At 37.2% G+C, this 1,074,074-nt stretch overlaps 9 protein-coding genes and 3 long non-coding RNA genes across 49 annotated transcripts; 9 read left to right on the top strand and 3 right to left on the bottom strand.

Annotated features, from left to right (window-relative positions):
• Nucleotides 1–16,138: 16,138 nt before the first annotated feature.
• On the top strand, nucleotides 16,139–23,652 carry LOC118253747 (dynein axonemal heavy chain 12-like). Its single transcript, XM_035558458.2, is given in 8 exon segments — nucleotides 16,139–17,098; nucleotides 17,540–17,599; nucleotides 17,847–17,986; nucleotides 18,070–18,195; nucleotides 18,198–18,221; nucleotides 20,682–20,853; nucleotides 21,724–22,267; nucleotides 23,470–23,652. Coding segments are annotated over 8 exon segments (1,377 nt in total). The 5' UTR covers nucleotides 16,139–16,970.
• Nucleotides 23,653–25,772: 2,120 nt separating this feature from the next.
• Nucleotides 25,773–54,556, bottom strand: APPL1 (adaptor protein, phosphotyrosine interacting with PH domain and leucine zipper 1). The gene is made up of 22 exons (XM_035558285.2): nucleotides 54,384–54,556; nucleotides 49,965–50,063; nucleotides 47,989–48,048; nucleotides 46,721–46,792; nucleotides 45,813–45,900; nucleotides 44,347–44,388; nucleotides 43,575–43,633; nucleotides 42,954–43,100; nucleotides 41,505–41,587; nucleotides 41,243–41,401; nucleotides 39,729–39,917; nucleotides 39,355–39,397; nucleotides 37,814–37,870; nucleotides 36,815–36,906; nucleotides 36,076–36,258; nucleotides 33,772–33,821; nucleotides 33,196–33,370; nucleotides 33,057–33,093; nucleotides 31,472–31,618; nucleotides 31,189–31,239; nucleotides 30,750–30,839; nucleotides 25,773–30,088 (listed from the first exon to the last, which is right to left on the bottom strand). Exons 1-22 carry the CDS (start codon nucleotides 54,435–54,437, stop codon nucleotides 29,939–29,941), a joined length of 2,127 nt encoding a protein of 708 aa, XP_035414178.1. The 5' UTR covers nucleotides 54,438–54,556; the 3' UTR covers nucleotides 25,773–29,938.
• A 106-nt stretch (nucleotides 54,557–54,662) lies between these two features.
• On the top strand, nucleotides 54,663–64,089 carry HESX1 (HESX homeobox 1). Of its 2 annotated transcripts, none has more exons than XM_050712800.1 (5): nucleotides 54,663–54,744; nucleotides 61,913–62,171; nucleotides 62,281–62,486; nucleotides 62,797–62,898; nucleotides 63,835–64,089. In XM_050712800.1, the coding sequence occupies exons 2-5, from the start codon at nucleotides 61,958–61,960 to the stop codon at nucleotides 63,931–63,933; spliced, it is 621 nt and encodes a 206-aa protein (XP_050568757.1). In that variant the 5' UTR covers nucleotides 54,663–54,744; nucleotides 61,913–61,957; the 3' UTR covers nucleotides 63,934–64,089. The 2 variants fall into 2 exon arrangements, with proteins under 2 accessions (XP_050568757.1, XP_035414278.1); XM_035558385.2 differs by lacking the exon at nucleotides 54,663–54,744 and adding an exon at nucleotides 56,914–57,015.
• A 12,319-nt stretch (nucleotides 64,090–76,408) lies between these two features.
• Nucleotides 76,409–129,323, top strand: IL17RD (interleukin 17 receptor D). Of its 2 annotated transcripts, XM_035558377.2 has the most exons (17): nucleotides 84,146–84,366; nucleotides 85,643–85,764; nucleotides 90,415–90,468; nucleotides 91,130–91,204; nucleotides 91,987–92,032; nucleotides 109,192–109,249; nucleotides 112,013–112,138; nucleotides 114,481–114,599; nucleotides 115,045–115,165; nucleotides 116,140–116,184; nucleotides 116,280–116,431; nucleotides 117,241–117,306; nucleotides 117,843–117,897; nucleotides 118,871–118,981; nucleotides 120,666–120,850; nucleotides 122,098–123,034; nucleotides 125,352–129,323. In XM_035558377.2, the coding sequence occupies exons 6-17, from the start codon at nucleotides 109,213–109,215 to the stop codon at nucleotides 125,465–125,467; spliced, it is 2,070 nt and encodes a 689-aa protein (XP_035414270.1). In that variant the 5' UTR covers nucleotides 84,146–84,366; nucleotides 85,643–85,764; nucleotides 90,415–90,468; nucleotides 91,130–91,204; nucleotides 91,987–92,032; nucleotides 109,192–109,212; the 3' UTR covers nucleotides 125,468–129,323. The 2 variants fall into 2 exon arrangements, with proteins under 2 accessions (XP_035414268.1, XP_035414270.1); XM_035558375.2 differs by lacking the exons at nucleotides 84,146–84,366; nucleotides 85,643–85,764; nucleotides 90,415–90,468; nucleotides 91,130–91,204; nucleotides 91,987–92,032 and adding an exon at nucleotides 76,409–76,539.
• A 5,696-nt stretch (nucleotides 129,324–135,019) lies between these two features.
• Nucleotides 135,020–261,846, top strand: ARHGEF3 (Rho guanine nucleotide exchange factor 3). 11 transcript variants are annotated; one of them, XR_007708703.1, is made up of 14 exons: nucleotides 135,020–135,201; nucleotides 147,107–147,203; nucleotides 177,499–177,565; nucleotides 201,759–201,821; nucleotides 244,381–244,488; nucleotides 250,863–251,033; nucleotides 253,018–253,080; nucleotides 253,456–253,552; nucleotides 253,646–253,722; nucleotides 255,467–255,724; nucleotides 257,254–257,424; nucleotides 257,658–257,844; nucleotides 258,832–259,784; nucleotides 260,833–261,603. XR_007708703.1 is itself a non-coding variant. In XM_050712797.1 (13 exons), the coding sequence occupies exons 2-13, from the start codon at nucleotides 147,115–147,117 to the stop codon at nucleotides 259,176–259,178; spliced, it is 1,698 nt and encodes a 565-aa protein (XP_050568754.1). In that variant the 5' UTR covers nucleotides 135,024–135,201; nucleotides 147,107–147,114; the 3' UTR covers nucleotides 259,179–261,606. The 11 variants fall into 11 exon arrangements, 7 of the variants coding, with proteins under 7 accessions (XP_050568754.1, XP_035414272.1, XP_035414276.2 ...); XR_004780505.2 differs by lacking the exons at nucleotides 135,020–135,201; nucleotides 260,833–261,603 and adding exons at nucleotides 165,311–165,367; nucleotides 260,799–260,816 and having other exon boundaries at nucleotides 147,127–147,203; XM_050712797.1 differs by having other exon boundaries at nucleotides 135,024–135,201; nucleotides 258,832–261,606.
• Nucleotides 261,847–268,740: 6,894 nt separating this feature from the next.
• Nucleotides 268,741–299,734, top strand: TASOR (transcription activation suppressor). 6 transcript variants are annotated; one of them, XM_035558390.2, is made up of 23 exons: nucleotides 268,741–269,321; nucleotides 276,722–276,867; nucleotides 277,919–278,011; nucleotides 279,039–279,111; nucleotides 280,026–280,117; nucleotides 280,464–280,622; nucleotides 281,279–281,406; nucleotides 282,204–282,235; nucleotides 282,939–283,044; nucleotides 283,480–283,583; nucleotides 283,702–283,805; nucleotides 284,070–284,142; nucleotides 284,261–284,335; nucleotides 285,892–286,608; nucleotides 287,806–288,248; nucleotides 289,793–289,937; nucleotides 294,375–295,318; nucleotides 296,096–296,218; nucleotides 296,787–296,946; nucleotides 297,616–297,724; nucleotides 297,889–298,067; nucleotides 298,154–298,312; nucleotides 298,694–299,734. In XM_035558390.2, the coding sequence occupies exons 1-23, from the start codon at nucleotides 268,931–268,933 to the stop codon at nucleotides 298,747–298,749; spliced, it is 4,611 nt and encodes a 1,536-aa protein (XP_035414283.1). In that variant the 5' UTR covers nucleotides 268,741–268,930; the 3' UTR covers nucleotides 298,750–299,734. The 6 variants fall into 6 exon arrangements, with proteins under 6 accessions (XP_035414283.1, XP_035414279.1, XP_035414280.1 ...); XM_035558386.2 differs by having other exon boundaries at nucleotides 298,974–299,733; XM_035558387.2 differs by having other exon boundaries at nucleotides 268,793–269,321; nucleotides 294,498–295,318; nucleotides 298,974–299,536.
• Nucleotides 283,622–324,743, bottom strand: CCDC66 (coiled-coil domain containing 66). Of its 15 annotated transcripts, XR_004780507.2 has the most exons (20): nucleotides 324,635–324,743; nucleotides 323,681–323,745; nucleotides 321,747–321,769; nucleotides 320,289–320,706; nucleotides 318,599–318,734; nucleotides 318,299–318,402; nucleotides 317,172–317,347; nucleotides 316,373–316,495; nucleotides 313,464–313,717; nucleotides 313,001–313,085; nucleotides 311,956–312,117; nucleotides 310,114–310,258; nucleotides 309,520–309,642; nucleotides 307,714–308,177; nucleotides 306,338–306,375; nucleotides 305,756–306,042; nucleotides 305,192–305,319; nucleotides 301,847–301,933; nucleotides 288,694–288,840; nucleotides 283,652–283,787 (listed from the first exon to the last, which is right to left on the bottom strand). XR_004780507.2 is itself a non-coding variant. In XM_035558400.2 (19 exons), exons 1-18 carry the CDS (start codon nucleotides 324,727–324,729, stop codon nucleotides 301,850–301,852), a joined length of 2,859 nt encoding a protein of 952 aa, XP_035414293.1. In that variant the 5' UTR covers nucleotides 324,730–324,743; the 3' UTR covers nucleotides 283,622–283,787; nucleotides 301,847–301,849. The 15 variants fall into 15 exon arrangements, 14 of the variants coding, with proteins under 14 accessions (XP_035414293.1, XP_035414289.1, XP_035414288.1 ...); XM_035558400.2 differs by lacking the exon at nucleotides 288,694–288,840 and having other exon boundaries at nucleotides 283,622–283,787; nucleotides 317,172–317,296; XM_035558396.2 differs by lacking the exon at nucleotides 288,694–288,840 and having other exon boundaries at nucleotides 283,758–283,787.
• A 28,309-nt stretch (nucleotides 324,744–353,052) lies between these two features.
• On the top strand, nucleotides 353,053–872,921 carry ERC2 (ELKS/RAB6-interacting/CAST family member 2). Of its 2 annotated transcripts, XM_035558284.2 has the most exons (17): nucleotides 353,053–353,224; nucleotides 369,509–370,310; nucleotides 419,603–420,019; nucleotides 462,367–462,441; nucleotides 473,716–473,871; nucleotides 479,918–480,085; nucleotides 526,819–526,986; nucleotides 556,246–556,383; nucleotides 564,135–564,275; nucleotides 564,825–564,965; nucleotides 577,023–577,216; nucleotides 583,774–583,785; nucleotides 597,685–597,820; nucleotides 647,163–647,323; nucleotides 722,962–723,109; nucleotides 742,898–743,032; nucleotides 871,915–872,921. In XM_035558284.2, exons 2-17 carry the CDS (start codon nucleotides 369,654–369,656, stop codon nucleotides 872,059–872,061), a joined length of 2,994 nt encoding a protein of 997 aa, XP_035414177.1. In that variant the 5' UTR covers nucleotides 353,053–353,224; nucleotides 369,509–369,653; the 3' UTR covers nucleotides 872,062–872,921. The 2 variants fall into 2 exon arrangements, 1 of the variants encoding a protein (XP_035414177.1); XR_007708665.1 differs by lacking the exons at nucleotides 353,053–353,224; nucleotides 369,509–370,310; nucleotides 419,603–420,019; ... (11 more) ...; nucleotides 722,962–723,109; nucleotides 742,898–743,032 and adding exons at nucleotides 750,478–750,599; nucleotides 814,574–814,764 and having other exon boundaries at nucleotides 871,915–872,060.
• Nucleotides 847,349–854,493, top strand: LOC126913417 (uncharacterized). Its single transcript, XR_007708666.1, has 3 exons — nucleotides 847,349–847,467; nucleotides 848,233–848,262; nucleotides 854,456–854,493. It is a non-coding gene; the product is annotated as an uncharacterized LOC126913417 (long non-coding RNA).
• A 16,112-nt stretch (nucleotides 872,922–889,033) lies between the features above and the next one.
• WNT5A (Wnt family member 5A) lies at nucleotides 889,034–901,567 on the top strand. 2 transcript variants are annotated; one of them, XM_035558414.2, is made up of 5 exons: nucleotides 889,034–889,914; nucleotides 892,694–892,827; nucleotides 893,994–894,259; nucleotides 899,125–899,417; nucleotides 900,907–901,567. In XM_035558414.2, the coding sequence occupies exons 1-5, from the start codon at nucleotides 889,909–889,911 to the stop codon at nucleotides 901,363–901,365; spliced, it is 1,158 nt and encodes a 385-aa protein (XP_035414307.1). In that variant the 5' UTR covers nucleotides 889,034–889,908; the 3' UTR covers nucleotides 901,366–901,567. The 2 variants fall into 2 exon arrangements, with proteins under 2 accessions (XP_035414307.1, XP_035414308.1); XM_035558415.2 differs by lacking the exon at nucleotides 889,034–889,914 and adding an exon at nucleotides 892,016–892,286.
• Nucleotides 901,568–910,220: 8,653 nt separating this feature from the next.
• LOC118253712 (uncharacterized) lies at nucleotides 910,221–995,224 on the top strand. The gene is made up of 4 exons (XR_004780504.2): nucleotides 910,221–910,316; nucleotides 979,136–979,293; nucleotides 993,932–993,989; nucleotides 994,680–995,224. It is a non-coding gene; the product is annotated as an uncharacterized LOC118253712 (long non-coding RNA).
• Nucleotides 995,225–995,860: 636 nt separating this feature from the next.
• LOC118253711 (uncharacterized) lies at nucleotides 995,861–1,039,786 on the bottom strand. Of its 5 annotated transcripts, XR_007708697.1 has the most exons (10): nucleotides 1,039,590–1,039,786; nucleotides 1,031,217–1,031,328; nucleotides 1,016,325–1,016,451; nucleotides 1,011,974–1,014,767; nucleotides 1,011,793–1,011,846; nucleotides 1,004,530–1,004,637; nucleotides 1,002,581–1,002,649; nucleotides 999,708–999,867; nucleotides 997,595–997,672; nucleotides 995,861–996,909 (listed from the first exon to the last, which is right to left on the bottom strand). It is a non-coding gene; the product is annotated as an uncharacterized LOC118253711 (long non-coding RNA). The 5 variants fall into 5 exon arrangements; XR_004780500.2 differs by lacking the exon at nucleotides 1,039,590–1,039,786 and having other exon boundaries at nucleotides 1,031,217–1,031,510; XR_007708699.1 differs by lacking the exon at nucleotides 1,039,590–1,039,786 and having other exon boundaries at nucleotides 997,629–997,672; nucleotides 1,031,217–1,031,495.
• Between the last annotated feature and the right edge of the window lie 34,288 nt (nucleotides 1,039,787–1,074,074).

Genomic DNA, 1,074,074 nt, shown 5'->3' with positions numbered 1-1,074,074 from the left:
CACCCGGTGACCGCCCGCGCGCCCTCAGGTGCCCCGGAGAACCCACCCTGGTGACCCCTGGCGGAACCCCGGGCGCCCCAGAGGACCCCCCCCGGTGTCCCCCGGCGGTACCCCGGACGCCCCGGAGGACCCCCCGCGGTGACCCACGGAGGGCCCCCTGCGCCCCGGAGGACCCACCCCGGTGACCCCCCTGGCGGGCGCACGGGCTCCCCGGAGGACCCATCCTGGTGGCCCCGGCGGACGTCCGGGCGCCATGGAGGACCCACCCTGGTGAGCCCGGCACATGCACGGGCGCCCCATTGGACCCACCGCAGTGACCCAAAGCGGGCCTCCGTGCACCCCGGAGGACCCACCCCGGTGACCCCCGGCGGGCGCACGGGCGCCCCGGAGGACACATCCTGGTGGCCCCCGGCGGACGTCCAGGTGCCATGGAGGACCCACCCCGGTGACCCCCGGCGGACCCCCGGGCGCCCCAGAGGACCCACCCTGGTGACCCCCGGCGGTCCCCTGGGCGCCCCGGAGGACCCACCCTGGTGACCCCCGGCGGGCCCCCGGGCACCCCGGAGGACCCACCCTGGTGACCCCCGGCGGTCCCCTGGGCGCCCCGGAGGACCCACCCTGGTGACCCCCGGCGGGCCCCCGGGCACCCCGGAGGACCCACCCCGGTGACCCCCGGCGGTCCCCTGGGCGCCCCGGAGGACCCACCCTGGTGACCCCCGGCGGGCCCCCGGGCACCCCGGAGGACCCACCCCGGTGACCCCCTGTCCTGGTTTCAGGTAGGACAGAGTTAATTTCCCTCCTAGTAGCTGGCAGGTTGCTATGTTTTGGATTAGAATGAGAAGAGCGCTGATAACATGCTGATGTTTTAATTGTTGTAGAGCAGTGCTTACACCAAGCCAGGGACTTTTCAGCTTCTCGCTCTGCCCTGCTAGCGAGCAGGCTGGGGGTGCAGCAGGAGCTGGGAGGGGACAGACCCAGGACAGCTGACCCAAACTGGCCAAAGGGGTATTCCATACCATCTGACGTCATGCTGAACAATATATAGGGGTGGCTAGCCGGGGTGGAGGGGGGGCCGGCTGCTCGGGGATAGGCTGGGCATCGGTCAACGGGTGGTGAGCAATTGCATTGTGCATCACTTATTTCGTACACATTATTACTATTAATACTATTATTATTATTATTATTATTATTATTATTATTATTATTATTATTATTATTATTATTGTTATTATTTTCCCTGTCTTAATAAACTGTCTTTATCTCAACTCACAGACTTCACTTTCCCGTTTCTCTCCCCCATCCCGGAGAGGGAGGGGGGAGGGTGAGCGAACGGCTGTGTGGTGTTTGGCTGCCAGCCGGGCTAAACCACAACACCCCCGGCGGGCCCCCGGTTGCCCCGGAGGACCCACCCTGGTGACCCCTGGCGGATCCCCGAGCGCCCCGGAGGACCCACCCCGGTGACCCCCGGCGGACCCCGGTCGCCCCAGAGGACCCACGCCGGTGACCCCCAGGGGAAAAATGCCCCTTCAACTCCATCCCCAACCCTGAGGAAAACCCCTTCCCCTCCAGCCCCAAACCTGTGGAAAAGCCCCTTCCCCCAAGGCCCCAAATATAAAGGAAAGCCCCATCCCCTCCAGCTACAACCCTTGGGAAAAAGCCCTTTCCCTTCCGGCCCCAACACTGAGGAACAGCCCCTTCACCTCCAGCCCCAAAACTGACGAATAACCCCTTCCCCTCCGGCCCCAACCCTGAGGAAAGCACCAACCCTGAGGAAAAGCCCCTTCCCCTCTGGCCACAACCCTGAGGAAAAGCCCCTTCCCCTCCGGCCCCAACCCTGACGAAAAGCCCTTCCCCTCTGGCCCAAACCCTCAGGAAATGCCCCTTCCCCGCTAGCCCCAACCCTGAGGAAAACCCCAACCCTGAAGAAAAGCCCCTTCCCCGCCGGCCCCAAACCTGAGGAAAAGCCCCAACCCCAAGGAAAAATCCTATTCCGCTCCGGACCCAAGCTCAAGGAAAACCCCCATCCCCTCCAGCCCGAACACTGTGGAAAAGCCCCTTCCCCTCGGGCCCCAAACCTGAGGAAAAACCCCTTCCACTCCAGCCCCAACACTGAGGAGAAACCCCAAACCTGAGAAAATGCCCCTTCCTTCTGGCCCTAACCTTGAGGAAAAGCCGCAACCCTGAGGAAAAGCCCCTTCCCCTCCGTCCCTAACCCTGTAGAAAAGCCCCAAACCTGAGGAATAGACCATTCTCCTCATGCCCCAACCCTGTGAAAGAGCCCCATACGAGAGGAAAAGCCCCTTCCCCTCTGGGCCGCAACCCGGAGGAAAAGCCCCTTCCCCTCCGGCCCCAACCCTGTGGAAAAGCCCCTTCCATTCCAGCCGCAACCCTGAGGAAAAGCCCCTGCCCTCCAGCCCAAACCCTGAGAAAAAGCCCATTCCCCTCCAGCCCAAACATGGAGGAAAACCCCAACCCTGGGGAAAAGACCCTCCGCCTCCGGCCCCAACCCTGAGGAAAAGTCCCTTCCCCTCCAGCCCCAACCCTGACGAAAAGCCCCTTCCCCTCCAGCCCCAACCCTGACGAAAATCCCCTTCCACTCCGGCGCCAACCCTGAGGAAAAGCCCCTTCCCCTCTGGCACCAACCCTGAGGAAAAGCCCCTTCCCCTCCGGCCCCAAATATAAAGGAAAGCCCCATCCCCTCCAGCTACAACCCTTGGGAAAAAAACCCTTCCCCTCCGGCCCCAAACCTGAGGAAAACCGCAACCCTGAGGAAAAGCCCCTTCCCCTCCGGCCACAACCCTGAGGAATAGCCCCAGCTCTGAGGAAAAGACCCCTCCCCTTCCGCCCAAACCCTGAGGAAAACCCCTTCCTTCCCCTCTGGCCTCAACCCTTAAGAAAAGCCCCTTACCCACGGACCCCAACCCTGAGGAAAAGCCCCAGTCCTGAGGCAAAATCCTATTCCCCTCCAGCCCCAACCCGGAGGAAAAGCCCCTTCCCTGCTGGCCCCAACCCTGAGGAAAAGCCCCAACGCTGAGGAAAAATCCTATTCCCCGCCAGCCCCAAACCTGAGGAAACCTCCCTTACACTACGTCCCCAACCCTGAGGAAAAGCCCCTTCCCCTCCGGCCCCAACCCTGAGGAAATGTCCCTTCCACTCCGGCCCGAAATCTGAGGAAACGCCCCTTCCCTCCGGCCCAAACCCATTTGAAAGGCCCCTTCCACTCTGGCCACAACCCTGAGGAGAAACCCCAAACGTGAGGAAAAGCCCCTTCCCTCCAGCCTAAACCCTGAGGAAAAGCCGCAACCCTGAGGAAAATCCCCTTCCCCTCCAGCCCCAATCCTGAGGAAAAGCCCCTTTCCCTCGGGCCCCAACCATGAGGAAAAGCCCTTTCCCCTCAGGACCCAACCCTGAGGAGAAGGCCCAAACCTTAGGAAAAGCCCCTCCCCTCGGTCCCCAACACTGAGGAAAAGCCCCGTCCCCTCCAGCCCCAACCCTGAGAAAAAGCCCCTTCCCCTCCGGCCACAATCCTGAGGAAAAATCCCTTCCCCTCCGGAGGAATTCGGTCTTGTTGAAATGTAAATTTTGTGGAAAAGGTGTTATTGTTTGTCTAGAAGACGGAAGGCTGAGTGCTTCAGGTGTTTTTCCGAAGTCCTGCGGATTTATAATTGGAACGGGGCTCATTAATAATCTGAAATAGTAAAGTTTGTATGTGGAAAGAAGAGTTTAATCCCAGAGAACTGGGACATTTGGGAAGAAGATTAGGAAAAGATAGCAAAAACCTGCAATAAAAAGGTTTGCGTGGAAATTGAAACAAGGGACAGTAACTAATATAAATAAATAAAAGGGAATGGGAAATCAAGGAAATGGGTAATATCCAAAACAAAGACGTTTTAAAGAAAGCCTCCTTGGGTGCATATTGGCACACTGGAAGGATATTGTTAGAAATGGGGGCACAGAAAGCAAGAGGACTTCCACTAAGTATTGCAATCAATGGTGGCCACTATATAAACTAAATTGCCACTTTATGGATCAATCGACTATAACAGTGTCTTGCAATTAATGTTGTTTTGAGGAGAGAAGGAAAATAGGATGAAATGTTGTATACTGATACGTTGTTTCAGCATCTTGGAGGGAAAAGGTATGGAATTAAGTTGGCCCCTGACTGAGCCTTTGGTGTTGGCATTAGAAAAGTACAGGCTGGAGAAAGATAAAGGAAGTGTTAAAAGGGTTGTTGAAGGTGTTAAAGTTTGTGTGGCATGTAGTATTTAACAGAGCTGTTTGAAGCTGAATGAGCAGGGAAAGAGGATGTAGGAATGCTAATAGTTCCGCCTCAACCCGAGGCTGAGATCTCTAAATCACGGGTGTCAGCCCTCTGGGGCAGAGGGACCATGATGGGTCCGAGAGAGTTGTCATGGAAACAGAAAAGCAGCTAACTCTTAAAGCAACCTGAGTTCATGTGTGAGCTCAGATTACCAATGGGACCGCTCAGGGAACTGTCAACGATTGCATTCCCCTGACTGACGCCCCCCACTGAGACCCTACCCACCCTGGAAATTATGTAAATACCAAAATCTGGTTAAATCGGGAATTGAGAATCTGTCCCAACAAGGTCCAAAAGAAACCCCTACGGAATTTTTGAATTTTTGGACCAACTTTGCAATGCAATGAAGAGAAAAAAAACTAAAACAAACAGACAAAAATTTGGACCTGGCTTCAGAAAACAAACAGAGGCAATTGGCTAGCCTCTTTCTAGGGCAATCAGCCCCTGATATCAGAAAGAAATTGTCTTAGGCTGCAGGACAAACTTAAAACAGTCAGGAATGACGGGGACCTGGGGCATCTACCATAGCAGGTCCACTATTTGAAATAAAGCTAGGAAACGAAGACAGAGGCTTGAATTTTTGTTGGTTACGGGAGCTTCTTTCTCTGTGTTAATTAGTCTGTAAATGTAATAGGAGCAACTGGCCAACAGGAAAAGGCGTTTTTTTTGCAATGCTTGAAATTTAAATTGCGAAAAATGATTGGAATTAAAAACTGAGAAATACAGTCAAGTTTGGTTCATGGTACTAGATTTAAAGGATGCCTTTTTCTGCCTGCCTGTGGCAACTGAAAGTCAGAAACTCTTTGCCTTTGAATGGGAAAAATCCTAATAGAGGATGGAAAACTCAGCTTACTTGGACAGTGTTACCACAGGGGTTCAAGAATAGCCCACCATATTCAGGAAACAACTAGCCTGTGATCTTGAAGCTTGAAAGTCCCCTTCGGGAAAAGGGGACACTGTTGCAATACGAAGAAGAAAAGCAATGTGTATAATGGACTATTAGTTTACTATTTTTTTTTTCGGCACTAATACTGTGAAGCCAGCCTCTTTCCTTAGTAACAGAGTTTCCAGATTACCCATTCATGATTGCATCAAGACCATGGACACCGTATACTCCAGCTGACCAGACCTAAAGGATACACCCCTAGAAGATGCGGAGGATTGGTATATAGATGGCAGCAGTTTCGTCCGCCAGGGACTTCGCCTCACAGGAAATGCGGTAACAAACATCAGCCCAAAAGGTGGATATCATTGCCTTGATAAGAGCTTTTGAGCTGGCAAACATTTGGACAGATTTGAAATACGCCTTTGGTGTGGTGCATGCACACAGGGCAATTTTGAACGAGAGAGAGGACTTCTATCTTCCTCAATTAAACATGCAGAAGAGATACTGAAGTTACTCCAAGCAGTATACCTGCCTACTAAAGTTGACATTAAAGGACATCAACTAGGGGATACTGATATTGAAAAGGGAAATAGATTGGCTGATGCAGGAGCCAAAGGCGTGGCAGAACGGGCATCTGAGAGTCAAATTTTGGCACTAGTATCAAGAACAGAAAATCAGGCATTAACAAAAGCTTTAGAAAATGAAGTAGAATATTCTAAGATGTACACAGAAAATGTTACCTGCAGGTTTAATGTAAATAAATGATGGGAGAATTGTGATACCATATTAAATTGAATGGTAATTGTAGAACATCATAAAGCATGCTGGGGAGCTGAAGCAGTATAAGAGTTTTTAAATAGAAAATGGATAGGGCCTAATTTGTATACCATTGTTAGACAGGTATAAAAGTAATCAAGCTCCAAACAGTGGCAAATTTTTTTTTTTTTTTTTTGAACTCCCAAGAAAAGGGGGGTACCGGTAGTTATTGGTATTAACTGACACCTTTTCAGGATGGCCAGAAGCATTTCCAACCAGAACAGCCAAGGCTCGGGAGGTAACTAAGATATTACTACAAGAAATAATACCACGTTTTGGAGTTCCAGCAACTATATACTCTGACAGGGGACCACACTTTATCTCAAGAGTGGTACAACAAATTAGCCACCATTTGGGTATAGACTGGCAACTTCATACTCCAATATTGCCCTCCATCGAGTGGCCAAGTAGAAAAAATGAACCACTTAATCAAACAGCAAATTGTAAAATTGGGACAGGAAGCAGATTTGGCCTGGCCTCAGTCTCTTCCTTTAGCCCTTTTGCGTATACGAACTAGACCAAGGGCAAAGGAAGGGTTAAGCCCCTTTGAAATCTTATATGGATGACCCTATGGAATACAAAGAGGGATATCCATGCAAGCTGGGGATGAAATTATGACCTCCTATATGGTGGCCTTAGGTAAACAGTTCGATGAAATTGGAAAGCATGTGAGTGGGACTCGGGGTAGAGGATTAGATGGACCAGTGCACAATATACAACCTGGAGATTATGTGTATGTAAAGTCTCTTCCAGAGAAGACCTTGAAACCACAGTGGAAAGGACTGTTCCAGGTCACAGCGATCAGAATCAAGGAGCAGAATGCCTGGATCTGTCACAACAGTGTGAAAAGGGCACCCAAGACCCCATGAAAGGTTACTCAGGTGCAACCTGGAAGGTTACATTTCTCACGGTCTTAATGGTATCATTGGTCAAGGAAACTGAACAGTGGGTGCACAATACCTATGTGAAACTCACCCAGGCAGTGAGTGATAGTTTCAACCTTTCTGACTGTTGGGTGTGCACAGTGCTGCCTAGAGGCAACCTAGAATTCCCTGTATGAGGCATACCCAGTATGAATTGGACATTGACCTTTGAGCACCCAAGAAATGGAACATGTCCATTTGGCAAGGATGATTGTGAACATCTTGGGGAGAGATTTGAACTACTCCCACACGAAAATGTTAACATATACACCAGATGCTTAAACAATAAAACCCCATGCGTAGGTACAGGTCCATTTCATTATTTAGCCCAGGAACCTGACAATTGTAGTATGGCAGAGTATGTAGGAACTTTTAATCTTACTAAAATTAGAGATTATGGTGTAGGTGTCAACGAACTCAGGATCTCACGGCCTCAATTTTCTCATGCAAATCTGCAAGCTACAAAAAGGATTCTATTGGCTATGTGGAGATGATCATGCTAGAAAAAGCTTACCCTTAAATTGGAAGGGTCATTGTATTGGGGGATATCTTAGCCCTCGAGGGGGTATATTCAAATAACCCTTTCGTGATGAGACCCACAGGATTCCACAGTTTTGTAAGGTGGTTGAGTCCATCCCTGGGAATAAGTGAATTAGAAAAAGATGTCGTAAATATCTCAGCCACATTAGAAATTATTGAAAACGCCACAGCTGATGCTCTTTTGGCATTACAGGAAGAAATTTCCTTCCTACACGAAGTAGTGCTTCAGAATAGGATGGGATAGGATATACTTTTAGCCAAGGAGGAAGGATTGTGTACAGTCATAAACCAAATTTGCTGTGTATATGTTAACACAAACAGATTGAGACTGACCTGGAGAAGATTTGGGAAAAGAATAACATGCAGTAGCTCAGGATGATACATCCTGGGGATTTATAGACTTGGTAGAAAAATTAACTTCCTGGTTGCCAAACCTAACCTGGCTGAAACAGTTGTTTATCACAATAATCATGGTCGTGGTTTTGTTCATGGTTCTTTGTGTAGTGATCCAATGTACCTTATGGTGTTTTAAGAGTACAGGAAACTCCTACAAGGAGTGGAAAAAACCAACTCAGATGGAAACTGGAGTCTAACAGATATTTTGAAAGAGTTATAGATAGAGAAACACTATATTGAACCTAGAAATAGTAAAAGAATTTACTAACTTTTTAGAAAAGGGGGGACTGAGAGAGAGAGTTAGGAGAATCTTATCAAGTAGAGATAGAGCACTGACGGCATTAAACTAGGATGCTACTTAGTGTCTTTGCTAACTATGGTGCATTGTGCAAATTAACTAAAGCAAGAAGCCTTGGGCCCCTTACCAAGGTCAGTCTCCTAATAAGAGAGTGAGCCTATCTTAAGAAACTGGTAGAAACTGGTCCTGCAGATGGACAAGAGCCAAGGAGCAACTGAGTCTGTGCAAAGACAAGAGGTCAACTAGCGGTGACGAGGAAGAGTCATCAATCTTCAACCCCACGACCCCCGACGACCACCACCAGAATACACTGCGCAAGCGCAGATGGGAGGAGTTTATGGAAATGACTCCTTGGAACTAATTTTAATACGAAGTGGGGACAGGTTATGAATATGTATAGGCGTATTGTGAAACTTCATTCATATGTAACTCTTTACTGCATATAACCAAGGCAAGTTGCTGCATCAGGCGCGCACAACTTTGGTGGGACTACCCCCAGTGCTGCCCAGCGCTGAATAAACATACCTACTTCACAATCTTACTGATTGTGGAGTCCATTTTCTGCAAGTCAAACACATGGCAGCTTAGAGACATCTAAAAGCCACCCAGAGACGCTATGCATTCAGACAGTCCCAGAGACCCTGTAAAGAGTCCCACAGCTCACTAGGGGTGTCAAGGTAGCCCTCCAGTGCCTATGGAAGAGCCTGGAGATGCCTTCCCCCCTTCCTTCCCACCCCACCCCCCCATACATGCGAGGATGGTATGAAGGAAAACCCTCAGAGATCCAGGAATAGCCCCAGAAGCACTAAGCCATATCTTGTACCTCCATGTGTGGAGGGGTCTTGATGTGCTTCTGTTGATGCTTTTGCACGATGCCGACAGGTGTGCAACTTAGAGCAGCACTGCCCTTTCCTCCCCGCACCCCTGCAGTGAGAACCGTTGTGTGGCTGGCCTGTGCAGCACAGGCTATGGCTGGAACCCCACTCCAAAAGGCTTCTACAGGGCTTGGTACAAGTTGGTTGTGGTCCCAGCAGAGGGAAAGGGGCACCGGAGAGAGCTGTAAAGCACCTAGCACATGGGTCAAGCTTGGAGCCTGACTGCAGGGATAAAGAGGCACACATCTCGCGCTCCCCTGAGAAAGGGTTTAATGGGGACAGTGGGAACTGCTGTTTTTCAAACAAAAGAAAAAATGGGGTAACACCCACAGGGGAGACAAAGACATACACATATGCATACTATGTACAGAGTGGCACAGGCAGCACCAGGCATCCTGAGCCCACCCCCCCACACACATAACACACACACACACACATGCCCTATCCTTATGATGAATTGCCTGCCCTTTCTCCCATCCTTGAGCAAGACAGGAGAAGGGGGGGACGAGGGGAGGGAGGGGAACTTGCCAAGCAAGAGGGGGTGGAGGGGGAGTCACAAAAAGATTGGGATATAAGGGGGCAATGGGAACATAGCGGGGGGCTGCCTGCAGGGATGGGGAGCATGGAACTCTTTGGTTTCAACATTATGACTGCACAGGATCACCTTGTCCAGAGGGCCAGCAGATGCAGAGAAAGGTGGAACTGAAATAGAAGGACACTGTGTTGGTGCAAGAAATGGAAAGATTTAACAAGTAAGAGAGTTTTATTTTATTAAATATAACCCAAACCACTCCATTAACAGAGGATGTTCTTCTGCCACTCATATACCGTAAACACTGGAAATTCAGAGTGTAGGATGGATTTGGGGAAAAATGATCTGGTGGCAAAATGAACTGAAAAAGTGCATGATAGAAGAAGAGAGTCTAAGAATCTAAGTAGGCATTTTAAAAGAATGTAAACAATATTTTTTATGTTTTTTATTTTTTTAAACTACTTTTTCAATGTATTTCATTATATTTTACTTTCTTCCTTCACATTTATGGCCTGCAGGGCAAAGGAGTAAGAAACTGTAATATGCACACAGTTAATAGTTTATTGGTAGCTGGAAGTATGTCTGCTTATTTTTACATCATCTCATATGTTTTTGTTTTTAAATTCTTACTTCTTTTCCCCTTTCCTGATGCCTTTCTTGCTATAATTCTCTTTAAGATTTTTTTTTTTCTTGGGATTACATATCTCTATCCATTTTTATTTTTCTCTTTGGTTCCTTAGTCTTTCTCTTGTTTTGTTTTCCTAGTTTTCTTTCTTATCTTTATCTGCTCCTCCATTCTTTCCTCCTTATTTTTTTTCTGTTCTACTTTTTATTTCTCTCTTCACCTCTTCTACTTCAGTTTCTCCCAAAATTTTAATATTACTCTGTGGCCTCAATTCTCCTTTGTTTCAGACCTTACCCACCTCTTATTTTGTAATCTAAAACTTTTCCTTCATCTGGTATACAGTGTACATACATTTGGAGTTCCAAACTTATAATCTTACCATACAGTATAGATTATATTAGAGATTAAAAAAAGAATGTATTAAAGTCTTTGTAGTCTTAAATAACTCTGTAACTTTAAAGATGTGTCTTTGAAGAAGCAGTTACAGTTATATACCAGTTATGCAAGTTCCATAGATCATTCCATAGTCCTTCTTTTTTTTCAGTGAGCATGAAGTATCTGACAAATCATAAAGAACTTACAATAATTCTGTCTTATTTTTTAATTCTAGTTTTAATCCGAACTATTTGTATTGTGCTAATTAACCTGAAAAAAAGCCATTAAAGGATTGGCTGTTATGGATGCGGACTTGGAGGCTCTGTGTGGCAGTCTCCTTACTGGAAAAGTTCCTGAGAATTGGGCTAAGCATTCATATCCTAGTCTCAAACCATTAGGGAGCTATGTTCTAGATTTTCTGGAAAGGCTGAAATTTTTACAGGTAATGTACAAGAGGCAGTACTAATTATTTAATCTACTTTTTTCATATAACTTGCCCTTTATGTTAAAGGAATATTGGGAAAGAAGTGATAGAGTTTGCTAGCTTTTCTAAATCCATTTATGTAGAAAGTGATCAAAGAACATAGGATTTGTCTCTTTCTGATTATTGAATGTATCGTTTTCCTCTTTCCAGGATTGGTATGAATTAGGGAAGCCCACAGTTTTTTGGCTGTCAGCATTCTATTTTACTCAAGCATTTTTAACTGGAGCTATGCAAAACTATGCTAGGAAACGCAGAATCCCTATTGACCTTCTGGGATATGAATTTCAGGTACGGACAAATTATAAGTGTTTATTTTATTAATCTGGGTCCTGATGTTACAGTGAGATGCAGTAAGTAAATCCTGACTGAAATATTCATATATAATATTTGCAATTGTCATGCTGCAATTGAAGACATACATTTAATTCTGTGATGAGGTAGGCACATTTCTGTAAAAGAAATTTTGAAAGTAGTTCTCTCATTGGACCTGGGCCTCCACTCAGAGAAAAAAATAGCCTCCACAGCGTGTATTTGTCTGTGTGGTTAAAGCCTTATTTTATAACCTACAATAAGGGCAACTAACAAACCACAGAAAGCTTCTGTCTTTATGGTTTTGTATAAAAGTAGTACCCAAAAGAAAGTACTACTGATTTTGGATCGATTTTCTGAAAATTGGCAGTAGGTGTAATATATGAAAAAGCAAACACCTATGAAAGTTTATTAACACAGATCACTTACTTCTTGTAGGTTATTCCTTGGGATACTGCTGATACTGTACCAGCAGATGGTGTTTATATACACAGATTATTTTTATATGGAGCTCACTGGGACAGGACAAAGTCAGTAACAAATTATTTTAGTACAGTTTTAGAAAGCTTTCTTAAGTGCTCAAACAAGATTTAAGTATTTTAAGTGTTACTTCTCACACTATTACAATAACACGCTTGAAAATATGTTCATTCTTCTCATGGTCTCAAGATAAGAAAATAAAACAGTGACTCTTTTAAATATTATTGTGCTGGAAATGTTGGGATGTGCTAATCTGCATTAAAATACAACTCCTTCAAAAAATCATCTGGTAGCATGAGCTGCAGAAGGATTTCAAGCAGATACTCCATTTTTTTTTTTTAAATAACCAATAATTAGTATCTAGCCTGAGTCATCTTAAGACTGTAAGACTGTTGTGACTGTAGCACTTTCTTTGCTTTTCTTACAAATTCCTCAAATAAACGTTATATTGCTAGATAGAAGTATTTTATATATAAAAATACTTTTTCATGAATGGAAAATGGAAAACAGTCGTCAAAAAAGAGCACTGAGATATTATTTTTTCTCTCACCCTTGGCTTGGTATTAAACCAAACCACAAATAACGACTTTATTGCTTTCTCTCACCAGGGGAATGTTAGCTGAGCAGTATCCCAAACTGCTCTTTGATATAATGCCAACCATTTGGATAAAGCCAAGTGAGTATAATTACCTTGAAGTACGTGCTATTTGACAAGATATTCAAACAATGAATTCCTTTGTTACAGAAGACCAATGCTCGTACCCTCACCAAAGCACCCAAATGTGCACCTGACCTTTAACTTTTACATAAAAGATTGAATGAGTCAAATTGACAACCAGTCTCATCTCATCTGAGCAATAGGCCTGTCCCCCTCTCCACAGGTGTTTGTAATTATTAATTTGACAAATGGATTATTTAGATTAACCTGATCTGTTTCTCAACCAAAAGATAATTTTGGTAGGAAAAGCACATGGTGTTTGAATTCCTGGCTAGCTCAAGTCGAGGAGAACTTTGAATTGATCTACAGAGACTTACTGTTTTACCTCGCATGATTTAGCAAAGTTTGCTCAGATTATCTTTATCTGCTCCTAGTTTTCTGTGATACCAGTAAAAATGTTTTCTATGACTCTTTTCTTTGATTAGGAACAGTAAATAGCTGATTTTCATTTATTCGCTTATGCAAGACTTTATATTGCAGTTGTTGCAACTTAGATGTAATTAGCTAATATGCAGTCACACAAAGTTTCCACTTTTTCTGTCTGTGCCTTCTTTTGGCATTGGGTGAATCAGTTCTCAGACTTGCATGATTTTAAACATTGTGCACGTTGCACGTGAGCAGTCTAGTTATAAGAGGATTGTTGAATCTCTAGTGATTTGAATTGCAGTTAGGCTCTGTGGCTGCTGGACCATAATTCTTAGGGAGATTCTAAAAGCTTGTGTCTAAATGTTAATCCTAACATGAAAGCAGAATGCAAAATGCAAATTTATGCAACTATTCAGATTTGAATGTGTTTTTGAATTATTACAAAGTTTGTAGAATCACAGAAATGCATAAATTCCCGAAAACAAATTGTAATTAAACTAGTTTTCTGGCTTTTTAAAATAAATAAATAAATAAACTCAACAGATATTGTGTTCCTCACAAAGCAATATTGCTATTTTTATTTAGCTTTAAGGATGTTACTGTAAGTACTTAACATTTAGATTAGTACTTAATGTGGAGGTTATAATCATATAAATATATCTGCTATACGTAAAATCTTGGTTTCTTTTGTTTTTTTAAAGCTGCAAAATCGGATATAAAGAAGTCTAATGCATATGTTTGCCCTCTCTACAAGACAAGTGAGCATAAAGGAGTCTTATCTACTACTGGACACTCCACTAACTTTGTCATTGCTCTGACGCTTAACACTGATAAACCAGTCCAACACCGGATCAAGCGAGGTGTTGCATTGCTCTGCTAGCTGGATGACTAACTTTGACCAGTTCAGATACAAATGTCAAAAGATACCTTTCTTTTTGTTTGCTTACAGAAGTGGAGCATGCTGTGTAACAGAAACTTAGAGACTTTTTTTTTAAATCTTAAAAGAGGGCACATGTTTTTCTGATCCTCAGTATTTTGCCTTAAATAAGTATGTGTTATTATTAGCACCTTTACAGTCTTTAAAAGGTACGGTTAGGCTTTTAGCCTTTGGAAACATTATTAATGTGTAAACATAAATTTTATGCATTACTAAAATATCACTAAATATATCTTAACCAAAAACAAAATGTCTGCACTTTCTGTGAGAAACATTACAATTAATGAACTTGAAGCATTAAGAGTGCTGAATTGTGTGAGTGGAACCCAACAGATAGTAAGTTGGGGGATTTCAGTCTTGTGTTATATATAGCCCATGTTCTGTTCTGCAACAATGAAGACTGCAGTATGAGAAATTTTTAATCTGTAATAGGCACTACCAAGTCTCTTCCTTGCTCAGCAAATTCGTCTTTTCAGGATTTAATTTGGATATTTTTTTTTTTTACTTTTCCAGTTTCCATTAAGCAGAAATGATCAAAACCTCCCTTATGACTGCCTGCCATAAAATGTTATTTCTGCTTCTTTGTTGCTCCAGAGAGGCAGTCCAGTTTCAATTCCTTCAATGATTCTATACTTCTCTTTTCTTAAAAATAATAATAGTAATAATAATTACTCAAGCATTCTACCTTAGCTCTCATCTACTAAAGAACTGTTTCCACCTTGCATGCAGACACAGCTATCATCATTTCTTTGTAAGGATCCCTCCACAAAATACAGTGAGTGAATTAAGCACAGAAAGTCTCGCTCCAGCCTACCTTCACCGTTACAACTAGACAACTTTGTTTTTCATTTCATTGCTTACTGTGTGTTACACATAGAAGAGGTTTTGGATGTTTTTTTCTGAAAAACTCCTTTTCCCTGTACAGACTCCATATTATCTTTTCTTTGCTTTCCTATTTCTATTAATATTTATATGTAAATTGTGATAGGCAATCGGAGGTGGATAGTAATATTAATAGGGTCATCTCTTTATTTTATTTGATAGTTTACACTTACTTTTATTGTTTGTACTGTTTTCTTTATGTGTCGCCTTATCCATTTTTAAACAAGCTCCTGCCAGTATCTGTAGTTCACTCGTGTGAAGTACTAATAATTTTTTTCTCTCCATAAGGTAACACTTACTACCTGCAGTTCTCAGCTTCTCATTCCAAAAACTTAAACAAGAGTATTTTGTAAATAAGCAGAACTTCAAATTCCTTCTTTTGTTGACACCATTTGTCAGATCAGATTATGAAATGTAACTAACCTGTATGAAAGAAACATGGAGAAAGTCCCAGAGTATATTATGATAGGTTATTTATAGTGAGCTATTAAGGGACACAAACTCTACTGAGATCAGTTTCTATCCTGCAAATATTGCCTTCAACTTAATAATCACTTCTTCAAAGTGTGAAGTCTTCCACAAGGTGAGGAAAAACTGCATTTTCTCAATTCCTAGGAAAATTAGTACATTTTTAAAGAGTGTTTATGTACACATTGTACTACTGTAGGTATAATCGAATGCTAATAGATACTTGTATGTATGTTTTCTTACTAAATTTCTCTTTCTTGATACATATGCAATTACAGAGCAAGGCCTTGCAATCACACATTAGGTGGATCACATAATAAATGAAACGATGCAGGTTTGCTATGAATTACTGCTGCTCAACTTTAAGACATTTCTAGAATTATTCCAAGTGTTGTATTGACATTTCTTCATTTTGCTGCACTTATTCCTTTTCTCATTTATTTATTTGTCTTCAGTTTTATTTGTTCATTTTATTTTATTTTGCCCTGTATTTTTAGTGGAAGTTTTGATGAGGTAAAATGGATGAAAAGTTTGAGTCTAACAGAACATCTTTGATTTTAATCTATAGTACGTAGCCAAATGTACAAAGGAATAGTGCTACAGATTATGCATATAAAAAGTGTACATCTACACACATAATATTTAATGATCGATTTGAGTGTAAAGATTTTCTAATTTTTATTTTTTTTTTGAACATTTAGACTTAAATAGTATAAATGGGATTTCTGTGCTACGTTGTTTGTATTATAATCTTAAAAGATTCCTAAAAACATTCTTAATTGAATCCTCTCAATTTGGTAAACATTTTCTTTTTCTTTTCTTTTAACGTGGTGATGTTCTTAAGCTTTTTATTATTATTATTAACACCATTGTGATTACACCAGTGTTTTTTGATTTCTGCATATATTTGAATTTATATTGTTGCAATATTTTTATATATATCCCTTACAACTGTCAGGCAAGTACAGGTATGCATTAACAAAGAATGCACACTTGTAGGTTTCTCTCTGCCAAATGGCTGCAGATGATATACGTAAGGTGGTAACTTTGGTCTTTTTTCAGCCATGGAGTATGATGTTGTTTCAGTTGAAAGACTGAAGTACATGATGTTAGCACAAATTTGCAATATTTTTTCTGACTACAAGATACGGCTGTAATGATATATTTGTTGAAACACGTTGAATAAAAGGTATTACTAACAAATCTTATGTCTTTCAGCTACTTTTCACTACCAGGCCCTCTGTGAACAAAGCGAAAAAACATCCCAAATTTTATTGCAGATCTGCTTTTCCACTAAGGAAGCATCAGAGCATGATTGTGGTATTTGAGTGTCTGAAAGATTTAAGGGGGAAGGACTATTTAACTATCTGAAAATTATATTTTACTTATTTTTATTCTTTCTAGTAGTAATGCCAGACGAAGTACCTATTCTGTATGTTCAGTCTGTGGAATAGGGATAAAAGCTGGCACATGCTATTGGACTAGAAGACCTTTATTCTGTTGTAGAGTAGAACAGCTCTCTTTGCAGTGTTCCAGACTAAATACCTGGGAGAAGACGGTAGCTTGAGAAGGAGAAGTTCTGATTCATTTATTTTAGGCCATGCTTTGTTTCTCTTGATAGTTAAAAAACAATTGCTGTTTCTATTACTCCAGACATAACCTTGAAGACTTAACATCTGTGTCCAATTAAAAAGCAGTGTTTTCCTACAAAAAGGTGATCCAAGTTGTGCTGATTGGCCATGTATAATGCTACATATATATCTGACGATAATTCTGATGATGAAATCCCTACCCAGCAAGCTATTCAGGAAAGCTTACAAGATATGCATAAAAATGAAACAAGTGCCAATGCAACAGAGGGTGAAAGGTAATGAGTTATTACTTACGTTTTGGGTGATTTATTGGCATTATTATATGTCTGGCCTTGTGTCATGGATACTAGAAACCACTTGTAGCTTGCTTGTTCTGAGCTCTCCCTGGAAATGTACACGTGTTTCCTCAAAAATATGGAATGTGTGAAGCTGTCAGGTGACATTTTATCTAATATCCAGATGAGTACAAAGCTTCACTGAGGAAGATTAGGATGTGATACAAAAAATAGGTTGGTGTGGTCTTTGGGTGGAAACCCAGTATTTCTAGTGGCACAGGCAGACCAACAAAATGCATTTTAATGTGTTAAAGTCTGACAAAACCTACGTAACTCAAAGAAATCTAACATGTGGTCTAGTCTTGAGTATGTAAGTTAAGGTATAATTATATCCTGAACTTCTCATTAATTTAGCACTTTATTTTTATTGTGTTTATGCAGTTTCCAGTTTGTTGCCAGTAAAGAACATGGAATGATAATTGCAGCAATTCGGACAGTTAAGTACAAATACACTGCACTAAGCCTATACCCTAGGAATCACTTTGGTACTGCATTGTTGAGCAATGCCTACATTTTGCGTGTTTGATCAGCTGATTTAAGTGCAGTTTTTCATGTAAACAACCCCTAGATTAAAAATTGCTTTCTCAAAAATTTTTTTTTTATTCTTGATACACTGGGATAAATAGCACTGAATATATTAGTGCCTTTTTTTTAATGATGAGTAATCAAATATGTGTCTGTCTCAAAGTATCACAGGCCAAGAAGAGGTTTTGAAGAAGCTGGTGAGGCACAGTTCTGCTTTTGAGGAACCAGATCAGCAAGGCTGGCTTCCCGTGCATGAAGCTGCATCACAGCTAAATATGAACATCCTTGAAATAACGTTCAAAGGTATAGAGTCAATAAAAAGTATTACAAAGCCAGCTCTGTTGAATGATTCAGCTTCGGATGTGTTCTGCTTTTCTGTATTTCAGCCTCCCGTGCCATTACGTGGGAACAGACCACACTAAAAGGGGAAACACCTCTCTTGGTGGCAGTAAGAAATTGCTTTGCAGACAATGTCTGCTTTCTCCGGTTCAATGGCTGCAATCCCAATGTGAAGAGGGAGATTCTCCTTTAGTTGTAGGTGAATATCTTGTTTGGGGGTGAATTGAAAATACAGTTACATGTTTTAGGTTGCAATTTGACTTGTGCAGTACCTAAAATATTTTGCTGTAAGGAGCAAAAAATGTTAATCTCAGTATTTAATGTGTTTGTTTTTCTTAGAAGATATCAAGGCTTTAAATGAGCTTACAGAGCTTACATTCCAAGTTAGTAACTGTCACTACAAGGTTCTTAACATTATTAATTAAAGTATTGTCCTTATTGATCTATTGAAGTGTGGGAAGCACAGAGCTAGGAGAAGCTAGAAGTCTTTCCCCAATGTCTGATCCGCTGATCAGTGGACCTGTTTTAAAATGCAATAGATTCATTTAGTAACATATAGGTTCCCTGTTGTTCCAGTGAGTACAAATTGTAAGCTACACGTTACTGCTGAAATGTTTTAAGTCCAAATGGAACAAAGTGAATCCTCTTTCACTTACAGAAGTGAAAGGAAATGAAAGGACTTATAATGTTATTGATTATACAGTCTGTGATGATAACAGAAACAAATATACAATATATATTTTGAGAGATTACTTTTCTACAGCCAACTATAGTCACCAGTGAGTGCTTTGCAAAACTGATACATTGCAGGAGAGTTTTGTTTGCATTTTTGGGTGATTACTAAATTACATCTTACATTATTTGAAACTTTTAAATCCCAAATCACATGGATTGAGGTATGCCAGAGGAATTCATAGTGTCTAAATTTCATGTTATAAGACACCTATATATATTACCTCTAAAATAGATATCCTAGTTACACGCATTTTATTGGTCTTTGCAAAGCTCTGTGATTGGATTATAACCAGTTATTGTAAGACATGCCTTTAGAGTTAACAGCAAAAGTAACTTCCATTACTAAAGCAAATAAAATGCTATCTGTTCCCCGAGGATTGTTGTGATTTAGTTAAGGTCTAATAAAGACTACACTTCTGTAATATTCAAGCCATACATTAATGTTTTAGTGAGTAGTTGTAATTTTTTTTTAATATGCAATATTGTTTTCTCAGGTAGACAGCTAACATGAGGGAAGGCCTGACAGACTTTTGTGGTGGGAAGTTTTATGTGATGCTCATCAGCACTGGACTAGATTGTATGACCTGTTTTGAGTGTTGGTTGATAGTTGGCTGAATATGAGCCAGCAATGTGCTCAGGTGGCCAAGAAGGCCAACAGCATCCTGGCATGCATAAGAAACAGTGTGGCCAGCAGGGCTAGGGAAGTGATTGTCCCCTGTACTCAGCTCTGGTGAGGCCACACCTCAAGTACTGTGTTCAGTTTTGGGCCCCTCGCTACACGAAGGACAAATGAGGAGCTTGAGCGAGTCCAGAGAAAGGCAATGAAGCTGGTGAGGGGTTTGGAGAACAAGTCTTACGAGGAGTGGCTGAGGGAGCTGGGATTGTTCAGCCTGGAAAAGAGAAGGCTCAGGGTATGCAAGACGATGGGGCCGGATGGGATCCACCCGAGGGTACTGAGAGAACTGGCGGAAGAACTGGCCAAGCCACTTTCTATCATTTATCAGCAGTCCTGGCTATCAGGGGAGGTTCCAGTTGACTGGCTGCTAGCGAATGTGACGCCCATCTACAAGAAGGGTCGGAGGGTAGACCTGGGAAACTATAGGCCTGTTAGTTTGACCTCAGTGCCAGGGAAGCTCATGGACAACGAAGCTGGTGAGGGGTCTGGAGAACAAGTCTTACGAGGAGCGGCTGAGGGAGCTGGGATTGTTCAGCCTGGAGAAGAGGAGGCTCAGGGGTGACCTTATCGCACTCTACAGGTACCTTAAAGAGGCTGTAGTGAGGTGGGGGTTGGTCTATTCTCCCACGTGCCTGGTGACAGGACAAGGGGGAATGGGCTAAAGTTGCGCCAGTGGAGGTTTAGGTTGGATATTAGGAAAAACTTCTTTACGGAAAGGGTTGTGAAGCATTCAAATGGGCTGCCCAGGGAAGCGGTTCAGGCACGTTTAGATGTTGATATGGTTTAGTGGAGGACTTGTTAGTGTTAGGTCAGAGGTTGGACTAGGTGATCTTGGAGGTCTCTTCCAACCTGGATGATTCTGTGTGATTCTGTGTGTGTGATACTGGATTCTCTCACATTTCCTGTTATATCTGTTAGGCCTTTGTAAAGGAGAGCTGAAATTCAATGTGTGTAAGCCAAAAACCAATTATTTTTATGATTAAGAACTAAACCTCTTGCTTGCCTAATGCTCTCCTATCAAGTCTTATTGTGTAATAGAGTTCAAAGTAATTTGGACCTTCTTGTTTCCAGATTACATAATCACTTTTAAAATCAAGGATCCAACATAAAAGCTTATGACATAATGGTTGTATGTGGTGAAGAATAGCATTCACAATATCTTGTCACTGGAGGAAGAGGGTTGGAGATACTAATTATTGCTGAAAATTTACAGTGAATACTGTGAAAATCCTTGATGCTTCTTTTCAGGTGCTGATGTTCTTTCACAGGCAATGGACTGTTCTTCTGTATTATTTGAAGCAGCAGGAGGAGGAAATCCAGATTCCCTGAGTCTTTTACTAGAATATGGGGTTGATGCCTATGTACCAAAGCACTCACGTCATTTGCCAATCCAAAGAGCTGCATACAGAGGACACTTTCTGTAAGTTAATATACTTAAAAAACAACTAAAAATGACATCAAAAATATCAGTTTTACTAATTCTGCCATATTTGAAGCAGGCAGTGAATCTATAGTTTTGTAGAAAAAAATTCTAGCCAAGTAAATAGGATTTTTCTGTGTATGAATGTTAGAGACCTATCAGGATAAAAGCTTCACCATTTTAGGATGAACATACTCTCTTTGGATAAATCTCATCTCCATCCTATTGTAGGAACATAAACCTACTAAATACTTTAATAGGTTTAGGAGATATGGATTATCCCTATTTTAAAGACATGAAAGTCAGTGGAAGATACTGATGTTAAAATCACAACCAATAAGTTAGAAACAACTCTTCAATATTGGGAATGTTCCATGGTGCTTAAGAATCTAAGGATTTTTAATACCTATATTAATATATAAACTATATTTAAATATAATGTATTAAGCATTATGTTGTACTATGTTAATTATATGTAGGTATTAATATTAGAATATATTGTATTAATTCGCTGATTCCCATAGGTTAAACAACAACACGTTGCTCTCAATGTTCATGGAAAGCTTTTATTTGAGAAGGAACAATTATTCCTGTAGCAAGGACTGGGGCTGTCCATGAATAATAGTATACAATTTTATGAGAAGCTGGTGTAAAGTCATATTATCCATTGCTGGCTAACTATTTAATTCTTAGCAATTAAAGTTAATGCAGTGGTATAGCATGCCATGGTACTGATTTCATAATTAAGACATTGAATACCGTCAGGATAAATTTTGAAGCCCAGCAACACAGAGATATTCAAAGATTGAGGTAGGTGGACCAGTGTGCTTCAGATTCCAAGATTCTCCTTTTTTTTTTTTTTTTCTCCAGTGCCTTAAAGAATTTAGTTCCAGTTACTAACTTTGATGCCATTAAAGAAAGTGGAATAAGTCCGATTCAATCAGCAGCAGCAGGAGCATATCCTCAGTGCCTTGAGTTTCTTCTCAAATCTGGGTTTGATGCCAATTTTATGTTAGATCAAAGAATTCGCAAAGGCTACGATGACTGCCGGAAATCAGCGTTATACTTTGCTGTTTCAAATGTGGATATCTGTTCAACACAGCTGCTGCTGAATGCTGGAGCCTTGCCAAACCAAGATCCCATCAGCTGTCTGCAAATCGCCTTGAGAATAGGCAACTATGAGTTAATGAATCTACTGCTCCAACATGGGGCTAATGTCAATTACTTCTGCAGAGTGAATACAACACATTTTCCATCAGCTCTACAGTATGCTCTGAAAGACGAAGTCATGTTGAGAATGCTGATGAACTACGGCTATGATGTGCACCTCTGCTTTGATTGCCCTCGAGGAAATGCTTCCCATTTGCAGTACGTGCCTGATGGATGGACTTCTACTGCTATCAAAGATACAATGGTAAGTGTACCAGGTGGCTTCATATGTTGGTGTTTTACTGCCAGTATCCTTCATACAACTAAGTGAAGATGTACTGATGAATGTGAGCTGTCTGAAAAGGAAATGTTTGAACTGTAAGACAGTCTACACATAAAGGTACAAATAGACAAAGTTTTAAAGTTAGATAGATGTTGCCATGAGGCCTTATGACAGCAAACTATCATGAACAATATTTTAGAACTGTGAAAATACCACTAATGATGTGCTAATGATAAGTACCGAATTTGCTCTCCAGGGCAGTCTTGTCCATGCTGTGAAAGCAGGGACTTGAAGGCTGGCTCACTGGGTTGTCTTGTATCACATCACTAATAGTGGAAGCCTGCTGTAGGAATCCCCTTAATCTGGCATGATATAAACACTGAGCAAAAATTAACAAACCTGGATTGACCTAAACAGGTTCCTAGAGACACCCATCAGAGTTTTACTGTATTGCAGTTTGTAAAGTCCATTTGGACATAATAAACCTTTCTTTAACTTAATGATCATAAAATCATAGAGTATCCTGAATTGGAAGGCACCCACAAGGATCATCGAATCCAATTCCTAGGTCCCTAAAAGCACTACCCAAAAAATCAGACCATGTGTCTGAGAGCATTGTCAACTTCTTGAACTCCTGCATGCCCTGGGGAGCCTGTTCCAGTGCCTGACCACCCTTTTCCTGCTACCCAGCCTAAACCAGCCCTGTTACACCTCAAACTCTTTCCTCAGGTCCTATTGCTGGTCTCCAGTGAGAAGAGATCAGCACTTGCCTCTCCGCTCCCAAGATGAGAGGGTGCAGCATGCACCAGGCTGGCAGGTTCCCTCTTCAGCATGCTGAGACATAGGTCTCCTCCAGCACCAGCACTGTCCATAAGTTTTAAATTCCCTGCTGAGGGTTTGGAATTCCTCTTAGGGAAGGGTAGCGCTTCTGTTTAAGCACTTAGTTACCGAATATGCAGCTGTTTAAGTTCATTTTTGGATCTAGTACAGAATAAGTCTCTCACATTTTCAGATTGTACTAGTGAGGCTTAATACAAGCTGTGCCAACCTCTAAAGCTCCTCTAACAGACTGAACGCTTGCTCTTCCTAGCGTTCTGCTGAAGTTAAATAATTGTTCTTGTCCTGCAGAGGGGGAAGTCATTTACAGGAGTATCAAATGTTATTAAACGTTTTGTTTCCATCAGTTCTGTGAAGTGATAACCTTGTCATGGCTGAAGCATCTTTCTGTGAAAGTGGTGGGAGTAATGTTAGATTATGTCAATCACATTAACATCTGCTGGAAGCTAGAAGCAGTTCTCAAAGAACAGGAACTCTGGGCAGACATCAATTCAATTTTAAGTAAGTATCCGATATTTAGATGTAAATGACACACAAGTTGTTCTGGGATGGGGACCTTTGTTGTTGGCGTTATTTTTATTTATTCTTGACCCTCGTTAGGCCAAAAGTTATGTTTGACAATAAGGTATCCCTGCAACAAAACTCAGTCTGTGAAGCATTTAAATTAAGTCTCTTTCAGAAGTCTGACAGACTGCACAGTTTATGTGGAGTACTGGGGAACTTCAATTACAAGGTAGACAACACAATCCTCTTCAAGGGGAGAAAAGCTCTTCCCCCATCTCAAGGTGATGGAATAACTAATTACTGTCTTTAACTGAGTGATTGGAATTCCAGTCTAGATTAACTCCATGTCCTTTTCATTTGTACACAGATTAAAAAGTAGTAAATCAAAATTCTACTTCTAGTAGCTTCTTCAGGTTGGCAGAGAACATTGACCAACTATTTGGGCTTAAAGTACACTTGCTCGACTTAGACTACTTATACTCTTATACTGCTTTAAATGCTCAGTGTGAAAATTTAAAGAACTGTTAAAATCACAGGTAGGGCTGTAAACCTTGCGTTATTGCTAGGTTAAAGGTTGTCATAACATGTAACGCTACCTCCAACTACAAGGTTAAACTCAGCGTTTGGTTGAAGGCCATGAAGTTAACTAAAACCAGGAAGGGACATAATTGTTTTTAAATTTTGTACCTTCCCTTCTCTTGCCAGGAAGTAGAAGTTTTATTTATGAAGACCTACTACAAAGTTCTAGAAAGCAGCGTAAGTAGATTTATTTTTTTTTTTTCACCCAGTTAGATGATCCCACTTCCTAAGCATTAAGCTGGGATTAACAGCTACAGATGCCTGCTTATTATAGCAGCTAGTGTGAAACACCAGTGTTTCAACAAGGCAACAGTACTTCTGAAACAGGTTAGTTCTACATCTCAGTCTCAGGTATTGATATGTCTGATCCACTGTGTATTGGATTGCTCTCTCTAGAAGTCGCTTCCTTTCACAGTGCTGTCCCAAGACATCCTTGAATTTTTTTGGAGTTGCTCTTGAAACAGTTGCAGCTTAAGCTTACGAAGCATCTACCTGAGAGCAATCACCACTGTTGTCTTAAGAAAGTCTTACATGATACACACAGACCCACAGCACACTTATTCTTTCTAAAAATAGTACTGATACCAGTCTGTGTAATTAAAAAAAAAAAAAAATCAACGCATGTGGTATTAATAGTATTTATTTATTCCTTCATTATCAGGTAAGCATAGATTTTTCTCATTATACATGCACCTGTATTCACTTAAAGTTACATAATTGAAAAGTCTGCTTTTCTCCAGAAAAACCTACAAATCTTATAAAATACAAATTTAACCATAATGTAGTTATGACCCCTTGCTTTTTACACTGTGTCTGTCATGTAATTAAGAAAACTAATGAAGCCAGTGAAAATATGTAAGTACCCATGTTAATAGTTGTGCTGGTATAGCTTCTGTACACATGAATTCTGATCATTACCATATTGACAGCTCTGTACAAAGTGCTACACATCATCAGGTAACTAGAGCAACATGTGCACTAAAACAGCCAGCTAAGAGAGTAAGGATTTTCTTCTAATGTTCAGTCTTTGATTGTTGCAGAAGTTACCAGCATTCCCAAGTACAGCAACTTCCTCTGAGTGTATCTGGCTAATATGATTAAACTTAAGGGAATTGAGATATGGTTTGACAACAGAGGAATTCAACTGCACGTTAAAACTTCATTCAATGGGAGGGAATGCATCCCATCACCAATAATGGTGCTTCCTCAAAATCAGTATTATGAAATAAGCAGGCAGCTTTCACATCAGTACAAATTCCCCCCTGGAAGTTACTATACTTAAGCTTTTATTTAACCTACAAGATACTGACTGAAGCTCTGGCATTATATATAATTTACTATTCATGCTTCCAAGATTAAGACACAACAATCAAAGCTGAATTACGTATACTAGTGGAGGTTTTAATACAGCTATTCAGGGAAAAAAATGTGTAAGTCTCAAACATTGCAAAAATCACTTACACTTCACTAGAACAGGACCGGTCCAGAACATCATCGTAAGAATTTGACCACTCCACTGTATTATAAAAATGACCTGAAAGATTGTACAAAATCCTTGGCTTGCAATATAGACTTCATTAGGGATACAAGTGCATTCACAATGACACAACAACTTACTCATGTCATAATAACTTAGATACCACTGTGGCAGGACAAAAAAAACAACTTAGTGCCTGGGTGAAAAAAAAAATGCCTTGGAGACTGATTGACTTGCAAGAAATTTTCTAAAATAGAGCAAAGGAAAGAATATAAAATATCAGCTCTTGCTCTTAGACTAGATGTTATCTCAACTAAACTCAGTAATCAGAGGCAGATTTTCATTTGTGAATTCTGAAATAATAAGAGACTATATAACAAAACTTTCTCCAGTGGCTTCTCCTACATTCTGTGCAACTGTAATTCATCAGAATTCACCTTAAAGATATGCACAGTCAGTTTTGTTTCTTTATATCAATGTACATCAATTACATCTTTATAAATGGTTTAGCAGTATTAGGTTTTTAGCTGTGGGTTCACATCCATATAAAGATGAAATTTGACTGGATTCTAGAAGGAAAATATTTCTGAACTCTTAAACATTACTTGACTGTTAAGATATTAAGTTGTCTTGGTATAGTTTAAAACCTAAAAAGATTAAGAAATAACAGACTATCAAATCCACGTTAGTTTATACAACACACTTGTTACCAGTTCTGTGTGGCTAAGTTGCATATGACTGTTAACTTGTCCTCTGGTTTAGACTTCAAGAAATATATTCCTGGCCATAGAAGGAGCGCTAGGTATTATCTGTAATGCAATAAAATGCATTTCCATAGTTTGCCCATGCTTCTTATATGTTTTGATATTCACGACGTTATATACATAAAGAACATATGTAGCTTGAAACAACTGACGGCAAGACCTGCATGGTCTACATAGTGTAATATATTTTATATCCCTTACCCAAGGGAAAAAAAAAAGTCAGTAACTGTTAAGACTGGAATTAGCAACATAATTTAGTCCTAAAAAACACTGCTGACCTATGCAACGTCCTTTTAAAATTACATACTTGAAAAAATAGTTTCTGAAATAATACCAGGTTCACATGAAGCAAACTACAGCTTCAGCTGAAAGTGCCTGGAAGATCAGTCCCTAATTAAAAGTAACAGGAAATATTAATCAGGAGAAATAAATTATGGGAACAGAAACCAATAGGTAATGTACTTACAATAATAGGCGGTGAAATTCTACCCCAGTAGCTTCCAGGAGAACTTGAGGTATTTACATTAAAAATTGTACTCTCAAAGTAAATATTAAGTATTTCATATTTTTAATTAACAAAAATATTTTTCAATAAATTAGTTCTGTTCCACTTTAATGTTCTGATTTTTCTTGACTTGCCATTTGCTCCTGCAGCTTGTGTCACTCTCCTGGATGCATTTCTATCTTTTTACTCATTTTATACCAGCAAAAGTCTCCTGAACAAGCAAAAAACCCTGATTTCATTCATGTTATCTCATTGTTTTTGTTAAGCACTGCTCTCTTCATTAATTTCTCTTCTTTTCAGTAGTTACGAGAGAAGAATCATCCACTGCAAGTGAAATGCAATTCACTCCTACACTGTTTTAGAAAACTAGATTTAGTCGCAATAGATGGGAAAGCCTGAGCTAAAACTGAAGTAATTCCAATCATAAATAGTTAAATCTGACAAATTCCTTAACAGTTATTTCATGTCCCATCTTTTTCTCCTGATTTCCTCCTCATAGTTACATACTTAAGTCTAAAACATTAATGGTACGGGTCAAGAAAAAATATATCAATTCTCTGTCAGCAGTGATTTCTGGTGAGATTACTAACCTATTATCTGTCTTCCCCGTGGAGCGGTGGCTATTGCAGCTAATCTTACTCTGACAGCCCAGTGACTAGATTCTAGAAACTGGATACCACTAATCACATTCTTCCTGAGCTGTTTCACACTTACTTCGTCTTCAGCATGTACTTAAGGAAGACACAATAACCTTGAGCTGTGCTGGCATGATATTTGATTGATAGAAAGCAGAAATAGTGCAAAAAACAAAGACCATAAGAGAAAGAAACATAAACTAGATCAATTTCCAGAGGTAAACTGGCTGCCATCCAACTATGTGTAAGCCTGTATTTAGGCACAAAAAGGAGACAAAAGAAAAGATGCATCTGCTGCCTTTCTGTACTTTTTTTTCGAAAGAATAAAAACAGTCTCTTACAGATGAGATGAGAATACAAGACTACAAACAAAATAAAAATGCCATTTAAGGTTTGTTTTTTTTTTTTAAATAAAAAAAAGCCTCAGATTTGTATGGTCCATGTGACAGTGTGCTGGCCTAATCTGGCCACAGCCTGATGCTATTGGGCCTGACTGGGCAACACCAAAAGCAGGTACTTCTGCAACTGGCTACAGTGGGGATGAAACATGCTGGAACTGGAGCTGCTAACCACCTCAGGAAGAGAGCCTCAAGTCTCTTCATTGCTCAGTCTCCCAGACCACCTCCTCTTTTAAGGCAGGAATATTGTGACTACTTCCATGGCTGCTCAGTCCCTTCTATATGCTATAGGGCCTGTGGTATCACGCAAGCTGCTCTAGTTCCTGTTGCTGTAGCAGCCCCAGTGAAGCAGACTTATTCTTGCAGCAGGCACTGCTCCTTTCTCTCTCCTGCGACAGGAGCCAGATGCAGTTAAGTTTCTGCATAGAACTTTTCATCTCCAGCAGAAAGAGCAGGAGGAGATTGCCACTGTTAGCCACAACTCCTGTGTGCGAGGAGAGTTAAGGATAGCGTCCCCTCTATGCACCTACAGATGCCTAGCAGAGAGGTCCTGAGCTTCCTCCCTTACTTACTTTATCAGTGCCAACCGACTCTAGCTCTGAAGGACTGGGCCATCACCAGCTGATGGGAAATATTCTGAAAATTGCTTCCATTCCTGAACACCAGAAACACCCTGCAATAAACTGTAAAACAGTCATAACTTATAATACAACTTGGAATATAAGTATTTTATTTTCTTTCTACATTTCCTATTACTTTCAGGCCCCTATTAGAGAGGCAACTGTTTCATTGGCGTTTAGTACTTACAGTAATTAGTGCAAAAATAAATATTTCTTCTTACTTCAAACAAGTCTTCTCTTCTGGATCAAAAGATCAATGCACATTTAGTATTATACAAAATAAATATTACACAGGGTATGGACCATGGAGTTCAGGCTTAGAGGTGTAAACAGACATTAGTTTGAAAAACTCATTATGGGATTTGACTCTAGGATGTAGACTAGCATATTCTTTTACTTCTGTTTGCAAAATACAGCTCCATAAAAAGACTTTAAAAGCCTTAACTCATTTTCAGTAAACATAGTGTACTGGTAGCAAGGCATTTATAGATTGAGATTTTTCAAATGATAAAATTCAACATGTTCCATGCAACAAGCATGTTTTTTATAAAAAAGTGAACTCAAAGGCTTACAGCTTTTTATCACATATAGTGGGGAAAACCAAGAACATGGCACTTGTGTTACAAGAATATATACATTATTCTTACTGTTTGATAAAAAATGTTTTATACATTCCTCACGCAGCGAAATGCAACTGCATCTTTTCAGCTCTTATATAGGTCTGACAAAGTATTTTTTCTCTCCTGTTCAAAGAAGCCTTCCAGCATTATATTCACCAAAAAGAAAAAAAATCAAGACGTGCAATATGAAACAAAATATATGATCTTTCTGTCTAGAACTATTGCACATCTCACTGATGTTAATAGGGATTTTTCTTTCTACGAACAGTTATGTGCAACAAGTTATGTAAAGCTTAGCACTGCCTTATTTAGGCATCCACTTTTGTTTCCAGCAAGGTGTTCTGCATACTTGCGTAAAGAACAAATTTCACCATACTGTTTAAGATTAGTGAAAGTTTTTAGTCTTGGTTCAAAAGCAGTCAATTACACAGGCAGGTAAAAGGGAAAAAATGTAAGAGTTTTTCCATACTGCAGAGAATTTTTTGAGAAAACAATTTTGTAATAAACATGGTAGCATCACCATGCTTTATCTGGCATACAAAAGAGAAATTATACTGACATGAAAGTGGAAATCACTTAATTGAGAAAGAAAAATCAAGGCATATAAGGGTCTACACATCATGAAGTCTTTTATACAATACAACAGACCCACTTACATATCACTTCTTGTAGAACTTATATCCATGATTCCAACTTTAATTAGAGTAGGCAACCTTAGGTTTCAGATTCTCTCTTCTTCTTTCCATCTTCTCCTAAATCGCTGTCTTCTGACTGGCTACTACTAAGGACTACAAACTGTCCTTCTCCACCACTTGGGTTTGATCTGCTGGAAGCAGCTATCAATCGGCTTTGCTCCTCTAAGTCCTAATTTAAGAAGAATGGGGAGCAAAAGGGAAAAAAATCAGCAAAATAATTCTCATTTTAAAGTTGTCTGAAGTGGAAACAGGATACCATTATTCTGATTTGTAAACTGTCTTAATATTATCAATGGACAACTTTTTGTAGAGAAGGAGTTAAAAGAACGAGTAGGAAACCAAGCTATTTTGGCTTCAGTAGCTGGAATTATTACAACAGCTAATGCATTTAACACATCTGTACCAGCAACCCATTAAAAAAAGCAGGTCAGAATAAGGAGCTTGGCCTACAGCCTGCAGCCCCTTCCTCACTATGTAGCAAATGAACCGTCTCCGTACATGGCAGATCGTTACTTGCCACATATGGGGCAGTTCATGCATGTGACAACAGCGTTTTTATTTTGGGCCTGTGACAGTTGTTCCTTCAAGCACTGTTCCTGAGTGCACCTATAAAGGTGTTCTGTGGTTTCTCTCCTCAGAAGAGCTCTTTTTAAAAACGACTGCGAAATTATACAAAATCTGCACAGGAACTACTTTCAAAAATTAACTTTATTCCACAATGTTCTGTGAATTTGTACTAAAGGCTGTGAGACTGTAGCTGGAAGTAAAAAACTACAAAATAAAGATAGCACGTAGGAAAAAAAACCACAAAGCATTAAGAAATAACATACCTTTTCAATTTGTTTTTGTTTACTTAATTCTTTTTGTTGTTTCTCTTTGACTCTCTCTATTTCTTTTGCCTTTTCTGATGCTTTTCGATCCTGAAGGGTAAAAATGTAAACAAAAGTAATGAACAACAGTCTGACATGTTTGATACAGTACTGATTTATATGGGTTTGTTCAAAAGCGTTAAACAATTAGTCTTCTCTTAATGGACAGGTATGTTTGGTAAAGGTATTAAGAAGTCATCTTGGTTATTGTTCTAAAGTAAACATGGCTCAAAGTCTTTTTATCTCGGGTTTAAGTTCTATAAAACAAATCCCTTAGAGTACTCCCCAGCAACATTCACTGCATCTGTAAGCGTCTTGCAGAATATATTCTGTTACACATACTAAATATACCATCTCTATTCCATTCATGAGGGTACCTTCCCCTAAAAAAGATTCTTACCAGTTCTGCATGAAAAGCTATCTGTTTTGCCAGTCCAACGGAGTCACAAATCTAAATACAAATCAGATTTGAAATAATCTGTAAAAATCTAATGAAAATGCCTTTGAAAATACACCACATTGTCATATCAGATATGACAGTATATTAAAACATTTTGTGGTACTATCAGGTTAACTCTTTTTCAGTACATAAACAAAATACTTAGCCAGCTTGAATGGATTGGATCTAACATTGGAATCCATGTCAGGTTCCAAACCAATACAAATATAACTATCACCAATACCTTTTCCCCTTCGTTATTTGATTCAAATATATAGCAGACGGAAGTTTGGCGGTTGTCAACTCTCCCTCCTGAAGTTTTAAGCACAAATCCAAAGAGGCGCTTATTCTCCTGGTGCGTAGCATACAAGACTACGTTGGGCAAAGGAAACTGCCAGAAAGGATCAAATATGGAGATATTAAAACCAGTTTTCAGATATTTTCTATACGAAGTTTCACTGTACTGCACATTACTTCATTATCAAAAATATGCAACCACACCAGCGAAAGTTACAATCTGACTGGGCATGCAACTGCCAAACACAAAAAAAGGAATTTAGAAGGGAAAGATTAAATGATTCAAAAGAGAGAGGAGGGAATCATATTTGCCATGAGATTCAGTCATCTTTCTAAATGCGAACAAGCATTTTATTTATTTTTATAAAACAGACACATATACAAATTGCATTTTTGACTAAGCTTTCGGTATTTGGTGCACTTCTCTAAAACTTTAACTGCAAATAGTTCAGCTCACCTGAACTATATAAGCAAGAAAACACAAGCAAAAAAAAAAAAAACAAATCCATATAGCCTTACTATTTTGTTACAATAAAAATACTTAGCATTCTCAATTCCTAAAAGAAGTCGGACTAGACATTTCAAATATATTTTTTTAAAACTTGGCAAAGGATAAGTTTTTAAATTCTGACGGTCCCTATTACAAGTATTATAAACTGACAGGATGAGAGCTCTTCGTAACCTTGACTGCACACATTTAGAATACTAGACATTCGACCCGTTGCTTTATCTCACCTTTAATAGCTCCCAGCTTTGGGGCAGTTTTGAACTTAGTGTCACAAAGGTAAAGAAAAAAAAGGGAAAAAAAACCCACAGCTTGAAATATTAGAAAGGTTTCATATGCTTAGGATTTCTTTTTATGGAAATGATGATTTAGAGTCCCTGACAAGTTGAGCATCTTTAAAAGAAGGCCCAAAGAAGTTAAATGACAGACCTGAAACTGTGCAGAAACAAAGGGGAGAGGGGAGGAAGAGTTTCAAAATACAAAAAGTAAAGATCGCTAATACTGAAGAATTAAGTTTGCCACATTTCATATGCTATGAAGAATTCTACCTGTTTTTTCATGTATATTTATTGCAAAAAAATGAATAAACAATTAAAAAAATATGGAACACTAAACATAATTATGGATTAAAAACAACACACAAAACCAAACACCTACCAAAACCTATTGGACTTCTACATTTATTTAACTCCAACTTTAATGATACTTCTCTACCACATATATAAATATTTCTAAACAGACACATTATTAAAATAAAATAGTTATTTTCCTAAGATTTTACCCTATCAAATCACAGGAAAAAATGTTTCAAAAACCTATTTCTCCTTTTAAGATCACTCCCCTTGAACCTGATTTTCTAGTGTTTTTCTGTTTATGTTTAGATGTTTGCATCTGTCTCCCAGTTTTCACGGAAATTTCTGTGGAAATTTCATGCTGTCAGTGATTTTTGCTAACATTTCATAATATCATTTTAAAAGTAAGAGAAATATGTTGCTGGGTATTTATCCCAAAATGTAAAGTTACTTACTCGTAGTCTTGTAACTTGTGTCTGTGGATCGATTAACCTAAAAAATTGTTTTTAAGAACAAATCAGAAAGTAAATTTTACCAAAGTGAATGAAGATTACTCTATAAATAAACATCAGTAGAAGTCAGAAGCAAACTTACTTTAAACAGTCACAAGTGACTAATAAATGTGATTCTGTCATCCGGAAAATGTTATGGATAGCCCGAGCTGCTAGTATTTGACGCATTGTTTCATAAACAACGTCTGGACTTTCATCAGACTTCACCGCCATAGAGCCAAGAAATCTTACAATAAACAACTGATGAAGAATTGAATCTAAGAGAAACAAAAGTACTGAGTAAGTGATATCCACTTTGGGTCTTCCATTCAAAAGTACTTCTACCAAGACCAAAGATGGACTGCAGTCAGGAAAACTCCAGGCTTCCAATAACTTGAGAAGAGTTTGCTTGTACTTATGTGTTACAGGTACAATTACTAAACAGCAAGTCACACATCTTTTCATTTGGTTTCATGAATACAGAAGATGCAATACAATGATTAAAAAAAACAAAACAGGACTTTCAGACAGTCTGATTTAACTCGTCTAATAATACATTGCGAATGTAATATAATTAAGCACTTTAAAACTGGTGTTAAATAAGAAGGTACAGATGAAAATACAAAATTAATTTGTAAATTCTATTATTCACTTTGTATTTAAGTTTTGTTTTTTTTACCTTCTGTTTCAGATTTTGAGCCTCCAGATTCACCAAAAGGATTTGTGCGTCTATTAAAAAATGAAAACATTAAACCAGGAGTCAGATTACAAGAACTACTAATGAATAATGTTGTAGTCTCACGCTGCATCAAATAAGATCAAGATGTAATGATTTCACAATTTATGATCTGGAGGAATAATGAATTATAAATCATAAGAGCAAGCAATTTAATTGTAAGAAAGACATAAATTGCTATATTTGAGGGCTCAAATTATGGGCAGAGTACCAGGTATTACTGTCTTATTGCTACCACAGAGAGTTTGACTCACAGGGTATTTCTTATACTCGAATTAAGCCCAAGTCAAAGCTTTGTTAATATTTGAAAAGGTACAGTTTTAGGCAATGAAATATAGAATTCAGGAATTACAGCCAAAAGCTAGTACTTTCATTATTCCGTAGGAGCACCACATCTCTTATCACTGTCTCAAGTTGTTGAATTATTTACTGAAAAAACTCACTGGTTTTATTTCAAATGCAGCTTTCTGAAAACATCACTGGGGTTTTACTCCTAGAGGGTCAAGAGAAATGTGGCTGTTTCTGGCTCTCAAAGACAGAAATGCTATCAGTAACAACAAAAAGTGAAAATACTCTAGGCTTCCAAGTCTACATTTTCAATAACAGTAAAGCAATGCTGAAAAGAATACAGGGAATGGGAAATTAGTTAAAACTTCTAAACCCTTTCTCCTTGGCTAACTGGCAACTGAAAAACTCTTGTCAAGGGTTTGTAAACTTAGAATTATGTTTTAATAGGGGAGTAATGAAGCTATCACCTCTCAATGGTTAACATTCTAAAAGCAAATTTCAGAATGAAGAGAAAAATTATGTGAATCTCTCCTATTCAGCTACGTGTCGGAAACCTTAACTAAGAGTTGTCCAGTTTAATAAAATTGTTCTAGATTGAACTCTGAAGTTTTTGCTACAATGATTGCATTGCTACAATGCTTAAATAACATGGACTCAATCAAGAATCCTCCCATTGAATGTTGACCTGTGTAAATATACTACAGACAAATTCTTTCTATTAGCATCTTTTATCACTTAGATTCTTCTGGACATTTAAGACTAGATGGGAACAGTAAATGCAAAATCTCACAGGATCTCACAAAAAAATAAAAAAGATTAAATATATGTCATCAGTATCAGAAAGTAAGGAAAGCCTTTAAAAAATTAAAAAATTAATAGCTCTAAAGTTGCAGTGTTTGGTACAGATGGCAACACACTATTCTTTACTGATCGTATATGGTTAATTTAAAATACTGAGCACAACTCTGAATCATTTTTGCTATGAAAAATATGATTTTTTTTAGAATAACTGATGACTTGAATTTAGCTCAAGTATTAAGCTTTCCAATTCCTGAAATACAGTTCGAGATTGATTTTAATCAGTATGTTCCTACAGGTCTAGTTAGCCAACTGATTATCCCCTGCAATACCAAACAACAACAAAAATGTCAAAAAAATGTTAAATGTGTATCACTTTAACTCTTATGTATCTGTGGTACAACTGAAAGTTATTTTTCTAGAGGGCAGGAGAATACAACGCACATTACTGTGACTAGAGTCACATCAATTAGTTTTCAGCCATTTTTATTTTTCTACAAGAGCAGCTGAATCTGCAAAAGTTTTATCAATATCTGAATTCTGTACGTACAGTTCCAGAAATGCAGTGCAGATTTACAGGGTTTTATTATTATTTTTGAATGGGAAGATTTAAAAAATAATAATAATAACAGGAAAAAGGGGTTTTATGTTTTGGGATGAGCTCTTAGACAATTTTAACTTGTCTGTATGTCAGATTACTCTAGAAGCCTAGATCATTTTCACTCACCTTTCAGGTTAAGAAGAGTGTCATCGTATGCCATCATCACCTGGAAGCAGGGCTACCAAATTTCTCTTGAGTTTCCAAAAGGAAATAACCCAAGCTGCTGGGTAAGCAAGCAATAGGAAAGGAAAATACTTTGTGAAACCAAATGATTAAAATAAATCAATAAATAAATCATTAGCTGTTACAGTAAGAAGAGCTGCTGCAAAATAGAAAATAACATTCTGAATCTAATGTATGTAAATAAGCCACATTTTACAACTGAATTTAACCAAAAAATACTTGTTTTGCTTTGCTGGTCACTGTAAATTTTTTGACAAGAAAGAGTAGGGACAGAGGCAATGTGTGTGTTGGAGCTGCTGCCTAAACATATAATACCTATATTTTTTAATTAATATTTATTTGGGGACTTTTTTTTTCCTTCTCTCTACATTTCCTACCTGCCTGCCTGCCCTGAAGATTTTGCTTGACCAGGCAGATCTTCACTAACTGGAGATATTATGTCAAATTGTATAGGAGTGTCAGGGGCAACAAATGAATCCAAGGGAAGTGCAGATAAAGTTGCTGATTCAGATCCCAGTGACCCTGTGCTGCTAGTACGAGCTGCAGTAGGACGAGATTGTCTGAAACAAAACAAAAAATGAACATGAAGATGTGTTAATTTCAGGTTGGTTGATAATAAATTCAACTATATGGAGGACGAATACAAAATTCCAAAAACGAAACCTAAGAAACTGAACAAGATTAGGATATAGTAAATACAACGGAGTCTACCTTCCAAACAAATCTGAGTAATTTATAATTACTACTTTCATTAATAATGCTATCAGATGGTCTTAACATCAATGTATAATCGCATATGAAATATACTACAATCTGAGATCTGCTTCCAAGAGTTGTACAAATTAAGAAAAATCTCATTAATACATAGAACAAACAAGCCAGATGTGATATAACTGACAAAACTGTCTATGCTCAGCTGGAAGTCTGAATCATTTGTAACATTATTGGATGATAAACGATGATAAAAAGATGAATTCAGGACACGTTCCTCTAGCCTATCAAAGCATTAGTTCTAAACATTTTTGCCCCCCCCCCCCTTTTTTTTTTTTTTTAACTAGAGCTTCATCCAGAATTCTTTCTATATAAGTGTTCTTCAAATGACCCCCAGCAACTTACACAATTGGACGCATGCTCTCATGCCTCTGCTGAAAGGAAGGGGACGGAGTAACAGCTTCTAAAGCTGACTGATTTACACGTGCAGCAATTTCCTGCAATAGATAGGAAAAACTAACTGAAAACATTGCCCTCAAAGTACATTTTCAGATTTTAGTTTTACATGCAATTGACAGAAATTATAAACTGTCCCCTTTCAGTAACATAGTTGTAGTATTTTCTTTAACTTGTAACATTTCCTGCTATTGCACTTGCTTTATAATACTGCATATGTTAGTAAAAGCCAGCAGTAAAATTGCAATGGTAAGTCTGACAAAATAAGCAAACGTAGCCATGCAGAAAAATAAAAATCTCACTTGAGACACGTTGCCTTCAACTACTAACTAACAAAACATGGAGATTCAAAAGTCTGCACTTGAAATTAGGGAACATTTATAGGTTTCTGAAAAACCAAGACATGAATGACTATCAAGTAAGCACTACATAGCAATGTTATTTCAGCAAATAATGGACCTTGTGCAGTTGAAGAATTCCACTTTAATCTTTCATTAAATCACTAATTCTGAAGTATCAGTATTTAATATTGATGGCTTCACTTCATGGGGTAAAGCCAGTGGAAGAAATCACTGGGTAAAGAGGATTTTAGAGAGGGAAAATATCTGCATCTGACCAGATATTGGTCATGTTAATTTGCAACAAAGTATCATATACACAATACAGCTAAAAGGTCTTGCAGCTGTCAAAATGTTATACCAAACATAAAAGCCATACCATTTTAATGCTTTCTACACAAGCATTTAGATGAATGAAACAATGGAATGTAAGCTTTCATTAATTCATGAAGCACTATCAACCCATACAATGACAAGCTTCAGATTAGACATGTAGGAAGTACTCAGCTTAATCCCATGCTACCCGATTAGGTCCAGTTGATCCCTTTTTAATTTTCTGTACATCTGTATCTGAAGAGATTACTGATACTATCAATTTTAGCAAAGTTACCTCAGGGTTTTCGCTTAGATATATCTGTTTAGATATGTTGTTTATTGTGCATATCCACTGAAAAAGAGAGGGAAAAGAAAAAAAAAAAAAGAGAGAAAACATTAAATTTTTCATAACTTTTTCAAGGAACTTGATTAAATACCTGAGTTGACTAGTTTCAGCACTTTTTCTACTTCCTTTGTAATTTCAGGAAGCCAAACCAGTATTTTCTGCACATACAGTTTGCTACTGAATTCACTGCTATCTGCATACTGCACCTTACAATATCAGATTTTACTTAAAGAATTGTTTCAGTCATACTGAAGATCAAAACAAAAACAAGCTTAAATCATGATTCTATGGAATGCAATAAAAAAAAATATTGTATTGTTCCTGCTCCGGCAGGGGGATTGGACTAGGTGATCTTTCAAGGTCCCTTCTAATCCCTAACTTTCGGTGTAATTCTGCATCTATGTGTGTATTCTCTGAACTCCATTATTTACTGACTGCACATTACACTGTTTCCTCCAAACATTATAAAAATTCCATCTGCCTTCTGTGGGATTTGCCCATCTCTTGCACCTCTAAGCTAAAACCTCTTTTCTCACTGTACTATGAAAAACCCTTTGCTCCAGCTCCTTGCTTTTCAATTTTTGGATTATAACTCCAAATTTTCAGCTAACTGAATTATATATATGCATGCTAGCAGCGCTGTTCCACTGAACCAGAGCGGCTTGTTTTTAGGTGTGTCACCTGAGCTATCTAAAAGCACAGCAGCTACAGCTCAGGAAATCACAATTCTGAGCTACTGAGGCTGACTACAAGCTCCCTTCTTCTGGTGGGCCTTCTGAGGGTATATGTTTCAGAGTTAGGCTATACAACTTCAAGAGAACAAACGGACCAGGGCCAACCTGACATAGCCCAGTTAAAAACCTTAGAAATAGCATCAAAGGCTTACATCAATGTACCATTAACGATCTCAGAGGAATGTGAATCAAGGCTGAAAGTACCGTATTTTCTGTATTTCCTTATTCTGTATTCACAAGCAGTCTTGAAAGCAGCTCAAAAGCAAATCATGCCCCATTTCTTGATTCAACTATCGTTCATTAAGTATGTTTCCCTAATCATGCATTGGGAGCCACAAAACATTTTTCCCTCACTTTTCAGCTGCCTGTATCATTACCTGTGCCCTAACCTAAGATCTCCTTTATTTTTCATTCCTGACAAGCAGGTACAATGAAAGAAGCTTAGAAAAGCACAAAAGGGGAGACGCACCATTTGCCAAGCTTCCATTACTAATATCTGTTTTGCTGTGGGCTTTTTTCATTATTATTCCACAATACTGAAAACAAATTGGCAACAATCAGAACAGGATTTTTTTTTCTTCTAGTATTTAAACACAGTAGTATTTTGTCAGACTTCCTGAAACTTATTATGGATAGCAAGTTCACTGTTTATTACCTAAAACATACAAAACGTGCACTCCAATTATTCTTACTAATGTATTTCCTTCTGTGCCACAGAAAATCACAGGACTCCATGCAAACCTCCAGTAAGCTTACCTCTTCATAATCTTTTTTACTCTCTGCCTGTAAGATTGAAGACCTGAAAGAGAATAAAAAGAAAGTTTTGTCTACTTAAAATGCCTCAGTTCCATTTAGACAGGAAACCCCATTTTCATGTTCATACATTACACAACGAATTAATAAAGTCTGAAGATTCTGCGTACATGCTGAGCACAGTCAACATTTAATGGGTAAAAAGCCTTATGTTTTCAATTCAAGTGAAAATGAAAAAAAATCTGTGCCCATGTAATAAGCATTCACATAATGTAGTCAAACCTTTTTATGTATTTTCTACCACATTCACACAGCTATAGCAATTGTGAGTACACTATTACTTAGCAGATAGATAACAGTAACGTAAGAATACTTACTTTTTACCATCAAAAGATGTTATCTGAAAACAGTAACGTCTGTCTTCGCAGTCCACAGCCATTACTGAGCAATTGTCTATATCCATGACAAGTCCTCCAGCTACATCACCTCTTGCTTGGCTCATCAAATTTCCACCTTGAGTGAAGTAAAACTGTCTCTCCCAAATGGAAGATACCAGCCCTGTCTTACTAAAACACAAAAAGAAATCCTTACTTAGTAGGTTAGGAGTTCAGCTGAGCTGTATAAATTAGAAAATAAAATAAAATGAAAATTTCATGAGCAAGCCATCTGGGCACTTAAGAGAAAAGATTCCTCATGTTTTAGGTTAACTTTACAGCTAAATTATTCTCTTTCCATCAGTTGCTTTTTTTATTCTGTATCCACTGCTGGGCAAAGTATACATAAATATTTGCTTTCTTAGATTATATGAAACTTAGCTCAGAATAAAAAGTCAGATTCTTTAGTTTTCATTATCAGGTTTTACAGTGTTGCTTAATGAAATATTCATATTCAACTGATATGCATTATCAACATAATTTCTAAAACCTCTGAACTCTACGCTGCCTTACATTGTTAAAAAGACTAAGTCTTGGAGAACTTTGTGTTAAGCACTAGAAAAGACATGTAATGTAAGATACAAAATACTTGGAAAATTGAGGTATCATTCAGTAAGATTCCCAAAATTTTGCTTAGAGAATGCTTTTTTTTCTTTTTTCTTTTTTTTTTTTCTTTTTTATTTTCTTCTAGAAGCAAGCAAAGGAACCTGAAACAAAAAGTGGTTTAGCCTTCCTTTTTGGTCAGATACTCCTTTCTTCAATATTAATTGCTGCAATTGTTCTGCTGCAGAAATCCATGCCCCATTCAGTGAGTATTTTACTCTATCTGTTGTTGCAAAATTAACCTGACTTTTGAAAAAATCTTCTTGTTTGAAGTTTACTATATAAATTATGGAAACAATCTTAGTGTTACAACCTATTTTTAACAACTCTAAAATTCAGCTGCTTAACTTCAATAACTAAAGTTATTGAACAGCACCTTCCAGTGGACAACATGAAATTTCACCTCATGAAGTTGTGAAGGATGCTCAAAGTATATTTAGGCTAACAGAGTGTTTTGCCCTGTGTATCTCAAGCTTGTATTTTATTAGTAACTTGAATCCTAAAGCTTTACTGGATACTTACACAACAATACTGACAGCTGCAATCTTGTTGGCTTCCAATTACAATCCAGTAAAATTACATTCTCATGAATTTTAACTTTTCTTTTTGATGTGAAAGTTCAGGCAAAATAAGACTAAAATCGTGTGCTTTGCCCCTGAATGACACTGTCAGTGTAACATAGAAATTAATACTAAACAAGTAAAGGATTCCAAAGAAAGGATAGCTCCAATGTGACTTACTAAACTGAGTACCCAAAGATAAACATAACTAATTTCAAAACAATATAATCATACATTTCTAGGTCTCCTTTCCCAAAATTAAGTATTTTCTAAGTTTTAAGAAACTAGTCTTACTTTCTTGCGTTGAGATAGCCAGCTTTCTGTGTTAGATTTCTGTGAACGGGAAATTTCGTAGTATCAGGATCAGGCAAATACAGTGGATCACTAGCTACTTCCAAGTCCTCTATAGTTTGTTGCATGTTTTCTATTTCATACTCCATTTCCCTGCGAACACTAAAGTAAGTAATATGTTACTAACAAAGATAATATGTTAACAAGTGGAAACAGAACAATAATTGTATTGATAACAGTTCAAAATTTAACAAAAACAACTTACTTCTGTACGCTTGTGCCAATATTTGTCAAAAATTCTTCTAACTGCTCAGTAAGATTTTCTGAACCCATTTTAAAAAAACTTATCTTAAAAAAAAAAAGGAAAGGAGAATTTAGTCATGAATAAAACTAAATAAACAGTTAACAAATGAAACCATATAAGCTTAAATCTTCTCAGAGAAATCTGGTTTTGTCCTGCGTTCCCACCTAAGTCTCAACAAAAGGAACAGAATACATGTTTTTGTCTGCAAGTGAAGGTTGATGTTGGCACTGCAGAGGAATCTGATTTTGTTGAGAGGATGCACACAAAGCCACCTGGATGAAATACAGAAATATGTCAATGTAGAAACTTGCCAGGGTGCCACCCTCTAACTGTGGACCCTTCCTAGGGGAACTGGCAACATGCATCTTTCAACAATTTATTCCATATTGATCCATATTGGAACTGCCACATCTATATTGGATTTATCCATATGAAATCTTGGAACAGGGAACCATTGGAGGTGGCCTTGCCACTCCCATTCTCAGATTAAACAAAACCAGCACCCGAGCAACAGGTTGCACTATCGACTTTATTACATAAAACATTTAGAACTTAGTTCTTATGTGCAAGCTCCAAAATTTGCAAGAGAGACAAGAGTTCTTCTTGGACTTGGAAAGCTATCAGACACTTTGTAAGAGTTAATTCCTACAATCTGGCAGTGACAGATGCTGGAAAGTTTGCTTTTTTTCCTCCTCTTTTACAAAAGGTACTGCCAACATACTTCTGAAAATACAGCTGAAGTCTCTCCAAAGAACTTACTCCATAGCTAATTTTCTATTTCACTCATCCTGAAATAAACCCATCATGAGTTCACTTGTATTAAATAAATCCAAGCCAGAATGACTTTAAGCATTCCAGTTCTTTCACACCCTTGATTAGAAACGGTAGTGATGTGGTTTTGGTGATTATCTTGTTTCAGAATAGCTGCCACAGGAAAGAGAGCTTAACTGGCTCCATGCTACTTTCTGAGAAGAAAATGGAGAAGAAACGGTCTTCCACGGAGACCTACATGCATCAAAGTTTTAATCAGCTATTCCTGTTAGTGATCCTGAGAGAGAAAAAAAAATAGTACCAGCAACTAAGATTTAGGCACTACATTAAATTTAGCCACCTAGGTTTTGGATTAGAACTACGTCTTTATATTTGCCACCAAGACTTCCCCCAAAAGATTCTCCAACAGGAGTGAGAGCACGTCATGATGAGATTCAAAAAACCTCATATATTGAGCAGAAAAAGAATAGGGCTAATAATGATATTCACGGCAACAGACATGACAAGATAGAGGGATGAGGATGGAGTTTGCTTCCCTGGATTGCAAAAGAGGTCTTGCAGTGAATTTCAGTAGATCAACCCCTATTAAGTACTTTTACATCTTCTTTAAGACTTACAGCTTACAGAATCTGAAATTACCTGAGCTTGCATGTATCCTAGCAAGGGTTCTAGCATAGCAATTTTCTTTTTGTACTGAAGAGTATTTAACGCACAGAAATAATGCATCATAGTTTGATGCTGTTTTTTCCTTGAAGTATATACATCTTCTGTAACTTCAGCCTTGATCTAAAGAGATACAGATGGGAGAGGGGGAAAAAAAAAAGGTTTAAGCTTCGGCATTCATCACATGCCTTGTCAATAGCTTTATAACCAGCACACAAAAAACACCACAGTACCGTTCTACCCTCTATCATCAGCATTTGCATCTTTTGCGCTACAACTCCATTGCTCTAATTTACAGATGCATGAAAAACAAACACAGTATTCTTTTCTCCCCAGAAAGAGTAGTTCTTTCTTTACAAAATAACAAATATAGTATCACAACTTTCATCTTCTAGCTTTTTCAGTGTTACAAGACAGGCGTGCATTCAGGAAAGCTGTTCTTGTGTTCTTAAACAAACTGTCTGGAGTGATAGAATGTCAACTGTCAAACTTCAAGTGCAATCTGCTGTACATTATCTTCCATCATAAGTACATATATTAGACAAATTATTTCTCATCTCTAAAAAATACTTATATGAAGCATTTTGTTTTACGAACCTTTTCATTTTCCCTTCTTTTTGACAACCGACTGTATCGGGTAATGGCAGCATCATGGTCTAAGCAATGGAGAGAGAATTTACGGTCATTTTGATAAACTAATCACTTATGAAATAGAGCATAAAAGCTTTTATATCACTTTGTCTTGTAATACAAGTCAAATGTAAAGTTCTGCCGTATTAAAACCTTTAAGAATTGCTCTTGCCTCTTCATATTTACTACGTGGCCACACATACTTTTGTTAAAGAAAAATTCTAACCAGATGCAAATATGCCCAAACTGTTACAAATTTCCCTAAGCATCCAATATTCTTCAAAGACAGAACCTGACACAGAACAGTCAACTCTCCATGAAAATCTTTATCTAAACATTTTTGCTTCTAAAAATTCTGAAGCTACCCAGATTAAAAGAAGGATATAGTAGAGCAAAAGTAAAAACAAGGAAGAAAACTATTAAATTCATTTTAGGGAGGTAAGATATGTTAAAATCAATCTATTTTAAATCCTGACTTTAAAAAGTGAGCTAACACCTTACTCTTTAAATTGATTTTTGTTGCATAATCCTGAACTATTTAATAACAATATATACATTTAAAGTATTGTAAGAAATAATGTCTATTTGCCTTAACACTTTGGTATATAGAGCAGAGATTTACAAGTGATCCAAGGACACTGGGTGCCTATACAAATATCTTCGCTAATTTTCTGAGTAAGTTATCTACGATAACGCTGTCTTATTTTAATACCTGTAACACTGAGTATTTTACACTTACCATTGCTTGCAATTTGAAAAACTTCTTTTAGAGTTAATATCTCTACAAAACAAAATATCACAGTTCAATTAAGTTATTATAAACATACCATTTATATACATAAAGATTTCTCAGGCAATTTTACATTACTGAGTAGTTGTAGCTGATAGCCTGTACCACACTGAGCTATCAGCACAGGCATTATGCGGCCAGGGAAGTCTGCTCCTACTTAGGGCCCTAGTATTGTTTATGCGGGCATCTGACTTGCCAAAAATGACACTATATTCTAACAAGGTAAGGAGAAACTTCTTTTCCAAATACTTTGACAAAGATCATTAGTCCAAATGTATCACCTGCAGTTCTGGTCAGACCTCTGGTATTTGCTGGATAAGTGGAAGCACAAAAGAAAGGGAAGGAAAAGGAAAGGCCCAAACAAGGCCCAAACATACTGTGATTCCTCCCACACGTGTGATTCCTCCTACCTAAAATAAGCGATGCCCCAGATGTTTTTTGTGTCGCTTAGTCAGGAAACAGAAATCAGTACTATACTTAGCACTACTTGCTCTGATTGTGATCATGTTTTTGTGTCACATCACAACATAAGCAAGGAAAGAGCTATATTCAACTTCATGGTAAAGCAAAGACAAAGGAAAAAAAACATGGAAAAGCTTTACAGAAAGTGTCTATGAAGCACATAAAGAAGTATTGTATCATTAAACACTATGTTAGCTGGTATTTTTAAAAAAATGCCAGTGGGAAAATTTCATTTGCAATTATTGCCTCAGGGATGCTTCTTCAGAAGATACTAACAGACCTTCCCAAGCTCTGAGCAGTAATATTAGCCTTAAGAAGTTCATCATTAGGGTTTTAAGTTATTTTGTTTTTAACTTCAGCTTATATCTGAAACCTCTTTGCCACACAAGTCTATTCAATTTAGCACCTTCAGTAAAATCTATCATACTCAGGTCTATTATTTTAGATCAACCAGATTAAGATACATCTGTTACAAAAATAAGCAGTTGAAAGCATCTTATGCTTGCACATAAGATGACACCTTTGTAACCAGCAGGGCTGAAGAACTACCTTACTCAACCTTAATAATAAAATACGTATCATAACTTTGGCACTTTGCTTTTGGAATTCAGTCCAGACATTATATTGATGCCACGGTATTGCTATATACGCAAATATTTCCTGAACATATCTGAAAATTATTCTTTCCTAATGTTTACAGAAACTGCAAAATTTTTATCTTGAATAGATAAAAGCTTCTATAACATTAGTATTTTTGTGGTAACGGCAGTACTGTTTAACTACTGTAATACTGTGATGAGTAGAAACAATTTACAAGAAAAAAGAAAGGGAGATGCGTTCTGAGGATATGCAACTTATTTTTCAGCTCTATTAAGTGAAATAAGCTACAAAGATGGAATGCTGTAATTTCGTTATTGCTGCCATTGATAAAAGCGTTGTTTGTTTGACAATACCTTTTAGATCTCTTTCTTTAAACTGAGTAATAGGAAACATCATTGCATCTGCAAGTTGAGTTGAAAGTACTGCATGGCAAGAGCTGAGCTGTAAAAGACAAAAGAAAGAAGGAAATTTTAGGAAAATAGTGCTAAGACTAAAGAAAAATAAGAAAACAAGATAGGTTTCACTCAGGGATGACAAGTACAACTTGAATGTAATTTTGCAAATACATTTTCCCAGCACTTGTTTTCTAGGTTCCTGATCTCATCACCAGCTTTTTATAGAAGACCTTCAGCATTTAGTATTTGTCCCTACCTGCCCCCACTATATTCCAAATTACTGGATCATGTCAGAATACCTTCTGAAGACTAGTCAATTTATTTCTACAGTTCTCCTCCAACTACATCACAGCCTGTCTTTCTCACGTTACAGAGGAAGAACAAATGTTTCCTTTCTTCCAAAGTGCAGTGTTTAAACTGGGGAGAGGGATCATGAGAAAAATCCCAATTCAGACCTTAATGATGCTAAGTTGTCTTTCAAAAGAGTCAGTCACTTAGTCTCTGTCCCTAATACAGACAGCAAGTGGCTCCTCTGTCAGTCAGGCATCTGAAATGAGGGAATGCAAATACCCTCTTGAAATGCAGTTTCTAATGGTCATTTTGTAATGTCTTTTGGCTGCATCTACAGTAAGTTAAACTACATTCGTTCTCAACAATGCATCCTCATGTTTAAATTTACATAACCTGAAGATACAGAATCAATTCAGCAAACTATGCTGCAGTATAAAAATTAAGCGTTATCTTATTGACAAGTGAAGGGCTTTTCTGTACCTCCTATCTTAAAGAAGACTAGAGTGATTAAGCAAGTCAAAGCGCATACATAAAAAAACATTAGCATAGTAAATTAAATAAACACAAGTACTTGCCTCATCAATCACTTTTGAAAATTGCTGTAAAGTGGAAGTCATAACTTCATCATCTCCCCCTAGAGGAAAATGCTACAAAAAAAAAAAACATGCTGGTTGCAGTGTTTTCTGCCATTCACATAACCGTAATAATTATGTCTATTGTACTAGGTATTTCATTATTTTAAAATATTATACGGTTGAAATACATCGCAGGACTATTTTGTGAAGCTTTTTTTTTTTTTTTTTTAACTGTCTTGTGATAAGGGAATACTTCAGAAGTTAATTAAAAAATAGTTCTCTTTTTTTTGAATCTATTTTCCAAATTAACATTCAGGGAATGATGCAAACCTGATGTCTACGACTTATGTCATAGGGGTGATTTATTGTCAGTAGGAGTGTTCCCCAGGCTCAGTTCTAGGGCCAGTCCTGTCCAACATTGTTATCAATGCTTTTTATCAGCACCAAGGTGCTGGTAAAAGGACTGGAAGGCCTGTCCTGCAAGGAGAGTCTGAGGACACTTGGGTTGCATACTCTGGAGACAACAAGGCTCCGAGGTGGCCTCTTGGCTCTCTGCAGTTTCCTGAGGAGGGGAAGCAGAGAGGGAGGTGCTGGTCTCTGCTTCTTGGGAACCAATGGCAGGGGAACAGCACAAAGCTGCGTCACAGGGAAGGTTCAGACTGGATATTAGGAAAAATATTTTAGCATGAGGGTGGTCAGACACTGGATCAGGGTTCCTAAAGAGGTGGATGCCTAAAGAGATTCCTAAAGAGGTGGATGCCCCAAGCCTGTCAGTGTTCAAGAGGCGTTTGGATAATGCCCTCATTAACACACTTTAACATTTGGTCAGCCCTGAAATGATAAGGCAGTTGAACTTGATGATCTTTATAGATCCCTTCTAACTGAACTATTCTATTCTAATACAACACTACTCTGAGCAACCCCCAAAACATTGATCCAAAAGTAAAATCTTCTATAACTTACTAATATTCATCATGGTAAGAGGAACTTACTTAATTCTGGAAAATAGTAACAATAAGAGTAGTTCGTCTCCAACAGACTATTTATGCACACCATTTTTCTACACAGAATGGAAGGCATCTGTATTTTTGTTAGAAGAACTAGTATGAACATGGTGGATCAAATCTTTGCCAAAAGAATCAACCTAACTGTAACATTTCATTTCATCTGGATCAAACCTAAATACATTCTGTATTGTGCTCTGGGAGATAGAAAACTACAAAAACATAGTCCCGACCATGCAAAGACAACAGTGATTTACACTACACCTGTTTCTCATATTCCTTCAGAAGCTTTGAAGTCAGATGAGTTGCTGCACTTAATTCATTCTAATTCAGAAAGGAAAAAAAAAGAAAGCTTGTTACTTATTGATTTAAATTAATATATATATTTTTAAATCACATATTTGAAAAGGATACTACTACAGACACGGAACTTGAAAGAAGGAATCCTGATTGAAGATTTTCAGAAAACCTAAGAATCCTGCCCTTCCATTTCTTTAACATTACTAAGAGTTACAAGTAATCAGTATTAACAAATACCATATTCCCAGCTTGCACTATGCACAGTGACATCTGTATTTTTGGTGCTATGCAGTACGTATTTGCTTTTGTTTCAAATTAGCTGTCCTAGTTACTGTAAATTAAGAATTTGTTATCTGTGAAGGAAAGAAAAGATTAGAATGGACCTCGGTACTACCTGGCTACAAATGGCTTTGACTCGTACACATGCAGAGGACCTAATTAGCAGGTTCATGGTATGGAAGAGCTTCATCTTTCACAATGCAGATAAACAGGACAAAGTACAGAAATTAAAAGCAAATTGAAAGGCAGTAAAATAAAATTACATAGCAGGAAACCTACAATAAATACACTAGTCATGAAAGTAAAAACAACAGGAAAATAAAAATAGGAAAAGCAAGACTAACAAATTAGTAAAAAAGTTAAACAGTCCAAGTATACACCAATTAAAAATACAACCATAAACGTAATTGTTCAGAAAAACAAACAAAATAAATTCTGCCTTTGGTGTAAATAGGTGATAAGTAAAAAAGTATGAATATGTTGTGGGTAAAAAAGAATGTCCCGCTTGGCACACACTATTATGCACTGTAAGACCACAATGGAGAGCATTTTAGAAACGCCTGGGAAATACAGTAAAATAAGTAGAAGATGAGAAAATGGGAAAAAACTGGGAGTGGCTGACACGCCAGAAGGTTGTGCTGCCATTCAGCGAGACCTGGACAGGCTGGAGAGATGGGCAGGAAGAAACCAAATGAGGTTTAATAAGAGCAAGTGTAGGGTCCTGCACCTGGGAAGGAACAACCAGACGTACAGGCTGGGGGACGACCTGCTGGAGAGGAGCTCTGAGGAGAAGGACCTGGGGGTCCTGGTGGACAACAAGTTGGCCATGAGCCAGCAGTGTGCCCTGGTGGCCAAGAGGGCCAATGGGATCCTGGCATGCATTAAAAGGAGTGTGGCCAGCAGGTCAAGGGAGGTGATCCTCCCCCTCTACTCTGCCCTGGTCAGGCTTCACCTGGAGTACTGTGTCCAGTTCTGGGCTCCCCAGTACAAAAAAGACAGGGATCTCCTGGAAAGAGTCCAGCGGAGGGCCTGGAGCATCTTCCCTATGAGGAAAGACTGAGAGACCTGGGTCTGTTCAGCCTGGAGAAAAGAAGAATGAGAGGGGATCTCATCAATGTTTATAAATACCTGAGGTTTGGGAGACAGAGGGATTTGGCCAACCTCTTTTCAGTGGTTTGTGGGGACAGGACAAGGAGTAATGGCCACAAGATGGAGCACAGGAAGTTCTGCACCAACATGCGAAGAACTTCTTCATGGTGAGGGTGACAGAGCACTGGAACAGGCTGCCCAGGGAGGTTGTGGAGTCTCCTTCTCTGGAGATATTCAAGGCCCATCTGGACGCCTATCTGGGCAACCTGCTCTAAGGAACCTGTTTTGGCACGGGGGTTGGACTCGATCTCTTGAGGTCCCTTCCAACCCCTACAATTCTGTGATTCTGTGAAAATCTTTTTACTTGTCATAAGAAGTTCTATTGCAAAAGAAATTTCAGGTGACAGTCAGAATTTAGTTCTCACTATCCCCTAGCTTAGGGAAAAACAATCATTTAATTTCATTTCCACATAGTTTTAAAAAATATATATATCACTTATTTTAAAAAAAGCAAGAGACATGAAATGTCATTCAAAAACTGTATGTGCATTCAGGAATTTCCGTAACACTACCTGTGCATCATATACTCTGTGCATCGCTTGAAATAACTGATTGATGTAATTGGAAATTGCAGCAGCATCTTCTTCAAATACTCCCAGCAGAGAACGGGTCTGCAGAAACATTAACATGGCAAATTAGCAAAGAAGTATTTAAATGTAACAGAATTCCAAAGTTAAGTAGCTTTGTTTCAGGTTTCATTACTGAAAAAATTATAAAGCCCCAAACATTGTTTACAAGAATGCTACATGTTACATATCAGTTTTTAAAAAAAGGTATCTTAAAAAGATATCCAAACTCCATCTCATCAGTACCATCAGCCTCTCTCCAGGTTAAAACAATTACATTTTCAGAAAGGACCAACAGGAATGGATAAGTATAAAAACATTGGAACTGTGGGCAACTACTGGACCCACTATGGTACACTCCTAAGGAAAATGGTAAAGCTGACTGAACAGCATGCCAGGTACACACATTTCTTCTGCAAGGAGGAGAGCCATGGCTTTCTGGTGCTATCCATCCTGCACAAAGTCAGCTGCTGGCTGTGCTTGGACATACAATTCACCTCTGCAATAAGAGTCAATTCCATGGGCAAAAGGCTGAGAAACTGAAAACAACGAAAGCAAACCAACCAAACAAGAAAACAGCTCATAGGATCTACATCTTCTTGAGATTTATGTTTCCTCCCCCTCACCACTCCACATTGAAAATATCTGCCCATTTTGTCCAGTTCCCCCAGCTTGTCAGTCAGCCTGTGCCTTAGCTGGGGGCACCCACAAGGCTGATGACTGCACATCCTGTTGATCCCTTCCCCAGTGGCACAGGCAGCACAATCTCTTTATCACTGTCCACCTATTAGACTTCAAAACACTGACCACCAACCTTTAAGTCTAACTGGTCAGCAGGTTTTTGCAGGCAGCTGCAGCCTGTACCTGCCCATTTTGGCCAGAAGGAGTTACTAGAGACCATATGAAACCCTCGGTTAGGTCAAGGCATGCACTGCCCTCCCAGGTGATGAAATGACTGACTAGATGAGAAGGCAATCAGGCTGCTCAGGAATAATTCATGCTTAAGTTTAAATTAGATGCTTACTCAGTGCTTTTGCATCCTTTTTGCACTTGGAAGCACTATTACTCCTCACCAGGAGAGCATCGAATAGCTTGCTCTGCCAAGACAAAACGCCAAAAGTGGAAGAGCAGAGAACGCACCTATAGCTCTGTAGAAGCTGTATTTGCTTTTCCTAAGAAAAAGCTACATAATACTACGCTAAAATATTGGTTGGGATGCTTGTATATAGAAACAGGAATATCACTTGCAGAAAACACAAAATAAACCCTTTAACTCTGGTAATGTCTTAGCAAGAAGACTCTGCTTCATTTTTAGGTTCATACTAAAATTAATGTCCTGACAGAAAATGAAGAAAATTGTGAGTATATAACTGATTTTTTTCCTCACAAATTATAATTTTTAAACACTTGAAATTGTAAATTCTCTTTCTTAGTCTTCCTTAGACTCATTAACTTCCTTTAAAGAGGAAGGGATGGAACATACGGGACCTGGGGAAAGAATGAAAGACTGGCGCAGGACATCAGGAAAACCTCTGATGAGATTAGCGAAAAGCACTGGATCACACTGCACATGAAACAGGGTGTTTTTATTATTAGAAGTTCTTTCTAACTTAAATACTTGTCTTGAAATGACTTAGAATGCACTCCATCTTCCCTTGAAGCAAGGAGGTCTCTTTCAACTACTTTTCTTAATTTCTGCTTTTAATGATAACCGAGCTATGCACACTAAACATGTATAAAGTATGTTATTTGAGCATGAAAGTCCAGATGAGTGATTGTCTCACAAATATGATCATACCATATAATGCCCACAGGATACCTAAGGGGAAAAAAAAAGCAAACAGCATCGCCAACACAGTAAATCGCTTTAATGATGCTTTTGGTTTATAAAACAACTAGAAAAAAAAGTGTCAGGGGTGGGTGGAGGAGGAAGAGGTGGAGAACTCAAATGTTGCAGGTGTGGCAACATGTTGTGTCATCCTAATGACACAAACGTGACTCTTCCATTAAAGGGAACAGACATGAAAGAACGCAAAAGGAAAAAATTACATAGTACCATAACCACTGAATTACATACTCATGACCTTTAAACCTGAACATAAACAAATCTGACCTTGCAATTTGAAAGGGTTATCAGGTTGAGTGTCTGGATTATGTTTACTCTTTAATACAGAACACTGCAGAACATTGTAAAAATATCACTTGTTGATGTACAGACTTCAAACTGACAATGTTACCACATTGATGGAAAGAAAATAATCTGAAACTGAAAACACTGACAGATACTGCTTAAAAAAAACAAGGAGGAATTGTTTGCTCATGTTTCTAGTAAAAAAAAAAATGGAATTCGGCATGTTCTTTAAGATGCTTTCATCCCATATATATGAGCAGATATACTAGAAACTACCCCTAATAAACAGCACTAAGAAACCACCTAGTCAGAAGTCAGTGAATTGTTAAACAATTTATGTCATTATACATATTGTATTTTAAGTGATAGGAGATACAGCCTGTACTGTGAAGTCTCTTGGCCTTTTTATTGCGCAATGGCTTGGAAATGCAAGTAAGAGAGCAGAAATTCTCTCTAAATAAATATATACATACACTGAGTATGTGTATAATATATGCACTAAGTTCATGTTAAAATTGTGCTGCATTGCTTGTCAGAAGACAATGTAAAATGTCATTTGGCTTATGACTAGAACCGGTGTGGCTAGTTTTTTGTCCTGCAACAACAAGAAATCAATGGTTTTTTGCCATTTTAGAAGTCTTTCTTGCCCTTAGATGCAGAATAAGTTTGATTTGAAGCTTATATAACTGAAGCCAGCATTTCAAACCAGTCTAAAGGTGCAAAATCCTAGTCCACAGATCAGCACTGAAAAACTATCTAGATTGATTGATTTAATATTACAACAAAGCAGTATGAACACATAAATCAGAAAGCCATGGTAACTCTTAAAGAGAGCAAGGTTTCGTCTTTCTTCAAGCAACGTTTGTTGTCATTTTCATTGCACTGATTACAAGATAAAAGAAACAAACTGATGTAATAGAAAACTATGAGCCACAGTTACATTCTTCTAAGGGGTGATTACCAGAATTCACCTGAAATATCAGGTTGACTGGAAGACAGAAAATTTTGTAGCTCAAATAGGAGAAGATACAGGCAAATCTAATAGCTTAGGTATATTAGTAAGTAAAGATTGTCTAATTAGGCTTTGCTAATCTGTATTCCTTACAAACAGCTTCAAATGAAAGATTGTAGAATTGACGATTATGTTCTAATATGCAGCTTTAGCCTGAGCTTCCGAAATGACATTTCAGTCTTCAGTACTTGAAAAAAAACTCGACATCTCATTTGTCAGGCATCCTAAGTTTATTTTACATTAGACATTTCCTACAAATATGAATAGTTCTGATTTCCATATACTGAGAACAGGCCTTCAACGGACAACTATGTTAAATTACCATCATTATAATGCTTTCATATTTTTTTCCTGTTTGCAAGCGTACATCAGGTTTAGTCTCTGGGCCAGAGACCATACTACAGAACAGATCTCATCCAACATCTGCTATTAGAGCTATATGGGGCACTGTTCTTTGGAAGGCGATGATATACTTCCTACATGGCCTTCTGGCACCTTTTCTAGGGTGTTCCTCCACTTGACGTAGATTTGCTAAAATAGTTGTAATTTCAGGGATTAACATTCCATATTAAGCAAGTGAAAGTTTCTCCTTCTGTGGTTGAGGGACCAAAATTACCAATGCATACGCAACAATGCATACGCAACACAAACAATGCGGTAAAACAAGGATCTAATTCAAAAGAATAAAATTAAAATATATATATATATTGTAAACTTTATTTATCCATGCCTATGAAAAGTGACGGTACCAAGTACTGCTGTTGTTGCTACCAGTAAGGGAAACCAGTGCAACTGAAGAAAGCATTTCCTGCTTCACGGGAGCACGAAAGAGCTGGCGATATACCGCGCGGCACCGCTGCCAAGGGCAGGCAGCAGGCGCAGAGGTGCAGGTAACAGAGCGACCACAGGCACCCCAGCACCACGCGCTCCCCAGCCAATCACAGCATTAACAAACACCACGATAACCTCACCCAATAACCCAATGTTATGCGCATCTATTAAAACTTTCCCATTTTTTGTGCCAAACTAAGATATTAAAAACCCTTTTGAGAAGCCAAGACGGCGTTTGCGAAGGCAAACCCACTCAGACCTCCCTCGGACAGCCCTCCTCAGGGCCAGGGGACTCTGAGGGGAGCCCTGAGGAGGGCGCTGGAGGGGACAGCGGCGCTAGGCCCGGAGTCCGCAGGTGGGCCTTCAGCCGTCCGCGTCCCGCCGCTCCTACCTGGGGGCTGTCCTCCAGCGTCTCCTCGATGGGCAGCTTGTCGATGCCGGGCATGGCGGCGGCTGACGGGGACTAACAGGGGCTGAGCGGCGCCGCTGCGGTCCTGCTTCCCTCAGACGGCCCGGCGGACTGCGCCCCTCCCCCCGCCGTCACCGCACCGCCCCGCGCCGCGCCGGATGTCCCGCCCACCCGTCCGGCCTACCTATTGGCTCTGCCGCCAATCCCGCCCCCCTCGCTATTGGTCAGCGACTCCGTCTGTCTGCCAGTAGGGATACCTGAGGGGAGATGCCCGGAAGGAGGTGGACTGAAGCTGTTTCCGCCTCGCGACGAGGCGGTCACGGCCGGCGGTTGTCGAGTGAAGGTGCTGAGAAAAATCTAGGCGGTTTCCTTCTTTTTTATTCTTTTTTTTTTAAGTGATCTCTGTGTTAAGGCACGTGTCTCCCAGGCCCAGTGGTCTTTACTCTCCCCGCTGTAGTCCCCTCAGAGAAAAGGGGTGCGTTGGGGGGAGGGCGCCTTGTGTCCCTGTCAGGGCGGCGGCGGCTGCTGTGCCCTCTGGGTGCCACCCGCGTCCCCTCTGAGGGGGCTCGTCTCATCCTTGCCACGTCTCTCTCCTCCACCTATCAGGATTTTCCCAAGAAATAATTCATCTCCCTACCAACCTCGTATTTTTTGTGACTGTGTCTTAAAAACCCCCAAAGCCCCCAAATGTGCTGCTGATCTCAATTTTAACCTTTCCGAAGTGGGATTGTAATTCGCCTTAGTGGCCCCCTGCTTTCTTAGCCTGCATGGGCCTGCTGCTGCAGGTTGGTGCCCAATTCTAGGTGCTTCCAACAACTGGTGGCACCTGCTAGAACTAGGGTGTTTAGACTCAGATTACTGTGTTTTAAATTATTCCTGAGGGTTAATTTATATTTTAAGGGTAAATCTCTTAAGGGGCATAGGCTAAATACAGCTTGATAATTGAGAATATCTACCTAATTTGTCACTTATTTGAAAACATGAAAATATGTTGTGTCCAACAAGGCTGCACACTTATTCTCACTCTTTAAATGGTAATAAAAGTAAAAGCAAAATGTACAGCTTAATTGAAATTGCAAGCAGATTAAACTCTGAAATTAGTTGATATTTCACTTCTGTGTCTTATAAAGCAGCTGGTAACTTTATAGATACATTTCTTATTATGAAGGAAATAAAAAAGGCTAGTTTTCCCTTGCTGGTTTTGCCTTTTTGTGGCCAGGTGAGCCTGGTATAAAACCAGGTTAGAAATTATGCCAAATCATCCCGTGGAGCCAATGTTAATAAATTATTGTGCAGACTTGCAATGAAGACCTTGCTTTATGTTGTATCAGGTCACATTTTACATTCAAAAGCAGATAAAGCAAAGGGGTTTATGGTGTTAAAAGATATCAAGCAATCAAAGTTGGTGAGATTTTTGTTTGGTTGGTTTGTTCCCCCCACCCAGAAGGGACTGGTGAGGAACTTGCCAAGGTACAGCTCTGTTCAGGCAGTTCTTTCACCAGCTCAGCTGGTGACTCAGGTGGCTGAGGCAAGCCACACTGCTTGTCTTCTTTATTTCTCTGTTATGTGAGGGTAATCATACAGGGTTATCTCAAGGTATTTTGAAAACTAAGTCTTGTATCTTCTTGTTTGGTCTTCTGCATTGAAATATTATTTGCTGAGCTGTAACTGGACCAGCAATTATTATCTGAGGGAACACCAGCATTGGCTCATGACGTGCATATATGTGCACAGCTTTCTGGTTTTGAGATTTGTTGATTTCTGACTACTTTTTACAGAGATCTTCTGTAAGAAATGCTCTCTGTTTTCTAATATACTAGATGCATTCCCTTAGCAGAATCCAGGAAAGTAGTAAGTAACTTTAAATTGTTTATTGTTTATAGTTACCTTTGTATTTTTACAGCTGTAAGTGGCAGAGGAAAGGCACGTTTATTTAGCTCCTATGAAATGAGAAGAACACCTCTTAGAAAACTAAATGTTTTGTAGAACTAAACAGTAACAAACATCTTTAATATGCAGAAATGTGCTTTGATGTCTCAGCTGGTATGTAGCATAAAAATGCTAGTTTCTGTTGATCTTAATGATTCAGTTTAATGATTCAATTCATTGTGGTAGCAAGAGGGAACCTTTTTTTAAATAATTCTATAGCATATCAGGGCTTCTTTTAACTACTAGTTTGGTTTTTTTAATAGATCTCTTGCGTTGAAACATTCTGTATGTTAGTAACATCTTACTAGTCTTATACCTTGTGTACATTTTTACAAATGTTGGAAGGAATTTGAAAGTTTTATTTAGAATACAAATTTGGCTGCAGCAGATGAGGTTGGATAGTAATGAATTGAAGAAACCCTCTGAACCCACTACTATGCATGTTTTAATATTATGCTTTTCTCAGCATTGTAGACTTTTTGTTAGTGTGATTTTTTTTTTCATTTTTTTTTCTTCTTTGTACTAAATGCTTACTAGGAGGCCCTAAAAGTGTGGGGACTAATACTTGGAATTATGTAAACAGGGAGAAGAGCAGCCAACAGCTCTTCAGAGGATTTCAGATATGTACCAGAACAGGGAGAATGTTTTGGATCTGCTGGAGAGTGAAAGTAGCTGTCTGGATAAGGTAGGATTTATTTGCGTGTTACACACTGCTTAACACACAATTTCTAGAGACTTTTGCTACCCTTGGATTTACCTTGAATTTATCAGTGTTCATTTAATATCTCTAGATCAAAATAGCCTTCACTTTAGCAAATAATAGCTAACTGCCTTTAGTTGTGTTTTGAGGGAGAAAAAAAAATAAAAAATTAACAGTTTTATGGTATTCTTGCCTAAAAAAATAAACAAATAAAACAAACCTTCAGAATTTTGAAGTTGGCTTTGAATATATTCTCTGAAATTTATGTACAAAACACATTTGTAAGGAAGCTCTATGTAGCAAGATGTCTAAGGTGCTGAAATACTGGTGCAGTTGGGTAAAGGAGCTGTGGGAAAGGTGATATGAAAGGCAATTTTCTGTGTGTGATAAGTAGTCAAGAAAGATTATATGTGCTGCTCACACCTTTTCAAAAAGCTGATAGGCTGTTGTGAAAGGTGACCTGCCAGTGGAGTAGCAATGGGTGAGTGACAACAGGAACAGGTAGCAACAGTAAGCCATGCAACTTCAGGGCAATGTCACCAAGAACTCCTCGTATGGTTGTTTCAGCTGGTATAAACAGAGTCCTCTGAGGCTTCACATCTTCACTCAACAGATGAACTTTGCTATCTCTGGGCAAACAACAGGGGGTACAAAATCTGGAAGGGATGATATGAGTTTGCTCCTTCAAGTATGTGATGCTGTAAGAGAATGGTTTTTGCATGTTCAAGGATTTCTCCTGTTATTCATTACCCAGGATTTTCGATGTAATGTTTGTTGCATTGCTCTCGTTGCTCCTGCAAAGGTATTTAGCTAAAACTCCATAGGTAAGTTCACATGGGTTGCAAAAGAAGTATTGCTCATTTCTAATAGGCTAGGAAATGAGATAAAGTTTCTGAGTGAAGGCTGAAGCTCTATTTATACTTTCAGTGTGAATTCCTAGAAATCAGATCAGGTTCTTTACTATCAAATTCTACTTTACTTGAATCTAAAATATTGCAAGCTTTCCCCTAGGAAAATATTTTACCCATATTTCTTATGGAATGGTTCGTTGGCTGTTTATTTTTATATTAATGACAAATAGCTTTCTTCTACAACTGAACAAGATTCTCTTCAAAGAAATGTAGCAACAATTGAATGTTAGACCTTCAGCCAGACTTTCAGTAGATTTATCTCTGTATATGTAATTTTAGTGTAATACAGACTTGTTATCTATAGAATAATTTCTTTTTTCACATGAAATCTTTATAAACAGTGATATGGAGTGGCATTAGTATTACAAAGGTCTCTTAGATGCATGGTGTTTCAATTTTAGTGAATACCTCAGAAGTTAGAAAGCACTGTATGAGCAAGCTGTGAACTTCTGAATTGGTACTTCCAGTTCCTGTATGCAGTTGCAGCCGTGCACTCAGTTTAAAAATAGTGCCGATATGTTTCAGTTACCATGCTGCAGTCTCCAGGTCTGATTCAATTCAACATTGAGCAAATCAATGTGATTATTTTAATAATAAGTTTCCTATTTGCATAACATTATTGAGGAAACTAGCAGCTGGGCGAGCACAAACACCAGATGGCAGTATTTGATTAGTTTCTGACTTCTGAGCAAATGCATTAACTGTTTTTTGGCTTATTTCATGAACATTCTTTTTGAGAGCTACTAGGATCTCTTTTCCTTGGAAAGTCCTTAAATAAATAAATAAGTCATTAAAGAATGAGAGCGTTCAACTGCGAGCAAACTAGCTCTAAAAGTTTTCTTAGCCCTTGACAGTCTCAGAGAAACCAAAATGTTATACCTAGTCAGTTAACTTAATGGTTAATTTTGTGGAGATATGTGCCTCATAAATATTTCTCTTACTACCACCTATGCCTGTCTTTATTGATAGTTCTTGGTAGTTTCCTGAAGAGATCACTTATGAAGGTAGTTACCAGTTTGGGAATTGATGGATGTGGTAATCTGAGTATTAACTGTGTGGCTCAGGTTAATTTCATTCCTATTCATTCAGGTGAAATAAATATTTTCTGAAATGTTTTTGTATCAGTGCTTGTATTGTGTTTTGTTGTTGTTGTTTTTTTGCACTTAATAAATAGCGGTCTGTATTTGGAAACCAGCTGTTTATATTCATTAGGAGGTTTCTTGTATTATTAAAGTCCACATTAGTTTCTGAATTCTAGAGACTGTCTATCGGTGATCGTACTTGAAACCTCTCCAGGACAGGTAAATTGGTAAGCAGCTCCACGTTCAGTATGAAGGAGATGTATTTTTTTCTTTTTGACTTTTTCTTTTTTTTTACTTCTAAAGCTGATATTCCATGTAGAACCTGTAGAGGCAGAAGTTTCATCTACCAATCACTGGTGTGCAAGAGGCTTTGCTTTATCTCTTCAGTAACCTCTGGGCCTGGTGGGCAGTTTGAATACTCAAGTGTCTGCAGTCAAGCAAAGGAGACCTGTTGCTTAGCTAAGATCATAGGTTGCCTTGTTGGGACAAGCTGTACTGAAATATAAAGGGCTGTAAGGCCCTCACTTCCCACTGACCTCTAGTTCACCAAATATTCCATCATGAACTGATGGAACTTTCTGGTCAGAAGAGACTTTTCCAGAGGCTACCAAATATGTTAGAGGCTCTTGCGGAAAACAATTAAAGGTTCATAACACGAATGAAAGTGCCACGGCGCTCTTGACTTTTCCAGTTAGGAAAAGGTATGTCATCTGCTCTGCAGCTTTCTGAAAATTGATGCTGGATTTCCTTAAGAAAGGAACGTTCAAGTGTTAAGGAGAATCTGAGGGAAAATTTTGTCAGGTACGCATTTCTTTAGACACAACACTGCCTTACCCATCTGATTAACACAAGCTACACATTCGTTTTGCCCCAAGTCTGCATATGAGTTCAAAATCATCGTTAGCCTAGTACAGGAGATCCACTTAAAGCACTGTCAATATGTTCTTGGAATTCTCAATTTTGACATTCTGTCATAGATCTTTAATTGGACTTCTAAGCCAGCTTTCTTAGCAGTTAAACCTGGACAAACCATCAGAGTTTGCTCTTTGCTCAGTAAGTTGATGGGAGTGTTGGTCACATGTAAAGGGAGCCTTACTGGTGTGCCGCATGCAGTCCCATGGGACTTGTTACTCTTCCTCTACATTGATATAATCACAAGGCATGTCAGTGGCCAATGAACAGCTGTTTCTTATACTGATTTTTGTGGCTTTTCTTCTGCATCTAGACTTTGTGGTTGCTGAGGCTGTTAAATGATGGTTGGGGCTTAGCTAGCAGGTGGTCACTGCATTTATTCTGATGCCACTTCAAAATACATTGACATGTTGATAAGGTGTCTTGGTAAGATCACTTCTTGAATTGCCACTTTTTCAGTTTGGTTTGACAACAGTTTCATTGCACAGCACTTAGTCAACATTCTTCAGCTCAACGTTGTTCTGATATAAAGTTCTGTATGATTGCATAGCTCTCACTAGAATCTTCCTCAACACTGCGCTGTCATTTCCATATGGTGCTATTTCCCTGGCTGTTTTCCAGCTTCTGTCATTCCTAAAGGTTGAGCTTGGACGGTTTACAAATGTACAGAAAATCAAAGTGGAGATGCTGTTTATTTCCATAATGTTAATTGTTGGTCATAAGAATGTGACTGATCACACAGAATAAACTACTATGAGAAAATGGTGAAACAAGGAAAAAAGGGACAGATTTTTCCTCTGAAAGTGCACAGTCCTACGTCATGTTTTCCGAAGTTTTATTTAAGATGGGTAATATTTGTGCTCTGAAATTAAAATAATGCTTGCATTTTTGCATTTATCAAATAGCTTTATCTAAAACAAGAAAAGGTAGAATTTGTAAAGAGGTTACCCTGAATGAAAAGGTGGTTGTGACCATGTACAATTGCTTTGGGGCTTACAGATGAGTATAAATATAACGATGTTATATCTGATTCTTTATAATTAGTGAAATCATAATTCTCTTTTTAAACTTTGAACTTCAAAACAAAAGCTTTACTTCCTTTCTCTCTATTACTCATGAGTTTTGGTCTTTTTAAATGCATGCTCTGTAAAATAAATTTCTATTGGTTATAAACCCACTTACAGGAAAGGAGGAATACCTAGCACTAAAAGGGTATTTTGAGACCAGTAAATTTGAGTGTGCAGTTTGTATTACTTCAAGTTTTGTTCGCATGTTGTAAAGAGCGATCAGGAAATTTCACATATGGTATTTTTCAAAAAAGCTGCAACAAAGTTATTTTAATAAGAAAAATGAATGCATGAATTATTTAAAATAGTTGGTGCAACTATTCTTCTAACTAATCCAGGCACTTGGAAGGCAATTACACTGAGCTTTGACAACATTGCCAACCCACTGCACAGTACCTTATGCCAAAAGCTATTGTTGTTTTATTGACCATGTTCACCATTACATATGCATATGAAAAAACAGAGGCATTTTCATTGGGATTACCCTAATAGCATTAAGAGATTATTTTTAAATTTCCTTGGAAGGAAATTCACTTAAATGAGATTACTTATTACTTGACTGGTTTCCTATCGTGCTGCTATGTTTAGGTAAGTGGAGTCCATTAGAGTATAAAGTTTTTTTAAAAAACTGATTTTATACATTAATGATTTCAAATAAAGGAGAAGTACTATATTTGTGCATAGCTTCTTTTTGAGAAAGTTAAGTCGATGTTCTGGTTAGGAGAGATAACACTTTTTGTCCCTCTTGGTGGCCCCCCTAGTGTCACCATTAGTTGCTAATTACTTGCAAACAAATAAACAATTAACTCCTCGTGCCTCTTGGTGGGAGAGTTTTCATTGACATGCTAAAACTTTCTAATAAAAGATTTTAATTAATGACGTTGCAAATCCAACCCCCTTGTCAACATAGCTATAAGGAGGACTGTGGGAGAAATGCAAGTACAGTATACGTGCTATGCTAGCTGAAGGTGAAATCATGGCAAGTACATCGCTGTGTGCTGCTAATACGTCAGTGTCTCAGAATCTTCGGAAAGCATCTAGTTTTGTAGAAAATAAAACCACACAGTGCTCCTTTTCCATTGAAAGTATTTTGGGATTGGAGCAGAAAAAAGATGGCATTCCAGCAGTGAAACCTCACAGACCATGGATGGATGGATGCACCAACTTGGGTAAGCCAGCAGTCTGTTTTGTAACTTCTCAAGCTTTTACTCTTTTAAAAATGTATATATTGTCATGTTTCTAACAGTAAATTGAAGTTCGTTTGCTTGCTTTTTCTAGTTTTAGGTGATGACAGTAATTCCCATCTGCAAATCCCTGTTGTTTCCTATGAAAATTCATTATTTCATGGTAACAGTGATCCAATGCAAGAGGAAAAAGTTTTGAAATGTGAAAAATATTTTTCAGTCACTGAAAGGCTATCTTTCAAACGAGAATTGAGCTGGTACAGGGGTAGAAGACCAAGAACCGCTTTCAATAGAAACCAGGTAGGCATTTTCTTACTATTTAATAAAGGACTAACAATGCAGCTTAGTAAATTGTTGGTAGAAGCCTATAACAGCTGACTAATTTGGTATTGTGTATCTCTCCATATAGAAATGTAATTAAGAACTAGTGTAAATTCACGATAATGTTACTAGCTTCATCTGGTCGATGTTTGTTCATGAAAGCAGAATTGTCCAAGCACTGCTTGGAAGCCTTAATTTAAACAAATTAAGCTGTTTCTATTTATTTATTTAGTTTAACTCCTATAACAATAGCAATGATTACTCAAAAAGTGTATTTTAATCTCCTCAGATTGAAGTCTTGGAAAATGTTTTTAAAATGAACTCCTACCCTGGCATTGATATTAGAGAAGAACTAGCTCGCAAATTAGACTTAGATGAAGACAGGATCCAGGTAATTAAATTGTTTCTTGAAAATTTCCATATTTCCATCCATGTGTACTCCCTGGTGATATAAATAGGTAGATGATGGTAGTAACAATAATTTCAATGTCAATTTAAAACAGTGTGCATTTATACATAATAGTATGCATTGAGTAATTTGAGAAATGACAGCCATTGAATTCATCCTGAAATCCCAACCCTTTTTCCATAGCATCAATGAGACATTTATCACTAATATTTCTGTGATTTCTGCTTTGTTAATCTCTAGTTGTTTGTGGAACTTGATCACTTGCTCCCAGGTTTTAAAATCATGTTTACATTATGCATGTCAACATATTTAAAAACCAAATTTGAAACAACTATTGAAGTAATTTCTTGGAATGAATTAGTATATTAGCATTTTGAGAGTGTCAGGAGAGCACAACTGTGTTAAACCAGCATTTGAGCCTATGTCATGTATCTGGCCAAAAGCAAAATCTACTCAGGGTTTTAATTATTCATTTCCAGCTAATCAAATGTGATAAGAATACCATAAAAATTAGAATTCTGGCCTCGCCTTGATATTTATTAAGTTTTTGATGGAGTTCTTATCGGGCTTGATGGGGAGCTTGGTGCTGCTATTAATTAAGCAGTTGAAGAAGTTACACCTTCAGATTTGTATGTGAATTGCAGCTGCTCAGGAACTTCCATTCAATGTCACTGAAGTTGATACTAGTTTTTGTATTAGCGAAGCTGGTTCTCATTTTCCAGCAAAGCTGAGGGCATTATCTTTTTTAGTCTTAATTAGTGCTGGTCACTGTCTTCAGATTTTAACTTTTTATTAAACTTCCAAACTGCTGACATTTCACAAAATACTGTAGAGTTGTGTGAATATTTTTAAATTTCAAAGCTTGCTCTTAATACAGTGCTGTATTTCTGAAAAACATGACTTTTATTTCAATTTTAGATCTGGTTCCAGAACCGTCGTGCAAAGCTGAAGAGATCACACCGAGAATCACAGTTTCTAATGGTGAAAAATACTTTCACCTCCAGCCTGCTAGAGTAGAAAGGATGGTTTGCCACTATACTACTACAATAGAACATGAAGAATTACTAGTTATTGTCATAATTTGTCCTAAGTAATGATACATTGATTATATGATTTTATCACTAGATTTGAAGTGTTATAATGATTTTCAGTCAAATAAACTGTAAATACTTGAAGTATTATTATAACCTACTTTTTGTGGAGAAAGTCAAATTTTCTATATATTTTAATAAATATTTTCAGAAAAGTGTATATACATTTTTTACAGTTAAAAAACACAAACTCTGGGTTGCACAAGACTTTCAGCTTGTGTAAATTACTGCAGGCTTAACTGATAAAGACCTAAAGCTACATAATTTTGAAGTGTAAAATACTCAATATGCAAAAAAGTGTTTGATATATGAAATTGTGCATTGCATTAGAATTTAAATAGCTATAAAAAGAATATATTTTCTAAAAAAAAAAAAAAAAAACGTTCTCCATGAAGATGGAAGGACTAGCATTCAACTGACTGTTTTCAGTTTGAACCATTGTTTCATTGAAAGAAGCTTAAAATTGTAATCTTTTTTATATATTTCACTTCATTTATATTTGCTTGTTTAATGCTTCAACTCAGCTATCTCCTTTGTTTTCAGTGTGAGTGTTGCAGTTGCGGAGTTGCCATCATTATCTTGTAGTGACAGAATGCAGCATTTCACAGGATCAAATCAGTTGGGACCAGACCAGCTGTCCAGATCATTGCCATTAATTTTAGGTTGTTGAATATTTTTTTATCAGACACTCTATGAAAATTAATTATCCTCATACTTGATTTTCAGCCAGAAGTCAGTATGCATAAGGACGGCCTTAAACTCTGAATGAACTCTGTTTTTCTAATGAACTCTGTTTTTCTACAATGTTCTACTCTGTTTCTTGTCTACAATGTTCTACTCTGTTTCTACAATGTTCTACAATGTTTCTACTCTGTTTTTTCTACAATTTTCTACAAAAATGAACTCTGTTTTTCTACATCGTGGCCAGAGGTAAGTATGGGTTTATGCTGTTGCTTGTACAGCAGAGGTTAAAGCACCACGTGCTTGAAGTGCTAGTGTCCTTCAGTGAGACTGGTCCACATTACTTACTAGAGACACACTGTACATGGGTCCAGCTGTATATGCAAAAACTCATTTTGTTTTGATGGCTGATGGTCAGTAGAAGCACTGACTTTAATTAAAATTTCAACCTGCAACAACTGGTAAATCTTGAAGAACTTAGGCATAAGATTTCATTAATTGGGTTTTCCTACTTGGCTGACATGAAAAATAAGTTTTATTTTGAACCAAAACTATATTTGCAATAGTGAAAAAAAATGAGCTGAATCATTTTATCTGCTGCAAAGAAAAGGGTTTTAATATGCAAGATTGAAAAACAAAAAGAGCAAAACACTGAAAAGTAGGGACCAGAAATGATGTGAAGAATGCTTAATACTTTGAAATCCTCTTTGTATCTCATTCTAAGTTTAGATCTTTAACTCTTCTGCCTTGAAGGAATGCCTAGCCACTGAGCTATAATACGTTCTGCTGTTGGTTTCCAAATTTCATGAGGAAACAGTTTTTTCCAGGAAGTACTTTGATATTCACTGGAGGAAGAACTTGAGCCTGTCTTTAATCTACATGCATTCACCACCAGGCTGATACAGCCTCTGACACTTGGTTTCTCTGGAGTCACTTATGAGGAAATGAAAGTCAGTTTGTCGTTGTTAATACAGGTTAAATGTAAATAATGGGGGAAAAAGAAAAGGGAGGGAGGAGGTGCAGAAGAAATTATATAAATCCTTCTAGTGTTGTAGTTGTCCGAATGCAGTTAGGCTAGTAGTACTTTCAGGTTTAATAAGAATAAAATGACAACAGAATTACTTTTTTTTTTTTTTTTTTTTCTTCTGGCGCGTTACTTTCAATGCACTATAATCTGTAGAGGTAGGTGTTAAAATTTTAGACCTGTCTTTACTACTTCTAGACCATTCTTGATTCCTTCTGATGTGTGCTCTGCTTTTCTTTTAGCTTAAATTCTTAGAAATCTGTATTTTACATTTCAGTTGTAATAATGGATGCCTTAATGTAGCTTTGCTGAATGTTTGCAAGTTATTGCAAAGTGCAGTTAGTTTAGGATTTTACCAGATACATCATACCTCTCATGTCATGAATGAAAAAGCAAATTGTTGTTCCCTGTAGAAAATGCTGTGCTACAGAATAAGAGGTAAGCTTAAGAAAAGGACTGATGGTAAAAACTTAATCTTATGTAGTTTCATAGAAAAAGCTAAAGAGAAGGATGATCCAACATCGGTCCTTAGTCGATATTTTGGATGATAGGTTGAGATGTAAGACTTTCAATAAAACCCAATTCTATATTTCCTAAAAAATATTATTTAAAAGCTGCGTTATTTTAGAGCTAGATTACAGGTATTTGCCATTTTGTGTCTATAACTTCATGGGTTTATTGCCTTCATTTTTATAGAAGCCCTAAAATCTTGAATTGCTTGACTTTGCCTCTGGAAAGCCTATTTTAGTGTGGAAGTACCAAGCTTTTACCCAACACTGACATGTTAATTATTGATGCTTTGTTAGATTTAGGAAGTGACAATTACAATAAATATTACTAAGTGAATTTCTGTTCTCTTAAATATTTTTGAATGCAGGATACAATCACAAATAAAGCAATTTAAATGGAGCCAAATCCATTAGGAATAGTTTTAGAGAAAGGGAAGCTCAATTCAGATACAGACCTGATTTGAGGTAAAGACAATACTGTGAATGCATGAGTTCCTATTTTGTTTTTCTTTGCACCTCAAAACATATTACCCATAGCTTAACCTTAGTGCTGGTAATTTGAAACTATTGTTGACTTTACTGCTGGAAACAAGGTTTCCAAAAGCAACAGATTAGACTAATCTGTCCAGATTGATGCCTAAGAACCTTACTCTATTATCTGGCAAATACCTAAATACACCTCATGTCTTTTATAATGGAACTTGTCTCAAGTGTCGGAAGTCTGACAAAACAATTTGAGAGAAGGAGTAGAATAATAGCACCAGCTCTGGTGTCCAGCTTTCAATTAGCAAATGTTACTAGAAGGATGGCTTGTGTAAGGAAGGTACTGAGAGTTGTATGTAGTCCTGTGAGGGGCAAAAAGTTGAATAACGTGATTGCATTATTTACTTCATCTTGGCTTATATCATTCATCCCAAAGTTAATAGTTAAAGGTTAAATAGTTAAAAAGTTAACCTTTAACTTCACATTTATGCCTATTTTGACCAGTTTGGGTTTAAATTGTGGCAATGACTTTCTCAAATACAATTGAATTTCTTTTCCATCTTAAAATATTAGTCTGTACTTCATAGGACTTTCTAAGCTTGTAAATCCTGATAATATGCAGCTTTCTGGGCTGCCTTAGTAGTCCATGTAATACTGCTACTTGGACTGACTGTGCCTAGGCAACTAAGAATAACGGGTGAGACTGTCAGAAGAAACGATTGTGCATGCTGAAATCTCATCCCATCCCAGTTCTGCATACTTTGTCTTGCAGTGTTTCTGTTTACCTACCTTTCAGAACTGTGATCAGAAAAGCATCAGTCATCTTGGTTCCTATTCTGACTTTCATATTTGTGAAGCCACAGCCTCCTTTTCTCCCATCTGTGTTGCCTTGCGTGGGCTCCAGTGCTCATTTGACCCTGTAATGAGTTGATAAATTTACAAGGACAGTGAAAAACTTCCAGCCAAAAAGCTGGCTAGTTTGAAACAGTCTTAAATTACCAGTGTTAGCTGTAAAAGCCCACGTTTAGAATACCACTCATTGTCATTTATAACTTCGTATTTGCAGTTACTGTGTTTATCAAGTCTGTGTTTACAAATAGCAAGCTAGCACACCAGCAAACTGTTTGTTACAACTTTCCTAATGGACATATGTACATCTGCATTTTTTTTGTTGTCCAAAGTTTTGTACTGAAATTACTTTTAAAGCAACAACACCCAGGATTTTTTATAGTTGTGTATCAGATTAATGCTGTGTTCTAATTGAAAAGAAATGTGCCTTCAAAAAATCACCCAAGCATTTGTATGGCTGGATTTTGCAAAAGACTTGTTTACCTAACATGAAATTAAGGTAATTTCAGATAGTTGAGATTAACTGTCAGGGTTAATTAGTGATTTAAAAGAAAAAAAAAAAGCTTTTAGACATTGGTTGTAAAATAACATTTGTTTTGATTCCTTGGATTGACTTAGCTTCTCTATCAGTTGCTAGGTTGATGCTTTTTGTCTCTTCATTTTATAGGATTTACTACTACGTAATGAGCTCATTATGTGAAGGGGAGCTGGGGCTGTTGGGCACTTCGTGCGGTCCAAATGGGCAAGCAGCATTTGTGAGGGAGAGGAACCTGGGAGAATCTCAAAGTATGAAATGCTGTGTATCATGGCATAGTATTAGTATCATAGTTTGTCAAATTGACATGCAAAACATGAAACGTATTTGTTGAGTTTAGAAGAACCATTAAACTGAATTTCTTCTAAAAATGTTTTTGCAGGAGGTTTTTTATTGGTAATGAAGGAAGAACGTCACCAAAAATTCTTAGGGATATATATAGTTTTTGGCATAGTTCTGGTGTAATTGCCAATAACTCTTTATTTGTGTTATGGTGCAGGTATTAGAATTACTGAACAAATGTGCTTTAAAATAAATTAAAAGCAAATGAGAATAAACAAAAACAACAACAAAATAATAGATTTTTCAAGGGTATATTTTGATTTATGTTGTAAATCGCTTACTGTAAAGTCTAGTGCCTTTAGCAAAGTGTGTATCTGTCTGTTGATTCACACAGTGCAAACAATGATTTTATGCCAATTTTCAAGCGTGGTCATCTGGTTTAGGACATTGGATCCAGATGTGTGGCCTGCAAATGCAATACAACACATGGATTCGGAGGGAAATTACATATTGTTTCTCCTTGGATTTACACATGAATGTCTTGTTCTCCCTAGCACCTAAGCCAGGTTTTCCTCTGCCACTGTGATGGCTGGAGCACCCAATGAGTACAGTCTATTACTCTTTCCCATAATCTTGTTTAGTTTGGAGCAATAAGGACAAAAGTTTGCTGGTAATGTAAGATGTGATAATGAAAGAGACTATCTACATTATCATTCTAGCTATTAGGCACTTGAAAATTCTGGGGCTTTTCTATTTTTAGGTTGCATATGTGGATATGTGTTTTAAACTTTTTAGCTTATTTGACCTTTTGAAAAAATCTACTGTAAACTTGCATCAATTTATTGTACCTTGTTTTTCTGTGACACTTTCTGGCTCTCTTAAAATAGAATTTTTATTTTACCAGTCCACGTTATTTTACTACTTCTATAGTGATTACTGTTTGTCCACAGTAACTAGAATCTGGAACAGTATTGTGCCCGTGTATAGCCAACTTATGTGTTATTTATGAATTAAAAATTAATATATACCTTTTAATTATGTATTTCACACACTTTTAGTATTTAAAGTTGTACCAATCTCAGTAATATTCCAAAATATTTTGGGATTCAGTTTGTATGAATGATGACATAGTAAGGAAATTAAGAAGATTGCAAAACAAACATTTTTCATTTGAGATTGCTGGCTATACTAGTTGCATTTTTTTTCCAGATTAAATCAAACTTTAAATTGATTAGTATTAAAAACAGAGGTAACACTGTATTTCAATTGCAGCTGAAAATGCTGGGCTGCTTTTGCCCTCTAGTGGCTGGATTTTGGAATTACAGTCCTACGTCTGGATGTATTTTGAGTAAAGTCTGCAGACATGAGGTAGGCTATAGGTAGAATGCCAGCAGGTGACTACTTATTTTAATTGTTGTACAAATTTTGTAACTAAATCTATATTGAGTGTGCATACGGCTGACTTCGAATCTGATTATCGAAAGTTCTGGATGGGCAGTATTAAATTGAACCCGGTGGAAATTGGTAGGTTCTTATTATTCTTAGTCTGAGCGTTATTATTTAGCTACTAACTTAAGAATTGAGTTTTGGGCAGCCAACTTTTTAAAATCTTACCTCTAAATTAAGGCTGCTTTCATGGCTATGTGTTTACAGGACTGCCCAATGCCATCCATTTATAGTCCATTCTAGAAGGCATTTGACAAAGTGTCCAGAAATTACTAAAAAAAAAACCAAAAAAAAACAACAAACAACAACAACAAAACACCCTTACAGTGTGAACCTTAGAATTCCTTTTCCTACAGTATCTACTAATGTAATTCTTCTTTGATAACAAATACAAAGCTGAGAATGCAAACATTTGCCATGCAGAAGCACTGACTACAACCAGTCTTTTCATTTATCACTGTTTTATTGCATTAGAATGATAAGAAATGACATTGTGCTGTTTAAATACTGCATGCTTCTTACCACTTTGTCTTGCATTTCAAAATGTGCAGTCAGGGTAAAATATTTAGAAATGGGACAGTAGCCACATGTATTCCTTGCTTGATTTGGACATTTGTAAGTTACTGGACAAACACAAGGAATACAGTGAAATGCACTTGTCTGACTTCAAAGGTGGAACTGTATCTCATGCTATGCTGCAGGATGTGGCTATCTGACAATATAATTGCAAATTGCTCTAATTCATTTTGACAGAGAAAGGAAGTCATAGGGAAGCAGTCTAATGGGGCATCAACATCGCTCTTAAAATGCAGTTGCCTAGCTAGATATTTTAATGAGTTTCAGGTAGGTTACATAGAAAATCTTGTAGTCATTCTTGCTTAAATGAGAGCTGAGCTGATCTTTCCTGTTTCTTCTGTGAACATATGGTGCTGAACAGTAAGATCCATCACAACTTACAGTTTAGTTGGAATGGTGTTGTCAGATATTTTTATTATTACCATCTAACTAGAAGCAAATAATAATTGTTGTAACTTGCTATTAACATGCTTTAACTTTCTGGGCAAGCATTAACAAATGTTGTTCATTGTGTTTGACCAGTCTCTTATTATCTGAATATTTTTATTACTCTTTCTAGAATTTAGCAACTGACTCAATCTTGATATCTGACTGCTTCAAATTGTTGTTTTACAACAGCATGCCGGACTGTAAGTATCAAGGACCTTGAGTTGTTTGAAAAGTAGGGCTGTCAGCAATAATTGTTATTCCTAACAGGGCCCTTCCTCTTTTTAAGTACAGTTTTGTAAAATTACTGTATAGATTCTCTTGTAAATCTTCCATAAAGCATTCTATTTTTTTCTCTGAAATACTGTTATGTATCTGTCATATAAACAGACTACAGTTTCCATATGCTTCCAGCCTTCATATTTTCTTTTGTTTGTATATTTCCCTTAGCGCAAGCAGAATGAGGTGCTGTTGACAAAGTGCTTTCCAATCGTCTTCCATAATGGTTACACAATAGACTTCAGAATTCTTCTGGACATGTTCCTATTGTCTGTAATGGTATCTGTTACTAGTATCTCTGTTTTAATTACAAGAATCTTCAAAACATTTTCTTTAGCTTTAATTACACTTAGCTTTTGGCCTCAAATAGTGAATGATGTCATCCTGAAGTGCTCGAACAAATTGCTCTCTCTGGGTTAAATGGGAAAGGGTTTAAGGCAGGCTATGCTCAGTCAGGGGTCCCTTAGTGTGCTAGGATTAATTTCACAGACATTGCCACAGGATGCTATAGATAGATGAATTTCAGGGTAGACTGTTAAATCAGCTCCCCCTGCCCAGGCCCCGTATTTCCCTGCAGAAAGAAAATGACAAGATGTCTGGATGCAAGGCATTGTGCTGTACTAAGAAGAGGTTGAAATTAAAAGTAAAACTGAGAAACCCTTGTAAAAATATTACTTTATTAACATTTCCAGAGTGTATTCAAATGCCCCCAGGAGAGCCTTGATTTGCTTTTTTAATAGTTGATTGAGATGAAATGCCTATATTGCAGCAAAATATCATTTTTTAAGTGAAGCATTAATAATGATTCAAATGTTGCTAAAGAATAAAACACATGACTTTAGGAATACAGTTGGATTGAAATGTTTCAAGTTCAACAGAATTTTTTGTTTAAAAATCACTCTTCCATGCAATTTTTAATTTTCTTTGCATCACAAATCTACTTTTCTCTAAACGTGCAGTTTCATGTTACACCTAATCCGGTGTAACAGAAGACTGCTGCTGAAAGATGCAGTCCTGCTCTGCTCCCTGTTTTCTCAGCAAAGATCAGGTGGCCACAGAGTCAGTTCAGCTTGCTTTTAGAACAGGGAGGAGTGAGTTTGGTGGCACGTCAGTAAGCTGAATTATCGCGGAGAACTGAGCTCTGTCCTTTATTATATTCATATGAATAAACAGATGCAAAACTAAACAGAAATACAGAGTTCACATTAGCCCGCAGACACTTTCTTCCAGCAGAGCATCCAGCAGAGTAAGTTGGCCTGTATACTCTACATGGAACTGTGAGGTCTGGGGAACGGTAGTATTTTATGAAGATTTGCATTCATGAATCACTGATAAATAGTTGTTTCAAGAGTGATCAGAAGGCATTTCTATATAGTAACTGGTGTATTTCAGTCAGTTCCTTTTTAGTCCAATTTATTCTTACATCTGATGTTAACTTGAGCCTTTGGGAATGTAGGACTGGAAAAACTTCCGTGGTCATTAAGTGCAATTTCCTGTAGAAGATGTTGTTACCCAGAAAGGTCACAAGACCATTCACTCGTTACTCTCTGAACTCTGTGAGCCTCGGAACACGCCCAAATACCTGAAGGTAGATTTGAGGTTTTTAAGAAGAAAGCTCAGGAATGAGTGTGTGATGTAAAAAGTGAGCAGGAGAGAAATGTGTCTGCCTGCACCCTATGAGGGATTCTCTAAAGTCTAGGTTATTTAGCATTAAGGACTGGATGCTAAATTTCAGGACTTGTTGCAAAACATCTGGATAGAGAAGTGGTGGCTGCCAGTGTCAAAGCAAGTATAGCAGAATTCATGCATCTAATTCCACTTTCAAGTCCCATATGGACACAGCAGCGGCTAATCTAAAAGTGCCAATAAATGCTCGGACCCAGCAGGAGGCCGTTGGCTGCCAGGATGGCATGCTGTGCTCTTCTTGCCATTCCCAAGACACAAGCAGGCAGTTGGATGGAATTGTTCTGGAGGCTGGATCTGGCCTCTGTGGCCCCTGCTATTTTAAGCACCCACTGATAATGTCTGGATGACCTTAGGAAGTAAGGTCTATAGTGTGTCTATAGAAAAAAGGCAAATTAAAAACAAAAAACATTACCCCCAGGGGTCTCTTCCTGTCTTAGGAGGGGGGGGGCAGCGTCTTTCCTGACTCCAAATCTAATTATTGGTTTAGCCTTGAGCATGTGTGCAAGATGTTAAAGTGGGCATGTTTACGGCTGTGCTTGTTTCCCCAGCCATAAAATGGGAATAGTAACACAGATCTTCCTTTCAGAATTCATTTTTTTCAATTAATATTGGCACATCTCTCAAGGCCCAGTGATTTAAAAGTTGCCTTGAAAAAGACAATACATTTCAGAAGAAAAAAAAATTAAATTTCAATTTTATGGCCTAGGGTCACTGTCCTTTAGTTGATAATCTTTCACTTGAGTTTAGCCAGATCTTTTGAAACTGTCATGTTATAATGTTGAAGATGCTATCAGAGTACAGTTTTCAGGATTCCTGACAATGGTTCATGCCCTTGCTGAGAGTGTCTGCATCAATTTCACGCTTTCTTTTGACATTTGCTCTTAAGGTTTGTTACTGGAAGATCTTTCTTCCTCCTTTTCGTGCCAGATGTTCTTTCTATAGGTGAACCACCCCCATGTTAGTAGGACATTTTTGTGTAAGTGGTTATTCTCAAAAGGTCTGTTTTTCTGCTTTCTGGTAGCTGTCAAATGAAGTTCCAAAAGACCCTTGTGTTACAGGTTTTCTGTTTCAGGATCTTATTTGTGCTTTTATGGACAGTGAAATGATACTTTGTGATTCCAGGCTTCTGAGAAGTTTCTGAGATGCTGCTGATCTTTTAGCGTGCTGTCTGCTCGGTTCATGTTCGTTCATCCTCGTTTTCCAACGGCAAGCTGCGTTTATCTAACAGAGGTGTGATACTGCAATAGTCATGGCTGTCTGACACCGGTGGATGTGTCTACAAGCATGATGCATGCTTCCTGGCCTAAAACTGAGCAATTTTCCTAACTCCTTTTGCAGTCAAGTTCAGTCTCCGCAGGGAGAGAGATTTCAGTGCTAGAAATACAAAACATGGATGGAGCAGACCTCTTCCCAATCTAAGAAGGACTTTTTTGTTGAGTGATAGAAATGTTTGGTAGGGAGTTCGTAACTATACAGTAGAACTTTTTACTTGAATTTTCATGTTTTTGTAGGAACTGCTGAGTTCTCACTGTCCATTCCATCTGGGAACAGCTGCTGAGAAAAGAGGAAAAAAAAAAAGTTCTTAGCTTTAAGCAAGAAGGTAGAGTGGCAACCAAAACCAGCTGTAGAATGCATGATATTGATACCCATGACTTACAGATATTCTCTGACTCATATGCACCCTATACTATTTCGAAACAAGAGACTGTTGTAAAAAGGACAAAAGAGCCTACAGAAAAGCAATCCCCACAGCCACTTTTGCCCTTACATTAGCTTGCAGCATTTTAGAGAGTCTAAGTAAAAGTTTTTAACTGCCGTCATTTGATTCCCACATCTCTGCTTCCACAAAAGATTTCGGTGGAAATTATTCTAAATGCACACAAAGCAATAAGATACTTCTGTGTGCAGTCACTTCATTCACGTTAGTAAGTTGACCGTCGTGGCGGTATTGGGATAAATGTTTTTCAGATGCGTCTTTTTGTTACTAGTTTAAGCTGAGATATTGGGAAGGGGGCACTGAGGCTGATTTTGTCAGATGATGTTTTTGCTTTGTGCTGATAAATTCGAGGCCTTAGTAAATACGACTGATATTTTTTTTTCTGCTCAGTCTACTGCCAGAGTAATCAGTGGCAGCTGCAAGTTCTTGGGTTATTCTGCTACCTAGGAAATGCCATTACTCATCCTGTATCTTTGTTTGCACTGAAACATTGTGGGCTATTGCATCGATAGCACAGCTGATGTTAATGTTCCTTCTATGGTTTCCAGCTTCTCCAGCAGTCTAGAACTCTGTTAACAGAAAAGGCCAGACAAACTTCCCCGTAGCTTAAAAGGTGACTTGTTTGCAGGTCAGCAGAGATGTATGCGTTCAACAGAGTCATTGTTTGTCATAGGTGGTTATGGGCAGTGGAGACGTTATGGTTCTGTAAATAAATTGTGCTCGTCTTCCTTTCTTTAGCCATGCTATTGTGTTGCTGTACGTATATCCTTTGTAATGCATTAAAGCACAGAAGGACGAAAGTTATTTACAGTTGTTATATGGACTCACTTGATTGGGGGGAAAAAAGTTTATAGAATTTTCAGGCCTGTTTGGTCAAGCAAGACTACCCGAATAGAAGTATAGTATAGAAAATAATTACTGAGTAATTCAGATCAAAATAAGTATTGTTTCCTTCCAGAGCCTCCAAGGGACTATGGCCTGATCTCTAATCTGTGCTAAAGCACGTTTAATGGCAGGAATCTTTTCTGCTCCTGACATAACGAAGGGCTGTGGCCATCCAGAGCCCACAGGCTTGTTTTCAAAGGTGAGGTTTTGTCCAATATTAATCATAGCAACAGGATGTACTAGAATGTAAAGTTTTCAAAAATAATTGGAGTTGAGATGGGTAAAGTAATGATGTATGACAAGACCATGCGCTACCTGATCAGGAACTGAAGCTGGGACTTAGCTGAGCAGGTGGTTGTACCTAGTGAGCCCCCGCGGTCCCTGCAAGCTGAACGCACTGCGAGTCCGTGCTTTGGTGGAGCCTTGGGCTTCTGTGTCTTACATGACATGAGTAGTTTGGGCAAGGAATTGAATTGATGTAATTCATTCGTGTGTCAGAGCAGCCTGCAATTGAAACTTACATGGTTTATTTTCTTGTAAAGGAAAGTGTTTGGGTCGAAGTGTGCAATGACAAAATTAACAATGGGGATTCAAATTGGAAAAGCTGGAATACATCCACTTTTTATTGTGTATTCCACAACTGAAGTTTTATCACCGTTGATACCCCTAGTGTGTCTGCTTTATATTTCACGCATTACTCCTTCCCTGTTAGAGGTCCCCAACAGTTTTTCCTGTCTGTGGCCCTAACCCAGCCAAGTCCATCCCGCTGTGCCTTCACGAAGAACATCCTGTCAGTGATTTTTTTCTTTCAGGGAAAGAAAAAAGAAACAGGGGAAAAAAAAAAAAAAAAAGCAGCTGCGAGCTGCCTCCGGCTCCCTCACGACGGGGCGGGGCGGGAGCAGCCCCCTTGGCCGCGGGCAGGGCCGGGCCGGCCCCGGCGAGGAGGAGCCCCCCGGGCAGAGCCGGGCAGGGCCGGGCCCACATCGCGCGCGCCCGCGGCCGCCCCCTGCGGTGCCCGCGCGGTGGCGGCAGGCAGCATGGCCCCCGGGCCGCGGCTCGGCGCCCTCCTCACGGCGCTCATCGCCGGCCTGGCGGGGGCTGCCCCGGGGCCCGGCGGCAGGAAGGGCTCGGCGGGAACCGCTTGCGGAGGGCGGGTGAGTGGGGCCGGGGGCACGGGAGGGGAGAGCAGGGGGTCCCCGGGCTCTGTGGGGCCGGGAGCGGGCGTGTGGGGAGCGATGAGGGGAAGGGGGTGAAGGGTGGGCTGCGGGCTTCGCCTTTTGTTCCCGGTGCTGCCGTGCCCTGCTGTCAGGCTCTGGGCTGCGTTTCCTTTCTCTTTGCCGTGTTCGAGTGAGGTGTGCTGTTCGGTTCTGTGCGGGTACAAACGCGGTCGGAGCGCGGCGATGCGGGGACGCCAGCGGCTTTGGCGCTTTGCCGTTTTGTTGGGGTGTCAGCCGTGGTTTCCCTGGCTTCGGGTCACATCCTGCGCGATCCGGACCGCGACGCGGTCCGGGGGTCCGCAGGGGGCAGCGGAGGGAGGAGAGAGGGTTGGAAGAACATGTAAAAAGCGGGGAACAACAGACTTCTGATAAAGCTTCAGGCTTAAACCGTTGTGCCGGGTGGACCTGTTGAAGGCTAGACTCCTCTACCGGCTCTTTTTAACTGAAGATCCCGAATAAAACATTTGGGCTCGGGGCGCTCCTTGTGCGATCCCCAGGGGGAGGCAGGATGCGCTGCTGGGGTGCTGGGGCGCAGGGCCCACTCTGTACCTTTCTGTCCCGCTTCGCATTGAGCTGTTGTGTGAGCTCTTGCTACCCGTTAAGTCACAGCACTCCTGTACTTCACTTTGACACTTGTAGAAATGCGCTGGGTTTATTTTTGCTTACATAATTACTGTCGTTGTGTGTGTCTGAATGCACCAGAATCCTCTCAATATAAATCTTTTAGATTAGTAGAAACTTTTTTTTTTTTTTAATTACGGTGAAGAAGCTTTGTCTTGCTTGCTCACAACAAATGTAACACTTTAACTTCTAAAATGTTTGTAATGGCTTCTGTTTCTGTTGTGTTTTTTGCTATATTTTTCTGTTACATATATCGGAACTAGGAAGCTCAGACTTGCCCAGACAACTGGTCAGATATCTTGTCTGATCGGTTACATAGTTTCACAGTCTCGATTTTTGTAATACCAATTTTGTTTATGATTGCCTACCAGGGCAGCATTTATTAGAGTAATGACTGCAGGATGGTACCCATTGTGTCGGTTAGGTGGTATTTATCTTGGTATTTATCTGCATGTAAGTTGTGAGTAGACTTGACATGCTAGTAAGTGACTGATGGCCCCTCTAACACATTGTCTTCTCTGGAGCAGGGCTGCCTTTGAAGTAGTACCCTGTAGGAAATAAAGAGACTATTTGCTCTATTAAAATTCCTTGGTATTTCCTCTGTTTAACCACAGGCCACTTCCCCTCTGCCACTCTAAACACTGCGGGGACACTGACTGATTGAAAAGACACAAGCCCAGAAGTAATTGTATCCTATTGAAACAGAGATTCTTATTGCAGGTTATTTGTAAGTAGTGTCTAATTAATGTGTGTTAAGGACATGAATAAATCTTAACATTTTATATGGAGAAAGACACACCGTGAAAATGTTTGGCAGGTATTAAATGAAGCAATTGTATTGAGGTAATTCTCAGTGGCATACATTATCTAGGAAAAAAATCGGTTAACTTTTAGTAGTTCTTGAACAAAAAATAAAATTGGATAGCTGACTGTATCTGCACTTAGATACACGCGTTGGATGGTTTCCCACGTTTCCTGTACTAAAGCTGTGGCTATGCAATGTGCTTCTCACCCCTGCTCAATCTGTTTTATTGTTTGAGTATTGTTTTTTTGAAAATCTGCATTTAGTTCCATCACAGTGCATTTAGACAAGTAATTCTCATTTTCTTCTCACTCTGCAAAATATAGTTTTAATTTTCCTCAATATGGTGTGGCAGTAAAAGCTTGACTTGATGAGATCTCGCAATCTTATAATAATAGCTTATAATCATAGCTTGGGCTATGATTATAAGATTGCGAGGAGGAAGTATTTTGATATTTTGATTCATAGCTCCTGAAATTATTCTTAATGGTTAATGTTCTCAAAACTAAAAGCATTTAATATTTTTATAACGTACATTGCAAAACACATACCTGCATTTATTGCTTTCCTCTAGCAATACTTTGGTATGGGTCTTGCAAGCTCAACATGTGTCTGCAGCAGTAATTCAGTTAATATTAGAATGAGTAACTTCAAGAACGCTACTAACAATTAGAAGGGATTTCAATGGATCCAGGATTTTAGAATGTGGATTGACTTCGCTAAGTGTAGGATTTCTTTCATTGATGTTTAACAGCAACTTTAATGTATTCCTACACTTAACATTATTTCAGATTAAGGTGGAACATTTGCTTAAAGCAGAATAGTATTGCAAAGTAGCTTTCCATATGGATGGTCTTACCACATCATATGCATACCTTTATCCAGGAAAAAATAAACCAGGGGAGGGCCTCTTTTAATCTAGAAAAAGTATGTCCACATGGGGAGCTATTCTGGAGAAGTATGCTCTGAATCTTTTTTTCATTCTATAAACAAGATGTGAGGGAAGTCAGAATTGGTCTCTGATGTTGATTTGAATATATTTCACATTCATTTATTCGGTGTTAAACACATGAGCAACTTTACTCTCAAGTTGTTTTGTAGATTCTAATGGGAGTACACACATGAGTAACTTTTTTTCATATGTTTAATTCCTCTGAAGATCCTGGCACTGAACCGTGTTCAGTATAAAGCTTAAAATTAATGAGGCTGTATGATGAGAAAATAAACACAGCATTTTAGCAAACCTCTTTTTCCACCCACCTCTGGTTAGCAGAGAGTTGTAACTTTCTTTGCTCTGCTAAGTAAAGTTTATCAGACACACTGGGGGCTCTGTTTCCCTGCATTCTCCCCTCAAACTCTTCCTATGTCATCATCTATGTTCCTTATGTAAGGAGCTTTCTATATCCTCCTGTTTCATAGCAAGGACTCTGAAGATGCCCGTTTTCTATCATTCCACTACCAAGAGCTCTATCTGCCCCTCTGCTTCTTTAGGCTTATGCCCAGCACACAATCGTTCTTCTCTACAGCTAGCGTTTTTCTAAGCACAGACCTAAGTCATGCCCAAACAATTTCCCCAGCTAAATATATGCATTGGGAACTTTATTTGGGAGGAAGAATGCCTTGTAAAATAATGAGAAATAACTTGAGAGTTTAATTTCCTCCCTTTATTTCTTATTATTTTCCAGCAGTTAAAGAATCAGATTTTTCTCTTTCAGGGTATTTAAAAATTTCAAAGGGTGTTGGACAGAGGACAGACCTGAGATGGAGTGTAGTGGAGAAGGTGTTAAAGGTTGCCATCAGGGGGTTCTTTAACTTACAGACAATTCCTGAGTTGGTGGAAAGCGCTGCAGACCAGATGCCATTCTGTATTCTTGTAGTGGGTTTACATGGCAAGGTTTTGGTTTTGGTAGGAGGGGAACAGCCTTGCAGATGCCAAGGTCAGTGAAGAAGGAGGGGGAGAGGTGCTCCAGGCGCCAGAGCAGAAGTCCCCTGCGGCCTGTGGTGAGGACCATGGTGAAGCAGGCTGTCCCCCTGCAGCCCATGGAGTACCACGGTGGAGCAGGGTTCCACGCTGCAGCCTGTGGAGGAGACCACGGTGGAGCAGGTGGACCTGCACCGACGGAGGCTGTGGCCTGTGGAAGACCCTTGCCGGAGCAGATTCTGGGCTGGACCTGCAGCCCGTGGAGAGGAGACCACGCAGGAGCAGGTGACCTGGCAGAAGCTGCTGCCCGTGGGGTTCCAGGTTGGAGCAGTTTGCTCCTGAGGGATGGACCCCGTGGTACGGACCCATATCTGGAGCAGTTCTTGAAGAGCTGCTGCCTGTGGGCAGCCCACGCCAGACCAGTTCACCAAGGACTGCATCCTGGGGCTCACCGGGTTGCCTAAGGAGGGGTGAACCGGCCCAGGTCGGAAACGGAGCAGGTCAAAACTCCCGTGCCGGTCAGTAGCGGGATCGCGCCTGTGAATAGCAACTGCAGCGTAGCCTGGGCAGCACAGAGAGACGCGGGCTCCTGACTCAGCATAGGGAGATAGTAAGATTTATTGCGTATTACTAACAAGCTAGAGAAGCAAGAAACAAATGAAAGAAACCAAAAGCACCTTCCCCCCCTATCCACCCTCTTCCACCTCCTCCCCCGAGCAGCGCAGGGGAACGGGGGAATGGGGGTTATGGTCAGTCTATAGCACTTCTTCTCCGCCGCTCCTTCTCGGTCACTCTCATCCACTGTGCCGTGGGGTCCCTCCCACGGGATGCAGTCCTTGGTGAACTGATCTGGCGTGGGCTGCCCACAGGCAGCAGCTCTTCAAGAACTGCTCCAGATATGGGTCCGTACCACAGGGTCCATACCTCAGGAGCAAACTGCTCCAACCTGGGTCCCCCACAGGCAGCAGCCAGGTCACCTGCTCCTACGTGGTCTCCTCTCCACGGGCTACAGGTCCGGCCTGGAACCTGCTCCGGCAGGGGTCTTCCACAGGCCGCAGTCTCCGTTGGTGCAGGTCCACCTGCTCCACTGTGGTCTCCTCCACGGGCTGCAGGGGGACAGCCTGCTTCACCATGGTCCTCACCACAGGCCTCAGGGGACTTCTGCTCCGGTGCCTGGAGCACCTCTTCCCCTCCTTCTTCTTCACTTGGCACCTCCTATTGATGCCGGTCTTAGCGTGGACGCCTGCTATGCCAAGCGGGCATCCGTGCTAAGGCTGGCATCAATATGAAAAGGACTGTGGTGGTTTTACTCAGGTGGGCGGCCGAGCTCCGCCACAACCACTCTCTCATTCCCCCTCCTCAAAGAGGAATGGGGAAAAAATACGATGAAAAGGGCTCAAGGGTTGAGATAAGGACAAGGAGATCGCGCCGTAATTATCGTGACGCGCAAAACGGACTCAGCATAAGGAGATAGTTAGATTTATTGCCTATTACTAACAAGCTAGAGAAGCGAGAAACAGATGAAAGAAACCAAAAGCGCCTTCCCCACCCCATCCACGCTCTTCCACCTCCTAAAAGTGTTCTAAAATCATTTTTCTGATTTTTTTTTTCCCCTCTCCGCTGGCATATAGAACGGTGCAATGGCATTTTAGAATTCATTAGATATGTCACTTCAAGCTTAGTGCATTTCTCTCATTAGATATAACTCAACATGTTGAGTGCAAAGCTTTGCAAGCATGGTCGGTCATGCAGGTAAGCATCTGTATTACTTTTGTTTAGCTTAAAACTTGGCTTCAAACTTTTTTTTCAAATGTCATTAATCAGGTAATGTTAGAAGATTTTTACAGTTAGCCATTTTTATTCTAGTGTCAGAAAGTGTTAATGTCTTGCCTATTTAAGTTAATTTAGAAATGCACGAAGTAGCCCAAGTACATTATTATTAAAATAAGCAGATAAATGTTTATTGGGGAACTTAAGAGGCTAAAGAGTTTAAATTCTGTGTTTCCAGATTGAGCAAACACACAGCCTAGAGAACAAAATTATGGAAACTTAAGCATGCTTATGTCATTGACATTAACCCTCGGCATTAACAACAAAAACATATGTTTCCTTGTGTGTTGCTGTTGGGAAATGAGAATATGATGCCAATTAATAAGCTGTTGACCCAACAAGATTTCTGTAGTTGAAGTCTCTTAGGACTGTTACAGATTTGATTCGTTTCCTCTTGAGACCATGTCCTTTAGTTTAGATGTCAGACTCCACTCCTTGCCTTACTCCCTCGCCCCCCAATCTGCTTTGAGTAAGTAGAAGCACAGTAACTACCATAGCAGATTTGTTAATTTAAAATCTTGAGGCAGTTATTTAAGAACAAGTTCTTTAATAGATTAATACTTCCGAGTTCACTGCTGAAAAGATGTTAAGCAGTTGTGATTAGACAATACTAGCTTTTCTTTGGTTAATTATTTGTTAACGTTAATGTAAGATGGATGTTAATTAAAACTGCAACATTTAAAGGCTGTTTAATAAGGACCGGCTGTCTTTTCCAACAGATCTGTCTAAAGATGATGAAACAGAGCTTTGATGTGAACTTGCCTGCTTAATTCTGCTCTAAGGCTAAATTTTACCCATAAATTTAGTATGTTGTTTGGAAGCCAGCAAGATAACAGGAGTGTAAAGCATTACTAGACCATTAAGCTTGAATACCATTTTTAATTTATAATAATTATATATTCTAGTTTTTTAAAACCTATTGATATGTTATATTGCTACTAACATAATGAGTGTATTTGTACTTTTTTCTGAAACTTTATGCTGCTGTTTCTATACCATGTGTTGCTTTTATGTATGAAAGTGAACGTTATCCATAAATGCTTTGCACATAAAATTATATCAAATTCATGGAGGTTATATCCTTCTCCCTGTATTAATCATGAAATATTTTATGGAAGAAGTACAAGCTATAGTATATCTGATGGAAGGAACTATGGCTAGGTCAGTACATATTCTGTGCTTTATTTTAAGTTAGGATATTTTGAGACCCTTTTTAAGGATCAGAACTTGAGTGCAAACTTAAAAAAAAAAAAAAATTATTCTCTTACATGTGAGGCATTGTACAACTTTTGTCTTGTCTAGCTATTTGTCTTTTCCAGCTCTCCTCAGGAGGCGTCAACTCATGTTGACACCCAAAGCTTCTACAAGTTTTTCCCCAAGAGACATCAATCAAATATATGCTTAAATAAGGAGAGTACTGGCTTATGCCAGTAACGGCTAGACTCATTTCTGTAGTTTTACTGCAATATCTGTTTAACAAAAACAATATATATTATGGATTTGATTAACCAAAGTCCGCCAGCCAAGTTATAAGTGTGTATTTTTACATGCTTGAACCTATATTGCTTAATAAATTGTACATTCAAGAACTAAGACAATTCCTGGATCTATTAAAAAAAAAAAAGTATTGGTGATCTCGGTGGGTTGGTGAGGATATTCCATAGTTACTGCCCTTTATCAAATTCTTGTACTGGTTTATACAAAACAGGTGCAATTTTTGGAAGTGAGTCATAAACTCCTCCATCTAGAAGGAGGATCATTAAATGTGAGGTGTTTATGACAAGACAAGTGACAGCAGCTGGCAGTCCAGCAGTAACTGTCACATGCTTGTGCAGAGCTTGACTAAGTCTTCATCCCTGCCCAAGTGCAGTCTTCAGACTTCCAAACAGGTCAGAGTTGGAGGTGGCAGAGCTGGAAAGAGCACCAGAAGAGACTGTCAGGGTAGAAACAGAACAAGATGAGACACAGCTGGTAATTCTGGAATAAGTTCTAAAACATAGACAGATCAGATCAAGTAGATACTCTAAGAATACACTTCAGAGATTTTTCTAAAACCAGGAAAAAATAAAACAACCATGCCCTCCCCCCTGCCCTTTTTGAAGGTGAACATCAAGGTGGATGGATTCCCTCTGTTGTCTCAGAAAAGTAGTTGTCTGCTCCTGCCAGAGACATCCAGCACATAAACTTTTCTGTTCCTTCTTCAACCTGAGTTACCAGCAGCAACACTAGATGTGCTCCTTAATATTTAATAACCAGGTTTAAAAAAGTTAAGTATGAAATCCTTTTCACAGCATGCTGTGAATAATTAAGACTGGAATTGTGGCTACAAAAATCTTCTGAAAGGCTTGTGCGGAGGTGAAATAAGGACTACAACAAGGTTAAGCATGAGCCTGCAGTTGTGCATGATGCAGAACAGGGCAGGGATTCTTTTCTTCTAGATGCTTTTTGTTCATTCGTTTCACTGGCAGGAAACTTTGTGTGTAGCCACCAGGACATCTTGGGAGAGGGCCACGAATTTCTAGGCGCACAGGATGAAAAATGAGTGCTTACCTGCTGCATGAAAAACACGTTGATGCTGTCTGCAAGACAAGTGAGCAAAGCTTTCAATAAAGTGTCAAAATGCGTCAGTAGTGTGTAAGTAGATACTGACTATATGGAATATATGTCATAGCGATCTGTTAAATACGTGTTATGATCCTTTTTTGTGTTTCTGAAATGTAAAGCTGTAGGTACGTGAGCATCCTTTATTTTTCTTGTTCTTGTGGCTCTGGTCTTGGGCTGTTATGGAGCAAGACATTAAATCTAGTTTTAGCGCACATCACTCGTTCTGCTTCTTTTAACGTGTTCAGAAAAACGTGAGGGGTAGCTTTGTGCGAGGAGATTTCATGCTAGATCAAATATCATTATCTCCTTCTGCAGGCCTGAAAGCTTAAACTCAGAAATGTGTGCTCCGGTTACTCCAACAGAACTAGAGTTGTGCGTGTCCATGACTGATCTGAATCCAAGTTGAACCACTTGGTGCTCAGACAGTGTAGAGGTGGCCAGGAAATGATGACCTCTGAGGTGATAGATGCACCTTCTGGCTGGCAGCATGACCTCTGCAAGCCAGCAGTCTGAGTCCACACCTGGCCCCTGCCTTTTCCTTAACAAATCTTGTACAGGGCACAGAGTGTTGCAGAGGCCATTGTAACATCTTCAGAGGAAGTGCTGTTGAAATGTGTTCTGTTTTTTGTAACCTTTGTTTGTATTCTGATGGCCTAACATTGAAAGAACAAGCTTCTGTCTGTGATTGACAGAAACTGTAAGGGACAAATGAGGAGCATGCAGTGTTCAAAGGGCTCCAACTAAATCTGTGTATGAAGTCATAAATTGCTACGAACTGTGAGAATTACATTATAACAACTGGACAACATCAAACTAAGTCTTGAGTTTGCTATGTGGAGGAGATAAGCATGCAGTTCTACTTGGGACTGCATGTTCTCTTTTAAGGTTTCTAAATAATTAATTTCTGTCTATCTATGTGTGATTCTTTTTCCCCACAAAATAGTGTGATACCCGTTTTTACACTCACTCTAATATGGCAATGCCAGATTTTCCTCGTGGTTGGTGGGCAAACTTGGATTTTAATTTCTGACCTTCCCTGTGTTCTTCACTCTTATATCAGTGGGAGGAACTAGATATTTCTGATCTTACTTCTGACTACATTCAAATCCAACCATGCAATCAGTGACTTCTCTGACTTTTTTTGTATACGGCTGTGGGAAAATTCCTGGTTGGCTGGCTATGAATTAATGGAAATCCTTAGAATGCTTCACTAATGATAGCTCCTGTGGCTTTAAAAATGCTATTCCCTTTTTTAATTTGAGGGAGGTCACAGAGGTTTACAGAAACTAAGAAAAGAAAACTTAACATCTGGTTGTGCTCTGCTGATGACTGCTTTTGTGTGAAGAAAAGTTATGGCGTCTCCCCAGCATCAAACGCATTCAAGGTGATCCTTTCTAAGAACTCTTTGCAAGAATAGTTTTCACTCAAACTGTGTTTTCTAATTAATTTTGCTTTGTATTTTCAAATGGAGGATTTTAGACTTAACCAAGACATGGGAACTGCAAACTCGTTTTCACTGAAAACTGCACCCTGCCTTTATAAAATAAACTTCTTTTGAGTTTTATACTTATAATGTAGACAATACTTACGTATATTTCTAATATTTTTCTTTAAATGTGTAGAACTCTAAGATAAAAACAACCCAGGGGGTAAAACTTTGGGATACATTAAATTAGGAGTTTCTGTTTTTTGTAGATGATATCCATAGTGAAGTTTGGTTTCATCAGTTTGCACTTAAAGTTCCAAGGAGTAATCTGACTCGTAGAAGTCCTTTTTCTCTAATTTTAATTTTACAGGTTAAAAAATGACTTTTTAGTTTGGCAGATTAGATTTATGCGCAAATTTAGTTGAGCTAGTAGGAATTCATAATCAGAGAACATTTAGGTCCAAACAGTAAATCTTCTAAATGGTTAAACCTAGAAGCTATCAGCTGCTCAGTTAAACATGTGTATTCCAGGTGTGACTGGCCTGCATTCAGAAAGCATAAAAAATACAGCTTTAGAGAGTTTTAATAGTCACATGTCTATTATATCCTATTATATTTTTATTTTCTACAATGATTTAAACAAACTATATGCAGGCCTGAACTTATTTGTCATTTACCTGTGAAAACAGCACTCTGTTCAGCTTTTCTTTTAAAGATGGAAGTCCGGTGGCTTTGTGTGTGTTTATTTCTGTTCTGTTTGTTTTGCTTTTGTTAAAACTGGGGGCTAAACTTTGACTTCATTTTGGTGGGTGTTTTTCTTTTGTACCTTGAGTGGCTTTGTGCTCTGTAAACAGTTGTAGATGGCTTTGGTGCAGAGGCTGGGCGCTCAGTGCACTCCCAAAACAAGCCTCTTACCGGGATGCTTCTGTGTACACGGGGCTCTTCCTAAAGCAGGACGTGAGTTAGGGTGCTGTTCATTTCCACCGGGTCTTCCCATGTGGAGAGTTTTCAGGTGCATCTCCTTGGCATGGGGTGCGCTGTAGCAGCGGCACCATGCCAAGGCACCTGAGATGGGTAGCAGGGGCAGGAGGGCAGCGCTGGTGGCATCGTGCTGCTGACGGGGTGATTTCTGCTGCTCGGGGTTTCTTGATGCTGCCTTCCATCCCTGCGTTGTGCAGCTGTGTCCTGGAACACCCCGTACCGTACACCCTGTACCGTGTGCTCTCACAGAGTGGTGACTGCACTGGAAATTTACGTCTTAGTTTATCCAATAGGCCTGGAGGGGGAGATTTTCTTTTAAAAGCCAGAGGAGCTTTGGGTGCAGATACCCAGACAACGAAGGCCAGCTCCTTCCCCTGCTCCTCAGGTGCCGTCCTGTGTCTTGTCTCAAAGCCCTTGTAAGGCCTGTGTGCACTGCTTCATGTTCCTCAGATTTCTACGGGGATTGATGTTATCTGTGTCTGGGCTTGTCTCTAATTAGAAACAGTAGAAACAAAACAAGGATGGAAGTTGGAACCAGTAAATTGTGCGGTTTGCCCTGAGCATAAAGACTGCTCTGTCTGGATAAGCCTTAAATATGGTGGGGGCAGGAGGCCTGGCTGAATCACAGAGCTTTTTAGTAAAGTTTTCAATCTTGAGCTGGACTTCCCCTCGAAGTCTTAAAGATATGGGGTATAAACAGGTGATTTCAGGTTGACCCTGTAAGCGTGTGCAGATCCTTAGAAGCTTGGAGTGGGATTTTGAAAAAGAATGGAGTGTCCTAACTCCTATTAACTTTCAATAGGATTTGTTCTCTTTTGTGGCTCGGGGTATAGTTACACGTTATATTGACTCACAGTAAAGCTGGTCAGAAATTTTCGCTCCCGTCTGCTTCCTCCTGCTTTGGTGTTTGCCCTTCCCTCCCCACCTGGGCTCAGGCACCTGTTTGTGAGCTGCATTGTAAATCACGCGGTTCAGACCACTTGGGTTGAAAGTATCCCTGCTTCTTTGTCCTTTTCTTTTCTTGTCACTATTTGAGTCACTTCAGTCCCCTGGGTGAAGTGAGATCCCCAGGCAGCTGTGCAGAGCGTACGCTCAGAGGTGCTGAACTACGGCAGGGACTGCGCAGAGGAGCCAGGACCTCCCTGAGCTAATCTGGTGTTGAGGTTGGTGCTCCTCGCAACTGTTCGGATACTTCTAAAATTCCCACCCCTCAGGTCTGTGAATTTAGATACCTTTTTTAAAAAGTAGCCCATTGAAAGAGTTTGAGCTTAGAAGTTTCATATATACTCAATATATGAAGTCTAAATTTAGAGAAGATTTTGAAAGTATTTTTCATGTGAATTTTTTTTTTTTAATGGTGAATTTCTCACAAGCAAGAAGATGTTAGTGTTTCAGAAGTCACTTCAGGCTCTGTTGAAGTGCAGCCAGCTCTGTGGTGGAATACAGCAGTTCCTCGAGTGCCCAGTACAACCCTTCCTGAGAGGAAATGAAGAGTAGCATATTCATTTGTAACCTGACTTCGCTATACACTCTATACACTATGGGTTATGAATTGGGCAGATTAATACTAAAATTACGGAAGGAACCATACATCTTGCTCTGAAGACAGCAGCTGCTATTGGTACAGAACCTGTGAACAGATTTGTGGAGTTACAGAATACAGTTGAGGATCATTCCCCATTCAAATGAGCTTTGATTTTTTTAACAGCATCAAAATTTTATTAGGCCAGATCATGTATGAACAACCCCAAAAGACAGGCCAAATGCATAGCCAGCTGCTTTAATTATAAAGCAGTATCTAACATCTTTCTTTGTCTGTTAACAACAGAAAGATTTTGCTAAGATACTTTTCAAAGAATATCAGTAACATCTGTTCCAAAATAGTTACAGCTTTGCTTTATTGTTTACATTGTTTTCAGCAAATTATATTGGTGGAGTTTAGTCATTATCTTTACCATAACTTTTATTTTATTTTATTTTATTTTATTTTACTTTACTTTACTTTATTTTGCTTTATTTTATTTTATTTTCCTGGCAGGAGTAATAAGTTAACCACAAAAAAGTTAAAATAAGAACCAAAAAAAAAACCACTAAAACAAACACCTAACTCAGCCTGACCCATAACAGGTGAAAAGTTGTTATTCCGTAATTCTTCAGAACTTCAATGGAAACAAAACCTTTATCTTTTATTCATAAGTTAAGAATAATGCAGGTTGGGATAGCTTAGGTTTCTCCATATAGTTGTATTTGTAAAAGTAGTTCACTAATCATGCCATTCACTTTTGGGGTTCTTTTTCAGTAAGGACCACTAGCCATGAAATGTCATGCAGAGGTTTGGAAATGGGACATTCAGCTCACTAAAGAATGAGCTGCATGGACAGAACTTTCTTTTTTATTACATTCTGGCAGTAAGTGCAGGAACCGAAGCCAGAAAAAAAAAGCTTGAACAAAGCCTGGTATCATCTAACAACAGTGATGGATATGGTTGGCTATTGTTCTCTGTAGCCACATTACATTTGGTATATATGTTTTAGTTATTGTTTGGTATTTTCCATTCAAACTGCAGAAGTTAATGACATGCAAACTCCATTAGTTTATTTGCAGGCTTGTATGTGGAAAGTTGATTAGTAGTTAAAGATGTGATTCGTTCCCTGGCCAAAGTGGTTAGGTTTTGTTGCAACAGAGAAAATGATTGTTTTCTTGTTTATATTTTACAATCACATCCAAGTAGTTTTCCTGTTGTAAGTTATCATTTATATCGGAAGGGAAACTTACTGCTCTTTGGATCCGCTTCTTTATTTACTACAGTAATCTAATCTTATTTTAATAGTGTTGAAGGTTGAAACTGAACTGGTTTTGTATTCTGTATTGTTTTATCTTTCCATTCAATGATTTAGGATTAGGTATTTATATATTCAATGTAATTTTGATTAGAGGAAGCCAAGTAGATGTTTTAGAGTAGTACAGGTTCGATTTAACTTTTTAATCTGTATATTTAAATGTTTAAGCTCTTAAATCAGGCTTTGCAGTTCTGGCAACTTCTAGAAGGAAGCTTTTTTTTTTTTTTCAGTATAGAGACTTTTATTTGTTAGAAGTGATTGCTTCCTGCAGAAAAAAGATCAGTTTGTGTGTGTGTGTCTCTTGAAAAAAAAATAATAGTTGAAAATATTGTAAAGCTTTTTCAAGTATTTTTAAAATCAAGAGACTTTTTTTCATAATTTGATCAAAGTCACATAACCTGTGGCTCTGTTTTTGTTGCACATGCTGATGGTCTGTGGATAACATTACATTTTTTCAGCATGAAACCGAACACTTCAACTCCCTAAAGCAGTCTCAAATTTATGGTTAATAAAAGAATTTATTGTACTGGATGTCATCTGGTATATCACTCTGGGAACAGAAACTGGCAGTGAGTGGACAGGAAATATTTCCATTTCAAATCGCTTCAATCTCATGGTCTAGGGCAAAAGTCTCTGATTTCAGAAAAAAATCACTGTGAATATCAATGTAATAGAAGTATTTTAGTTAAGAAGAGTGTCATCTTTTTCAAATAATTCTTTCTGTTAATAGTGTTTTGTGTGAACATACTACTTGCACTATTAACATCTCCTATTTTTGGTATTTCAGTATCAAGCCTGTAATCTTTTCAAGGCAGAAGGAATAGTAGTAATGTATTTTCAGGTAAATATCTGCATATGCCAAATAAATAGCAGTTTGACAATTAACTGTACTGTAGCCAAACTGCTTTAGAGTCTCTGATCCTTCTTTTATTTTTTGTTTAGTTTTTGTTGTGTTATTTTAAAAACTGTCAGCTCCTATGTTTAGATTAGAACATAATCGTTGATTGCATTTTTCCAGCTTAATGGATTTCTTCAGATTGTCTCCTTATTAAATATAAAGTGCAAGATCCAGGGACTATAACTTTTTTAATGGAAACTTCATGTAGTCAGATTGAAGTATCTGAATATTTTTCATGCGTTAAGTAGTATTTTAAATACTTTAAAATGTAGAGATGTTCAAAGAGTTACACATTTTAAATGGGCATATTTGGGAGACATAAAAACTTGGACATCTTCAGCAGATAATAACATCCTGATACAGATTTTTGTTTTCATACTGTTGGGCATTAGTATACTGTGGTTATAAAAGCTTGGAACTAATTGATCAGATTAATTGTGTATTTCATTCTCTGAAAAATAGAGGCAGAAGTGTTCTGTATTTTACAGATACTTTATTAGGCTGATTGCAATTCATTTAGAAAGACTTTTGAGATGCAAAGCAACAGGAGGACATTTGTCTTTAAGGGTGTCTGTTTAACTTTTTTTTTTTTGGTGAAAATCAGCTCATCTGGCATTATTTTAAGGAAAACTTTGTGAGAAGAGCATATGATGAGAAAACGCTACCATGCAGTGGCCATGTGAGTATTAAATGCAACAGATAATTTGTGAGTTTTTTCTTTTTCAACTAATTATAGTTTATGCTTTGTCTAAGTTAAAGGTGGAAGAACAAAGGAATTACTGGTGGTGTTCAAAAAGAAATGAAAAAAAGACTAGATTGCTTTCCTTTTTGGAGTGTATATACCTTGGTGTGACACAGGTGTATTTGTGGATAGACAAATTGGTTCTGAAGCTTTTTATTAATTATTTTACATATCAGCTGTGAATTAAGTTGTCTTCTATGCCATGGATGATCTGGGCTGGAGTAATGAAAATCTTCTGATCAGACAGATTAAATAGGGTTCAGATGATACAAGCTGTATTTTCTTAATTGTTTTCTCTCCATTCTTGGTAAAATTATTACTCAAAGCCAGTGGTTTACTTAAAAATAAAGAGGAGTTAATATTCCCTGTCACTAAAATCAGAGGAGATGATAATTTTACCTGACTTGACACCTTGTTTCTGCTGGATTGTGGGCATTACCTTGTAAAAAGCTCAACATATCACTGCTGTAAATGTGACCTTTGTTCCTCATTAAATGTTTTACATATTAATTTTGTAAGATTTTTAGTTCTAAGCCTCAGTGGATTATACTGTAGGTTTCAAATAGTTCTTGTCAAACTTACATCAGCACTTATTACCAGTTACCCTGATTATACTATTATAATAACTTTACCTTGCACCTTATTACTAATCAAAACAACTCAAGCAAATAATCCACGAATTCTAATGTGGGAAACTATGCATCTGTTTTCTTTCATAGTTAAGCCTGAGCTTCTGTACATCGGTTGGCAGTTTACTCGTATCAAGTAAGTTACTGAAGGCATACTTTTTTGTTTTGTGTTCCTGCAAAGCTAAAAAGCAAACCTTAATAAGGTCAAGACTTGTTATTTAACTCAGGCAGTTTGGAAATGTTTTATTATCTGGGGTGTAACAACAACAAAAGAATCTGTATATAAAAAGAAAGCAGTTCCCTTTTCAAGAGAGAAAAGGATTAAACTATAGATTTTCCATAAAATTTACTAGTTAGTATGAATATCACCAAAGGACATCAACTGAAGTCTGAGTCTCCTGTATACAGAGCATAAATACAGAGTATAGATGCATATATACAGATATAAATGAATGGCCTTGTTCAGAATACTTTGCTATCTGAAACTATTTCATAGGAAACTGGAAGAAAGGAAATTGTTATCCCATTTTACAGATGAGAGGCTAAGGCAAAAAAGATATTACATGACTTCCTCCGTGTTGTAGATACAGGGTATAGATAAAGCAGGAAATTAATCCATGTTTCCCGAGTCTCTGTGCAGAGAGAAGTCACAAAACTGTTCTGTTCAGAATATGGTGCAAAAGGTGCTTGAGTGTTTTTATTTTTAATTTTTTTGTTGTCCCCCCCACCCCAGTCGGTATGTCACATATAAGGCATTTCATGGAGAATTAGGTGAGAGGGAAAATGAGATTAAAAATGCCTTTTTTTTTTTCCTACCCCAGTCTTAAGGCTTTACAACCATAACCATCCTCCTCAGGTGTTAGTGCAACACCACAGGAGTGTGCTGATCTGTGGCTGGACGTTATAAATATGCTGTGATGGTATCAGTTACAGCATCTTATGCACAGTGGCACCTAGCTTGGCTTGACCTTTTGGGTGATACCATAATACAAATACTATGTAGGAAAATATGAGTGACTGCTTTCTTGTCTGAAGGTTTTTTTTGACTTGAGCAACTTCTCTGTTTGTTATAGTGTTCTAAAATTTTTTATTTTATTTATTTTTTATTCCTGGCAGTTATAGTGAAGTAGGTGAAGTTACAATTCAGGATATCTTCTCTTCAGGTTCCTTTCACTTGTGAGGGCTTTGTGTGGAATGAGCTTGGGTTTTATTGGTGCTGCTTATATGGAATCCAGAGGTGTTTTTCCTCAGGCTAAATGCACTTTGTGCAATTCCTGCATCTTGTCAGTGGATGAGAGAGTAGACCCATGTGCCAATACATCAAGCATTTGATGGTAGGGTTGCTGTAATTCCTTCCAAGGTGTAATGTCATATTATTTAATGACTTATGTAAATTTATCATTTAAAAGAGCTGCTTTGACAAAACAAAACAGGATACTATCAAGATGTGATTTTATTTTCCATATATTTTTTTTTAAACCAACTGATCCAGTTTTAACCAATAATACAAGAACAGAAAGTGCCCTAAGTTTCTAGTAACTGCATAGGAGCAATCATTCACGAATAAGATTTAGAATGAAAATATTGCAAGACCTGAAAGGGTAGTCAAGCAACTGACACCAGTGAAACAATTTAAAGTCCTGTTATACAGGTTGTGTGAGATAGTGAGTTTTAGCAGATAACGTTTCATGTCAAGTAGTGTATTAATTAGTATGAGAATAACGGTTATGAACCAGTCGTTTACTGTATGTGTAACCTTTGCTTACTTTCAAAAGCACTTACCATAAAGTACATAGGGAAAATGCATCTCAAACTGTTACTTGTTCAAGGGTGTTAGAAAGTATGATATCCATAGGGTGTAACTTTTATTAGTGGAAACTGACTGTAGTCAGACTGGAGTTTCAATACTATTTCAAATGTTAAATCTCTATTTAAATAATTGTATTTAGATTCCTTTTTTAGTAGTTAAAAACCTTATAGGACTTGATAGCACATAAAGCCTGAAGAGTTTGCCAGTACAGATATACTTAAAACATATGCATTTTCTTGATTTTTTTCCAACAGTAGAATTCAGCAATACTTAATGCTTTTCAGCTCCAAATACTGAAGAGAAGTGAACATCTAGGAATATTTGAAGGTATTCTCTTCTTTGTTTCATAGTGAAATGTCTCAACAATCTTGATAGCAGAAGCTGCTCCATGTAAAGGGATGGTTGTGTAGCAAGATTAGGGATAAAATATCTGGATCTGCAGAGGGTGAGAAGCAAGATCCTAGGAGAGGAAGGCCAGCCTTGATGATCAGGTGAATTTGGAGGTACACTTTGTCCAAGACTGGCGGTTCATCTTGAGAATCTGGCTCCTTAGATGCATTTTGTGTGTTGTTGTTTTGTTCAAATTCCTGGTGTTGATCATCATTTGACAGAGCTTTTCGTACTTATATGGCTGCAAAAGGGAAAGCTCCACTTTGTTTGCAGAGAGGGGCCAGTATTGTTGAGTACTGTTTCTGTCCAAGTATCCTTCAGGTGGACCAGAAGCATTTGTGCAGCTTTGTGTATATTTCTGACACATTCCAAAAGCAGTTTTTTTTGGCTGCAGATATGATGGCTGTACTCCATATAGGCTAACCAGGAGTGTGTAAATTGCCTGGCAGCTGCAGCTTTCAGTCTGCAGCCACCAAATGTGTCTGCCTGTGTCTCTCGAGTTCAACCATGTGGATCATCTCTACCTAGCAAGCACTGGACCTTCTAATCCTCACTGCTGATTGTGTTACTGCTTAAGCTGGGAGTAGTTGTCATCTTCTCTGTGGACCAGGACTAGACTGAGGCTCTAAGAAGGAACTTCTTTGCTAAAACCACACAGTTCATTAATGAGAATCTCCATTTGTATGCTTGGCCCAGACTGGTCAGAGTAGCAATTTATAGCTGTGAAGGAACTGAAGCTCATACCTTTAACACCATTAGAAGGAAGGGCAACGTGTTTGAGACTTGTTTCTCACTCTGCAGGAAGCCAGTTTATACAGCCTGTCCATTTACTTTGTGAAAGGAAGAAAGGGAGGAATACTTGATTACCTTCTAGGGTAGGGGAGGACTTGCAGGGAAAGATAATTTTATTAGACTCATTGATGTACAAGAACTTTTACTTCCAAGCAAAAGTATTTTGTAGTAATCTTTGCTGACATAATGATAATTCCCTTTTTGGTGTGTGTTTGTTTTTCCATCCAGATTTAAAAAAGGAAAGAAAAACAACGTTTCTGATATAGCCATTACACCCATTCTGATCTGAAACTGCAGTGATCTGCCCCTCACTTTTGATGAGGGGATTGTGTAACAGAGCAGTATACAGAATAAAAGTAGCACTCCTTGGTATATTATTTTTTTTTAATGTCCCTCATTCTACTGAACTCAATGCCAAAGGTACCTTTGCATTGCTACTGAGTAGATTCCTTCCTAATTTTTTGTAGTCTGAGTCTTGTAAAGTTAGGTAGCTTGCAAGGATGGTAACTTTGAGAATGGATACTTGTATCATTTAAAATGAAATTGTTTTTCATTCCATCTTCTGCAAAACTGACTTTTGCATGAAGTATTAAAAGTACTACTGGGGGAATGCTATTTAAAGCTGGAACACTGGGGGAACTTTAAAGCTGGAACATGGAGGATTTTGGCAAGCAAATAACTGTTTGTTCCTGGAATTGAACCATAGTGCTTGCTAACCCTGAGCTTGAAAATCTTACGGATGAGTACGGTTGTGTGTTTCTAAATCCCCAAGAAAAGGTTTTTATGTTCAAAATAATTGCATTACTTCAAAGGAGGGATTAAGATGGAACAATCCCAAATCTTGTCTACTTTAAAAGTTTTACAAGTTCTGTGGTACTCTGATCAGCAGAGTGTAGTTACTGCTAAATTGCCTTGCTCCACATCCTCCAGAATCAGAACTTTTGTTTGTTTATACATTAGTCCTACAAAAACAACACGCACTAGGTTTCTTTACAGCCTTGAGCTCCTGTGAATATGTAGTACTTTCTATAGTTGTGCCTGTATGCTTCATTCGTGTAAGTAAGAATTAAAGTTAGGTTTCTGAGAATATGCAAATATCGAACTGCAAAGCTCTTAAATTTTTTCAGTGAGTTAGAATCATAGAATATCCCGAGTTGGAAGGGACCCATAAGGATCACCAAGTCCAACTCCTGGCACCGCACAGGTCTACCCAAAATTATAGACCATGTGACTCAGTGCACAGTCCAATCTCAAACTCTGACAGGCTTGGTGCAGTGACTACTTCCCTGGGGAGCCTGTTGCAGTGTGCGACCACCCTCTCGGTGAAGAACCTCTTCCTGATGTCCAGCCTAAACTTCCCCTGCCTCAGCTTGACACCATTCCCACGGGTCCTATCACTGGTGATTACAGAGAATAGGTCACCTGCTTTTCCACTCCCCCTCACGAGGAAGCTGTAGACTGTGATGAGGTCTCCCCTCAGCCTCCTCTTCTCCAGGCTGAACAGGCCCAGTGACCTCAGCCGCTCCTCATACGTCTTCCCCTCTAGGCCCTTCACCATCTTCGTTGCCCTCCTCTGGACACTCTCCAACAGTTTAATGTCCTTTCTGTACTGTGGTGCCCAGAACTGCACACAGTACTCGAGGTGAGGCCGCACCAGCGCAGAGTAGAGCGGGACAATCACTTCCCTCGACCGACTAGCAATGCTGTGCCTGATGCACCCCAGGATACGGTTGGCCCTCCTGGCTGCCAGGGCACACTGCTGGCTCATACTCAACTTGCTGTCAACCACAACCCCCAGATCCCTCTCTGCGGGGCTGCTCTCCAGCGTCTCGTCGCCCAGTCTGTACGTATAGCCGGGGTTGCCCCGTCCCAGGTGCAGGACCCGGCACTTGCTTTTGTTAAACTTCATGTGGTTGGTGATCGCCCAGCTCTCCAATCTGTCCAGATCTCTCTGCAAGGCCTTTCCACCCTCATCCGAGTCCACAACTCCTCCAAGTTTGGTGTCGTCGGCAAATTTGCTCAAAACACCTTCTAGTCCTACATCCAAAACACCTTCTAGTCCTACATCCATATCATTTATAAAAACATTGAAGAGGACTGGCCCTAAAATGGAGCCTTGAGGGACCCCACTAGTGACCACCCGCCAGCCTCATGTGGCCCCATTTACCACAACCCTTTGAGCCCTGCCCGTCAGCCAATTGCTCACCCATCGTATGATGGTTTTGTTTAGCTGTATGCTGGACATTTTGTCCAGTAGGATCCTATGGGAAACCGTGTCAAAAGCTTTGCTGAAGTCCAAAAAAATCACATCAGCTGGTTTCCCTTGATTGACTAGATGGGTGATCTTATCATAAAAGGAAATCAAATTTGTTAGGCAGGACCTACCCCTCATGAACCCATGTTGGCTGGGACCAATGACTGCATTGTCCCCCAGGTGCGCTTCAATAGCTTCAAGGATCATCCTCTCCATAATTTTACCAGGCACTGACGTGAGACTGACAGGCCTGTAATTGCTAGGGTCTTCTTGCCCTTCTTGAAAATTGGCACAACATTTGCCAGCTTCCAGTCCAATGGGACCTCTCCAGATTCCCAAGATTGTTGAAAAATAATTGAGAGAGGTCCCGCGATGATGTCTGCCAGCTCTTTAAGCACCCTGGGATGAATCCCATCCGGACCCATGGACTTGTATGGATCCAGGTGGAGCAGCAAATCCCGCACACGTTCAGGGTCGGTTTTTCTCAAAGAATACAGGAAAAGGATTCGGACAGCGGGAGAGGAAATCGTGTGAACACACGCAAAACAAAATTGACATGCTATGTCAAATTTTTTGCATTCCAGCCTTTATGTAATGTTCTGCTTTTAAGATTTCCTTGTGAGCAGCTGCTGTTATCATTTTCAAAAGTTACAAATCAAATAGATAAACTTGCCTTGTACTACAAATGAAGTATTTTCTATCTGCTAGCTCAAAGTTTGTTTGCAATGAATATCTCCAGCAATGCAGTAAATAACAGAATTGCTTTTTTAGGTAGAACAGCTACAGACAAAGCAGTTAATCCACACTCAATGACAGTTTCACTCAGAATTGTTTTAAGTGTGTTTTTTTGTGCGTATGTGTACGTGTGTGCACATGCATGCACTTTGTAATGAAATTGAGAAGTAGAGAGCAAAAAAAAAAAAAAAACGGAAATAATCGTAATTGTGAATATAAATGCAAAATAAATGAGAAAGTGGAGATTTTTAAAACACTTGTAGCAAATGATTTGATGCTATGTAACATATCTCCAAATAATGTGTTGGCACCAATATGTCCTTTCAAACCTGAAATATTTTTACTGGGTTGTTTCTATTTTTAAAAAAATACTTTTAAATACTTCAGTCATGATCTTTGACAGGCATAAGCAACTTTCAAGAATTCCGGGGGCGGTGGTGGTGGTGGTGCTAGATGCCATAGGTTATTCCAATGTCAAGATAAGACAGAGAATGCCTGTAATTATCCAAGAAAATACATGGAAAAGTATGGTTTAATGAGGGAAATTCCAAATTTCCCTCATTGAGTCTAAGGTATTAAGTTCTTTTAATAAAGAAGTATGGGAAATAGCATGCAGATTGTTGTTCTTTGGACCATTTGTTTTGAGATGTATTATCTTCCATTTTTATCAACATATGAAATTCAGGAACACCATCAAAAACTTATACCCACTTAATAACTAAGAGTTTTCCCTCATATCATTTATTCCATCTTGATACTCATTTTTGAAATATACTAGGAGCAGAATTGTTCCAGTATTCTGGATCTTATGCTTTTATAGGCATCAGTATTTCAATGATGACAATACTTGAGTTTGATCCGTGTATGTGTATATCAAGATCATAAAGCTGTTTTCTGAACAAACCTGGTAAGCCCGTATATATTGAATGCTGGACTGTGTATAATGCTAATAACTCATCAGCTATTAGTAAATCTGAAAATTAAATTTATTTGAAAAAACAAGTCAGTACTTATATACAGCAAATGCCTTTGTGTCACTTTTCTAGTGAGTAGAACTTAAATATGATAGAGGTACTTTCTGATTGTACACCATTAACATTCTACCTTTAAGCTTAGCCAAGAAGGAGTTCCTAGAAAATTTGTTGTCTCAGCTCTAAAGACAACAGACATATAATACTTAACCATTGCATGGCAGACTTACTGTCTACTATTAGCAAAATTTTGTCTATTATAGTAGTTGTCCATTACATCTTTATCTGTGCAGAGTACTTGGACTAGCATGCTAACAAATTTGGTTTACGAATTTGGTGTGCCAATTGAGACAGATCATATTGTGTTAGATGATGCATGTAAAAGTAGTGAGAGAGCCCTGATGAGAGAATGGAAAAGATGAAACGTGGCCTTCCATTTAAAGATGGGGAATTACGTGTCCAGTATTATACAAAAATAAACAAAAACTATTTGGCTGTTATCATTGTAAGTTACACAAAAACGGCAAAATGGTAACTTTTTTGGTCTTTTTCCACTTCATTTACTTTATGCAGTTAAATATAAGAAGTTAATTTTGCTGTGACCATATAACTGTGTACAGCCAGTTTCTTTACTGTTTGAGTTGAACAGAAAAACAGCAGAGAGAAAATAATTTATTTTTAAACAGGATATTGTGGTTGTAAAATCACTAAAACAAGAAAGTTCCTACTTCTCAATGTCTGTCCTGCATTATCCTTTCATTTATTTTTCCAAATGTCTGTTTGATCAGATTAATTAAACTAACTGTGTTAAAGGTCTGCAGGAAAACAAACGAAAACCAAACAGCTTTTATGCTGTTGTTTGGAGAGCGTTTATGTTAACACAAAAGCGACATCAGACTGCAAATGATGGCCAGATTTCAGTGCTGCTAACCTCACATGCTGATGGTACAATCCCTGTATTTTCCAGTATTGAGGAATTATCATAGTGAAGGAAATATGATTGTCTGATACTGAACATTGGAATGAAAGAAAGATGGAGATGGAAAAGGAGACAGAAAAGAGTGGAGAATGGTCTTAAAAATCCCTTCCCCCACCATCCTCCAGATGTTAATACAGTGGGCCTTTGAAGTCCTTAAAAATTCCATTTGCTTTTAGAAACCTGTAAATTTATTTGATTGGGTGTGAAACTAGACATTTTCTTTTTGGAAGTGGTTTTCCCTCTGGTTATCCATGTCATTGCCATTATGATCCCAGGTTTTGTGCTCTAGCTGCTGAAGATGGCAGAAAAACTGGAACTGGAGATGGTGGTATCTTCTTAATTGAGAGAGAGCCTGCCAAACTTGTGCTTTTGTGAACCGTCTTGGCTTCTGCATGGGTTCTAAGTGAAGCTTAAGAGATGCTCAGTCCTAGTTACCTTTACAGATTGTACAATTACTCGCATGAAACCTGGGATCAAAGAGCTTGTGTTAGGAATTCCTAATTTAAAAGGTAGGAATCTGGCAGCAAAACATCATTAATGAATCATTCATGATTTTGGAAATAAATTCCTATAGTTATACTCTGAGTGTCATTGCATATGTTCAGCTTCAAAGGAAAATACTTTTTTTTTGTATCTTGTTTGCTTAGAAATATCCTAATCGCCTCTTGAAACCTTTTTTTCATGGTATTCTAACTCTTTGAATGTTTTTGGGAAAGCAAAACTGTCCCTCTCAGCTTATGGTTCTGCAAGTTTTCAAATAAGTGGACAGTCAATGAAATAATATGTTTTATTGTTTCCTAGATATGCTAGTTTAAAGTAGTTATGCAATAGCTAAAATCCTGTGCTTACAGAATTGTTCCTTTAGCTTGTTCATTTTATAGGATGCTATGTAGTAAGTAGTAAGTGTGCATAGCAGGCTTCATTAATTTCACCTCTTCCATTACTTCAGAAGTGAGTTATTCTATTTGTTGTTCATAGCACAAGTCAGTGTTTCTCAAACTGAATTGTCTGGGGTCCCTCTGAAAACATCTGTACCTCTGCACCCCATTACTACCAAGGCCCAGCTACCAGTTGTGCACCTGGCTTGGCATTGCTTGTTCTCCCCTTCCCTTTCCCCATTGCCTCGTCTCCTCTCCTGTCCCTCCTGCCAGGGATCACATCCCACAAGTAAGGGAGCACTGGTTTAACTACACATTTTTGGCATCTGAGTATCCTCAGCGCATTTCTATCATGTTCATGGGGAACGTGCGTGGCTTGAAAATATTCTGATAATTTTTCAGGGGCTTTTAAAGTTTTTAAGAAGGCTTTTAATTTAACATTATTCACACAAGAAAGTTGGAAAAAATCAAGTGCGACAGGGCAGACTATAGAAAACTTCTTAAGCAATCTAGTAAATTGCCTGAGAGAAATAAGAGCTGGTGCCCTTTTTCTGCCACACTTTGCTGCGTTGAATTCCTGGGCTTGACCGAGAGATTTAAGATTTTCACGGTAGGCAGCAAATGGTATGGATTAAACTTGCTTCTATTGTCATTAAGTTGTGGCTTTAAGAACTGTCTGTTCCTTAAAGCAAACCAGTTGACATACGTTCAGTGAACAGCTACGTGGAGCCATCTTGCATACTGAAGAGTCAAGCTGTAAATACTTCTCATATTATTTCTTACTTTATTATGGTTTCCTACCTCTCTGTTGGATTGACTGATAAAGTTCAAGCTAACTTTCCACATTGCCTTTTTTAAAAATAGAGACCGAAATAGCCAGGAATGAGGCAATAATACATTTTTACTATATTATGTTGTTCAGTTGGTTGGTTCCTTGCCTTTTTTTTTTTTTTTGGTAGGATACACTTTAATCAGTGATCTTCAGTCAGCATGTTCCACTTGAAAATCTTACATGACCCCCATGAGACTAGCTGTCACACAAGTATACAAGCGTGTTTTTAGAGTCTACCTCATCCTCTGATAGGATTTAAGTCAGCAGCTGCATAATTCAATATCCTTTCATGGCAGGAGGAACTTGAGAAAACTGTACCTAGTAGAAATGCCAGAACAGTATGTTCAGACAAAATGTGGAAGACTTATGTGGAAGGTCAACCATAAAAACATAGGTAATGTCATGATTTCGTGAAAAATGACATACTGAGTGATTGTGAAAGGTCAGGACAATTCTCTTCGTCTTATCCAAATGGAGTTTGAGTTTCTTAAATATGGTTTAGGGAAATAAGTATTATATGTTCCTTTTAAAAGAATGTTGCATTTCCCAGATTCTTACGTGAAGCTTTTTTCTGGTTATACCTCGATGCCCATGGTCACTGGGCCATCTGTATGGTTTCATTTTGAGTTTTTTTTACTGCTTTAAAGGAGTTTGGCTGTCACGTTCGTTAGTACTTCTTTTAAAAAAAGGCTAGAGTGAATGCTTCATAATGCTTGCTTCAAGTCACAGGGCTTGAGCCGGGGTAAAAAAGCTGTATTCTGGGAGATGGAGAAGGAATATGCCAAATGTGAACATGTCCAACGGTTCTAAAACGAAAGGAGGCGAGTTGTGTCCGCACCAGGCCTGCTGCTCCCTGCCGGGCCACGCCACACTGAGGGGGCTTCGCCTGGAATGGGGCTTCTCCATGTTCAGAGGCTGGGCCTAATCGATCTACCAGACAACCTAATGCTCTGTCTGAAAGGGACAGTCGTGTTAATGTCCTGACACCTGGAGACTTACTGTTGAATTTTTGCAAGTAACGTGCAAGGAAAAGCAGGGTCTTTGAACACAAAAGGCTGCTCTTGAGGAGGCTGTGCTGGGGAAGGGCTGGCCAGAGGCTCCACATACAGGGAGGGTGGGGCAGTGGATGGGGATGGTGGGGTTGCAAATGTTATTGGCAATTTTTGAGGTTTAGTACTGAGTTCTGATATGAGGCTTTATACTGGTTTTTCTGCTAACCTGTTGTTCCTGTGCATGCTTATCTTGGGCCTTTGGCATTGTTTGTAACTAAGTAACTAGTATGTCCTGAACACCAGAGGGTTTTCTTGTTGATCTGAGGAAAACACTGCTTGGCTGTAATTTTTCTTTTTGATTTTCTTACGAGAGGGATTGAAAGTAAAGGGATGTAAAAGGGTTAGGGACAGAAATAGTCTTGGGGATGATAAAATTAAAGGTTTGCAGTCTCTGCTTCTGTCAACTCAGAGTAATGTTTGCAAATCCCCAGATGCAGAAGTCAGGTGTTCTCAGGGTTGCTGGATCTGGGAATCTACCTCTTGTGATGCTTGAGGACAAGTTCTAACAATTTGAGGCACTGCAGAAAAAGAAACAAAAACATTGATGGAAAAGACTGCTGGCTAAATCTAGACCTGACTGCGGGAGGTAATTATGCCACTGACTTCAGTGGAATTGTATGTGCTCACACCAAGCATGAATGTGTCTCAAAATATGGAAATGGGGAAATCTCCTCAAAGAAGCTGCTTTGTAAATATCAGTTAACAGAAGCCACTTAGTTTTTGCAATTACTTCACACTCAAAGCATGTTTTCATACTTTTTTTTAAAGGCAGAGATTGCTTTGAAGTATTAGAAGGTTCTTTTGAAAAAAAAAAAAAATTCCATAGCAACATAACCACCCCATTTTAGAATTTTCATTGTAAGAGTGGCTTTCCAAATAGGATATAGCATTTGGATGTTCTTTTTCTCAACCATTCTGCTTATATTTAAAATTAGCATCATCAAGTATGCATCTTTCTGTGTGGTCTTAAAAGTGTCTCTTTAATTTTGTTTTGATCTTGACATATTTCCTTTCACCTTTAGAATAACTAACACATTTATTATTTAAATATCCAGCTCCTGCTTGGTTCCACATAAATTCATCTGTGCCTCTGCACCTCTTGTAGGACATCTAGATAGATGGATTTCTAGTCTGTTCCAACACTTGTTGCCCCTCATCTGTGCATGCTTCTAGTTTTTCTCCTTTTACTGGTTTCTTTTTGGACTTTTCTGCTGCTCCAGGAATTTATCATGCACTTATTTTTGCTCTTGCTACTATTTATTTTCCTTACAACAGTCTCTAGAAGATGGTCACTACTTGTTTTTTTTTGACGCCATTGCTCAGAATAGACCAGTCAGCGACTATTTTTTTTTTCTGAAGCTTGAACATTACTAATTTAGCTCATGTATGCAACTTAGGAAAGAAAATATTAACTATAATTTACTATCTCTCATTAATGTATTCTTTACATCACTATTTTCAAAGTATGATCTGTGGGACAGAAGTGTACAGTATATACCATACGGTTCTGCAGCACCATTAAATTAAATAATACTTATGCATTTTGAGTGTCTGAACTATACTCACTGCTGGGATGGGTGGGTTTGATTTTTGAAGTTCCTTCACATTTGTGAATGAGTCTTTCATTTTCCCAATACGTAGTTTATAATGAAGTAAAAACTGCTCTGCTTTTTGTATCTCAGGCCAAATGCAGGATGCAAATGCCACAAAGACACATTCAGCTCCTCTGCAGCTGAACTTACTTGCAGTGGCTCCAAAGATGAAGCAGTCAAACTGTAAATAAATAACAGAACAGACTAAAATCTGGTAATTTCTTATGCAAACAATGTAATGATTTATGGGAAAGAACGTAAAAGAAACTGACTTGTTAGCAGAAGTTGAAAGAGAATATTTTGAAGAATCCAGGTCACAATTTCAAGTCTAAAATAGGCTCTGAGAAGCCTATTGATCCATGAATTCACTTTTATTAAAACTTCTTCACGGTAACTGAGATTTTTATTTTTAAATGTTATTCCCATAATTTGTGTATGTAATGCAGGAAGATATATATCTAAAGGCAAATATGAGAAACATTTAGAGTTGGAATAAGCAGTTACATCAAGAATATAGTACTAACAGTACAAAGCCATCTATCCGGTGTTTAGAATTCATTCTGCAGTCGGTGGAGTATACACAAATTGTATAGCATACATGAGTGTGGATTATGTATTCTGTTATATTCTTTTGGAAGCAGTCCAGGATGGAGGCGTATGAATAATACAGATAATTAATCCTTTCATTGATGGTTGTAGAAATATTTTAACTTGGTTGAAAACATCAAGGAAGCTTTAAAATGAAAATAGCAGATGTCAAATATAAAGCCCCTAGTTTACTGAGCACTGAGTATGATAAACATTGATTATTCATCTTGATGTTAGAGTTCAAAAACAATTGTCCCTTCAGTTTGCCTTAGGGGAGCATGAAATTAGGACCATGTGTGCATTGATTAACAACATATGAAAGATGAATCATGATTACTGTTTTGGTCTGGTGCACAAGGCTATGCTTGAGGGGTAGTGATTTCCTACCTCCTTTACCAGATCTCTGTAATTAGTGCTAGCACATATCTCTGTTTCCTAGTATTGATCTTAAAGTGGCTGCCTGACAGTGCCTATTCACACGCACAAATTGCCTTTCTTGAATGAAAGAGTGTTTGCTCAAAAAAGTTGAATGTTGAAGTGAACTTCAGTATTGTTTGTAAAAATGGTTATTCATAGGACAACTCTGAAATCATCAATTTCATCTCTGGCAGGAAGTGTCAAATAAAAAAAGATATTACTTTCAGCTTGACAAAGAATATGAAACAGTATGTGTTTTAAATTGAAGAGGAAAAAGTTCGACAACAAAAATAAAGCAGATTTAAAAGAAAATTCTTTCCATTGTATTTAATTTACTTACAGCCTCTGAAGGCAGACATTAGTTAAATTTAACTTTCCTCAGAGGCAAAATTAGTTCCTGTGGTCAAAATTTTCTTTAAGCTTTTTTTTTTTTTTCTGGAAATAGAATCCTAACTTTGTTCCTCTCTGGCCTCATAATGGGGAGAAACAGTTGTTCTAAGTGCATTTCATTAATAAGTAGTTACTGTATATGTAGGGCAGATATTAGAACACTATAAACAAACAAAGTAGAGGTTACCTTTCAATAATAATAGTCTTTGTCTCTTATGAATAATCTACTTTTTCGTGTTGAAAGATGGATGCTTAAAATGAAATGCCCACACATGCCTTGATCATCCAAATGAGTTAGTCATTCGTTCTTCCGGAGATGAGGTATATTAGTAGTATTCAGAACTCTGCTAATTTAAGATATCTTAGGATCTTAACTATCCAAGTTGTTGATGTGGATTGAGGAACAGATCCAGCCTTGATCTCTGTGACTTGAGGTACGTGCATTGTGGTGGAAATTCATTCTGACTTGCTTGCCCAACAGAGATGTGGGATTTGGATCTTAGCTTATCATGTTTTCTGCAGAGTTCTGTGTTTTGAGCTCACGTACTGTGAGACTTAATGTTATTACAGATAACAGCCCCCCACCTCCACTTTTTAACAAACAAGATTATTTGTAATTTAATCTGTGTATTTCAACTTTGATTATCTGTTTAAAGATCAGTGGTCTACAGTTTTTCTTAAAGATGTTTTGGCTATTTTCTTTCCTATGTGTTTTTTAGTCCCGGTATAAAGAAGTATGTGGACCAAAGGGATTTTATAGACAAAGCCCCAGGCAATGGAGACTTGCTTTCTAGCAATGATCAGAATAAATTAAAAGCTGCATGTAAATTCAACAAATGGTAGTGGTTAATTAACTAAGAATGTAGTACCCTAGGGCCATAACATTAGTATTTATAGTTGTCAAGTAAGATGCTCTAAACAAATTGTCTTAGCTATAAGCCATTTAAAGAGCACAACTACTTTATGGCTTAAATAGTAGGGAATGCTTCTTGGAAGAATATGTTGTTCAGCTCACAGCAGGAAGTATTTGGAGGATTAGTAGCAAAGTTTAACATGGTAAGTTGTCTGATTAGCATACATGTTATAATTTACAGCTCATATGGCAATTATCTATTTCAACATTTTAAGGTACACCTAACTCTTCCAAATTTCTACAGCCTTTTTGGACCTTTTAGACAGTTTTTGAATTTAGGGTGTGAAAGACCAAATTAATTAAAATACTTGTGCTGATTTTCAGCGATGTTTGATAGAATTTGCCTGTCATCCTCAGAACTTCAGCTCTGTAACACAAAAGGAAGACAGGTATTAAGACAGGTATTAATTTAATGGCTTATCTGCCTTTGCTCATTTATAAATATAAAAAGTTAATAGGTTTCTGTTTTTTTTTTTGCATGTTTTATCAAACACATAATGTGTCTTTTTTTTGCCCTAGTTAAAGTTAAATGAGATTTTTTTTTTTTTAATAGCGTAAAAGAAACAGAAAATGTTTCAGAAGAGAATAGAAATTAGTAGAAAAGTTAAGACTGGAAACAATTGTCACCTTCCTGTTTCAGGAAACCTTTTCAGATAGCAGCTTGCTTAATGGCAAACTAATTGAAAGCTAAACAAATGAAAAGCCACCTAAGAAGAAAGTGAGATTACAAAATTCACTTCCAAGAATAATGTCAAGATCTGCTTTGCTTTTATCCCTTATGTGCTATATTTTGCATCTTTTTCTAAGGTTACTGTACTCATTTTTTTTGTTCTTCTTTCTAAACCTATCAAGTGAGAGGCAGTGCATGTTTACACATGATCCTGACAACATCTGATTACAGTTGGAGTCCTTTTATAGTATTTACTTCTGCTCTTTACATTGTAGTGGTAAAACCAGATATAATTCCTTTTAAAGGGTATCTTTTTGTTGTTGTTTTTTTTTTTTTTTTTTTTTTTTTTATAAATGGTAAATAAGATATTTGTTGCCTTTCAGGGAATGATAAGACTCAGTGTTACAGTTTTGAACTTTGTGTCTAGTAACGGTTAGAGTAACCCTACGTTTTGTGTTTCCAAAGCCATTTCAGTGATTTTTGAAAGGTAAGTCATTGCTACCTCTAAGTCCAATGTTCTTCTGTGTAGGTGTAAGAGACACATCAGACTCATCTGCCTGCAAATGCATTCAGATTCCCCCGGGAGAGCAATGGGATAGTTCTCCAATTGGTCCTCAGCTGAGGCGTTGTCTGTTTTGATAATATTTGATAATAGAAAAGGCTGTCTGATATGGCAGAATGGATTTCTGCAATATGCATTCCTACTGAGAAAGTTACAAAATAAAATTATTGGAATTATTCCAGTTGGAAATTCACGGTATCATTTGTTCCCCTTCAACTCTTTGTTGATTTTAGCCAATAATCAATGGAAAGATTGGAATTTAAATTTCATGTCTGTGTGTTTGTCTAATTAAGCTTTTCTCAGCAAAAATTTCTTTAAAATGTTTACAATACATGTTAAAATGATAGAAGTCTCTTGATGGGGGCCTCTGACATAAATAAACCAGAAGTGTCCCAGCGCATAAACCACATCGGACTCAATCAAAGTACATTGAAATGTAAATTCCACAAGAATGATACAGCACAGCAACAGTAATTACTTGTAAATGTATCTGTATATAATAAGTTAGTGAAGGGCAGGCATGGGCACGTATCTGGACACAAGGCATTGATGCTCTGCAGTAACTGTTTCTCCCATATACAGTCCAGGCACGCTGATGAACCGGGCTGTAGGTATTTTTTTGTCCTGCCTTATTGTACCTCTGCTTATGTTGATCTTCAAGTTCCATGTGAGCGTTGAATAATACTAAACTTACAAAAAAAGGATGACTTGATTATGGGTGAATTCTGAGCGTGCTGAAAATTTGGTTTCTTAGTTTGCCCAGTGAACAATGAGGTAATAGAGTCCTTCAGACACCTGTTCCAAGGAAGTTAATAAGATGAGGAATGTCTGGGAGGTGATGAATGCTCTTTAATCACTTTATTTACTGTTTTGCTCCTACCTTTTTTTTTTTTTCTTGGAAATGATCTTCACCAAGAAAACAAAGTGCTATAGCCACAGTGCTTAACAGTACATTTTTTCTTCTTTCTGCTTGAACTTCTGATATTCTTTTTCATGACTGTAGATTTGGCATCAGCTTTGCAACAGATTGTCATTTCTCTTCTCTTCCGCACTGTATATGCCCTAGAGAACCCAATTTGATGTATCCTTAAATCTTGATTAAAGGTGGTTTTGTTTTGTACAGGCATCATTAACCTAGATGATGGAAGTTGAGAATATCAGATACCTTTATTTAAAAAATAAACTTCTGTGGTTCACATCTGTTGGGCAGGTCAGACTACTTTCTTTTCTCTTTGTTTTTACATCTTGTGTATTACATTTGGCAAATTGGTGGCAGGTGAGCACATGCAGGTATATGCAATCTGTTCTGTCATTGCTTGTATTCAGATTGTCTGACTGATGGTGTACCCAAACAGAAGGAAGAAAACCTCCTCATGAGTTCTGTCATCCTCCAAAAAACTATTTACAAAAAAAAAAAATGTTCAAAATAGGTCATTTTATTTAAATTATTTTCCTGATATTTCTCTACAGGGCCTGTCACCAGCCACCAAGATGAATGCGCTACTCAATATCACCTTTAAATATGACAGTAAGTTGAAAATCTGCAATATAATCACAAAAATCAAGGACTCTGACACTGTTGTCAATGTATACCAGCATCTTTCTTAAAAATGGCTCTAAGAATATTGTAAGCTCTTTAGTTTTGAAATAACTTTGAAATCTAGATCTGTTGCAGATGGGTCAGATGGGTCTTGTCTTTTCTGCATTTCACTGGTTAGAATAATACGGTCTAATCATTTGCAGTAGTTTCACTTTCAGATCACTTACTCAGTATTGGTAGGAGAATTATGAAGGATGTTTTTACTCTGTGGAAGAATGCAGTCATTGAAAGGTTTACTACACACCAATTCATCGGAAAGCATTATTTCAAGCTTTATGCATTTTGATATGTAATTTTTCTGGAAAAAAATCAAGTAGAAAGCCACGTTTCATGTAGAAAATATATGTAATTTTTATCCGTATACAGGAAAAGTATTTTCAAAATATATGTCTATAAGGATTAATATGGAATTTTAGCATTGAAGATAAGTAATGTCTCTTCAGCTGGGTGAAATACAAGGAGCTTTAGATTAGCTACAGTCCAAAAAGAGCCCAGGTTAGTGGAAAACTATCCATATCTCAGTGAAGTCAGGTGGTTTTAGTACTTTAGCAGAGGTGTGATGTACATGGTTTATATTGCAGCTAAACCGATAAAGTAATCATAATAATCGTAATAAGCAGATTGCAGCAATAATACCTTGAAACTATTCAAGGATCTGCTAAATGGCTGTATTTTACTGTTCTCTCTTTTTTTTTTTTTAAAGGTTTGTGTCACCTGTGTTTTCCATTCAGGGAGGCATGAATATTGAGTGCATTGGAAATTTACCTATTTGGGGGCATTTAGTGGCCATCATCAGTATACATTCAATGTGCATTCAAGAGAAGGTCTTAATTTACAGCAATGTTTGTATTAATGCCAACACAAGTCACTTTTTTTTTTTTGCCTACACAAAGAATTAATTCCAATCATCTTTATGCTTCTCTATTTTTATGCTTATTTCTGAGTTTGGAATCTTTCCTCATGAATTCATTTATTATCTAATCTGCTGTTAATGCTTAAAGAAAATGAGCAAAATTTAAGCATGTCAGATTGTACAAGAGAGAACTTCAAAAAAGTTACAATTTGTTATCTGTATAGAGGAAAACAGGAAAAAATATCAGTGAGAGCAGAGATCCCCGTGTTTAGTTAACACGATAGAGCCTGTTTAAGTCCCAGTATCTGTCATGTTTTTTCCATTAATTCTGGCACCAGGAGCTATGATTAACCAATGACAAGTGTTAATTCAAAGTTCTGCTGGCACTGCACACTTCCTGGCCAAAGGAGTAGTTTGAGTTACACAGTGCTAGGGAAAGAGGTCCCTGATATCAAGGCTAAAGAGTTCATGTAATGTGGAAATACAATCTTATACTGAATAAGCTAGCACACAAGAGAATTGGGCTTGCTGGCTGTGATTTAAATGCTTTTATTTTGCCATAAACTCTAATGAGATTCTGGTTTATGTTCTTAAATTAGTTGGGTAGATTATTTATTCAGGTGAAAAACAAATGTTTGTAGGTTTCAGTAGTTCACGTGTAGTCAAGTAAAAAGTGATTTCCTGAAAAGGGTGCATTTTTCCCCAGCTGTTTTCTTCCTAATTCTGTTGATCTTTAAAAAATGTAAATCAATGACTCACAGTGAAACCTCAGATATTTGTGCTATATTGCATTTTGGCAAATTGTCATTTGACCATAACATTTTAGCAACCAGAATCCAAAATCTCGGGCTTTCTATTAATTAGTTCCAGACCTAGCAAAAAACTGTTACTTCAAAGTTTCCATCGAAAGAGATACTCTGTTCTCCTCAGAGGAAGTTCATGCTGTCATTCCCTTCACTCGTAGCAAGAGAATTCTACAAACAGCAAAGTAAATACCAATTGCCCAGCTTTTGAAAAAAGCGATGCTGTACAAACCATTCTATTTTTAATTGTGGGGTAGTTACATAAAAGGCCTCTTACCATTGTTGTTTATAGCACGAAGCCATTTTCTAAAACTGCTTTTTAGTTAGCATTTTTTCCTTCCTTTCTTTAAGATCACACCTTATAATAGCACTTAATTTTCATGTTTTAGTTTTACAAACTCTGTATAGACAAATACATAGCATATAGATTATGTCTGTTTTTTAGAATTTATCATTGGCCAGTAATATATAATCTACTGATTAACTTGTTGGTTTTACTCGTTCAAAAGCGGGATGTTTTTTAATGTGTACATGTTCATGTATGTTATGCTCCAGAACTATTGAATTCCCTAGCCACTACTTCTCTTTGTGCCACAGAATATGAGCCTAAATATTGTAATGCTTTAAAAATAATAAAATTTGGTATTACTTATCTTGTTTAAATCACATACGGATTTACTTTCTGTGATACAGGCTATGCTGGTATTATAAACTGGTAATCTTTGGAGTCCTGCAGATTAGGCTTTTGCAACTGGTGAGTGGTTGTGCTCAATGATTTGGAAAGTTTTTCATTGTCCTAAGACAAAAGGTTCGCCTAAATTTACTATACAGTTTTTTTTTTTTTAATGAAATAGTGTACATGTACTTTCACTTTGCTTAGTCTTGAAGAAAAGTTAGGAAATTAATTTAATTCTTTATTCACAAGGAGAGATGTGTGTCCTGCTGAAACTGAATAATCTTCAGAATTCTTTGGTATGGCACAAGATAATCAGCTAGTATGTTTTCCTTAAAGCATTTTTTCCTCTGTGTTTTTAGACTGCACTCCTTATCTGAATTCAGTGGGAAAACATGTAATCGGAGATGTGCAGAATATAACAATCAGTCAGTACGCATGTTACGAACAGGTTGCAGTGACAATACTTTGGACAGCAAATGCCATTGGTAAGTAGTAGAGGAAAATGGAGTAAACACAGCTGATGATGCACGTCCTCCATTTGGAATCGTCTCTCTTCTTGAGGTTATTTTTCCAGCTGTGACAGCCATTAAAACCAAGTATCAAAATAGACTGAATTGTAGAACCAGATTTTTGAATTGATGTGTCACAAAATGTTAAAACCAAGATTTTTGAAATTAATGAAGCATGTTCAATCATATAGGTCCCACTAAAAATGCTATTATAACTGATGGATCTTTAAGTGGGAACAAAAAAGTTTTTTCATTGATAAAATAAATATTTTTTAAAAAGTTTTTGTCTTGATATCATACTTTTTAATTTCTATTTTTATGTACATTATAAATTCACACGTAGATTATATATGTGTTAATATTAGTAGTTCGTGCTCAAAGTTTTTTTACTGGTAGGTATGTATGATCAAAAAAGTTTGGAGACCACTGCAGTAGTGTGTGCTCTCTCTGTACTGCATCTCACCATTTGTTTTTCTTGCATACTCATTAAGGTGCTGAACAAAGTAATTAATATAAACTCATTTTCTTCAGTGACCATCGTTTAGCAAATGAAAAACCTGGAGTTTCCTTCTTGAATGTTTTTAGTACTTCATTAAAGAATTTCATCTGCAAAGGTGCTTTTCGGTATCAAGTACATCATTACAATTAGAGTTAAGCGCAATACATTTTTCAGAATTAAAACATTTGTTTGTTGCCTATTCTTTTGCTCATACAGCAGATAAGATTGAATACTTCATGGTTTGTAATTCCTCAAAAAGCTTTTCAGTTATTGTTTTTTCTTGTGATTTAATAAGAGTTGAAAGTTTGCATTTATGTGGTAAGATTACACCCTACGTGATGAGATATGGCTGCTAATGAAGATTTGTATTCTTGAACTTGACATGCATTTTTAGAATAGACCTACATTTATTAAATCAAATATTTTAGCTAAGAAAAAAATGTTGGATTTTCTCTGTGACTTCCTGGTATTAATTCATGCCTTCAGAATTTGATAACACATTAAATTTGTAACAGAAAATAATGATTAATTACTGGGGTTTAAGACAGTATGTGGAAACTACACTGCAAAGCTGTGCAGTTGAAACCATTTGGTAATCTTCATCTGCAGACTGGATGAATCAAGTCTCTATGGCAAACAAAGCTCGTTGTTCTTTCTTGTAATGATCAGAGGTTAATCCTCTGGAAAGTGTGAGGACAGAACTGCTGTTGAAACATCTCGGGTGACATGGAGATTGGACACTTTCTCTTTCGTGGTCTTCGTGTAAGCACAAATAGTGCTTTTGTTCTATGGGATATTAAGAACATATTGGGCAATGCATGGTCTTTCTTGTATACGTGATTATAAAAATAAATAAATAAATAAATAAAAATCTAATGGAACAGAGGGGGCTTGAAAATCATACTTTTTTTTTTAGTTTGCCAAACATAGTATGTAATCAAATTTGTTTTGATTCTTGTCACATATAGCTTTACAAAAGCTGTGTCTGTGCCTTTGATAAATATGTATTCTGCCATACGTAATGCTGTTGAACAGATGTAATTACATGGAGTAATGCTAGTTAGTCTTGAAGAACTGTGCAGTGACGTTGATACCTGAGCCACAAAACTATCACAGCATAATACTGATATTCTCCTGTGACATTTGCATCACCATGACTCTATTTAGTCATGCAATGAAGTAACTCCGTGATGAGAACGTTGTGAAGAAATGCAAAGACAATGCTGAGAGTCGATTATGTTAGAGTAGCTTGAAAAAAAGGGTGTAATTTTGGCATCACTTACAAATAACTGGATGTATGCACTTACTGGCATAAATTCCATTCCATTTAAGTCAATATTCCTGTTATCCTGTAGTATACTAGAAATAAAGAAGTTGTAACAACTACTATCACTTTAACCTAGTAGTTTATAAATGATAAGAATGTGTTATAAAGGAGTATTATTATAATTTGTTAGCAAACGTATTTTATTGCAAATAATGGAAATGTGATGCTACTATAAAGTACTGCTGATGAAGGTACTGATTATTTAGATTGTAGGGATAATTTGGAAGCCCTGTCTGCAATGTGGGCCCCTCTGCTCTAGGCATTACACAAGTATGCAATAATTACAGCCTTCGCCAAAGGCTAAATTCTAAATAGGCAAGATAGAAAATGTTGGAAGAACTGACACACAATGGCAAGTATTAAAACACGAACGTATTTCATATGAATGTTAGGATTTATTTTTAAAGACAAATGAACTATCTTCGTACTGTATAAAATATCACAGAACACCTTTTGAAATATTAGCCTATTTGAATGTCCTGCTGTTTGCAGGGATTGAATACCTGAAAGGATTTCGAGTCATCCTCGAGGAGTTAAAATCTGAAGGAAGACAATGTCAGCAGATGGTTTTAAAAGATCCAAAGCAGCTCAGCCCAAGTTTTAAAGGAACAGTAAGTGCTTTGTTTCAAGAAATATTTTATTGTTACTTGATTGTGTGAAGTCTTGAAAGTATTTATTTGCTGTGTATAAATGTGTATATATTTACCTAGATACACGTTTAATGTGCTGTTTACTAGGATGCAGATTGCTTCCGAACATTATTTTTCTTTAATGAATAGTTGTCGATCTAGAGACAGATGTAGTCCCCTTCTGTAGAATTTTTCCTGAGGCTGGAAATTGTCATGAAATCTTTTTGGGTGACTGTGGAGTACAGGTGCATATTTGAAACAGTCCATATCCCGATTCTGTATTATGCTTCCTCATGATGGTGTGTAGCAGAGGGATGAATAAAGGGTTCTTAATGTATTAGTTTCTGCTCATGTTTGCAGAACTGTGGGCCTGTTTGAGAGAAAATGCTTTTAGTTATAATAGTTGCAATCTTGTGTTTTTGTGTAGGGAATGGAATCTCATCCCTTCCTAAATCTGAAGTTTGAAACAGATTACTTTGTAAAGATTGTTCCTTTTCCTTCCATTAAAAATGAAAGTAATTATCACCCATTTTTCTTCCGAACTCGACGTAAGTATTGTGTACAGTATAGTATTACGTAACATCTCTTTCTTTACTCCCCTCCCCTCCTTTTTTTTTTCTTTTCTTGTCAGAAAAAGCTTTTCTGATGTAAAAGAATAGCTTTTCATGTAGCAGATGATGATGTTAGGGGAGACTGGGTTAAGATAGGTATTGACATAGTCTTTGAAGGAAGGACTGGGTGTTATATGGCAAGAACTTGCATGCCTCTGATAAATCTATGGCATATAATACGTTCGCCAACAACCAGAAGAAGCAGCTTGTATTAACTCCTTTCCTTCCCCTCACTGGACATTGTGAACAAGCTCAGATTGTTTTTGCTTTTGAGATCAATTTCAAGAATGGGTATATAGACATAAATACAGATGAGTACATATCAAACTAGATAGTAACAACTCGGGTAGAATTTCTCAATATTATTTAGCAATTAGCAATTCTCATTGGAGCTAAAGAGAAGGAACTTAAATAAACTCAGTGCTTAAATAGTCTGATGGCAGTCTAACTCTAAGCACCCTTTTGGGTGTAACGTTTGTATGTATCTTGTGTTTTTTTTTCTGTATAAAACTTTCTTAAAATATTTTCAAGCCTGTCTGTTGATGTGTACCAAAGTAGCATTTGTGTGCTCAGCAAACTTATTTATTTTAAGTAAATGTAATTAAGGCCAGTTTCAACTTCTTCCTCTCCTGCTGAGCTGCGCCTGGTGCTATCCCCTTTGTCTCACTAAGGACTACTGTTTTCAAATTACTGAACCTATGTTTCTCATATAAAGATGAGAAGGAACTTCAATCATAACATAGAAGCTGGGTTTGCAAAATATATTTACTCCAGGCATATTATAGACTGGGAAAGGAATGAAGAGTACTGCCCTCCAAATGCTGAAGTAACTCCCTTCTTTTGCCCCTTTTTTTTTTCCTTTAAATAGCATTTGGATACTGTATCATTAATATTTTTTTGTGTTTTTGTAGCATGTGAGTTGTTGCTACAGCCAGAAAACCTTGTCTGCAAACCTTGTAAGTTAAATGTAATTTTTTCTTTATATTTATCTTATAAAAAGTCACTGTCATTGAAGAGTCAGTTGCCAATTCATGAATATCTCCTCTGACAGACTGGAAGCCAAGAAATCTGAGTGTTACCCAGCAGGGTTTTAACATGCAAGTGTCTTTTGATCATGCTCCCCACAACTTTGGGTTTAGATCCTACTTTCTTCACTACAAACTTAAGCATGAAGGACCATTTAAGCAGAAGACCTGCAAACAGGTACGTCACTGCATTTTTCAACTCTTAAAAGCACAGAACCCATTAACATAGATGTTCTAAGGTTTTACAGAAACTTTAAAAACTTACTATAATACAGAATACTATTGTTTTTAAAATTTTAAATTATTTGGTACTATTTCTGTAAATAATAATTGCATTGTGATAGAACTCATCAGTCACAACCAGTCTTGAGTGCTCCATTGGTGCTGGATACTATAAGCAAAGGCGAAGAGACCGTTCTCTCTTTTAAAGACCCTATAACTGATTAGTACTTCAAACTGCAGTTTATTATTTTTGTTAAAAAATATTGTTATCATGTAATATTATCTCTACACTAAATTTTACCACTTAAAAGATTATCCATTTGAGATGGTATCACAAGATAGCTCTCGTTTCAGTATGCGTGGAAGTAGGCTGTGATTTTTTTACAGCTGTGTGTATGTCCTCTTATGGGAGCTGCAATTTGCTATATTGTTTCCCTTAACTTTGGTTAGCATTTAATAGCAAATTTGATCTCAATGGTCAACCTTTGATCCTAAGTCTCTGAAAGCTAGGGAGCTTCAGGGCATAACATAGCTTGTGTTAGACCAAGGTTTTGAGTGTTTTTTTTGGATAATCAATCATAATTGATTTCTGCAGAGAGAGGATTGTAGTCCTTGCATATTTGAATAGGGAAACTCAGTTTTTATGGTTTAGGATGTCGTACTTCAGGAGAGCACCATACATTCCTAAATCAATGTGACTGTATTTTGTATTAGGTTTTAAAAGTATGTGAATGGCTAGCAAAGTGTTTTCTTTCTTTGATGTAGGAGCAAAACACAGATACTACAAGTTGTATTATTCAGAACGTAACTCCAGGGGACTATATAATTGAGGTAACATTTAGAAACTCATTTGTACTACAGCTGAATGAATATATTAATGGGGGGAAAAATGAAACTAAAGTATTTCAAGTCAAACTGTTTGGTAAAATTAGATTCAGGCATCTCTGCTGAGGTACCTTGGGCAAGTAAAGGCAGACTGTTCTTGACCTTTCTATAGCTTTGCTTCTCTAAGCACTTAGTACTTTCATCTGTGCCTTCAAGTAAAATTGTGGGCCTGCGTAATTCTTGCACTTTGATTCTTAATTAGAATTCTGTAGTTTGGTCAATTTCCACTATACTTGAAAGCTGTGTATTTCTTTTGGTGATGACAGTAGGTGAAGTCTAAAAGTTAATATCACAACAGTAAACTATGTATGATCAAAGACGAGTGATTTCACTAGTTACTACTTTAAGGTGCTCTTTAATTTTAACTTTTGAACAGTAAGTTTCACATCTGGTTGTGAAAGTTGGTATAGTTGTTTATATATTGCAGAAAATAAATAAAATGAAATTTCCACAAAATAAAATTCAACTTTTACTTTTCAAAGCTGGTTGATGACACTAACACAACAAGGAAAACAATGCACTATGCACTAAAACCAGGTATGTTTTTTTTTTTTTTTTAAAGCAGTATACAGTATATATATTATTAACTTAGATTCAGTTTTAATTATTTTGAAAATAAATGTTGATTTGACATGTCTGTTTGCTGTAATCAAGACTATTGAGGCAAATGTACCGTGATCTTTTGACCTAATGAAAAGAGAGTACACGTGCACACTTGCACATAAAAATGTGCATCTCTGTACATTTATATTTAGTACAGTTTAGATCAATATATAGTTGGAAATCTTTGTGGGAAAGTCACATTTGTTGTGCATATGGATATGAAAAGTCATAGTCTGTATCTTAATCGCAAACAAATGATGCATGCAGTAGTGTGGAAATAATGTAATGAACTATGAGAGCAGCCTAAGAACACTACCTGACTGTGCACTTCAGCCATGAAATGAAATTTAGCAGTGTGAAAAACCTGTCAGGTGAATGCTTGGCATCTCTATGTATTAGACCAGTCATTGAGAAATTAAACAGGGATTTCAAAATATAACTGCAGACCAAAAACATAGATGAAGGCAACAGACAAAATGGTCTGATTGCTAATGCACATTGCTAAAGGTAATCTCTGCAGGCATTCAGTTTTTCCCTAAGTGGCTAGTTCAGCACTCTGGAATGAAAATTTGACAGGCCAAATGACTGGTATGTATAGTATTAAAAACTAAACTCAGGTAAAGTTCCCCTCATGGGGGGGTGAGGTGGGGAGTGACGACACACAGTCTGAGTTGGCATACAGCACTTGTTACTTCTTGTTGCTTACATTAGTTGCTCTAATGCTGTGGTGATGAGGGCAATCAGCATAAAAACTATTTAAAACGGAGCAGAACATGATGTTTGATTTCTCTGTATATTTGAGAATGATCTGATAATAGTGTGTGCTGCAGCAATTTTTTTCTCAGTGTACAGATTTGATTAAATAATTATAATAAACCCATGCCTAATTCTGCTTTATTTTTCAAAGTACATTCTCCGTGGGCTGGACCAATAAGAGCTATTGCCATTACAGTCCCTTTAGTTGTCATTTCAGCATTTGCAACACTTTTCACAGTGATGTGCCGCAAGAAGCAGCAAGGTAAGAGTTTGTTCAATACAGAGTTCCATTTAAGATGTACTTTTGCAACAAAAAAGGTCCTAGCTAGTAGGTTTATTCCAGAAATACCTTCTTCTGAAGAGCTTGCTTTCTTTATAACTTCTTCATCTTTCCTTCCCACACCCTTTTTGTGTGTTGAAACTTGTAGCAAATTCTTAATCCAGTGCTTGATGGTGATTTTTTTGTTGTTATTAAAAGTGTTGTTAACTTTTTAAAAGTTAATAATTTTTACTTTTAAAAAAATATTAATCAGGAGCTCACTGTAGAAAGAAGAGAACAGAAGAGTAGCTGGAAATATTTTTGATTTAAGGTTTCTTTTTATTCATGAAAATACTGCATGTCAGTGTAGAATATCAACATATCTGTAAATTGTCTTATTTTAAACATTCCTTTATTTCATTCAGAAATGTCTAGTTAATATTTATTTTAAACCGGAAGGAAAGTAAAGCCATGTGATACAAATATAATTCTCAGCACTGTCTGAAATACTACTCGTATCTATTAATGCAGATTTGCTCGCTTTCCTGGAAGTTGCCTTTACACTTCATCCTAAGTGTTCTCCCTAAATTTACTCTTCCTAAGACTCGCAGTTTCACACTTTCTGCAGAAGTTGCAGAAACTTCTGTAATTTAGTTTCCATCCCTTTTCACTGACTTCTCTCTCCTCTGCGTCCAGGACCTGGCAAGCTGTGCTTGTTACATTGAGATGTTAAAAATCAATTGACATTTTTTGTGGAATCTAGGGAATCATGCGGTTTCATGAATATGGAAAAAGAGGTTACATTCCCCAAGCCTCGCGTATCTGTGTTATCCATCTGAATTTTGGAAATGAGGTATACTGCAAGTGCTATATGCTGTCTGGGTTAAATCCTTTTACCTTCTGGTCTTCTGTGGCTGTTCTTTGCTTGCAGCTAGCACAGTTCCAACAAAAAGACAAATCACTGGGGATTTGTCTACAGAGAGAGGTGTTCCGGATTAGTTATTCCTGATGAAAAATAAAATTGTTGTAAAATAAATCCATAGATGGAAGTTTAATTTTGAGTAAAAAATGCGTATTCCAAAATACAGTTTAACCAACTGTAGAACTAGATTGAATTAGCTTGGTGTGAAGCACTCATGTTCTGGTGTAAAAGCATCCATACAGGAAAGAAAACACTAATAACTATCTGGATTTAAGTTAATACTATCTTAATTCAAATTAATGTCCATACATAACATACATACCAGAGAGATACTGTATGATGTTCTGAAAGTATCTATATTCTTGGAGTTTAATGTTCTTACCTGGTGTTTTATTAAAAATTTCTGTTTTATTAAAAAAGTAAATAAAAGACTGTTATGCAGGAAGCTCTTGATGATGGTACATCTTTAAAGCCTATGGTGTTTGAACAGTGTGGTGAAACATCATTCTATTTATAAACTAAAACTGTCTTGAGTTTTTTGAGTTGTACAGTAATAATTTCACATTTCACTTCCCAAGTATGTTCCACGTATGTAGCAGGTCCAAAGCTGGTAAATAGAGGGTATGCAATTTTTCAGGCTGGAAATGAATTATCATTTGAAAAAAAGTCTTTATTACGTGCTTTAGTGAAGAGCCTAATAAAGTTTAAAGCAAACAAACAAACACACTTTTATTGTGTGAACTCTCTTCCTCTCTTCCAATTTAGAAAATATATATTCCCATCTAGATGAGGAGAGCTCAGAGTCTTCAGCATATGCTGCAGGTCTCCCTGTGGAAAGACTTCGTCCCCGGCCAAAAGTGTTCATCTGCTATTCCAGTAAAGATTGCCAGAAACACATTAATGTCATCCAGTGCTTTGCTTATTTTCTTCAGGACTTTTGTGGCTGCGAGGTAAGCTCCACATTTCTTCTGTAAACAGAATTGCTTTAATTAAAACAGTACCCACAAAACTCATAGTGATATGTGCTTGAAGTGGGCTATTTCAATGCCTCCTTTCAACAGATGTAATTTTCATTATTTTTCTACATATTGCCTATGTAAGTTTTCTTATCATAGTCTGCATAGAAGACAGAATTGTGGAAAATGTGTACTGCATTGATTTCAGGACTTTTATTCAGCCATATTTAGTGAGTTTTATGTTAACTGCTTTTTCTGTGTAGAAGGTCATGCATCTTTATAATTGGCACCCACACAAGTATTAAAGATATAGTTCAGTATTTCTAAAAATATCTTTCACATCAGAACTCTGAAGTGGTAATACCAAATATGCACACTTGGATATACCAAAAATCCTGTTCATACAGCAAATCTATGTATTCATTGATATTCTATATTGATTTTTGTGGATTTTTTTACTTCCTTTCTGTTCCGTCGTTGTTGTAAAATCAGCATCTTTTCTTATTTTTGATTTAAAGCCAGACATCAAAATTGCTACTTTAAAATACTAGGCTCAGAATCTGAGACTGTTTTCTAAAATATGATCAATATGCAGCCAGTTATTCACTTTATAATTGTAAGAAAAGTCAAGATAATTACTAGTTTATTTTCGTTGAATTTTAATCCTGCCACTGAATCTAAATGTGTGAATTGGAACTTTTTTTTAGCTATACAGCAAATCTGACCTCTGGTGGCCAAACATATTAAAATAATCGATGCCCCACATGTTTGGGGATGTTCACAATTTATTCACAGGCTTAAAATGTTTCAGACTTTAAGTAATAAATAACCAGCAAAACGGGTTCATGTAGTAACTAGCATTGTAAAACAATCTGGAAGGTTTTCCTTTTTACCTTAGCGGTTCACTGACTTGCGTAGCCCAGTGAAATATTCAGCCTACAGGCAGAGTTTAGGCTGAACATAAGCCCTTGCTTATTTTGGTGAATAATTACTGACATGGTTAATACCGGTGATTCCAGTTTGTCCACTACCAATGCTGTGTTAATTATTACTTAAATCTCTTTTAAAACCTCTTGAGTTTACATCAAGGGCAAGACATAGTTAAACTCATGATTAATTTTCAATTGTTGTGTAAATACAACCTGACTTGCTGAGCATTTATAAAACATTTAGATGTTATTAGTAAATGTATCTAATAACCTAATAATAAAAATCACCCAGAATGTTCTTTTCTCTTCCAGGTGGCTCTAGATTTGTGGGAAGATCTAAAAATTTGTAAAGAAGGTCAGAAACAGTGGCTTATAAAAAAAATAAATGAGTCTCAGTTTATCATCATCGTGTGTTCCAAGGGAATGAAATACTTTGTTGAAAAAAAGAACTGGAAACACAGAGGGGTAACCAAAGACACGGGACAAGGAGAACTCTTTCTGTTTGCTGTGTTGACTGTTGCAGAGAAGCTTCGTCAGGCAAAGCAGAATTCAAATGACCTCTGCAAGTTCATTGCAGTCTATTTTGATTACTCCTGTGAAGGAGACATCCCTGGTATTCTGGATCTGAGTACAAAATACAAACTCATGGACAATCTCCCTCAGCTTTATTCACATTTACATTCCAGAGACATTAGCGTTCAGGATGCAGAGGTGTTTCCTGTTAATGTTAGTAAAAGGAATTATTTCAGGAGCAAATCTGGTAGGTCCCTTTATGTTGCCATTTGCAATATGCATCAGTTCATTGATCAGGAGCCGGATTGGTTTGAGAAACAATTTATTCCCTTCCTTCCATCTCCTTTACATTACTCGGAGCCTGTCATGGAAAAATTTGACTCAGGCTTGGTTTTAAATGACTTAGTGAATAAACAGGTGACAGATGATGATTTTTACCTGAAAACAGATGTAAATATTATTTCAGCTGGAAATTCAGACTCTCGTATAATTCAGCACTTAAACCTTGGAGAAGATATAGAAACTCAGGACATTCAGGGTGGTGGCAGCTCTGTTCTTCAGCCATTGTTACATTCTGTTAAAACTTCAAATCTGAAAAATATGCCTCGAGATTCTGGAATCTATGATTCGTCTGTTCCTTCATCTGAACTATCTTTACCCTTAATGGAAGGACTACTGACAGACCAAACTGAAACATCTTCTATTACAGGAAGTGTTTCTTCTTCATCAGGATTAGGTAAGATACAGCAGTGTTTTAAAAAATATATTTGAACATCTCAAAATACTAAAGATACTATGTAAGGAGCCAGATAGAGAGCTGCAGAGGAAGGTAAGGATTATGTGCAGGTGGTCAAAAAAGATAGGTTTTTAATAACATTAGAAGAATTAATCTTTTCCTTTACTTGCTGTGGGGAGGGGATCCTTAGCTTAGTAAGATTTCATTAAAGTTATATTAATAAGCCACTTTCATTGATTCACTTAATAACTGGAGAGATTGCATCTTCCTTCCAGAGAGACTCCTTGACAGCTGGCATGCTCAGCTGGCAGCTGTGTGGCTTAATCAAGAGGGTAATATGGTGAAACATTCTTACAGAAAGGCCGTAAATCTAAAACTGACATACTATTTTACTCCAGCACATGCTAGAACCTTTAGGGATACACTCTATACTGAGTGGTTAATTCAAGTTTCAGAATCGCATTGGGTTTCTCATCTGTTACGGAGCTGAGACGGATGAGCAAAAAGGTTTCAGTGGAGGAATTTAAATGCTTGGAAGACACTCTCCAAAATAGATATGGAGATTTACATGCATACAGTTAGATGGTATAAATATTGCCTTGGACCATATTAAAAGTTGATCTGACCTTACTAGTGTGAATACATTGAATTGACATCACAGCTACATCAGTATGGAATGTTTCAGCAATTGTATATATTAGGATAAAAATGTTGTTTGAGATTTTCTTGGAGCAGCTACAACAGGTGAACAGCATTTTGATGCTGATATGCTGTTTTGCTTTCTTGAATGAGTCTTGACAATGAGCTAACTTGGTAGACTTTTCTTTTACCTAAATGCATTCTTTTGATTATTCAGATAATTCATAAGCTATCTTTGATGCCAGAATTATGTTAAGGAGGGAATATATAGATACTGGTTGATAGATACCGCGTTTGTATATATAGTCTTAATAGTCTGTAGAACAAAATAACTAGAACTTGAAAACTTTCCATGGAAAAAATACAGATTTATTGATTTAATTGCATAACCCATAAATAGCCAGTTATTGTTTCAAAATTCATATTATATTCTTTAATTTCCTGCTGTCTTCTAACTCAGCCTTTTCACATATTTGTGGAAAAGCTTACAGACAATATCTATAAAGGTTCTAGTATGTGCTGGACAAAAGTTGGGTGCTAGTTTTAGATTTATGCCTCTGTAAGAATGCGTTACCAGTATTCCCCCTCATGGCTCAATCACAGAGCTGTCAGCTGAGTACCTCAGCTGCCAAGTGGTCTCTGAAAGAAAGTAGTAGTCTTTCCAGTAATTGAATCTCAAGTCACATACCTAGTTGTTAACATGTTTCAGCTATAGAGGTTAAGCATTATAGCACTGCCTGGTGAAGGTGCATCTTAACACTGATGTTGTAACATCCAAAGAAACCAAAATAACTTCTGCCATTTTCTCATTCTTTATCCCTGTCCAAAAACACTATTGTGACTAGCACTCAAAATTCCCCTCACCCAAACCATGGTCCTAACTGGGTGCAAAGAAGATAGTATCTAGAACTGAATATCATCTGCCTACTAAATAGATTGCAACCCATTACATCTTTTTACGGTCCAATACATACAAAATGTTTATAGCTTTAATATTTATATGCCTAGTAATGAGAGAAGTAAATACTACTGTGTAGCTTGTATTCATGTTCTAGTAGTTGGACATGTCCAAATTATTACTCTGAATTCACAGTACCATTTGTGTTCTGGCTATGGATTTTTATCTGTAACTTGGTCACAACTGAAGTGAATAGCTCTGTCATTCAACAGCAAGTATATGTATCTCAGGGTACTTCCCCCCCTTTCTTCTTTAAAAGACAGTTTTATTTACTCTTTTGAATTAAAACAATAGATCACATAACTTCTAACGTTTTCAGTGCAGTTCGTGTACAGACAATAGGCTTCAGACAAGCACAGAACTGCAAAGAGGAAATTCTCAAAGAGATCATCGCATTAGGTACGATCCACTGACGTTTAAACCAAAGTAATATTGCGGAAGTCCCAACAGCCAGACCTTTAATAGGTCCATTCACTAATAAGGTCTTCTCCAAGAAGCCCTGCCTGAGGAGAAAGTTTGTATTAATTCTTTAGATAAGGAGTTACTGAGCACGATAGTTCAGCCTCATAATTGAGGCATTATGATCCGGTAGGGTTCATAAGTTTTCTTTGCATTGTTTCTAAAATGTTGAATGAATACAAAGTCAGTGTTTGAAGTAATAAACCTCACTCTTTTTCTTTTTTTTTCCTTTTTTTTTTCTTTTTTTTTAATCTTTTATAGGGGAAGAAGAACCTCCTGTAATCACTTCTGCGAAGTTCTTAGTGCCTGGAATATGTAAAGCAGAACTTCATTGCCATATCCATACTGATGAACTGCAGGCAATTGCCCCTTTGTAATACACCACAACATTGCTATGCATTGCCACTTTATCAACAGCCTCTGTTTGTGCTTTAACCACCACACTGTTCCAGCACTAAATCTACTTGAAGGAACAAATACTCCCTGAAGATGACCATCTATTTGTAAGGGATTTTTACGGCCAGTAAACTTGAACCTGTTGGGCTTAATATTAAGTTTTTCATGATTTGAAAAATGCAGCAGGAAAAAAACACTTCAGAATTATTCCTATTACTAATTGACATTTCATGATATTACACTGTTTACAGATGTCATTATCAAGTGGCCTTTGTGTTTTTTTTTTTGCTAAACATAATCTTACAGCTGGACATAAAATGGTTTGGAACATTAAGTCTTAGTAAATCTTGTGGTCCAGCATCCCCCCTCTATCTTTAAGTGCTGACATTTGATGGCAGGAGTGTTGTAGTGAATGAGAGCAGGATTTTTTTTGGAAGGAAGATGAAAAAACAAAGGTGAGATCAAGAAATTCTTCATCAGGAGAAATCCTTTTCTCTTAAAAATAGTTGAACTCCTATCCCTTCTCTCTTTCCCAAATGTTAACGTGTCTCAGTACTTATTTTCAGATGAACATGTCTCTCTGTTCTGTATGATTCTCCTATGTTTTCTCCATGATCTGGATATGGTGACGCACAAATAGTACCGTTTTGAGTCTGAAGTATTGTTTTTGTAACAGATACAAATATAAATTCTGCATATGCTGAGTGATACCATGGAAACTATGTTTCCTGTTTTCTTCCTGGAAGGGGTAATATAAAGAATACTTTAAAGAGATGAAGGAAGAAAGATCAAATTTTGTATTTAAGACCTCATTCTGTCTCTGTCCAACCATGTGATAAGTATGCTCTATGGGGAATGTCATATTATCCTTCAAGGACATGCTGCTACAAAATCACCAGGGGTAAAAAAAAAAAAAAAAAAAAGTTAAAGACAAGCAGTTAGCAGACATGAATAATTGGCTTTGTGTTGAGCCAACCACTAAACAGAAGCCTATGAGTTATTTTGAAGTTTACAGTACTTATCGTTATTTAGTAATTAAGATAGTATAATATTACTAGTATTATATTTTGTTATAATACTATATTATAACAAAAGGCAAAAAATAGAACTGGTCCTGTGTATCTAAAGACATGGAGCGTGCAACTCCTTTCTTCTGCAGTGACCATGTTATCCAAAGTATCCGTGCTATTTCCAAAGAGAAACTTTTCATCTTCTCATTAGTAAAACACATCTTTGTAACTAACTGCAAGGCTTCTAGGCACCACAATGGTAACAGCAAATAGTAAAGGACACCTCCTCAGTGTGCCTGTGCTAATTTTGCTCATGGAAATCAGAGTCTGTCTTGTTTCATTTGTCTTCATGTTCTACTAACGGGGTTATTTTAGGAATACATCAAGGGAGAACTTAAACACCTCAGGTATTCTCTCCATTTTGATATACGAGAATTAGACCTCATGAACTGTTACATTCTTTTACTTCTTGTAGTAGCATGAGATAGAACTACTAAAGAAGTGATTTTGGCTGAGTAGCTTTGAAGCTCTAGTTTTGTTTGTTTTGCCATCAGTTTATATTTAATTGTTTGAAGATCCAACCAGAAGACTCTTGAAATTGCTATCACAGATGTAGTAAGAAAGGTGCTATAATGGATAAAATGTAACAGTTATTTGAACCTAACATTGAATTATACCATGATGACTTAACATCACAGTGTGTCAGATTTGTAGGGTCTTGTCCATTAATCCTACCATACCTTTTTTTCTGAATTTGAAAGAGCACTAACTGGAAAACTTCAAACTCACATTTAAGTAAGTTAGGTGGTTTTAAATACATAATCAATCATCTGCACCTTCAGTTATGTTTTTGTATGCTGTGCCTTGGGCTGTACTGAAAGCAAAATATTTAATGTGTTCCCATTCTTTGAAGTTAAAAAATACCTAGGTTGACCTAGGCAGAATAATGTAGAGGTAAATGCTCCTTCACTAGATCCATTTGTGAAAGATCTTGATTCAGTGCAATTTTTGTGGTTTTACCAGATAAAAGTGTTTGGATTGATGAAATAAATGTAGAGAGGTTACAGATGATGTGTGCTGAAAAGATGCTGTGCATAGAAGTGCCAAAGCTGCAATACATAAGGAGGAGCCAGTTTCTTAGCAATTGAATAGTGAGGGTAATGCTGCTGTCCCCTGTGGAAAGTCTTAGCTTAACGTACTGTTATTTTATGCTAGGCTAAAGATTGGGAAGATTCTGTGGTTCTTTTAAATTTAGTGTTAATGGAATTATTTTTTCATTTCAGTTTTGAAAATGGACAAAAGCAACTGCACAAAGGATCAGTTGTTACTAATGTTTTTCCTTATGTTTCTTCAAAATTTGCTGTACAATCCTGCAAATCTTAATTGTTTTGTAATTATAAAGGGTCTGTGCAGAGGCCAATCAAATTGTTGTAGGTGGGAAAAAAAGAATTCCTTTTTAGAGTAAGGTAGAAACAGCGTATTATATGACCTTGGAAGAAAGAGAATTACTTAACTGAAAATTTATGGTAGAACACGCCCATAGCTTAAAAAAAAAAAATATATATATATATATATATATATACGCACACAGAATTGAAAAAAGCAATACTTGATCAGATTTAGCAATAATTTTTTACAAAGTCACAGTATTTTATAAAGTTAGAAAAATATTATGTATGTTGACATACTAGAAGGACATAGTATTGAATTTGCAAGAATTCTGTATTTTCCCTCCAATGCGAATAACAGCAAAAACCCTTGTAAACATTTTTTTAAAACAAATATGTTAATATACATATTAGAGGTTAGCTTACTACTATTTTCAAGCATTAGTAAACAATATTAATGGTGAAAGAATCCCCTTAATTACTACTAGACCTGAATGTGTGAACATTGGATGTTTTAAAATGTCTTTTTTGGGAGGGCGGAAAAAACATTGGCAAGCTAAAGGTTCAAGATATAACTATGTTCAATACTTTGATAAATAGTTATTGTCATAATTTGTCCCTGTACATAAACACAACAACTGTTGAAAATAGAATGTAGTTGATATTTGGAGAAATAGAATTTTATGATACTATAATTTAGGAGGTAAATATCAGAATAAAACATTTTTTATTCATTGTCTTTCATTTGGCTTTTCTTAGTAATATAAGAAGACAGCTTGACTTAGCAGTTGTTTTATCCAATTATGCAATTATGCACACTATGCAAATAAACAGACTCTAACCACTATTCATACTCCACGTCTAGAAGTGAAACAGATATTTTGATGGGTGTTTAATATAGTCTGTAAGAACTGTAAGACTTTACAACTGTAAGAGTGTTTAATATAGTCAATCAACTGTAAGAAGCAGTAATTGTCTAAAAGTTCTCTATTGGATAGACTGGGCCTGATTTTTTTTTAATAAAACTGCCTGAATATGAATTTATATAATTATTTTCACTATGTACTCAAAGGTCTTCTAGCAGTACATGGTTCTGCATGTCAAGTGAAACATATCCACATCAACTACAAAGCTATAATGAACTGAATTGGGTTAATTTTGTCAAAGAAGATAATTACCTAAGATTTATGTGCTTTTTTTTTCTCTTCGCATCTGAATGGATTTCGAAGAACTGTTCCAGTCAATGAATCATGCAAACTGTATTTTCAGGGATAAGCCCTGAAACCACTCATATTCCGTATGTTGATCAGGTAAATGAAGGTTTTTATAATGGACTCTCGGTCTGGCGCAATCAAACTTAAAGACTAGAAAAATCTGTAATGAGTCCGTAAAACTGTTATTAAAGAATTGAACTGCTTACTTTCCGTTCAGGTTGCATACACATTAGCTGTGTTGAACTGGTTTTTATTTTTGGATTTACAGGATGGTGTTTAAAAATATTTTAGCTTTCAACTTCACTGGGTCTCCAAATTGTTAATTCTGCTTAAGCAAAATGGAAAGAAGGCACTGCTCTAGTTTTTATGTCTTCAGTTTAAAACATGAGAACCCTCAGAATGCTTTCTGATATATGGGAGCTGTTGGCCAAAATTCTTCCACTTCGAGGATATGGAAAGACATTCATTGATATGGGAATGTGCATATGGATAATACATCTTAAGAAACATTTAGAAGTAACCTCTCTTTTTTCTTTTATTTTACATTTTAAAACATTTAAATACGGTGGTGACTTGATAGTGAAGTCTCCCACCAAAATAAAAACTAAATCTTTGTTATGTGAGTTATGGTGATAAAATGTGCATTGCACACAACATGTGCATTCAAATTATAAATGGTCAGACCTGAATTATTTCTAAAAGGTCAGAAGTTAAAAGCTGTGCTATCAATCAGCTCAAGGACTTTTTCCCTCAGTCTTCTATAAATTATTTTACTTGCTAGCATTGTCTGTTGCTGTTTCCCAGACCCATAAAAAACAGAACAATGGTCAGTGTATATCATTTATAACAGGATATAATTTCACTCTTTATTCTGTTAGAACAGATTTAATAAAGTCTGATCTACCTATAATGTTAACTTTTATGGGCAGTTACACTGTTGACAATGATTTCATATTTATAGCAGTCCGTGGAAATAGCAGGAATTATCTTACTGTTCACAAAAAGCAAGGAAGAGGAAATGTTCTTTCCTTAGTATCAAATGGTAGCTAAATGACCAGAAAATGAAATGCTTGGCCATACCTACCTCAGTGCTAAAAGCTCAGTTCTGTGAGATTTGGGTATTTTATTCCAGTGCAGACACTTTGGGACAGCTGGGAGTTTGAAAACATTAATGTGAAAATGAAAATATATATAAAGTTTATATCTAATTATAAACAACTGCAAGAAGAAATTAACATCTGGAGAATGTTCTTCATCAATTAATATAAAGACTTCATTTTAATGGTATGGGTATGTAACATTCAAGACTGATTTACCACAGAAATCCCACTACCCTTTTTTCCAGGCTCTGCTGGTAGGTTGACAGGCCTTGACAATAGATGGAGGATTGAAGTAGCGAGAGTGAGCACATGGAATGTCGTCCTGTTGGGCTGCTGCCTTACCTGGAATTCTAACTATTTAGTCACTACACTAAAAAGGTCTGTTTGAAAAGAGACAGTCTTGTTGATTATACAAGTCAGGTAAATTTATTGCCTAATATTGTATAATTCGTGGTTTTTCTCCGCAGGGGAAGTAATGCACCTGTGGCATCACTTACTTGTAAGCAGTATAACACGTGCACTCTCCCTGTACAAGTTGTGTACTAACTCTTTGACTGTAAACCAACATCGAATTGTTCATGCAGCTTGCTCTTAACTCCTGTAATAGCCACCTGTATTTATGATGAGATTTTATTCAACCAAAAGTATTTGACTATTAATAATCATAATATAATTTCCTGGAGAACATAACTTCTCTTACTAATACAACGCAATTATACAGAGGGCCTTGGAGACTGATAGTGTTATTGCCATCTTGGAATAAAGCAACCTTTGAGACTTTGCTCTGCCCTTTGCTGGAATAAGGGCTATAACAAACAACTGCAGGTGGGTTGTTCTGTATTACCTTTGTCAGTCCCCTAAAAATACAGATAGAAAATAAAAATACAAGTCACTCCTTTCATGGCAGTGAACATTTATATCTAATCCAGTTACAGAGGACTAAATTTGTCAAAAGACTGGATACCTGGCACAGCAAAAAGGTAAATTAAACACCTAGTGAAAAGACTTGTTCATTTGCTACATTGACACAAAAGAAAATTCTGCTTCAAGGAGAAAGACCCCAACAAGATTTTACATCTGTGCAGCTACAGAGGGTCCACCACATTTTCACTGCAGCTAGCTCCTGGGTGCTGAAAGTAATGTACAGTGCAAATTGCTGAACAATATTCATGATACAAAAATCTTTTTCAGTAGCATTTTCTAAGCCTTTTATGAATGCTGTGGTTGCACCCCTTTTTAATAGTGCTTTATTTCTCGGATGATTCAACCAGTTTCAGTGTGTCTGATTATGAAATCAGATACTAAGAATGTGAGTGGGACACATCAGAGGAGGTGTTTGGTGTGTCACAAGATAGATTTATTTTTTCCCTCACAAGTGCACAACTAGGGATGCAAATGCCATAAGCAAGTGTTGTTATCTTCATTTTACATGAGAAATAGATAGTAACTAGACAGAAAATAGATCTGCTTCAGAACAGGTGAGGCTGGTGTCAGCTGAAGACAGAATAAAGGGATCAATGTCTTAGTGTTGAGCCATAATGCTGCTTCTTTCAACAGCCTCCAGCCAGTCAGTGTATTTGGCTAGATATATTATTGCAGCTTTTGCCATTTTGCAATAATCCACATGATAAAACAGTCAACAGGGCACTGTTTGATGCCCTAGCCAAGTTCTGTGCCTGCCGTGCAGCAAGTCATCTGCTGATGGAGCATGGTGGGAACCAGAGGGCTGCACAGGAGAGGTGCAGCAGGAACTGCAAGAGGAGGAGGAGATTCCCTACCTCTGCCCCACATCTGTGGGTTTTATTTCCTCTACAATATCCCACAGAGGCTTCTGAGGGGTGAGTTAGGGGCAGCCTTTTGACCTAAAACGGATTCTGCAGGGGCCTGTTTCAGTCCCACAGCACTCCTTGGTACTCCTGTTCTTCCAGAAGTATATTGTTTGATGCAAGCCTGGTTTGCAGAAATAACTCTATCATTTTGATGAAAATCAGGAGTGATTTCATTGCTGTCAGTTACATCATCCCAATTTCAAAATAATTAGAAGTGAGAATTAGCGGTAGGCCTCCTTGTCTTTAGTAATGCCTGATACAAGGAACATTCCCATAAAAGTTGTTAGTCATCAACAGAAAGGAAACCACCTACTCTCTGTTGCAGCTTTGGCAAACGTGCCAAGGTGTGATTTAGGTGTTAGGAAGGAAACCACCATCTCTTTGCAGGATAATAGTTGGACAATGCACAGCTACTGAGGGTGGAGTGAGAATAATAGTTACAGTGAATCAGGAAAGCAGAGCAGGATTCTCATTTCTACATCCAACTGTCTTTGCTTAGCCTGCCTTTATACCTGAGAAATACATTTATCTGAAAATTCCTTAAGTTGGCTTGTTAAAAAAAAAAAGATTATTTTCAAGTATAACTGATAAATATTGCTGTATTTTAGAATAAGGTTTTGGACTGAAATGATAATTCACTTCAGTGATAAGTGACATTTAACACATTCTGGATTTTGCATACTGAAGAAAATTTCACATTCATTAAGATTTAAAAAGGCTAAACCAACAACTGTGAGTTACATTATAGAGTTCATCATCTTAAAAAAAAAAAGAGGAATTACAAATTAGTAACTACTGAAAAGTGCTAAATCTCCCTATACAGCGTTTTTTAGCTGATCTGACTGAGTAGGTTCCACTATGTTACGCAATTATAGAATTTACATTAGCCAATCCTTCACTCATTGTGTACCTAAGTGGAAATTTTGAGGACAGACAGACTAGAAGCTAAAGGTCTATAAACAGAGCGTCTCTTCCCATTTCCTGAGGATGAATACCAAATAAAGCTATAAAACTATCTCCTTCCTTTACAGGCATGGTAAGTCCTAAATAAAAAAAATGGACAGGCACACACTGCCCATTACAGTGCTGCTTTTATAACGGGCACTACCAAAGTAGGGATGGGATGTTTGCTTTCTAGTTTTCTTGTCATCTGCCATGATGAAGGCTCAGTGTTTCAGGAACCCATCGCAGACCACCTGACCTAAGCAGCCTCAGAGATTGCTCCATTCCCATGATCGTGTTGATACTGCTGGGAGGCCAGATGTCGCCAATAACGTAGTGTTGATTAAAACATAATTCCCCAGGTAATTAACGATGCCATGGGCACAGAGAAGTGCCAGGTCCCCATATACCTGACTAGTTTATGTGAATTGCTGCTTTAGGAGTGAGAAAAAAAGAAGGAATTGCAAAGAATAATTGTTTTTAAATGGTTGATGGTAGCATAGAAGAGAAAATAGGCATAGCATTAGCTCTGACACTCAGACAGTGGTCTTACAAAGCTGAGTCAACATGAGCTATGCGCAGTTTATCTCATAATGGCTGTAATTTTTTTGTCTGTTAAACGTATAGGAAAAATTAAGTTCAGTCATTTATTTAGAAGATGCACTAAATTTCTCTAACAAGTAACAAAACAGACTGTGTTAAGAAGTATCAAAATATTTGTCAGTGACATTCTGTTAAAGAATCTTGATGGTTGTTTTCCACTTGAATTGTCTGTAGTTTCAAAAGGGTATTTCATAGCACCTTAAGAACCAACTTCTTTAAATATGACTTTAATTTCCACCTTTGATTCCAAAGTGTTTTTATACTGTTTAAAGTGGAGTTCAGACATTACTTTAGTATCCCAAACTGAAGAAATCTAATGGAACTTAAGACATTTACTTAAAAATAAACTAGGTCTGATGTCCATATGTTTATGTCCACATAACTAGCCTTACACCATGTTTCTAGCCTCAGCCATTCAAAACAACTGAAAGATTAACTCTCACTGTAGAAGGTTAGGTTCAAAATGGAAAACAACCATAGTTCGACCCAGTTAATTATTCTAAAACATTTCAGGTGCCTCTGGGCTACAAAATGTGATGAGCTATTTTTTTTAATCATTTTTTTCCATTGGCTGCTTTACGTTGGCAATACTGGTGCTGATAAAGACCTAGCATCTACATTTCATTTTAATTTGCATGTATTAATCATAGAATTACAGAATCATTAAGGTTGGAAAGGACCTCCAAGATCATCTGGTCCAACCATCCCCCTACCACCACTGTCCCCCAGTAAACCATGTCCCTAAGCACCAGGTCCAGCCTTTCCTTGAAAAGACCCAGGTGATGCCACCACCTCCCTGGGCAACCCACCCCAATGCCTGACTGCTCTTTCTGAGAATAAATGTCTCCTCATTTCCAAACTAAACCTCCCCTGGCGTAACTAAGTGATGTAATTGTCATTATTTATTATTTAATGTTATACTGAAGTAGTGCCTATAGAGTCTTGTCATTCAAAGCAACTTTACCAAGCAGAGTACAAACACAGAGCAGAAAGGTAGCCCCTGATGTGAAGAGGTCATTACCTGATTGTTTCTATCTTTAGATGCATTCTTATTCTATTTTGGGATCGGTAGGGACTTCTGGTGTATTTTATTTGATACTCTTTCTTTCCTCCGAATCAGACCCCCCCCGTTTACATCTGCAAATTAGGTGTCTCCTCCTCTCCCAGGCTGCCGGGACCTAATCCCCGTCACTTGCCGGCCGTTCTCGGCGCGGAGCTGCTCCAGCTCGCCTTTTTTGGTCGCTCTGCCCCCGGAGCGTTCGGAGCCCCGAGGGGGCGGTGGACGCCACGCTCCCAAACCCGGCCCAACAGCGCCCCTCGCTCCCTCTAGCCTACCCCAGCCCGGCAGACGGCGGAGGGTCGAGGGGGGCGAAGCCCCAGGCCGAGGCGGTTGCTGAGGCGGCACCGCGGCGAGGTGGCGGGGAGGAGCGGAAGGGAGGGGCGCACAAACGAGAAGCGGCTGGGCCGGGGGGAAGGCGGGGAGCGGAGCCGAGCCGAGCTCGGGGGGCTCTGGCGTCTCCTCCCTGACAGCCGCCGGCGCCCTCTGTCGCCCCCCGCTGGCGTCTTGCAGCCGGGGCTGCCACCGGGTCAAGCAGCTCTGGGAGCCGAGGAGGAGCCCAAGGGTGCCCGGTGAGGTGCGGTGCTGTGGGGTGCCGTCCCCGTGTGTCAGCGCTCTGCTTGGCGGGTGGGGAGGCGGCTGCTGCCTGTCAGGGCTCTGGGGCTGGTCGCAGAGGTTGCGTTGTGCCCGCGGGGGGACCGGGACGCTTCGCCGCCTCCTCCATCTCCTCATGCCCTCCTCGCTGCTGCTCTTGATGGTACCCCGAGGAGAAGGAGACAGGGCGATCCCTCACCGGTGGGCTGGGGCGGGCGGTACCTGAGGGACCCGCGGCCGCCCGGAGCCCCGTGAGGGGCCCTGAGGGGGCGGCAGCGGGGCGAGGGGCGCCAGCAGCCGTTGGAGGCGGCGGGCGCTCGGGCCGCTTCCTCCCGGGGCTCAGCAGCCGTTTTAGCCGTACTTAGTTTTTCAAAGGCTTTTGTTACTCGTTTAGGGCCGGTTACACGAGTGTCAGTCCAAAAGGAAAGCTCCCAGGAGGAAGGGGCAGAGTCCCAGGTGCCTCTCGCCTGCTTTGAGAAGCGCAGCTGCTGTTAAAAGCGAGTCATTCCCTCAGCTCTCGGCCCCGGTCCCTAGCAGGGGGCTCCGCTCCGCGTCGGTTTCCAGCCTACCCCTCAGCCCAGCTCAGCGGGAGGAGGTGGTCGGGATCCGTGGGCGGCAGAACGGGGGAAAAACCGGCACCGAGCGCCTTTACCTGCGGCCACGGCAGTATTTGGGGTACGTGGCGAGGGGGGGCAGCATCCTCTGAGAGGGCACGGGTACCTAGCTGAGGGGGGACAGAGGAGGGCTTGGAGGGCTGTGTTGTTGATAACTCCCTGGGGTAGTTCCTGGCCGCCTCCCGTGTCACAGTGCTCACATTTTGCCTGTCCTGCTGACCAGAGCGTGTGGTTCCCCAAGGAACCTGTTACATTCTCAGGAGAAATCTAGCTTTGCTAACTGATTCCTTTATTTTTCTTCACGGCTCTTAGATCCTGCGCGTGTGTGTAAACGCTGATGCATATCTTGTCAGTGTTTGCATACATACACTGATCTGATTTAAATATAAATCTTGTCCTTTAGCACCTCGTGTGTCACACTTCTTTCTAATGAAAGGGTGGAGAAAACTCCTCCATCTCCAACCGCTTGTTACGGGATTAATTCAGTTAAATACCCATTTCTGCAGTGCGTACAGAAGTCTGACGAGTGCAACGAGTTGCGGGATGGACACTGTATTTGTACAGAACTTGAATTCAATGCAGGAGAAGCCATGGGGTTTGGAAACAAACAGAGCTAAGGCATTTGCTGCAGAATAGAGGGTTTTGGAGGTGAGGGAGTGTGTGAAGCAGCTGCCCCAGGGTATGTGAAGTGAGGGAGTGCACAGGATTATCTTTGGCTCGTTGGGCTGTGGATTTAGCTTTTCTATCTAAAATGTTTATACATACAACTTCTTAGCTGTTCAGTAAATACTTATTACCCATTTTTACTATACAAAATACTGTTTTGAACAGCAATCCCTATTAATTTCCTGTCATAATCATGCCAATCAGTTAGCAGTGTGACAGGGCCTCGTGACCCATGGAGACACTGTAACATTCAGTATCATTCCCTGCACATTTCTCGGACCTCCGCTCTGCTTTGAATAGTGCAGTTCTTCTTCCCGGGACTGCTTTTGTGCAGACAGTTGTTCTGGAGAGATTCCAAGCTGTGGGAGCCTTCTGTGTGCATGATCTGAAGGTGTATTGTGTGGAGTTGTTTCCAGCAAGTGCCCAGCTATACCATGTGTCCTTAAATAAAAATCTGTTTTGTTTTCCTGTTTGGGAATTGAAGCGAGCGATACCTGCTCCTGTTCAGGAGTTTGTCTGTAATTCTTAATATTGATACGGGAGATGTATTTTCTCATTTAACATTTTATCTGTTAAATCTGTTGCTGGAGATGTTAAAGACAGTTAACCTAATCCCTTAAATTCTGCGTATGCTGGAGTATTATTCGTACATCTTCAGTATTTTAAGCATTGCAAGGTTACCTAGGTTTTGTAGATAGGTTGTGTACTTTTAGAAGGTATTCAAGTACTTAATAACTTGCAAAAGCCTGGGCAGAGCAGCACTACATTGAAATAAAAGGTGGAAACATGAAAATACTTGAGCTTGCTGTACAAAGAAAAGTCTTAAATGCAAACACCAAATTTTCATACTTATTCACTAGGAAAATGTTATCTCTATATATCTAATATTTTCTATGTCCTGTAAGTCCCTTTGATTCTTTACTAAATTGTGCCTTTCGGCTTGTAAGGGTGTGTTATCCAAGTTGTATGATATTTGAAATAAACAAGTGGCTGTGGTCTTGCACAAATCTCTAAAAGCATGTAGAACTATTGTAGTGTAGTAGGTAAGTAACTGGAAAATAAAGGACTCACTAAATATACTGCAGTAACCTATGGTAGACAAACACCATGCTTTTTTATGGATTATGATAGCTGCTGTTCTGAAATAAATAGCTATATAGCATGGAGCTATGGTAGCTTCAACACCCAAACTTAACACAGAGGGTGTAAAAACAAGCAAAAAATGTTTTCCCATCTACCATCAACCAGGGTTGAACATGAAGCGATTTGCTGACAATTATGGAAATGTCAGCAGAGGTCGGCTTGCAGGTGCTCAACCCTGTATGGAACCCAGCCACGAAAACAAGCAGTTAACATGCTAGTGGATCAGGCAGTTAATATCTAAACACAGGTACATGCATGTTTATTTATCACGTGCTTGATGAGTAGCCTAAGGATTCCAAAGCTGAGTAAGCATGCTACCAGAGGTCTGTGAGCTGCTTCAAGGTGCTTTGTGTCCCATACAGGCCACTGCTGGGAGGGGTACTTAAAGGCACGGCCAGTAGTGACATCCAGCTGCCCCTTCACAAAAATCTGTTTAAATTGGACAAGAAGCAGAAGCTTTATGTTTTTTCAAGTAAAAGAGAGGTTTGGTTTTTTTTTGATTTTCATGTCAAACTATTACATATACAAACAGAAATAGTAACTTTATGTGAATGGACAGGTGCCCTATACTGTTACTGATTTTGCTTTCTACCTAGGATTAACAATCCTCACAGTGTTGCAGTTCTACTTGTCACACTGCAGGTGTAATCAGTGTGTGGTACAACTTGTATTCAAAAAGGTTTACTGGCTTTTATACCACTGAAGCTTGCATAAACTTGGAAAGTTGGCAGGCATTATCTTGTGTGGTTTCTGTAGAGCAAGAACAGCTGCTGTGCTGGTATCATCTCTCAAACATCTTAGTTGTTGAACTAATGAAAGCTGTACTTCTATTTATTTTAAACACTTCTGCATTTTTCCGAGATAAATTTTTAGGATTATAACTAGGAGAAGAGTATGCCCATTGCACTATCTGCACTGTATCAGGAATCCTATTTATTTAATTTTAAATATTACAGTGTGTCCAGGTAGTGTTCTCCCAGAAGGTTCTGTCTTGACTGTCACCTTTGTTTTGGAGAAGATGGCAAAGCCCAACAATTTGGACAGTGCGTCTTTTGGGGGTGACTGACAGCTTTTTCTAGTACATGGCCTTAACTGATGGATCCAGATACTCTATAGCTGGGAGAGGTAAGAGGCGTATGTGAATTGCAGTCCAGCACCAAAAGCTGCCACGTTTGTGTGATACAGCCTCTGATAGCTGTATCCTAAACCTGGTATCGCCTTGTAGATGGCAAGGTTCTTGTCTGAGTATGAGCCTTGAAATACTTCACCTACCAAAATAGTTACTGTCACAATTAGCTTATTGTTGATGCTCCACAGATAAATAATGAATATCCTAGAACAAATTATTTCAAGCAAGTTGATTGCTATTTGGAGAGAGAATCTTGCAAGCTCTCCCATGTAGGTTTGGATTCCAGGTGTGCTTAGCAATTGCAGATGAAAATCTTCTAAAGACTGAGGAGGTAATTTTAGAGCAATACAGCTTCTGTTGGCCATTCAAGTCTGTTAAGTAGTCTAGAAAAATAAATGCAGAAACAACTTGACAAACTTAAATGACATGAAACTGCAGTAATTTTGAATTAAATAACCATGATTATTAAGATAATAGGCTGAACAGATGGTAATTTTAATGTCAATGAGAAAATCTGATGCCCGTTCCAGGCAGATAGATTTTTGAACCTGCTACAGTTCCCTGGCAATGATAGTTTTGATAAAGGGGGAAATGGGTTGTGCTTGTATCAGCTGTTGTAGAATTTTTCTTAGTTTTCATTTATTTTCAATTATTTTTTTTTTTTTTTAATTAAGGGAAACTGAAATATACTGAAAGGAAGAGAAGAATGTGAAAAAGTGTAGCAGGAGTTGCATTACTTTTATACTAGACTACTGCATACTGATTTTTTCCTTTTTTTTTTTGAACTTGTAATTAGCATGGAAAATACTTTACTTAAATGCAAATTTCAGATAACTTTTTTTTTTTTAATTTAAGAAATTGTCCCTTAAATTTGTTTAGCTTTGCACAGAGCTTGCTTTCAAATTCAGAAGTTTGAGGTGGATAGAGTTAAATTAATCTCAGAAATTGCTAACTGTATGAGTCACTCAATTGGGAACATAAATACTCCTAATCTTTGGAAAGAACTTTTCGACATTGTTTTGCTTCATAGTGTCAACTGCAAAACACAAAGCAGTATGTTTAGCGTAAAAGTAGTTGGATTTGTATTTGAAATCAGAGTGTATGAACAAAATCAGTGTAACTTTTTGCCCCTTTTTTCTTTGCAAACTGGCTAAAGGCTAGCGATAAATCTGCAATAGAAGCTGGATTATGATTACTGTGTTGTTTTGTTTGTTTGCTTTGTTGAAAAGAAATAAAAGCTTGGAGAGGGGAAAAGTGTAAAGTGTAAAATGGTTAGCACTGGAGAATTATTCTTGCACGCTGATGGGATGGATAGGTTGTTTTGTTTACTGTCTGGTGCTGAAGCCAGGTACTTTTGAAATATTAGGAACATCTGGATCTTTTGGTCCAGAGAAAAACAGATTTATCTCAGAATGACATAAGTAATCAGTGTCACATATCAGTGACACATAATTCCTTGATATGTTTGTTGACTAGAATACAGCACTTAGTGTTCTGTGTATTCTTCTAAACAGTACTTTTAACTTTGTGTGCGCCTTCAGCATTTTAAACGCTCTGTGTAAAATGTTCTGCTCAAGTATTTGCTAGCATTTCCTAATGTTAGCTTTTTCCTAATCATATAAGAGAGGTTTGGCTGTGTGTTACTAAGACACTAAGCACTGGAACACTAAATAATTCCTTTTCTTTATTGATACAGCAATCAGCTCCCATCCCTAGAAGTGACAACAGAGCCCCAAACATTCCCTCTTTCCCCCTGTGCTGCTAAAATTTCTCAACTGAAACCACTAAAAGACTCAAAGCTCCTGATAGCTTTGTAGATCAGACAGTGCAGGTGAGTCCTTGCTCTTCTGTTCTTTATCCCACTGAAAGACACTGTTACAAAATCTGCTGATATGCAGAATAAATTAAACCAGTAGTCTGAATTATGGTAAATTTCTCCATGTGCTTTCCTTGAAGGTGATCGGAGATGATTTGTACCATAATTGGTTGTTTTTCTTTTCTTTTGGCTTGTTTTGGGGAAAAGAGCTAAACGTTGGTAAAATAAAAGGCTAGAGAATAGTGTCTCACAGAAGGTTATGTTTCTCCAGCATAGAGCACTATTCCATGTCAATGCTCTGGCTTCAGCCTGATATGAATTTGTATTTGCGTGACTGTTGTCTTTTACCTTTCATCTACTTTGTGCTGAGAATAAATATAACATTTATGCTATTTCCAAAGTAAACATTACCTTCTGTGTAAGACTGGATAGACCATCTCCGTGCCTATAGCAGGTGGGTATATAAGGGCGAAGGAGCCAAGCTTGATACTTGCTGTGAGTCAAAGAATAATGATATTATGTTAAAACTTCTTTTCTATGATTTTGGAGAATTCTGATGGAATCACCAATTATAGAGTGAAGAGTTACATGCCATGCATGTAGTTCTCTGAACTACTTCCACCACATATTTTAATCTTCCACATATACATATGCTTGTTTAAAGCACTTATATAAAGTACTTAGATAAAAACTTATCTGCTCTTCTGAAGAGAACAGTATTTAATGAGATGTCTCAAGGAGAGTAATAAAAACCTTTTCAAAAATATGTGTTTAAAAAGGACCTCCAAAACCTCATTCTTCAGTGCATCATGTGCATTTTTGAATGACTTAAAGGTGATAAGTACTGACATACAACACGTTCATTGAGGTCAAAATTTACTTGAAATAACCATAGTGTGTGTTAAAGAAACTTTATGGTATGCCAGGCTCGGCCTGAAGTGGTTATGCAATGTGAAGGTTCTCAGTACTGCCTGCTACTTGGAGTTGTAATCAGGAGAAATATTCTTTAAGTGCTTCTTGAGTTCTCACTGATTTTATTGAAGTACGCGTTAGTGGTAGAAAGATGTTTGGCAATTGCAATATCTGAGAACATCAGAAAAACAATTTGGATAAAAGGTTATTTTGGTTCTTGTTGTTAAGCAGTTAAACAATGAAGTTCATTTTAAAGTTTAATTTTGCCCTTCAACAAGCTATTTGCCTAAGGCAGCCTCCTGGATAGCAGCTGAGTGCTATCAAGATGTGATAATATGTGCCTGGAAATGTGACTTCGCAGAAAACAATGCAAGAGTAAATGTGCTTGTTACTGGAAATTAGACTTCTGCGCAGCTTGTAAGGAATTGGAACATCAGCTCTTTAAAATTAAAGATGCTATGATACATGCTTGCTAACTAATAATCTCTTGTTCAGGCTTTGTGAGTATATGGACTCCTGCTTGAGAGAATGACTGTGTATAACACTCCTGATGTTTCTTTGTGGTACACACACATTACTGTAGTGTTTTTACTGCCGCCTTTTTCATTAAAAGGAATAATTACTGTTTCTGCACTGAGAAGTCTTAGGTATCAGTAAAACTTTCTTCAGAGTTTTTCTCAACCAAGCATTACAAGATACAACGTCAACAATGCAAAGTATTTTGGTGAAGGTGAGGAGCTGTGGGAACATGTTTTATCAGAATACTTTGGTTAGTTTTACTTTAACTGTTGTGAATAGCAGTTGAATGATACTTTAATTTTTAACTACCACTTCTGTAGTATCTTACTTGTCCAGAGATACAAGCAGGGAATGAAGGGAAAGACAAAAAAGACTTTTGGTTGTGGTCACAGATATACTTTGTAACAAAAGTAAAAAAAAGAAAATGGTCTTTGTGTACGGGAATGGGATTAGAAAGATTGGCTAATATTTTCCTCATTTTGCTACACAGAAATTACAGGTTGCTTTGAGCCCGTGGGGTGAGGGGGCTTCAACTCCTTTTTTGAATCTTCTCATCTTTTCTGCTCAAATGGTCCTGAAATGGTGATCTGTGCAGGTGTCTGGAAGCTTGAGTGTTGTGCTATACTAGATCCTTTTTTGGCCATATAAGGAAAATGCAAAACTTCCAGAATAAAATCTAAATATAAATATAAAAATATTTTTAAATATAATACTTTTCAGTTCTTGAGCCAATGGCTCACCACTACTAGGCTTTTCTCTAAAATTATGTGTCATAAGAATCTACTGTGAGGCAGATGGACTGCAAATGCATCAGACCTTCAAAGCTGGTGTTTTAAATGAAAATGCTTTTTTTTTGTGGGCATAGCTCCTAAGAGAAGTTGTGGGTACATGCTTCCTTCTGGTAGCCTGGCATAGTCACAGAAGAGTAGCTATGCTAAATTTCTGGTGTCTCTTCAAAAGCAGCATGGATGTTTCTTCAAGGCTGTTGCCTCAAAAAGATAGTGACAGTAGTGTTAAACATAGCCGCTATAAATAAAGTCTGTGACATTGTTTTCCTATGTTTTTGTCCTGGAGCTGCCTTTTGCCCACTTCCTCCTGTGAAAGCAGAGCATTATCTCTAGAGCAACACCTAATTCGAGTGCGTGCATCTTATCTAGAACAGTCAAGGCTCAGTATGCAAACAGAGGGTAAGGAACAGAATATGTTTTAAGCAGGCTCTTAAGCTGATATTTACTGACTTGCCTTGGCATCTGCCTTGAAGCTCTTAAGAGGAAAGATGATAGATTTATTTTCCTCCTTCAAGTTTCATCATGTATAGTGCCTATGTCATAAAGTTCAAGTCCAAACAAGAGTTGGATGGTGATATAGAACGAAGCACCTGTGAATAGTCTATATTTTATTTTTTCCTGAACTTCGTTCCTTTGTTTCTTGAGTTGTGTTTAATTTTTTAAGATGTTGCTATTACTGGATGTTCGGTTTTGGACATAGTTTTAATATTCTGGCTGAAAAATATACCAGCATATTCCAAACAAAATTGTATTTTGCCAGTTTTATCTTTAATTTTGCTTGGTTCACTTTAGATATTCTTAGTGCTTGAAAAAATGTATCCCCCTCTCCATCCTAAAATAGAAAAGATAGTTTTTATTTTAGAAATAATTATTTATTCTGAAGGAAGAGTTGAAGAACTGTTTGTGGCACAACAGTGAGTTGGGATAGAATCTGCAGGCTGAGAATTTTTCATAGAAATGACTTCCAAGTAAGAGAAGTAGTGGTGATATTTGATATCCATGGCCTTGGAAATTGTAGATAGATACCAATTTTCCATTTGTCATTTAGAACCTAAGAATCTTCTGGTATTTTGACAAGGCCATAAAACTTGTCAGTGATATGGGTATCAGCTGTTTAATTACCTGTCTCTCCTGGTAAAGAGCAAACTAGGACCTGCGTAGACCTGTCTTTGGGAAGAGGCTGACTGGAGTATCCCTGATGGTTTTCCAGAAGCTTGTCTGACTCACTGCTGGCCAGCCTCAGGAGTGGGAGTGATGGATGTCATACGCTGGTGGCAGCATGAGCAAGTGCCTGATCCCAAGGCTGTGAGACACCTTTCCATTTCTGAAGGGTAGGATTGGAAAGCTGAACAGACAGAAGTCATTCAAGATGCTGGGAGTTTGTGCTAAAACAGGCAGGGATTATGTGGTGGGTGTTGCAGGATCATTGTTTGTTCTTTGGTGAGGGTGGGAAGTTGAAGGGATGCTTTGTGGTACCTGCTCCCATCTTGCAGAAGCGTGCTGCTGCAGCGCAGGGCTGAGAGAGGGCCAGGCATACTGGAGGTTCCCATCCTCACTTCTGTTAGTGCCAGCTGAGGAAGGATGTTTGACTGCTGCTGTATGGGCTGGCTGCAACGCCCACCTCCTCCGTGTGTTTAAGTGGCACGTTTGGGTAGCACTTTGTTGTGTGACTTGGCCAACCTATCCTACTACTGGAAACTGAGCGGTGGAGGCTGTAAGAGCAGGAGCTGTGTATGATTCGTGGTATCCAGTTTGTCAGAAAGCCCACTGTTTTATCCAGCGTATAGGTATCTCTCTGGAGGTTGTGGATGAGACCTTGCTATTCAAATGAATAGATGCTGGCCTCTTGCTGCCCTCCTCTTATGTTACAGAAAACACCAGAAGCAGATTTTTGTAAGATCCTAAGGCTGTGGACGTGAAGGAGTACGATGTTAGTGACAATTTCAGAGACTAGACTGGGAATGTGAGGGAGCTGAGCAGTTTGACAAGATGTATTCCGCTCTGTATTACTTCAGCTCATTTTCTTTGTGGAACGTAAGAGAACAGAAACTGTGTTTATGGCATGTCATTTATTTTCTGTTAGGTAAGCGTCAGCCCTTATTATCAATTGTTCAGAGGAAAACTTTGTAACATGGTAACTGGTATCATTTTTTCTGTCCTCTGCTGTTGCTCTAGTTTCAGCATGGGAATCTCAGTGCAGTTCTGTCTGGAGTGTTTCTTCGGGTGGGGAGGGGAGTGATGAATACTTTTTTAGTCATAGATTAAACAATCTGTACTCTAATAGTACAGTATTAGTTCATAAGCAAACAGTAGATTTATTTATTGTTTTTCTTCTGGAATGGCAACCTTGTGGTTTTGTAACTTCATTCTTTTGGGTTGCAACTTTGTGAATTAATAGGCTGCTTTTAACTTTCCTTTGAACCTTCAATCCTAGTAGTTCGAGTGACTGTAAGAGGAGGTAAAAACCCTTGCTTGTGCAACTGCTGTGATCACTGAAACATCTGGGCTTTCCCAAGGTAGAGCAGAAATTGGCTGTATTTTGCCTTCTTGGGAAATTGCTCCCTGAAATAGGGGACTTTGCAGAAGATGTCTGGACTCCTTCATTGTTCCTTCAAAATATCTGTAAGAACATCTCCCCTCCTCCTGCATTACTGCACACTGAAGAGGCAAGCGATAATTTAATATTCAACACCTGCTGCTGAGCCACTTCTAGAATTATTACATTTCTGATTTTTTTTTTTTTTTTTTTGAGTTTATCTCAGTGATCCAGCTGCAGAATAAGGAGTGAATTTGAGGTCAGGCACTGATCCAAGACGAGGTCAGTGGCTACCAGGCTCTGTTCTTGCCCTCACAGAGGCGAGGCTTTCATTGTCTTCCCTTTCAGAATAGTTTTCCGATCTCAGGAAACAAATTTGCTCAGAAACTGCCTGTGCAGAATTTATATCCCTTTCTAGTACAAGGGATGTAAAAGATGCAAACCGGAGCTGTTGTCTTGTCAGCCATTTGTTGTTCCTCAGAGTGGCAGTGCTGCCTGCTCTGCTGACTGCGAACGGGAGGTAAAAAGAGGACACTGAGTCCTGTCAGGGCTGAATTTACATTGCTGTTTTTTGGGACCTCTTTCTGAGAAACATGCTTGCTAGGGCTACTTATACAGCCCTGCTTGGCCATGATTTTGGATCCAAGGTTGGCATTCTCTTCACAGGAGTTGTTTCGTGAAGCTGGGCCTCACCTGCCCACCAGTGACAGCCTGCAGGCCTTGCAGTTGGCTCCAATTGCTGCCCGCGGCTCTCAGGGCTGACCGTGACCCTGGTTCTGCAAAGCTTTAAACAGCTCCTCAATGTTTCTTTATACCTTCCTGCAAAAAGTGAGGGGTTATTATCTTAGCAAGCATAGCCTCTTTTCTGGTTATGTTCTAGTAGATTAGTAAATAGGTGGGCCTGTTCTCTGGTAATGCATTGAGTTTTTGGGTTGATCGTAATAGAAACCAGGCGTGAAGTCAGATTAGGAATCTCAAGATCAGGAAGATTGCTTTTGATCTGGTTGTTGTTTGTTTTCTTTGTTTTAAAAGCAAAATTAAAAAAAAAAAAAGTGTAAGACATTTCATGTTAGCAGTGTTTCAATGTGAAATTAACTTGCCTTATCTAGAGATCTGGTTTGTTCTTATCATGCGAGTCATTTGCTGGAAGCATGTTTGGCCATACAGACCTTTTAGAAGCACTATATCTTGGGGATTGCTATTGTCGGGATTGCTATTGCCAGGATTGCACTGTCTGTGCTGTTTGTGAGAATGACTTCAGCCCTGAGTGAATTGTGTTTTTCTGCAAATCTGTGAAGTATGATCTTAAATTACTAGAATATAAATTGTAAGTTATTAAAATATGCTGAAAAGATCTTTAAATATCAGAAATCCAAATTTTCTCTCTAGCATTGTGTGGATCCTTCCACAGCAACATCAGCCCTGACTGCTGCTCTGAATTAACATAACTGACACTATGCATAGCCCTGGATAGGGGCTTGCTGACATCAACTCTTCTGGCACCTATTCAGAAAAGTAAACAAAAGACAATCAGTGTTGAGTTTGGCGCAGCTAGCAAGTCCACAAAACTGCCAAATCCTTCTCAGTGTATTTATCCAATTAATCCCATTGATTTAGGAGATTTACTTAAGTGAGTAAAATGTACTGTATTTGGTCTTAAAAGTGCTTGCCCTAAAATGTGGGTTTTCTAGTGAATTAGTAAACAAGTTTTTCACTTATATTATGGTCTTCATGTTTTTGTTGTTGTTGTTCCTTTGTAGAAAAAAAGATGAATTCTGAAAGCTCAGCACTTACCATGAATAGTCCTGCCGTAATAAACCAATGTGCCAGAGGAGGAATGGAAGAAGGAAAAGTTTGGTAAGGAAGCTTTACTTCTAATTTTCTGTGAGGTTAGTAGACAGCTATCTTGAGAGACTTAGTTTTTTTTTTATTTTTTTAAAGAAGTACAAGAGTTGTTTATGTTGGCAATATTTACATTAATTTTGCATTATTTAAATAGAATGAAAATGAGAAAGGAAGTTTTTATTGCGTTTTTTGAGTTTTTAGCAGATGACCATGGGGCTGTAGTGTCATGGGGGATGGGAAATGGAAAAACTCCTGTTCACTTCAACAGTACACCAGTTGTACTCATGGAATCTTTCACATATGGCAAATGTCTTAATCTCTCAATGCTGTTGCTATGCTTGTGCTGTGTTATTACTAGTAGCCTTCAAAGTGCTGTACAGTTGAGAAGTCAGGCTTGTGGTTTCCTGAAGTTTGTGCCCTAGGAGACATTAAAAAGTCAATAGTTTATACTTGTTATAAAAAAGACTTTATACTGCAGGAAAAAGAAATGCAGTTCAGTGGAAGTGAAGTTCAGTCGTAGCTGAGGCAAATTCTTATACTTCAGGACAATTCATTTGCAAGAACTGTCTCTGACCATGCGGTTTTTAGCACCTTGTTTGGTGTTTGCATGAAAGGAACTGGGTGTTGGGAAGGCAGTGAGGCATTTCAGCAGTGTTAGTGGGGACCCTTTATTGAGACCCTGCTGATTTCGCTTGCTGTTGTTCGCTAGGGTTTAGCTAGGATTTTGTTGCGTTGTTTTCTACATGGTAAATAAGCATACAAATTTATGCTGCAGGAAAAAAAAAAAGAGACCTACATGGACAAAAAGCTAAACTACACTGTTTTTCTAGTCTGGGAAATGATCATTAAAAGCTCTTTATGCTAATGAAGCAAATAAATACTAGCAAATGAATGTTATATTTCCTGCTGGATGCTTGTCAGAAAATCATGTAGAATTTTATCATTGTGTATGTTTTGTGTTTTTTTTTTTTTTTTTTTTAATGTGATATTCAAAGAAGTGTCATGATACCTGGCCAGTAATTTTATTTTTTTTAAAACTTCTCCCACTATTCTACTACCATTTCTGGAACATCCTCAAAGCTAGAAACAGTCTTCAGATGAAGGAGAGGGATGTGGAAGACTTAGGGACTTCTTTCCCCAGCCTACAATGAGGGGTGGAGACTTGACACATACTGTTCCTATGTCTCATATCATTTTCTGTCCTACTTGTGGTATTGAGCAATAAAATTTTATTTTTGTCATGGCATTTCTTTGTAATGCTTAGTAACAATAATTAGTAATGCTGACTAAAATAGCTGGAGAGTACAATTTATGTTATCGAGTATTTGAGTATCTCGAATGAATGAATGGTATGGTGTGTTACATGTTTAATTGACCTTAAAGAAAGTGGTGGAAAATAGGAGAATTTAGTTGCCTATTATGTCATGTGAGTGGTATAAAAACCCAGGTTATCACTTAGTGTGAATTGCAGGGCCTGTGCTGAACTACAAGGAGATAAAAATATTTAAGCTAACTCTGGCTTGTATCTTAAAAAATAAAGAAAGAAAGAAAGAAAAATCATTTGAGCCTATATGTCAGCCAACGATATCACTTTTATTTTTGCTAGCTTCTTATTGTGTAGATAAAGATCCTATTTATTAAAAAGGGCATCATGTTTGCAGTCTGTGAATTTTGTTTGGTTAAGCTTTTGATTTGGGAAGCTGAATAGCAGTCTGTGCGTGTCTGGTATAACTGAATGCAGGATGTCACTGACTTCTTGACTGTCTGTGACTCAGCAGCTAGATGGTGGGTGCAATAAATGGTGAAAATTTCATGTATGTATATGCAGAATATATTTGAAATTTTCTAAAATCTTTTTTTTTTTTTCTTGGTATTGACAGGATTTTTGAGAACTAGGGCTGAGTAAAGACTGTTTTCCCCAGCCTAATGAAGTTTAATGTTGCATCATTGCTGCATTGTGCATTTGTTATTTTTTCATTGTCTAGTTCTTCAAACAGTCTAAATTATTTAATTGAGTCAAAAATCTTCAGAGTAAAAGCCCTGAGAAAGATCTCTTCTAGCATTTAAACCTGATTTACGATGCATGTAATAGGCTTTGATTTTGCATAAGGTGTTATACTCAGGATGCCTAGAAACAAAGGAAAGAACAAATAATTGGCTGATAATGATTTTTTTTACTTGTGGCCAGTGACACAGATTATATGCAACAAATTTGTGGTGGAAATATCCAAACTACTTGGTATTTTGTGAAGTTTCTTAAGTGCTGTAACTACATGTACATGTGTTGTGTGGATTTTATTGTGTAGTTTGCTCACTGAAAGCATAAAGTTGATAAAATGTCATTCTGCCCTTTTATCGAGGCTAGTGTAACAATAGAAGATAAAGTATAACTGGTCACACAGTATGAGCTAGCTAGAATTTTGAAATTCTTGGAAAGGAGTGCAAGAAGGAACAACTCAACTTCAGTCTCACAAAACTGATTATGGGTGTTGGGAATTCTTCAGTTTAACTACTTTGCTGACTGGAAACAGAATATCGGAAATCTTATCTGCTTTCTTTCTTTAGAAATGATATCAGGTTATAGTCTTTTCCGGTATGTGGTGAAAAAGTTTCTGAAAAAACAAAGATAAGAAACTTAGTTACTATGGGATATTTGAATTCAAGAAGTATCTGCTTCTATATTTGCATGTTCTAACTATAAATATTTACATATAAATAAGAATAAAAAAGGAAGCATCAGACTGAATGACAGAAGCATAAGGGGAATATTTACATCTTGATTTCCTATTCAAGTAATTGCTAATGAGGAGATAAGGGAAAATGGCTTCTTGATAGTATGCCAGAAGTAGCAAGCTCTGTGAGCAAAATCTGTACAGGTACTACTTGCTCCTTTAATTTGCTTAAATATATTTGAATATTTTGCTTTCAGTATCTATCTGCCCGTGCCCAATGATGCCTTCCAATAACAGTAGCATTCCAAATTTGAAAATACTTTTTGCTTCAGCATCTGTGTATGTATGTCAAGCTGTGTAACTTCTGTTAAGCAATTGAATACTCACCTCAGTAAAATACTGTCTAGGCATCCTCATATTGGTTTTCAGTGGATTTCTATCGATTTAGCTGAATTGTTATTACGAGGTAAGTAGCTCATTTTTGGAAGCATGGGAAGGCAGAGGAGAAAGGAAGTTCTGCTTTTCTTCCCAATGAAGAAGAGTAGCTTTGACCCTCAGAGATGCTGGCCTTGCCCAGCCTGCTGCTGTTAGAGGTGTGAAGCAAATGGGAGCACTTTCCACTTTCTGGTCACTCCCATGTTCTTGCTTTTACTGAAGTTTTGGCTCAAAATTCTTTCCAGTCATCCTCCTCCTTTCTCTATAATACCCAACAAATGATCACTTGTAAATAGGAATATAAATTGAGTCTAGCCTCTTTCTTCCAACAATCAATCCCATAGGGTTATCATCTTTTTTTTCCAGCCTTTGGGTGGCTGAGTCCTGCCTTCTGGTCTTTCCTACTGGCAATGGGAGTTCTTTTCCATATTCCAGAAAATACGGTTTTCCTTAGCATGGCTGCTGACTTGTTACTTTTTGTCACTTCAGCACCTCATTGTAATCCTTGATGCTTTTCTCCTGTGTCAGCTGTAGGATTACAAAAGGTAGAATTTTCGACTACCATTTCTCTTCAGCTTTAGATAAACACAAGAAAAGAAATTTACTTAGAACTTACCTAGCAGGTTCTTGCTTTTAACTGTAACTTATAATAGATGTGTTGCAGAATCTCTTGCATTTACAGCTGCCTAGAAGCAGTTTGTTGGCATAAAGCTGAACCACAAAACTAGCTTGTGAAAATGCCACCTATACCTGACTCCTGAACAGTGTTTAGTTAAGGCTGATACTGGGTGGAGGGGGTAGTCTGTAGAACAGCCTGGACTTTTTTTTTTTTTTTTCCAACAGATGGTATGGATTAGTATCCTCAATGGTTCAGTTGCTTGCTTTTGTTTGAAGGAAGATGAAAGTCATTTTTCTATTTCTTCATAATTTTGGATTAGGCTGTTATTGAGTAGAAATAGTGCATTTTGATTGCAAAAGGACTGCAAGGCTCCACTTTTATCAGTGTAAGTTGGGTACTTTTCTGCCGTTATCAGTGCCAAGTACAAAAGAGTTGGCAGAACAAGGGGTGGAAATACTCTTTATCTGCTTCCTTTCAAAGTCACCTAGGTTAACTAAAACAGCTTTTAACAGTAGTTTGAACTATCAAGGCTGATGTTATATTGTGGCAGATGAAAACTTCATGAGAGTAAGTGGTAATGACACCTTAAACCGTCCTGGTTATTTTTGTGAGGATCTTTCTCCCCCCTTATATTGCATAGCCATTTACAAAATCGGCTGCTCTGTTTCATCGGTGTTTTGTATCTGCTTAGTTTGGTACCTCTGCAAGATAAAGGTCCTTGAATTCTCAAACTTGCAATGCTTCATTTGGTTCTATGGCTTTCTTCCCCCCCCCAGCACATGTAACCAAGGTTATAGCAGCAAAACATGCTGTTAGTAGGAATAATGTGACTGCTGTAATTGTCTGATAACTAGAGGGCACCACAGCAGAGTTCATGCATAAGCCAAATTCAGCTGTTCTTGATAAGCAGAAATACTGAGAAATTCAGCTGATACTGTTGATGTTATGACCATTCATTATCTGAGCCAGTATGGAGCAATACTTGAGCAACTGAAAGCCTGAGAGCCTTGAAATTTTAGATGCTACTGATTTGGCAGATTCTCAGTTTCTTAATGTTGAAAATTGCAAGAAAGGAACTAAAGATAAGGGAGCAAGTGGGAACTGTGTCAATTAATCTACACTTAGTATGAAACTAGCTAGATGGCATGTTGTTTTCAAAACAAATGTGCAGGGGAATTGGAAATCTTCCAGTTTTTGTTATTGTATGTGGATTTATGTGCTTCCTCTAGGCTGGAAGGAATCTTGCTGATCACTTTGTCTTTTTGCACAAAATTAAGTCAGGAACTATTTCAGCTGTTTAAAACTAATAATTGAAATTTGGGGTTCTGGATCTCTCCCATCATTGAGTTTGGGATGCCTTGTTTTTCCTTTCCTAAACCCTCTGCCATGTTGCTTATTGAGTATGCAGCACCCTCCTATTTCTATGACAGTCACCATCATTTTTAGAGCAAGTCTCTTTAAAAACTGCCTCTGACATGTGGCTTTGCTGACAAAAAGGGCTTGGCTGTCCCTTTCCCTAGGCAAGGGTTGTGGTAAGTTGTGGAAAATAATTAGAAGCAAAGTTGTTACTTTTACTGTTGTGATTTTTATTTTGATTTTTTTTATTCAGGACCATAGAAAAGCAAATAGAAAATTGTAAAACAGGAAATAATTCAATGAAACATCAGAAATATTTATTTCTCTTTTAAAGGAGGAAAACATCAGGGAATGAGGCTTTGCAATATCTGGCTTTTGTGGTGAAGCCGATTTAAGCCTCTTATTTGCTTGTTCCTCTTCCTGCCATTGTTAGCCATCACTGCTGTTGTGCCAATAGAGTAGTGAGCTGCTCTGTGAATTAAATGAAAACAATTTTGGTTAAAATAGATCTCCTTTTGGGAAAGTCAATTTTTATTTCAGTAAATTTGTGTAGCACAGCCCTACAATTAGCTGTTTGGCACAACTCAGAGGGTAAAACTGCAGTAAGTATGGGGTAGGGCACATAGTGATCAAGGAATTGGGGACTTGTGGGGTTCGCTCACTTTACTAGGACTTCCTTGCCAAAGCTGATGGGTTTTATTCTAAAATAGATGGTCAACAGAGTTACAAAATATGTATGGAAAGAGTAATCTCAATTAAATTGACTAAATTTCATACTTATATTCTGTAGATAATTATTCATTATTAAAAAACATTAGCTCAGTGAATAAAAATATCCTTCTGATCTTTATTTCTGGTGCTGTTTCATAACTGGATACAGTATCTGGAATGCTTGTTTTCTAGGATTCGTAGGAGCTTCATAGGTGAACGTTACTGTTTTAAAAGAGTGAAAAATATTTCTGGCTTCAAAAATATACATGCGGTTTCTAGCTGTGTGGTCAAAGAAAGAAGGTAGGCTCATGTAGTGATTCAGATTGGGCTCATTATCTGAGTTTGATTTCAGTGAAGCAATATGAATCCATTCATAAGAATTTATAAAGCCAGCTCAAGAATGATGTAGGCCTACTTTAAAGACATTTTTCTTCTTATAACTGAATCGCTGTTGTCAATTCTTAATATTGTATACAATGTGTCACGGAAAAGCTAAACTTCATATAGCGAAAACACCCGGTTTGTTTAGTAGTGTGAACAGCATGCTGTTCTGTTGACTGTACTGGCACTAATTCTCTGTAAAATTAACTCATGAGTGAATTTTTAAGCCAAGCTTTTAGGAACAAAAAAACCTTTTCACTGAGAAGAAGACCAGAGTGCTGAAGGCTGAGAATTTCATCACCCTACTTCAAACAGTACGTTTTCTTTAGGAGGGTGGCCATTTTTATAAAGGAATATAATAAAGGAAATACTGGGTGGCAAAAAGACAAGTACAAGTTAGTATTTAAAACAGAAAAGTGTGCAGGGTGAGAGGAGGGGAAAGTAAGGTAGATATTTACGTAACATTTCAATTGCAATGTAGTCCACTCTGTCCATAGTGGTTTGTCGTTCTGTGCTTGATCTCTGAGCTCAGTTGTGAAGCACTTTCTTTCTCACTTCTGTAACACTAGGTTCTTAACAGCTGTTGCTGAGCTAAGCCTGTTTTTAGTCATTGATTTATTTAGGACCCACCAGGTTTACAATTACACAGCTAGCTTTTAATGTGATTTTATCTAATAAGGAAAAATGGTTCTACAGTGTAGTTCTGCCCAGTGGCTAGGTATCAGATCACTCCAGGAACACGTGGGTTATGTTAATGTCTGTTGATTATTGTTTTATCTGAGCTTTAAAATTTGGAAGCTCTTTGATATAGCAAAAGAGTTATTCTGAGGTAGTGTGGAAACCAAAATTGAAGCATAATACTTAAAAATTCATCTGCTGTTTTAAAGTAAAATAGAAATAAGAGTCAATTGAGATTTAAAAAGATGCTGGAACTGACATGTTTATAACTTGCAATGTAACAGTAAGATAGGAAGACACTGGTGAGCAGCTGAAAATCTGAATTTTCATGATGAGGTAGCGTGTAAATACCTCATGGTAGATGCTTACCTTAATGCATATGGTTTCAATCACATCGCACTTTTTCCCTAAAGAGGATCAGAATAGTGTAGCTAAATTATTGCATACTGTAGCTCAGAGAAAGACAAGTACTCAAGCTGACTTGTAGCTTGTGTGGGAAGTAAGGTTTCATGACATAAATCATAATAATTCTGTTGCAGCTTTTGCCAGCTGCTAACTAATGGAGGAAGAGTTATGTGTCTGGAATTAGAGTGAGGAACAGAAACGAGTTTTACAACTTTCACTGTTTCTTCTGTATCTTTGTTCCGTCAGTAAAAATGAGTCATCCTGAAGAACTGAATTAAAATGGCTCTAGTCAAGTGCAGTTGAGCTGCAGATGGTTGTGATTACAAGAGGCACATACATGTTTGGAGAATACAAGGTTACAGTGTTTGCAAAAAGGAAGTTCCATAAATTGCAGGTTAGTACTTTAGGTAGTCAAAATTAATTTTATTTTGAGAGGCCCTGAATTAGCTGATTTCTAGTAACATCTCAGTGTGAAGACAGGAAATACTCTTCTTGGAAAGTTTAAGAATATTCAGGATAATTAGCATAACAAAACAATTATGCCAGGCTATTTTAATAAAGCAGATACATATTTCTAAGATAGATTTGGGTGATCTTAGTAATAGATACATATTTTAAATTACTGCTTTCTAAACTATTTTTTCGAGTTTATTTAATGTACTTCTCTTCCCATAAAAGGATTAGTACAACAATTGAAAATTGTTATGAAGGAATCTCTCAAACTGGGACTTGCAGCCTGAAAGCTAGTCCCTTAAAGGAAGTGGGTGAAGATCCAGGAGAGCAACAGAAAACATGAAGAGGATGACTCATATCAGCTTCCGTAGCACACCCAGAAATGGTGAGAGATGAGAAATGTTGAAACGGTTAAAGTAAGAGCAGTTGCCAACTGCTGACTTAAGTCTCATGCAAACATGAAATGGGCTTTGTAACAGAAGAAAATATTTCCCAGAGGCAAATACAAGTTTAAGCATACGTTTAGTCATCATGTCTTAAAAAAACATGTTCTGGATTTTATTTCCTCATCCTGGATGGGATCAAAAAATCTTGATTGCTGCCTTAAGAAAGGAAGACAAGTTCAGCGTGCACGCTGGCCTGAATCTGAATCTCACAAGATGGCAGGCTTGATCTGAAATTGAGGGGAGAGGCTGTTTCCTCTACCAGGCAGAGGAACAAGTAGCGCGCTCTGTTGGGAACTCACTGGTGTCCCTGTGGTTTGTGATTCTCCACTCTCCCTCCAGCCCCTCCCCCAGCAGCTTTATTCTGGGACTGGATAAAGAGAGAAAAGTAGAGGTGAGGTGAGGTGAGGCAGTTATAGATTGCTCGTTTCAAATGCAGTCTTGCTGGGATATGGCTAAGGCTGTTGTTTGTAGGTAATTAGTGGTTTTTTTCTTTTTTTTTCCAAGAGCTTTATTTCTTCTTTTCTTTTTTTTTTCTTGGTGAAAGATGATCACTCTCCAGACTCTTGGAGAAAACTGTCATCTGTATTTTCTACATGTGGTTATATTGTCTCTAGGTCACACTTCAAATCATGCCTGTTTGTATTATATCACGTGAAACACTTGCTATGTGCTCAGTTATTATTTTATTATATTCTACCTGCATTTTCATGGATATGTCTCTATTTTTATTATAGCTGTTAGTTTAGGGAGTTAGAACAAATTGGTTCCAATTCAATGTCAAGAAATTTTTACCCAATTAAAGGTAACACCATCTTTAGGTTGCCCTCAGTGGTATTTTGTTTATGAATGCATATTAGTGACTAGTGACATTGCTTTTATATTCTGACATACGAGTAAATGGAATGTTCACAAAAAGCACATCAAGAGAGTGAGATATATTTAGTTTTTAAAGCTGAAGAGTGTTGAAAAACTGTGGGTTTGGTTACTTGGATTTAGGAAAGGAGTAAAAAAATCTATCAGTCTATCTATTACTAGAAGTTTCTGCATGAATTACTGAAGGGGCGTATTGGTAAAATCTAGAAAAAGTATTTAATAAAAAAAGTGTGTCACTGAACTTTTTTGTTTGTCACCCTCTGAGTTGGTACAATAATCATTGAAAATGTGAAGGCAAATCTGTATGGCTTAAAGAACCAGACTTCCTCATTTTTTGACATGTTAAGATTTCCCCATTACCAGCTGTGGGTGAGAGAAATGCATGCTGACAGGCTGAGGCATAACACAGGCGTGGTTAGGCTTGGATCACCAATGTCTATAATTAATAAACATCACCATGGAAGGGAAGCCTCAGCATCTCTGACCAATGTTTTGGTCATCTGCAAGTTGAAGTTGTGATTATAGCAGATCAGAAATTTTGTAGTCTTGCAAATTTAGAATAAATCAGTTTGTGTAGCTTATAACAGATGAAATTTGTCATCAGTTTTGATTTTTTTTTTTTCATGCTATTGAAGGTTGTCTCATTCACACTGCATTTTGCTACATTTTCTTTTCTTTCTCTAATGCTATGTGGAAAAAAAACCCACAGAATTGCAGAAATAATAATACTTACTCTTTGCAAAATGTGAAGCATGTTAAGGAAGGTAAAGAAGACTTCCTCCTCTCTCCTTCATAACATTCCAATAATGTTAAAAATAGCTTGTGGCAATAGCAAATTAACAGTGATGAAAATTGTGATATTTTTAGGTTGACTTAATGCCCTTAATTTCCATTTATCTCCCGAAGATGTTTAACTAAGGCCAAATTAAATATCTGATGATGTGATACTTGAATCCTAAGCAGTTTTTTTGGATTCTGTTTTAACAAAATTGTGAATTTAAAGAGTTGGTTTTGCAAGTGAAGGACAAAAAGCTTCTTAATAATCTGATCCATATACCTGAAACTACCTTCCATAAAGTTTCTAGACTTAGATCTCAGAATCTCTGTATTCTGATACAAGAATTTCACCTCCTTGTCATTTATTTCCCATCTGATAGCAGGCCATTGTAATCCTGACCCAGCTGATAGCAGCAGAGAGGATGTTTAATTATCTTTTGCATATATGCTTCATTTTGTTAATCAAGTGACATTTGGTGGGTCTTGCTGGAGAACAGAAATCGGTGAATGAGAAGCAAGTTTTATTTGTAAACAAATGTTTTCTGCATGGAATCAGGTATTGGAACAAACAGGTACGTTTCTGGACTACATGAGACTGGAGTGATTCTACGTGTTAACTGAATATTTTCAGTTTGCATTTAATGGTGCAACATTTTCATTTTGTTTCAAGGAGATATTTGAATTAAGGAGAGTATTTTGCTCATCAAAGCTTCTTTTGTGAATCATGTTATAAATGTAAGGCCACGGTTATTAGGGATAGTGGCTCAAGCAAAACGCTGAGTTACTACTTCCCGTTTTCACTAAATCTTACATCAGCAGTTAGGCATATCAATGTAAACTTCAGTTTAAGTAAAAAGAAACACACAGCATTTCCTGTACTGCAGTAATACAAAACTGTGAAATCTTATGGAAGGGGAAGGAGATATGTGTTTAAAAAAATTTATCTTTAAGCAAGTTGATTTTATCCACTTAGACTTGTTCCCTTATAATTGTAATTCCCTCGTGGTTTCGTGCCCACATAGTGGCAAGCACTGAGATGGCAGGGGTGTTACACAGCAGCCTTCTAGCTTGCACTTCTGTTGGTCGATCACAAGGTCTTCAGTAATGAGTCATTTGTGCTGTAACCTTTATGAGAGTGAAAGTATTTTAGGTCTGACAGCAACAGTATGTTCATCCATTTGATCACCTTGCAAATGGTAGTGCTTACCGATACAGTCCACTATTGTAATTGTTGTTCAAGTCCTGCATTATCTTCTGCTGCTTTTTCTGTCTTTTACATTAACCTGTTCTGCCCCACTGTGCTCACATTTCCATTCATACCAGGATTAGTATTTTGGTACAGGTACCTGTAATACGAAGTTAATCCTGGTAAGAAAGAAACCATTCCAAGGTATTCAGAAAGCATAGCTCAGAATCTTTAATAATTAACTACCCTGATCTTTAAAGCTGCCTCTGAAACCACCGTAGTGGACAAATGTAATTTCTATTTCACCAGAGAAAAATCACTATTTTTTTCCCAAAAGTGATTATGTACTTTAATTCTCTTTCTGTAGAGGGAGCTGGTGATAAAGTTTGCAAGGAAAACACAAATGACGTTTCTATGGGAACATTTGAACATCGCAGTATTTGGAAACAAACGATCAGAAACAAAAGGCTGATTGTAACTTAATCTTTCCTTTTTGTGGGGTGAGAGAAAGGCTGGAGAATATGCATTGGTTAAATTTGCTACGCTTTCCTGTGGGGTCCTGAACATTTCTAGAGATAAGAGTTTTAAGAGAGGATAATTTGAATACATTGCTTTCAAGCTGGATATCTTTGGTCACCTTGCAAAACTCTTATATTCAAAAGATAGCTTTTCTGTCATGTACTGTCATTACATTGCCTAAAAACTATACAAGGAAATCCCCAACTAAATCTGTAGATTTGTTTCTTCTAATGTGGAAAAGAAAACCTGGACTAATAGTAAGTATTGAAAACTACGTATAAATGTTTCAGAATATCCACTAATATTTGTTAGATGTAAATGTGCAGATACATATATATTTATATGTACGGATATCATCAGCACTCTGCAGTATGAAAGCCTGTATGTAACAATTTAGAGATGCACAGGAAGCAGTGAAATCCACCTGCTTTCTAGATAGATTTTTATTTTATATTTCTGACACTAAATACTTAAATAACTGACTTCAAGTTTACCTTTTAATGCGCAGACTTCTTAAAAAAAAAAACAAAAAAAAAAAACACCAATATTCTGGTAAATTCATTGGGAAATAGAAAGTGGCTGACTTTCCTAAGAACACATGCTTTTTCCACCCCTGAATTTGAACATAAATAGCATTGTAAGAAGCATAAATTAAAATTCAGAGAAGTTAACATGATCTGTAGGCAGGTATGTAGGTACTCCTACATACATATACATGTACATACATGTACATACATACAGGTTTCCTGCTGTATCAGTCTACTGTGTTGTAGTCACTGTGGTGATGGTCAGAAGCTAACTATTTTACTCACTGTCCACTTAGTTATGTCTTCGTTTAAAAAAATGGTTAGTAAAACTGTATTTAAAACAGGGGATTCAATTACTGCTATACTTATGAGTGTGGAGGAAGTTTTGTTTGAATAAGGCTCATGTTTAGCCTGGAAAATTACATCATAAAGCAGGTGCTATCAATTTATTTCTTGCTGTCTTCTCTCCCACCCCCAAACACTAAGATTAAGATGGTTTTATTTTGAAAGCTATATAATGTTTTTATATTTCATGCACCAAAATATAAGTTGTATGTGATCAGATCATTTAAAATAAATCACGGTACAATTTTTTAAAAATGGGAATCTTTTAAATATACTGTTATAATAATTTTATTGCTGCGATTTCATTAGATACATTCACATCTGAAACCTTGCATTGTTTTATTTATTACCACAGCAGAACACAAAAGATTTATTGAATCAGAACTAGTCCCATTTAGGCATATTTCCATCACGGTCACATCTGTTATTTGTGTAACTTAAAACAGTAAGTGAAAGCACAGTAAGCCAACTACAAATCAATAAGTAATTTGTATCAAAATGCAGACGGAAGATTATGACATGCATTTACTGCACCCTGGATTACAGAACTGTCTGTCACATCAAATTTATTAACGTGTTTTTTTTCTGCCCCCAGATATCCTCCTTTTCCCAGATTGATCACTGAATTAGGGAATCCATTCATCTTTCTCCCCTGTGCTGTGTTGGTGTGGGGCATTCCGTGGTGAAAAGTAAAATGGTGGGAAAGCTCTATCAATTTCCATACAAGTGGAAGAAAAAATAGCAGAAGTTTAAAGGCTAAACTAGTTTATCCTTAAACATTGAATTCTATTTGCTAAGCTTCTTCTTCTTCTTGTTATTATTATTATTATTATTCTTGAAATAACAGAATGATGATAAAACCTCCAACTCTTTTCTTTCAAACTGTCAGAATATGATCTGGTGAAACTTCTACAATGATGTTGCCAATTGACTGTGATGCCTGCTTTGCAACATCTTCCCGATCAATTCTTGTGGGAGATAAAGCAATCTAAAACTTTTTGGACATCATATGGTAAATCCAGGGTGTAAATACTATTTATTTATTTATTTATTTTGTGTGGACTTCATATTCGATGATTTAAAAATTATTTTCCCACTTTCATGTTTCTTTTTTAATCTGCAACTCATCTGGCACAAGCCAATGCTTTCCTAGTTGGGTACTCTGTAATGGAAAACTTAATTGATTTTTCAGCAATTCATTTCAAGATAGGTTTGAAATGAATCATTAACTTTTTCTTGTGCTGATTTATATTTCATTATATTTGGAAGATCTTTTATATATACATGTGTATTCATCATTTACACTTTGATTATATACAAGACAATAACAACAAAACCCACCAACTTTAATCAGTATGATTAAACCCAGGGGGAGAGGAATTTAGAGGGAAGGTTCTCATCTATTATGATAGATAGGCTGCTTAATACCTGTCCATTCAGGATCTTTTTGCTTTCAGTTTACTGAAGTAGGAGACTTTCCAGGAACTTTGAATTTTTCTGTATCTTGCTATGAGGATTTTGTATGTAAATGGAAGGGGAGTTGCAAAGAATAATCAGTGAAAAGATCATAGAGCATAGTGACAGAAAGGTGACTGCATTACAGCTCTTATATTTTGCTCAGCAAGGGGATGCATTTACCAGTGGTATATGAATAGATATTTATTCTTTTCTTTTTCTGTGGTAACCATGAGTGAATTTAAGAAATTTATAATGTTTTAGTTCAGGCTTAGCCAAACTTCTTTGATTTACTAATGTTTGTCCTTTGGTTTGAATGACTTAATAGTCTTACAGTACTTGGTTTTATGGTAGGTTTTTTTTTTTTTTTTTAGTATCTGTGTCAAGATATTCTTCTTTTCCTCCTCGAAGGTTATGTATGTAGGCTATGCATGTGAGGCTGGACTTTTTTGACCAGCAGTGTCCTTCTGGTGTGTGTTTGCAGTTTGCAGAGTTCTCTCCTGTCATCCTGAGGATGCAGAGTAGAGCATCACTACCATATCTCATTTCCGTTTTACAGCTCCTAAGTAGCTTATTTTCAACACTAAAACTGTCAACTCTCTATGCTGCACTTTACAGGACTGTATACAGTAGGTTTGTTGCCATAAACAAAATAGATATTTCTTAGATTCCTCTGTTAACGTGGCAGCTTCATGCCACTAGAGCAGCTGTCCCTGCCTCCCTGAAGGCCACTGTTCTTGAATGTTAATGCTGTTCATTTTTTCTTATAAACAGTACTGGCAGGACATAGGACATGGTCAGTCCTTCTGCTACCATTTTCCTGTTTCAAGCCTTTCACCAATGGAGTCTACCTAAAGAAACAGCTAATTGTCACAGAGGGTGGGTAGGAAGATTGACAAAGGACTCTAGAACTGACAAATGCTTGTTTTGGACTCCAAAACCCTGGTGTCCATATGTAAAGAAATTGGATTTGTGTTGTCAAGTTCCATCAAAGCTCTTGAGTATTGCTTTGCTGACCATTTCAACTTGAGCTGTTTTAGTGACCCAAATAATACTTTTTACCCAGCAAGCCAGGTTTTTTAATGTACCTCTATTTATTTGAAAGTCAAGTATCTAGAATTTCAGATTCTTTACATAGTGACTCATGCTCTTTGAGATTGTCACAGCACCCATTTTTAACTATATATTGTCAGTTAGACCTTGTAAACTTGGGTGCAAAGACCAACACTCAATTCACTTGCTAGAAATTTAAAACATTTCTCTCTTGAGATCAGTCATGTGACTTTATGGACTTTGGGAAAAATCATTGTACTTTTTTTTAATTAGCCCTTCTCAGTAGGACATAAGGGGGATTAGGAGTTGGAAGACATGAAACCAGTTACTTTGCTTTTCAAAGTACTTAGAAAAGTCAGATGTGCAAAAAGGTGTATGTGTGTGGTTTAAAGAACATGGTTTCCTCAGGAAATGGTATGTGACTTTGCTATCTGTCTCTTGATAGTAACATTTCTACCTATTGTCCAGTTTCATTTTTAAAAAGAAAATTAAAAAAAAAAGAAAATCAGAGACAGTAAGGATAAACTCAACTCAAGTTTTAACATAATGGTATATGGGTGGAGGTGAGATGCACGAATTAGCACAGCTCTGGTGAGGAAGGCTGCCAGAGCATAGCTAGTTCATGTTCTTTTGGCAGGAGGCTAACAGTGCATGTGTTGCTCTGAAGTAACCACAGCCTTTTCATGGCAAGAGCGTCACCGAGGCAATGAGGGACATAAGAGAGTACAGGGTGCAAGACAAAGCACAGGGCCTGCTTTCACAGAAAGCCAATCTTCATCTGCTCTGCCCCTTGCAGAGTCTCTTGAGCGTGTGTATGTGGCTATGAGGTGGTGTCAGTGTGCAACAAGATGATGCCTCCACTGTCATTATGCATGCTCAGAGCTATATGTATTCTTTATGTTCTGATTCAGGCCATGGAATTGCATGCCATGCATAGGATGAGGCTACTGCTTCACTTTCAGTACCACCTTACCCTCTTAAGAATGAGAAAACAGCTTCTTAGCCTTAATCTTTATCCTTAGCAGAGAGCACAAACTAGAGCATCAGACTTGTGATGCTGAGCTCCATATGGTTTTCATTGCTATGCCCCTTTTGCCAAGAGATTGGCTCGTCAGATGCCTGTATGCCTGTTCTTTCTCAGTTAGAAATTGTCAAAATTGGAAAATGTGCTTATAGGGCCATCAGACAAATAACATCGTTGCGGAATTTTGCAGCACTGTTAAATTGTTTAATGCAGAAGACCACTATTTGGAGGCAGGAAGAGTACTGGATGAAGTGAACTTTTTGTATCATTTTTTTGTTCATTTGGACACTTGGTGTACAGAAAGCAAAATGTTGTTTTATTAATCAAGAGGTAAAACACAAGTGATCAGAAAAAATACAGCAGTTTGGCACCAAAAATATATTTTACAATAAAATAACTCAGAATGATCAATATATTCAAGAAAAGTAGGATTGTTTACCTTCCATTCCAGTCATTCTCATGACTACCAATAGTAGTTCTGGTATCCATGACCATAAAGGAAACTGTAAATAATGATTTTCCATAGTCATTGATCAAATTAACGTTTGATTTCTTTCTTGTGGCTTATGACTCTTGCTTCAGCTTCTGTAGGAAGTCGCAATATTGTCCTCATGCTCTGGTGCTTTCTATATTAAGACTGAGAGACTGTTCCCTTGGCTTTTGTAATTAGAAAACTTTTCAATTTTTATAAATACTGCGATGTCTACTTCCTGAACTCTATTAATATATCTCTTTGAAACCAGAATACATTAGCTATCAGTAAGAGACAAAAGATAAATGTGCCCTAACATAAGAACATAGCATAAATTTCTTCAGAGAAAACCTAATGATGGTGAATGTGTTGAAACAAAAAGTCCTGATAAAAATATGGGATGAGATGATGTGCAGTTGCTAACATTCAGCAGTGTTACGAAAAAAAAAAGTCTAAAGCGAGTAGTTTCTGCATGTCAGAGTGAATCTTCAACTATATTATAAAGTTGTTACAAATCATTAAGTATTTTCATGGCAAAAAATGGATCCTGTACTAGTGTATATGGATGAGAATATGCTAATACGTGCAAGGGCAAATAGCTGAAAAATGTTTTCTTTCCAAGCAAATAATAATCTCTGGTATACTTTCATAACAGAAAAATCTTTATTGTGTTACCAGAGCAAACTATATCATTCCTTAAGGTTTCCTAAATTATTGTGGAAAAACTTAAAAATCTCATGTACAAACTTGTTTATTTCATTGGGCCTTCCAAGAATCTTTGCAGTTGGTAATGTCAGTTCTGGTAGCTTTTTTTTTTTTTAATGTGCTTGGGTAAGAATGTTTTGGTGTGTATGGCACAAACACATAACACAAATGTTTTGGTTTTTTTGTTCATTATTTTTTGGAAGAACAGGTAGTTCAGAATCACAGCAGTGTGATTTTTAGTGATGTTGATAATGATATATTAAAATCATTCATTATTTGGTCTGTTTATTTTTTTTCCTACAGCATAAATGTTCTTAAAATAATGCAGCAGTCAGTCATTACTGGCAGTAATTTTTGCTTTAAAATGTTTAAAAGTAATGTTTCTTACAAGATTTTTCTGCTTTCAGCCTTCATACATCACTACTTTTTGACCCTTAAGTGCTTTCATTGCATTTATTTTGGGGGACATCTTAAAGCAGGTAACCTGCAGCCATAGGCCTGAAGCTTTGTTTGACTTGGTCTTCTGTCGATAGCAATGTACAGTCATACATTTGGAACAGATGCTGAGAATGCATGTTATGAGGCAAAGAAAAAATAGTTAATTTTTGGTCTTGCTGCCCTGACATTGTACTTCAGGCAGATGCAAAGCAATTAAATCCGTCTATTAGTTATGAGATTTGTTATCAATTACCTTAAATAGGATAAAATAAGAAGGTTATAGGCCTTATTGCTTCCAGACACTGAGAGACAGCCTTTCCTTGAAAAAAAAATTATCAAAACTTTCTGTATGATCTTATAAAGTGATGTTGGGCTGAAATTGCTGTCATGTTGTTGGTGTTTTAACATGCTAGAGGCTAGAAAACAACTTTGTTTTGCTGGTAGTGGTTACTGAACATTTTCTGTCCTGAATTAACATTTTGAATGGAGCTTCCATGGCATGATAGTTTCAACAGGTTTTACTCCACTGCATTCAGGGGTTTCTATAGTAATCTCTATGGCAACACTGATGCAAAAAATGTTCCCACAGGAACCCAGCTGTGAGTAATAACGAACAACTGAAAGCATTTTGCTTTTGCATCTCAAGGTAAATATTCCTCGTGGAAATAGTGAGACTGCTTTTTTGCTTAATCAATAGGAAGTCATTCTACTAGATAAAAGTTGAGATGATATTTATGGTTTCAGAGTGCCAATGTCATTTGAGCATATTGCCCGAGTATCACTCCTGAGAAGAATGATGAGTGTTAGAAACATCAGGTGTAAAATCTGGCACTGGCTTCAAATGCCTCAAGTTGTAAAGAAACTTCCAATACCAAATACAAAGTACAAAATCTTCCAGTCAGAAATTATAACTTCCCAGCTATTAACAGTGTTACTTGTTACGTAAATGGGTTTACATAATTTGTGAAGATCAAACTCGTGGTAGTTTTCTGACTTCACTGTGCAATGAAGATCAAGATCAAAAGGGTCATAGCAGGGGACAGTATTTGTTGACTTCAGCGTCTATTTATAAGTTGCCTTAAAAACATTACTTGTTTTTTTGCAGAAATGAATTTGTCGGTGTTTGTACTAACTAAATGGAATATCCTGATGTCAGAGGATGCAATATTTATTGAAACTGTTTGTTATTAACAAACAGTTAAGGCTCTCCCTGTGCATGTAAACTGGCCTTTGTGCATATAGTTGCCTTGTTTGTATTTGTTTCGCTTCCAATCTGAACAAAAGGGGAACCAATCCGGTGTTTATGATATGAATAAGCTTTTTAACTTGACAGCATTTTAGGGCTTCATATGGAATTTTTTTTACTCTCATGTTGTAAGACAAAACACTCATGGAGTGTTAGTGTATGGATACAAGAAAAAGTCTTGCTGAGTTATAACAAATAATGGAAAGATGTAAAAAAATCAGTTGAAGCAGAAGAAGAATTATGAAGATCATTTAGTGAAATATGAGGAGAAAAACGTTTTGTAAGCCCAGGGTGCTGATAGCTGCTGTTACAGGTATTTAGGCAACTTAATTGGAATTACTGTGGAAACAGACGTGAAGATGAAATGGAGATGAAGTTGTTGTTTCTTTTATTGGGGTTCCTGCACTGTGCATTCTGCTGATAATGCCAGTGAAAATCTTACAAGTGAAAATGTCATGGTGAATCTAAAAGTTGCATGGTTTGATCTTGATCAATTGTATATCTACATTACATATTGCTTTCCACTTTCATTCAAGGCCCCCCTGTAGTTCATTTTGGAGCACATGACATAACTCAGTTCAAAAAAAAAAAAAAAATATATATATATATATATATACACCAGTGGTTTACTAAAGAAAACTGGTTGTGTTGGGTACATAATTACTAAAAAGGCTTGCTCATCTACAAATATTTCAGCTGCGAGTATCCTAAATATTGTGTTGAGCATAGATTCATTTGTTGTACTTGGTTTGTTGTGCTCTTAGTGAACTGAAAGTATCCTCTTCCAGGTTTCTTATTAACCAAAGAGAAAAATAGCATATTTCAGTGGGTGCTAATCTTTAAAACAGCACCAAAGCCAACAGTTTGGGGGGGGGGGGGAAGTGAAGCTTTTCCCTCAGAGTTGGTATAGATATTAAAACCTATTCCCATGGAAGGTTTCCTTATCAGTAAGTTAATTAATTCCTTTTTTTTTCTTCCACTTCTTAATACTCTGCTCTTTTTTTAATTGGCAGCTTTAACTGTGGGAGAAGTTCTGTTGCCTGTGTTTCGGTTATGTCACTGGAAAACAGATGCTTGTGTCCTGAGCAGAGCCCCAGAGTGCTGCAGGTTTAACATTTAGTGAGATTTGTACATATACTCTATTGAACTCTATATGACAAAGTAGCTAAATGGGATTTGACCTGACAATCTGCAATCCTTTAGTCACTGCAGAGGACTGAACTGGCATAAACATGAAAGTGTATGGTATAATTTCACTTTTCAAGTGATTGGTTACTACACAGTGAAGTTATGTCACGGCCATGGTTGCATGCCCTTGGAAAAGTTAGTTTATTAGCTCCAGTGGTGACAGGCTTGTTCAAATCTCAAGATAAGATGGCCTGGTCTGTCTTTGCCTGCATAAAAAGTACAGGAGTAGTTCTTGTCAACCCTTTTATAACACTTCTTCATGCAAGAATAATCTTTCTCAATGAAGCAGCATTCTGAAAGTTACAACCCAGGAGGTTCATAAAGCACCTAGATGATAACTTCTTGGTGCAGGTGCTAAGGGAGCCAACTAGGAAAGGTGCCCTCCTAGATCTGTTGCTGGAGAACAGAGAGGGTCTTGTGGGGGACATGGCAATTGGCAGCCATCTCGGTCATAGTGACCATGAAGTGATTGAGTTTAGAATTTATGGTGACAGAAGGAAAACTGCCACCAAAACTTCAGCCCTGGATATGGGGAAAGCAGACTTCAGGCTGCTCAGGGAACTAGTCAGCAAGGTCCCCTGGGAAACTGCTTTTGAAGGCATTGGCGTCCATCAGTGCTGGTCAGTCTTAAAGCACTGCCTCCTGAAAGCACAAGATCAGGCGATTCCAAAATATCGGAAGTCAAGCAGGAGGGGCAGAAGGCCAGCCTGGCTGACCAGGGATCTTCTACTGGAGCTTAGGTGATAAAAGAAAGTGTACGGCTACTGGAAGGAGGGTCAGGTGACATGGAAGGAATACAGGGATGCTGTTCGTGTTTGTAGGGAGAAAATTCGTGTGGCCAAAGCCCAACTAGAGTTGAAGCTGGCCATGTCTGTGGGAGACAATAAAAAAGGTTTTTATAGATATGTGAACAGAAAAAGGAGAACCAAAGAAAACGTAGGTCTGCTACTTGACCGGGAAGGTCTCCTCACAGATGATGACATAGGCAAAAGAGAGATGTTTAATGCCTTCTTCGCCTCTGTCTTCAATGCTGATGATGGGCTTCAGGACCCAGGGTACCCTGAGCTGGAGGACCATGACGGTGGGAATGACGAACTCCCAACCGACCCTGAACGTGTGCGGGATTTGCTGCTCCACCTGGATCCATACAAGTCCATGGGTCCGGATGGGATTCATCCCAGGGTGCTTAAAGAGCTAGCAGACATCATCGCGGGACCTCTCTCAATTATTTTTCAACAATCTTGGGAATCTGGAGAGGTCCCATTGGACTGGAAGCTGGCAAATGTTGTGCCAATTTTCAAGAAGGGCAAGAAGACCCTAGCAATTACAGGCCTGTCAGTCTCACGTCAGTGCCTGGTAAAATTATGGAGAGGATGATCCTTGAAGCTATTGAAGCGCACCTGGGGGACAATGCAGTCATTGGTCCCAGCCAACATGGGTTCATGAGGGGTAGGTCCTGCCTAACAAATTTGATTTCCTTTTATGATAAGATCACCCATCTAGTCAATCAAGGGAAACCAGCTGATGTGATTTTTTTGGACTTCAGCAAAGCTTTTGACACGGTTTCCCATAGGATCCTACTGGACAAAATGTCCAGCATACAGCTAAACAAAACCATCATACGATGGGTGAGCAATTGGCTGACGGGCAGGGCTCAAAGGGTTGTGGTAAATGGGGCCACATGAGGCTGGCGGGTGGTCACTAGTGGGGTCCCTCAAGGCTCCATTTTAGGGCCAGTCCTCTTCAATGTTTTTATAAATGATATGGATGTAGGACTAGAAGGTGTTTTGGATGTAGGACTAGAAGGTGTTTTGAGCAAATTTGCCGACGACACCAAACTTGGAGGAGTTGTGGACTCGGATGAGGGTGGAAAGGCCTTGCAGAGAGATCTGGACAGATTGGAGAGCTGGGCGATCACCAACCACATGAAGTTTAACAAAAGCAAGTGCCGGGTCCTGCACCTGGGACGGGGCAACCCCGGCTATACGTACAGACTGGGCGACGAGACGCTGGAGAGCAGCCCCGCAGAGAGGGATCTGGGGGTTGTGGTTGACAGCAAGTTGAGTATGAGCCAGCAGTGTGCCCTGGCAGCCAGGAGGGCCAACCGTATCCTGGGGTGCATCAGGCACAGCATTGCTAGTCGGTCGAGGGAAGTGATTGTCCCGCTCTACTCTGCGCTGGTGCGGCCTCACCTCGAGTACTGTGTGCAGTTCTGGGCACCACAGTACAGAAAGGACATTAAACTGTTGGAGAGTGTCCAGAGGAGGGCAACGAAGATGGTGAAGGGCCTAGAGGGGAAGACGTATGAGGAGCGGCTGAGGTCACTGGGCCTGTTCAGCCTGGAGAAGAGGAGGCTGAGGGGAGACCTCATCACAGTCTACAGCTTCCTCGTGAGGGGGAGTGGAAAAGCAGGTGACCTATTCTCTGTAATCACCAGTGATAGGACCCGTGGGAATGGTGTCAAGCTGAGGCAGGGGAAGTTTAGGCTGGACATCAGGAAGAGGTTCTTCACCGAGAGGGTGGTCGCACACTGCAACAGGCTCCCCAGGGAAGTAGTCACTGCACCAAGCCTGTCAGAGTTTGAGATTGGACTGTGCACTGAGTCACATGGTCTATAATTTTGGGTAGACCTGTGCGGTGCCAGGAGTTGGACTTGGTGATCCTTATGGGTCGCTTCCAACTCGGGATATTCTATGATTCTATGAACCCTTGATAATGGATTGCATTTAATAAAAGGAGGCTTCCTTCCTTGACTGATTGGCTTAATGCCACATCCTTGAGAAGCAGGTGTGAAGAATATCATGCAGCAATCTTTAAAAGGTATGCAGCAATCTTTAAAAGGTATGCAGGAGTGCTTTTCACTGTTCAGTACAAAGGAAGCTCTAAGTTGACTATAGGCTTAACAACATAACTTCATCTGACGTTTTTGATAGAAATCAAATTTTTGGGGGTCATTTTTACTTGAAATATAAACTACAATGCAGAAAAAAGATAAAAGTGCAAATGAGGGCATAAGGAAACAGTAGTATGGGAGTTTTAAAATCTTGTACTGGATTGACTTGTGCCCAAACGTTTGTTTTAAATAGCATTGCCCTCTCTATTCAGTCCTTCTGATCCTTCAAGCTGTCTGTTAGTGAACCACAGCTTCACAGGAATTCATGTTTACCTTCAGAAAGAGAGCTAGACGATATGAATCCAAACAAAAAAGGCTTTCCACTCATTTTTGTTATCAAGAACATGATGTGATGGCACTTGAATGATTATTTTGAGGATGTTAGTAGCTTCTATATAGCTTGACAGGGAAAATGCTGTTTGGTTGGATATCACAAAGCTCAAAATCCCTTGTCTGCTTTCTCTCGCTGACTACTTTTGCTTCTAACTTATCAACAAGTGTCCAATCTTGCTAAATTAAGTGGATTTCCCAACATTAGGTTCTCGATGAGAACTTTCTGTTTTGAAAACAAAATGGAATAAGCTTTTTCTGTTTCCTTGAACATGAACGTTGTTGTGAGTTTTTGCCTGGAGGCTTGATTCTTCTGGCATTCTCACAATGGGGACTGTTCAGACGCTGCCACTGGAGGTTTTTCTTCCCATGGACCAGAGGATCTTATCTGTACAGCTGGGTGGAGATGAACAAACATTTCTTTCTAATGAGTTGTTCTCTTTGTAAAGAATTCAGTGTATATCTATGTTACAGTGGGGTGGTGTAATGAGTGAAAATTAACAAACATGTTATTGATGGTCTTCTTCCTGGTATGATTGAAATTATGTAGGAATAATTTGAGCATCCACATGCAAAGCCAGTCAGTGAATAATCTTTCTTATGTTTTACAATATTAATGAAATGGTGATATTTTCTTATAATACAGGGTGCCCTTCTCATTGTCCCTGGCACTAATTCAGCTATACCTTGTCAAACGGCAAAAACAAACAAACAAAAAAAACACCACTAACACTGTGTCCTTCTGTTGGCTGGTAGCCAGGGCTATTTCAGTGAATATGTATATGTGAATACGGTTCATATATGTCAAGGGGATGCATTTATAGTGGTATATCTCAAATGCAATTCATTACATTAACCTGCAGTAGTTAAAAATGAAGAAATAACTTATGTTTACAGCTTAGCTCCAAGCCTGTGTTTCCCTAGCAGTTGAAATAGTACATCACTAGGACTCTGTTTTTGTTTTTTTTTTAATCAAAATTTAGAACTTTACTTGATCTTCAGAGTTTTTTTTTCTGCTTCATAAAATTAGTATTAATCTTTAAAGAAAATAAATCAAATGCAGAAATGGAAAGATATGTTATGTAGCTCCTTTGGGTTTTAGTAGCGATGGGATATTTTGCAGTGCTGTGAATTGGTTCACTGTATAAACAAACACGTCCCACACCTACTCTTTTCCCATGCTTTCTTTGGAACAACTCACTGGTATTTGTACCTGCTTCAGTGGTGCAGGCTTTCGTCTGCATACACCCAGGGCTGCATACACACAAGGGCTGTTTTTCTCTTATAGTGTTTATGACGCTCAATTCATGATGATAGGACAGTAGAAGATAGTCAGTATTCAGGAGTTTAGCACACCAACTAAAAATCCTTCATCTGCTTTTTTCCTTGGTGGATATCTTACATTTCTCTGCAGGTAGTAACTGTCTAATCTTGTTTACCTAAGTGGATATTTTTTTCCAGTTATCTGGCTGTGGACTCTATGTAGAGTAGCTCTTAAAGAGCTCACATCTACAGAATCAAACTTTGGTAAATTAAGCATAAACACAATCATTTTGAGATACTTTGCCTTTCAGAAGTGTAGCAAGTAAAATCTTCATAAGAACTCAAAACTTCTCAGTCAAATTCTACTCAAAGTCAACTTCTCCCCCTTGGAAAATAGAGGAAGTTTTACACATTCTTCTTTTGGTGCTGAAGTACGCAGGCTTTGTATAGAAAAGGAATGACATTCGATGTTTCAGGTGAAGGAGTCAGTGTTTTTATTAAACCACATTTTTTCTCTGCTTTTAAAATCAATGCCGAAGGTACTCAAACTTATTGTTATCTGTAACTTGAAACATCCAACAGAATCAGTATTGTTCAAAACCATCGTTCAAAGCTAAAAGAGCTCTTGTAAATCTTTGGCTTCACCAGGTAAACTGCTTTGGAATATTTTGCAATTCATTAGCAGAAATATACCATAGTATGTTAAAATAAATATGTTTTTATTAACAGTGTATTATTGTACACTTTCGGGAGGTTGAGCTGATACTACAAAGAATAGTTCTGAGCAGTAAGCACTATTTGTTATTTAACTATATCTTGCTAAAATATTCACAGCTGTAGTAACAACCTTTTATTTTTGCAGTTTGAAAAGAATTTTTCTTTGCCTCTAAGTGGTTTGAGCTCTACATTTTTTAATTTGAGTATTCATGTAGATTTCTGAAATGCACTTTTTTTTTTTTTTCAAATAGATGCAGCAGTTGAGTATTTTAAGCACGTAGCTTGGATATTCATATCTTAAAAAAAAATGATAGTGCTGTGTGTGCAGAAAGACTGCTGAAGGACCAGCTGAAGATGCAAGTTACATGAGCTTAATATAAAGTAATGTAAATCCTTCATTTATCTCATTGTGCCTCAACATAGATAAGTCTTTTCCTCTTGGAAATGTTATAAAAACTTTACAACAGTCGATGGATGTTTTGGTCTTTAGATTCCTTTATATTCTACTTATTGTCAGTGACCTACAGCGCAGCACAGGTTGCACAAAAAATGCACTGATTTATTCTGGGAGACATGTTGATTTAGAGTCTATCTAAAAATTTCAGTAAGGGTATCTTTGTCCAACAGATATTTTTATTATGTCTATTTGTTGTGTGTTTGTGAACCTAAACAGAAAATCCCACGTGTTTTAAGGACAAAGGTCTTATTTTATGACTTCTAGTTTTTGTTGTTATTTTTGTTTGTTTAACCTTTGTCAACAAAATTTTGGGGGACATAGCTGGGTTCTGTCCAGAGTTTCACGCAGCAAGAATAGTTGTGGGTCATGTTCAATTTTTGTTGAAACTCTACAGTTTTGCTAATCTGCCCTGTAAATGTTACTGCTACTGGTGATAGGCAAGAAGCAAAGAATTCAAGCTTTGCTCGAAGTTCCAAGGCAGTATTGGAACACACTAGGTATATAGTTACTGAGCTCAGTAAATATAAAACATAGTGGACATTTTTTGCAAAACCTTTCTAAGAAAGATCAGTGTTTTGTTTCCAGACAAGCAGTTATGATGATGCTGGTTTATTATGAATTGTTTTTTTTTTTTTTTTTTTTTTTTTTTCTCCTGAATGAAAGCAGCAGATGGGACAATATAAACATACTGAACATACTTTAAGCCAAATAACATTTCCTTCTGTCCTGGTGGAAATGCATCTTTATTTTCAATTTAGTGTTCCAGTCTTTCATTCTTAAAACTCCAGTACTAGGGAGAAAAGGTTTTGGTAACTTTTAGTTAAATGAAAAGGCATATCCATCTGTAAGAAAGATTGTGTATTATAAATGGCAGCCTTGAGATTACTGTTATAAGTAATTCCAGGAAGCAACTTTTCTCTTTCTGTCACCTGGCATGTAATTCCTTTTGTCCCAGCCATTATCTAGTCTCTGAGCATATATTGTATGTATATTCATGAGTGTATATTCAAGAGTGTCAGTCACATTCCATGTAGTTATAAGAACCATCCCTGTCTTGTTCTTGACATCTGAAAAATCCTTACTAGAGTGTCTGAGAGTTGTTTGTTTTAGACATCTGAGTCTCTCAGGATCAGATGTGTTCATCACTGGTTATGCCCATTAATTTGTCTCCTCTTTCCATCTTTGCGTGAATATTTTTAATTTGTTGTCTCTGCTACCTACTTATGCCAGTGATGATTTTAATTATTGGTCTGGTCAGTAAACTATTTTATTTCTAAAGCAAGGGGCTTTAATACACCTATTGATGCAGTATCCCTATTATCAAAGCATAAGATTTAATGGCTATTCTGTTAGCTTTATGTTTTTGTATTTAAAATATCAAACAGTATTTCAATAACGTTTTTATAATGCAGTCAGACTGTTTCTTAATTAGCTTTCATTCTGTTGCAATTCAGGGAAGATTTACCCAGTAAACAGAATATTCTTTGTAGCAGTGCCCTGTAGAAAAAAAATAAGACAGTAATTTTAAATGTCTTTGCCAAAACCTGCAGTACTCTAATTATTTTCCAGTATGATTCTCACCAATATTTATAGACTGTTGGGAAGACAGCGAATAAAATAGCTTGAAGATAGTGAAGGACCAAACTGAGAACTGGAAATGAGGTCGTGTTTTTGCTAGAACTATGTTTTGTTGAGGTGTAGTTGAGAATCAGAGTTTGCATTTTACCTTGCTCTGTTTAGGGGCTGCATTCAGCTGAAAAATGCTGGTTTGTAGTGCTGGCCATGGCACATGAATACACTTAGTCTAGATGGTTTCTAGGTATGGGAATAGTAAGATTTCTAGAACAGTCTTTCAGTAAGATAAGAGGACAGTGCTTTTGTAGTTTTAAGGTCTTGATAAGCTTGAGGTGGGCTATATGAAATGGTTGTTTGTGATGGGAAATTGGAGTTGATGTATTTACTGTTGTTTCCACATCTTAGAATTTGAATGCCTCTGGTGAAGTTTTCCTGGTCCATTGTATGGGCCCAAGAGAGCAATTGTTTCAAACTGCCATCCTGCATTTTGAAAGGCTCTCTTCTGTCAATCTTAGTAACGATACAAAGCTTGATTAAAGGTTCTCCCCAAACTGATTTTGTTGCTTTCTGTTTCACTGAAAGTGACTTCTTTTTATGATTTATGGGCATCTCTTTTCTGAATGAGTTTTGGATAGAATAGAAAATAGGGAAGTAGCAGGTTAGATATATATCATGTGAAAGTTTTTGAAGAAATGATTTAACGTAGCCTTTATGGTGGTAAATGAGTATAATTCTTAAGCCTAATTTCTGTTCACTAGATGAGAGCTGCACACATTAGGTGAAAAAAGAATTTGCAGAGAATTTGGTTACATCCTATAGGTATCAGCCCAGTAAGTATTGGAAAGGCGTACAGTGACTTTGATAAGTTTTACTAGCTCGTTAATTAAGCACTCCTTTTGTTAAAACTGTCTTGGTTTTCCTGCATTTAGGGCTCTTTAATAGTGATACTATTAAAAAGAAAGGAATTAGCATACCATTCTGAATAATAAAGAGGTTTGTTCTCACCAAAATAAAGTAAGGTCCCTAACTGATAAGACAAGCAAGGAGGACAACCATTATGAAAACAGGCAAATTGTAGATGTAATATTAAGCACCTTCTCTGTGAAGACTTAGTGACTGTTGCCGTGAGGTCTAGGATGCTTTCATTGAATGGGAAGGTTACAGATGGATGATAAATTGTTAGTCATCAGACTTCTTTTAAGGGATGGCCTTCAGTTTAGAGTATGTAGTAATAAATTGGCTAATTTCTTACTTAGCATAGTCCCTGGCTCTTGTTAAAAGATTGTGGAGAGAAGTAATTTGTTATGAAACTTTCATTTACCTTGTTTTTTCCCTGTTTTGTAAGCTATCGTCAATCCTCTCATACTTATTCAAGTTGAAATATCTTTGTTTCCCCTATATTCAGCTTAATTAAAATACAACTAGTGTTGGTGGTCTTAATAAACTGGGAAAATACATGCATGAATAGTGTTAAAATATCAAAGAAAATGCAGAAATATAAATTCAAGCGTGGCGTTTCTTGAAAAATTACTAAGGAGCGCAACTCTATAGAAAGCACACAAAGCATCTTGGAGAACATGACTCTGGTTCTTGTTGGAGATCATTTGTGCATGCCACTGAACAAAAAGAATGTAAAACACTGTTAGGATAATGGAAATCTGTGTAAATTGTTGATCACGTTTTTTTTCTTTTCATAATGCAGTTACAGTTCCACTGAGGATCTTGTGTTAGACATTCAATTTCTTAATCTCTGAGCTTGGAAAACTGCTGTATGACAACTTCTTAGTGGATAGTCTATAAAATCTGTGCTGTATGCTCTTTGTGGTTTTTAATGACTTCATCACTGTGCTTGAAATATTGATATCCTTTATGGTTGGCTGGCTGCTAGAATGAAAAACTGAATATATTAACACCAAGGTTTGAGTTGTAACAACAACTAGTTGTCATGATATTTTATTATTTGTGTTATGTTAACATGTAAAAATGGCTATTGTGATCTTAGCTCTATGACATCTTTCAATGTACATAATATGAAAATGTCCATGTGCAACATATTTTACACCAAAATAGGAAAGACAGAAGACTAAGACAGATAGTTATTGCTATCTAGACTACACAAGCGAAACTGGGACACAGTGTGCTGAAGTCCCTCAGGAATTCTGCACAGCAGGAGCTACTCCCAGATCTTTCATGCTAGACTAGTGCTTTAACTGCAAAAACATCTGTTCTGTTATTGTTGGATGAAGAGGAGGCTTGACAGGCAGCTATTTAATTTGCTGGTTTTTAACCAAGTTTTTATGTTCCTGTAATCTCTGTAATTGCATGGCTTGAGTTGCAGTGTGCACAACACTTAGGTCCCGCCACAAAACTATTTGTTGGTTTGGTCAACTTCAGCAGGTCAGTCAAGCTTTGATCTGACTTCATGTGTCAAATCTCAGCAATGTTTGCCTACCTTTGCAAAGCAATCTTAAGATCTTACTTCAAGATCTTAATGAATGAAAAGCACTCATTAAGAGTGAAGCGGATAACATTATGGTTACCTTTCAGAAATAATTGTACAGTGATAATTACTGGGTAAGAAGAAGGTTTTGGACCGAGTATAAACTGTAGTCAGCTTCTCCAGGTGTTAGCATAAAGGTATGGTTAGCTTGCTTTACGTTGGTGCCTTGCGTAGTGTCACCATTAGGGCTGAGAGCTCCTTGGTGAGCTGCCCAGCCCAGCTGTCACACTGCACCACTGCGCAGCGCATGGCACAACTGCAGCTTCGCAGACCCACGCTGTTCAGGTCAGGGTCATCTCTTCTGGCTGAAAATCAGTAGGAGTAATGAGAAGTTACTGCCAGACATCAAGCCAGTCCATCTCTGAAGGCTTGTGAGGCTGCCATGTCCCTTAGCACTTAGTCTAAATTGAAATGTTTTTCTAAACTGAAGAGAGAAACCTGTCAGAATTATAGCCAAGGAAATCTAAGGTGTCTTAGTACTTGAAATCTGTTTTTCTTTTCTCTCTTCTGTTGTCACTGTGTTGTTGATGTAGAAAATAATGATGGCTGAAAATGTAATGATAAATGATTTTGTAGTGGTAAATGATTTTCCTTGTTTCATCTTGCAGGCCGAAACAACAGCAACAGAACAACTTTTCCTTGTTTCCTTCTACTAAGGGCTGGAATTTCAGAGGGGTAAGTTTGGTGTTGTTTTAATATTCCCTCCTGCTTTATCCTGTTGCAGTATGACTTCGTAGTTAAAACATGATCTGTGAGTGCTAAAATCACAGCAAAACAAATATGGAATGGAAACTTTAATTTTGTAACTTCCTAAAAGGCCTTGTGTGTATAAAAACAAATAAAAACACACAACTTTTGTTCAGGTGATTGGCTGACTTACTATTGGCTAGGGAGACAATTTAGCGTAATCAGTTTAACATACAGTGTGATTTTAAAAAATGGAGTGAAATTGGTGTGTTTTCATATCTAAAAGTAAATTAGCAAGACTGAGGTGATGTACGCTTTTTTTTTTTTTGCTGTAATATAGATATTTATAGAGTTATTGAAAACTTGTATATCTGAATTTTGCAGAAGTACAGATGAAGAGTGAGTTTGTATTAAGGAGAGTGTATAAATGTGTTGTCTCAGAGCTTCTTCAGCAAAGGATTTAAGTAGAAAAGATGTTACTTAAATGCTTTGTTGAAAGGTTAAACAACATCAATAAGTTGAATGATCAGCGGTGGTCATAGTACCATAAACATTAAAACTAAAAATATTTTTCACAATATCCAATACTGACTTTTGTACTCTATTTTGTATTTTGAATACAGCCTCCACTATTGCTTACTGTGAACTTCTTATTTTCCCCACTTATTTCTTTCATTGCACCACAAAGCTATAGGGATGAAATCCTTGGTGTTACTGAGAAAATAGTTTCCTCACCAATGCTTCATCAAGAAATCAGGAAAAACAAACAAACAAAAAAAACCCAACAACTTCTGAGCTGTTGATTAATTCTAAATTTTGGAGTCAGTTTAAAAATAAAATTGATATTAGTATTTTGTCAAGTTTTCAGCTGTGCTGGAAAATTATATGAGGAAGCTCATATAGAAAGAATATTGTAGGTATGAGCTAAAGCTGGTGAGACAGTGATGCAGTGGCTCGCTGGGACTATAAAGGCCTGGAGCTGGTAAGTGTGGTGGCGTGATGTCAGTGATCCAAGCTGTGTGGCAGAGGTGGACTGGGCTAATACACTAAGAATAGAGAACTGGCAAGGTGTTTTTTTTTTTTTTTTTTTTAAACGCATGCACACACACAAAAAACATCTTCAGAATTAAGAGGGGAAATCAAGAACCTAAAAGGAGATAGCAGTGTGTTCTATTTATAGCCTGAATAAGAGAAAAAGGGCACTAAAATAGATAAAAGGATCTTCAGACTGCTTCCTTCATGTACAGAAATGAAGATATGTGGGAGTTGTCTGCCCCCGTATTTCTAAGGAAACTTATGGGACACTAACAAAGAGGTCCATTTCTATAGTTGTAATATTTCATGAAATGAATGGTGATTGACAGTTGAAGTGAATTGTTTGGAATAAACTACTATGTTGGGGAAGAACCTGTGCCAGTTGTTCACTGGATCTGTTCAGATGCTGAAGCCAAGCCAAGTGAGCACTGGACAAGAAAGCTAAGTCCCTGCTGACATGTGCAATTTGTCAGCATCGACTTTGTTTTGGTGGATGGAAAAAACACGTTATGGAAAGTCCAATGAGCAGACTTCAGGTCACAAAGGCTTTGATACAGATGGTTAATGATAAAAGATTAACTTTGATGTCTTTTCTCAAACAGGCATAAAATCTTACTGGGTAAAAGAACTAAGTTAATGTTGACAGTGGAATAACCGAAATGGTTGAGGTGATGTACTCATAGCTATGCTTTTTTAAAATTTCTCTGTTATTTCTATACTAGAGACTATAATACAGGATCATTTAAAGTCACAAACAATAAAACAGGAGAAAGTTGTTAAGCATAAAATTACAATGTTGTATACCTGTCCTCACTTTGCACTCAGATCACTGGTTTAAATTGTCTGTATCTTATGCTGATCAAGTGGGCTTGTTAAAGTGTCAGTGAGCAAACACCAATGTAAACCTCAAATAAAGATAAGGAAGGCCCAGATGCTAAACACTTCACGAGGGGAAACTCCTCCATACTTCTAGCTTCCTCTCCTTTCTTAAATTCATTTTATCAGAAGAAACTTTTTTCCATTCTGAGGTGTTCATTTTGAGCCTCATGGTTAGAGATCATATTTAATTTCCTCTATGGGGATTTCCATGTCAAGATGATATCATTTATGTGTTTTTCTATCAAAGCTGTCAGTTTTAGATAATAGTAGCAATTACTTCCAGAACTTTGGGTAGTGTTCTAGGTATCAGTGGAGAGTTGGTTTGGGGGAAAAAAAATAATCCTGGCAAAATCCTGTTCTAGATGAAATTTAGGCTTCAAGTTACAGAGAGATGCAATCTCTGCTACATGCTGCTTCTGCATGCATCATGATTTAGACTTTGAAGAGATTGTACAGTCAGATGTCCAGCAAACAGCGTTTCAGTGAGAAGGTATTTACAGAATTGTAGTTTTGGAGAGGAACAGAACCTGTGGAGGGAGATAAGAATATCACAAACCGGGGGCAGGTTTAATTGGAACACCAGAACACAGGAGGTGGTAGATGTGTTATCTGGAGAAGAAGAGGAATGAAGTAAAGGAAGATACTGGGTATAGGATTATAGCCATATATTTATCCCATATATATATTTCCCTCTATTACCTATACTGTGTTTATAAGGGGGAAAGAGGAGGAAGGTGCAGCTTAGGAAGAGGGATAATCAGGATGAAGAAAGCACTGTTAAGATGTAGTGATAGCGTGAGAGAGTGGAGAGGGACGAAGTAGGGAAATGGAGGAAAGCTAGAGGGTGTGAAAGCAAAGAAGCAGAAGTGTAGAAGGGAGGTAGAAATCTCCTATAAAACTATGTGCTCATCAGTTCCACATTTTGCAAATGTTGATTCAGAGAAGATAAAGATGCTATGTGTAGGGGGAAAAATTTGTGACAAAGCCTTGGTAATGGAGAAGAGTGGTGAATATCTGATGAGAAGGGGCAACTCAGGAGCAGGTCAATATTGAAATAAAAGAACAGCATAGATCGTAGCACAGAGATTGGTATTGACCCTATTTTTCTCTCTCTTGCGGTTGTGATTAACTCACCTTCTCATCTCCATGCCGCCCTTCCACCAAAACCTTTATCAGGTAGAAGGCTTTCCCTAGCACCACTGTTTGTTGCTTTTCTATATGATACAGCAGTTTAATATGCTGTTCCTAATGTATATATGGCAATAATGTGTTAAGTTGCCACGTAGTGTGGGAAACAATTCTATTTATTATGGGGAAAAAAAAAATCCTGTCAAATGGGGATTACATTTATACAGTCATGCACCTACAGGTAGAAGATGCCAGGATTAAAGCTTCTTTGGTTGCTTGCTAGTTATGATACAGCTTTGAGTTACATGCCTGTGTGCTGTTTTATCCATAGTAAGTATAGTCAGACTTATTTACAAGAAAGTTCTGAACTGAAGCAGCGTAAGAATCTCTCCTGAGAAATTTCAGATTTCAGCTTGTCTCCCCTCCTGTTTCCTCAAAATCACCACTTTGTTTCCACCAGCAGATAATTTTCTGCTGCAGAGTGCCTTAATTATATGAATGGCAGGCTCAGGCTACTAAAGGCCTTTAAATGATATTTTTTCTATAATGGCGTATTTAGATATGTTTACAAGAGCAATGGTACATAGCAGTCCCGCAGATATGATGACGCTTCAGGTGGCAATGAAGAAACTGCCAGACCATCTAAAGAAAAGCAGTTACCTGGTTAATGAAAAGTGCTGGGATTGCAGGCATAACTGAAGAGGATGCCGGTTTTGTCTGTGCTTATTGTTGATATTTCTCTATACTGTTCCACAAAGAGCTAGCATCACTTCATGCATATTTTAAACAAACATCTGAACCATTATGATTGTTTCTCTTCTTTTCTTTCCCCTCCAGTAACTTTAGTGCTAAAAATAAATCAATAGCGAAATCTAAACCAACATTTTCTATTTGAAATATTTTGAGACGTTTGGTGTGCAGTTGTCTAAAGATTCGAGATAATTTATTGCAACTGTGCTTCTTCCTATTTCCTCCTTTTTGTTTCCTTTTTAGTTTTGCAAAAGCTTTTAACTAACCAAGCTGCAGATGTGGTCACCAGTGAGGAAGGCTGATCTAATTTATGAGAAGCCTGACATAAAAATGTGCTAAACTTGCTGAAGGTCAGTTTTAGATGTGTAAGTGGTTTCCTTGCAAATTTTACTTCAAGTGTTTAAAAAAAAAAAAAAAAAAGTGTCTTTTGTGCCAAATGGGAAGAGTTCCACACTCTTCAGACAGTATTTACAAAGCAGCGTGTTTCTTTTCTGCAGGCTGGCAGACTTCAATTATGCCCGTTAGGGTGCATGAATCAAAACAAGATAAAGGTTGCTAAGAGGGAAAGTTTTTTGCTAGCTTTAACTTGGTAACTAATAACATAATTACGTACTACCGCAGAGAGCACCTCTATTAGCTCTGGGTTCTGACTGATTCTACTTGATGTCTGTACCCACTGATACTCGTTTGCTTAAGCAATGATATTACCCATAACAGCGACTTCTAAGAAGTGGTATCAGGCAGATCTTTATTTGTACTTGTTGAAGTAAAATTATGAAATCATATCGATAGTTTAAAAGTGTTGAAATATGATTCTCTTGTAGGTAAGTATGAACATAAGACCAATATGATTTTTTAAACACAAGTTTATCATATATAGGAAAAAGCACAATGTGGCTTTCTTTTTCTTTTTAATGTACTTGTGTTTTGTAGACACAACTTCAGTAGTTTCCTCCATGGAGAAGAGAAAATATTTTGCACGGACAGTATAATTTTGGGTGTAATAACCATGCTCGTTATCAGAAACAGTTCCTTCAGGCGTAATAGGAGGACTCCTCCACCTGGGGGAGTGCTGTTGGCATCCCAGCTCTCCCGTGCCTGTTCTCTTGCTGTACGCTCACGCATTTCCCTCTGTGGGCAGTCCTTTGATTTCTTTCTAACCTCTTCCAGCTTGTTTAGGAGATAAGTAGATTCTTGCTCCCTGATCCATCTCATCCGCCTTTGAAAAGAAAAAGTACAAATTCCATATTTCTTTTTCTCCTTCCTAGAAATGATGTGTACTTGTGCTCCACTTGCTCTTTTTACACCTCTTCCTCTTTCTTCTTCCAGTGGGTTGCAAGCTCCTGTGAAGGAGTTCACAGTTGAATTGCCCCAGCACTTCCTCCTCTTTTAGTCTTGGTGCAGGCTTTCTTTTTGTCTTGCTTTCTTGGGGGTGCTGTTGTGCCTCTGTCTAGCATTGGCCTTTCTTGGGCCAGAATGTGTCTGATGTCTGGTATTGGCAGTGGTTAGAAGCAAATCTGTAAGTGTTTCTGGGTTAATGTACTTGAGGATGGATGCTGCAAATATAGTGCTTGTCTACAGGTTTAGTAGAAGCTGAGTTTTTCTGTAGTCTTGAAGTTTGTTCTTTGTAGCATTGCAGGATTGGGGAAACTTCAGACTGTTGATAGCAGCAATGTAGAGTGCAATAGGAGCATTAAAAATAATTATTAAAATTCATTATTTTTTAATTTTTAAAAAATAATTATTTCAGTGATATACTATTTGCAGCTCAGAAGACTAGAGCTCATAAATTGGTGCAAGCAGGCAGCCTGGATGCTGATTTTTGTTTGTCAGAGCTGTTCTTGATGTCTCCCTGCTTAATCTATGGGCAGAGTTTGAAATATTTTAGCTTATTATTGGTTTTGTTTTGAACAATCCATTGGAACTGTTGTCGATTAGTCACAAGACTATTTTTTCTTGGAACAGCAAGGTTTATGTTGGCAAAAAAATAGAGATGCTATCAGAAATTCATTGTGTGGTATTTGCGTAACTGGATAACAGTCTACTTCATCTGCAGTTCCAAAACACACGTTGGAATTATTCTGTTTTTAATGTATACACTGAACTTAAAACTTTTAATGAATTTAAGAATGTATTATTCCAAACTGATGCATGGTTTAATTACCACGATAATCAAGTTTTATCCACAACATATGAGGGGCATAGTTGTGTCATGTCAGAATGTTCAAATCATGAAACATGATTTGTAAATATGTGTGTTCTTAGGCCCATGATAAATGGCTCTATCCTTTTGAAGTATCAGGGGGTAGCGTACATTGCAAGGTTCTTCTCATACAACAGTGCCGCAAAGATCTTGGATGTGCTGGAGAGACATCTGTGGGTTGTTTGGAAAGGAGTAGTTAACCCCTACTTCTCACCACTGACATACAGTACTCTCAGGTATGGACCCGTTACTTACATACAATGCATCTGAGGAGGAAGAGAAAACATATCGTGACTATGCTCTTTGCATAGTGGTTTTATTTAAGGAAGAAAAAAACAGCGTTACTATATGGTTAGATGAGATGAATGATGCAGCCTGGCCTTTGCTAGGTTTCTACTGGTTTGGGACTCAGGTAGAGAAACCTGTGCACATTGGATGAGCCGTTACTGCTCATGCTATCCAGAGTATTCTGTAATGCTTAGGACTTTGCAGTGTTTTCATTAATTCAAATCAGTAGCCATTTTATTAATGTTTTGGCAGTCTTTACAACTAAAGTCATCCTTGAGTTAAGCACCTAATTTAGTTTATAGCGCTACTTTCAGGTTAATTTCATGCTAGTAATATAGAATATACTTTAGGTGATATATTTCTTGGGGCAATAATTTTGGAGGCATGCTCGTAGAGCACTTTACTAAATGCATTCTTGAAATGAAGAGACTCTCATAGGCTTTTACATCAGCAAGACTTTTCCATTGTTATTTGTATTGTAAAAGGTAGGCATTCCATTTGTTACATCTCAGATATTCAATTAGTATTTTCTAGTAGCGAAAATAGTGTGGTATCTCCCATTTCTAAGGATTTCTTATGATTTGATGTTACCTTTTCACAGAATAGGTATTTTATTGGAACATGTCGTATGCAGGCATTCTGTTGACCCTGTGGAGCTTTATTTTATGAATCTTCGTCAGTGCTTTGTAACACGTTTATTTTTGTTCTGGGTGTGGTTTGTTATTTATAGTAGAAATATTCTGTGTGCTATAAACCTGTCACACCAGCTATTTTATGCATACAAACAATTCTGAGCTAGAAGCAACATGTGATAAAGCAGATAGGTCCAATTGTCATTCTCTTAGGCCAAGTTTGGTGTTCTGTTATAGAGCAGATTTCCTGTCTTTAATCATAGGTTGGGTGTTACCTTGTACTCCTGCTGTCATTTACTGTTCTTTTCTTTGTTCAACATCAGATGAACTTGACCCGTGTTCAATTTGACTCACACTAAACTCTGCCTGTTTCTTTGTATTTGTTTCTCCCCCACCCCCAAGCAGTGGCTGCTCATGGAGAAAACATGATGTGAAATTAGTATTTCCTATGACTTTGTTTCAGAAACTTGTGTTGTAATGGTTAACAGCGTGGTACCATTGTCCTGCTGAACTTGATGCCATTTGGTCTGAGAAAACAAGCTTACAGTAATAATTTTGGAATATTTATCAACATTTTATTGATGTTACCCTATTTCTGAACAGAAATCTTAGTGTAAAACAAATATTGGACAAGAATGGTGGTACTCGTGGACTCTAAGTGCTTTTTTGTTTGTTTTTCATGATGCTTTCAGTAAAATGTGGTGTTATTGCAACCTGTTACAGAGTTGTTATTAACATCACAACTTCCTTTTTTTTTTTTAAGCAAACCATTGTGAAGGTCTTTTGTCTAATTTCTCAGTGCTTGTAATTGTAAAAGTTGTCACCAATCAGTTCAAGTTTGCTGTACAAACTCCCAAATTGGCAGTGCTTAGGTTAGTACTATTTAAAATTGTGAAGTAAGTTCTAATTTAAAAGTAAATAAATAGGTTATGCATTTGGAAAAGGTTGCAAGAGCATCATTTGCAAAAACAGCTGTGAAATCCTCTGTGCTGCAGTAGAAGTTCTGCTCAAGCATCTGGCTCTCACCGACAGTCCCACAGGTTCTGGTTGAGGTTGTCAAGTTGTACCTGTGGCAGAAAGCTAAACCAAGTCTTCTAAGGAGCAGGTGAGAAGGAAAGTCAAAGGGAGGACTGGAAGGGAATATAAAGAACACAGGAGCTGAAGGGGGAAGGAATTTGAGTTCCTCCTGTTGCTTTGAATTGGAAACAGCACTTTGAGTGGCTTTTGTTGACAGTCTCTATGAGAGAGGGAGGGAACTGCAGGCTTTTTGGATGCTGGCTGCATGCGATCCCACATACGCTAACTTGCTTAGGCTTCTGGAAGGCAAAAAGGGAACATTACTTGCATTCATACCACACAGTACTTCAGCAGTGCACGTTCACTTTAGTCATACCTTTCAAAATCTTAGTTGCAGCGGCAGGATACTGCTGTGAAAAATTATTGAAGTGTTGTTTTTTTTTTTTTTTTTTCCCCTTATATGATAACGAGCTATAGAGAAGATAGCAACAGTGAAACTGCTATATATTGGTTTTGCTTGCTTTTTTGCTATTATCGTTTTGTTAAGGTCTGGGCAGCAGAAGATGCTTGGAAGTGGATAACCTGAATAAACACTGAGCACCTGCTTGTTACAGACATTTGCCAGACTTGAAATTTATGCCACCCCTGTAGTATGGGTATTTTATAAGTGCGAATATTAAGGCAGGAAAATTTCTCTGAAGTGTTGTCAGATATCTTTTGAGTTTAAATCATTAATATTCAGGGCTCATTGTCTCCATGCAAGCCAAAGTTACAGTGATACTCAACTTTTTACCTATGTTTCTGGCTTTTTGATTCTTTGTTAGAGGTGCTGTTTTGTTGCTCCATCAGAATCAGCAGCAGTGCTAGAGCTACACAGATACCAAATTAATAGTTTTCATGTATTTATGTATTTTGAGCTTGTTAATTATGATTTCTTCATCTCAATCTTCTGAGGCAGTTGCTGTCTGGGATCTCTAGAGATAGTGTCTTAGATTTCCTTCCTTGTTACTTGTGTGGGTGTTTGCATTGTACGTAAATCCAAGCTGCGCTTCTTTCAAGTGGGTGCTGTTGATGTTGCTGGCAACAAAAAGTGCAGACACCTTGGGGGCTGACTGAAGTACAGTTGCAAGAAAATGTGGAGGTTAGAGAGCAATTTTTGCCATGCTATCAGTCAGGATCGATTGAGACAGGTAAGAGTGGCAGTCTGTTTTCAATGCTGTTTACGAGGTTGAGGGGAAGTCTGGTTGGCCAGTCTCGTGCCTGATGCTGGGCAGAAAACTCATGCTTGCCAACGTGCTTCTAAAATGCTTTGGCTCCTGAGACAGAAGGCTATCGGTGACCTAAGAAGTAGTGTGAGTGTCAGTGTAAAGAAGCAAAGCAAGTTGAAGTGTTTGTATGTTGTGGTCTCCAGGAAATGGAATATGAAAATCTCAGTGTTACCAGGAAACTTGACTGAAAAATGCCTGCCAGCTTAACCTCATCCTTGTTGCAGTTTAAGACCCATAAAATTGCATCCATATTTTAATTAGTTTTCCTAATTACTTTGTTAGTAACTATTCTTTCCATCTTGAGGACGAGCTTTAATAGTCATAAACAGAACAAAATGGAGAAAAGATTAATTTGAATGCTCCCCATCACTTTAACAGGAAAATCTTACCTCTTCCTTAATTGTGTCACTCATGATCACAATTTATGAGAATTAAATGATCTGTTCGTAAGAAATCTAGATATTTTCAGCATCTTTCCTTTTTGTTGTTCTGGGCCTTTCAGATCTTGGTTCTGTGCCTTTTTGTTTTTGTGCAGCCACCTTGCAGTGAAAACCAAACAGCGTTACTTTCTTCCTCTGAGAACAGGCTTCTCTTATGAGTTTACTGCTACAGGTAACAATTCGGATCCTTAAGCTGTGGTTTGCCTGAGCCTGTGTAAGAGGAATCCACAATTTCTTAACTCTACAGGCATCTGAAAAGTTTCACATTTTCCTTTTGAATCAGCTTTTATACATAAAAACAAGAACATACTTCTTGTAAAATGTTACCTAATGGTGTCTCTTTTCCATCTCCATTCTAATAATTCTTTTATTAAATAAAATCAATGGACTGGTTCCAGCTTGTCCCTCCATGTAAGGACCAGGGTCCAGAACTTCTCTGGAAAATGTGTCCTGCAGACTCTCTTGGAAATTGATCTAGGACAACACAAATCTTTCTTTGTAAAATAGGTTAGGAGATGCTAATAAACCTTGCATCCTTATATATGTCTAGTGATGAAAGCAATGTTTAAAAAAAAAAAAAATTTTTTTTTGATTTAGGGCTGCCTCCATAGAGATTGAGGTGTCAAGCCTGTCAGGCTTCTTCAGAGTGCTGGTGTATGCTGTTTTATAGGAGTGGGCTACAATATCACGTAGGCTCCAATATCTGGCACCTGATACTGTAAGTATGTTATGCCTTTTCTTAAAAGATTTGTCAGAATTGCCCTAGTTTCTGAATCATATTTGGAAATATGTATGAAATAGCACTGACCACACTGAACTTTCACTGAGATCACTGTGATTATGAGCAGAATTAGAAATTTGGGCAAGCATAAGGGAAAAATATGAGCTGCCCATGGAATTTAGATTTCTGCAACAGCTGAGGCTAAATTTTCAGGAATGCAGTTCTGAACTTCAACATCTAATATTTAATCCTAATTTCTGGATCTGGCACAGAGCTTTCTACAGTTACTTATTTGTATTTATTTTTAAGAGCAAGTATTCAAGCCTGGGCAAGGAATTACCAATTCCTAATGGCAAAGCATTAAAATTTCCTGTGATAGGGTGAAAGATTGTTTAAGAAAGAACTTAGATGTCATGACAGTCTAAAGACAAGTTAAGAAAGAAAAAGGAAAAGGAATCTTGAGAAAAAATCCTGGCCTGTATATTGTTTAAATATAGAATTTATGTGGATTTCCTTTGAAAATACACTGTTCTTTGCTGAAAGGCACTGAAGAGAAGATGGCTAGATATGGTTCTAGCACTTTGTTAGGCAGGGAAGACAGACCAACAACATTTACCATTCACCAAAAAGGAAATGTTTAAGTAATTTTTGAAAGTTTTGGCAGAAAATATCTGCTTCCTGAGGATTTTTTTTTTTTTTTAGTATTTTCTGTCTGCTGGGAAGTGTGATGGCTCTTGTTTTTAAAGGAATTAGTTGCTAACTGGTATCAGTTTCACCTTTTATTTTCTGCCTGCAAGCTCAGCAGAAACTTTGTGCTGTTTCATACCGACAAAAGACTGCACCAACTCATTAAGTATGTGCTTTCTTAATTTAGAATTATTGTTTGCTTACTACTCAAATTCAGATGTATCTTGACATTCTTGCCTACTAGAAGCATTCAGGATTCTGCAGAACAATCTAGTATTTGTCAAGTCACAAAAGATTTAACAGATCAAGAGAGAGATGTAAGAATGTAGGGTCTAGACTGTCTTTGTCTTGCATTTATTATGCTGACAACTTGATTTTTAGTATGTTAAAATGAATGATTTGACTAATACTTTCAACTGTTTCTCTTTTATTATGGATGCTTGCTTGAATTTCTCTCTTCATACAATTAAGTCCTGGAAACAAAAAAGAATCTTCGGAATAGGAGTAGGAACATATTTAGTCTTCTGATATTTTATTAATAAGTCTTCTAAAACCAAGGATGTACTATCTTAGAAATGTATAGAAAATATGTCAAAAAGTAAGCGTACAGGAAATAATCTACAATGTATATGCAACGTGTAGGAGGGATCAGAAGTGTCAGGATTTTTCTTTTCCCTGTATTTGCACTTGTTCTTTACGCTACAGTCAACATAGGCCTTAAAATAGAACCAAACCTCATATTTCTCCCCAAAGTCCCTTTTAGTTAGTTCCTTTTACTTAAACCATATCTTAGTGATATGGTTTAGTAGCGGGCTTGTTAGTGTTAGGTCATAGGTTGGACTAGGTGATCTTGGAGGTCTCTTCCAACCTAAATGATTCTGTGATACTACTTTGAGGACAAGTTTTTCTGACCCAAAAGAGTTAATGCTGTTTGTGATGCAGGAAAGATGATGAAAAGATGGATAAGCTCCATCATTTTTTATATAAAGCACTGTGTTTCAATCACTCGTGATATTTACAGATTCCATTAGTTTTTGTAACTATTCTGCGTTGATTTCTAGTTTACTTTGGGTAAGGGAAGTTTACGTCTATGCATGTTTAGATTTTGAAGAGGGCTGCTCAAATGGACGTTGAAATTGCATGAAGCATATACAATTATAAATTTTCAGGTAATATATGGAAAATTGCATAATTTGATACCTTGGAGATGAGCACCTTGTGGAAGCTAGCTTTTCTTACCCGGAAGTAATACAAGTTAATTTGATGGCCAAGTGAGGCAATTAACTGGGTGTATAATCACGGAAAACAAATATGTGCTAGTGACCTAGCTGGCAGTTTGAGAGAAGACTCTTGTTATCAGCAGGTCAGTCTGACTCACTTGTTCTCTTCCCAGTCATAATGTCTTTGTCATGCAAATATAAGACCTCTTAAGGAAGCATTCTATTTTGTGGTTTGGATTATGAAACTGGAACCTAATCCTGTAACTTTCCTGATTGCACGGTCTTGATCATATTAATGGCCAAACATGTATGTGGCCATGGAGTTCTTTCAGGATGAGCTTCTCAGTTTTGAAATTACAGATGGCCTGGCGATTCTTATGCTGGTGGGGTAGCACCAGTCATATCCAATATTTTTAAGGCAGCAGTAAATTCAAAGTGAATGCTTTTTTGATGCTTAAGGTATATAGCTTTCTGCTTAAGGTATATAGCTTTCCCAACTCGAGTGAAATGAAGAATCACTGGGTTCGTTCCATGGAAGGCAGTTGCTACAGGTTTGCTTACCAAGAGTGGTGAAGAATCAGCAAAAATGGAGTTTCCTTCATCTGTTATACAGAACTCTCACAGATAAAATCAAGCTTTGCACTTCCTTGACATGTCCTCAAATGTAAAACGTGGGCCCTCTGCCAAGCATATCTTTGCGCCTTGGTTCTGGGCCATTTCTAAAACATGCTGTGCTTGCCCTCATGCCTCTTACTATAAGAACTGCTTAGCAGATCCCTTAATTTCTGGAATACTGATCTTTTCTGTGAACTGAATGTTTACAAGTTTCACCCAGTATATACCAGGTGTTTTGTCTTCTGACTGAGGCATCTGCGTTTGGAGATAGCTGTCCACTTTCAAGGTTAAAGCCTGTTGCTATGATTTGAGACTGAGAAGTGCACACGTAGGCGGCAGGCAGTGTTTCAGTTACTGACTCTCAAAGCTCCCCAAATACCTACTTATTACTTGAAAAACACTTTAAAGATGTCTTTACCTTCACCATACCACTGCCATTCTCTTTACACTTGTTAGCAATTTTTAAAACACTTCTGTATGCCTAAAGTATTATTTGAAGCAGTGTGTGAGAAAATCCAAAGCTGAGATAGAGAGGACAATGTGTATCACTCGGCTTCTGACACTTCTAGCACACTGCATGACAGGAAGCGAGAGCAAACTGTGTGACCGCATGGGGAGGAGTTCCTGCTGAAAACTGAAGGAGAAACATAGGGACTTCTTTGTAGCAGAGTTTTCACTGTCACGCTGAAGATTAAGAAACCTCCTCAAATCTGAGTACAATACAAAGTGCCTCATGGTGTGGTGCTGTTTTTTTGTGCATCGTCAGGTGAGTATGCATTCAGGGTTATGTTACTTTTCATTGTTTTCTTGTGTGGCATTGTAGTAAGTTGAAATTGCACAGATCATCCTTCCAAGCATGGCAGGATTTGAAATTCTGTCTTAATGAAACCAAAATGGTGCTTAGCAGGAGTGTTTCCTTCTGTAAGGAAATAAACTTCTTCAAAATGTAGATAACATATTCCGATATTTGATATTGGGATGGATGATGGTTTATTTTTTTTCTGTGTATTGGTAGTTTATTGTTGCAGGATGATAGTTCTTGGTTTTGTTTTCTTTATTGTTTGATTGTTTTACCATGAGTGTGTAAACATCTCTGCCTCTATCTCCTAGCATAAAAATGATAATTCAGTCTGATACTGGGGTTTATATTAGAACATTTTGGCAGTGGATAGACTTTGTGCATATAAGTGAAAGCTATAACAGATCCCATATACAGCATATTTACAGAGCATAATTACTCTGCTGCTGCTGTACAATGTGTGTATGAAGTAGCACCTGGAAAACTGGCTGCAGTTTGAGGTATTGCACCTTCAAAAGTAGCAAGATTGATAATAAATGTAGGAAATGTCACCTATGAAGAAAGTTTAAAAGATTTAGTACTTGTCACATGTAGAAAAATAAGACTCAATTTGTGGTAAAAGTGTGCACACATCTCTTGAGTGTGTGGGAATAATTGTAAAGGTGGCATTTGTTCTCTATTTGCCAAGCTAGCACAGGAACAAGAGGACTTACAAAATCAGTCTATTTTGTGACAAGGGAGACTTAGGTTAAATATTTTTGGGGAGAATGCTTCCTAACTGCAAAGTTAACTTAGCAGTGGAACTGACTACACAATTATATTGTACAATCTGTCATTTTAAACTTTTCAGTATAATTTAGAAATTTTGTTCATGTGGGCATGTTTTACATGTTGCAATGGCTAGCGTTTAATTCTGGACTGTTCTTAATGACTTGTGGGATTTTGTTTTGGGGCTATTGATTGTGAATGAGAGTAGCACGTCAGTGTCACACATGGACAAATCTGATCTCTAACTTTGCAGCTCTAATCCCAGATCATAGCATCCTGTCAGTGGCTGGAGAACTAGAGAGCTTCCTCTTATTCAAGAAGCAAAGTTATTTCAAAATATTTGTGTATGTGTTGAATAAAACCGTACTTTGAAATTCTTAGAAATGTGATAAAGGTGAGGAATTGCAGTGTGAGGCAAGTAAGTCAGGGCTGTGTTCAAGGCCTGTATACTCTTGGGTTTGCTGTGGAGGATATGGCTTAAGTACACTGAAGCTTAAGAGTGAATTGTTAATTGGATATATTTTGTTTTACGCCGCCTTTAACAGTAGTGAGAGAGAGTCTATGACAAATTTATGGCACAGAATATTTTTAAGATGTTATGTGGAATGCTTTATGCAGTTCTGACTTAAAACATGCTTAAGAAAGCTAAATCAAAAGTGCAACAGCCCTGGAAGTTTATCAAGACAGTCAGAGAAATGAAGAACTAACTTGTGAAATTTGCTTTAATAAATGTTATGCATTCGAATTCTCTGTTTTTATTAAATAGCTTAAGAATGAGACTGCTGATTACTAACTGCTGTGCTGTGTACTTGTTGAAGTGTTTTTGGATGTACATAATTATATTTGCTGTGGGTGTGTATTTTACACATTGTTTACTTGAAAATTTATAGCAGAAGAAATCTACTAAATACTACAGTTTTACAGTTTTCATGGAACACCAGGGAGATGCATGCCTGCCAGTGACATAAAATCATGTGGATTCTCTACTGTATATTAATATTGCTGAGCTCACATTAAAATTTTTGGTTAAAACTGGGCTAAAAAAAAAATTTCAAGAATAATTCCAGAATGAAGAGTCATAGGGATACCCACCAGTATTATATAAGCCTTGTTTCCTGAGAAATGGAGGTCAAGTGTGTTGTTTATTTTCCCCACATATATTTAATCCTAAAATAGACACAGCAACATGTAATTTTAGTGAAAGCATAATTAATTTTAATCTATGCTGAAAAATCCATTTTAGGTGCAGCCATTTTATCTATTGTGTGTGAAGCTGAAGAGCACCACTTCAGGCGCTAGATCAAAAGCCATCTACAGGAACCCATCTGTGGTTTTAAAGGTAGAGCAGCGTAACGATGCTAAATGAAGGGACTGAAGGAAAGCAGACTAACAGCAGAGTACTAGAACAATAAGGGATGACTGCAGTTTTTGCTAATGAAGCCAACTGAAAGCCACGTAGAGACCTAGTTTACGGAAATTATTTCTTTTTACTGTATGTGGTTCTGGTGCTGTGCACAGCATCAGCAAGTCAAGCTCTTTCACAATGAGATTTGTGTTCTTAAAAAAAAAAAAATCATAATTTGAATGAATCTGCCTTTCAAGTGAGCAAGTTTCATTGTGGTTTTCGTTCCAAGAACAAAAGCCATCCACTGATGTAGCAGGTTGGGAAGCAGAAGTGGTGGCTGACAGCTGTAATTAAACGGGCAGCTGAAGCAAGTGCAGTTTGTTGCTGTCCAGATAGAGGAAGAGTACAACGCCTTCCTTAAATGCACGTCTTTAAGAGCACAATGCCTTTAAGGGTAGAGTTGGAGCATTAAAATAGCCTCAATTTAATTTATTCTTGCTTTTACAACTGGGGCCTGTAATAAGCTCTCTCAATATAAACGTATACGGCTGGGAACTGCAACCTCACCAGGTCAGCTGGCCACGAGCAAAGGAATCCGAGGATTAATTGCACGTGACTGATTGTGTTACCTGGGGGCACTGGGAACTGGGCGTGACAGGTTGTAGCTGAAAAGTGGTTGTGGGAAGAAGAGAGGAATCTGAATAGTGCACGGACTCTTCTAAACTGCATCTTAGTTGTTGTTTATATGCTAGGCCAACTTAGAATTCCTAGACATTGATTTTAAGTGTTAACTAAACCATAATTAATGTAGCACTCCTGAAGTTTTTGTCTTGAAGTCCTCACTGAGAAAGGATCCTGTACTAATAATTGCTGCTCAATCACGTAGCAAGGAACTTTTAAGAAGAAGGAAGTAAAAGTGTATCTAACTTATTTATCTGAATTTGTCTCTGCTTTTGTAGCAAACTGAAAAAGGTTCAGCATATGCAGCTCTCTGCTAGATTCCAGTGCCTGATACTCTCCCCTGTCTTCTGAAAAGGGGAAGGAAGAAGGTTAAATAAAGACAGAATAAATACCAGTCCTCAAACAAAGCTCTGCTGATCCTTGTCCTTACAGTATCCTGTACATGCACACCCATTTCCTGTTGTTACTGTTGAATGCATTGCACATAATTTTCATTTCATTGTTCACTTCAGTGTTCATTTCATATTACAGTGACCAGAAAATCTCAAGTCCATCATGATAGCACTGTAGAAGTAAAACTTAATTCTGTGCTTAAAGAAAGGTGGAAGGAGCTGCCATTTTGTCTGGCAGCAATGTGAAAGGCTCCTCAGAAGTGCTTGGCTACCTGCGGCTCTGTGGCAGCCTTAGTGCCATGTAGGAGTTTGCTGCTGTGCTGCAACAGACCTAGGCTGGTGGTTTTTGGTTTTGTTTTGCCTGGGACATTGACAGCAAGCACTTCTGTTGCTAATACTGACATATAAACAGCCTGACAGCTGAGCACGTGCAGGGTGGGACACAGGACCTGCAAATCTGTGTAGCAGGCTCAGGGCCAACTGGGCAATCTCTCCCTCAATAGGAATAAAGCTTTTGATTAGGTTTGTGTGGCAGTTTTGAGAAAAAGAGACAGGTAATGTCTCTGATGCTCAGAACAGTAGAGGGCAGCGGACATATACACAGAAACAAGTTTGATAATTAACCTTTACCGGATTTTTGGTTCTCTTTATAGTTGAAGCAAATTCTTTTGCCAAGGTATCATAAAGAACCGATATTGAAACATAGGGTAAATAGTTCTTTTCTTTTTTAAAACCTTGTATTAGAATTCAGTATTCTGAAGTTGTGGTCCCCAAATGCATGTTATGATGCATCATTCAGATGAAGAGGCACTATGCTCTGGGAAGACGTGCTCTGAGATCCTGTGGTCTTCCCGTGCCTTCAAGCTGTCAGAACTGTCAGTGGCACAGGCAGGAAAGTCAGAGCTCACCAGGGTGGGGCACTGGTACTGACATAAAGGGGAGTTGCAGGTTAGAGTGAAGTAAAAAGGAGATGCGTTTCTCTCTAAGCTTAAACTAGGTGTGAATTTTTAATCAGTTATCTCTGAACCAAGCTTAGCAGGAAATTCAGAGGTGCCTGGCTGCTTGTTGCAAGCAGAGATGCTTGTGATTAATATGACATGGCCTCCCTCTACAGAGGCTTCTTTTAAGAACTTTATGTCGAAGTGGTGTGTCTTTTTATTTTTTTTTAAGCATCATTTATTTCTTCTTAAAATTGAATGTCAGTGCAACAACAATGTGATAACGTGGAAAACAAGTAATCCTAGGTAGGGTTTATTCTTGTTTCAGTGTTGTGAGCATTCTGGCTTTAAGCTGGGTAATGCAACAACACTGCTGCCTCTTCTAGCTCACTTCTGAGGTCTGCCCTGTGATATCCCACCACCTGCAGCAGGAAATGTTAAATTAGTGATTATTCAACTAACCCTAAGACAGAAAGTTATTAATCTTTTGCCTAGTAATATTATATCCAATTTATGTTGGATCCAAGGCATATGTTGTTAACTGAGTGATAACTGCTGGGGAGAAAAACATTGAAGCCTTTAGTCAGAATCTTCTCTTGCGTTACAACAACTGAATCGTTTATTTTCTAATTTGAAATATTTGTTATTATTACTATTTTTATGCCTGTGTCATCTGTGAAACTTCTAGAAACAAATTAGTCCGGAGAGCTCAGATTTTGTCTGCTTTCCTCCCAGTCCAGTTTGTCATCTAGAAATACTTCAGATTTGTCACCTAGGAATCCTTTTGAAGAAACTTTGAATTATTGTTGGTAGGAAAACTGTTTATGTAACTTACACTCAATACTCTTTACTTGCATAGTTTTCGGTATGTCACAAGTGCCACCAAGAAAAATGTTAACGGGATGTTCAAAGGATCTGCAGTAGAACATGTTGTGGCATGTTTACCTTCCTTTTCCAGAAAAGAAAGGCATGTGTATACATGTATAAACTATAAAATATACATGTGCATACAAAAACGTGCATATGTACACAGCCCTACCTACTTATATTTATTTAAATCATATGTTAGAACTGTGAGGTGTGGTTTGGTTTTGTTTTTACAATATTGCTTTTTTCCTAGTGGCACTGTTGAAGTGTGCCCAAATTTGTATTCTGGAAAGACCAAGTTTTTCAGATATTTTTCTATAGAAACAATTTTAAATACAGAATGATTAATCAGTTATTTTTTCTTTATTTTTGACTTTTTGTTGTGAGAGGGAAGGGAAAGTCTGTTTTGGTGAAATGAATGAATCCTTCATTTAAATAGATTTCTGCATGGAAAAAAAGGTTTTAAAAAGTAAGTTGTGTGCTTTGTTTTGAAATGCACAGGCCTATGACTTAGAAAGTTTAAAGACCTGGCTATTTTAATACATTGTCTTATTTTTTTATTTTTTATTTTATTTTGTTTTGAAGCACATCTGTGTGAAGACACTTCTGCGAAATTAGAATAGACGTGATTTAGGAAAAGTCAGCAATTCTTCTGACAAGTGTTCCCTTCCATGTCACAGGATGGGCTTTATAAATCAAATTATATTTTACCACCTGGGAGATGAAATGCAAAAATGCACAAAAGTAAATCTCCAGTATGGATAACTAAAACCCTGTGATGGAGAGAGGATGTTAATCCAGCCTTCCCATAACAATGTGTTTATTACTCTAATTCTAATTATTGCTTTAATATATAATTGGATATCTTACTTTCTCGTCTCCTCTGAGATAATTATTGAGAACAACTCTTTCTTGAGATGTTAAGGAAGTAATAAGGAATATAAGAAATGTAATATAATAATATAATAAATAATATAAATATAAATAATATAAATAAAATAATATAAGATGTAACAGGAAGTGTTCTGTCTCTGTAGCTGTGGCTGTATCCACAGCCTTTTAGCCACCAGTACCAAACACAGATAAAGATTCAAACTTGGTGTATGCCCAGTCATCACAGTCCGGTAATTCAGATTTTTGTGTATTTCTAAAGACAAATGTGCTTTCAAGTGTGATGGAAAATATCCTTCTGTCTGGAGGTGCATATTTCAAATGTGTGTAATGTGTAAATGTGTGGTCAGTCAGAAAACACAGACCTGTCTGCGTTCAGAATAGATGTGTTATGGGTATACTTTATTTCACCTTTTCTTAAGGTCTACAAATATTGTGTAGGAAAGGAGAGTTACTGAAGCATTGCAAATGGTCCTTCTTTCCCAGCAAGGCAAGCAGCTTCATACAATTTTCAAATCAGTTTGTGTCAAGTAAATACAAATTCTAATAAATAATTACTCTGCAGTGAGATAGCAGATGATATTTGTCTATTTCTCCTGGAGTAATATGGAGTAATCACACTATTTTACATTTAATGTATTTAGTACAGTGCTGCAGCATGGCATTACTCACATAGTTTATATACACCAGAAATGATGTGTGATCCTTTCTAGTTTAAGGATTACATAATACCTTTAAAATGGATTATTTTTAATAACATTACTCTGATTTTAGAATACATAGGGGTTCTGGTTGGAACGTTCAGTTTAGAATTTGAGGAATATTCATGTCAGTAGCTTTAGTTTGCTTCCCAAGTACAAAGATAGGGTGCACTAATGGTTGTGTGTCGTACTTTATCCCTTTTCATAATATTCATAATGTTTTGGGATTTCTTACTGGATTTTAATTAAAACAAACACTGATACAATCACTAATTGGGCATGATTCTGTTAAAACAGCATACATACACAGTATGTTATAATGTGGTTATGTATTGTGCATGTAATGAACATAGCTTGTAATTCAGGCATACTCAGATTTCCATAAGGGCCTCATCTTTTCTATCCCATAACAAATCTGTGGTTAAATCTGTAAAATTTCTGTAAGATCTCTGTATGAGTAAGCTCATGACATCATTAGTTTCTGTCCTCATAATACAGCACACTCAGCATGGACTTTCCTCCTTCCAACTGCACATGCTTCTTCAGGCCATATAGTCCTAAAAAGCTATTAATTTGTGTTAAAACTGGTGATTGACATGGCCATAGATAATTGTAAGCAATATTAACAAGAACTAGTGAATACTTCATGTGCAAGGTAAGGAAACGGAACTAAGAAATCAGTCCCTCTCTGTCATGCTGTGCCTGGGCCAGTACAGGTGATGCGTTGAGTAAAGTTTCACACATTGTGGTTTTTGGCCTAAAGTAGTATTGCTTGATATAAGCTGGTATGACAAATCTGCCATAATCTCATATGATGTAATTATGATTTGTTAGCCTAAATGACAAATAAACACATCAATGTGTGCAATAAGTATTGGAGCCCATAGAGAGCCTGGCTTACTTAAATTCTGTCAGAAAGTTCAACATTTTCATTAATGTGCCACTTAGCTGATTTTGGTATTTGGGCTATAAGTCCACTTCAGTGTCAAAGATCCTTGGCTTTGCAGGTAAGCTTGTTCCACTTCAGATGTGTGCGACATGTACAATGCTTATTCACATAACCCTTGTGGGCCTAGCCTAAAGCTTTGACGCTGTACTTATAGGATCTTTTGTGAAAGGAACATACACCAAATTGTTGAGATAAAATGATGTGCCAGGTGACTTAATACATAAGATGGAGAGTAACATTTAGAGGCAACTTTAAGGAGCATGAGAAATGCAGAGGTCAGCTGTGTGGAGCTATGGCAAATGAGCCTGGAGTTGGAACTCCTTTGGGTAAAAGATGTTCACAATGAGCAGGGATTAATGTAATGAGCACCTTATGCTCCCTGCACAATATCGGCTGCAATCTTTGCTTCTAATCCACTTATTATGGGCAAAGAAATTTATCTGGTAGCTCAGTTATTGGAATAAACTTTGCTATGGTGTTTTTTCTTTTTTTTTCTCCCACTGATATAATGATAATAATCCTTGAAACACTTAGAAAATGAAAACATCCATCTTGCCTGCAGTGGTTGATGTTTAACAATTTCTGTACCAAATGACATGGCTAACAAAGTCACTGGGACAGACTTCAAGATGACATAAGTAGTATTTTTTGTTTATTTGTTATTGGTTTGTTTGATTGTTTTGTTACTTTTCAGGAAGTAGAATAGCTAAAATAAAGTGGAGAGAGTGATCCTTTGATTAGCACAATAAGGCTGGGTGAGCTTCACCTACTTTGTGTGGGCCTGAAGATGTTTGTGCCTCTTGTAGTCTCAGTCAGCTTTCATTACAGCTCTGCCTGGGCTGGAAGTGCCACCGTGTTCATTGCTGACCTGTAGTCCTGTGACTGTCAGCACGTGTCTGTTAATGCCTTATTTAACAAAGTAGTTCCCCGCTTGTGAGAGCGCCCATTCTTCACACTATGTTATCAATAAAATTGCATCTTTTCCGTTACAGGAGGCATTTATACTTCCACAATGCATAGAATTTATTTTAAAAAGAGGTGATATCACTTATTTTCCTTCAAATTTTACCTGTCTATACAGTTCTGGGAACACATACTTAAGCATTTGAATGTCTTTAAAGTTTCTTACTACTTTTGTTTTTGTGTTTTAAGAAAAAAAAAAGTTGATAGCTTTTTGATTTAAAAAAAAAGGTGATATTCTCTTATTTTTGAATGGTGGATCTGCCTTCTTTTGTTTTTATTATTATGTTGACTCCTTTGGAATTAACTCTTCTAATATTTTTGCAGAGTGAAGCTTAGGTTTACAGCATTTTTATACCTCTGTAACTTCCACAAATACAAACCCAAGCTGTGGATGAAGTTGCATCACGTCCATCTACGCACACCAATCCAAAATCTATACTATAACAGTAAGAGGGATTTGACTGTTCCTAGTCTTAGGACAAAGAATTACTTTTTATAGAACGCTTCCCATTGTGTAGTGTGGTTGGAGAACTCACAAATCAGTTTGTTTCTAAATTAAGTAATAATAATGGTGTTAAAATACCAGTGGTTGTTGACTTTAAAATTATCATTGTCAGGAAAAAAGTGAGACAAGTCAAATTTCATGAAAGAAATAGCAAAATTGTAATAAAACATTGTGCAAGTCAAAGATCTGCTTAAAATTATTGGGTAAATATAAAAAGTTTCAACACCTCTAGCTTCATTTTAAAACAGCATGAAATAAAAACTTCTGGATTTTATAATAAATATTCTTTACGTTTGTTCATCAAAGAAATGGTTATCAGAAGCCTTATGCTTGACTTAGTAGATGCAGTGGTTATTTTACTGGCTAGAGTAAAACCTCCATGCTTCAGAAGAGCCTGCGGCATGAGTAATAGGGAGGAGGAGGTGGGGGGATGGACTACAGCTTTCTTTTTTTTTTTTCCTTCCCCCATTACTAATTACAACTTTCTCTCAGGAGCAATTATTTAGTGTAATATTACTGAAGTTACTGTAGCCCAAAGTGACACAGGTATAGTCTGTGTTCATGCAGCGCTTCTGTATTTCACATATATATTTCTCTCTCTATATATATATAAACCCTTTCTTGACTGTTTTAAGATGTATTTAGTACTTCTGCGAGATTCAGAAAATATAAAAAGATAGGAGATCTGGACAACATGTGTGTTTGTTTTTTATTTTATTTTGTTTTGTTTTGCTTTTAATGCTCATCTTTTGACTTCTGTAGACTGGAAACTAAATCCCAGCTGTTATCTGTGAATGCTTATCTCTACTTGACAGTGGAAGACAAAACAGCTGGATAAATAGGGATCATATATTCTGTGACTTCTCCTATTTCTTAAATATTCCTGGTCTGGTAGAAAATGCAGAGCTCTGTTAAATGAAATTTCATGCTTCTTATTTGAAAGGCACAAAGATTAATCTTGTGATCAACCTGTGAAATGACATCAGGGAGGGTTCTTCCTTTTCCAACACAAAAACTGAACTAAATTCCTGCAGTATATTTCACCTGCAGTATATTTAAGAATCATAGAATCATATAGGTTGGAAAGGACCTCTAAGGTCAACAAGTCCTACCGTTAACCAAGTACTGCTGGGTCTACCACTAAGCCATGTCCCTCCCTCCAGGGATGGTGGCTCAACCACTTCCCTGTGCAACTTACAATATGCAATAATTCCTCATGTTTTTAGTTAAAAATAAAGGTATGTTAATTTAAGTGAAACTAACTCACTGTGAGCAGAAAAAGAACCAACGTTTTAACTAACTTATATGCAGGTAGGTGGGTTTTGAACACAAAAATAGAGCTTGTATTCACATGCATGATAATTATAATGACTAATGATGATGAGAGAAAGATATTAACTATGTATATCTATGTGTATGACTTCATTATGTATACCTGTTTTGGAATCAGGCTGATGGTAGTTGGTGGTATTCTTTAAGCTTTTCATTTTCTTTTGTAGAAGAAACGAAAACAGAGTACTCAGGATGAAGATACAATCAGTATTTGCAGCCTGGATACATGTGTGAGTAACTTCTTTATTTTCCCTTTTTTGCCTTTTCTTCCCCTTCTTGTAAAATAAAATCTGGTTATTATATGTGCTATGAAATAAGCCCATTTGTCTTTTTAGCTGGATTGTTTGCATGTGTAGCATTAGTAATTTGTTTTGCTTATTATTAAAAATTTTAATTTTATTCATATCACTGCTTTGCATTTTTCTGTACTAGTATTTATAAAGAGAAAAATGGAAGTTAGAATGACAGTAAAGCAGTGAATCTCTTGTTAGTAAATAATTAGCAGGACAAAAAGGCATTGTGAATACGGGACTTAAAAACAGACCTTTTATCCTATTGCTTGGCTATATGAGAGGGTTTATTTCAGTTATGTCACTGATGTTGTGAAGCTGTGTAATGTGATATTAATGCAATTATGAGATCTACACGCATCATTTTAAAGTGATGTGCTGAAAATACACCTATGATTTTCTATCACACTTCAGATGTGATGAAAACATCCAAAGACCCATTTTATAAATTGTGCAGTTTTAACATACTTTTTAAAAACATACTTTAATGTGTATATTGTTTCCACCTTCTGAGTATTGATTTTATTTTACAAACAACAACAAAACAAGTTATTGCAGTGACAACTATCTGCTTACTTTAAAAATAAGCTTTAGGGACCAAAATCTTTCTGTTGAGTTTGGTGGATGTCAAATGAAACCGTGTGTGTGTGTGTGGTGGTTATGCAGTACACTGCAGTGCATGCTGTTTTCCATGTAAAGCTGTGACTTAAGGGTACACTTGGTCTGGCAACTCTCTTATGTCTTTGAAAAGATGGGCCAAGTAGCTTATATGTATATCCTCAGTGAAAGCATTTATTTTCCCAGGCAGTGGCTAAGGGCACCAAAATTGAATGCATGTGTTCCTTATTAAGAATTTAGATTCTAACTGGGGTAATTGTATATTAATAAAGTTTTCAGGTAATAAATCTCTCAGGCTCTGTAATAAAATCGATATATATATGTATTTAACAAATAAGCATATTAGACTTTCCTGTACAGCATGCTTCCTGGCTTACATAATTAGGTGAATGACTCCCACTCACTTCTCGCAGCTCACCTCAGCGAGCTGCTGAGGCAGTGAAGTGCTGCCAGCCATGTGGCACACTTACTGCTGCCTTGCCTCAGCGCCTCGCCTCCAGGACGTGCCTCGTGCTTTGTTCTTGTTCTTGAGGGTTTTCTTCACTGCTTGCCTTTGGTGCTTGACAACGGAAAGATGTGGCAATTTTTTGACTCTGTCTGAAGTTTCCAGTTTGTGTAAATGCATCTGTTCAACACCTTTTTCCTGTCCCCCACCTCTCCTGGACAAAGAGAGGGTGTTAACTGTTTAAAGACTGGAGTTGCTCCATGCCTTGGAAAGCAACATACATGTTGAGATGGCTAGGTCTCCTGCCAATTTACCTCATCATCTGGCTGCAATCTTTTTATAAAAATAGATATAAAATGTTTATATGACTGACCATGGCCAGACACACCTGTCTTTTCAAGAGGAATCGGTCATGACAGAATTTCCTTTCACAGGAAATGCTGGTTGGAGCTTTGCTGACTCAGGACCAGGACTGGTAACCTAAGCACGTTAAATAATCTTTGTATTTGCTTAGTGGTCTGGACTTGTATTTATGTCTTGGGAGTTTATCAACTGGCTTATTAAACTGGCTGGTTGGTCTTGGCTCATTTTATTGCCAGCTTAAAGACATGGATTTGTAAATCCCCTCGATGTCAAACAGTTAGTGATAACTTGTGACAGATGTGGCCAGCAGACTGTGAGGGCTGTCAAATGTATGAATGTAGCACAGTCTGAAGTCTGTTTTTAAAGGAAAAGGTTATCCAATGTGGTTTTGTTCATGTTGACCTCCACAGACAGGCTTACTTTGTATTCAGCCTACACAGTTGACTCAACCTGTAGTGTTGCATGCTGTGCTCTTAAAGTAGTGATATGTTCTAGAGTGATTTGCATATTTGTATTGATTTACAGATACATAGTTAATATCTCTTATGCAAATTTTAAATTTTATAGATAATCTATGATAGCTTGGAGTGACAGATAAAGTGAAACAGTTTTCAAGGTCATACACAGCTAAGTATTTTTTCATCTTTAAAACAGCCAACTACAGCTCCTCAATTCTCTGTATTTCTCCTTGTGCTGGTAGGATGTCTCTCCTTAGTTAAATTTAGAGATTCAATTTCCAGATTTTTCTGTCTGTGCTTTCAATCCTTGTTGCTGCTGTCATTTTTATTCTTTTCTAAGACCCAGCCTTTGAAACATAGGTCTTCAGTCTGTGCAATCCTCTTCTGAGCCAGGTCTGTTGCTGAAGGAGCGTAAATCCTTACATTCCTCAGTCAGGATCAGGCAGCCAGTTCTTCTGCGTCTTACATGGAAGCAGCATGACTATTTACTTCCTGTAGCTGAGTGCTCTTTGGGAAAACAAATTTTGGACTGCTGCATGTAGTTGGTACATTATACTAAGTGAAGCACTGATGAACGTTGTTGTCTGGAGGTTTTTATGTAGAACACTCAGCAAGATGGCTAAAAGCAATATATTTTTAATTGCTGTTGCAAAGTGGATAACTGTGAAGAAGATGAAATTTTGCAATGATGATAGATGATACCATGAGTCTCAACTCCATAAAACCACAAGTAACTCAGGAGGTATCTAGAGCAATAAGCTGGTAAAAACCTAATGCAACACTTGCACTTTTCCAAATAAAATTGTACCTACTTAAGCAAAATGCCATTCAGGAGAAGAAAAAGGGCAATGTTGTGCAGTATTCTGCTATTAATTGTATGCAGAATTTGTTGTAAGCTCAAGGAAGTTGCTTCTGTTTTCTTGTCATATCAAGAAGGAACACACAACAGATGCATGATGAACTAGATAAGTAAAACATTTTCATATAAAGCCTCAGAAGAGTTAGTTATTTTGGTTATATAACAGTTATCATTTGGTTATATAACAGTTATCATTTCTGAAAATAAAATTCTTTCAAATGTTAACTTAGTATATATGGAACTGGAGAAATATTAATGCTCATCTGTCAATTTGCAAGTTAATAAAATATGCTCCAATATAAACTATGAACAAAAACCCAGATTTAAGCACAATTTACATACATTAGATCAGAGTTCATTAATTTTGATTGCTTTTAGTGCTGAGTGAAGATTTGTTATGTATTTGAGTCAATATAACTAAAACATTCTTTGACCTAATTAAACTTAATTATAAACTCAATAATATTTGATTGCTAAGGTATGGTAAGGTAGCTTTGAAAAGCTTAAAGGGGATTACATTTGCATCAGCTTATCAAAGTTGAGATAATTAAAATATATATTGTATCAGGGTCTTTTTATTTCTATTAAACTCTGCTGTGTTGTATGTTCACAGTATAAAAGGCATTCAGCTTGTCCAGTAAGATGTATACAATGTGCTTGAATTATGCATGACTTTTAATATTGCTCTATTGCATAGGTGGTCAGTGTTCCATCTGTGTTCAGACTTTATAATAAAGTGACTGGTCTTAATCCATTATTAATCCATCATATGATTGGTATGGGCTAGACTCTGTCTGCTGTTGGTATTATTTGGAGTACTTGTAATGTCATTTATCTTAGGGCCATGTTTCCTTATCCTCTTGCTATTTCTCATTAACCGCGGCCTTCGAGTGCTCTGTTGGAAAAATGTATAAAATGCCAGTTATGCTGCATTCTTTTTTTTTTCCCCCGTTCTGGAATGATCTCAGACTTCTTGCGTAGTGTTGCAATACGGTTACTCTTTATTTATGTGAACAACTTCTCAGAGTTTGGGTAATTGTTCCAGTAAATCTTCCAGATAATTCTAGTGAAGATAACCAATGTGTGACGAAGTTAGACATCTTCAATGCAAATCTGTCTATGCAATGTGCCACATACTGCATGAACATGGAGCAAACTGTCTTTATGGGAACTGTGTAAAAAATGACCTCTTGTACAAAATCACCCAGATTCTAAAAATCAAAGCTGATCTATAGTTATCTTAAATGAAGTACTACCTTTCTTTAAGGTTTAACTCAAATCATAATATCTTACTGTGACTAAAATCTATTTGTCTATTTCTATTTAAATTTATGTACAAGATGTACACTGAATACAAACAGCCTTACCTACAGTGCAGAGGCCCCACTGGGGTAATTGTCCCTGCTGACCCTGGGGAAATTGTTCTCTCATATGCATTTATTTTTTCCACCACAAAAAAATAGACATTAGCTTTGGCTAATTAACATATTTGGCAAATTCAGTACGACTCTGCCCTACTTCAGTCATAAATGGTTGGGACTTTAGTGGTAGGATCCATCCTGCCCAAATTTTGGCAGCTCCATCTGCGAGTTATTTTGATCTTACATGCTTTTGAGATGTGGATCCTCTTTTGAAGGGAAAACATGATGAGAGGTCAGCTGAATGTTGCACTGATACTTTGTGAAACATGTTTTTTGGCAAAGGGAAGATATTGCAGAAGGAAAGTACAGGTATAGGCTTCAAGGAGGTTGCTGAGAGATGTGTACCTTATTCTTTTTGTTGTTGTTGTTGTTCCAGCAGTTGTGCAAGAATGCATAAATTTGTGCTTCTGACCTCATGGTACAGGTAAAGGACTTCTGGTATCCTTTCCTAATATTTCCTTTTTAGTTCTTTCTCTCCTCTTCTTGCAAAATCTTTGAAAGTTAGAAGCTGCATTAAGAGATGTATGTCTGAAGTGGAACAAAAGGGAACATATCCACTTGCTATTTATGATCATGACTGAAAAGACAAAGACTAAACAAGTTGTTGTACTGCTGAGACATGTAACAGTAGAGGAAAAATAGGAGCACAAATTCCAGGGTGAAGGATGATTGATAGGTGCATAAAGATGCAATAAACAAACAAACAAACAAAAAGAAATAGAAATGCCTGAGTGAAGGGGAAAAAAAAAAGATAAATTCAATTTATTGTGCATGCCTTTTCCTCTGCTTTGAGATTCTTTATTGTTGTGCAGTTCTTGTCATTCAAATTGGACGTTCAGTGTATTCTTTAAGGGGAAAATAAAGCAAGATTTTGCGTGGAAATTGTTGGTTCCTAGAAAACAATTCTTCTTTTAATATATATATATTTTTTTCTGATGAGACGTGCAGAGTACCAGAGTTCATAAGCTGAAAATATGCATAACCATGGAGCAAAAGACAGGCACTGTTAAATCTCTCAAAGTAATCCATGGATGCTCTTCAGAAAAGCCACCGCTTTTGCCATCTATTTTAATAGCTGATCAAATCTTAAATTGTTATCAAGTCTTGGGAGCTGTGGAAGACTTGTGGTGTGAAACTGGAGAGAGCTTATACCAGTTCTTAGATTTAGTGTTTTTTGGTGAGATCAGCCATGGTCATGCATTTTCTCCTTCTCTTGACTGTAAAGAGAGAAAAATGAACTAAGGCTTTTCCCCCAAACCAGAAACATGTCATCCAAAAGATGCATTCAGTTTGTGTGCTTTGCTCCAAACCACAGAAAATTTCCTGACTGAAAAACATAGGAGACTAAAAGGAACTTAATCTTCAAAAAGTACAAAAAATGATTATTTTTAGAAATCACCACCCTATTTATATCTCTGATTCAGTCGGCTTAAAAATAATCAGTGTGGATTTTAACAGTAGTGTAGATGAGGTTCAGTTCAGGCTGGCTGCCTGGTTATTAACTGAGGGCCCTAACCAAGCCTCACAGTTTGTGCTCAGCTCAGGCAGCTTGTGGCAGGTCCTTATGAGCCCTTTTGGCCATATCTACCTAAACTGCAGCCCAGCACTTCTTGAGCTACAGCGGCTACTCTGAATGTGATACACAGACAGTGAGTTTATGATTAGTTTTCTTTAATATCTTTAGTATCCTAGGTCATCTTCAGTACAGTGACTATACAGGCAGAAGGTGGTTAGTAGGGTTGTACAATTTGCCAGTATCATTCATATTTCATTGCAATGTAGTAAGTTGATAAATTGTTATTTTCTTGAATGATACTGTTTTCTTTTATGATGTTCCTCTGTAATGGAAACCGGCAATTGAAGTTTGAATTCAATTTAAGTTACTTTCAGGTTACAGAACCAGACTTGACATTTGCTTGTTTTTCAACATGGCAAAATCAGGAGCATTTGTGAACAGAAATTAGCCAGATGTTATTGACAGCTATGAAGTTGGGTATCTGTTATGAAATGAATTGCGTGTGTGTTGATTGACTTGATGCAGATTTGCAGAGATGTAGTTACATTTTCATAATGAAATTTAATCAAGAAAACAGAGTTGTTGTAGTTTGGTGGCTTGTTTATCTGGTGGTCAAAATAAAAATTTATGTTGGTTCCATAGTCATAAATATAATATAGTCCAATATATATTTTTTAAATTAAATTTTATGCATCATCAATGGTAACTGTATTTTATTCTGCATATATAATATGGACCACATAGACAGAATTTGTAAGAAAAAGAAAGGCTCTGTATAAACGGTGCGTTGTGTATACCCTTTAACCAGCGCTGAGCATTTCCAAGTTGTGTTATACTTCTGACTGTAACAGCCTACCTGTACTTACCACATTGAAGAGGGAAAGGATGGCTCATTCTTCCTCAAACAGCTGCTGGAAGTGTTTGAAATTGTGATATAACCCGGTGCTTATTGAAGTCTTCAATAGAGGTCAGATGAGGATTTCAATAAATCAGTGTGGCTGTATATCTTAGTCCACAGCTTTCTGTAATGCCAACTACATTTTGGCTGTGATTTTAAGTTACCAACTACAATATGAAATTACATTTGTACATAAATCTACAACGATGCCCCTATAAAATCCTAGGGCTAGGGTAGACCTCATGAGGCCATTTGCCCCATCCTTCCTTCTCAATTGATGAATTAAACGACAGTGAAGCTCTTCATGGCAGGTATTCCTCTTGGTTTGTTAGAAGCTTCTACAGCTTCTGCAGGCAGCCTAATGTAGCGCTTCACTATCTTTGTTAATATGACTCTCCTCGTGACTAACCCAAATGTTTCTTTTTCTAACTTAAGCTCTTTTGCTCTCTTCATCTAGTGTTGGTACAAAGTAAGGACTTCTCTGTATTTTAAGACTGAAAATCCCAACTCCCCACTCCAGTTCCTCATCCATAGGCTCAGCAGCCTCACTTCCTTCCTTGTGACCTGTCACTGATCTTTTCTGCATTCAGTGTCTTTTTCAACTTCATTACTCAGATCTGCACAGTCTGTTACAATTATGTTCTTTACTAGAATAGTGATCATTTTATGTCACTTAAGCTATAGTCTTGTATGTGTCAGGTATGATAGTCACACTTCCCCCACAAAATAATGATTTTAGTGTTTGTTCAGCTTATCTGTTATGATTCCAAGTCCATCACTGCAGAACTAGTATGTAAATGATTGCTAATAACAGCCTTTATGTGCTTACATGATAAAATCTGTATTGCCAGCATTACTTTAACATTGATAAATGTAAACAAAGATCCTGGTTAAAAAAGTTTGAAATACAAAGCACTCACTGAAATTTTTATTCCAGGATTCATGTTTTTCATCAATGACCTTTTTAGCCCTTTGTCAACACTAATGTCAAATATACTTAAGGATCTCAGACCTCAGGAAAAAAATTCTAATTCCAGAGTATTGGTAAAATTCCCACTAATGTGTGTGTGTGTGTGTGTATGTGTGCACGAAACAGAGGATGGTGCAGAATATAGTTTGTTGGCTTGAGCAGAGGCATCTTATGAGGTCTATCTTTTCCATAAAGTGTTTGTTTTCCAAAGCTGCTTTGAGATCAAGATACAAAAATTTCTTGAGCAGCGTTCTGTATTGCCATCACTTATTATTACAATTGAAAGGGATATATAAGTGCAAGCTATTAACTGAAGTTCATTTCAATACAGAATCACATAGAGAGATATAAGCAAGTGAATCTTAAAGTTTATTGTTGAGAAGTGTAACATGCTTTTTCATAAAATTTCATTATTTTTCTCTGGGGATATCTTTGAACATGGTGGTAATCTTAGAATATTATCTATGCATAGCAGCAATTTCTAAATTCATTTGGTAGCCCTTAGGATCTCTTATCTCTTGGAAATTTTTTTTGATTACTTCTCCCATTCCAATATTAGCTATGTAATCTGGACAGCTGAAGGATATCTGCTTGCAGCCGCCGACTCACTTTGTTATGCAGCTCAACCCTGTTTCCTTAGCTACAGGGTGGAAAGCAGCAAGGAGGGGGAAAGCTCCCAGCAAATAGAAGCCCAACAAGTGTTTGGAAATGCTCCAAGAGTATTTAACAAAAAATAATGTTACTGTTTAGAACTGTGTGAATGTGTTTCTCAATAAAATATTAGTGTGTCAGCTCCACTGATGAATGAAAATGAAGAAAAAAGGAGAATGAAAGTACACACAGTGCGTATACATACCTGCATACATACTTATATATACATACACACAGCAATACCCTGATTGTTGAGCTACAGCCACTGACATACGGGAAGGTGAGTAAGATAATTTAGCCAGTTTTAGACCTAACCTGCAGTGAACCTATCATGTACATGACATGTCATGACCCTACAAGTCTGCCTTAAAATGGGAAAAGAAACAAACAAAGATTTTAAGATTAGACTGAATTTTCAAGCTTATTCTGAGCACCGGTCTGCCATAAAATCATACTGCCTGTACAGGGACAGAACATCTCCAGTGGTAATTTCTAAGATCTTTACAGTTACTTGAACTTGTTCATTTAGATAGCTATGAAAATAATCAGTAGAAAATACAGTAACTTTAACATGAACCTGCAAGGTTCATGCAAGTGGTCTTCATTCGGTTCTAAATTTGATTTGCAAGGTCAAATCCAGATCTACTGCTACATTGGAAGACTGTTTCATTTACTTTCTCTACACTCTCCTATCGGAACTGCTAAGCCTGTCATTAGTTGGCTTAGAAGGTCTATGCTTTTAGTTACTCTGTTAATTGTGAAGGCAATGGTTGTGTAAGAGCCTAGGTGGTATTTCTGACAGCTGCTCACAGGCAAACCAATACTGCAAGGATTTGACTTTGTCTTAAGAAATGCTAAGACACCTGCTATTTTTGTACATTAAAAATATTATTTAAATTGCGTACATTTGCTTTCCACTGATGTTAGAGATTGCCCTGTGAGTTTTGTGTGCCTCTTATAGCTTAATCCCTTAATGGAGGACAGATTCACCTGATTTGTCTCAGTAACCTCGCTTTTTTAGTGACCACTTGATAGAACTGGGAACTGAATTGCAGTCTCTTTAAAGATCACTTTCCTGGTCTGCAAGCAGGTTAACTGTCAAAGGTATTCCTTTGCACTCTATAGAACTCTATGCCATTTTTTTAAAAAAAGATGCTTAGGTACTGATGGATGCATGTATCTGTATATAATTTGCAAAGGTGCTGAAGCATTTAATTTCCAAATGTGACTGTTGGTAACTTAATATATTTAAATAACTGGTTCTGTATGCTCAGTGGTTCTACTTAATTTTAACTTGACTTCTGTCGAGTAATTGACTTCTGATTTGGTTTTCTAAAAATGTAATTCAGTAAATAACATTCAATATCTAATATTCAGAAGGCAATATTCCACTAGTTTTTTTCTTAAGTATGTTGTTAAAAACAAAGATTTTTCTGTATTTCCTCATAAAACTGTTATAATTTTATAATTTTCCTTTCCACATTGCCTTACCATATTTATAAAAAAAAAAAAAAAAAAGTGTCATTGTCATGTATTTAGAACAAACTTAATTTTAATATATGTAGGGCTTGAACTATATTACAGCATAAGTGGCTTAATTACCTCCCTGATTAAGAAACAGAATAAAACACTAGGTTGTTTTGAATATTTAGCTTATTCTGTACCAGCTGCATATTACTGAAAAGTTGAGGCAATTTATAATGTCTTACTGTTGTTATTTGGGTAAGTAACTGATTCAAGAATTTGTATTAAATAAAAACAGAATTGTTGGTATTGCTGTAACTGTAAGCTATGTAGATACCCTGATAAATAGAAAGAGTATATGTAACATTATTAGAATTACAGTTGATCTGTTTAAAATTCTATTTAACTGCACAATTTTGCTTTTGCTGTGTGATAAGCTAGTTCTTCAAGGAAATGGGAAAACTGCAAGTTCTTTGTGGCCTTTTTTGAGTACGTTCCCTTTCAGCAGATCTCATTTACTTATCTCTGGTAGCTTTGAATTGTGAGACGTGCAAATGGAAAGGTCTGATAATTGGAGCTTAAATATATAACCTCGGTAAAAAGCGCCGGTGTTCTTTGCATAGTTGTGACTGTTCTGTAAACATTAGTGAAGAGCTTTGAAGGTAAATGAAATGAAGTGCAGTAATTAACAAAACAAATACAGGCCCTTTAGCTGTAAATTTCTTCTTCCCATGAATTTAACAGAATTTGTTAGAAACCTTTAATTTCATTCAAAGTACGGGGGCCCTGACTGTGTGAGAATATTAACAAGTTGCAAGTTTTAATAACCATACACTCTTACTTATTACTTACAGCTCTCTGTGTCAAATCTGTCAGTGTATATCTGACAGTGTGTGTACATAGATATCTATATATCGGATTTTTTGGTCTGAAGTGTCGGTTGTTGGTGTGAAAGGTGGTCAGTGATGTGTTTGGGATGGGCTGTAAGCAGGGTGCGGCTTAGCAGGGGGCAAAGTGTGACTGGATTTTTTTCTGAAAGCTGAAGCATTCTGTGACAGTATGCACTGGTATTGGTTATAAATAATAGTGAGTTATTAATGGGTTAGTTAAGTTCTGAAAGTATTTGTAAGTAATGCAGAGTAGCTGGATGAAGTTTCTCATCTTATATGAAAGTTCCCATGGTTGATGCCTAATTAAGGCAATTGCGTTAATTCTGGGGCATAAATCTGAGAGCTTTCTGAGCATTGTTGTATGCAGGTTGGTATTTATTGTATGCATTGTGTTATTTCAGTGAGTTATTGTTCTCATTCTGTTGTTTCTTACTTGCATTTGAAACCTGTTAATTATGTTCCCCCTGTGACTTGTTTGTGGTACCGTGTCTTAGAATAACACGAGGGCTTCCTGTGTGCTGTGTGAAATTTGCTCTGAATTCAGGCAGCTTGTGTGTTTTCATGTTTGAAGACGTTTTTTCTGTCAGGGTAGAACCTCTTACCAGGAATAGCATCATTTTATGCTCATTTTTTCTGTCCATGTGAACTTGCTGACTACGTCTGTGTGAAATTGGCCAACGAACTGACTTGGAGGATGGGTTTGTGTCTATCCGGAGTTATAAGGCATTTCTTGTAAGAACATGGTTTGTCACTTACCCATTCTGTGGCTTCGTTTCACTGATTATAGAATGCTGATGGGTTTATTTTAACCTAGCAATGCTAAGAAATTAGAGATTTCTCAAGGAATTTAGTGCCCTAATTCCTGGTAAAAGTTAGCTTGGGGATTCTGAGCTTTCTCACTTGTCAGTTTGGGCAACTTCAGTTGCAGCTCCTGGAGATGGTGGCAGCCCTGCAGCCTTGAGCTGTCCTGAGGAGCTTTTGCCAGGGTGGCATGAGCCACAAACTGAGCTTGTGCTGGCTCCTCAGCTGCCACTGCTCACAGCAGAAACCCTCCTGGTGAATCCCTGAGTGCCAGTCCCTGCCTTCTCTTATGTCACCCTGTAGTCATTGCAAATGGGTAAAATAAGCACAACTGGGAAGGAAATGGGAAGAGACAAAAATAATTCTAGCTGATCAGAACCCCACTGTAGGATAATCCTAAGAAAATGCTCAGTACATGAGCATTTTTCAGAGACATGAGTTTGGATATTTTCATAGTATTGAAAATAATTTAATTTTCTATTTTTTTCTTGATTAAAAATAAGACAAGCCTTATATGTTCATGCAATCTTTGTTATCTAGCAGTTATAACATGATTAGCACTCTTAAATATCATGTAAAAGGGAGTATCTCATAGATTTTCTTTGCTCCAATTACTTCTGAAAAAGTGGCATCAAGCTATGGCATTCACATTGTCAGTGTTCACAAAATCAGGAGCATTTAATTTGTCAAGATCTTTGTCTTATAAAGTGTCTTTTTGTAAGCTGTTGATCGTTTTTGCAGAGGAGTTTTGTAACATGATCTCATCGTATTAACCTGGTTAATTCTTATGCAACTTCTCCAGCTTTGTTCAGCACAGATTAATTTGCAGTGATGGATCTAACTTTCCTATTATTGCTTATTGTCATGAAACAATTAGGCTCAGGAAAAATGCCTTTCTTCTGCCTTTCTTGCTATTAAGTTTAGAGGCAAAAATGTTAGCAGTTGGACTTTATAATCTATTTGTTCTATTTTGCCTTTCTATTTGAGTTCACAGATAGCCTAGTATATATGTAGATACTGTACATGTGGTAAAGCTGTCAAATACTAAGTAATTTCACATTAAATCAATATATATTTTTCTTACTGTAAGTATAAAAAAGATTATTTAAATGATATCCAATATTGTAACTGTTTATTAATGCAGGTTCTTTCAGGTAGAGCATTTAAGTTACGTGATTTATTTTTGTTTAATGGAAAAATAAGACCAATAAAGTAGGATGCTACCTGCATCTTGGGTCAAAAATGGAGTTAGATGCATAACTGGCAGGTCTTGTCTAAATTCTCAGGAATTTATGATGATACATCTTGGGAAAAATGTTATTTATTTCTTTATTATAGCTTCCAAAGTAATCCCTTTAGTAGCAAATAGCATAGCTATACTCTGGTTCTTACTGTCATTATCTGTCTTTAACAGTCTTTATTTACATTAGTAGAAAACATAACTAGTGTCAACATTTTAATAATTTTTCTACCATTAGTTAAGCAATGATACATCTCTTGCTAGATGTATTTGCTCACATTTATCATTTCTTGTGTTCTTTAAAATAACTTCCTCTCTGTGGTGCTCGCTCTTTTAAGTAGGCTAAAAAGCTACAGATGAGAGATGCGGATGAGGGCATCTTAAAAAAAAAAAAAAAAAAAAAAAAAAAAGTTCTCAACATTAAGCAGACCACAAAGGTTTAAATATACAAATGCTGGATGGATTTACTGGTAAACCTCATCTTCCAGTTTCCTCTTAGTGACCTTAGTTTAAGAAGCAAAGAATTGATGCATTCAGCAGTGTTTGGATTTTTCTTTTAATCTGGTGCTTGAGGTTATGCCAAAATGCAAAGCTATGTGTAAGTGAGAAAGGAAGGATTGGTAGATCCTGTACCTTTGTACAGCAGTAGTTCGTCTGGTATCTGCAGGTAGTCGCACAGGTAATGAAGCAAAGCTATATTTTATTATTGCTTGCATAACTTCCCAGTTCTTAAAAGTAACTTGAAAGAAGAGAGTTAAAATTTCCCATTGGGTAAAGAAATAGGAAACAGAAGTGGGAAGAAATCATCATTAATAGCAACACAATCCTTTAACAGGAGAAAGATCAGTCAGAAAAGCCAAAATTTTATAGCTCTTCCATGTGGCATTTTCTATGTGGAACAACTAGGTCTTTTCTTGGGGACTGTCAAGGTAATGAAGGAACCATTTATTGTTCTCAGTTTACTGTCATTGCCTAATAGAGAAAGGAGATTGAGCCAGCAAAGCTTGCACCAATGATTTTGGAGTGGCATCACCTGAAAATACTTGTATGACTTCTTCCCTGTTGATGAGGGAATTGAGTGCCCCCTCAGTAAGTTTGCAGCTGACACCAGGTTGGGCAGTTCTGTTATCTGCTGAGGGCAGGAGGGCTCTGCAGGGAGGTCTGGACTGGCTGGTCTGATGGGTCGCATCCAGTAGCGTGACATTCAACAGGGCTGAATGCCGGGTGCTGCACTTGAGTCGTTGCAACCACTTGCAGCATTATAGGCTTGGGGAAGAGTGTCTAGAAAGTTGCCCAGCAGAAAAGGACCTGGGGGTGCTGGTTGACACCTGGCTGAATTTGAGCCAGCAGTGTGTCTGGCTGGCCAAGAAGGCCAATGGCACCCTGGTCTGTATCAGAACTGGTGTGGCCAGCTGGGCTGGGGAAGTGCTCATCCCCCTGTGGTTGGCACTGGTGAGGCCACATCTTGAGTTCTGTGTTTGGTTTTGGGCTCCTTGCTACAAGCAGGACATGGGGATTCTGGAACGTGCTCAGAGAAGAGCAAGAAAGTTGGTGAAGGGACTAGAAAACAGGACACATGAGGAGCAGCTGAGGGAACGGGATTTGATCAGTATGGAGAAAAGGAGGCTGAGGGGAGACCTCATTGCTCTCTGCAATTGTGAGAAAGGAGGTTGTGGCAGGGAGGGTGTTGGTCTCCTTTCTCAGATGACAAGTGACAGGACGTGAGGCAACAGCCTCAAGTTGCACCAGGGGAGGCTTAGATTGGATAGCGGGAAGAATTTTTTCATGGATATGGTTGTTAGGTATTTGACCAGGCTGCCTAGGGAGGTGGTGGAGTCCTCATCCCTGGAGGTATTCAAGAGATATGTGGGCACAGACTTGGCTCTATTAGGCTGGTCTTAAGGGTCTTTTCCAACCTAAATGGTTTTATGATTCTATAACATGGCAAAACTGAATCAACGACAACTCTGTGAAACTCCAAATCGGTGCAAGTTCCACTATAAGCAGCAATCACTGGCACACGAGTTCTGATAGCTGTTTCTGTGATATAGCTATAAATTTACAGAAGTAATTTGCACTAATCTTTTTTAAATGTATATCATTTGTGAAGGAATTCTCCACTGCTTTGCAGTAGATATTCAGAAGTGTATACTTAAGAGTTCCCAGATAGAGAGGCATAAAGATGCAGGCCATGCTGGGAGAACAGGAGCCATTTGGATGCTGTTTGTGATGGACATGTCATTAAGCTGCTGATAAGGTAAATCTTCCACTGTTTGATTTTTTAGGAACAAAAAAACACTCAAGCATCTGGAACAAAAAACTCAAAACCAGGAATGCCCAAATTCTAATATTTATTCCAGATATTACTTTTATCCTGAACTCATCGTTTTTTACTTGGTTTGAAATTATCCTTGCCCGAAGTAGGAGACATGCTTTACTGCTTTATAGGAATAATATAAGAAGTTTGTAGAGAACGTGGAAGAGGAAAATGGTTTTTGGAAATAGTGTTTGTTCACTTTGTCTAGAAAAGAAGCTTAATTCAAGAGAAACAATCTAAAAGATACAGCAGAAGTTCTCTGATATCTATTGAATTAAGATGAGGAAAAAAAGGAAGGAAAGAAAAAGGGATGCCTTGCATTGAGACTCTTTCCAGGATACTAGAAATATTCTTATAAGATCTGCTGTTATTTAAAACAAAAATAAATGGAAGAAAATGCTGCAAAACCATTTTTTTTTTGTCTGTACTCCAAGATTGTTCTTTAAAATACAGCAGTCAAATATCTTGCCTCACCCACAGAAAGGTGGCTCATGCTGAATGCTAATTGTTGATCAGGCAGAAGGGTTACAGCAATGACATTCCTGTCAGGGGTCGATGTGTATACAGGGCTGGCTGGATTCCTGCCCTGGCTGTCCGGCTGGATCAGGAGTGAGATGCTGATGCTGTGTTCTGACAGCTTCCAGCTGAGACTGCTTGTAGCAGCCCCGTGAATCTGGCTTTAGATAGGTTATTTAAAATAATTCTAAGACCAAAATGACTAAAAATGTCAAAGACTGATAAATGTCTTTATGAGGCTGGGTAACTATTCTTACTGTACCTGTTTGTTCAAGTAATAGCTTAGCAGCTGATTGAGAGACCCAAATGGTACAAATAACTACTGCAGGCATTGCTTACGTTTGTTAGGTTTGCACTTGGCTTTACTGTTTTACCTTGCTACTTTTTGTAGCAGTAAAGGAGTATTGAAAAAGCAGCAGTTTTTTTTTTTTCTATACTGCTTGCCATGTTTAATTTCATGCTGCATTCAAGTTTGTGCCAGTTCCACTTCATTAATTAATTCCAGGCTGCCAATTACAGGTGGCAGCTGAAATATGAACCTATTCTGTGTTGACGCGTCCCCTGCCCCCAGTCAGGTGTGATATGCCAAAGCCATACATGACTAAGTTGAACAGGAAGAAGTAACACTTTTAGATTTAATTAAGACAAGCTGTCTTTAAAGTTTTTTCCCCCACCCCCCTCATCCTCTAGTTATTTCCTGATATATTTTTGGGGCCAACTTTAGCAAGTTTAGGAAGGAACAGGTTTAAAAAACAGATGCGTGCTTACTGAAATGCACCATTAAAAATTTCCACCTAGTTTCACAAACAAGGCATAATCCTCATCCTGTAAGAACTGAATACAGTAGAAAAAAAACTGTAGTCATAAATATTCAGAATTGCTTCACATATGGACACAAACACTTAACAAAATGCTTGTAGCAGAATCTCAACTGCAACTATATTATTTCCGAGGAGCTTCTTTTGCATTTGCTTTTTTTTTTTTACACTAGAGTCACTGGTGAATACTGTAGGTGGTTTTTCTTTCTTTTGTTTTTTTTTTTTTTCCTTCCCCTCAATACCAAATGAACTGTTCAATTACTTTGGCTAGTAGCGATCTCTAAATACCAGAAATGGGTCAGGAAAGGTTCATTAGAGCTTAAGACTTTCTGCTTTCTCTTTTTGCTAGGAATATTTATTTCCCTCTGTAGTAATTTATTCATTGGGTTTCTTTTATTACCATTATTTCTGGAAAATTGGCAATATCACACTCAAAACTTCTTTCTAATAGTCTGGGTATAAATGTAAAAATTGACCTAAGTGTGATGTATTGATTGCATTGCACCTTCCCGAGGGCTCTTGGATACGGCAGTTCTGATTGAAATGTGAGATGAGAGACTAATTGAGAGCATTGTAGCTCAAATGTTGCAGCTGCTGAGAGAGAGTGTGATTAGAAGAGAGAGGCAATGATTAGAAACCAAACAAAACAAAATAAAACAAAACCACAAACAAAACAAAAAAACAACAGCCCACCATCTAGTCATTAAGACTACTTGGAACTACTGTAAAACCTGTTGAATCTTAGGGAAATACTGGAATCATAATTGCCTTCAATATATATATAGCAGATTTCTAATATACAGCAAAGGAAACCAGTAGAGTAGGTAGCAGTTGTGAAACAAGTGTACTGTTATAAGGCATGAGACTAGAAGCACATCTACTGCCTGGTTACTGTATCTTTCCCATATGTGCAAGTAATATCAGACAGGTGATTTAGTTTCATAGAGATTAGGGAGACTGCTCATGTTCAGAAAGGTCTTTGTAGCTTCTTATTTCAGCTGTTTGGCTTCTTCCTGTGATGTGGTCAATATATCCTGCAGCGACACATTTTAATGCACATCTGCTGTTAGATAGCACGAACTAAAAGAAATGTAACTTCCTGACCCAACGAAATTGATAGATTCTTACTGTGGTAAAGCTCCAATCATTTGGGGAGGATAGATATGCTTTATTTTAATACAAAGACCAGATTTAGAGGAAGCAATTACAAACAGAAGCAGGTAGTCTAAATGTTTGTGCAAAAACAACCCCATCAAATTCCAGAGAACCATATCTAATAACATACCTGCTCTTCTATTCCAGATATGAAGTGCATTCCGATCTTTATTGTAGAGCTATACTTTTATGAAGCTGTTCTTTCAGCCTTTCAGTGTTGATGCATCAATGCAATGGCTGGACATTTCATATGACTTAAGCATTTAGGTGTTTTTGTTGAGGATTTTCATTGTAAGTGCCTTAGGTCACCTTGAGTACTCAGTCTGTGCTCTCCTCTCCTTGCTCGAAGGAAGAATGGAGCAGAGAATTCAAGGAGGGTTCATAGAGCACCCTGAGAACACCTGTACCAGACACTGTGCTTGAAATAGGACAGCAGGATTAGTAGTTCTTCTCCTACTTCATTGCAATAAGTTGGCATTGCAGCACTCTGTTTGCTCTTGCTATTTCTCCTAATTGTTTGGCATTTCATTTATACATTTCATTATTAAACTATCATACCTGGGATAAGGAAAATATGAGGGCAATGAAATTATATCATGTTTCTAATCAAAAATTATCATTGGAAATAAAAATAAAGGCCTGGTATCCCTCAGCCTGGAAAAAAAAAATATATATATATATATATATATATTCTGTTTGGTTTTACCCCTCCAGTACCTTTTACTTCCCTATAATTCTTTCAGCTTTTATATGCAACACAATATTTTTGCTTCATTTTTCATTACCATTTCTGGATGATTACAAGTTGTATTTTTTCCCCTCTTCTTGTGCAATGTTTATTATTATTATTATTACTTCTAACAGGAATTTAGCTTAAGTCAATAAGATGACCTCTGTTGATATTCTGATATTCTAATTTAGAGATATTCATATTCTGGTATCAATATCTCTACCTCAGTTTAAGTTGCTTCTACTCAAATTACCTTAAATTGTATCAATGCAGTGTTTTTCTGATATGGGTGAACTATCTCCTGCTTGGAGCTCTGGGAATATATTTCCTTGGATTTCAGTGTGGGCAGGGTTTCTTTTCATGGTTTGCCCCTCTCCTGTCCCTCTCTTTAGGTCTTAAAATACATAACAAAATCAAAATATTTTTTTCTCTTGTCTGGACATAAATACATATATATATTTTTATTGTCCTTTAAGGTAACAAGACCCAAAAAAGAGTTGTTGTTTAAGTGCTTGCAAGCTATTACAACTACAGCAAATTATGTTACTGAAAAATGCTGCATGGTCTTGTTCTATTCTGTAGTAGTCTGGAACTCGTACATGATGGCATAGTAACTTCCTCCTACAATATCTTATTTCAAGATCACATGCAGCTCTACTTAGACTGCTGCTTTCGTATAAGACCGAAGACTGAGGTTTTGTAAAAAGAATGTCTCTGGGAACTCTGCTGTGCTCAGTGCTCTGTATTGTTTGCTAGTGTGATATTCTTAAGGCATAGCCTTCAAAACAAAATTTTCTACCCATCTATTACTTGTTATCTATTACTACACATAAAATTCAGATGCAAGAATTCATCTAATGCCACAATACCATCTCTTCTAAAATTATTTTGCTGTGTTCTTTAATGGAAATGGCATCGTACTCAACACAAAGGAAGTGGGTCTTTTTATCTGCCCTATGTCTAATCTTACACTTTATTTCTACACGTCATTGGTTTCTGGACTTTGCTTTTTACAAAGCTAAAATTCTCCTTCAGGATTCTCCTATGTTGCATTCTGATTATTGCAACAATATTTTTCCTGGCTTTAACAAAAACAGTTTTGCATTCCACATATACAGGCAAATGTTACTGCAAAAGTCATTTTCCTAGGTGGTCACTTTGATCATCCTATGCTTCTCTTTGCATTGCTCTAGTGACTTCTGTTTTGCATCAAACAGAAACTAAAAAGGCTTTTGAAAGGTCAGGTAAATGATTTATCCCAATCCCACAAATCGTTCTGTCACTGAAGTGGGTCACTCTTGCTCCTCTCTTGGCTAGGATGCCAGCTCACATCCTTAGCTTGCTATCACTATCAGTGGTGGTTGGAATTACTTTCAATATCGCTTTCCATTTTTAATTATTGACTCTTACTGCTATATCAGGGGCTGAGTTAATTACAGTGGTCAGGGGCCTGTCCAAAACTCACAGCTATTGGCAAGTGGCGCACCTCACGGCGGCTCATGGCTGCAGGTTGGGTAGTGGAGGTCACTTAAAAGTAGAATGCACTTGATCTTTTGCCAGATGGCACTTTGGGAATAACAAGTTGACCAGAGGGGAGATAGCCTTCAGAAATTATAAACAGAGTTCTGGAGCTAAGGATGAAGTATTCAGTGTAACTATTTGTCTTATTTCTGTGTTTCAACTGAGAGTATTTATAGTAACTTTTGATCAGTGCAGATGACTTCATCATATTTTCCCTTGGGAAGATAGCACTTTGCCACCTTAAGAAAAGCCTTGTTGTAACCCAAAGTAAAACATGCCTGAAAATGGCTTCTTCACTCCCTGATTCTTCATTAAGGGCTATGAACAAAGAAGTTCTGTAGTGGCCTGAGTTGTTGGTGTCTGAGATGTTATGCCCTATTTCAAGTATCTTTTAAATACGAGTCACATTGTTGCTAACACCGCATCATGGCCAAGGCCATGCAGCTTTGCAGCAGTTGGTGCTGACAGTAGGCTGCTTCCATCCTTTGCTGATGCATTATCAGGTTTGCAAGGACGCTTCTTTTTGAAGTTATGCCATAGTTTTGCTCCCCCCTCATACAGAGAGGATGAGGGTGAGAGATGTTTTGTGCGTGTGTTCATCTTTTATTGTTTTATTTTTTGTATATTGAGTCATAGCAGATGAAAATGGAACATTTTAGAAATGATCAATGGACACCAGTAGTAGAACACACATTTTGGGTAGTCACTGTGATAATTGGAATGGTAAGGCATTGTGTGAAACTCTTCAGGACCAAGTGTGGAGGTTTTCTCTACTGAATTGTCATGGAGTATTACACTGTGGCAGATGGCAGGTTCAAGATTGCTCTATTGTAGTTATCAGGCTGTTTGTAAAGCACTTGATAGTCTCCCTGTTTTGCTTGACCAACATAATTCTTTCCCTTGGATGTCTTATAATCTGTATCAAAGAATTATAAGTTGCTTAACTTTCAGTCTAAAAATGTTGCTAGCATCTCCTTGGCTATGATCTAGAAAAGGGTACGTCATGCTCAGGAGAACATGAAGTCAGCCTTACGGCTGGTCTTTGAAAGTTGTATTCAAGAAACACAGATGTTCTCTTAATTTCATGGTACACAAATTGGCAAAAATAACTGAGTAGAAGATGAGTAACCATGCACAGTTGTTATGGAAAATTAGTAGGTGGGTCTGTTTAAAAAATATGAAAAAAGAAAAAAGCTTCTGATCCAAAACTTTGGTCCAAAAATAGAAACACTGACAATAGTGGTTGGGTATGACTTCATGAAACAACGTAAGCTGAGCTAATAGTTCACTGCTATTAGGAGGAGAAAAATTAGCTTTTTCCCTGTCCTGTCCCCACTGGCATCTGTGCACTTTCCCTCTGTTCGCCTTTAGTGGCGTTCTGGTGCTTTTCTCATGGCACAGGAACCCATGCTTGCTAAATCAACAGCAAAGAAACCTGGCAAACAAAAGTCAGTGTTTCTTGTTGCTGCAAGTCACTAGTTGTTAATTAATCTCATTCATGCTGTAAAATCATGTCCGTTGTCAGCACTTTCAGAGTTTGCATCTTGAGTACTGCCATTCCCAAAACAAAAACGTATTCCAAAGTCATGGAAATCAAAATCTTTATGAAGATGGCTAACTCAGATAACTTCTGAGGAATGGGGAGAATCATACTAATATGTCAGTGTGGCAAAGCGTGTGTCAAACTGAATGGTACAATTGGGTTTAATGTTTGTGCTCCTAGACAAGTAAATGGATAGGAGAGGAGGACTTAAAAGGGTCTTATGTTTTGCTGCCTTTATTTCTGACCTGGAGGTCATGAATACGTGAAAGCTCTTCTGATTTTTTTTTCCAATTGTTATATAATTTGGTCTAATATACTGTATTAACCCCAGACTTTGCTTTACATCTTGCAGTTGGAGGGACATAGTAAGTGGCATTTGGCCAGTATTACATGTGAAATCAATTAGAGCGGGGAAAATTGCTGTTATTCTTAATAGCTAATACTTTCTTCATTTTCTTCTTGTCCATATCTAAAGTACACAAACACACATACAGAGAAACATTAGAAAATGCTTTCTTCCCTGAAGATAAATACTGAGTTATTTATATAATATAAATGTTGTTGTAATAAAATTTAATGAAGAAAGCAAAAAAGACCACTACTCTGATGTCTTGATAAATACTTTGTATTAGGGACAATGGTGTCCTTTGAAGAAATTTTTTACTTAATTCTCCAGTCAGCAGGGTGCTCTGGAGAGAAATTTCAGCTCCCCCAGTGCCTGTAATTTAAACAAAATATTAAAATTACGTTTAATCCCATTTAAACACCATAAAAGTGGTTCCCAGTAATTTCTTCCTTGTATAATGCCTCTTTTGTTGTAAAATTTCAGGAAAGGACACTTCCACTCAGGGCCACTTCTACAGAACTTGACTGGCTCTTTAAAAATTCCCACTGACAGCCAGTGTGATCTTTTCCATCTCCTCCCTTGCTCTCCCAAGGGCAGTGTAGGAAGACGAGCTCAACCAAGTGCCTCCTTACAAGTGTAACTCACAAAGGGTCATTTTATCCAGCCTCGCCACACCCTCTGCGTTCCCTCCGGAGGGCCCGCGTGGTTAGGAATTAGTTTGTGCTTTGGGTGTGGTAGCGGGGTGGAGAGGCATGAGTGAGTCCTTCCTCGTTGTCTCGGTGGGCCATCGTCAGCCTTGAGCTGCAGGAGGCAGGCACCCTAACAGTCTGGGATATGAAACCGAGGCAGCTTTAAAAATGACTTACCATCTTCCTAGGGAAAAATTCTGTTTCCATGAAGTTTTGTTTCAGTGCAAATGCAATTGTTAGAAGGCATCCTTTAACTGCGCAATGCTTTCTGTAGTAAGCAAATTACATGAAGTTAGTGGGGGGAAAGAACAAACCAAAAAAAACCAAAAACAAAGAAAAAACAAAAACAAAAACTCTCAAAATTGGCAGATCTTCATGTTCATCTCCCAGTGCCGAATTGATCTGTATTAATAAGAAAAAGCTCCAACAATGTATGCATGTTTTACTTCGAAAGCCTGTGGATGGCTGACCAAACGTGTGTTTATACAACAATGCATCCATGATGTTCAGTATGAGAATCATGTCTCTCTATTCATCAGTTCCACATGAATGTACTTAAACATAAAGGTGGTACTTTTTCAAAGTAGCAATCACCCACCATGGAGGACAATGAAGACTCCTATTTTTCATTTCATTTGACAAAACTCAGGGGGAATAGTTCAGGACCTCTTGGCTGCAAATCCCAAAGCAGAAGCCACAATAACAGTGAGGAAACATAAGTATTTAACTTCTTCCTCCTCTTGTTATTCCATAAGCTGCACAAATAAGGGTCATATGAAAGATAATCTTCAAACGGAGAGTCTAGACAGAATAGAAATTTGGGCTTCAATTTTGTAATGTCAGATGTTCCCCTGAGACATGTTTCTTTGTTCTGCGTTGATCTTTGCAGGATTAAGTCTCTACCTGGAAAAATTACATCTGTGTTTTTTGAGAGGACATTTTTAATGGTAATCATTTATCCTGTAATCATATTTTTATTGGAATTTCTTAGAACCAATGTGTTTAATCAAGTGGTCTCTTTCTAGTATTTATTACCTAGTAAATTGTTGCTCTCACTGCTGTGTGTACAATCTGTATTTGCAATGAGGAAGTTGCAGTTTCAGGAATAGCTGTGCAACTGCCTGATAAGTACCCTTTATCTTGCAGTTTATATGCTTTCTAACTACTACATCACAGTTGTTCGAGCTCCTAAGCAGAGTTAAACCCATGATGTTCGGTGAAAATGACTACTTAAAAAAAATTGCCTTTTTTTTTTCCTGGGTGTTTTTTTTTTCCTGTGCGTGGTTGTTTGTTGTTTTGTTTCTGAAAGATTCCTAATGATCACTCTGAAGTTATATTAGAGTACATTGAAGAGAGGCTTCAGAAACGTTCAGTAAGTGCAGAACTGTGTGTGCAGCATTAGCCTGGCTTACTTTCACTGGTCGTTTTATGGAATAGTAACTTTTATCTGAATATTGTTAGTGAAATTTTACCTCTTGTAAGCAGCGGCTTTTTCTTTTTTGTTTTGTTTTGGTTTTTGGTGAAAACACATACTAATGGTGGGTGCACATATGAGAGATAGCCATACTCAAAGAATATTCCATGGAGTGCAAGCTACTGAGATTTCTTTTCTTGAAATGTGCATACAGTATTTCACTTAATTCAGGCTTTTACGGTGGGTAAAACTTTCAGAAACAATACAAGCCAAGTAGTCTGCACACTTAGCCAAAATTGTGTTGAGATGATAGCCCTCTGCAACAGACTTTATATTAAATCTCTTACTCCCACCATAAGCCTGGAGTAACATAGCAAGAAAGCTGAGCTGCTATGTTTAGGATGACTCAGAGACTACTGGGTACTTCATATTCATACAGAAATTAATCTGTTTTGAAAACAAAACAATGAACTGTTTATTGTTCTTTATTAAAAACAAAACAAAACACAAACAACACTAAGAGTTGAGAATATAGTGTATCTGAAGATGATAGTGATAATAGTTTTTCTTTTTCAAAGCATTATACCTTTGATTAAATTTTTGTCTTGTTACTTAGACCTGCTGGGAACTTGTCACAGAGCTGCGTTCTTGGTGAAATGTATGTCTAGGTGCATAATGTATATTTCAAAATCATCCAAAATGGGTGAAAAAAGCTCCCACAAATATGAACCACGGGAGAAATACAGTTAGTAGTGTTTCTCTTCTAGCATTGATAGTTGTAATTAAAAAAAAAAAAAAAAGAAATAGAATTAATTGTTGCAACTAAGGCTAGGCTATTTTTTAGGCTTGACAGTCAAATGCAGACCAAAAAAAAAGAGCAGATGGTTGTGTTAAGTTGGGTGAGGGAAGAAAAGCAGAGACAGATAGACAGGCATTGAGTCTTTTACTTATTGGAATATGAACATTTTATCAAAAATTGATTGCATTTATCTAATCTTTTTTTAACAGCTCGTCAAAACAGATTTTGACTTTTAATAGGGAAAGCAGTCATATTAGCATATCAGGAGGAAGACGGTAATTGAGATCTGGGTGTAGACATCTCAAAATATTTCTGTTTAATTACAGATTCTGCATTTCTGCCCAAAGGCAGTTGGAATGTGTTGGCAAAGATCATGTTGAAAGAAACTTAAACAAGACAACAAAAACACCAACCCTGAACTTTAAACAATCTATTTGTGTGTTTTCTTCTGTGTTCAGCTTTCATTAATGATTTTCTGTTCCACTGAACTCCTTAAAGCCCATGACTTCCATGGTTAAAGATGCTTTGCTCCATTTGGATTTTCCTTATATAAATGTTTAGATTAGATTAAATATTTTAGTTACATTTGCTGCTGCTTAGCAGCATGGCTTCTTAACCATTGGCTTAACCATTGGCTTCTTAACCAATGGCTTCTTAACCATTATCTAGAAGGAACTGGTATTTTTTTTTTTCTCTTTTGCCATTGTATTTTGGATCATTTGTGTTCTAAAACTTAAATGTTTCAAAGGACTTTGTCATACAGACAGATGCTTTTGCAATAGTTGCTTCAATATTTGGTTTTGAATGTATGGGCAAGCTGGTTAAAAGCATTGGTGTGAACCAGACGATCACAAAACAACCTCACCAGTGAACTTTAGTCCTGAACCAGGTCAACAGTGGTGGGTACCTTACTTGAGCAGGGATTACCAGAATTACCAAACAGCTTGGTTCCTAAGTAATAAATATTATATATATGTATATTATATATATATATATATATCGGAAAACAAACAATCTCACAAGCCTGTTCTGGACATTCTGTGAGAGAATTTTTTGAAATTGCACTATTGTTTAATTCCAATCAGATAATATGATACTTATAAAGTTAGGTGCATCAATGTACCAATGAATCCAAATTTCAGTTCTAAAACAGTATTTATGCTCTTCTAGCAGAGTAGACAAACATGCAAAGTCTCTAATGAATCCTATTTTAGATGTTTACAGAAGCTATAGTCTTTTAGGTGTAAGTTACTCTGAAATTTATCAGTACTGCTTATTTCTAGCAGTTAAAGAATCATATTCCTCTTAAAATAGTCTTTTCTCTTGTTTCTCGAGAATGCTTAGTTAAGCTGAAGTGCACATGCCTGATTAATTGGAAAAAAGGCAGAATTTTTCTCTGCACTTCCTTTTATATACTTATAAACTCAAGTTCATTGAGTCTCCAAACCAGTACACTCTTGTCCTGTGTGAAGTACTCTTTATGCTGTGAAGCATGTTACAGGACTAACATGGTTCGAGGGCATGCCCTGAAGGCGCTTTTCCTCATCTAAGTGAAGCTGATTTTTAAAATGGTTTTAGCATACGCATACATAAACAAACATACACAGCTGGTATTTGAAATCAAGGCTTCTTGGGCTTCAATGATTAGACAGCAGCTGCAGTGTTCTCAGGATGTTCTGACCATTTTAACCTGTGTGTATGTATTGGTGTTTTGATGTGCTTGAAATGTAAGGAGAAACTGTCCACCAGTAGCAGATTGTGTACAAAAGAGGTATGTCCTCTGAACATCATACCAAAGAGTTGCAAAAAAGAACGTACATTCATATGAATGAAATAGCTGTGTGTAGCTTCAGAAACGTTCAACTGAGACAAGTAATCCTCTGGAAAAAAAAAAGATTTATTTTCATATCTTATGAAAAATGGAGAGTAAGGGGTCCACAGCAATGATCGGTCTAGCCTAATAGCAAATCTCTAGTGGAGGTCAACAGTGGATTGCTGGGGAGGAGTACAAAACGGAAAGAGCCTGTCATGGTGTTTCCCGAAATATTGTTCCAGTAGCCCGAAACTTGTGTCTGAGAAACTTTCTTAGCAGCAGTGTCTTGTAGCAAATATTTCCATTGTGTATAACTTGAAAATTGTACGTAACATGAAGAATTAGTTCCACTTTTCTCTCTAAATCTGCCACCATGCAGTTTAATGTGATGGTCCTCTTTTTCTGTAGTTGAATGCAGTGGAAAACCATTCTCTATTTTTCTGTCTCTCATGGTTTTGTACATCTCTATCACATCTGTCCTGATTTCTCTTCCTGTCTGAAATGTCCTGTCTGCTTGCTGTTCTCTATGTGAAAGCTGTTCAATGTCTCATGTCAACACTTGTGCTTCCATTGAACCTTGGCCAGTCCTCCTGTGGCCCTTTGGAGATGGGGAGAGCAGCACAGCCCGTATCACTCCAAAGGTTCAAATTTTACTTCTTCTAAAAAACAAAACAAAACAACAAAAAAAATGTACTGGTACTTTTTCTTCTAGCTTTTTCTCCAGGAACTGGGGGCTTGGGAGACTGGTGTGTGTTGTGGATTGGTTTTGGTTTTTGTTTGTTTTTATGAGCAGATGACTACAAAATAGGCAGCAGGAGACCATCTCAGCTACTGTGACTGCTGTTGAACGGGCCTGGGAGAACAAGTGTATGAGACATTGTATGTTTGGGGTGTTGGTGAAGTCAAAGGAACTACCCAAATGAGGACTAAGTCTCCCATTTGAATAAGCTTATTCTAAAGGCATCACTATCTGATTAATAACCTTTAGCAAAACAAATGCTTGTGAATCAACATCCATCCAACCTGCCTTTAAAAATTTTAAAAATAGCATTAGTTCTGTCAGGCTCTGTAAAGTTATTCTTGGTTGTGCTGCTTCCCTTTGCCTGAAACTATCCTTCCCTGCTGCCCCTATCCAGCTTCCTACTCAGTTTCCTTTTCCTTGTCTCCTATATTCTCTTTCTGTCTGATCAGTCCCCTACTGCAGACAAGGCCCCTGCTACTCCCTCTCTCTTTTCAGGAAAGTTTAGCTACCTTTGTCCGAAGGTAGACACCAGCCCCTCTGCCTGGCTGTCCTGGCCCAGCAGTGCACCCTGTGCTATGCCCATCGGAGGTGTTTTTCCACTCTCTCAGCTCGTTACAATGAGGGGTGCGGGCAGGGGAGCTCTTGGACTAAACAATAGCAACAGCAGTGTAACTTTAAAAAACGCAAGAAACAAACTCCTGCTTGCCAGACAGGAAGAAGTAACAATATGGGTGAACAAAATACCCAGAGAGTGAGCAATGCTGAATGTTGTGGCAGCATAGCATGATGCAGCACTCCCTCTCTGGTGGGCTGGAGCACTTGTATACAGGATGCAGATGCCACTGACATCCATAGGAATGGAAATGGTGTTTGGGCCTTGGCTGCTGTGCTCTTTGGGACTGCTGGTGATGGATGGCCATGAAACCCGGCATTTGCCAGGTGCTTAGGCAGCCCGACAGCCCAACCAAAAGGCAATAACTGAACGGTGTTGACCCTCTGAGAAGCAAGCATAAAGGCGGGGTGAAATTCTCCTCTTGTGGTACGCGTTGAGAAGGGCTGCGTGGGAACCAAACTTCCACACCGGGCCCCCCAGACGAGTCCCCTCGCGGCCAGCCCCCGCTCCCCGCCTTTCCCCTGAGGCGGCGGCGTCGACACCGCCCCGCGGGGCGGGGCTGCTGCGGGGCCGCGCTGTGAGGCCGCCTCCAGCCTCCTCCGGCTGCCTTCAGCCTACTGCCGACGCCTCCAGCCGTTCCTTGCCCGCAGCCGCGCACTCCCCGGCGGCCCCTCGGAGCGCGGGGCGGACGCAGGCCTTGCGCTTGGAGCCCCCGGCGGGACGCTGCTGCTGCTGCTGCCGGGCGCCCGGGAGGCTCGGCTCGGCTCCGTCCTCACGGCTCGCTCTCGGAGCGGATCAGCTGTGACACCCGAAACTGACGCTCTCGCCGCCGCGATGGTGGCCAAGGATTACCCTTTTTACCTTACGGTCAAGAGGGCGAATTGTGCCTTGGACGTGCAGGCAGCGAGCGGACCAGCTAAAGAGACGGAGGTAGCTCAGTTACGGGTGGCGGGTCACAACTTTGTTCCTTTGCAGCTCTGTGGTGCTCGGGGAGAAGTGATGCGCTTGGAAAAGGGGCTTCTGGGCATAGATCCCTGGTCTGTTTGGGCATCCCGTAGTGCTTTCCTTGGTGATGAACTTCTTTTTGGAATAAAGGAACGAGGAATCTTGTCATCTGGCGTTTTAAGGAATTAATCTTTGAAGTGGTTAATGAAATGTCTGTTTTAGATATGTAGTTTAATGTTATTTATATTTATTTTATTCTAGTGCTAAGCATTCCTTACTAATCGTTAAACTGATGCAGGAGCCAGTTAAGTGCTTTGCTGACAGTGGAGGCAGTCTGGAAGACGGTGCCTTGAAGCTCCATGTCACTCTCTTGTCCTCATCAGTGCTAAAACAAGAAATTAATGTGATAGCGCAGTTAACTGAAAGCTGCCAGGTCAGCAGATTGACTACTGTCTTTCTTAAAATGGATGAAATCTTTTAATGTGACATTAAGGAATAAGATTTTTAACCAAAACTCAACTTACTCGTTTGCAAAACTCTCGTAAATGGTGGAAACTTTCAAGGAGTGGGGTTTGTTAAAGACTTGAATATTTGATACTTTAGGTTAGTGTTTAGTCTGCTCTGTGTAGTTCTGTGGAAAGCAAAGTGACCTCAAGGAGGCTGTTCAGCTGTGCTGGAGAAAAGATTAAGCTTCTTTCTGAAAGTTTTTATCATTTCAAGTGTATAGATTCTTTATTAGTCTTCTTTACTGAGTAACTTGAAGACAAATTACTAAATTGTATGCATTTAATCCAACTACATAAAAGTTTAATTACTTCTAGCAGTTGAAGGTAACATGAGCCAAGTGTCCCTGTTTAAACTTAAGGACTAAGAAGAAGATTCTGCCCTCTTGCTTTTTGGTGTACTTGTGCATAAAGGGTTTTAATTACTGCAGTTAACAAACCTGAAATTTTGTCAACTGTGTTTTTGAAAGCTAACATCCTGAATATGTGTGTGTGCTTATACATAAAGCGCGTGTTGTTAATCACTGAATAGTTCATTTAAGGGTACTGGTTTTACTGGTAATAACATCTAAGAAATATGCATTTAGTCTTTTAGTGCATGAAGATTTTAATTTTTTGTGTGTGTGTGAATTAATAGAATTGGCAAATCTGAAGAGTTCAAGCATTATTCTGCTACACTTAGGAAGGGCAGTTTAATTATATTCAAATTTCAAAGAAAAAGTCTCAGTGAAATTGTAGAGCATGAGGAAGTCTCTAATAACGGATGTGATCAATCAGAATTACAGTGCAAACACTGACTTGGATTTATAATCTTTAATTTTGTATCTTATATAATTAAGAAAATTCACCTTGTGCTTTCAGGCTGATTTCTGAGAGTAGGATGGACCGCTATTTCTTCCAAAAAATAAACATTTAAGCATTCTTCTGTTTGTTTCCATCTGCCACTCAAAAATTTTGGCAAAGGAAGCAGAAAAAAACACACTTTGGGAAAGGCATTGTTAGGGTAGACATATGCAGCCTGATTCTTAAAAATCTATCAATATGGGGAAAAATCCCCATTTCTTCTCCAGATCAAATGTTAAGCTGTTTCTCCACCCTTTAGTAATTAAAACAAAGCTATTGAGCTCCTTCTACCACGATTTTGTGTTACTACACCAGAAAGCTAGTTTGCTGTGTGTGGGTTCTGAACTTTTGGCTTGGTGAACCTTTTGAAAACTATTTTAATTATTGATATGGGAAGTTGCTTGATTTACTTACCTAATGTTCATAGATTTTGTCATATGTGGAACAGAACAGATTTTCTGGTGTGTGGCTGTTGTTTTTTGGTTTTAAGCCAAAATTTGTGATTATTAAATATTTCCTCTGAAATTCAGCAAAAATCTTGAGTATATACTTAATTTAACCCCACTGATTTCAACTGAGACTAGCAAAAAATGTGTATCCTTATCAGTACTGTTGAAATTTCTCCATGTTTCAGGTGGAAGTCTTTGGGTAGCCAGCTGAAGCTTACTGACAATAGATTATTTTTTCCTTATTCTCTGACTTCAAGTGCAGAGCAGCAGTAGAAAACCACTGCTGTTTCTGAGGAACAAGTCAGTGGCACAAAAGAGAACAGAGGTTTCCTGCTTACGGTTCGTTCTGTAAGCCACACTTGAACTTCTTCAGCATAAATCTGGTAGAAGTAGCACAGTCACGAAACAATGACTAATAAAATGTCCAAAATGTATGTGAATAGTTCAGACCTGGAACATGAGAAAAGGTACCTATGGTCAAAGTACAACTGTCACAGTTCTTTCTAAATACAATTTAAGGGTAGCAAAACACTGCAGTGTCTGAAGAATGAATTAATATAGGACATAGTGCAAGGCCTTTGCCTACATCATTGCATGCCCCACGTAAAATATTGTAGTACAGTTCTAAGTGTAAATGGTACAGAGGTGTTGGGCTCTTTCTGGCTTTTTTGTAAGACAGAAATAGAGATAATCAGCAAAACTGCTTGCTTCAAGGTATTAAACAAACGCCCAAACACCCACATTCTTTCCTGTAATGTACTAAGTGCTATGCTTCACTTGCTATAGCAAGCTTATCAGCCCCTCTAAAGGAAACTGAAAAAAATGTGTGACTAGAATATATGGAGCTATTTTTAGTCTGACAAGTTTGACAAAAACTGAAGTGTATTTAATAGCATGAGGTATTTAGCAGTACCTATAAGATTGCATGACACACTTAGCCTCCACATCTCCCTCTGAAATAGAAATGTTAGAAGATGAGACTTGCGCACAGCGTGGCACACAAACAACTATTGCTTCCAGGTTAGTGGGATGAAGAACAGAAGGGCTACAGGTAAGCTGCTGTTGTTCATTGTTAATAGAAGGCCCAAGACAGGTCTCTCCCTCTCTCTCCCTCTCTCTCCCTCTCTCTCCCTCTCTCTCCCTCTCTCTCCCTCTCTCTCCCTCTCTCTCCTTTTTTTTTCCTTTTTTTTCCTTTTTTTTCCTCTATTTTTTTTAATAGCTGCTGTAAGAGACTCTTTACCATGCTGAATATTGCAACTATTTTCTTCTGGTACTGGATAATAGAGTACTAATGATTTGGATTATTAAATATACCAACTGTAGTTCAACAAGATGAAATTAGTACCAAGTATATGGTAAAAATGTATAGTTATAATAACTGTAAAAATACATAGTTATAATTACTGAAGGTTCTAATAGCTATTTCTCTTGCACACGTTAATATGACAAAGTTTCTTTATGCAGGCACAACCCAAAGAGGCCTGTGATGTAGGTATGTTGTGAACATAGGAAGCATGAGTAGAGCCTGCTTTGCAATCTTCCCTTGATGCTCTGGGAAGCTTATTTTATCATGTTCCATGAAAGAGGTTTAAGTGACTATAGCTGATTATTCCATTTCTGTTTGGGTCTGCCTAAAGAAGTGGGAGCAGAGATGACCCACTAAGGCTAAAAGATTCACAGACAGGAAAATCTAGCATTAAGTGCTTAAATTCCCACTTAGTCCTTGCTCAGGGATGTAAGATCTTCTGGAAGGCTGACTTTTGGTTCTTCAATGAAAATGCAAATCAGTAGAAATATATTCCTGTGCTCTACACTGTCAAATGCAATGATTACTACTTTATCAATAGTTTTATCGTCCATATAAAAATAATTAGTAATAGTTAAAAATCATTAGCTATAGTTTTTAACAGCTGACTCTGTGACCCAAGGATTTAACTGCACAGAAACAAACTTGGTATGCTGATGTTGACCAAAAGGATTAATTATTACAGGTAATTTTGATTAAGAGCATCATAAGATCCGAGGCATTTTTTACCAAGGTTAACTTCCTGTAATTAAATTATACTTTTTGTTTTAATAAGCAAGTGCAAATACAAATCAATTTATCTGTCTTTGGTTAAAAAACAATAGGAAAAACAAAGTAAAAAAAAAAAAAAAAAGACCAAAGTGTTAATTTGAAGAGAAGTCTGTTGTGACCATCAGTGTTTGGCATGTTGCATTTCCTTTTTTATCCTTTTTGATCTTAAAAGTTATGTGGTATTTGCCTCGGTAAACAACAAAACCTTTTACTTAGCAAAGGTAAACAAAATGAACAAAGCAAAGTGCCTGGTCCTGGGATCGCTGTAGAAGTTAGTGTATCTCATGAATTAATCCTCTTTTATGTATTTAGGTATTTTAAATCTGTAGTAGTATTCTGTTTTACTGTTTTTTACTGTTTCCATTTAACCTTTCTTGATCACAAGAAATCCAGCTATAGAAGTTGGGAGAAGTCTTTGAGATACTCAACTTTTCCTTCTCAAAATTCTTAAGCTCACCTTTTTTTATATGTAAAAATGTTTACGCGGTTAACATACTTCTTTAAGTTCTGGAAAAAAATAGTTGTTGTGAAACACTATGTTTGTTTGGAATTGTGTAGTTTATGAATGGAAAGATCAGTCTGGTTAAGATGAAATTTAACGTCCCCAATAGGGCCATGAAAGTTTTTGAGCATCTTTAGCAACATCAAAGTCAATGGGGCGTGTGGTTAAGGACAGAAAAAGTGCAGCTCGAGGGAAGCAGAGGAAGTTCAAGAGCTGTTCAAGATGTACTTTCAGTATTTTGACAAGGAGCTCCCTCAAAAATGCCCTCCTTAACGCATAATAAATCTCATATCCCTTGAGGCTTGTCTGTATTTAGCAGATGGACTTCCATGATTGGAATTCATTTTCTCATTTAAACACAAATGTTTTTCATAACCACAAACAAGGGGAGGAGACAGCTGTGCTTAGCTATCCAAGTGCTGCTAAATATCCTTGCTAGAAAATACTCTTCATTCTTCAAGCTCCAGGTGTAAGAATTGCACAGTTTTGTGTCAATAGAAAGGAGCAGATGGAGATTCAGGAGTAAAATGAGGTAGGTGTTTCTCAGATGTTTAACAACTGAGTATTTTGCACTATTTTTAGCCATTCCAAAAGTGTTTTCTTCCTCACGCTTTTTAAATTTTCCACTCCATGCCCTCTTCCCCCTCAAAAAACACACAAACAAAACAAAACAAACCCAAGAAACTAAACAAACAAATTGACTTGAAGTCCCGGGAACAAAGACATAAATTCCTCAGGGCAAGGATGTTTTCCTGCCTCTCTGTGCAGGATCTAACATAATGCCTAGGCTTAGGCTGTAAAAACTACCACAATGGCACAGGATTCCTGTGTGTCTCCAGGACGTTCTGGTTCATCCAGTGTCTGCTTACGTCTCCTACACTGCAGAAATGGTAGCCTTAGGAATTAGGGCCCTTTGCAACCCATCTTTTGGTATTTCCTAGTATCCTCAATATACTGCTGTCCAGGAGAAGCTCTAGGCTGCCTTGGGCTCAGGACCATGTTTAACTCAGGCAGGGGAGTGCAGGAAGGGTAAACCCACTCTGCTGAGTGGCATTTTGCAGCAAGCACCTTGCTGGTGTGCTGCCATGCAGGAACCTACCGTGCCATGTCTGCTCGTTCATTGGCAGCCCAGCTTCAGATCCAGTTTCTTCCAGCAGGGAAATGGTCTAGGGTAGTCTGCACAAGCAGCTTTAAATGAGAGGAAATTCAGAATTTAATCAACTCTATGCTAGTTGTCTGGGTTTTTCGGCATTTCTGTTACTTGTGTTAATTCACCTCAGTGTGAGGTTTTTCTGTCAATTTGCTGTCATTTCCTAACTGCTGGTAGACATCGATTTCTGGATATTTCAGACAAATGAATTATCAGTCAAGAGAGCTGGACACAACTTGTCCCTGTGCTGCTGGTGCTGCAGTGCTTCTGTCTGGCATATGGCAGAGGCAGTGAGGTGGTGCCGGCTGGGGGCAGCCTGTTCGCGGGACTGCGCCGATGTCTGATGAAGCACGTGGTGCCATACCCTGATGCACATTTCAGCTCGCTTTCTTCAACTGAGAGTGCTTTACCACTTCTCTGCATGGCTTTTCCTTCTACCCCAAGTATCATTTCATGACCTCTTCTTTATAACACTGATTAAAACAAAACGTCTCTGGATTTTGCTTTATTTGATGGCTGCTTTTGTGGAGACCAGCCGAGGAGGAATAACAAACCTTTTCCTGCTCCCATCAGAGAGTGCAGGTGGTGGAGCCTTGTGGATTTGGAAGAAACATTAGAAGTTTTACCACTGATATACAAGATTTATTGGCAGATCAAGTTGCAGATATGTATCATTTACTTAACTTGCTTAATAACCTTTTGTGATGCCGGTGTTGTACTAGTGTGATGCCTTTCCCAGGTTTTAGGATGGTTTTTTGTGGGTGATTATAGCTCAGCGTTGCACAAAGGTAGCTGTACTTAGAGCTACTGGAGAGTTGCCTGCTTCGTTATTCTTGACCACACTAATTTTTGGAGAGCTGTACGTGAACATACATTCACAGCTCTAGAAGCCTGGATGTTTGAGGATTTCCTGACCGGAGTATTTCTAACATACTATTAAATATGAAAGAAAGGCAAATTTTCTGTGGTTTCGTGCATTAAAAAAGATGGTCTCTGTTAGCTTCAATAACCACTGAGAATGTTATTCTAGTTTTAGATTTGCCTCTCTCTGAACGGACAAAAAGCCCGAATTGCATGGCATGCTTTATTTTTTAGGCTGTTTGCTGTAGTAAGAGGCTGTTGTAATGTGGGTTGCTTTTTCTTTTTTAACCTTTTTGCTTGCATCTTTTTTTTTTTTTTAATCCTGCTGAAGTTTAAATATTGATAACATCCTGTGGAACAGAGCTTGAAAGTGTGTGCGTGGAGGTGTGTTTTTTAAATTAAACTCCAAGTTTTGGGAGCATTTATTAGAACTGTTTAATCTTAGGCCAATTTAACTAGTAGCAGACTAATAAAAATAATAATGTTGGGCTTCCTGCCATGACGAATGTTGACTTACCCTTATAAAGTTGGCTAAAAACTAATAACCTTTAAGGTATAGAAGTATAGGAGTTTAGCCAGTAATATGAAGTCTGAAACAGAGTGCTTCTGTTTCAGGTTGCTGGCACTGCTTGTGAGTTATGTCTGAAACAAAAGTTACTGGGCTGTTTCACTTTACAGAGTTGTCCAATTATGACACCATTAACTCCTTTGAGACTAATTTCTAATAAAATGTTTGCAGTAATGAGTGCTCCGAAACACAGAATTAATGCCTTGGATACCTGTCTGTCTAGGTTCACGAATAGAAAGTGTATTAAAAGGCGAAAACATCCCCAGCATATCTTTGGGATAATGTCAAGAAAGGTAGCAAACCCAAGTCAAGGACTCCTGCTGTAAGGAGTTACCTGAGAATTTGTTGGTTCTGGCAGTCCTTGAACTCCAGTAACATCGGCACTTATAAGCTGTTTTGAATGAGCGTTGCCAATATCAGCTGTTTTTTTGGGGGGGTGAAGGGAAGGCTAGTTTGCCTTTGAAGGTAAAAGGAGCAAGTCCTTATGTTCTGAAACGCTGAGTTTCCGTGCAAGGTTTCACTTAGCCCTTGTTTTCTGGGTTGACTTACAAATCTCTGTAGATCCCCTTTGTTGAGTGTATTTGTTTTTAATTACAATCAGAAAAATCAACACAAAGTGATGGCAGCACTGCTGCCCGTGGGCTGAGGACGGAGTATAATGACCCCTGAGGGAAATGTTTTCCCTTGTTTGTCCAATTCAGCAGCAGCTCTCTGACATGCAGACTGTTGTTGAAGTCGCTGATGAGGGATGGGAGAGTCAGGTGGAAAAACAATCATACTAGCAGTGAACATGCATTTGCTTTTACCGTTCGCTGGGAGGAAATCAGGGGCTAGCTGCTCGGGAGCACGGAGTGAAGGAATTTTGGAATGAGGTACTGCAGCAGGTGAAGACCTATTGTATGGCACCTAGACTACAGCTGCGTGCTCTGCATTATGTGTTATCCAGGTCATTGGTTCGGCTGTCCTGCGGACAATGTAAAGGGAATCTGGGCTACTTCTTTTTGTTGCCTTTCCTTCTGTTTGTTAGAAAATGAAAATCAATCTTGTGCTGGAGTCATTTAACCATCAAAGTGTAATAATTAAGCTGTGGGTGGCCTTGTTGAATGACAATGTATAGAAAACTAATCGATATTATTAAATATATTTAACTCACTCTGACAGGAAGGCACTTACTGTGAACTTTGGGAAAATTCCATTCTTTACATGTGCTGCTGAAAGAGTCACTTACTTTGTGGACGAAGAGCATGAGAAATGCTAGTTTCTTCCCCTGAATTCCCCCTCTAAAAGCTTTTCCTATCTTTGCAGTGGGTTAGGATACAACACAGCCAGTTGTTATGTGCTGGTTTCACTGATTAAGAAACAATAACATCAGCTTTATAAACATGAACAACTATAAATAGCTGTCAGTACATTGCAACTGATGTAAGTACCTAATTGTTCAAAGGATCTTGTGTTTTAACATGCTACTGTGGATATTGAATGTTTAACCTGCCCCTCTAACAGGTGGTGTATGCAAAGCCTGGGACTTTGCAGTGATAAGCTGTGTGTTAGAGCCAGAAGTAATGATACAAAAGTTCTTTCTTTGCTAAGATGATGTTGTTTTGAAATTACCACGTTACAGTTTTAGAAAGAAGCACTTCATTCAGCTACACGTGGAAAAAAGACTTAAATTGTACTGAGGAGGGAGTTGGCAGAAGTTACTCAGAAAAATACGGCTTCCCGGTAGCACTGTAGCTGCAAGTCCTTGCTGTACACATCTCCCAGCTGTCCAGCAGCAGAATACTAAGCTTTGGAGAGCTGTACCTTAAAAGATACAGCTTCTCTTTCTTATTCAGCAGTCTAAACTATTAGGTTAGAGCTTAATATGTAGAAAATACCACAAGTACAAGTGTACATAAGGGTTCAACAGAGTGACCTACAGAATAAATGACAATGAAGAAGCAATCTACAGTAGTGTCCTTCATGCCACATTAGGAGAATGGTGAGGCATGGCATCTTTTGAAACTTCTTATCTGATATTTTCCTGCCTTAAATATTTGGTAATTGATTATGCTGTTTTGACTACTCTAATCTTTCTTCCTGGGAATTCCAAAGAAAAGTATAGGATAAAAATGTACTCTTTCAGAAGTACAGGGTAGTTGTTTGAAATGTCCACTTCATGGTTTCCAGAACCATCCAGATCTTGTACACAGATTTGCTTCTTTCTGTTTGTTCAGTTTCAAGAGTTCGTTTCAAGGGTGCATATATATGTGGTATTTCCAGTTCTAATTCTTTGCTTTCTGAATTCCAGTATTCACATTACCAAAGTCATCTTGAGTTCAAATATACAGCTCCCTCCAAAAGCCAGCTGCTCTTTGTTCTAGCTTAGTCAGGTATTAATTTGACTTCACTTGGACTGTGCAGCCTTTGAAGTTTCTGCACTCATGTTTCCTTCAGCTTTATTTAGCCTTATATCAAATTTAAAGTACTGTCAGATTAACATTACTTGTTCACATATACCAGCTCCACATTTTGAAAACCTTGCCAAACTGTAGTCTGGATCTTTTGTTTTCCAACTTCCCATATTGTTTGAGCAAGCCTTCGTGACTCTGGCAATGCAGTCTAACATTTAGTTCAGAACTCTGAAGTGATTTTTTTTTTTTTTAATATCAATAATGACTTCAAAAGGTCAAACAAAGAATTCTAACTGCTGAATTTTTTGTCCTGACTTGGCCCAGTTCCCAGTCTGGACAGGTAATAGTTGTTGCAAACGGATCCAGCTGCTAAATCCCATCTGCTTCTAAATTCCCTGGACTGGGAGGGCAAGCAGGAGGGAAGGACAAGTGATGACTGGGTAGCTCCGAGTCTTTTGAGCACACTCAGAGATACTGACCTGGAACCTAATGTTCATTCTTCTTGGATAGTATGTCCTTTCTGCAGCCTCTCCATGCTGGTTAGACACAGGAATCGCACGATTCTGAGTTCCTGTGTGCTTAGATTCGTGTCCCCAAATATTTTATGATTGTAGGACCACTCCCCAGTTAACTAGAACACCAGAGGTTTTCATAGACAATATAGTAGTAAAATAACGACCACATGTACAAAGAATTCCTAACCACAAGCAGTTAATTCTTTTTTTTTTTTTAATTATTATTATTATTTAAAAAAGGAAAGAGAAAAATAGGAACAACTGAAGTGGTTTGGGAAGCAGCATCTGGAATGCAACCCATTGGTCTTATTGGACTGATGTGCAAGTGCAGACTCTGGTCAGTATCTCTGGGTAAAGCAGAACAGTTCATACACTATGTTTCCCATTTCATCTGTTGGTTGTGAAGAACAGAGACCTTGATTAGGAAAACAACTGTGTGTTCAAAACTCACTTTTTCATACACTAGGCTGCGGAATTTTTCCCTGCCCAGATTATTGGCATCAGTAGTTCATCATCTCTGTGTCACTGGTTTGGAGAGGCCACGCAGATAGCCTGAGAGTAATTAAAGGGAGGGAGAGGTAGAGATGAAATGAACGTAGACCATGCAACAGGAAAAGTGTGACCCTGGCAAGGGTAGAGTTTGAGTGTTACTATCCTACAGTTTTAGAATTGCTCCAGTAGTGTTATTTTTTCATTGCACAATGAAAATTGTTATTTTTTCATTGCACCTTTCCTATACGAGCTTTATTATTCCACAGCGGAAGGGGTGACTCAGTGTTGATTGTTGTTGTGGTTAGATATTTCTGAGGGAGGGGACACTTGGAAGGTTTGGTGAGTTTTTACTTCCAGCCGGGTGTCGTAGCCTACCAGACCATTTATAATGTGGGGTGAAAGTCACACATTAGTAGAAAGCTTTCTGCATAATGAAGAACTTCTGCTTAACAAGATATACTTTCAGACCTGATTGGCAGTGTGAAGTCTTAGACTTCTGAAATTATTGAGTCATGATTTTAAATAATCATATTAGAACCCTGTAATAATGCTGATCTCTCATAATTGAAACATCCAATTCCTAATTGGTATTACATATTTTAGCTCTTTTGAATTCTGATCAAATTTTTCTGTGTGAGATCAGCACATGATACCCAACACGAGGAAGACAAAAGGGGATGCTGACAGAAGAGGTAGGACCTTTGCAGACAGACCTTCACACAACCGTTTAGCAGACTTTCCTTTTGGCTGCTGGGAGAGGTGCTGACCTCTGGCGGCGTACAGCAAGGGGCTGTAGAAGAGCTTACTGTTTTTCAACAGTGGCTGAAACTCTGTTTGGAGTTTCTTCTCTTTAACATCAACTTCTGTACCCAGTATGGTTTAGCAGCACAAACTTTAGTGAAGAAAATTATACTGCCCAAGTAACTTTCACCTTGAAATGGATGGGGGAGTTTTAAAGGAGGGGCTGTATCATGTTCCCCTGGAACTGTAGGCATTGCTGGCTAGGAGACAGTGCAGGTTTCAGACAGTCTTTGGACTGTCTGACGTGAAGAAGGAGGAATCAGAGATTCTTTTTCCCCGCTTCCTCTCGCTCTCCAGGAGAAAGAAGGTGATTTTCCCTCCTTTTTACTCAAAGTAAGGTTATGTGATGCTTTGCATCAGTTTTCGCAGCTGCCTGACGTTTATGTGCCCCACATGGCAGAGCAAATTAGGTCCCAGCCTGAGCTCATAGCCAGCAGGCGAAATGTAGTGATTAATAAACTTTAGCTGCTGTTGTGCACACAGATGTGGAAATATTCACATACGAGTAGACTGGCTTGTCTTCTTGTACTTAAACACTGCTCAGGAAGATTCATTCAAAGTTTTTGCATCACTCCAATGGTGCTGCAGAAATGCAATGAAGAACGGTTTTACTTATTTTGTCAGCTCATTTGCTGGCAGTAGATTCCAAAGAAAATTATTCAAGGGTTTCTGGGCTTAGTTTGGTTAAATTTAAGACTGAAAGACTGTGCAATCACAATGTGTGTGTAAAAGGTCTGTTAGACTATGGGAAGCATTTAACTTCCAAGCAGGATATGGATATCTGTGATGTAGTAAAGATCAAACTTTTTTTTTTCCCCATCAGTTTTGTCTTTGGACCAAAGAAGATACACTTAGCAGCAAAGCTATAGCATTACAGAAGGCATATAGAAGAAAAGGAGGAGAAATCTTTTCTCTTAATCCTAACCCCCCTCTGTCTTCTTTAATGTCCATATATGCTTGATTTCGAGATTTTGCTTTAGGGATGTGATATTTATGCCTAGGCAAGTCCGTGACTCAGTGTAAGCACTGTTGAGCAACAACTGAAACAGTGTGTTACCAAAATTATTCTCATCCGAAATCAAAACACAGCACCATGCCAGCCACTAGAAAGAAAATTAACTCTGTCCCAGCTGAAAGCAGGGCAGCGTCCTTTCACTGCAGTGCAGCACAAGTGATATCAGGCAGGCTCTGCCATGGGATATTATTTGTGCTGCAGGATTGGCATTCTGAGTAATCACAGGAAACAACTGCTGATGGCTGAGCCACCAGTTAGAGGAGAATTACAGTGGAATCTCAAAGACTTTTTATTTTTATTTTTTCAGGAGCAGGGAGGTGTGTAGATCAGCATGCCAGTGGTGCTGCAGTGACGTAAAAACAACTCCAACAGAAACCTGTGTCAAAGACGTGACTGCTGAAAAGGAAGGAATAGGAATAGCAGTGCAGCGGTGAAGATAAAGAAGTAGATCGATTTAGGTTGCTAAAGTGCTTTAATACTGGGTTTCATGAGTGGAGGAATACGTTATTTTTGCTAGAGGGTTTAACATTTTGTCCCTCATTTCAGCATTTACAGATTTCTGGGTTTGCCTGCTGAGAAGTAAATTAAATATGTAGCTGCTTCTCACCTTTCCTCTGTTGCTGTGCTAATGGAAGAGACTTTTTCTTGCCAGTAATACAGATGATGATCATTGCTGCATTTTTTTCTCCTTCTAACGGGAAAGATGATAAATCTGCATTATTTCCAGAAGGATTTGGCTCTCTGAACAAAAGGCTAATAGGCATGCTTCATTTTCCTAAAGATATGTCTAGGAAATTGGAGGCATAGGAAACCTACACAAACTCCATGGCTGAAAAAGAAAGATGAACTGCTTTAGGATATCCTTGAAATATGATGTTGGATGGATTTTTTTAATGTCACTTGGAAGGTTTGCCTCTTTTTCTGTCAAAAGTTGCCTTTTGCATGTGCTGTTCAAGATCCATTAAATGTCAGATGGAGGTTAGAAAGCCAAGGGTAACTGTTTTGTTTTTATGCTTTTACAACACTTTTTTCTTGTATTATCATTTCTGTTTACTTTTTTTAAAATCTGCAGGACAGTTGTCATATTACATTGATGTGGTTATATATTACTTAAACGGGGCATAAGAGCTGTTAAAAGTGTATATGAAAAGAAAAATATTTAGTTGAATGCTTTATGGTAGATTTTTGTTTATTTTTTCTATTTTATGCAAAAAAAAGTATGTAAACATTATTTGCCTGTATGTGGAGGTATTTCTATATGAACGTGCACTCACCGGACACTTTAAGTTAGAAATTGGTCTGAATTATATTTTCTAGAGTGAAATACTTTTCACTGAATAAAATCACATGCTGACAGTGCCAGAAGGCAAAGAAACAAACTGAATTGGTTTTATTTTGAAGTATTCCTTTCAATGACAACACTGTCATAAGATGCATTAGCTGCAGAGCACTGCTGAAGATGTCTGTCTTCTTTTAAGAATAAGTTAATGTAATAACATATTTTTGTCTCTTCACCCTTCTCCCTCCCCTGCCACCAGCCATGCCAACTTCTCCATGATGATATATTTCAACTGTTTCCAGGATCTCTATGGACCAGCCAAGAGTAATCTGTCATTGTCAGCTTTTAAAACTGCTTTTGTTTATATACTACTCTTAATTATATACCAGGTTTACAAACGTCTATTTTATAAATGCTTCCTTACGAGAACCAGTGAAACTGCCAGCAGTATTTAACTGATTATGCTCACATTTCCCCCATTTTTCCCCCCTTACAGGAGCCCAGTAACAAGCGGGTCAAGCCTCTTTCCAGAGTTACATCGCTAGCAAGTCTCATCCCTCCTGTAAGGGCCACTCCATTGAAGCGGTTCAGCCAGACACTTCAGGTAATAACAGTAGATGCATTGCTGCATTAAACTGCGTTTCTAAAAGAGGAAAACACAGACACACACAATTTCTTTTAGGGTTAGTACAGGAATGGGAAGTCCATGTACTTGTGTGCATTTGAGTGCACACACCATTGGAATGTGACAAACAGGTTTAAGCAATTTATGACTATAAAGTCACTCAATCTAAAAACTCAGAACTCTTACTTCAAAAACAATGTATCTGTCCAGATAATGGATGTTTTTTAATTGCTAGGAAAACTATTACCCCTGTAGCATATAGAAGTTTCTATATTAAAGTATTACAGTTGCTTTCTAAATTTAATGAAGAACAGAGTTTTCCATGATGCTTCCTGTTAATTTTGATGGGTTTCTTTGAAAACATTATTTTTGGTATAGCTAGTCATACAGGACTGCTAAATTTCCTTCTGTGTAGTGAATTTTGAACTTCCCTAGACAAAAGAGGTAGCGAACAATTGGGGAAAAAAAAGTCATTTTCCAAAGCTGCTGATAAAAATTATTCAAGGGCAAGCATATTTTAAATGCAATTTAGAAACTAAATCATTTTGTAGTTGCAGTTTCCATACAATAGATTAAGTGCATGATATCTAACATAGTTAGAGACAAATGTTACTTGAATTTATGAAGTATTTGTGCCTTCAGACCTGGAGACTTCAAACGTTTGGGTGCTCAACTCCTAATGATTATCATGAGTGAGAAACAGTTGGGAACTGAAATACTGCTATGGGTCTGGCCTAGAAAACTTTGGAAAATAGCACTGTTTCCTCTTTAAAATAGTTTATGTAAGAAAGCATGTGTGCAATCTAAAGAAAATTACTTAAAAATGCTAATTTCTTCAAAGAGGGGAAATATAAAAATATCTTGAATGTATTAAAACTGTTACCTAATAAAAAGTAGCTTAGAGCATTATTGAAATTATCTGTTAAATAAAAAGACATGGGGAAAGGAACCAAACAGTGTTTCTGTAGCAGTAGTATCTCAAAACCAGATATTACAGCACTTCTTTAACATTGGTTTTCCTGTGTTCTATTCCTGCTATTCTGAAAGCACAGACATCTGCATACCATAGCTGCATTTATGGGGTTGGAGGAGAGGCAAAATGGCTGAACTCACTTCAGTCTGGGCTGGATCTAGAAGGTATATTGTAGTGTGACTAGAGCAGAGATTCCCTGTATTCCCTGGGGTGTATAAATCTCCTCTGCAGTCTGCCTGTAGGGAAAAATTGGCCGGACTCTGAAAGGACTACATTAGTTCCAGTTGTGAGGCGTGTGGAAAGTGAATTAATTTTGGGCTAAACTGCTTCTGAGCACGGCACTCCCCTTTTCGCAGCCTTCCGCAGCTGTTGTCCTCGTTTAAGTACCTGTGCTGTCATTCTGTAGTGAATGGCTGTGAGATGGGGCTTCCCAATACAATATTGTATTTAATAAGGGCTGATTTAGGCTATTGAAACAACCTGTTCTTTCATGCGCATACTCTAGATCCTAGTGAGAGCTACATAAATGTGGTTCGGGGCAAATTTTTACAAAAGTACTGAGAATGGTGAGTTTGTTACAAGTCCTACTGTTGTGAACATTTCTGCCTTCGTCTGTTCCTGGTGGTTATTAGAATATATTTTAATTAACCGTCTGCCTCTAAGCAGGTTAAGCAGTGATGTTGATACCTTCTCCTCTAAGTAACTGTGTTTGAAAGAGCTGCAGTGTGAAATCGACCTGTATTATGTTCTCCAACTCTTTGGTCTGAGTCTATTTCCAGGTGATGAATGCTGGTGAAGTCTCTCAAAACTGCCTTCATGGCTGGCTGTAAATTGACTTTTTGTCTGATTTCTGTCAACAGCAGTAGAACAGGGGAAAAAAATGGCTGACCTTCTGTACTCAGGTGCCTCAGTGGAAATTAGTTGGAAACGTTGTGGGGAGCATGTAGAGCCCCTGTGTTAATGTTTTGCTTTTATTTTTAACTTTACTGTGTATTGATGGAGCTGTCACTGTGTCTTGTGGAATAGCACAGAACAGATTTTTTTTTAATTTTATAATACTTGTAAAGGAAAAAGTATTAATTTTTCTCATTGGATGAATTTTCATGTATCTTTATTGTTAAGTTTTTTTCAGACCAAAAAAAACACCAAACATATTTCTTCTTGCATTGCTGTTCTGTGTCTGTAAAATGAGGAAAACTGCTATCACCACCACAAAATCCAAAACCAAACTAATTGTTTCTCTGGGGAGAAAAAAGCAAACAAACAAATACAAAGCCAATAAAACATCCATACAAAAAGACCACACCAACAGCATCAGTGAAAAGAATTAGAAAATTCTGAATTTCCTTTATGAAATTTCAAACAAACTTTCTTACATAATTCTTTCTGAATGAAAGTTATGTGCATAATTTTCCTTACTGAACTGGATTTTCTGTGTGCAGGTTGAAGAGAAACACCTCTGTACCTGAGATATGTGTAGTGTCTTTTAAGATATTCTTAGCAACTTTTGCTGTTTTGCATATTAATTATAGAGGTATTTGATTTTTGTGTGCCTTATGTTTTCAGCTTTATTACCATTTTGCACATTGTTGTCAATACTTTCCACAAGAATATCAAGTAACAAACCACATAAAGTCTTTACAGACCATTTTTTTTTTACTATTTGTAGTTACTATGTTTCTCTCACATAGAGCACTGTAGATTAACAGATAATTGTTAGCTTCATCCCTGACAGTGTCTATCTGTGTATCTGCAGGTTACCAGATGCTAAGCAGGTATTCTTACTTGCTTATCCACCTGGAAAAAACACTTTTTTTCATAGTAGTATTTTTATTCTGCATCGAGCAAGACTAATGATTATGATGATCTGCTTGTTTCTGTTTGGTCTTATTCACAGCCGTGCTGTTAGGCTTAAAAGCTGAAAATAGCCAGTGGAAGTTATTGCAGTCAGATAAATACAGTAAATAAAACCAGGAGTAGTGGCCTGATTCTTCCCCATCTTCTCTAATTTTTGGAATTATATGAAAATTTTAATGATCCTAGACTCTAATGGGCATCATTTTTAACCACTATGCTGGGCATGTTGGTTTTTGTCTGTTTGTTTGACATTTCTACAATTCCTTTGTAGGATTCTATCATGTGACTTTTTTTTAATCCCTCAAGGCAACTGCAAACAAAAGATTACCACCACAGTACCTTTAAATTTGTTTTTAAAAATTGCTAGCTGAACTTAAATTTAGGTCTGAAGACCACTAAATTGGTATGCATCTGTTTATTTGGAAAAAAAATATGGGTGAAGTATTAGAAACGAGATGGTTACAATGATGTCGTACATTTGTCTTAACATACCAGTATTTTATTGTATAATTTATTTGGTGGATTTTTTAAATGAGGCTTATACAACAGCTTTACATCTTCTTTCTATTGTCAGTTACAGCCTTGGAGATTCAGATCTGTTTGACTTTTGAGTGACAAAGCATTAATTTTACCATTAAATAGTATTTCCCTGGTGATGCATTAGTTTCTCTTCACAGCTTTACGAGTCAATTTCTAGAACATCTTATGAAAAGCAGTGGAAGATGTTAAAATAAGCTTCTTGAAGTGTGTGATTCCCTTCCTAACTAGATTTCCATGTACCAAGTTAAGTCAGTAAGTCAGGCAACAAGACAAAGAGACCACAGCCTCTTGATGTGAAATTTTTCCTTGTTGTTAAAAACATCTCCAAACATTTCTGTCCTTTTCCACTAATAAATATTCTTAATCCAATATATCTTACTAATATAAAGCAAGGTACATTTTGTGTGATAATTGAAAGGCTCAAATATGAGAGAAATCAATCAAATATAGGATATTTACTGTGCCCAGGTAACAGAGATGATAGGTAAGCAAGCAGAACTTCGGGGAGTTTGGTTTTCTGCCAAGTCTCAGCCCTTTTTTTTCACCTGTGCAAAGGAACACAATATAGTGCTGTGCAGAATGGTATCGAGCATTCTCATGCAGTGTAGAGAAATATTACTTTCAGTGGATATGAGAACTTACTTTTCTCAACACGCTCTATGGAGTTTATTTGCTATTATGGGGTGCATACCATTTTATAACATGATGTATGACATTTTGTTAAAAGGTTTCAAGATCAAGGCATTTATTTTAAAGATCAGTCCATCTGGTGCCTTCTCACTATAATTATTTTCTTCATTCAGCATGAAACATTCTGTTAAAAATCACTAGCACAAAAAAGCAGCTATATATTGGAGGGTATATATGGGAATGCGTGGAGAAGGGCACTCCACCTTGGTCATGCAATGACAACTGTTCTGCTTGGCTGCATTTTCACGGTTGGTGATTTGTGGATGGACGTCTGGCTCTTTCTCCTTAATCTTTCCATTTGCATGTGAAAATAACGGGTTCCATGATTCTTCATTATAACAAGTATAAATTAAGCATGCAATTTTCACGTGTGTTTCTTTATCTTCTTAAATCTTGAAGGGAGACTAGCACCTGGTTTGCAAAGTTCTGGAAGGTTGGTGTATATATATGTGTGTGTGTGTGCGCTTCTTTTTTAGCGGTTTTGTCAATTCCAAGCTCAAAATCACTTCTGTTATGTTTTTTTTTTTTTTTTTAAGGCATAATTTTTATTTATATCATGTCTTCAGATAATTTAAAAACACTGTATTTTTAGGCATTGCTAGCATTTCACTGGCTGTTATCTTCAGAGGAGAATTTCAAATATTGTGCTTTGTATATACTGCTTTCAACCTGGAAATGAAGAGAATTTATTTTGTTTTAAATATTCTTGCCCATGGCAATTGAAAGATGATTGTGTTACATAAGGCAGGTTTTAAATAACATCAAAAATGTAGAGTATTTCAACAATTTGGAATACTTCAGATATTTCAGAGCTAAGACCTCAAAAAAAGTCTCTAATTTTAACAAAACAAGAAAGGAATCTTTTAAAAATAACACAGTGAGAGCATAAAGTATTCAGCCATAGCCTGAACTCTTTCTAAGAGTCTGCAGGCAAATTAAACACTCAGATGTCTCACTTAAAATTAGACTTTGTTTTTAATGAAGATTACAGCCAACCACATAACAGATAAAGAGATGCTAGTACACGTCATCTCAATAGAGGCTCCAAAAATATTAATAAATATGCTACCATAGTTTCAGTACTAGCATTTCATAGTTTGCTCTCTGCGCTGATGGAATTTAAAGAAAATGTGTCAAATACAAAGAAATAAAGAGGAGGAAGTGGTATGAAAGGAACCTGGCTTGCCATTCATCACAAACATTAAAATCTGAATATTAACATACTTTTTCCTTAAAGATAATGTGATTGTTCTTCTCTTTCCAGTCAGATACCCATTTCACACCTTTCCATGTGAATTAGTTTCTTGGTCTTATGATTCATCTGAGGAGGCAGGAAGTTACCGGTTTAAAGGTTTTCTTCATGTATGAAAATCAGTTTGGTCAGGTAGAGCATCAAAGCACTAAAATTTGTATCCTGCTTATATACATATCTGGAATGGTGATACCAATTGAATCTTTCATGATTCTGACAGCCTACAAAAAAATTAAAATATTACCATCAAGTAGCAAGATACTAAGGTATGTACTAACAGCAGCATCACTTTATGAACCTTCTTTCTGCCCAACTGAGAAATCATTTATTTTTTAAATCGTTAATTAGTGTTTGATGTAATATTTCTTTTAATCTGATATCCTTGAGGTAAGACCTATTGCATAAGACCTATTGCATCTCAGTCCAACCATCTTTGAGCAATCCCATCCCCCCAAAAACAAACAAACCCAACAATACTGTGATAAAAACAGGTTGGACTTCCAGTTGAAACACGAGATGATAGGCTTATCCAGCAATTTATGCTGTCGTAGCTTTTGGGAGCTTCTGTGTAAAAGTTTTCTTTCTTTCACAACAAGCAAGAAAATATTCACACTAATTTTTGTCTCTAAAAATTGCATTCTAAATTTTCTAAGAATTAGGGATATAATGAGATGGATCTGTGTTATGCATGAATAATTCATGTCTGACTGTTTAAATTGAAACTTCGTTTGATCAGTCATGTTGATATGTTGTACCATTCTGCCATGATCCCTATAGTTCATTCTTGTTGCATGGTATATGAATGTATTGTGTAGTTTTAACCATGTTGAGAACAGGATATGGACAGAGTTCACTGCAGGAATGGAAATATTGGCATTACAGAAAGGTGTATTAAAATAATCACATTCCCAGTACTAAACATTGCTGTTAAGTCACAGAATTATTTAGAAATGGTTGAACTTTGTATATAACTCCTTCCGAAAAAAACACACAGTGTGAATCTGATGTAACAACAGAAAATATTTTTCTTTGTATTTCCAGCGTTCTATAAGTTTCCGTAGTGACAGTCGCCCAGATCTGTTCAGTCCACGGCCATGGTCTCGAAGTATGCCGCCTGCTAACACAAAGCGGAGAGACAGCAAACTGTGGAGTGAGACCTTTGATGTTTGTGTCAATCACATGCTTACATCTAAAGAAATCAAGCGTCAAGAGGTATATTTCTTAACATAAGTCTTATGGTCAAAAGTCTTTGTTAAAGCATGGAGTGAGAAATAATGGTAGACATAAAGATAGCACTTGAAGCTTTCTTGAAATTAAAGAGAAGACCACCATCTCCACTAGAAGCAGAATTCCATCCCTATGAATTATAATTCAGCCTTAATTAGACTGATACATTCTTTCTTAAAACCAGCCCATCATATTTCCGTAATAAGTATAAAGTTACTGAGATATATGATACTCTGGCTGCTTACGTGTACGTGCTCTTTATGACAGTTTCTGCAGGGATGGTTGATATTTTGTTGTTCATTTTGTTGTTCTGATAATGATTGTGAGCATGCTATTTCAAGTACAGGTATTTATCATGTGATACCTACGCTCAGAATAGCATAATAATTTTCCCTGTAGGAAAATACTGTTTTTGAGGTAATCTTCAGTGCTAGAAAGATAAAATACTAATCAACAATGTATCTTGCAAGCAAAAAAATGAGTGTTAGTCTAAATGTATTGCACAAGACAAAATCTAAATAGTCTATGTTATAGCCAATGACAAAGCTCCCACTGAAATCAGCAGAAGGAAAAGTACATTGTAATGACTAGGTTGAACTGTTTTGTCTTGACAGAAACCCTTACGGCCAAGTGAGGTAGCCAAGAAGTGGAAATTCTGAATCATAAGCTTATTGGTACATTATAGATCCATTTGCACAGAAATACTTCAGGGTCTTGTTGCTATGTTAGATATATTATCAATGATGAAGGGCTACTGCCTTTAAACTACTGGAAGCTTATGTATCAAGGGTTTATTATTAAGTTCTACGCAAATTTATAGTGCATATAGTGCAATTTATCAGAAAAGTTTGTAACATCCTCTCCCAAAATATTTCAGGGACTGAAAGTCATAAACCAAATAATAGTAACATCAGGCATTTCTTTCACAGATTTTAATGCTGTATAAATATTCATCAGAAATAACTTTGAAAATTGACTACTTCAAAGGCAGCTTATTGAAAACTCAGCTGTAGAAACTGTTTGCATAGCCTAACATTCATTACTGTCTTGGGGCAGAAGCCAGGACCTTCCACAGAACCCAGATAAATGAGCTGTATTCAAGGGAGTTTCTGTGCGAGGGTTCTGCTTTGTGTTCTGCATGCCTCAGCACAGTATCTGAACCACTTCCAGGCATGCGCTGTCAGTTACCTCACACTATGGCAAGCCTTCCATGCATGCATATTATCAAGCTAGGAGAATCTGCAGTAGCTGAAGATGTTCGTCCATGATTTATGAGGTTTTAAAGCCTTAACTGTAATGTTAATTCTATCTGACAAAAATGCTGTTAACTTTTCATGTACCCCGGTTTAGAATGAAATCGTGTAATAAGTAAATACAATGCTGTTCTGGTAAACTAGTGAGTTAGTGTGGTTATTTTTAATCTGCCAGCTTTAAAGTCTTAACTGTGCTTCGAGAGAAGTATGTAACAGCAGACAGTTAAGTATAGCTCAGCATTCATAACAAAATAATGAACCGCTATCAAAATAAAAGTGCTCACAACCAAAGAAATGTTTTAAAGATCTATCTTTTGACCTACTAGACTACCCAGAACTCTTACTACTCATGTGTTATACAAAACACAACAAAGTCCTATGCCACCAGTTGCATGAATGGTATTTTTTAAACTAAAGACATAGTTGAGTCATAATATCATGCTGAAGATAGCCCCCCCATCTAGAAGCACATCTGAAAAAAAATTACTTCTGTGGCTATTTCAGATAAGCTTTTTATGAGCAATCTGATACAGCTATTTTTAAAGATTCTGCATGTGATTATGTAGCTATGGAATTAAGGCTTATTTTCTTTCTGCAACTAGATTTATTAGATATTCTGCTACATGGTATCAAGACAGCTGTTCAGAATACAATATCAATTTTTAAAGTTGAGTAAAGATTAAATAAAGATTATTTATATTTGTTTCTTTTTATAGGCTATCTTTGAACTCTCCCAGGGAGAGGAAGACTTGATAGAAGATCTGAAGTTAGCAAAAAAGGTTTGCTTTAAAAGAAAAGGGGGGGAGGGGGGGGAGGGTTGGGGAGGCAAGGTTAGGGGTATGAGGCAAAATAGCAGTATTCAGTTGTTTGTCTCTTTTAAAATAATCCCTGCTTTTTACAATGCTGAAATGGTAAGAGGAGAAAAAAACACTCAAAACATACTTCTGTTTCCCTGTTCTTTCTGAAAAACTTAAATGTGGTACTTTAATTATTCAAAAAATGTTAAATGGCTAGCTTAAGATATGCTTCTGAAACTTTAAAATATTCTCAGCAGTAGGTCTGTTTTTACTTATGGGGAGCTTTAAGTGCTATCACTAATTTTACAGCTGCCAGTCATATATTAATTACAGAGCTCTCCTTTTTTTTATCTTCAGGCTTATCATGACCCAATGCTTAAACTTTCCATAATGACAGAACAAGAGCTGAACCAAATTTTTGGAACACTGGACTCCCTAATTCCTCTACATGAAGGTAAAACTCAATCTTTGCTGTGTTATTACAAGTAGTTTTATAGTTATTTGGTTCATGAAGTGATGTTTCTCTTCTATTTTTAATCATTATCAGATCTTCTTAGGCGGCTTCAAGAAGTCAGGAAATCTGATGGATCAACAGAACACGTTGGCCATATCCTTGTGGGTTGGGTAAGACAGATTTTAAATCAATCTTGGGACTTAGTTTGGACCTGCAACATAGTATTAACTATTATTTATTTAAAATTTACAGTAGTATTTACAATTTCCATATCTAAAATAACATTTCAAGAATATATTCTCAAAGTATTTTTGAAAGGTAAAGGCAACTGTTTAGAGACATAATGAAACATTTTCTCTTTTGGGGGATTTTCTTTGAAAGATTTAGGCTAGGATGTGATTTTAAAAGCTCTTGTTATTTAGGATATGAATGCTACTTAACATTCTTCAAATAAAAATCAAGAGTCAGGCTCTATTTATCTGATGTAGATCACTTAAGAGTCTGCCCTGATTTGTACCCTTATTTTCAAAGGAAATGAAGTTTGAACAGTCACATTGTGTAAAGGCCCGATACAGTCATTTTTGAGTATCTTTCTGTTCCAGTCAAGGTGATAGATAGTCATTAGTGCTGTCAAAGATATTAATTTCCTAGAAGTTTGTTAAAATAAGGCAGACAGAAGAAAAAGTTGGTAGGTTTGTCCTTCACTACATAACAGAGACACTGAAAAACAGGTTTTGTTAGTTTTGCTGATACAATTGCTCATTATATGAATAGAGAGCTCTTATTTAAGATATTATTACTTAAATTTAGCAGGAAAAGAGGCTGAAAATTTTTGCGGGATTAGGTAATAATAGATGTTTAGCAGCTCTATGTGAAACACTGGTGTATTGTAAACATGAGCAACATGATCACTACAATAGTTAATGGTAAACTGTTAAGTATCAAATACGATCTCTAGTTTTCTTTGCATAAGTTAATTTTATTTTTGTTATGTTTGAACACCAGTGAACTTCTCCCGGTCCAAATATCTGAGATTATTTTCCTTTGTAGAAGATTTTACATATAATTGCATGTAAATACACCAGTATATGTAAATAGCTATATTGTTTTAACCAACATTAAGCTAGCTTTTTTTTTTCTCACGTTTAAGGCACAGTTCTGTCATCTTAGTTTGGTCAAGATTTTTGAGGGCAATATAGAGAAGTATGACAATAAAGATTACAAGGTCATCTCAATCAGATACCAGATATTCAATTAGCTATTCCTTTAACAAATAAAGCTTGTGTAGGTTAGTAGGAATAAAAGCTATGTTGCTCATTGCCCTATACAATTGCTGTTTTTCTTAGGAGTTGTACAAATCACTGCTTTGTTTACAAGCCCATGTTAATTATATTTTAATCACAAAATGTCCTGCAGGGAGATGGAAGAAACATATTTGTCTTAGAGAGTAAATCCAATTGCATAGAGATGCTTCCATACTATGTTCCAGTCAAACAGGAAGATCTATATCAGATCACCTTATTGTTTATCTAAAACAGACCAGGTTTGCGGGTGCTCATTTCTAAGCTTTTGTTACAATTAGTAGTTAAAATCAGACTTCTGTGTTCTAGTACTGTCTGTAATACGTAGCTCTCAATCATTCAGTCACACATATAGTTAATGTTTTGGAATAATGTAGGGGATCTCTAGGAACTGAAGGATTAGCTAGACTTTCTGAATAATTTAGAGAATGAACAAGGCCATCAGAGGATCACTGGAAACCTTATATGTGTTGGAAGCATTATCATCAATAAACTGTGGATAAACCTCCAGATACTGACTCTCAGTATCAGTTTTGACATTCTGAATCAGTTGGAATTTCCATATAGCAAATGGCTTCTTTTCAGTTGTTGAATAATTTATTCCTTCCCTCAGCTCCCATGCCTAAACTCCTATGATAGCTACTGCAGCAATCAAGTAGCAGCCAAAGCCTTACTGGATCACAAGAAACAAGATCACAGAGTGCAAGATTTCCTGCAACGCTGCTTAGAGTCTCCTTTTAGTCGCAAACTGGACCTTTGGAATTTCCTTGACATCCCAAGAAGCCGTTTGGTTAAATACCCATTACTGCTCAGAGAGATTTTGAGACACACACCAAATGATCATCCAGATCAACAGCACCTTGAAGAAGCTGTGAGTTGCTGGATTTTTTTTAATTATTATTTTTTAGATGTACAGCACTTTATGCATATTAATTATGGTATACTCTGTAAACTATGGAAATGTTAAGACATGAACAACTGCAACTAGTATATGAAACCTCTAGTTCCCCTCCCCAGTTAAATCCTGTTTCAGTAGGAAAGTAATACGAAAAAAAACAAGAGGGTAGTGGTGGTATTGTGTGGCATTTGTGTCCACAGCTCTCGTCTGATTCTTGTCCATTTTATATTTATTTCTTTCAATGTTGCTTTCCATTCTAATCTAAGTTGGGTAATGTAGAGATTTCTTATAGGTTTTAAGTGATGTAGATGAGTTAACTCCCTGGTTTGAGTGCTTACATAACCTTTGAATCCAGATTAGCTATCATCTGCTGAAATTGGTTTCATTTTTATTTTAAAATTCTGAATAGGGTTATATTGCCTGAAGTAAAACCAGAGTATTAAATCCAAAGCTTTAAAACTTCTTATTAATGGAAATGGACCTGATTCAGATACTTTGAATGGTTTCTGAATTTTCTGTTCTTTCGCATATATAGATATAATCCTGTAATACGTAAACAAGTGCACACATGCAAACATCCATCTGGGAGTAAATGAATTTACTGTAGCTGATTTGCTTGAAATGCACTTCTAAATTAATGAATAAATGAATATCATCAGTAGCCTTTTGAGTGGTGTTTGAAGACAAGTAAATTCCATGAATATTTTGAGGACAAAATTTATGATTTGCCTAGACTTGCATATTTTGTAGATTTTCATATTTCTGCTGAGAAATGATAGCCTTGGTGTTTTTTGTTTTTTTTTTTTTTTTGGAAAATGTATATTTTGAAACACATGTACCTGACCACTGTTGGTTGGCTATTACTTCCCCAAATTTCTTGCCTGCAGTGTAAATTCAAAGCTTGGATACTCACGTTTCCATGTAATTTATACAGTGTATTTTTCCCCGTGAGTATTCTTTTAAGCACCCCCCCCCCCCCCCCCCCCCAAAACAAAACAAAACAAAAAAACAACCAACCAAACAAAAACAAACAAAAAAAACACTTGTAAGTAGCTCAGAGTTCTTCTGCTTATTAATAAGGTTTGTTTTTCTACATAATGTCTGGTAAGAAAGCATTTGAAATATTTTTAAGATCTTGTGGTATTTGTAATGGGTAATTGTTTAATAAAATATAATTGGGATATTTCTTGTGATATCTCAATAGTGTTATATAGCTTTGTGGTACTCCGTTTCAGTAGAATGCTATTTATCTTTGAAATGATATATTTCATAAATCATATGTTAAGAAACAGAAATTACTATTTACACACTGTAGTCTGCTTAATTCTGTTGCTAATATTAATTCTCTTACAGACTGGTGTGCATAAAATTCAGGAAAAACTTATTCAGGAAAAATTCAGGAAAAATTATTTTGTTGCAGCTACAATTCAAGTTATGAAGAAATACCTCTGAATGTCAGACTGTACAATTAAAGTTCACATGTCTTCATTGTTTTTCTGTAGATAAACATAATTCAGGGTATAGTGGCTGAAATTAACATAAAGACTGGTGAATCTGAATGCCAATACTACAAAGAAAGACTTATTTATCTTGAAGAAGGCCAAAGGGATTCATTGATTGATAATTCACGTGTTCTATGTTGTCATGGTGAACTGAAGAACAACAGGGGAGTGGTAAGGAAAACTATTTTGTTATAAATAGCTTTTCAAGATACCTTCATGTTGCATAATGGCAAAAAGTTGTGTAAAGAAATATCACTCTTTACTTTAACTTTTCTTTTTACTTAGCTTTAGAAAGCACAAGGTTATAACATACTAGAGATTAAATAAATCTGGTTTAGTGATATTCTAAAAAAAATATATATATATAATGCTTTATTATTTATATATATATTTTTTTTTAACAGAAACTGCACGTCTTCCTCTTCCAAGAAGTCTTGGTGATTACTCGAACTATCACCCATAATGAACAGCTCTGCTACCAACTGTATCGACAGCCAATTCCAGTAAGGGATCTTCTGCTAGAGGAATTGCAAGATGGAGAGGTGCGATTGGGTGGATCCATACGTGGTGCATTTAGCAACAATGAGAGAAGTATGAAAACATCTTTATTTTTATTTGCTCATATGGGATCGTTATAACTTTAAGATACCTACTAATGAGAAATGTTTATTGCCATGTTTTCTCTAAAATCCACATCATCTACATCCAAAATCTTGATTCTTATTTTAAACTGGTTTATGATATTGTAACTTCTTTTAGATTGTTTCTCAAAGTCCACTATATTGATAATGGGATTTCTCCCCACAACTGCTTCTGTACTGAATTGGAAAGGGAAGAAGTATGTAGAATGTAGTGCCAAAACCACAAAGTTATAAGCAAGTCTGTTTTGAAATGTTAAGATAAGCTTTAGTCTTTATGACTTCTCTTTTATTACAGAGACACTTACTGCTACTCTGTAACGAAATCTTTCAATTGGCAGATAATCCATGTAGTGCTCGTTGTAAAGACTGCAGCTATTCTCATTAATGCCAGGAGGTTAAAGTTAATGGCCTCCTAAGTAAGCATATTATGGAGATACTTGTTTCATTGCAAGAGTCCTTTGAATTTCACCAATCTTGTGAAAACTTCAGACTTTTTTTGGTGTGTATTCACTTTATTTGTGAACTGAATTGGAAGAGAGAAGGTAGTCTCCAGCTGACACAGGGCACAGTATTCAGTGAAGGCTCTGGATATCTGCTTTGCAGAGAAGTAGGAGGAGAGACTTTGAAGTGTGGGAGGAACTTCATCTTGCTGATTCACTTAAAGGTTTACAGATAGTTTAATGCATGGCAGAACCAAAATTGTTTAATCCAGCAATAAGAAATTATTAGAAGTGCTTGTGTTGTTCTGTGTTCTTGCCCCACAGAAGATGGAGATACCCAGGCTCTTCTCTCTGGTCTGACATAGTATTGCCAAGAAATCCAAACTTTGACCATAAGTCAAACATTTTGCTGATTTGTTATTTTAATATACTATAATCTATTACAAAATCCATTCAACCAAAGCATTCAGCATTTTGCTATATATTGTTTCTTTCAGTCAAAAACTTCTTTAGAGTCAGCTTCAAACATGGATCTCAAAGCCAGTCTCACTCACTGCAAGCCAATGACTCCTTCAACAAACAGCAGTGGCTTAATTGTATCCGGCAGGCCAAAGAAAAAGTCACGTGTGCAGGAAAAGCTGGAGTGCTGAACTCAGAAGCACATTTTATTTTGTCACCAAATGGAAGCAGGGTATCCCAGGGAGAAACCACACTTGAGCAAATGGACCAATCAGACAGTGAGTCAGACTGTAGTATGGACACCAGTGAGATCAGCATCGACTGTGACCGTATGGAACAGACAAACTCTTGTGAAAATGAAAAACAAATAGAAACCAATGTTTGACAAAAACTTACAGTTCATGGAACAAAACCTGTGTCTTACCTGTACAGTATTTGCATTCCATACATGGAACCATTTGGAGAAGCACTTTTCAAATATTTTTTGTGACAATGTCAATGCAGCCCTTCTTGTATAGTACTTGTCTAAGTGTAGTACTGTAACTGCCGATTTATGTAAGCTGGAATCTTCTGCAACTCGCACCCTGTGGTTATATTCCATAAACATGATGAATGAAAGAGGTACTTGACCAGTTATTCTCAATGTCCTGCTGTAAACAGAGTCTCTCAACTACTGTTTGTATGTGCATTATGTAAAGAATCTTTCATAATTTTTAAGTACTGTATTTGTCCTTTAAGGGGGCAGCTGAAGATACGTACTTAATAATGGACTTTCAGGATGGTATTGAGATCATAAGTTTTCACAAAGGCATAGAAGAAGGAAAAAATAGCTTCTTGGACAAAAAAGAAAACAGTCTTGCAATAGCCATTCTGAGCTCTTGTGGTTTTAAATCAATAAGAACTAAAAAGAGTGAGCCATGTGACTCTTTAGGGACTAATTTTTCAAAGTGAAGCACTCTACTAAGATTCATCAACTAAACATAAAAATCTGGTAAGTCGAAGTGGTCAGCGTAGTGCTATGGTTTACTTATCAAAGCACATCGTGCTAAAAAAAAAAAAAAGTCAGCTGAAAAGCAAACAAACAAAAAATCCCACCACAACACAACCTCCACAGCCAGCACTGAATTAAATGAAATGCTGAGAATACTGGGTATTTGTAAATAAGCTGGTAGTTTTCTTTCAGTGCCATACATATATATGTATCTATTATCCCAAATAGGATAAGAGTGAAAAAAGCTTCTGCTTGTGAATAGGCCCTCTTCAGCATTTTGCACTCCACTGCCCTCCACTGTTGGTTTTAAATACCACTTAAACTGATGTTAAAAACATTTAAGTTTCTGTAAATGTCTGTTACATGTTTTTTTTTAAAGTAAGTAACAATTTTATATAAATGATGCTCTACAAATACCCTATGGGATTATGTAGAGAAAGTTTAAACAAAAAGGGAATTACTTTTCCTTTAGGATATATTCTATCCCCTATATTTTTGTCAAATTTTATTTTTGTTGCATTTAATTTCATGCTGTAATTGGAAATGTCACTGTTTTCTGGTGGCTGATTTAGTCTACTCATCATGATGAGAAGCAGATGAGTCACTTAAAAATGCAGTCTAAAACACTCAGTTGAACATCCTCTAACTCTTCAGAAATCCATGGGTAATATTTTATTTCTTTGTATAAGAAATAATGCCCATGATGAATGATAGCTGATACATTAATAAATTTAAATGATCTTTGCTATTACACAAAGTACCTGTGCAAAATATTCATACCAACAAAAGTAGAACTAAGTTATTGCCAAAAATGTTTATTCTGCAAGTTTACAGAAAATAGTAAATATCAAGTATCTTACATATATATACTGATGTACAGCACAGAAGTCAGTGTGGCAAGATTATAAGCAATATAAAACAAGGTATTTTTATTTTTTAAAAAGTCACTTTTAACCTGTAGAAAATATTTCTGTATTTATAGTTTTTCAAAAAAGTCATTTTTTTCTGTTTCAGGCTTTGTAATTTATTTCAACTGCTTCATTTTTAGAGCTGAATGAGTATGCCAGTGAAGGGAAGAGAAAGGAAAGATTTACGGAAGAAAAGGAGTAGGAAAGATGATAAAACCATTTTCATAAAACCTGTTCAGCAAAATGTTTAAAAAGAGAGAAAAAGCATGGAAAGTGTTCAAATACAGGAAGAAAGAAAGAATTGAATGTGTGTATTGACTTTTTTTTTTTTGTGGTTGTTAAAATAATAGCCTTAAGCTTTTCTGGAAGCATTTCAAATAAATTACTTTAAAGCATTTTGATTTTTATTTGGTTTGGTTGTTTTTGCAAGGAGACAACAAAAAGATTTCAACAGTAAGCACAGTGGATATTAACATATGTGACCAAGACTTGCATTTGTTTCTGGTGGAAGTGTTATATATTTGGATCTTATTTGCTAGACACAAAATTGTAATAACTAAGTAAGTCACTGCACTCAATAATCCAGTACATCCCCCAAAGTTTTGTATTATTTAATCAAATTAGTAAGTAGGTGGAGCAAAAAGTTAATAGCCCACCATAAGTTTTTCTCTCTTGATTCCTTTTGGATCAAATGTTTACTAAATGCATATTCTTTCAAAACATCGAGATGATGCATTTCGGGGCATGTAAAAACCTAACAACCAGCCAGTGAATCTCAAAATACTAACTTGCATTTGTGTACTGACTATCGTTTAGCAACCCACTGAGCATCATGTTCAACACACTGTATTGCAGATGGTTCAGTTTTGCTTTACAGATACTGATTTGATCTAATAAAGTTTAATGAAAGTTTTTCCAAATCACTGTGAAGAATAAGCTTTTCAGTTTAAGAGTACCAGTGTCATTCTAGATTTAGTTAGATTTGTTTTTGTTTTTTTTTCGGTTCTAGTACTTCTAAAAGGCTACTACTTTTGAAAGAATGACAGGACTGTGGCATGGGATGGACAGACAAAAATATTAAAAAGGATGCGTAAAATATAAAATGCTCAATGTAAAGTGTGTGTGTGTGTATTAGTAAAGGCATCAAGATTGTCAGTACTCACAATCATTAGTAACCCTGCTTATCAGCACTGTGGGGTCTGAGAAGTTGCAGTGGTAAGCCAGCATCCGTGCTGCAGCCATTCAGTAAGCACCGGCCTCTGCTTGATTCTTGTGAAGAGAACTGGTGATAATTTCTCAAGACACCCACCGCTGCACATGCAATGCTTCTGCTAACGAGGTAGTTCAAAGCTGTGTCAATTGAGATGAGATCTCTTAAGGTCACTTGCTTCTCAGATGGAAGAATATTGCCAAGGTGAGAAGGTGAAAAAGAACAAGTGGAGTGTGTTAAAAAGGCAAGAGTCAGTGAAGAACCAGAGGGGTCTAGGGCTTCTGAGATCACCGTGAGGGGATAGCAAAATAAGGAGATGAACGTGGATGCTGGATGAGTTGCAGCTCCTCTACATCTGAGGTATTAGTACTCTGGATCTTACAGTCTGGGAGAATAACGAGTGATGAGTCATCTTGCTCTCAAGAGCAAGGGAAAAGCATAGATTGCCCTAACTGAGAAAGAAAGGTGAGCAAAGAGAATATCTTTGTAGTTCTTTGAAATGTAAGGACCTTCTGAGACTGCAGAAGAAAATGTAACTCTGGTGTTTGATTCCCTAGATATGGTCTGCAGCACTGAAAAGAGCAATGCAAGGATGAAGATGACCTATGTCCTGGAACACAAAGTTCTGCAGTGAGACAACAGGAGCAGTTAGTTTCAAGTCTGTGAAACTCAGTACCAGGGAACCAATTGCCAGAGTCTGGGTAAAAGATGGGCCCAAAGCTGAGCTCCAAGGTAGAGAAGGTGTTTCTCAGAGGCAACTCCTATTCAGTATGACCCACCTGAACCAGGGATGCTGCCTGAAGGAATGCTCTGAAATAGTTGGAACCAGGTCTCTTGAGGCTTCACAGAAATTTCTACTGTTTGAAAGATCGATATCAGAGCTCTTTGATGTTAATTTAATAGATTGATCTTATTTGAAAGTTGGTATTTTACTGTGATGCTGTCTGGCACTTAGTAGGCAGTCTTGATTCCCAGGATCTGTAACAGAGACAGGAAGAGAGTTCTGTGTATATGAAAACTTGCTCCATTTAAGTATGGGGTTCCAGTTCTTCCATATTTAATACTACTAATGAATACTCATTTTAAAATACTGTGATCAGTTCTACAGGTTGATGCTGCCACCTACTGGAAATATTTTTTTTAGAGCTGATTTGATTATTTATAACATTAAAATAATTAAAATTTAAAACACATTAAATGCATAAAAGGAAAGCCAGTAGATCTTTTCAGGCTATCACCTCAGGATCACAAACTTGTTAGAAAAAAGTATTAGCTGGGTTTCCTCTACCAATTCCTGACTTTAAGGAGACAAGCATGGACTACCCCCCCAGTTTGTCTCATCCTTTACTATCATAGGCATGTATTTTTCCCACAACTGGAAAATGACGCTGGCTCTTTCCAAATATGTAGATTAGGTTTTATCTCTGAATTTTATGAAGGTGCTTCTGTCTGCGTGGTCTATGAAGGAAATTTAATGATGCCATTCTCCTACCTTTGATCACCTGGCAACTAAAATTAGTCAGCAGGAATACTGTTGCTCAAAATTAGCACATAACCTTTTGAAGAAGTTAGATGTGTTTTGTATCATCAGTCATTTCTGAAAAGTAAAATAATTTCTATTTATTTAAAATTATTTAAGTTAAATTAGGCATATTTTGCATTTCTGAATATGCTTTCATAAAAGAATACAGAGGTAATTTCTGGAGCAAGCACCATGAGCATCCCTTATAAAAAATCTTGTATTTTATGGCTGTTAATCTGATTTTAGTCTGTGTTACTAATGTACAACTGATTTCAGAATCAAAGGGATGTGCAGCTGCTTTGTACTTGGGTGGGAAACCAGTCGGTATGAGCCAGGGAGTCATGGCTGAATGCTTGGCAAATACCAGAAACCACAGAAAACAGAAAATAGACTCTTAAGGTGACAGATTTTATAACTTCAGTGGGGTGTTTTCTGTGTGATTTTCTTTTTGGTTTGTTTTTAAGTTTAAATGTCAGAGTGTTCATGATCTCTTCCTATGGTAATTTATCACTCCAACTTTGTGAAATGGGATGCTTACTGCCTATTTTATATCAGACTTTAAGACTCATAGTGGTACAGTGATCTAGAATTGTTACATCATTTGTTAAGCAGTACTTATAGTTTTGTGATAAAGTCTCAGTTAAATCCCCAGGGTTATGTTAATACATAAAATAATTTGTACATCTGTAAAGAAGTAAGAAGTATCTTTTTTAAAGCAAGTGGTAAATATGGGAACTTTGCATGTTGTTCAGTAAATGAGGAAAATTTCTTCGTACGTTTGGCTTTGCTATGATACACCCCTTATAATGTTCATATTTTCTACTTATTGAACATGTATTGAACATTGAAAACGTATGCTTTAGTTCATTTTCTGGTATTTGTTGTGAGAGAAAGCAATAGTAAGCATACTTTCAGTTACAAGGTAATTTTAGTTGACAGTAGTTTCCTACCCTGTTGCCTTTTTTTGTAGTTAATTCTTGTCAAAGTTATTGAATTGGATCTATAGTTGATCCATACAAAGTAGATACATTCCCGAATTACTGGAATACAGCAAAATATGTGATTTAGACTCAATGTTTGTTCTAAAGTCTTTGAAATCTTACTGTCTGTATGTCCCACTATCTATGGGTAAGTGTTTATCTGATGTAAACAGTATATCAATTGAGCTATGGTAATTCAAAAAAGCAGGGAAATAAATGTCATATATGTATATACCTGCTAAAACTATGGTTTCCTAAGAAAAAAAAAATACTACTTCTACACATATTAACATAATGGCTACTGGAATACCTTCTTTTCTTTTGAAAATTCTTTTACCTTCCCCAAAGCATAGATGTGTGTTTCAGGATTTCTTTTGGAAATAGAATAAACAGTATAGTTGGAAGGACTATTAAATAAATGTGAATCCATCCCTGAAAAAAAAAGTCTTACCTAACTTTAAAACACCAATTAAAGAAGTCCTGCAGTGTCCCCAAAGAATTTCTTGTTGTATATAACTTCTGTTGGTGGACAGCTTTTCCTAAATCTCCTTTGATAGTCTCACTAACACTAGATAACACTAGATTTGTATTTTATTTATTTATTTGTTTATTCTTTTCTTTTTCTTTCTTGTATATGGAATTTTTAGTTGAACTAGGTAAAGTACAGGAAAATTACTCTGATACTACAATTGATTTATAATATGCTCTTCACCTCCATTAAATCCGTACAGAGACAGGACATCAAATTCTCAGGGGGACCTTCTTAATTTATCTACGGGTTTAAACCCGCAAATGCAGTGTGCATTACCTCTGGATAATTGAACAGCATGTTTCTGCAATTAGATTAATGTTAGGTGCTATGTTTGTGTAATTTATGTAAATTATAACTATAGACTCTAATTACCCTGTTTAAACTTGGCTGGCTCCCCAAAGACTTCTAAGAAGAAACTAATAATTATTAGCTTATCTTCTTGTAACACCCTGAAGGATACTATTAGCACTACACCATTTGTGAGTTGTGAAGTTACTTTTATTTTCTAACTAACAGGTGATCTAAATAGAGATCAATAAAATAAAAGGGCTAGGTCAAAATATAGAAAAACTTTGCATTTAAGTTTGACAGCTTCTTTTGAATAGATACAGCCACCGTTAGTAGGATTTAAGATAATTGGTATGAAGAATGAATATATACAACTACAGAACCAGTATACTTTTAACAAAGAAAATAAATTTTGGACTTCTAATATTTTTGCTAATTGTTTGTAAAACTAACATTAGGTATTGCATCCTGTGCACTGCAAGAATGGTTTATTTTCAGTAGATGGTTTTCAATTCAGTGCATTCCTCAGAGCTGCCAAAGAAAGGTCTTTGCTATCCTTAGTAAAAGAACTAAAATTCTATCATATTTCAAATATAAAATATCTGTGTAGCTTTACTCTGAGTTATGCAGCTACTGAACTTGTGCTTGCTGATAATTTACACAGCAAAGAGTTCATTCTCACACGCTTGGTAACTAACGGCAATAAATCTAAACTCAAAGCTAAGAAAGTGCACAGAATATTCAAAAAACTCTGTAAGAGTGTTTTCCTTAGACTAGATTTTTTGCAATTTCTGTATTTGAAATTAAAGTTATGTGATTTTAAATCCATGAATTACTTCACCAATTTAGGGAAGCACTGGACTGAGTGTGCACAGTAGATGCTACAATGAATAGAGAAGGTGTAACATTGAGCTCTCTCCAGTCATAGCAAGAAGGTAACTGACATGCTGAGCTCTGAAGTGCTAGGCACTATGGGTTTTTAAAATTAGACAATTAATCATTTCAATGCTCTGGCATGATTTTAGCAGAAATGTGTACCGAATATAAACTCAGGGTTTCAGATCATGTCTTCCAAATTGCAAGTCTCACTCTTTACACACAAATTAAGACATATCACCATTGAAAGATGGTATATGAGTAAAACAAATAAAAACTCATCTGGTTGGAATTACATAGACAATTTTATTATATGAGATTAACAGAACTACTGCAACTTGGTTCAAAACCCACATTTAACATCACTATTACTGTGAAAAAAAAATTGAATTTGTATGCCTGCTTTAGAGAGTCCATTCTTCAAGTTCTTCCATTATCATGGATGACCTAGGTAATACCATTGTACCCAGATCTAATTAACTCATAAAACAGATTGCCCTATATTTATTAAAGCTCCAAACCAAACCTTCATAGTAGGTGTAACATCATGTATCAGCTAGTTTGTGAGATAACAGGATTCAGCTGTTCTGAATAGAACAGGATTGTCTAACAGATATTTTCATAACTAAGACCCCCAAATAAATTGCATATTTCAAATGGAGTAAATATACTAATGTTTTATTTAGATGTCTATTTTAGAATTTTATGCTCTTATCTTACCATGTTTAATTCTGCTTCCCATCAATAATTATATCAAATTGTTCAGCTGTTTTGGGTTTCACATATTAATATCTTCCTTTTATGAAGTTACAAGCATTGCAACAGGAGTGAGAGTGGTGAGTAAATACTGGCCTTCAAACAGGTGTAGGACAAATGACATGAGCTAGCGAAGTCTTACAATACTGCAAAGGAATCCAGCAAAGCTCATCTCTAGCAGTGGAAAAGCTAACTGTATATGTGATGGTGTTACATTATTTATTGCTTTGAAATACCAGTTACCAGCATTATATTTAAAGTCTTGAGTTTCCTTATTTAAGTTGGCACCTTTCCATGTTTTGCTACAGCACACTCAGGTCTGTAGCTATAGTATTGTTTTCTTTGTAGGTAAACAAAACTTTCCTTGTAACAGTTTCACTTTATTATTCAGCTGTCACTGAATGAAAAAAATGTTGTGCATAACTAGCCCAGCACACTACCTCTTTAGTTTCCTGCCTAGCAGGAAACTTAAAAAGTTTCTGACCTAGCTTTGATAGTACCAAGTACTACCAAAACCTGGTTTCACTGCATTTGAAAAAAAAATGGAACTCTTTGGTACATGAATAATTGATTATGTTGCCTTTGATTAATCTGTAGTTCTTTATGCTACTGATGAGACATTATAGTTGGTTTACTTTTGAGAAAAGATTGCATAGTTCATTACTTGCACATGCAGTTTTTTTCTTGTTGAAGTTTGTTTGCAATTTGCAATTTTACAAGCTGCGGAACACAAATAGATATTCTCACTTAAGCATCCTTACTGTAGAATCTCTTCTGTCATGATCTTAGAAGGCTGTGTACATGTATTTAATTAAACACAAAAGAGGATTAAGGCCAGTGAAGTGTCATGGTTGAACACACAAAACTCTACACAACAATGCATTTCCTTTGCAGTTAACTCTGCCCCCAAAAAGCATTAATAGATTGTATTATTTGCACTTTTAACTGATTCAGTAAGAATTTTATCACTGATACTGTTTGTCCTTGTTGTACAAAGCTGTCATTGCTGTTTTAATTGGTATTACTTTAGGCAGAAGCCCTATTAGCCCAAAAGCATAAAAAAATGTGTTTGTAGTTACTCTTTGTAATTAAGACAGGAAGAGGTGAATTGCAAGGAGGACCTGGAAGCCATTTTGTCTATTAAGAATAGTTTTGAGGGAGTGAGTCAGTGCAGGCCCTCTTAAATGCCATGCTGCTTTTTGTTCTTGGAGTTGAGGTTCTTTCGCCAAGTGCTTGGCTGCTGTCTGGGATGCGACACGAGTGTTCATCCCTGTGAGGCCAGATGGGTACCTGTGGAGACACCCTCCTGCAAGAGGTGGATGGTGAGGAGTTACTAGTGTGGGGTCCAGCATCAGGCCAACACCACTTCCAGTAATATACTGGTGTGCTTCCAGTACAAACTGGCCTAGCCCAGTGTGCCCATAGCTGCCTCCCATGGATCACGGGTGCATTTGACCACCTGGCCATGTCTCCAAGGGCTCTGCCTCCGGCTTTGTGTCCTCCTTAGGGGCTCTGTCCCCGGTTCAGTCTCCCAGGGCTCCTTCCCTTCAGCCCCAGGGGCGCTGCGGCCGGCCCCACACCCTCACATTCACCCACCCGCAGCCTGCGGTAACAGCCGCCGCTCCCCGTGCCGGCACGGATGAAGCGGGCCGGGGCCCCCTTGTAGACACCTCCAGGGGCTCGGGCCTGGGGGGGCCGCCCCCGCTGTGCTCAAGGGTCTGCTGCTGGAGCCCCCGAGGCATCAGCGGCCCCGCCGGGCACCTTCTGCCTCCCATTCTCGTGAGAGCACGCCCGCGGCGGCGCCCCTGCCGCAGGCGGCCCGGCGCCTGCCCTCTCTTTATAACGCTCGCCGCCAGCGGATTGGCGGAGCCAGGGCGGGCTCCGGCCCCGCCCGCTCCGTGCCGTCGCGACCGCCATGTTAGAGAGCGGGGAGGGGGCGGTGGGGCTGCCATAAAGCGAGCGGGTGGGGGGGAGCGCTGGCGGCGGGCGGCGCATGGCGCTGGGCAGGGGCAGGCTGGCGGGGGAGGAAGAGAGGGCGCGGGTTGTCGCGCTGGCTCGTCGGCGATAGGAGCGAATGGCGGATGCCGCGATCCCCGGCGGTGGCGAGATGGAGCTGGAGCTGGAGCAGCAGCAGCGGCCGGAGAAGAGCGGCGCGGGCCTCCTCGGGGCGGAGAGTAACAGAGCGGGAGCCGCCGAGGACGCCACACAAAATGGCGGACGCTCTGAGGGCAGTGGCGCTGGGGAGGCGCTGCTGGTGGCTGCTGTCGCTGCAGAGGACAAGGGCCCCCCAAACCTCAGCATCACTAGCGGCAGCCAGCGCAGGAGCAGCGTCTCGGCGGCACCCGAGCAGCAGCAGCCGCCGCCCAGCGATGCGTTGGGGGGGCCGCCCCCTCTCCCTAAGCCCCCAGAAGACGTGCCTGTTAGGAGGAACTTTCAGATCCCCAGGAAGAGCAGAGAAAAGAAAGGTTGTGCCTTCCCTTTCCCTCCCTTCTCCCCCTCACTCCTCTCTTCATCATATTCATTAGGCAGGATCTTTATGCGCCTCACACAGCTGCATGCAAAATCCTGCGGGTGTGTAGAGGCTGTGGCATGGCTTGGACTAGCGAGGCTGCTGGGGATACGATTTCTGGTATCAGAGAGGCTTCTACATTCTTCCTTCTCCCTACCCCTCCCTCCTTTCTTTTCCATTTTTATTTTGTCACGAGGAGGAACAAACCAAACCAACTTGGCTTGAATTTCAGACTGATGCTTAAAAAAGGCAGAAAAGCTGGATGCGATCAGGGTGGGCTTTGAGCGTTGAGCCTGGCTCTGCTTCTGGTGATGCACACAGAGAAGATGGTTCTCTGGGACATGAACATGCAGAGAAGATGGTTCGCTTTCTCTTCCCCCTGCCCTCCTTATGGCAGGAGAGGGGTGTAACCCTCTGTAGGGTAGACTAGCAAACACTGAGCAGTTTCACTTCAGTGATGAGGTGTAGAAGATGGTTCTTGTCTAGTGAGAGTTCCTCTCTTTGCAAGCAGGAAACAAGCATCCCATGTTCATGTGCCTCCTGTTGGAAGTTCCTCTTCCCAGCGTCCTCGGTTTGTTTTTTGTATTTTGAGTAACTCTTCATCTAAAAGTCTGTGGTGTTTCGTGCTTTTCATGAGATTCCATTGGCCCCTGCTTATCTTTGGTTTCGTTCAGTGGCACTGAAGATGTGTCTTCCTGAAACCTATCTCAGTTCTTGACCTGTTGCAGCTTGGGGTCAGTAACTTAGTACGTAAGTATTAAAAAATACCTGTTCGCATAGGCTTCTAGTTCTTTAGTGAAGTCTATCTTCTTGAAATACTTTCTTCTGTAAGGAAGAGATGAAGGTAGGTTTGTTTCGTTATCCAGTCTTTTCCTGTCCCTCCTTCTGTTTTTGGCAATAACTTCCCCTTTCTCCTTTTCTTTCCATCTTTACCATCCCCATCTCTTGAGGGGGTATACCAGGCTGGCAGAGGTTCATTGCAAAAAGAATTGGGTTGATTTGGAGGAGGAAAAAAAAAAAAAAGCTGCTTAATCTTCATCTGATGGGGAAATGTCTGGAAAAAACATGGTGCCTCTTACACTTTGTTATCTCAAAACTAAGTGTGATTCCATTTGAATACTTTTAATTAAAACTCAGAAGTGTTTATTACTTAACCACAGACATCTGAAGTTCTTGTCTAGCACTTGGTTCCAATGTGAGTGAAAGTCCATGAAATACCTTGTTACGTCACATAGTTCATCATTTGCCTCTGTAGAGTTATCTCTGAAGTTTTAAAGTATGTAGTTCAAGCATCAGACTCCTTGTTAGGGTAGAAGAGGAAACCATTCTTATTCTAATTCTAAGTACACTTGCAGATACCAAGGTTCTTTGACCCGTTTTTAGGGGTTTACTTTTTAGTAGACTGCAGTCCTCTTTCTTTCCAGCATACTGAAGATTCTTGGATGTTTATTCTTAAGTCATATTGGTGACTTAGAGTTCCGAAATACTCAAAACAGACTTTACATTCTGTCTACAGTGCTTGTGGGTTTGTAATTGTTTATGGTTGCTTGACTGTTTGGTCTTGCACCATGTCATACCATAATACGAAGCGCTGTGAGAGAGCGTTTCCTAGGCAAGACTATCAGAAGTGGGCAAGCATAAAAATTGCCAACGTGATTTTTGAGGAGAACTGAAGTGTTGTTGATACTGGCGTTTGAGAAATGATACAATTAAATCATCTCTGGAACTAAATGAGAAGATTAACAGTGCATGGATCATCTGACCTTATATTGGCATACACTTAAAAGGTACATGGTTCCAGTGTTCAAGTACATCTTGTTAAACAAGAAGTACAGACGTAACATCTGTCCCTCTCAAAAGAGCTGCTTTGGCTAGATTCCTTCCAGCATGAAGCGATATGTGGAAGCCACTTCTGTCCTTGTTTTTGGAATTGCCCTTGTTTTGCTTTCCAAAATTCAATGTTTATTCCTGGACCTACCGTACTGTTAGGTACCTGCTGTCTTGGTTATGAAGACTAACCTGTCATGTGAAAACTATAAATTCTATTCAGGATAAAGTAACGTCCTTTTTTTTTTTTTCTTTCTTTTTTTTTTTTTGTTTTCCTAAATGTACTTCTGGAACAACTTTTCATTGTGAAGCTATGAAGTTCACACAATCACATCTGTGAAAAATGTAAAGGAAAAGCTATAGAAAGCTTAGGATGCAGTTCCTTATTCAGCTCTTCTGGAATTTATCTACAAACCTATTCGGAGGCTAATGAGGGACCAAAAGTTGATGGAAAGAACCTTGCCATTGTGGAGGAATGCATCTGGAGGTTGCATACTTCTTAGAACTAGCTTTGGTTAGCTGTCACAGAATCTTCTTTTTTCCTAGTGGAAGAATTCTGGAAGCCAAACCTTATGGAAGGTTGGCTTTGAGGTGGTGGAGGTTTTTTTATTTGTTTTGGTTTTTTGCATGTGTGCATGCATTTTTTGTCTAGTTAAAAGCAAGCTGTCTTGAAGTTGTTTTCTGTTCTTCGTGGTATATACAGTTTAGTAACAGGTTGTTACGCTCTCCTGAGTTGCTTGGCTCTTTTTCATGTTAGTACTGTAGCCTATTGCCATGGCTTCTTCTGATTTTATTGTCAGATTTCAGATGTCCAAATCTGCCTGAGACTTCAAAGATCCTTTTTGAGTAAGACGAGGAAGACTTATTCTCAAGATAAATCATTGGAAGCATGCTTTTGCTTACTGAACTAACTTCAGCATAGGAGTGCTTTTACCAGAAGGCAGTTCCAAAAGTGCTTAAGTAGCTGCCATTGACTGAAGGGATTGCTTGCTGGTAAACATTGGGCTCTTACTTCCATGGCTGATAAAATTAACAAATGAATGCAGTTTCTCAGTCATAGTGGGGAGAGAAAGATGTCTTTGAAATTCTTAACAAGTACTTGCTTGGAAGACTTGGTAACTTAAAAGCATTTGATGTTTCATTTTTTGTCTTTTGTCTTGTAATCTTCCCTATCTTTAGTTGGATTGTATATCTGCTATTTGCTACCTTATGTTTCTGCATAAGGATTTTTTTTTAAGCCATCCTTGTGGTAACTACTTTTGAGAGCAAAAGACATTTTGGGCTGAGAAAGATCACGCAACTCCGTCCTTATGCTTCATTCACAGCACTGATTCTTGATCTAAGTCTTAAAAAAAAAAAAAAAAAAAAAAGACATGAAAAATGCTCTTTTTTTTATAGCAGGAGCAGTTGTTTATGAAGAGGTTAACGTTCTGCCAACTTATCTGATAATTAAATGAGTAATTTGCATTTCTTCAATTAAAGGGTAGTTCAGGATTCCTTAAAGAGAATGCATCTCTCATCCTTTTCTTTGTATTCTGACTTAAAATCTGCTAGCTCCAAATTCCGTTTACTCAAGTTGAATCAGCAAACAATTGGGAATGTGAAACTTACAGAAGCTAGGGAGCTCCATGCATCCAAACACACAGCCTCGTGTTGGTCCCAAGACTAGGGACTGTATTAGTTAAATCATATTTTCTACCTAAAAAATGCATACCTATTTGCCAATACATGAGGTAGAAACTAAGTAGCAGTACTATTTATTCTTACTTTCGCAGAGCAAATTGGCAAAACCTCCAGTAACTGTGTTGTAAGGACTAGCATGCAATATCCTTACATAAATTTCTGCCTGATTTACATGGGTCAATAAAGGTGCAGTAAATCCATGCTAGGTTTGTACAGTGAAAAATAAATAACACATACACTCCTTTCAAGTGATGTAGGACTGGAGATAACGATGACCATCTTATCCTTTTGTTATAAGCACAAGATTTGGTGACTGCTATAGATGGACTGATTTAGGACTTAGTTTTTATTTCTTGTTTCTGAACTCTTCTGTGTGGTATAGACCCTCACATAGTGACTGTAACCCTTTAGGTAATAGCTAGCTGCCCTTTAGCATCAATGCACAGACAACAGATCAAGAAGCACTGCCTTGCTTCTTACCTCAGTAGGTCATGTTTCAGGTTTTTTCTGTCCTTGTGTTTTGGCATGTGCATCATTTTTTAAAGAGGGCACAGAGTACATTGTCTTCGCTTGGTTAGTGTCTTACCAAGTCCAAATCCCTCAGTGCCGCCAGTTCTGGAAGGATGGACGAAGCAGTTTTGAGTCTTCCATGAAGCATATGATTAGTGCGTTCAAAGACTTGTACTTGGATGAGGAAAAGCAACTTCATACCATTCAGTGTACCTTTTGTTTGACTGCTGTATATGGTAGTTTATCTGAAATTCAAACCTAAGTCACCTATTTTTTTGTTTTGTGGTTACAGTACTGTCCAGTGGTCAGTATACTAGATTTTCCATGCTCTGTCCATCATTTGGCACCTCAGAAGACAATAGAAACAAAATTAATAGGCTGCTCGTGAGGAAGAAATGGATGGTTGGTGCAAAGTTCTCAAACTTAGTGTAGATTGGCTGCTTCTACTGTGTATGAAAAGATAGCAAGCAGACAGTAGGTTTTGGTAATAAAATCTGGTGTTTATAAATACTCTGAAACAAAAAGTAGCAGGTTAGTTCTGCAAGGATTTTACATTCAACCGATTTCATTCATGTTCCTTTTCTCTTGGTCAGTGGATGACATCTGATCATGAAGCTAGTCGGTCAAACTAATTAATGTGTGAAGTGACGCAAGGTTACTTACCTGTGTGGTGATTGCTGTTCTTGTTCGCTTTGTGTTACCGTGGGCAGTGAGCATCAGAGGAACAAATGCCTTTACTGTGCAAGTTTTGGGTTTATTAAGCATTTTTCTACTAAAAGGTGGATCTAAGTTCTCATTCTTGGACTGATTAGATCAGTTAGGTATCAGTCTTGTTTTAATGTTCTGTACCTAAATATATTGAAAAGTTAAAATCTCAGGAGTGACCTGTGCCCAAGTATTTTAAAATATTTCCATTTTCATCTGTCTTTTCTGCAAAGGTAACAAAAGCACTTCCAGTTTCATTCGTACCTCTGGTGACTTTATGATAGATAATGCTTATTTAGGATGTACATTTGGAGAAGCACAGGAGCATACAGATATTACTGAATAAGTAACAACAGCAATAAAACCTACTTTCAGTCCTCTGCTAAGACACTGAAGAATTGCTATATTAAAAAAAAGCTCCAAAGTACTGTACTCCATAATGGAAGGGATAATGTAGAGCCCTCCCCTAAATGTGTTGAGCGCTGCTGCTGCAGCAGTTTATGTAGGGCCTTCCTAGCTGAAGAGCAGGGCACTGGCCGTTCTCCAGTGAGTCTCTCGGCTCGCTCTCTAGAGCTTTACACAAAGCGGGGAATATTTAAACACATGGGAACAGCAGCAGTATTGGAATGAATGGCGGGATCTTCACCAATGTCATCATGTGCCTCTGCCTAGATTTGAGCCCGGGCAGTAGGCGCGACATCACGTAGTCACGGGTCACCAGCGGGTCCTGGGGAGTCTGCTATTGCCTGGGCTCAATGGTAAGAGATGGCCTGGGTTTGACAGAGCTTGCATTTCTAGGGAATAGGGCTGTGTGTGGGGAGGACACGCACAGTAATTGTCCAGGAAACATGAAATGTGGGCAAGCAGTTGCCGTTGGAAGTCTGTCTTACTGGTATTTTAAGCAGAAGAGGACTTAGCAGTACGTGAAGCCCATTCCCTACCGTACTGCGGTTTGATAACTCAGAGCTGAGAGGGGCTTGGGGGCATGAGTTGGGTCAGGCAGTGCTCTTCAGTGTATTTCATTAATAGTTTTTTTAATAGTTATGTATCTAGCTAATAGTTTCTTTCTTCAATACAAGTGCGTTCAATCTTACAATATTACACTAAGTTTAGAATCTCTTCCGCTTCTGATTATCTGTACTCCCAAATTGCTGTCAGCCTTTTTGAGAATGGAGTTGGATTATCTGTACTCCCAAATTGCTGTCAACCTTTTTGAGAATGGAGTTGTTATCGCAAAAGAGCTGTTAAATAAGAACCATTTCTTAATCGCTTCCAGAATTCTTTTAAAATCACTTGTGCAGTGTTGCTACTGTTGGAATGATTGCTTTATTTTAGTTAGTGGACGGGACACTACATCATAAAGTGTGCATAAATACAGCTTTTGCTAGATAACTCAAGTAACTTCAGTTTCTGTTGAGAAAATTTGTTTTATGCTCAGGTTAATGCAGTAAATATTTCCTGTTAAAATAAGGCATAGATTACCATCTAAATGTACTCTCATTTCAATTAATGAAATTGGAGATAAGCTATAAAGATGCAATTCAACTCTATTTGCTGCTAGAATAACGGTAGAGCATCCTGTGTTATGAGGCAAGTGCTACTGTAGTTCATTCCCAAGTATTGTAACTCCTAGACATTTCAGCTGGTGGTGGTTTGAGGGTTGTTTTGGAGGAAGATAAGTGTTCCTACCCCTACAAAAAGAGCAGAAGCAGTCTCGGATGTGGTAGGAATGCATCCTGCCTGAAATTTGTAGTACTGCAGCATGCTGCAGTTCTCAGCCTTGTGAAAGGTATTACACAGAGAAACCAGTTGCTGTTCTGAACTGGTTCAGTTCCCCCAGGACTATTATTTTCCTAGACGTAGTCTCACAATTGTCACTCACATTCTTTGCTGGTACACACTCTGGTTCCTCTTCTGATCAGTTTGTCACTTGCGGTACTCAGAAGCTTGGGGACATGAAAACTTTTCTATGCGAACTTAGGCGAATTTCCCCAGAAGGTAAATTTGTACAGCAGTTGAAGAGCTTTCATTTTGAATTCGTGTAAGGGATAAGATCATAGAGCATGAACATGTGCAGTGTGGTTTTTCAGCAATAAGAGCTTATTGGACTTTTTAATTTATACAATACAATATTGAATTTATTAATATTTAGCATAATTACCATATGCAACAAAGAAAAAAACCTTAATGGTTCTAAAGAGATGCTGAGCTATGAAATTGTTTTTAATGTTTTTATTAGAACAATTTGTTCCTGGTTTTTAATTAAAAGAGCTAATTAATTAAAATTTTATAAGTTTAATGACAGTGTTTTACAGTACTTATCAGATGTTTTCAAATGGTAAATTGAGACATCCTGAGGTGCTTCCCTTATAAGCTTCTGAGAACTAGCTGTTCAAAAGGGAATATTAAAGCATAAAGTAATGTGACTTTTTTTTTTGAAAGATGCTGTAATTATAGGAAACTGTCTTGCCTAAATTCCACCGTAGAAAAATAATTTAGAATAAAAAACGTCTAAAATGGATTATGAACATGTCTTTATGTATAAACCGTAAATGAGCTGGAAAACTCAGGGTTGTTTTTTTTTTTCAGACCAATGTTGGTGCTTATTATTTTATTTCTTCTCTTTTATAGCACTCTTTCAGCCAGTAGCTGTGGGCTCTCGAGAGTTTGAGGATGTTGTGAAGATTCTGCATTCATCTTACTTGGAACCCGGTTCAGTGTCGAATTTTAATTACAAGAGAGCCAGCTTAGTGCACAGTGAACTGTTGGAAAAGGAAGTGAGTATGTTTGTGGCTTCTCTTTATGGATAAGGTACAGATCAAATCAAATGAACTTTAGTGTTTTTTTCAGAGTTTAGAGGCAACGACCCAGAGAGTATTTTCTACTTGTGTGCTTGATGATTAATTGCAAAACCACATTTCTGAGAATGTAAGCAACTATTTTTCAGGCAAGTTTGCTACTACATAGGTATGAAATAATACCTGAGATGCTCGAAGACTAACGGAAAAATTGTATTGGGCACCCTTTTGCTTTGTGTATTTTTTGTTTTCAAAAATGTTTTTGGTGTATTTTATGCTCTTTATATATTTTTAATAACCTGTAAAGAGGTTATAGGGTCTCCTTTGAATGGCCTCATGCTTACTGTGAAATTTAAGATTATAATACCTTTCTGATACTAAGTTTACATAATCTCTGTAATTGTCATTGTCCAAGAAGTAAACTTGTAGCACTTGTGCTGTACCTTATCTCCTGTCTCTTAAATCCAGTCTTAGCTTTCTTTCACAACTGTGAAATAAGTTTCAAGTCCCGGTGCCAAAAAACTTCAAGTACAGAGTGACAGTGTATGTAACTGGTAAACTCTGAAGCATACTTTTTTCTGCTACTATATGATTTGTGGTTTATGGTTGCAGCTTGGGTATATTGCAGCAACTGCTGTCACCTCAGCAGTGAGGTGCAACTGCTAAAGTACATGCACTGTGTAAGAGAGAAGTGAACGTAAGGACAATTTTATGGAATTTCAAACATGATATGGAAAGCATTGAGCTGGATGCTCCTTCTTGACAGGAATGCTACTAATAACACTAAAACATTACTGCACTTACTGGTGCACATTACTGGTTTAAAGAGTGTTTTCCTTTAGGCCAGTGATATTTTCCGTGTGTATGATTTTTTTTTAATTGAATTGTAGCATAATGTAATGTCATTCAAATTAGCTTTTGATTGTTTTTCTGCAATTGCAACTGCTAACGTAGAAGGGGTCTTAAAGTATTGACGCTTGAATGTGACTGCAGTAATCTGTCTATACATGTTAAGAACTTATTGTAACAGTTCACAGAAAAACGCAGAGAGCTGAAGTTTGATGGTCGCCTAGATAAAGAGCTTTCTGAAACCTATGCGTTTCTAATGGTTGATCGATCTCAGGTAAGAAAACAAAACTGCGTATAAAATGTTTTTTCTGTTTTAATTCACAAGTGTTTTCTTAAACTGAATGCTTTTGTTGACATGCTTTACATTTTTATTGACATCTTTAAATAATTTCTGCAAAATTCAGCCATGGAAGGCTTAGAAGGAGTGGAAAGTGATGATACTATGTCACAGTTAAAATCCTTTATTCTCTGTGATTTAGGATGTACCATTTACATGTCTCTGTAAAACTATATTTTCCGTTTTAGGCTCTGACATAGATAGAAAGGTAGATTTCTCTGGACTGTGTGTGGGTTTCTGTTGTGTTGGTTTTTTTTTTTGGTGGTGGTGGTGGCTTTTTGTTCTTTTTTTTTTAAATGAACGTTGCATGTTTTCATTACAGTTTTTTTTTTTTGAGTAAGGAAGAGGTTACCTTAAAGAGAATTGCTTAGAAGTTACTTGTATGATGAAAACAAGCATAGTTCTCTTCCTGCTTTTCTAAAAGCTGGCTGAACAAAGATGCTCACGCTGTTTTTCTGTGTATGCATGTCAGATTTATTTTCTGTTTAGTAGGCAAGAAATACAACTTAGTGTATAGATAAGACTGTAAGATACATGTCACGCGTATAGATATGTGGATGCATTCTTAGTGTATTTGTGTGCTCCAAATGTGCATTTGTCCTATATAACCTTCAGTAATAGTAGAAAATGCACCTCATCTTTTGGGTTTCCAATGATATTTTTTAAATGAAAGTGATAGAAAATGAAGTTCTTTGCTTTATCTACAATTAGAGAGCCAGGATTTCTTAAGTATTCAATCATATGGCAGGTCTACTTCTGTACTGTGTTATAAAAATGTATTAAAAGCAAGTAATGTTCATGAAGTGTGTGTAAAATTTAGGATACAGAGAAGCTGTAGCATTTGTTTGGGGGTTGTGTTATTTTTTATTGTTGTTTTTTAGCCCAATCAGAATTATGTTTATTGCTGTGTTCGTATTCTGGCTTTCCTGATAGACTTGTTTAAAAAAATGCCTGTTTTCCACAGATCCAAAGCATATGTGAAAAGGGGCTGCAGGTGGGCCACTCCAAAATAACAATTCTTGGCAGCCCTTCCATGGGTAACTATCTTTTGATTGTATGTGCTGATATCAGTCAGTGTGACTTAGCAGAGAATGTGATGCAATTGTGTAAACTCTCAGTGCCTTTCCTAGCACTTACCTGCAGGAACATCACGTCTAGGTATTTTTAGCAAAGTAAACTGACATCAAGGCTTCATTTCGTAACTCTGTTTTTGACTAGATTATTTTAAATTCCCTTTTCAGAGGAATTTGAGACCTAATTCTCATTTTGTCTCAAGTCCAACCGATACAATATGTATTTGAGTTCAGTTGCAGTTATTTAATCACAGGTAGTCATTTCCAACAAGTAAGTGTTTGTCTGAGGCCTTAAAATCTATGAAATTATGTTTGAAGTCTTGAAAAGCAAGAAATTACTTTGTCTTTCTCTTCTGCATTTGAGTGTCGCTTCACAATTCAAAACCAGTGTACTCTTGTCAACAGTGTAGGATGAAAGATTGCTGATGATGCTAGTGCTTTCCTGACTTACTTGACAGTCATATCTTCCATTGCTTATATGCGTGTTTTGCAATAGGACGCGGTACAGAAGGACTCCAGGAGTTTGGAAAAAAAGCAAAAACTGAAAGCAGTATCTGTATAGCATTTGGGCAGAGCTTGTGCTCTTGGTCACAACGCTTTTAGTAATGTGGTTGTACTCCTTTCAAACTGAGTTAATGTCCATGTTCTACTGCGATGTTTAATGCTGTGCTTGGTGCGAGTAGACATTTATTCTGCTGTCTAGAATGTGGAAGTTGTGAACATGCCATTACACTTTTCACTGATGCAGTTATGAAAATTTTGATAAATCTTTATTGATTGGAAGACATTGAGCTTTAGTCCTATGCAATGCTTCTTCTACTAACATTTTAACATTCAGCATAACATAGTGTTTTTTCTGTTTTTAATATTCTTCTCAGGTGTGTATATCTCCAGGTATGCTGATTTATTGCAACCTAATCCTCTAGAAGCTGGAGCAACCGGAGATGTGATTGTTTTTAAAATAATAAAGGTAAATTCTTCTTGCTTTCTCTTGAAGGCTTATATTGATTAGTGATACAATAAAAGTGGTTTTAACCCTACTTCTTGAACTTCCATTCATACAATTGTCTTCTTACAGAGAATCTAGAAACCTACTGGTTTTAAAATCCAGTGTTGACATTGAGATTAAATACAGAAAAGAAATTTTTATAAAAGGCAAGAAATATGTTTTCTTCAGAAATACTTTTTTTTTTTCATATTTTCGTAAACATTTTTCCAAAACTTGTTTTCTTTTACTACTTACTTCCTCTTGTACTTGATGCAGTTTGTCAGTTTTCAGGGAAAAGCTTGTTTACAATTCTTCTGCTTTATTACAGGGAAAAATGAAAAGCATATATGACCACATAGGTATGAAAACAATGGAATCGACAGTGAAGAGTGCATTAGATCCAACACCCAAGCATGAGTGTCATGTTTCAAAGAATGCAAATAAAGTAACCTCCTTGTTGGCTTACCGAGCATACGAACTTACTCAGGTAGTAGAAGGTTGAGTGCGTGTTAACTTAAATAAAAACCTTATTAAGCAAAACAAAAAGAAAAAACAACAAACAATCAACCAATTGATAATTGTGGAGGCAAATTGCCTGAAGATGTAACTAATACTGAACGTGTCCTGTAATGCTGCAGCTGTCTGGTGTACGTTAAGCAGTAGCTCACAGAAGACTGTATTAGGAATTTCAGAACAACATGTCAGCCTCTCCTGTTTCCCTTACGTACATGTACACCCTAAAGTAGTGCATGTCCTGTCAGTGTTAGGTAAAGCAGGGAGAAGAATGTGGAAAAAATTACGGTAATTGGTCATTATAACATACATATGAGAATGGCATTTAAAACCTTACTTTGGGTATCAGCTCTTGCAGAATTAGGTTGTTGGTGGTAAGAGGACCATAAATATGATTTATTATAGTAATTTATAACTTGATAGATGTACCAGTTAATATTTGGCATAATAGGTTTCAAACTATTAAACTCTTTTTCCATTAGTTTGCATAAGTAGTTAATCATGAGGTATATTTTGTAAGCTATTGCTGTGAAACAGTGCACCTTTCTGGGGACAAAGGTCAGGGGCTGTTAGTGTATTTGCAAAATACAGTTTACCAGTTTTTAATTTAATGCTATGTTCTTTTTCTAGTACTATTTCTATGAATATGGCTTTGATGAGATAAGACGAAGACCAAGGCATGTTTGTCCCTATGCTGTCGTTTCATTTACTTACAAAGATGAAATGGTGCAAACACCAAAATTCCTGCCCCCATCAAGGTAAGCTAGGAAGTGAGTTTTGGCAAGACTGCATTCAACGTGAATTCAAAGCTCTTAGTAATAGCTTCGCATCGGTTTAGATGAACAGCGCTGAAATGGATGGATGTGTCACAGGGATGTGGTATAATAAATGTTTCTAATGTAAAGCAAGAGGTGACAGAATTGGTTTTCCAGGCTGCCCCTGTAGGAAGCAGTTCTTTTGCTTTTCTCATCTACCTCACCTTCTACGCTAGGTGGAATCCAGACAAAGCTTCGTAGAATAAATTTAGAGTCATGCAAATGTTCACAGCAGTACCTTGTTTGGTATTCCAAATAAATGTTCTGTATGCTTAGTCACCGGACTGTTTGCTGGTGTTTTCTTATGGCTTGTAGAGCGGCTATCTATGTTGATGACAGATACAATATGATACCTGTGCTGATAGGAAGGCATCCAAATGTGGGGGCTGTACTAGTGCTAACAACAGTTACTGGATGTCAAAATCAGACAAGTTGCTGTAATGCTAGCTTGAGGCTAGAGAGTGTAATCAGTGTATCCTTAGTATAAGGATACATTATCCTTATGTATATATGTATATTATGTATCCTTAGTATAAGGATACATAAGTATTAAGTATCCTTAATACTTATAAGTAGGATAATATATAATATATAGTATAGTATACTTATTAGTATACTATTAGTATATAGTATAGTATACTTATTAGTATATAATATATACTTAAGTATCCTTAATATAAGATTTCAGTAGCCACGAGCTTCTGTCTCAAGCAAGTAATCATCTCCTTTCTTTTTGTTAGATCAAACAGCTTCAACACAGAGAGAAGTACAGGTAAGAATGAATTGAAATTTAGTACTTCTATGATTGTAGGCTTGGAAGGTATTGGACATTTTTCCCCATGTAGTTTGATTTGTCTTTAACTAGAATGATTGCTTGGTTATGTTGACTGTTTACCTAACTTTTATTCTGTACCATACTGATTGCAGTGATTTCTTCCTGATATTGGATTATCTAACAGACACCTTCAGGTGTATCTTCTTCCCTTACCAGAACAAACCAGAACTGAACAAAATCAAGTTGTCTTTTCCCTCCATTTCTATTTATAGCATAGTAGGAACATACCTTCTGCTCGCAAATCTGCTGTTCAATGCCACTTCAAATAATATGATCCTCTCCCACTTTTCTTTTGAACATCATTCAAGCAAAATACTCTTATGTATAAAAGCAGCTAGCAGTTAAGTTATGAGGATGTCGTTGCGCAGATGTTGGCAACGAGGACATGCTTATATAGGCGTGTACAGGTAACATACCAACTCCTTTACTCTGCTCAGAGCAGCTCAAAACAAGATAGGATTGCAAATACTCTTTTTGTTACCTTAAATAATAGGTGAAAAGGTATTATTGTCTGGTGTGTTATTAGTAGGAAATTTCCTCAAAATAGCTTTTGGAGGTTCAGCAATCTCTTTACTACCATTTCCTTTCAGTCCCTCCTAACAAGTGGTTTCATTCTATTTCTGTCTCCATCTTAATTTAGATAAATTTAACTATACATTATGGAGGGGACAGCTCTGGAATAAAGGCAAACTCCTGTGCCATGTTTCCTTGAAGTCAGCAGCACGTCCTTTCCTTCCATGCAAGCTGTGAGTATTATTGTTTAAAGAATAAGTTGAAAATACTGCTGTGTCAAAACTCTTTCTATTAGACTAGTGAATTAAAACATATTCAGCTGAAAGTCTAAAATGTACATTGACCAGACGCTTTAAATACCAAACTAGACTCTTAAATCGTGAGTGTCCAGAGCTGCTTTTAGTTCATGCTCACAACTTGTCAGCCTTCGGTGTTGGTGGTGTTTTTTTTCCTGTTCTGTTTTTTATTCTTTGTTTTTTTTAAGTGATACACGCTCCTTTGAAGCAATAAACATCATTGTCTCACAGGATAGCTCAAGGAACTGATGTTTTATGAGAATGTATTTGATAATTATTTTTTGGTCAATGAGGATCAGACTATGAAGGTCAAAGAAGAGAGGCCTTTTATGTTTTTTCTTTACCTCTCCCTCCTGCACCCTTTGTCTCTAGTCCTGAGAAGCTTGATGTTGAAAAAGTTGTGAGCATTGACCAACTGAAGAAGAAAATTTCACCAGCGTTGTTGTATAAAGAAACTTACCTAGGAGCAAAAGAAGGTAAATGGTGCTAGCTTATTTTATTTATTTATTTATTTAAGAACGTTTAGAAGTTTACTGAGTTACAATTTTATTTTTTTTCTTCTAAACTTCTCTTTCTTGCCTCGTACCACGTCAGTGTTGAAGAATGGAATGTACTGTAGTCTTTATGAAGTTGTGGAGAAGTCCCGTTCTGGTAGTCACTTGGAGGGATTACTTCAAAAGCTAGAGAAAGAGAAACTTGTGAGTGTTACAGATTTGACTATTCTCTTTTCAAAATGATTTTAGTAACTAGAAATTGAGACGTGCAAAAAGATGCGTGATCTCACTGGAATTATGAAGCTAGCATATTCCAAAATAGTGTATCATAGCACTTCCCTCAGTTCCCTACCTTGACTGGAAATTTAGCTTACAGGAAGTAAGAGTATTCATACCGACAAAATGTCTGTTTGAAGCAGTGTGCTTTTTTTTCTTTTCTTTCTTTTTTTTTCTCCTCCTTCAAAACAGGTTCTCGTTAAACCACTTCTGGACAGAGGATTTCTTTTTCTTCTTTCTCCTTGGCAAATGACATCCCCTTATGGTATGCATACTCTGTGTTTGGTACTGTGGTGGTATTTTTGTTGTTTGGTTTATAGGGGTTGTCTTTTGAAGCATAGGGGGTCTTCTCCTTCCCAACCATCTTTATTTTCTTGTTGTAGACCACCAAACTGGACGGTCCCGCATGTTAAATGCATTATTTCTGTTTCCCGAACCTAGAGGTATAATGAGCTCAAGTAAGTTTGTTCACTTCTGTGTGTGTTATGCGGTCAGTTAAATGATGTTTATATTCTACTGAAGACAACAGTAGAACAGTGTTACAACCTGACACTGTAAACCAGGAATAATAGAGTTTATTATAGCAATGGTGATGGTGTTCAAAAAGTGTTCGTTTCTTCATGGAACTAAGGCATTTCTTCATTGCACTAAGTATTTTAGGCTCACTTGTTCCTATTTTTAATACTAAAATGACTTCAAATTTCTTGGTTGTGCATAGTAGTAGAACTGAGCATCAGTGTTCCCAGAGATCTGTGTGTTAAGAATGTTACTGCACTTTTAGAGTGGGGGGCTTTCTTTAACCATCACAATGTGAAGGACAAAACACCTGAAAGTTTGTTGTTGTTTTGATTTAGGATATGCACAGAAACCTGACCATATAATAAAGATGACTGAAAGGACTCGGCTTTAGTGTTGGGATGAGACTTACAAGTTAATCTTTGACAGCTGAAATTTGCAATCAGTAGAATGCAGTTCTATTTTGGCCTGCTGTGAGTTAGTTAGAAGTGATGTTGTCAAAGTGTAGCTCTCTTCAGGAAGTTCTTGTCTGAAGTCTTGGCTGCTTCCAAGATACTTACCTCTATGTTTCTTATTTTAATTTTTCTAATTTAAGTGATGGTTGATAAAATCCAATCACTTGTAGTTTGGGTAAGAGGAGATAAGACACAGGAAGACATTTCAAGTGTATGTATGCCAATTCCTTAAAAATATTACAGCTTTTGCTGCCGTGACATTTCAAAGACTTGTGAGCTGTAGTTTCTGTCAAACACAAGGTTAATCACTGTTTAAGGCCTCAGGAATTGTTTAAAAGGGTTGAATTGAGGAAAGTTTGGGGGGGAAGGCAGGGGACAGAAGTAATTGAATAAAAAGGAGATAACTTGGATCTTCCTTTAACTGTTATTTCAAGGATGCAGTAAGAGGTTCTAATAGCATCCCAAGACCGGGAAATCCTGTTCTTATCAAATGTTCCTATTGCATCTTGTCGAGTTGTATTGGTTTGCAAAGGAACAAAAAAGCTGTATAGCTTTCTGCTGGGCTACTAAGCCCAGAACTCAATAAGAATCTCCTTTTAGAGTTCCATGTCTCAAGGATCCCAGTGAGCTTAGAATCAGTACAACGAATGGGGCAGGATTCCATGGGAAGGAGTAATGCTTCCCCCATTTCTTGCAGAGAGCTGTTTTTCAGTAAACCTAAAGTCTTTTAAGTGACGTTCTAGGAGGGCCAGTAAGGTGATTTGAATTGGAAATTATGTGTACGTAGGATATAGGTTACCACAAAATGATGAAAGTGAACAGTTCATCATGACTATGAATAGGTTGACTTTTAAGTAGGCTTTAAAGCTGGTTACTTCACACTCACACAAAGAAAAAATCCCTGGCAATTGGGTTATTTCTCCAGTCATTCCAAACTGTGTTTCACCAAATATGTATAATACAGAATATTGCTAACTAGTCATCATTTATTTATAGCTTTATGATTTGATTTTAATTGTGAATTCCCTTTTCTCCTATGGCAGCACAAAAAAGTGTTCCATTTGGAACACAGAAAAATTCAACTACCATGGTGTTGCACGAAAATCAGGAGATCATTCCAGAATTCACAAAGTTTATTCAGTCTCTACATTTTGCTTTAATCCAGTCTCGTAAAGACGCTACTGCAGATTTCAATACTGTTGTGGAAAAGTATATAAATGAGTATTTGACAAGATGCTATAGTGGCTCTGGAAAATATAGAGAATTTGTATTATATCGGTATGAATCACGGTTGGATGACAAAAAATTTCTTTATTCTGCTCCAAAAAATAAATCTCATATTGACAGCTCCTTGCAAAACTATATTTTTGGTTGTGAGGCATATCAACTACCTGTTTCTAGAGCTAAGGAATTGATGGAGGGAAATCGGAAACTTCAACAGTTCAGTCCCATCTCAGATTATGAAGCTACAGAAGAAGACTCTGATTTTGCCAATGCAAAAAGTGGGAAAAGAATCCGTGCAAAATATGAAGCAACTGCTGCCAAGCGAAAATTCCCTCATCACGGAGATTATGATCCTGATAGACTGAAAGAACTTATTAACTTAATCCAATGTAGGAAAAAAAATGTAGGTGGAGATTCTGATTCCGAAGACCTTAGAAATAAGAGTGGCCTGAAAAGGAAGCTGGAAAAACAGTCTGAAAATCTGCGGAAACACTTAAAAATGAGTGAAGCCTCAGAGAATAGTTGTCAGTACGAAGGTAAGAACCTTTTTATTTAGAGTTCCTCGTTAAGTATTGTAATTCAGACCATACTTTAATTTTAACCTTAATAGATTGAATGTTTTTTTGTGTATTTTAATGTTTGGTGGCTCATTTAAAGATTGGCCTGAGATCTGTTAATAGAGATGTAGTTTCTGTAGGTTGTCTCTTTCTAGAAGACAAGTTAAGAGGGAAGGCTGACTTCCAGAGAGTTTGCTTAGCTGTACAACTGTCCAGAGACTTTCTAGTATAGGGTACTAAGCAGATTGTGATACTGTAATGTCTTTGACTTCAGGTTTTGCTCTAATTCCTTATGGCTGCAATACCCTATATTAATAATTAGTAAATGTACATCGAAGATGAGAATTAAACATCTAAGTATGAGCAAAGTAAAGTCAGAGCAGCCAGTAATATGTGTAATGTGACAAAGGAAACAGCTTTACAGTTTTAAGATTGAATTAATTTTGTACATGAAATTATCTGTATCCAAACCTTAGGTAATTACCTTGGATCGTATCTTAATATCTGCCAAAGAAACGCTTTGACTTCTGTTTCACTGACAGGGTAATGGTATAGGTCTCATTCAGAACGGGAAAACCGGGGAGAACGGGGAGCAGGGTAGAACAAAGAAGTGTGGGGGGGATGTACATCATGCTTCAGTCATTCCAATGCATCAAATCAGTTTAGAAGATGAAAAGCCTGAGTTTAGAAACCAGTTTCCCTTTGGAGGGGTGCAGCTGGCATGTGTGGATGGAAGAGAGAGAGGGTAGGCTCCATGATCAATCGTGGGATTCTGACTTGGAAGTTTATGGAACTTAAGTCTTTTTATGTTGATTATTAATGTAAAATATGTGACTGCGTTTCCACCTGGCTGTAATCAAAACAGTATCTGTTTGAAACTAAATTTTGACTTAACCCTGTCAGAGGTTCCCAAACAGCAACATCTATCAGGGATTTGAATTTCCATGTTTATATATAGCTTTAGAAACTGTTCTGTTAACTTTAGAAACTTTAATCAACATCTTCCTGTTTAAAAATTTTTACTAAGAAAATAAATGTATGTGTAATGTATGAATTGATGCTAAAGAGTGACACTGTGGGTATGTGGAAGGTGTTTGGTGTGTGTATATGTCTGGTTTTGCTTTTGTTTTAAAACTTAGTAATGGATTACTTTTCCCCTTCTCCCCCTGCACGAAGGGGGCAGAACCTCGGACTCGCCACAGTCAGTTTTCTCAATTATTACTGGTCTTGGTGGACATGATACTGACTTGAGGCAGCAAGATGTTTCCGACCCTGCTGTTACTGACACGCACGGCCTCATTAAACTGCTTTTAGAAACACTAGCTAGTTCAGGACACATGGATTCATCGTTGGCACGGTCTGTAAATCAAGCTTTAGGATTAAACGCTGATGAAATTGAAGAGGATATGAGACAAAAATATGAATATGAATCCATTCCAGCACAGGACAGAGATGATCATGAGCTTCCTAATGCTGTTCAGGCTGAAAATGTTAACTTTAAGGACCCACAGAGCCCTGTGATGCTGGAAACAGACGCAGCTTGCTTACCCTACCCTATCGATGTTGACCTACGGCTTTCAGCTAATGAAGTAGGCCTTGAACACACACTTCGTTTAAAAGTAAGTGAGACTGGCTGATAGGCTGATGCTAGTAACAAAAGTACTATTTTTGTAAACATTATGAGAATTAGTAAAAAGACCTTGTAATTTTTAAATAGGTAAGTACTGACTTTTCTGTGAAGACGACTTTCTGTTTTGTAGGAGAGTATATAGAAAATTCTATCTTTAAGATGTTTGTTTCTTATTCTTTGTCTATTCTTTCTGTAATAAAATTGTAATTAAGAATATCTGGAAGATGGAAAGCAACCATGGGCAGTCAGTCTTCCTCACTCTAGCTTTCCAGTAAGTGTAATATGCTGCTTTTCCACAAATAGGCATCAAAACTTCTGTCATTCTTTTGCTGACTGCCGTATACCCAAGTGTTTTTTCATGTTTTCTGAAACAGAAGCCTTGCAATTGTTTTCTGTATCTTGTAGAAAACAGATTATTCTATTCTGTCTCTCACCTTGATTATAGTGGTGGTTTTTAGCAAGCTGAAGTTGCATGGAACAGGTGTAGTGTTACTGTAACAGAGCTTGCATACTGCCTTCCACCTTCCTCCTCCTCTGAGGGGTGAGTCTTGATCTGGCTGGGGTATTGATATTTTCTGAACCTGTAACAAAGTAAGGAGACATTTGAGAGTTCTTCACAGTTAACTGCCTAACTATTACTCTTCCTGAAGAGAAGTAATGATGCAGGAGTAGTTACTGTTGCATACGGACTCCCTGCAGCAATGGTAGCAGGGCAGGCTGTTAGTGGCTGTGTACTGTCTGGTTGTGGGGCACCCCAGGATGGTTCAGTTTTCTTTGCTATCCTCTGCTTTTACTATTTTCCTGTATTTTCCTTAATCTTACAGACCTGATAGGTGGTTTGGATATGACAACTTGTCATGATTATGAAGTCCAATCTCAGGCACAAGGAAGCTTTTTCTGACCAGGCTCCTCCCAGATCTAAGCTCTTTCAAAGCTTATCCTTTGAATTCTTTTGCCCTTCTCCCCCCAGAAGCAAACCAAAAATAAATAGATTGGCATCAAGACTTTTTTCAGCTTACTGCTTTCTTGTCATAGCCAAGAAACTCAAAGTTGAACTGCAGCAACTGTATCTGTGCTCTCTTGCTTTTAACCATTTGGAATGCCAGGTGAATTTGGTTTACTCAAGGATTTAATACTAGTTGCAGGTGGTTCCTCAGCAATGCTAACATGTCATGGCTTTAGTTGGCTATCAAGGCTACAGTCTAAAAATGGCTAAGGAGCAGGAGCAGACTTTTTCTTTTTCCTCCACTTCTCTCCCCTAGCCTCCTTGCCCTTCTCCCCCCACCTTCTGTGCTCTAAGGCATGTGCTTAGGACTGCCTTATTTAGTGACAGACCATCAGCAAAGATGCCTGTTGCAGAAGTAATCAGGTGAATGAAATGCAGAAGTACCTGATGTAAACTTTTCTAACTTTGACTTGACCAATTGGAAAATTTCCCATCTTGGTGAACTTGGGGGCATTCTTACTGTAAGCTGTTCAGTATGTAGTTTAACGAAACAGATCCAAATTGAGAATTTTTATCATTTTTTTCAGGAAGCAAGCACTGGAAGTATAAGTAGCTTTGAAGACTACAGTCCCTGTCCTAGTACACCTATAGAACACATTTATCGCAGGCAACATTCCAACTCAAATAACATAGGAGAAGTTGGAATGCACTGGAGACTGATTCCAATTACAGGTAAGCTGGGTTTAACGTATTTTGCTGCGCATAGTGAATGAAAGCATATTCCAAAGGTTTGTATCTTTCATAGATTCCATTCTTGGGTCACGTGTTGGTACACAAGCATGTGTATATCCATGCAATTATTTCTCATTTTTGAACAATACACACATCTGTTGGATGAAAACATGGGCGGAGAAGTACTGCTTCGGGTACAGAGTGATATAGGTTAGAAAAGCAAGTGCTTGAGTATTTATCTGGTGAAGTACATAACTGCTATGAATTCAGCATTTAAATTCACTAGGCTCTGCTGGTTCGGTGGATAATTGCAGCTTCTAATTTAGAAAAGTCATGAGAAATGTGTTAACCTCATAGAAAGCTGTCTACTTTTTATTGCATCAAGCTCTTCTACTAATAGTGCTTTGAAGTCTTTATATCTAAACATTTAAAACTTAGAAGCTTCTTCTGTAAGCTTATTTTGTTCTACTTCTTGATAAGTCAAAAGTGTCAAGTCTTGGGAGCACTTAAAAGCATGGATTTGAAGGATGTGGAAGTGAACTGCGGAGTAGTCATGAGGAGGTTTAAATTCAAGGCTAGGAATTGAGGCATCTTATGAGTAAACCCACGTGGACTGTGTTAACTGCATTCTCAGAGTAAATACATACCAATTTCTGATCGTCTTCTAACAATGTGGGAATCTCTCTCCTTGACACTTCTAATGTTCATCCAGTTGTGTAGTACTGCAGCTCTTCTGTTTGCTTGGCCAAGGGAGGAAGGCAGGGGAAAGGGGTTTCCTTCTGCATTATTGATAAGCCTTTCAAAGAATTGATAGGGTGATCTTAAATTATGTTTTCCATGCTTTCTTTAAGAGCCAAACATCAAAAATCTATTCTGGTATTTTGCCAAGTAACATCTCTCACTGTGTATACAGGCAGATGTGGTTATGGTTGCTGAAATAACTAGCAAGTGGATGCAGGGTAAGGGAGTTCACACGAAGGGTTTTTCAGCTGACCTGTTGTGCAGTCACCTGTGAGACTACAAATTTTGCTAGAAGAAATTTTCTTTGAGAGGGAAAAGTGCTGTTCTCCAGAGATGAAAGAGGTTGTCTTGAGCATCACTGGATTTCTTGAGTTTATTCAAATTAGCTCTTGCTGCAATAAGTGTTGACTAGCTCTGTAATGTGAGCTTGTAAAACGTGCAATATATGTAGAAAGAAAACCCTATGCATTGTAACTGTTGCTCTCCTTCAGGAGGGACGGGAAGTGTTCAAGAGGATCATTTGGAAAGAATGTGTGTTGGAAGGGTTCCATGTGTCATTATGGCCTGAGCACCTTTTATTCTTACCTGGTATTGAGTTTTCATCTGAAAACGAGAACAATAATACGTTGTTCAACAAGTGGACTCATTCTATTGAAGTACATCAGGAAGGCTGTAGGAGAGTCAAAAGAGCCTCAAATGTTTTGGGCTACAGGCACTCCTCATTGGACATATTTTTCTATTTAGCATCTTCTGGAGGGTTTTCAATTTTCATTCTAGGGAATTAAGATCAATTCAGTAGCATAACTTAAAGGAAGCTTTGAGCCTTTCTGAAACTGATGGCTTTCTAAATTCAGTGTCTTGTCCACATCTCTTTTTTTGTTTGGTTGTTTTTGTAGCAACGTAGCTGTAGAAAGGAATTCAGAGAACATCAATCTTTCTTTTTCTTCTTTGCACAATTGCAGAAAGGCAAATTAGTGATCTCTTGGTTTTCTCCTCAAACAGAAATGTCTTACTCCTGATAACAGAGGTCATTGTTCAGCTGAACATATTCAAGAGCTCTTCATAGTTTGTGACTATGGAGTTTGTGAGGAGTGGGGGGTTTGTCTTGCATCTGCCCTGACCAATATCAGTGTCAGAGGAGAGTTTTCATAACTTCCCAACTCACTGGACTACTACTGTATAACGTTATTGTTATTTCTTCGTGATTACATAATCTAAACTCCTGATAATTGTAAGCAAACTTGCAAAATCCATCCCAACTTGATTTTGATTTGAATTTGGGACTGTTCTTTGGCTTTAGACATTGAGCTAAAAATGGTATTTGTTCTTGCTTGTTCCTTCTCTTGTAAGAGAAGATTAATGCATCAATAAACATTCTTAAAAGTGATGGCTTTTGACGACATTCATCTTAAATACAAAGCAGAATGTTCTATGCTTTCTTTGGTGGTGGTGTTTGAATTCGATTTCAAAACTAAACCCAAGAACCCTTTTGCTGGAGTCACTGTAGAAAGACCTCTCTTAAGCAGTGAAGAATTCGGTTCTTAATCTGCAATAATAACAATTTAGGCAGATCTTAAACAGCTCTTCTTTCTAAGATTGTTTTCTGGCAGTCATTGTGTTTTATTTTTTTTTAAAGTTTCTTTGACCTAAGCAGTTACGAGGTATTACTAAGGAAGAATATGTTTGAAATCACAAATCATTCTTGAATAGCTGTTGAATTCTGTATTCATGGTTTACTACTTGCTGATTCTTTTTTTTATTTTTTTGCAAAGACTTGTGACCCAAAGGTGTAGATCTATGAAGGATGCCACCTTCAGGGAGTTCTATTTCAGTAGGGGGAACCCTAGTTTAAATTTTTTTTAAAAACTTTTTTTTTACATGCTAGAAAACATTTTGGATTGGTATCTGTATTCAGCTATTCAGCAATACGTATTTCTGTTTAAACTTCTTTACACTTCTTTACTACAGGCCTTAATTGCTTGTCCTCTCTTTCCCCTCCACACTTCTTTTTTAAAGCAGTGTTTGTTTCTTTCTGGAAAACTTTAAATAATAACCTTTGAAGAATAACCTAATCAGTCTAGTATATGTTCTTATTATGTATTATGAAGTCTTTTTCCTAATGTAATTGTTACAGAAACTTTCTCTTAAATCAGCATGAATGGATTGGGTATTGCTTCTTTCATTGCTAAAATTGTTATGTAACAGGCTGTATTAAAATGTAAGAAGTTATCTGAAAATAGCCCTAAATTTCAAGCTATAGTATATTTTTACATTTCCTGCTAAGAGTTCCTTGTACTACAATATTTCTTGATTACAATAATGTAGTTTATAAGTGTTAAGCAGCTCAAGAAAAATGAGATATATAGCCTCAAGTACCTCACATCTCAGCTTGAAATGAATTTATTCTGTTAACATCATGATTTGGTATTGAGTTCTTCCAGGTCTTCCAAAACAAAATTAATATGTTTAAGTATGCAAAAGGCAGAGATCAATGCTGAAGGCACAGGGTAACAGAAAAACAGGTTCAAATAAAATTGAACAAATCAGAATCACCTGATTTATATCTGCTTGTAGTGCTTTTAAAGAAAGCAAGAAATTTGGTTTGACTAGATGGATGTGCTTTGAAGGATAAAGAACAAACATCTAGTTTTATTAAGCAAATAAAATGGAACCACATTGCTGGTTTCTCTAAACCAGTCTAAGTGGTGTAAAGTACCTACGAGGTGATTACAACATGAAAAAGGGATCCTTTTATTAGCAGATTTTTTCCTTTTAGTCCTTTTAGAAATGGATGTTATCAAATAAGGGATGGCACATAACTTAAACTGATCACAAAAACAACTGCATTTCAGAAGAACACAGTTGTTTAAAATTAGTCTGTGCTATTTTGGTTACTGCTTCTGTTGCAGAGATCTTCTGGTTTTCTGCTTACAAGTCTATTAGCTGTAACAATAACACATTTTAAAAAAAAAAGCACCTTTGAAGTGTTGAAATGCTTATGGAACGGATACATACTGAAACACTTGTATGTATTTAGATATCTGAAATATCTGTGTTAAATTTTGGTTTAAAGCTAACAAAACCAGTTTTGAATGTGGATGGTGAATAAAGTGACGGTTGCAGAAATGATCTCTGACGTTTGGGTTTGGGAGGCTTTCAGCACTCCTTACAGCATAACTGATTCTGTGGATCAATAATTATCATAAAACTTACGTTCTACCCTTTTAAGCAAAAATAAATAAAAAAAAAAATCAATTGGGAGATCAGATGTACAGCTTGCAATTTGCAGTTTAACTCCACAAGGTAGTATGTGGCTAAAATATGCATTTTGAAAGTCTGGAGATTATAACCCAGTAGCAAAATAAAACATCTGAATAATTTGTCACCCTGCTCAATTTTCTAATTTGGATGTGTTTTGTAATTAAGGCAGCTACCGTTGTGTTTAATTAGATGTTATCTCTGGGAAAATTACTTGGGTTCTGGCTTTCCAAGCGAACTTTGATGTTGTACAGTCTTAGGAACAATTACATTTTCTGTGCTTCTGCACATCAAAGTCACACTACATTCTGGATTTAAGGTGATTGGGGGGCGGCACAACAGTAATACTTTCTTGAAACTGCATTTTGAAGGTTTTACTGTATCAGTTCTGTATCACTTTAAAACATAAGATGATGATGATTAACTCTTCCTATATAGGTCTGAAATCACCAGAAGAACCACTGGTGTTTTTACCACCAAAGGATGCCTTCCCTAATGACCCCCGGGTAATAAATAGGCAGAGAAGTTCTGATTATCAGTTTCCATACTCTCCATTTTCAGACACACAAAAGGGGACAGCAGAAGATGGACTTTGTACAAGACAAGTGGAGAAACTTGAAGATCAGTGTGGGCTAGCAGATCAACCTTTTACAACTAAGCATTCCATAAGTGCAATAATAGAGACTACACTAGTAGAAGAATATAATCTTTTTGCAAAAAAGATTCAGGAAATTTTGCAGCAAAAGAATATCGCTTATGTTAGTGGTATGTCCACACCAGTCTTCTCAGCCCGAGAGAGGATAATGAGACTTTCTGAATACATTTGTTTACAGGCATCAGAGATTTCTGTGCAAGAATATATAGAGACACTGAGTGAAAAACTGCATAGTGTTATTTTGTCCTCTTCAAGCGCTAGGCATACTCCACCAATTTATTCTAGTCCTGAATCAGCAGAAATAGTTTGTAACGCTGCACTGAATCCTTCACCCAAGGTGTTACCTGCTTGCAGGGACTCTGACCCAGCATTACTATCAGAGCCATTGTGTAATAATGTAATGGAAAATGTTGAGTCTAAGGAGCAGCATTCAGCAAGCTTGCCCTTAGTGAAGGAGGAAATGGATCATGTGAATGCTAAAACAGAAGATATACTGACATCTGATCAGACATCTTCCAGTGGTGATCTGATGGGGCAGCCAGAAAAGACACAGAAATCCGTAGAGAGCTTAAATATTTCAAGCCAACCAGCTCTTTCTGATTTTATAAGCCAATTAAAACCTGAAGTATTTAACAGTTTGGTCAAAATTATTAAAGATGTACAGAAAAACACCGTGAAATTTTATATTCACGAAGAGGAAGAAAGCATTCTCTGCAAAGAAATCAAGGTAAATATATTTCATTTCAACCTCTCTTTCATGGTACAATAGATTGGTGTGCCTTTCAAACCAGAATGTATAAAAACGGGACTTGCAAACATAAGGTAGGCTAAAACTTCCTTCAAAAAAGTTTGAATTGTGACAGTGAAAACAGGTTGTCCAGTCACATTTCTTGTTTGAGGTTGTCTTACATTTAGCTTTTACATAAGTCTCTTAGTTGGAAAGCAAAGCTGGCTGTAGTTTGGGTCCTTCTGAAGGTACTGCCAGAGGGGTTAGGCTTATGGAAGGTTTTCGGGGAAAAAGATAACAAGGGCAAACGTGTGATGGCATTTTAGCAAGTACACATGAAAAGTTTGTGTGGTGGTGTGTTCTTTGTTGTTTGAGGTTCTATTTTTTTTTCCCTCTGTTTAATAGTACAGGTAACTTTAGAGACTGCTGTCCTTCTGTATTTACATGTGTAAGATGAAATTTGAAAGTGAAATAATAAAGCTTCTGTTTTCTTGAGAAGTTGTGCAGTTAATAGACTGTCACTTGTCCATTTATGTGCTATTCTGTAAGAATGACTGACTTGCTAAAATAGCCTATTTCCATGTTGCTACATCCTTCTGGTTAATGTATTGGAAAGACAAAAAAAAAAAAAAAAGGCAGTTCTACCCTCTGAGATTCGTTTGAATGGAGATTCATTTGAATGGAAAACTTACTTAAATGTGGTCGTGTTTTGGGGATTGTTTTGGCCTAACTACCTTTTTGCTTTTTCTTTACCATCTTTTCTTTCTGTGGTGTTAGGAATATCTTACAAAGTTAGGTAATACAGAGTGCCATCCAGAACAGTTCCTTAAAAGAAGAGCTGATTTAGATAAACTGTTGATAATTATTCAAAATGAAGACATCGCCAACCTCATCCATAAGGTACTTCACATAAGTAAATGCATACAGAAAGCTACTGTTAAAGCATAGTGAGAAGAGCTCATTTCTATTAAGGCTACTCTCATAACATTTAAATGACGACCTGGGTTTAGGTGCCTCCTGAAGAAATAAAAATGGCTGTGGTAATACCTAGGGTTCTTGCATCATACACCTCTAATAACTTCTACCTGCACGTACTTGCTAATGTATACTTAGTAGTTGTAAAGCTCTACTGAGGCCTGAGTAAGTTCTGCTTTTAGTTCTGTGATGCTCTAACAGCAAGCAAAGGCAGCTGTCAGATTACCTTAGGTGTTCCTGACAGCTATGGCTTATGAGCCTGTAGTGGACAGAAAATAAAATCATTCTAAGTACTCAGCTTCCACTGTTTCACTCCTGTAATGGTTTTGAGAGAGCACCTCCCAAAGCAAGAGGAAAAAAGTAATTTTACATTGTGTTTTCAAGTTTGATTTTCGGTATTAATAGGTAGGTGAGAGAAGTTCTGTAGCTCCTTTTTTAACTGTGATCTTTTAAGTTTTATTTTCCCTCATATATATCTCTGATTTTTAAACAGATACCTGGCTTAGTAACTTTGAAGAGGCTTTCTTGTGTCAGCTTTGCGGGTGTCGATAGTTTGGATGATGTGAAAAATCACACTTACAATGAACTCTTTGTGTCTGGTGGTTTTGTTGTGTCAGATGAATCTGTCCTTAATCCAGAGAGCATCACAATAGGTAAGTGTGATGCTTTCTGAAGCTTTAAAACAGTCAAAAAAGCCTAATGTTTTAGGGTAAAAGATAAGTGCCACATTCAAGAGCAGTGACCAATCAAGTCTCCTAATTTACAGAGATGATATTGTGAGTTTTTTTTTTTTTTTGGAGAACTTCAGCTAATTCAGTCTCCTACCTCACTGGCCTGTCTGGAGAACGTGAACATGGATATCTTGTCTTTAAATTTGTCTTGTATTGTGTAGTTATGCGTACAGAAACTTTTATTCCTTACTTCTCAATCCACAAAAAATGTAGTAAAAAATAATTGAAAAACTACGTTCTTTCAATTTTGCTCTATTTGAAATTGAATAGTTATCTAAGTTACCAGTTCTCAGAGATATTTTAGCAAGGCAGATCATGCTGACTGAATACCACTGTTAGGTATCTGTTTGTTTTATCTATTCCATTGTTTACCTTTACTTTAAAAAAACAAAACAACACAAAACCCCCTCGGTTTTGGAGTATCGTTGTTGGTTAATCTGCTAGGAACTAAACCTAAAGTACTAGCTAGGGTAAAGTTACTTAAGTACTTTGAAGACTGGAAAAAAAAACACACTTCTATGTATATATTGAAGCAGTGTTTTTAGTTTGCATACCACAAAATTTAACTTCTGTTCAATATCTCCGAAACAGATAAACTAAAACAATTCTTAAAATTTTTGGAGGATCTCAATACACCAGATGGGAAATGGCAGTGGAAAGTCCACTGCAAAATACAAAAAAAACTTAAAGAGCTGGGGAGGTAAGCAGTCATCATTTATATACCAGTTGTTAACATGATTCAGCTTTAAATTATGTTCTCAAAAACCCAATTAAGTACAACTTAGTGTTATGTTCATTTTTTGATTTAATATTTAGACTGACCTTAAATGTCTTTCTAATAGTGTTTTTTTTTTCCCATCACAGACTGAATACTAATGCCTTGAGTCTGCTGACCCTGCTGAATACCTACCAAAAGAAGCACTTGGTTGAAATTCTGTCCTACCACCATTGTGATTCTCAAACTCGAAATGCACCAGAATTAGACTGTCTTATCAGGCTTCAGGCGCAAAACATACAACAGAGGCATGTTGTCTTCTTAACAGGTAAAACCAAAATATAAGATTACCTCTCTTCCCCTTTTGATAACAGGTGCTGTATCTTAATACAAAATCCCCTTTTATGTATTTAGAAAAGAATCTCAAAACGCTTTCAAATTATGCTGAAAATGGAATAGTGGTTGCTACTGTTGATGACTTTATGCAAAATTTTAAAAGTCTTGTTGGGTATCACAACTCTGTTACTGAAGAAAACAGCCTGCCTCCCTCTGATGCTCAGAAGAGACAATCAGGTAATATATTACACACATTTATAGCTTTTTTTTTCAGCTAATTAGACGTGTGGGGTGGAGGTTCTTGAAATAGTGTGTCTTTACTCTTCATGTAAATGAATGCTACAGATGGCAAGGAAAACCCAACTCTCAAGCTACTTTATTTTAAGTGATGGGGAAAAAGCAGCTGGGATGGAGCACCAAGAAGATGTTAAATACAGAATTATAGGCTGACGTGGTATCCAAGAAAGCAGATGTATGCTAAAAAGGTATAACCGTCTGTTTCCAGGAAAAGTATAAACGTAACAATAGCTTTTAGAAATTGTAAACAAAGGATTAAGATGTCAGTAATTGTACTCCTTTAATTGTCTGATCAAATACTGACCTACTGTATAACTTTAGATGCTGTTTTGACATTAACCCCTTTGGAGCTGGGAGTTGGGATTTCCCAACACTAAACATGAACACAATGCGCAGAAGCTTTTAGCATCGGAGTAACTGGACATTCACACAGAGGGTTAAGTGTGTATGTTGAGTAAGTGAACAAGAGTGGCAGAAGACCAAGACTTAAGTGATAATGGACTTACAGACCTGAAGCATAACACTCTGTGAGTAGTGTATAGCTTTTCTAACAAAAGTTTGTATTTCAATAGAATAGGACTTTCTTTTTTTTTTAATGTAGTTCTTGTAGAAAACGATGAAAAGGATGAGGAGGACATGTCTCTGGATTCAGGGGATGAAGCATCACAAATAGAAATCTGGAATGATGCCTCTAAGTATGATACATGTCGCTTGGAAGCTTTGCAGACAGAGGCCAAGGGCTCACATGGAATAGATACAAAAGAAAGCTGTGTATCAACTACAGAGTTATCTCCTGAAGCACAAATTGGTTTGATGGAAAAGACTTCTAAAATTGACTTGGAAGAGATACAGCCAATTACTCCAGTTTCTACAACATGTTCTGCTGAAGGAGAAAAACAGAACTCAGTTGAACAAGCTCCTTTTAATAACTTCCAAGTTTACAGCAGACAATTAAACATGTCCCATCAATTCAGTCAGTTTAATGTACTCACTCATCAGACTTTTCTGGGAACAACATACCCGATTTCTGCAAATCAAAACCAAGAAGGGGGCAATTATTTTCTATCTGCTTACAGTCAGAGCATGGATACAGAAAAGTCATCATCGCCTGGTGGCTGGGATATAAATTGTGATTCTTCCAGGCCATATTCAAAACAGAAATAAACTTGTAAGTCTTTTTTATAAGTTGCTGTGGACTTTTCTGTTTCTAGAATGGTGGATTAACAATTTCTATTTTATTCTGGAACAAAATGTTTCTTGTCCTTTATCTTAAATGTTTTCTTGTCTTATTTAAAACCATGATGGCCTGTACCTGTTGGAAGCATCTGAAAATTGAAATAAATATATATATTTTTAACATTTATTGTACTTGAATTATCTTGTTTGTTGGCACTTTTAAGTTTCTACATTTGTATTTGACTTGTACATAGGCTTCAGTTTGAAGTCTGTTTTAATGTAAAACTGAATGTTTGCCTAAACTATGTGAAACGGCAAGTTTTTTTTAACTGTAAGAGTATCCAAATCACTTTTCTTTACATAAATATCAAAACTTATGTATTTATTTGACACAATTTTGTACAAATGTTTTTACATAGCTATAAGGCAGCGTAGTTATTTTAATGACTGGATTTTGGCAAAATACCTCAGTTAGATTAATGGTGCAGTTCCATTACAAAATAAAATAAACTCTTAATGCACAAGGGACTTGCTAACACATTGCATTGTCTGTGGTTTTTATACTGTTTTCGAAGTACAGAAAAAAGTACCCAAATTTTATTTCATAACTAGCAATTATCTTTGTCTAATTTTGATGCTGCATGATTAGAACAACATCAGAATGATCTTACAACTTTTATTTCCCATTGTAGTTCTAGAGTAACGAGAAGAACAAAGCTAGTCTTAATGATGGTGGCAGCTCAGCTTTGCACTAGAAAATCCTCACTCCTCTCACACTTCAGCGTAGTGATCGCTGTGCTTTTCTACTTTTTAAAACTAGTATTGTCATAAACATGGAGTTCTGTCTGTTTCTTAATGCTGTCCTTTTTAGTTTTCCATGTGCTAAGTTAACCTTGCATTTTCTATAGCAATTCTGTAATTGACTCATGTCATGCAGCATTTTCTGACTCAAAGGCTTCTGGAGAACAGTAGCCGATAGTAAAATAGCTGTGGTGTCTCAGAATTACCTGTTTAGTTACATTGATGTCTTTACATACGCTAATACCCTGACTCTTACGTTTACTGTTCTTGTTTTCAAGTTGTCCAAAGTCTTTTTTTCTTCCTGTTTGTAATTTGGTATTAGTGCTTTTATATAGGATGTGTGGTTTGGTACTGGATTATTAGTGTTTGAAACTACATGACTGTAAACTCACAAAGTTAGATGGGACAATTACAATTTGTTAAAAATGGTAGATTAATCAAAAGAAGTACACTTTTCCCTGAAGTTGAATATCTTCCCTTCTATTAATTGTTTGATTCACTTATTTAAATTAGGAACAAACCATGACCAAAGTAGTTTAGCAGTTATCTTACCAGGCAAGTAATCTATCAAAAAACCTCCCTTGTACCAATAAACTGTTAATGAATTTTGTGGAAAAACTGTTCTACCAAGTATAACGTCAACTGTAGATTCTCACCTACTACATAACTCGGCATACAAAGGGAGAGGAAAGAGCGCACATTTATTCCCTCAGCTACTGCTGTAAGGTACCTTCATAGTCAGGTTATTTCTAAAAACAGTTGCTCCTAGAAGGACTCTTGGGTTGGAGGTCCAGTGGTTTTTATTGCATATCAACTAAAATTAATTCAGGTTAGGCATCTTCTGTAGAGATCTAGAAGAAAAACAGTTTTACTCCGAACTATCCTTTCTCTTGAAGGCTAAAATATTTATTTTAAATGCATTTGCTCTTATTCTGGCTGGAAGCATTGAAGGCTGACCTGTTCAGACTTTACTTATAAGCTGACTTCCTTAAACTGAATTCTGTTATTTTGGACCCAGCCATTACAATATTAACTAACTGCTGCTATCCTGTTTTAATGGGAGCTATGTGTGCATGTTACAGTCAGTATTGCTGTGGTGTTAAAATCTGAGATTAAGTTAATAGACCATTAATTTGTCTAAGCCTAAAACCTGTCTAAGTACAAGCAGTTTTATGTAGTTAAAAATACCTACCCACTCCCAAAGCCATTCAGAATGATTCTTTAATCTTTTTATTTATCAAAAAAAATGCATAAACTCAGTTCCATACACATCCATTTTTGTACAGTGTCTTGGTGGTTTATATTAAATGGACATGTCTTCATGTAGTATGAGGACCATTCTAAATACCATCATTAGTTTAATGTATCTTCAATCTGAAAAGCAACGTAATCCTGTAATCCTATCAAAATTTGCATAATAAAATGGTTCACAATTAATTACATTAGCAATGTGCTCTGCCTTTACATTTTTTAAGAACTCAGTACAGTTACATGTACCTTTCAAAAGGGTGAAATAAAATTCTCTTCCTGAATTACGGTGGGAATTAGTCCAGACTCCAACTCCTTTTGCTTCTGTAGGAGGCCCTGAAATAAATGGAATATAAACGTGAATGCTCTGCCTGCCTTAGGCAGCCTGAACTAATAAATGTGCCAGTGAGGTGCAATGCTTTTTAAATACACAACTTAAAGCGGTACAACATAACGCATTCGTGAGGGAGGGAACTCAGGCTTTCCTGATTCATGCAAAAGACGTGCTGAAGTGTGACTGAAGTGGTATCCTAGCTATCCTAATGTATCCAGGGATGCCTACGCAGCAGAGCCATGGCATTTTCATTGTATTAACTTATTGTCTTATGCGCCATCACTACATTTGTAGTATTCTAGCATGTTCTTTTATGAAGCCAAACCCCAAAACTTGATGGGTACCAGTTTGTAGTATTAGCGTTAGTTATTCTCTAAGACAAAGGAGAGTGTTACCTTTTGACCTAGAACAGTGACAGAAGAATGAGGATGTTCGTATTTATGCTCAAATGTAAAAGGTTCCTGCTCCGGTACTAGAAAATGGAGAAAACCTGTAACAAAAACCCTTAGGATTGTATCCTTGGCTATGTGCTTAAGTAATGACATGACAGCTGTGTCAGGTACATTCATAAATTTGAAATAGTCTTTTTACTTTTTAGTCAGTTAGCCATTACAGGCTACAACCTGCTAGCAAGTATTTTTATTGTGTTTTTATTGCCCTAGTAAAATAAGCTGCTCTGGTATGTACTGACTGTAACTGTTTTGTTGTTGTTGTGTCTTTTGAAAAAGAGAACACAGTGTTGACTCTTCTTTTTTCACAAATACTTAGTCCACTTTGCTGGATGAAGAAACCCAGGCTTATTCCACTGCCTACTTTGATTTAAGCAAGGAAACTAAAGTCTGCTGATAATTCTTATTACTGCCGTCACCTGAAATACAGAAGAAGACTTCACAGAGCAACTAAGACAAAGGGAGACTTGCTGAGTTGTAACAAATGCAATTACAGACTCACCCTCTCCTGGGCAGAGGAGGGTCCTCATGGCCCTTCATTTTTCACTGGGGTATCCAGGGTCCAGTGAGTTCAGCTACACTGTTACTGAAACATCCTGATCATATTTTTCTATATACTCTATATGGGTTTTAAAGGCTAAAGACTGGCCAAATATGTTGTAAATATAGATATATACATGCATATATATATATGTATTCTAAAACTATTAATTGGATATATATATATACATAAAATTGTGTATGTTATCATTTAAAAAAAACAAGACTAGATTATCTCCTGAAATAGAAAAACTAAACTCTGCTCTTTGTCTTACTTATATTTCATACAAAATATTGCACTATTCAGTCTTTCTCAATGAAATAACTAACGCAAAGCAGATAGATAGAGCACCTCCGTTCAACAGGTAATGTCCTAAATGCATTCTGTGGCTGCTAGGGTATTTTAAAAAGAACTTAAAAAACTTTAACTCTTTTCGAGAACCAACCTTCACTGAAAGACTACCCTTAATGTTACTTTTTAGATACTGTTAGGGCCTGAATACTCACTGTGCAGCAAAAATGTTCCCAAGCCTGTGTCTCCTACGTTTGCCAACACTGATATTACCACTTTAAACCTTGTTAAATATTCATGGTTTTTGTTCACCTCAGCAAGCACAAAGTTCAAATTGTGCTTTGAAGACAACGGCTTCATTCTTAACTGAAATACCATTGGCAAATGAAGCCTGAATACAAAACACGTGGAAGTTGTGGCTATTTAACAAAAATATTAATGGGCATTGGGAAAGACCTGTTCTAGTCATGAAGAAAGTCATCTATCTAGGCAAATCTACCTGGAAGTCATGAGAAACTGACAACCTTTCAGTGTTCTTGTGTCACATCTTTTCTTTTCTAAAATTACAGGTTAAGTATGTCATGGCTGACCTCTCATTTGTGCAAGGGATTTACTTGCTACTGAAGCACTAGGTACGCATGTGTGTTTCTCTAAAGCAGACCAGGAGCTAACTAATGGTACTCTATTGTACTTAAGTCTGTCAGAGTGTCCTTCTTTCATTTGGATTGTTTACACAATTTTCTCCTTTAATCTAAAGGAAAATGAATAGCACTGCTATTTACATACTTCATTATATGTTTTTTTCTTATACATTTATTTACTTTTTAGCTATATATAATTATTCTAAAAGTACTTTATCTAATAATAAAGTCACTAATATCACTATGGAGTCATTCAAAAAAAGGATGATACCAATACACACATATCTTTAATAGTCCTCAAAGAAGAATTGCAAACCGAAAGGAAAATTTTTCTTTTTTGTCTTGCAGTCCTCTATCAGGCCATTTAGAAGCATGAAAGAAAACTGTTCCTGTGATTGTCCAGGCCTGAGGTTTGAACCTACTGTGGACCACAGTTCATTGCTAGCAGGTGGAGTATCAAATTCACTCATGTTTTAATAACTTAAAGCTCGACAGTATCTTTTTTTGGTATTCTGACTCCAAACAGAAAAATACGTAACTTCACAGTTACCAGCTATAACCTTTGTGCTTTAATTTACTGCAATGTGTGCATCCTTAAAGACAGTCTTGCCTTGTTCAAAATCCCTTGGGCAATCCTGAAGACCTAATCGTTACCAGTGACTTACTACAAATTGAACAATGTATACAAACGTGGACAGACTTTTGCCTCTGGTAGCTCTTGCGTGTGTTATCCCACCAAATTACATTTTCTTTTCACTCACAACACCTGGCTGATTGACAAATCCTTAATTTTAGACATTAGCAAAAGAATAGCTATCTTGGAAAGATTTTATAAGGATTTTCACACATCATATTTACAGATTGGAATATTTTTCCAGGCCTGATACTTGATTACCACCCCTCTAACTTGCTATGCCATCTACATACCTCTGGCATGACTGGCTTACCAGTCACATAACAAAGGTTCGGGTGTTTTGTTAAAATACCGTTCTTTTTTCCCCTTGATATTGAAACATTCTTACTATAGGTAATCCTATATCAATACCTGGACAGTAATAAAGTCATTCCTCTTGTTTTCAAGTTTTCTCAGGTATTCCACCTTATCATAGTAAATCTAAGGACTACGTAGTTCGTAGTCCTTAAGAAGAGTCCAAGGATGGAAGTAATGCATTTACTAAAGCAAAATTAATGAGGAAAGGTAGAGGTTGAGGCCCAAAACTTATATGATGGAAAAAAAATGAATTAAAGACTAACACTTATGACTATGTAATAGTTTGCAATGTTCATTTTGACTTCAGTATGTAGACATACATGTTTATCCAATGACTATTTGCTTACCTGGCGTAATTCTGACAGTCCCTTGAGAATTGCTTGTTGTCTCTCTCTGATTTTAACTCCATCAGGATTTAGAAGAGGATCTCTAGTGTGATCAGAGCTAAAAATCTGTCGTGGTGTTGGGTAAGAGCCTAAAAATAAATACATATCAAATCAGTTAACAATACTCCTATAAATTTTGTTCTAATTTTGTAGTAGATTTTCACAGCTTGTGAAAATCAGGTTTTGGTTGCTATTAGATTGTGATCACTTTAAGTCAAATACAACTTAGGTTCCTAAGACCAAAATCTGTATGTAATAATGCCAGAGAAGTGCAATTGTCGTTCAGTAAAGATAAACAAACAAACAAACAGAAAAGGACAGATAAAAGAATTAAAAATGTTGTTGCTTTTTTTTAATAGAAAGTATAAATTTGGTTGCATAGGCTTTCTGTACAGTGCTCTGACAAACATGGGTTACAGCAGAATTCAGTAAAAACAGATACCAAATTGAACAAAATGTAGCACTTTGAACTAAGTCACTGCAACATCTCTTCTATATGAATCAGATCATAATACATTTCAGTACCATTAAACCGTCGATATTGTGGGTCATGTGTTGAAGGTCTAGTCACTGGTGCTTCTGGATCAAGATAATACACTTCATTTGTTCGAACATACGGAATAAACTGTGAAGACGGAGGTCTTCCAGCTTCTGTAACTAGGGGAGGGGAGCTCCTCTGCTGTGCATCTGTCTTGATATTTTTCTCTCTTCTACTATTGTTGTTGTGCACCAGGAAATTAGAGGTGTGTGTCTGTTTTTGTTGTACTTGGTGTAACCTGTTCTTAACTGCTGGAACAGGTGGTGAGTCAGACCTGTATGAAACAATTTCAGTTAACATACAAAAAACACAAAAGTAACATGATTAAGTTTCTTAAACAGTAGAGACAAAAATGCTCAGAGGCCTGCACTTCTGCTCCGTTACTCTGCCTTTATACCAGCTATTTATTATTTACGACTAGCTTGTTTTGTCTTCTCTTGTGTCTTTTTAATAGTAGAAAACTAGATGCATGTAAATTATTTAAACCAGTTAAAAATCAGGAAAGAAAAGCATGCATATTTTACTATTTATATATTTATACTTTGCATTAATGCAGAATATTGACATACCTTTCTTCGTTCAAATTATTCTTATGTAATTGTTCTTCCTAGGAGAAAACCAAGAAAGTCAAAAGTAAAATAAAAACCTCCATATTTTTATATTAAACACTTTCATTTCTCAAAACAAGTTTGTTCTGAAATTCCAAAAGGACTACATGATCTGAGTTCAGGAGAAGGGTATCATCAAAGACTTTTATTAAGGAGAATTGTAGTATCTATGAACTCTAATTAATCTGACTCTAATTAAACTAATTCTAGAAGGACTTACTCCAATTTTCTATGATAGCTTTAAGAGAAATAAAATATACTACATATACATTTTCTTGGAAAGCTTATAAACCTGAAAAGTTTAGCCCAAGGCAATGATTATTAAAGGAAAGGTCTTATTGTTATATACAGTCATTAGAAGTTTTCTAATTAAATTAAAATGTATTAACATATCCCATGCTTCTTATGGTATCATACACAGCTTAATTAACTTAAAAATCTGCTTAAAATACATTACCCCTTTTTTCAGGAAAAGAATTTTTGAAAATTTAGCTTTCAATAACATACATGTAAAACTTATTTACCATTAATCATAAGATTTACTATTAATCTGATAAAAAACCAACAAACTTGGTTTAACAGATGAATAAATCTTCAAAGGCACCTATGTGAACAGCTATCTAGCTATGTAATTTCATAAACCTTTTTTTTTTTTTTTAATACCCACAGCTTCTAAAATATGTGTATGTAGCCATAATAAGCAAATGATTAAACAGAATTAAGGTGGCCACCTTTTCAACACCAGCATTTTTTCTACTGGCAGGTGAGAGAAATGTAGGTGTTTATGTATAGACATACATACATACAGAGAGAGAGAGAGCAGGCAGGAATATATTTAATAGTATTTTCTTTATATGAGAATTATTTTTTCCCAGCCACATGCTACACATGCTTACTGCAAATGGGGAAGAAAAAAACCCAACTCCACTAAGTATACATTTTTATGATATTAGAGTACGTCTTCAGTAGCACAGATTCTTTGCAGAAATAAGAACTGGACAGGTACTCCTAATCTATTAACCGGCACCACTACACGATGGACAGAAATGCACAAGTCAGTGATACCATTTTGTCCCCCACACTACTTTCAATCCAGCTCCCTTTTTACATAATGAAACAATGATGATAAACTACATCAAATACATGCTTTGGCAGACTGAAATAACAATAAATGACAAAAATCAAGATGTTCTGATCATAACAAACAAAACACTGCTGTAGTACTGTTCTTTACGCAAAGGGCAGGTGAAAATTCTCAGAGCTTGAGTTACATAGAAGAAGTGAGTGAAGTAAGTCTTAAAAATACTCATCATTCGTGCTAGAGAAAATGTAGTTACCTTTCTGATCCTATGTCCCTTATTCTTCATGTTCATTTCTTCATGAGGTGAAGGAGACCTGTTTTTTGGGCAGAGATTCCCAGGGGTATTTCTTTCTACCAACTGAAGCAGCTCCATTTGCCGTCTTACTTTGTTTTCTTCCCTTTGTTTTTGTAGCTGTTTAGGGTATCTTTCTGATGCTGGAATATATCTTTTCCCAGGCTTGTTTATGTTCCAGTCAGGTCTTTTAGTATGTTTTTCTGAAGGTTTAACTTGTCTTTCTTTTCTTGCATATTGTTCATATAGCTCACTGTAGATGCCACCATTCTCTTGTCCTGAAATTTTATTTTCATCTGTATACTGCATTTCTTTCTGATATTTTTTGCTGTTGGAGGTTTCCTTATATTCTATGGAAATATCAGGTGATCCACAACACATAGTTCTTCCCTCAGTTGAATCAATACATGCTGAAGTATTACAGTCATCTGAAAAAAAATGTATTTTAATTTCAAGTGTAAGCTATTCAAATAACTTGTTTGAATGTTGTCTGCACATCAATCTACCATTACTGATGTTATTCAAAAAACAGTTGCTACAGTTTTATGATGATTTTTATCCTTTTTGATGTGGAAAAAATATAGGACCAATACAAGCAATTTCAATAAAGAGAAAAAAAAAAAAGATTAGACAACAAAATCAAGTCACTACAAAATTAAAATGTAAGTAAAATGAAACTACATTATCTTAAAATGCCAAATTCAGTTTTATTCCTGGTACCCACTGGTAAAGAGCAAAATACAGCTCCTGTTTAGTATTTTAGAATGTTGATGGTTTGGTCATAATCACAGTGCTGTCAGAAACATACTTTCCTAATCTTTGTCTTTCAATGGAAATATTTTGGTCAATTTTTAAAGTACTAAAAATCCAGCCTCTTTCTTTACTAATTGGCATATACAAAGATATTAACTATTTTGTAAATGCTCTGAATTTCTAGTAAAATTTCTACCAGCATTATCAAAACCAAAATTATTAATTTTTGCTTATGCAAATACAAATAAATTAAAGCTTTATCTTCTCAAGTGTTAAGAAGCTAATAATTTTCTAAATATAAGGTATAAAGCAACTATATGTTTCCACTCAATCTGCTCATTGAGGCCTCACCTACAACATGAATAAATGTAGACTAAGTTCATAGAATCATAGACTTAGAATCATAGTTATTTTTTGGTTTGTTTGTTTGTTTTAATAGTGTGATACATAATCAAGATAAAGACTGGCAGGTATTCCATCTACATAGACCCACAATTTTGTCTGGATATTTAGCAGGAATTATAAAAAGTTTTTCTAAATGGTTGAATATAACCTTTCATTTTCCAATTAGTCTAGTTTTCTAATTCCAGGATTATTGACAGTATTTCTGTTAGCATCTTCAAGGATTCATTAAGGACCCAGCTCAGCTTGATACCAAAGCATGTTATATAAGCCTGTGATTATTCACACTGAAGAGTACTAAAATATATGCCTAAATGCCTTAATAAATTTAGTCCTGCAGGGCTTGTGACCATGACTCTAAGCCAACACCATACTTCAGACTGGCTGATTTGACTTTGTAATTGGCAGGTAACTATATAGGCATATCGTTTATTTAGAAGAATACAGTGATATATGGTAATATTATAATATGCCTGTGTCTGTCCAAGTATTTCTTGCTAGCTTTATTTCATTCCGAATGACAGTGATTTGGCCCTGTTGCTCAGTTACACCAATATGCTGTTCCACTGCCTGTATTTCGGTACACCAGGGTAATTAAGTGGAAGGGCTGCGTACCTGTCTGTACAGCGGTGTCTTTCCGAGGAGAAGTCTGCCGATCAATATTACTGCTAATGTCATCAGAAAAGTTATGACTTTGATATGAAATGTCAGTACTACAATTTTCAAATTCAGTGTCACCTAAAAAGAATCAAGGCATTTTTTTTTTAATGTAGCAACATATATTCCATTTAAACTATGCTATCAAGTTATCAGACTATTGTGGCTTAGAACTCAAAGCAAAAGGTTGAGAACTATGATTCAGATCCGAATACTCTGGCTGTTTCACTGAAAATCAAGTTGACTATTTATAGGTCTGAATATTCCATATGCCTTCCTGGTGACAGCCTTATATTTCTTCCTTTATGCAATGTAGCATTTGAAGTTATATAATAATAGTAATATACTAAAATACAGTACTCACAATATTAGTTAACAACGACACTTGTTTGGAAGGCTCGTTAAATAAACTGAAATGAAATTTGATTCCTGAGGCAAAGGAGCAATTTCTGACCTTATTACAAATGCAGACTGGCAAAGAAAGAACACTAGCACCTCGCATGCAAACACCACAGGAACAAGCAAACTGAATATGAAAAGATTGGTACTTGCCACCAAGAGTCTTCTTAAGTTTTGAAATGTCATGTCCCTTCTGAGCCAAATCTCGAATACGCTGTTCTTGTTTTAATCTCTGTGCTAATTCTTGAGCTTTCTGCATTGTCTGATAGATCTCATTTGTTTTAAGAGTCAAAAGTTCCTTTAGGAAAAAAAAAAGTAAATATGTGATCATTTGAGAATAAAATAGGATTATTTAATCTCCATATAATCCCCAATGTTTACAGAAATCATGTCAACATACATTCTTGTTTTGAGTAAAGCATTTAAAACAAAACCAAAAAAAAACCAACAAAAACTAGTTGAGTAGATGCAATACCTAACATTTAACTTTTTAATGGTAAAATCAGAAGCTCTGCATTCTGCTGTGCTGAAAAGCCAGCATCTAGATCCTCAAACTTATTTGGATATTTAACTCCTTTCTGATAAATGCATCCTGTCATAAATGTCATCTGATTTCAGCTATCTATCATCAATGTGGTTTAATGAAATAAAAGAAGCCCAAATAAACATAAGAATCCTTCCTCCTAGTTCCACAGAAAGGAGGGATTAGAAACCTCCCTAACAAAGGCAGAACATCCCTAAATCTGAGGTTTATATTTCTAGACCCAGTGGGTTCAAGATGACTGGGCCAAGGAACAACTCCTATCCAAACTGATACTACCATCTCATACCCCCCCTTTCCACTGCATTTGCCAGCGAAAGCAAAACTGATAGCATGACATGTTTGGAAGGAGCTGAGCTATTACATAGAAATATGACTTTTCCTAATTTTTAGCAGTTTGTTCTAGCATCTACAGGCAGATCCTATACCCTTCCCTCCAGAAAATGCAGAGCAATCAGGCATCCATATTTCTGCAGGTTCTCGAGGAGGCTATGCTTTTGAAAACAGTCTGTTTTATGACATTGCAGAATTCTACTAACACTTATAGCTGCTACTGTGCCAAAAGAAAAGAGTATGGCTTTAACCTTCTACAGATTCTTCTGTAAGAGGTTAAGAATATATAAAACTGTGAAATTTGTGTACACCAAAGGTCAAAATGTTACTTTCAGTTTAATTTTTAAATGAAACAAGCTTGAAAGCTCAGCAATAGTTACTGAGGTGAAAGTTCTAGAACATCAACAACTTTTTAAACGACTTTTCCAAATTATATTCTGGAAACTCGTTAATCCAGAGTAAAAGCACATCCAGTTAGATAAAGTTCATGATACTGAAGCATCTTAAAAGCACCAACTTATCAACAACAATAATTGGATCACAGACTTTGAGGTATTTTTTTTATTTAAAATTTACGTTTAAAATGTATTTTTCTACATTATTTGAAACTACAAGTGCATTTTTGCCAGTTATTATTCATTCATCTTTCTGAAAAGGCCCTTGTCCAAAAAACCAAACTTGCCTTAAACCTATATTGTACTATATTAATTGAGGAAACAAATTTTGGTTTCAAATGTAGAAATTTCAGGTAGTTTTCATTTTCCAAATGAGGAGGCAGCACCATTTTGAAGGTGAGGAACTGTTTTCTTCAAAAAATAGTATTATTACAGACTCTGAATTTGGTAGGCAGAAGTCCATTTACCATTTTGAAACTCTGAAGGAGTTTTGTTCATGCTTTAGAGCAGTTATGGTCATGTTAATGGAGATGTGGCAAAATCCCTTGCACAGTTTCAAAATATATCCTGTCATCTTTTACTGTACTTAAAAATAGTATATCAAAGCAATATACTATAATAATCAAAACATAGTCTTCCCTCTATTCATAGCATCTAAGTTTAGTAAATCAGTAAATCAGTAAAAAATTTCCATTTATCCGCACGAAACAAAATACAGAAAACCACCTCTTTTTGTTTTTGTTTAAGCGTATCTTCTTCAAACTGTTTCTGCATCAGTTCTTTTTCTCGTGCTAGGCGCTGTTCTTCCTCTTGTTCTTCCCATTTTCTCTTCTCTTCCTCCAGTTGTTTCTTCTTCCGCTTTTCTTCTACCTGAGCCATTATTGCTTTCTGGTAATATCATAAAAAAGTAGAATTAAAAGGTATAAAATTGAAGGTATTACAATCTATTTACTCATATACTTCCATGTATGTGTATAATATTTGGATTTGGAAGCATTAAAAAAGAGACAATTTATTCAAGACAATTTATTAGTTTATGTGACAGTACTAGGGAAAATAGCTGTCTAACAGTTCATTACTAACGAAAAAGTATTTCAAACACTTTTTTTGTTCTAATTTCTCAAAAGATATGTAGTTGCCTTCCCATTTTTTTTAGAACTACCAGCCCAGCAAAGCGGTTTGAAGACAAAATGCTCAAAGATAAACAAAAGTCTCTTTTTATATTTTCAAAAATGGTTTTGTACATTGCTTGTGAAGAAATAGTGGTCTGATTTTTATCTAATATACTTTGATCTAGCAAGAATAACAGTTTGAGCAGACAGAATCATTACATTTACACTAAGATTTATTTACATTGTGCTATAGACATCTTCATGAAGATATATGTTCAGTTAAGAGTGCAGCAAAAGTAATGGGAATGGCGGCAGTAAAGTAGATAAAATTTTAAAATTCATGGGAGGGGTATATGCAAATATCAGTCCTCCTGATGACAGTGGAGACTAAAAAAAAAGTACGCAAAACCTATTAGAGCTCTAAAGTCTATGTTGTGTCTTTTTGAGGTGAGAATTCTGTCACAGAAATGCAATCAACTCCATACAGATATTAAAAAACTGTAGACTCTGAGAGGAATAATGTTAAACAATTGTAAACGTGATTTGAAGCATAACAGTCAACTGCCTCACTATTATTATATATCATGCTTTATTCATATGACAAAACTACCTTTCATCCACTCATTAAAATGTCATTAAACTTTAAAACAGAAATCTACCTGATGTTCTAACTGTTTCTGCCGCCGTCTGTCTCGCTCTTCAATCTGTGCAGGATCCAGGAGAGCTGTCATTGAACGAAGGAAACTACAAACAAGGAAATGTGTATATGTTTTTAATCATAAAAAGGAAATCCTAAAGCCTTTCTTAATTAGAAGTCTCAGTTAGATTTCAAGTAATATTTTCATAATGAGGCTATCACATTGCATTAATTAATTAATACAATTCATTGTAATGAGTAAGGAAGAAAGTAAGCTTGCAGTAAATTTTATTAATGAACAACAGACGCACTTGTGTCTTGCAAAGCTGAAACAACATGTAATTCTGAAAAAAAGCAAAAGCTAGATGAGATAGATCTAATGATCAGCTTTAAAGGATCTTATTCAAGTTTTTTTTTTTAATTTCTGAGGAGGTGACAGAAATTAATTAGCTGGGAAGACGATTACCCTTTCAAAGCTCACTCACCTGACTTTCTGACTGTGATCCAAAGCACTGCTTTTAGCACCTTTTTCTGCATTTTCCACCTTTGAGGGCATGAGGTTGCCTAAAGCTGCAGGTGAAAAAGGGTGAACAAAAGCAGTCAGCTCCTTAGGGTCAGGTGACAGGCAAAGACTTTCATGCTGCTTTTTGTACATTCCATTTAAAGGGTGTTGTGCATTAGTATTAGGGTGGTTCTTTAAAGTATCAAAATGCATTGCCCATCTGTCATGCTCTTCAGCCTAAATAAATATGAAGCAACAAAAAACGGAAATGCGCTCAATTACACTGTTTCTATAAAGCACGGTTAACAAAAGAGTTAGACAATACATATTTTGTACAACAGGAACATCTGAAAATCTTTGTTATGGAAGTACAATACACAGAGCAGTTAATTTCCTAGAACTATTTCTGTTGCGTACAAGTCAGATCAGAAATTACACTGCTGAGCAATACACTTGGTCAGCACCAACATATTTCTATTATATTGACAGCAAAGACAAACAAATGAACAAACCAGAAAGTTCAAAACAAACAAACAAACAAAACAACATTAAAAGGAAAAAAAAAAAAAGTAAGCTAACATGAAATCAGGCTTTTTGGTACGGCTTTTTCAATTTATATTACTATTCCATCCTGTATTTTTTCAAATAGTACTGCAAAACTGCTTGATGTCAGTACTCTGTGCACTCTGCCATACTTTTCTCCTTTTGTGCATATATTCTCTCCCTGATAACATGAACAAGTGGCATGTTTTACGCTGGCCCACATTTACTACCTCTGCTTTAATGCTGAACACTAGCAGAATTACTGTGCATTGGGCAGAGATGTTACTCTATAACTTCCTATTTTCAGCTTGACAGACCCATTGTAAAATAAGCCTTCTTTTCCACCCACACCATCTGTCATTTTCAATTAAACACAAGAATCCTAGCAAAGTACCTGAAACTTCTTTAGAGGTGACATATTGGCTTTTCAAGTCTCCGTTCTGTACTACCTGAGCTTATTTTTTTGGCACCATGTTGGGAACTGAATATTTTAATATTTCATTAATAGAAGATTTTTACCTAAGGGACCTTTGTTTTTGCTGTAGGTAGTGAGATTGTTTTTTTCTTCTCAATAAAGGAAGATTTGTTTCTCTGGAAGGACTGGAGAACGGCTCCCTCAAATTTTGCATTCTGCAGAAAAGAAACTAACATAATCCACTTAAAGCTTTCTGGGAGTCACTTCCTTGAACAAAAAGCCACCTTCTTTAAGAAAAGTTTTATATCTATTAAAAAAGACACAAGAAACTCTTAGTCCAAATAATAATAAGAATCCAAATAATTCTTTCTCCTGTTTCCTAAGTTTTGCCTTTCCTTTGTACACATTGATGTGGAACCACACAAGAGCAGTTAAAAAAATCTATTTTATTCTTATGTAAGTCTGTAGTGAAATATGTAGAAAGGTTGAGAGTGTAACACAAGACCTGAAAAATAAGATGTTGAAGAAAACAAGATTAAGTGCATGTAGCTTTCTTTCAAAAGGGGCTGGAAGTGAGATTACTGTAAGGTGGGTAACTACATCAATCTCCCCAGGGCACAGCTATCAAATTAAAAAAATGAGGCAGCTAATGCTGGGACCTTTCACAGCTGTGTTGCTTTCACAATATAAAGCTCAGTTTGCAAAGGAAATTTAATTTCTTCAACAGCTCAGGAAATGAAAAAAATTTGTGTCACATGTAAGTATGTGACCAACCTTAGCAAGAAGGTGTTTTTTTTTGGAGGTGGGTAGGAAAGCTCTCTTCTAGCATTATGAACTACGGAATTGGAATGATGAGTTTCTGTCCAGGGATTGTGTAATTGCTGTATTAAATGCTTTAGTTGAAAGTAAAAGCTGCAGCCATTTAACACAGAAGTTCGTAGGTTATGAATGCTCATATCAGGCAAGTTTTGGTAATTGGGATTCTTGTTCACTAATAATACTGAGAATAGTGAATATACCTGATACATAGCAAAAGGATTGTTTGATCCCGGGTTAAAGCTACACACAGCAATTTGGAAATCTGGATTCTAGCTATAGTACAATGTTTCTTCATTTCAAAAGACAAGAGACTTTAGAAAAGCATATCAATATTGGTCTGCATAAGAACAGAGAATGTTTCACTGAACCTAAAATCAGTAGTAAGATAGAAATAATAACATAGTAAAGGAAATAAGTCTTCTTCCATATAAAGAACTTGCAGGGGTGTAAGACATCTTGCCCAAACCAGCCAATAGTATTAAATCTCCACATATCTGACCTGCAAAGCAATTATATTGGCCACAGTTTCCTTTGAGATCCAGTGTAAGAGACCTATGTTCAACAGCCTGAAAAAACTGAAGAATAAAAAAGGTAGGGCTACTTTCTTCAATCCTTTTTGGAGTAGAAATGTTTAAAAAGCTTCATTAATGTGTACATGTGTGCATATGTATGTCTTAAAGTAGTATTTCCAGAAACAAGATCTGAACACCACTGTGACACATTGTGATTGTCTTTAACTTTCCTTCTTTTTTTCTCATCTTCTTTGGTAGTCTACAGGAAGTTTCTTTTTGCACAGTGTCTGGCTATTGTCTCTACAAAACCTTCCAGCCCCTGGTGCTTTCAAACTATAATGGGGGGGAGGGGGAAAGAGTTGGAGGTAATACCACCGTTCTCATCAAACTAGACACACTGTTTTCTGCCACCAAAATACTGGAATGCCTACTGGCTAAGTGGGCAGCTCTCTTGAGTTTATGATTGAAAAACTGGATGTGCTGCATTCAGTTACATCTTTGTCACTAGTTCATTAGGTCTAAGATTTTCTCTCTTATTTCTTAGAACAAAAGTTGAAATAAAAGCTTTTCTTATTCCAAAAAGTACCTCTAAACCACAGATACCTTTGATAAATTCAGTTTTTCTTCTATTTTTTGTAGCTTAGCTTCTTCCTTCTGTTTGTCCAGCTCTTCAAGCCACTTCTTCCGTTGCTCATGCTTTGAAGGTTGTTCCTGTGGCACAGCTTCCTGAAATAAGATAAAAGCCAATCTATTACTTGTAGCAACTACTAATATGTATTGACTACATAAGTGTGTTTGTACATGTTATGTACAAGCTCTTATGGGGACACGGTGATAACACTTTCTAGGAATGCTGAGTATGCCACAAAAAAGACATTTGTTTTTACTGTAATAACTGACAACAGATACAAACCTATCCTGTTTGAAAGCAATCACTGTAGAGGCAGTCCCCCTAAGAATGTGTTTATCTGACACAGCATTCTTAGAGTGACAGTTGACTTTCTGAAAGGCAGGTTAGAGTAAAAGTCAAAAGGCTATGCTTATTATTCTGTAAGCAGAGCTAAGGAACAATGCAAATAATTACATAACCATTGAGATTATTCCTCAAAACAGAGCTGGAAAAGATTCATACCTTTTAGTTAGTAATCAACGTGGAAAGACAGAAACAGGTTGTTCATGATATAAATATACTAATTTGTAAAACTAGAAATTGGAGCAACAGGTAAGTTTGATATAGGGAGTTCGCAGCACTTCAGAGAGCTTAAACTAATCACTGAAATTTGATTCTGCTTCCAGTTAATGCTGGATCTGTACAAAGAAGAAAATCTTGTATGAATTAAAAATTGAACAGTTCCAGTGCAGTGGAAACTGTGCTCTTCAGTGTTTTTACTGATAGCTTTACCTTATCTGGGTTAGCTGTTTCCATTTTCTCTGTAGGTGTTTTTTCATTGCCAGATTTTGCCCAGACACAACCCACCTCTCCTTTCAAAGTCTCTTTCAGCTTCTTCTTCAGTGCTACCTGTTCATCTTCAGGAGGAAGGGTGGGGAGGGAAGTGCACAAAACTTTGGTGAGAATTCCTAATACAGGAAGGTAGATGCATTTATTAAAATAAATAATTAAAAAGGCACACCGACTCTACAAGCTCTACAGTTTTGATTGTAAAAAGGGCTACAAGATGAAGTAACTACTGTGTGAGCTATCAGTTTAAATGTGATTTTGCTCTTAAAGAGGATGGCTGCTGAGTCTCTGCCCAGAGATGTGGAGGTAACAGGAATCTCTGAGAAGACTACAAAACACTGAAGGCTTAAGAATAACTGAGAAGGAGAGGGAAAACTAAGAGAAATAATAAAAAAAATAAATTATCTCAATTTTTATTAATACTAATGATATAAGATTACTCTATAGCTGCACTGGATTAATAATATTAAATGCAAGCTACTGACAGTGCAGAATCAAACTGAAACTAGATAGTCTACATCCAAGTTGAAAACAAAACAAAACACTCCTGTATATCAATCATGTAAAGCCTGTGACAAATTAAGCTTTTTTACTGTGTTAAACACTCCCAATTTTCTGCAGGTTCCCCTTGGTTAGGGATAAGGCAAGGGGGCAAACTATTTCAAGGTCAAATTGCAACTTGTATTCAGTCACAATGGTAGATAAGGCAACACTTTTCCCTTAAAAGAAACAAACTCATTTGTTAATGATAATGGCTAGCACAGAGTGAAAGAATGTGACCAGATCAGTAGCCAGTAACTCCTACAATATGAAGTATAAACAAATGTACTTGTTTGCCTGCTTCTGAACAAAATATTCTTGCAATATGTTACAGATTTTTCTTTATACAGATTTTTTTTGAAACTCATAAATGTCAATCTTTCCTAGAGACAAACGAAAGTATATAACTTCCAAATTTGCAGCAATTGCATTGACACAAGTAAATCTATAAAAGCATAAGGAATGCAAGGTTTCTTGGCATCTTGAGTATAATAAACTGATAAAATATAAATAGTCTGTATTATAATTACCTAATTCTTTCTTCCACTGTGTCTTTTTAAATTCTAATAAGGCTTTCTCCCCTTCTCTTTCACCCAAGGTAGTAAATATGTTAGCTGGTTTCCATGACTCCTTTCTAGAGAAGAGGAGGATAGAAGAAAAATAATACCAAAAAAGCTTATCTGTTAACTTTTAAATTAGTATTTAAAATTACCTTTAGATATATTCTTACTGTGATTAAGAATGTTAATTCTTACTGTAATAAGAAGATTAACAATATTAATCATTAATGGAGACACTTTTTTTGTAGACAATAACACAGATTTACATACATAACTTTCTGTCCTTGTTGCGGATATGACTCTTGTTTCCTGCTCGAGTTAGAATTAGCTTCATCTGGAACAGATGAAACTTCATTGTAGCATTTCTCCAAAAAGCTTGTGTTTTCCTCTGATGACTCATTAGCGGCTGTAGTAGGATACAAACACATGTATATGTAAATATATATATATATATATATATATATATATATATCTCCACACACAAGTAAGTAAAGCATGTGTGCCCACTAAATACTTCTCAACATTTACTGCTTTAAAAACAAGAAACCTGCAAATTCGACATTCTTTAGTAGAACTGTTTTTAGCTCTGCTTGTATGTCTAAGGCATGTAAGTTAAAACTTCACAGGGTATTTTTAGAATGCTAGACTTATAATAAATGCTTATACTTGACAAACAGCTCAGACTTTTGTACTTAGTAAAAGTAATTTCTTTTTTGTAATTACTTAATTTCAATGTGTCTTGTTTGTGGTGACCAAGAGCTGACTTCTTTCATAGGTCTAAAAACAGGAGTAAAGATGTAATACAAGAACATGCACAATAGTTCTCACACGTGGCAGTATAAGGACTGCAAAACAAATAATACTCAACAGTAATATTACAGCTAGGCAAAAAGATGCATGTATATCTTGGGGTCTGTCCTGGTTTCAGGTAGGACAGAGTTAATTTTCCTCCTAGTAGCTGGCAGGGTGCTATGTTTTGGATTAGGATGAGAAGAGCGCTGATAACATGCTGATGTTTTAATTGTTGTAGAGCAATGCTTACACCAAGCCAAGGACTTTTCAGCTTCTCGCTCCGTCCTGCTAGCGAGCAGGCTGGGGGTGCAGCAGGAGCTGGGAGGGGACAGACCCAGGACAGCTGACCCAAACTGGCCAAAGGGGTATTCCATACCATCTGGCGTCATGCTGAACAATATATAGGGGTGGCTAGCCGGGGTGGGGGGGCCGGCTGCTCGGGGATAGGCTGGGCATCGGTCAGCGGTTGGTGAGCAATTGCATTGTGCATCACTTTGTACACATTATTACTATTATTATTATTATTATTATTATTATTGTTATTATTTTCTCTGTCTTAATAAACTGTCCTTATCTCAACTCACAGGCTTCACTTTCCCGTTTCTCTCCCCCATCCCGGAGAGGGAGGGGGGAGGGTGAGCGAACGGCTGTGTGGTGTTTGGCTGCCAGCCGGGCTAAACCACAACAGGGTCAGAGGAAAATGTCACTGCTTCTTTTGAGATGCACAGCAATACCTGAACTCTTCATACAACCATAAAGTCCTAACTCTTTGTGTTTGTTTTTTTTTTTTTTTTCAAACTTATAATGGTAATAGTACAGTGCTGTTCTACTAGGTATCTTTTTCCTCAATGTAAAATACTTAATTTCAGCACAAAACGTTGGCAGTTGCTTGCTTTCTTACTCTGCAAAGTATTAGAATACTATTAAGCAATTCCTAATTTTTACTGTTAGCATTAACTTGTTTGGTTCCTAAACAGTAACAGGCAATTTCATATCTATAGTAGTAAACAGTATTTTGTCAGAGACCATTGGAGTAACATCTCTGCAGCATGAAAATAACCTTAAATTATGAATTCAAAATTAAACTTTCACATTTAGCTCCATTTCCATGAAACAAACTTCAACTATCTGTATGGAAACTGTACTTTTGCAGCACGATGCACCTTACCCATTTCCTCTTGCTTTTCATTATGAGTCTCAAAGATGCTTCTAGTTCCTTCTTTTACAGTCATCAAAATCTGTTGAAGCTGTTCTTGTGTTAAACACCCCAAATTTCCTAGGTCTTCAGCTGATATATGTGGATATTGAGGTCTCTGTTTACTTTTTTTAACATCAAGATTCTCTGAATCAGGCTTCCTGTTTGTGTTCTCTCTTTGAAAAATCCAAGAGTGATCTTTAGCTGTGGCTTCATTTGAGGAAGGTTTAGTTACATGCATTTTTTCACCTTTTGTCATTGATAAGCTTGATTCACTCCTTGGTTTTGCTAAGTTTTCCTGCTTGATACAGGCATTCTGTGTTGACCTCGGAATATGTCCAGTACGCCTTATTCTCAACGCCTGTTTAGGGACTCTGGCTTTATTGCCCATCTGTTTAAAAAAAAAAAAAGTTAGACCAGATATTAAATAAGCTAAGGAAATAAATTCTCATAAGTAACAAACAAAAAGATTTAAGCAACAGGTAAAAGTGTCATTTTTTTCCTCTCTGTTCCATCAGTAGAAACTACGTATAAACTAGTGAAATATCTCTGAGTGCTAGGAATACCTTAAATGAGGATACAGCATCTAAATTTGAATATTTAAAGATGACATGAAAAATTACTTGATATACCATAACATTTAAAAGAATCCACAAATATTCCTTCATTCTTATTTGGTATTTCTGAAGCATGGCTTCAAACAGGTATATGTCTTCATGAAACAGCCACTACTATTTCAGTCTTGACTCTTCCATTCTGTAATAACATTACCCTTTCCAGGCTTCCTGATATACACTTGTGTTTATCTCACAGGTACAGGCTTGCTCTGGTTCCCCTGCTCACTGCATTCCAGTTCACTAAGACAGGGACAACCTATACAACTACACTGGGACTAAACACATTTCAGATCATATTTAGAATCCCTTTAGGGTTTCTGAAAGTCCCAATCTGGATGACTTCCTGTTTGGCAAACTAAAGCATTTTGCAAAGGTAAAAGTAGTCATATAACTTAAAATTCAACCTTGTGTTGATGACGTTGTTGTTGCTGAACTCTTTAAATTCAGATTGGATACAGGAAAAGGTTCTATACTGAGAGGGTGGTCAGGCACTGAACAGGCTCCCCAGGGCAGTGGTCACAGCACCGAGCTGCTGGAGTTCAAGAACTGTCTGGATAACACCCCCAGCCATAGGGTCTAATTTTTAGGTGGTTCAGTGTGGAGCCAGGAGTTGGACTCAATGATCCCTGTGGGTCCATTTCAACTCGGGATATTGTATGATTCTTTTTTACAGCTATTACGAACCTGTGAAATGCATTTTCATAAACATAACTGATTACAAACACTGAGACACTTCAAATGTGTTTTCAAACATCTGTTAACAAATTGAAGAGTATAATGTATGAAGTAATTGAAAAGTAATTTCTTCACTTACCTTCACTGAAAGCCTTGATTTATCTTTTGGGAAACAAACACAAACATATGAGAGCAGTATTTAATAGCAACTTCCTCCTGAAAAACAGATCTTAAGAAATTCAGGAACTATTATAGTCATCTGATGTTTTGTAAGGTGGGGCAAGTACTTTCCCTGTAACATCTGCCTCTATTATTTTACTTTAAAAAAAAAAAATCAGAATGTACACTTCAAAAGTATGTTGGAAAACAAAACAAACGTCTAGATATATTTCAGTATCTGTTTTCAGTTGTCTATAGAACTACTGTACCAGTCCAATCTTCCCCTGCTACTCGTTCTGTTTCTCAGAGAGCCCAGAGGTAATGGCTTATTTTTGATTGTTTATTGTGCTTTTTTGGTTTGCTTTCTGTGTCCCATTCTTCCAGGATGGTCCATGCATCCAACCCCATCTGCTACATGATGTTATGTCTCCATCACTTACAGCCTAAAGAAACAACACTTTCATAATCACACCACCCTTCACTGTTCCCCCTACTGCTGCCCTGAAGTATACATACTCTTCAGTATTTTAAGCCAAATTCTGCACAGAGCTGGTGGTTGCAAAAATATTATGTTTAACATAATACTTAATAATAAAGAATATTATAATATTGATTAATAGAGAGAATGTGATACTCAACACAAGAAATCTTGCACACATGGGTAAGGGAAAAGGGGGAGAAAACAGTTGGGATGATACTTCAGTGGAACAAATCTGTGAAGATAAGGCTGCTTCAGCTGCACTGTGCAATCATGGCTCTGACAGTGGTTGTCATACATTTTGCACCGGTAGCTCCTGTATTTTTTTTGCATTGGAGAATACTAACAGTTCAGACTGTCTGCAAAACACCCTATTAATAGTCTTCCATTTAGATGAATATTTTAAAACTTGGGAGTATGCTAAATCTCTCCTGGAGAGCTATGCATTAAATTGTGAACCATCTTGCAGTTTCCATAGTAAGAGTGTTTTGGGACTGCGTTTCCTCACTAGGTTCATTCACCCAGTTTGAATACTGAAACAATTTAATTTAAGGAAGTGCTGTGTAAAGGTAACTTGTTAATTCCTGGAGAAGACTGCTTCTTTGAGGCTAGCTCAGAGTCCAAGGCAAGGCTTTATCTCAGAGACCTCTGAATAGGGTCAGTGAATGTTCCATAAATGATGCGAGCTATGTTTGAGGTAAGTGAAAGCTGTAGCGCTGCTGTTCCAGAGGTGTTGCAAGGTTTTGTCTCCAGTAGATGTATTCTTTGTTGACTCTCATAATGTCTCATTCGACAGCAAAAAGTGGAATATAATTTGGAGGGCAATAAATGGAGAATTCCTGTACCCTGACTGCCAACAGTTAGAAAATGTGGTTTTATGCTTGTATATATTTGATAAATGTTTATGTTTGATAAATCAAAAACCTAGATTTTAATAAAGTTTAATTATTAACATATGAGATAGTTTTTTCCTAGTGTGGTAGCAATGAGATCTGGCCTAAATAAACAACTCATTGAAAATGATAAACCTCAATTGCCAGATACTAAAACTACTTTAAATTAGAAGCGTGGTATGATAGAATTCTAAATTAAGCAGGGAGTTACTAAGCTGTTTTTTCATTGTTAATAAGGTGCTACTAAGTTGCACGCATTCTCTGGTTATGACAGTCTATATATAACAGTACTTAACATTTTGTGAAGGCAGACAAGCTGTAAACTGTCAAGACAATTTGCCAGTTGTTCACCTGTGGACAGACTACTCAGATGTTCAGTATCAACCTAGACCAGTGGCAAGTTGGTTAAGAGGGCCAAGTAATAGCATTGTACAAATATTCTTCCTAATCTGAATATTTCAATAAAGCTGTGGTTCATATTGCTTGGAGGTTAAACCTTAAGAAGCTTTAAAAATTACTTCAGATAAATGACTGAAAAAATACCAGAAGAAGCTAAAATTAGCCTAGGCTTTCCATCCAACACTTCAGTTTCAAGCTTCAGTCCATCTCTGCAAAAGGAGAGAGAGAGAGAGAGAGAGAGAGAACTCTGAACTATTAAGTAATATGGTAATGGTTAAGATCTTTACATTAATAACAAAGACAACTGTACTCCATTATAACATGGTATTTACTGTAGGTCAAGGTGGACTTTCATTCTCCAACTTTATGTTTGTGAGAAGTTCTTCAATACAAAGAAAACAGGTCACAAAAAGGATACATTTTTATTAACGATACTGGAAAGTTTGGATTAGCCCGTTACAAGGTATGTCTTTAGAGTGAAGGTGCCACTGTATATATGCTGTATTCTACAAAAAATACTAAACAATCTCCGTGAATTCCTGCACTGTTCGTTACAAAGCGTTGTATTCTAAAGTCTTGAATTATGCTTCCATGCAAAATAGTACAATTTAAGTAGAACAAATGCTACTATAAAGGTTTATGAAAACAAAGAAAAAACAAACAACAAAAAAAAACACGCACAACAAACAAACAAAAACAAACAGTGGGAAGGCCTCGCTACGAGCACAAAGTGCCCAACGCCTTTTCTTCTTCCACGTAATTAAGAAAATCTGTCCGATTCATTCTCGGGGTGCTCAAAATAAGGCTTACGCTCAAGCTGCCTTTCATTGAAAACCCCAAACGCTCGTATCTTTCTAATGAGCATCGTTCTAATTAACACGGCGAAGGTGCCCGAGGCTGCCAGCGGGGTGCGGCAGCCCCGCAGAGCTCCCGGCCGGCCGAGGGCCCTGAGGGACGGGGCCAGGCCCGGGGCCTCTCCCAGGGCCCTGAGGGACGGGACGGGGTGAGGCGAGGCTCGGGGCCTCCGAGGGCCCGCCAGCAGCGTCCCGGGCGGGGGCGGTCCCCACAGGCAGCCGTGGGGAGGGTCCCGCTCCTTACCCCAGGTTCATGGCGCGGCCGGGCCGGGGATGCTGAGGGGTGCCTGGGGCCGCCTCGGGCGCCCGCGCTCTGTGTAAGGCCGTTGCCAGCCCCATGCAAGGAGGCGGGAGGCGATAGGTTTCCCGCGGAGCCAATGGGCTCCTCGCACACTGCGGGGGCCGGCGGAGCCGGGGCTTGTGGGGAATGGAGTCCTGCTGGCGGGGGGGGGCTTGGCGCGCTCTGGGGCTGCCGGGGCGTCCCCCCTGGGGCGCTGTAGTGTCGCCCTGTGGAAGCTGAGGCTGCCCTTTGCAGGGACGGGCGGCTGCTTGAGTGTTTTTTTCCAAATATTACTTCCTAGCTCTTCACAGGGCATTTATTGAGTGGTAATGTTAGTGAGTGAGTCTCCGGGACTTTGATTTAGGGCCTGGAGGAAAGGCAGAGATAAGACAGGCTGACATTTTTCTCAGTAACGCACCTCCTGTGAAGTCCCGAGAAGCTAGGGGCATACAGAATGCTGTGATGATGAAAGTGCTGCCCGTCTGGGCTTTCTTACAGCAGTCTCTCTTGTGGGAATAAAAATGTTGTTTTTGCAGTTACATTGTTTAGAGGGAAGGAATGTGGTATTGAGATATGCTTGCAGTGACAAGAAAGCTTAGCAGGCGACCTTGTAAAATGCAGACAAACAGACTCCTTAGAGCAATTAGGTGAAAATCACGGTGTCAAGTCAGATAAGTGAAGAAACATTACCACTTCAAACAGTAAAAAAGTAAAAAGAAATTTGAAATTTAACAGGCCGGCAACTGAAGGCCATGCATTGTCTGTGAAGCATCAGATAGATTGTGAACCTAGATTACCCACTCAGTGGGGAAACAGGGGAGGGTCCTGGTCATCGAAAAAGTATATAAACTGTGTTATGGAACTAGTAGGTGCGCTCCTGCTTGTGGGACGCCTGCCATTGCAATTGCGAATAAATTACTACTTCACTGAGATCCTCGCCTGAGCCTAAGTTATTGGCTACAGAGTGTTTCTCACACTCTGAATCTCCCTGAGATGCTATCAAGAATAACTTTTAAACACTAATTTGTTTAGCTGATAATTTTTTAGGATCATCAAGTCCAGGATAGAAAACTGGATAGAAATGAGACAAAACAGGCGATGGTCGCGCCAGATGATCTTGAAGGTCTTCTCCAACCTTTACAATTCTATGAAAACCAAACCAAAGAATTCATGCTTCTGATTAAATCCCACTGAACAATGCTCTCCCACAGCATTGCAATAGGATTTGTACATCAAGAAGGACATTGCCCGCTTAATTTGGATTGAAAATATTTCAGACAGGCACCATGTTTGTTTGTGTGCTGTTTAAAGAATAGCAATTTTAGTAGTGCTCCACATAGCACCTTTTATTTTATTTCTAATCATGACCCATAAATACTGCTTTAAGCTGTACTCTTCTAATTAATTCTCTTAATATTTTCATTCTCTTATTTAAAGAACTACGAGTGGTTTGTTTGCTGTTTTTTTGTTTGTTTGTTTGTTTGTTTCTTCCAGACAATTGAGTTAGTTTTCATGTCTTTAACATTTCAGTGTACATCTTTTAATCTTCCTGTTTTGGGGATCTCTTTTGGTATTAACAGTCCCTTCTAATTAATTTAACAGTGTTTATATACCTTATGTTCTGTTTAGCTTTCTCAAAACGCTCAATATAACGTGTTAAATAAAACTTAATCTTACTCCTCTTCTTGCACCATCCTACTCCTCCCAAAACCTGATTCACTGAAATATAGCATTACTGTAGAGATGAAATCCTAGCTTTCTGTAGACAGCCACCTCTTTGCTAAAGGAGAAAAAGAAGACTGAAGTATTGTTTTCTTCCTAGTCAGCTTTGAGATCCACAATCATGCTTAAAACATTGCATCTGTAATAAGTATTTTTTCACTTTCATGACTTGTATCTCCCTGATTTCATCCCAGCTGTGTATCACCATGTGGTGAGAAATGCAAGAGAATGTTGTTTTCTGATGAGCAGGGCTGATAGCTGTGCAATCTTTGCTGGTAGTTACCCTGTTTCTCATCTCATTTTTTTCCTCAACCATTCATAGCCAAGTGAAAGAAAGGGAAACTACTTTCTAAGTAGACACAGACACAGACACAGACACAGATTTCTAGGTTGGAAGAGACCTCAAGATCATCGAGTCCAACCTCCGACCTAACACTAAGTACTCCACTAAACCATATCACTAAGCTGTACATCTAAACGTCTTTTAAAGACCTCCAGGGATGGCGACTCCACCACCTCCCTGGGCAGCCCGTTCCAATGCTTAATAACCCTTTCGGTAAAGAAGTACTTCCTAACATCCAACCTAAAACTCCCCTGTCGCAACTTTCGCCCATTCCCCCTCGTCCTGTCACCAGGCACGTGGGAGAACAGACCAACCCCCACCTCACTACAGCTTCCTTTAAGGTAACTGTAGAGAGCGATAAGGTCGCCCCTGAGCCTCCTTTTTTCCAGGCTGAACAAGCCCAGCTCCCTCAGCCGCTCCTCGTAAGACTTGTTCTCCAGACCCCTCACCAGCTTGGTCGCCCTTCTCTGGACTCGCTCGAGCACGTCCATGTCCTTCCTGTAGCGAGGGGCCCAAAACTGAACACAGTACTCGAGGTGTGGCCTCACCAGAGCCGAGTACAGGGGGACAATCACCTCCCTAGACCTGCTGGCCACACTGCTTCTTATACAGGCCAGGATGCTGTTGGCCTTCTTGGCCACCTGAGCACACTGCTGGCTCATATTCAGCCGACTATCAACCAATACTCTCAGGTCCTTCTCGGCCAGGCAGCTTTCCAGCCACTCATCTCCCAGCCTGTAGTTCTGCTTGGGGTTGTTGCGCCCCAGGTGCAGGACCCGGCACTTGGCCTTGTTGAACTTCATACAGTTGACCTCAGCCCATCGCTCCAGCCTATCCAGATCCTCCTGCAGAGCCTTCCTGCCCTCGAGCAGATCGACACACGCACTTAGCTTGGTGTCATCTGCAAACTTACTGAGGGTGCACTGGACGCCCTCATCCAGATCATCGATAAAGATATTAAAGAGGACCGGCCCCAGTACCGAGCCCTGGGGGACACCACTTGTGACCAGCCTCCAACCAGATTTGACTCCATTCACCACAACTCTCTGGGCCCGGCTATCCAGCCAGTTTCTAACCCAGCGAAGCGTACGCCAGTCCAAGCCCCGAGCAGCCAGTTTCTTGAGGAGAATGTTGTGGGGAACGGTGTCAAAAGCCTTACTGAGGTCAAGGTAAACCACATCCACAGCCCTTCCCTCATCCACCAAGCGCGTCACTTTGTCATAGAAGGAGATCAGGTTCGTCAAGCAGGACCTGCCTTTCATAAACCCATGCTGACTGGGCCTGATCGCCTGCTCGCCCTGCAAGTGCCGCGTGATGACCCTCAAGATAATCTGCTCCATGAGCTTTCCTGGCACTGAGGTCAAACTGACAGGCCTATAGTTCCCCGGGTCTGCCCTCCGGCCCTTCTTATAGATGGGCGTCACATTGGCTAGCCGCCAGTCAACTGGGACCTCCCCCGATAGCCAGGACTGCCGATAAATGATGGAAAGCGGCTCGGCCAGCTCCTCCGCCAGTTCTTTCAGTACCCTCGGGTGCATCCCATCCGGCCCCATCGACTTGCGCACATCCAAGCTCCTTAGCAGGTCGCCAACCATTTCCTCATGAATAGCAAAGGCCACATCCTGCTCCCCATCCCCTTCCGCCAGCTCAGGGCACTGGGTATCCAGAGAACAACCGGTATTGCCGCTAAAGACTGAGGCAAAGGCGGCATTAAGCACCTCAGCCTTTTCCTCATCCTTAGTAACTAGGTTTCCCCTCGCATCCAGTAAAGGATGGAGATTCTCCTTAGTCCTCCGTTTCGCATTGATATATTTGTAAAAGGATTTTTTGTTGTCTTTAACGGCAGTAGCCAGGTTGAGCTCCAGATGAGCTTTGGCCTTTCTAATTTTCTCCCTGCACAGCCTCGCTACATCCTTGTAGTCCTCCTCAGCGGCCCGCCCTTTTTTCCAAAGATTATAAACCCTCTTTTTTCTGCTAAGCACAAGCCGCAACTCTCTGTTGAGCCAGGCCGGTCTTCTTCCACGCCGGCTCGTCTTTGGGCACGTGGGGACAGACCGCTCCTGTGCCGTTAAGATTTCCTTCTTGAGGAGCGCCCAGCCTTCCTGGACTCCTCTGCCCTTCAGAACCGCCTCCCAAGGGACCCGGCCAACCAGCGTCCTGAGCAGCTCAAAGTCAGCCCTCCGGAAGTCCAATACAGCAGTTTTACTGCATGAAGTAAATCTTCATGATTTTAAAATTTATTTTTTCATCTCCTTACGTGCTTTACACCCGATTTTCCACATTAATGGATTTCTATTCTACATGTAGCATTTTAAATAATACAGCCAAACAGAATTGCCTCCTGATTTCTGTTTGAGACAGCAGGTGGCGTTACAGTTTCAAGCATCTCAGCAAAAGTTTATCTTTGTCATACAGAAAATCACCTTACAAGGACTCAAAACCACTTTTTTTTTGTTCCTGAAATAACAATGAGTTTCACAGTCCTTTAAGATTTTTTAAACATTTTATAAATAAAACAGTGTTTTGGTAGACAAGTGTGAAAACAGATTATTTCAAAAAGCTTGCAGTCCAAAGCTCTAAACATAGTTGATCTATGCTGCTATTTGAAGCTGTACCTAAAATTAGTTTCTAAATTATGTATCTACCAATCTACTTTATAACCAGCTCTTAAACCCACACTATTGGCAGTAGCATTATGGGGGAAGGGAGTGCTTTCAAAGTAACAGAATAAACTTCTCTAAGTTCTGTATTTAATACTGTTTGTAAGTGAATATACATGAACTATGACAAAGAAGTCGTACAGTATAGTAGATTATAGGAAGAGTATAATACAATTGTATTATTATGGTACTACTTTCTTACTATTCAGTTTTGATTGCTGCAGAAAACTGTAAACATCACCTTTTTGTTTAGGTCATGTCAGTTTTGCAGTAAACATACAGAATCAAGAGTTAATCAAATACTGAACTTCAGCAAAACTGTGGTTTGGTAAAACTACATGTATTTATTTAAACAAAAAAGTCAGAATGAGGGGAGTTGAAACAAAGTCACCTCTAGCCTTGTCTGAATTCATCCTTCCTTCCCAATTACACTGATGGTATGCCAAATTATTCCTCATTTTCAGAACTCTTACCTCCATGCATGGGAACATCTGCATTACTTGTATTCATTGAGATTATTGTTACCATTTCTGACACATGGAGAAATCAAAACTTTTGCTATGCTATATCTGAAGGTCTGGCTAAAAGTTACTAAACTTCAAATTTTACACCATTTTCTTGTCCAAATATTATATTCATATATATATTTGCACAAAAATTATGTCTAAGGGCAGCAGAGACTTGAGGCTGAAAAAAGTAAGGGTTGGTTAATCTAAGTGAAGAAATTTAGTCATCCATTTACTTGCTTAAAAACAAAAGTACCATATATTTGATCCTGTTTTAGGGAAATGAATTTACCAAATGGCCTCTTGACTCACCCAAATCATACCCTCAAGAGACATATTTACATTCTGCCCTTGGATACACATTTAATTCTGAAATGAATGTGCACCATGAGACAAAAATGGGGTTCCCATTTTTTTCCTCATTATAGAGAACTTGAACACATATACTGTTCTGTAAGACTCAAATGGGGGAAAAAAAAAAGTAAAACAGAGTATGACTAACTTCTGTAATTTTATTTACTATTTCTTATCTGAAAAATTTCAGGTGAATATTAGAATCCAGCATAATGGGCACAACAGGAGTTGATATGAAATATCTGAAGAAATTTAAAGAGTATGTTTCCTATTACTGCTTGTCCCCAAACATTATTTAAAGTGTGTATGTTTTTAGGAAGGAGAATAGAGGAGATAATACAAGTTTCTATAATGCAAGGACTGTTGGAATGCGTGTGGGAAAAGAGTTACCAGACTCTATTTCATTGCCTGATAAATTAATTATCAGCATTCCCAAGTCCTTGATTTACCATTCAGGAGGTTTTGACGATAATGCTTTCGGGTTACATGCATCTCTCTGAAGGCTCATGCAACACTACACAACATACTTCAATCACTCATTAATTAAACTTTCTAATAGCCCATCTAAGCAAGGTAAGAGGTTGAGATTTCAGTAGGAGGTAGGTGTTGTCAGAGTCCCATCAGGTGTCTGTCTTGATCTCCAGGCACATAAATACCATTAATATCTGGTCTTAAAGGACTTAAGAGAACAAGTCCCATTGATTTTTTTTCAATCACATACTCATGTAAACCCCACTCAGAATTGTTGCTCTTGTTTTCTAGGTGGATAAATGGATTGGCACAATGATTAAATTCAGCGTTGTTAGTGGTAGCTTTTAGAAGCTAGAAATAAATGGTTTTGGCCTGGGATTAGGGCTAGTGAATGCAATTACAATACAAGCACTGCTGAGAGGGTTCCCCAAGAATACATTTCCTTGGAGCTTGCATACAGAACGTAGCCAGATTTGTATTTGGTATTGTTGCTGCATGGGAGAACACTTTCAAAATAGTTGAATTTAAGTACGAGTATTTAAGTATATGTGTGGCTTGAATCCATTAGTCTGTGTTTCTTTTAACTCCAGGGGGAAGGGATTCTCAAACTTTTTCAGAATAAGAGCTGTAATATTCATAGAAAGTGTATTCTTTTACCCTACAGTGACCAACAGAGATCACCCTCCTTCTTCCTAATACTTGTATGTAGTTTCTCTGGGATATCCATCCAGCCATTGCTGATTCAGTAAAGTAAATTAGGAAAGCCTTTAAGGTGTATTTAATTATTCTTAATGAAATTTAGCAGCTTAAACTACAGAAAAGCTGTGTGCACATGTGAGCAACAAATCCTCATCAAGTGCTCTGCGGATTAGCGTTGAGACTAAGATCGCTGCTGAAGAACAGCAGCCCTTTAGGTATGAAGATGTTTTACATGCTACTGGACAGGTTCAAATTCATATTTAGTCTTCAGAAGTTAAATAGAAAATACGAACAGTTTTGGCCTTGCTTCCAGTACACTGTTGGGAATATAAATGCAAATTTTTAGTCTTGTTTCCTAAATTGCTTCTTGCAAAAGAAAAAAAAAAAGATAAAGAGTAACTATCAACTTTCTGCAATCAAATGCCAGCATGAGATGGTGTTAGTCTTTAGCTAGCATACTTGACAATTAATGAAGTGAATGTAAGAACTGTGTGCCAAATAAACTGGCTGCTGAAATCAAACAAAATCTTTCAAGAAAATCAGTTACTTCCTGGTGCTGCGATTAGTAGCAGGACTCCATGTTCTGATTTTAAAGTAGTATTCTAAACAGGAGCTAACGTGGTGTCCATAAATTAGAGTAGATATTTGATGTAATCAGCTACTACACACTAAGAAGTTTTTGAAACCTTGTTTCAATGTTTATGTGACTAAAAGGGGCCTATGTGTAGTGTTAACACTTATCACAGAATTGGTACAAAGTGTAGAAATGGAAAATACTGCGTGGTAAGGCAAAAGATTATCAAACAAAGAATGGATTATGATCACAGTTAAGTACTTGAGGGGCTGCTGATTTTACCAAGTTTACTTTCTACATTCTTACTAGCAAAGAAGCAAAACTTCAGCATTCCCTATGTAATACACAGTGATTGTCAAACCATTAAAAAAAGTTGACAGTCATATTTCTCAGATATATATTCCCCATCAGCTGTTAGGGAAGAATAAAGCTTGCATCAAAACCGCGGTGTTTTCTAGTAATGACATTAGAATGTTAATTATATAACACTAATATTTAGCATCAAGTTTGGATTTTTTCTTATAAATGAAATCACTAATGATCATCATATTAAGTGAGGATGTGCCAGTGTTCCTTCTGAAAGATGTAGCATCTTTTTTTCCTAAAAGTATGTTTTGATATAGTTTATAGTAAAACACTGTAAAAGCAAAGATTACCACTTAACATTTCATGCTTGTAGGGAAATCATTTCCTGCAAAATGCTTACAAATGAGCCTCTTACTTCTCAAGTCTTGACTGAAATGCATTATGCAAAAATCTGACAACTGCTCAGTACAATTTGCAAGCTGCAGAAAATTCAAAATAGTCTTACATGGCTAGGCAGAAATTCACTTACAGCAGGGAGGTTAGGTAGATTTTTTTGTATTGTATCAGCCCATGTTGTGTTTCATTAAGATGTGGTGAGCATCACGGGATTATCCTTTGACAGCTAAGACTTTTTGCTCCAGGTCTAACATATTTGCAGTTAATGAGCCTGATTTTTTTTTAACTCTCTCTTTGTTGCCTTTCATAAAAATCCAGTAGGCTGTCAAATATTTTATTACTTTTTGTGAAGGAGCCTTCTCTTGGACAGATATAATCTTGATATTGATGCATTCATCAACTTCATGCATAGTAACTCACCCAGGTAAACTGAGTAGGTTCTACTACATAGCAGAAGAACTTAATGTAATAAAATTAATCTCATAGCAGATATAAAGTTAATATCTGATGTGACGACAGCAGAAAATGTTCTCACAAGAAATTGATCAACAGGTATTTGAACAGACAGAAATGAAAGCTAAATTAAAACAGCCAAGACCTTAACAAGAAAAAGCACCAAAAAAAAATAAATTGAAACAGTAATGATGTTTATTTGTACTTGCTATTAAACATGAATGATTTTCATAAACTAAGGAAAAGTTGTAGTAAATCAAATACTAATAAAATAAAGCTATATTGTGTTACAAAAATTCAAAATGTCATCTTAAACTCACAGTGAAGTGGCCGAAAGAAACAGTGGAGAAAAAGGGGAGAAAGTAAAATGCTGCACAATAAACGCTATACCAAAAATAGATCAAGCCACTGTCTAAGTTTTTCAATGCAAGCATTTGATCGGGTGCTGTTCAGATACCTTTCTCCCCTCCTTTATTTTTCTTCTATATCCATACAATTTTTAAAGTGCAATTTCTCTTAAGACAAAAATGTCCGCAAATTGTTTTTTTAAAAAAAAAAAGATAAAACCATCTATATTGATTATAAATGTTCAACAGAGCTTGGACGAATCATCATGCAGGGGATATACTAGGAGAAAGCACTGAAGCAATCAGACTTAAACCAGCTGCATAAATACAAAAGAAAATGATAGCTTTAGCAAATGAATGCTAGTGATTATATTTCCATCACTCTGTGTTATATTGTTTGTCTTATCAGGACAAGATTGAACTTATTCAGAATCTTAACTATTCTGATTTCTAGGTACTATTCAGGGACTTCTTGGAAGAATCTTCTTGGAAGAATCCCTGAGGGAAAGAAAAAGCATATGTTCATGTTGTAATGGATCATATCTGAAAAGTGAAAGGTACATTCTGAGCTCCTGGGGCTTCTGTCCAATATTTAAAACCAGATCTTCAGGGATTTTAGAATAAACTTAAAACTGAGTTGCAAAGCTTCCTCACTTGGGAAGGAAAGGAAAAGGAAGGGAGGTGTAAGATGCTTCTTTCTTTAAAGGAAATAAATAGAGCTCTGTAGTATCAGAAAAATACTAGACATAATAATAAATACAACAAATCCCAAATAGCAGAAATTAGTTAGAAATCAGCTATGAGTTGATTTTTACTGTAAAATGAAATAGTGGAAGCATAAACAGGAGAGGAGATGACTATCATTTACCTTGCTTTAAGATAAATATACTCGTTTATGTAGGTGGATATCCTATATTTCAATTTATTATAAAGTGTTAGTAAAGGAGACCTTGTCTTCCTTTGTGACATGTCTATTTCAGTATGACAGCATGATAAATTTTTTTTTTCAAAGCTGTTAATGTTTTGTACAGTTTTTCCAATTGTTTCTGATTGGACAGGGTGAACTGTAGAAATGTTACATATGTTAAAATAGTCGGTGAGAACATAGTAAATGCAAGTATTACAATTTAATGTAGCATGGCTTAGAAAAAATAATTAGATCTTAGAAGTTTAGTAAGATGAACAACCTAGATCATATCATTTCTGTGTGAAAAGGGAAGAGAAGCACATTTCCTGGCCAGAGGCAGATACGAACAAGCAGAATAAGCAACATCTCTGCATCCATTTTCAAGATGCTTTTGTATTTCTGCTAATCTGATTAGGAAAAATCTGAGTAGAAGATCAGCAGACTGAATATAAACGTATTTGTTCTGAGGGATAAAAGAGTAGGATTTTCTAATGAATTCCCTCATCTGCCCTTTTCTGTACACAATGCCATTTCCCTAGGCATTTCCATAGTCTCTTGTCCTTCCCTTCATCAGTATCTGCTTTCTTCCCAAAACTTCAGCACATTCTCTTTTCCTTCACCCTTGAGCTGTAACAGTGTTTGGATTCAGGTTTATGTTTGGGGGAAGGTTATAAATTGCTGCAAACTTCACTTTCTGTACTACCTAGAGCAAAGAGAACATGAAGTAAAAACTTAAATGGTTAGTACCATTTTCTGTTTGGTCCCACGGATTTTCATTCGGTTGATCACTCATTTCTTTATAACCATTGCTTAAAAAAAAAAAAAAAAAAAAAAAAGTCTTTTTCCTTGACATTTTTTGTTGTCCCTGTAACATTTTTGGTCGTCCCTGTAACTGTATGAAGAATTCTGTTGGACAACTAGAATTTTATATGCGTTTTCCAAAGATATTGTTAATATTACGGGTAATATATAATGGTGAATCTCACTCCCTCAATTCATACAATATCATAAATGCTCCCAAATAGAAAGTTTTATTATAATTTTGGCTTCCCACATTCAGAAGCCCACAGCTGTAATTAAGGTTGACAATAGGTGAAACTTCATAGATTTCACTGGATTTCTAAACCCCACCTTAACAGTTTCCTCTTCCAGAAATTCCTAGAATTTCTTTCATATTGTGTGCAGTACCTTGTAAATCTTTGACTGACTAAATGGTGTGTAGAAAAGTTAAACAAAGCAGTAATAGCAGATGCAGTTTTGACTAAAATAAATAATTGCAGAAAATGATTTGGCTTAAAAACTTTCAATTAAACCATTTTTTCCCCCTAGAAATTTAACAATAAAGAGTCTTTTTGAATTGAAAATGTTTGCTTTTATCTTTGTCTTGTTTTTCACCTTTCCAGACCTGGGGTATAGCTGAAACATAAATTTCAGCATTATGGCCGAAGCTTTAACAAACAAGAGAATGATGGGCTATGCTGACGCAATGCATTCTCCCATCTTTGTTCTGAGTCTCTCTTTTTGTCGAGTTTTCTGAGCAAAGCTCTTTAATCATTACTTGCTTGTTTGGGTTGAACTTCATTATATTTCAAAATAATTTTAACAGATCTCAACAAATGCTACTTGCTGCATACTACCATCTTCATATGTGCTTTAGAATTTTTGAAGATGCAAATTCATTTGGAAGTAATCCTTACCATCTTTGAAGGGAGTATTTATTATATTTAGCAGTAATTGTTTTGCAGAAAATTAGGAAACCAGCCTGAATCTCTTGAATGATTTATGATTCAACCCCACTTCATGAGTAAGCTTTGCCAACTGTTTTGTTTCTACCATGAAAGCTTTATGTATATATGGGTGTGTGTATACATATTCACACATATTATATATATATATATATGGGATTGTGCTTCTAGGTGTACATACGCAAAAAAATATGTAAGTATATGTGGTATTTCTTTCCACTTGGTTCTGAAAGCTTTGTTCTGTTGAATTAGATAAGCTTGAATAGAAGCACACTGGGACACTGGCAATTCAGGATATTCCCTTTTTGAACAGCCAAAGGAGCTTTATTAATAAAAGGAGATAAAAATGTTGTGTCAGAGCTTTCAGAAATGTTCTATGCTTCAGAAGACAATACACTTATCTGACTACTACAAGATGAGACTGAACTTGTGATGACAACCATGACAACAAATCATCATGTTGCTTGCTGTGGCTCAAGTCAGTCTAGTCTTCCTTCTGCAATGATTTTTCTATAGTACTGCAGTGCAAATATACATCTGATAGTGTTATTGTATTATACTCTGGAACAAATGAAATCTGCCAGCGATTATTCTGCCACTATCTACAAGAAATTGCTCCATACTTGTGTAAATTTTTACAGGTTACCAAAAACTATCAGTTTTTGAAAGGGAGTTCTACAATATTTGAATAAGTATGCTTTTACAATACAAATAATAGCAACTGTGATAATTAAGGAGCATACATTATTAGATCACAGTAGTAAGAATGAGCCAAGTTCTGTCACTCTTCTTCATGCTAGATAGAAAATAACTTGTTTTTAACAGAATTGCCAGAGCAATGGAAGTTTCTAAGTAGTGTTAGTGAAGCTGCAAAGGAAAAGGCTGCAACACCAACATGGTAATGACCGTGCTGGTTTCTAATAGCAATTAAAAATATGTTTGCTGAATGCTTGTGTGATTCTTCTCAGTGAGTGTATGTGTATGTGCCTTTTGACTTGATTTAGGGATTTAAAATACAGAGGTAGATAGGTGGTGTGCTACTACTGTACTGCCAGAGATGCCAACAGAGAATGTCCAAAGATAGTCTGTAAAACAGCCATATGGCCAGGAGCTGAAACACATTAATTGCTGTTCCAGAATAATAGGGGTGTAACCTTTTCCCTCTCTACTTGGCTTTGCAGAATAGGGCAGTATTATTAAACCACTTGACTGAATTTTTCTTCAAATGTTAGATTTTGTTCTAACAAGCTTCTCACTTTCACAGCATGTACGTTGCTCTTTTTCCAGTAACACAGAAAAATGCAGTTTCATCTCATCTTATGGCTACATGGCTTTATGCAACATGACTTTTGGAAAATTGTAAGAGTTTGTTGTTGTTGTTGTTATTTTGTTTCTTTCATTCTATCAAGGTTAACAAATCTATTTCTTCAGTGTCAGAGGAAGCAAAATACTGAAAATAGTGATATCAGAAAGGCTACATGGGTGTTTGTGTGTATAATATACAATATTTCATAAATGACTTACCTAACTGGTAACTTGGAAAGGGATTCCTTACCCAGGCTCTACTATGCATGCATTACCCTTGATAGCTACTATATGGACAGAGTTAACACCTATTATCTGTATATACATTTTCACTTCCATTTCTTCTTTCCTAAAATAGAGAATTATTTACTTTATTCCTCACTGCTGTTTTCTTCTTTCATGCTAAAGAAATTAATAACTTAGAGCAGTTAAGATCTTATTAAATGATATTTGTATACTTGTGAAGTTTGAGTAAAGCAAATAATGTCACCGTGGAATTAAACTAAATTTTTAAGGCCACTTGAAAGGTTGTAGTGATCATAAAATGCGTACATATTTTAATCTTGGTTTGGTGAATGAAAAGAAGATGATGTCCATGACACTCAGAACTGATTGTCCTGGGTGATAAATAAAATCAAAAGGAGAAGAATAGGGGCAACTGGAAGGTTTGCTGCCTCAAGGGCAGAAGTTGCCAAGCAATAATTCAGCAACTTGTTTATGAGAGTTCCAAGCTCCAGAAATACTGTGTTTGGTGCTACAGAAATTCATCTATTTTTAATTCATAACAAGTATGATATGGATTGTGACAATGAAAGCTTTCTACTCCCTCCTTCCATCTGTGTTCTACATCCATCTGTCATATTTATCCCTGTTTAGATTGAAAATGTTCTGGATTTGTGGCAGTGTTTGTGTTTACAACACAATCAACCAATAGGCTGAATGTGACAGAAGCTGTGAGACCTACGGATATAATCACTTGCCAACAGGAGCTCAGCTACAGGACATTTCTGTTATTGGAGTTCCTAAATTCTGACATATGCTTATCATGTTACAGGTAAGGAAAAAACACAGTTGCTTTCTACTGTCCTTAGGGCATACCACTTCTGAATAATAACAGATCAGCCAAAGGATGGCTGGAAACAACTGGTGTCTGAGTGAACGAAATGGTAATACTGCCTAAAATACAAGACTCAGGCTAATCAATAAATAGATTTTTTTTCTTCTCAGATGATGAAATCAAATGCCTAAGTGTTACTTTATGCACAAGATGTATAGTTTTTGCTGAGTGTTTAATTTGTTACAAATAAAATGTACAGAAGGAAGAAAAAAGGGGAAATGATTTAAAAACACCTAGTTCAACTTTTTTTATTCAGTACCATCTTGAATATTATCACAGAGGTCAGGTAAGAACAATGGTTTTACTTCTCTGAGATTTTTCTTCCAACATATTTAAGGATTTTTTTACTAAAATTACATAATTGTTTTTTAGATTTAAAAATGTTATTCCACAGTATACTGTTAATTTATCCAATTAACCATATGATAACACTTTCTAGATTAGAATTGTTCCTTTTTCCCAGAGAAAGCTGCATTTAATATGAACAGTAATTTGGATATATTCTTACACAAATTATGACTTCTGAACAGGTTAGTAGTGAAAATAAATTAGGAAATTTAAAAACAGCTCAGAAGTATTTTTTTTTGTATTTGTGGAAAGACTATGATTATGTTGGTAGAGCAGCAGAGAGTAACAAGCTTATTACATGAATCTGCACTCTGAAATGGCACTTAAAAAAAGAAAGTTGTGTTTTCTAGTATTTCAGCTAAAATGAGTGCACCCAGATACTATAGGACATCAGAAGCTTTCTCAAACAACTAAGCCCACATTTTTCACCATGCTGAAGGAAAGAAGTTCCTTGGCTATGATAAAAGATTCAAAAGAAGTCTTACCCCTTTATTCACTGCTATTCGATTCTGTATGGTGGTACAAGTGTTTTATGCAGTCACATGTTGAGCTGGACCAAGAACTGATCTGACAAAATTCTTCATGAAGAGAAAAATGGGGGGGAAATAGGGGCTAATTTTCATTGGATCATTTTCTTGATTTTCACCATGTAACCATACAAGTAGCTCTGCTGTCATAATGGAGAGAATTGTGGTGGAGCACCATATGTGAATTGGTAGGACACTGAGTAGATTGATAACAAGGAATGCTAAACCTGGCATCGCTCCTAAAGTAATACATATCAGATTATGCCCTTATTTCTGTCATTGTGACAGAACTATTATTTTTCTAAAGTGTGATAAGATGGACTCTGCCAATGTCCCATAAAGCAGGATTTAAAATAAAGACCAGGCAGAACAAATACCAGCTAATTATACTACTGGGAGAGCAAGATGAGACAGCTGCAAAATTTGATCTGCAGCATCACCCCACATTATATGAAAAAGCAGCTCCTCAAAAGGAATAGCTACTTTCCTGCTGATCCTATCATCTGATAACAGAAGAATAGTGTCTGAACATTAAGAAAAAAAAAAGGGGGGGGGGGGGGAAATGAGAGTATAACTTAGAAAAAAGGTAAATACTTATCTATTTATTTAGAAATGAATGAAATTATTCCTGTTGAAACTTATCACTTTTTAAAAAGAGTTCCACTTAATAAAAAAAGAGATCCACTTAAAAAAATATGCATTTTTTGCTTAGTAAATTATGTGTCAATGTACTTCTCAATTCATAGAAATGTCACACTAATTTCAGAGCATAATCTTCATATATTTATTTCAAAATTTGTATTAATTTTATCATGGCAAAATAAGCAATCTCCGGCCATGCTATTCATCCAATCTGAATGGCATAGAATTTAATTCCTAATAGGCTGTATGTGACGCACATGTATTTCCTCCCTAACAATCTGCATTCTGCACATTGATTCCACCAAAAGTAACACCTTTCAAAAATTTAATGGCTGAGATTCACTTAATTTATATATTTTATAATAAAAATGTACAACAGTATAAAAAATGGAAATAATGTTTTGGACAATTTAGAATTTTAGGACAGCTTATCTTCAAATTTAGAGCATAAAAAGGATGTGTCCTATGGGAAAAAAAGGAAAGTAGAGAAATTTGGAATTTTAAAGCAACTGAATCATCAGTTTGTTTCTGTAATAACAAATAGCACTGATAGTGCTAGAATAGATAGAACCAGTTAATCTTGTTTTGGAGTACAGGAAATGTGCAGCCATGGTGATACTGCCCTGCCTTGAGTTCTACTGTAAGAAGTAAACAGCAATCTCAGGGATAATACCGTACCCTAAATTCCATTAAAAGCTGAATGCCAGAGGTGATAGGTATAGGCATCGTCTTTGTACTTAAAGAGCTGACCATTGCTGGAATTGGACTAACGAGGAGTAGTACTTCATCAGTAACTCAGCAGCTTTCACTTGTTCTTCCAGCATCTATTTCATAACCAATACCATAATTCCATTGCAATATATGTTTTTTCCTTCTACAAATAAAAATTCTAATTATTGCAGTACTTTATCCTGGTCTTTTCCTTACCTCTCTCATAGAATCATATGAATCATAGAATGGTTTGCGTTGGAAGGGATCTTAAAGATCATCTATCATCTCTCATTTCTTCCTTACTTTATTTTGTTCTACTGACATGCATGCATCTTAGTCATTTCTATGTCTCTGAAAGTGTCCTAGTTTTCAAGCTGATCTCCAGAAAAGCATCTGTTAGATGCGAGCCAAATAATGTGGGTGGATTTGGTGACCAGAGCTTAAATTTCAAATAGCAACATGCAGGTCTTCACTATTTTCTGTTCTATAAAAGAACTATTTGATTTTGGAACACCTCAGTTTGAGCTTCAGTAGCATAAGTAATTTGTCTTTTAATAACTTAGTGTAGGAGAACTGCAGTACTCCAACCGTCTGCTTTATGCTGAACTTTTTGAAGCAGCCAATTTTGTCTTCCAGAATGTGGCTGTTGTGCATGCTGGGTGCTGATTGCAAGTATTATCTTAAGAGAATCACTTCTCAATATTTAAGAAAATTACTCTTCTTTTAAAGGCATTCTTTTATGCTTCTATACTCCTGCTGGCTTAATTGCACCAGGAGGTAACTGACAAATAGCATCATTCAGTTCCATGGCTGCTGTTGCTGCTGCATTGTATTTATCAAATGAATTGTGAGGAGGAAGAAGACTATAAAAAATCAACAACCTGCAGCTTCTTGAGAGAAAACAACAACAACAACAACAAAAACAGCACCTCAAAAAATGTCTACTCTAGAGTAAAGAACGTAGCTTGACAACAAAAGGAAAATCTGTACTCTAGTGCAACCAGAGTGGTTTATCTGTATAAAAAGATGGGAGCAGTGTTTGAGAAGGACCTGAAAGAGATTCATAGCCTTTGGATACCCTGAAGTCCTGCTTTACAAAGAACTCGTAAAAAATAGAATACAGGTAGGAGCCCTGAAAGTTAGACTAAAACAAGAATATCTGCCAATGAACATTTTTGCTTACTTTTTGTATTAGTAGGCTTATGGAAAGAAAGTTCAATAATGAGTGTGCTAAACAGTCAAAATTAGAGGTCTTGAAGATCTAGTGTTTTTATGTGTAAACAACCTGAACTCACCTTACATTCCTGAGTACCTGCTGCCATGCCAAACTAAATCCTTTTTAAGCCTGATCCTCTTTCTCCTCTTCTATTCCTTATACTACAGTGCGGATCACTGCTCTGTAACAAAACCACAGAAGTAAAGAGCCATTTAACTCAACAGTTTGACATCTTTTCAATAATTGCTTTGTTTTCTGTGGAAAACAAAGTTGGGAAGAAGAAACAAACCTTTTCTTTCAATATGTTGCATCCTCTTGTAGCTTACCACTATCTGGAATTACTATTTAGCATGAATTCTTATCCAGGGATTAAGATCAAGTTTATAAATGCTATAGTTTTTCATATAAAACTAGTTTTGCCTACATTCAGATCTAGTGTAACACTGAATTTGAAGTGTTCTAATCTGAGTGTAATTTAGGTAACAGTAACACTAAAGGCCATATGTGTGACCTTCTGAAAGAGAATTTGGAAATGGAGTTGGAAAGCCTTATGTCTGATATACATCATCATCTACTTTAGTCAAGTGCTTATGCAAAGTATTTGGATTAATTAAATCATAGGATTCAATTACAGTATTTCATCATTCCAGTGGTACTGAAAAAAATGTGTATAAAAAATTGAAAATCTTTATGAAACTCCAAGGATCATAGAAGGTTTAATTTTCTTTGTCTATATAGCCAAATTCTGGTATTAAATTTCACTAAGTGCACAGTGTGTTACCTGAACGCAGCTTACAGAATCCTATCAAAAGGATCAGGTTTTCTACAACTAGAGCCATAAATTCAGAACAGTCAGTATGCTGCTAACCTCAAAAACCTTGTTCTTATTTGAGCGTCTAAATGGAAGAAGAACTCCTATAAATGTAGTACATGGTATTCAAAGCAGATTTGCTCTCCTTTGAAAGAATATCTCTTGAAATGTCACTCCCAGTGCAGAGAAGAGAAATGGAAAGGATCAAAATCAAAAAAACAAAGTAGCTCTTGCTAGCAAGTATTAATACAAACAAGACTCTTTACCATGCATACAAATGACCACTTTTTTGCTACACAAAAAAGAGCTATGAAGGAATCATTTTAACCTCTGAATCCACAAGTGCTGTCTGAAGAAACAGTTAAGCTCCTGACATGGCAGACATGATACAGTATCACCAGGTAAGAATTTTCTTTTTTCCAGTGGGTCTGGAAAATACCGTTTCAATTCAGATGAATGAAAAGTGAACTGATTAAATACACTGTTATCTTTTGGTATCATTGAAAGATTGAAATATTTTACCAGCTTTTCTGACCATTTTTCATAATCTGACAGAACTAGAGACATTTCAAAAACACTGATACACTCAAGCAAGCTACACAGTTCTAAAACTACCACCTCTTTTGTATTTTTATATGACTGCGCTATATCTTTGTGCATGCTCGTTTTAAAGGAGAAGAGAAATGACACAACTTTGGCTTCCAAGAAATTTTAGTCAAAGCCATTTTTAATGCTTTTCAAGAAAAAAAAAAAAGAGAGAAGAAAAAAAAGAGAGAGAGAGAAAAGACAGAAAGTGACCCCCTAAATATCTGTTAGCTATAAAATGACCAATGGGGGGATGGCCATAATAAGTATTCTATTATGCTGTGTTAATATCACATATCAAAATTTCCTCAAACAAGCCTCACTAGACCAGAGGTTCATTCATTAATAAATTCCACTGAATTTAGTACAGCTATGATAGATCATTTTCTGTTTGGCTTACTAACTTCAAAAGCCTTTTCTGTCTATTCATATCTACTTATTGCTAGTGTTTGAGTCTTTTTGGAAAAAGTAGTCATGATAAATTATATAAATTTAGGAAAAGATCACTAAAGAAGTCTCTAGAATGAAGCGCTTAATTTGTTTTATAGTTCTTTGTTTGCAAAAACATAGTGACACTGTTTTTACTTTTAGATACCAAGTATTTCTGTTGCAAATATCATAACTATTATAAATTAAATATTTGTCAACATCCAGAATACTTTGTTTTCTGTGCATTCCCATCTTTTTCCCTCTTTACATACATCAAAGTAAGTTTGCTCAGATTCCTTTATTTTGAAATTAACCCTTCTGTCTGTCAAGTACAGGCTGTAGAGCTATTTAGGTTCCTAAAACTGCAACTCCACTTAAATACCAAAAACATGAATCCCATTAGCAGCATGAAAGAAAACAGGCAAATATTTCCAGTGAGATAAGGTTTGTGCAGAGAGGCAATCCCTTTTCTTATGCCAATTGCTGTAGCTCTAAAATATTTCTGCTCATTTTCAGACATACTACTCTCCACAGCTGCCTGGTCAAGGTGTCAAAAAAAGGAAATGCAGGGAAGAAAAACATATTTTGGAAAATCCAAGGTACATTTAAATAAGGAGCAGGGAAATGTTATTAAAAAGACCGCTGTTTTTGCTACTGCCTCCTGTTTTATCCCAGTATTTCTCTGTTTCCTCCATTTATTTTAAAGATGGTCATATACTGTTGTCATACAAGACTAGTAGCACAGTCTATGCAGGGATCAAGAAGCCATGCTCCGTATTGTAGCCTAATTTTTCATGGCTTATAAAAATCTTTTTAATTGAGCGATATTTCAGCGATTGAGCGATTAATGCATATATCCTTTCCTTTATCATAGCTGCTGCTGTAACATATGGTTTGCCTGTCTGCTTTTTGCTATATATATTTGCTTTCCAATTGCCCTGAAGATTCCTGAATAAATTCAGTACTGCATGGCAAACTACTCCCTTGACCCACCATGAAAAACCTTTTGATTTATAGTTTATAGTTTTATATCCTGAAGGAACAAGAAATTGTTTTAATACAATGGAATTAAGCTTTGTTTTTGAGGTTTTCTGTTTACGTCTCTCTGTGGCTAATAAATTTACAGAAATTTTGCACAGATATTTTTTCCTCTAGCTAGTATTTTCACTAGAGAGTTTGTACCTGTACTTCTATTTGTTTCTATCAACCTGTTTTTTCTAGTTCTGAATCTACTCCTCGACATTGCTTTGTGGTTTCACCATTGATAATGGTTTTCTCTTCTGCCTTTTTTTTTTTTTTTTTTTTTACATCTGTAAGAATACTGTGCTATTCAATGCTAACAGATTGACAGGAACATATATGTTTCTTTCTTCTCAAAATTGGGAGAATGACAGCATAACAGGTGTTTATAGGCTTCATTTTTTGCTCCCCATGTTTTGAGGTTTCTGCCACTTTTCAGCAGCTTTGTATAAGTTTTCTTCCTAAGATTAAGTCTAAATATAACGAAGAAAAATAATATGGAAATTAAAGTTACTATTGTGTATTTCATACATAATGAGAATTGGTAATTGGTTAGAAGAATTAAAATTAGTGATTTCCACTAAGCTTTGAAGTTTGATTTTTTTCCTTTCCTTTCCTTTTTTTTTTTTTTCTTGAGCTTTTTAATTGATTCTCCCCAGCAAAGTCAATTAAACAATGAAAACGTCCACAAAGTCGGCAATGGAGATTAGGTATAGTCACATGCAGAGATTATTTTCCCCTCTGAACAATGGTTTATTGAGTGACAACACCACTGACAAAAACGATTCCTTGAATTTGCAAGAACTGTTTTCCTTCATTGCACAGTCACACCTCAGATATATTCATGCTCACAAAATGCATATGCTTAGATTTACAATCCACTAGAAATAGATGTGCCAGACTGACTAAGAGGAATTCCTGTACAGAAGCTGCCATTTTGTACCTGTTTGTAAGGGAATGTTATCTAATGTCAGGTTGACAATTAGATAATATTTCTCCCTCTATATTTTAATTTGTGAGTGCTTGCTGTCTTTTTTTTTTTTCTTTTCAAACACAAATTGTGATTTTAATCCTTATTAGCACTATGCTAATATGTGCACTGTAACTACATAAAAGGAGTTGCACCGAACACTTAACCAAAGCAATACCATGGAACAGCTGGGCATTGGTTTACTTGAGTTTGTATGTAACCTAAGAAAGGCAGTGATTCTCTCCAGGCTGTGTTGTTATGTGATCTTTATATTGGTATGTATGACAACAAACAGCTTTTAAAAACATCTCTATAATATTCTGTAATAATATGTAAACAAAGCATATCATGTTTTATCACTTCAATATATAGCTTAGTAAAGAAATACAAAAGTAATAATAAATTCAATTTAATGTAGACCTTCATTATTGTTATATATACCAATTCTTCTATTACAAAATATGGTCATATTTCCATTGCAGAAGTCACAAATTTGCTCTCAGTCAGAAAGACCAACAAACTAAATAAGTGGAATGGCATGTAAAAGTGAGATTGGAGCAATTAAGGAACCAGAAACTCCTAGGGGAGGAATGCAAAACCACAGAAAACTGAGTAAATCCCTGTATCTAAATGCTTCCCTTAAACTAAGGAAATGCTTCATCTGAAATCATCAATATTAGTGTTTTTTTAAAGCATGCTTCAGGTTCTAAGGAGGATTTATTCATTAGATGCTTCTGAAGAAAGAGGAAAAGAATGCTTTTAGAATAAACTAGATTTCACTTACAGTTACACTAATAAATTAAACGGGCTCAGGAAGTACTTCTTGGCACTGGATCTTCCTTGTCTGTACTGTTAAACTGTAAAAACAGCACCTATCATGTTTTTGACATGCCCTTTCTCTCAGTTCTCAGGCATGTTTTGGAAGTTGGCACAGGTTAGAGTGTGTTCCCAATAGGCAATCTACATGGGAGCGCCCTATTTTTGGGAGCTAAGAGAGTCTATCAACATGAATCCAAACCATTCTAAGACATTTACTCTGCCAGAGAGCGTCTCTAGATAAATTTAATTAAATGTTCTAGCACACATGTAGCTTACAGGGCTGGTTGTAAATTGTTTAAATGAGAAATAATAAATAAGAAAAAGACCATTATCTTTTTAGTTCTAGAATTTGTAGAATAACTGTACATAATCACCTGAAGTTAGATCCTCAAATAGTGGCCATATTTTAACCGAATGTGGGAGAAGTCCTGATACTTCATGAAGTCAGGGTAATAGATGATTGTCATAGAAATAGAGATAGATATTTAATTATAGCAACACAAATGATACTTTTGATCCTGTATTTAACTTCCTTTAATTTTTGAAAGACCAGAATATAAATGCAGTAGTCAGAATGGCATGGACTCTTAGCTTTTCTATGTTACAGCACTGACAAGAATCTCAATGGCAAAAGTGAAATCCAAAAGGTTACAGGATCCCTTTGTAAGTTATCACTAAAACAGTAAGAAAATTGGACAGTGAAGTTTAGACTTCTTCAATGAAAACTAGAGTTTATCACAACTGTCCAGTTACTGAAATGGAGGACTGATAGAAATCTAACAATCTTGTGTTCTCTAGATGGTATCTTACAGAGTATAACTCTGTGTACTAAAAATAAAGATAAAAATAAATTTTAAAACATTGGGATGGCATAACATATTTCCTAACATGAAACATGAAAGCAGGAAAAGAAAATGATACTTCAGCTAGAGTCAAGTATCTTTTTTTTTTTTTTTTTTTTCCCTGCAGTGACTCAGGCTTCAGTACCCAGCTCTTTAAAACTGGAGAGGATGATCTTGCCACTAAAAGGATCTCTTATTGAACAACAGTCCTGGTATATCTGCTGAGAAAAGATGGTGTGCTGGGGGTAAACAGTCCTACAGTTCTGATTTTGTTTGTACCTCCCAACTTCACTGTAGTGGTCAAGATCATATGTAGGGAAGGAGATCTTCAATTGACTTCAAGTGTGATGAAGGGTGCTGATGCTTGTAAGTAAAATATCTAGGCTTACTTTTCAGGAATAAAGCAGACTTAAAACCTTAAGCCTTGCTGAAAAATCAGTTGGACTTTAGATCTAAATAATCTAAACTGATAAAAAAAAAAAAGGATCTTTGAGTTTACTAATCAGTTCTCATTTAGCAACAGCTCTAGTATAGTCCCTGAGTACACCACATGTACAATAACGTTGTAGTATTGTGTTTCCAGAAAACAGATCCACACAAGTAAATAAAGGGCCATTGATAAAATTTTTTCATCTTAAAATATTAAATCTAATTCAGGTGTTTGAAACTAGATTTACTAGATACCAGTGAAGATACCACTTGAGTTTGAATTTTTCTAAGAAGCATTTTTAGGTCTCTGAAACATAAAGTACAGTTGGTGTAAAAGCCTATTAATATCCCTATTTTGAGATGCAGCAGCTGAAGGACTTGTGAGAACTGGGTATTTTTACAATAAAAGAATTCTACTATTTTTGCTCTTTTGCAACAATGAAATTAACAGCACATGCTGGAGTGGATATATTTCTATCCTGAATAGATTAGCAGTGTAGTACATAATAAATTGCTTATATTATGCAATTGCCAAAAAGAATATACTTTCCTCGTTTGGTTTTCATAATAATACATTACAATGAATTCCACAATAGCTTGTTATGCTTGCTTTCACGTATATCCAAGTAATTCTTCCATTCTCTCTAAAGCATGTGTCACTGTTAGACAGAAATAAATTATACTAATGATTTAGAAAACCAAGACAGCAGACTTTGATTGGTGATCTGTCATGAGGAAAGTAAAGAAAGAAAATAACAATTGGTGGAAACCATGAGTCAATTTGGCAGATATCTGTAGGTGGATATCTGAACTGATAAAGAACAGAGCAGTCCTACACACTATTGGCTAACAAGTGCTACACCTCCATGGACTAGGCTAAGATGACCTCACCCTGAAATCAAGAGAAAAGCTTTTTTAGTTTTTTTTTCTTTTTGTGTGTGTGTGCAGGTAGTGGGGAGGGACACAATGGCTGGTCAGGTGCTTGCCCCAAGTCTGATCACCACATCAGGGTAAATGCAGCATCTGTTCTGTAACCTTCGGTGTAAATAGAAGTGCAGATTTTATGTTTCTTTTCTTCTAGAGATATCAGTATACTCCAAGTGAAAGTAGTTTTCTTGCACAGTTCTATTAATTTTCTTCTCTCATGATCTTACCAGTTGGGAAATTATGAGAGTAATTCTACATTATGAGAGTAATTCTACAAAGGTAAAAATAAAAAAGTGGGGAATCAGCTATTAATATGAATAAAGAGGACCAACATCCCTCGTGACTTATTTTATTTTCATCAAAATAAGTATATCACTTAGATCCTTTTCAATGAATATTATTTAAAGAGCATATTTTGGTAATATGTTGCAATAATACTGTGACAATAGTACTACGTGTTTATAACTTGAATAGTTTCTCGTGAATGCAATAAACAGTTAAATCTTATCAACAGATTATTTTCTCATTTATTTGCTCTGTAATGTGATATAGGGTAAGTAGAATTACTGTTTCCTCTTCTAGTCTAATGTAGTCTAATACAACCTTATGTATTTCTATTTTTTACCATCAAAACACAAGGGTTGACCCTTTGACATCTAGTATTTCTGCTTCAAAAGCTTGCATGCTTCTAATCATTTTAATGTCTTTGTGTTGGTTCTACTCCTGCTGCACTTTTTTTTTTGTGAGAATGTAATTCAGTTACTCATACATTAATATAAGGTCAGAATTGTTTTTCCAATTCTTTTCTAACTTTTAATTTTCAGTTAAAGAACTAGAATGTTATATTATGCTCTTAACTTGGCTTCTGTAATATTAAATGAAGGCTGAAAGCAACTCTACCACTAGGGAAGCACAGATGAATACATCAGGGCCAGGCTCAATGGAATAAAGCTGAAATGCATTTTCCTCAATTTTTAAAGCACATGCCTGTTGTTACTTGCTGACAACTACGCAGCAGTAGTGACTGAGCTCCATTTCTGTTTGCATTTCTGTTTTTAGAAAATGAAGCGCTAAACAGCATACATTTTCACCAAACTATTAAAGGGAGATGTAGCTGCTGCTGAAGCATTATAAACGCAGGTAAGAAGAGAAGAGAGCTGGGAAGGATGAAGAGAGGCCCTGGAATGGAAGTCAACCTGTAACATTTATATGTTTTCTAATATTATTTTGAATGACTTATATTTGAAGTAACTAAACAGAAAAATTAGAGTATGTTTTACACTTTCCTGTTTCCCAAATCAGTATAGGCTCAGCATAGGCCAAGGAAAATAGCAAACTTCAAAATCCATATTTCATATGTGCTTTATTTAAGGCCTAACTTACTCTTCTTTAATTAAAAAAAAATAAAAATTGTCATTAATTTCAGTGGGCTTTCCATAGATCCTGACGTAAATAGCACAATATGCTGTTTTTAAGGCAGAAAACTTTTCAGAAAACAAACAAAAATAGGGTAGCCAAAAATGTATCTGAAGGTAGAAACTGTTGAAAAGTGTAAACCTTAGGTATAGCATCACATGACATTTATATATAAATATATAAAGTTTAGATATTAAACTTTACAAGAATGCTTCTCTGTAACAGGTGGCTAAAAAGTATGTCTATTAGTCAGTACATGAGAACCTGTAATAATAATAATAATAATAAAGTGCTCTTTAATTCACAAGATTTAGCTTCTTTTTATGCTCAATGGCACCCACCTGCCTGTGTTGACACCAAAGACAACACAGATGTTCCTGTGATTAAATTGAAATGAGAACTTTCATCAGCTGTAAAGAAGTCTGTTTTAAGCGTATACTATTGTTATTACTCTGCCATTTGGGTTGGGATTCTAGTATCGTCTGGAGTGTAAGGTTTTAATATCATGGAAGGGTTCGGATTAAATGACTGTTAAGTTGTTTGCATGGATGTTCAGACTACTAATATAACAAATAGAACAGCTGTAAAATTCTGTTGTCCCCTCTTTTACTTGAACTGCACATTTTTCCATCAACTCCCTTCTAATATAATTTAGCAAAATACATATATATATATATATATATGCAATATATACATTTATATATATATATATATATTTTGCTAAGCTCTTCACCAAGTGGTCTTGTCCGTACTGGGTATATTCTGTTCTTTGGCATTAGTAATACTACCAGTCTCCCTACAGATGGTCTACTGCTCCAAGACAGTCTATAATTAATTCCACTACTAACTTTATTGAATGATAGCAAGCCTAATTCATTGCAATATTGTTGCGACCTTATGGTAGCTCTGTGGTATCTTCCCACAATGATTAGTCCTTGGAAAGGGGAATCTTAAGCTACTGGTCTTTTGTTAGAATTATCCTGGCTCTTGCAGGCTATCACAAGGCCCATAGCCTTTGCTAGTGATGAGTCACAAAAAGATAAAGCAGAACCTGATGTTCTTGTCTTTTCATATACACAGTGATGGGGTGATATATTGTTTAAATAACTGTCAGCAGCTGACACTACTTCTAACAAAAGTCCTGTCATCATTACAGGACCGAGACAGAATTGGTATTAGCAATACAGAGACAGCTCTGTAAGATATTCTTATCACACACCAAATCCAAATTAAGCAATGGATTTTGAAAACAGATACTTGTGCTGTGAAGCGTTCAGTGCGGTGGCCCATATTTTATAGCGTTTATCCGTTTTCTTACAGCTGCAGACTTGCTAGCTCTTCAAGAGCACAAAAGAGTACCTCCTGTTTGCTTTTTAGACCAAGTGAAATTATTTGTATACAGAACCATGTCCCTTCTTGTCAAGTATCTCCAGAACTGTTTCTCTCTGTCCATCGTTTCTGTCCATGTTTTTGTAACTATTTTAGCAGAAATTTCTTCAAGTAAATAGGTGGCTTTGAAAAGCAACTGAAGTTTGTATTTTAGTTTGCCCCAGTACTCTGAGCTCACAAAAAATACGTGCTTCATATTGTAATAAAATAAAATTAAATTTAAAAGCTACTATATTTTTACCGTGATTTGGATTCTAGCATTGTTTTGAACAGTTGCATCTTTGAATAAATATTCATGATGGTGAAGTATTTAAGCTAGTTTTGGATAATGCAAATACAGCAATGAAGTGATTCTTAGTTTGAAATACGATCAGTTGAAATCAACTGCATTTGTCACAGTTTTTAACTGAAATTCCACATAAGCTGTTCTTCTCACTAATGTTCTCTTTAATGCGCCTATAGGTCCATATGTAGGCAAGAGAGTAAGATACAGATTACAGTAAGATAACCATGGATTTGCAGTGCTCCTTAAAAAGTGTCACAGCAGTGAGGTTAAGAAAAGGCAGATAAAATATAATTGTGAAATTCTGTGTAGAGTAAGATATGAAGCTATATTGGAACTAAGGACTGAGGCTGATCGATTATAATGGTATCAAGACCAGTTAAACCCATAGAAAATACAATATGGAGAAGGAGAAATAGAAGAGGGAAAAAAAATTCTTACACCAAGAAGACAGTGATGATTTTACAAAGGTTTCCCTCACTCTTCTTAATACAAAACTAAAAATGTCAGGAGTAATTTTAATGCAGTTTGCAGTTTTCTGATGAAAAAACTTTCAAGCTTCATATAGCAGCTAATCTGTGCGTTTTTTTTTTTTAATGGATTTTTTAACAGAAATTATAATGGATGTCTTAATTACTTTCAGACATAAGCCAAAATACGGATTCAGGTTTTTCATATCTGTCTACGTATAATGGATTTTAGATACCATGTTCTGAGGCACCTGGCTTTGAGTATTTCCAGCCTTCGGTGAAGAAGAAAGCATTTTTTCCTCTGCAGCTTTACGCAGACACCGGTGTATTTTTAGGCTGTTTCACAATGAATAACACACTTTCAGACATCTACAGGGTGCGGACTGGAACCCAAGGGTGTGCAGTGAATGGGCAGGGACAAATCCCCGGAGAAAGCCACGGGCTTGCAGTACGTGAGCTGCCGCTGGCACAGCCCCGGCTGCTGGCGGAGCTTGCTGCTGCCCCCGGTGGCAGGCTGCTCGGCGCTGCTGAAGCCCCAGCTCCTCGGGAATGCTGGGAATGTTGAGTCAGGGACTAGCAAACCAGGCAGCCAGGCTCGCAGCTGACAGGGAGACTCGCCGAGGGACAGAAAGACTAGGGACAGGAGCGCACAAGCCTCCCCCGACTGCAGCAGGTTCCCTCTCTTCCTTGCCTCGTAGGCGTTCGGCTTCTCCGGCTCTACTGCTGCCTCCTTCCTCCCAGCAAACGAGATGTCAGCTCAACGTGATGTTGTAAAATCCATGTGAGGACGAAAGACAGATGCAATGATTTGAAAGGTGAGAGGCTTAAACGAGAATATGGCTATCATGCACTGCTGTGAATCTGTTGTGATTAAGGAATTTGCTGTATATTGCTTTCTACAACTGTCTGATGGTTGAAACTGGAAATGAAATCGCAGAAGAGGCATTTTATATTGCCTTAGAAATACACCATAATAAATGGGACCAAGTCCACATCTCCTGGTAAGAGTGCCTCTCCCTACAGAATCGTCAGCCAGAAACCTTTCTTGTAATTTCTCCTTAAAGCAGCCATAGGAGTCCCATTTTCTGTGCCCAATGTTTAAAAATATTATTATCGTTGTTAAACTCTTCTAGAATATAATTGATGAGCTTCAGAAATTCTTTGCTTTATATCTAGAAACTGGATAATGCTTGGTGTTTTAAAAATTGTTAGGAAAAAAGATATTTCTGTTCCCTTTTAGTGTCTCGCGAAGGGAAACCAGAAATTAGCAGGATAGTATTTTTTAGTTATATAATTAATGAATACTTACTGCGTTTGCTCATTTAGGATGCTGTGTGATTTTTATTTTTAAAGATCATTTTAGGTAGGACAAGAGCGATGCAAATGACAAAATCCATGCATACATTCATCAAGGACGCATCTATATCTTGCTGAGAGCGCTATTTAGTAATACGGTGGAGAAATAATATATATTTTTATTAGTGTGTGATTGATTTCTAGGCAGCTACCTGCTAAGCCCTGTGATAATGGATGGGAATGTACTCCCTTAGCGGCGAACTGATCATTTTCCCCTTGATGGACACTGCAGCCGGCCACTTGCATTGGCAGACATAAGCTCGCTGCAAATAAGCACGGCCAATAAGTGCAGCGAAGAGGAGGGAAAAGCCCACTTGTCAGGGTTAGTTTGCTGGCTGGCTTTTTAAATCAGGGGTTTCACTTAACTGTTTGTTTGTTTGTTTGGGTGGTTTTTTTCTCCCCCTCATATCCGCCGTGTGTATACGCAGGGAGGCCGCCTCACACCCCGGCCCCTTCAGGCCCTTCTCCCGCTCCCTCCTTCCAAAGGCGGGGAAGGTTCCCACCCTCCGTTCCGTTGCCTCTCCGCTGCCACTTGCCTTCCCTGTGGCGACATCGAGGACGGCAAATATCCCTTCCGCCTCGGCCCAGCCCCACCGGCCTCCTGCCGCCCTGCCCTGACGGCAGCGGCCGTGCTGCTCCCGCCTCGGGGGCTGGGCGCTGCCTCCATCCCCTGCCGAGGGGGAGCCCTCCCGCAGCCCGAGGGGCACAGGAACGCCGCTGGGCTCCCCTCCTGTCAGGCAGGCAGGCAGGGGAGAGAGCGAGGGAGGGAAGGAGCCCGGCCACCTTCCTAGCTGTGACAGCGCCGCGCCGCGCCCCGCCCGCCTCCAACGCACCCCTGTAGCGATCTCGCTGCCGGGGGAGAGGCTCCCTCTGTCTACCTTGGTGCGGAACGACCCTCACTGCCTTGCCAGCCGCCTGCGAGAAAGAGGAAGAGGAGGAGGAGGAGAAGGGCGGGCTCGGCTAGCCCTAGCACCCCAAGTGGGGCTGCAGGCAGCGCCCCTTCCAGAGGGCGGAGGCCGGGCGGTTGCCGCGCGCCCGCTCCCCTCACGGCGCCCGCTCCCCTCAGCGCCGCACCGCTGCGGTCGTTTCGCGGGGCCAGGCAGCTCCCCTAGCGAGCTGGGGTTTCCTTCGCCTGCCCAGGGGAAGAGCGAAGGCTTTTGTAGCTCCCATTCCCTCACGGTCTCATCCGCTTGAGCGATGCTTGTCCTGATTTCTTAGTTCTCTGTGTCTGAAGGAGAAAAGAGGCTTTTTTAGGATCTGTTTTTGCACGCGGGGAGCGTGTAATGGTAAGTGCCTACGGTTCTCTTAAGGAATATGCGTATGTGGTGAAAGGTTTGTTATTCTTGGTGTGAGGAACTTGTAAACCTTGGCTTCCTGTGAAGTGACTGTGCTAAGATGTGTGTAGTCTTTCCAAATCTCTTCAGTGCTTTAGAGAAATCTTTCTATTACCGTTATTTTAGTTTGGAAGCCCTATATAAAACACTATTCAGTGGTGTCAAGGTGAGGTAGCTATTTCTCTTCTAGAGGAAACTGAGGAAAACATAGGAGTGACTTTCAGTCCTGTAAGCAAAGGGAACATCATTTCTTCTTCAGAAGGATTAGTGGGAGAAGCTGTGTGCTCCATCTCCAGCAAGAGCCCTCAGAGTGGGGAAGATACTCCAGTTAAGAACTGACGTTTATTTTTCGTACTAAACTCATTTAGTACTAAGTCTTTAGATAAACATCATGAGCTGAAACTTCAACTGCAAGGGGAATGAGGTAACATTATGCTAGTGAGGGAAAGTGAGGGTGCAGGCTGTGCTGCTGTTGTCCTCTCCCAAATGCTTTTTGTTTTCCTGAGGGAGTGGGTGGTAAAAGTACTGACTGCAAAAACAGTTAGAATAAATAACTTTGAAGGGTAGTGCTGAGGACAGAAAGGTTATTTGTGTGTTGGGGAAAGTGTGACAGGTGTGGAGGAGACTTGGCTGCAGTTACCTTTGAGTAGGTCCTGTTTTAACTGTGCTCAGGTGGTTGGGTAAGTGGGCTGGTAGGCTGCCTTCCTGACTGTGGACAATGATACTTTTATTTTCTTTCCTTACTCTAGCATTGAAATCAAGTGCTTTGGTTTTCTAATTGTCTTTGTTTTTCTTTTTTCGTATAGTATAAAGATGGGTTTATGAATGGAAAGTGTCTTCTGTCTTGAAATAAGATGCATTTTTTTTTTGGTCCCAATAGGTAGATGATTCAGCTACTGTAATGTTTTCCCTTCCTTCCAAGAATGAAGGACAAAGTTGGCATGCTGAGGCATCTTTTTGTCTTTTCCATTCCTACTGAGGAAAACTGAGTTCCTTGCCTTAGAAATTGCCCTTCCCTTTGGTCTTCCCGAGCATAGATCTTCTTTTACCTTCTGCTGGGTAGTGTTTGAACTCACTGTTAAGTTAACATACTGTCTCAGCTCCATTTGGAGGAGACCCGTCTCGCCACTTCTCTGATCTATGGGCTCTTCTTCAGCTCTACTAACAGACAAATGCTGGGTCAAATCCTGATGAACAATAGCATGAGGTATATTTACTCGTGCCCATAGTCCCCCCATCTTTTGCATTTTCTGAGGGCTATAGAAAGGTGGGAAGGGAACAGCCAATAATCTTAGTAGCAAACTGAGTTCGAGTGAACTCATTCAGCCATTTTAGAATGTGGAATATACCTGATTTTTAGAGAATGAGCTATTTGGCATGTGTGCTTTTGTAAGAGATTGCTCAGAGTGATTTTCTTGCTTTAGGAAGATGGTCCTTATAGACCTTTGAGGGATGACTAACACTAAGGAGTGGGTTGTTTCACCCTCAAAGAGGGTGAGGCAACCAGCCAGTGTATGACTTCCAAAGACAACATATGCTCTCCCACCTGTATCTCTTATGGTGTTTACTATATTTTTATCCAGTATGATGCATTTGTTATCTTTTCAGTTAAATTTAGTTTGAAAGATGCCAGGGGTATAATATGGAGATGCTTATTCAGATTCACATTGGAAATACTACTATGGTACTGAAATACATTTTGTAATGTGACCGCTTATTTGCGACTTATTTTCTTCAGGTTTGTGATTGCTTTAAAATATTTTTGCAATATAAGTTGTGTATTTTGAGTAGTCTTAGCAATGATGAAGCTTTCTCAACTTATTTTGCAACAGCTATACTAGCTTATTTCCTATGAAGTCCAGGAAAAAGGGCAAGAATTACTTTAAAACAAAATGAGGTTATATCTTCCTTTTTTAAGGATCATAGTTGATCAAGGGAAAGCTGAGAAATGGAAAAATAAGCTGTAAACATAAGGAATTCTCTAAATGAACTGGATTGTGCTTTTTCTTCTGTGTGAAACTGAGAAAAAATGCAAATGCAGACCAGCAGAAGCATCAATTAAATCTTTTTTCAGAATATATGATTTTTAATTTTTTTTTTGTGTGTAATTATTTTTATATTAAAAAAAATCATTTTGAAATAGAGATTTAGGATGGTTTGTCACTTCTCATGTGCAAGATGTGATATATCTTCCCCTCCGCCAAAAAAAAAAAAAAGTCAGTTTTCTTATTTTCTTGGTGTATGGTTGTGGATTATTTGTGTGGGCCAAGAAAGCTTATGAGCATAGATACCCAGTGCTCATTTTTAAAGGAAAATGTAAATGTCTTTCATGAATTAATGCTGGTAGCATAGTATTTAAGTTTTGGTGTTGCTTTCTTAGCTGTTAATCTCAGGGAATTGTTGTGATTTGTTTAGTGATAGCAGTTTTAAAATGTTCTGATTTGGAATGTCTTAAATAGCCACCTTTTGTTTGGGAGTAGCTGTAACCATCAGGAAGACCAACCTCCTCCCCTTCCAGTCTGTTGGGTGCTGAGCTCTGGCCAAGAAGAGAACCATAGCAAAGGTGTCTTAGCACTTCTCTGGATAATGTTCCATTGCTGCCATACCATTTTTGTCCACAGGAACCTGGAATTCCTTCGTGATATTATAAGTGTAGGCTTTGAGGTGGACAGTTTACATGTTCAGAAAGCTGAATACCACTATGATCTCTTTAATTTACAATAGGAATAATGAGAGATCTGTGGTGTCAGGATTTCTTTTTTTGAGAATTGCAGTTGCAATACATCTAAGAATTTGAGGCACACTTCAGAATGTCAAGTTGTGTTTGGATGTGAGGGAAACTTTGATAATTTGGATGTTCAGCAAGGCTTACGTTTTTCTGAGAAGTTTTAGGATCAGATTTTTAAAAAGGGACATCAGCTTTCTAGATTATCATGAAATTAGCTTAGAAACTCATTTTTACAGACTGGTCTTCAGTGGAAATAAAGCTTCAGACAAGTTAACGTGTGGCTTCTTTAAAGAGCAAAGGATTTCAAATAAAATCCCACTTTAAATAAACATTTTTTTAAGCTTCTCCCTGCATGTCATGTGTTAGCATGCATTATCCTATCCTTGTAAAGTCCCAGTGCAGAAGTAGCATCTAGCAGCTAAATTCTACATAAATGGGAAATAAATGACTTTGGTAGGGAAAAATATGAGAAACATCTAGAATTAAATCACTTAAAAAAATCACAAATTGTTTGAGAAATGCTGGGAGTGGAAACTTGAGAGAAAGATAAAGGATGCAGGTACACATGAAAATGATATGCTGTAGTTACTGGGATAACCATGGACTTGAGGGAGGAAGTCACTGGAGAAAGCAACGTATACAAACTTGGACTAATGACTGCCTAGCTGGGTGTAACGTGCAATGTATTTCTAAGAATGTGAAAGAAGTATAAGAACAACAGTTTCTGCTGTTCCTAAATTTAGTCCAACAGATCACACATTGCACAGATGATTGGTAAAATGTGGGACAACCTCCTACCAAGTAAATAGTTCAGGCCGCTTGGAGTGAAAGCTGCCTTATTGGCCATACTATTCTACCAACTTTGAGAGGGTAAGAGAACACTCTGGTGATTTCATTCCAATTTCTAATGGAGGTTTATTGTGTCTGGACTCACAGCTACACTGTTTGGCATCTGTTTGGCTTGTGTCATCACAAAAATAGCAAATTAAATGAACTTGGAGACTATAGTACTCTAATTTCTAGAAACAGATTCCTGCTTGTCAAATAGGGGTTGAATGCTGTCAGAGGTTGTGCTGCTGCTGCTTCAGTTTTCAGTATCATTAACTAAGCACTTCTTATGGTCAGTAAAACTAATTTACAGGTAAGCTGCTAAGAAGAATATTTCATTACATCTGTATGTGCACTGGCTGAATCCTTCATTTGTTTATAAAATGTTATAGTTTGTATTATTTCTGTAGCAATGTGAACTTTTCCTTAAACGTTTTTTTTTTTTTTGTAATGCATTCTTTTCCTCAAAATATATTGCCGTTGAAATAGAGTTCTTCTGTTCTTTGAACAACTCAGATTAGCGGGCAAATGAGAACAATTTGCTTTACCATGTCCTTTTGTTGACCAGTGCCAAGTAATAGTGCAAGAAACTGTTACTGTCAGACGCTTCTCTGGAAGGAAGGCTCTGCTTTGTGAAGCGTGCTGATTTTTGGTGGCTAAGTATTTGCAGTGACAGTGTACCTTGGCTTTCATTTATATATCTTTTTCACAGGCCTCATTTAAAATCTTCTTAGACAATTTGTTTTTCCTTAAGAAAAACAGTTACGATAGCATCTGTTATGAATGTCAAATGTTCACATCAAAAGCCTGGAATGACTTCTAACTTGCACTTGTCAATTGGCATGGTTATGCTCAACTGAGATGGGTTCAGTGCCAGTGCAAATGTGGAAGATAGGGTCATGCTCTGAAGTTGCTGATAACCAGAAGTGGTTGGTGAACTCCTTTTGGCATTTTCTGGGAAAAAATAAAGAAAGCTGCAGAAGTGGAATGCCTTCTAACAGTTCCAGGGTGCTGATTTTATGCTGAATGAGGGGTAACCTACTAAATCACCTCTATCACCTGCAGAGCCTGCACTCCTTGGAGGACTTTGATCTGATGTGGCTGAGGCACAGCCAGTTTTTTTTTTTTTTTGGCATGTTTCTCAAATGTGTGAACCCTTATATTTTAGCGAGGAGAACAGAGGCAACAAGTTCAGCATGTTTTTGAATTCTGTTAACTTCAAAGCAAGCTGAATGTGCAAATGTATGCTTTTTAATTTATAATTGAATTACGTATATATGTTGCTACTTTTGAATCCAAGAAATGTAAAATGCTGAGTGCATAATTAGCATTGTGTGCTAAAGCTTATGTATCTCCCAATATTTAGGAATTGAGTTTTATCTAATCCAATTTTGTTGAAAATGTAGGAAGTTATGCAGGTAGGCTTGTTAGCTGATCCTATGGCTGTTTGGTTGTTTTTCTTCTCAAAAAGGAAATTTTGTAGCAAAAAAATAAAAATGTAGCTTTATCCTGTAAACATGTAAGCCTGTGTTTAATAACATTCAGGTGGGTAGCCTTAGTGAATTCAATAGAAAAGAATCCATTGTGTAGAAGTACCTCTTATTTCTAAGACATGAGTTTGAAATACATCTTAAAATGAAAATTACTACATTACCGTAAATGACAGAATATGAATAAACATATCTGATATGAAAGTAGACAAACCTGCAAGTCTAATTATAAATTCAGTCAATTTCTCTGTAAATTATTTTTAGTTCTTAGGTTTTATTCCTAAAACAAATTAATTGCTGCCTTTAATGTGTTTAATATATGCATATGTTAAAAGATAAATGGCCTTATGTTTCAAAGAGTATTGGTATGAGTGTTGACATATAGATATTGGCTGTTGCATGACCATGCTTAACAAGTTTTTGGGGTATTCTACCATTGTGGCCTTAGTTACTTTGCTTTTTTTTAAATGTGTATTTTGACATTATTAATATTCCTGATCCATCCCAAGTGACTCTTCCTGTTGCTTTTGTAAGGAATTTGTAAGGAAATATTTAATATCATGACATTGTTCTAGTGGTTCATTCTGTGTCTTTTGTTGTTAATTGCTTATAACCTCATCTGCTCTCATGTATAGCAAAGAGAAAGATAGATAATAGGCGATGCTTTATGTCTTAGCATTTACAAAAGTTTTTGGCTTGAAGCAATATCTTTAACATAAACACATTTATTAAAAATGTTAAGACTTTTTTTTAAAAAAGTGTAACTTTAATGAAACTGTTATTTGTACCACGTTTGAAGATCAAACACGGACTTTTCATCACCTTAATTCTACAAGCTCTTGGAACAAGGTCTAGAGCATGACAGCAGCTCTCCACACTGGTTCTTCCTTCCAAAACCTTTGTAATGATCCTTAGCCTATCTTCCTTTCTTGCATGATGACATCAGCTAATGTTGCACACATCTGCAGTAATGCTTGTCTTCATAAGTAGGTGTTGTTTATGCTCCCGGTGGGCTCCAGTAGTCCAGAGTATGTGAATGAGAAAATTGAATGCACAATACTATACAAAAAAATTAAAGACTTCTGTCAGAATCACAACTTGGTGTCATTAGCATGCCTACAATTTGAAGAGTTGACTTTTAAATTATACCCTTACCTCCATCACATTTGATAGAACCCTTGACAAAGCAAAGAATATCCCAAACATTTCAAATTTCCTTGCTCACAAACAAAGCAGAAATGCGTAAATTAGCAATATGAAGTTGCAATGTGAATTGACCTACTTGCTGCATTTTGGATGCTCCAAGGCAAATGAGACTTCAGCTGAGAAAAAGCTTGGCTGTTCAAGTCATAATATAAATACATTATTTCTGACTTAAAACTTTTTTCCCTTACCCTACTATTTTCTTTACTTTTTTTTAAACATAATTATAAAAATGGAAATTTGAGCTGAAATAAGTCTCAAATTGATTCTTTACCTATGTTAATAATGAAAAACGTTGTATTGCTTAAAAAAAAAAACCAACTTTATCTGCATTTCTTGTGTCCTTGAAGTTACAGGTGCTCTGCTAAAGAAGGTTTAAAAATTAGTCTTTTTGTCCTTAATAAGTATAACTGCTAATGTATTGGTTAAAAGGAAGGGAAAAAAAAGGTGGATTTCTTGCCATTCTCTATTTAGAAATAATAGAACAAGACTGGTCTTCTAGTTTTTGTTACAAAACTTTCATGCTGTCTCAGATTGTTCTTATTTTTAAGCTCTAACTTCTCAATTGTAATAGATAATTAAATCTATAACAAAGATAATATTTCTGTAAACTGTTAAATAGTCACTCAAGCTGGGTAGACTTTGGCAAAAATAAAGCAAAATTGTGCTGGTCAGTAGGCCTGATTTTTAAGGTACTCTGAAAAATGATATCTGCTTTTATGTGTTTTTTTTTCTTCCCCGGAAGAGACCATTTTAGTTATTTTTTTTAAGACACCTAACTTTTATGTTAATTAGTAGACACTAAACTAAAAATACTGTTTGTCTGGATAACCAGATGCCTTAGAATAATCCCACATAAAAGACCTGAGTTCGTAAATGCAGTCTTGCGTTGATAAATGAGATTTGTTAGGGAGAAAGAAGTAAGAGTAGAGGTGAGGTAGAAGTAATAGGCAAGTGACAAACACTTGCAGGAGCCTTTGGAAGGCACAGTGAATATAAGCTAGGATACAGAATCTAGCACAGAAGACATCTGCACACTAAAATGTTAAGAACTCTTTCTCTGAAAGACAAATGCTTGCCTAACCTTTAGAAGTATCTGTATATCCCGAGAATGTCATTATGGTGCAGGAAAGCTGAGAAGACTCAAACTGTAAAGATGCTTCCAGTGGTCTGGAACATACGTTTTTCTTTTAATAATTGTGATTTTTTTTTTTCCAACAAAAATAGGAGCTTAACAGTAGAAGCTGAAGAGAGAGCAGACAGGTAACAAATCATTGACACTGAAGTCAGGACTGTGCTTTGATAAACTCAATCAAGCATTTTTGCCTTTTATATTCAAAACTTTTAACAACGCTTTGTTAATTTCAGTGCTTAATATGTTAAACAAAGGATGAGGCCAAACGTTCTTGCTTCTTTTGATTGACCATTGAATTAGAATAAACTTGGATAGTGATATATAGTCTTAGCTGGGAGATAACTTGCTGTGCAGACTCTAGGAACTGGTGGATATGTATAGCCCTTTAGCTTTTATAAAGATACAGCGTGTTCTCTGGCAAACCAGTGAAAATTAGCCCTGATCATTCTGACATTGCTTGGCTGAAGAAGCCTTTTTTATTTTTAATACTGTGACCTATCTTCAGGTCTTTAGTATTTGACACAATTAAAAAAAGTCTTAAAATACTATCTTCCCTTAAGCATTTTAGAAACTCTAGGGAGGCGTTTTTGGCACATGCAGGGTCGCAGGAAAGATTTCTTTGAGTGGAAGTGTTAGAGAGAAAATGTTAGGAATTAGTGTTCCAGCGAGGAGGCGGCCTAATTTAAAGTTACAAAGTGATGCAGGTGTGAGTTGAAGTTTAAATATTACTTATATTTAAAGCCCATTTCTAATTAATATTTATCTTTCAATTTGATTGAAAACAGTTGCAATGTCTCTAACATTGTAATAGAGAGAAGCTGGTGCATTGCAAAGTGTTGTACCTATAATGAACACCAGCCTTGCTTTAAAATTGTGAAACTCCTATGAAAGGGAATTGAAAAGGTATTGTTGACTCTTCACTTAACTATACTCAAGAGTAATATAATTGACAATCCTGCTAATTCAGTCAGAACTGCTTGTTCCTCAAGATTTTTAATACTGCATTTTGAGCAAATATTTCAATTGCTGCAGTTTCCATTTTCTGATTGCATGATGAGTGTTAATTGCTGTTGCTGCACCTGACAACATTAGATTGCATGACAGTTTTTCCATGTATTTGTGTATTTGGCAGCCATTTCTTTCTTCCTGTACAATTTCTTTAGTGTGAAATAGAAACAAAAGCCAGGTAGGTGTGATGAGCTATTGCTGTGATGTGATAAATGCCGAGTCTTTCATTTAGCATCAGTGGGAGTTGAGGGACATCACCAACTTGCAAGATCAAAACAGACTTTGTAACTAACTTTGTACACAACTACATAGGCACTAGTTGTGTAACTACCTAGAAAAAAAAAGGTAGTGAAATTAATGCTTATTGACAATTAAATATAAAACAACTGCAGGAGACTATAGTAAAATTTGCATTTACTTTAGAAATTTGGACTTGGGGCACTCAAAGGAACCTAAATGAATATGATACTGCTTTTAACGTCATGTATCTTTTGTTTTTCAAAGTTCTCAGAATAGTAGACTAATAGGAAGAATTGGTTGGGATTTTTTCTCGTGGTTAAAAAATGGGGGGAAAAACAAGCCATTTGATTTGCCTGGTAATGGTAAAATAGCAAAAAAGAAAAAAAAAAACATTGCCCTTTTTAATAAAAACACTGTAGGGCTTGTAGTAATTCCCGTATGAACCAACATTTTGTTCATTATCTTTTTGTTACTTTATTAAAAGAAAACATGCTGTGCTGCTCAGATTGAATAAAGGAAGCATACTGTATAGGAGCTTTTGGTTCTCCATACATAGTTTGCATCATGTTGATGTTTGTTTTTTTTTAAGCAGCACAGATGACAAAAAAAAAAACGTAAAGAAAGTATTCTTTTTTAAAACAAATACCAAGGTAAATGAAAAAGATGTGCCAGAAATATATCTGGCTCTCAATCACTACTTTAAATACACCTGCATATCCTGGCTTTTGTGTACAATGCTGTTTTTCTGTTAAGAGTATGTACATAATTATTTCTTATAAATATATATATGCATACACACACACATACTCTTTGCCAGGACTTTTTATTTATGGAGCAGAATTTTTTCTGAGAATCTTCTTCCTTAGGTGGTGTCTCAGAGTGTAAGGTAAGGAAGATGAGTTCTAGTGGAGAATATATCTTCTGCATCATCTCTTAGTTTTTCTGTTTTGTTGCTTTCACTTTATATTTTGGGAGCTTTATAGTACTGAACAGTTTTAGACAGTTTGGAAGCCACGGAGTATATTAAATATCTGATAACTTCTGCACTTAGCTGTCTCTGTATATTATCTGGGGAGGATAGCTGTAAGGGAAGGGCTCTCTTAAAGCTTTCATCAGTATTACAAATGTTTGAGCTCTTGGCTGAAAGTGAGCGTTGGGGAGTGGTCCTACAGAGCTATTAAGTATTTGGCTAATATCCAAACTTACTGCTGACCAGGTGCCTCTGGCCAGAGGGGAGACAGAAACTCTAAATTGGGCCTGAGCTTTCTAAGCATAATTGTCAGGATATTTTAGTCTACATGATCTGCCTTTTGGTGATCTGTTCTGCTCCTGCTTTGCCTGCCCTTGAGGATGGCGTAAACAGTCCTCGTGGGAGATAACAACATTGATGCAAAGTCAGAAGGTGTCTCCATGTTCAAATACTGCTTATTGGCTCATGATAAGGAAACAGGAACACTGACCTTATGAGATGAATAGCATGCCCCTGTCTAAGCAAGAAAACACACACGAAAAGCCAACAACCCAAACCAAACCTGGTAACAGCAAAAAAAAAAAAAAACAAACAAAAACACACCCCTCTTTATCCTTTGTTTAAAAACGCTTGGGTGCTGTTAATACTAGGAAGAATGATTTCTGTACAGTTGAGATGATTTACATTTAGCAATCAGTGTGTTTCTTGAGTGCAGTGTGAATATTTGCTCATGTTATGTTTTCTATCATGGGAATATCTCACGAGGAAAGGTTTGCCATGTTTCATCTCCAGTCCCGCATCTAGTTATTGAAAACTTTCCATGCTTCTTGGTGTTTTCCAGCATAGTGTGCTCTGATAATGTTTTTCAATAAAATTGTTAAATCTGTGGAATAGCTAGACTGCATGCTGTCTGGCACCTGCCTGTTTGTGAAGCCTTTCATGAGAAACTGGTGAGAACTGTGTGTGCTGTGGCTACGTGCAGCAAAGCTCAAAAGCCTTAGCCTGGAATATCTAATCTGAGAATGCTGTGCTATTTAGGCCTAATATTTTACAGGAGAGACATGCAATGTAACAACATATTGTGACTTTTCTGAACTGAATGAAGAAGAAATTTCATTTCATGAAAAAAATCTGTTCAGATACCATGAGCTTTCGTCCTGCAAGATCTGGTTTCCATTTTTCAGCTGAACCATCATTAATCACAGAGTTTAGGAAATAAGTAAAATAGCTCCCAATCCATTCTGAGGCTCAATTACAATGCCTCTATGCATTTCTTTTGATATATTATGATATCAGAGATTGACAGATGCAATGCAGAAAACTGTCACTTTGAACTTGGTGGCACTGATTTGTTTAAACAGCTTTTTGATGAAATTGCTTCTTGACTGGGGAAGGGCTGGTGGAAAAAATCAGTGAAAAATTGTTGGGTTCTGTGAAGACAGTATTTTGAGTAAACTGTAATTATACAAAATTTAAAAGTAATGCATTGGAGAAGCAAATGAAGTGAGAACTTATTTTAGTATTGTATTGGAATTCTGTGTTTTAAGTATATAAAAAAAAAGATAGTTAAAGGCAAATAAAACACAGTGTCTGAGTCATAAGCGATGTGGATAATGTTGAACCCGTGTTGTTTTTGTCTGTAGAATGCAGGTGATGAGATGAGAGAGAAATGTGAAAAATAAGCTGAATTTAGAACAGCCACCACAAAGTATTCTAGCCTGAAATAGACTTTCTTATTTGCAGGGATTTTCAAGGCTGATGAGAGCATAAGGGGTGGGATAGTGGGAGAGGTTTTTTCCATGAGAACATATGCTTAATTTTCTGAATACTTTTATGTAGTTATATTCACAGTTGTGTTCTGAAATATTAAAGCCACAATAATAATGGTTATCTTAAGTCATACAGGTATACATTAAAAAGCAATTTCTGAAGTAAGAAAATGTTGAGACAGGCAATTGGGTGTCTGCTTTTTCTAGTACTATTATATTTTAAAACCCAAAAGAACCTTTTCATTCATGGGAAAACACATTCAGTAGGTCTGGTGTCTATCCCAGAGCAGACTGAATGAATTTGAGTGACTTTTCCTTTCCAGAGAAATTTTGAGGGAGATGCAGTCTTCGTGAGTTGTATGGGAGCTCCTTTGTGCTCTGGTATGTGTACTGCAAGACCTGTACCTTCTGGGCTCCTACCAAGAGGAAGGGTTGTCTCTGTAGTTGTGGGTACAGTGTATACATAGGTCAATACAGCTCTCCTGTCCTTCCCATTGTGAGGCTGAAATTCCAGTTTCTACTTGATTCCATTTATCTTTTTTTTCCACCCCTCGTATTATGGCATGGAAAGGTTTTGCTTTAGTTTAACATCCTCGAAATACTGGAGGAAAAAAGGATTGCTCTACAGCATTTCTTTATTTTTATTTATTTATTTATTTTGCCCATAAGTTAAAATGCTGATATAAAAGCAATACAGTTTTCAGGATAGAATCATTTGTGTCTTTCCTGTCCACCCTGGGCTCAAACAGACCAGTTCTTTTCCAGCCAGTCCTGAAGGAAGAGGAGGGTAAAGTGGATCTTTTGTCTTACTCACTCTTTTCTTCCAGTGAGTAGATAATGATCTCTGCAGCAATTGTTGAGGCCCTGAGGCTGATATTGCCTATTCTTATCTCAAGTTCCTGATGCACTCAGACACACCATAAATCTTCCTAAAGCCAGGCTCACTGTATAAGCAATAAGGAGTACAGAATGGTGTAGATGCCTTTCTTCTGTCTTCCACAAAGCAATGGTAGATGGCTTCTCCTGTATCTGAGACTCTTCACAGCCACAAAGGAATGCTCAAGGTTTATCCTTAACTTCAGGTGTATGTACTTCCAGGCGAAGGCCCACTTTTACATGCTTTCCTTTTTCAAAGTTGTTTCCGAGACAGACGGTCTGTACAATCAGATTGTAATAGGCAATGAATTGCAAATGAAATAGATAAATACCTACAGATTGTTCCTAAACCAGGACTTTCAACTTTCTGTCTGTGAGCTATCCTTAGTGGCCAGTGAAAGTTAGTAATGTTTGCATTGGAATAAATTTTAATGGAGCAGCCTGGGTGCAGTACAAAGAGTTCAGAGTTCCTAAATTATTAATATTGAATGAATACCACTCTCATATTTTTCCCAGCACCCACAGTGGTGGTGTTGACAACATTTCAGTGTAGTGCAGTGCCTTCCACTGATGAATTTCATGGCTTTTGATGCACCTTGGGAAAGAGGTGAAAATTCACAGGAATGGCCACTGATGTATTATAGTAGTTTAAACAAATTGAACAAGATGAAACACTTCAGCTGGTTCAGACACATAATTATAGGTAAAATAAAAATGTTTAAGATTGTGCTGGCTATTAAATGTGATGAAAACGTAGTGCATACAAAGCAATTCTTAGAATTCATGTAAGCCATGTGGTGTATGTTTGTGTGTGATAACAGGGGGGTCAGTGGAGAACTCAGTGTCTTTCTTGTTTGCTGACACTGTTAGTATCTGCAATGTTTCATGCTGAAATTGTTGGTGAGTATTTAGTACACTAGAGATTACTAAAAATAAAAATAAAATTAAAGCTTCCTTCTGCCTGTCTCAACACTTTATGGTGTGGATGTTTTTTCAGATATTTAGGAAATAATCTATAGATAATGAGGATGCTGTGAGGGAATGGTTAAAGATTACAAGATTTAATGGAATCCGTCTTTTGCTCTTCTTCCAATTACCTTTGAATTAAGTGGTACTAGATCTGATTAATGAGCACCAATTTAATTAATACCATTGATTTTTTGAGACAGATTAGTTTTAAAAAAATCAGTAGACCTACCATATCCTGAAGTCTTATTTGTATATTGATATTTATGCTATATAAAGCTAAAAAACTTATTCAAAACTTAGTAAATATGTAATAGTAGTACGGTATTTTATAACAGTAAGAACATCTGATCCACATTGGTCAGTTTGGTTAAATAAGTTGTGAAGATAGTTCTATCTCAGTAATATGCATGGGGGGAGGCGGGGATGGAACTCCTTTTATGAATGAAAACCTAGATTATTGTCGTGTAACCTTTACTTGAGAAGCTGATTAACAACAAATGTTAGCAAATCAGTACTTCATTTAACAAATAATGTGTTGTAATATTGCATTGTATTGTTCAGGAGGAAATAGTCACTCAAATCAGCTTGTATTTTTTAAATTTTTATTCCTAAAATGGTTCTATTGGGTAAAAGCTGAGCTATTAGAATGTTGCTTTCTTCCTCCTTTTTCTTATCCAAAGTCTCTTTATTAATCCAAACGCAAAATAAAACTCCTGCCTATTTCCTTGTATTCTCTTCATCTAATGTTAGTAGAGAAAATACAGAGTCACTGAATTCCTATTTTTATACTGTCTTTTGAAAATGTAATGCCGTGTTTTGGGTGGTTCTTAATGCCAGCAACAACTATTGTTTCTCTCCTTCATGTAATTCCTATGGTCAGTCACTTAAGTCCATTAACTTACCAACTCATATGCATTTTTGGGTCCATGGTGTTTATTGCAACATAAAGCTTGTTAAACTAAGTCAAAATGTCAAGGTATTTTAACAAGAAAGAAATCAGCATTTTTTTTTCTCTGAATGGAACTAGTTTTAAAATGCATTTTATACAGTCATCCTAAATACACAATGTATTAAAAATTTTAAAAGTAATTAGACTAGGAGAAATGATATGTGCTCATTACTTTCTTCATTGTAAACTTATTTGCCAAATGGGGGGAGCTTACTTATTTTGTAATATCTTTTTTCCCTTCTAGGTATCTGATTTTGGAGGAATAGTTTTTTTTGCCTATTGGAAGAATGCAGTGAAACTGCCAATATTTCTAGCTGGAATTATAAGTTTAATATTCACCTTTAGTTTTACTAATTTCTTACTAAATAGTACCTCAAAGTAGAATAAAGATGTATGGAAGTGCAAGAACAATCAGCAACTTAGAAGGAAGTCCCTCCAGGTCTCCTCGTTTGCCAAGATCTCCTCGCCTAGGCCACAGGCGAACAAGTAGTGGAGGAGGAGGAGGAACGGGTAAGACGTTATCAATGGAGAACATCCAGTCCCTTAATGCAGCCTATGCAACATCTGGACCAATGTATCTGAGTGACCATGAAGGTGTAGCTTCTACTACTTTCCCAAAGGGCACGATGACTCTTGGAAGGGCTACAAATCGAGCTGTGTATGGTGGTCGAGTCACAGCTATGGGGAGCAGTCCTAATATTGCTTCAGCTGGACTGTCCCACACAGACGTCCTTTCTTACACTGATCAGCATGGAGGACTGACCACATCTTCACACCATCATCACCATCAGGTTCCTTCTATGCTGAGGCAGGTTAGAGATAGTACCATGTTAGACCTGCAGGCTCAGCTTAAGGATCTACAGAGGGAGAATGATCTTCTCAGAAAAGAACTAGACATTAAAGACAGCAAGCTGGGATCCTCCATGAACAGCATCAAAACTTTCTGGAGTCCTGAATTAAAGAAAGAAAGAATATTGAGAAAGGAAGAAGCAGCCAGAATGTCAGTTCTTAAAGAGCAAATGAGAGTTTCCCATGAAGAAAATCAGGTAAGTAGTTCTGTAAGTTTCTTCCTGTTGATTCACGGCTAAGTACTAGATATTTTGCTTATAATATTGCATCCTACACTGGAACATATTTGACAATATTTTATGTTCTATCTGCATTGGATTGTTAAACAGTAGAAAAGGACACTAATAAGAACCTGAATGCAGGTCATAATTTTGTCCATGCAGCATTCTTTCATGTTATAGCTGAAGACAATGATTGTTTATCACCAGCTTATTTTATTATTTTTGAGACTTCCTGTAGTGTATTTTTTAGCAACAGTCTAAATATACTTGGCAACCTTTTCTGAAGGGGTGCATGAAGCATTTATACAAAAGTATAAACAAACATCCAGAAGCATATTTTGCATGAACTGTATAGGGATTTAGCTGTCTAGCTTTTTTAAGTTAAAAGATGAAGTGATATTAAATTACAAAATGGAATCTTCTATAATTCTGCATGTTGCAGAACGATGTTCCAGTGGTGTTACCAGCAATGCTTCAGAGACCTGTCTTAGAAAAAGACGATCTTGTAAATATGTACTTCAAGTACTTGTATTTGCAACACAGCAATCTCTTCCCAAAGCTATAAAAAGACTAAAACTATAATGTCACACTTCATGAGACTATTTTATTTCACAAAGTTATATAAAACAGTGGCATTGAGTAGATCAAAAAATTATCATGTTGCTGTTTCCATGCACTTCTTGGCTGCTGGTCTTATTTAAAACTGCTCATTTTCAGACCATCTGTTAACTTCCCCCAGACAAAAACACAATCCTGTGTTTCTCTCACTTCCAGATTCCCAATCTAAACTTCTTTACTGGCTGGCAAACAGCAATAACTGAAATTTTTAATTTACTTCTGAGTTTCTGATCATTGTTACTTTTCACCAAACTTTCTGATTCTTAGATATTTAGATACATGGCATGCCCATGGAACTAATGAGCTTGGTCTTGACTGACACCAGTCATACTGACTGGTTCTTGATCAGGAATTCAGTACTGTGACTCCTTACTATGTAAGGAAATAACATAAAACTTTTGAGGTGAGCCCAAAAGTCTTTCTAGCCCACTGTGACGTTGCTAGCGACGTCTGAAAGTTCATAGGCTAGAGCAAGTGTGTGATGAGAACTCCACCAAGTACTCTTTGATCCAGGTACAGTTTGTGTGCCTAACTCTGAGGACTTTTTGAATTAAGCCAGTCTGCTTTTGGACCTACATAAAATTCTAGGGTCCACAGCCTCGTATGAGAGCAGATCCTATAGCCTCACATGAAAAACCACTGTCTTGCGTTGGATGTGGCACTGGATTTTGGCTACTTTTTACTGACTGCATTTTCCTAGCCCCAGAAGAAACATTGAGTAGCTGATCTCTCTCTGGTGCTCCTCTCCTTGCCACCTGTGGTTTTATAGCAGCCCATCATCACACTGCTCCCACAATTCACTTTCACAGAGGAGAATGTTATTCCTTTCATATGTAATTTCTTTGATTTTTCTCTGGATCTTTTTCAGGCTTACTATACATTTTTTTGAGGTGTGGAGACCAAAAGTGCTCATGTTTTTCGTAATACAGGAGAAAAATAGTTTATGCGCTGATGTTAGTGTTTGTCCTGTTATTCTGTATGTCTCTTCCAACATTTCCCAACACTGTTTTTTCTGGTTTTGGATGGTGTTACTGTTTGGTTTTTTTTTTTTGCTAGTGAGTACTCAGCTAATGGATTTCAATTAAATTAATATTTTAATGAACTTATAGCTGCAGGATCTCATCAGTGGCTATACTCAGTTCAGATTCCATTTTGTTATGCATGAAGGTAATTTTATTTCATTTGTCTATAATTTCACATGCATCTCCCTAAATAGAATCTTTCAGTCCTGTGAAATAAAAGGAACATTGGGGAAAATATCAGAAAATGAGCAACATTTCATATGGATTTGTCAAAAATCACATCAAACAAGTCTGGTTTTCTTGTATGACAGGAGAACAGGCTTTATGCATAACCAAAAAGCACTAGTAACATTGATGTTATGGAAACTTTTTACACCATCTCTGTTCGTCAGTGAGATGAAATTGTTATTGTAAGGATGCCTATCTTGTTGGAAGACTGAGTCAGTGTAATTATCAATGATTCATGGTAAAATTTGAAAGACAATATCTAGTAGGATCAGGCAGGGATCTGTCATGTTTCAGGTTTTTATCAGTGACGTGAATAATGAATATGTTACTCTACCAGATAATGTCAATCAAGGAAGGGCTAAAAACATCCTGGAAAATAGGTTTATAACTGAAAACATTTTTTTTTCCAATAGAAGATTAGTTAGAATCAGAGCCTTCTTTTAAAAGTGATAAGAGCTGCCAAAAAATCTATGCAAAGATTTATGGACGCTGACTAGGACGTTTCTGATTTTCTTTTGAAGATAATTTTACATTTGAAGATATGTGCTTTGTGCACCTGGTCTTTGATATTACAACCCAAAGACAAGTTAACTGTCTTGTCTTGCTGTTCTTCTCTATCATTCATTATGTTCTCTCCGAGCACAATTAGTACTCTCTATGAGCACGGTTGGTGTTATTCCCTATATGGTTCAATTAGATACAGAAGAGCAGGAAGTGCTCTAAATGTTCTAAACAATTAAAAGTGGTTCTTCGTCTTGGAATCAACCATTTGAAGTGTCTCAATTGGACATTGCACTTTTTTCAGGTAGGTTATTATTCGTAGAAATCTTACTTGAATATATTATACAGAAGAGTTAATGTCGAACGTTTCTCTGGAGAGCAGACTGCTAGGAGGTGGAAAGAACTGGAAGGACACAAATCTTCTGCAATGTTAGTTCCTACAATTGCTACCTGTCCCTCAGAAATTTTTTTCTTCTAGAAAACCACAATTTTAATTTGCTTAATATGTTCTTTGAAAACATATTATAAATTTTGATCTGCCTTTGAAGTTTAATTCCTGCCCTGATACTGCAGGAGTTCTTTGGATTAATACGAAGAGCGAGGATAAAAAGGATAGTGAACAGTTCCTCTGAGAGGCTCGTAGGTTTGAGTACAAAATTGATTCTTGCAATAATTTCAGGCATCTGTATCAGTATGAATAACTCTCAGATGCTGCAGTTAGGACAATAGAGCTGATAAAATATAATAACTTAACCAGCAGATAAGAGTATGCAAGTTCATAAAATCAGAACTGCAAGTTTAACCACTCAATGTTATTTTACGTGCTTACATTATTAACACATTTCATTTTAACTTTGATTTGTGGCAAGTATTTAAGCAGAAAACTAAAAGAATTAGAATTATAGAATGGTTTGGGTTAGAAGGGACCTTAAAGACCACCTAGTTCCAAACCCCTGCAATGGGCAGGGACACCTTCCACTAGACCATGGAATCATCACAGAATCATAGAACGGCTTAGGTTGGAAGGGACCTTAAAGACTCTCTATTTCCAACCCCTGCTATAGGCAGGGATGCCACCCACTAGATCAGGCTGCCCAGGGCCTCATCCAGCCTGATCTTGAACACCTCCAGGGATGGGGCAGCCACAGCTTCTCTGGGCAGCCTGTGCCAGTGCCTCACCACCCGCTGAGTGAAAGAATTTCCTCCTACTATCTAATCTAAATCCACCCTCTTAGTTTAAAGCATTACTTCTCATTATTACATGCCTTGACAAAGAGTCCCTCTCCTGCTTTTCTATAAGGCCCCCTTTAGATACTGGAAGGCTGCAATGAGGTCTACCTGGACCCTTCTCTTCTCCAGGCTGAACAATCTGAACTCCCTCACCCTGTCCTCATAGGAGAGGAGCTCCAGCCCTCTGATCATCCTCGTGTTCCTCCTCTGGACTTACCCTAACAGGTCCATGTCCATCTTACGCTGGGGACTCCAGAACTGAACGCAGGGCTCCAGATGATGTCTCATGAGAGTAGAGCAGAGGGGGAGAATCGTCTCCTTCAGCCCGCTAGCTACACTTTTGATGCAGTCCAGGATACAGCTGGCTTTATAGGCTGCAGGTGCACATTTCCAGCTCTTGTTGAACTGCTTGTCCACCAACACACCCAAGTCCCTCTCCTCAGAGCTGTTCTCAAAAGAAAATATACTAAGAAATATTCTGAAATGTTTCCCTTCTATGTATTAGTTGTATTAGTAAACTGTATTCCTAATTAAACCTTGATCAGACTGGTGCATACAGTCTAATGAAAATTATATACCATTCACTTACTTTGTTTTCTGATGCAATACATGTTATACAAACTGTGCTCTTTTACTTATTTAGCTGCCTTGTAAAAGAGAAGGCAGGAAGCAAGGAATACAGTTTAATTTGTTGTTAATTTGCTAACTTATCTGGGAACTAGTCAGTAGATTTAAACACATTTATAAATCTATAGGTTTTAATGTTATCTGTATTATGATTTAGTCTGTATTTTTTTTAATTGTGTGTATATATATATATTAAAAACAGTAAAACAAAAACCAACCACTCACCCCTTCTTAACTTCCTAATTGTTTCCATGGCTGGGATCAACCCTACCTAGTTTCAAACTGGAGAATCCATTGCTTAGACCTTGCTGGCATCCTCTAAAAGCAAGTCAAAGGAAGCTGAAGATCTGTTATCTCCTCCCACGCTAAACTTCTGAGACTACGTTCTTCAGCATTTTTTGAGGAAATTTTGTTTATTCCCATTGGAATCCTTGAATCCTGATCCCAGTGAAATGCTCAAGAATGTGATGGTAATTGAATCATAATTTTGAGTTACCAGGTATTTTCTTTAATGTGCATCGAAGTGTACACTTTATTACTAGTTTAAAAGGTGGGGTTGTTCCTAGATTGTTCCCCATTGTTCCTAGATAGCCAAGGTAGTTAAAGATAAAAATTCCTTTCAGGTAGTCTCGTTGTTTCTATATGAATGTGTGCAGCACCACAAAGTTTGAATCTTTTTGTGATTATTCATGATGTATGGGGCTATATCCAGAAAGAAAGCTAGTAACCTCAGAAATAGAAATTCTCAGTTCATATTTTACTCTGCTTCCTGAGGAGTCGTATGTTAAACTATTTTAATACAAATCAGAAAGAAAACATTACTTGATCCTTCTTACTAAATATGTCTTTCTTCAAGACAAAGTTACCGCTTTAAACATTTTCAGCTCAAATCTGTGTTATGGTATTTATGACCAATGGAAGTACACTTCAAGGTATCTTTAAAGCCAGTAGTTTCAGCATGTTCATTCATCTTATTTTCTGTTTTTCGCTATACTGTTGTTTCCTGCTTTCTTCAGCTTGTTTTTTTCAATACTCTCTGTTAAAGACTGCATGCATGTTTGTTTAGTTTTTTAAACTTTATTTTTACGTTATTTTTGATGTTATCTTCACTGTTTCCCTCATTTAAATTAATTTACACTGATGGCAATTTAGGTAAGTGCAAAATATTTCCATTTTTTTTTAAACAAGACAAAGTGTTTAAGTATTTAAGCTTGTGTAATGGATTAAACAATTATAGAGCAAAAGTTTATTATCTGAAGATGAAAGCAGAGTGAAACAGAAGTACATCGGTATTTCTTTTTATGAATTTGAAAATCAAAACACGTTTCTGTCAATTGGAGAGGACCTAAAATAGCAGGGCTGCTCTGATGAGGAATGAGAATACACAGGCAGAGCATTGCAGAGTGAGTCAGCTGCACCAGAAGTGTGTGTCTTGGCTTTTGTGCTACTGCTGCTGACAATGATGAAAGGGCTATTAGCTTGGTGTTGGCAGGTGGGAGGGGATAAGGGGGTTATCATAGTACTGTAGATGTCTAAGGAACTTTTGAGGAAGCAGCAACCTAAAAGAGGCTAAGGACTAATTGGGAATGTTTGTTTTTTTTAAACCATATTAAAATGTCTTTATTTTTTATTTTTATTTATTTTTTAATACCCGAAAAAGCTTAGGAAGAACTGAGCTATAAAAAGAATAAGGGAAATTTGTCTCTGGGTGTGTAAGTGCTTGCTTTGGTCTTGACTGAAGCCTTTTGGTATTATTCTGGCTTAGGAAATAGTGCACGTGTATACGTTATATAGTAGAAACCAGTACTTTCAGTTTTATGAAAATTAGCACACTGTAATGGTTGTTTGAAGGGGACAGTAATAAGTTATATCCCTTCTGTGTGTCTTTGAGATATAAAGAGATCTGAGGAAAGCAAGTGTTATCTTGTTCTGTTCCCCCCATTGTATAAGGAGTATGAATTTTATTTCTACCTGCGTTAGTCAGTTAGGTCATTTTTTTGTTGCCTTTTTTTTTTTAATGCAAAATGTAACTCATTCACCATTATGCCAGCGCCAAGGTGCTAGCATGGAAAAAGCTTTTTCCAATTGTATCCTGAAGTTTTAGAATGAGTGTCAAATGATGAGTGTTGGTGAGTGTTCCTTATGAAGAAGTATAAACAAGGCTAGTCATGTTTTAAGGAGAGAGAAATTGACTGTGGAGCTGAAACAGCATTTCTGTAAAAAATGTTTGGAACTGTATAATGCTATGTGACTCAAAATTGTTCACTCATCAGTTTTGATCACACTCACATCCTATGTTCATTTCTTGTATGTTGTTATATTTGGTGCTACATGCCTGAGATACTACCAACTGTTGCTGCTTCTGTGTATTGTGTGTGTGTTGTTTTTTTTGTGTGTGTGTCCTGTAATAGTGATGATCATCTGCTGCTGAATTTAGTAATTGCATCCTGCTAAATTTCCCTTGCAGCTTCAGGTGGAAACTGCATTCTGTGTCCCCCATCCTGACATGTTCCAGAGTCTGGCTCTGTTGCTCAGCAGTGGTTGTTTGGTGTGTTGCTGTGTGGGTAAAACTCTTTGTACAGAAGCCAGGATTCTGATGGGGTCTCAGAGGATGACCACTTTAAGAAATATAGATCTAGCAGGAAGTAGGTTGGGATAAAACTGCAGTTATCCCTGCACTAGGCTTGTAACATCGCTTGAAGGTATTCCTTCAGTAGATACTAATAAAGCATACATCAAGCATGGCAGCTGCTGCTTTTTGCCTCCTCCTGCCTTAAATTAGGATGAGTCCTGAGCAAGTATTCAAGTACAGTATTTTAAGCTGTCAGAATCCCTTAAAGGAGATGGGGAGAGAGGTAACTATCGTGTCGATAAACCAGTTCGAGTTTTATTAGAGTGAGAAGTGTTGGATACATCACATAACTAGTAAACTACCTGATAAGACAGGAATTCATTTTTAAAGTAAGGTTTATAAAAGATAAAGTCTCCTGAAATAGCTAACTAAACGTTTAATCTCATGAATGATACAATGGCTTACAGAGATAATAGATAATACATCAAATGTTATCCTTGGTAAATTTCTTTTCTATTGACTCTGATGGAGCCTGTGGTTTTGTGCTTTTAAAATTTTATTTCTTTTAGCTTTTGTAAACTGGTTTCCTTCCAGACTTTAAAACTTTAAATCAAAAAAAATGCTCTGGATGACTCTCCTCTGAATTTTCTGCCATTTGAAGTGGGGGAGAGAAAAGGGAGGGGGAAGGAGTGAAAAAGTGAGTCACTCTTTTTTCGTTATGCATTTTTAGTCTTTACTATTTCAGATACTGTTCCTCACTTTGAATTTTCAGATTTCATTTTCAATTTTCTGGGAATTGTCCCCAACAGCTGCTAGGCAGTTGGCGATGCCACGTTCAATTAGTCTGCAATAGGGAACTCCATCCTCTAGGTTATCTTGGAAAAACATGAGCCTTTTGCTTGTGCTGCAGAGCATTATTTTTGTATATGCATATAATTTAAAGATAAACCTGCATGCCGCTTCCTAACCCTTCTGTTTCGTTATGCTTCTGAGTTCAGAAGATGCACTTCAGACTGGTGGCTCTGTTTGGGTTGGTGGGAGGGCAGTATGGGGAATAAAAGCATTGCAGTGACTTAATCTGTTGGTTGCTGATTTAAAAAAATCCAAATGTCTGCATGTTCTGGAGTTGTGTTAACAGTATACAGGTTCAAATTCTGATTTTTACCTGTTGTTTGCTCTGTTTAAGGTGTCTAATGCAGTACCTGACTATAATACTATGTATTTCCCTGGTGCCAGAGAGTCAGTCGTAAAAAGCTGTCAGTTTCAAGATAGAACCTGCTACTTGAATTTATTGCTGGAATATATCTCAGTTGAGTTAGCAAGGAAACCAACGTTCAGGAGCTCTTTGTGTATTTTGTGGGAGATAACTTTTGTGTCTAGTGGGAGCAAATAACTCTTTTGAGTTCAGTAATTTGGGAATATTTGGCCTGTAGGGGGGAGAAATTGTACTTACATTTTGAATTTCCCTAGGCATCTGTCACAATGTAGTTATTGTTCTTACTCTTGGCATTTGAAGATGATATACAAAGCTAACAAAACACATGAAAAGAAGGCTGTCGATTTCATGTGAAGGTCTCTTTGAACCCTAAAGGGAAAGGAATAAATGTTGTTTTTGCCAAAAGGAAAATCCTGAGGCAAATCAATGTGAGTCTCAAACACTGAAACATTTAAAGAGCACTGAGGTCTTGTAAGGTAATCTCTGTTCCAGTTCCATCTATAATTGAATGTGTGAGAGTTCTCCAGCACATCACTTTTCTGTCCAAGAAAAGCAAAGGTCAGCAGAAACTAGAGAGAAAACAGCACACGTTGAGTTGTAGCTTTAGAGGAGCTACAGTAAACCACGAAATAACGTCTGATTTTTGCACAGACCCAAATTTTCCATTAAACTGACTACAGGTAGAGAATACAATTCTCATTACAAAATGTCTTTATCAAAGAAAAATGGCATTGAAAGAGGCAATGGGTTGTGCTTTGAAAATTAAATACTAAGTATAAATATTTTCTATGTATTTTGTTTTAAATCATGTAAACTGATGCTGCAAATCTTTTTCAATTTCTAGGTAAAAAGACTGAAAGAATAGTCCTGTTAGTGAGGTTATTTTTGAGACTGTCTTTCCTCTGTGTGATATTAACTTCAGATAGCTAATAATTACCATTAAAGCAAAACAAATAACTTACTGAAAAAAATGCCCTAAATTCATGCTATTGTATTTCTACTCAATACAGTTCATAGAATCACAGAATGGGTTGGGTTGGAAGGGACCTTAAAGACCACCTAATTCCAACCCCCCGCTGTGGGCAGGGACACTTTCCACTAGAGTTGGAGATCTCATCTCCACCTTCCACAGTTGCAGGTGGAGATGAAATAGTGCTATACCAAAACATGAATCAAAAGTTTTAATACAAACTTGAACGTAATTTGGAGTCCATAGGTGTGTGACAAAAGCCTACTGGTTTATTAAGTAAGAGTATCTATAACTGTGTGTATGGAATTATACATATGCTGCTATTCAGAATGTTTTCTGCTCACGGAGAATACTATATTCCTTCACTGTATGGGAACAATAATTAATGTTATTTAATATGTTTGTATTTAATATATACCTTGCATATTCTGAGTTTACTTGAAATGTGGATATACATTTCATACACTTGAAGTGTGGACAGCTGCATAACTGTTAAACTGTGTGAATAATGTAGTACGTTTAGTTTATTAGACTTCTGTCTTCAGATTCCCTAGTGGAGTTAAGGAGGGGAGGAGGGGATTACAGGGAAAAAAGCACAAAAGTTGCTTAAGAAAGCATTCTTTATCCTGTTCAGGCAGTTCATTCCCTGAAGAGGCAAAGCTGTCAGAATGAGAATTTGAACAGTTAGATGAGAATACTCATGATAGGCTTTTCCACCTGACTACACTGCATTTTTGATTGACTTCAGAACTGCAAAATGAGCAAATAGTGCCAGTTTGGTCAAGTCCAAGAAAAAATATTTCTATATAATATTTTAGAGAAGAGTTTTTCTTGAGTGTATAAGTATAACCATAAAACAGTAATGGAAGCCACCAGTACTAAAAATTCTAGGTTAAATAGGCTGTTATCCTTTTCAGAACTCAGGCCATGTGTAATGCAGTGCTTCACTGTGAAGAGAACTGCTGCTATCTATGGCTAAGCATGCAATAGAATATCAGAAGGAAGGTTCTGCAAGTTTATAGTAAAATAAAATTATCTTTAAGAACATATTTTTCCATACATGTTTCAACTAGTAAGTCCTCTTCATTTCATAATGGCTTCGCAACAAAGTGGTAAGAGTTGATCCAGCTGAACACTGTATTTGAAAAATTACAGTTCCAAAAACTTTGTTTCCCAGATGTGTTCAGTTAAATTTGTTTCCAAATGTCTGAGGTAGAATCTACTCGTTATTGTCTATTCCTTGAACTATGCGTTTGTGATAAATCTGGGAATAAAATTTGCATGTGTATACAATTTAATCCCATATTTATTAACTTCGGAATTCTATGGCAAATTGTGATACGTGGTGGGGTGTTTTTAATATTTCAGATGTTGTACCATATCTCAATTTAAAAAAAAAAAAAGTAGTAGTTAGATAAAGCATCTTTGCCTTGCACCAAGTTGGTTCTGACTTGTATTATCATTCGGTGTGGGTGCGTTTCCTTCCCTCTCCTCTCCCTCCCCCTGCTGCCACATACACACACTCATTCTCTTCGTTTTTGTATGTACCCACCAGTGTTGGAGAACGGCATCCTTGCCCAGCTGGCATTATTTCAGGTTCACTTTCTCAGTCCACTTGGGACTGAGAAAATTTAAAATTTGTGATCTGATGAAACTTATCACTGTACATAGTGCCTGTCTGTAGAAAGTCCAGTCATGCTTTATGGATTTCATGGAATCATAGAATCATTAAGGTTGGAAAAGACCTCTGAGATAACGTAGTCCAACCATCACCCTCTTACCAATGTCCCCCACTAAACCATGTCCCTAAGCACCAGGTCCAACCTTTCCTTGAACACCCCCAGGGGTGGTGACACCACCACCTCCCTGCGCAACCCATTCCAATGCCTGACTACTCCTTCTGAGAAGAAATGTTTCCTAATTTCCAACCTAAACCTTCCTGGCTCAACTTGAGGCTATTCCCTCTTGTCCTATCACTAGGAATTTCATTGCATTCCTTTAGCTTTTGGTCATCCGTTAGGAATGCATAATTCAGCATATGGAGTTTTGTTTAAAGAATGCTTCATTTTATCTCAAATTCTCCTTCCTGTATTTGCCCCTTTTTTTAATAATCAAACCCAAAAGCTTACTTGCTTTGATACATGTGTGGTTTAATATCATCTGATCTTTGCTGTCATTATTTTTCTGCAGGTCTTTGGATTTTAGTGAGAGGCTCACAGACATTTACAAAGCCACTTGATCTTTGAACAAACCAGCAGTCTTGCACTTTGTTCTCCTGCTGCTTTTCCCAGTATTTGGTCGGAGTTCGTATGTCAGCCTAATTTGCTACATTAATGTGCTGGGTTAATTTTCCGCTGTATCACTTCATTGACTGGTCACGTGTAGTGGTGCTGGTGTAAAGCAGGTAGAGTGTTGAGTGGCCAAGAGTCGGAGATAATGGTGGGGTCTCAAATTCTGGCAGCAGCTCCAGTTCTACATTTAAACCTCCATGCAACTGAGTGCCTTTTGCACTTAAGCAGTTTGTTGAAAGGAAAAAGGAATATTATACAGCAGTCTTTTTTTTTTTCCCCAGACATACCTCAATGTGTACAGAGAATAGTACTTGAATTTATTTTTTTCTTGCATATTTGCCTTATGAGAAAATACTGAAATCAGTTTTAAATATGTACTGACGTTGTTGCCTGACTGCGGTGTACAAACCTTGTAGCTGAATTACATTTTCTTTGGCAGGTCAATGACACTTTTTAGCTCTTGTGTTGCTTTTTGTTTGCCGTGGACACTTAATTTCCAAATCTCTATAAATGTTTTTATTCTATCTTGATATAATCTGAAGGTTTTTTTTTAGTGACTTGAGGAAGATCATTCTTTCTCTACTGCAGTGGTAAAATTGTGGGTTTTTTTTCTTTAATCCTGGCTTAATAGTGTTTACAACAAATTTAATTCCTTCAGATTTGAAGGTTTCCCATACATTTTTTTTCTAGAACTAAGCAATCATTTCATTTTAATAAAGAATTATCTTAACAGATGAGGAATTCTAAAATGTGCAGGAACAAACTTTTTTATATGCGAAAGTCTAGTAAATATATTTTGTCACGAAGTATGTATCTTCTTCATCTTATTTATTCGTTGATTCATTTTTACCAGATGGTAGAAAATTCTGGAAAGCACATAGCAGGGTTTGCTGCTGTTTTTCAGCTCAGCTAGCAGAAGGCTGGAAGGATCGCGTGTGATCAAGAAGAGTGAATCAGTCTGTATAAACTCCTTATTTATACAATTTACACATCTCACACTCTCAGTATTATCCTGCCCTTTTCTGTTGCGCTGTTCAGCTGTGACTGTGCATTTTCTTTGCTTTTTAAGTTTGTCTTGAAGGTCTGTGTTACCTTGAGGTAGTAATTCTGCACGCTTAAGCATGGCTACTCGTTTTTTGTCAGTTTTACAAACTCAAGCATTTAATTACAAAAAAAAAAAAAGTAAAAAAAAAAATAGTAGTTTCCTCTTCAGCGATGCTTTGAATACTGTGGCTGTTATGAGCAATGTTTCCTTCTGTTTAACTGGAGTTTCTTTCAGTAGGAGGAAATAAGGTGACCTCTATTGCAGTAAAGGTATTTAAGAAAGAAATAATTCTCTAGTCCTTAAGCATACTCTCAAACTCACTTCTACTTTTGCGACAGAATTAATAACCAGTTTCCAATTCGTAAAAAACTAAAATACAAAAATGTGAGTTGCTTTTACCTTCCTACCAGAGGTTTTGTTTGTCAAATCACATGAACTGTACTAGGTACGAGTCATGCCAGTTTACTCTTGGGCTTAAGTGGCTTTGTCCCATACCTGACCAAACCCACACCTGTGGGTTGTAAATGGCTATGCTGAATTCATGGCTGCCAAATTTTGTGGAGTAAGGTTGTTTGCAGGGAGGCTGTGAAAAAGCTATACTTAAATCATCAATAATGTAGTGAGGAAACCAAGCAAAGATCTTTCTGTGGTGCAGGGGGTGGGGAGGGAATTCTGCAAGGAAAACCTGACCTGGAAGAATTTTGGGGGGAAAAAACTAGGGAAACTACATATCAGAACTGGAACTATGGTTACTGATGCATACGGTGCTTAAATGTTAGACAGTACTCTTTGTCCTCTTTTTCTTTGTGTCAGAATCCAACTGTTCTTGGGATAAGGTGATGTTATACTGCTCAGTAGACCAGAAGTTTCTGCTCAGTTTTATTTTTCTTGGTATTTTATTTCCTACTGTTGCAGATTTCTGCTTTTGAGCAGCTTAGTCTAAAGATATAATGACTGAAACAAAGTGTTATGACAGAATAGTTATATGCTGTTTTGAAAACATGTTTCTGCTGAACCATGGTAGATGCTCTTTCTTAATATAGGTTTTAAATACACTTTATAGCTTACGCTCTCACAAGATACCACTATTACATTATGACTCTCTGGGAGATATCAGTGTCTTCTCTTAGGTCAGGAAAAATGATTTTCTGTTGAAGAATTAGTAGTATAAGAAAGATGAACATAAATGGCTATTAGGAGAAAAAAACACTTTGAAAGAAAGCTGCAGCAGAAGATTGGGTTGAAGGAAAGCGCTGCAATTTATGGAAAATGTGCATACATCTTGTTATATCTCTCAAACAACCTGCCATTGTGGTTTTGGTGTGAAACAGTGCTCATGCTTTTTAAAATACAAGATATAGCTTTGTCTAAAAGCAGTTTAAATCAAGAAGCTGACCACCTGTAAATAACTGGGGAAGTTTCTGACACCCTTTTAGGCTGCATTTTTATTAGTTCGTTGTTTTATATGTGCCACATTTCTCCAAGTGATTTCAAGTGGTGTGGGTTACAAAAGCAAGAGGGAATCAAAGGATGTGTGTGACTTGTTTTTTACTGAAGTTATCGTACTCAGCTATTACTTAAATGCTATATCTCACTCCTATGAGAGCTTTTTCAAAGAATTTGTAGGACTATGCTTATTGGTAGATGTAAAGAAAGTAATTTGCCCTTGTGTTGTGGTTTAGCCCGGCTGGCAGCCAAACACCACACAGCCGTTCGCTCACCCTCCCCCCTCCCTCTCCGGGATGGGGGAGAGAAACGGGAAAGTGAAGCCTGTGAGTTGAGATAAAGACAGTTTATTAAGACAGGAATAATAATAATAATAATAATAATAATAGTATTAATAGTAATAATGTGTACGAAATAAGTGATGCACAATGCAATTGCTCACCACCCGTTGACCGATGCCCAGCCTATCCCCGAGCAGCCCCCCCCACACCCCGGCTAGCCACCCCTATATATTGTTCAGCATGATGTCAGATGGTATGGAATACCCCTTTGGCCAGTTTGGGTCAGCTGTCCTGGGTCTGTCCCCTCCCAGCTCCTGCTGCACCCCCAGCCTGCTCGCTAGCAGGACAGAGCGAGAAGCTGAAAAGTCCTTGGCTTGGTGTAAGCACTGCTCTACAACAATTAAAACATCAGCATATTATCAGCGCTCTTCTCATCCTAATCCAAAACATAGCACCCTGCCAGCTACTAGGAGGAAAATTAACTCTGTCCTACCTGAAACCAGGACACCTTGTTAAAGTGACTTCATTGTGACACAATAATGCTCTTACTCCAAAATTCTTACTTGAACAAAATGGTCAATTTATTTATTGGATTGGTTGATGACATCTTAGAAGTGTACTAGATCCTCATGCCCAATTATCTGTACCTTGTTAATGATTTCTGATGGGATCATATTATATGGAAGGATTGCTTTAGTGGTACTGTTTTCAAAGGAATATTCTCTGCTCCACCCTCATGGCTTTATTACAAAGCATATGGACGTTTTCAGTAGAGCTTAAGCATCTCAGTCTACTTGTGTTTAAGTTGTAAGATGTGTTTAGTTAGCCTGTCGGGAGCTACATGTTGTCTAATAGCTCATGCAGTTGTCTCTGTTAAACTTCTTTCTAAACTTGTTTGTATATTCTTTCCCCAACTTAATGGTATTACAGATGTTACTGTCATAAGAAATTTTGAACTGCTGAATGATTAATGAACTTCACTTTTGTATGCTGAGTGGAAATTTTGAAACACGATATATCTGGGAATACACAAGTTGCTGAAAAAATATGGGAAGATGTCCTTTTTCTATTTAAGGTGTTTATGTTCTTTAAACCTCTCTATTCTGATTTTTTTTCTTCCTTTTTTCTTTTTATTCTTAATTTTTCTAATTCAATTCTTTTAATATTAGATTTTCTAGTATATTTTAAGACTGATGATAAATTTCAACATTTCTGTATAAAACACAGTAAGATGTGTAGCTTAATGAAACTATAAGAATATCTTCAGAACTTATTTTTGTGTGTGGATCAACGGACTGACTGCTATAGTTCCTCACTTATTTTAATTGGTATTGTGTCACCTGTAGTCTAGAAGACTTGGCTTGCTTTTGCAAGTTTTATGTGGCAGTTTGAGGAATCATTTTGTGTGTGTGCAACTGGTGGGTTGTGGTGCCTTTTTTTTTTTTTTTTTAAGAGTTCTAGCTCTGGTGGGAATTTCAAATTTTGAAAAGACTGAAACCTCAATATTTAGTATTGTACTTCCAGGCCTTCTGTGCTGTCCTTTGCACTTGTTTTGAGATGAGATGTATCTGAGGCAACAAGAAGTTCCTGCCAGTTATAGAAGGTTAGAAGTTGTGATTGTTAACTTTCATTTGTTGATACTGAGCATCCTTGGAGGTGGCTCTCACTAGGCATTGCATTCCTATTTAGTTATTAGCTCATCCGATGAGTCCGATTCCAGTGTTTACTGAAAATTAAGATCAGAAATTATAAAAAGAGTTGTGTTAAGGCAAACCCAATGCTCAAGTCAAGATGGTATTTGCAGAAGGGAGTTGATTCTATAGTTTAGAGATGAGACTGTAACTTCCAGTTAAGTCCTGGAAGTCAAGCTAAGATAAGCTAAGTTTTTTCTGAATTTCAAGAAATTATATGAAAAAAGAAAACCAACAACTTATAATTCCATGAACTCATACAGAACAAATAAAAGAAGCAAAAAAGTGGGAATTCATGAGAATCCAGCTGTGTCATTGTCAGATTACATAGGAAGGCTCACAAATTCTAGTATCCCTCATATTAGCGTGCTAGAGTGAGTAACTACACACTTCTGTGGTTCACAATCCCATTTACCAATTCATCAGATAAGAATCTTGGGGTTAATAGAGCAGTTGGTGATAAATGCTGTAAGTAACAAAGCCGCATGCTTGCAGCTAGGAGTTAGTTGTTGGTCTTCTGGGCCAAAGCCTTGTTGAACTGTTAGTGCAGCATGGAAGGAAATGAATTACAAGTTAACAAGATACTTAAACACATGACTTGAGCAGGAGTAGGTGTATTTTAGAATTTGACTGTGCCTAACTATACTCTTGAGCTTTGTATTTCAGATAATAGTTCTTGTATATGAAGCAATTCTCCTGATCTGCTTAAATTGAGAGCACATCATTTTTAACATTGTTCAATTTTCTGAGACTTTTCTGGTGGTTTCTTTTGCTTCAGTGGTCTGCTCCTCAAATAGAATAGTTTCTAGGCAATGAGTTAAGCAATTCTGGACAGTCTTACAGGCTCCTGAAGTGCTATTCAATTTTAGTTTGTTTTTCTTTTAGTTTCCTGCATCATTCAGTTTGAAGACCTCAGTAATGTTTCCTAATGAAAGTGTGGTGTCTCAATTTTTTTGCACTGAAATGTTAAAAATAATTCAGCTATTGTTATGCTGAGTATATTAAGGAACAAATGAATTAGGTAATTTCTGAATTTCTGGAATTAAGGCACCACAGTTCTCAGAAATAGAAAACCCTGTACAGCAGCTAAAGAAATTCATGCTCTATTACATATGGGCAGATGGAAGTGATCACTGAATAAACATACTCTTTTTGGTTTTAGCTTCTTGGATCTATGTTAAATCTTGAAGTTCAGAAATTCTATTGTCAATAGTTTCATAGCTTCTAAGCATACGAATTCTACGTTGTTTTTAAGTCTGGATCTCTGCCATCAGATCACTTACATGTGGTTTCATCAATCACAGAAGTATTTTTATTCTTTGGAGACCTAGACTTTGATTTTTCTTATAGTGTGAAATACCACATCAGCTTACCATCAGCTTAGAGGATGATTCCCACTATTTTAGTTGTATGGCTTCTTGCTGTGCCATAAGGGATTTCATGATTAAATATCAGCAAAATTGAACCCAAATCTGACCTTCAAAACTACTATACATTTTACTAAATAAATATTCACATTAGTCTTTTACTAATATTATCCTGTATTTAAAAGTTCAAAATTTAACTCTTGATTATACAAGAGTATCAACCAAGAGGATATATCAGTTGAAAACAAATACTTTTCTTGGTGTACCTGGTTCCTTACTATTTCTATTTGTTTCATATATACATACATACATATATATATATATATATATGATGACTTGGAATCATGCTGTAGGATACTTCAATGCCTTCAAAATGAAACTCTGAGAAGATGCATTTCTAGGCTTCCTTGTTCAGAGTGGAGTTCCAAACTCTCTGTGCACTTGATGGTGAACCTGATACATTTTTTTAATGATCTCTATTGGCAATTCTGAACCAGTAATAAAATTGAGGGATGCCATCTGGCAGGGGGAAAAAATGTAAACTGAGACAAACAGCCCAGCAGCTTCTCTTGCAGAGAGCAGCATGCGCAAAGGCAAAAAGTTTCCTTTGAGGAATTGCAATCAGAATTCATAATCAGAATTACAGTAATCTCTTTCCTCTTGAGGAAGGAGGGGATCATTTTTAAATAGGTAAGAAAGTCTGGCTATTACCTAAATATGTATACTTCAGAGACAACATGCACTACTTGGCATTGTAGCTATAGTCTAAATATTAATTTCAACCTGGATGTCATTTGATCTGCTTTGTTTTAGTCTTCTGGCTAGACTATGGATACATTGGTTGATTCTGTATTTGATAAGCTGTCTGCCACTTTCCCAAGTTATTATTTAAATCTAATTAACCAGATTGACTTAGAACAGATGTGGATTTGCCCTGAGATGTGGGTTGTCCCTTTTCATTTTGTGCAGGGAACACAGAACAGAAGAGCAGCTTAATTTTGCTGCAACCTCAAAAGCTTATTTAAATTTTAGTTCACATTTTAGTGAACTAAAAACAACTTAACATTAAACGAGTAGGTTTCTTTTTCAGAACTTTGGCCCAATCATTTTCTCATAACTGAGGGTGAAAAACAAAGATGCGAAAGGGAAATTTTGGTAAAAAGGTACAGTACAATCTCCTGCAAACCTTTAATGCAATAGAACAATATTAATGTCTACCAACAGAAGCACTAAAAAATTCGCATTTGAGTCCAAAATGCGTGCTGATAAAGTAATTAACAATTGAAAAATGCAATGTTAATCACCAATTTGATTTTTTTAAATGACTTTCATCATTATCAGACTTGCATTTTCATAGAATAATGAAAGAAGCTATGGAAAAATGTGTTTAGGATTCCTAAATATTCCTGTTATATCCTACTATACTGTATAATCTCAGATAGCTATAGGTCAGATTTGCCTTAGTTGTAGGGGGCATTTTTAACCTTATGATTATAAACTGTGACAAAGAATGTCTTGCACTATTACAAGTTTAAAGCATGTTAGTTAAGCAATAAAGTCACTCCTGTATTAAAATGTGGTTTTCTGTGCAAGGAAGCAACATTTACAGGAGCTATCTAATTTTGTTTCTTGCACCAAACCAGACACTGAAACATAACAGTTTAAAAATGGTGGAAAGAACAGGACAGGAGTTGAAGTCTTCAATAGGAAAGGAATGTTTTATTTCAGCTTTTAAATCTTAATCAGATAAAGACTATTATTTGACCAAATTTCTAGTTATGTCTGAGCTTGTTTTCCCCTTGATAATAAATTCCATTGATATCAGTAAATACACAAAAGGTCTACAGTAGCTGCTGGTTGAGTATATTGGATGTTTTTTCACATTCCTTGCAGCGTATCTGTCCTTTATGGTGAGCTGCTGCATTCTGTAAGCTGAAACGCAGCTACGTTAATAAAGTATGAGTGATGTATCATGATTTGCAATGAAATGGATCAAAATAATACGATATATTTTCTGACACTTATCAAAATATCACAGAAATATGGAGGCACTTTTCAGATATCTCTTAGCTGAAACCCTCTTTTACACTGTCTGCTTTGACTCTTAGGTATCTCTGCTCTTTGCTTCCGTTAGATGGTTTGCAGCCTTTGGCAATTCCAGTCTCCTCCTTTGTGAGACTAAAAATATCCTGTCTCACAAAAGTAGTTTGAAGACTGACTGATGCTTTGTTTACTGTGAGTCTGTTTTGTTGCTTTTTTAAGCCATCTTAGTTTGTTTTTTCTTCTAGTCTTGTGTAACATACCTTTTCCGTTCTCTGAACTGTTTTGAGTTGTAAGATCTCGTTTTGTTGAAATTTCTGAGACTTTCAATTTCTGTGTTAAAATTCTAAGCAATAATTTGTACTTAGGTGGCTGCTGTATCAAACAACTGCAAAAAGTGAGGAAAGTCCTAAGGTGTGCTCTTTTTTATTTTTTTTAAGAAAATACAGATCTTTGGTCTCTGGAGCTGAGCAAGTGTACAACGCAGTATCCACAGTATGAAATGTGCAGACCTAAAATCATATTCTTTAGGAGAGACCTGTGGCCAGTCTGGGACAGCAAAGAGACTGAATATGTAGTCATGCCAAGACATCTTCTAAAGGAGCCTGTAAAATGAACAGTTTCTCTGCAATTAAACTTGTTAGGAATAGCAGTATCTGTAGAAGTTTTGTAGGTCTCTAAACAGCGTATAATCTGATATCTTTCATCCTAGAAAGCGTGTCCTGAGGCTAGGAAATAATGTAGTCCAAAGTCGTCCTGCTTTTTCTTTGAAGGTTTACATTCAGAAGTAACTGAAAGTTTCTGCAATGTGTTAAATCTGCCTTTTTTTTTTAAGTTAAAATAAAAGTTAAGCACTTCTTGTAATGATAAATCAGATTTCTATTTTTATCCATCTGAAGCAATTATCTTATTAAGGTATTAGTTTTTTAAAAAATAAACTCTAACTACGCTTTTATTTTTTATTTTTTTCAACAAACAGTAATTTAGGGGATTTTATTCTGTTTTTCTCCTTTTTGAATATTGGATGATTTTTCTAAGAAAACCCAGAGTTAATTTACTAAAGCAAAATCTGTTGGCTTTAAAATTAAACACTTTGGTATTTTCCATATGGTTAATTTAAAAGAGCAACTAAGGATTTGGAATTAGTTCCTTGTTAGTACAACTTTCTACCTGTGTGTACAGTTATACAGAGTTTTGTACACAGTGAGAGTACGCTAATGTAACAAATTTAAAACCTGAGGAAGAAAATTGTCCATGTTTTCCTATGGTACATTCATCAATAACATAACTGAGAAACATAAGACTATTTCTGAAGCCTAATTAAACTGTTATTTAGGAGAAAAAGACCAAAAACTCGTAAGGAAAGTGAACTTTATTCCCCAGCATTTGAAACAGGAATTTCTTGGCCTACCGACTGATGGAGGTTGGAATTGTAAAAATTAAAACAACAAAAAGCCCCCATATTTTAAAAAGCTACTGCTAATGCTTTGTCAGTGGGCAAAGGGATAATAAGGCATTTAAAGGGAGGAAAAATGTAGCTGGCATAGAGAATCAGCCAGAATTACCTTTTCAGGATTTGGTACGAGCTCAGAGGTTTTCCTTAGCTTGTAGATATTTTAAGTGTTGTATGTGTAAGGCATTTCTTTCTTGTTCTATCAGATTTTACTGAATCTATCTCTTGGCAAATCTGTTAAGTAGTCCAATTCTTGAAGAGATTAACTCAAATCATGTTGTTAATGACTTTTTAAATGTTGTGGATTAGATGGGGCCCACTGAGGCTTATTTAGATAAAATGCTGGTTGCAAGTAAGCAAAGCTCTGTGTCCTGGCTTCAGTACTAGTGCAGGGAAAGCTGGTGAGGGCACACCCAGATGAAAATAAATGTGATCCTAAATGCCTATCTGGTAATTTCAGAGACATGCCAAATTACCTGGATTAATACCAGCCTCAGGTGTACTGGAGACACGAGGAAACTGTGCTCACCTGAGGGGAATATTAATTAGAACTAGCACACCTACTGTTCTGTCTTGAGTACTTAATTGTGTTAGCCCAGATGAGAACAGTGATTCATAAAATAAAATTTAATGACTGTATTGGAAGAATGGTTGTGAATATGTACACAAATTAATCCCTGGAGTAATTTCCCCAACATGAAACAGGGAGAACTTCTGCAGATTTAGCTTTATATCTTACTTACTAATTAAACTTTTTCCTTTACAGCACATTGTGCAGTTTGTTTTATTTAATTTTAACTACATGGCTGACTTCTTGTAGCAAACCAAAGCAATATATTTCATTCGGACATTTCATTGGGTGGAGATAGAGGTGCGTATTCAATGGGTCAAATCCTGTGGTCCCAGCTGGTTTCTATTGGGTGAGGTCACGTCTACCACTACGGAATTTTATCACCCAAACTTTTGTCACCTTCCAGCTGCCAGCTTCGCCGTGCTGCTGGAGCAAACGCGCACTTGGCTGCTTCTGTTGCTGTGGCTGCTCACAGAGAGCTGCCGCGTTGGCGAAGGTGCCGTGCAGGGTGGGTGAGAGGGCAGAGCTTCCAGCTGCGGACGCTGCTGTATTGCTGGCGTATGCCCAGGCTGGCCTTCTGCCAGAAGCTGAATGTCAGCTGAGGGCTTATGTTGTTTGTGAAGGTGATTTTGGTGAGAAGAAAAAAGTCTGGGTTTTGTCTGCTTCATTTTGAGATGTTCTGGCTATTATGGAAAGGTGGCAAAAAGGAGGCAATATCTGAACATAATTGGCAGTATATAATCCATTTGTAATCCAAAAATATTAAGTGATTATTTTGAGCAGTTACCTTATTTTGAAAGAATGTACAACATGATGAAAGAAATATTTATTTTTAAAACTTAAGTAATCAATGAAATTGTTTCATTAGAAATACTGTGCTATGCTAGATGTGCACCCATAACTGATTTTACTGTACCCTGAGACTACTTATATCATTCTTAGTACGCACTGAAGTTATGTGATGTAAAACCACATCTGTTGTTATTGCATGAGTGTACCTTCAGAAATGAGGGCTATGGTTTAAAAATATTTATGAAGCTATTATTGTTATGAAAATGGGAGTGAGTTGAAAATAGGAGTGAGTTGAAAAATTGTGATTTTTTTTTTTTGGTAATTTCTAAGCATTTTTTAACTGCTGCTTCTACCTTGGTGAAGGTAAAAACTAATCTAAGAGCAGGCAGTGAGGGAACTGCTGAGTACGTCTGCAATATGAACCCAGTCACGATATGAAGTAAGATGGGAATGGAGGGGTGTATGGAAGATGAAAGCCCTGGCTTCTCATTTCTTGAACTGGGGTGAATTCTAATTGTACCATGACACTGTTTGATATATCTTATTTTGAGATAGAGAAGGATGTTCATTTTAAAATTAGTTTGTGCAAGCTTGTGCTTACTGCTTTGAAGGGGAATTGTGGAAAATGCCAAAGGAAACTGGGAGCAGATCTGTCTGACTTGAATTAGTGAATTTGTGCTGTGAAATTCTACTTAGGTCTTGCAAAATTCCATCCTAAAATAAAACAAATTTTGAAGAAGTAATTAATAGCTGCAGTGCATACTCTATGGCATTTAACCTTTCACAGTCATGAAAGTGTGCCAGTGTAGTAACCTGCTGGAAGAAGGCTGCTGATTGATTACATGTTATGTATCAGTCATGCCCTGTCCATTTGCTCTTAAAATAATACTAAGAAAGTCTGACCTAACTCTTCTGTTATCAATATAAATGAAGTCCTTCTGGAAAGTTATCTGTATGAGACCTGAATAATTATTGGAGCTTTTGTTTATGGATATCTCTTTAAAATCTTCTTCTACTGACATCCTTCCTAGCAATATTTTGAATCAACCTATGGAAACAATTTTATAGAACTCTGTATTTTCTATTTAAAGATAAAAATACATATGGTTTCTTTATATATAAAGAACTTTCCATACAGCAAGCAAGTATAGTGATATTTTTGTTTTTGTTTATGGGAAGTTGCTTTAAAATTTTAGTTCAGTGTAGTGCCGATGGCATATGTGGAAAGCTTTTTCATTGTCAACAGTTCAATTCATAAAATAGTCTACTTAAAGCCATATGGTTTAGTTCTATCAAAACGTGAGGTATGATATGTCACATCACAGCAGTGCTTTATAAATTGAATTAATGAATCAATCTGAAAAAACTTCTTCTGTGAATACTGTATTCTCTCAATAAGTACCTAAAAATCCTTTCCTGATAAGAATATGTATATATATTTTTCTGTGTATGTTTTCTTTTTATTTAAATGTAGTTATTTTGGTGGTTGTGCAGAGAGAAAAGAGAAGAAATAGTGAGACTCCCTCAGAAGTTAGATTGAGTTGTTTATTAATTTATTGTCTGCAGCATGCTGCAAAATATGTTTAATAATATATATACCTAGAGGAAGCTATTCAGACTCTGTAATGGTGAAGTGGCCAGAGAGTTAAGTGCTTCTCTGTCTTCTAACTTCATAGATTATGGTTGAATTCATAGATTTGTCTTTGTGATAAAATTGAAAATAAAAAATTTTCAGCTTCTGGTGCCAGTTTTCAATGTGCCAAAGCTAACTACTTTCAGTCCTTCTTTTTCCAGCAAAATTTCCGTCTGTTTCACAAAGAAATGAAAAGGGTTGAAGTCTTGCAATTAAAATTGGCATTTCAACAATAGTACAGTATTATTTTTATTTAATATTTATTTAACAAAGTGACGGTCAGATTTGCCAATCAGTGCCCCATTGTGTAAAGTGATATAAAACCAATAGCAGAAGACAGCTGCTGCCTATGAAGTATTCAGATTTTCTTGGACAGATTGGGGAAAAAAAATACTTTTGGCACATTCAGGGGTTTTGGTTACATTTATTGCTGCATTTTTGATGTGATGACATCAACTTCTAAAGTCAGACCTACAAAAGGCTATTACTGGTTGGTTCCTCTTTCTGCTTTCTTTTGCCCAAGCTGTTCTTAATGCTGTGTGTTTGCAGGTGTAGAATTTGGGTTTCTCTTTTACATTTGTGCTCACTTTGATAACTGCATTATCTTTTTATTTTGATCATTTATTCATGTACTCGCTACACTTTCAGGTCCCATCTTTCTTCCTCAGTTGTATCGTTGTGCCATTTTCTAGGTCAGACTTTTCCACACCTGCAATGTTATTTCCCTCTAGGCTTGTTATTTCTTGGGGACCTCTTGTTATATGCTTTTCTATATCTCATTTCAGTGTTGCTTGTACACCCCATAGTTAGTATCTCTTCCTATCTACTCCTTATTCCCACCTCGTGTACTTTTTGCCAGGTATTGACATTTCTCTGGCTTCAGTTAATTACCATTCTTTCATTCCCCAGTGCTTTCGTCCAGCTCACTTGTAATGCTTGTTGCCTCACAGAACTTTCAGCATGTTTTTAGAGCCTGAGGTTGCCTACAGAGATGGAGAATGTCTTTGTGCAAATCTGAACACAGCATTAGTTTGCTTAAAGGAGATGTAACTGTTGGGTCTGTTGGTTTCAGAAATATCGCCATCACTTTCCCTGTGAATTACAGAGTAGAAACATATGTAAAAGCAAGCTTCTGGAAGTGAAGAATTGTAAAATATTTGATAAGAGGACTCCTGGTGTATCTTTCTGCCTTTAGACTTGCTCAGTTAATATTTCTCTCTATATCTGTATGTGGAAGGAGAAAGGAGTGTCGTGTTCTTGAACATGGTGGAAGTAGACTGTCTCATATGCAGCTTAAAATAATTATGAGCCAACAGAACTGTATTAATGTTGTGAGTAGTAGCATGGCAGTAGAAAGGGAAAATACGAAACAGATGTACCATATGTTACTGTGTTTGTTTTTCATAATAAAACCATGGGGCACTCAAAAATGTATTATTCATTGAAATACATTTTACTTCTTTTTGCAAGGGTTGGGGAAAGCTGCAATTTTATATTTCAGATTCATTCAGAAGACTCTCTTTGTGCCTTACTGTAGTGTCTACTGCATTGTACTGACTCATGGTAACTTTTTGCATACTTTTCTGCGTACTTTTTGGTGGTTAGGGAGGGCCTCCCCCCCCCCCCCCAAAGGGCTGTAATAAATATTCTTCAAATAAGAAGGACCGTGTGTTTACGTGCAGAATTTGTAGTCAAATATACATGTATTCCAGATTACACAAATGTGGCTGGTGAAATAATAGACTATAGGAGGCCTATTGGGCTACTGTGTACTGGAAATTTGCTGGACTTCCCTGTTATTTCTGGCATACTCCAATTATTTTGTCTTAGCATAGGGTAGATAATGGGTATGAACGTTACCCTTTAAAGAGTTTCATTTGTCAAAATTATGTGAATTAGCATGCGTTTATTTTGAAAGTATCTTATCTAATACCTGATTTTTTTGAAAACTGTTCTAGTATTTTATGCAAACCACACTAGTGAAGAATAATGTTTTTTTTTTTTTTTCCTTTGAAGGGAAAGGTTACGTTTTGTTGAACATTGGCACCTGCAATATCACTTTGGTTTTGGTTTAAGAGTGGTTGTACAAGTTTTTCTCAGTCCAAATAGTATGACAGTTTAATTGGTTCACAAGTGTTTATGTGAAGCTCAGCTGTATATTTATTAATCTGCACAGTTTTACTTTGTGTGGAGCTTTGGGAATTGTAAGTCTTATGCATGGAAAGGAAATAATGAATTGTGTGCAAGGGCCTGATTTCCCCCTTGTGTTTATTTATTTACTTATTTATTTTTGGTATCATCATTCTGTAGGCTTCAGTGACGTTAATCCAAATTTGCACCTTAATGACTGGGAGAAGACTTAGGGTCCAGTATTGTAATTTTTTAACCTATAAATGTCACAATTTCAGTTAGCTTTGATGGGATGTTGTAAACGTATCTTGTTTGATTATTCAGTTATCTACTGGAACAAATTTGGGATTAACAAGGCAAACAACCCAAAACTCTTAAATATAGGCAGATATAACTTCTGTTTAACATTAGTTATTATTTTAAAAAGGGTTGACGAGCAAATTGAAAAATAGGTAGCTCATTCTTATGTCTTGAGTTTTAACTGTAGTTAATACTCTAAATCTTGCATTAAGTATGATTGTTTGATCAGTACAGCACAATTCTACTTCTATGACCTTAAATTTATCAGAATAATTTAGACTTTTTTTCAAGCACTGACACAAGTTCTTAAAAAAAAAAAAAAAAAAAGAAAAATCAGGTTCAGACAAAACAATATAGACTACTTATAAATAAACCAGTATTTTGTGTTTTGCTGTGAGTCAAAACTTAAAATTTTAAGTTAAAACTAATGTGGAGCTTCCTGTAAGTAGGAAACACAGCTATATAATCTTTTGTTTTCTCTTTTTTTTTTTTTTTTTTGCGGGGGGGAGTGGTGGTGGTGGTAGTGGTGGAGGGCAGGGGGGAAAGGGGGCTCCCAGCATCTGGATTTCTGCAGGCAAGGAACGATGATTATTTTTAAGACAGCTGCAGTGAGGTGAGGGCTGGTCATCCTCCCTATCTCTTGACTCCACAGAAAACTTTACGTTTCTGTGGGTTTAAGATTCCAGAATGTAAAAATACCGAGATATTGGCAATAGGATTAAGTGCTGTATATTCATAGAATTTTAATCTTATTCTAGATTGAGACTGAAGCTATTCTGCTATGCTGTTGGGGTACCTGGGCTAGACAGTCTTCGGCAGCTAGGTTTGATTACGGTCCACATCACTTTTTTTTAGGCTGGCTCTTTGAAGGTGGTGTTTAGTATAGCTCCTTTTTAGCTAACTTGCTAGTTGCTATAGAAATGTTGCATTAAAATGAAGGCTTGGCTCTTTGAGGGCGTCTGAAAATGAAAATAACAATCTTCTATGGACTTAAGGACGTTTTTTGTCTGAAAGTGCAGGAAAACTCCATTGCTTTCTCTATGGCACTATTGCTCCTGGAAAGTTCCACAGTCTTGAATAATTTCTATAGAGTTTAATATTCTGTGTCTTAGAAATTTAATATGTATTGAAATAGCAGATGAAAAACATGTTAGGTAGTGTCACCATAATATCATTTTTGTTCTGTCATCTTAATTTTATGCTCTGTCACTTACAGTAATTTGTTAAACACCCACATGACTCCCTTTATGTTTGAATAAAATCTCTTGTTCAACGTGTGCTTCACAATTTCATACACGCTAGAGATTGTTTCTGTAATTTTAATTGCAATACTATTAGAAGAGCTTCACTTATTTAATGCTCATACGTGGAATTGCAGCTAAACGTCCCAATGTGCAATGATCTTCAAGTTCATTTAGTGTTTAGCTTGATAGCCAAGAGAGATTCACTCTGAAATAAAATAAAAAAAATTATCTGAAACAATTTTCAAAGTACATGTAAATATGAGGTAATAGGATTGATACCACTATAACTCTAAGAATTTACTATATGGATATGTTAAATTCAGTGGCTAGATTTGATGATGTGAGTTTATTTCAGCAAATGTAATCAAGCTTTCACTGCTTGCTTGAGATCATATGAACTTTGCAACTATTATTTTTTGGATGCTTGATTTTTGTGGATGAATTCAGATTGACAGGACCATGCATTTAATCAGAATGATCCACTAAGGAATTATGTTATTCCTATTAATGTAATTTTGATGCCATTTCCATAGTTACTTTAGTACTGTGGAAGTAACTGAAACAACTTCAGGGAATTCAGTTAATGGCTCTTCTCAGCCTTTCTTCTAGTTGTATGGAATCTTTAGTTTTTATGACCTTATTATAAAAAAAAGTAATTTTTGGCAATTCACTCAATCTATGACACATTCTATCTTTGTGTTATTGTCACTACTACTTATTTCTGTATACCATTTTTATTTTCCAGTTAAAAGAAATGAGTTTCAACTTTGAGTTGAACAAATGAGTAAAATTCAACTTTGATTTTTTTGAACATAGGAAGCTTGAGCGAGAGTCTTACTGTAGGTACTCCGTAATACCTTCAGGTCATAGATTGTCACAGAAAGTCAGCAAAAAGGAGTCCATTTTTTTTGTTAAGGACATTACTAAAAATGTAGTCAAAGCCTCTATATTGAATGGAAATAAAATGTCAGCCTTAGATACACATTTTGATGGGTAAAAATGAGGCCATTATAGGAACCCCCTTAGGAGCTGCAAGAGGCTGCTCATTTGTTATCCTAGGAGAGTTGAATTTCGATGTGCTGAAAAGATTTTCATTGTTTGTACTTGTGTGCGTATATATACACACATTGTCTATCTGCTGTGCTGATTGGCACAATAAAAATAAGTGAAACCAAAACTTTGTTTGTTTTCTATAATGCCTTTTTTTTTTGTGTGTGCGTGTGTTTCATCTTTAGCATGATTCCTTTTCCTATATTGCTTCTGGTCCACTTTTGTATAAGATCTGTTGAGATTTCTTCTCTAAACCTCACATTTTGTTGGGTCCATGTGCTTTTTTGAAGTCTGTATTGTGAGATGTAATGACTTATAATTTTACTAGTTATCCTCTTAAAAGTTTATGTGAAGATAATGCCATGAAAACTCTACAGGTGTCATGGAAGGAGCGGTATGATGTACATCTCGTACCTACAAGGCTACACGATTCCAAGTTTGTAAACTGGATGTCATGATGCTCAGAGAGCTTTCATTAGAGTTACTTATTAAGATCCTTTAGTCAGATGTTTCTGGAGAACAAATTCAATTATAATTGTACAGAGGATATTTTTCAGATGCCAGAAACTTGCCTTAAGGCTTCAGTTGACTTATGTAAAACTGTTAGAAGTTTTCTCTAGGGGGAGGTATCAAATAACACATTACACTTAGCAATTATATCTAATGTTTATACTCTTTATGGAAGAATACATAGCTGTAGTAAAGGTAAAATGTAACTTAAATTCAAGCGCATCCAAGAAGCGTTGTTAGCACTGTATGCATCCATACATATATATATATATTTTCAGGTTCTTGTATAGACTATGACAGATACTGAAGGTGATTAGTTCTCTCTGCTATGTGGAGATAAGGTACTCAGGTACTCATCTACATTTACATTTCAACTGCAGAAGAAGTGTTCATATGAGATTGGGATAGGAAAGAGTTGGGTACTGTTCAAAGCTTGTCAGGCCATGATAATTTACTGGAGAGTTTCATCAGTGTTGACTTCGGGTGTTGGCTGTGTAAGAAAATACTTCTGTAGTTAGAAACAGGCTTGAGGAAGTATGTCTAAAAGGCATTCTACTTCAATATTTTTGTTTCAGATTTGCTGTTAATCCCACCAGTAATCTTTCTGTTAGAATCTTTTTTGTATTGCTGTTACACAGGAAGTAATCTTTTAGGTTTCTGGTTCAAGCCTGTGGGCAGTAATGAAGTCCTGATCACCTCTTGGCACCCTTCTCCGGCACAAGCTTCTCTGAGCTATACTTGATTAAATCTAGAAGATGGGTACGTTGTGACATGTAAACAATTGTAATATGCCACATTTTAATCAACAGACTTGCAGCGTGGGCTGCAAGAAGAGGATCACCTGCGTTGTGACATCGCTGAGACATCTCCATTAAAATTGGGGTTTGCTTGTGGAAGTAGTTGGGCAAAGGAGTTTAAGCTAGGTCTAGTTCTTAGGTGTCATGTATGAAAATGGACTGCTGTTGTACTGAGTAAATTGTAGGTGGCAGAAGGGTTGACAAAAATATCTACATATTGTAAAAAGTTGTCTTTACCAACAAGTTATTCGCTGTTTCTGTAGCAGCCTGAGCATTGCAAATTATTATAACGTGGTCAAAAGAAACTGTCTCATTTCTCATGCTGGAGACATGGAGAAGGATTACCTGTTATGGTGAGCCAACACGTAAATTCTTGGCATCATCTTCAGGGGTCACTGTTATACTAAATTTTGAAACCAATGGTTGAGAGAGATTTAGAAACATTTATTTTTCATGTTACAGTATGAAAAATGTTCCATGGCAAAAATTCTACTAAATATGGGAAACTGTGAGTAACTCAATAAGCTAACAACTCTTGTTCCATCAGGTTGAGTGTAGGGGTAACTATACTCTCCTACACTAGAGGGGAGTCATTAGAGCCCAAACCCGTTAGAAACAAATTAGCTTAGGCTTATTTGTCTCATATTATTGAATCACTCTTGTGTTTGGGTATACTAAGGAGTCAGTGAGTACCTGCATAATGATGGCATAGAATAGGATAGTTCAGTTGGACTTGATGACCTTTTTAGGTCCCTTTCAACTACCTGACCTCTTCAGGGCTACCCAAAAGTTAAAGCATATTAATGAGGACGTTATCCAAACACTTCTTGAACACTGACTGGCCTGGGCCATCAGCCACTCATGTAGGAAGCCTATTCCAGTGTCTGACCACCCTCCCGGTGAAGGAAATTTTTTCTAATGTCCAGTCCGAACCTTCCCTGATGCAGCTTTGTTCTGTTCCACTGCGAACTGCCGTCGGTTCCCAGGGAGGAGAGACTGGCACCTCTCCCTCTGCTTCCCCTCCTCAGGAAGCTGCGGAGAGCAAAGAGGCTGCCTCGGAGCCTTGTTTTCTCCAGACTACACAACCCAAGTGGCCTTCCAGCCCTTTTACCAGCTTTCTTGCCCTCCTCTGGACACTGTCAAGCACCTTAACACCCTTTTTATGTTGTGGATTCCAGAACTGCACACAGTATTCAAGGTCAGGTCACAGCAATGCTAAATCTAGTGGGAGAATCACCTTTTTTGACCTACTAGCTATGATGTGTTTAATGCACAACAGTAGTTGATATAGTTGGCGTGGATTTTTTTAAAGCTTTTCCAATGTCACTTATCAGAGGCTCTCAACTAATCTGACATGAAACAAGAGTTTCTGTCACGTACATTAATCACTTGTAGATTAACTCTTACGGAATAACTGGCTGCAAGGAATCAGGGAGCTCACTTAGAGTAAGGTAAAGGTATCTCCTCTGTTAAACATACTCATTAATTACCTGAAAAAGGGGGTATGTAGGACGGTGTCAGCTTCTGCTGGTGTTCTTAATGAGGATAATGACAGTGAGTATAGACAGAAGAGTTGCAGAGGATATTGAATGAATGTGTGATAAAACTGCAAATCAAGTTCAACACTGAAGTGATGCATCTGAAGGAGAGAGAACTAATCCTAAATGTACATAGATAATGATGGTCTCTGGATTATTTGCACATTAAAAAGAGGTCTTGGGATTACCACAGAATTTCTAAAAAAAAAAAAAAAAAAAAAAAGTTCTCATGCTCAGAACAGTCAAAGAAATTTCACTGACGAATAGAGATAATTGGGAAAGGAATGACAAGCAAGCTATGGAACATTATAGTGACACTGCTTGGTAGCTTAGCTTATGTCCTGAATTCTATGCAAGTTCAGATGTCCTTCATCTCAAAAAGGATATGGTAGAATTAGAGAAGGTACAACTGAGAAAGGAAGGAAAGTTGAACAAAAATATCAAAAGGCTTCTATAAGAGTAAAACTAAATAGGTTTACTAAAGGTGGAAAAGAGATCACAGAAGTGGGATATAGTAGAAGTCTGAAAGAGTCTGAGCAGTATTTAAAAAAAATAACGTTAGGAATAACTGGTACTGCTCCTAAAATGATAATCAAGAAATACCAAATGAAGGAAGCATGTTCAGTGTTAGTAAAAATGTTTTTAAACAAAAGGCTTGGAATGAAGCTGGTAGTTCACTGCTGCAGGACTTTGCCACATGCAAAAAGTCGTTAGATTTATAAAAAATCTTTCAAGGACGGTTGAGCACATAGATCCCTGACACAGATCTAGAACTCCTTGAGCTGAAGATGACTGGAAACTGTACCCTGCTCAGCCTATGCATCTTAAAGACTTTCCTGGGCATCCAGTGCTGGTCAGTTTTTGAATCCAGTACAAAAACATCCTGTAGTGTCTGACTGATGAGCCCTACTGTTTTTTTGCCCTCATTCAAATGGGGTTTCAAAGGTCCTTTTCTTTCATTGGATACATAAGTAGTTTTATCACCAGATGATACAGTCAGAACCCTTTCTATAAAAGCACGTAAAAAGAAGACATTAAATTGTATTTGAGCTATATTTAAACTGCAGTTACCCCTCCCTGTGTGTAAGTTGAAAAGATGAATCACCTGTGTGGACTGTGTTCCATACCTCTCGGTGATCTTAAAGAACAGTGATCATAGTCATAAAAAACATAAGGTCATCAATGAATGGTGACATCTTCTGGGTATGTCCATTAGTTTGTGCTCCAGACATTCTTTCATTCTGGTTCTCTCAACCAGGGATTTCTGTCCCCAAATTAAGAGGGAAAAGTGCCAGAAGGACATCTCTATCTGGAATCATGCTCACAATGAAGCTAAATTTACTGTCAGCAAACTCACAGAAGATACTCTTGTTCATAAGCAGATTGTATTAACTCACTTCATCAAAGCTGTTCAAACAGCAAAAGGATAATACGTATATATTCTGATCTCTAAGCAAGAGTTGTATTTATCAAATATGTTTAATAGCAACATCGGCAAGTAGATCAGTTACAGAATATTTCAGGGGAAAATACATCGGATTCAATAAAGTTAGGTTTTTATTAGGGAAAATAAAAATGCTGAGGTATACCGTCTGGTCAGGATGACTTTGAACTTTATGGAGAAAACATTGTTTAAGTGGGTACAAGTTATCTGACAAAACACTTACAATCCAAGGCAACAGATATAAAGCACCAGAAGTGGCTCAAATTTATTTTATGACTTTGAATCAAGAAACAATATCCTGTTCAGAGGAACTGTTAAATTTAAAAACAAAGACTAAAAATGCCTTCTCTTTCTGCTACTTTATAAATAAGCACACTTTGTTTCTTTTTTTATGTCATGTAAACATAGGAGCAAAAACCCAAATAGGAGCAATCAGGAGCAAAAACATCAGTGTTCTGAACAGTCTAATTGGCTTAAGCTATTGCAAATGTTCACATTACTTCTACTGAAAAAAAATGTGAACACTGCCTGTTTAAAGTATGTTATATTTGGGTGATATAGCTAGCAACAGTGCATTGATTTATTTTTTGAATAGTTTTGTCAGATGCTGGCATTGAATCAGGTTTGGGGTTCAGGAAAAATACATCTGTGCATCAATAATAACATAGCCTTCTGATATTTAATCTCATACAATCAGATTCTAACCTAATGAAAACTACACATGCTTTCTTCAGTAGGTATGTAGCTATCAAACTTTGGTCACTGGGGTCACTTCCAGCACCGTTTTGTTCTGAGCAACCTTTTAAAAATGGATTTGATGTAGAAGAACACACAAATGAAGCCGCAAAAGAATTAGGAGTAGAGCTGTTTGATTATGGTGGTTTATTCTTAAATTCTAGGTTAGACTTAACGAATTTAGCTGAACAGAGCTCCAAGTTTTAACACCAGATTCCAGAGATGTCTTGGGTATTATTGTGTCAGACTACTGTAGTGAAAAATTGTCAGCTTGTTTCCCTGAGCTTATAATGACTGTTGCTTTTTCTTTACAGGCTATTGCTTTTTCATATTAAAAGGAAAAGAGATGATAAAATATTCTACAGAAAAATATTAACGTAATATCCGTTTGATTACCAAGTATCAAATTAATCATTTTTTTCTTTGTTTTCTGAAGTGTCTGGAGCAATTTTCTCCTTTATTCTATTTAGCGATAATTAAGAATAAATCAAGCAGCTGGCCAAAGACTGTTCACTTGGCAGGTAAACAGTTGCTGTTACTCTCCAAGGAGGTCAGGATATTTTGCATTTCAGCATTCCTGGAATTCATCTTCTATGGTCTAGCTCAATTAAACCACCTGTGGCACTGAAGGGGAAGGGGTGTGGAGGTGAAGGTCTTAAAGCAAGAAAAGTATCAACTAATTAGAATTTAGGACTACACAAATGTAAGGTTTTCTGCTATGTCTTCCCCACTTTCACCCTCGTTTCTTGTGAAAAATAGAATACGGATTAATCAGAGGAATAATTGCTTGGAAAAATTCTTCATTGATCATTTTATTATTGTATTTGGCAGTTTTTACTTTTTATAGAGGAAAAAGGTCTAAAGAGAGCTGTAAGCTCATAGACAACAAAGCATGAACTTGATGTGGGTGTGAAAGCTGCAAAAATATTTGTTTTCTTTAAGAGGGTTGTTTTTCTTTCTCTTTGCTATTGAAGAGAACCAGCAGAGCCCTACAGTGGTGACAGCACCTCATGTTACTCTTTCCAAGGGAATTTTTTTGACCAGTGGGCTATGTGGCTATCCTTTTATTTTGTCTTGGAAATGACTTCCAGTTCTTCCCCATGCAAATACAAGAAATCTGAATAGATTGCATTGTAGCATATAGGCAGCTTCTAGGACTTCAGTAGCCTGGGAGATGGAAAAGAGTGCAGCTAACATAAATGCATGTTCACGTTTTATGAGGACTAACAACTTTCATATATACATGTGCATACTTACAGAGAGAAGGTGTGTTTTTTGGAATGGTCACCCTTTACTTTTATATGTAATCAATAATAATTCTTTTAAAAAGTGCTTAAGACGTTGCCTGGAATTTGCTTTTTCAGTGAGTATTTGTTTTAATGAACAGTTTTTAGAACAAATAGGAAAATGGAGTGGTCATTCACATCATCATACCTAGATGTGATTCATATTGGGTATTGGTAACGCTTAGGATTGTTATGGGCTCTTCTAGAGTGTTTATCAAAGGAAAAAGAAAAGCTAAAATGTATAACGTGTTACTAAGGGTTGTGGCAGGAGAAATGAGAGCACTGTTTGGAGGTACACTTTTCTATAGAGACTTTTTTCGTAGAGTTTGAGTAAAAGTGGCTGAGACTTTGCGTTCTCGGAGCAGACAAAAATCAATTTCCAAAACTGAACTTGAGTCACTAATGCAGTCAGGAGCGTTAGAGAGTCTGTGTGACAGATGAATCGTGGAAGCTGCTCAAGTTATTTCCGTAAGAAGATAGTTTGGAGAGAAGAAAAAAATTCATGGGGCACCTTTAATAGGGCCTGAGTACTAAGAAGGTGCAATTTTTTGTTGGAGGTGGTAGCAAGTGGTTCGTTATTCCACTGAATTTTGAAATATGAGTACCGTTATAAAAATTGTGTGAAATAAGCCTTTGAGCTGCAGTTCTTTGGTTCACCAATGGAGATGTGAATGAGGCCAGTGCCATGTAAGTAAAACTAGGGTTTTAAAACTGTAATTTTTTTTTTAATTTGAGTAGGATAAATTAATGATAATGCAGAGGGACTGAAGCAGGAAAAGAAGTCAAAGAATTGTAGAATTATATCCTGTTTTGTTGGAGATAATGATTTAAGGGTTGACAAAAGGACAGTGTTTCATTGACTTCCTCTGTTCCCTTTTGTGATCATTTAACATCTCTAGCAGCTACAGGAATTGATCAGATGGAGCAAAAAAATAATAAAGCCTGCAGTGCAGTTTTCACTGCCAACATTCTGGCAAGTGTTCCTGTTAGAGATAAAAGGTAGTGTAACGCCTTTTGCACTCCATTTTATTTTGACTTCTGTGACTTCTGTTCTCTTTCCTCAATTCTTTGATCATGCTTTTTCATGCCGAGTCCTTTTCTTCTCTTTGAACACACTGGCTGTTCTGATTTTTGCACCTCACCCTTATTAGTTGACGGTTCCATACCACTAAGTGGCATCATCCCTGAAGAACAGGTCCTAATTCATTTTTTCCTGTGTAGAAACACCTTCTAACAAATGTGCATAATACAGCTTACTCTTGTTTCCAGCAACTTTATCTTTTCTCCATAGATCCAATTAGAAATAAGTAAATCAGCCTGTGATCATCAGTCTGTTTGATGGTTTCAGCAGCAGCTTGATCCACAGGTGGAAAATTTAGATCAGTCTACTCCAAAGCACAAAAGAACAATGTCACTTTTTTAACATTGTTTTTTCTGTGCATCTCTAATAAAACGTGTCAGCTAATTGGATTGTTTAGTTATCTAACTCTTCTGTTGTTTCGGTTTTAAAATTAGGAATATGTACAAGCTTGCATTCTTGGGCTAATAAAATTCTGACTGTAAAGAGAATTTAAAAGAACGCTTTTTTGATTTTTCAGTTGAAAAAAACCTGCAGTTTCCTTCAGAAGGATTGTTCCCTTGCACCATGTTAAATAATTTAAGATGCAGACTTATTTTTGATTTGTAGTGACTGATGCAAGTTCTCACTCATGATAGATTGTGTCCTCTAAAACTTCCTTTGGATGGGCTTTTTGGCCATCTTAGTAGCATAACCGTTTAATCTAGAGATTTCTGGCACAGTTTTGCACCTCAAGGAGCATCCCCATAGCTGTACAACTGCTGGAAGGTGGCATAGATGCATTTACTTCTTTACAGATAGAGAAGGAAATGATAGGAGCTGTAGCATGTGGTGTAATGGATAGTAGTTACCTTGTGATTAACCCTTTGTTGCTGTTAGCGATCCCATCTGCACAGTATCAGAGTATATCAGAGCCAGACTGCGTCCGATTCTTAGTGTGGTTAGGTGGTGCTACATTTGAGAACTACAATACATCATTTTCTAGAATCCAACTCAGTTCAGATATTAAGGACATTGAGATAGGTGTCTGTGAGTCCAGTAACCTGCTGCAGGGTTGTTATTGCTTCTGGCAGTTGATTGCAAAGAACAGTTAATATTTCTAACATTTCAATCAGTGCATATGATTCTGTTCCAGAACAGTGAAGCATATTACTTCTGCCACCAGGAACATGCTGTGAGATTCACTTTGTAGAGCGGTGATTCTCTCGGTTATTATAGAAGGAATTTCAAATGGAGGGCTTGGAATCAGCTTTTATGGATTTGAATTGAGAATGCTAAGGAATGCTGGCAGCTGAGCTAAAAGAAGACGTCATATTATAAAGACTAGTTTGCGATATGGGGAAAAGGGCTAATGTGCTCATCTTTCATTGTCAGTGCCCTTCTTTTTATCACTGTATAGGTTATGGGGCTGTTAAGGGGAAGAAGAGTGCTTGTAATTTCAGTTGACTTCCAGCTCCTTTGCGCTCAAGGATCAGCAGATACCTGTGCAGGAGCAGTATTAAGCTTCGTCTCAGCCATTATATAGGAATGTATATCCCTTAACCCTTATATGGAAACTTACCTTTGATTATTTTCATTTATATTTTCAATAGTGTCTTTATTTTGCCAGTTTATTATGCAAGTCATTTGTGCTGAAAAAAAGTGTTTTTTTTCCGAGAGTTCCCCATAAATTCTAACTTGGAGTCTGAATGATGTCTGATGTAGGAATAATTTACTATTGCTAAACAATATAAAAATGCGATTGAAAGTGGTGCTGAAAACACTTTAATTAAAACCTAGGTAGTCTGGCTTTTGAGAGATGTTAAATAACTGCAGCAATGTGTGCATTATGAGTTTGCTAGTCGATTTTCAGTCTTTTATGAAAGTTGGGATTAAAAGTTATCGGTGTTGTAAAATGGAACTCACAAAACATTCACTGTAATCCTTCAAAAGAGGAAAAACATTTTCTCTTTTCCTCAAGTACTGTTTTGCAAGGGCACACCTGTCTCACTAAATAAGGATTGCCAGTGCACACCTGGAACACATGCAGTATAAACATTAAAACTTGAATATCTTTGCAACACCACAAAGCAAACTTAGTGAAGGATCGTGAAACTCTATTTAAATCAAATATTCTTCTAATGAAAATTGGTAGTTTGAGTGCATTCGGTCATAAAGTTTAGTTCACTTTTAAACAGTTATTCTGTTTTATCTCAGAAATGAAGTTAAAAGCATGTGTAGTGCAGTAGAGAAGCCTCTGTCTCTGCTTTCAGCCTAATGGTCTCAGTGGAGTTTCTCCCTCTAGAGGTTATGCTCTGAAACAGGCGTGTTTTTACGTCCCCATGCTGCGATATTGTTACGTGTCTATGGTGGTGCACTGCAAAGCAATGACAATGCATCCCATCACTTAGGGTTTTTCCAAAGTGAATTTAGTGATATTTCTTTCAATACTGAATAATATGTGCCTTCATCCTTCAGACTGTGCAAGACTTTCTACGTACACTGGGATGCATTATGCAGTATATTCTGCCTGTCAGAGATGACATTTATTGTACATTTAAATTGCCTCCAATATGGCTATATATATATATATATATTATTATTATTTCATGATGGTGGAAAATTGTTTGTTCTGCTTACGTTGGTTTTGGTTTTATTTTTTATTTATTTTTTTAATAGTCATCTTGTCAGTGTGAACTTGGAAGTAGCCCCTCTGCCCCCAGAAACAGATAATCTTGCCCAAGGTTTTGCTACCATGTGAGTCCTACTCCGGTTATAACACTACTTGGAAAATGCTAGAGCCAAAGGAAAGCTGAAACTGGAAAATCTGTATTGAGGAAAATAAAACAGGTATGAGTGACATTTTGTGGCAAACGTATAGAGAAAACATGGACAAGGGAAGAAAGGGGAGGAATCAGATGTAAATGAGCAGAATAGAGAGCTGTAAAGGAATTTCACATGGTTAATATGCTCCATCTCGTCTGTGCTGCCCATGAGTAAGATAAAACAACCCAGATAAAGATGGATCTGAGCATGAATTAAAAAAGTAGAAAGATACAAGATTACATCATTTCTTAAAAAGAAAATAGTTGAAAGAGCCCATAGTTTTTTATTAAATTATTGATGGAAACTGAGCAGGCTGCGTAGAGAGTTCCGGATGACATGTATTGATTCTATATAGTCACCTCCTATTATACAGTATAGAACAAATCCTCTCTAAACATACAGTAGAAAAACTGGGGATTAGGGGAGGATATGTTCATGGGGATACTCATTCCGATCACAAATCTGTACTTAAACTGCAGTGGGTTTGCAGTACATAGCCAACAGATGTGTAAACATGTGATTGAGGGGAAAAAATCTGGCAGTTACAGTAAATAAATCTTTTGCTGAATAAGCTTTTGGCACTTTAAGGTGGCTCTAAATGCCTTACCCATCCCACGGATTTTGTGATGTTCTTATCTGTGGTGTGGGACCAATAGTAGTGCTCTGCACTACAAGTACAGCTTGTGTTGCTTTTTTGTGAAAATGAGGCGCAGCCCTGATTCTGAAATCACTTACATTTTCTTGCCTTAATCACGTTTTGTTTTGCTTTCTGTCCAGCTGAAAAGTCATTGCAGAACTTTAACAATTCCTTTCTTTTGTTGTAGATATATAAATAGAATAGTCTCGCAGCATGCGTACTTGGATACGAGAGCTGTTTGAGAAACAAGGAAGAAGTATGATACAGGAGACGGTTGGCAGAAAAGTTAGTGCTATCAATTGAAAATTCAGCTCTGTGGAATGCAGTTGGCCCCAAATGTCCCTTAGTACCTGTTTGTTTAATTGCAGTTGGCACTGAGTGGCTCCCTGGAGGCTTCCAGGGACTTCACGTGTTTGAACCACTACCAGATAGAAGTAGGATACATAAGGATACAATAATATTCCAGCATTCTAGTAATTAAGACTTGAGGTAAAAAGAATCCACCAACATACAATGAGAGAAAAGATAATTAAAAAAATCATAGCTGTAAATAATCTTTTGGTAGTTTAAAACTGGGTATTACTGCCTTCAGATGGCCCCCTGTAGTGGTTTAATATGAGATCTGTAGTCATCAGTAAATTTTCTTCTTGTGGACTAGTTTCAAAAATCATAGCATTAATTTGGTATTTTTTTCCTGCAGATACACGCAACAAGTCTTATAGCCATGTTTAAATACTGTAAATCAGTAGTGCTTAGGACTTAAATTCCTGCATATTTAATTGGTGTTTAATTAGGTAGTCATTTGTGCAGTACTTTGTATTGAATGATGATTAGGAAAAGACGAATGTAATTGTTTTTTGATGTATGTGGCTGTGTTTTATTTGCCATTCTTACTTCAGACCGAATGCTGTCCCATATTAAACATACAAGGATAAACCACGCATCTGACTGTTGGTGTTTGCAGTGCTAACAGTCTGCTCACACTCAGCATGGACTGCCCAGCGGTAGAATAACCGGGGGAGTGAGAAAATTTATAGCTGACAAATACTGTGGTTCTGGATCAGAACGTGGAACAAAGAGCCAGGGATTAGTTAGTAAGTGCTAACTGTAGGTCAGCAATTGGTGGGTCTTAAAAAATTTCCATGGGGATGAAAAAAACCAACCACATTCTTTTGCTGTAGCTTTATGAATCATGGTTTTGAGGGGAAAGTAGTAGTTATATTTTATTAGTGAAGGTGCCTCAGCCTATGCATTAAATGCTTTAAAACTAAAGGAAAGTTCCAGAATAGTGATGCTCTGATGTGAGTTTGAACAGTACTGCGGGAATCCCCTTGCATGCATGCATACGTACCCTCCCCCAATCTTCTACTCTTGAATTATGGGGGGAAAATTGCTTTCTCCTTCAAGAAAAGAAGACTTGGTTAGGCTGTTAATTTTATTTTGCCATACTTACAGCTTTGTATTCTTATATAACGGCAAATTATTGGTGTTGTTATTTCTGTTAGGAACAATCACCATCGTTTTCCTTCGTGTTTTTGTGCTCGTCAGTAGCGCTCTGCCATAATCCGTAAGTGTGCTCTTTGTGCCATCTTGTGGCCAAATCTCGCAAGTGCAGGTCTCTAATTAGGAATGTACTGGCTTCGTTTAGGCCATAAATGAGAGGACCATGCTAATAAATCTGACAAGACTATAGATTTAACAAAGCTAATTGCAAAATCAGTCTTCTGACTTCTGAAAGCCTACTTTTGTGAACTGCATAGACCTGTTGAACCTAAAGTGTTGTCTCCTTAATGATTTCACATTCCTGCTGATCTGCGCTTCTTCAGTAACTCAGGACGAAATGTCTTTCCAGATGATTGTCTTGCTTTGTGATGCATCATTTTTCTCTGGTGGATCGACTGAAAACTGTTTTGATTGGAGCTACTCAAAATCTGTATATTGATTTTTTATTTTTTTCCCCTTAACTGTAGCAGAACACACAGTTCTAAATCTCATTTTCAAATTGTTTCAATGGGATTTGATTAAGTATTATGGTTAATCTACTCTCAGTACTATTCCTGATAGAGAAAATAGCAGTGAGGGATTGAAATTGGAACCTGATTTTTTGCTTTTGTTAAAAACAAATATTTTTATTTCTGGCTTACCAGAAGCTGAGCTTGAAATTGAAATTGTCATGTGAATAACTTATATTCATATGATTTTTCTAATGTGTGCATTAACAATATGGAGTTAGAAAGTTTCCAAATCAAAAGGTAGAGAAGATAGGAAGGTTGTACATGATGTTAAGGTGCCCCATTTCCTACAGCTTTCTGTTATGATGCGTTTGTCTTTTATGTCAATGAAAGTCTAGAAACTTTAAGCATAAATTTCACACACACATTAAAAATGTGTTTGCATTTGAGTGCTGAGACCTTGACTAGTCTTTATACTCTTGCATTCTGTGTTTTTGTTCTGACTTTCAACCTGGTGTAAGTTACTGGAATCTGTTTTTGAGGAATTGACAAGCTATAGCAGGCTGTTGCATTTCCCTGTATTTTTTTGGTCAGTTATTGTATGCAGAAAATTGAATTACAGTATGTATTGCATTAATAACCTGAAAAACAAACATGCTGTATATTACAGAACTTATTCTTCAGATGTAATGTAACTCACATCACATCACTCAATGTTTTGTCCATTACTACATACTGACAATGGCAACCATCTCTATTTCAGTCTGTTATGATCATATTGTTGGAAACACCCATTAATTAGACATGTAAATATTTTTTTCTATGCCTTTTTCTCTTAGATAACTTTAGTAGAACCTGTGCTGCAGCCACAGAGATTCCTGCCCTCAGGGCATAGGTTTTTTTCTTTGTTTGTTTTAGAAGTGAAATATTTACTGCTATGGAGACAGATTGCAAAATAAGGAGAGGGAGCCCAGTTCACTTGATTTTAACTAGGAAAAAGATTCTTTTTATTTTTTCATAGGCATTCTGCCAGAAGCCCCTAAACTTAATAGCAAAAGATCAGGCAGATAAAAGCAGGAACTGAAGATCAAGTAACACAGGTTTATTAGTTTTTTGCAATGTGAGCTTGTTTATTATCAAAACTTTTCTGTTGTAAGTGATTTCTTGACTCAGTGCCTGAAAAAGGTCCTTTAATGTAGCTGTTCTTGAGAAATAAGGAAGTAGTGGGCCTTTTTAGCATCCAAGATGTTTTCTGTGCTCTTTTTTTGAGCGAGTTAGCGAGCTTGACAATGAGTTCCACTGGAAAACTAGAGAGAGGAAGTTATTTACTTGCCAAATGATTTTTGGCTTATATTTTTTTAAAGCTGCAAGTCAAAAGACAATGAATTCTCGACTTACTATGCCCCATTAAATGAAGTTTGTGCAATCTGTTCGTATTGAACCTGTATTAGTGAATATAATGTAATGGCTGTATCAGAAAGAAGACAAATACATTACCCAGATTTTCAGATAGGTGCATTTCAGTTTTACAGGACCACAGGAAAAAAGAATAGACTCAACTCCCTGTAAAAGTCCAATTCTAATTTCACTCCTGCCTTTCAAGTGAATATTCTCAATGCATGTTTTTGGTTTTAATTTCTGGCACCACTGTGATTATTGCTAAACCTAATTTCTTCTCAAGCAGCCATAACAGCAAATTATACTATTAACTGTTCTTTTATTTTCTAAATTATCTTCCATTATTTCTTCTGTAACACACTGCTCCACTTTCAGTCTTCAGCGTGTGAGGCTCTATCATTGAAATGTGACAAACTACCTAAAGCTTTTTATGAACTGCATCTAAACCAATTTGTATGTTAACTTTAGTCATACTACTGAAACAAGGATGAGTATTAGGCTTGCAAATATACCTAAACATTGTTGAAGGCAACCATGCAAATCCTCAGTTTCTTCTGTGAGAGAAAAACAAGAAGGGAATTGGAGATATTTTCCTCATCAATATAAATAAAGAAATTGATTCTCCTATGCATTTGCACATCCATCGAATGTTTGGATGCTGGAATGTTAAATATCACTGAAGGTTCAATTAACAAGAATTTTGCTTAAATGACACACCACTGACAAAAACAGACCAAAGGAGAAGAAAGATGCAACGTTTGAAGAATCACAGATTCAGATCACATACAAAAAAGCACTTTTAGCATTAAAATTTCTGGAGGTGAGGCAAACATGAGACAACTTCTGCACAATGCAGTTTGCTGGTATCATGTATTTCAAAAGGGCAAATTTTTGTTTACTAGCTTTCCTTAATTTTTCTTTCTTCATGCTTTTAAATTAGGTTTCTTGTAAAATTTGATAAAGCTTGCCCTTAATACTGTACCTTGTGGGCTACATAAGGATCCTTGTCGTGTACGTTAGACATCAGCATTTCTTCATACAGATGTTATATTTAATCTGTCCTGAACTATCAGGCTTCATGACTATTCAGTCAGCTTCTCTGGTCATCTCCTGCAAATACTTCTGTGAAATATTAAACAGGAATGAAAGAATTATCAAAGAAGTTGAGATTATTATACAAAACTCATCTCCACGTATAACTAAGGGGTAACTGTAGGCTAAAATGTTTTAGTATTGCAAATTTCAGAATAGGTTTGCACTTAAGGCACAATCTGTAAGTATTTCTTTCTCCTTTCCTTTGCTTGCTATGGGCTGTGATGTCATTTTTCTTTTATTTCCTTTGCTTTGCTGTTTGACTTAAGTAGGCCTGTCATTACAGTTATACTTTGCCATTCTGCAAAATGTTAATTCTGCAAATGAAAAATATTTCATCATTATAGATATCAACTGTACTACAATCCATCTGTAAAGTATCAAAAAATCACTTGTTAATTCGGAGAAAAACTAACCACATGTCCAAAATTTCTTGCCCTAAAATCTTTTTCTCTTTTCTTCCACTACATTTCTCCATCATAGCCAATGCTGTCTGTGGTGAGTGATTTTTATTTCAGGTCTTTCAAGTTCCCCTTGCCTCTAAAATCCAACTTACTTCCCCCCCCCCCCCCCCCAAAGAAAGCTAGCTGAATACCATTTATTAAATAATTTATTCAGTGTAGGATTTCTAATATTTATCAAATACTGCTATCAGGTTTCCAACCACCTTAAACCAACGTCCAAACGGTCTTATCTTTGTGCAGATATAGCACGTTTTACACTTATCAATGGAAATTCAGTTATGTTGTACTTTGTTTAAAGTAGTCAATATTTCAAAAGCAAAAGTTCAGTACAACTTTTGCTCAATCCTTTTATCCAAGAAAATTTGAATTAATGTGTATGTTTTCTCCTATTGATAAAATTCACTTCAATGGCCAAATCCTGTGGCCTGTAATCATAAGAACCAGAAGGCCGAGAGAAAGGGTCTTTTAGAAATGTAAGAAGCCAAGCAAAGCCTTGAGAATAATCTGCAAAGATACATGTTCTCAAAAATCCTTGTGTTAATTTATATAGTTACTACAAAGAGCTTTTTAAAAGCATGTATGTTATTAGTATCAGAGCTAAATGCAAAGTCTGGTATTTGGATGATCATTATTGGTACTACTGCAACTTTTAAACAGTCCCGTTACATTGTCATGACAAGAGTGTATCCTCCTCTTTTCCACCTTCTTCCCTTTGGGAAAATAATGAGGGGTGGTGAGAGAAGAGGGGCGATTAAGGTGAAGAAAAGCACCCAAGTCCAGTAAGGTACCTATAGTTCTTTTTAGATGGAGCACCAAAATAGCAACTCATCCTGGATGGCTACAGAAATAGCTGTTCCACCTGCACTGGATGTTGTTGACATTGCCCCCTTTAGCCCTAGTGCCAGAGCCATTTGGAGGAGAAGCTGGCAAAGAACACCCTCAGATGTTTCCAAACATCAGTGATTCCTGTCTGAGGAATAAACTTGTTAGATTATCGCAATGTTACAGGAATCTACTAGCAAATTGTGAATGGTACACTTGAAATCCAGCCCTTGATGAAAACCTGTGACTGCTTCCTTGCTGCCCCCAAACCCTTCAGGCTGGCTTTCCCACTCAGGACAGCCCCAGCTACGATTCCTTTTTTACTTGACCTTACACAGGGTTTGTTGTTCCCTTCCAAGTTAGGAGCAGGCATTTTTTGTTAAATGACAGTAGACTTCACTCTTCAACATGTACTTTGCTTTGGGTGACAGGGTGGTGGTGTAAATAGGAGAAACCATGCACTTCTATAGGTGGACTAATAATTTTACCTCAATATCCTTATGGTATCCTTCTCCTTCAATGTTCACCACATACCTAAGGCTTTGGGGTGCTCTGGAAATGCTGCTGTGCTCTGACCCAAGGCGGGCTGTGGCAGGGCAGTTCTCTGCAGGCAATTTGTTGGTGAATAGCCAGGTGGCAGAGACCAGAGGAACTTCCATGGGTAGAGCATGAGCCAGAAGCCGGGTGGGGCCATTAATTCCTCTTCCCTTTATAGTTCTGTTTCAATTTCTGGGGGGTCAATTTGAAAACCTGCACTGTGCCTAGTTCACAAAGTTGTGGGAACCTCCTGGGCAGTGCCATGGATTGCCTCTTGGAGCTGGGCTATAGGGAGAGGCTGCCGAAGTTCTGAGAGAACTGTTTATATATTCCCTGGAAATTGGCATGGAAATCGTTCTGTAAGTTCTGGTCAGCTGGTCTGTTTTTAATAGAAAATATGAAAAAAAAAAAAAAAGAAAAAAGAAAAGATAAAGATTTTGTGTGTCTTTTTAAATCCCACTAAGTTCTGTCTGTGTAATCACAGCAGCGTGACAGAGATTCGCAGCACTCCCACATTCCTCCCCTGCTACAATTAATATGCAGCTTCTTGCCACCCTCATAACATGTGTTCTTGCCTTTTCTGAGCTAGCTTCTGCTATGGGAAGCCGTGCCAGCACAAGTCTAAATTTGGTCCATCATGTTCAAAGAGTTCTAAGTCTTGAAGGGGTACAGAAATGGATTATGTCAAGGTAGCAGCAGCAGCCTGCCACAGTTGAGGCTGTTAGTTTCATGTATTTGCATCCATAATTAGTGTTGTGCTCAGCAGCAAACGTGTTTGTGGGTAGAATGTGAGAGCCCCATACATAGGTGGCTGTGGGACAGAGGGAGGCTGTGACTGGCTTGTCTTGCCAGAATTGCTGTTTGAGTTGGGCGTTCTCATCATTTGTGGGTTGATCTAGCACTTTGGCCTTTTAGAGTTTGCATTCAGAAGGGCTGTCTGTTAGCAATGTGTATGTTAAGTTTGCTTTTGTTTCTTTTTAAAAACATTTTAAATATTTTACAAATGAGTTTCCCTTTGCTTAGCTAAATTCTTCTAGATATTGTATAGACACTGCTTGACTTCAGGAAAATATTTATAAATAGTGTTTAGCATCAAGTAATAAGTATTGTCTAACTTATTTGAAAGACCTATTTTAAATCATTCGGATTGGAGGAAAAAATATCTTTTATTGTGAATATTTCTAGACTATACTAGTAGTTACTGAATATTTCTGTTGCTTAGTAGCAAAATAATTTTGGAGTGCAGAGGATTTATTTCACGATGCTTATGCAAAGTCTGGGATCTTTCCTCAGGTTTTTATATGCATGTTACTTCAGGCAGTTTTTCTTTTGGAAAAAAAGGAAAGATATGAGCTTCAATCTTCAGATAAATGCCTCGGGGCTGAAAGTCTAGCTGATATGGTGACCAACTGAAAACTAAGTAAAAGGGAAGTTTCTTTTAAAATGTTGAATTGTATTTTGTTTGATCAAAAGGAAACATTTAACTTAAAAAAAAAATCTAGCTCAGTTTAATTTTAAATTACTTAAAAAATATGAAAAAGTTTAAAAGCTGAAATATTCAATTTGAAAAAGCCAACAAAAATATTTATTTTTCTCTCATTTGGAGCGTGTCAAAGGGGCTGTTTGTCAAGCTTGAAGCCAATTTATGGGTAGCTTAAATGACTATGAATTTATTTTTTTCTAGAATTATTAATCTAAAAATTTTATTCCATTCCAACTATCAGTTTTACAAAGCTACAAAGGAATTGGATCAGAATGTCTGTATTCTCTAAAGTGAAATTTCCTTTAGTTTGGAGTCACTGCATAACCACTGTGTTGACTGGTGGAGGTCATCTACAAAAAATATGATTTAATACGGGGATAAAGGACTTGAAAAAAATGTTTTTGGTTTTGTTTACTTTGCAGCATCTGCCTCTCTGTCATTGCCTTGTTGTTGGCTTTGTTAATTCACTCATTCATAATAATCATTGAACATTATTTCCATACTTTTTGGATTCATTTGCATTTATACACTGAATTTCTGTGCTAAAATTGTCATAACGGGGTCATAAGTTGTACATTAGTAGGTTTAAAAATTGCTACATCAAGAGGAGTTTTGAAAGTAAGCTTATTGGGAGATTTTATATAAATAATTAAAAAGATACTGAGACTTGAAGAAATTGAAAGAATTAAGTATCATTACCATTTAGTAAAAGCAGGGCAGTAAGTGAGTAGCTTACATCTGAATGCTCCTGAGTGTGTGTTTAATGAGATGCAAATATTAAGAGATTTGAGCTCTCAACACTTATAAAAATATTGTCATTTAATGAAAGAACAGATTCAAAGTAGAGAATTCCACTACAGGTAATGCTTCTTCTCCATTTGAAATAACTGATAAAAAACATGATTTCAAAACCTTATTTTATTTTAAGTTTTTCATTTTTCTTTCAGCTTAAATTCAGGTTTTTGTTACATACTGGCAGCTCTAGATAAAATTGTGCTAAATGTAAAGGTAGCATCAAATGAACTAAAGAAGCCTCCCATACTGAGTTAATGTGTTAATGAATTATTAATTGTTTTATTGGAGTGTGGAGCTGAAGAATATTCATTAATGCCAAGAAGTCTGGTGCCATGCGTTAAGTCATCTAAATCATACTGACAGAATTCCTACATGTGAGGGTCTTCAGGCAGAGCACACTCGGCTATTGGGGAACTCGTATTTCTGTATATTCAATATGCTGGGTAGGCAGTGAATAGAGAAAAAAATAAGAAAAACATTTTCAGACATGCAACGTGATATTCTAATAATTTAGGATAATTATCTATACCCCAATCTTAATATGGGAAAAATCATTTTCAATTTTGATTGAAACATTGATTAAGGATTGCAAGATTTATCACTCTGTACTCAGATGTAAAACAAATATTTTAGGACAAGTTATTGTGTTTTGAAAAAGCTTAGTGTAAAAGAATAGTAAGTTGAAATAGGAATATTATTCGTTGTGGGATTAATTATTTTTGACACTTTTCTTTGTCACAAATATTTAAATGAAGTCTACCTTTAGCTTAGGTTTGTATATTGTGAGGTTGTTGGTGCTGTTTTGTATAACTCAATAAAATTATCTTTTCTGTTGAAGGTACTTTTTGTTGAATTCAGTTCTTTCTGTTGAATCTCCTTTGCTTGCATCTGACCTTTATGTTGATTTTGCTTCATTTTTTCATTTACCATGCTGTTCAGTTTTTGGATGCCAGGAGAACAAAGGTTTGTCTACTATTTGCAGTCAATTTTTTTCAAAATTCAGTATTTATTGTGTATTTTTGTTTGCTTGTTAGAGATGCAGTAATCCTGTTTACTAAACATGTTCATAGCTTTAGTTGCCAAAAAGAAAAAAACAAAACCAACCAAATGCCCTCCCTCCCCTCGCTCCCTGCCAAGCTCCCTTCAATTACAGCGAGTGCTTTGATTGACTTCATAACTCAACTGCTGAGCACCCTGCAGGGCAGAACCACCTTTAGTCTATGAAGTAATTTAGAAAACATGGAATACTGAGTCTTCCAGCTTTATAGGTACATCTTGACTGTACTAATGGATGTGTCACTGCCTAGTGTTTGGGTTTGTTGGTTTGCCTTCTTTGCTCTTCATTTTATCTGTAGCTGACACTGTGTGTGTGTTGTCATTTATTTTTTCTAGAAGCACTTGAAAAAATATAACTATAAACATTGTCACATGCATTTGCTATTTTTATAAGGTCATTTATTATAGTTTCATCCTCGGTTCTAATGAATTTTTGTAACAGCATACGACAAAAGTTTAATCAAAGACTAATCCTGCATTCGGATCATAAATTGATTTCTTTTTTTTTTCCTTTATTGCAGCATCTGCAAATGACAATCCAGGCACTTCAAGATGAGCTTAGAACCCAGAGAGACCTTAATCATCTTCTGCAGCAAGAAAGTGGAAACCGAGGGGCTGAGCATTTTACCATTGAGCTCACAGAGGAGAATTTTCGAAGACTTCAAGCAGAACATGACAGACAAGCTAAAGAGCTTTTCCTATTAAGAAAAACTCTAGAAGAAATGGAGCTTAGGATTGAAACACAAAAGCAAACACTAAATGCTAGAGATGAATCAATAAAAAAGCTTCTGGAAATGTTGCAAAGTAAAGGTTTGCCATCTAAAGGAATGGAAGATGACAATGAGAGAACTCGAAGGATTGCAGAAGCTGAATCTCAGGTTAATCATTTAGAAGTGATATTAGACCAAAAGGAGAAGGAAAACATACATCTGAGAGAGGTAAGGAAAACTCATTATTTGTTCATTTAAAAGATACTGCCAAAGTGCTTGCTGCAGTTTTAGAAATATATTTTCAAGTGTCTGAGTATCTTCTGCTTTCAGTGTTTCTTTAAAAAAAAAAAGAAAGATACATTTGTTTTAAATCAAAAATAAACACACAGCAGGACCAAGAGATTGTGGAAGAAAAGTGTCACTTCAGGCTTATTGTCTTTGTTGCTCTTTGCATACATTCTGGATTATTGCATTTTGACAAATAAATATTTGACAAATCAAGATGATTAGAACTACTGAAGAGAGAATGAACACCTCTTACTGTTATAAACTAAATAGTCAAAGGTGCATGCTACTTTTTTGTTTTATACCCATTGTATTTGAAATCAGTGTTTTAAAATGTTTTGCCTTCCATAGCCAGAAGCCTTTATTTATTTCTAATGTATTTTCATGTGTGGTATACAATTTTTGGGGATTTATGTTGCATAACGTTGCCATGTTAAAAAACTGGGGTGATGGCTGTGCTGTGCTTCGATAGATTTGGGCCCAAGCCCTCCTGCACCAGCTGCCCACATTACTTGCTGATGAATTCTGGGACTGGATTTGTGACAATTGAATTAGTACAACTGAAGGAAATCTGGCCTGCTGTCAAGCCCATGTGCCCTTCTACATCCCAACAGCTTACATGACCAATGTCAGGGAAACGAGGCCGTGAGTCTTTTTCAGGGAGAGATCCTGAGGCTTCCTGCTGAGAAGGGCAATAGTTTCAGGGAGACTGAGTGCAAGCTACCCACAGTAAAGGGGAATCAGGACCTACAGCTCTGTTTCCTTAGAAGTTCAGAACAGCGTAGTCTGATGTGAACTTCTAGTCTGGTAAAAAACACTAATTTGCCTGATATATCAAAACATGAATACGATTAGTACAAGAACATAGAAAACTCTTATTGACTCTTGTATAATGCTAAAGATTAAGAACAGCTATTTACATCTACAGAATGTTGACAAAATATTTTCTTTGCTATGGATGAATTGTTATATATTTAACTTACAGCTACTATGGTAGCGAAAAGGAATTCTTCAAACACAGTAAAAGGTTTGTTTTCTTTTTTCTTTTTTTTTTTTTCTTTCCCATTTTTATTTTGTTTGACCTGGAAAATGAGGACTCAATGGTATCTGGAGCCCATCTAAAACTTGGAGACGCTGGAAAATTTGCAAGGCTCAATCACATATTTCAATAAAGTTTTCTGGTGAAGGTGTGGATCCTTGTGAATCTTTCCTCATGCAGAACTTTCACTGATAACTAAGGTCACCAGTTAATGAGGTCTGAAAGTCAGGGCCCTGAAAGGACTTGCACGAGGAATTAATGATACTGAATCTATGATAAGAGTGTATGTGGGAGGAGTTCTTTAACTAGCAGAGAAGTTTTTGGAATTTGCATAGCAGTCAAGTTCTGGAATAACCTTCCAAGAGTAGTAAAAGAAATAGAACTAAGTAGGGCTTGAAAAGTAGATAAAATATTTCAGAGTTCCCTCTGGGTTACAGTCAGGGCCTGGGAAAAAAAAATCTCTGAATTTATATGAGAATAAAGAGGTTATCTTTCCTGGGGAGCACTGCAAGTATACAGAGGGGTTCGCTGCAGTTTCTGCTTATGACATGCTGATATGCCTTGGTCAAAGCTTAAAAATTTACTAGGTTTGCTGAGCAGAATCTGTGTCAGATTGGCAGGAACTATCTGCTGACTCGAGGATTTTAGCAAAGAACTTCCTTGCTGCTGTAAGAATCCAAGGCTTTGGGTGAAATCCTCTTTCTCTCCAGCTCTGTTCCTATAGCATATATTTATGGCTTTTGATTGATTGATTGATTGATTTTTCCCAGCAGATCTGAAGTTTGCTGTAGGGAGCTTGGAAGCATGGCGTGTAGGGCATATGAACCCCTTTGAAACTAAATGTTTATCTTTTTTTTTTTTTTAAGGTAGCTGATATTTATTGTTATTTTCTGGAAGAAAACGATATATGGTGTCTGCTTTGATAAGGAAATCATGTGTCCTGTAGGTAACAAACTGTTTTTTTTGGAAATACACATGTGCAAAAGGATGTTCTTGGGTCTGGCAGTCTCCATGTTAGTAGGTTAAAATTTGGAAGTCTGTCTTCAGGCCATGATGTCATACCATTGCATCCTTATGTTCAGAATTAAGTATCGTGAAGATCACTAAATATACATTCCTGTCATAAAACACAAGATGTCTGCCTTCTAGTTCTTAAATTGGTTATCGCATGTCTTTTCTAGAATTTAAAATAAACATTTTTTTCTCTATAATTTTGGGAGAACTGTAGGTAATATGGTGATTTTATCATGTGGAAATCTAGCACAGATGTTTGGTATTACTTTTTTTTAAACATAGTGGCCACACATTATTTACCCTAAGTACCATTAAGTATTTTTTTATTATTGCTATTAAAACCTTGCCTTAGGCAAAGTCCCACTGAATCTCCAGTAAAGTGAAATGTTAAAATTCCAGCAAGTATTTTATTATATATACATACACATATATTACACATGCCCTCTCTATGTAACATACAGTTTCACTTAAATGGAATCTGAGATCATACAGGATTTTATATGCACATTTTAACTCTTATCTTGCATGTATTCTTAAAATAAGGTTGTTGTACATGGCTTAGTGCTACAGTGTTTTTTTCCTTCTCTACATTTGGTAGAAAGAAGAACACAGCTTTATTATAATTTAAAGTGCACTTTTAAACTTTCAAGCGTTTTTAAAATTGCTCTATCTTTGAACTCAGCTTGGTCAAATAATGAAGGTCACTGATAGGATTTGAACTGCCATCATGAATTAGTTATTGCATGTTTTTAAAGTTATTAATGGAGTAAAGTTCTTTCTTCCACTGTGAATAGAACAGATGCCTTGCAGACTCTTGGTGTTTACTGTAAATGTCTTACACTGGAGCCAGTAGTAATTTACTAAGGAAATACTTTATTGACACCAAACATTTCTTCCCTGAAGTTAGTTACATAGACTAACAACCATTCGGGACTGAATGTCTTTATTAGGTTCATTAGTATCTCTTTCTTTTTATTTCTCCTGGCTCAGCTCAAAATATTAATCTAATCAGTAGCTATAAAGACAATTACTTTCTATCAAAGTATTGATAGTAATATGTGTTTTTAAGGTTACCTCTTGAGCATACAGAAGGACTTTGCAATATTGGCAGTCACTCCAGACATGAAAAAGTAGACACAAACTGATTGTGCTCTAGAGAATAGTTACTACTTCTAATATAGCCCATTCAGGTTTTGTTTGCCCCATGATATTCTTGCCAGGGTGCTTGGTTGCCATAGTGTTTATAAGTCCACGTGGAGGATTAGAAAGCTTTTCACTTAGGAATCAGTTTCTTTAAGGACAGGCTTGCTCCCCATGACTTCACCACCACTAGTTTGGAATCCTGAATTTGAGAAAAATGTCCATTTGAAACTGACATTGATGTTTGAGAAGCAGCTAAAGAAATAGTTCTGGAATGAGATAAAAAGATCACAAACAAACTCTTGTTTTATACCTTCCAGTATGTGGAGAGGGCAAATGTTGATCCTGACATCATTCCTGCAAAGGGCATCCTTTGGAAGCTAATCTGAGGACTGTCTTGAGTTGCATCAAAGCTAGTATTGTCCCCAGCAGTGGAAATGTTATCCTTGCACGGCTGTTGACCCAGTTCATATGTTTGGACTTTAGGGCTGCACACAAACATCTTAGAGCCTAGCTAAAAATGAAACTGAGAAAAATGATTACCTGTGTTTTACATCATAGGTTTTGTTTCCTTTAATCTTTCCTTTGTGATCTTTCTAAGTCTTTGTTCTGTAAACATACTACTGCATGACAATAGGTTACTTACACGACTCACACTTCTGATCTGTTGATGTGTTTTCTTAGAAAGAATCAGCTGAATTTGAGGGGAGGAGTAAATTGAATTCATTTGAATTCCTTTGAATTCAATTCCCTTGAATTCCTTTGTATACTTCTCTGTTTTAGGCTCTCTGAAGTGCAAGATGTACCCAGAGAGAGTGGTTAAGTTATGGAATACATTGAGGAACCTTATTGGAGTGAGGATGTAAAAGCTACAGATCCCATAGAATTTATGCTTGTAGCACTGTTTATTATGCTTAAAAGTGCATTTGGTCATATTACGTGCTATCTTTAACATTTATTTTAGAATTATTTTCATTTAGTAATAGTTTCCATCAGATAATAATACATAGCTAAAACTTATCTTAGAACATTCATTAGAATAGGAAAAGAAAATAAAACTTGTTAGAGTGTAGAAATTTGTGACTCCGACTGGAAAGAGAACTAGATTGAGAGTGATTTATGCATCTCCGTAGTTGCTCTGCACAGTCTGACACCTTAACAGTGCCATCTGATAGACAGTCTTTCATCACTTGATCTATTCAGGGAGAAGTCATATTTCTACCTTCTTAGAGACTTGAAAAAAAAAAAAAGTGATGCTATGTTATTAATGTAAAATATAATGAAAATAAAGGGGGGGGGGGAGGAAGAACCATCCCTGAGGATTTAAAAAGTACAAAACCCAAACAAAGCACCAAACTATTTAAGATGTAGTGTTAGTGTATACATTGTTCATCATAAATAACAATTACCTTATGCATCTCATTTGAATCAGTCAACACAAAACTAAGGAAATCACAGAAGAGTGTGAATGTATCTTCCAGAACTTCAACTCTTGAAATATAACAGATATATTTATATGTCCAGTGGTCTGTGTTGCCGATAATTTTGGCACGTCTGCTTTTTTATAAATTCTCTTAATTTCTTTCCTAGTCTGTTCTCTTTTACCTCTCTCCTACCGATTAGGGAAGTGAAGCAGAAGTTAAGCCAGCAAACTGGCTGGGTCTCCCCAGGAAATGAATGCTGAAGCCGGGGAATCAATCTGCATGAGCTCCTCCTCCATTCCCTGGCCACTGTGTGTTCTGCAGAGTGGCTATTCATTTCAGTCCGCTTTGCGAATGGAACAGTATTGGAAGTGAAATTGGAGTGTCTGTTGAAAGATTTGAATGAAAATAGGAAAATGTATGTTGGCACGCTAACGTGTTAAGCAGTTTATGTTTAAAACATGAAGTGCTGGAAACTGCTGCAAACAGCTTTGGCCAAATCACCTTGAGAAAGAGACAGCAGGAAGTGAAGAGGCTTAGAAAAAGGGTAGGATGGACATTTGTGTGCAGAGTACGCCTTGTGTAAGAGGGTTTTCAGTTCTTCATTTAAGATCAGCTGAGTGCTTGGGATGGAAGAGTTGCCTTTAGATATGAGACTTCTAGCCCAAGCAATCTTCCCTGAAAGCACAGACCCTGGTTCAAGCCAGCCAGATCTGGAGAGCTAGTCAGATAACCAGTCCTGTCTACCTCGTGCAAGGTAATTAGTGTTTTGTGTATTTTAAAAATTCAGGGGGATCAATTCAATTTCAGGTGTGGGCAAGACTGTACCTCAACATTGGGTAACTTTTTATCGCATCACAAGCTGTCTCTTGAGGAGGAAGATCTTAATGCTCTTAAAGGCCATTGCTTTCTATTTTCCTTCTGTTTTTAACTGTCTTGTAAGATCATGTTGGTAACCAACTGAAAGAAGTGTAGGCTTGATTACGTAGTATTAATGTGTTGATCTAGACTGTTCTTTTATATATAAAAATGATATTTTAGGATCAGGTCAAAGAATTAAGACTTTAGTCAAGTCGGTTTGTAGTTGTGGTGAAATATAGTTCATACTTCTCAAACCAATGAACTTAATGAAGCCTCATCCCTGTATTCTTCTAGTTATACTGGACACGTACAAAGAATGTGTCCCACTCATGCTGCCTCCTACCTGCATTTCATAGTGAGGTACAACTGACAGAACTTCTTGTTTTGTGCTTTTAAGTTCCTTTGGGGCACTAGTTGGATGATTTTAAAGGCAGGATATGAAGTATCATTAGTTAATGATCTGACCTTGTATGGCAGATGCTGTCTTCCTACTTAAAAACCTTACAAAGAATTTAAGAATGTACTATTAAGCAAACGTTAAATTAACAGTCATGTTGAGTGCACTTACTGTGGTCTTAAAATTACAGACCTTCACCCAGAAGACAATAAGGATTTGGATGTGGACCTCAAACCCGAACACACTTTTTTTTCCAGATGCATTGTCCTGTAACACCCCAGAAGGAAAATGTTCTGGAAAATTATTCTGTACTGTCCTTTTCGTATGAAGGCCTCTATTGAATCTTTTTATGATAGCAGTGCTTTCCAACTGTATAAGCATTTTCATAAGAATACTAGAAGAGACTAAGAATCTGAATAATTGCAGTTATTGTTGAAGTTGCTGTAAACTGACATCTCTTATTGCCTCCAGCACCATCTCCCAAGAAAGCTCTAGAACTCTAGAAGAAGGGTTTGTTTAACCCTCCCCCCCAACGAAGTTCTATTTTTTTTAACCTATGTAACTCCAAACCCCATTTTGTTGTTTTAATAGCTAGTCTTGTAAATCCTAAAATAAAACTGCTATTTTCAGCACATCACACATTTTAACTAAGTTGAAAAGCTGATGGTGAGAGAAATCCATTAGTAAGGTTTGTTGTAGGAGTCATGCAGCCTTTTATCCAGACCAAAAACCCAGGCACTGAAGTTGCATAAGTTTGACTTCCAAGAAACAGCAACAGGCTAACCTGTTGGCAATGAGTGTGTGTGCATGTATGTGGATGTGAAAACAAGAGAAGAAAATGCTATGTCATCTTTACACCAAAACAACAAAAAGAACCCTGAAATCTGCCTCCTAAAAGGAAAAACTGCTTTTCATTTGCTAAAATTTTTCCTTGTACACATCTTAAACTGTGTAGCAAATAAGTTTTGTCTTTGTATTTGCATGGCTTAGGTGAGTAATAGTAGTGGGAGTGTATAGTAGACACTAGAATATGCCTAATAAACTCTCCCTGGAGCTTCACCTGAAATTAAGATTGATAAAGGCAACATGGAGTGTTAGACCAAACCATTTAATGAAACAAGGTTTCTGATTTAGTAAACAGATGTAAAGTTGTTGAAACAATCTGACTCCTTTCTTCAGAAAGAACACATTGCCTTTGATCTACTGGAACTAGAGTTTCTGGTCACTAACTTAGCTAGTCATCTCCTAACTTTAGAGATGTATTTGTTGCCTTGTGAGATGATTGTGATGAATGGTTGATATTTTTTATGTTGACAGTTTGAGCCTGATAGTCTGACGTGATTATAGAGGTTTCGGTATATTTATTGTCAAATATAAAATTTGACAATGAGTATAAATACATAACCTATCTCAGCATTTAAGATTTTAAGATTTCATTAAAACATTGAAAAAGTAACCCGTGTGTACTCTGAAGGGCATATACGCCAAAATGTGGGTATGTTTGAAAATACTCAGAACCAAATCCTGTCTGTGTTTTTCTTCCATGAGTCATCCAAATGAGTTTAATGGCATTAGCCGAGTGAGTTCATAGAATCATAGTTGCAGTGAATGGAATTAGATTTGAAAGAAAGAATGAATCTGGACTTCTGACAAGTGCTTGGTTACACCGATCAGAAGGAAGTAGTTCACTGTAGCTTTTCCGTAGATGGGGCTGACTCCTTCACCCATTTGGCTTACCTCCACTTAGCAGCACATAAGTCATCACACGTAAATCAGTTGCTCTTCAGATTGTTTTTCTCCTCCCTGAAACATAAAGTCTAAAATACCAATAAAACCAGACTTTTTTTTAGAGCCATTGTATTATGAATATATTTAGAATAGTTGCTGGTTCTGTGTTTTAGTGGCTATTGTTTCAAGATTAAGGGCATTATTAATATAGGCAGTTTATCTTAACTCAGGGGACTACTTACTATTAAGCATATTTATAGGGTTTGGGCCCTTGCCTGTTCCTTCCACTTCCATGCAAGAGTCGAGCAATATTCCTGTTGGTCTTTTAAAAACACTTCATGGTTCTTATTGAAGGCAATGAAGTGATAAATAAAAAAGAGGCGTGATCCAGCAAAGTGTAAATTAGACATACTTCCCTAATTACTGTTAAGAGGAGTGTATATTCAATACCCTATTATAGATAGTAATAAGTTACTAATTTTTTGGGAGGTGTAGAAAGACAAAATTTTAGTGTTTCATATTCTACAGACTCAGGAGAGGTAAGGGACATATTTGTTGTGTTTTTAATTGCTCTGCTTTTTACACATATACTTGAATTTATTTTCTTTAAAGATATGGTTTGTATTCTGACCTAGGCACTTTCGATATTAGAAGATTTTGCACACAGTCCAAGTTCCACTGCTATAATTCAGAAGAAGAAAATCTAGTAATTGACATATAGAAAAATGCTTACTCAGTTTGCTGCTACTATACTTGGTAATTGCAAACAGGTTCTTCTTAGTGGTATGTCACTGAGTTCTGGCTAGTCATCCTCTGTTAGGAAAATTCTTATGCTGCCATTGCTCTGCTGTGCTGGCAAGCTGATTCCTAATTCACTTCAAGAAAGTATTTCTTGTGAAAGTGTTTCAAGTGGGATTAGTCCTTGCTAAAGTGAAAGGATATCTTACTAAAGGGAATGTACTTCACACACTTTTCTCCTTAAAAATCTGCATTTGCACAAAGCATTATTTTCATCTGTTAATAGATAATTAACAAAAAACATTTCTTTGGTCACAATGCTTTAATCAGCCATGGTTCTTGATGCCTTATATTTCCCTGAATACAAATTTATTTACAAAAACAAGTCGATCTTTGTTTTTAGATTTATAACAATGATTTTAAGCTAAATGATGTTTTTCTTTTTTTTTTTGGCTCATTATTTAACACAAAAATGTATTTGAAAAATCTTCTAAAGATAATGCATTAAGAGAGTGAGAGCTTGCGTAATTTCTCATTTCATGCTATCTTTTCAGCAAGTTCCTGCAAATGGTGAGTTAATTACATTTCTACTTGCTCTTTCATTATTCAGCTGAATTTTTACAAGGTTTAATAACATGGATGCAGTGGTCTTTGGTTGCTGAACAAGAAATAGCCTATCACTTACTAAATACCTGAAATTATTAGAAAAAAATGTTATTAACTTGTGCTCTTATTTGCCTCATAAGCTTTTGTGACTATTGGTAATATACAGATGATATTTTAAGACTGAAGTTAAATTGAGTTCAGATTTCTCCCAGAGAAATTGTTTAATTACAGATGTATAAAACCCATAAGAATTAGTGTTGATTCTTCAGGATTATTTTTGACCAGAAACAATTGTTTGGTAATGAAGCAGTGCATTGACGTGGTAGCAGAGTAAGTCCAATTATGGTTCATATGGTTTGGTTGTGGCTGTCTTTAAAACATGGTTCTTGATCCTTCTTCACCAGACATTGGCAGCAGATGCCACTTACTGGAGAGCTGTAGTGCAAAACTTTTTTTTCTAAAGCATGAATCAGTTTTCTAAGTTCGTAGAACTGACTAATATAGAAGAGGTTTTAGTCACTTTAGTCATTGCACTGAATGAATAAATAGCCAATGATATGTTATACAAGCAGTACATACTAAAATCTATTAGAAATTATGATAAATCCTATGATTACATTATTCTTTTGTAGCATTATTTACATTAAAATAAAGGTTGCATAAAAAGTGTTATGTTTTCCTAGAAAAACCGTGCTATGGAATTGGGAGGTCTGGGTAAACTTGGTGTATTCTTTTTTCATATATCCTCTTCTCAAGAAGTGGATATTAAAAAAACAAAAACAAAAACACTTATGCAATAGTCCAAGAGTAAAGAATTTTTTTATTTGCTTGAGTTTCCACAGTTTCTTTCCTTTTAAGTTAGCAGATGGTTTATGATCTGCAGTCATGTAACTTGTGAAGTATAGAGTACTGTAGGGTCTGTTTTCTCCATTAGCTTCTGATTCTGCTATCATACCTTTTTCAAGATGCTCGTGTCAACTCTCCATCGGAATAGTATAGTTTCTTTAAAAAAAAAAAAAAGATGAAATCCCCTGAATAGTGTTAATATTAGTGTTCAGAGTTACAATGGGAAAACAATAGCCCTGATCCCATTGAAACCCGAGCGCAATGATATGCACGCTTATGAGTAGTGTCTGTCAGCATCATATAAATTTCAAAGCATAGGGAGCTGTATTAGTCAACCATCTCAACTCTCCTCTCTTTATCACAAACCATTCTCCATGCATGGAGATTACTGACAATAACTGGAAAAAGTTAGCTCTGTACTTCATTATGCAAAGATAAATGCAATGTGTTTCCTTAATACCCAGCACCCTTCCCAGACATCACTTGTCCAGTTGCATACACCTTGCTTTGTTTCCTCTGGAACAGTTGGACTTCTGCAGACCTGCGTTTTCATGCATATGCACTGTGAGGTTTATGACAACACAGGCTTTGCAGTATGTGAAAATACATTCAGCATTGGAAGTCACTGACATCCAAATTACACTTCTCATTTACAAACTGTCCTATGAGTTGCTTCAAATCATCATAGAATCATAGAATATCCTGAGTCGGAAGGGACCCATAAGGATCATCGAGTCCAACTCTGGCACCGCACAGGTCTACCCAAAATTTTAGACCATGTGACTAAGTGCACAGTCCAATCTCTTCTTAAATTCAGACAGGCTTGGTGCAGTGACTAGTTCCCTGGGGAGCCTGTTCCAGTGTGCGACCACCCTCTCGGTGAAGAACCTCTTCCTGATGTCCAGCCTAAACCTCCCCTGCCTAAGCTTAACACTGTTCCCACGGGTCCTGTCACTGGTGATTACGGAGAATAGGTCACCTGCCTCTCCACTCCCCCTCGCGAGGAAGTTGTAGACTGTGATGAGGCCTCCCCTCAGCCTCCTCTTCTCCAGGCTGAACAGGCCCAGTGACCTCAGCCGCTCCTCATACATCTTCCCCTCTAGGCCCTTCACCATCTTCGTTGCCCTCCTCTGGACACTCTCCAACAGTTTGATGTCCTTTTTGTACTGTGGTGCCCAGAACTGCACACAGTACTCGAGGTGAGGCCGCACCAGCGCAGAGTAGAGCGGGAGGTATGGTAATCTGCCTTCAAATGAGATACAGTAATCTGCAGCCAGAATTGCCTGTTATGGATAAGAAGCTTTGTCATTCTACAGTTTCAAATGTTGAATCTCTTCTAAAATCTCTGAGTCCTTTTTTTTTAAAAAAAAAAAAAAATTAAAAAAAGTTTTTAAAAACTTAAAAAAAAAAACTTTTTAAAAAACTTAAAAAAAAAAAACCTTTTTTTTTTTTTTAAAAAAAAGGATTAACCAAGTATCAGCAAGTACCTAACTCGATCTGTTCACATCATTCACGGCAAGTACGTAGACTTATTGTAGTCACTAGATGGCACTCTTGAATGCAGATTGGATTTTATTCTGGCTTGCATCCCTTTCGCAGATGATCGTGCCCTATTTATCGTAGCTCATTTTACAGTGATAGAATGAATTAAGAAGAGCAATACCTTCATTTCATTTTAATGGAAAGATGCTCACAGGAATTGTATTCAGTCTGTAAACAGAATGCACTTTAGAATAGCTGCATCTAAGATTCTGTGCAAGTAGAGTAAAAAGTGAAGTGAAGCTCTGTACACAGCAAGTCAGCAATTATGTCTGAATAGTGGAATTTGGCCCCAATCTTTTAACCAAGGTGTGCAAGTTACTTTAATTTACAAACGTAGGAGAGCAAACTAATGTCGTCTTCCTCTTTTGAATGAACTAGAGTTTCACCATGGTACGTGCTCTCACGTACCCTGACCGCCGAAACGCCTTGTCACTGATCCCATGTGATTGGAACCTGGAAGGTGGACAGTGGAGAATATCTCAAGTCACGCTGTTGTGCCCTGCTGCATTTCAAGATAGGCTTGTAATAACTAGCTTTCTCAGAAGCTTCTCTGCCTGTGTAATGGCTTGGTAACCTGCAACCCTTCGGAAGAGGCCACGGCAACACGTACATAGGGCATGGTTTGTGATGTAGTTGGGGGTCTTCTGGCAAGAAACCACATCTATAGATGTAGCCTTCATGAATATGTGGAATGTTTCCTGTAATTACTTCATTATATAAATGGAAATACCTGGCATTAGATGAGAAGGCTATCTAAATGTCACCAAACTAAATAAGCTGTGGCAAGATTTGCAGCCAGGAAAGTAAATAAGAACAACTAAGAATTAAAACAAAAAATGTGCTTATTGGATAATTAAGTTGACAAACTGTGTGCCTATACACCCACGTTTCTTATGTAGCAGTATACATAGTATCACTTTTATAGTACTGTTGCTATAGGTAAAGTCTTCCCAGTTTTTCTGTTACAGAAATGTGAAGAAAGCTTCCTTTGACCAAGATATTTCATAGCTTGTGTGTAAGATGTAATAGCATCACATGCAATTTTATTTTTTATTTTTTTATTTTCACTTGCACTTTCCAGGTAGTACTTTGAGGCCATTTAAAGGCCTTCATTATGTACAGTGGGAGAGGGTGAGCAAGAAGGGCACTTGTCAAAATTATGTAGAGAAATAATGTACTCTGGCAAAGCTTCATATATTTTGTAAAATCATATTAAGTTCTCCTGCAGATATATTGTTTGCTGATATGACCCCTGGTGCTATGGACATAAGAGATACTGCCTTTTCAAAGAAAATCAGGAAAGTGTGTAATGTTCTGGAGCAGTAAGAATAGCTGTTTGCATCCTGCCTCAGACAAATCGGTGGTGAACAAGGTAACAAAGCAGCAGTTTCGAGCAGTACTTGCAAAGATGACTGGGGGTTTCATTTGGAAAGAGAAGTTGACTATTAAAGGTCTGGAAATTATCTTTTAATCACCTTTCATTGTAAAATAAGTTTTAATCTGTATGGGCTGGTCAAGTGTACAGGCAAACTATGATTGTTCCAAATGTTAGCAATGTTTTAGCAAGATCAAGTTCAAACAGTGCTGAATTAAGCCAGTGTTTATCACAGCTTAAGGCACCTTTGTGACACAGGATTTCCTCATGAATTCAGCATTCCTTGTTTTGAAATGATGGTGCAGAGCCTGCCATTCAAAAGAGTATTTTCAGTGAGAAAAGACATCACTGTTTTGCATCATAAGGCTCCTGGGCTATATGTTATTCCTGATCAATTTATTTCCTAAATACTCATATTTCAACTTTTCCCTGCTTACATTTTTACAAGTGATTGTGGAAGTGCTGGATAGAAGAGAACACCCAATATGCTGCCTCCTCAGTTGTTGCTTTTGCTGTCATTTATTGGACATCCATTTTGGTGAAGAATTACAGTATCCTTGGGAATTACCACACTGACAATTTCCTAAGATGGTAGTTCTCATTCTTCACTTTTTGCCCTTGCATAGATGTCTGTGAAGGTTTTTGTAGCCCAAAGAGTAACAAAATGGTGAAGAAACTTGTGTTTGGAGATGTTTCCTTGTGTTGTCGTGCAGTTGCCCAGACACACCACAAACCAGTTTTTCGTGTTGTAGAGCCCTCTCGGGAGAGCTTTTTCAGAAAGGAAGTGGAATCTGTATTCTGTTTAAACGTGTACCATCATAGCACAGGAAAAAGGATTTTTATTGCAGTCGCATTGTTTTTCCCAACAAAAAAATCGATCTGTTTCAGTGTATTGATTGACTGAACACCTGCACATGTTTGAGTCAGAACAATCAGTTTGTTCTCAATTATTCTTCGCTTGCTTGGACAGGGTCATTTTCAGCTCTCAACTTGAAAAGGGCATATTTTCACATAGGAGTACATCTGGCAGACAAAAGGTTTTCCACTGATAACAAATCTCAGAAACCATTGTCAATATAATGTTACCCTTCAGCTTCTCAACAGTATTGTGAGCATTTACAGTGGTCTTGGCAGTGCTTATGTCCCACCTGCATCACTGAGGCACAGGATGATTGGCCAGAAAAAAAGGAAATCTTACTAAGAGATTGGGAACAGATAAACATACTCCCTCTTGTGTGTCTTTCTTATCTCAAAATTTTAACACCAACTCAGATGATAAGAGTTTATGAAAACAATGGAGGACTTCAGGATGGTAAGATGGAGCTTCTGGAGGGATTCCAGACTGGGGCTACTTTGCTCATTTGTTTCCATGGGGCCCTTCAGCATGAGGGATTTCTTGCCTCTGTCACATGTAGATGGAAGCCTGGTATCACATGCGAACTTGGTCTTTAACTTATTAGCTATTTCTTCAGAATGGTTTGCATTTCAGCAGTCTAAAAATAATGGATTCAATCTCCAGAACACCTGGGTATTTTTTTTTTTTCTGATGGAAAAAATACGGAATTAGATACTTTCATAAAGCTTTTTTTCTCCTCTGGAAACAAATTATAAATATTTTATTATTAAACTGGGTATTCCAAATGTCTGAATTTATGGTGGTTGAGCTTCACAAGAAACTTTGCTTCAATTTAACATTGTGGAGCTTTAACTAATGCAAAATGTATTTGAGTGTTTCCTACAGTCTCCTCCCATTAGAATCACTGGGCAGGATGACAGCCTTAAACTACATAAATAAGGGAAAGTGCAGGCTAAGTAATTATGAATGGTAGCAAGCAGGGTTTGGGACTGGTATGTACATTATCATGTGATTATATTAGGGAAATGCTTACCAGTTATTTAAGATATTCTAACAGCCTTAGCAGAAATTCTCCAGGGATGCTAAACGGAAGGACTAACTTGATATATTTGGTTTGCCAGTTGTGGTGGTTGTCCTTCTGTGGATTCAGTGCAAACAGGAATATCGAAGAGTTCTCCAATCTCTGACTGGTCAGAGATCTCTAAAGGATGGTTTCTCGAGTCAGTGGTCAGGTTAACTAATACATGTGTTCTTCTCTGGTCCTTCAGCAGACTGCTGCACCAAGAGGCAGCAGCAAGTCCCAGTTAGATTTATGAAAGACTTTTTTTCCCCTCCCCACAAGAACAATCCCCACCACTACGCACACTCCTTCTGTGGATCTGAATTTAATACTACAGCTCTAACATGTTGGGGTCCTTTGTCTCCCATCCCTTTCCCCTTTCACTTTGGAAGTGGAATTCCTTCAGCAATAACAGTATCTGTCAGCAGCAGGGTGAAGCAATGGAGACCTTTTACGTCAGACTCTTTTGTCCCACTCTGGTACTCTGTTGTCTTTCATTGTGAGGTGATCTTAATGAAGCCATAATTTGAAAGTTTTGCCCAAGGTTGTTTCAGAATTCCACATTTAATCAGGTTGTATCCTAACCTGTACTCCTCCTGACACATCCATGTCATGAAGAAATGATATCGGAAGATATCTGAGGCACTTAGATATCGGAAGAGCCTTGTTATTTGAAGGTTGAAGCCCTCCTTCCCTAAACTGTTAATACTGTGGAGCACAAAGTATTTGACTCTCTCTAAATGTATAAGGATTTGCTATCAGTTATCTGATTTTGAGCACATTAAGAACTTTTATTTCCAAAAGTGCTTCCCACATGCTGCTTGGGACTTGCAGGGAAACAGTCACAGGGACAAGCAAACAGGGAAAGGAAAGCTTACCAGCTTTCTCTGCCTTTCTTTTGGATGCTTTGAGGCTATGTGAATTCTAGTTCTTGTCCTCTCCCTTTTATCACTTCCACAGTCAACTGTACTCTGAGCAAAGAAAATGCAGCAATAGGTCATGCCTTGTTCTTTCATCTTCTATGCTGTGAACATATGTAGCTAGGATGCACGTGCAGAATAACTGGCAGCTGCTACAGCTCTGTTGCAGATACGTAAAGCATGTGGCTAACCTTGTGTGCCTGGCTGGCTGTCACACCTGTCCAGCTACACAGCTCATGCTTGGGCTATTTCCCAACCTCCAGTCTGCAAGGGGAATGATAGCCAAATATTTACACAAATAAGAACAGTACCAGCAAAATCAGTGTAATGTACAGAGCAGACTTGTGTCTGTCTTTTCTAAGTGAGTTTCCTGGTGACAGGGCACTAATAATTCCTTGTTCTTTCCTTACTTTCCTCTAGACCTGGAAAGTCTTAAGTTTCAGAAATGTTCTCAGATATTGTGGAGGTTGACAATTCCCACTCCCCAGCAAAGAAAATTGATTTGTTTCTATATCAGTGTTCATCTAATGAAAATATAGATCTTCTTTTCCTGCAGTCACTTAGTATTTCTGTACATTCATGTTTGTCTCCATTGTATTTTTAATTAATCGCCATCCGATGAAATGCAAAATTTATTACATATTATCTCTGTGTATTTGCTGTGCATGGTACTTTGCGTAATGTTTGTTTTTCTGGACAATTAACAGTTGTAAAGGTTTCTGTTATCCTTAAGCTAAGACTGAGCAATAACTAGTAGGGTAAAGATTCGGACAAATATTGTAATATAAACGAGAAAAAAATTCACTAATAATTTTAAATAGAGAGGTTACTTCACAAGTCTCTTGTAATGTTCTGTTAAACCTCTTCTAATAAGTAAGAAGACTTTTTGTGCAGCCCTTAAAGTTTTTGGCTTATTTTGTAGACTTCATCCTTAGTGGAAGTATCTTGATGGAAACTCTAATGTTGTTCTGAAGTGCAATAGGATGTCTGGTTATACACTTGCTCCAGTCCATCATATGCATTAACTATAAATTTTTAACTTGCCTGATATATGGAGCATAGACAGACTGGTCTGGATATTTTCTTTTTATGTTCGTTTGCATTTAGTTTCGGAACTGCCAATAAGAATGTGTATATTGTGTTAGTATATTGTGTCTTTTATCAGATGTCTAGTTGTGGGGGGTCTTAAAATAACACGATATAAGGCAACATTAGCTTTCCCTCCAATTTCTCCTCCGTGGATCAGTAACAGTACATGAGTGGATTTCACATGATATGCAATTATTATTAGTAGATGTAACTACTTTAATTTTATGACAGCTAGTGATTTGATTTGCAATTGGTGTAATTGCTCTGAGATTCTTTGCAGTTTAAGTATATTTAGAATACAAGGAAAAAACATTGGTAGAATTTTAGCGCAGCGGTGTACAGAAAGAAAATATGTGCCAGTTATCCAGTTAAAAAATGAAAAAATCAGTTTATTTTACCTGGGACATCTACTATGGAAGTAAATGCCATAATGCCTAAAATATTGATGTTCTTTTTATGTCTGAGGATTTTTTTTGCAGAAATAAGGAGTACCTTATTATCCAGAATTTATATTAAGTGTTAAGTATGCAGTCCATCACAGAAGCTTTGCAACTGAGTTGCTATTAACAAATGTTCTTAGAAACTTAAACAATATAATATAGTACTTTTTAATAACATGGTATTTGTGGTATGAATGGATCTGTAAAATGTGTTGGGTGATAATTTCCATTAGTGATGTTCTCTTTTTATGATAGATTTTAACTATGTGAAATAGATAAAAAACAGAATGTTCTTTCTCAGATATTTTAGACAAACATTGCATTTTTTTCTGCAGTGTTTTTCTGTTAAACTGTGATTATCTCCATCTTTAAATGTTCTGAGAAAATGATAATACCCAAGCTTCTGTCTTGTGTTCTTCACGTTTGTCTGCAAGTGCAAAAGTAATTTTTCTTTGTTAACAGTAAAATTTGTATGAATGGCAGAAAGAAGAAAGCTTTTTTTTTGATTTGTGCTGAAGTTTTTCCTCTATAGAGAGCCTATTTTATATTTAGAAATAAACTTAAAGACAGACTGTCCATATTTTGTACTAATTTTGCTTTTTGCTTGCCTTCAGAGCTTTAGGTGTCTGAATCATTCCTCCCACCCTTCAATATTTGAAGCACTGTACATCTTGATTCTTGGCACAAAATAAAAATAAATTTAGAAACTGACACTTGTGGAGTATAAACAATACATGTATATAGCTTGTTGAAACTGCATATTCTTTTATAGAATGCCTTGCAGCCATGGAGATATACTTAAGATATTTTTTTTTCCAATGCTTTCTTGAGCGAGAAATCTACTAAAACCTTGCTAGCAAATGGAACTACCTGTAAAAGTTAAAAATAAAACAAACAACAACAAAAACCCACAAAGTTTTAACCTGTATTAAATCAATGATATTAAAATAATGGTTTGTGTACTCTGGCACCTGAGCAACGTCATCTGTAATGGGATTGTTTCGTTGTGATAAAACTGGAAATTAATTTTAATAGTGTAAAATATTAAGTTAAAGATATTTTGTATTTCTCTTTACTAGCAAGTTCCTGAATGACACAAGACTTTAGTTTTTTTTAACACGTAGAGGCAGTCTCTCACCTAGCCTGGAAAACAGCAAGATTTAAATGAACAAAAACAAAACAAAAACCTGTAAAGAACAGAACTCTGGGAACTGGCTAGGAGTCCTTTGCAAAGAAACTGAGTTATTGATTGACCTTGGAGGATGGAATGAAAACAATGAGGTGTCATTAATTTTTTATAATTGCCATCACTATAGGTGATAACTGGAAGCAATATGTCTTGTCTTGAAAACATCCTTCCAAGGCTGTTTTAGATGTCACTATACTAACACAAGGAAGCAGAAAATTAGCATGCCTGTATTTTACTCTGTTAATCTTGTCTGATTTACTGCACTGAGAAACTAATTCTAACAGACTTTTTAAATTTTTTGAGTAAGTAGTTCTGTGACTGCTCAGTGCTGGAAAGTCTGTCCAGGATGTTTTAAGTGTTTTTATAAAATAACACTGAAGTAAATAATGATTTAAAACTCTACTTTTTTTTTTTTTTGGTAACACTACAGACTATGATTTATTTCTTGGTGGACCATCTGTTTCATGTACTACTGCTTAATTATGAGAAAAAAGAAAAATAGAAGCAGAAAAGGCAAAACATATCTGAAGGCAACAGAAAAATCTTCTACTGTAGCATACTACTTAGCAAATAGTGAGGCATAACAGGAATAGATGTGGAGAGCTAGGCAGTTGGTACTGAGGATGTTTGGGATTTGTGCTGGTTTGCATCCACTCTGATTCTCTGTGCTAAATTCCTGAACATAGGTGCAGCACATAAGAGCTAAAGATGGGGACAAACAAGATACTCTTTGACAGCTAGTGGAACCTTTTTTTTTTTTTTTTTTTTCCTTTTTTCTTCTCAAGGAGAGGTGGAAAAAGTGTAAGAGAGAGAGGGGAAGAGAGAAGTTGCTTTTGTGCTTTTTGTCAAACATTTTTTAATTTGACAAGGTATTTGCTGTATGTGAAACTTGTGCTAAGATATTTTTTAATTTTTGTATATAATAATTATCTTTTGGTCATATTTGTAATTTAATCAGAGAAATTTTCAGAAAATGTTTGTTAGGTTCAAATAAATTTAGTTTCCTTCTAGACAACTTAATAGACAAAGATCTTTTATTAAATGTTTGTTACTTCTTTTCTTCTCTACTCCCCTTCTGCTCAAAGTAGGTAGCTTTTAAAAAAGTATGCTACTAAAGTAGCGTAAGAAGAGTAGAGCTAACCACTCAGAAATTTAGAAGTAAAAACTTTGGTTTTCAGTAGAACCTCTAATGTCTTAATTTTTACAGAATAGATGTTATGTTTCCACAAGATGCACCTCTTTAATAAAACAAAACAAAACAGTTCAGCTGTTCCATACTTGGGTCAGGTAATCAACCAGTGTTCTTTTTGGCAGAATGTCTGTGACATTTGCTGTAGAAACTGGAAGAAAGTGTACTGAATGAAGCAGGACAAGAAAGAAATAGTGGTATGGTAGATTAAAGGGGCTACATGTGACTTGAGAGCTGGCTCTGTCACAGCTTTTTTCCTCGTTGCTGGGACAGTTGTTTCGGGCAGAACTCTTGCAAATGTCTGCCTGTGCGCTTCTGATTTTTCGGGCTTATCTTCCTTTTGAGTTTAGGAATTCTGTAAATACTACATGTTTAGAATTGCAGGTAAGGTTATTGGAATCCTTAGATAATCTATTGAAAATAATAAAAAAAAGTAAGTCATCCAGTCACTGGGGCATTGCTCACTTTGCCTGTTGATCTGCATGCTGAAGAGCTCACAAATGAGAAAGCTGTGAAGTCAGGTCTGTGGAATCAAAACATCTTTCGTTAGGAATCTGGGAAGGATTATTCTGAAACAGCCACATGAAGAGTGGAGAATACATATGTAACTTTCCACAATAAAATTCAAAATTTAATAACAATTTACACTGATTATGTTACAAATGTAACAAATTTTAAGGGTCTGTTCATTAACATAATAGCTGTTTTCTCTCTCAAAAATGAAATAAAAATATAAAGATCAAGATTATAAAGTTATGATCCATAATGTATTTAAGATGTATCGTGCTAAAGATAATGTGATGGGTTTATAGAACTCTATCTGTAGACCATTAGGCTGTAGTATTGCTCTTTCCTAATTCCTATTACTACAATAGATTGTTTAGTTCATGCACACCATGTTCAGTCAATAAACAAACATCCAGAGCATGTGGCAAGTTCATTTTCCAGAGGTTTTGGAAAAATCTAATTAGATGAGATAATGTAGTGTTACAGTAATGCAAAAGCTAAAGTATAAAATACATTCACTTGTAATCTGAGCACTACCCAGACTGCTTTCTGTTAAGTGTTTTGTGTTCGAAATTACTTGCATTAAAAGCAGCAGTGCTTTCTGATGAAGGAAAGCCCTTTGAATGATGCTGTTCTTATTACAATTTTACTTCATCTTGAAAAAATGTAATTTCATAACTTAAAATGTTCAAGAGTCTTTGTTTTCATGTAATATTACCAATGTAGTGGTAGAAGAGAGATGTACTTGTTCCAGATTTTGCTTGGTTTCTTTGAATAGGCTCTGCTGGTATTTCAGGACATTTGGAACTGAGTAGGATATGATCTTTAATTTCTTTAGGGTTAATCTTGCAGGACACTGAGTAAAATTTGAGAAATTAATTTTAGGAAATAAAGCCAGCAGAAAATATGTACAGGGCCTGGACTTTTCACATTAAAGTACATCATTTATGCTTAGAAATATGTAGAGAGGCAAACTTGCTACCTGTAAGAGCAATATAGATTAACTAAATATGTCCAACACGTTATTTCGTAAATTTGTCTTTCTTTACAAATATTCTTAGACTCTGCAAACCTCTCTCTGTTATCAGATACTTTGTACAGAAGGATATGTCCTTGCATTAAAAAGACAAGGAAGGAAAAAAGACAGATTTAAGCCTGCAGAAAATAAATCCATAATCTATTTACTCAGTAGATGTGAACACCATTACCAGTCCCTTCTTATATGCTACTTTTACAACTAGTCTCATGTCTTTATTTCATATTTCCATATAATTTATGTAGCTTTATTTTATGTAATTCAAATTCTTTTATGTAATTATGGCAACATTATATAATTTATAATTGAACATGTAGTCTTTAGAAGGCAATGCAGTTAATAAAAATTGTTCTTCCTGGCACTTTTGAGGATCTTTCTTCCACTTGAAAAAATGCTTGCAGTTTTTAACTCAAAATCCTCCATTTTGTGGTATTGTGTCTGCATGTACTGCAGCTGTGCGCAGTACATGTATGTGGGATGATCTCTCAATTCTCTTCTGCCACTCTTGAGCACAACAGGGTCACTTTATTTCTTGGCTGATTCTCCTATAAAGCTGCCTCTCATTTAACTTTGTGAGTTCAGCTGGCTAATATCAAGCAGGTAAACAGTTGCACCATACAGCAGTATGGTTAAATAAAGTTACAGGTGCCTTTTCCCTACATCTTATGTTATTCTTGCAGTTTGTGAGAAATTAATTTGTCAGTAGGTGGCAGGAATAACAGATGCTTCATTCCTATTCATCTTTTGATCATGTTGTTGCCTTCAACATTATCTTTCTGTCAGTGAGAACAGAGTTAGGTTGGAACAGAGGTGCAAACCTGTACAACACAGAACTCTCAAAAGTAAGAAAATCGATTTTTACTCCCCAAGGCTCTACTTAAACGGCAACTGCTTGCTGCTCAACAGCTCAGGGTTTTTGAGAGTTACTGGAGTGAAAACTTGCTAGCTTTCCAACAGCCTGATGGAAGTTCTGCATTTGTGGGAATGTCATATTTACCAAAGAAATATTTCAAGATTGGATTAGCAATAATCTGGTTTTGTGTGCACTAGTGTTTTCATGATGATGTAGTAAACTTAGTCCCTGAGGAAATTAGCAAGAGTTTATGGAGGAAGACACTTTTTATGTTTAAAGTGACTGCCCTTCATCCAAACCTGAGTCATTGTCCACTTTGTAACTTTGGTGCTTCTCTGGAAATCAGGTACATGCAAGCTTCTGAAAAATGAACAGTGTTTGCATGTTTTTTTCTAAGGGACAGGTGAAGAGAGCTAACGGCAGTGATGATGATACAAGAGCTCAAAGACCAACTTTCAACAGTAGAGAGGGAGTGTGCTATTCATCACTGTAGGGTGCTTTCAGGAAAAGGGAAACATGATTTTTGATCTTAGATGTCATAATCATGTGTGTTTTTTATTGTGTCCGTCATTTAGTTGCTAAAGTATGAAAGGAGTGGGTAGGATATGCTCTGAACATCTTCAGTAAACTGAAGTCCAAGAGGAAGATGGAGAATGGTCTTTAGTTCAGAAAAGTGTTAATTTTGAGCAGGACACTTCATATCAGTGCTGGCAGTACAGAGGCATTTCTAAATGCGTGTAGAAGGGAAATGATAAAGGTCTGTAACGCCTACAAGGATCAACACCTTCCATTATTTCAAGAAACATTTAATGTAAATGTTTTGTTTTTAAGTACCTATATTTTTAAATTACAACTAAACCTCAGGAAGTCTTACTTTGTAAGTATCAGCATCCTGCTCTATTTAACTTTTTCTTTATTTCAATAGAAATGATCTGCCAGACTGAAGTAAATTGAGACTAAGTTGCCATTATACCATGGTAATCTTTTTTTGTGCATGCACATGAAAGCTTTATCACAGATAACTGTCTGGAACTGAACATTATGATGTAGACTTTCAAAGCAGTATAGGAAAGGTAGTGTTGAGTAGTGCTCCTCAATTGCAATAGGACTTCTCTGCTTAACTTCCGTGGGATTCTTTAATTATTTCATCCCACCTTCCATCCATGAGAATAGTCAGATCCTTTCGTTCAGATGTGAATTTCTGTGGTTTTGAAGGTTCAAAGGGTTTTGAATAGCAAGAGAAGCCTGGGAGTTGTTTGTATTCACTGTGCTATCTGGAAAACAATTTGCTTACTCTTTGCATTTATTGCTGCCATGTATGAGGTGCTCCATCTCTGTTGCTCTACCTTCAGTCCTTTTATTGGGGCAGTGTCTTTTACTGCTCAAACTTGAAAATTTTGGTCTGTAGTCAAGCACCTTGATCCATGTTTACAGTCCTTAAAGACATAATCTAATATTACAAGTACAAAGCCTGTTTTCCCCTCAGCTAATATCTGTAGAGAAACTTTTAGATGAGTAAAGGTAAATAAGGATTAGCAACCAAATATGGTTATAAACATCTATATTTGGAAGGTGGTAATTGAACCACCAGTGCTGATGCTTGCATAAACAGTGAGCTTAGAATATTGTGTGCAACTATTGGAAAAAATAGGTAGTTAAATACCAGGAAAAGCTCTACACTGAGAGTAAGGCTGAAGAGTGTTTATGAATAATTTAATATACAAATAAGCCAGATACGTTGTAATTACTTTTTATAAAAAAAAAAAACAATCCAACAAACAAACCACCACCAACAACAAAAAAGCAAACAAAAATGAAAAATATCCTAGGTAATCTTATTCTAACTTGTAAAATATTGTTTATTCTAAATAGATCAAAACAAACTAATTGTTAACTATCCAGTAAGTGATGGTAACTGAAAGAATTTCCAAGACTGATTTTGAGAGCTGTTCTATTACAAAAGAAGGTTTATAGCAACGATATACTGAAATGCTGAAAAAACAAGAGATACAGATTCTGAGTTTTGGGACTCATTCCTGAAGGTAGGAAGGCGAACCAACATGTTAAGAGTAACTTTGAACTTTTTTCTGCTTTAGTTTCTTAGCAAAAAATGTCTTTAACTTGTCACTTCTCCTTTTGTGAAAGTCATTGATTAATAAAACAAGCACATAAGCTGGTACTTACTCTGTATATAGGTATTATTCTGCATGCATACAGCATCTGCAGATGCAAAGAACATCAGGGTGTAGCAGAAGAACTAAAGGGGTCCTTCGGGGTGGCCCACTTCTTCCAGTGAACACAAGGTACTCCTCATGACTGCAGCCACAGAAGTCCTACAAGCTTTTCTGTGGTAAGTTTGCCATGGCGAAAGAATTATTTGTCAGTTACTCTCATATTTATGTTTTTCATCACAGAATTAACATCTTGTGCATGTATTTTGGACTCATTTTACTTTTCTAATTCTTCAGTTAAATTTATTTTATCATCATTATCATTACAATGTCTCTGCTTTTTTTTTTTTTTTTTTAAGTTGTTGAATAATCATACAAGCTACAAATGAATTCAGGGTTCTTTTTTTCCTTTTTCTGTATTACAGATACTATGATCTGGCAGGAAATGTCTTCATAAGAGAAGAGTCAGAAAAAGAAATAGATGATCCAGCTTGAAAGACTAAATTGAAGAAGGTAATGATGCAGGTCTTTGACTCGTATTTCTTCCCATTTGATATGATAACTAGCTGTCTTAGAATGCTGCATGGTAAATATTAATGAAACAAAGGACAGAATCATTTTACCTAAATTGCTTTGTTTAAAAAAAAGAGAATAAAAGAACCATTATACCATTCTTTTTTAGATCACCCCTATGATGAGATCATCCAGTGTACTGCCGGTTTCCTTCTAGAAAAATGTGGAAGATATGAAGATCAGAAGAAGCTTGCTCAAAAAAGATTACAGAGCACTCAGTTTTGCTTTAGAAACACTATTTCATGTTGTAAACTGTTTTAAACAAAATACTATCATCCAAAAGTGCAATAAGATGAAGAGCTTACAATAAATGTATATAAACCTGCCATTATTTTTAAATGTTTTTATTACAAATGCAAAGAAATTAATGTGTTGTTTTTCATAAAATGATCCTCTTCCAAAACCTTGCTTACAGAGATATGGTATGGAGGACTCGGACAATTAAAGAGACAAGTGCACATATGAAGCCTAATTTTTAAATTCATTGTTGGCATGTTTGCTATTAAGTAGGAATATTATATCTTTTATATATATAATATTATATCTTTTTTCTTTTTGTTGCCTCTAAGTAATGTGAAGTTTATCTAAGATACCTTGTGGTAGCCTTTTCTATTCTGGTATGCTTAACAGGCTTGCATATGATTTCATTTGCAGTGACTTTGCATTAGAATGATGTCATTGATTAGTATTACACTTGGCTTACCCTGATGTAAATAAGGAAAGAGTCAAACCACTGGTTCGCGCAGACCTACTGACCACTGAAGTTCAGCCTTGAAATTCAGTCTTCTGAATAATGGCACACAATATCTGAATAGAAAATGAATAATGTATGTGAAGGGAGCTTTTAGCATGCTGGGATGTGGACTATGGACCTGTTGCTGAAGAGATTTCTGTTAGACAGGAGTCGATGCCAAGAATTTTAGACATTTGCGGGATAAGTCTATCAATTGGCAGGATATGTAAAGAAGTGATTTTGGAAATGGAGGTTATGTGGTAAGACATAGGGGCCTAGGAAACCTGCTAGATTCTACTAGACAAGTCCATAGAGAGCTGTAAATAACTAGATAGTATTTGACCAAGAAGGAATGGAACAAGTAAACTATGAAATAAATTGTTTTTGTAATATGTCAACAGAGTTATGCTGTTGGCAAGTTTCCACCAGGTAACTTTTTATACTGTCTAGGTTTCAGTTCTTACTCCACACAGTTTCTCTTTTCTTTGTACTGTTAGCTTACATCTCATAGTTTTTAACCCAAAACTATTTATAGCTCTTTGCTTTGAATAATCTTTATATACAAGCTTTGTTATCTGATGTCACCGGAGCTCAGGTAATAGTTGTCTATTGCTGTATTTAAATTCAGGAAAATCTAACAATTAATAGAGTTGCTAGGTAAGTTACTAGATTTTTTTGTTGTTGTTATTTAGTGACAGTATCATACAGTCTATATTCACTGAGAGCTCCTACAAGCACAGTAGTAGCAAGTAAAAATATGTAACATGATATTTATACCTAGTTTGAGGATTTCGTATGTTCAATCAGTAGTATGCACTTAAACCAGTGAAAGAAAGTAAGTTCAGGCTCTCTAGTGATTTATAGGAGGCATAGATCAAATTCCTCAAAGGCAGGATTGGGAAGGCATGTAGTAAACTACCATCTCTGAAAGGATTGTTGGGACTGACCTTGTCTAAGCCCATAAAAAGTTAAGGAATAGATATGAAATAAATGAGAAATGCAACATCTCGATCAATGGTAAGACAAAGAAGGGTTGTGTAAAATGAACATGAGAGAACTGACTAAATCAGATTACTGTTAGACTCTGTAATAAGTGTGGATTGTACAGTGTGAAAGTAGTATGGAAAAAAAAGTCACTGTGAGCTATGGAATCCCTACAGAGAATGTCAAGGATTAACAGAAGCTTACCTCCTAATGGAAGAGTATTGTATGAAAAACTGACAACGGAAAGATTGATAAATCATAAATATATGCAAGCATGGGGTGATGCTCACAGCTTTGGAGCTTAGAAGGTTTCTGATAACATGATAATCAATGAATTAATAAGGTCAATGATTATGTGCTAATAACAGGGCCTAAGATCAATTGGTGCAATAAAACTATTTTAACTTCTGGAATATAGTGGACTATATAGTGGAGACTTGGCAATGTGATATAGATAAGTGATTAAAAAAAGTGATATAAAGCCAATGTTGGATGAAATTTTACTCCTTATGTTTTAGTTTTCAATTACTTAGTATCTTTTACTTGGCTGTTTCAAAGACCTTTACAGATGCATTATTAATATGTCAGTGAGATGTATTATATTTTGAAACTAATTTGTAAACAAAAGGCAGAAAAAGACCTCTTCCCCGCCATTATCATACAGAGATATTACAGCCTGTGTTTCAGCACACAGGCTGAGGTTTGCTTGGCATTCTGTTCTGGGCTTTAATCCATAGAATATTATAAAAAGAATTCATGTGGTATATACTTATCTACACGTTTTTATTATGCTAATTTTATCAATAAAATAGTATCTCAAATGTTAAATTATTTATTAGGTGACCATTAAATAGAGAGGTGACTTAAATAGAGATCAAGATTTCTTCAAATTTTTTTTTCTGTGTGTGTGTGGTGGGGGTGTTGTTGTGGTTAGGTATTCTCAGCAGCAGATGGTATTTTCCAAAGATAATGGCTCTTTTAAAGTTGAACTTACACAAATACATATCTCCGTGGTAACACTGTAGATTCTTCTGCCAACCTGTGCTCTTGTAAATTTGCTTGTCAAACTGAAGGTAGTTTCACAGTTGCATAAAAAGTCTGTCATGCAATTAGAATGTGGAAATAAGTTGAACAATTTTACTGGCTATTTTGCTTGTAAAAGGATGTACTGTATATCCTTTGTCATTTATTTTGCAGGTATCTTATGTACTTGGCTCATTCGTGGGTTGGGGGAAAAACGTGTTAAGAAGGGAAGTTCAAGGTAGAGGCTGTACTGCAGAGCATATATTTAGCGTAAGACAAATGTATTGGAGAAACAGTTTATTGGTTAAGACAATTTGAACAGATAATTCTTCCCCTATGTTATGAATTATTTTCTATTCAGTAAATCTCTGCTTATTAATGAGATTATTAATGATAATCGGACATGTCTTTATTTTTAGTCATGAAATGGGTTTACATTTGGTCATATCATTAGTGATGGGCTGCAAGATTCTCAGGAAAATGGTAGCATTGTGCAGGCTGGCATAGCTGTTCATCCAGTGGGCAAAAGGGAAGAAGCTGTGGGTTAAATAAATTGTTCTGGTTTCCTACGTTATTTTATTTCTAAATATGTACATAGATATCAGATAATATATAGTGCATAATATTTTCTCAGTATATTAAAACATTTTTATTTGTTGAAACCTATACCCGTTTTCAGCCCTTCCTCAAATCTGGCCCCAAAGTTTACCAAAATGCATGCTTACTCTGAGGTAATCTTTGTGCCTAAAAATAAGTTAAAAATGGAAAATTTTAAGTAACTGGTTTGTAATTGCTACAGCTTCTGTGTGTTACACAGTGGCATTTTTTTTAATATATAATTTAATTGCATGAGAAAATGAATAAAATAAACTTTCTTTTGCTTTCATTAAAAAAATGTGGAGGAGAAGTGCATTGTTTTAAGGAGACAATATCAAATATTTTTATCCTGGTCATGATTTTAATGCAGGTAAGGTTCTGTAGCGTATTTTATGCAGTGAGCAAACATTTTTTTTCTTTCTTATGTTTCAGTTAGTTTTTTTCTTTTTTTTTTTTCTTTCAGATTAAAAAGGTAAGAATGAAAGAAAACTTGAACAAATGAATTCAAATTACCATGTAATGGTTTGTTTTCCAGGCAGTGGAGAAAGAATTGGAGCAGGTGCTAGGTGGATTTTTTTTTTTTTTTTTTACTATTTTTTAAATTTTACTAAGGTGAGCTGGTGTATAAACTTCAGTTTAACAGACTCTTGACGTACTTCATAAAATGATAAGTGTTCATCTGGATTATAACTATTTGTACAGGTTGTCGACTATGTGACTGGAATGGTTCTTTTCTGTAGGTATGGTAGCTCGTGCAGTATGGTTAGCATGCAAGTCCTAAGTGATGTTATGTGATAAATTGTTTTTGTAGGTAACACTAGAGGTGTTTCTGTCACTACAGTATTCTCATACAAAATCAGCTCTATTTTATATAATTCTGACTGAAATATATTTCTGTAATGATTCATTGAGATTCTTCCGTAGAACATAAGTTCAAGTGAAATACATGTTCTATATTCTCAAATGTTGCTTCTTTCCCGCTGAGAGATACTGACTTAGTTGGTGCACCTCAATAAGTTGTGACTGACAGGTAGGTCTGCATTGACTTGGGTTAGATTTGGTTTCTGACAGATCCAAAAATGGGATTTTTTTAAAAGGTAAATGCAAAATATACTTATAAATTTTTTGGCAAACATGAATATAGAGTTTAGTATTCAGTTAAAAAGTATGATTCTTTAAATTTGAGTTGTATTCTCATAATTTCTTTTCAAAAAAGATCAAAGGCAATGGAAAATCAATGCAATTTCAAATATTTTTTTGCAAACATTTCATTTAATGCTTTGAAATTAAAATTTTTCGATTGCTTTAAACTAAGGATTTTTGATGATAGTTTAAGAAAGTAGAAATGTTTGTGTTGCATATAAGATTTTTCTTAAAAAACAACAAAACCAAACTTGTATGAAAAAATATTCATCTCTTATCCAGAATTCAGTTAATGCTCTCATGTTCCTCTCTGAATTATATTTCCATAGTCTGTCAGGTGTAAACAATTTTTGTTAATCAGTGGCCCTTTTTACTACTATGTCACTCATATGTATGCATAAGTATGCACAGTCATCTATCTTAAAGTATTATGTTGTGCATTCAAATTGTATGTAGTGGAGAAAGCTAATCAAATAATGTTCATGTTTATATGTTATATTGCAAAAAAGACTTCAATGGATACAGAATTCAATGCTTAGACAATCCTTTTTTTTTTGTGTTTTTATTTGATCCAGCAATCCAATGCTTTTACCTGCACATGTAATAACTGCTTGAGAATGTACAGATGAAATTTGCCTGAATATGTAAGGGAGATAATTTTGGTAATTTCTGAAAGCTTTTACATTCCATTATTTGACAATGTGATAACTGTTGTCTTTATAATTATTTTTTTAAATACATATCTGTTTTTTTTCTAATGATTATATAATACAACAACAGGATCCCATCTTCCCATCTTGGAGATGTTAAAATCTAAATAAAAGACAGTTATAGATGTACATAAAAATACAGAACAGTAAGCATTTGACTCTAGAGTGCTTCATTTTGCAAAGTTACCATAATGTATAGATATCATTTTGAATATTTATGTTCACCTTATGAATATTTATGTTCACCTTATGATTAACTATTCCACTTGTAATATAAAGTAAATTCCAGCTATCGGGTACTTCTTGCTTGTAAACAACACAGTTTCAAATAATGTTAGGACTGGCTTTGAAGGTACCTAGATGGAAACTCAGGAGTCACAATTTCATCCTAGTACCCATGGTGTGTTTTTTGTTTGTTTTGTTTTTAAATAACTGACATAAGTATTTGAAGAACAGAGTAAGTCCAGAAGTTTAGAAATGAGGGAGTATCCTTAGTGGGGAGGATATTTTGAGAGTAATACTTAATTCCACTTTCATATCAAAAACTATGATGGTGAGATATCTTACCTGTGATCGTGATTCAAGTTGCACAATTCCATTTCTGAAGAAGGTTCAAAATATTACCACAAAACTGTTTGCATGAAAATGCTATACCAAAGAGCCAAGGAGCTTACACATTTGAAGTCTTATTAACTCTGATGTTTGTTAGCTTTGCTGATTAAGGCCTGATGTTTAAACACTAAATAGCTTAAACCAGCAGTAATTTTAAATGTATGTATGTAAAACACACCCATATTTAGAAAAGCACTTCCTGCAGAATTAGGGAACTGAAAATGAAAACCATAAATTATTATAGCTAGCAATTCCACTGAGCCAATATGAAGGGAAAATAGACAGTATGGGATACGCTATAAAAGGAAGCCTAGAATAATGATAAAAAAGCAGTATATCCATTAATAATAATTACAGATATTGGTATATGCAGTTATGAAACTATGCTTTTCAAAATTAAGGAAAGTCTCATGCTAGTCAATTTAAAGTATTACTGCAATGTGAGGATGTGTATGCCAACACTTCTCCTTGGTTATTACAGGTTATTTGCAGTGATATTCCAAAAAGACTGTTTTATCAATACAAAGTTTATAAAAGGGATTGGTGCCAGGAAAAAAAAAAAAAAGTGAACAGCGTATTTGAAGTTCAGTGTCTATAAACAACAGCTAGCAAGAAGTCAATATACCACTCATATATTTTTCAGTAAACTTAGGAGAACTGTCCAGCAAGTGCATGAAATATGTAGTACTTCAACTTGGAGTAGTAGGGTTTGGCTTTATTTTTGGCAGTATTATTTTGCTTCCCTTTAAGAAGTAACAGTTAATTTTTTTTTTCACCTGCATTTGGGCTGAAGAGGAGCACAGATGCAGAACAGAAATTCAGAAATCATTAGATGTGTGCGTAGGGTGGAAGACAGAGAATGCATTAATATGGGTATTGACTTTATCTTCTTGCTTTTCTAGACCAGGACAGTTGTAACTCGTACATTTCAGCTTGTTTAGGGAAATTAGCAGGATGTTAGTTATTGGAATGAGAAGCTCAATGGGAAAACTGTTTTCATCTGCTTATATGAAATAGAAAAGAAGAAGAAATATCCCATAGAAATATCACGAGCACTATATGTTGGCACTGATTGTAACATCCTATCACACAAGAGTGTACCCACTTTAAAATATTTTTTGTATTTATGAAGAGCAGAGCTGGCAAGCAACATTTTGCAACTCTGTTCTGTGTTCTAGATCTTAGAACTGTATTTGGTAATCTTTGCTGCAATGTCACCCTTTAAGATTTGGCTGCATCCTGTTGATGGCGGGGGCTAGGGAGGTCTACTCTCAGTATCCCTAAGGTGAAATTCTATTATTACAGGAAAAAAAAAATCCTGAAAATCTTATATATAGTTTATATAACTGTTCCTGTTATAAATCTGTTTCACTTGTTTCTTTAGTGTAAATTAGGTGAATTCTATTAGTACAATAAGTTATAGATAAATGTCTATTTTAATGTTTTTTTGTTGTTCTTTTTAAATGGCATAGTTTTTCATGCAGTTTTAGACTTTGTACACACTGTGAATAGTAGAAATAATCTTTTAGCCAGAATGTGTTCAGTGTGTATGTCGCATAAATAGAAACATTGACTGGAAGTTTTATTTTTTGGTTGTCATCTACTTCCTCTGACAACAAATATATAGGCTTCCTTTACTTATGTGCATTCATGGGTTTTGTTCTGGATTTTTAAACAAAAATAAGATAAGGAAAAGAGAGAACAACTTTATCAACAGGCTTCTTTCTCGGAAGATATTTGTGAGGCAATAACATTTCTTATTTTGGGAAATAATTTTATTAAGAGGAAAAAAGAGCATTAATTTTGGGCACAAAAAGACATGGTCCTCTAGATTTTTTTTTCCTTCTACAAAGAAAATAAATGCTCAAGAAATATGGTGAAAGTACAGTTTCAGTAGCTCCTTTCAGGAAACATTCGACATGCTTTCAATTAGAAACTAAATTGTCCCACATGCATTTCAAGCTCCATACACAAATCACCTTTTTGCTTGAAACATTTTCTATGTGGTCTCTTGCCAGAGGACACTCTTCAAGTATGACAACATATGTGGTTGCTTAAGGTGCTTTTGACATACAAGTCAAAAGCCGAATTTCTTAATGCTCAGATTATTTTCCCTTAGAGTCTGTCTTCAGGCATGTTGGTAAAACATATCGTAAGTTCTTGTTTTATGCATGAGCTCAAGAATATATTGAAGTATGATCTTTTTTTTTCTCTTTTTGTTTTTTTTTGAATAGATAGTGATTCATTATGGTGGTTTTATCCTGGTGTAAAAACTTTGTTCCTCCCTCCCCTATGTCTTCACACAGCCAAGTTTTCTAACGTAGGCAAGGAGTGGTTTCAGAACAGTTGTCCAAGAGTAATACTGAGGCCAGTGAGGTTATTGTTAGACTCATCTGTGGTGCTGGAGTATTGATGTGTTTTTCAGAGCTTGTTGGTACCTAATTCATGAAACTTACTGCTAAATTCCTTGGTATTCGTCTCAACTCATATTTGTCTGTTTACCAGAAAATGCTCAATGGAGAGAAAATTAGGCCTGCATCTTGAGTAGTCGGCTTAACTGAGAATTTAAATTCTAATACACTTATTATATGAAAAAATTTTCTCTAGTACAGAACTCATAGAGCTATCAATTCTTTGTTTCCCATAATTTTTCATTTCATAGCTTGTCTTCACATTTTAATTTCTTCAAACTCTAAACATAGTTTGAGAAATTGGGTCAAATCCCAACTGGTTCTCACAGAGCTCATGTACCTATAGTAGCGGCTCTTTAAAAGAAGACCAATGGCAATGTGCCCTTTGGGATCCTTCCTGAGCTTGTTTTATTTTACTGCACACTGCAGCCAGACGTGGATATTTTTTTTTTTATTGTTGTCAGTTTCCAGTTTCCAGACAGATAGCTTGATCAGGATTTCTTAAATATGCTTTCATCTAAATTACTATGATGCCATTTTGGCTAGGGGTAGATGGGAAGGGGTAGAAAACAGGAAAGAGAAGATGAGCTTATGCGTTACAAATAAATCGATTCCTATATGTTACATTTTTGTAGTATTTTCATTAAGTGTAATTTGATTGGTCTTTCTAATGGTATTTTTGGCTAAAGACAGTACTGTTTAGATACGTTTGGTGAGTGGTGTGCTTTTTCTTAAATGAAATAATTGATTAGAATTATTAGTATATTCCTGATTTAAATTTTCAAGTCCAGACAAGCTAGCCATGTAGAAATAATACCAAGGCTTCCTTTGCCAGGAGCATGGAAACAGTCTGCTTTGTTGAGGTACTTGAGAGACCTAGCAGCTCTTATACCATCACCTGCTGTAAGTTACTGATTCGTATATTCTAATTAAGAATATAAGAAGCTAGATTTACTAATAGAATGGTTTTCCACACCTGTACTTATGTTGCCTTAGGAACAGTTGCTGCCATCTTTAATCATCCACTTCTCCCAAAGGTTATTTAACTATGATGTCTTTGTATTATATCTTTATTTTTTGTATGTCTTAAATTTTGACTTTTTTCTTTTTAAAAAATCTTTTATGATTCCATTTTCATCCTATTCTTTAATTAGTAAAAGATTACCACTTGAAATGGAAGCGCTCACTGAGAGTTTCATGAGTTGGATGCCATCCCTAAACTGCCTGTTTATCTGCAACAGTCCTTTTCATTCTACCACTTTGTGTAACGCTATTTGAGGAAGTTTTGTGTAAATAGAAGGTAAAATCTTGAACTGCATTAACAGTGTTTATGTAATCTTTGAACTGAAAGACTTCAGTAAATCTCATCTAATCAGAACAAGACAGTTATCGATGATCTTAGGAACTTTAATAAAATACATCAGAAACAGAATAAAATGATCAGTTTTAGCACTCTGGCTTTCCTCCAGCCAAGTGATGAAGAGTCTTACAATAAAGCTGGGATGAAAGGGCAGTTTTGTTTTGACTTAAATTGTATTAGGTTCATATAGCTGACGCTGTGTAGTGCAGGTGTTGAATACCAGTCAGTAATGAGAAAATCTTGCAAGGTCATCTTATCAATTTCTGAACAAAGGAACAGGATTTTTTTCACCACTTTTAAGGAGGTATATAAAATGCCTCCTCTCGGTATTTTCTGATGCTTAAATTAGTATTAAAATGGTGTGCTGAAGTTACTCATGAGGCCAAAAAAATGAAAAATAAATGCTACTCTAATGTCCCAGAAACATGGAAGGGGAAAGCAACAGCCAGTTTTCATTTAAGGCTCATTTTGGTCTAAAAGAACACTAGAGAATTTTGAAGAAAAAGATCTGATTACCTGTCAGTTTTGTGAGGGTGTGTTAACCACCTTGACAGCTAAGCATCATTATGAAATCCCAGGGCTAATTATGTGGTGTGGGTATCTGATTGTGCAGAATTATAATTGATTTGTATGTAAGAAGGAGTTATTCAAATGTAATAGCAATTGCAGTGAAACAGATGTCAGGGGATGTACCAAAAGTGTAATTTCCTAAATGAGCACATCTCTGAGAAATTAGTGTTATAGACCTTGATGGTTTCAGAGATGATGGCACACGTACTTTAACATGGATGTAAGTGTCAAGAGTTCCATTTGATGGAGTGCAGGTTAAATAAACTATCCCTGACGCTGTGCTTTTTTGTTTGTTGAAAAACAAAAAAACAGCCAACCCTTCCCTACCTCTCCCCTCCCCAAAGTTTCTTTAGGCTCCCTGGACTTTTTATTAAAAGAAATTAAAAAGACAAAGCAGCACCATTCAAAAATGATGTAATGGATAAAAATCTGGTTTCCTTAGGCTATTAATGACTTCATGAAATTTTCAGAATATCTCTTGCTTAGCTGTTCAGGCAAATCTGAAACCCTTCAGATGACCTCAGACAGTAAAACAATCGGTATAAGTTATCATACTCATAAAGTGGTAATATCCTTGAAGCAGTACCCCAAAAGTATATCCCTGAATCAGTACCCCAAAAGAAAAAACACGTACATAGACCAACATAAATTCAAGAACTGAGCCCTTTGGGAGTCTCCAAACATTTGAATCTGATTGGAAGAAAACCCACACAAAATAATAAAGTGGGAATAATATTCTGATCTTCTCCAGAATCTTAGTCTGCTTCATTTTACAATCAGGGATAGGGAAGAAAAGCTTTTAAATCAGCCAGCATCAGATTGATTCATAAAGCAAACAGGGAAAGTATTATGAGGCAAGTCTTCATGCTATGATAGACATCTAGGAATACTCATCGTTGGCAGTCTATTCATCTTTGGCTAAGGGGGTGGAAACTCTGGTTTGTCTCCCTGGGTAATGTATGGAATCCTGTTTATATTCCAGCTCAGTTTATGTGGCCTTGGGGAGCAAAGTCTGGTCTTAAAATTAGCTGTAATTTTTGCTGATCAGATAATGGTATGACTGGCCAGCTATTTTTCCATGACTTTTGTAGGAGGATGTTATGACAAATCTACGACATACTCTTATTTTTCTAAAACATTTGTGTGGTGAATTTACCTGTTTCATCTGAGACAACCAGCTGGTGGTGATTGAAAGACTTCCTCTGGATAGGTGATTTGCAAAGATTTCTTTCTTTTTATAATGCGGAGAATCAGAAAAATAGAAATATAAAAAACAAGGAGAAAGGAGCATTCAGATGTTTTCTTAAATGCTGTCCTGGTTTCAGGTAGGACAGAGTTAATTTTCCTCCTAGTAGCTGGTAGGGTGCTATGTTTTGGATTAGGATGAGAAGAGCGCTGATAACATGCTGATGTTTTAATTGTTGTAGAGCAGTGCTTACACCAAGCCAAGGACTTTTCAGCTTCTCGCTCTGTCCTGCTAGCGAGCAGGCTGGGGGTGCAGCAGGAGCTGGGAGGGGACAGACCCAGGACAGCTGACCCAAACTGGACAAAGGGGTATTCCATACCATCTGGCGTCATGCTGAACAATATATAGGGGTGGCTAGCCGGGGTGGGGGGCCGGCTGCTCGGGGATAGGCTGGGCATCGGTCAACAGGTGGTGAGCAATTGCATTGTGCATCACTTATTTTGTACACATTATTACTATTAATACTATTATTATTATTATTATTGTTATTATTTTTCCTGTCTTAATAAACTGTCTTTATCTCAACTCACAGGCTTCACTTTCCCGTTTCTCTCCCCCATCCCGGAGAGGGAGGGGGGAGGGTGAGCGAACGGCTGTGTGGTGTTTGGCTGCCAGCCGGGCTAAACCACAACAGTCCATTTGGCGCCCAACGTGGGGCTCGAAGGGTTGAGATATCGACAGATTTGACCAGAGTGTGTTAAACTAAAATTGGTATAAGTATTCAACCTGCTTAATAGTTGCTAGTCACAATGTTGATTGCCTTAATCTCAAGTCTGCTGTACCTGTTTCCCAAATTGAGTTTTATAGCAAGTTACTTTCTGTATGTGCTCCCTGTCGTGCTGTTTATCCTCTCCGGGCCCTGGTTTAAGATTGTTATGGTACTGTGTGGATTCGATGGCCTGGCACGTCTGACGCACAGAAGTATAAGGCTCTAGTAGACACCGGTGCACAATGTACTCTAATGCCATCAAGCTGTAAAGGGCCAGAGCCCATCTGTATTTATGGCGTGACAGGGGGATCCCAGCAGTTAACTGTATTGGAAGCTGAAGTGAGTCTAACTGGAAATGAGTGGCAAAAGCACCGTATTGTGACTGGCCTGGATGCTCCGTGCATCCTTGGCATAGACTATCTTAGAAGAGGATATTTCAAAGACTCAAAAGGGTTCCGCTGGGCTTTTGGCATAGCTGCCTTAGAGACAGAGGACATTAAACAGTTGTCTACCTTGCCTGGTCTCTCAGAGGACCCTTCTGTTGTGGGGCTGCTGAGGGTTGAAGAACAGCAAGTGCCAATCGCTACCACAACTGTGCACTGGCGGCAATATCGCACCAACCGAGACTCCCTGATTCCCATCCACGAGCTAATTCGTCAACTGGAGAGCCAAGGAGTGATCAGCAAGACCCATTCACCTTTTAATAGTCCCATATGGCCAGTGCGAAAGTCTAATGGTGAGTGGAGACTAACAGTGGACTATCGTGGCCTGAACGAAGTCACGCCACCACTGAGTGCTGCAGTGCCGGACATGCTAGAACTCCAGTACGAGCTGGAATCAAAGGCAGCCAAGTGGTATGCCACAATTGATATTGCTAATGCATTTTTCTCCATCCCTCTAGCAGCAGAGTGCAGGCCACAGTTTGCTTTCACTTGGAGGGGAGTCCAATATACTTGGAATCGGCTGCCCCAGGGGTGGAAACATAGCCCTACCATTTGCCATGGACTGATCCAGTCTGCGCTGGAGCAGGGGGAGGCTCCTGAACACCTGCAGTACATTGATGACATCATTGTGTGGGGTGACACTGCAAAGGAAGTTTTCGAGAAAGGGAAGAAAATAGTCCAAATCCTTCTGAAGGCCGGTTTTGCCATAAAACAAAATAAAGTTAAAGGACCTGCACAAGAGATCCAGTTTTTAGGAATAAAATGGCAAGATGGACGTCGTCAAATCCCAATGGATGTGATCAACAAAATAACAGCTATGTCTCCACCAACTAGCAAAAAGGAAACACAAACTTTCCTAGGTGTTGTGGGGTTTTGGAGAATGCATATTCCAAATTACAGTCTGATTGTAAACCCGCTCTACCAAGTAACTCGTAAGAAGAATGCTTTTGAATGGGGCCCTGAGCAACGACAAGCCTTTGAACAAATTAAGCAGGAAATAGTTCATGCAGTAGCCCTTGGGCCAGTCCGAACAGGACCAGATGTAAAGAATGTGCTCTACACCGCAGCCGGGGAGAATGGTCCCACCTGGAGCCTCTGGCAGAAAGAACCTGGGGAAACTCGAGGTTGACCCCTGGGGTTTTGGAGTCGGGGATACAGAGGATCTGAGGCCTGCTATACTCCAACCGAAAAGGAGATATTGGCAGCATATGAGGGAGTTCGATCTGCTTCGGAAGTGGTCGGTACTGAAGCGCAGCTCCTCCTGGCACCCCGACTGCCGGTACTGGGTTGGATGTTCAAAGGAAGGGTCCCCTCTACACATCATGCAACTGATGCTACATGGAGCAAGTGGGTTGCACTGATTACTCAGCGGGCTCGAATAGGAAACCTCAGTCGCCCAGGAATCCTGGAAGTGATTATGGACTGGCCAGAAGGCAAGTACTTTGGGATATCATCAGAGGAGGAGGTGGTCTGTGCTGAAGAAGCCCCACTGTACAACAAGCTACCAGAAAATGAGAAGAAATACGCCCTGTTCACTGATGGGTCCTGTCGTATGGTGGGAAGGCATCGGAGGTGGAAAGCTGCTGTATGGAGTCCTACACGACGAGTTGCAGAAGCTGCTGAGGGAGAAGGTGAATCGAGTCAGTTTGCAGAAGTGAAAGCCGTTCAGCTGGCCTTAGATATTGCTGAACGAGAAAAGTGGCCAGTTCTCTATCTCTATACTGATTCATGGATGGTAGCAAATGCCCTGTGGGGGTGGCTACAGCAATGGAAGCAGAACAACTGGGAACGCCGGGGCAAACCCATCTGGGCTGCTGCATTGTGGCAAGATATTGCTGCCCGGGTAGAGAACCTGGTTGTAAAGGTACGCCATGTAGATGCTCATGTGCCCAAGAATCGGGCTACTGAAGAACATCAAAACAACCAGCAGGTGGATCAGGCTGCTAAGATTGAAGTGGCTCAGGTGGACCTGAACTGGCAACATAAAGGTGAATTATTTATAGCCCGATGGGCCCATGACACCTCAGGCCATCAAGGTAGAGATGCAACATACAGATGGGCTCGTGACCGAGGGGTGGACCTGACCATGGACACTATAGCACAGGTTATTCATGATTGTGAAACATGTGCTGCAATTAAACAAGCCAAATGGTCAAAGCCTCTCTGGTATGGAGGACGATGGCTGAAATACAAATATGGAGAGGCCTGGCAGATTGATTACATCACACTCCCCCAAACCTGCAACGGCAAGCGCCACGTACTTACAATGGTGGAAGCAACCACCGGATGGCTGGAAACATATCCTGTGCCCCATGCCACCGCCCGGAACACTATCCTGGGCCTTGAAAAGCAAGTCCTATGGCGACATGGCACCCCAGAAAGAATTGAGTCAGACAATGGGACTCATTTCCGAAACAACCTTATAGACACTTGGGCCAAAGAACATGGTATTGAGTGGGTGTATCACATCCCTTATCATGCACCAGCCTCCGGGAAAGTTGAACGATACAATGGACTGTTAAAGACTACACTGAAAGCGATGGGTGCTGGGACATTCAAAAATTGGGAAACACATTTGGCAAAGGCCACCTGGTTAGTCAATACTAGAGGATCTGCCAACCGAGCTGGACCTGCCCAATCAAACCTGTTACGCACTGTAGAAGGGGATAAAGTTCCTGTAGTGCACGTAAGAAACATGCTGGGTAAGACAGTCTGGGCTACTCCTGCCTCAGGAAAAGGCAAGCCCATTTGTGGGATTGCTTTTGCCCAGGGACCTGGATGCACTTGGTGGGTAATGCAAAAGAATGGGGAGGTTCGGTGTGTACCTCAAGGGGACCTAATACTGGGTGAGAATAGCCCATGAGTTGAATTGTAGTATGTTAATTACTATATAACACTGTATGTCATCACTACCATGGTTGCTATATATCATAGATTAAAATGGTGACTAATTAGAAGGTATTGGAAAGAGTGTAACCTGAGCATGACATAAATGGTATGGAATAAGGGGTGGATATCTGTCCTGGTTTCAGGTAGGACAGAGTTAATTTTCCTCCTAGTAGCTGGCAGGGTGCTATGTTTTGGATTAGAATGAGAAGAGCGCTGATAATATGCTGATGTTTTAATTGTTGTAGAGCAGTGCTTACACCAAGCCAAGGACTTTTCAGCTTCTCGCTCTGTCCTGCTAGCGAGCAGGCTGGGGGTGCAGCAGGAGCTGGGAGGGGACAGACCCAGGACAGCTGACCCAAACTGGCCAAAGGGGTATTCCATACCATCTGGCGTCATGCTGAACAATATATAGGGGTGGCTAGCCGGGGTGGGGGGCCGGCTGCTCGGGGATAGGCTGGGCATCGGTCAACGGGTGGTGAGCAATTGCATTGTGCATCACTTATTTTGTACACATTATTACTATTAATACTATTATTATTATTATTATTGTTATTATTTTTCCTGTCTTAATAAACTGTCTTTATCTCAACTCACAGGCTTCACTTTCCCGTTTCTCTCCCCCATCCCGGAGAGGGAGGGGGGAGGGTGAGCGAACGGCTGTGTGGTGTTTGGCTGTCAGCCGGGCTAAACCACAACAAATGCCCAGTGCAAAATTAGAAATTCACTGTTCTCATATGTTAGAGATGGTTTAAATATACCTATATATTTAATGTTTAATGCAATATATTTAATATTTAATGTAATAACAGCTAAAGCATACAGACCTACTTAATTTTAGGTATGCATTCAGACACTGGCACCTAATTTGACTCTTGCAGATCATGCTGTGTTTTAGCACGATTTTGGCCAATAGGCTATTTCAGGTCAGAATCTAATTTAGCAGTTTATATTTATCTAACCATTATGTTTTTGTACATCTCTTCTATGGAAAGCACATAGAATGAGCAAAATAGAATAGGCAAGACAGCATCCAACTCATTATTTCTCTTCTTCATAATGACTTACATTGCTGGGATTCTTAGGAGGTTTGGTTATTGGCTAAGGTGTCATTGTTAGGTACTGTACAAACAGTGTACAAACTGAATATTTGCACTATATAATGGTAAAGATAATAAGGATCATGGTGTTATGTTTTTTGATGACACTTTTTCCTGAATTTCAAGATGATCTGGGAGAAGCACGATTTGGAAGACACAATAGCTCAGGTTCTGGAGTCAGTTAACCTGTCTTGCAGTGAACGCATCCAGCTTCTCAGCCTACCAGGCAAAAACGGATTGGTCATGGTTATAAAGTTAGCTCAAGTGTGAATGTAGAGCACTGATGTGCAGGAAAAACAGGGTGAGAAAGATATCTGCCTTGGTAGTCCTGCACTTTAGAGGGGACCTGTGCATGGCTAAATCTCTCCTGTTTTGGTTTCTTAAAAATTGCTTGGACCATTTGTAGGAGACGTATAAGCATCATCAAATTCTGAAGTGATGTTTCATTACAGCTCTACATTGCTCTATGTAAATGTGCATTTTTTTTGTGGTACCTCAGACCAAGATAAAACTGTGTTTTGTAAGAGCCTGAGTGATGCCATCTTTGTTCTCTCTTTTTACAAAGACCAGTAGGCACTAATTCTGTTAATTGTATGTCTTATCTAATGATTAAAATCTTTTTCTGCTATGTGTGCAGTAAAATGAGTGAAAAATAGGAAAATGTGAAAACTGAAATGTAATTGCTAATGTAGAGGGTGTTGCATCAGCCCACTATGTAATCACTATCCTTAAAATGTCAAATTTAAATATAATAGTTTTAAATTGCTTATTTCAGATATCAATGGAAAAACTAAGATTAAACAACAGTAGAAGACTTTAAATGACTCTTAACAGTATTTGAATTAGTAGCACAACTGAATGGACTAAATTTTGATATCTGGGCAGAAACAGCAGTGTTGTATTTGGATTAAGAAATTACTTGCTGGCTTTGTCACAGTTGACATTAATTATTGATAGAGGTTTCAGTAATAGTGCGTGTGCCAGCAGACTTGACTGTAATATAAGAAAGGGACTGCAGTGATGTTAGAGGGATTATAGAGAGGGAAGCACCTGTAGCATTTGGAGTTGCATGTTCTAATAATCAGACTTCTGTTTTGCTGCAATACATTCATGAGTGATTAAAATAATGGAAAGATGAGTCGTCAGGCTAATTTCTATCGTGTCCCTCCACAGGAGTTACATAGAAGAACCCAACTTCAGCCTGAGCCAGCAAAGACGAAGGCTCTTCAAACAGTTATTGAAATGAAGGTATGGTCTTTGCATGTTTTCCTATACATTAATTTTTTTAGCTTGAACTCTGGCTGGGATGGAGGTAATTTTCTTCATAGCAGCCTGTAAGGTGCTGGTTTGGATTTGTGACCAAAACAGCATTGATAGCTCAGCTATTTTAGCTGTTGCTGAGTGATGCTTACACAGAATCTGTTTCTCACTCCACCCTCCCAGCGAGCAGGCTGCGGGTGGACAAGAGGCAAGGTGGGAATGCAGCTGGGACAGCTGGCCTCAGTTGAGCAGAGTGATATTCCATACCATATAATGGCATGCTATTCAGTGAAACTGAAGTGGGGGGAGCATTCACAGTTATGGCATTTGTCTTCCCAGATAGCAGTTGCGTGACGAAACCCTGTTTTCCTGGAAATGGCTAAATGTCTACCTGCTGATGGGAAGTAACAAATGAATTCTGTGTGTTGTTTTGCTTGCACACACAGTTTTTCTTTATCTGTTAAACTGGCCTCATCTCAAAGAACAAGTTTTCTCACTTTTGCCCTTCTGATTCTCTTCCCCACCCCACTGAGGGAGAGTGAGCAAGCTGCTGTGTGCTGGTGAGCTGCCAGACACGGTTAACCCACAACTGCTCAGTTTATAACTTTTACTATTAAATGTTTGCTTTTACATTTCAATTTACTTTGCTGTGAAGCTAAGAATAATAAGTATTTCTTTCTCCAACCTTTAAACCAAAATTATTCTGCATCCATTACTGTCCAGAGCTAGCGATGAAATGAGATGAAATCTGAAGGCCTGTAATTTCATGTATATAAAGCATGTACTCAGTAAAGTTATAAAGCTGCCTTTGTCTCAGAAGGCAGAAATGTATCTCTTTTAAAGACACTTGATAAATATTTGCCTTTCTCTTCCCTTGTTTCTATAAAAAGCCGAGTTCATTACAAATTAATCAAACCTCTTTTAAATGAACAAACTGGCACACTAGATTTCATACCTTAGACATATACACATCAGTTGTGTATTTCAGACAAATTTGGAGTAGTGCTATTCAGAAAACATTTACGTAGCAATTTCTGCTATTGTTTTTCCTTATTTTCAAGTCTGGCCCATTTATTCTGTAGTATAAAGGACTGGATCTCAAGTGTTTTAATAAAGAAATAATGCAGAAATTATACAGAAAAGCATAAGAGCATTTTTATAAGTAAAAATATTTAATGTGTGCGTGGTTTTGGAATATGAAATTGATATAACAAGAAGCATCATCATGAAAATCTGTAGAATTATAGTAAGAAATCTGTGTAAATGAAGGCAGATCTAAGCCATAAGAGTACTCACAGAACACTATAAGGTGACATCACAAATGGCAGCTGTTCTTATCTATACTGATAATTTACTGATTGTTCAGCACTGAGCTGAATATTACTCATGTTCCTGCATTAAAGAAGTACTACTTCTCTTTTTGAAAACTATTTGTGGTTTGCCAAGAGTGACCGTGCTAACTACTGTAAAACCAGAGTAGAAGCATTGGTTGGCAGGGAAGTGCTTTTATCAGCTATCAACTGGACTTTGTAGAGCCTATTTTCTATTTGTCAGTAAAATTCACTTGTAGCTTTTATTTTACTTTTGTAAGCAGACAACCTTGTCTTCACTCTACAAATGTGTGAGTTCTCTAGAGCTTAGTGAAACACTATGTTGTTTAAAATGAGTGTTAAAAATCTCCACCATCCTTATTTTGTTTACTTGGTAAGACTTGATTAAAAAACAAGCACAGCATTGCTGAGTAATTAGAACTAAACATTACTTTTTAAAAGACTCAAATACCACAAACCAACTCCCCCTACGCCCCAGGAAAACTAAACCCCCAAACCTGAGACCAAACGAACAAAAAGTTTCAGGAGGGCCAACAATACTTCTGTTGGTGGTTATTTGGTCACTGTTTTACATCCAACTTAAGGAAAATATTCTTTGTACCAGCAGTGATATGACAAAATGTGATGAAACACCTATCTTAGTCCTAAATACAGTTTATTCTTTTTGATATATAATATTACTAAAATGTTGTGGCTTTTCTTCCCACAATAATAAAAGAAAAAAAAAGCTCATTTAAAAAGTGAAAACTGATATTTTCACATAATGCTATGAATCTGGAATCTGTCTTTAAGAAAAATACCATACTCAGGATAATCTGTGAGTTGGCAAAGCTGCCTGAAATACATTAATGGTGGTCTTTCATTTCAGTCTTAAAAGGAAGTGCAAATTAAAGGCCTCATTTTGCCAGTGACTTCTGTTATGAACAAATGAGTTCAGTATGTCTGGAGGTTGCAGTTAACACACAGTGACAACAGCAGCAGTAAATTCCTAAATGCAGTATCTGCCTATTAATGGATAATAATTAGTTTGGATTATATGAACAGCAGAGAAGATACTTCAATTTCAATATTGCATAATCTTATGTGCATTTTCCTTGGAATTTCACTATTTATTCCAGTTCAGAAGTCTGTATGAAATTTAAACGTGTATTTTGGCAAAGTAGCTCACTAGCTGAGAAACTTATTTTTTTTTCCTGCCTATTAATATTCAGTATAACAAATTAAAAATTTTTGTGATACTGAAATAGTGTGCTTAGAATAGTTTATGGTCTTCCATGTGGGTTATCAACAAAATGTAACAAGCAAACAAAAAGGTTATGTTTACAAAATAATTCCCAATTCCTCTTTGTGTACCAGAATTCTTTGAAGAGAGCAAGGGAGTGTGGGATGGGCTGGGGAGACATACAGAGAATATAAAAATGTAACTGTATAGTTAGAGCTACTCTTACAGTGTCTGTTCAGGACGACAGTCTTTGTTTGTATCCCAGGAAAGCTGGGAATAGTGTCATCTTCTGTTTTTAAAAAATCTGATCTTTGTAATAACGAGGGCTTTCATTTGTCACGGGTGAGGCTGTAGTCATGTTGCTGGAGCATTCCGAGGCGGAGCTGCCCCTCAGCTCCAAGGCACACAGGTCTGTCTTTTGCTCTGACCACTGCTTTGAGGTTGCCCTTTTTAAAGTAGGCCTAATATTCAAAAGATGATGTTGAAATCTACATGATTAAACATCAGTTTTCATTAGAAATCCCAGCTTTGGAAAGTTTGCAGGTAAATTTAAATTGTCTTAATCCAGACAGCATTTGTTTTGGAAAAAAAGCGAAACATTTGTTTTAAATGATTGAGCATTGAAGCAATAATTTCCCTGCAATGTTGAGGATAGAAGGAGGGGGAGGATTGCCCTCTAATATGGCAAGCTGATGCCATATTCCACCCCCCCCGCCCCCCCCCCCCCCTTACCGAGGCTCCAAGCAGGTAGACGTTTCTCTTTATCACACCCAGTGCATTTCACTTCCCCTTCACACTAACTTTTGTCACAGTCCTATCCCTGGCTCCCCAGGCTCTGCCAGGAGGCAGTTTGCCCTACTCCCAAACTACTTCTGTTCTTTCCCATGGTCTTCTTCTGGCCGTTGCCACTGCTGAATGCTTCCTGTCCCTTTCCCCATCTGTCCTACCTCTTGTCCAAGGAAGCATGCCTGTTTCTCTTGCCTTCCATCTCTCTTGGGTAGGAGGGTTCTGAAGAGCCATTAGAGACTTGGCTAAAAATAAAAGTTTTTAACCCTTCAAGTATGCTGGAAAGGAAGGTCCCACAGCCATTCTGTTTGAATGATTTGAGTCAGCTACACATTAAATATGAAATGGAAGCCTGGGTGCTTTAATTGATGCATAGCATGTCTTGAATGAGTTCAAAAAGACGCTCTGAATGGTTTTCCTCTCATTGCAGTGTTATAAAGACATATAGAGTCAGTGGATTCTTCTCATACTTTCCACAATGAGTAATTCCAGTGATCTGTAAGGCAGAGAGCAAGGGTAAAAGAATAGGCAAATTAAAGGTAGGGGCAGAATGTTTCCTGACTCTAGTGCTGTGAGTCTGATGGGTTGGAAAACACCGTCCCTTCCTCTTTTGCAGCATCTCAGTAGCTGACGGTTGTATTTCCCATTGTAGGAATTTTTCAGAATATTTTTCATATAAATAACTCATATTTGTGGAGGTTGTTGTAGGGTTAGTCAGTTCCTTTATTTGTCAAGTTCACAGCATGAACTTCCCTTAAAGAAGAAATTATTCAACAGTTGCCTAAAGCTCTGTTCTGTCATGGAGAGTCTCTAGCAGGCACTCTCTCCTGAATCTTCCATGTTTACAGAATGACAGTAGAATTATGTTACAGGAAATTTTACTGATAATTAGGCATGTAAGCAAGACCTGGTTTAGTTGTTTATAAAGCTCAGAGAATAATATTTGTTGATTGAAGTGTTTAACAGAATTTTAAAGCAAGATGAGTCCCTGTTAGATAATCAGTGATAGTTGTTGTATTTTATACAAATTTTCTATAAAATGACAAGGTGAAATGCCACCCTACCTCTATCTCTAAGACCTTAATTAGGAGTGTAAAGGAGAACTTAGTTACGTTTGGCACAGGCACAACAGCTACTGGAAGGCCGTATTTTCTTTTTATGTCTATGGATTAAAAAAAAAGATGTTGATAAATTGGGAAGTGTTCAGACAAAAGTCATCAGAATGTTTTAAAAAGTTTATCAAACATGCATTATAATGGATGACTTTAGGAGTTTAGTTTTTTTGTGTAGAGCAAAGAGATAAAGTTAGAGCTCCATAGACAGAGCAAAGAGATTATAGTCTGTAGATAACCTACATGAGATACCTTCATAAAAAGAGGCCTCTCCAGTCCTGAAAATAAATAAATCACAAAATACAGCATGTGGAAGCTAGAGGTAACAAATGCATACTAATATAAGGTGTAAATAAATATCTAACAGCATTCATGTGATTTTATGATTTGTGTTGAATGGAAAGCCGGAATAGCGTTTTTTTTTGCACCTGATCAAGTAACTTTTTCTTTTTTTTTTTCTCATTCCTAAATATTTGTCTGCTTAAGCACAAAATAAAACCAATGTATTGAAATGCATTCCTTTAATTGACATTGCACCCGTGCATACTTCCTTGAGTTTTGTTTGCAGGCAGATGCCAGGTCACTGATATCTTTGCTCATGACTTACATCCAAATTGTTTACTGCTAGGTCAAAATTTGCTCATCTTGTTCACAGTTCCAGACTTAAACCAGTGATATTGAGAGAGAAAATCAGAATGAGTTGCCTACTGATAACATAAAGCTCATCCTAACTGTACAGCATTGACTATCCTGAAATTTAGATAGTTTAGCAACAAGAATTAAGAAGTCTTCAGCTGGTAAGCTGTAAATGAAAATATTTGTGGTTTACCTTACTTGCAGAAAGAGCCATCTTTATGTATTGATCCAGCTTTGATATTTCAGGTATGGGTTTGGTTCTGCAAAAGTGTGTATGTGTTTGCAGTGCAGTATACTCCTATTTTTAAGATTGCATGAGCTTTCACTTTCCCTTGTCTTCAGAAATAAACCTCAATATTCACTGCATTAAATTGGAAAAATTTATGGTAAGACTAGTTGTGTATAGTATTTGTGTATTTGTACACTGACATGCAAGTTTTATTAAATGTGAAATTTCAAATATTTGTTGCTGATCGCTTGTAGAATGCTCTACAAGCAAAATTTTTCATAGGCATAGTTTATTAAATGTACCAAATGTATTTGAAATCATGTAAGAGTAGCAATTCATTACTCATCATTTCAGAGAACGAAAGACTGATATAGTATATATTTTTTGCCTATTTTTTTTCCCGAAGCATTCAGGAAATATACCAAAGCACTTTTTCACTTTTTTTTTTTTTTTTTTTTTGGTAAGGGCTGGAAATACAGGATTTTATTATTGGATTCTTGAAACTTTGCTGTCAAAACTCATTTGTAGGGTTGCTCTCCTTTGTATTGTGAAATGTTATTTTCTTCATTAGCATCAGGACAATTACTAGTTGAGTTTCATGTTCCAAAGAGGAGAATTTGTGCTAGGTCAAGGAGAGATACAGCCCTGCCCTCTCACACAATGTCTGCAACATTGTTCTAGTAACACAGATGAGGTATAGGTATTGGTTACTGCTGGAAGTAGAGGATAGATAGGGTGAGTACCCTGATCTATATAATAAATCCTGCTATATAATCTTGTGTCTTTTACCAGAGATGTAGAGGGCCTGACAGGAAAAATCTGCAGAAATGCTGCATTGTTGTAGAACGCAGAAGACGTTTATTAGTACCACTTAATACTAAGCTTGTTCCTTCATAGTGCTGCAAAGGAATCTTCTTAGTGATTCAACACAGACCCACTTAGTGAATGCTGCTAATGAAGATAAGTCTTAGTGGTTTGAAGGAAATAAAGCATCTGTTCCTATTTCAGTTTCTGAAGGATTGCCAGACCCCATGCCACAACAAGAGCTGGTTGAAAAGCTTCCAACTGAAGTTTTCTGTGGGAAAATGCTGATTCAGCAGAATCAGAAGAGTTTATGGGAATGTGCCTACTCTGTCAAAACTTTCAGTGAAAGCAAAGCTATGAAACTTTCTACCTATCCTGTAAGCCAACCCAGCTCCCTCCATGGCAGTACCCAATGGAGCTACAGGCTGTCTGTATTAAGTTTGAGCTACCAGCTTCCTTGCTTTCTAGCAGTTGTCCAGACAGGAAACTTTCAGGTTTGCTGGGCAAGCCAGCTGCCTGTCTGGTGTATTTGCAGAATTACCAGTCCTGTATTGTTCATACGTAGGAAGTGGTACCTTTGACACCTTGAACAGCCAGTGAAGGTGAAGTCTGGCTTATCTCTGCTGACTTATCACTGATGTTTTTGATTCTGAAACAGAGTTTAGTTTTCTTTTTTTTTCTCCCAATTTCCAGCTTATGTTCCAATAAGAAGTTAATACAGAACTGACAGTGCCATTTTTTTTTCTGGAGATAGGAAAACTAGTGTACACAGCTCTAATCACAGTACACAGAGATCTGATTGAAAATAAACATGTCCTTTGAGAACTCAAACTTGTGATAAATTTTGGAAGCATTTTATTTACTTTTACTTTGTTTTATATTTTTCATAAAGCTTAAATGTTATTCTCTGATGCATATACCTTCAAAAGAGTGAAACAGGCTAATGTGCTATGAATTATTTCTGCCATATTATATTTGCAAATGTGTAAAATGTAAATATGGTATATAAGAAAAAAATAAAAATCAAGCAATAGAAAATAGACTCTTAAAGACTTATCTGGAGAGATTTGATGAAGACTACTCCCAGATGAGATGTCATAACAGGTCATGTAAGTATTAATTTACTTAAGGGCAAAGTCATTCTAAAGGGCAATGAAGCTTCGATTTTGCTTTTATCTTCAGTAGCATAAATAGAAAACTTCTAAAAAGATGTCTGATGGCAGAACCCGATTTGATTGTAGTGTCTGTGAGAGCTTCAATAATTGCTGTATTTATTGTTCTGCCTCAGCCTGATAGCTTTTAATTTTTTCTTTTTCAGTAATTTTCTTTTCATGCAGTTTATCCAAATGATAAGGTGTAAAAAGAGTTCTTCCATTTTATTTTTGTTCCAGCCTAAACTTTTATTTTACTTCTTTTTTATATTTTTTATAAAATGTTCTGTGAATAGAACAGTTATCCTGTGAAGAAAGAAAAAAGTCTGTTTTCTCTCATGTGAAAGCTGTTTACTTTCAACAGAGAGATTACTTTTTTTTTTTTTTGTGATTACTCATATGGCCTTTGCTCTATGGTATAAGTAACACTGATTGCTTGGACAAATATTAATAAATGTTTTAGGAAACGTTTGTGTTCTAATGCTACTGGAAACGTCATGTTATTAATGCTAAATTAACCTACTAATTAAAGTTGCATTTTACCTGCATGTTAAAACAAGACCTTGAAAAATTATCATTCAGACAAACAAACAACACCATTATTACATTAGATACATGCATGTATCTTTAAAAATGGTTGGAAATCTTCCAGAATTTTATGTGTGTTTTATTTATTTATTTTTATTTATTGCTTGCATCCCTGGTCAGCTCCTTGGTGTTTTTAAATAATTTTTGGTAAGAATACTTTCTCTTTGAACATGTCCTTCAAGAAATAAAAATATGAACTGCTGATTAAGATCATCGTCAACATTTTCAGTATCAGTTATTTTCCAGAAAACAAACAGCTAGTGAGGTTAAAGATAAGGAGCAGTAGGTTTTATATTCTAACAATTATTTTTGCTTCCTTTGTGTTCTGACACTTTTTTCTTTTTTTGACTGTAGGTCCTTTACCAAAAAGGGATGCAGTTGATTTGGAATCTTATAAAAACAGATGAAGGGGTTTGATCTTCCCCTTCAAAGTGCATTATTTTATCTCTATAAACCTGAAGTATTTTTGCTGTCATGGAAGATAGCTCTCCTCAACTTCTGTTTGAAATTCCTCTGATTCAAAAAGTTTTACATCCTTTCAGATCACTGAGCTCTTGTCTGGCTTAAAAGCACACTTAAACTCTTCAGACAGGATGCATGGTGTATATGCATAGTTTTACAACTCAGAAACATATCTGCTAGTGAAAAGTAGTATATCAAAGTGTGATGCAAGTGACTGAATTCAGCAGCAAGCTAGATGTATATTTTCCTGTTTCTTCAATGTTAGCAATATGCAAAATTTGACAAGTATTATCCCCCACACCCATCATCTTATGACTGATTTTTTTTTTTAAGTGTTATTTTGTGCTCTGGACTTCTGAATTATCTGGGAGGGAGCTGGCTAAGCGTATTTATCAGGATTCTGATGTGTGCAAAAATTTCTTGATCGCTTTATATGGTTGTAAGCAAATGCTTACCCTGTTGCTTATTTTAGAGCCATTCTCTGTGTATGACTGGACTGTTACACCCACACCTCTATCAGTAGAAACTTGTTTACTGTGGCTCTGATTGTGTGATGGAACAAAACTGTTTAATGAATGTTTGATCTTTCACTGAAGAAACATGCTTTCACCCTGATGCTAATTTTCATCCATTTTAAATGAGGTTTGTGTTTTCCTGCTTGCTATAGCCATAGTATAGTGATTTTCTGATATTTTCTATGGTGTAGGATTTCTTCTTTTTTTTTTAACATATGCATAAATGGAATTAGATTTTTTAAAGACTTTTTTTAAAAAAAGTTTGGTTATTAATTCTTTCTGTCACCTTGAAATTCATATCTATTTGAGAATTGTCTTATGACTGTATAAAGCCCAGGTGAAGAGAGATGCTCAGGGTTTTATCATGTCATATCTTGAAAACCTCCAGGGATGGACTACACTTCTCTGGGCAAACTGTTCCAATGGTTGTTCTCAAAATGTAATACTTGTACTGGACAGCTGTTTTTAGGCCTGTCTTGAAGCCTTTTCTTCTCCAGGCTGAACAAGCCCAGTTTCCTCAGCCTCTTCTTTGAGGGCAAGTACTCCAGCCCCCTTGGCCCCCTGCTGAGCTTACTCAAGTTTATCAATGTCTTGTACTGCAGGGCATAAAACCGGATGCAGTACTGTAAGCACAGTCTAATGAATGTGTCTTTCCTTGATCTACTTAGTGTCTGTGCTCATGTTAATGCAGCCCAGGATACTGCTTGCTGCCTTTGCTGCCAGCATACATTGCTGGCTCCTGTTAAGCTTGCTGTGTCCACCGGGATCCTCCAATCCTTTCCAGCAGAACTGCTCCCAGGGCAGTCAGTCTCTGGCAAGTACAGCTGCAAGGGGTTCTTCCTTCCCAGGCACAGGACTTTTGCATTTGTTTTTGTTGGATTTTCTAAGGTTCCTGGTTGCCCACCCATCCAACCTTTATAGGTCCCTTTGGGTGGCAGCCCTGCCATTGAGCATACTCACCGGTCTCCCAGCTTGGTGTCATCCACAGGGCTTGTGAGCAAGTGCTTTGTCACCTCTTTCAGGTCACTGTTAAAGATACTTAATGGGACAGGTCCCAATTTGACCCCATGGTGTTCTTGTTACTGGCTTCAAGGTAGAATACAACCTATTGAACATTACCCTCTAAGCCCGATCATACAACCATTTTTTTTTTAACCTTGCTATTTGATCACCCATCCAGACCATAACATCTTAACTTGAATATAAGAATGTTCTGTGAAACTGTCCAATGCCTTGCTAAAGCTGATGTAAATGGCATTCACTATTCATTCTTCATCCACAAACTTAAACGTGTTGTCTAAAACAGCAATTTGGTTGGTCAGGCATGATTTACCTTTGGTAAATCCATAGTGACTGTCCCAATTACCTTCTCCTTGATGAAGAATCTTGTCCAAGAAGACTTCTCAGGATATGAGCCTGTGCAACATTTTTCTTCCTCCTGTCAGGAATTTCCCCCAGTTTTCATGATTTTTCAAAGATGATAGACAGCATCTTTGTGAGGACATCAGCCAGTTGTCTTAAAACCATTGGATGCTATCTGTCAAGTCTTACGGATTTGTATGGGTCGAGTTCTTGCAAGTAAACCCTGACACAGTCCTCATTGATTACTTCTGCTTGGTATAATCATGTTTTTTAAATTTTTTTTTCTAATTCTCACTGAAGAGATATATTCAATTTCAAAATGACTGGCAACAACAAGAAAAAAAAAACACTGGATATTGTCAGTGCTGTGCTAACACATGTGGCAGCTATTGTCCGCGATACAAAAGTTTTGAGTGGTTGTGTATTTGTGGGTTTGTTTATTTTTTGGGACTTGTAATAAAAAGTGCTAAATCTCCTCTTAAAGATGTGGCTGGAGGAAAAGCATGTGAGGAAACAACCTTTCTTTCCCCTGACAGCAGGCAGAAACATAAACTCTGATCAAACTTGGAAATTGCCTTAGGCAGAGTCACATAATGAAGTGGCCTGTCTTCTTCAAGTGATGATGGACTGGCCTCTCTAGGCTGAACTTACCCTTTGTTATTAAGAGCTTGGAATAATAGCCAGACCTAAGTGGTTAGGAGAGCAATCAAAGTATGTTATCATGTACGCATGGGAAATAGAGCATCTTTCCTTCTCCCTTTATTCCTAACCATGTAGGAACATAGAGAGGATTTTGACCAGAAAATGTTCTCTATATATAATGCAATAGAACATAGCATTGCATTTTTTTTTTTTCTGCTGGTTAAAGAGATCTAAAATCTGTGTTTCTTTAAACCAATATCAATAGAATTACTCTTGGTTTATGATGGTGTATGTGCAATCTGTATTTTTACTATCTATTTTTGCTGTCTTATTATTTGATGTTTCTGCAGGTACAGAAACATTTTTATGCCTTAATATACAAGTTTCACATAATTTTCAATACTCTTTTTTATATAATTTAGGATACAAAAATAGCTTCACTTGAGCGCAATATAAGAGATCTTGAAGATGAAATACAGATGTTAAAGACAAATGGAGTTCTGAATACAGAAGACCGAGAAGAAGAAATAAAACAAATAGAAGTTTATAAGAGTCACTCAAAGTTCATGAAAAATAAGGTAAGGTCTATTAATATCTTAACGGTGTTTAAATAATGTGAACAAAAGTTTTAACTAGACCCTTTTCAACAGAAGCAGCTCTCTGCATATCTTTCATTGGTAAACCTCTGCTATGTGGTACTCACTAGCTATAAAGGAGTGAAGCATTTTGGTTAAATAAGAATTCATTTATATTTTAACTTCAGAGAGGTAAGAAAGTGCATATTCTAACACTTCTGTGGAGACAACTGCAATCCTTAGTCTTTATACCATGTTCCCTTTTCTCTTTTGTTTGGTGTTCTAATGTTGAATGAATTATCTCATCATTTTGACTTGCAACATTTCGGCACAGTTTTAGTTGTGCCTTTTTTTTTCCTTATTTTCATAGTAGTTTTACAGTAAGGGCTGCTGATGCCAAATTTTAAGTTTTTAGCATTTTAATGACTTGCAATTTAATGACTTTGTTCCTACAGTGTCCTCTTCATTTCAAATCATTATACATAGATAACTGAGTTGACCACAAGCAGATAATAAATGTGTAGTAGTGGAACACATTTTCTTGGTATCAGGCTTGCTAAGCAGAACTCCTTGTTCATTATTTTAAAATTCATCCCAAGTAAATCTTGATGCCTAAATTGTTGTTCTGGCTGGACTTTTTTTACCTCCTTTAATTTCAACCTGCTTGATGGCTCTCTAGGTAAAGATGAGTTCTCTCCAAATAGTCTTTTCTTGTGAGTTCTAATACTACTTTTCTAATATTTTTTTGAAATTACCTTAAATTTCTAGTAAATATATACATTACATTTTTGTAATGGTTTATCCCCAGCTACTCACCTTGCACATTTTGTTCATGAAATGATAAAATAATAAATTTAGGTACTTGTTTAAAATATAAAATAAAAAATATAGAGACGGAAGCTGATGCTACCATTCTCATTTAAAATTCAGGTTTTGGAAATAACAAATTTTTTAACTTGTAAGATAAACTAAGATGGGGAGAAAAAAGCAGCAACAGCATGAAGTGGAAAACCAGCTATCTCATTTTTTGCAGTGATATTAAAATGTGACCATAATGGAAGAATAAAATCTGGGCAAAAACCTTTAGTAGTCAAGATTATTAATGAATCTCACACTTAAGACTTTCCATCCTAGTTATTTGTTTTGGTTCTTTTGTTTTGTATAATATTCAGGCTTTTTTTTTTTTTTGTATGTGAAATTCTAGGGACTTGAAATGGATTGATCCATTTTTTACTGAAATGTATACTTGCCACTCTGAAAAAATGGAGAAGGAGCTGGTGTTACCTCTCTAGTGGCCACATAAGCAAAAGAGGAGGAGATAAGTGGCTTGAAGTGCAGTTCTCTGCCTACCACTTTCTCTCAACATTAATGATACTCAGCAATATTGCAGTTAAAGTACAAAGTTTGCAGTATTGGGTAGATAAATAGCATTGCCAACCTTTTGGAGTTGGGCAAGCTAGCATTCTGGGAAGGTGTGCAGCTTCTCTATGGTCAGAGAATGAAACAGACAGCACTTTCTAGAGAATTTGACTTCTTTGATTTTCATAGGTTTTTATTGTGTGTGTAGTAGACCCTTCTTATCTTCTTGACAAGATACTTGCTCTTAAGTGGTATTGTTGTCAAGAAAACTGTTTTGCCCATTTAAACATGGTTAAATTTTAAGCAATCCAGTTATAGTAATTTACAACAAAACTAATAGCCTAAAGCAAATCTATTGCTTAAAAATATTGCGTAAAGCCTAATATTTTGTTAACTGTATTCTAAGGTCTGAGAGGAAGAGGTTCGTTGTATTTCTGTGATACAGAAAGCAGATGAATGAGAAGACTATTAAACATGCCATTGTTTTATTTTTGATAAATGTCACGTTCTGATGAAATGTTGTCTGTTTTCTTTCACCAGTCCTTTCTTTCTGCTTAAAATTAAGATTTATAGCAGAAGATATTATTTTTATCATTCATCTCAGAACATTTCAAGGTGGAAAAATATTTATGTAGCTGTCAGCAAACTGGCCTTACTGTACTTGATCTGTTGAACCAGAGATTGTTGATAAATTCTGATACTTAAGTCCTGATGGATGGCAAAGAATAGAACAAAACTCTTCTCACTGTTAACAAGCTTAGGTGCTATAAAGCTCTTAATACTTCATGTTTATTCTTGAAATATGTGTTCTTGATTTAAGTAAAAGGGAAGGCATTAAATGGAGGCCAACTTAGAACATTATTTATTGCACATGCATGCAGAGAATGTTGGAAAGAGTTCCTTTTAATTTTTAATAATATTCACTGCTTACAATCATATAGGCTTTAATTTTGACTTGCTGTGAAATGGAAAATTATAGAAATGAGAAAACTTTATGGTATCTCTCCTTGGTCTCTATTTGAAAGGACAAAATTGTTATTGCTCTCATGATACGGAAGTTGTCAAAACAAGTCTTAAATTTTTCATGACTAAGAGATATGAAACTTCAAATATCCTTAATAAGAACTTGAAGAAAGCATGTGGAATGATATGCATTTAAAAAAATTAACTTCTGCTTTGCAATGCTTCCTTCCCCTATTTGGGTTTTGTTCTTTGGTTAGCAGCCAGATACTTGAAAGAGTACTGCTGCGTTTTACAGGTGAGAGTTTTCACTCTAGAATTCAAGTAGTTCTTTTGAGTATTAGAGCCCTCATATTATCTACAAGAATGAGTATGAAAACGTAGTGATCGTTCAGTATCACTTTAGCAAATTAGAGTTAAGTTGAATTTTAAGAATTGATTAAGCTGAAGTGAACTATAACAATGCTCTCTGTAATTAACATCCATGAGTAACAGCTCTTTACACTATTTGAAGGAAGCATGCAAATTCTAGGTGATCCTGTAAAAGAAATATACAAGAAAAAAACAGCATTTCTTGTGGATAGGTCTGGATATGTTATAAAACCTTTCAAAAAAAAAAAAAAAACCTTCACAGCATAGACTGTAGAACCTACAGATAGACTTTTAGTCTACTCTGTGCAGCAAATTCACTTGCATTGCTGTTCTTTCTTCACTTGAAAAACCAGTTATCACTTGTCCTATAAGACTAAATTATTATGATAGATAAATCAGCATAGTTTCATTTAATGGAATTATTGACTTAAAGGTTTAGCCCATTAATTTTAACTTATGCAATATTCAGGGAAAAAGTTCAGATTTTATTTTTTATTTTTTATTTTTTATTTTTGCATGTGTTTTCTTTCTCCCTGTAATGTCAGGTAAGATTTTTGGTATGTAAAAATAATAATGTAGGGAAAATCGTAATGGTTTTCTCGAAATGCTAGTATACGAGGAACTGAAATTGAAGGAAGTGATAATCATTGAGAAGAAAGACAAAGGAACTGGGGTTTCAGCTAAGGTGATGAAACAAGATCATTTTGGGCAATGTTGAAAAAGTGGTGACAGGCAAATTACACGCATGAAATGGGAAGGTCATAATCAGGGGACAGACAGTTCTATGAATGCTATAGCACTTACACTTTTATGTTATTTTCATTGTAGTCTTAATAAAGTACAAAAATGTTCTTGCCTTTTTTTTTTTTTTGTACTGAGGTCACAAGGTTGTGACTCTTGGTCTTCTGCACCACTTAAGATATAGCAAAGTGAAAACGTATGCACATCTGCTTGAGACAAAATTATTTCAGGCCCTGTTGCATTTTTTTACACGCTAATAGCTTATGCGGAACTTCTACAAAGCAAATATACCCAGGAGTAAAAATTTCGTTTTAAAAGTAATGTCGTTTCTTGTTATGCCTTTGTTATTTTTGATATTTTATTTTTTTAAATTGAAGTTTCATTACATTTTCATCCTTATACTTTATTTTAATAAAACACCAGCCAAAAGCATAATTATTGAACAGATTTTCTTTTTTGAGAGCTATAACACATTTTTAAACTTCTGGCAATTTGTAGGTGCTGTAGTCAGAACTAAGGAACAGATTCTGTTTCTGAAACACAAAGAAAATACCTGCAATGAAAATCAACCTTTTTTTTGGGGGGGGGGGGGGGGTGGAGTGGAGTGGAGGAGGGGACGGGATGTTGGTTCTTCCTCAAAGTGTGGGTTGTGTCATGGAAAAAAGTGGGAAGAGTTTTTAGGAGAGATTAAGTGTCTGCGATGTTCACATGGGTCTCATATAAAGCATGTGATGTAATTCAGATTGGCTGCAGATCTACTTTTTGTCTTTATATATCGTAGACAGATTTTCCCATTGTTCATTTCATATACATTTCTGTCTCAGTTTCCATACTTGCTTACATGTTCTGGCAAGGGATGGAATAAGGTGGTTTGCTTTCAAGAGAAATTCTTCTCTAGCAGTTTCTTAACGGCACTTTTTACATTTTCTTTACATCTGTTTTTTTTTTTTGTATGCTCCTTTTCTTATTTTGATATTTTCAGATTGTGAAGGTGATTGCTTATAGTGCTAGTATAGATTCTTGATTTTATACGGTAGCTCAGGGGTGGCTGGCCAAATATGTTAACCAGGTAGGCAGACATACTGAGACTTACAGAGAGAAATAAGGAATAAATGTGTTGTTTTGCACATCGTTGAAAGAAATAATTTATTGAATTTTTAAGGAAACGCAACGTAGAAAAATGCAACGTAGAACAAACTAGAAATAGTTTGATTAGCAGAAGATATTTCTGGTGACTCTGCCATAGAGTATGGAATCTGTGAAATATTTTAGTATGTGGATATTTAGGATGTGGTTGAGTAGGATCAACCTGTGGATATACATAATTACGTATGAATATATATATCCATTCTTTTTTTCCTGGAGACTTTTGATTAACCTTCTGTCTAGCCCTTCTAGACTTGCATCTCAATGTCTGTTGGGATGGAACTGAAGTAAGAGAATGGAAAAAGCTGTTCTAGGATTTCTTTGGTCATTTCAGAACTGAAACTTGAATTTTAAAGAAAGTTGTCTAGGCCTTACAGTCATCAAGAAAACTTTCCAAGTAAATGTGGTTTCTCTGAATTATGCAGATGCACTGTGGAGTTTTAGTTCAAATAATCCTCATGAGATGACACATCTGAACTCTTCTGGTGACCAGTGTTATTTCACAGAACTTTAAAAAGAATAGTTACGTGTCATGTAATTCACAATCCTTTAGCATTGCTCTGTATATTGTCCAGTGCTTTGCTTGGATTTGATTTTCTGAATCCACCACACTTTCACATTCTGTGGCCACCCTTTCAACTCAGCATTGTAGAAAGGGAAGAATAATCACAATTCCATGTCATTTACTGATGAACCTCCTGCAGAATTCAGAAGCTCCTTCTTAGTGAATGGATTTCTGCTATTTCCCCTAGGGATACGCTTTTAAAAATATCATAGACCTTTCACTCTGTGGAACTTTTTTTCTAACATCTTCCCCAGACCTCTCTTAAGCTAATCTCTTTCGCTTGACTTTCCTAGTGCCTGAGAATTCCATGTGAACTGCCAGAGAGTAAAAAAAGGAGGTGGGGATAGTGGGACAGCAAAAAATTTGTGAGAAAAGTAAGGCTAAAGTTCTATTTCCCTGCTTTCCGCTCCTTACTAAGATGCCTGCTTTTCCTCATAGGGCTCCTAAAATCCTTGATTCACTTGGACCAATGATAACTTAAGTCACAAGAATCACACAGTTGGAAGGAATAGGCTATTGGATTGACTTTACACTTTTATGAAAACTTTTTCTCCTATGCATATTTTCTGTCCTGCCGGACTTGCCTCACACAGGATAAATTCCTTTGAACTTAAGTGAGGTCTATGGTGAATTTATAGGCCAAATCATCATGTTTAAGCTTTAAGAGTTTCCTTTTTTAACTTTGACAAGAGCAGGACAATCATTCTTAAAACAGGTTCCTTGAAAATACATGAAACTCACTGGAAGTTTTGACTGTTAAAAGTTCACATCTTAATTCTCTTCCAGAATTTACAGGAGGTGTCTGAGTTGTATTATATTCTGGTCATTCTCACCTTTCAGGTTTCAGGTGCAACTATGAATTGAAAATGAAATTAATGATCTAAACTTTTATTTGTCCCATTACAGATTGACCAACTGAAACAAGAACTCTCAAAAAAAGAATCGGAACTTCTTGCCTTACAAACTAAGCTTGAAACCCTTAGCAATCAGAATTCAGATTGCAAGCAACACATTGAAGTGCTTAAAGAGTCACTTACTGCCAAAGAACAGAGAGCTGCCATACTTCAGACAGAGGTATGGTATCTTCTAATCATAAAATGCAATATAAATGTTTAGTTAATTATGTGTGTCAAGCTGATGATGTGTTTGTTGCAAGCCTATGTAGAGGACAATTTGTTTAAGAATAGTGAAATAATTTTAAACCCTTTAAATGTCAGTCTATTTGATATATATATTTTTGGTAGCACACCAGATCTCATTCTACAATTTATTTTAAAAGTACCTATGAGTGCATTTTAAGAGCGTAGTTTTGTCTAATTCTCTTTATCTTCAATGTGAGGGTGGAGGAAGGTGGGCTGAGCCCTAATGACTTGATTGTTGTGATTTCATTCCCTTTTTTTTTTTTTAGTTTACTGAGTTTTGCTTGCTCTGCGTGATACTTTTCTACAGTGTATTTCTACTATTTTTCACTACTATTCTATTCTACTATAATCTACTATTATTCACTATTTTCTACAGTGTATTTCTACTGTGAAGAGTGAAGCTACTGATGTATTTTGAAGGGGTCTGTACAAGGGTGCCTGATACTAATCCGTGGTCCTTTCTAATGCAATTTAATTTCTAATTTATTTAAAAACTGTGAATTTAGTCTTTAAACCAGGCCAGTGCGTTAGTTTGCTATCTATCCACAAAATCAGATCATAAAATGTCTGTAATGGAATGTAATGTCTGTAAAATGTGTAATGGAATATGAGATTGAGATGGTTGTTACACTTAATGGAATGTGTAAATCCACAAATCCAGGGTTAAAAAGGTTGTCAATTTCCTGCAGTGTTTTTTTTTTTTTTTTTTAAGGAAAAAAAACAACCAACCAACCAAGTAAAACCTTCATAGACTTGGAGCACACCATACTATTCAGATTGCTTTTTGTTATAGCTTTTTCACTTTATTTTTAGTGTGTGTATCCTTTTCAAGAAACGCAAATATCTGTGAAATAAAGTACAAATATTTTCTATTCAGAGAATTGTATTATTTCAGGTAAATGGGAGTCTTACAGGATGTTTCAGATTTCTGGCTAACAAAGCTTTAGGAGAAAAAAGGAGTTAGCTTAAGCTCATCACTCTCATGGAAGCAGGAAATAAATACTTCCGAGATTCTCATTATCCATGTGTACTGTGTCTTACTGTCTGTACATTTGGAAGATACAGGTGAAATCGTGGGATTTCCAACTTCTGTTTAAAAGGCCAGACAGCATACATCTATATATGCGCATATATGTGTATAAAACATTAAAGTAAGCGTAATGAGAACAATGGTAAAAATGCTAGCAACACTGGCAGATTTCAGTCTAGCTTTTGAGTACTAGGGATTGCATATTTTAAATCTTCAGCTGTGCAAATCTGTTTTGCAGGGTTTGTAGTACCTGTCATGCTGCTGACGATAGTGATGAATTCCAGTGGCTCTCCACTAGTTTGATTTCCTAATTCTTTATCAGACAAGTATTACTATCCAAGACAGTACAATCTCAGTGCTGGCAGATGGACAGTGGTAAAAAGAGCTCAATTTACAATGCTTTCAGTGATGGGTTGCTGGGATTGTGTAGTTCTAGTGGAGAACCAGTTGGCTTCTGACATGTATCCATGCTCTATTTCCTGTTTCCTGCATAAGGAGGCAGTTTAGCTTCAACATTTTACATAAAGCGATTGAACTTAAAATGATCCATAATTGCCTGTTGGTGTGCAGGAGATAATTAGTTGTATTGGGCTTGCTTATTGTTAATCTTTTGGGGAAACTAAGTGAAAAAGTAATGTTAGAATGATTAGAAAAATAGCTTGATATGAGGAATACTATATAATGGCAGAGAGTGAACTCCATTAGTTTTGTCTAATATGTTACTTATGATATAAATGATTATGATGTTTTATACAAATAGTATGAGATTGTTCCAGGTTTTAAGGAAAAAAAATCTGTCAAGATATAGGATATGAAAGATAGTAGTATCGTTTCCAGTCAGTGTAAGGTATAAAGTCCTGGTTATGATTATTTTCTTTAACTAACATTTATTTCTGTATAATCCAAATAATTCTGATGACAAGCCTTGTTTTACTTCGGAATTAAATACCACTATAAACTGTGTGGTCACTGGAGATAGGATAGGATTAAAAACAAAGCAAGCCAAAAATCTCATAAATGTCCTCACAGTATATCTCGGTTCTAGACAGTTAAGGCTGTCTCAGTATTGACTTGTAAATCAATTGAGCCTGAACTTCTGTGACTGAATCATCAGAATTTTTTTGTATTTCATATGTTTTCTTGTTAGAATTTAGTAATTACAGTACCTCATAGATTGATGAAACTGAAACACTGCAAACTATTTTATATACCCCGTAGAGGTCTAGGTGTTTTCTGTCTTCTGCTTTGTGAGTAGGTTTTACTAATAATTTTATCAGCCAACAGCTTTTTGAGGTTCTTTTCTCTTTTTAAGACTTGTAAAAGAAAATTGGGGAAAGTTGCTTGATAATGTCCACCTCTTACGGGAAGTAATTTTAGTTAAAATTTGCTGAAATTGTGTTCATGTAAAAGGGGATTTTGGCAGAGGTGTCAAACACATTAACGTAACTTTTTTTTTTTTTCCCCCGAGAGATGACATGAAAATGAAGACCTTTCAATAATGGGTTAATAGCACACTTCATTTTGGGATATGATGCATTTCAAGATGTATTAGAAGCAACATATAACGTGAATTGGAACTTGTTTTATATGTGTACAGATGTAGCCCTTATTTGAAATGATTTACCAAATGATTTAAATCTAATTGCAGATTTAAAATGGGAAATAACTTCACTTGCCTCAAAACTTCTTCTCTTTATTTTTGGAAAGATAGTATTACAGTGTGTGCTCTCATGTGCAGCCTTTACCTATGAGGCAGAGACTTTAAATGACCTATATTAAACTTTAAGTTATGTCAGCAATTTACCTGATTTGACACGCTTCAATGATGTTTATACTTTGGGCAATAGTAATTGCATCTCATTTTTTATCCATTTAAGTTGCACTGAATGTTTTATTACTTTTATGTACTTTGATGGATATGTATTGAGTCTCAAATCTCTTGAAAAAGTTCTTTATTTTAAATTATACTGGTAGAAATAAGGCACACTCATACCCATGGGTTTCTCAAGGCATGACTTCCCAAGAAAGAATAGCACCTTTGTTTATTATTTTAAGGCCTCAGAGTTGGTGTAGGCATGTCGCAGGCTGCAGAGCTTTTCAGCTAAAAGTTTAAACAGGAGGCTAAAAATGAGGAGGAGTTTCTGGAATTAAGTAATGCTGGGACTTGCAAAAGATATGTGATTAGCCTGAATTTCACCTCTTTTGAATAGATTGAATTAGGTAGTGTTGTAAGAATGGACTTTGAATAAAGAGTGCACAGTAGTATAATCCTTCATTTAATTCATCTAACTAGCCATTTAATATGAACTGCTTATTTAACCTAGTTAGGAATCTAATTTGAACTAGTTATTCAAACAGTTGTGAATAAATCTCCCTAAAAGTGTCAGTCTCTCTCCTTTGACTGTAGGAAGAGCCTGGAGAAATACAGTAATTTTTACTTGCACCTTCGGCGAAAACAAAAAAAAGTGCAAACCCTTTCCCATATGAAATGCTCGCAGTAAAAATGGCAGAAAGGGCTGAGGTGAATATATGAAAAATATAAATGGATTTGAACACGTGTCTGTGGGATATTACAAGAGGCAGTTGAAAAATGGCAAGGCAGAATTTATGCAAGGCTAGGCACAGACACACAAAACATTCCCACTTAAGATGGCTGCACAGGGGAAGAATGTGGTGAAACCTTTAGACTGGGAATTCTCAGCTTGAGTTTAACCTCTCTGATTAAGTCAAAAGTCTCCAACAATATGCAACAATAAAGATTTTTATAAGGTTTGACGGTAGAGAAGGTGGCGGTTAATTGTGGAAACAGTAGTAAGGGAAGTGGATGATTCAGTAACTTCAGAAGTCTTCAAATCAGAACTGCTTGCCTTCCTAGTAGACTTCCTTTAAATAAATACAAGTTATTCAGTGTATTTTTTATTGCTTAATGATTTATGCAATAGAAATTGCATAAGGATGAAAGGTTCCGGTATCGATTACATAGAAGGCGAGGGGGAAGGTGTCTTTATTTATTTATTTATTTATTCTTTAAAATCTATGAACTAGAGAAAGGGCCAACTGTTGGTATCTACCTACTCTGAATTTGAAGTAGTAGTATGAAAGAATCAACAGCTCCTTAAAACTGCTTGTCTTATTTCTTGGAACAGTCTTACAGTAGCCTTCAGCCAGCTGTAAGAAATAGGCTCAGATAACCAAACAGAGGATTTGTTATAAATTGCTGTATAACTATGTAAGAATGTTATTTTCTTTCTCTGACAATCATTAAAAACAAATGAGAAATCTGTGTTCAAGTAATTCCATAGATTAGAAAATAAAGATTCTTTAAGGTTGATGTGTATATTCTAACGATGTATTAATTGCATATTTTGAAGATGCTCAGGGTTTTGGCACATTCCTTACCATCCCTCTGTGTCCTTAGGGAGTTTTTCTGGTTAAAAGTGATTGCCAGAATGTCTCTTCCCCACAAACTATTACTTTAAAACTTCCAGACTGGTTATGTGGTTTACTGGGGAGAGATTCTGTTAAACTGTGGGCATCGTATAGACACGTGCTGGAGCCCTGAGCAGCACAAAAGCTGGACAGCAGCCTGAATTTGTAGATGGCTGCATCTGCTCCTGTAGCCAAAGTCCCTGCTTATCACCATATGGATGAAAAGAGAAAGAACACATCCTTAACATAAACTTAAGAAGGCACCTCACTAAAAATTATTTCATAGGGCCATAGCCCATTCACTGGATGCCCAAACTTTGAGGCACAGTGTTAGCTAAGAGACGGTTGAAAACAGGCTCTTTGAGCTGCTTGCACTTTTTCTTATTTGGGGTGGAAATTCCTACTTTCTTCCCTTATTTCTTTTGCCTACTTACTTGCCTTCCATATCTTTAGACTGGTTGGTGGGCCAACATCTTGCAATAAAAATTAAATATTTTTTTTCCATTGTGCATTTCAGTTAGCAAATTCATGCCTTCAGACTGCATTTTCCTGTTACTGAGATGTTTTGTGAAACATATGAAAATGAATAATTTTATCATGAGAGACAGAAATGATTTAGAATTACAACTCTGAGAGCATCCTGCGCAAACTAAATGTGATGCAGCAAGACAGGAAATTTCAGAATGGTGTAGATCTAGTAAAACTTTTCCAAACTCCCTTTATACCTACTGTTAGTTTTACGGTGAGTCTTTTTGGTAACTGTTTCACAACAATCAACTTCATATAACTCAACAGTGGATTTTCTTCAGTACTTATAAATGTCCTATCTTTCAAAAGGAGCTTCTACATTTCCACATATCATTTAGCTGTATGTGAGTAGATGAGGAATAAAAATACTATTCTACCATCTGAGCACTCTCTGAGACCTGGTTTTGAAGCTGAGTAAACTAGTACCTAGAACGTTTTATGGTGGTAACCCGGCACTGACTCCGGGCATAGCAGGTTTAGCTCTCTGCAATGTAGAATTAGGAAAAGATTGTGTCTGCTTAGAGCAACTGAATCTTGTGTCTCTAGCTGTCAGGTCTTACTTATCTAAAGGAAGGACAATGGGTTCCAGCAGCAGATGAGGCTGCAGTGCAGGGAGGTGTGGAGGCGAGTGGCAGCCCTCCAGCAGGTGGAAACCATTACGGCAGGAATTCCGTACTGTACAAGCTATTGTTTGTAGTTCCCAGATGAGTAAAGTTAATAATGTTTTGGCCTGTATTAAGCCACACTCCTTTCTTTCTGCATGCCTAAGTCTTCTATTTGGAAAATAGGTTTTGTTAATTATCACTGTAGAATTTTATGCTGTCCTAAACCAAGCTCATGATCTGCCTTGAAGGGCTTCTTTTCAGAGGTAAAAGTAACCATCAAGGGTCAGTTCTAATGCTGAGCTAAAGTATTGGTAGATGAAGTGTCGGCTCCCTGCCTAAACAGGATTAATTTGTAATCACCTTGTAGTAATTAAATCAGTAAATCCTGTATTAAAATAAACCTTCATTCGGTTCCTATTTACTTCATAAAAAGCGTTTATTATTTAGCTTAATAATGGTACTGTAAGGCTACCTTCTGATTTTGGATACGGTAACTGTATATGATGCAATAATATGTGACTGGAGGTCATATTGCCCGATCCTCCTGCTCAGGCAGGGCTACCTGTGGTCCCTAGGACTGTGTCCAGGTGGCTTTTGAGTATCTCCAAGGATGGAGACTCTACAATCTCTCTGGGCAACCTGTTTCAGTACTCAGTCACCCTAAAAAAAAAGTATTTCCTTGTATTCAGAAGAACCCCTTGTGGTTCAGTGTGTGCTCACTGCTTCTTGTCTTGGCACTGGGCACCGCAGAGAAGAGCATGGCTTCATCCTCTTTACACCTTCCCTTCAGGTATTTGTACACATTGATAAGATCTCTCCTGAGCCTTCACTTCTGTAGGCTAAACAGTCCCAGAGCTCTCATATGAGATGCTTCAATCCCTTAATTAATCCCTTAATCCTTTTGTGGCCCCTCGCTGGACTCTATCCAATATGTCCCAGAACTGGCCACAATACTTCAGGGGTGAACCATTACTGGCTCATGGTCAAGTGTCAGCCCAGCAGGACGCTGAGCCCCTTTTCTGCAAAGCTACTTTCGGTGGAGGTGGAACCAGCACATACTGGTGCATGGGGTTTTTGCTCCCAAGGTGCAGGACTTAGCACTTTTGTTTGCCGAACTGTGTGAGGTTCTTATCGGCCCTTTTCTCCAGCCTGTCTAGGTGCCTGTGAAAGGCAGCATAGGCGTATCACTTAGAAATCTGTTGGTATGTATTGTTGTTATGTGCAGTTCAAGTGTCCCTGGAAGTTCATTAGTTCTATTTTTGTTGTTGTTGAATTGTATCAGTGTTTGTTATTCAGTAAAATACATTTGTTTTATTGTTTCAAGTCTGGAATTTTCATGATGTCAGCAAAATTGACTTGGAAAATTACTTCAAGTATAGTTTAAACTTGAGCTCATAATGAGTTTGTTTCAACGGTGAGAAGTTGCAAGCAGAGATATAGTGATCCTTAGGCTCTGCAGAATGTCAACTACTATTGAAAAGCATGACTAGTATATCTATTTACTAAGTTGATCTACATATATTTACTATAACAGATCATCAGAAATAAGGGGACATCTTGATTTTTTTGAGTATAGCTAATGATATTTGGGCAATGGCAAGTGGAACGGATTTCAGATACAATGGTGTTTTGTCACATGTTGAGAGAAAATTTAAAACCAACAGTAAATAAGCTGAATCTAGATCAAAACATGATGTACTTTTTGTTCGGTGTTTCTGTTATCTTAGTGATGTCAGTGTTTTCTTATAGTTTTATTTGAGTTAAAAAGCTATCATTTGAAGTTTTTATTGACAGCTGAAATAAAAAGATACAATCCTGTAAAGCAATAACTATCATGGTGGCCAGAGTTGGGAGGTCTGAAAGTGGTTTATTGCCATTAGGAGAAAAGTTTGGAGTCAGTCCTTAGAAGGTTCACCACCTCTGCTACGTGCATTTCATTTCGTTCCGTTTTAAGTGTATATATGGTAATAGTGCCAAACTATGCAAACTTTTCCTACCCTAATGTATATAGCCTTTGTTTTGATTCTGTCTTTATTCATGATGTGAAAACCCAGAGGTCAGATAAAAATGAGCCAAGGTCGGGCTACTTCAGCTACAGAACACTGAAAATGTCACTGTATTCCACACAGAATCGAGAAAAGGAAGAATATTAGACTTGCTGAGATTTTCTTCACCATTGTGGAAAAGCTATATATGTTAACTTTTAAAATGAAGCCTTTTGCTGCTACTGAAGTGGGAAAGAGATTCAACAGCAAAAATCCTTTTTGATTTAAAGAGATGAGTCTATCATTTGTATACTTCAAGAAGTGGAAGATAGTACAGTGTTATACTATATTTTCCTTTTATCAGCAATTGATACTTAACTACTGCTCTTATCAGGAAAAAAGCCTGATGTAAGTTGATGCAAATACATTCAGCATTGTAGCTCAGTGGAGAAAAACATTAATTTCATATCCAATTGTGACACAAACGTAGCACTTTAGTATATCATTGCTTTAGATAACATGTGCGTAAGCTGGCAGGTGTGCTGTGTGAAGGTTAATGAACTGACACCTGTAAATGTCTACAAAGAAATTTTGTAAACTAAGCATAGTCTTATCAATGGACAAAGATAGGTGAAGTCTGAGCATACAGTATTTATACAGAAAACAAAAATTAAAAGGAAAGGTGATTATGGTAGATATTTATTGCAATCTGTTTTTTTCTTTTAAACAAATCTTTATAGAGAAGGGCTGTGAAATGATTGACTTCTTGGCAGTTCTTTGCATAAAGAGCAAATAAATGCAGACAGCACAGAATACTTGGAGCAAAGCTGCAATCCCTTAGTTTTACTTTGTTACAATGCTGATATTTGATATCACTTGAAATGTAAATCTGTTTTTAATTTTGCAATAATAGTGGTATAACTAAGGTTATTTCACACTCATGCTTGTATTTTTCCAACAGTTTTACTTTGAAATTGTATTTTTCTATTGTTTCATGATTTTTCTTGTTTCAAATCAGGCTGGGCCAGATAATTCAGCATGGTCTCTTTGCTGTACTGCCAGTATATTGTTCTGGTAAATTTGTCTTTCGTGCAAAGGAAAGATCAACTGCTGTAAAAAGCACTATTCTGGAGGCTTACGTGCCATTTACTCTCTCTGTCACTGAAGCTGTTCACAGCTTTCTTGACTCGACAGAGTGTTGTGTATTTCAAATAAAGTTTTATCTCGAGTGGAATTTGCCAGTCGTTTCACTTTTTATGCAGTTTTCACATTTCTGTGGGCCCCTGTGACAGTTTAGAATGTGAGAGAGGAGCATCGTGGCAAGGCAATAAATTGAAAGAGTTGAACTAAAAGAGCACTTAGGTTAGCAATCTGCTATATTTAAATAGAGGTTTGAATAGAACTTTGAAACAAAGTTCTTGTCTTAGCAATGTGATTAGGAGTAAAATCAGAAGGTTCCACTTCAAAGGTGCAGGAGATGCAAAAGCATGTAGAAGTAAATAAAGTATAATGCAGAAGCTTTCTGAACAACTGCTTCATTTACTCATCAACCTCGTAAGTTTGCTGTTACCTTCCCCAATGAGAATAAAATAACAGAATGACCTGAAAAAAAAGAGTTCATATGGCTGAGAGAGAGGAGGGCTGCTCTCAAAGCAGCTCAGAATTGTGAAATGACATTTCTGGACTAGATCAGGTGGAAAAGTCCTGTAAGTAATGGTGCTTCTCTCGCGGAGGGGATAAAGTGCTTCCTGCAGCCTGTTCTTGAAGCCTGTTGCATGCTGGATAATTGTTGCTCCCAATTCAAGAGTGGCTTGAACTCCAACTGTCAATGGAGATGGCAGTTAAACATTTCACGTTTGCCTGACTTTGTCTAGCCTGCTCTTGGAAACATCTAGCACCAGCTTTCTATAGCCAGGGACAGCTCAGAAGAACAGGATGAGGAAGATCAGAAGTCAAAGAGGGCTGACCATGAATTTTGCTTCTTCATTAGTGCTTTCAGCTGTCTATCGGCAATAAGCTCTTAAGGTCCAATAGCAAGCTGGCAATGAAAACTTCGAGTGGCTGCAGGAATCTAAGTCACTATCCCTTATCAGGAGCCTCAAGGTTTGCCCCTGCACAATCCCTAACCACAAAGTTGGGGTGTGACACCTGGTTCCCATGCACCATCCAAACAGTACTAAAGGTGGTGAACAAGATAAAAACTCATCTTAAAGTTATTGATTATAATCTTGAGTGAAGTAATATGTTTAGCCATCAGTTAGCAAAGATCAAATATGATGTGATTTTTCATCAAGAATTTTCCCCAAATTTATCCAGGTTCAGATCCAAACCTTTTAGGTTCAGACTTGATTTTCCATAGTCACCACAAATAGCAACATGAATGTACGAAATTACTTCAGGTTCATCAGAACCTGATTTAAACCATTTAAGATGTTGGTAACTTTTTGCTAGTTTTTCTCTTCTAATTCTCTAATATTCCTTGGTGTTAGCATGTTATTTTTGCTATCTCAAAAGTATACATTGCTTGCTGTTTTAAGAAGAAAAAGGTGGCAATTCTTTTTGCATGTCTATGTTTATGAGTCTGGACACTTGATCAATTTCTTTCTTAGGAAGTTCTTTAGCTTTTAAAATTTCAGCTGTGCATAGTATCTGTGACGTGTATTTATATATACACATGTATATACACAAGGTTTAAAAACCTTGAAGACCATTTTGTTAGCTACTTTGAAAGTTTTTGTGCCTTTCATATATTCTTTGTAATAATGATCTATTTCATGGCCGAGATGCATGGAAATTCTGTCATTAAATTTGAAAGTACAGAATATTCTATGATTCTATGAATATGATGATCTAAAAGCTTTCGAGTAATACTTAATGGGATTTAGATTAGCGCCAATAACTCAGTGAGCCAGAATTACAAATAATTTCCAAAATGATTACTATCAGTGACACATTTGGAAAACATTGAGACATGAGGATGTATGATCTTGATGGGGGGCAGGGTAGATCTTGTTACAGCACTGGTTACCATTGAGAATTTTAATTTTAAATTTCTTCTGAATATTCTTTAACTCTTAAAACACTCTGATGGTGTTTTACAAACTAATTTCTAATTAATTGGAATATTTTTTTCCAATTTGAAGCAACTGTCATGAAAATTGTTTACTCAAGACTTTTTTGGGATGCTAGGAGTATACAGGTTTTTAGTAACTTAATGGAAATTATTACAGTTATTTCTGAAGCTGTTTTAAATATGCTTTCAGTAAGCCATATATGTATATAAAGAAATACTGTTAACTATTTTAAATACAAATATGCAAGTGGGAATTTAATTAAGAAGAATGTATAGCTATTTTTGATTCTTGTAATGGTTTTTGTTGTCTACTGTATAGATGCTTCTACTTTTGCTATAGTCCTATTCACATGTGTTTGTAGATTTCCCAGAATGGACTAGGAAGGGAGTCAGAATAGTTCTTGTTTTCCTTGTATTTGTGCTGCATGGATGAAGGGGACAGATATGGAGAAGCACTTACTTTCAACAGTCCTGTGCCTGGTACTACAGACTTTCTGTGTACCTTCAGTCAACCTCATTCTTACAAGGTTTCTGGAGCGTATGAAACCTGTGGTTGCTGTTGTTTCCCCTGTGGAAGCATAGCTGGAAAGAAAGCATCTTTCCTATCTAGGCATGCAGAATAAATTCTGTAATATGGGGTTGTTTTACTTCTGTTATGTAGCAGACTGAATTATTAGAGTTTTCAGTAACTTTATGTAATACAAAAATCTTAAAAGAAACTAATAGTAATGTACTTTTTGAATAGATGAGCACTTTTTTTTTTTTGAAAATTTAGTGCAAAATTTTGTGATTTACGCAGATTACTTAGATTAAGCTCTGGTAGAAACGATAATAGTGAATTGTATCACGAAATTACCATTTTGTAACGGTTGCATGTGGGAAACACAACTTTCTCAACTGTATCCCTCCCCAGATCATCTCTAACTATTGTATACTGAAAACATACTGAAATAATAAGAATATGGCAATTCATATAGCACCAGTGATTTTTATTTTTATTTTTTCTGTACCAAAGTAGTTAGTTTTATAGCTTGAACTGAATCAACATAATCAACTAGAGATTATGACAGGGAAAACAAAAGTCACTCTAAGGATAGTTAGGGTCAGGGTAAGTGCATGATAGGTAATGCAGTCCCCAAGATGTGTATTTTCTGCATTGTGATCTATACACTAGAATTCATTTATCCAGAGGAAGATTAAATGTTGGTTAATCTTTTTGTCAGATTCAGTCAGTTCTTGATAACAGCCCTAAATGTTCTGTCATTAATTTGGGAACACCATTATTATTATTATTAATTTGAAATTGAAGTGTTGCCTCAGGAAAAGTTGACTATAAGGGTAGAGAGTTCCTTTTGTGAGGCCTGTAGAAAATAGTGCCCAGAGACTACAGAGATGAAAAGAAAGTGGTAAAGATGAAAGGACAAAGATAACTGCTTGTATACTTTATGTGTAAAGTTTTTATGCATGTTGTTTGGGACAAACAGTTTCATGAATGTTAGATCTATTTTAATGTCAAAACACTTTTCATTTTCATCCATTTTCTTTAATTAAAATGATACACAACTGTTTTCTCTTTTCTCAGTTCTTAGATTTACAGAACATTACCTTGTTGCCATTTAAAACAATATTCAATTAAACAGTTTTAATAGGTTTTTATGACTAAGTAAATTTTACTGTGATAAGATAAATTAAGCTTCAGTTAGCCTTGATTCTAGTGGATGGAAATGATTAGAAAAATACTAGTACTGTTATCTACTATTCTAAAACTTTTGCTCTAACTTGGAGATATTTTGAGAGGAACTTTGATAGGATTGCTTCAGAAATGATCCTTCGTATTCTTTAACTATTTTTTATATTGTGATTAAGTGTGCTGAAGTAGTTTGCACATATTTGCAGGGAGGTGTTTGTTAAGTTTAAGAAACAGTTGTGAAAAAAGACTAAAGTCACTTGAAGGAAGACATGAATTACTAAGTCTGGTGACTGAAGGGAGACAGGCGTCCATGAACTTGTCTTTGCCTTTGCATTAATGGCAAAGACAAGTGGCTGTCACGGTTTATAAAAGTGAAAAAGGGAAAGGGCAATGGATGGCTGGTGTTTTGCATCTCCTGTCTTGGGGAGAAATTAAAGAAGATACCATATCATCCATGAGGTTGATCCTTGTGTAGGGCACATAAAGCTATGTAAAAGTTTGCTATTGAAAGGTAGGAACACGGTAGACTTTTCCTTCTTACACAGTACTAGTGTAAGTTGTTTTACATGGATGTTAAGAACGCAAAGCAGGGAAACCTCTAAATAAGATCAACTAAGGCAAACAGAAGTTACACACTTAATGTCCCACCCAAGTGATAACGTAAAATGATTACATAATACTTCACATTTCTCTAGTACTTTCTACTCTTAAAATCATCAAGAAATGCAGACTGAGAATGAGAACTTTTTAAAGATTTGTCATTGTTATATGTAAAAGATATTTGCAAAATATTTTCTGAAAAACAAACAACAAAAAAAACAGCAGTTGTATTTTCTCCTGAATAATTTGATTCAATTCCTATTTGGAGTATTTTCAACTAGCTGGTGTGGTAAACTTAATGGAATGCCATTTTTTTGGCTTCCATTTTTATTCTCTGTTAAAGTGAAACGTTTTTTTCATTTTATAAACTGGAAGACAGAAATCAAGACATAAATGCATTGTTTCATTTATACAAGCCAAGGATAATACATGTGTGGCAAAAGCTGTCTTTCTGAAGTAGATTTGGTACTTTACAGCTCTACTACAGCAAGTCACGGTAGTTAGGTTGTGTAGCCTTAAGGCTTCAGTAACTAAAAATCCTTGTGGACTGGCTGGCACAGACATGTGGGAGCAATCATCGTAGTTTCCAGTTGTTGCACGGAGGAGTTGGTGTTGTGCACGGTGAGCCATGAAAATAGCAGTCTCGCATTTGAAAAGAAGCTGGACTAAACAACTACTATGCATGATAGCACCTAGTTAAATAAGAATATTAGCATCCTTAGAGCAATTTTTTTATAGATCTGTAGTTAATAAGAAGGCTGGGAATTTAATCAAGATGCAAGATGTTCTTAAAGGCAGAATGCTAATTAGCATTTGTTGGACTTGACTACATAAAAAGCGATTGTAACAAAGTTGTGAAATCATCTGTCTCCTTTGAAAAATGTTTGGTTTAGCTCTTTGGTCAACGGTCAAGTGGTTAACGATATTTGTGAACTCTTGAGTCAGCTGACTGTTGCACTTGATATTGTTGCATCAGTGGGAGATGTCACTTCCAATTTGTTTGATTCTTTGATTCTTTTCCAGTGATAATTTTAATGTTGTGGCATTGTAATTTAAATTTTAGCTCTTCCCACAAATCCTTTGCATTTGCAGTTCCCCTACAGAATCATCTACCTTTTCACTGCTATAGCAAGAGTTGCATTATTTCTATGCAATAATTACTAATGTAGTAATACTTTTTTTAAAAGATACACCATTTTGTGCCATTAAGTAACTTGAATCTGCACAATTGCTTTTAGTTATCTGTTCTGTGAAATATGAAGAAGAAAGTCTTTGAATTGCTCCCTCTGCACTTGTGTTGAATGTGCATACTTTTTCACATAGATCAATTTACTTGCATAATTTATATCTTTTCCTCAATGTTCCTTTCCATATTTTTCAGAAGGAAATGTTGGGGTATAAAGTCATGAGCATGTCAAGGTTTGCTGATGCTATTACAAATACCATATATTGTAGGTTTCTTGTTTTTATATAACCATACTTTTGCCACCTGTATGCATTCCACCAGCTGTTATTTTTTTAAAGAGTCTACATGCATCCTGATGAATTTACACTGTATATTCTTTACCTCAGACCTGTCTCTCTGTTTTGAAATATTCTTAATAGTAACTGCGAATATTTTTAGTGATAGCTTTGAGTTTTTACAGAAGGTGCAAACAATACCATGATAGAAGAAAATGATTTAGGAAAGTGGGAAAAAAAGTTTTTTAAAAATGCAAATAAATATTTCTGATGCATTTGATGAAGGAATAAGACGGTAAATGGTAGGAGACTTTCCCCAGTATAAATAATCTAAAACTTGAAGAAAATTGAGAATCAAAGTTCTACAGAATCAAAGGTAAATGAGTGAAAAAAGAGCATGGATCACAGAAGATACTACTGCTGAAGAGCTCTGGGACAAGACCATCAGGGCTGGTGGGGAGAGCTTCTTAAATGTCCTTTAAGGCTGTGAGTTGTGCTATGGTTAGTGTTTAAAAACGTACTTAAGTATTGTAGCATTAACCTATAACATGATAAAATCAGGGAGTTAGAAGGCAAGTATTTGAGAAGTTTTGAAAATGTTGGTACTAGTTTAAAGTTGGATTGGAAAGGAGATCAGAAGATTGAGTAAAATGGATGAGAATGTTTTGGTTTCTGTTTCTGCAGGAATTCTGTGGCTGTTTAGCTTAACATAAGGGGTGAAACTAGATTTGCAGAGGCAAACCTTAATTCTGACATCTTGTAATACGTGTTCTTGATATTGTTTTTGAAGCTCAGTAATGATTTTCCTTTAAAATAGGCTGTTTTTATAGTTATTCATATATGGACTGTGAATGATTGTTGCCTTTGCTAGCTTCCCTTCTACTTCTTTTAGTTGGAAGTATGTTTGATGCAAGCAAGGTGCATGTCAGATACTGTTACCAAAACTGGCTAGAAATAGGCTCAAACTATTCTGCAAATACTGCATTTATGAGGACTATTTTCTTTCTCATGTCCTTCTGCTTTTGTCTTTCAAGTTCTTCCTCAGGTCAGACAAGCATAACAGCTGTTCCTTATCTTTAAATATTACTTTCTTCCGGCTGCCCTACATTGTGAGATCAGGCACAAGATTGGTATTGGGTGGGAAGGAATGAGGAGCTTGTAAATAAAAACAGTTCTGGATCATGTTTGCTGCATGCTTATTTTCCCCTTTAAACTGTTTAAACTGTCGAAGTGCCAAGAAAATACTTAAAAGTAATTAAACTAGTGGAAAGTATTTTATACTGTGTCATTTACTCATTGTTCTGAATACCATCAGAGCAACACTGGATTCTGGAATTGATTATACTATTCATAAATATTATAGCTGTTTTCCAATAATACTTAATAGAAATGAAAAATAGTATCTATTATATCTCTCCCCATTTCTACGTATTCATAATCCCTTGCATAAATTGTATTTTGTTATTTCCCAAGCATGCGTGATGCCTGTGGTTGAATTTAAAACATTTGTAATAAGACAGGAGAAGGTTACTTCTTTTATAAACATTGTTAGTATTTTTCAGTAATAAATTTGGAGGAACACTGCAGTAGAAATATTCATTGCTGAGGGCACTAATATTGCCTTTAAACTTAGGATAAATAATAAAGAAGTAAGGAGAAAAATTCTGGTAGAAATTGCTACCAGTAGTAATAGAAATTACTAAGACTGTTTTTCTTTGTATTTCCACAAAGTGTTCCTGATGCCTGCTTGCTATATCCAGTCTAACACAAGTGATTCTCTGGTTCCCACAGGGCTTGCATGGGAGATAGATTAATAGTATAAGGATTTGTATGGAGGTTCGTCTTTCATCTTTAAATTTAGATACATAGCAAAATCATGTGAAAATAGAGTCCTTACAGGACAAGGAATGAAACTGTAGAGGAAAAAGTGCTTGGATATATTTGATCTCCAGACTACGCTTTGTGTTTCCTTTACACATTTCAGGACATAACATAGTGCACAGTCTTTTACTGGACCATGCATTACACTGAATTTCAAACAGAACATTTATTTTGCATATTGCTATACTTCAGCATTCTTTTCTATCTTCAAATGATTAAAACTAAACTTTTCTCCTTTATAACAGAAGCAGTAAAGTTCTTGAGATTAGAGGGTAAGAAAATAAGATTCTATCCTAAATTCTCTTCAATGCCTAATCAGGTCTGTATTATTTGAATTGGAATAAAATTATCTTTTTCATTACAATTTATTTCATTTTTTGAGGCAACTGTAAATTTTACTCTGGCTGGAAAAAAAAATCAGTTTTCTTCATTAACATATACAGATATTTACCAAGATATTGTACTGAGGAGCTATTTCATTTTTTCTGCAGCCATAGCTGATACAAGATAAAATTGTGTTTCTCTTTATTTGCATCTGAACATTTTTTTAAGCCGGCTTTATTTATCCTGAAAATAAGGTCCTGGCTGACCTTTCAATATAAGGATTGGTTTGCTTCCTTGTTTATTTTGAAATGTTGCCAGAAATTAAAAACAAAAAATTTTGAGAAGTTGTCTTTCTTTTATCCCATTTTAGGATTTTATGCATGATTTCATAAAGTTGTGGTAAATACAATAGTACATATTTAATATAGCTTGTAGGTTTATGTTTGCAACAGACTGGAAACAATTGAGAGTAGTTTTCCTAAGTATAACCATAAACATAATGAAGTTTATCCTGCCAAGTGTCAGGCCACAAATACAGACAGACACGTGTGGTCAACCTGCCCTCTGTTTCTAGGAACAGTGCCATTGGACCAAATAAACTAAGTTTAAATCAGGCAGGAAATCTTTGCCAGACTTGACCTAGACTCATATACATTGGTGACTCATGGTTGTTGCCCAGTCCTGCAGCTGTGTTGATCTATGACCCACACAAAAGTTCAGGCCTGTCTTCATTGAAGTGCCAATGCCTCTGTCATCTTTTTCTCTTCCAGCATGATTCTGTGTACTAGTGGCTTGGCAGTAGGCTAGCTGACTATGCTGTTGTCTTCTGTCATAAATTTTGAAGAGGTCTGTTGTGTACCTAGAGAGAGGATAAGCATAATTTATGCATTTTCTTCCAGGACAACAAATGCTTTCAGGAACTGTTAAAATATAAGAATGCTTTGGTAAAATATGACCTTTTTTTTTTTTTTTTTTAAATAAATGATTATTTTTGCATATTTGAAATCAGCTCTCCTGCTCTTCTAATTATCAAGCTAAATAAGAAGGAATGATACAGAGGATGGGAGCAGGGACAAATGACCTGTGAGGTATATAGAGACATTGTCTGAGCTGGTATTGGGGTAAAAAAGCCAGAGCACATCTGGACTTGAATTATAGCAAGGGACATTGAAGGACAAGAAAAAATGTTTTTCCAGGTGCATCAGCAACAACAAAAGAGTAGGGAAGATTTGTGCCCCTGATGGATAGGAATGGATCCAGTACTATTTAACACCTTCATTAACGACCTTGGTGATGGGGCAGAATGCAAACTCAGCAAGCTTGAAGATGATACAAAATGAAGGGAAGCGGCTGCTAGACCCATGTGGGTGTGCAGCCATTCAGAGGGACCCCTGAGCTGAGCTAATGGGAATCTCATGAAGTTCAGCACAAGGAAGTAGAAATTCTTGCACTTGGGAAGAAGTAACCCCATGCATCAGCACACAGTCAGGGAGAACAATCTGGAAAGCAACTTGACAAAGAAAAGGACCTTGGGGGTTCAATGGACTCAAAGTTAACATGAGCCAGCAATGGGCGCTTGTAGTAAAGAAAGCCAACAGCATCCTGGGTTGCATTAGATAAAACATAGCCAGCAGGCCATGGGAGTTGATCCTTCCTCTCTACTCGGCACCAGTGAGACAACATCTGGAGAATTCTGTCCGTTTCTGGCCTCCTGAATATGAGAAAGATACGGGCATACTGGAGCAAGTCCAACACGTGAAGATGTGTTCCATCTTCCATCCATGAAGATGATTAAGAGTTTGAAGCATCTGTCATATAAGGAGAGGCTTATGGAGCTGGATAACCTCAAGAAGAGAAGACCCAAGCGGGATCTGATAAATTCCTGGTGGGATGGTGTCAAGAAGATGGAGCCAGACTCAGTGTTATTCACTGAAAGGAAAGAGCAAATGGACACAAATTTAAATACAGGAAATTCTATTTAAAAATTAAAAAAAAAACCACAAACCCAAAAAAAACACCAACAACTTCTTTTTTATGCTGAGGGTTGCCTGGAAGGGCTGTGGAGTCTCCATTCTTGGACTTATTCAGAGCAACTAGTTGGGAGCAACCTGCTCTAGGTGGCTCTGGTTTGGCTAGGAGCATTGGACTAGATGATCTCCAGAGGTCTTTGACAGTGACAGAGGTCACTATTCTGTGATTCTGTAAACTATGTTTAAAAACGTGAGTTAGATAAACTATAATGTTGAAAGGAAGGCTTGGGCAAAATATTCAACAGAACTAAATCTTCAGTTGGAAGAAGGTTGATCTGTTTTAGAATTTTATCAATGTGTTATTACTGTAATGAATATGTTAATTAATGAGAGAAAAATGCGTATAGTCAACTAACAAAGCACATGAATAGTAATGACTAAATACAATTTTGAATATTGCATGATAGCATGAGAAAGGACAAGATTATCCTAGTTTTCCCTGTGTACAGGTCTGATTCTTGAATTGCACTGACTTTCAGATTGCATGGCCTCTTCTTAAAATGTCTGATGCTTTAAACATGTTTTAAGTACACTCTCAATATGTGGGCTCATTAACAGGTATCTTTTTTTTTTTTTTAATTGTTTTCTAGAATTTCTAGGGACATCAGCTGGAAATACAGTGATAGTAAAACCAACATGAAAAATTACTGAACATATCATGCTAATTCTGGAGGGGGGGGCAGGGAGGAGTTGTATTTTAGATATGTCTATAACTGAAGTCTGCCTTTTATTTTGTTTAGGCTTTTGCAATATTCTAGACTGATTGTCTCCAAGAAAAGCTGTCTATTAGTTGTGTTGCTGATAACTTTTATTTGAAACCTGACATTCTCCATTGTTCACGTTGGGTTGCATAATTCTTAATCATTTTTGTTAAAGTATCTCTCTTTTGTAGCTACTGGCAAGCTCTTTATTTAAATTTTTTCAAATTTGTAAAGTTCTAATGCTTCTTAGGCAAGTGGGGACCTTGAAAGGCCTTCTGTGTTCAATTTCATTATGGAAAGGATAGTTAAAGATCAGTTATACAATAAATTCTCACCACTTACCTCATGAACAAAATCACAGGACAGCTGGGATTTTGGGCACTTTTCCCACACGCAGCCTGTGCAGCCTAGTTGCTGCGTGTCTGTGTCTGTGACTTTGGGGAGGACTTCAGGAAGGGTCTGTTGGCAGCTGCTTCTGCTTCCAGTGGGAACTTCCTCCTGTGTGGTGTGGTGCAGAGTGGTGCTGAGTGTAGTGTGAGCATGCCTGTGGTTTTAGTGTAGGACATATGTGAGACTGAAACCCTGAGGCTTAAGTTCAGGTGATTCATAGAATCATGTACCTTGGGAGGGGGCTCTACGGGTTTTTCAGCCCAGGCTTTTGCTCAAACCAAGTCTGGTTTGCTCAGAGCTATGTCCATATAAGATCTGAACATCATGGATGGAGATTCCATACCCTCTCTAGGCACCAAGCTTGTGGTTAAAATAGTTTTTTCCTGTCAGGGTGGAATTTCCATGTTCTGGTTGTCTCATTCCTTCCCAGTGCACCCTTGAGAAGAGCCTGGCTCTATGTTCTTACCCTTCTGATAAGTAATTGAAGACGGCAGTAAGATTTCCCCTTGTCCTTTTCTTCAGGGTGCACAGACCTGGGGCTTGACCTGGTACTTTCTGTGCCCCAGTCCCATGAGCCATCCAGGTGAGGCCTCAGCTCATGCTGGTATTTCAATGTCTTGTTTTATAATGGGCAGTCCAAACTGGATGCAGAGCTCCAGATGTGATATCACAAGTCACAGAGGCAGGCTCCACAACCCCAACATAGGTTCTCCTCCTGTTAGATAGATGGTTTTTGTATTGCACTGGTTTTGCCATTGTGAGAGATTGTGTTCTCTTGCAAGAGAAGCGTTTCTAGAACATGAGTTCTGAGTTACAATGTGTTATTAATTCTGATTATTATTATTTGCTCATAATTCCAAGGGATTATTATTATCCTTTTATAATTCCAAGATAAACCATTTGATGAAAAACTTATATTATTATTTGATGAGTTATTTAATAGTTCAGCATACTTGAAAACCACATAGTAATCTGTAATAATAAGGAAATCCTTCCTATTGGACAAAAAGCTTTGTCTCGACTGTAGACCAAAAATGACAGGAAAATGGTTTCAGGGATTTAAATCTTACCTTCCTCCACTGAGACAGATACAGTTTTTATCATTTGAAGACCAGACTGTTTTTCAAACCTTGCCCTGGTCAGTTGCAGGATTATTGGTAGATGGATTTTTTTGATATTTTTTGCATTTTCCCTATTTGCTTCTGTAGGAACACTGAACAAATGGTTTTGACAAGCAACTAATGAAAGAGAACTTGAAAAGAAGCCATGACAGTAATTTAAGTCAACCTGGTGCTGCCTGGCTTCATCTCTTCATGAAGGGCTTGGTTATATGGTTCCCTGCTTCCATCTCCAGTTACTGTACTGAGCCCCATAACCATCTCATAAGGAACAGAAATAAAGGCATAGCATACTTTTAAGTTCAGAGGCTCTATTTCTTTCATTATTTTTGAGTTGGCTGAGAAGTGTCAACAGTCACATGTCCATGGGGGTTGGCCACATGGCAAAGAATCACAATCGAATTCAGATCCATTATGTTGGATTTCCCCCATCTAAGGGGAAAGGGTTCTTGTATGGCTATAATAGTTTTAAGGGTCTAAAATGTAGTGGCAACAGTTAATGCAAAATTTTAAAATAAAAACCATCATCATTTAAAATGTCAAACGTAGCAGCTGAGAGGGAACTCAAGATGGCAGCTGTGATGTGCCATATTGATAAATCAAAATAATAAATTCAAAACATATGTTATGATCCCAGTAATATAATCCAGATTATGCGCTAGAGGGTAACAGTTGTGCCTTTTGAGTGCTAGAAGTTTATTTTGCCTTTGACCTGATGCCTCAATGTACACTAAAGGTAGAGTGTTGCTATATTGGGATAAATCCTATTTGTGTTAGATTGGTACTATCAACCAAAGTTTTTGTTCAAATGAGACACATAAGTTTGATTTATAATGTAAAACTCCATAAGATTTACATTTCACTTTCTTTGTTGTGTAAGATACAGACTGAACTTAAGGTACAAACATTTAGAGGGAGAAAAAAAGCTTCTTGCTGTGGTAGAGCCTTAAATGAGTGAGAACATTTTTATACAAGTGATGAGAACCTCCTGGACATGATTGACTTAAATTAGCTTGATTGCTTTTTATGAATTGCAGCTGCACTACTTAGCATAAAAATGCAAAACATCCAAAAATCATTTGCCTTGCAGCGTAGTAGAAAGATGGTTTTACTTAGTCTTTAAGATGTTTCAAATGTTTATTCTACACAGATTCTCTGAAAATGGATCCAGAACATATCTAGTTACAGAGAATTAGTACAGATATTGTAAACTTTGAGAAAATTAATTATGGAAAATATGCTTCTTTATGAATTACATATTTAGGATTTGGGTATTTTTGCTTTTAACTTTGTTAGTAAGTTAAACAGTTCAAAGATATTTGTTATGGTGGTATAATCAGGCATCTGCTATTAAAAGCTGAAAGAGACTAGAATTTTTCATGTGATGTACAATTGTCTTGCTGAGCAGTGACATGGTTGAAAGAGAAATCCTGAAGTTATGTAAATTTTTTTTTTTTAAATAAATGGAGAAAATTTTAGGCTAATGTTGTGGATTGCAACCCAGTTTTGAAATCTTGACCGTGGAGAGGTTGCTACCATTATTTAAGGGCTGAGTTCTGTATATTGAGCTTTGAGATCTGATGTCCATTTACTACCTGAATTCCCATTTTGTAGGACTGTACTGCTATAGGATTGTACTCAGAATCCTGTCCTTGTTTCAAAGCCTTTTAATTTGTAGTGGCTTAATGATTTATATAACATGTGACCTTGAGGCTAATTAAGTGCTTCTTTGTATTCCCTGGCTGCTTAATGTTATCTTTTTCACAGGAAAAATATTCATGTATGTAACACTTACATCCTTTACTGTCACTAATTGTAACCAGCAATTGTGCTGAAGAAGAGCCTTTTTATTTATGCCAAGTAATAGATTATATTGAAGAATGAGATTACCAGAACTCCATCCATTTGGACACTTTTAAGTGTTTTGATCACGGATGCATACATTAAGATCAAAATCTTTTACTTTTTAGGTTAATTTGTACTTATGTGTTCCTAGGATAACGATGCCCATTTATCTTTGAACAGACTCTTGGAATTAAGATGTTCAAAATGGAAATATAGACATCTGAGGGTATAACTAATGGTAAGTTTCAGGGCAAATGTCTGCAAATGGAAATAACTTGTATATTTATTTGTGTGTGTATCTATATATAAAACATATGTTAAAAAAACACAAAGTATGGGAACTACTTTATTACTATGAAAAAACAACTTGTTCTCCTCAGGTTTATTTTTTTCTAATATTGAAAAATCACATCTATATACAACATCCAGCAAATAAAGTTTTAGTTTTCTTTACTCTGTTAGATCTTGCAATTCAGTACAGTGATGAATGAGGGGAGAGGGTTATATTTCTTCTTGCATAAATAATAGAAGGGTTTAGGAAGTTTCAGTTACAGGGGCACTTAATTGCATCTGTGAAAGCCAACTTGCAGGCTGCAGAATTGTTACTGAGTGTATAATGCATACAGGAAGGAAGAACAAAGGCTGAATTTCCCATGCTAGATTTAATTTTCAGCAATGATAAGCCAAAAAAAAAAAAAGTTAATCGTAAAGAGGTAGCAATTGAAGAGGCTGATACACCTGTGCATCCATAGATGTGCTTTTGTAATGCAGCCTTAAGGTAGATTGACATTTAAGAAAACTGTAAGAGGTTGGTTTTATTTTATAACTACTAGCTCTTTACTTCCTTACTAAAGGAGTTATTGGAAATTAATTCCTCTGAAACATTTTAAACTCCAAAGTGCTTATGCATTTTGCCATTTACTTGAAATGTGTGAAATGTGTGTCACTACATGAGATTATTTAGGGAAAGCCACTAGGTTTATGACAGCTGTAGAGAGAAATATTAGCAGTTCTTTAACATACCCTCTTTAACTTTGAGGGTTGGAGAAGTGGTGATTTTTTTGTTTGATTATTTTTTGCTTCTGTTTGGGATAGTATTGTGATACTCCCATGTATGTACCAGTAAATATAATTACATTAGTGTAGTACAGGATCCTGTGTATTTAATCTATGTCTGACTTTACATTAAGATTCCTTCTGTGTGCTGGCATTTTCCTGTTTCTTGAAACGTGTCTTTAGTTTCTCAATCTTTTGAGGAGATTGGAAAAAGGAGCAGAATTTCACCCATGTGCAGAATAATCTGTCTGGAAAAAAGATTACTTTCAAAATGCTTTCCAGGAAAAGAAAAACAGATGAGGAATAATACTTGTTTTATTTATTTATTTATTTTCAGAAATTTCTTAAAAGGCAGATTTATAAGGCTCCATGTTAATGTCAACTGTCAGAGATTGGGAAATGAATTTTCATACTCAGGTTTCATTTCCCTGACTAGTAAATCTGTTTTCGCAAAGCTTCTACTTCTGTGTTAAATTATGTATGCTCTGATTTTTTTCAGCAGTAATATTTGTTTACACATGCATATGTGAATATACATATATATATAATTAATAAATCTATAGACTAAAAATAATATTAAGACTGATTAAGCAATAAATATTTTAAAAATACATCTTTCTTGCAGTGAGGTATATAACTTTCTATGGCATATTAGCAAAATCTTTTGCATAGTCACTTATATCTTCACATTTAGGGATGACCTCAGTTCAAAGGGTTAAAATCCTAGAAGACTTAATTTTAGAAGTATTTCAAAGACATACTTTCAAGTACAAAATGTTTTAATAAAAGTCTTTTGAACATATTCTATTCAAAAAGCAGGAATTCTGGTGATACTCTGTGTGGAACAAAACAGTAACTCAAAGTTTGCAGCTTCATTGTTAGCATAAAATTTAAAATCGAATTATACCACTTATATTCCCAGATTGGATAGCAAGCTTAAAAAAATAAAATAGTAAAAATACATTTGTAACTGAAGTAAAAACGTATTCTGAATATCTTTGTTTGAATTTGGAATAAAAAATTAATTCTCTCATAAAAACCTTTTCATTTAGTTTTTTTTCTTTATTTTTCTTTATCTTATTTTTCCTGAGCCCTATTGTGTACCCTTTTTGGTTATGAAATCTGTCAAATTAGACTAAAACAGTATCTTTCTTTGATAGGAGTGCTCATCCTGTAGACAAAGAAAATATGCTATGCTTTATCTAGCTGTATGTTAGTAAGGCTTTTGATGCCATATCATTATGGAAATTACTGGAGTGAGTGAAAATTGAGGCTCATCCAAGAACCGGATGAAATATTGGCAAATAATAATTGGCTAACAGTTTAGATAGTATGGAAAGAAAAGCCCAGGTTGGTAGAAATTACAGTGGAAGCCTCTCAAGACCTGATATTGCAATGCGGCTCACTTAATATTTTTATTACATGGGTTGCCAAGCTTTGGAAGCATACTCATGAGTTGAGTTATCAGAGATACAGAGGCTGGAGCCACTAGTGATCTGAGGAGATTTGGATCATCTTGAATTCTGGAGTGATACAAAAAGAGATGAGATGTAGTACAGACTTCAGGGTTATGTCCCTAAGAATTATAAACTAAAGCTTCTGTAATGTAAATGTTGAGGTGAAGGTAGTAACAGCATATCAGGAGGCTGCTGTTAGTCACACACAAAATGTGGCTGTGGAAAATCTGATCCTGGAATGTATCAGAAGAGAGACTTCTGGTAGAGATGGGGAAAGTCTTAATGTACTTTGTGAAATCTCACATGGAATGCAGTTTATGGCTCTGGTCACACAGATAGAAGAAATATCAGTTCAGAGTAGGTGAGGTGGAGGAGTTAGGAAGGTTGGAGGATTGATCAGGAAAATGGAAAAACTAAATATTAAAAAGGTTTGTCTCAACTGAATCATTTAATAGTGGTTTGATTTGCAGGGGTCATTTAAGCCAACCTGTTTTGTTTATCAGTGCTGTTAACTGGTGACATCCCTCTTTCTTTCAGTTATGTTATATTTGTTAAGGGACAGTAATTTTCAGCTGAGGGATGAATGAGGCAACGTAGGTGTGTCAGTCTGAGTTTAGAATCCTGCAGCTTATGTATGTTACTTCATCTATTTTGTTTGCTTATTTATTTATTACTTACATGTCATAGTCCAGAGTTCCAACAATTTTCCAGAGTTTTGTATGGAAAAATCTGTAGAACGATTCTTTCTTCTTCCCTCCTTGAAAAATGCAATCTATCTGAGTTTACATGACCAAGAATGGTCATAATTTCTGTTCAAACTTTTACCAAATTCACCTTTTATAGTAAACCAAGTCAAGAGAAGGTTTAATTTTGAAAGACTCTGATAAAAGAATGATTTGAAACATCTTTTTAAAATTTCTTGGCTAAGCTTTTACTTCAAACTTTAAAATATGGGAAACTTTTCACAGCCTACCAGAGTAGGGATTTCACTTTCTAGGCATAATAATCAGATTTTTATGTACTGCTTACAATAAGGCTAGTAGAAATTGTTCTGAAGTATATCTGCGCATAAGATGGTGCACATCATGTTTCATTTTTCCTTCTAACCTATTGTAGTAAAGTGTAATAGCAATTCTTTAATGTCTCTATCAGAAGCCTTGAAAATACTCTACAAGCTTCAAGTGGGAGAACTGCCATTATGGGACTCTGGATCTTGGGAATTTTTGGAAGAGGTTCTGCTTCTGAAGGAACTGTGTGGTACTTCCAGAAATGGCTGAAAAGGTCTTCCTGCGCTGTCCTGATTCAATATTCCATTGCCCCATCTACTTAATCTTTTTTTGCCTTTTTGGCATAATACACATTTTTGGGTACCTCCTCCTCAGGCTTTCTGTAAGGCACTTTTCAGAGTTTTTAATAAAGCGTTGAAACCTCACTGTACCTTTGTGAGGCAGGTATAGTGGTTATCTTTATATCATGGAAAGGAAAACCATCTTGCTTAGCTGAGGTGTTATCAAAGCTAGGTTTATTTTCTGACTTCAAGTTAGAAAAGTTGTAGATAATGAGGACACTAATTACTTCTACAGATACTAATGGAAAATAGAAATGGAAAATGGAAACCCTCACATAATTGTATGCTTTGTTTCACCCAGGTATTTTTCCTTAGAGCGAATAGTACACTGAATCAAGTTTATCAAAATCTAGGATACCTCTGCAGGAATTAGGGGGGTCATGTTTTACAAATCTGGAATTTGTTGATGTGTAACGGTCTGGTCGTATTAGATATATATTAGCCACATTTTTGTTTCTGATTATGATCTTTGTAAGACCCTGGGTTCCTTCAAGGGACTGAGAAAGGGAGAAGGAAAAATTTCTTTCAAGTTATTCCAGTGTAGGTTATTGTGGTTTAATGATTTTTCCATACAGGTTTTAATGCAGCACAGGATCAAGCATGGACGTGTAGTTCATGAAGTTTCTCTTTTTGAACTGTTAGAAAGTTTACATGATAACCAGTATTGTCTTGGACATTTTGGAGAAGGAAGGAATATGATGGCATACTGGAATTTATGGTTAACAGTTCCGAGAGTTCTTGAGTTTCTTGTACTCTGAAGAATCAGAGTTGGCTTTTATTCTCATTGAAAACTGGTGTATGAGGATTATCTTCCTCTGTTTATTTAGTCACTGTGTCTTGGCTGTCATTGTTGGCTCTTGTAGGTTGTAGGGCTTTGTCTGACATTAATTTGAGAGTTATTTCACTTCTGGTTCTTTTTCTGAAAATACCTCTTAAACATTTGACAGTGTAAAAGCACTTTTATGATAGCTCGTGTTCATATCTAACTTCACATTGTTTAGTGTCAACACTGTTAAGAAAGCAGCACATACCAGTTTACCTTTATCTTTCTCCTTCAGATGCTATTCTGTCCTGAGAAACGGTGTGTCTCCCAGCTGGAATATGATTGTGGTAAACTAGTAAAGCCATAACTTCCAGCTGAGAAATAAATGAAAAATCAGATCTTGAAATGTCACTGACAGAAGATCTAGCTGACTGGATTCAGTTTAAATACTTGGCAAACTAGCCTCTGCTAGTATGCTAGAAAACCTGCAGCTGAAACTTATTCATGTCTGACTTCATCCCTGCATAAGTTTTTGTTTTTAATTTACCACGTAACCTGTATTATAAGCACTGTACTTATACAAAGGATAAAATTATTGCTTTTATGTCCCTAGTTTAAATCTTACACGTTTCCTAGTATTGTTGAATGTCATTAATTATCTGAAAATTTTCAAACACTTAGAATATGAGTTGAAGATCCGCTTCATGTGATAACTGAAGTTTTGAAGACTATGATACCTTCTCCAGCTCCACCTAAAATGCCTCAAGAATATTACTGCAAAGATGACATATAAAAGGAGTTATCAATTTGGGACAATAGCTACTAAACTAATTAATTTGGTAACAACAGACTATAGTCCTTTCTTGAGATAGAGAGTTAGACAGCCTTTCTTGGTCTAAGTAGTCTCTCTATGTCCAGATTTCATATTTCAGTCTAGCACAGACTCTGGAAAGTAGTTTGGGAGTCTGTTTCCTGCACCTGAAGTAAACATGCTTGCAATTTGTATGACAGGAAAAATGGCTGCACTTTTGTTTCAGTTGGACTCCAATCTGCTTTTTGGTTCTTGTTATTAATAACATAGCTTAGCAGTATTTCCAAGCCTTATGATCTTCAGCTGATGGACCACCTTCTGCCTGTAAGATATCTTTGAATAATAATTTCCAGAATTAAATTAATGTGACGCAGCATTTCACAGAACAGTTTCTTAAGGGGCTCAGAATACCACTGAATAATTATTAGTTTCCATAAATCTGAAAGCTACTCAGCCTTCACATTTTAAATCTTACATCTTTTGTTGAGTCCAAAAATCAGAACATTTTAAATGTAATCTGAAATATTTTTATATAATTTTTCTTCTGTAGGGATTTTTAGATCTGGTTTCTTTTTCTCTATGATTGTAAAGACCAGATTTTTTTTTTTTAAGAGTTTCACCACTTATTATATCAGAATTGAGATTTTAAGAAAAATAAGGAGTTATCACATGACTCACAGTATGATTTTAATCTTCTTTTTAAGCCACTTGCAAACTAGCCTAGTGAAGGTATTTGTCCAGGGTAAGGGCTTCATCTGTACTAGTAAAGACGAAAAGATAATACCATTTCTAGTACTCTGGAAGGTCCCACAGATTAGATAACAAGTATGATGCTGCTGCTATTAGTAGGTAATTTAACTTCTTTCTGGGTAAGGCACTGATGGGAGAGGTTGAGAGAACTGCTTGTGCCTGATCTCTTAAAAGACTAGACTAGCTGACAAGTTCCTCTGTCAGACATTTGTTGATAAAACCATCCAAAGTCACTGCTGACTTTTCTGTTTTTTCAAGTTGAATTTATGCTAAAATCAAGTAATTGTCATCCACAGGTCAGCTAAGTATTGCTTCGAGTTCTGTTTTGGTCAGAATCCTTCATTTTGGATAATAGTTTGTTATTATAGTCATAGCGTTTTCCTCTTGTATCAGGTCACAGAAGAATGTCAGTTCTTTGGTATTCTTTATTCTCAGCATAGAGCTGTTTTCCACAAGTGAGCTATTAAGTGAGCTTCTGTTCTTCTATCTTATCTTTAATGTAGAGTAGTTAACACTACCATTCATGTGAGAAGCAGTAACTTGTGCAGATATCACACTGAGGTGATGCTGACAAACAGTTTTTAATTAATTCTTTCAAGAGGCCTAACCAATTCACCAGTCCTAGCTAAAAATATATAATTAGCTTTTTTTCCTCTTTCACCTAGTATCAGAAATTTTTTAATTGCTGTCCTTTGAGTCTGATTTTTTTTATTTTATTTTTTTGCTTTACAATCTTGGACTTAAATTTTCTTCTAAAGTTCAAGCTTTACCTACTCCCAAAAAAGAATCTCAATTTTTGCTCCTCCTTCAGTCAAAGCAGACTTTGTGAACTGAACGTATTAAGCACTTTTCCATTTCTCTTAAGTAATGTGTTAATCTTCAAAATGCTAACAGGAATCATCATCAGTAATTGAGTTTGGAATGTTTGTTTAGGTCATTTATATCACTGGAACCTTGTTATGGAAACATAGTTCTTTTGGGGTTTCATCACTTAGAATTAATCAGTGATAGTATCAGCAGCTGATGCTATTAAATTCTAGCAAAAATGGTTATTTTCATCTAGTTAGGTCCGGCCGACTGGACCCTACCCACAGGGAAGTCTGTTGCCTCCCTGGGGCTCGGGTGAGAGATTCGCTAGGAAAGTCAAGCGCCTGGTACGGCCCACCGACTACTACCCGCTACTGGTCTTTCAGGCTGGTAATGACGAGGTAGCAACGATAAGTCCGAGAGCGATCAAAAGGGACTTTAGGGCTTTGGGGCGACTACTTAAAGGATCAGGGGCACAGATTGTGTTTGCCTCTGTCCTTCCAACAGGAGGGATCGAAGCTGACAAGCAGACTCGTCACATTAACACGTGGCTTCGGGACTGGTGCAACCGGCAGAATTCTGGGTTTTTCGATCACGGGAATGTCTATGCGACCCCAGGTCTGCTGGCACCAGATGGGATGCGCCTCTCTTAGGGAGGGGTGAGGATTTTTGCTCAGGAGTTGGCTGGGCTGATAGGTAGGGCTTTAAACTAGAGTCGAAGGGGGAAGGGGATAGAACCAGGCACGCCGGTGATGAGCTAAGGGATGGTGTGCTAGAATCAGAGGGACTGTGTCCTAGTGAGGCCCTTCAGTTGGATGCACAAGGTGCTGCGTGTAGGGAGGTGCATTTGAAGTGCTTCTACACAAACAAACGCAGTATGAGGAATAAAATGGATGAGCTGGAAGTCTTGGCCCAGTACCCACAGCTACGACATCATCGGCATAAGCGAAAGCTGGTGGGATGAGTCCTGTGGCTGGTGTGTTGCAATAGATGGTTACAGGCTCTTCAGGAGGGACAGGCAGGGTAGGTGAGGTGGCAATGTATGTGAAGAATGGGCTGGACTGTGTGGAACTTCAAGTTGGCGATGGCAAAGTTGAGAGCCTCTGGGTAAGGATTAAGGGACAAACAAATAAAGGGGATGTCGTTGTGGGAGTCTATGAGAGACCACCTGGCCAGGACGACAACACTGATGAATTATTCTTTGCAGAACTAAGAGATGCCTCGAGATCGACTCTCCTCGTCCTAATGGGGGATTTTAACTTGCCAGACGTCAACTGGGATCACCACACGGCTGACACGAGCAAGTCCAGGAGGTTCATAAAGCACCTAGATGATAACTTCTTGGTGCAGGTGCTAAGTGAGCCAACTAGGAAAGGCGCCCTCCTAGATCTGTTGCTGGAGAACAGAGAGGGTCTTGTGGGAGACGTGGCAATTGGCAGCCGTCTCGGTCATAGTGACCATGAAGTGGTTGAGTTTAGAATTTATGGTGACAGAAGGAAAACTGCCACCAAAACTTCAGCCCTGGATGTGGGGAAAGCAGACTTCAGGCTGCTCAGGGAATTAGTCAGCAAGGTCCCCTGGGAAACTGCTTTTGAAGGCATTGGTGTCCATCAGTGCTGGTCCATCTTTAAGCACTGCCTCCTAAAAGCTCAAGATCAGGCGATTCCAAAATATCGGAAGTCAGGCAAGCGGGGCAGAAGGCCGGCCTGGCTGACCAGGGATCTTCTACTGGAGCTAAGTTGAAAAAAGAAAGTGTACGGCTGCTGGAAGGAGGGTCAGGCGACGATGAAGGAATATAGCGATGCTGTTCGTGTTTGTAGGGAGAAAATTCGTGTGGCCAAAGCCCAACTAGAGTTGAAGCTGGCCATGTCTGTGGGAGACAATAAAAAAGGGTTTTTTAGATATGTGAACAGAAAAAGGAGAACCAAAGAAAACGTAGGTCCGCTACTAGATGGGGAGGGTCTCCTCACAGACAATGACATAGGCAAAGCAGAGGTGTTTAATGCCTTCTTCGCCTCTGTCTTCAATGCTGATGATGGGCTTCGGGACCCAGGGTACCCTGAGCTGGAGGACCATGACGGTGGGAATGACAAACTCCCAACCGACCCTGAACGTGTGCGGGATTTGCTGCTCCACCTGGATCCATACAAGTCCTTGGGTCCGGATGGGATTCATCCCAGGGTGCTTAAAGAGCTGGCAGACGTCATCGCGGGACCTCTCTCAATTATTTTTCAATGATCTTGGGAATCTGGTGAGGTCCCATTGGACTGGAAGCTGGCAAATGTTGTGCCAATTTTCAAGAAGGGTAAGAAAGAAGACCCTAGCAATTACAGGCCTGTCAGTCTCACGTCAGTGCCTGGTAAAATTATGGAGAGGATGATCCTTGAAGTTATTGAAGCGCACCTGGGGGACAATGCAGTCATTGGTCCCAGCCAACATGGGTTCATGAGGGGTAGGTCCTGCCTAACAAATTTGATTTCCTTTTATGATAAGATCACCCATCTAGTCAATCAAGGGAAACCAGCTGATGTGATTTTTTTGGACTTCAGCAAAGCTTTTGACACGGTTTCCCATAGGATCCTACTGGACAAAATGTCCAGCATACAGCTAAACAAAACCATCATACGATGGGTGAACAATTGGCTGACGGGCAGGGCTCAAAGGGTTGTGGTAAATGGGGCCACATGAGGCTGGCGGTGGTCACTAGTGGGGTCCCTCAAGGCTCCATTTTAGGGCCAGTCCTCTTCAATGTTTTTATAAATGATATGGATGTAGGACTAGAAGGTGTTTTGAGCAAATTTGCCGATGACACCAAACTTGGAGGAGTTGTGGACTCGGATGAGGGTGGAAAGGCCTTGCAGAGAGATCTGGACAGATTGGAGAGCTGGGCGATCACCAACCACATGAAGTTTAACAAAAGCAAGTGCCGGGTCCTGCACCTGGGACGGGGCAACCCCGGCTATACGTACAGACTGGGCGACGAGACGCTGGAGAGCAGCCCCGCAGAGAGGGATCTGGGGGTTGTGGTTGACAGCAAGTTGAATATGAGCCAGCAGTGTGCCCTAGCAGCCAGGAGGTCCAACCGTATCCTGGGGTGCATCAGGCACGGCATTGCTAGTCGGTCGAGGGAAGTGATTGTCCCGCTCTACTCTGCGCTGGTGCGGCCTCACCTCGAGTACTGTGTGCAGTTCTGGGCACCACAGTACAGAAAGGACATTAAACTGTTGGAGAGTGTCCAGAGGAGGGCAACGAAGATGGTGAAGGGCCTAGAGGGGAAGACGTATGAGGAGCAGCTGAGGTCACTGGGCCTGTTCAGCCTGGAGAAGAGGAGGCTGAGGGGAGACCTCATCACAGTCTACAGCTTCCTCGTGAGAGGGAGTGGAGAGGCAGGTGACCTATTCTCTGTAATCACCAGTGACAGGACCTGTGGGAACGGTGTGAAGCTGAGGCAGGGGAAGTTTAGGCTGGACATCAGGAAGAGGTTCTTCACCGAGAGGGTGGTCGCACACTGGAACAGGCTCCCCAGTGAAGTAGTCACTGCACCAAGCCTGTCTGAATTTAAGAAGAGATTGGACTGTGCACTTAGACTGCACTTAGACTGCACTTGGACTGTGCATGTGTCACATGGTCTAAAATTTTGGGCAGACCTGTGTGGTGCCAGGAGTTGGACTTGATGATCCTTATGGGTCCCTTCCAACTCGGATATTCTATGATTCTATGAAAAATAAACCTCATTTAAAAAAAAAAAAAAAAAAAAAAAAGCTGTCCTTACAGGATCCTATTCTCCTTATAGCAGGATTAATACCAATTTTTATCTTTGATTGATTTGAGACCTGTATTTATTAAGTTGTCACTTAAATCAACCTACCACTTGCAGGAAGCATAAGAATTTGCTGTAGACAGAATGGATGTTGCCTTTGCTCAAACCAGGCTTCCCATTAAAACAAGATATTGTCTCTGAGAATGGTATGCAAACTTTGCTATTATTATGCCCTGAATAGCTTGGAATGTTCTTGCTAGGAGACCTCTGTCATTTTTTAAATCTTATTAATGTCTAGTAGATTCTTTTACCAAGAATGTACCTTACTGCATGCCAAAGTAGTCTTTTTAGGCTCCATTTAGGGAACTTTCAATCATTTTTTAATTGCTTTTGATATCACTCATTACTTCTATCAAACATTTTTGAATATATGGTTCAGCTCTGAGTAAGGAATTCAAGATTTATCCTGAGATAATCTGTATCTGCATAACTTCCAGTTTTATTTCTAGAAAGAAGTAATTTAATTATCTAGTCTTTGAATTTTCTCTCATTTTTTGTTTTAGAAGACCTGACTTTGAATTCCAGGAAACTTGTATCCTTGGCCTAGTAGAACAAGGAATTTGTAACTTGCCTGCTAGCACATGTATATTTTTATATTTAATATTTAGGTAAGAATTGAGCCAGCTAGGGTTTCTACTATTTTCATTCTTTTTCTTTAAACCTTGTTGTAGAAGGATCTGAATACTACCAGCTCTAGGAGAAATCTGTAAATATCAAGAATATGCCAGATATTGGCAAATTGAATCTTCTATAAGTTTTTTTTTTTTTTTTTTTTAAACCATGAGAAGTACTTCTTTTATGGACAAGTCACAAAAATAGACAAAATGGATCTATTAATTTCTGTGACAACTTTTCTCTTCAGAACATTACTACTGGAATGCCAAATATTCCACATAATCTTTTTGTCCATCTAATGTAGTAAAACAATGTACTCTGTTCTCGTGTGAAGCAATTATCTTGTATTTCTCACAACTGTTCTTCTGTTGGTGAGAACAAAACAAAAACTCTGCTCTGCTCCTCAGAAACTGAAGTTTTAAGGATAGATTTGATGCTAATGCTGATGTTCTATCATATGCTTGTGGATGAGTTATCCAGATTTAAATAATCTCAATAGCTCAGGGGACCTTGATAATCTCTTAGCTAAATCTCACACATCCCAGTATCTAAAATTCCAAATTAATAGAAGTCTGGTACATCTCAGAGATGTATCAAATCTACTGTGTATGAACTAGACAATTGATGTGAGCTTTGTTGTGCATCAACTTGTGTAAGATGCACTACACATGAGTTTATGCAGCAAATCCAACATGTCATCTGGATTGCTGTGCACGCACAGATCATGTATGCAATAGATTTTTATTAGATCTTTATCAGACACTTTCTCTTGCATCTGATTTATGTTGCAAGGGCCCTAGGTATGAGAGATTCACTCTTATCTCCTAGGGGGCAGTTCTCCATGCACTGCTGCAGATCCCCCTTGTAAGGAAAGTGTAGAACTTCCAACTGGTCTGGCAGAGTTGCAGGTGGCATGCTGCTCCCTGCTGTGTGCATCACTGGATGTGGGCACATCAGCAGAATTACCTAGAAAGCTTAAACACAAATTAGCTGTGTAATGCTGAGATGGTGCCTCTTCATTTGAAACACCTGAGGTCACTTATTAAAAACCAACAAAACATCCTCCCCCAAATCAGAAAGTCCTAAGTGTTATTTCTCTTTGAAATAGCAGCACTCACAGACAGGGGCCACCATTTCAGAGAACTCTGAAAGACTCTAGAAGCCACTGAAGAAGACTGAAATGAGCAGCAGTAGGTTTTATTTATTTTATTTTATTTTTTTGGGGGGTGGTGGTGGTGGTGGTGGTGGTGGTGGGTTGAAGTAAGGCAGTTGTCCTGGCTTATTTGCCCTGAAAGCCAGAGCTATGGAGAAAATTTTGGGTTCTAGAAGGGCCCAGAGAGATAAAGGTTTGGGTTGAAAACAAGTGAAGGAGCTAAGCAGAACTGTGACACTTCACTTGCTGGTTCTCAAGATAAATATCAAACCAAGTGAAGTTTATTGCTGCCAAAGGAGATTGTGCAGCCTGGCTTATTGGGAGAGAAAGAACTTCTCAGGTTTTATATTTGGGAAGATTTAGAAGTGATTTTTTAATCAAATAGGTTAAAAGTGGTTAGAAACTTATTCACTCTTGAGAGAAATGGAGCAGTTTCCAGAGAAAAGGCAATGCGTTGGTCTCTGAAATAATGTGGGCAGGAAAGATAACAATAGCCAACACAGGATACTTCTTGAAGAAAACACTGTTAAATTTAAAGTAAACAATGTATGTTTAGCTTATTATTTTAACCTTCTTCTCTGTTCCCTGTGTTCTTATGAATAAATGAAAAATACTGCCCAATCTGTTTTATATCACTGTGTTTATGAGCTGGCCATAAATTCTGGAAGATAAGCCTTGCAGCTAAGCTGATTCCAGCTGGACCTACTGATGAAGGAGTATGTGATAAACAAGTGGGTGACATCAACAGGTGTTCAAGTCCCAGAACAGGGTGAATCTCCCTGCTCCGAGATGTGAGATGGGAGAGGGAGTGGGGTCAAGGGTACAGCTCATCCGTGCCAACAGAGACTCTCTAGTTTGGTTGGAGGGGTTTACCTACAGGCGGCTCCTTTGTTTGAATGTCCTGAGCAGGTTACAAACTTAAATGTGCTTTACAAAAATCACTCCCATTGCTACGTCAACTATTTGTAATAATTGACTCCTGCTATTAAGAAAAAATTAAACTGAGAAAAACAGTTCGTATAAAAATTCTGTTTTCATCATGTATGGAGCTAATGGCTATTTACTGATGGTTTTTATATTATCGTGGAATTCAACACATTTTTTTCATGAAGCAGTTAAGTGCATTGGCATGACTTAAAAAAAAGTGGCCTTTTAATTCACTTTCTATTAATCTGTTAAAGTATAATAAAATTTGAATGTTAATGGGTACAGAAATTTCAAAAGTTAAAAGCTACTAGGATTGATAGTTTTGTAAATTGGTTTTAAGTATTTTGAATTTATAACTATCATTATGTTGCTAAATAACATTGACTCTGGAATGACTGACTTCCTTTTGCAGTAATTCAAAAATATTATGACAGCTATAGCTTTATAGTGAGCATAAAAATCAATGAGGTAAGGTTAGTGTTGGAAGTTTTATTAACAAAAACTTTGAGTATTAGCACATGAGTTACAATTCCCATGCGTTTTCCAAAATTTGCTGGAACTGAACTGAATATTAAATTCTGAACTTTGGACTAGCCACTTTAAACTACCTAATTTTAGTGGTAGGAGTAGGTAAACATTTACTTGAATAAAACAGCTGGTAGGCAGTTAGCTGTGTTGATATCAGAAATCAATCAGAAATCTTTGTGGCTATGATGGTTCACAAGGATGAATTTTGAACTGCCTGTGGGAACCATTTTGTTTCTCAGCTGCAATCTGTTTCAGCTAAGATCTTTTCTAGTGTGGTTTGTTGAATCAGTAATACTGCTTTTCTCTTTTAAAAGAGTGCATAATCTGGACTTGTGGGAAAAGAAAGAATGAAAGAAAAATCAGGGTTGATTAGTAGACGCTGGCTAAGCTGTTAGGGAGAGAGGCTGGGATCTTTGTGGAACATATAGATGCCATCTTTTGAGGTGTAAATAGAGTAAGTGCATTGGATGCATTGTGCCATCATGTGGTTCTCCCTTTCTTTCATGTAGAGATTGAAAGAGCTTGTGATGGTGATTCTATGGGGATAGTACTATGAGATAGCATGAATTTGTTCTGATGTGAACAGGCATCATCTTGTGTTGCTCACACCCTCTTATGTTGCTCACTCTCTATTTGGATCAGCTGGAAGGTACTCAGCTGCTTTACATCCCTGTCCTTTTGCCAGTTCTTAATGTCATGTGTAAATATGGATGAATAAATACAGGCATGAAGATCTTTAATAGTTTGGTTCTTTGATTAACTGAAATGCTTCCAAAGGATGGAAGAAGGAGAAAAAAAAAAAAAAAAGGCTGCATAATACACTAAGGTAACAATTAGTAGTGCAGGAAAGTGTCAGCAACCTTGTGGAGACTGTAGTGGTCATCAGGAAGGGAGAGAATAATAGTACAAAAGGTCAGAAAACTGGTTCCTGGATGCAGTGGCACATACTGACTGCAGTGTGTGCTGGAACAGAAGTGGGATTAGGAGGGAGAAAGACAATGGGTGCTAGTTTGCCTTCTGTTACCCAAGGGATGGTACTACGGTATGCTTAATGCTTGACTAGTAACGTCAGAATTACTTTTAAAAAATTTAAAAAAATACTTTGCTCTAAATGTATTAATTTATGCTGGTACAATAAATAATTCTTAACAGTGAAACACAGTAGTGCTTCTTCACATTTTACTTCCACGTGGAGCTCCATAACACCAAAACCACTTTCATAAATGATATGTATACTATGGCATATAAGTTAAACAGTTAACAGTAAGGGACTTCAAGAAATAAACGTCACTACTGGAGCTGGTCATCAGTGGCAGGTGATCACGTGAAGTTATAAAGTTTGACTTTGAATTTGGCAATTTTTGCCACTTACAGGAACTTTTCTTTAGGATAGCCCAATTTTGGAGTTTTGTGAAGTGTTGTATGTTTCCAGAGCAAGTGACAGAGTTTATTGTATTAAATAGTTGAAATAGGTAGTTGCTGAGGAAAAACAACATAGACAAAATTGAAAAGCAATTTACTTGGACAGAGGTCTTTGAAATGGTTTATGTGCTAGCTATCAGATCTGGTTTGGCTTTATTTTCCTGGAAAATGATGGTATTCTTCAGATTGCCAAGTTTTACTAGTAAATGTACTGCCAGAGCTTGGGAAAAATAAGTCAAGGACTCTTAAAATTACATAGTGTTGAGTGAAAAGCCAAAGAGAGAGTTTTTGTGTACCAAAAATCCTTATCCTTTCAAATATAAAATATATATATATGATGTTTCAGATTGTTTATAATGCCATATATGTAAAAGGAGGAGTAACAAAGCAGCAGACATTTCTCATAGTATACTGGCATGCTCTATTTAGAATATTCATTGCCTCATTATTTTTGGGAGATGTGATTTCACTGTACCATTTTCAGGGAAAAGATAACTTCTGATATTGGCAAATCCATCCTGGCTGTAAACAAAGTAGTAATTTTTGCTTCTTGTCTTCCACAAGATGAGGAGAGCTGACTTAACAGCTTTTTGATTTTACACCATCTGGAGGCTTGTATTTGGCTTATGAAATGATGTCACATGCTTAGCACCAAAGAGATACTGTGTAGTAAAAGGTTGCATGCAGTTCGAGCTGAGGTAGTTTTATTTCACATTATGAGAAATGTGAAAGTCTTGGTTCGTGTTTACTGGAGGCAGAAAGGAGAATGTAGGGAAGCAGAAAATGACTGACATAACCGATGTTCTTGTAAACCTCCACGTTGCATTCCTGTGAATAGAAAATAAATCTGTACACCTAAGACCACACACAGTATGAGTTGCCTACTCACTCTCCCAAGCTGGCACTGGCTCAAACTTCTGGCTTTCTGAAAACTTGCGTAGAGCACTGATTTCAGAATGGCTCCTCACTGTGTGCGCTAGTTTGGGAGAAGTAAACCTATTCTATCAAAATAACCTGGGCTTCATTGTGTAGGTGGCCTTTTTGGGTTGGTGTTCTGCTGTATCAGTTTCAAGATATCTGACCACTGGTTGATGGTGAGTAAGAAAGTATAGTTGTACTTGGCAGATATATTTTTTTTTCTTCCCAACACTGGTGTCAGGCCACAATCTAATATTAGCTCTACAACAAGTAGCTTCTGGGAAGACAGATTGGAGATAGTGCTGTACCCTGTACTTTCAAGGAGAAAAGGATGACACAGATAGAAAACCATGCTGTGAGCAGAATATTCTCCTTTTCTGATGTTAGAATCATAGAATCATTTGGGTTGAAAAAGACCTCTAAGATTATGAAGTCCAGCCATAAGAGGTTTTAATTTGAGCTCTCGTGTGGACTTGGCTTTTGGTAGTTTTAGGCTGGGAGAGAGATGAAATATTTTTTCAACTCTCAACAAAAAATATTCAACAAATATTTTTTGAAAGAGGGGAAAAGAGGGAGCATCAAATAGGATACAGTCTTAAAAACAACAGCAAAAAAGTAGGAAAACGTATGGTTTACAAAAGATTAGTCTGAATCTCTGATCCAGACTGAAACGTGAAATGCTGTGTCAACAACCCAGGTCAGTAGCCTCTCATCATATCTGAGAAACATTTCTGTTTCACCAGGTGGGGGAAATTCCTTTAGGAAGGAATTTTATCCTAATTCTTTGGAACTCAAACTCCAGCTGGAACAGAAGATTGAGCATTTTCTGATCTGTGGTTCATTTGGAAAGGGCTGGGAAATAAGACAATCTTCCAAGTATGACATTGCATTTTTCTGTGGCTTGGAGATGACATCATGGTGAACAGTGCTTGTGCAGCAGCCAGAAGCTCTCAGCTGCCAGAGAGAGGAGTGGGAGCAGGAAATGCTGGGACTGGAGTGGAGGATCTTCCACCTTGGGCTGTGATTGCTCACTCCATACTCTTTCCTTCACAGCACTTGCACTGTTCCTGTCTGAAGTTGGGTTTCTGGGATAGAGAGTCTTTGTTTCAGCTCTTTTAGAATGTTTTCCTTGGTGCAACCAAAGGTGTGTGAATGCAGTTTTAAGTTTTATTTGAAGCTACCAAGGCTAGGAATGAATTATTAAATGAAAGCTGTCATTGCTTTATAGTAACAACAATCTCTTGTGAAAATTGGGGTTCTAGGCAGGATTTTACCTCTTACATCTGCGTGTATGCAAATCTTAAGTCTGAGCAACTCCTTATGGAAGAGTTCAATTCACCTTAAAGACAGGAGTATTTATTCATTTTAATTCATTCAGATTTTTTTTTTAAATAATGTTATTGACCTGGAAGAATTGATCAGAGGTGTAAACTACTGACATAAATGTGTGTGAACTAATCTATTTATGGTGTTAATGTGAAAACAGTCCATTTCTGCACTTAGCTTTGGTCCAGACAACATTGAAGCACTAGGTGCCTGATCCTCTGTGGCACAACCCATGTGCTAACCTAAAGGTTTTTGTGTGGCTGGCCAGAAGGCTGACCAGGGAAAGAAAAGATGGAGATTACGGAGTCCCGTATACATTTCTGTTTGGTAGTAAGGAAAACCACCAAGCACCTTCTCTCCTCCCTCAGGGTTGAATTCGCTTCTGTTTAGGGAATAGAAATAAATTCAGTCATGTTACGAGCTGGGTAGTGGTGAAAGGAAATGCAGGAAGGTCCAGTCATGTGCTGTTTAATTACCAGCTGTGTAAGGCAGAATCGGGCCTGAGGAACTGGAGTGGATGGGGCTCTGCTCCCCTTTCCCATAAGCAGGTTTTCAACGTGGGCTTCAGAGCCATCTGCTTTTTTATCCTCTCACCCCTCCTTGTGGGGCTCCCATGTTTTGATAGCTAAAATCCTGATTTCTGAGTTTAATTTAGTGAGCAGTTGTGACAGGACGTGTTGTGAATAAATGTGTGAAGAGCAGCAAGAACTGTCTGCTGAGCCCTCAGAGTTGGGGAATGGATGCACACAGAGGAAAAGGCTTTTGACTTGGAAAGTGCCATTCAGCCATGCAGAACAGAACTATATCTTGCATGGGTGCAAGCTACTGTGTTATCCCACTCCCCAGGGAAACAGTGTCAGTGCTTTGTTTACCAGTGGTTCTAATCACCTTCAACAACCTTTAATTTAAAGTATAAAACTGATGCTTAGTGGCAGTTGGCAAATGAAACCTGCAGTGTTTCCTCCTCTTCTGGAGCTCCTGCTGCAATGCTATGCTGAGCTTCTGAGCTGCAGCTTAAAGGTGCAAGTGAGATTTTTGTGATTTGACTTACAGGATTGCTTAAAGACATGCAGCAAATAAGTGATTAAATATTTAAAAAAAAAAAAAAAAAAGTGGGTTTCAGATGAGGTCTTTCACTGTTAGCTGCTACAACCATTTTTCATAGTCAAAGAATTATGTTTGAATCTAATACTGCACACTGCTTACTAACTGCAAGACCCTATTATAAAAATAAACTAAATCCAGTAGAGTATAAATCTTTTTTTTTTTTCCAGTGTATAGAAAAGCAGTGAGCCATTTTAAGAGCAGGAAGAACATGCATTTCGAGATCCAATAGATCATCTAAATTAGTCCCAAACCAAGTTTTAAAGTGGCATTGCAAAGACTTCTGCTCAAAATAAATTTAGCATTACAAAACTCAGAATATAAATAAAAATAAATCAGATATCTGTTGATTATTTTGTACTTAAATATATTCTGTTCATAGAATCATATAATCATTAAGGTTGGAAAAGACCTCCAAGATCATCTTGTCCAACCATCATCCTACTACCAATGTCTCCCACTAAACCATGTCCCTTAGCACCAGGTCCAAACTTTCCTTAAACACCCCCAGGGACGGTGACACCACTACCTCTGTGGGCAACCCATTCCAATGCCTGACTACTCCTTCTGAGAAGAAATTTCTCCTAATTTCCAACCTGAACCTCTCCTGGCTCCCCTGAGGCATCTTGATTAACTAGAAAAAATAGCGCTTACTGCATGTTACTTGAAAGGTTCTAACTGTACAACCTAAAGATGAAAACTAACATTTATATCCCTTTGGTTACTTCCATCTAGCTTTTTACTATGAATAAACTTTGTGAATTTTTAGGTAATGTAAATTTTAAGCCCTAATTATTTTCTGACATCTGTATGTTTGAAATTTGGATTAGTGAATCTAAAATTTCGCACTTGCCTGACTTCCTGCAGCTGTGGCTAGATGGTGAATTATTTTAGACTGCCACATCATATGTTTTCAGTCCAAATTTGTCTTCTCAACAGTGTAGCTAGCAGCCAAAACAAGCCTGTATGGATCCACTTAATGTGAACACCTCCTGGTTTCAGTGCTGTAGATGAAAACAGTATCAGACAAATGGCCTCTGTTCAAGGAGATCTGTCTTTGTAATGACAAATGATTGCACTGTTTTTATCTTAGTTTTTGTAGAGTTTTATCTCTACTTTTTCATAAAATGATGGTGCTGTGCGAAAGGCTTGTAAACCTTGCTAATGTTCACCATTCCCATGCTGCCCCTCTGTGCTTTCTGTGCTGCATTGTGGCTTTCTTGCTCCGGGTGGAGCCAAAGTGCAAATAGGGAAGTAGGTCTCTAACAGTATTTTTAGTATCTCCTCTCCTGGACTGGAAGTTTCAATGTGTTAACCAGCCTTCTGGAAAACTGAAATACTTCACTAAGAATAAAATCTCTGTAACCTAGGCTTGAATTTGGGAGTTAGAGGCTGCACATGGAATGCAAAATGGAATCCAGAGTGCTTAATGCTAGGAGTGGATTGGTTTTGTTGTTCTGTTTAAAGATATCAGATTGCATGTGCAATTATTTGCTAAATTATCCTAACTTTCTTGGGTATACCGTATCTTCTTGTATTAATTATTTTATTTACAAAACAGTTTTCAATAATAAGGATCACATAAAACAACAACAACAACAAAAAAACCTTTCTTGGTCTTTAAAAACTTCTTACATAATGATTTTTTTTTTCCTCCAAAGTTTCCCCACCCAGTGTTCTATGGTGTGTTGTCTGAACCAGTATGTGCAAGCAGGTATGATCTAGCTGAAGTGCTCATTGAAGGGACCAATGCATGTAAGGTGCAACTCTTACAGTACCAATAGTTAAACCTAAACATACTCTTTAGGTGTAATGAATTGAGATGTCTACTTTTTCATTACAAAAATGCCTTTTATATCAAAAGGATTGATAGTAGAATTTAGGTGGTAGGTAATTCTTTGGCATTAGTGAGTTTAGCTTAAAATATGCTTCGATATCTTTGTTTAGCCTAAAATATGCTAGCGGCAGGGGAGGGGGAACACGATGACTTGAGAGATATTCCAATTCAGTTTAATTTCGGTTCTCTTTTGTTTACAATTCTACGCTATTGTCTCCTTCTATGACAATGTGACGCGCTTGGTGGATGAGGGAAGGGCTGTGGATGTGGTTTACCTTGACCTCAGTAAGGCTTTTGACACCGTTCCCCACAACATTCTCCTCAAGAAACTGGCTGCTCGGGGCTTGGACTGGCGTACGCTTCGCTGGGTTAGAAACTGGCTGGATAGCCGGGCCCAGAGAGTTGTGGTGAATGGAGTCAAATCTGGTTGGAGGCCGGTCACAAGTGGTGTCCCCCAGGGCTCGGTACTGGGGCCGGTCCTCTTTAATATCTTTATCGATGATCTGGATGAGGGCGTCCAGTGCACCCTCAGTAAGTTTGCAGATGACACCAAGCTAAGTGCGTGTGTCGATCTGCTCGAGGGCAGGAAGGCTCTGCAGGAGGATCTGGATAGGCTGGAGCGATGGGCTGAGGTCAACTGTATGAAGTTCAACAAGGCCAAGTGCCGGGTCCTGCACCTGGGGCGCAACAACCCCAAGCAGAGCTACAGGCTGGGAGATGAATGGCTGGAAAGCTGCCTGGCCGAGAAGGACCTGGGAGTATTGGTTGATAGTCGGCTGAATATGAGCCAGCAGTGTGCTCAGGTGGCCAAGAAGGCCAACAGCATCCTGGCCTGTATAAGAAGCAGTGTGGCCAGCAGGTCTAGGGAGGTGATTGTCCCCCTGTACTCGGCTCTGGTGAGGCCACACCTCGAGTACTGTGTTCAGTTTTGGGCCCCTCGCTACAGGAAGGACATGGACGTGCTCGAGCGAGTCCAGAGAAGGGCGACCAAGCTGGTGAGGGGTCTGGAGAACAAGTCTTACGAGGAGCGGCTGAGGGAGCTGGGCTTGTTCAGCCTGGAGAAGAGGAGGCTCAGGGGCGACCTTATCGCTCTCTACAGTTACCTTAAAGGAAGCTGTAGTGAGGTGGGGGTTGGTCTGTTCTCCCACGTGCCTGGTGACAGGACAAGGGGGAATGGGCGAAAGTTGCGACAGGGGAGTTTTAGGTTGGATGTTAGGAAGTACTTCTTTACCGAAAGGGTTATTAAGCATTGGAACGGGCTGCCCAGGGAGGTGGTGGAGTCGCCATCCCTGGAGGTCTTTAAAAGACGTTTAGATGTAGAGCTTAGTGATATGGTTTAGTGGAGTACTTAGTGTTAGGTCGGAGGTTGGACTCGATGATCTTGAGGTCTCTTCCAACCTAGAAATCTGTGTCTGTGTCTGTTATTTGTCAGTGTAATTTAGCTTGCCTTTGCACATACTTTCTAAAGAATTCTTTGAGTAATAATATTAGGTGGTCTCTCCATTTCAGTGAAATGTAAAACTTCCCATTTTACGAATTATCAAGGTCAGCATAGATTACATGCATCATATTTTGGATCCCATATATTCTACTGTCAGCTCAAGTCTGGATCTTTAGATTCTTGAATTAAGACAGTATTGATCCCTATTCATTTTATTCTTCTCTACTATATAAAAAGCTGCACCATTTAAACTTACAAAATTTCATTTTCTAGCTCTGCTTTTCTGCTGCAGTTTCACCTTGTGGTTTTGCTTTCACTGCACCATCGCATCTTTGTAAGCATTCAAGTATGTGCTTTACTGGCATGGAATTCCATTATGATATTTTAATTTAAGGAAACTGTGACAAAATCTCTGACTTTGAAACTTTCTTGAAACTTGAGAGCTAATATTTGGACTAATGTGTTAGATGTTCTCAAAGATTGTATCAGTGAGCATCTTGACAGTGACCACTTCCTCTCCTCTTCACAGTGTGCAAAATAGCACATTTTTCCATTTGGGATTATAACTTACTCTATGATAACTACTCTAGGCATTGGTTATGTAGAAAGGCATTACTAAAAAGGCACAAGGGATTTGCATCTGTGAAGTAAGATTGTTAAATTTACTTGAGGAAAATTAAACTTTCATGTCTTCGTTTTGGCCCCTATTTGTCATTTCCATTCTTGTGCTCCTGGATCCTTATCCCTGCTGCTTTGGCCCTGTCCTTTTCCAGTTCCTTGAACAGGTATCCTGTTGATTTTCCTCCATTCCTTGCTTTTTTTCTTTGATAATCATGCTACTGTCCCTGAACGTGGCTGCTGCTTTTTTTTTTTTTTCCCCTCTCCTCTTGTTTGTTGTGGAGGAGAGTCAACTATTTTTATTCCTCATTTCTAAATGCTTTTATGAGTATCAAGGCTTTTTAATTGCTGTTAGCAGAAGAGCTGCTTATAGAAACAACTATATACAAATAGTAGTCAGCATCAAGTGATCTATGGATTTTTTCTAGATACCAGCAACTATTTGCCTGACCTCAATTTGAGAACTGTTGGAATTGCATTAAGAGAATTATAAAGTTGCATCCTTGAGCGTTTATACAGCAGGAAATGAGAAAACAAAGGATATTACATGTACTTTCTGGGCCATTAGAATGCTTGTTTAACTTATGAGTTTTCTTTTTCTTTTGGAACTTTGTAGAGTTTCTAAAGGCAGATAAAAAGCAGTCATGTAATGCAGAACAGTTAGGTGAGGTTCTCTATTAAGACACTTCTGTGTATGAAAATCTTTGACATATTCATTGTTTTATGTAATAGAAAATTGTGCTTACTATAGAAAAGTACAATAAGACCCATTTATTAAGAGACTTATGAGAGATACACTGGAGAAAAGTGAAGAGCCTTATCATTTACCCATTTGCTGTCTCTTCGTTAAATAGTTCTGTTTCTGATATATGTCCAAATCTGTGTTCTGACTGTAGTATTGAGCCACGTCATGGCTTTAACAGTTAAATTGAAAAGAAGATGCAGAGCGCTATTTTCAATGAATTATATATTTAATAGGTCAAGATTTTTTTTTTTTTTGTGTGTCATATATGCATATGTCAAGACTGGACTCTCTTAGTGTCATGTTTAAAACTTTGACTCTTCTACTTTATTCTGTTTATGCTTTGGTGCTAAAACTGCTTTATTTTTTAATTACATTTTAACAACTAAAAGTATCCCTTTGGTCTGAGATACAGGTGGAAAATCTACATTAAAAAAAAAGTTTCCTAGGTGACACAAAAAGTAAGTAAAATAAATAAAATATGTTGTTCATCCTTACGAACACCTAAATGCGTTTCATTTACTTACTGTAGGTTGATGCCTTGCGGTTACGATTGGAAGAAAAAGAAACGTTTCTCAATAAGAAAACAAAACAACTTCAAGACCTCACAGAAGAGAAAGGAACCCTAGCTGGGGAGATTCGAGATATGAAAGACATGTTGGAAGTAAAAGAAAGGAAAATTAATGTCCTTCAAAAAAAGGTAAGATCATTGATGAAAGGATATGTTGTAAAATTTCTGAAACACATATAAAGGAAATGCACTTCTTAGAGCATATTACCTTTAAAATATTAAAAAAGCGTGGAGTACGTCTGTAATAGTTAAGTAGTTCTATAATATAGATGTGTTATCTTCCATGGGATTGTTTCTACAGTGTTATATTTTAATTGTATTACAAAAATATTATGTTCCGCAGTTTGCACAGAATTCTTGGAGTTAAATGAAAGTCCTAACAATTCTGACAAAACCTACTCCTCACTGTGAGGGATTCTGTTATCCTTACTAACATTGAATACTATTCTTTCCAGATAATTCAAATAAAATGTGTGGGACTACTAAAAGATTAGTGTAGTGCATTTTTATTTAAAGACATTTTGGTGGAGAGGGAGGGAAGGAAGTGGAAAAGGAAACTAAGTAAATTTTCTGCTTTTCCTATGCACGATAAGCTATAGACATTAAGAATGGAGGCTCTCTCCAGACAGCCTTATTAGTCTTATTTCTAGTTTTCCACAGACTGAGCTAATTGCATTTACTCTATTTGGGATGTTGGATTTAATCATTACAGTTTCTACTTGGTGGTGGAGTTGTGGGGGCTGAACTTTCCTGTGAACGTAGGTCTGCATGGGTTCTGCATACAGTCATAGAGTACTTACCATATCCTTTTTCTTAGGCTCACAAAAATGTGTATGCTAGAAAGTAGGTACTGAGTGTATTGTGTGCATCACGTTATTATGTATAGATGCACTTGAGAGCATGAATGGAGAAATAGTTCCTGGGATCAAATGTATTTTACTACTACTTCCTCCTGCCATTTTCAGTCAATTAAACAATGCCTACTCCATATTGTCTATTACTATGTAGGTAGTTCATGCCTGAGAGTAACCCAAACTTTTCTTTATTAGCAATGATGATGATAGATACATGTATTATTCTACAATGTTATGGTGGTTTTCCTCCATGACTCACATAGGGTTCACATTCTTTATCTGTATTTCTGTCTGCGTTTGGCTAAATAGATGAGTTTAATAGAGCCAAGTCCTTATTTTTCAGAAACAGAGAAGGCCTTAGGTACCCATCCAATTTAATCTTGTTCCGGAATCTCCTTCTGAATGTTTGCATTTTTAGCAATGTTGATGATATGAAAAATAGTAAATATTAAGCCTTTTTTTTGTTGTGCTGAATGCTGTTTAATTTTGGACATCACTTCAGAATTTTGCAGAAAATAATGCATCTTTTCTTATGGTTTGTGTTTTTTAACCAAACCAACAATTTCCAATTGGTCTTGTATTTAGATCAGGAGGAGGGATTTGGATTCAGTGATCAAAATTGTGTGATGAATAATAATCTATCACAGAGCTGTAGTCATTGTCTGTCATGGCTATGGACTCAGTAATATGCAACAGGGTGCTTTTTTCTGTTTTTAACACACCATGGCTATTTTATTAGGGCTTACAGATGGTCTTGCTGCTTTTGCATCTGACTTCTTATTGAAAATAATCACTCTCAAGTTATGCTATCTCTGCTCACTAAACCCTGGATTAAACACATTATAGCCTAGTGAGCTCTGGTCTACCATGTGATAAATCCTGCTAATAACTAAGTGCAAAATGAGAGCACTAAATTATTCTTTAAGATTAGGATTGGCATCTGAATATTTTGGAGGTTTTTATCCTGGTAAATATGCTTCATCAGGGAGCTGTGGAAGTTCAATTTTATTTTATTTGCTATTGGCTAAATAGTGCATTTGCTTATAGAAGAATGAATTATTGATTACAAAAAAAGAAGTTAATTTGCATACTTTGACGTTATTCATCATGTTGTACTTACGTGTAAATTTGTTTCTTTGAAATATTTTTAATAACATTATCACAATATATAGGTGTTAGCATACCCCAAAATAATATTATCAGGTCATCATTACACCATTTTATTTCAATATGAAAATGATACCATATTGGAAAAAATATTTTTAAATGACCTTTAGGTCACATTTTCAGCTTTGGGCCATTATTTTGCTTGTGCGTTATTTCCAATATGTTAGGGGATAAATTCACTTGCAAGTGATTTAAGTAGAGAAAAAATTGATCTATACATTGCCCTGTTCTAGTCACTCTTGCTTAAATAAAAAATGTAGAGTATGGAACTGTAAAACATGTTTTCACTGTTTACTTTTCATGTGTCTAGTGTACAAACACAAAATAGTAAATTCTGTATGTCACCAGTACAAATCAGGTTTTGAAATAAAGCTGAAAAAAGTAAAAATCTATTCACTTAGGTATTCAATCCCATTTTGGCAGTGCTCTTTAAGATCATGATTTCTCGTGATTATCCTTTTTGAGCATCCCACCATTCTTGGCAGTAGGTACAAGTTCATCCCAGGACCATAATGCTTGCATATAGAAGGGAAGATGTTCTATGAGTCTCTCTACTGTCTTCAAGCTTTCCTAGATATGTCAAGGCATTAGTGCCTTGATATTAAAGAATGCTAGATGTGTTCACCCTTGCTAGGTGAACTAATGCAACCCAGGGCATTCATATCTCATAGAGCCTTTATGTTCTATCAAAGGCTAAAGGAGCACAGCTCCTTTTTGACCATAGACAGATTGTTCATTCAGTCGTGTTATTTCAAAAATATGTTGGCGTGAGTATAGTAGTAAGTCCCAGTACTATAGTATTCTTTTGTAATATTTTTGAGTGGTCATTTTGCACAGATATTCAAATAGTCTAGTAGTGGATGTTGCGTTTTAAGAATAAGGTTCTCTGATGTACCTCTTTTCTTCCCAGTCTTGACAGGTTACCTTTCCAATAACAACTACATATGAGAGTGTATTTTGTTGGAAAAAAATATATACTATATATTGATTGCAGTCACTTTATCCTTTACATGAATCTCATTCAGAATCCTTTATGTCTTGCTGGATTACATGTGTCTCTTCTATTTCTCCAATTTTTGCTCGTCTTCTGACTTTTTGGCCACGTCTTCCATTACTGCTTTCACTTGAAATGATGGCAGCCAGACATTTGTGTGTGGAACATTTAGAAATTAATCTGTTCTCATAAAGCACATATATACGCAGATTGCAGTGGGTGGAAAGCGATGTGGACCATCCTAGACTATACACTAGACTATAGGAGCTGAAATAGTTGGGCCCTCTAGTGGATTGTAACTTCTTTACATACCTTCCAATAGGTCATTGTACCAGTTGATACATTACTCTTATGAAAGCCCTTTTGAAAGTGAAAAGAATTGCTTCTAGTTTTTAGGTTCCTCCTGGGCAACAGATTCTTCAGTCTGTAATATTAGAATATGTCTCCATTTGTTTTTTTCTATGCCGGGCCAAATTTTACCAGTGTATTTTTACTTTTGATTTAAGAACATGTGAATAACCAGTTATTTCGCTGCCTTCATTTGTTGATGCAGGATAGATGGCTACATCTCTCTTCACTCAGCCTGAAGTGTTTCACTCAGCCTAAAATAATATTTATTTCAATGGTTGTATTCAAGTCATTGAGGAAGGAATAATTTGTATATAGTGCTTAAAATTATTTCTGTCAGTAATAACCTGAAACTGAGTAGGAAGAAATATGTAACTTAAAAAGATGCATTGTTTAATTCTGTATTTTTTCTCTTGTATACATTACTGTTATCTGCCATGGTGAAAAATACAAAGGAGACCAAACCCAAACTAGGAAAGCTTACCTCAAAGATGGTATTGTTTCTTCTTCTTTTTGGATAGCTGTTTTACTTACAGGATAGGATGCCTTCTGAGGAAGGCTCCCTAAGAGGTGAAGGAAACAAAAACATTGGCAAGAAACCAGCCCTTGTGAGTCCTACAGGATGGCATGGGAACATACGTAAGGCAACTTGTTGCAGGAAAAAGTAATGGGCGAGCTAATGATGCGTTGTCCTTCCATGCAGTGATTTTGGTGTAATTTGTAACCAAATTAAAAAAAACACCGCTCTATTTAGTATAATTTGTAGGCTTAAAGGAGGCCCAACCCTGGAACAGCAAGCATTTAGAGGATTTGGATCAAGGTAGATTGGCATAGAGTAATAATAAACTTATGTCAATGTCAGAGGTGCAATATTACTTAATATTTCTTTCTTTTAGAATCTTTGGCACCACTGTTTCATTTTAGTGCCAGTAAAGTTGGGTATGCTGTTTTAATAGCCTTGTTTAACCTGGCAAAGCTAGTCTTACACCTCATATCTGTCAGTTTAGCATGCAGAGGGGCAGACCTCAGAATTCTTTATGTATTTCTTACCAGAAAGTACAAGTTCTATGAATATGGCTGAGGTGTAGATTGAGAGGCAAAAGTGCTGAACTGGATGCCGATTCTATCATAACCGTTTTTGCTCCCAAATTTTCTCTGTCATACAGTGGCTATAACTGGTGTGTTTTGTCCTCTAGGAATTTGGAGATATTTAAATACGTGTGTGCACACGTTTATTCGTGTTGAAAACAGTAGCTGTTGAGACAAGAACAGAATGGAGGATGTAGAGCTGGATCATATTAGGACAACAGTTTGTGGAAATTCTTTTGTGGGGGTTATTATAAAAGAATACCATGTAAAGGGGTCCAATATAGTATTCTAATTTGAATTGCAACACAACTTTTGGTGTAAAGTGTTATAGTTTCCATCTTAATAGTTTAAGCTTTGTGATTGATGAAGTGCTACATGACTGAGGGCCCTAACCTACCAGCTAATTAGCATTTGTAGGAAATGTCATAAAGTCTTAGCTCTAATGTAATAATTGGAATTTGTACTTGGAGTGGCTGGACTGCGCACACTGTGATATTGTCCAGTTTGTGTTAAATTAAAATGTGTTGTACAATTTATTGTATGCCTTACTGTTAACTGTCTTCCAAAAATAGTGAATTTACATATTGTCAGTTTGGGAGTGTACTAATATAAACAAATTATTTTTAATCTTGTATTTAGAAATTTGCATCAGTATTATCACTGGACACAGGAATTCTGGCTGAGAACACCACTGAAATTGAAACTTCTAAAATCAGAATGGTCCAGGAGACAGAGCAATTTCCTTCATTTGCTCTTAGCATGTAGAAAGTACCTTGCTGACAGAAACAGCGTCTGACTTTTTCGTAGTTCAATCAGTTCGTGTTCATCCAGGGTGTTGTTATTGATCCCAATGCATTCTCATAAAAATGGATACCCAGTGATTCTGTAACAGAGTGCAGCTTTGATCCCCTTAAACTTTGGAGGTAGTATACACTGAAGCTGGGTGAATAAATACAAAAAAAACCACTCAGATCAAACCAGTGCATCTTTTTGGATGCTCGTGGCCTGTATACTGAGTAACTGAGAACATCATTAAGATCAGAGACAGTGATCATTTTCACTTTCCTTAAACTTTCATTTCTTTTTAATACATTACACTTCTAAGGTCACTACAAAAATGTGACCTAATATAAGTTTGCTTAGTGAAGCTGAACCTGAATATTCATCCAGCCTAAAATCATGACTAAAATGAGTTTAGATAAGTTTTTGGACCTTGAAATCCATGATCATAAGGTTTTCCAGTCTGTGGTTGAATCTATTGCCTTTTGAAATGAATTTACTATTCACTAGTAAAGCCAGAAGCCTGGCATTTTTAATTTTCCCCTGATGACCTGCTTTTGTTCAAATCTTCTCTTCAAAAAGAAGGGTACAATCCAGTTATTCTCCGACTACTGAGCTCTTTGAAAGTAATCACATTTGTACGGGAAAATCATTGATTTCCTCAAATGAAGTTTCATGAGATTATGAAATCTACAAGCTGTTTTATCTAATGCCAGTTCTGTAAATGTGGTAAATTTTGAATATCAGAATCATTGTATATATTGTAAATCACGGACCGTGAATTAAGTGAAGAAATACTGACTGAATCTCCTCATAGAGATGTGCACATACTAGCCGTGTCTAAGCATGTCTCCTCTTTATTAATGACAGCTGTAAAATTCATGAAATGGCTGAAAATATTTGGTACCAGATGTCTGGAAGAATTCAGAAGAGTCACTAGATTTCAATAGTGGTAGCAGAAACTACAAAAATGTTTTTACAGTTTACAGAAATTATTCCCAATATGAGGAGGAAGCATCTATTCTTCGGGATGGCCTCCATTTACTTGTCAAAAAATATTAGAAGAAGCAAGGTGTATGCAGTTTCCAATAAACAGAGCCAAACTGCAGTTGGTCAAACTAATACAGCTCATCTAACAATAATATAAATCTCTGAAGAGGTAACAAAGGAGCTGGTTTGTTTGCATGTTTGAAAATCCTAACTGTATTTTAAAATCACCAAAGTTAAACATAATGGTTTGGCTACCTTTGTATGCTATCTGTGGAAAACTGAACTTTTTTTTATTTTGTTTCACTTCCACTAAAAAAGTACTAATTATTAGTTGAAAAAAGTAGGCCACAAAGAGAGAAAATCCTTTTCTCTACAAAAGCAAAACTGCAAGAATTTTCCTGTATGAGCAAAACTCAAGCTGTTTCTGAATGTGCCACTGACAAAGTGACCTTTCTTAAAACAATTTTAACATGAGTTCTCAAGTTGAAGGATTGGGATTGAGTGTTAAGATATTTATGTTTGCAAGAATCTGGCTTGTGGGATTCACAGAAATAATGTTAGAAGTGATATTAAGTTTAATGTTCTATTCCTTCATCCAATAGGTTCCAGTATACCAATGTAATTCCTGTTAGATGCATATTATCTATTTTACAGAGTTTCTTAGCTTTCTAATCTGCATATTTAATAAACACTGTTTCATCATCCACCCTTCTGATGAAATGAATACTAAATCAGTAACGGATTCCTGAAGAACTGGGCTCAATGCATTTTTCATTTACACAAGGAAGACAGGGTCTCACTCAAAGCTTCTCTCTGACAATAATTTTCATTAGGTTTTCCACTCATTAATTAGTTTTATTTTACAATTGTTTCATCTTGACAACATTTTCTCAGTTGACTTACGAGAATGTCATATGAAAGCCTATCAAAGGTCCCATAAGATCAAGGCATCGCATACACATCTTGTATGTCTGCAAGGCCTGATACTATATTAGTGACAGAAATTAGATTAATTTGGCATCATCTTGATAAATGTGCACACAGCAATGTTCATCCTTCTAGTGTTTTTTTCCTGTGGTGCTGTATCTTTTCCTTCATAAAAGTAATTTTATGTTATTTCTAGTATTTTTCTAAAAAGTGAAATTAGGCTAGTTAGTTCGTATTTCTCAGAAGGTTCCTGAGAAATTTGGAATGTTTGAACTCTGAGTTAAATGTATCACTTTTAAAAATTTTAAGAAAAATAAAATAAATTCCTCCTCCTTTTCTTAACAATCTTTAATTCATAGAATGTTCTTTGCACATCCTTGATTTACATCTTCAAATATCAATCATCTTTTCCAATGAATGAACATTAAAATTCCCTTTTCATTTTTTTTCTGTGCTTTGTATTCAACAAAATGTCACCGACAGATTACAGAACACTTGCTGCAGTATTTATATCCTGCCACATTCCTTTCAATGATAGATGTCTGATTGGATGAAATTTTCTTATAGTTGTCTGGTTATTATCAAGCAGGGAGAAGGAATCTTATTCAAGTCCAGTATATAAAACAATCTCAGCTCTAAATTAACGTAGAACCACTCTTGTTATGAAAACAACATAGCCATCTCACAGGAGTTCAGCAGCATCCCAGCTCACTGGAATGATTTTATTCTTACCAAGGTGAATGATTCCTTTAGGCAAATCAAGAATCCATAAAAGTCTTAAGTGCTTTGAAGTGATGCTTTCCTGTATACTTACATAGTGCAATTTTTAGCACAGTGGCATAATACCATAGCTACATACATTGCTAATTAATGCATTGGATCTCTAAGCATAGTTATATAAACAAAAAGGCATCTTGTGTAAGAGATCTAAAATATGATGAAATACAGTATGTAAATGAAAGATCAAGAAGTCACGTTTTGGCAAGAAGTAAATGTACATGTGAAGATCACATGCATTTAGAATTTTGAAGATGAACCCTTGATAAATGACAGAAGGAAGGTATTCCTTCTGTTCTGATCAAGCTATGCTGTCTGATTTTGAGAGGGTTCTTCACACATTCATATGAATGGCATTGAATGGTTCAAGACTTGGATTATATGTAACATACGGAAATGCTCTCAAAAGCAGTATGGCATTTGCAAAGTAGAACTGAGATTAATGAGATACTTACATAAGGGTTTCATACAGCTAGTGTGACACCCGTGCTATTAGTGAGGAAGGAAGCTGCCATTGGGCTCTGAAATGTCAATACTAATTAACAAAGCTATCTTTAAATAAGATTGTAAGTTTGTTCATGGTGAGAAAGCAGCCAGCTCGCATGCTAGGAATTTTAAACTGAGTGAAGAGTAATATTTGCTTTTCAGTTGAGTTGTAGGAAGTTTCTTTTGAAGTGTGAAAGAGCTAATTTCCATCTAGTGTGACTGGGCAAGAAGAAAGCAGAGGTTGTCATATTTGGAAGTTGCAGAAGAACTCAAAGGAATTATTTAGGAAAAGGTTGCCAATTTATATATGTTAAAATGAATAAGAAAGAATCAGAGTTGCTTAAGAGAAGAAATATTTTTGTCTGTGAAATAGCTTGCCAAGAAATATAATAGAAGTCTACAGATTGGAATTAAAAGTGACAAGAGAGTGTAAATATATGTATACTTAAACCTGAGAAAAATTTACAGTAGACAGAGATCCCACTGTTTTCTAACGTTTGGGTGCTATGCTGTCTGCTGAGGGTGAATCCTACTTCCAGTGAAGTCAGGGTTTTGTTGTTGGCCTCAGGTTTTTAATCTATGCCTCTCCAAAAGGCCACCAGTTCCCAGCTTCCCCTTCAAACCATGAAATAACCATTTTTCACAACTGCCTGTTAGATTAAATTTACAACAGAAAAGACAAAGATCCTTAAAGCTAATAAGGTCACTATTAAGACTGAGATGAATTAGCTACTTAAATACTATTGACTTTTCTCTTAGAACAGTGACAGGACAATTATATTCTGAGAGAAAAGGATGTATTTAACAGTCATTTGTAGACTAAGTTTTTTTTTCCCTAACAATTTTCTGATAATTTCTTAAAATGAACTAGTATTTTTTTTTTTTCTGGAGAAACTTTATCTTGCGATTTTCACCTAAAATATCTTCAGGCATTTATTGGATGACTGTTTTAACAAAATGGAAATTGAAAAATTTATTACATTACATTATATTACATCTTTAAGAAAAAATTAAATGAGGCATTTTAAATGCTGGTTTATTTTATTTTTTTGGGGTGCAAATTGGTATGGGGCAAATCCTGTGGTGAATTTAATATGGTAAGGACCTGTGTCTAATTAATAAGAAAACATTTAAGACTTCACCTGATTGTCCTGATCCTGAGCAGTTATTGCATCTAATACTCTATGGTGATTTAAAATGAATGTTATATGAAACACTAAAAATAATTCCAGTTCTTGAACAAGATGAAGTCTTTTGAGACTGTTTTATTTATTTATTATTTAAATTCCCTTAGCAAAGCAATTGACGCTTGCTCCTAATGGATGATGTCTTCATTGTTTTTACTGTATTCTGTATCTCCGTGTGAGTTTAAAAAAAAAAAAAAAAAAAGGTGCTGAGATCCTAGGGATATACACTGTCTCATGAACTGCTGTAGGAGCTAAATGGAAATACATGTTTCTTAAAATGCAAGAAGTAAAATAAGCGCTATGTATAAGACTTAAGCATTGATTAGTTTTATATCTTCCTTTGGTCTCAAGTGTGTCTCGATTTCTAAAAGTAGTATGTTCTGTAGGGGCCTGGAAAAAAAACAACAACAAAAAACAAACCTTAATTATGTTCTCCTCTTCCTTTTTAAAAACCCTTGTTTTTTGAACATGCAAAGATCAATGTACCAACAACCAAAGTGTCTCTTCTCTTGTGTGGTGTATTTCCAGTGCAGTCAGGACTTTTTCTGGATTCTCAGCAGCTGACTGAGGAGTGCTAACCCCTAGGAAGCATGCTCCTTTCTGGGCCCCCTGGTCTGCAGCAGTCTATTCAGTTCTTCAGAAAGAAAACAAAGTAGTTTCAGTGCTTAGAAAATTTGGGTCAGTTCCTTCCTTTCCTTGTAACCTGGTTCCCTTGCTATTCTGTTGTGGTAAGAGAGTGAACTGTGCAATAAGCCACCAAACACCCTTGGGATAAGGTAGACCAGTTGTCTTTCCACCCTGAGTGTGTATTCACATGATTCACGGCTTTTGGAGCTGCATCGTTGAGTGGCAGCCTGTTTTCTAGCTATCTTGATGTGATAGATTCAGCTGGGTTTTATACCTGCAAGCTGTTTACCTTGAGAATCTTGGACAATTTTCATAGAATCACAGAATGGCTTGGTTTGGAGGGGACCTTAAAGATCATCTAGTTCCACCCCCCTGCCATAGGCAGGGACATCACCCACTAGATCAGGTTGCCCAGGGCCTCATACCTGGGCCTTGAACACCTCCAGGGATGGGGCATTCACAACCTCTCCGGGCAACCTGTTCCAGTGCCTCACCCCCCTGAGTGAAGAATTTCCTCCTAATCTCTAACCTAAATCTATCCTCTTTTAGTTTAAGACCATTCCTCCTTGTTCTGTGATTATCTGGTTGAGCAAAGAGTCGCTCTCCATCTTTTGTGTAAGTCCCCTTTAAGTGACATAAAATGAGATGCTTCAAAAAGTAGCCCCATGGAACAAAGTTTTGCACAAACCCCGAAGGCTTGGATGCCATATTTACATGCTCTTTCAAACTCCAAGCTGCAGGTGAGTGATTTGTAGTAGGGAGGAAGGAGATTGGATGGCTTCTCACCTTCTCTGACACAGAAGACGTTGTAGGAACAGGCTGCAGCGGCCATTTCTCTGTGTGTGTTGTAACTGGATATAGGAAGTACTACCACAGTCCAAATTTTAGACCTGCTGGATTAGATTACCGTTTTAGACCTATTCTGTGGTGGAATAAATACATGCATGTTAAATCCATAGCTCTAGCTTCAGAATATATAAGGTGACAAGCTGGGAATATGTAGCCAAGTAATACTTCAAAGCAACTGTTTTTTTACTCCATACATCACAGTTTGTTACACAGCATAACTTGATTATAGCAATATTGGTAGAGATGTTTAACTCATATCATTTTCTTTTGGGATGCATAAATTTTCACCTTCAACATAATCATTTGTGAAGCTGGGAACTGCATCCGATCAGGCTGTTATATTTGGAAATGTTGTACGTAACTTCTTGCTGCTACATCCATAGAGGGAGCAACTGGTGAAACTACTAGTTTGGGCAGATTTTTTGTTATTGTTAGAATTATTTCAAAGCTGCGATTTCTAACTTCTCAGGTAAGAGGATGATGTTTACAAAACTGAGAAAAAAAATATTACATTAGTATTTACATTAGTACCAATATGCCATTGATACTGGGATTTGTCATATAAAAACTAAATACCGGACAGTTCAACTTTTACTAGTATTGCCTGTGTGCAACATACAAGTTTTGAATCTAAATAAATGGTCAGTACAACCCTGTATCATGGTTATAGTACACTGTTGCAAGCATGTTGTGACCACATTTTTAATAATGTTACTTATTCATCTTTAGCATATTTTAAGCTAACAATTTCTAGAAAATTGCAAGTCAGTTATTTATATGCAATACTTCCTAGGAAAATAAGGTCATCAGCTTGTTAATTATTTACACTAAAAGCTACAAGAACACAGTTTTAAATCTGGAGTGATTTGAAAGTGATGCATTTTATGTATGATTTAGAGCCTTGGATGGAGATTGTTTTTGTCAGTCTGATGCATGAAATATTCTTAACGGTATCCTTGTTTAATAACTTATTAATGCGATAAACCATCCTGCCCATTTGAAAAAAAGAAAGTAAATTCTGCTGCTCTTGCTTACCTCCTCGCAATTATAGTTGATCTGCAGCTTAACCTTATATACGTATATATATATATCTTATTACCTTTATATGTGTATATATATATATATATATATATATATATACACATTTGTTATATCTGGAAATAGAGAGAGTCATTTCCTAATATAAAAAAAGTGGTTGGTTTTTCCAATTTTGTAGTATATAAAATTTCTGTTCTTTTGTTGGAATACAACCAAACACCTTAATTTCTGCATTGTTAGAGCTCCTTAATGTCGGCAGTCATGCTTTCCTGGTGGTATCCCATTGCTGTCCGTCTGGCTGAGCAATCTGTGACTAGAGACTCTAATACCTTACTAAATTGGATACTTTATCACTTTTGGAAAAGCATCACCCCTCACCTTTGAGTGGAGCTCTTATTGGCTTTATGAAAGCATGAAGTTCAAAGACTTATGAGTACACATGCAGATAAGTTTAATGGTAACAATAAATGAGAATTGTTATCTTCATACTTCTGCCTTCATATTATTGTTACCAGATGTAGCCAGGGCTAGTAGTGCCAATTTGGTCAGATTGCTTTGATAATTTTCTTGTTGCCAAGTAGTATGTATTTCTTGGTGGTAGAATCAGCAATGGTATGTTTGAATATGAGTAGAATAAATTCAACTTCAGAATGGAATCTGAATCTAATTCACTTCCTTCTAGCACACCTGACTTTAATTTTTAATGCCCAACCAGGCACAGTGCTAAGATCAAAGTGAAATAAAGAGAATAGAGTAAAGCAGTTCTTGGAAAGTAAAAAGAAAAATGGCATAAAATTGTTTAGTCTTTTGTATGTGGAAGAAATATTGGTCTATTTGCCATTTACTTAGGTATAAATCTGCAGTAAATCTACTAAAGGTAATTATGCCAGTGTAAACTTTTATGTATCTGGGAGAAAAAAAAATCAGACCCATTATATTTACTGTACAAGAGATGCCTTGATTTGACAGCAGAAATCTCCCTTCATGACCCCAGACAGGCTGAGAGTCCCTATTGCTCTGTTTAATCCCATGCTAAAGTGATTGTACACCAAAGGAACTTCTGTGTGGTGCTCTGTAGTGCCTGTTGCTGATCCTGAGTGAGGGTGAGAAGCTGTTGAAGGACCATACAATTTTTTCAAACTATTTATCTTAAAGCAGCTGTTTGCTGATAGATGGGACTGAGAGTATGTAAAAGTTGATTTCAAATTCAAGTGAAATACCTGCTGTGACCTATCCCAAAATCTTAATCTATGGTTAAGTCTGGATTTTTCTTATGGCTGTCAAGGGAGCTATAAATAGCTTGATTCAAATGTTTATTTAAAAAATAATCCATGACTTTTGAGAGCTTGGAACTTTTTGCATGTCATGAGGTGGATGTGACAGTAAACAGTTGTACAAATGTGAAGAACTTCAAAGTATAAAATCTAGACTACACAGGCAGGTAATACAAAACAGGAGTTTGTTAATTTAGTTGCAAAAGGGATCATCAAAGTGAATAAGCCCTGGGAGCTACTCTGGTAAATAGTGTTAGATTTATAAAACGTGATTTCTGTCATGATATTTCATGTGTGCAGTGAATTTCACTGTTAGCACTTTTTGTTAGTAATTTTTGTATATGGTTGTTTTAGGTAAAATAATACAATTCAGCCTATGTCTTGAAACGTATGGATTGTAGTACTTTCCAAAGACTACCTGATTAACTTTTTATATTAATGTTAACATTAAAATTATCTGAATAGAGAAGTAGAAAATAAACTTTCTATATGCTTAGTTCTGGAATACACTCTTCCTTCAGCCATTCATAAAGTCTGGACCATTACTGGTATATGTCATTTTCTGAATGGTAGACACTGAAAATGGAAGTGTTGTCAGACTTGTAGTGAGCAATATGGATTGCTCAAGTGTTTTGAAAGATTTTTATAGTGAAAGTTAAATACATGTTCTTGAGGAGAAAGCCTGGCAAAAATGAACTCCTGTAATAACTCTAGTGCTTGCAAAACTACAATGATGTCAGTGTCATACATTTTGATATTTTTACATTACATTACATTAACATTACATTTTGTAATCTACAGTACTTCAAACTGTTCTTAACTGAAAACTCCTAACACACCACTTTTCTGAAGGTTTTATTTAGTGTCTTGCAAACCTGCACGCTGAGGAGAGTGCACGCTTCAAGTAGTAACAGTAGTGAACATGGAACTACAAGGGCTTAGAGCAGTGGCAGAGGCAACTGCATCTGGCAGTTGCTGAAACATCCCACCTTCCTATGTAATTCTTTAAGATAAAATTTTAAACTTCTGGCATATTAAGTGAAGAAATATTCTGCGGAGATAAAATATTACAAAATACTCTATCAGTTTCAGTGTAGTATGAGGTCAGTGTCACAGACCTTGCAATAGCAGTTGACCTACAAATTCAGGATATTAAAATTAATTCTCCTATAATTGCCAAAGGGGCAATGAGAGTCCTCCCTGGATCTTTTCATCAAGACTTTTACATTAAAATAATAACAAAAAAAATAAAGAAGAAAGTCGAATAAATAATTAGGGGTACAGAAATTAATAAATCCCAAGCATTGATGGCCTAATGAAAAACTGAGTTGGGAAAAATCATTTTTGTGACATAGGTTTATTATATAATCATTTCACTACTTAAAAAAAAAAAACAAAAAACACAACAAACTGTTGATAATATTTGAATCAGGCTGTCTTAAACATATAAACCAACCTTTATTATTATTATTATTATTTTTAGAAGGAGATATATGGAAAAGGAAGTTCAGTGAAAGATGATAAAAAAAAAGGGGGGGGGGGGAATGGTAACTTTCATACCAGAAGAAGCTATCTTAAACACAGAACTACTTCAGATTATTTCTACTTCCTATTCAGACATTTAATTATATTAAAGCATAGCTGTGTTACCATTGCTGCTATAGAAAATCTAAACTGTTCAGCAGATGTTGATTAAAGACATCTAAGTTGCTGTGTTTAACATTTCAGCTTAAGTTTAGTGGTGCTTTGATAGTTTATACATAGAAAGTCTGTTTGGCCTGCAGTAACTAATGGTGAAACTCAATATGTGCATTGTCTTTTGTGCCGATATAAGTGCAAATATTAAATTACATCTCATAGTAACAAGAATCTTAGTTCCCTGATGAACAACATTTTGAGCACTTCAGCTCTTGATATAAAGCTACATACCATATGCTAATTTAAAATGATTAAGAAAAGACATCTTTAAAAGAAGGGGGAAGGGAGCAATGTTACCATTCTGCAAAACTTTTCTTTCACATAAAGTCATTACGTTGTCCCTTATATATGAACATGGATGCCCTCTGTAACCAATTGAGCTATAAGGTAGCTTTCCAATGGAAAGAGTTTTATTATTTCTGATTAACTCCTGCCTCACTGCTTAAGCCTTTTTTTTTTTTTAAACCTCTGGCACTTAAAGAAACTCATATAAAATAGTTCCATGTGAAATTGGATTCTCTGTTGCAAGCTTTTGAATGCAATTTCTGAGGGCAGGAATGCTCTTCTAGTACATATCAACACAGCTATGTTTAAGACGTATAGCTACTGTTTATAGCAGCTAGGGGGCAGACCTTCAGTTATTTTCACTTTCAATGTAAATTTTTTTTTTTAATTAGTATTTACCATTTTTACTTCTTCCCTTTCCCCCCTTCAATTCGTCTGCCCTCTTATTCCTCTTATTCCAAAGTCTGAAGTTTAAGATTTTTCCTCTGTCATTGTTGCTGTGCTATATTATTGTGATGTGCTAGATCCTTTATTTAGAATATTTTTACAGGAAAACTGGGAAATAGAATGTTAGAAAACCCTGAAATAACTTCTAAGGATATAGGGAGAGGTATGTAATTAAAATGGCAGAGGTTTTAAAGCACTGTACTTGTTGTACCTTTTTGTTTTCCTTCAGGTGTGAAATGCCTATGATTCATAAATTCTTTCCAATCAATTCTAAATTTAGAATTAAGAGCAGTACACTTATCTGAAACTCTTTGAATTAAAGGAAGAATACAGAGATTTCTGTATGTTCTGGAACATATATCTTCTCTCAAGCAAATTATTTGTGTGTACGCTTAGTAATACCAAATATGTTTAATGTCATCATATAGTTTTATGTAAAAACAAAATGTTATGATACAATTATTATAAGGAGATATATAATCACTATTAAAATGTAATTTATGGCCAGAGGCCTTTAACAAAATTAGTATGCTGCAGTAAATGTTAGACGTTTGCTATACTTCCAATTGTACGTGGTCTGAATTACACTGGCCTGTAGAACAGTGTGCTGTTTATATGTGCATTTTTTGTGCTTTGCTTAAACTTTCATATCTTCCATAGCTTTCTGTTGGAATCAGAACTATAAGAATTACTTAGATGAGAGTTGTATTGAGTTCAAAGCTTACAAGGCATGTTAAATATATATTTTTTAAAACTTAACAGGAAAGGAAATAAATGTATTTTCTTTCACTCAGCCTAGCGATTTAAATGGTAACCCTAAACATCGATAGAAATGTATAGAGATGTTAGCAAAACCCATACAGAAATTCTGAAAGTATTGTGATACGTATGTACAGAAATAAAAAGTATATGAAAAATAGAATTGAAAAACTGGAAGATTTCTTGATTATGGTATAGTTTAAATTTGGTGGCAATTCTTTAGTTGGATTGTTCACCTAGCAGGAATGATAGCAGAACAGTGACTGTCAAGGTTAGAGGTATTTTATTACAAACTATATTTCTGGAGTGAAAATGAAAAGAACGAACATAAGAGAAAAAGATCAAAAGTGAAAAGTCTTGCAGGTAATCAGATAGTTTCCAAATACTGCTTGAAGATTGGAGTTGATTGAAGAAGTATGAAAAATGATAAATGGGCAACTGCAGTGAAGATTAGGAGGATTTGCTTGGAGTGACAAGACAGATTTTTATCTCAGAGATATTCCTCTTCAGTATTTTACTTAGAAAATATTCTTCAATATTAGAAAAAAATATGTGTAATTGCAAACGGTGAAAGGAAATGGTGACTATCCTGAAAACAAAATTTGAAGTGTGTTAATTCCAGGAGACTGAATGAATGATAAATACCATGTTAGAAGAGTATTTGCAATGGGATGTGGTAGAAAAAATTGCCAACGCAGTCTGTAGAAAAACTGGGTAGCAGAACATAGGATAACACACTCTCTTTAGATGGCTGTTTGGTTGTCATATCTGAAAAACTATGTTAGATTTCTGACATCTCATTGTAAGAATAATGATGTAAATGTGAAGGGGTAAGATAAAAAGAATAGTTAAGATACTTGACAATGAAAGGTATCTGGCTAAAACTAATCATGCTTAGGTTTTTATTCTAATATTCTGAGGTTATAAATATTATAAAAGAGGAGCAATTATATTTGAACAGTGTAAAACTTGTAAGTAGCATGAAATCAGATTGCCAAAGAGATCTGTTAAGTGAGTAGATAGTCTTCAAATGGCAAGGGAAATCCAGTTACCATGTTTTTTTTGATGTTATGTAATATAGTCCATAGTTCACAAAAGGATCTTAGGGTATTATAGTCCATTTCACTGGCCGCAAACAGGATCGAACAGAGATTCTTACAGTGAAGGAAAGCAATGCGTTTTCTCCGGTGATTAAAGCTTATGCATGGTACTCTAAAAAGGCTTCTTGCCTCCCTACCTCATAACTTACTCAACCTTTTCACTTTGAAATGAAGTACAGTTTGTCAGGTTTCTAGCTGTTATTTAAGAGAACTCTAGATAATGTCTCTTTTCTTTACTGGAAAAAAAAAAAAAAGCTTTATATGGATGTCTGTGTTTTCCTATTTTACTAATTTTCCTAAGTATGTAAAATTGTAACTCAGTATACATTATGGTAAATCATTCCTGCTGTTGGTTTTTTTGAACTGTTTACTCTTCTGCTGATGAAGACTTTTTTTTTCTGTTTTAGTACTTTTTTTCCATTGATGAACGCTTTGCATTAATTTATCAATACTACACTGTTCTTCAATAACTGCATTGACTTTAATAACAAGTTGTAAAGTGAAATACTTTTATTTAAAATGAGGTAGAAAGCCTCTTAGTTTCATTGTTGTTATACTTTGGAAAGCAAAACCTAAATCTGCTTTCAGAACAGATTGGTCTTCTATTTTAAAGCTCATGTTATTGTTTTATTTTATATATATTTCAATTCATATATTTGTGTGTTTTAAAATAATGCACACAGCATATGCATCTGTGATGTATTCACTCTGGAATATTTCCATGCTACCATCTGACTGGCTCTTGCTCTCTTTCTGCAGCTTCCTCTTGAGGTGGCTATTCTTACTCTTTCCTTTGTAGCTTCCCTTTTCAGTATTCCCTGTTGCCCAACAGGGAAGTTGTCTATACAACTTATCTGCTGCCTCTCTCTTCCATTAACTTTATGAGAACTGTAATTTTTTAATCTGGGCAGAGGCCCCCAAGTCTTCCCAACTGATACAGATGATACAGGAATGGCAAGACTAACAGTGATATGCCTTTTGATTTGTATTATCTTAAAGGATTTGTACTAAAACTATGAGTGTGCCAAAGCAGCTTTTTTCTACATTCAATTTTACGGTAAAGCATATTCAAGCCAGCTTCTATAGTTTGTATTTTGCATAATGTAAGTTTTCCATGCAAAATCTTGAAAAATTCTTGCATAAGCAAACATTTCCTATTTTATATGCAGCTACACCAAATAATGTAAAAATGACAAAACAAATTGTTAGACATCTTCAAATACCTGAAATATATGATTGATCAGAAAGGTCTTATTTTTCTAGGTTGGAGAAATAATACCCGTAATATTTTCAGGCACTCTGAATGTGCAATTGGGTAGACTTCAAAAGATAAATAATAGACTATGCTTAAAGTAAATAAATAAAAAATCTACAGTTGGCCATTAGCCTGTAGCATGTAAAATGTTGCGAGATACAGGAATTCATACCCAACCCAATCTGAAAATCTGGCCACGAATGGTTGTTATAAGAAGCATTAGCTTGTTAAGAATGAGTGTCCACCTCTTTGTGTATCGTAACTGAAATTATGTGTTAGTCCATTTTGTATTATCATCTTTACTATCTGGAAAATACCTATTACATTTTGAATTATATCACAATAAATACATGTAATGAGAGCAAAAACTTTTCAATGGATGTCTGACAAGACTGTGAGTCCTGCTTGGAAGAGTCCAAGAGTCAAGCTGTTTTGTTCTGAGAATTTATGGGTCCCTGAAGAGAAGGAGACAGAGGCTGAGTATTTCCAGATACACAAGTGGATATTATCAGCCCAGGCTTCTTTTGGCCAGCTTCCTGGTGAAGGTTAATTTTAGCATTATGTTCCAGCTCTTTCTCAGCTGGAGTCTGGCAACAGAAGCCAAGCTTTGAGTCCAGGAGCTCCTTTTTGTGTGACAACCTTCTCCCCTCTTGGCACAGTTTGCCCACTGACCAGCTTTTATAGCCCCGTAAAAGTATCAGCTGACTTGAGGGCAGATCTCTTCACTAAGCAGCCCTAGGGGAGCTTTCTTTTCTGTACATGAAATATCACCTACTTTGTTCTTAAGGCTTGTTTTCTCAGAATCCTTCCTGTGCCAGTACTTTTGAATCCTGTATTATGGGAGAGGTCTAGAATCACGCAGTAGGTAAAGACGATGAAGTATTTTCTGCAGCGATTGTGCAATAATAATACTAAAAACATTTGTATTGGAGGAAGAACATATTTTCATTCTTTGACGCCCCAATTACAGTTGCACTGAGTATGTTCTACCACTTCTGCTTCTGTTCCTTGATGCAGTTGGATGCTGTCAGTTTCTATATTCATATCTACATTAGATAGGCTGATGTTTCTGATTACAGAATAAAGACTTTTTTTTTGTGTTCACATGTAATAATCCTTTATTAGAGATACTGTCCAGGCAGCATGGCCACATAAACCGAGTAAATGATATACATTTTCTCTTAGTGATCAACAGTTCATAGATTCTTTTCCTTCTTTATTCCTTCTTTTCTCTCCCAAATTAAAGGACATATATATATACATATATATATACATATATATATCTTATGTATATATATATCATATATATATATCTTTTTGAATTTGGTAAACTTCCAATCCTATGGATTTTTTTTTTTAAAAAATGTATATTGTAATGATGCTTTATGCCTCTGTACTATTTTAATTATTTTACTAGTATTCGGTTGATATTACATCTGGTCAACAGATTGAAGAACTTAATCATAAAGAGCATATAATGACATGGGAAATACGTACCCATTAGGCAAATACATCTCTTGATTCTACTACTGGATTACTTGCTTTCTTCAGGCTACTTCAGGAAAGTGTAATTACAGCGTTACATCAGTTCAGAAGCTTGATAGCAATCTAACTTTCACATCTTCATTGATCATATTCCTTTTCTTTGCATCTTTACAACCATACTGTGATTAGTGATTGTTATGAGTGGACTATTAGATAGATGGACAGATGAAGTGAACATATAGGATTAAACTGCTTAGTAGCAAGAATGTTTTCTAGACCTCAAAATATCCCTGTGTTTCTTGATCAGTTGCTCCTTAGCACAGAGATTTCGTGTAAGCAAACCTCACAAAACACTTGTAAATAAATGAGTTCTTCTGTTTTGCCCTTCCAGAATAATGATTAAGTATTGGGGACTTAAGGGACACGTCAGTTATTTTTTTCATTGGTGGATGGTAAAAGCTGTTAGAAATCATTGTCCAGACTTTATTGATGTTTTTTATTTTTATTTTTCCTCTTAAAAGACAATTATTTATATTTAAGAGTAGAAAAAATTGTATATGAAAATTTTAGCCATGTGAGATTGTCATAAGGGAAGAGGGTTAAGGGTGCTGTCTGGGGTGGATGGAAAAAAGTCAATTCCAATTGCTACCAAAATGGGAAGGAACGGCCCTGGGTTGCTCACATGAGAAGTCCTGGAAGAATTCTCTGGAAGTTAAACTATGGGATAAAAGGTCTCTAAGGACCTATAGAGTACTAATAATCTAATAACAAGAAAGAAATTCTGCTTTTACCTACTTGGAAAATTCTGGCTAATGTGTGAATAATTTTTGAGTACCTTCCTAAGTATATAATTTTACTACAAATAATTTTACTAAGAAATCCCCTTTCCAAAAGGTACTTTAATTTGGTTTGTTCTGCTTGTTGAGAACTAACAACAGCTTCATATATGTTCATTATTATTTGTTCAATACACTCTGTATTGTCTGTCACGATAAGAAGCCAGGGCAGAAGCCATGTAATAGGCATAATTAAGCTGCCCATGAAATTCTGGGTAATCTACATTTACAGATAAAAATTGTAGATTATCGATCCACAGACCTGAACCAGATATTACTCACCATTTTTTCAGCCTCTGCTGGAAAAAGAAAAAACCTCAAATTGCTAGAAGAAGAAAAAGAAATGTATTATTATGAGAATAAATTAAACAGAAGCGAATAGATAAAGGAACAAGCTCAGGAAAGATCTGATCTGGGATTGCTGAAATGTTAGTTTTAAATACAGAGGAACATGGGTCTAATACTGACCTTGTACTTGAGTATGCTGTATAGCATTTGTATTTGTAAAAGAAGGTATTTAAATCATTGCTTTCAATTTTTGTTTCATATTCAACATCATAAGGAATTAGCCATGCATACTGCATTGCATATTTTTTAATCAGTGCATGCAGATGATAATCTTATCTGATGTCCTGTTGACACTACTGTAATTGTACACAGCTTCATCGTTGTTGCTTGTGAACAAACAAAAACTGATTTGCCTTCTTTTCGGTGTTATTTCATGCCCGGTGCAAATAAGTAGTATGTGCCTTGATTGTATCAATTTGTTTTTCCATTAACTTTTTATGTGGGTTAATTTGCAGTTTGCATCTGAATCCTTTCTTCAGTACGTTAGTGTCAGTTTTTGCAGATTAACAAGAAATTGGAGAGAAAAATGTGAATGAATACTTTCATAAAATCTTGGATAGTGCTGGAATGGAAGTGGTCATGAGTGCCAAGCGAGCATTCTTCATTTTAGCTCAGAGTTTCAGCTTATTCACAATGCTTGTTTTTAAAGAGTTTATTCTAGCCACTGAGCGAGGCAGACATCAAATTCTCATGCAGTCTTTCACAACTGTCTTTACATGGAGCCTTGCCTAACAAAATCAGTAGTACTTAGTATGTCATCCCAAGATTTGACATTATTCTCTATGACATGGTAACCTTGGCTGACTTAATACATCAGCGTTTATTGCAAGAGACGGCATAAACCCATGGGGTATAGTTTCTCCATGAGTTCTTGGTTGGCATTGTCAATTTTGTATAAGTTTAGTATTTTGGAAGTATAGAGAAAGGTGTGTTTAGCTAGAGAAAGCTAAGTTATTGGCTTGCCTTATTTTATTGGAGCTTTTTATACAAAACTGTTTTAAAAAGGTACTATATGCATTAATACAATAAATGGTACAATAACATCTAACAACATTTAGAGAAAAACAAAGGTGAATTGATTTCACAAAGAAAAATGTCATGTCACAAATAATTTGGTTTCATTTTTGGAATGATGTAGTATTTTATATTGCAGTGTTTCTAGGAAGACACGGATTAAAATTTGAAGCCTTATTTTTGCTTAAATACTGTTCCTGGCCCTTTAAAGCACTTTATGCTTTGTTAAAGTCAAGGTGGCGTGAAAATTGGCAACTGCAGACAAAGCAAAAGGGATGGTGACATTAGGTAAAATGGGCACTATGTGGTTCTTAATAACATCAATGTGGTTTAAACAAGTATTTGATGTTATAAAAATAATGAATAACCATAATACATTTTCAAACCACAATGTTAATCTGATCAGCTGTGTAATCCTAATGGAAAAAAACTTGATAAGCTTGAAGATGCAGAAAATATGTTGTGTAGAAATACCAGCAGTTTGGAGGGAAAAAAAGCAAGTTTACTTCAGGAAGAAATATTCTGTTAATTTTTTTTTCTGGTTTCTTATAATGGTTTTGCATCTTTTCAGTTTCTGCTTGTGAAGCAGAGCAAAATTCTGAAGGACTATTTATTTACTTTCCTGCCTGGATTGTGCGAGTGGGGAAGGTAGCACCAGGGTGATTACCAGATCATGCCACTTCTCTATTGCTCTTGTCATCAGGTTACTGTGAGAGCTGATGGCTGAAGCAGTGTGTGATTCATTAGCTTCTTCGGGATGGTCGCTGTGCTTTGCTACTTTGAGCTGTAGTCCTGAAGGTAGTGTTAAGGAAGTGAAAGAACTATTCAGACTGATTAATCATTCATGAAAACCTTACAAACCCATTGATTTGGAGACCTTCTCCTTGGGTTCCACCCTAACCAAGGCTGGAAATGTGCTACTTCTCCAAACTTATCACCTAAAGTGATTATCTGAAAGCTTGACTGGGTTCTTTTTTTTTTTTTTTTTTTTTTTTTCTCTTCTTTCTACATTTCTGTGTCAGATGAGGTAATGTATGCTAAAAGGTAACATAAAAGTTATGGACAGCTTTACAAGAAATACCATTGCTGTGTCTGATTTAGTAATTCACTATCATATTGAGAATGTAGGACTGAACCGGTCTTTGGGCTAAGATCTCTGATGTTTAAGGAAATATCTTGTGGGACAAAATAATGAAGAAATATAAAGCTAAAAGATACTATTGATCCATGTGATATTTCGTAATCTGAAGTTATCATGATGGGACTGTTACTCCAATTTGGAGAATATCAGTTTGGAAGACAGTAAAAGGAAGCTTTATTCTATTGAGAAATAATCAAGAATTTTGATAGTTATTGAAGCTGCTTATGAAATCCAAGAGTATTTTAGCATGTAATGATAAGCTTAGCAAGCCTTTTTCCAATTACCTTGGTAAAACCAAAGATTAGTGCAAAATTTGTACTTCAGCAAATAAGTTGCAAGCAGCAAAACTTTTTTTTTAATGCTTTAAGGATTTTAATATTATATTATAACTTCTCAATAGCACATTCATTTTAATGTTTGGAACCTACATGTCTATGTATTTTGACTTTTGAAATAAAATTCTCCAAATACTTATCTGTCTACTGTCTGTTTACCTATTTAAAAGGAAAACCCAAGTGGAAGGTAGCAATATGGAAGCACTTGTGGGGCATCTCTTTCTGACAGTTCTGCATTGTCAAACTGTTGAAGCAAAGATGTCTCCTCAATAAGCTCATTTTGTTAATTGAAATCATACTGAAAATGAATAAATATGTTTGGGTCATATCATGAATGTCAGTGGAAAACTATGGAACCAAAGGTCCCCCCCACACCCCTGCCCAAGGTGAAAATTCAAATAGTTGCTTTTGAACTTGTTAATGTAGTTTTTGAAATACTATGACTGACATGATAGTTAATAACTACACATCATTGGGTAAAAATTTCTGACAGCAAATATATAGTACTTTCCAAGAACTATTCACATGTCTATTGTGCTTTCAGTAGTAGTATTTTTATAGGTATGGTAGGGAAAACTAATTTTTTTTTTCATTCTAACTGGTCATTCAGGCTGAAGAAGCGTGTTTCATTAGAAATAATGCATGGAGAAATGCACACAAAAATAAGTGGAGGTATTAGGATGTCTGTAGATGCATTTCTTGTACTGAGTTGCTACCAAAGCCAGTTTTACATTCTGGAATACACTGAGATGTGTCTGACAAGAAGTATTTGCATTATGAGACAGAACATTTACCATGAGTCATACCAATAAAAAAAATAATGCATGTAAGTAGACATTTAGAGTATTTGCATTTGACTTATTCCTAATCATTTTTTAGTTTAGATTAATAGCTATGGGTTTGTTTTGTCTTCTGTTATGTATGTCCAGGAGGGAGCAGCTACCATCTGAAAATAAATACTATTATACTAAATAATACTATAATACTATGTATACTAAAATAATACTGCTCATGTTGGATGAATGCTTTTGTTTATTAAAACATTTTTTTTCTTGTAATTTCATTAACTGTTTATCATACAATGTTAATGATTTGGAAATTACTCAATAGAATTTATTTTCCTAAAATAATAAGTGTTTTTTTTTTTTTTTTTTTTTTTGTAAATAATGAAAATGACATATGCAAAAGCTTAGTTTCCTTCCCTGTGTTTGAATTTTAAATGAAACTAATTTTATTGATCTACTTCACTGGAACAGATGTGATGTTTGTTGTAATATGAAACAAATTTCACAGAGTTCTGTCCAGAGAAACTTAGAATTTAGCAAAATGAATTTTAGAATTAAAAATGCCAGTGTTAAAATGCCAGTGTTGCAAAGTATTTGTTGTCTAAGTTATTGAAAACTCAGAAATTTTCAAGAGAGGAAAAAAATATAGAAAGCTAAGTTTAAGTATATGGCTTTACAATTTTGCTAGCTGGGCCCAGGAAGTCTCTGATATACTCTGTTTTAAAGTCCTACATTCTAATGCATATCTCTAAAGGCAAGTTGTTATAGCATGGGACACTTTCTCAGATTATTTAATTTTCTTGCATATTCCAGTGTACAGTACCTTAATCTGGATAATGAAAGTAATTTTCTTTCAAGAACTTGGTTTACTGTAGAGTTCTGAAGCCTGTCTGCGCATGAGATTTAATTTAATCCCTCGAGCATTTAAGAAGCATTCCTGAGACTGTTATCCAAAAGTGGCAAGATTAGCACTTGCTGTTTATTGACAGAGTGTCCCATAGGAAAGACATCTGTCAGGATGTTGTTTTTCCAAATAGAAATAATGTCTGTTTTTACGCTCTGGGAATATATGCACTTTGTGAAGTACAGAAAGAATGGAGTGCAGTGCCTTTTCATGTAACTCATGGTACAGGGACACACCAGTTTACACAGGTAAAAATTACATGTTGACAAAACTACATAGGAACTCATTTCCTATCAGATAAGAATATAAATGGTTGAGGATTAAGAAAGTCATAACAGTCCTTGTCATAAAATGAATGCTCAAAAACTATAAATCAGCAATAAAATCATATTCTTATGCCTGTGCTCAATGTATATTAGGTGACAGTGTTTACCAGAGGGTTTATTTTGTTCTTTCTTGGTTTAAGAAAAAAAAGGGTGGGGGGAAGAACTCAATCATATTTTGTGTTCCAAGATTTTAGCATCTGAGACTGCTCAATCTCTGGCTCTTCTAATCTTTTTGAGAGAACTTTGTGATTAACTAGTCATAAAATTTGGTCTGCGTTAGCAGATCTTTACTAATCTTGTGCCATCCCAACAAACAAAAACTCTGTGGTACTGATTCTCTTTTCACAGTGTGGTCCTGTTCCCATCAATGCATTTTCTTTGGATTTATATAGCACAAATAGAAGAATAATCAGATCCTTTCCTCTTGTTTTATCTCTAGACTATGCATCAAATGACTTCTTTTAAAGCAGTTGTGATTCAATGGGGATGTTTTTAATTTGCTGCCTGTTCTCCTTACCTCTGAGGAAAGAATTTTGTAAATGCTGAATAATTTTAGAACATGTTTTCTTGGTTAAGAGGTGGATCATATTTTAAATTAGTTTTAAGAGGAAGGAAATCGTGTAAATGCTGTGGAATTCAGATAAGCACTGTGCATAGGAAATAAGTACTTTAATTTAGGGTGCCTAGAATTGGTAGGTCAAGCTGATGATAATAAAGGACCAGATCTTAACTTTGTTTCAAAAAACATGTAATCAATATTCACTCTCCTGTGTTATTTCCTCTTTGCTTGAGATTTTATTTTGGTTAAGTTGAAGTGTGCAATTGTGTAGATATTCCACTGGGTGTCATGAGGCAGTTGTTAGAATCATTAATACTTGTATGAAAGTAAAGAAAGAAACACAGTGTGCAGTCTGCTGAATGCCAGCTAATGTAATTTTAGATGTGACTAATATACATGCCATAAAATAAAAAGTTCTTAACTCATTAACACATGTATCTTATTTCTGTATCTGCATAAAACATACACAGGAAGAAAAATATTACTAGAGATCATTTACAAGAACTATTCTATGCCAGGTCTTCTCCAAAACCTTTCTATATATATACCTTAGTTTTTTATAGCTTACGGAACAAGTGGAATTTTTTGCCCATAGTAGTAATCTGATGTACCAAGCCATGTATGTAAATATTAATAATAAAAACACAATATTTAAATTTATCACACCGATATAAAGACTTTCTAATTGGAAAGTGCTCCTTCAAATATACTCTCAAATTTTATTTTAATTTTATTTTCCTTTGATTTCTCCTTAAATTTACATTTATTTAAACTTTATACAATGCACAAAGCTGTACTCTGGATTTTATAATTTGTTAATTATAGATCTATATGATAAAACTTAAGTTCAGCCTTTTTTTTCCTGCATATGTATAACATTGGAACAGAGGTGGAGAATTTTACCAAAGTAAAGCCCAAATTAAAGTGGTTTTGATTACAGTGATAGATTTTTTTTTTATTATTTTTTTTTTTGCACATGGGGACCAAATTTTTTTTATGGTCGTAATTGTTAAATTCTATGGAGCTGCTCATGCATAGAATTCATCTTCAGATTTGTAACAGAATGTTTAAATCTGGTTTAAAAATAATTATGAAAGATCCTGCCTAAGTTAAAGTTTGAATTGCTTTAAATGGAAATGATGCTGGCCATGAGAAAAATTACATTTTTTGATGAAAGGAACAGCAAACTTCATGAGGCTTCATAGTATTTTATGTAATGTCTATTTTTTTTCTGTAAGAATAAATTGAGTATATCTGACTTTTTTCAGTTTTATCTTTTTTTTTTCCTCCATAATAACTGTACATTAAGAAATTATGTTTTTTTTCTAATCTTTGGCATCTGCAGGACATAGGAAGTTTGCATTTGCTGAACAGTTTTTTTCTTATTCTTTAAGACTGGGTGATTAGGATTGCTGTAAGAATATTGTACACTGCTTATAAGAATGAAGACAGTCATTTATTTTCAGTTATGCTATTCCCTAGAATTTAAAGTCTCTGTATTTAAACACTTTAACAGATTTAGGGACCCAGGAGTTGGACTTGATGATCCTTGTGGGTCCCTTCTAACTCCGATATTCTCTGATTCTGTGAAACAGTCAATATGTGGTCAACTTTATGCACATGTTATAAGTGCATAGGTACCATCAGGGACAGGAAGCCTGCAGTGATTGCTTGGCTTATTATGGAAAAATAAGGATTTTATTAAAATGTCTAAAATATATTGGGTACCATTTTTGGTGCCTTCCTTAGTTGAACCTCCCTGTGCCTCTGGAAGCCCAGAGGTTCAGTCTTGGTATCTGATGAGTGTGAAGATGTTCAGCATCTACACTACTCCCCAACTTCTAATAACACTTCCCCATCTAAACTGCTCTGTACCTCAAGTAAGAGTGAAAGGGCGGGAGTTTTTTTTTTGTTTTTATGTAGCTCTCGGTAACTATCAACTGGTACTATTGCGATCTCTGTCCAGATGAGTTTCTTTTACAGCAGGGCATCATGGAGGAAGAGGTTGTTAGAAAAGTAGGTTATCTTTCCTCTTTCTCAGTTTGTGGCTCACTGAACTTGCTTTGCCTCTCTCTTTCTTTGTCCTTATTGTAACTAGAATTATCTAAAGGGGCCATTCCACGCATACTTTGAATTACTGAGATAATGCAGTACCTTTAACTAAAGTGATTAATATCAAGAAAATATTTAAATAGTATAATAGCTGACTGCACTGAGATTTTATTTCATTTAATAGAAAATACCATTAAAGAAAATAAGGGCAAATGACGATAGGACAAGGGGGAATGGTTTTAAACTAAAAGGGAAGATGTAGATTAGATGTTAGAAGGAAATTCTCACTCACAGAGTGGTGAGGCACTGGCATAGGCTGTCCAGAGAAGCTGTGGATGCCCCATCCCTGGAGGTGTTCAAGGCCAGGTTAGATGAGGTCCTGGGCAGCCTGATCTAATGGGAGGTGTCCCTGGCGGGGGCGGGGGGGTTGGAACTAGGTGGTCTTCAAGGTCTCTTCCAACTCATATGATTCTATGATTTTGTGGCAAAGGAAAACAAGAGAAGACAGAAGTTAAAAACCGTTCACATTACATCGTGTAGAAACCTCGTAGTATATTGTGGCATGTGTATTTTATGTATAATGTGTATACATTCAGTTGATCCTATCACCCAAGACGCTGTTTAAATGGTAAGACAAGGTTGATGAATATTATGATCTGGTTTTATTTTCAGATTGAAAATCTACAGGAGCAACTTAGGGACAAAGACAAACAACTAACTAATCTAAAAGACAGAGTGAAGTCATTGCAGACGGATTCTAGTAACACAGACACAGCGCTAGCAACCTTAGAAGAAGCACTATCAGAAAAGGTAATGTTTTCTTGTGCAACAGCATTATGTGCTGCTCCTGGGGGTGAAGCATGTCGAGAAAATGTCTTTTTAAGTTGGTCCGGCATCTGCAACACAACCTATGGGCCTTGCCAGGAAAGCAGGTGGCTCTGTTCTGGCACAATGGGCAAAGAGGGTTTCCTGACTGATGAACTGAAAAAGGATTCTGAGGTAGCAACGGATGTCCTTTTAAATGAGGATGAAGTAATCAGCCCAGGACATGGGAAGATTTTTCCCTTACTAAAAGGTTGGTAGTGGTTGTTCCCCGCATGAACAGAAAGACATGGACACCTGACTGAAAGAAGGGAGAGTTTGGGGTATTTTAATGGCTTTGTGATCTTGATTATCTTGTTCTTTTGCCTGTTAAACAGAGCCAAACTGAAGAGCCATCACTGACAGCACCAACTGTTCAGCTTGTTCTCAGCTCTATCAGCTTACTACACTTAAATTATAGGAGAAACCAAGCAGACAAACTGGAGAATGACATTTCTTTTCCCCCTTTAAAAACAACATGCTTTTAATTTGAAAATTCCAAAGCTGGAGGGATAAATCTGGCCTATTTAAGCTAGTGGCAACATTCCCACCAATTTCAGCAAGTTCAGGATTTTTCTACCAGTTAACTTTGAATAGGAGGTAATCCAAATGAATTTGTGCCAAAAAAAAATTAGTATAAATATTCACTTTTTGTGCCCAACAGATTTCAGTATATATCACCCCAATGTACACAGGTGAACACAACTAATTAAAATATTATGTGCCATTCTGCAGTGCCTAATCTGCTGAAGGCATTTATGGCTCTATGTGCATTTAAAATGCCACTGTGGTGTTGGCACTATTACATAAAATGCTAATGTTTGTTTGGTCAACAGTGGGGAGAGGAGGAGGGGGGAAGCTTGGCATTATTTCTGTTACTTTATATGGATAACTTTTTCAGTAAGCTTACAGAATTTATGCAGGAAAGTAAGTACATGCATATTGGTAATGTCTTCCACTGCTAATTTGGACACTTCACCAATCTCACAGCATATCATTAAAAAATGAAATAAGTTACTTATTAATCTGTTTTTCTACAAGTAAACTATAATCTTTGAATTAGTCTAAGTTGTCACTTTCCCAGTACTCCCAGGGAGGCAGCGAAGAGTTTAAAACAGTCCTTTAACCATTGTGCTATTGTTGTTAGTACAGAAAGTAGAGTGAAACTTGACAGTTCTCCTGTGCAATTAAGCATGGAGTACATCATCAAAAGCCAAAGCTGTCTTGTACCCCATATTCTGCTTCAGCTGGAGGAGACAATGCAGTTGAATAGATCATGTATAGTCTACTTCTCACTACCAGAAGTAGAAAAAGTTAAGAATTACTGTGTTAAAACTGAATGCAAACTAGTGAGCGGTGGCAATGAACTGTTCTCATGCTTTTTTATACTAGTACCATTCTAAAATCTGTTGAAATAAATGTAAAAGTTTAAAACTAAAATATTCTATTAATCTCAGACATACAAACTAAAATTTCACTAAACCCAAGATGCATTATTCCTCAATATAGCAATGAGGACTTGTCCCAAAGATTGTTAAAAAATTGTGCTGTTGAGTTTCTTTCCGTATGTTAAAACTCAAAAATGTGACACTTTAGATCCTGATGTTATGGAAATTCTGTGACAAGCTTTATTTCAGATTGCTGTAGTAAAGATGCAACATCTGTTAAATGATGCTAGTTTTAATGTTTTGGAAAAGCTAGATGAACTTTGAATTCTAGATCCAAATCCTTCTCTGATTTTTTTTTTTTTTTTTTTTGCAACTCAAGTCTCCCTCATTTGGAATTACATGGATATATATGAGCTGACACTTTTTCAGAGAATCAGTGTGATTAGTGGTTTTTCCAAGTGGAATTGATTAGAACTCGCGTGGAGTCCCTAAGGCTGAATTCTGTACGGAGTAGTCACTTGCTTAAATAATATCAGCTGAGAATGGCATCATTCCTGCAGTATTTGCAGGCTGCTCCATGGTGCATGTTCAGTGAATAATATGGATTGTTTTCCTCTGCCGCAGAAACTTCTGTCTTTTTGCAGCTGATGAGGACGATGGTATCTGTTTTAAGACAATGCTTTTGAGTAATGGCATGAAGCTGAATTGTGCTGTGGTGTCTGATGACTGTTTCAATCACTTATGAAGTGTTATCATTGTAAGCTTGTAAGTTTCATGAAGGCCATGCTTTCAAGGGTAGGTTTTTCAGTCTTGAAAGTACTCTCTGCGACATCTTTTCGTTAGGTACTTATACATTGAAAGAAGCCAATAGGTGTCTTCAAGAAGTTCCAAATGAACTATTATGCCTAGCTTTCTTGTGTCTTCTGGCAGCTATATACCTTGGCAGTTTCTCTTTACACAAGTGTTTCATTCCTAATTGTGTCCAGTTTTCCAATTTATCCTCATAAATCTTAAAAATGTATAAATTTTATATAAATTTAAAATTTATAAATCTAAAAATATAAAAAATAAATTTATCCTCATAAATCATATATCCTCATATCCTATCATTGACAGATTTTTCTTATCCTGATTTCTGTCTGCAGTACAGTTCTTCAGACTGTCAGACTTCATCAGGTTATTAACTTTTTCCACTGGCACTACTGGTAGAAGTGTGGAATAGGTTTTGGCCCAAATGGGACAAAAACATTTAGTGGTAGTTTCTTAGTAATAAATGAATTTGACAAATGTAAGTACTTTTATCAATTTAAATTTGTAATGCTGTCAAGCGAGGATGCGAGGATGCATTCAAGAATACCCGATTTCCATGGCAGTACAATGGTTGACAAATTTATATACCCCTTATTATTTATAGTTTAAATACCATATGAGCTAATGCTCCTCCCACTCAGCTACATCATCTCTGATGTTAAGCACGGTTTTTGGCTTTACCTTAATTCTTTATCAATTCAATAGTTGTTAGAATTTTATTTAAAAAATAAAAATCCAAGAGCATCATGGGAAGCTCTTTTAAAATAGTGATGCAAATTATTTATACCAGTTCAGTTAACCACAATTCATGAAAATTAAATTTAGTTGCTTTTCTTAGTTACTATGGGAAGAGATAAATATTACAACAGAACCATATAATGAGATTAAGTTACGAAGCTCTTTTTAAAAGTTCCAAAACTGAAATCTTTGAGCATTTATATTTTTCTTGTGTTGCTTTTAAAAATACTCAGACTGAGATTTAGGCTCTGAATTAGAAAACAGGGCTCCTAATTCTTCATGAGAAGTAGATTTTTCCAAGTTTTTTCTCAGATTTTCTTTTTCTTTCAAATTTAGTGATTAGGTGGCTTGATAACACTAAATGAGTAATAATTATAGACATATGAAAACCAACAAAATTTACAGTAACGGACCCATTTTAATCTTTTTATTTTTCAGGCAATATTTGCCTGATGATATCATGCCAAATGATATCATTTGTTTCCTTGTCAGGAATCAGAAATGAACCAACAGAATTTTAGTCACTGTTGAGCACATTTTAGACCTAAACTGAAAAATGTGCTCATTCAATTCCTTACCTGTAAGCATGGACACTCTACTGGGTGCTGAAAATTCTTAACAGTGATGGAGGTTACATTGCAATAAACCAAAAATAAGTTTACTTCTATTAAAAAAAGTTTGAACATCAGAATATGCAAAACTGCTATCAGCTCCCTTGATGCTTTAACAAGAAACTTTTCAAAGAATATCTCAGCTCTTGCACTGGTCCAAAGCAGCTCAAGAGGTTGCTTTCATGAAGCTGATATTTATAAAGTTGGTCCTACTGTAGCAGCATACAGCAGATAAGCAATTGAGTATGCCTGATAATAGAGCTATATGCTGCGGCAATTCAGTTCCTGCTTCTGTGATAAAGTGCAAATAGATTAGACCTGTGAAGTCCTAGATTAGTGCATAGGAAAGCTCGCCAATGCAAATAAGACTGAAACAAGAACACAATTTCTTTGGGATTTCTGTAAGCTAGCTGTTAATCAAGTAAAACATGGTATATTAGGGCCTTTTAACACATGTTTTTGACATTTAGCCCTATGCAGGTGACAGGCAAATTAGTCTTCTTTTGTGATTGACTGAGGGAAAAATTTATACTGTTTTATTAATAAAATGAAATAATAGTATGTTTAATTTGTTATAGCAGAAAATATCACTTAGGTAAGTAAATCTTTAGGATGGAACCTGTGTTGAACTAAGTATAAAAGTAACTACGTATATTCTGAACAGCTATTAAACTATTCCACTTACTGGAGACTGGAATTTTAACATTAATATTTAAAGTATTAAGAAGTTATATCATTTCTTCTTAGGAATAACTCTGACTTATTTAATATCCCATATCTTTTTTTTTTTCATATCATATAGTGCAAAGGCCAGCTAAAAGTAAAATTACATTTGCTGGTTTGTCATTTGTGTAATACTCAACAATGTTGCTGTTCAACTGCCTTCATTCTACATGAACACATTTCTACATGAAGTCCTGCCAGGTATGAGTCAGAGGGCTGTATGAAACCTGGCATCATTCACCGTCATAGTTTTAGGTATCTCTGTGCAAGCAAGTTGGAAATTTTTAATTACACAGAACCAGATGGTTTTGGCTATATCATTTAATTCTTTTTTTTTTTTTAATTTTTTGTACCATGTGAAGTGGAATGTAGTATGCCATCAATTTATATTTCTTTCTGAATGAAATGAATAGGGCTATGAGTGTCATATGTGGTAGTCTTTACTTTTTTATGTGAAGATTCTTACAGTCACACTAATTCTGTAATAGGCGTATTCAATAGCTAAAGCGCATGAAAGGAGTCCCTGTTGCCAGTGGAATACTAGATATGGAATGAAAGTAATTTGTGAACTTCCAGCTTTTTGATAAGTGTTTCCTCAGGAATTCAGTAGCAAATAATAACTATACCATATTCTTAATACAAGGTAAGTCAGTATAGTGGTGATTGTATTTCAATATATAAGAGATTCCAAATACATGTATTTGCAAACTCAAACATAACTGTTTAGTAAAGACCTTCATCTGATTGTTTAAAAACTCCTAATAATATTTAACATTATAAAATGCTGTGTGATGTGTTTTTTTTATTCCAACTATTGGTAAAACAACGTGTTACAGCTGGAAGCCAATATTATATAACTGGAAGGAAAAAAAATCATCTTTCACAGGAACAAATGTTTGAATTGGCTCTATACGGAAGATATTTGAAATAGAACACATTTTGCATTTTAGTCTAGCTTCACATACAGTAATAGATTAGTCATTTAGCAAGCATCTATATACTCTATTAATACTCCACATCTGCTTTTGATATTTGATCTTAACAGCTCACATTACATAATCTGTTGCATAGTAATTTGTTTACTATGTAGACATAACACAAAAGAAAGTTTATTTTTAAATATTTAAAATAAAAGTAAAGAACTATAAAAATTAAAATTGAACTTAAAAGTCTAGTATGTTTAATTGAAAATACAGAGGGGTCTGCAGTTATCTTTCTAGTAAACAACAGCAAACATTAGAGACATTCCAAATAAGTTTAGATCTCTATGAGAAGCTGAATGTATTTATTTCCTGAATTGGCATTTAAATATTGTCCCCTTAAAGTTAAATTGTCTTCTGTGTAACCAAATTTTAAATCAGTAATTTAAAGTAATAAAATACTTGTTCAATTCATAGATCCACAGAAACTGATTATTAGTTTTAAACTTCACAAATACGATACCACATACCAATACATACCACAAATATGGTGTTTAAATGATAGGAAAATGAATAAACAGATGCTTGGTGAAAGGTAGATCTATAGAAGTGGAAAATATAAGGGGACATTTACAGAAAACTTCCCAGTCTTCTGAAAATGCAGTGTTTCCCATTTTCTAGTAACTAAGTACTATTCAGTACAAAAGGAGGAACAGAAAACAGGCAGAGGCACTGGACTGCTGTCAGCAGGGTTGCTGATGTGGTCAGTGTTGCATAGGGATGAATTGTGAAGATAGGGAGAGGGAGAGTGAGCAGAAGGGAAACAAACCATGCTTGAGGTGCAGAATCTTGAAAACATTTCTGCCTTTTCCACAGAACCATGGAGACTGGAAAAGACCTCTGCATATTATCTAGTCCAAACCTGCTCAAAGAGCAGGGTCAACTATAGCAGTTTGTTCAGGATCTTGTCCAGTGTAATTCTGAATACCTCTGAAGTTGGTGACTGCTGGCATGAAAACCACAGCCTTGAGTTTAGGCTTTTTTTTTTTTTTTTTTTAATGCATATAAACATTGACAGTTGGCTTTTTGCAAGATGTGCCTTGAGCTTTGGAAAGTGCAGAAGACCCTCTAGAGTTCAGAGGAATGTTGTACCTAACATATGGAGAAAATGAATAAATAACCAGGATAGTCCAAACAATATATGCTTTTTAAAAGTGCTGTTACTACTTAAGCTAACTTTCATAAATAATTTTGTTTTCTTTCATTAAATCGACTAAGCTAATTGGAAATCAAAATGAGATATGCAGCTGCTGAAATATTGCTTGCATGGTAATGATTGCTGAGGTATAATAACCACAGCTGAGAGTACATTGATACGGGTAAAGGAAAACCTTATGTGCATATGTGTACTGTACTGGCAGTAGAATGAAGTGCATATATATGCAGTATGTATATATGTGTGTGTGTGTGTGTATATATATATATATATATATACAGTATAAGGAGTCATGGACAGAGGGAATTAGCATAAGATATTTTTCTCTTTTTCTAATAATATTAGGCTTCCATCAGACTTTTATAGTTCTGTGAAATAGTATTTTAAGCATTGATCCTATTCTTATGCTCCTCCTTGGAGGTTTCCAGCATAAGTACAAAATGACTTGAATAGGATCCATGAGAATGCTAATGGCTCTGTCTGAGCCTTGCCACTGGTAATGTAGAACTTCAGTCAGGATGTGGTTTTGTCCCATGTACATTTAACTTTCCTAAACGATGTTGCTTTTCTTGCCTCCCTGATAACCACTTCCAAAATTACTCTAGTAGTTCCAGTGATAACTCTGCTTAAATTGACCTATTACCAATTCAAATTTACTTCCAGTGGTTATTTGATTTTACCCTAAATATTATTCTGTCTAGTATTTGCATCCTTTGAGTATTGGTAGAATGTGATTTTGAAGAATGTAGTCAAGGCTTAACAAAACCATACTACTGGATGTGATTTTTGCATTTACCTTTTGACTTAAACACCCAGCCCCTGAATGATGATTTCCAGCAATCCTTATAATAGTCAAAGGAAGTCATCAAAATATTGAAAAACATGGTTGAGTTTAAATATGTGTGGGGTCACTATTAATTAGATGGGGAAGAGTCTTCCTTTGGATAATATAAGTTGTATCAGAGTATCTTTTCTGTGTCTTTCTGTGTCAGGAAATACATTACTGGGATGAATAACTTTCCATATCTATCACAAGACTAAACATATTCATAGCAATATAGATATTAAATGAAGCTTCTGTTCTATGGTACACTCATCAAGTATTCAATACCTTGATCTGATGCTACCAAAAGCAGGGGAACTCTTCTGTTGACTTTAATATCATTAACTTACCAGTCATCCTCTGCTTCTGAAGGTTGATTTTCTAAGTGCTACTTAATGTAAAGAAATTTTATTCTTGCTTTTCTTAGAATGATTCCCAACTTTTGCATTTTGCAATCCTTTCCCTTGTTAGGAAAGAATAATAGAGCGCTTGAAGGAGCAAAGGGAGCGAGATGACAGAGAAAGACTTGAAGAAATCGAATCTTATAAAAAAGAAAACAAAGACCTGAAGGAGAAAGTTAATGCTTTACAAGCTGAGCTGACAGAAAAAGAGGTCAGTCTTCACAGTAAAATCTATGTTCTATGTCGTGATGATGAAAGAAAGTGCATTAGGATTACTCTTGAACCATTTAAAGTACTGAAACTCTTCCACTTCACTGGTCAGCTTTTGAACTGCTATTTTCTTAAGCATTCTTCACAGTCCTCACTTTTGTACATAAAATATTGCCTCACTTTTTGCATAGTTGTGTATCATCTTCTCTACTTTTTCCTCTACATAAGCCTCCACAAGGCTCAAATATTTCATTGTTGCTCCTGTTTTCACTTGTCAGTCAGATTAATAGACTTCAAAGTAATTGTACCTCTGGAAAATAATGTCAGCTTGTCTGTATTATGAATGTTTCAATGTTTCACTGCATGCAAGCTCCTGTGATTCCTTTTGGTTGTATTCTCAAAATGCTGTCTTTGGCTAAATATGCTTATCTTTGTGTCAACTCGTTTTGGGGAAGGGGAGGGGGAACAGGATCCAAGTGATTACTAAGTTGGCAATAAGTTAGTGTCCTGGTGACTAGGAATTAACTTTTTGCTCTTGGTCATTTTTCAGTCTAGTTTAATCGATCTCAAAGAACATGCATCTTCATTGGCATCAGCAGGGCTGAAAAGAGACTCCAAACTTAAGTCTTTAGAAATAGCCATAGAACAAAAGAAAGAAGAGTGTAGTAAGTTGGAAGCACAGTTGAAAAAGGTAAGTTCCATCTTAAAAAACAAACAAAACCCAGCAATAGTCTGGGAAAAAAAAAAAAAAGGACCACACCCAAAGCTCTCATGTTCAAAAGATGAACTTGTTTACTCTTCTAGAGTAAATCTAGAATCTTCCAATGGTGTTTGCTGATGCTTGCATCAAATACTTCTAACTTTTTCTTAAGAGGCTTGTACCAAAGCCATTAGAAGCCTCCAAAATTATCTTGAATACCTGTATAAGGGAATTCTGAGAAGCTGGTTCAAATAAATGAACTGGGAACAGGACATTAGAGGGAAAGTAGAAAGGTAGGGAGAAATTATCAAACCAGCAATTTTTATGTGAATGAATTTATACCTCTATTAGAAGTAGATTGAAATGCTCGTAGTATGAGGAAAAAAAATGGAAGCAGCACCTTTTAATGAAAAAAAAGTCTGCTTCTAAAGTGGAATTTCTAGTTGGGTTTTATTTCTGCCTTTTTTTTTTTTTTTTTTTGCTTTGTAGATGAATGTATGTTTGTGATAATTAAGCAAACAAATGGAAAGCTTACCTCAGCTAGCAATTCAATAATTTACAAAGTAGTGGAAGCAAACGTTTAAAGGAAAACATGCAAATTCTATATTTTATAACATGGTTTTATTTAAATCAATGCATTAATATATTTTTTGCTTAAATGATTTGCAAGTTTGTTGATGCCTTTTCTACCATACATTATTTCTTTGAGTTGTTTCTGTGTCATCTGGTAATGTCTGCTCTCATTGTTCAAATGCCAATGTCATGACATGTTTGATGGGTTCAGACATTGTTTGCCTTCTGCAGTTTGTGAGTAAGTGTAGGGCAAACGTTTCATTTTCTAGAAAAGTGTTCATCTGTTCTATGACTGTTACCACTGTTAGGATAATATTCTGACTCTTTTTTTTTTTTACCCAGGTTGAGTAGTACCCTGCTCTGTGTTTAAGCAGTGTTTCAATACCCTTAACCTGTGAAGAAGCTATTGCAAAGTGTAAAGGAGGATACCAGAATGTAAATCTTAGAATTCTATTTTTTAATTCAGAAAGAATATGTGCAGTTAGCTGCCAGTATTATATGTTTAATTGTGGAGATGAAAGAAAGGAATGTTTTCAAATTAACATATACAAAAGCTTTTAATTAAAACACAGCTCCTTTATAAGTTGCGTAGCTTGTAAGTGCTATTGATGCCAGAATTAAAATATCCAAATGAGCTGTTTCACTGGAAGTCCTTTTTTTTTTGTTTTCTTTTGTTAGAAAATATTTCAGTTTACATTGCACTTCACTATAAAATGTTCTTCTTTACAATCTGAAATATCTCATTTGTCTGCAATTAAAAAAAAACAAATTAGTGAAACAAACAAAAAGCATAAAGCACAGATCACTTAAAAATCAAAATAATCATAAGGACTTGAAATCCTAAGTCAATCTTCTATGGCTGTACATATAAACACATCATGTGGTCATGGAAAAATAAGCACTTATAAAAGTCAGAGAGTGTCTGGGACGTCTTTCATATAGAAAAGGAGTATGTTCCTTGTGTATAAATACAAAGAATTATTAAATGAAAGCTGAAAACATAATAGTTTTATTATATCATAAATACGGCATAAAGCCCCAATGGAAATTCACCCAACATTTGTAGGAGACCAGGTATTTCCACAATAAAATGTAGTTACAACCTTCTTTGTGGGCATGTTTAGTTGAACAGAAACAGTGACTGTTAATGATAGTAGACTCCAAACAGTAATTTTCAATTCACGTTTTCTCTAATAAAATACTTTATGTTCAAACCTGTAAATATCCTGTGTTAAAAGTAATTGGTCCCCAGAAATCTACCTTCACCATGTTTTCACTCCTTAGAAAACTAACTGAAACAGAAAACTGGGTTATTCTTGTATATGTCTGCATTAGAGTAGGAGGGAACATCAACGTAATTCAGAGTAAATTAACCTGCATGGCTCATAAGTGTGCTTATGAGTGCTTATGCATATGTTCACATATATGAACATTACCCACTACAGAAGCTGGGAGGAATGGGAACAACTTATATCTTTTTTTGAATTGACTCCAAAGGCTGTCTCTTTTTTTTTTGAGAAATTTGAGAGCAGCTTATATATGACTCCTCTCTATAAAATAACATAGACAAGACATTTTTCATTATGGTATTTTAAAATGATTGTAGCTAAATTTTGATTTATGTTGTACCAAGTTATGCTAATAAATGTGAATATAATCTGTGCACAATTGCTAGGATTTGCTGTCTTCCATGAGTACTAATGGTAACAAGTGCTGTGCCTGAAAGAAAATGTGTGCAAGGGGCAAGTATAAACAACTATTTTTTTTTAAAGTTTATGTTCCCTAGTTTACACACTTTCCTTTTTTTTTTTTGTTGGAGAGAATAAGATTCATTTTTTGATAATTAAGAGGATTTTGATCAAGTCTGATTAGATAGAAATATTTTTTAGTATTACTCAGCTGAATTGTTTGCATTTCATTAAAAGGAAACATGCTGATTTTAAAACCACTATTAATTTTAAAGAGTGGACAAATTTAAAGTAATAAGTAAGATGTTCATAAAGAGTAATTATTCATATTACTATACTATATTTTGGTACACAAAATCATGTGTAAAACCATAGACATGCTTATTAAACTTTTTGTGACAAAGATGAAGCATTGAAATTTATGAAGTTAGAAAAAAAAAAGTAAAATAAAAACTAGAAGAATGTTTGATGACTTCTTGTTGACTTATCTTGTATTGTTATTAGTGAAAGAACAGCAGGAATTACCTTAATAGGTAGCTAAGTATTTTTTGTGTGTGTATATAAAATCTTATTATCCACTTCAGAATTTCCTCCTTTTGTTTGTCATTATTTTAAATTTACTTGCTTACTGACATATTTGCAGTCATTAAAGGACTTTTTGCCAAGCTGTACTGTTCAAAAGTCATTCTGCATAGAAAATTCAGTCTTGTGTTAAACAAAAGAAAAGTAATAAATTTAATGATAGAATTTAATTAATCTTTTATTATTACCATCTTTGAAACTTTGGTGATAAATTGCAGCCTCAGCCAAAAGCACTTCTCATGATTCGTTGCTTAAGAGCAGCACTTAATGTATCATCAAAAGTGGACACCTTTCTTTATTTCATGGGTTATTTAACTTGAGAAAGGGAAAGTAACACCAACCTTAAATTTCTTACTCCAGCTATTCTTTTTTAGGAGCCAAAGTCAACATTTATGTTTCCCTTGTGCCTCTCACTTTCACCAAGGAATGTTTAGAATCTTAAATTTATACTTTTTTTTTTTTTAATGACAAGTTCTTCTGTGCAAATGCACTGGTTTTGTTGAGCTAATGCTGTTTTCATGGATCTTTCCTTCTTTTCCTGTCTCTGCTTCACTCCCTTCCAACTTTGCAATGTAGCAAGCTGAACAGTTGTTCAATCAGATGTACAATCCAGTAAGTTCTTTTTAAAAATGCCCTCTGTAACATACAAAAGCATGAGGATCCATTATCTCTTGTTGTTCTCTTCCTTTGTGGAGCTTTGCAGAATACTTTTGATGCTCACTATGCTATATCCATTATATCCAGATAAATAAACTTTGTGGACTTCAAGGCCATTTTAAGAATATGAAATATATTAAACTACATATAATATTTCTTTAAAAACACAAGGATCCTAGCCTTTAGGTCCTCAACTTCTCCATTAGAGAAGCATGCCGTTTTTTTTTTTTGCTTTGCTTTTTGATTCCTACTTGTGGAGTACTTTATTTGATCCTTCAAACAACTTCTAATTTACTCATTTTATAAGTGACTGAATTGAGTAGGTGAACAATAGTATCTAGGATGTGACTGGTAATATTTTCAAAAGGCCATATGGCTAAAATAATTCTTACCAACTTTACTCACGTAAAAGTGACATTCAGTTCACGTTCAGCTTATATACATTAACAATATCAAAAGATGGTATTTAATCCAAGAAAATACTGAAATATATAATGATGAATGCAAGCAGCAGTTTTTGAAAAAGCCAAATATTATTACTTTCACTTGTTTAGTATTATTATTCTTGCTAATGTCTGCTTTAATCGCACGATATCTACCCTTTTGACTTAAGTGCGTACCCTTTTCTGTTTGAAGAGCAGTAATAAACATTCTCTTTGTAGAGAACACTTTTTTGCTAAGACTGTTGTATTTAACATGTGCTGTGAGCATCACAGGACAGAAATAATGATGCAACTGGATTGTAATGGTAATTTACAAACTAAAGTTTACACAGTAATCATACCTGGAATTATCATGTAATTGGGACAGTATATATAGGAGGAGTATATATTCCTATATATAGGAGTATATACCTATATATATATATATAGGAATATATAGGTTTTATTAAACAGTATGATAATGTGCATTAGGGTAAGTATTGCCTTCACCAAAGTCAATCAGAATTTTGCCATTAATAATGGTGAACAAGGATTCCAGCTTTGGAGTCTCCTATAGCTAAGTCTAGCCATGTAGTAGATATGTCATGATTTGTGCATAGAAAAAGAGAGTCCCAAGAAATATGCCATATTTACTTTTGAAATTATTGGTTAACTGTATTTTTAATCCAGTCATGAATCATTTTTAAGTAGCATAAGATCTGATATTATCGCTTTTGCTGTCTTTTTGAAAAGTCAGGCCTTTTCCCTTTGAACTATAAAAACTTTTTTTTTCTGTATCACAGATCACCTTCGTGGTAGTTACATTCCTATTCATATCATTTGCACTCCTACTGTGCATGTCTCTTCAGACTGGAGTCTATTTTGTGTTAGTTTTCTCTTGATTTTCTTAAATGCTTTCCAGTCATCATTTCAGTATTAGTTACTTTGCTATATGGAATTTGTTTGTTCTTTTCTAGTCTATTTGTCTGTGGTATTCCAAAGTCAGCCAGTTTACTTTTTTTTTTTTTTTTCCCCTGCCTTTCATGCTTAATTTTCTGAAATACAAACGTGGCTGTTCTGAAATAATGGATGCAAGATCCTTTTCCTTTGGTACCAGGCAGCAATTATAGTGTATCCTCAAGACTGGTTTTCTTCAATAAACTTTTCTTGAAAAATAATTTTTTTTATTGAAAGAAAAAAATTCTTTTTTTTTTTTTTTTAATGTGTAATAGTGTCAACTTTTAACAGTGTAAGAATGATCTCCTCCTTCCCCCAAACCACCTTGAAATTGAGGGTGTGACTTCACTGAAGTTGATGACAACATTTTCTTTGAATTTCACAAGTCCAAGTTTTCACCTTTTTTTTTTTTTTGATATGGCATTAATACTAGATCCTGAAACAACTTGTTTGTACATTATGCTTCTTAATTTAACAGAACGCTTTTTTTTTTTTTTTTTCATTTAAGAGTCATAAAAATGGATTGCAGTCTACTGAAGTTTTAATGCTCTTTTGTTTAAATGTGTCAGAGAAATAACAGTCAATCTCTGAGTGGACCTTTTAGCCCATACAGTAATAACATAACTTCTTTTTTTTTTGGTGGAATTTGTTGTTTCTACTGTGTCAGAAAAGTATTGGCTCCAAGACTTTCTTTCAATGCTGAATCCAATGTTTTTAACATTCAGCAATGGATGGAAATGTTTTGTTCTTATATGCATTATACCATTAGAGTACTGAAGTGGAGAATATGTGGAAGAGGTGCAAATCCTGCATACTCTATAGTGAATGATTTCACAATGTATTTGCCTGTGTGAATAAGATGTGAACAAAATTGGGTGCATTTTTATTCATGTTTGCTTTGAAAGTTGAACGTTTTAAATACCCAGTGAATTCTTGTGCAAAGTTGACTACAAGTTACATGATTGTTTTTGTCCTGTAATGAAAATGTAATGATATACCTTTTTCTCAATAGTAAAGACTTATTTTCCATATGCTTCGTGAAAGCAATGTCAAATTAAAATTTAAGGCACTTGTAGAATCTACTTTAAATTGTTTACAGCAGCCCCTGAAGTTAAATAAATAAATAAATAACTTGAATTTTAAGCAGACTACAAAAATAGTGACAATTTTTTATTAGTTTATTACTGAAAGTAATAAGATTTGAAGGATCTTACAAAGTAATTTCTTGCATGTAAATTCAGTCGTTTCATTTAAATTTATTTAACACTCAGTTGATTTCTGTGTATGTGTCTGAAGCTTTAAAAATGAAATACTGTATCTGTCCATCCATTTCTGTTATGCAGAATAATGCATGCATGGTTGTACCATAAAATTTTAACTCACTAAGTAATTCATGTTATATGTTTGTGCCATACTATTATTGTTTTCCTGTAGAAAATTTGCTGTTTACATGAGGACATATTACTTTAATTCTACAATATTTGTAGTACTTAGGCAAATATCAGAACAGATATATACGTACTGTAAGAATCAGTGAAATTCTTAGTGGTATGCTATTTTTATTGAATTGGAAGAGTGATATACAGTATAGTCACAAGATGACAGACGAAAGACCATAAGACCAGTGTGAAAATTGAAATTCTGGATTGTGTTTCCGCACACGTAAGCATTAAAAATACAGATTAATAGATCAACTACCTGGCTGCAGAAAGTGCTCATGATACAAGTTACTCTTCCCCATAAAAATAGAAAATGTATTCTCCCCCGGAAAACAGAGAACCTGGGAAGAAAAAGGAGGATGGAAATAGAAATAGTATAGGTGTAAGAGAGGAGAACTGCAAGTGATGGGGACTTTCTGATGCATGTGATTAACCATACAGCTTCTGATTAGGAGTGATCCAAGCCTGTCTCCCACATTTAGCTTGCCTGGTTGGGAGCAGGGTCAATGTCAGTTGAGCTGCAACAGTCGGCTATGTTGGGCCTACTGTTTGACCTCAGAAATCCAGTTCCATCTGGAAACAAACCATCCCTGATCTTCATATAAAAATTAAAAAAAAAAAAAAAGTGCCTCGTACAAATCCAAACACATCTTGCAAATAAAATATATTAAGTATCTTATAAGTAATTCTATACCTTTATCCTGGCACTGTCACATGGATTTTATTTTGTTGTCTGGTCAATTATAGTACCAGCAGCTTTGTCAGCAACATGAGTGTTTCTTTCAAGGGAAAGCTCCTTTAAAAAAAATGTTTCATGTTCTTGCTATCCATATTTTACTAACTTTGTTTTCCTCCTCCTTTAAGGCAATACCCCTGTAGAAGTCTGATTCCTGCCTCCTTTATGCAAACAAACAACTCGTTTGTGTAAATAGTCCAAAAATACTCTATAGGAAGTGCAACCAACTTAATTGGTCATTTTTAATGCTAAAATCATTTCTCTCTCTCTTTCTGAATAATCTTATTCTTCCCTCTGTAACGAATGTTACAGTGTTACGTGAATGTTACCTGAACGTGCTCAAAGACGAGCCGGAGCGGAACTAGACTGGCCTGGCTGAACAGAGAGTTGTGGCTCGAGCTTAGGAGAAAAAAGAGGGTTTATAATCTTTGGAAAAGAGGGCGGGCTACTCAAGAGGACTATAAGGATGTTGCTAGGCTGTGCAGGGATAAAATTAGAAAGGCCAAAGCTCATCTGGAGTTCAATCTGGCTACTGCCGTTAAAGATAACAAAAAAAGTTTTTACAAATACATCAGCACCAAAAGGAGGACTAAGGAGAATCTCCATCCTTTACTGGATGCGGGGGGAAACTTAGTTACAAAAGATGAGGAAAAGGCTGAGGTGCTTAATGCCTTCTTTGCCTCAGTCTTTAGCGGCAAGACCAGTTGTTCTCTGGATACCCAGTGCCCTGAGCTGGTGGAAGGGGATGGGGAGCAGGATGTGGCCCTCACTATCCACGAGGAAATGGTTGGCGACCTGCTACAGCACTTGGATGTACGCAAGTCGATGGGGCCAGATGGGATCCACCCGAGGGTACTGAGAGAACTGGCGGAGGAGCTGGCCAAGCCGCTTTCCATCATTTATCGGCAGTCCTGGCTATCAGGGGAGGTCCCAGTCGACTGGCGGCTAGCAAACGTGATGCCCATCTACAAGAAGGGCCGGAGGGTAGACCCGGGAAACTATAGGCCTGTTAGTTTGACCTCAGTGCCAGGGAAGCTCATGGAGCAGATTATCTTGAGTGTCATCACATGACACTTACAGGGCAACCAGGCAATCAGGCCCAGTCAGCATGGGTTTATGAAAGGCAGGTCCTGCTTGACGAACCTGATCTCCTTCTATGACCAAGTGACGCGCCTGGTGGATGAGACAAAGGCTGTGGATGTGGTCTACCTTCACTTCAGTAAGGCTTTTGACACCGTTTCCCACAACATTCTCCTCAAGAAACTGGCTGCTCGTGGCTTGGACTGGCGTACGCTTCGTTGGGTTAAAAACTGGCTGGATAGCCGGGCCCAAAGAGTTGTGGTGAATGGAGTCAAATCCAGTTGGAGGCCGGTCACTAGTGGAGTCCCCCAGGGCTCGGTACTGGGGCCAGTTCTCTTTAATATCTTTATCGATGACCTGGACGAGGGGATCGAGTGCACCGTCAGTAAGTTTGCAGATGACACCAAGTTAGGTGCGTGCGTCGATCTGCTCGAGGGTAGGAAGGCTCTGCAGGAGGATCTGGATAGGCTGGAGCGATGGGCTGAGGTCAACTGTGTGAAGTTCAACAAGGCCAAGTGCCGGGTCCTGCACCTGGGGTGTAACAACCCAAGCAGCGCTACAGGCTGGGAGATGAGTGGTTGGAAAGCTGCCTGGCAGAGAAGGACCTGGGAGTACTGGTTGATAGTCGGCTGAATATGAGCCAGCAGTGTGCTCAGGTGGCCAAGAAGGCCAACAACATCCTGACTTGTATAAGAAGCAGTGTGGCCAGCAGGTCTAGGGAAGTGATTGTCCCCCTGTACTCGGCTCTGGTGAGGCCGCACCTCGAGTCCTGTGTTCAGTTTTGGGCCCCTCGCTACAAGAAGGACATCGAGGTGCTCGAGAGAGTCCAGAGAAGGGCGACCAAGCTGGTGAGGGGTCTGGAGAACAAGTCTTACGAGGAGCGGCTGAGGGAGCTGGGGTTGTTTAGCCTGGAGAAGAGGAGGCTCAGGGGAGACCTCATCGCTCTCTACAGTTACCTTAAAGGAGGCTGTAGTGAGGTGGGGGTTGGTCTATTCTCCCACGTGCCTGGTGGCAGGACGAGGGGGAATGGGCTAAAGTTGCATCAGGGGAGGTTGAGGTTGGATATTAGGAAGAACTTTTTTACTGAAAGGGTTGTTAGGCATTGGAATGGGCTGCCCAGGGAAGTGGTTGAGTCGCCATCCCTGGAGGTCTTTAAAAGACGTTTAGATGTAGTCCTTAGTGATATGGTTTAGTGGAGGTCTTGTTAGTGTTAGGTCAGAGGTTGGACTAGATGATCTTGGAGGTCTCTTCCAACCTAGACGATTCTGTGATTCTGTGAATGCTTATACTGGTTTATATATGACATTATGGATAATTGTGCTGCGTGTCAACCCCCTGTTGAGGTTGGATACTAAATCATTTGGAGTAAATCATATCTTATAGGTTCTACTTCATTTTGGGAACTATAGGGAAATGGCCAAGTTTGTGGTAGGGAAGTTTCCAAAAACACATCCCACAAATATGGAATGCTATAAACACCAGAGAAAGAAGAAGAATTGAAAATACTTTTGCAATTTAACATCAATTTCTTTAGCATGTTGTTATGCAAGGATTATAAGGCTAAACTGGAAAATATAATTTATATCTATTGTTTCAGGTTATGTTTTAGTTATGAGCTGTTCAGTAGATGATTTGTTGAGTGCATTTTGGAGCTGCAAAGGCAGGCTAGAGGCAGAAAGGTGGGTGTTCTGCCTGTTTATGAAATGATGGAACCAAAGTTGGCAAATAAGCATCTTATGCATTGAAAGGAACAGAAAAGGAAAGTGACAGGGAAGAATATGAAATGGTGATAGCTTTAGAGTGGAACTGAAATTCTGTTCTTACCCTTAAGAGATGTGGAGGAATCTGAAGAGCAATATGGAACAAAATGCTTTTTGCATAGGTTTGCTAGTATTTTAAAGACAGGAGTGCTTTTTTTTTTTTTTTTTTTTGAGTAAATTTACCTTTACCAACATTTGGAATTATTTTCCTCCTTCACTTGTTTATTCTTTGTGAAAGAACACTTAGGTCCCATTTTGGAGAGGTAAAATATTGTCTAATTTCTTAATAGAACTGGTGGAAAATGGAAGTAGTGTGCAGATTGGAAATGGTACCCAGTGTCTCAAATAATTGGCAGTCTGCATATTGCTTTTAATTAAAAAAATTACATAGCTAGCTGAAAGTAAATTTCTTGACACAGCTAAAACTCAGCATAAAATAAATCAAACTTTAATATTAAAGCAGGGAGATATAGGAGGATGAAAATGAATCTCTTGCGAACATCTCTGCGGGTATTACCTTGAAATGAGCTCTGTTAGGAAATTCCTGTATAAGGGCTGGAGCATCCCAAATAGAACATTTGAAGAGCAACATTGGAACATTTGAAGAGCAAGGCTAGTAAGTTTTGTAGGCTTCTCCTGTTATGGTGATTCCTGTTATGGCTTCTCTTGTATTGGTAACTAAATATTCCTTCTGATTAAAAATTTCAAAATGGGATAAATAAAACATGAAATCTTCTGTCTTTTTCTTACTATCCTCATGCTTAAATGCTATGTTACAAATAAAATTCCTAAGTTTCTTTCCAGTAATTTCATTTTTTTAATTGTTGTATTTATACTAAACCCAGACTTGTTCTTTATTTATACAGAAAATTTTAACCATTGCAAAGAATATGAACCTTCTAATAGCTGTATTTTATATTAATTCTTTCCAAAACATGCATGTTTCATTTTGACCGGCATTTCTTCCATTGCTTGCTTGCATTGTCTATTCCCTGAAATTAAGAAGATAATCCCAATTTTTTTCTGCATAATAAGATAGTTGGAGGACTTTCAGTTCTAAATATCCTGAATTTCTGTAAAATTTTTGTATATTAAAAAAATGTTATCTGAATTTTCTATGTTTAGTGTGCACTGCATTAAACTACTTGTTTTTTCCTTGCCTGCTCTTTCAAGATGCCAATTAGGAATAATGGGAAGCAAGGGGTAGGCTAAGCATTGCAGTGCATTGTTGTTTCCATCTGTCTGTGATTATTCCAGCCAACAGTTTGAAGCACTTGATGCCTGATCATGCTCCCATTGATGTTAATTGGGTTTTTGCCATTAGATTTGATGGGAGTAAGATTGGGCTCTGCGCTGTTGTTGTGTTCATTGCATTTGTTCTTGTCTGTGAAACTGCCACCCATCCATGCATGTGTTTGCCAGGTTTGTGCCGTTGTCACCAATGAGCTTGTTCTTCTGACATTTCAGGCTAAGTATTCATGATAAGGGAATAAATAAATAAGTAAAATAAAAAAAAAAGGATTATTTGGTAAAATGTCTGCTGAAAGAAACTTTTTAGTTCATTGGTTTGTCTTTTGAAAACAGCACTGCATATAAACCATTTCTTACTTTTATATTCTTAGTATCAGGCTGTATTTGAAACATCTGGTGATACAGATTACAATATGTATATACTTATATATATCTGTATATATATGTGTATGCTCATGGAAAAAGCGTACATGTATGGAGAAAGATTGTCTATATATTTGAAAGACTTAAAAAGTGTGAAGTGAATTAAATGAATTACAAGGTTATTTTTTAAAATTAAAACAACAAAACAACAGCCTTAAACTGTGGTCATGTTAATTAGAAACAAAACAAAACAAAAAAACAACCAACCAAACACCACTCTTTGTTTAATAAATGCCCTCCCACTTCAGGATGAAGCTTTGATAAGATAGCATTTGAAAGTAATTTTAGACTGCAAGGGTACTTGAATTCCTTTTTATAAAATTTCTGTAGAAAAATATTATCTGACAGAAATACCTATAATCCTTTTTAATGAAAATTTTAACTCCAAGACTGAAGAAGTGAAGCTCTTAAAGCTATATAAATTACTGATATTATTATTATTATTATTATTATTATTATTTTTTAATATTGATTCTGAAGGCTCATGAGGCTGAAGAGGAGGCACGGATGAACCCAGAATTTGCAGACAGAATGAAACAGCTTGACAAAGAGGCATCATACTATAGAGAAGAATGTGGCAAAGCTCAGGCTGAGGTTGAGAGACTTCTAGAAATACTCAAGGAAGTAGAGAATGAGAAGAATGACAAAGATAAGAAAATTGCTGAGTTAGAAAGGTAATTTTTGTATTATTTGTTTTCCTTTGAGTGGTATTTTTATTTACTTGATCTTCACTAAAGAGAAGAGAAGTTAAGGGTAGAATATATGTTTTTAACAGTACATTTGTGATGTTTTGTAAAATTGTATCAGAAATGAAAAAGATTGATACTTAAGAATCACATCTCCTGTCTGATGACTTTGGAACAATTTAAGGTTTCCAATTTTTTGTAGTCTCCATAAAAGAAACGTACATAGGAAAAGCCATATACAATTTACAATGACAGCCCTCCTGTTAGGGCAACAGCCTCGTCTTTCTAGTAACGGGTAAATCAAAGCTGTCCCCACATGTTTCTTCAGTGCAAACAGGATCGCTAGTTCTAAGAGGTCCTGAAAAGCATTGGTAAGTATTTCTGGTCTTGTGTTGTCAGTATTTCTTAGTGGTTCTGAGAAATGATTGCCTTTTTCAGATGAGTATTTTCTCATGTTGACCTTTTTTTTTTTCCTTAATTGTGGGAAAGTTGTATGGTCTTTCCTTAATGGAGATAGAATGGTTTTGGGCTCAATTTGTCTCATGCCCTTTTTTGTAATTAAATAATCTGGGAAGCTTCTTCTATAGATAATGTTGCCATTTGTTTGATAAGAAATTTCTGTGTTTCTGAATTCTTTGTTCTCTTTCTGTACTCCTAAGCACTCTTAGGTAAATGAAAGAAGGAATTTTACTTTTTCAAATATTTTTGCATACTGTCTTCTAGTAATCAAGTTGGAAGAAAAGGGGTTTCATGGTACCCAAATTAAGGTTTAAGAGATCTTCTGATTATTGTTATAGTTCCCGTCGAGACATAGCACTGCTCTGTCCTGTTAGGGAGAATTACCACGAAACAGGAAGATCTGTCAGAAATATTGGAAAGGAAATCACCTTGGAAAGGAAGCTTTGTAGAATGTCTCCTATTGATGATGACTTATCAACCTCCACAGTTCTGTTGCCAAAACCTACCTTTCTCTGAAGACGTTTGGCACAGGTTTGATTTAATAATAATAAGGAATGGTATGTAGTTATCAATCAATGTGCCACGAGAATAGAGACCTCAAATTTAAAGTGATAAATAAAGATTTGTACTTGACATGTAATCAGTTGTTTACATGAAGACAAACTTAGCAATTACTTCTCTCATCACATCAGGAGGTGTTTAGAATACTCTGGTATTTGCTTGGATTTTAATGTGTAAAGTAGATACTGGAGGAAGGTATTAAAGAAGAGTGGTCACTTGGACACCATGAACGTGAGTTCTGCCTAAACTTTTCAACATCCTAAAGCAGCATATTGGAAAAAGATAACACAGTGAATCTGTGTGGGCATGAAAGTGCTGCTTATTCCATCCACCGCTGTGTGTACTGAAGGGGCAATTACAGACCTAGGCTTGTAATATAGTGACTCCAGGTGTGAGCAAGCTGATGCAGCCTGATACTGTATTCTGTACAGGAATGGTAGCTGATACCTTCATAGGGCTCTAAAACCTACTGAATTATTGTGTGACTCTAGATGCACTAGTAGGCATGCTAAACTTTAGTTCAAGAGAATAATCTTAAGAGATTTTTTGTAGGCTGAGAGGTTATGCTGTACTTGGAATTTGATGTAGAAGCAAAGCTTTGCTACAAACCTTTAAGAGCTTCTGTAATGCTTACAAAAATTTATCTGTGGTATGACCAGACAAGGAAGGTTTATCGTTATTTTCTACACTTATCCTGTTCTAAGATTTCTTTGTGAATTCTTTCAACTGTAATTTAGTTTCTCACATGATTTAACGTAATATACAGCTTCCAAGATTAATTCAGAATTCTTATATATATGGTATATGCTATTGTAAAATAGGAAAAATAGGAAAGAAAAAAAAAAAGGATGACCATAGAAATTACCTGTTATTGATTGCATCAACAGGAGTTAAATCATTATTGCATTTACTTGGTAATAAAGTCTTAAAGCTACTTTCCACCATGCATGAGCACAGACACAAAGTGGTTGTTTGGTACAGCAAGTCTAGCAAACTGTCAGCAATATAATGTTGTAATAGGGAAATATTTTTAGACAGTGAGTATCTAACTCTTCCTATTAATCAGGCTCACCTTGGGTTTCTCTAAAATGTAAGTTATTTTCCCTCCCTCTTCCTCATTTTTGAAAAATATTGGCCAAAGATCTAAATCTTTGTATAACTGTGCCACCTGTTGGTGTCCCTAGACAGGGAACTTTGATGTTGAAATTCCCCTTTCTAGGGGGTTAGGTGGAGTGTAAATTACTGTAACATTTTATGAAGTGCTACTACTTTTTCTGATTTTAATGACTACTTGATTGGCTCATTATTGAAGGGAAGAGGTGGAGCCAAAGCTCAGTTTACCCGCTTTATGGGGGTAAGGCATTGTGAAAATGACTGCAACTTTAACAGAAGCATATTTGAAAATGTTCTTTCCTTCTTGTCCTGCTGTTTTTAAATTCATATAATGTGCTCTGTATTGCTATTTTCTCTCCTTACTTTTTCCCATTCTATTTTTTTGCTGCTCAGAAACAGCGTATCTTCAACATTTCTTGTAACAGATGCAAGGCTTGTCTGGTGTTTTGTAGGAAAATGAATGTTCTTTTGTTACATATTTGTTGGTTAATAGCTTGATGGAATCCATGTTCACTGCTCTGCCATCATTTTTACATTTCAAGATAATTGCAACAACATAAATTCTCAACATCTATAAACAAATTCCTAAGAGAGCTATAATCAAGAGTACTTCAAACTATGATATCTTCATGATATTTCATATATTCACATATAAATTCATCAGCAGCATGGGGTGTCCTTGTATAAAATCAGTTCATCTGAAAAGAAAATACGTATTTGTGATAATGTTATCATCTACAAAATCAATTAAAAATGAAAACAAGATCATGAATTACTTTCATACAGAAAAGCTGAATATATAATTGAGTTTCAAATACTCAAAGGCAGAAATATTTGTTTCTAGATATGGGGAATTAAATTTAGAGTTGCATACTATTTGGCAGATGAACATTAATAATACTGAAGAAGATTTCATCTGAATGATCATTCGCTTGGTTTTAATATGATTTTCTTGCATCAGAAACTATCACACTACTGAGTTGCATCACTTAAGATTCATGATTCATGCTGTTCCTCATATATACAAACATGTAGGTCTGATTCTTAAGTTATTACATATGTACAAAAGTATTTTGTATTTTATAACTCCTTACTACTACTACGTAGGAGAACCACTTTGTCCTCTTCTACTAATGCTGTTTGATAACTTCTATTATATCTTCCATGATTTATCTGTTTATAATGAGACCAAGTTAAAATAAAATGCAATATATTGTGGCATGCTGCACTTTCAGTAAACTTTCTTTGGTTTTATTGATTAAGGAAATGTGGTATCTTTTTTTTTTTTTGACAATGTAAATACAACTGGGCAAGATAGCAATCAACTTAAATTGTAATGTGAAGGGCCTAGCCAAATGGAGATATTGCAGCTGAGAAAACTGTCAGGATGGAGCGAGTATGTTGTTTAATGCTTTTATTAGCAGTGTTAGAATGAAAAGTATTATTATTTGTGAAGTATGCTGGGGAGTTTAAATAATGAAATTAATTTAAGGGGTATATAATAGTTTAAAATGCATGACTATGAAGTTAGGACCAGTAAAATTGCCAGCTGTACACTAAGGATAATCCTTGATACAGCTGAGGAAAAGAGAGAGTAGATAGATTTGCTTATGGCAGTGTTGTTATGAGCCATCTAAATAATGAGGAGTGAATCCTGATATGTCAGAATAAATGTTTACCGTAATGATAGGAAAGTAGTAATGTCATCAAGCAGTTGCAAGACCCCACATGGAACACTGCTGTATACTTCTCATCAGTCATATTCAAGGAAGTTGAATAGAAACTGGAAACAGGTGCAGAGAGGGTTGGTAGGATTATTAGGCAAATGGAGTACTGGTGTCAGAGGATTCTAAACTTAAGCACTGGTTTATTTCCCTAGCAAAACAGGCTCAGTAGAGATGCGTGTTCTCTGTGAATATGTGAATGGGTAAGCCCTGCAGTGGAAGGAGGGTGATTTAAGTAAGAGTGTTAGCACCTAATTCAATGGATATGAACTATCCATTAATAAATTTAGTCTGAAAAGGGAAAGAAAGGATAGAAAGCTTTCTAATTTTCAGAGGAAGGCAGGCTCTGAAACAGCTTGCTAAATGAAAAAAAGGGAATGAGAAACCTAACTACTTTTAAGGTGTGGCTTGACAGCTTCATGAATCTGATTATGACATATGGCTGCCTGCACCTGCATGGACGAGTTCAGGCCTCAGAACCAGGTTATTCCTCATAGTCTTTTGCTCTTACAAGAACAGTATGCTGTTAGCAACGCATGTGCATGGCATTTGTGTTAACTTTACCTTACTTAGCATTGTAGAAATATCTATGCAAACACATTCCTTATATTAAAAGTGATTTCCTAGGGGTTGAGGACAATAACGAAGTGCTCTCAGAATGCAAGAAACACAGGTACCCCATTGCCTGCATTGTGCCCTTTGGATTGAATCAGGACTGGGAGAAAACAGAACACTGTATGTGGATGAAAAAATACTGGAGAGGCTGCCTTTGCTCATGGATCCTGATGCTGTAAACAACATTCCAGGCTGTCCTCTGGACTCTATTTTAAAGAGCATTACATGGAATGATAAGTTCCATGCAGGAAAGTAGTCTATTTAGAGGAAAAGAACCAGATTAGTAATTACTTTCTCATGCAGAGTCATATTTAAGTATCCCTTGTTGTCAATTGCTTTGAGCACCCTTACTAGACAGGCCAGACTGCCTATCTAACAGCAAGACTCAGCTCAGGATGCAGTGGTCTTTTAATTTTAGTTATCCTCAGAAAGAGCTTGGGCAAAGGCTGAAAGTAAGAGTTAGGGAAGGACTAACATGTTACCTGCTTCCTCAGAGAGAATTGGCTTTGAACGAACTGTCTGGTAACAGATAATCAGACTGTTGCTGGTTTAAGAGTGAAATGCTGGAGCTTGATGATGGAGGTTGAGAAAATATATAGAGTAGAATGCAAAAGCTTGCTCTGGTTTTCTCCAGCATCACATTAGCTGGTCAGTCATTTGCTTGATTGAGTGTAGCTTCTTAGCAAAGCCTATACGAATATGTATATTAATGAAAGTTAATTTAAAAATACTGTTTTATCTATGAGACAAAAGCAGTTTGGTTTTAAAATGCAGTGTAATTTTGTAGACAGTGTCAGGGATGCGTCATCTAGCACAGACTAGATGGCTGAATAGTAAGCAGAGAGAAAGGAGAGAAGAAAGGGACCCCATTAGTACGTGGCCTGAATTATGTTTTTTGCAGTAGTTCTCTTTCAAACAGGTGATGAAAAAGCCCTTGATCTAGTTCTTGCTCATAGGCGTTGCCATAGATTGTACATTTTGCACTGTAAATGGGAACATCCTGATTATTTGAAGCAGAACATCTTTGTTTAGGGGCTTTCAGGTTTTTATTGAATAGATTTCATGTTCAAGATCACATTTTTCAGTATGTCTGTATAGTTATTTACCATGTGTGCTCTTAAGTTTTGGGTAATAGCACTGTAAATGTGCATTTAAGGCTTTGGGATATTCACACTACAATTAATTTATTCTGAATTCCCTTGGGTTTGAATTCTGATGAAAATAGTAAGTTCACTCAGCACTGAAAATTCATTGCAGAAACTTGAAAATAGCATATGTAAAAAAAGTGTTCAAAGAAAGTATTTTCAGGCTTAAAGAAAAAAAAAGTACTTTTCACGTATGAGTGAAAAATTGTGCACCAGTGACATCTCCAAGGATTAGCCTAGCTTGGTATAAGGCAGTTTTTTTTTCATACTTAATTGAAAGAATGGTCGATGTTTTTGAAGAATATATGATCAAGCACCAGGATATTTTCAGTAATGAAGAATTAGCCGTATTCTTCAGACCAGAAAAAAAATAAAAAAAGTCCGTCAGCTTTAAAAAAGACTCTTTCCTGGGGGTGGTGGAGAGGGGTGAACGTCTAAATAACGTCTTTAACAAGCTGCCAAATTGTTTCACTGTTTTGGCTTTCATGAGAAGACTTGGTGAATATAAGTGTTCAAACCCCTGGTGGCCTCAAAAAGACTTCATGGTATGGAGACGTTTGTGTGGCAGCAAACACTACCAGTAAACAGCTAATCTGTTTGTTCCATGTTGGTATGTATATACATTTAAATGGTTATAAATATGGATGGTGTTCAACAGTCCACAATGACAAGGTGCCATTTACTTTAAAATATCCGTTGTGTTCAGTGTACAGCAAGGTTATGCTCTGTGCAGAAATTTTATTTTTCTTTTTGTTTTCCTTTTCCTTTTCTTTCTTTTTTTTTTTGGTTTCTGAATAAAATTTACTGATATAACATCTGTGTGTTATATTGTTAAAGAACTAATGTGTTCCTCCCTTTATTCTCTTTTGCTGTCTCTCTCCCTATCTGTTTTTCTCCAAACTGCTGCTTTCATCCCTACTCCAACCAGCTTGACTTCCAGGTCAGTATTTTCTGCTCTCCTATTTAATTGGTTCTTCCATGACCAAGGTTTTCATTGGTGCTGAATTTATTTGGTCGTTTTGATTCCATATCAATAACTTCTGTTTGCCGTTCCCCGCCCCCCCCCCTTTTTTTTTCCCTCATGCTTGATTCTGTTGTGAAGCTTTTGGTCATTCCATTTCTAGATCAGAAACTTCATGGTAAATGAATGCTTTTCTCAAAAGTTTGTAAGAAAAAAATATGTATTAACAACGTATTAAACTTATATGTTGTTTTTGTGTAAAGATTTTTTTCTTCGTTCAGAAGAAAAAAGATGATTTTTTCTCTCCTTTCTCCTCCCCTCCCCTCCCCTCCCCTCTCCTCCCCTCCCCTCTTATTTTTGTTTAGGAGTTCAATGCCAGGAATAAATTTTTGGTAGGCAGTCCAACTCACAGAATAATGAATTGAACAATAACAAGAATATACAGAGAGATGTGTGCTTACAATTAGAGACTTATACTTTACTGTCACCACTTTTACTATTATTGCAAACATAATAGGACAGGTTGGAGTGGTTCAGCTGCTTGTTCAGAAAATTTTAGCAATTTGTGTTGGCCATATTGTGAACCAGAATAAACTTGAAGGGAGGTGTATGTGAGTATATACTTTGTATGCTTGGTTTATATGTAGCATGATCTAATCAGATACACATTTTTGTTTCTCTGAGGTTTTAGATTAGTTTTGCAAGTGTGCTTCTGCACTGTTTTTGAGTAATGTTTAAATTATTTGGTAATGTTCTCATAGCCTGAACAGGTCCTCTGCTCCTGGGGAGTCTTTCTGTTGGCTTCTATGTGAATGAAATCTTCAGCTTTACTGATTTTTTTTTTTTTTTTCCCCAAGTTATACAGAGTTCTGCTGCAATACAGAGAACCCCTAAGATGTTGCTTACTAAATTGAACAGTGTTGCAAGAGCTATCAGGAGACCTGAGATCTAGTCTATTAGAAAATGAACTGAACTTTCTCTCGCTATTAAAATGCAGGTGTATTTGGTTTTCAAATAGAGAGATGAGAAATGTTTCAGGGACTTTTGTGGCACGTGCTTCATTTCTACCAAGCAGAGTTGCTGGTTCTGTCAAGGCAACCATACACTCTTGTGGTGCCTTTGGAAGCAAAATAGTTGTCACACTGAAGCACTGTCATAATAATCTGAGTATTAAGAAATATTAAACCAGGTCTCAAACATTTGAGATAATGAGATTGTATCAGTGAATCAGAGAGGCTGAACATATTTTTTTATTCTCTTAGCTGAGATCTGAAGAATGAAAAGAAGATTTATTTTTTCTTTCTTGTTTTACTTAGTATAAATTGAGAAATTATTTACCACAATACACGTTAATGGTCTAAGATTTTCTTAATATCAAAATGTGACATGGCTAAGGTGCAGCTAAGTTTTGTTTCCTGTACTGAAGTTGCTTTGCTTTAGGCAGAAACAGACCTGGTTTTCAATCATTATCAAGGTAGAATTTGTTTACTTTTTCACAGACCAGTTGGATTAGAGTGTAAAGGAGGGTGTATGCTGCAATGGCTGCCTAGGCAGATTTCAGGTATCCTAGGTTTTGCATTTGCAGAAATGATTCCAGGTGGTATCATGTTGGCATGCAGCACATATGGCTGGAATCATGGCAAATCTCCAATATACCTTTATAATGTGCTCAGCTCTGAAGTTTTCAGACTTTTTATGGGAATGCCTACTTTCTGAGTGGCATTATTCTCAGTTCATATAGAAGCAGAGCTCACCAGTTTGGGAGAGATTTCGTATCTTGATCTTAAAACCAAGTACAGTTCATGTTTTACAATTCAACCATGTCAGAGGAGTTTCTGATGTGAATGCCTTCAGACCATACGGCAAAAAATGGCTCACTACTAAAACATTGATGAGACAAGGCTTTTTTTCCTGATGTGCTTTAATAATATACATTGCAATCACAACTTAGTTTCCAGCTGGAAGTTCTGTTTCTGAAATTTGAGTCTTATCAATTGCAATAATGAATCGGATGAACACTTTCTTTTTATTGTTTGTCTACTACAAGCATGTTTTAATGTGCTTGAATACAACTTTATTACACCTGAATTATAAAAAATATTGAAACCATTTATTTCCAGCATCTTTATTTCTGCTGGAAAGTAATTAAATGCATTTACTCTGGATCTAGCTATGGTGGAGTTACTGTCTGAATGTGATCGCTCTGACATTTCTATCAGAGTTTCATTTCTATAATTCCTATCATATTCAACGTTTATTGAAAATCTCCCTAGCCAGAGAGAGCTTAAAGAAAGATACTATGCTATGCAGTTGTCATTATGGTTGATTTCACTGGAATTCAATGATTGGTATGCAGAAACATTTGTTCAGCAGTTGGAGGTGCAATTTCTGTTATGTTTTATTGACCTAAAAAATCAGCTGACCTTTCTGAAGCAAACTGTCCTCATAACCCTGCCAACTTTCATCCCTGGAGTCCTAGAAAAGTTGTAGCGTATGATTAGAGTTTATTGTAGTATTTCAGTGAAGTGTTAAGTTTTTGCAGCTTGAAACATCATTAAGATCAAAACTTAATTTAAGAAACAGATCTGTTTCTTTAATTAATTTCTTCTAATCAATATGTTCTTAGCTGTCATTCATGATTAGAATGATTAGAAAAATGCTGTAGTGCTTTTATAACACAATGAGCTATTGATACCATTGGCAAACAAGAAAAATACATTGACATAAAAATAATATATATATATTTGATATATATCAATCTACTTATATGATAAGAAGAGCTCTGAGCACAATAATCAGTAACATTTTTTTTTGTTTAATTTATGATAGGTTATATGCTTCCCAAACTTTTCTGCCTGTAGATAAAACAGGAGATAGTGTAGTTCTGGAAATTTTCCCACCAGCTTCTGTTGTTGGCCTTCCTAACTGTTTCTGTGGAAGGCTAAAGCTCCATGCAATGTGCAAAGCAAGGTTTAACGGAGCTTTAAATTTAACTTACAAGCCTTCCATAGTTTTGTCAAATGTCATTTTGATGGTTCCAAGGGCAGAGTGATATGTTGTTCAAAGATAATTTCCCTGGAGAAATTGAGATAGTGTACTAATGAAAACTGAGAGAATCTGGAATATACATTACTCTTCTGAGAGATTGGTTGTTCTGAGTGAGAAACATTTGCTGTGTATATAGAACCAACATTTTAACATTGTGGGCATTTTAACATTTAAACCTTTAGAAAGACATGAAGATGTGATAAGAGATGTTTATCTGATTACGTGTTCTTTTGAATTTGTATGTATTTGCATTTAATTTTATTTAAGAAATAAACAAGAAAGTTTATTTCTTTGGACTTCTTCCCTTTAAAAGAACAATGTAAAATAACCATATATTATGAAATAAGAGGAATTACTAGAGAAAAAGAATAAAAAGATACAAATGGGTCATGGTGACAGGCCAATGCAGTGTTCATTTTTATCCCTCTCCCTTCTTAACCTGCTTGGTTCTTTACTAATGCCCTTCCAGTTTCCTTAAAGGACTCCAGAGGTTAACATCATTTCTGAGATAAATTGTAATGAATTATTTAAACAAGGAAGGATATTTTGTAATTTTTTCAGTAATGTGCTTTTTTCGGCTCGATTTGGTGTAAATACTCTTTGGAAATATATAGATATGCAGCATAAACCGCACATGAGGAGAAATTTACATCTCTGAAGGAAAAATAGCCACTTTGGATTGGGTTGGACATGACAAAACAATTCTGTGTTGGGGAATAAAGAACATAAGGAATTGTTACTCTTTCTGTTTCAGGATTATGAATTTCAAGACAGAGCAGTCTTTCTTACGATTCTCTAGATCTTCTGCTTACACTAAGTTTTTTTGCCAGGGTGAAGATCCACAGAACATAGTTCTTTACCTTTTGAATAAAGCAGCCATAGACCACTTTCATGGGGAGCTCAGAGACTGCCTGGGTACAATGCTGTCAGGATTCCCTGTGTCGTGTGGAGGGATGTGATGTATGTGAAGAATCATTGTGAGATAGTACAGCTTACCCTTGAAAAGCTGTGATTGAAAAGAGACAGGGGAGCTAAATTTAGGAATTGGGCTGTTGATGGAGCCTCCTTTTCTACTCACGTTGTTTGCTTCCATAATGCAGAAGCAATGTGAATGGACAACATGGTTGTGACTAGATTGAAATGCACTGATTTGAATTACAATATGGGAAAGCTAGTATGTCAAAACAAGAAATCGTACAGTGTATACCTGACTTATTTGGAGTTCTGAAGAGGTTACTGCAAAAGTACAGAAAGTTTGAATGATATAGGTTGGATTGATCCTGAGACCTGACAGGTTAAGCCAGGAGTTTCAGTAGAAAGATTTGATTCAGAAGGAAATTGCAGTGAGACGTGGAGTGCAGCAGAGGAGGCTCAATCCTGATTGTTGTCAGGCTGGACATGTTGTGGACTTTATTTATTTATTTAAGAAAAAAAAAAAAGCTTACCTGGAGAACAGCAGGAAAAAACCTGATGAAACAGTAGGAGGACTACAACTCCTTGATCAAATATCAGGCAGCAACTGTTTTTGGTTAGAGGTTACAGTTATCACTAATTAGTAAAATAGCCGAGCAAGCAATTGCCATTTAAATCAGGTCAAATATCCTTATTAGTGTCCTGTCATCAGTATTTTATTTTATTTTATTTTGTAAAAAACATAAGGAACTGCAGAACAATCCTTGATATACAAGAGATGTGTGACAGATGAGTCTTCTGGTACAGATTTCACATGTGTTCATATAAAGTGTCATCCAATAAGAATGTTCTGAGACAGTAGTACAATACACTGTATTGAAGTTTCAGTGGTTGCAGTGCATATATGTGTTGAAACAAAGTGATATGAACCATAGTTTGGAAACAGGATTTTAGTAGGTCTTTTTCAGTCATGCATTATCCTCATGCGAGCATTTCTAGCATCTCTCCAGGGCTTTGGAGGGAACTGTGTCAGACTAAACACTTCTTAAACAGAGATTTTGGAAAAGTTCCCAGATTGTGTGTTAGGTAAACCCTTCCTCCCACGTTTTTGTCTTTGAGGTGAGAAATGTTTCAGCGACTTCTGTGACACTTGCTTTATTTCTAGCAGGCAGACTTGTTGATTCTGTCAAGGCAGCCATACCTTCTTGTGGTGCTTTTAGAGGCAAAATAGTTGTCACATTGAAGCCCTGTCATAATAATCTGAGTATTAAGAAATCTTAAACCAGGCCTCAAACGTTTGAAACCATGAGATCTAAACGAAAGGAAAAGATTATTTTTTTTTATTATTATTATTTTTTTTTTACCTTGATGGTAGATTCTGGGTGTTGCAGCATTCTTACATTCAACTGGAGAATTAAGGAATATGGGAATCAAATTATTTGGAGATTTTTAAAGTATCGTTTTGATGATTTTTTTGTTCAATGCTTGTACTAGTCATTTTGATTCTAGTCCTTTACATGAATGCAGAGAGGACATGGAGGTTGCTTCTCACTTCTTGTAGTCATAGATCAAGTAGGAACTGTGACATGGAGTTTGCCATAGTCTCCATTTTAGGTGAATGATAGAAAGAAGACCAAACGTTCTCCTTCAGTAAGAGAAGACAAAATTAACTTGTGATAAAGGTGCACAGAAGAACAATGGTCTTTGTTACTGAAAAAATAAGTCAGTTTGGCCAAAATTAACCAGAGAGTATCCTCTTTCTCCAGATTTTTTTTCTCCAGCCACCAAAATTTTGCTGTCATATGCTTACCATGTAAGGGAAGGTCTCAAGCTGAGACCTGAAAGAAACTGAGCTACTACTGTCAATGCAGAATGGGTTTATATATATATTTATATATATTTCACAATTACAGGATCAGATAACAGTGATGCAAAAATGAAATCGTGACACGGGGTCAGCTATAGCGTAGTAAGTTATGTTGTTATACAGTTTTGGTGTTTAAACAATTATAAAGGCAATTAGTTCAGGCAGTTGAAGTCCTGCCCCCGCCCCTTTTGGGTGGAAAGTAGAGAGGAGGAAATACAGTTTATTTTGCAGAAAAGAAGGAGAAAAGCAGGGATAAGATCTCCTAGGCCATCTTCTTTGGAATAGTGTAGGTGAGAAAGGTGAAGATGAAGCAAATTTTTCTACAAGACTTTTATTTCTATGTTTCTGTAGAACCTTTATTTCTATAGGTAATGGGTTACTCAGACATGCAAAGAAAGGAATCCTTTAGTATTTGGGGATGAAGTATTTATCCAAGTTCTCTTATTTTACTTGCTAGAATTTGCTATCTTATTCATTTTATGGACAGAATTTGAAACTAAAACACTAAATTTTTTTACTTCTTAGCAAGAGAATATTGAAAATGAAATTTCTGTTAGCAACAGCAAGAAATGGGAGGAAAGGTGCAAACTCAATGGTATTAACATAGCTTTGCTGAACTTTCATCATCTGTCTCCCACTTGCTTACAGCTACAGGGATGTTGAATTTAAATGGAATGTGGCCTTTATGATAACAGGTAATAATACTGCTACTTTGCTGCGTGAGAATTTATAGCCTGCAAAAAATTTGCCAAGAGACAGATCCTGTATTGACCTCTATGTTTGTACTCTTTTTTTCAAAATTTCTACTTTTTTTTCCTCTCCAATATGTCTAGAGAAAAATGGAGAAATTATTTTAGAATGCAGTCCATGGAAAGTCTCTTTGCAATAAAAATATTTATATATTTTTTCCTAGGACATTCAAAACATCTTACTCCCATAATGCTTCACTAGTGGTCTTTATTCATCTGTGAGCTTTTTAGGTTGGTCTATCAAACACTCACATTAAAAGTAGAAATATTCCAAAATCCATAAGATGCAGAAGAAATGTCGTTTAAAAAAAGTTATACTAGCTTTGATATAGAAAAGGGAGCTGATTTACACTAATGTTATACTGTAGTTACAGATGAATCAGTATGAGCCATGTACTCCTTGAGGCAGGCAATTGTGTGGCTACTCATATTCTCAGAACTCAGGTGCATTGCACAGTGTTATGGAATGAAGATGCTGAAAGTATTACAAATTCTGGCACCATTTTAAACAAAATAATAGATTTTTGTAGCAGTTTTGTCATCATACTGTTGGAATAACCAAAGACACAAACCCCAAATGAAATAATTACTCTGGAGGGGGTAATGTATTAGAAGTGGTAAATTGATTGCTTATAGCTTTGTGGCTTTCTTAGACTCCATTCTACATATGTTGCTTGTTTTGTGGGTGGAGTGTAATCATTGTGTACAATGGTGAGCTCGCTTTGCAGTTTTGCAGTTGGAGTAGGTTCCTCTACACAAAGAAAAAGGCAACAATTCTTATGAAATATTGTTATTTTATATGTTAATAAATTTTAATATATATTCTGTCTTTGGCTATGATCATCACTGTCTGCCATTTTATATCAGGGCATAAAGGTAGATGAATGATTTGGCCTGGAACGTACAAGCAATCTAGCTTCTGAGCACCATCTACATCGTAAGAAAAGAATGTCGGGCCCAGTACCATTTTTTTTAAACCATCAAAGGAGAAAGAATAAAAGTTATTTTGAAGCTCAGTTCTATAGGATGTTTTGGTTGTGTTAAAATAATTAACTTCTGCAAGGCTGGAATCATTGCTTTTTTAAATACTTAAAAGTATTCTTTAATTTTTGATCGTCATGACAATTTTTAACAAAAAATAGAAAAGGAAGGTTGAGCATAAGGGGAAAAAAAAAAGATGTTTTGGATACTAATAATCCTTTAGCTTGTTGAATCTGGATTTAAAAGAACAACCTGAAAGTTTTTATAAATGCAAATGTCATCGCAGGAAAGTATTATTATTATTTTTTTATTAGCAGATATCTAATATGATCTTAAGTCATCTGATCTTAAGACGACTAGATTCTTACTTAATAAATTTACCAATCAAGTTTATCTTTAAGAAAAATGCTGGTTACTTGAGGCATGTTTTATTTTCTTTGTCATATCAAAACTTCAGCCTGTCATGCATATAAGTTTTCTAATTATGCTGGAACCTATTTTCCCCAGAGAAATCCATCTATGGGGTGTAAGTGAATAAGCAGTGTCCTTGCATATTTGTGCCAGGAATGTGTCTGTCAGTACCTCCCTTGATGTTTCTTGTGATCTTTATGGTTTGCTAGAGTCTAACCCATCCTTGTTTTTTCAGGCTTATAGATTGGTAGTAGCAAATGCATTTGCATTCCATGAGAATATCAGAAACAATACTTAACACTGCTCATATCTTAGTGGAAGTTCTGTCTTATGTATTTCAGTTGAGCTGGATCTGAATTTTAAAGAAGTTTTAAAACAAACTCCCATGCTGCTGATTTGGTCTTAATAAATCAAATGGGAATCTGTGTGTACTCTCAATTTTTAAGACAGTGAGAACGAAACTGTTGGAAATATTTCTGTAGAGCCTTACTGAAGTAATGCCATTCAGAATAGACATTCACATGGACAGAATTTACAGGATCAGGTCTTCCGCATCACTAGCTACTGAGATCCAGAGTGCCTAGTAAAGTGTTAAGATGCAGTTTATAGTTAACATACATGAATCCTATGTGAAGGTGCAGAATATTTATAAAGGAGAAAGATGATCTTTTAAAAAGAAAAATGTTTTCAAGCATTGGCTGTAAGATTCTTTCTATGCGTACCTAGAACAACAGGTGAAATGTTTGACTGTAATTTATGTAGCATCTTAAATTTTAACATGGATTTTTGAGACTTTCATATTTTGTGGAAATCGTCTTTTGACTAAATTGCTATATTTCATATTTTTTTCCTGAAACTTTTTTGTTATTTCTTTGAGTTCATTATACTCTGTATTTTTTTTTCATTTTTATTCCATAAAAATCATAAAGAAGAAAACACTGTTAATCTCATTTTCTGTGTGTATTATCCCGATAATAGAGGACTGCATACTTTCTTGTAAAATTAATGGTGAGGTGTACAGGTTTCTGGCATACTGGAGAAATTTTTGGTTGTCTTTCAGACAGCTGGTCCCATTGTAATGCTGTTTAATATTATGACAGTTATTACAGAGACATGTTCCTTTAGAAAATGTTATAGGTTTTGCTCTTAGGAGTATTTCACATCTGCATTTTTTGGATGCTTTGGAAAAAAAAATCTTTATGAAATACAGTGAAAGCTACACTAAGCATGTAACACTTGGTTTTGGCTGACATTACGTACTTTTTGGCCAAGGTACTCAGGTGGCTAATTTAAGATGGTAATTTAATGAAATAGCGTGACTTTCTATAATCATGATGAAAGCATTGGAGTGTAGACAACCGTTATGCACTACTGTAAAATGAAATCTAAAAGATACTTGAATACATGTGGAAACTAAATGTTAGTATTTGTTTTTAAAACCTGTACTAAAGTAATTATGTGCTCTGTAGTCTGACCTGTGAGATCATTTTGTATCTTATTCTACAACAGACAGAAAAAACGTGTTTAAATGTTGTCATTACAATTAGTGATATTCACACTAGCAAGAACTAAGTGCTATGCTGTTTTGATTCTTCAGAACTCTCCTGAAGGAAAAAAAAAAAAAAGGAACAAAAAGGTATATATATATATATTCAACATGGAAAATACTGCAAAAAAAATACCGCAATCTAGTGAACTTAAACTATTTCCTGAAAATTTTTATAATGGCTAGAGATATATATATATTAGTTTATTCTAATTAAGTTTGAAGCAGAAAGAGTGAAATCTCCCCTTTTCTACTAGAATTTTGTTGTCAAGGCTGACAGATATTGTGTATCATGTAGGACCTGGAATCTGAAGGACTACTTTGATCAGTTCTAACATGAAAGTGGCAGTAGCATAACTTCCAGTTCCAGCAAACTAGATTCAGTGGCCATTTATTTGTGTGTATTTTTACTTGCACTGATGCATGTCAATGTATCTAGATTCTATTAAAAGCCAACAAAAATGTCTTTTGATAGAGTTAGAATGGGCAGTTGGTCCTAGTAATTTTATTTATGTGTTTCTATAACGACTAGTTCCCAAATATTATATTAAAAAAGAAACTGTGTTTAAACTCATGACTACCCTAAAGTCATTTCTCTAAATCCCATAGAGGAGAATATCTGGGTTGGGATGCCCCATCTCTGGGAAGTGTTCAAGGCCAGGCTGGATGGAGCTTGGAGCAACCTGCTCTTGTGGAAGGTGTCCCTGCCCATGGCAGGGGTATTGGAACTAGATGAGCTTTAAGGTTCCTTCTAACTCAAACCAGTCTATGATTGTATGACCTGAGTACATTTTCTTGCCATTGAGTTTAGCTCATCCACCAAGAAGGACTATCCTGGAAATAATTGTTGTGTGACAACAATGAAGTGCTGTCAAACAACAAAGAAAGCAGGATGTAAGAGTTGAATGAGTACCTACTGAAGCAGTTACTATGTTTGAGAAAGACCCAAACATTGAATTCATATTAAAAAAAAAAAATAAAATCCTAATGAGGTAAGAAAGATGGAAGGGGAATTTCCTGTGCCCAATGCTCTGTGCTCTTCTTGGTCTCCCACTTCCACAGGCCAGTCCCACAGGCCCCCGTGGCATCTAAAGGCAAAGCATAGTTAAAATCCAGAGGGAATGTTTTGTATTTATTCCCTGTGTTGAACTCCTCCTGTACATTTAATGCAGGCCTAAGAGAGAATTGCTCAGCTAGGCTTTTTAACTGCAGCATTTTCTTTAGTTTCCATGGGCATCTAGTCAGTTGTGGAAAAAAGAGAGATTATGACACAGCTTTCTTTTATTTCCTTCTCCGCAGGATTTTGCATATCACAGGCACCAGATGTTTTTCTTTGCAGCTTCACCATGTTCTACGTTTTGGTGTGGCGTTAAACACAAGCCAAAATGGGAAGTTTTGAGGGGGAAGGGTGATGAAAGAAACAGCATAGGCATACAATTCAAGTTCTTATGGGGATTAAATATAAATTATAATTTATTCAGCATTACTTTGGAAATCAGTCTATATTCTAACAGCATAAAGTCGTATCACACAGCAAAAATTTCCACCAAATGCCACATATATATATAAAGTTCTGAAAAAGACATTTTTTCTTATATTCACTTTATTTTTATGCAGGTTAGGTCTGTTCCTGCAATTATGCTACATGGACCCATGAAAGAGAATTCATTTTTACTTGGACTTGCACAGTGCATCCAAAATGCTTATTTGAATAGTTACAAACCAAAAGGGAATCACACTAAAATTCTTAAGGAATTGTAGTGAATAACACACAATTTGGTATCTAAACCCATTATATTCCTTAAATCATAAAAACAAGTTGAAATTGAACCATGCAATTTCTGGTAGTTGTTTTTTTTAATCTGTCAGTGTAACTCAAACAGAAATATCCCTGCTCTTTTTAGCACTGTCATGTTGCTTTCTTATCATTTGTTTGCTGTGTTGGGAGTGTTGTGTTTTTCAGGAAATTAACCTTTCTTAAAATGCTGTGAAAACATACTGGTGATTTATACTATCCTTCTGGGCCTACGGGGATAGGTCTTAGATTTCTTCTGGCCATTGTGTAGTGTATATTTTGTTCTCAAGTGAACTTGATTTGGGGATTTAAACATGATGCCAGAGGTCTAGAAAGAGACTGTTGTAAGCCGTACTGGTGGTCTCTTCTAGCTGGGAAAAGGTATTGTTTCCTTAGGAGTCTTGTCATTTTGCTAAAGATATGTCTAAATGGGAGAGTCTTAGGTGTAGAGTTTGCAGCATAGAAAAATAATTGTGCTAATTTTCTTTTTGTGTCTTAAGAGACTGATGCAAACACTGTAACACAGCTATAGTATAAATCTGTTTTAAAATAGAGGAATTCATACTTGTCTCTTTTAAAAATGATCTGTGAGCTTGCTGTAGATTCTTTTAATTCTATTTTTTTCATTAATCAGTGTCATCCAGTCTGTGTTGATCTGTTTTCTGTACGTATTTTACATTTTCCAACAGATGAATAGTTACAGGAGGGTGAACTAAATTTGTAGTCCATTTTTTGATGAATTTAAGATCAAATAAAAATAATTTTGTAGTTTATTTAATATCTGCATCATACTCAAAAAATAACAAAGTGATTTTTTCCCCTTGATTAGAGCTGAAACTTTCAAAGAAGGAAAGAGTTGGGAAATTGAAGAGTGTATTTATAGCTTTATATTCTGAATGCCTTCTTATATTCTGTTCCTTATTTTGTGATTTTTGTTGTCTTTAATTGTGTGTTTTTAATTCATGGTCTGTTAAACCATTGCCTTCCATTCTGGAGGTCTCAGTGAAAAGCTACATTTCTATACCACTACATTCTCTATTTGAAGTTTTCTGATAGGCAATCAAATTTTATATAATATCTTTAGGCACATATAAATGTTTCTATGACTTTTGTTACATTGTGTAGTTTAAGATGCCACAAGTAAAAAAGTAATAAAAACTATAGTTTTGTATGTAAACGGGGAGAACTGATAGTATTCTGCGCTCCGGTATGTGACTGTGTTAAGGCCACATTCCAGATTTTCTGGAATTTTCCTAGGAGAAAAAAATGGATTTTCAGATTCTTTGTTCACATTGCAACCTGTATTGAGTTTACTTAAAGGTTACATAATTTAACAAACACTTCGTGAAGCTGATTTTGGTCTCTGTATCCCACAAAGCATTATGATATGATTCCCATGTCAGTCTTGATTGAAATCTATTAAACCATTTAAAATAGCAAAGTTTTTTTTTTTAATTTGAATTATTTGTACCCACTTATTTTCCTAAGCAACTTGAAGTTATATTTTTTTTTTTTTAGTAATAGAAGTAGATTGTCTTTTCTGTTACATACTGCACCTACAAATTTTTAAATGAAATGTCTTCAAAGAATTGTTAATACCCTTGCAATATTTACTAATTAGAGAGTGTGATTTTTTTCAGTATAAATAAGTAATGAAAGAACCAGTGGTAGAAGTTAGTATAAAATGACCTAGTTTCTTTAGTGTAGTGAAATCATTGGAAGAAATGTATTCTATAACTTTGTCTTTCCCTGAAAGCTCTAATGTGGAGGCAACAGAGATGTTTTTCCCGATCATTCTGGGCATTGAATAATATCCTCTTCATTTGCCAAAACAGGATTAGTGAGTAGATCTCATTAGGAATTTGCACATGACTTTATTTTTATATAGATAAAAGGGAGCAAATTCCTCAAAGTCAAAGAAAGTCGAGAAAATAATATCTAAGAATCCAAGCAGGTAAAAAGCATTACTGCAAGGATTTTTTTTTTTTTTTTTTCAGTTCCTGCCAGGGAAAATTAGCTTTCCTCCTTTCTTAAAAAGATGTTTGCTACATATCAGAAAAGCTTCTAGTAACTTATTAAGTTCCATGGTAACCGATAATTAAATTTTAAATAAATATTTTTTACTCAAGGACAGTCTTAACAACAGAAAATATATAATGGTGGGAAAGATTATTCCATTTTCGTTAGAATTTACTTACAAATTTACTTGCTGCTGATCTTTTGTCACATTATTAAAAAAAGTTGAAAAGAAAAAGAATTGTTGGATAATCTCCTGTTACAGCAGTTTTTCTGCATAGTGATCAGGACATTTATAAGTATTTGTGAGCAGATAATTAAAAATCTTATAGGATAGAATAATTGCTTTACCCTTGCATAATCTGATGGCATAAAAGCTGTTTTACTATGCTAGTTGGAAAAAAGGTAAAGTTTAATTGTTTAAATCTGATACTAGGCATAGTTGTATAAATTGGTGAATCAACGTCCTATGTCATAGTCATAGGCAGATTTATAGAGAAAAAGATGTCATTGCAGTCATTAATGTTAATGCGTATGTGCATATGATTCTTAGACATATGAAAGACCAAAACAAGAAGGTTACTAATCTGAAGCACAATCAACAAATGGAGAAAAAAAAGAATGCACAGCTGCTGGAAGAAGTTCGTAGACGAGAGGACAATATGACAGACAACTCTCAACATTTACAAGTGAGTTTTTAATCTTTTAATCATTACTATTTTTTAATTGTGTTTTAGAATCATCAAAGGAAGCATGATTCTGTTTCTTCATGGATGCGTAACAATTATCTTTCTGCAAAGAGATGGGTTTCTCCTCTCCTACCAGAGGATGCTCTAATGACTTCAGTTGCACCTATGAAACATTTAGTTTTTAGGGTGAGGCAAAAAACAGAATAGAATTTGAAACCTTCTTTTCACAAGGTCTTTTTTTTTTCTTAGTTTATAAGCAGGAAAGTAAGTAATTCTAGCTTGTTTTGAGGACAGTCAGAAAATAGAAGGATATATTCTTTCTGTCTTTTGTTTCTGTGCTATTCAGTTTTATATCCATACAGCATAATGAGCTTATATAGTGTGGTTATGAGTATTCAGCTAGTTTGTGTATCAAACACTACACTTTTTTTTTTTTTTTAATGGGTTGAACATTTACATACCCAGGTGATTAGGTCTGTGAAATACAGCTTATTATTTTCAAGAGCATTAAAATGTATAACAGAAATTCTGCCATGTTTTGCAGTGTGGAATTGGAAGGCAAAAATGTTTGAGACGCATGAGCTCCTTCCTGTTCTGTGTTTCTAGATGTAGCTATTCATGTTAAATTCCAATGTCTGCATTTCTCTATCAGAAGAGATATCATCATCTAGTTGCATACTCTGATCATTTAACAAGTGTGATTTGATCTTATTAGTTCTCTATATATGCATATGTAGTTGGGTAAAAGGGTGAGTATAGATTGTCAGACAGGGTAATGATGAATTTAGAATCTTCACCAAAGATTAGTTTTATTTTATGTACTTAAATGAATGATAGAATCGTAGATAGAATAGAACCTAGAACTAGGATAGAATCCTGAGTTGGAAAGGACCCATAAGGATCACTCAGTCTCTGTGAAACATAGAGAAGCACTGGAGAGAGCTATCAGTGTCTCGTCTGACAGATCTCTTATCATTATTACATTACTACAACAGGAACTTTTTCCTAAATGTTTTATATATATATATATATATATATATATATAGTTTTCCCATATCTCTTCTTTTTCCAAGGTAGGCTTTGAACCTTGTTCTAGGAGAATTTCTACAGTAAATTATTAGAGTTCAGGTGTTGAGATTTGAAAGATAACTAGCTGATCTGGTTAGATGATACATTGCTTGCTAGGGAATTCTAGGGAATTTGTGTTAAAGACCACAACACAAGTTTGATGCTTGAATTAAAAACTGTTCTCTGAGAGTTGACCGTGAAAACTATGAAGAGAAGTATTGAGTTCTGTCAACAATACTGATGTCTCTGTACCCTGTGTTTATAGGTAAGTCTAATTTACAGTGCCATATGTCATTTTTGGTTTGATCTGGTTAATATAATGGGTTTCTGGAAAATTTCTGATAGATGGAGTTTGACCCTCACTTGCTTCATACAGTACTATATTTCTTATGCATTCCTGTATGCAAAATGGAGAAATTAACACTACACCTCTCTTCAGGCTTGTGTTGGTGAAGCTGTGTCAGAATCAAGTTCAGCAAATATATGTTATTTATGCATCTGTGTAATGTTTTGCGTAGTTTATAATCGTAGGCTTACATACTGATTGTATCACCATGCATTCTACTGCATATGATATAGTAGTAACACCTTGTGAAGTATTTGGTTCGATAATGTGATATATCAAAAAAATAAATTTCAGTGTTGAGCAGCTACTTGTAGTTAATGCGAATCAGTAAAAAGGATATCTTATAGCTTTATTATTTATTCATATTTTGAAAATCGGTCAGAGCAGTGTGATCACTAGAGGATAGAAGTCATTCCTAGAGTCTTAGATGTAACTGCTAAAGTTGGAACTTTCAAGTCATGTAGTGGGAACAGGTCTACCAAATGGAAGCAGCATAGCTGAACAGCCTAAATTTAGAAAGAAAAAGCTTGTCTGGCATATAGGTCCTCTGTGCCATTCACTAGCTATAAAGCATTTGCCTACTAAGAACAATTCATGAAAACCAGTTAACTAAGAATTCTCATTTCTCTGTTACTATGCCTTAAAATGTTAATATTTTAATGTTGTGTACTTTAACAAACTGCTTTCAGTAACGTAAGTATGTATGTGTTGTGGCCCATCCTACACTTGCTAAGCTTATGGAAAAGTGAAAAGGAGAAGATCCCAGCTGTTTCTGCCTATTGCATTCCCTGCAATATTGCATTCTCTATTGCATTCCCTGCTTTGCATTCCCTTCCCTCCAGTAGCTCTGAGAAGGAACATGGGGAAGTGAGTGTTGGTTGTTTGCACTGCTGGCATGCTGGAACAGCCAATCCTGCCTTTCCTGGCATAAGTAAAACTGCTGCTCTCAACACTTTGCTGCTGTAACTGGTTATTATATTTCCCATGTCTAAAACATTCCCATATTTCCTTGGCTTATTACTTCTCCTGTCTTCCTTAATGGTGACCATTGTGTTCCTGGCAGGGGAACATGTTTGTATGTTCTCTGTCAGCTTCTTTAGTGAATTAGGCTGGCTGTCACTGCATGGCTCATGGTGGAGGCAAATTCACCTGAATGAGAATGGCTTGTTTGCCTTTACAAATTAAGCCATAAAATACCTAGAACTGCAAAAAGTGCAGCTGCAAATAGAAATTTGACTCTACAGCACTATGAGGTTTGAGTAAATCCACAAGGAAATGAGGTGAATGGGGAGGGTTGGAGAAAACCAGCCAAACTTGATGAACTCCTGGCAGCTTTTTTTTTTTTTTCTTCCACAGCAAATTAAGATACAGGGTTGATTTGGTCTAGCAAGTGTAGGAGACATACCATTTCACTGCTTCAAGGGACCCTTTCCAAAACGGGCTTGACAACGTGTTCTTGTTTGCTTCTTTCATAAGGTTATGGAAGATGAAGTAGTGGTAGTATCGGGCTTTTCTGCCGTTCTTCTTGTGAGATAAAGAAATTGTTATTTACTGTAGCAGTTCCTTAGGGCTTTAGGAAATGAATCACAAAATTAATTGTTCCAGTAAAATCTCATCATACTTACTTCTAAATCTAAGGGAAGCATGTCCCTGCATCACATATCGGGACTTTGAGGTTTCCTTCATTGCAAAATTTGGGGAGTTTTAATTTCTTCATAAATGCCATAGTGAATCTTGCAAATAAATAAAATATTTTGACATTGAGTAGTGTAAGTAACATGACTCTGATGTGAATTTATTCTGCTCATAGAAGAGTATTTTGATTTAAAGTTTCTCGCTGTATAGTTTATTTGTTAATCTCTTAAAATAATAATAAAAATAATCTCTTAAAATACTTAAGTATAATATATCTTAAAGTGCAAGTTTCTCCCTTTAAAAAATTTGACCAAAAGCACTGGTGGATGCATTTTTGATTTTAATTGGCCTGTATAGCTTGTCATTTCAGGTTGATTTTGATTTGAGGCTTTTATACCTGGTCACAATAAAGCTATTTAGTGTATTTGGCATAAGATAAACATTTACTCCTGTAACATTTAGATACTAACACCTGGTTACAGGGATGGAACACATCTGCTTTCTGCAGGTCTGAGTGTGAAGATTTGTTTGTGAATGTTCTAGGTTAGAACTTTTTAGGCCTGTGTTCAAAAGGATGCATATAATGCAGTACGTGATAATGCAGTATGTGATAGGTAAATGTGTTTTCTTTCTTACCAAGGATACAGTACTTTCCTCAGGCGGCAGACTATAAACTGAAATTATTCTAGTGATGTGAACATACACAGAATTCAAATCAGGATATAAGAGTTGACTAAATAAATAACTTGACAGAGCAGAATACTTGATCGCAATTGATATTAAACTTCAGTTTATAAATAATACATAGAGTTAATAATTAAAGTAAGTTGTAACATGACCTAAGAATTTAAATGAAGCAAGATTTGTGGGGAGACACATGAAATGAGATATATACTTTGAAAAACAAACTGGTTTCTAGGAGTACTATCCATCTGCTAATCAAAAATAAAATTAATTGGTATTCTAATTAATTGGTATTGGTATTTTAATACTGAATTATTGCTTAGTAAACCATTAGGTTCTGACCACGTTTTCTCATTACTGCTTCATTAGAAAAAAAAACAAAACACCTTCTACCAGTTTTTATAAGTATGTATAACACACAGTCCTCATGTCTGTAGTGTACTTGTTACATCTGTGAATGATGTATTGAGCTGCTAATGTATATACGAAAATTCTCTGGCCTGATGGAATAATTGTATTCCCTGCTGGTTAACTGTGATAAGCTCAGCTGAGTGCTGACGAGCAATTAAACTAGACAAATTACATTTACTCAGCCAAGTCTTAATCCCTTTTGCAGAAGTACTGGAAGAGATGTAATAGGAAATCTACTATAATTGTTTGTGTGCCATTCAGGGAGACATTTGGGCCAAACTGAATACTTCAGTTGAAGTGCTATCCATTTTGCACAGCTTAAGCAGGGGCTGAAGCTTTACCCATTCAGCTGTCCGTTTGCTTTCTGGTAGGTTTCAGGAAGTTAAGAAGTCTCTATTTTCTTTGAAGCTTCATTTAGTATATAGCAGTTCCTGAGGCTTGTAGCATTGTGCATATTTGTAACACTTTACACTCTCTTTTCAGATAAAAGCCTTTCAAAGCTTGTTCATATCCTAGCATCAACCCTTGTAGGACAAGTTTGTCTCTGTTGGCCACATCTCAGAGCACTCCAGAGCTGCTGCTGTGATGGAGAGTGCCCTGGCATGTCTGGGGAGGGAAAACACTTTGCTCTCCCTCAGCTATCAGCTATAATTGTGAGTGATGTTTAAGGTGTGGTTTTGAGGGGGTTATTTGGATCACTTGAAAATTGAAAACATCAGGAAGCCAGACTTGAGATTAATTCTTGCGAATGAAGAATAGTTGTGAGGTTTTCTGCTTTTTCCTTCTACAAATCAAGGGCAGACCTGTGCATATCTTGCCAGACGTGATGGTCATATATTACGTAAAGCACCACTGCAGGAGAGCTGGTTCTTGAACACTTTATCATGAAGCTTTTTGAGAATGGTGTATCTAACATGCCTTAATTTTCTCTTTTTTGTGTGTCTTAAAATGAAATTTATTTTTTATAGAGAAATGCAGAGCTAAGAAACATAGGGGTAATGTCATAATGCTGTGTACAACTCCTCAAACAGACCTCCTCGCAGGACCCTGAAATGTTATAGATGTAAGACATAGTTGCTTCCTGAGATATCTTTTTCCTGATTCTTGTATGGAAAAAGTTCATTCCAGTAACACTGTTAGATCAATAGAATTGCGAAAGAAAACGTTTGGATAACATTGATAACTTGAGAAGGTTTGGGTTTGATTATGATTTTCAAACTTGCTGTAATAGCAAATAAACAAAACAACAAAAACCTCAAGGCAAACTAAATGGATACTTGTCTGATTATACTTTTCATAAATGTATTGATCTAATAAGTGAATTGAATGTCATGGAATTATATCTATACTAAGTACAGAAACACTCCTATATGGAAACTTTATGCAAACTCTCCCATGCATACATGTCACAAGGGAGGTGCAGGAATAAGTCTGAAAAGAAAGCTAAAAAGTTTAATACTCTACTCTCTCTATATATAATAGATATAATACTCTGCTCTGTTCTACAGAGCTTCTAGTTGTTCTTACCTTTTCTCTGGTTTATCTGTTAGAAATCTTTGATTCTCCTAATGTTTTTAAACACTTGGATTATTTGTCAAAATCTTTCAGATAACTTGGATTTTCTCTGGACAGCATTCTACGTGCTGGAAAGAGCTTTTTCACTAAAAAAAAATAAATATTTTTGAGTAAGAATGTGTAGTTCTCATTGATTTCAAACATATACAGGCAGCTTTATCAATGCTCTGATCCCGAAGTACTGTGAAACAGGGTGTGTACATGTACATTTTCCAGGTGCAAACATCTAGCTCTTATAAACTGAGTCCAGCACTTGTGCCTTGGTTTGCTGCTGGACATCCTGAGGCAAAAGGCATCCTGAGGCAATTGTAGCTCTTCAGTAGGGCAGAAATTTAATCTTAGATGATATATCAAGCACAATTAGGAGAAAGTTTTACCAAAAAAAGAAAGACTGGGTAGGTGGTATTATTGCTGTCTGATTCTTGCCATGTCAATATCTATGGTATTTTATAAAAAATAACTCCCAAGAGATTTCACATGTATTCAGTGTGAATCCTTAAGCTTGGATTTGTCTATTTTTCACTCTATTCTTCAGCATACAATTTTAATCTCCATAATAGTTCTAGAAATGCAAAATATACCTAAGACCTTGCACACTGCCATATGCTATGTCTGTGTCTCTTAAAATAAAAGCATGGCCTAAACAAGTGGTATACCTGACATTCATTTGTTATGATTTTTCTCTTAATGCAGTGTATTTCCTACTGCATTGTCTCAAAGACTTCTGAACTCTAATATTAATAAAAAGAGGAAGCTAGGAAATGAGATGAAGCCTTGCAAATAAAAATGAACAGAGCAGTGTAATCAGTTTAGAGACAGAGGAAACAGTTGTGACTGTTATGCAGACAGGCATTAGTGTACATAGCTGACATAAGGCAGGAGAGAATTCATTGCATAAACACACAGCTTTGTATCTATTAGTGCTGGAATACATACGTAGTGAGAAGGCCCAACCTTTTAAGAGGTTAAAGTGATGAGCTATTGAATTAGAAGTGAATTCTAGTCTAAGCATGTATCCGAAGTTGGGCTTATCCCTCTCTGTAAGGTTTTAGAAATTCTGTGTGTTTAGAGGGCTCTGTATGTTTCTGTCTCAAGAAGGCTGCTAGTTATGGTGGGGGAAGGTGGAGATAAGACTGGGATTTTGCCTTTTACACCACTCTTCTCTATCTCTCCAGTGTGCATGTGGGTGTACTAGCTCTGAGTACAGTTGTTCCCTACTTCTCATTCAGCTGTGAGCCAGGCATAATGGGAAATAGGTGATTGCTCTTGATTTTCTTTTCTCTGTGTTCTGAACAATGTATCCCTTAGAACACACAGATGAGATATGATATAGGCTTGTAGACTTATGTTCAGAGGCGAGGGAAATAATTTGATGTGGCCTGTGAATGTTGTAAAGGTCTTGCCTCTTGCTAAAACGCCTGCCATCAGATAATTTTTTTTATTATTAATTTTTTTTTGGACTGGATACATTTGTTCAAGCTGTTGCAAATACTTTTTGAACAAGTGAGTCAGTTCTAAGTGCAAGTATGCACAACCCTTGGTATTTTTGTCTAACTCTCCATATGTAGTCTGTTACATTAGTGAACTGACATATGAAGAAATATAGAGGTCAATGTTTTATGTTAATTTTCTGTAGCACATCAACAGAATTCTTTTCTATTTATTGCTTGAAAACCAAAATATGTTCTTGTTTGTCTTTGTTTTCAAATTTTATGTTCCTTGAGGACTGGAAAGTTTCTTCTTTTTTGAGTGATTAAATTGAAGCTTGGTCAATTTGTAAGAAAATCAGTGTCATATACATATCAAATAGCTTTATCCTTATGAAGCAAGAGTTATGTACTAGCAATTGGAGAGAATCTAGTACAGTAGATGACAATTATGTGTATTAGTGATATATTCATGGGTACTTCCTTTGGTATTTCTCTGCTTCTCTAGTTATAGCTCGATTTTGCTAAGACAGAGTGTAGCTAATAAGTAAAACTTCAAAAATGTTCAGCCTTCAGAAAAATGTATAACATAAATTTCACACAGATCAGGGAATTTATTTTTTTTTCCTGGTGAATATCTGGGAAAAGTCAGGACTTGCAATGCCTTTTAAAGCAGTCATTTCCATGTAGCACAACATAAATTTTTAATAGATGTTCTGAAAAAGTAGGATGTAACAAAACTATTTTTTTCTGTAATGCATTGATAACTAATCTGTAAAAAATCTTTGAGGTAGGGGCTAATAGTAAAAACAAATAAGCCTGTGATGATATAGTGCAATATATTAAAAACAAAACAAAACAAAAACACAAAACCAAACGATCACTTGATTAGAAGTGCATACTTACAAAAATAAGACTAATCAATTCAAACAGACATAAGACTATTGAAGACACAGCTAGTGTACTTACATTTAGATTTCTAACAATATAAATATAAGTTCAGATTTTAAATGTGGATGGACATACAGGAATTCTCTTTCCTTGGCCTGTGGAAGTTCCATAAGTTGTGGATAAATTCCATATGTGTTGCTGAAATGTATGTTGAACTTCAGCCAGTAGTTTAAGATTATGTTGGGAAAAAAAAATCTAAAAGGTTTCAGATGAAGAAAAGTATTTGAGAGTCTACAGAGGGCAGGAAGGTTGATTGGTAGGTCTGAGGATCAATACCAGAAGTGTTTTTTCTTTGGGGATTTACTTTGACATTTGTTTTCGTTGTGCAGTGTAATCCCCAGAAGCCAAAACTGCTCTTTTTATAAAATGTCCCTATAGACAATCTGTGAAAATATCATATGAAGATCAATTTTTACAAGACTCACAGTCTCTCAAATCTTTTTTCTTTGTCATAATTGGTAGGCTGGCAGAAGTGACTGTGTTCTCCGCTACATTCTTTTAACCACCTATAATATAAAAAAGGTTCGGTAGGTAAAACATTATCAGCACTGTTGTATGTACTTACCAAGTCCTTCCTTTTGTCTAGAGTATTGTATTATAAGTACATGTATTATAAGTACATGTATTGTATTATAAGTACATCGTCCTGGTCGGGGTCTGTTATCGTCCTGGTCGGGGTCTGTTATAGACCGCCGAACCAGGATGAGGAGACGGATGAGGAGTTTTATAGGCAACTGACAGAAGTTGCAAAATCGTCGGCGCTTGTCCTCGTGGGGGACTTCAACTTCCCGGATATATCCTGGAAACACAACACGGCACGGAGAAAGCAGTCTAGGAGGTTTCTGGAGAGCGTGGGAGATAGCTTCCTGACGCAGCTGGTCAGTGAACCCACCAGGGGTGGTGCCCCGCTAGACCTTCTCTTCACAAACAGAGAAGGACTGGTGGGAGATGTGGTGGTCGGAAACTGTCTTGGACAGAGTGACCACGAAATGGTAAAGTTCTCTATTCTTGGCGAGGCCAGGAAGGGGACCAGTAAAACTGCTGTATTGGACTTCCGGAGGGCTGACTTTGAGCTGCTCAGGACACTGGTTGGCCGAGTCCCTTGGGAGGCGGTTCTGAAGGGCAGAGGAGTCCAGGAAGGCTGGGCGCTCCTCAAGAAGGAAATCTTAATGGCACAGGAGCGGTCAGTCCCTACGTGCCCAAAGACGAGCCGGCGTGGAAGAAGACCAGCCTGGCTCAACAGAGAGTTGCGGCTTGTGCTTAGCAGAAAAAAGAGGGTTTATAATCTTTGGAAAAAAGGGCGGGCCGCTGAGGAGGACTACAAGGATGTAGCGAGGCTGTGCAGGGAGAAAATTAGAAAGGCCAAAGCTCATCTGGAGCTCAACCTGGCTACTGCCGTTAAAGACAACAAAAAATCCTTTTACAAATATATCAATGCGAAACGGAGGACTAAGGAGAATCTCCATCCTTTACTGGATGCGAGGGGAAACCTAGTTACTAAGGATGAAGAAAAGGCTGAGGTGCTTAATGCCGCCTTTGCCTCAGTCTTTAGCGGCAATACCGGTTGTTCTCTGGATACCCAGTGCCCTGAGCTGGCGGAAGGGGATGGGGAGCAGGATGTGGCCTTTGCTATTCATGAGGAAATGGTTGGCGACCTGCTAAGGAGCTTGGATGTGCGCAAGTCGATGGGGCCGGATGGGATGCACCCGAGGGTACTGAAAGAACTGGCGGAGGAGCTGGCCGAGCCGCTTTCCATCATTTATCGGCAGTCCTGGCTATCGGGGGAGGTCCCAGTTGACTGGCGGCTAGCCAATGTGACGCCCATCTATAAGAAGGGCCGGAGGGCAGACCCGGGTAACTATAGGCCTGTCAGTTTGACCTCAGTGCCAGGAAAGCTCATGGAGCAGATTATCTTGAGGGTCATCACGCGGCACTTGCAGGGCGAGCAGGCGATCAGGCCCAGTCAGCATGGGTTTATGAAAGGCAGGTCCTGCTTGACGAACCTGATCTCCTTCTATGACAAAGTGACGCGCTTGGTGGATGAGGGAAGGGCTGTGGATGTGGTTTACCTTGACCTCAGTAAGGCTTTTGACACCGTTCCCCACAACATTCTCCTCAAGAAACTGGCTGCTCGTGGCTTGGACTGGCGTACGCTTCGCTGGGTTAGAAACTGGCTGGATAGCCGGGCCCAGAGAGTTGTGGTGAATGGAGTCAAATCTGGTTGGAGGCTGGTCACAAGTGGTGTCCCCCAGGGCTCGGTACTGGGGCCGGTCCTCTTTAATATCTTTATCGATGATCTGGATGAGGGCGTCCAGTGCACCCTCAGTAAGTTTGCAGATGACACCAAGCTAAGTGCGTGTGTCGATCTGCTCGAGGGCAGGAAGGCTCTGCAGGAGGATCTGGATAGGCTGGAGCGATGGGCTGAGGTCAGCTATATGAAGTTCAACAAGGCCAAGTGCCGGGTCCTGCACCTGGGGCGCAACAACCCCAAGCAGAGCTACAGGCTGGGAGATGAGTGGTTGGAAAGCTGCCTGGCCGAGAAGGACCTGGGAGTATTGGTTGATAGTCGGCTGAATATGAGCCAGCAGTGTGCTCAGGTGGCCAAGAAGGCCAACAGCATCCTGGCCTGTATAAGAAGCAGTGTGGCCAGCAGGTCTAGGGAGGTGATTGTCCCCCTGTACTCGGCTCTGGTGAGGCCGCACCTCGAGTCCTGTGTTCAGTTTTGGGCCCCTCGCTACAGGAAGGACATGGACGTGCTCGAGCGAGTCCAGAGAAGGGCGACCAAGCTGGTGAGGGGTCTGGAGAACAAGTCTTACGAGGAGCGGCTGAGGGAGCTGGGCTTGTTCAGCCTGGAGAAGAGGAGGCTCAGGGGCGACCTTATCGCTCTCTACAGTTACCTTAAAGGAAGCTGTAGTGAGGTGGGGGTTGGTCTGTTCTCCCACGTGCCTGGTGACAGGACGAGGGGGAATGGGCGAAAGTTGCGACAGGGGAGTTTTAGGTTGGATGTTAGGAAGTACTTCTTTACCGAAAGGGTTATTAAGCATTGGAACGGGCTGCCCAGGGAGGTGGTGGAGTCGCCATCCCTGGAGGTCTTTAAAAGACGTTTAGATGTAGAGCTTAGTGATATGGTTTAGTGGAGTACTTAGTGTTAGGTCGGAGGTTGGACTCGATGATCTTGAGGTCTCTTCCAACCTAGAAATCTGTGTCTGTGTCTGTGTGTCTACATGTGCAAATAACATTAACTTCGTTTTTAGAACTACCCGTTTATTACTTATGAATTTTAACCAAGTACACAGTATATGTACACTATGTATATTTATTAATGCAACATTTCCAACATTATGGAGAATTCTAGAGCATCCCATATCAGGAGGTCTGAATACTGACTTTCTGATCTTAGTTTTTACAGTTAAGTCAGAAACACATTTTTCAGTGTTGTCTAAGTAACATTAATTCAATGAATTCAGTACCCAAGAACAGAACCTGGACATCTTGATTTGCAAACAAACTTATATCTGTATGATCTAGTATATTTAGAAACCTGTAAACTGCAATTATTGACAAGCTTTTCATGTTTAGATTAAACAACACTTATTGCTACTATGTGCTTTAATAAATCATTTGTTATTTGGAGAGGGCATATGTGAAGAGGCACTGGAAGAAAAAGATCCTATTGGACAAAACAAACTTGCAACAATAGGAAACAGGAAAAATTTAATGTAATTCCGCCGCCCCCCCCCCCCCCCCAAGTTTGTGTAATAACTCACACATGTGGGACTCCTGTAGTCCCCAGGGGGCAATCACATTCAACATGCATCAAAAGAAACATTTCAGTTAAATCAACTCTCCCTTCCCAGCAATAATTACCACAGGTTTACACTGAGATATAGTTGCAAAAGGTTAGTCAGTAGGGCATCTGCAAATCAAGTCATATGTCAACTCTACATCAATAACCTCATTATAATAGATGTTAGTATTTCAGCACATGACTGTCCAATATAGCAATTCATGTGTAGTTCATTTTTAACTTCAACATTAACTTATAGCTTGTCTAATATTTTACTAACTTACGTATTTAAACACCCTATATTACATAAATTATAATCAATGACAAAAACAATGATTTAGAATGAAATTCTTCTAAGTGAAATTGCAATAAAATGACTGACCCTATTTATATAGCTGTCTTCAATATAAGATGAATATAGGAGAGTTTAACCCTGTGATATAAAAGCAGCACAATGAAAATATGTATGAGTGTAGATTTTCCAATTTAGGCATTGCTTAAAATGTTACATAAAACTTTCATTCTTCCCAAATGAAAGAATAATATCTCTAGATAGTTTGTTATATTTGTAGCTTATCAATAGGCTAGAACACTTTTTAATCAAAAATTTGATAGCCTGGATGAAAAAAAGTAAAATGGTTTTCAAAACCTTCCTTGTGGTCTGCATCAAACTGAGCTCTCAGCTAGTTTCATAATTTGTTCTTCCATCTACTTGTTAGTAAACTGTACTAGCTATTGCTGCTGTTTGTCACTCTCTATAGATCATTTTGAATAGCATGCAAGTCTGTTACTAATACATCTGGTCAGTGACGGAGTTCTATTTGAGGTGAGCCTAAGTAGAATTGTTCTGGTTGGTTGCTAATATGCCAGATTTATACCACTAATTTCTCATGAAAAGTGTTCTATAATAGCCTTCTACAATATTACTTACAGACTACCTAGTGTTACATACTGGAACGTGAAGGGAGGTGAAGGTGCTTCTTTACATAATTTTGTCTAGAACTTTGGTGCCTTAGAAAGATTTCTTTAAATTGCTTATTGCAAAAGCACGTTTATTTTGAGGAGCTTTCATGGGCTAGACTTCAATAGAAGATTTTGGGGACCAAATCTCACTGTTATACTTTCCCAGTCCCTTTTTTTGAATTGTTTAGTTTTAGTTGAGTAGAATTTAGCTGGCAAAATTAATGCTGGTGAAATAGATAAGTCAGGGGAAAAATGAATTGATTTTCAAATCTCATAATCTTGGAGTTGAAGGAAAAAATACTTCACCTTTAAGTTAAAAAAAACAAATAAAAACATAAAGTGATCAGATTTCTGAAGTTTCTAGTCACTTAGAGCAAAGCCATATTCAGATATTTACTTCTTAACCATGGAAGTATGAGAGTAAATTGTTATTATTTTGGGTTCTTAGCTTTCCATTGTAATACATGCAAGTTAAAACAGTATGCAGACTGCCAGAGAGTATTCAACTGTGTCTTAAAGTTAAAAAAAACAAACAACAACAAAACAAAAACAAACAAAAAAAACCAAACTTCAGTTCTTCAGTTAGGAAATGACACCTTTTCTATAACATGTTGTATTAATAGGTTTCAAAGTATTTTACAAAATAGAAATATTCAATTATATTTTTTTAAAGAAAATGAGGCATAAGAAATAAAAAGAATTTTGGAAGGTGTCCCTGATTGCCAATGGTGGCACCATTAAGGAACAGAGACTTAGTCTTACTCTGTCCAGTGCTCCATTTATTGGACTGAACTGTTAATTGATAAGATTTTGAAGTGGTGTGTTACTCATGATACTAATGATTGAGGTACCTAGTGCAGATGAATGTAATAGAGTTTTTGGTACAGTAAGAGCATTGTAGTATCTCTGATCATGGAATCAGTCTTTAGCATGTAAAAGATAAGGAAGACTGCATACCATGTTAACTAATTTGAAGCAAGGCAATTTTACTAGTCTCTTACTTCTCTGTGGATAGTCTATAATGGCTAGATATGAAGAAAAACAAAAGAGTACTGCCATTTGCAGTTTAGTGTTCTTTTACAATGGATTTGGGTGTATATATATTTTGACAGGGATTATCAAGATAATCAGATAATTGAACAACAAACAAGACTGGAGTGCAGTACATTAAATTTTATAGAAGGCTGATGTTTATCTGTTCTTTCAAGTTACAGTTAGGGTAACAAGCATTTCTTTGATCCTCTACTTCTGTTTGTATTTTTTTTGATTTCTATTTCTCTCTCTTTTGTGGTGGTACAGCAGGGAATGGAGTCTGTTCAGCTTTCTGTATCTGAAAAAGACTCCTTCCTTAGAAATACCTTGGAGTAAGCCTGACAGGCTATGGGTACTTTAGGAGTCCCAATGTTTTCACTAAATAAATGTATTACACAAATAGAGTTTTATTTATTTATTTATTTTTATTTTTTCTGTAACACGTCATAATTGTTGATAGGGAAAAATGAACTAAATGGAAAACACTGATGTGATCTAGAGGAACTACAAAAATGTTAACTTTGAATCTTAAAAACCAGAATTATGCACAGAAAACAGAAATTTGTGTTTCAAAGAGTATGGAGAATTTGTCGTGTGGGGATAAGCAATCCACCTGGATTCTTTATCAAAGAGATCAGCCTTCTAAAAACACATTTTGAGTAGTTCTTTGTATTTCTGTGGATATTTTAGTGACATTAATTAGAAATACATCTCCAAATGCATTTATTCTTTAGTGGCATGGAGCTTTTCTTAAGCAATATTATTTGGTATCAGTCATCTTTCTTTTCTCAGCTGTATATTGGCATATTGAAAGAAGCATTTTACACCTACTTGTTAGCTGTCACATAGCTTTGTCATATTGAGAACTACCATAATTTATCTATCTGGAAACTATGGCAAAGATAAAAGCCAGGTGTATGTGATCTCCTCCTCCCCTCCTCCCCCTGAACTTTTTTTTAAACTTCAAAGGGACATTATAACAATGTGAACAGTGTGCCACATGAGTGCTGCAGTCCCTTCATTTCGAATAAAGAATTTTGAGTTTTCCTGCATATGTGGTAAATTCCTGGCTCTAGTAAAGTTAATGAGAAATTTTGCCACTGCCTTGTCAGACAAAGATTTCTTACATGAAGAGAAAAATAATTAAACAACCCAACCCTGTGCAGACAAAAAATAAACTTAGAAGGTCAATGATAAAGCAGATCTCAAGTACAAATGGAAACGGTCCATTGTCATTCATCATTTACATCTGATCTGTTGATGGGAATTGTAATTTGTGAGAAAGTCCTTCCACAGTCAACTGCAGGGTTTGTCAAGACTGGCTTTTTTGTTTGGGTGTTCTTTTGTGAGATCACTTGGCTGTCAAGTGCTAACAAGTATTGTTATGTCTCTTCATAAAGATATTAGAAAAGACTGCTAAATACCTGCTATCTGCTTCTCATGTTTTCAGCACTGGGACTGATCCTCTGTGCATAATGGCTTTTTTCACCTTTTTCTTATGAAACTGGCAAAAGCTAAAATAATTAATGTTATGAACTAGTATCTTAAACTTTCAGTTTTTTTTCCTTTTCTCTAAATGTGAAATAAGCATACCACATCAATACTAGAGAATTAGTGTATGAAATCTCACCTAATAGATTCCTACCTAGAAAGCTTTACTGTGGATATTTGTAGACTACAGATCTGAGTTGATAGCGTAGAAACATGAGCAGTCTAGTCTATATGGTGTAAAAAAAAAAAAAAAAGTACAAATCACAGAAGCAATGGCAACCTTATTTCATCTAGTTATGAAGTCTGTTCAATCATATCTGCAATATGAATATGAATAAGGATTAACAACTCACTGTATTGTGAAAGCAGATAAGGCCCTCACCAGAGGAAAGAGACTGATATTCTCCTGTCTTAAACAACTGAGGGAGCAGTAAAAAGATAAAAATAAAATCCTTGTACCATCCGTCAGTCTTGTATATTCCCTAAGGCCCATGGATAATGTAGCAGTGTGGATTGTGTAGTATTATAGTATTAACAAAAAATGTCCATTAAGAATTCAGAGATGACGTGTTACAGAATACTCAGGTGACCTGTTATTTTGGTGAACCAGCAAAACCTTAGAAATTTCCATGCCAGCAATTTTCTCACTTTTGAAAATTATTGCTCAGATTCAGTTGTTTGGATAAAGGTATCCTAAATTAATTGTGGAAAAAATGTGAATTATTAACTAAACTCAATACTTGAGTATTGTTGTTTCAAGGTGCTGTATTCCAGTTGTCAACTGCAAGGTACATTCTCTTCCTACCTAATTCAAATGTGTATAAAGTACTATTAAATTAAAGTGCTTACTGAACTACCTAGTATACAGTCAGGTGAAGCTAGCTTAAATCCTGAAAATTTTTCAGAAGCAGTAATAGAGAAAGTGTCATATAATTGTTCTTCTGGATTACCCTGCTAATGTTGTTTTCCCCATTCACTTAGCTGTGGTACTTTGAAAAGCCCAGACATTATAATATACCTCTGGAGACATTTGAAGAATATTAATGCAACTTCCTAATGCAGAATTATTGTGAAATAGTACTCTTGTGGTCATAATAGTGGAAGTGGGCACTGTACACAAACAGTTGGGTACTAATACTGCTGTTGGTGGTAACGAGATGAGCTGCAGCTGAAGTTAGAGGGACTTCAGGTGGCAGGGCCAGGGTAGAAGTGGGCACAGGCAGTCTTTGGGCATTGCTGGTGCTGTGGGCCTGGGACTGAGCTGAGGTGGAGCTCTGGGGCCTGTAGTGGGTGGCAGAAGACTCCAGGTAATGCTAGCCAGAGCTGTTAAGGCCTGTTGGTGCCTCCAGGAACCCCCCTGGACCAGCTGTATTCTCCCAGCACATGGAGGTCCAGGCTTGGAGGGGAATGGCCCTGAAGTGACTTATTCACGTGGGATGTCAGTGGGCTGTTACAGGGACAGGGAGAGTGGCATGTGGACATGGAGCATCCTGGCAAGGGGTGGGGCGGGGAGGGGGTTGCTGTTTGAAGCTGACAGTGAGGTGTTTGAGGTCGTTCCTCCCCTGCCCCCCCCCCCCCCCAAAAAAAAAAAAAAAAAGAAAAAAAAGAAAAATGAGGCCATGAGGAGGTCAGAGCCCAGGCCCTCAGGAGGAGGAGTGTGGGTGGGGTATATGACACAGAGCTGCAGCAGGCAGGGGCTCGCCACCCAGCTGCAGAATGGGCAGCCTGTTCCCTCAGGGACCAGAACCACAGGGCCCCCTGGGCACCCTCATGGGCAGGCCCAGTCCCACAGGGTGTCAACATGGCGGGCAGAGCAGGGTGCTGGCAACAGGCTCCCTCCACAGTCTTGGGCATGGCTAGTTATAAGACAGATAAAGAGGCCATCAGGGAGCCCAGTCAAGAGGAGGAGACAGGGCCAGAGGCAGAACTGGGGGCGATGGGCTGCCGTGTACCCACAAGCTCCACCCAGGCTATGAGATACCCACAGCCGAGGGCCAACCTCCATCCAGGGAACAGAGATGGAGATAGGTAAGCCTACAGCATAGTTGTGACATAGATACGGTGCATTATGCAAATTGTTTGCTTGACATTACTGTTGGTTTGACCAAGTTATTTCACACAGAGATCTTTGGAAGGGAGAACAAAAATAGGAATCCTTCATTCGCTAAGAAGTGCTGAAAAACAAAGACTTTCTGGAGCCTCTTTTCTCTGCCTCCACTCCACTGTAGCCTGTACCACATCTTAAGCTGAGGTACATCTCAACTGGAAGCATAACTCAAATAGAAAGCATAAGCTTCAAGATCACAGAAGGGAACATGAGTTTTATATAAAAACAACGCTTTATTTTTAAAATAGTTGAATCATTTAATTAAAGCATTTTAAATAATTGTATTGCAATATGCTATATTTATTGTTTCTCTCTTTTACAATGAAGAGCTATCAGATTAATATTTCTACTTGAAATTTCTGAGTAATGAATAAATAGTTTAAATGGATAGTCTTTAAATACATATATATATATAATTAAATTCCAGTATATAGAAATGCTTCTCAGCTGGTAACCTGAGCCTCTCTAGAAAGGTGTCAATTTTTAAAGAAGTGATCCTTCCTGTAGTGATATATTTACTTCTCGAGTTGTAATGCTGTAATTACATGGTTTGATGCACATGTATTACATTTTCCTTCAAAGCTTATGCTACATGTGCAATGAGCATTTTTTTTCTAACCCAGATATGGATAAAGCAAGCATGAACCTCTCTCTTCTAGCAAGGTTCTGGGAAGTCTGGTGGTCTGGTGTCTCTGATAGGCTATGTGATTTTTCTGTTTTTGTGGTTTTTTTTTGTTGTTTGTTTCTTGTTGTTGCCGTGGTTGTTGTTTTCAAATTTATTGTTCTTAAGACTATTTCTTGAGTAAAAAACAGCTGGCCAGATATTTCATATAGTGATTGAAAGTCAGTAAAACAGGCAGAATGTAACTATAGCATTTGTGCTTTAAAGGAATGCATAATCGATAATAAATTGAGTTAGTAACAAAAGACGTTATCTTAAGTGTTTTTCAGAATATTAGGATGATGTGATATAACTTAATATTTTCATGAAAATTTTAGATGTTTAGCATTAAATATATGTTGAGGAATAAAAAAAGAACTTTTCCACTACCTTTTTAATGTAATAACTGAACAAAATCTCTATCAAACTAGGAAACTAGGTCTATAATTTGAATGTATGAGCTTGTACATACTACTAAGAATCCTGAATGTCATGAATTTATTCTGTATAAACTATTCAGACTACTTTCATTTGTGTAGAAGTTACCAATTATGAGAAAATGTTTTCTCTTCTTTTTTTTGTCCATCCTGGAAAGTGTACCTTTTGGGAGAATTGACAGTTGAAATATCAACAAATGGAAATTTGCTCAAGAGAACATGAAGTTTCTGCATCTTTTAGCCTCAGTGACATTCAGTATATCTATATTGCTGTTAATTTTTTTCTGCAATCTGAAAATTTATTGCAATATTGAAAGCATATAAATCTAAAATTTAACGCAATATTTTATTTTTATTCTCATTTGCTGTATATGTCAAGTGCTTTTTCATGCTTCTGTGTCATTGAGAGAGACATGGCAATATTTAGCTCTTAACAAAAATAATATGGAGGTTGTATTTCACAGAATCACAGAATCGTCTAGGTTGGAAGAGACCTCCAAGATCACCTAGTCCAACCTCTGACCTAACACTAACGAGTCCTCCACTAAACCATATCACTAAGCTCTAAATCTAAACGTCTTTTAAAGACCTCCAGGGATGGTGACTCAACCACTTCCCTGGGCAGCCCATTCCAATGCCTAACAACCCTTTCAGTAAAGAAGTTCTTCCTAATATCCAACCTAAACCTCCCCTGGCGCAACTTTAGCCCATTCCCCCTTGTCCTGTCAGCAGGCACGTGGGAGAATAGACCAACCCCTACCTCGCTGCAGCCTCCTTTAAGGTACCTGTAGAGAGCGATAAGGTAGCCCACCCCGAGCCTCCTCTTCTCCAGGCTAAATAATCCCAGCTCCCTCAGCCGCTCCTCGTAGGACTTGTTCTCCAGACCCCTCACCAGCTTCGTCGCCCTTCTCTGGACTCTCTCGAGCACCTCGATGTCCTTCTTGTAGCGAGGGGCCCAAAACTGAACACAGGACTCGAGGTGCGGCCTCACCAGAGCCGAGTACAGGGGGACAATCACTTCCCTAGACCTGCTGGCCACACTGCTTCTTATACAAGCCAGGATGCTGTTGGCCTTCTTGGCCACCTGAGCACACTGCTGGCTCATATTCAGCCGACTATCAACCAGTACTCCCAGGTCCTTCTTGGCCAGGCAGCTTTCTAACCACTCATCTCCCAATTTATTTCTCTGCACTTCCTCAGCCACATAATTTTTCATCAACTTAATTAACATTGGCACAAAACCTTTTATTTATTGTTCATATATTTAAAATAATCAAAATATGTATGTTGGGAGCATCATGTCTTCATGTTTGTGTGTTGATTTCCTAGTATTGACTACGTAAGGAATTTTGTCTTGGTGCATCCATAGGTATTAACAGTCAACACGTTCTCATTCTTCATAAACCACTGAAACATCCTTGACAGATGTCCCATTCAGAGAACCTTTCAAGTTCTCTCTCTTCTAGGTGTGAATGAAGTTTCATGATTCACAATGTAAAGCTGGAAAGAAAGCAAAATACAGATTATGTTGTCAAACGTGGTACAGCTGTGGTAACTACTGCTGATTTCAGTGTTGATACTAAACACTCTGTGCTGGTTTAATATTTTCAAATAAAAAAGCTGAATATTAGCCTGTGCCAAATAAATAAAGTGGACCTGAAACCTGGTGTAAAAATTGGGAACTAAGAATGGCAATGTAGCAGCTGGCATTTTACCTAGATTCGCTACGCATTCTGCAGCTACCAGAACAAAGAAATATATTGAATTTGTATTTAAATAAAACAAAAGAACAACAACAACTGCATGAAGGAAGTTGGTTAAAAAGAAATGAAAAGGAACAGTCAAAGGAGTAAAAGCTTTAGAGGCATTATGGAGGCTACTATAAGAAAATTATCATATTGCAGGCACAGAGGAAATGGATACCAACTATCAAAAATTGCTTTAGAAAGACCAAATGGACACCAGTGTAATAAACAGTAGGATAAAGGAAACTGTCAAAAGAAACAAAAAATCAACCTTCTCCCAAAACAAAACAAAACCCCAAACTCATCCTTAAAGAAACTGAAATTTATCCAGTTGAGGAAAATAGAATCATAAAACCTGGAAGTGAAATGTAAAAAGCACAAACAGGCAGACCATGAAATGCATGAAGCACAATAAGAAGTCATGAAACGCATTCATACTAGTAATTTTCCAATGTGTCAGAAGCCAAAAGCCTGCCAGAAAACCTGTAGAGCCAAAGATAATCAAGACATATAAAGTGTGCTTTCAGAAAATAAAGTAATGAGGTCAAAAACTGAAAGAAATTTCTTTCTCATGTATTTACAGTAAAGTTGTTTGGGGAGTTTCTTTTTCTGGAACCCTTTTTTATGGGCAAAGTATTCATCTCTTTTATGGTGAAGCGACAGTAGAGGAGATGATAGTATTGTTAATTTTGATAATTGTGTCATCATAGGATCATTGGATCAGAGAATAATTCAAGTTGAAAAGGACCTCAGTAGGTCATCAAGTTCAACCTCTTGTTCAAGCAGGGTGAGCCTGTGGTCAGACCAAGTTGCTGTCAGGACCAAATAGTTTTCGTTCTAAAGTTCTTAAGAAATTTGAGGTGAAATATGTGAATTCAAAACTCTGGTGTATAACTTCCTTAATGTTTCCTTTTTACCAGAGGACTGGAAACTGGCTAATATGACCTCTGTTTTCAAAACGTGTTCCTGATAAGTTTTGGAAAACTACCAATACCTATGATACCTGTATTAGACAAATCAAGAGAAATTGTTTTGAAAAAGTAGAGTTAGGGGGCACATAGATAAATATAGTATCATGGTGAGGAGGCCAAGTGGCTTTTACAAATTTGTTGTTCTTCATGAATTCACAAGTCATGACATCTTTCAGAAGTCCCATAAGAATCTGTGTTGTGACTGTTCGTTGTGGTTATAAAATGCCTGGAGGAGACAGAATAGTTTCATGACACACACTGATGACACTAAGTTATTCAGGGCAGCAAAAATGAGGCCTGGCTGTAAAGAAAGATAATTTGATACTGAGAATTTGATACTGAGTTGTTTCCATGTGATAAAAACAACCTGAAATTGTTGTGATAAGAAATTTTAAATATGAGGGGTTGGAAATCGTAGAATTATTTACTCAGCGATGGGCTTTGAACTGAGTTGTAGTTGAAGAAAAGAGCTTGTTGCTGTAATGCACGGTTTTGTAAAAATGTTGGAATGATAATGAGAATAAAAAAGGAAATAGAATCTTGGGAAATACTAAGTAAGTAATAGAAATGTGACAGATCATCATAATGACACTGTATAAATTCACCATCTGTTACATCTTGAATACTGTGTAAAAGGCATGATCAATACTGGAATACCTTTTATATGAGCAATATTAAAATAGACTACGACTCTTTGCAGTGTAAAAAGATGGGAGAATGAGAGATCAGTAAAATCATGAGTGCCATGAAGAAGGTGAAAAAAAAGTGAGTAAGAGTGATCACTGTCTTTTTCAAAGCGAGAAGTAGGGCATCAGCTGTAAGCAGCAGGAGGAGAGCTCGGGCCAAAACTGAGTATATCTTCATTCACTGCTGTGTGGTTTGTGAAGATGCTACATAATAAAGTGGATGCCAAGTTTTTAAATGGTAAGAAGGTTGCCAGAAAACTCATGGAATTACAAAATACAAATACCCACTTAAGGCTGATGAAACCACTAATCTACAAATTGGTGGAGTTGGGAGTATGTTTAAAAGGAGTATCACTGGATACTTGCCTAGTCTCCCTAAATATCTGCTATTGGCCACTGTTAGAATACTAGACTAGGTAATCCAAATTTTTCCCTCATAAATATGCATAAAATGCATTTCTGTTCATGTGCCTTGAAGGAAACAAGCAAACAAACAAACACAAAACAAACATGTAAGCAACTGCTTGGAGAAAAATGGTCTTGACTGAAGCTGAATCTGAGTAGGGCAGAAATAATGTCATAGAGTTTTCAGCTGTTGTAGTGCCCTTCCATGTATGCTGACAGTTGCTCTATTCAAGCTGTAATTTAGGAGTGCTCTTACGTTCTTTGCTATTTCTAAGCTCTCAAGGTTGCATTTTTGAATTCCATCTGGACACAAAATACTTAGTATCATTTATTCTTCTGCTCGTTAGCGATCAAGTCAACCAAGTGAGTGTGAGTCTGAAGCTGTCAGTTAGTAGGTGATTACAACTGTTTCAGAATACTGCAGCATTGGTAATTTTTAAACTTTTAGACTTTTTAAACATTTGCTGTCTGTTCTCTCTAATGGTTTCTTATTTTGCACTTAGGCCACGGTTGCACTTCTGTCTTTGATGATCTCAGTGTTTTAGGCCCAGGGCTTTGATAAAACTTTCTGGTTGAATATGCCACTCAGTAGCAAAAAAAATTATTCTTTTGAAAGTGAAACCTGGGATAAGAGTAAAACTTCAGCAAATTTTTCTGTAGATGAGTCTGAGACTGGGAAATGAAATTCACATGAAAAGTGAGAACCAGGGTGAAATTCAACATCATCTTCTCCAAGATCAAGGAGCATTTCTTTGATTGTGCCTCCCTGCAAATGTGTAAGAAACTGTATAGTAGAAAAAAAAAAGAAAAACAGTAAGAGTTCAAAAAACAAAAACAAACAAACAACAACAACAAAAAAAAAACAAAAGCAGGGATGAGAGAACATGTCACAGAATATGAAAGCTAGTAAGGCATGAAGCTATGTAATTACGTTACTAAATGCAGGACTGATGGCAAAAAGCTTAATACATGGATGAGTGTAGTGAAAAAGCTTATGCTGAACAGTAAAGAACATTTTGGCAAGCTCAGGCTGATTTATGATGGTAGGAGGAACTCTGTGGGTTTGCATGGTTTTGACCCTAAACCTGCAAAAATATATTGGATTTGGCAAGGTTTCACTAGGCTTCCTTTAAGCCCAGAAGTCAAAGCAACATTTGGGATATGAACCAAAGCCAAAGAAAAGGTTTGGATGAACCGGGCATACTATAACAGCCAAGTTTCACACAACTCTAATTATCATAATGGTTTTCCCTTTTCTTTGTTTCTTTGCAGTTTTCGCCAGAAATGCTTTTCTATTTCTGGCTGTTAATGGATGGGAGTCTATATACTCAGTAAAAGTTGTTGTACTGTATGTGTGTAAGGAGATGAGAAATGAGAGTTCAAAGGTCATCTCTCATTTTTGTATTACAGCAAAAAGGTTATAGATACCACCTGAAATAATGAGGTATCTTTGTGCCCATTTCTGAAATATTTTATTTTGTGTCTTTGTTGGAAATTATAATGTTAGTTAGAAATTTGGCAAAATGACATAAGGCATCCAAAGCACTAAACAGTTTAAGAAAAATATATAGTTCAGCTTCTTTCTACCACTTATTAACAAGTATCTCTTAGATTCTGGTAATGTAAATACTGTTTTCCATGGAGACAGCTATGGCTGTACAGTAAATGGTGCATTTTCTGCACCTCATTTGGATCTCATGAAACTGAGGGATACAATATGTTCAAGCTGCTGGTCCGAGAAAGCGTCTCAAATCCATAGGCTTTATATGCATGTCAGATACTATACATGTGGTAAATGATAAACATACCATATGGGATTTGGGAAGTTAAGACTATCAAGTTCCTCTTCCATTATTTTTTTTCTTACATTGTATGGTCAAATCAAAAACATACTATTCTTCACATTATTAAGGGGCCATGTTTGTGGCCTCATTTATAGGGTTACAAAAATGGTTATACTTTAAGCTTCTCTTTGGCCTAAAAATTTTCCTGGTTATACTCATGCTGTCATTAAAAAAAAAAAAAAAAAAAAAGAGAGAGAGAAAGAAAAAAAGTGAGGTAGGGGAGGCATAGTTTTTAAATTGTAATAGAGTTTTGAAAACTTCACATCTAACCTTAGCCAAATATTATAGCTCAAAAGAGCTGAGTTTTAGGTTCAGTTTGAAAACCTAGTGTTCCAGAATTTTATAGTGTGTATCAGAAAGATGTTATCTGGACAGAATATTTGAAGTCCTGACAATATCACATTTATATATGCAGTGTCATGATAGTTTTAATTTAACATTGGCTTTTTAGACTGGATTAACATATCCTTAGATAATCTGTCAAGTGTTTATTTGAAAATTATGTTTAGTATCTTCTTCTCCACTTACTATCACATAATGACAAAGTTCTTATATTCTTACCCTGAAATTGAAATTTGTTGTGCCACTGCAGAAGTAGGAATTTGTATTAGGTTCATAATTCATCTTTGAGATCTATTATGGAGCAATCATTTGCCTTTTGTTCATTAAAAAGAAAGTGGAAAAGCAGTGCTCACAGTAGACTATGGAGATAGGAACGTATGGTGACTAGGGGAGGAACTAGAAAACAAAGCTTCATGAAAAGCTTGAAGTTGGGAATTGAGGGGAGGAGGAGGAAAAAGATTTTGTTACTTTGTGAATACTGCATAAGCAACCTCATTTCTCTTTTTCTACTTGTTTTGAAAGCAAGAACTCTATCCCAAGTGCATTGGAATGCAGTGCTTTAGCTCTTATTTTGTCCCCTTCCCATGGTAAGTCAATAGCTGAAACAGATTAGGGAGAGAGACCGTTTCATGCTACATGCATCTCTTCTGTGGCTGAACTTTCTCTGTAGGTTAGTGTAGACTGTTTTTACTTGGCTTTCATGTATGCAGTCAATTGTTGATATATACTTGGACTGTGTGCAAGGTACCCCTGCCCCACCACCCCTTAAGTTTCTGCTGTAACTTACATTAAAAAAAAAAAGCTGAAGGTATGTTTCCTTTGCGCTGTCTCTGTTCAATTTTGTAAGTGAAGACTGGATAAGTTTTTCAGCAAGAGATCTCTGTGGAGTTCATAAGCAGTAGGGATTCAGTTGGGTAATGGGATAAAGCTTGTTACATGTGGAATGTGTTGTTACTTCTTCTCATGAAAATGCTACAGGTTTTTCTTCAAAAAACTGAGATTGCACCCGTGTTTTATGTGCTTCTCAACATCCTCTTCTCCAGGGACAGGCAACCAAGAGAAGGTTCTACATTTGAAGTCTGTATGTAGATTCACAAATGTATGAAAGGCTTCTGTACTCTTAAACTATCACTTCTAGCAGTTTTGTTCAGTAAAAAGGAAGTTAGCGAGGTTTTTCACTGAAAACTGTATAGTAAAGTAGGGTCAAGCACTTAGAACTGTAGTCTTGAGGAAACTGGGATAAAATTTCTGAAGAGCTATCGAATGCTAGAAATGCATGGGTTGTATATGAAAAGTTAAGCTATCAACATACAGCCTTTTAAATCTGATTATTTTTTAGCTTACAGAAATACTGTAAATGATGAAAATAACATCTTCGTGAAAGCATGACTTAAAGCACCAATAGAAATCTGTAGCTTTTAGTTGGTGGGCTTAATTCTGTCAAGTGTACTTGGCTGAGAAAGTTAGCAGCTAATAGAGGAATCAGGAATGACATCAAGAATCAGGGTTTCCATAACTCATATGAACTTATCTCATCATTTGAGATAGGAATGAAGGAAGTTGGATGGAAGCTGTTATATATTCCTTTTGCTCATTGTACTTAGTAGTTAAAGCTACAATGCTAGGTTAGAAATGTGAGAAGGATACACATTTGGCTGTAGGGTGGGTGAGAACACATACCAGAGCTGGTCAGATTCATTTAATGTTACAGCCTGTGGTCCAAAAATTTTATCGATGGGAGCCACAAGGCTTATACCTTGGAAAATCAAATGTAGGGAGGTAGAAGAAAGGCTCTTGGGATTGTTTACCAAGTAGGAAATGACTGTATCTCTAGGGGGTTTGTGGGTGAGTCTGAGTTAGCCATGGAGCTGACATGTAAATCAATCTCATGATTTTAGCTGGTTATTTTCCTTCCTTAGCCAGGGATTCAGATTACACAGCTGTATCCCTACTGTAAAGCATTGTTATCAGTTGTGTAATGAAACCCTATCACAGGAACTTTATTTGACCTATCCACTAGGCATGTGGCTAAAGAGTCACAGTCTGGCAACCCATTTCATATACAGCCAAAATGTGGCTTAGAATAAAAAAAGATAAGCAGGTATAAGTCTTAACAAGTATCTGTTCAAAGTCAGGTAAAAAAAGAAACTAAATGAATCAAGGAAACTCACAGCTAAAGAACTAAGCATCTGTTGCCCTTAGCAAGCATCAATTTAGACTTGAAGTTTAATTGAAATAAGTCTGATCCAAAGCAATTAAAATGAAAGGACATCTCACTGCTTTCTTTGGTCCTTGAGGTATGCTGAGCAGAAATAAATATATATTTCTTTTAATATCTAGAAAACATGGGGTTTACAGGAAAGTTTATCTGGTCACAGAAATAGGAGTTAACAGAAATCTATGATCTTGAATATTTCATGTTACTTGAGGAAGGACTGATAGGCTTAATATAACTGTTAGTTGGAGCTGTTGAGAATTTTGTCACAAGCTTTAAGAAGGGTGGAATTAATGTTTTAGTGAAATTTAGGGGAGCAATTGACTGAAAAGGTGAAAAGCTTCTTTCTGATGAACCATAACATTTCTGGTTGAAGGCAGTGAAATTTTTGGGCAAAAGCTGAAAATGTAAAAAAACGGGCTGGAGTACGTCGTGAACGATGCTCTTTGGCTGTAAAAGTAGAACGGATGCACATGGTACTGCAGTGTCTCAGAACTTTGAGAGTCATTCAGTACATGAGTAATACTTCAAGGAGCATGTGCTATGCAGAGATACAGGGTCAGTTGCTCAATTATTTAGGTAATAGCATAGCAGTAAAATATGCCTGAGACCCTGATTCACATCGTTTTACTTAACACTAGCTAGTTCTGTACTTTCTAAAATACTATAGAAATACATAAAAGTATGCTTTATAACATCTGGAACTGTTAAAAAATAATAAAAAAATAAAAATATTATGCTTGGATCTTAGTAAGTCTGTGAAAGACCATTTTGTATAGAGAGGTGTTTTTTTTTTTTTTTAATTCCAAAGGCAGGCCTTAAACTTTTGTACCTGGGTAATAATTCGTATTATTTTCTTTCTCTCTTTTTTTTTTTTCTTCTTTTTTCCCCATCATGCTACAACAGCATATCCTGAACATGAAAACACCTTTGTGATATGTCAGTTTTGCTCATAAAAGCCCAGAATAACCTCTAGGCGTTGAGGCCCGTTATCCAGACAGCTAGTATCTTTGCAAGGAAAGAAACAAAAAACCAAAATGGCAGCTCAAGTGACTATGTTTCATCAGCCATCTCAACTGAGGTGCAGTGACTTCAGAGACAAATGGTTTCTTGAGATTTTCATATGATCTTTTCTATGATCATTACACTTCAGTAAGTCACTGTGAATGTAATGCTATGGTATATATACATTTTAAATTACAGTGTTGTCAAGAAAAAATGTGTATGCATTGTGCAGCATATTGTGATTTACAGTACAGCACTTCTATATACGTTACTGTATACCAGAGGACCAAAAATATCTGTCAGTTCTTATCTATCTACTCACAGCTGTATTTAAGCAACTAATACACATTCCTATAAACAACTTGATTTATAGACAAAGTTGGCCACTGAGAAGTGAAGTCTTCCTGAAGGGTAGGAAACGTCATTCTTCTTCAGTTTAGTGGGGAGATCATAAACTTCTGGCTCCTGTTGTGCCTTTTGGTGTTCAGTAATAACCATTTTGCTCTCCATAATACTTGCAAGTCCTTTTTAATTTATAATATATTTTGTTCTTTCCTAAATATTTATTTTATTTTCATGAAACAGCCTAGTGCTTTTAGTACTTTTTTTCTAGTTACTATCATTAACTCTTTGATAGACTTTTTTAAATAGAAGCATAGAGGAATTCAACTTGCACTTATTTTTCAATTTTGGACTCTTCAGCTGATTAAGAACTAGTTGTCTGGCCAAGAATGATTTCTTCGCTCTGTGCAAAAGAACTATTGAGAATTTTCTTCTGAACATGAATCTTTCTGTATTTCTGTAAATGCATTTCACCCTGAGATTTTCTTTTATTTGGTTCTATGTAAGGCAAAGTTATACATTACATTACAAATGTTCTGAGGTTGAATTAGTGGTACCTGTGACATACCTGTGCAGTTTTTAGATACTTGCCCAGAATGAATATTCGGCTGTGAGTCACACACAGCAATAGCTTTAATTAATGGGTTTGCAGTTTTTGTGATTGATCTCTGTGGCTTTGGAATTAGTTTTAGAATTCCACATCGCAGCTACCCTCTGTGAGTATTATTATAAAAATTATGCCTTCCCAATGAATTGAGAAGGAGTTGTTGGTAATAGCATTTTCGAAGAAGGAATTGTTCAGCTTTGACATCAGTCCTTACCTTCTTCCATGTACCTGAAATGTGTTAATATTTGTGACAAAGAACTCAAAGAACAGATCATATAAAGACATCCATCTACTCCATTTTTATTGTCCTAGTCAACAGAAAAAAACTGAGGTGGAAAAAATAAAAGAATAATGGCATGACAAAATAAAAATAAATAAAGCTTTTTTTTTTTTTTTTTCCCCTTAATATTCTATGTCAGGTTTTAACAGTTGATGGTTTTAGGGACTTCTTTTTTGCTGTTGTTCAAAACATTTTGGCACTTATTTTGGAGCTGAGAATTATCCCAGAACTGTGCAACTTAACATGTCATTTTAAAAGTTTTTCTTTTTCTGTGTTTTTTAAGCTTGTTGCCTAACCACATCCATAGGTGCCCATAGGTTTTCAGCTGTGAGAAATATTGAACCGTAGTTCCCAGTTCACCTTCTCTACAGTATTTATGTTCTCCCACTACTTTTTCAATAGTGTATTTTAGAAGACGAAAAGTCATGCTGAACGTCTGCCCTTTCTAACTGCAGATAGTTTTTAAGAAGCTTGGGCTGAGGTCAACTGTATGAAGTTCAACAAGGCCAAGTGCCGCCGGGTCCTGCACCTGGGGTGCAACAACCCCAAGCAGAGCTACAGGCTGGGAGATGAGTGGCTGGAAAGCTGCCTGGCCAAGAAGGACCTGGGAGTATTGGTCGGCTGAATATGAGCCAGCAGTGTGCTCAGGTGGCCAAGAAGGCCAACAGCATCCTGGCCTGTATAAGAAGCAGTGTGGCCAGCAGGTCTAGGGAAGTGATTGTCCCCCTGTACTCGGCTCTGGTGAGGCCGCACCTCGAGTCCTGTGTTCAGTTTTGGGCCCCTCGCTACAGGAAGGACATGGACGTGCTCGAGCGAGTCCAGAGAAGGGCGACCAAGCTGATGAGGGGTCTGGAGAACAAGTCTTACGAGGAGCGGCTGAGGGAGCTGGGCTTGTTCAGCCTGGAGAAGAGGAGGCTCAGGGGCGACCTTATCGCTCTCTACAGTTACCTTAAAGGAGGCTGTAGTGAGGTGGGGGTTGGTCTGTTCTCCCACGTGCCTGCTGACAGGACGAGGGGGAATGGGCGAAAGTTGCGACAGGGGAGTTTTAGGTTGGATGTTAGGAAGTACTTCTTTACCGAAAGGGTTATTAAACATTGGAACGGGCTGCCCAGGGAGGTGGTGGAGTCGCCATCCCTGGAGGTCTTTAAAAGACGTTTAGATGTAGAGCTTAGTGATATGGTTTAGTGGAGTAGTTAGTGTTAGGTCGGAGGTTGGACTCGATGATCTTGAGGTCTCTTCCAACCTAGAAATCTGTGTCTGTGTCTGTGTCTTGTCTTTCTTACATGGGAGAGTAGGCTGTTTTCAAATAATTTCTGGCAAGTCTGGAATGTTTTGTCTAACAGTTCTTTCATGCGTTTTATGCTAGAAAATAAGATAAACAAGTTTTGTATGTATTACAAAAATACCACAGAGAAATTGGGCTGGAAGGAATGTGAAGGTATCTTCTAGTGCATCCGTAGTACTAAGTGAGGATCTGTTATATCACTGTTATTCTGAGAGAAGTTTTTCTAGCCTGTTCTTAGAGACCTTTGTAATAACCTTGTTCATGACTCAGTTGTACATAGTTATTAAAAGGTCTTTAATATCACTCACACTTCCTGTAAATTCAGGTATTTCTTGTCTTATCCACACTGGACACAATGAACTGTTTTTTTTTTCCTCCTGCTTTGTGATAGCCTGTATCTGAAAAGGAGTATCGTGTTCCTCAGTTTTCTCTTCTTGACGTTGATAGACACTAACTCTTTCAATCTTACCACAGAGGTTATGTTTTCTGTTTTTCTTATTGTCCTTGTTGCTTTTCTTTGTAGCCTTTCCAGTTTGTTCACGTCTGTGTGGATAAAATTGGATCCAGTTTTCCTGCTGAGATCTTGCCAGCGCCAAAGAAAATAGGATTACTCCTATATATACATCTTTCTATAGTGTATCTTTTGCAACAACATGACACTGTTGACTTGTCACATTAATGTCATGATCCTCTTCTTAAGTAGAAAAAGACAACTTCTTAACCACTTGTTTCTCTTCCTGGATTTGTGGAGTTGATGAATTCTGTATGACCATCCTTTTGTCCCTATTTATGTATTATATTTTTTTTCCAGTCCTGTTCTAGAGTTTGGCAAGATATCTTAAAATTACATTTCTGCTTTACATACTAATGCCATCTACAAATTTATAGTTTTAATATTTGGGGTTATTAATAAAATAATTGAATATCACATGGCCCTGGAAATCCTGTTGTTAAAACATCTTTCTAGTTTTAGAGGGAACTGTTGGTGGCATAGTTTAGTTTCCCAACTAGTCTGTCATCTGTGTTTTGTTATTTCATTTGAATCGTATTTTTCTTTAGCTTGCTTATGTGAATATCTTGAGATTTGTTACCAAATATGGCTGCTACTCTTGTCCTTCAACAAAGCCAATTACTCTGTCATATGGAAAAAAAAAAAAAGATTAGTTTGACATAACTTTTGAACTCATTGATTCATCTAGGTGTTTACAAATAGTCTGAAGCAGATTACTTGTTCCAGTAGGTCTCAGAATCAAAGCTGATTTACCTCTAATTCTCCAGTCTTTTTGTCTGTTAAGAACAAAATTACATTTGTCATTACATAGTTTTTTGGTGTCACAGCTGTTCTCCAAGATTTCTCAAAAGCACCTCTGTTTTCAACGGTGCTGAGATTTCATCAGCTGTTTTTATTTTTAAAACCAAATTTACTACCTAGCTAATCCTTTTTCCCTTAGTGCTACTTGTACTAGCTATGTGGTCACTGCTACCCAAATGTAAAGAGTGATGCAGAAGATCATCAGCCTTTTGGACATCTTGGCATAATCATTCAGTAAATTCACAGGTGTGTCACAGAGAGTAAACCTAATTAACTAAGCTAAGAGTTTAGTCTCACTGTTTCTGTATAGCTTTAGTCATTTTGTTTGTATGTGAGCCTATTATTTATTCAATAAAGATATTCTTTCAAAAAAGAGTTGCAATGAAAGGGATGATGCTATCTCATCTGATACAGAATGTGTGAATATTAAGACTCAATAGTCTTAATAGTAGAGAAAGCATTTCAAAGTTGTGATAGTTAAAGATCCCAGTGGGGTTTGGTATCTACCAGCATCCAGTAACTTTAGCACAGACAGGTGGTAAAGGATGAGGGAAATACAGTTGTAGCCTCAGGCAGATACTCAGCTCTTGCAGCTGTTTCATGCATTCTGGCAACATGACTCAGTTAAAATCAAATAACATTCTTTATGCCAATATTTCTTACCTGCATATGAAACCAGTTGTCTTTCACTTTGCAAAAACATGATAATTCAAAGAGCATTAAAAAATGTACTGTTTCTCACACAGAATTTATATCTTGCAGCTGCACACTAATCCAAGTGAAATGGGGTAGAGTTTCACTTTATCAGCCAATCATAACTTTAAACTGTTTTTACAATTCATCGTACGGTTTTTAAAGCCAGATTTAAGTCTGTATATGAAAAATAGTCTACTTGATGTATGAAACCATAGATTAGTCAATATGTATTTAAAGAAGTACTTCAGTAACAACAGAAAAATGACCAGAGAATTTATGGACTAAACTTTGAATGATACACTTGGAATGCAAGTGCCAGGCCATCAGTATAGTCAGGACTATGTATGAAAAGAGTAGCTGAAAAGTATAGTTAATTTGCTCAAATAATCTCTGATCCTGGTAATACTTTACATCTATCACATTTAGATTATTAGTCTGTCCCATATTCTAGCTTCTTGTTAGCCTTATTTCTGAAAGCAATTATGAACCAGGAGGAAGACAGCAGACCTGTTGTGTCAGGGTAAGGCTGAACCTGTTCATTTTGTCCTTAGTTGGGATCATGGAAGAAAATAAATACCTACTTGTGACTAGATGTGCAATGTAAAGGTGCTAGGAGATTAATTTTGCCCTCTCAAGACAACCTTCTGACAATTCAATTGTATTTCTATTGGGAAAGCTATGTGTTGGTCCCTATGTCCTATTTAATCTCCCTTTAGGGGAGATTAAAGATATTTATTTTTATTTAATCTCCCTTTTAGATTATTCAAACTCCCTTTAGGGGAGATTAAAGAACTCCGCATATTAGGAGAAAAATCATACTGCACATACTCATCACTTACCTTTCTGTCATACACCAGTGCTCAGATGGTAGTTAATACTCAGACTATGGTACAGATATGTATAGCCAGAGAAAGGTTTCGTACTTCATCTTCCCTATCTGAAAGTGTCGGGAGGTAAGATTTAGGTAAATTTGGCCTTTTTACCTAAATCACCTCTGCAGCTCTAGCAGGTTCAAACTGAGAAATTTTGTTGGGTCAAGACTGTATTTTAATACAAAGAAAAGAATTAAAAACAAACGAACAAAAAAACTTCTGTTGACAATATTTTAATCTTTCATGCCCATATTATTTTTTAAAAAAATATTTTTGGTTCTTCTTTAGATTTTTTATTTACATTATTATTCTATAAATGCTTAGTTAGCTAAACTTGTTCTAAGATGTGAAATGGGCTTTACATATTTTAGGGGGTTTTGGTACTTCAGGAATTAATTGTACGGTTGTATGATAAAAGTTGCTGAAGCGACTGAACTCATGACTGTCATAATCTCCATTTACACAACTCCTTTAAATATACTCAAACCCTTGTGTACTATTTTGCTGACAAACTCTGAGTATAACTTAGAAAGGACAACTTTTAGGAATAAAAGACTGATCAAGTTTTACGCCTACTTGGTCCTTTAAAATTCTGTTTAATATGCCAGAAACTTTTTTTAATTGATGCCAGTTGTGATATTTGTCTATTTTTTGCTGTCATCAAGCTGTTAAACATATTACTATTCAGCATTTTTGTATGACTAACTCCTTTCCTATTTCAACTTTTTTTTTTTTTAAAGTAACTTCCTGCTATAACAATATTTTCTGGAAAAAAGTCAAGAACACTTAAATACCTTAAACAGGTTTTACATGTTAACAATTCTGCTATAATTATTTTTCAGGTTACCTCTGGCTCCATGGATTTAAGCTATCAGAGTTTACTGTTTTGTGAAAAATATGTTTTACTTTGTTTGGACATGCTTGTCATAAGTTTCTCAGTATATCATTATCCTATAAAACCTCCCACTGGCAGTGTCTGGAAGAAAAAAATATAGTGTAAACTATAGAGAACCTAATGGCAGCTTCCTGCCAACTTTCATTCTTGAATCAACAATGTTTGTTTTTGTTTTTGCTTTTGTGAAAATATGTCACAATCTGGTCTTTCATATAAGTTTGCTAGTTATATTTATCAGTCTAGTAGAGCATATATCCACATCTTCTACTTTTTCCTACTTTTTCTTCTTTTTCATTCCATGATATCTGTGTTTCTGGTCACACCACCAGTGAGTGTTTGCACACATAAATTATACACCTAAGACCACTCATCACCAGAAAATTTACTGCTTCTAATATCTTTCTCATGAACAGTTGTGTTTATTTCTGAGTTGACTTCGCTGTTAAAGACAACAATGCTCTTACCTTTGGTTCAGTTCTTTGTTTTTTCAAGACTCTTATTTAAGATATTACAGTGAATTTGGGACCATGTGGGCTTCTAACTTATAAGCCATTACTGGGAATATTAGCATGGTTTTAGTTTATAAATGCAACTCTGAGTTAAAATAATAGTGGATTGCTATCAGTACTAATGATACTGTTTCTACCCTGCAAATGGCAGTAAGTGGGAGCAGAATATATTCTCTTGACAGAGGATATAATGACATTTTCTTTTTTTTTTCTTTTCTTTGAAAAACTATTTGGAGAAAGGGGGGAGCAGTGTCAGGGAGGGAGGTTGCTGTCCTTTAAGATAAGGAGTTTGAATCTTCTTTCCAGGAAACTTAAGTTACTCAGTTTGGGAAATCTTTTATCTTCTGGGCCTCTTTTTGGCAGCTTAACTGCTAACTCTACTTAAGTAAAGGAGAGACAGATACTACCGATACTATCTTGGAAAAGCAGATATTCTTTTTTCTTTTATATGTAATTTCTTTTATATTTTAATGTTCTTTGCCAGTAATTCGGGGTTTTTGAATATGACATACTTTTGCTTATGTAGTATTACAAGAGAGAAGTAAATTAATAGTTTTTATTATTTCTATTACCATATGTTACTTTGGATTTATAATAATGAGGGTTACTCTTGTAATGGCTATTTTCCCTCTTCTTGAGGTGGAATGTTGTATAACATTACATGAAGTACCGTGAGAGGCACTATATTCATAATGCCTACAGTAGGATACCAGTTATTCAGCCTGTATGACACTAAATTTGTCTGGATGATTCAAAGTTTGTATCGCGAGGAGTCACTGTCACAGGAAGACATGTTAACAGTTCATTAGATGCAGCAGGGAAGTTTGGATAACCAGGATCATACTGTGAATGTTTAGTTTTTTTGTTGACCAAATCCATTATATGTAGAAAGGCTATATTTCTTTTCTGTTCATTTATAGAAAGCCTCTTTAATATTACACTATCACATGAATTTATGGAACAGATGATGTATTATAAGCCATTACTTTTGATCTTAAGTCATGAACAGTAGATTTTAGATAAGTGGCACCAGCACAAAAAAGACCCCAGACTGAAAAAAGACAATTTACAACAGAGAATTGTTGAGATATAGTTTTAAATAACAATTTTCTTTACTCATTTTGAACAGAGCTTTTGCAAGGGAAAAAAAAAACAAACCTTGTTTTACCTGTCTAGCTCTCTCCCTACATAAGAAAATATTCAAAGCACATCTGATATATCAATGCTTACATTACATTTGTTGTCTAATTGTTCTGTCTTTTGTCTTTGTTAGGTCAAGAAAAATGACAGATAAAAATATTTCATGTACCAATGACTTAATTTCATTTTTTTCTACTAATCTCGAAACACTAGTCTTCTCAGTATTCCTCATACCAATCAAGAAAAATCCAACTTTCAATTATAGATGCCTGCAGTTATCTAAGCTGTGTTGATGAAATAGATGAGAACTGTGGAAATCTCCTACAGTCTCAGTGGAGATTTTGCTTTGTAGAGGTGTTTCCTGTGGAATTTATCTTAGTGAGGAGTTTAGAAGTCCTTTACGTGCATATGTGCACTGAAATGATTCTGACGGTCTTATGTATGCACCAAGAAACTGGAGAAATTAGATATTTGGGAATGGAAATTGGTGGTCTTCCTGGCAATATTGGATCTAAAAGTGCTAAATCCTTTAATAAATAAATCTTGACTCAGACTGGAATGTCTTGGCTTGATCTTAAAGGTGATATTATGAGGGACTTCTAGCTGTTGACTAGCCTCAAAGATAATTATCTGCACATTCCAATCTCGTTCTGCCATCAGCAGTGCTTGAGGACTAAATGAAGCAAATGCTTTTACACTAGAAGTATATTATATTTAGACTATCCTCTTTCCCAAACATTTCAAGTAATATTTGCATATGAAGAATAAAATAACTAAATAACTATATAGCTTGCTTTTTAAAGTCCTGTATACGTAACACAGGAGTCATAATTCTAACAGTCCTAGGCAGTTTTCTAACTATGGCTTTGCATGTTGTAAGCACAACAGTTGTATTCTTGGTGTTTCTACTTTCATTATGCTGTGGAAGACAGTAAGTTTTACTTTCCTTAATATTTTGGAGGTGAGATCTCTTAAAACATGTCAATACGTCATTGAGGTTTTTGCTTATAAAACAGATCAGATGCTCGAGAAGTTTCATTTACTGTGAGATGTACTGGAGCTAATGGACTGAATAGTCCATCTGGAACAGTAAGTATAATTTAATCATTAAAGAATCATGTTTCAGTATCAGGAGCCTTGGAATAGGTTGAAATGCTCTTCTGCTTTAAAAAAACTGCTTACTTAATTCATAGTGAGTGCATAATGGCTCAGTTACTACATGATACTTTTGAGATTTTTTTTTTTAGATTTGCAAGTTTTACCTGCACAGGTAAAATACAAATTTGATTCTTTAAAGAACTTAACTAGTGTACAGCAGCAATTACTGTGGTAAAGTTTGTTTGTGGGACAAAGGCTTGTACAAAGTTGCAAAAAATGAATGCATTGGTTTATAATGTTCTATGTAAATATGCATGTTCATAAATGCACTCTAATATAGTTTTAATGTATCATGGCTCATGGAATTGTGTTCCTTGGATAAAGGCTCTAGATCTTGAAAAATACAACGATGTATTTGAGACAATATCAAATGTACAATGTGATATGGACAGTCATCTCTGTCCTCTGAAACCAAATCTGTCTTGGGATGAGAGTCTTAATAAAAGACGTGTCCTAATGGAACAACCTCACATTGACGAGGATTACTACACAGAATATGAACTGTGGCAAGGGGTCGTAGTTTACATGAAAGGTTAAGCAGATCCAAAATGCAGTTCCCATTGATCTAGTTTACATACATCAAGGTCAGTTTAAGCTTCCCTACTGTAGGTTTTGTAAGTCCTGTGACTTAGCTTGTCTTTTTAATGACGATATATTTTGCCTGGAAACAGAGTGAATAATACCAGCTTGCTTATGTGCACGTTTTCTGTTTATAGTCTCCTGCTTTTTGCCTCATGTGGTGTAAAGGGCTTGAGAGAATAAGAAGGAAAACAAACATTCAGTTGAGGAACAAAAGTCAGCTCATGTTAATCACAGACCTTGTCACTACTTTTCTTTTTTCATCTGATAAAAAAAATATCTTATTGTTCTCATCAAAATCTGCCTAATATATTTTGCCTAAAAAAAAAAAAAAGTATTTATAGCTGTATAAAACTTAGGATTTTATATAAACTTCCATTGCTGTGTTATCTAAATAATGTTCATACAAAAGTAATTAACAGTAGTAAAATCTTTATGAAATTACATAGGACTATTATTATCATTGCCCAGGTCAGGTCAAGAGTGCAGTTTCTCTTACTTTTCATATTTGAAACCGACTATTACTTTATCCATAGCGAAACTTTCGTTGTACCTGTAAATAAAATTCTTGTATCTAGTGAGACTGCCTTTCACAAGGGTTCCTGTTAATATAATGCGATTTAAGAAGCATGAAAGTTCTGTATAGACAGCTGTTATTCTTCAATATTTCTTCAGTATCTATTCTAATAGAAGTCAAAAACTTGTAATCATTAAATGAGAAAAGCTGCCTTAGTCCAGTTGTTGTGCCTACAAAGAGGCTGAGCAATAACTAGGAGATAATAGTTGGGAAATAAATCACCTTCTGCAGGGAAGATTTGTTAGACTATTTCAGCTGCCACATCTTTGGGCTGAGAAGATAAAAAGGGAAAGACCATAAGTACCATTTAGTTGAGTGACTACTGAGCAGAATTTGGAACTCCAAGAGTAATAAGGAGAAAATTTCTAGTATGACCTGGGCCAGCAGGTTGGGAAGATGAATTGGAAGAGTTAGTTCAGCAAATTCTGTGAGCTTGCTAGAGGCAGCTCAGTGATACTTACTCCCTCAAAAGCCAGAAGGGTCTAGAATGGACTTTTTACTATTATTTCCTAGTACGTGGTGGATTATTAAATTGGCAAGATGAATAAGGGTGGAACTATGATAATCTTCCTGTTCTCCCCTTTTATTCAGTCTAGCAAAACAGAATCTACCGGTCAGCAGAAATGCATTGCCAAATGTGTGTTTTGCTGGTGTATCATTAACGGCATGAGGGAAAACAAATGGAAAGGCTTAGTGCTAGAACTTTGACTTACAGCATTTGCATCTTTATACCTGGGCCAATGTCTCACAAACTGATATGGAAGGATTTAAATCTTTGCTTTCTCTGTAGGTGATACAATACTTTGTGCCAGCTTTTTCTTCATCTGGGTATGTTCATGAAACCTTGTTTTGGTTCAGTGATAGTCTGTGAAAGCTTTCCAGTAAGCCAGAAACAAGCAAGTTCTGTGATTCAACATCTTTGTCGTTTCCAATAATTTTATTTATTGTTAGCTACTGCCGTCTTTAATAAACAGATGGAGATGAACTCTTTTAAGGAGCTAGCATGAAGTAAAACCATTGTTATAAAGGCCCTTTGCTTTTCCTTCCTTTCTTCAGATAATGATTGATGAGAAGTTTGCAGTTTCTAAAGGACAGTATTCCTTGGGCTACCTTCCTGCCCTTGCCAGTGTTCTCTCCCCGACCTGATTTTCTTCTCCCTTCTGTGTAATCACAGAGAGCCATTTCTACATAGTTTAATTTCTGCATGCTGTGTGTGTGTGTAATTCTGCACGTTCTGTCTCTCTGCAGTGTTGTAATTCTGCAGTGTTGCATGCTGTGTGTGCATGTGTAAGGATCTGCTCAGTTGCTGCATGGCTTCTTCCGGAGCTGGAGTGCCTGTAGCATCACAAAGGTGCCCGTGGGGTCTGTTACTTCCTTCATGGCTTCTGCTGGCAGCCCTGCTCTGGGAAGCAACAGGCTGTGCGACCACTTTCACATCTGGCTCCCTTTTTGCACAAGTAATGTTTCCTGAGGCTGTTGATGAATTCAGTTCAGCATCCTGCTCCTCTGGCACTGCTCCTTCCTCCCATGGAGAACTCTCTAGGGTGTTGATAGAGGGAAGGCCACAGTGACCCAAAGCTGATTTATCCGGTAAGCTTGTTACTGTGTATTAGGTGCGAGGGTAGGGTCATGAACAAGGAGCTCCCATTTGGGTAAGACTTCTATTTAGCGCTCTGAAAATCTGACATGCTCATTGTGAACTGCCATCATGGAGGGGAATTCCTTTTGACAAATTCTGGGTTGATATTTTTGCTCTGTCATGTGATCATTCCTAGCTTATCATGTGTTAATAATGGAGTCCAGTTACCAGACATTTTCTTGTCTGCCGCAGGCTTCCTCACATTGTCCTGTGGTCTATCCTATCCTGGACAGAATCATAAGCACTTCAGTTTTGATCCTATTGACTAGTCTCTTCCTGAGCTGACCCTCCAGAGCAGTTTTGATTTTATGTTTGTTTGTTTTCTACTTTTTTTTTCTATTTTTTTCTTCTAGAAAGATTACTTTCTATGGAACCTTTTTCCCTGCCAACAGAGAAAAGTACCTGAAATGAGATACAACAGATATATATTTAGGTCTTAGGTGCAATGTATTTGACATATAGAGACAGAACCCATACTGGTAAATTTGTGTTGATAATGTGCATATCGTGACTAAAATAATTAAATTAGTGAATCGTTTGTAATCCTGTTCCATGAATTCTTCTGTACTTCTCCCATGGCTGTAGATAAATTTGAATGAGGATGTAACTAAACTACCAATTACTATACCTTTATTATAAGTATTAATTTTTTTCTTGATAGGAGTGATTTGCAAATAGGTGTGCCAGAGAGAGAACTTGGCTCTTTAATGTATAGCTATCCCATGACTTTGCTTAAAGTTATTTATGTAGGGAATATTGCATTATATACAATAGCAATCACTTTATTTTAGGTTTAAAGCATGTAGCATATCCAAGTCACTGTGACCTTTGTAGGTGTGCCAAGCCTATAAAATATTGCATAAATAAGTTTATAGTAAAAATACCATAGAATTAAGTAAACAGGAAAAGATTATCTGCATTAAAAGAAGAGTGCAGATACAGCTTGCTCGGGCATTTAGTGCTCACATGAACTCTATGTTAAATGTCACTGTACTAAAGATGGTATCAAATTTCCTTGGTACAGAAGCTATACCCTGTTACCAAGTGCACAATCTTTTTATTTCTCTTGCTGCATATTAATGTTACTCATCTTGTACTAGAAGTGGATAGGAAACCTTATTTTCTGAGATTTCTCATGTGAAATTATCCAAGCGTTTTCATACTATAACATTTTCACTTTAACTCTTGCATGCTTTCTTACAATATGTAACCATGCTGTAGTGTGTGGAGAAACTCTCTTACGTACATAAACTGTGTGTTTGCAGTAAGACTTTACACATGCCATGTGAATCCCTGCTGCCTTTGGAAATGCTCTAAGGGAGAAGCATTTCTAACTAATAATATATTGGGATTATGGATTAAAAGCATGGGGGAAGTAGCTTTGTGCAGTGTAACCTAACAAGTGTGCTAAGAATCAACTTTTGGCAAGAAAACTTCCAATTTGCCCTCTCCCCCTGAAGTTGACCTGGTGGATGAAATAGTAGATGTGTGTATGATTCTAGGCATGCCTTCTCCAAAGATCAACATTTGTACACACTTCAGTCACCTTTTATACGCAGTGCTATTGACATTAACCAGAGAGGCCAGTCTGACAGCGCTGTACTTTAACACCAGCTAAAGAGTTGCTCTGCTCTACTTGCATGCTTTATCTAAAAAGACTCAACGCTGAAATCACACAGCATAATTGTTTTCAGTCTGTAAGAGTTCTCTCCACATACAATATCCTGTTGGACAACTGAGTGTCCATATTGAACATACGTTCAATAGCTAATTCAATTACCTATATATATATATAATACTTCTGGAAACACTATGTTGAGCTCTGTAATTTTTCAATATATAACATCTGAATCTGTTCATTTGCACAACTATAAAGCACCATTAATGCGACTTTTGTAATTAGGGTCACATGGTATCAAACAAGTGTAAGTTTGAGCAGAACTGAAGCCACCAGCCATTTGAAACAGATTTGCTGAAATGAAGTTTGGTGAGAGAGAAGAAACTAACTAGATATGGCCATGAAATATGAATATGAGCCAGCAGTGTGCCCTGGCAGCCAGGAGGGCCAACCATATCCTGGGGTGCATCCGGCACGGCATTGCTAGTTGGTTGAGGGAAGCGATTGCCCCACTCTACTCTGCGCTGGTGCAGCCTCACCTCGAGTACTGTGTGCAGTTCTGGGCACTACAGTACAAAAAGGATGTGAAACTATTGGAGAGTGTCCAGAAGAGGGCTACAAAGATGGTGAAGGGCCTAGAGGGGAAGATGTATGAGGAGCGGCTGAGGTCAATAGGCCTGTTCAGCCTGGAAGAGAGGAGGCTGAGGGGAGGCCTCATTGTGGCCTACAGCTTCCTCACAAGGGGGAGTGGAGGGGCAGGCACCGATCTGTTCTCTTTAGTGACCAGCGATAGGACCCAAGGGAATGGTGTCAAGCTGTGACAGGGGAGGTTCAGGCTGGATATCAGGAAGAGGCTCTTCACTGAGAGGGTTGTCATGCACTGGAACAGGCTCCCCAGGGACGTAGTCACTGCACCAAGCCTGTTGGAGTTTAAGAAGCATTTGGCCTGTGCTCTTAGTCATAGGATCTGAATTTTTGGGTAGACCTGTGTGGTACCAGGAGTTGTATTCGATGATCCTTATGGGTCCCTTCCAATTCGGGATATTTTATGATACTATTTTTCAAATCAAAAGAAAAAAAAATAAAAAGATGCTCCTGTTTTTGTACGAAGTGGAGTTGCACAATTGCTCAGGTGCCTGGTCTTGTTTCCATTACAGCGCATGTCTGGATGACTTCTAGAGTTGAATGAGGCAGATGGTGAGTTAGGCCTTGTCAGCGTGAAGTTTACCTTGGACAAAGAACATTTTTTGACTGATTCATGCAGCACTTTGGATACTGTATCTTTACTGACATGGTGTGGGGTTTACTTCTAATTATATAGCGTAGCAAAATCAGAATGTTATAGTAACTACTCCAGCATATAATTGTATTTTGCTGCTAATGGAGAAGCTCTCATTTGGGGTAAATTGTTCCAGCTGCATCTGCAAGGGGTATCCTGCAACTTTGCCCATCCTTTTTCAATTCTGCAGGAGGTCACATTCACATTTTGCTGCTGTGGTTGCACTTGAAGAAACATAACACTAGAGAACAAAGATTAAATCAAATGAAAATGATGGTATAAATAACATTAATTTAAACGATATATATGCAATTATATGTATATACAAATCTCTTTGCTTTTGGTTATTTTTTTTTATATATTTGGCTCTTATAATTGATTATTATTATATTTAGCTGATTATTACAAATATTTTCAAAAGATTTTAAGTATGTTTTTTAATTATAGGTGAAATCATTATCTTAATCGGAAGACCATATAATGAATCCAAGAAATATGTTGTTATCCTACATGGTCCTTGTGAACAACTGAGGTTTAGAATAAAAAATGATGGAAATTCTTACTGGCAGTATCAAGAAAGTTAATCATTTCAGTACATTTCCTAGAACTGTCTTGCAGAATCTCACATTAACATAGTAAAGACTGCTACGCTATTAATCTTTTTAATTAGGATACGTATTTCTTTTAATCTAGGGGAATCCACTTAATTCTAGAATATTTTATGCAGGGGTGGAAATATATCTCTATCATAATTCTGCACTGATACCAGTGAACATGACTGGTAGCCACCATGGGACTGCCAGTAAAGAAAAACTATGGGAACTAAGGTACCTTCTTCCCCTGACTGTGGTCCCTACCAAGTCTAGGTGAGAAATTTGTCCTGTATCTATACTGTCTCTTCCTTATCTTAGAAAACTAAGCCTCATATATTGTTAACATAAGACTTAGCAAAAGGATTAAAGTATTTTAAATGCTACTTTATGTAGTAATCTCAGTAAGGTTCTGATTTCAAATATGGCAGCATGGCATCCCACTTGATAATTTTGCTATTCTGTTCCTATGGAGATGGCAAAGAATTTAATGAGGGTTGCTTTTTCAGCACATCTGGTAATTTGTCATACTCCCACTGCATTGGGCTCTACTTATGATAAAAACAAAACAAAAAAACAGGAAATGAAAATGAACTATTATCCAAAATTTTATAAAACTTGTACTTACTTCCTGTCAAATCCTTCATCAAAATGTTTATTTTAAAGTGTATACACATTCATGAGTATGATTTCTTTCTTCTTTTCTGTCAATATCCAAAATTGTGAGACTCCAATATGTGACTTATTTCTTGATTTGAAAGAAAAAGTTCAGGAACATCAGTCTCCCTAACTATATTGTTTTTGTTAGACCTGTTTTCTGGGTTTAAAAACTGTGATAGAAGAAGTCTGAGGTGAGGAATTTCACTATGGATAGCAAATGGGAAGAGAAGAAAGCAGAAGGGAGCATGATAGAGAACTTATTTCCATGTCTTGCAAAACTCGGTGTGACACTTAACGATGTCTGTTCCCTTTTGTGAAAAGCACCTTTGTAATGAAACTAGTTAGACTGTTGTACACTGGAGAAATTCCCATTAGGAATGCAAAGAAACAAGGTATTTTCAAACCACGTAGCAGGATAAGACCAGTAAGTCCACATGACTTGTGTTGGATCTGTGTGTCTGTAATTGAGTTGGCCATGAGATAGAGAGGTTCTGAGCAGGATGGCTGGCACGCATCCTTCATTATGTGAAGCACTGGCAAGCCATTCGTGCAAAAAGTTGAAGTCCGCTGCCTGAGTCAGAAGAGCTGGTATGTGGCTACTTGTGCGTACAAATCCAGGTTTTTATCTGTTTTCCCACATCACTGTGCCTGTGTTACCTATGTCCTTTTAGTCCAGTGACAGAATAATTTCGTATGAAAGCCACATAGAGAAACTTTAAGGAATCTAATCTAATCTCTCCTTTTTTTTTTTTTTTTTTTTTCAATCTGATGCTTAATCATGAAGAGGAAAAAATTATTAATCTTCACAGAACTAGAGATAACTGAAGTTTATATAGTGGGTAACTTAGAGGAAAAAAAAAAAAGCATAAAGCATTTTCTTAGCAAATGGAAAAAGGACCTTTGAAAACAACTTTTTTTTTTTTCCCATGAATTTTTATTATAAAAATGGAACTCACATAAATTCATACTGGATGAATTCGTTACACTTTTTTTTTTTTTTCTAATTATCCATAATAGTTAATGTTGTTGCATTAAAGAAAAGTGATGAAGCTAGAACTAAATAGTAGGAGATACGAATGTGAATTTTACTCTGTAAAATTAATAAATAATCAATGTGTGCTAACATGAGGTTAGGTTTCAAATTAAAGTAGGCATCCAGATTTGTATAGCTACTGATATGTGAACAAGTCAGTAAGGGAAATCCCAAACTCTTGTATTTATAACTAATATCATTGTTAAAATGAAGTGCCCACCTTTTGAAGGTCCTAATGCTAACAATACTAACCTTGATTGCTGCTGAGCTGACAGCTTTTTGTCATTCTGCAGAAATACACTACACTTGAACTGAGAAAACATGCAGTTGTCCCTCCCCCTCCTTATTCCCACAAACTGGAACAGTATTATGTTAGCATGAGTTGTGCTGAGCTGAATCCAATCTGGAATTAAGAATGCTCCAGGGCATTTTTAATAAACTGTCATTCATTTGAACTCTAATTTTCTTTAATTTACAGAATCTGGTAATGCAGATGTATACTTCAGCCACGTTAATTTCTTTTTTTTTTCTTATCTTGGTGTGAAAGTGATGTGTGTACTGATGGGACTTGAAGATGTGAAACTGCAGAAGAAGTAGCAAGTGTTCATTTAAAATAGACTCAAAATTAAGAAGGAATTGTAATAGTTTGGTTTGGTGGTTTTCTGCCATTCTGAAATGTAAACAAATTCTGGTACTGATTTTATTAAAACCCTTGAAGTGCTGATGTCAGGCTTTCTGAAAGTAAAATGGCTTTTATTTGAAAGTGAAAAGGATAAAAAGAAGCCATTGTCTTGCACAAATAATAATAAAAATAATAATAATAAAATCCCTACAATTATATTCAGGGCATAGAGCATTCAATAGCGAAGAACTTTGTATTCATCGAGGCTCTCACAGTAAACTCTTTTAAAACATGAATTCTTATTCGTTCTTAAGCTGATATCTAAAATGACAAGGTTTGTGCCCAGAAGCACTTAAACTACCAGATACGGTGGGGAAAAATGAGCAGGCTCTCAGGCCGGCTGGCTGAGGAGCAGACCGACGGGAAGTCGGAGGTGTTCCTGCCAGCTGCCCGAAAGGTGTCGCTGCAAGGCAGAGATGGATGCTGCGGGAGGGCACCACCAGCAGGGCCCGCCCGGGGACGGCAACACCTGAAGGACTTGGAGATGCTGCGTGCATCCGGAACACGGTGCTGATCCTCAGCAATTAAGCTGAGACGCTTTCTGTACTTCCGTATAAATAAACGTTATAAGGAGGCCTGTGTGTTAATTTAGGTAGAACAGATGCCTTAATTTTGAAGGAAAAGGCCTGGATGAGGCAATACAGGTACCAAATATAATAATCTATACAGTTTATCTCGATCCTTCAGACAACGTTGAGAAAAGTATGTTAATATGTGAAACTAATGCATCAACAGGGGACTCGGTTCAATATCTGGACAGTGGAGAAACCAAAACAAGCAGAAAAAACAACTCTGGAGGCAGGATGGTACCAGCATTTTAGAGAGGAAAGGATGCATGGGTGCACAGAATTTTGTAGATGCAGTACAACTAAATTCACTAGAAAGAAGCATTTTGCCGTAGGTCAGAAAATTTTACCGTTGTAGTACTGGATTCATCTCTGTTCCTCCAAGTCGCATGAGGAGATAGTAAAATAATGTTCACCCTTAATATTTTCTGCTATCATTTTAATTCTAGTACCAAAGAAGAAAATATGTGCTTGCATTAAGAATTTGGTTTGTTTTACACTGCCTTTTTTTTTCCAACTAGACTTTTATATCTAGATAAAACTACCATCAATGTTTATTTATCCATTGTGATATGTGCTACAGCTATATAATTATGTGAAGATGATTGTGTGTACTACATCGGCACTCACATATTGTGATTTCATAATAAAATACCTGATTAAAGAAAAAATTGAAAAATCATTTTCTTCTACAAATGTCTGCCATTTCAATTCTGCTCTAGATTTTGGTGAGACAGCTAACTAAATAAACACATCTCAGAACTTGGGTCATATCTAAAAACTGGAGGAAGAACTAGCTGGCAAATACTGTGTTGAAAGTGTAAATGGAAGTATAACTTTCAAGTCTTCATGTATTAATGATTTGTGGTTTGAAAAAGTTTTCGTATTTAAATTTTTAAAGTTTTTTTTTTCTTTCAAATTTTGATCTCTTTTCTCTGGTAATGTATAAGTATGTTATTAGTATACATTAACAAACCCACAGTTTTGTTTTTCTGAAGTCTTTAATTTCCATAAATATTTTAAAATACAGCTGGTGTGATATATCAGAAATTAGGTGAGCATTCAGTCAGTCAACAGGTTAAATAATAAACTCAGCCGAATCTGTAGGAAAAGGAGGGCAGTTGTACTAAAGATATGGAACTGGTACTGTTCTGCCATTTTACACTCGCATCTCCAAGTGTAGAGTGACTTGGTGTTTAAAGGCACTCTCTTGAAGCAAGAGGCTGTATGAGTGACTGACTTTGCAGTCTTGAATCCTCACTACTGTTTCTGTTAATGTATGCTACCCAAAATTAACTATCAGCCTGGAGCAGCAGATAAGCAGTTATAAGTTCAGCAGAAACTGTGTGTTTTAAAAACCACAAGGATAAGACTATTAGTAGTTGAGACTTCTTGGAGACAGCACAGATTTGTGTTCTTGTACTAAAATAGGAAATGAAGTATCAGTTGTTATATATTAGAAATTGAGTGTATTTTTAAGAAATTTCTATCTCCCGTTTTTTATTATTGCTATTACTATTATTATTTTCCCATGTTTTTCCCCTTTTTCCCAAGTGTGAATTGAGCTTTAATACAAGTTGTTAGGCACTGAAGGGTATCAGATGTGTCCTAGAAATTCCATTGATCTTTTTACAGTGTTTGTAAAGATGCAGATGCAGCTTGTGTAGAAGGGATAAGCAATTTGTGTATCATATTCAAACAGGGTGCGTGTCCTGCTCATTATAATCTCTCATTTCATGAAGATGATACTATTAATTTTGCTTTGTTGAACTTGTTATATGGGAGGCAAGCAAAGCCATGAGTGTTCAGCTTGAAACAAAAATAAGTGGTTTATAGACACTGATTGCATGTTAGTAGATCTTAGATAACAACAAAAAACAACAATTAAGCATTGGCTTGGGGGAAAACATCTTACTTTCCCTGTAGACACATTGATTATATGACCACAGCTGAGTTTTGTTAGACTTTTCAGTACACCAGCAGAAATGAACACTTTACAAGGACTTGTATAACATGAACAACTGGATATGTTCCAGTTTTCTTCCTCTCTCCTATTTTTTTTTATTTAGATGTTCTTCCTGAAGTGTTGGCTAATTTATAAAATGTTAATATTTGGGCAAAGGAGGTTAAAAAAAAAAGAAAATACAGTATTCATTATTTAAATCACAGTACCTTATACAAGTAAATGAAATCTGTTGTTTATTTGCAGCTCTTCAAGTAAACTATCATTTGAACATTTGTTAAGAGTAGTGGGAAAGTGTACTAAAGTGTCCTGTTTACCAGAAACTATTTGTCCCCCATTGGTTCTGTGATTCATCCCACAAGTGATTTTTCTGCTTCTAGACAGGTGACATATGTAGTCATCTCTGCTCTCCAGTTTGTTCTTCAAATAATTTAATAAAGCATAGCAAACACTTTTTTACTTCTAAATATTTTTTTCTGAAAACAGGAAGTTTTTCTGAATTCCTGCAAGTAATTTACCCTAAATCCAGTTGATGTTTACCAATGCTAAAGAAACAGTGGGATCACGCGACTTTCCTGTATTCCATACTTCAGAGATTCTCATAGTTGTCATGAGAAAAGTAACTTGGTTGTTATTAGAGCAATAACAGACATTTAAAGTTCAGAACCAGGGAATAGTTTGGGTTAGAAGGGACCACTGGAGGTGACACAGTCTAAATGTCTTCTCAAAGCAGGGATAACTTCAAAGTGTGATCAGATTCTCTAGGTTTCATTCAGTCAAGATTTGGAGAGTCTACAGCTTCCATAGGCAACCTGTTCCAGTGCAGAAGGGTGTGCATTTTCTGATGAAAAATATGTGGATGACCATGCTACGATTTTATATTAAAGTACATATCTATTATCTGCATGTAAAATTTCTGAAATTAGTATTGTGATGGGTTACCAACACCCTGAATTATAAAAATATAAATGGTGCAGAAAATATTTGTAAATTGTTTCTCTATGTGGCAGTGTTCCAGGTTAAATAAATTTCTGGCAATCTGTATTTGTTCTGGTTTGTATAAATGTTACTTATTACTAGATGGAAATGTTATTATTATTATTATTATTATTTAACTTTGGTTGTTAGTTTCTAAAATAGGAATGGATTTCAACAGCCTTTTAATTAAAATAATTCCTTTTGTGTGTGGATTTTTTTTCTTCTGTATTTACATAGATTTAAGATTTACTCATTAAGCTTAATATAGAGCTTAAAAAGTTCTCCTTCTTTTAGGTAGAAGAACTGATGAATGCATTGGAAAAGACTAGACAAGAATTAGATTCTACCAAAGCCCGTCTTGCCTCAACACAGCAGTCTTTGGCTGAGAAGGAAGCACATCTGGCTAACCTAAGAATAGAGAGGAGAAAACAGCTTGAAGAAATTCTAGAAATGAAGTAAGTACATTGATTTCTCTATTTCTAGATAATTTTTTTCTCAAGAGTTTTTTTATCAGCTTTCTTTTTTTTTTTGTCTATATATAAGGTCTTTCAATAGTTGTAGGACCTAAATTCCTTTTAAAATATAAAAAGCAAGAGTGTTCATTTTAAAAGTCATTTCATTACTTAACAATTGATATGAGATTTTTTTTGAAAGCTGTCATTTGTTACATGTAAGTAAAATATCAATGTAGTGTAACTTCTATGAAAAAGAGAGGATTTAAGGCCCTGTCCTTCAGTGACAATTGTGTGTTGGAGTTCCTGTTAGTGTCAAATGCAGAGAGAGAGGTTTATAAACTTTGTGAATGGTGCAAAGTTTATTGAATTTAGTGGGTTAAAAACAACAACATATACAAATACAGATCTGTGTTCACATTATTACCATATATGTGTACAGAACTGGCAAATGAAGATAGACCTGTAATTAAATCTAACTTTCTACACATGATAAAGGAAAATATCCGTAATTACAGCATATTAAGACTCTAAAATGTCTTTAAAAATGGCATTTGCCAAAAAGGGCTGATGCTATTATGACTTGTCTAGGTTGGTAAGTGTATAATTAATGTTCAACAAATAAAATCCTCAGTTATAATTTCAAAACTATTTTATTGAGAGATAAAAAGAAAAATAAAACCATTTAAGACGTATTTAGCTTTAGCTAAGTTGTTGTAGTTATCCTTACATTTTAAAGGAAGGTACATAATCAGAAAAATAGTGCTGTAAACAATACTAAGTGGCAAATGGCCACATATGCTTACTACAGTTTTATAAAAGTAGATTTTAATAATGGCTGCTGTGTAACATAGGTGAAGAAACACTGTGATGTAACCATGAATGTTCCCAGTAAAATTAGAAAAAACTTCTGCTTTTGACTTTGAGGTGTATATCTATACAGAAAATTGGAAACGCATATGAATTGCAGTATTATGTGATGTATTGAATTTATATGCTTTTTTAAAATATGTAAATATTGATTCACCTACAATAACCTAGATGTTCAGAACAACCATTTTTCATGTAGTCATTTATTTTCTGTGTAGTGCCTTGGTCTGTTTCTTTGAGAACAAAACAATATATATAAAGTCACACGGCAAAATATTACTGAACAGAGAGCACAAATACACAAATTCACATAATCATTTTTACTTCCTGTATATTTTAGGATAATTTATTAATTGGCAGCATTGACCATAACTTTTATTTATCATTTTAGTATTTAATACTGAGTGATTACGGTTCTTGGCTGCTAGCTTCCAGTTAAATAGGCATGCAGTGTGTGTTTAAGAACATTCATGATGATTTCCTATGCTTATATTATGTTCAAGTTCCAAACATAACTCTGCATTCTAGGCCCATCTGGCTGACATTGCCAAGATCCATTTTAATTTACTGGCTGCAATTGGTTGTCAGTTTTAGGTAATTTCTTCAGTTATCATTCCATGTCCCTATATAAATTCAGTTATTTTAGGAAGTTTAGAATAAAAGTGGATAGCAGCTTGATCTTATTCATTGTCTGGTTTTGTCTTTTTGAACTGGGAACTACATAAGTACTCTAAAGGAAAGTTAGTTGGATGGAAGGAGATAAACATCAAGTTCCTCATATCTTGATGCGAATATGTGAAAACATGAGTTTTCTCTAAACTCTAAAGAATTTCTAAGTGTTAAAGTTTGCAGAAAGATTTGCATGTGTATTGTACTTTCTAAATATAAGATTCCCCCCCAAATGTCTATAAAAATATTACTATTTTAGTTCTGGAGGAAACATTTTTCTTATGGTTGTATTTTTTTTTTTTGCACAGCGTATGCATAACTCATACTGACATTAATGGAAGTTATGCATTCATGTTAACAGCAAAATGCACCATGTGTTCAAATCCATCATGTTACCTAATTGTCTTAATGCTTTATGCTCGTTCTACCTCCAAGCAAAATAAAATCAATGAGCTTATATCTTAATAACTGATTGTTTTTAAAAAAAATCTGTTGTGTAATATGTCAAAAGCCATTTTGATGCTTAAAAAAAAAGGTTTAACATCAACAGAAATGTTTTAGTTGGCCTGAAATTAAAAATTGGTTGTTAGAAATATATATATGTAAACTACTCTTTCCAAGATGTTTTTGTTTTCTGAGTGTCTACAAGAAGGAACAGAGCCTACTGAGAACTTCCTTTTCTAGGAAAGCCTATTCATTTTGTAATACAAAGAGCTGGACGGTAGAAACTTGTAATCTGTTATGAGGTGGGTTTTTTCTTTTTTCAGATGTTTCAGAAGTCCCATATTTGTTGAACATGCTTTCATGACCACAGAGCATCCAAAATGCTTTCATATAGAGTGTCCTTTCCTGTATGGTGGATCCTTACAAAACTCTGAAACCCGCCCGCAACAAAATTAGATAGCTGTATGGATGGATGAGTAGTTTTATATAAAAATACTTACTTATAGAATGTGGATCTTACTATATGGAATAGGTAATCTTTTTAGAAATAGTGAAAATTGTTTTCCCTTTGAAAGATAATAAAGTTTGACCTGGAGAGCCAATAGTCATAGAAGGAAGTTTAATGCCATGTGAAAGAGAAGACATAAAAGTTATCATCACCTTTTTTGTTAAGTTCAACTTTTAAATTATATGCATTTCATCTTCTAGCTGCAAACACTGAAATTAAAATAAAAATCCCCAACTTTGTTACAAAAACTTGGGGTTTTCTTGGTTAAAAATCCCTTAAATTCACTTTCTACACTTTAATTAGCAATGTTTAAATTGAAGATTTAGAAAAAGAAGACATCTTTGTGGTTTTGCATTCATTCTATGACCCTTCAGTAACTTAGTTACATGTGACAAAAAAGGCACACTTAGCAGTAATCTCCAAAGCTTAATCTCCATATATTTGCAAAAAACTGAACTTCATGTTTTGTTTTGAAGACCAGTGAATTCTTAATTTTTGAGCTCCGACTGTAATTACTGAGCATTTCTTTTAACAGTCAACTTAGTACACTGAAGTTTTCAGAGCAACCTGAATGAAATTCTTGCCAAGAGTCTCAAAGGTGGGGTAATTTCCTTGCCTTTGATGAAGTTCATGCTGTCACCTGTGAGTATTGCTAAATCAGTTTTGCTGGAAGCAACTTTGCCCTGAAATTCACTACGAATTTTCAGAAGAAAAAAACATATATTCCCTATTGTGGAATAAATCCGATTACTTCAAATGCAGCATTAAAGATCTCCTAATAAAATAACCAGCTACTAGTCCTTTAATTCAATAACAAAAATAGAATGTTGCTGTGCTGTCAAAAAAAAAAGTTTATTTTTTAAATTAGATTTTGCAGTAAATTTTCTTATAGTGTCAGTATAAAATTAAACATTCCTTTGTTTAAGAACGTTCACCATTTTTTTCACTGAAAATAATAAATTAATATTGCTGATCTCTGTTTTTTCATATGTTTACTTTATTCATTTAACAGCACCTGTGTATAGTCAAGGACGAAATATTTGTGGGAAGAAGAGGATAACATGTTTTTTCCACCATGCATTCAGTCCTACCAGCTGCCACTTTTTGCAGAAGTGCTGAATCCAAACTGCACTTTTACCTCCTGGGCTGGTTGGTTGTTCAGCTGACCTGCCAAAAAAGGACTGGGCAGTGCCATTTGCCACTAGGTGCCAGTCTTGGGTGCAAGACTGTACTCTGGGTCGCTTTGGTTTAAGGAACTGGGTAGGAGCAGCTGCACAGACCAAGTAGGAAACTTGCTGCAGGGAAGTGAATCAGAGCAAGATTGTCTGTAGTGTTGTCTGACTGGTCCCTTCCTCCCTTTTAGTGCAGGAAATTGTACCATGGATGCATAAAAATAGCTTCAAGTGGGCTTTCTGCAGACATCACAGGGATGAAGAGGGACATTGAATGAATTCTGGAAGTCAGGGATCACAGCCTAAGGGGAAGACTGTAATATGCAAAACTAGATAGTCATAGTTCGTAAGGAAGTAAAAATATTTTATGGAATATTAGTGGAAGAAGTATATGGAAGTTTACCGTTCATCTGGTTTTCCCCAGGCATCCTCCCACCTTTCCATCTATAAATTTTACCCAAAGTAGAAGGTGGCGATTTCAAATCTGTGTAGTAGCACAGCAGGAGCTGCAGCTCTTGCGTGTTCATAGAACGTAGACATGCTTCCAGCACCTGGATGAATCAGCTCATGTCCCTGCCTTACCTTCTCCTATTACTGTTTCCATCCATTACCATCTCAGACTGGTACTTGGGTAGGGAAAGGAACTCGGGGAGTTTTTGCATAATTATGTCCTACTTCAATCCGAGAGGTTCAGTAACCTATAGGACAGTGATTTCTTCCTCATCACTGTGGGTACAGCTATGGTCAAAACCTCTTCTGAAGTTGCTGTGTGAGCGGTAAATCCAGCACACCCGGAACATTTGGAGTCATTGTGCAGGCAATTCACCTGTTCAGTGCATACATAGGCCAGAAGCCTGAGACTCATCAACTGGAAAATCCCTGGTGAAAATGTAGGGTCTCTTCTTGCATACAGTCATTACGTTATCTTTGTTTTTTGGGATCTTCCACAGCAGCAAAGATGAGGAAAATAATGTAGCAGGGGAGGAAAAATTGGCAAGGTGATTTGAGTTTGGAACTATGCTTTGAAATTGCTTGGAACTCCCTCTTTAAAAGCACTTAAAATGATAGCTTCTCTACAGACACTTTCTGCTTTCTGTGTTACTAGTTATGCAGTCTTTTTTGTGTTTTCTTTTTTTCTTTTCAGTAAGAAAAGCAAGGAGGCAGATAACCTTCTCTTGCCTACAGTAGAAACTGAGGTGTTTTTACTAAAAAAAAAAGTGGGCAAAATTGCTTTGCTTATGCTTTTTTTTTTTTTTTAATGCTGTTGTATTGAAGAATTACCCTAAAACAAGTCACCACCTACCTTGCAGATAGTTCTAGGCTAAATTAATAATAGTGGATACATGACACTAAAAAATACTCTTTGAATTGAATTTTAAGCAAATATACCAGAGTCAGATATCTTAGACTATTACAGTCTATATTCGGAGAAAGTTATGATAATTTCTCTCACATTAATTATTTAAAATAACATATTTTTACTTAATAGGTTAGATAACAGACTAGTGTATAAATAGCTGTGGAGAAAAAATATTTTCCAGAAAGTAGGTTACTTTTTTTTGTTGTTGTTAGAATTATTATTTTGGCTTGTTTCAGCTTTAGAATTGTATACTATAAATGTGTTCAGTGAATTGATAGCAAGTTGATTGTCTCAAAAATTGTTACATTTTGAATGTAGAACACTAGACTGTTTTTTAGTAACCTGTGGACTGCTTTCATTTAATTGTAGGATTCATGCTGAGAGTGTAGAGAATCATATCCCAAGTTAAATACAAACAAAACAGCAGGATGTTGATACAACTGTGACTTCCACAGGAAGTAGAATGGTAATGTGGTCTCCTAACTTGGGTGGAAAGTCTCTTGTGACTGCTTTTGCCCCATAGACCTGTAACACAGCATGCCTTGACTAACATTTTTGACACCAACTTGCAAACACCATAAAGATTAGAGAAACCCAAATGAAGGCTTTGTTTTCTGGAACAGAAGCATTCTTGACTAAAATGAAGAGATGTTTTTCTTTTGTAAACAATGAAGGGGTAAAAAGCAATAAAATGTTTCTCTCTGTGAGAACAGAATGATTGAACTGTTTACTTGGCAAAATACTTCTATTTTTAAATACATGAGTGTCACCAAATTTCTATTCACTTGAGAGTCATAGGCTCAGACTAAACTATAAAATAATTTGATTTTATTTTATCTGGTATGTGATACTTGAAATTTTATCAGCATGAGAAGCAAGTGTCATTTCTTCATTTTTTTCTTAGGTCATATTTTATTTTCAGAGTAGATTTGCACCTGCTGTTGAAGGTAGTAAGATCAATTTAGGCTTTCTTCAAAACATGGTTATGAAAGGCTATATTTTGCCTGCTTTTTTGTGTGTGTATCCAAGCTGGAGCCTTTCCCATGTTTCCTGTCCCCTTCAGACAGTAGGAGAGCACAGTAACACTTTAAATGCGTTTCCCACCCAGGAAAGCGATGTTCTCCTTTCTGTTGCGGAATGGCAGTAGTGCTTTTTATGTCATGAAAGCATTGCCTGAATATGAACCAGAAAGAGTGGTTCAAACATATTCAGGATAACACATAGATGGTTATGAAAATGTGCTTAATTTTCTGATCTAAAAAATGTCTGAGTTTTGACCTGTTGTTTTCCTCACAATTATTTTGGATTAATTATGCATTTCAATGAGTAATGTTCTCAAGAAACTATAGGAATTTAAGCTTCAGTCTCTGTAGCTGTAAAAATGATCATATAGGTTCCTATGATCTATGGTTTAGAAGCATCTGCTAAGCAGAAAGGGACTTTGATGGTAGTTGTACCCGTGTATTCTAGTAGTGGACTTTTACTTCTGACTGTTGCCATTAATTCTCTACTCCCTCTGGTACCTTGCCTCAGTAGAAGAATAGCAGTATGGAGCTGGGCAAACATTTTCAGTTGGAAGTTCGAAAATACTTTCTAGGGGTTTTCTTCTACAGCTTTCCCAGAACTTGAATGGTAAAGAGATCAAGGGGATCCTGCAGCTGCTTTATGAGCAGGGACTTAAAGACTCTTCACTCTGGGGAGGGGAGGGCAGGGGTAGGATATGTTTGAAGTTGGTGGAATCACAAAGGCGAGCAGAGGCTGAATGTGGAACTGTTGTTTGCCAGATCCCCCAGAATGAGGAATATCAGGCACTTGTTGAAGTTAATCAGTGATTGATTCAAAAGAGAGAGAAGTCCTGCTTTACAGGGTCATTGGTTGGAAACCTTCAGGAGCTTGCTTCCCCAGAAGGCAGATAGCATCAGGTGGTTCAAAAAGGGGTTAGACAAATTCATGGACAAGAGGTATACTTCCTTATACTCTTTGGCTGTTGTTCTTGAACTGTGTTCCTAAAATTTATTTTCTCTCTGAAGTATAAGCTCTTTTCTTGCACATTGCTCCTTTATACCGTAACACAATGACCATGCATGTATGCATAGTTAATGGTCAGGTGTTTTAAAATCATTTTTTGAGAACCCATTATATTAAATCAACTATTACTCTCTGGAAATAATAAAGACCACAGTTTGAATAACCTTTAGCTTCTGTTGACCTACAGGGAATAAGTGTATTTACAAGATGATACAATTGACAAAATGATTGTTTTAAAGTGGAGGTTGTAAGAGTGTGGTATGACACACTCTCTGGGGTCTGGACTTCTTAGAAGTCAGACAGGATTCACAGCCATTCAGGTTTGCAGGCGTCACAAGCTGCTAGCAGGACTTTCAGGAGCAGAGTCTTATTCACAGTATTCTAAATTCACGTGAGGTAATGTTCAGAAAGGTGCAATGGTGAGAAGGATAGCATATAAGAGTAAGAAGGGAATAGAAATTAGTATTAAGTGCAACATGGATAACAGTAAAAGGAAAGAGGGCTGTACAAAACTAAAGAATGAAAATTTTGGTCTAGACTTGGAAAATTCAGGCCAGTGAGTAAACTTACAATTTTTAGCTGAAGTTAACTTAATGGTGAGTTTATGTATGTTAACTTTTTACATGAACAAAAATTTTGTGTGCTATTTACTAAGAATTACGCTTTTTTCAGGTTTCCATTGCACAACTTTCTTTTTTTTAATGTAACATAATGTAAGCAAGAAAATCATTTTACCAGAAGAACAGTGCTGTAGAAAAAAACAAAAAAAAACAACCCACACTATTACTTAATTACTGATCTTGGCAAACGTGTATATGGTTTGTTTTAAAGCTATCTTAAAGTGCTTTTAGTACATTAAAAGTTACTAATGATAAAAATGATGAAATAGGATGGTATTTGTTTTAAAGTTCAGCCAGCATGGGAAAGTGAAGGCCTCCACCTCTGACAATATACTCAAAAGAACAGGTGGCTCAAAAGACAGCAAGGAGGAGTAGGAGGCTGAAAGTAAAAAAAAAAAAAAAAAAAAAAAAGTTATGTTCCATGGATTTTTTTTAAGCTAACTGAATTATACCCTTGTCTACTGAAACCCTCTTAGTGTTATTCCCACTGGCCTCCGACTCCATGACACCTAGGGCAGTGCTGATCAACTGCAGGCTCCCATATTCCTAACCTCAGCCAACTGAACATGATTCTAGCAGATGTTTCTGCATTTTAGACCTCAAAATATGATGGGTCTGTTTTTTTCCTTTTTCCAATGGCAAATCTTGCATGCTTCAGACCCATCTCATGACATTCAGTAAAGTGGTGGGAATTAGAAGCTGAGGGTCTCCCTGATGGGGCAATGCTGAGTTACTGTAAACTCAGATTTATGAAAATGGAGAACCGAAGAAATTTAAAGGTTTGTGTCATTTAAACTAAATTACTGGACTATTGTTTAATACTGCATAAAAATATAATATGTGCTTAGAAATGTTTGTGATAGTGTTTTCTGGTAAAAGAAAAAGGTTTTAGAAAGTCAGGAGAGAACAGAAGTAAAAACAATCAAGCAAAACAGCTTTCTTAATGGCAGAAGGGAAAAAAAATTGGTTAACCTTCCCTGCCTTCCCATTACTCCTTATGTTCTATGAAGTAAATTCACTGCTGTCTCCTTCTTGTGCTTCCTCATTCCTTCAACCTCCCCACGCCCCCAGCAAAACAAGTACTTCTTTGTGTATTGTGGAAAAATAAATTGTGTTTCCTATTGCTTTGTTTTTTCAGAATTAGGTTCTCTGGTGTCTAATAAGGTGCAAGATGTGCTTGAAGTTTTCCTTCTCATGTCTGAGGCATTCATAAGTATATCATGCTTAGTAAGGTGTGGGCTTATGTGGCAGTCTTTCTTCTTGTTGAGGCATAAGTCAGATCTACGCCTTTATCTAACTGGTATAGTGAAACTTGTAAGAACTCATTGTCATGGAGGTCTTTACCTCCATCTTGAAATCAATCAAAGCGTTTTTTTGGGGAGTGAAACACACTCATACCAGATTTAAAATCAAAGTGAGAATGCCACATTATTGTTCTGATGGTGTTTATGCCCTCCCACTGAAGCGTGTATAGCTTTCCAATATTGAATATAAGCCTGACGAGACTGTTCAGTACTCCTTATTAATAGAGTGCCAGGCCTTATATAGAGTGCCAGGCCATTAAGCATTATCATAACAAACAAGATAGCAAAAAGAACATGTATCATGTTATTTACTGTCAACACTATCTGAACAGTGTGAGTATAGAAATATCATAGTAAAAGGAGGGCTCTTTTTCAAATATAATTGGTGAAATATGGCATGTAGCATAGCACACAAATATGTGCGAAAACACTGAATTTCTAATGAGTGACACCTTTCCTTTCAGTGCTGGGCTGCTGTTTGCAGAGGCTGCCAGATCATGACTTAAGTGATGGCAGTGGAAATTAGGATGAACTCATCTCAATTTTCTCTGATTATGAACAAACTTGGCTATGTCCACACTGTTGTGTAGTGTGCCAGCGTATGTTAGCAAAGAGAAGCCCTATTTAAGAAGGTACATATATAAGATGGTACATATATAAGTCTGTGCTATGTCTTATAGTCAAACTGATGTGTTCAGGATAAACATCACCTTAAAAGGACACCTTGGCTTGCTTCCTTAGTGCAAAGTGGCTTCAACGGACTAGATAAACTTTTCAAGGTGAAACAAAAGCTTGGTGACGGCACAAATCTATGCAAATAATGTTAGTGGTAAGATTTACAATTGTTGCTAAATAGTACTGTTGCATTTGTGGAGGAACTTGCATGATTCTAATAGAAGCAGTACACTTACGATGTTGTATTTTAGTATGTAAAGGTATATTGGGGAATGGAAGTGAAAGAGTATATGATTCTGAATTTCTCAAAAAAAAATCCAGCTTTAGTTTTGTAAATATGTATAAAGTAATGGGAAACTGTGATTCACTGGCTTATGTTAGAAATGTAAAAATACCTTTTTTGTAGTTAAACACTTCCCAGTTTCTAACCACTGCTACCTCAAACATGTAGTTTATCTTTTTTTGCGTTTGACTCTGACCAAAATTAGGCTACGCAGTCCTTTGAGGATCATCGTATTGCTAGTATCATTTTAGTTACCAGTGGTTCTTCTTTTTGACTTCCCAGAAAACTCATCTTGCATTCTTTCAAAGACTAACTTACATGGTTCTCATCTTCTAGGTGGGAGGGAAGATGTACATTGATCGGAGACAGTCACTGCATTTACTATTGTGTTCTTTTGTTTTTTAACTTCTCTGAGCTATCTTTCAAGTTAGTAAACAGACATAGGTACTGAGGAGAAAATGTCAAAGGTAGAGTTCATAGGACAGCTGAAATAATTTGTCACCTCTGTGTGGAACACAGAATCAAAGCTAGCATAGATACTTTCAACTGCTTTTCAACCTTACTGACTGGAAGAGTTTTGGAGAAAATGCAGCCAGGTTTGAGCCTGGGACCTTATTGCATCAGTTAGCAGCAGTAGGGAGGGGACTTCAGGGTAGCTGCGTTCAGCTGTCTGCATCTTCTGGCAAACTGGGTCTCAAACACTGATTAGGAAAGGAGTTATACAGGTAATAGGAAGAAGGATCTGAACTTTAAAAACCTGTCGCTCTAAAAGGTCCAAACCATCTCATCGCTACTCAGGGGAACTACACTGTTTGATAACTTCTGGGTATTTTTGTTAACTGTACAACCTCATCCAGGTCTCTCATGACGATCTTGAGAAACTGATCTCTTTTTCATTTTCTTTGTGGTCTGTAAACAAAAAGTAAGTGGTTCAAGTCTGGGGGCGTAGAGCAGGAGCTGGTGCTGGGACTACTGTGAGATTCAGTAGCATCAAAGAAGAGATTATTATGTAACACTTAAAGAATAGAAACCCAAGAAGTGTGGTAGATCATCATCTGACATCTGGCAACTTAATACCCTCTTAACAGAGTGGAATATATTCTGACATTCATGAGTTTAAAGAAAAGACCTTCTACCTATTTAAAAATACTTGCAGATCTAGTGTGTATGAAAGAAACTTGACTGCTTTCCAGTTTTGTTTTGGGTGCTTATTCCCACTGCTTATCAATTATTTTGTCAAGAACTGAAACAAAGCTGGTGAAACAACACCAGTCTTTTGTGCTTTTGTGGCTACATATAGGCACCACCCTGCTACCACCAGTGCTCCTCCCATCAGATCCCCTCTCTAAAAGAAAAAAAAAAAGTCAAAGGATTCAATCAGGATGAAAACTGCCCACAGTATTTTCACAGTTGTATTAAGAAATATAATTTATATATATATATTTTTTTTTATTTGAGAGATCTCCCTTCAACACTTCAATGTAGTGATGTTTTGTTTAGTCTAATGTAGGTTTTTGTTAGTATCTAGCCTAAAAATGAATCTAATTAACAGATGAATTTAGGAAATCCCTACTGTAATTTAGCAACTAAATGAATGGGGGCTATCAGTATATGACAGGCAACTTCCACTTAAGGCTAATGTAACTATTACCTCATTAGAAGTGCAACTTTAAACTCTTCAAATAAAAGCTTTATTGAATTTAAAATATGTATTTGAGAAAGGACTAGCTGAACTTACTTGAAATCCGCTTTGTGAAATTATGCTGCCTTTATTGATACTGACTAGCTTTACAAATGTTTATCTTAATTATGTTTTATTGTGATTAAAAAAAGATTGCAGATACTCTGCCATTTCTGTAAAGTGAGCTGTTGGAGGGTTTTTTGTTAAAGCTGGGGGTAGGGTACAAAGAATAGTCCAGCTCCAGAGAGGAGGCCCCTCACAGGCCATATGAATCCACTTACATGTAAATTGCTTGTCTCTATGAATTAAGGTGAAGGTTATGAAAGAACTGCATTTCTGTGTTTATTGTAGGATTTTTGACAGTCTCTTTCCTCTTTCAAGTAAATTTGGCCTAAGTCCACAGTCAGTACAGTTTTAAGTAAACTCCTCTTTTGTTACATTAACAAGGTTATAACATCACTGAGGCAGATTTCCAGCTGCATGGATTGAGGCCTAAGCATGCAGACTGAGGGGATAATTAAAACCTTAGGGTGGGTGAGTTAAACTACCAAGTAAAATTGGATAAAAGGCTAATTGTCCATAGCAACATAATACATGTTTCTAAATACCTGTGAAATAAAGATAAATATTTGTGGTCTTTTAATTCCATTTTGAATGCTCAAATTCAGATTATATATTAGGGCATAACAAAAATCAACAATAAGAAAACAGAAACACAAGGAATTCTTAAAATTCCCATATATTGTATTTTAGTTATTAATGGAAAAAAAATTTTTTTTGAAGCCTTCAGTGATTTTCCAGCTTTCCTTACAAAACAGGAAGCATTTTTGTGTAGGAAGTACAAACCTCACTGTGTGATACAGTATGTCGGAATGGACCGGTCGGTGCTTTGTCAAAATTTTTCACATCTCTTTTTCTTTCCTCCTTTTTTTCATTATTAAGAGTGGAGTTGCATACCTTTGGTGACCTTCAAGAAGATGACATAGAGTCAGGCAAGATGATACATTACCGCAAAGTCAAAAAAACCAAAATGGGTTGTAATGGCAGCTTGTACTGGACTAAATGAATTGTGAAGGCCCATTTGTTATTCATTAGGAGAAGCAGAGCAGATTACTGTTCAGTCTTCATAGGGAGCCTTTAAACTTAAGGTCATTTTACACTAGTACCCTTGTGGCATGGACAGCATTTAATACATTTTTAACAGCTTTTACATTTCCATGGTTTGCAGCAGTGCTGGTTGAATCATTTCTGTAATGAAGGTGTTTTAAAGTAGTTTAGAGTTACTTTGGGGGAAAAACAGGAAAAAAAAAAAGAAATAATTGGGTTGATGAAGTGACTTTATATACTAAAGACCTAAGCATGCAGAACATACTGCTGTAAAGTAATGCAGGCTGATTCCCACTGCTAGAGAAGTACATCCCTGGGGAGCTGTGCTTTTTTTTTTTTTTTTTCCTCACTATTTTTAAACTTAGCTAGAACTATAGCTGTTTTTCACAGTGCTCATTCCTTTTGGGAAGGCAGGTCTGAGGATAGAAATTTCAGAATATTTAGTTTGAGATATTTCTGAGTTGCTCAGGAGTCTGATGGAGAACATTCAACATTTTGACATGTTTTGGGGAAGTGTGCATGCTAACTGTCTACTATAACCGTTGATGTGGGCATCTAAGGAACCCAACGTAAAATGAACGTGGAGTAGAGGGTAGAGTTTTGCTGATCAGAATAAATGTTGATCATTTACCTCTCAAATGGTTCAGTGGTGCTGTGGAAAGCCAAAGCAGAAAGGTAGGTACCAATATAAAACAATCTGAGAACAATTTGTTCAAATGTGTTGAACAAATCTAAAATTCTATTAGTTTAAAGTATGATTTATAACTCTAAAGAAAGGTATAATAACCCCAGTTAAAGGAGGTAATCATTTCACAAGCTCACGTTTTATTGCAGACTACAGTCTTTGCTACCTTTTAGATTGTTATGGGTTTAGCTGTCAAAATCCATATTACAGTGACTTAATTTTTGTTCAGAAAATATTAAAACACAAATGATACACTGTGTTTCAGATTTGTTTTAAAATAAACGTAATTAATAAAATGCTAATTTAAATGGTACTTCTCCCAGCAGCCACCCCACCCCTAATTTCCTTTTTCTTACGTAGCAGATTAACAGCACTCGTTCTATACTTGATTGCAGATGGTATTCACTAAATTTTTTTAAATGATTTTACTGTTAGGATAATTATTGACAAAATGCTTGTGGACTCATAACCAGCATATGAAGAAGGAAAAAAATGCCTGGTTCTTGACAGCAGAAGTATTTTTATCTGAGTTTTTGAAATTTATTTATTTATTTATTAAGGCTAAAAGGCTGTAAATCTTTAGAAAACACCAAGCTGTAAATAACATTATAAATGCAAAAATTATTGTTTTTATTTAATTTCATAAAGCAAGTAGTGAAGTCTAAAATCTTGTTGCTGTTTGGACTATGTTAATTCAATGAAGTTAAATTCTTTCAATATAAGTTTTAATTTTCAGTTACACCAGTATTACTGACTTTTCCCCCAATAGAAGTGTGTTATCTTTTACCTTTGCACTAACTTCCTTCATATGGTCATTTCTGGTTTGTGAACTAAAGCTGTTTTAATGAAAACTATTTTACTCTCTCTAAGATTTAAAAATAGAAGCTAAAATGTAGGCTGTTGATATATGTCCATAATATATTTCAAAAGTGGTTTTGTTTGGTCAGAAAATGAATCTCATTGCTCTTGTAATTTTAGATTTCTGAATATGTAGTTTAGGGATTTTTATCAGCCCAAGTCAAAGCAGTAACTTAAGAAAGGCATAGAGCCACTGCATTCATTTGTAAAAGTCACTATTGAGACCGTAACAAATTTTGTGAAGACCATGCGTACTTACCACAGGGATTGTGAACAGGGGTATAGTACAATTTTTTGTTTTTGTTTTTCCCAAAACCTTAAATACATATAATTAATGATTGCCATATTTCATTGCCTGAAACTGGTGTTTTTCTTTTAAATTATCTTAGATTTTTTTTTTTTTATGTTTGTAACTCATTTCTCATAAATATAAATTAAACAACATTCTAGTAAGAGGAGATTTTAATACTGGGGCACCCTTAGATATAAAATCAGATTAAGTAATTAAGACACTTTGTTGGCCCTTTAATACAGAGCAATCTCTGAAATTAAGGATACCCTCCCCAGTTTTAAAGTTACTTTACTGCAGAATTGAGATAAACACCTCTTGGGTTGGCATAGCTTAGGCATCTTGTTAGCATTTTCAGACAGATTTTGTAGCAACTGTGATCAGTAAAACACAGGATAGCCAGAACAATTCCTATGTGCCTCCAGAATGTTCGTTGCCTTGTGTGAAGGTAGGAGGGTCCCTGTGACAGTATGCTAGTTGAGGCTTTCTTGGAATAATTTCAGGTGTTTATTCTGCCATTGGAAAGGGATACATTTAGTCACATGTTTTGATTCAGGAAAGACCTCCAGAATTTGAAGAGGTTAAAAAAAAAAGTCTGTTTAACATAGGAATGAAAAAATCAGTATTACAAAAATCCTTTGAACAGTAGTCTTGTTTGAAGTACTTAGACACTGCATAGCCCATTTACGCAATTTTTACCTCTCTGGAGCCACATAGCAGAAAGCTTGGTTCAGCATCTTCAAATATGTGAATATTCTCCTTTTAATGCATTCTCTGCAGTCTCTGTAAGTCTATGTAAGGCAGAAGACTAAGATGCCCTTCAAAGGGAAGGATCCATGTTTGTTTTGTGGGCCTTTTTGTCAAGTAGTAAGTGGAACATTATGAAGGACTAATTTCTTCCACAAGAAATCACTGATTTTGTCATACAAAAAGATATATGTTCAATGGTCAAATTTATGACTTAGGAATTAATTTGTGGTTTAATTTACCCTTTGTGGTTTCCAGAGACATCCACTTTGAATTTATGTTCCTACTTCTGTTCATTTTTTCCCAAGTTACCCTGTTACTAGTGTTTTTTGTTTGTTTGTTAATTTGTAGCTACCTTCTGAGTTACTTTAGTAATTTCTCTTCCTTTTCAGTCCTTTTCATTTCCTATAGCAAAGAAATCTAACATTTTTCTTTTCATTCTCTTCTTCCAAGAGCAAACCACATCTCATATCATCCATAAAATTGTTCTGTTTTCAGAAAAAAATGGGCTTTGTAATTTTAGCATAAATATGTACTGATATGTCAAAGAATTAGAACTTCAAGACTGATGTGTATTTATTTTTATAATTTTACATATGTCCAGTTGTAATTCAGGTGGTAAAATAGGTAATTGAGACTGGTCTTTATAATTTTGTATTTCATAGTCATTTTACAGAGAATAAGTTGAAAATATTATTGAAAGAATAGATAAATGGTAATCCATGGAGAAAATGTTGCAGTGGATATGTTCTTAGGTTATTATGGCATCACAAAGGAAGCAGAACTTTTCTTTAAAGAGGGTGTAAGGAAAATAGCCTGATTTGGAGAATCCTATATTGTTGCAAATCTGGCAAAGCTATGAGAGGAAGGTCTTCAGTAATATTCCTTCAGATGGTTAACCCTCAGACCAATAAGAACATTGACAGGGTAGATGAACAGTGATGTAACACCAGAGAAAAGATGCATGTTTAGACTAGACATCTTGCCTAAGAAAAAATTGATTTCTGTACCCAGTGATTCTTCTGGACATTGGCAATTCTAGTCTGAGCATCAGTGAGTGATACATAGCATGTTCTTAGGTGGGAAAGACAGCAATGTTTGTCCACATAAGTAGTTTTAAACTGAAATTCCTCTAAAAGCAAATGCAAACAGAATTTACTTGTTGTGATCTAATCCCAACTCTACAATACTTGTTAGTAAACCAGGTGAATCACAAAGCAGTCACATCGGGGTCTCATAAAGGGCAAGCATGTATAATATACAGTGTATTAGCAGTCTTTTGTTTGTATAGGCAAGAGTTTACAGCAGCTCAAGCACTGAGGTGAACATCAGCATATTCCAGACTCCTATTTGCCAGATCTGTGGACTGCTTGAGAAAATTCCTCTGATTCCCTAAATGAGTGATTTAGGAATTTACTGTCCCATTAAAGAAATAGATCATATGCCTTATTCTTTTGTAATGAAGGTATGGAAGAGGGGCAAGTTTTGGCAAAGCAAAGGGCATTGTTGCCTAGTTAAGAATACAGTATCTGTTGTCTGTATGTTAGTCTTTCTTCCACTGGAAGATCAGAGAAATTGCCTATGAAATTTTAAGACAATGGAGGATTTAAACTGTATTCCATTCAGAGATTTTTTTATTATTATTTTTTTTTTCCAATATGACTGGCTCCCTTAGGGTCACAGCTAGGAAACTCTGGGATTGCCACATGCTTATGTGTTCTTAAGGAAAATAGTAGAGCGTACCGATTGTGGTTAGTAACCATCATGTCACTAACATGTGATGAGTAAACATGTGGTCAGTAACTATGAAGTTAAATTTTTTAGTATCAGAAATCTTTTTGTCCCCACTAGTAGAAATGAAAGATCTGACCTTCAAGATCTTGTAAGAGAACCAAACAAGCTGACAGATTTCAGTGGAAAAAAAAGCTTCTGGTTAAATGAAATGAGCTGCAAGGAGCAATAGTCATGTCACAGTTGGGCAGAGACAGATGTGCAGATGAATAACCAAAATTAATAGCAGGCACCCTTAAAGGGCTGGTTAATCTGCCAGTAGAGAGTCTGTCTCTTCTCTACCCACTAGTACATCAGCTCATAAAAAATACAAATGAGCCCAATAGCAGCAAGAGCCTTAAGATCTGCTTCCTCATTAGTGAAACTTCAGAGAAGCATTTCCTATGGCTCCATATCTTTTTCTGCCTTTTAAGAAGTTGTTAACAGGAATGTGTGGACTGAGTTCTTTGGAGGTGGGGGGTGGAGTGAAGGGAAGTAGGGGGAAGAATAGTAGAATGAATACCTAAAAGGAAGAGTCTTCTTTGGATTACTTTGGCAAAGACAATATTTAAATATTTTAATAGGATGTTATATACATTGTTTGATAAGTGTTTTTCTGTGGTAGAGAAGAACTACCTTGCATGGCTTATGATTTGTTCACACTGTAGCCCATCAGGAGCAGCAGTGATAGTAGATTGTATGTGGTATTCTGTTCCTTCTTAGTTATTAGGGATTTAGTAGGAAATTCTCCTGTTTTGTGCAATCTGGGGAAAAGTGATCCAAAGATGGGCGATCCTGACAGTGCAGGAAAAGTTAATGTGCTGTATATTGTATGAGTAATGTTGAAGGATAAACAAAGTTACAAGTTTGGGGTGGATAAAATGCCATTTTTCAGAGCAGAGAATAGCAAGACAATGTAGAATTAGCAGGGGAAAAAAAAAAGTTCAGCCTTAGAAAGATTCTGTTTCATGTAGTTAAGGAAAATTCAAAAAAAAATCAAAAAAAAAAAGTGAGATGGACAGCAGGAGAGAAGAGGTCACTGGTCAAGAGCTACACTAGGGGTTGTTCAATTGTAAGGATAACTTGAACTGGTAATGTTCATCGGTGTGGGGGTTCTGTCCTCTAAAGAGTTCAGCAATCTAGCACTGCAAGAACAGAGGATGTAAACAACTTCCTTCCCTCTGTCTTCCTTCTGAAATTGCCCAGTGAAGGCAGGAGCTTGCTTCAAGCACTCTCTCACAATTTATCTTCTCTTTGACCTTCTGTTTGTGTATGCTGCCTAATATATAGCAATTACCTCAAAGCCATTAGTAGCCAGCTTTTGGAAATGTATGGCGAGTTGTGTGACTTTTTTTTTTCTTTTTAATTGGAATAAAAATTATTCCATGCACCATGATGAAAAAAGCAGAATTTTAAAAGCAGGTTGCACATTTGTTTAGTGTTCAGAAATTTATGTTTGACTGTTTCCCTAATGCTGCATAATTATGATCTTACTCCTGTACAATGTAATATTCATTACTTCTGTGTCATCAGACTGTTACACTATTATTCAAATTGATGTGGGTGCTTCTTTCTCTCCTCCTTCCTCATGAGTAGTAGTCAAATAAGGTAACATATTCCCGTACATCTCTTAAATGACCTACTCTGTGCTTATCAGCAGCTCTTATGAAGACATTAATGTTTCTTTTCCAAGGTGATATACTCTGCCCTTTCACAAGTTCTTTGGCTAAGTATGTATCCACACTCGTGTAAAGAAAGGGCCTCTATGCATGAAAGATCCAGATAACAATAGCAATAGAGAGCAACAATGAACTTTTGAAGTTATTACAGTGAGGTGCTGACTTGTAAACCTGTACGATTCACCTCAGAACTTTGTTCATCAAGTTTTTCAAGGTCTTTGTCAATTTGTTTGTCGCTCTGTGTAGATACATACATGCACACACATAGAGTTTGTATTCATGACATGAAACGTCCTTTAACCCTCTTTCTACTGCCTCATAGGCTCAGGAATTACTGCTTTTAAAAACAGTTATTAACCTGATGGAGTCAGGAAAATCACATACTTCTAAAATCAAAGGTTTTCTGTGTCAGGAATATTGTTCATTAGTAGTATTATTCATCAATCTAAATTTATACTCAGCCTATATTTAAGTGCTTCCTATAGGTCTGTAATTACCAGTTGACATACCTATTCCACACAGATAGTGTGTCAAGGGATTCTGAGCCTTTCCTCCCTTTAGGGAGCCTCAGAGACTAAGAAATGTATTAGAAATGTAGAGCAAAAAGTACTTGTATAATTTCACAAACATTAACATCATGCATAAAATTACTTAAGTTGTTCCTATTTAACGGATAAAAGTATTTGTGTTTCCTTACCTGCCTTCTCACAACAAATTAGTTAGCTGCCAGTTTCATAAAGAGTTTATTTATGCTTGACACAGTGGGGATGGCCTGCACTTTCTCATTCATCTGCCGTATTTGCATAACCTTCCAGAGCTAATGGCTGCCATTCTGACAAATTAAGCTAGTTTCCTATGTCTTTAATGGATTAAGTCCTCTTGGACAAGTTATACTTTATTTTAATCTGTGAATAGTGTTTGCTGAGAGATGTAAATAATACATTCATTTTATTCCATTGACATTTGACTTGCATGCTAAAAAACATATATATGAAGAATATTAGACAAATATAGAACAAACCTAGTTTTGTAATTATATAAAGACAATGCACAGGTCATTAATGTTTAATAGCTTAATGCATTTATTTTTTCTTCTTTAGCTGCTGCAAAATGTTTGAAAACAGTTTGTCTGTGAGAATAGTTATGCTATTTATGTTTTTGATTGCCTTATAGTATAATTTTATTCAGTTCCTAGTTTCTCTCATGATTTTTTTTCTATAATTTACACATAGCGTATTCCAAATGTAGAGGCATTATTTATGATATATGATAAATGTGTTACCTGACAGGTTCAATAATATATCTGAGTCATAAACAGGTGTTAACAGAGGCAAAATATCTGATTTGAAAATACATGTTAACATTATAAATGCCTGAAAAATGTCATGATTTGAAACTAAGGTTATATTTAAAAATAATGATCTGTGGGAACTGAACCATTATATCTGAGGCAAAATCACCTACCTATTTACAAAGTAGTATTATGATAATTCTTAGATGAATAATAATGATGTATTCTTCAAGCATTCTGGTGTGGTAGGGAGGTACTGCTTCTGCGTTTTTTGTCTTTAACAGATAAATAAGATATAAAGCTACTTTTCTGATGTGAAACTTTTTACTGAAGTTCTTTTTTTCAGTGTGAGAATTAGATGGTACCTTCATTTTGCTCTACTTCAGGCTGTAGACTTACAGATTCCTTAAATAAATATTGCTTTGAAGTTTAAGTTGCATTCAGTCCTAGCACCAAAGGAGAGCACCTGGTGTGCCAAAAACATGGCTAAGCACTCCAATGAGGAGTATGCTAGGATCAATGGAAATGTATATGTATTCTTATATAGGCAGTAACCACTGTCAGAGTTCACATAACAGAGGAACCTGTAGCTCTACCAGGCAGGCTACTGGGATGCAGAGTACACAGTTTGTGCATTTCCCCAGAAAGAGTCCGGTATGCACCTTGAGTTTGGGAGTGCAAATATGCATCTCTGATCATCTCATTGGCAGTCATTTAGATAAATGAGACTTTTAACTCTGTGAGGTAATACATAACGTATGTGATGCTTGGGTTAGAACTGCTTTGTAAATGAAATGTTGTATCCAGCCACATAGTATAGCTAAGTGGGAAGGAACTGAATTGTTCCTGGCTACCAGACCTGATTCAATTCAGTAGACCACACATATGCTGCACTATGATTTTTTTGGTTATATGTCAGATCTCTGGCAGCGTTCCTAAATTCTGTATATTTTGTGTGCATAGGCTTATAAGCTAACTCTTCTTTGTAAGCAAATCTGAAAATTCTGTTTCTTCCAAATAAGTCCTAGGCACGAGATCTCTCCATGGACTGCAGAGTAAAACAATGCTATTTGTAAGATATGACATAACAACAAAATATTAAACAGGAGCTTAATTCTCCCCATCCTACTTTGGACCATGACAGTGGGCCTCCTACTGGGAAATACAATGATCTGTTATTAAAATGACAGCCCCACCTAGAGAGACAACAGCTCAATTCAAAGAGAGCCAAAAGCGCCTCCACTACCGCCCCGGCAATTGAGATCAGCTGGTGCACTAGCACAATCCCTTGATTTAAACATCTGGTGGCAGGACTTTCTCGGTGGAGGTCTATTGACTGGAATTCTCTTACACAGACACATACATGATTTAACAAAGCCAAAGTTTCTTTGTCCTCCGGGTACAGTGTAAGGCTGTTTCCTTTCCCAGGCAGAAGCGTTTGCTGATGGTTCCCCTGGCATCCAGAACTGCATTAAGAAAACTGTTCTTGAGGGATATAGGCAGTGATGCCAGAGGATGAGTGGCTCCACAGTATTAATTAGTGCTCTTCACCAGCTTTCCACAACTGGTAGAGCCATTGAGGCTGTGCAGTGTTAGAAACCTACCCATTTTCTTCTGTGGGAATTCATCATTTTTGCGTATTATCTTACAGTTGTACTGAGAGGTGCACACAGCTGGGGATTAGGAAATCAGAATATATATGCTCTCCTATTCTCCGTCCTAGATCCCGTGTTCAACTGCTCTGTTTCCCACGGTGCTGCTTTAATTAATCTCCTGAAAATGCAAAAGCTTAATTTTTTAATTTTTATTTTGCAGGTGTAATTCTGCAATGCTTTTTCCCAGCTTTATCACAGCTATAAAATACGTCTGTGTTGATGAAAACATTTTAGAAACACTTGCTGTAGATAAAATAACTAACCTACTAGAAGCAATAAGGTTTCAGTGGCAAAGAGAAGGGAGTGCATTCATTTATCTTGCAGCTGTGGCCCCATTACTTTTCATCCTTTTCACCTGTTTCTTTTGAGTTCAGTTCTGTGCTTTCGAACAAAAGAATCCAGAGCAGAACAGGATAAAATTAAAGATGTTTGTGCATAGACTATGTAGAAGGAGGACATTTATTTCCTACTTTATGTGAGAGATTGCTTTGGGTAATTAATATTCATTTCTGGAATAAGGAAGTTCAGGCTTAAATAAATTGATAGAATTTTGTTTTATTAACTTCCACTAATAGTCCTTATTGAATATATGCAAATGAAACAAAAATAAATTCAAATAGGAAAAGGCCAAAACATTCTTGAAGTCATATTAGCAAACTTAACTCATATTCATGCTTATATAAAATAAACACCAACCTTCACCACCTTCCCTCAGGCATAGTTAAGGAGTATTGGAATGTTGTTCCAAAATGGCACGTGTCTTTGCAGTTCTAATATCATCATTATCCAATAGATGCTATACCACAACTGGGAAAACAAAAATGTATTCCAGAGCCTTTTCTGCTCTCTACATGTGCAGTAAAAAGTTTCCGTGCACCACATGTCTCTTTACTGTATCTATATGGTATCTGCCAAAATAAATATTTTATTCCATTTATTTTTAGTTAGTATTGCACAGGTCCTCCTAAGATTAAACAGTCAAAGGTCAAATAAGTTGAGATGAACTATAGTTTTAAAATAGTTGTGCTGCTCTTAATTATACGTATAGAGGTTTTTAGATATATACACATATACATACTTACATATATAGATACACATACATACTTGATTAAAAGCTGAGATGTTTGCTCAGCAGAGAGAAGCAAAACCATCATTATCTGATTGTACATGGAATCCAGTGGCTGCTAATCAAACCCGGGGCTACATCTGGTTAAACATACTTGGCATAGACTTGTTACAATTAGAGGTTTTGCCATGTCAAGGGAATCTTTCACTCAAAGCAGCGACCCATATTGTACTGAACAAACACATGAGTTTTTAATTGAGAACAATAGCTTAACAAACCACTTCCCAGGACCACTGAAAGAAAAGTATGTGCCTGTGGCAATTCTGGCACTGCATTGTGTTTATTTGAGTCCATTTATTCTAAGCCAGGGTTCAATATACCAAGCAAATAAAAAAAAAATAAAAGTCAACATGGAAAACAAAGTTAAAGTGAGAAAAATATAGTGCGCTGAAATATAATGCCAATAACAGGTCCTTGTGTATATGCTTGTGCCCTTTCTGCTCTTTTATAACTTTCAAACATGAAGATCTACACTTACTTGGTTTCACAGTGTATGAATTTTACCATGTACCATAACTATGATGCATGTATTTACATTATAAAGGGAACACTGAATATAGCTTTTGTTATATCGAATTTATTCTACATCTGTATTTCCCAGTAATACTGGAAATAAATTACTTTGTATTCAGAAATAGCTGTAAATGGTAACACGAGTGTAATAAAAATTAAAGAACAAAATGCTTAGTTTGGGAAGTTAGGTGTTACATACACTAGCCAGGGCCCCAAATTTGTAACGAGTGGATATGATCTTCTAACTTCAGTAATATCTAAAGTCGGAGTATATATCTAATCGTATAAGTTTAGACCAAGGTAAATGACTGGAAAAGAACAGCAAAAACTTGGCATGGTATTTATGATGCTGGGATAAAATTTAAGATGTTTGAGTTCTATTCCCTGTATTCTACAAATTTCTGAAGATTTCAAACTCATGGTTTATTAATGAGTTTAGTCTGAAATTTCCTGAAGAAAAATACATGCAGTTCTAGGAACAGTTGGGAACTCAAAAAAGGAAGCACATAGATTGGTAGAGATTTATAAAGGTTCTAATCCTATTTTTTTTACGATTGTCATCTTGGTACTAGGTCTTATACTCAATCAATTCTGGTCTAGACTGTGTCAACATGTTGGTTTAGTTTCTGACTCATGACTGGAATAAACTCCTTATCAGCTGGGGCCACAAAGATACAAGGTGGAAGCAGACAGGAGAGCGAAAGGAAAGGCTAGCTTGAACTTGAAAAGGTATATGCTGTAGTGACTGTGGGCATAGTTTGGTGTAAGTGTCTAAGTGTTCAGCTTGGGAAATGGTTAGCAGCGTGTTCAACATGTATCACAAAAATGCCATAGACAGTGCTATAAACACCGTGTGGAAAGTCTGCACGTATGCCCAGTGAATCTATACATATTAAGGAGTAGAACCTTCCTTAAATTTTACCTTTAAAAAAGGTAAATTATGTATTACAGGAATGGAGTGCTAAGTTGCTAAAGGGGGAGATTTGTCTATATGTCTATACATAGTGGCGTACCTGTAGTGCTGTAAATTGCTGAATTTTAGAAGTATCATGCTTAGTAAGTCCTGCCAGTAAATGGAGTGATATATAGTGTCAAAACTTGTGTTTATGAGCAGAAATTTGAAGCCATTTTACCTAGTAGCAGTATGGCCTAATATGTTGCAATTCTTTATCAGACTTGGGTTTCTGTTTCAGGAGACAGTAGATGACGTTTTAGAGTACTTAGTAGATCAAGAATTTTCTCACTTTTTTTTTTTTTCTCTCTCAGAAGCATATTTATTTTGGCGAGCTATTCTGTATCATGTATTATCTCACCATACTATTTCTATGATATTTCTGTCCTCTGCATTTCTACCGCAATTCTGTCCTCCCACAGGTAGCTTAAAATGGGAGGATGTGTAATATGTTATAATCAGCTGATGTAATGGCAATGCAGTTGTTCAGCATATTTGCACCAGTGGGGTCCAGCACTGCACAGCTCATAGTGCATTTAGAGCTATGGTATCAGTTTTATTAAAACAGGGCTAAAAGATCTCTCAACTCAAGGAAATTTATGCTACTTTCTTGTATCACAATAAACGTGTTTATGGTTTTGTATCACAAATGTGGTTTCACTAATTATTTTTAGGAGGATTCTGTAACTTGTGCTATATGATAAATTTGCTGCTGATGATGATGTTTACATTAGAATCTACTGCAGTGTTGTTTAAACTCTGTGTTGGGTGATTGGCAGTAAAAGGTACTTGTTACCAGAGAGTGGTTTTGGTTTGCCCTGTGGGCGATACCTCAGTAAAGAGTAACCTAATAAGTGAATTGCTTGTCTGGATGATTGAAACTTCCAATATTCTTTTTTTTTTTTTCTTTTTTTCTTTTTTCTCCTATATATCTCTAATAAGACTGAAGCAAGAATTCATTCAAGTAATATAAAGCTTGTTTTATCCTGCTGCTCACATGCTATCACAGTAAGTCACTGCAGCTTAGAATGTTCTTATTGATTTCCTGAAGACTTATTTCAGTCCTGGGAATCTCCCCCTGGCTACAACGTAGGTTTTTTATTACTATTTCTTTATGCATTTGTCCCAGAATGAATTCCAACTTGTTGAAAGCACAGGCTTGTAATAACAGAGTAATAGAACTGAAATACTATGATGATAAAACTGATAAAATGGAGGGGTAGAATCACAGAATATCCTGAGTTGGAAGGAACCCACAAGGATCATTGAGTCCAACTCCTGGCTCCACACTGGGCCACCTAAAAATTAGATCCTCTCTCTGAGAGCATTGTCCAAACACTTCTTGAACACCGTCAGGCTTGGGGCCATGACCACTGCCCTGGGGAGCCTGTCCCAGTGCCCGACCACCCTCTGGGTGCAGAACCTTTTCCTAACACCCAGCCTGACCCTCCCCTGTCACATCCATGCCATTCCCTCAGGCCCTGTTGCTGTCCCCAGAGAGCAGAGTTCAGCACCTGCCCCTCTGCTCCCCTCGTGAGGAAGCTGCAGGCCACCATGAGGCCTCCCCTCATGAGAGAGGTGCAGGCCGCCATGAGGCCTCCCCTCAGCCTGCTCTGCTCTGAGCTGAGCAAGGGATCTCAGCCGCTTCTTGTATGTCTTCCCCTTCAGACAACCTTCTTTGGACACTCACTAATAGTTTTATGTCTTTACACTGACTATATGTATATATATACATATATATAAATGGCTTATTCTAACTGTGGTGGGGGGTTCTTTTGTTTTGAATTGGGCTGTATTTTTACATTAGTCTGAAAACTCACTAGTCAATGTCTTGCATTAAACTTCTATTCTGTGATCTTAGTGGATGGAGGGAAAATGTTGGTATGTTTTCCATGACTCATTTAGATTCCATGCATGTCTTAGTCCCTCCATTTGGACTCCCTGCTCAGGCTGCAGCTGAGTCTGGTTATGAAGTTACCTCCTCTAGTTCAACACTGCATGTTTCTGCTTTACCAACGGAGACTGCACCCCTTTAATCTGTTGGTGTTTGTATTTGCTTCCTACCCTGGTTCTGTCAGAATAATCAAAGTTATGTTAAATTCTTTAATAATGCTTAAAGATTTTTCTAAACCAAATCATTTTGATACAGATTTGCAATTACATATTTGGTTTTACTGTGAAACTGGGGGGGATAGGGGGATTTCCTCACATGATCCCATGAGGGGAGGTATGCAGTTAAAATTTAGAATTAGGCAGCTCCATTTTGCAGGATCTTCAGGTTAAACATTGGAATAGGCTGCCTAGGGAAGTGATGGAGTCCCTACCCTTGGAGGTATTTAAGAGATGTGTGGACATGGCACTAAGGTGCATGATTTAGTGATGGGACTTGTTAGGTTAGGTTGATGATTGGACTTGATGATCTTGAAGGTCTTTTCCAACCTAAATGATTTTATGATTCTAAGTAAGGACAGTGGTGAAGATGGCAGGGAATAGGGATTCATCTGTAATACGTAGGTCAAAGGGGAGGAATTGGTTGTTCATTTTTAAGTCATTATGCATTTACAGAAATGCTGTGAGCCAAAATGAGTGTTAAAGTCTGTGTACTGAAAGCTCAATTTGCAATCTGCATAAGGTAGTTATAAATGTTAAAGTCAGAGAAATCAGGAGCTGTAGAGTTACTGTACTGAATCTTGCAGAGTTTATAAACCAGGATGAAGAACATGTAGAGGATGAGGTCCAATCTCAAACAGGTAGTAATAGAAAGCAGTAATTCCTTGGACACTGTTAAAGTTCAGAAAAGTAGCAGTTGAAGCGCTGCTATGGTTGCTTAATCTTGTGGAATTTCCTAATCTATGACGGGGTTACAAACCTACAAGGAGTAGAAACTCCTCATCATAAAGAAGTTTAACTATTTTTTGACTGGTCACATTACATGTTTACTTCTGATTTGTAGCATTTTATTTATTTATTTATTTTATTTTTTAATTCTGTTATGGCGTCACTTGTTATATTGTGCACAAGCCAAATAACTTGTTTTTGACCTTGTGTTTCAAGAGACAACTGATGCAACAGAAAGTAAATTCTTTTTAAAGGAGTTTCTTCATTGCTCTTCGCTATGGAAACCAAGTTCCTTTGATTACTTGTGGTTATATATAGCTCATGGTAACTGTTGTTTCTTTATCTAAGAGAAATGGAAGGAAAACCTGGATATTCTTAATAGCTAATATATGGGTAATAGGACAGGCTAAATACATAGATAAACATTTGCAATCTGCTAGTTTAGAATATCAGCTGTCTTTCAGCTTGGATGGACAGTAGTACACAAAAAGTCACCCATATAATGATTGGAAATAAAAGACAGGTTTAAGCTGGGAAAATGATTTATTTGCTTTAATCATCACTACACATTCTAGAAGTTCTAGAGTGGCTTGTGTAATCTTCTAGAACAAAACCAACACTACACCATTATGAACATCCTTATGGTCTGCTCTAGTATAATATTTGAAATCCTCTCAGCAGAAGATATCCCTGGCAGGTAAACTTCTATGAACAGACATGTTATGCATTCCAGCATTCCGTGATTCTCAAACCAATCTCTTTGGCTAACTAAATTGTTTTGACTACTGCTTTAAATCAGGATCTCTTCCTGCAGTGTGGACCCTTAATATTTTCTTTCACTGATTTTTGCTAGTGTGTGTGGATATGAACTCATTAACCCACGTGGGTAGTTTTTCAAAAGTAATGTAGGAGCTTGTGCTGTAATTGATGTTTTCCCATGACTTATTTGATTGAAACTGGCATATTACTGCTCCACCAGCCACTAGTCTTCATCCTGCTCTATTAATAAATTTTTCAAGTATATCATATTGTGTGATATGGAGGTGAAGAGAAACAGGATAGTACCATGGCTACAGTGTAGGGAGAGTTAGTTCTGTTTTTATTTCTGGCAATTTTTGAGAAAATTTTGTAATCATTGCTTATCGCACTTTTCAACTTTCAAAAAAATTTAAAAATTGTAAGTGCTCTCCTATATGTGACCAGTCTAAATTACTATTTGTTTTTGCAGTCTTTGTGTGATGATATCATATTTCTAAAATATGTATGTGTAAGTACAAGAAACATACACAAGAATAACTGTTTTTATTTCCATAGTCTTAGTGAACTAAACAGGTATCAGAAGTTTCATGACTATTATTTAGTAGAAGATGAGCTATCTCTTTGTGAAATGCCAAGAAGTAAAGGTAAAATGAGAATGAATTAGAAACTATGACTTTTGGGGAAGGTAACACCCCATTATCTAAAAACCTATCCATTCAAAAAATCCGGATAGAACAGCAGTGTTGATGGGGTTTGTGAACCAAAAATTGAAACATATGATTTCTGTTTTCATGTTGCTAACTTACAAAATGTTTTGGACCACCTGAAAAACAGACAAATTATGAAAAGTTAGGGGTTGAATGTGTTTTCTCTTGAAATCATCAACGTTTACTCTTGTGAATTTTGAAATCATAAAGAAACTTGAAGTGAAAGTGTACTGGGAAAGCCTCCAAATGTTTTCAGTGGGGCTTGAAAACCTCAAGTTATATATTAGATATAGCAAATATCTAGTGCAGTAAGTATATTCAGCTTATTGAAATGTATTATTTATAAATAGGAAGTTTCTCCTTATGAAAATTTAATTTTGATCCTGTATTTAAGTACTTTATTAAGATGCTAAAGTTCATGATTCTCAGACTTGCAGTACCTTTTGCAGCTATGAACTTAAACTGAGAAAAGCATGTGAAACTTTTGTCCTGTTGAAGAAGGATTTTTCTTTCCCTGTAGTAAACTTGTGCAATTCAATAAAAATTAAGCTGGTAATCTATTCCTTATATTTTTGAAATTTATATTGTCCTCTAGTGTATGTTGTCCTTTTGCCTTAGAAATCTCTAGCAATAAGCATTTTCTAGAGTATATCTTAATGTATTTTTCTGATATTAGATATTCATTCTTTATCCTAAACACCTAAATATGAGAAACTTATTTAACTGAAATTAATGAAATAATATGTCTTTCCAGCACATTATGTCTTTTAAGAATGTGGTTTCAATGTCTGTGGTATTTGAGGAATTTGGGAATGTGAATTCATAAAGTGAAAAATAAATGATGGTGTAGTTGCTATAACTCACCAGGAGAGAGTAAAGATGAAGACACCATCCCACTTCCCTAAGTTAGCAACACTGAAGGTGCCAGCATAAGGGAGAAACAGCTTTCGTGAAACCATAGTTCCATCCCCTACAAATAGGGTTATAAAAGTTATGTGCCAGAGAACATTCCCTGGTGGGATTCTGTAGAAGCATTGTATCTCAGGACATTGGGGAGTGTGCTGATGAAGGCAATCTGCTTAGGGTTTAAAAAGCAATAAAAACTCTCTCCCTGGATTGTGAATCTTGCTTCCGTTTTACTCCAGGGGCATTATGTATACTGTCTTCCACACAGCTGGATGAGGCATTAAACCCTCCTTTGGTACAAAATCTTTAACAATACATCAACTCTGCCTCATCTGTCACTCAAACCTGCATACCAGAATATATTTTGTTATCAGAGTTAATAAACTCCAGAGAGAGGGAGCTAATTTCCTAGTGATTGATACTCAATTTTTTCACATTAACTGGTTCATAGTGTTGATGACAAGAGAATAAATACCCTTTCCAGATCCACAGGGTATAACTTCTTACTGTTATCCACAGTCCTACCTGTTTCTTTTGGCATCATCATAGAAGACCTGCTTTCCACCGCCCCCCCCCCCCAAATATCCCTTCCTTGGTCTACCTATCCACCTACATTCTTCTAACTTACTATCATGCAATAAATATGAGAACACTTCCCTGTAGTTTTTCACTGGCAACTTTGTCAAGGCAAGTTAGTGCAAACTGAAGTTAGCCAGGGTACTTTGCACTGGTTCTTCACACCTCAGCGAATATCCCTTTTTGTAGCTGAGGTTAAATTATGTACTCAGTATATTCAATTGGAAGGATAATTTCTTCTTCCAGTTTATTACTGCTTCATAGGCCACTAAATACTGCATTTTTCTCATGTTGCTTTTAAAGTGACAGTGTGAAAGTCAGACTTTGAAGTCTGAAGTTTTGTCTTTGATTAAAGAAAATAGGATATCACTAGCAGTTTTTGGCAGCATTATCATGTGAATTATAATTAATTCAAATTCTAAGGAAGAGTAGTTTCAAAGTGTCAATTAAAAGAAATACCATCTGTGAAATGTTCAGAATGGAGATTGTTTTTACTTTTATTCAGGGAGTATGGTATCTCCTAGCAAAATTACAGTGCCTGTCAGTTAGATAACATATGGTGACATGTAAGGAATATATTCATTGTAGTCATGTTACTTCAGTATACACAGATGAGCTCTTCCTTGGTCTGTTGAGAGAGGGTCATTCATCACATCTTCTAATGGAAGTCATATGTTGTGGAAATGTACTTTAGCTAGTCCTATCTAGGAGAAATAAATATACTTTGAGAGGTACAGTTCTCATTTGGAGATAACAGGATATAAAGGAGCTTTCAGTCGTTCTGGAAAGAGTTGTGGGCTTTGCTCTAGTTCAGAGAATGTATTTTGTAGAGTCCTTTCAGCTGAATTAATTACAATTCATCTGATCTTGGCAAAGAAGGAACTGGAAAAGGGACTGCTGTCCTAGTGATATGTATCCATTGGAATCACTGATATCCATTTTTATGCATTCATTTAGCTATGCATCATAAAAAAGGCATTAGACTTTAATAAAATAAATTATTAAACAACATATAAAGCAGAAATTGTGGAGAGGAAGAGAATATATATATGATGCATATAATGCACAACATTAAAGCACAATATTTTAAAAAAAGATTTCAACTCTTTTATGACTGATTCCAAAGTATTCCTTGTGTTTTTTAAAAAAAATGCTCTTTTAGTTAGATATTATCATATAATCGTTCCTAGAATGTTTAATATAATTTTTAATAACAGCTAGGATATAAATGACTATTTGCATGAATTAGCTAATTATTTCATCTTGGTAAAAAAATCTTAAGTGTATATAAGCATATACTTTAAAGTAATTTTTGTATTCTCTTGTCTTTTTGTGAGCTGTATTAGTTTTAAAATGAGATGGTTTTAAGTTGAGAAAATATATATTTATACTTCATTTAGCAATATGTTGCATACAGTATATTTAGATGACCTAGAATGTGAGACTTAATGGAACATGGCTGGAGGTTATGGTTAAACTCAGTTTTATTATAGCCATTTTATACACTGTTAGGACGATTTAATTAGCTAATAAGCAAAGGAAGTTATTTCAACCCTCATCTGTTAAGAGGTTGAAAGAATCAGATGGTCCATATGGCTGCATTTAAGCTTCCTGTTGTGTATTTTTTTTTTCACAGTTCAGATATCTTCTTTGTATTAATCTGGGGGATCAAATAAGCCAGACATGCCTTAACTGGCACCAACAACAAAGACAAACGCCTTGTAGCTGTGAGACCTCATGAAAGCCAGACTTCGGTCTCTTTGACCTTTTTAATACCATTTACACATCTACGAAGTCTATTAGTGACATTTTTCTTAAGGTGGAGTTACTCACCTTTGAATTTAGTATAAGCTGAGAGCCAAAGCGTAGATATTCCATGTGACAAAGGAAAATGAATGGTAATAGCATACAGGTTTTATTGAATGCACGATGCTTACATAATATTTAAGTAAATAAACTATTTTAGCATATGAATCATTCCTATTTCTTTTGAAATTTTGTTTCACTTAAGATAATCTCTAAAAATAACTTCTTATAATGGATAAATAGCTCTATAAAGCAATCTTACATTCTAGAACTTATTACGTGTAATTTTCATATTCAAGAAGAGATTGAGGTCTATCCTGTAACAATACAAATAGTGGGTCTGCCGCACAATCTAAATTCCACCACTTTGAGTAATCTAAATAATCACTATTCAACTTAGTAATAAGCTACCAAGAGAAAATGCAACCGATATGCTGTAGATCAGCTATGTGAGGAGGAAGTTGTGTACATTGACATCTGTTCCCTGGAAGAACAAATAGTCTTTCAGTTAGTTTATAGCTTGGCACACTACTAAAATTTAGTTGTCTAACTTTTTGGATAAATATTTATGAATGGTGCCCTGCACAGTTTCATTGCGAATTAAGAAATATTGGCAGTTGAACTGATGTAAATCTGCAGAGGACCAGAGACAAACATTTCTTTTGATCTTTGTCTTTACTAAAGCCCTGTAAAAATGACCAGAACCTGATATCATAGTTTCATCTCATAGAGGCTGATCTCCTGATCATCCTGTAGGATGCTGAGCACAATGCTTTTGCTGAAAGGCACAGTTAAAAATTCTGAGCAAGACAGAAGCAGGTCTTTACTTCCCCTACTTTACAGGTAGTTCTGAAAGTTAGTTTGTTCTCTGGAAATTTGCTTGATGAACCATGAAATTTCAGCATACCACTGCAGACAGCATGTTTTTTTCAATGCCCCTTTAGAATATTCTAGAATATTTCAGAAAAGTAAATAAGGAAACACATTTTGCCTTTCATATGCATGCTTACATAAAACAGAGGCAGTTGGTTTTGCTGTAGTGCAATCTACAACTTTTCTTTGAAATCTGAAAAGTAGTAGAAGAGACTTGTGTTTATCTGTGTTTGGTATTTAAGAAATCAACATTTCTTTTCTGTTCTGTCATTCTGACTGAGAAACTTTTGTGTTTGCAGCGTACCTTCTGGTTATATTACGACCACAGAAGATTGGCAGAAAAAGCCAAGCTGCATGTATTCCACTCAAGTGGAAATAAAGTAATGCTCCTGAGTTCTCTCTGTTATAATTTTGTATATGAAAGGCATATCTTATTACATCTATTGAACATTGTGCAGATGAATTTTGTTATCCGATCCTTGCCTATTGTCCCATTTATTAAGATATACTTTTGTGAACGAAGCCATGGGAATCTTTGCTTCCAATGTTGAAGTACATTGACTGACATGGCTTAGTGATCTCAAGGGTAAGCCTTAATCGTAGCATTGTAATAATACAGGATGGAGGTCAAATGGAGTGATGACCTGCAATTTTTCAGCAGCAGAAGACCAATACAGGCTTGCTGCAAGGGAAAATGAGTTTTTAAAGTGCAAGCAAATTCAGTTACGGGCAGGAATCAAAATGATTTTAATGTTTTTGATGCTTTTACTGGTATGTGACCACATTTTCCTAATCAAATAAGCTTCCACATCCATAGCTGTATAATTATTTTTCAGTTTGTCTAGTGATGAGAGAAGGAGGTTTCTTTCATCTCAAAACAAGCAAGATTTTTTTTTTTCCAGTCATTTTTTTTTTCCACTCATTTCACTCATTGTAACAGAAAGAACGGTAACTCATAGGTTCTCACACTATCAGAAAAGAAGGGGTACAGACTTCATTTCAACTGATCAGTTGTGGTTGAATCCACATCCTTCACCTGTCAGAAAAGTGATGTAACCTGTTGGCTGGCAGTCAGCCTCTCCTTCTAAAACCAATACAGTAATGTTCTTCTGGGAAGAAAAAGAAATATCACTCAATGTTTATGGGAGGCCTGTGAGTGGTTTCAATCCTTGTGCCAGTGGTTTAAAAGAAATGAATTAAAACACTTAACCCTAATCTTTCAGTTACTTTAATTGTTTTAATCTCCCAGAAATCTTTTTTTTTTTTTTTTTTAATCTGGATCAAATGTCATTTTTTGTCTAAGCTCCTAATGGAGTAAGGTAATGGGAAAATAGAGGAATATTGAGTTCTATTTACAATACATGTGATCAGCACACAGATGGCATTTGAATGTTTCTATTATCAGTTTGTAGTGTTTTTTATTTTTTATCGCTGTGCTGCACTACACCTCTGTATTGAGTTCTGTTTTTAATTAAAAAAAAAATGGAAAGAAAGAAAAGGGTTTAGTCCCATTGCTGGAAACATCCCTGCGTGAGGAGTCTGTATGTGTGTGCAAACCTGCAGCCCCAAATCTGTGAGAACAGATTTGAGTTCCTGGGTTCTTTTTCTAAACTTTTGACTGAGATAAAAAACCTTACTGCATTCAGTGTAATGATCACCCTCATAGTTCAACACAAAGCCTCAGCTGCAATCTTAAGAACATCAACAGATATTCAGGGTTGACATATGTATGGTTTAGGTCTGTGGTATGTTGTGTGTTTGTGGGGGAAAGCATGAGGTTGTAATTAAGGTTTTACATTGTACTGTGTGGAAAGATTAATGTGTTTGTAATGTGTTTCTTCATCACTTGGAGACAGGGGAAGTTCTTAATAATGATGACAAGCCTGTCATTGAAAATATGCTATTTGGGCACTGGCATGAAATTAAGTATTGTCCCATAATTTGTCATATCCTGGGTTTGCCCTGTGAGTGGTACATTTATTTCTTTTTTCTTTTAACATGGAACTTTTATTAAGAAACTTGACTCTAAAGAAAAGGAAGACTAGTACTTCTATTCTTTCAATTTAAATTCTTTTAACTGAAGTATATAATAGGATAATAATTTTAGGATTGCAGGAATAAATGATGACCTAAAAGATATTTGATCAGAAATTGTCCCCTATTTCCGAAATTTCAGATGTTAAAAACTGCAAACGATGTTCAAGGATTTTTTTTTAAATCATAAATCCTATAATTTAGGTTATAAAAGGTGATTTGCAACATGTGTACATCATCCTAATCAAATGCTGTGCTAATGGGCAGTGCTCTGGAAAGCAGACTGGAAGAAATAGGGAAATATGCAAGGCATATAATGACTCAAGTTAGAATACCTCTGCTGTTCAAATTAAATGTCTGGAACAAACTGGTGCAGTACTGTGGCATGATAATTATCGAGGAAGCAATAATGGTGTGTATAATAATGTCTACTAAAGAGAAATTTTGTAGATATTGTAAATAGAGATATTTAGAATTTACTTGGGAAGTAGAGTTAATGTCGAGAAAAAGTTAAGGAATTAAGAATCTTAGAAAATGAGGAAAGTGAAATGTTAGGATGAGGAAATGCTTGGTGAGTTGTGTGGAAAATAGAAATAACTTACATAGCTGAAACAGTGAGGAGATAGTGAAGGAAAAAAAGTTAGTACTGAGATGCTGGAAGAGAATTGGTGGGTACTGGCAGTAGCATTGTTCCTACATACTGCTTATTTTTATGAAAAATATCTTCAAACTATTTTGTTCACAGCAGTGATTCTTTATTTGTAAATAACAAACATTTTTTTTTCCATTGTTCAGTTTTCTTTCTGGGTTATAATAAATACTCTGGACTGATGCTGTGGCATGTTAGCAGTTGGGTGAATATGTATTGCAGTTGTTTCACTACAAACTTAACATACTGCCAGTCTCTTTTTGCCATTAATAAAGAACCTTAAGTGAGGTTATTGCTCCTCATGTCAATCTATCTGATGCTTTTAAAAAAAAGTAAAAATTAAATTTCTTTTTAAATCAATATACAGCCTTTCCATGAGGACTGCCACATGATGGTTTGTTATAACCAGTGCCTAACTATTCATCTTGTAGAGAAAACTTTTGCGGTGCAGGTTCCTGAACTAACTGAACCGTGGGTATTGGCTGGACAAAAGAAAGCTGTTGAGCTGTTCAGGAGTGCTCGATCCTAGCTCATTCAGGAGATGGGTGTAAAGTAGAAATTGCAGTCTTATGCTTCCATGCCTGCTGCCCTATATCTTCTTGTTTGATTTCCGCATACTACTGTTGCTGCATGGGCTCCTAGCATCTTGGTAGTCTCCTTATGTTCTGCATGACAGATTTGCATTGTATGCTCTGGAGATGAATGTGTCTGCTTTTATAAGCATGTTTCTTTTCAGCTGGCAGCAAAGGGAATGCCTTGTGCTCTGCATTCAAATTGAGTTACTCTTCCTTCTCAGCATTGCAAAGTGACAGGTATGAGAGCACAGAATGGTTAGATTTGGTGTGCAGATTTGACCATTATGAATCAGAAGATAGATATTATTCGTAATAATCTCTGTATTTCAATATATTGTGAATTGTCATGAAGATTATTAATTTTTTAAATGTTGATAATGATAAATATTCCTATAAATCTACTGTGTTTTTAATTTCACATTGTTTTCAACTATTTTACAAATTATTTTAAATTCATTCTGTGCTATTGGGAAGCAGAATTTATATTGCAGTGGCCAGAAGGATGGATGCCTGAGTAAGCCAGTGGTAAGGAAAAAGTCTTCCCTAACAATCAGTTTACATAGAGCAGTATGTGTATGAATGTGGCAGAGAGAGCATTGAGTAAAAAATAATTTAGCAATACATTTCTATGTTTAATTATAGTCTGATTCAGACCAAATTTTTTATTCCCAGGCATGCCTATCATGGGAGAGATGTCAGTGTACTGGCTTAAAAAAATGTATAAGAAAGAAAAAGAAGTTTCTCATGTGTTTTGCTGAATTAGTAACTGAACAAAGCTTTAATATACCAGACCTCTCTCAGAGTAAGAAATATTGCAATGAGTTATAAACTTAGTTCAGCTCTGAATTATGCATTGTGTATGTAGGGTATACTAGACCTATAGTATGTTTATCTGTTGACTTCCACTAAGATTTAGGGTCTATTTTGACTTAATAACTTGCTTTATTTTGTTTGACATATATTTTTATGTCTTCCATGTGCATGGATATATAAGATACACAATCGTGGGTGAGGGTCTAGAGAGAAAGTGCAGCACTATAAGTACTAATAGTGGTTGTAACATAACATTAAAAAAAAAGAGCCAAACCCACATCCCTGTTTTTTTTCTAGTGTCTTGTCACTCCTTAACTGGTTTAGAAAACTTAATAAGTGGTAAGTACAAACTTATAAATTGAAGAAGGTACCACATTACTTTTATTATATGTTACTTGGCAAATCAAAAACATAAATAAAAATTATCACAATATTCTGCTGGCATGCAGGCCTCATGTTGCAAAAATCATTATCAAAAACGTACTGCCGGTTAGCATCCACACCTCTGTTAGTTTTTCAGATATTAAAAATGAGATTAGCGAACAAATCTGTGCCGCATATGAAGTGCTCTCAAGTCTAGTTATGAGTTTAAATTGCACTTATATATTTCTAAAACCTTCAATCTCAATGATTCACAAAGCAAAAGGTTTTCAGCAGTTTGATCTTTACTTCTAAACAGAAAGATTAAAGCTAAACTGATCTACTTTGTCTATAAATTCTTTTTGACTTCTACATTCTGTGCATCTTTTAGCTTTTCCGCATTTAGTTTTTAGTTTTAGATTTATAAAGAAAATCAAGGGCAAACTGATGTTTTTAGATCCCTCCTGTTTCAGTGCTCTTCTGAAATTAATTGTTGCTTTCTTGGAGATGTATATAAGACGATTAAAATAAAAATTAAAAAAGCCTGAACTTTTAGCGGAGGAAGTTGTAATCTTTATATTTATTAAAGTTTTAAGTAAGGTGATAACGATTCTTGTAATCTTGTCAGAGATGGCAGGGAATAAACAAATGAAGAAAAACAACAACAACAACAACAAAAACCACAAAACAAGCCCAAACCAAGGAACCATCCAAAGGCAATTTTCAATTCAAAAGAGTTCATAGAGTTAAGTTGTATTCTTGTGTTGTCCTGCCATGGTCCCACCTTTCTGATACGGTGTGCTGCTCCAGAAGTGCTAGCAAAAGCACCAGTGAACCACTGTGTGGGGAAGCTGATTTTAAGGAGTCGGTGTGGGTATGTTTTGTCTGCACAGTTTCTTGGAAAATCTGGCTACTTCCCTGTTTGTACCACAAATGAGCAGCCTTGAAAGTAGGGCTCTCCTTGTAAATATAGAACTGTGGCAGATCTGACTGGAGATGTGTTTTCTGCATGTGGTTCCTTCCAAGTGACTGTCAAAAGACAGATCTTGGAAACAGTCCAATGCATTTTGGGACAATTGATAGAAAGTCAGGTGAATGCTACAGGGTATCATAAAATACTTTATTCTGTAGAATAAATTCCATTCTGTACAGAATAAGAATTCTCCTTTGGGGTTTTAAATGGTTTTCTCTGTAGTTGGGGTTGTGTTGTTGTTTTGTTTTTATTTTTCTTCTCCTTTTAAGATGGATGGTATGCTAACGAATATTTCAGACCACTCTTTTCCTGTGAAACGTTGTATAGATACTGGTGCAGAATTTTTTCTGCGTTGAAGATGGAAATGAGATATTTTTACAAATGGTATCTCGATTTTAATGGAAGATTATTAGAAAGGTTAGCAGGACTGTGATGTTTTTTGTGTGTATTCATGATATGCTGTGATATGCCATGCCAGAAATACTCTTATTAACTGACGATGATCTTCCTGTTCCTGTAGGGGAATGCATCTTTGAATTCCAGGAACAGTTCAACTGTAGCAATACATCACTATCTGAAACAATTAACCTTGTCATGTCTTGTTAGCTGGGATGCAGTGTTGTGCTGATGTGGCCACAGTCCTCCTACTTTGGAGTTACTTAATTTGTGTTAGGTCATAGCTGTATACAAGCCCTTTGAGCCAGCAGACATAATGTGAAACAAGATAGACTTCACTGCCATTCTTGCCCTTGTCTAATTTTTCAACTGCGTTACACATTGGTCTTGGTTTACATAGTCAATTTCACCTTTGTATTGGTATGTTTATCTATATTGTCTGACATTGGAGTTTTGGAAAAGCTAAGAAAAAAGCATATCTGGAGAACAAGTTGTTAAAACACTATTTGCGGAGACTGCAATGGAAATATTCTTTATCTTCCTATGCAGTGGTGTTCCAAGCAATGTAATATAATTGTTCCTCACTTAGGAGCTAGGCAATATATCCTTTTTAAAATCATTATATTGTTAATGACTGAAAAGAAAATTTTACAAACCACAGTGAAAATAACACCCCCCTTGAGAAATTGTTTGACAAAATTATGACCTCCTAGTACAAATTCAGAATTGCAGTTTAAAAATTTGAAAATACCTTTTTTTCTTTTCTTTCCTTTTTTTTTTTTTTTTTTTAAATCACTGGAAGAAACAAACTATGATCAAAATGAATGAGAATTGTTGAAACAGAAACCATTCCTGCCCTGATATTAGAACCATGGCTTTTATGATTTCAGGATTTTGTCCAATAACATGTCACAGTTTGTATTTCGTATACAAAATGGATTTTGATCCCCTGTTTCTTCAATGATGAATATAAAATTATAGTAAATATTTCACCATAAAAATTGATGAGAATTTCTATGAATGCACTTCGCTTTCTTTTCTATGAAACTGTGTTTAAATAAAATAGAATTACTTGCATGTATTTAAATAACATTCTAAATAGCTAAAGAAGAATGTAGATTTTAATTCAGTCTATCACTTTTATTGCATTTCTCACTTTGCCAAAAATTTCAATTTACTTTCAGCTGCATTAGCTGGAGTAGGAATCTTGTCCATTTCACTGCAGTGATTTTGCTCAAGGGATGGTTGCAGTGACTTCTGTTTCGGATCCAGTACACCGAAAAGAATAATGTGAAACTACTTTTACTTTTGAATGGCTTTCATTACTATTCCAGCCTTGTTAGTTTCTATATCCCCCTTTTAAATATTTTTAATCCTAATATAGGGATGATAATGTATTAATAAATAATAATAATAATAAAAAAAAGATTTTGTGTTTTGTGAGCAGGAAAGAAGAAACAAAGAAAATGCAACTTTTTTATGCAGCTCTCTGGAAAACAGAAGTGTCTTCATTTTATTGTTAGAGTTTGTGGAGAACATGTGGTTAATGTATTGGATTTTTTGATTCAACTAGAATCTTCTCAGACTGGTCTGAGTAATGTGTGAAGGGGTTTCTTCCCCTTCCCTTTAAGAAACATGGATGCATCACTTCAAAAGCAACATTGCTTCTCACAGGCCAGTATTCTGTACTGTATGAGAGCTTGCACAATGATGTCTGGGAATATTGAGAATATCTTCATATCTGTTCTCCAGCTGGAACCCTAGGAAGTATTGGCATTATTACCAATGACTAAAAAGTTGATGAACTTGGGATTTCAGTTAATTGATAGTTCATATCTACATGATATTTTCACTTCTGAATTGCAGTTTCACAGGTGAATTTTTGTAGGATCATCATCCATGATGATCTTTTCTAAAAATAAGAAAAGTGTATTTTTTCCCAATTTCTATATATTTGCCGATACAGTTACACAAAAATGTTATGATCATATATTGAATAGCTATAAATAAGGACATTTAAAATATGATGTGGGAAGTGTCCTTAGTGAGGAAGACAGTCCCATGCATAAACAGTAAGTTAGCTTTTCAAAGGAAATAGTTGTCAAACACTGCACAACAAAATGGACTATTGCCAACATCCAATGGATTTGTCTAGTCTGAAATGTGTAGCACTGATACTTGTTTGTATTTGTTTAATTCTCCCTTTGCGTTGCATTATTCTACAAAAGGAATGTCAGGGTTGTTTGCTAGACAACGGGAGGTAGCACTTTCTGTTGGAAACAGCTATGCATGGATGGAGGAAAAAGCTTGGATAGGTATCTCAGGGGAGGCCAAGGAGACACAGCAAGAAGCAGTAGTGTAGCCGTTTAAGCAGAGACTGCTGAAAGGAGCAGGGATGGAGCAGGTCTCAGCAGAAAGGAAAGACCCTTCCAAGGGAGCATGGGGCTGGATTCTGTGCCTACTCTCCCTGTATGGAAAGGAAAGGGAGAATTTGTGTCTAAAAACTTTAAATTTCTGTCTTGTGTATTTGGTTGCACTGAGCTTTTTTTCAGCTTAAAAAATCAATTAGCATAACTTCACCAACTAATAAAACCTAGTTTTATTGAACAAAAAAATGATTTTGGTCATTTTAAGAAGTCCATACTTCAGGAGAAAATCCAGGCGAATTCACTTCAGAGATCTAGCACACCTGTGTTTCCTCAACTTCTTTCTTGAAATATGTGATGGCAACTAGTGAGCATTTTTTAAGACAGAAAACACTGAATGAAGAAATGTTTCTGTGTATCTAGTGTTCATACTGGGTGGTCATTGACAGCAGTAAGATAGGTAAAGTTCCTTCCATTGCCTTAAGAAGATGTAAACATCTGGATATGCATAATACTCTATTTTGCCTTTAACGCAAAATTTGTTCTCAGTAGAATAGTGCAGCCATTTATGAAGTCTTAAGATGACAATAGGTGGTGTAGTATGAATTAATTACCCTGTCATAGTTTCAGAAAAATAGATTAAGTCCGTGGCTCTTCATCTTCTGTTGGCATACATGCATTAACACAATGCTTTGCTTGCTTCAAAACATAACCATCTCTAGGAGTTCAGCTGTCTGAGTTTATTGAATCCAGTACCCCTTAGGAAGGAATTTGCTAGATACATACTGTTCTTCATGACTGGGTTCCTGAATCCCAAATCCTTATTTTAATTGAAATAGGAAAGATGAAATTCATTCTTTTTTCTGTGTGTAACTACAGAACATGCCAGGAAAATTAAATATAATAAACTTATTTGGACAAATATGGCAACGTTCTTGTTAATTTAGCTGGTCTTTGAATTACTCTGTCATCATGATAATGGTGTCATTAGATTTTGAAGCTCAAAAGTGCAAGATATGCTATCATTTAAATATGCTATCTATATTTGTTGTTGTTATAGCAACTTTTTTTTTTTCCCCAGTTTGTTTTTATGTTATTGCAAATTTTCTTAGGGCTTGATTTTACACTTCACTCAAGAAATATTTGTTCTATATTCAGTGGAACCAAACTGTGGTCCACTCCTGCTGATGTTTAAGGATTGCTTAATTTTTAGAATTCAAATGCTTCCACTGACTTTTGTCAAGTACATATGTAACCACTTGCAGACTCAGAGCTTATGGATGCTCACAAATGAGAAATGTAAACATAATTATGTGTTTCCCTGTGTAATACAGCAAATGATGCTTAATATGATTCTTAGGAGAAGGCCAAAGTTCAGTGATATTTCATGATACTAACAGAGGAAGCTTTGAATTCTCTGTCAAAGATGACATAAATGTTGAAAGTGCAGAGTATAGACTTAAAATATTTTTATTTTAAAAAAATTTTTAAGAAGAAAGGTCTTTTGCTAGGTGAGCAGAGACATTATTTGTTGATGATATGCACAGTAAGGGATAATAAATCCACATAGAAAAGCAGCTACAAAATAATTTTACTATTACAGTTAGTGTCCTGGGCTGGATTAATCCCTGCCTTTTTTTTCCTGGTAGATCAGTAGAATGGCACTGGGGATTAATTTATCCCTTAAAAAAAACATCCAGTCCCCAACTGTACCTCCCCAAACCCATCACCTTCTCTCATATCAGAATACAGCTGAATGTTCTGTATCTGCGTATATACATATATATATGATGATTTTACGTGCCTTTTCATAAAAGTTTCTGTAACATACCATTGCTCATTCTGTGTATGCCAGATGTTATAAAAAATAAAATGGTTAAGCTAGAACTCTAAACAGTGAAGAACTTTCAAGTTGGATGTTTTTGCATCCCTTGAAATTGGAAGGCCTTAAATTGTAATCAGTCCTACAACACAGGAGTTTGTGAAAGCCAGATTTCGTAACTTCTTTAAGCAAAATTAATTTTCAGTAGTTGCTTAAAGTGTTGTGTTAAGATCTAGTATTTCTGGTCTCATTGTATTAGGAGCAAATGCTGACTTCTAAGGGGAAGATGTTGCCTGTCAGGTAAAACCTTCAGGTCTAGGAATAATAGTACAACACACAAGCATGAAAAAATTGCTGACCAAAGTCTTAAGTTTACTCAGTCTACTTGTAGAAATTTTTACTCAGGATATTTCAGACTTAGGAGGAATGAAGGTGTATTTCTTCAGGGGAAAAAAAAAAAGGGAAATTTTAAATTGCATAATGTCTCTAATTTATGCACATATATCTCCCAATTGATATTACATCCAAGTATCATGACAACATTGATGTAGTTACTCTTGCAACATACCTAATGTGATTCCTATTTTTTAGATTAGAAGTGATACAGAAAGAGACAAGCCAGATTTAAATAACTGTGTACATATCTCCACAATCAGGCAACAGCTCAGTATAATTCTCTAAAATTCTAATTCTCTAAAAGGCTATCAACAAGGACTTCAGGGGACTGGGACGGTTAGTGGATGGAGCGGGAGTACAGGTGGTGTTTTCGTCCATCCCTACAGTAGCAGGGAGGGGTACAGAGAGGACATGGAAAGCCCACCTGATTAACACGTGGCTCAGAGGCTGGTGCCAACACAGAAATTTTGTTTTTTTTTGACCATGGGGCACTTTACTCAGCACCCGGCCTGATGGCTGCAGACGGGTCCCTATCTCTAAGGGGAAAATGGATCCTAGCCCACGAGCTGGCAGGGCTCATTGAGAGGGCTTTAAACTAGGTAAGAAGGGGAACAGGGCTGATATAAGGCCTGTTGGAGCTGTGCCAGGGGGAACAATGGCAAGGCCGGGGGAGAAGGCAATTGCCCAGCTGAAGTGCATCTACACTAACGCACGCAGCATGGGTAACAAACAAGAGGAACTGGAAGCCATCGTGCAGCAGGCAGGCTATGACTTGGTTGCCATCACAGAAACGTGATGGGACCACTGTCATGACTGGAGTGCTGCAATGTCTGGCTGTAGGCTCTTCAGAAGGGACAGGCAGCACAGACGGGGTGTTGGTGTGGCTCTCTATATTAGAGAGTGTTTTGATGCTGTGGAGCTTGAGGCTGGGACTGATAAGGTTGAGTCTCTGTGGGTTAGGATCAGTGGGAAGGCCAACAAGGCAAGCATCCTGGTGGGGGTCTGTTATAGACCGCCGAACCGGGATGAGGAGACAGATGAGGAGTTCTACAGGCAGCTGGCAGAAGTTGCGAAATTGTCAGCGCTTGTTCTCGTGGGGGACTTCAACTTCCCAGACATATCTTGGAAGCAAAACACAGCCCAGAGAAAGCAGTCTAGGAGGTTTCTGGAGAGCGTGGAAGATAGCTTCCTGACGCAGCTGGTTAGCGAGCCTACCAGGGGAGGTGACCCGCTAGACCTTCTGTTCACAAACAGTGATGGACTGGTGGGAGATGTGGTGGTCGGGAGCTGTCTTGGGCAGAGTGACCACGAAATGGTAGAATTCTCTATTCTTGGTGAAGCCAGGAAGGGGACCAGTAAAACCGCTGTCTTGGACTTCCGGAGGGCTGACTTTGAGCTGTTCAGGACACTGGTTGGTAGAGTCCCTTGGGAGGTGGTTCTGAAGGGCAGAGGAGTCCAGGAAGGCCGGGCACTCTTCAAGAGGGAAATCTTAATGGCTCAGGAGCGGTCTGTTCCCACGTGCCCAAAGACGAGCCGGTGCGGAAGAAGACCGGCCTGGCTGAACAGAGAGTTGTGGTTTGAGCTTAGGAGAAAAAAGAGGGTTTATAATCTTTGGAAAAGAGGGCGGGCCACTCAGGAGGACTATAAGGCTGTTGCGAGGCTGTGCAGGGACAAAATTAGAAGGGCCAAAGCTCATCGGGAGCTAAATCTGGCTACTGCTGTTAAAGATAACAAAAAATGTTTTTACAAATACATCAGCACCAAAAGGAGGACTAAGGAGAATCTCCATCCTTTACTGGATGCGGGGGGAAACTTAGTTACAACGGATGAGGAAAAAGCTGAGGTGCTTAATGCCTCCTTTGCCTCAGTCTTTAGCGGCAAAACCAGTTGTTCTCTGGATACCCAGTACCCTGAGCTGGTGGAAGGGGATGGGGAGCAGGATGTGGCCCTCACTATCCACGAGGAAATGGTTGGCGACCTGCTACAGCACTTGGATGTACGCAAGTCGATGGGGCCAGATGGGATCCACCCGAGGGTACTGAGAGAACTGGCGGAGGAGCTGGCCAAGCCGCTTTCCATCATTTATCGGCAGTCCTGGCTGTCAGGGGAGGTCCCAGTCGACTGGCGGCTAGCAAACATGATGCCCATCTACAAGAAGGGCCGGAGGGTAGACCCGGGAAACTATAGGCCTGTTAGTTTGACCTCAGTGCCAGGAAAGCTCATGGAGCAGATTATCTTGAGTGTCATCACATGACACTTACAGGGCAACCAGGCAATCAGGCCCAGTCAGCATGGGTTTATGAAAGGCAGGTCCTGCTTGCCGAACCTGATCTCCTTCTATGACAAAGTGACGTGCTTGGTGGATGAGGGAAAGGCTGTGGGTTTGGTCTACCTTGACTTCAGTAAGGCTTTTGACACCGTTTCCCACAACATTCTCCTCAAGAAACTGGCTGCTCGTGGCTTGGACTGGCGTACGCTTCGTTGGGTTAAAAACTGGCTGGATAGCCGGGCCCAAAGAGTTGTGGTGAATGGAGTCAAATCCAGTTGGAGGCCGGTCACTAGTGGAGTCCCCCAGGGCTCGGTACTGGGGCCAGTTCTCTTTAATATCTTTATCGATGACCTGGACGAGGGGATCAAGTGCACCGTCAGTAAGTTTGCAGATGACACCAAGTTAGGTGCGTGCGTCGATCTGCTCGAGGGTAGGAAGGCTCTGCAGGAGGATCTGGATAGGCTGGACCGATGGGCTGAGGTCAACTGTGTGAAGTTCAACAAGGCCAAGTGCTGGGTCCTGCACCTGGGGTGTAACAACCCAAGCAGCGCTACAGGCTGGGAGATGAGTGGTTGGAAAGCTGCCTGGCAGAGAAGGACCTGGGAGTACTGGTTGATAGTCGGCTGAATATGAGCCAGCAGTGTGCTCAGTGGCCAAGAAGGCCAACAACATCCTGACTTGTATAAGAAGCAGTGTGGCCAGCAGGTCTAGGGAAGTGATTGTCCCCCTGTACTCGGCTCTGGTGAGGCCGCACCTCGAGTCCTGTGTTCAGTTTTGGGCCCCTCGCTACAAGAAGGACATCGAGGTGCTCGAGAGAGTCCAGAGAAGGGTGACGAAGCTGGTGAGGGTTCTGGAGAACAAGTCTTACGAGGAGCGGCTGAGGGAGCTGGGATTATTTAGCCTGGAGAAGAGGAGGCTCAGGGGTGGGCGACCTTATCGCTCTCTACAGCTACCTTAAAGGAGGCTGTAGCGAGGTAGGAGTTGGTCTATTCTCCCACGTGCCTGGTGGCAGGACAAGGGCGAATGGGCTAAAGTTGCGCCAGGGGAGGTTTAGTTTGGATATTAGGAAGAACTTCTTTACTGAAAGGGTTGTTAGGCATTGGAATGGGCTACCCAGGGAAGTGGTTGAGTCACCATCCCTGGAGGTCTTTAAGAGACATTTAGATGTTGAGCTTAGTGATACGGTTTAGTGGAGGACTTGTTAGTGTTAGGTCAGAGGTTGGACTAGGTGATCTTGGAGGTCTCTTCCAACCTAGACGATTCTGTGATTCTGTGAAAATGACTGGGTTGGTGATGGGAAACTTTCATCTGATGATCTAGAAATATTATTACCACTAGCTTTCATAATTCTTATCCTCACCTGTCAGGAGCAAGTTCCTATGTGAGATGTATCACTAGGTATGAAAGAGAGATACATGAACGTAGGTAACCTTTTGTTCTTTCCTCTGAAGCAGAAGTCTCTTCATCACCCAAACTCTCAGGAATGTTTGGCAGTAGAGCTGAAGACAAGGTTGCTTTTGAAAGCATCCTGGTTTCTATAGTTCATGAACAGCTGAGATGCTGTTCTGTAAGTTTTCCAAAGTCATTTGTATCATCTAGGACAGAGGTCATTGGTCTTATGCTTGGTGTTCTGTCTGTACTAGATGATACTGGACATGTTGCTACTAGAATCATTAGTACTGGATATGAGAATGTAAAACTGGATAAAGTTATAAGAAGGCTGAGAGCAGGTAAGGAGGTGAAAGAAGTATGACAATTTTCAGTCCTTTTGTCCACAGACACGTGCCAGCTCTCTTTCACTGTGTATGTTACATTACTTGTTCAGCTTTCTCTGAAAGCCCTGCCCTGTTTCCAGTTAATAAAGATTCATTACCTCAGCTCTAGTATTCCATGTCTGCGCTGTAAGAGGTAGTGAATTATCTTTCTGTTTTCATCATCTAACTTTAAATGTGCTTAATGCATTGCCTGTTGACAATAATTGTTTCCCTGACACCCTAGATTTCTTTTGCATATGTGGGCAAGAATATAAGAACATAGAAGAACTTATACAATTTCAAATTCTCCAAGTAGTGTTAACTTGTGCAACAATATCACAGTTAAGGGATGTAATACATCCTCTGTGGAAGTATATTTATGATTACCACACACACACATATATATTTAATCTTCAGTGGCATCAATACAAGATTTTCTTCTAGTACAGTAAGAGATTAATAATGAAACTGCATTAGGCATTCCTTCACATGGGATCATTTTAACATACATATACAAGGTAGCTAAATATTAATGGAGAGTATTCTGTCTCATAACGTTTAGTTTAGGAGTTTAGTGGAATTCTTAGTACTTAGCAGGCCATATAATCACAACTGTGTTCTAAAAGCTGGGAGCTGCAGATGAACACTGGAGGTTACTTCTACAAATTGAATTTATTTCTTAATTTGATGCCATAATTCTCTAGTAGTAAGCATAGTAGTGAATAATTAATAAATAAATAGTAATGAGATAAAATTTTTGGAAAGTTAAGCTTTTCATTAGAGGAGAATAGAAAATGAACAAATATCATAATTGTAAATCTTTTGAAGAAACAAAAAACAGTTAATTAGTCGGGAGATAATCATGGTAGAAAATTTTTGGTTAGTTCACATACATTTCTTATTCTCTGGCTGTGTTTTGCAAAGTTCAGCAGTCAAGCATGACTTAAAGAAACAGTAAAGTTCCCTTAGGGACACTTTGGGGATTAGAGACATACTGTAGTAGAAAATGTAAACATGATAGAGCAAAGAGCAAGGTCAAGCAGAGCACTGTCTGTTAGCAGAAGATCTTAAAATTGATTCACTGCTTCTCTATAAATTCTTTTAGCAGAGAAGTAATGATCTCTGACATATAGACTGGATAATCATTCTCGCTGGAAAGTTTTGCATAAACTACAGTTGCTTGAGGAGAATAGCAAGATGACACTTTCAAATAAGCAACTGTGTTATTCCAGTTCAGAATTAATGGTCAGTGTAAAGGCTTGCTAGACTTGAAAACTATATCAAGGTGAAATGAATTACTGTAACGTAAAGAAGGTTCTAAATTTGCTTGCATTATAGAATTATGTTGTGCTTTTAAGAAAGACTTAAAGTGAAATCCAGGTGAAAAGTAGTGCAGTATAATTGATCTAAGGTAGCAATAAATCCCAGACTCCTTGAACTCAACTTTTGATCCCAACATCAAAAGCTACTATTTATTTTTAATATAAAATTGGTTTGCTTTAGGTACATTGGTTTTTAGAGCACAGCCAAGCATCATCAATGTCAAATTTGTGTTTTTGCCACCTCTTTGAAACCACCTCATTATTACCATGACTTTATTTTGGAACAATACTTCAGTTAGTGTCTCACCAGAGTTTTTAAACTGATTGTGGGCCTATCTGCTGTAGACAGCACTGACAGACAGTTCTGATGGATACACGGTTATGTCATTCTGAATTAATATCCAACATGGAAAAGAGAGAAGTGCCATGTGTGCCTGCTGATGTGAGATTTGCCACTGGAAGTATGAAGGATTACAAGTGATCTAATTTTCTAAAGTATCCTTTAATTAACATGCTACATCACTCCATTTTCCAGGTCTGTTCTCATTAAAAGTTGGGTAAATTTGTTGAAGACACCCTATCATACAGGCTGTGTGTCCATGGTAAAAGCAATATGCAGGAAGACCCTGTTTGAAAATGCCCTAGAGATATTATTGTATTATTCTACTCTTGAATTCTATTTATCCTGATGTCCTGTGTGTTGCTAAGGCTGCGCTAACTGTTCTTCCACTCTTTTCTGTCATTTCTTTTGTCATTTCTTTTTTTTTCTAGATATATTTTTTTTTTTTAGGTTTCTAATTATCTTTTTTTTTTTTTTTCTGGTGTGTATATTGCTTACAGCACCAAGTGGAGTCTAACAGAAATCTGTCCTTTTCAATGATCTGCCAACATCTAAAGATGTTGAAAGCTTTGAAATACTTAAAGCTTTGAAACATTTCAAATTTCCTCCTAATAATGTCAATTATTTCCTCCTAATAATGTCAATTATTTTCCCTCTTCTATTTCCCTATAATTCTATTTCCCTATAATAATATTCTATTTCCCTAAAATTTTTAATTAGTGCACAGAATAGCATGGCTGTTATTACAGCGCTTTTATTTTACTGATAAAGCACTATGAAGTCATTATAATTTTTAGCTTTCAGATGGATATGTTCATTCAAATATTCCATGACTCCGGGAAATAGTATGCAAGTTATTCTTGATGGTGTGCAAACATTTTTTTTCATATCTGGTATCTTCAGCATGCTTTTTGTATAGATGTTAGACATTAATCTTCCAATATTGAAGTAGTTGTTTATCACCATTCACTTTTTTTTTTTTTTTAAACTAGCTTTTAATGAATACATCAGAAGTAAATAAAAGTAAGAGCTTTCAGAAGGTGGCACTAAAAATGGAACTATTTGTATAAGCAAGATTTTGGAACTAGAATCCATCTCTTTAACATCAGTTCTTCCCTTTAGTAATCTATCCTTTACAGTGAACTTTGGTAGGACCTGCACATATTGGATGGCTTGCAGTAGATTACAAAATTTCTTACATTCGGTGTTAGGACATTGGGGCTAATGAGTAAAGCTGTAGTCTGGGAAACATAAATGTTGGCTGTTGTTGTTCTTGATTTGCATTTTTGTCATTTTTATTTAAAAGATTTTAGTAAACTCAGTTTCATCCTTTATTTCTAATTTTTCTTTTCTTTGTAAAAAACAAACAAACAAAAAACAACTTTGAGATAAGCTGAGGAAGAGCTGGCTGATAATTTAGAGAAAATTTTCAGGACTGTTTAGCTTCCTTGTTCTCTGATCACTTGTACATAAAAGAAAATATTTTTTTTGTTGTTCTGAATTTCCCACTTATTTAAAAAAAATGTCCATTACTACCATAAATGCAGTAGTACACTTGTCTGATACCAAACAGTTTCTGAATCAATAAGGTCACAAAATAACTGAAGAAATAACAGCAGTTCTGTGATGCCTAATTTCTATTGGAATGACCCATTTTAAAATACTCATTTGAAGTGGAACTGACATTGATCTAGCTTTTGTAATAGTGATGTCTTTTGTTGTTTTTCTTTATTACAGCCTGTTTTCTATTATTAAAATAGGTTTTGCAATATGTACTTTATTACCACATTACACATGCTTAACGTGTATCACAGACTCCATAGATTTGGAAGAAGGTTGTGTGTATAAAGTAAACCTGAAGATTTAGCGACTTTGGAGCTCAACAGCTATGTTTAGCTCATTCAACTAAATGTAGCTATTTTGCTAGGTAAACCCAGCACTGCCATCTTATGTGGATGAGATCAGTAAGATGGAACTTTTATTTTGGATGATTTTTCATTACTGATTAATCAGCTGAACACATGCTATGCAACAATTGTACTATACAGTAATATGTGCTTTGAAAAATTAAGTTGTATTCATGTTGTCTTTATGGAAAGAATTTGAAGAACAGCAGTATATCTAGATGAAGAAAATGCCTGATTTTTATTTTTTTTTTTCATTTATCATAACCTTACTTTCTCCCTGTTTTCTATACACTCTTTGTCTGAGTCATGCACCCAGTACCATTGGCTGTAAGCAAAAGAATTGAATTCAGTTTTACTACTCCCTTAAGTAACAAGACTAGGTATCTCCACAACTTACTTCTACTCTGTGCTTCAGTCTCCTGCCATTATAAGTCATTCTATATGTTTATTGTACATGCCAAATTATTCAAACTGTTATTTCTAGAGTGTTTTATTGAAGATTTATTTTTTAAACTTGCAAATACAAATTCAATGAGCCTATCTCTGTGTGGACCAGGGTTGACACCCTGTGGCAGACTAGATTAAATCACAGATGAGTATTTAATATGGATATCTGATAGGATATCTCCCAGACTATCTATTGTTTGAATACAGTAGTCTCATAGCTGAACCACATATTAACTGTATCGCATGTTTCTGCTCTCATTTCCTTCAGGGTATATGTAAAAATAGTGTAATAATATATTGAATAACAACTCAGTTTTATGGCTACTTTTCCTTATCCTCATTCAATACCTTTTAACTACTTATATGCTAAAGTAAGAGCTGGTTGCCAAGTGTACAAAAGCATTATGTGATATGTGGTGAAAGTGTCTTTTAAAAAGTCATAAAATCAATGTTCTATTCATTAACCATTCCAAACATTCAGTTACAAAATCTTTAAATCCTTTTTATTGCTGTTGTGGAGAAGGTATTTCTCTGGAAATTGTTGCTATATAATTTATTTTATGTATTAATGTCTGTCTTTACATTAAGTGCAATGCTTCAACCTTAAAACAGCGGTAAATTCAGAGTTAGCGGTAAATTCATTGAAAGCAGAGACTTTAATCAACTGAGAATAAGGTGTACTTTGATACTTTAGTCTCTTAGAAGCACTGATAAAAATATGGAGTTTTAATAACATGCATTTGCCTTTCTCTATAGATTTAGGATATCATGTGAAAACATAAAGCCGTGTTAGTATTTTATTTTCATTACTTAGCTGTGTAGTGATGCCTTAAAAAAGAAGCATGTACCACTCCAACTACTTTTTTTTTTTTTAACCATTCTTTAAGGAAACTCCGTAAGTGAAGCCAGGGGGTAGAGAAAACCTCAGAATCACTTCACCATTCATGAAGTCAAAGACTGAAATTTTGCCAGTACAGTTAGTGTGTTCATCAAACAGTCACAAATAGGAAATCATACCCTTTTCAGGCACTCAAGTAAAAAGACAGTTCTTACAGCATAACCTCATGGACTGTTTCACATCAAGAACTTTTTTTTTCTTTTTCTTTTTTTTCCCCGCAAATAAGAGAACAGTTAGAGCTTTTTCTCTTTCCCTTACCCATGTTCCTCTTTCCTCCCTCCCTCCTCCACACACTCACACTTCCATAGGGAAGACCCTTGTGCCCTGTGTCTATGCTGCCCAGCACAAAGAAAGAGTAAGAGGGAATCTTTCAAGTAGGCAGGTGCCAAGCCATTTAAGACTGTAGATCAAAAGTAACACTTTCAGTTTCACCCTGTAGTTGGCAGGCAGCCAGTGCAGGTCATGGAGTATTGGTGTTAAGTTCTCTGTCTAAAATATATGACTTACTAAATGGATTGCTGCCCTTTGCATTAGCTCACATTTCCCCTTGAATCAGCCCTAGAGTTGCTTCGTGTTGAGCACATTACAGTAATTAACCCAAAAGGATGCTTTAGACTAAACTCTTACCTAAGTTTACACCCTCTACAGTGCCAGTCATCCTAGTGTATATGGTATGCAAATCAGAATGGAGTTATGCTATTGGTTGTTCACACATGGCTCCATTTTGAGATGCCTTTTCTTTATAACTGTACTAACTAGAAACCTTCCCCTCTTCCTTTAATAAATTGTATCTCAGCTGTTTGTGGCCATTTTACTCTGTGATGCTATGTGACGTATGTTATCCATTAAGAATAATTACTAGATGTAGTAAAACTTACATGATTTCATTTTTTTTTTTAATGACTTAAAGAAATACTAAAAAAATAACAATGTATTATGTATTTTCTTGGCTTAACAGGAGGGGATTTGTTGTAGCATATTTTTGGGAAATAGCTAGCTGAGCCTTTTGTTCTCATTATCTCTGCAAGGGTAATTCACAGCCCTTGAGGTAAATTTAATTTAATATGGTCCATTTAATATTTCACCTCTCACTTTAGTCCATAAAACTGGGTAGAAAGCAGCTCCCATGTAGTGCTCCACAGCTCCCCACCAACCCCCAGTCTATCTTCCCACTTTAAATAACACCATAGTCCAAAAGGCTCTGTCACTTCAGATTTATGCAACCTATACCGCTTTCACTGTACTGAAGATTTTTCTTATGGTTTTGAGGGAGAACAGGTCTGCTTTGCTATCTTCCCACCCTATCTCCCTTTAACCTCTCAAATCTCTTTGCCTAGCTTCAAGTTTCATTACAAATGCTTTGACCAGCTCTACTTGTTACTACTTTTAGACTTTTGCATTCCAGTTATAATATTCACTTGGGAATAAAAGCTTGATGTGCTATAAATTTACTTTTCTTTTACAAGAAACAGAATGTAGTTCTTTGGAAGTTAATCCATTGTCCCCATTTGTCTGATAACCTTTGGGCAGTTTTCTTTTTTTTTTTTTTTCTTTAAGAAAGTGAGTGAAACATATTTCAATGTATGTTCTTGTAGCAAAGTATTTTAGTATCAGAAACCGAAGTGTAGGGATTTACCGTATTTTAATGTATTCCTACAGGCAAGAAACTGAGACATAGCTCTTAGAAATTTTTAGACAAAGGACAACTCATTTAACCAAAACACAATGTGAGTTCTCTTTTTAACTATTTTTTTCTCTTACAATAGGAAAATATATTTCATTTCTCTTTGAGTGTGTTACTCTTCATAATCCTCCATAAAACTTGAAAGTGTCAGTCATTTAGATAATTGAAAACATATAATAAACTATAGACTTACATAGTTGTTAAATTAACTACTGAATGCATTTAAAGACAAAAGAATTTATAGCAAAAATGTGTTTTCCCAAGTCATTTTTGCTTCTAATTATGCTATAAGAAAAAAAAAGATTTTACAGTTAGTGAGGTTAAAATATTCTTTACTGTTTAGTCTTTCATCTTGAGTTTTGAGAAGATGAACTACCATGTTTATCATTCTTATTTTGACCTTAACCTTTTTTTAATGAAAGAGACTTAAAATGTCCCAGCTGGCATGTCTCCCACTGTTGTGAGGAAAGAAGAAGAAAGAAAACTGTGAGTAGTTCTTCCTGTGCAGTAGCTGTGGCAGGATGAATAAAACCTAATAATGTATTAGACAGAGTCAGAAATACCATTAATCGGAGATGGAGTTTCAGAGATGACTTGCCCCAGTTTGTTACCAAAACTATGACGAAACTGTGTAGAGAAAAAAATGTGAGAAAACATATTAAGTGTACGAAAACATTAAAGATTGCTACTTCATTTTAAACTTTGTTTTGCATCAGTAAGTACAAGCACACAATCATAATAACAACTTCTAATGTAAGGTAGTTTGGCTCAGTGTAAGGTTTATGTAGCAGACCATTAAGTTTGAACTAGGACAGTCCCTCTGATTTTAGTGGAATTGTACAAAATGTGTACCAGCTGGAGATCTCATTTAAGGAACCTTATGTAAACCTTGGTACCTCACGTATGAAAGCACTCTTAAATTACAGGTGAAAAACTGGCGCTGAGAATATGTTCTCATACCAGGGTATTGCTTCACATAAGTCAGTAGGTTCTACTTTGGGATAAAAGTGTTGCAGTACAGAGATTTCTATTTTTTTTTTTTAATCAGTTAATGTGATTGTATTTTTACAAGTCTACCTTGCATCAGTTGTAAAGTAGATGAGGTATATTTATCTTACTGTCCATATCAGATGTCTATATTGTATATTGTCTGAAAGAGTGCCTCTGAATGGAGAACACCTTTCTCCATGTTGCTTCTAGACAGATCTGAGATCCAGTGTAAGTCTACCCAGATAAAAGTAATATTTGATCAGGGTGAAAGATGAGGAATAATTCAGTGCTGTGGGTCTTATTTTTTTGAAGAGTATTTTGTTCTGTTAGTTGGAACTTTAATTATGTGCTTTTCCTTTTTGGAAGTTGCTGCAATTACAGAAGGTGGGTGTAAACAACACTTTTTGCTTTGGAACAGAGGAAGAGTCAAGCAGATACACACTGCAGACTATGAATAATGTTTAGAAGAATTAAGTTTCTGGAACTCTTTGTAGGGGTTCTTCCCCTAAAAGATGTCAATGTTTACTTTTTTGTAGCTACACACACTACACATGTATAAAATCTGCATACATTGCTGATTGCTATGTGCTGAAATAGAATATTATCTGGATAAAAAGTTCTGTGCCCATTGTAGTACTTGGAAGAGTCTTCTCTTGACTCCAGAAATAGAATTATCCCTGCTTTAGGGTGAAGGGGACTCCTAGATAGCACAGTAGAATGTTTTTGAAAGCCATACTTTAACAAAATACATGACATTGTGCATTAATGTATCATGTTGATGTAACGTGGAGTTTACTCAATATATTCAGAACCTGTAGGCAGTTCCTTTGGATTTCATGCAGTGTCAGTTTTTCAACTGTTCAGCTCTAAACTCTCAGCTCTTGTGACTTTTCATTCAATGCCTAAATATAGAAAAAGAGCATAATGTTTTCTTTTAATAGAACTGAAGTCCTTTAATTTATATGGCATTCTTAAAGTTATGTTCAGTCATGTAGATGACATGGAAGGACCTATGACTTCTGTCAGTCTCGTAGCGCTAGCCTGCTAAGCCTATTTTAACCTTCTTTAGGACTGCAGCAGAAGACCAAATATTTCTGGGTAGGATGTTTTTACCTTAACTATTTTATTCGAGACTTGTTACCCTAACTACTTTATTACTCTTATTAAAAATAGGAAAAGTTGATGGAGCAGGATTGCCAAACTTCTTCTTTATGAATGATCTGAAGCAATTACAAATTCACTTGAAATATTCCAGAAGCTGTTCTATTTTTATTAAAAAGTTGAGTAGTATTCTTTCTGAATCCAGTGTCTTTCAAATAAGTAAAAGTAAACAGATGATTTATAATGATTTAAAAACTATTTACTTGAAAGCTGTCAATGTCCTAGTAACTTGAAAAAAACATTTCTCAAACCCTATTAAAGTAATATGGCATATTTAAGCATAAGATATTCATTATATATTCTAATTTATTTTTCTCTTCGTGATACTATTACACATAAGGGATAGTAATGGTAAAATGATGTTTAAAAGTTTGATGATGGTGGCATTACGTAACAGTCACTTTTCAACACAGTTATAGTGTTTCAGTTACAGATTTTACATGCTAAAAAAATCAGTCTAGCAAGCTGCAAACTTTTAAAGACTTTAAATCTGCCAAATTATAGCCACTTGTTTTTGCCTGACATATTTTCAGCTTAGACCCACATAGGGGCTGCCAAACTTGTTTCTTTTCATTACCTGTTCTATGTCTGGCTCGAAGTTTAGATTTTCGAAAATGGAAAAAAGCTGTTTGTGAAATCACAAGGCTCTTGAGCTCTTAGTTTCCTCTTAGTATCAACGTTTATTTATTTAGGTTTGGGCTGGGTTTCAAGAGATTGAAATTGGAAACAGAGAAGGTGACTCTGAATACCATTTATCTGTATGTAAGCGAACATTCAATGTACATTTAATTTAAAAAATTGCTGTTTCCTACAAGAGGGAGATATTTTTCACATTGTTAAAACATTTTTAGAGGTCACTAGGTGGTCATGTCACCAGCAGGGAGTTTTTGTTTGGCAGGCTGCATTAGCAGTTAGTAACAAATGCCTCCCGTGACTCTGTGTTCAAAAGGAGTTGCTTTGCAAGTAACAAATACTTACAACCTGAGAACTGAAGTATAAAAAGTAGTGACAGGGGAAAATGTTTGGAAATGTAAAACAGCATCTTTAGTGGCCAAATTGGAGTGTTTTGGGAGTTGAAGATTACGTATCTACTTTATACTTGAGCTTAGAGTTTACAGAAGCAATAATATTTTCACTACTGCAGTTGTGAGTCTCATCATTTCTAGTTAGTGGAGAAGTGTAAATTTGCAGCTTATGTGAGTCCTTGGTTTGGGAAGTAATTCACATTTTAAGTATAATTTTTATCAGGTTCATGCCAATAAATGTTTTGACTTTATTTTTCAAAGATTTTAAATATTTTAAGATGTAAGATGCAATAAAACTGAATAACACCAAACACATTTGGCCAAATCTACTCTGTGAGAGAAAGGAACCCATGTTTGATTCTTTGTGATCTCTTAACATGTTTTTTTTTTTAATCGATTGAGATACAGTGTCTAAACATTTGCTAGTGAAAGTACAATGGGAGTATTAATATTTGCAAGGTAAAAGTACTGTGAGTTGGGCTGAAAAATGTCAATTTGTTATATATGTAATAAAATTATTGCATAAACAGATGTATTTATTAGCTGTAATGGTGATTTCTTCCTTTAACCATGGAGCTCATTTTTTCCTGATGAATGTAATACAGAATTTCTAGTTATACCAGTATGTAATTAATCCTATATCATCCAACTATGCTTAAGAAAATGGTTGTGAGAGGCTCTAGAAGAAGATGCGCTTAATGATGCTAATGTGAAACAGCTCCTTAACGTTCTTAGGACTTCACTGATTCACACCTAACCTCCAACCCTGATATCCATCCCATTCCATTTCCAAAATCTCCACAATCCCTTAATTTTATGCAGTCAGATGCCTTTGTTAGAATAGGCACTATAAATTTTTCACTTGAAATGACCTTGTCCAGAATGAGGCCTTCTTTGTAGACGAGTCTGTTTTTGGGGACACAGCCTGTCCTGTTTCATATGAGGTATACTTTCTGTGTAAGTCTGTATAAGTCTTTCTGTATAAGTCTGGTAAGTCTGTAAGGAATGGACAAAGCCAGAACCAGGATGAACTGAACACATAAAGTCTTTCCCTTTGGCATCTCAAAACATTTCATTTCTTCAGAGAACTTCTCAAAGGGAGACTCTTGTCAATGAACATTGCTGAAGGTATGAGAACCAAGAATAGCTCATAACTCCAGCAGGATGAGATTTGTGTGTAATCCCATCAACTTGCCTTTAAACTTAACTTTCATAGGAGAAAAACTCTAGAATATAAGATAGAAGAGAGCTGCTGTGCCCTCTGATCCTATGACCTAGTATAAACCAGGCCTCCAATCTGGATGAGTTGAAGAATAATGTGCACCAGCTGTGTAGTCTAGATGCAGCACAGGGAACCAAGAGTCTTTGACAAAAAAAGGCGTTTGGAGAGGCACATTAGTCCAATTAATACCACATGGTGACCTTACGAGGACTCCTTGGGGTCCCTTTTCAGAATTAGACCTGGACCGTATCTAGCAGCTGGATTTTGTTTACGCTAGAGGGTTGCTGTGGTTTGGTTAGCTATACCGTTGCCTGTCTATATTGAATAGGAAAAGATCAGGCCTGGAATTCTCAATCTCTCTCTTTTATTATACTCCAAAGACACATTCTGTTAATTTTTCTGTGATTCCTGGCAGGAGCAGTATGAAACTTAATCCTTACCTCAAACTCTGGTGTACTAGATTTAGCTCATTACTATGGTTAGGTCTAGAGAAGATGCAGAAGAATGTTATCTCAGGTCTATGGGCCAGTGGTATACCAAGCAAGGGACTTCCATTTTTCATGCATGAGCTTTAGCTCGTTTCCCTAAATCCTGCCAGAAAGCTCTTTTATTTCATGCATTATTATGGGCATTCTGCTTGATTAGAGGATGTTGACTTTGTCTGACTTCTGAGAGCTACAATTATGTTTATCTTCATTATCATACAGTTACGCAATGCCTGGAAGTTGTGACCTTGTGTTGGATTATGGCACAATCTATGACTGATGAGAATTACTTAAAATATTTTTGTTATTAAGGTTTCCTAAAAGTGGTCTTAGCTGACTGGAATAAGCAGTATTTACTGGATCAAAGAGTTCCACAGCCCTTTGTAGAACTCTCACCATTTTAGTTTCTGTGCAAAGGGAACTGTGGGGTATTTTGGAAGTTTTTTGATGACTTCATTTCTCTTTATTCAATGGGTTAAAGAAGTTACAGCTCTTCTCAGAACACGTAGGCTCATATTATCACGTGGACATTATGAAATAATTTGTAATTTTGTGTTTTTGTATTTCTGTGTTTAATAACAGTTTGAGTAGTTCACCATCAAGATCACTAAAAATTGATCTATGAGGTGGTAAATGTTGGTTAACGCTATTTGTTCTTTAGGTAGCTGACATACATTTGCTTCTTTCCATCCTGTAGCAGCTGAGGTTTCACTGCTGGAATAAATTATTTTAAGATGATTACTGTTAGATCCATCTATAGAAAATGAAGGCCATGGCTTTTTAAACAGAAAAGGTTATCAACACCTTTAACATATCACCAGTACAGTGCAGCAGTCCTTTTTAGTAAACCTTTCTTTGCTGAATTGGAAAAAGGCATAATTGCTGAGACTCTGTTCTGTCACTTGAAAAACTAAGGCCTCTCCCAACAAAAGCGCAATAATGAATACAAGCATATGCCTTGGTTCTGTGAGGAATTTAAGCTGTTTCCCGAAAGGAGGCTGGGGCACAGTTGGGGCTTTGTCCATCTCAGCTTAGGGAATTGTGCACTTCTAGGTACAGTATGGGACTCTGGGAACTGTTCTCAGCTGATACTGACGGTGCTTTGATTTATTCAGTTGATTGTACTTTGACTACCTGATGTTTAGTTACCAGATAGTGACATACACTTAGTGACAAGGCATTACACAGAGTAAACTGCACAGATACACTCTGCCAGGTAGGTTTTACGTTTGTCCAGTCTGTCCATCTGTGTCCATCAGCTGTCTGGAACGGGAGATGCTGGAGAGCATGGGCCAGAGATATCTATCCAGGCTAGCCAGCTACCTGGCTTAGTGGCAATGCTGGCACAACTACAGGATGCTGAAGAGCTGTTGGTGCTGGGGTTACATGGAAGTGGCAGCACTAATCACTAAGAAAGACAGGCAGCAACAGCCCAGGGTTGTGAATGGGAGAAATGTCGATGTGGATTACTCAGTGAGGCATTACTTCTTAAGAGATTTTTAGCTGCAGAAAGGTTGATAACTAGTGCTGCAGATGATAGGATGGAAAGGCTTCAAATATTACTGTTCATTTAGTATTCCAGGTCTAACAAAAAATCACAGGCTAACAGCACAGGATGTAGTTATAACCAATAATAGTTATTCTACCTGTTGAAAAAAATAGTATATATCAATTAGCAGTTCCTCCTTTTATTATGAAGTACATGAGTCTTATACACTGTATTAATTGCAGGGTAGAACACATGATTTTCCTGTTAAAATGTAAGTGGCTGAGACAGTGACTTAGAAAACATAAATTATTTATTTTGGAGATTCTGTCAACATATGTGAATTTAAGTTCCCATACACTACAGTTTACTTTTCACTTACATAGTCAGCACTGATATGTTAAATTCCTTGTTCTTCAGCTCTCTTGCTTCAAGCTAGTCTGCTTCCTGTAAATGTGAACTGAATATGTCAGCCTTTATAAACATCATATGCACTCTGTTCCTCCCAAACAATTGTAGCTGTTAGTAATTGTTCATTACAAAGTAACTTCCACTAATGTTCAGAAGCATGGAAGTAATTTGGGGAGAAATATACTTTGTTCTTTTGTACTTAAATAATATGAATCTCTGCCTTAAGGATAAGCTTAAGTCAACCTTAACTATGGAATTGTGAGCAGAACTCAGTTTTAAACATAAACAGACCAGCCAAAACAATTATGTTTTTTCCAGGTTTTTACTACTTGAATGTAGTTTTTAATGCTTACAGTATTGTACTTATTAGATTTTTACATAGTGTTTTCTACTTTTTTAAAATAAATCCATTCTTTTTAAACCTAAACATTGGTTACTATTGTTGAATTAAGTTTTTTGGTAATTAATAATAGCCTATATATCTTTCTCTTTTTGGAAGAATGGAATCAGACAGGAATAAACTATTTTAGCACCTGATACTGACCTGAAATTTTGGTTGTGTTTAATCTTCTATTCTAGAAAAGATAATATTGCATTCTCTGATTCTTTCAGCAAACTTTGTCAAGTTTTTGCATTATTTTCTTACTTGTGGGAGTAGTGTTCTAATCAGCTAATGTGGATTCTTATATGCTTTGAAATAATTCCTGGAATACTTCAAATCTTTTTTGTTCATTAGATTGTGCATTTTCTTTTGTCTTTGTCAGTGGTTTCAACATCATAGCTGCCTACAGAGTTAATTTATACTGATTAACTAGTACTCTGGCACAACGGGAAAAAATAATCCTACAGCTACTTCTGTATATAATCATCTAAACTTTGATTTGGTTAGTTCTGGCTTCTCTGAGCTGCTAAGATGCTATTATTTCTTACCACCTGTACAGAATCTCTGCATGTTGTAGAAATTAACAGCTGTCATTTCACTTCTCATAGCAATAGCCCTTGCTTCTACTAACACTCCTCCTTTTAGTGGTGGTTCATCCTAAAATGAATTGTATTATTTCTATGAGTCACGAGGCCACCCGGATAGCAATTTGAGAGAGAATTTTCCATAGTAACTACTTAGGATCTTTCTATCACGATTCTTTCCAGATGTGCTGTTGATTCAGGTAATACCCAAATTCTACTTAGAGACATCTTATATTTCTGTTGTCTTGGATTATAGAGCTGATCCAAGGTTATGGTAAGTCTAGAATTTTGTATGTAGTTAATAAATAAATAAATAGATACAATCAACCACAGATATGCAGAGGCCTTAGAAAGTGTCCTCTGTTTGGTTCTAAGCAACTTTTTTTTGTTCAAATTAGCTGGTTATTATTTGTCAAAAAGCAGCATTGATTTTTTTATTTTTATTTTTTATAGTTACAGTCTGTGCCGTAGGCTTTGGAACATGGTAGAAATTCAGCAACCTTTATTAATTTAAATGTTCTGTTAAACATGCCTCTTCTAGGACCATCCCTAGGGAAATCTGATTGTATGAATTTACTGTCTGAATATTTTCCATTTTTCAGTGTTGAAATATAATCAGCAAACCTGCGTTACCTTATTTATTTATTTATTTATTGCTTGAGTTTAAATTTGGGGGAATAAAGTTTGTCATAGGTGCTGAATGCCAGCTCTGAAAAAGAAAACTGAAAATTGAAATTAATTGCATTCTGCATGATGTTCCTCTGTTTTGCTTTTACGTTTCCATTATATCATTCTTTTAAACTACTGCATTTATACCTCTGTTAAGATTCAAGAGTACTATAATATAATACCGTCAAAAAGTGTCATCCATCCTGGTCTAAGAGTTTCTAATACTAATACTAATCTGTTTTGATTTTCTTTTATTTAATAATTTATCATCTGATTTTGTGTTGCTCTTGTAACGTCTAGTACACGTTTAAATTTCTTGGCTAGCAAATTCTGATCCTTCTGTAGTTTTTGTTGACTTCTTAGAGACTTCTCAAATTTTAGTAAGACCATAAACCCTTCTTTACCTAGCATTCTGCAAGAGATCTGCATGTTTTTCTAAGATACAGGCGTTGAAAGGTTGAAAAATAACAACTAGATAGTATTTTGAAGTTGTTCATCTGAAAGTATTACTGTTTTGTTGATGGCTTTTCCGATTACTTTTTTCTCTTTAAAGCCTAAATTAGACTCTAGACTCGCCACATATATATATATATATTTTTTCCTAACAGAAAAGTCATCTGTATCCTGCCAGTTAATGAGATGCAGAGAGTAGTGGGACACTCAGGCTTGGCAAATCTTGCAGCTACTGTGAGGTGGGAGGCAAAAATTTCTAACTTTTGTAGTTTTCAGGAATTTAAAAGCAGAAAGAGTACAGAGAAAAACACTGCATTCTTCACTAGGGAGAAAAGATGTGAAAATATATACAAGACCACTATACACAATCCTGTTACTCCACTATCACTTTGAAGATTGCATATGACAACATATATGTGTCTAACTCATGAGTAAACTCAGCTGTGTGCCATCTGGATGGATCTCAGATCCCATGGTTGATGGAGACATGACTGAATGACTACAGGCATAAGTGTCTGACAGTCTAATGTCTTGTGACAAAGCCACAGCTTGGTCATAGTTTTGACTTAGATCAATGATTCTGTTTTGCCCTTTACAGCTCCTCAAAATGAGCAAAAGGCACTGAAGAGGGGGGAAAAAAAGAACCTTGCTTTTTTTTAAATATTAATGAAAAACAACTAGGAATGCCTCATCGGAAATTTATTTATATACAACTCTCTATAATATCAGAAATCAGACCTATATAATTCTCTCCCTACAAATGTGCCCCTTTTCCAGATAACTCAGTGACTGAATGTCAGCAAGCTCTATCCAGTTCCCACCAGTACCTCAAAAATATTTTTTTGTCTCCTGTTAACCTGTCCCCTGCCACATGTGCTTGTAATCTGGGTGTCCGTGTGAGCTCCTGACTCCCAGCATTCTGCTGCGACTTCTTTCTATGCCTCAACTTGCTGGCTTAGTAGCTTCTTCAGGAAAGGTCTAGTATCCCCTCTCTCCAGGAAGATTCACCTCAATCAGTTATTTTTAAGACATCCCTGAGAATACCCAAATAGGACAGATACTTTCCGACATACGCCTAGCTGATATCTACATAAGGGAGAGATCTAAGTAAGGAAAGTGCTGATAGTTAAATACCAATGTTGGCAAGGAAAGAGAAGCAGTTTGGTTGACCTGCCCAATTAATAGTTAATGCCATGTAGAGTATTTCAATTCTATCACTGATTGTAATAATATTAAAAAGTATCATGAAACATACTCTTGGTAATTGAACGTAGTCATATGGATTAAATCACTTAGTCATACACTTAGGAAGTAAAACTTGAACTAACTCAATCTTAGCTCAAAAGCAGATGCTTTTTTGCCCTCAGTAAAAGTCCTTCAGTTTAGAGGTTTTCCCAAAGACTGTCAGAAATATTATTCAGATTAATACAGAACTTTATCCATTAGTCCTGTTAGTCTAGTATGATATATAAGAAGTTGAATGTTTATCAAGCCTAAGCAAGCCAAAATTTGTTATGGAACTATCCTAAAATACTCAACTACAGTTATTTCTATTGCACTGATTTATTGTTGTTTGGCAATAGACTTTCTCTTTGATACTGTTCAGTGATGGACCTCATGCCTCTTCCATCTGCTTTGAGAAAGTCAGTATGAACTGTCTTCACTGGAAATCAGTATGAATCATCTTAGACCTCTATGGCTGTACATATGTGCCCTTAGTCTGAAACAAATTTTGAAATAGTTAACCCACCAAAGAAGATCAATGAACAAACTTCTTTATGTAAAGTTGAATCATATGATGGTATTCATGCTCCTGGCAGTGCTTGTGAATAGCTCCATTAGCAGGGAAGTCATATAATCAAATAACATCTTGTGGTATCCTATCTCTTTCATTCCCAATCTTTTAAGATACTAATTAAAGAAATGTTTGTGAGCTGTCATCTAATTCCCTCTATTCTTCCTTCTACAGTATGTTTGGCCTATGTATATTCTATGATTTCATTGTCTTTACTGATACTTTTCTATTTTATAGTTACTGATGTAACTGTTGCACTGTTGTCATATGCTATGGTTTGGGCTTGCAGTATTTTGTTAAAAATTGAGGTGTTTTTTTTTTTTCACTGAAGTAGAATCCTAGAGGCAGTGTTTGAATAAATGTTCTCTTACAAAAGGTTTTTAGAGACTTTTAGACTACCAAAATGTTCGTGTTTACACCAATAATTAGCGGTATTAATACTTGATTTTGTGTAGCTTGACCATAAATACATATCCAATGGTTTCCAATATAATTAAATCCTCAGAAATGATACATACACAACAGTTATGTTTAAGATTATTCAGTGCCTTAACATTGCCTTATCAAGTCAAAAAATAAAAAATGTTGAGTTGTAATAATCTGTAGAATTTCTTTTATCTATCAAAGTAAGCTATGTAACAGCAATAAGTAATGCGTGTCTCACCTTACTAATGGTAATGATAATTCTGACTTCACAGGCTAGATTAAAATAACTAAAATATTAAATCTGTCAGCCTGGTGGGGGAAGGGTGGGTTTCAAAATTCTCAGGAGTTTCTTAGTTAAAGGCTTAACATACAGAATTGTACTCTGAGATATAAAAGACATTTAGATGTAGAGCTTAGTAGTGGAGGACTTGTTAGTGTTAGGTCAGAGGCCGGACTAGGTGATCTTGGAGGTCTCTTCCAACCTAGATGATTCTGTGATTCTGCAATATTTGTAGCTATCTTGTAGATTATATGACAATATATCATATATCAAATATGAATTATGCACTGCCATGAGAGTGCATTTTGTTAATCCTATGTATTTCATTCTTGAAATTGCCTTCTAATATACTATAAAGCTCAAGGCATAAATTATGCCTGTTAATATTGATTTCTATATGTTGTTTCAAAATAGAGCTAATTATTCCTCATGTGGTTTAATGTAAATTTTAATGTGCTCTACATTTGATTTTATGAGTTTTGTTATATATTTTATTCAAAGGGCAGCTGCTTGTAACATTATGGAAATTAGAGGGAGGAGATTAAGTCAATTTTTTCAAAAGCAGACCAATTTTTTCCTTAAGTTTCTAACCTAACATAATGAAATAGAAGATTTCGGTGTCTTTTAATTTGCATTACCTGTTTGACAAAAGGGTCATTTTGTTGATCAGTACTTACTGTGATTTAAAAGAAAGCCCTGCTCATTCATTAGCATAACTGTCATTTAATTTGTGATGAATGACTATTCAGAATATTTTGTCAATTTAGAATTAACAGAATACAGTTAATAAAAGGTAATTTTTAATTTTGTTTCTCCATCTCAATTTTATATGCCTTTGTGACTCAAATATTTTGAATTCCCTGGAATTTCATGAAAACAGTTGCAGCTTTTAATAACATTTTCCAAGCTTAAACATTTCTTTGGTAGTTGTAAGATGTTACTGAGATTTGTATTCTAGAGATCAAACCATTAATCCTGCAAAGTACTTTTATCTTTGTCTTCTATAAACACAAAAACTAGTGTTGAAGGATAAGGTGGCTGACAATGACAGATTACCTATACTTTTGTTTTCCTGTTTAACTTAGGTGGATTCCGTGTTCTGATGTAACCCAACCCCATACATCCAGATGCCATTGTTCTTGTTCCCATCAGTACCCACCTCTGCGCTATACTGCATTATGGCCATTTTAACCAAATGTTGTTTGCATTCCTATAGAGAATCATATAAAGCCAAATGAACAATAGGGAGTCAATTCTATGCAAAACCCAGAAATAATTATCATCATCTAACTTCTTCAGATGTATTTTGCAGCACTGTGAATTCTTTTTTTTTCCCCTCTCTACATTTCTCATGCAGTCTGAATCTTGTTATATCTCCTCACACATGGGCAATGCTGTCAATTTGAATGAAATGATAATAGACTGGTTACTGAATCACATTTATTGATGTAATTACATCAGTGAAGCTATGATGTAATTGGTTTCACCAATGTGTTTCTTTTCTGAATGGGTCTGTTTTACTTACCTGTCATTTCTAAAACATAAATCATCAAGACATCAGAAGTGCAATGTTATGGGGCTTCAAAAACTTCAGAGAATTCAAAGGGCAATTGAGTGCCTACATCTTACTGGACAAAGGATGGGTGTGAAGTTCCTTCTTTGTCTTTAAAACCTCTCTGAACATACACCTTTATATTGAATTATTTTTGTTTGATTAACAAGCAAACAAAAAAAAACCACCAACTATATGCACATTTGCAATTGCTGTTAAGAGAAGAAAGAAGAATATTTCAAAATTGCGAATCTGAGACAATGCATTTACTGTTACTGGGGGATGTAGGTCTGGTGATGGGAATATTGAAACATGGAAGAAACAAAGAAACACCAAACAGGCTTTGAGGAGGGAAACTTTAAAAAAGGTGTGGGGGGGAAGGCAGGGAATGGATATGAAAGTTGCCTTTTCAGGAAACTCCTTTGTGATTATTCAGGATCGGGTCCTTTCTTTTCCTTCTTTCCATTTGCTCTAAGATTTCACATTAAGGAGAACTGCTTCTTCCTGGTTCTCCTTGATTCTAGCCTAATGAAGATATACATCTAACGCAGGTGTAATATAGAGACTATATTGCAGGTCTAACACAGGTGTAATAGAGGCTTTATATTATCTGAAGACTGTCTCTCACGCCTGCCTTCAGAAGGTGGCTTCATCAGCTGGAAAATTCAAGGTTTGATATATTGAGGTTCCTTCAATAGAGGGAAAAGTGTTTGGTGGATGGGTAAGACCAGGGCTCTGGTGTTTCTGTCCCATAGTTAATGGAGCAGTCCTCTCTGCTTCTTGCTGTGTTTTGGCTGTGAAACATCTGGTTCTCTCTGCTTTACATAAGGGCACTAAGCCAAACTGAAGTGCTGTTTCATGCTGTTTTTTCCTTCTGAAAGTATTTCAAAAGGGATTGCTCTTTGAAAAGAGTGCAAAATAATTGTTCATTCAAAGGAATTAACCTATAAATTGTTTCTTTTGCAAAGCATATATGGCCATGAAATTGGAGAGACAAATTTTATGTCAGTTTCAGAAATACAATTTCAGGATAATTGCCTAAGATCAGTAGTGACTGAAGTTAAATGTGTCACACAAGTAGCTTAGACTTACAACTGTGGTATTGAATATGCAGGTTTTAAATTTCATACTTGTGATCAGTATGTTTTGTTTCTAAAGAAAAAGCTTTAAAATACTAAAAATGTTCTGAAATTTATTTTCTAAGATGCATGCACATCCATAATGGATTAACAGCATGTTTTAACAAACCATCTATTTGCTTTAGGAGTGACAGAGAGAAGCTGTTTCAAACAGGATCTCTCATCACTGTCTATCTCTAGTCACCTCCTACTGAACCTAAGGTTGAATACTGGGGGTCATGAGGGAAAGAAAACAATAATTAAAGGGAAAAAGTTGATTGAGCTGTATTTTTTTTCTCTTTCAGTACGATTAGCATGTGAGAAGCTGGCTGAGTGCTCTACTGTATATCATTAGTTCAAACGTTTCTGACTTGATTTAACTTTAATGGTGACTTTTTAAATTGCATTTCTGTATTTTGTGGAGAACGGTTTAAGTAGTGAAGGCAGTAAAGTTCTTGTTAGAAGATCTTGTTCCTATAGATCTTAATCTAGGAATTGTTAGATTACAATTGGACTGTTCCTAAGAACTCACCCCACCTCCCCAAAAGTTGTCATGAGTTCTTTTATTAAATCTCAGAAAATTATTCTTAGACTAACAGAGGTGGGGAGTAAAGCAGGAGTGTTTACAGAGTTCACCTCTAAATTGACTGTGATAAGTGGCAATGCAATGTATTATGATTAGAGGTTTCTGGGAGACTCTTTAAGAAGGTTAACTGCAAGGCAGCTCTCAAAAGAAAGCATTTATCTTAGTGGTCATCCTTCAGTGTTTTATACTACTGAGAATTTTTTTGTGGGTGGTTAGAACCATTTTTTGTGTTTTATTAGCTGTGTCTTGAATACCTCCTACAAGCTGAATGACAGTTTAGGGTTATTAAATCTGTTCTTAGTACATTCTTTTATCCATAGTTAATCTTGACTAAATATATGCTAGTGAACAACCCTTTTTTTCTCAGTTGTTGCCCATATTTGTTAAAGAAATTATTCCATTTGACATTTGTTTAGGCTGCAGTTTGATAAAATACTGTATACAATATACTTTTTCAGTTTGGCATTCAACAGAGTCTTTCATGGATTTATTTCTTCTCGCATTATCTTATCTTCTCTTATAGTATGCTAAAGCTTCCTATTCATATTAAGTAATTTTTTTCACTCCAAGACAGATGCTTTCACAAATGCATACTCTGTATTGCTAGAGATCTATAAGATTGCATTTTTCGTATGTTTGGATACATTTATAGTTGAGTTGCTGTGTTATCATCTGCTTTCTCCAGTTCTAGGTACGGTAATTCAGATTAGGCTTTCACACTACTTGCAGTGACTGCTAAAGTACTTATACGTGTTTGTATTTTTATTTGTCTAAAAGGTAGGTCTTTTATCAGATTAATAGTTGGTTGATCCTCCAAGGAAAGGTATTCTGTATTTCATTATTACTAAGGAATGACCTGTGCAATACAAAGTCTTTTTTTCCTGTAATTGGTAATTTTCACAGAAACTTGATCATTCTGAAGTTTCGTATTGTTCTTTCTTAGTACAGATGTAGAAATGTAAATGTAAAAGGTCTTTCTTTCCAGTCATAGGAAGGCTAGCAGATATGTGGTATAAGTAGGTAAAGCATGGATGTTAACTCCAAGGACTGCCATCTTAAAATGAGACACAGAATAAATCAGCTTAAACCATTGAATCATTAAATAATTAGGTTGTTGGAAAGATCATGTTTTGGGGCAAGATCAACTATATCTGAGTCATTTCTAACAGACTTTTAACCAGCTTGATCAGAAAGACTAACACTGGTAGAAACCATTTTTCCCCAGCAATTTCTTCCAGTACTTAATTTCTATTAATACTTAACTTGCCATTACAATTAAATGTTGGCATATTACCTGTTGTTCTGTGTGCAGTGGACATGGAAAAATTGTTCTTTTTCACTCTAGTAGAGCATTTCTTGTTCTCATTATTATATTGCCCCTCGTAGACCATTTACTGTAGTTAATTCAATGTTTTCTTGTCAGTTGTTTCTTTGACCACTTTTTTTGCTGTCCCCTGAACAGTCTATGCATTTTTCTTGGAGAAATCATCTCCAGACTGGATTTGGTATTTCAGCTGAGATTCTTCTGAAGTCACACAGGTCAAAAGAATCACTTCTGTCTTGCAATCTCTCTCTGTTCATCATACTTCCCAGTATGATGTTTGCCTCTTTCACAACACATCATTAATAAGGAGTTTCTCCTTAGTTTTCCAGACTGCTTCTTCCATTTGTCAAGACCTTTTTATTCCTGTCTTCATGGCACTTGAAGATCCTCCCAGTCTCAAATCTCGCTGAAATGTAGTAAGCATATTTTCTAGTCCATCACCCATGTACTTAATAAAAAAAAATCACACAGTGGAATTGCAAATTGTTTTACATGGAATCCTGCTTGCTTGAACAAATGAATTCTTGACTTTTAGAATGGGACTGTATCTTTCTGCTTTACTTTTGTGTTTTAGTATGAAATTACATGAATTATATTAAGATATTTGTGCAAGTTCCTTGGAACTTCTCACTGGAATCTTTAGTACCTTAAACCCTGATCTCACAGCAGCAACTATTACCATCAAGAGACTTTTATATTCACTTTTTATTGAGGAGACTAGCTAGAGTTTGCTGTAGAGAAGAACGCAGTAAGGCTTTGCTTAGGGAGAATTTTCATTTTTAGAGTTTTGCTTTTCCAGGGAAGAGTTCTCCCTTTCCTTCTTGTATTGAACACCCAAATTATAGTGGAGCATATTTAGATGGGGAATCCAGAGAATGTAAGTCAAAGGAAAACGTACAGATTAATTACCAATGCAGAGCAAATGCTGTTTGATTTAACATGGATTTTATTAATCTGAGAATTTACCTAATTTTACCATGTTCAGTTAGAGTGATTTTTCTTGGTGTTAAAAGTACTATCCTGGTATTTGTATAACAAATTAGTTTGCCAGAAGAGAGATGAAAAACTGCTAATAGCAAAAAGGATTACTCTTTATAAATATTACTGTTTAAAAATGTCATTTAATTCAGTGCTTTAATAAATTATTTTAGAATGTATTTTATTACCATAATTTATTAAACAATAAGGAGACATTTTGGCTGCAAATAGTGATAACATCTCTATAGAACTGTATTTGGATAGTCATTTTTTTTCCCTGACACAGTAGATAATTAGGAATTATAAATTATGCTTACACTCTTAAGCATGCTAGCTGGAGAGCATATGAGACTGTATGTTGTTTTTGGTGCCAGTTCAACTCCTGATTTTAAAAAATTTTGGCACAGAAATGCATGATGATTTTCAGTTTCTAGCAGTAAAGTGGAAGTGTATTACTCACCTGAGAGATTTAGATGAAGACCTTGTCACCTGTTTACACTTTTGAATGAAGTTTGCTTCATGCTTATTACTGAGGAAGTCATTATTACCAGCTGTTTTGCTGGCATCTTAGCCTTGTTCCTAGAGGTCAGATAATCCTCTTTCAAATGTTTCCTGCAAAAATAGTAATATTGATTTTTTTAGTGGGATCACTGGGTAGCTAAGGTAAATTTCTTCTGTTCATCAGATTTCGTTCTTCTATAGTAAATCTCAAGGATGATGACAGGTAACACAGTAGCTTTCACACCCATGGGTAGACCTGTGTGTGATAGTAGTAAAAGAGGGATGATAATGTCAGGTCAGTCCTTACAGACTGCTTCATAAGTGCTTGGATCTCCATTTTTTCCATGCTAATGAGACATTATATTTTTTCAACCTATATCTTCCATAGGGGAACTCTACCAGGAACTCTGGTAGTAAGCTAGGCGATACAGAATTAAATGCTACTTCAGTTTGTTTATATGCCCTATTTATATGTTTATATTCTATGTTTATATGCCCTGTCACAACCTGTGCCTCTATTTTGTACTCTGTATATTAATAATACAAACTGCTGCATTTCTGTCTTCCCTCCATATTGAAGAATTTAATTACTAAAGATTTAAGCAACCAACACGCATCTATTGGTAAAATATACAGTTCAGTCCCACTCTGCTGAACTGTTAACCCAGATGCCTGGTTAAATGCCACTGGATTATATATTTGAGGTTATTACTGTTAAAATTATCCATGATAATAGACACAGATAATGTGCCAACATACTCCAGGAGTATGTCTGTGCAGACAGGTGCAAGCTTGCTTTGCCCACGCTCTGAGCAGGCTGTATGTGAGCCAGTCCCAGTCTGGAACCCATCAGCGTGTTGCATGGCACTATGCCCAAGTTAAAACGCTTTGTCTCTTAAATAAATGAGGCTTTACAGCTTCTGAACTGAAGCTGACTCACATTTAGGAGGCTTCAAGCGTATGGGCAGTGTGAGTTGGCATTCACCTGCCTGTGTACATGTATTCATCATTCCACATCGCAGTGGAAGAACTTAAGTACAAATCCCCATTCTTGTGTTCTTGTGCAATCTTCTCCAAACATTTGTGGTTTTATGGCCTCTGAGCTCCACATGCATTTACTGTAAAGATAAGAATTAAAATATAATGATAATAATACTACAAAGTTATGGAGGGCTTATTCAAATGTCCGTATGTGCTGAGGGTTGGATTCAAATCTTAGACCACCTCAGTGGAGCATTTACAGAGTTATTTATTTATTTATCAGGGCAGCTACTTCACATGGTTATGAATCATTATTTCCTGCAAGTGTTTGGTATGAATTGTTGTTTTGTAGAATTAAGTGTTTGGTTACATAGAAGTAAACTGCAATATTTTGCAAAGGGAAAAGTAGTTGCATGCTCTTTGGGAATTATCCCATCAACCACAAGGCAATTGAGAAGAAAGATTTTGTTATGTTTCAAAAAAATACTGTCTTAGAAAAATATTGTCGTTATTTCTGCTTGGCTTTCATAACCCCTCAATGCCATTGGTTGAGAAGAAGCACACCAGGGTCTCCAAAAGCTTATGTCTTTGGGAGCTGCAGAATCCAGAGTACAGATTCTTCAGAGTAGACTGTCTTACTCTTCTCTTCCATGGAAGGTTTTAACTCATCTGCTCCTTTAAAGCAGGGCTAGCATTGACAGAAGAGTTGCATAGTGTTGCACACTTGCACTGTTTTGATTACAAGAACATATGGCTATTTTGGCCAGCGATACAAAAAAGATGGATCTGAGTGCATCACATTATCAGATATTGAAATGATAGCAAATGCATCAGTAGTTCTGACTCTTCTTTCTCACTAGTCAGGTTTTTGTTTTCAAAGCCAGTTTCTGAAATAGTCTAAACTTTGGAGAAGTAAAAATTCAGTACACCTTCATTTAGTTTTCAAGCTGATTTAGAAATTTTATTCTGTTTGTGGCGTTTTACAGCAGGACTAAAATTGGTGTTACACAATTAAATAAATATCATTAGAAGCCTCATAGATGGCAAGTATTTACCAGGAAATTTGCTTATTAGATAAGCAGGCATTTCTACATAATTTAGGATTGATCTGTGGATAACTTACAAACCTTGGATTTTCTGTGATGTAACTTTTTTTTTACTTATTTTCATCGTTAAGTGTGTTGGGTTTGTAATGGTTCTATCAATATTTATCTTCAGATATTAAAAAGGTATATCTTGAGACTGATAATTATGAAATAAACCAATTTTTATTTTGCAGTTTACTTTATCAGAGGTACCTACTTTACAGCAATAATTACCATGAATTAAAGATTAGGACTTAGTCCCACTAGTGTTAATTGCAGAAACGACAAATCTTAGTTTTACGCATCCAGAAAACCAGAAGAATGCTGTGAAAAAACTTTTTTTTAAAAAAAAAGACGTTCCGAACAGCAATAAAATCGTTGTTTGATGCAAGATTAAAATACATAAATAAATAAACTGTTTGTTGATGCAAACTGTTAGAGCACTGTCAAAACATCTGAATAATCTTTATTTGTGATTTTAATATGTACTAAATATGTGCTGTCTCTTTGGCTTTAAAGTCACAGAAAACCTATTGCCAACCCCCTTCTGTCAGAGAGCTTATGTTATAATTACTACCACCACCACCACCCCCAAAAAAAGCATCTTCTGAGGCTGGGCACATTTCTAAAACAGAAGAGTAGAGACGTTTTTATATAAAATACTGCAGAGAAAAAAGTTAATTTGTTGTATTTTTCTTTCTGTTTGAGCCAGATGCTAAGAAGAGGGCATTTTTAGATTTTATACAGTGCATAAATTCTCTGCTTCTTGTACGAGGAGAGGAATAGTTGAGAACAGTAGCGAATCAGTTTTCTTTTATTTCAGTGCATTAAAAATTAAGATTTTAATGAAAATATTATGGAATTGACATCTTATTTGAGCACAAAACATGAAAAATATTACAGTGTGGTACAAATAACCATGCAGCATGTTTTATTTGTTATTTTGAGGCTTTTTGGAAACAATATACCTACATTTAATTTCAGATTAGCATTATAGACTTATGACTCCATCTTTTTTTTTCTTTAATACCTTATTCTTTATTTAGACTAATAAATAGCTATTATTTAAATCAAAACTGTTGGAGACTCATGGCATCCACTTTTAAACATCATTTAACTGTGATTAGAATGAAGAAGACAGAATAATAAATGAGAGTATTTAAGTGTATGAATAAAATGCAACTGTTTATCTAAAATTGATCCGTGTCTCATAACTTTGAGAGTAAAATAGATGGGTTGTTTTCCTTTGACTCCATCAGAAATATTGTCTTTTAAATATTTACATTAATACATTAGGAACTTTGAAATAAAAGTGAAATAGCTTTCTTGACATTGTTGCTGGCAAGCAGAAGGAGTGCGAGAATTCCAAAGTTTTAGCTCACCTTGGCTATATGAAGTTCATGAGCCATATTCATACATTTATTAGCAGTTGGAGCCTAAGGTTAATTTATGGCTCATTTATCCGTGTTTATTTTTTAATGATTGATCTTATGTAGTTCTTGAAAAAGGCATAGGCCATAACATATTATGTAGTAAAACCTATTAAGTATTATGTGCTTTTTCTTGGCTGATAAGTCATAGTCTGTCATTGAATACATTGCAGAAAGTGAGTATATTTCATTTATTTGAGAAAATAAGGGACAGATTATGTCATTACCAACATGAGCATTTTAGAGTATAAGAAATAGTAAGATACTCCAAGATCTGTGCTTCCAAGCAGCATGTTGTAAAAATTACTTCTGTCATATGTCCTCACAAACTATTTACGATGTGACCCTGCTAGCTTCTATGTAATTCTATATGTTTCTGAGTGCTGTAAGTTTCTGTTTGCTCTATGGTGACTGAGGTCAAAATTCCAAAGGAAAAGATTCTTTGTGAACTGTTAGATCAAGGAACTGTTTTTCTAGATGTTATATTTACTTCTAGAATTATAGTTTCATGGTGACACAATGAATAACCATAAATTCATAGGAAAACATTTATGTAAATGTGAGGAAGATATCCAGGGATTTCTGTACTGAGGCCTCTAGGGTACTGAATATACAAGACAAAATAAAAATAAGCTTTATTTATATCACTTTCCTTTTTATGATTCAGTCTTTATGATTGGAATAATTCATAAGATTTATGTGGGATATTCTATAATTCAGGAACGTAAATTAAAAAAAAAATAATACCAAAAATTTTTAAGAACAAGTTAATTCACAGAAATATTAATTATCATGTTATAGTAAGGATAAACACTAAGATAAATGTTTTAAGAAATATTTGCTATTTAAAGAGTGTTCAGAAATTACTTGATTGTTTTTCCATTGGTTAAAAGAAACATCTCACTTAGCATTTTTGTTCTATTTTATTAAGAATATAAAAATTTTTATTTTATTTTATCAGACAGGAAGCCCTGCTTGCTGCAATTAGTGAAAAAGATGCAAACATTGCCTTGCTTGAACTGTCCGCTTCAAAGAAAAAGAAGACTCAAGAGGAAGTAATGGCTCTTAAAAGAGAGAAGGACAGATTAGTGCATCAGTTAAAACAGCAGGTGGGTAGACATTTATTTGCATACTTTTATGGCAACTGAAAATTGGCATTATTTTCATTTGTTCTATTTTATTCTAATCTTGTATTGAAAGTCTTCAAGCCAGGTCTGACATGTGACAGCAGTTGTGAAAGGTAGGAGGTGTTCCATGTAAATGTTTCAGTATTGCTTCTCTTTGGTTGCTAAGTATTTAGCTGCATGTTTGGCTCATCTTATACGCAGCCCAGTACACTTCCTGTTTTCCCTTCTCATATAGCTTCCAACTGTCATCATTATGTGTGACAGAGGAGAGCAGATGCTCTTCACAGTAAAGCGCGATCTGTCCCCTGTTGACTCTTTCTAACCTTTTTTCTGCTCAGTTATTTGCTTATCTCTTGTAAAATAGTTGTGTTTTCAGAAGGCTTCTGGCTTTCTGAGAGATTATCTGGAAATCATGGTTATCCTTAAAATAAATTCCAGAAGAAGTAAAAATCCCCCGTCTTTAATGCTGTAAGTCATTTGAGGTTTTAATAAAAAATCATGAAGTTACACACTCTAGACACGAGCAAATTTAATTTGTGTTCTGTTTTATTAATGAAGAAAATAACCGTACTAGACGCAGTAAACATGTAAAACACAGGACGTGCATCTCTTATCTGTCTAATTAAATGTTTAAAACTGCACCATGTGCAGTGGCTACTTCCCCTGTTTTTTAAAAACTAATACTCATTGCCAGTAGAGGTACTGTAGGTACAGTAGGACAAGCAACAGGACAAAGGATGTTCAGATGAGATGCCCTAGGTACTAAAGACCTGTTTTGTGTGTTGTGAATGTTGTTAAACACCTTTTCTCTTTCAGAATATGTGAAAAGGGTGAGAAATATGTTTTAAGAACTTTTCTAAAGGTTTTGTATTGGTTGTTTTCCTTTGTGTGACATTAGAGAATGTATTGCTTGAGGAGGAGGAGAGAATACCATCAGCAAAATCATTCTGGTTTCCTTAGCCTCTCAAGTTAACCACACTGCTGTCAGGCAGCATGCCACTTCACAAATGAGCATGCCACATTAATAATGTATAGTCATAATAACGTATAGTTGACTGCATAGTCAATGTTATGATCCTTTCTGAATCATATATTACATCCTGTAGAACTTCATGGACTCAGTAACAGAAAGTCAGGGAAAACCCTTCCTGCTACGCTAACTTCTCAATATCTCTGACATCATACCTATAATCATTGTAGCTTTTTCCCACAGGTCTATAAAAATAGGAAACAGCCCTTGAGCATGAATTTATCATCCCCTTATGATACCGACTTCATTACAGACATTTCAGCCAAGTACCTATGTTTCAGCCATGATGCATTTATGTCACAGATCAGTCAGCTGTCCAGGAGATATTTCATCAGTTTAGCAGAAGATGTTGGATTTCAAATAACTTCATTACTGATGAGTAAGCAAATATTCCATTTTGCCATTTTCCATGATACCTGTCAGATATTTTTTTAAATGTTCATGAGATATGTGGGAAGACTCTGTGTCGCTATTTTACTTTTAAAAAAAAAAACTTTACGGTATTGCTGAGAAGTGTTCATAACATTCATGACTTTCTTTGACCAAAGTATAGGAATTGCAGAAGAGGATTGCTAGAGAGGCATTGTGTTGGATAACTTCAGTTAGAATTGTAACCAAATACTTCAAATACCTCCATTATTTATAGTGATAAAGATCTTCAGTAAAGCTGTTTAACTAGATTAAATTGATGCCAAAATAATCTCTTTTTATCTCAGACACCACACATGCAAAAAAAAAAAAAATCAGGAGAAGAAGAGAGACATCAGAAACAGGAACAGGAATGTGGTTTAACTAGGTCACCGCTTTATTACACTTAAGAATTATCTGATAATAGAGGTTGTAGAGATCATTCATACTTCTTTAATCCCTTTGGGGAGAACCACTGTCAAGCCCCACAGATTTCACATGTGCATCCAAGAACAAGGCTTCCTCCTTGCTATAACTGTGCTGTGGGGAAAAGTGGCAGATTTCATGCTGTGTGATATATCCACCCTATTTCTCAGTGAAGTTTCTTTGAGAGATGGCATTTCCTAGTCTATTTCTGATTCTCTTTTGTTAAAGAACTAGAACTCTAGTGAATGATCAACTGCCAGATTAAACTTTTTTTTTTTTAATGGCTTTATTTGTCCCCTCACCTATTTCCAAAGCTGTTGTACTACTGAAAGAAAAATGGAAAAAAACACAGAAAACCCTACCCTTTTCCAGCCCGTTGTGGTCATGGGAGATATTTATAATTATTAGGAGATGACTCACTAGATAACCCTAAACATAAGGCCCTCAAATCTACACCTGTTCTAAACTCTAGGGGGAACTTTTGCTTAGAGAGGCCAAGTAAAATGGTGGGTAGTGAAAAAAAAATCTATATTCCCTTCCTGTATATCCATAATACCAAATGCATTTGTGATGAATCTACCTATCCAGTCAAGCAGGAAGCTATCTATTCATATGTACAGGAGGCTGAGAATTTATCAAGGCAGCAGGGCAAAGGATAAAAAATGCAGACCTCAAAGAATCCAAGGAATTTCTCTTAAGTTTCTCCTTTTCATGTTGCTCCTCACAAAAGTTCTCTGTCTTTCAATTAGTGAAGGTAAACCTAGGCTGCATATGAAGCATTGTGGCTAAAAGTCTTGTTAGCAAAGCTGCAGTAAGAGTAGGATTTTCCTCTTCCACAAAGGCATCAGCTGATAAGAGTTGCAGACAGACTACTTCTTTCCTCCTTCAAATTTCTTTAGTATCTGCAGTTCATACATTTATTCTGATATTTACTACAGAAAATCCCATTTTTGATTTGCACATCAAATAATGAATCTCCTGAACATAAAAAAAAATACTGATATATCTGTTACATGTTGCTCCAAAATTGCTACTCTTCCAGGTGCATCAGTTTTAACATACTTCATTAAATGTAAGAATATTTTCTACCTTGTTTCAGGAGAAAGATGTTTTTCTCTATCTGTTTTGCTGTCTTAATTTTACAATCCTGTGCAACTTCTTTCTAATGTTTTCAAAATTTTGCTGAGATGAGTTCTCTTCAGAACCAGACTTCCACTTCACTGCTGTATTAGAGTTAAAACAGAACAGCAGTTGTTACAGTGGCAAGCAGCAGCTAATACAGATTGTCTTAAATCATGTAGACAAGCTATTGGGAAATCACTTTTAATTATTTTAGAGTGCTAACTTAAGTTAGAAATTTGCTTGTAACATAATGTCACCCTGAGTGGAAATATACACACACAGTTGTGGATGTCAATAAAACTCCTATTGAAGAAATGTGCTAGAGTTTCTTTAGAAAATCTTGTAACATTTTCCTTTCTATACTACAAAATTAATTTCGTCATGCTGCAATTGACATTCTAATTGCATCTTCTGTCATCTTTATGTCCTGCATCTCTCCCAAGAATATCTTGTTTTTCAAGGAATTGCAATTTTAGCAAAGAAGCGATAATTTGAAATTAAGTTTCAGTGAGGATCATCTTTACCTTTTGAAATAGAAAATATTACTTCAATCAAGTTTTACTTCATGATCTTTATAGACTGGTGAATCACTTTGGCCTAAATAGGTGGAAACATCAACCTTCCTGCTGCATCATCATGTATCTGACAGTTTGGTTAATTTTATTCTTTTCTTTGCAATTTGGGGAGTTTTCTTCTGTCTTAGAAACTCTTTTGACTCTGTTTCTGCTGCTGTCTCTTTCAGTGGCATCCCAGACTTTGTCACATACTTGATAAACTCCAAATCCTTAAGTCTAGACATTTCAAATGATACTGTAGTGTGAATCATTACAAGGGATAATATCTAGAAATGCTCCGAGTCTTAGGAGTTTGTTGTTGAAGGGATGACCTCAGTGTGTCTTTAGAAACTCCATGGTAGTATCACTGTAGCCTGGAAACTCCTCTGCTGTTGATGTGCAGAAGTACAGAAGACCTTTTTCTGAAAGAGCTCCGAAGACTGTTTCATGAGAGAGGGGGAAGGAGAGGTGTGTTTGAGACTTTTATCAGAATCCAAGATTTCTTATTGTGTATGTGAAATGCCCAGGAATGTCTTCTTTGAGGAGTGAAAAAAGAATATTATGTTGATGAAAGTAAGTTTCCTGGAGTCAGATTTTTTTTTCAGACAAAAAATGTGAATAATTCTCAATGCTTCTGTGTGCAGGAGAGAGCCAAGCACCTCTCTTTCACTTAACACTGATGAGGAAGTTGGAATTATTATACTGTGTATCATTTATAGGTGCTCACCTAGAAGGAGCATCAAAGTGTTTGCAAATTTGTCTACTGCTACTCAGAAAGCTGTACAAGAGCTGTGGTGAATCCCACCACGTTAGGACATTGTAGGCATCAAAACTTACATATTTAACGAGATAGGGCACAGTATGCAGTAGATGTCTTGAAGATTCAATTCTATTAAACACAGTGGAGTAACCCAAAGTATTGAGGTTCCTCACAGAATTTTATTGTTATTGGATTAAAGCCAGAAAAACAGATTCTGTTGCTGCCCTATAATACGTCACAGCCTTTCTCTGAGACTGAATCACCTAAATGCAAATTTATTTGTATTTACCACAGCCTTGTACAGTGATGAACTTCTCTAATCACTCTGTTGTATTAGCATCACCCTCCTGGTGTATTTTGTGTTTCATCTGGAAGCTTCTTGTTTCTATAGGGTGGCTTCAGGAAAATATTAAAATTATGCCACAGGCAATGCGTATGAAAACTTCTGTGTGAAGAATAAAAGTACCAAGTGTTATTCAATATCTATGAACAACAGGCTATTGTCTGAACAGGCACCATTCTGTCAAGGACACAAAAATACAGTGTACTGCCTCTTTAGGCATGAATATTCATCGTAGTCTATCCATGACATAAAGTTGATGTTGGTTCATGTCCTTAATTTGTAATGTTTTCTTACAGACAGTGAAATCAGTTATTACTCAGTTTGGAGGCAAATTATTTCCTGAAAAAAAAAAAGAAAAAAGAAAAAAAGAAAAAAAAAAGACAATATCTGCATCCTTATCTTTTTAATCAATCAATTATTTTGTAGTCATAAAACATTCTGGGGAACATTTATATCCATTTCTAATTCTTTAATAGTTTGATTCTATAAGTGTGTTTTTCTCTGTGTTCAACGTCATTTATTTATTTATTTTCCACATTGATAAGTGTACTGATTTTGATCACTCGACAGTGCCTGAAGACTGACAGTGGACATCCTAATATCAATCCAAACTAAAATAGAATAAAACCAGAAATAGAATGTGTTCAAAAAAGGAAGTTTTAAAAAATATATATCAATTGCAAATTTCAAATATTTTCCTCTTTTTAAATAGTTTTTGACTTAAAAAATGCTCTTAGTACCAGATATGCAGTTGAATGCCTTTCTTCACTAGCAATGGCAGTTGATGTTAGAATATTATTTTTTCTATTCTAATTTTTCTGGCCTTCGACGTGTTCAAGCAGATTGTAAACTACAAGAAAATGATTTTGATGTGATAGGTAATCTTCACAATTAAAAATTAAAAGAAGCATCTTAAAAAAATGAGACATACTGCCTTTATAAGGGAATGAGAACATAACAGATGGATTTACTTCAAATTTAAGACTACAGATGTATAGATATGAAAGACCAAAATATTATTTATGTGGATAAATTGAGCATTCTTGTCGTGGATTATGGCTGTGTGAGTTTAAGAAAGACTCGTTACTTCTAAGGTGGAAGAAATTCATTGGTTTTATCTCAAATACTGGCTTACTTTTACAAGTTTCTTCACAATATAATTTGATAACCTAAAAAACTTATTGTAGCACAGTGTATCCACCTGTAAAACTACTAGTTTTAAAACTACTGACCTCTGTGATGCAAAACATTCACATAAAAGGTGAAGCAAAGTAATACACTCACAGGAAAACGGAACCACTGGAATTGATTCATACACCAAATACTGTATTTAGAGAGCCATAGAAATTTTTAGTAGGTTTAAAAGATCTTTCAGAAATACAGTTTTAAACAAGATAACCACAAGGGCTTGGCTGAGTTATTACACAGTATCTATAATCACCCTGTCCAAGATTCCTTTGGAGAATTTTGAGACAGCTATTTTTAGAGAAATTTGGGTAGTGATGCAATCCTTCATGAAATAATTAGCTTAAAGTACATTTTTAGAACATCTCAAGAGATTTTGGTAGGAGCATAATATGCTGCTATGTTACTGATTCATTCTGAACTTGGATGCTGCAAGGAAATTTCCCAGTTGCCTCTTTTCAGTTTTGGGATATAGAGCCAAAAATTTAAGTGGAGTTTGCCAAAATGCAAGGTCTTCTAACTCCTTGAGAGCATTTTATTTTTCTTCTCAAAACATGAAATTAGAATCCATTCCAGCATTTTCAAGACTGCAGGTGTACAGAATATTCTGGCCAGAGGCAAAGCTGGTGTTTGGCAGTGTTCTCTAGTCTATTAGTTCACTACTCTATATTTCATCACATGAACGTATTGCTAATGAAACAAAAACGGTGAGAAACAATCAAGGAATTTTAAAAATCCGTGTAACCACAGTTTCTCAACAAATTAACCACTAGCAATATTTCCTCATGCATGCAATACATCGAAGTATTTCTTACTAATTAACATGCAAATATTTCAAAGAAAGCTTTCAACAGCAAAAGAGAAAAATGGAATTGAAAGCAGCATGTTGCATTACATATACTGTTCTGGTTAAGTACATTAGAAATAGTGCTAATGTGATATTGTGGTGGTGACATCAAGCACTCAAGAATAACCAAATTCTCCAAGTTACATTACCCTGTTAGAGCAATTTAGAGTGATGTGTTGCATTGTGTATTTTATAGTATTAAAATTGTTTTTATAGTACATTGTAAGAAAAAAGAATAGGATTAGATGTTGCAATTGTGATTATTCTGGCTGCTCAAAATATTTAAGCCCTCTAATGTTTAACAACTTTGGGAACAAACAAGTCTTGCAATGGTTTCTTACAGTGTCTGTAGACGTCACCATCTGTAGACCTCCTGATCTGTGGCACTGTTCAGGTTTTGAGTCAGTTCCAATCACTATTGCTTCTGTTTCTGATGTCAGACTGTTTTTTTTTTGTTGTTGTTTGTTTGTTTTTTAATTTCTGAATGTCACAGGTGGAAATGCTTTAGGAGTGCAGAATACTACTTTTATTACCACTACTACTTTTTTTGCTGCTGCTACTATTATTATTATTTTGGGGGGTTCTGTTGGATGAAAGGCTCGACAGGAGTCAGCAGTGCACGCTTGCAGCCCAGAAGACCCCAACTGCATCCTGGGTCAGAAGAGGTGTGACCAGCAGGTCAAGGGAGGTGATTGTCCCCCTATACTCTGCCCTTGTGAGACCCCACCTGGAATACTGCATCCAGGTCTGGGGTCTCCCTTACAAGAAAGATACGGACCTGTTGGAGCAAGTCCAGAGGCAGGCCACAAAGATGATCAGAGAGCTGGAGCACCTCTCCTATGAAGAAGGGCTGAGAGAACTGGGGCTGTTCAGCCTGGAGAAGAGAAGGCTCTGGGGAGACCTCATTGGGGCCTTTCAGTGCTTAAAGGGGTCTTATAAAAAGGGTGGAGAAGGACTCTTTACTCAGGTAGATAATGATAGGACAAGGGGGAATGGTCTTAAACTAACAGAGGATAGATTTAGATCAGACATTAGGATGAAATTCTTCACTGTAAGGTTGGTGAGGCACTGGAACAGGTTGCCAAAAAAAACTTGTGGATGCCCCATCCTTGGAGGTGTTCCAGACCAGGTTAGATGAGGCTCTTGGCAACCTGATCTAGTGGGTGGCATCCCTGCCTATGGCAGAGGGTTGGAGTTAGATGATCTTTAAGACCCCTTCCAACCCAAGCCATTCTATGATTCTATAATTGTTATTAAATACACAGCTCTTCAGAGGCAGATTTGTTGTACTGTTGAGTCTAATGTTACTTCACAGAAACATAGGATTTGTGTTTGAAGCCATTCATGTGGGTACTACAGACATATTTGACCACTGAGCCTTTGTTTCCCTCTTCTGTTTACTGTCATAATATTGGTCTTTGCCAAGCTTTGTCTGCACCTCACTGTGAACAGCAGAGTAGTCTGAGATCTTTAGTTGTAGTAGTTTTATGCTATGCAAGTTGTTTCATTTTGACAGGTAAGAGCAAATATTCAAATATTTTTTATATCGAATTTTCATATTAGGAAAATCAGATTTTTTTTTTCCCGATTCTCAATATGGCAAAATGTCTATTAATCTCTGACTTTTAATAATGTACAATTATATCAATGTGTTGAATTTTTTATTTATTTTTTATTGCATACAATGGAAGAAATGTAGTAATTTCAACTAGTTTTTGTATATGATACAAATGTACAAATGAGAAAGCTGGACTTGGTAATGAAATTGCAAAAATTACAACTGAAATGAACTATTCAGACCTTGAAGACAATTAGTGCTACTAACCATACAGTTGCAGTTTCAAAGGTCCTGCTTTGTTACTGAAATTTCTGATTGACGTCTGGTGTTAAATAATCACTATAGGGAAGTATCACAGAATCCAGAATGGTTGAGGTTGGAAAGGATCTCTGGAGATCATGTAGTCCAACCCCCCTGCCAAGCATGTTGCACAGGATTGCGTCCAGGCGGTTTTTGAATGTCTCCAAAGGAGACTCCAAAATCTCTCTGGGCAAGTATGTTTTCAATGGGTTATTTCCTGTTCTAAAACAACAACACCAAAACCAACCAAACAAAAAATCCCTCCAGCCAGAGAACCCTACCTTCTTATGTTGTTCTTCTGCATTTACTGGGACCTGGCGTGGGATGTCCTCAGGCAGCTGCTATTTCAGAGCCTTAATTATGCTTTTTAACCCACTTCTTTGTGTCTGTGTTCTTACATACTTTTATGTAATTACCAGGTTTAGTAGTAGGTCTCTGACAAATACTTTTAGCATGACTCTAGCCTACACGTTACTTAGTATGCTGTATTATTACAAGATATTTCCTGTGCTTCAAGCCATACTTTTAATTCACAAAACTTAAAAAGGCTTGAAAAACACAAACTCTAAATGCAGGGACCACTACAGAGAAGTCAGGAGAACCATGTTCAAATCAACATAACTTCAATTACAAGTGTGAAGAAAGCAGAAATTTGGTCTTAGTACATCATATAAGCATCTGCTTACGCCTGTTCTGTGTGCCAAGCATCTAATATCCCCGCTGCTGTTTGTGAGAAGGCTACTATCCTTCAGCTCATGAAGAGGGAGACTTATGTGCTCTGACTTCTTATCTTTCAGGATAAGATAAATCCTGTAATCTTGCAAAGCAGTAGGTCTAATTGTTGTTAATATCAGTTAAATAGTACTCTAATCAAAAAAAATGAAATATATGTAGAACTTTTATGCTCACATTCAACAACAAATTATCAGATCAAAGTCTTTGCCAAGATCTATATTGGAAACTGCTTTACACTTATTATTTCTCTCAGCTTTAAATAGATAGGTTGTTTTCATCGTGTTTGCTTCCAGGCAGATAAAGATAAGGGATTCTTTGCTTTTTGTCTTTTTCATGACCATTTATTTCTTCTATGCCACTCAGGCTTCATTTAGTCTAACGCTTTCTCCAGTGTTCTTTCTGTATCACATTGGTTTACTTCTGTTTTATGACATCCCTTAAGATACCTTCAGAAAAATAATTAAAGTAGATAATCTGCCAAACTTATTTGGTGTCACTTTTTGGAAAAAAACAATTGTTTTTGACTGTTTCTAGTCTTCCTGTATTTTTTGCTTCATTACAAACGAAATATTTAACAACATTTTTATCTCTGGTAATATTGCCTCACAGGAGTCAGAGCATCTAATTTGACCAACATTGTATTTCACCTAGGAGGAAGTGGTTGGATTTCCTGAAAACTTGGAAACTTTTTGGTACTGCTTCTGAAACTATTCTTTATACTGTGACTGGAGACAAACAGGGCCTAAAGGCAGACAGGGAGTGAGAAAAAGTGTTTTGTTTACATGCATGTCACAAGTGATAAGAATTGTAAGATTTTCATGTTAAACATCACATGAATTAGATTTACTATATGACTAGATATAGATGGGAAAAGGAAGAAAAAAAAGATCTTTTCTAGCATAAAAACATCACTGTTCTTTACTTCATATGCAATGGTTGTAGCATTAATGAGGTTAAAAAAAAAAAAAAAGGGAAAGGAGAAGAGTTAAGTAAGTAGCCAAACTTTTCTACAGTACACTGTCATGCATACTTTTAACCTGCATGCATTCTATCCCTCCCTTTCCACACACTATATCACGAAAAAAAACACCACACATGCTTATTAGCCCGTTTGGAATTTTAATAGGGGAAAAAATTAATTGTGTTCTAAAACTGAGGGGGGAAACAAAGCAGCAAAACCCTTGTCCAAATAGAGCTAAGAGTAGGAATATGAGGATAGATTATATTACAGGGATGTTATAAAAAGAAAATGCATAATTAAAACACTCAGTAAAACATAGCTCTAATCCACAGTGATGCATTCTAATACTCATATGGTTATGATTATGATAGTTTTTTTAACATCTGGAGTTCTTAGTTACCATACTGTTATGTTCTCATTATCTTTTAGTTACTGGTGTGTGCTTGCAAACATATTCATAATTTAGTATATAAAAACTCACTGCATAAGCAAAGAAAACCACCACCACCGAAACAAAACCAACCTTGAATATTGTCATATATTTGTAATTATTAAGACAGTGTAATTTATTTTGCATGTGATTAACATTATGGTGCTAGAGTTATACTGTTAGAAGTAGTCTGAATAATTAGCATGAAGTATTCCAGAGCTTGAATACTTAACACAAATTGAAGTCCATCTTTTTATGTAGCTGTAGAATTGGCAAGAAGTCCTTCAGAGCAATGGCCAATTAACAGATCTTTTAACTTGTGGAAAAAGGTCACAAGTCCGTCTGTCAAAACCATAGTTGGATGATATATTTTAATGGTTTGTCTCATTGAATTGTGTTAATTCAAGAAATGTGCTACCATTAAAAAGAATTGAGCACGGTCTCAAGGTTTGGCTCTTTTAAAATAATGATATTGGGTTTATTTTATTTTATTTTTATTTTATTTTATTTTATTGCGTCAGCTATGTAACTAGTGAACCAGCTTGCACATATCAAGGAGGTTAAGCAAAAGAAGTTTGGACTGAAACTTTGCAATGGAATCTCTCTTAAATCTTCTTTCTAGTTATCAAATTAGGCTTACGATTTGATTTAGTATCAAATCACTTATGCAGAATGCATGTATCCCTACTATGTCCAAGATGCTCAGAGAGGGTGGATTGAAATGACAGTGATGTTGAGCATGTTTTTTAAAGGCTCCAAAGTTGGAATTTGAATTTTTTTTTTGATCTCAGAAAAATATGTGAAGTAATGAGACAACAGAGATGATACAAATGGAAAGTTGCTGAAGAGTAAAATAATAATCAAAAGAAAAGTCATTAGGCTTTAGAAATACAGGCTTACATGGCATATACTTCTAATTTTCAATGTGGTCTATGATGGTTTCATTGTTCTTTGATGCAACTTATGACTTCATGGTTCTTAGAAGTCATCATGATGGTTACTTCGAAACACAGCAATCACTTCTGAAAAGCCCTTTGTAGCTACTTTTCAAGACTGTCTTCTTCTGTTACATAAACATATCAATCCACTTTTAGAATATTTTTTATTATTTAATGAAATATATATACTGTTTTTGTAAAGTCTTCATTTCATGCAAACTGAGAGTGCTTAAACAAACTGAGTGACAAATGTGATGTGGTGAACTTTAAAGGTATTTGAGGCCAAGTACAGCATTTGTTGTCCAATATTTAAGTATAGGTAAGATATCAAATAACAAAACAGCTACAAATTGTATTCTATGGCTGTTAACAATCTCGGTGCTGTGCAGCAGTAGGAATAATTAGAAATCCATCACTTGTCTTCAAATAACAGATTTCAAAGAATGTGCAAAAATACTGTTCTGACATGAAAATTAATTTTATTTGGAGAGAATAAATACAGAACTGGATCATTTAGCAAACATTTTGTTAACCCTCAGCTAACAGAATTCAGGCCCGAAGCACTGGATTCAAACTGAAAAAAACAATTGCAGTTGCACATGCTTTCGTGCAATCCAAATGAATTCCACTAGGTTTATGTAACTACTGGATAAACTTGATGAACTATATAGTCTTATGTACACAGCTTTTTAGATTCTTACCTTCTGGATTTCAAGGTGTTTTTTGTTTGTTTGTTTTTAAGATTATATTAGTATTTTCTGAAATGCTGTGTTAGGAAAAAAAAAAAAGCTCAAATTAAATAATTTATTTGTAAAAAATCAGGAAAAATAGAACTAAACATCTGCCACATGAAGATGTCAAAGTATTTTGTGGAAGTATTATTTTCAAATAGTGAGATTGCAGGACATATAGGTTCTGTGATGTTGAAGATGCTAAACAAGAGGCCATTGCAGATTCTAAGCTAGAAGGTGAGTCTCTAGATTTTAAATTTCATGCTTTTATTACACTCCAGGACCTCTCCAGTATAGCTTGCAGGTCTTATATGTACCTTCTTCCCATATTGTACAGGTAAAAATCCTAACGTATTGAAAGGGAATATTCTAGAAATGTTTCAAATTCCTTTTAGTGAAGAGGGATTGAGAAGAAAATCCAAAGGAAAGTAATAGCTGTTGAATGGCATTACACCTATATCCCAGAGCAACAAATCTTCTATTTTTCCTCATTTGAACCTCATTCATGAGTTTCATTGTTAACTTGATCCAGATGACAGATCAAAGCATAGCTGCCTATTGCCACCTTGCTAAAATATTTTTTAAAAGACAGTTTTAATATTATAGTTTTACAGTTACAGATTGTTGTTAAGCTATTGAGTCTGTTACTAGTCAATCAAAGACTTTCATTTCACTTCTGTAGATCCTTACTTAAACTCTACAGAATTTTAGAAGGACAAGAAATATCTGTCAGTTTTCTTACAGATCTTGATCATAAATTCCTTGGTAAGTGAGTTAAAAATTCAGTTACACATACCATTCATGACCTTGACAGCTTAGCAAATAGTGATACTGAATGATCAAAGACAACTGTTTCAAGCCCTAAGGGTTAATATACCTGTTCACCTAGCTTTAAGCAACTTTTAATTCCTCTATCTTTCCTTTATTTCAAAATGGATGTAGCATTTATTGAATGCAGTCAATAAATTTAAAGCAAAAAAAAAGTGGAAATTTTTCAGGATAAAACTAATAAGGCTATAGAGAGTCTGTAAGAGATGCAGTTAATGAATTGTTGCATTTTACAAGTTTACTTTTTTTTTTCTTTCCTAAGATAAAGCCAAATTAAAACTTGTTCCATCTCAGGTGTGGGCCTGGTGTTCACCAGACATTTTCGAAAACAAACAAAACATAAACAACTGGGTATGATAATTTTGCTGCCAGAGATACAGCTTTTCAGCATATGATGAATGATCAAAACAGGAGATTAAAATTTGTAGCTTATCTAATTGAGGTAAGAACCCAAAACCAAGTTGAAACATACACTGAAAAGTGACAGGCAAAAGTAACAGAGCTTCATGTTCCTCATCTTTTAATTATTTTTGTATCAAATGTGTTCCATAAAGGAGATGTTAGAGTTACTGTTAGAGTTTGCAAATTCATCCTGGTATGCTAAATTGAAACTAAATTGTTTCAGATTCATGCTAAGAATAGAATTTAGGATTCTTCTGCCAGTGTCTGAGTTAGAATACAATGCACTTCCACTGGCAGAGTTAAAAAGGAATGAAATAGGAGAGAGGTTTGGAAACCTCAGCCTTGAGAAAATACCTGAGACCACTGAGACCCCATCTCCTTTGCAAGTCAAATGGATCACTTATACCTTTCTGGGCTCCTCTGAGTGACACACCCACTTCTAATTTCAGAAAATCTGGCCTATGCTGCAGCTCATCATTCTTACAGCCACTAGTGAAACTGGTTTCATTTTGCCAGAATAAGTAAAAATCAAGAAATTCCCTAAGCATTTGTGGGTCTAAAGGCTTTGCTGTCTTTCCTGGATAAAGGAATTGGTCATATGTACATAAATTCATATATGTGTGTGTATATTTATATACATCGGCACACATAAAAACATATATCTAAAACTAAAGCAATAATACACTGGACAATAGGACTAATTGAGTGCATATCTCTGTATTGTGGTCACAGAAGATGATTGCTGAAGTCACTGAGAAGGAAATGTAATTTTTCAAAATAAAAGCCCATGACTTCCAACAGGTCATTGCTATCTATGCTGCTGAACTTGAAATTTATTCTCTCCCTTTGTTTAAAGTAGTCCATGTCTTCAAGGTAGATTGCAAAAAAAATCAATCTGCTATATTTTGGAGAAAAGATGACAATGAGTATGAAAGAAGATGTGGTGTGTAATGAAGTTCTGACTCAACATTTATTTAGGATTTCATCATGTCTTTGAAAGATAGTAGCATCTTGGTTCATGTTTGTCTCTAGAAATATTACTGGTAAAGAATGACCTCCACTGTAGGAAATCAGTAGATGTGATCTTATGCTGACTTGGTTAGATCCGATATACACAAGGCAATCATATTAGAAAAAGAAGAATACTATAGAAAAAAAGATCAATGGTTATCATAAATGGAAACAAACAATGGTGCTATGTATAGGTCACCAAAATTTTGCAAATGCATATTCTCCAGAATTCTATTTGACACAGCAGTTGATAGAGAGAAGTTTCAGCAAGCTGTATAGTATTGTTACCTGTAGTCTGATGTGAGTCAATGGATTTGTAATTGAAATTGTAAGAATGATTTCTTCACAGAATATTCCATAATTTTAATTAGTGGTGCATATGGAGATTTCACAATATTTTAGGTTTAAAGGCCTAATTTATAAGCCTCATGCAGGCTAGGGTAGCTCTCCAGATACATCTTCATCAAACCCGTAACTTCTGTTTCAGCTGTAATATACCAGTGAGAACACAACAGGAAGAAATAAAAGAATATTTAATTTGTTCAACTTGAAAAAAGTATATATATTTTCCTCAAGAGTGACGTAACTTTGTTTTGGATGACCTCCTGTTAAGTGTACACAGGACAGACTTGGTCTCATCATTGGGAAAAAGAATGTGCCATGGCTGCTTTTTTTCTTTTTCTTCCTTTTTTTTTTTTTTTTTTTTTTTTCCTTCTAGGTCTTTCCTATTATATATGGGACTGACAGCATTTCTTAATCAGGAGCTGGATGGAGATTTTGGGGTGGAAGCACACAGGAATCGTACTTTACACAGAAACAGGCTAACGCAGCTGCTCTTCTAGCTGCTTGTGCTTGATGCTTTTAAATGTTGCACTGAAGAGTCCATTAGGGGCTTGACGAAGTTACACTAGACTGTGAATTAGGAGGTTCTTAACTAAACAGAAGAGATTCAGTAATTATCCATTGCAAATATCCATGTTAGTATCTGAGTATACTCTGATGATGTAGTATAACAGCCTGATTGGGAAGCAGATATATTTTTGACCACTGCAAAGGCAGAAATGTTTAACTATTTGAGAATGTCTGCTATGTAGTAGTGGATGCAGCAGACAACTTAAAAGCTAATTCCTCCCTAAGCCACTGATGCTATTCATCCCGTAGTGAACACTGTTACCTAATAAACTGAAAACAAAAATTGATTCTGAGCAAGCTCATGAAAAAACTGTGGAAAAAACATGAGTATCTTAACATATACATCAGGAAGATGCCTACTCTTTACACCGCCTTTGAATTGAGGGTGGTTTTCACCTAAAAAGTATTAAATTCTGAGCAAGGGGCTATCCAGACCGCCAGGAAGGGGTTGCTGTCAGCCCTCTAATTTGATTTCAAACTTCAATTAAAAAAAAAAAAAGAAAAAAATAGTTTTCAAGCTCTGTAATAACTACTTGTTGGGATTAGATTTTGAGAGAAAAATGTGAGTAAAATTTTGAACTATATAAAAGAACTATTTTCGATTTGGGGTTATTCTTGCAAAGTAGTAGATGATGCAGATTAGAGACAGCACAGTTTAAATGTATGCGCCAGCATCATTCAAATTTTCATGAATTGCATGTTCCAGGACTGGGTTTCCAGATCATCCTAAAAAGCCTTATTTAGGAATCTGCAGTGCTTTTGAAAGTAATATAAGAAAATGTCTCATATATTTCCGAACGGGAAATTTTCAGGCATGCTGAAGATGGTGCAGGAGATTATGGCATTGCCAAGTCAGTAGGTGGTACTTTTCCCCCAAGTCAGTACTGGAATGATATTCAAATGTGTTGATATGGGACCCTGAGCAGGGGCAGTTACTGTTTGTCTGATAAGCCAATGTCCTAAAACATGGTCAATAAAATCCTTTTCTATGTGTTGGTGTGTGTGCTTGTATGTGTGTGGGGGTGTGTAAAGCCCTGGTGTCTTGAATGAGTTCCAGTGTGGTTAATTAATTTCTTCCTCAAATAATAATATACACGGCATTTCAATGCCTACTAAGAATTAAAAGAGTTAGCAAGGGAAGTGTATGGAAGTAACATTTCAGAATTTTGTTTAGAAGGAGCTGAAAAGGATTGTATTTTTCCTCTGTTTAATTTTCTGGATGGCTTTAGTTTTGTTCCTCCTCCAGAAATCATTCTGCTTATCCTTAAAAGTCTTGCTTTTAAAAGTTTGAATCATATCATGTTTTGTACTGCTAAAGTGAAAGCTAAGCATATCTGGAAAACAGAGTTCACTGTTGAAGTGAACATCTCTCTTTGACAGCAGCTAAATTGAAGAGAGCAGAAACTCAAAATCCTATTAGTTGTCATTGTGAAGCACTAACTAATAAAAAGAAAAAGCTATTAAAAATATTTAGTATAATTTTAAGGAATGAACGGCAATAAAATGTTATGTAAATGTTTGGATGGTTTGATGATCATATCAGTTGAAAGCAAATCCTAATTTCCTATTTCTTATACATTTTGCTTCCAGAACAGGACGACTAAGGGAACCCTACTGCAGCATTAACAGTTTCTTTGTGCAGATTTTACTGCAATCTGGCATCCAAAAGGAGGAAACATTAGAAGTGGTTTATTTATATTTCAGCACCAAATTAGAAAGATGACATCATTCATTTACAGTTCTTATCCCATGACACTTCTAATCCCCAACACCTCATTACAGGGGACACTTTCAGGATTGCATATATCATCTTGTTTAACTTTTGCATTCTTTTATGGAATACAGTTGAAAGGTAGGAAATTTAAGGCTGTTCATTGATAAGAAAATAAACTAATAAAATCTTAGGAGCTTCCCCAAAGAGGCAGGATATTACAGTGTTTACAGTAAGTGGGTTATTATTTGTCTATTAGTTCTCCATCTTTTCCACTCTTGTTCAAAAAGCCATCCTCTTTGAATGTAAAGACAAACAGGCTAACTATAATGAGTCACATTGATTTTTTTAATTTTTTATTTTGCATTTTTTTTATTTTTTGTAAAATCAGTAGAAATTCATAACTGAAATTCATACAGGTCTATGCTTCTATCTTATCCATGATGGAGAAAATGGAATGATCACAACTGTGCAGAAAGTAGTGTTAAAAAACATGAAAAGACACCACACAGTGCCAGCGCAATTCCTGTTCGAAAGAATCTACTACTTGACCTGTGGAGGAAATCCATTCTGTAACCCACTGAGAAGATGCTCTTCTATTGCTATAGCGATGCCCATAAAGAGTCTAACAGTGGCTAAAGCATGCACACATCCAGTCTGTGACTGTTCCTCTATCTTGTTATTATAAATGTCTTATGATTTTTCTTTCTAATCTTAACTTGAACTGAGTGCAAGTGCCCTCCTATAAAATAGTTTGTCCCCCTAATGGTGGTAATGTGAGGTGCTTGAGAAGCATTATGGTAGTTCAAAATAAAATTAATTAATTATTAATTAATTAATAATTAGCAATAATTAATAACCTTAGGATTTTGTGTTAACCCTGTGGCTCATAGTTTTCCTCACATTAGATTCTGTTATTGTGAAATATTTTGTAATAATATTTAGTTTTCGCTCTCTTTTTTTTTTTCATTCAGAACTCTTTTCTACTTCAGCAAATTCATTAAAATCAGGGAATTTAATGGCAATCTTTTAGTTTTTACATTTTCTATTTATTAATTTATTAAATCAGTGAAATTTTCCAGAGATATGGTATGCGATTGTTCTCATAGGATAATCCATTTAGGAAGTAAATTTACCACATACTATCCCATGGACATTTCCAGTTGGAATGCAGTTAGACCTGCTAGCGTAGAAATAAAACCGAATAAATGAGTCGTGTTTAAATTCATCTGTTTAATTTGGTCCTTTGGAACTGATTAGTTTAGGCAAAATCCTGGGGTAATGTGTTTTGACAGCATCCTCATTGGAGTTAATATGCATCCTGCCACCTTGGAGCGTGGGTAGAACTGTGACTTCTTGCAATTGACTTCAGACTCTTATCTTTAATGTCCTCCAAAGTGTCTCTGTGCAAAGTAGGCATGTTTGAGCATGACCTACTGAAGTGGTGTCCTCATAGAGAACTGACACAAAGTAGATAATGCTCCTTCAAGTGCAACCTTTCCCCTGCAGAAGAAATGTGTCAGGGTTCAGATTAGTTTTTTGAAGATGACATTAAGCGTCTTTAGACTGCGATCTTCCTTTCAGCCATCTACTTAATACTAATTGTATATGCCTCGAATTGATTCTTCAAATTTTGGAAGAGGTCTTTGAGAGCTGATGGCATTTTCTTCTTGGTTTTGTCAGTGTAAGTAAGTAAAACTTGATTAGAAGTTAACAAGTTTGCCTGAGACAGCCTTCAGTGCTACTAACAGAAAAAAAAAGTGCTGTCTCCACTGGTATTGGGCAAGCAGGTAGTAAGATAGTCTTGGTTCTATGACTAAGGTTTGGGATATTCCAGTCTGCATATTTCATGGTATGGAATAGTTGTAATACTGATAAAGGGAAATGATATGTCTTGTTACCTCATGGTGACATCAATTTCATTATCTGTATGAGGCAGTAGCTTAAGCATAGATCTTGTTTTAAAGATTTATATCTAAGACTTACTTTCATTCGGTCCCATAATCACTTATTTGTCTAAGTGTCTGTGTCTGTATCAACTAGACTTAAGATTATTTTAACTTGCTGTTTAGCAGGGTGATCCTGGCATACAACTAAAAAAATAGCTAATATTTAGCTTTTTGCATAACTATTCATTATTGTTGTTGACTTGCCTCAGTAGATAACTGTAAATATTTGAAGAACACATAATATTCCTGTTGGTGAATTTTTGCAAGTTAATTAGTGAGACATAGTAATAGATTGAAGAAAAAAAAAGACAAATGTTCTAAAATACCAAATTTAGAGAAGTTGAATGTTTGTTGACGCCCTTCAAACACAACATCCTTGATCATATCCTTTCCCGACTTCTTTGTGCAATTCTATATATGTGAAAACTGAGACAGATGTGTTCACATGCTTTGTTATCTTTTTCTGTTTCTGTTTCCTTTTCTTCATGAGCCAGCAGGCCTGGCTTCTATTGTTAGATCCTTGCAGCTACCGAAAAAAGAGTGAAGGAAGAGCTAAGATCTTGCCAAAACAGTATTGAATTAATATATTCCAGCATGTAATAAATTGTCTCGCTTTACATCCTAAATAGACACAAAACAGAATGAAACTGATGGCAGATAACTATGATGACAACCATCACCACTACCACCACCATCACCACCACCACCATCACCGATCTCCTGGGAGGCCACAACACTCCAACCACAGACCTTCTCCAGATCAGGTCAGTCACCTTTTCTCAACTTCAGTTTTACACTTTTACTATTTTGATACTTCAAGGTGAAACAAAGATTCCAAAGAAATAATGAGCAATATAAGTGATATGTTCTTTGAACAGAAATTAATAGCTCTGGTATTTACTTCCATGCCTGAAAGAATCTAAACATTTTGACTTTTTGTCTGGTGCCTTATATTTCTCTTCTCTATCTTTTTTAAAAGTTTCACAGGTATTTTCAGCATTTTGTAATTCAACTTTTAGAGTAGAAAAGCAGTGGAAATTCTCATAACTAGAGTGATTTCAGAAGTATCCACTTTGGGGATTATTTATTTATTTATTTAAAGTAAATGTATAAATCATTAGTATCTTAAAACTTATGCAGCTTTTCCCTCTGCCAACTTGTAAACCCCTAGTTCTAAACTGTTTGTGAATGTATTTTTCTGTTGAAGCTATCAAATATCTGGTATAGTTTAAAATCAAGTGATACATTTTTAACTAGGCATGATAAACAAAATTTCAAGATGTTTTATTTCAAAAATGCTTAATGATTCAGTATTCTTCTTATAATATTATCCTTTTTAGAATCCTGTGTTACAGGGCTGTCCTAATAAAATGGTCTTCTAAGGTCTGTAGATTGAGAATGGTGACATTGTTCAATTTGGGAATGGTACAGTGGGAACTGGGAACCTTTTCCCCCAGCAGAAAAACAGTCCCTAAGCCCAACACTGTTTTGATTTTGTAAATTTCAATATTTGTTTACAAATAAATACAAATTTTAAATCTAAAACATTTTCTTAAAATACAAAACTCATTTGTTTTTATTGGTAGCAGTTTAGAACGTTAATGAAATTTAAGTGAAAAGTAAAATGCAGAACTATTAAAACAAGTTGATTGTCACAGTTTTAAAGTAATAACAGTTATACAATATATGTTTGGAATTAAGAGGTCATGATATTCTGTGGTTTATTAGCATTGCAACTGTCCTTTTTAATAATGCAGCATTGTTTTTCACATAATGTTGCTGTTCCTTCAGTAGGAAGAAATTTGCTAAGTGTCCAGTGTGCAACCTCAATTTTATTTTTTGATGGGTTTGAAACAGATGTTTCTGAACAGAAAATGCTAGACCTCTTAATTTTGGAAGACCAGATCCACCAAAAACAATGTATCTGTTTTAATTTTATACTTATAATATTGATAATAATGGTATTATTGCTATTATTAAAAATTATGTATTTCTATATTTATTATTATAATAGTATAGTTAATAGTTACATTAAGTTTTCATAACATTATAGTATTAAAAACAATTGAATTATTTATCCATCATGTAATTCTATAAATTACACATTATATTTGTGTATATACACACCAAAATAGTATTTTAAATTCTAGTGGCAACTTAATCTGTCCCTTCAAATCCCCTTCTGCCAGCAGCCATGTTTTTATTGTCCTTTATTAAGTATATTATAGAATAATGTGTGTGTACATGAACGTGTGTATGTATGTAAAAAAATGCCACACCACAGGGAATACAAATGAAAGAAACTAGCCCTAGGAGATGAAATTTCAAGAAACAAACTTCTATTTTGAAATTAAAATATACATGTAAGCCATGCTGCCAATATGTCATATGTTTCCAGCTGCTACTGCGTGACACTATTCCATTTCAAATTTTAAATTGCTTTGTATGGTGAGCTTGTCAGTTATGGATAGATGCCCTCCTGAAGATGACATTCAAATTTTAAGATAGACTTCTTTTCATGACTTGACTCTCTTTAGCATACTACAATGGGTGAGAGTTGAAAACTGTACAAGTCGGGGGAGGAACTCAGTCAGGGTAGGACAAGGAAGAAAGGTATTCATATATGGGTATATCTAGAGTTGGAAAAAACAATCTTTAGAAGCAAATAACTCTTTTCCAGGTAGGGAACCCTGGGGAAAAATAAAACTTTTTTTTTTTTCCTATGAAAAATCCTTGTGTGCTGTTAAATTCATTCATAATTTCATAATGCCTGGGCTGAAATAAAAGGAAAAAAAAACAGTGGTGAAGTTATAACTGAGATGTGTTATATACTACTTAGTCAGGAATAGGAGACAAATAGGCAAATTAAGCTTTTTTAGGATGACCACTAGAGCTCTACTAGCAGTAGGAACTGGTAAGTACAAGAAAGATCAATTTATTGAATACCAACTGAAAAACAAACAAAAAACAACAACAACAGAAAAATCAAAACCGAAATAACACAAAACCTAGACAATATAACATTGAAGTTCTTGGAACACGTTAAGAACTTTCAGAAAGAAAACTTTCAAAGGATATTAAGGACAACAACTACTATCTAGTTGTAGTTCTGTTTGTGATTAACAGAGATAAGTTGGCTGACTATATATAAGAGAAGGCAAAATATTCTAAAAATGACAATGAAATAAAAAATGTTTTGGCATTTTGCAAGAAACAGAATGAACAGAACAGAATGAAGGCAAGATGTGTGGAAAAAAAAAAAAAAAAGAAAACAACTACCTCTGTGTTACAAGCTAACATTTAGTGAAAGAGACTCTTTTCAATGCACAATAACAGGTTATTCAGAGACAAGAACAGATAAGAAACATAAAAAGAAAAATCTGTATCAAAACTTCTTCAAGAATGTATAAAAAAATTAAAAATTATGAATGATGGAAATGGGTGCATGATTAAAGATAAAGTAGACAAGTATAAAGAAGGTATAAAAGGTAGATAGGGATGCAATCAGAAATACTAATATGCAAATAACTAATAATAATAACTAGCAAAAGAATGAAAAGCAGCAAGAAAAGACCCTATAAATATAGCAAAAAGGGCAACCTTTCTTGAAAAAAAAAAAGGACACAAGTTGTTTATGCTTATGTGTTCTGGACTTTTTAAATTTAAGTCTTAGTTTAAAAAACAACAACAACAACAAAACTTTAAAAATCTTTAATAACCTTTAATAGTAATTTTGCTATTTAGTGCAGTTACACAACAAGGCACATTTTCAGGGAAAAATGAGGGATTAAACAATCCATAAATAAAATAGTTGCATTCCCATTGGGAGAAGCCAATATATTTTGTTGTAGAGAGTATAAAATATTAGCTGAAGTAGTCTCTGAACTACCTATGATTGTATTCAACAACTCTTATGTTGGACAAAAGGGACCCTAGGAGGATAAAGGCAAACACAGTACTTTACAAGTAAAACATGGAGATTGATTAATCACTTTATTTTACATACTGTAAAAATTATGGAATAAATTGTTAATCAGTGAGTCAATAGAAACCCAGTAGTCTCTTTACTGTTAATTTTCAGTAGCTTGGTGTCTGTATCAGACTGCATGATGTTATCTACCTATCTATATATATGTATCTATCCTAATGTTTATCAAATCATGTTATGCTTGCTTTGCTGTTATTTTTCCTAAACGTTACCTGATCATTTCCTAATCATGTAAATCAACCTGATAGTTGATTACTATAATAAAACAGATAAGCTAGCCTTAAGTTGCATTCTTGAAGGTATGAAATGATGTATCTCTATGCACTCATTTTATTCTTGCACTCTTTCGTAGATGACAGTTTTGGACCACAGTCTAAAACAGGATGCAGGTCTAGATGGCCCTTACATAGCATGGCCATTCTAAATTTAGTCTGTATTTGTCAAGGACGAAGTATGTCAGGCAAATCTAATTTCCTTTCATATGGTTAACTGGCTTTGTGGCTAAAGAAGAAAATAGTAGCTGTGACATACTTTAAATTTGTAAGGCTTTGACACTGTACTATCATATATTTGTAATAACTAGGAGAGTGAAATGCATTACAATAATAAAAGTTATAACAATAAATAATATAATTTTAATTGAATTATGCATGAAATCAGCATGAGATGACTGCGCAACTGATATAAATAGCATGCTACGTAAAAAATTTCAGTTACTCATTGTCAGACAGGAGGGACATTTGCAGCAGGATGCTAAGAAGTCTGTCCTTTATCCACCTTTGTGGAGTATTTTTTTAGAAATTATTTCAGTGATTAAATAGGAAGAACACATTTATTGTTGGTAATGAATGAAGCTGAAAGAAACTGCAGGCATAGTAGGAGCAGATAACCTGCTCAATAAACTGCTCCAGTCTCAATAAACAGCTCAAGTCTTAACAAACTGGAGAGAAAGTCTGAAATGAGTAAACTGAAGTTTAGTAAAAAGAAGTCCATTTGGAAGAGAAACTTCACATGTACTGAGGCAATAGAATGGCAAAAGAAATATAATCTGGATTGCAAGCAGTATATGGCAACAATGGAATACCATTGCAGTGAAGTTAGATCTAATTCTGTAATGGGATGTAATGCTGGAAAAGAAGCAGGAAGTAATTATTCTGTTCTTTTGAGCACTGGTGAGACCTCATCTGAAAATGTGTATACAGTTGTGAACACCATGCTTTAAGAAAGATAGACAAATTGGAAAGGGACAAAAGGAGAGCAATAAGAATGATAGGAGTTTTAGAAAACATGACCTATGAGGAAGGCTTAAAGAACTGGGTTTGTTTAGTCTAGAAAGTACTAAGGGCGAGTCATAAGTCTTCTAATACGTAAAATGTTGTTGTAAAGAAGACGATGATCAATTGTGTTCCAGTGCCCACTGTAGAAAGACTAGGAGTGGTAAATTTAATTTATACCAAGAATAACTAGGTTAGCCATTTAAAAAAACAAAACAAAACAAAAACAAACAAAACAAAACAAAAAACACATCTTTTTAACTGTGTGTGTAACAAATCTTTAAGTCAAAAGAAACATGAACATTCTTTAATGTGGATGTAATAGAAACTCATTTCTTGGAAATTTTAAAGAACAGGTTAGACAAATATCTGTTGCACATGATAACAGCTTTACTTAATCTCGTGTTGGTGCTCTGAGCTTGGATGAGATGTTCTCCTGAAGTACTGCCATTCTTAAATTTCCACACTGTGAACAGTGGATTAACCTAGCAAATGTTTAATTGTAAGGCAAACAAATAGGAGTTTCATAGCAAAATCTTGGCTGAATAGTCTTTCTGAGAACAGCAAAGTCAATGATGAGTATGAGTGAACTCAAGTAATTGCTTTAGCTTATTTTTTTCAATAATAATAATAATTATTATTATTATTATTATTATTTACTGTGTTGTATTGTTTAACATTCCATACAGCACTTTTTTTTTTTTTAATGGCAATTTGATTGCCATGTGCCATGCAAACCTGTATTTTCCATTCAATAGTGTATTAAACGTAAATTCTAGATATGTGGTTTTTGGTGACTATGATCCAACCCACTGCTGATGGTGTGAAACCACAGAACAAATTGGGAAAATAATAAACTTGCAAATGATCACAGGACATTATTTATTTTGTAAGGAAAAAAGGATGTGGTGTTTATTGTAAGATAAATGCCATTTAATTTTGTACATGTTAGGGAAGGTTTTTGAAAGTTTTCTCAGAAATCCCAGAGAAGGAAGAGGCAGTTGAACATGCAAGGTTAATGTTGAAACATTTCCCATTTATGTGTATAATATTGGATTTTCTAACTTATGTTGCTACATTTATGTAAAGAAATACTTGTATGCTACAAGATATGGTGGTAAAAGTATGTGCATGTGTATTTTAATACATATTTTTAAGGAAGAATAAGATGTTTCACACTTACTGATGTAAAGCACTGTGACTCTATACCCCCTTTAAAGAGGTTGGTGTATCACCAGTCTCTTGGAAGAAAAATATACATATATACTACTGGAAACAGGAATACTTTTTGTGTGTGTTATTTGGTTCAGCTATTGATATTTTGTTTTTATGATCATGTTTTCATTATAATAGTTATTCAATATCATATCCGTCTATGTGCATTGTGCAGCATCATAGTTCTAGAATTAGAAATAGGGTCTCCAATTTCTCTTGAAGGAATTGGTTGTGCACTGTTCTCAGATATAATAGATGTAACAAGCTTTTTCTCTTTTTATGTGATTAGATCTGTCTGCTGCTAGGGAACAAAACCAGGTTTTCAACCACTTCTTGCCTCTATCCCCTCTTTTTTCACACTGCTGTTTAGAGAGAAATATAAGTTGGAAATCTATTTTGCCCCTGGACCTTAAGTCTGGGGAAGATACGAAAACTTCATAAGCAGTAGGATGATTCTAACTCTCCTCTGCCCATACATATAGTCACGTTACAGGGAGTCACAATGTGTTCCCTAGTTATGTTGGTACATCTGATTTTTATTTGATACAAACAAATTTCCATGAAGTGAGTGCTGCTATATCAGTAACACTGCAATTTTAACCATTTTACTAGTCTTTAAAAAACTTGTAAAAAAAGATAATTTTGCAGTTTTGCACTACAAATTTAAATTTATTCTCTTCAGTTTGGGTTTGAGAGTTGGCAAACTTTCTTAAATTTCACCTGAAAATATTTTGGCAGTCAGTGGGTATCCTGGAGTGCGTGTGTAGTGTTCTTAGCAAGAACATGAGCTTAATTTAATAAACATTCTGTACTAGCTTCAGTTTCCAAGGGGTTGTAATATGTAGCCTGTTGTAGAGTGCATTACAGTAATCTAATCTGTATTTTTGCATCCAATATCTCTCTGGAACAGACAAAAAACATATCTAGATAAATTTGAACTTCTAGAAACCATCCTGCCCGATAGCCTAGACATCATCACGAAGCTTACTGTCCAACTTCCCAGCTCTCTTTACTTCTCACTTCTGAACGCTTACCCTTTTTCCTCAGTAACTTTTTCCCTGGGCCCCTTTTGCCAATGTCATCCTTCAGTTTTCTTCCTTGTATTGAAAATATTGTGGAGGAAGTGCCTGTCTGTATCACAAAAGTGAACATGCTCTTGAAGCGAAGTGATGTTACTGAAGAAAGTTGATAGAAATAGACACAATATTATTTCCTACCAAAGGTGCCTTTCTGTACTGCACTCCTTTTGTCTTTCTTGTCTTTTACTTTCAGAATTGTAACAAATAGAGAATGCTGTCTCAGAAACCACAAGCCTGGTCAAATTGAGACATCTCATTCCCTTTTGGTTTTGTAATCTCAGATTCCTTTCTGCCCCTCCAAATTTGTATACTATTCTGACTTTTAGGCTGATAGACCACAGTCACTCATATTCACTTACTATTAATTTCCCTTGGCATTTTACATTTCTTGTTATCTCTGAAGCATTCCTTAACTTATTGTCATGTATGACAGATCTCCAGCTCTAGAATGGTCTCCACATAAAAAAACAGCATTCTTTTGCTATCACCCAGGTCTTTATTGTTAAGATTCATAACATCTTTTCTATGTGGTTAAAAGGTCCTGAGTTCAAGTTGCTATTTGTGGACTACGTGGTACAAAATGTACTTGATTATTTAAATTAAAAACAGGATCTCGCTATAAAAAAGGGAATTAGAAGAAGTTATGTAGGTAAGCTGGGACATTTATGTTTCTAGGCTATACTTCAGTTAGTTTGACAGCATTCTTAATATGAAGTTATATATTTGAGAGGCCATATGAAGAATTTGATTGTGTCCACACAGTGGAAGACTAAAGGTAAGACATCCAAAGAATTTTCATACTTTAGGACTTCATTGTCAATCCTGATGACTATATGAACTATCAAATCTTCTTACTGCTTAAAGAACTGGAGATTTTGAGAGACATAAAATGCAAGGTGTTTCTCATTTCATGAGTTTCCTGAATTCCAAAGCTGTTGTTGAGTCAAAGTCGTATGCTTCACTTCATGATCACCAAGGCTACAAATTTATTTTAATTTTGTTTTATGATGACAGATGATATTGTCATAAAAAGGATTTAGATTTTGAGAAAGTATCAATATCATAAGCTGTGCTATAAAACTGTAAGATCTGTCTGCTTTCCAGAAAGTTGGCCCTGTTCTTAAAAGCTGTAATTGAGGATGGAATGTCACGTGGTGGTGTATGCATGTAGCCTGTCCTTTTACATCTTTTTAATCCAGTCTGGCTGCACAGAGATTGTGTTCCTATCAAAAACATTTTTGATGGCACTTTTACAAGGCAGTGGTGGTTAGAAGTAGATAATTACAAACTCACAATCATAATTTCCATTATTCTGTTTTTCTGAAATCTCAGCAAAGAGGCCAAAAATATAGTTCGTTTCTGAACTATCCTTTTATCAAAAGGAAAAGTCCTCCTCACTAAGACATTGATGCGGCAGTGTGTATCCATGAAGTTTCCGTTAATAACATTCTCCAGTAAGGAAGTCAACTTGTTTTTAAAGAACTGTCTATCTGATATCTGTCTTAGTATTAGATCCACATAGTTTTAAAAATCTTTTCTCGTTAATTTGAGAAAAGAAATTGAATGCAGTGATGCATGAAACTTAACAGTCTAACTGTTATAAAATGGTAGTGTACTACTTCGTTTTGCAAGTTTTAGAAGACCATGTGCTGTTAGACAGTGTTTATTGATTTGTGAAGTGGTGACTGATTTTGGAAACAGCTCATCAGCTGGAACTGCTAAATATTCTTGAAGTTGCTGAAAGAAGAAATGTGAAAAACGCAGTACAGTTCAGATGAGTTTTTGTTTGAGGTGGATGACTTTGAAATCAGAGCCATAGGACAGTCGAATAATGATTGTTATTTTAGTGTCTGGATCCTGACTGGCAAATCTCTGTATTGATCCATATATAATTTTAGGGGAAAAGAGTACATGCTACTTTGTTTATTTTGGCAGCCCTGGCTATTAGCACAATGCCTTATATTCTGTGGCAATACTGGAATGTTGCCAACCTTAAACTCCTGAATAGGCCCCAGGAATACTGAAACTGGGATTTGTCTTTAAAACAAAAACAAAACAAAACAAAATGCCCACAACTTTAGAAGGTGATCAAACATAACAACAACAAAAGGTTATTTAGGTTATTTTAGCTTATTCAAATGACCATGATTATTTGAAAACTGTGAAATTCTTCACATTTCCTTAGACCATGAATAGAAAGTCCAGTCTCAGCAGAAGTTCAGTGTGTATGGAAAACTGAAATATCATATTAGGAACGTTTCTGCAACATCAAAACTTTGTCTTTCAGTTGTTCGGGAAAGAAACAAAACTAAGGGGAAAACCCTAAAGTACCAGTGTTTTAGTGTATAAAAGAAGTGATATGATATAGCTGTTTAATGCAGTAAATCAGAATTATTGGCTCCTTCCCTGACCCAGATTTTGTTTAATATTCTGTGTTTCTTTATCCTGTATGTTTACACATTGTATTTGGGCAGGTGTGGGCTTGCTCTTGTCTGTTCACTAAATGTACATGAGCTTGTTCTGCTGGTGCCTCAAGCTGCAAGGAAGCACGCAATTGCATTAGCACAGTGCTGAGCCTGCACTAAGCTCATTGGAGTCACATGGATTTATTTAATTTAGGAATCTGGGCAGGGCAAGGTTTGCTTGTCGGTACATTCAGTATAAACAATCCCAGGCATATCCACTCTAAATAACTAGCATCGTGCTGAATTAATTACTGCTTACAGATCTAAGAAGCGCTGTGCAAATTAGTCACGTAAATACTTTCACATTTTTAAGTATTTCCTCTAATTTTTCATCTTTGCTATGCATATTCTCCCTCTGGAACAAAGAACTTGTGATTCACATCACAGAGTGCTGAGACATGTTGAAGTGAATGTAATAAAATCCTATTTATATCCTGGTCACACTTAAAAAGTCAGTTCTATTAAATTGTATGCAGTTATCATAGCTATATTGTTTATTATAAACACGTTCCTAAATGGCAAATGCGTTTCTTCTAATGAGGATGTTGTTTTTGTTTAGAATTTCCCAGAACCAATAAGTCTTATCATATGCTCATTTCGATAGATACAAGTTTTTTGCCTCTGATGTCTAGCAAGCTATTTCTATCTACTTTAACCTAAAAAGAAAACCAAAGTGTTTTTCCATAGAAACTTGCAGCCCAGATTATAAGGATAATGAGAGTGGTTTCAGACATAAATTTCTTTGTAGATTGCATCATACCTGTGATGGAGAAAAAGAAAGAGCCTTGAAATTTGAGTCTGCTCCAAGTCGGAATTTGTCTTTCAGGGCTTCTCTAGTTCTTAGTTTTGGTATATTACCATTTACAGTTACAAACGTTGTGTTCAAACTTTCTTATGTTATTTGTATAAAAGCCAATAGAAATGTGTAATATTTATGAATACTTTTGTTATTTCTACCTCTTAATTGTAATTATATTGTATCCAGATGATTTTTCAAACCTTTTAATCATATTAAATTAATAATTTGACTAAGAGGCCAGCTAAACTGGAGTAGTATTAAAAGTAACAAGTAGAATGTAGGTTTTGCCGTCTATGATACCTCCAGGAGATGGATTTTGTACATTGAAAAGTTATACCTCTCCTTTGCTTACAGAAATGAATTTATTTTATGTTTTGAGGTTTAATGAATGTGATATAATGTATACATACTGCTCAGTGTGTATATTTATATATATATCTATATTTATATGTTAACTTTGCAGTCTTTTCCACATATGGAAGAATTTTTTGAGATCATGTTTAGCTATAGAAACCTCTCCCCCTCACTTCCCCTGAATGTGTGTGTTAGAATATACAACACTTATATAGAGGTTTACATTTATCTTATATTTCTTACTAGAAAAATTAGCTGCCACCATCATAGTCTAAAATAGGTCTTTAGACCAGATGAGAGAGCCAAAAATGCGTTTCTGGGAGACAGTAACTCGATAACAAAAGTTGCATATCTGGCACTGGTTACTTAAGTGAGATAACATGTCACAGGCTCTCACTACAAAGGGGACCATAAATTTTTGCATTGCAAATCTGATTTCATGGACCACTCCATGTAAGAAGCATTGGGTTTCTGCTTCATCTAGTGATAAAGCTTTAAAATGTATGAGTATCTGGTGAAACATCTTATTCATGTTAATGCTAGTCTGGGTGTTGTAAAGAAACCACCTTCTGCCTACCTGCATCACCAGTATCTATGTTTGACTGTAACCTAACTATATACAATTGGAACAAATGGTGAGATGGACTTTATGGTCATTCTCATAACTAGATGACGCACCAGTGACCAGGATGATGCTGTTGTGACCACTTCTGTTATGGTTAGGTTTGAAAATAGACCTGTGACATAAATCCATATTACTGAAGCAATTTTTAATATTTATTCAACTGTTTGAATATACAAATGAAACAAAATACAGAGCTTCGAAAATACTGCCCATTCATTTGAATGAATCCACTGTTAGTCTTTCTCCTTTCCACTTACAGGCTCACTGCTTCAAATCATTCATGCATAAAACTTTTCTGTAGTCAGTTGTTCCATACATGGAGAGTTTGTGAGATTAGTCCTCAGCTGTGTTTGCTCCTGTATGTTTCCAAGAAATTGAGTAGCAGATAAAAGTCTCTCTAAGCTCTAAAAGATTCTGATTTTTGGGTAAGTTCTTGAATTGAAAGAAATATTATTACTTAGCAGGTAGATTTCTGTGTCACAAATGGAAATTAATATTTGGAAATGTAATTGTTTGCTGTAAGTAGGACAGTTTCACAGTCCAGAGCCAGCAGTTACATGTTTAATGACCCATTAATAGCCACAGATAAGAAGAAGAGTAGGGTAAATCTATCATCAGAAAGTTAGTTCAAGAGATGAGCAGGTTATCACTGGATTTATTTAACTCAAGTTAAGACATTAATTCTTAGCATGCCGGCACATGAAAGGGAAATGTGATGAGCCTTGTCAGGAAAGGTCTTCTGTTTGTGGGAAGAGAGCCAGCAAAGCTTAACTCATAAAGTTTTAAATGTTGCCTGTGTTGCAAAAGTTTTTGTATAAAAGGAGATTAGGATTTTTGATTTTTTTTTAATTTATTTAAAAAATTGATTTTATAAATATATTTGAATGCCATAAATGTGAGGGGGTGTGCAGTACTTCAGTTTCATTGACGTATTTTCTATCTGCTTCTTGAGTCAAATTCACTGTCTTCTCCACATCAGATAACCAAATTTTATGCACCAGTGGGCCTCATAGTAATACAGAATTTTGCAGTCTTGGAGTACGTATACATTAGAGTTCTAGTTATGATCAAGATTACATATTTTGAGGAAAACTCTTGATTATTCCTACTTACTGCACTGTGGTTTGTAACCAGAAGCAGTTTTGGAGTGGACACACTGAATTCCTTTTTGAAGAAGTTCATCTGAAAGATGCATTTCAGGAGGTCACCCACCATAGTTCAATGCTAATGGGAATTCAGTCTTGGAGCAAAATTAATCCAGAATACCCCCCAAGATACATATATTGTAGAGATACCACTTTTCAGTACCAGTTGTATTTCTCTGTAGATCTGTTGTTATTGCAACACAACACTAAATATAACTTGTTGCAACCGTTCTGCATTCACTGGTAATAAAGGGTATGCTACGTGCAGAGTAGTTATGAATAGGCATAAAATTTCTGGCATCTGATATATTACAATTTGTTATCTACATGATCTAATCTACGTGATCTAATTATCATGTAGATGATAATTACAGTTATCCTTTGTTTCTAACCTGCTAGGTAATGTAGCCCATTTTATCTGAAGGCCAGTGTGGCAAATTTACTACTGAAACTGATGAACCATAAAGAACTGGAAGCTGAGAAATATACCTGCAAAACTTGTGTTGAGCTACACTTCTGTATTAAAACAAAAGACATCTTTACACAAGCTTTCAACACCTTTGTATAGTGCTTTCAAAGCACTGTTCTCTAAGTTCCTCATCTCGCTATTTTGAGGGCAGTTGAATTTTTGATGTTATGTTTTGTAGCAATTGGATAAGAACAGTAAATCCTATTTAGTGACAGGAGATGTTTCTTTTTAAGATGCTGAGCAAATACGATAAGTAGCACACAGAAAAGACTAGCAAAAGGATGGCACAAAATCGCAAAAGGATGGCACAAAATCACAAAAGGATGGCACAAAATCAATGAATTAATAATCTATAAATAGTCCATTTGCAGTGGTTTTCATAGTATTTGAGAGTCTAAATTAAGTCTAAATTAAAGACTTGCATGTCATTTCTAAAAATACAAGGCAATCAATATCATAAATAGTTTGAATTCATAATAATTTTGCAATAATTATCAATTCAAATGGTATTTCTTGACTTTTCTTCCCTTTTTGAATGTCTTTAATTCAGATTTTGCTTTGCAGTTTCTGACATTGAGCTGCTATTCTTGACCTTATAAACCAATGAAAGATCCAAGTTTAAAAAGCAGTTAATGTACACAAACATTAATCAAAAAATGCTTGATTGTAGTTTATTGTTTGAAATAGCCATAGATTAATGATTCTGTAGGATACACACTGATATGAAAGACTGAGCATTCTGCTGGAAACCTCTGATCCAATATTAATAAATGATAAGGCATAACTGCAGCTTTTATTTTGCTTCACAGTGTGTCAAGACTGCAAAAATAGGTAAGGAATATAATTTGTTTCAGAACATCAGTGAAGAATTTTTTATTCTCCTACATTATCTGTTTCTGCTGAGGTACCAAACCTTAGCTTCTTGATATAATAGATTGTTTATTAAAGCAGTGAATACTACAATCTTACTTCTTATGTGCCTTTTATCCAGAGCCTTTAGGTACTTGTGTATGTCCGTACAGAAAAATCTGTAAAATCTGTAGCACTAAAATGGTTTATACCATTAAATATCCACTCCTGAAAATGTAACAGACAGAAGAATGACAAGGATAGTTGAGTCTTATAACTTCCATCCAATGCACTGGAAGGAAGTAGTGCAGGCTTGAGAACAACCTCTCTGCATAATGGCAGTAGTAAGTGATCAAGGAGTTTGTTTAATATTCCATGAAGATCTTATATTTGTGCATTTTAGCTTCTGTTATATTAAAAAAGTGACAGCATATACCATGAAATTATGGTGCTCTGCTTTGCTCTTTTTTTTTTTCTTTAATGAAAATGAAAGCTGACATTCTCTGATAGCTGTAGGAGTTTTATTTTTTACCTCAACTATAATCAAGCATTGAGTATTTTTAGGTCAGTGCATTACATGGCACCAATATGTGACATAATTAACTAGACAATATGACGTATTAGGTAATAAAGCACACGATTATGAAAGGGTAGACTTTATTGATGGGGATGATAGGTTGGTGACATCTGCTTAGGTTAGTGGAAGTCTTAAAATCTGTCATCTATAAATAATTAGGATGTGAAATTGAAAATGAGGTAAGAGCAAGTTTTCAGGGGTAGGTATAAATCAAGTCAGAATGTTACGCAGATAAAAGTTTTTAAAACCTGACACTATGTTGAGGTTGGTCTTGGGTTGCATTTAGTATTAAGAATTTTAAATCAAGTGAGTGTTTGTTTTTTCTGTTCGGTTGTCCGTCAAAACAGATCACAGTGTTTAATTTTTTTAAATGATTTTATGAATCATTAAAATTGTAAAATTTGTAATAAGCTGTTTGTGTACAGAATAAGATCAGGGTGCAGAAATTCTCACTAAAACAGATGTGTGAAAAAAAAGGACGGAAGAGTATTTTTGTTAATTGTATATATTAAAGATGAAGTGGGTCATGATCATAATCTGGACCTGACCACTCAATAATTTAATCATTAAATCTGTAATTTGGGGGGAATTATTTTGAATACTGCTAATCATATCTTTTATAAATTATCTCAGTCTTGATATAAAAGCTTCATGATCCAGAACTGATGTGCTATTGAAAAATATGTACCACATTTCCAGTCTGTCCTATAGGTCTCTTTTTTTTTTTTTTTTTTTTTTTTCTGCTAGAGAAAAGAACTTTCTGCTTTTCTGTATCAGATCAGGGGTTCTGAAAGAAATAAATTTGGGATGAGAATAGGTATCTGCAGGTCCCCTTCCTTCTCCAGCGACACTCATTCTATATAGAGCTAATTTTACTGACACAGTATCTTGGGGAAAATAATCAAATGCTTTACAGAAATCTCAACATATTATTTCAAAGCACGTACCTTATCAAAAATACTCTTCGCGTAATTAAAGAAGGTAGAAAGTTATTTTGACAGGACCAGTACTCAATAAAACAACATTGATGAACATTAACTGCATTCTAGTTTTTAATTTATTCCTTATTGTATGTGAGGATCAATGTCAAACTATATAGTCTGTAATTTCATGTAATACTCTAAAAGTATTTGACAAGGCTTGAATTGTCAACTCTTCTAAAACTCTGGCAAAAAGAGAGATCACACAGATAACTGAAGTGAAAATGAATATTTGGCTATTTGAAGAATTGTAATACAGTAAACAGCAAAAGGGATGAACATAGAAGGGCTCATTTGGAAACATACTGAGTTGCCCATTTTTGTTGATTCCTGCTATTTTTAAAGGTATCACCAAAGATTAACCTAATGCATTTTGTTAGTGAAATAGGATCAAACTGCTCAGTGGAAAAGAAATCCTTCAGTCTTTGTTCAACCTTTACTCTGGCAAAACCCCTGTGAACTTCAAAGTCAATTCAATTAACATTAGTAGGTTCAAATAACAGTAAGTCCTGCAGAATTCAGGAGGAAGGACTCATATTTTCAGTGAGGCGAATCCAGCTCATTGGAAGTTTATCACAATCTGTCCCTTTTTTTCAAAAGTAAGTTAGAATATTCAGGGCTTGCTGTGTCTTTGCTTTGTGTTGTAGCGTGCAGACCATATAACTAAGATGTGTTCAAAGTTAACTGTAAAAAATTTACCCACATTTCTTCCATGTTAAATGATAGCTAAGTTTATAGTGGACTGTCACATTTCTTTACTTAATTCAGCAATATGCAAGACATCTATCTTAACATCTGGTTTTTAATAACAGTTGACATCTGGGAGCTCTTTTTTATTCCAAGAATGGACTAGGAACAGTAGTGATACTGGCAGTGTATATTTTCAAGCTGAAATTCCTGTCTGTTTCAATCATAATTAATTACTACTCATTTTATTTAGTTTTTAGATTTAATTAAGTGCCAGCAATATGTTACACCAGCTAGCTCTCAAAGTTTTGAAACTACAGAATGTAACTTTTTGTTTCTAAAATATTAACGAGTGATTTCTGAGGATATCTAAAATGATAAGTTTTATTTGATTTTGAGCTGCTGAGTTAAATGAAAAACACGCTGTGCACCTCTGTTCTAGAAGCTTGATATCGCATCAGAATTTGGCACACTAGAATTACATAGTTATATGCATTGACATCTGTGTGTACATAGATAAAGCATCATTATAAAAAACGTAATCTTCAGTAAACATACCCAACGAAGGACATTTCATTCTCTTGATTTAGTTCATGTTTTTCATTTTGTTCTTTTTAACTTCAGGTTTACAATGAATTTAAAAAATGCCCTTATCCCTTGAGCATATCTACAGTAATATAATCCCTTTTAAAAAACAATTTCATAAAATTGTTATGATTTTTGTATTGCCATTAATGTTATTTAACATAAAAATTGCAAACAAATAAGTGATTTTAATGATTCAAAAATGGAATAAAGGACAGAATCTGACAATGTGTAGTGTTTAAGGTTCACTTAAAAGATAGATTTAATTGATAGCATATTAGAAAAGTTTACTTCACTAACAACAGATTTTTCTGATTCTTCAGCAGTATCTTTGTCATTTAACCTAACAAAATGTAAGACAATTTGATTATAGTAATTACTTCTTTGTTTACTTATAAGGTTTAATCTATTTCTGCTGCCAGTGTTGGTTTGAATTGCATGCAATTAAAAAAAATAATCTTTTAATATTTAATCTTATAATCTACTTCCTACACACTGTTTTAACTGGGTGGGAAAAATATTTACGTCATCGTTGGTTTTCGGTTGCTATAGATGCAGATTTTTGTGTATGTAACACAAACTTGTTCATTTGCTTTCGCTGGCTTACATTAAAAAAAAATCATGTTGTTAACAGGCAAGAACGGTGTATTTTATATTCACCAAAGTAACTAACCTTTTCTTTTTTCATTCCAATGCTAACATCTTCTCTGTGCATCTCCTAATGTCTGGCACACAGGATGATGAGGAGGGTATATGGGCATAGCCGTTCCTATAAACCAAAGTTCCAGTTTTATTTTGAGGGGTGAGAAACTCTCTTTTCTATCTTTTGAATTGCAGTCTAATTTGTATTATTTTAAACTGCATGGAGCTGTATGTTTCTTAACAGGTGTGTTTGTGAACCATGTGAAAATGTTTTTTTACCTATGCAATGAACAATGAGAAACTGTGTGTGACTGTTCAATGGTCTAAAGCTTGATTTTTTTCATACCCTACTGTGGCTAAAGATGTAGGTAGGTCTGAAAGTTTAAAAGAAGTGTATTTGTTTCTGTTTGTAACTGTCTAAACAATTCCTTGTGATCAGTAGGTAAGATTTGCTTTAAACTAGCATTAATCTTGTCTATCATCTCAAAAATCCTGTAGAAAGAAAACTGTAATATCTTTGCAGAATTAATATGAAAGGTTGATACTTAAGAGGATTTGACACAGATTATGGATACAGTTTTACTGGAATGTAGTTTATAGTATGCATGGAAAAAATATTAAGCTAAAATATTTTTTGAAATTTGAAGATAGGAGATAATGCTTAATAAGGAAAGTATAACCTTTCTGTGGATGGCTAGCATCCATGGATTAATTTGGCTGTGATATTTAAGAGTACTAAAGTGCAACTTATTTTGTTTAAGTCTCTTTCAATTATGAGTAAATACTCTATTGTGCATTTGTGTCAGTTACTGATCAGTGTTTATCCACTTTTTTTGGTGCTTGCTTTTGATGCTGTAGGTAATCTCAGATAGCTCATGATTACTCTGGTCTCTTAACATTGTTAACGACAGTGTAAAAGCATCAGGCCTGGTGCTTCACTCACAGAAAATGTTGCTCATGTCACTATCTTTTACTGGCACAATTCTATTTGCTATAGTGGGACCGTTCAGAGGAGAAAAATCTATTCACATAAGTGAATATTAATAGCACTGATGTGTTATTAAAGCTGTCATACTTTACTCTTTATATCGCTTTGGCCTCTGACACCCCAAGCTGAAGACTGCGTAATGTGTTTTGTTTCCAGTGATGTTATAAGCCATGTTTCAGGCCAGCCATTCTATATGACAGGAATAAAATCTCCAAAATCATTTTTTGTTCTTATTGCTAAAATTTTTCTTTTAAAGAAAACTTTTATATTCTTGCCGTTTAGAGTAGTTGCAAGATGATGCAAAATTATTGATATCCATGACAAATAATTTGCATTTTGTTTAAAAAAATTAAGCTGTTGAAGATTTCTGTCACAGGGAAGTTTAAGATCCCACAACTGTGAAATAAAATTATGATAATCGTGATACCATTAATGTTTAAAAGAAAGCAAGCTTGGTTTATCGGAGTATTGTTATAAACCTTTATATGTGTATATATATATATATATACATATGTACTTTCTGATTTGGCTTTAAATGTCATACTCATATAGGCTGTATGTATAGATAACCTCTGAGTCTGGACACTCGTGTTGTGTGTGGAAACAGTACAGAAGGATGTGACTCGTTCTATCTTTTTTTAGTTACTTTCTTCTTTTCTGAAAATAAGCAGCCTTAAAAAGAATCCGGAAATATTCTTTTTCACATAAAAATGTAAAAAAGGTTTGTGGGTTTTCTTAGTGTTGTGTTTTAAGTAATTAGCAAGTTCTGCTAACTGCAGCTGCATGATATTTTAATGGCAGTTTATGGTGTTATTTAAAAGTAATGTAATTTTCAGTTGTTTGTCAGCATCATTCTTCTGTTTGGGTGTGGAGAGCAAATTTTTGTTTATTTGCCAGGCCTATATATATTTCTAATTTAAAAACAGATGTTCCTTTCTGACTCGTTTGTTCAAATGCCAGCATAATTTATCTGGTATCATTATATACCAGACCCTCAACAAATACCTTGTTTGCACGTTTCTTTTCAAGTGGGGGAGCACTGCAGAGGTCGTGTAATCAGTAGCTGGTAGAAGGCAGAGCCTGTCCTCTGGACTGCGCTCATGGGTAGACCTGTCCTTGGAGGTAGAACAGCCATCACTCAGTGTGGGAATGGCTATCACAAGGCGAAAATTCACAGCATAGGCCTCCTTCCCCATTTGGAAAAAAATAATTTATAAGCCTTTCTGAAAATAGATATACTGAATTTCCTCATGTTCTCTGTTAAAATCTGTTGAGTGCACCTTTGTTAGAATTCAGCAAAGCTGAAACAAATGGATAAACGTTTCTATTTTGCACAAACCTTATAGCTAACAGCTTGATTTGGCTTTGTGAGCATAGGAGTTTGCATCTAGCTCAGCAGTGGGGGTTACTCAGGTATAACTGAGTTTCTTGGCTCTTGTATTCAGCCAGAGGAAAACTGGATTTAGCTCTCAGGAGTATTCTTTAGGAATCCAAGTTATGACACAAACTGCTTTCCAGGTCTTTATTCCTGCTTTCTGATGCTTGAGCAGAGCAGGAGTTAAAAATGACTTGATTGTACAATAGCTCTATGATACTTTCTGCCACAGAAAGTATCTGCCACAGACTAGAGCTTTGATCTGGTAAAGGAATTATAGCTCTGGATAATTAGATTATTTTATTTTTCCACTTGCAACTGACATTGACAGTCAAAAGGCTGGTAAAGTTGAATCTTGCAGATTCAATGGTCTTTGTAAAATACACATTTTTTATCATTTGTTTGCTTTCTACAAAGTCTGTTGTCACAACTTGCTATGCAATATTCTTTTTAGGATACATTTTACAGTGCTATCGTTATAGACTGAAAGGAATAGTGCCTGACATTTAGTTTTGGAACATGAGGGATATATTTTATGTGGGAGAGGAAAACATAATTTTAGCAATGATTTAATTTTAAAAATATTTGAGTCAAAAGAATGTGGATTTCTAGAAATAACTCCTTCACCTTCTTTATAGTTCATATTTTTGCTATAATTTTAGTCACACATTTCAAATTATATATACTATGGATGCAGCAGTTCCATTATGACACACAGTGTGTCAAGATGTTTGTTTATGAACAAAAGTATATTCATGTTCTATTGGAGTCTCAAAACCACATTTATTTTGTTTAAAAAAAGTGTACAAAGTGTAAAATGATTTTTAAACTATCAAGAGGCAAAAAAATCTTAATTTTAGCTACAGAAGTGTAAAATAAACATTATGGTTTTGAAATGGTTTCCCTCTGAGATTCTTCATCTACTGAGTGAAAAGTCAGAGTATTTTTCTTATTAGAAGCTACAATATATGAAAGTTGACAGCAAAATGAATGTTTCAGTTGGTTATGATCATGACCTTGCATTGTAAAAATTTAAAAAGATAGTACTATCCTGGAATTCTTGTAGTAGTAATGAGTACAGTCATTTCTCATTTGACAGTAGTTTGATGAAAATCTCAAAAATCATCATAATAATTAATTGATCACTCACTCTGAATTCATACTGGTATATCTGATAACAAAATTTTGATCATCCAAGAATATTTTATTAGCTGAAAAAAAAAAGCGCACTAGAACATGACAGTGGAAATATATACAAATATTTGTGATGTGATATATTAAAAAAAAAGAGAGAGAAGTACAGACATGAACTTAATGTGTTTTGGAAGTGATTCTAAATCACATCTTTACCTAGTATAAATCTTTTTATTTATATTCAAATGAACTACGCTGATGGCTGTATCAGACACTGTCATATTTTGATACTTAAGTGAGTACTCAGCTCACTTCTTGGGCCAAAAGAGCCCTGGAACAAAGCCAGTACCCTCCCCGTTCTCTGCCTCTAAGTGGTGCCAGGTAATTAATTCTATGCATTTTATATTGTGAAAATATATTCACAAGGCTTAAGATGTTATAATAGCAATAGAGAGAGATTTACTTGCAATGAGTATTCTACAACTCAGCTGTGAATTTCTCCGTCTCTTTTTTTGAATATGAGAAGTTGTGCTTTCATATGTGCTTTTATTTTTAGTTAGCTCTGAAGTAGCCCAGCAGTTGGACCTGATGATCTTTGAGGGTCCCTTTCAACTGAACTGTTCTGTAGTCTACGCTAGTCCTGTCTAGTCTAGTTTCCTTTTTTGTGGGGGGAAAAAAAAAATTGTATCCTTCCTTGTTAGAGACTTCCTTTGGGCAAGCTTTGCTCTGCTTGTTAAAAGAGTGCATAGAGCCTCTGCAGCCTTTGGATATTATTCTCCATCTGCTCTCGCAGTAACCTCTAAAAACTTTTAATATTTAACAAATTCATTTTCAACACAACATTGTGAAATAAAGTTTTGTTATTTAAGGTGGGCAAGCAAGAGAATGATTTGCTATTGAATTGTCAGGAATTTTTATGGGATTCTCAGGAAATGAACTCTAACCATTTCAGACCAGGCTTAGCAAGTCCATTCTCCTTTCAGATGGTTTTCCTGTGCCCTAGCTCTTGAAGGCCAGTTTTACTCCTGCTGCAGATGATCCTCCTTTGGCCAACACACTGTGTTTTCATCTCTGAGCATCTTTGCTCAGTGAGGGAAATAACATTGTATTGGCTCAGTGTACTGATTGACTTTTCTTACTTGACTCTTGACTTTTCTTTGGGCAAATCTCGTAAGCCAGAGATCTGGTAGCACACGTAGCTGCACTGGTTGGGGCTTGTTAGAAACAGGATCCCTTCCCTCACCCTTACAAAGGAAACAAAGGAAAATCAGAAGGCAATGATAACTTTTAAAAAATAAGCTTATATAGTAGTCTGTCATGGGCAACTGAATCCATGTGACTTTCAGAAAATGAGGTTCATGGCACAGCTGAGGTGAGCAGGTAGAAGGAAAGTACTTGTTTTTTTTCATTCTTCTTCCTACCACTGAAGTGCAGCAGACATGGCAAAACAATTAGGACTTTGCCACAAATTGTCCGTGTGTGTCTGTAATACAAATCCACATGAAAACTGTTTTTACACTATTTTGTTTGTACTGTACTGTAGACTTTATTGTCAGATATGAAGTGAATTAGATGCTTTAAAAAATGTTTAGGAGTGTTCAGACAAGTTGATTGTCTGTTATATCCTTAAAACAGGGATACCTTCACACCTGAAGCAAAAAGGGTTGGAAGCTTGCATCTGATGGCAAATGAAGGCTAATGTTAATTTGGATTTATGAGCTGAAAAAAATAGTCTGTAATTTTAGAACTTTGCCAAGTAGTCATGACGGAGTCACTCTTAGGCAGCAGTGGCATTCAGTAAAAAAGTAAAAACCTTTAAAGCAGAAACTCTGTACAGAATGGGTGGACGAGTAAAGCTTCTTAATTATTTCTCAGGCAAACATTTACTGTTCATTTCTAGCTATTGAATGCGTTTTGTATGTGTTTACAGGGAAAATAAGGAGAAAGCTGTTCTAAAACAAATGTGGTGCCTAGCTTTGTCTTTCTTGAGATGTGGTGAAACAGCTTTCTCTCACAATGTCCTTGCTAATAGCAGTATGAAGCATAACAGCATTTGGTCATGTTGACATGTTTAAAGACATTAACTTTCAGCTATTGTTCTGCTTTATATTTTCATCTTTTTCAGTAAAGGTTTTTTTTTTCTTTTTAACGTTTGGATATTCTGTTTAGCCTGTTTTGGAAAATAGCTTTGGAATGAGTCTCAGTAGCATGCAAAGCAATGGAAAAATAGGGAACATGACTGTTTGCAGTGTTCATTTCAGTTCTCTCATTGAAAATACTAGCTGTATGCTTAATTACCTGAATGGGTGTTGCTACATTGACTGGAGCCCAAGGGCATTTTGGATTTGTGATTTTTTAAACATGATTCTTGTGTTACTGCAGCTTGGTTTTTACTAAACAAAAGGAAGAACCTCCTAGGAATGTTTGTTTTGCAAACTATGGACAGATTTGTGACTAGTCGTCTTCTTTCTCGTTAAAATATTTTTATTCATAATGTAAGATGTTTAAAGTTTTCGCTTTAATTCGGAAATTGTATATTCATTTAAAAGTCACTATTCTTTTTTTTTTCTTAATACTACTGCAAGTACTTTCAGGTACTAATTACCCACAGTTGAAGACAGAGGGTTTTCAGTAAAAGTACATAGCAATTTATTTAGCTGTACCTGTTTCGTTAGTTTTTATTGATTATATAGTGGAAATATGTGAGGTGCTTGACCAATGTGAAACTTCTGTGCTTCCTACTCAATGGAAGATCAGTGAAGATGATCGATACTGTTCTTTTGAAAAACAACAACAAAAACTTTGTTACAACTCTGCTTTGGCCAAATACATTACAAAGTTAAGGTCAGCACCTGAGACACTGGGTCCACTAAATTCAATGAGAGTCTTGTTATTTATTTCAGTACTGTTAAGTTTTCATTCAGACTGTTAGAGCAGTTTCTTGTGATTTATTCATGGTCTTAGTAGAAAAACATCTGTGCATATATATATATGCATTCTCAAAGAGATTTGCACAAACTAGCTGTCTTTTACTTTGCTCTGACAGGTATTTATCTTATCTTATCCTTGGTATTTATGAGACACCAAATCACCCCCATGCCTAGCTATAGAACTTTATTATATAAATTCAATAGTTTTTTTGTCTGTCACTTGTGTGTTAGCTGTGTGATTCAGGCTATTCTGTCTGAACTTTGGCCTCAGCTTCTTCACTGCAGGTGCAGAAGGTGTGCAAACAGTCTGAAAATGTAGCTGATGGACCCAACGTCAAAGCTTTTGATGTAGTCGGCCTAAAGGCAACAACCACAGGACCTGCAATCATCAGTCTTGCTCTTTTATGCTCTTCTATAATAAAAACAAATAACATACTTGAGCAATTTTTAACACTGCAGAAAGTGAGAGAAGGCAGTATGTATTTTTACAGCTAAACTTTATTTCAGAAATAGTTGCTGTAAACAGGAGTTGATAACCACTGACTTCATCCTGAAACATAATCAAATAATCTAGACATAGTTTGATATCTAAAGATAAGCCAACATGTAACAAAATAATGAAAATTAACTTTGCAGAGAAATTATGAATTGCATTTCACTGGATTGCACTTCTACAAATACTCATGTGAACATGTGAAATTCCTGTTACTTGTCTTGAAGTTTGTGAGCTTTGAACAGCTTTTTGTAAATATTAGAATAAGTGAATGTGGGACTGTCTGCACAGCATTCCTGTTGGAAGATGTTTCTGTTTGGAAGCAGAAATGTCAATTAAAGACCTCATGAAAAATCATATGACTTAAACTTTTATCAGTAAACTTTTATAATTGAATACTAAAGTAGAAGGAAAACAAACGAACAAACAACAAAAGCAAGAACTTGTCACATTTTAATAATCATCATATTTATATAAGTTACACTGGAAAGTTTATGAAAAATACAAGAGGAAATGTGTCAATATAGTACAAAAATAATGTATAACAAGTTAGTATTTATTTTTAATAAAAAAATCATATAGCTAGTTAGTTAGTTACAATACTTATAGTACTGACCTACTTAACATCAATGAAATACCAGTTGTCATTGTACACGTCTCTTGATTTTCTCAAGTTAAAGCTTTGATAGGTGATGACAGCTATCATAGTTATCCAGTCTTACCAGCCACAGGGCCTGGAGCCAGTTTTGAGACACTTCCCTGTCTCTTATGCTTCACATTATTCTGGCTGTGGTTTCTAATGCAGATTTTCAGATCACACACATGCAATAAAAGAAACATCCCTACAACTTCATCTGGGTGTGGTGGCTAGAGCTCAGACTGAGCTGACTCAGGTACAGAAGCAATGAAACAGGCAATAAAAAACACCCAAAACATTTGGCTGTTTCAGGAGGTGCATGCTGCCTCCATAGCCGTCCCGTTTTTCTGCCAAATAAAAAGTATTGAGCTGTATTGGATTGTTCAGAGGCTTGAATTTAAACAAATCAGTGGCTGGAGCCCCTAAATTGTTCTTTAACAGTGTAATACAGAAGTCTAGGGAAAGTATTTATTTGTGTAATTTAAGTAAGTTCAGTATCAAGCGTCTTGAGAACATCACTTAGATAACGCTGAGCTATTTGTATACTTGAGCTGTAGTAGCAAATGTTTATGTAATGGATTAGAAATAATTAAGGAATGCCTGCCTGTTAATAATCCTTATTCTGCTACATTGTCCCACACTAATTATGTATCCATATGCATTTGTCGTTGTTTAAACTCAGATCTTTTTGACTAAAATGAGCAAGCTACTCACTTGAACAGCTTTACTGGAAGATTTGAAGGAGTAGCAAACTTGGAAGGGAAAGGGCTAGGCATCTCAAATCTCTTTCATCAGCATACCCAGATATAGCTGAGGATATCTGTCCACAGCCTCAGGCCACGGGCAGAATTTGGGCAGAGCACTCCACAAACAGCTATGCCAGCTGATGATGTTATTACCACCCACTTTTGTGTGTTTGTTACATTTTTTTTCTGCTATAGATTGTTACCCTCCCAGATCCATCAACAGAAGAAATCACTCCCATCAATCCCATATCAACTTCAAGCAAACTGAGCCAGGTTAGCTTAAGTAGTGATGAATGGGTGTGAGCAAGCCTGTTTATCACTACGTGGTGTGGACTAGAGGGTACTTTGACGTGGTTCTTTCGGTTGGAAAGTGTGTGGTAACATCCAGTTGATGGTTAGTGAAGAACAGCTAGTGGCAGTAACATCTTCAAGTGGAAAAGCTCAATCTAGAAGAAAATGGTGTCCATAAGGTAAAATAAAAAACTCTTACTGAAATTACTTTATCTTTAAAGGCTCCTGCACCAATTTATATAATCAGGTTATTAAAACAATTTAAATGAAACCAGTGCAGTCTTCTCACTAAACTAATCAGAATCAGAACCTCTTTGTTAGTATAGCAGGTGTTTTTACCAGATGCAAGCATGAAGGTCAGTAATATATGATATTTTCCATTTTATATAAGAACTATAAGTTCTGGAAAACCAGTTCTATGAGTTCTCCAGTTCTTCAAAAAAAAAAAAAAAAAGTTTGGATAGATCCTGCAATAAGATAAGGATGGACTGATATATTAAAAACATGATTGGTTTTGCCACACATCATTCTAGGACCTTGAAATGTGTTAGGCGATAAATTTCAAACACAGAAATCTCTTTAGAACAAAACTTAAATTCTATCTATAAGTGTTTATGAATTACTACTGATCCCTAATGCAACTGTTGCCTAAATCTTTATTTGTTGGAGCCATCAAAGAAGCACACATTCTTGGTGTTGTGTTTTACATCTGTTGACCTGTCTCCTGCACGTGAGCTTTTCATGAGTGTTCATTTTAGTTCTAAGAATGTGGATAGGGTCAAATGTAAACACTGAGGCAAAGTTTTTAATGATTTAGGAATTATATAACCTAGAATGATTTTAATTATGGCAAAGGCTTTAGGTCTGACTTACGTTGGTTCTGTACCCCGTAGGAATTTATACCTAAGTAATAACAGATCCCAGTGTTCTGACTGAATTGTATTCAAGCCTTTTAGGTGGAAAGTGTTCTGAGATCACTTTTGTGTATGTGTGTAAGTGATTATTCTCTCCTAACTGGATTGATTGTGGAGCAAACTAAATGTAAAGGTACAAAGCTTTACTTCTTTTGTAAGGCTTTTTTTATAATAGCTCCTTATCCAGTGTTGCACTTCGCTTCAATATCATGCTACTAAAAGATGTTTTTTCCTGACTCTAAATTTTCTTTTCTGCCTAACTTTATGCTGACTTAATTTTTATGATTTAAATCCATGGTTAGATTTAATGAAAATCCACACTATTTAACTTACCCTTACTCTTACCTTTCTGAGGCTTACAAAATTGTTGAGAAATTCGCATAGATCCTGCAGCACTCCTTTGTGAAATATTTACCTGTGGTAGGTCAGCCTTTTAAAAAACATAAAAAAAACTGCTTCAAATCTCTTTGCTGTTTTCTTCCAGATTCCTTTATTGAAGCACATTCAGCTTTTTTTCCATCTTTTACACGATGTTTTTTATTAATCTTCTAGATCTTTTTCCTGAATTGTAAATTTGCTTAATTTCTAAAGTCAGTGGCAGAAACTTTAATAAGAAATCATCCTATCATCAACTGCTGTGCAATAGAAATGGGCTGTTTTACAGTTTGAATGTTACAAATCAATTTACTTTGAGACTTGTAATGTATTTCTTGTGCATAATTAACAGATGGAAAAATATTTAGAACTCGAGTTGACATTCGTTTTAAGAAAAATGATAAAAGCTCAAAAAACCCTGCTAGCAGGAATAGTTTTAGAATTGAACCTGTCAACCAAAAACAAGCCAGCAACTGATTGTAAGAGAGAGGAGGGCTCATTCTCAGAGGGCTGATTCTGTTTTGTTTTTTTTGGTTACATGCCTTTTAACTTTTTCTTAAGTTCTCTATTTTTTTAATTAGAAGATGTAAAGACTACTACAGCCCTTGCAGTGTCTCAGAGCACCTTGTCTTCAGGTTTTATAGAAGCAAATGTAAACTAATAAAATTGTATGTGAATCTTCTGCAGATACAGTCTTCCTGTATATACAGAGATACAGAGGAAAGCTTGGAAAAGATTTATCTAGAAATTGTCCTTCAGTATAAGACTTAGGAAAAAAATCTCTTTTCTTTCCTTCTTGAAAGCAGAATTTATTTAAGACAAGCTGAGTGAGAACCCTGCCTTAGAGGAAAAAAATACAGAGAAAAAACACGAGCTCTCTAGGCATAGTTAACTGCTGTTAGCACCAAGACAAAATGAATAGTCAGCTTTACTTTTACCAGTGTACTGTTTTCTCTTGAGGATTGATAGGTTTAAATGTACCGATTCTCTTCTTGACTCTGTCTGTCAAACTTTGATCTGATCTTGAAGTGTTCAAAAGCTGCATGTGTTGCATGATTTCAGCAAACTTGATCTTACAGGTTTAGCTTAAATATTGTTTCCATTTTGAAGTCTGTCATATGGGTGTACCACAAAGAGTGTTTGGTTTTAGCCCTAGTGCCTTGGGTGGTGGTATGCAGCAAGTAACAGAATACTGGGAATAAAGAAAAATCCTGAAATGAATCCCTCCAGCTATGGACCAGTTGAGAGCTAGAGAGACAGGATGTAAAGTAAAACCAGTATGTCTCCCTTTGATCAAAGGATAGATTCCCCACCACCACCCAGCAGGTGATTAACACGTAAGTACATTCTCTCCTAAATGGGCAGATTGGACAAAACTAAGTATCTGCTCAGCACGCTCAAAGCAAACTTTATTTAATAAACTAGTGTTAGAATTATTTCAAATGCTGTGTGTTCAGATTTATGAAGTTACATGATCTGATGCAGTTCGCTACTAAATTGTCCTAGAATATGAAATTCTCAAAAGTATTGCTAAGCACCTGATGGAAAAGGATTTTTATTTTCAGAAAACAAGCTGGTTCCACAATTAAATTGGTACATATTTTTCAGTTGTGTATGCTTTCTGTATTTGGAGAAATTCATTAATATTCATCTGTACTATAAATTCTGTGGATGGTAGAACAATGGTGTAGGGTAAGGTCATGCATGGTTTTCTACATAAAAGGAGTTCAGAAACAGACTCAAACAGCTGGAAGATCTGTAAGCCATAGACTGTTTCTACTTCAGAAGTAATGAGGTGGGCATTTTTTCTAATAATGCATTTAGAAATCTTAGTTTTCTTATGGCTTCATCTTGTATTATTGTATTTATTGTGCGAAATACATTTTTGCTGAAGAGAAAGCATGTCAAACCACCACTGTCCCAAAGAACTTAGTGTGTGGTACTAACATCAGTAAACTCTGCCCACTGACTTCTTTAAGGACAAAATTTCACAAAAGAACTTTAAAAATGGAGAGGATGGCAGCTATACGGTTCTCATTTTCATGAATATCAATTGCTTTGCAATACGAATCAGAATATAATGACCTAAATCTAAAGCATCTCTTATTATTAAGCTATTAGTACGATCTTATCAGTGAGTGTCTTTTAAATGAGTAGCCTCACTTAGGACTTCCAATAGTACATAATCTTAAGAAAACATTTACTCAAAATTAATTTTAACAAAAACATTTCTGTGTGAAAGATAATCGAGCTATTTCTGTCTCATCAATCAGGATCAGCCACATATTGTCATTCAGAACAGTCTATTTCAGAAAATAGAGATCTGTAAGTAAAGCAATTGCTGAGAAAGCTATTTTATTTTGTGAGGATTATTTTGTGTATGTATACATATGACACATGCAGTTTCCTAGGAGCTTCATAAAAATAAATAAAGTATTTGTTGCCCATGAACTGCACATTGTTTTTAATATCATGGTTGAAGTTTTGAAACATGCAAAAATACATTGATTCTAAAGCAACATGAAATATATATTTAAAAAAAAAATTATAACCAAAAGAGATGTCAGTGAACATTGCAGAAATCAAATGCTCATTTGGCATCGAGAAAATAAAAACTTGGTATCTTTAAAAACTGTAGTGGATATTGTCCTTGGAGTTGTCTTTTATGATACTGCACTGTGGTTGCTATAAATCATGTACTTTGTTGCTGGTGTTAGAATGCAATTTTAGCAAGCTTCAGTTTAGGAAAAATATTGTTTATCAACCAGTTACTTTTCCTTAGATCAAAAACCAGTAGTGGGAATGTAAAACCTCCAAACCTGCAGGTGAGGTGTTTGGCAATTTAATGTAATTTAATGAGATGAAATAACACTGTTTTAAAATGATTTTTACTTACTCATTTTCTACATTTTTTTTTTCCTACAAGGAGTGGGTAGAGTGTGCAGAGCTTGCAAGAACCTAATGTTCTCTTGGCAAATGTTTCAAAGATTAATGATCAGGTAGTTCCAACACTAGTGTTTTTAAATGATAACAGATGAATAAAGGCTTTGTATCAAGGAGAAAACAGGTGCCGAGATGCAGTACAATTTATTGTCTGAATTTTGAGGCTCTTTTTTAATAGTAGAAAAGCCACTTTCTTCTTCGCTATTTATTTATTCATTTATTTATGATGATATTAGCTAAAGACTCCATCTTCTGTGACATACTGCTCAAAGTCCTGTCATGATACAGGTTAACAAAGCCCATCAACTATCTTGATGTGAGATCCTACTGCCAATCACTTGGTACCTCAGCAGATAGGCACTATCCGCAGTGTCCTCAGGGTAAATTCTTGTTTGCATTTCCTTTACAAAAAGCCTGCAGTTGTTATTACACCTGCTGGTGTTCTGTGTCACTGACCTCTCACCTAATCTACAATCAGGTGCTCTTTTTTAACAGGCAATCTGGCATTCTGCCGACTAAATTAGGTTCATTTGTCATGTACTCCTATCTACCAGTAAGCAAACTGGGGAAAAAGAGGTCAAAGTAGGAATTTTTCAAATGTAAATGTTTCCTGGAAGCTGCTGTTGAAACTTAGGCATATCGTTCAAAATGCAAGTTACTGCTTGCTGTCTTTCTTAGAAAACAAATTGTCTTTTACAAATACTTTTCTGAATGTCTTTGCAACAGTTTTGAATGAAGTTGTTGCATGCGTATTTTTGTTGCAAAATATTGTTGCAAGCAATAAATAAATCACTGGGTGATATTAAAAGCATATTTTTCCCAGATGGTGCTTTGAAATACTGGAGGAAAATGGAAAAAATTAGTTTTAAACCACTTACAGGAAAGGAAGTAGGGTCATGCAAAAGGCTGGTTTCATTTCCAAGTATATTGTTGCAATTGGTGCTTTTTTATATGGGATGTGTACAAGTACATAATATTACATATATAATATTACAATCTGATATTAAGTGTACATTTTGTCCCCTTGTATGTGTGGGTGGCTAATTTAATAACATGGGCCAACGTATGGTGAGTAACATGCGTAACAAAGTGAGCAGTAGATTCTGGTAGCTGGTGATGTTACCTCTCCTAAAACTTAATGTAATTAAGTTATTAAAGACATTAAAACTTAATGTCATGTCCAGTGTTAGTAATAAGGAAGGAAAAAGTTTTGTGTTGGTGATATGTCAGTTAGAAGGAGGAGATTGGTTGTGAAACTTGGAATTGGCTTTCTGAGCCTGAAAGTTGACAAAAAGAGTTCTTCAAACTTGTAATTTTTTATGAGATTGAGAGAGAGAGAGATTCATTGACCATGTGAATGTGTTTTCAGGCGGCTGAAATCAGGAAGGAGCTGAAGAAGCAACCTCCTAAGTTTTAGCACCAGGATGGACTGTAGTTTGTTTTAGCAGGGTTGAACTTCTGAAATGAGGGAATGAACAGGTAAATGACTAAACACGTTATTTGGGTTATGTCCAATGTAAGTGGTAGATAAATTGTTTGCTAAGAGTTAGCTTTAGAGCTAGAATTAGGACATGGGGAGAACAACAGACTGAGAGATGTAAAAATAGTCATTATTTTCTTTACTCTCTTCAAATTATTCTTTAATTACTTTTTTTCTGTATTTTCTTGTATTTTTTCAGGTTCCTTTTGTTTCCATTTTCTCATTTCCACTTTTTCAAGTCTCTGTTCCTTAATCTTTGGATAAAATCACCTGCAAACACAGTTCCTTTACTGTGTCTTTGCTGATAGATCCTAATATCCTGCCCTATATCCAAGTAATTTTCCCCAAGTTAAAATCATGGCTGGTATCTAGTTTTTAAAAATCTAGTTTTTAAAAATCCCATCTAGTATCTAGTTTTTAAAATCCCATCTGGTATCTAGTTTTTAGCTTGAGTAAATATGTCTAAAATAGGTGATCTTCTTTTTGCTTCTCCTTACTTGCTTTCCTGATCATTATAGAGAACACAAGAATGTGACCTTTCTAATATTAATTTGTTTCAATTTCCCCAAAAGCAGAGCCATGTTCTGTGGTTTATTTCTGCAGGCTTATTTCTTATTTTGCAGGTTTATTTCTGCATTTTTTTCTTTAAAAAAGAAAAAAAGTTTTCAAGCTTAATAATACTGTCTTCTGTTTTCCAGTTGGCAAAGGATAGAACGGAATTTTAAGAGCCAGTGTCCTTCTTTACTAGTCTGTCCAGACTAAAAGATGGTCAAGGACTGGTAACTGGAAGAACCTTAATTCCGCTCCAAATGTATCTTATTTGTAAAAATCCCTTTTATTGTTTTCCTTCCAAACAGATGCATCATAATTCCTGTTTGTCTACATTGCTGTAGAATATGCAGAAATTTTAAAGAGAATATTTTAATATAGAGTGCACAATAGAAATCTTATTTCTATTAAATCAGGAATGATTACAGTCTTACGTTGTGTAGCAGAGTAAGAATTCTGGACCCCTATTGCCAATTTCCAAGGCAACTGCTGAAATTAGTCTTAAACACTTGTTCTCACTTCAGTAATTTCTGGCAGAGACAATGTCATATTGTATAGTACAGCTTGTATAATATCCAAAACAGGACAAAAATTTGGAAACAGTGGGAGAATTTGGCATTTATTAATCTATAGAGCGTGCACATAGTTTAAATAACTTTATGATGTGAACATCTATGTGCTTTAGAGTCAATAATCAACAGTTTTGCAGATTTAGGAGAAAGAATTCCATTTTAAAACAAAATCAGCATGTCATAAAAAATATTGACATAAATCTGGAATGCAGTACGATATAGTGCACCAAGACTTAATTTGCCAAATCCTTTTATGCACTCTTTTCTGAAGGCAAAACCCAGTATGTACGTGCAGACTACAAAAGTGAATCAAATGTCAGTCAAGCATCAATAAAGGTTTGCACATGTATTTTTGCACATGGATTTTAAAATGTTGTTTTCTCTAAATTACTGACTCACTGCACTTGAATTTATCTTTTTGTTCTTTTTACAAAATGTCATTGACAACAAATCAATGAATCACATCTTTAGAGATGCCATGAAATAATGAACCTTTTGATGGCTGCATTTTGTGTCATTTAAAACTAGTAAATTTCCCTTTTCTTTAGATTTTCTTAGAACTGTATATTTGCATTACTGTGGTGTAAGAGATGTATCATGGTAAAGAATATGACCAAAATGCCAGTACACCATCAAAGAACTCCCAAAGCTGAAAAAAATGTGAGAGGGATTGATTCACCAGATTTAAGCTTCCTTTATGTCAGGACAGAAATCAGTCCTACCAAATTCCAGATCCAGGTCTGTAGTGTTTTCCCAAACATTTGCCACTTAGTAAAAAGAAGGCCTGTTACACAGAAGCCTTAAAAGTTTAAACTCAGCTATTTTGGTTTTGTGGTTAGGACAGTGCTGTTTATTGAGTTTCCAGGTAGGAATCTGGCTAGGTTATCCAGCACTCAATAAATTACTGTACAGAGATTGAGCTAAAAAAAAAAAAATACAAAAATAAAAATCAGGATGCTTACAGTGTCATCATTAGAAATTAGTCAACTAATCAGTCTGCTTATTTACAACATTATAAAGAATATGAAGTGGCTCCTAGTATAATTTCCCTTTTCTATAATAGTATGTTAATTTGCCATACATATTTACAACAACTTCAAACAAAACTCATGAATTGGCTTGCTCTACATTTTTTTGTTTAATTTTTATGTTTTCAAGAACACTGCAAGCCTAAAAAAGCAAATATGTCATACCATTTAGATTAAGGATTTCCTAATATTTTTAGCTTCTGAATGCTTGAAAATTTGACATGCATTGAAACATAAATGTATCAGTGTTTGAGGTTGAAAGAATAAATGACATAGCTCATTGTTTAGCAAATAAGACTTTTTTTAATTTAGTATTTCATCATTCTGACATGTTCGAGGAAGTTTGAATCTAAATTCCTTTGGTCAATTGGCTTGACTTTCTTGCCAGGGTCAGGGGATTGAGCAGTTGAGCCAAAGTTTTTTATTCATCCCTGTTTACTCAGAGAGTGACTGGAAGCTTTCAGAGTCAATCATTCCAATCACTCATACCTGAACTGAACCCACATGAATGTAAATCCATTTGGCATTTACCCAACCCAAGTAATTTGCATATTTAGCTATATGGTTTGTGTTTTTTTGTTGTAGGTGTAGTCAACTAGTGTATATTATTTTGTGAGATTAGATTGAGCAGTAGCATTCAAAAATCTCTGAGTCTGTGAAAAAAGGAATACGTTATAAAGAACATACTCAGGAATAGTGCCTTGGTTTGCTTGCCATCTACAGTATGAGTAGAACACGTGTGCTGGAGTATGTGTTAGTGAATGTCTCTTTAACTAGCTGTGTGGTATGAGGGCCAGCTTGATGAGGTAGAGCATGCCAGTTTTCCTTCCCAAAGGATCTAGTTGTTCATATTGGCAGGAAGTTTTACTTACCAAAGTGGTTAGCAACTGGCAAAATGAGTACATCCAGGTCTGAGGTATTCCTTACACACATTTCTTCATGGGAATTTCTTATGTTAACAAAGGTTATGCATGCAGTATGCTTAATATTCTGTTTTATTTATCAAGGCGAAGAAACAACTGTGTGAGTAAGGTCAATATACAGTAAAAGTTATTTTAGGTTGAAGGTCAGTATGTTGGTCCTTGTGGTTTGTTGTTTAAATCTTTAGAGATTTTGCATATTAGCAGCTATTTCCTGCAAGCAATAGCATTGATGTGAAATCCTAGAAGGATTTTCACTTTTCATTTTCCCTGTCTTCCTTTTAGAGCAGAATGATACTCATCCTCCTAGAACTAGTTCATTTCTTAGTTGTAATATTTATATTATGTTTGAAGACTTTTGTATTGCATGTATTAAAACTTATTATAATGTTTTAAAGAGTACACAGATCTCATTCATATGAAAACTGAATAGAAGTAGAACAGTTGAAGTTTTATGTTTACCAAACTTGTACTCACTTCTCATCAGTACCAAATATAAAGCTACAGAAAGTCCTTGCTTAAGTTAGGAAGTCCAGGGAGTTCCTCTCATGGAGGTGATATATAAATGTGCTGTCCTCCAGTTGAGCTGGTTCCTTTTCACTACTGCATTCAATTTAGAGCATTATTTTTATTGAAATGTCATTTTTAGAGCAGTATCTGAAATCTTCTTCCTAAAGGAACATGCTTGTCCAGATAATACACTGAACAATAAGTTTTACTTCATTTTTATTTTAAGAAATGTAGTGCAAATACAAACTAACAACAAACAACCCTGTGCCAAATAACAGTTTAAAGGTAGCAGAAGTAGTTAATTAAAAAACAAATAAATCACTTGTTGTTAATATTGTTGTCAACATTAAGTTGACACCCCACCCACTTTTTCTTAAAGGAGGTTTCTGATTGAACAATGTTGTATTTAGTAATTTGTGATCATTACAACAGCCTGGATGTTGAAAGACTGTCTCTATTGGTTCTCTGGAAGAGGTCAAGGTGAATCACCTGTGGAACAAGGCCTTGTTTTGCCTCACAGCTGTCCTTCTAGTAAAGGAGCAGAAGACTTTGAAAGAATGTTACTGCTAAATCCATCCTTTCACTTCAGTTGCAAGCTTTCCTGTATGTGAAGTTTAAATGCAGATGAGTTATTTCCACAACAAGGCTCCTGTGTTAGCAGTTTTTAGGGCTGGCTAAGCATCCTGCTATCAGTATTTTCTCAGTAGGATGACAGTAGCTGTTCTTTGATTGAAACATGCAGAAAGATGTGTTGAAGTCAGATAAGCACTACTTCTAAAGCAGCTTTACCTCCCAGTTCGCTCGTCTTTGTAATATGGCTAGTAGAAGGAACAGTGAAATTGAGCTTTGTAATTCATTTGAATTATAATCTTACAAGATATGTGTAAATCTACCTAAATAAATGTTTCGCTTTTTGTGTGTGTGTGTTTGTGTGTATCTCTACTTCTTGAGTCAAAATGCACTCATGACTTTTTAAACTAAAAAGCTCAAGAAAGGAGCTTTTCAGACATCATCAAAGGTCCTTCATTGTAGTTCTGAATGATTATTTCTTGTCATTCCTTATGATTATGGTTTGCCTTTTTGATGACTTATCATTAACATATATATATATATATATATATATTATTTTTTTTACTTCTCTGAAGTGATTTGTGGCTGGACAGCAGTAGTTTCTTTCAGCATTATTTCCAAAGCTGCTCTTGTAAGACCACGTTCAGCAGCAGATTAGTCCTCAAATACCTTGGTTCAGTTTTCGCAGTTGCTGCCAAGTAGGCCTCCTTTCACAGACCATTTTGTACTTTGTGGTACTTATAATTAACAATCACTTATAGTAACTCAGCTTCTGTATTCTGCACAGTGAAAAGTAATCCTTACTGATACAAATTACTAATGAAGATAAGCAACATGAAAATTTGCATTAAGCTTTACTTTTAAAATGGTGTGAGTTATGATGGGCAAATAATTGTTTGTGAAATGATTCCAAGTGCTTTGGCAGGTACTGAAGATTTTCAAAGTATAAATAGGGCTAAAGAAATGCTCAGATCTAGTTTCTTCTGATCTTATTTGATTTTTGATTATGTACAATGAAGACTGGCATTCTTTTAAAAAGACAGCTCCAGCTCTTACATCTGCTTAAATCCATAGGATGCAACTTAAATTACATTAGGAATAAATGGGTCTGGTAAGATATATCACCAAATAATAGAGATGAAAAACTCTAATCTCTCAGCTTTTAAGTAACTTAAAAATATGTGTCATTGCTAAATTTTATTGCTAGGGAATTGAACCAGTAAATTTTTCAACTAATCTCTAGACTGGATTTGACTGTGATTGAGATTGTGTTTCAGTTCTAGTTCAATGAACATCAAAACATTTTCAAAATAATGAAACCTAGTGTTCAGTTGCAGTTGAAGCTCAGAGATTCAAACTGTTTTTCAATTGGCTCCAGCTAGTCTTCTCTATCTGTTTCTAATTGTTATATTGCATGTAAGATGATAAATATATTTGGTATTTTACATTCACACTACACTCAAACACTTTCTGTCTTTTGTAGGGAGCTGGATTATGCATCTTCATGAACTACCTGATGTCTGTGTTGTTAGAAAAAGTAACTGTTGCCTGTTGGTGTACATATACATAGTTTTGACCATTACCCCAAGTACATTATTAGATCTCAGAATCATTAACTCATGTATATTCTGTAGTCTGGGGTAAATTAATCTCAAAACTCAAACTTTGAACAAGATATATTTCTTCTTAATATGGTAAGTGTTGATGTTTGTTTGTACTAAGCTACTTTTTTAAGCTATGGGGTTTTTGTTTTGATGTGTTAAGGCACTTTCTTTTGAGTACCCCAGTATGACACTTAACTGGAACGTGCCTATTTTAGCTACTTGCAAACCGCTATGTGACAAGCTGCAGATGACCAAATTACAAATTTGAAGAAAGTAAACAAGTCTAGCTTCTTTGGTCCGTTCCATTCTGAGATTCAGAGACCCTATTATCTTTAGAGAACTTTATAGCATAAAGAGGCTTTGGGAAGAATGAAAAGGGGGGAGGAAGGGGTGAACTTGAGCTCCTTTAGTGGGAAAATCTTGAGAAGGGTTTGGTGAAACACTGTAAGATCATTCTAGGAAAGAAGAGTTTACAGTAAATTCAGAGAATATAAAGGAATTTTGCTTTATATAAAATCCTCCAAAATTTAGTTAAACTTGAATTTGTTTCTGAAAGAGGGTTCAGTGTAAGTTCCAACCAATTAGCTGAATGAAAAGAAATTTGAACAGCCCTGTTTGCAAAGGGAATTTTCAGACTTTTTTTTTTTTCCTTCTTCATTGTTTTTAAACAGACACTAAAGTATTTTGGTGCAGCTACACTCCTTGTATTCATTATCACTCTTTCTCTTTTCTTACTAGTAAATACTAGTAATTACTTCTCATATTAGTAAATGTAAACCAAGACATTTTTAGCCTCCCTGCTTTTCATTCAGGTTTTCAAACAGTGATAGTGACTAAAACAGTTCTATCAGTCTCTCAAGGGGGTCAATTTATGCTTTAGCAACTTGCCATAAGTATAAAAATACATTTTTTTAAATTTATTTACTGGGGGTGTGTGGTCTGAGATGGGGCAAGAACTCCTTTTTGTTTTCTTTAACAAAAAGCAGCTATTCTAGCTTGAATCTTCATGGCATTCTTTTAAACAATAAATAGTTTTTCTTTGAAATTGTAATTTAATTAAATAAGAATAAAGACATTGAATAGGGATTGCTATGTTGAGTACCATAAATCCATTATATGATAGAAAAAAAACTGTAATGGTGTTTAATTACATTTAATTTGTATTCCAGTAGTTAGAAAACAAAACAAAACAAACTGTTTTGTCATATTTTAGTCTAGAAAATAATTCACATAATTATTGAATGCTAACATTCAGAGCCTGTTTGAAGAATTAACTGTTTTTTTTTGAAATTTCCAAATTTCAGCCAATATTAGACCCCAATTTGGATGTTGTGTATTGAGTTTTGACAGTACTACCCAGTTTAGCACTGTGCCCCTGCTTTTTTCATAAGTGTGACAGAAGTCTTGAAAGGGTCTACTTTCACGTACTGTTTCTAGGTGTATTTGTAGCTGAGTAGCATTTTCTGGTAGGACTTCAGTTCAATCCATCTGAATTTCTGAAACCAGTTTGCAAAATTTCCACCTGATTTCTGAATCCAGCCCATCAACTGCATATTTTGATTTAAATCTGCTAATCATTTTGCCTTACTGTGAATTGTAAGACTGACCCTTCAACTGTTCTCTGGTTTTTATTTTCCATGCTGTAAATAATATATATATGTGTGTGTGTGTGTATATATATAGAGAGAGAGATTCTCAGTGGCATTGATATCACATTCATTTGCTTTTCTCCTAATTGCTTTTTTCATGGTTAAAAATATTTGTGACTTAAACTATGAAAATAAAGGTTGACAGAATTGAAATGGCATATGTTCAAGTTGGTAGGGTCATCTTTGAGCATAATTTTTGAGCAACATGGTACTTCATTTGGAACACAAATCGGGGATTTTTGGTGATTTAACAAAGTGCACAGTATGGAGGAGTGACTGATAAAAGACTTAGAGGCAGATGTGAGTCAGAACACAAGAAACCTTATGTATCATGGGTAAGCTAATACAGGCATCCCTTGAGGAAGGTGATATACTGTTGATTTTAAAGGTTAGAAATAGCATGCTGATGTATGTTAAGAACAGATATAGCTGCACAGACAGTGCAGACTGTGCACTGGTCCCTCTTCGTATGGCACAGGTAACATGACTTTAAGTACTGCCTGGACCCCAATTTCCCAGGTAACCTCTGCCATGGATAACTGCACTGTTCTGATAGGATCAGTCCTACTAAAATAGAAGCTGACAGTTCAGTAAGATCCTTGGAGCAAGGAAATATGTTTACTCTATGCTTTTTTGTACTGTCTAAACTAATGACCACAGATTCACCCTAGTGTTGTGAAGATTACCAGCTCTTACTTTCAGCATGTTATTAATTTCCAGCTTCTTACTAGGACAGGATTTTGTGTAATTTTTGTTGTTAATTCTCACAAATTGGGACTCAGTAATAAAGATAAGTCTTGACTATTCGTAGGTTTTCTCCTAAGTCACTTATTTTCTTGTTCTAATCTTTGTTTAATATAAAACATCAACAAAGTTATTACACTGATTTAGACCATTTTAGACCATTATCTTGTCAGGCCTCCCTCTCTCTCTTAAAAAAGGAGTGACAGAACTATTCAGAGTTTAATGCAGGTTTTCATACCTTATGGAGATGAAATGGTGTAACACTCTAGAGGTATATATTTTCCTGAGGCATTCAACAGGTACTGTTGCTTCTCGTGGTGATAGTCAAACATTCAGGTATAATTTAATACTGCTGAAAGATACCATGTTACAGTACCTAGATAAACCTTTGGGCCAGTGCTTAAGGGCCCAGGGCAGTCCGCTCCGTGACAGACTGTAACATTTCCACATTACTTCCAGGTTACACCTGTCCATTCTAGAGGACACAAAGCCTGCATTGCACTGGCTAGAATAGTCATAGATAAGGAGAAAGGTTTAATATTTCCTAGCCAGTCAAACGTTGCTGTTTCTATAGGGTAAGTGATGGTTAAACAACACCGAGGTTGCATACTTCTCTGAACAGTGCAAGAAAAACTTGAGCTGAGAGAGACATATCCTGGTTACTTCTATCCTCTTCTTACTTCTGAGGAACTCAAGCCAGCACTTTTTTATTCTAACATACTGCTTTACTCAGTGTAAAATTATTAGTACAGCACTACTTCTGACCAAAGCAAGAACAAAAAAGTTAGTCTTTTTGCTGCCATATTAGTGGTATCACCATTTTCTGCTTCGTTTCAAATTGTCATGCCATTTTTCTGGAAGGTAGGGTTCTTTAGTTTCATATCTAACTTAGGTCATCATTTTCTTGATATTCTGCCTGTCCTAAAACTCTCCATTGTATTAGTCTGAGTCAGTATGCTTTAATTTTTTCCTAAACTATTCAGTAACATTCCTAGTTTTATTTAACTTTGTCTGATTTTACTCAAAATGAGGTGTGCCTTGAAGTGTCTTTATTCAAATCTACATCATTTAAAGGGTAGATAGATACTCCTCTGGATGACAGATGTTATAAAGATAAACTACCGTCACATGCCCTAATATTGTTTCTGAAGATGATTTATCAAGTGGTTAACAAGGCTTTTGGAATTAGCTTGTATTTATTTCCTAGTCTAGAAAGCTTTTTTTTTAAGCCACTGGCTTGTCTCTCTTTCATTCTAAAATAGTAATCTCTACTGGTTCCTATAGGGAGATAAGACAGAGGTCTCTGCTTCTCGGGAGGTAGTTTGTGAAGTATGAATGCTTTATCTTTAAAGAATAGTTATGGGGGGCAGGGGGAAGTCAGTGGAAAAGATTTTCTGAAGTAAAATTTTAAAAATCTATTGCATAAGACATCATAAAATAATATTGTTGGCTACTTTGTGCTGTAGATGTGTTTTTTCTTGGAAACATTAGCTTTTAGTGACTAAAGATGTGATTGGTCCTTTGGTCAGCCATGTTTCATGTGGAACACAACTAGTGTGTACTTAAAATAATTTATTCAATTGATATGAGTTTCTCTTAAAACTCACCATTGTACTTTTGTCTGGAGTCAGTATGCTTTAATTTATATATATATATATATTAATTTCAACTTAATTTTAATATAACTTTTAATTTCAAAAAAATGCTAAATTTCTAATTTAAAGTTCTTGGAAATAGAATGTTTTCTATATTCCTCTCAATAATTGGGCATATGGTCCAAGAACTCATGAAGATCACTTGTATTTCCAAATCTGTCTTTGAATATTTAAAAGAAGAATTAACACAATTTAAATATTTTTAATGCATTTTGTTGCTGGAGTTCCCATGCAAACATGAAAATGTGAAAGAAAAAATACTGTAAGCTTAAAAGAAATTTCTGAAATTGAATAAATCACTCTTCCTTCTAATGACAGATTATGAAGATGGTTTGATCTTACAGTGTGAGTGATTGCTCCACTGACAGGTTCTCATGTGAACAGATTAGACATCCATCTGAGACATTCTTATCATATTAATTCATTCCTGTGGAAGAGTGCCAGCTTTTACTTATGTTAGAGATGATTTCAAGTGGCTTGTTGAGATTACATCTTGTATGGGAATTTTAGCTGGAATAATGTAACATGGAAGTGACAATTTTTAATAGGTATGGTTCAGGTGGTACTATAGAAAATGAGTCACTCAGCTTAATGGAAAAAGCTAACATATACACATGTGTAGCAAGCAGCTCTAAGAGTGCATGTGTACATAAAACGTAACACCAAAAATATTACTGCTGGTTTATGTTCCTAGAGTATAGGCAGTTGTATATAAACCATCTTTGTGTCTGGGGCACTTCACAATCAAGTGGCAGTTCAGATCATTTGTAAAAACATGTTTTTTGATGTACAAAAGGGAATACATACTTTCTGAGCCAATCCTGACTCCGTATAGCTATGATGCTTGGTCCCATTGTGACAGACCTCAAGCTTAAATATAATTTTTAAATAAAGCTTAGAAATTCATATTTCACTTACATTTTCCATTATATTTTACCTTGACTGAATTTTTACTTAAGGTGAAATTCCTGCTCAAAGCAAGAATGTCAAAATTAAATCAAACTGCTCAGGCCCTTTTTTGGAATGAGACATATATATGTATGTATATTTTTTTCACCAAGACCTCAGCGAATATAGTCAGTGATATACATGGAAACATTATACAAACAGGTGGCACAGAAATATGAATAAAGTATGTATTTCTCTATCTGCATTTAATGCAAGAAAGGATGAAGCAGGGGTGTTGTGGAGATGATTAATAAAGCAGTTACTGGCATCATAAGTTCTATGTAAATGATCCTTCCCAGCAGGAGGACTTCTATCAAGGGGACTTCAGGGAACTTCTAACAAGGAGCCTTTAATTCATCAGTCATTCAGGAACAGACAATTTAAGATTCAAACTTACCTGCATATCTGGAGATCATTGTATGTCCTTCTTCCAAAAGAGATCAAACTACTGTGAAAGGAACATACCTTCTCGGTGACTCCACCAGTGCCAATACATTTTAGTATGTGAATTTATTAGAGAAGTTGGGGAACCTTATGAAAGGACCTCTTCTCTGTATTTGGAAATCCTGTCTTCTCTGCCTTGATTTTTCCCTTTACATTCCAAGTAACATTGTACTGGCCAACTATACAGTACTTTTAACTGTCTGTTAAGAACTCATATGGGAGCAACTAATTTAATGTTAGCCAGCTATAACACTATTTGATTATAGTAATTTTCCAATAATGATTAACTTGGATGAGTTTGAATTGGTTTCCTAAAGGAGAATGGCTTTAAATTCCTTTGGCTTATCCATTTCCTAGCTTCATTAAAAATAAATTAAATATACTTGCAAAATTGTTTTATTGTGAAGATATTTAATAGTGGAGTAAGGCATTCTAATTAATCTTATTTTATTATTTTTATAGCCATATGATATGAACAACTAAAAAATATATCTCATAAGACAGTGATGATGCATGAAAAAGCAGAGATAGAGCAGTGTATGTGGAAAGTACAAAATATCCAAGGTGATTTTTCTTTAAATCATTGCCCCAAGTCTGATCTATGACTGTTGGTGCTACAAGTGAAGGATGGTCCCAACCTTTCCTTGACTTCTGGCTGTGTGATCTCTTGGACATTATTAGTACTCATGTTCAGTTTACAGATCTGGTTGGACACTAACTCTTGCCAAAAAAAAAAATAAAATAAAAAAATAGTTGAATCAGTGAGCTTATCTAGCTCACCACTAAGCCAAATGAATAGTAATGCCAGAAAAGGCCAATGAGAAGAACTGTATGGCTGAGTTTGTGAGGTGAGAGGGGGGCGTAGTAAGGGAGGTTGTCTTCATTTACAGGACAGCAGATAAACTGAAGACATTGTAAAATGATATCCATTGGCATCATTTGCTATATTTGTGGTTGCTGCACGTTTCTGCTGTTTTGGAAAGATCTTGTAAAAACAAAACAAAAAATAATCCAAAGAGTCTGGAATACTAATCTGTTCATGTGTTCAACCAATATGTGATTTTTTTTTCCCCTTTAAGCAGTCCACTAATGTGAGGTTTTTGCATTATACCTACATAACCCGTTCTTTAAAGGTCAAATAGAAATTTGCCTTGTAATATCTTTACTGATTCAGTGTAAGGAAAATGGAGTTTTCCCACCATTGCAGGCCATAAATCATACAGACTATTCTTTTTTTGGATAGATTTCAGATGTCGTGTCTTATATGTAGCACTTGAAAAGTAATTTCTAACCAGAGGTTGAACTTCTGTAACAAAGTGCCTATTCATTAGACATGATATTTCCTGGGTATCAGGAGGGTATCAGCAATAGCCTTTTATCAAAGAAAAGATAAGATTCCTCCTTTCCCTATGACTGAGCCAACCCCATGGAGGAGCAAAAAGGGGAGTTATGTAAGAGAGTTTTTATCCTGTTGCAGGTAACTAAGTTGCTTGCTTTCCATTTGGCATTAATAAAATATTTTTTTCAGTTGCAGATTACTCACTAGCAACAAATGTGTTTGCCTAGAAATACATTAAATATTTTAATATTTAAATAAACATTTAGATTTAAATATGCATTGTTTTAAATTAGTTGATCTACATCTTTCAGACCTTAACAATCATAAATATATATGGGCTTTTCAGTAAAAACAGACCAAGAGAATGAATGAAGTCAAAGTTGATGGAAAAATAATTAGTTTTATATAATAGGCAATACCAGCTGTAGAAAAAAAGGATTGAAAATTTAAACAAAAAAGATATTAAAAAGTGGCAGCCTTTGGCCTGCTGTAATTTACATACCAAAAGGTGACCTGCACTTTAAAACTTGGTTTCTCCAGTGCTTAATAAAAGCAATAGAAGTCACAACAAACTCTGGCTTGCCATACAATCCCCTAAAATGGAACAGAAAAGGAGGACTCCTGAGATAATGCAAATTGAGAAGCACTTCATTTTTCAACTAAATTTTATAGGTCTCATGTATAATGAAAAAAAAGTCTTTTAGAATAAAATTCATTTTGCATAGATTTTTTTTTAATATGATTATTTTCTCCTAATATGAAAAATTTTAAACAGATTTCAAAACTTTAAAAATAGTCTTGAAAATTATGGTTAAGTTACTTTGTTGAGATATGTCAAAGAGTGAGCACCACACTCAACTCATGGTACTTGTTGACAAGTCTGTAGACATGCGTTTTGCATCAGATTATTCCATGTGTCCTTACAAGAGAAGGAGCAAATCAATTTTCTTAAGTGGTTTGGTTGAGGCACTGTTTGCTTATTAATGAATCTTTACTCAATGCTTAAATTAAAAAAATAAGTATGCATATTGTATGTAAGAACAATATTTTTTTAACTGGAAGTTAAAAAAAGAGTGGAATGCAACAGAGAAAAAAAATGTAAAAAAGGAAATCATTATAGGAAACACCACCAGAAAGTATTGAGCATCCGTAATATACGGGTGCTGGGAGCATGAGAAGGCAGATTCTACATACAGGTGTCAGTTGTCAGCAAGAAAAGCATGCGTTGGAACTGGCTATGAACTTAAGTGCGCGCACAACCGTATCAAATATACTTACAGCACAATTTCCTATATCTACTGTCACACCACATATGTTTTAATTCTTTCTTTGCTATTTTGCTGTCCCCTTCAAGTGGTTTAAGGATGCTGTAATATTTCAAGATTAAGTCAATGATTCTATGATTCAATCTGTATCTACTTTACAAGCACCTATTTGTGGATGGGTTGTAGTTAAGTCTTGAGAGGTTGTAGTTAAGTCCTGTCTGGGTTGACTTAAACCTCCTTGTTATCCTGAAGAAGTCCATTATGCCAGCTTGTACTTCTAGACACATCTACATTCACCTCCACTGAGTGTGTAAATAGCACTCTTCATTGCCTCTGAATGTAGTAACAGTGCAAGGGTGTCTTAAGTAGCCTAAGTGGATCTAGTCATAATATTGAGGGATAGAAGAGGTTGAACTCTCAGGAACATGTGTGTTAAAATGTGGATGAAGTGAGAGTGTTCACTTACATTTTCTTCCGCATATTTGGTTTCAAGGTGTTGGCAGCACAAATTCTACTACACTGTGGTGATTCGTTTAAAAAAAAAAAAAGTCGATTCCTCTTCCTGTTTTTCTCCTATATTTTCCAGTGTGCCTTCTAAAATCAGATATGCTACACTATTTCACCTATCATAAATTCTCTTCTCCATGTCTTGCTCATGAGTTACAATGTGTTCATTTTTAAAAATCCCATTAAAAATCCCATACATGAGTTGGTGTCTGAATGTGTGCCTTCTGCAGTACCACATTCCATGTCAGTCCTCCCTTGAGAGGTGCCTACAAGTGTAACATTATTTCAGTCCCAAATGTTTTCAGTTGTAATCCCTATAGAACATGGTAAAAGCTACTGGTAAAAAACCTTTCCGTCCAGTTTTGGTCAGTAACTGCCAGAACATCAAACAAATCTCTGAGTACCGGACTGTCATGTTTCTGTAGAGCTCTCTTCATTTAGGCTTAGGGAACCTTAATAACTCATGCATCTGTAATGTGATGACACTGACGTAACTGGGCTCACCTAACTAAGGACCAAACTAAAACATCTTTGTGCTGGAAGGCAACCCTTGGTGTCAAGATTACTGCCTCCCTTGCCAGAGCTTCTTTCTACCAGGACGTGTTCAGGTTGGTTGTGGGTCTCTGTGCTGTACAGGTGTGTTTCTCTTTCATATCTGTGGCAGTACTCTTCCTGGTTCCTCCAGGACCAGGAATTGCTGCTTTTGGAATCTGAAAATTCTCTTAATTAAATAGTTTTTTTTTGGAAAGGTACAAATTACTTGGAAATGGCAGTAAATGAAAAAACTTATGTATTACTTCATGTTATTATATTATTGTTAGTTCCTGTACATCATTTCATATGGCCTATATATTATTTTGTTATTAATATTGCTTGCCTTTATTTAATTTAGTTAAAGTGGTGAGCAGGTTAGAAGAAAATAAAATAAATGGAAAGGAGGGTCTCTGCCAGGATAGGTCAAATTTTAGGTCTTCTAATTGTGATCCTTGTCACTATAGAAAACAACCAAAGAAACAAAACTGCCAACCACTCTATAATTCTGTGAAGACATTGCAGTCTATTAGGTTAACGGTGTAAATGTTTATTTAAAGAATATTAAAAAAAAAAGTCATTGGCCCAGCATGATAAAAAATCAAGGCTAGATTAATTTAAATACTGTATTCAGCCCTGAAGCACAGGTCATAAGAAGTTTATGTGAAGAATGCAAAGCCTTTGTCTCAGGCACTTGTACTGTAGAGCTTACTAGCTGCAGGATCAAGCCTGTACAGAGTTTTGCCTAGATTTTGTCATATACACGAGTTGGGAGTGCTTCAAAAGCATTAACATTTGCACTTCTGTTGGGATTAAGTGTTGCGTGTGCCAAATTCTCTTCCTGTTTTCAGCATTTTTCCTAACTTCATTTGGCAGTTGTAAGATATATAGAATACATTGTGTAGCTGTCTCTACTCAGAGGAGATGAAATTAGGAGAAAGGAGTAGTTGGTTCTAATACTCTAATGTTTGCATTGTAGCTGATCTGATTAAGTTCAGTGTAAAACTACTGGTACTTGCTCTTCAGAAGAGGGTAAGTTTGACACAGTGTCTGTTGGGAAAGCATCCAGCTAAAGGTCAGGAAGGGAACAAAATAAAATATTCTCTTTTCCCTGGAGGTCTGCTGAAGTGGACTCAATTTTAGAGTATTTTAGGGCATCTTAGAGCACTTAGACCGGTGTCTTTCCTGAGCATAGAAAACCCAGCTACACTTGTATTTGCTCTTAAAAATGAAAATTTGTATATCTCCATCCAAGTTGCGCATGCGCTCTGTGTTGCACATGCTCTACTGGAAAGTGCAGTATCCTGTCATGTTGTAGGTAATTTCACCAATTGGAGTACTAACCGTGGTTAGTTACGCTGTTATGTATATGTATATATACACTGTTATGTATATGTATATATATGCAGTGATGTTGAATGGAGAAGTAGAAGGATGTGTGCCTTGTAGTAGTTGGGAAATACAGACATGGTGCCATTTCAGTTCCTTCTAAAGGGAATGTAAACTGTTTTTCTGTAACAAGTAATAATTGGCTATGAAGACCTTACATGTTATAGATTATTTTTTCCCATAGTCCCTTTTGGTCGAGCATTTGGAAAACTGAGTGCTACAAATATGTATTCTTTCAAATCCTCTCTTAAAACATAAATTGAAGATGACTATCTACCCCTTTTACGCTCTACCCCCAAGGAGTGATTTATTTATGGGAAAACAAACATGTCAGTGTTCCACTGTGTACTGGATCACCACTTCATGTTTTATGTGCCTCAATTGTTGTGCTTTCAGATTGTAAGTCCCAAGGGGCAGGGACCATGTCTTCTTTTGTTTGTACAGCACTGAGCCTACTGTCAGCACCCTATAAATAAGAAGTAATTGTAGTACTACGTACCCATGTATTTTGAAAGCTTGGGTCTGCTCCTGTTGAAATGCAAGGAAAAAATTTCCCTTTTACTTCAGAGACACAGGATACGCACTGTATTAGCTGGCTGAATTTGATTTACATTGCAGTTTCTCCATGTGTGTGTGTGTGTGTATGTGTCTGTGTGCGGAAAAGACTAAAAGCTGTAATACATCCTTTACAATCAGGGTGCTTTATAATATGAAGCTGTATTTTGATTGTTAAATGAATACATTGGAGGTGTTTTGAATTAACAATGCTGTTTCAAAAGATGATAACCAGTTTTCCAAAGCTAACAACTTAGCTTATTAATGTGATAGTAAAATAAGAAATGAAACTGCTACCAACTGTGGAAAGTTGTAATTAGAATGGAAAATTCCATCATTCTACTCAATAGACACAAAGGTTTTTCTGAGTGCAACGAGTGCAGAGAATACCAGAACAAGAATAGGAAACCTGTTTTGAGCTACTATGCAATCTGAAAGGCACACCGTTTTTTTTTTAAATATATGTGAAACATACTTTAATGCTGAGACCTAGTGTGTTAAGGTTCTGCCTGAAGTGAAGTTTTACGGCCAATTTATAAGGTCTTGCAAACAGGAGTTTACAGTGGAAACAGTGACTCTTACCTTAATTGTGGCAATGTCAATAGCATTGCTGTAATGAGGATCTGGCTACATTCCATCTGTTGACCACACCAATGTTTTTTTGTGCATCATAAAAGAAGTGTTTCCCCTCCATATTTGATTTTCCACATGTCAATCCCTCCTACGCACTCCAGCCCTTTCAGTTTATTGGAATCCCAACACGTGAGCTGTGTAAGTGATGGAGATGTGTGTTTGCTCACATGGTGGAGACATCCTAGCCCATGCAGACCTTGTGGCACGCTTTTTCAGATGCAGTGACTTGCCTTTGCCACTTCCCCACTGCCAGCTAAGTCACACGGGGTACATACAGTTGATTAACCAGTCAGTTGCATGTGGCACATGAGTTTATAGAACTGGAGAGAGGAAGCAGCACCATGCTGTAAATGTATGAGGTCTTGCAGCAGGAGAGCATGAGATGAGGCCAAAAGAATGAATTTCGTGTTTAGCACATGAGACTTGGCAGATCTGCTTACTGGCATGTGTCAGGGGAAAGCTTGTACTTGCATTTGTGTAAGGAAGAAGTCATGCATTTAAAAAATATTACCAAAAACAAACTGCATAATTTTAAATGAATGCTGAGCAATTTTAAGTCTAAGTCACCTTATTGTTTTTTTAATCAAGGCAAGAATTGAATAAATGCACCTACCAAGGTAGGAATAAAGTTGGAATAAAACATCTCTTAAATGAAATACAAATAAAATATCTTTTTATATGAAGCAAATGCTGCCCAGATGTGCATGCAGAGTTTCACAGAAGTACATATAGCTGCCCTTGTTGTTCAAAGGTATGTCTATTACTAGAACATTTAATGGGTGATCTAATCTTTTCCAATTTCAAAGGCTTTTCTACCTCCATCAAGGTGAGATGCTGTGAACATTGAAGCCATTCAACACGATGATCCTACCACTTTTAAACTCACACTTTGTCAATGTTTGGGACCTTATGCCTCTTATGCCAGGAAAAGAGAAAATTTACAGTGAAGTGTCTTTGATACAGACCTAAATAACTGTGTTATAATATACACAGCTAGTTGTGGTTTTTGTTTGTTTGTTTGTTTCTGTTTATTTGTTTCCTGAGCAAAGAAGAAATAAAGGAAAAATGTGGTATTTTCTTGATGTCCTACTTGGGTTTTGGTAGCATTCAGCCCCATAGCTATCCAGGTCACAATAGCAGAGTTTCTCTAGCTGTGCTCTACTTTCTCCTTCATGTCAGTTCTGTGATGTTTTTGCTGCTCCTTTGTCACGTGTGGGAACCCCTCTACTCAAAGCACCGCCCACTGAAACATCCTTTCTTCTTTTCTAGCGTGTACATGTTCACATAATAGCACATGCTTGTATTTTGGAGATTGTTCTGATGCTCTCATAGGTCTAATAAGTCTTCTGAACTAGCAATTTTGGTAATATGTTGCCTAAGCCCCTTCTATTAACTTGTGTAGTAGGTTTTCATAGGAAGTTGAACTTTAGGAAACTTAATGCTGATGTGCCTGAGGATATGTGATTCAGTTGTGTTACGCACATGAAGGCTATATGCATGCCAGTTTTGGCCCTGAGTATCTGACAAAGTTAGTATCAAATGTATTATGAATATTTTTTATGAATGCTTTTAACCTAATGAGATTTCTAAATATTAGTCCTTAGATCTTTGGGAATTCATTGTGCATCAAAGTGCTGCTGTAGTTTTGTTCTCAAGGAACATTCCTTATTTTTATCTTGTTATGTACCAGCTTGCTTTCTGTAGAGTATCTGCTGTTAATGCAGGAGAAAAAATACGGTCCCAGATTTTATGATGAAGCTGGTCAGTAAACTTTGTCTTTTAGGTGCTCAGAAATGTATGTGGTAAATTGGAATATTTTAGGCCTGTCTCATTTTGGATTTGACATCTTTAATACGAGATTGGCTCTCTGACATTTAGGCGCAATATTCCAGGACATAGTGTCATTCCCTCCTTGGCTGCATCAGGAAGTCCAACCTTTACTGCTAGTATAATCCACTTGTTCCTCCAATAACTTCACACTTTCTCTCATGCTCCCTTCAGGTGTGGAGAAACTCAGTATCCAAATCTATAAATTCACCACTGTGTCACCTTTTAAATCACTAATAATGGTCTTCAAAAGCTTTTAAAACTGCTGTCTGACAAAAGAGGTGCAAATGATGAGCTAAGCTTATAAATACTAATTCAAATCAGGACTGTATTTGCCTTTTGACTTTATTTGTTGTGTTGTTGGTTTTGTTATTGTTTGTTTGTTTTAATATTTATTGTTAATATTTATTTTATCTTAACAGGTGAAAATTACGTTTAAAAAAAAAAGGTATTTATGCAGTGAATAGCATGATGGAACTTAAGCCCTCAAATGGATAATTGTAACAGTGCAATTATAATGGAACTCAATAACTATGAATGTTATAAGCAATGTGATTTTAATTTTTCACTTTAAGTAAAAAAACAGATTACATCACATGTCAGGAAATGTTTGTATCCTTACGGAACTTTATCGAAAGCAATTCTGTAAAAACAGCATTTCTTGGGCATTCTTGCATAGGTCTGTTTGGGGGACCAGGGAGGGTTTGCCCTGCTATTTGATATGATTGTGACATGCTTTGGAGAGCTAGGAAAGCTGGATGGTCACTCTTAACAGCCATTGCATCTTCTCGCTCTGAACTGGGTGTTTTTCCGCTTTTTCTTCCAGTTACCATTAATTTTGACTGCTCGGGGGAAATAAAGTCTTAATCTGAACACCTCTTCCAGAAGCCATTACTATCTGATATACTTCACTTCCTGTCTGTAGGTGAAGAAATGGCATGATTTCTGAAAGTGTGAATTGCTAGGATTGATAGGTAGCTTTGCTGTTAAGATTTTCTGTCTCTGAAAGATAATTTCTTTGTTTTTCTTGTTCACATTAAGATCTGTTGTTTGCATGTTGTAAGCACACTAAATGTTTGGTCACGGCAGAAGATAAAGCAATCTTTATTTAACAAAACCTTAAGAAGAGCTAAGCTAAGCCAAAGCTTAGCTTTTGTACAAATTTTTGAAATATCAGAGGAATACTATAATCATAAGTGTCATTATTAGACAGACCGTGGTAAAAAATCCCTCTCAGCAGGGGTAGCTGCTCAGTTAAAAATGTGGACCTAAGAAAACACTATTGAAACAAAAGGCCAAACTTGGTTAGTTGGGATCCACTAGTCAACTAACCTTCTTCGGCTTTGTTGCATGCACTGCAACTGCAAACGGTAATCATAGCAGAGCAATGTAAACATGCAGTTTACATTACTGGGCTTGGTATTGAGTCCTGGAAACTTTTCCTCTCCTCTAGTACCATCTCATGAAGTATTTGATGTGGGAAAAGCTTCAGGAATTTAAGAGTGGAAAAGAGTTTTTTATGTTTTAATTTGTTACTGTGAATGTCTCATAACTGATGATAATGGCTCTGACAGTTTAGGGAGCTAATCAGGCATGGCAGAGTGCAAGTGATTGAGAAGGTCAGTGCATGAGTGTTCCACAGATCTCACCTGATCATTTGCTTTGTGATTGCTGTTGCTTTGCCTTTCACCTTCTACTTAAAAAGAAAAAAAGTTAAAAAAAATTTATTCCAAGCAGATGATCAAAAACAAAATGTGAAAAAGATATAAAGACATCCATCTAATGTGCATCATATGGATTTATAAGACGTTTCATGTGTTTAGGGAGAATTAAAAAGCATAAATATTGTTGTGTATAGTCTAGTAGCTCTCAATTTCATTGTTTTGAGCATGCAGCATGGTACTCTGTAACAAACTGGCTTCTTATCATTACAAACCTCAGTGAAATGTTTTTGTTTGCTTCTTAAAGGTCTTAAGCATAGAAGTTCAAAGTTGGCTTATTTATTTATTTATTTTCCTTGATGTAGATGATAAATATTCAAAGAATCACAGACTTGAAAGATGGTTATTTTGTTCATAGATAAAGGTGTTTGGAGCCTTTGAGGACAGGGTTGATATATCTGTTGGAATAACAATAAACAAGTTTTGTTTTATTAAAGCCAAAATATTTTTCAAATGTTGGTAATTAAATTGAGTCTATAAAGAAGCTAGGATATTAATATCAAAGGTGAATATTTCCATACTAGGAGATGCCAGCTTGCAAGATTCATAATTAGGAATGTGATTAAAACTATTGTAGCTATACCTTTAACCTACAGCTTTAATCTTGTACTGTCATAATGCCAATGACTTCTATTTTACTGTGCAGTAAAATACAGTCTTCAGTACACTATAAGTATTGCTGTAGTTGAGTATTAATTTATTAATAGATGATCCGTTTTCAGCAGGCAAATATTTTAAACATTTAATATTTTCTAGTATTTCATCACATCATTCAAACATTCATACTCCTCCCTCCTTCCCTCCTTCCCCCCTGCCCCTTTCTTTCTCTCTTAAGTTGTTTCTTCTTGTGTTTATCCTGGTCATCTGAAATACAGCAGCTGGAAATTAGGGAGTAAGTCAGGATTTTCTTTTACTTGAAATAATTCTTGAAGGTTCCCTTTTGTCTAATTTTGTCCACTCGTGATTTAAAACAAAAGACAAAACAGATCATTATTTTTGTATTTCTTCTGTCTCTTTTGTCTCCTTCTGTCTCTTATTTTTGTCTCTTCTTAAGCTTATAGGTCAAAAAGCAGAGAACAGAAACATGTTGGTAGTTCTGAGCTATGTAATCTAGAAGATTCTATTTTTTATCATTTGCTTTGTCAGTTTTTATGACTTCAAGATTCTAATATTTTTTGGCCCATACCTGCATATGGATACATTTTTTAAAACATGTTTTTGCTTCCATCTTTAATTTTTTGGTATGTCATATGATGTCACATACCAACATATATGATGGTATGTGATGAGCTGAAAAATTAGGCAAGAACATTCAGAGCAAAATAGTTACAGTATGCTGGGAGGTAAAGTTCAGGAGAAAGTAGATATGGAAAATAAATATCTGGATCTTGGAATGAGTCATGGCATCCATTTAGGATGACTGGAAACTAGTGATGAAACTAATTATAGCATATATTTTGCAGAAAATAAATAAATCACAAGACAGGTGAGAAATTTGTAACAAGGAAGACAAACATCAAAAAATTGTGGTGGATTCTCTGTTATTCTGAATCCTTAGCTTAAGATGCTGTGTGTGTTCCAGATAAACCAAAAATTCTGGATCTGTTGAAGGTATCATTTGAGGATTCATTATGGACAATGTCATAGAGGGACTTTGGCTTTTTCAGTTGTTTTCTCCTGGCTTTATCCATGATGGAAGCTATACAAAGCAAAGGATCTGGAAATGTGTTAAGAATTTCACATAAAGTAAGGAAGATTTAACTTTCTCACCACTTGTACATTGGTCTCCAAAATCAAGGCTTTCCTCTGGAAGCTCATGCACAAATACTCAGTATTTATTTTTGATACCCCTTTTCATACCGCTTTTTTTTTTTTCTAAATGATTTAATTCAGAATAAGCATGCAATCTGTAAAGATTTGGAAACACTGCATTTAAATAATTGCTTCGGTCCCTTGAAGATATAAACCTAAGAAAACAGACCATGTGTGTGATATAGGAGAAAAAGCAAAGGGGTCAGACAAAGAATAATTGATTAGTTGCAGCTCAATAATGGGAGATATATAAAGCAATGTCTCAGATACCATCTTCACAAAAGGAAAGGAAGGAGAAGCCCAACACCCATGTTTTGATCTGATCTCAGATACCTGGCATATAAGAGAAGCTGTATGCACTGGCATTGCAGTGGGGAAAGTGAATTGCAGCCTTCTTTTCTCCAAGTAGGCCTCTTTACCAATTTTGTGGCATAATTTCTATCTCAGAGTTAAAAAATAGTTGAATACATTTGTAGTCACTAGGTGATTACTTTGCCTAATGAAAGAGCTTTCACGCTGTAATACTTCATTTGGTCTTTACTAGTGCTAAAGAGGCAATTATCACTCTTACTATTTTCCAGCTTGACAGTCAAGGGGGTCTAAAATGCTTTTTCTGTCTGATAATGTGCTTAACTAGCTTTCAATGGAGTTGCATATCATGGTTCACTGCCCCTTCGGTTTTTTCAGGACCTAAAGTGACTGGCTTAGTGACTAGCAGTAATGTATCAGTGCAGATCATCAGCCTTTTAGTCTGATCTTGTTTGATTTTATGGGTCTCCTAAAAACTTTGTTTCCACATACCTAGCAGCTTAACAGACAGGCATATGATTTCAAGCTGCTAAACTTCAAGGACTTTTAGAAGGGGCAGGAATGCATGGTAGAGGAAAAAAGGGTGGAATTAATGCTGAGAAAGAATTTGACTCTGGTTTATACTCTGTTGCCTTTCATTTTTAGACATCTCCACTGAACAGTACATTTCTGTGTCTTTGTAGTACAAAAAATGGATTGACTAAATTGTAATATATAAAATGTTTTCAGATGTATACAGTTCTCGTGTTCGTTGAAGAGGAAAAGAGAAAGTTCTTTACAATTCTAAACATAACTTAATATCTACAGTTATGGAATTCTTGAAGTTATTATTATTTACAAGTAACTTTTGTAGAAATAAAGATGCACCTTTGAAGTATTTAAATAATACAGAATTTTAGTAGGACAAGGTATCCTGGATTTTGTTGGGGTTTCAGACTCTATTCCGACCTTAAAATGTAAATGAATAGATTAAAATGAATAATTACCTTTGAAATAGGAAAAAAACAAAAAACAAAACAATTTTTGTCATTTCACTTTATGCATTGAGGTTAAAAAAAAAAAAGCACAAATATCTTATGCCTATATAAAAAATGGAATTCTGATGTAAAAAATAATGGACTAAAGGGAAAATGTATGCTAGCAAGGTGGTCCTCCATTCACCATCATCGTTGCGAACCAACAATTTTATGTGAGGCGTTAATTTAATAAGGTAGCATTTTCACAGCATTCCCATAGAAGGTAAATACAGTATCTTAACAAAACAATGGTCATTTGCAAGATCCTAGGGAAGATGAAGTGTTTGCATTCTTATGAATGGTTCTTGCCCTAAAAAATTCAGGCAATGAACTTGCTGAGTTCAACATACATTGCAGACAACCATTTTGTCAGCAAATAAATATGATTTTAAAATACTTATATTTTACTTTTGTCCAAAACTGACAAAGACTTTTATATTTCAAATGGCTGTGACTGCTGTTATTTATTCTACTTACTTGTTTTTTTCTCCTGTTATAGTAAGCATTCACATTCAATAAACTAACTAATAGCAGGTGACCTTTATTTTAATTTTAGACAGGATTCACCTGAATCAAATTATTGGTGGAATGCGTGCAGAAGAAAACAAGATACTCTAGCAGAGATCTATCTGGTATTAACTAGGAATCTCAGGGTCTCACTTCTATATGCCTAAGAGCTTTATATATTTATGGAGTGTAGGTAGGATTGTTTCCTTTTGTTTATTTATTTATTTTACAGTTAGACATGGTATTACTGGTATAAGCAGGCATTTCCTATCTGCAGAATAGGAATTACTGCTAATACAGTTAATAGAAGAAAAAAACTAAAGGGAAATGCTTTAAGGGCTCTCATGGTACACCGTAGAATTAAATGCATGGCAGCCCATAGACTCAAAATCTTACAGTTTGTGTGTGATGTCACTTGTCAATTATTTGCCTGTGGTAGCAATACTGATAGTGATATCACACCTATGAAAACTGGAATTCATCCAGCTATGTTTGAAGGTGTGATCTCCAATCCATCAATGTCAGTTGAAATTCAACCATTACCATCACTTCAAATTATAAAAGCAAGCTTTACCTTCACTGTTGAAGCATGAGTGTTCGAGAAGCCCATTCTTTCTAGTTTATGTTCTATGTTCCTCTGATAGGCCTTTAATTGCAACTTTAATCATAGTTAGTATCTGGTGTTAATTAATGTTAATAACCTACACTCTTCTAATAAATTTAAAGTTCACAAAATAACTTGTAAGTAGGAAATATTTAATTTCTATTTTGAGAAGCTGAACTATAGAGATGTTACAACCTGTTCACAAATTATTTTGTATTTATTTATATTGACCTGTTTTGTGACAAATTACAATCCTAGCTTCATTTTGAGTTATTTACATATCCTATTTACTAGTTTCTGGATAGGCTTATTTGTATAATGTATTACGATTTGCATTGTGATTTGAGAACTGAAGCAGTTGGTAGGCTAAGGAAAGATTTTATAAGCTGTGAATAAAGTCTACAGAACAGCCAGACTGAATGTATAGTCAGTGAATGCACAGATACAGTAATATTTTACAAACATTTAAATGTAAAATATGTTTATCAGTTTTATTTAATTATTAAAATAACTTTAAATATATTTAATCAGATCTAAATAGCAGCATTCCCTCTGGCAGTAATATAGCTTTAAAAATTTTTAAACTTTTTTTTCCTTCTATTAAATATAACATGTATACAAGAATATTTTATTCCCATCATGCTAGAGATTTTTGGTGGTCCTTAGAAGAACCCCCCTGAATTATACCAATATATGAATATTTATATCAACATATCAAATATATAGCAATAGTAATAGATCAATATGTCAGTATATCAATATCATTATATCAATGTCAAAAATTATAAGCATACTATTTTTGACAGAAATAACTTTTTCAGTAATAAATTAACTTCCTCTGATGTTTGTTTTTCTTTTTTAATACTTTTTTTTTCAGCTGTCTTGAATAATTATCAACAAAGAACTTCTGCATCTTTTTATTTTATAATTCCAGCACTTCAAAATTCTCTTTCTGGCTCTGGTAACAAAGTGAAACAAATTAAATAGGTCATTACAATGAAACAGTAATATAGATTTATCTATCTGCATTATATATTCCCTGTTTACAGACCTGCATAGTATCCTTTCTCATTTTAAAGATTGTCTGACCTTTCATTTAGTTGATAATTCTATGAAATGATTTAGGACGCTTGCCAAGCAAGGTATCTGTCTCAAGACTTTGCACAAATGCTTCCATGTGCTTGCAGAAAAGGCAGAGGATAGAGGTTAAAAAAATAAACAGTATGAAGTGGAAACGTCTTTGAAAAGGTTTACTGTTTCCTTTGCTTGAAGAGGTGTTCTGCATTTTAGCAGTTGGATAGCACTTTTTGTGGATGTACTTTTTGTTGTCCGAATAAATGTTTGTTCAAATTTGTTTAATTTATTGGCTTTTAGAAGAATCCCACTTTGTGTTAGACCATTACGTTTTAGCAACTAGGATTTCCTCTGCATGATCAGGTCTGGGACTAAGGACTTAAATTTTCAATTTGGGACTGCTTCTCTTGTGCTAGGTCCAGAGCTACAGCTGAGAGGTTGTCTCTCCCGTTTCTTCTGTGTCATCTGCCATCGCAGAGGGGATTTTCCCAAAAAGTTGATTTGAGGGCAGTGATGGAATCCAGAGGCTCATGAAGATCCTTGAGACCGGAGGAAAAGTGTTTGAGAATAAATCTCAATAGGAAAAAAAAAAAAGGTAAAGCAGCTGCAGGAGTAAGGTAGAGCTGAGGTAGCTGTGCAGACAGGTGAGAAATAATGGTTGGTGGTTCAGGAGACAAGGAAGAAGACTGGGACTGCTAACTTGTGAAGGAGTGGGTTTGGAGGGCACAGTGCAGGTCGGAGTAAAGGGATGAGAATGATTGAATACAGAAGCTGGAGGGGAAATTGGAGCTGGCTGAGGAAAATCCCTAGAGGTAGTAACTGAGGAGAGTCCAGAATTCTGAAAGTGTGGAAACTTTTATTTTTTTGCTTGTTCAAACTTGTAAGCTGGTAATATTGCTATACCATAAAAGTTTTATGCGTGTGTGCTATTCACATATTAAGGAGATTGTACACAAATAGACAAATTTTTGGAAAGCCATTGTGTAAATTTAAAAAAAAATAATAATTGTCGATGCGTGTGTATGCTTTAATCATATTAAGCAGTTAGCATTAAACTAGGTGACAGAAAGAAGGATCAGCTTCTCTATATCTTTTTAATCAATGAAGTATTTGGTTGTTTCTTGCTCCCAGGAGATTTGCAAAGTGACAAAACCTGTAATGTGATTTCAGTATTTTATCTTCAGTATGTATACCTGCATACATATCAATCATCTTGTCATTTTTTAATAATTATTTTGTAACAAGTTCCACTATTCTGATAAAACAGAATTTCCTTGAGTGGGCTACGTAGCCCAACAGCTACTACAGGGCCTAAATATGTCAACATTGGCAGGTAGTTCTGTGATTATTACTTTTTTTTTTGGTCATCTACAAGATAAAAGCTTGAACTCAAAAAAGGTAAAGTAAAGTAAGCTTATAGAGACAACTGCATGCTTTTAAGAGAAAAATGTAACAAAGAATATATCAAAAATGAGGATGATGTGATTAATTAAATATGATATATGATGCACATCATACTCCATATGATAGTTTTCTGTTTAGGATTTCTGTGTAGGATCTCATAAAGGTCCACGTAGCTCTATGAGAATGTAAGTTATATAGAATATTTTAATGTTGGAATAGAGTGTTGTTAGAATATTTGACTTGTTTTGTACAGTTTTTTGAGCCAATACAACTATTTAATTGACCTAATTCAGGAATTTAGACATAAATATATAGCATTTATTTTCCAAGAAGGCAAATTCTGTTCATCAGCAGTGTGTACAAAATAATAGCTGTCAGACTCCCGTGGTGGGTTTTTTATTTGACAGGGTCTAGTTAGTAAAGTAGAATTTAGAGTAAAGTTGAAATTGCATGAAATTCAAGCATTTCATTTTGTGAGCATGGTACTCAAGTGAAGTCAGAAATCTATAGTAACTGGGAAATATAGCTTGGGTTTCTGGAAAGGTGGTTCTGAAAACTGATGCTGATGTATTTACACTTGATTTGGGAAATTTTCTGTCAACTTTTTGTGTTTTTTATTTTTTTTCATGTCATTAGTGCAGCATTACATACTAAAAAGTATATATTTATAATACATTGCAACCTACTTTGTAACAAATCTTGGAAGTATGTGTAGTTCTGTTCTCTACATAGAACCTTCATTTTAGGAAGATTATTAATGAAAGTCCCATTCCCAAGATTGTCGTACCAACAGAGAAAATCTTAAATTGTTTTCCTCTTCAAATTACTGTTGACACAGGCTATGGAGCACCTACTATTAAGATGAGGTTGTACTCTTAATCTGAATGATGATGTAAATCTTTCTAAATTTTCAGTTGTTAAAGGCTGCAGTTATTCTCGCCATTATATTTCTTTGCAAAGTTCTACACACAGATACAATGCTTCATAAGTGATAACTGACAGTTCACTGTGTCTACTACAACCTAGAAATATTCTTAAGGGCATTCAACGAGTGTGATAAAATCATTAATGCTGAGTTTGGATTTTCTAGGAAGAAGAACATAAAGGTATGTTTAGGTATTTAAACATAAAGGTATGTTTAAATAAATTACACTTTTAGTGAAAGAATGATGAATAATCTAATACCACCTAAAAAAGCTTCAAAGTCAGTCTGTCAGGTTCTTTCTGGCAATGAAGTTCTTGCATTATCTTTTTAATGTTGAAATCAGTTCAAGTCAGTGAAATTTTTTTAATGAACTTTGGGGCACATCTTCAAAGAAACCTGCTGTTGAACCTGCGGAAAGGCCAATGCCTTTGAACTGTGGAAAAGAAGTTTATCCTAGATTAGCTTGATCTTTTAGTTTACTCTGCCTTCAAATCTAGTAACAAAGCTTTAAGGATAACCCTAAACTGCTGCAGTGACAACCTTAAATTGATGCGTTGCTATGGATAAATTCATTACTTCCCTCTAGGATTGGCATTCTACATTTGGAAGGATGGCAAAGATGTTTATTTTGTATTGCGAAAGTGAATATTTTGGGTCTCATGGAGCACTATGTTTTCCTTAGTTTTGTTACTACCTTATAAATTGAAAATTTAACTTGATTTTTGTTTTCATTCTCTCTCAAATATTTCAATGTATTTCCATCCAGTTCAGTCTTTCATCACCCGAATGTGGAACAATGTGTCTTCAAATGTGAAAGAAATAATAAAATGTGGAACAAATTATGAAGTGATGGAGAAGAGAAACACATAACTGAATGGAAACAAACACATTAATGCATAGGCTCTGATGCACATAAGTCTGTTTTGAAGGACACTTCATTTTTAGTTTGATCTTCTGCTTTCAAATTTTACTGTAATATGATATAACATTTGCTTTGGTGAGTACTTGAGGAACTTTTGGTGTAAACAGTATTCTTTTCCATAGAAATTCCTTTGGATTTCAGATTTTGTACTCTTTCCAGGTTACAATAAGAAAAACATGGAAGAGATTTTTAATAGAAAAACAACACTCAGTGGTTTGCAGCTGGCAATCACAATGCCTATACTACTTCTTTTATTTTGTAAAGCGTAACAGGTCAATTCAGTATCAGAGCTGAATGTGTTCTTTCTCTGGTCAAAATGAAAATACAGGACTACCAAAAAAATGAAGAGACCACTATTTTTTTCCTTTCAGTCATTCCATTAAATGTATTTTTAATAGCCATTTCCTTTTGTGGAATCAAGTAGAACAAGAATGGTTATCACTCACCTAGCCAAGGAAAATATGCCTCACGTCTAGAAATATTGACTTCTGTAACTGTCATTATTTGATGCCCACTTTGACTATACATTAATATTCAATAACACTATGTTAAAAGCGCAGTAAAACAGAGAAAATCTCTAGATCTTCTAGTAAAACTATCAAGTTTATACGTGATATAAACTATCTTCACAATCAGATAAAAAATGTATTTATAAAACTGGATTTTTGAAGAAGGAAGGGTAGAAGAAAAGAATATAAAATGTGGCTGAAAGAATTGAGAGTAATTGAAAATTGAAATTGTATGGTCATCCAGCATTTAACAATTAAATGATGCTGTATTTTTCAGTATTGCATTTTATTTTTGAGATGCAATCCTTGCCCTGTCAATGTTTATGGGAATTTGACCACTGAATTAAATAGCACTGTTTTATCCTTCATCTATGAGAAGTATTTTCTGCTCCTTCTTCTTTTTCAAATTTTTCATGCTATATACTGTATAGTTGAAATCAAGTACCACACAAAAAGTTAGCTGATCTAATAGGCTGATTCCAGCAGAGCAGACGTTTTGAATCTGGACTTTCTTAGTTACTGAGGGTATAGGATTTTGAATGCTTTTATCCTTTTATTGGTGAATGCACTAAAGTACATGCAGACAGAGAATGTTAAAGCAGCAGTCAGATAAACTTGTTAAAGCAGTGGGAGTTTTTCCTTTCTTTCTACGTGACTTTATCATCACAGTGGAGTTAAAAGGCAATTAGCCCTTCAGCTCTTTTCTGGCCAGTTTATTGGCAATTTACACACAACTGTTGAATAGACAGTGCCATATTAAAAATTCCAATGAAGCTGGCTTGGGGATAACAGACTCTAAATTTTAGGTTAATGTAGGTTTCCTTTAGAGGAACTATTGCCAAAAAGCTCAAGTACAATTATCTAAATACAGTACCTATGCTGCATGCACTCATAGTTGATGGAAAATTGTAGTAGTCTTGCTACATGCTGTGTTACATTTCCAGGGAAATATTTTTATAAAGAGTGTTTGATGAAAAAGTTTATTCCGTTGGTAATAACAGGCTACCCACTGTGTTACTTAAGGCAATGAATGTGGTGAGTAGAACTAGACATTTTCATCATAACAACAATTATACTTGATTTGCATTTCTGTAATTTTCATCTGAGGTCATTAAAACACTTTACAAATGTGGATTGCTTATTTCTTTCAGTACGTGAGAAAGTGGGACAGAGATTATTATGTCAAAGTTTTGACCTAAATTAGTCCAAACTTTGAATTCCATTTTTCCTAAAGAATTGTAAAGGTAATTTTTTTTTCTCATTTCAGATTCAATAGTAAATCAAACACCTATTTTGCAGTACTTACAGCCCAAATTATTGAGATTCTAATTGTTGACTGATTCTAATTTAACCATTTTTCATCACCAAGAAGAATGAAGTAAAGACACAAAACACATAAGCTCACTACTGGAAAATATATTGGAGTTTTAATGGTATTTCAGTTTTAATCTGCTCTTGCCAAAGGAAAAAAAAAAATTTAATAGACTTGAGTATGGGTATTATTCGGCCTTAATGATGCATACATTGCTTCTACAAAGAAACACATTTAATTAAGTTTTGTAGCTGATTTTAATTTACTGATGATAGAACAGAAAATGAGAAATCCATTGAGGTCTGTGTGATTGAAAACCAGATGGTATAAACAAAGAGTAGAACTGATATTTTTAACCTGCCCATATGCATTGCTTAAACTCCTCCAAGTTGTGTCACCTAACTGTGAAATCAATAAAAAGGCTCCTTATAATTACAGCTGAGCTTTGGACCAGATCCATTTCAAAACAGGGAGAAAAGCTGGTAGGTTTAAAAAATCAAAAGCCCTGTTTTCATTATTTGTAGATTACTTAGCCACTCCAGAGAGGGCATTCAGATTTTGTTCAGAGAATAATTGGTGAACTTATGCTCCAATGTGATTTAATAAACAAAATAAAAGGCTTCCATTAACTCAGGTATACAAGCTAGCAGCTTTTTCATTCAATGTACTACACTATAATTGGAAGTGATCATCAGTAACCACAGTTTTATTTTAAATGGTATTTAAAATAGTACTTCACCTGTGACTGATAAGAGCTCAGACTTTGCTTCTGATCCTGATGGGTCGTCATTAAACTTGTCTATAACTTTTGTCTGGGAGTCCACCAAATTTATGTTGAAAGTCAACAGAATGGCTTCATTAAATGGGCATTACAATGTGAATCAAAACTCCGGAAGTTGGGAAGTTACAGGTTTAAAGTAGCTGGTATCATTTTCATCTTGTTGCACTTTTGGGCACATTTTACAGTGTTCTTCACTTACACAGCCAATTACTACATTTTCTGTAACACCTCATGGCTGTTCAGAGCTTACTATCTTTTATATAAATATATTAATGAGTTGCATAGTGAATTTGACAATTGACTGTGGAGAGACAAGTGCTAATGTTATTGGTCAACTTAGCCCTATCCATTAACTTGCTGCGGTTTTCTTATGTGCTAACAAATTGTGTAGACCAAGATACAGATATTGTGCATACCTCTGGTGTTTTTTGTGTTTTTGTTTTTTTTTTTCTTCCATTTCAGTTGTGACCTGTCTCAACTGTATAGAACATTTGCAGTACCTTAAAACAATGAAAATACTGCTGCTATTGTAGTAAGTCATCAGGGACAAAAACAGTGCTGAAGTACTGAGAGTGGTTCTGAGTTTTAGGTAGTAGTACTAGTACTCTGCGCTAGGCAAAAGTCACTTTTTAACATCTAAAAAATGAGGAAAATTGAATGTATGATCTTATTTTATAGAGATGTGTCAAAGATAACTTGTGGAAGTCTATACAACTATTTTAAAAATGGAAAGGAATATAAAAAACTAAGAACTTTACACAAGTAAGCCAAATGCTTTAGAGCAAATGACCAAGACATCTGAGACAAGCAAAGGCTTTTGAAACTGTGCCCAATGTCTGTGCACCATCTTTTCCTACACAGATAATAATGTTCTTTTATATCACAGAGATGCAGAAAGCAGTTTGTTAGTGTTCTAGAGATATCTAGATGTGGTGATGAGCAGCACAGAGAAGCCCAGGAAGCAATTAGTAAATGTAGTTTCAGGTAGATGGTTAGAAAGGCAGCATTTTAAAAACATTGGCATTATTGAAAGGCAGCTTCACTCTGTAAGAAACCTTTAGCCTGTGAACAGAATGACACTGAGATCCTAGAGTAAAATATAATGTGTGATCATTAGTTAGAAATAACCATAAATTTATAGACACCAGGGGGCAGAATTAAGGTTGCAAGGACAGCTATAAACCTGGCATTTTCAACCATCTAAAGGGCTATTTATGTTGCAAACTCAGACTTTTAAATGTAAATGGTATAGAATTTGTTACAAATAATGATCTGAGTTTGTGGAAACAAAAGCTTTTAAATACACTTGGAACAGAATTGCAATTGCTCATGTATTCAAAATGTGAATTTAACTAAAAGCTAATTTTAATTTGTTTCAGCTGATGTCCAGGACACTGTTGTTTGTGGATAAATTATTCCAGCTTTCTAAGGGAAAAACATCAAACAAATCCTATCTTAAAAGTTAGACCTCTTTTTGTTATTTTCTGGAGTGCAGAAAATACTGCAGATAACTGCAGCTTTTATTTCCAACCTGACCTTCCATGTTCTGAAACTAATTTGCCATACTGCTTCTCAAAGTCTGCTCAAGGACTTCCTTTAGCAGAATAATGTGGTTCTTATTAAGTACATCCTATAAGACCCAGGAGGATTGCATGCAAAGGAAATAAGATGGAGACACAAATGAATTTCCATCCTCCAGTCAGATACATGATATTGATGACCAGGATGTATATGAAGGATATTTTGTAAAGAAGACAAAGAAAAAGAATTAAAGCAAATGTTTGACAAATTGCCTGTCTTCATATGCAAAGATGACAAGTGGTCTATACAACTAACTAGAAGAGATGTAGGCATCAAGCCAAATAGTTATATAGTCAACAAGTCTCTTTGAATCACATGCTCATATGTAACCTCTATTTTAAATAAGGCCTCACTTTAAATGACATCATCATGAATGACTAAAAGCCATGAGGTTTTACATGAAAAACGATAGTTCCTCTTTACTCCAAATGTTGTTTTTCACTGGTATTAATTTTATATTTTTACCAGAATACCAAAATATTCTGTTAAAGTGGAACTTCTTTAGTAGATAATTTGTCAATTTTTAACAAAATGCACCAAATATAATTGTGAAAATAGCAACTTTCATTCAAAATCTGCTTCTTCCTCTAGTTAAAGTCTTTCAAAGTAACAAAACATTTTCACATTAGGATAACTTGATAGAAAAATGCATTGAAGTAACTCAAATGTAGTACAACCCCTGTAACTTCTTATGTTTTGATTCTAGTGTGTCTTGCCCAATGTAGCTAAATATAGATTTCAAAGGTTTTACTGTGCACTTGGCTGATGAGAAAGACCTACACTGTACATGTGACACAGTACAAGTGTAAACAAGTGAATGGAGTCAGGAACTATCACTTTTTTGTTTTATTCTTCAAAAACATGCACAATTTGGATGATCAAGATTCTAGTATGATTTTCCTCTTAATCTGTTATAAACCATGAAATCTGATATTTTCACCATGACTAATCCATGAAATTTGTCAACTTTGTCCATGATTTACACAAGCTCTATTTATAAAGAGAACTTGTTTGAGTCCTAAGGCATGGCATATTATTTCCCAGCATGCTTTTAGTGTCTTTTTACTAATAAGTGTAAACAAAATGTGCACATTGATTACATTATTTCAAGATCAGGAAGTAAAACATGAGGAACATGAAAGAGTATATTTCCCATAGCAATGTATATGAGTCTTAAGACATTAAGAAGAAACTAACCTATCATATCAGAGTTGGTAAGGATGGTTGTGATCATAAAGTTTACCTAAAATAATTGGATAACTTGTCTGTAGATCAAAAGCATATGTGATACTTGTATGTCTTTATGTTGTAGGCTTTAGAATTAATTGCTGTCAGCATAAAACAGACCAGACAAAAATAGATTCGCATCAATTCTTTGTAATTGGGATGGGGGTGGGGAGGGGGAATGGCTTGAATGACAGTGAGGATAATTCTATTTTGTAATTGAGGGAGAGGAAATGGCTATACAACAGTCACACACTGAAGTGCAATTTACTATATATGGGAAAGAATAAGGATACTTTATGTAAATGTAATAATATGCAAGTAATACCTTCAAAAGGAAAGGAAAAAATTCTCTTGTGTACAGAGTTAGTCTCCTCCAGCTGTCGTCTCTCAGTTTGTGGGGGGAAGACTTTTGGGGAAAGGCCAAAACACAGATATTCACAAAGCATCCAATTTTTAGTTCAGCATAATGTCTTAATCATCTTTTACAGAGCTGCTCTGCTCTGTACCAAACATGCTATAAATGTGCAATACATCCGTACATGTAAATAAGTCACACTCCCTGTGGTGATGAAAACAAGATGATTACATATTTCAATAACTATACAATACTGCAGGTAATAGAAAAACAGCATTGTCCTGTTGTTTTTCAGTTGAACAGGGGACTAGAGCTACAATTTCTGAATGCTGTGGCTATCTCTACATCATTTCAAATTCCTCATTATACAGTTTTATGGAAGATCTCCAGAAATCATACATATTAACAGCACAGATGGCCAACTTGTGACATGATCCATAGACTGAAGCTAGCAAGAACTTTACCTGGTCTGTAATCTGGTCTCTTTCCAGAATAAATGATCATAAATCTATTCACATGTCCATTGAATTATCGAAATACAGACATCATCCGTCATGTTCCTTCACTCAGTCATGTGATGGGAAATGCCTGTTTTGTGATCACATAGGTGAACTTCTGGTCATGTGCTGAGGAAGGGCTCAGGAAATAATCTTCAGGTGTCTCCTGCAGGTGTCACGATGTTCTTATTTGGTTGCTCAGGTCATGGAATGGGAAGTCTATGCTTTTGCGCTTCTTGTTGGCCTGCCTCCTTAATCATAATAGCTTATGTTCTCAAAGGTGTCACAAACTCTTAAACTAATTTCTGAATGAAAAGAGCCAACTGGATAAATAATGAGATTTAACCAAATGTCTGTGAGTTTCCAGAAAAAATAAAACCATCCCGTATGAAAAAGTGAATTCAAAACAGCTACTTATCATGATACATATTGCAATTAATCTGAGTATCAAATAGAAATAGCAGTTGGGGAGGTTAAAAGAAGTGGGGGGGGGGAAGGAGAGATCTGGGAAGTAGTGTGAGTGGAAAATAGATGCTTAGAAGAAACATGATTTCATAAAATTCCATTAAATGTAGAAACTAAAATTATCTATTAATCCTTTATTTTTATTAAGTGTACCTTATCTTGATATCTCAGTGTCTCTTTACAAATGCAACTGGGCCCTTCAGAACCTTAAACTTTCTCTAATAGTACTGCCATATTACAGAACTTATGAATAAGCAGTAGGGTTACACTACTGGGGTTACACTTAGTAGGGTTACGACATATAATTAACAGATCAATCAGTAGCAATTACTGAACAGTAACAGTACTGTTCGATAGTACAGTTCAGTAACAGTACTGATATAGATATCTCAGATATTCGGGGTAATATTTTTATGTATATTTAGCCTAATATGTACAGAATTGTTCAGGACAGAATTGAAAAAAGTAAAAGCTGTTAAAAAAAATGTGTAAAAAAAAAAGTGTAAAGATGTGTAAAAGATGTAAAAGTCCAAAAGTTTTTGGCTTTATTCACTTGCTGAATCCTTAAGCAAATACTCTTGTGTTTTCTACATTTAGACTCTTAAAAATTATTGCCTTTATGTTATAAAGGATTCTGTTTTACATGACTAACATGGCACGTTCATATGAGACAAAATGCTCTTCAGTGTAAATTGGGGCTACAGGATTTACCTAAATGATTGTTGAGTTCGAAAGTTCTATAGCAAGGCCTTTATTTAATGCGTACATTTATCAGCTAAAATCTCAATCGCTTGTATTATGTCACTCATGGCTGGAAAGAATAGCATCCTGCTGTTTGTGAAGCTGATCTGCTGCTGTTTAGCCACTTGTAGGATTCCGTCCCAATTCCTCTCATCCACTCTGTTTCAGTAGCACCTTATTTGGACTCTCACACATTATTCTGTTGCTCTGTTTGGGATGCTCTGTGAGCTGAATTAGAATTTTAATATTCCATTCAAAACATAAGGAATCTTTTTGTTAAATGAGAGTATAAGGAATACTCTTCTCCGCTCCCTAGGATAAAATTTCTACACATGCACTGTATTGTTTTCTTTCAAACTATTGTCCAGAAGTTGGGGCACTATTGCAATATATTGGTTTACTTTATATAAATCAGATCCAATTTGAGGTTTAATGTTGCAATAAGGCCTGCTACCATCTTAAATTGTTTCTTTCCTGTTCCTCATTCAGAGTTCAGCATTTCTTGTTTCCATTATGTCAAAGGTTTACTGATATCTTTTTGAGCTGCTTGTGTAAGTCAGGCCTAATTAAAGCAGAGAACCTGAAGGACTCCAAAAATGGTGTTAGAAATGACACCAGAACACAAAGTGCACTGTAGATATTTTTCCGTTACTTTCAAGAAGTCAGCTAAGATTTGTATAGCCTTTGATATTTTGCCAGTAGCTATTTTTTGATATCCACATAAAGAGAGATATAGAGAAAAAAATTTAAAACTTGAATGGTATATCTATATATACATTGTCTGTCACTTTACTTCACAGCAAAGCCTATTAACTTCAGTGGAATTACTTGTGTCTAAGATAGCAATTGAATAAACAGAGTAGCAGAATGTGATCCTTTTTAAGGTAGAACACATAGGCATATACTTGCTTTAAGAATTGTTCTTTAGTGAATGGGATTTGATTTACTGAAAAAAGTGGTTGAAAAAAAATGGTTGAATTATTTACCCTATGAAAATAAAGAAGTTCCTTGTCTGAAATGTAATATTGCATTAGTCTCCTGTAAAATAAAAAAAATAAAAATGGTGCAGTATATGTAGCTTACCTGAGTGTATGAAGAGAATGAAGGCATTATCCAGGTGAAATACATTTCAATAATTTCATATAGTGTTTTTCACTTGTACCAAATTTCCAGCACTGGAAAATTTGGAACAGTTTTTAGAACATGTACCATGTTTGTTTTAGCTGTGGCTTTCTGCAGTCCAGATTTCCCTTAGTGTGCTGGATTATCATCATCAGGAGCTACTGGTATCAGGACCTGATGAGAAACACCATCTCTTGAAATGCCATCTCTTGAATGGGGTTAGGAAAGCAAGCAGAAATTGGAAAATACGAGGGTTGCAGCAGTTTGATAAACTACAAACAAGTTTTACAGCTAGCAGTGGGACAGAGAAGATGATAAAGAAAAAGGGGGAAAGAAAAAGAGTTCTAAAAGTGAAGATGAAATGGGAGAGAAGTAAAGAAATGTAGGAGGAAGCAAAGGAAACCATATTGAAGAAAACGAGTGGGACAAAGGAAAAAGTAATCCATGGACTCTTAGCTTGCTTGTTTTTGGCATTTAATGTGTGTATGATTTGTTCACAAAAGTGTTAACATTTGTAATGATCAAAAGATATAAGAAGGATAAGAGTTTTTAGCAGGGGGGGTTATTTTATGTAATACAAAATGAAAAGATTTGTAAGTGGTCCATCTAGGCAATATTAGCTTGAAGACTTTCGTGGTTCTGCTGCTTCTTTTCTGTTTGTACTTTAAAATTAATTGAAAGCCTCATTGTTTTGTTTAAACTGTGAAAACTTCCAAGGTCAATGAGTGAGGTAATTGACCTGCCTGTTGTAGGACAAAAATATGTATGTTAAATTGCATAATTAGTTTTAATTACATAATTATGGTGTTTAATGTGTGGGGGTCAAAGTTTACTATTACATTTAGAAGTCATGGCAAGAAACACCAAAATAAGCAACACAGTTTAATTCTGCATTTCTTTAGGATTTTAGAAAAGGGGCCCACTGTGATCTATCCTTGACCTTGGGTATATGATAATTATAGCAAATAATATATTGCTGTTATACTTTTTTGAATCATAGAGACACCTTTGTAAATGACTAAGTGACTACCAAAGACTTCATTTAAGTTTAAAGTACACGAAAGTTAATCAACAGTGGGAACTCAACTGACAGCAATTTAATCTGATTGGGTAAGGTAATTACACGATTACCAGGAGTGTTTATGTATTCACAAGGATATTTTTATTGGGGGAAAAAAAAAAAAAAGCTAATTTCTTTCTTATTGAGAAGAGAAAAAAACAAATTTATTGTCTTGAAATAGCTTCTTTTCAAATTTTAGGAACAAAATGAACTCGTAATTATTTGCAAATTTGCACTGGTTTTTCTAAACCTATTTCTAAACTAGAAATAATACCATCAGTTAACCTGTTTTGTTTAAGAAGCTTATTGCTGGCACATTAATTATATGAAAGCCTGAAGATGTCATGATGCTTGTAATTTGTGATCTGTTTTACTATGTGTGGACGCTTGCTTAAATACAGGTTGATTTCACCAAAGTTAAACTTAAGTGTCCATTTTACTAGTAGATATTTTTGGGCATGATGGCATTATTTGCTTTTCTGTGATAGCGAGAAAAAAAAAAAAAAGCTATGTACAAGACAGTGTTCATAAGTGCTAGAAGAAAATTTTCACTCCAGGTACTCTGAATGGTCATCTAGAAAATTCTCTTTCAATCTAATGACAATACAGGGAGTGTTAGAAGATTGAATCTTTGTTAACAAACATTAACATCTGTGAATACCAACCTGAAGTGCACTATAGATTAGAGTCCCACTTGACTAATAAACTATGACTTGCTCCAAAGCCTGTTTAAGTAGTGGGCCAGGCTTGGCCTTTGCACTTTGTGTGGTTGTGTTAGACACAAAAAAAAAAGAAACTAAAACTTACAAGAATAACTTAATATCTCATGGGAAACTGTTAAACACATTCTGCTAGTGGAAATGGGTTGTAATTTTCTTAAGGTTGACTTCTAAGGAATTAAAAAGTTAATGAACTAAATGTTAAATAAGAAATATATTATTTTTTGTTAATGAGCTACATCATTGTAGGATGAAGTTATGATACATTTTGTGTTATGAAAATAATTTGTTTTCCCTTTTACTATTTTTCCCTAATTAAGTTCTTTAGAAAATATTACAATTTTGAATTGTTTTTCTAAACCAGATGATCCAGTCACTGTTGGAGGCACATAGCCACGGCAAAATCTCATGCTGTACATTGATCACCTGTCCAACCTTTGCCTAGAGTGTGATCCCCAGTTCCTTCAAGAGATCCATCTTTACCTGTCTATAAAGAAGAAGAGGAGGAGGGAGACATCTGGGATATTCAAGTATCAAAGTTTAACACCAGAGCAGGTTGAATCTCCATTTATATTCTCTATATATGTTGCTAGTGTTGACTTTGGCTGAAGTTTTTTTTTAGTAATTATATAGTATACTCTGAAGTGTTACCAGCATTAAAACATTTTTGTTTAAACTCCTCACTTACAGAAATTATACATGAATTTTTCTTAGTTCTGTGGTGTGAAGCTGAATCCAAAGTCATTCTACTCTTAGCAAGTTAGCTAATACTGAGCATGTGTGGCAGTCTGTACCTGTCTCTTGAACATATGCTTACCACAAAGACCAAAATGGCTTGGTCAAAACTGTTCAGTGTACTGTAGTTGTACCATTCTGCATTTAGCACGAACAATTATATTCGGGTCCTCAGCGCGTGTGCTAATTTCCATTAACTTGCTTCAGACGAGTTAAACTTGCTCTTTCTTCCTCTTCCATTTCCAAGAGGACTTTGATATCCACAAAACAGACAGGGTTTCACTTACTGTCCTAAGGACTGCCCCTTTAGGAGTCTAGCTCAGCCCACACACAATCCTGGACTATGTCCAACTTGTTCTTTGAGCAAAATGTGAACCTCTGACCTTCTGGGCCTCCGGCAAGAGTGCTGCCTACTGAGCCACCAATACCCAGGCCATCAATAAGTTTTAAATGCCAGTTGCAGACTTCACAGAGATAATGACTTCAGTGTGTAAATGTTTTGTTGTGGAGGCTGCAGTCTCACATATGGCGTGACAGAGTAAATATGCTAAAACCATAGAGAGCTGTTGCATAACTTGCCTTGATATAACAGTTTTTGTAATATGTTTCAAGGCATGGAATATTATTTAAAGGGACACTGTTATGTAGGCTTAGGCCCAAAATGAGGCTATTATAAAAAGAATGTTTAGCAAAAACAAAAATATGTCCATGAAATTGTTGGAGTGGGAATTTCAGGGTAAACTTGCTTGGATTTAAGCAGTCTCCTGCATGACATTGCACTGTTGTGCTAGGGAATGAGAACCAGAAAATGAAAATACTATTAAGTGAGAATCAGAATCTGAAACTGAGAAGAATTAAGATATTAGAGGTCTACTACTATTGCTATAACTTCTTAAAAATCAAATACTACCACATCCTGAGAAAGATGAGATGAAAAAAATAAGTTCCAACCTAGTAATTCAAAGCAGCATTATTGACACAGGTAAATAAATGGACTTGAATTTTTATATTATTTTCAACCTGCTTTCAATTAAGTTATTCTATTATATATATATAAGTGTGAAGTAAAATTAATATGAAGTAAGCTTTAGGTTTTTGGCACGTTTCAGTTTTATTGATGTTCTTCATTTTCAATTTAGCATTAAAAGCACACAAAAGACATGTTGATGTCTTTCATTCAAAAAGAAATTCAAACTGATAAATGTTACTGTTACCCAAAATGTTATTTATAAGCTTGGATCAAGAAGGAAAACTTAGCTGGATTCAAGGCAGGACTTGTATTATGGAAAGGCTGTTAGATAAATTGCATGAGCCTTCTATGGAGCAAAGGCCAGGAACCCAGGACTTTTTTTCCATCTGAGTGCCCAAATCACTAGGCTACAGACTCTTGCTCCCTCTTGTGTTCTCTCTCTGGCCTAATGAATCTTGAATTTTTTTCTGTACAATAATACAGCTTCTACAGGAGAGCTTTAATATATCCTTACCCTCATCCCAGGATTTAACGTGGCCTGTAGCCTAATGATTAGAACATTCTGCTAAAAGACATTGCTTTCAGTCTTGGACTGAAGAAGGAATTAACCTAGGCATTTTCCTTTTGGGTTGAGTAGTCATGCTGCTAGGCTACCAATGGCTGCTGCTCATGTACCACTTTAGAACGGAATAGCACCTGAAGAATTCTGGAGGAAACCTGCCTGGCTGGTGACCGTTAGGCTGGCTCTGAGAACACTGTTGGATCAAACTCCTCAACCCAGATAGGGGGATGGGTTTTGTTTCTAGATCCCAGTCAGGGTTAGGCGTAAGCTGTGCAGTGAGGTGTTTGCTCCTGTTCAGGTAGGTAATGCTCTGGCCATGCACAGAGATGCAGATCCTCTTTCTGGTCTAACCATAGAAAACTGTAGTGTTTTTGGAGAACAGATGTCTCCAGGCTGAGAAAGGGGCCTTCAGATTTACCATTAGGGCTGGAGGTGCCTGAATTCTGCTGTTGTCCCATTTTGAGTTCCCTTATCTTTAGGACTGTTGTTATTTTAATTTAATAGCTCCTTTGAATCTAGAACTGAGGAATTTTATGAATCTGTTTTTCAAACATAAGTTAACTTTACAGAAGCTTTTATAATTAAATGATAGGAAGAATTTGTGGTTAAAAAAGGCTTTGACATTTATGAACAGTAGGCAGAGTCTGTTTTGAAGCTCTAAAAAAACTAAATATCTTAAAATGTGGTAATGTTTTTGATGGAGTTCTTCAGAGCAGCATGTATTAATCTGAACTCAGGAGTATTCAACTAAATTAACACCATTGCATTTATAAAACAAATGTTTGTCAAAATTTCTGACTTAATTCATAGGTTATAATTTTATCTTTTTCAAGATGTATATTTTTAAAATGGCTTGCAGTGCAGATCCTTATTAATGCAAGTGCATTTATCTTCCTCTGTGGAATTATTCTGGTGAGTAAGTCAATGCCTAAAATCAACTAGGATGAGTCTGGTTTTCTTTTTAATAGAAATGCTAATTGCAAAAATGACATCTGTGAATTATTTTTAGTCTAAAGAGCTACAGACAGTATAAAATTAGAACCGTGGATTTGCTTGGCAGTTCTTTTATTATTGTTTCTACCTTTTAAAACATTGGAGGAATAATGTGATTCATTGCCCATTACTTTTCTGGCAGTAGATGCATCACCTAGTTTGGTATCCAAGTGCATTACATTGTGAACTATTGTGAACTATTGCTGCTTTGTAATATGGTACATTGGTGGTGAGAATGGAAACTTGTATTCATGGAAGGCTGTTGTTTTTAAAGACTACTCATCTTCTGCCTCCACTAGCGTCTGTTTTCATTGCAGTGGAGCCTTTCTTATAGTAGGATAGCACTCAGCACAAGTAAGAAGGATATAATCTGTATCCTGAAGAAGGTGTTCACTGACTAAGACAGGACATTCATTGTCTCATAATCTGTGTTTAGAAGAGCTACCATTTACAGCATAACACAATTTCAAACTATCTCCCTTTTCACAGTGAATGGAAGTTAAAATGATAAAGATTATAAATTAACATCATATTAATAATTTTATAGTGCATGGGGACCTACTGATGTAGTCTGCTTCTTTAGTGCAGTGTTGACTGATCTAGAGGAGATGCCAGTATGTAAAAGGTGGAATTCACATATCACTGTTATGAATGTGGGATGAATAGCTAAAAAAAACCACTAACAGCCCATGTAATGACAGAACAAGGGGAGAGAGGACTGAGTGAAAACAGGAAAATTAAGCAGAAGCGCAGAGAAAACTGTTAGAAGGGATTTTTGTTTTTTTAGTCTGTGAATTGATAGAGTGGTAAACTTTGAGGGTGAGTAGAGGTCTTCACGGATGAATAAAGTTTCTATATGTAAGGATAAACTGTATCACATAATACCAGTTGATTTGAATTGGTGCATTTTGGGAAGCCCTGCATAAAGAAGTTATGCTAATTAAAATTTTTGATAAACAAGCATTTTGATAGAGCTAAAAGGTAATAGTTGAGTGTAAATTAAACTCTAGAAATGAAAGAGGGACTTGCAGTTAAAGTCACATGAAGATTAGCAGTTTGGGAATGGCATATTTTCAAGATTACAGGTAGGATGGGTAAAAGGAAATCACAGTAAAGATGACTCATTTTAGTTAGAGTTCAAATTAAAGGTCTTATCTTCTGAGGTATGAAAATTATCAACTGCATCATTGCTTAGCACAAGAAAATTAATATGAATGCTGTTAATGTTTTCACTTGATCAATTTTAAATGAAAAGGCTTTTCATTTCTTTGCATATTTTGTTCCTCTCATTTTATGTGAGAGGTTCATTGGTGAGTAGCAATGATTCTCCAGCCTTAAATCGCTTGATGTCTTGAACAGAAAGAGGTTTCATGGCCTGGTCTCACTGTCCCTTCTTTAGTCTTGTGACAAAGAAAAAAGGGAGTGTTCACAAATGTCTGATACTTATTTGCATTTGCTCTTGCCAGTAGTGAAGCTGATTGGAAATTTTTCTGTTTAACAGAGTTTTTGATAGAAATTGTTGCTTTATCAGTCCTGAAAATCTCTCTCATATCAAGGGTAGTTAAAGAAACTTCCCTTAAGAAGCTTTAATTCCAAATAGCCAATAACTAATTTATTTAAAATGAAACTGCTCAACAAGAAACCTTGAGAGAAATCTGCATTACAATACCCAGAGCCTAATAGTTAGGGCATTATCCTTTAAGACATGTGACTTTGGTTCAATTTCCTTTTCTGAGTCCAGCTGAATAGAGACTTAAACCCAGTTGAATATCTAATGCATCCAAGGCAACTGTCATTACCACTCGACTATTGTCTGTGATAGGTTGGGTATCTCTGCTTTTGTAGAAATTGTGAAAGGATTTGCCCTAATACTAACAAGACCTTTCTGAAATCTCTTATAGGCTAGCAAAGAACATTTGTGAACAGCTTTAATCATAAGCCTCAGGCTCTGAAGAAATGCCTGTAATAATCATTATTTTATATATTCATACCAGGCAACATTTATTAATCTGGACTCTAAACTAAATCTCAATCTAAGACTCCATATAGATCTGTTTTTCCATGCCTCTGGTTATTCCTGTTGGCTGTCTCAGGTTTTTCTCTGTTTTTCCACATTTTAACAGTTCAACCAAACCTGCCTAGTAGTAGTGCAACAATGAACTTAATGGCATTTTTCTGTATGGTTTTGTATCTCTCTATTTTTGCACCTTATACTTTATTATAAGAAGGTGAACTCTGTAGTTATCACTGCTGAAGGTGCTTCTAACCCAAAACCTGTCATAAGTAAATTGATTGTAGTTGGCATGTTCTTTTGCAATATGCAGTCGATGATGAATTCCATGAAACTACAGGAATCAGGATTGCTTTGTGCCCTGTCAGTGTGTAGGTATTCTTCTGAGATTACCAAAAGGGATTGGTTACCTTGGTAATGTGTCCACCAATATTTATTGTGTCTATTTCTTTACACAGGCTAACATTCATCACATGAGAATGTTGGTCACAATCATCCTGAGCTGAATTTAAATTGATGACCTAAAGGTTAAAGTCTCTGTTTCGCATTACCACTCCCTTGGGCTGTCCAGTCCCCCAACAACTGGGTTTAACACCATTTTTAGTTTATCAGTATCTTTGGAGGAAGAGTAGTTTTTAAAGTGTTGATCTGACTAGTACTATCAATATTCTGTTTAAAAAACAGGACGTCAGTATGACTTTTGCAGCTTGTCAATACTTGATGAAGATCTGAACAAGTATTCAGATGCTAGACTAATGACTTAACTTATCTGTTAGATAGATTTAATCCAGTCATATGGGAACATAATGCGGTGTAGCAGCCCAGTGAAACATGAAGCTATGAGAACAGCTGAATAAATTTAAACACATTTTTAAACATAAAAACCTTTATCATAAAAATCTGATAATATAGAAGAAAAACTAATAACACTTTCTTTTGGTTTTGTTATTCTCTACAGTAGTTGAGAAGACTTAACTTTTCTTGTGGTTGCTGACTTTAAAGAAGTAGCAACAATTTCTAGCGCTACTTTTTGCCCCATATGAAGTCTATTCTTTCTCACTCATTAAGGAATGAATCTGGTTTCTGTTTTATTCAATATTGTATATACATCTCACCCATAAATATTTAAACTAAGTAAATATAGAATCTTAAACATGGAATATGCTTTCATTCTGAACTGGTGGCTGTGGGGGAAGGTAAAAATATTTTATTCAAAGACCAATGGTCCCTTTGGAAGAGAGAAAAAAAAGTGTTTTGCCAAAAAATTGGATATCCTTGTGCTTGCTGTAGGGCAGCAAACTTTTTACTGGATTATACCTGTATTGGTGTATTTATATGTGTAAAGTTCAGACTATAAGGAAAGGGTTTGCAGATACTCACTTCAGAAACACATGGCTAGTATTCAGCCTCCATGTCTGGGGCTAATTTAATTCTTCTTCTCCATTCAAAATGCCTCATTCCTGCCTACAAATGCAGAACAGATTCCCTTGTAATTTTCTTTCTTGGAAGTACAGTCATTTTATTCCTAACTGGGAATAGCATGAAATGGAAATACATTTATGACTGTGCTTAAAAACAGACATCAAACAAAACAAAAGCAGGGATAATCTGAAAGATAGTTCTGTAACAAATTGATGCAGAAAAAATGAGGCATAATCCAAAGTATGCAAATGAATTTTTTTCAGGAAGATTTCCTTTAGCAAACCGATTTTTGGAAGCAGCATAATGTGGCATACCTAGAGTACTTCATTAATTTTATCTTTATTGCCAGTCAAAACTATAATGCAAATTCATGTTTTTAATTTGATTCATGCATGTTAAGTTCACTGCATGTGTAAATATGCAGCAGATCTAGATCCGATTCTTTTCAAAAAGGGTCGATCAAGAGAGGTGTAAAAAAAAATGTATTATTGTATTAAACTGAATACAATTAATACTGGGCATTTGTGCTTTATAATGTTATGAATGTGTGACTGTCATCTGTATATTACTCACCCTTGTTCCATATATATTGTACAGTCTGAGGTGCTGAGGGGTACTTAATGTTGCATCTCAAGGCACAGTTCTGCTGAGGCTTTTTTGAAAAAAGACAAGCTCTGTTATGTTTTGGAGTCTGTGGTTCAAACTATAGCTTGTGTAGGTAGCCAATGGGTTAGACCAGCTCCTGTAAAGTCTGTATCCATTTGCAGCTAATATCTTGTTGAAATATAAAGTAAGCTTTAATTATAAAAGAGAAGGACAGATACAACTATAACACTTTACTATTTACAAAGCAAGATCATACTAAACCTCAAAATAGAAAGGGAAAGTAGATAAAGAACATTTTATTATGCATTACAGAGACATAATTAACTGACCAACATGAATCTCCTTTGTTGAATTTGATGAGGTGGAATAATTAATTTTAAAGGGGAGACAAAAATCCACCTTTTATTTTAATTGATTTTTTATGTGTAGATCAAGTGCCTAAACTGGATTGGTGGTAAAGACTGCTTTATCTAAGTTTAGTAATGTTTCTCATTTTTCTTTTGGTTTTATAGATCAAATAGAAAAAGATGTGAGAGAACATAAAACAGTTTAATCTGTCCTTGTCAGAACGGCAGGGTAGAACAGTATTATCAACGAGATTCAATGGTTATTGTTGACTTGTTTTGTGCTGTTTCCATTTTGTTCATAGAAAGCAATGGCAATGGCTTTATTGATTTATAAAAGGAAGATTGGAATATTTTAGTTATGTCCTATGTAATTAGACCTAGTAAAGAGTTTTTTGGTGTAGAGTTTTTTAAACAACTTGGTCTGGAGCTACCCTTTTAAGCTCGGCTGGTTGAAGTGATACAGTAATGAATCCTACTGAATCCTAATGAATTTGAACATTATTTCTTAAGAGTCTGGCTCTGTTTTCCAAAATCAACATTGACAGATACGGGAAGAGCAACACCCTTCTTTGGTCTTAGATCAATACTGTAATGAAAATGCAAATACTTTTGTGTGTTTCCACAGCTCCCATAGAAGCAGCAGTCACACTATGTTATTTTTTTTCTTCACTTTATCTCTACCAGCCCACAAATTCAGTCTCTTTTGACACAGAGCCTTCAACATGGAAAATCAAGACAGAAGGAAAGTGTCCTGTCATGTCTCCCTGTGCTTTCATATCCTGTCTCTTCTAACTTTCCTTTTGAAATTTTCTATGTCAGCTATGCAGTTACTTTGTCTACTTCCTTCTACTAAATTTGTTCAGTGAATCTAGACCCCTGAGCTGCAAGTACCATTTTGGTACAAACATAGGCTCTTTTTCTCTTTGTGGGCATCTTAACTTTGCTGTGCAGAATGAGGTACAGTCCCTTTGTCTGTGGTTGTAATATACTTCATTAGTTTCCAGAAGACAATAACTTGCTTTATTCCCATTTTAGAAGGATTAATTATATTCAGAAAAAAAGCACTCAAATAGCAAACAGAAAAGGAAACCAGATGTTGCAGAGTTACTTAACCAGTGTTATTTGCGGACAAATATCTAAGTTACGTGATTTATTTTTTGTGAAACCTGTGGAAGCTGGCTACCGAGTGAATAAAATATCCAAAGTATATATAAAAATGCATTTTACCTGGTAGTACCATTCTTTTACTTAACTATTACAGGTAAGTACTTTATCAGTTCTTGGCCAACAAATCTGCAAAAGTATTTGATTAGGATATTAACAGTCTCTAAGGCATGTTGTGTACAGTCATGGATCATAAATAGGTTTTTATTGCATAAGGCACAGTTGCATGTTTCCAACAGTTTCAGTTTTGTGTGCTAATGAAATAGTATAGTGATAAACCTGTGCAAATTTGTTTTTCATGTAGATGCAGAATCTAAAATAATGAATGTTTAGAACAGGCAGATGAATTCATTATCTGGACACAAGTATTTAAACGTATTTCAATGAGAGCAAGCTTCTCTTCTAGAAATGCTGTTCTGTAAAACAGGCACATGGAATTTTTCTTATAGAAATTGTTTGCATAGGCTGTTAAGGAAATATTTGAGAGCATATAGAAACCTGTTTCTATATGTTTTAACTAAATTTCATGCCATTTAGTACCTGTAGGATTTGTAAGATATGTTCTTACATACTTTGGAAGTACAGAAGCTTCCTGTTCCAGTCCTTAAAGGACAAACAATAACTGTATTGACCCATTCATCATTTCTATGTTCTTGTCATCTTAGAAATCCTGAACTGTGGTATCTCCCTAAATTTGTCTTCCAGCTGTTTTCCTGAGCACTTAGAGTTCATCTTCTGCCAACCACTCCTGTCAAAGATAATATGCGTCAGGTCATTAATAGAAATTTTCTAAGTGACAAATGTTGCAATATTGCAGTTAGTAATATCTCAGCACTTGTATGGCTCTGCCTAGTGTTCAGCTTTGGCTAGCTAATTCAAGGAAACGTCTTCTCTCTATTTTGCCATATTTGCTCTTTTAATGTTTTTCATCCTGCATATCAGTCTCTCCTTTCTTGTGGCTTCTAGTGTCTCTTCATTCTCTTCTGTGGTCTTTCTGTTGTGTTCTCCTTTCCCTCTACACCCTTTTCCAGCTGCAATATTCCTTCCAGGTTTTCAGATATCAGCTTCATTTGATTAATTTTTAAGCCTCTCTCTTTTCCCTTCTTTTTCTTTCCTCATTAGTAACATGGTTCTTCAAACTCTTCTCTTCAAAACTTAACCCCTGGCTTTCCTAGGTTATGTAGTCTATCACCAGCCTTTTTATTTTATTTTTTCCCACTGTTTTTTTTTTCCTACTTTTCCAAGAGGCACAGTAATTTTATAACAGTTGCGTTACAGCAGTTTTCATAGTTCTGTTCTGACCTCCCATTTTCCTGTCATTTGGTCCATGCAAGTGCTCAACCTGATGGACTCTGAGCTCAGCAGAGTCAGGGAAAGTATGTAGTTTCTGTCACCAGAGACGGTAATAATCTGTTCCTCTTTTTTTAAAATACCATTTCCTGTTTATGGGAACCCATTATTGCTGACAGTTTATTGCAAAGAGGCATCATTCTTAAATGTACATTTGTCTTAAGAAATTTGTGCACTTTCTTTTACTATATGCAAGAATTTTTGCTTTATATACCTATTTCCCTTGTCTAAAAGTAACTTGCAGAAATGGTGATAAATGTTAAATGGTTCTTGTAAAATTGTTAGTTAATTTCAAAACTGAGTAAAAGCATTGATGTTTTCATTAGATCTCAGCACTGAGGAATGCCCAGCTTTCATCATAACAGAGTTGTTTAGTTCTGTGTAAGCCTAAATACTTTGTCGTTGAGAGATATCTTACTGTCACCTGCTCCTAATAGCGGAAAGCTATTTTTTCAGCCCAAGGTTTTTGTTTTGTTTTAGAAAGGAATCTTTTCCTTTTCTTACTCTTTAGCAGACATCTTTGATGTGGGACAGAATCCATTTGATGTAAAATAAGTCAAAGCCTGAGATACTGTTAAACATCCCTTTAGTTGAAATAATCCAATTCTAGATAAGTAACTCAAATCTTCTCATTCCTGCACTTGTTCTATATTTCTCTGTTAAACAGATACCTAGATTTCCAGGCAAACAGTTCTACTGGCTGCATCATGAGCTTCTAATAGCTAGCACTTTGTTGATGAATAAAAATGTAGTGGTAGGTAAAGTTATTTAAAACATTCTCTCGATATAAATATCTAAGAATATTTAATCTTGAATTACAGATACATCAATCACAGACAGTAAATTAATGCTGTTTAGCGTAAAGTAGAATTAAAAAACCTAAATGTTTCTCCTCTCTGCTAAACAATTAGCAGAATCAATTTAACTCAGAATGTCAGAAAACCTTTAAAGCTGTATTGGGTAAATACAGTCTGGATTTATTTGGGTGTAAATAAGAATGGCTGTCACATTCACCAAGCTACAGTTGGCTTATACCTAAATAGCTTTTTTTTTTTTTTTTTTCCTTAAATAATGCCCTGTTTATCTTTAAAGGGCACACAGATGTAGGGCCAAATCAGATTTTGCTTGAAAGGAAGGAAGGAATGCATAAATAAATGCATTAGTACCTAGTTCAAGCATATTGTTTTAAACTCTGTGGGGCTTTTTGAAATAGTGTTTGAGAATATTGCCAAGTTCTTCCAGTAGATATGATTCTTCAGGGTGAAAAAGGAGCAGGAGGCATATTTACAGGACTAAGAAAAACTTTGAAAAGAACCAGATATATAAAGCAGGAAACAAATCTCAAGGTGTTTTACATTTATTTCCTGTGTCCTTTTACAACCAAGAAACCGCAGCCCCTACAGAAATCTCATGGAAGCCTTGGGTATATGGCATCTCTGAAAGTCCTACAGTATGCATCTCAAAACAGAAGAAGAATGGCTACAGGTATTTTTTAATATCTGTGAATATTCTGTCTGGGAACCTATGGAAGACCAAGAGTTGGCATCTTACCCAAGTCATTCTCATCAGCTGGCAGCAAGGTACTGCACTGCACCGTATGTGCTTCAACCCCATTGATATAAAAAGCTTCCAGGCCCTATCTCTAAAACTGGCCTCTCAAATACATTTCTGTTATGTCATGCACTACATTATACCTAGTTTTGAATCTCCTTGGTACTTCCTGTATTTATGCATTCTGTCTCCAAGTCTCCTCTCATGTGGCAGCCTAGCTGGGACTGCCGCATGGCAATATGAGTATTATAAATCACAGCCTCATACTGTGCACAGAGGAATTTCTTAAATATTTGCCCATTACTCATAACATAGGTGTGAAGATTACAGATAAATGGAAAAAAAATCTTCTGCACACTTCCTTTCTTTGCTTTCATTATCATGTTTCAGAATCATTCATCTGACTTTTTCAAGTGGTACAGTCCTCTTTCATTCTTCTTATTCTGATGGTGCAATGCCCTCTTAGGTAGGGAGCATTTGTGTTTTTTAGAAAGTCTATAGCATTTTTCTGCTTCTCTTCTTCCCCTGAAGTTTTTTTCGTTTCCAACACTGTAGGTTCTTCAGGGCTTGGCGTCTTTTTTTTTTTTTTCTTTTAAACAAGAACTAATTCTACTGATAACACATACTGTCCTACTAGAACAGAGCTGGTTCCATGTTTCAGCTGGCCTTTTGATGCAGCATCAGGCACCTAAACATTAGGTGTCTCTTACTGATGCTAGAAAAATGCCAATTAAAGAGAGAGTGATAGATGTGACCTAATTAACAGAACTCTTGACATAGAACTAGAATGTATTAGATTTATCTTTCTGCCTTCCCTCAGGTTCAGATTGAAGAGACAGATATAAGCTGTAAATTGTCACAAACTGCAAAGTGATCTACAGAGCATGTCTCCAGACTAAAAATATCTGTGCTGGATTTGACACAACATAACATGATAATCTGTAATTCTCGGCAGAGATGTAGGACATTCTCACTTGCCTAGTTATCTGAACTAAGCTGCTGTGAAACCATATATTCATGTCTTTTAACAGGAAGTATAATCAAAAATCCCACTGAGAGGATACCTGTTTACACCAAAACCTGGATAAGTTACTTGCTGCAGTGCCACAGAGATGAATAGGAGAAAAAAAAAAAAAAAAAGGTTCCATGGTTTATTCCATGTTCAAAATACTGATCAGAATGCTAATAAATGAATAGAGATTGATTTTTTGTATATATGCAAATATACACCGTATGTATGAAAATTATATGGAGGAGAATAATTAACAATAGTAAAATATGCATGACATCTCTTTCTGTTCATAGCATGATTTTTGCTTACAAAAATAGCAGATCTCAAATGTTTATAAGCTAAGTTGATTTTTGTTATGTATTTTTATATAAAGGGAAAGTGTTTACTCAGCGTACTTGTGGACCAGGATATCATATCTTTTTATACTACAGAAATATTTATTTATTTATTTATTTATTATCCTGATAATGTAGACGAATGTTTTTAAAGTAAGGTCTGTATGATTGTATGTGTACTAAACAAGGATGATTAGTATTTCTATGTTTGCATTTCTATGTATATACATATATGTATGTTATTTATTTTATGTATACTAAGCAGGCGTGAGCACTATGCAAAGAGCTGTCTAAACTTGTTTCTATGATCCAGTCCTGTTTACAGCCCCTTGGCAGTATTTTAATGCAAATAAAAATAAAATAAAAAAAAAAAAACTCCACTAGAATTAGTTATTTAGCATCATTTTTCACCCTGATGTAGTGATCTAGTAATTTATTTCCCTAATGGACAGCTCTGGACAGGAAATAAGTGTAATGACCATTACCAGGGTAACAACTGTTGGTTTATTGATTTTTGGACTAGGTTTCTAGAAGCCTAGTCCAAAACTGTCCTCTCCCTGTATTGATTTTTGTGGGATATTCAGATTTCTTAGTATGCTCAGTATTTCTTTTTCTCCTAGTGAGGGTTGATTGTATTTTTCTTTTGTATTTATCTATAGCATTCCCTTGCTCTGTTTTTGCTTTTTCTTATTTATGCAAATCAGAACTTCAACACTTCCCCTTATTATTGCTATTCCTGTAAAGAACATTTCTACATAGACACTCATATAGGAGTTTTTCTACACACTAAAATCTTGCATCTACTAGATCCTGGAATTGAATATCATTTCATTACAAACAAACAAATGAAAGAATGGAATTTTAAATGGATTTCTAGACTATATGTTTCATCAGTTAGACTCTCAGCAATGAAATATTTGACATATAATTGCTACTGAACATTTATAATTGTTTTTGATACAGAATGCCCATGCTTGAAATTCATTTATTTGTGTCTATTGTCAAATTTCTATTTAGCCCATGAGTATGTTAAGATTTGGGAGTAATTCAGAATATACTCATTCTTCTTCCTTTCAGCAGAAAAATGATTATGAATTGAAGTTGGCTGAGGCTGCCAAATTACTTAGTTAATAATTAAATCAATTTACAACATGACTTAGAAATATCTTTAAAAAGTAGTATTTGAATCATCTAAAGACAGCTTAGAATCTTTTCTAAATGAGGAATGAATTACTGAAGCACTGAAACAATTCCAGTCATGAAGCCATCCTTCCCTGCGTTTGTGTCGTTCACAAGAAAAGTGTTTGTTACCTGTTTTCAATTTATGTTCTGTATTTCTGTTCTATACCCTCACTTTGGAAACAGAAGATCTGGAAATACCTAATGTCAAGTCTTAATTTTCTTGAAGCTGGCAAAATATTTTTTAGCTCATCATTAATCAGTTAGTAATGATTTGTATTACCTAAAAAATATGAAACTAGCTGTTAAGAGAATATCTAAATTATAGAATACAGGAAATTAACTGGTGCATGGGTTGCATTCTTTCTTTCTGGATAAAAGTGTGTAGCATAAATATCAAAGCTCAGTCATGTACAACTTCCAATAAGCATTTTGTCAAATGCACTAATAGGTCTGCTATGCTATGTAAATCCAAGCTGCTGAACAGTTAGTAAACAGCAGTTAGCTAAATGGCATTCTTTTGAAAGCTTTTAAGTTAGCACTACCAGAGGATACATAGTTAATAACAAAAACAGCTGCGTAGACATTCTTGGATGCCATAATTAAACTGATAAATCTGCAGTGACATTTATCTGTCATGAACAGATCTGCTATTAGTGGATTTTTTTCTTTAGTGATCATTTCTATATTTATAGCATCTTGTTGAAGAATGAAACTCTATGCTTAAAAGCCATGTGAATTTTTTATAAGCATAGAAAAGAACTATATTTTTGTTTAGAGCTTTCTTGGAAAGATATTTTCAGACAGAAAAATTGCTAATTTTCTCTAACTTTTTGATAAACTAAATATCTTTACCATAAGAACTGCAACTACTGTTACTTTTATCATTGCCAATCCATGCACACAAACAGAAATTTCTTTCAGGAAAAAAAAAAAAAACTGCTGTATATATGACCTACTAAATCATTATTGGCAAAAACACGGAATTCTTAGTATTATGGCTTGTGTAGGAGTGTGGTATCTTTCTTTTAGTTCTACAGTTCACCTTTCATTTGAATGGATATAAAAATCTCTGAAGAAAGAACCTGGTTGAGTATTAAATATTCTTTATATTCCAGATCATTTTCAGATGCCAGCTAGATTTTCCAGTCCCTCTGCAATTGAGAACAAATAGACAGAAGTACAGAAGCCATTGCCTTCATATTGTTTTCCCTTCCTCTTGGTAATATCTGTTACTTTGTCTGATTTTAGGTTTGGAACTTTTTTGGGGTGGTTGGGGGAGTGGAGAGAGTTGTGTGCAGTATGTGCAGGTTTCAGTTCCTACTGAATTCCTACCAAAAGCACTTTTCTTTAAAAGTATTGAACTGCTGCCTGCAGATCAGAGAGTCCATTTCATATCTTGTGTCCTGGAAGCTGTCCAGTTTCCTGAGAGCTTCACTAATTCAAGAAATCTGTTCTGATTTTGAGACCAGTAGGGAACTGCAGTAGCAAATGAGAACTTGGGCCAGTACATGGGGAAATTTAAGATATGCAAAGAACAAATACAAATTAATTTGAGATTAGCTTAGTTACTGCTAACCAAAACCTAATGGAAATATTCCTTGGTTAGGATTGGCCACAGTGATGGTGAATTTTCTGCAAATAGGATGGCTGCTTTTGCTAAAGAGTGCTCGTATCTGGTTATCCAGTGCTCGTATCTGGCTATTTTTGATAGGAGTTTCTACTGTTGCAAAGATAATTTGAAATTAATTTTGATGTAGTAACAACTGTAGTATAGCTTCTAAAGAAATGTGGACAAAAGTTCATTGGATTGTACTGATCTTTTCACTTCCTAATTGATGTATAAATCAGATGGATGAACTGCCATTTTTAACATTTCCCTCTTCTTTAATGATAAATCAGTGTTGCTTTTGGAGAGTTTTTTGTTTGTTTGTTTGTTCGTTTTTTATTTTAGCACTGCATTTTGAGAGAGAGGCTCTTAGTCCATGTATTGTTCATGTTTCCTATTCTGATGCATATTTGACAAATCTTCTTCATTGGTGGTCATTACAAATGATTTTCACTTTCTCCTTGTTATGATATGTAACAAATTAAGGAAGTAAATGCCTTGGGCTAGTTATGTGATGGAAATCTGTAATAACTCATCATGCATGCATGAATGCTGTGATCGTGGTTCAGAAAGCCTGTGGAAATTTTGGCCCGAAGTATTTTGGAAAATGTTTCCAAAGTCTGCTGAGCTCTTTTCTTCTTCCAGATTAGTGGTTTCTCTCCGAGTGCAGGTTAACTTTCACATTTTTTCCAGCTCTGCATAAAACTCCTGATTTACTTCAAAATTCACTTTGTGTGAAAGCAGAGCTTTCATTAATTTCTTTAAAAGGATAATATGCGACTATGATATGGTATTGCAAGTACAATTGTTTCATTCTTACGTCTCAAGACATTCACCCGTACAAGAGATGGCATTGTGCCAGTTTCAGGAACATTGATGTGACTTCCAAATGGCAGCCTCCAGGGGAGCAGGAATGCAGCACTGCTTATGCTGGTCCAGAGTGGCTGGAGCCCAGGCAGTACTGCTCTGAGGTGTCACTCAGCAGTGGCCGCTGCTCTATGGCACCAGCAATGCCCTGTGCACTGGTTCAGCTACATGAGACAGGTCTGCCTCTCTTTTTGAGGACTATCAGCATCGCTGCAAGTGTAGACTTTTTTTCAAATTGTTGTGTTCAGGAAAAACAAGACGGTTGCTGTAGCTGGCCTTAGCACGTGAAGCAGAAGAATGAAGATGCAAGTTGCGTTTCCCCAGTGGGAACCCCTTGGCAGGAGGCAGGTCTGTGTGACATGCTCTCCTTACTGCAATCACACCACCCCCGGGTCAAGTGGCCCATGTGAATGTCAAGAAAATAACATCAGTGAAATGACGGAAAGCAAATCATCTGGTTTGCCTGTACTTCTAAGAGATTGCATTGTAAGCAGCGTGACATCTTGCTGTGGGTGTTAAAGTATTTGTGGCATACTGTAAGTGAAGAGATGTATGTGGATAACACCGCGCCTAAGATCTTGTACCTAAGTACTGCCCCGAACTGCGTCTGGCATCTGTGTGTGTGTGGCTTTCAAACTCTTGTAGAGAAGTGGCTGGACACTCAGCTAAGAGAGAGCTCTGCTTCCTTTTTTTTTCAGGATTCAGTATATGTTACTTGTTTCAGCTTTAGTGTCTTACAGTTTGTAAAAATTATCATTATACAAGGATAATTAGGAACATTTTTGTTGAAAAATCCAAATTTGTTTCCAAAAGAATGTTTTGAAAGGTGCAGTGCTGTGTGCAAATTCAGGTCAGATTTGGTGAACAGATGTGCACTTTCTTTTAAGAAATGTTTTTGAAAAGTTTTAAACATTTGTTTATTCTATATAGAAATCAAATTCGGATGAATTCATTGACAAGCACAGCAGGTTTTCTATCACAATGTTGAACCTTGTGTGCACTATAGAGCATATAATTCTGCATTTTTTTCTTTTATAATATGCCTAGTTTTACTGCATGTTTGTATTAATTTACATACATTTCATATACATATGGTCTGTCATTTAATTCTCCACTGCGTCATTACACAAGAATGCCAAAGCTGATTCTAATTGTTCAGCAAACTGAAGGAATTTAGGGAGGTTGCCCAGAAATTCAACGTTACTTAAATAAAATACACATGTATTTTAAACCTTTTAACAGACACGTTCTGTGCCATATCCCCTTTACTAATATTAAAATAAGACTTATCAGCACAAGCTGCATAAGGTTGTGCTGCTGGAGCCAAATCCTGGGATCAGCATCCAGGCCACGAGCCTGCAATCAGTTACACTTATGTTGAACCTCATGCACATTTGTCATTCTTTTGAAATCAGCAGGATTATTCACCTCCGAAAGACAAGTGTGTGTGGAACTGATTCTGTGAGCAGACCCTTCATTATTATTGGTTTCATTATGAATCTGAGAACAGGAAGAGGAAAATCTGCACTAGGACCGCAAAATTTAGGTCTTAGGGATCATAGTATACAAAACTTAGGTACTCTGTCTGGTAGTCACTGAAAGAGAAAAGGATCACTCAAGCAACATGCATGGTAAGTGGTGGAAGGCATGTTCTGGGGGATAAAAGAGATTATGGAGAACAAGAGAGCTGAAAGTTATTTCATTGGTTCCCTAGCTGAGCTGACCCTTTTGAGGTCCTGTGAAAAATCACAAGCACAACATGAAATGGTAGGAATGGTGGAAGAACAGTAGAATAAGTGTAGAAGGAAAGATTAGAAGTATTTTTTTATTTTTTTTAAGGTTCTTAACATCTGGATCTAGTAAATATTTTGATGTTACATTTTCCCAGGCTGGTTAGTTGAACCTGAAGAAGGATATTTTTTGGCTCATCCTAAATGGTAATGTTAATATCATCTAGGAAACATTTGTTTTCCCCAGACATTGCTTTTTACATTGTTCCTGGTTGTGCTGGATGCAGTTTGCAGTGTCATGTCTGCTGTATTTGCAGATTTTTATTTATTTTTTGCTATTAGTGCCAGTATTTAGCAACAGCATTTTAAATGTATGCAGAAGTATGATGTTAATGATCTTATTTCCTTCTGTTCTCGATGAGATTTTGTTTGCAAATTTGGGATTGATTCTCTTAATAATATTCATGCCCTTCCTTCACTCCCCAAATAGAAAACCAATAATAGCTATGAAGACATTAAGACAGACTAAGTGAAATCTTCAGCTACATTATATGAACATAACTGCTGCAGGTAATTAACGCCTTTCATTTTGAGAAATGATTTGAAGCACTTGAGGGAATTTGGAATGATATTTTACATTTTATTCCAACTAGTAATGTAGAAAGGAAATGAAATAAGACTGATTTTATTTTCCATTTTTTGCTGTCTCTCTTCTCTCCCTGTTCTTTCTCTTGTTGAAAAACTATTGTCATTTATGTCATTAAAACATAGAATTATTGCCCCCAGACTTTCAGTGAACCACAGCTGTTGACCTTTTTTGTCAAAAAGCTTTGAATACAAAGCTACATTGGGAACATTTGTAGCCTGTGGACCATGACAGTACTGTAGACTTCTCTCCTGTCCTGACCGAAGAGAGTGCCAGAGGGTGTGCTCACATAGTGACTGCATTATTTTCTGGCAATTGTAGTAAATATTTCCTTGCCTTTGGTTTTTCTGCCTCATCTCAAGTGTACAGTCATCCTTCAAACCTATTATACCACCTTCTGAATACTGTGGCTTTGTCCCTTAGGCTACATAGTCTATTGTTTAAAATGTTTACCAGAGCTGTACAGATATTAAATTAAGCATTGCAGCTTAACGTGGAATGTGTGGATACTTGAAGCTGGATTTAAAAAGTCGTCTTGATTTCCTTGCTGTGTAATAGTATATTACATTGAATGGGAAGGAAAGTTAAATTTTAACCTTTTCTAATACAGGAAGTGCTAATTTTCAGTGGAGGCGTATGAATATTAAATTAAATACTGAATGCTAAGCATGTGAAAAACTCAAGATGTCTTTGCTTAAAATATGCCATAAACTCTTATTTTTCTGGGTGATTAAATTAATCACTTTTCAGTAGTGTACACCAGCTGCTGCATCTGTAAGTAAACCAAGTACTTTCCCACAGTACATGCTGTATATTTCATTCTTGTAGCATTTTATTTTGACAGGTAATCTTTATTCTTCTGCATATGAAATCAAAATTCAGAAGATGAGTAAAAATTAAAGATTAATTACAGTGTGTTTTACAATTTCTGTGAATTTAGATAGGGCCATATTTTTACTGAGAAATGCAAAGGCAAATACAAAGCTCCATTTCTAAAATGTACTCTACTCATAGCTACTCATAGCATGAAGGCTCATGTTTGGACCTAATTTCTTTCTTCTCTGTACAGCTGACGTTTCCCCGGTCTTTCTCTTGTGAATGTATGAGAAAAACAGGAAGAGTAGTGGTGGAAGGGAATTCTGCCTTTTTTTTTTTCTTAGGATAATTTTTCTCTGTGAAACTTGATCTGTCTTCACTATACTTATTAGATTTTGTGAAAAGAGAAGAAGCAATGTGATGTGAATGCAAAAATCACACCTTTTCAATACAATTCATTAGATTACTCTGCAATTTATATATATATATATATAAACATACCTAAACCCTTTCATAACTGAACTTTCTAAGCATTACCATAATTGTAAGCATACACTTACTCTAAATAGTCTTTTCCCTTAGAGAATAAGCAGGTACTTTTTTTTTTTTTTTTTTTTGTATCCTCAGTCAATTCCACTTAGAGGTGCAAGGAACAGAAATTGTACTTGCAATTCAACTGCTATTTTGAAATTATACTTGCATAAGAGAAGCTGCTTTCAGAAAAAAAAAAAAAAAAGATTTTTATATGCTTCCCTCCCTTTTCTATAATAGGACAATATGCTTTGAACACAAAGTTCTTCGGTATCCTGAAAATCGAACTTAGGATTAATATTTGAAATATTTTGCATCACAAAAGCCTCAACCTATGAGCAAAATGTGACTTGCAGAGCTCCAGCTTCTGGTTACTCTGGATCCCAGGAATCGATATTAGGGACATGGGTGCTGCAGTGATTAAACAGGAGTGTTGTTTGACTCCTCTGCTTTAGGTAGAACCAAAGAACTATAGTAATGTCCAAAAGACTGTATTGAGAGAAGGATGAAGAGCAGGAACAGGCATTGATGATATGACTTAAGATCATTTCACAAAAATTAAGGATAAGCTTTCACCCCAATAAACTTTTCTTCTCAATTAGTGGCAATATTACTGGAAGACCTTTGTGTTGAAACGTCTAGACTTATTTAAAACTAGAATATCTATTTTCAAACTATGTTGTTGTATTTAATACAAGAGCTGTTAGTAGTATATGCGACATATTTTTTTTCATGTCCATATGCTTTGTAGTCTGCAGTGAATTAACCACATTATAAAAGGCATTCTGCGTTGTCATTTTTTTACTGCTGTCATTACTAGTAGGCCTGTATCTCACCATAAAAGGCTGCATGCTAGTTGCTGAATGCTCCACATGCAGCCTGGAATGCTCCATAACTGCAAGCAGCAAGCTAAGACACCTTGCTGCACAAATGCTGCCTACACTCATATTTTTTGGACTAGCACATGTGATCATTCAAGTGGCTTAAAAAAAATAGCATCCATACAAATCGTGTAAGTAAAAAAGGTAAATGGCTGAGGATGCACTTCAAAGCGTGGGAATGAGTGATGGGTCTTCAGTGCTGGAACAGTGTGATGGAAAAAGAGGGTAGGAGAATTACGGTAATGGCTCCTTATACTAACTCTGAACAAAGCACTTAAGCTGAGTCAGATTTATGGTGGTGTTTGAGTAGAACAGCTACATTGTTTGCACTCAAATCCATCTTGTTTTCCTAACTTAATATATTGTTATACAAAAGAGAGGTACACATTTTTTCCTTTCTATTGGTGGTTGTCATAGGACATCTATTTTATTTTTGTATTATTCCAGGGAGAACAGCACAACAGAAATTATATCCTGGAATAAAATGCTAATTATATACATAAACTTATATCTAAATTCTTCATAATAGCCTAGGAAACAAAGATGAGGTGTTTTCTGTTGTCATTGTGGTGATCTTGTCCCTTTTTGTTTTAGCAAATCTCCTAAAATATAAAGCAATTATAATACATAAAAAATTAAAGTGTAATACTGTTACTGGAGGCCAAAGCAGTGAAAGTATGAACTTAGAAAAAGGTTAAAATAGTGAATTGAGGAAACACAAAAAGGAGAGAACTGTGGTTCAGAGAAGCTCGGATCTAGCAAGGGAAGACTATTAGGCTAAATCCAGCAAGGTGCTGGTGCAGTAGTTCTGATCTGCTAGTAACATGCCTTTCATATTGCTGTTTTCTAAATATATTGGTTAGTTAACGTTCATGTCTAGAAAAAAAAAAAAAAAAAGAAAAAAATAGAAATCTTAGAATAATAAGAAGGTCCTGTCTGTTCACCTTAGTGTTTTTAAAATGAAGTTTAAAGTGGTGACTTATTCTTACTATAAACATTTTTTTTTCTCCAAAAAATAACCAAATCAACCTGCTCCTTTAAGGCTGTTATTTCATTCAAAGTCTTGATAATCTGGAAAGGATAAACGTCTTCCTGAGCTAAATCGTAAGGTAGCTAAGATGCAGGGATCATTACATCAGCACCTCTTGTCAGAGGCTGCTTTCTCCATGCCCAGGCTGTCCCTTGCTTGGCATCCTTACAAACAAAAAGATTTTTTTTCCAGCTCTTCTGGAAAAGATTTAAAAAAAAAAAAAAGGCTTTGAATAAATATCCAATTCTGAACTGCCCACAACTACCACTTGCATCCTCAGATTGCTTTCTGTGACCCAAAAGTGGTTTGCAAGACCTTTTAGCTAGCTCTACTGGGTATGGAAACATTTTGGGGACAAAATCAGGAGTCTGTGAATACCAGTCAGACAATAGGCTGAATTCCTGAGTCTTGCAAAGCCTCAAAAAATGGTACAAGGAGTATATGAAAAGGTGTAAGACAAAGAGGAATCCAAAGCCTGCCATTTATATGAATGCATACAATAGGAGATATTAAGCATTGCTCTTGATACTTAAGAGCATTGAGACAGATCATTACTTTGATGTGCATTTCATCTTCCAGATCAGATCTTTTCAAGGTAATCTTTATCACCAGGTTAAGTAGATTTTCTGAGAAAAGGGATGACTTTATCTAGAGAAAATAAAATGGTTTATTGCTATTATTTAAATTTGTGCAGAAGAAAAAGGTGAAATTTTCAAGGGCATATGTGGTAAATCAAATATATAATCCCACTGACAAATATCCCAGCTCATATATGCCTCTACATTGTGCCCTTGCTGCTCAGAAAATGTTCTCCTTTTTGTCCTAACATTTAGGTTTATCAGGGAATTACTGTGTTGTATTAGTTTTTTACTGTGCTAATACCAGAAGCACAACAAAGCAAAGGAGTTTTTGGAATGAAACTAAAAGAGAATGTATATGTATAATTCAAGATACCAGTTAATCCTTAAGGGGAAAATGTGCAATAACAAAAATAAGAAAATAAGCCTCTTAGTAAGAAATAAGAAAGAACTAGGAACTTATTGACATTTTTTTCTCCCCATGCAATAGTCTTGAACAAACAAACAAAACAACCACAAAACAACAACAAAACAATTAATTGACCTGTCACAAAGTGGACCAATAGGCTGAGACATTTTTAAATTCTTAACATAATTGAAATCAGTATCTATATAAGTTGCCAAAATAAAATACAAGCATGACAGATTAATAATATCAGCAAAAGAACATTTTTGAACACATTAGATGCAAAAACATTGGAAACTATTCATCTGACTTAATTGTAATCTTTTGCCAAAAACATTAATGCAATACCTTTGAAGAGTAATTGGTATAAAGAATATCCTCAAAGAGGAGCATTTCCACATGCCTAGGCTTTATTTTGCCCTCATTAAACTTTATTCTGAGTTGAGTATTTCCTGTCTAAAGCATAAGGATTATTCTTCTGCAAACATATTAACTTTTGAGCTTTATCACGTTATGCTTCCCAATGCCTTTTCCAGATGCTGATTAGTTAATTATAATCAAAGAGGACTTTTTGGTCCTTTGTTTAATCAGACAGGTTTGGAAGCTCATTCTGGTCACCCTGTTCATCAGGAGATGGCTTTCAGGCTGCATAAGAACCAGCATGTACAATGTAGTTAAAGTTTAATACAACCATGAATTAAGGACTGAAGAATGGTAAGAATGGAAGGAGGCCTTGTGCAGGACTGTCATCTACCTTATTTTTAGTCCCAAGTATAAAACTTTCACTGAAGGAACAACAGGAGAAAACTATATTAGTTTATCATCGTATTCAATTCTGAATGATCCCATCTTAAATTCTTTGTTTGCAACTTTGAATTGATAAGTTTTTTTGAGGTATGACTTACCTATATGTGCACCATGATGAATCCTTGGTCTTTAGCTAGTCTAATTGGATAAAATCAATGTTGATTTTATTAATTTGTATCATAATCAAATGAACTGATGTCATTGTCTATGAACTGAATTTATTTCCTCATGAGCTCAAGATCAACCAGATGCTTAGAAGTCAAGATGTTGTCACAAAATGGAAGATATATTCAAATAGAGTAGACTTACTATCTCTCTCTCCCTCTCCCCCAACATCCCCTTTTCCCCACCCCAGTTATCTCATGAACTTTGCTTCTCACCGTAAATTTGTCTGATACTGACATTTTCAAGATAGTAAGTCTAGACTTTTGGAAACTCTGGAGACTAATGAAAAAGTCATTGAGGTGGTTCTTAAGTGTGTTGGGCAGCATTCCCAGGGCACCTTTGACAATCAGTGTTACTTTAGTATTTTCCCTCCACATTTAGAGGTCTTCTTTATTAACTTCTGCCTGCGGCTAATCTTATGGACAAGCAAATGTTTATGATAGAGATATTTTGGGTTTATGATCCAGTAGGATGTTTCATTAACTTCTTGTGGCTTCTCCAGTCCAAATAAGCGTTAAGCGTCTTTGCTTTTACCATTTTTTTGTGAGCTGATCATTCCTATTCCTGGGGAGATAATGCTGGCCACGCAAAGATCAGTGGAGGAGTGCAGGATGTTGGGTATTTGATTTTGCCTAGTATTAAGGATTCACTAGTGGCAGATACCATATGCTCTCTGTATGTGTGATATGATTTTTGCCCTCACAAGAGGGCAGTTAATCCAGGTGCTAGGCATCTTTTGCAAACTAATTAATGAATGTACTTTTGAAGAGGTGAAGAAATACTGCGTATGACAGGATTATTCTCAATTTGGCAAAGTCATGTTTCCATTACTGAACTTGAATTGATTGTTTAAATAAGAATTATTATAATACTGAATATTTACATCCCAATTCTAATTTCCAATGATCACTGAAATCGGGTAATGTAAAGATGTCTTATTTTCAAAACCTATCAGCTCAAGTGATTTTAACAAAATTTTCAACACTGTAGTACACTTGCTTTGCTTCTGCTATTATGTATTGACTCTATTTTGCCTATATTATACATAGTAGGCTTTAGTGGATTTATAAAGATATTTTAAAGGCATATTTGAGTGTCATTCTGTAATCAAGTCACTGGTGCAAAGAGATTTGGTTCACAGAGGTTCAGAAGTGCCTGACCGCACACCAACCTGCTGGCAGAAAATGCTGTATCAGCATAGCACCTCTTGACACTTGCTGAGCTGAGAGCTGGGTGCTGCTGTACGCACTGAGAAACCCCTCTGGCATCAATTACTCTCACTCAGACATCACATAAATGTAGTTTTCTGTTTGGTGGATTCTGAAGATCACAGCTGCTCTGTCCTGCCCCAAAGTTTGTGTTGTTACTGCTGCTTGTGCCCATGTGCAATGCTGCTGTAAAGCCAGAAGGTATATTTCATTCTGTCTGTCTCTTCACAGTTTCTCTGTCCCATCTTTGTTAAGAAATAGCTCTTCCACTACAAGAACAAATTTCCACTTTCTGCCCATAATCCCAACACATACAACCAACTGCAATCTCAATCTTTTTATTGGCCAGATTAAACCATTGGGTTATTCCATGAAAAAATATGATTATAACCATGGCCATACATAAGTACCATCAAAAAGCATCAAATCGCTTACATTTAATGTTTGTAGAAAAGATTTTAATCCTTTTGCAAATTATTTGCTTGATAGACACTTGGATTAAATAGCTATAGTCCCACTAAAATCAGCATAGCCATGCTCACTTACATTTTCTCTACTGTCAGACTTGTATTCTCGTTTAGCCCAGTCAGCACTAAGAAACTTGTATAATAGCTTTGATGCATCTATCTTTGTCAGTTTTCAGCTAGTCTTTTCTGATACATCAGTTCCTGTTGGCTATGGTGTACCCATGTGTTTCTTTGACCTTTCTTGGGAGGTTGATAAATGTGTTTTTAAGCATCCGTAAGTGAATTGTAATATATGCTAAAATTATATTTTTGCAGTATTTCTGCCAAAACGAACTACAGTGGATGGCTTGTGTCCACACTGCATTGGAATGTGCATGCTCATAAAATTTTACACTGGACATTTGACATCTTGCCAACATTCATTTGCTATCACATCACCATCATTTCCTACTTTAAACGTATTAGTACCAAGTGCATATATAAGCATAGTTGTATGCTCCTTAGAATATTATATATTCAGAGGGGAGGGAAAGATGAAGCCAGAAAGAATATATGAAGGTTGGCTTAAAGAGCTATATTAATGCTTGAACTTATTTCATCCTGCATTACACGACTGTATGAGACATAAAAAAATATATATATATATATATATATAAAAGAAAATTTCTGGTATTGAAGCTATGTGGGAAAAGTTACCAACTTTTGTTTTATTAAGTTGAGGAAAGTTTTCACCCATTAGAAGTCAGAGTTATTATGTCTTCATTAATATGTACATAAGCTGTAGTCCAGGAAATTACAGGTCAGAGGGCCCTGTGTTGTCTGAAAAATACAATGAAAGGAACTGTTTTCATGAAAATTCTTATTTAAGCAGTATTCCTTCTTTTAAATGGAATTATAATTAGCTAATGTAAAGGAATATTGTAAAGGCAAATTATATATCCCCTACTTCTGTTATGGATCTCTTCTTAGTTTCTGCATCAGAATAGAGTACCAAAATTTGTATTTTGCTTAAATTTCACATTTTTAATTCACTCATTTGTGAGGATTAATTATGAGACTGTTTACTCTTGTTTTTGTTATTAATGTATTAGATAACCTGGTCTTTTTTTCATAATGCTGTTACATTTGGGATCACAGCACAGGTTAGGGTCTAGCAATACAACATCATTTGAATTACTATTTATGTGTTATATATATATGTATGTATATTTAAGTGTCAAGTGACTTTCCAAAATCTTTATATATACATATAAAACGTATAAACCTATACTCTGAGCCCTATTAAGTGATGCTGTGTTCAAAAGAAAGTATTTCTATTACCTGATCTTCTAGGTTTGTAATGTGGGAAATCTGCATACACCCACATGTTCATACCAATAAAACTGTTTATAAAAACAAGGCTCTGCCCCTTCAGCTGATAGGAGGATCTGGTGGTCGTCTCTAGAGATGTAGATTTTTGTCAACAAGATGACCTTTGAAGAAGATGGATTGGTAAGCTGTGATATGCGGGAAAGGGAAAAATGGAATCAGAGAGGAAAGCATATGAAGTTAAGAGAAGGGAAAGATTTCTCTTAGTTTGAAATAAAAAGAAATTACAGAGGGAGAGAAATGCAAGAGGGAATATCAGAGGGAGGAATGGATGATCTCAGAAGCTTCAGATTGTTCTTAAATTGTCCACATTTTTGGACTTTACCTGAACCATCTAGGTTTTTATATTGATTTTCTATATTACATCTGTATGAACTTATGCTATAAGAAACAGAAGTACTTGAAAGAAAATGAACAAACAAGTCTGGTCTTTATTAGTAATAGAAAACAAAGGACTAAAGCAAAATTAATCCCCTTTGTAACCATATAAAGTTAAGAGGTACAGTGTTATGAGACAAACAGCAGAAAAATTACATCTGAAGTCTGTAATAAGATTTACAGCATTATATTTTAAGGAGCTTAAACCCATATTTATGAATGCTTTGTATTTTATTTGAATCTTGTGAAAAGTTGTCATTTTCCAGGATTTCTCTACTTTAGGACTAATACTTATAGAAAATTACAACTTGTTGCTGTGCAGACTGTTCAAGATTTCATTTTGACCTGGCTGCTGCTGGGGTTGGCTACTTAATTACATTTAGTTTGTGACATTTAGTCACTCTCTGCTTAAAAGATAAATGTCATGTGTCATTTCATGAGAGAGTATGCATTTCACCTTGAATGTTCTGCTATTGATCTACCGCTAAAAATAGAAAAGCTTCTTATAATGATCTTAGCTAATTTGAATCTTTTGTAAGATTGAACTGATTGGATGCACAATCAAAGGGATTGTAAGAAAAAGAATGGAATATTTGGTGCTGTTGTTTCTTCTGAAACTTGTGAGATTGAAGAGAGAATGATACATTCCTTATAGCATCATTTTTGGGCAGAAGCTTCTTGCTACATCTTGCTGTGAAAATGTATTGATCTCACTCCTCTCTGTGGGTTCTCACTCAGCCATCAGGACATAGCAAATTTGTGCTGGCATCACATCTGCAGCCCAATCCCTCTATCTAACACAATAGCATCTGGAGTAACACATAGGACATTGACAAACTATCAAGTGCCATATATTACCATAGAGTTCCAAGTGTTCTCATTTTCCCTCTTTGTGATTTTCTTTAAAACAACTACCACCACCACCAACAAAACACACAAACACACAAAAACAATAGCATTCTGTCAAAAATAATGACTAAAATTCTGAGGTTGGTAGGATGTGGCATACACTAGTATGTGGGAGGGTACAAGTCTTCTAAAACTCATATGGCCTAAAGCAAACTCTAGATCTTGATTAAGAGTTATGTAAGTGAAATTGGTATCTTCTTTCTTCAGTTTATTTTTGTGAATAAAATCACTGTGGGCTGTTCTAACAGTGAGACATATTCATGTTAGGAATACCATCTGTATTATGTGTTTTTTAGTATATGGGTGGGTAACAGTAAATATTATGTAACTGTTAAGATTTGGATAAAAAACAGTGTCTTGCTATCCCCTTGATAGCCTCTCATCCCCTGAGGTACTGAACGCTCATTTTCCATAGTAATCATTCAGCCCTTTGTTTTCATCAAATGATTGCATCAGATAATACATTTTAGCTTACGTAGCCTAGAACTGGTAATCCCAAGAGATTAATAAGATTATAAATGTAACTAAAATTAATGAAGTTTAATCAAGAAAAAGGATTAACATGGCAATATTTTCTTCTTGTTGTCAGTCAATCAAATGAATATGCAATGCAGAACCTAACCCAGCATGATGTAGAAACACTTCAGAATTTCAAAACTTCCCGAGGCGAAAAAGTTTTACATTGAAATTGTGAATGTGTAAAATAGAATGAAGAATCTATATCCACTGCATTAATTCCATGCCCATTGCATTTTAAAACAAACTACAGTTAAAAATATAAAATAATATCAGATATAATGCATGAATAATCCAAACATGTGGCATGAATAAATTGATTTGAACCAATCATTTAACATGTAATTCATCTGCAAAGAATTCCTGATGCTGGAATTCCTGGACTGTCATTTTCAAAAAAAGCAGTGTTGATTAGCAGAGATCCAAGACCATTTTTTTTCCTGACTTTTCACTTGATATTGTTTTGTTTCGTCAGAATAAATTTCCATACCTATCTTTGAAGTAAAGCATCGACTCTCTGTCTTCCAGAGATCTTCTTTAACCTTGTTCTAAACAAAGTTCATTGTACTCTGTTTAATCTTGCTAGGAATGCAGCTTTCAAGGTCAATTGTTGTCCATTTGGAGCTGTGGACAATAGAAAATAAAAATGTGTTAGTTTATCCATTACATTTTCCTACTGGTGATAACTTCTCCCTAAGCAGTGTTTGCTGCCGTCATGCTCCTGAATCTCTTAATTTTGGATAATAACTAGCTTTCAGATTGTCACAACAACAGATTGTCAGTGTATGCAAGACTAGAATTAAAAATATAAAATAAGAAAGTTTTTCTTCAAGTTAGGCCTTAATTTTTAACTGGACTGTGTTCTAAGTGACTAATTTATGTTAAATTAAGAACCTGCATTTGGGGAAGAACTGCATTGCAGGGAGTGAGGCTATGTAGTCTAACAGTTCTGGCAGTGAGTGGGCCATTATTCTGCTGTAAGAGGTAGAACGTCCTGCTTCACCTCTCTGTCTTTTCTGTTTTTTTCCGGTCTTTATTTGTCTTATCTGCCTAGAATGTTTTCCAGTATGCTTGTACAGCCATTTCAATACTACTTATAATACAAATTTATGATAACAATAGAGTTAGTTACAGATCTGTCCTCCCTTTGGAATAAATATTCCTCTCCCTCTCAGTCCCACTGAACAGTGAAAATCTGAAAAGGCTCACGTAAGCATGGCAATGTATTGTGCTGCTGACTTTAAGATAAATAATAAGCAAACAAACATGTCTTTGTCTGACAAGTTTTGTCTTGGGCACACCCACTTATCCCTCATCAACCAGGATAAATTGCTTCAGAGGGAGGACTTCCATGTTCACAGAAGGAATGCAGAAATTCTTTCTATTTTGTACATGCTTGGCGCCTTTCCTTTGTTATCAGTTTCATGTCCTCTTTGTGTTTTAAAGCTCTGCTTGGGAAAGGAGGTTATAAATATTAAAGCTCTGCACAGTTTCTTAAGAATGATTTGGGATTTTTTGTTTTGTCTTAAATATTCTTTGCTTCTGCTATTTTTACCTCAAAGCTATCCTTCCTCATCCAGGCAATGTATTTTTAGCTTGTCCTGATAGTTGAAAAGATTTTCATTAATTGGACAGAGATTACTTCTGGCTTTTTTCTTTTCCAATTCTGTTGTAATATTGCCAGCACTGAGAAACACACACTTAGAGCAGATCTTGCAAATATTATATGAAAGATATAGAATTTATATTTTGGAAGTATTTTAATGAATCCCCTTCCATAAACAGCAAGAGTTTTTTAAGCACTGTAATGTGTGTCTTACGTTGGACTTTGTGAAGAAAAATCCAAAGTCTTTGTTCATAATTTCATAGGACTTTGTAACTAAAATTTTAATGTGATCAGGCTGTGGTTGATACAGTTTCTGTATCATGGCAGACAACACGAATATGTTTCTGGCATGGCTCGAATTAGATGAGAAATTCTATTTTCCCTCTCATAAACATTTACAGTACTTATTGACACATACTTGAAAGGCCAGGATTTTGACTTTTAACTAGGGGTATATGTATACCTCTAGCTGTAGGGCCCATTTTAGCTCAGATTCCCTTTCCCACTGTTCTAGAAAAATAAAAATTATGTAAAGAACTTTTCCACACAAGATTTTCCATATTTCCCTACATTTTATTTGCATGGGTTTTAAGTAGTCTAAATAGACCCTTTTCTTTGATGTGTGAGGGTAATGGACGGATCCCTCTGTCAATTCCCACAATCACCCAAGCTCTGTCAGGGAGCAGTGGGAAAGGATATGGAGTTAGCAATAAAAGAAAGAGTCCAAGTGCAATGCAAAAAGGAAAAGAATATTTTCTGTAATTAGAAGGTCTGTAAATTACTGTAGCCCTTGGGTCAGTGTCCCTACAGTTAAACAATATTTTTGCACCATTTAAGTAGTTACTTATTAAAACCATGTAGATGCTTGAACAAGCAAGCTGTCATTTTACCCTGATATGTGTACCTTCTCCAGAGGAGGGAAGGCAAATGTGCATTGATAAGAATACAAATACTTTTTAAAGGGTAGATTCCCACATACAGAGCCCTTCTCCATTAAAGGCACATTGTCAGGTGAACTTTGCAGACTTTAGAACCAAATATTTGTGTCTCAGAGCTGCTGACTCCTACAGAAAAAAAAGCCCACAAGAAATATGGAAATTTTCCATGTAGGTTACTTCTCTTATTTATTTATTTGTGGTTTTGCTTGTAATGCAGCAGGAGTGGTTTTCCCTTGTGAAATGAGTAGTGAGCTCTGCAGAGCTCATAGGGGATCCTCTGGAGCCACAAAGCTGTCTTCAGGCTGATCAGGGCTTCTGCCCTTCAGTCTTCCCTCTTTCAGTTTCTCAAGCACAGAGAAGAGGGAAGGATTTGGATTTGCTCAGCAATGGTAATTTGCTCATGGTTTAATTAATCCTCAACTGCGTTCACTTTTTGGCAGACTTGCAGTGGAGTTCAGCAAGGATGGTGGCTATCACTCATGCCTGTACCTGCCTTCTTCCTCTTCCAGAACTGGGGAGATTTCTGTGCAGGTTCAGAAATGGCAGTGACATCCATCAGCCCTCTTTGAATGTGAATGTACCTCGACACAGTGGGACCCTCATGTACAAATTATGCAGTCTGCCTTTGTTTAACACACTGGGTTAAACTCTGTTTTTCTTCTAATGCAGTCTCCTCTCTTCAATTGCCCAGGGTGTTTTATCTCTTCTAGCTTGGCATTTCTCCATGTCTTTATTTAAATTCAGCTTTTAATTTTTCCTTCTGTTTTTCCCTTCCAATTATCAATTGCAACTGTTATGATCAGCTGCTTCTTTGTTCTTCTCTCTGATCCTTTCACCACCCCACTGAGATGAGGTCCCTCATTCTTCAGCCCCATGTGACATGAGTGGGTGAGCAGTGAGCAGATGATAGAATTAATTTGCAGGTGTCTCCCTCCTTTTGCTTTTGACATCCTGTCATTTGCCATATTCTTATGTCTGGGGGGAGGTGTTATTTCTTGAAGTTGTGCAATCCTTTTCTAGGTTAGCATTGAGCAATCTTAATTATTTCAGAGACAGCTTTTATATAAGGAGGTACTTTGTGAGGGTAAAGACTTTCAAATTCTTTTCCTTTACGAATACCTTTAACAACAGTTGAATACAGTAAAATGGAAAAGGTATGGAAGTAGTGGCATCATTTTAAAGCATGTCTGCAGCTACCCTAAGCCATGAGAATGTAGTACTTTGCAATAGAACAGAAATGCTTAGCTTGAAAAAACTAAAATTAATAGTAAGATTCATTGCTGCTTGTTTCTTTTTCATCTTAGGAAATTACATATATTGAAGGTTTGGTCTCCTCCACAGACGATTGCCTCCTGGTGAGCACGTCTGTTTGCAGAAGTGCGGTGTGGTTGACTTGTATGTGAACTTCTTATTTGCCCTCTCGTTTGTTTACAGAAACTGGGATGAATTACTACAAAGAGTGGAGTATTCCTCCTGTACATCCTTTGCATGTCTCATTGTGCCTGGTGGGCATCTCTCATCCATACCATTAATTACATTTCCAGAGTGGGAAGGGTAAAGGAAAGGTAATCTGTGTCATAATGGAGTCAGGTATGAGTGAAGAATGCCAATATGTATTAAGTGTATGCTTGAACCTAATATTTATTTATTTACTGTTTGATTTCCCTTCCAACATTCTAGCGTGCTGTTTGTTATTCAACTTATTTTTCTTATTCTGTTGGGTGACTCCCTCAAAACATTGCTTGTTCTTAACTATTGATATTCTGCTCTGTTTTGGGAGAAGAATATAAGTAAAAATGCCCAGCGCTTTATCTTTGTGTGCTACAGATACTATTTCCGTAGAATACTTCAGTTATGCCTCGCCTTAAGGGAAATAATCTTTCTCTTTAAGGACCTTCTTTTCATTAATTTAAACGTTTCTGAGGATTAGAAGTGAGATTAGCTGAACACACAACACATTTGGGGAAAGGGAGGATGAATAAGAAATTTCAGTGACATGAGCACCCATATTCCTTTTTATGAATTTCACATTGTATGTTGTATGATTACAAAGAGTAAGAGTTGCTAACAAGTCATCAGAAGGAGACTCCATTTTCTTTTCCTCTACCTGCCTTCAATACACCTAAAATAAATGTGTGAACAGCTGTGATGAAAGAGCAAGAAGAAAGAAATGCTGGAAGCAAATTTTTAAATTTTCAGTGCTCACTCTGAATGATTGTTGATTTTATGATCAATATTATGTTTCATAACTAGCAGTGAAATAAGGATCCAAACTGAATTATTCAAAAACTGGAAATATTTGTCTTGATTTTTTTTCTTTTTTTTTTTAGTGAGCTTGGTCTTTGCTGAAACCACAAATTGTGAGTAGCATCTAGAATTTAATATGCCTGCATGCTACATTTCAGGATTAAGTATACTGATTATCATTTATTCCTGATAAATGACATAAATGTTCAGATTTCTTTCACTAGTTGTATGTTCTTGACTTTGTTGGGAATTACTGATATTAAGATATTTCAAAATTAGGCCAAAAGACAATGCTGTGCAATGTTGTTTGTGAACTGATTTGCAGACAGATGTGCAAGATTCAGTTCTGATTTTCTGTTTTGAAATCACCAGAAAGCTCCATCTTCTCCCAGCATCTTTGTGGGAAGAAAGGTTTATTTTCTACATTTTTTTTCCAAGTATTCCAGATTGTTTATATTGTATTTTAATATGTGTGAAGATTTTAAAAACAAGCTGGCATCCTTTCTGGGAAACTGAAAATTTTTTAACACATTTCTGTTGTTACTTGGTTTGCTTTTTAAACTAACACTCTGATAAATTGCCCTTTTTTATATTAAAACAAAGGTGGGCCAAACCAAGCTGAACAAACTCAAGTTATCTTTCAAATGGGACAAAGCGTTTGACCAACTGAGGAAGGTGATGGAGTGAATGCTTAAGCCAACCTGTCTAATAAGGGAGTCTGTAACAGTTCTCCCTGTCACAGAAGGCTCTTTTACATGCTCTATTTATAATGTCCTGTTGCCATTTTATTGTGCCTTTAACAGCTATGCAAGGATGATTAAAAACAGTCCCTGAATTTCCCCGTGTCACTTTTCACTCATCATCACGGCTCTGAATGGTGATAGTTTAAACCTCCCCATGCCCATTAGCTAATGTTTGTTGAGAACATAATATTGGCCTCTTTCTTTTTATTACAAATGTCATGAATCTGTATTATTAATTTTCATTGTCAGGCTTATGGGAAGGATCCAAATCTGGAAATTTAAATAACAATTCATCTTCCTTGTTTTCTGGTCTTCAAATTCCTCTGCACAAAACTCTACTTGACACAGCATTATTCTAGCATTAGGTTCACTGCTTTTGCCTAGCAACACAAATAGGTTTTACACTTTCCAGGCTTCTCCTGTTAACTTCTAAAGCTGATTGTTGTCACCGGTATATCTTTGCTATTTATTTGTTACTTGGTGTCACAGGTCTGGACAGGCTCCCCTGGCTGGATGCTCACCATACTCTGGCTTTAGGTCCCACCACACTGGAGCTGTGCTCTCTCAATCTTCCTGACTTTGAGCAGAACCCAGGGCTGCCTTTGGCTCTCTGCTCCTACGTGCTTTCTCAAGACAAGCTCTCCTAATTTCTCAGACTTGCTCTCTGTTGCTTAGCCTCTATTTATGCCAGTCATTGGGAAGATCCCCATGCCCTCCTGAAGCCCAAAGCTTTGCAATGTACTTCTTCAGCCTGAAATAGAAGTTCTCACTCTGAACTTTGACATTGCAAGAAATATACTGAATCCAAAAGAAAGGTTTTTGTGTCCTTCTTGCACCATATTCTTCCTGGGTTAGAAGCACAGCCTTCACAGAGGAGCACGGTCCCTCTTCAGAAACTTGCAGCCTGTTGCTTGCTGCCAGTCAACTCCCCTCCACCTTTGCCATTACGCAGTAAGGAAAGTTCATTCTTTGGTCTGAAGCCTGTGCCTTTGCTCATCTCTCTCCTACTTTTTGTCTCATCTGCCTTCTTGACCAACCCTATTTTCACAGTTTTTAAAAAGTGTTTAATACTGGGCTATCCAGATTGCCCCAGGAGGGTGGTTCTCCCTTCGGAGGCAATCCTTAGTAAACTTGCCGCCCAGCTCAGCACATTCTTGAAGTGTTAGCAACATCTCTGCTTGTTCTGTAGTATTTCTCAAACAGAAGGTGTCAGAGGACAGTGTCCTCATCACATTTACTTTGTGTGTGAAATGGAGGAGAAAGAGTGAGGACACAGTTTACATACATAGTCGCTGTAACAGGAGCTGCTAGCTAATGCATAGCTGCTCAGTGGGATCAGGCTTTTGTGCACAACACGGGTTCACCACGGGCCATCCTAGGCTCTGCAAGCAGGCATCCTTCTTCCTAGCAGCATCCATCCCATGTGCCCATGGTGTCCCATGAGTCACCAGCTGGCCACAACTGCTGCTTCCTGCAGCACTGCAGGCGGCCCTGCTGTGTGCCCTGGTGCGTGTTGTGCTCGGGCGAGGGAGCAGCTCTCAAGCGGTCTGGCTGCACGGGGCCACCAACACCTCAGAAGGAGCTGGAGGTCTCTGGGATGGGCTGAGCTCCAGCTTTTTACTGGACATATAGGACAGCTGCTCCTGATGGCACTCAAGATGACTCAGAGGAGAAAAAAGTGGCAGCAGGTAAGACTGTGCCGGAGTCAGTGCTGGTTGCTCAGCAAGACTTGTGCACTTACAGCCACACCTCAGATTTGTCATTTAAGAGCTACCGCTAACACATTCTGGAGCAGACTGATGCCGGCTGTTGTGGGAGTCCCTGAGCTGCATTGGAGCTTTTTTTGCTGCTCACACGCTGCCCCAGAGGTTGTCATCTGTCCCACCCACCCACATGCAGACAATACTCAGAGAGGACAAAGTGGAAAGAAAATGTGTGCAGAGCCTGTGCTCAGCCATCGGCAAGGAGCTGATGGTTATGTTGGTCCTCAGCCTGTATATTTCCTCTAGGGGTTTAATTAAGTTTAGGAGCAGAAATGAAGTGTTCCTATAGAATGTCCCCGGGGGGGGAGGTTGCATGAGATATAAGTGATTCCTAGTGTTGATTTTTTACGTGTTGTGCAGATTACACAAATGTGAGGTTGTTAACTATTTGTTCTTTCTGGGGCCAAAAAGAAGGCATTGATGGCTTTTTAGTGCATGTGCCTCAGCTGCACACACATTCATCAATCAGTTGCAGTCTGTATTGGGAAATATGCTGTTAATGTATAGGGTGAAATGAAACATTTAAAGATACTCCTGATTTTATATATATATATATATGTCAAAAACAGGAGAAAGCATGACCTCCTTTTGTCAGTCATTCTTTTTGTTATTATGGGAATGACAGCCTTAATTCCTGGAAGTGCTAGAGTGTATTTGATTGGCTGAATGTTGCCCTTCATAGCAGTCTGTTTGTCATCTCGACTTTTTTTGTGAAAATGGAATTCAGATTTCTAGCCAAAAACATAATAATTTTTACTTTGCGTTGCAGTTATATAACAGATCATGGTGAGCTGAAATGCTCGGTGTTTCAAAATGATTCGATGGCTCATAAAATTGAATAATATTTTTTCCTCACATCATGCTTTGATTCTATCTGGGGATGAGTAAAACTGTTGAATTAAAGAAAACTCCATCTGAAATATTAGACAAATATTTGAATTGTGAAAATCTGTTGGGATTTTTTTACATATATTTTTAAAATTCATTAGTCTGTGGCTTGCCTTGTATTAGAAAGTACCAGAAATCTCACAGGAGAACAATGTGCAATTCCTGAAATGTTTGAGAAAGAGTTATAGTTTGGTGACCATTGAAACAGCACACAAAAGTTCCCTAAGATTTCAACCGTTTTATGTTTGAATTGGAAGCAACATAAAATATCTCTTGAAAACCGCTGTTTCCTTACATATTTGGAATCAGTGGGAAATAGGTTCCTTTGGAAATACTTTAGAGGGCTTATCGGGAAATTAGGAGTCTTGTTCATTCAGCATCTGTCCCTAATACTCGTATGATGGACAAACTCAAAAGGTGTGGGTCCATTTTTGGAGGCTGCACACTAGGGGCCTATTTGGTTTCAGCTGGTACCATCCATCATTTTCTTGGACATTGTAGCCTGTGCCCTCAGCTGCTTCTGCAACTACACTGGAAGCAGGATAAAGTCATTGACTCTGTTAATTAGGTCTTGGTAATGCACATTTGCTCCAAACTCTCTCTGGCTTTAGTTCAGTCTGACTCTTTTTAAGAAACAAGGCTAGTCATGCTGCTTGGAGCAAATGAGGTTTTCTTGGGTGAGGAGGGAAAAAGAACAGCCTCTGGGGACTTAAGCATGTGTCGAGGTATTTGTGAGATCTGGAGAGACACAAAGTTATGGAGCAGTGTGGGTCTCGGTTCCTAAAGGACTGTCTGAAGCAAGGGGCAGGCAATGCTCTAACCTGTTGCTCAGAGGATGTGATAACAGAGGTGACCTCTAACCAGCTTTTGGGTTCAAGTTAAGGATTTTCATTCCAGGCAATCTCTATTTATTCAGGCCTAACAGAAAAACTGCATTATTGTATCTTAGTACTCAGCTGTGGATATTTTTTTAGGCTAATATACACATTACTAAGGGAGAAAGCAGGAAACTAAGAACACTTCTGTCTTACAAGCATACAAAAGTGTATTATGTATACAAAGAATATACAATTTTGAAAGGGCTCTTAGGCCTGCTTATGATGTTTACATAAAGAGTTAGTATTGCCATTCTCAGGGTATTGATAATATTTTGCCTGAAAAAGAGATGCCATCCCTTGGATTTTCTTCTTGTTTGTAAAGTTGCAGTTTTGCTTTGTATGTCTAGTAGCACAAAGCTTGTTTCTCTACAAGTTGCTCTATTTTCAAAGATAATAGGTAGATGTTAAAGTTTCAGCTTTTCTTCCCAGTATTACATGTGTGACTCTATTTGCATTCTCTCAGCTTATGTTTTCTCAGATGCAGAAAATTATGTAATTAGTTGTGGGGTCTCATACCATCATGTCAGAGATGTTTCCCATTTAAATTAAAGGCCTGTCGTTCTACCCAATCAGTAATTGTCTAGATCTTTTAAGATCTCCTTCAGCTTGATTTAATTGTTAAACATTAATTTAGTGGGAAAAAGGCTTCAAAGGGGGAAAAAAGAACTGCTGGAGGGGCAAAATATTAATAGGTGCTTAAAAGCAAAACTGTAATTCTTCCCTTTCTAAGCTTGCAGCCCTTCAGGCCTAGTAGAAAAGAAACAATTGACTGTATTACAGGATTATATAGATTTCATTGACTTAAAATGAACTGAAAGCAGCTGTAGGGAGATTTACCTCAAGTCTTTATTATTAGCCATACAAGGCAGAAAGAAAAACAATGTTTAGTTTGAATCAGAAAATACAATTTTCAATGGTGGTTTAGAAAAGGTTAGATAAAGAGAGCATTACTTTTCAATAGGGAAAAGGTGAATAGAAAAATTCTGTTTTGCCAGAATTATATCCCATATAAAAGATTTCATCCAACAGAAAAAGGGTTATATTATGCTTGTGGGATCTTCGTTTTCTTTCATTTCTGATGGATGATCTTTGAGTTTATTATAGGTGATATCTCTTTTACTTACTAATGACAGTAATACTTCACTCCATTGAATACTATCATGCAAATGGAGATAAAGATCAAAAAAGTGTGCTTTATACAAAGGAAATCCTTCTAAAGTCTGCATATCATTAAAAAATATGCATGGGTTTGTATGTATGGGTTTGCCTCAAAGATTTCTGCTCTTAGCTGTTAAAAATTCTGATTAGGAGAGAATTGAGGATTTTTTTTTATAAAAAAAGTTTGGGATACGAAGTCATCTCTTTCAAAGATCCAGAATATTTCCTTATAGTGAAATTTGAAAAATATTTGGCATCATTTTATCTATCATAGATTTTTTTTTTAAACTATACATACCATTAAAATGCAGTGAACAGTAGTTGGTTTCTAAAATATATTTAATTATGTTTTAAAATCAGTTTTTCTTCAAAGAAGGAGAGTCTACAGAGAGAAATATGGTTGTTACTGTCTGCAGCAATGTAGCTTTGAAGAATATATTGTTGCTCACATTCTGATACTCTGTGTATGGGGAGGTGGAGTTTAAGAGTTCTTTTACACTTCATATTCACTTCATAATTTTATGCAATTTATATTTTCTCTTATTTTTTCCAGTGCGGCAATGACTTTTTGAGGTATTATAAATGGTGACTTTTAGAACCTGTGGCAATGTCATCTTAATTATCTATTTTGAATTTTTTATGTTTATGGAAGAGATGTTCTCAACTCTCTGACATTCATGATGTCAAGCTACTATTGAACTACAATTTTTTTCCTCAATTCTTTTCTTAAATCATTAATTAAAGGATTATCTTTCTACAGCTGTGTAGCAGCTATTGCAAACTTCAAATTGGTGGCCCAATGTTTTGATCTTAAATTGGAGAAAGACTGAATACTTTGTGAAAGTAAAACTTTTTTTTTTCAAAATTTTCACTCAGGACTACTGTTCATTCTGTTACAGAGCAAGGCACGGTTCCTATATCAACCTGAATTCAGGTAATACTATATATGTTTTTCAGCCTAAAGAAATTGAATTACTACTGGCATAGTAGTACAGAAGAATACTTAACATTTATACCCCACTTTAATCCATAGGTTGTAAGGGACTTCTCCAGGTTAACATCTTCTCTTTTGGTTTTTAGAGTTGAAGAAATCTAAATGCAGAGAGACAAAGCAACTTGCCCAAGCTTTCAAAGGGACAGAATCAGAGCTGAACACTGAATGCCTGTTCTGTAGTTCACACCACCTAGATAACAGGCTGGGAAGGTGACCATTGCTCTGGCATTCAGAGAGTAGTTTCGTCCTAGACTCTCACACCCAGTTTAATTTCCCAACAAGAAAACCCAGTCTTCTTTACCCCCATGATTTCCAGGAGCTTTCTTCTCTCATGAGATAGCAGCAAAACCTTTTTGTTTTTCATATTGCCTTCTAATAAGTCCAGGTACCTACTGCTCTGTGTAGGAAGAGGATGTTTTCATTCAGGTTGATGTGTTTCATGCTCGAAAGTATTCACTTCTAATTGAAACTTCCAAAAGATAAGAGTTCAACAAAGGAATTTGATATGTTTGCTGTAGACATGTTGTCAGACTTGCTGAACACCATCCCAAAACACTAGGAGAGGTGGGAAGTGGAGGGTGGATAAAAGTGACCTGAAACACACCTGAATAGTTTGCACAACTCCATATGTAATTATTTGGTATGTGCGTGCATTTACAGTGCTGTAATTGTGTGTCTGAAGTACTTTTAGTTATGCATTACTAGCCTGTTAATCTGTTGGAGAGAAAAGAAATATTGAACAAAATGAACTACTTCTAAGAAGAAATTTTATTTCATCTACATATTCACAAAAAGATAACTAACTTGTATTTTTGTGAACTTACGTTAGCATTTTTGACAATGTGGATGCTACCTTTAAGACAGGATTAATCTCCCTTCTTGGAAATGACTTCCAATTATTTGTGTATAGGATGTGCACAATATTCTGCTTCCATGCACAATGTTTTCTGTTCAGAGTAGTGAGGGACATATGTTCATTCCACATGTTGGTAGTGATCAACAGGAGTTATGAATTATTGAAAATCATCACACCTTCCAGGCATTTCAGAGCAGTAACATAACAAGAAGGGACATATTTCCCTAAATGAATCTATTTTCATTCAGTGGGTTATTCACTTAACCAGCATTAAATGTAATCCTCTTTGAATCTCAGTGGCCACCTCCTACTCTTTCTCTGTCAGTCTTCATCTCCTGCAAAAGCATGAATTCAGCCTTCAAAAGAATAGTAGTTTGGCTAACTCTCTGTGGAGCTTTCTTTAAGAAATACAAGAGGGATTCTATAGAACTAGTGCAAAATAGCTCAAGGTCAGTAGCTCCTAATACTTTACATCCTAATTAAAGTATTCACATTTTGTTTAGTCTCTACCAACTTTTTTTTTCTTCTCATTTCTCTTTTTATATCCTTTCTCCCTCTCTTTTTTAAATCTCCTTTTCTCTTTCGCTTATTTTCTTCTAAAGATGGAAAGGTATTTGTCTCAGTAATGTAACATCATCACCTCTTTTAATGCAGATTTTGTTTTCAGGCAAGCCAAATCACACTGCTGGCCCTTGAGATTTGCTGCACACCAGCTTTGCAGAATATAATGGAGCGGGACAGTATTCTTTTTGATGTGGTTAATCTCTGTTATACTTGTGCCTCTCCTGAAAACTGCACTGTGTCAGAGAGTCTTTTGTAGCCAATGGTGACAGGAAGATCAACACAGAGAGGTTGCTCCATTAACCTCTGAAGTAATGAAGTTGCATTTCAGGCAGTCAACACTCACGCTGCCAATTTATTATCATTTAAGAGGAAGTGAAACTACTTCAAGCCACTCTAGTGTCCACATTTTGATAAATACACAGATTGCTAATGTTCTAATGCTAACAATCAGCCTCGAGGGGACCTCTAATGGTGAAGGATGCTGTAGCTGTGTGTCTCCTTGTTCTTGTAAAATGAAAAGTCTTCAGCACCAAGAAAACAAGCTAAGCCTTTTTTTCTTTTTTTTTTTCCATACTAAATACACAGATGTAGTTTTGCTGTTAATGCCAGCTTTATCTGTCCATGTGGAAATGCTAAAAGTAGATAAATCTTTTGAGAACCAGTTTGTGTAAACTTTCAAGGGAATCAAATTCAGATCTCCAGATTTGCTTCTGTATCATTCTGGTTTCCCAGACGATACACATTTGTAAAGGGGATTATTTCCTGTCTTTGAAAGTGACATAACCAAAATCTTGGGAACATATTTAAACCCTGAATTTGTTAAAATATTGCAGGATTGTCTGACCTTGTAAGTTTTTCATGACCAATAGTCAAATCCGTGAGAATGGCTTTCTGAGGAAGCAATAACACTAGCCTCCACCACCTCAGCAGTAAAACAGGCTTGTAAAAGAAAACACTGCAAAACGGGCATGACCATACCCCCATTCTTCCTGAGTTCTGCTCCTAGGCATGGTCTTTGGCACGTATTTTTTTCCTGCTAAAGGTAGCGTAATTTACATGTCTGGCTTTCCATAAGTAGTGAAAACACTTTTTATGTGTAAAAGTCCAGGTGGTTACATAGCCATATCATACATTCCTGTTCTCCCAGGGTGACATAAATAGTTATTTATCCACGCTATTTCAGAGACATAGAACCAAGGTGATCAGCTAAGTGCAGCATGTTCCTTGCTGGTGCCTGGCAGGATTTCTGGCATATTCATATTTTTGCTGAGGGCCAGGTTTTGCCTACAGATGGGTCTCTGAGTGTTCGCTTCCTGGGACTATTTTGACACAGCTCCACTAAGTAATTTGAAAGACTCTGTCTTCCGTGGGCTTTGGATGGCTCCTTTTAATGTCTTTCATCTGTGAGGAAAAAGCACTCAGTAAAGGAAGGGGAATGTTACCTGCATTTTATAAAAGGATATTGTTTATAAATTGAATATTCCCCTGTGGACTCATGCCCATTGTGCAAGATGACTGTTTTCTAGCCTCTCCTGTCAATAGTCTGAGCTACGTTTCCCTCCCTCTCGAGCTGTGCCTCTTCCTGCTGTGACGCAGGTTTGCTAGCCTGCTCCCCTGCACATGACCTCTGCGGGGGCAAGGTGACTGCATCTCCTTGCCTGGGCTTTTCTTTCACGAGAAATGGTGGCTGGGCTATGTAGTCTCTGGCTGATGGTGCAGAGCTCTGCCAAGCGCAGGAGTGAGCTGTGGTCAGTTCCTCACCCTGGCACCCTACCTGGTGGGCAACGTCCCAAGGTCTCTGTCCACACTGCAGGATTTGGAGCGGTGCTGCGCTGCTCTGCTGTCTGGCAGGGCTTGTCACAGACCTGGTGCTGGAGTGAGGACCACGAATATCTCCTGTGTGTGCTGCAAAGCTGTGTTGAGAAATGCAGCTCGCAGAGCTTAATGTATGTCCTCCCCCTCCTCTCTTCCCTACCCCCATGACACATTACTCTCTGTGCTGAGACAACAGGTATCTCAACACTCTCCCTTTTGTATTTAGGCAGGCGGGTTTGGAAAGGGCCCCCTACCAGGCCAGAGCATGGGGTTGCTGCAGGGTACCTGACATGACGCGCACGGTTTCGCTTTTTCAGCTGTGCTCAGCCAGGAGTGGATCAGAGCCCTGCTCCCAGTTGAGCACAGCTGAAGGGCCTGGCAGGACAATCAGGAGCACGGCCAGCCTGATCACGCTCAGCACTGCCTCAGAAATACGTTTGGCAAACTGGGGGGGTTGGGGCAGGGGGGCTGTGCTACTTGCACAGCCTGTGGCCACCGCAGAGCACTCAGATCTACCTACGTGTTCAGGCTGCCGTGCTCAGTTTCTGCAAGGACATGTCACAGAGAGGACCAGAAAAGCTGTCAAGAAATCTGCAGCAATGCTAAAACCAGAGAAACGTGGGCAGTCTTCTGTGGCCAGAACTGTTTCAACACTCTCTCCCTCTCTTAGCCCTCTAACCCCTTGCTTACTCGACATTAATAGCATTCATAAAGCAAACCAAACGCACAGTGCCCAGTGTGTGTGTATATGGAGAAAGACAGCTGAGATACGTGGTGTGTGGTGCTGCAGAAAAATTTTGTTGGCATCACGGTCAAATTTTCAGGTTGTGGAGATGTTTTCATTTAGCACAAATTTAGTTTATACTTTTTATATGTTTTCAAAAAAAGTGAGATAAGATTAGGCAACACTGAATTGTAATTTGTAAATCCATGGCGTGGTATTGGTTTGTGTCTGTAGTCTTTTTACGTGATTTAAATATACAGTTCACTAATCTTAGGCTTCTTCCCTTCTATGTTTAACCAAAGTGAACTGTTAAAGAATGTGACGTATTATTTTATTGGCATTGATTCACAACTGAGTCAGTGAACTTTATTGCACTTACAACTAAAATTGGATTCTAACTTTCAAAAATTTATGACAATTGCTCCTTCTTGTGGCTTGAATGTTGACGTATAATTAATTTAGGATTTCTTCTTGAGATTTCCTGTCTAGGTTTGTACCTGTCACAAAAATATCCTTGGAAGTTTATCTAACAGCTGGAACACCGTGAGAGTCAATTGAAATTTGGCAAAGAGATTTACTGGGGCCAATGGAAGTGCTCCGAGCAGGATGGCATAAATATGCAAAAAGAGACCTTTTTTCTTTCAGCTCTTTTACAGGATCCCAGTACAGGCTGATAATGGCATAATACTGAAAAATGCTGACATTTTGTTAGGTAACAATAACAGCAGAAAAAAGGGTTCCACAAGCGTGAATTAGCACTCTGTTGAATTATGCACAGAATAGAAATATGTCTGTTGCCTTCCCTCAACCCCAGATGCCCTACAGGTTTCAGCTCGTTCTTTTAAGAAACAAGATATATTTCATGGGAATTTCCCACAAAATGGTTTTGAAATCTTTTTTTGTCCCTCTGCAGGATTGAAGGAATTCTGAAAAATCAAAATCTAGGTTGTAATGACTTAGTGACAGTATTGAGGGATTAGGCAGTAAAACAGCAGATGACATTTCCTTTAGATAAATGTAAAATGAAGCATGTGGGAAAAAAGCAATTGTAACACTACATACCTAATGTCAGGATGTAAATTAGCCATTACTGTTCAGGAAGGAGATGTTGGAATTGTTGTACATAGCTCTCCAAAACTTAGCTTTTTTTGCAGCAGTAGTCAAAATGGCAAACAATATTATAAATATATAGAAAAGAAATAGTTATCTAAACACAAAGCCATTTTTAACCCCTGTACCAGTTCAAGGTTTGCCCACATCTTTGTTATTCTATATGTTCTGGTAAGCCAGTCGTAAAGAATACAAAGGAAAAGGTAGAAAGGAAAAGGGTAGAAAAAAGGATGATGAGAATGATAGATGTAAAATTATTTCTACATGAAAGAGGGGGGTTGGAACTAGATATCTTTGAGGTCCCTTCCAACCCAAGCCATTCTATGAAGAGAGACTGTTACAATATAATTCTTCAGCTGGGAAAAAAAAAAAAAAGACAAAATATGAGAGGTCTCTAAAATCTTGAATAGCCTGGAAGGTGTGAATATGAAATGATTGGTAAATTTTCTTACAATACGGGCACTTATTGAAATGAGCTGGCAATACTTACTCCAATACCATGTAACTGTTGCCCAGGCTTCCCATGCCAATTGCAGAGACTACAAGTATAAATGAAATTAGAAGAGTGCTAACTAGTTTGTGGATGACGTTGGTCTATTGATGGCTGTTACATGCAGTGTTCCAGATTTAGTGGGGAGCCCTGAGCTCCCAGGGACCCATACATTGCAGGAGTCTGGAGGAGGTTCTCCCTGGAGGGGGAGGAAAGGTCATTTCTCCTTAAGTGTATGGACAGGGGCAGGTGTGAGCTGCTCCCGATCCACACTTTGAACTTTTGAAGAGAGATGAATTAGAAAATACTGTTGGAACAAGCTGCATTTTCTGTAAGCCTGCAAAGCAATTTGTGCTCATTATCATGTCAGTGACTAGTGTTGGAAGATACGTAACTTGGGGAATTAAAAATAAAATTTCATTTAATGAAGTGGAAGTAAAACCCCCAAAATATTGTTGGAAAAAACTCCTGCAAAGGGCATTGGTGATCCTGCTCCCCCTCTCTCCCTTTTTATATCCCATGTCTGTGATTCAGTGGCATGAGAAAATTACTGATTTTTTTTGTGTTGTTTTGTTTTGTTTTGTTTTCACATGACTTTTAATTGTTGAGTTCTGCTACAGAAGCTGTTCTTGGTTCAATCAATTGTTTTTGTCAATAAAGCAATTGATAAACTACAGTTAAGCTATATATTACAAGAAGTGGCTTGTTCGAAAGCCCAAGTAGCTTTGACAAAAAATAAAAATAAAAAAATAAAAAATAAAAAAAACTACCTTTCTTTGACCTAATCCTCACATTTTATATTCTATCCCTCGTAATACACTAAGCTAAATTGAAGTATGAAAACAAATCATAGTCTAGTTATGCTTTTTGCAGGTTTTCTGACATCTTTGTGTCCAGCTCTAATGGTCTTTATACAGGCCACTGTGCCTCTTATCCAAAGTGTATAAATATGAATGTGGAGGTGATGGCCTGTACCAGTGGCCGTAGCAATGGTGATCTGTGTTATGTCTTTAAATTCAAGTAGAAAATGAGGAAAGACACGCAAGTGTGGAAAAAAAAATCCAGATTAGAACGAAATAGGCTGTATAGTTTTATTTTTATTTAGAATACTTAATGAGAAATTAGGATGTGTTCTTAAATTTGGTTTTTCTTTCTTGAATTGAAGGGTCCAGTAGGAACAAAGTTTCTTGAAACTAGTCCTGAAACTATCTTGTCTTTTTTGTAATATATTTGTTTCAATGAAAAAAATTGTTCTAAAGTACTAGTTCTGTTGCCGCTACCTCTAAAATTAATGGAGTAGTGAACAAAGTTTGGACTGCCAGTAGTATTCTTTTTTTTCCAAGCCATTTTTATGGGCTAAGTTCCATTCTAGTCTTTACTTTTTTCTCAGTGGGTTTGACACATTTGTGCATGCACACAAGAGTATCTGCTGGTTTTGTTTTGCTTTTTCTAATTAGCAAATTTTTGACCTCAAAAATGCTTTTGTGAATTACTCTTCTTATGTTTTATCTTGTTCCAACTGGCAGAACTGCAATATGCAGGTAAAGTAGATGGTGATGATAACACACAATTACTAGCTATAGTCTAATACCACCACTCAGCATGAGTTGGTCAGATTGGCAACAGAGACGTAAAGCTTAAGCAAACACAGAAATGGAGATAGCAAAATAAATAAATAGAGAAGGTCTGTGCACAGTTGGAAGGAGGGATTGAGAAGGGGAAAAAATGGGCATGGAGAAAATGTTCTCTAGAAAAAAAACATGAATTGGTGTAAATTGTGATTAATGATAGATTATTTGTGCTCATAAATTTACTGGTCTTGTATTGCTAAAGTAGTGTTGTTAGTTGGTTGTTAGTTTAACTACAATACATCAAATTTACAAAAAAAAATGCATCAAGTAGGAATTATTGTTCTTGTCATTTTATATGATTTTGTAATGAAGTTCATATTTTTGTTTGTATATGTTTACCTGTCATTTGACACTTGCATGATTATCTCCTTCGGAAATCTTGCAGACTAAGCCTCTGATCTTGCTAACTTTTACATGCTTGCTGTTAAGTTCATAAATGGTTAAAAAGATGGTGTTCAGAGATTTGGGGGAGCAAGATTTTCTTTATTGCTATTTTATAATTTCCCTTTATGTGTTTATTAATGGTATGCAGATGACTGTGGGTCTTCAATCTGAATGGCATATTATATGCATGCCCTTAGTAAAAGAATACCCTGAAAGGTCCTATTCAAGACAGACACTTAAGCATGCTCTTAGTGTTATGTGCACGCTTAAGTCTCACTTAAGTAACAGTTGAAATGTATGTTTATATGCTTAGCAGAACTGGTCCCTAAGTCTGCCCTATCATGCACTGAGAAATGCGTGGGCAGACCCATAACTGTGGAGAAGCTCGTAATATTGGGGCCTAAAGTATAAAAATTATTGCATAATTAGACCACACAAGCTAGATTTCAAAATGCTGCGTGTTGTCTGGATGGGTATTTAAAAAATAAGTAGCTGTCAAGCATGTATGGTCATGTTCACACTGCCACACACAGTCATTGTAATGCTGTAGCAGTTCTAGGAGTTTTAAGTGGATCCAGCACTGGTCTCACTTCAAATAGACCAAACCAACCAGTGCGCTCCTTGGCTGGATCTCTTTCTTCTTGACATTAAAAGATGCAACTGTAAATATCACACTTCAATTTAATAAGTAGGTTCCTATCATGAACCATATAAAATACAAAATAGGATTCTTTGGAGAAGATGAAAGTATATCTCATTAACTGCAAAGCAGGTTTTTGATATATAACAATAGCCAGAGCTATCCTTTGGCATATTGATTTCTCTATTTTTATTAGTAAAACAACAGGTATACCTCACAATGTGCTCCACAGAGAAATTGGTATTTAACTGTACTGATAGGATAACTTTAAAGAGAACAGAGCTATTAACTAGCAGAGCAAACTAATGAAACAGCATGTTCATGGTTTACCTAAATTATGAAGTACGGACATATAACTGTTGGTACAAATATTCCGATCCACATAGCAATACTCTGAAACTCATTAGTTTATTCTCAGCTTTAGAAGATAAGCAATCTAATGCAATTGGAAAAGCAGATGCAAACCATTAGATTCATCTTTATTAATTTTCTTATTATTATTTGCTTAAGAGAAAGATAATCCCAAGCAAACTTCTGCCAATTTTCTGGAGTCATTTGCCCTGAGGACATCATGCTATGCCCAGTGCTTCCAACAAGACTTGTCCTTTCTAGCCAAGAATCCAGTCTTTTCCTAAGGGAAGAAAAAAGCCCACACACGAAGTACCTCAGACCTGCACTCAACCTTTACCACCTCTCTTCCTCCCGAATCCGTCCAGCCCTTGGGTACTCCAGGAGAGGAGTACAGCCCTTGTACTCCTGCTTGTTGGCTGGAATGTTTTTGGATTAAACTTCCTCACCACAACCACCAAATTTATTACTGTTTACTCTGGTACAACAACATCTTGTAACCAATATGCTTCTAATAACAGAGCATGGTGACAGCCACAGTAACTAGGGTTATCTGAGAGCAACAGTCAGCCAGTTTTAACTATTAAATATTGACTGACTCCTGTAGGATGCACGAGGTGAAAACCAAGTCATGCTCCCTACCACCAGGCAAATATGTGTGAGATTTTAAGAATGTCCTTCTAGTCCCAAACTATCAGCAAATCGAAAAAGATGACAGTCTTTTAAGAAATTAAGTCCTACAAATTCTAGAAATTTCCCTCACCCAGAGAAAAGCCACAGCTATGACCTTGCTTGGCTCGGGCAAAAACTTCAGAGAACAGAAAAGGAACATTCCTTCATCCCTGGTGGTCAAAAAAAGAATGTGCTTTGCCTTTAACATCACTTTTGTCCCTCCAAAAGAAGTGGCCAGTTATTTCTGTGAATCAGCAAGTCTGAACTTACTGAGCCCTTGGCTGCACTGCCAGCAGCAGTGAGCTGGGCACCCTGCAGGGCTGACCACAACTGAGCAGGAATCCTCTTGCCTCACCTAGGAAGAGACAGGGGAGCCCTCCCCAGGGAAATGTATCTGAATGGAAAGAAGTAGCCAAACCCTTTTCTCCTTCAGCCTCATGACCTCTCTTTGTCATTCGCTGCATGTTTAACCTGTTACATGCACCCAAGCTTTAGCTCGTTTGGGAATGAGGGCAGAGACATCTTTCAGATGCACAAATGTTCAACTAACTGATCTGTTGCTCCATATCTACAGACTGGTAATTCTGGGAAGTAATGAATCTATGGGAATTTACTGAACGTGGGGCTGCAATGCAGTTTTGAAAGGCAAGCAGAACCTGCAGGTCTTGGGGATCATGAGCATCCTAATCAAAGTGTAATGCAAACTTACACCAGTTCCTTAAAGAGATAGAAAGGGGCATTCTTCTTATTTGTAACTCATAGTAGGTTTTATGTCTTAAATCTACCCTTGTTGAATCCATTGTATCCCTGTTCATTAAGTTCGTTCGTCTCTAGTGTTCATTTCACAGTCTGATTTGTTTGTTGTTGTTTTTTTAAACTCTGATTTAAATATATGTTTTATCTTAAAGAAAGGAAAAATAATCAGAATTGGGAAACGATGGTTTAATTAAGTGGTTGCTCATAAGTGAAACTTATCCCAGCTGAATATTTTGTGGGTTCATTTTTGTTGTTGTTTTCATTTTGTAATGAATTTCTAGCAACAGAGATTTATCTATCTGGTGAAAATTTCCTCTTTTAAGAGAAAATGGCATCTCAAGATTTCCTCTTTTTTTTTCATATTAAACAAAACATGCAGCAATCTGCAATTAAATTTCAGTTAACAAAATGTAAAAATACACCCAACCTTCATCTGCCAAAAATAGTTTGAAAAGTAATTTTACATCTCTGACAATGACGACTGTGTTTATGACATATTTCTGGTGCCATATTCCACTCTCCTATCACTGCCAGCTTGCGTCCAGTATTTAGAAATAAAACAGAAACACATTGAACTCGCTGAACTAGATGTTGCCACACTGCAAATCTAATGGGCTTAGTGACCACAACCTACAGGGGCCAGAATGTGTCAACAGCAAAAGGGCCAACCTCAATCACTGTCTGTGCTTTTACAAAGTTGTTACATGTTTAATTCTTTGCAGCTTAGTCCTCCTGCTGTTTTGGCTGCTCAAAACCAAGGCTCATATATTGCAGCAGCCTTCTCTACCTCATATAATGCCACAAAGGTCCCAGCAGGAGACCTTTCAGTGGAGCAGACAAGCCACAGGCTAGGGCAAACAGGGCATCACAACTTCCTAATAAGATGACTTATTAGATTGGGGGCTTGACACAGCTTTTATTTAACCACTTCTTTTCCCAGCCACCAGAAACATGAACTGTCTCTCTGCCTGAAGCACAGCAAGTGGTATGTGGATTTACAGCAAGTGCTACCACATGCATTCAATCCAGTCTATCAGTAAAGGATGATTTCTGATGCCATCTTTGTCACTGTACTGATAGATTAATTTTGCTGTTAATATCAGAGTTCCAGCTGCATGAGTCTTTGATTATATTAAGCTCGTGCTTTTCCACGGGGTTGGTCACTGCCTATTCTGGACTTCAAGTGGGCTTGTGTAGGGCTGGCAGTGAACGGGTTAAATGACTGAAAGCACAGGATCAGTTTCCTGCCTGCACTTGCAATGGCCTAAGGCAGTGCCTGCTGTTCAGGAGTTAGAGAGAGTGCCTTGCCTTGTCCCAGGTGGCAGACAGGCAAACCATGTTATTAAGAAGCAGAGATCGCAAAACCTTGATCTTCAAAAAAGGCCCCTAATTAGTCCCTAGCATGAGAATAAATGGCATTCCACATCAGCAAGGATGAAAAAGGCTCCTTCAAATTTCATTAAGTAATCTCTGCTATTGACAGTTTTTAGGATCACATTGGGAACTCTTGTTGTTTGAACTGCTTTGCCCAAGAACTCTTCTTTATTTGTCACTTCTGTTTGACTTAAATTAAAGGAAAAAAGTCTTAATGGTCTCACGTGCTGCATCTTAAGGAAGTCATAAATGTCCTAACAAAGAGCTCCATGCCCTACGCTGCTGCCTCTGTGAGCGGCTCTTGGGTCCACTGGAGTCGACAGAAATTTTTCCATCATCTTCAATACACTCCAGCTCAGACCATCAAAGAGTACTGGGATGATGCCATCCTTCACATTTCACATTATCCTTTTTTTAAATTCTGTGTGAAAGTGGCAGATTGAAGAATATGTGCTAAGTTTTTTCATATTTCTGAAAAGCTGTGATTTGGACTAGATGTGTTGTATGAAAAGGAAAAGCTTATTATTTAAAAAAAAAAAATCTCTTTCAATTCATTTTCCACTTGTCTAATTTTGATTTATAAACACTCCCAGTAGAGATAGCATCCTCATCCAAATAGTCTTAAGGTTCACAAACTTAATCTAATTTTATTATGTAAATGTACCGTAGTTTTCAAGGACACTCACTCTCTAGAGGACTTGGATCCATTTGATTTTATTCATCCCAATGGTATCTGCTTTTATCCCTAACTCAGATTAACAGTTCTGGCATTACAGCAATATGGAAAGTTCATCACATTCATGCAGTGATTCTACCACCAGCTGCATATCCTTCTGAAGTTTACTGTATAATGAATTTAAAACATAAATAGCAACAAATGGGATAAATAATTTCTTAGCCAGTATTGGAATGAAGTTCATTTTGTCTTTATAAATAACTTTTTATACTGATGTTTCTTGTGACCCTTTCGATATTTAATTAAGTCACACAGTTTCTGTATTTTTTTATTATTATTAAATATATTTTATTCTCATATTTACCATTTTCAAGCTTTATTATAAGTAACTATAAATCACTGACAAAGTAAGACGAGAAATGGTTCTACTTTTACAATTTAACTCAGATGATATTTTCAAGCCTCTAAAAAATACTCCTCTGGATTGCTTATTCAGAATCAAGAATGATTATAATTGGAGATTTTTCATATTACTACAGAAGATAGGCTTTTTTGTTAGGGTTTTATAAACTAGATTTGAGCTGTTTATTGTGTGATGTGCCCCATTGGTTTGGAGCAGTGCAGAACACCTTTTGCCCAGGTATAACTGATTGGTGCCAGACAGCTGCAGAGCTCCCAGGTAACATTTCCTCAAGTGGAGTTTTTAAAAATGACTAAAATTTGTTCTCCTCCAAGCAGGGTGTTTACTTTCTGTGTTCAGTGTTCTCCAGATAATGTGCAGTGCTGCACTTACCATTTGAATCAGGAAACTTCCTTTAGCATTATTTTAACCTGTGTGCTTTATTGATTTGAGATGTAAGAAATTGTATGCCAAAACTTTGGTTATTTTAACTAGTTCTAAACAAGAAAGACTAGCATCAGTTTTGACAACAAACAAAACCAGGTTTTGTTCTATTGGTTATGTTTAAAAGATTCCAATTTCAAACCAAACACAACTTGTGGTTATTCTGTCAGATATTTATATAGCCACTAGGGCGCCATAGTTATGCACCGCATACATCATTGTATTTTTAAAATGTACTTAATGAACATTTTTTCTTTTCTGGTAACTACTTCATTGCCTTAAATGAATGCATTCCAATAGAATTTGTAACAAATGAGCACTTTGTGTTTGCATTAATGCCAAACACGTTTAACAAATTTTTAACAAGGAACACTGGCAAAAAGCCAAACTCCTAGAGGGACACTGAAGGAATGCTATAAATTTAAACTAGATTTTACCTTTTCACTCAGCTCAACAAGTGTCTTAGGTGTCTTTGGCATCTTGGCATTGAAAGTTTTCCACGCAGGTTGGATACAACTTTATGTCTTAATTATTTCTTTTGTTGGCCTTCCCTGCTGAAGATTTTCAGATTGATATGACAGACTTTAGCAGGATACTATATTCATTAGAAAGTGAGAGGTTGTTTTTTGTTCTTTCCACAAGAATTGGGCCAGGTGGAAGTAGCAAAACGTGTATTTTTTGTTGGGACAGAGAAGTTCATATGCCATTGTCGTATCTTATGTTAAGGGACGTGTAACAGGGGAGAGCACTCCCGCAGATCTGTGCTACCCAATATTGTTTCTTGTGCTGAGTGGCAAATACCTGGACTGTGATTACATTTGCAACTGCACTTCAGAGGCAGGGGAAAAGCAGCCCGCAGTGCTCCCACTGGTCCAAGCTCTGGGCTCACACAGAAGCCATGAGCAGATTTTTTGGCTGAATCAAACATCTGGGGGGATTCTGCAGTTGTTAAGTTATGCCCACATGGTACATGTCATTACATACCTTGGGAATCACCTAGTCTGCAATATGTGTTCGTATTAAAAGTGTTACAAGTAGCTGAACAAGCCACATGCTTGCTTTTTACTTGTAACTTAATATATTAATTTAATTTTTACTATGTTATTTCAGATTTAATCAAATGCAGGAACTGAAAAATAATAATACTTAGCACTCATCCAAGACTATTAAGGCACATTACAAACATTAAGCCTTGCAAATTCCTGAGAGGACCCTGATGTTATCCCTGCTATAGCGAAGAGCAAGTTAAGCACAGAAAAATGATGTGGCTTTTCCCTTACTCACAAAAAAAGCTAGTGGCAGGGTCAGAATTCAGCATAGTGCTGTGCCAGGGCTTTGTCTTAGTTAATCATGTCATTCTTTTCATGGGTTTGGATGAGCAAAACTAAAAATTGAGAATGCATTTTTTTTTCTTTTTTTCTTTTTAATTAATGTCATTCATTTTTCCTTTTTTAATTAATGTCATTTAGATTTTGTTGTTGCAAGAGGCACAGCTGAGTTCCAGGAGGTCACTTGAGAAAGACTGTGTTATAGCCTTGTTTGTGCATTACTATTTTTTATTTTAGTTACTTGTTTCTAGAAAATGAAATTATTTCACATCATTTGTTAGTAGTCTGATGGCAGTAATGATGAATTAGTGCAGAGAAGGAAACTGAAGAATTAATCCTGACAGCTTTTTAAAAGATGTCACATTATAGTGCATGTCTTGTTATAGCTTAAGGAGCAGAAATAGCCCTAACAGGATTCTATTAATGATATCCTTCTCTACTAACATTTGGTCAGATACCAGTTCCCTACAATAAACTGGCCATTCCCTCTCTTTCTGACTTGCTAATTACCATATCAGTCGTTGGCCTTTTATGTAGGTACCATGTGTAACAGGTTAGGAGAGGGCAATTTAAGCCTATGTGAATGGGTATCTGTTTTTGTATCTGGGTGCTTGTTGCAAACATTTGGAAAGCATATGGAGCATAATGGACATTAACCCAGATGTCAAAAATAGCCTGCATTTTACTACTGTTATTAAACAGTTTCCCCTTTAACCCCTTTGTGTTTACCCACCCTCTCCCAGCTCATTCCTGCAAATCACTGCTGAGAGGAAAGGATTGGAGGTAAAAAGTAGTAATCTGGCAGGTGTCTTTATCCGAAGGAAAAAGAACCCGAACAAATATTTGTGTGCTACTACACTTTTATATCTTCACATCCTTCTGATATTTTTGTTGACTGGTATCTAATGGACTGTCAGAGGTGCCAAACTCGTAAGACATTAATTTCGGTTGCAACACTGCTGAATCTCAGGCCCAATATACGTTACCGACTTTTATTTACGTCTCAGAGGTTGTGACCTATAACAAATACAGCATTGAAGAAACAAATATAAATTTAATTTACTCAACCTCAGTTGGTATTTGACAGCAATATCCTTTTATATATTTAGTTGACTTACTTGAGAAATACTTTGCATTTCCTACCTGTGGTGAGCCAGTTTTTGTTACAGTCCCAATACGTGTACGGTTTCCTGATGAATGGGTGGGTTGATTAAGCGGGTGGGGTTTATTTGGGAGTTTCATTCTGTACTAAAACCTCAATGAAAATATGGGGAGCAAGCTGAAAAGAGGTTGTGTTTTGTGATTGGCTGCTGCTGCTCAGATTGGACTCTATTCTTAGTTCTTTTTGAGTGCATAAATGAGTGTTAATTGCAAAGGAACTTCAGCTTGTAAAATATCAAGTATATTGAAGATTTGCTGTGATCATATTTTAGTGAACCTGTTAAAAAATATAGACATTTTTGTGCTAAGGTTTCTGGAATGTACTCTCCTCGTTAATTTATATGGGTGCTTCCTATGCATATATATCTCTTTGAATGATGATCAAGAAATACTCGGCACACAAAAGAATGGGAGCTATGCACGGTTCACAAAACGTAACGCATGCTCTGACTTACCGTTTTCATAAAAAGTTCGCAAAGATTTTATGTGCCAGAACTAGTAACATGATCTACTTTAGGAACTCCCTGGCTTTCCAGCTCTGCAGAAGTCATTTTTTCTTCATTCAAGGGCCAAATCCAAAGCCTGTTAAAATCAATGGGAACCTTTCCACATTTCAGTGGGCTTTGGATTAGTCCCGAAGTGTTTTAACCAGAAAAATTGTACCAACCTCCCATTGGAGAAGTAAAATTATTCATCTAAGTTTGTATTATATAAACCATTATATGTAGTTACCACACAGACATGAACTTGAAAATAGGGATTTAAAATCATTTGCGAGTGTGTGTTCTATGCAAAGTATTGCACTTTACTCATTGCATAATTACTCTGATAAATGTTAGCTTCTAGAATTTAAAGAGGCATTTTAGTCAAATAGTTATACACAACAACATTTTTTCAGCTGTATCCAAAAATGTAAAAATTCTGCAGCAGTTACTTTTTTATTAGATGGATGTTTTGGAAACCTCTCCAGTTAAATAAATGCAAGCTTAATAATGAAGGATCCCATACCTAACGCATTTTCACTTCTCCGGGAACAAAGTAAGTAGATAAATGAACAACTGCCCTGCAAAGGAATCATTTCATTCCTCCCACTCATCTGATATGCAGATACCATGAATAAGACTAATTCACTGCACTCTGTTCAAGAGTACTGTGCCATCTGTTTGCAACAGAACTATTGGAACAATACAAATCATTCAGGCCTCACACTGAAGTCACTTGCAATCAGACAGAGCCTCTTACAAAGCCCATGGACAGCAGGAAGACACTTTCCACTGACTGACTCAGGCTTACACTGGTTACCTTTAGCAGTCCCCTAGATTTCAGAAGTACCAGCCAAGCCATGGAGAACAACCACCACTCACAAGTGACTGCAGGGCTGAAATGCTCACTGTGGAATATTTCAATTTTTATAAATCTGAGGTACTTGTATCCACAAAACCTTCCTCCATTGTCTTGAAAATTAAAGTGGACTTTAGTTTAAAATACTTAAAATACAACAATGAAATGTTGCTTTCAGTACCTCCATTTTTGGAGAGTCGCTAGGGGCACTGCACATTCCACCTGCCATGGAACAGAGCAGAAATAAAAGGACAATTCCTTTGGTTTCCAAATAAAACATTTATTTTTTTTTTAATAGCATTTCCAATTCAAAGCTACTGTGCCTGTAGAGAACAGAAAACTCCCCATTTGCAAAATCACAAACACAACACAATTTAACATCTTTGGAATTTAAAATCTTTCCCATTTAGGGGAAATCTTGTGACACAAATCACCTGTAAAACTAATTGCCACCCTTTAAGCATATCAAATGGGTTCAAATTGAATTTAAATCCTTAACTAATCCTTAGTCCCTAGAAAAGCAATATATCCGCTGATGTCTATGAGAAGCTTGATTAGATGAGAGCTAAGATGTTGCATATGCTTGAAACATTTTATTAACTAGAATATTTTGTTCTCTTGTTACAGTTGTCAGAGGAACTAGTGAAAGAGGAAGGAAAAACGTATCACTGGAATGTAACGATGATAATCTATTGCATTGGATCTCCAAACATGACCATGATATCCTGGAGAAGATCACAGATGCAGAAAATGAATGCTAAGGTTGATATCTAATGAAATGATGCATTAATTGGCATCTTCTCCATTATTTCTTGTAGTCTACTAGCAAATTAGATACTTTGGAAAAAAATGAAGGAGACTCAAGCAGAAATTACAAGAGCTTTATTTCTATCTTTAATGGGTCTTGCAAGTTATTGTTTTCACAAACAAACCTTCTGTTTAGAATATTATTGTTTAGTGAAGTTCAGTTAAACAGGTTATTTGACTAATTATTGGTAAATTGATATTGATTTTAATAAGTAATTCAGATTCGTTTAGGTATGGTATCTGCATTTGCTGATTTTACCTAGTCTATTCTAAAACTTCTATTGCACTAGATTATCAAAGAGGTATTAGTAAAATGCTATATAAGGGTGTTGGCATTAATCTTACCCCCAGTTAGATGTGGGCTTTTTCAAAAAATAAAACCCGAGACTTTACCCTCCTCTGTTTTCTTATATCTACTGATAAAATAATTATAATCAAAAAATAAAACCCAAACCAAAAACCACCAACAGCATCAAAAAAAAAAAAAAACAACAACAACACATTGATAGTATAACTGGTATTAAGCTCTGGGCCAGGTTGGAAATGAAATCAATTTTTGGTACTAATAACTGATGGCAAAGATTAGCTTTATGAAAATATGGTGTGTGTCTCTGACAATGCATAGGACATCTAATTTGATCATAAATATATGATTATAAACAAGATGTATCTATTCCTGGATGGTAAAAGCTTGAGACATATATAAATACATATGTATTTGTATGTATGGACATATACACAAGGATGTATCAACCCTTTACCATCCAAATGCATACAGATCTTCAACAATAAAAGCTGGGACTCTAAAAAATAAAAAATAAAAATAAAAATAAAGATTGCTGTGAATACAGTATATGCACTAGGTCTCCTGTAAATGAGGAACTGTTTGTTATCGTTTTCTGTATTGAAAAACAGACTCCAACATGGATCCCAATAACTCTTAGATGTTACAGAAGAAAATACCAATGATCAAATAGCACTTAGAGGCTGTTTGTATCAACAAAATATATCTAGTATAATAATTCTGAAGCACATGCAACGAAAAAATAAAAATATGAAGTCATTACATTCAATGAGAAATTATTAACTGCTAGTTAAGTCTCTACCACTTCTCAAGGAGAGGATCCTTATGACTCCATGAACATTTCTGGTCAGTCTGGCAAATGTGCAAATGCTTGGTTGTTTTATTGAGGCATCTTTTTGTCCATGGAAGAAATGCTTCCATGCTGATGGGAGTGGGAACAGAATATCTGCATTTTTAAAGGACAAACAATAAATTTAAGCATGGGTGGCCTTAATCCTTAGTATTTTTTTCTTTGCTGCTGTAAAAAAAAGAAAAATCTAAATGGATACTCCTAAAGTCTTGCACTGAATTTAGAAAAAATATTTTTGAACCTGTGGTGCAATTAACCCTAAACATCCTACATGAGCCATACATATAGCCCTTTTAATTGATTGTCTAGAGATGATATTTTATTTATTTGTACCATATTCTTGGTGCAATCAAAGAGCAATTTATTTGAGCAGGAGTCCTGCTGGATGCTACTGTTTTCCATAGATAGAAAATGTATAAAATTAGTATAGCATAGATAATCCAAATTTCATTCATGTTTAAAAAGTTTGTCCTTTAACTATCAATGGCATTTTAGATCTTTGTTTTTGAAACAGCAAAGCTTTTGGGAGTATATTTAGCACATATGACAAATGTTGCACTTGGAAACTCAGACAACAAAACTTTCTCGTGACAAATTTGTTGTCACAGTAGGGGACAATCGTCTGTGTCTCTTACAATCAGGTCTTAACCTTAACTCTGCAACTGAATACTTGAAGTAGGAAATAAACTAGGGGGAAATAGGGTCACAGATACAAAGCTGTATAGTTAGATATTTATATGTATGTGCCAATTTTGTCACAGATATTATTTTAGGGGCATTTTTGCTCCAATCATGTTGGTAAGAGTATTGATCTAAACTTTTATCAGGGCCTACAATTTAGCCCCTAAAGAGGAAAACTCTGTAATGTTGCTTCTTTCTTTTATTTTCTTTACTTCTCTCTCTCTCTCTCTCTCTTTTTTTTTGTTTTTTAATTTGATGTGATTATGATGTTTGGAGAAAATCTTTTCATATACTAAAATATGATCTCGGGGTTTACAATAAACACTGTGATGTTGGGAAATTATTTTATTTGAGCAATGTTTGGTAGTTTTTTGCCCCCCTCTAAGTGTAAAGAAGTAAGCCAACTTTTGGTTAACATTTAAGATAATTATTATTTTAATGTGAGATCAGTCTTGTACTGTGCATTCTTTCTTTCATTTAAATGTACAGTATGAATTTTGTATTTAATGAATTTTGTGTATCCAGTATGCACGTACCTGCACATTGACTTTCATTTGAAAGTGAGTTTCAATTTATTTTTTAAACAGTGTTTATGAAAAGACCTCAGATGTGTTGACACAATCTATATCTGCATTGTTTTTTTTGTGTGTGTGTAGGGTGATATTTGAATGTGATGTTCTGCAGCAATGGGTCAGTATTCCCTATTTACGTTAGATCCTCATTTGATAGTGCTTCTTGTAATACTTTTTTCAAGTGAGTGGCATGTTCTGGATTGTGATATTGATATGTGGTTAAGGACATTGATATGAAACTAAGGAATTCCTAGAAATTACCAGTGGGCATGTATTAGACAGTCATTGTAATTTAATGTCTAATAGAAGTGTAAAGTACCAAGGTATTTAGAGTTCATAACATTGTTATCATGTGTATGGGAAGTATTTAGTGTTGATCAGCTTGTTTATATTCATCAAATAAACTTGTTTCTTTCTGAAATCAGTGTTGTGTCATTAAAACTAAGTTTAATGACTGTAAGAAAATGTGTGGAAGATGTTTTCCACATGGTAAATCTATCACACTCCTTATTTCTCTAATTGCTACCATTCAAAGTAATTTATCTTCCTGTTGTTACTATCACATAAACTGTTTAAGAAAGCATAAAAAGGAAAATGTCTCCTAGACCCTGCTCCCAGAAATGCTTACAAGCAACTTTACTAAAGTGAGTAACCATTTTCTGGATTGAGCTCTTAATGAGCAATATGTGCTTTTGAGTGGTTTTCTAAAGCATAATATTCTTGTGTGACCCTCTGTAATTGCATAGAAAATTACATTTTGTTTATGTACTTTACTGACCAAAAGCCATAAGGTGTGAAATTCTCTGCACAGTCAGCTCCTTTTTCAGCTGCCTGGTAAGTGGTTCCCCGTTTCCATTATGTTCACTTTTTTTAGAAAAGGAACTTTTGTTGAGCAGGAATTTCTTACCTCATAGAACTCCCTGGGCCAGCTCAGGGCACACACAGCAGGAGAATAAAAGGTAAGTAAGTATGCATTTTACTTAGGTTATTTAAAAGCACACAGTCTCTTAGTTTTAAGCTCTGATTCTTTGCCTATAAATTAATTTGCTTGGTAAGAGAGTACTATGTAATAACATAGGATATTAAGTTTCACTTTTAACTACAGCTAAATATATTTTTTTCATGTATTTTACTTATGCATTCTTATTTTATAGTTAATACTATAGAAATCACTTCTATCTTCTTTCTAGACCTGCAGCTATTTTTCAGGATTGTCTTGTTCTGTTTTCAGACAGTGCCCCTACCGGGACTTTTTGTCCCACTCCACTGGAAACACACCGGTTTTGTTCTCCCTCACACTTCATCACTTCCTGTGGTAATGGCAGCTCTTCCTCCCTGCGCCATGAAGGACACAGTAAGTGCCCGTGCATCGTGTGGAGGCTGTACAGGAGGAAGGCGGTAGATCTCTGTGGTAGATCTCTGTGGAAGGCTCTCGATACCCTTTTTCTGTAAAATTGTTGTCAGCAAGGAGTGTCCTCCTTCCTCTGCAGAAAGGGGCTCCAAGGGCCCCAGGAGGAGGGCAGGGCCAGCGTGTTTGTGGTGGCCCTGAGGGGAGGGGAGCTCCCCGGAGGTCAGCTCTGGCTGCAGGAACTGTGGCCCTCGGTGGCACACCTCAGGTTGAAGTCTAAGTTCATGCAGCCAAGAGCTCCTCCAGCCCTATTGGAGTGAGCCTGAGTAAGAGTCAACCTCTTCTGATCTTGAGGTTTCCTCCTAAGAGAGCCTGTTTGTTCAGTCCAGACTTAAGCCAAAGAAACTTGAGGTTTGAGCAAGGAAACACATAAGCAATGGGGGACATTCAGGGGATGAAGCCATGTGTGGGTTTGCATTTGAAGCCAAGATGTCTGTTCAGACACACTCTGAGAGCCCCAAGCAGCTCCATGCCAGCATCATCCAGGTAAAGCCAATCGTAGAACACCTTCTGCATCTCCCAGTCGTTCACACTGTGCTCCAGGTCCAGGATTTGATCCAACTAAATAACGGCACTAATTATGCACACTGCATCCTGCCCTGTGCTGAAACTTGTCAGAAGGAACAGAGGGGTCACCTGCTGATATTGCATCTCTAAAACATGAAACTTTTAATAACTAGATTATTAAATCATTCTAAATAAAGCTAAGTCAGCTCTAAGTAACCAATAGATTTCCCAGTATGACATTGGTGGGAGCCCTGCACGTTGCCAGGGCAGGATTTGACCCATATATGTAAAGGACAGCTGATCTGGGGGCTGCTGTACACATTTTCCTCCTGGAAGATTAGAATAACATTATTTCATCTCCTTACCTTTTCAAACAAGATGCCTCTTTTGAAAAAGCATCTTTTCATACAGGAGGCAACCTCTGCCTTCACAAGGAGTAAGTAGCCTGTGATACACTCTGCAGATTTTGTATAGCCTGGAGGCACTGATGTAGCAGTAGCCCGGCCAAGAATCCCACCTTTGATGGACACAATTACAGAATTAAGGACTTATTTTGTTTGGTTTTACATTTCTTCCACTCCTTGCTCTTCAAAATGACTCTGCCTTCAGAATAAGACTATTCTAAAACCAGATGACCACTGACGCAGAGGAAGAGCAGGCAAAACGCCAGTGCATCCTAATGACAACACATGTATCCCTTTGAAATGTGCACTTGATTGTGCGTTACAGATAGCAATACCATATATTCCCGTGTCGCTACAAGTCTCAGGACAAATCCAAGAACTTTGAACTCATCCAGTTTCAAGTGGAGGCAGGTGTCCAACTTTAGAAGGCCATGCTTTGGGTAGTCACCCGAGTGAGGCCAGGAGACAGCAGATGTTCTGGCAGCTGCTGGCTGCCTTGCGCTTGGGGGGCCGGGGCCGGAGGAGAGAAGCCAGCTCCCTCCAGATGGAGCAGACAGCAGAGAGGTGAGTGGGAGGCTACATGAGGAAGTTAGATAGCTCCAGATAGCAAAGGACTGATGATGTGTGGCTCCACATCACCTAACCAACTTTGGAAAGGCTGCGCATGAGAAATAACCACCAATCTACAGTTAACCTGAGTTCAGTGAGAAGTCTTCTTGTCGTGGGAAAATCTATAGAAAGGAAATATCTGTGCAGAAGGCATGATAATGTAGCGTGGTAACTACTTTTTATTTGAATGTATTTTGGACAAATGCATTCCTCATAAATGAGTTATCCAGGGCTTGCCAAATACGCAGCAAAACAGTTATTATAGCAAATTACACTATCATCTAAACACCTCTGTTTTGGCTCTTAGTTGACTTCTTTTGCAATATGGCTTTTTTTTTTTTTTGATCCTTGTTGTCTAATATTGCCATATTTGCTGCTTTGGTTACCATAGAAATAAATAATATTGTAATAATATTGTGAACAACAACATGCATACAAGAGAATATCTTCTGAATTTCACAAGGAGAACACCCTTGCTAATGAAGACCTATATGGCTGAGTAGTTCTTAACATAGTTCTCAAGTCTATTGATTTGTGTCCTCATATGCATTTTATTATGGGCTTTATATTTCATTTTAAACTTCTAAAAATAAAGAAAGACAGCTGAAGTACATTTTTTTTAATGGGCAGATTTTGGTTAGAGGTTAACACAGGCCGAAAGAGAACACAGATCTGCCCTGAAGCTCTTAGAGTTGTTTTGTTTTAATAAAAAGATCCTTATTGCAATCCACTAAGGGTCACAGAAGCACAGTCATTACGGACCAGCCATATTCCTCATGCATAGCTCTCCTGGCCTCTGAACCTCCTCTACTCTGAGATCAATCAAACGTGTGAAGGCAGGATTGTTGTCAGTCATGATAAGGGTGTGCATTAAGGGACTAACCCAAAGGTTACTGAAGTGAACTGAAAGACTATTGACTTACAGTGGGTTTCTGATTGTACCCTGCTTTCTTCTTTCTGGAGAATATGTGTATGTTTACAGGAGTGTGGGGCCAAACCATTTCCTCTAGCTATCAAAATTTGAGCTAAATGTAATTCAGATGAACCGACTGCCTGACTTTTTGAATGCCTTGTGATAAGAAAGTACATCTTAGGTTTCATTGCTGAAGTCATTTACAATCTGTTTTGTTTATAGTTGTCCTGACTGTGTTTCTAGGTCAGCACTCTTACCTACCCTTAACATAGGCTGTCATTATAGTGGCTCTACTTTTCATTCACTTACCTCGTGGTATATGTTACAATGGAGTACCTATCATTCAGTCTATAGGTTAGTTTGCTATTGCTGTAGATAGATTTGCTATTGCCTCAGGGAGTAAAATGAATTATATCTGAATCCGTTTTCTAAAACAAAGTAACTTCTGACCAATCCTTTTAGCTGGGGGTTGCTAAAGGAAAAAGAAGAAGGGAAAAAAGAAAAAAAAACAAAGCCAAACTCCCAGGGCTGTCCAGGTAGCCAGTTTCTAGAGGATTTGTTCCAGTTCCGATGCCAATCACCTTGTCAGAGTTATTCTCACTGAAGTTAAAAAACCAATCTCCATATCTGAAAGTTGAAGGTTGTAAATCTCCCTTGTGAATGTTGCCTATGACAGGTAAGGAAAGACTTGCATAATTACCACTTGTACTTCCTCAGTGAACATGAGCTCAAGTCTGAAGCAAGGAGTTTGGTTAATAAAGCATCAAGGGCTGAAAACTACAGGAAAAGACCTGTCCATCTCGTGTGATAAGGAATTTGTTCTTGGTTACAAAAACTTGAATATTTTGGTGGAAACCTCTTCTTCAGACCTGAGTATTGTGCAGGTATTCTTATTTTTTCTTCCAGATTACCAGCAGTTATTGCAATTTACATCTAAATTAATTGAAATATCTCACACTATTTCTTGTGTGAAGCATATTGCACTCAATGTAGTTAACTGCACTATAATACAGAGATCTGTTTACTAATGTGACTAGTGTTTTTGAAACAGGTTAAGAATATAAAATCAGAGAGCAGCAACAGCTTGTTTCCCTGAATGATGCTGCTGAAGTCAGGAAGAATTACTCACAGAGTATTGTCCTCCTCAAGTGAATAAGCGATATCAGTGCCTGGCATTTGGCTATAGCTAGCCAGATAGCTTATAGAAGAAAAATGCAATTATTCATGTGGGCAAATTTTTACAGGACATAGGTCCTGAAATCAATTATAAATCCTTTTTACAGTAATGTGAATGCTCACAATCATACTGATACCTTTTCATAACAATCTTTGTCCACATCTGTTCTCTACATACATCCTCACAAGGAATTATTTGGTTAAAATGTTTATGCTTTGCTGCTACTCTGTCTGTTCTCTGTTTCAGTCACAGGGGCACACAGGACTGATTTTTCTACTTTTCTGCAGTGCTTTGCACATTTTTAGCTTTAAATTACCTCATGCAAAGTGCCATATGCAGTCTTTGAAAACATCTTTTTGAAGGAATCCTGTGATTCTTCAGCTGCTTTGCCACCTTCTCCAGAGTGTGCAGAGGACTTTGCATGACATGACAGGAGGCACCTAAGGTAAGACTGTTTGAAATGAGACACAGTTTTCAGACATGGATTATTCATGGGTCCTATGCTGTGCAGTGTTGTGTGAAGATGCTCTCCTTTTATTTGCTGCGGGTTTTGAATATAAGTAGCATCTTGCAGGATAGGGGCTGAATATATAGAAAACCTCGTGAAGTTTTCCTAATACAAATTAAGTTGCCATCAGAAGTGCTCCAGTATATCAGGCAAACCAGGAAATTTGAAAATAGGTTGTTTAGAAGTGCCAGTTCTTTAGAGTTCGCTTTTCTAATCTGTTTGACTCAATGATTATTTTTCCCTCTCACTTTTAAAATTCCAAACACAAATTGTGACACATTTGACCTTGCATGATTGTAAAACTCAGGGTGATTAGTGAGAAATTGGGCTGAAGAGGCAGTTTCTGAAACTGATCTGTTGGACCTTGACACCATAGCTAGTTCTGAGAAGAATTTTGATTACTCAGCAACAGAGACAGTGAACTGCAGTCTGGAAATAAAACAAATCAGATACTTGAATTGAGTAATTCATATGAAACGAACAGTGCCTTGATGGGTGCTAGCCTAGTACTTTCATGAAGGTCAGGCTCTGGGGGAATGGGACAAATTTAAAAAATCAGATGTTTTTATTTTGCTAAATTTCTTCTTATTTGCATATCCAAAACATGTGAAAGTTGCTTCCTAAAACCATGCTATAAACAAAATGGCAGTTGAAAAGATGATGGTTTTGATGTTACGCACATCCTACTTGCACCACAGGAATTAAGACAAAAAGGACGCTTCCTTCCAGTGCTGCATCTAAAGACAATTTTGTAATTATGCTATATAGACAACATTAACAATTCTTATTAAATACAGGATATCAACTTAAAATGAATACCACATTTTTAGGAAGGGCTTTTTAACAAATATTTTAAAAATCTGATTTCACTTTGAATTAGCTTTCAAAATCCAGTCCAGATATATGTAAAGAATATAAAATGTAAATATATTTTCTAAAGTAGTACAGTATGTGAAATTTATAAATTGTTACATGCTTTGCTAATGCAGCTGAGAGAAGCTTAGTCTCAGATCAGATAGAATCTTTCAGATAAATCATTTATGACTAGATGACTTCTTATCCAAAAGTCAAATATGTGATCATTTACAGAGGTCACTGGCTATATTCTGCTCTGTGTTCCATAATCAGCTGAAATAAACCCCAGGAGGCCCTCCTGATTGTATACTCACAGGGTCACAGTATAATAAAATGCTGCTCAAGTTGTATTTCAGACAAGGAATGCTCTCCCCAAAACTATTCTAGTCTCAGGGACAAGACTGTCAATATTCATTCCAGTACAAATGGCAAGCATGAAGTCCGATATTTTGAAGAGATCACCCTGTCTACTTAGTGGCACAAAGCCCTGCTCTGTCACACATTTAAGTGTTTTTTAAAATGTGTTTCTATACACCTTTTTCATACCTAGAGAATCATGTTGGGACTAAAGCACTTTTTTGATAAAGAGGAGAGGTACAACAAAATGCTGAAAAACTTGGGAATATTTTCCTAAGGAACACAAATTGGTGTTGCAGAATAGGGAAGAAATGCTACCAGCTTCTATGGAAATAAATAGAAAATATCCTTATGATGTCCTCATGATATCCAACTCATGATAATGCAGCTCTCACACTAGTGCTGTCACATAAATAAATAAATAAATAAATAAATAGAGTTGATGGAAATGCACAGAAATGCACTTTTGCTTGAAAAACAGGTAGAGTGTTAGCCTCTGGCATTTCATTTCTATCTTTCCATAGAAATACATGTAGCTGATCAAGAAAACACAACAAATATTCTGCGTAAAGCCTTGCAGAAAAGAATGAGATTCTGTTTTCCTGTGGAGTTCACTACAAGCTGTAGGTCGGTACCTCCACCTCTGCTCTGGTTAAACTATTCTGTGACTCATATTCTAGAAGGAAGTGATTTATGAAAATATTAGCAAATCAGCTGCTTAAATAAAGGAAAGTTGCTAAATTGGCAACCCATAATAAAGACAATTAGATAAACTAAAGTGTGATGACTATTACTGAGCAATTAAGTGGCTCCTTCTGTTGTTGTTCCTTTGCTTGGCTGCTTTGTTAAAAGTGATATCATGAAGTCACCACTATGCTTTGAATTATAGGTTAATACTGACTGCTTGGATGGAAGAAATGCTGTGACCAGGACAGATGCCAATGAGGTAGGACTGGGCAATTACTACAGCTATTCAAAGAAACACACTGGGTACTAATGAGTACATGTCATGCTCTCCCAGAAGCAAAAATACTGCTACTTGACAAAAAGGCTTCCAGTGTTCTGTAACATTATAAAGAATAGAAGAACATCGCCGTGAGTTTGAGCTGCAGTAGCACGATAAGCTGCTTGGGTTGTCTTTCTCTGCCTTTGAAAGAAGAAAGAGAACAAGAGGCACACATACACACTGTATGGACTTTTATACCAAACCCCAGCAGCCCTCATCCACTTCATTGGCAGGTCCAGCCTGCAACCACAACATGCTTTCAACCATAATGGCCCTTGCTTCTTTCACGACTATACCTTGAACACTTTTTTTTTTTTGGTCCTGAAAAAAGTGACAGTCTTCAGGCTCTTAAACAGCAGAAGAGAATGAGAGGCAGCCCATGGAAAATGAATTTCCAGTGTTTTAAGCCTGGGTTAGTGATTTTAACAGGGGAAGCACTTGCCATTAAGTGCCAAGTGTACACACACAGCCACTATATCTATTCCATGAATAGATGACTGACACACTGCTCAGCCTGGTCCCATGGCTGTACTATCAGTTTAGCCTTGTGTTATCCACTGTGGTCAAACATTCACACCATCAGTGCTGTTTTCAAAAGTTTTCACAATTTTCATTTAGATCGAGGAAAATAATGTAGGGCTGAAATGGGACCTTAATCATTCCATGAAAATATAGAGGCAATAGTACCACCAAGGCAGCAAGTCATGATCTAGACCTTAAGTGTCTTAATAAAATGAGCTGCCACACAATGCTATATTACAAATAAACTGGTAAGAAACAAGGTCAGTTCACAGACTGTTATGGAGCTTGAAAGATAGGGTTACATTTATCGGATACGTTGCTCAGGGTGCATAGATTGATAGCTGTGCTAAGAATTGTATTGCCTTTGAGCAGTCACAGACAAATAGACATTGGCTTAGCTGTTATGACATATCTTTAGTTCTAAGGAAATGATGAATTATCTAAAGCAGTCTTTAAGATAAGTGTCATATAAGCACTAACCTCTTAAACACACCTTACTGATGATACGTATGTGTGCACATATTTAAAAAAAAGCTTAGAGATATTTCAGGTCAGAGCACCAGACAGCATCCACCTACATTCTTCCTTGAGCTATGTAGACTTTGGGGATCTAATATTGCTGCAATTATAAACTCGGGCCTGCTCTGCTAATCCTTCACGGGGTAAGTATTTCAGGAGCGGCCGCAGCCCCAGGCAGCCACACGGCTGTGACCATGTCAGAAGTGGCTGTCACACTGGTTCGTGCTAATGGGTTCTCTGTGGTGTCCTTTCCTCTCTTCCCCTCCCTGCATGTAAATTCATGGTCTGCTTGCTCATGGTTTGCTGATTTGCCACCAGTAAAATCTCCTGGGAGCCCTAGCTACCTGTGGGTTGTAAGCCTGGCCCAGAAATCGCAGCAGCACCAGGAAAACCCGCTAGGCCGAACATGGGATTCAAAACTTCGCTAAGGTAGGAGTACAATCCTGCGTGGCCCAAGAGGCATGGTGGATGTGGCCCCAGACCACAGCTCAGGCCTTCCAGGGTGCGTTAGCCATGTAACTGGAGCATGCGGCCGGCTGGTGCAGCGCAGGGACACCCCAGGGTGCTCCCTCAGCCCTACAGCCAGTGCTGGGCTGCTTCAGCCACCTCACTGCTGCTGCAGCTGGGAACCTGAAGCCCCAAGGCAGAGACCCGAGTGCAAGAGCAGCTCTGTGCCAGGCGGGTGATGCAGGTACATTGTGGAAAAGGGCCTTGTCCTGTCTTTTCCCTGTTGTCTCCTGTGTGGACCCTCTGTGGCTATCGCCTTGCTTGGATTTGTCGGCTACTCTGCAGCTCTCTAAGGAACAGCCAGGAGACTGTGCTGGTCTGTGGTCAGCACAACAAAGCTCCTTGCCTGGTCATCTCTGGAAAATGAACCCTGTGTGTGCCTTTGTGTGTGTACTGGGGAGAGGAAGGTTCAGGCCACTCAGAAGAAACCTGTAAGAGCCCTCCAGAGTTTGTGGGAGGTGCCTTCGGCCTCATTGAAAGAAGGCACTGGTAGCATTAGGAGAGGGAAAGTACTGTGTTGTTAAGGAGTGGTGGTGGGATTGTTTATTTTTCCTCCCATAAACGTTTTTTTTAAGGTCCTAATGGAAACAAAGCAAAGTATTATTCCTGTAAAAGCACTATTCTTTAAGTAAACCAGACTCGCTACTTGAAACATTCCAATGACATATGGTGGCAGGAGGGGCATGGCCGAGATGCGGACAGGAGGGGTGTCACAGAGATAAAGAGCCACGGCTTGTGAGCCAAAGCACAAGGTGCAAGGAGAAGGATGCCTGTCAGAAGAGAGGCAGGATGGAGAAGGCCACAAATGCTCCTGGGGCACAAGTTAGCTCTTTGATGATTACCTTCAACAACAAATTCTAGAGAAAAACGCCAGAAGCTTCTGTTTTGTGGTCTATATTAATACAGAAAACCAAGGCCTAGGCAGCTTTCCCATGTCCTGTCAGCTGTAGAGGTGTCATGGCCACCTTGAACACCTCCTTTGGACACCTGCATTGGTGTCAGCACCTGCACCGTTAGTTTGGTGTGCCCAAGCCAGGGCTGGGTTATGCAGCTGCCCACAGCACCAGTTCCCCATGAACAGCAACAGTCGACACTGAGGGGCAACAAAGTGTAGATTGTTAGGGTGTTTTTTGGTCATCTGCCACAAGGCCTGACCGCACCTCAGTGGCTCCCTGTGCCCCCCTAGATGCAGCATCCACCTGACATCCCACTTCAACAGCTTTTGGAGTCAGTTCTCATCTTCATGAAGATTCTCTTGTACCTTTATTTTCCTCCATGACCAAACTCACCCACGCATTGTACCTGCACAGCAGTTTCAGCACTGGCAGCAAGGTTCAGCAGCCCTCAGGAGAGGAGGGAATGAAAAGAACTCACCCATTTTGCACATTAAAAAACAAAAATGAGTCCGCAACTGTCTTTCTCCAGGTGATAATGCAAACAAATGCTGAGTGTCTTGAGGGTGTATTTGTTATGTAGTTCATTAGTAGTAATAACAAATTGGTATAGTTATCATTAATTCACGTATAAAATGGTGTATGTCTTTCCACAGACTTTGCAGGTTTGTAGATCAGTGTAAATACTGTGTGACTTTGAGACTCTGTGTGACTTTGTTACCCTCTACGTTTTCCTTTGTTGCCTGCTGCCTCTTATTTGCATCTCACTGTATGTAACATAGGTCTCCATCTGGTAAAGACAAATGCTGGGCTAGACTCTGTTTCTTCCTCTTTAGTGGTTACTGCTGTTCCTAAATGTCCTGGCTTCTTTCAACATCGTGAATTTGGGGCAGTGGCAGGGGATGGGGGAAGACATCCAAACTGTTTCTTTTGTCTTCTAGTCTTTTAACTTGTCAAAGTTTCTTCAGCAGTCATGCGAACTAGAAATATAAAACAATTATTTAAAAAGAGAGGAAGTTTCTCATGCTATTCTTGATTCTAGTGGCCGAGGATATAGGAACATAACAATTATTGCAAGATTTGGCATAAAATCATCTTTGGCATTTCTTTTGTAGTTTAGCCCTCTTTTGGATGACAGGGTGGTCTGTAGAGAAAAGCAATAGCATATTTTAGGAAAGAAAATAGCCTTAGGAAAATGCATATATGATTTCAAGACAGTTACATCTAAGTCCCTTGAAGCTTAAAATAAAAAAGTCAACCCTCGGGCAGATGTGCTGGTGGGCAGAGTGCAGGTTACGTGTTCAAAGCAACGTGACATGTTTGCTTTGCCAAATGGTCATTACAGTGCTATGCATGGCTCTCACCCCCAAAAACATATACAGGGATGGACTATACATAGTAACACCAAAGCAGCTGCAGATGGGTTATGCCTTCACAAGGTTTCAGTGTGACACGTGTAATAATTCCTATTGTTATGGATTCAAATGCTATGATGAACTAAAAAGACAGACAGCAATTTACCTTCTTCCCTAGAAAGCTCTGCTTCCCAAATGGGTTCTTTGTGATGGAAAAATGTGCCTATCAGCCTCTGACTGGATACTTGCCATTGGCCAAGGTGTAAAGATGTAAATCACACAGCAGCACTGCACGTTAAAATGAACACATGCATACAGTATTCCAATGTGACTAGTCCTTTGTTAAAATGCATTACTCTGCAGAAAAGAATGGCAGAAACACATCTGAAATGCCAGAAATAATCTTTTTCTGTCTTATAGAGAATTGCTGAGCTAGCAGCGCTAGAGCAGACCTTCATCCCTAAAAGCCCACAGTGTTATTCTTCCAGGGTTCTGCTGTTCGGACCTTCAGTGGTATCATTGCACTTCCTACTGCATTACTTAATGTTTCTTTTTTTTTTTCTTTTCTTTTTTCTTTTCTTCTTTCCTCGTGAAAACTCTTGGGTGTTAGCAGTAAAGCACACCAGAACACTGTCCAGTTAACCTAAAAGCTCCAGCACCAGCGAACCTGCAAAACAAAGGCTGTGGCAGCATGAACGCCTGTAACACTGTCAATACTTCTCCCTCTGCCCCCTCTAGCTTCACCCAGCTGTTTTAAATAGCAAGGAGAAATTAAAATTCTTAAAGCCTTGCAGGATGTTTGGATTTCTGCCCTTTATTTCCACTTCCATGCGCCATGGCTTAAAAATTCGCCCGTGATTTATAAGTTCCCTCTTTGCTTTTCTTTTTGAGAGCAACGACTTGGGGAACCCTGCGAGGGTGCAGAGCCAGTGTGGGCTTTGCCTTTTTTACTTTTTTTAAAATTTTTTTGCAGCCCTGCCCGACGGCACTGCGCCGGGGCACGGTGGGAAACTGCTCTGGAGGGCAGATGCAAGAGGCAAACAGCTCGGGGCTCTTTATTAGTTTATTTCAGGCGATCTTGCTTGTTTTACGGTGTGGCTCCTCCCCTTTTTACAATTTTCTGCTATTCTTTACTAATTCTAGTGATTTCAGAAATGACCTTTAACCCGCGCGGTTTGCAGACTCCTAAAGGAGATAATTGAAATGCCACAGTAAACCAGAGGCAATAAAATATTATTTACTAGGCACAAAACTAAGGTTGGTCTTCCTAAAAGGAGCATGCAACCCCTTTACCCCCCCCCCCCTCCCCCCCGGCATACACCTCCCGGCCTGGGGAGCTGATGCTACACCTCATTTATAAATTCCTCGGCAGCCGCATGGAGCAGCGGACCGCAGCCCGGGCCGCGAAGCCGCCTAACGGGGAGGCTGCTCCGGGAGCAGGGAGCGAAGGCAGCCGCCGGCAGCGCTCCGACGGCGGCCCCGGGCCCGGTGGCGGCGGGCAGGTGCCTGGGGAGCTCCGCGCCCCCCGCCCCGCTCCGTCCCTGCGCGCCCGCGGCCCGAGCATCCCCCGGGGGGACCCGACCCCATCCCGGGGGAGCCCCCCGACACCCTCCCGGGGATCCCCTCCGGCAAGGCGCTTCCCGGTTCCCGGGGGGCGCCATCGGGGCTCGGCGCCCCGGGCAAGGCGGCGGGGATGAGGGGGTTGGCCAGTAGGGCTCGGGGGCTCGGCAAGGGGGAGTGTCCCCGGCTGGTGGCCGCGGGGAGGGCGCGCAGCGGCGTCCGGAGCGGCAGCGGGGCTGTGCTTACCTGGCAGTGCAGCGCCGGGGGGGACCGGCCGAGATGTGCCTTCCCCGCTGGGCTCCAGAAGGGATTTTATTTTGCGCCGGGATGGCTTTGAAGGAGGGAACGCCTTTATTGATAGCGGAGCTGCTCTCGCAGCCCGTTTGGGTTTCCCAGCGCCGCTTTGATAACGCGCCCCCCCACCACCTCTTCCCCCGCAGCCCCCCGCGCGGAGCTGGATGCGGGGTGCGGGGAGATGGGGGAGATGAGAGAGGTGCTATAAAAAAAACCCTGGCTGGGGACTGCAGAGCGGTGAACGCACTCTGAAGTACAAAGGGGACGCGAAGCCCTTCCTCGGCCGGAGGGCTCATTGGGGCTTACGTGATTTAACTCAAACAGCTTTGTCAACAACCTGCCAAATTTACGGCGGAAAAAAAAAAAAAAAAAGACGCTGAAGAAGGAGGAACCCAAGCCGTCGAGCCCGCTCCGTCCCCCAGCGTTTGGGGAACGTCACCCGCTTCTCGGAGCAGGCGATAAACAAGGCTTGTCAAGCGAGCCGCTCGCCAGGAATGCCGGTGCAGCCCCCTCCGGCTCGACCATGTGCGCTGCACATTGCGCGCACATGTGCGCGGGGGGAGCCTCCGCGGGGGCCACCCGGCACATCTCCGTCCTGGGGGGGTGTGTGTGCGCGCGCGTGCGTCCCCCCCCCCCAGGATAAGCAGCGGGGCGGCCGCGGGGGGCACCGCTGCCGCGGGGAGGTCGGCCGGGGAGGCTGGATGCTGCGGGGAAGGAGACCGCGCAGCAGTACCCGGCGGGGCCGGGGGCATCCCCCCCCGGGCCTCGAAGCGGCCGCAGCAGCCCTGTCGATCCCCGCCCGCCCCGGGGCTGCAGCGGCGTCCCGCTCGCTGCCATACAGCTTTAAAATCCAGCACTGGCTGCAATAGGTCGGCTCCGAGCGCATGCGCTCCGCTGGAAGTTTTTCGGCTGCCGTTGGCTCTCCAACTTTTTTTTTTTATTTTTCATTCTTCCTTTTTTTTTTTTTTTAGCAGTTTTAAGCAGGGGGGTAAAGAGGAGAGAGGGAGAGACCCGGGGGGAGCCGGGCCGGCTGCAGCGGGCGGGGGGCAGAGCCGAGGAGGACGGGCCGCCCTCGCCGCCCCGCGTCGCTCGCTGCCCGGCGCTGGGGGCTTCTGCCCACGATGGATTGGGGGAGCCGCAGCTCCTGAAGCCCCGGACTTCTCCCCTCCCCCGGCCCCTACTCGCCTTGCAGGATCAGTTGCCCCCCTAAGACAGATACACGCGTGCATAAGGGTCCCCCTCCCCCTTCCTTGGTTGTGCAGAAACCTTTTTTTTTTTTTTTTAAAGTTGGGCTCTTTTTTTTGACTTTTTTTTTTTCCCCCTTTCCTTCTGTGCGTAAAATGGAGGGAGCCAGCCCGAGGATGGCTCTGCAGCCGCGGACGCCCGGCTCCGCAGCTCCCAGCCTTTAAGCGAAGCGAAGGGGGGCGGCCGGGGGGGGGAGCCCTGCGCCCGCTCGGCTCCGCTCGTCCCCCCCTCACCCGGTCCGCGCGGGGCCGCGCAGGGTGCGCGCCGCCGGGGGCCGGGTGGGAGCGCGGGGAGCCCCGCGGCGGCACCACCTGGGCTGGTGGGACGGATCGTCGCCCGCGGCGCTTTCGCTGCCGCTTGTGAAGATTTTTTTATTTGCTTCCGCGCAATCACGCCCACGGGCGCTGTGTGCGTGTGTTGGGTTGGCTTTTTTTTTTGTTTGTTTGGCTTTTTTTTTTCCTCCTTCTTCTGGTGGTGGAAAGCCCTAATTACTGCGATTGCTGATGGACCTTGGAAAGAAGGCTGCACTGGTGCCCCGCTCCGCAGTCGGACACGCTCAGCCTGCGCCGGACAGCGCGGCCGCTCCGCCGCCCCCCGCCAGCTCCGCGGCCCCCGCGCTCCCCCGGCAGCCGCCGCCGCCGCCGTCCGCTGCCTGGGAGGGAGGATACCGCCCGGCTCCTGCGAGCCAGGATTTTACTTTCGCCTCGCCCTTTCCCCCCCTGCTCTGCTTGGATTACTTGGCTGCTCTCGCTCGGTGATCCCGCGGCGATGGAGGTGAGTCCGTGCGGGGCCGGGAGCCCCCGCACCCACGGGGGGCGCGCAGGGCGGGCGGCACCTCCGCGGGGTGCGGGACCCCGGCCGCGGGGCGCCCCTCGCCCAACCCCCCCGAGCCGCCGCCGGGAGCTCCCACCTCTGCGCCCTCACTCGCTGCTCCCCGCCTGGAAAAAAGCTCCTTGATTTTTCCTTTTTTTTTTTTTTTTTTTTCATTCTGTTTTTCAATTTTCCCCCTGAAGAGAAGCTGCCCGCCGCAAGGACACTTGCTGGGCAGGCTCTGCCCGCCGCGTCCCGGTGCATCTCTCTGGCAGCGGCTCCCAAGGCGAGTTAAAGACATCTTTCCAAACTTCCCAAACTTTCCTGAGGAGGATCGCTATGGAGGACCTCAACGTCGGCGCTAATGGTGGCCTGTACCTTTAAGGAGAGCTGGCTGGGGGCCAGCGGAGGACCCGGAGTCACCCCCCCTCCTTCCCCCCCTTTTAATTTTATTCTAAGTTTCTGGAGATTATCACTCTGCATCTGCAGAGGGTCCCGCCTGGGTCAGAGCGGAGGAGCGAGGCTCCTCGGGTCCCCTCGGCGCTGCGAGGACTCCATGTTGGAAAGCCTGTTGGCTTTTTGTTGTTTGTTTGTTTTTAATTGTCAGTTGGATGCTAAATCGGTTGCACTCGGAGGGTCACGGAGAGTTCAGCAGGGCCGGGGAACGAGGCTCTCCCCCGGGCCGGGGGTGCGCGGCCGGCCCCGGGGAGCCGCGGCCGGGAGCCGGGCTGGGAGACGGGGTGCGCCCGGCTCCCCGACCGCCCGGAGGGGCTGCCAAAGCCGCGGCCGGGAGCAGGGGGCGACCGGGGGGGGCTTCCCTGCGGAGCCGGCCCGCGGTTTACAGCCCCCCGGAGCCGGGGCTCTGGGTGCCGCCTTCCCGCAGGTAGTGCTCCCAGAAAACCAGATGCCTTCGCAGGCTTTCCAGACACCCCGTGTAAAACAGGATCACAGGCGAGCCCGCGGCTGCAGGATCTGTAAAAGCCTCCCTTTTCATCTCAGCAAAGAGCAATGGCTCCGCATGGGGTGCATTAAATACCCAAAACCAATCTCGGCGGCCCTACAAAGTTGAAAACGGTGCCTCACACTCCTGATAGCCAATACAGCCGGCGAATTCCGCCCTACCTTTTTCTTTCTTTTTTTTTTTTTTTCCTCTTTTTGTTTTTGATGGCAGCTTGTCAGCCGGAGGGGCCGGACCCCCGGGCGCAGGTGCCTCCTCCCGCTTGGCCTCGCCGCCTCGGGAGGGCGAGGAGGGCGACAACGGCCCGCTGCGGGCCGGGAGGTGCCGTCGGAGGGGCAGCAACCGCCCGGCCCCAACGCCTCCCGGGGCGAGGCCGCCCCCTGTTGGGAGCGGGGCGCCAGGGCTCCCCGGGGGCCGCCGGGCCGGGGCTGGGGGCTCAGGGCTGCGGCAGGGCCCAAGGGGACACTCGGGTCCCTTAGAAGGGGAGGGCCGAGGCAGCGAGGCTTTGGCCCCAACGTCCCGGCCCCGCCGTCCCCCGCAGGCACCGAGCTGGGGGTCTCCGAACCGTGGCACTTCTGTGGTGTTAGCTTCAAAGCTCCTGGTTCAAAAACAGCAAAGCAAACCGAGAAAAACCCCAAAACACCACCACACCTTGGCGTTTGGGTGCCGCAGCGAGCTCCAGCCACACCTTGCCCAGCCCCGGCTCTCGCACCTCTCCCGGCACCGCCGGGGTCCTGCTGCCGGACCCCGGGCCCCGCCGCGGGCAGCAAGGAGCCGGGACCACCCCCCCCCGAGCTGTGCAGCCCCCCCAGGGGGCGGCCAGGGCCGGGGAGGCTTCGCCCGGGGCTACGCGGGCTGCCGGCTGCCCTTCCCCACGCGTGTCCAGGCAGGTTCCGTGGCAGCCCCAGTCTTCTCCCGACCCTTCGCAAACAGAAAGAAATTAGAATTAAGAACACCTTTGCTTCGGCGTTAAGGGCTTTTTGAGAATGAATAGGGAGCCCCCAAGTGTCGAAATGTCTTTTTTTTTTTTTTTTTTTTTTCCTCCCTTCCAAGGGGAGGGGAAATAAAAAAACTTGAATGGCACTGTTTAGCGAGTTAAAGAGTCCCGTGTGAGGACGCAGGCGGAGATCGCGGGACCTGTCGGGGGAAGCGTTTGGCTCCCCAGCCGGCCTCCTACTCGCTGTGGGGCCGCCGCTTGGGGCTCCTTGCCATCCCCCCCCCCCCCCCCCCCCCGGGCCAGCGACCCCAACCCCGACCCCAACCGGTCTGGGCGCTGCCGTCGGGGCTGTCACCGCAGCGCCAGCGCAGAGCGGGGGCTGCGGGGACCGGCTCCCCTCCGTCCCGCTCGGATGCTGACTCCGGAGCGGGAAGCAATGGGGTAATGCCCGGCACTGGGGCAGCGGGGGGAGCAGGGACGGGACCCCCGGGACCCCTCCGTGGCCGCCCCGTCCCGTCCCGTCCCGGGCAGGGTGCGGGGGGCGGCGGGGCAGGGGCCAGGCGGCACGGGTCGCCGTGCGGCCGCCCCGGGAAGGCGGTGTCCAGGTTTGGGGGAGCGTGGGTGGGTTCTGGAAGGGTTTGGGGGAGCGTGGGTGGGTTCTGGCCGGGGGTGGGTTGTGCCCGCTGGCGCGGCAGCCGCGACCTGGCACCGAAGCCCCGGCGGGGAGAAGGGCAGGCGAGTCAGCGTCAAGTTAAAAGGGGCCCGGATACTTCCGTTGTTTAAACTTGAATGCTCGAAAATGGTCTGAGAAGCAATAAACAATCTGATCCTTTTTCTCCCCCCTCTAGAAATCCACTGCAGTATTAATCCAAGGAGGTGCTTTGGGGACAGTTGGCAGTACAATGGCTTCTCAGTACCTCATAGTGGCTCTGGCCATCTTCTCCTCTTTTACCCAGGTTGTAATAGAAGCCAGCTCTTGGTGGTAAGCATCTCGTATCGACTTGATTTTAAAAGGGGGAGTCAAGTTTTGCTTGATTAAATGTCTATTTACTTCGTATGTGCTTTGTTTCTGGGGGAGCAGCGCATGAAGGAGACGGCAGGGGAGTCGTGTTTTAGCTGTAATACGTTGTGTAGTAAAATGAACGTGTTTCTGGAGCAAACAGAATTGTGTAGGATCTCGTGTTGTAAAACTCAGTTTTTTAGAACGGTTTAAAGTAGATTCTCTTTGGGTTTGACCATCTTTAAATTTCTAGAATTGCATTCTTTTAAAGGAGTCATTTCAACTCCTGTAGACTAGATTTTTTTATGTATAAAAGAAAATATGGAATTACCACTGAAAAACTCTATTAGATTAAAATTTAGGTTTGAAGTTTTCCAATAAGCTTAATGCTTAAATGCTTATAAATATATTTTGTTACCAAAAAAGTACATTTTTGTTTTTGTTTTGGCAAATTATCTGTTTCTCTACAGTGTACGATGTGGGGAGTTCTTGAAATGGGTGTTTCTCCGCTGTTTCAATTGATCCTGTTGAGATTAATAGCCACTTTCTAATTGAAATATTGTGTGAAAAGTACTTTAAGAATTAAGAAAACAAAGTTGATTTTGTTTACGATGATTATACTTGCCTCTGTTTTTCTGTGTCATTTGGAAGAAGCTGGAAGTAGTCTATAGCAAGTTTCCAACTTCTGGCATGTTAAAGGTTTCCCTGTTTGTTTATGATAGAACAGATTGAAAATCCAGACCTAAATCTAAAATATGTGTTAATATAGAGTGGGTTTGGGGGGCTTTTTTTGTTTTTGCTTTAATGTATTTTCTGGCCTTGCTGCTGTTTGTGGCTTCTGTTATTTTTACTACGTCCATTTGAGCTAGTGAAAGATTGCCTAGTGCAAGTCTTCCAAGTCTGTGTCTTACTTCAGTCCCTAATGTATGGTGATAACCACATGGATAGGATATAATAACTTCTGTGCTGTCTTTAAAATAAGTTTCATATTTATGTGTTCTTTGTTGTGTTTTTTTTTTTTGTTGTTAATTTTTTCCTCATCTTGATAGCAAAAACAGGAGGCTCAATGCTTATAAACAATACAGTTCTGTTTGGGATTTATAGACTTTTTGTCTTCTCTTTATTAATCGAAATTTTTCTTTATGCAGGTCTTTAGGGATGAACCCTATGAACCCCATGAACCCTGTTCAGATGTCAGAGGTATACATAATAGGAGCCCAGCCACTATGTAGCCAGCTAGCAGGGCTTTCCCAAGGACAGAAGAAACTCTGCCAGTTGTATCAGGACCATATGCAGTTCATTGGAGAGGGTGCAAAGACCGGCATTAAGGAATGCCAGTATCAGTTCAGACATAGAAGATGGAATTGCAGCACTGTGGACAACAACTCTGTTTTTGGCAGAGTCATGCAGATAGGTAGGAAGCAACATCTTTACGATTAAACTCTAGTCTAAGGATATGTATGACACATAATGTTCTGCACTTGAAGCTCTTGCCAGGTTCTTACTGCACACTGTATACAATCAAGTGTTTTTAAAAGTTGGCAAAGGAGTTAAATTATTTTTAGCTGGAGGTGATTTACCACCACTGTCCAGCCATGTCTGTTGGAAAACAAAGTAGGAATATACATCTGCATATGGGAATACACTAGAAAGGAAAATGTGTCCCTGGCATCTCCTTTTAGAAAACCTGAGACAAAATAAAGGCAATCTAAGAGAATTAAAAACAGCAGCGTCTTGTAAAATTAAAGATGTCCCTATCTAGTTCCAAAGTTAGTGGCTGCATAATAAATTGCTCTTGGTCTGGAGGTTAACTGAAAATTGCTGGTCTGTCTGTTAGTGTTTATAGGCAATTCCTTCTTGCTTATTTCCAGGTATGGTAACTTTTTTCTCTTTCTGAGGAAGCTAGGTTTGTGTTAAAAATAGCACGGCAGGGTAATCTCTTTGAAATCAGTTCTATCAGGGCAGAACGTGTGATTGTCCTTGCAACTTGCATTTGATGTAATCACGTAGCTGGTAGGAGAGACAGATTCCTGTTTAACTTCTTATTGCAATTTGGTGGGCACCCAACCCTTTCCCTATCAGATCGTCTTTGAAATGTGCTTCTCCAGTGTTCACGTGCTGCCTGCTTTTCCTGTCATTTAAGGAACTCGTTGTATTTTAAAGTCCTTGGCAAAATTTTAACTAGTGCTACTGAACTGGATCCATGGTGAAACCTTCCTCTGACTTCCCCAGGTCGGATTGCTGATACTGTGCAAGCAACTGGAAAAGCTCTGTTTCTCTGTGTGACAGTTTTGAACTTCTATGTTAGTGATCAGTGACTAACAAACTCAGCATTGCTTTTTACCTGGAGATCTAAAGAAAAGTTTTTATTTCAGCTTTTTTTCAGGCCTGCTTTAAAAAGGAGGGTTTTAAAATCAAATCCAAGCTAGGTTTATCAGTAAATGCATGAACTCCAGTAAAAGTTGAAGGAATACCATCAATTCATATTTGTTCTCAGTGTTTGTAAAAAGGAGTTTGTTTTTATTTGTCTGACAATCTCCAAATAAAATCTATTGCATAAAAGTATCTAATTGAAACAGCTGGTTTCAGACAAACAATCTTCCTTAGACTTTTTCCAAGCACAGTATTAACACCCCCCTGTAGAGTTTACTTTTTGCCCTACCTGAGCAGAAGTCTACTAGCATATGAAACATGAAAGAAAACTCTTTCTGTAGACCTTCCTGTTCTAATAGTCTAACAAATGCCAGCAAAATAATCTGTTTGAAATTTGGGCCTTCACCTTCCATCCCTTATTTATTATTCAAGCAAGTGAAAATTAGCTCAAGGGGACTACTGGTGTGAAGAAATGTACAGGATCAGGCCCGTGAGTTGAGGTGTCTGTCTCCCAGAAAAGAAGTTTCTGCCCTCCCAAAGTATGACAGATCTATTTAAAGTTGGTTTCTTTCAAGTTAAATAACTTTGCCGCACCCTTCTCCTGAATATGACTGCGTTAGCTGATGTCTACACAGCAATTTATCATGTAATTAAGCCACTTACTCTAATTGCAGATGGAAGCAAGGTTAATGGCCGTATTCAAGAGTTAAAGATCCTAAAGAGTGTATTCGTTGAGAACAAGAAAGGTGTTGTCGGTACCAGTTGTATTATTTCATGCTGACCTTTCGGTAATGACCAGCTGCTCGTCCTCTGAGTGGAAGGAAAAATGGGTACTTTTAGAGCCTCATCCAATTTAACTTCAGCCTGCCTTATGCTGACTTGTCGAAGGCCGTCAGCATTTCCTTACTCTCACCAATGTGAGAAGATTGTAGCCGGGGACTGAATGCACGTAGTTTGGGAGGATTTTGTCATCCGAGCGAATGCTCTTTCTGGTTGTGCACAGAAGAGCGCCTAAGCAAAGCACTGACTGACAACGCAGTAATTACTGCAGCACATAAATGGACAGTCTTTCTTCCAGGATTTATCTGGCAAAGTTAGCTAAAGCTGTACAAATAAACCCAGCACTGGGTTTGGAAACTTGCTCTGTGGCTTATTGAACTGCAGAGTGTCAGGGCTTTTGTTCTTTGCTGATGGTTCCCAGGTCAGGCTGTGGTCCTCGCTGCCTTCCCCGCCTTGCGCCATCTCCTGGCTCTGTGGCAAGCCCGGGGCTGGCAGCACTTGGGCTTTCAAACAGCAAAGTGCTAACATGAAGTAAAATAACTGGATCCTCCCCCAGCAGCTCGCTGGAGTTGGGGTCCAGGCTATTCATGCCTGCTGCCTGATGCTGAATGCTTTTAAAATACAGGACAAAGAACATTTTGTATCTTATGGTCAGGTATATATATAAAAAAAAGTTCTGTTATTGCAGAACTATTCATATCAAGTGATATATCAAGGTTCAGCTCCTTGCTATGTGGGTGGCTTCCTACAGAGTATGGATGTTGAACAGTTCCATTTCTATGTTTTGTATATGGGAGAGAAGGGACTCAAATGTGTTTGGAATGTGTGTTTCCTTGCCATGGCTACAATGGAGGGAAATGCTGGCGTGTGGGAAAAGACAGATTGGACAGTGAAGGAAAGCACAGTTGTGCCTAAAGACTTAAAAATAAATAAATAATAGAAAATTTAGAGTGACTTGTCCATGTGGAACCGTCACCCTTCATGCATTGCTGGGGTTGATGACTTCAGGCAGTGATGACTTGCAGCCTGTGGGGGCTTGAAGTCTGCTTCAGCACTTGATGTTATTTTATAATTTGCTTAAATGCTCACGGAGGGAGCTTGGGGGCAACTCGCTTTTCTGTACCCCAGCATTTTCTTCTCTGTCCCACTAAAAACAAGTTCTTTAAAATACACTCTGAGATAATAATTCATATTAATAATAATAAAAAAGTTAGCTTTATGGGATTAAATCCTGCAATAAACAGTATCGTTAACCATGTGAAAGCACAAGCTAACTAAACATGAAAAAGAATAAAATGGAACGGAAGAGGCGAGTCCTGTGGTCCGAAGCAGACCATGTTTCTTTCCTCTAAATCTAGTGGAAATTTTGCTTAAGGAATTAATCCAGAAATGTGTGTTACAGAACAAACGGGAATGTTAAAATCTGTATGAGGTTCCCCCCGCTATAGTTTGCGTTAAACGCAAGGCATAAGTCAGCACATAAAGCCAAGTCTTTTTTTAACCAAAAAAGGCTGCTCCTGTAACCCTTTATACCCATAATTCATGTAAGTACTTTCCCAAGCAGGTGTCAGGGAGAATGGAGCATTGTAAGTAGGGGGCAAAGTGCTTCTCATCTTCCTTAAATGTGATCTTTCCCAACATGAGACTTTTGATTTTTCCCATTTAGAAACAGCATCTATTACTAGAATTAATCCAGTGGATGACAGCTGTTATATTAACAAAGCTGCTCTGAGTGTAGTGTCATCTTGATGTTAAATATGGACCAGACTGTGAATTATTTATGTTCCAGAAGTGCTCAAAAGATCCTATTAGATTTGGCCTATTATGGTAGGCCTTGTACAAACAGCTTCTGCCTCAAAATATTGCTGCCTAAATACATAGGATATGTCCAAAATGCAGCCTCTTAGAGCCCTAATTTTACGAAGGCCCATGCTGTTCCCTGAGAAACTTGTAAAATTAAGATTGGAAACTAGCTTGATCTATTGATTAGAATAAAGATTAGGAATAGAATTTAACTCATATAAATTGAAAATAACAAGATTATAGTTAGTCTATTCTTAGTCATTCTGGGAATCTTTCTTGGAAAAGACCCAGTGGGATGCTGTATCTTAAGATGAAAAGCAAACTGCAAGTGGGATCTCTGGTACAAGTTTTGTAGGGTGTTGTTTTTTGTTGTTGTTTGTTTGTTATTTTGGCTTGTTTTTGAAAGCCCTTCTACTTTCATTCAAAACTTGTGGCATTCTTGGAAAAGAGGGAAATTCAGGCTCTATGTAAACGTGTTTTTAGATACCATCAAGAGGGTGCTACTTAGCCAAGTCTTGCATTGTTGGGATTGTAACTTTTTCTTCCCCAAATTTGAAACTTGAGGTTTTAAAGGCATTTAAGGGCACCAGATACAGAATAAGACTTTCAAGGCCTGCTTGTGCCATGGGTTTTTTCTTTCCTGTAATTGGTAGAAACAATTGTCCATAGATTCACCTACCTGCCACATTGACAGGAGCTGGAGTGCTGGGCACTGAGCAGCTCGGGTTGTTTGTTAGGTTTGTTAGCCTCCTAGAGAAGTGGCTTGTGTGCAGAGTGAGAAGTGGCGTGTAATTCTGCTGTGCATTTCTTTTGATACCAGGAGGCTTTGTAAAATGCTATAACTTTAAGTAAATCGGAGCAAGGGGGAGAAGTGCATAAATCATCTTTGAGAAGTAGTAATTTAAGAACCAGGCCTTTTAAAAGTTGCATTTACCATCTCCCTTTTCTGAAGGGCAGGGAGCCTACTTCCCTCCTCTCCTCTCCCCTCCCCGCCCCAGCAGGCAGGGCTGCCATGGCCTGGCTGGTGGCCTGCTCAGGGCCGCTGCCCTGCCACATCCCTCCTCCCAGCTCCATGCCTTCCCCAGTGCCAACAAGAGGCAACTGCTCCTCACAAACACCTCATGTGCTCCTGTGGGATTGAGGATGGGGTTCATTTGCTGGGGTTGTTTTTAGAGTAGAGATTTTTGGAGGAGCACTGTTCAAGGTTACTCTGCCCTTCAGTAGGAGAATGAGTTTTGGAGGCTCCTGGAGGGTTCAGTCCCCTGGGTGGGCTGGGGTGGTGGATGAAGGTCCTCCCGTAACACCGCTCATCTTTCCGTGCAGGCAGCCGGGAGACGGCGTTCACCTATGCGGTGAGCGCGGCTGGAGTGGTCAACGCCATGAGCCGCGCCTGCAGGGAGGGCGAGCTTTCCTCCTGCGGCTGCAGCCGGGCTGCGCGGCCCAAGGACCTGCCCCGGGACTGGCTGTGGGGTGGCTGCGGGGACAACATTGAGTATGGATACCGCTTCGCCAAGGAGTTCGTTGACGCCCGGGAGCGGGAGAGAGTTTACCAGAGAGGTTCCTACGAGAGTGCCCGGATCATGATGAACCTGCACAACAACGAGGCCGGGAGGAGAGTAAGTCCCTCTTCCCCCCCGCGTCCCTCCCTTTGGGGAAAGCCTGGGAGGTCGTCTGCCACCAAGCTTGTCTCCGTTTCAATAGGCAAGACAAGAAAATAGAAAATGCAGGTATAGGTGGGTGAAGAGCGTATGAATTTATGTTGCTCTTGGTTGCCTTTCCCATGGAAGGACTGGGACCGGAGTGGGTTGCATTTTCCTCCACGCTGGTTCAGTAGAAGTGCCTAACACGCTGCACACTTTCTGTACAATTTTATTAGTTTGTGTTTCCAGCTGGCGCCGTGTGTGCTAGAGAGAAGAGGGATGCACTGAGCCTCACCGTTTGGAATAGTGCTGTAGGATTGTTCCCACTTTTTTTTCCTGCTTTGAGGATGCAAAAAGCTCCTCCATATTATTAGAAAACATCATCTTCTATGGTTAAACATGTCTTTATGGTTTCTTTAATCTCAAGAATGCCGTAAATGAACGGGTGTAAACTTTTTTTTAATAGTCTGAATATGAAGAGCCAAAATCATTATTTTCCTAGAGCTTGACGTGCCAGAAATAGTCGGCTGGAGACTTTACACTTGTGTTTTAAGGTGAAGAAGGATGAAAGATAATTGAAAATTAATAGTATTTAAATGTGAGAGGAGGGTGTCTGAAAGCAGTGGACAGGCCAATTTACCATTAGTGAGAAGAAAAATGACACTTTCACGGTTGCTTATGGAGACTAGCAGCTTTTTCCTTCCTCAGCCTCATCTTTGCAGTGCCATTTGGCAGCGCTGAGACTTTCTGTAACTGCTGGGTGGAAGTTGTCTACGGTATCATCTAATGTGTCAGACCCCAGGATTTTTGGGGCACCGTCAACACTGACTCTCATTTCTATTTGTACAGGGCAAATGAGTGATATTTCCCTGCCAAAGCTTTGTAAAGAGGATATTGCTGTGTAGCTCTGTCTTCCACCCATAGGTGTTTGGGGCTTTCTTCTTGGATGAAGTCTCTATTGCAGAGCAGTATTTGGGATAGGAGGAGAATGCTGAGCCAAGAGTAGACAATCAGCTGCAGCTGAGCCAGGAACAAGAGGAATCTTAACTCTTTCCCTAATTGAAGCCTCAAGCTGAGATCGATAGAGAGAGTAACTCGGATAGAAAATAAAGGGATGTTTTACATTTCTCAATGAAACAGCAAAATCCTTTGCTGGCGTGAGAGCAAATTCCTAAAATTTGAATGCAGCATGACTGATGCTGCTGTCTGGTCTGTGTGTGTGCTGCTATGGCTGTATGTGTGGTGGGGAGAGGCTGGCAAAAACTCTCCCTTCTCCCTTGCCCCCTTGTCTGGGTTAACAAGGGTGCATGGGGTGAGCTTGTACTCTGCCCTCCCACTGTATTGCAGGAGGGAGGAGGATGCTAGGAGAAGGGGGAAGGGGACAGAGAAATGAGGTGCGTAAATGCTGTCACAGTTACGCTAATCTTTCACCATCTTTTCTCCTTTCTCGCCCTGCCTTCTCCAGACTGTGTACAACCTGGCTGATGTGGCCTGTAAATGCCACGGTGTCTCTGGCTCCTGTAGCCTGAAGACCTGTTGGCTGCAGCTTGCCGATTTCCGCAAGGTAGGCGATGCCCTGAAGGAGAAATACGATAGTGCTGCTGCCATGAAACTCAACAGCCGGGGCAAGCTAGTGCAGGTGAACAGCCGCTTCAACGCACCCACTATCCACGACCTTGTCTACATCGATCCCAGCCCCGACTACTGTGTGCGCAATGAGAGCACTGGCTCCCTGGGTACCCAGGGCCGCCTTTGCAATAAAACCTCGGAGGGCATGGATGGCTGTGAACTCATGTGCTGCGGCCGGGGGTATGACCAGTTCAAGACGGTACAGCGAGAGCGCTGCCACTGCAAGTTCCACTGGTGCTGCTATGTTAAATGCAAGTTGTGCACAGAGATTGTGGACCAGTTTGTGTGCAAATAGGAGATGGACGAGGTGGGAGGAACTGTGGCCACCTGCCCGCAAGGGGTGCAGACCCCTCTCCCTTTCCACAGGACTATCTCCGCTTTATTTATAGAGTCCAACGAGTTGTTGTCTTCTTTTAAGGAAAAGAAAAAAAAAAGAAAAAAAAAGGGCAGGGGAAAGGAAAAATTAAAAAAAAAAAAAGAAAAAAAAAAAAGAAAAATGCAAAGGTTGCAAAGAGAAGTGCCTGGAACCCTCTCTGTGTCCATCCCAGAACTGTGTGCGGCTTATATTTTTGGCAATAATGGGGGAGAACCTGAGGATATTTATTTACAAAGTAAAACAAAAAAATTGACTTTTCTTTAAAATTATGGAGTAGTTTGAGGGGAAAATCCAACATATCCGAATTTAGTCCCATGGGACATAATACATGTGCAGTAGGCAGAGCAACCATGTAATGTGCTTGGGATGTTAGAACAATCCTTATGGATGTGAGGAACATACAGACCTGTCTGTGACTTCTAATTTCAGACACTAGTAGTTATCAAAATAGGGTATATAGAGCTGTTCAGTACAATTAGGGCTCTGTAAATAAGGGGTGGTATATTCATCATGAAGTGCAGTGTCAGTTGCATATCTGAATGTGCCCGCTTAAGTATGCGATGTCATTGGAGGGTAAAGAGCAAAGGATCATAAAGGCTTCAACTGCGCTATTCCTGACTCACTGAATTTGGCTCCAGAACCTACCGAGACCAAAAAAGCAAAAAGACACAAAAAGTCTGCCTTGATGAATAGCATAAATATTCCGCAAGGGAGAATTTGACCTTATTGGCTAATTGTGGCATTCAAGTATCTCATCTCACAGAGCAGCATATCGAGAGCCAACGAGGTGCTGGTTGTGTGGGGCACTGCAGCCTGGTGGGAGGGTGGCTGCGTACGTGCAGGCAGCGAAGTTGCAAGCTTGCAAAGTTGCAGTCTCCCAGCCTGGAAAGCCCTTTGAAAACAGAATTCCCCAAATTTGAAAATGCCTTAAAAATGGTGTAATAGCTGGCTATCTTTCGAAACACAGCTTGACAAATAACTTCTCTAATTTTATGAGAGAAAATAAATCATTAGATATCCACTCTTGGAATGATTAAATTTTTTTTTTTTTTTGCAGATTTTGGGAACGCTTTCACTTAAAGAGACAATAGTTTCATACTGTAATAACATTAACCGGCTATTATAGTTCAATGAAATGTTGCAGCAATACCAAATTTATCATTCTATGTCTTTAATACACATGCTTTAGGTAATATATAGCAGATATACACTACAACTGTTCAGACTATACGTGAGCAGTTACATATGTATGGGAAAACTGTGGTCTGCTGGTGTCTGATATTTCAAAGCTTTTTGTACATATATATTTTAATGATTTAAGAAATAATAAAACTTCTAAATTACAGGGGCAGTTCATCCCCCATTTTCTTTTCCAGATCTCTTCAGGTTTGTCGATGAATCTAACTTTTTTAATTATTATTATTTTTGAGAGCCTTTATAATTTGAGTTTTAAGGATTATCATGAAGAAATAAGCCTTTTTCCAGCTTCAGGACTTTCTTGGTCAGTTGTTAGAGGCAGCACCCTGCACTTGCATTGATACTGGTCTGGAGATACTTCTATTCCACTTACACTGTAGGGGCATCATTAGTTGCTGAAAGGAGACAACTTAAAACTCCAAAATGTGCTGCATTTGGCCCTTGGTTTTTAGTTTTTGAAATGGGAATTATTTGTTGAACAATATGTATTTACACAGGATTTCCTTATTGGTTCAGAGGCCTCCTTCCAGCTCAGTGCCATCCAACAAGTTCAAGAAATTGGTTTTGCAGATACCAAGTGAGGAAAATCTTTCACTTTAGCCTAGTTGTACTAAAGCCTTAACTTTTCACAAGCCTATAAGCTGTATCATTAAGTTCATCTTGATCATTTATCAGCTTCTTAAACGGCGCTTTATTGCTCTTAATTTACTGTACAAGGACATATTTACCCCTCATCTTCAGATGTTTGCAAAGAATATCTTTAAAGTAAGATAAATAAAGCACTAATTCATTGAATATGTCACTTTTGGTTTTTATTATACAAAAACCATGATCATTTTTTTCATTTGCTGAATCACCTCTCTCTTGTTCCTTTTTAGTGACTTTTGTCTGAGCAGAACTGAATCTCATGATTCTAGCTATTAAAACACTATTTAATGTAAAATATTTTACTTGTCATTCAGATATGTAAATCTTCTATGTCCTTTCCTCTGTTCTGTACATTTAATGTACATATCTCTGTCTTGCGTGATTTGTATATTTCACTTTTTTTTTTTTTTTTAAAGAAAGGATTATGCCATAATGGAAGATAGACTATAAAATAAAACTTTGGTTGTATATTGGGAAGTGGTTTTAATTATCTTTCAGAGGAGGATTTGTTAAAACAATGAACAGAGATGATTTTTAAATTTACTACATGGTAAAACAGGGAAGTGATTGTTTGCCAAACAAAGTACATCTCAAAAATTTATTTCTATATTAAGAAGGAATACAGAGGTAACTACTTTTTAAGTAGAGGGAAAAAAACAACAACAACAAAAAATCCCAGCCCAAATCCCTGTGAAAGTGAGCTAGAAAGCATTTTAGGGATGGGTTAGATGGGTTAAGGGCTTTGTTGGCAGTGGGTAGGGACTGGGGTTAATGCTGCTTGTGTGGAAATGGCTTCCAGGGCTTGCTGTAGCAACTCTGGGGCAGTGTGACCTGATGCTGCAGACAACTTCCTCACATAATCCCGGTGGTGGCAGCAGGATCCTCCTGTGGTTTCCAAGGCGAATAAGATTTCAGGACTGGGTTTTGTCCAGTTTGCGCTGTGTGCGTGGTTTCTGGGGGTGAGGTTCCCCCAGCCTGATGCACAGAGGCTGACACAAGGGAAGCTCACCCATTTGTCCTCAGACTTCTTGCTCAGAAATGGAGTGTGTGGGCAGAAAGCAGCGAGTCCCTAAAAAATGCAAAGTATTGGTAGCAAGGAAGTAAAACAGAAAACGAAAATTAACATAAAAACCAAGCCTTCTGTTTTGAGACTGATTTTTCTTTGAACTGATTTCCTAAATAAATCTCTATTTATTTTTTTATTTTTTTTGTGCTGTAGAGAGCATCATGAATTAGTGGCCTTTTCTACCACTCTTTTGCTGCTTTTCTTCCTTTTCGCTTTCTCTTTCTCTTTTTCCTTTTCCTTTTTTTTTTTTTTTTTTTTTCCTCAAGGATAACCTTCTAACGTATCAAAACTCCTTCTGGCTGCCAAGAATGTATTATCCCACAAACCAGTAGACCAACATCGTGTGTTTAAAATAGCGATTCTGGGCAAATGCAACGTTCTGTGGTCCTATTACTGACATCTGGTTCAGTTTTCCTTCACTTGTATATTGACCAGTATTCTTTATTGCAAAAACACAGCCCCTATTTAGGAAAGTCAGCATTTTTTTGGACTGGATTGTATTCAAACTCTTCCCAATAACAGAAAAGTTACCAAAAATTTCTTTATTGGCAGCAGTAAATAACTGTATTCAAAATAGTCATTATGGGCTCAGATACAAGAGAATTGTTTTTAATTTGCAGCAAAGTTTATCTGTTTAATTTTGTTAAAAATGCTGTTACCCCCGGATTTGAATCTTGTATTTTTAGTGATCTTCTCAAACCTTTGTGTCCGGTTATGGATTTGCCAATACGAATACTCACCCTGTCTTTGCAAAATGTTGAAGCCACAGGTGTTAGCAGGAAGAAAACCAGGGACAGGGAGTGAACATGAAGAAGTGAATGGCAGCCTCGAGTCAGGCACCACATGCAGAAAAGAGCATCAAACCCCTTCCTTTTCTTAAGGACATGTTTCATGTTTACATGTTTCATGACCTGACAAAGACAATACAGAACTTGTAGAAATTGGTACTGAAGCTGGCAGAAAGACTGCTTTCCTTTTGGGTAAGGGTTCTTGAGAGATAATTTCTAAACCATTAAGATGTTCTTTGTAAAAGAGTGCTTTTGCTGAATCAGGAAGGACACTTTTTTTTTTTTTTCCTTCTGAACTATATTCTAGAGGAAACTGTAAGAAAAAAGGGGAAAAATAAAAGTCTCTTAAATATATGTATATATTAATATATATATTATGTATGTACTTGTTGACTGTGTCAGTCCTAAAATTGCTTATCTATAATTTAAGTCAGTTTGGAAGGCAGTCCAGATCTGCTCTTTCACTCTTCAAACTGTGTTTAAGATCCTCAACAGCCAGAAGAGAAGAGAAGAGAGGAAAGAGAAAAGAAAAGAAAAGAAAAGAAAAGAAAAGAAAAGAAAAGAAAAGAAAAGAAAAGAAAAGAGAAAAGAGAAGAAAAGAAAAGAAAAGAAGAAAAGAAAAGAAAAGAAAAGAAAAGAAAAGAAAAGAAAAGAAAAGAAAAGAAAAAAGAAAAGAAGAAAAGAAAAGAAGAAAAGAAAAGAAGAAAAGAAAAGAAAAGAAAAGAAAAGAAAAGAAAAGAAAAGAAAAGAAAAGAAAAGAAAAGAAAAGAAAAGAAAAAGATAAGGAAAACATTCTCCCCTACTAAAGGCTCATATGTATCTGTTGATGTTGCAGTGGGAGAAACTAACCATGGAGCAGTGCAGTGAGGGGTTTGTACGTGGAATTTTGTTTTTTTAAAAGGTGTGATTATAAAAATCAATCTCTTATTTGCTGCTATTCTATGAGGTTGCGTGTGTGCATTTGTATATATTCTGCTGGTATTTTCCAATTGTGTTGGCCAAATTCTGCTTTTAGTTATGGTTAGGCATCTCTCCTGACCTTGGTGGTGTCATATGAGCCTGACATTTTTCGACCAGACGTGAAGGCCCCCCCTGCTCAAACAGAATGCGTATGAAATATATCAGCCTTTCTTCTGCTGGCTGGTTATTTAAACATGGGTAACTGAATTATTGTGAAACAAATTCTGGGACTGCAGCTGCAAAAGCAGTAATACAGTATATTTGTAGTGATGTTTCTACGCCATACCTCCTAATTTCCCGGTTGATTTCCAGTGCAGACAGAAAGCCTAGAATGCATGTGGTATGTTCGTCATTATACAATTTATAAGCGCAAAATAATAATTTGTTGTCAATTAGTGTTTCTATTATAGAGACACAATCAGGTAGTTTGGGCTCTCATGGTGTTTTTTTTAAGGACCTTGTATCTGTGACTATATTGAACATCGCTAGCTAGGAGCATTGCTGAGCGGTGTGATGTAAAGTTGCTTTTGGTAATGGCTCTGAAACACAGGATGTGCAGTGTGAATGTTGGTACACTGTATGCTTTTATAGCCAATGTTGGTTTACATTGTGTTGTCTTTCCCAGCAGTCCTGCTTTCTCAAATGGTAATTGAACAGCAGCAGTCAAAATACTCAGCTGACGGAGGACCCCTGAACACTCCATAGGCAGCTATTCAAACACTTTCTGAACTGGTTTGACCCATTGCTGATTTATTCCAGATCCATTGCAAGGAATTCAAAAAATGCAAACCAAAGCGTAGAGTTTATAGTGTGTCTCACAGTTCTTTTTTGGTTTTGTTTTTATAAGGCAGCCAATTCCACAATTTTTTTTTGTTTTGTTTTAAATAATTACTTTTTGAAAGTCCTTCTCTGGGCAGCACAGCCTGAGTGAAGGAACACAAGATGATGACCTCTGTGCAGTTCCTCAGGTGACCCCTGGTCCCAGTGCCAGTTGGCATTGCAAGGGCACCTTGCAGAATGCAGCACCCTCACCGGTGCCCTCTGCTCCCCTGGCCGATAGCAGTGCAGCAGCTGCAGCTCGCCAGGCTTTACAGTGTTGGCTGCTGCCTGCTGCCTTTTCTATAAGGGAAACAAGCCCAGCTCCTGGGAGGTTTTCCTGTTGTTCTTCATAAACGAACTGCAATCTTTACACAACTTTTCTTAAGTAAGGGCTAGGATTTGTTGGCTGTTGATTTCAGAAGAGCTAATGCTTGGTAGGTGCTTTTTTTTTCCTGTTTTTTTTTTTTTTTCTTTTTTTTTTTTTTTTTAAAGACTTCTCAAGTACCTCTTTGCTTTGTAAATCAGCAACCTTAGAGTAGTAAAGAGTAATCTCTAAGCAAACTGGAACTGGCCATTGCTTGGAGCAGGGAGATTCAGAGCATTAATGCTGTAAAATACTCTTCAGCTATGTTTTTGTGTTTTTCTTTGGTGATTGGCTTCACGGCATGAAGAGAGTTGTTACTCAGCAAGACGTGAACTGGTGAGCATCAGAAGAAAAAACAGGGAAAAGACCAAGTTATGGTGGGCAAATGCGTTGTTAGCAGACGTTGTTGGAGTTACTTGATAGTCATAGAAAACTGCAGGTTTGCCTATTTCTAGACAGAAGTATTCCCTTGATGATATGCTTATCTCATGTAGTACATTTGTGGGTAAAAAGCCTGTATGTGAATCAAGTCTGAAGACTTAATGAACTGAAAGTAAAACCATAGCCAAAGAAACATCTCCAAAAACACTATAAAGTAAATGAATAATGCAAGATGTGTCAAATCAATACTTTAAACGTTAGTGTTGTTACAGCTCTTAAGCAGGCAAATGGTTACTTCTGTCAAAGATAATATGTCCGTTTTTAGGCCACGGTGCCGTTTGATTTATACATGTACAATGAGACAAATGCTAATGATAGTAGTCTGGGAACAATTCCCAGGTAGTTACATGCATTATGTGGAATGCTGGATAGTTACAAATACCTGCAATCCTCAGTATGCATGATGATGTGCTTGTACCTGGAAATACATGATACTTTTTTTTTTTTTTAATCTTTTCAGAAGTATTGTGTGTCATGATTTGCGTTGCATTATACATAATTACTTATTTTTTTGTCTATGCCCTTCTGGTATATGTGGGAATCTGAATGACTGACAAAACTTAGGGGGAGACTGCAACACTTTGGTGTAAAAGGCAGTGAGAAATACTGTACACAGCCTAGGCAATATGAGGTGAAATCTTTTTCACCCTGATTTTGTCTCCTGTAACAAGGAAGTACATATAGATCCTGCATGACAGATGCTTTGGAAAAGGATGACAGGAGGACTGCTTCAATGGAGGGCATAATTCATTCATACTAAGCACAAGGCCTGATCTACTAGTGTTGCCTTTGTAATGCCATTTGCATGCAATATATATTTCTATATGAACATGTCAAATTCCAAGATCTTAACTCAAATGTAAGGTCTCTATTACAGCAGATTAAAAGCAGAATAACTCTAAAGAGACCAGATGTAATAAGAACTGAATATGTGCCTTGTTCTTATATTTTAGTGGATTTTGTTGTTACCTTGTTAAGATTCAAACGTCTTCAGGATTTGGCTGGCTGAAATGACAGATTAGTCATTGTGGAGGATTCTGTGGATAACACATCACATTCTTTTTGAGGGGATGATATATGCCTTTTCTGGAGGGCATTTTTATCATAGAATCTGCTTTAATTTGTAACTTAGTTTCTGATGCTCTCTGTGGTTAGAGAATATGTGGAAACATCTATGCCTTGTGTAGACTCTGTCATCTCTCATATCTGATCGTCCTCCTTGGTGGTGTATATTTGGAATACTTTAAGTTACTATGGCTTTTCTAGTTTAACGCTTGACTTTTGGAAGTAGAGATCTTGAAAGATCCCTGGCTTGTGGACCTTACTGTACAAGATCTATTGCCAAGTTCAGAAGAACTACTTAGTATAACTAAGAGTGGCAAAATGTAAATGTTTATGTGAGGTGCCAGCTTGACTTTATCTTTAAAAAGCCTAGATGAGCAAGGTTAGGAAAAGACACATGTTTTCTTCATCTTTCTCTCATGAAGAGACATCATCCTCCATTCTTAGATGATCTTCTGGAAGGAATAAAAGATCAGTGTCAAATGGTAGCCAGCTCTTTCTCTCTGTCATGACCCTACTGTACTTTTATTATAGATTGAGATCCTAAGGCTATGCTGATCTGCTCCATGATTATAAAACACTCCAGGACACCTGTGTAAATAGCAAACAGAGAGGCTTTTTGCAGATACTCCATCATAGATAAGTGGCTCAAAGAAGTAATGTAGGATGCCAGCTGTAAACCTCTGTTACACATACTATGTATTTTTGGAAATATTGTTTATTATGAGAAGTACAGAAGCTGTTTCTCGAGACATAATTTTTGTAAGGCTTGCATATCTAAATATTAAATTTGCAAATGTTAAATAGAGAAGCATTAGAGAAACCACTAAATCAATAGCTTCACATTCCTCATTTCTGATTCTAAAGCTGAGTTTCTTAAATGTTGCTCTGCTAACACTCAATTCTGTGTGCTCTTTAAGCCTCAGAGGAACTATGCAATCCCTCAGTCCTGGCCCTCTCTGGGTGTAGATCTCAACCAGAGATCTTTAATGGTAACAGATGTTTGTTGGAATCCTCCTCAGGGCGCTGATGTTCTGGGTCAGGAGCTTGTGGTGTTAATCAAAGCACGCTGTCCATCAGTGCCAGCTCAGGATCTGTCCCTCTTATGGGACTGAGGTTTTTGGGGTGGTAATGCTGGTGCAAGATTCCAAAGGGATAAAATCAGCAGGAACTCTCCTATCTCAACTCCATCCCACAGTAGGGGTGTCCTAGTACAATTAGCTTGGCTTCCATTAGTAACAATAGACTGGAATACTGGAATCTGTATTCCTCCCTCTTCTCTCTCTCTCTCTCTCTCTCTCTCTCCCTCCCTCTCTCTCTCTCTCTCTCTCTCTTTCTGTCCCTCTCTCTCTCTGCACTCTCTGCATGTGTCTGTCTTTCAAAAAGGTTCTTGGTGGGTATACTTCTGGGCTTCCAAAGTTCACAGTTCTCAGATTCCTGAAAAATGTATCCCCAAAATCTACAGAAAAGTGTGCTGATTAGGTCCCCCCTTTGTACTTCCCTAGGATGTTATGGAACTACAATGGTGAGTTGTTTTTTTCATTGTTTACCAGTACTTATGGGGGAAGGTTGTTTTTATGTTATTGCTTTTTAAGTGCTTAATAGGGCACCCATTAAAAATGAATCATGTCTTTGCTTCTGAAAATGGGGTGAGGAAAATAAAGACGAGTGTACAAAAATGTGGATGTGGCAATACTGGCATGATACAGTTCCTGTTTATATGTTTTTGTAGATAATTCCGCAGCCACACATCTGTAGTTAATAGTCTGTGTGTAGCTTGCTGGGCAGCTGACTGACCCAGGACTTCCCATGAAGTCAAGGTTTCCTTATCCAGCCATCTCTTGCAATGCAGTGAGGAATAAATGAGTCACGTGGGGCACTCCAGTCAAGCACCTCAATTAACAAGAAAGTGAAGAGTCAGTTCAACACTGTGGATGAAACTTCTGCTATAAAGCAGCTGTGTACAAAGAAGTGATTTAGATTCCAGATACTTTGAATTTCTATGCACGTTTCTTAAACTTAAAGGATCCGTACGTAAGCTAGTTATGATCTCATTGTTACCCAAACTGAAGCTTCTTCAATGGTTTTGATGAGCCTTTTTTATTTTGTAGGGGGAAAAATAAGCACTTGTATCAAATGAGTTAGGGCAAAAGCACGCTATGCAATGTAGTTCACAGGACTTGACATTCCAAGACCATCAAAATATTAGAATAAGTAACAATGTGCCACAATTAATTAATCCAAGAAGTTTTTTTTAGTGATTAATTTTTTCCCCAGTACTCAGACTGATTTGTCATTTTGGTGTTTATTAATTTAACATTTGATCTGAAAAAAATTCCCTGAGCTTCAAAGTTCAGACTGTTCTTTAAGAGCAATCCAAAAATATGTTTCTTCAGGCCCCAGGCATTTCTGAAGTAGCTAAAGTTAAACAAAAAACATTTCTCTCAAACTCTGCAAATGTTCTGAAAGCTTTAAAGTGGCTCCTCACAGGGAGCCAGAGCAGAGAGGGAACCCCTGGGTTATTTTTGTTGCCATGCAATGGCACATGGTTTCCTAGAGGAAAGCTCCAGAATTATCACTTTTCCATGCATTTGTATATGTTTTGCCTTCCTCTTTTCACCTCTGTTGCTGAGCCCCTCTCCACCCCTGTGCCTGGATCCCTGCTGAGGAAGTCTGGAGAAGGTAGGGGTTAGGTCATCCTTCCAACAAGGATAAACTGAATTCATGTCTGAATGAGAAGATGACTCACTCATGTCAGATGTGATTTTTTCCTAAGGCCTGTGTTAGAAGGGATGAAGAAAGACTTGCTTGTCTTGAAGAGCTGCACCATCACGCAGGGGGCTGAGCGACATGTTTCCTTGCTGTGTCTTACTTCTGCAAACTGTGTTTTGTTCTGCAGTAAAACACCACTGGTAAACCAGCCTGTATTTTGGTGGTTCCTTCTGCTGTTAAAATGGCATCCCTGAGGTTACAAGTGCCCGTTGAGAACGCTTTGCTGGAGTAATTTTGGTGTGGTCTTAATTCATTTTCTCAAGCAAAGACTGGTATTCACATAAGATGACAGCATGGCTAATCTGCCGTAAGTGCAGGCTCTGAACGTATAGAGGCATTTCTAAGGGAATTGCTTCATTGCTCTGAGGAAGCCCAACCCAAGCTAGTAATTCTGCTTCCCGTTTGGTTAATATTTCTGTGTGCTTGAAGGATTTCCACTTGCCATTTGCTTCTGGCAGTTTCTGCCCAGTGCGTCCTGCCCCATGAGAAAGCCTTTCAGCTTGCAGTGCTGGTTTGAGTGGACTTAGAGCACTTGTCAGGACTTGGCCGTCACTTTATATGTCTCGCAGCAGGGAGTTGCATTAACTTCTCCCAAACAATTGTATTGTATGTTAAAATATCTGCTGTTGCACTTACATCATGTGATAGCTAGTTGTGCCACATCACACACGAGAGTTTGACATGTGTTGCAAAATAAAAGTTGCCAGTCATGGACACTTTTTTGGGGTGTTTTCATCTCCAGCAGTGCTGTCATGATCTCTACCAGTAAATAGCTTCCTGCTGGGAGCATAGCACAAATACCGCCAACACCCTGCTTCCAGATGTCTTATGTGGCATCGAACCAGTGATGGAGGATGCTATTGCAGTCTTTCATGACAATTGGCAGCAAGGAGGGCACCTTGATACCCCCAAATATCAACACGCTACTAAAATTTTTGGATGAGGGGTCAGTGGTGTTAAGAGATGGGGTTTGTTCTCTATCACTTGTCACCTGCTTTGTGCCAGATGTGGCCTTGCTGAACCCCCTCGTGGCTGGGACCCCTGGCACGGCCTAGGCCCCTCCACCTCCACCCAGACGTTGTCCTGTGGGAGGGCGGAGGTAATGCTGTGTGGAGAGGGGCATTACGCTGATGGCACTGCTATGTTTTATACCACAAGCATTTACCTGCCACTGCTGTCATGGTGTTGAAACCACACCTGCTGCTGTGTGGACCCCCAGAGCTCTGACAGACTTTACTGCTGCATACTTAACTGTCTCCAGACATGCCCTCTGGTATGCAAACCTCATTTCCACCTGTCAATGAAACAGGAGAGTACTGAAACTTACGTTTATTTTCATGTGAATGGTGAAACTCAGGCCATGTAGAAAGTGAAGGCCCACATATTAGTTGTGAAGTTTTCCCTTAAAAAGAGGTGTTGTGCCCAGGAAAAGTAATTTTGGTCCTAGGAAAGTAGTGAACAGAGTGGCATATCCTAAGTATTATTTATTAGCATGCTCTGGACTTACTCACTCTTTTGGAGATCACCTCCATAATGGTGAACAAGCTGAGCTTCTGGGGCCACAGTCCTCCCTGCAGGTAAAGCGAGTTCTGCTCCCACTGAAATGCAAGCAAGAAAACGAGGTTGTAGCACGGATGGTGGGTTTGGGCCTTTGGTCTCTGTGTTCATATATTACTGTAGAATTACTGCTTTGGTGGTAAGAGCCCTGTCATACACTCACAAGAGAAGTAAATGAGCTTTATTTGGATTTTTGGTGGAAGGAACAGCAGTGCTGTTTTACTAGTGGCATTTGAATTAGCTTTTCAGAGCTTATTTGACTGCCTGCTGCTTTTGAGATAAGCAATAGAGCCAATCTGTTTCTGTATATTGGGTATTTTACAGTAGTAAGAAATATGTAATTAGAAGGAAAAATATTTAAAATAGCTCTGTGTCTTAGTGTCAGCTCAGGTTGGCATTTGTGTATGCAGCCTCCCTTTTCTGTTTCTTAGTCATTAATTATTATTAGTGGAGATATGTCAGAATTTACAGTTAGATTCAGCTCCTACTGTGTTTCTCATTTCTTGATAAGTTTTATGTTCTGGGGCTCTATGGGAAAAAAAAATAAAAATCAGTTTGCTCTGGGTTTTGGTTTCATGGCATAACACAAGTGACGTGGCAGTTGATATTTGAATTTCCAGTCTCTTTTTCTCTGGGAGGTTGAAATAATAAGTCGGCTGATGCACTCACTAGTGGTAATGCTTTATCTGCTATAGTCACTGGTGTTTTTTAAAAACAAACAACAACAAAAAAACAACCTGGACAAGCTTTTCACATGTGAAAATTTCTGATGCTGCATGAGATAATGTTGCTATGAACCAGCCATCTATTTCTAGCATGCATCTCCTTTGGGCTCAGCAATTGAAACTGCAGAAAAGCAGATGAAATGGGCCAGAAGGCTACAGGTTACAAGTAGCATGATCAGGAAATCACACTGTGCAGTGTTTCTTGCCTTTTCGTACTGTTGATGCTAAAAGAGCAGAACCTCTCGTCTCCCCCCCCTACTGGGGAGATAATTTTGTTAGGTGAATACTTTTGAAAAAGCTCAAGGAAAGGCACCTCTCAAACATTCCTTTCTTGGTTAAGAAAAGGCTGTAATCCTGGTGCCAGCTTTGAACACCAAATTGCAGCTGGGGTGGTTCAAATAGGAAGCCAAGAACTTGTTTTCACATCATTTGCATGTTGTTCATCCCACTTGATAGTTCTGGTACAAAAGATGGAGAGATGAGTAAATCCTCAAGACTGTTAAGACATGGCTTCATAGCTAGTGCAGAATCTTGCCAGTTGTCTGGAAAGAAAATGTCGCAGTGGGTAGGCTGTAAATGCAAATGTATTTTTACCTATTCCTCTTACTCTGATTTTTATTTATTTATTTATTTATTTTTAGAATTGCAATTTCAAAACAAATTATTCAGAACTCAAGCTGACTTCATGGTTATGTCATCTTTTCTTCCTCTCTGCATGACATTTCATCCATGGTTTTTCTGTTCTTTTACTAAGTGGTACAATTCTGATTTTTCTTCTCATCACAAGTCTAATGTGATAAGTTTGTAGCTTTGGAGATACTTTCCTGGCAGTTTCAGTCTATATTTCTGAAAGGAAATCATTTTCTCCCCAGAATTATGATTGCTGGGTTACGTGAGTGCAGTCTAACCACTGCTCAACTGCTGTTTGTCTGCCGTCTTTCTGGTCTTCTGAAAAGGCCAGACTGCCCCAATGTGAAACATAAAATTAGATGAATGCTGCAGGAAGGGAATAACAGCATCATTTTCTGTGATCTGTTGTGATTTTATTTTACCACTTCTTATCTGAAAAGCATCTTCAATCCCACTTGGACTCAAGAATTAACTTTGTTTAGAGACATTTATTCCCATATATGGAAAACAAATGGAACTAACTCCATTTTTGTGTGTGGGTTTTTTTGTTTTGTTTTTAGTGGAAGATCAGTGTGTTAAGCTACAGATGTTTGCAAATGAGCAAACTAACAGAATATGCGGAACTCATCTTAGATCTACAGAAATCTGTCCCAAAACATGGCCTGTACCACTTGGTTAAATCTTATGTAGTTCACAGCAAAGGTAATACTGACCTTTCAAGGGTATAAGCCATTTATTTGTTCTGGTGTTCATCTATAAATTGCTGTGGGACCTACTCTCCTCCTTGCTCATGAAAATTGATAAACTTAACTCAGTAATTGAGGCAAATCTGGTGTTTGGAGGTAAATGATTTAATGAAAAATGTTGTTACAGTTGAAATTTATAAAAGCAAGCAAGATCATTTCTTTTAATAATGTACAGCCATGCAGACAGCCAGCAAAAACCATCTCTTATCACAGGATTATGTCCTCAGTTTTGCTGTCAGCACCCTGGGCCCACCGCTAAGACTTTGGGCACCGCTGTTGTCAGCGTGTGGTTGGGGATGAAAAAGGTGTTGCATCTCCTGTGTGGATGTAGGGGTTTGCACTGGGGGGAAATGGGCATCTGGAGGGGTGCAAATCATAGACTGAAAATGGGAGAAGTCTCACCTAATGGTGTCAAACACATTGCAGTTCTGTCATTGCCACCCTAACTTTTTCGTCTCGATACTGGTTGATGAAGATCTTCGTGGTACTCGGGTGAGTAATGCCTGAGGAATGGGAGGGAAGAGGGGCTCAGCTCTGCTGCTGCTGAAGCCTGGAGGAGCTCTGTCACCGCTTTCTGTGGGCTCCTTGCTGCAGAAAGCTACAGCTGTCATCTTTGATGCTCTATTGAACTTGCTAACGTAATTGCGAAGATCGTCTTGAAGTAATTTGATTTTTGTCTTCCATAAGTCACGCAAGTGTTGCTGATTTGTGTACTTGCTGTGTTTATTTTTGTTGCAAGTTCAGTTCTAGTCCATTTAATCAGTAGGCCAGAGGGTTGCGTTCCCTCTCCCTGCTCCAAGCCACCAGTAATCCCCCTCTGCACCATGCAGCCAGTCGCAGCAGTGGGGAGCAAGGCGCTGGAGGTGGGAGGTCAGAGCCCTGTGCTCTGGTGCTGAAGTCCCTGTAGCCCCTTGGGGACTGGTGGCAGAGGCTGCAGCAGAGCGCAGGTCCCTGTGGCATAGCCCCTGCTGTCACCTGGGAGATGTGAAAGCTCATTAATGCAAACAAATCTTGTTAATTCTCATGAAATTCATGCAGTTGTAGTGCTGCTAACAGCAAAGTATTAATTAACCGAGTGGTGCTGGGATTAGGTGCTTAGTTCATTGCCATGATACATGTTCATAACCCATAGCACGTCAGAACACATGCTCCAGAAAGACTGCAAATGCAAACCAAAGCATGAGACTTGTAGATTTTCTTAAGGAAAGACAGTCTCCACCACGACTGCTCTGGCGCTGTCTAGTCCTTGTCCCCAGTCATTTTGAAGTCCCTCCCAGGGACACGGCCTGCATTTCCCCAAGTAGACAGCAGATTGGTGGGCTGAAGGAATGTAGTACATAAAATCAGGACTATACCTCTGGCTCTTCCAGCCACTGTGTTTCTTACAGGCTGCCAGTCTCAGCTTTCTGTGATGGGTGGTGTAAAGTGGGGTACAAGGATAACAGACACATGGATGGCTGAGTCAACATACTAGTAAAGGTGTATGTTAGTAAGCAACTCACTACTGACTGTTTCTGGCTTAAATACAAGCAATTACAAGCTCTAGTCTTAGGAACATTTTATTTAACATGGTATGTTCATCTTTACCAAATTAAAATGGCTTTTGTAAAGCACAGTTTCTGACATAGAAATGGTTACCCTAAATACTCTCACAACCCTTTCTTTTTTCTGTAGCAATAAACATTTTCATGACAACAGGATTCAGTATGTTAACCCATGTTTTACAAGCATTCCTGGTTACCTGAAGTCCATAAGAGAGCATTGGGTCCCAGAGCCTACCCAGAACAACCCAGAGAATGAGTTCAGTACCCATAATAATAAAGTTATAGTGCTCCACACTAGCTGATTAAGGGAAATTAGGAAATTCAAGTGCTCATAGAGGATAAGGAGTTCCAGTGCCACCCTCCCCAGGAGTGTTGGTTGTTGCCAGCTGCTGCAGCATGGTGTACTTGTTTGTGTCCGGGAGCTGGGTGAGGATGGGGCTGTGTAGCACAGCACCAAGAGGCTCTCCTGAGCCCTGAAAGCAAGGCAGGCTGTGCTGGGGCCAGCTAGGAATTTGCATCTGATTTCAGGTTTAAATTTGTCCAAATTTAGTCTATATATCTGCAAGGCTGGAAAATCACCACCAAGAGATTATTTTTTTCCATGTGTTAGTACCTAACGCCATCAATCAAGACACCTCAGCTGCTTCCTAACTCCCATGCCAACTGGTGAGCAACTGGCTTAGCTTGTAAAGTAGATGGTGAGATCAAATATGCAGAGCCCATCATATCGTCCTAAATGATGTCTATGGGCAAGTGCCAAAGTTTGCAGTATAAATGCAAAGGCTTTGAAGAGTGCTGCTGAAATGTTTGCTCACAGACAATGAATTGAAACCAAGCTATAGTAAAATATGGGCCTCACAATTTAAGTTCTTTCTTAAGCTGCTGTCCGTAAATTTCTGAGTACAGTTTCTGAGTACAGTCGATACCACCTTATTTTGTGATAGCGAATACTCATTCTGCATTCAAGTATTACTTCAGTGGCATTCTAAGTGACTTGAATTTGTTCTAAAATCTATAGCTTTAAGTAATAAAAATTGGAGATAATGCATTGTCTGAACTGGGGAGTGTTCACTGAACAGCTTGTTGGTACATTTTGGATTTATTCCCAATGGCACACTCGTATCTTTCAATATGAAGAACTACTGCTATTTTTAAAAATAAATAATAATAAAAAACAACAGCTGTATGATCTGGGATAGACTTTAGCAGGATGCTGTTGCAAACTGTGTAATTACCATGAGCTTGACCCTGCAGTTGGCACATGAGCTTGAGTTAGCAGTGTTACATGTGAGGAGAGAAATCTGGTCTTTCTCAAAAGATAGTTACCCATGAATGATGTGGATGTTGTTAAATATTTCTGTGCTGCTACAGATCAGGTTTAAAAGAAAACCTTTACAAACTGTTTTTTTATCACTGAATTTGAACAAGATGCAATCTCTGCACCAAGTAGCATTAATAGTGCACTGCCCGCTCGTTTATGCTTTTAAAAAGCACAAAGGCTCGTACCAATGCGGATAAGAATTATTTTATGCACAATGCCTTTTCAATCTGACTTCTGTTATACGAAGGTATTTGAACTCACAGGGTACTAAGAGAAAACACATGGTCAGCTGAAACATGAGAGAGCCTTTTAAGCAGTGTGTCTTTCAAGTCTGCAGTCATTCCCCATTGGTCTGGGGAGCCAGCAGTGCGCGGGCGCGAGCTCTGCTGTTGTTTGGAGAGGCACCGAAGCCCGGGTGGGTTACAGGCAGGTAGAGCCCTTGTGAGCCAGCAATGGATTAGGCTTAAGGTAGGGGGGAAGTTCCAAAAGTGCCAGCTTTTTGAAGGGAGGGACTTGCTTTTTACAGGTTTCAAGGGCATTTTCGTAAAAGTAGTGTCCTGACTGAACTTCAGCTTTGTTTAGATAGAATGGGAAGAGCTGACAGCTCTGTGCATCTCCCATCTACTTTTTCCTTCCACTGGTAGGAATAGCCAGTGAAGGGAGCGTGCTTTCCCCCCCCCCCCCCCCCCCCCCCCCCATCTATAAGTCTGTGGAAGCTTCAGTTTAGGGTGGAGGTGCTTTTCTTTGACTTCATAGGAGACTGATGATGTGCCAAGCTTTTTTTGTTAAAAAAAAAAAAATCCTACTGTCTTAGATCTGATGAGAAAAAATGATTTTCTTAAATGACATGGGGATGTTTGTGGGATTTGATCCCTGGGTAATAGTGTGTGGTTTTAGGGCTCTGCACGTCTCATTAGTTTTACATAACCTCTTGCTCTTTCCTGATACCGCATCCCCCAAACTTTTCATCCTTCTCCCACTAATGTTCCTGTGCCTTGGGCTGTCACCACTCACCCCTTCCATTTGCTAGAATATCTTCCCATTTTTGTAGTAAATAGGCACACAATTTTTCTTTCTCCAGGTACTTTCTTTGTAACAAATCCTTCCTTTAGGACTTTTTTTTTGGTAAATTACTTGAATCCGTACAAATTTGATGCTAGACTTTCAAGAATCTGATGGTTATCTGTTATGTACTATGCTGTCAGCACATTTAAAGACCTAAAAATATTTTATTGATGTAGGGCTATAATGTATTATAACACAATTCAGTAATGGTGTCTACACAACGAAGAGCAGAGCATGTTATAACATACTGGGGACACAATGTCTCAGTACATTTTGTGGTGTGGTCAATCTATACTTTCCTTGGGGAAGGAAACAAATGAAAACTATGTACTGCACAGAGCTGAGAATTTTACTGGTACTGGATAAATTGCAAAACAATATAACCGCTTCTCCAGTATTAATGATCAGAGCCATCCCTAATTATGCTAGTGCCTTGGGCAAGGCATTTTTATAGTGTCGCTACTCCAGCATAAAGGACCATGCTGTACATGTCCTAAGGCAGCCACAGCTATTGCCATCAAGAGCCTGCTTCTTACAGGGCATCGTGATATCAGTATGTATCCTTAGGGGTTGCTGAAGTTGCTTGCGGCTAATGAGGTCTCTGTTGAGGGCAGAAAGATGTATTAAACCTAATTTTGAAGTGATCACAACTGAGCATGAGAAATCTTTTTGTTTCCACTTCAGTTAGCAAAATGCAATCAATTCCATATTTTCTGTGAAACAATACTCTAGATGACATCACAAAAACAGCCTAATGCCTGCCGTCCTGAGCAGATTTTCTTGGAGACAGATTTTCCATGTAGCCATTTTGTACAGCCTCAGGACACAACCAAAAATCTCAGCTCTTTTGAAGGCAGAGAATAAATAACTTTAAATTTCTCCCATTGAATTTCAACATGTTTCTTTTATTGCAAAACTTGGATTTTCATGCCCTTATTTGAATTGTACATTAAAATCTGTAACTTGCCAGCATCCCACCCACATATAGTACTACGTCTCATGGAAGTCATCACTTACTTGGAAATGTGTGCACCATATGCATACTCTCAACTCCAAAAGTAGCACCCAAGGGTTTTTTAAACTCAACCCATAATCTACAGACACCGTAAGAAAAATATAAAAGATAAAAGAGAATATTTTAAGATGCTATAAAATGTTTTAGAAATCATTTTAAACCTCTCCCTGTTACAAGGAATCTGAGGAGCATTTACTTTTCTCCTCAAGCAAGAGAAAAGATAGGAGACTGTCCAAAACTTCTGCAAGCATTTTTATTGCATTGCAGGAATAGGAAATGGGAGGGTCAAGGGGGTTGGGTTGGGGGAAGTGTTTTTTTTCCCAACTAGAGACATTCATAAGGATTCCAAGCTTTTAGATAATATATATATTGACGTATTTCTGGTTGGACAATATGAAAATAACAGCATGGAAGCTCCTAATCACATATCAATATTATAGCTATGCCCTTTACAAGAATGTTGCATACAATGCTGTTGATACCATTGCAGCAGCTGCAGTTATTCTTGCTCAACAGAGAAGGGGTTCCCAGTTGTGCACAGCATATCTGCACATCAGTCACCCTCTCTGGGACCCATAGTTTCCTGCTGTTCTTTGAAAGAGAGGAAGGAGAACTGTCCTGGAGAAATGACTTTTCCTTTCTGACACTGTATGTTTGATAGGAGTTTGTCATTCTTTTGAAAATGATTTAAAAGAGGACTAAGGTAAAAGGAACATTTATAAAAAGGACTTCAGAAACAAGAAGAGGCAACATGGGGATCAAATATTTGCATTGTGGGTAGTTCTGGTTGGGTAATATTTTACATCCTGTTGGCTCAGATCTATGCGCCTAGGCAAGTAGCATTAAACAATGTTCACTTTATTTTGATAGCTGGGTGTGCATCTTTTGTTTGAAGAAAGAGATCAAAAATTAATGCCATCACCATATCAACAAGTTCCACCCCTTTATTTTCCACTGCTACTTGGAGGAAGAAAAAAAGCATGCCAGGAGATGGAAGGAGCTAAATTCAACCAATTTTAATAAGTAATGGCCTCAGCCAGTGCCAACCAAGCTGGTGACATGGGCTCAGCTTGCTGTTCACAGCTCGTGCTCTGGAGAAACTCTTGGTCTTTACCAAAACTTCTTTATCTCCTCAGTTTAGCTCTCAGTTATTCTGTATTTGTTTACATGTTTTTTTCTGATGCAGGCAATAGCTCATTATTTAATCAGGAAACCTTTGTTTGTTCGTTTATTGAAGGGCACACTCACATGTCTTTCATCAGCTTGAAACCGGGTGGGGGAAGACTTTTTTTTTTCAAGCTTCACAGATGGTTTTGGTGATTCTCTCGCTGCCCTGTTGGTGACAGTCACCTGCACACTCAGCAATTTTGTAAGTTTTCAAGTGAGAATTTCCCAGGAATTATTAATTAAATCCCCCCAAATGACCACACCTTGTCTCAAACTTGTTCATACAAAAAGCACATCTCAAAAACAGCTATCACAGTTAAATTTTACCATATATTAAAACATAGCCAAATCCACTTAAAAGTTTCGAACAGATGCAAGTGCTGATGCTCAGATCCTAGACTAAGGGCTTGGAAGTGTTTGTTCTCACAAGAAGATTGCTCTGTAGCTGCTTGTTGCAGCTCTTTTGCATCCCTTCCTGCAGTGCTGGTGCCTGCTCCTGGGAGACAGCACAGGTCAGAAGGCACCTCTGGAGGGGTTTGGGGCTCCTGCTCCTCTGCCCACATCAGCAGCCGGCCCTGGCTGTGCCCAAGGGATGCTTGGGCCATCGGGGAGGGACACACCCCTTCCCCTTTGCTATTTATCCTGCTGCAAAGGTCAGCATGGCTTGAGCGATGCTTTGGTGTCTCTGTAGAGCCCAAGGACCCTGAAGCATTAGGTAAAGCTCCTCCAGCAGCTGCTTAAACCAGCTCCTGTGCAACTTGATGGAAGAGAAACATCACTAAATATGACCCTAATATCTCTCAGGAGCTGATAAACTATCCGGATGTTAAGATAGATAAATAAAATTAAATCCACAAAGCATTTCCCTTATTAAATAGATGGATGCTTCTTATAAATCCTGTGTTGGACTGCTGAATTTTGAGTTCCTATTATAAGAGTTGCTGCTTGCTCCCCATATTTCTTTTATCTGTGTTCTGTAATATCATAAGAATTTTCTGAGTAGCCTCCATTTTCTTCCTGAAGATGAAGCTGCCTTGTGTCTGTACAGGCAGATGCAAAGAGTGGTTGTGATTTCCCAACTTGAGTTAAAATTAGGTCAAACTCTAAGGCCTTCATAGGCAGAACAGGGAGCGGTGCGCAGCAGCTGCAGCTACAACAGGGCAAGAGCCCCCAGCTCTTGGAGCCAGGGAGACCTAGTCCCGGGGAGCACTGAACCTCGGCCAGATCCTGCAGGAGGGACTGAGTGATTTGGCCAAGTTAGTCTACTTCACGTTAGTTTGGCTAGCATGTTAATTTTCTCAGTTTGAGAATAGCGATTACATCATGACGAAAATTGGGCGTAGTTTTTATCTGTACCTTGCTTATGTTTATTAGTGAATTTGGTGTGTGAGGTTAAATAGTATTTTCACTTGATTTATTATTATTATTTATAGTGTACAACTCTTTCTGACTGTGTGCGTATATGTATATAAACACGCACATGTCATGTTATATAAAAGATGGCAGTGTGTGGTAGTAAATACATTTCTTGGCATGAACTTGGAATGTCAGCAGTACTCATGAGTAGCAAATTTAATTCTTGCCAAGCTAACATAAGAAGATATGCAAATATTTAATGTTATATATAGTTGTTTTATGGGCGGCAATCTGCACACATCTTCTTGTTATACTGCTTTTGTTGGGAGAGAGATAACATTTTCTCCTAATTAAAAATCTGAATTGAAATTCTGGGTGCCCAGGGGAGGCTGCTAGCCAATGACTGTTCTTTTCTCTGAAGAAATCCTTCCTGTAGAGATGGGAATTAGCACAGCTGAGAACAAAGAAAATTAGGGACAGAGTTTCTTTGCTGCTTCCTCGGGTCATATCAAAGTCCAAACCTGTAAATACTTATGTATGTATTTAACTTTGGTATTTTGAGTACTCCTAATGATTCAAATGAGATTCCTCATGGCAGAGTAGTTAATCATGGGAAAAAATGTTTGCAGGTTTGGGTCCCAGGGCTGTTTTCCCCTTCAGCTGTAGCATTTCAGCTTTCTTACATTCTCTTATAGACCTCACATGTGAGAGTAGTATGTAATGGTCAGGTTATACCTTATCTTAAAAAGCAATAGCAAAACATTTTCTTATGTAGCAGAAGTGGTTATTTTTCTTCTGGGTGTCTATTGTTAATAATATTTATATATATATACTTCTTTTAATTCAGCTGCTTTAAAATTTTGATTAAATATATGGAGAATGGTAGAAATCCTAAATTAAAATTGCAAGACTCGGACACACTTTGGAGAAGAATGAAATACAACATGCTATCATGATGAAGTGGCTGCCTTAATTCTTTATTTTTAAACTCTCATTTAACTCTCCTGCTCTGGCATATATTCTTTAAGAAAAAATGTTAATGCTGATTTAATATGCATGTAGTAATCAGAATCTTGCAAGCCATTTGTGATGTTTGGGTTGATAGGACCCAGCTGTTCGATGGCATTTATAGGTATGCCTAATGCAAATATTTAATCCTGGTTCATCTAAAGATGCTTTAAAAAAAGAAAGAAAGAAAACATGAAACAGTGGATAAAGTAGTAACATTTTCTTCCTTAGATGCATGTACTTAAAAAAAAAAAAAAAAAGGTATATTTGAATAAATCCCTTAGTGCTCTAAGGGCAATGCAGTGCTTATATTCTCCTGTGTGGCTCCATGTGGTGTTGTGGTAGGTAGCACAGTGCTACAGCAAAGGGGCTGCCATTTCAAATTAGCTTCTAAGTGCTTTTTAATATCTCTTGGAGATGAAGGGGAAATGGGATTTTGTGATTTTCATCTTGATTAACAGGACTGTATTTGTGTAGAATTTATGAAAAGCTTCAGTTTAATACTAAGTTTGTTTCATCAGCTATTTATTTGGAGAATTGTTGAGAAATGTTGCACATGCCTTTTGGGTTATTTTAAATGGACAGATTTGCTTTAAAAGAGGTTTTAATCTTTATCACATCTGTGGTGGATTTACTACACTTCCTGTGAAACGTTTTCTAAGGTAATGAATATAACATTAACAAAGTCTACTTTTTATGTGTCAGTCAACATTACTTGATTTTTTTCCTCCTCTTACTCCATTAGCATTTTTCCCTTTTTCCTGAAATATTTATACTTGAATGTATTTTAAAAAGTAAACTCGATGAGAAATATTTTAAAAAGAATCATCAAAGGTACTTGGATAGTAATGTAAACTGTAATATTGTTAAATTGTGATTGAAGCATACATTTGAGTTTCTAGAGTTTTTAAAATCAAAGAAAGGAAAAAGGGGTATATGCATTATTACCTAGAATTTAGAATAATCTTCTGCTTTCTATTCTGCTTCTGTTTGTATTTTTTTTTCCAAGAATTTATTAGTTATTTCTGTATCTCTGTTTTATAAATGCAAATAGGAATAATACTGTATATGCAAATAATATTACACAGCATGTGCTTTCTTAGATGTTCTTATGATCCCTCTGGATAACTGTAAAGGGACAGTGTAGGATCTATATTCTTTTTTAACAGCTCTTCATACTAGAGTGAAATATTTTTTTTCTTCTGGACTTGTTCAGGATGTGATCTTGTGGTGGCCTGAGTCTTCTGCCATTACTTTCCCATCTGGAAATTCAATATACCTGCCCATAGGCTGCTGCTTCCCCCACTGAGCGGCTCTGAAAGGTGCTGGGAGAGGAAAGGTGCTGCTTTCCTCTCTGTGCAGAATGGCATGCTGTGGTTGAAATAATCTGTTCTTGAAACTTGGACCTTTCCTTTTCGGTAATAGATTGTTCCTAAATGAACCTCACTGAGTGCCAGCAGGTAGTTAATAGTAGCAAAGGCAGTCTTTCTGAATATATTATCAGAGCCATAAAACTTAGGAAGTGGAATATAATGAAGTTTTCATACCTTATCCACAAGGTGAAAATGACAGAAATAGAAACGAGTGAATCTGAATACCTCCTGGGCTACTTTTGGCTAGATGTTACAGCCTGTGCCATACGCACATGGAGTACTCCTTCTCTTGGACTTTCAGGCCCTTGACCTGTAAGCCCGAGTGCACAATTTAGCTGTCCCTGTCAACCCGGTGCCTGCCCCATTCCAGTGTTTAATGAGTACTGTGGATCAGATTCAAGGAACTGCTTACATCTGAATGTTTGCAGACAAACATTTCCCTCCTGCTGTTTGCACACACACCCCCGACCCCTGTGCCACACGCAGCCATCACCTGCTAAGGCTGAAAAACATCTTCATGAGAGAATGACTCCCTGCCTCCAGTAAGACATGCTGGATCTGCCTGGGCTCAGGGTTAATCTCCCTTTTCCGCTGCCAGAGCAGCAGCCCAGGATCTCCCACAGGCAGGCAGTACCCTAAGCTGGGCACCTGACAAACACCCTCCAACCTGCACTATCAAACCCAGATTTTTGGCAGGTTGAACTGCAGTGGCAGGAAAGCTGACTGTGTGTATTACAGAGTTTTGCACGGAGTCTGGCTCAGTTCTGTGCTTGTTAAAGCTTCCTCCAAGGGCCTTTTGGGACGAATTCTTCTTGGGACTTGGGCTAATGCGGGAGTGAAGACAAGATGCCTCAAACAGGACAGTGACAAAGAAACAGTGAAAAATGAGGAGACAAGGATCTTAAGGAAAAATCATAATAAACATCACATACAGGCTACACACTTATGCCAGCTCAGCTTTCGGGGTGTTTTTCTAGCCTCTTTTAATATATAGCACAGGCTTCCCTTCAGCTCAGAAAAAAAAAAAAATAAAAATATATTAATCATCCTTAAACAAAAAAACATGTGTTTGAATGACAGGGGGAAAGCATGCAACATCAAAGCCGATGTTTCTGAGTTTTGGATATCCCTTCCCTCCCCTTCCCCCCCGAGCAATTCCTAAACTTTACAGAACGTCCCTGCGGTCCCCAAGCCTGGCACTGGTGCGAGCTGCTGTGCCCAGGGCTCAGCCTGTAGGGCCAGGTGTGCAAGGTGATGCCCCAACTTCCCACCCTCTGTACTGAGCTCTAAGTAATCCAGATTTAGCAATGACCGGGACTTCTCTCTTAGCAGATGAAGTGGAGTAGCTGTGCCCTAGTAATGAAGAAGCAGCGTGACCTTTAGCTTTGCTTTCGTGCAGGAGCTGTTTGCTGTTGCTGCAGCAGCATTCAGCAGCAGAAGGGATGAGCATGTGCACGGGAATGGGAACAAACCTCGAGTGCAACTTGTACCCAAACAAGCTGAACTTGAGCTGTAAGAGTGGAGCAGCTGCTGTATGCATCCAAACTGTTCTTGTTCAGCAGAAACCAAATGGTCTTTGTTTATGCAACATTATAACGAGACAGGATTAGCAGCCCAATGCTTTTAGCATTGCGGAAAGGTGAGCGGTCCCTATTCCAACAAGCTGATGAGCTAAGGCTTTGCACGGTGGTGTGTGGTAAGTTTAACACCCTGATTTGGAAAGACTTAACATGCATTTCAGCTGGCCTCTATTCAGAAACCATGTGGACCTATTAAACAGCTGCTTCACTGGTGTTCTGGAGCAGGAGATGCTCAAGATTCTTTCTGAACTAGATCTTAATCATACTGTTGGGGGTAGAGAGGGGAAGAAGCAACAAACTAGAAGAAAAAAAAAAACAGGGTAGAAATTTGTGCATACTTACTCCCACATGCAAATAGACAGAGCTCCCCTTGAGTCAGAATAATTCCCTCAGACTTGAAATTACTGCGCTCAATAGGTATTGCACTTGGGGGGAAAACAGGCTGATGTAAGGGGAACACGCTATTGTGCTGAGTATAAAAGAAAACAGATTTTTTAGAATTTCTGCCTACTTTAGGTTATTAGCATCTGGTTGATATAATGTTTGTCTGAGAGAAAAACATTTTGAGAAGAGGACTGGTCCAGCTGAGCTAGTTTAGGGTGAACAGTTGATGCGAGTGGAACAGGACAGTTGTGTGTGAAACACAAGTGGGTGCTGTGTTTAGCAGGAAGGGGAGCCAGCTGGATAAAGCACCAGGGCAAGTAAGGGAGGCTTTGGGGATCCCTGGTCACTTTGTGGGCACTTCCCCCTCAGGCATGAAGCACGGCAGCCCCTGGGGCATCTGTCCCAAGGGTGAGCAGCTGCACCACGGCAGCAATTTACGTACAACACTTAGGGAAGCCAAGGTCAAAAACCTGTGTTTCACTATGGGAACAGAAGTGGTGAGCATCTGGGGGAGCTAATTTGCCAGCTTGAGCCACCTTTGAGAGCCCAGTCTCTGGAGCTGCCCATTGGCATGGAAGGGCCCCTGTGCTGGGAGCCAGACCCCTGCAGAACACATTGCTTTTGGTGGTGCTCCTCTGGCAGAGGTCAAAGCCATCAGCACCTGGTCCTCCCCCAGTACTACAGATCCTCTGTGCAGAGCAAATGCCCCCTTCCCTGCTTCAGTTTTCTCAGATGTGCAGAACTATTCTTAGAATTTCCATTTCTGGCCTCATTATCTACTTTGTCTATCTTGTATTGTAGCACTTTATTTTCCTTGAGCAACATATTAAACATGCCAACATATCCAGCACAGCTAATTTGCAGACCAGCGAACTTGTTTTCAGCACCTTCTAATCTCTTAGAAAAAGACTCCACTTTATTTTCAATAGCAGAGACGGTCTGTGAGGAGTCTCGTCTTTCATGTCCCAGAGCCTGCTCTGCAGCACTGCTTGTTTCACATCCAACACGCCGAGCTCCCACACAGGGCTTGCAAGAGTGGACACAATTCTCTGTGCAGGCAGCTGGACTGCTTGGGTGGGTTGGAAGTTTGTTTTTAAATGGGATGAAAACAGAAGTCCTGTGTACCCCTTTCTCAAGTGTCACCCCAGCAATCATGAGGCGTTTCCATGAGAGGCACAGCAAAGTGGCCAGCGAACAGCAGCTGCACGTCTGACCGTCTCCTTCCCCTGCTTGAGGGGAAGAAGTGAAGCATGGGCCTGGGTTTTTGAAAGCATGCCATGTAAAAAAACAACAAACAATTAGACGCTTTAATAGGGGCTGAGTCTTTCAGGGGCTGTTAAAACCTATGCTCCAGGTGCAGCCTTGGATGTCCCTATGCCACCTGATGACTGGAAGCCAGGAGGGCAGATGCTGGAGTGAGTACCACTGCGTGCATCTATAAATGTATCTCCTGATGACTCTTACTGTCCTTCTCTCCCTGTCTGCTAAGGGCTGCTGTCAGAGACAGGATGTCAGAGCTGGGTGAATCACTGATCCAGTCCAGTATAGACACTAATAATAAAAGCTTGGGTCTTGACTTAAGGAGGTAAGCATGTTTCTGTCAAAAAAATCAGAGAGGCTGCTCACGCTATCTGAAATATACATCTCTGCTTACCATCCCCCTGGCTTGGTGTTGTAGAAGACCTCAGAGACTGGGGAGCACCAGGAACTCAAAACCTGAGCTTCAGGGCATAGTGTGCACAACTGCAGGGTCTAAAAATTCCCGTAACACATCTAGTATTATCTGCCACTCCTCTCACCTTGTTCAGCCCCTGAAGAAGACAAAGATAAATGCTCTTTTCTCTCTATGTTAATTGGAGTGATGAAGGAGATAGCTAGCAAAGCTGGCTGATAAGATTTGGACAGAGGTGCTAACAATTCCCAAGAAGATGTGGAACATAAAATGTAAAGGTTTTCCCAGTAGAGCAATTTCTAGCCACATTGCTAATTCTGCAAGAAGAATGCAAGAGAAGCACTTGCTATTTACTCTCTAGAATAAACTTCAAACTCTCTAGAATAAACTTCAAATGCAGTGCAGACCTCCTTTACTGATGGGGTGTGGGCAGGAACATTCCTGTGATGTCAAATTTGTCCATTGTTGCTATAGGACATTTTGCTTTCTAAGGTAGGGGGAGTTGTCATTTGTTGTACAGTTTCCCTGTTTCCAGCGTTCTGCATAGCACGTTGCTAATGAGCTCATTTTCCCTGAAGATAAGTATTGATAAATGCTGGGCAGGCAGAAGGGCTGCCCTTTGTAGTGAAGCTTCTTCCTAATAAAAGCTATAATGGTGAAGCCTCTTTGAAGCAGATGTACTGTAGAATCAAATGGGATCAATATGTTCTACTTAGGTTGAAGACAATTAGACTTACACTGAGAGAAGCAGAGATGAATTCCAAAAGAGATGTTCCAGGTCTCATATAATGGGGGGTTATGAGAGCACCAAGCCATATAAGATATTTTAAAGCCTATTCAGCAAACTTGCTGGCAAGCTTGCTGCATAATCAGGTATCAAATGGCCAATGGTGTGGAGACTGTCCTGATAGCTTCCTTGTTTACTGTGATATTGAATACAGGAGTATCCACAGGAGCTTTGGAGAGCGCTACATTAACAGTCCTCTGTGTGTGAATCACCTTTCCCATGGTGTTTCCGTCAAAATCAGAGCCTGCCACTAGTGGCTCATTTTCCGTGAGTGATGAGGCTTTGAAAGGAAGATATAAAAAGAGTTAATGGAAGCAGGGGAATGTTTCTGAGTCAGTTGGCCATGTAAATTTTGAGTGGGGCTTCCCAAACATAACTTCAATATTTGAGTTAAGTGAATTAACAAGGAGCTATTGAAGAAATGAGTGCTGGATATTTGGCTGCTACATTATGGGTTTGATCATAAGCATGTTGGAAGGACTATACCAGTTCCCCTTATGTCCTAAAAGAATCCTAAATGACTGAAGGGTTGTGCTTTTCTTTTTAACAACTTTTTTTTTTTTTGCATTGATTTTACTCACCCTCTCAGCACTCCTCTCCTGTGACATGATCTAATTCTATCTGCAACGGTAAATGAAAGCATCTTGGGAATGCAGTACGGGCACAGGCACAAACCTTAAAAGCAAGGAGTGATCAAAGACAGCATTGGCTAACAACAGAACAATTTCTAATTAGTTTTCAGCTATCTTTATAGAGAGCAAACTGAATGATAAAAAGCAATTATTCATACATAGGCCACGTAATTTAGACAAATAACTAGTAAAACATAGTAATCAGACTGCATTGCACTCTCTTTTTTAATTAGAATTCATTTTTGGAACCAGAAGGGAGGATTCTGCTGGTTAAAAGAGGGGGGAAGATATAAACTATAGGGATTAGAGAGGAAAAAGCATAATAATTCATCTGGTTATCTAGATAAATCCTAGCCAAATGTGGCATTCTTCCCTTGAAGCATTATTGTGAAGAGCTAGCACTGCCTCAGTGAAGCTTGAATACCTTTTCCTCTTTAAAAGGAGGCACACAAAATATTTTAGACGGGTTTGCCCTGTGTAGCATTACATAAAGCAAGTGTTGCAGAGTTAATTTTCTTTTGGCATCTATTGCAAGGGCCACTAGAACTCCAAGTTCAGGGCAGAACTTAAACGTCCTTTTCCCCAGGATGTTAGCTGTTTTTGTCTGGGTAGTACTTCATTTTTTTTTTTCCTCTCTGGGGTTTTAAATGTCTCTAGGTCATTCCTGATGTTTGTAGCACTTACTAATTAATGTGCTGTGCATATTTAGTTAGGGTGCTGTGTTCTCCCTCTTAGAGATTATTAATAAAGATATTAAAATTGGTTCTAGTGTTCATCCAGCAGTCACTTGCTGTGTGCCCCTTGAAACCCAGAGATTTGTTTGTAACTACATTTATTCTTCCATCCCTGCAGTCAGTTTTCATTTCTCATATCCTTTCTCATCTAAACTACTCTTTCATGTGAGATATCTGATTCAGCACCTTTCTGAAAACATCAGACAACACACTACATCCATTGTGTTTTTTCTCTCTCCTAAAATTCTGCTCTATCATTCAGGCTGCTTCTAATGGAATCTCTGAATTACTTTCAAGAGTCCATTATTAAGAATTTAGCCTTTTATATATAAATGGATTTAAAAAAAGTATAATCTGACATAAGTTGTTTTTGTTAGCTGGTATAAAGCAGCATAACTGTTTTTGCCCACTTACGGATTTGGTTGCTACAGGTTCTTTTGTATCGTTGTGGTGAAGCTCTTCATCTTCTACTTCTGCCCGTTTCACTGTTTTCTAAAGGTAGATTTATTGCACAAGACCCATACATATTTGTCATTTCCCTCTCTTTCAATGATTAGCACTACCTTCCACCCTTCCATCCCCTCTTGATGCCAGTTTCTGCTCTGTTTAATCTTTGCAAAATAGTTATCACTCAGAAGTAAACTGAAACCAAAATATTTTTTCTGGTGTAGTAAATATTAATACATTGGGCATGGAAAAAGATACTACCACATTAAAAAAAAAATAATGTAGTGATGTCAAAGTCATCTAAAAAATCACTCAATTTTAATGAGGTCAGTTGATTTTGTTTCTGAAAATGATCAAATCTGTGTTAGCATTCAAATATACATGCAGAATGACTCCTGAGATCACAGTCTGCAAGTAAAATTAATTTTATTTTTTTCCTCATCGGTGCAATCTAACCTTTTAAAGTCTCCTCATGAATGCAATATGATGAAAAATCACAGGAAAGCAGAGTGCTGTTTGAGGATGCACGTCTGGTTCAGAGGAACAGTGAAAATACTTGTAGTGTAGGCTGGGTTTTCTCTATGTTAAGGGAACCAGGGACTTTACATAAACTCCAACTAGCACAGAATGTGGCTGCCAGGTTTCTTATGAAAAGGAGACGACAGGAGCACATTTGATTTATTTTGAAAATGTATTGGCTGCCAGTCAAATACCATACTGGTTTTGAAATTGCTCTCCTTGTTTGTAAGGTGTTACATAGTCCTGGCCTATCTCTTTGACAGTCTTTGTCCTCACATTCCTGGTCAATCTTGGTGAGTTACTCAGATCCAAGAGTCCTCTAAAGACCAAGGACTTTCATTTCTTACTGACAGTTTCTTATACAGAAGATATTAAGGTTGTCCCTGATTTTTACTGCAGCCCCAACTCAGAATTCCACTGACCCGCTGCGACTTGAAGTCGGGCATGCAGTTAATCACCTCATGGAATCAATCGCATCATCTTCAGTAGTTTTGTAATTCACAGAGTGAGAGAAGACTCGGGCTTTTGCTGTTCGAAAGTTAAAATCTAATGTGGTAAATTCTTTTTCCAGTTTCGCTTTTCTGATGCATTGATTATGCATTCAAAAAAAAAAAAAAGGCAGCTGAGGGTTAGTTTTCTGTGCCAGTCATTGTGCAATATTTTTGTGACAGCCGGTAGAAACACATTTTTTATTTGTAGAAGGCTTCATCTGATTCTTTTTTCTTTTAATTTCCATGCAAGACATCTTTATCATTCATGACAGTTTTCATTTTTTGAAAAAGTAATGTTGGATATGGTTTTGAATTTGTTTCCCTGCCACCACCTTTCTCCTTCTCGTTTCTTGTTTTGTTCCTTTGCTCTCCTTTTTTTTTTTTTTTCTTTCTTTGCTTGTACTTTCTATAAAGTTTTTCAGTCATGTGGTGGTACATGTCAGAAAAGCCTCTTTCTGCCTTTCCACTCACACATGCATTCCAAACTTCTGATAAATTAGAATGGTAATGTTGCAATATTCCACAGTTTGTGTTTTCTAAAGCTGAAGATACACGGTAAGCTCTTTGGATTGTGCAGCTCTTAGCATGGTAGAGTGACATAAAAAATAAAATTTAAAATTAAAAAGAGAGAAAGGAGGTGATGTTTCGTTTTCCAGGACTTGTATCTATTTACCAGATTTTTCTTTTCTTTTTCTTGAAGAAAATTTTCTCTTAAAAGGCAAGCTCACCTTGCTGTCTCCACTAAAAGGCAGTGGGTAGGACTGGAAACTGTTGATTTATTTTTACAACCGGTTTATATTTATTTTTTCCAAGTCACTAAGGCACTTGATTTATTCTTTTTTCCCACAAGAATATCATCTTTCCTAGTGTTGTTTAATGTTTTACAGTTTAATTAAGTTCATTCTGTAATTTTAAAACCACGATGAGGCATTTTTTAAAACTAAAATAAGATGATAGCTCAGGATCAAATAAGCCGCCGCCACTGCCACCCACTACTGCGACCTAAAAGGGACTTGCAACCTGTCCACCTGCAGTGCTCCAGCTGCTGAGTGCTGCCTCTGTTAACTGTTCATTTCCATGTTTTTGAGCTTGTGTGATGGTTTTTGGAGGAGATGGATTTTCAACACTACCAACTTAAAAAACAAAACAAACAAAAAAAGACAACCTGAATACTGACCAGCCCTTTCATAGGCAGGTGTTATGAAGAAAGAGAACCAGTTATTTAAAGCTGTGCTAGCAATTAAGTGCCTGGGAAAGTTAAAATAAGTGCCCTTTCCATATTCTTGCCTTTTGTATGTAAAATATAGCTCTACAAATGTAATAATAATGAATCCCTGCTTTCCTTTTTGCCTGACCACCAGAAATGCTTTCTCTCCCTTGGGAGACAGACCAAGATACTGAGCCAAGGGTGTGTTGTATTTCTCTCAGTACTTCTGCTGCCCTGATTTCTTAAACCAGGATGGTGTATACTCATATTTTTTTTTTTTTTTATAAAGTACAAAATAGATATAAACATAGCTGTGCACAGTTATGGTTTTGCGAAACTGGGTTTCTTTCCAGTAGCTTCTGTTCAGTTCACTCTCTTTTTTATTTTTTATTTTTTTTTCTGGAAAGATTGTCCTTGCTCTATTCTTCTTTCAACACTACATACTAAGGCTGCTGTCCAATTCTATCTTTTGTTTAAAATGTGTGCATGAGTTTCATGCTTATATATTAAAGAGGAGATTAATGGTGCTGACTTCTTTACACAGCCATGTCAATACCTCTTATTTCATATTGGCAATATCTCTCCCACGCTATGCTTATTCCTTCACTGAGCAGTGGTAATTTTGCTGATTTACTCAGCTCTGTGATGTGCACAAATGAAGGGAAAGATGAGGCGATGCAGTGTACTTCTACTTGTGGTCAAACTGGAAATATTCAAAGTACTGCGGGGCAAAATCAGAGTGGTTTGGGGGTCAAGCAAACAAACGGAACCTTGATTGTAGTTTTTGTTTTTCCGGATCAAAATTAGGAGTGGTTTGCCTTTGGGTCTTGTTTCATTTGAACTTGCAACAAACAGGGTGGAGCAGAGAGAATTATATGAAATATGCCTGGCTTTGACCAGGTTCTAGATGAAAAGCAAGTGAACAAACAAATGTTCTGCATCAGCAAGTTTTCACATTATCTTACTTAAGGTTTGTCAAGTGCTTACACTTCTTTCCTCACTTTTTTCTCTTTGAACCTGTATTGTCTGCAAGCCACCTCAACAGTTTGATGCCTGGCTGTATCCCAATGGTAGCAGCAACCTCTCCCATGATGGGATGCCAGGGTGAGAAAGCAAGCAATAAAGAAATTCCAAGAATGCAGGGAAAGTATTACTATATTTGTTAATGTATGACTGTTTTGTTTTTGAGAAAGTAACCAGTACTTACAAACAGGAAAAAAAGCTTTATGAAACTCAACCGAGATGCTAGTGCTTCTGCTCCCTTTTTTGGTTGCTTAATACGTAGTAATGATCCTCTTCTGCACAAGCTCCCTTTGATATTCAGATTCTACTGCAATAAACTGCTCTTTTCTCAGACAGAAAAGATGTTGTACTGGATGGGAATGAATAAACACAAATATGCACAACAAAGGCAGTCCTGAGCTTGATGCAACTTTATTAACAAGAAGTACAAAGAACAACTTGTAAGAATGTATTATAACTTGGTATAACTATAGAAGCGCCATTAGAGGGAGCTCTGTTACTTAGTCCAATAATTTACATCTGAACATCTGACAGACTTAAAACTAAGTTGCAGATTTCTGATTTGAAATTGCAAAACCCACAGGATTAAAAAATAAAATAGCTTTAGTAGTAAACACAGATATCAAGAGAGCTCTCTGAATGTGGATATCTTTCTTGCTGAATGAATATGTTGGATTCAGCCTATTTATTTTAGGCTGATCCATGTAACGGTGTTTGTAAAAACTCTAAAACTGTGTCTCAGTCCTCTGCATCTTCCCTTTTCTGCGCTCCCTCCATCTCCCACTAACTATTAAGATGGTATCTTTAAAGTTATGATTTATTTATCCTTTTCAACATGTGCTGTTTTTCTCCTTTTTTATTACTTTCTATGATCAGTTTGTTATAGCTCAGCTTTAAGTTGTGCACAATATGCATGTGTGTGTATATTAACAGTGAGCATAGGAAAACATGAAGCCTGGGATTTGAAGATTTTTTTTTCTATAATGTTATGTCTACAGAATGTAGAATTAAAGGAAAGAAAATTGTCTCAGAATTAGCTAGAATTAGCAAATACTGATGATATAAATACTATAACAGAAATTCGAGAATATCACTTCTATTTATATCCACTTTGCAGTGTATCAGATGTAATTTTGGTATTAATATGACTTTTAAAAATACTTTTTTCCTTGTGTGAATTCTATAAATGCCTTGAATGGGTTATTAATATGCTAAATACTTATGTAGTCCCCAAAAAATGATTCCATTGTCTTACATGAAATACAGTTGAGTAGAGTTCCCAACCTTTGTTCTACAGAGAACTTAGTTTTTTCTAGAAGGGGATTTATTTTTTTCTGGTCATATTTGACTGTCAGTTTTCCTCCTCTCTGTTCCAAAGACATTTAAACTAAACTTCGCAGAAGGGGCAAATTCTAGAATAGATTCTGTTTTCATTTGATTTATAAAAATAACCCAGCAGAGAAAAGGGATCAAACTTGTGTCCCTACTGAAGGGCAGGTTGTAGTGAATGTTGATCTCTTACTACAGATAACAGTGCATCCATGCAGCAGCTCAGTATGAGGCACAAACTCTTAGGCAAGCAGGCTTTACTGGCTCAGCTGTTAACAGACCAACTGTTATCTCTCAGGGAGTTTGCTTGTGAAGATACTCCGAGATGGGATTTTTATCAACATTTTACATTCTTGATCCTAGAAATACAATAAATTTGGGCTGTCTAAAAGTAACCAGGCACAAGAAATACCAAGTAAGTAAACACAGGAAAGGAAAACTGCCTTGGCTTCGTATGTCCAAGTCCAAAGAGAAAGCTAACTTGTTTCTGTGCAGAGCCAAATGCAGTGGTCTAGGAGCCTGAGCAGAGAAAAGGCAGTGCCTAGCACATCGTAATGCAGTGCAACATTCATGCAGTGGCCAGTGATTGCTACGTGCTGAGTGCTGGAGTAAAGGAGAGTGCTCATTGCCTTCCTCAGCAACTCTGCACCTTGGTGTCCTGCATCCCAAACCAGGACATTGATTGGCTTTGACCACAAGGGAACCAAGTTTTAAATCAGAGTAGCCCCCAGCCAGTTGCCACAATTGTAATATTCCTTGAATTCCTAAGTAAATACAGGCTGAATGAAGAACATCAGCCACATTCGAGCAAACAGCCATTAGCACTGGTTTTCTTTTCCTCCTCTTGTGTGGCCTCTCTCCTTACACTTGTGGTAGCTTGTCAGCACTTTCTTTAAAGGTAACACAAAGCCTCTTGAATCTCCCAAACAATGAAAAATGAATTACCATAATGTATAATAAATAAGAATTGCCTCTTAAATCAGTCAGTGGCTATGTTAAAGGGGTCCCAGAGCCTTTTGCATTTCCAGAGCTTATGTGTGAGTTAGGTCAGCCTATCCCCAGGAAAGGTGGCTGGGGCATAGAGGAAGGGGAATTTATTCATTTTCCTTAATTGTGAGGAGATGGAGCAGGAGCATGCAGAAGGACAAGTCACAAGGAACTGACTCAATAGCTCAGAAATAACAGAAAGAGATGTGAAAAAATAATTATAATAAACAGTGATGTTTCAAATTAACTAGTCTAGACAACCTGGTGGCAACACACTAACACCTTGGCTTGCAGGGAGGGGTGTGTAGCCCAGGAGCGTGTGTTTCCGCTGAACTGAACCCCTTCTCTACAGTGCCCTTTCTCTGGTTCCCTCCCAGAAATTTGTGGGGCTATCTGAAGTCATATCCCATGCAGTGGTGCTAAGATAGCCAACGTCTGGTTCTTATGAGAAACTGAAATATTTCGTCCAGAAATCTGAAGGAGATGTGAAATCTGAGTGCTGGCAGATGTGGGCAATATGGGGAAAAATGCTGGATGAGAATAAGAAATTAGTTAATAACATAACATTATTATTTAGTTTGCCTGAATTTCCTCACCCTCCCTGGCAAACCACTTTTGTGAAAGCAGCCGGAAGAGAGGCTGGGTAACTTGAGACTTCAGTCACTGACTGTGTTCTGCAAATAGAGCAGAATATTAGTGGAGTGTTTTCTTGCATTCATCGCGGAGGAGCACTGATTTCAGGCAATGTTATCGATCCACTCAGCCCTTCATTTCACTTTATTGGGAAATTAATTAATTCTGACAGGCTTTGGCACGAACTCATTAGCCTGTAGCTTAATGCTTAATAAACTGTCATCTCACCTTTAACAGTAAGGACAAATTTCCAGCCAGCCTGAGAATGCAGGAAAAGCCAGAGACCTCATTTTTCTCAGAAATCAGTTTAATAAAAGATGGGATGATATGGGAGGAAACTAAAATAAATAGTAATCAGAGCACCTACCTGCAAATAGGAAGAAAAAAAATCTTAAAAAAAATAGGGAGGGGGATTGGAAATTAAAAGCGTATCAGAAATTATTTCACCATGGCAAAAAGCACAAGCTACTGTTGGATGACCTTGGGGCATCACCTCCAAAATTTTGTAAAGTGAGGTTATTTCTGGTTATTTCAATGGTATCATTTCCTATGCTGTAAACTTTAATGTTTAAAATGTTTGTTGCATGTTAGTCATCAAGATTTTGTGAATGCAAGGGGAATTCCATTAAAAACAAACAAACAAACAAAAAACCTGCACAGAAAAAGCCATTTGTTCAACACTCTGCTTTGCTAAATGACTGACTGGCATCTTTACCCCTTTTATCTGCTTTTAGATGATGAGGTAAGCCAATTACCTTGAACAATAAAAATGATTTTCTCAGGCTACGATAAATGCTTTGGATACATCAAGATCTTTTAAAATATTTTTGTTGTGTTTTCAGATATGATCATGTTATTACATATGTTCTCCTAGCAAGTTCTTGATATTAACTTGGAGAGCCATCTTAAAAAAAAAAAAAAAAAAAGAAGTGTGAACTTTTGTTTGCCATGCTAGACTGATAATCCTGCTTCTGTGGCTGTGATATCTACCATGCCAGACATTCTGGCTTTTCTGTGTCTACTTTTAGGCTGTAAAATGCGTAAGTCTTCAAAGGACTGTGGCAATTGCTTTGACACTAGAGAGAAATGCAGGAAAGATGGCTGCAGTTGGAGCACAAACAGGTCCTGCACAAGCACGTGGGAAACACTGTAAAATGGTATTGCCACAGCAGGTGATTTTTTTCCTATTGTAATAACATGCTCTTATTCCAACTCATTGTCAAGCTGTTGTCTCATCCTCTCACTTGTGAGTAAAATCCTTTTCCTTAATGTTTTATGATAGAAGACAACTCGATGAACGCAGTTGATACTGATACTTGATGAACACAGGATACTAGTGACTATTCCAGCTAAGTAAATGACATGGAAGTTCTCTTCCTTCTCCAGTGCAGTAAAGTCAGGTCTTCTCTTTCTGTATGTGGTGGTGGATATGTGCTTGTGCATCTGTCTCATGGCACTCAAGGGTATAAACTTTATGTAACCACGAGCATTTAAGTGTGTAACTTGGACTACAAAGTCTTCTTCACTTTGCACCTTCCCCTGGGAGAGGTAGCATCTACCAGTGGCATAAGCCTCTACGTGCAGTGCAGTGAGACTAGTGAGAGTTAATGTCTGAAGCGACATTTATCTGCGGCATAGCATGGATGAAGCATGCTAGAAAAGATTTGGCAGATTGCTATTCTGGCAAACTTTCCTAGTGTAGCCACAGCTTATACTGGCAAGCTAGTGTTTTGTCTGTATGTAGTTTATACCAGTTCCCTGAATGAAATGTGCTATACTGGCAGACTCCCTCCCCCTCCCACCCACATACAGCAGCATCTACTTTGGCATTCAGTATAAAGCAGAAGTTTTGACTATGGATCTTTCACTGTAAGAAAGATTGTGCTCCTCGATATAAAGGACACAGAAATTAGATCATGTGAGAGTTGGGTAGAAAATGGTCTTTGCGCTGCAAATGTATGTGAAAATTGTAAGCTCATGTGTTTGGTAAGGTGATGTACCAATACCACCTGTCATATTAGTACTCCAAGAACTGTACCCACACTGGTTTGGTGCTGCATTTTCCAGGTGGAGAGCCCAGAGGCATTTCTTCTGTGTTGCATAACATTGGTGGGTGAGAAACTACCATTGATCATGTTGCCCTTACAAATAACCCTTTTCCCTTACAAAAAGTCCCTCTGTTCCTGAGGGGATGTGGAGTTTGAAATGCTGATGGCACAGAAGTCCCTGTCTCTGTTATCTGTTTTTATGGTTCTCTTTGAAGGGGAGAATTTCCCTGACTGTGGTTGAGATAACAGAGAGATGCTAAGTGGTGGGATTTTTCACAGCACTTGACCATATGCAATAAAAGGTCAATTTGGACACACATCCCAGTGAACTTGGAGACATCAGAGTTTTGCTGGTTTAATGTGGAGAAATCAAAGTGTTTCAATAGCTCCCAAATAGTGCTATTGCCTCCTAATTGCCTTTCTCTTCAATTGTCCTCACCTCTTAAAAGCACTGTGCCTTATTGCTTACTTCTCTTTTAAGTTTAGAACGTAGTGAGTAGGTAGGCTGGAATTGATTCTTGCCTGTCTCTAACAGGAGAATGAGGGTTTCGAGGTGACAGCTGTAGGGGCTGGGTCCAAAAGCCCAGTTTCTCTATGTGATGGGCCAAAGAACCTCTGGAAGACAGATGTTTAGGGTGTTGGGCATTCACACGGGCTCCAGTCCAGACTGGAGAATGGCTCATGAGAGAAACTCTTGAGAGTTACTGAGCAAATCAGACTGGGGCTGGGAAATCAGCAGAGTTTAATATAGTTAGAGACTGGAGGAATGGTCCCAGGGAGCACTCAACACCCTTGCCTTGGTGGTCATATTATTCCCTATGTGCCAGCCAAGAGACTGCTGCAGCCTGGTTACAGGTTAGATGCACTCCAGTCTGGACCAGCATGGCTGTTCTTACGTTCTGTTTATGGAGTTAAATCAGCACAGACTTCAAATTCGTAGAGCCAGAAGATATCCATCTGGTAATGTTCCTGCAATAGTTTATTCTTTGCAGAAACAGTCAGAAATTAAAGTTTCTGTCCAGGTACCTCCTTGATAAAGAATACTTGTCACAGTTAAAATTTTCAGGTTTTGAGTAATATATTGTTAGGAGCTGGAGATAGCAGCACACAATTTTTTTTTTATTTTTTTTTTGGGGGGGGGGGGGTGTTGGGCTTGGCACATATAAAGCCTGCTGACTGAAGTTCAGTAAAAGGAATTTTGGCATTGCTGCTGTTTAGGAGACTGGCTAATGCAAGGGTTTGGAATATAAAAGCCAAATCAGAAGAAATATTTTCATAAGGTAGTCTCTAGGCTTTCTCATACAGGTTATTCACCTTATGGGAAAAATATCATGATCGGACCATTTTTTTGTTGTGTTTATGCATATTTCTCCAGCAGCAAGGGATCTTCCTTGCTTGCTTCCTCGCTCTGTGCTGTCTGTGCCAGCTGAAGTCACGACAAATTTGCCTTCTGCGTAGACACAGAAGGCAGGGCTGCTTGGGGTGGGGGGACGGAGCCAGGATTCTCTTGAAATATGCACCAGCCCGTGTGCATGCAAGCTCTTTTGTTCCAGTGCATGTCTTGATGTCAGATTTGTCTGATTCACTCTCCAGTTTTTGTTGCTTCATTGTTTTATTTATATTTATTCTGACCTTTGCCTTTTTCCTATGTCTCGTCTTCTTCTCCTTCCCTCCCTTCCTTCTTTTGTCTGGCTTTTCAGTGTGTGGGATGGGACCTGGGCTGTGCCAGTGGGTCCACATGGAGCTGTGCAGGAGGTGGCCTATGCTGGCAAGGGCAGCAGTATTTTAGCTCTTGGTTTGCTGCTTCCTGGCCCTGGCGAGTGGAAAGTGGCACAGATGTTCCCTGATGCAGGCTCTTGAACACCTTGTGGACAGTGCAGCCTCTGGCGGATGCCAGTCATGGCCTATCCACAGTGGGTCTGTGGTGGGGCAGGATCTTTGAAAGCCCTTTTAGATGGAAATCAGGATGTTTGGGGAGCTTTTCACAAATGGCCACGGTGTTACCACAAGTTTGTGCTTGGTGGTAGCAGAAAGGCAGTGAGACCCGGGAGCTAAGCATGAGGGCTGCAGTGCAGGCCCATCTCCAGCTGGGCAGCCATGTTGAGGCCTGATGGTGGAGGATTGGTGCAGCCACAGGGAAGCAAACTGAGTTTTCATTTTGTTGGTACAAATGGCATGCTTCTCTCATTCCTGTGCCCCCGAAAATGCGATTTGCCTTAGTTCAGAGGCTTCCTTGCTCATAGCAAGTAAATAAATGCCAACTAAAACAAAGAAAGCATGAAGGAACAGTGAGGCCTGCCGCATGGCAGCATCAGCAGATGCTCGAGGCTGGATGGGGGAGTTGAGAGTTAAGGGCTGAATCCTGTGCCCTAGCCACTGGGCCACTGCTGGGCCTTTCTTCACCATGGCCACCTTTGTTTGTGGGTGTGTTGCTGCCTCCTGGAGGGAAGCAAAGGCCCCACAGCCGACCTGTGTATGTAGGCAGCGGTGGGTGAGCAGCTGGAAGGAAAGGTTGTGGCACTGTATCTGTAACACAGAGACAGGGCAGTGGCTGGCCAAAGTTATGAATAGATAAATGCTATGTACACAGTGGCAGGTCAGTTAGATCCTTGGCTTGCAAATTATATATGAATTTGCCTAATTGAAACACATGAAAACTGAGTAATTGTTTGATTTTTCTAACTATAATTTCTTAAAGAATCTTAAAGGATTTTTTTTCCTCATAATTTGTAAGTCAGTGGAAAACTCTTTTCACCTCTAATGAGTCCAATGGAGGGCCACAAAGATGATATGGGGCCTGGAGCACCTTCACTATGAGGAAAGGCTGAGAGACCTGGGTCTGTTCAGCCTTGAGAAAAGAAGACCGAGAGGGGGTCTTATTAATGTTTACAAATACCTTAAGTGTGGGAGACAGGGATTTGGCCAACCTCTTTTTAGTGGTTTGTGGGGACAGGACAAGGGGCAATGGCCAAAAAATGGATCTCAGGAAGTTCCGCACCAATATGCTAAAGAACTTCTTCATGGTAAGGGTAACAGAGCACTGGAACAGGTTGCCCAGGGAGGTTGTGGAGTCTCCTTCTCTGGAGATATTCAAGGCCCATCTGGATGCCTACCTGGGCAACGTGCTCTAGGGAACCTGCTTTGGCATGGGGGTTGGACCCGATGATCTCCTGAGATCCCTTCCAACCCCTACAATTCTGTGATTCTGTGAAATGTTACAAAAAGAAGTATCCTTTACCTGAGAGATGGGAATTTGTTGGCAGAAACTTCTTACTTTTTTTCCGCCTATATAATGTATTGCTGTTAAGCTATAGATGATTAAAAGTGCGTATTTTATTTTAAGCACACAGAGCAGTTACATGCTTACGATTTGAATAAACTGAAGGAGATTCCACTATAAGTGGAAGGAGCCTCAAAACAACTTTAAAGGGGCTTTACGTGTGAAGGAGAAGACACAGTTTGTGTTAGGCACCCCAGCTACACTCTTCTTAGGAGAAAAAAAATACATAGTACATTACTCACCTCTGTTTGAATAATTTACTACATATGCTTTCCCATCAAGATGGTGGTAGGTTAAATACTTATTTTAGCTGTATACTCTTGTTCTCTCTGGTGTTTCATGCCAAACTTATGTGGTAAAAAGAAGTCAAATATATTTAAGATGTATATTTTAATTAAAAATATTAGCAGAAACATATTAGTGTTCCTTTTTTTATTAATAGCAGATTGTTGGCCAACTAGGCAGCTACGTTATTTATTTGGAAGACATATGTTATGCTGTGGAGTAATACTACAAGTAGGACATGGTGTGTGATAAGTGGTTGTGTTGGCAAACTGCTTTACTTCAGTTCTGCTGGATTAAGGGAGCACTGGGTAAATCTTTCTCTGGTGCAACCTGGCATTGCTCTGTGGACACTGACAGAATTGGGGTAGTTTACTGTAGGTGGGTGCCTGGCCATAAAATCAAAGCTATCCTTTAGACCATGTTTGGTATTAGCAGAAAGAAATCACTTCTGATGAACTAATTTAGGGCCGTTATCTGTGAAGTGGTCAGAAGAAAATAAGGTAATGACACATTATGCATGCCAGCTTTTTTTTTGAGGGTTGAATTAAGAGCTTAATTCCATAAAAGTTATCTTTCTTTTAACTTTTTAATAGCTTAAGTGACTAAAGCAGGCAAGAAAAGTAATGAATTTGATCACAATAGTATCAGAGAGAATTATAATAAAAGATGTGTTACCAATACAACCTAGGCTATTTTTATCATTTTCTTCCTTTATTCCTCATCTTTATCAGTGTGTTTTATGTAAACCTGACACATTTATATATGTGAAACAGATGCAAAAATGAAGCAGTTTTGTCTTCAGTTGTGACCATGTTTTTTCAATCATGGACATGATTTATGGAAATGTTCTTTGCTGTTTTTTTTTTTTTTCTAAATCCAAACCACATTAATTATAAATCTAACATTGAATTTCTTTTGATACTTTGGGGAATGTGGGGAAGTAAATTTTTTATGCAAATAAATAAATTTCTTTAAAAAATCAGTCTTCATTAAATGTCGAGTTCAAACCAGCACAAGACTTCTCAGTGAAACTATTAGAGAATTCAATTAGATGTTGAGAAAATTAACTTTTTTTTTTTTTTTTTTTAAGAATTAGAATGTCTCAGATTTCTATTTACTATGGTATATTTGACACTCCTGGGGCCAACCAAACTGTGCGAAGCTATTGATGTTGGCTTGTTGGCTGATCAGCCTGTTCAGGGTTGAGCTCAATTTACTGTGGAACAAATTTTGAACATTTCTGCATTCAGAAATGTAGTGGAGAGGTGGTGTAGCAACTGCCTGTGACTGAGTGATATTGCTAGTAGACAGCAGGAATATTTTGTAAGGTCAGCAGCTGGAGAGAATATTTTTACCCCCAGACAAGGCCAAACTATATAATATCCACAGCACTGCCAACTATGACGACTTTATCACATCTCTTACAAGGTTTAGGCGTTTTCTTCACACCTTAGTCCTAGAAGCATGTACAAATCTCAGTTTCCATTTTTTAAACAGTGGGTTTCTAGTCCTTGTGATTATGAATAGAAGCTTGGAAATGTCAACTCTACAGGCTAAACATCCAGAAAGCAAACAAAACAGTCATACTTTTCTTAAATCCTATTTTAAAGCTAGCCTAATAACTTTGTTGGTCTGATTCATAATCTGAGTTGGTCTGAGTGTGTCAGTCTGGCTATACTGAATACCAGGAAGTTAGTTCAGCTTTACGGAATTAATCCCTCCTGACAGAAGGTCTCTGTGGTCTGTGGACCTCTGGTGGTTTGTGGTGAACTGGTACTTCTCTCCTCTCCCTATTTCCACCTGCTATTTCTCATTAGCGGACAGCCAAAAATACTCGACGTGCTTTCACTGTATTCTTATTGCTTATAAGCAATTACAGTGCATGAAACATTATTCAGCAACATTTGTGGGAGTGGGGATTCACATGTTCACCCTACCATGTGGAATATGTTGTCTGTGGAATATTCTCTCAACTTGTGTTTCATACAATTTTAAAGTATACATCTCAAGATAATTTCCAATTTCAATATTGAGATATTAACATTGTTCATTAAATTGGCAAAGGAAGTAACTTTTGCCAGCCTTTAAAGAGTAGGCAGTGGCACAGTTGTTTTCAGCCTGAGCTGGGAGAATGTCTTGTGCTTGAATTAGCTGTTTAGGAGAGTTATTTCCCTACCTTGCTGGGCTGTATCAGAGATTAGATCTCTGTTCCTGTTACAGCTTCTGTGTAGCTGAGAGCTCTTGATAGCCACAGAAGTGGTGGGGAGGACAAGGGAGGTTGGTTTCTGTGGGAGGGAGGAAGCCATGAGTCCTGGTGTCTGTGTAAAGGAGAAACAGAATCATGGAGTCTACAACTGGTCCCCCAATAAACCAATTTTGAAAGCCACAGCTTCCCCCATCCCCCTCCTCACTGTCTTCCTTTGATAGGAACAGGAGGTAGGAGCTTCCCAGGAGTGTAAAGATGTCTGGTCTGGAAAACATGAAAGAAAATAGCTTGTGTGTTTATTTTGCACACCATAGGTTTTAGGACCAGAAAGCCTTTTAGCCTCTTTTTTTTTTTCTCCTTCTCTAATTAGAAGATAATAATCTTGTTAAAAAGTATATGTTTTGAAGCTTCAAAGGGGGAAAAACAGAACAAAGCCTTCTTCTGGCCTATAAATACAGTTCGAAAAGCTTCATCACTCCATTGAAGTTTACTGTGGTAACTTGATTTTGGCCTCAGTCTAGAAGACTTGGGTACTTTGGGAATTATAGGAATCTTGAATCTCACTGGTAAACTGTGAAAGGGGAGGTATGAAAGTACGGTGCAATGTTGACAGGGTGGTATGCAGCTTTCCTGTGCATCGGCAGTGTCAAAGTTTGGCGTTTATGACTGCTGTTTCTTTGTCCATCAGTAAACACAATCTTTCCATGCCCTTAAATTGAATCAAATTGCTCTATAGCAACTTGTGAGTAACCAGGGTAAGATTTACACTGAATTAATCACATATCTGGTCCAAAATACTTAAGATATAAACAAAAAAGGATAGAATAAGACCAGCCAGGCATGTAAACATTTCCAAAGTGGTTGTTTTCCAGATAGTTTTTGAACCACAACTGGGGAAAAAAAATAAAAAAAATGTTGCACAAAACTAGCTTTGAAAGAAACAGATTGTCATCAGTTTACACCAGCTGAGGGTATAATCCCACATATTTTGTGACTGTTTAAAACATATCCAAATGTCTTTGGAAAATATTTTTCCATTGGGAAAAAAAATGGTAAAAGCGTATCTATGAAAAAGCTGAACAAACTTCAATAAAAGTTGTAATGAAAATTAACCTCCAATTTTTAAACCAAAGAAAGGGTCTTTAAATCTACATCCCATATCCTTGTCTGGCTTTCAGTATATGTGTGACAGTGAAAATTTGTATGCCAGTTTTCGTTTTCCTCACTGAAAATGTAGTAAAAATGAAAGGGACAACCACTAATAAATCAGGTCAAAACCAGAGCTGTTGAAGAGACTGATCTGGGAGAGACTAAAGTTCCAGATGTTTCAGGTGTGGTCAAAATCTTTACAATATACAGTGGGCATAGACCAAAAGGTGGGGAGGTGGCAGTTCCCTCAGCAAAAAAAGTAAAGTTGATGGCAAAATACGGCAGAGTAGGTCAACTGTGGAATATTCTGAATCTACATTTGGGGTGGGTGAAACTACAGAATTGTGAAAATGATTTCTCTCTGTAAAATCCAGTATACAGATTTTCTTAGGGACATTTGAACTGTTTTGTTGCACAGCACCATTTTCTGTTGCTGTGTAAGTGAAGCCAGAGTGAAATCACAATGCCTTTTGTGCTTTACATATGGTCACCTGATACTTATTTAAATAATAATTTCCAGATCAGGGGTTAGGAATGTCATTTTTTGTGCTCCTACAGTGAGTAGGGGCAAGAAAGTGCATTTAATATGTTAAACTTTGAGGTTCTTGCTCAACGCACATGTTAAATACTGGTAGTGTGCAAACTACTCATACTTGTAGAGATATTTGTGAGTGTGGTTAGAATCCATGGTTCCTATAAAGTCTATGCCTGACACAAGGATTTAATGTCTTTCCAATTAAAGTCAATAATCTGAACTCTGGGTGAAGGGAATGTATTGAATGGCATTGAATTATTTTTCATGTTAGTGACTTGGAAGTATTTGGAAGATAAACTAGAATGTCAGAACGTGTCATTTTCTAGTTGTATTTTACTTACTTTTGCATAAGACATTTTCTGTTTTGTTATGTGTTCCTCCCATCGTCCTACAGGCCAGTTAGTGACTAATTCTTGTGAAGCACAATTTGTAATCAATGTAAAGGATCCACAACAGCACCTTTTGGGTTAATTGCATATTGGAAGGGTCTACGTAGCTGCAAATAATGGTTTATTAGTTGTTACTGAAGCTTTGAAAGTTCAAATGAGATAGGTCTTGAGCTGAACTTATTGGAAAGGTATCACAAAGTCTCTGCCCTAGGTAGTCTCACCCCTCAGGTTTTTTGATCATCTTGCAATGGTAAGCTCTTGCTTTACCATCTTGCAATGGTGAGCTCTGAAAAATTCCCAAATGGCTGATTTTTCATGGTTTTTCTAGCCTAGTAAGATATTTTGCTGATGTAGAATATAAGTGCTCCTATGACCTCTGTAACCTGATGGTCCAGGTGCTAGATACCAAAGCTGTCCTTGCTTGGCCTTGATTGAGAGCCAGGACCTACTAGGCAGTTTTCTGTATATCTGGCAAGCATCCTTAGCTACCAGACTATTTGTTATTTCTGGATGTGCCCCTGATTTTCATTTTGTAGCTGTCCTGCTTTGTATTAACTAACTCTTCATTAGGTGGGGAGGGAAGCAACAAGAGGTGGATATTCTAGCCCCTGTTTTTGTCACTCCCTTGGTACATTAACTAGAGAAACTCCTAAACACTCGCTTACAAAGTTCCAGATAGTGAAGCTGTAAAGAACCAGTGGCCAAGACCAGGAATTTGTCTTCTGTTAACTTCAAAACAGTCTCCTGCAGCCTGTACAGGACTGAACAGCTTTGTGTAATTTAGCCCTCAGCTGTTTCCTCTTGGTAAGGTGATGGTGTTGCTCACTTCCTGCTGGAGGTCGTTCCTATTATGTAAATGTAAATGTTGGGGAGCAAGTCCTTAAATGCCACTATCAGAAGTTAGACCAGAGTGGTCGTTGACTGCCTTGTGGCTATGGGAGGGGTGGTGGCGACTGACTTTTTTGGCCAGTCCCGGAGCCTGAACTGGGACTTGACTCTGAGTAATTAGGCAATTATCTGGAGCTGTTTTCACCAGTTTTGTACTTCAAAAGGTGGCTCTTAGAAGTTTCATTAATTCTTGTTTTATAAGATCATGCCTCATTAGTGCATGCCTAATTAGTTCCTGTTCCATAAGCTGGTGCTTTGAACATTTAAAAGCTAATGCTTTTTTTTTTGGGGGGTGGTGGCGGTGGGGAGCGGGGGGTTGGTTCGATGTTTTTTTTTGTTGCTGTTGTTGTTTTGGCTTGACAGATAGCAAGTCCATTTAATTGATGTACATTTTATCAGTTCCCATGGTATAACAGTCAGTGATACCTGCAATTTTATTACAAATCCATGCATTTAAAAAATATTCCTTCTGGTTAGTTCTCTGTGAATGTCCTTTGGGCAAAACAAAACCCTTCAGTGTGGTAAATATCAAGTATTTGAGTAAACGTAATGTGCTTGAGGGAGTTGATGCAGTTTTCGGTGATGGTATTAAATATATCTATGCCAAGTTGTACTCAGTTCCATAGGACTAGTCAGTTGTCTCTGGAGATAAGGATTGAAAATTTAGGAGTGGCTGCCTGTCGGGTGGGACACCAAGTGCTGAACATGCCAGTTGGAGCCCTTTGCTATGTCTGCTGAGCCAGGAGGGCTTTCTGGGGATAGGATGTTGTGTACAAGCCTTGTCCACAGTCTGGATAGAGCAGAAGGCAGCGATCACAAATCACTCCCCTTGTATTTATTTTCACAAAAGAAACAGTCTAGCATGCTTATAAGAGTACTGATTTAAAAAAAAAAAAAAAAAAAGCTGAGTTATGTTTCAAATGACTGGTGTAGAACAGTTATATAGAGAATGTTTATTTCTTATTTTTATTTTTTATTTTAGACTAGCCAAGGGTTGTCTAAGTTTATGAGAGACCTCAACAGCAGGTGGGAGCAGACAGCAGGTGACGATTCATATCTCCCTGCAGAGGCCAAGAGCTGTCAACAGAGCTTTCCGAACATTAGCTCTAAATGAGTATTCTATGCAAACAGTACTTTTCCTTCCACCAAGGCTTAAGTCATATATCTGGCATACTACCTGCAGATGACAATGACTTGTTTATTCTATTAGATCATGTGCTACTCTCCCAAATTCAAATAAATTATTCATTTCCAAAGAATGTCAACAGCTAATGAGTGCTTGAACAGTTCACAAAAACTCAGTGCTCTCTGTAAGGATGAATCTGTTATTACTACAAACTGGTACATTTATTTGTCTATTACAAATACAGATAAGGGCTATTTCTCCATCTTTCACTTTTGTAAAGCTTTTCCTTTTAGCTGGCTATAGTAAAGTATACACAAATTAACATGCCCAATGATGTTCCTAGTGGCATACTGCAATTTTTTTTTTTTTTTTAACTGTATTATTCCAAGGAAGAGAACTCACTACAATCCAAACTTGGTCCCTATTTTGTATAGAAAGATTTCTTCAAGCTTCTAGCTGAAAATCTAAAGGATCATTAGTTTGTTCACTGCTAGAATTTGAGTAATAGATAAATTAGAATAAATAAATTGCACAGAAACACTCAAGAAAATTTGTAGGTACCGTTTAGTTGGTTTTTTTTTCCTCTTAGTCTCTTATACACTAATTGGGTCTATGAGTGTTATTTCACCAGATTGCCTGTAATTATATTTGTTTAGATAACAAATTATCTTTTTGAAGAAAATATTTGCTTTTATGTTCTGAAATATGGCTCATTTGAACTAAAAGCTATGTGCCTTGTTTTTGTTTTTGTTGCTCTCAGAAACAGGGTAAGTTTATCGTGTCTGAAAAAAAATATTAAAATTACCTAATAAGGAGATGAGAACAGAGATAGTATTTGTAAAGTTATGAAGCAGTTGTTGGAACGAAGAAACCACACCACTTTTCAGCAGCTCTTCTAGAAAAGCTACACAGAAGTTGAGGATCTTCTTTCTCAAAGCCAGAGTAGTTATGTGTTTCTATTTATTTCCAGGAAATTCCCCAAAGTCCAAAGACAAGCATCTATGCATCATTGTTCTTACTTGGGGGAAAGCCTAAGTCAAAGTAGAAGTTGTGAAATTTGCCAGCAGGTTGCTATAAAACTACCATTATGCTAGAACAGACCAGCAAGACTTACGCTTCTTGTGTGTATTTCATACTATGTGATAAAGCCAAGCAGTATCAAGCTGTACACACCTGTTTCAGTAACACATTTTCACAAAGAATTCAAGTGCCAAATGAAGTATGAAATAGGAGCTTTTCAGGAGCAGTTTTGTCCTTTTCTATCTAAAGATGTTATGTCTGTGTCAAAGTAATGAAGGGATTTACGTTGCCTGACTCCAAAACCACAGCAGTCAAGAAAGAGCCTAGTGATAATTTTTCACAGAGATGTGATATATCATTGATTTTACATCACCATTACCAAGCCACAGATGACTGAAGAATAAAGTTATCTACACACTTCTTAACATTGTCCCTTTGCCAAGTTGTAGCTAAGGTCTGGGTCTGTATATTTCAACTTCACAGCAAATGCAGTCCTCAGCAGTGCCCCAGTATGGTAGGGCATGTTTGCTTACATTCACTAGTCTGTGTATGACCATGTCTTTTTACCACTACATTAACAAAAACACCAGTGCCACGTTTCAGGAAGGAGCTTTAATTCAAGGCAAAAATGCAACCTGCTGCTGCTTAAAACACAAACTCTTACTAATCACTAATAACATTTATCTAAGGGTGGAAAGTGTTTGTAGGCTAAGTAAACTTCTTTAATGTGTATCATTTAGACAGAAATTGCTAAATGACACTTTTGTTACTTCAGGTGTGCCTTTAATGGCCTTACAGAGCTATTCTTTTGATCAAATAATTTGATTAAAATTGCCAGAGCAACAAAAGAGCTCTCCCATATTACATAGATTTTTTTTTTTAAAGTCAATCATTGCTATTCTTTTACATGTTCTGCCATGTAGAAAATGTTCATATGACAACTTCAGAAAACAACAACAAAAGCACAAAAAGGGAAAGGAATTCAAAAACATAGGTGTTTTCTAACAAAGCAATTTACTGTCAGCTTATGTTCTTGAACCATTCAACTGCCTGCATTAAATACCACTGAATTGTATTTTCCTCTCTTGGTACACTCCTCTCTTGGTACAGAGTCATTTGTCCAGTAGACATACAAAAGAAAGTGTGCCTTGTCTCCTTAACCATGATCTCTCACAGGTGAGATACACCAAAGGCTAACCAATAAGGGAGTTTTGTTAACAAAACTGAGACACGTCCCCAAACTGAGAAAAGTCACAAATGTCAGTGTAGTCAAAGACTGAGTTTTATAACTCTATATCTTCCATTTGATTAAGGCTGGATGTTTAAGGCATCTTTCTCTGAAGAATAACTTAAAGAGCCTCTAAGATAGCTACAAATAAACTGGACAGCCTGATTCTTTTGCTAAGACAAACTGAAAACTACTACAGTAGTTTCAGCAAAGACTATGTATTCTGCCATTAACTGATTTAGAAGAACAAATAAATATTCTGGTTGCAAGCACTTAGGTATTTTCTTTAGTCTTGCTAAAAGAACCATGGGTCAATGAAGGGCACCCCAAGCAGTACATTTGGAAGACTCTGGTTTGTCAATTTTATTAAAGAACTGTTCTTGTTATAGAAGTGGATTTATCATAAACTAAAGAAGATGTGTAGCTGAAACACAAAATGCAGTCCTTCCCTGTGCCTACTGCATAGTTGTGTCTCAGCCTTCACAGTCTTTAAAGAGAAATGCTTTCCAGCAGCGGATGCAGATGGTGGTGGGAGCTACACAAAGTCCCATTTTGGGAGAATTGCACTGGCTAATGCAGAAGATGCTAAGAGCAACTCTTTGTAGGAGAGAGCAAACTTCTACAGCATAGCTGAAGGCTTGCTTACCCAGCTAGGTCAGCATTGTGGGAAGACTGGAGTCCAATGCATGACATTTTCTGTAGCTGTGGTGAATATATTGCTGAATTAAGTTTTGTCTTGAGCACAAGTCTTGTGGAAGAAGTTGGATAAATCAGTGAGTCAATGCATAAGTTAGTTCAGTCACTGTTTCTTGCACTCCAGCAGATGTACATACAACTTGTATGAATTTAATCCTGCACCAGGAATAATGAAGAAATAGATTAGGGATCACTCATCCCTTTTGGAACAGGAAAGTCTACCCAAGGTGGCCCGCAGTCTGCTGCAGAGTTCTGCACTGGGAGAAGTTAGTTGTGCCTATTACAGTGTTGCCTCTTCACAAGCAACAGAGGGAAACCTGGACATAGTGTTACTGATGCGAAGGAGGTCAAACCAAAGGTAGCCTTGTATATCCTTTTGTCTGCTGCAAAATTTACGTTGGTGAAATTTCCGTCTCACAGACAAAGCTTATGTTTCTAGCTGCACTTATGTGAGTAATGAAAATATTACAGGATTCCTGATTTAGCTGAGCTCTGTCTTCCCCCTACAGCTTGAACACTATATTACTGACATCAGTAACAAATTTTGAGAGCTTAGTGTTGAAGAAAGGGTAAGATGTAAATATTAAGCTAGTGCTTGAGACACTGTGGTAGCTGAGAATTCATTTAGGAAGAAGAGTGGGCCCAAGAAGAAAAATGTATCTTAACTGAGGTGTTAAGAGGCTTAAGGATTAAATAAACACAAGATCAGAAGAACTAGGCCAAAGACTAAGGCCAAAATAAACAAATCTGTTTAGTCAGGTGTAACAAGTGGAGATCAGAATAAGGGAGAGGCATTAGAAGACAGCAATGATGAAGGTGAGTCACAGAGAATATTCAAGATACAGAGGTCACAGACAAGAGCTTCTAAACCACAAACTAGAATTGTTAAATCAGAAACAGATGATGTACGGAAAAACAGGCCATGATAGCCAGATGGTAAAATATTGTGAAGAACTGTCGGAGGATAAAAAAAAAAAAACAACCTGTTAAACAGTATTGCTTCGACAGATGACAGAAAGCCATGACATGAAAAGCTGAAAGAAAGTTTGCAGTCGAAAACTGAAGATTGAAAAAGCTCTAGGTACTACGTGAAGTACTAATTGATTTTCTTAGGTAAAGAATCAGTGCTAGGGATGGTTTGTTCCAGGCAGGATCATGGAAGACTTTATATTAATACTCACTCTAGTACCAATCAAAAATAATGGGAAGGCTTGTATAAATGACATAATTTTTTCTATTATCTCATGGGATCAAAATCAACACTGGCAGCTTTTAGAAAAGGTTTTCAGAGAGGTCACTGCTCCCCAAAATTTTATTTTTTATTTTTTTTTCAAATGAATAACTTGATACAGCCTGATTGGAGTGGTGCCAGAGACAATTTCATACCAATTTGTTATTTGCCCATCTCTTCACAACTAGTGGATTGTCCACTATCAGCTACAAAACACAACGTTACATTTTCTTCCATCATAATGAAAATAGAATTACATTTCATATGAACCCAAAGTCTGCATCTGTCAAAAAGGAAATTCTACTCTTGTTGCTTATGTTGTTTACCACAGTCTTTCAAACTCTGTACCAGACATACATGTTTCAGCAAACTTTGTTTTTTCATAGTTGTTGTTTCCTTCCTCATTACAACTAGAATGGTGACTAATTGGTGTGTAAAGCTCCCTACAGGGACTTGGGCACGTAAAACTAGAATGCAGATCCTGAAAAATTCCCCCATGGCTTCTACTTCAGTTTGGTTGAGTATGTTTCTAGTTGTAAATATCTCTGAGCACCTAAATATTTGCTTCTGAATGTGGCCAGACCCACACTAGGCAAACCGCTGTTCAAAATGACCTCAAAGGACATGTGGGGGCATGGCATCATCGTCTGGTCAAAAGATAGCCTCACACAGAGCAGGGCAAAAAAGTGCTGATGAAGCCTCTGGGAAGGGCATAAGGAGAGGTCCTTCTACTATTTTCTGAATTTATCTTCTTTTTACAGTGTCAGAGAATACAAGTCCATATTGCCCACATTGCAGATGAGCACTGTGCTGGAGGTGTCATGGCTTTTTGATGTTCCCTCCTTACTCAAAGATGCAAGACTGTGACAGCTGGCTGATGAGGCAATGAATCACATTGCCATGGGAAGAAGGTGGGGCTGCAGGGAGATCTCCAAGAGGCGGTGGTCCCGGCACCAAGGAACGGGAATCACTACAGATGTCCTAAGATAATTATCTGACTTGTGAGTCAGAACCCAAAGATACCAGGATTAACAAACTTAAAAGCTAAGGACTTAGCCAGAAAAGGATTGTATATAATCCACTGTATATATAAACTGCTTTTACATTGTCCAGCTATTAAGCCAAAGTGCTTGGAGAGGACTTCTTGGTGAAGTAGCTTAGCCTCCAAATCCAGGCATTCCTTAGCCCTTTTACTCTGCTAATCTAAAAGCCAAACTGGTGGAAGTTTTTGATGGTTCTGAGAGATGAGTTAGAAATCACAGTGTCTGATTTCTTGCTCGTGAAACTTCACTGGCCACTTTGAACACAATTTTAACTCCAGTAGAACAGAATTTTGGTGAAACGCTGACTAAAGACCATGTTCCTCTCCACCACAGTTGTACAGCAGAGGGGCACAAGTGAGGGAAGTATGTCCCGTAAGCAATGGAGCTGATACGAAGTATATATACAGCAATATGTAATTAAAAAATAAGCAGTCAGTGTGTAATCCCAGGCCAAACTATCATGTCCACTGATAGCAGTTAGTGCAGGATCATGGTCTTACAGAAGAAATATGCAACCTTTAATAGCACATTTTCAGGTAGGGTATTTTTTTTTTCTTCTTTCTTAACCCACCTGCTAAGAAATACCTATGAGTTCAATTTCTTGTTAATAATGCAGCAGGTGAGATTATTTGGGTAATTTTAAAATACATTTTTTAAAGAATAATTTGTACATTATTTTCTTCTTCCCTAACAGGGGATAGAAAAAAATGTTTACTTATCAAAGTGAGAAATGAAATGGTAGTGGAGTGTGTACTTGATTGTAGGCTATTTTTCCTTAGATAATTATTATTTGTATTCAAATTCTTTTCTAAACTAAAGGATTATTTATTTTTTCAACTGCCAACAATCACTTCTTTCTTAATCAGAGCCATTTTGCAGGTACCTGTGTCACTGCATTTTCCATGGAGATGTGTCTGGGTGGGTCATGAGAATTTTCAAATGATACCTCTGACAACTTGTTCTTTCTTCTGTAATCTTCACTGCTGCCCTTTGGTAAGGAATAGCACCACAACTAATGAGCCTGTACCATTTTATTATCTCCTTCAAGATTATGTCTATAAGAAGACATTGCACGTTATGAAAAGCCTGGGAATAAGGATTTTCCTTGTGCTACATCATATGCTAATGAATTTTTCTAACTTTTGGCACAAAACTAGAAGAAAATCCCCAAGTCAGCATATCTGATTTGTAGCAACCCCAAGGTGTAACTAATATTAGCACAAAATTATGGTTCAAGCAGGGTGGGGAGAAAATAAATTCATAGCTGAATCTATTTAGAGGGAAAAAAATAATCACATTTAATACACCACCCACAAGGAAGCCAGAAGCCATGTTTGCTATTGTTAAATACAAGCAAACAACAACAACAAAACCCAACCCAATAAACACTCCCCCTTTTTAGCACTGTAGATCAGAGCCAAGGGATAACATCACGTTGTTATGCTCTGAGTGAGTGAAATCATGTTAGCAAGCTCTTTTATCTGAGTGTTTGTGACACCTAACAGATATTCCCCCGGGCACTGGCAGGTCACAGATTTGCTAAGACTGAGATTAGTGGTTTTTCTGTAAAGCGGTGATTCTTAATGATCTGTACAGAAATTATTCTTGTTAATCTTTCTGCTGGGCATGCATACGCCATCATACCTGACAGGCCATTCAGAAACTGGTCTTGGGATTGCAGATGTAACTCGTAATGTCTCTGCAAATGAGGAGAAGAGCATAGAGGACAGAGGGGCAGGAAGCAGGCCAGGCTGTCACAGCAAGCCAAATGGGTGAAATAACAGTAGGGGAATAAGAACAGCTGGATAAGGAGGAAGAGAAAGGAAAGAAGAAGAGAATTAGTGAAGAAAATTTTGCTCCTGTGATAGAATCTGTATTGATTTCCTTGAATTTCTGTGCTTTGGGAGGGTAATTGTGCTTTTCAGATAAAGATATGATTCTATGGTGCCTCCTGATGGTCCCAGGCCATTTCTCACAAAATGCAAAAAAAAACCAACAAAAAAAAAAAAAGAAAAAAAGTGATCTTCCAGTGATGCTTATTGACAGAGAAAAGGATTGGTGATGGTATTTCTGTCAAGAAATATGCATGGAGTCTTTAGCAGCGCTTTTGACAGCTGTGCTACAAATGGCAGCTGTGGGCCAGCTCTGGCATATGCAGCCTGAGAGGAGCAGGGAGGGGAAGGAAAAGCTTGAGGGGCTGCTGTCAGGTAAACGCTTGGTGTAGGCATTTATGGAAACAGCTATATTTAAATTGTCCTGCACTACGCTTTGATGCACACTGGCATCAAGTCCATGTCCCCTCTAAGATGTAAGCTCCCAAGCAGAACTTTCAAAATATGTCTCTTCGAACTTAACAGGGCTGTTTCTGTGCTTTGGCCTACGCTGGCAGGGCTGGAGGCCTGATGGTATGACAAAGAACAAAAGGACCCCTGAAGGGCTGGGTAGGCCAGACTCCAGCTCTCATCAAAGGGCACCACATTGCTTCACAGAAATGGAGCTAATTCCATAAGTTTTCCGACACAGCTCACGCCTTCTGCCCTCCTTTAACCCCCCAGCCCCCTTCCTCCCCCCCCCCCAAAAAAAAAAAAAAAAAAAGGCGGGGGGGAAGAAAGCAATATCAAAACATGTCTCTTACTGTGTTTAGGAAGTGCCAAGCAGCTTGCAGAGGCTGCTGCTGCAGAGAAACTAGCAAATGACAGTGATGTGAAGTTAATGAGGATCAGGACACTTGGCGGTGGAGGTTTCTGGGCTGCAGGAAAGAGGGGGGCTCTCAGGAGGTCCCGATAAGCATTAGCAGTTTTGGATGCTCAGCCAAAACTTTTGTGGTTTGCCTGTTAGTACTGAATCTCTTTTTTGTTCAGCCATTACTTTATACTGTGCGGTCTGGCCAGCAGTTGTACAACAGCATTTAAAATATACAACATGCTGTGAGACAGAATGCAGCTACCTTGTCAAAGATGCCAGCATTAAATTACAAAGAGGCTAGTATACTGCATATATAGGATGTGGCCGTTCTGCCTGTAAAAGTCCGGATAGCCAACTTCTGTTATCGTTGGGTTTAGGACGCAACAGCTGCCTTGAACACAGCACTCCAGCTTGGCTTAATATATGAGTAGCCATTAATGAATTTCTTGTCAAAAACATATATAATTAGGTACAAAATTATTGCAGGACTTTTCACTCTTCAACCCCTGTATATTGGAGGCATAAGAAGCTTGTTTGCTAGTCTCAATGGTTTAATGTTGTAAAATACAATGCAACTGGTGTAATTCCCAACTATGCTAAGTGTAGCCTATAAATGTAAATATCTTTTTGCAACAAATCAGATCAGATTATTAGAACAAGGTTCTTAATGCAGCTTTTGTTTTCACAAATGTTTTTCCCACCTACTGTAAAGCACTTAACTAGTTAGCAATTGTGGGTAATTTATTTTGGCTATGTCAGTTATATTAACCAGAAATATAAGGTCTGTTTCTTATTGAGTACCCATCAAAATACACATTCATAGGGTCTCATGTATGAGATAGCCTCATCCTGTAGGAGATGGCCCAAAATGTAGAATCAGTTCAGGGTCTCAGCTGTTTCTTCTATTTCATAACCTAAGGTGTGTTATATTTTTTTAATATTGAAAAGTCTTGTCTTGTGCATTTTCCTTCCACATTCTTTTAAAATAAATCTAAATTATTAAATTGTTCAAAGCAAACCTTTTCCAGTTTGCTCTGAAAAAGAAGGTAGCCCCACTACCAGCGCCTGGCATGGAGCTAGGGCAACGACCAGAGGGTGGATGGAGGATGAGGGAAGTACAAGAGAAGAGAGGTAGATGGCCCTGTTTAGGTCCATAAGCAGCCTGGCCTGAGAGAAGAGGTAGGAGATTGTTCTTTGGAATAAGTAAATGTAGTGGTATGTCTCCACAGTGCTCATCACATGGGTATGCCAGGGTTGGCTGTAGGGTAAATACAACAGAGACAGTGATTATGTTTTTAGAAGTGAAATAGTGGAGAAGCTGTACCTTTAGGTGTGGGGTTTGACTTTCTGGCATTTTTTTGAATTTGGTGAAATTGATTTCTTTCTGAACATTATTGGCTTTGAGAGAAAATATATAGAGCAGAGCATTTGAACAACAACATTGCTGTGACACATCATAATCCTTCGTGCTCTGCAACGGGTCCTTCTTTTCTTAGTACTTAACTCTGTATTAGTGAAAATAAATTCCATATTCTTAAAGGATGTGGAACTAAAAATACAGCTACGCCAGAAGCTCTGTAAGAATTGCAGAGGAAAGCTTAAAAAGATCTCGTAAGAGAAAACAAAGACACTAGATTAGCTTTGAACCTGGGAGTTTCCCACACCACAAATCAAGTGCATTGTCAGAAAAAGCACAGGTGTATGCCACATGTACAGGTTAAAATGTGGTCCAGAGTGGTGTGATGACAGTTCTGTGTTCATAATGTATATATCCCAAAGAGTACTTACTCATCTGTTATAAATTCAGGTAGGATAGAGATAGGAGAATTTCTCTCTGAGATACAATATTGTAAACACAGCTTTGCTCTATAGGTTGCAATGAAATTATTCACATGTGAATTTGTCCCAGAGGTGTTTTTTTCCTTGCAATAATAGGTTTGTGGACACCAATATTTAAATACTTATGTATCTATCTCCCCTGCTTTGAGACATGGAGAAAGATTATCTTGAGACTTCGCTATGGTCTGATAAAAGCATTGAGGCATTCTCTGCAGGAGCAGATCTAAGTACTGCAGTAAGGATAAAAAGGGCTGCAAAAACCCTTGGAGGTTTCACAGCTTTCTAAATGACACAGTGCAGCATAAATGGAGGAGATAGGTTAAAATAAACCAGAAATTTGAAGAACAAAACCAACATAAAGCTGTTTACATGACATTGCCAAGAAAATCAAAAATAAAAAAATGGTTTCACATCAGAAACATAGAGGAAGTTCCTTTTCCCACCTGATACAACAATGAGCTGTTTCAGCTTATTTTTGCATGTAGCACAGAAGTTGAAGTAGCACATGCTTTTGGTAATTATGAAATATTAGTGATTTTTTTTCAGTTAAATTTGTTTATGAAAAGCAACTTGGGCTCTGTAGTGCAGATTTAGCAAGGTCCACCTAGAGCTTGGCACATGATCCAGCTTTAATGACTGAAGTCTGTTGGAGATGCAGGGTAGAGGGGATCGAACGCTTTCAAAGAAAGCTCTGATGCTTGTGTTTGTGAGACACATCTACCACCTTAGATTCTGAAAAGAAAGGGAGAACATTTAAAGAAAGAGAGGAGATGTTATGCCAACTCTGTAGATGAATCACTTTGTTGTTTTTATTCATAGCATGCACCTAGAAGCCCTGAGTCAGCTTAAGGCCAGTGTGCTAGGCACTATATTCCACACATAAGAAATAAGATGATTGCTGTCATCAGGCTAGTACTGGCCAAAGAAAGGTTTGCCAAATTATTCTGCCATAAGAGTATATTTGCTGACCAGGCTGGAGTTGAAAGAGAATTTGATCAAGAACTGATCACAGGTTTTGCATCAGCTCTGGTTAGTCCAAGAAAAAAAATAATACTTAAAAGAAAAAGATAGTGATGATTGTGCCTAAAGCATCCTTGGGAATTACAAATATGTGAAAGGTCTGGCAATGAACTGTGTGAATTTTCCTAAAAAGCTCATCAATATTTACATAATTCAGGCATCCCATGAAGTAAGAAGCTGGCAATCAGACTAGCATCGCTTCTACATAATACTACTGCAACAGGAAAAGGAAAATATTTTCTGCATCCTGAATCAGTTATTTAAGCCCTCTCTACCTCCTTGGGAGTATGACAGAATCGATCAGCCAAGCTGAACAACACTGGCATTGCAAACATTTATTCATACCATCTGGTACAGAGTCAAATCCAAGTAACAAAGGCTTTTATTTTCCCACAAAGGCTGAAGGTTACATAAATGTTACCCACATACTTGTGGCATCCCAATGCGTTATTCTCACGTGATGTAGAGAGATTGACAATTCCCAGACCAGAACAAGACAGCCAGCAACGAAGATTCCTGCAGCACAATTGCTTACTAATACCTCTAAATGTACATTTTAGACCCTTTGAAGAGCATTAAGTTCCCCTTGTTCCTTATTGCACAGATAATATACATGGTCCAACATGACAGACAACATCACCATAGAATCATAGAATATCTCAAGTTGGAAGGAACCCATAAGGATCATCAAGTCCAACTCCTGGCACCGCACAGGTCTACCCAAAAGTTTAGATCATGCCAAAAGTTTAGACCAGCGGTTAAATGTGAGGGTAGTAGTGTATTTTTTTTAAACTTATCAGGGATGACCACTTAGTTGAACTCTATTATGGCTTTATTTCACTCAGCTGCTCATAAATTAGCTAAACAACCTGAACTCATGAAAGTAAATACATATATGATGTTTCACCAGCATATAGTCAATCTCACTTGCTGTTTTTTTTTTTTTGTTTTTCTTCTGTATATTCAGATGCCCACATGAAACTTGTTATCCCCCATCATGACTATATATATATCCTCTGAATGAGTTTGAAGACTTAAATATTTTGTCAGGGATAGTGCAAAAAGAAAAATTTAAGAAATACAGCCCTTCAGAAAGTTTAATGGTGTGGAGTACCCTGTTTAAAAAAAAAATATGTATTTTTTCAGAGCTTCCATTTTGGAATATGGTGTACCTTATTTACAGCCTTACAATGAAGACATATGAAACAGCTTCCAGCATTTGGGGCACAAAGATAAACAGATACGAGAAGTAGCATGTTTGGTCTCTCCTGTTTATGAGATGCTCAATGGGTCAGTGCCTCCAGTGACTCCTGCTCCGTGCAAGGGCCCATATCCCGGAGACACAAAAATGCCAAGAAAATTTTACTTTTGAACATTCAGTAAAATAGGCCTAGTCAGAATTGTTCTTTTCCTGAAGGGAACATTAGTGGAAAATAAGAGTAAAAATGAAAGCAGTAAGGGAAGGAAATTTATTTTTTGGGGGGTAAAGGGGGTTGGGGTACGACACAGCTTAATTTTTTCAATATTATATTGAAGTGTTTAATGTAAAAATAAGATTTGTTTTTCTAATATCCAGTTCATACTTCTTTTTTCATGATATTGTACTCAAACTGTGTTTTTCAGTTGCTTCCTGAGACATACAAGGAATCTCTCTGAGTGAAAAGGGTCAAGTAAAATGTTATTAGGGAACTTTGATGGGAACAGGATTTTACCCTTGAGGCCAGTCAGCTCACCCAGCTGTGGGGAACTGTATCCCCTAGCTCTAGAGACAAATCAGGGATGTAACATATCACGCTGATTTTTTTTTTTGACAAATTAGAACAAAATAAATCCTAAATGCAATTCTTTATGAAGGGAAGATCATTTGGTGGTAGTAACAGAGAAAATGGAAAATCACAATGACATAGTGATGTTTAAATCTCTTCCCTTTAAAGCTGAGCTGCGGCCACAAATGGGAGCTTTCTATGCAGACTGTTTATGCTGCTGGCTATGGAAATTTCCATCTTTAAAGATCAGGCCAAGGTCAAATCTTGCTATGTTCAAATGAAGCAAGATCTGTGTTTTTTTTTTTTTTTTTTTTTAAACAAACAAACAAACAAACAAAAAACTATGCACATCTCAATTTTGTGACTGTATTGACTGTTACATCTTTGGAAATGCCTTAGGAAGTCCCAAAGCCTGATACTGTCAGAACATGTAAGCGTGTCTTGAAATCACTGTATACCTGCTTCTTTTATACATTTCTTTTCCTTAGCCAGTTAAAGGCAAAACATGATGCTATGCAAAGGTTTCATCTACAGGAAGCATGTTTAATAGATTGGATTTCATGCAGCCCCACAGCTTTCCAGGACAGGTGAATCCTGGGTGGCACCAGGCACTTTGTTCCTGGTAAGAGCAAATGAAACCAGCTTTCCTCTTATAACAGGGTTATCTCAATATAAAACCTCCTCCTGTCTCTTAAACATTTTATTATTTAGTTAAAAAAAAAATAGACCTAATTTATCCTTGTCTAATGGGTTCCCAGTCACCTAAGAAAAGAAGCTGTCAAATAGAAAGCCAAATCCTGTGACACCTACACAGCAGAAGAAAGCAATGGGAATGTTCCCTGGGAGATCAAATAAGGACTCGAATGTTTGATTTCTATAACAAGAATAGTGCATAATTTCCAGATGTTTATGGCTTTGAAAAAACACTGGTCTAGAGATAAAGATCTCAGAAGAGATTGTGCTGATTGCCAAGTGTGGTGCATATGAGATGTGTGATATTTCAACTTCTGATCTACATAATAAAGTACAAGACTGCCATGTAACTCAGAAGTGTCTTAATGGCAAAGTTTCAGACTGCTACAATGCAAAACAAATTAAAGTAAAATAGAATAGAATAGAATACAATACAATACAATAAAATAAAGCCCTTTCTACTGCAGTTATGAGACAGCTTGGTCAAAAAATTACCGTTCATGACCATGTTCTCCACTGACCCTTCAGAGCAGTGCCATGATCCTACAACACGTTTCATGAAATACTGAAGTAGTGTGTTTGGTTTATAAACATATACTGAATGAGTTGGAAAACAAAATAAAACAACAAAACACACTCTGATCATTCAACAATTTTCTTACTTAAGATGCTCTAAGTAAATAAATTAATATTCAGGTATAAGGGAAGACAGGATTGGAGACACTGATTATTGCCTTCAGTGTTTAGGTTGGCAAAAAAAACAGTCAAGGGTTTTGCAGGATTGGGTTAGGAAAGGTAAAGAAAAAAAATGTTTCAAAACAAAATCAACCTCGTTTAAGTAAATGGAAATTATTTTGACAGAACACTGGTAGTCAGGAATTTTATAATTTTTTTCTTTAGACTATTATGGCTGATTTTTTTTTTCTCATTTGCTATGTAGATGAAAGGTAGGACTGTCATATTTCCTTGGTACCTGAGCTCTAAAGCAGAAGTGTCTCCCTCTCTGGGTGGAGAGTTCAGAAACAACATTGCAAAATTGACTAGAGGATGTGATTTTTCACAGTATATGACATTTATGTTTGGTGCTTGATAACATCAGCTAACTACAAAGAAATCTTTTATCATTTCTCTGTTGAGTTGACACTAGCTCATGCAGTTAGGCAAGGAAAGAGCAGTTCTTGTAGTCTGAAATTAGAAAGAAAAGCCCTTATTTGCTATTAGAGAAGAAACACTTAAGTTTAAACTAAACTACTTCATAGACTTGTGTTTAAGTAACATGAAATACAGCACATGCCTAAGTGTATTTATTAGTAATCAGGCCCTTGAAATAGAGTTAAGTGTATTGATTAATAGGCCTTTGAGATAGGCCCTCAAAGTATACTTTAAGGGATATAGTCTTCTGATGCTGTTAAGTGTATTATTGCACATATTACAGGGAGACCAGCCTTGCTGACGTACATAGAGGCATGTGTCTGGAGAGCTGCTGTCCTAGTTCACCAGATGTGCCAGGGACAGGAACTAAGAAGCTTGTATAAGACGGGACAAGGCTTGTTGTGTTTTTAATCTGGTTTTAACACTTTAATTGACCAGACTATGCAGCTAATATTTCAAAATATTTTGCTAATTTTCTACTTGTAAATCTACAGTTTAAAACAGGCATGTCCTTATTCAAAGCTTCCATAAGAAAGTCTCTTGTGCTAAACATTTATGTCTCACTGCTCGCTTTAAAATTTACTCATCTTTAATAAAGTCACCACAAACTGCACAATTTATTTGTGCGCAACAGGAGTCTATCTCTTTTTTCCTTTCCAGAAATTATACAAAAACAGGTGGCTAGACTTTCTGAGAAAAATCCAATGTTTACTTGTTTTAAGGTATATTTAGGAATTTTAAATGCTCTTAGAAAAAAAACTTGCTATTAAGTCAAGTTTCAGTAGTATTTTTTTCCTTTTCACCTATAGTTTAAAGTGTTCTCTAAATCTACGTCTTATTTTATTTTCAGTCTGTGCTGTTTATATGTCATTTTCAGATTAGGAAAAAATCTTCAAATAGCAGTAGAGAAATACAGCATGCATTAATGTTTTTCAAGTAGTTTGCTCAATGGTTGCAGTTCATAAGGAATGCCTAAATGTATGGTTGTGTAGCTTATTTTAATTTCATAATTATTGCAAATAATTGATATTGTAAATACAGTGCAACTTCTGAAAGGACTTCAGGACAGAAGAAGAAGGCTGTTTTTAGAAGTGTGAAGAAAAAAAAGTCTAATACATTCCCAAAGTATTTTGTTTTGTTTTCACTGAAAGGTTCTAGGTTATAACATCTGGATTAGACAAAGGCTGTTTAATGTTGACTTAAGGATATTAGTTTGGCCAACACCACAATAAATTATTTTGAATTCATATTCCTAGATGATGTCATAGTTTTACAAAGAAGCCTTTTGCCCAGTTAAGTTCACCAATGAGATTTTGTTACTGGTTGTGTTGCCATTTTTTGGCAAATGAGAGTTTTATGAGCATTTTTAGCTGAGTCTCCCTGTAAATTTGAAATAGCTTTGCCCACCCGTTTTATGGCCTTGCATATAACCATGAAAAGAAATAGAATGTTGATGGAAGATCACCTTTACCATGACATCTATGGGTGCAGGTGGACCTGACAGTGGTGCTTGGGATGGGCACTTTGGTCCCATGGCTGTTCCTGGGCAGTCTGGGATGAAGCAATGCTGAACAGTTCCTGCAAGTGGTGGGAGCTCCCAGTACTGTTTTTTTTTTTTTTTTTGGGGGGGGGGGGGGGGGGGCGGGATTTGGCACCTTGCAGCTAGTCACATCAGGCACTGCAGGCTCATATCACTTATGGGGACTCCAGGCTTTGCCTTCCTCCCGGCTCTGAACACTGCTTCCTCTATCAGAAAGAGACTCTTTTGGTTCATAGATTTAGACACACATGTTGTCATCCTCTGAATGAAATTATCTTAATACATGACGCAACTGGAATGCTATAAATAGTTTGCACTATATTCCTGTTATTTTACTAGTGTCTGTACTCTCCATTATTCCATTCGTTAAGTGTGTATAGGAGTGCATCATGCTGCACTGCTACCAGGGGCTTTTCCTTTAAAATATTGCTGCGGTAAATCATAAACTACTGAGTACCCAGGAATTTTTTGATTCCTTTTCCCCTCATGAAGAAACACGCGATCTGGATCTAAGTCTGGAAATTGCATGACAGGTTTGCATAACCAAAGATGCTGCGGATGGGGAGGGAGAAGGGGAAGGCGAAAGGCAGATGAACATTTATTTCATCTTCCTTTTCTGGTAAGATGCCATGAATGCACACTGCATTTCTATGTAGCAAATTTGCAAGAGTGTTGTGTAACTCTTGTTCAAAATAGTAATTGAAATGTATAGTGTTTATTACATTCCCATATGTTTGTAATCGAGTTACAACTTTAGTGGATGGGAAGCAAAAAGCTATAATTTGCTGCTTAGCATCATAGCTGTTGCACATTCATTTAAATAGCTTTATTTATCTTCTTCCCCATAAAGAACCTTCCATACTGTAAATTTATTGAATGGTTAATGGCCCAAAAGTATGGGGTTCATTACAAAATGAAGTATTTATTGCAGTGTTAATTAAATAAAAGCATTGTAATCTTTCCAAATTGAACAATTATGCTCATTTGAACATTTTAAACAGAAAATCTTTTATATACTGAGTTGCATAATGAAAAGCACGTGTAATGGAAATTTTAATCAAAACAAATACTGAAATAATTTGAACACTTTTTACAATATAAATTGTCTACCTCAGTTTTTATTAGAAATATTATAACAGCCAGATTAGTTTCAGAACTCATGACCTTTGAGTGCGGTATATTATTTCTGAGCTGATAGGCCACCCTCGCATACCAGTTGGCTAACCCCTTAAACATCAAAGTTACTGCTTGGCTACCAGCCTCAAACCATGACAGACTGGCTGCAAGCCCACAGCTTGACAGCCTGGCGCTAGGCCTGTAGCCTTAGCTGACAGCCCTTTCTGCAAGGGGCTGATGAATGATTTCTGGCAACTCGTACTGCGTTCTGAGTGACTGGGAGAACAACATTCAATCAGAAAAAATGCGCACAAAGCCTCCACAGGTCTTTAGGAGATGGCGCTTTGCTGAATACCCAGATCAACCTTGTGTTCGCACCCAATTATTTATTTATTTATTAAATTTCACCGAGCAACCCTGAAATATTCGCAACTGCAATTATGCTTCAAATAGCTAAGCCACCTAACATCTAAACTGAACTCAAAATTCAAGCAAACTCAGACTAGTCTTTGCTTTTCTCTCTTTCCTGTTTTGAACTCTTGCAGACATAGTTGGCCTTGGTTTTTCACTTGTGGACAAAAGCTGAATAATACGTATTCATTTGTGAGTCTGAATAAAATTCCTAAAAGATGAAATTGCATGCCATGTTGATACAGTTGATTTTTTTTTTTCTTTTCAGAGGAAGACGTGTAACCCAGGCTCTTCTACTGGAGTTTTTGTGTTTGTAGTCTGGCGTTTCTTAAATTCTCTGCCCATTTAACAATTTTATGCTTAAACCGAGGGAAAAAAAATTTAAAAAGGAAAGGAACCATTTATATCCTTCTCTTTTCTTGATGTATTTGCACTGTAAGGGGAGTGGTCCATTATTTGACATCAAGATTTTGCTGGGATTATCAAGAGATTTAAGGATAAATCTCCAGAAAAAAGTCCATGTAATTAAAAGGTATCAGCAGTAAGCTGACAGTATATTGATGAAAATGCTTTGGAAGCAAATTCCTACTCACTTTATCCTTAAAGTGAACAATTATTTGTAGGAATATGCAATAGTAATTCCTTAGAGTGGCTGAACCTGGAGGTTTCTGTAATAAAATGGGCCTAATTGAATACAAATGAAAAAATGTGATGCTATTAGGCAATGTAAGGAGCTATGTAAGATGTATTTTACATCTGCACTGCAACAAACACTGTGGCCATGAACTACGTGTATTGCAAAGGATTTTAATGGAGCTGAAGGAATATCTAAAACATAAAATATGCAGATGTGGTGAAAGCACCTGCGATGATGACTTCTTTTGTCTAGTGTGCACTGACATGGGTACAGTCTCTACAGGATAAAACATATTATTCCTTTACTCGTATGGGGAACATGAAAGTCTAAGTACATTAGCAATTTTTTACTGTTACATAATATGCCTTTGTAGCTGTTCAAACCACAGTTTGTAAGTTAACATGAGCAGACATTCATACGATACTAGTAAACATGAGTGCATTGCCAACACATTATGACACTGATGTTTCTAGCTTGCTGCAAATGGGACATGACAAACCTGAGAAAAGAACCAACTATCACATTCTTTTATAATTCAAAAGCCATTTTCATCCTTTCTCCCAGAGCATTTGAATGAATTAAAAAGGGAAAGTCTTGCAGTGAAAATTTGTTCTTATTTTTCTTATATTAGTGTGTAATAGATAACCTGTTGCTCAAAGCAGTCAGTGCAAGCAGAAGGGAGCATAGCTGTAGACTTCCTGAAATTGTTCCATCAAGGTCTAGTAAACTAGATGATGAAAAAAAAAGCTATAAATGTGAAACAAATATGCAAAACAATATATAAGCCAATCAGAAAGCCTGCTACTTTTTATGCATAGGGATGATTAAAGCGATGATCGAGGATAGTGTTGAAAATATTACTATGTTCATTCACTAATATTAAATAGACTTTTCCACCTAAGACATTGTGGAAAAGATTCTTATTCTTTCCCGGGTTGCAGAGGGAACATTTCCATCCCCAAGAGATTTCACTTTATTTAAAAAAATCCAGGTGAGAGAAACTAAAATGGTTTTACTGAAGTTTAACATAATGTGCTGAATACATTTCTCAAGGTATCTAAATTTCACTTAAGTAGCAAAAATGGAGAGTGATTTTTTTTTTTTTTTAAAGTGGAAAAAACATTTATTGTCTTATTGTAACCATCTGTGAGAAACACCAAGACAAATGAACTCGAGTGAGAGGGCACAGTAGAAAAAACACCCACCAGAAAGCCTGTCTGCCGGTTCACCAGTTCAGCCTGGGGCACAGGGAGGAGGTGGTACTGAAGGGCAGGAGGATGGGGGAAGAGCACAGCCATGAAGAATTACATCTCTTGCTGCTGAGGACGTGAGGCATGAAGATGAAGATAATACTTCTGGAAGGAGAAACTCTTTCTTCTACAGTCAGAGCTGCCACTCTCCATGCTCTGAGGTCCCACATGGCTGACTGGGACCGGCATGGTGTGGGTCTTGCTGAGATGTGCCTAGTTAACCTGTCCAAGGTCTTGGGCAGGAAAATAATGGGGGTTAATTAATCCATCCAAATTGAAAATATCTGGATCAATACACCACCAGTGAGCTTTCATGTGTTCTTCATACAAAACAACAACAACAAAAGTTGCTTTTTTCCTATAAGGATGAAAATATTAACCAAGCATAATACTTGTTATACTTGTTATTATTATACTTGGTTAATATTTAGTATTAATATAGTATTATACTTGGTTAATATTTACTAATAAGAATAGACACTACAAGACCATGCAGGAGCTGCACTTCCACTGCCTGCCCATGAACTGCAGCAGAGCTCCCAGGGTGAAATCTGCCCAGGGTTTGCTGCCTGCTGCCCTTGCCCATGCCCTGCTCAGGGGGGGTTTGTGCCCGGGACCTACCAGCTCCCTCCTCTCCCTTGACAATGAGCACTGGCTTGCTGGAACGTTTCCTCGCACCCTTTTGTGGCTATTCACAGGTGCAGTGGTGTTATATTGAGAATGAAGAGGTATCCCAGGTATTCTATCCCCTGCTATCTACTGGTTCTATAGGAAGGTGATGGGACCAAGAGGTGAAACAAGCCAGGACCTTCTCTGCAGAACTTATTTAAATTGTGCCTAAGCCTGATGAGATACTATGGGGACTTTCAGAAATTAGCTATGGAAATCTCTCCACCAAAGGCCAAAGTCCAACAAGATACAGGAAAGAGGAATAAGGGTTACAATGTGCATCTCAAACCTATTAGCAGGTGCTGAAGGAAACTGAAATTCGCCTTCTTTCAGGGGTTATTTTGGAATTATGAAAAAGTAACATAAAGAACATCTGTATCTCCTGCAATTGCCTCAAATTAATCATTTTAATCTTACCTGTACATGATGTCTCATTTTACTTTGGATCAGGCTGTAAATATCCCCATTGTTCCTGCTAGCCAAAATATGTTTTGAGAGCACAGACTCATGGGGAAGTGCTCTTCCCATGCTGCTGCCATCACGGCAATGAGTCCAGGCCCCAGGGCTGCCCCACAGCTTGTCGATACCATTTAGGAGCTTGTCATAGCATTGTTGCTTAACTTTTACCCCCTCTCCCCCCCACCCCCCTAAAAAAAGAGAAAGCCCTTTTCTGAGCATTTCTATTCTAAATATGAAATTAAAAACAAAAATGGAAAGTGGTAGCCACAATAATTTCCAGATTTTACCACTTAGTTGAATTAAATCATTTCAGGTCAGTAATTCCATCTTGGTCAGGATTAAGACCAAGTTAAGTGCAGATTGAAAGACCAGGTCAGGTCTTTGAGCTTCCTATTTTAAACAACATGAAATGAAGTGAAAGGAGGATGACAGTCTTAGCAGAAGTCAAGTGCAGGGACCAGAGTAATAGTTTGGCATACGGGTGGCAGAGTAAATCTCCTGCTTGTCATACCTGTCTAATATGATTGTTTTCATCTGTCACTTTTGTGTGACTCATTAAAGACATTTAGGACTTAATTCTCATTGATTTTAGTGACACAGGAACTCCCGAAAATCCCACAAGACATCCGTCTGCATTTTTAGGTAACCAAATACATTCAAAACCACCTATTAACTCTCTGTTAAATGGTAAATGAGAATATCTTAATCACAGAGAGATTTGAAGTTAAAAAGATGAGAACATGCTCAGATTTTTGGTTATTGCCGTAACAGGGGTCAGTTTTAAATACCTAAAGTGGACCTGTGGGACAAGGTCCTGATGCTGGACTGTTAATCATTGGTATGGTCAAAATGGGCCAAATCCTACAGCCATTACTCAGGCAAAACTCCTGTGAAAAACCAGCATAAGGTTTGCCAGGGTAAAGATTTGGACATACAGTGGGTGATTGCTTGGTCTTTTATCATCTGTTAGATCAGCAAACTCTCCTCAGCGTGCAGCTCACACACAGGATATAATTTAGACCACCTACGAAACAGCTTGTCTGATTCCTAACTGCAAGCCATTAAAAAACAGAATGTAAATAAGATATTTGAGCCAACAGTGCCATTGACACGCAATGGATTTCTGCCTTGAAATCGGAGGCATGTCTCGCCTGAACTGCAGTTCACAACCACCTATTGTCTGTGAATTGTCTTCTTGAGACACTGGAGTTATAAAGACCCTGAGCTGATTCAAAGACTGCAATTAGATTGGAATATAGCCAGGCTTTGGTTTAAGTGCAGAAGCACAGAAAGAACAATGTTTCTTCTCACCTGGATGCTGCTATAGAGTAGGAACAACTCTGCTGATTTCAGTTCTTCAGCACTGCAGAAGAGCATGAAGCAGGGTCCAAAGCACCCTGCAAGAAAGGTTATTTTTAATTAGTGCTAGACGCGGGCTTGAGGAGCCCAATGAAGTTTAAGACCCTATTCTCCCAGGACCTGTACGCACATACACTGGGCCTTCAGAGTTAAGTATCCAGCATGACAAAAGCGTAAGAAAATCCACTTTAGGAGCTGGAGGGAACCAAGAGATCTGAAGCAACCTGTGTTCAAGGGGAGGTAGTAATGCGCTGGGAGCCTGGGCAGCAATGCATGCCCCGTAGCTACTGTACCACACTGCCAGCACCCCCGGCTGTTCTCCTTGCACAGCTGCTGTGTACACTACTCTTATGGTGCTCTTGGTAATTCTGAGCACTCCAGAGTCATAGCCATTTACAGCGTATGGAATTTCAGTGGTGTTTATATTTTCATGTGAAAACCATTGATATGATGACTTAGTCATTTATGTAACATTAGGGGATAGATGAAGATGGGGATCCTGGCCTCTTTCCATCCTGAAAAATGTCTTATGTTTGTAATGTTATACTACGTTTGCTTGGATGTATTTTTGCTGCATTGATGAATTTATGATTAATGAGGTTTTATCATAAAAATTCTGTACACAACTATAAATTACATGCAATTATATGTGCAGAAACAAAGCAAAAAATATTTGGGTTGGAGTGCACAACTTTGATTTGGCTACATTTACTGGTTATATGCAACTGAATGTGGTAGTTTTTCTTACAAAAACAAAGTAATTAAATAACAGTAATGATACTTCTGCATGTAGACTGAGTGACATAATGTGGCTTATTAATGCAAACAACAAAGAACAGTGGGATTAAATGTATCCCTGGTGTAGCACAGTTGCTAAAAATCAACATTACCACTGGGACTAATTTGGTCTAATATGGATTGTTTCCCAGAGGGCATTGCTATGTGAAAGCCTCTTATCTTTGAGAAAAAGGGAACAATGACCTCACTTTACATTTGCTTTCATTTGCCTATTTCCACTGGTTTCAGTTTGATTGTGCAGGTGAAAATGATCCCAACATGTAAATAGGTTAAGAAATAAAGCATCCTGTTGGGGAGACAGAATGCTTTGAATCTGCCACTTTTCAAAGTGCTTGCAAACGACAGAGCTATAACATCTCAGGCTGTGTTAAATCGGTGATACTTAGGCAGGAAACCCTGTGTTGTCTGAGGGATTACTTCCTAGATGTTTTGCTTGTACTGGAATTTCCCAGATGTAGTTTTAAAAACAACCCTCCTTTCAACCTTCGGCAACAACATACAGGTCCAGAAAGCCCAGCATTGCCCTCCTGTTAAGGAGGTTGTGGACTAAGGTATTCCTGAGCCTGAGCATGGCCAGCAATCAACTCTGTAGGGAAGGGGCAACTGACCGGTCAAAAATTTTGTGTTGGAGCATTACATGATGTGTGTCATTATATTAATTGCAAAATGCTCACCCGATGCATTGCTGTTAATGGTAATTGATGTTAAACTTGTTGCTTGCAAAAATATTGCTTTAAGGCTTATGCCTGAAGTCATTGTGCCTGTGAAAATCATTTAATTCAGATATGGACAAAACAGCAATCACAGTGGCTCAGAATTCATGAAAGTGGCCTATGTTGATAAATCTTTACATGTTTGGTATAGGAAGATACTTTTAGAGAGAAAGCCAATTTTCAGGTTCAAATTTCTAAAGAGCAATTATGAGCAACAGTAAATAAAAATAAATTTTAAATTATGAAGCACAGGTTGATGGTTTCCACTTAAATTTAAAAATAAATTTATGCGTGGGAGGGTTAATATAGACCCATAATACTGTGCTGTCCTGAAGGCTAGAAAAGGAATAATATATTAATGTTATACTGAGATATAATACCCTATTTTTTTTTGTGCAGAATAACATGTTTTTCTTGGAAAGAAGAATTTTGTGTGAGCTCTTAGCCATATTACAGTTTCTTCTGGCACTGAGACTTGTGAAGCTAACATTTATCTGGTCAGACTGTTAGCACCTTACAACCCAATCGAAGACTTTCTCTCGTCCCTCTACTAAATAAACTTAACAAAGAGTCCATGAATCATTGTTTTCTCTTTACAGACGTCCTTTAACCTTCATGACTGTTCCTAACTATGTATTTATTTACTTAAAACACAGAACTCCTGTGAAACACTAGCCTGCCTATCTCTACAGTCATTTCCTACTCGGAGCGTGTGGTGGGGAGGTTGTCAATGTGCTTCAGTTCCAATTTGCCTCAGTGCAATTTTTTTTGTGTGTGATGTAAAAGCTGGGAATATGTTGACCTTCATTGTACCTCTGTTTTAAAGGAACCAGAGTGTATACACAGCCAGCTTTTGGTACATGGACTGTAATAATGTTAATTTTAAGCCAAATGGAATTGAGTGCCCACTGAACAGCTTGATCTGTGATGTATCAGCTATGGATGCTGATAGTATATTGGATGGTATATTACAGAGGCTAAAGCTACAGCTGGCTTGGCTGACTATTGAGCATTATTACAGTTTGCTTCAGTGTAGTATTTAGTTTGACAATGTCTTTTGTAGGGTCTGGACATAGCAGGACTTTTAATGGAAAATCCCACCCCACAAATCCAGGTAAGAGGGCATTGGTCAGACTCCATCATCCATGTATAACAGGCTAGTCTTTAGATCGTCACATTTTTAGATTAAGTAGGTGTTAAAAAAACAAGTGTTTGAAACACAAAGCAGACATAAAACTAAGTTTTCGCATACAACTTTGTGTCCTCATTTCTTTAAATCCCTCTTCTTTGGCTTGAGTCCCCTCTCTCCCTGACATAAGGCGCTGCACAGGGTTTTCGTGACCTGTGCTGTGGTCCAGACATCACTGTCCCCTGGTTTGTGATGAGAAGGGGTGTGCTTGGGACAGGGGCAATTCTCCTGGCCAGGGAAGAAAACAAATATCAGTGTTGCTGTGCCTGCTTGTGTCATGCTGGTACGCTGCGGTCCCCCCCATAAACATCTGCTCTGATGCACTGTGTGGCACCCCAATGCTATTCAGCGCCGCAGTTAGACATGAGACAGTCTTACAGACAGATAATTATTTCACTGCTGAAGGATTGCTTCTCAGGCACTGTACCTTCCTTTCACAAAATCTATGCATGTTTTATCTAAACTACTAGAAATTGTGTATTAACTACCCTCCCCTGCCCCCTGTTTTTACACATAAATTTGCTATCATTCCTTCTCATACTTGAATGTTCTCCCACCTGTCCTCAATTTAATCCATGAATGTAAGCACATAAATCTTCGTGACATTTTGGCAGAAAGTACCTATTTTCAGATGACTCCTTTAGGAAACTCTGAATCCAGGTGTTTGTTTTTTGCATAAAGTGTTGCAAAAGGGGAATTTTAATGTGACCATACAACCAAAAACTGGTTACATTTGAAAATCTGTAAAAGGGTGGGCTAGTCTGTGTGCAAACATCATGTATCTTTTCCACACCCTGAGCTATTTTCTGAGAGTTAATTATAATTACCGCACCATCTGTAAGGGGAAGGAACATGGGATTTTAGTGCTACAAGCACGGGATTGCACAGACTTCGTTATGTGTAACGAACATGCACTGGATATTTAAAAGTCCTTTATCACATTTGACAAAAGGTCTAAAAAGTGGAATGCTGATCTCAAAATGTATTTTTGGGATGGGGTGAAAGAAAAAAAAAGAAAGAAAGAAAGAAAAGAGATGAAACAGTTGGCTATTTTTCTTTGGCCAGATGGTTTCTAAACAAAGATCAGAATCTATTTGAAAGTTGGGGCATAAGGTCTGCACTGAATAGTTTTGACATAAGGACTGCATGATCTGAAATTTGAAAAACCTTTTACCCTCAGTTACTCTGGGGCCTTCAGGAACTGCTAGCTGCACTTGAGGTTGTACGCTGCATTAAAACAGAGGTGCTCACGCTGTGCTCTCCACCAGACATTAGATAGGGAATGGGTTCTCGTAGTAAGTGCATACTAGCCTCAAACCCTTGGAAAAAATCTAGCTCTTTTGAAGTTGTTTAAATTTGTCATCAAACTGGAAACACGTCCCAAAACATTGACGATTTTTAAAAATTCCTCTGTAATTTAGCAGATGTGTATGTATACATTATTAAAAATAGATAAATACAAAAATGTCCTTTGCTTCTAAGGTGATGTGGAGAGTGTTGTGTATTGCAATCCACAGTCTTTTGCTTTTCTCCCAAAGGGGAGATTAGCTGTTGGGGGCACTTAGACTATTAATGGGAGAAATAACTGACAGGGAGATATTCAGATATGGGAGGAAATGAAAAGGATACCCAAAAAAATAAATAAATCATTCAGGGACGTGTTTCTTTTTTTTCCATTTTTTTAATGAAATCTCAGCAACACCTTTCCTCTTCCTAAAAAGATCCTCTCCAAACCAAATCTACATCTCGCACACACACCATTTCCCTTAGGAGAGGCAGGAGGAGGTCTCTCAGAGAGGATGGAGATATGGGCAGGACGAGGACTTAGGCAGACTGTCAGAGTGCCCATTGTTCCCCACCACACACAGACGATTTTTCCCCCCTTTAAGTCCCATAATCACTTATATATTGCCAAACAACAAAACACCCCTTTCTCCTTTTTGCTTCTAATGGACTAATCACGTGGAAAGGCTCTGAATCCCCACTTTTCTATAGGGCCACAATCTCTTTTCTCATGAGAAGGTTAATTCAGTGGTCCCCTGGTGGTATGGGGGCTGCACAATGGCCAGCACAGGAGGGGAGTGGCAGCTGTCCCCATCCCACTGCGCCCCGGCCCTGCCACGCTCAGTGCTGCTCCCGTGCGCCCTTGTCCCTTCTGGAGCTGCCCATGGCTCCGGTAGCCAAGATAAGACGCTGGTGTAAGGAAGATTGATGCATTGATTGTGCTGCGGGAGACCGTATTTCTCAGCTGCTGTTCCTGCCTCCTCGCTGGGTTTTAACGCCAGTACTGATCCCTAAGAGTTTGTCAGTACAAAGGGAGAGTGGCAGTGGATGGGGTGTCCACCGTGCCCAATCCCTTATTTATGGGTTGCTTCCGCACAGCACCCTCCGAGGTGGGCACATCCAGCGCCATGCACGCATGCATGCCCCTCAGCATACCTTTGCAGAGAGAGAAAACAGAAATTTGGATGGGCTGGTGGGGTTGGCTGTTGTTCCCACTGCTTTTTTGGCACCACCAGAACAATCCCTTTAAAGTCTCAGCTTCCCATGAACTTGCCCATTCTGATCTGAATTTCGGGTGCAGGGATTCCTGCTGGCCACCCTAATCTCCCGCCTGGGCAAAGGACTCTTTTCATGCTGATGACACAAAGGACTCTGTGGCGAGTTTTACACAGCATGCACAAATGAACCAGTCTTCTGTTCACAAGCAGGAGGAGAGATTTCTTTCTTTCCTATTCAGTTCATAGTTGGTTTTGTTCCTTTTACTAACTCAAGCTATCCCAGGGTAGAGAGCAAGTTTCTTGCCAAAAATGGAAACATATTCTACTTCTGGGGGGAAAACAGCTTTACTATTCAGAAATAGCACTTTACATTTGCTCTAGCAATCCTGAACTGTTTATAGAGAAACATTACACTGCTGATAAAAACAATTTATAAGGTGAAATTATGTCCCAAGGTCAACGGGACTTGTCCACGAACATCTGAGGGCAGAGATTGTTTCCTGAAGGCTCATATTGCGCAGTTCTTTTCTGCTAAGTAAACCAATATCAGCTACAGTGGATATTCCCAGATGGAAGAACTGGTAGTTGTTGCTATCTAAGGTCATGATAAACTGGACAAGAGGCATGAAAATTGATCTCCAAAAAGAAGAAGAAAAATTTGGCTCCACCACCACCACCAGAGGATTTCAAGACCTTCTGCACAAGCCTCCAGTCCTTGGGCACTGGTGCAATGAACTTCCCTGCAACTCAAAACCCCCACTGTTCTGTCAAGGAGCTGTCACCTTGCTGGATACACCCACTAGCTGCTACCGGAGGTCCAGGAAGTATTATAGCATGAATTTTATATTTCTGTATGATAATAGCAGATGTCCTACATCTACCCGGCTGCAGATCTGGCACAGACACTCTTGCACTTTTTTAACTTTGATGACATGACACTGAAGGTGGAAGTGGTGGCTGTAGGGTTTCAGTGTAAAGGTGAGTCTGACAGAAATCACACGGGTGTCGGTGGCTAGTTCTGCTTTTCGTTTTTCTGACTGTGCACAGCTGTCAGAAACTTCAGGAGTTTGGGCCTAATTTGAGTATTTTCTGGGAGATGTCCCACTTGGGCCTTCTTTCCTTTCATTAGAAAGACTTCTTTCATAATTAGTGCTAAAATGCTAATTTTAGGAAGGAGAAAAATCCCAAGATTTTTCATGAAATTATTTCATCAACCAAAACAAATCAATTATTAGATTTGTCCTCAAGAGAGGATATGTTTTGGACAAACATATTTGTATTTTCCCTAGTGCTTAGCAGTTCCAGGTTATATTTGCCCTGAAAAAGTTGAAGATTTTTCATTTTTAGGATCTCAGAACTGCAAAATACTCACTCACTGCTTCAGCATGATACTTCACAACTGCAATACAGTTTAAATCTTTTTAAGTAAGTAGGTACTTTATTAACTTAAATGGCAGTATTAGCAAGGTTTAATGTGTAAAGAAAGTAATTATAGGAGTATAGTCATTATTACTCATACCGAGAAAAAATTAGCATGGTAATTAAATTCTTGTCTACTTTGTGTTGCAGCTGTATTATTGCTAATCTAATCTAGTAATCTTGGAAGGTTATAATTATGTGACTTTTAAAATGCATCTGCAAGCTCGTATGGTGTGGCAAGCACAACTGCACAACTGATATTTATTTTATTATAATTAGTGCCTTTGCAGTCATTTTGGAGTGCAAAACAAAAAGAATCACCACTGAGGTGATTCTCCTCAGTGATCATCACCTTGATAGTCGTTCTCCTTGGTGGAGTTTGGGTAGGGTTTGGTTTTCAATATACATGGAGAAGCTTAATTTCTGCTGCTGTGGCAGAATTACTACACGCCTTTGGGCACCATCTTTAATCTGTTCCCACTGCTTTCTTTTCTAGTTAGTCCCACTTCAGTTCCTAAGTGGTGACATATTGGAGAGTAAATTCAGCTGAACAAAGTTCCCCCACTTCTGAGCTAGACAATACATGGTCTAGGCACTTCTCATATTCACCACACCAGTGAATTTATTTTGTTTTAGATTTATTTAATATCCCACTGTTTGCTATATCCCTTGGAGATACTTGCATCTTCATTTCATTGAGTAGATGCCAATGTAAGGGAGTTAGAAACTCTTAAAAGGGTCCTAGGGTTAGTCATCAGTTGTGCTTCATATGTCTTTTCCTCATAATAACAGAGTTCAGTGGGGAAGTGGAAACATAATTAAGTCTTCTCCTTTGTGGCAGTTAACAAATTTTAATGAATCTACCTTTAGCAATCATGATTTGCTCACATATCCTTAATTGGTATTATCAGAAAAGATGATACAGAAAATGTATTCCTGGAAAGGCATCTCAGTTTCTTGTTGTGCAGACAGATAACATAATTTCAACGCCCACGTTAGGACTTACATGTTACTGTTTACAATCTAGTCTTAAGGCATCACTTACTGTCAAATGGAGTAGGGGGGAATGTCTGCATTTGTGTTTCCAGATCTCCTCTCTGTGACTGAGAAATATTCCAAGTACATTTAGATACCCTCCAACAGTGTTCATGGTTGATTGGTTGAAACCATTTCTCCTGGAGCCAGCATTGGGTGCAGGCTGGAGCAGATTTTCCAGGTCATTCTTCAGTTGGGTGTTTGGCCAAGGTATGGGCATGGGTATTTGTGGAGGTTTCTAATGGCTGCTCCCTCCATTGCTCAGAACTGACACAGATCCTGAGTGAATGAGAAAGCCGTGCCAGCCTGACCAAAATGACCAGCACAGATACAAAACAGAGTCGATGAAAATCACCAAGAAGCAAAATTCCACTGTTGGATACATTGGTGCAAACTGGAAATGACTCAGCTGAAACCACCCAGGTAATTTCAGATTTCTGTGTACCAGAGGGGTGAAATTTGATCTTGTAGGTCTTGATAATTTTCAAGCCATTTTAGAAAAATCTCATTTATTTCTTGCTACTTCTGCAACAGTCAGGCTTCACTGTAGGAGGTGAAAAAGCTCTGATAAGCTGCAGTTTGGGAATTAAAACTCCAACAGCATGATATTCAGTGTTTTGCCTATTCATGTTGTGTAAATAAATATCCTTTTTTTTTTTTTTTTTTTTTTTTTTAAATTTTGCCATGTCTATGAATGAACCAAAAGCATTTGTGCTTCTAAAATGACCCCCAGAGAGTTGCTTTACATTTACAGAGATTTTCAGATTGGCAGAGAGCCACTGGACAATTTATTGAAAGTCACTGAAAGCTAGAAATGATGTGAGAGCTAGACATGGAAGCACAATTTCACAGATATTACAAGGCTGATTCAGATTTTGCTTACAAAGGAGAATGAGGATAACACTAAAACGCACTTCATTAGAAAACAAATATCTTGGTCCAAAACGATCCCTATATCCTCTTGTTTCAGAAATACCTATACCTAATATAAATCTTCTAGATGAAAATAATCTCCAAAAGAAAAACCGACCAAACAAACAACAGTTCTGCTAGCTGTTGAGTTAAGCTATCATGAGTGGGATAGTCAGGGTGTGACGGGGTTTGTTTCTGCAGTGGTTAGGGCTCTTACATTAAACTACAATTAACAAGTTGTTTTTCGTTGTTCACAAATTTTTTTTTTAAGTTAGTCTATTTGTTCAAAATCACTTGCCAGTTTCTTCAATATACCATGTTGCTTTTTGAATAGTATTAATTGCAAGGGTTCACTATTCAAATATCTGAAGTCTCAGGAAGGTTAGTTTCTGAAGCAACATGGTATTGTTTCTGGTCACCAGTCAGGTGAGTTATGTAATCCAATGAATTGCAAATTGCGAAACACATCAATGGAGAATTAGCTGTAGCCGTGAAAGTCTGCCTCCTCATCCCTGTACGCCTCGACATCTGCATTTACAAGTGGTGATAATAGCACACAGCACACTGGGAGGATATATGCTTTTCTGCTGAGATATGGCTGGGACTATTACATGAGAGGGTGTCTTTGGTGAGCCATCAGGTAGAGCTGGGCTGAAGTGCAGCACTTGTTGATGACATTTGGTTAAGCTGCAGCTTTAAATTCAGCCCCATTTTTCTTCTTTGCAGCTGCCTTTTGTCCCTCCTCCCAAATCCTGAATTTCTTTTAGAGCACCAAAGTCATTCAGCACTTTTGTGCATTCTTAACATTAAAAAAAAAAAAGTGCATGTTAGCCCCTCTCTGCAGTTTCTATATAGCCTGAAGCATATGATTCCTTCCTTCTGTTATATCATCTGCACCACTTGGCATGGTATAGTCTGCAAACTTGCTGAGGGTACACTCAATCCCACTGTCTATGTCATTGATAAAGATCAATTGATAAAGATCAGCACCAGGCCCAAGATGGAAACCACTAGTCACCAGCCTCCACCTGGACCTAGAGGTGTTGTCCACAGCTCTCTGGCTGCAGCCATCCAGCCAATTCCTTATCCACCAAATAGGCCACCCTTCAGATCTGTATCTCACCAATGTTGAGATAAGGATGTCATATGGGACTGTGTCAAAGGCCTTACAGAAGTCCAAGTAGATGACATTGGTTTGTCCAGATTAGTCTGGATGAGCTGAATATTAGTGATTTACCTGTAGTTCTTGCAGAAAAAAAGGTGCTCATGTCACTAAAGGAAATGCACCAAACATAAATATATGTGGGCATGCTGAAATGCAGAGAACCATGTAAGGGACAATCAGTACAAAAAAATGCACTTCAAAAACAATTCCACTACATCTGATGAAACAGGGTCAGTATGACTGGTGGAGGATTTGGAAGTCTAAGCAGGGGGAAAATGCTTTTAAAGGGCAAACCATTCAGTATCTCTGGCTTTTATATATTATTTTCAAAGGGAGTGTTACAGATCTCAGAGGCGTGTTCACAACGCCTGCCCAAAGGCTGCGCAGACAGGCATGCCAGATGCATGGCAGTGTTCCTGGCAAGCATTTGTTTGTAATCCACTGGTTTGGCTATATGATGGAAATTGCTATTTCTATACTGCACTAAGCACACTGGATTTGCTTTGTGTCATTAGCATTTTGCGCAGGGAAGAATGTATACTAAGCTGACTTTTGGCAGGGTGCGGGGAAGAACAGCTGTACAGCCAATAATTAATTCCATAATTGCTTTAACCTAGACCAAAGCTGAGACAAACCTTAAACGGAAACACAGTGCTGCCAGTGCTGTGATCAGCTGTCTGTGGAGCCAGGAAATGCTAATGAAATAGGTCCTGCAACATCAAGAAAGAGCTCAGCAGACCTGAACCCCATCATTAGAAGCACAATGGGGGGCTTTTAAAAGTAATATATTTCCACAACGCTAATATGCTCCATTTTCCTGCAAAAGTTAGCAAATGCTCCAAAATGAGTGAAGGAGCCCTGAAAGTGCACACTGACAGCTGTGTCTTCCCCCACCCCTGGGAGAAACTATTGCCCATCCTTTGCATCTGGAAGCCTAGAGGAGAATACAAATGTCTTTCCATAGTTTCTACTTAGAAGCTTCCTTCACAGTGACTGCTTGGATGTTGCCAGTCTCTCGACTGAGATTGAACTTCCCCTAGACACAGACACCAAGAAACAGATGTACTTTTTTTCAGTATTTCATCTTTTTTTAGACATTTCTGCCAAATGCCGGGCCGACGTCAGCGGGTGGTTTGTGCATGGTTTCTGATCCAGCTGCACAAGTGCTTCTCATTGCTGTAAACCGCATATCCCAGCAATGACACCCATAGTCTCTTGCAATGGCCTGAAGCTGGAGGTCTCTCATTTAAGCCAGCAATGTCCATGGTTCTAACCTTCCCCTGCCTGGATTCAGACCTTCAGGATGCTTTTGAGTAGGATGCTGGCAGACCAACCACGAGGGGCAGATCTTGCTGACCAGCTGCATAAGCATCCCCACACACCACCTGCACACAGTGGGATATTTTCAAAGGCATGGGTGGGATTTATAAATTCTTTGTTAACAGCAGAGTGCAAAGCAAACATGGCAAGAGCTCCAGTCAATGAGCTGAATAGTGCAGCTGATGAGCTGAAGTTCTTGAGCTCAACTATCCTGCCCAAATGGCACTATTGGCTTAGCTATGCCTGGTCTCCTACACGACTATATAAATAACCGCATAAATAAGTGCCTTTGGGTGTCTACCTTGGATTTTAACTTTTCTGCCTCATAGAAAATGATATTTGTATATTAGAGTGGTGAAACATCATCAAAATATCTTTACATGGTATGCAGAAAGGAAACCATGGAGCAGAACAGAGCAAAATGTCAGTAACCACAATACCAACTGCACGGCCTTTCATTGCAGTGCTGCTTGCCAGTAACGATGCCTTGCACATATAATTGCTAGTTGCTAGTTTCTAAATGCATTACTGGCTTTCAGGCAGAATTACTACAGAAATGATCCACAACAACTTTTTTTTTTTTTTTTAATTTGTAGAAGTTCTGCAAGATTTGCCTTTTCTCTTTGCTGCAAAAGCAGAGGGAACGGCTGGTCTTACACTGAAGAAAATGTAGACCATGTAGAAAATTCATGGTCTGAATCTGAGCGCTGATATTTGTAATGACACCTTCCTCAGACTCCCTAAAGTGCTGTTTCTGGAAAAGTGCTTGAAGGGAAATGCACATACACAGTTGTATGTATGTGCATGTGTGTAATTCTCTACAAGTACTTGTATGTCCCACACCATTGCTCTCTTGTGGCCAAGTGCACAAGGCTGGTGTTTAAGTGGCTGCTGGCTACTGAAGAATTTGTTGGGGCAAAAGTGGACCTGTGCTTGTACGAAGAGATAATGAAAAATTTCTGCCTGCAGTGAAGAGATGGCTTATTTTCTGCAGCTGTCTGCCCTGTAAGTCTGTCTGTACTTGCCAAGAACAAGAAAGCTTAGTAGACATCCATTACCTTTTAGTTTAAAGTCTATTTAGAGTCCTTCAAATATGTAAGCTTATGAAGACCAGAGTTTGGTTTTGGCCTCTTTTGACCAGGTAAATGTATATTTATGCATATAAAGGAATATAAAATACTGTAATTGAAGGGGCAGTTCCTTCTCTGGCTGTATCAGTGTATATGTGGAATAAGTCTCAGTTTCATTGATGCTCTGCCCCTCATCAATAGTATACATGAGCATAGATTCCATCTTTACATGCTATAATCCATGAAGTACTACTAATTCATTATCTGGTGGGTTAACGAACAACAGACATTTAGTCCTTGTTCACTGCTACTCCATACTTATACTATGTGTCCTGCTGGTAAAACACTTTATTCTAAACTGGAGTTCTGGAATTTATTATTTTTTCTTCTTGTTTTTGATGACCACAACTATTTTTCATAAGCAGCAGTGTTTCTTTAGTTTGTGCCAGCTATGGAGAATGGATAATGGGGGAAAAATAAATCACAAATATGACAATGGTAATAGCTGGCATGAGTCGCCTTTTCCAATGCACTGCGTTTAGCTCTTCATTTTCTTGCAAAGTGCAGACGTAATGCTTCATTGGCACAGGTCACAGGAAAATATACTCTCTAGTAAAAGATGAGAGGCACCACAAAACAGAAGTGGTAGTAGTGCAAGGACTACTACTGCTGTTAGATTACAATGATAGCAACTATCGGTGCTATCGCCCGCACTAAATCAAAGACTGAAGTTGCTATGCCCTGGGAATTATACACAGAATGTTTTGGTCCCTAATATCTATTCTTTTCATATCCTTTCTATTTAAAGATTTCTTTTACAAGCAAATATATATATATTTTTTACTTTGTATGGCCTAACCATATGAGGGCAAATATCACCCCATCACCTTCACCACATATAGCATATGTACCTGTGCAAAACAAGAGTCGGCTGAGCCCAGCGCTTCAGAGGCCCCAGGGACAGACAGCAGGAGGTGGTGCTGGGGGGACAGGACATGCTTTCACCTCCTGCAGCAAGGGCTGTGCTGAGATGGCCTGATACAGCTCCCCTGTGCTACCATGCGGCTACCACTGAAGAGGTTGGCCATCGTCAACCACCTTCTCCAGAATGTGTCTTTGTACCCAATGAAGGATTTTAATAGAATTAAGAACATGGTAACTCATTGCATGCAACCTTAAAATTCAACTTTGGAAATTTGTTACTACACCTAACATTGTTTTCACACCTCATTTTTTTTCACACCTCTGTAAGCTACAGTCTAACTAAAATTTTTGTAGTACTGAGTTTTACCTATTCCAGATTGCTTCACATTTCATTTTTTTTTCTACATGTATGATTTGGGTGGCATAAATGTTTGTATTTATTTCCCTTGCTTCTCCTACTAACTCCTTTTAGAGAAGCACATTTAAAATAAATTAGTAAAAATGAGTTCTCAACAATGAAAGAGGGAAAACAGGGCACACACATACTGAGAGTCATGTCTGCTTGCATCAGAATTAAAAAAAAAATCTAGTTATGGGTTTGCACCAATTCAAAAACTAAGAGATTGCAGCTACAGTTTTGACTCACCTCAGTGATACTAGCACAGAAGGCAGAGTCCAAACCACATCCTTGTACCTTCCATAAAACACTGGGTTTTGCCAGTTCAAAGGGAAAGAATAGCACTAGGGCTCAATCCATCAGTCTTTTCTCCAGGGAGATTCTTGTCACAACTGGGAGAAGATTAAGCTGACCAAGCCAACTGCATACTTATGATTTTTATTGATTTTTTTTTTTTTTAAACTAAGGAAAGCAGGAGGCAGATGGCAGATGTCTATAAAACAAGTCTAGGCTTAATCTAGTTGGCCACTGGATGTCACTGATGGCCTCAGAAATACAATGTTAGTATGTAAATGCAAACACAAGCAGCTATTAAAAACAAACAAAAAACAACACAACTCTGTACATCATCTATACATTGGAAGGAGAAATTGACAGCATCTTGTTAGCTCTGAAAGATTTTACTGCTGGAGTTTTTAAATTCTCAGTGCAAATATGTGCAAATCTTTCTCACAGTGGTAAAAGAAACAGTTGTTTTTTCACATATATATAAACTAGAATACCCACCGTTTCCATAAGCTGATGCAAAACCTCGTTACGCTCACAGATAACCAAACTGGTGAGAGAGGACTTGTAGTTGAAGTGAAACTCCCCCAGGTCAAGGGCAAGCATTGTGAAAACTTCAGAATGCATAAAAGGCTTGTTTTTATTTAGATCCATTCTCCTTTCTCAGATAGTCCCTCTTTAACTGTGACAGGTCTTGCCAAACTGTCAAAAAGCAAGATGGTTTGTGTGACCCTGAGCTTGGGATATCTCTTGGCTTGGGAGTTTGGGTAACTCAGAAAAAATCCTCTGGTGTTCTGGGTGCTCACCCATGCTGAAAGGAACTCCTGCATTTGGGGAAGTTTTCCAGTTGTCACTACCTTCAGCTAAAGTACCCTAAACTGACAGGGAACCAAATCAATTTAGTTTTGATAAGTAAAAATACGTTAGTGTTTAAAGCCTTTGTCCTCTGTTGAAGGAGAAGAAACTACCCTCTAAATCAAGCTCAGACCTGTGCTGTCTAGTGCAGTTTCAGCATTGCTAAGCATCTGCTGGCCAGTTAGTAACTAAAACACATTTCTAAAAAGAGCAAATATGAGTGTTATTTCCCCACATTTTCTTGGGATATAACTTGAGTGAGGTTGCATGAGACTGAAAGCTGAGTTACTGCTGTTGGCGTGCCTCAGCAAAAAGAAGTGACAACTGCTAATGGTGACTATGTGAATACTGTCTTCATTTAGCATTTCAACACATCCAGTGTTGACCAGTTATTTCCAGAGTACAAAGCAGCCATAGACTGAGCTGGGTCCATAGCAATACTAGGAAGACAAGGCTCTTGAATGCATACTGAGCAGCTAGAAGGCTACTCAAACCGAAAATTCAGGGGTTAATTTTCATACTAAGCTCACATTTAGAAAAACATGAAACAGATGTTCATATCAAAATCTGGTATTTTTTCTCTAAGAGCCAAACATGAAAAAGAAGTGAAGTTAAAGCATGCATGCTAATAGCTCCTTTCAAATAGTTTAGTCTTTTTCAAATGCATAGATGTTCAGAAAATCTCAGTCTAAGCAATTCTGGGTAACTTTAAAAAAATCTGTGCTGGCTTAAGCTAACAGAGTTGCTGCTTTATCTCAACAGGAAAGAACTTTTCTCTTGGGGTCTTCTGTCTCACCATCGAATTCTTGTGCTAAATTAACTTACTAATCGGCATGTACATATGTCTGTATATATAAAGATAACATGTGGCAAACAGGCAACCTGCATAGGGAGATATTGAGCATGCCGAGGCTGCTCATGGAAAGAAAGATGCAGAGTAGTTAGAACAGTTCCTTGCCAGGTCCCTTTCTGATCAAAGCTGTAGTGATAGTCAGACATGACACCATAAATGAGAAATGTAGTACAACTAATACAATGTACTGCTCTCAGCATTTTTTCAGCAATTTGCAATAGTAGGACTTTGGTCATCTGACACCTTGGGCAGCCCCTGGGTCACTTTATGCCCTGCAGCTGCTGCATTCGCTGTAGCTCACTGGCCTGGGCATGCCGCTCCGGGGGCTGCGGGTGTGAATCCCACTCTGCATGTCTAGCTGACTTCCAGACAGATGCGTGAGAAGATTGGAGCGGCTGCTATTTTTGTAAATCCAGAGGACACTTAAAAGTAGAAAAATGCATAATTATTTTAGATAAAGTCAGCTTCACTGACACTAGTAGCTTTGCAAGTGGTGCTGAAGATACTGTTTGTGTAAGCACGTTTTTGACAGCTGCTCAGAACTGCCCTTATTTAATCTAACAGTACCTCACCACTCCTGCTTGCTGCAGTTATTAACCCAGAACATTTCTTCCGACTGTGTTGACTGGCTCTTTCAGAGATTGTTGATGCTTCTTCTTGCTTTTCTTCTCCCTACTTGGCCTGTTCAGTAGGATTTCTTCCAAGGCCATAGTGATTTAACTCCGTGAAGCATTAACATGTTAAAAACCACAACAGGTGGAGGCTGACCAGAGGTCCATTAAGAGCTGAATTCTGTCTTTGATATCTCTGATAGTGAAGGGATTGTGCCCTCCTGTCTGCTCCTCTGCAGGGCTAACTTGTATTTTGTACCCTCCTCTGTATCTTTTCTGGTTCTACTGTTTTTTTTAAACAGTGTGGGACACCAGGATCATACCCAGTGCATCAGAAATGTTTCGGTGACATGAGGTGATCCTTCTTTCCTTCCTTCCTTCCTCGGCAACTGACAAGACAACTGACGCTCTCTCACACCAGCTAGTACTCTTTTATTTAAGAAACCTACTAGTCTTAGTCCAAAGATAGCTGAGCTTGCTCTGAAGGAGTAAAGCTGAGTGCCAGAAACACTGCAGTTGTGTTGGAATAGCCCTTGGTCTAGGCGGAGCACCTCTGCATGCACTGGGATTTTCTCCCATATACATGTCGCTGTTCCTAATCCCTTGAAGCAAGTATCAAGCCAGTGCCCTAATCTAGATAGGACTGCTAATAAGAAGAGCAATACGCAGGTTATAGGTCTCAGTTCTGGCCTTAGGTCATGCTACCACTACAAAGTATAATATCAGTCAAAGAGTATCCCTTGTTGTGTCAGCAGAAGTCCCTCCTGTGGACTTAGTTATGACAGCACTGTGCGTTCACCAGGGTAGCTTATTTCACACATATTAAGCAGAAAAAGTGCAGTTTTGCCAGAACAGACATGTCTACACCAAGTGCTAGGACAGTTCACTAGAAATAGCTACACCGAGAAAGTTCTCTGCTGTGGCACAGGTTTAGGCACGGGGAAATTGGGAGATCCCGCCCTAGCACAGATAAAACTGCAAGGCATAAGGTCAGACAGTGAGAGACTGGGAAAAGTCCCAATTCCTAACGTTACTGTCTCCTCGCCTTAGTAGCAATGAGGTAGTGGCAGCTCGAGACACGCTGCCTCATGCAGAGGAGCTACAGGCCAGGGGAAGCTGACTATTTCTGTCTGGTTTAATTTGACCACTTAAACAGTTAATCCCTTCATAATGTCATTTTTTTGGCATAGATACCATGTCTGTCTATTTCTGAAAAGATCTTTTTACTAATGTAGCTTTTTAATATATGAAACAGTTTGCATCAGGTTACAGTGCCTTAGCAGTAGCAGGCCAGTATCTTTAGGCATGCACACAGACAGACACACAGATATATGCTTTCACACATACACATTACCTGTAAACAGCTCTTGCTCAGTCCCTTTTCCTAGTTCTTTTTTTATTTATTTGCTCAGATTTTTTCTAGTGTTTTCACATTTTCTGTTTCACTGACCATGTTGCTGCCTAATTCAAGCATGTTTAACCTAGGTTCTACTTTGCTTTAAACCCTCGCTTACTTGTAAATAATGAACATACTGGAGCGAGTCCAATGAAGGGCCACAAAGATGATTAAGGGACTGGAGCATCTCAAATGAGGAAAGGCTGGGAGAGCTTGGAACTGTTTAGCTCAGAGAGGAGAAGGCTCAAGGGAGATCTTAACAATATATATAAATGTCTGAAGAAGGTGGAGCGTGGCTCTTTTCAGTTGTGCCCAGTGACAGGACAAGAGATAGAAGACATAAACTGAAACACAGGAGGTTCCATCTGAATATAAGGAAACACTTTACTGTGAGGGTTACAGAGCAAAGAAACTGGTTGCCCGGAAGTCTCTAGAGCCTCCATCCTTGGCGATATTCAAAAGCCACCTGGACATAGTCCTCAGCAACTGGCTCTAGGAGGCCCTGCATGGGCAGAGTGTGGAGTTGGACTAGATGACCTCCAGAGGTGCCTTCAACCTCTGACTGAAACAGGATCATACTTGTATTAGGTTCAGCAGGACACTGGTCCAGGGAATTAGTTTTTTAGTGTTTTTTTTTTTTTTCCTTATATTGCAAGGAGTTTGTGACAACTTCGGGGCACACTGAAATAATTTAAACTGCAGTATCAGCCACTTGCAGTAGACAGTATATAAGAAACTGACTTTCATAATTAATATCAACATGCACAGTCCTGATGCTGAAGAAGCAGCATCTGTAACTAGACAAATAGACAAGAGCAGCAGTGGATTTCTCTTCCACGATTCTTTTATTTATCCCTGCATGAAAGTGATGAAATGTCAGCTGTTTTTGCACATGTGAAAAGATCTTGCATAGAGGACTCATGTCTAAGAACGTGCATGTGGTGTTTTTACAGCAAAACTAATGTTGGTTTGCAATGCCTAGGTATATAGTATTTTTACTAGAGCCGTGAGAGTTTAAAAAAACAGCTGAGAAGACATGCCTGTGTATGTCTTTTCCCCCTTTCTTTTCTAATGAATTTAATTTTATTTTATTCCATTCAGAAATATAGACAGAAATAGAGGGGGAGAGGGAGAAGAACACAGACAAAGCTGGGAATGAAAACTAGGCATGGTTTAAATAGGAAAACCAAGTTTCACCTGCACCTTGGTGTTATTGTGAAAAGACTTGTCTTTCCAACAGATGCTGATTTTTTTTTTTTTTTTATCAAGTACCATATATGTAATGGGCCATGGGAAGGTTATGGAGTAACAGAGTAGCTAGATTTCACTGAAAAGATGTTTAATTTAAAGCTTACCAGATACCCTTCTGGCAACTTAATATTAAGGTTTTTATATACTGTGGGATATATCCTGTTCCCTGGGTCAAATTTGGGTGCATTCTTCTGGTGGAATGCATTCTGTGGCAGCTGAGCTGCATTATTCTCTGGCTATGTCTCATGAAAGTAAGAGAAGAAGGCAAGAAAGATGTTTTGAGACAAAATTTGAATAGAGACATTATGATTGAGACAATGGATACAGAAACACGCTTTCATGGGTTGGAGAAGAAGACTTAGTCGGCAAGGCAGAAAAAAGTATTAACTGTCATTAAACTTACACTAGTAAATTTGCTTTCTATCAGAAGATGTCAAAAGATTTTGTTGTATTTCATGTCCCCAGCTCTAATGCCATAGTGTTTCAGTATGTATATGTACCTTGTAAAGCAGGTATATTTGATATGTCATTTATTAGTCTGTGCTGGTTCATTCTTTGGGGTATGGTAATTGAAAGAGAAATTCTTTAGATGATTTATTGACTTCAGTTCTTCTCTTCTGGGCTTGTTAATATGTTAGTTGTGTATTCTGATTCCAATGGCTTAATGGTTTCTATTAAATAATGACTAAAACCCCTGTAGGGAAGCCAGATAGAATGCATGACTTTTTCAGTGTGAGGTATCTGCACATGATTGATTTAAAATCTTAGCAGTTTTGGGCTAAGGAAGAATTTAAAATTAGTTTCATCTCCAAACACACAGTTACAAAGCCATTGGATTGTTTTATATGTCAGTGAAATTGTTTGTATGCGAAAATGACTTTTTGTCTTTATTACACATTTGTTTCATAAATTAGAGAAAAGATCTAAGGTAAATGTTCAGCTCATCTGGTTCATAACAGAAACCATGACTATGGTGGATAGGGTACAAAGATGAGCTCATTCTTCTGAAACAGCAATTTATTACCTAGGTAATTCTAAAGGTTCCTCAAGTCATTGCAAGGGTGGCAGAAGCAGCCTTTTCAAAAAACTATTCTTTGTAGTATCATAGTAGGCTGATGCCAAAATGGAGATTTCACTAATGACAGACCTCCCATCTCATAACTACTGGGTAAAAGTTTTCAGCGTAAATATCTGTCCTGAAATGGATTGTAGAAAATTGTCTCTTCTTCCACTGAACAAGGATGACTTCCAGTATCATTAGCAATTGTTCCCAAGAAGATTCTGCTTTGGATTATATTACATATACAATGGGAATTTATTTGAGGTTTCCCAAGTTTACTAGTTCCATTCCCATGAGCTAACAGACAGTAGATCAAGTGCTTAACGGTCAAGTATTCCCATGGCAAATATCCACCAATGTCCCTTTCATCTGATGCAATGGCATAGTGCCCATTCTTCTGCTTCATCATTCTCTTTCAGTGCATACAGAGTTCCAGGAAAGGGCCATATCATGTATTAGACTATGCGGGAGACATGAAGCCTAATCTTTAAAACCTTATGGTTCTGTTTGGCTTTTTTGCTGACCACTGGAAACAATTACAGCACAGACAACACATGAGAATGTCTGACAGCTTCTTCAGTCCCTTCGCACTCAATAGCTTGATGAGTCTTTGGGACTTTGTTTATTATAATCACAGTACCAGAGCCTATGTTTGCATAAATGTCCTGCAAATGGGCAAGAACCAGGCAACTGCTGGTCAAGACGGCTGTCATTACGTATCTATCAAATAGGTAAAATACACTTTTAAACAGGCATTTTCTTATTTCTGCCTTTATGCCAGGCAATACATTAGCAGCTACTGATACCCATTTACACCAATACTATTACTGCATTTTTTTGTGTTTGCCATTGCTGAAGGCTTATAGCCTTCATGCAGGTTATAGTTATGATGTCTTTATGATCATCACTGGTAAAGTTTAATTGCTACTGGGAACGTTTTTTGTAGTCTTGGCAAACAGCTTTCAAACCAAGATTTGTGCATCCATAGAAAGACAGAAAATATATGGAGCTGGTGACTTTGTAGTGCTTCTAAGAGGCACCAAACTTCTCATTGTAGAGAAGCAGAATTTCTACAGAAGGGGCTTTCATTGGCAAGAGTTAGATTCAGGAATGTACAAATTCCATAAAGAAGGCTCATCTGTTTGGCATAAGAGAATTCAGGAGCTTCTGAAGGATGGTTTGAAGATGAAGGTCTAGAGGTTGTGGAATTGAGAAAGATGACAACTGAATGGTATTAAAAAAAAAAAAAAAGAGAGAGAGAAAAAGAAAACAAACAAAACCAGCTAGTCGGAAAACCTATGCTGATGGAGAGAAAACCAGTTTGCAGACAATTGCTTGTAGGAAAGGGGAAAAACGATAAACTAGGAGGACAGCATTTACTTTCCAGATTGATTCTAAATCCTGACTAGAAACTAGATATTATTGGAGATTCTCCCACCTGCAGGCTATTGAAATTGTGACCAAGAGTATGCTGCTGTTGGCAGAGCTCATCAAGAAAGCTTGCAAGGGCTGGTTACTTTCAGATGTATGCCATTACCTTTAGAAATTGTCAATGTAAATGAGAAAAATCCCAAATCTTCAGATCTTCAGAGATATGTTTCTTCATTTTTCTCAATTAAAATAGGCTAAGAAGCTATAGCAGCATGTTGGTTGGCTACCAAATCATCCAAACTAATGAAGAAGTAGGGATGGAGCTAACAAAAATGTTCAGTTGTATTACACAATGAGTAGATACTATAATTCTACCTAAACCAGGATGCAGCCACAAGTTGTATCTAACCAATTCCATGAGTCACAATCTGTATACATGCCCCTAAACTTTCCCATAGTGTTTCACATGGCCTGGATATCGGAGAAGCATTACTACTTGTGAAACTGGCAGGGTGGCATTGAGTGAGACCAGTTATGTGATAACTAAACAGGATGAATACTGAAAAGAACTCACCAAATTTATTAACAGGAGTTGATATAAATATAGTGTACTTTTCAAAAGTTTGGTCTCTGTTTATTTTTAGTAAACAGCTGAAAATGTTGCTGCTTGCTGAGACTTTTGCAAACATGTTTATTCTAAAGTGGCATGAAATCCAAAGAAAACTCAAATGTTCTACAGACATTACTGATGGCTCTACTTTAGGCTTTGACCCCATATATATTTCATACAAAGCTCTGTCTCAGTCTAATTGAGATATAAAAAGGCAAAAGCAAAGAAACATTAAAAACCCTGAATTTCTTAAATTATAAAAAATATTGGATTTCATTGGAACTTTTTGTTCAAAGGTAGTTTGGTTTTCATGTTCTCTGAATCAAAGAGAATTTATTCAGATGCATTTTTAAAAAATTAGTTTAATCAGACTGTATTCTGTACCTTTGATCTGGTGTGCCTGTGTCTGCTTTCTTCAAATACCTCATATATTGATGCTTTATTGATGCCTTTTGATGCTTTGAGAATTTTAGTTGAAATAACAAACATGTACAACTAAATTAATGTGAAATACCATTCTCTTTGAGCGTGGACAGTGAATGGACAAAGAAAAGGACTGTTACATTTGTAAGTAGTATTTCCAGAAGGATTCAGAAGACCAGTACCTGGCTATAGCTTGTCCAAAACTCCACTTGTACAATTTCTTTTTAAATAAATTAGCAGATTCCTGAAAACAAACAAACAAACAAACAAAACAAAACAACAGCAATGCTCACCCAGTCTAATAGCACTACCTGCTATGTAAAGTTCCAGGTAGTCCTATTATACTCAGCACAATAACTGGTTTAATGTATAATGCCGCACAAGTGAAGTAATAGAACAGAGTAAGAATGAGCAAACTCTAGAAGCAATTTAATGTTTCTTTTGCATATGTGAATGATGATCCATTCTTGGCTCAAGGATAATATAAATACACATTCCTCAGAGGAGAGGAGAGATGAAGGATTGATGTGGATTTTTCAAGGAATTTTTTTTTTACAGAATCACACAGAATCACAGAGGACATCTTGTTGAAAATCACTAAAATAAATTACACTGGGTAGGTGTGGTTCTGTTTCTGTCATTCAAATATCTGAATAGTGACTGCTGCTAGTGAGAAAAAAAAAAAGATGGCAGTTATTCAGGCATTAAATTCATATACTGTTTATAATTACTTATAAACTGCAGTTCTTTAGGAATAAATTACGATAGTAGAGGTTTCCATCACGTTATGCCTATTAAAACAAAAATAAAAGCATAGTAAATACAACACATATAGCAATTATTATTTTGCAAAAAAAAAAAAAAACTTTCTGCAAATTAAGAGACTCATGTCTCTTATTTTAATTTTCTTTGGCAAATCACAGATTGTTCGTGTTTAAATACATACTGCCAGGAACAATGTCTGCATATTAAAGTGCTTGGGCTGTACACTCGTACTCCGTTAGGATCCCTGTCAACAATCCAGGCACAGATTTGCCTTTTTGTATATCCACCTCTGTTGGCCTGCCAAAAGGATGCTTACTGACAGGTGTTGTAGGCATTGTAGCTTAAAAGGTTTAAACAGAGAAAATTAGGCTGTATAAGGGTAGGAGATTCGAGGACTATCCTGCCTCAAGTGTAATAGCACATTGGTCAGCAGAAAGTCCTACTCATTTCATTGGGCTGCAGAAAAGTGCCAATCAAATTGTCTATGACAAAATTACAACCATATACTATATTCATTATCTTTCTGCTTATTTTAAAACAGACACAGCTTTAGCAGGCCCCGCATGAATTGTGAACCAGCTGCTGACAGATGCCTTTTGTCTCAAGTTCACCTGACCCAGGTGGGCTCCAGCTTCTCCAAACCCCAGCATACACGCAGGCCATGGCCATTGTGGAAATGGAAATTCTCAGACCTTCTGCTCCTCTTGCAGATTGCCCAGCAGCTTTGACACAGGCTTCTCCATAGCTCCAGGCTGTTCAGTCTCATTGTGGCACAATTATTTTATAACCTAGATAGCACAGCAGATGTAATGAAAAAGGCAAAATGAAAAGTCACCTGAATGCATTTTTCTTCCTGTGATTTCTTCACTTCTCTTGGCATTTTGTTGGTTTTAGGGAATCTATTAAGGAAACCAAGGTGCTACTTCTCTTCTGTTTCCTTGCTGCCTTGCAAAGAGCTTCTCCTTTGGAGCCTAACAACAGCCCTTACTGTGAGGCTTTGGCTCCTGCTTCATGTTCTGTCTCCTGTCACACTGCTCTCTCTGTTCCCCACCACCACCTCTTTTTTCTTTTCTTTTCGATTTTTTTTTTTTTAAAGGTGGTGAGAGATTCTTTCATTTTGAACTGCCTCAGCCCCTCGGTGAAACGATCAAAGCTTCCCACTTTGCTCCTTCTCCCTTTGCTCCTTGGCCTCCCCTCACTTTCTTTCCACCCTTCTGCTCTTAAAAAAAAAAAAAAAAAAAAAAAGTAAAAAAAAATTGTCCTAAGTGGAACAATCTCCTCATATAAGGAAATTCTCTTCAAATGGATGATTAGTAAAGTTGAGTGGCTCTCAATTATTAATCAGATGCTGAGCATATGAATTTCTTCTGTCACCACCTTTAGGTTTTAATTCAAAGTAAAAACAAATACAAATGAGGCACTAATAAATTCTCAGTCTCTGACTGGAGCATTTGATCTGACATAAATATAATATGAAACAGAATGGTTAAATTCTACATGGAAAGACACACTGAATCATCAGGACTATGACATTTTTAATCTCTGTGAATCTCTTCACCTGCATCTTTCCTGCATGTTTGTACATCATTCACTGCTTGTTTTCCTACCTTCTGGAGTATGGCAGTGGGATAGATTTTTTTTTTTTTTTTTTTTTTTTTAACCAAAGGGGGATCTTAACAGAAAACATAACTGCATTTACATGGGATTTCCAGAAAGTATGCAGACATTCCTTGGCTAATAAACTTATTTACCACAAGTGGTAATGTGCAGGTGTGCATTCTTAAACAAGCAAACATCAGTTTAAAATGGGTTACACAAATTCTGTGGATGCAAGATGAATCTTGCATACTGTGAACTTTCAAGTTGCTTTATTTTATTGTTCTGTGTATTAGCAGGAGTGAAAAGAAATTTAATGAAAATAATAAAAGAGGCATTGCAGTAAGGGAAAATCTTCTACCAATGTCTCTCTTCCCACCTCATTATGCCTGAGAAAAAATGTTCTCTAAAAAGATGATCTCATACATACCTGGCTTTTCTGGTGGTGGTTTGTTTATGGTGCCCAAACTACTTTGCATCTGTGCTTTCTTCTGCCTGGCTTTTTAATAAGAGACGGGTGTCATGTGATACTTATTTTTGGGTACCATCTGACTGGAGGCCAAACCCAAACCTTACATTTACCTGGCCAAAACATTATTCCATGAGAAACCAGTGATGACTGCTAATGTATAGAAGAGACCACACTGCAGCAAGGTTGTTGTTGACAGGGGAGCAGTGGTCCACAGTTCTACCCTCCTCCTTTGGTTGTCTTAGCACTTCCATCCTGGACGTATAGGCTGTAATAGCAATAGTTTGTTCTGTCAACCACTTCCCAAGCCAACCCAGGTGTATAAAGCCTTAGCAGTCCTCTTCACCAAACTGAACCAACCCTGAGATCCCTTGGGTGAGACTAAACTGACCCGCATAGCCCTACAATCTCATCACCCCCCTTAACCCTATGAAATACTGTGCCAGATGAAGCATGGTTGCTGTGCACTCTCCTTTATGACTGACATGTTTCTCTTATGTACAGCATTTACTTCCACTTTAACATCTCAGCCTCAGCAAAACCCACGCAAAGACAGATGTGAGGTCAGCAGGAACCCAGCTTATGCCACAGCAAAGTGGGGCTCCCAGCGCCAAGCTGTTTTTGTGGCTGTGGTCCTCATGCCCAAGGCAAGTCTCCAACGGGCAGCACAGCAGCAGACTTTCAAGCCAGCGGCATCTTCCATTTTCTGTTTGAGAAAATATAACATCCTGGGTTAATAGCACACATGAAAGTCAACAGGAAAGAAACTGATGGATAAACTTATCACAGAGGGTAGCAAACAATCACAAATGTAGGTCTGCTTTCAGACCCCATGCTATACCGCAGCTTGGCATTCTTTGATCACCAGTGGGAGATCTGACAAACGTTAAAGGAAAACAAGGGGTAGGTTTTAAATGCTTGTGAGAGATTTCAGTTCTCTGAATCCTGTTTATCTAAAACAAAGCAAACATTATCTTCAGTAACTTGTGCTTGTGACTTATTTCCCATACACACCATAGATTAGCAAAGCATGTTTTTAGATTTGTTGACATTTAATAAAAGCTAAACACTCCAGGGGAAAATAAATAGTTTTCTTTTTTTTCATGGCTGTCACTGAATTTCCTTTTAGTTGGAATCTTAGCTGGGTGCTTCTAGCATTTATATTCAATTATAATCAAACACAGCCAAGAAAATTGAAACCAAAGAAGCAGGTTTGTATCCGTATATGGTGACAATCATTCTATCATATTGGCATGTGCATTATGAGAAGAAAATACGCTCTTATTAATTTTACTTGTATTAAACTCTTAAGGAAACCTGGCAAAAATATAGGTTTGCATGAGTAATCAGAACAGTCATTTGGAGGTTTAGAAATGGAATCATTGACTTACTCCATATGTTTAAGCTTGGGTCTCTGAAACGTACCATTCTCATTCAGAGATGAAAATAGAGCAGTTAGAAATAGTCAGCTGGAAAAAAAATACAGCTGTTAAAGTTTAAATTATCTGATAATAAAATATGAAACAAAATAAGTTACTTTAATTAGCTACATTTGGAATCACATTTGAAAGACAAAGCATGTATCATGAAGTTATGTTAGTGTTATTCTCTTAGAATTTTATTTTGCACTTCACAAAACCTAATATAACCCATTGGATCTAATCAAACAAAATTATCAATGGGAAAATATCTACATTCTGGCATCATCACTCCACATGTAATCGCATTCAAGATTTTAAGTGTTTAAAAAAGCAACACCTAAGAAAGCTGTAATAGTCATTAGCAAGTCCTTCCACAGCTTTCAGGTCTGGCCAAACAGAAGCGTTAAAGCACATTTTCACCTAAAAGCACTTAAGATGATCACTTAAATAGCATCAGGAAGAATCAGATAGGGAATTAAAGTATTGTGAATTATGAGTTAAAAAATGTAAGCATTTCATGAATGTTTATACAGGAATATATACATACACACACACATATATGTATTTCCCATATTTAGTGTTAATTTTGGAAACACTAAGCAGAAAATGTCTTTCCCTTTAAGTGATTTATAAGGTTCATGTGCCAAATAATCATACAAGTATACATATTGAACTGAAAATGTATTTTGCAAATTACTGGAACTACAGTGTTCCTTGTGCTACTTCTTGCTTTACCAAAGCTTGAGAACTTATCTCAGATTTCTGTTCTATTTTAATAATAATTTTGTTTTTGTTGTTGTTGTTTTGTTTTTTTTCATTTGCATTATCCTGTGATCTGCTGCAAACAAGTAACTTTACTTAGTGCTGCTAAAAAAGGCTCACTGTTACATAAAAGGGCAGTGCTGCTAGTGAACTGGATATGAAAGGTTCGCTCTAGTAATAAGAAAACCTTTTTCCCAGGACCATTTTTTCCTACTGTCTCATAGTGACGGAAAGATCAAACACCATCTTAAACACAATAGTTCTATGCTTCAGCAACAAAATGCTACTTTATAATGCAGAACTAAAATGAAAAAAAGTCTGTTGTTTGACAGCCTCTCTGAAAACTGCTTGGCTCTTTCTCTCATCTCATTGTATAATGAATTCCAAATCTGTGCCCTATTACTTTGTTACTCTGCACACGCAGCCTCCCCCACACATCTTCCCACCATCAGACTTTTAAGTTCTAGGCTAATAGCAGATCCACGGTGCTAGTACATGTTTCCCTGGGATTTGGAAAAAATCCTTTAAATAGTTTTTTATTGGTTTTTAAGAATGAGGTTATTTTGTGTTAATAATGGGCATACATTAGGCTTTAGATAATTGCTTTATGTAACTTAAAGTTTTGGCTTTCAGCTAAATAAACACTGTATGTGTTCACAGGTGTATTGTCCTCAAGGGCATTCTGCTTTTCAGGGTGGCAGCTGCTGCCAAGGTGTTGCTGATACAGCTCTGTGTATAATTTATTGGAAACAGGTGCTGGCTTATGATGAAGATAGACAGGAAACTAAAGCAGACAACATGTTTAACCACCATTTAAGAAGTTCAGGTTCAGAAAGACAATGTGTCTGAGATGTTTGGTGGATGTTGCCAGCATCTTAGTGAGAGTTTACAAGCTCCCAGAAATCACCATAAGGAACGGATTGTCTACAAACTGCAGGAATTGCATTCTTAAGAGCATTGTATGCTATTGTGCCAGAGTTCATTGATTACACAAATCCTGTCACTCCTAACTAAAAAAAATTACAAAATGTGTTCCCAGGCTGATGTTACGATCAACTTCGAAATGAAGTTATACCTAGGATAACTCTCAGGCCAATGGATGCTGTGTAGTATGTAGCACTGTTATGTGCATGTGCCTGGTGGAACATTTGTACCCTTGCAGGATTCAACAGTTTTCCTCCCATATTTTACTAAGTGAGGACTGTGTGAATGAATAACTTGTAAGCACTGATATGTCAAGGCAAAAGTGGAAATCTGATTCAAATTTACAGAGACAGGAATGAAGCTCAAGAGGAGAGTTCCTTTGCCACCAGTAACTTACCTCAAAACCTATGTAATGCATATGGCATATGGGTGGGCTACTGTGTTATGTGGGTGGCTGCTGTAGCACATCAGCATACCCCAGTAACGGAGCAACATAGCAGAGACTGGATTCAGTGCACATGGGAATAGGTGGAAAGCCTTCTTTTGACCTCAGTGGGCTTTGGATGAGATCCCAGGAGAAAAAAAAATGAATGTCTTTATTTTCTGTGGCCAAGTTAAACCATTACAGTTACTTAAACATTGCTTTTTCCTTCCCCCATCTTACTTCCCTTCACTTTTATTGTAGTTTTAAACAACATTTTTTAAATAAGAAACTTTCAATAGCAGTTCATGAGGATGTTTATTCATGGACAGCAGTTTGCATATTTTAGCAAGTAATCTCCAGTTTAATCTCTAGACCTTATAAGATGCATATGTAGTAAATATGCATACTAAATATTTTTAAAAGAAGTTGTTAAAGTGTGTGCACAGTTCTTAAACCTCAAACCTTAAATATCTCAATGATTTACATTTTAAAAAAATACCCAAAGGCATTAGACCACATTATGGACTAATAGCCTGCCAAATTTCTTTTTTTTCTTTTTTTTTTTTTTTTGAAATATTTGAGTTACAATGTTTGAGTGTAAAAAGGCAACTGAAACAACAAAATTTGGTCAAGAAAATATTGACCCCAGGCTGAGAACTTGTATGCCAAAAATGTTGACAAAACTTTATACCAACCCTAGTGGGCATGTCATGTTTAATATTTGCAGTATATGGAAAAAACTTTGGCAATTTAATGCTTGTATTAATTTGAAAGACTTTTATGCAGTGGGTATAAGCTTTTACATTACCATTCCTAATTTATACCAGCCCTCCTTTGCTTTCTGAAAGGATAAATGATCTACAGTAGTGGGGGAAGAAGGACAGGGAGTGAAATCCCCCAAACACATCAAGCCATTTGCTGTACCCCACCCAAACCTGACCTGGAGAGATCACCCCTTCTTTTTGAGGGATAATTCCATTTTCATGCCGTTTACACTTCTGGAGTTTTCACAGGAAAGCAAATAGTTGGAATAAAAATAAATCTTTTTAAAGAAATATATGTAGAAAATCTTTATTTATATTGAAATCTCTTCAAATAAATATTCCGTTAACAAACTTATGTAAGGAATGATAATGTTTCATACCCTACCAAGTGATGAAATACAATGCCATGAAACAAGTGGAGAAATTTGATGACTGATTATCAGACTCCTTAAGCAAATAAATGTGCACTAGTTAACGATAGCTCTTTGTGACCAGGGTTTCACTGCATCAATACTCAATAAAGACATAAACGAATGGCAGAAATTGATCACCTCTCTAAACTAATGTTGTGTGTTTTACAGGTCTACTCTCCACCAACAAATTATTCTGAGAAATATGGTGATTCAAGCCCATGCATAATTGTAGACTAAACTGCAGCGATCAAGCTGCGAGTGCAGCATGAAACAAGGAGTGAATGTGCCCTCCTAGGTTCTGCTGTGGTCAGGCCTTTTATAGTCAGTAGGAAAGAATTGTGATGGAGTTATGCGTCATGGCCACATGTGAACATGTTATGCCCTGATGATTAAAGAATGACTAAAAAGGCCACCACTTGATTACTAAACAAACAAAAACAAACAAGCCCCACAGGATCAACACCTTGGCAGCTGATGAAAGGAGACATGGCAGGACAGTCCTTTTCTCAATGTTGGCTTCAATCATTTCAAAACATCTATTCCCAGTGACACTCCCAGGTTGCTTTCATATATGGCTAGGTATAGGAAATAATAATAATAATAATAAAAAGATAATGCAGCCATTAAATATTTCATTATGTCCAATGGCTATTCTAGGATACATTAAATCCATCTGTATGGTCTGGGCACACCTGCTGATGTTGGTCCTGTTAGTTCCAGATCAAGGGTAATTCACAGAAGTATCTTTCAAGGTTATGGAAGCCCAAAATGCAGTCCATCTTTACTTAAATTAAAAGGGACATTTGTTAATGTTGTCTGCCAGGACAGTTCATCTTCCAGCTAAAAAGGGTTGTGACCTGTGCAAGAGGTGACTGCACTCAGCCAGAGGCAGATGCTCAGCCTGTGCCATGATATCTCACACATCTCCATGGGCTCCCCTAGGGGCCGCTGGGCCCATACTTAGATGAAATTAGAGGAGAGAGTTCAGTGTATGCTAGGTGGACTCCCTTGCATCTTGGCATTACTGTGATGGCTGACTTATTCAACATGGTTGAATAAATGGTTGCAAACAAATCTAAACAAGCTATTACAAATGAATAAATGGCTGAAATGCACTGCTCAACAATCTCTGTATGCATCTGTGAAAAATTTGGTACCTACTTTCAAAGTGGTATCCCTAGCAGATGGTCCTTTTCGGTATTGTTGGGCTTAAAGGTTGGGTTTAAAAAAATAGCTTTTGAAGGAGATATTTAATTTTGTATCAGGTTAGATACATCATATCAAAAATATAAAGTAATCAAAGCCAAAATAAAACACTTCACTTTTGACAAATTAAAATGATTTGGATAACCCAGGGTGATTTTTTTCTTTTTCCTAACAATTTCCTTCAGTGAACATTTGGAAATTTTGGAGCTTTGTTCCAAATTGGAACAATGCCATACTTCAAGACCTTGCATGAGATGGATCGCCTATGTTTGACAGAGCTCTAAATTGCATCTTTTTCTATTATGAATGTAAAGAACAAAGGGTAAACAACTGTTCCCCTACTCCACTCACTGAGCCTTGTAGAAAGTGAGCTCCACTAAAGCAAATAACTGCAGAATGATATGAAATCTGCATGCTCCCTGCACCCTTCCCATGCCACTGCTATATGAAATTCAAAGCTTACCCATCTTCAGTCCCAGCAGAAAGACTGAAGGCAGTTTGTTTTTATTCCCCTTCTTTTTCCTTTGTTAAACTGGAAGACAGTACATGTAAAAAGATGAAAATAAAAAGATCAGAAGTAATTAGTCTATTAAGGTATCACTGAAGCTATGGAAAGTCAGGTGCAAGAGGTAAAGTTTTCCAATCACTTTAGACAGGGACAATAGAGTGGGGCACAAACAGTGACCTGAGTTGTCTTAGAGAAAATGTGCAACATCCTTCTCCTCCTCCTCAGATCTGGTAGAATTCATGCCAAAAGTCACAAAGCTTAACTGAGACAAACATGTGAAGGCATTACTGAAGAGTGAGAAAATAGTTATGCCTGGTAATGAATAGAAAAGTCAGTCACCTCCAGTCATACATTGAAAATTTGACAGCAGACAAAGAGCAGGCTTTGAGCAATACAAAGCAAGAGGTATGGACTTCAGACTTCCTGGAATTTAAATCAGGTTACTGAATAATACTTGTTTATCTTAGAGATCATTCTTAATTTGCCTGATTCAAACCTTTTTGTTCCATTCCCTGCCCTGAACTGCTACAGAAGCCAGGAGCATCTCTCAGAAGCATGGGTGGCTTTTCATGATGTGTCAAGCATATGGAGAGTACTAGAAGGGTGCTTTGCTTCATGTATTGGCTAATGCTATATGGAAGATAAATGGGAATGAACAACTGAGGAGCAGACAAAGAATAATAATCAGCATCTTAGCTCCCTTCATGAAGACACAAAGAGATTTTTAATAAAGTTAAGGGCACCCTAAAGAAAAATTTCCTGGCATTGGCATTGCCATTTTCCCCGACGGTGTTTGGGTATCTTAGAAGTTACTACTTCTCTTTTGTGGTGGAGATTTGCAAATGAACTACTTTAAAAACCTCTACTATATTTCTGAATAAATTCAGAAAAGGACTTTCAGATTCTGAAGAAGAAAAGCAGAGGAGAATATTAATTACAAGATACTTTTCTAATTAAAATTCTAATTGCTGTTAATTTATATGTATGCATTTTAGTATATAATACATGTGGAAAGTAAAATGTACAGTCATTCTCGACCATGACCAAAATACTGAAATCCACCTATTCACCCTCATACCTATTGGTGACCATGGAAGTCATAAAATACTGCCTCTGTATTTCAAGAGAAAAAAAAGTCATTTTGCACTGAGCAGTGAACTGTGAACAATATTTATTTCTGGATTTATACATACACAGTAAGTTGCTACGTTTGCAATAGTTCATTTGCCTTAACATGCCTGCAATGTGAAACTTGTGAATTATGCATATCACTGGTGCAGTAGTCTTAAAAAGTGATTAAAATTCTGAAGTTCATGTTCCTAGAAACATATCTGTCTCTAGAAAACCTGCAGAAGAGGCTTAAATCTCAAAGATGATTTCAGAAGATAAGATCTATTCAATTAACTGACTGCACTGGAATCAGTGGCAGCATAAACCATGCAAATCTTTTTTGAAGGCAATAGAGTTTATACCTGCTTATTTCACAAATCAGTTTAGCTCTCACTGCTCAAGACGCTTGAAGAAGAATTCATATTTACATAAACACTGATACTCCTTCCAGTTTTAATGTCTTACTTTCACTAATCCAAACATACGAGAGCCAAGAACATCTTGATATCTAACTGGAATAATTCACTCATTTGCATAATGACTTACAAACAAACAAACAAACAAAAAAATCAAACACCAAACACATAATTTGCATCTGTTCAGGACAGGATTAAAAATTTCTGTACCATTCATGATAGTTTATACATTAAACACAATCTTCCTAAAGATTTTCCTAGGTCTTCGTTGTTGGCATTCTAGACTATAAATATAAGTTTAGTTTTCCTGTAGCTTTCTACCTAGAAATATGAAAGAAGTGTATATTTAAAGAAGAATAAAAATAATTTAGTACATACCAGCTCAGCTTTCTGCTACGAAGGATGATAAAATTAATTCCACAGGTCCCAGTCCATTTTGTCCATACAGAAATTACAGTGTATATTCATGTGTGTTTATCTATAAATCTAAAAATCAAAAATGGCAGACTTTTCAGAGGATCAATACAGATAAACACACAACATTTTAAGCATTTAGGAAACTTGTTTTATAAAAATGGAATAAAGTGTTGGAAATCTGATACAACAAGCTATGTAATGATGCATTCAGCTACAGAGAGTAGCATGGGAGAAGATGGAAATTTATATACCATCCTCTTTGAGTTCATATCATATTAGTTTATCTTATTTTTTTTTATCTTTATCTTTTTTTTTTTTTAAATCTTATTTACTTGATGCAGGTTGGGCCATCTTTTTACCAAAAAAATAGGCAGCAGAGAGTGGAAGAAGGTTACTAATCCATGATTGACCCATATGTTTTAAGCAGATTTACCTCTTAAGAGTTGTTCTTACCATCGGGATAGATGTCTGAATGATTTACTCTACCATTTTTTCTTTCACGTTTTGAATCCAAGTATAATGGAGTGGGAAGTGGTACAAGGGGAGGATGAAATGATAGGTGGTGCTGACTGTTGGAGCCTCAGCATTCCTGGCGTACAGAAACATCACCACTGCAGCAGGCACTTAGGGTGTCACATCAAGGACATGTTCAGGGAAGTTCAGAGCTGTACTGATTGCCTTGTACTCTCAACAACTTAATATGATCCCTAACTCCTGATTCATGCTGACTCTACAAAGCTGTGCACTTCTTGTCTTTATTAGTGGCTAAGATATTTCCAGGAAAAACTTATATTCAGTGTTCAGAACAGATCTCTCCTGTCTGGAAACCTACTTTTTGGGAGGAGTCCACAGATGTGGCAAAAGCTGCTTTAAAATACCTCTCTGATTTCTGTTCTGGAGATGTACCGGGTCTTTTCTGGTTGATGTGGAAACAGCAAAGAGAGAACAAACCTGAAATTACACCAGCAGGGATAAAACTCCTCAGGGACTATTCTGCTGACAGACCTATTTCAAAATACTGCAAATTCTGGCTGTGTCCCATCACTCTCCAAAAGCTAAAAAGAGCAGATGTCCTAAAGTGGCTAAGCAACATGATGACTCCCCTATACCACAGGATCACCAGATGTCCTCTGCAGGCAGCTTAAGGATTGCTTCTCAGTGCCGGGCCAGAGGAAAGAGCTGAGTATCTGGCATGGCTTTAGAAATTATTTTCCTCATAAGTGTATCCTGCGGCTTTTCTTTTCTCCAAAAACAGAGACCTCTTTGAAAATAAAGCCTTTAATATATATGGGCAGAGATGAGTGTTCAACTTCCCTTTATTTCAACCATTTCCAGGGCTGGTCCTTCTACAAAGCCAACAAAGTTGGTCCCAAAACTGGAAAGATCCAGTTTTCTTTTTGCTGTCTGACTCAAATGTCATTAATTCTAGCTAAAAGTGTAAAGACCTTGGAGGAAGACCTCTAAGCAACACAGTACTGGAGAAAGAAAAGAGGGTGGAGAACAGCCCTCAAAGGGATTACAAAACAAAGTAAAAAAAGAGCCAAGACAGAGTCCACTAGATGTTATCCTTGTAGGACAGTGAGAAATGGAGGAGAAACTCAGTTCTTTCTCAACAGATGTTACTCCATAAGCACCCAAGTAACCTGGGGTCCCAGGCCTAGGCTTTCCTCCCAGGTAGGCCGCAGCAGCCCAGCTCCCGCCTCCCAGCCCAAGCTGACAGGGCGGCCTGCACTTCCACATACCAGCCCACACCGTGAGGAAATCAGCTCAGCAGTTCTCTTTCCAAACGCTGTCCTGTCACATACATCTTCCCCACATGTCAAAAATTACATTTAAAGTATTGAAAGAAAGAAACCCGGGAAAATAATGAAATCCATGAAATGGTGACTGATAAGACAAAAATGCAGCTTTAGCTGTAACTGCCCACAGTTAAGTTTTTAAAGGCCTGACTGCTGATTGAAAATATTACTCACTCATCTTCTCCTAGTTTTGTTTGGAATGGATTTGACAATTAGGGGTGATATTCCTTTGTGAAAACAAGTCTTTTGTTAAGTATTTAACAGGCGCTCTAGGGATTTTGGCGTAGTGCTAATTTTTTTGTACAGTTTATCTGGAGAAGAAACCTACATATTACCAGATGCTGTAAACTCAGATGAGAAAACAATTTATTCTCAATTTTGCTTTTGCCTTCCTGGTTCAGGAAAATAGTGAATCTGCACATGGGATAAAGGAAATCAAAACAGTGAAAATGATTGAAAAATCAGACCTATAATAGGAAAAAAAAGGTTAAAATATACATAAATATATGTATATATACACCAGTACTTTTTATTGCATAGAAATCTTACAATATTTACATACATTTCTATATACAAGATTCATATACACATCTTACAACAAAGTTCAAAGATGTGTGCCACCATCTCACACTGACTGCTAAAGGAGGAAGGAGCTGGAGGCCAAAACTCCCCATGGCTCCCTAGGAGGCCCACCATACCACAGCTTTTTTAAAGAATAGCATGTACACATACATAATGCACACAGACATAACTTCGGATGGGAGATCTGTTTATGCTAGAGAAAGCACGGCCAGTGTGATTCGTGTCATTTGGTAGCTTCTGGATCCTCAGGCACACATTGTGCTTTGGCCGTAGCACCACATGACATTGCTTTCAAGACTATTTTTTCACAATGTCCATTCCCTTTGGAACACTGAAAAAATGGCTACTGCTCTGGAGAACAAAGGCCAAAGTAAAATAAATTAAAAAAATAAAATAGGTGTTTTGTGCAAGCAGGAAACCATCATACACATGGCACAACAAATGAGTCACAAGTGGAACATGTTTAGGCCTGAAATTTCTATAGAGGATCAGAGTGACCAATTTTTCAACAAATAAGTTTCAAATACTGCAATTACAGACTGATCTTGCATTCAGTTAAATGTACTCTCCTGAATATATTTCTGATACACAAGATCATCACAGGAAGAAATATGACTGGTAATGTTTTTTTTTTGGTTGGTTGGTTTGGTTTGGTTAAAGATAGCAGACATTCTTGGTGCAATAACACACTAACATGGATAAATCCCCAATAACTTTGTTTCTGCACAAGATATCAAGAAGGTCAAAGGAATATTTTTTCCTCTCAGTAAATGGAGTTTGGATGGGCATCTGAATGAAAGAAAAAAACACCAAGCAAAGATGTTCTTTTTTCGGTTACTTTACTTGATCCACCCAAGAAGAAAAAGAAGTAAAAGAAGTCTTAAAGTAGTTGTCACTTTGAAAATTTCCAGTGTTTTAATTAAAAGCCCAAGAGTCTGACAAAATTTGTCAAGCATTCTCTTTGAAAATAAAGGCCAGTTTAACCTTCAAGGCAGTTTCCCTAGGTTGTTAATGCAGTCCTAACCTAAAGTTGTGCTAAATAGCAAGGTAAGATTGGGTGTGCTTCAGATCCTTTTGAAGTTGGTGAAAATACTCTTATGGTCTTCAGCAGGCTTTGACTTAAAAGTTGTAACTCTAAATTTAGGCTTATTTATAATTGTCTCTTTTGCTCAGTTAACCACTTCATAATTAGCTTTTTTTTTTTTTTGAATCAGACGACACAGAGAGTAGTATTAAGTCCCTCTTCTATACATTCATTCTTAGTCCAGGAAAACTACCTTTTTACCATTATTTGCTAAAACTATGTATTTTCAGGAGAAGAATGAGGAAGAGATCAGAGGAAAACAAAAACTGAAAAAGAGAGGAAAGAAACTGCAGAGGTGACTAACTGGCTGATGGAAAAGGAGAGGGCCTAGACTAAGACAAAAGAAATAAGATGAAAGAGAATGGAAATGGTGTCATAAAGAAAAATAGATCAAAATTCAGATTTTTCTTTCCTTGTAATTAATGAAGTCAACATTATTGAAGTCAACAGTCTTGCCCTAGATTTAAATTAGCACAAACAATGGCAGAATCTGACTAAGATTGAGACTGGCACGCAACATGGTTAGCCTGGCCCTAAACTCCGTTGTCTGAGAGGTTTTAAGAACTAAGCCTTCCTGTTTTTGTCTTTCCTTATTCAGGGGTAGAACTTAGCCAAGAGCTCAGGAACTGGTGGACTCTGCAGAATCTAGTGTGAATATTTTAGTCGGAATGGCTGCTATTCCTGGAGCATTACTTTCTTAACAAAGAAGGTTCTCTTTTAAGAATAATACCTGGAAAGGACTGATGTCTCAAGAAAAAATACCATTAACGAGCTGATCTTATTTTGTTTTTCTTTGATGCAACTTTAAAAGTGAGATCTGCATTCCACAATGGGAGGACAATAGTCCCATCCAGACTGCTAATGTGATTTGGCAATGTAAAGCTGCATATCAAGACTTCAGTTCTTGGCTGAAGTTGCATTATTACACCCTGTGTTCTGTATGGGGAAACAACTGAAATGGGTTTGGCATACTAGAGGTAAGAAAGCCCAAGTGACTGGAGAAGAGATTCCATAGATAAACCCATAATGTCTACAAAGGGAAAGTCTTTGGCATGCTAGATAATACTTGAGATTAATGAACAGTTTGTTTAATAAAGCTGTAGCCTGACATCTTTAATCCAAACACCTTTGTAGAACACATTTATATGCAGAGCTGTAGGCAATTACCAAAAGTATTATTCCATAATAAGAAAACGAAATTCATTTATGAAACAATATGCGTGAGTTAATACATGAAAACAAAGAATAATATACACTTCCATATAACATAAAAATAACTGTACATGCCAGACACTTTTGACAAGATCTCCTGGACACTTAAAAAGTACAATAAACATCTGTTTTATATCTGAATGCCAAACCTTAAAAAAGTGCTCTCTTGTTAAAAGTCCAGATCCTTATTTTAACAAAATTACTAGGTGTTTATAAAATATCATTCTCTTGCAAAGCAACAGTAAACAGGAGAGATACAGAACCCAGTAAATTGAAAATGCAGGCTTCAGCTGTCAAAATGTCACTGGTAAACTTCAAACTGCTCTGCTGGTATGGATTGGTGCAGTGACATAAGTATACTCACCATTTGAAGGAAGAGTGAATGAGTTTAGGAGAATAAGTAGAATTTCTAAATAACTCATTTTTAAACAAAGGAAAAAAAAAAGGACAATGAAAAAGGAAACAAAGAGGAGCCTGAGCTGAGGGTATCTTGATCTTTACTGGGACATAATAGAATAAATGCTCTGGGCTGTAAAATAACACCATTCAGCACTGAAAGGACTAAACTCAATCAGGGCATCTTTTCTGATCATTTGATTACATCTGAACAGTGTTTGTGATTATGTCTCTCTCTCTTTTTTTCTTTTTTTTTCTTTTTTTTTTTTGACAGAAAACACCAAAACATAACATAACTTTGCTGCATAACAGAAAACCTTCTCTAACTTTCTCTTGCTTCTATATATGAAAATATATCAAATCAGACAGTGGTCTGTTTAAGTGAGAAAAAAAATAAAAAAAAAACACATAGAAATATCATAAAGAAAGCTAAGGAAATATTCATTGCTAAGAAAAATAAGAATGTGTTTGGGAACTATATCCACTTACCTACAATTCCTTAAAATGGTATGAACATGTTACTGGATTGCTTAAATCAACATTGTTATTAATATTACAGATAAGACAGAAATAATATATATGGTATATAGATGCATGCAGACACACACTATTGTTTAGTATTTGAAGGAAAAAGATACGTTTGTAGGATATTACATTGCATATTTCAGGAAAGTCACTGTTAAAATCGTTTTATTAGAGATGATTATGTTTTAAATCAGAGAGCTCATGCACTATAAATCCAAAGGTTGCCAGAGAACAGTAGAAATATGCAACATTGCCAAAAGCCAAAAGAGGAAGCAGAATGATCACAGTAATTATAGGTCAGTTAGTCTGGCAACAGTCCCAAGCGAAGTAATGGAAAAGCTGATAAGGTATTCAATTAGTAGAAAATTAAAGGATGACAGTATAATTGGTGCCAGTCAAGAAGACTTTATGGAAAAATAAGTCCTGTCAAACAAACTGATGAAGGTAACAACACAGATGTATAACTTATATAAGGCATTTGGCTTGGAACCTCACGATAGCCCTAACAAAGCATTAGCACTGAGTAAAACTGTTTATGAAAAGAAAGGCGAACGACAGTAATACCTGTATGTGCTAGCACATGCCATTTTCCAGCCTGATACTGACCTTGCTGACTGTGTGGAGTCAGGCTAAACATTGTCAGGTGAAGCAAGCAGAAAAGGAGACCTCTGATAAACTATCACCAGGGAACCACAGCAAGAAAACAACAGCAAGAAACAGGGATGAAATCCTGAAGGTAGTGACAAAGCCCCACTAACTTCAATAGGGATAGCTTTTTTTACCAGGTTTGTAAAGAAACCAAAGACTAGGAAACCTCTACAGTGTTTGCTTTCAAGGAGAACATGTATTATGAGACGTGTACTTGAAATCTGGATGGAGATCAGAGTGTCCTAAAATCTAAAGTTCAGTCCAGAGTAGTGGACAGGTTCAACTCCATTACAAACATAGAATTTGAGGGATTTGAGACAAAATATATAAACTGATTCCTTAAAGTTACAACAGAAGATCTGAATCATAGTGCATTCCAAGTCCTACTGAACAACTAAGTCTAGTCCCAACAGATTTGTGTATGTAGATCACAACACAGATGCTTTCATGTCTCATGTCTCTTGGGAACACTATATGTTTTGTCTGCTTTGTTTCTTAATGATTTACAAACTTTCAAAACTTGGCTGTGTTACTACTTTGCTTCTGGGTTCAAGAAAAGACAAGAATCCATAAACCTTTGATCCACATGCTACAAATGTACTAGGAAAAAAAGAAAAAGAAAAGAAAACACAGTGCTGTCAACTGAAAGATATAATGGTCAGTTTGCATGAATGGAGATGATTAATTCCAAGAAACATGATATAGGAATAGTGTTTTGTTTTGTTTTTTGAAAATACATTTCTTTGTAAGAACAATTTTTATGCAAAGTATTTTAGAGAAAATTTTATATCAGATTAAACCACAAAGATACTTTTTCTGGTCTCACCACAAAACAGGGAAAGGATGACTAGTTTCATGGTTAGCTCCAGGAAACAAACAAACAAACAGATAAATAGGTCATTAATGTTTTTATTAGCTATAGCTTTAACAATCTAAAAGATTATTAGATCTCTTAACAACTACATTTTCAATTATCACCTTTCAGAAAGTACGGGCTATGATTTCTGTACATCTCACTGTAGGAAATTCAGCCTGACAAAAAAAAAAAACAAAACAGAACAAAAAAATCAGAAACATCCTTGTTTTAACATCTTTTACCTAGAAGAAAATGCAACTGTGTGACAGCTGCTTAAATGGATGAAGGGCAGTATCTGACTACCTGGTACTGGCAGTTTTCCTTCAGCTCAGCTAGATGTCTAAGTAAAAGCTGGGCTTCTGGTCCAAGCGAGTTTTCTTGGCTCCCTCTATAGTCAAAAGAAAGAAATAGACACTACTGGAGGGCAACTGTTCTCATTAATACCACTTGTTTGTCTTTGGTGGAGTGATCCCCAATAACTGCCAAGGAAACCACGATGAGCAGCTTAGATTGCTCAGACATTCAACAGTCAACACCAGGTGAGATGAACTATAATGGTTGGTAGATGAACTATAATGGCTGGTACAACTGATGTGTGCAGTTAACTCCAAAGTACAACTATGCCTGTTAGTTCAGTCACATGGGTCAGGTTTCAAAAATCCAGATAAGCACTTGTGATTTGAGTCAAGCTTTGGAACTACACATTTCATATTTGAATCAAATATAGCTATAAATTGAAATGTGAGTTCCTTATACATGTCTTAGAGAGGAGTGTTATGAAAATGGCTAGCTGAGGGCAAAAAAGTCGGGTGCCTTATAGCTTTCTCTTGACTCAAGGAAGGCATGGAGCAAGCCCGCAGTTTGCATTTTTCCTACAGCCCTCTCCAAGAACCGTGGGTAGATGGCTGTTCGCAGTTTTTCAGCTTTGATGCACGGTCCGTGCAAACTATAATTTGAAAGTAATTGTGGTAATTACTGTAACTACAAAATTTAAAATGCACGAGCTTAATTTTGCTCACATAAAGCTGTGCCAGTAATGGCACCATTCATCATTTTCTGTAAAAACAGTAACAGGTGTTAATCTGCACCCACCAATGGGTGCAACAGGAGTGCACAATAAGCAAAGTGCTAAAAAAGAAAAAACACCGTTAAAGCTCTCTGTCACAGAAGAACTACTTCTAGTAATATCTCGGTAATTGAACGCAACTGAAGAGTGAAAAATTATTTGACTCTTCAGTGACAGAGACTGTTAATGAAACCAATTTTTCTCTTCCACCTTGATTCGCTTTCTGCAGGAAGATCCACAGTAGCTCTGCACAGTGAAGTTCAGAGGAATAGATACCCAGCTGCTGTAATTTTGTCAGCCCTCCCACTTACAGAATTTTTTTTTTTTTTTTTGACAGGCTGCTGAACTATTACCAGGTTTCAAACATAATGGAAAACAGTGGGGAGTATAATTTAAATAAGACTTGAACAGCAATTTTGCTATTTCTCTATCTTTAACAGCAACCTTATAGTATTCTTAAATGCCTCTCATACATCCTGTTTTCCCAGGGTTCTGGATGTTACCTGTGAGATACCCTTGGCGCTGTATAGTTGGGTCTTCTGCTTATTGCTGTACAAAACTATCTTATGGAGTAAAAGGATAGCCAAAATCTCCTGTGCTTTTTGATTGTATAAACTTATTCATTTGATAGCATCCAATTTATCTACAGAGCTTATTTAAGCATGTAGCAAAGCATTTTCCCTTATGTATGCACAATTAGATCAGCATACTGCACAGTTAGTTTCTGCTATGTATTTCAGAGAGTTCAAAAGGTAACCTCAGGTGCATCTGCATGGTTTTGCTTAAGTAAATGAGTTTATGTGTGCTGCACCATACCCACACTTTTGTTACTAATGGTTACTTCTATTTTGCACAGCCAAGAGCCATTTTGTTTCAAAACACACCCCATGATCCTGATCTGCCCCATGGTGCACTCTGCAATAGCATTTGGGAAACAACAAAGCCAGCTGCATGCCCTGCCTCTCGCTCCAACTGATGAGGGGATGTACAACCCTGTCTGGAGAAGCTGTCAGGTGGGAGCAAGCATGATACATGAGCAGCTGGAATCCCTTCCCTCTCCTCTTCCCTCAAAGTCCCTGTCACATGGCACTCTTAAAGCACATGGTAGTTAAGGCAATAATGTGAATATTATACATGGCAAATTGCAGCATAGATATGTGATGGCAGAATGCAGAAGAGTATAGAAAGCAAATGCTCTGTATTGCCAGGCTCATTTTGAAGAGTGTCTCCTGGACAGTTACATTAGTCTACCTGAGTGCTAATAACTATATCCAAATATATTCCAACATATTTGGTTGGTGTTATTAAAGTGTATTAAACTCTTTCCATTCAGAAATACTAACTTTTCAAAAATGGATCTATACAGCAATATTTTCCTTACACATTTCCTGGTCTGAACAATATTCTGCCTTACCAGAGTGACTGTTTATGAGTTTAATTCAGGACAGCTGTTGCTTGGATGACAGGACAGGACCCAGCTGAGATCTGGGTGATGTCTCCATTATCTTGGGTGTGGTAATAATGATGTGGCCACTGCAGGGTCACGGTCTAGTTTTAGAACCTAACATGGCAAGTTAGTGACTGAAACATTAAAAAACAAGCTATCGTGATATTCAAGACTTGCTTTTTTTCTGGTCTTTCTCCTAAAGAGGGAATCAGACCTGCAAGCTTGTAGACAACTTTTGCTACTCGCTTGCCATGGCTGCAGTGAACACCAGCTTGAGGCAGAGAGGCCAGAGCTGGGGATGGGCTGAAACTGCCTGCACCAGACTGCTCCAGTTGCCCAGTGCAGCAGCCCCATGGCTCAGCTATGGCAGCACTAGAAATCTCAGGGTCTTCACTGGGCTGCTGCCCGCATCCTGCCTTGGGGGAGGGAATGGGAAAAATCACAGCAGGCAGTGGGTAGGAGCTGCTGTGATGAGGTGGCATGATGGAAAGACTTTCTAGGCAGGAGGAAGGTTAGAGGTACAGTGGGTGAGTCAGCTGTTGGGTAGCATCATGCTTCTGAGAATCTGGTCCATAGAGGACTTGCTGAAATAGAATAAGAACACGATAAGCAAAACAAAACAATTTTACATAAATATTTTTTGTAAGTCAATCTCAAAGTATTTCACAATGGAAGGACCATCTTTTTCCTTTTTACAAAAGGGGAAACTGAGGCACAGAGAAAGGATATAAAAACATATAAATTCCAAATTCTTCAGATTTGCAAAGAATTTCCTCAGTCTGATCAGAAATTTCCTCAGTCTGATCAGAAATCAGACTTTCCAACTCAATAGTTATTCTGGAATCGAAAATAAAGTATTGCAAGGCAGAAAAATGAACTGAAACATTAATATTAACATTAAACCAAAAGCTACAAAACATTGTCACTTAAAGCCACTGAAACAGTTTTTTTTGAATGCCCTTTGTCATTGTATTATGTAACAGTGTTAAAAAGGTATAATCAGTAATACAGTATAAAAGTCAAATTAGAGTAATTAAAATGATTAAATATATTTCTTATTGAAACATATATCATTAAAAAATAAATAACCAGTGTAGGTGTTTCTTGTACATTTTCTCCTACAAAAAATGACATTTCTGTTTATATAAACAAATTTCTGCAAACTACTTCAACTGTGAAAACATGTTTTTTTTTACGGAAAGGGGTTCAGTTTAAACTTTATCTTAAGGCTTGGCATGTTGATATTATATTGGCTGTGTTTTATGCTGTGGAATTACTGTCATGTCCAGTGACGTCAGCATAGACCATGTCATTAACTTAGGGGTTCACCACTTCGACGAAGTGTTTAGCTTTCTGGGTTGAAGGGATGGAGAAATTTATTTGTTGGATAAATGGAGATTTAGGCTTTAAGCATAAGTGCTGTTTGGAAAATATGTGCTATTTACATTGTACACAAAACTGTATGATATACAGAGGTATGAATGAATTACTATGTGAATGTCTGACATAAATGCACCATGCTTAAATATTTTGTGTTCTATATGTGCCTGTCAAGAAAGATCTTTTAAGACGAAAACAGTGGTAATGATTGTACATGAACTCTAACCAAGAAGCAACTTTTGAAGAACCGATTTCATCCTATATTGCAGAAGGAATACAGCTAGTAAAAGAGGAGCTATAATTTAACTGAAACTACTGAAATACAAATTAAGGCATATATTCACCATCAACAACTTCAGTTTCCAAAGACACATGCAGTTTGATACAGAGGCAGACGCGAGAAGCACAGCTGGCTCAAGCACAGCTGGCACCTTTCTGGGAACGTGCCAAAAGTCCCTCTGACACCCACAAAGCTCCCAGTGCTGGAAACAACCAAGAATACAGGGCTAAAATTTGGCAGCTACTTATCAGCAAGCGATTTAGGGACATAAGGTATCTAAGCATATAATTACATTTTCTTAATTCCTCAAACACAGACTGCTGGTGCACAAAAGCTCTCTTGGGGAAATCAGGAAGAAATTGGACGAACTTTCCAACTGCAGGATTGGGAAGCTCACAGAGTCACAATTATGATATTAGAAAAAAAATATCACAAATATGTCATATAAACTGGAGAGTATAATGTATGGATAAACACATACCTGCTGCATTAATTGTATTTTGTAACAAAAATGATGAAGGCCAGTATGTGTGATTTTGGTGGGACAGCTCAGACGCAGATCATCTACAGCAGCACCCATTGCTCATGCTGTCTTTCTCTCCATAGTTCTTGAAAATAAGCAAAAATGTATTAAAAATCAGAATTGCACTTGAAATGATGACTGTGCACAAGGACTTAAAATGTTTGTATGCAGTATGAGGAAAAGCTGAAAGAAAATAGAAAGCATCTCTGACAAGAAAGAAAAAAAGAAAGCTTTGAGATGGCAACACATTTTTGGAGCACAGGTAAATTCTCATAAATAAAACCAATTCTCTCTCTTTGTATTAGTTCATGACTCCTAGTTATATTAGTGGGATTTTCTTCAACACACCTTGTGACACAATGTAACATATTATTAGCGATGGACCTATTGACACGTACATGTTCTACCTGTTTCAAATACTGAGACTCATCTGTAGAGAGAGATTGAGCCAATTTTAAAATATCAGTTAAAAACAACTTCAGTACAACTTTTCTCCTGGTGTGAAGTGATGTGGCTCATTTGGTCTCATTGAAGCTGTGCCTGTGTGCAGCTGGTTTGCCTGATCTTCATGCGTGATTTCCCCTTGGGAAGTGTCCCCTTGATTTTGCTGGATTTGCAGCTGCAGAGAGCATATATATTTGGATAATGGATCTGCCTCGTTCAAAATTGCAGCCTTTGAGAAAGACCAGCAGCTAAGCAGCACACCCAGAAACTTTAGCAGGAAATGAAGCTTTTTGTGATACAGAGAAAAAAAAATCTGTGTGGGTTATGCTTTTCATATGAATATAATTAGATATTGTACATATTCCTTCCCCTCTCTGGCTGATCCTTGCAGATCAATGAGTGAAGACTTTCCTGAGTGATCCTGCTTGTTTTTAATAATTTATATGTAAAACGTACTCAGAACTGTAAAGCCTATTCACATCTTTTTTAATCACAGAATTTATATAAAAGCTGTTATCAGTTTTAGAGGTTTGCAACAGAGAGCTGAAAAGAGTTACTTATTCTGTTTTAGAAAAGCACCGAGCACAAAAAAAATGTAAATCACATAGGTGGTCTTGGTGCCAGCAAACAAACAGAAAACAGGAAATTTAAATGTAAAGTCCACATTCCTTATCAAGAAAAAAAAAAGAAAGAAACAACCAAACAAAAGATAAGAAGAAGGGGTCATTGCTCATTTTTTCCCAATATTATAGTAATATACATGTCTATTTGTGAGGTAGAGGAAGGACACATTGAGAGTGGTAGCATATGTATCTGATATGAACTCAATGTTTAGCTTCATAATTATTTATAATAAAGGAGTATAAAAATACCTGTATTTTAGCCGTTTATGACACAATTTGCATATTTTTCTTATGCTTTTCAGCTGTTGAATTTATTCCACCTTTTATATATATAATAGGTTTCTATAAATAGGTAGATTAAATAAAAGAAATTATGTGTGGGATGTGAATTCTCATTATAAAAATGTTTCTACCCCTCTGGCTTTAGAGATAACTTTCCAAACATAAATTGCTTCAGTAATTAGTTTTCCTGAATATATTACATATAATTACATAAATTTGTGGGGAGCATTTATTGTCTGAAACACAGAAAATACATAGTCCTAGGATAAATAGAAATGTTCAGTCCTACTTTAAAAAACAACACAAAATATTTTTTACAGTTATGAAGCTGTTTTGACATACATATGTTTTACTGTTGTCCTTGTTTTCTAGAGCTGTCAAAGTCATCTTTAAATTAAAAAAAAATTAAACATAAGTTCCATTTTTCTTTTTGCTATTGTGGTTTAGCTCCTCAGATGGAGTAGTCCTGTCTTGACAAGTACAATGATACTAACTATACTTTATAGATCTTGAGACATAAATACAATTTAACTTCATTTCTCCTGTCACCATTTGCAGTTCATTGGAGGACCTAAAACTCATAACATTTACAATAAAACTCTATACATTGTACTCTGATTAATTTTCAAATGACTAATTATTGGTTGCACATGCCCTAGACATGGAAGCCTTTTTAATTATCATTATTTTTATTTTCATCACTGCACCATTGTTTTTACTAGAATGAATTTTAAAACTTGAGCTGGAAGAAGCCTTGTGGCACAGGGAGGGAGCAGGAGCACGGATGCCCTCAGGGCAGGAGCACTCATGCAATGAGCTGCAGTGCCCCACATGGAAACTTTGCTCTACCTCAGTTTTGCAAAAAAATAATTCAATAAAGTGAGATAGAATTACAAAGAATTTGGTGATGCAAAGAAGGAGGAGGTCACTAGAGGAAAAAAAAAATGGGTGGGAAATGGAGTAATGCTGAGCACTCTTTTTTAGCTTTTTGATTCAAATGATGCGTGCCTAGGAATCTGTGGTAAATTCCACAGTCTTGTGTGGAGCCTGGACATAATCTTCTACAGCCACGAGTCAAACATTTTTGTCCACAAGGAGAGAAAAGAAAGATAAGCGATACTGCAGAAAAAAACAGTGCAAGTATTCCTAGCACACACAGTGAATGGATTAATGGTATTAAATCTTACAGAATATAATAAAAGCCTACATTTTTCTTTTAAAAAATAGTATGGTTGTGTAGATAGTGTGCTGTTAAAGTATTTCTTACTTCGTAATTTTTTAAAGTATTGTATGGTGACATCACCTAAGGACACATCACTTCTTGGGGATTTTGTGCAGAATCTTAATGTTTGCAGTAACAACATAATTTCAGAAAGTATCTTATGTAAATCCTTGAATCTCCTAGGGTCTAGGAATGAAATGTAATGCTAATTTGATTTAGTAATTTGTTCTCTCTCCCCAGAAACACACAATTACTACTTTTGAAAGACTTTTTTTTTTTCTTTTTCCATCACGCTTGGACTAAATTGAAAGTTGAGTCAGCAACAAAGCCCAGGCTGGGAAAGTAGCAGACCTCTGCTGCTCGGCCTGTTACACGCCAGAACATACAGTGCTGGGAGATTTATTTCTGAAAATGGAATGTTCATTATCTTTTCTTTCTTTTTCTTCCAAAAAATGGAAACAAAAATAAGTCTTGTAATTCTGTAATAGTAATCTAAACGTGAAATGTGAGCTGAAAATAACGTGCCTCTCTGTGCGTCTAGAAGAGAGAGGGTTTGTAGTTGTGTGTGTCTGTTTGCAGGAAAGAAGGGGAAGGTTATGTGTGTGTGTGTGTATGTACAGTAGTGTAGAAATAGTTTATCAAATGAGTGGTTTCCTGCCCTGATCTGTAGATTTACTTTCTTCCATGAAAGGAAATGGAAATAATTGATCTGACTTCCATCAGCACATAAAAGAGATTGTCAGCAATTTATTTTCTGCAGGGCTACTTAAAGATATGGTGATGTGGTAGAAAAGCAGAAAAGATCACCCACAAATTCTGCAGCAATCACAAATATGTGGTAGGCACACCCAGGGGACTGATACCTTCCATCATTTGCAAAGTATGACTATCTTTTCTTTCTTGCTCTCTCCCCCTTTCTTCTCCTTTAAGGATACACGATGTCCCTCCAGGTTCTGCAGTCTGGGTTTGATTAAATAATTATGAACTTCAAGCAGCAAATCTATCATTTACATTCCTGAACATGCCAACATGCGCCTTTTGTGGGGATGCCAACCAATACCAAAGCTTCTCTCATTATTGTCACTGAAAATCCAGTGGTTCAATGTTTGTGCTATTTCCTGGATTTTGGTGATATAATGTTGCCCAGCAATTTGCTGCCAGTGCCAACAACACTAAAGAACTTCATAATAAATCCTTTCTATATTTACTCAGTCCACCACTGTGTCACTGAAATTAGCATTTTACGATCTTATGCTCCAAAGCACCTACTTTCTTTTAACTCCATGCTATTTTGAATCCTAACAAAATCCATCAAAGCATGGTTTCTTCAGCTTTTTTGTATAACGATTGCTGTCAGTCATGTTTGTTTTCTGAAAGGACCTGGAGCTTGTGGATCCATCATAGTTGATAGTAAAGATAAACCAAACAAGAGAGAGTGTTTAATTCTGAGATGCTACAAAGAGCTTGGCTTAAAATGTCAGATGCCACCACTTCATGCAGGCTCAAGTACAGAGGACAGAACTTACAAACAGAGAAAGATACCAAAGTAACAGGGCCAGATTCTGCTCTGAGCTCTGGATGGGTAAGCTCTGCTCCTTCGAGTGACAGGCAGAGTGAAGAGGGTGAGTTTGACTCGACCAAATGGCAATATCATGCTCATGACGGAAAATAAAAAGCAGTGCAGGTGCAGTCCTCAGGGATATTCCAGCCAACTCGTCGTGGAAACCATGGGGCCACTGCGGCTCAAATATTGTCCCTAGGTAATCCAGCCCTTTGCTTTAAAATGGTGTAGGATAAAATAAAAAACTGCCTTTTTTTTTTTTTTTTTTGCATTGAAATCCTCCCAGGGTACTCCTGTGAACCCTGAGCCTAAGGTCCTGTCCAAGTGGTCAGTATGGGGCCAAATTCCACCCACCTGTGGTCTTAGCAATGGATGGTGACACTATGGGATCTTCTCCCCGGGAGAAGGAACAGCTACTGTCTAAGCAGGGGAGCAGCCAGTATAAAGACTGAGGGGAAAACAAGAAGTAAAGATTTTCTAGGAAAAGGAAGAGCGGATTTGTTGGAAGGAAAAGAGAGCAGAGGGAGATAGTTTTAATTATTTCAGTGGGGAAAGTGAAAGCAATGCTGTCTGGAAAGAGGAGAATGACTGTAGAAGAGAAGGTGCGTGAAGAGACATACTGTGGGACCCGCAGTAATTTTATTTGTTTCTTGCTGAAATAAATGGTGGTTGGAATGTTTTGACTGATAGGAAGAGAATTATTGCTATCCTCTTGTAACCCCCAAAAAGCTCAACAGATTTTGCAGAATATTCTGGCACAGAGCAAGTCCATAAAAAAACACTCATCCCCGAGAACGGAGTATTTTGGAAATGTGCATGTGTGGAATCACGAGGCTGGGACGGAAACTGCTATGTAATCTTAGCTCTCATGGCAAAAGCAGCTCCCACAGTACTGTGTGATGTGGGTGCACGCAAGCTGAGTTACAAGCCTTCATAGACACAGGCTATCGTTACGAAAATCTCACGGCAAAAGTCGTTTAACTCTTCCTGTTGCTCTCCCCCGAGCCCTGGCAGTGGCAGGAGCACTACAACAGCAGGGCCACGGCATGGAGCTGGGAGGGAGGCAAGGCTTCACAGCACCTTCCAGTGTTTTCAGTCATTGCAGGGCATTTTGAATAAGAAGGATACTTGCAAAGAAAATGAGATACTGAAGCCATGCAAGGCAAGAAAGACTATCTGATTTACAAAAAATAAAACTAAGGGATGTTTTGTCTCAGCAGCTCACAGTGCCTACAGACCCGAGGGACTTGCTGCGGGCTGTCAGCCACCAGAGGACACTCATGCTGTCTCCAGCAGAACAGAGCTCTGGGCAGCACAGAAACAACAGGCCACTAAGCCGAGAGGCTCAGAGCTGAAAACCAACCTTTTCTTCACGTCAGACCCAGATCAGTTTTTGTAAACAGCTTCTAGAGCATGACCTACTGTTTGCTTCTCATGACACAGACTACAAAGCAGGATTCTTCTGATATTGGGCTGTACACCTTTGGACTAAGCCACCTATTAAGCTCTTTGCTTAAGCGTGCTAATGACACAGCGACATTTGATTAAAGGGAGAAAACATTTCAGCTGGTTGAATGGTTAGGGCAATAACCCAGTTTTTCCTCTGTTTCAGAGCTTTGTCATATTTATGCAACAGCAGTGCTTTTTATAACTTTGTTTTAAGCCCTACACACAATGAAAGGGTGTAAAAAGCACAGATAAACATGGAAAGAAAAAATGTTCATGCAGTGCTGCATGCACAGACAGCTGGTCGTGTAGCTGAGTATTGTTAGCTAAACGTCATACATGAAATTAGATAGATGAAAACATGGGACCAGGTACCAAATAGTGCCTCTGAGTTTATGCCTCTGCTGGGGCCTCTTCCCCCAGAAGAGGCATGCAAACTCCCAGAAACTCAGGGAATTCAGCATATAAACTAGTAACATTCAATCTGAAAGAATCCAAACAATGAAAAACACCCATTTTTTTCTGTTTCTGATTTTTATATTCTAGATGTATTGCTCAAATTCTTTCCTGTTGTAAATCTCTTGAGCTCAGTATGTCATAGCTACAATCTGAGCGAAAAGCATTTCAGTTACCATTATAAAACATATGAATCTCTGGAATAAAGAAATCTCTTCTGCCACAACATTCTACATTGGCCATATTCTGCTTACAGAAGGATGCGGCATCTCCTTCCTGTTGGGACTGAGGCGAAAGGTAGGGAAAGGCAGGTTATGGGCTCGTACATCTGGTTAGAAGCAGGCTGGGTGAATAGGCTGGCATGGCTTCCAGTTACTCAAAGCAACACCGCTGAACTGAGCAATGAGCCTACACATTTTATGAGTTTAAAAAGTAAGCAGAGACCGAGCCCTAATTCTCTAAGACTTGTGGTGTGACCAGAAACCACCTCCTTTTTTGCTTCTGATTTTCCTCAGTAGTAAGGAAAACTGAGCTACAAGAACAATATTTCACCAACCATTTCTTCTAAAAGTATTCTAATAAAAACATCCTGAAACTAGCATTCAGCTACTTCCTTTTATAAGTTCTTTTTTCTTCTGAGTTTTAAGATGGTGGTTTAAAGCAGTGGTTTTAATCCAAATTAAAGAGCACAAAACAGAGTAAACATTATTACTGAAAATAATAAAAAAAAACTTAAATTGACACGTAATTTATGATTAAATTACCAGCCCAATTAGTTACTGAATTTATAGTAGTCCTTCCCTCAATTTATCATTAAATGGCTGAGAAAATATCCATAAAGCAGATTCTGGGTTTTTAAAAATCTGAATATAAGCAACTGAAAAACAAAAACGAAAAATACCTGTGCAACTTTTCAGAGCCTCTGAGATACTGGGGAATACAGCAGATATCAAAATCAGTTTAATTTATTTTGTCTGCTTCCATCTGTGCACACTGAGCTGCTGGCTTGTTGCGATGCTTGATTTGTTATTTTATACCTGTATGTATGAAGGTCACTTACTCTACTTATGTTTTCACTTATGGGACTTCATTCATTTCACAAACCACTACTGCAAGGATGATAGAAAAGTCTGTTGAAAGATATGAAATCCCTATGATACAAGGGTGGCAGTGATTATTCTCACACTGTGACTATTGGAAGGAAATTTCCCTGGGTTGATTTTGGACACTGTGCTCCTAGATTGACAGCTTTGGTACATTAGCAGCAGTACAGGTTGCAGTCTACCAAAAGACCTTTGTTAACAGTGTGCAAATGCACTTTTAAGTTATCGGATTTCTTTTTGCCATTGTCTTTGAGAACACTCAAGCATTCCTACACACTTTCATGCCCAGCAAAGCACCTTAGAGCTGGTTAATATCTTAAGATAAACCTATAACACAGCGTAATGTTTTGGTGTTGGGTTGTTGGTTGATTTTTTTTTTGGGGGGGGGGGGGCGGGGGGAAGGAATGTGTTTTTTGTTGTTGTTGTTTTCATTGTTTTCAGTCTGGCTGTGACAAAAGCCATAGAGCCAGATCCTTGTAAATCTGAATAAGGTTTCTGAAAAAGAAACCTTATTTTTCTGAAAAAGAAAGCTATGCTGGCTTACATTTGCTGAGGATCCGATAAGCTTGGTTACATTTCCTACAGTTATGACCCATGTTTGAGTTGATGGTGAAGGTAGCTTGGATATTGCCACTCTCTCTTTTCTCATTATTGTATTTTACTCTCTATGGCAAAGCGCTTACCAGTGCACCTTGCCTGCACAGCTCTTCTAATGTGTTACTATAGGGAGTGAGGAAAGAGCAGCTTTTCACTATTAACCTGTTGGTGTTTGTGTCAAGTACTTACCTGGACACTGGATAAGGCTCATTTCCAACATAAAAGTCTCAGGAAAGGCTGATACTGCAGAAGATGACAATAAGGCTGAGGATGAAGAACCCTGGGCCTGTTGCTGTGTTGTTCTTTTCCATTCAGACAGCCATGACTCGATTACTTACTAGATAGTCTTTCTGCATGGCAAACTATAAAAGAGGATCTCTTTTATACAAACCATTGTAGCTGTTAAGCTATGTGTTTTTTCTACATACTTGCTAGAACCATCTGACTAACAAAACACTCTGGTATAATTGAAAAATAACCCATGATCCCCCTTCTTCAACATGGAACGTACATATTATCAAAAGGAAGCAATGGCACCAATAGCCATTGGCTTCAACACATTTGGGAATTCAGTCCTTTTGGTAATTTGATCTTTCATTTTCCACCACACAACATTCAAATGCTATGTTTTCACCATGTACAGAGAAGTGTTGCCTATTTCTTAACCCTAATCCCTCCATGTTTCTATCTTCACTAATCTATCCATAGCGCAAATTACTGTATCCCTATTTTCCACTTCTACAACCACTTTGCTTCTCAGTAGTCACACAGTCCTATTGGACATGATACAACTTTCTTGTCTGATTCTCCAACTGTCTTCATCCTTATTGCTCATTTAGATGTACGATCTCTATACAAACTCTGAGAAGTGAATTAAGCAACAATTACTGTAAAAAAAATCGGCCATCCTCTTAGACTTATCTGTACCTTACCTTGAGTAGACATGGGCAGAGAATGGCACATGTTCTTTTCCACTCATTATCCTTACCCTTAGTCATGCTAGTCAGCTCACACCCGTAAGTAGAATAGAAATGCATGTGATGCCCCGAGCTTTGCCTTTCCAGCTGTTCTGAGCACTTAGTGCTCCTCCGATGCTCTTTTAAAAAAGGTTTAAAAGTAAGTGCAAGATTAAACAGGACTTCAATAGCAAGAGTCTGTCTGACACTAGGAATTATTCCTGCCATGATCATCACTAAATAATATTGCTGCAAGCAAGAATCGCATTGTGCAAACCAAATAAAAACAAAGCAAGCCCTTTCAAACCCTTAGAGCTCTTCCAACAATGTTTTATCAAAATTCATAAACTCACGTTTCAAGAAAGTACTGTAAAAAATCTGATTTGCTGGATGGGTGGGGTTTTGCTGGCACAGCACCAGGTCATACGTATGGGATTCTGCCATGCTTGCTGTTTTCTTTTTCAGGTAAAGAGAAGAAAAAGTATGTGAAAGGCATGAGCAAACTGCAAAATAATCAAACTCCTTTCCATCATTAACCTTCCTAAAAAACAACCAACCAAACTAGATGCAAGGCAACAGTAAGTGAAATAGAGCACAAAGTATCAGTGATTAAAAATATCACATGCAAGAAGTATATGCAGAGCTATTTGGGGGCTAAGTCCTCTGATGGATGCAGTATTTGCAGGGGTAAGAGAGAAAAATACCTAGGTTATATTACAGTTCACTGATTTATGGGAAAACATCTATTTTACCACTTTTTGCCATATTTCCATTGATTTACCTGAAATATCAGTTTTAAATCTTTGTCTTCCACCTGTGCCAATGAGTACATCAGGACATTATAGATGTGTCTCTGTGTAGCCTCAACACTCTTTAAAGCACAAATGCCTGCCATGAAGTGGTAGGTGTGGATTCTCTCACCATGCAGCTCTGGAAAATATCATCTTCTGGACCCACCTGAGACAAAGGAAGAGTCTACTGCCTTCAAGTACTCGTGGTCACTTGGCTGTTAGCTCTTTCTGCACATTTTAACAGCTTTCTAACCTGCTTTTACCTGATTGAGATGAATTTTCAAAGCACTGTGACAAACTGTTTCAGTAGACCTGGCTTATTTTAGGACTATAATAACATCAGGCTGAAACAGCACATTAGGTCTTAAAGTCCAGTCACCTGAGACTGCAGAAAAAGTATCTAGCACAAAAGAGCCCAGCGAGTGTTTCCCTACACAGCCACCTACTGTGGCTGCAGTGGTTTCTCAACATCCACTAAGTCCAAGTAGTAAGGTAAAAGCCCAATTATAATGAACTTCATTAAGAAAGCAAGCAGTTACTGACATTACTGACCAAAGACCTATGTCCCCTGATAGAAGAGTTTACCAATGAACATCCAGGATCGCTTTAGAAATGGATTACCTATGCTGTCATAGAAGATTATTATAATTTTTAAGAGAAAGCACAGCTCCCAAATGTGCAGCCTTGCCAGCCTTGACGTGGAAGGAAAAATTCCCCCCTGAATCCAAATGGGGAGGCTGATTTATGCGATTGCTGAAGGCACCAGCCAGGTGCTGGGGAGTCTCATATGCCTGACTTGCTTGCTGGCTGTGATAAATCTCCCCAGTTCTACTGGGGGCAGCCAGCAGACTCCAAAACATTTCTGAGAAGCCACATAATGCATGAAGACCCACCCCCCCACCGCCCAGGTGACCAGCCTAAGCACAGTGCCCATGACCTCGGAGGCAATCAGAAAGCAATGCAAGAACACTTCAGCAAGGAGGAGCTGCGCCTGACCCTGCTCCAGGCATGTAGGTGTGCAGGACTGAAACACAGCATGTTCCAGTAATTTGGGATGACAGAGGAGACATTGCAGGTTATTACATCTAGCGCACCTTGGAGCTTTGTTTTGTCTAATGCGTGTGATATTCTGGGGCTCCGTGTTCTCACCCCAAAGTCTGGGAGGAAGCATAGGGGGGAGAAGAAATAGTAGCAAGAAGGAACAAAACCACTACTATACTCACACTGGCCCAATACAGAGACCTGGCCACATTTGGGACAGATTTAGAAAACTATTTGGCAGCATCTGTGGAAAAATGGAAGATCAAATAACACCTTTCTCTAATCTAAGTGATTTCTGTAAGTTAAATGTGAAGCACCCCAATCAGCTACAACGATAACCCTTCTACTGTTGAGCTCATATTGTCTGTCTTTGATTTTTATGCATGTGGTTGTATACATCCATATCTAATATTGGTCAACTGGTTGACCATTAAAAATTCCTCAGTGGATATGGAAATGCTGTTTAGAAAATGTGAGCTTATAGACAATAGGTTGGCATTTCACTTACTTTTAAAGGCTCATTAATGTAAGTCAATGGCACCAACCATTCCCCATGTACACCTGAAAAATAATTGAGTTAGTCTTGGGGTACCAGACTAGACACCTGAATTAGAGATAAAGCATTGCTAAGCTTTTTGGTAGGACTGAGCAGAAGAATGTCAATAGACAAGAGATGATTCCTTGACACCAGTCCTCAAAGCCTGTTTCTTCACTCCTGTTGTGATGTCTTTAAGGGAGTGAATATTGTCTGAGAGGTTTGTTCTAGCACTGAAGGAACACAGGACAGAGAGGTATTACTTTCCCAATGCAGCACAGTGCTTTAGCCAGTATGTTCTTATTAGAGCTTAGAGAGTTTAAGAAAAGAGCCCTGTAACACGCATGTCCCCCTGGTGAGTTTTTGCACGCTCTCACAGCTCTAATAAAAACATACGATGAAGGTAAATTAGGGCAGACGACTGCTTCTGTCAACACTGAGCAAACAGCATCTTTAAGGTTTACGTGTGACTTAGAATTCAAGAATGCAGACTTTGTTTTTCGTTGATGTGCTTGTTAAGAAAATACTTTGATAGTTCCAGAGGAAAAAGAAAGTCTATAGAAATGTGAAGAGATTAAAGCAAAGAAAGAGCTTTGACATCAGACGGGAGCTTGTTTGATTAGGTCACCCTATAGCTTAGAAATAATTGAAAATAAGGAAGATAGATGGAGGATGTCAGGTGCTTAAGACAACATCTCAAATCTACCAGTGCTTGTGTTCCTGCAGGCCAAGACTGCAGGCTTTGCAGATGTTGAACTCGTCTTTTGGCTGAAGAACTCGGGAGGATGAGGAGAGGCACCAGAATCTAGCAGGCAGACAAGCTTGCCTCACTACCAACAAATATTTGACATGCTCATCTGGTTCCCTGTCTTTTGCTCCTCACCTGCTGCCAGTTGCTCAGCATGCCTTCGAATTAATGAAGTGGATATTTGCCTTAAGGAGCAACTTGTTCAAATCCCAGAGGAGCTGCTCGTGCCTGCCTCGTGGCTGCAGCAGTGATGCCAGCAGCCTGGCAGGCGATGGCAGATCAAAAGGAAAACCTCCCACAGAGGTTCTGGGGATTTCCTCACTAATATGCTGATACATACATTAGTTGACTGACTGACACTGCCTAAATATTTGTCCTTTACTGCTATGTTTGGCTACGATTTTATAGCAACTTTGGTGGTTTGTGACTTAGCCCACTTTATGCATGAGCTTCTTTGACTTCTGCTTGCTGCCCTTTTGCTAACCACCACTGCAGGATTAGCAAGGCTGACATCAGGCCATTTCACCTGAGTTTTCTCTTTCTTAGTGAGAAACAAATGAATTTTCACCTCCACCTAAGTGCTGTGGTCAATAACGGAAGATTGATGGATTTTGACAGAAACTAATGAAGTCTATGCTCACAAATTTACCTTGCACAGCACTATCTGTTCATCCAGAAACAGAAAGGAGTTCTCATATCTGCACACTGGTACAGGAGGTATTTGCATGTTTACTAACCTCCCACTGAACAGAGAAACCTGGAAATGGCATAGATGAGCTGCTGTTTCCAGGCCAGTGCCAGCTCCAGCTGCAGAGAGCTGAGGCTTGCTCCGTAAGAGACCAAGACAGACCCAAGACTGTTAGGGGGAAACAAAACAAATATCTGTCTTTACACCATAGTCACTTGGAAACTTAATGCTTAACCAGAAAAGACAGACAGGCAGTACGACTGCTCAGGTGATCCTGAAAATACATGTTATTCAAGCACCTTCCCCAACCTTGCATTGTTTAGAACAGGCACCAGTTGTCCTGCTATATAAAACAAAATAGGTAACTTCCTTTTTTAAAGTCAACTTGATAGGATCATGCATGTTCTTTAACTGCAATGATAAATACATATGGTTTAGGAATTCAATTATACTTAAGTTCTTCTCTAATAAAGCTAGAACAGCTGGTTGCCAGATCCTCTGAGTGCTTCAACTTTGTCAGGAGCATCCAGCATATTTTAAAACCATCTCTTGACCCCACAGAGGAGGTCAATGTTTCTTCTGGCAGCCCACTAGTTATTTTTTAAGTGTCTTGATTTTTTTCTGTGGCGTAATTCAATTTTACTCATTATCACTACAGATGTCAGACCAAGACTAGCAAGATTACAGCAGTAGCTGGAGCATATGGTTGAGTCATATGAATAATAATCATAAATCCTTTTTGACGTTGGCCCATTATTACATCCTGATCATGTCCCCTTGGAATCTCTTGTTTGGTGTAGTGTTTAAGTCATTAAAAGGTATCTCTGGAGATCCAGATTTATGGACATCTCTATCGGAGAAACACAGTATTAGCAGTATGTTTATACAAACATAAAACACAAGAATATTATATACCAATATATCTATGTGTAATGTCTATGGAGACGTACAGGAGATGCAATTAGTGATTGGCAGTCACTTAAAGAAATGTTTCTGATGACATCTTAAAATCACAATGTAAGTCAGGCTGATGCCTGAACTGCCATTGTTAAAAAAAAAAAAAAAAGTATACGAATATAGTAGGAAGTAAAAGAGACAGTCCTTATAGTTTTAAATGGTGATATTTTCCTAGCTTTTACATTTTGTATTGGGTGGAATAAGCTGTGAAGACAGCAATAAGAATAAGGTTCTTCACATCCCACTAAACAACATTTGCTTCTTTCAAGAGGATTTTACAATTACAGGTTACCAATTTCTTGGCCATCTGTAGCAGGCAGTAGTGATGGGATCACAAAATCTGTGGGTATCAGGAGGACAAATTACAGGTAGGTTTTGATCCAGATTTGAAGACCAATGCTGACTCACTGTATTTATAGCAATCTAGGTATGAATTAATGACCTGATACAATATGCTAAATCAAAACCCTCAGAGTTTAAAAAAAAACACCCAATCTAGGAATAATAATTACCAAGCTGCAGTCACAGTAATGTGACAAATCCTGAGCAGCTTTCCCAAAGATGAATTTTTGTGGCATGAGCCCAAGCCACAGCAAAAAGAGACTCATTTACGACTCATGTTAAAGCAGCCTCCAGCAACCCCCACCTCCCCACACACCCTCAGATGCAACAGGGATACCATAAAACCGAGACTTGCAGATTTAGAAAAAAAGGGTCTCCACTGAGATCCAATGTAAATGGGCAGCCCAGATATTTAAAGGCTTTAAAACAACACAAATATGTTACCTCAGCATCCTTAGCTAACAGTATTGAGTAAAATGTGGTGAAAATTACTTCATTTTTCGTACAGAACATTTTCTCAGCCATAGCAGGTTGCTTCTTACCACTACCCACCACCCAATTATCCTTTCTGTGTCCTTTTAAAACCCAGGTTAGCTGCTGAACTGGTCTCACCAGAAGTGTGGGACAAGACACAGCTGTACCCACCCCTGCTGGCAGGTGCGCCCTGTTTGCTCTCCCTCCCATTGTCCCTTCCTTCCTTTCTGCCCTATTCCTCTGCTCTTTTGTTTTCAAAGAAGTGAAATGTCCACAGGAAATTTGTATTGTTCAAAAACTATTCAGCTTCATTTTGTGGAGTAACTTCCCTCCCACTCCCTTTTTAAAAAAATAAAATAAATAAAAAATTAAGCTGCTACACTAACCACACCAGCAGGCAGCTGGAGCATTCATTAATTTTGCCTCAAGCACCATTGGGCCATGTTTGCATGGCAGACTTACTGTTTTCTCTGCAATGGAGATCAGTGGCTAAAACCTCCAGCCTTGGTCCTGCAAGCGCTGTTCACAGAGCCATGTCCACTGGACAGACACCTTGTGTGTCCCCAAGCTGCCCCAGCACCCACCTGGGCTGATGCAGTGCAGCCGAGGGAAGGACGGCTCCATCACACTTGATCAGTCCTCCAGACGAAGCCTGCTGAGATGGTGGCCCCGGCCATCAGGAGAGGTAGCCTACATCTTGTTTCAAAAGGGTTTTATTTGGAAAGGACCCCTTTCTTTTTCCAAGTACAAAAGTGATAAACAGAATAAAATGAATCTAAACACCAAAATATAATAAAAGTCTGTCTCCAGGCCTGACCAGCTGTCCTGACCCTGCCTGGAAGACAAACCGACTTGGAACAGCTGTGCTCATTAAACACACCAAGGCAAAGACCTGAATGGCTAAAATGATATGACATATTTGTGTTGAAAAAAATAGCCCTGCTCTTGAATTAAGTGCAAGGGCACTTTTTTCTTTTTCTTTTTTTTTTTTCTTTCCCCTCTCTTAATGGAATACTTGTTACACTGATTCCCAAGAGTCAGCACACTCTATTTTTGTTACTTGCAAATAAGTGAAATATTTTTGGTGTTTGTCAATTAACAGGGCTTTTGAAACAGTTTCCTATTTGAAGAAACGAAGCAGATTGCAATGTACAGAAGTCATCCAAGAGGATACTTTATACAGATGCACCAGAGATGACATCTCTCTTGTCATCAGTAAAAATGATACAGAACATATTGCTAAGTTATTCAGCAGTTTCCAAAGAATCCTCTTTAATGCACAATAAGAAACAGATCTTGGTTGTCTTTTCACGGATGTCAGACTTACACAAAAACGCAGAATGCACTTGCAACCATTGGTGTGAAAGGGTACTTTCAAGTAGGGGCCTATTAACTGAACCATTCTGCTATAAGATATCAAAAGACTGCCTATTTGCCACAAAATGCACAAAGTTATACTCATTTTTCTTAGTGCCAGTAAGTGGTTTTAATGCAAGTAATGGAATTTAAAACCAGAAAGTCCTTATTACAATTCAGAGTGCCCTTTGTCCTTTGATAATGAACACCATATTAGTGTCTTGAAGAAAAACCAAAACCCTAAAACAGGTTATGTTGTTTCAGCATTTTGAACTAAGTGACCAAAACCTTATTAATGGAAGTTGATTGCATTTAATTGCATATAGACTAAAATCTAAAAACAAGTTCCAAACTCTTACTTGTTCCAGCAATGAGAATTATAAAAATATGCCAAAAAGGGATAAACTTCACTTAGAAAGAAAGGAAGAAAGAAAGAAAGAAAGAAAGAAAAAGAAAGAAAGAAAGAAAGAAGGAAAGAAAGAAAGAAAAAGTCTTGTGTGATATTTGCTATAAAGTAATTGTATTTGTTGTGCTGGTAAAAGACAATAGGGAAAGGGAGGGAGGGAAAGGTAGGGCCAGGCAAAGCAGGGGCATGCTTTACATGAAATGTATCTCAACAGGCTGCTGGAACCAGATGTCTTGCAATTTTAATTACCCTTCCCACAATACCCATTTGGTTTAAAAATGAAAGTAAAATTTGGAACTTGAAAAAAAAATATTTCAGCTACAAATGCAGAACAGGAAATGCCATTTTTGTCATGGGTCAAATTGGTAATCATACTAAAACAGGGCAGTATATACTTATATAGCATATATAATGTTTAAAAAAAACACAACAGAATTGCATTTAAAACATGAAGTGAAGATGTAAAACATATTCCCCATGTAAATGAGCTCTGTAATACAGAAAAAAAAAAAGAAGGCTTAAAAATTGTTCTTCCCATCAAATTGATGAATAAGGAACATTCCTTAGGTCAGAAATTTTAGTTAAATTACATCTCTATCTGCAATTCATTTAGACCAGGTATACCTGGTCTATCTCTGTACATATATCTCCACATTTATCTATATAAATATATGTAGATATATATTTCAATAGCTATATATATCTCCATATGGAGATAGACCAGGTAAGGTCTATCTTCTTGTCCCTGCCAATGGCAGGAGGTTGGAATTCTATGATCTTTAAGGTGCTTTCCAACCCAAATTATTTTGTGATTCTGTGATCTGGACTAAACATGGACTATATGGAGATGCTCAGGAGATTTTAGTCAAATATTCCTTCATAAAATTGTTTGGAAAAATTGCATGTTTGTATGAAAATTTATTGAGAAATATATTTTGAAAGGAACACATTTTTACTGGGATATTTTTAACTTCCAAATATTAAAGAAAAATAACTTATAATCTCAAATTTTCTGGCAGAGATTTGTGTAATGATAATTTCTCAGTTTTTAGTTTTTGGCAAGTCAGCAGAAGTACATAGAGTGCAAGACTACTGATGCTAACATGACCCCGAATAATTGCAATAGCTTGCTCCTCCTTAGCTCCTCAGTGTGAAATATGTTGCATAAATGTCAAGAATGAAGAGAGAAACATGAACCAGAATTCCAGTAGTCTCTTCAGGAGCCTTTGTACTACTTTTAAAGGGTCCAAAAAGATGGTAAAGTGGAGCAAATCCATTATCTGGTGCCACATTTAGCACTCTCTACCTTTGCCAGCACAGCTCTGTTGAGTTTAGGACCTCTAATTAACCTCTCAGCATCACTCTGGACCATACAGACATCCCAGTCACTATAAAGTTTCTTCTGGTGCTGTGAAGTGCTGTCAGGGGTGGTTAAGATGATGAAAAGAGGAGAAGGTCTTTTTAATTAGATGAACACTTCTCTTTAATCAAAAATGAACAAATCACATGATTATTAATTACCAGATTACTACTATTATTGACATATCACAAACTCTTGAGGAACAAAACTGGATTATAACAATGAATATGTTGCAGAATTATAAGTATGTCTAAGAGTTGAGAACACATTTTATAATTCTGCAATAAAAATGATGGGAAAACATTTTTTCCACAGAATTTTGATTTTGTGAAAAATTTCAAAAATACCTCATTTTTATGCAGATCAGAATGAGTTAACATTTGTTAAGAATTGAACATTTTCAATACAGAGTATTAAAAAATAGAGAGAGAGAGACTGGAAACTGCAAATACTGATTAGCTTAAGAAATGGAAAATGTGACTATTGACCAGATCAAACTAGTTTCAGATGAAAAGTTTGAGGTAGGATTATTCTTTAAAGTATATTCTCCTTTATTTTGTCTACTTCAATTATAAATCAGTCAAGTTAAAGGCTGTTCAGTCCATCTATTTCCAGATTATTGCAGTGTTGCATCATCTCACCAAATGGGAAAACTTCCCCTCACCTTATTTCTTACTGCTCTCCTGATTGAATTCATCCCCAAAACATCTGTCTCCCAAAAAGCCATCTACCAAAGGCAGCCAGAGGCACATGGAGGGTTTGGGAAAAAGCTGAAAAAAAGCAAAAAACTCCTCACAGAGAATGTTGTCACAGTCTTTGGTGCTGTTTCTAAAGGACCAAAACTGCTAAGGAGAAATAAAGTGATGGTGGGGACCAAATTCCATCTAGTAGCGATGAAGTCTCATTGGAACATTCCCCAGATCATATTTAAGTTTGCCCAAAGCAATACCCTGCTGTGGAGGATGACAGAGATTGCTCAGGTTATCTGTGTTATATTACCCTCCTTGAAGGCCAGGAGTTCAATCAAAGGAGGCTGCTGAGGCAGGAACCTAAGGAAGCGCACGCACACCACACACATGCACAGAAAGCAGCAAAAAGGTAACAGTGGTTGGACTGTGACCTGGGAGCCTGTCTGCTGCCCTGAGGGCTGGGCAAGTTCAGCCACCAAAGGGCATAAACTCTGTATCAGAGATGGATCAAATGTGCACATCTCTGCTCCAGGAGAGGAGAGTAGTGGCGGAGGTGTGAGCAAGCGAAGGGGACACCAGAGAAGTGGGGGCAGGGGGCACAGGCAGCAAGGCAGCTCCCTCTGCCAAAGGTGACAGCTGGGGCCACCTGCCTGCACCGGGCAGGGCTCTGAAGTCGGGGCAGAAACAGGAGAAAGGACTCACATTCCTGTAACACTCCTGCCCCTGGCAGGCGGGTACCCTACGGTTTGAGTACGCTCCAAGCCACTTTGCACACTTGCTGCCCTGGTTGCCACAAGAAATAGTTCTTGGAGGTGAACCTTTTGCACAAACATGAATGGTAAATTATGGGTGACCATCTGGAAGAGAAGGACATAAGGGTGAGCAGCAAGAAGCCAGGCTATTGCATGTGACCCCAGGAATGAGAAGAGAATCAGATGCAGCTTCCCTTGTAATGCCCAAAGCTGCCATATATTTATCAAAATGATATTTACTGGAAGGTCACATTCTTATACCAGGGGCTGCTATCTGGATTACTGAAAATAATGTGCAAGTCTCTGTAGATTTATAATTAAGTGGTAAAGCAATGCTCTTCTATAAATTAAAGGGTGTCTTTGATTCTCCTAGTAATATGATGCCATCTTACTGTGAAGACATTTTAAGTGCCCATATAATTTTCATTATTCTTCTAAGTGGAGGATGTGCACAAACTCTCTGAGAAGAGAACAGTTTTGTATGTATAAGTAATGGACAATACTATTGCCTGTAGGAACTAATATTTTGTTAATAGCAGTTGAAATATTTATTGCTAATCAACTATATAAGTCTTTATTCTAACTTGAAAGACAAGCCAACTTTGTACAGATACCACTAAAGGCATGAGACAGCTTTCCTGTCATCAGCAAAATGATATAGAGCAAACTATTGAATAATTCCACTAGAAACGCTCAGAGATCACCTTTACAAAATATGAAACAGAGCCCTGAGTCTTTCTTTGATGTTAAGATTTTACAGAGCAACAATAATGCACTTTGGATGAAGGACATTGCTTTGATAAAATATATGGTATTCAGTCCTACATACCTTTTTAGCCATGTAACGCTGCATTCTCTTTACAAGACTATTTTTTTTTAGTACTATAGACACTTCAGAAGAGTAAAAATGTGATGTGTAATAAAGTTGTGACACACAGAAGAGCAGTAAAAGACTAGTCTATATTTCCTGGCCCCAGTCAACTGACAGGGTTAAAAAGGTTAATACCCTGACACAGGACACCAGCGGCTACTGTTATATGGGGAAATCTTTTATTTTTTATGTTACTTGTCATAAAAAAAAAAGGCAAAGAATATCTTAAAACGCTTTATATTAAGGCTAGCATCCTCAAACAAACAAATCAGAACGATTCAGATTAAACAAAATTAATGTGTAAATCTTTATTTTTATGTGTAGTTCAGAGCTCAAAGCTGGTTGAAAATAATCTCCTGAAAGTACTATAAGACATTCTTGTACATTATTCTTGCTGATAACATGCAAGACTTCTGACTTTCTTTTAACAGAACTTTAACTAGGGAATATGTTTTCACGCACATGCTCTTTGAGGAATATGATCACTTGCATATATTTTTCTCTTTTTTCTTTAAAGAAAAAGTTGAAGAAATTTTAAAAATGCCTAAGAAACTCAGATTTAAAGTAACAATAATTAATAAAAAGCACTATATTTATATATATTTATATATATTTATATTTATAACTTCCATTTAATTAAATGGGATTTAGGTGCATGAATAATTTCAAAAATCTTGAAGGGACTTACACCTCCTTAAGCATAAAAACTCCAAAATAATTAAACAAAAAGTAGCCTTATGACTTTTTCTTTTAAACATTATGCAATATTAACTTTGTGTGAAGTTTTGAAAGATGCTAATTTCTGTGGTTTGTTCTTTAAATGGACTAATCAGAGAAATTTTCACTGGAAGTCATGAATGTTTGTCTTAAGAGAAACAGTATTTACAAGAATTCCTTTTCAACAGGAAATTCCAGCCATTGGCCTGGTACCGATATAGCCTTTATCTCAAAAAAAAAAAAAAATTTAAAAAAGATTATTTATGCTTAAGGAAAAGACCTGCCTGTGTAAAAAAAAAAAAAAAAAAAAAAAAAAAAGCTCAGTTTTTCTGTACTCACATTTATAGCATCTTCAGCAAGATACTCTGGAAGATATCATCAGAGATAGAAATAGAGTCATCAGAACTGAGCCTGCTTAATCCCTCCCTTTTGCAGGAACATAATTTAGTACTAAATCCAGCCACAGAATTCTAGAAAGGGCTTTTAAAGTTTCTTTTGTTTGCTTGTATTTTTAATCAGTCTTAAGGCATCCACATTATCTGGAGAAAAACAATTACAGTTGGATGTTATTTTATAGAAGCCATTTTTAACTTCTAATTCAAGTTTTTATTTACAAGATAAAATCTTTTGTCTCACATATACTACGATATGAACTTCTAATACATATTCGAATGTTTCTTTTATATTTAAATGCAAGCCTTCCTAGTACAACTGAGGTCACTGCTAGGTGAATAAGAACAGCACAATGCCTCCCAGAGGGCTGTACCGTTATCTACACATCACCTGAAGGGGCTCATCTAGCTCTGCCAGGGAATTATCATCATGACAAGGATGATAACCACCTGTCTGGTAATCACCTACTGATGAGCTACATTATTTCTTTCTCTAGTAATAGAACAATAATTACAAATCATTATTTTGTCCTTAACTGGGTTTTCCATGAAGGATCAGCAGAAAACTTCTCAGGAGTAAAACTGCAAAGAATCCAACCCAAAATTGCAAAGAAAGAGTGCCTGCAAGAAGCCAGGGCTAACTTGACCTGGATATACCAATACTTACAAAACCAACTTGTTAAACTCAAAGCTCTGCTGGGAAGTGGAGGCAATGCAGGGACTCACGAGCTGCTCAGCAAGAGCAAGCTGGGACTTGGTCCCCACGAAGGCTGGGCTGGGAGCCTCGGCAGGCAAAGGGCCCCAGCAGGAGATGCCAGAGCAGCCACAGGTCTGACCCAGCCAGCCTCTTGCAGGCCGGGAGGCTCAGAGGTGCCGGGGTCAGGAGTGGGGTGCCAGCGCAGAGCACGTGCCCCCTGCTGCGGGACCGTGGTCCATGGTGTGAGCACCCCCGCGGCATGCTGGCAAAGGGGAGCTCTGCCCCCCAGCTGTTCCCAGAGCTGAGCTGTTCCCGGGGACAGAAGAGCCCCGTTGCACAATGCTTTATCTCCTTTAAGCAATCTGTCGGGTTAAAGCACTCAGGGTCCATGGCAAAGATAATCCTTAGACCAAATAAGCAACCATGGCTAATTGAGATTTGACAATCCAGCATTATTCACTTTAAGTATGAATTATAAACATCATATATTTATTCTGACTTGTACAGTTAGCATAGTGCAAGATATTCAGATCATGGGAGCAGCTTCTGTGTGACTGAGCTAACTATAGTTCAGTCCTTATTAATGATGCATAAACCACCCTGAGAAAAGTAAGAACTGCTTAAACATTAAACTGACACTCCGGCCAAGCCAAATATTTTCTGGTATATGTAGCGACATAGCTGCTCTGATTTTTTTTTTCCCCCCAACCTGCATCTTTCTATTTCTGCAGTTTACCTAGCTGTAAGGCCAGTTCCCATTTTATGAGTCAAATTGATGCAGCAAGTTACATAGGATGGCATCTGTTGTACTCTCTGTCAGACATTTTGCCTCTTTTCTTTTTGCTGTTCATATTCATTCTTGTTTGCCTGTCTCTTCAGTCTAATTTTAAAGTCACAAACAGGATAAATCTGAAGTTTGTTGGTTTCACTATAGAAAGATGTGGTTTTATTTTTTTTTCAGTTTATTTGCTTTTGATAATAGCCATTCATAAAAAATATATTTCAAATAACAGTCTATTTTTACCAAATGTTATTTTGTTTGTTTTTACCAGTTGCAACCAGCAAGAAATATCATATATTTAAAACACATTTGCTTAAATAAAAGCAGCAGTAAATACCAACAAAAAATTAGATCTAGCAAAAAACATTCAAAGTTTCCTCCCCTACCTATAAATTCCAGCAGTTCCCAGGTCTGTGAAAACATTTTGCATCGCTCGGGCCTGAGAGACCACATTTTGTGACTGCATTGTGCATGGGGGAGGAAACGGTGCTTCTGCAGTCTTGCAAGCACTGGCCTGATTTGTGGGGAGAGGGCGACGGCAATCCCTGCCCAAAGGGAGGTCTGGGATGTTCCAGCTACCAGCTTTTGACCAGTCTCTTTAAATCTAAATGATCAAAGTAAAGAAGCACTAGAGAAAATGGGAATGGAATATCCCTAGTGAAAATGGCAAAACTTCTGCATTGTTACAAGAGGAGATCAGAAAGCAGAAAACTGTAAAAAGGGGTTAAGAAGACAGCTTCCCCGTGCTTAGTGGGGTTGGCAAAGCAAAGACAGGAGTGGTAGACAGAGAGCTCCTTTCAAAACCATTTGTCATTTGATAACAGTTAAAAGTAGTCTTTGTAAATTTAATAGTAAATTTTATTTGTGTGAAAAATCCCTCGTGCATTACCCTAATCCCCCGTTCTGGTCACCGGCGCAGGGGAGGCAGGCACTTACCTCCAGCACCGGTGCTTGGAGGCTGAGGAGCAGCCGACTGCGGCAGCCGATTTTCTCCTATGTTGAAGTGACCCTGTGTGTATGCATTTAACAGTCAGGGAAGCCAAAGCAAGCAAATTGAAGAGTTAATGCAAAGCCAGACACGGAGGAAGCAGCAATGAAGCATTACAGCTATCCAGGCTCCCTGCAGATTATCGCCACACAGCGAAACTATGTCTTGTGGTTTCCCGACATGTTCTTTAGTGCACAATCAGGCTCCAAAAGACTCTGGCCGTCACGATGCCAAAGGCAAACCCTCTTGAATACACTGCAACCTTGAAATGGCAATCAGTACCTCTACCAGTCTTGCCCAAGCAAACGCACCCAGGAATGCAATAGTCCTTCATGTGAGTACAGCTTGAGAGACTCCCTTGGTGCTCTCACAAACTGTCCACCCCCAGATTTCCTCTGCCTGAAAGGCCCCAGCCCCTGCATGGGCTGGTGTGGGCCTGGCTCACCCTGCTCACAGGGAAGGGCTTTTATTTTATGCAGCCACTCAAAGGTGGAGGAGGAGAAAGATGGCACAGAGCGGCCTTTTCTTTCTCCCTCCTCTCTCCCTGTATTTCTGGCACCTTCAGCAGTGCTTTACATTGTTTTAAAATGGAGCAGGGAAGGTATTTTTTCTGATTTTTACCTCATGAGGAAGGTATAATGTTGGCATTCCTCTTTTAGAGAGGCCTTCTTCTTTAATCACAATAAAGTATGTTGGAGGAAGAGATAATGACAATATAACATAGGAAGAGCCCTTGCCTTTCTAACAGGTAGGAGCTGCAAGCCTCTCCTGCTGCTGCTGGCAGGTGTTGCCACTCACCCTCCCTCTCTCCCTCCCTCCAAACATTTCCTCAGAAGCATGCAAGGAATGACCTTGCCAGCCACCCAGCAACAGCGCCCGGGCTGCGGATCAAATCATCCTACTGAAGGTAAACACAGAGATTTCCCCACCAGAAGGTGATGTTGCAACTGCTCTGCAGTGTGCCCGCTGGCGGCACAGCTCCTGGCCCTTGGCCTGCAGTTGTGCTGCAGGGCTTAGTTGGGACCTGGTGAGAGAAGGGGACAGTAGGCTCAAGAGCCACTCGGTTTCTCTCACTTGGCAGTAAGCAAGCATACAGCTACAGATGCCATATATTACCACAGATGTGTTTCCTTGGGGAGGGAGGGGGGTATTGTATTTACACCAGCACTGGGGGGAAATGAGAACACTGAAGGAAAGAAGGAGCAAGAGGCCAGCACATCCTTGGCTCTTCCTGGCAGTGGTACTGCTCCATCTTCTCAACAGATTCCCGTGCAGAAGGTCCTCAGTACTGACCATTCACTCAGGGAATATAGCTGTTTAAGGCAAAATAGTACTGTTTACCCATCTCCCAGTGTTGAGACCATTGTACGAATCAACTCCTTCAGAAGAAAAAAAACAACAGTGAAAAAAGTTGCATTTGGTTTCAGAGCTTCACATTGCCCCCAAGGCCCCATGCTTGACCTGCAGGATGCTACAGGTACACTTCCCTATGGACCTTTAATTAAAGTGCAAATTACCCCTAAAAGTGGGTGGATGGTTCAGTGCTCAGAGCCACATCTCTAGGAAGGTCACACTGATTGCAGACATGCTCGGAGGAGTGCAAGAGCCTGGATCACATGAGCCTTACTACAGCACAAAATGAGAAAGACAGAACCTATAAATATATAACCTCTAATATTCTGTGGCTGTTAGAAGAAATCCCGTAGAAAAATTATGAAAATGAAACAGTTCTGGATTCCGTATGTATAGACTTCACTCAATACTGTACAGTTGAAACGAGAAGAAAATAACTTCTGTAAAATTAATATGTAAAATAAAATTTTATGGTTTCAGTTGTATTACTGTTACTACAAAAACTAACAAAAGCCAAAGGCTCCTGACATATCACCCATATAACTCCTAGCATAGTGGAAAAAAATTATCTTTGAATAAAATTATATGGCTTGCCAGCTGTAAGCCCTGCATTTTGTGGGCTAGTACTATTCAAATGTGTTATTTCTTTTTAATTACCATGCCAAGAATAATATTTCTTCCATTATATAACATTCTTGCCCAAAGAAGGAAGAACTCTTTGTTACATGTGTATTTACTTTTTCACACATAATGAAGACATTTAAGCTCAGCAAAATTCCTAAGAAAGAGCTTAGGAGGGCATGCATTTTGAAATCTACTCTGTTTGCTTTGTGGTTTTTACTGGGGAGGGACACACATCAGTGAGAAAATAAAGTGTGTTAGAAAGGCACAACCTGAAAAACACAAATTCACGGTCATTCCTTGAAAAAAATATTAAGCTAAAATTTAAAGAGGGTTATATGCAAATTCTTCTGTACAAATTATGTTTTTGTGTATCCAAATTTGCAAGACATTGAAACTAGATCTTGGCTAGTTATTCATGTCTGACATTTCCTGTGACAGTCACAGCTTCTTTTTTGATAGCAAACCATTTCCAAGTCATCTTTAGCATTTTTTACAAATGGATTAATTCAAAATTCTTTTCTGTTGACTCCATGAAACTACCTCAGCCTTAAGGATTGCTGAAAAGCCATTGGCAGTAGTCAATATTTCAGACTAATTGTGTGTGATAATTACAGTCCACCTGAGCCCTATGCTATCACTCCCTTCCCAGAGTATAGAGTACCTAATTCAGATATGCTCTCCAAGATAAACACATAATTGCAGTTTAAATATTGTGCATGTACATATGTATCATAGAATATCCCAGGTTGGAAGGGACCCATAAGGATCATCGAATACAACTCCTAGCACCACACATGTCTACCCAAAAATTCAGATCCTATGACTAAGAGCACAGTCCAAACACTTAAACTCCAACAGGCTTGGTGCAGTGACTACATCCCTGGGGAGCCTGTTCCAGTGCACGACAACCCTCTCAGTGAAGAGCCTCTTCCTGATATCCAGCCTGAACCTCCCCTGTCGCAGCTTGACACTATTCCCTTGGGTCCTATCGCTGGTCACTAAAGAGAACAGATCGGTGCCTGCCCCTCCGCTCCTCCTCGTGAGGAAGCTGTAGGCCACAATGAGGCCTCCCCTCAGCCTCCTCTCTTCCAGGCTGAACAGGCCAAGTGACCTCAGCCACTCCTCATACATCTTCCCTTCTAGGCCCTTCACCATCTTTGTAGCCCTTCTCTGGACACTCTCCAATAGTTTCATGTCCTTTTTGTACTGTGGTGCCCAGAACTGTACACATGTAGAGCCTTTATTCTTCCTATCTCTATGCCTATAAATAATACCAATTTAAAATTCCATTTATGAAAGTTTCAAGAAAGCAAATGAAATGGTTGCAAATACCAAAATAAACCAACAGTGTTATTCAACCCCTCTCTCAGACATTATTCACCCAGCTTTATTGAAAGAGCTTACCAAGAGAAAATGTACTTTGACCAAAGTAATCTGTACCAGAAATTGTAGAATAAGCCATCTACTAAGTCCTTTGAAAACAGGAGTGGAGGTATAAAGATTAATACAAACAATAACTTGAAAACAGAAGGAAAAAGAAATGACTGGAGGACCGCTCCTCTGGGAAATGTGGTGGCTCCTACCTTTTATGATGAGCAATGAACATAGCAATATGACCCAGGTGGTCTTAAATCTGCCTGGCTGGGTGTCATGACAATGTCACTGCTGCTCTGAGATACTCCTTAAAGTATGAGAGTGGTTTTGAGGAAAGCACTGCTATTTAAAAGGGAAGATTTTAAACAGCCAGTTGAGAGCAATCACGTATTTTGATTTAGATTTCATTTGCAGAGCTGCTGTGGGTACCCATCAAACCTACTCATGCAGTATCTGGAGGTGTACCCTCAGCAGGAGGCTGCAATGCCACCGTGTGCAGTGGGCTGCAGTTCTGTACGGCTCTGTACAGTCAGGTAATGTGTCATCTGCTGGCAATACAATGTCTGTGGCAGCATGGCTTTGGAAAATAATATCTTTAGTATCTACCTGTGCTTTTGGTACGGCTTGCTGTCAGATGATGTAGCGGTGTCTCTGCGATTAATAGTATGATGCCAGGATTCAGCAAAGGCAGAAACAGAGCTACATATGTCATTTGAGGACATTTGTAGGTACAGAACAAGCACTGACCAAGGCAGCTCCTGCACTGCCCATGTTAGCTGATTCTCAGAATATTTCTGATGGCTCCTGCTGCTCCATCATGCATTGGACAAGTGGGACATTAACTTGTCTGCAAAATGCTGGGTTACTCTTGGGTACTTGAATATTCCTACGCGCTGAATTCCCAAAAGCCAGTTTCTGTCATAGGTCCTCCTTCAGTAACTGGAAAAATATAATTTTAACTAATAATTTTTCTTTTCTTCTTTTTTTTTCTTTTTTCTTTTCTTTTATTTTTTTAATTTTCTGGCTTACTCAGGAAATTCTGAAATAAGTAGGAGTTAAAGGTTTTGATCCTGATAAGATTTGAAAACAGCACATCTTCCAGAGTAGCCATAAAAGTGAGCCAAAATTAGAAAAGTTTTAGCATTATTTAAAGATATATTTTCTTTTATAACCTTATATATTTCAACAGTGGTCCCAAAAGACTAGAAAAACAAGTGGCAATGTAATACCACAATGTAAAATAAAAGCACAGATTTAAACCAGGAAACTACAGACTATTCCATCTGACATTCCATGGGGAAGTCTTTGAAACTATTTTAAGTGGCTCCAGCTTTTTTTATTTATGGGACATAATTAGATGTTGACATTGAAAACAATTTTTTCAGATTTCTAAATACAGAATCTCTTAGAACAGTAAATAAAGAAAAATGTTGTGAGATTAGAATCATCAACAAATCCCCCAAACTTTTGATCTTTAACATGCACCGACTAATGGATGAGAAAGTGACTTTCAGTCTAGATAACAAGAGCCAGCTCTTTGGATCAAATAAGTGCACAAATTAAAAAACAGAGCCCTGTCCCTAGTCTTTGAGAGGCAACAATAAAACTCTACAGACTGCAAAGGAGAAGAAATGAACCCTTGAAGTAGACAACTGCAAAAAAGCAAAAGTCTCTCAGACAATGGAAAAAACAGTAATTTGACTTCTAGTTGCATTGATGTCAAAATGCAGAGTATTAAGGGAAATAGGAACTGGCCATATTGCCTTCAGAAAAATCACAATTTTTGTAATGGGGCAAGAACCGAGTCACTTCCTAAGTTGCCTGAAAGATATTTAGTATAAATTCAGAACTCTTTTAAATCCTGAGAAATTCTCCAATCAATCCACTCGGTAATTTTAAAACTTAATATTGAATTAGCAGACTGTCCCGCCTAAGCAAAGGGCTTATATTATAAGGATTGCCTTAATATTTTAAGGCTCACCTGGATGTGCAGCGGGGGTTGGAGTAGATGGTCTCTGGAGGTTCCTTCCAACCTCAAACATTCCGTGATTCTGTTATATTAATCCCATGGAACGTAATATACACCTAAAGAAATACATTAGCTCTTCAAAGCATTTTATTTTTATTTTTGAAGAAGATAAGCTTTATTTGCTTTCCATCTTCATTCACTTTGTTCATGGTAACTTCCTGTTACCACAACAATCATGGGCTCATGGATATTTAAAACCCAAAAGTGTCATTACGCTAATTTTCGTTATAATTCTAAGTATACATTTCACACAGTGGTTCATGCTTCTAAGCCCGAATCTTGGAGGTTGAACATAAACTTATTTTAGAAAGCTATCCAACTTTGACAGTAAAACTCACAATGGTAGAAAACCTACCAAATCCTTTGCTAGTCTGTTCCAAATGCTAACTGTTGCTATTCCATGTGAATAATCCCTATATTGGCAAATAATCTTTTCAAATAATATAAAAATATTTCTATGGTCATATTCTTGCATCTAACACAGACTAAGACCTGTTTATATGCAGCAAGAGCACCTCTTCCTATTAGCATACTAAACCTGAGGTTACAGGTGTGAGAAACTTCTTCACAGAGATAAATGAACACCTGAGAAAACATGGGCTTGTAATAAAAAAAAAAAAAAAAGGTGTACAGCTCTGCAATGTGGCCCTGTGCCAACAATATGAAAAAGCAACTCCCAGCACCTGCACATGCATGAATAAGTTTTGATTCTAGCAGATAAGTTAGGGTGCATGCCACCTATTAAAGTGCTGGAGAAAAGCTTTGATCCCATTGACATCTTATGTATGTGTGTGCATAAGTGTACCTATTATATATATTAAAAGGTATTTTAATCATTCATGTAGGATCCTTCTTTAAGATGCCATTTTGTTTCCTCAAGATTTTTGTGTTTATCACTTAGTGATACCTAGGATGACTGAGAAGTTGAGAAAGAGGAAAGGCCTATGGTTTGTAATTTTATATGCTGTATTGAGCAAAGCACCTGGAACAAAATGCTTGCTCTATTGAAATCTGTGCCAAAACTTCCACCAATTTCAACAGGTCCAGAATTTCAAACCGAAGTCAAAAGGTGAGCTTAGGTGCTGAAAGAAGAAAACATGTGCTTAAGGTGAAAACAAAGTTCCCTCATTGTTGGCTGGGATGCATTGACGAGACATGGCAAGACACAGTAGATGAGGCTAAATAGCAAGCTTTACTTGTCACTCTTAGATATATAACTATAATGAAAAATGTCCATAGTCTGAATATATAGTTATAAAAGACACCAGAACTTCTAAATGATTATTTTTGAAATTTACATAAGTTGATCTTCATTGCCTCCTAATGAGACTTCACCTCCAAAGCCCACCAGCTCCTGACCTGCTGCAGCCTAGCCCATTAGGCCCTGCAGCCTGCACAGGCCTGTCTCAATAGACTGACTCCTTTTGCACTGCAGCATATTAAGTAGATACCCTTTCTATTTCAGCTTCCCCTTCTATAATAAGAATATTTAAAAAAAAAAAGGGGCAGGAGGGGGTGTCAATTTTTATCAGTTTTGGCAAAGCTGGCCTCTTTTGACTTCTGCTACTACAAATACCTAAATACTCAAAGCCCAGGTTAGAGTCCTGCTCTCCACTGATCACTTACCCCAGGAACCAACTGAACTGGTTCCTTCAGTGAGTTATGACCTATAAGAGCTTTGGTTTACCTCATTTTCCTCTCATTTCTTGCTTGGAGCTTGCTGTAGGAACAAGGACATAGTGATTTGCCTGGGAACAAATCAGCCAAATCCTCTATGAAGGAACAGAGAATGACAAAACTTCACAACTCAGAAATGACTCCTATCAACTTTATCTTTTAGTTGAGTGTTGATCTTCTACACTTTCTACACTACATTTCTAAAAGCTTCAGATATATCATTTTTAAGTGTTTCAGACAAGAAGGCCTCCATAATGCCTTTCCATGCTCTCAGCTCCTCCTCTTGTTCCTCGTCCCACAAACATTAATACAGCTCCTCAGTTTCAAACGATCTGCTAGAACAACAGAAAAACAGAATTCCTTGTCAGAAAGCCTTAATGCTTAGAATATGAAGGATAAATATTTTCTTCTCATAGGTATGGCCCATTTTTCTTCTCCTCTGCAGTTAATTTCAGGGATTAACAAACAGAATCTACAAGTAGATATTAGAAAAAAAGGCAAGAAATAGCCTTTCCTGCATATCCTACTGCTTCAGATACTTCGGTCCTAATTTAGCCAGTGAGGCAGGTAAGCGTACACTTCTCTTTGTAAATTTAGTCCCTCATGTCCAGTAAACTCAGAGATGTTAGAATAGGAATAACCCTGGTAAGGCTGCCCCATTGGGCAGTATCTAAACTACTTCTTTAGGTCTGAACAGGCAACAGTTGTGCTCCTTCCTTTCTTACCTCTGGCAGGTATGCTTCACACGGGTATTCTGCTGTTCCTTTCTGAAAAGGGACTTGTCTATCTGCTGACCCGTGTCTCAGGAACTGGCTGGCCTTCTCCCTACCCCTAGCCTTACCCTAACTAATGAATATCCAGTGGTCCTGGTTCAAAAGACAAACTTAACAGTTCTCCTTTTCAGGGACTCCTAATAGTAGACAGAAATGCAGATAAGCACCTTCACAAAGTAGTACAAGATCTCAACTGAGCAACAGAAATCATAGGTATCCATTTGTATCCTTCAAGTTTCCTTATATTCAATAAAATTTTGCTTAAACTAGAGCTTTAGTCCCTTTTACTTTCTGCACAATGCTTTCTCACCAGACCACTGTGGAAAATCAAATGAAACTTCCCTCTCACCAACCAATATCATTAGTCTTAGATTAGATTGCTGCCATCATTTAACTTGTGTTACTCAGTTCAGAGGCTAAACACTATCGTGTCAAACATTTAGGATGATGGCTTCTCAGCACATGTTCTCAGGACAATGGTAAGCAAAGCTGCCCAGATGATGCTGTGAGAGACTTCAGGAGGCAATCTTGCTGATGAAAAGTTCAAAATTATAATCCTGTGATATTAAAACATTAAGGATTTTATTACCAATTTTCATGAGCCAGGTTTACACTACTTTTAAAGGTACTTGTTACACCTCAGTAGTTTTGAGTTTGAAGAAAGACAGGGAAAGCAGAAACACTGTCACCACCACTGAAAGTGGTTAGAACTACCGTTTTGTTCAAATTGAAAGTTGACTTTTTCCCACAAATGGACCATATAATTCTCATTCAATATACATTCAAGGTCAACATATAATAGGAGCAAGACAGCGCATTTCAGTGTTGGGATGCTAGACTTGGAATATCTCAGTATATAACTTCCTACTTCTGTACTTTTAACTAAATGAAGAAATTCAACGTACATGGAAACCAAAAGAAATCTTTGGCCTTTTTGTCCCTTTGAAGATACTGCTTTTTCCTATGCCCCTCAATCATTTCTGTCTACACTTTCTATAACTATCTCTTGAATTAGTTGATTTTGCCACTCTTAGTGGACCTGTCTGATAATCTGTTCAATATGTGTATTTCCCTTTGGATGAAATACAGTAGTTTCATGTTAAGTTCCTATCTGCTCCTAATTTCCTAGATTGTGCATTATGTCATCTTGTTTTTGTGTTTTTGCCAATAGGAAAAGTTTGTCTAGGTCAATTTTATCAGTCTGCGCATGAGGAAAAGCATCAATTAGATCACTACAATGTCTCCCCTCCTCTAGTGAGAAGAACCTGATTTTCCTCAACCACTTCTCATTACTTAAATCTTTTTTTTTTTTTTTTTGGCATGTGCCATGGGTTCTCATCATTACCATAATCATTACTCATAAAACAGCAAAAACAATGAATTAGTGCATGTGCCAGTCCCAATGTCCTTATTAGCAATGAGAAAAACACCATTTAATATCTCTTCAAGAAAGACAACGAAATCAGGAGAAAGAAACCTGGAAGAATTGGAAAAGGGAAATACAGGGTGGATTTTTCCAGTCAGAAAATATTTCTTTTTCTCTTCCAATGGCCAGGTGAAAAGAGCGTTGATATGTTTGGCTGCTTTCTCCATCAGTAATTACGATGTTTGCCTGGGTGTCTTGGCCCTGTTCAAGTACATCTTACATGGAGGGATGTATTCGCCCTTAGCTGCTTTCCAAGCTTGTAGGGTATGAGCTGGCTGGTACAAAACCTGTGTAGCTCCATTAACCTGGCACTGATCCCAGGCTCATCAACCCTGCTGTTTGCACTTCCCAAGTGTGTTAAATCTGTACTAATATTCTGCAGAAAGAGACTGCTAGCAGAAAAATTTGCTGATACAGCTTTCAGAAATGACCACTACAGTACTGAACATTAATGACGTACTCACTAACATTTCCAACAGCACTTGCGTCCCAAATACTATGCTCACACACTACACCAGAAGGAAAGGACTGTGTATGTTCTATACCATGAACTGTGCAAGATTTGACTATGACCAAATGAACATTTGTAGGTGTATTTAATTTAAATGTCAAATACATTTGATCAGATCAGCTGTCCAGTAAGTTAATGACACAGTAATGTTTCTGATTAACTTCATTTGGCCAGGATAATAGCAACAAGGAGTGAAAAGAGCCTATAAAATGAGTTAGAAGAACTGTGAATGTATTCTTATTTACTGCTCTTTTCTTGGATTCACTCTGTATCTAGCCTGGAGCTGAAATCTTTCTAGAGATCAATACTATGTGACTATCATTTGCTTATGTGATATTCAATCACTGTTGGCATATTCCTTGGTCATATATATATATAAGTACTACCATGTATATTCTATCTATCATGGGCATTGTTTTTACTTAGCAAGATACATACCATCCGTAAACTAAAGTCATCTTATGTATTGCCTCTTTTCTAGTTTTATTTGCTGACAGGATTTTCACTTGTCTGAAAGTTCCCTTAATTTTCAAAGCCCTCCCCATTATGGATGTGAAACATTTTGGTTTGTAATGTCCATGTGCTCTCAGATGGACTCTAAAAAACAAAATAGCAATAGCTACTTGCAGACTGCATGCACTTTCCTCAAGATAAGCAACAGTGAGTGTAGAATTACAAGTCTTCTAAAGCTTTGTAGTGTACAAACAATGCACTGGGGGAACACAAAGCTCCCCATTCACATTTATTACCTTCTCCGTGTCATTTCTCACTTACCAGGGCACTTCTTGGTGCATTTTGACAAGCTCTGTGTATTTAAGCTTTTTTAAAAATTCATTCATCTGCAAAGTAGTAGTTTATCTCTTATTTTCATTCTCTCAATTTGAATTTTCATTAATCTCTCTCATTTTTCTAGGTTAATGCTTATATTCAGAGGCAGAAATGCCAGGTTTGATGAGTTAAATAGTCTCGCTGCATGACAGATTTTTTGATGAAAGTCACCGTCCTTCCTGCCCATGCAATGCTTTTCCATATTCAGGAAGCATTTGTAAGAGGAGACAGCACTGAAGTAATTCTGCCCCTACTTAAATCCCGTGACACCCATATCCGAAACTTAATACATGTAGAGCTGAGAATAAGAGCTCTTTAAAAGCCTCAGAGTTAAGAATTGCACACAGCCAGCATTTAGCCCTTTTACTTGCATTTTTGTCCTCCTTCTACCAGATGCAGCAGACAATTCTTTTCCCTTTACTTTAAGCAACGAAGTGAATGATATAGCACTAGAAGAATGCATAACACTTTTTCACTTTTTTTTTATTTCAGAAAACAGACAGTAACCCTGACACATATGAATAGAAAGCTGACCTGTACAGACAACAGCCTGCCAGATAGTTGTGATAGAAATATCAAGCAAGAATGAAAAAAAAAAAACAGATATACATGAAATCCTGGCTCCATTGAAGTGGATGGGAATTTTGCCATTGATTTGAATGGAGCCAGGATTTCATTGCGAAAGCAACGTTCAGCTGTAGAAGTTGCCACTTTTAAGCCTGTACACCCTTATGCAATCAGTCCCAACCTCCTGATGAAAGGATTTGTATTTTTTCTTATTGCCCAAATATTTTTCTTAACAGCTGACCCTTTCCTTTACTTAAACGTAGCCTCCTTCATCAAGACATGCATTGGATTCTTTTGTTGATTTTAATATGACTTTTAGCAACTTTCCCACATTCCAGTAAAGCCTACTTAGCTGTTTGCTTCCACTCCATTCCTCTTGTTCTTTTCACTTTTGTTCAAATCACAGTGAACATAATTGAAACTAGCTGAAAAGAATACGGAACCTTGTTGAACCATGGCACTTCTTGGCTTCCTGATAGCAGTAATATGTTAAAATTTTGTCTGCCTTTGTCCTTGGCAATACATTTATATAAACTACTTATCTTCTGCTGTTATCTTCATTATGACCAACACTTAGGTTACAAACACAGGGGTGGATGGTTAGGGAACTTTAATGCAGTTGCTTCATGGAGGAAATTTCTTTCTTGCTATCTATATTGTCAGTGTATCTGTCTACCCTCACACCTGAATTTTGGAAAAGAAATGATGTGGTTCAAAGAGGAAAAAGAAGAAAGTAGAGAGAAAAGTTTGCTGAATACAAAATGTTCAATAATGCAACTTGCAATGATGTAACACAATATGACTTAGGCAAGCCATTATAATGAATTCACAGAACAAAACACTATTACATTTTTCAGGACTGCATATCACCTGATAAAAATAAATAAATCCCCCAAACCAAGCAAAATTAACCTGAGACAAAATAGCAAATATGCAAGCAAAGTATTTATATCATGGCAATGAAGAGAGCTTGGCCTTGGAAATGAGGTGGGGTTCTCACAGCACAAGCATGGGGTGCCCTCACCACAGACAGTTTTTGCTCTCCTTACAGGATGGAGTGATCAGTGAGAGTTGCTCTTAGCTGTCTGACAGGCAAACTCTCCTCCACAGAAAGGTTTATAAGCAAATGACAATCATTTGTCCCACTATGCCTCTCAGCCAGGACGTAGGAGGGGAGCAGAGTGACTGCCTGAAATAAGGAAGGAAGCAAACATTTGTGCTATGTTTCCTGCAGGCAGCATGTGTATGATGGTTTTAAACAGTTGCAGCAACCAGCACTGAGACATCTCTAATGCACCAAAGAGAGCTTTCTGGGCACTCTCCATCCCAACACCATAAATCAAACCCATTAGCAGCAGATGACTTTTAGCTCTACGTGAATTTCTAGGATTTGCACTGCATTTTGCCATACCTTAACATTACAACAGTGGTTCAAGCCGAAAAAGCCTTGTGGGACCTGGCTCCTACCAAAAGCCAAGGAACACACTTACACAGATGTCAGAAAGTTGGTGGCACCCACTGCATCCCATTTGCTTCAGCAGGTGAGGAGAAATAGGGTTACAGGCTCCTCCTGCCACTGCTCTGGTGGGTGAACTCTGACTGCAGCCCCTGGTGCAGAACCGGGGCTCTGCCCTCCAACCACGGGACATCTCTGAGGTGAGGGAGTGCAGCCATTTACTGGTCTGATGTGGGGATGGAAAACTGAAGGCAGTTTTGCCCATGAGACAATCAAAGGGGAACCTGCAAAAATGTGTTTCTTAGCTATATCCAAGGGAAACCTATCTTGAGAAGAAGTCACATGAGCTCAATAAACACATCCTTAAAATAGTTAACACTTTTACTGAAAATCTTCCCATGATCCTAGTTCCATATGGAAGTCTCATTGGGGGTACACCTACAGCTGTCAGATTTGACATATAAAATCAAGTTAATCTGCTCCAAATTAAATTTGAGGAGAAAGAAGGTAAAAATTAAACACAATTGGTTTAGAATGAAATGGCTACTTTGTAGTTCTTGACCCTTTTATTTATAGTAAATACTTGGCTTGCCTTGGAATCTTTTTTTTTTTTCTTCCCCTTTTGGATGTCTGTAATTAATGACATGGTTCATTAGTTACAGGGAAGCTAATGTAGCTCTGCAATACAGTAGTTCACATAATTGTGGGAGGTAACTCATTCCACATGCTCAAACATTGTAATTTCAAAATATTTTCCTAATAGTTCTCAAATAGAAATATTTCTAAGTGTACATCGAAAACTGCCTATATCCAAGTAACATTAACAGAACATAGTTTAAGCATAACATGCCAAGAAGTATTATTTTTGGCTGTAACATAATTGATATCACGTGCTGTTGCTATTTTATATACTCCTTTCCTTTTTGCCTTAACTTTTATTATTTTATATGGGCATAGGTATTACCTGAGGGTGACTTTGCACAACAAGATATAGGTGTATACTAGGTACTGGAATTTTAGTCATTTAGTTTTCTTGTTTCAAGTTGCAGCAAGCATATGAAGCACTTAAAGACACTAATCTAGCAAATATTTCCCCCCACACTTGGCAGAATGAAAATATTTTTAACACGGCATTTTAAAAATCAATTTAGATATTGAAGTGAAGCACAAGATCTAGTGTCGAGACTGACTCTGAAATAAACAAGCACAGTGAATACTCCTTTAAATCTCACTTTTAAGGAGGGACATCTGACTTTAAGTATTTCTGGTTTTTTTTCCCCCTTACCTGTAAGGTCTGCAGAAGCCTCATAGTTGCACTTGGTGTCCCAGTGGTGGGTGGGTCCTTACCCAGGCTTTACAATGAATCAGGCACGCATCTTCCACCCTATAAAATACTTTCTGTGTGTGCCCAATTTATTTTACCCTCATGAGTTGAGATCAAGATGCCCAGTACTGTGTGCCAAACTAAAATACAGATAAAAAATCCCCAAAGGAAAGTTGGTACAGGAGATTATTCTTCTGTTCTGTAGCTATTTAGTGGAAGACCTGGGGGAAGAGCAGATATGACACCGTTAACAATGTAAAGAATATACTTGTGTTTATTCTGAACAGCATTACTAAAGTCTAGAGATATTTTGTAATAATATTGCTGTGGTGACAGTGGATATCACCAGGTTCATGGATACATACATGGGACTTGCTATGCCTTTTCTAGTAACAGTTTTTAAAGATTTTTAGGATATAATTCCAAGAATTAAAAGGCTCTCTAGCTACTGAAATAGAATTTGCTTCTGAAACCCTGCAAAATAAATTAAGTCATTATGTGACCTGATCAGCTTATGTTTCTCTTCCATGATCACACAATAAATGCATTTACAGTCCAAACTGATTCAAGGTCAAATATCAATGCTTGCCATATTTCGAATACTTAGCATAAGTATTCAAAGTATATTAACTTCAGTAACCAAACCTGAGCTCCATACTTTGGATTCAGACCTAAATTGCACTAAAGTCTGTAGGGGCTTATCCATTGGCCTGAGCAGCATTTGGGTCAAGATACTCTCTGGTTGCTGGCAGAGTGGACTGAGTGAGTCCTGACCTTGAGTGTGTTCCTGGCTGTGCCCCCACTCCAGACGTGTGGACAGCCTGGTTTACTTGGGACAGAGCCTGGGCACATGGGTCAGGCAGGGATTTAGGGAACATGTTAAGATTTCATGATCTGGGCAAGTGGAGGACCAACACAGAGACTTCAGGGGTTACCTGTCCTGCTGCCTCTGCAAGCAAAAGCAAAGGTGCGGTCCTAAAAAGTACCAGGATATTAAAATACTCCAAGTACACACTTTATACACACAGTTGCAAAATTGCTTTCATTCTGGAAAACAAAAGAAAAGTGATGATAAGTGTGTCTTATTCTGATAGGCAGCTCTATTTCTCAGGCAATGCCATTTTTCAGGAAATAGATTCAGGATATAAACCATAAGGAAGTGAAGAAGTGAGAAGTGTTTCTCCAGTTGAGAGGAAAAAAAAAAGGAAAAAAAAACCAACAAACTTTCAGTTATTTGGTTATTTTCTGGTTTCACTGAAATGTCTTATTTCATACTGAGGACCTGTAATGATCTTTCCTGTGGAGCTCTGTTTTTTCTGCCTTGTTTGCATATGCATATTATAGTCTATATAAAGTATGTTTTTTCACAGTGGGGTTTGATTTCCTTAAGTATTCAGAGATAAATTACATGCTGTAAAAGGGAAAATATGTATATTTAAAATACAATAAATGAGACAGTTCTGCCTGCAATGCAAATATTATCAATTAAAAAATAGCTAAAATTATTCTGTTTAAAACCAAAAATTATATATATTAAATTTTCTTTTAACTTTGGTGTAGAGTACAAATTTATTCCTAAGGGCATTTAAAGATGAGCTTAACTAAAAAAAAAAATAAAAAAAAAATACTAAAATTAAGACCCATTTTTATAGTAGCAAAATAGTAATACTTAAATTAGAAAATAACAGGAAAATGTAAATTATTGAAATTGTCATCAGAGCCTCCTCTCCAAAAGCTTGTTTTAAAGATTGATCATGTGATAATTGTTATAATTATTTCTTTATATTAGTTTATGGATTTGAATGCCATTAGTCTCATCTGCCTAGAAACAAAACAAAAAGACCAAGAGCTTATGTGCTACAATGATACACCAGAAAAGCTTTTTTTTTTTTTTAAATGAATACTCAGAGATGAGCATGTGGCCATTGCCATTTGTGCAGCAGGTGAGGGTGTTAATTACACATCCCAGGAAATCCACCAAAACTTTAATCCTGCATCAGCAAAGCAGTGAAAAAAGCATAATTCACCTGATATATTTATGCAATTCTAAAAAGTCAATTTGGCCAATTTCAAGATGAATATGTTAATGTATTTTGCTGACATGGAGATTTCAAGATGAATATGTTAATGTATTTTGCTGACATGGAGATTTTTTGAGTACCTGGAATAGCATCTGACATCAACATTGTATGAAAAATCCAGTCTGAGAAACAATCAGGTACTTGACTTGTACTAGTTGACAGTAGTAAATCAGACATGTTTGAAGCAAAACACATCTGATTCTATCATGCAAAACCATAGGATATATTAGTTTTAATAGCTCATGTAAAATTGAACAACTTTCTTGTTGACTTAGTATGAATCTTCTAGTCATTTTTGTTGGCCACACTTTTTTGTTTTGTTTTGCATAAAATTTATTTGTAGATACAAATATATTTTTCAGTTCAGAAACTATTATAGAATGTCTAACAAAAAAAATCAGGAAAAAAAAGCTTTTTTGTGTGCTCCTACATTAGCATTTTGAAGGGATAAGGTACGTACCTGTTGAAGCAGCTCTTTCCCCCTTACTGGGCTGTGGTTCACTCCATGAAGCTGTGCATCAACCTGTGATCGGGATGAAGCTGAACTGGAAGATGCATTTGAGAAGCTGCAGTGAAGTGTTCCAGCTGATGATGGGTAATCTGCCCAAGGGATTGGGCTAGACCTTGCCCAGAGTTAAACTCCTCACTTTATCTGTGTGTTGGGATGTCAAACTCAGTGCACCAACTGTGTCATGTTACAGACTCTCTCCTGCTGAGCACAGGGCTTGCAGATGTAAATGTAGTGCATGTTTTTCAAAAATAAACAATATAGTTTTAGTTTTACTAATTACCAGTGATCTATTTCCAGAAAGTCACATATTTCAGCTGACAAAGGTTATCCTTCTGCATTGCTGGATAAATGGAATAACTGATTCAGAAGGAGACCTGCTAGTTTTTCCCATTACAATGCCCTAATTAAATAGGAATTTATTTGTCCTATATTTGCCAGAAAGTGTTTTAGGTTTCATAAGTAATACCATTTACCAAAAACAAATAAAAAACCCAACCCCCAAACAAAATGGAGATGGAAAGGGAGCATTTACAAGAGAAGCTTAGCAAGATTATGCCTAATTCACCATGATTTGTGGTTGCAACCAAAATCCTTTGATATCAGAAACACAAGTTGTTCTAGTTATGTCAGTTTGTTTTGGATTGGGACTTCTACTGCTGAGGACAGGAGTGCTAAACCGTGGTGTTTCCTAACTAATTTAAATCAAAGTGTTTTTACAGCTTCTCATGTTTGATTCAGCAGTGCTAAAGCTGATGGAACTCAGGCCTAGGGTTCCATGTAAGCTGATTCAATTGTTACCATTAAAAATGCCAATACAAACCCACAAATACTTCATAAGTAGGAACTGGAATTTGGGACTTCTATCCTAAGTCATGTATAGGATAATATCTGAAATTCAGAGATAGCATTGTTTAACTGGTGGGAAAATATTTTGTTTTCTAATGGAAATCACTGTCTAGGACATCCAAAAAGTTGTCTCCTTCTTATCCATATTTATGGAGGAAATTCTCAATTTTGAATTTCCTGGTGGAATCCAACTATTTGAGCTAATTTTAATTTCAGAACAGATTAGGCCTGAAAACTCAGCTGGCAATACCAAGAGAACAGACTTCCTTGTATTTCCCCTCCTGATTTTGGACATATTGAACGTAAGGCAAGACAGGCAGTCATATTTACTTATAGCAGAGACATTGCCAAGTTTATAGAAACAACTTTATCAAAAGATTTTTGTCTGTTATATTTCTCTTCCTATAATACATTTTGAATTTTCATTTCTTTTCATATTCCCTTGGATACTTTGTTGATTTTTCTGTCTTGGCAACACAGTCTATCATTATATCTTGTTTTAAAATGTGTTGAGTGATTAGAGGAGTCAGCACAAAAATAGCAACAGCCGTGACTGCCTGTGCCTGACAGAAAATACCCAACCCTGTGTGCTTTCAGACACATCGGGCTGGTAAGGCCACTGCATGGTAATGTCAGCTCAGAATTATTCTCACCAATGATAACAGAATATTAGCCAAATTAGATTTTTTTTTTTGTCTTATTAATTTCTCTTGGGATAAAAAGATGTCTAATTACTTAACCTGGGTAAGCTACAGATGACAAGTTCAGGTCTTTCTTCTTTCTATTCCCTTCCTTTAAACATCTATTTCCAATTTAAAAACAAACAAACAAACCAGTTACCAGTTCTTGTAGCTAACTTTGTCTGTATCACATACATTTGCTTGCAGTGTGTGTGTGCCCTCTACCCTTCTGGTTTTTGTCTTTCAGGGCAGAGATGATATATTTCAGTTTTCCACAGAATGGCTCATCATCCAGAGACTTACTCTCACTCCTAAACCGTTATCACAATAATTAATCAACAGCTGGCAATCCGCACTTTAATAATGTTTTCACAGTTTAAATCAGGTGAAGGCCATTCAATAAAATAAATAAATAAATATCAATGGGGCTTTTCCAAAACCACTGTGAGGTAAGGGGGATATTTACTTCACATGTGCATAAGCTACCAGTCAGAACTTTGTTCTCTCCCCAGTCTACTAGCTTTTCTGATTTTAAATGTAATTGCTGATTAAGTTTGTTTTATTCATCATTTTGGGTCCTTTTCTCATAATGGAATTCCTGTCATGGTCTTTCCACAGATTTTCAGGATAAAAGTAAACCAACTACCACATTTCTTGTGGACAAAGCTTTGTGTCTTGGCCAAAAGCCACTTATAGAAGGAACATATCAGCTGGAGGCCTTCCTCTCCAGTCTAAATGAGAAATTGCTCCTTATGTTGTCTTTCATCTTTTAAATGTGTTCTGATCTGATCTGAGCAGCTGTCTATGTTAGATTTATTCCTCTGCTTGTTCACTGATGTTCTCATCTATGCTAATCAGCCTTCTTTTGTACATCTTGAGCATTATCTTCTTAATCAAGTTTATTTTCAGACCTCCATTTTTTGGCTTTCATGATCCAGTTCCTCCATTAATTCTTGTAGATTATTTCATTTTTTGACCACCGTGATATCTGAGAACCTGATTTACTTTAAAATAAAAATTGGGATAATATTGGGTGTTCATTTCTCTCATCCTAGGCATTTAAAGCTGTGACAGAATATCTGCAAACAGCTCTAAAATACTAATATCACATCATTTTATTTCTCTCTCTATATATATCCCCATAAATACACACACACACACACATATATAAATAATCCTACACAATTTAAACATGTGGTGGATGTTTCACATTACTATGCTTCCTGGAGGCACAAAACAGTGCAACATTTTTATGTGTTTAAGCTTTTCAAAGCTCCGCCTTCTGAGTTTTTCTCCAGCCGAATAGCTATACTCATGCAGTTCATGAATACCATACAGATTAATAGTTAGGTCTATACTTGTTCTCCAGTAACTCATTAATCATTTCAGTATTATCTGTCACAAACCACCCAGAACAAAAGCCTATCTGTTTCCATCATTTAACCAGTCACTACAGCGTAGCAATTACTCCAAGAACTATCTTTAGCATTTCTTTTCTGAAAGGACCGAACCCCACCAAGCTCTTTCCCTAAGAGCTTCTGATGAAGCATCTCTGAGATGGAGTCCACCACCACAACTTCCAGTATTAGGTTTCCTTTTTGCAACCTGCTTCATTTCTACTAGTTCTTCTTCATCCTTGGGGTTACAGAAAATACCTGTCATGACCACACAAACAAAGCCTCTAAAACATGAAAGAGTCTCCCCAAAGCAGCAGGCAACGACTTCATTCGCTGAACTGCAGGGCTGAGCATAGCTCAACCACCATTCCTCCTTGTGCCTCACGCAAAGCTGAAAGGGCTTCGACCAAAGAATCAAAAGGTGTGCTTGTCCTTGCTTCAGCGCCCCCCCAGCATCTTCTGCCCTCTCTGTGGCAGAGGGCAGGTGCCTAACCCTTTCCTCTCTGCAGGGTTCCTCCCCACCCTCCCAACATTGCCAACCTAAGCAGTCGCATCATACTGGCTAGGTGTAGGAGGGTGGGAAAGCCCCAGTGCAGCTAACTCTGCTCTCTCCTCCTCCTCAGCTCTGCTTCAGGCTAACTCTTCTTGCAACCTGATGGAGGTTGTAGCAAGGTAAGCCTATACCTTCTTCCTACAGCATGCTGAATTTTTGTGGCCAAAATCTCCAGTTTCTGAGGATGGGTTTTACCACTGTGCCTGCTGCACGTGCCATGTGACAATGCAGGGGCACTTGATTCCTCTCAGGCCACCATTTACATCTTTCTCTGCACTTTTATCATCACTCAGGCACTCTGCCTCTTTCCCCAGATGCTTTAATTCAATGGAAATTATCAGGGAAATTTGTCTCCATGTCCAGGACCTGCAAAGATCCCATAAACCGTTTCATTTTTATTACCTAATCCTGATTATTGAGTGTTTTGCCACTTACCTATAGTTTGCCAGGGTTTTGGTCCAAACACAAGGTTTAAATAGTGCATCAGGCCTTGGAATGGAAAGGAGCTTCTCCCTCACTTTGCTGAATGGGAAGTCTGCTGCCATCAATGCCTGTCACTTGTATGACATAAATGTGTATTTCCTCAAAAATTCTTGTCTCCTAGCAAAAAGCATGCAAGCCACTGCTCTTATAAGATTACCCTACTACATGACATATAACGGAGACCTCCAGACTATCAAAAAAAAAGAAAAAAAAAAAGAAAAAAAAAAGGAAAAGTGAACAGGCTTTGTAAGGTCCACAGTGGCAGCTACAAGTCAAACACAGGGGGTGGCTTTCACCTATCCTTCTGTAGTGTCACAATAGGATTTATCGCAGAGTCCCTTAACGGTTGCAGCACAAGGTGCAGTTCTTTGCTTTCATGGTCTGGAAGCTGTGTGCTTTGAGATTACCAGCCTGCATTTTCCTTTGATCTGTGATTCAAGATCAGATGTAGGGGCCACGGGGGTGTCTGTTTGAGCAGATTAGCTGAAAGCACGCTCCCAGCACCAGCATTTTGTTTCCTACCTGAACCAACATAGTGATGGGCAAGGCATGGTGCATACTCACTTGCTTCCCTTATAGGGAACAGACAGTGGAAGAGATACTGATTTAAAAGTGGACTTTTTTTGCCTCCATTCAACATGGGGCAAACAGATGTTAATGCTGAAGTTCCATTGTAATTCATTGTGGGCTTGCCTTGGTTGTTTTCAATTACAAACATGAGAAGAAAATAAAACCACGTAATTATGTCTGTTACAGCTCAGGACAGTTAGTGTCAGGTTCTCTGTTTGTTTGTTTAATTGTAGATGTTTAGGCATTTAATAGTTTAAGACAGAAGGAGGTCCCTCTGTTGGCTTGTGTTCAGACTCATTTGTATTCAAATCCACATTTTGCAAAGAATCCAAAATGAGCACATATTGAAGTCAAATGATGCATCAGATGCTGAGCATGGCTCTGGAACGCATTGTGCATATAATCTCACCAAACTGGGTTTGTGAAGCACTGTGCTTCATGGGGGGAAAGTCTCTTGCTAAGTTAGGCTCTACTCCAGCAGACATTTATGCACATGCTTAATTTTTAGCAAAAAAGCTATTCTACCAACGCTGATGGAGATGTGCATGAACAAACCCTCTTGTTTAGTGCATGTTGGATCAAGGCCACTGACTGTTATACTGCAATATGAAGGTGAAAACGTCTTGAATAGAAACAGCATGTTTTTTGCAGAAAGTATCTCATTCTTCATCTGCTTTTCCCAAAGTCATAAATCAGATCTATCTAATTACTATTTCCTTATTCAAACATGCTCCTATTTATAAACACTTAAAATTTTATGGTGTTTTACAGTATTCAGTTCAGGGAAAAAAAAAAAAAAAAAAGAACAGGTAGTCAACAAAAGGACAAAATTTCCATTCTCATAAACATTTTGACATGAAATTCAAAATGACACACGTTTAGTGGAAGAGGAACTGTTCGTTTTGTTTCATAACATCACTTTAAAGTAAAAACTGGGAGGGGATATTAAGGAAAATTTGCTTTTTATCCCCTAAGGAAATAATATTTTCCATGGAGGGAAAAAGGTTACAACAAAATTATAGTAAAACTTTCTGTTCAAAAATGCTGACCACAGCTTAATACAAATTAACAGCTATCTGTAGTGTTGTACAACTGTCATCAGTGTTACTTCTATGGCAAGCAGTCTTTCCTCAAGCTCTATTGTCTTTTATCTGTAATGTGCACAAATAATTTTTTAAGAGTAATGGATAGTGACAACTGCCAAAACCCAAGCATATTTAATATGCCATGGCATTTAAAAAGTCTACAACATTTTCTCATAGAGGTGTTGTAATTGTTCTTCAGAGCCAAACAGGAAATAAAAAGCCAAAGTGTACAGTTCATTATACATAATTGGCCAATCATCAAAATGATCAAATAAGTTCAGGACTCAGTCTGTGTGTTAAACACAGCTAAGGAAGTGACATAAATTAACTAAGCTTCTGTATTTTATTTTCATTTCAAACCATATTACTAGAGTTGCAGAGTTTGCAAAAAAAAAAAAAACACCAGCCTGGCAGTACACACTTCCCAAAGAAGCTCTTCAAGCTGTAGAGCCTCAGGAGAACTTCCTCAAAGCTACTCACTATTGCTTTTACATGTGCCTTCAAATTGGGTTCAAGAAGTCCTGCCTCTGTGTGCCCAAAGCCTAAGCAGGCATTTTTAGATGAATAGTTTAAAACATAATAAGTGAAAATGATATAGCATACCTTATCCCAAAGGATCCTGAAGCACTTTACAAAGCTATAAGACTAACTCCATGATTGTCTTGCATCAGCCAGATTTCTCTTACCTTCAGCTGGAGATTTGCCTGTGCAAAGGCAGTTAGAATTAGGCCCCAAAAATAAGTGAGGAAAGATGAAAGTGTAAGAAAGTAACTCAAATTGCAACTGCAGAATGAAATAAAATGCATTACCCCTCAGAATGCTACCGAGCCTGGTTGTGCATCACATGCGGGGCTGACAGGAGTGGAAAATTTCTCATTGTAGAAATGGCACTCAGGCACTGATTGTCAACTACCAGGCATTTCTCATTTCAAGTGTTATGAGAAAAGTGAGAGGGAGTTAATTAAAGCATTAGCATCAGTCTCTGTAATTCATCAACTGTGCACTTCTCCTGTGTTTGAAGCAGCAGAAGATATGGGCCTGATTTATCAGCTCTAGATCTTACCCACGAATGTTGCTAGCATTTTTATCTGATTTCTCCAATTCATTACTGTCTGCAGCACTAGCTGAAATGTGATTAGATGCCCTTCTCTTCTGAACGTGTTCAATGATTTAAAAAATTTATTCACTTTGGGGGTCTTTTTTTTCTTTTTTTTTCTATTTCTTTTTTCTTTTTTTTTTTCTGAAAACTGCAAAGCTCTATTGATATTCCATACTATTGCTCACTGGCCGAAATCTAGTATTAGAAAACTGGGGTTGGAGTTCCAAAAATACACATGTCCTCCAGCTATTTTTCCATGCTTAGTACTGTGCTTATTTCTGAACTCAGATTGATTTGTAACTATGAAATACTTTTCAAAAATTAAAGGGTGTTCCCCGTAACAGTTAACTTTCTATGTGTATATAATCTCTATATACAGTTCATTAGAATATTCTACCTACTACTAAAATATAATCAACTCTGAGGTCAAAGAGGATCAGTACAGCTGACAATATGCATTTAAATATTTATAGAAATTGCCACAAAGAATGAACACGTACCCAGTACCTTTCTATACCTTTCAAACTTCCCAAACAAGATCTGAATAACCACAACATTCCTTAACAACCATCAGGACTAACCCCATGCAAAAATGTCCCCTCTCCTACTCCTTAGAGAGCTCCAATTTCCATCAAAAGACACGTGCTCCAAAATTCATAGAAAAGGATGTATTTTGCAACATGCTTTGAAGAGCAGCACCCTAAACCTTCCTTAGTAAGGGATGACATTAACAAAGAACTTAGACACCTGCCTCCTTTCTTCAAAGTGAAAGGGGATACCTTTCCTCATTGTAACTTTAAAAGTATCGTACTGAAAAGTCATTCGCTCATCTAGGATAGTCCAAAGCTGCTTGGAGCTCTCTAAATCAAAACTAGTGTCTTAAATTCAGTCTGGGAGCTAATACCTGTAAATGACAAAGCAGCAGGACCTTGTACTCTTACAACATCATCTGTTAAGTAGGTGACAGCCTTTTTTACCAGTCTGCTCTGCTGGAGTTATGGTCTAATCAAAGGCGCACTTGCAGCAGCCATGGCTGGAAGTGGCAAAGGCCCCATGTCCAGATCAGAAGGAAACAGTTAATCTCTTTGCCAGACACAAATCTGACCCTAAGAGGAATCCTGACCAAGCATCCTTAAAAAAGGTGGGAAACACCAGACTGGTCACATGGCCTGTTCCTTCCACCATGCTACAGCTATATTTTCAGTTATATTAGGAACAGGTTGCAGCTGGTAAAGGTCTCCCTCTGACCTCCGGCTTACCCCACATTGAACTAGGCACAAAATGCTACTGGCTGAATTGGACACAGTGTTGTTTTAAAGCTGGGTGGCATTAGCCAACTGAATACCTTTCAGATCATACCTCCTAATTAAGGGCTTGTCTACACTGGGAAATTTACCAGTATAGTTTTAGTGGCTTAATTATAACTGTTATAATTGGGTTATAAATATAACTCTCTACTTGGGTACTCAAATAAGTAATATGAGTGCTTATCTCTGGTTTAGCTTATGTCACTTTGAAAGCTGTATTTGGAGAAAAAGATATCTTTATTCCATACTAAATATATCCAAAGGAGGAGTTATACTGGCCAAACTGGTGTAATTATAACTGATATGATTATACCACTATAACCAAGCCAACAAATTTTCCCCTGCAGACAGTCCTTCCCAGCAGGCTCATGTATGTGTTAAGAAGATGAGAAAGCAGAAGGCAGCCGGTGGAGCCCCACCTGACAGGTTCCTTGGGAAAGAAGTGCTCTTTATCACTTACTGAGATGGTGCAGCAGAGGACAAAGACTGACACTTAAGATAATATTAAAAATTACAGTGGTTGATATAAGTAGCGTCAGCTACAAATACTCTGAATTGGCAATTAGACTTGTGCCAAGTGCCAGCATTCAATAACCAAAAGTGATCAGGAACCCAATTCCCTTCTTAGTGACAAAGTAGCACTTGTAACAGCTGACCAATACGGGCGCAAAGCAGAGAAGCATTCTGGATGCTCAGTGCTCCTTGAGAGACCCTCATGCAAAAATATATGGTTATATGGTGTACTTAGGAAGCAGTTCCAATATTCTACTTCCTCTAATTAGGAAGCACATATAGTGCGAACCCAACATCTCTATTGCTTGTTTCCTTCCCCTTTAAGTACCTGGCATATCAAATTCTTACATACAGACATGACCACCCATATACAATCAATCTTGCTTTTCATCATATTGACAGAGATACACAAAAATTGGAATCTGTGTTGATGTAATACTGAAAACCTTATGAGAATATTAATTCAAATTTTTAATTTTGTTTAGACTAACATTCCACTGTGCTTTTCACATTAATATGTTTCTCAACAGAAACATAAATGTGATAGTAGTTTTAAGTGAATTCTGAAGAATACATATTTGTCTTTATAGCCAACTAGCAATATGCAATACCTTGTAAGCCTTTCATAGAGTAAGAAAAAAATATAGTATGCCATTTTGTTGTCAATTATTTATATAGTTTTAGCTCTTTGAATGTTTCTCTTGTACCAAATAGATCTCACCTGCTGGAAAGCTGTCTTCTACAGACAGAAGATTAGCTTGATTGTTTCCTCAGCAGTAGGCTTTCTGAGGCACTTAACTGTTGTCTTCAAAAGCCTTGCTTATGTTTGCATGGTCTCAGTTGCTTTCGATTGCTAAAATTTAAGAACTCCAATGTAGAGCAAATTAATTTCAACCAGGCAGAAACCAATTCCACCTGGAACAGGGATAGAGAGCCTATGGCATGGGTGAAGATAGAATGACATATTGCTAACTTTGGAAATCCAGGAAATCATCTCCTGAAAACTCAGGAAGATTTACGCCTTTCTAATCCAATCATAATTCACTTCTACAAAACATGGAATGTAATCCACAGAGAATCATCTAAAAAAATTCTTTGAGCAGACATATGGGGAAATTCCTCAGTAAAGGTAAAAGGTCATATATTATCTTGAGACAACTGAATAATAATATTAATTAAGAAAAAAAAACAAAAAACAACAGTCATGGTCTCCAACCTTTATAAGAACAGTCATTTTCTGAGGACAGTATTGGTGAAAGAAAAATGAGAAAGCATAGAAGCACCACAGATATAAATAGCGTTTCTTCTTGTAATTGTGTTAACCAACAGGCTAAATTCACTGTAGTTGAAGAAGTTACCACAAAGAGTGAACTTGAACCAGCAGATCTTAAGAGCCAGGAGGCTAACATAATTTAAACTGTGCTAAGAAAAACAAGCTGTAAATTGCAGAAAGCCCAGGAAAAGTGAGGTTCCAGCCCTACCTTCAGTGAACACCTCAAACACCCAGTACTTGCTGAGGAATACTGGATCAGGCCCGTATATACTTTGCCTTCTGAAATCAGTCTAAGTAGGTGTCATAATTTCCTGCCAATACAGCTTCCAGCAAACTCATAGGAAATAGAAGGGAAAAAAAAAGCATTTTGTTATGGCCACAACATGAGATAAATCCAATTTCTTTCTGAAGGAAAGGAAAGATGAATTGACAGGTAAATCTTTAAGCACTACACTTTATACAGTGTTTACAAACATAATTTTAAAGTGCAGCATGGAATTCAATTACCTTTGAATGGTCCTGCCAGGCCACTTCAAGTGGGGCACAAAACAGTTACAGTGCTAAACAGCTCATAACATGAAACTTCAAATGGGACCTGAAGCGCAATCCCTACAAGACACCCTTGAAAAATACCAAGTTAAAGTAAACAGAAATGGAAAACTGTCATCTGATGCTTTTCAATAGATGCTCTTTCTTAACACACACACCCCAGCCCATATATTAGATATCTTAGAGGCAGTCCATGTAGGGAGGACAGATGTAAAGAAATGTAGGGAACCTTGTTGTGCAATGAATGGGTAGAGAAAATACTGCTGCACTCTTTAAATTCATCAGGGAGGGAAAGGAGACAAGGATTTACATTCTCTGTTGAAGACTGGACCAGGAGATTGTGAAAAAGTTATGCTGTCACTTGAGAGGCCAGCTTGAAATATCCATGGCCCATAATATTTCATGAATTATTGCACTCCAGTGCATAGGTATAGACTAGGTTAAGAAGGTGTAATCAGAACCAGAAAGTAAGGATGTTCTAGGATGACATGCTGCTTATCAATATCTGTGTAAGTAAAAGAATGCTCTTTATAATGTGACTTTTTTTTTTCCAGAATGATAGTGTATTTAAATATATATACATGTATAGATACATACACACACAAAAATATCTTCTATAGTACCGTGAAACCATTTTTTTTTTTTTCAGATCTGATGGTAGCAGACTATATGTAAAACTCCAAAAAAGATTCATTAAGGTATTTATCTTCTAGGATACAACACTTGGGTTTGTTGGTTTGTTGGGTGTTTTTCTTTTGGGTGTTTTTTTGGGGGGTGTTTTTTTTGTTGTTGGGTGGTTTTCTTTTTTCTGAATTTCTTTTGAAAACTCATGTAAAACAAGTAAGTAAGAATAGAAACACAAAATGGAAGAATTTAAAAGAACCTAGAGCCCTATAAGCCATAGCAGAAAAGATCCGTCATGATAAAACCATGGAGAAGAAACAGATGTGGAGCATGGCAGTCTCCAAAGACTGGAACAAAGAATAATATGTCAATTTTATATCCATTTGCTTTCTCTTTTCCTCTTCATGAATGCTATGATTGTGTTTCTTCAATGATTATTTGGCTATTAAAAAAGGCAAAACCTGATCTACTGATATGTCAGAGTGTTGCCTGATTGAGAAGCACCTGTTTTTTTTCATTTAGGTGAGATGCAAATGTCTTCCAGAATACGGTCTGGTAATAGAAATTCATGTTTCTAGAAGTTCAGTAACAAATGAGCCAGAAGGCTTGTTGGGAGTATTTTGTAATGTTACACAGTTACTTAACTATGTTAAGGCTTTTACCATAGTTTAATATCCTCTTCTTCCAGGAAGTAGACTTTTCAGATGTTACACTTCAGCTTATAGGCACCATTTAAGATCTCTTTGAGAGAGACTGGGAGTTCTGGTAAGCTGAATTTTATATGCCTTACCTGCTCTTAGGTTGTTTTACCATATAAAATGGTCTATATAAAAGAAAGAATATTTCCAAGAATATAGCATTGATATTTCTACTGGTTCTTACAGAATGGAAATTGTCATTCTTACCTTTCAAAACGCCACACTTTCCCTTTTCTAAGTCTGCCATGTTACAAGGGAGGTTGCTTCTTGTGTAAGACTCAGGCAAGAGCTGGATGGGCAGGGGTATTAAGCACAAAGTTTTTTGTGTGTTTATTTTACTTAGAGTATTTTATTTTCTGCATAGGATACCCTCTACTACTTTTAAATCTGTCAGATGCTAATGAAGATAGGGTTGCTGTATTTGGACAGGGTAGGGTAGGACAAATTTCCAGGTTTTCTGCCATGAATATCAGAAGGATAAAGCCCTCCCTCAAGTGAAACAGTTAAGAAATTCATGGTTTGTCCTAATCTGAAACAGCATTGCCTAGAGGTCCCAAATGCAGAGCTGAAAATATGCAAAAATCTTTGGTGCATTAGGCATTGTAGATCATTTACATGCTTGGCAAGGCAGTTTAAGATCATTGTTTACTGTTAAGAAGTTCTCAAGTGATTATTGAAAAATATGGTAAATGTGAAGCTTCTAAGTATCTTCTATTAGAAAAAAAATCTTTCAAGATAGACAGATGCAAATATATAATGACTGCCATATGTCAAAAGGATTTCATGGTTAAAAAATGCCTCTCTAAGTACTCATAAACCCAAGTTTTAAAAGTTTTTTTTTTTTCTTCTTCTTTTAAATAAAATCTGGAAGATTTCTGCCAAGAAAGGTTTTATCAGTGGAAAATAACAATTCTTGACCTTCTTATATCTCACAGAACATTTATCTTCCTACTGAGATCTCTGCTCATATCATTACTAGTGGACCTAAAGGACAATAATTAAATATCCCATGTTGAATCCATACTTGTATGAATTTAAGTGTATCACATTAACTTCAGGTTTTAAGCGCAATTCAAAATATTTTCTTCAGCATTTCTCCAGAGGATAGACTTCCTTGGAGTTCTTGAAATTATCTGTATTTGCACTTTTAAAGACTGAAGAAGAAAAAGCAGGAAGAATGTCTGCTTTAAAACAAAACATCTTTCTGAAAACCGCAAAGATCTGATGATGGGAAATCAAAAGACTCCATTAGAGTCTTTATCACTAGGTTTGGTGTCCTGCTTTTTAAAGTCTGTTAGAGATAATGAAATTACAAATTAATTGTGGATCTGTTTTGTTTTTGATGTTTAGAAACTAGCAATATAAGCAGGTTTCTTTTTCCCCAAAACATTTCACTCACATGTGTATACAGGAAACAGATGTACCTAAACAGCTTCATTAACTATAACTGATAACAAAATATTGACAGGAACTTGGGATTTCTATCTAAACTATTGTATATATCACAGTAATGTCTCAGAGGTGGTATTACAAGATCCAGCAATGCAGCTGGCTGCTTACAAATTAATTCTACCTTTTTTTCCCCCACAAACAACATGGGCAAATGAAAAAATAATCTTTCATTTTCCAGTGAAACCCAACTGACCAGTGCCAAAACACTAACAAAGAAATGAAACAAAACAATTCTTTATTTCCTGTCTCAGGAGCCATCTGCACATTTGCATGTCTGCCAAAAGCATTCTTGATTAGTTCAGCTATCCCAACTAGTCCCAACTAGCTATTCTCAGTTAAGCACTTAGCGCTTTTCCTAAGACATTTAAATAGTTGATTCAAAACACTTCTTGCTATGAACTGAAATCTGATCTTCCCTTTCTCCTGTAAGTGAAATACCCAGCGTGTTAAAGTTGCAAACTAAATCCTAACACAGTCAAACAAACCCAGCATTAACCACTTGAACTTCTGGTGTTAAGGTTCGAATTTGACTCAGAATTGTCAATGGTAACCCTTTCTTACAAGGCTGTTTTAAACATATATAAGTGCAGTTCAAGACCACATCTGGAGGGGAAAAAAAACACACAACAACAACAGCAAACAGGTTTTGAGTTTGATCTTACAGAGGCCCAAATAACTGTCAACTCCTTATAACCCTTTGATAAAAGAACTCAGTAGGAGATAACCATTCCTGAATGAATTCTTCAATAAGGAGCTTGGATTCTGCAGTGCCCTGACATGACTAACTGGAGATTCAGCCTCAATTCCATTTAATGTAAACAAAAAAAAAAAGGACTTTCAATTAACAGTTAAAATATTATCAGAAGGAATGCAGCAGCTTTTATGTCACTTATCTTGATACAGCATAGATTTTTTTTAATGCTGTTTTGTCAAACTTGGGGTGAAATAGATACAAATCTGTGCTTAGACAAGGCACCCCCATATGCTGCCAGAAACTGATAGCAGCAGAGGAGAGAAAAAGTGAGCTTTTCACACTTGGTGAGGTGTTATAGGGTAACTTGGCATAAACACAGTTATCTGGTTCTTTCTGCCAAAACGATGAGCAATCAAATCTGTTCAACAATGTTGAAATGGAAATTGTCCTCTGAAGGTTTCAGCATCTCAGCACTTGGATGGATGGATCAGTTCACAGCTCTACTGGTTGCTCCCTAATAAGGCCACTTACACACTTAGGAGAAAACCATTAACAATTTAATTACCATCCTTTAATTACTTTTCTCTGTTTGCTTCAGGGTGTCTTTTTTTTCTTCTTTTTAAATTAAAGAACTAAAGGAAGCCTCAGTGATTAGATGTTCTAAATATCTGTAACCTGGTAATGCAATACTATGAGAGATGTTAAAGAAAATATGAAAGAGCATACCTTGTTTACACTCATTTCAGTTACAATCACATCTAATTCTGAAAGTGAAGTTTCAGGTTCTTAAAACTGATTATTAAGCATTTAACAAATATTATGAATGATATATTTTTTTGTTTTAAACTACACTGCATACATTTTGTTAATACTGAAGGGTAATATAGCTTTGTTTACTGTCTTTAACCTAGATCTAAGTCAACTATAATGCAAAGTGCCTCTTACTCCACCTCTGAACCAATCAATGTCAATGGGAAAGTCAATGGGTTCTTCCCAGATTAACAATGTGCTCTGAAATTCTTCAAAGCATCTGCTAGGCAGAACTATGGACTTTTAAAATAATTTATACTGGAATTACAGACAGTAAAATAACATTCACTTCATCGACCAGTTACTATGGGAAGAAGGAGCAAAAAAAGTCTGAAAGCATTGGAAACATCTCGCTTCACTCAGAGCATCACAAGAAAACACAATATGATTTAGTATATCCAAGTTATAACATCCAGCTTCAACAGTACCATAGGGAAGAAACATAGAACCGACTCTGGAAGACGAGGTAAATCCTCCCAAAGAGCTATAGCAAAAATATATATATATAATATTGGCAGAAATAGGATCTGAGCTTCATGGCCAAAAGCTAAAGATGAGAGGAAAAGAAAACTGCCTTCAGACTGGACTGTAAGTGATAAACTCCAGTGAGATCTTCTGTAGATGCTATATATGGGAACCATATCTCTCACTCTCAGTAGGTACATGGGAGAGCTGGGCCTGTCAGAAAGAGCACATTGTTGTAAAACAGATAAATAGTAAGCCAGCTAAATACTTACTTGAAAACTTCAGAACCATGGGGAAGAACTTGGACAAGAAGAAACAAGCAAACAAACAAACAAACAAAAAACAAAACAGTAATGGAAGTATCTTGGACAGCTCAGGGAATAGAATAATCAAGTAGGAAAATCAAGTAAACTTAATATTTTCCACAGTTGCAGGATTTTGAAGCACTCTTCTCTGGAAAACTTTCCAATTGTGAATGCCTATTTACTTTAAAGTTGCATAAGTGGGAATTTGTGAGGCACAGAAAGTGCCAGTATGTAAAAGTCCTTGGAGGCCAGAAAGGGCTCAGGAGACAATTGGAAATAAGTGCCTTGTTCTAGCCTCAAACCTGAGTCAAACTTCCATCTTGCCTTCTGAACCCAAAGGGCCAGCGCCTTGTTCTGGTGCTGTTGCTATCAGAAGAAAACTGAAACAGTCTCTTGAAGCCATTTACACAATGAAACAATCACTGCTGCTTTTAATATCTTCTTGCTCTAGGCAACCACCTGCTTTGCCTAGCATATACATTGCAGAATCAGCCCTGGCAGCAAAATGCAGTGGGTCAGGCAGTCTCAGTGTCACAGAAACAATGAGAAGAGATAGCACAGCTGCAAAAACCTGCCTGAGGCTCTCTGGCTTACAGGATTTTAAAGGCGTGTTTGCAGCACTGACAGTTATGGGCAGACAGTTTTCCCACACAAAGCCATTAAAAAATGGTGTGTCCATGCCTGGTTCTGAGCTCCCAAACAGCTTTTGTTGTATCAAGATTAAAGGAAGACAAGGCAGCTGGGGTTAATAAGTTGAAAATCAATGCCATTACCAGCAAAAAAAAAAAAAAAAAGAAAAAAGGAATCCAAGCCCTGCAGAAGCTGAAACTTTCAGCTATGCCTCTTGCTGTGTAGAAACATATTGTACAGTTCTCCTGGTTCTACTTGGATTTGATCTCAGATTTAGGGAGATAAGAACTATGGGTGATGTCTTAATTTCCTGTTTATTAAAAATGCATATAGTTTATATATACGCATATGTTTGTAAATATGTATATACGTATATATACATCTGTGTCTTTCTATTCACTACATTGGGCTTTGGATCAGACCTTGCAGGACATTTTTAGGATTTAAATTAAGTAGCATTAGTGGATTAGTGAGGTTATGATTAGGATTAGTGAGATTATGAAATTTATTCCCACCTTCTATGAGCTGCTACAGGCTATGGTATGACAGCACAGAGCCACTTCACTGTATCTTCACACTTTCTCCACGTTTCAGAGCTAATGATGACGTACAGACTGGTAAACTAAACAGTCGGGAACATTCCTATGCATTAGAATGAGATCAGCTTTTCTGTAAAACTGTTTCGAATAGCTCTTGGCATGCTTTCAGCCTGTGTCAGTTAACTCTGTCCCATAAAGCTCATAGTCATTGTTTCTGCATTTGGACATAGGCAGTTTGTATTGCAGCTGCTCTGATACAGAGGCCAAGAGATCTCACTAGCATATACATACGCCACTCTGAGCCAGTTGGCCTCAATGCCCCCAAATGTTTCCAGACATATTTAATTTACCAGTATAGATGCTGCCAATTAGTTCAAATAATTAGAGATCTCACAGCATTATCACCAGCCTACTGTTGATCTGTTTCATGCACTCCTGATTGATGGTTGCAATTCGGAAAAAAGCAACCCAACTGTCATTGATTCAACCTACTCAATTGAAGAGGAGAACCTGAACAGGCAAGGATCCATAAATCTGAACCCAAGGTGAAATATCCATTTCTCCTAAACCACTGGCTTTACGAAGCTGCATTTAACTTACATCACAAAGTTCTACAAGAATGAACATAAAATTAAAAAGATGTCTTAATTAGCAAAGAAATAACAACTCATTAAATATGCTTTTACACTTATTTGGATTATTCTGTTTACACAGCAACTGCTTTTTTTTACACCAGTACATTCTGCCTATAAACTTTGTCTTAATACATGAGAATGAACTGTCAGTTTTTCTGAGCAATACTCATTTATACATGCATATTCTAATCTCTTTAACAATATTAATTTACACTGTCGTATTTTAATGTCTCTTGTTACTCCCTGGCTCCTTTCTAATTACAAAACTGTCTACCCTTTCCAAAATTAACAATGAATTATTATTAGGTGCTTTCATCATGGTTCAGTAGAAGTCAATTTTCTCCTTTCATGTATTTCTTCTCTTTGTAAGAGCAATGATGATTTGTACATAGACAGAATAAGCATTTTCATGCAGAGCTTTTCTAAGCCTCTAATGAGAAAGGTGTTTTTGTTGTTGGTTATTTTTCCACTTTCTACTAACAAACAAGGAAAAAACACCTGGTTTATAAGCATTTCCCATTTAAGTTGCACTGAGAAAAAACAAACCACATACAAAAGCATTATGAGGCTCTAGTGTTGTGCATTCTGGAAAAGCGTAAGGAAAATCAGAAACTAAAATACTTTATAAACAAATTATTGGGATCGATTTTGGAGAGTAGGGGGGACTGGTGCTCATAGAAAAACAAAGCAAA

The sequence above is a fragment of the Cygnus atratus genome, chromosome 10, assembly GCF_013377495.2.
Source record: "Cygnus atratus isolate AKBS03 ecotype Queensland, Australia chromosome 10, CAtr_DNAZoo_HiC_assembly, whole genome shotgun sequence".
NCBI classification, from domain to species: domain Eukaryota; kingdom Metazoa; phylum Chordata; class Aves; order Anseriformes; family Anatidae; genus Cygnus; species Cygnus atratus.
This window is presented reverse-complemented; position numbering and strand designations above follow the sequence as displayed.

Excerpts from the sequence above, each read along its gene's own strand:
- WNT5A (XM_035558414.2), top strand. Across the intron at positions 894,260-899,124 it reads TGGCAGAGTCATGCAGATAG|GCAGCCGGGAGACGGCGTTC; the intron begins GTAGGAAGCAAC and ends CTTTCCGTGCAG. Across the intron at positions 899,418-900,906 it reads ACAACGAGGCCGGGAGGAGA|ACTGTGTACAACCTGGCTGA; the intron begins GTAAGTCCCTCT and ends TGCCTTCTCCAG.
- ERC2 (XM_035558284.2), top strand. The coding sequence starts at position 369,654 with ATGTATGGAAGTGCAAGAACAATCAGCAACTTAGAAGGAAGTCCCTCC. Across the intron at positions 564,276-564,824 it reads CTGAGCTGACAGAAAAAGAG|TCTAGTTTAATCGATCTCAA; the intron begins GTCAGTCTTCAC and ends GTCATTTTTCAG. Across the intron at positions 723,110-742,897 it reads TGCATCAGTTAAAACAGCAG|ACACAAAACAGAATGAAACT; the intron begins GTGGGTAGACAT and ends CATCCTAAATAG.
- CCDC66 (XM_035558396.2), bottom strand. The coding sequence starts at position 324,729 with ATGGGGCTGGCAACGGCCTTACACAGAGCGCGGGCGCCCGAGGCGGCC. Across the intron at positions 320,707-321,746 it reads AATCAAGGCTTTCAGTGAAG|ATGGGCAATAAAGCCAGAGT; the intron begins GTAAGTGAAGAA and ends TTTTTTAAACAG. Across the intron at positions 312,118-313,000 it reads AGAAACAGTTAGAACATCAG|AAAGCAATAATGGCTCAGGT; the intron begins GTAGATTTCTGT and ends TGATATTACCAG.
- IL17RD (XM_035558375.2), top strand. The coding sequence starts at position 76,423 with ATGGCCCCCGGGCCGCGGCTCGGCGCCCTCCTCACGGCGCTCATCGCC. Across the intron at positions 116,185-116,279 it reads AAACCTTGTCTGCAAACCTT|ACTGGAAGCCAAGAAATCTG; the intron begins GTAAGTTAAATG and ends CTCCTCTGACAG. Across the intron at positions 117,307-117,842 it reads CAGGGGACTATATAATTGAG|CTGGTTGATGACACTAACAC; the intron begins GTAACATTTAGA and ends TACTTTTCAAAG.
- ARHGEF3 (XM_050712796.1), top strand. The coding sequence starts at position 147,142 with ATGAATAGTCCTGCCGTAATAAACCAATGTGCCAGAGGAGGAATGGAA. Across the intron at positions 147,204-165,310 it reads ATGGAAGAAGGAAAAGTTTG|GAACCCAGCTGTGAGTAATA; the intron begins GTAAGGAAGCTT and ends ATGTTCCCACAG. Across the intron at positions 253,723-255,466 it reads GCCATATCCTTGTGGGTTGG|CTCCCATGCCTAAACTCCTA; the intron begins GTAAGACAGATT and ends TCCTTCCCTCAG.
- APPL1 (XM_035558285.2), bottom strand. The coding sequence starts at position 54,437 with ATGCCCGGCATCGACAAGCTGCCCATCGAGGAGACGCTGGAGGACAGC. Across the intron at positions 41,402-41,504 it reads ATTGGCACAAGCGTACAGAA|TGTTCGCAGGGAAATGGAGT; the intron begins GTAAGTTGTTTT and ends TACTTACTTTAG. Across the intron at positions 37,871-39,354 it reads GTAAAAAAGATTATGAAGAG|TGGATATGCACAATAAACAA; the intron begins GTAAGCTTACTG and ends TCTCTTTTTCAG.
- HESX1 (XM_050712800.1), top strand. The coding sequence starts at position 61,958 with ATGCTAGCTGAAGGTGAAATCATGGCAAGTACATCGCTGTGTGCTGCT. Across the intron at positions 62,172-62,280 it reads GGATGGATGCACCAACTTGG|TTTTAGGTGATGACAGTAAT; the intron begins GTAAGCCAGCAG and ends TGCTTTTTCTAG. Across the intron at positions 62,899-63,834 it reads TAGATGAAGACAGGATCCAG|ATCTGGTTCCAGAACCGTCG; the intron begins GTAATTAAATTG and ends TTTCAATTTTAG.
- TASOR (XM_035558386.2), top strand. The coding sequence starts at position 268,931 with ATGGCGGATGCCGCGATCCCCGGCGGTGGCGAGATGGAGCTGGAGCTG. Across the intron at positions 296,219-296,786 it reads TCGCCAACCTCATCCATAAG|ATACCTGGCTTAGTAACTTT; the intron begins GTACTTCACATA and ends ATTTTTAAACAG. Across the intron at positions 296,947-297,615 it reads TCCAGAGAGCATCACAATAG|ATAAACTAAAACAATTCTTA; the intron begins GTAAGTGTGATG and ends TCTCCGAAACAG.